General features: G+C 32.9%; 33 protein-coding genes, 8 long non-coding RNA genes and 1 other non-coding gene across 66 annotated transcripts; 22 read left to right on the plus strand and 20 right to left on the minus strand.

Moving 5' to 3' along the window:
- Positions 1–31,772: 31,772 nt before the first annotated feature.
- Positions 31,773–32,139, minus strand: LOC142228419 (uncharacterized). The gene is made up of 3 exons (XR_012720159.1): positions 32,118–32,139; positions 31,935–32,058; positions 31,773–31,872 (listed from the first exon to the last, which is right to left on the minus strand). It is a non-coding gene; the product is annotated as an uncharacterized LOC142228419 (long non-coding RNA).
- Positions 32,140–128,384: 96,245 nt separating this feature from the next.
- On the plus strand, positions 128,385–597,523 carry ric8a (ric8 guanine nucleotide exchange factor A). 2 transcript variants are annotated; one of them, XM_075298182.1, is made up of 4 exons: positions 128,385–128,443; positions 595,484–595,535; positions 595,611–595,712; positions 595,777–597,523. In XM_075298182.1, the coding sequence occupies exons 3-4, from the start codon at positions 595,632–595,634 to the stop codon at positions 597,319–597,321; spliced, it is 1,626 nt and encodes a 541-aa protein (XP_075154297.1). In that variant the 5' UTR covers positions 128,385–128,443; positions 595,484–595,535; positions 595,611–595,631; the 3' UTR covers positions 597,322–597,523. The 2 variants fall into 2 exon arrangements, with proteins under 2 accessions (XP_075154297.1, XP_075154296.1); XM_075298181.1 differs by lacking the exons at positions 128,385–128,443; positions 595,484–595,535 and adding an exon at positions 595,370–595,483.
- Positions 202,991–342,333, plus strand: kirre (kin of irre). The gene is made up of 7 exons (XM_075298167.1): positions 202,991–205,292; positions 334,682–335,342; positions 335,535–336,015; positions 336,088–336,642; positions 336,747–337,077; positions 337,138–337,439; positions 337,507–342,333. The coding sequence occupies exons 2-7, from the start codon at positions 334,731–334,733 to the stop codon at positions 337,980–337,982; spliced, it is 2,757 nt and encodes a 918-aa protein (XP_075154282.1). The 5' UTR covers positions 202,991–205,292; positions 334,682–334,730; the 3' UTR covers positions 337,983–342,333.
- On the minus strand, positions 249,318–249,845 carry LOC142231473 (uncharacterized). Its single transcript, XM_075302082.1, has one exon. It carries the CDS (start codon positions 249,843–249,845, stop codon positions 249,318–249,320), a length of 528 nt encoding a protein of 175 aa, XP_075158197.1.
- On the minus strand, positions 346,553–347,094 carry LOC142231702 (uncharacterized). The gene is made up of 2 exons (XR_012720873.1): positions 346,840–347,094; positions 346,553–346,772 (listed from the first exon to the last, which is right to left on the minus strand). It is a non-coding gene; the product is annotated as an uncharacterized LOC142231702 (long non-coding RNA).
- Cdk7 (Cyclin-dependent kinase 7) lies at positions 347,896–349,250 on the plus strand. Its single transcript, XM_075298168.1, has 2 exons — positions 347,896–348,041; positions 348,108–349,250. Exons 1-2 carry the CDS (start codon positions 347,988–347,990, stop codon positions 349,068–349,070), a joined length of 1,017 nt encoding a protein of 338 aa, XP_075154283.1. The 5' UTR covers positions 347,896–347,987; the 3' UTR covers positions 349,071–349,250.
- On the minus strand, positions 352,775–444,814 carry ATP8B (ATPase phospholipid transporting 8B). 3 transcript variants are annotated; one of them, XM_075298173.1, is made up of 23 exons: positions 444,337–444,814; positions 414,930–416,163; positions 404,932–404,990; positions 400,870–401,082; positions 384,455–384,547; positions 383,916–384,359; positions 383,731–383,814; positions 383,532–383,666; positions 381,363–381,611; positions 379,008–379,550; positions 371,020–371,310; positions 370,781–370,954; positions 370,157–370,433; positions 369,932–370,084; positions 365,064–365,190; positions 362,012–362,170; positions 361,795–361,946; positions 360,269–360,492; positions 359,963–360,188; positions 359,791–359,894; positions 355,123–355,371; positions 354,340–354,459; positions 352,775–354,270 (listed from the first exon to the last, which is right to left on the minus strand). In XM_075298173.1, exons 2-23 carry the CDS (start codon positions 416,029–416,031, stop codon positions 353,989–353,991), a joined length of 5,460 nt encoding a protein of 1,819 aa, XP_075154288.1. In that variant the 5' UTR covers positions 416,032–416,163; positions 444,337–444,814; the 3' UTR covers positions 352,775–353,988. The 3 variants fall into 3 exon arrangements, with proteins under 3 accessions (XP_075154288.1, XP_075154287.1, XP_075154289.1); XM_075298172.1 differs by having other exon boundaries at positions 365,019–365,190; XM_075298174.1 differs by lacking the exon at positions 379,008–379,550 and having other exon boundaries at positions 365,019–365,190; positions 444,337–444,812.
- On the plus strand, positions 537,681–538,192 carry LOC142228488 (uncharacterized). Its single transcript, XR_012720183.1, has 2 exons — positions 537,681–537,945; positions 538,014–538,192. It is a non-coding gene; the product is annotated as an uncharacterized LOC142228488 (long non-coding RNA).
- LOC142231672 (uncharacterized) lies at positions 541,962–543,162 on the minus strand. The gene is made up of 2 exons (XR_012720857.1): positions 542,744–543,162; positions 541,962–542,677 (listed from the first exon to the last, which is right to left on the minus strand). It is a non-coding gene; the product is annotated as an uncharacterized LOC142231672 (long non-coding RNA).
- Positions 543,352–551,906, plus strand: Upf1 (Upf1 RNA helicase). The gene is made up of 4 exons (XM_075298175.1): positions 543,352–543,511; positions 543,724–543,935; positions 546,918–550,319; positions 550,392–551,906. Exons 2-4 carry the CDS (start codon positions 543,756–543,758, stop codon positions 550,458–550,460), a joined length of 3,651 nt encoding a protein of 1,216 aa, XP_075154290.1. The 5' UTR covers positions 543,352–543,511; positions 543,724–543,755; the 3' UTR covers positions 550,461–551,906.
- Positions 555,915–589,729, minus strand: LOC142227936 (uncharacterized). 2 transcript variants are annotated; one of them, XM_075298178.1, is made up of 12 exons: positions 589,396–589,729; positions 585,328–587,022; positions 581,659–582,202; positions 574,205–576,548; positions 573,558–574,098; positions 572,715–572,886; positions 568,168–568,308; positions 567,909–568,099; positions 567,454–567,575; positions 567,270–567,385; positions 565,667–566,217; positions 555,915–556,945 (listed from the first exon to the last, which is right to left on the minus strand). In XM_075298178.1, exons 2-11 carry the CDS (start codon positions 586,510–586,512, stop codon positions 565,739–565,741), a joined length of 5,835 nt encoding a protein of 1,944 aa, XP_075154293.1. In that variant the 5' UTR covers positions 586,513–587,022; positions 589,396–589,729; the 3' UTR covers positions 555,915–556,945; positions 565,667–565,738. The 2 variants fall into 2 exon arrangements, with proteins under 2 accessions (XP_075154293.1, XP_075154292.1); XM_075298177.1 differs by having other exon boundaries at positions 568,168–568,311; positions 589,396–589,728.
- Mis12 lies at positions 591,481–592,306 on the plus strand. Its single transcript, XM_075298180.1, has 2 exons — positions 591,481–592,007; positions 592,064–592,306. Exons 1-2 carry the CDS (start codon positions 591,651–591,653, stop codon positions 592,241–592,243), a joined length of 537 nt encoding a protein of 178 aa, XP_075154295.1. The 5' UTR covers positions 591,481–591,650; the 3' UTR covers positions 592,244–592,306.
- mRpS30 (mitochondrial ribosomal protein S30) lies at positions 592,260–594,199 on the minus strand. The gene is made up of 3 exons (XM_075298179.1): positions 593,658–594,199; positions 593,161–593,600; positions 592,260–593,105 (listed from the first exon to the last, which is right to left on the minus strand). The coding sequence occupies exons 1-3, from the start codon at positions 594,119–594,121 to the stop codon at positions 592,330–592,332; spliced, it is 1,680 nt and encodes a 559-aa protein (XP_075154294.1). The 5' UTR covers positions 594,122–594,199; the 3' UTR covers positions 592,260–592,329.
- A 1,727-nt stretch (positions 597,524–599,250) lies between the features above and the next one.
- Positions 599,251–606,360, minus strand: Erk7 (Extracellularly regulated kinase 7). Its single transcript, XM_075298183.1, has 10 exons — positions 605,859–606,360; positions 605,560–605,759; positions 605,299–605,489; positions 605,025–605,231; positions 604,795–604,959; positions 603,746–603,842; positions 603,585–603,691; positions 603,394–603,525; positions 600,583–600,765; positions 599,251–600,523 (listed from the first exon to the last, which is right to left on the minus strand). The coding sequence occupies exons 2-10, from the start codon at positions 605,638–605,640 to the stop codon at positions 599,368–599,370; spliced, it is 2,319 nt and encodes a 772-aa protein (XP_075154298.1). The 5' UTR covers positions 605,641–605,759; positions 605,859–606,360; the 3' UTR covers positions 599,251–599,367.
- Positions 602,612–603,931, plus strand: LOC142227942 (uncharacterized). Its single transcript, XR_012720018.1, has 3 exons — positions 602,612–603,324; positions 603,406–603,552; positions 603,631–603,931. It is a non-coding gene; the product is annotated as an uncharacterized LOC142227942 (long non-coding RNA).
- Positions 606,361–608,024: 1,664 nt separating the features above from the next.
- LOC142227943 (uncharacterized) lies at positions 608,025–608,903 on the minus strand. The gene has a single exon (XM_075298184.1). It carries the CDS (start codon positions 608,770–608,772, stop codon positions 608,227–608,229), a length of 546 nt encoding a protein of 181 aa, XP_075154299.1. The 5' UTR covers positions 608,773–608,903; the 3' UTR covers positions 608,025–608,226.
- Positions 608,904–610,455: 1,552 nt separating this feature from the next.
- LOC142231691 (uncharacterized) lies at positions 610,456–610,967 on the minus strand. Its single transcript, XR_012720867.1, has 2 exons — positions 610,752–610,967; positions 610,456–610,694 (listed from the first exon to the last, which is right to left on the minus strand). It is a non-coding gene; the product is annotated as an uncharacterized LOC142231691 (long non-coding RNA).
- Positions 610,968–614,672: 3,705 nt separating this feature from the next.
- Positions 614,673–673,492, plus strand: bves (popeye domain cAMP effector bves). Of its 4 annotated transcripts, XM_075298212.1 has the most exons (8): positions 614,673–615,235; positions 620,868–621,681; positions 663,488–663,645; positions 663,710–663,812; positions 663,886–664,035; positions 667,472–667,607; positions 672,150–672,182; positions 672,549–673,492. In XM_075298212.1, exons 2-8 carry the CDS (start codon positions 621,100–621,102, stop codon positions 672,611–672,613), a joined length of 1,227 nt encoding a protein of 408 aa, XP_075154327.1. In that variant the 5' UTR covers positions 614,673–615,235; positions 620,868–621,099; the 3' UTR covers positions 672,614–673,492. The 4 variants fall into 4 exon arrangements, with proteins under 4 accessions (XP_075154327.1, XP_075154328.1, XP_075154329.1 ...); XM_075298213.1 differs by lacking the exon at positions 672,150–672,182; XM_075298214.1 differs by lacking the exon at positions 672,150–672,182 and having other exon boundaries at positions 672,552–673,492.
- Positions 623,640–633,611, minus strand: LOC142227961 (uncharacterized protein K02A2.6). Of its 2 annotated transcripts, XM_075298208.1 has the most exons (3): positions 632,690–633,611; positions 626,799–627,040; positions 623,640–625,017 (listed from the first exon to the last, which is right to left on the minus strand). In XM_075298208.1, the coding sequence occupies exons 1-3, from the start codon at positions 633,226–633,228 to the stop codon at positions 624,566–624,568; spliced, it is 1,233 nt and encodes a 410-aa protein (XP_075154323.1). In that variant the 5' UTR covers positions 633,229–633,611; the 3' UTR covers positions 623,640–624,565. The 2 variants fall into 2 exon arrangements, with proteins under 2 accessions (XP_075154323.1, XP_075154322.1); XM_075298207.1 differs by lacking the exons at positions 623,640–625,017; positions 632,690–633,611 and adding an exon at positions 627,371–631,899 and having other exon boundaries at positions 626,903–627,040.
- A 9,475-nt stretch (positions 673,493–682,967) lies between the features above and the next one.
- Positions 682,968–684,890, minus strand: LOC142227945 (uncharacterized). Of its 2 annotated transcripts, XR_012720019.1 has the most exons (3): positions 684,738–684,890; positions 683,271–684,679; positions 682,968–683,211 (listed from the first exon to the last, which is right to left on the minus strand). XR_012720019.1 is itself a non-coding variant. In XM_075298186.1 (2 exons), exons 1-2 carry the CDS (start codon positions 684,795–684,797, stop codon positions 684,371–684,373), a joined length of 369 nt encoding a protein of 122 aa, XP_075154301.1. In that variant the 5' UTR covers positions 684,798–684,890; the 3' UTR covers positions 682,968–684,370. The 2 variants fall into 2 exon arrangements, 1 of the variants encoding a protein (XP_075154301.1); XM_075298186.1 differs by having other exon boundaries at positions 682,968–684,679.
- A 3,630-nt stretch (positions 684,891–688,520) lies between these two features.
- LOC142227946 (inactive peptidyl-prolyl cis-trans isomerase shutdown-like) lies at positions 688,521–690,182 on the plus strand. Its single transcript, XM_075298188.1, has 2 exons — positions 688,521–688,679; positions 688,745–690,182. Exons 1-2 carry the CDS (start codon positions 688,627–688,629, stop codon positions 690,042–690,044), a joined length of 1,353 nt encoding a protein of 450 aa, XP_075154303.1. The 5' UTR covers positions 688,521–688,626; the 3' UTR covers positions 690,045–690,182.
- Positions 690,183–693,589: 3,407 nt separating this feature from the next.
- On the minus strand, positions 693,590–694,771 carry LOC142230183 (uncharacterized). 2 transcript variants are annotated; one of them, XR_012720596.1, is made up of 4 exons: positions 694,677–694,771; positions 694,392–694,557; positions 694,222–694,327; positions 693,590–694,156 (listed from the first exon to the last, which is right to left on the minus strand). It is a non-coding gene; the product is annotated as an uncharacterized LOC142230183 (long non-coding RNA). The 2 variants fall into 2 exon arrangements; XR_012720595.1 differs by lacking the exon at positions 694,677–694,771 and having other exon boundaries at positions 694,392–694,664.
- A 553-nt stretch (positions 694,772–695,324) lies between these two features.
- Nle (notchless protein homolog 1) lies at positions 695,325–697,347 on the plus strand. The gene is made up of 5 exons (XM_075298189.1): positions 695,325–696,144; positions 696,203–696,433; positions 696,502–696,852; positions 697,016–697,142; positions 697,209–697,347. Exons 1-5 carry the CDS (start codon positions 695,394–695,396, stop codon positions 697,219–697,221), a joined length of 1,473 nt encoding a protein of 490 aa, XP_075154304.1. The 5' UTR covers positions 695,325–695,393; the 3' UTR covers positions 697,222–697,347.
- LOC142227948 (uncharacterized) lies at positions 697,172–699,637 on the minus strand. The gene is given in 2 exon segments (XM_075298190.1): positions 697,172–698,712; positions 698,800–699,637. Coding segments are annotated over 2 exon segments (2,124 nt in total). The 5' UTR covers positions 699,538–699,637; the 3' UTR covers positions 697,172–697,326.
- A 2,420-nt stretch (positions 699,638–702,057) lies between these two features.
- Positions 702,058–704,535, plus strand: MCTS1 (malignant T-cell-amplified sequence 1 homolog). Its single transcript, XM_075298191.1, has 5 exons — positions 702,058–702,205; positions 702,262–702,414; positions 702,470–702,606; positions 702,674–702,839; positions 704,377–704,535. The coding sequence occupies exons 1-5, from the start codon at positions 702,060–702,062 to the stop codon at positions 704,456–704,458; spliced, it is 684 nt and encodes a 227-aa protein (XP_075154306.1). The 5' UTR covers positions 702,058–702,059; the 3' UTR covers positions 704,459–704,535.
- Positions 704,536–705,622: 1,087 nt separating this feature from the next.
- Positions 705,623–707,433, plus strand: LOC142231475 (zinc finger BED domain-containing protein 5-like). Its single transcript, XM_075302083.1, has 2 exons — positions 705,623–707,070; positions 707,427–707,433. Exons 1-2 carry the CDS (start codon positions 705,623–705,625, stop codon positions 707,431–707,433), a joined length of 1,455 nt encoding a protein of 484 aa, XP_075158198.1.
- A 1,162-nt stretch (positions 707,434–708,595) lies between these two features.
- On the plus strand, positions 708,596–714,911 carry LOC142227950 (E3 ubiquitin-protein ligase SHPRH). Its single transcript, XM_075298192.1, has 12 exons — positions 708,596–708,770; positions 708,843–710,036; positions 710,116–710,510; positions 710,887–711,079; positions 711,157–711,259; positions 711,334–711,874; positions 712,016–712,196; positions 712,794–713,179; positions 713,238–713,356; positions 713,795–714,062; positions 714,440–714,600; positions 714,652–714,911. The coding sequence occupies exons 1-12, from the start codon at positions 708,620–708,622 to the stop codon at positions 714,827–714,829; spliced, it is 3,870 nt and encodes a 1,289-aa protein (XP_075154307.1). The 5' UTR covers positions 708,596–708,619; the 3' UTR covers positions 714,830–714,911.
- Positions 714,912–728,191: 13,280 nt separating this feature from the next.
- LOC142227960 (brefeldin A-inhibited guanine nucleotide-exchange protein 3) lies at positions 728,192–739,855 on the plus strand. Its single transcript, XM_075298206.1, has 6 exons — positions 728,192–728,302; positions 732,396–733,036; positions 733,101–733,421; positions 733,482–734,742; positions 734,802–735,172; positions 735,246–739,855. The coding sequence occupies exons 1-6, from the start codon at positions 728,246–728,248 to the stop codon at positions 738,502–738,504; spliced, it is 5,910 nt and encodes a 1,969-aa protein (XP_075154321.1). The 5' UTR covers positions 728,192–728,245; the 3' UTR covers positions 738,505–739,855.
- Positions 739,856–751,650: 11,795 nt separating this feature from the next.
- On the plus strand, positions 751,651–810,362 carry inaE (inactivation no afterpotential E). The gene is made up of 15 exons (XM_075299505.1): positions 751,651–753,412; positions 775,522–775,616; positions 775,689–775,795; positions 784,412–784,516; positions 784,933–785,034; positions 785,104–785,281; positions 785,351–785,570; positions 788,589–788,788; positions 788,852–789,376; positions 789,437–789,578; positions 789,639–789,743; positions 789,814–789,941; positions 790,106–790,129; positions 799,094–799,304; positions 802,408–810,362. The coding sequence occupies exons 2-15, from the start codon at positions 775,522–775,524 to the stop codon at positions 804,286–804,288; spliced, it is 4,023 nt and encodes a 1,340-aa protein (XP_075155620.1). The 5' UTR covers positions 751,651–753,412; the 3' UTR covers positions 804,289–810,362.
- Positions 810,363–811,500: 1,138 nt separating this feature from the next.
- LOC142232457 (U6 spliceosomal RNA) lies at positions 811,501–811,607 on the minus strand. Its single transcript, XR_012721137.1, has one exon. It is a non-coding gene; the product is annotated as a U6 spliceosomal RNA (small nuclear RNA).
- Positions 811,608–812,199: 592 nt separating this feature from the next.
- On the plus strand, positions 812,200–813,205 carry LOC142228980 (mitochondrial coenzyme A diphosphatase NUDT8). Its single transcript, XM_075299509.1, has 2 exons — positions 812,200–812,555; positions 812,625–813,205. Exons 1-2 carry the CDS (start codon positions 812,200–812,202, stop codon positions 813,130–813,132), a joined length of 864 nt encoding a protein of 287 aa, XP_075155624.1. The 3' UTR covers positions 813,133–813,205.
- Positions 813,206–816,020: 2,815 nt separating this feature from the next.
- Positions 816,021–832,404, minus strand: Clic (chloride intracellular channel protein 5). The gene is made up of 4 exons (XM_075298193.1): positions 832,138–832,404; positions 817,194–817,460; positions 816,875–817,117; positions 816,021–816,806 (listed from the first exon to the last, which is right to left on the minus strand). Exons 1-4 carry the CDS (start codon positions 832,201–832,203, stop codon positions 816,618–816,620), a joined length of 765 nt encoding a protein of 254 aa, XP_075154308.1. The 5' UTR covers positions 832,204–832,404; the 3' UTR covers positions 816,021–816,617.
- Positions 832,405–838,612: 6,208 nt separating this feature from the next.
- gce (germ cell-expressed bHLH-PAS) lies at positions 838,613–915,851 on the plus strand. Of its 7 annotated transcripts, none has more exons than XM_075298201.1 (11): positions 838,613–839,805; positions 852,295–852,352; positions 888,679–889,428; positions 900,140–900,303; positions 900,375–900,520; positions 902,845–903,050; positions 903,329–903,521; positions 903,577–903,805; positions 903,866–904,666; positions 907,031–907,131; positions 907,195–915,851. In XM_075298201.1, exons 3-11 carry the CDS (start codon positions 888,734–888,736, stop codon positions 907,351–907,353), a joined length of 2,694 nt encoding a protein of 897 aa, XP_075154316.1. In that variant the 5' UTR covers positions 838,613–839,805; positions 852,295–852,352; positions 888,679–888,733; the 3' UTR covers positions 907,354–915,851. The 7 variants fall into 7 exon arrangements, with proteins under 7 accessions (XP_075154316.1, XP_075154314.1, XP_075154315.1 ...); XM_075298199.1 differs by lacking the exon at positions 852,295–852,352 and having other exon boundaries at positions 838,613–839,385; positions 839,592–839,805; XM_075298200.1 differs by lacking the exon at positions 852,295–852,352 and having other exon boundaries at positions 838,613–839,385; positions 839,660–839,805.
- Positions 915,852–921,164: 5,313 nt separating this feature from the next.
- LOC142227962 (uncharacterized) lies at positions 921,165–922,933 on the plus strand. Its single transcript, XM_075298209.1, has 5 exons — positions 921,165–921,392; positions 921,454–922,041; positions 922,109–922,452; positions 922,521–922,660; positions 922,727–922,933. Exons 1-5 carry the CDS (start codon positions 921,254–921,256, stop codon positions 922,863–922,865), a joined length of 1,350 nt encoding a protein of 449 aa, XP_075154324.1. The 5' UTR covers positions 921,165–921,253; the 3' UTR covers positions 922,866–922,933.
- Positions 922,934–924,878: 1,945 nt separating this feature from the next.
- Positions 924,879–926,522, minus strand: LOC142227964 (uncharacterized). 3 transcript variants are annotated; one of them, XM_075298217.1, is made up of 5 exons: positions 926,315–926,522; positions 925,725–926,267; positions 925,319–925,665; positions 925,124–925,260; positions 924,879–925,056 (listed from the first exon to the last, which is right to left on the minus strand). In XM_075298217.1, the coding sequence occupies exons 1-5, from the start codon at positions 926,448–926,450 to the stop codon at positions 924,924–924,926; spliced, it is 1,296 nt and encodes a 431-aa protein (XP_075154332.1). In that variant the 5' UTR covers positions 926,451–926,522; the 3' UTR covers positions 924,879–924,923. The 3 variants fall into 3 exon arrangements, with proteins under 3 accessions (XP_075154332.1, XP_075154331.1, XP_075154330.1); XM_075298216.1 differs by having other exon boundaries at positions 924,879–925,062; positions 925,725–926,261; positions 926,315–926,521; XM_075298215.1 differs by having other exon boundaries at positions 924,879–925,062; positions 926,315–926,519.
- Positions 926,523–954,616: 28,094 nt separating this feature from the next.
- LOC142227966 (ubiquitin-conjugating enzyme E2 S) lies at positions 954,617–956,930 on the plus strand. Its single transcript, XM_075298219.1, has 3 exons — positions 954,617–954,951; positions 955,732–956,199; positions 956,441–956,930. Exons 1-3 carry the CDS (start codon positions 954,943–954,945, stop codon positions 956,570–956,572), a joined length of 609 nt encoding a protein of 202 aa, XP_075154334.1. The 5' UTR covers positions 954,617–954,942; the 3' UTR covers positions 956,573–956,930.
- A 9,813-nt stretch (positions 956,931–966,743) lies between these two features.
- chas (chascon) lies at positions 966,744–1,059,257 on the plus strand. Of its 7 annotated transcripts, XM_075298226.1 has the most exons (8): positions 966,744–966,900; positions 980,708–980,806; positions 1,019,361–1,019,469; positions 1,029,914–1,030,083; positions 1,033,818–1,034,078; positions 1,055,058–1,055,342; positions 1,055,401–1,055,617; positions 1,055,683–1,059,257. In XM_075298226.1, the coding sequence occupies exons 2-8, from the start codon at positions 980,717–980,719 to the stop codon at positions 1,058,490–1,058,492; spliced, it is 3,942 nt and encodes a 1,313-aa protein (XP_075154341.1). In that variant the 5' UTR covers positions 966,744–966,900; positions 980,708–980,716; the 3' UTR covers positions 1,058,493–1,059,257. The 7 variants fall into 7 exon arrangements, with proteins under 7 accessions (XP_075154341.1, XP_075154335.1, XP_075154336.1 ...); XM_075298220.1 differs by lacking the exons at positions 966,744–966,900; positions 980,708–980,806 and adding an exon at positions 986,076–986,388 and having other exon boundaries at positions 1,018,007–1,019,469; XM_075298221.1 differs by lacking the exons at positions 966,744–966,900; positions 980,708–980,806 and adding an exon at positions 986,076–986,388 and having other exon boundaries at positions 1,018,147–1,019,469.
- A 3,822-nt stretch (positions 1,059,258–1,063,079) lies between these two features.
- mof (males absent on the first) lies at positions 1,063,080–1,064,982 on the minus strand. Its single transcript, XM_075298227.1, has 2 exons — positions 1,064,803–1,064,982; positions 1,063,080–1,064,675 (listed from the first exon to the last, which is right to left on the minus strand). The coding sequence occupies exons 1-2, from the start codon at positions 1,064,893–1,064,895 to the stop codon at positions 1,063,284–1,063,286; spliced, it is 1,485 nt and encodes a 494-aa protein (XP_075154342.1). The 5' UTR covers positions 1,064,896–1,064,982; the 3' UTR covers positions 1,063,080–1,063,283.
- Positions 1,064,983–1,065,083: 101 nt separating this feature from the next.
- LOC142227970 (uncharacterized) lies at positions 1,065,084–1,066,837 on the plus strand. Its single transcript, XR_012720023.1, has 4 exons — positions 1,065,084–1,065,403; positions 1,065,469–1,065,881; positions 1,065,946–1,066,277; positions 1,066,342–1,066,837. It is a non-coding gene; the product is annotated as an uncharacterized LOC142227970 (long non-coding RNA).
- Positions 1,066,838–1,069,992: 3,155 nt separating this feature from the next.
- On the plus strand, positions 1,069,993–1,072,385 carry GAA1 (glycosylphosphatidylinositol anchor attachment 1). Its single transcript, XM_075298229.1, has 5 exons — positions 1,069,993–1,070,225; positions 1,070,283–1,070,633; positions 1,070,689–1,070,892; positions 1,070,958–1,072,051; positions 1,072,114–1,072,385. Exons 1-5 carry the CDS (start codon positions 1,070,048–1,070,050, stop codon positions 1,072,243–1,072,245), a joined length of 1,959 nt encoding a protein of 652 aa, XP_075154344.1. The 5' UTR covers positions 1,069,993–1,070,047; the 3' UTR covers positions 1,072,246–1,072,385.
- On the minus strand, positions 1,072,296–1,076,977 carry Myb (proto-oncogene like protein Myb). Its single transcript, XM_075298230.1, has 2 exons — positions 1,075,807–1,076,977; positions 1,072,296–1,073,441 (listed from the first exon to the last, which is right to left on the minus strand). The coding sequence occupies exons 1-2, from the start codon at positions 1,076,975–1,076,977 to the stop codon at positions 1,072,765–1,072,767; spliced, it is 1,848 nt and encodes a 615-aa protein (XP_075154345.1). The 3' UTR covers positions 1,072,296–1,072,764.
- A 15-nt stretch (positions 1,076,978–1,076,992) lies between these two features.
- LOC142227973 (uncharacterized) lies at positions 1,076,993–1,078,027 on the minus strand. Its single transcript, XM_075298231.1, has one exon. It carries the CDS (start codon positions 1,077,398–1,077,400, stop codon positions 1,076,993–1,076,995), a length of 408 nt encoding a protein of 135 aa, XP_075154346.1. The 5' UTR covers positions 1,077,401–1,078,027.
- Between the last annotated feature and the right edge of the window lie 49,557 nt (positions 1,078,028–1,127,584).

Below are 1,127,584 nucleotides of genomic sequence, written 5' to 3' on the forward strand. Positions count from 1 at the left end.
CCTTTAGAACCACTTCCAATTTTTTCTGCTGGGTCATTACCAAATAATTTTTTTTAAAAGTGGTAAGCCATCACTATTAACTGGAAATCTTATATACTTTCGAATGGACATGGTCAATAAGGAAAGTACAACCCCACACTATTACCAAGACCTAAATTGTAAGCTTGCACTCGAAAACCGATGATCCCACCATGAAGCGAAATTTTGACTAATTTTAAAAAAATTGGGTTAATTTTAGAATAAAAAACTAAATTGTATTTGGGAAATTCAAGAAAATTTGTTCGATACTCTTATTTTCTTTTTTAAGAAAATTTCGTAGTTTCAAGAAAAAACTTGGTATTCATTTTAAGTCGAAATGAGAAATAAATAAACAAAACTATATATATTTATTCTGCTTGTACTGATTAATTTTTGATTTTAGCTTCTACTAAAGGGTGACACGGTCAAAATTTGGTCAATATAAACTTGACGTATTTCTTTCAATTTTGCATTTAAAAAACCTGAACACCCCTCATTTTGAAGGAGTGAGTGTAGAATGTTGCTCCTATTTTGATTTTGGAATTCACTCTTCAGTTGTCAAAATGCCGTCCAAGCAAGAAGAGCAGCGTATCAAAATTTTGCTCGCGCATCGCGAAAATCCGAGCTACTCGCACGCAAAGCTGGCAAAATCGCTAAAAGTTGCCAAATCAACCGTTACAAATGTAATTAAAGTGTTTGGGGAACGTTTGTCGACAGCCAGGAAGTCTGGATCGGGTGGAAATCGAAAACCGGAAGCCGCTGAGACGACAAAGAGAGTTGCCGGTAGTTTCAAGCGAAACCCTAACCTCTCTCTCTCCGAGATGCCGCAATTAAGCTGGGTGTATCGTCTACAACCGTTCATCGAGCCAAAAAACGAGCCGGACTACCGACTTACAAATCGCGATGATAAAAAAATACGACGGCCAAAGCGCGATCCCGGAGGCTGTACACGACGATGCTGACGAAGTTTGACTGCGTGGTAATGGACGACGAAACCTACGTCAAAGTCGACTACAAGCAGCTTCCGGGACAGGAGTTTTATACGGCAAAAAGAAGGGGAAAGGTAGCAGATATTTTCAAGCACATAAAACTGTCAAAGTGTGGCTTGAAAAGCAGCATTTTCATAGCTTCCGGGACTGTCAACCAAGAAATTTACGTGAAAGAGTGTTTGAATAAACGTCTGCTGCCTTTCCTGAAGAAACACGGTTGTTCCGTACTGTTATGGCCGGATTTGGCATCTTGCCATTACGGTAAAAAGGCCATGGAGTGGTACGCCGCCAACAACGTGCAGGTGGTTCCCAAGGACAAGAACCCTCCCAACACGCCAGAGCTCAGCCCAATTGAGAAATACTGGGCTATTGTCAAGCGGAACCTAAAGAAGACCAAAAAAACTGCTAAGGACGAGCAGCAGTTCAAGGCAAACTGGTTTTCTGCGGCGAAGAAGGTGGACAAGGTGGCTGTACAAAATCTGATGGCAGGTGTCAAGCGTGAGGCCCGGCAATTCGGATTTGGAAAAGCGAAAGCCTAACTGAATATTTTTCCTGAATTTTATATTAATTGAACTTGAAAAAGAAATTTAATTTGATTTTTTAAATAAACGATTTCACCGATTTACACGCGTTTTCCCTTGACCAAATTTTGACCGTATCACCCTTTACCAAGATTTAAATTTTAAGCTTGCACTCGAAAACCGGTGATCCCACCATGAAACGAAATTTTGACTAATTAAAAAAATGGGTTATTTTAGAATAAAAAACTAAATTGAATTTATTATTCTTGTTTAAGAAAATTTCGTAGTTTCAAGCAAAAACTTGAACTTCATTTTAGGAAATTTTTGTTATTATTTGAGGCTTGAGGTCCATTTTTAATTGTTAATTGTCAAGTATATTTCTTTAGGAACGGAGGAAATCTTCTTCTTTTTTTACCTGTTAAAATTTTAATTCCCTATTGAAGACTGACGATGTTAGTCGAAAAATTGGAAAACTAAATTTTACAATTAATCAAAACTCGTAAAAGGATTTTTTCTAAAAGGACCTCAAGTCGAAATGAGAAATAATAAACAAAACTATATATAAATATATATATATATATATATATATATATATATATATATATATATATATATATATATATATATATATATATATATATATATATATATATATATATATATATATATATATATATATATATATATATATATATATATATATATATATATATATATATATATATATATATATATATATATATATATATATATATATATATATATATATATATATATATATATATATATATATATATATATATATATATATATATATATATATATATATATATATATATATATATATATTTATTCTGCTTGTACTGAATAATTTTTGATTTTAGCGTCTACTACTACACTGAACGAAGAGTTTTCTCTTCTGAGGAACAAAATACAAATACAACAGTTAAGAGACATTTGTTGAATCACTTATCATAAATTCCGACATATTTTTCTATAAAAGGAAATACTTCATACGAAAGGAGAATTTATTCTTTGGTTCTAGGCAATATGGCAATCCTATCGCCCGTATATCGCTGTGCCTCGGTCGCGAATTCAACTCCTAAATATAATTTTGACTTTTTCCTTTTTTCTTCTCGTTTTTATTATTCGCATATTTGTGTCTAAATTTTAAGTAAACTGCAAAAATATATTTACAGTTGAAGCATTAAAAATAGGTATCTTCATATGAAAACAAAATTTGGCTTTAACAATGTGAGTCAAAAATTTCAGTGCATTGGAAGGGGGAGGAGCTTCACCCCCCATAGAAATTCTCTACTTCCGCTAGTGATTTTTGGTACAATTTTCATTAATTTATTATATATTTATGCTTCATTTAAATATAATTTTGACTAACGTAAACCAAAAATTATTAAAAAAAGGACTTCATTGAAAAGTTTATCGATTTTTGAACAAAGAATACAACTTTTAATCAGAGAAATGCGTCTTCTAGCCAAGCAAAATTCGCAGTCGCAGTCAGAATTAAAGCATTTTCTTTGAAATTTTAGTTTTTGTCCGAACGGAGAATTGAACTACGGATCATTCCTCCTAGGGTGGGGTAGTTCGCGAATGAACTAGTTTAATTGAACGGTTCACTGAAATGAGTGAGCTGAACTAGTTCAAATGTATAGTTCTTTTCCGTTCACCATATCAGTTTAGCCAACTTAGCACATTGTATCAGTTTGTTCACTCAGTTATTGTCGCTTTCGTCTTAATAATTGGACAATTTTCTGCCTTTACGCTCACATCGATCTTTTTTACACATAAGCTTTTCGGGATTCTTTTTGAATGATTTTTTTGGGATGAATAAATCAACGCAAGGCAAGTATGCTTTTTATGATGAACTGGAAGAAAGCAACAACAGAAGTTGAAATGAACTGGTCAATGACCGCAAGTGAACTAATGAACTAACTGACCGAACTAGTCCGTTGATCGGAAAAGAGCTGAAGTGAGCGCTTACTACACTGAACTATAATGCCCAACACTAATTCCTTGGTCCACTGGCCCATGTAGCTCGCTATGGTTATCAACGCAAGCAGATCTATTTATAGGTCAATGTGTAATGCATACACAAGCGAATTTAAAGAAAGCAAACAATTTTGGTTTCCAACATCGGATGTACAAAGTAAAAAGTTTTACAAAGAGAGATTTAATCTTTGCTTAAAAAACTTGTGTATATATCTTTGATTTAAGGCAAATTTTCTTTAAAGTAGAGGAAATCACTTCCGATTTAAAGAAATCGTCTTTAAATAAACTGATAAAAACGCTTCAAATATAGGCTAGGTTAGGTTAGGTGGCAGCCCGACGTATCAGGCTCACTTAGGCCATTCAGTCCATTGTGATACCACATTGGTGAACTTTTCTCTTATCATTGAGTGCTGCCAGATTCCATTTTAAGCTCAATGACAAGGGACCTCCTTTTTATAGCCGAGTCCAAACGGCGTACCACATAGGCTAAGATTTAGTGTGAGGATTTTGCATATTTAGTTTGAAGTTTTTATTTGCAATTAAGAAAACATTTTTTACTTTGATGTACACTGAAAAACAAAAACTTGCCCAGCTCCAAAGAGTTTGTTTTGACACTAATAATTTTGGTATTGATTACTAGCCAAAAAAAAAACGGAGAATTGAAGTAAGGAAAAATTTAAGACACATTTATCTTTTAAATTAGAATTTTCCGTACGTGCGTTCTAGGAACAAAATTACATTTATTCGTTTTTTCAGGATTTTTTTTTCTTCATGAGCTATGAGAGTCCTTTAAAATCATGATAACGGTAATTTCAAGTAAAAACACTTTAAAATAAAAAAAAGTTTCAAATAAGAAACTCTTTAATATAAAATATTGAAAGAAAAAAATCTCGTATTCTTCAACGTTTTATTTTTTTCTTTGATGCAAAATTGTACACATTTTAAGAATAATCTATCAAAATTATTAACACCAAGTTGTCTTTAGTCAAACCAAATGTTCTTTAATTTTAGGATACCCAATTTTAAGTCGAATCACTTAACTATAAGGACAAAACGATTTCTTGAAAAGTTTATCGACATTTGGACAAAGTTAAAAACTTTATACCAGAGAAATGCGTCTTTCATGCTAAGCAAAATTCAGATTCGTATTTTAAGGATATGAAATCTTTGACCTCACGACAATATTGTTTTACGTGTATCCGTTAAAATGTTGAGTTTTAAACTGGCATTTGCTTGTACATGAATAGCTTTATTAATATATTGCAAAGGGAGAATGAAATGAAATGAAATCTGTATCCTAATTTTATATTTTCTGATCATAGATTTAAAGCTCGATAGATCCCTTAAAAATTTATTTATTTTAAAGAAGGCACATTTTTGGTTCAAAATCAATACCACGGATTTCGGGATCCTTGTTAACTTTCTTGAGTGTTCAACTCCTATTCTTGAAGTATTTACGTGCCACTGTACTCGTCCCTATCGATGTGCGTAAATTGGAAATTGATTTGTATTCGAAAGCGTAAAACTATCATTGCGAATGGAATTGAAGAACTTTTTGTAATGTTAAATATTCTTGCTGAAAACTTCCAAATTCACTTTGAATGCAATATTTCAATTGAATTGAATTGAAAGGAGAAAATAACATGGAAATCCGAATGACAATCTACATTATGAAAAATTAAATTTTTAATTAAAAAAATTTTCCCCTTTTTTAATTTTTAATTAAAAATTAAAAAATTTTCAATCATTGACTTAATTAAATTAATATTTCTGTCTTAATTAAAAAGTTAATTGTATCAATTAATTTAAAAATATTTTGGTGATATTTTTGCTGTGCAGTAAATGTGGTCAATTCAATTTTTTCTTAACGAGCTATAAATCCATAGTATTGAAATAACCTTTGAAGCAAAAATACCAAAGTCTATTAAAATCAAGTGCACTCTAAAAAAAACTACTTTGCTCCAGAACGAAATTTCAGAAAATTTTTATTCTAAAATACTTTTAGGGGCAACCCAAATTAATGAAAAACGTTGCCACCATTGTCTCTATGTTGTTCATTTTCCTTTAAAGTTCGATTTGTAGCGTCAAAAGAAAACTTCGTTTTTTTTTTTAATTTATTTCCTCAGAAAAGAAATCTTTTCTTTCAGTGTAGCAATCAATAGGAAACGGTTGAGCTATGTATGTACAATTTTCTATTGCACTCCAAGTTTTGTGCAAAATCTTTCAACACATAATCAATTTTTCTTCTCTCACACATTGTCAAATGTCACATTTTTTCGAATATAATAAATTAAATTATTTTGTTACAAATTCCAAATCACTTTACCATATTTTATAGTTTTGCAATAGATTTGCCATGAAATATTAACCTGTGTTACGATATCGTTAAATCAAATTCAGTCAGTTGGCAGACCAACATTGAAATCGGTTCTTTATCAAATGGTCATAAAATTGGGCAAGCTAAACTTAACTGAAAAAAAAAAAATAAATAAAAACCAAAAAACAAAAAACTCATCGACATGGTGTAGAATGACTGGTCTGTGAATGCTAATTTTTTGGTACAATCTATAATAAATTAATTGAATAAACCAATGATTTTATGCCTATTAAAGCAAACACTTCCATTAGATCGAGTGTGTAAAAGTGGGCATATATTTAGTATATTAGGATGGAGTGGAAAAATTAAGTGAAAGAAGCATTAACAAAAGTTTGAACAAGAGAGAAACAGGTAAAATGACTTTTGAAAATTTAACAAAAAAAAAAAACTTGACGATTGCTGGAATACCAAGTATCAAGAAAACTTTCCCATTGTGGAGAAATATAATAAATTCCATGATATAAAATGAAGTTAAATTGGGTTAGTGCCGTGGAGGGTTCACTGTTTTTAAGTGCACATACTAAATGCTTTTTGCGGTCACAACCACGGTCGTTGCAACCTAACCAAAAATAATTTACAAAAATTTGAAAAAAAAAATTACCAATAATCTAACATACCAAACTAAAAAATCTTATTTTGGAACGTTCGATCAAATTTGTGTGGTTCGTATTTATTTTATTTTAGAAGTTTATTTCAGTTTTTACAATAAACATATATATTACGATCCCTCCTCCTGGTGACAATTTTTTGATTGTATAAATATCCCTTAAATTGTAAATGTGTCGAATTTTATTTTTATTATAAAGAAAATTTTATCAACATTTTATGTTTATAGAATTTTTTCTCAAAATTGTATTTCTATAGAAAATTTTATCAATTTTTTTTTCTATAGAAAATTTTGTCAAAATTTTATTTCTATGAAAAATTTTCATTTGTTTTGTTTTGTGATTGTTGTTTTTTTTTTTCTTCTTTAATCATTGTTGTTGTTTTTGATTTCAGCTGAAAACCATGCATTGACTAAACTAGAAGAGTAGCTTAACCAACAGAGGAAAATAATGTTTGTCAAATTTATTTGGGCAAAGCCCTATAGACTGCAAGATGGTTGGATGGACGCACGTTTCGGAATTACCACATTCCTCATCAGCATCCTCTACTTGCAGCAAAACTATCAACCAATTATCAGAATAAATTCAGGCAGTTCATTAAAATTGGCCTCTGTGGTCAAATGAGTGTAAATCGGACGAAAGCTATATATGGGAGCTATATCTAAATCTGAACCGATTTCAACCAAATTTGGCACGCATAGCTACAATGCTAATTCTACTCCCTGTGCAAAATTTCAATAAAATCGGAGTAAAAGATTGGCCACTGTGGTCATATGAGTGTAAATCGGGCGAACGATATATATGGGAGCTATATCTAAATCTGAACCGATTTCAATAAAATTTGGCACACTTGACTATAGTACTAATTGTTCTTCTTATGCAAAATGTAAAGCAAATTAGGATAAAACTCTGGCTTCTGGGGCCATATAAGTCCATATCGGGCGAAATATATATATGGGAGCTATATCTAAATCTGAACCGATTTCTTCCAAAATCAATAGGGTTCTATTCTGAGCCAAAACACATACTTGTGCCAAATTTGAAGGCGATTGGACTAAAACTGCGACCTAGACTTTGATTACAAAAATGTGTTCACGGACAGACGGACAGACGGACATGGCTATATCGACTCAGGAGCCCACCCTGAGAATTTTTGCCAAAGACACCATGTGTCTATCTCGTCTCCTTCTTGGTGTTGCAAACATATGCACTAACTTATAATACCCTGTTCGACAGTGTGGCGCAGGGTATAAAAATTTTGTTTGATAAATTTTATCAAATTATCAATTTTATCAAAATTTCATTTCTATAGAAAATTTTCTAAAAACTTTATTTCTATAGAAATGTTTTTCAACATTTAATAAAATTTAATGGCTTTAAATCTAGGATCTGTAAAATTAAGATTAGGATACAGATCTCATTTATCAAATTTTCATTCTCTTTTCGCGGTTTATTAATGAAGGTACTCACGTACAAACAAATGCCAGTTTAAAAATGCAAATTATGACGTATACTTCCAAGTAAAAACTATTTTATTAATTCCAAAACAACTTTAAACCAAAGATGCTAAAGCCTCACAATAAGTCTTAGCCTATATTTGCAGCGTTTTTATCTTAAATCTAAAGATTCAATATTTTAGTTAATTTAAGGACGATTTCTTTAAATCAAAAATGTTTTTCTTTACTTTAAGGAAAAATGTCTTAGTTTAAAGACATGCAACTTTAACGATGGAACGCAAATTTTCAAAATGTGTAAATTCTTTTAAAATTATAATAGTATGTATAACAATTAATTTTGACATAAAACCAGCCTACTAATAATAATAATTAATTGCTTTACCAAATGAATTGATATTTAGGTCCAAGAAAATAAAAACTTCAAATATGGACTAAGATTTTTTGAGGAGATATCCGAATAATTAAACTTTTTTCTCATTACACTCTAATATCGAATGTGCTAAGACCATTACATGTTTACGATTACTAAACTACACTATTGCTTTTAAGTATGAATGCATTTTAATCAAATGTCTTAACATGTTGTAAACATTAGAGAAAAGTACTTTGTTAGCCAACACCAACCAATTGGAGAGAATAATAACATAGGCGCCATCCCACCACACATCTCTTTCACAAATTGTCTGCACTCACCCACATATATCACACAACAACAATATTTGTATTGGTGACCCCTTATGTTTACTGCTACTGCTGTTGTTGTTGTCCTTACTTATGTATACAGTGGTCAACAGATGTGAACAATCCACTTGTCACTCGTGAATATTACAAAACTACTGACTTGGTGTATCAAACAAACGTTGGTTACGAAGTGAAGGTGGGTGATGAGATGGGGAGGGGGAGACCAATGTATGTGCATGTACAACACAGACACAAGTTGCAATTGATTGCCGTGTAAAACATTTATGCCGAGTGCATTCGAGTAAACAGAATAATCGAATGGAGAAGTGTTAATGAGCCCAAGTGTTCCGAATAAAGTTCAGTTTAAGAGAGTGGGAGAGAGAGAGATGTGTTATGGTACTGATTTAAATGTCATACAAAATAAAATAGCTTAAATTTGTTGGCACATTTTTTGCCGTTCTGAAGATACATTTACGAATTTTTAATGTTATTGTACATTCACACCAGAAATATTCAACTCATGGTCAGTAATTAACATTAAATTCAGGTAAACCAACGTTCAATACAAAAACTGCAAACATTTTTGCGCTCTTTTTTTATAAGCTTGGGAAAGGTTCACTATACATCAGTGTTTATTATTAATTTCTCTCAGCTATGATTTGGAGTTTTATCTCTAATACTATGTTAAATTTTTATTTTTAATTCAGCTATGGGCACTTACAGCTAGTCTCCGAACTTCCGGATTAAATATTTGGTTATTAGGTAAGTTGGCGAAGACTTTTTGATCTCAACCGCCAGAGTAAGTGATGTCTATTATTGCCTTGCTTACAATCTTCCCTATCTCATAAAAAATTCCCACTAAAGAAATGCCTAGATTTGAAAAACAATTATGTTTAATTAAGATTCGAGACAAGATAAAATTCTTTCCTGCTACTGTAAAGTGGTGTGACTTCAAAAATCCAGCCGTTCAACATCTCGAGTCGAATTCATATTCATACTCCGGATATAGATACAACATATGTATGTTTGACTTTCAGCAATCAAATGCGGCTCCTGTGATTTATCCAACACAAAAAGGTTTAAGTCATCATTATTTGGTAGACTAGATATGAGGGATGCTGCAGCAAACCCTTTAGATGAAACGAAAAGCAATCGAGAGGTGTATTATTAAATATTTGGAAGTCATTTTCGTGTGGCATTATTCTTTGGTTGTTTCTTCTCACATTTTTAAGGAGAAGTAGCCACAAGTTATTTAGTAAAAAAGTTAAAACTTCGTTCAAAAAATAATTCCTTATAAATATATCGGTGAGATAATTTTTTTTTTCGCTTGTTAAACATAAGAAGGAACTTATTCCTCCTACACCTAAGAGTGATGCAGCTTGTTAACACACTTGTACAATTCCATCGCTGCACAGTGAGATAAAAACGCATTCTTAAATAAGTAAGGAAAGTCTAAAGTCACTCGATCTGGAAAGAATTTGATAGACTTCTACAAAATCTATAGACTCAAAATTTAAGTCGGCTAATGCACTAGGGTGGAACACAATGTTAGTAAAAAAATTAGGGAAACATTTAAATCTGAAGCAATTTTAAGGAAACTTCGCAAAAGTTTATTTATGATTTATCGCTCGATATATATGTATTAGAAGTTTAGGAAATTTGGAGTCATTTTTACAACTTTTCGACTCAGCTGTGGCGATTTTACAAGGAAAATGTTGGTATTTAGACCATTTTTGTCGAAATCAGAAAAACATATATAAGGGAGCTATATCTAAATCTCAACTGATTTCCATCAGATTTGGCACGCATAGCTACAATGCTAATTCTACTCCCTGTGCAAAATTTTAACCACATCGGAGTTAAAAATTGGCCTCTATGGTCATATGAGTGTAAATCGGGCGAAAGCTATATATGGGAGATACATCTAAATCTGAACCGATTTCAACAAAATTTGGCACGCATAGTTGCAATGCTAATTCTACTCCCTGTGCAAAATTTCAACTAAATAGCAGCAAAAAATTAGCCTCTGTGGTGATATGAGTGTAAATCGGACGAACGCCATATATGGGAGCTATATCTAAATCAGAACCGATTTCAACCAAATTGGCACGCATAGCTACAATGCTAATTCTACTCCCTGTGCAAAATTTCAATTAAATCGGAGTAAAAGATTGGCCTCTGTGGTCATTTGAGTGTAAAACGGGCGAACGATATCTATGGGAGCTATATCTAAATCTGAACCGATTTCGATAAAATTTGGCACACTTGACTACACTACTAATTGTACTCCTAGTGCAAAATTTCAACCAAATTGGGGTAAAACTCTGGCTTCTGGGAACGTATTAGTCCATATCGGGCGAAATACATATATGGGAGCTATATCTAAATCTGAACCGGTTTGCTGTTGAAGAAATGTCTTTCAAAAGCGATTTGTATACCCTAAACCACATAGTGGTAAGGGTACAATATCTTTGTGCCGTCCGTCCATGTATTCGTTGTTCGCAGGATTCCGGTCGAAATTATTAACCGATTTTGATGAAATTCTGTACGTGGCGTTTTTTTTTTTTTGGTACAGGGACGAATGCTATTGAATTTTGCAAAAAATCGGATCAAATTTAGATATAGCTCCCATATATATGTATCGTCCGATTTCGATAAATGGGATCAGATTGCGTTTCTTTACTAACTCATTGGCGTAAAATTTGCCACAAAGTAATCCAATTTACCATCTTTTAAGTGTGCCAAATTTCATTGAAGTCGGTTCAGATTTAAATATAGCTCCCATATGTATGTATCGCTCGATTTTCCCAAATTTGGCCATAAGTCCCTTATTTATCAACCGATCTGAATCAAAGTTGGTCAAATCTATTTTTCTATAGCACTTGCTATATGTGCACAAAATTATCGAAATCGGTTAAGATTTAGCTATATCTCCCATATATATGTATCGCCCGATTTTAACAAAGTTGGCCATAAAACCCTTATTTATAAACCGATCTTACTCAAATTTGGCTTACTCTAATCTTCTGTAGTACTGACTATATGTGCACAATATCATCCAAATTGATTCAGATTAAGATATAGCTCCCATATATATGTAACGCTCGATTTTCGAAAATTTCCCCCTTATAACATTATTTACAACCCTAATAGCCTTACTTAGTACTCGATCTTACTCTAATTTAGCACAAGGTAACCTTCTGAGGTATCAACCAAATCTGGAAAATATCATCCAAATCGATTCAGATTTAGATATAGTTCCCATATATATGCATCGATAGATTTTCCAAAATTTGACCATAATACTTTTATTTGTTGCTGAAATTTAATGTTGCTCAAATTTACAATGTACATGCATTAGCCGATCGTATTTAGACTTACATGTAGCTCTTACATAAATCTATATTTTCAGAATTCAGAACTAATTGAGCGATGTAATCTTTTTTTAATAATGGACTCAATATTAGTGACATACTAACTCTATACACACAACAAATTTTTTTTTTTTGATTCAATCACCAAATTAATTGATCCAATTAATTTTTTAATTGAAATGTCTTCAATCATGAAAATGGTAGTATCAATCACAGTTTTAATTGGGCATAGAAAAATTCTTGATTAAAAAATTAATTGATTTTTTCAGCAAATTTCAATTAGTTTTTTAATTGATTCGATTAAAAATGTAATTGATGTTGATTGCAAAACGCAATTAATTTATTAATTAAAAAGGTAACTATTCTTAATTACTTTCCGAATTAGCTTAGAGTTTTTATTTGGATTAACAAATGATTGTTTGATATACATTTTTAATTAAAAATTTAAAAAAAATTAGCACTTTTTTTAACTGAATTAGTCTTCCGAATTTGATTATAAAGTTAATTGTATCAATTAATTTTTTAATTAAAAATTTTTAAATTTTCAGTCATTGACTTAATTAACTTAATGTTTCTATCATGATTAAAAAGTTAATTGTATCAATTAATTTATTAATTGAAAAAATTTTCAACTTCAATTAACTTTTTAATTGGAAATATTTTGGTGATATTTTTTCTGTGTAGGCTCAGAGTCAATTATAGCTTCTAATACAAAACAATATTCTGTTCAGATTGTGAAAAAAACTCCCATAACCATGTACCCCTTAATGTTCTTGATACCCCACAAACAATGTTTACTAATTCAGTGGGGGTGGTTTAGGGTATGATATAGTCTGCCACGCCCGACTTTCTACTTTACTCACTTGTTTTCAAATATCAATGATAGTTTCAAATCAGTATGTATGGTAACCTCTTGTTCATTTGTATTTCAATGTTAGCTAGCCAACTTTTAAACCGTACAAGGAATACGCATGGAACTCAGCCTATAAAAAAATGCCAAAATGTGTTGATCTTTTTTTCTTTTAAATAGGATTTAATGTTTAATCAGAAATAGTAAATTTCATTTATAAATCTTCGATTTATAGGTGGAATAATTCCTATAAGTAGAACTGTTGCCAAATTCCAAATACCTCAAAATTAAACTGAAAATATTTGTCTGAAATTCAGCTTTTTCTCATATACCACCAGTTGATTGAATGTGCACACAAAGAAAAATCCATTAAAATTGAACCAATGAAATTTTTTCATTGATATATAATATTGATATAAAATATTCGATAATAGTACGAAACGTTACGTTGATTAACAGAAATTTCGTCATAATAACGAAATAATTCGTTGTATTAACGAATTTGTTTCATTGGCCAACTTTAAATGACACATTTCGTTAATATAACGAAACTTTTTCTATTAATGTGACATCTCAATAACTTATTTCTTATTATTTTTTAATTGTTTATTATATTTTAATATTAAGTTTTGCTTTTTTTTTGTCAAACACAACCCATTGTCATTGGTCATTGTCATATTTGCCAAATGAGTCAATAGTATTTGCCATTTGATCTCTTTCACACTCTCGATTCAAACAAGGCAAATAATAATGATAGGCTGAGAGATGAGACCTCATAAATCATTATTATCATCATCTTCACATATTTGAATTGGAGCAACAGAAGCCATAGTATATATAGTACCAGCACCAATGCCAAAAAGAACCAACAACAACAAAAACCTTTGGTCACCGAACACAACTCACCACAACCATTGTCCCCATCATGATACCCATTTCCACATGGCCATATCCCCACAAGTATGTGAATACGTTCTTGGCAAGGATTCGTAGACGTATGGGATTGTGTGTTTATGGTTTAATATGTTGTTGTAACGACAGACTCCGAACACACACACACACACTTAAACTCATCCGTTTATTTGTTTGCATGTAGTGTTGAGTCGGGGTATTAACTTTCGTCTACTACGCTCTTGATTTTTCAACGAAAATTATAGCTTTAAAGTCCTCTCTCATTAAATGCCAGAAATAAATATGAGAGCCCCAACAATAACAATGGAGAGAATTTCTGATGAAATGAAACGCATGTTGTTGTGTTTTTTTTTCTGCTGCTAGTGATTCTTGTTGCTTGTTTCTTTCGGATTGACGAAAGCCAAAACCCTAATTAAGCGACTTCCCAAAGGATTTAAATGTTAAACCTCATGACTTCGCATGATGGGTTTTGTTGCTGTTTGCTGTTGTTTTTTTTTTGTTTCTTTTTTGTTCTGAGTTCTGTCTGCCCCCAACCACCGTCGGCTTTTTTATGATGATAATGATAGAGGCCTTTACTCGCCCTCCTCCTCCATAACACTGTAATGAGAACGGCCTTTGCTCTTTAGCAAGTCTGACTATCCCTTGGTGAAATAATGATGAAAAACACAAAAAAAACAATGGTCAATGGTCTTTACTGGTACCGTGCACACAAGAGTAGGGATGTTACGTGACAAGGTATATTTTACAGCATTCCTAGAGATGCGTACGTGCCTGCTTATATGGGGTAAACTGAGTTATTACACGCTAACACATCCCCATCTAAATGGAACTAAGAGAGAGAGAGAGAGAGAGAGAGAGAGAGGGGGGGAAGCATTTTATGTTAATGATGACAACCGGAAGCATATAAAAAAACAAAAACTACTAAGAAGGAGACTCATTTTCAATTAGAGTTTTTGATGTGTTTTTTTGTTTTTGTGTAGTAATGTCCTTCCTCGTGTGTTCCACAGGACATTTGAGTTATATTTCGTGCTCATATGCCCATTTTCCAAATGGCCTACTAAATAAAATATGAAGTACCCTTGGAAAGTACATAGTAAAGTTGGGTCTTCTTTCTAGTCCTCTCATAAACGCTGTATCATAAATCTGGCTGCAGAGATGGGGATTCACAGTGGCTGATGTTGTTAACTAAATTTTTGCAATAGCTTCAAACTTCTGGTAGAGATCATCTTCTGGAGTTAAATGCATATTTTTGCTTAATGGGTACGTAAATAAGCAGAAAAAGTCACAGTTTGGTGCGGTTCAGGGGCTGGTGGCATCATTGGATCGTACACACACAGAAAAAAAGTTCCGAAGTTAAACTAACGCTAAATTTAACTTATTTTTATTGGAAAAAAATTATTTGCTAGTAGTTAGTTAAATTTTATTATTTTTTTTCGAAATTTTCTACAGCATAATGAAATCTTACTTTTTATACCCACCACCATAGAATGGTGACGGGGGTATAACACGTTTGTCATTCCGTTTGTAACACATCGAAATATCGATTATATATATATATATATATATATATATATATATATATATATATATATATATATATATATATATATATATATATATATATATATATATATATATATATATATATATATATATATATATATATATATATATATATATATATATATATATTCTTGATCAGGGAGAAATTCTAAGACGATATAACGATGTCCGTCTGTCTGTTTGTCTGTTTTAATCACGCTACAGTCTTCAATAATGAAGCAATCGTGCTGAAATTTTGCACAAACTCGTCTTTTGTCTGCAGGCAGGTCAAATTCGAAGATGGGCTATATCGTTCCAGGTTTTGATATAGTCCCCATATAAACCGACCTCCCGATTTGGGGTCTTGGGCTTATAGAAATCGTAGTTTTTATCCTATTTGCCTGAAATTGGAAATCTAGAGGTATTTTATGACCATAAAGAGGTGTGCCAAAAATTGTGAGTATCGGTCCATGTTTTGGTATAGCCCCCATATAGACCGATCTCCCGATTTTACTTCTTGGGCTTATAGAAACCGCAGTTTTTGTTCAATTTACCTGAAGTTGGAAATCTAGAGGTATTATAGGACCACAAATACGTGTGCCAAAAATTGTGAGTATCGGTCCATATTTTGGTATAGCCCCCATATAGACCTATCTCCCGATTTTACTTCTTGGGCTTATAGACACCGCAGTTTTTGTTCAATTTACTTGAAATTGAAAATCTAGAGGTATTGTAGGACCACAAATACGTGTGCCAAAAATTGTGAGTATCGGTCCATGTTTTGGTATGGTCCCCATATAAAACGACCTCCCGATTTGGGGTCTTGGGTTTATAGAAACCATAGTTTTTATCCAATTTTTTATCCAGAAAGGTGTGTGCCGAAACCGGTGAGTATCGGTCCCTATTTTAGCATAGCCCCCATAAGAACGATCTCCCGATTTAACTCCTTGAGTTTCTAGAAACCGTAATTTGTATCTGATTTGCCTGAAATTGTAAATATTCGGATTAAGTTTTTATCGGTACATTTGGTAATGCCTCCATATAGTCCATTTGGTAATGCCTCCATATAGTCCATTTGGTAATGCCTCCACTTCTTGAGGGTGTAGAAGTTGCACTGATCATGAAAATTGCTTGAAACTCAATGTAAAATTTCCAGATTTTACTTCTACAGATTTAAGATTTCAAATCAAGACGTTATTTTATAATTATCTTGCACACTTACAAGAGATGTTAATGATGCCTCTGAAACTCAAACAAAAATGGTTCTTATAAATCCAGAATCTGATATAGTCCTCATAGGTGAAATCTTTAAATTTACCTTCGGGAAGTGTCCTCAAGTCCTCAAGCCCTCCTGAAATTTCAAAGGAAACCCTAATATTTGGTTCATGGTGGTGGGTATTTAAAATTCGGCCCGGCCGAACTTACTGCTGTATATACTTGTTTTAAGTTAGTTTTATGAACTAAACGTGGGTATAAAGTTCAATGACCGTACACATAAGTTCATTATGAACTAAAGCAAACGAAGATTTTCGTACGATTCCTAAAAATAGTAAGAATGAGATGATTTGGCGCCAATGATTTTCTTCTTTACTTTTAGTTAATTTTTTCTTCTATGAGAGAATGTAATTTCGTGAACTGCAGTTAAAAAGTACAACAGCGCATTAAATTTTCCTGGTTTTAACAACGCTTTGTGGAAATCCCAACATGTGGAGTAAAATTTCAATGTTCGTGCTAGGTAGTTCATTCTTCCTATAAAACAGTTCACTTTTTCGGTGCAGAAAGAAGAGTTTTCTTTTCTGAGTAACGAAATTTTAGACAAGCAAAGTTTTCTTTTGATGCTTAAAAATGTTCTTTCACAGTAAATAAAAAAATATCAGAGACAATTGTTGAATCGCTTATCACAAATTCGGGTTTATTTATTCCAAAAGAAAATACTATGTAAGAAAGAGGATTTTTTTGTCTAAAATTCCGTTCGAGAGGAAAGTATTTTTTCTTTGGGTGTACTTCTTCAAAGTTTACGCGAATCGTACAGTAACTCTTCCACATACCCCACAACACTTGTAACAATGGAGTCATTAAGATGAAAGTTCGGTGAACATTTTATTTCACATTCGAGAACGGCCAGTTCGCCACCTAAATCGTGCGATTTAATGCCTTTAGACTATTTTTGTGGGGTTTATGTTTATCCGCTTCAACTGAGGCATTGGAAGACAACATTTGATGATTTATTCGTGAGATACAGGTCGAAATGTTGCAAGAAGTATGCCTAAATTGGACAAAGCGGATAAACCATTTGAGGTGTAGTCGCAGTCAACATTTTTAATAATCTTAATAAGCCACTTTAGCGTGCATGTCATGCCTTCTTCACGGTTTAGCCTATTTGTGTTACATTTTGGTATTTCTAATGAGAGTTTTCAATTAATATATGATCAATCGAAGATTGAGAAAACGGCCCTATGTGTACTATATGCAGTCGCCCTAAAGTATGCAAGTATTTTATAAACGAATTATTAAAAATAACAAACGGGGAGGGCAGGACGAATATTATTTTTATTGCAAAAAATATTAGTTTAAATTGTTATTTCTTTCAAAATTTTCCTTTTCTACGTATATCTCAAAAATTTTATGACCTAAACGTGAGTATAAAGTTCGCTGACCTTACATATAAATTCAATATGAACTAAACAGAAGAAAATTTACATACGATTACCAAAATTAGTTAAAAATATATACCATTTTCCTGGTTTTAAGACGGAGTTGCCAGTAGTAAAATTTTGTTTCTATGGAAAATGTTGTCAAAATTTTATTTTTATAAAAGATTTAGTCAACATCTTATATCTGTAGAAAATTTTGTCAAAATTTTGTTTCTATAGAAAAATCTTGTAAAAAATTTTATTTCTATGGAAAAATCTTGTCAAAAATTTTATTTCTATAGAAAATTTTGTCAAAATTTTATTTCTATAGAAAATTTTGTCAAAATTTTATTTCTATAGAAAATTTTGACAAAATTTTATGTCTATAGAAAATGTTTTAAACATTTTATTTTTATAGAAAAAGTTCTCAAACTATTATTCTTTAAATATTTATTTCCATAGAAAATTTTCTTAAAATTTTATTTCTATAGCAAATTTTGTCAAAATGTCATTTCTATAGAAAATTTCGTGAAAATTTTATTTCTGTAGAAAATTCTGTGAAAAGTTTATTTCCATAGAAAGCTTTGTCAAAATTTTATTTCTATCGAAAATTTTGTCAAAATTTTATTTCTATAGAAAATTTTGTCAAAATTTATTAATGAAAATTTTAATTTTATAGACAATTTTGTCAAAATTTTATTTCCAATAGAAAATAAAATCAAAATTTCTAAAATTTTATTTCTATAGAAAATTTTGCCAAAATTTTATTTCCATAGAAAATTTTATTAAAACTTTTTTCTATAAAAAATTTTGTGAAAATTTTATTTGTATCGAAAATGTTGACAAAATTTTACTTTTATAGAAACGGTCCTCAAACTTTTATTTCTAATTTTCTCAAAATATTATTTTTTAAATATTTGTTTCTACAGAAATAGAAATTCTATTTCTATACCAATTTTTTTTTTCAATAAAACAATTTGGCAACGTTTTATATTATAGGAAATTTTGTCAAGATTTTATTTCTCAAGAAAATTTTGTCAACATTTTATTTCTATAGAAATTTTTGTCAAAATTTTATTTCTATAGAAAATTTTATTTTTGTAGAAAATGTTGTCAAACTTTTGTTTTTAATTCTCTCAAAATATTATTTTTTTAAGTATTTATTTCTATAGATTTTTTTCTTAAAATTTTATTTCTATACCAAATTTTGTCAAAATGTTATTTCTTAGCAAATTTTGTCAAAATTTTATTTCTATAGAGAATTTTGTAAAAATTTTATTTCTATAGGAAATTTTGTCAAAATTTTATTTCTATAGGAAACTTTGTCAAAATTTTGTTTCTATAGAAAGTTTTGTCAAAATTTTATTTTTATAAAAGATTTAGTCAACATTTTATTTCTGTAGAAAATTTTGTCAAAATTTTGCTTCCATAGAAAATTTTGTCAAAATTTTTTTTCTATAGAAAATTTTGTACAAATTTTATTTCTATCGAAAATTTTGTCAAAATTTTATGTCTATAGAAAATTTTGTAAACATTTTATTTTTATAGAAAACGTTCTCAAACTTTTGTTTATAATTTTCTCAAAATATTATTCTTTATTTTATTTATTTCTATAGCAAATTTTGTCAAAATGTCATTTCAATAGAAAATTTTGTGAAAATTTTATTTCTATCGAAAATTTTGTCAAAATGTCATTTCAATAGAAAATTTTGTGAAAATTTTATTTCTATAGAAAATTTTGTGAAAATTTTATTTCTATCGAAAATTTTACAAAATTTTATTTTTATAGAAAATGTTCTCAAACTTTGATTTCTAATTTTCTCACAATATTATTTTTTAAATATTTGTTTCTATAGAAAATGCTCTTAAAATCTTATTTCTACTCTCAAAAAAAAAATTAACTCTCTATTTCACTAAAGCCAATTTAACTTTGTTTAAGTGCAAGAAATTATTATGTTTGGAGAAAGTTTCCTTTACTCTAATAATTTTTTGTATTCGTTAGTTAAATTAACTAAAAAACTGGAAAAAAGCATATACAAATTAAGCATAAAGATTTACTAAATTCGTATTTCTCACAAAATAGTTCATTATTTCTTTAAATATGTAAATTTTACTACAAATGCGTCTATCATGAACTTCGTATGTCACTAAAGACATTCTTGCAATTTTGAACTTCAAATTTCTCCTTCAAACTACAAAATTTTCCTTAACATGCGAAACAAATTAATTATGTCTAATAAATTTTATTGAATTTGTTGAAAAATATTTACTTATTTTTGTGATATCGACGTGATGCCAGCGTTTGTAATACGGTTTAGTTAAAATTTTCTAAAAATATTCAAAATTTTCTAAAATTAATCAAAAGTTTTCTTCCTGGTGGGTTCACTGTTTTTCCAGTGCATAGAAAATTTTGTCAAAATTTTATTTCTATAGGAAATTTTGTCAAAATTTTATTTCTATGGGAAATTTTGTGAAAATTTTATTTCTATAGAAAATTTTGCCAAAATTTTATTTCTATAGGAAATTTTGTGAAAATTTTATTTCTATAGAGAATTTTGTGAAAATTTTATTTCTATCGAATGTTTTGTGAAAATTTTATTTCTATAGAAAATTGTGTAAAAATTTTATTTCTATACAAAGTTTTGTCAAAATTTATTTATGAATATTTTATTTCTATAGAAAATTTTGTCAAAATTTTATTTTTATAGAAAATTTTGTCAAATTTTTATTTCTGTTGAAAATTTTGTCAAAATTTTATTTCTGTGGATTTTTTTTTCAATATTTTTTTTCTATAGAATAAGGGAGAAGTTCACCAATGTGGTATCACAATGGACTGAATAGTTTAAGTGAGCCTGATACATCGGGCTGCCACCTAACCTAACCTAACCTAACCTTCTATAGAATATTTTCTCAAAAGTATATTTCTATGGAAAAATTTCTCAATTCGAAAATTTTATTTTTATAAAGATTTGATCTACCAAAACATCAAGAATTCTACCAATCTACTAAACAGAAAAAATCGACTATTATTGGTAGAGTTCTACCTACCGTTGCAACTGTGGTGGTAATACACATTTATTTTTACGTAATATACGCTAATTTTTTGGAAGGAAAAATTTTTGGGAATGTAGAAGAAAGTGGGAAATTTTGTTTGTCCTTGCAGGGTAAACCGAAAGATTTCCCTGGTAACACTGTTTTAACAATGCTCAAATGTGGAGTACAATTTAGTTCAATTTTCGCATGAGGTAGTTTATTCTTCCTATAAAACAGGATACTATTTTTTTCGGTGTACTTCTACGAAATTAACCACATTATTGACGGATTTTTTGTTTGTGAAATTTCTAAACTAAACAATCTCTGTACCGCATGTCTCATTTTGATTATAGCCCTCTGATGTGGGGATACCAATGCCAGTAAAATTAATTCAATATTCCCTTCTCCTTTCCATTCCATTGTCAACACCGTTTCAGTCTGTGTAGCTGATGAATTGTTTATGGATTGATTCTATCTGCTACAAAATGAATTCATCCACGCATTAATTCCTTGGAGCATGAACAACGCCCATACAAAGCCCTCTCCGAACAGTCAAGGAGTTGTATAGAAATCCTTTGATCTCCATGATACCAAAACTAACACAAAAAGAATTCAGAATTCATTGCCCTTTTTCGAGTGGCAATTCGTTTTGTTTTTTTTTTTTTTTTTCTCTTGGGCTATAAAAATATCCCCCAAAAACCAGATGTATAAGTCAGACGGCCAGAGTATCAGGTGTTTTTCTCTGTTTGTGTTCTCGACCATTCCCCCCCGCCACACACTAATGAATTCAGTGTGGCTATGGAGCAATGCACTCATCACACAGGTGGCAATTGAAGATTCATCTCGAAACGCATTCTGTTTTTACTTTTTGGGCCCCAAGTCATGCAGCAGCGTTAATTGGAATCTACGGTTCAATTTCTTTGGGGGATACCTAATGAAGTCATTACCATTTGCATTAGTTGAGAGTAGGTTTTCCCAGTAGGTATGGATGCGAAGCCCGTATAACCTTCTCATTGCGTATGTATATATATGACCGAGTAGCCAAACTAATTGATTTATTTATGCTTTAATTTGATAAGAAACAGTAACATCACATTGTATGGTGGTTTGTTGAGAGCATGAAACTGCAGGGAGATGGACCTTCATTTGTTTTCATTAAACCCCAGATAAAGGTCTACCCTCCCAAAGGGTTAGTGGTACTGTTTTCTTTTTGACTTCGAAATGAAGATTTACTATCTGTCATCAATTGTGGCACTTTCACGTATTCTGATGCTGGGAAAAAAGTCAGACAACTTTTGTATTCCTAATCTTTTAACTCAATCAGTGATAGACGAATAGGCAATCTTAACTGAATAATCTCTAAGCCCGTAATTTCGTTTATAGAACCCATAAATATTCTGGGTAATTTGTTTGAGCTGTCCACTGTAATGGTGATGTGATATTCAAAAAATATTTCGATAAGTTTTTAGTGTCACATGATAACATTGATTACATTTGATGGCAGAGAAGAGAAAGGGAATATGTCCGTCAATTGCTATTCCCTCCCAATAATCAAATTGTATCAAAATAACATATATTGAGGAATAAAATTTCATTTCAATTTCAGCTAACGAAATTTTATAATTTTTCAAATGGAAACGATTTAAAACACCTGAACTCCATCAGGAATATCGTTTGGCAAGAAACAAGATCAATAGCCTTATTAAAGCAGCAAAACTCAATTCCTTGAACAGTAGACTAGATAAGCATATAGAATTTTATAAAGGATATGAGTGTAGGTAAGTATCTTCTTCAGCACTCTGGAGACCTTGATGAACGTTTAATCATTTCGGTTCTCAAATCAAATTGGAATTTTCATTTCATTTCATTTACTTACTGTCTGTCTAAGGTTTTTGCTAAGATAAAATATTGGACTTGTATGGAAGTAAATTCATTAGGTTTGAAAACAAAATGTCTTTATGGTTTTAGTATTCAAACCCGCAAAGCATGATCTTTAATACTTTTGCTGAAATTTATTGATTGCTATTTACACGATCGCGCTGAGGAAGAAAAACTGTTATCTATTAAACCTCGAAGTCTTTTGCTTTCGTAGCCCGACCCGTCTTTGGAACACGCCATCAAACGATATACTGATGCTTTATCAGCAACCCCCTTTAAAAAACTGGTTCTCCAATTATATCGGAATTATTTTTATACACTCCACCATAGGATGGGGGGTATATTAACTTTGTCATTCTTTTTGTAACACATCGAAATATTGTTCTAAGACCCCATAAAGTATATATATCCTGGGTCGTGGTGAAATTCTGAGTCGATCTAAGCATGTCCGTCCGTCCATCCGTCTGTTGAAATCACGCAAACTTCCAAACGAAACAACCTATCGACTTCAAACTTGACATATATAAACCGACCCCCAGATTTGGCTTGCGGAGTCTCTTAGAAAAGCAAATTTCATCCGACCCGTTTGTAATTTGGTACGTGGTGTTAGGTTAGGCTAGGTTAGGTGGCAGCCCGATATATCAGGCTCACTTAGACTATTCAGTCCATTGTGATACCACATTGGTGAACTTCTCTCTTATCACTGAGTGCTGCCCGATTCCATGTTAAGCTCAATGACAAGGGACCTCCTTTTTATAGCCGAGTCCGAACGGCGTTCCACATTGCAGTGAAACCACTTAGAGAAGCTTTGTAACCCTCAGAAATGACACCAACATTACTGAGGTGGGATAATCCACCGCTGAAAAACTTGTTGGTGTTCGGTCGAAGCAGGAATCGACCCAACGACCTTGTGTGTGGGGCATGCTAACCATTGCACCACGGTGGCTCCGTGGTGTTAGTATATGGTCTCTAACAACCATGCAAAAATTGGTCCATATCGATCCATAATAATATATAATCCCCATATAAATCGATCTTCAGATTTGACCTCCGGAACATCGTGAAGGAGCAAACTTCATCCGATTCGGTTGAAATTTGGTATATTGCGCTAGTAACAACCATGCCAAAATGGATCCATATTGGTTTATATTTATATATAGCCGATCCCCAATCACACAAAAATTCGTCCATATCTGTTAATAATTATGGTTGCCACTCGATCCAAAAATAATCTACGAGTATGTGGAATATATGTAAAAAAAAAACTTTTTGGTGTTCGGTCGAACCCAGGACCCTTGGAATGCAAGGCGGACGTAGCAACCACTGCTCCACGGTGCCCAACTAAATGTATGTTAAATAAATAAAGTTTGTTTAATCGGCTCGTGGGCGCTGCAAGCTATGCTATATAAATACAACTTAAACGGTGATACGGTCAAAATTTGGTCAAGGGAAAACGCGTGTAAATCGGTGAAATCGTTTATTTAAAAAATCAAATTAAATTTCTTTTTCAAGTTCAATTAGTATAAAATTCAGGAAAAAAATTCAGTTAGGCTTTCGCTTTTCCAAATCCGAATTGCCGGGCCTCACGCTTGACACCTGCCATCAGATTTTGTACAGCCACCTTGTCCACCTTCTTCGCCGCAGAAAGCCAGTTTGCCTTGAACTGCTGCTCGTCCTTAGCAGTTTTTTTGGTATTCTTTAGGTTCCGCTTGACAATAGCCCAGTATTTCTCAATTGTGCGGAGCTCTGGCGTGTTGGGAGGGTTCTTGTCCTTGGGAACCACCTGCACGTTGTTGGCGGTGTACCACTCCATGCCCTTTTTACCGTAATGGCAAGATGCCAAATCCGACCAAAACAGTACGGAAGAACCGTGTTTCTTCAGGAAAGGCAGCAGACGTTTATTCAAACACTCTTTCACGTAAATTTCTTGGTTGACCGTCCCGGAAGCTATGAAAATGCTGCTTTTCAAGCCACAGGTACAGATGGCTTGCCAAACCAGATATTTCTTTGCGAACTTTGACAGTTTTATGTGCTTGAAAATATCTGCTACCTTTCCCCTTCCTTTTGCCGTATAAAACTCCTGTCCCGGAAGCTGCTTGTAGTCGGCTTTGACGTAGGTTTCGTCGTCCATTACCACGCAGTCAAACTTAGTCAGCATCGTCGTGTACAGCCTCCGGGATCGCGCTTTGGCCGTCGTATTTTGTTTATCATCACGATTTGGAGTCACTACCTTCTTGTAAGTCGATAGTCCGGCTCGTTTTTGGCTCGATGCACGGTTGTAGACGATACACCCAGCATATTTGCGGCATCTCGGAGAGAGAGGTTAGGGTTTCGCTTGAAACTACCGGCAACTCTCTTTGTCGTCTCAGCGGCTTCCGGTTTTCGATTTCCCCCCGATCCAGACTTCCTGGCTGTCGACAAACGTTCCCCAAACACTTTAATTACATTTGTAACGGTTGATGTGGCAACTTTTAGCGATTTTGCCAGCTTTGCGTGCGAGTAGCTCGGATTTTCGCGATGCGCGAGCAAAATTTTGATACGCTGCTCTTCTTGCTTGTACGGCATTTTGACAACTGAAGAGTGAATTCCAAAATCAAAATAGGAGCAACATTCTACACACACACACCTTCAAAAGGAGGGGTGTTCAGGTTTTTTTAATGCAAAATTGAAAGAAATACGTCAAGTTTATATTGACCAAATTTTGACCGTATTACCCTTTATATGGATAATTGTCTATTGATAACAATAATAGCTACATAGCTCATTGTCGATGTGTTCCAGAGCTACTCAGGGTCCGGCCCTCAGCAATATTGCCCAAGACACCGTATGTCTATCTCGTCTCCTTGTGGGTGTTGCAAACATATGTACTAACTTATAATACCCTGTTCCACAATGTGGCGCAGGCCACAGGTGACTAACCTCTCGCTACACCCTAATGTCAAGAGACAACCACATCCGTAAGCTTACAGTTTTAATCCAAATAACAATCGAAACGACATAAATCTTCGTATCGCTGTAAAAAAATTAACTTTTGTCGGTGATAGTTCTCAGAAACGAATAAAACCAAGGCCCACAAAAAAAAAACACTGCGGTTGCATTTCACCCTCCCTTGATGGACTTTAGCTGTGACCATTTTTACCATACATACGAATTCGAATCACAGCTATGGCATTCTTTGATTTTGCTATGAAAGGACTAAACTTCCGCATTGACTTGACTATGAGAATATTTTTGTTTTTACAACAAACATTTGGCAGGTCCTGGACACCAACACACACAACCACCCAAACTATGAGCAATATCGGCATCGACACATTGACCAGTAACACAAAAGCAGTGAGAATAACACACCAACAACTGGTCATCGAAGCAGTCAACAACAAAAATGAGAATGCCAGCATATCGTAAGGCAGATAGGGAAGGGGTCGTGGACGGGGTAGGGGCGATGACACAAAAACATTTATGATTTATTACCCCAGTCAACTGTGATTGATTTCTGGTGCTGGTTGCCATTTTCGTCCTTTTTGTTTTTCTTGTTGTTGTTGTTGTTGGCTAGGATCAACAATAACTTCATATACTCACTCACACAGACACACATTAAAGTGGGGATTCATCTATAGATGATACACACATATACATGCATATGTTTGTCTTGTGCATATTTGAGTTTTGAAAATTGTGGGAGAAATGAAGGCAATGGGTGAAATTCCATTGTTATGCCCGAGTATCAACATAGATGGCGTGAGTAGTCCACCATACCAACACGTGAGTGAATCGGGGATTTTTTTGTTTTGCTTTTCTCTATCAACATCATCACCATCAACCACATTTGGATTTGGAGTCGCCCCATTCACATCATCGTCGTCGTCATCATCATCCTCTGTAGTAACAAGAAACGGCAAGACTAGCATGAATATCGTCATAGTCATCATCCATGTCCTCATCAACGTCAGTGTCGCCATCATCACGGCATCACTTCTCTTACATGGACACATATGCCTGCTTGACACTCCATGCCATCATCTTCGTAAGTTCGTAAGTGTTGATGCGGTTAACCAGTAAAACTTTCGGCAAGAAACTTTGACTCATCTTGGGTCACATGCAGGTCAATTTGAGGCGACAGGGTATTTGCTTGGCAATCCAATGTCTGTCTGTCTGTCCGTCCGTCAGTTTAGTGAGGTTTTACATTCGTCGCATTTAATGCCTGTGGTTGAGTCGCCTCCATCGTGGCCTACCAAAATGTCAAATGGGAGGTGGCAACTGTATTGATGGATGTCCTTTTTCATTAGGATCATTTGGGATCCATTTTTTCGGGAATGTTTGGAGCTCTAATGACAGTTAATCATGTGATTGTTTTATATTTGGTTGAAACCCCTCAACTGAATATGGTCACTGCTCTCTAGCATTTAAATGTGAATAAAATTGTTGTTCCTCGTACTATTGCTCGTTACCGTGATACTGGCAGTGTTGTATTGCGTCCCAAAGTGGACAAAAAACCGGTAAATACAACGGAACTGATCCAGGCCAGATTTGATCAAAATCCACGTCATTGTGGTAGAAAACTGGCTCGTGAGCTGAACATATCGTGAGAACGTATGCAACACATATTAAACAAGTATATACGGCCGTAATTTCGGCCCGGCCGAAGCTTATGTACCCTCCACCATGGATTGCGTAGAAACTTCTACTGAAGCCGATGGCAAGGTATCTTAAAACTTCCTCACACCGTAATATATACCACATAGTCCATTCGTGGTATATATTAAACTAAAAAAGGCCGATTAAATACGTATATAATTAAGTTTAAAGTTTCTATAGAAATAAAATTTTGGCAAAATAAAATTTTCTATAGAAAAAAAATTTGACAAAATTTTCTATAGAAATAAAATGTTGACAAAATTTTCTTTAGAAATAAAATGTTGACAAAATTTTCTATAGAAATAAAATTTTGACAAAGTTTTCTATAGAAATAAAATTTTGACAACATTTTCTGTAGAAATAAAATTTTGACAAAATTTTCTATAGAATTAACATTTTGACAATGTTTTCTACAAAAATAACATTTTGGTAGATTATTTTTGGCTCGAGTGGCAACCATGATTATGAACCGATATGGACCAATTTTTGTGTGATTGGGGATCGGCTATATATAAATATAGACCGATATGGACCGGAGGCTATATATAATTTTGGACCGATATGGACCAATTCTTGGATGGTTGTTAGAGACCACATACTAACACCACGTACCAAATTTCAACCGGATCGGATAAATTTTGTTCCTCTAAGAGGCTCCGGAGGTCAAATCTTGGGATCGGCTTATATGGGGGCTATATATAATTATGGGCCGATGTGGACCAATGTTTGCATGGTCATTAGAGAACATATACCAACACCATGTACCAAATTGCAGCCGGATCGGATGAAATTTGCTTCTCTTAGAGCAATCGCAAGCCAAATTTGGAGGTCTGTTTATATGGGGGCTATATGTCAAAGTGGACCGATATGGACCAATTTTTGCATGGTTGTTAGAGACCATATACTAACACCATGTACCAAATTTCAGCCGGATCGGATGAAATTTGCTTCTCTTAGAGCAATCGCAAGCCAAATTTGGGGTCCGTTTATATGGGGGCTATACGTAAACGTTGACTGATATGGCCCATTTGCAACAGACGGACGGACGGACATGCTCAGATCGACTCAGAATTTTACCACGACCCAGAATATATATACTTTATGGAGCCTTAGAGCAATATTTCGATGTGTTACAAACGGAATGACAAAGTTAATATACCCCCGTGCTATGGTGGAGAGTATAAAAATACCCGGAGAATGAATATAATCACCTACTAGAACAAAATGTTACTTTTGGGTGGTGAACATGTAATATGTCTGTCGCAACCATGTTATTTTCTCGAACATTGCTTCGCTTGACCGAAAGTAGTCGCCGAATTTGGATTGTCTCCAATGAGAATTTATGTCAAATAGAGAAGTTTGGGAATAAACAAATATATGTTGGATCACTTCGACTATTCCGCACACCATTAAGTTACCTTCAGGACTCAGTTTAAATGACTAAAAATGGAGGTTCCTCGATTCGTTTCTACGCAAGATGGCCACCAAAATCTCCGAATCTTAATCCGTTTGACTTTGGCATCTGGAGCATTTTAGAGAGTAAGTTTGGCACTAAAAAATACCAAAGTGTCCATCATCTCAAGAATGGTACAAAATACCGCAGAATCCATTTCGTAAAGCCTGTGACGAATTTGTCGGTCGTTTGAAGGTCACAATTCGTGCCAGAGGTAGCAAATTCGAACAAATCTAATTGGTTTTTAAAATTTGATGATTTTTCCGTCACGGTTTGCTTTTGAAGAATACAATTAATTTAAAAACACTTAAAGGAAGTCTAAAGTCGGGCGGGCCAACTATATTGTAGCCTGCACCACTTTGTAGATCTGGATTTTCGATACCATCTCAAATCCTTCAGTGTTAATTCTACTTCCTAAGCATAATATCACGTAAGTCGAAGTTACCATTGGCCCCTGTGTCTTCTGTGTTAGTGAAAATTTGGAATGCATTCTTCTGTACAACATTTCAAGTAAATCGGAACAAATCTTTGGCTTCTGGGGCCATACAAGTGGACATTGATCGAAAGCGAAACTAAAAGAATTAAGAGTGGGAGCTATATCGAAATCTGAACCGATTTCTTCTAAAATCCATAGGGTTCTATTCTGATCCAAAAAATTTATACTTGTGCCCAATTTAAAGTCAATTCGACTAAAACTGAGATCTTTGATAACAAAAATGTGTTTAAAAACAGACGGACATGGCTAGATCGGTTTAGGACGGCCCTGAAGGAATATGGTCAACCCAAACATGTTTCCAGAGCAAAATGTTACTTTTAGACGGTAATGCTTACCGGCATTACAATCAGCCATCCTTCAAAATTAACTGTTTGACCACGAAAATAAATTGCCAAACGATGTTCGTTGTTCTACAATTTCGTTTGGGAGGAGAGTATTTTTGGCGTGTGCCCAGACATATATAGACGGACAGATCCATAGACATAGGACGGACATATACCATTGAATAATATCATGAAATTTTACTGATTACTTCCCAGGAGATGGTCCTGACTAAAGGGTGGTTAAATTGTAAGGGCCGATGTTGAATGTGAACCACCCCTAAACGCCAAGTTTTTTTCCGAATTTTATTTGACATTTCTCTATTTCAGACTTACTCAATTTGAACCATGGATGTCGTGAATGGATAGAATGGTTCCAAGAAATGGCAACAGTGGATGGTCAATTTTCGAAGAAAATCATCTTCAGTGATGAGGCACATTTTCACCTCAGTGTATTCGTCAATAAACAGAATTGCCGCGTTTGGGCGAATGAGAATCCAAGAGTGATTGTCGAAAAACCAATGCACCCACAAAGAGTGACAGTTTGGTGCGGTTTATAGGCTGGCGGCATCATAGGGCCGTATTTTTTCCAAAATGAGGCCGGTCAGGCAGTTACTGTGAATGGTGTTCGCTATCGTGAGATGATAACGAACTTTTTATGGCCCGAATAGGAAGATATGGATGTGGACGATATGTGGTTTCAGCAGGACGGTGCCACACATCTAACGAAACAATGGCTTTTTGCGCAACAAATGCAATGGCCGTGTTATCTCACGTAATTGGCCGCCAAGATGATGTGATTTGACACCGTTGGACTTTTTTCTTTGGGGTTATTTGAAAGAAAGGTGTACGTCGATAAGCCAGCAACAATTCAAGAGCTAAAGGATGAGATAATTCGGCACATTGACGGTATAGAACCTCCATTATGCCATAGCGTCATCCAAAATTTTGACCATCGGATGAAGGTGTGCCACCGAGATAGCGGCACCCATTTGGCCGATATTTTGTTCCATACATAATTGAGTGATACCAATATATCATAATAAAATAAAATTATAATAATTTCCTAAATAGTTTGTGTTTTATTCAAAATCACCATCGGCCCTTGAAATTTTAACCACCCTTTATTATCGTAAACTAAACCTTGTCCATGAAAACTGCTTTCAACTAAGGGTACAAAAGTCGACTTTTCGACTAATCGAATTCAAGAAAACTCGAAGAAGTCAATATCGACTATTTACAGTCTTCAAATTAACCTAGTGGAATTTTGATATTTTTAATAATCGATCCGAATCAATTAGTCGACTTTTTATGTTGGCCAAAATCAACTTACTTCGGAAAAGCGATATTGAATTAAAAGGCGAGATTGTCTGCAGATGATGACATTTATTTATTTTTTGAATGCAGACATGTACAGTGGATATAAATGTGTAAAATTATACGGTTTAACCGCAACTCAAAAATTTTAATAGATCGGAAATTCGATAAGTTGATTTTTTTTAAATTAAAAAAGTTCAAGAATTTGAAACGATGAATTTTTCATATTCTCAAACAATCGAAAACTCGACATTGAAAATTCGTTTTTTTTTTATTCTGATGTTAATCCCTACATCCAGAAAAAAGTGACCCCTTTTTTAACTTAAAATGAACTCATTGTGAAGAAAGTTGAACTTCGTATAGCGCCAAAGACATTTTTATTTGTTTGAACGATGTGATTTTCGTAGAAATTAGGTATAATGCATTCCATATATTAGTTAACGTTTTCCTATATTTATGTACCACTATACTACAGAATGAACAAATTTAACTGATTTGAATTCATATATGGAATGATTTTATTGAAAAATTTTCATTCATTTGGACAAATCTTACACATTTGTGGTAAAACTTTTACTTCATAATTAGAACTGCTTACCTTCGTTTTTAAATACAACAGCATCGACTGGCCTTGAAATACTAGTTTATTATTCCACTATTTCCAAATTCCATGTAATGTCATCAACTGTAAAACGCATTTTTCTTCTTGTACCTTTCACTTTTAATAAGTTGCTGCCTAACGATTTTGTCCTCCTTTTATAATTTCAATACCTACAAATATAAAAAATCATGAACCATTTTTGTTACAAAAGGTTAGTGTCACTGAATATTACCTGATAATTGAAGATTCCAAAATGAAGACAAATGAAAGGGTTGTTATTCTGCTGGTGTTTTCTTTCTTTATACGCCATCACGAACATTGATAGATTTATTTTCAAAAAACGAAAATTGTTCTCACTAATTTAAAATAATAAATATTTTATATATTTTATTTGTTATTTATTATATTATTTTACCATATTATTTTTTAACAATCTCACCGTATACCACAACAACGCGATTCCAACTAAAAAAACAACCCACGCGCAAACATATCGATTCACCCACGCGCAAACACATCGATTACGATGACAGGTATCGATTACAGGTAGACAATAGAAATATAGGAAAATTTCCTATATTCTAACAAGTGTGTTTCCTTAAGTTTTGAAAGGATTGCATACTTCTTAGTACGAATGAACTAAAATATTTTTCTATGCCAAGTGTTGTTCGTATGTATGAAAAACTTTCTATTATAAAGGAAGTCGCAATTATCAGTTTATAAGAAATTTTACTAATTTTGAGGAAACTTGGTTTTAGTTCGGTTTTTGTTTATTTTTACGAATGCTTTGTTATCGGTGAATAAAATTTTCTTGTTCAGTAGTAAATTCTTATACCCAGCGAAGAAAATAGTATGAGTAAAATGCCATGCCTTATTCTAGTTAATGAACTATTCCTAACTGCTTACAGTTTAGGTTTTTTTTACTGAAACGAGTAAATTTTATTATTTCTCACAAAAATTTACCTTAATGGAAATAAAATGGATAAACTATATTGATGAAAAATTTTTCCTTTAGTTTCGAAGGCACTTTTTTCTGGGTGTAGTTTCACCTTACCTTACCATTTTGAAATTATTAAATTTCTCCAGGATAATCTTGTTGTCCATATTGAAAATCCTAACTCTTCTAGGTAATAAACCTAATTAAATGATTAATATTTTTATTTACTTTACACTGAAATATATAATACAAACATATGCAAATACTGATATGGGTATCTAAAGGGGGCAACAAAAATCCAAAGAGCATAAATCGATAAAATCCTTAAGCTATGTTTACACAAAATAAAGGTTATTTTCGAATGAAATTAATTGATCAAAATGCCATAAAGAAATCTCAATGCCATAACTCTCTATGGACCCAATGCTCATTCCCTAGGAAAGCCAAAGCTCTCAGGAATACAATCCTTTGACTATGAATAGCTCAAATATGTGGATGCTTCTTGTATGTTTTTTTCTCCTCCTTGTTTGCTTTATGTATTTGTATATGTATGGGTTTACAAGTGTGTGCATGTGTGTGCGTGTATGTGATTTATGGCGATTTCTGTTGCCTTTGGTGCTGACGAAGTTAACACATATTAATTAGCAGACATTTCACAAACAAAACCAAATTTGAAGACAGGATCTCGGATCAAATAACCAACCAAGCATTCAATCTATGAACCAGCAGTCATCAATGAGGGCAGAGTGAAATGAAAGAAGCGAATGAATGAGTGAATGAATGGCTTGGGTGTCGGGCTTTATTGGATAGCTGAATGACTTCTATGGATAGATTGCCTTGGTCGAAGCTCTGAGTACTCAAAGCTCCGAATAGTTCGATTTCCATTTGTTTTGAGGGGATTGGTGGCCTTGTTTGTCAGCTTGCTTGTTTGCTTTGCATGAATGTGCGTTTATGAACCCAGCGGCACAATGAGGATCGAGGTAGGCCTATTCAATTTGTAAATATTTTAAAACTGCTGTTACTTTTGACGCTTTCATTTTTTGACACTATTCCTAGCAATTAAGAAAAGTCTATCGTTATCATCTAAAGTTCTGCAATCATAGTAACGATAATATTTGTCAGAGATTTTACAAGAATACTTACCAGATCTCGGCAATATAAGGGGGTTTGGTATCATATTTATGTAAACACTGAAAGGAAAATGTACGTCATGAGAACGCATTTTTACGTCCCGGTGACGAATTTTTCGTCAAAAATGAAATTATTCAATAGTACGATTCTCCTTCGTCGTCGCTACAAACGCGATCGGCACAGCGATGAATGCTTTTCCTAAATTTGACGTAATCCATTCATCAATATAATGTAATCGATTCATCAGTATGATGTAAACCGCTCATAAATTTGATGTACCATATTCATAAATATAAGTCAATTTTGTGCATCGGAGTTATTATTATATTCGTCCACTCGATAATTTCCGTCCTTATCACAAATTTGACTTATATGGTAAATAGATTACATTAAATTGATAAATGGATTATCAGAAATATTGATCTAAGACCCCATAAAGTATATATATTCTGGGTCGTGGTGAAATTCTGAGTTGATCTGAGTATGTCCGTCCGTCCGTCCGTCCGTCTGTTGAAATCACGCTAACTTCCGAACGAAACAAGCTATCGACTTGTAACTTGGCAGAAGTAGTTGTTATTGATGTAGGTCGGATGGTATTGCAAATGGGTCATATCGGTACACTTTTACGTATAGCCCCCATATAAACGGACCCCCAAATTTGGCTTGCGAGGTCTAAGAGAAGCAAATTTCATCCGATCCGGCTGAAATTTGGTACATGGTGTTAGTATATGGTTTCTAACAACCATGCAAAAATTGGTCCACATCGGTCCATAATTATATATAGCCCCCATATAACCGATCCCCCGATATGGCTTGCGGACCCTCTAAGAGAAGCAAACTTCATCCGATCCGGCTGAAATTTGGTACATGGTGTTAGTATATGGTCTCTAACAACCATGCAAAAATTGGTCCATATCGGTCCATAATTATATATAGCCCCCATATAAACCGATCCCCCGATTTGGAGTGCAGAGCCTCTAAGAGAAACAAATTTCATCCGATCCGGCTGAAATTATGTTAGTATATTGTCTCTAATGACCATGCAAAAATTGGTCCATATCGGCCCATAATTATATAAAGTCCCCATATAACCGATCACCAGATTTGACCTCCGAAGCCTCTTGGAAGGCCAAAATTCATCTAATTCAGTTGAAATTTGGTACGTGATGTTAATATATGGCCTCAAACACCCATGCAAAAATTGGTTGATATCGGTCCATAATTATATATAGGCCCCATATAAAGCGACCCCCAGATTTGACCTCCGGAGCATCTTGGAAGAGCAAAATTCTTCCCATTCGGTTGAAATTTGGTACGTGATGTTAGTATATGGTATCCAACAACCATGCAGGAATTGGTTCCTATCAGTCCATAATTATATATAGCTCCCATATAAACCGATCCCCAGATTTGACCTCCGGTGCCTTTTGGAGAAGCAAAATTCATCCGATCTGGTTGAAATTTGGTACGTGGTGGTAGTATATGATATTTAACAACCATGCCAAAAGTGGTCCATATGAATCCATAATCATTTATAGCCCCCATATAAACCGGTCCCGAGATTTGGTTTTGGAGCCTCTTGGAAGAGAAAATTTCATCCGAGTGAGTTGAAATTTGTGGATGACAGTCTTTCGTAGAAGTTTCTACGCAATCCATGGTGGAGGGTACATAAGATTCGGCCTGGCCGAACTTACGGCCGTATATACTTGTTTTTTTTTTGTAATTAAATTTAAATTTTATTTTTCCCAAATTTCTGAGTTGGGGACTTGGGAATATGGTGGGGAATTTCCATAAATTTGGGGATGTTTGTGGGGACTTTTTCGAAAAATAAATTCAATCTTTTTTTAACAAAATTTTATTTCTATAGAAAATTTTGTCCAAATTTTATTACTATAGAAAATTTAATCAAAATTCTATTTCAATAGACAATTTTTTATTCCTATAGAGAAAATTTTCTATATAGAAAATTAAGTAGAAAGATGTCTCAACATTTTTATACCCTGCTCCACACTGTGGAACAGGGTATTATAAGTTAGTGCATATGTTTGCAACACCCAGAAGGAGACGAGATAGACACATGGTGTCTTTGGCAAAAATGCTCAGGGTGGGCTCTTGAGTCGATATAGCGATGTCCGCCTGTCCGTCTGTCCGTGAACACATTTTTGTAATCAAAGTCTAGGTCGCAGTTTTAGTTCAATCGACTTGAAATTTGGCACAAGTATGTGTTTTGGCTCAGAATAGATCCCTATTGATTTTGGAAGAAATCGGTTCAGATTTAGATATAGTTCCCATATATATATTTCGCCCGATATGGACTTATATGGCCCCAGAAGCCAGGTTTTGCCCTAATTTGCTTAAAATTTTGCACAAGAAGAACAATTAGTACTATAGTCAAGTGTGCCAAATTTTATTGAAATCGGTTCAGATTTAGATATAGCTCCCATATATAGCTTTCGCCCGATTTACACTCATATGACCACAGAGGCCAATTTTTTGCTCCGATTTAGTTGAAATTTTGCACAGGGAGTAGAATTAGCATTGTAGATATGCGTGCCAAATTTGGTAGAAATCGGTTCAGATTTAGATATATCTCCCATATATATGTTTTTCTGATTTCGACAAAAATGGTGAAAATATCAACATTTTCCTTGTAAAATCGCCACTGCTTAGTCGAAAAGTTGTAAAAATGACTCTAATTTTCCTAAACTTCTAATACATATATATCGAGCGATAAATCATAAATAAACTTTTGCGAAGTTTCCTCAAAACTGCTTCAGATTTAAACGTTTCCCATATTTTTTTACCAACATTGTGTTCCACCCTAGTGCATTAGCCGACTTAAATTTTGAGTCTATAGATTTTGTAGAAGTCTATCAAATTCTGTCCAGATCGAGTGATATTTAAATGTATGTATTTGGGACAAACCTTTATATATAGCCCCCAACAAATTTGACGGATGTGATATGATATCGAAAATTTAGATCTACAAAGTGGTGCAGGGTATAATATAGTCGGCACCACCCGACCTTAGACTTTCCTTGCTTGTTTTCTATATAGAAATTTTCTCAAAATTTTATTTCTATATAGAATATCTTGTCAAAATTCTATTTATAAATGGAAATTTTTGCCAACATTTTATTTCTATAGAAAATTTTGTCAAAATTTTATTTCTATAGAAAATTTTGTCAAAATTTTATTTCTATAGAAAATTTTGTACAAATTCTAATTCTACAGACAATTTTGTCAAATTTTTTTTTCAATAACAAATTGTTGTCAAAATATTATTTGTATAGAAACATTTGTTAAAATTTTATTTCTATATAGAAAATTTTCCCAAAATTGCATTACTATATAGAAAATTTTGTCAGAGGTTTGTTTCTATAGAAAATGTTGTCAAAATTTTATTTCTAATATAACATTTTGTCAAAATTTTATTTCTATAAAAAAATGTTGTCAAAATTTTATTTCTATAGAAAATTTTGTCAAAATTCTATTTCTGTAGACAACTTTGTCAAAACTTTATTTCTATAGAATATTTTGTCAAAATTTTATTTCTATTGAAAATTTTGTCAAAATTTTATTTTATAGAAAATTTTGTTAAAACTTACTTCTATAGAAAATTTTGTCAAAATTCTAATTCTACAGGTAATTTTCTCAAAATGCTTTTTCTTTAGAATATTTTATCAAAATTTTATTTCTATAGAAAACTTTGTCAAAACTTTATTTCTATAGAAAATTTTTGCTAAAATTGTAATTCTATAATTTTGCCAAAATTTTATTTTCTATGTAGAAAATTGTCTCAAAAAATGTTATTTCTATATAGAAATTTTTGTCAGAAGTTTATTTCTATAGAACATTTTGTCAAAATTTTATTTCTATGTAGAATTTTTTTTTTCAAAATTTCATTTCGAACGGCATTCGAACATTTTTTGTGGGCCTTTGGTAAAGCTCATGTCTATACAGACAAGTCCACTTCAATTAACGCATTGAAGACAACTTTGAATCATTTATTCCTGATATATCGCTGGAAATAGTATACCCAAATTGGACTAAGCGGTGCAGTAACGATCAAAATTTGCATTAATTAATTACACTAAATTATATGGCCTCTAGATTCAAACAATGGTTTCTTTAAAAATAACTTTTTACTTGGAATACCAAACTAGCATCGATTATTCTGCTTCATATTAAATGCAAAGGCCCGAAATAACACTTTGTATGTCATTCATTCCCCCACTGGGCAATATGAATGCTAGTGTATGTACATTGGGCAAAGGAAAAAATATGTTGATTAATACAAAAACAAAAGCTTCTGTATTCCCAGAAACGAACATGATTTGTAAATATCCGTAGCATGTACTTCATATATGCCAAACAAACATATGCACGTAGAAACATACAAACCTGCTGCCAAAACCCATATGGGTTTTATTGGTCTCTCTGCAAGAAAACAAGAACATATCCATTCAAAGTACCATACTTGAGCAAAGAAGAAAGTCAAATTCATTTTCTGTGGCAATAGTACCCCCACTCGACCCCTTTTTAAGGGAAGAAAAAATGGCATAAGTTAAACATTAGTGAAGGAATATTAGGAAATGGTGGAATTATGTCATTTGAAACTCAATCAGTCAAGTCACTCAAATCAAACAAAATTTTCTTTAATTTTAAGATACCCATTTTGAAGTGGAATCACTTAACTACAAGAACAAAAAGACTTCACTGAAAAGTGTATCGACTTTTGGACAAGGAAAAAATCTTTATATCAGAGAAATGTGTCCTCTGTGCTAAAAAAAAAAAAACTCGCATTCGCATTTTAAGGACTTGAAATCTTTGGCCTCACGACAATATTTTTTTCAGTGATAAACTAAGACAAACTAATCATTCAACCTTTATTTATATATTTATACCTTTCACCACTACTATGGCACATGATATAATAAGTTTGTGCATTTATGCCAAATGCCAAAAAGTACCAGTCTAGGGTTCATCTTTTAGTATACCGATCGCCTTAGAATAAAATTCTGATTCGATTTAGCATTTTCCGTCTGTCTGTCTGTTCATGTATTTTTTTTTTTTTTTTTTGCAAAGTACAGAACGCAGCTTACGTTCGATCATCTTCACATTGGCACACAGCCTTACTTCAGCTCAGAGACAAACCCTATTGATTTTGGAAAAAATCGATTCCGATTGGGTACGAATTGACGTGTTATTGAACCAAACATCTTCAAATTTCGTATACCCGATTTTATTGTGAGTCTCGTAAAACTTACAAAAAATCAGCCAAATCGGTTCAGATTTAGATATAGCTCCCGTATATGTAAAGGGTGGTTAAAATTTCAAGGGCCGATGTTGATTTTGAATAAAACACAGTAACTGCCTGACCGGCCTCATTTTGGAAAAAATACGGCTCTATGATGCCGCCAGCCCATAAACCGCTCCAAACAGTCACTCTTTGTGAGTGCATTGGTTTTTCGACAATCACTCTTGGATTCGCCCAAATGCGGCAATTCTGTTTATTGACGAATCCACTGAGTTGAAAATGTGCCTCATCACTGAAGACGATTTTCTTCGAAAATTGATCATCCATTATTGCCATTTCTTGGAACCATTCTGCCCATTCACGACGTCCATGGTTCAAATTGAGTAAGTCTGAAATAGAGGAATGTCAAATAAAATTCGGAAAAAAACTTGGCGTTTAGGTGTGGTTCACATTCAACATCGGCCCTTACAATTTAACCATCCTTTATTTGGCCCGATACGCCAAAAGTTTCAGATTTATTTCCTTAAAATGTTGCCCAAGAAGTTCTATTGATAGCATTGCCAAGTGTACCAAATTTGGTTGAAATTGGTTTAAATTTAGATAAAGTTCGCATATATAAATGCATTTATGATTCATTCATTGAAAAATTTGAAAATTTGAGTCATTTCTACAAGTTTTCGACTTAGCAGTGAGTATCAGTGAGCATACAATTTTGGAACAATTTTTGTCTATTTAGTAAATAAAATTTTGCAAAATTTTCTACAGAAACAAAATTTTGACTAAATTTTCTATGAAATAAAATTTTGGCAAAATTTTTTATAGAAATCAAATTTTGACCAAATATACAGAAATAAAATGTTGAAAAAAATTTTTATAGAAATAAAATTTGGCAAAAAATTTTATAGAAATAAGAGTTTGAAAAAATTATCAATAGAAATACAATTTAAAAAAAAAATTGTGTAGCAAACAAAAAAGAAATAAAATTTTGACAAAATTTGCTATAAAAACAAAATTTTGACAAAACTTTTTATAGAAATAACATTTTGACAAAATTTTCTATAAAAACAACTTTGAAAAAACTCTGTCAATATTCCATATATGTATATGGCCTTAAAATAAAATTTATAAAAAAAATAATTTCGGGCATTAAAATGGATCGATTCAGCCCATCTGCTAGTCTAACATTCTAGGAAACATCAAAAGATAGCCGTAATTAGAAGTTGATTTTCATTTAAAATCATGCTGTACATTGATCGAATGAATAACGCAATGGAAACTAATTTGCGTAAAAACTAGCTTAGTTACAAAAAATTGAAGTGTTTTAAAAAAATTTGGTTTAGCCGGAGTCGGAGTCGAGCAAAATTTTTACGACTCCGACTCCAGCAAAATCTTCAGACTCCGACTCCAAGACTCCGACTCCGGCTCCACAGCCCTGCTTTGGACTATAAATTTTTTTTCTAAAAGAGCGAACTTTTTTCAACAAAAAGTACGAAAGTTTTTCATAAAATTGACACAATTGTTTCATTAAAAGTATGAAAATTATTCATAAAAAGTACAAAGTTTTTCTTAAATACTACGAAAAATTTGGAAAAACTTTTCTTTGTAAAAAGTACAAAATATTCCGTACATTTAATGAAAAGTTTCTTTTGTTGTATAACAATGACAAACTTTGTACTTTTAGTGAAATGTTTCGTTCTTTTTACGAAGAGAATTCTTTCGGTGCATGTACTTATACAACAATGAGATCCGAGCTTTAATTTAACTTATAGTAAATTACTTTATTTTTATACCCTGCGCTACACTGTGGAACAGGGTATTCTAAGTTAGTGCATATCTTTGCAACACCCAGAAGGAGACGAGATAGACTCCTGAGTCGATATAGCCATGTCCGTCTGTCCGTGAACACATTTTTGTAATCAAAGTCTAGGTCGCAGTTTTAGTCCAATCGACTTCATATTTGGCACAAGTATGTGTTTTGGCTCAGAATAGAACCCTATTGATTTTGGAAGAAATCGGTTCAGATTTAGATATAGCTTCCATATATATCTTTCGCCTGATATGGACTAATACGGTCCCAAACGCCAGAGTTTTACCCCAATTTGGTTGAAATTTTGCACTATTAGTACAATTAGTAGTGTAGTCAAGTGTGCCAAATTTTATTGAAATCGGTTTAGATTTAGATATAGCTCCCATATATATCGTTCGCCCGATTGACACTCATATGACAACAGTGGACAATCTTTTACTCCGATTTAATTGGAATTTTGCACACGAAGTAGAATTAGCATTGTAGCTATGCGTGCTAAATTTGGTTGAAATCGGTTCAGATTTAGATATAGCTCTCATATATAGCTTTCGCCCGATTTACACTCATATGACCATAGGGGCCAATTTTGCACAGGGAGTAGAATTAGCATTGTACCTATACGTGCCAAATTTGGTTGAAATCGGTTCAGATTTAGATATAGCTCCCATATATATGTTTTTCTGATTTCGACAAAAATGGTCAAAAAACATCATTTTCCTTGTAAAATCGCCACTGCTTAGTCGAAAAGTTGTAAAAATGACTCTAATTTTCATAAAATTCTAATAAAGGGTGGTACGGTCAAAACTTGGTCAAGGGAAAACGCGTGTAAATCGGTGAAATCGTTTATTTAAAAAATCAAAATAAATTTCTTTTTCAAGTTCAATTAATATAAAATTCAGAAAAAATATTCAGTTAGGCTTTCGCTTTTCCAAATCCGAATTGCCGGGTCTCACGCTTGACACCTGCCATCAGATTTTGTACAGCCACTTTGCCCACCTTCTTCGCCGCAGAAAGCCAGTATGCCTTGCACTGCTGCTCGTCCTAAGCAGTTTTTTGATCTTCTTTAGGTTCCGCTTGACAATAGCCCAGTATTTCTCAATTGGGCGGAGCTCTGGCGTGTTGGGAGGGTTTTTGTCCTTGGGAACCACCTGCACGTTGTTGGCGGCGTACCACTCCATGGCCTTTTTACCGTAATGGCAAGATGCCAAATCCGGCCAAAACAGTACGGAAGAACCGTGTTTCTTCAGGAAAGGCAGCAGACGTTTATTCAAATACTCTTTCACGTAAATTTCTTGGTTGACAGTCCCGGAAGCTATGAAAATGCTGCTTTTCAAGCCACAGGTACAGATGGCTTGCCAATCCAGATATTTCTTTGCGAACTTTGACAGTTTTATGTGCTTGAAAATATCTGCTACCTTTCCCCTTGCTTTTGCCGTATAAAACTCCTGTCCCGGAAGCTGCTTGTAGTCGGCTTTGACGTAGGTTTCGTCGTCCATTACCACGAAGTCAAACTTCGTCAGCATCGTCGTGTACAGCCTCCGGGATCGCGCTTTGGCCGTCATATTTTATTTATCATCGCGATTTGGAGTCACTACCTTCTTGTAAGTCGATAGTTCGGCTCGTTTTTTGGCTCGATGCACGGTTGTAGACGATACACCCAGCTTATTTGCGGCATCTCGGAGAGAGAGGTTAGGGTTTCGCTTGAAACTACCGGCAACTCTCTTTGTCGTCTCAGCGGCTTCCGGTTTTCGATTTCCCCCCGATCCAGACTGTCGACAAACGTTCCCCAAACACTTTAATTACATTTGTAACGGTTGATTTGGCAACTTTTAGCGAGTTTGGCAGCTTTGCGTGCGAGTAGCTCGGATTTTCGCGAGGCGCGAGCAATATTTTGATACGCTGCTCTTCTTGCTTGGACGGCATTTTGACAACTGAAGAGTGAATTCCAAAATCAAAATAGGAGCAACATTCTACACACACACACACCTTCAAAATGAGGGGTGTTCAGGTTTTTTAAATGCAAAATTGAAAGAAATACGTCAAGTTTATATTGACCAAATTTTGACCGTATCACCCTTTACATATATATCGAGCGATAAATCATAAATAAACTTTCGCGAAGTTTCCTTAAAACTGCTTCAGATTTAAATGTTTCCCATATTTTCTTACTAAAATTGTGTTCCACCCTAGTGCATTAGCCGACTTAAATTTTGAGTCTATAGATTTTGTAGAAGTCTATCAAATTCTGTTCAGATCGAGTGATATTTAAATGTATGTATTTGGGACAAACCTTTATATATAGCACCCAACACATTTGACGGATGTGATATGGTATCGAAAATTTTGATCTACAAAGTGGTGCAGGGTATAATATAGTCGGCCCCGCCCGACTTTAGATTTTCCTTACTTGTTTTTTACTAACATTGTGTTCCACCCTAGTGCATTAGCCGACTTAAATTTTGAGTCTATAGATTTTGTAAAAGTCTATCAAATTCTGTCCAAATCGAGTGATATTTAAATGTATGTATTTGGACAAACCTCTATATATAGCCCCCAACACATTTGACGGATGTGATATGGTATCGAAAATTTAGATCTAGAAAGTGGTGCAGGGTATAATACAGTCGGCTCCGCCCGACTTTAGACTTTTCTTACTTGTTTTACTTTATATTTTTCACATTTTTGCACAATTTATTTTAAATTAGTGTACAACTTTTTTTGGTTTACCGTATACATTTTGGACTTGTATTTTATTTTTTTTCTTTTTTGTGGAATAACCGAACATAGTTTCCTTAAATTTAATAAACAATTACTCTGGTAAAAAGATGTTTCACTAGAAAATTCTTAATTCAAGTCGTTTCATCCTTCGAATTAGATGATTTGTCTTTAAATTGAATATCGTTCAAGAAAATTCCTTTGAAACGTATAAAAAATCTGAAATGTAATAATTTGTTATCGATGATTTTTGTATCATGATTATAAATCTTAAAGGGAGACGAGAAAAGGGAAATTCAATACCCCACATATATTTTTAAGGTACAACCTTAAATTGCAAAATTTTTGTTTGCCTAATAAAAACAATGGAATGAAAAAAATAATTTCAAATATTTAAAATCCTATCCAACAATAAGGAAGGGGGGCATGTGTAATTGAATAGCACATTTGGTCATACCAGGGAATTAAGATATCAGTATAAAACTTCCAAACACTTTTACAATGGTCATTGCAAAGCAACTACATTGGCTTTAGACGACCAAATATGGAGTCATCAAGTAGCTAATCTGGATGTATATATAAAAGTGTGTAAAATCCTCTACACACATACATATTTACAGTTCCACTCAATGATGAATATGTCTGTGTTCTTGTTCGTCATCATGCCTCTATGTAGATGGCTACTAAATTATACGTATGTTGTGTGTGTGTGTGCGTGGACTTGTTCCCCCGTATCATCAAATCTATAGAAATCTCCGGATATTTGAACGTTTCGTTCTTTTTTTCATTCGTTAGTTACTGCCACTCCAATGGTATTCGGCAGTCACCATTAGATGGAAATATTTAGTGCTTTGTCATCCATTTGATCCATTTCATTCGTCACCATCTCCTTTCCATGGTGCTAAGAAGGATGAAGATGATGGATTTTTGATTTGTTTCGCAAATACTTTGTAACAACAATGCCAACAGCATTAACAGCAGCATCACTTTCAACATCACCAACAGCTAAAAGAGATGAGCATGTGAGAGAAAAGTAAAAGAGAAATGTCCCCTATACTCACGATTACTCAAACAAGAGTGAAGTGAATTTACTACGTTTGTGTAAAACACAACCATAGCGATAGGCGGTAATCGAAGACTTGTTAACATGTATTTCTTAAGAAAAACTCAATTTTGACATTTTCTATAGAAGTAAAATTTGTGAAAAAAGTTTCTATAGAAATAAAATTTGGAAAAAATTTTCTATAGAAATAAAATTTTGACAAAATTTTCTATAGAAATAAAATTTTGACAAAATTTTCTATAGAACTAAAATTTTGACAAAATTTTCTATGGAAATAACATTTTGACAATGTTTTCCATAAAAATAAAATTTTGGTAGATTATTTTTGGCTCGAGTGGCACCCATGAATATAAACCAATATGGATCAATTTTTGTGTGATTGGGGATCGGCTATATATAACTATAGACCGATATGGACCAATTTTGGCATGGATATTAGCGGCTTTATACTAACACCACGTTGCAAATTTCAACCGGATCGGATGAATTTTGATCCTCCAAGAGGCTCCGGAGATCAAATCTGGGGAACGGCTTATATGGGGGCTATATATAATTATGGACCGATATGGACCAATTGCGTGTTTCTTAGAGACGACATTCTAACACCATGTTCCAAATTTCAACCGGATCGGATGAATTTCTAACACCATGTTCCAAATTTCAACCGGATCGGATGAATTTTGCTCCTCCAAGAAGCTCCGGAGGACAAATCGGGGGATCGGTTTATGGGGGCTATATACAATCATGGACCGATGTAGACCAATTTTTGCGTGGTTGTTAGATACCATATACTAACACCATGTACCAAATTTCAGCCGGATCGGATGAAATTTGGTTCTCTTAGAGGCTCCGCAAGCCAAATCGGGGGATCGGTTTATATGGGGGCTATATGTAATTATGGACCGATATGGACCAATTTTTGCATGGTTGTTAGAGACCATATACTAACACCATGTACCAAATTTCAGCCGGATCGGATGAAATTTGCTTCTCTTAGAGCGATCGCAAGCCAAATTTGGGGGTCCGTTTATATGGGGGCTATACGTAAAAGTGGACCGATATGGATCAATTTTTGCATGGTTGTTAGAAACCATATACTAACACCATGTACCAAATTTCAGCCGGATCGGATGAAATTTGCTTCTCTTAGAGCAATCGCAAGCCAAATTTGGGGGTCCGTCTATATGGGGGCTATACGTAAAAGTGGACCGATATGACCCATTTGCAATACCATCCGACCTACATCAATAACAACTACCTGTGCCAAGTTTCAAGTCGATAGCTTGTTTCGTTCGGAAGTTAGCGTGATTTCAACAGACGGACGGAAGGACGGACATGCTCAGATCGACTCAGAATTTCACCACGACCCAGAATATATATACTTTATGGGGTCTTAGAGCAATATTTCGATGTGTTACAAACGGAATGACAAAGTTAATATACCCCCATCCTATGGTGGAGGGTATAAAAATTGGACAAAATTTCCTATAGAAATCAAATTAAAAAAAAAAAAATCGATAAAAATAAAAGTTTGCAAAAATTTTCTTTGTAAACAAAAACAATTTTTTTAATTTTTTAATTGGTCGATTTTGGTCCATTTTAATCGAAATGACAATTTCTTAAAAATTTTCTAGAACTATAATTTGTGTTACTATTTTCAATAATATAATTATATATAATTTTTTTGAGATTATTAGAGACAACATATGCTGATCGATCCCAGGAGTTTATATTGTATAACTATGGGGGTTCGGTTTGTATGGGTCTACATTACTATTGACCGATGCGTTACCAAAAACTAATTTTTAAATATTTCTTCTTTAAATTTGAATATGGTCCGCTGTTGGGAATTTTGTTGCGATTTTGGAAAGCTATTGGCCCAAAATAAAGTTTCGTTGTGGCAACGCTGAGCCCAAGCACATTCTCAACAGCTGGCTGCGTATTGTCAAATTACAATCCAGTGCAATTCTTTGGCGGCAAATGGGATAGTGTTGCCATTGTTTAAAAATTTTTTCAATTCACCACACATATGTTTTGTAGCTATTAATTGTTCTTGTATTCTGAATTGTGTATAAGAAAGGAAGTTTAATTAGATTCGATCAATTTATTATTATATATGTTATACCCTGGATATTTGTTTTCAACATTCTGGAATATTTCTTGCCGGGCCTGAACTTACAAATTAACTTTCTTTCTGAACCAGTACAAAGCATGCTTTTATATTTTCCTTAAATAGACTAACTAATCACTGATCCATTCATTCACGTGACTTTTGGGAGTCACACTCTCGACCCTAATATAAAAACACCATAGTAACATTGGGCAGGCGACAACAACTTCATCAACATCTGCCATGATGAGTGATGTCTTATTTATGTTACCTCTCAAATGTGACGACCGATGCATGAAGAAACTTTTTTGGAGCCGTGATTGTTTTCGTTTTCTGTTGCTCATTTTTTATATGAACTCGCTTTCTTATCACATCCACCACTCACTGACCTTAGACACTGACCCCACAATGTCTTGACTTGTGTGAATGTTTTCGTTTTTGCCAAAAAAAAGAGAAAAAAACTGCTCCCAGTCATAACAATCATTCTGTGCTGTTTTTGTTATTAATTTAGCATAAAGTGTTTTAAATGATAACAATTTTCTTTTGATTTTTCCACCCCCAAAATACAAAAGTTTTTCATGTTGAAAAGAACTAAGGAAGGAATATGAAAGAAACGAATTCTATAACAGACTTTTCCAAGACCTTGGCATTTGGATTTTTGCTGTTGTTGTTGTTGTTGTTGCTCTTGCTAAATTTTATTTTTGATATAATCAAACTTTGTGCTCTTTTAGTTTAACAAAATGTATAGAAATGATGTTAAAGGCTTTTGTTTAAGATTTTGCAAAAGAATATAATATTGTCCTTGAACGAGATTAGATAATAATAGAATTTGTGAAAGGCAATAAAATAAAAATAAATTGAAAATCTAAATGTCATCAAACATTAACATAGTTGGGTAATTCAACTTTGTTTAAATTTAAAAAAAAATCTATAACAATTCAGGGGTGTTTTAATTAGGGAAAAGGTTCAAAAATCACTTGGCAAAACTAAGAGAGGACATGGTTAGACCATCGTAGAATTGCTGCTTGCACATCAGTTGGGTAATTAAATAAATTTTTATAGATTTTTTTTAATGTAAACAAAAATAATTGAATTACCCAACTGATGTGCATGCAATTTATCTATAACAATTATGGTATTTAGCTTATAGCCTAAGTACCCTATGAGAAATTGGTGCAAATTGCCACTGACGGACCTATCACGGAACTGCTACCTGTGCTGCAGTTAGATACAATTTTTAAATAGTCGTAATTTATATACTTCCGTGCTCGCTTGATATTAAAATCTTAGATCCATTAAGATCTAAAGGGGCTATATAAATTTATGGACCGATTTCGACCAATTTGTGCATGGGTGTTTGAGGCCATATACTAACACCACGTACCAAATATCAACCGACTCAGATGAATTTTGGTCTTCCAAGAAGCTCCGGAGGTCAAATCTGGTGATCGGTTTATATGGGGGATATATATAATTATCCACCGATGTGGACCAATTTTTGCATGGTCATTAGAGACCATATACTAACATCATGTACCAAATTTCAGCCGAATCGGATGAAATTTTATTCTCTTAGAGGCTCCGCAAGTCAAATCTGGGGATCGGCTTATATGGGGGCTATATATAATTATGGACCGATGTGGACAAATTTTTGCTCGGTTGTTAGAGACCATATACTCACACCATGTACCAAATTTCAGCCGGATCGGATGAAATTTGCTTCCCTTAGAGGCTCCGAAAGCCAAATCGGGGGATCGGTTTATATGGGGGCTATATATAATTATGGACCGATGTAGACCAATTTTTGCATGGTTATTAGAGACCATATTCTAACACCATGTACCAAATTTCAGCCGGATCGGATGAAATTTGCTTCTCTTAGAGCGTCTGCAAGCCAAATTTGGGGGTCCGTTTATATGGGGGCTATACGTAAAAGTGGACCGATATGGCCCATTTGCAATACCATCCGACCTACATCAATAACATCTACTTGTGCCAAGTTTCAAGTCGATAGCTTGTTTCGTTCGGAAGGTAGCGTGATTTCAACAGACAGACGGATATGCTCAGATCGACCTAGAATTTCACCACGACCCAGAATATATATATACTTCATGGGGTCTTAAAGGGCGATACGGGTAAAATTTGATCAAGGGAAAACGCGTGTAAATCGGTGAAATCATTTATTTAAAAAATTAAATTAAATTTCTTTTTCAAGTTCAATTAGTATAAAATTCAGGAAAAATATTCAGTTAGGCTTCGGCTTTTCCAAATCCGAATTGTCGAGCCTCAAGCCATCCGATTTTGTACAGCCACCTTGTCCACCTTCTTCGCCGCAGAAAGCCAGTTTGCCTTGAACTGCTGCTCGTCCTTAGCAGTTTTTTTGGTCTTCTTTAGGTTCCGCTTGACAATAGCCCAGTATTTCTCAATTGGGCGGAGCTCTGGCGTGTTGGGAGGGTTCTTGTCGTTGGGAACCACCTGCACGTTGTTGGCGGCGTACCACTCCATGGCCTTTTTACCGTAATGGCAAGATGCCAAATCCGGCCAAAACAGTACGGAACAACCGTGTTTCTTCAGGAAAGGCAGCAGATGTTTATTCAAACACTCGTTCACGTAAATTTCTTGGTTGACAGTCCCGGAAGCTATGAAAATGCTGCTTTTCAAGCCACAGGTACAGATGGCTTGCCAAACCAGATATTTCTATGCGAACTTTGACAGTTTTATGTGCTTGAAAATATCTGCTACCTTTCCCCTTCCTTTTGCCTTATAAAACTCCTGTCCCGGAAGCTGCTTGTAGTCGGCTTTGACGTAGGTTTCGTCGTCCATTACCACGCAGTCAAATTTCGTCAGCATCGTCGTGTACAGCCTCCGGGATCGCGCTTTGGTCATCGTATTTTGTTTATCATCGCGATTTGGAGTCACTACCTTCTTGTAAGTCGATAGTTCGGCTCGTTTTTTGGCTCGATGCACGGTTGTAGACGATACACCCAGCTTATTTGCGGCATCTCGGAGAGAGAGGTTAGGGTTTCGCTTGAAACGACCGGCAACTCTCTTTGTCGTCTCAGCGGCTTCCGGTTTTAGATTTCCCCCCGATCCAGACTTCCTGGCTGTCGACAAACGTTCCCCAAACACTTTAATTACATTTGTAACGGTTGATTTGGCAACTTTTAGCGATTTTGCCAGCTTTGCGTGCGAGTAGTTCGGATTTTCGCGATGCGCGAGCAAAATTTTGATACGCTGCTCTTCTTGCTTGGGCGGCATTTTGACAACTGAAGATTGAATTCCAAAATCAAAATAGGAGCAACATTCTACACAGACACACCTTCAAAATGAGGGGTGTTCCGGTTTTTTAAATGCAAAATTGAAAGAAATGCGTCAAGTTTATATTGAACAAATTTTGACCGTATCACCCTTTAGTGCAATATTTCGATGTGTTACAAACGGAATGACAAAGTTAATATACCCCCATCCTATGGTGGAGGATATAAAAATATAACAATTTACGGTTTTTATCTTTAACCCTCTAATGCCCCAATTTTTTTTCCAGCTGATTAAATTTTTTATGTTTACGACACAAAAGCAAGAGAACTAAGCAAGAAAAATTTATACGGTAAAATTCAGTATATTCTGCAAAGCCCCTTGAATAGTTTCAAATAACTTTTCTTTTTATTTTGTTCATTTTTATTGTCTTAAGGTGTGTTTTACTAAAAGCTTCCTAATTAAATGAAGGCCGCCTAAAGGCGGGCTTGGGTATTAGAGGGTTAATATATGGGGGAAGGTTCAAAAATCACTTGTCAACACTGAGAAAAGAAAATCGCTAGATCGTCTTAGAATTTCTCCCTACCCATCACTTTGGTTATTCAATTAATTGTACCCAATTTAAATGATCTGTAAATATTTTTTTTTCTGTCGCAACACTGACAGAAAGAAATATTTTTTGTCTTCAATCAATTGATCACAAAAATATCATCAGCATGTGAACTCCAATTTGTCCTTCAAACTACGAAATTTGTTTTAATAAGTGAAAAATAATTATTTTGTCTAATAAATTTTCTTGAATTTATCCCAAATGAGCTATGATTTGTGAAATGGGCGTGACATTTGTGTTCCTAAAACAGTTCAGTCATTTTTTTTTAAATTTTAAATTTAATAAAATTAGATAAATTTTTCTAAAATTAACTGAAATTTTGTTTCCTTGGGTTCACTGTTTTTTCAGTGTAATTAATATTTTTTTATAAATTTATAACTAAATGCTTTTTAAAATGCAATTCAAATTTTAATTGCAAATTTTTGATGATAGTTGTCTCTGTGTAATCAAGAATATATTTACTTTATATAGTCAGAAATCTGAATTGCGATATATTACAAACCATTCTATGGTTGTGGGACTGAAGATCCGTAAACTCTATGATAGCTCCCCATTTTTATTCTAAGAAACCGCATCTTTGGCTCTGAATCATCAATATCCTTAAGGGAATGTCAAAATCTTTGGATGCAAGTAATCATTTTTTTGAGATTAATTACGAAATAATAAAGGCTAACAAGTTTTATTATACCCTGCTCCACACTGTGGAACAGGGTATTATAAGTTAGTGCATATGTTAGTGCAACACCCACAAGGAGACGAGATAGACACATGGTGTCTTTGGCAAAAATGCTCAGGGTGGGCTCTTGAGTCGATATAGCGATGTCCGTCTGTCCGTCTGTCCGTGAACACATTTTTGTAATCAAAGTCTAGGTCGCAGTTTTAGTCCAATCGACTTCAAATTTGGCACAAGTATGTGCTTTGGCTCAGAATAGATCCCTATTGATTTTGGAAGAAATCGGTTCAGATTTAGATATAGCTCCCATATATATATTTCGCCCGATATGGACTTATATGGCCCCAGAAGCCAGAGTTTTAACCTAATTTGCTTTAAATGTTGCACAAGAAGAACAATTAGTACTACAGTCAAGTGTGCCAAATTTTGTTGAAATCGGTTCAGATTTAGATATAGCTCCCATATATATCTTTCGCCCGATATGGACTAATACGGTCCCAGAAGCCAGAGTTTTATCCAAATTTGGTTGAAATTTTGCAGAGGGAGTAGAATTAGCATTGTAGCAATGCGTGCCAAATTTGGTTGAAATCGGTTCAGATTTAGATATAGCTCCCATATATATCTTTCGCCCGATATGCACTTATATGGACCCAGAAGCCAGAGTTTTATCCCGATTAGCTTGAAATTTTGCACAAGGAGTACAATTGGTAGTACAGTCATGTGTGCCAAATTTGATTGAAATCGGTTCAGATTTAGATATAGCTCCCATATATAGCTTTCGCCCGATTTACACTCATATGACCACAGAGGCCAATTTTTTGATCCGATTTAGTTGAAATTTTGCACAGGGAGTATAATTAGCATTGTTGCTATGCGTGCCAAATTTGGTTGAAATCGGTTCAGATTTAGATATAGCTCCCATATATAGCTTTCGCCCGATTTACACTCATATGACCACAGAGGCCAATTTTTTGCTCCGATTTAGTTGACATTTTGCACAGTGAGTAGAATTAGCATTGTAGCTATGCGTGCCAAATTTGGTTGAAATCAGTTCAGATTTAGATATAGCTCCAATTTATATGTTATTCTGATTTCGACAAAAATGGTCAAAATACCAACATTTTCCTTGTAAAATCGCCACTGCTTAGTCCAAAAGTTGTAAAAATTACTCTAATTTTCCTAAACTTCCAATACATATATATATATCGAGCGATAAATCATAAATAAACTTTTGCGAAGTTTCCTTAAAATTGCTTCAGATTTAAACGTTTCCCATATTTTTTTCTAACATTGTGTTCCACCCTAGTGCATTAACCGACTTAAATTTTGACTCTATAGATTTTGTAGAAGTCTATCAAATTCTTCCAGATCGAGTGATATTTAAAGGTATGTATTTGGGATAAACCTTTATATAGCCCCCAACACATTTGACGGATGTGATATGGTATCGAACATGTGGATTTACAAAGTGGAGCAGGGTATAATATTGTCGGCACCGCCCGACTTTAGACTTTCCTTACTTGTTTTATATTGAAGTTGACTATTTAAAAAGCAAACTGGAAATTATTTTTGTTGAACTCAATTTTTAGTTTTGAAAGCAAATAATACAGAGAAATAAAAATACAAACAATCCCTTAAATAATATATGAATAAATCTGTAATTTCCGCTGAAGAGACTTTACACAACTGCCTTGATCTGGGAGGTGGGGTAGTAAATGTTCCTTTAATAGTCAAACGCAAAGGTAAATTAAGTTTAGCTTTGTTTTAAAAACCCACAACTCCAACAACAACAAAATGAGAGAGTAGCAGATATAAGATTTCGAGAGCAAACAATTGAAAACGAAAGCAGCTAAAAAAGAAATAACCACAGCAACTTCCTCTTACTACATAAATCGACAGCAACAGGGAGTATGCAAACAACACTAACAAAAACTGAGAAACAACTAAAGGGGTTAATTTGATTTAGATGGAGCAACAACAACAACAACATAAACAATCAGTGTGACCATTTAAGCATTTTTAGAGGTAAATTTAGCATTTATTCTAATGAGCTAAAGCAAGTATATACGGCCGTAAGTTCGGCCAGGCCGAATCTTATGTACCCTCCACCAAGTATTGCGTAGAAGCTTCTACTAAAGACAATTGAATTACTTGGATTGTGGCCGATGGCAAGGGATCTTAAAACTTCTTAACATCATCTTCTGAATTGTAAGTTAGTCCATGCGGGATATATATTAGACAAAAAAGAGGTCGATTACATACGTATATATTCAGTTCTTGACCGGTATATATAGGGAAGAAATAATTACGAACCGATATGAAGTTTTGTACGGTAATTATAGAATCTACCAAAAATAGTTGATTTTTTACTGTTTGGTACATTGGTAGAATTCTTGATGTTTTGGAAGATTTTGCAAAATATTTATGAAGAGGTGCTTCATAAATTCTCTATAGAAATAAAATGTTTACAAAATTTTCTATAGAAATAAAATTTTGACAAAATTTTCTATACACTGCAAAAAACAGTGAACCCAGCAGGAAGAAAACTTTCGGTTAATCTTAGAAAATTTTGAATATTTTTAGGAAATTTTAACTAAACAGTATTACTAAAGCTGGTATCACGCAGATGTCATAAAAATAAGTAAATATTTTTCGGCTAATTCAAGAAAATTTATTGGACATAATTAAGTTTTTTTCATTTATTAAAGAAAATTTTGTACATTGAAGGAAAAAATTGGAATTCAAAATTGCAAGAATGTCTTTAGTGACATACGAAGTTCATGATGAACGCATGTGTAGTAAAATTTACAAATTTAAAGAAATATTCAGCTCTTTTGTGGAAGACACGAATTTAGTTAATCTTTATACTTTATTTGTGTACATTTTTTTCTCGGTTTTAATTAATTTAACTAATGTACACAAAAAATTATTAAAGTAAAGGAAACTTTCTACAAATATAATAATTCCATGAACTAAAATAAAATTAAAGTGGCTTTAGTGAAATAGAGAGTTCACTTTGTTTTGATTGTAGTAATAACATTTTGACAAAATTTTCTATAGAAATAAAATTTTGGTAGATTATTTTTGGCTCGAGTGGCAATCGTGATTTTTCTGTGATTGGGGATCGGTTTATCTGGGGGGCTATATATAACTAAAGATCGATACGGACCAATTTTGGCATGGTTGTTATCGGCCATATACTAGCGTAATGTACCAAATTTTAACCGGATCGAATGAATTTTGCACCTTCAAAGGCTCCGGAGGTCAAATCTGGCGATCGGTTTATGGGGGCTATATATAATTATGGACCGATATGGACCAATTCCTGCATGGTTGTTAGAGACCATATACTAACATAACACCACGTACCAAATTTCAACCGAATCGGATGAATTTTGCTCATCCACGAGGCTCCGCCAGCCAAATCTGGGGATCGGTTTATATGGGGGCTATATATAATTATGGACCGATGTGGACCAATTTTTGCATGGTTGTTAGAGACCATATACCAACACAATGTACCAAATTTCATCCTATCAGGATGCTTCTCTAAGAGGATCCGCAAGCCAAATGTGGTTTATCGGTTTATATAGGGGCTATATATAATTATGGGCCGATGTGGACCAATTTTTGCATGGTTGTTAGAGACCCTATACCAACACCATGTACCAAATTTTATCCTGATCGGATCAAATTTGCTTTTCTTAGAGGATCCGGAAGCCAAATCTGGGAATCGGTTTATATGGGGGCTATATATAATTATGGACCGATGTGGACCAATTTTTGCATGGTTGTTAGAGACCCTATGCCAACACCATGTACCAAATTTTATCCTGATCGGATCAAATTTGCTTCTCTTAGAGGATCCTGAAGCCAAATCTGGGAATCGGTTTATATGGGGGCTATATATATAATTATGGACCGATGTGGACCAATTTTTGCATGGTTGTTAGAGACCAACACCATGTACCAAATTTTATCCTGATCGGATCAAATTTGCTTCTCTTAGAGGATCCTGAAGCCAAATCTGGGAATCGGTTTATATGGGGGCTATATATATAATTATGGACCGATGTGGACCAATTTTTGCATGGTTGTTAGAGACCATATACCAACACCATTGGCTTGCGGATCCTCTTAGAGGAATCGGTTTATATGGGGGCTATATATAATTAAGGACCGATGTGGACCAATTTTTGCATGGTTGTTAGAGACCCTATACCAACACCATGTACCAAATTTTATCCTGATGGGATGAAATTTGCTTCTCTTAGAGGATCCGGAAGCCAAATCTGGGAATCGGTTTATATGGGGGCTATATATAATTATGGACCGATGTGGACCAGTTTTTGTATGGTTGTTAGAAACCTTATACTACCATCATGTACCAAATTTCAGCCAGATCGGATGAAATATGCTTCTCTTAGAAGCTCCGCAAACCAAATCTGAGGGTCCATTTATATGGGGGGCTATACGTAGCGTGAACCGATATGGCCCATATGCAATACCATCCGACCTACATCAATAACAACTACTTGTGCCAAGGTTCAAGTCGATAGATGGTCTCGTTCGTGATTTCATCAGATGGATGGATGGACATGCTTAGATCGCCTCAGAATTTCACCACGACCCAGAATATATATAGGTAGGTAGGTTGGTTTTTTATGGGGTCTTAGAGCAATATTTCGATGTGTTACAAACGGAATGACAAAGTTAATATACCCCCCATCCTATGGTGGAGGGTATATAAACGAGAAAAAATTACAAACAAATTTGTATTTCGCACAAAATAGTTCAGAATTTCTTAAAATTTCATCATTTCACATATAAAAAAATAAAAAACTTTTTAAATGTAGAAATATAATTTGGCATTTTAATATTCTTTTTAGCATTATTTTAAGCATTGATTTAGCCAACAATTTTTTTTTATATCTAGTAGCCACATTGTTAACAAGCAGAAGAGAGAAACCCTGTCATGCCAACTTCCGAAGGGCAAAAAGCGCCAAAAATATATTATAAATTCTAACATAGCAGTAATATGTTTTTCAGAAGAGGAAATAAATGTTTCGACATTTAATTTGGAAATATTAATATTCTAGTATTTTAATATTTGGACGGAGTCTATTTCTTATTTCAATTAATAGTGTTTTTATGAATTTAATACAAACATTTCAATGACAATCTTAAGTTCAGAAATTCTGCACTCGTCGCTAGACTTTTCAAAAAAATACCCTAAATAACAATATTGATTAACAAAGGATCAATAACTCCTTCATAACAATTAAATTTTATATTTGGCAATATAATTGAGTTTCTTAATTTGTTGACAGTCTAATCAGAATATTTGCGTAAATTAAAAAAAAAAAAATAAAACACCAAGCTGGTGCATTTTTTGAAAAGGCGCTAAAAATGCAATTTGGCGTTTTTTGGCAATCAGAAGCAATAAATTTGGTGGTAAAAGCACCAAATTGGCATTACTGGAGAAACCAACCTCTCTCACACACACACTCATATAAAAAACAAACATACTCCATTACATTGAGCAAAAAGCACGTTCCAATTTGGCCACTTCAGTGAAAGGAGTAACCTTGCTTTAGTGGTTTTTTCTTACATTTCCTTGCGAATAACCACCTCCAACATAGATCGGTAACGTTATGGCATGTAAACCATTATCCAAGTTTACTCGCTCGATGATGGCAACAGTGGGTCATGGATCAATGATTACTTAAATTGTTCTAAGAAAAACTTTACTACATAAATTCAACTGCCCGTGGGGAGTAAACTCTTAGAACAATTTTGCTATGCTCTGAGGAAGAATATCGGCGTCATCTCGAACAATTCTTTGAACGTCTAAGCGGCGTGGTAATAAATCTTGCCAATTTTTTTCCGGAAAAGAAACAGTGAAATTTCCATTACTAGCAAAGGGTTTCACCGCTTCCTGACAAAGTAGAAGCTATGTCATCATTCCAAAGCCAACTAATTTCAAAGAAATTAAACGTTTCCGGCGTAGGAAGCGCTTTACAGTCACAATCAGTTTGGGCTCAATTGAGTTTTTTTCCTCTAACAATTGAATTACTCGCTGTCTATAAAGTCTGCAAGCATTTCAGATACTTGCTCGAAGGCCGTCAAATTATCATATTCCCCGACCATAAACGATTGACGTTTGCTGTCAAACCAAAACCAGAGTAAGCATCCCCAGACTAGACCCTATTTCACAAATCTCAACTCGTATTCGTCATATAGTTGGAGAAGGAAAACAAAAAAAAAATAATTAAATTGTTTGTACTGTGCAAACATATTATGTTTCACCTTGCGCATATCTTTTTTAAGCTCCTAACTAAAGAGTTAATTTCTTTATTTTTTAAGTAAATCTGTTCAGAAATTTTTAATGTTTTCCGCTTCTTTTTTATACCCTCCACCATAGGATGGGGGGGGGTATATTAACTTTGTCATTCCGTTTGTAACACATCGAAATATTGCTCTAAGACCCCATAAAGTATATATATTCTGGGTCGTGGTGAAATTCTAGGTCGATCTGAGCATGTCCGTCCGTCCGTCTGTTGAAATCACGCTAACTTCCGAACGAAACAAGCTATCGACTTGAAACTTGGCACAATTAGTTGCTATTGATGTAGGTCGGATGGTATTGTAAATAGGCCATATCGGTCCTCTTTTACGTATAGCCCCCATATAAACGGACCCCCAAATTTGGCTCGCGAGGCCTCTAAGAGAAGCAAATTTCATCCGATCCGGTTGAAATTTGGTACATGGTTTTAGTATATGATCTCTAACAACCATGCAAAAATTGGTCCACATCGGTCCTTAATTATATATAGCCCCCATATAAACCGATCCCCCGATTTGGCTTGCGAGGCCGCTAAGAGAAGCAAATTTCATTCGATCCGGCTGAAATTTGGTACTTGGTGTTAGTATATGGTCTCTAACAACCATGCAAAAATTGGTCCAAATCGGTCCATAACTATACAGCCCCCATATAAACCGATCCCCCGATTTGGCTTGCGAGGCCGCTAAGTGAATCAAATTTCATCCGATCCGGCTGAAATTTGGTACATGGTGTTAGTATATGGTCTCTAACAACCATGCAAAAATTGGTCCAAATCGGTCCATAATTATATATAGCCCCAATATAAACCGATCACCAGATTTGACCTCCGGAGCCTCTTGGAAGACCAAAATTCATCTGATTCAGTTGAAATTTGGTACGTGGTGTTAATATATGGCCTCAAACTCCCATGCTAGAATTGGTCGATTTGGGTCCATAATTTTATATAGGCCCCATATAAACCGATCCCCAGATTTGACCTCCAGAGCCCCTTGGAAGAGCAAAATTCATCCGATTCGGTTGAAAGTTGGTACGTGATGTTAGTACATGGTATCCAACAACCATGCAGGAATTGGTTCATATCAGTCCATAATTATATATAGCCCCCATATAAACCGATCCCCAGATTTCACCTCCGGTGCCTTTTGGAGAAGCAAAATTCATCCGATCTGGTTGAAATTTGGTACGTGGTGGTAGTATATGATATTTAAACACCATGCCGAAAGTGGTCCATATCAGTCCATAATCATATATAGGCCCTATATAAACCGAACCGATATTTGGTTTTGGAGCCACTTGGAGGAGCAAATTTCATCCGAGTCAGTTGAAATTTGGTACATTGTGCTAGTATATGGCCGTTAACAACCATGCCTAACTAGGTCCATATCGGTCTATAGTTATATATGGCCCTCAGATAAATCGATCCCCAATCACACAAAAATTGGTCCATATCAAGTTCATAATTGTATATAGCCCCCATATAAGCAACCCCCATATTTCAATTCTGGCTCTCTACGTACCGTGCAAAAAGTCCATATCGATTCGTAATTATTTGTAGACTTAACTATACATAACTTTTTTGTCTAATATATACCACGTATGGACTAACTCACAATTTGGAAAACGATGTTAAGAAGTTTTAAGATACCACAACCCAAGTAATTCGATTGTGGATGACAGTCTCTCGTAGAAGTTTCTACGCAATCCATGGTGGAGGTTACATAAGATTCGGCCTTGTTATTATTATTTTTTAATCGGAAAATGTCAACTTTCGTTATCTATCTCTTGTGAGTATAGAAGGCGCACTGATCATGAAAATTGCTTGAAACTCAATGTAAAATTTCCAGATTTTATTTTTTGGGTGAAAATCTACAGATTTAAAATTTCAAATCAAGACGTTATTTTATAATTTTCTTGCACACTTACAAGAGATGTTAATGATTCCTCTAAAACTCAAACAAAAATGGTTCTTATAAATCCAGAATCTGATATAGTCCTCATAGGTGAAATCTTTAAATGTATCTTCGGGAAGTGTCCTCAAGTCCTCAAGCCCTCCTGAAATTTCAAAGGAAATCCTAATATTTGGTTCATGGTGGTGGGTATTTAAGATTCGGCCCGGCCGAACTTACTGCTGTATATACTTGTTCCTACTTAAAGTGGAGCCTGAATTTGAAAATTTATGTTGTCGTTAACACGTATTTAAAGGACTTTAATTGCACATGAAGATTTATTAAAATTTGCTGCCTAGACTCAAGTACGCGCAACTCAAATTTAAAAGAGAATTGTGTCTTAAAAGTATCATCACTTCAATTCTCCGCTTCTTTGACTGGGAATCAATAATAGGTTGACTGACACATAGATGGCGTCGCTAGTATTAGATGCATATTTTGTATATAGTACCAACCTTCAAATGATTCTTGTCAAAATTTGACGTCTGTAAGTCAATTAGTTTGTGAGATAGAGCGTCTTTTGTGAAGCAACTTTTGTTATTGTGAAAAAAAAATGGGAAAAAAGGAATTTCGTGTTTTGATAAAATACTGTTTTCTGAAGGGAAAAAATACCGTGAAGGCAAAATCTTGGCTTGATAATGAGTTTCCGGACTCTGTCCCAGGGAAATCAACAATAATGGATATGTATGCAAAACTCAAGCGTGGGGAAATGAGCACGGAGGACGGTGAACGCAGTGGACGCCCAAAAGAGGTGGTTACCGACGAAAATATAAAAAAAGCCACAAAATGATTTTGAATAACCGTAAAATGAAGTTGATCGAGATAGCAGAGGCCTTAAAGATATCAAAGGAACGTGTTGGTCATATCATTCATCAATATTTGGATATGCGGAGCTCTGTGCAAAATGGGTGCCGCGCGAGCTCACATTTGACCAAAAACAACAACGTGTTGATGATTCGGAGCGGTGTTTGCAGCTGTTAACTCGTAATACACCCGAGTTTTTCCGTCGATATGTGACAATGGATGAAACATGGCTCCATCACTACACTCCTGAGTCCAATCGACAGTCGGCTGAGTGGACAGCGACCGGTGAACCGTCTCCGAAGCGTGGAAAGACTCAAAAGTCCGCTGGCAAAGTAATGGCCTCTGTTTTTTGGGATGATTTTTATCGATTATCTTGAGAAGGGAAAACCCATCAACAGTGACTATTATATGGCGTTACTGGAGCGTTTGAAGGTCGAAATCGCGGCAAACGGCCACATACGAAGAACGCACCGTGCCACAAGTCATTGAGAACGATGGCAAAAATTCATGAATTGGGCTTCGAATTGCTTCCCCACTCACCGTATTCTCCAGATCTGGCCCCCAGCGACTTTTTCTTGTTCTCAGACCTCAAAAGGAGGGAAAAAAATTTGGCTGCAATGAAGAGGTGATCGCCGAAACTGAGGCCTATTTTGAGGCAAAACCGAAGGAGTACTACCAAAATGGTATCAAAAAAGGTCGTTATAGTCGTTGTATCGCTCTTGAAGGGAACTATGATGAATAATAAAAACGAATTTTGACAAAAAAAAGTGTGTTTTTCTTTGTTAGGGATTTCAAAAATCCCCATATTTCCGCAAAGTCCTCACCATTAAATGTTTTCCCATCCTTGATAACATAATGGAAGTAGTGTCATTTGTTTTATCATGGTCCTATCTACGAAACAACGTCTCCAATTTGGGGAAATATCCCTAATGCTGGCAACACTGTTTTATGGATGCGATCTACATATATACCATCAAAATTAAAATCAAAGATCCCTTTACACAGGCTCATAAACCCACTGCACCCAAAGATTTTAGATTTGAGGAAGATGGGAGATTGGCTTGCGTCATACCAAATGTTGCATTTACCAGATTAGTTTAATACATGTTTGTAATCTTTTAGTTGTTTTTCGTTTTTATTTTTTAAATGAAAAATGTAATTTTCTTAATGAAACAATGTTAAATTTTAGGCAACAACAAAAAAAATACATTTTCCCCTTTATGGAAATTTATTTCGTGATCTTAATTTCTTTTTATTTGCATTTTAATGCTATGTCAATACTTGTCGTACACGCGTTTGGTTCGAGTATTAAACTAATGTGGTAAATGGTTTGATGTGCTCAGTAGCCAATCTCCCATCTTCTGTAGTATATAATCTTTGACTGCACCCACTTGACGAAACTGCACACATGTGCATAAAATGGCTAAATGAATGAAGGCAAATGCTAATTTCATAACATCTGATTAGTGACAGCATAACAAGCATTTATAGCTATTTATAGCTCTCTCCCTCTCTCTCTCTCTCTCTCTCTCTGCTTTTCGTGGTATTCTAAAATTTTTATTCTGATGATGAGGAGGATGAGGATGTATTGTTGGTATATAAATGTCGATGCTACATACCTGAGAGAACAAATGCGTGGGTTTGTGTTACAGTGTGTGTGCCACTATATCTTGTTGGAGATGTTGTCGTTGGAATGCAAAGTGTTAATTTTTGTTTCATACAATCTCGAAGTCACATCAGTTGGTTAGAATCTCTTCCAGGAAAATCTTGATTTGAATTTTATCAACTGAAGATGTTCAAACACCAGAGAAATGGGATTAAGCGACTAGTTCAAAAATATTTGAGACTTATATAAAAGATTATATATTGAACCAAAAAATTACTTAGGAATTGGTTTCCCATAAGTGGGTTCCTAAGAGAAATCCAATTTGAAATAAATTGTCATGAAAGGATTGTCATAGGAATTCGAATTTTTAAAGGAATAATTAAATTTTTCTTCTATTAATGTACGTATAACTAAACCATAATGTAATTTGTAACTGGTGAAAAATATTAAACGTGTGTATGAAAGAATACAAGTGGTATTTCCTTTTGTTTGAATTGTTTTCATGTTTCTGATGAATTTTAACAAATCAATTTTAACAAGTATATACGGCCGTAAGTTCGGCCAGGCCGAAGCTTATGTACCCTCCACCATGGATTGCGTAGAAACTTCTACTGAAGACTGTCATCCACAATTGAATTACTTGGGTTGCGGTAACTTTTGCCGATGCCAAGGTATCTTAAAACTTCCTAATACCGTAATATATACCACGTAGTCCATACGTGATATATATTAAACTTAAAATGGCCGATTAATTACGTATATAATTAAGTTTGACAAAATTTTCTATGGAAATAAAATTTTGACAACATTTTCTATAGAAGTAAAATTTTAACAAAATTTTCTATAGAAATAACATTTTGACAAAATTTTCTATAGAAGTAAAATTTTAACAAAATTTTCAAAAGATTTAAAATTTTGACAACATTCTCTATAGAATTAAAATTTTGACAACATTTTCTACAGAAATAAAATTTTGCCAAAATTTTCTATAGAAATAAAATTTTGACAAAATTTTCTATAGGAATAAAATTTCGACAAAATTTTCTATAGAAATAAAATATTGCTAGATTATTTTTGCCCGAGTGGCAAGCATGATTATGAACCGATATGGACCAATTTTTGTGTGATTGGGGATCGGCTATATATAACTATAGACCGATATGGACCAATTTTGGCATGGTTATTAGCGGCCATATATTAACACCACGTTGCAAATTTCAACCGGATCGGATGAATTTTGCTCGTCCAAGTTGCTCCGGAGTTCAAATCTGGGGATCGGTTTATATAGGCGCTATATATAATTATGGACTGATATGGACCAATTTTTGAATGGATCTTAGAGACTATATACTAATACCATGTACCAAATTTCAGCCGGATCGGATGAAATTTGCTTCTCTTAGAGGATCCGCAAACCAAATCTGGGAATCGGTTTATATGGGGGCTATATATAATTATGGACCGATATGGACCAATTTTTGCATGGTTGTTAGAGACCATATACTAACACCACGTACCAAATTTCAACCGGATCGGATGAATTTTGCTCCTCTAAGAGGCTCCGGAGTTCAAATCTGGGATCGGTTTATATGGGGGGCTATATATAATTATGGACCGATATGGACCAATTTTTGCATGGTTGTTAGAGACCATATACTAACACCACGTACCAAATTTCACCCGGATCGGATGAATTTTGCTCCTCTAAGAGGCTCCGGAGTTCAAATCTGGGATCGGTTTATATGGGGGGCTATATATAATTATGGACCGATATGGACCAATTTTTGCATGGTTGTTAGAGAGCATATACTAATACCATGTACCATATTTCAGCCGTATCGGATGAAATTTGCTTCTCTTTGAGGCTCCACAAGCCAAATCTGGGGATAGGTTTATATGGGGGCTATATATAATTATGGACCGATATGGACCAATTTTTGCATGGTTGTTAGAGAGCATATACTAATACCATGTACCAAATTTCAGCCGGATCGGATGAAATTTGCTTCTCTTAGAGCAATCGAAAGCCAAATTTGGGGGTCCGTTTATATGGGGGCCCATTTGCAATACCAACCGACATCAATAACAACTACTTGTGCCAAATTTCAAGTCGATAGCTTGTTTCGTTCGGAAGTTAGCGTGATTTCAACAGACGGACGGACGGACGGACGGGCATGCTCAGATCGACTCAGAATTTCACCACGACCCAGAATATATATACTTTATGGGGTCTTAGAGCAATATTTCGATGTGTTACAAGCGGAATGACAAAGTTTATATACCCCCATCCTATGGTGGAGGGTATAATAATATTGAGAAAAAAAGGTTTAATGTTTAATAATTAGTAGCTAAAGCTAATTCAGAGGAATTTTTCTTTTATTTGATAACATCCATTTGAGCTTTGTTTTCCATAAGCATGTTATATACTTGTGGCCATTTAAAAAATCCTCATATCACAGAAATGTAAGTATCTTTTATGTTATAATAACTCAATCTCCAATAGCTATTACAGCATTTGAAAATTTGCATGAAAAATTCCACAATACTAATTAATAATGAAAATATAATAAATTAATTTATTTATAATGAACATTGGCTCCATTAGTATTGTCCCACTTTTGCTAGCATATGTAAATCTCCCCAACTGGATTTAGATGTAATCTACGATCAGAATATCTCATGAACAGTGTAATGGTTATGTGAATATGCTAAGATAGACGACTACGCAAACAGCTTTGATCATTTTAACTCAATTTTATTAATTTGTTTAATTCACATTGAGGTGGGTAGTATTATTCAAATCATAACTACATATATTGCGATATTTTTTCACTTAAAATACAACATTATATATGAATTCAAATTAAAAAATATTTCCAACAAAAAAAGTGTAGCCCAAAAATCTATATAAAAAACAAGTAAGTAAAGTCTAAAATCGGGCGGAGCCGACTATATTATACCCTTCACCACTATGTAGACAAACATTTGTGTTACCATCTCAACTACTTAAAATTTGCTGGGAGCTATATAAAGGTTTGCATTTCCAGATACAAATACTTTTAATGAAAACAATTTTTTGTACTTCTATAAAAACTCTAGAATTAAAATTTAAATCGGCTAACGCCCTGGGATGAAACACAATGTTAGTAAAAAATATGGGAAATATGAAGCGAGAGAAATTTTAATGCAATTGTACAAAAGAGATTTATGATTTTTCAGGCGATACATATGTATTCGAGATATAGGACAATTAGAGTAATATTTACGATTTTTGCAACTCAGCAGTAGCGATTTTACAAGGATATCGGTTAGATCTCGCCAAGATATGTGGTCAAGTGTGGGTTGTGATATACTATTTGGTCAAGTCGGGCGACTTGGAGCATTATTTAAAACTCATCCGTTCTGTGGAAATTTTGGCATTGCAGTGTGTAGGATATGGCTAAGATATGGGGAAATCATCACAGAATTTTGTGTAAAGTGTGAGAATTTTGGCCATATTTGTATTCTCTGTGGAAACTATCCAGTCAATTGGAGGAAATTCCCATTGAAAATGGGTCTAAAATATGAAACAGTCTACCATATTTCCCCAACTCTGGTGTACGTATATATGGGAGCTATATACAATCTGAACCGATTTTGACTAAATTTGACATGCATAGTTAGAATAATAATTCTGCTATCTATGCGAAATTTCAAATTTGAAGCAAATCACGGCAAACCCCTGGATTTTGAAGCCATATAAGTTCAAATCGGACGAAAGATATATATGGGAGCTATATCTAAATCTGAATCGATTTTGACCATATTTGGCACATACAATAGTATCGTAAAAAGTACCGCTTATGCAAAATTTGAAGTAAGTCAGGGCAAAACTCTGGCTTTTGAGACCATATAAGTCCAAATCGGGCGAAAGATATATGTGAGCTATATCTAAATCTGAACCGATTTTAACAAAATTTGACACACTTAACGATACTATTAAACGTACCCCTTGTGCAAAATTTGAAGCAAATCACGGTAAAACTCTGGCTTTTGTGGCCATATAAGTTCAAATCGGACGAAAGATATATATGGGAGCTATATCTAAATCTGAACCGATTTGGCTGATATTTTGCAAGATTTTCGAGATTCATAAAATATTTGGATGTACGGTATTTCAAGAAAATCGGTTGATAAACACGCTAACTATGACCACATCGGGGATAAATATATATGGCAGCTATATCTAAATCTAAACCGATTTTTTCCAAAACCTTGACTTCTGATGAGGATAAAGCTAGTAAATTTAACAACTATTTTCATAAAATAATTCAGAATACGAGAGATAGCATACCGAGTTTTAGTAATGATGATATCAATATGTTTAATTCCCTTTCACCTGCGGACACTCTCTTCACATTAGATTGTGTTTCTAACGATACATTTAGAGAGGCACTGGATGATATGAAATCAAATAAAGCCCCAGGACTTGATAGGATTACACCGAAAATGTTGGCTACAAGGAAGGATAAGGTCGCAAATATGCTCACTGTGATATTTAATAAAATGATTCGGGAATGTCATTATCCCAATGGTTTGAAATTACACAAAATTGTTCCGATTCCAAAAGAGACTGGTAACAACAAAATTGAACATTTTAGGCCTGTTTCTGTTTTGCCAACTGTTGACAAATTAATTGAAAGGGTTTTATTCGAGCAACTCTCTGAATACCTTGAGGTTAACAAATTACTTTTTGACCGTCAGTATGGATTTAAGAGAAATACGGGAACAGATGAGGCTGTTGCAAGTGTAGTAGAGTGTATATGTAGAGGATTGGACGCAGGTTATAAGGGTGTCGCCGGGGTGTTTTTCGATTTCACGAAAGCGTTCGATTTAGTGGACCACGAAATATTAATAAGGAAATTAAGATGAATAGGTTTTTCACCATCCACAGTTGGTTTGTTTCGGGAATATCTTCAAGGTAGAGAACAATTTGTACAGGTAGGAGAGGCGAAGAGTACTAAGTGCCCGGTATTGTGTGGGGTTCCTCAAGGAAGCGTTCTTGGGCCTTTATTATTCAAAATATATATAGATGACATCAAGAATGTCGGTTTTAGAGGGAAGTTATTCATGTTTGCGGACGATATATGCGTACTTTATAATTACAATCACCCAAAGGTTTTGCAGACACAAATAGAGTACGACGCATCTATTCTTTCTGAGTTTTTAAGTGTCAATAAATTGGTTTTAAACGGTAAGAAGACAAAATTTGTTCGATTTAGGCCATATATTTTACAGAATGAGTCAAAAATGTCTGTAAACATAGGAGGGAGCGTTATAGAGGAAACAAATTGTGTTAAGTACCTTGGGATGAACTTTAGACAAAACTTAAGCTGGGAGAATCACATTGAAAGTTTGAAGGCAACGTGAAAATGCTGTTATATCAATCTTTAGTACATTCTCATTTAACGTATATCCCTATGGTTTATGCCTGGAAATCAAGTTTGGCTATGAAAGGTCAACAATCTTATCAAAATAAAGCATTGAAAATAGTTTTTAATTTACCTCTCAGATATTCGACAAGGCGTTTATACCAAGTATATGGAGAGAAAGTGCTTCCAATTAGAGGTCTTTATCTCCAAAAACTACTTACCTCTGTTCGAAAATCTATAAGTATGTTAGTATTTCGAGCCATTGATTTCCGAAGAAATATTGAATATACCCAAAGAGACACTAGGCAGTCGATGGACCTAGCTGCAGTTCGATGTAGACTAGAATTGACTAAGCAGCGAATTAGTTTTGCGGGACCTACAGAGTATAACCTTTTACCACCTCATTTAAAAAGTGATCAATGTTTATCAACTTTTAAGATTAATCTAAAGACATTCTTGTTGAACAACGTGGAAATACTTTTAACATAAATATGAAATTATTAATCAATTTGTGATTTTTAACATAGATATAAATTAAATTAGTTGCCAAATAGCCTCTATAAAGTCATTTCGGCGCTGAGGCAATTTAATATTTTATGTAGACTAAACCATATTCATTTATATGAATTTCTGAATAAAGGAAATATTTATAAAAAAAAGCAGCGAAATCAATCAAAAAATGTTAAGTCGACTTAGCGTACTCTGCAATGAGGACATCGATAACTATGTACATATAATAACTATGAACATTGTAAACCCCACATTATTTGTGAAGTTTTTTAAAAGAAGAAGAATATGACAAACATTTCTCTACCGATTTTATTCAAAAATTCACCCATCTTACTATGCACAAAGCCTAATTGGACAAATGGATGAAAACATCTTAAGCCAAAGCGCCTTTGAAAGCTTCAAAGATAATGTGTGTTTCAATTAATGTGGATCGATTGAATGTGCGATTACAACACTGTGTGAACGGTCGTCATCGAATGAGTGATGCCGCTGTTCTGCTCGTCACCGTAAGTGGCATACCAAACGATGTGGGGTATGAGTACAAATGTGTGTGAAATGCTCATTTTTGGTGTTGTTGTAATTGTTGGCTGGTGGTGGCTGATGTTTGTTTGTGTCTTTGCTTTCTTGTGTCTGCCACTTATATTATTTGAATATTATTTAGATACGAATATACCTAGACGTCGGGCGCCACTTTACAGCCAATGTGGGTAGATATTGAGAGGTACACCCGTAAATAAATGCCACAAAAACAACATCAACGACATAGAACAAGAGCAAGTACCTTATAACAATATTAGCTCTAAATGGAGGCAAAGAATAAAGACCTGCGAAATGGCTAAAGACGAAGACGAAATGATGAGGAGAAAAAGTTTTTCTTTGATTTGCATAAATTACTGACATTACATCTTGTTGCCTAAGCAAATGAGAATAAATTAAATCACATACGAGCGAAGAGTACAACGACCACGTTAAGTGTGGTAAACACTCACCTCAACCTACAGCCATTAGGGAGGGAGATGAATAAAATGTTTATGAGGTTAATCTGCAGAACAACACTAACACTGCTACACTCTTCAACTCACATCTTACCAATTGAAGACAATTTTCCTTCCAATTTTGGAGCAATTGTTCACTTCAAAATGGGAGAGAAGTATATAGTGAGAGTACGAGTGCTTTAAAATTCAGCAAATGTTATGCAAATTACAATCGTGTATTTGAACCCACATTACATTGGCATTGTTTCTTTGTTTCCTCCCCATTTACAACTGTCAATAGAGAAACACTCAATGAATACAGGTGTTTGATAAATTTTAGTTTTTCACATTATTTCAGTAGAGTGTCTACTAAGTCATTGAATAATCAGCCCGATATTCTTTTAGTAGTTACAGTTTTGAAAATACAAATTCGAAAGTTTAACAAGAAAATACAACTAAAGACTGAATGACAATCGAATTATTTGGGTTATGGGAACAGTTACCGATGGCACAGTATATTAGACCTACTTAACATTGTCAAAATTTTATTTCTATAGAAAATGTTGTCAAAATTTAACTATTTAGCAAAACAAAAACCAAGATACAAATGGAAGACAAAATCGAATGTGGTATACAAAATAAAATGCAATGGGGACGAAACCAATCCATGTCCAATGTCTTATGTTGGTACTACCAGGTCCAAATTAAAAACTAGACTTTCTGCCCACAAGAGATGAAAGACAAGCCCCTAGAACAAAACACAGCCCTTGCAGCACATTGCACGACTACAGGACACATAACAAATTTCAAGAATGTTGAAATACTGACGATGGAAGAGAATACTAAGATACACGTTGGAGATGTTGCATATAATAAATACTCCCACTGATGAACGTATGAATTACAAAACCGACACAGACCACTGTGCACAGATTTATAGAAATCTTATACAAAGACACAAACATAACTAAGATAGCTTTAGTTAGATATGAGCTTTGCAAGGAGAAAGTCTATTACTTTGTAAAATGTAAATATAGAATCATTGTTAATTGTTTTTGTTAATAACCATTGTGAAAGTAAATATTGTTAAATGTTTAAATTATGATATTGTATAGATAATATTTCGCTGAAGATGATCACCGAAGGTGTATCGAAATATCCCAAATATCAATATTTCAATAAAAAAAACAATGAAAAACAATTACAACAGCATTTTTCATTTATCATGACCTCAAGCCAAACGAAAAATCCCAATAATTATAACATTTTTTTCTATAGAAAATTTTGTCAATATGTTATTTATATAGAAAATTTTGTCAAAATTTTAATTCAATGGATAAAATGGTGAGTATCGGTCAATGTTTTGATATAGCCCCCATATAGACCGATCTCCCGATTTTACTTCTTGGGCTTATAGAAACCGCAGTTTTTATTCAATTTACCTGAAATTGGAAATCTAGAAGTATTACAGGACCACAAATACGTGTGCCAACAATTGTGAGTATCAGTCCATGTTTGGGAATGGTCCCCATATAACCCGACCTCCCGATTTGGGGTCTTGGGCTTATAGAAATCGTAGTTTTTATCCAATTTGCCTGAAATTTGAAATATACAGATATTTTATGACCATAAAGAGGTGTGCCAAAAATGGTGAGTATCGGTCCATGTTTTGGTATAGCCCCCATATAGACCGATCTCCCGATTTTACTTCTTGGGCTTACAGAAACCGCAGTTTTTATTCAATTTACCTGAAATTGGAAATCTAGAGGTATTGTAGGACCACAAATACGTGTGCCAACAATTGTGAGTATCAGTCCATGTTTGGGAATGGGCCCCATATAAAACGACCTCCCGATTTAGGGTCTTGGGCTTATAGAAATCGTAGTTTTTATCCAATTTGCCTGAATTGGAAATCTAGAGGTATTTTAGGACCATAAAGTGGTGTGCCAAAAATGGTGAGTATCGGTCCATATTTTGGTATAGCCCCCATATAGACCGATTTCCCGATTTTACTTCTTGGGCTTCTAGAATCCGAAGTACTTATCTGATTTGCCTGAAATTGTAAATATTCTGGTATTTTAGGCTCACAAAAACGTGTATCGGATTAAGTTTTTATCGGTCCATTTGGTAATGCCTCCATATAGACAGACTTCACTTCTTGAGGGTGTAGATGGCGCACTGATCATGAAAATTGCTTGAAACTCTATGTAAAATTTCCAGATTTTACTTCTACAGATTTAAAATTTCAAATCAAGACGTTATTTTATAATTTTCTTGCACACTTACAAGAGATGTTAATGATTCCTCTAAAACTCAAACAAAAATGGTTCTTATAAATCCAGAATCTGATATAGTCCTCATAGGTGAAATCTTTAAATTTATCTTCGGGAAGTGTCCTGAAGTCCTCAAGCCCTTCTGAAATTTCAAAGGAAACCCTAATATTTGCTTCATGGTGGTGGGTATTTAAGATTCGGCGCGGCCGAACTTAGTGCTGTATATACTTGTTTTTTATTTTATTTCTATAGAAAATTTTGTCAAAATTTTATTTCGATAGAAAATTTTTTGAAAATTTTATTTCTATAGAAAATTTTGTCAAAATTTTATTTCTATGGAAAATTTTGTCAAAATTTTATTTCTATGGATTATGGATTATTTGTCATAATTTTTTTTCTATAGAAAATTTTGTCAAAATTTTATTTCTATAGAAAATGTTGTCAACATTTTATTTCTATAGATAATTTTGTCCAAATTTCATTTCACGTTTCAGACAAGCGTTAGAATGCATTAAAAATCATAAAAAATTTGGCAAAATATCACAAAATTTTATTTCATATCATATCCACTGCAATCCGATCACACCTTAATGCAGTGATACAAATTCAGCACAACGGCTGTTGAAATGGTAGATATCCGTCCTATGACAATTATGCACCCAAAAATCACATTTCCACTATTTTTTGGCGACGTATTTTGCAATGAGGGTTTTTTTCTTTTAGTTTTTTTTTTAATTGAAAATTTCTAAACCAGATGTACTTATATTGACTTTCCGGGTGAATTATATTTTGTTTAAGCGTCTTAAAAGTCAACATTTCTTATAAAAGGAAAATAATAATTTATTTAGAAGATAAATATAATTACTTCTATTTTCTCTGAATGTATTCTCAATATTTACGAAATAACTTCTTTTTATATAAAAATTAAATTTTTATTGGTTTCTTTCTATATAATCCTTAAAATGTATATGAAAATTAAAGGACAACTCTGTATGATTTCAATTCGCCTCCCCCCATTTATGTAATATCATTTATTTTAACAATTTCCTTTTAAGCTGATTATAAGAAACAATTTAAGGAAAAAGTTTACAAAGTTCAGAGGTTGTTCAGAGAAACTCATTCACTCGGTGTGGTCATTTCATCTCAGTTGGGAGGAAGGAAGGAATTTCAATAGACTTGCTTACATGCACATGTGTCCTTGCGCTTAAGGATGAATGCTTGGATTTTGACTGATATCGAATATAAAACCGCACTCATTTAAAATCCATTAAACTTTTGCTAAACTATAAAGGATGCCACCCAAATGCAAGAGAACCCAAAAAACGAAAACATGGGAGATAGAAAACTATTTTCGGTCGAGGGCAACGATGACGAAGGAAGTGCTCTAGCAAAACTATTTGAATGATTTATGCATTTATCATCGGAAATAGTTGTGACGTTGGCAGCGCTTCGTTTCATGTTCTTTTCGAATAACAGCAAAAAGGAAAAAAAATAAAATCAGTCAGTCACACAAATTACAAATTTCAAATTGTGCATCATACACACGTACCAATATTTTTATATATAATTTGGAAATACACTTGGAAATAATTCATAGAATATTTGTTACAATTTTTTTTTGGCGACGCATGGAATTTTTGAATATATATGGAGAACTAAAGAAACAAAGCGATTATTCTACGGGTTTTTAATATCGGGCAATAGGTTGTAATAAATAATTTAATTAAAAATAACATTTTCTTTTTATTAAAAACGTAACTATTTTCAATTACCTTAGTGGTTTTAATTGGATTAATAGATTGATTGTTTGAAATAAAATATTAAATAAAAATTACGAACATTTCCATCACTTTGTTTACTGACTTAGTATTCCCAATATGATTAAAGAGTTAATTGTATTAATTTTTTAATGAAATATTTTAAAAAATTCAACTACTTACTTAACTAACTTAATTTTTCTATCTTGATTAATTAGTTAATTAAATTTTTGTATAAATATTCCTTAAATTGTAAATGAGTTTAAAGATTTGGTTTGAACTGTACTTCATCTACAAAACGGGAGAACTTAATCACTACTGATCGAAGTAACACGAACATTAACATTTTTACAGAAATTGATTTTTGTCAAAATTTTATTCCTATAGAAAATTTTATCATCATTTTATTTCTTTAGAAAATATTGTAAAAATGTAGGTTCTATAGAAAATTTTTTCAAAATTATATTTCTATAGAAAATGTTGTCAAAACTTTATTTCTATACAGAATTTTGTCAAAACTTTATTTCTATAGAAAATTTTGTCAAAAATTTATTTCTATAGAAAATTTTATTTCTATATAAAATTTTGTCAAATTATATTTCTATAGCAAATTTTGCAAAAATTTTGTTTCTATAGAAAATTTTGTTAAAAATGTATTTCTATAGAAAATTTTGTCAAAATTTTATTTCTATCGAAAATGTTGTCAAAATTTTATTTCTATAGAAAATTTTGTCAAAATTTTATTTCTATAGAAAATTTTGTCAAAAATTTATTTCTATAGAAAATTTTGTCAAAATTTTATTTCTATAGAAAATTTGTCAAAATTTTATTTCTATAGAAAATTTTGTCAAAATTTTATTTCTGTAGAAAATTTTGTCAAAAATTTATTTCTTTAGAAAATGTCAAAATTTTATTTCTATAAAAGTTGTGTCAAAATTATACTTCCAAAGAAAATTTTGTCAAAACTATATTTCTAAAAAAATTTTGTCAAAATTTTATTTTTGTAGAAAATTTTGTGATTTATTTCTGTAGAAAATGTAATTTGTCAAAATTTTATTTCTATAGAAAATTTTGTCAAAATTTTATTTCTATAGAAAATTTTGTCAAAAATGTATTTCTTTTTTTCAAAAATTTTTCAAATTTTTTCAAAATTATATTTCTATAGAAAATGTTGTCAAAACTTTATTTCTATAGAGAATTTTGTCAAAACTTTATTTCTATAGAAAATTTTGTCAAAAATTTATTTCTATAGAAAATTTTATTTCTATATAAAATTTTGTCAAATTATATTTCTATAGAAAATTTTACCAAAATTTTGTTTCTATAGAAAATTTTGTTAAAAATGTATTTCTATAGAAAATTTTGTCAAAATTTTATTTCTATCGAAAATGTTGTCAAAATTTTATTTCTATAGAAAATTTTGTCAAAATTTTATTTCTATAGAAAATTTTGTCAAAAATTTATTTCTATAGAAAATTTTGTCAAAATTTTATTTCTATAGAAAATTTGTCAAAATTTTATTTCTATAGAAAATTTTGTCAAAATTTTATTTCTATAGAAAATTTTGTCAAAAATTTATTTCTTTAGAAAATGTCAAAATTTTATTTCTATAAAAGTCTTGTCAAAATTATACTTCCAAAGAAAATTTTGTCAAAACTATATTTCTAAAAAAATTTTGTCAAAATTTTATTTCTGTAGAAAATTTTGTGAAACATTTATTTCTGTAGAAAGTGTAATTTGTCAAAATTTTATTTCTATAGAAAATTTTGTCAAAATTTTATTTCTATAGAAAATTTTGTCAAAATTTTATTTCTATAGAAAATTTTGTCAAAAATGTATTTCTTTAGAAAATGTTGCCAAAATTTTATTTCTATAAAAGTTTTGTCAAAATTATACTTCCAAAGAAAATTTTGTCAAAACTATATTTCTAAAAAAATTTTGTCAAAATTTTATTTCTAAAAAAATTTTGTCAAAATTTTATTTCTGTAGAAAATTTTGTGAATGATTTATTTCTGTAGAAAATGTAATTTCTATAGAATTTTTTTTCAAAATTTTATTTCTATAGAAAATTTTGTCAAATTTTTATTTCTATAGAAAATTTTGTCAAAATTTTATTTCTATAAAAGTTTTGTCAAAATTATATTTCCATAGAAAATTTTGTCAAAACTATATTTCTAAAAAAATTTTGTCAAAATTTTATTTCTGTAGAAAATTTTGTGAAAGATTTATTTCTGTAGAAAATTTTATTTCTATAGAAATTTTTTTCAAAATTTTATTTCTATAGAAAATTTTGTCAAAATTTTATTTCTATAGAAAATTTTATCAAAATTTTATTTCTATAGAATATTTTGTCAACATTTTATTTCTATAGAAAATTTTGTCAAAAATTTATTTCTATAAAAATTTTTATCAAAAGTTTATTTCTATAGAACATTTTGTTAAAATTTTATTTCTATAGAAAATTTTGTCAAAATGTTATTTCTATAGAAAATTTTTCCAAAATTTTATTTCTATAGAAAATTTTGTCAAAATTTTATTTCTATAGAAAATTTTGTCAAAAATTTATTTCTTTAGAAAATGTTGTCAAAATTTTATTTCTATAAAAGTTTTGTTAAAATTATACTTCCAAAGAAAATTTTGTCAAAACTATATTTCTAAAAAAATTTTGTCAAACTTTTATTTCTGTAGAAAATTTTGTGAATGATTTATTTCTGTAGAAAATGTAATTTCTATAGAAATTTTTTTCAAAATTTTTTTCTATAGAAAATTTTTTCAAAAATTTATTTCTATAGAAAATTTTGTCAAATTTTTTTTTCTATAGAAAATTTTGTCAAAATTTTATTTCTATAAAAGTTTTGTCAAAATTATATTTCCATAGAAAATTTTGTCAAAACTATATTTCTAAAAAAATTTTGTCAAAATTTTATTTCTGTAGAAAATTTTGTGAAAGATTTATTTCTGTAGAAAATTTTATTTCTATAGAAATTTTTTTCAAAATTTTATTTCTATAGAAAATTTTTTCAAAATTTTATTTCTATAGAAAATTTTATCAAAATTTTATTTCTATAGAATATTTTGTCAACATTTTATTTCTATAGAAAATTTTGTCAAAAATTTATTTCTATAAAAAAATTTATCAAAAGTTTATTTCTATAGAACATTTTGTTAAAATTTTATTTCTATAGAAAATTTTGTCAAAATGTTATTTCTATAGAAAATATTTTTCAAAATTTTATTTCTATAGAAAATTTTGTCAAAATTTTATTTCTATAGAAAACATTTTCAAAATTTTATTTCTATAGAAAATTTGGTCAAAATTTTATTTATATAGAAAATTTTGTCAAAATTTTATTTTTATAGAAAAATTTTCCAAAATTTTATTTCTATAGAAAATTTTGCCAACATTTTATTTCTATAAAAAGATTTTGTCAAAAATTTATTTCTATAGAAAATGTTGTCAAAATTCTTGTTCAATCAATATTGTTGTTTTGATCACGGCTTAAAAGCAAACTCCAAGAGTAGCTAAAGCACCAGATGAAAAGTATAATTTTCAAATTTATTTGGGCAAAGCCTTTTGACTGCAAGATGGTTAATCAGGGCCACGAAATAGTATAAAGAAACCAACAGCTGAAAAGTTCAAAGAAAAATATCTGCATACTTTCAGGCGCTCACATAAAGAATGCTCAAATTGGATTTCGATGTTAAGACCTATAGAGAGAGATTTTAATGCTCAAAATATTATTCCGAAATGCATTTATTCATTAGCTTTTTCCTATGTCTTTTTTTATCTGAAAAGAAGCAACATTTTTTTCTTAGTGTATAAATAATAGTTTGCAGATCTAATTCTCTGGAAATTTATGTAATTTAAGAATATCGAAGCAAATACAGAGACACCATTGCTGTGTACTGTACGAAAGTCGAGAGAAGGAGGGTGAAGAAGGCGTCAAAAAAGTGACTAAAAATTTCAATAAATGAGTTCTGCGTATGAGATATGAATACTAAACAAACTAAACTCAATAGAATTGAGTTGAGCTAAACTAAACTAAACTGAACAGAGTAGAGCAGAATCCAGGACTCTGGATTGAAAATTGAACTTTCGCACACACACATCGCCAAGGAAAAGATGCCTGGACTGGAAGGATATAAACATGCCACGACTACAACTGTCAATAGAAATAACGAGGTTCTCAATCTGTGACAGAGTAACTATGTATGTGTGTGTGCTTACACTTAAAAGAGTCCTTGATTTGTATGTATGTCGTAGTGGTGGTGGTGGAGCGTAAGTATCTTAGTTTGTATTTGTGCGTCTTTCTCCTGCTTTGTGAAATAACTCAAGAAAAGCATTTTAATTGAAAATGACACTTAAAAGTGTTTTTTCAAAAACTTTGCTCTTTTTTAAGTCATTGCCATTTCCTTATTATTACTCATCCTCTAGATCAAATAGCTCATGTGCATGTTAGTGTGTGCGGCTGAATGAGTGGGTGGTTGTGTGTGTGTATGTAAGATAGTTGATGCGTGTCTTTTTGCGTTTCTAAGGCTAAAACTGAAAACTATCTGTCAAGCACAAAGGACAAACCGTGAATGGAACACCCAAAAAGCTTCCAAGGACCAACTTTATCAGGAGTGCGAGGCAACAGAAGCTTCATAGACAAATTTAAAATGAAAATGAAACCTACGGAAATGTTTACTCAGAGACAACACCAACAAAAAAAAGGAACCATAACAGCAGCAGTAGCAGTAGCAGATATAGCAAAAGGAACCTAATTTTTTCTTCAGAGTTCCTGAAATGCAATGCAAGCATGTCTGCCAGTTGAATGGTCACCAAGCTTAGACGACAGTTATGCAAAAGTTCTCCTTTGGCATAAATGTGAAACTTCTGCCTTTGGCTTCAAATCAAATAGCAATGAATGTCGGTGTTTTTTTTTCGTTTTGTTTTTGCCATTGACTTGAAGGCAAATGAAGGAAACATAGTGATATATTTTTTCGAACGAAAAAAAAAGAAAACACAGTTCCTATGCAAAGAAGAAAAACTAGTATGGTCTTTTGCTTGCTTCCTGCGTGTAACTGAGTATAAAACCAAGCAAACATTTTATCGATTTTATTCAAAGCCGTATGGAGAGCTTTTATTGCAACTTACGTGAGGGTCGTCGAAAATCAGTTGTAGCTCCAGAAATCTTTGATGCTGTACGCCAACTGATATTGCCGGATCGTCATGGAGCCTATCGCGAGATTGAGACAACCTTAGGCATTAGTGGAACCAGCATCAGCGTTGCCACAACAAAATTTTATTTTGGACCAATTTTTATTCTTAAATCGAACCAAAGTTTCCTCCAGCGGACCAAATTTCAAAGTTCGAAGAATAATGTTGTGAAAAGTAATTTATCGGCGTACATAGTAATTTTGTTAAAACTGAATTAAACCAGAAAGGACTTAAAAATTGGCAAAAAGTTTCGATTTGTTTTTAATTCGAGAAGATGGACACTTTGACGTTTCAAGTTTCGACTTTTTCAAGCACGATTGTCACTGTTGGTAGAAATTTTCCAACTTCTATAGAAACAAAATTTTGACAAAATTTTCTATAGAAATAATTTAACAAAAAGAAAGAAATATAATTTTGACAAATTTTGACAAAATTTTTCTATAGAAATAAAGTTTTGACAAAATTTTTCTACAGAAATAACATTTTGACAAAATGTTCTATAGAAATATAATTTTGACAAAATTTTCTATAGTAATATAATTTTGACAAAATTTTCTATAGAAATATAATTTTGACAAAATTTTCTATAGAAATAATATTTTGACAAAATTTTCTATAGAAATAAAATTTTGACAAAATTTTCTATAGAACTAAAATTTTGACAAAATTTTCTATAGAAATAAAATTTTGACAAAATTTTCTATAGAAATAAAATTTTGACAAAATTTTCTATAGAACTAAAATTTTGACAAAATTTTCTATAGAAATAAAATTTGACAAAATTTTTTATAAAAATAAAATTTTGACAAAATTTTCTATAGAAATAAAATGTTGACAAAATTTTCTATAGAAATAAAATTTTGACAAAATGTTCTATAGAAATAAAATTTTGACAATCTTTTTCTATAGAAATAAAAGTTTGACAAATTGTCTATAAAAATATAATTTTGACAAAATAATCTATAGAAATAAAAGTTTGACAAAATTTTCTATAGAAATATAATTTTGACAAAGTTTTCTATAGAAATATAATTTTGACAAAATTTTCTATAGAAATAATATTTTGACAAAATTTTCTGTAGAAATAAAATTTTGACAAAATTTTCTATAGAAATAAAATTTTGAAAAAATTTTCTATAGAAATAAAATTTTGACAAAATTTTCTATAGAACTAAAATTTTGACAAAATTTTATATAGAAATAAAATTTGACAAAATTTTTTATAAAAATAAAATTTTGACAAAATTTTCTATAGAAATAAACTTTTGACAAAATTTTCTATAGAAATAAAATTTTGACAAACTTTTTCTATAGAAATAAAAGTTTGACAAATTGTCTATAAAAATAAAATTTTGACAAAATTTTCTTAGAAATAAAATATTGACAAAATTTACTATAGAAATAAAATTTCTATAGAAATAACATTTTGCCAAAATTTTCTATAGAAATACAATTTTGACAAAATTTTCTAAAGAAATATAATTTTAAAAAAATTTTCTATAGAAATAAAATTTTGACATTTAATTTCTGTAGAAATTAAAATTGACATTTTGCCAAAATTTTCTATAGAAATAAAATTTTGCCAAAATTTTCTATAGAAATAAAATTTTGCCAAAATTTTCTATAGAAATAAAATTTTGACAAAATTTTCTATAGAAATAAAATGTTGGCAACATTTTCTATAGAAATAAAATTTTTTCTAATTATACAATTATTTTTCGAGCTTTATGGACAGATATAGATTAAGGAACATGGTTAATAGAGCCATTGAAAAGAAAACGCCAGATACCAATCTATACACGCCTGGACTGTACATGTTTCGGTTCGGGCGAATGAACCTTTCCACAGCCTTTAGTATAGATCTGGCTGGGCGAGATAATTCAATTTTGGGCCCTTTATGCTAACTCCTTATGGAGAAAACATTTGGGAAATTTCCTCTTACAAATTGAATCATCTTTTCTCCCACTGTACATCATCTTTTCATATAACTTAAATAATTGTATAATTAGATATAATGCATTTGGACGTCAATTGCCTGTTTCATTATCAGGCTAACATGAAATATAATAAGCAACGATGAGCCCGTCGTAAAACTAGGAAAAACACGACTAATGTACGCGTTAGAATTGTTGTTGTATCCTGGAAACCAGTTTCTGTTAATTGTCATATGTTGTAGTTGACTGTAGAAACAATAAGCATTGTTCGACTGTTCACCACTTAGGTGAATTCTAACAAATTAGCTTTCTAAAAATAAATTTCGTGTTGTTGCATTACTATGTAACAAAACGAAATAAAAATAAGATTAAGGGACTTGTAAGTTATATGAAAAGATGATGTACAGTGGGAGAAAAGATGATTCAATTTGTAAGAGGAAATTTCCCAAATGTTTTCTCCATAAGGAGTTAGCATAAAGGGCCCAAAATTGAGTTATCTCTCCCAGCCAGACTATACTAAAGGCTGTGGAAAGGTTCATTCGCCCGAACCGAAACATGTACAGTCCAGGCGTGTATAGATTGGTATCTGGCGTTTTCTTTTCAATGGCTCTATTAACCATGTTCCTTAATCTATATCTGTCCATAAAAGCTCGAAAAATAATTGTATAATTAGATATAATGCATTTGGACGTCAATTGCCTGTTTCATTATCAGGCTAACATGAAAAATAATAAGCAACGATGAGCCCGTCGTAAAACTAGGAAAAACACGACTAATGTACGCGTTAGAATTGTTGTTGTATCCTGGAAACCAGTCTCTGTTAATTGTCATATGTTGTAGTTGACTGTAGAAACAACAAGCATTGTTCGACTGTTCACCACTTAGGTGAATTCTAACAAATTAGCTTTCTAAAAATAAATTTCGTGTTGTTGCATTACTATGTAACAAAACGAAATAAAAATAAGATTAAGGGACTTGTAAGTTATATGAAAAGATGATGTACAGTGGGAGAAAAGATGATTCAATTTGTAAGAGGAAATTTCCCAAATGTTTTCTCCATAAGGAGTTAGCATAAAGGGCCCAAAATTGAATTATCTCGCCCAGCCAGATCTATACTAAAGGCTGTGGAAAGGTTCATTCGCCCGAACCGAAACATGTACAGTCCAGGCGTGTATAGATTGGTATCTGGCGTTTTCTTTTCAATGGCTCTATTAACCATGTTCCTTAATCTATATCTGTCCATAAAGCTCGAAAAATAATTGTATAATTAGATATAATGCATTTGGACGTCAATTGCCTGTTTCATTATCAGGCTAACATGAAATATAAGAAATAAAATTTTGACAAAATTTTCTATAGAAATAAAAGTTTGACAAAATTTTATATAGGAATAAAATGTTGACAAAATTTTCTATAGAAATAAAATTTTGACAAAATTTTCTATAGAAATATAATTTTGACAAAATTTTCTATAGAAATAAAATATTGACAAAATTTTCTATAGAAATAAAATATTGACAAAATTTTCTACAGAAATTAAATTTTGACAAAATTTTCTATAGAAATCAAATTTTGACAAAATTTTCCATAGAAAAAAATTTTTGACAAAATTTTCTATAGAAATAAAATTTTGACAAAATTTTGTATAGAAATAAAATTTTGACAAAATATAAAATTTTGACAAAATTTTCTATAGAAATAAAATTTTGCAACTCAAGATTTTTTTGGTACAATTTTGATATTAAGCCCACAAGAGACATGAATTTGTTTTATATTGGACTATGTTTTGGTATAGCCCCGACAAAGACCGATCTCCCGACTCATATCGTTATCCCATTTTCGGTAGTGTTGCTTTGCACCTACAATTTGTCAAGTATGGTTCATGTCGGTCCATATTCATATTAGTTTTCAGTCTGGGACATTTTCAAATATAGAGGGTAAAATGATCTAAACAGATCTAAAATCTGCAACAAACAGATGGAAATAGACCAAAATGAACTAAATTCCATTTGGACCGACCATCAGACCAAATTTAAAAATTAAAAATTTTTTGCACCAATTTTGGTCCGATCGGACCGGAATGGCAACGCTGACCAGCATACATTCTATACTGCATGAACATTTGATGAATCGTCTATTTATGCATATGAGCCTGAGATTAAGTATTAAGGGACTGCAATTACAAATTTTATTTCTATAGACAATTTTGTCAAATTTTATTTCTATAGGAAATTTTGTCTAACTTTTATTTCTATAGAAAATTTTGTCAAAATTTTATTTCTGTAGGAAATTTTGTCAAAATGTTATTTCTTTAGAAAATTTTGTCAAAATTTTATTTCTATAGGATGTTTTGTCAAAATTTTATATCTATAGGAAATTTAGTCAACATTTTATTTCTATAGGAAATGTTGTCAAAAATTATTTCTATAGAAAATTTTGTCAACATTTTATTTCTATAGAAAATTTTGTCAAAATTTAATTTCTATAGGAAGTTTTGTCAAAATTTTATTTCTATAGGAAGTTTTGTCAACATTTTATTTCTATAGGAAATTTTGTCAAAATTTTATTTCTATAGAAAATTTTGTCAAAATTTTATTTCTATAGGAAATTTTGTCAAAATTTTATTTCTATAGAAAATTTTGTCAAAATTTTATTTCTGTCGGAAATGTTGTCAACATTTTATTTCTAAAGAACACTTTGTCAAAATTTAATTTCTATAGAAAATTTTGTCAAAATTTTATTTCAATAGAAAATTTTATCAATTTTTTATTTCTATAGAAAATTTTGTCAATTTTTTTTTTTTAAGGAAAACTTTGTCAATATTTTATCTATTCTATTGAAAATTGTAGTAATTCTCTAGTTAGAGAGGAATATTTGGCAAAACCTAACAAAACATAAATAATTTACCAACCTACTAAACATTAAAAAATCTACCATTTTTTGTAGAATTCTACCAACTTTGGCAACCGTGGTCCCAACGATGACTCACGTCACGGTGGAAACTCTCACAAATATCACCGACATAAGAATTTTTGCAGTTTGAATCAATTTTTAAATGAAAATATTTTGATAAAATATTTTTCTGTCTACAAGTGAATAGTGTTGAAGTGATTGGTAGAATTCTCCCCTTGCATCTTTTGTGATGTTCTTGGAAAAAATCATATTCAAATTAAAATATTTATAATTTTTTAACAAATATTTAGCCATTTCAATGTAACGCTTTATTGCTTTTGATCCTGGGTTATCATTATCTTCAACGATTCCATGGTAAAAGAAGTGGCTTAAGGGAATAGGCGATGACATGCAGTAAATGCATCTACACATATACTCTACATATGCAAGGATCTATATATTTGTAAAAACATATGGATGTGTGTGTAGATTTCAGCAAGTTGAACATTTATGCTCGTTGAGTCGTTTCCATGTAATGACCAAAGAAAGTTCATGAAAGCACCGGAAACCGGAAGCAACCAATAATTCAAATGAATTTCAAATCAAATCATTACTAAACAAAAGGGCCAACAAAGAGCCACCAGAGGACAACCGGTACCGCTGCTCAACACAAGAGAGGACCGTAGGGCGATGTACAAAAACAACGAATGGATTGAACCAAATGAATTTGCATGAATCACTTGAAGCGACTCGTAAAGATACAAATGGTCTATGTCACATATTCAGGCTCACTCACTACTTTGTAATACAAATTGAATGTACGCTTGGACAAGACACTCACACACACACACACCCATGCACTCACTCACAAACACATTACATGTGAAACAATCTTCCTGTGGGACATAATGCGAGCACCCAAGTGTTTTGTGCAACTGACAATGTCCTTCGAGAGCTAAATTGAGAGAGTGACCAATACAAGAACAGAAAAAAAACAGAACAATAAAACATGGCCATTTCCTATATTCAAGCTTCGTCTTGTCATTCCATTTGCTTGCATTGTGGAGCATTGTGTCCTTTCCCTTCCATTTGAGTTCTTGTTGCTGAATCCATTGTTGTGTATCCTTTTAATTTAATTTTTGTTCCTTCTTCATTTCTTGGAGAGTTTGCGTAAAACACGAGCTCAAATCACATAGAAAATAAATGAGTACATGAATGTGATTTGTATTTTCTTCTTTTCAATTTGATTATTAAATAATGGAAAATGTAAACAATGTCCAAGGACACATGCAATTCTTACATCAATTTGTTTTACAAATGTGATTTTCAATTAAATAATTAATAATAACACCGCAAGGGAAAAAGGTTTTGGGTTGGTTTCTATAAGAAAAATATAGACTGCAAAACGGAGGTCATAGAAATGTCCTTACACAGAAAGAAGGGTTTTTGTCTTCCGAGGAACGAATTTTTAGACAAACCGCAAAATATTTTATTTAACAACAAATAAAAAACGTTATAGACAATCGGTGCAAGGCTTACCATAAATTTGGATTTATTTACTTTCAAAGGAAACATATTGTATTAAAGACAACAAATATTAATAACAAAAATCGCTTTTTCTTTTAATAATCCCTATTAAGATCTATACACTCTTGCATGTGTTTAAAGCAATTTTCGAAGCACTCTACCTCAAGTGTCTTAAAAACATGCATTCGGGATGCATCAAGCCTTTCTTCAGATCTCGAAAAACATTAATTTGAATTTTTACACACAAAGAAAAAAACGTTTGGAAAACGTGTACCGAAAACGTTTTTCTTTTGTTAGAGTTTTTTGTAATGCTTCGAAAATTTTAAACTTTTATCACCAAAAAAATTCGTTTGTTACAAAATTTTTATTTTTTCAATAAAAAAAGTTATTTTTGAAACAACAACACAGTCCATTTCGTTTATATCAAACACTGTTCTTTTCTGACTTTAGGTCGTTAATAAGACACATTTTACAGTTCAAAATTTAATATATTAAATTTTGAACTGTAAAATGTGTCTTATTAACGACCTAAAGTCAGAAAAGAACATTACATTGTAGTATATATACTACAATGTAATGTTGAATATTTTTTCAGAATCTTCCGACCATATCTGTAAAAAAAAACAAAAAAAAACGTTGGTTGAAGCAGGGATCGAACCCGCGACCCTTGGCATGCAAGTCGGACGTAGCAACCACTGCTCCACGGTGCCAAACTAAATGTTTGTTTCTGTTAAATAAACTTTGTTTATTCGGTTCGTGGGCGCCGCAAGCTATGCTATATAAATATAACTTATATGGATATTTATCTATTGATGACCATAACAGGTACATAGCTCAGTGGTTAGTGTGTTGGCTTACAAAGTGCATGGTCCGCGGTTCGATTCTCCGTCTAGGCGAAAGGTAAAAAAAAATTTTAAAATTTATAAAATCGTATAATTTCTTCTACATTGTTGGTATTACAGGAAAAGGTGTTAAGAACTAAAAAACCTCGTGGACGTGAGAAAGATGTGAGGGAAAATGCAATTAGCAAGAAAACAATGTTTTTTTTTTTTGGGTTTGTCTTTATGAAATTATTTTTACCAATCGACACAAGCCTTTTTGGAGCGATTGAAAAATTTTGTAGGATTTTGTAGGAACAAATTTTTGGATGGTCAAATGTTATCTAAATCACATGACAATTTTTGCAATATCAGATAACGCACAGCATCAATGGTTCCGGAGCAACGACTGATTTCGGACGACCCTCACCAAATACGTCTTGGAGTGAACTACGACCTCGATTGAATTCATAATACCTTCGATCAGGTTTGCCATTTTGGTCCGATCGGACCAAATTTTCTATAGAAATAAAATTTTGACAATATTCTCTATAGAAAAAAATTTTACAAAATTTTCTATAGAAATAAAGTTTTGACAAAATTTTCTAAGAAATAAAATGTTGACAAAATAAAATTTTGACAAAATTTTCTATAGAAATAAAATTTTTCACAAAATTTTGAAAAAATTTTCTATAGAAATAAAATTTTCACTAAATTTTCTATAGAAATAAAATGTTGACAACGTTTTGTATAGAAATAAAATTTTCTCAAAGTTTTCTATAGAAACAAAAATTTTACAAAATTTTCTATAGAAATAAAATTTTGACAAAACTTTCTTTAGAAATAAAATTTTTTCAACATTTTCTATAGAAATAAAATTTTGATAAAATTTTCTATAGAAATAAAATTTTGACAAAATTTTCTATAGAAATAACATTTTGACAAAATTTTCTATAGAAATAAAATTTTGACAAAATTTTCTATAGAAATAAAATTTTCTATAGAAATAAAATTTTGACAAAATTTTCTATAGAAATAAAATTTTGACAAAATTTTCTATAGAAATAAAATTTTGACAAAACTTTCTATAGAACAAAATTTCATTTTGACAAAATTTTCTATAGAAACAAAATTTTGCAAAAATTTTCTATAGAAATAAAATTTTGACAAAATTTTCTATAGAAATAAAATTGTGACAAAATTTTCAATGGAAATAAAATTTTGACAAAATATTCTATAGAAATAAAAATTTTACAAAATTTTCTATAGAAATAAAATTTTGACAAAACTTTCTTTAGAAATAAAATTTTTTCAAAATTTTCTATAAAAATAAAATGTTCACATAATTTTCTATAGAAATAAAATTTTGATAAAATTTTCTATATAAATAAAATTTTGACAAAATTTTCTATAGAAATAACATTTTGACAAAATTTTCTATAGAAATAAAATTTTGAAAAAATTTTCTATAGAAATAAAATTTTCTATAGAAATAAAATGTTGACAAAATTTTCTATAGAAATAAAATTTTGACAAAATTTTCTATAGAAATAAAATTTTGACAAAACTTTCTATAGAACAAAATTTCATTTTGACAAAATTTTCTATAGAAACAAAATTTTGCAAAAATTTTCTATAGAAATAAAATTTTGACAAAATTTTCTATAGAAATAAAATTATGACAAAATTTTCAATGGAAATAAAATTTTGACAAAATATTCTATAGAAATAAAAATTTTACAAAATTTTCTATAGAAATAAAATTTTGACAAAACTTTCTTTAGAAATAAAATTTTTTCAACATTTTCTATAGAAATAAAATTTAGAAAAAATTTTCTATAGAATAAAATGTTGTCAAATTTGTTTGGGAAAAGAGATAGGTTTGTTTCGAATTTATTTCGGCATAAGCCGGCTATCATACAAAACCTTTTTTTCGGAAGGTTCAAGTGTGGTTCATTGTTGGGTTTAATGAACTGCCTGAATTTATTCTGATAATTGGTTGATAGTTTTGCAAATTTTCTATAGAAATAAAATTTTGACAATATTCTCTATAGAAAAAAATTTTACAAAATTTTCTATAGAAATAAAGTTTTGACAAAATTTTCTAAGAAATAAAATGTTGACAAAATAAAATTTTGACAAAATTTTCTATAGAAATAAAATTTTTCACAAAATTTTGAAAAAATTTTCTATAGAAATAAAATTTTCACTAAATTTTCTATAGAAATAAAATGTTGACAACGTTTTGTATAGAAATAAAATTTTCTCAAAGTTTTCTATAGAAACAAAAATTTTACAAAATTTTCTATAGAAATAAAATTTTGACAAAACTTTCTTTAGAAATAAAATTTTTTCAACATTTTCTATAGAAATAAAATTTTGATAAAATTTTCTATAGAAATAAAATTTTGACAAAATTTTCTATAGAAATAACATTTTGACAAAATTTTCTATAGAAATAAAATTTTGACAAAATTTTCTATAGAAATAAAATTTTCTATAGAAATAAAATTTTGACAAAATTTTCTATAGAAATAAAATTTTGACAAAATTTTCTATAGAAATAAAATTTTGACAAAACTTTCTATAGAACAAAATTTCATTTTGACAAAATTTTCTATAGAAACAAAATTTTGCAAAAATTTTCTATAGAAATAAAATTTTGACAAAATTTTCTATAGAAATAAAATTGTGACAAAATTTTCAATGGAAATAAAATTTTGACAAAATATTCTATAGAAATAAAAATTTTACAAAATTTTCTATAGAAATAAAATTTTGACAAAACTTTCTTTAGAAATAAAATTTTTTCAAAATTTTCTATAGAAATAAAATGTTCACATAATTTTCTATAGAAATAAAATTTTGATAAAATTTTCTATATAAATAAAATTTTGACAAAATTTTCTATAGAAATAACATTTTGACAAAATTTTCTATAGAAATAAAATTTTGAAAAAATTTTCTATAGAAATAAAATTTTCTATAGAAATAAAATGTTGACAAAATTTTCTATAGAAATAAAATTTTGACAAAATTTTCTATAGAAATAAAATTTTGACAAAACTTTCTATAGAACAAAATTTCATTTTGACAAAATTTTCTATAGAAACAAAATTTTGCAAAAATTTTCTATAGAAATAAAATTTTGACAAAATTTTCTATAGAAATAAAATTATGACAAAATTTTCAATGGAAATAAAATTTTGACAAAATATTCTATAGAAATAAAAATTTTACAAAATTTTCTATAGAAATAAAATTTTGACAAAACTTTCTTTAGAAATAAAATTTTTTCAACATTTTCTATAGAAATAAAATTTAGAAAAAATTTTCTATAGAAATAAAATGTTCACATCATTTTCTATAGAAATAAAATTTTGACAAAATTTTCTATAGAAATAAAATTTTGACAAAATTTTCTATAGAAATAAAATTTAGAAAAAATTTTCTATAGAAATACAACTTTAACTAAATTTTCTATAGAAATAAAATTTAGAAAAAATTTTCTATAGAAATAAAATTTTCCATTCGTTTTGTTTTGTTATTGTTGGTTTTGTTCTTTAAGCATTGTTGTTGTTTTTTTTATTTCAGCTTAAAACCATACATTGACTAAACTACAAGTGTAGCTTAACCAACAGAGGAAAATAATGTTTGTCAAATTTGTTTGGGAAAAGAGATAGGTTTGTTTCGAATTTATTTCGGCATAAGCCGGCTATCATACAAAACCTTTTTTTCGGAAGGTTCAAGTGTGGTTCATTGTTGGGTTTAATGAACTGCCTGAATTTATTCTGATAATTGGTTGATAGTTTTGCTGCAAGTAGAGGATGCTGATGAGGAATGTGGTAATTCCGAAACGTGCGTCCATCCAACCATCTTGCAGTCTATAGGGCTTTGCCCAAATAAATTTGACAAACATTCTTTTCCTCTGTTGGTTAAGCTACACTTGTAGTTTAGTCAATGCATGGTTTTAGGCTGAAATCAAGAAAACGACAACAGAATTAAAATTTTGACAAAATTTTCTATAGACAAAAAATTTTGACAAAATTTTCTATAGAAATAAAATTTTGACAAAACTTTCTTTAGAAATAAAATTTTGACAAAATTTTCTATAGAAATAAAATTTTGATAAAATTTTTTATAGAAATAAAATTTTCACTAAATTTTCTATAGAAAAAAAGAATTTTGACAAAATTTTCTATAGAAAAAAAATTTTGACAAAATTTTCTATAGAAATAAAATTTTGAAAACATTTTATATAGAAATAAAATTTTGACAAAATTTTCTATAGAAATAAAATTTTGACAAAATTTTCTATAGAAATAAAATGTTGACAAAATTTTCTATAGAAATAAAATGTTGACAATATTTCCTATAGAAATAAAATTTTGACAAAATTTTTTATAGAAAAAAAATTTTGACAAAATTTTCTATAGAAATAAAATTTTGTTAAAATTTTTTGTAGAAATAAAATTTTGACAAAATTTTCTATAGAAATAAAATGTTAACAAAACTTTCTATACAAACAAAATTTTGACAAAATTTCAATAGAAATAAAATTTTGACAAAATTTTCAATAGAAATAAAATTTTGACAAAATATTCTATAGAAATAAAATTTGGACAAAACTTTATATAGAAAAAAAATACAAAGTGTTCTTTAGAAATAAAATTTTGACAAAATTTTCTATAGAAATAAAATTTGGCAAAATTTTCTATAGAAATAAATAAAAATAAAAATTTTGAATAGAAATAAAAATTTGACAAAATGTTCTATCGAAGTAAATTTTTGGAATTTTTTTTTTACTTTTGAATGATATTAATTTAATTTAGAAAAATGGTCCGCTGGCTCAAATTTTGGTCCAATTCTGGAAAAATGTTGGCCCAAAATAAAAATTCATTGTGGAACGCTGCCTTCAAGAAACACTAGTCCTTTACGTTGCTTCATCGCCAAAACTTGAATTAAGAGTTCATCGATCCACTGTTGTTGAGTTAATCCACGACGAAAAATGTAAAAAAATAATCGCGAGATATGTTTCCTAATTGTAATTTGATAGTGACTGGATCTTAAGCTAGATTACACCCTAAAAATGTCTGTGTTTTCAAGAATCCCGTTAGAATTTTGGGACCTAATTATTTTTTTTTTTTTTTTTTTTTTGTGTATAAAACAAATTATGTCTATAGTTGAAAAGAGGTTCACCACTGTGGTATCACAATGGGCTGAATAGTCTAAGTGAGTCTGAAATATCGGGCTGCCAACGAATTATTTCTTTAATTTCACATGCATTGCTAGACCGACGAAAGAAGTGTTGTAGTTGTTCCAGACTGTAAGGTTCCCAAATTGTCTGGATGACAACTTTATGTACAGTTGTGCCAGAAAAATTTTGATTGCCGTAACGAATTTTGTCACTCGTTACGGCATAATTCGATTGCCAAAAACAAAATTTTTTGAGACAACAAATCTATTTTCTGTGAGCTGGACCAACATGTTGCTTAAGTTGTTTGTCTGTGTCAAGCTAAATAAAGTTCTTTGGGGCAATCAAGACAACAGATACCATAAACAACGACTTGTTTTTCTCCAAAAAGTCAACTACAACCTCAAATAAACTTCGTTGTTCTAAAATTGAATTTCCGAAGAGAGAATTATTTTTTGTTGGTATGGTACAACCATAAAAAGAATCACGAATTTCTTATGTCACATCTCTTTATTGCTTTTGTCATTATCATTTCAACAATCTCTAGTTACGGGGTCTGGCCACAATAACCTGGGGTCTATTCTTCCTTCTGCCACCTTTGCGGACAACACGACGATTTGGACGACGACGATTTCCACGGCGACGGTTATTTACAACACGACGACGATTTCCACCAGCACCTCGTCGCACCACACTTTGGGCAATGATCTGAGGTAGCAAACTGGCAATGGGTGAACTACCAACAGCGATGTTGTTAGTACCACCTGTGGTAGTGGTGCCAGTAGTACCCGTCGTACCAGTAGTTCCAGTGGCTGTGCCAGTTCCAGTTCCTACAGCAGTGGCAGTATTGATGACAATGGGAGTAACACTGGCTCCCGTACCAGTACTAGTGGGTCTCAATTGTTCCAACATTTCTTGCTTTTGATTTATCAGATCATTGATTTGGCTATTGGAAGCTAAGAAACGTAATTCTCCATTACTGCTATCCTTGACATAGAGAGCAGCTAAACGTTCCTTGGGCTTTTTGGTGCTTGCTGTGTGTGTAAAGTGAGAGATGAAAATCTTGGAATTTCTGGAAATTCCATGTAAACTTACCAGCCTCAATTGATGCCAATTGACAAAATACGGCCACAAGAACTCCAATCACTTTGAATGATACCATCTTTTATTTTCAACTGCTGCTGATTAACTCTCCGGATGGATGACCAATTGCTTTGACGTTATCTACAGTAGTTGTGATTGAAGTTTAATGTCAATCCAGTACATTCCATATGCTTTTATATGATTCTTAGTCTTGCGCGTCCAAGCAAACATAAATGCTTGTAAAAGGGTCACAGCAACTGAAACTGGCAACTCATGCTCAAGCCTCAAACTATAGATGGCTCAATCCATTTTGGCTTTCTGTCCCTTTTGTCTATTTGCTTAGTCCAATGATGCAAATCACAATGATGGACTATCATATCAATTAAGGCGGTGGTGGCGGGGCAAGGGAGAAATGATATGCAAAAATTTCCATAAAACTGACAAACTTTCTTTCTTTCATTCGTTCATTTAGCAAACTTGGAATTGTGGTGACTGGAGATATGCCAACATTTTTGTGCTTTACGAGTGCGGGGGTACTTGAACAATTAGAAAGTATTCTACAATAGTCTCAATATGGATTGGATTCCCTGAGGCAAAGAAATTCCTAATCTCATTATAGGCAATTGCTGATGATATTCAAATATCTTTGAATGTACTCTCTACCACACTCTCGCTCTCTTTCTCTCTCGTGCTCTTGTCTTAGATTAATTGATTGTTGCCATGACTTCACAATGTAAACAGGGTGCTACCTCTGTAGTTGATTTTAATGAATTTATCAACTTATTCCAATGCCTGCAGTTAAAATATTCAAGTTCAATGGAAAATATGCTCCATCATACTGAAAAATGTCTAATGAAATATGTTCGAAATATTTGCCAAGATATTTTTGAAGCTGTTGTAAACTTGTGTCACGACATTGAGAGAAAATGGCTAGATGGCGAAATTCCTCTGCATTTTTAGATCTTAATTAACGCAGCTCCATTTGCATGAAAGTCTTTGAAATTAATTTCCAAGTAGTGAGCCAGTGAAAGTAACACTATTTAGCAATTTAAATCAATTATGCAATTTCCTTGTACGTGTACAACAAAGTGGATTTAGATTTGGAAACATTGCGAGATGTCAAAGCCAATGTAGTAGAGTTGGAAAATGTGGATTTGCTTGACAACCCCAGCAAAAATATTTGGAAGCTCTTCCCAAGTCATTACTTTAGTGTACATCCATGAAAGCTTTTTTACACTAAAACACTATATTATACCCTGCACCACTTTGTAGATCTAAATTTTCGATACCATATCACATCCGTCAAATGTGTTGGTAGCTATATATAAAGGTTTGTCCCAAATACATACATTTAAATATCACTCGATCTGGACAGAATTTGATAGACTTCTACAAATCTATAGACTCAAAATTTAAGTCGGCTAATGCACTAGGGTGGAACACAATAGTAGTAAAAAAATATGTGAAGCATTTTAATCTGAAGCAATTTTAAGGAAACTTCGCAAAAGTTTATTTATGATTTATCGCTCGATATATATGTGTTAGAAGTTTAGAAAAATTAGAGTAATTTTTACAACTTTTGGACTAAGTAGTGGCGATTTTACAAGGAAAATGTTGGTATTTTGACCATTTTTGTCGAAATCAGAAAAACATATATATGGGAGCTATATCTAAATCTGAACCGATTTCAACCAAATTTGGTACGCATAGTTACAATGCTAATTCTACTCCCTGTGCAAAATTTCAACTAAATCGGAGTTAAAAATTGGCCTCTGTGGTCATATGAGTGTAAATCGGGCGAAAGCTATATATGGGAGATATATCCAAATCTGAACCGATTTCAACCAAATTTAGCACGCATAGTTAATATGCTAATTCTACTCCCTACGCAAAATTTCAACTAAATCGGAGCAAAAAATTGGTCTCTGTGGGCAAATGAGTGTAAATCGGGCGAATGCTATATATGGGAGCTATATCTAAATCTGAACCGATTTGGCTGATATTCTGCAAATTTTTCGAGACCCATAAAATATTCGGATGTACGGAATTTGAGGAAGATCGGTTGATATACACGCCAATTATGACCAGATCGGTGAAAAATATATATGGCAGCTATATCTAAATCTGAACCGATTTTTTCCAAAATCAATAGGGATCGTCTTTGAGCTGAAACAGGACCCTATACCAAATTTTAGGACAATCGGACTAAAACTGCGAGTTGTACTTTGCACACAAAAATACATCAACAGACAGACGGACAGACAGACAGATAGACAGACGGACATCGCTAAATCGACTCAGAATTTAATTCTAAGCCGATCCGTATACTAAACGATGGGTCTCAGACTTTTCCTTCTTGGCGTTACATACAAATGCACAAACTTATTATACCCTGTACCACAGTAGTGGTGAAGGGTATAAATATGGGAAACATTTAAATCTGAAACAATTTTACGCAAAAGTTTATTTATGGTTTATCACTCGATATATATGTATTAGAAGTTTAGGAAAATTAGAGTCATTTTTACAACTTTTCGACTAAGCAGTGGCGATTTTACAAGGAAAATGTTGGTATTTTGACCATTTTTGTCGAAATCAGAAAAACATATATATGGGAGCTATATCTAAATCTGAACCGATTTCATCCAAATTGGGCACGCATAGCTAAAATGCTAATTCTACTCCCTGTGCAAAATTTCAACTAAATCGGAGTAAAAAATTGGCCTCTGTGGTCATATGAGTGTAAATCGGGCGAAAGCTATATATGGGAGCTATATATAAATCTGAACCGATTTCAATCAAATTTAGCACGCATAGCTACAATGCTAAATCTACTCCCTGTGCAAAATTTCAACCAAATTGGGCCAAAACTCTGGCTATTAGAACCATATTAGTCCATATCGGGCGAAAGATATATATGGGAGCTATATCTAAATCTGAATCGATTTCAGTCAAATTTTGCACACTTAACTGCACTACTAATTGTGCTCCTAGTGCAAAATTTCCAACAAATTGGGCCAAAACTCTGGCTTCTAGGACCATATTAGTCCATATCGGGCGAAAGATACATATGGGAGATATATCTAAATCTGAATCGATTTCAATCAAATTTGGCACGCATAGCTACAATGCTAAATCTACTCCCTGTACAAAATTTCAACCAAATTGGGCAAAACTTTGGCTTTTAGGACCATATTAGTCCATATCGGACGAAAGATATATATGGGAGCTATATCTAAGTCTGAACCGATTTTAATCAAATTTTGCACACTTGACTATATGACTAAGTATTATGTTTGTACAAAATTTCAAGCAAATCGGTATAAAACTCTGGCTGCTGGGTCTATATTAGTGCATATGTGTCTATCTCGTCTCCTTCTGGGTGTTACAAACATATCACTTACTTATACCCTGTTCCACAGTTTGGCGCAGGGTATAAAAATTCAATCACGAAATGAATTGATCCAATTAATTTTTTAATTGAAAAGCCTTCAGTCACAGAAATGATAGTATCAATTAAAAATTAATTGATTATTAATTTTTGTGCTTGATTTTTGTTTCAATTAAAAAAGTTTTTGAATCAATTAATCTTTTAATTGAATATTTTTAAAAAACTCAATATAAATTTTAATTGGAAAAATGTTCGTGAATTTTTTTTTCTGTGAAGTACACCACTTCAGCATATTGCTCCGCCATGTAATGACATTTTAGCCGTAAATCCGCCGATGGCTTAAATTGAATGTCAACCGCCGCCGACGATAATGTTTCGACTTCACTCTCGGACCCTGTATTTTTGGTGTAATCCCTCTAATGATGTAAAACACGTGTTAGATATTGACACAGATATTATTTGCCATTTCAAGTAATTGCAATTATTCAAATACCTTCATGTGTTTAAGAGTTCATTCAAAGGGAATTGCAGGTTGAGGAGAAAACGGAGGAAACCATTTGAGAGAGTATTTAGCAAGATTAGTAAAATTTGCATAAACGCACATACTCTCACGCACACAAAACCATTAACTAGTCATCTAGTCGAAGAGATATTCCAACAACAACAAAATTAAATAAACATAGACCCTCTTTGCTTATATTCTCGCAAGATTTTTTGCTAATATTTATGCTCCTTTAGTTCAATGTTTTTTTCTTTTTCTGCTCCCTTTCTCTCAAGACTCAATGAGTTTATGAGGTGGTATATGTGTATTATCTTAAATTTGGGTATATATATGTGTGTGTGATGTTCTTTTGTTCTGATGTTTCCTTAACGAAATAGACATATCCACACCTGGTGTAATCTCGTAAATCAACTGTTAAATTGTTTAGAACAACAAATTGCTGAAGCACCCGCACATTGGGAGGGCGAAGAGGATCTAACTGCTATAGACCATACATTTTTAAAAGAGTGTAAGTGAATTTTACGAAATCCACAATTTCCCCGCCAAAAAAAAGCTTTTTACGCAGCCACACACCGCGACCTTTTATACAGCCAAACACATTTTTCTTATTTCGTTGGCATGGTGAAGAAAACCTCAACTTGGGTTAACTAGAGAACATGAAACATGGGTGAATCACCACCGAAACATATTCATTTCAAGTGCCACAACAATGCTTCTACGCTACTCTATAGGATGGAGCGTGAATTAAGTTTGTCTTTTGTTTTGCATCAATTTGACATAGAGGCGCACTACACGGAAAGTCGAAAAAATATCTCCGTAATATTGTCCCAAATGAGAGTCCTTCATATAAAAGAAAGATGAACGAATCTACGCTCAGAAAAAAAAATTAAACAAGTATATATGGCCGTAAGTTCGGCCAGACCGAATATTATGTACCCTCCACCATGGATTGCGTAGAAACTTCGACTAAAGACTGTCATCCACAACGAATTACTTGAGTTGTGGTAATATTTACCGATGGCAAGGTATCTTAAAACTTCTTAACATCGTCTTCTAAATTGTAAGTTAGTCCATACGTGTTAAACAGTAGACAAAAACGGTATATATAGGTAAGTCTATAAATAATTACGAACCGATATGGACTAATTTTTGTGTGATAAAATTTGCTTCTCCAACAGGTTCCACAACCAAATCTGGGGATCGGTTAAATGGGGACTATAAATAATTACGAACCGATATGGACCAATTTTTGTGTTATGAAATTTGCTTCTCCAACAGGCTCCACAACCAAATCTGGGGATCGGTTTACATGGGGACTATATATGATTATGGACCAATTTTGGGATGGTTGTTAAAGACCATATACTAACACCACGTTTCAAGTTTCAACCGGATCGAATGAATTTTGCTCCCCCAAGAGGCCCCAGAGGTCAAATCTGGGGATCGGTTAACATATGTTATATGGGGCTTATATAAAATAATGGATCGATATGGACTAATTCTTGCGTGGTTGTTAAAGACCATATACTTACACCACGTACCAAATTTCAACCGAATCGGATGATATTTGCTTCTCCATGAGGCTCCGGAGGTCAAATCTGGGGAGCGGTTTATATGGGGGCTATGTATAATTATGAACCGATATGGACCAATTTTTGCATGGTTGCATGGTTTATGCGGACATGTTGTCAAAGCAGTATCTCTTGGGTTGCCATCGAAGTTGTCATCCGAATCACCATCTTGTGTATAGACAACCTCCACCCAGCAATGTAAGGGTTGATCTTCACCTTCTAGAGCCCGAGATCCAGCGTTACAAAAGAGAGCCTCTAGATCAGGCAGCATACCAGACAGGTCTGAACAGGATTCATGAGGATAATGTAGCTGAAGCGGTGAGAAGCTAATCCTGTTCTCGGAGTCCGACCGCCGCCCATAGTACCGGAGGAGAGAGACCTCTCACGGCAGACAAGGGTAGTTTTGGCCCAATTAAGATCAGGCAAGTGCAGCCGCTTGTGATTGATAGCAGCGTAGCTGACGTGTGTTCTATCTGTAATCAAGGGCCGAATGACACTCGTCACCTTTTTGCTTGCCAAGCTAAGCCTACCCGTCTCACTACTAGATCACTCTGGACACACGCCATCCTTGTCGCAGAGTTCCTTGATCTGGCTACCAGCTGAACTACACAAGCATAGAACAAAATGGATGAAACTACATTAAAAACTGTTACAACAACAACAACTTCTTGTGCCAAGTTTCAAGTCGATAGCTTGTATCTTTCGAAAGTTATCGTGATTTCAACAGACGGACGGACATGCTTAGATCGACCAGATCTGAATTTCATCACCACCCAACGAACATGGTTGGTAATTTTGTTTTCAATGTAAAAAAAGTTAGTTCACCGAACCCGCTTCTCATTAATTCAAAACTCTTGCATTTTGGCCAAAAAAAAGTTCGATATCATCTCATGGTAGCGATCATCACTCACAGTTAGATACAACTTCCAATTTTGGAATCAATTTAGATTTGTTGGAATTTTCTACCTTTGGCACGAATTATGATTACGGTCGATAAAGCAATTCCACGCTGCACGAAAGTAGTTCTGCGGTATTTTGGCCCATTTCCAGCGAAGCGCCATCTTAAGATGATCGCCGTTTTGATACTTTTTAGTGCCAACACTACTCCCCAAAATACGCAAATTGAGATCCGTAGATTTTGGTGGCCATTTTGTTGTATTAATGAATCGGGGAACCTTCTTTTTAAGCATCTCTTGGTTGGAATATCTATAGTCTACAGCCAAAATATTTTTCTGCTCAGGACTTCAATACTGTCTTCAGGACACCCAGGGGAGAAACATGACCACCCCAAATATGTTTCAAGAGCAAAATTTTATTTTTGGACGGTGAACGCGAAACATGTTTGTCGCAACCATGTTCTTTTCTCGAAAATTATGTAACTGAGAATAAAACATTGCGACGAAAATGTTCCATGTTAGCCACCCAAAACATAACATGTTGCTCTTAAAATTTGTTTGCGGTAATGTTATATGCCATTTAACATATTATGAACCAACGAGCATTGCAGAACGTGAGTTCTGCTGGTCAATCGAAGGTATAAATTTTCAGCTGATCTCTCTGGCAAATAACACGATAATTTTGATTGTTCACAAACTGATCAATTTGCAATATTTGTCTTCCAAAATATCATGAAAACAAACCGCCGAAGACGGATCACTCTTCTCGACGACCATGCGAGCTCTCACACATCGGTCAAACAATTGCATTTTTGAACATTCAAAACATCGATTTTGTGGGTATAGTCCTGACTTTCACCAAATGACTTCATTTTATTCCTATACGTAGAGAATTAAATAAGAGGTCAAGGTTTTTCAAAACCTAAATTAGCGGATTAAGGGTTGGCAAAAGTGCTTCGACAACTAGTTTAAAAAAGTTGGTTTAAAATCTATAGATCTTAATGGAGAATATTTTGAATATTTTACAATAAAACGATTTTCGATAATTAATATTTGTTGTTGTTCTCTAATTCCGAGATATAAAATACAGCCCTTGTATAGTTGTTTTTAAATCCAGAGAAACAAGAAATCGTTTCCTCTCTTGAACAGATTGAATTTACATAAATATGTCGAACAATATTCATTCCAAAAATTTTACCCATCACATTTTCAACGATTTTGGGCAACTGCATTTGTTCACCTGGGATGCAGTACTTACCCCCACCGCATTGTGGTTATCCCTTCCATGTTGGAAGAGACAAACACACCTTGATTTAATCATCTTTTCTGCATTGTATAATGCCTACATCCTTATGACATGAATTTGAGGTACTCGTATAAAATTTGCACGTACTCGGTTTCGGGATAATTGCTTTTTAAGATTTTTCCAACCTTAATGGGAAATGCCTCCAGGATACGATATTCTTCAGTATGCTCTGGTCCTCCTCGATGGGGTTGGAACAATGGATGCATACCATGGAATAGTTTGTATACAAGTATCATATGGAGGATATGAAGGAAATCTTGGATGCAATACACAATCCTCAAGCCAAGAGGTTGAAGCATCTCCTTCTGCCAGTGTCATGAATATCATATTACCCTTACCGTACTATTTTCTCTTTTACCTGTTTTTTGCAATGCCGCATCCTTGTACCTAGGTCACACTAACGCATGTACACGCTATGTGATGCGGCCTTCGTTGAAGTGGTTAAAGTTTGCACTTGACGCCCATCAGCCTACGTCCAAGGTTGGTGGTGCTAGCAGGAAGACCCTCTCTCTTCCAAAACCCCATACAATGACAAGTAGGAATATTTGAGAAGAGGTTAGGAAGAATATCCCTGTTTCCATGGACTATCAAAGTACTTCATTTGAATTCCGGCTCCGGTTATATTCCATCGAATGCAGCTGATGTAGCCAGTTGCAGGGTTAAGGCACGTTGTTGCACTGCCATAACACAGGTACATGTCCTTCGTCTTGCTCCAGGTGAATGAAAATAAAAATCCCAAAAAAGAAAAAAGCAAAACTAAATTTTGCCGTGAAATTAAAATTTTAATTAAAACAAAATGAAGGAGTGATGAGGATGGTGAAGACGACTACCATGGTGCTGTGTTGTTCTTTTCTTTTTTTCTTGTTTGCCCGATAGTTTGTACCTCATTTTGGGTTTTGAGAATCCCTTTGTCCTGTCTAGTTTAAGGAATTACGCTGGCTGTTCCGTCTGTTGTGGAGTTTCTATTTAGCGTGAAACAAATAATGAAGTTGGCTTGGAAAATTCATTTAGTTCGGCATCCCCTGAGGCATTTTCCTAGCACAGTCTTATTTTAAAGTATTTTGGGAATTGGATAGTCAAATTGCAAACGAATAATAATAACCAGACAGTCACATGGTAACACCTCATTCAACACCATTTTCCGAATGGATTGTATACAAAGTCAATTATCTCTCCTTTTTCATTGTGTTAGATACGTTTGTGAATTGCCAAGCGATAGTTTTAATGAAATGCGACATCATTAAGCACAAATTCTTATCTCAAATTAGTTTCAGTACGAAACATAATTGAGTAGTTAAAATCAGTTCAGAGAAAGCAATCCGAAGAAATTATTTCACACAAGATATGTACTAAAGTGATATAGAGACTTTAAAAGTTGGTGATAAATTAAAAATTTTTATACAATTTTTATGACTAGCAAATTTAAGGAATATGAACACAATTCAGTAAATACTAAAAAGAAAAATATTAGTTAGATTTAGATTACTAACCTCCCTGACGGAACGTCATTGCCAAAAATTGAATTAGTTCAACAGCACAAATATATATCGTAAGTCCAAACGTTCTGATTGCTTATAACCTTATAAAAGTCAAGCTTTACAATAGAGCTGTCAGTTGGCAGATTGCAACTTTTAGCAGAGATAAATAAAACACGTTTTTATAGTTGAACGATTTGAAAAGAAGTAATAATGAAATAATTTATTGACATATAAAAACAAATTTAATTCTCAAAGCATACATGTTTTGTTCGCACAAGTATATTTACAGCAGAGTTCTTTTCAACACCCCCACTCGAACAAAACTTACAAAAAATCTAATCCCATTTGAATCGAACAAAATTGGTGTTTATTGGAAGGAACAGCCTTCGTTAAATTGTCAGCTACCATATCCTGGGGTTTCATACCAACAAATTGAACAATGTTCGACTCTCTTTTCTCACGTATAAAGTGATGACGAACATCAATGTGCTTGGATCTTGCCAAATATTTACTGGTCGATGCAAGATGAATTGCACTTTGATTGTCACAGTAGATTACGGTAGCTTTTTCGTTGAACTTCGGATTAAGCTCTTTTTCCAAATTTCTTAACCATAAAATTTCTTGCAGTGGTTGACAAAGCTATTGTGGGTTGATGTTTAGATGCCCAAGATATTGATCCGCCTTGAAAGATACTAACGTATCCCGTAACTGAGCGTCGTTTATCACAATCGTTTGCCCAATCAGAATCCGAAAATGCAAACAAATCTTCGTTGCCATTTTTACAAAATTTTAATTTCGCATTCTTTGTCCCTTTCAAGTATCTTAAAACTCGCTTGACTGCGCACCAGTGTTCTTTGCCTGGACAATTGTTGAAAGTGCTGAGTTTATTTACTGCTTGACATATATCAGGTCTCGTACAATTTGATGCATAGAGTAAACTGCCTATTGCTTGTTGATAGGGTATACCTGACATTTCCCTTAATTCGACGTCTGTTTTAGGAGACATTTCTTTTGAGAGTTTCGTATTTACATCTATAGGTGTTGAGACAGGATTACAATTCTCCATATTAAACTTCTTTAACATCTCATCTATGTATTCCTCCTGGTCTAAATAAATATTACCATCCTTTCTTGTTATTCGAATGCCCAAACAATGCTTTGCTTCTCCCAAAAACTTCATCGTGAATTCTGTCAAGAGTTGAGATTTTAAATCCTCTAGGTAGGCTATCTCATTACTAAAAAGCAAAATATCATCAACGTAGATGGCCAATATTGTCATCGTTGCTCCTTTTCTGTGAATATAAATACAAGGGTCAAATTTAGATCTTATCAATCCAAATTTTTGTAATGCCTTGTCCAATTTTGTGTTCCATACTAAACTCGATTGTTTTAGGCCATACAAGGCTTTATTGAGTTTCAAAACCTGACCATCAGATTTCGCTTGAACACCTTCGGGAGTTTCAATATAAATATTTTCTTCTAGGCTCCCCTGTAGAAAAGCTGTCACTGCATCCATTTGTTGTATCACAAGATCATATTTTGCAGCCAAGGCCATTAAGAAACGGATTGACGTGTATCTTACCACTGGCGAATACGTTTCGTCGTAATCTATGCCTTTCTTTTGTGTAAAACCCTTGGCTACCAATCTAGCCTTAAATCGTGTGTTGTTGCCAGGTTCCTTCTTCTTTTTGAATACCCACATGGTCTTTATCACATTTACTCCATGTGGCTTTTCTACAAAACTCCAAGTATCGTTTTCTTCAAGAGACTTTAACTCGCTCTTCATGGCCTCTATCCATTTATCCTTTTCAGAACTTTTCATTGCATCTTCAATATTCACAGGCTCATCGCAAATATGTTGCTGCTCCGCGGCTAGAGCTTTTCGGCTTGCAATTCTTTCACTTCTCCGCCGACCGGCTGAAATATCATCATTGGTAAAAACATTTTCAATCTCATTTGGAATCTCTCTCGAATCCCCCACTTCATGTACATCTCCTGACATTGATGTACATGATCCAAAATCACTCTGGTTGTCTGGGACATCAACGCTTTCTGCCCCCACTTCAATCAGATATGGTGGAATTTTTTCTTTCTCATTACTTTCATTTAATGAATTGGAATAATGAAAATCATGTTCATGGAATGTCACGTCGCGGCATACAAAAACTTCTTTGCGTTTCCAACTGTATACACGATAACCTTTTGACGTAGTTGAATATCCCACAAATATACATTTTTCGGATTTAGCGTCAAGTTTTCGACGTTTTTGCTTAGGTATATGACACATCACCGTGCAACCAAAAATCCTAAAATGTCTTACGTCAGGTTTGAACCCAGACCACATTTCCTCCGGGGTTTTTCTTAGCATTTGGTGTGGCGATCGGTTTATTATGTAGCTGGCACAATTTACAGCTTCCGCCCAGAAAAATTTCGGCAAGTTAGCATCGGACATCATCGCTCGAGCTTTTTCCATCAAATTGCGGTTCATCCTCTCGGCAAGTCCGTTTTGCTCTGGAGTATAGGGCACCAAAGTCTGGTGAACTATCCCACTTTTCTTTAACACAGATGCCATTTTTGAATTCAAATATTCCTTTCCGTTGTCGGTTCTTAAAATCTTAATGGACACTCCTGTCTGATTTTCCACCTCGGCTTTAAATTCTATAAAACGATCGACAACTTCATCCTTTTGTTTTCATAAAATACACCTTTATTTTACGTGTGTAATCGTCTACAAAAGTAACAAAGTAGATACTTCCTCTAATGGACTTTACTTCAAAAGGACCACACACATGTGAGTGTATAATATCTAAAACCTTAGACGCTTTGGTTCCTTCTGATGGGAAGCTAAGGCGATGTTGTTTGCCTTCGGCACATGATAAACAAGGTTCCATCGAATCACTTTTGATATTCACACCTTTTACATACCCTTTGGCTAGAAGTTTCATATTTTCCATTCCTAGGTGAGCAAACCTTCGATGCCAAATGTACGTTGAATTCTGACTTGCCATATATGCGGTTTCTGTAGAAATAACATTCAATTTGTACAAACCATTGACTGGGATCCCAGTTGCGATGATTTCTTTGGATGAGTTTAATATACGACATCCAGATTTATCAAATACTACACTATTGTGATGATCAACGATTTTCCTTATGGACAAAAGATTCATTCCCAAATCTGGAACGTGAAGAACATCATGAATAGTTACAATTTCGTTACCTCTAGGAGTTGGTACTGTCACTTCCATATCACCCTTTCCTACCGCTTTCATAGTTGTATTGTTTGCTGTTTTTATTTCGCCATTGTAATCACAAATGCGTTTTAAATAATTTCGGTTTGCTGTCATATGATTTGTGGCTCCACTATCGATATACCACTCGTCTGTAAAAGATTCTGCTCTAAACGCTGCAAACATTGAACTTCCTTTATTTGCGAAATTCTTTTCCTTTAATTTCGAAGGGCACTCTGACGCAAAATGACCTATGCCCCCACAATTGAAGCACTTCGACTTTGTCTTTTTATCTGACTTTGGATTTTTCTGTGATTTCGAATATTTCACGACTGAATGCTTACCCTTATTTGACAACAATGCACTATTAGATGACGAAGGCTCAAACTTGACATCCTGCAATAACTTCATTTTCACACCGTCTGCTGTTAGAGCATGGCCTGTGCTTCCAATGGCCATGATCATTGGCTGGTATTCATTAGGAAGTCCTTTCAAGAGCAAACTTCCAACCCATTCGTCATTTACAACGAATCCAATTTCATTCAACTTTTGAGCGGTTGATATAATTTTGTTTACATATTCTTCAATAGAAGAACATTCCACCAATTGTACAGAACATAATTGCTGTAACAAGCCGATTCTCCTGTCCAGACCACTGTCTTGAAAAAGACTCTGCAATGCCTTCCAAACTTCAGCTGGCGTCTTGCAATCTCGTACGTGCACATACAGACTCTTGTCAATTGCCAAAATGATTTTGCATCTTGCTTTGCGGTCCTTTTCGAGATCCAATGCTTCTTTATCACTTACAGGTTCAATGCATTTCCAAGCATCGTCCAGCTCTAGCTGCGTCTTCATCGCGAAACTCCAAGTCGACCAGTTCTCGGAGCCGACCAGTTTCTCCATTTGCTGAATTGCTCCCAGCGAATTCATTTTGACACGCGTTAGATGATACCGTTTGATAAAGATACTCTTGACCAGAAACTATTGTTACAAATATCCGTATCAATTATGGGCTGGGCCCATAACTTTTTAGCAGAGATAAATAAAACACGTTTTTTATAGTTGACAAATAGACCTACCTCCCGATTTTACTTCATGGGCTTCTGGAAATCACAATTTTTATCAACAGGTTTGAGAGTGCTTCGTGCCCGAGCAACATTTGTTGGAGTTGGCTCATCTAGAAGCACCCGACCTTACAGTTGACTTCTATTCTCATATGCGTAAATCCACAATTCATCACTTGTCACGGTGTCGCAAACATGTTTCGAAGCACCGCGATTTTATTTTGAGAGCAATATTTTCGATCAATCGACACGAACCTTTATTTCGAGCGACTTACAAATTGTGTGGGATCCAACGCGATCAAATCTTTTTACAACGAAATATTCAAGCAATATTGAATATATGCGGGTTCCACTAATATCTAAGGTTATCTCAATCTCACGATAGATCACATGACAATCTTGCAATATCAGTTGCAAGATCGCACAACATCAATGGTTTCCGGAACAACAACTGATTTTGGACGGCCTTCACGACCATATAATCGTCAAATGCTGTAAAAAAGAATCGCATGAATGTGATCACAATGTAATTCCAATTTTTTGACGAGACGAACCTTAAAGTAGCTGTAAATAACTCAACTAGCGCTCATATGTCCGAACGTTCTGAGTAAGTATCACCTGAAGTCAAACTTTACGATAGAACTATCAGTTGAAAGATTGCAACACCGGGGTTGCCCAATTCCGATATACAAAAGACTACCTTCTTACGATGAGAGCCACCGTGGTGCAATGGTTAGCATGCCCGCCTTGCATACGCAAAGTCGTGGGTTCGATTCCTGCTTCGACCGAACACCAAAAAGTCTTTCAGCGGTGGATTATCCCACCTCAGTAATGCTGTTGACATTTTTGAGGGATTCAAAGCTACCTTCGTACGATATTGGGTATGACATAAATGCTCGTAGTAAGCAGAGTTATCCAGTTTTTTCTGGCTACTGTTTGCTAAAATCTAAAATATATCACATACTCGTAAGAATTCCGTATTTTTCGACCAACCAAACTTTATTTGCAGCAAAAGAAAATACGTTTACTTTTAGGAGAAAATAATTATTTTTTCGTGTAGCTACCAAATCCCATCACAAACCACAATCATTTAAAATTTCTAAAATTCTAAAGTGCTCAAGTCAAGCCCAATTTTCATAGCACCGAAATTAAATTTTGAATTTACAATTAGGAATTGTTTTGAAAATTGAAAAATAAAAGAGCATTGCAAAAGTCTTTGCATTGCATTTCAATGAAGATTCTTAAATTTTTGTATTTTCACAAATAATCATTATTTGCTTCTTTCATTGGCTTGCTATCATTTCAATTTGCTATTCGTTACAGTTGAATCGAAGGCAAGTGCAAGGGATTCCATGGTTCCTACAGATGCCACACTTTCAGCATAACAAATCAACTCTGCTCGCCACCAGCATTGCCATAACAAAAATTCATTTTCATAATTTGTCCATGTTGTGTGCGGTGTGGTGTGGTCTTGGACGTGAACGTGGACGAGTTCTCTATTCCATGGAGAAAATTAAAAATTCACCCAATGGGATTTGGAATCTACTCAGATTCACAATCTACTCAGAAAAAAACAAAACAGCGAATAGTAACAAACACTTAACAAATGAAAAGCGTCACTAATACCAGCGGATAATTTTCCATGAAGGGAGCCAAACCGAAAAAAAATGAACCACACAAGTTGCATAGCATATTGGATTACCACCAATTCCATCAATGTGAAGGCAGCAGTCATTGCAAAGAATTCCACCAAATTTAAGCGAGATGGCACCAACAACTCCATGGGTATGATAGCTAAAGCTTGCAAAGACCCACACACTGTTTCTCAGGAAAACAAAAAAGGAGGAAGCAGCTCCAGATTTCTTGGAATTTTCCTGTGAAACCCACCAAATAATTTTTAAAACTAATTTAACTTTTAGTTCTCTAAGAAATTCATTTCGGGGTCAATTGTTTTTTACTTTCATCTTTTTCCGGAAAATCCACATGCTTTACAAAAAAAAAAAAAAATACTGGTCCTGTTTGTTTTGTTTTTACTTCGCATATTGAATTTCATATTGTCAGAGCACTTAATCTTGTCATAGATATGAAGATGAGCAAATGAGAGAATGTTGTCGACCTTATGGAACTCCAAATCCCAACATAACCCATTACAGACAAGTTCATAAATAGTGTTCCCCCACCCCCTTCTTCAATTTGCCATAAGTGTAGGATGCTCTCATTGCTTCAATGAGAGCCAGCGGGGATCTCTTGAGCATATGTAAAACATTTATCAACACTTTTCAAATGAGTTTTCTTGTTTTGCCAAGGATTTGAGAGGCGGATCCTTTTGGCATCCTTAAGAGGTTGCTTGGCTAACAACATGGATTCTATCCTCCTCGAAAGATTAGAGGCGTTAATCACTTGTTGTTCATTCAAAATATTATTTACTACGATTATCTCTAGTGGTGGGGATGTTATTTCCAACACTAGAGAGTTCTCTGGATATGTGCGTGTAGTGTGTTAGAGAGCATGAGAGTGAGCATGTTGTAGTATGGGTGTTTAAAGGACTTGTTATTGTAATTTAATATGCAAACTAAGACACCACTTGTATAGTCGACCATAACCAACCAAACAAACATTCCAAAAGTACCCACTTGAACTATCTCTGGAGAAGTGGGATGGCGAGCAAAAAAAAACTCTGAGCAAAGGCAGATTTGATGTCGGTTGGAGATTTCATTTGATCAAAAGCGTAGTATTTTGATATGTATATGGACGATTAGACTACAGATGGAATGGATGGCTATGGAATGAGTAACAAATTCTGAGGACTGCTGTAGAGAAAAATTAATACTCAACCAAACATAAATTTCTCCTAAGCTCTAAGATGAACATGATTAAAGTGGAAATGAAAAATGTTATTAATAAAAAATTGGTTTAATTATACATATTACACTGAAAATAATTTGCATATACAGTCGTAAGTTTTGCTGGGCCGATTTATAACAGGTTGGCTGATAAGTCCCCGGTCTGACACATAGATGGCGTCGCTGCTGATTATTTTTATTCAGTACCAACCTTCAAATGATTCGTGTCAAAATTTGACGTCTGTAAGTCAATTAGTTTGTGCGAAAGAGCGTCTTTAGTGAAGCAACTTTTGTTATTGTGAAAAAAATGGAAAAAAAGGAATTTCGTGTTTTGATAAAATACTGTTTTCTGAAGGGAAAAAATACGGTAGAAGCAAAAACTTGGCTTGATAATGAGTTTCCGGACTCTGCCCCAGGGAAATCAACAATAATTGATTGGTATGCAAAATTCAAGCGTCGTGAAATGAGCACGGAGGACGATGAACGCAGTGGACGCCCGAAAGATGTGGTTACCGACGAAAACATAAAAAAAATCCACAAAATGATTTTGAATGACTGTAAAATGAAGTTGATCGAGATAGCAGAGGCCTTAAAGATATCAAAGGAACGTGTTGGTCATATCATTCATCAATATTTGGATATGCGGAACCTCTGTGCAAAATGGGTGCCGCGCGAGCTCACATTTGACCAAAAACAATAACGTGTTGATGATTCTGAGCGGTGTTTGCAGCTGTTAACTCGTAATACACCCGAGTTTTTCCGTCGATATGTGACAATGGATGAAACATGGCTCCATCGCTACACTCCTGAGTCCAATGGACAGTCGGCTGAGTGGACAGCGACTGGTGAACCGTCTCCGAAGCGTGGAAAGACTGAAAAGTCCGTTGGCAAAGTAATGGCCTCTGTTTTTTGGGATGCGCATGGAATAATTTTTATCGATTATCTTGAAAAGGGAAAAACCATCAACAGTGACTATTATATGGCGTTATTGGAGCGTTTGAAGGTCGAAATCGCGGCAAAACGGCCCCATATGAAGAAGAAAAAGGTGTTGTTCCACCAAGACAACGCACCGTGCCACAAGTCATTGAGAACGATGGCAAAAATTCATGAATTGGGCTTCGAATTGCTTCCCCACCCACCGTATTCTCCAGATCTGGCCCCCAGCGACTTTTTCTTGTTCTCAGACCTCAAAAGGATGCTCGCAGGGAAAAAATTTGGCTGCAATGAAGAGGTGATCGCCGAAACTGAGGCTTATTTTGAGGCAAAACCGAAGGAGTACTACCAAAAAGGTATCAAAAAATTGGAAGGTCGTTATAATCGTTGTATCGCTCTTGAAGGGAACTATGTTGAATAATAAAAACTAATTTTGACAAAAAAAATGTGTTTCTTTGTTAGACCGGGGAGTTATCAGCCAACCTGTTATATTATGGAGTCAAAAACAAATTTTTCGATGTGTTACAACCTGTTAAATACCAACCAACATGAATCAGATAAAACAAAGGGGGATTTTTTTAAGAGCTATATGAATTATTAAAAAAACACATAAAATTTAGAAAGAGGTCTGACATTTTAATTTGAATCGATAGTAGGTTCATTATAAGTTAATGTTTGACAATTGCGAGATTTACCTTTTATATATAGGGATTGGGCAACCCTAAAGTTGCAATCTGTAAACCGACAGCTTTATCGTAGAGGTTAACATTTTTGAGGTTAAAAGTACTGAGAACGTTTTGAGATACGAGCGCTATTTGTGTTGTTTTAAGTAAACATTCATCTCGCCCATAAAATGGAATTAAATGGTGAACATTTTCGTGCGATAATTTTCTACAACTTTCGACGTGGATCAACTTACAACATTTCTGAGGGTTTCAAAGCTGAGTGGTTTCACTGCAATGTGGAACGCCGCTCCGACTCGGCTATAAAAAGGAGGTCCCTTGTCATTATACCCACCACCATAGAATGGTGACGGGGGTATAATTAGTTTGTCATTCCGTTTCTAACACATCGAAATATCGATTTCCGACTATATAAAGTATATATATTCTTGATCACGGAGAAATTCTAAGACGATATAACGATGTCCGTCTGTCTGTCTGTTGTAATCACGCTACAGTCTTCAGTAATGAAGCAATCGTGCTGAAATTTTGCATAAACTCGTCTTTTGTCTGCAGGCAGGTCAAGTTCGAAGATGGGCTATATCGGTCCAGGTTTTGATATAGTCCCCATACAAACCGACCTCCCGATATGGGGTCTTGGGCTTATAGAAATCGTAGTTTTTATCCAATTTGCCTGAAATTTGAAATCTAGAGGTATTTTATGACCATAAAGAGGTGTGCCAAAAATGGTGAGTATCGGTCCATGTTTTGGTATAGCCCCCATATAGACCGATCTCCCGATTTTACTTCTTGGGCTTATAGAAACCGCAGTTTTTATTCAATTTACCTGAAATTGGAAATCTAGAGGTATTTTAGGACCACAAAGAGGTGTGCCGAAAATGGTGAGTATCGGTCCATATTTTAGTATAGCCCCCATATAGACCGATTTCCCGATTTTACTTCATGGGCTTCTAGAATCCGAAGTTTTTATCCTATTTGTCTGAAATTGGAAATCTAGAGGTTTTTTCGGGTCATAAAGAGGTTTGCCGAAAACGGTGAGTATCGGTCCATGTTTTAGTATACACTCAAAAAAAAGTGAACCCTATATTTCACTAAAGCTGATTTAACTCTATTTTAGTTCATGGAATTATTACGTTTTAATAAAGTTTCCCTGACGTTAATAATTTTTTGCGTACGTTAGTTAATAAAACTAAAATAGGGGAAAAAATTATACGCAAAGGAAGTATAAAGATTAACTAAATTCGGGTCTCCCACAAAATAGTTCTGAATTTCTTAAAATTTGTAAAATTTACCAGTAATTAGCCCATCATGAACTTCGTATGGTACTAAAGACATTTTTGCAATTTTTAACTCCAATTTTTTCCTTCAAACTTCGAAATTTTCTTTAACAAGTGAAAAAAAAATGAATTATGTCTAATAAATTTTATTGAATTTATCGAAAATAATTTACTTAGTTTTGTGAAATCGGCGTGACATCCGCGTGTCTATTACAGTTTAGTTAAAATTTTCTAAAATTAATATATTTTTTCTAAAACTAACTAAAATTTTCTTTCCTGGTGGGTTCACTGTTTTTTCAGTGTAGCCCCCATAAGAACGATCTCCCGATTTAACTCCTTTGGTTTCTAGAAACCGTAGTTTTTATCTGATTTGCCTGAAATTGTAAATATTCTGGTATTTTAGGCTCACAAAAACGTGTATCGGATTAAGTTTTTATCGGTCCATTTGGTAATGCCTCCATATAGACCGACTTCACTTCTTGAGGGTGTAGGCGCACTGATCATGAAAATTGCTTGAAACTCAATGTACACTTGCACACTTACAAGAGATGTTAATGATTCCTCTAAAACTCAAACAAAAATGGTTCTTATAAACCCAGAATCTGATATAGTCCTCATACACGCTCACAAAAAATCGCTTCTGTAACATATACTCCCAAACATATTTTGCTTCAAGCATATACATTTTTGGCTATTGCCCAAACATTTATATGTTTGATCTCTTCCAATATATAATATGTTTGAAAGCATATTGGTCTAAACAATATATGTTTGGGTAGTCAATTTCCAAACATTTTGTATTTTTGCATCCAAATTCAATAATGTTGTCTTCCAAAAAACAATATGTTATTATGTGAACATATAATAACATAAAATATTATAAGCTTAAAAAAATTCTCCCAAACAATATTGTGCTCAAAATTTTATTTATTTATTTATATATTTACAATCATAATGAATTATGAAAATAAACAGGTAATATAGGTGCTAACAACGTAGGTTTTCGACCTAAATGCTCAAAATTTTGTTTCTGCCCAATTGTATATTCCCCGACATCTTTCTCACTTCCACGAGATTTTTTAGTTCTTAGCACCTTTTTCTGTAATACAAACATTGTAGAAGAAATTATTAAATTTTAAATTTTTTTTTTATTTTAATTTTACCTTTTGCCGGACGGGGATTCGAACAGCGGACCACACAGTTTGTAAGGATCAAAGAAGTAGCTGATCAATTGCCCAAGGAAAAATAAAAAATGTTAATTTTGTAATAACAAGCAACAACCACCAACTTAATTCAATATCGCTCCCTGTTAAATAGCGCTCCAAGCTACTAAACACATATATGTTTATAGGCTATTTCTAAATTAATATATGTTTGCATCCAAGCATATTATATTTAAAAACATTTTATGTCCCATACATAATATGTTCTAACATATTAACATATATGTCCCAAACATGTTATGCTAGTTTATGAACATTATATGCTTGCACTCAAAAATATTGTGTTTAAAAATTTGTTTTCCAAACATATAATGTTTATAGCCAAACATATGAAAAACAGTCTTTTTCATCCGTGTAGGTGAAATCTTTAAATTTATCTTCGGGAAGTGTCCTCAAGTCCTAAAGCCCTCCTGAAATGTCAAAGGAAACCCTAATATTTGGTTCATGGTGGTGGGTATTTAAGATTCGGCCCGGCCGAATTTAGTGCTATATATATTTGTTTAATTTAACATGGAATCGGGCAGCACTCAGTGATAAGAGAGAAGTTCACCAATGTGGTATCAAAATGGACTGAATAGTCTAAGTGAGCCTGATACATTGGGCTGCCACCTAACATAACTTACAACAGTGTATCAATGAACTTAATTCAATTTTTGGCGATGAAGCTCCATCAAGGACCGAAGTTTATCGATGGTAACATATGGTAAATTGAACCGAGGTCGACTGATATTGCAATATAGGCATGTCACCCATCTTTAGATTGAGGCAACCTTAGGCATTAAGGGACCACCATACATTCAATATTGCATGAACATTTGATCGTAAAAAAATGTTTTTTTCACGTTGGATCCTAGACAGTTTGTTTATCGCTCAAGCGAAGACTCGTGTCGATTCATCGAAATAACTGTTTCAAAAATACGATCAAAAATACGATACTTCTACGACATCGTGACAGGTGGTGAATCGTGGATTCACGCAAATAATATCGAAAGTAAACATGTAAGAGTTTTTCGACACCTGAAGAAGCGAATGATACGTTCAGAATGCATGTTTTGGAGATACCTCAATCAGAGTGGCAAAAGTGTTTCAAGCATTTGCTCAAGTGCTTGTAAAAGTGTATAGTGTAGGGGAATATTTCAAAAATAAATCTATTTCGATGGTTAATATTTTTTATTCACTATTCACCATTATGCTTCACCCCAAAACGACAAATCTGCTTATTTACGTACGCAATGAGCAAAAAATGAACACAGTTCGCCTGCAATGAATTTTCTTAACAGAGCGTCGTTTATTTGTAAGACGACACATGGTTAAATTATAGACCAAATTGAATATGTTTGAAAGTGAAACAAAAAACGAAACGTGCATCAGCAGTAACCTAACAAACACTCCAGTATTGCCAAAAAGATAATAGCTAAGAAATCACGTTAGTTATCTTCGAACTACTGTTGATGAGGCCGATATTCAGGAGCAATATCAGCTTCTTCATCGACAGCCGGGCAGCTTAGGAAACCCAAACATAACGTCGAAGGTAGTCAGCCGCTGTCGTAGAGAGCTTAAAGTTCTCACTGAACAGCATAATATCACTCTGTGCTGGGTACCTGGACATTATGGTATAAGCGGAAATGAGGGGGCCGATGTGTTGGGCGCATGTGGGACGAACTACATCGTTACAGATGTCTTCCCCCCGCTATCGTTATATACTTACGGGATCAATAAAAGATATGAGGATTTATGGAAGGAACGCTGGGCTTCATCTGCGACCTGCGAGCAAACCAAGTTGATTTGGGACGACAAGAGCCGCAAGAACTCTGATTTCCTGATGGCGACCCGCAGAGATGATCTGAGAGCACGGATAGGCATCATAACAGGACACAACACCCTTGGAAAACACATGGTAAGGATTGGCTTAATGACTGATGATATTTGCAGATGGTGTATGGACCCAGAAGCAACAGAAGACTCCTACCATTTTCTGTGCCAGTGTCCAGCATTATCCTTTAGAAGAAACAAGATACTGGGCTCTTTTTTCTTCCAGGATATAACGGACGTACGGAACTGCAACATGAAGGATATACTTGCCTTCATAAAGGCCTCGGGATGGAAAACCTAGGAAAACTTTCTCTGCAACTCGCCTGCAAACTCAAATGTTTGAGGAGGACGAAGAAGAACAATAATGAGGAAACACAATGGATCAACATAGTCTAAGTGGGAGGCCAGTTCTTCAGTTACGGGCTGGTCTCATTCTCCATAACCTAACCTAACCTAACGCAGTAATTTGGAAACTAAATTCTATTGAATTTTATACGGATGAGTGCGAGAAATAAAATATGGCAATTTGGATGACCAATGTGACTTCTATCCCCTCCAGAGGTGATTTCAAGATTTCACCTCTGGAGGGGATAGAAGTCACATTGGTCATCCAAATTGCCATATTAAAAACTGCACTGATTAAAACCAAATTGGACACAGGCCTTCAGATTTATAATTTCAGAAAAATCGGATAAAAACTACTATTTCTACAAGATCAAGAACACAATTTGGGAGATCAATCTATATGGGGACTACACCAAAATATGGACTCATACCCACCATATTCTGAACAACTGTTAACGAACCTAAGATACTTTTAAAGCAAATCGGGAAATTTATTATGTAAAAAATGAGCTTCGACTAAAGTCATTGAAGTTCCCAAAAGTCAAAGATCACATGGATGCACCAAAAAGATGTTAGACTGGAAAGAGCCAAAGAGTTACTTCGCTTGCACGAAAGTGGTCAGTTACCGAATCTGGTTTGTCTCCAATGAGAAAACATTCCAAATTGAACTGATTGCGAACAAACAAAATGATCGAGTGTAATTTCTAAAAAGGTCAGCAGAAAATTTACACCTCGATTGACCACCTGTAGACAAGCGGCGGCGATAGTAAATGGCTGAACCATCGCAACGGCCGAATATTTTCGGGAATATTGAAGCCATGGGAATTTCGGCCGCAAACCAGGGACATTCCAACATGACTCAGCGCCATCTCACACAGCAATGGTCCCTCGTTTCATTTCTACCGTCCAATGAACACCAAAATCTTCGCATCTCAATCCGTTGGGCTTTTGAATCTGGGGCCTATTGGTAGGTTGGCACTAAAAACTATCAAAGTGTCGATCATCTCAAAACGGCCCTTCACCGGGAATGGACCACAATACCGATGAGTAACTTTCGTACAGCGTATGATGACTTTGTCCGACCAAACGAAATCGAACGGAACAATGGGAACAGGCTGCAGCGACAATAAATTTGTTTCGCCTGAGAATTACATGACATTTGTTAATTTCGCTCTGAGCTCTTATCATGATCAAGAATCCGCCGAATGAAATTATACTCCTCTGCCTTATGTAATATGTTATGAGTGAAATGTAACGAAACGCATCTTTGGATGAGTGGACGAAGGGGAATGTGGACCTCGTTTGAAGGTCATAAAGGTAGCTAAAGGGTGATACGGTCAAAATTTGGTCAATATAAACTTGACGTATTTCTTTAAATTTTGCATTTAAAAAACCTGAACACCCCTCATTTTGAAGGTGTGTGTGTGTAGAATGTTGCTCCTATTTTAATTTTGGAATTCACTCTTCAGTTGTCAAAATGCCGTACAAGCAAGAAGAGCAGCGTATCAAAATTTTGCTCGCGCATCGCGAAAATCCGAGCTACTCGCACGCAAAGCTGGCAAAATCGCTAAAAGTTGCCAAATCAACCGTTACAAATGTAATTAAAGTGTTTGGGGAACGTTTGTCGACAGCCAGGAAGTCTGGATCGGGGGGAAATCGAAAACCGGAAGCCGCTGAGACGACAAAGGCAGTTGCCGGTAGTTTCAAGCGAAACCCTAACCTCTCTCTCCGAGATGCCGCAAATAAGCTGGGCGTATCGTCTACAACCGTGCATCGAGCCGGACTATCGACTTACAAGAAGTTAGTGACTCCAAATCGCGATGATAAACAAAATACGACGGCCAAAGCGCTATCCCGGACGCTGTACACGACGATGCTGACGAACTTTGACTGCCTAATGGACGACGAAACCTACGTCAAAGCCGACTACAAGCAGCTTCCGGGACAGGAGTTTTATACGGCAAAAGCAAGGGGAAAGGTAGCAGATATTTTCAAGCACATAAAACTGTCAAAGTTCGCAAAGAAATATCTGGTTTGGCAAGCTTCCGGGACCAAGAAATTTACGTGAAAGAGTGTTTGAATAAACGTCTGCTGCCTTTCCTGAAGAAACACGGTTCTTCCGTACTGTTTTGGCCGGATTTGGCATCTTGCCATTACGGTAAAAAGGCCATGGAGTGGTACGCCGCCAACAACGTGCAGGTGGTTCCCAAGTACAAGAACCCTCCCAACATGCCAGAGATCCGCCCAATTGAGAAATACTGGGCTATTAAGCGGAACCTAAAGAAGACCAAAAAAACTGCTAAGGACGAGCAGCAGTTCAAGGCAAACTGGCTTTCTGCGGTGAAGAAGGTGGACAAGGTGGCTGTACAAAATCTGGTGGCAGGTGTCAAACGTGAGGCCCGGCAATTCGGATTTGGAAAAGCGACAGCCTAACTGAATATTTTTCCTGAATTTTATACTAATTGAGCTTGAAAAAGAAATTTAATTTGATTTTTTGAATAAACGATTTCACCGATTTACACGCGTTTTCCCTTGACCAAATTTTGACCGTATTACCCTTTAATTTGATGTTATTAAATTTGATGTATGTTTCGTATTAGTGTTTTACTTTTTGCATTACATATCAGCCACCCTGCATAGTAGTATGGGGCTTTCAGTGATCAATTTCAATAGGGTATATAATTCAAATCCTAAAAATAGCCTTACACAAATAATAGGGCACTTGGCCGAATGGCGTAGTGTCTGGTGACACACCAAAATAAAAGCCCCCAAAAAAGGTATTTTGGAAGCCATTACTTTTGTCCAAAAACTCCATAAATTTGTGTCATATTTAGAAGGCGTTCATTATTACTTCTTTTAATGGCTCCTTTTGTTTGTTGCTCCCGTCTGCTTGCTACCTCCTCTACCCAGTGTTCGTTTTTTGGTTTGTTTGCCTGGAATGTTTTATGGTGCGTCCACGTTTTTATTGTCTCGAAAATTAATGATTTTTGGAAAATCATTTTAAAACACTCAAGTTTCCTTCCTAAAAATACCAAAATTTAAATTAATCGTAAATGGCAATGGTCTCTATATACATTTCCCTTCATTATGTTTTCCTAAATAGACGATGTCTGTCATGGCAAAGGGGGAGGAGGCGAAGAGCAAGGTAATAGCTCCTTCCTTTTTGTTTTTGATGGCACACAATGTAAATATGTTCCTGGTCCCAGGTTCTCTTTTCGCTTGGTGGGCATTGGTGGGTGATTCATGGAAGATATCACCCCCATATCCGTCGGAAAAATTTATGACAAACCATTTGAAATAATTTTGAGTTTGATTATAAGAAGTGACGAGTTTCACTCTCCTTGGGGAACCATGACATGGAAATCCATCCTCACCTTTATATTTAACGATCTTCGTCACAGTAGATTGGCTTCGTATGTGGGTGTATGATTTTCTGGATTACTTTTTCATCGAATGCCATAGTTCCAATTCCAAGATCCTTTGTACGTACCATACATAGCTAGTCTGTGTTCATTTCGACTCTTGGATGGGATGGACGTTTTATGACTTTTGGTTTGTGGGTTGCCCCAGTGCGCCTTGATTGTTTCTTCCTACTGCTGATTATGTGACGTCTGCCTTTTAGTGATGATGATCGTATCCCATAAATCATAACCCATGGGAAATAATTAGAGAAAACTAAAATTCTATGTGCATGACGGCCCCCTATGTGAAAGTTCATTATTTCCAAATTCCAATTTCAAATGTATTTCAAAGGACTGACATCTAAAGGCATTTTAAATTTACGGTGTGAATCACAGTCTGTTCCGAAAAATTAACATTTTAACTACACTGAAAGAATAGCTTTCTCTTCTGCCTAACGAACTTGTAGACAAACGAAGTTTTCTTTTGACACAAAAAAAACAAAGATTACAGATCGATCCATTGATTGTAAAAAACGGCTCTTCAAGTAAACACACTGGATCAAAGGGGAATTTCGCTTGTCTAAAATTTAGTTTCCAAGGAAAGTATTCATGTTGTTTTGTGTAGCTTTGATAATTGAATATTGAATCAAAAAAAAAAAAAAAAAAAAACAAGTAAGGAAAGTCTAAAGTCGGGCGGGGCCGACTATATTATACTGCACCACTTTGTGGAACACAATTTTAGTAAAAAAAATATGGGAAACATTTAAATCTGAAGCAATTTTAAGGAAACTTCGCAAAAGTTTATTTATGATTTATCGTTCGATATATATGTATTAGAAGTTTAGGAAAATTAGAGTCATTTTAAAGGGTGATACGGTCAAAATTTGGTCAAGGGAAAACGCGTGTAAATCGGTGAAATCGTTTATTTAAAAAATCAAATTAAATTTCTTTTTCAAGTTCAATTAGTATAAAATTCAGGAAAAATATTCAGTTAGGCTTTCGCTTTTCCAAATCCGAATTGCCGGGCCTCACGTTTGACATATGCCATCAGGTTTTGTACAGCCACCTTGTCCACCTTCTTCGCCGGAGAAAGCCAGTTTGCCTTGAACTGCTGCTCGTCCTTAGCAGTTTTTTTTTTGTCTTCTTTAGGTTCCGCTTGACAATAGCCCAGTATTTCTCAATTGGGCGGAGCTCTGGCGTGTTGGGAGGATTCTTGTCAAACTTCGTCAGCATCGTCGTGTACAGCCTCCGGAATCGCGCTTTGGCCGTCGTATTTTGTTTATCATCGCGATTTGGAGTCACTAACTTCTTGTAAGTCGATAGTCCGGCTCGATGCACGGTTGTAGACGATACGCCCAGCTTATTTGCGGCATCTCGGAGAGAGAGGTTAGGGTTTCGCTTGAAACTACCGGCAACTGTCTTTGTCGTCTCAGCGGTTTCCGGTTTTCGATTTCCCCCCCGATCCAGACTTCCTGCCTGTCGACAAACGTTCTCCAAACACTTTAATTACATTTGTAACGGTTGATTTGGCAACTTTTAGCGATTTTGCCAGCTTTGCGTGCGAGTAGCTCGGATTTTCACGATGCGCGAGCAAAATTTTGATACGCTGCTCTTCGTGCTTGGACGGCATTTTGACAACTGAAGAGTGAATTCCAAAATCAAAATAGGAGCGACATACTACACACACACACCTTCAAAATGAGGCGTGTTCAGGTTTTTTAAATGCAAAATTGAAAGAAATACGTCAAGTTTATATTGACCAAATTTTGACCGTATCACCCTTTATGGACCAATATACCGATATGGACCAATTTTATGGTTGTCGGGGGTAATATAATAACAATGCGTAGCAAATTTTAATGGGATGGGATTAAATTTGCTTCTCCAAGAGCCTGTGCATATCAAATCCGAGGAGCGGATTAATTTGAACTACTTACATCACATATAAAACTCAACCGGATTAGGTAAAATTTGCCTTTCAAAGGAGCTCTGCGACTAATCGACGGACATCGCAAAAAATTTTTTTATTGTGTCAAAAAAATAGAGATACTCTTAAACTTCAATACAATTTTATTTCGAACTTATGATTAAAGAGAACTCTATTACCAAGATTTATGTTTACAAGTTTCAGGGTTAAGAAATTATGGCCAAACGAAAATTTTGCGATTCCGAATTTCGTAACATTCCCTTCTTTTACAGGGACTTCCAAAAATTTAACGAAAAATCCGACTTTGAAAAAGTAGATAAGGCCCAATGGTTAATAATCATACGTTCTTTGCATACAAATTGTTGTGGGTTCAATCCCTGTTTCGATCGAACACCAAAAAATTGTTCAACAGTTTATTATCCCCTCTCAGTAATGATGGTGACATTTCTGTGTGTTTCAAAAAGTTGGTTTCACTGCAATGTGGAACTCCGTGTAGACTCGGCTATAAAAATGAGGTCCCTTGTCATTGAGCTAGACATACACGTAGAGAAGGATATAATAACATTTTGCTCTTGAAATATGTTTGAGGAGATCATATTCCTTCTCTGGGTGTAGAATCGGATAGCACTCAGTGATAAGAGATAAGTTCACCACTGTGGTAACACAATAGACTGAATAACCAAAATGCATATAAGCCGCCGTGCAATGTGGCTCAATATTCTGGCTCGGCTACAAAAAGGAAGTCTCTTATTATTGAGCTTATCCTGAAATCGGGCATAAAAAATAGAATAGTGAGTCTGGAGTGATTTCCCGAAGACTGCCGCTATATTCTCATTGAAAATTTAAATGGATATTCCATTCCATTATACTAAAGATGTACATAAATAATGAAGCTATCAAGGGGAAAATTCTTATAATCTTAATTCACAATTGACTATTGAGAGAGTCCTCGCATCATTATAATCATCACCATCATGATCATTTGTATGGTTGCTTCATCGATTGGCCCATATATCCATTGTCATTTTATGGCAATTAAATGGTCCAAAAACTTATTCAGGCTTACGTGATATTCTGTTTTTGTTTTTTTTTTTGGAAATAGACCACATATAGACCATCAATACAATAAAATGGCAAATCATGAATTACCTACGAAACAAAATCATCTCCCTTCCAAATATCTCTTCTCTTTTATTCGTGGTCTTCTTCTTCTTCGTCGTTGCCGGAAAGTTTTTAAAACTTTTTTTTGCTTTTTTGTATTGTCTGCAACCTTCACACGAGTAATTTATTACTCCCGGCTGTTTGTCATTTTGATCTAATCTGACGTCGCGTCACTTTTAACAACCATTCAAGCAAAACTATTCTTCTCCCTCTTCTACCTCCTCCTATCTAGTTGTTGTGCCATCGATTCGATATTGCACAGACCCAATTGAAATGAAGAAAATGCAATGCATTTTCATTTTTCTTTGCCACAGTTTATCTTTGGTTTCTTTGTCTTCATTTTCCTCAATGTCTTTGGCCTTCCGTCTTGCATTCACTGTTGTACCTTCAACCATTCATCCTAATCATCATGAACGGAATTATTTTTAGATTTCTTGTCCTCTCCAGTCTGGCTATTCGAATCGTTGAGTGTCTAGTTAAGGCTGTCAATAGGGATGTCATGTGAGATGGGGATGTTTTGAGGGTATTCAAGAGGATTTTTAATAAAATGTGTGAGAAAAAAACTCTCAGTTCCCAATAATCTGGGGAATAACTACTACTACTTGTTAGATCTGCTGACAAGTTCTACACTGAAAAAATCTATTGTAGTAAGCAATAAGATTTTAGTTTTTAAAATTTGAAATTTAATTTTTCGTAGCATTAAATACTCATTATACCCTGCTCCACACTGCGGAACAGGGTATTATAAGTTAGTGCATATGTTTGCAACACCCAGAAGGAGACGAGATAGACACATGGTGTCTTTGGCAAAAATACTCAGGGTGGGCTCCTGAGTCGATATAGCGATGTCCGTCTGTCCGTCTGTCCGTGAACACATTTTTGTAATCAAAGTCTAGGTCGCAGTTTTAGTCCAATCGACTTCAAATTTGGCACAAGTATGTGTTTTGGCTCAGAATAGATCCCTATTGATTTTGGAATAAATCGGTTCAGATTTAGACATAGCTCCCATATATATATTTCGCCCGATATGGACTTATATGGCCCCAGAAGCCAGAGTTTTACCCTAATTTGCTTAAAATTTTGCACAAGAAGAACAATTAATACTATAGTCAAGTGTGCCAAATTTTATTGAAATCGGTTCAGATTTAGATATAGCTCCCATATATATCTTTCGCCCGATATGGACTAATACGTTCCCAGAAGCCAGAGTTTTACCCCAATTTGGTTGAAAATTTGCACACGGAGTAGAATTAGCATTGTTGCCATGCGTGCCAAATTTGGTTGAAATCGGTTCAGATTTAGATATAGCTCCCATATATAGCTTTCGCCCGATTTACACTCATATGACCACAGAGGCCAATTTTTTGCTCCGATTTAGTTGAAATTTTGCACAGGGAGTAGAATTAGCATTCTAGCTATGCATGCCAAATTTGGTTGAAATCGGTTCAGATTTAGATATATCTCCCACATATAGCTTTCGCCCGATTTACACTCATGTGACCACAGAGGCCAATTTTTAACTCCGATTTAGTTGAAATTTTGCACAGGGAGTAGAATTAGCATTGTAGGTATGCGTGCCAAATTTGGTTGAAATCGGTTCAGATTTAGATATATCCCCCATATAGCTTTCGCCCGATTTACACTCACATGACCACAGAGGCCAATTTTTAACTCCGATTTAGTTGAAATTTTGCACAGGGAGTAGAATTAGCATTGTTGCTATGCGTGCCAAATTTGGTTGACATCGGTTCAGATATAGATATAGCTCCCATATATATGTTTTTCTGATTTCGACAAAAAATGGTCAAAATAATTTTTCCTTGTAAAATCGCCACTGCTTGGTCGAAAAGTCGTAAAAATGACTCTAAATTTCCTAAACTTGTAATACATATATATAGAGCGATAAATCATAAATAAACTTTTGCGAAGTTTCCTTAAAATTGTTTCAGATTTAAATGTTTCCCATATTTTTTTACTAAAATTGTGTTCCACCCCAGTGCATTAGCCAACTTAAATTTTGAGTCTATAGATTTTGTAAAAGTCTATCAAATTCTGTCCAAATCGAGTGATATTTAAATGTATGTATTTGGGACAAACCTTTATATATAGCACCCAACACATTTGACGGATGTGATATGGTATCGAAAATTTAGATCTACAAAGTGGTGCAGGGTATAATATAGTCGGCCACGCCCGACTTTAGACTTTCCTTACTTGTTTTTCTAATAGAAAGGTTTTTTACTAGACCATGTTATTTTCTTGGAAATGATGTATCTGATTTCCGCAAGCATGTATATATTTGGTGCGTAAGCGATATTTTCGCCACAAAAATATTCCATTTTCCACTGATATGTGAAAGTATGCTCTTGAAACGGGAAATAGCCAATTTCCCGAAGTCGCATAACCCTTTCTTCGACTCAATTGCTACAATATTACAACCACAAATAAGCGGATTTTGGTCGATCGAAAGGTCTAGTTTCGACATAAGCTAGGTTAGGTATATTGGCAGTGGCTCACTTATACTATTCAGTCCATTGTGATACCACAATGATGAACTTTTCTCTTATCACTGAGTTCTGTTCGATTGTATGTTTAGCTCAATGACAAGGACTTAATTTTTATAGCCGGATCCGAACGGTCTTTCACATTGCAGTAAAACCACTTAGAGAAGCTTTCAAACACTCAGAAATGTCACCAGCATCACTGAGAGGAGATAATCCACCGATGGAAAATGTTTGGGGTTCGGTCAAAACTGTGGATGCACCCACGACCCTATGTATGCAAGGTGGACTTGCCAACCATTGTCCAAGATGACTCACTAATGTGCCAGCAGCATTTCAAGAACTGCTCTGAATTGGAACCCCCAAGGAACCAGACGCCCAGGACGGCCGAGAAACACGTTGCGAAGAGCTGTCTTTATGGAACTGAAGAAGTTGAATAAATCGTGCGAAGAAGTAAAAACTATTTGCATTAATAGGATAGAATGGAATTTTCATTTAAATACCCTATGTTCCCAAGGGTATAGTCATCTCTTTTTTTATACCCAAGGTTATCACAATGGACTGAATAGTCTAAGTGAGCCTGAATCAATTTAGGCTGCCACTTTAACCTAGATTAGGTTGTAGAGAATAACATCAATTCCTTAATTGAATTGATATCCACTAAGACCACTATGGGCCAATTGTGATTCCTCTATGTAATCCCTTCTGCTTCCTGAGGGGGTCTTCTTTAAAGACGCTCAGAAACTTCAATTTGTCCGTCTTCCTTAACATCGCTTAATACATCCAACCAGAGGCCCTGATGAAGGCGAGTATGTTCCTTAACCCTTTCACTACCGAAATAAACCTAATGTTAAAAACTTTAATTTTTCTTCTGTTTTCACTTGTACCAACAGCATGTAGAACAAAAATTGTCATTTTGAAAACCTACCTCAATTACTTTGAGAGCTATATGAGCTTGTTCTGAAAATTTGATTCTTGAATTGTGACCAAATGGCCTTACGAAAATAAGTGCTATTTGACCTATAATATATTTCAAAGTGTGAAAAAAATACAAAAAAGGATCCGAAAAAGTATCAGCTATAGTTTTTGTATGAATGTCCATTTACTGGAAACATACAGTAGAAAAATTGTCTCAAATTTTCGTATTTTTCGTTTATTGCTAAAGAAGTTTATAAAAATGTATTTTAGACCTCACCAATATGGAAAATATTTAGAGCTTATTTAGATTAAAGCCTCTACTTTAAAATAACATCGAGAAATAAATCGAAACTAAGTGGGAAAATAGAATTTGGTGTCTTTTTCGAATGTCCTTCTAAGTGGACATTGGTAGTGAAAGGGTTAAGCTACACTTTCGCAGATCTGTGAACTCCTGAAAGATAAAGGAGACCACTATATAGTTTCTTCTAAAGCATAAGGTTGGACACTGATACAGGAACTGGTACGAATCTTCCGTAACTTCAGCGTCAAGGCACCATTTCCAAATGTCATTTTTGCCCAGTTATATGTTCATCACCATCAGATGTTCGCTATTTCGTCGGTTCTTTTCGCCCTCTATCAACTTGGTTAGAGGTACTCAACACAAACAGAAAAAAATACGTTCCGATATCGTGAACGGACGGTAACAAAATGAAACGGAAACGTTAACGAAAAATCAAAACGGAATGTTCACGGTTTCGTCCACGGGCGTTCTCGATTTCTTGAACGGCTTTCGTTTTTCTTTGGCAATGAAAAGACTTCAAATATTCGTTAGACGTTCTTGTGGCAACTCAGCCGGTGATTCAACGCGCTATGGTGACTGTCAGCTCGTATGATGCAGGTAATACAGGTACGAGTCACGGTAGCGGATTTTTTTACAAATAGGTAATGTTTCGAGATCATGAACGTTGTTTGTTGTTTTGACAACACATGGTGTAATTCTATTGTTGTCAGATTGACACCATCTATTCTCCGTTTGACACCACATGGGTGTTGATTTACTTTTATGAACGGATCGTTTTGAAATGAGCACGCTGTTCATGGTTTTTGCTATGGGTGAACGTCCTCGATATAGTTCATCATGAATCCACATGAATCCTATAAAGATATGAAGACATCGGAGAAAAAACGTCCGCTAGGACATTATTTATTCCACGTGCGTCCTCTTAGGCAGTACATTTGCTTCTTCATTTCCCATTAATTCTGAGGGTTTCAAAGCTTCTCTAAGTGGTTTCACTGCAAAGTGGAACGCCGTTCGGACTCGGCTATAAAAAAGAGGTCCCTTGTCATTGAGCTTAACATGGAGTCGGGCAGCACTCAGTGATAAGAGAGAAGTTCACTAATGTGGTATCACAATGAACTAAATAGTCTTACACCCAGAGAAGGAATATGATCACCTCAAACATGTTTTAAGAGCAAAATGTTATTTTTGGGTGGTGACCATGTAACATGGTTTTCGCAACCATGTTATTTTCTCGGAAATCATGTATCTGATTTTGGCAAGCAGGTTATATTTGACGAGAAAATAACATTTTAGTGACAAACATGTTACATGGTCACCACACAAAAATAACATTTTGCTCTTGAAACATGTTTGAGGTGATCATATACCTTCTCTGCGTGTAGTGAGCCTGATACATCGGGCTGGCACCTAACCTAACCTTCCCATTAATCCAATGAGCCCAGGAACCCAGCACAGAGTTACATAATGCTGTTCAGTGAGAACTCTAAGTTCTCTACGATAGCCGCTGACTACCATAGACCTTACAACCGTATTGCGAATGGAACTTGTTCATAACTTTAAGGAACTATGGGAACTAGTTATAGCCCTTTAGATCGTTTAGTTCCACAGTACCATTTTTTCTTAGTTGTAATACTATGCTCTCGTAACGTAACCCATTGGGAATTTCTAATACAATAAAAACTCCCATAGGGTTTCATTGGCCTGTGAAATGATTGCCAGATATGTTTTTCCCCCTTATGAAAACCTTTTTCACTATATTCAGCTATATCTTTCACTTTTGTGCGTTGTGCGTTTGTGCCGATTCGTTGTTTCTCTTGTTTATAAAAATGTAGTGTACCAAACTCAGAGAGGAAAATGAGCGGCACTGACATGGGGAACGAGATTAAAAAAAGAACTAAGGAACTAGTTCCTATTGCAGAACGGAACTAAAATGAGCGATCACTTAAAGGAACTATAATTCCCAACTCTAGCTTTTATATCTGCTTGACTATCGATGAAGAAGCTGTGAAGAAGCGATAATATCGCTTCTGAATAACGGTCTTATCAACAGCGGTTCAACAGCTTTTGTGATTGAAATTTCTGACTGAATAATACTGCAATCAGCTTTCTAGCGTGTAAGGTTCTTGCATTCCTACCGCTACTAATAGCTTTGTCCATTTTAGATCCATCTATGTACATAATCAGAGTTCCGAATGGTATCCTTTCCTCCCACTCTTTCATGCGTGGTAGAATAAATTTCTGCTTATCGTGATAAACATACTCACCATCGAGTTCGTGTCTCTATAACCTTCGACTAGAAGTTCTGTACGTCTGCAAGCAGTGTTCTCCAGTATATCCAAGCTTTTAAGTCTCATGAGTGTTACCTATGCTGTTTTTTATGTGCAAATCGAGTTGGCAGACTCCCATCTGTACCTCCAAAGTGGCACTGATGGTATGATCATATTTCCTACCTGGGTGTAATTCGTATTTTCAAATTTGAATAGGGTAGTAAGTAGAGGTCTACATCGAATAACATTTCACTATATGTATGTAATTCGCTGTCGAATATAGTACATACACTGTCTTTCTCTCAGAGCGCAAGTAGTGAAGTGAACACTTGCTTGTCAAATACCACCAAATACTTTTCCGAAACAATATGTGTTCCGAAAAAAAGGAACAATAAAAATGTAAGTACTTGAGCAAAAGTACAACATGGATTCTCTTCACTTCACGTGGTACCACAAGTATTTCTCAGTTATGTGCGAAGCAAACTTTCCATTATTATTAATCATAGATATCTATGTACACGGATGAAAAAGACTGTTTTTCATATGTTTGGCTATAAACATTATATGTTTGGAACACAAATTTTTAAACACAATATTTTTGAGTGCAAGCATATAATGTTCATAAACTAGCATAACATGTTTGGGACATATATGTTAATATGTTAGAACATATTATGTTTGGGACATAAAATGGTTGTAAATATAATATGCTTGGATGCAAACATATATTAATTTAGAAATAGCCTATAAACATATATGTGTTTAGTAGCTTGGAGCGCTATTTAACAGGGAGCGATATTGAATTAAGTTGGTGGTTGTTGCTTGTTATTACAAAATTAACATTTTATTTTTCCTTGGGCAATTGATCAGCTACTTCTTTGATCCTTACAAACTGTGTGGTCCGCTGTTCGAATCCCCGTCCGGCAAAAGGTAAAATTAAAATAAAAAAATCATAAAATTGAATAATTTCTTCTACAATGTTTGTACTACAGAAAAAGGTGCTAAGAACTAAAAAATCTCGTGGAAGTGAGAAAGATGTGGGGGAATATACAATTAGGCAGAAACAAAATTTTGAGCATTCAGGTCGAAAACCTATGTTGTTAGCACCTATATTACCTGTTTATTTTCGTAATTCATTATGATTGTAAATATATAAATAAATAAATAAAATTTTGAGCACAATATTGTTTGGGAGAATTTTTTTAAGCATATAATATTTTTGGGTGCAAAATGCTTCCAAACATATTATATGTTCACATAATAACATATTGTTTTTTGGAAGACAACATTATTGAATTTGGATGCAAAAATACAAAATGTTTGGAACTTAGACTACCCAAACATATATTGTTTAGACCAATATGCTTTCAAACATATTATATATTGGTAGAGATCAAACATATAAATGTTTGGGCAATACCCAAAAATGTATATGCTTGAAGCAAAATATGTTTGGGAGTATATGTTACAGAAGCGATTTTTTGTGAGCGTGTATATCACATATTTCATATATTTATGTATGGCACACACTTACCTTAACGTTTGCCGTTCTTTATAACAAACCAAAACATATATTATGGAGAGTAACTGTCTTTTTGTATTTCTGAAACTGCACGTGGTACATGGAGTACTCTATGAAGTTTTGTTCTCGCAACATACTCGACGTGATCACTCTGAATACACTTCAATAAGAGAGAAAGAGGAATATGTGTTTGTAGGTAGTGAAGACATCAGAGTAGCAACAAGAAGTTACTCGTGGCTTTTGGTGTTCATCAAAATGTGTACCAATAGTTTTGCGACTCTCTCAAATAGATGTACTCATGTAGCAAGTACACGTGTACTCTGCATTTACAAATGGAATTGTGCAGACCTCTAGTAGTAAGTTACCTCCTATTCAATGAACATTGACTTTCCATGAGAAACACATAACATTCAGATCATCATGCATTGGACGCAAAATGACGGATTTTTTAAGTTTTGGATCACTGACTTTTTCTCCATTTTTTCCATCTCCACAATGGCATCTCTATTTTGAGACAATGAAAGATTCCGCATTTCCTTCATTGTAGACAACAGCAAGGCAATGTCGCCAATATCCACTAACAAAAATTTTCCACAATTGTCAACATGGAATGTTTGTTTATGGGTGATAGTCGAGTGAGGAGTAATGATGTGTTACAAAAATTGGGCCACAATGGGGTCTCTTTACACACACACACACACATATATAGACTTATTCTCCACCCCATGGGCGGAAGCTGGTCATGTAAGCAGATTTCTTTTTAGGTGAATTTAAGTGTGATCATTGATCCGGTGTTGCTGTTGGATAATAAAATGTCATTTGTTTAACATTTCCTTGTTCCATTTTGATGGTTTTGTGATATACGGCGGACCACATGGTTTGTCAATGGGACATATGTGTCGAAATTGCTCGAGTAACTGGAAAAGGAAACATACGAGTGTTTGTGTGTGTGTTTGGGTTTGTGCATGGGCATCATTTTGTAGATATTTCCCCCAGGGCTTTCGAGAATAATTTTATTGACGTCGCTGATTCTTGTCCTTATGACTCGTAATATCATTTGAAAACTTTAAAAACTTTTGGTGTTAAAGTTTTTTCTGTTAAGCCAACTAAACATTTGTTTATGGTAACCGAACGCATCGAAACAAAAACATAGTTTTAAAACTCGTTTCAGAAAAAATATTATATACATTTTTTAATACGCCCAAACTTAGTTTGTTCTCTTGGAAATGAAATTATAGATGATTAAATTTTTTGTTTAGTTCGGTTGCCATAAACAAACGTTAGTTTGCCTTTAAAGAAGCAAGATTGCAGATTACTAAAAGTTTGAGCAATGAAAATTCCATCAAATTTAATTTTCGTTGGCATAATGCAATAGCAAAGCAAATGTTCATTTAAATAGAAAATTTTTTCTAATTATACAATTATTTTTCGAGCTTTATGGACAGATATAGATTAAGGAACATGGTTAATAGAGCCATTGAAAAAAAAAACGCCAGATACAAATCTATACACGCCTGGACTGTACATGTTTCGGTTCGGGCGAATGAACCTCTCCACAGCCTTTAGTATAGATCTGGCTGGGAGAGATAACTCAATTTTGGGCCCTTTATGCTAACTCCTTATGGAGAAAACATTTGGGAAATTTCCTCTTACAAATTTTTATTTTTTCGTTCATTCAATTTGAATGATAAATTTCATTAAACCTGAGTACACTATGTACCAATCATCTTACCATACAATACTGTGTTAATCTAATGATTTTGTAAAAACCTACAAAAAATATTTGGCCTTAACCTAACTTTTCTTTTGTTTTCTTCTTATTTCTTTGAGTAGTACGAAATTATCTGACTTTAGTTTTGCATGGTTCATGCAAGAAAAATCTAATTTGATGTGATCTAAACAGACCCAAATAAGGGCAAGATCAGACTACATCTAATTACTATGATAAGGTCATATCCGAATATTGGTCTATAACTAATGTCTGGATTGTAATTATATTGTATTGCAAATTAAAAATGTGAAATTTTTTTAAAATGTTTGAAAATTTATTCCGAAAAATTGTAACAATCGTAAACAATTGACCATTGCCAGCCATCCCCACTTTCTAGCAACATACGAAAACCGCGACCAAAACACGACACGTTTTTTGACCACGGTTGCCACTCGAACCAAAAATAATCTACCAAAATTTGGAGAAAATTTTACCAAAAAAATATGAAACACTAAAATAATATTTTATAAAATTCTATTTCTATAGAAAATTTTGTCAAAATTTTATTTCACTATTCTTATGTTAGCCCGATATCAATTCAGGTTCATTTAACACTCTACTAATATTGTCGTTAGAATTGTTGTGTTGTGCCCTTGAACCTAGTTTCATATACCTATTTATCGCAGTAATTGTTGTTGACTATAAACAGGTCATTGTATGATCGTTCTTCAATCAAGTGAGATCAGCAACCCAGCAAAAAAATTTGGAAGTTCTTCCAAAGGCACAACTTTAAAAGCACTTCCAGAAGATGCACTCTCAATGATGTTCTTTATTTTAACTACAAAGTTTTATTCCTATACGATATTTTATCAAAATTTTATTTCTATAGATAATTTTGTCAAAATTCTATTACTATAGAACATTTTGTCAAAATTTTATTTCTTAGAAAACTTTGTCAATATTTATTCTATAGGAAATTTTGTCAAAATTTTCTTTCTATAGAAAATTTTGTCTAAATTCTATTTCTATAGAAACTTTTGTCAAAATTTTATGTCTATAGGAAAATTTGTCAAATTTTTATTTCTATAGAAAATTTTGTCAATATTTTATTCTTATAAGAAATTTTTTCAAAATTTTGTTTCTATAGAAATTTTTTTCAACACTTTATTTCTATAGGAAAATTTGTCAAAATTTTATTTGTATAGGAAATTTGGTCAAAATTTTATTTCTTAGAAAATTTTGTAAACATTTCTATAGAAAATTATGTCAACATTTTATTTCTATAGGATATGTTATCAAAATTTTGTATCTATAGGAAATTTTGTCAAAATTGTATTTCTATAGAAAACTTTGTTAGCATTTTATTTCTATAGGAATTTTTTTCAAAATTATATTTCTATAAGAAAATTTGTTAAAATTTTATTTCTGTAGAAAATTTTGTCAAAATTTTATTTCTATAGAAATTTTTGTAAAAATGTTATTTCTATAGAAAATGTTTACAAAATGCTATTTCTTAGAAAATTTTGTCAACATTTATTTTATAGGAAATTTTGTCAAAATTTTCTTTCCATAGAAAATTTTGTCCAAATTCTATTTCTATAGAAACTTTTGTCAAAATTTTATTTCTACAGAAATTTTGCAAACATTTCATTTCTAAAGGAAATTTTGTCAAAATTTTATTTGACAAACATTCTTTTCCTCTGTTGGTTAAGCTACTCTTGTAGTTTAGTCAATGTATGGTTTTAAGCTGAAATAAAAAAACGACAACAATGCTTAAAGAACAAAACCAACAATAACAAAACAAAACAAATGGAAAAAGAAGAGGAGGCACGCTCAAAATAAACCCAGCCATGTGAATTCAAATCGATGATTTGACAGTGGCATAGGAAAAGAGATATGTTTCTTTCGAATTTATTTGGCATAAGCCGGCTATCAATGTAAAACCTTTTTTCGGAGGGTTCAAGTGTGGTTTTTGTTGGGTTTAATAAACTGCCTGAATTTATTCTGATAATTGGTTGATAGTTTTGCTGCAAGTAGAGGATGCTGATGAGGAATGTGGTAATTCCGAAACGTGCGTCCATCCAACCATCTTGCAGTCTATAGGGCTTTGCCCAAATAAATTTGACAAACATTCTTTTCCTCTGTTGGTTAAGCTACTCTTGTAGTTTAGTCAATGTATGGTTTTAAGCTGAAATAAAAAAACGACAACAATGCTTAAAGAACAAAACAAACAATAACAAAACAAAACAAATGAAAATTTTATTTCTATAGAAAATTTTGTCAAAATTTTATTTCTATAGGAAAATTTGTCAATATTTTATTCCTATAAGAAATTTGTTCAAAATTTTGTTTCTATAGAAAATTTTTTCAACATTTTACTTCTATAGGAAATTTTTTCAACACTTTATTTCTATAGGAAATTTTGTCAAAATTTTATTTCTATAGAAAATTTTGTCAGCATTTTATTCCTATAGAAAATGTTGACAACATTTTATTTCTTAGAAAATATTGTCAACATTATTTTTCTATAGAAAATTTTGTTGAAATTTTATTTCTATAAGAAATTTTGTCAAAATTTTATTTCCATAGAAAATGTTGACAAATTTTTATTTCTTTGAAAATTTTGTATACATTTTTTTTATAGGAAATTTTATCAAAATTTTCTTTCTATGGAAAATTTTGTCCAAATTTTATTTCTATAGAAAATTTTGTGAACATTTTATTTCTATAGAAAATTTTGACAAAATTTTATTTCTATAGGAAATTTTGTCAAAATTCTATTCCCATAGAAAATTCTTCAAATGTTTACTCCCTTAAAAATATGTGATGTACCTCTTAGTTGGAATGAAATATTTTAAAAATCTACCAAAACGTAAAGAATTTTACCAATCTACCAAACAGTAAAAATCTACCATTTGTGGTAGAATTCTAGCAACTGTAGCAATCGTGATTTTTACTCAATCAACGAATTGATCCAAACTCTTGCTTTCACACAAAAACGATAAAGCATTTTTTGATTTTGAAGTGAATGTCAGCCAGAAGCATAGCAAAAGCTACCAATGCTTCCACAATATATCACAGATGGTTATTCGTTTAGCTTTTGTTTTTAGCCTTTTGTCTTCAGGTGCTATCAGTGTCCCTTAAAGGCGTGTTAACGACAATTTACATTTCTAAATCCAGGCCCGACTTCAAGGACATTGATTTCCTTAACCCTCTCATGCTCGAACTAATAAACTGCACGGGTCTAAAAATTTTTTTATGCGTTGTTAGTCTTGGCTCACACATGAAATAAAATAATTCAAAGTCCTTGCTATCCTGGTTCGTGTTAAATGCAAAAAATCCGTAATGCCGAACAAATCAAAATAATGGTACTTCGAAGCGTATAAGCACAATATTCCTGTAGGCAATATTGGACAAAATTTGTTTCCTATAGAAAGTTTTGTCAAAATTGTACCTCCATAGCAAATTTTATCAAAATTTTATTTCTATAGAAAATTTTGTCAAAAGTTCATATCCATTGGAACTTTTGCCAGCATTTTATTTCTATAGGAAATTATGCCCAAAAAATTTGTTATAGAAAATTTTATATCTATATAAAATTTTGACAAAATTTAAATTCTGTAGAAAATTTTGTAAACATTTTATTTCTATAGAAAAATTTTTCACAATTTTATTTCTATCGGAAAATTTGTCAAAATTTTATTTGTATAGGAAATTTTGTTAAAATTTTATTTCTATAGACATTTTTTTCAGCATTTTATTTCCATAGAAAATGTTGAAAAATTTTTATGTCTTGGAAAATTTTGTATACATTTTTTTATAGAAAATTTTATCAAAATTTTCTTTCTATAGAAAATTTTTTCAAAATATTCTTTCTATAGAAAATTTTGTGAACATTTTATTTCTATAGACATACTCAAAATAACCCACACTTAAATTCAAAGTTTCAATATCACAATTGATTAAAATATTAATGCCAATATTTAAAACAAATTAATAATGTTATTTTTCAAAGGAATTTATATGGAAACAGTAGAAAGGAGGCCAATTTGGAGATCTAACCATAACGAATTAATTTTATTTTAAGCAGGGTTCACTTGCATGTTTATTACAGTCAAAATATATACAAGTGAATTAAATTGATAAATAATCTGGTCTATTGGAAAACCACAATAACATTTAAAACATTTCAATTTGCTTAGTACCGAAGGCAACATGCATTTTGTTTCAAACGCCTAAGGAAATTTTAATTAAAAGTTTCACAGTATAAACAACAAGTTAACTTATTTGTTCATTAACTTACTTTTTTCTGTTTTCTTTGTTCATTTTTACTCTGACACACTTTTATGGTTCGTTCATACACTACCACCCTCCACCTTCCAGCAAAAAAGTTTTTGAAAATATGCGCATATGCTTCTTGGCGCAGCATCTACTCCATCAGCGAATCCATGTAGTGTGGCTTGCATCCCATTTGACGATTGGTAAAATGTGGCCGTCTTTATCAATGAATTTATTACACACCTAATTTTTTTCGTCGTGGTTGTTGTTGTTGTTGTTGTTCTTGAATATAGCGATTGTATTTCTATGAAATAAATTCATAGACCCAAAATGTTGTGGGAAATTCATTTTTACGACATTTTGTATGGATGTCATTTTAATGTTGGCCATTCGCTTGCCTCAGCTTGAGCGTAAATCATGACCAAAAAATGCCTGCGATTAAGGTGAGGTGATCACAGATTTATGCCTTCCCTGAATTGATATGAACAAAGACAATGTATGCAACACCATTTAGCTCACGATATATGTTAGAAGACTTGGTGAGTGGATTGATGGTTGTGATTTAACTAATCAGCAATGGCCAATTATATGGGTTACCTTCTCATCTCTTCCATTCACTAAATAGGCAATTGCTAAATACGAGTAATTTTTGTTTTATTACACATCATTGCCAAGAAATATAATAAAGACCTAGATACAAAATCAATGTAATTGGACAATAGTCCTCTAGGATAAAGAAACTTTTATTGATTTTCTTATGCTGCTCGAGTTCAATTAATTGGCAAATGATGAGTGTAAGGTCACTTCCTATTCCATATCATAAATTTGTGCTAATTGTGAACTAAAGAGACTATGATCATCTGGACCATAAAACTTACTTTAACCTTCCATTATCCATATATGAATATATGAGAGAGCTTGCCCCAGGTTGACTTTCAGTTTCATTAATCAGATAAATATGCTTCAATTGAATTTTGTTTAGGAGATATTCTTGCCTTAAGCATTGCTTGGTTCGGTCGTATTATCCTCCCATAAGCACATATCATTCTCAATAAAAATAAATTGCAAAACTAGCACTAAATACAGAAGGAAAACAAGTAAATATTACTAATATGATTGGGTTGGGATTAATCTTACATATCATTGACCTAACATGGAATATGGGGTTTTCCAATATTGGACTTTAGACTACAAAAATTAATAAAAGATTTTTTAAGGTTGAAAATTTTCAAAGTTAAAAAGTTGACATTAACGAATTTTCCAAAAGTCGAATGGTCGAATAAACCACTTATTTTATTATGATTCCCTATTCCAATAGATAGATTTAGAGTTAACTAAACGGGTGTTATTTATATTATAACACGAGTAAGTAAAGAAAGCGCCACATTTTCGATACCATATCAAATCCGTCATATGTATTGGATGCTACATATAAAGGGTTTTGTTCCAAATACCAAATCTGAATCGATTTCAATAAAATTTGGCATGCATGGTTAGGTTAGGTTAGGTGGCAGCCCGATGTATCAGGAACTTCAGTAATACTGGTGACGTTTCTGAGGGTTTCAAAGCTTCAATGTGGAATGCCGTTCGGACTCGACTATAAAAAGGGAAGTCCCTTGTCATTGAGCTTAACATGGAATCGGGCAGCACTCAGTCATAAGAGAGAAGTTCACCACTGTGGTATCACAATGGACTGAATAGTCTAAGTGAGCCTGATACATCGGGCAGCCACCTAACCTAACCAAGACCAAAATGTTATTTCTGGACGATGAACATGTGACACGTTCACTTCCATAGGGAAGTTTAAGCATTCCGGAAGTGTGGTTGTCCCGACGCTGGTAGTGGGGTATTCCCAATAAATACACTGAAAAAATGTTAAACTAACGCTAAATATTTGTAGCGCTTATTTTTATTTAAAAACAAGTATATACGGCCGTAAGTTCGGCCATGCCGAATCTTATGTACCCTCCACCATAGATTGCGTAGAAACTTCTACTGAAGACTGTCATCCACAATCGAATTACTTGGGTTTTGGTATCTTAAAACTTCTTAACATCGTTTTCTAAATTGTGCGTTTGTCCATACGTGGTATATATAAGACAAAAAAGGTATGTATAGGCAAGTCTACAAATAATTACGAATCGATATGGTCTTTTGCACGGTACGTAGGGAGCCAGAATTCAAATATGGGGATCGCTTATATGGGGGCTATATACAATTATTGATATGGACCAATTTTTGTGTGATTGGGGATCGATTTATCTGAGGGATATATATAACTATAGACCGATATGGACCTAGTTAGGCATGGTTGTTAACGGCCATATACTAGCACAGTGTACCAAATTTCAACTGACTCGGATGAAATTTGCTCCTCCAAGAGGCTCCACAACCAAATCTCGGGATCGGTTTATATGGGGGCTCTATATGATTATGGACTGATGTGAAACACTTTTGGCATGGTTGTTAGAGACCCTATACTACCACCACGTACAAAATTTCAACCAGATCGGATAAATTTTGCTTCTCCAAAAGGCAACGGAGGTCAAATCTGGGGATCGGTTTATATGGGTTCTATATATAATTACGGACTGATACGAACCAATTCCTGCATGGTTGTTAGATACCATATGCTAACATCACGTACCAAATTTCAACCGAATCGGATGAATTTTGCTCTTACAAGGGGCTCCGGAGATCAAATCTGGGGATCGGTTTATATGGGGGCTATATATAATTATGGACCGATTTCGGCCAATTTTATATGGGTTCTATATATAATTACAGACTGATATGAACCAATTCCTGCATGCTTGTTAGATACCATATGCTAACATCACGTACCAAATTTCAACCGAATCGGATGAATTTTGCTCTTACAAGGGGCTCCGGAGATCAAATCTGGGGATCGGTTTATATGGGGGCTATATATAATTATGGACCGATTTCGGCCAATTTTTGCATGGCCATTAGATACCGTATACTTACACCATGTACCAAATTTCAGCAGTATCGGATGAAATTTGCTTCTCTTAGAGGCTCCGCAAGCCAAATCGGAGGATCGGTTTATATGGGGCTATATATAATTATTGACCAATGTGGACCAATTTTTGCATAGTTGTTAGAGAATATATACTAACACCATGTACCAAATTTCAGCCGAATCGGACGAAACTTTCTTCTCTTAGAGGCTCCGCAAGCCAAATCTGGGGATCGGTTTATATGGGGGCTATATATAACTATGGACCGATGTGGACCAATTTTTGCATAGTTGTTAGAGACCATATACTAACACCATGTACCAAATTTCAGCCGGATGGGATGAAATTTGCTTCTCTTAGAGGCTCCGAAAGCCAAATCGGGCGATCGGTTTATATGGGGGCTATATATAATTATGGACCGATGTGGACCAATTTTTGCATGGTTGTTAGAGACCATATACTAACACCATATACTAAATTTCAACCGGATCGGATGAAATTTGGGGGTCCGTTTATATTGAGGCTATACGTAAAAGTGGACCGATATGGCCCATTTGCAATACCATTCGACCTACATCTATAACAACTACTTGTGCCAAGTTTCAAGTCGATAGCTTGTTTCGTTTGGAAGTTAGCGTAATTTCAACAGACGGACGGACGGACGGACATGCTTAGATCGACTCAGAATTTCACCACGACCCAGAATATATATACTTTATGGGGTCTTAGAGCAATATTTCGATATGTTACAAACGGAATGACAAAGTTAATATACCCCCATCCTATGGTGGAGGGTATAAAAATATGTTCACAGACAGACGGAAGGACGGACATGGCTATATCGACTCAGGGGCCGGCCCTGAGCAATATTGCCCAAGACACCATATGTCTGTCTCGTCTTCTTCTCGGTGTTTTCAACTTTTTGAGTCTTAAGGTGAGTACTAAGTTCGAGTTTAGCCGCTAAAATCGCTAAAGTGAAAACTAAATCAGTAAGAACAAGTATATACAGCAGTAAGTTCGGCCGGGCCGAATCTTAAATACCCACCACCATGAACCAAATATTAGGGTTTCCTTTGAAATTTCAGGAGGGCTTCAGGACTTGAGAACACTTCCCGAAGATAAAATTAAAGATTTCACCTATGAAGACTATATCAGATTCTGGATTTATAAGAACCATTTTTGTTTGAGTTTTAGAGGAAGCATTAACATCTCTTGTAAGTGTGCAAGAAAATTGTAAAATAACGTCTTGATTTGAAATCTTAAATCTGTAGAAGTAAAATCTGGAAATTTTACATTGAGTTTCAAGCAATTTTCATGATCAGTGCGCCTTCTACACCCTCAAGAAGTGAAGTCAGTCTATATGGAGGCATTACCAAATGGACCGATAAAATCCTAATCCGATACACGTTTTTGTGAGCCTAAAATACCAGAATATTTACAATTTCAGGCAAATCAGATAAAAACTACGGTTTCTAGAAACCCAAGGTGTTAAATCGGGAGATCGTTCTTATGGGGGCTATACTAAAATAGGGACCGATACTCACCCTTTTCGGCACACCTCTTTATGACCCGAAAATGCCTCTAGATTTCCAATTTCAGGCAAATAGGATAAAAACTTCGGATTCTAGAAGCCGAAGAAGTAAAATCGGGAAATCGGTCAATATGGGGGCTATACCAAAATATGGACCGATACTCACCATTTTCGGCACACCTCTTTATGGTCCTAAAATACCTCTAGATTTCCAATTTCAGACAAATTGGATAAAAACTACGGTTTCTATAAACCCAAAACCCCAAATCGGGAGGTCGTTTTATATGAGGACCATACCAAAACATGGACCTATACTCACCATTTTTGGCACACCTCTTTATGGTCATAATATACCTCTAGATTTCAAATTTCAGGTAAAGTGAATAAAAACTATGATTTCTATAAGCCCAAGACCCCAAATCGGGAGGTCGTTTTATATGGGGACCATACCAAAACATGGACCGATACTCACAATTTTTGGCACACGTATTTGTGGTCCAACAATACCTCTAGATTTACAAATTCAGGTAAATTGACTAAAAACTGTGGTTTCTATTAGCCCAAGAAGTAAAATCGGGAGATCGGTCTATATGGGGGCTATACCAAAACATGGACCGATACTCACAATTTTTGGCACACGTATTTGTGGTCCTACAATATCTCTAGATTTCCAATTTCAGGTAAATTGAATAAAAACTGCGGTTTCTATAAGCCCAAGAAGTAAAATCGGGAGATCGGTCTATATGGGGGCTATACCAAAACATGGACCGATACTCACCATTTTTGGCACACCTCTTTATGCTCATAAAATTCCTCTAGATTTCAAATTTCAGGCAAATTGGATAAAAACTACGATTTCTATATGCCCAAGACCCCAAATCGGGAGGTCGGTTTATATGGGGACTATATCAAAACCTGGACCGATATAGCCCATCTTCGAACTTGACCTGCCTGCAGACAAAAGACGAGTTTGTGCAAAATTTCAGCACGATTGCTTCATTATTGAAGACTGTAGCGTGATTACAACAGACAGACAGACAGACGGACAGACAGACGGACATCGTTATATCGTCTTAGAATTTCTCTCTAATATAAAGTTTTTTTCCTTGTCCAAAAGTCGATAAACTTTTCAATGAAGTTGCATTGTCTTTATAATTAAATGATTTCACTTAAAAATGTGTATCATAACATGAAAGAAAACATGTTTGAGCTAAGGTCAACTTGACTTTATTAATTCAGAAAAATTCCTTAAATTTAATGAAATTGTCTTTAAAATTGTTGTCTTGACTATAAAGCAAAAAATCGTTCAAATATAGGACATGTTTTTTAACACTTTATCTTAAAGATGTTTTTTACTTGAAACATAGCATAATTTCTACTGGAAGTCGAGTCTTAATTTGGAAAATAAAGTTGTCGTTAACTCGTTTTTAAAGGACTTTAATAGCATATGAAGAAAAAAAGTTGAAAATGCGAAAAATTAAAATTTGCTTCCTAGAAGCAAGTACACAAAACCGAAATTTAAAAGAGAATTGTGTCTTAAAAGTATCCTTACTTGTATTCTCCGCTTCTTTGGCTCGGAATCAATACCAAAGTAAAGACAAAATCTTTGGAACAGGGCATGCTTTTTTTTCAGTGTAGTTTAATTGGTTTTTTATACTTTTAATATCGTTTCGCCATATTATTTCAATTATGTACTCTAACAAACTCCAGCCATTATTTTAGTTTTTTTATTTCGTTTTTAACTTCTGGAAATTTTCACTTTAGTTTTAGATAAAAACACAAAAACAAAACAAAGAGTCCTTCAATTTGCATGCAACAAAATTTACTGGGCCAGAGTTGAAAGAGTTCCTGTGAAATCCGCTGCTTTTAATTAACCAACCGAGTATATGAGTGACCGCAGTAGTGTGTCGAAGGCTTGTGGGTTAACTCTGGCCATTATCTACGGTTTTGGGTCTATTCCCACAAGTGTTGTCACATTGTGTGGCATGTCTACACACCATATACATTATCCGTCCAACAATACATCCATTTGCTTCTATGGCAGAGTGTAGTATATGGGCGTGTGTGATGACGATGATGATGAGAATGGTGATGGCAATGTTTTGCGGGGACATGAAGTCACACATATACACACGCACACACACGTAAACGTACACATACATGTTGCTGTGGGACATTAAGAGCTATAAAGTGTTCAAATCAAAATCCTTTACTTGATTTTACACTTCGTCTAATTACCTCAGAATGACAAGGACATATTGTGGTATGGACTCGTGCGTACCTTGGGATGTGCGTATAAATATTAGGATGCGCATACAATTTTTATACCCGAAAAATAATTTCCGTAGTTAAATTGACGCTAAATTTAACTTTTTTGTTTTGCAAAAAAATCATTTGTTTGTAGTTAAATTTTAGTTTTTTTTTTAAGAAATTTTCCAATGGTCAATGAAATTTTCCTTTCTTTAAGTATGTCTCAAACATTTTATGAACTAAACTTGAGTATAAGTTTAGTTCATAAATCGTGCTGGCATTTGTACAGATATTACTTTTTTTGTGTGTACGCACGCCAAATTCGAAGATGGATTATATAGGTCCACTATATAGACACCGCAATTTTATTCGGTTTGATTGAACTACAAAATCTAAAGGTATTTACGGACCTTAAATTGGTATGCAAAACATGGTGTGAATCGGTTCATGTTTCGGTATAGCCTCCATATAGTCCGATCTCCTAATTTGATTTCTTAGATTTCTAGACATCGACATTTTTAGTTGATTTGTCTGAAAAAAATCATCTCAAAATCCAGAGGTATTAGGGGCACGGTTGCCATAGTTGGTAGAATCCTATCCAATATGGTAGATTTTTTTACTGTTTGGTAGATTGGTAGAATTCTTGGTGTTTTGGTAGGTTTTGCAAAATATTCCTCTCCAATTGTCTATAGAAATATTTTTTTTTTCTATAAAAGTAAAATTTAGATAAAATTTTTTATGGAAATAATATTTTGAGGAAATTGTTTTTTAGAATTTTTTTATAGATATATTTTTCTATACAAATAAAATGTTGACAAATTTTTCTATAAAAGAAATGTTGTACAAACTTTTCTATACACAAAGAAAATTTTGACAAAATTTTCTATAGAAATATAATTTTCACAAAATTTTCTATAGAAATAAAATTTTGACAAAATTTTCTATAAAAATAAAATTTTTACATCATTTTCTATAGAAAAAAAATTTTGACAAAATTTTCCATAGAAATAAAATTTTGACAAAATTTTCTATAGAAATAAAATTTTGACATAATCTTCTATAGAAATAAAATTTTGACAAAATTTTCTATAGAAATAATATTTTGACATAATCTTCTATAGAAATAAAATTTTGACAAAATTTTCTATAGAAATAATATTTTGACATAATCTTTTATAGAAATAAAATTTTGACAAAATTTTCTATAGAAATACAATTTTGACAAAATTTTCTATAGAAATACAATTTTGACAAAATTTTCTATAGAAATACAATTTTGAGCCACCGTGGTGCAATGGTTAGCATGCCCGCCTTGCATACACACTGCTTCGACCGAATACCAAAAAGTTTTTCAGCGGTGGATTATCCCACCTCAGTAATGCTGGTGACATTTTCGAGGGTTTCAAAGCTTCTCTAAGTGGTTTCACTGCAATGTGGAACGCCGTTCGGACTCGGCTATAAAAAGCCTTGTCATTGCACATGGAATCGGGCAGCACTCAGTGATAAGAGAGAAGTTCACCAATGTGGTATCGCAATGGACTGAATAGTCTAAGTGAGCCTGACACATCGGGCAGCCACCTAACCTAACCTTCTATATATATAAAATTTTGAAGAAAATTTTTATAGAAATACAATTTTAACAAAATGTTCTACAAAAATAAAAAAAAAGTTCGACAAAAATACACTTTTGGAATTTATACACCCAAAAAATCTCTAATAGGAGAGACCATAATATATTTTATTTCAAATAGTGAAATAAACTTCTAAAATACAACAATAAAAGATTCATTTGGAAGAAAAAGACATTTTTTTCATACTAGCCACAAAAAATTTGATTAAAAAAAATCATAATAAGATTTTTTACATTTCGTAGATTTTTGGTAAAATTCTGGTACATTATTTCTGGCACAAGTGGCAACCGTGATTATTTGAAATAAATAAGTGTGCCGAAGATGGTGTGTATCGGTCCATCTTTTGGTATAGCTCCCATGCAAACCGTTTTCCTAATTTTACTTCTAGAACGTCTAGACATCCCAAGTTTTGTCTGAAATTCAAAATCTACGGACCTAAAATAGTTATGGCGAATTTGGTGTGAATCGGTCAATAGCTTTTTAAAATAAAGTTTACCTCGATATGAAGCAAATAGAAACCGCCTCACTTTTCCGATTGCCACTCGAGCCAAAAAAAAAACCAAAATTTTAAAAAAAATTTACCAAATAAAATTTTGTTTTGATGAAATTTTTGCGGTTATTATGTAAAAAAAAGTTATTCCATTTTATAGAAAATTTTATTTCTATAGGCAATTTTTTTCAAAATTATATTTCTATAGAAAATTTCGTCAACATTTTATTATTCTTTTTTTATACCCTCCACCATAGGATGGGGGCTATATTAACTTTGTCATTCCGTTTGTAACACATCGAAATATTACTCTAAGACCCCATAAAGTATATATATATTCTGGGTCGTGGTGAAATTCTGAGTCGATCTGAGCATGTCCGTCCGTCCGTCTGTTGAAATCACGCTAACTTCCGAAGGAAATAAGCTATCGACTTGAAACTTGGCACAAGTAGTTGTTATTGATGTAGGTCGGATGGTATTGCAAATGGGCCATATCGGTCCACTTTTACATATAGCCCCCATATAAACGGAACCCCAAATTTGGCTTGCAGACCCTCTAAGAGAAGCAAATTTCATCCGATCCGGCTGAAATTTGGTACATGGTGTTAGTATGGTTAGCATGGTCCACATCGGTCCATAATTATATATAGCCCCCATATAAACCGATCCCCCGATTTGGCTTTCGGAGCCTCTAAGAGAAGCAAATTACATCCGATCCGGCTGAAATTTGGTACATTGTATTGGTATACGTATCTAGCAACCATGCAAAAATTGTTCCTTATCGGTCGATAATTATATATAGCCCCCATATAAACCGATCCCCAGATTTGGCTTGCGGAGCCTCTATATGCAAAAATTGGTCGAAATCGGTCCATAATTATGTATAGCCCCCATATAAACCGATCCCCAGATTTGACCTCCGGAGCCCCTTGGAAGAGCAAAATTCATCGGATTCGGTTGAAATTTGGTACGTGATGTTAGTATATGGTATCCAACAACCATGCATGAATTGGTTCATATCAGTCCATAATTATATACAGCCCCCATATAAACCGATCCCCCGATTTGACCTCCGGTGCCTTGTGGAGAAGCAAAATTCATCCGAACTGGTTGAAATTTGGTACGTGGTGGTAGTATATGATATTTAACCATATCAGTCCATAATCATATATAGCCCCCATATAAACCGATCCCGAGATTTGGTTTTGGAGCCTCTTGGAGGAGTAAATTTCCTCCGAGTCAGTTGAAATTTGGTACATTGTGCCAGTATATGGCCGTTAACAACCATGCCTAACTAGGTCCATATCGGTCTATAGTTATATATAGCCCTCAGATAAATCGATCCCCAATCACACCAAATTTGGTCCATATCAAGTTCATAATTGTATATATCCCCCATATAAGCGACCCCCATATTTCAATTCTGGCTCCCTACGTACCGTGCAAAAGTCCATATCGATTCGTAATTATTTGTAGACTTACATTCCTTTTGGTCTAATATATACCACGTGGGGACTAACTCACAATTTAGAAAACGATTTAAGATACCATAACCCAAGTAATTCGATTGTGTATAACAGTCTTTCGTAGAAGTTTCTACGCAATACATGGTGGAGGGTACATAAGATTCGGCCTGGCCGAACTTACGGCCGTTTATACTTGTTTATTTTTATTTTATTTATTTTATTATTCCCATGCACAAGACCACGAAAGTCTCATATTCCAGCATGGGAACTTTAAGATCATAATGTACAATTAAATAAATATTATGTAATTACAATGTAAGTTTAACTTAAATTATTTAATCAAAATAAATCTATAAGCAAAATAACATATATATATATTAAGTTGAAAGAAGTTTAGAATTTGAACAATATAAAAATCACAGACTGAAAAATATTAAGATTTAAATTTGAAGATAGTAAAAAGATTAAAAAAATTAAAATAAAATTTATAATAACAGATAAAAAATAAAAATTTTTTCTAGAGAAAATTTGTGGAGCACCTCTTAAACTCAAAAAACAGTGGACACGCCAAGAAGAAATATTTTGGTTAGTTTTAGAAAATTTAAATAAATTTTAGATTTAGTTCGTTTAGTTACAAATTCTAACTAAACTGTATTACAAATGGGGACGTCAACCGATTTCGAGACACGAATTTAGTAAATTTTTATGCTTCATTTGAGTATAATTTCTCCCATTTTTATTTAAGTTAACTAACGTACACAAAAATGTCATTAAAGTCAAGGAAACATAATAATTACATGAACTAAAATAGAATAAAATTGGCTTTAAAGTCCCTTTTTTGAGTCTAGTTGGGGAGGAGAAGGAGGAAACATCAGGAATTCTACCAATCTACTAAACAGTAAAAAATTTTTGGTAGAATTCTATCAACTGTGGCAACCGTGTTCACTATCCGACATGCATGGCCCTGTTCACTACCTAGATAATGGGTCAATGATCACAGGACTGCAAAAATTCAAATTTCATCACATTTCTCTTTCACATGTGCTTTGGGGCACTCTAAGGTATGTCCAACGTTGATTTAAATACATAATTATGGAAAAAAACGGCAAACAAAATAAAAATGCCAGTAAAAACCAAGTAGAAAAACACAAACGACACATCATTACATATTCATCAGGAAAAACGACCAGCCATGTATGAGAGATAGAGAGAGAGGGAGAGAGAGAGAAATTTAAGCGACTCTAACTAAATGAAGCAACAAGAAAATCTATGAATAAATGAATAAGAACAAAAAAACCAACCAAGCGAAAGGAGGAGGATCAAATGAACAAAAACAAAAACAACTCTTGACTAGACTGTTGTGTCATGAAGTCTTGTCGTCGAAACGGCATAGACGTTTCTGTTATAGTCGTTGATGACTATGTTAAATCATAATGTTGTCCACCAGTAATAACAACAGCAGCAACAACAATGACAAATCATCTAAGCCATAAAAAAAGTCATGAGAAAAAGAAAGGCATAAGGCAACAACAAAAACAAACAAGTAGAGTAATTAACTCATTCCTCTTCTTTTCTCACTCTCCCAATCTAGAGTATCTACTAATAAATGTTATTATAATATTATGAGAAATGCAAAAAACACAAATTTACTCCATACACTGAAAAAAATAGTGTCGTGAGGTCAAAGATTTTATGTCTTTAAAATACGAATGCAAATTTTGCTTAGCACAGAAGACCCATTTCTCTAATATAAAGTTTTTTCCTTGTCCAAAAGTCGATAAACTTTTCAATGAAGTCGTATTGTCCTTATAATTAAGTGATTTCACTTAAAATTGGGTATCATAACATGAAAGAAAAAAATTCTGGGCTAAGGTCAACTTGACTTTAATAATTCTGAAAAATTCTTTAATATTAATGAAATTGCCTCTAAATTTGTTGTCTTTTTGCATCTTGACTATAAAGCAAAAAATCGTTCAAATATGGGACACGTTTTTCAACAGTTTATTTTAAAGACGTTTTTTTAATTGAAACATAGCATAATTTCTACTAGAAATTATATCGAGTCACTCAGACTCGACTGAATTTGGAAAATATAGTCGTCGTTAACCCGTTTTTAAAGGACTTTGATAACATATGAAGAAAACAAGCTGAAACAATGAAAAAGTAAAATTTGCTTCCTAGAAGCAAGTCCACAAAACCCAACTTTAAAAGAGAATTGTGTCTTAAAAGTATCCTTATTTGTATTCTCCGCTTCTTTGGCTCGTAATCAATACCAAAATTTTTAAAGTGAAGACAAAATTTTTGGAACCGAGCACGCTTTTTTTCAGTGTACATACATGGCCATCTAGAAGGACACCATGAATATGTCAATGATAATATCAACTAAACTCTCCAACAGCAACAGCAACAACATTGACATTATAATACCATAAAACTTGCACCACAATTTCTCTCTAAAGCCGTAGTACACAAACCAAACCAAAGAAAAAAAACAAAAGGACACACACCAAAACATGAAAAACATGAAGAACAGAAAAAAATTAATAATATATGAATGAAGGAATGTAATAATAATAAAATAGAAATAAAACAGACGGACAGACATAGAGACTTTTATGCATAAAATAACACACTGATCCGATGATACTCGACTCTATGTTAAAATCATATGTTGGCTGTTCAAGAGCCAAGAGAACACAATCCAGCACACCAAACACTCACCCATCCATACACATGACACATAAAAACAAAACAAATCATACACCTTGCTCATACCATGCTATGGTGAATATTTGTGTATGTATGTTTGCAGTGTAATTTTGAGAACAAATATGCGAGATCCACATTTGTATATCTCCCTTTGAGGACATTTTTATTTGTGTTTTTTTGTTTTGCGGAAATAACATAAAACCCGTGTGAGGAAAATGTCACCCACGACAAAACATACATGTTCCATTTGAGTTTTGGGTTGAAGCTTCTTCCTCACGCATACTCTCCCTATAATAAAACAGCAACAATATCTAAAAGCTGTAAGAGAATAATTTAATAAAAATTACCAAAAGATTCTTTGGCACACTCTTTACCCTTTCCGACCATAGGGGATATCAAATATGAAACGGATTATCCCCATATGGGTACATTACACTGTAGTATTTTGTATGGAAAATCCATTACGAATGAGCGGGTTTGATTGCAGTTTTCAGGGAGTAAAGGTTATCGTGTAAACGCGATATTTAATATCTTGGTATCTGATCTGGTTTAAAGGATCGTAAAACTGAGTACGCCTTTTTTGATATTTGTAGGAGAGGGAAGAAAAATTTCTTTTATTAGAAAAACGTCACCAAAATATTTATTGAACTAAAAACTTTATCGATAATAAACTTTTACATTTTATGTAACCACACGCAGCGAAGGAAGATGCATTTCCCTGCTATACCCAGAGAAGGACCGTGATCATTGCCAAACATGTTTCAAGAGCAAAATAATATTTTTGGACGGTGAACATTGAGGGAAGCGACAAACATGTTTCATATTCACTTTGAGTGTGCGAATATATTTTTTGGTTTGCGAAATATTTGCAAATTTTTTTACAAAGTGGAGTCAGTATTTTGAACCTGCAAGGCCAGGCGGGGTCCTGTGACTGTATCCTTGACAAAGGACCACAACCTATATTACACCCTGCACGACTATGTAGTGTAGGGTTCTATTCTGACACAAAACACATATTTGTGCCAAATTTGAAGTCGATTGCATAAAAATTGCGACCTAGACTTTGATCACAAAAATGTGTCCATAGACAGACGGACATGGCTAGATCGATTCAGGGGCCGACCCTGAGCAATATTGCCAAAGGCAATCGTCTCCTTCTGGGTGTTGCAAACATATGCACTAACTTATAATACCCTGTACCACAGTGCGGTGCAGGGTATACAAATTGTGGGGACCATCCCAGCAAAATCTAGGTAACCACATCTCATTACAATTTACATTACCAGGAGTAAAGCTGTCATTACACGTTGCATTACATTGCGGCGAGTTATAATGACTAACTTGTAATGACAAAAATAAATACTTCTCGGTAATTTTCGAATTGTTATTCTCAAATTTTTAGGCAGTTGTAGTTAACGAATTAATAAAATAGAATAAATGATGGTACCATTAGGTATAATTATTCACATAATCGAGCACTTATATTTTTCCGTTAAGAAATTTTTATCACAAATATTTCATTATAATTGTGTTTAGTGACATTATCATATTATGTTTTAAATAAATGCTTTCTTATACGTCATTCACATTACACTTCCAAAATGCGCTTAAACTAAATTTCAAATGCCATTAGCCTTATAAAAAAAGAGACTTAAAATCCACTTTTAGTAGATTTCGAACCTTATGTGAATTGGCTATTGGATATATTATAACGTAATTCACGAATCCAACTCACTTAAACAACCTACATTTATTTCTATTTTAAGTGTGAAATTAAATTGCGTGTAATCTTATTGAGATTATTTATTAGATTTTTTGTTTATTTATACAATATTCGTGTCTATTCAAGTAGTTCTCCTATTACAGCATCACTCGCCATATTTTGATCCATTGTAATCGGCGATATAAATCAATATTTTCGAGATTTGGATGTCTGAGGCAATAAGTGGCTATTTTGCAAGCTTTGGCGTATCTACGATTAAGTCATTACATATTAGGTGATTATATGCTTTAAATGCACTACTTATTTTATGACCGAAAGTATGCCTGGGGAGAAGTACTTTCCTTCTAGGACATACGTATGTAAATGTAATCCGAAGCGATGCCAATTAATAAGTGGTTATTAATTTTTAAATAGGCTTACCTACAAGATTACCGGGTAATGAGAGTTTTTGCTGGGATATCTCGAAAACTATAAAAGATGTTCCCTTTTTGAAGTTCTATCGAGCAAAGATAGAATCGTCGAAATCGGTTCATAATTGCGGATTTGACAGCTGAAACAAAATTCCATAAACCCGAGGTGACCAACGCCTAGATGTCATCCCGGGGGCCCACTAGAGAACCACAAACTTAGAAGAAAACACCTCAGCTTTCACACAAATTATGTTGATATCTTTATCCGTTCAAATGTCAAAGAATTATTTCCAAAAAAGCGATTTGGAGCCACTGTGCAGCGTCAAATAATGGAGCTGTCATTCTGAAAGTTGACACTAATTCGTTTTTGTTTGCATTTTCCCATATACCACGACTTCGGATTTTCCTGAATTTTTTCATTAAGGGCATCAGGTAGTGGGCTACACCAGCCTCTTGTTTGCTTCTTCTTAAGCTGTCTTTCTTTAAAAAGCAGAACAAAAATATTCAACACCACTGTTCACCACCATTTGGCAAAGGGAATACAATAACAATAGTAGGAAATGAATTTGAACAAAAAGCAATGGCAAGGATAAAAAGATATATCTGCGCTGTATGTAGATGATATATAAACTGAAACTCATGAATCCTACAGTCACAGGTATCAGCAAAGCGTCCTTAATAAACTCAAGGAGTAGACATATTGTCTGCCATAAAGTTAGTGATACCAACAGATATTTTGTATACATGTCCTGTGATGTCCTCCAAAGCTCAAAAAAAAACTCCGTACAGACAGACACACAAGCACATACATTGGCATTAGCAATACGCATACATTTCTCATTCATATCTAGGAGACACTTGCAAGACAATGACAAAAATACAAGAAAATTCACAAACATTTCCCATAACAAAAGAACATTATGTAACGTTGCTATGGCACCTCCTTCATAAACCTGGAGGAGCTGTCATATAACAGGAAAACAATGATGACGAAAAACATGATAGACGACAACACAACCGTTGCCATCACCATTTGCAGGAAGGATTCCAGACATTAAACAATGCTTTGGTAGGTAGGTCTTTGCGGAAGAAAAGACAGACAATGCATAGACGTTCAAACAAAACCACCAAATGCCATGAATATCGTGAACATCAAAATTTCTGCTACAACTTATTTTCTTTGACTATAAGAAAATAACACTAAAAACCAACAAAAGTCGCTCGGAACTCTAAGAATTGGTGTAAGGTGTCTTATTGTATAATTGGATCAGAACTAACTTTGTGGAATTTTTCGTATTTAGGAAGCGTTGTAGACTGCGTCAAACTTTGATCATAAACATGCGCCTTTTTAGCAACTCAGTAATAAACAGTTGTTAAAGTCAATTTTACGGTATAACCTTCAAGTGACTTAATTGACTAACACACGGGCTTCCCTGAGCGGTAGCTGTAGTTTGCTAATTTTTTTAAAACCAATTTTCGGTTTTTTACTTTGCCCAAACCCGGCTAATCGGTTAAAACGGGTGAGACTTATTTTATTGTAAAAAAATAAATAAATAAACAATTCATTACAATAAAATGAACATTTGACAATAAACTTAAGAGTAATTCACTGTTACCACAAGCCAATTGATTCGATTTTGGATGAAAGTCATTAGTAGAACTTTGTAGACAATCCATAAGATTCGACCTGGCCTCACTTTTGGCGGTATTTCCTTGCTTTCTTTTTATCACCTCTTTAATTTTAGAAATATCAGACATTTCTGTTCAATTTGGACTAAAGCTTGCAACTACGTGTTTTCCACCAAAAACCAGGATAGTGCGTCTAGTGTCCAGGGTTGTTACAAATATTTATTTACTGTAGACTTTTCAAGTGAAATAAAGAAACACGATGGTTGTAGGGTGTCAATGGCATGAACTTATTTATTGTAATAAAATAAAATAAAAACAAATAATCAAGGAAATCTGAAGGTCTTAGGTGCATTCGGTAATCTCGCTGGTGCGAAAATTTCATCATCCACATAAACGGGGTCAGGTTTCTCTACTCGCCATAAAATCCCCACTGCGAGCTTAACTTCTCAAACCACCCAGGAGTTCAACTCTAACCCACTCTTAATACCATAAAATCTTCACTGGGAGCTCGACTCCACCACAAAATACCCACTGGGATTCCCGTGCCTAAATCAATTGGTTGCTCAACTCCTCTAAGTACAAAACAATGGGAGCTCAATTCCACCACAAACAACCCACTGGGAGCTCAACTCCTCTAGCCAAATAAAAATGGGGGCTCAACTCCACAATTATGACTACTGGGAGATCAACTTCACTTCTACCTACCACAATTTATTTTTGGCATGTAGATCAACTTCCCCTCCGGAGCTTTTACCTGTGTGACCAGCGATGGAAAATGCAGTACTATAGTTCTTTTTATACCCACCACCATAGAATGGTGACGGGGGTATAATAAGTTTGTCATTCCGTTTGTAACATATCGATTTCCGACTATATAAAGTATATATATTCTTGATCAGGGACAAATTCTAAGACGATATAACGATGTCCGTCTGTCCGTCTGTCTGTCTGTTGTAATTACGCTACAGTCTTCAATAATGAAACAATCGTGCTGAAATTTTGCACAAACTCGTCTTTTGTCTGCAGGCAGGTCAAGTTCGAAGATGGGCTATATCGGTCCAGGTTTTGATATAGTCCCCATATAAACCGACCTCCCGATTTGGGGTCTTGGGTTTATAGAAATCGTAGTTTTTATCCAATTTGCCTGAAATTTGAAATCTAGAGGTATTTTATGACCATAAAGAGGTGTGTCAAAAATGGTGAGTATCGGTCCTTGTTTTGGTATAGCCCCAATATAGACCGATCTCCCGATTTTACTTCTTGGGCTTATAGAAACCGCAGTTTTTATTCAATTTACCTGAAATTGGAAATCTAGAGGTATTGTAGGACCACAAATACGTGTGCCAAAAATTGTGAGTATCGGTCCATGTTTTGGTATGGTCCCCATATAAAACGACCTTCCTATTTGGGGTCTTGGGTAGAGGTGTGCACGTGACACGAAATTTTCGTGACTCACGAAAATTTTCGTGACTCACGCGTGAGTCACGATGGAGTCAATCTCGTGAGCGTGCGTGAGCGTGATCAAGCTCAAAGTTTTCGTGCGTGAGCGTGAGTCACGAAAAAAAATTCTTCGTGAATGTGCGTGAGTAAAAATATTTGATAATTACACTCACGAAAACAAAATCACACTCACGATTTGAATCACGATAACTACTTTAATCACGCTCACGATTTAAATCACGCTCACGATTTTAATCACGCTCACGATTTGAATCACGCTCACGATTTGAATCACGCTCACGACTTGTATCACGCTCACGATTTGAATCACGCTCACGAGTTGAATCACGCTCTCGATTTGAATCACGCTCACGATGTCAATCGCACTCACGATGTCAGTCACGCTCACGATTTTAATCACGCTCACGACATTGGTCACACTCACAAATTTGGTCACACTAAACCTTCCAATGTACGGATTGTGCAATAGTTTTGTCATTTAAAATTAATTGATTAAAAAAAGTAATGTTGAAGCGCTGGTTTTCGGTGCAAATTGGAAATCTAGAGGTATTTTAGGACCATAAAGAGGTGTGCCGAAAATGGTAAGTATCGGTGAATATTTTGGTATAGCCCCCATATAGACCGATTTCCCGATTTTATTTCTTGGGCTTCTAGAACCCGAAGTTTTTATCCTATTTGCCTGAAATTGGAAATCTAGTGGTATTTTCGGGTCATAAAGAGGTGTGCCGAAAACGGTGAGTATCGGTCCATATTTTAGTATAGCCCCCATAAGAACGATCTCCCGATTTAACCCCTTGGGTTTCTAGAAACCGTAGTTTTTATCTGATTTGCCTGAAATTGTAAATATTCTGGTATTTTAGGCTCACAAAAACGTGTATAGGATTAAGGTTTTATCGGTCCATTTGGTAATGCCCCATATAGACCGACTTCACTTCTTGAGGGTGTAGAAGGCGCACTGATCATGAAAATTGCTTGAAACTCAATGTAAAATTTCCAGATTTTACTTCGACAGATTTAAGATTTCAAATCAAGACGTTATTTTATAACTTTCTTGCACACTTACAAGAGATGTTAATGATTCCTCTAAAACTCAAACAAAAATGGTTCTTATAAATCCAGAATCTGATATAGTCCTCATAGGTGAAATCTTTAAATTTATCTTCGGGAAGTGTCCTCAAGTCCTCAAGCCCTCCTGAAATTTCAAAGGAAACCTTAATATTTGGTTCATGGTGGTGGGTATTTAAGATTCGGCCCGGCCGAACTTAATGCTGTATATACTTGTTTTCAATACCTTTTCACCCTAGTCGGTACCGTAGTACCCCAGCGAATGATTTAGTGCCTTTTGTGTAGACATTTTTTAGCCGATATCAGATTTTTGGTACAATATTATGAAAAAGTCTTTAACAAACTTATTTGCCAATAGTATTTTAAAAATTTTGCATAACAGCCAAGTTCATGCGGGAAAAAATCTCGATTTTGTAAAAGCCATAGTCAAAAATACGATTTTATTGAATTTCAAGAATGTTTTAGTCGAAAATTTGTCAAAAGGTTTTCTTTTGGAAAATTTATTCAAAATGTTATTTTATTTTTTGTCAACATTTTATTTCTACAAAAAAAAATTGTCAAAATTTTATTTCTGTAGAAAATTTTTTCAAAATTTTATTTCTATAGAAAATTTGGCAAAATTTTATTTCTGTAGAAAGTTTTGTCAAAACTTTAGTTCTATAGAAAATTTTGTCAAAATTTAATTTTTATAGAAAATTTTGACAAAATTTTATTCCTATAGAAAATTTTAACAAAATTTTATTTTTGTAGAAAATTTTGTCACAATTTTATTTCTATAGAAAATTTTGTCAAAATTTTATTTCTATAGAAAATTTTTTCAAAGTTTTATTTCTAGAGAAAATTTTGTCAAAATTTTATTTCTATAGAAAATTTTGTCAAAATTTTATTTCTATAGAAAATTTTGTCAAAATTCAATTTTTATAGAAAATTTTGACAAAATTTTATTTCTATAGAAAATTTTAACAAAATTTTATTTTTGTAGAAAATTTTGTCACAATTTTATTTCTATAGAAAATTTTGTCAAAATTTTATTTCTATAGAAAATTTTGTCAAAATTTTATTTCTATAGAAAATTTTATCAAAGTTTTATTTCTATAGAAAATTTTGTCAAAATTTTATTTGTTTATTTGTCAAAATTTTATTTCTGTAGAAAATTTTGTCAAAATGTTATTTCTATAGAAAATTTTGTAAAAATTTTATTTCTTTAGAAAATTTTGACAAAATTTTATTTTTATTGAAAATTATGTCAAAAGTGTATTTCTATAGAAAATTTTGTCAAAATTGTAGTTCTATAGAAAATTTTGTCAAAATTGTATTTCTATAGAAAATATTGTCAAAATTTTATTTCTATTGAAAATTTTGTTAAAATTTTATTTCTATAGAAAATTTTGTTAAAATTTTATTTCTATAGAAAATTTTGTCAAAATTTTATTTCTACAAAAAAAAAAATTGTCAAAATTTTATTTCTGTAGAAAATTTTTTCAAAATTTTATTTCTATAGAAAATTTGGCAAAATTTTATTTCTATAGAAAATTTTGTAAAAATTTTATTTCTGTAGAAAATTTTGTCAAAACTTTAGTTCTATAGAAAATTTTGTCAATGTTTTATTTCTAGAGAAAATTTTGTCAAAATTTTATTTCTATAGAAAATTTTGTCAAAATTTTATTTCTATAGAAAATTTTGTCAAAATTTTAGTTCTATAGAAAATTTTGTCAAAATTCAATTTTTATAGAAAATTTTGACAAAATTTTATTTCTATAGAAAATTTTAACAAAATTTTATTTTTGTAGAAAATTTTGTCACAATTTTATTTCTATAGAAAATTTTGTCAAAATTTTATTTCTATAGAAAATTTTGTAAACATTTTATATCTATAGAATTTTTTTCAAATGTTTAGTTCTATAGAAAATTTTGTCAAAATTTTAGTTCTATAGAAAATTTTGTCAAAATTTTAGTTCTATAGAAAATTTTGTCAAAATGTTAGTTCTATAGAAAATTTTTTCAAAAATTTATTTCTATAGAAAATTTTGTCAAAATTTATTTCTATAGAAAATTTTGTCAAAATTTTAGTTCTATAGAAAATTTTGTCAAAATGTTAGTTCTATAGAAAATTTTGTCAAAATTTTATTTCTATAGAAAATTTTGTCAAAATTTTATTTTTATTTATCCACAGAAAATTTATGAAGTACGACTGTGGCAACCGTGATTACAATACTACCGTAGTCTTTGTAAGCGGATATAAAACTAAAAAAATATTTAAAATTGATGAGTTCACAAACAACATTTTATTTTCTTTAAAAGTCTGTCTAAAGGAGATATTGACAATAATCTTCCATTGGAATTTTTGTTGAAATTTAGTGAAAAGTACTTCTTCGCTCAAAAAAATACCTTTTATGTACTTTCTTAAAAATTGTATTTTCCATCCCTGTGTGTGACTGCCACTGACTAAATGCTACATCACACATACGCAGCCACACATCGTTGATCTCATCGGTCAAACCACTGAATCAACTCTGAGTCTTACATTTTTACCCGCTAGATGGCGCCGCCAAATGTCCCTTAAATTCAAACCCCAGGTTTAACGGATAATACATTTCTTTTAATTAGTAACTATTCCGAATAAATTCAATATGAACATAATAATAAATTCATAAAATGATAATAAAAAATTCCGACTTTTACCGTCACAAGCTCCCATAAACATATATTGTTCTTAAACATGGAAATATGTTATACCTTACAAACTTATTTTGTTAAAACTTCACAAATACTTATGATTGCTAAATCTGTAGGGATGGTTTTTGGAGTATTTATAACCGAACCCGCCCGACTTTATACTTTACTCATTTGTTTCATCTGATTCAGTCCGGTTCCATGCGGATGTTGTTGTGATTTTCTTTTCCATAGAAATAACAATATTCATTACATATAAAATATTTTGATCTAATACATATAGGTATTTATATTATGTAATTAAATTGGCTTTTTGGCAAGCCATCATTGCGGTCAATATTTGATATTTTATACAATTCAAATAAAACCCCGTTGTCATCAAAAGTTATCACATATTCCATATGTATGTAATTACATAAATCCCAATGTTCAATTAATTGCTTATACTCGAATATCAATGCATATGCTGTGTAACTACAGTTTGTGACCTCACTCCCACTCTCTCGCTCTCGCTGTGTGTGTAATGAATGTGGTTGAAGAATCCTTAAAATTTTGTGTCGAAATGATTTCCCATGAATTTTATTCTAAACACTTCAACATTCCAACCACACTATTATACATTTCAATTAAATTTTTCACCACTCATAACCGCAAAACAATTGGGAGAGACATTAACTTTAAAGCTTGCTAAATGTTTTTGACACACTTCTCAACATTTCTCTCAAAGCTAATCGACTCTGCCATAACACACTCACATTTCATATTCATACCTAGGAAACTATGAACAGTTTCTCCCAGCTCATTATCATGGCAGCATCGTTCATTGCCAGAGTATGGATTGTGAGTAGTCAAATTTGCATAACATAAAGTGCGGAGAATTCCCCAGATATTCTATATAATATTGTCAAATTAACCATTTAAACGTTGATATCTTGCTTAGCATATTTTAATATGATGGTCTGAATTTATTGGAGTACATAGAAAGAAGCAACGAGATTTTCTTGGAAATCACTAAATATCATTAGGAAATTTTAGTATTTATGTTGGTTGGTATACTTGGTCGACTGACTGTTCCTGCTGTTCATTTGGTTCAGGTGGAAATTGCTTCCGTTTTGGTACGCATCAGTCATTCAATTCAAGAAAATGTTCAATGTTGAGTAAATGTCAGAGTAGAGCAGAGGAAGGAAGCGTCGTTCAGTTTCCGAAAAAGTTTTCAATTACATTTGGAGGCTTTTGAAAGGCATCCTCTATACGATTGACATTTCGTAATTAAATGTATAAATTATAAACTTAAGTACTGTGTACGTGTGTAGTAGTAGACGCATGTGTGTGCATATAGAATACAGAGATTTACTCACCACATGATATCATGTGTGTATGTTGAATGGTGTTTTCTGTGTGTGGGTGTATGTGTTCATGGATATCTTTCAATATCAACTAGAGCAATTATATACACTCACTTTCACGTGGAGATATCTCTCTGTGGATTGGAAAGCAATTATGAAAAATCAATGCATGTCTGTGAAGGATGAGAACGAGTGTATGCATGTGTGTGTTTGCCTCTATGCATGCATCTATGTCCTGCATGAGCCAATGTGATAAGTTTGTATACTCGAAAATTGTTGTGGCACCATCGGATACATTCAAACCCATACCAGCAGCGTGTGTTATAGGGATGTCGCACTGAAATTTATATGCTAACCAAAGCCCGCATTTGTATTTTATGTTAGGTTATGACTAGTGGCAGGCCGATATATTCAGGCTGACTTAGACTATTCAGTTGGCTGTGATACCACAGTGGTGAACTTCTCTATTATCACTGAGTTCCGCCCGATTCTGTGTTTAGCTCAATGACAAGGAACCTACTTTTTATAGCCGAGTCCGAACGGCGTTCAATATTTCGGTGAAACCATTTTGAGAAGCTTTGAAATACTCGGAATTGTCACCAGCATTGCTGAGATGTTTGGTCGAAACACTTAGAAATATTACGAGCACTACTGAGAGGGCATAAACCGTCGCTGAAAACTCTTGGTGTTCTGTCAAAACTGTAGTTGAACCCGCAATGCATGCAAGGCGAGCATGCTAACCATTGCACCACGGTGGCATTTGTATTTTAAGGACAAAAAAACGTTGTGCTCGAGAATTTTTCTTATTGTTGGTATCACTTAGACCTTTGTGAAATTATTTTGAAAAAAAAATTTATCCTTGTAACGGGGTTTTATCGTTGGCTGAGGTAAGATCAGTCGCCTCCAGGGTCTCCGTAAGGACCCACGAAACCTTTCGGCATAAGAACACAAGGGGTTAACTCTCTCGAGTGCGGCAAAGCAACGGCGGTCGTTGGTTCGCCGCAAATGCCGAAGAATTGGATTTGTAGGCGGTCGGTGATTATGGCGACTTCGGTTCGTTGGATATTGGCTGATGAAGAATTCGGTTCGGTGATTGATGTCGGTCGTCGTCTGTTGATGGTTCGCTGGATGATCGGGATGTTGTGATCGGGTACTGGCGTTCGGGCTGGTTTCTTGTTGTTCGGTCGTTGGACACAGTTCTTGGTAGCTTTTCGTTGTTGGGAGTTGATTTCTGCTGGGGCTAGCTTCGGTGTCGGCAGTGGAGTGATAGTCGGGATCAGCTTCGGGTCGGGAATCGGTCAAGGTCGGTGTTTAGTAGTGCTGACGACTAGCTAGTCTATGAGCGAACACTAGGCCCGAAGGTCTCTTTGGGAGAACAGTAGCCCCGAAGGTCTCTGTTGGGGAACAGTAGCCCCGAAGGTCTCTGTGGTGGAACCGTATGCCCGTAGGTCTCTGTGGGGGAACAGTAGCCCCCGAAGGTCTCTGTGGGGGAACAGTAGACCCGAAGGTCTCTGTGGTGGAAAAGTAGACTCGAATGTCTCTGTGGTGGAACAGTAGGCCCGAAGGTCTCTGTGAGGGAACAGTAGTCCCGAACGTCTCTGTGGTGGAGCAGTAGGCCCGAACGTCTCTGTGCTGGAACATTAGGCCCGAAGGTCTCTGTGAGGGAACAGTAGCCCCGAAGGTCTCTGTTGGGGAACGGTAGCCCCGAAGGTCTCTGTGGTGGAACAGTAGGCCCGAAAGTCTCTTTGGGGGAACAGTAGCCCCGAAGGTCTCTGTTGGGGAACAGTAGCCCCGAAGGTCTCTGTGGTGGAACAGTAGGCCCGAAGGTCTCTGTAGTGGAACAGTAGGCCCGAAGGTCTCTGTGGTGGAACAGTAGGCCAGAAGGTCTCTGTGGGGAAACAGTAGGCCCGAAGGTCTCTGTGTTATATGCATTTCGCGTCTGGGAATAAATTCCACAGACGACGCAAAGAAAGTATTACCGAACTTCTAGCGGGACTATGTGCAATGAGCCACTCGTAGTACGATTAGCATTTTTGGCTTGTCTCCTATTTTATTTTACATTTGTTGTTAAGTTAGGTTAGGTTGAATTTTGTACGCTCAAATTTCTTCTTTTCATCGTACCTTTCTTTTATTCCAGAAAATCTGTGTATCCAGCGTGTTCCCTAATTCTTTTTCCAATCCTGATACCGAATCATATCTTCATCTATATGATTAACTCGTTGCCTAGTAAAGGCAGGGCAGTGACAAAGGTAGTGTTCCAAGGTCCCAAAATCCTCAGAGCACGTCCTACAGACATATATGTGCTCTCAATTCTTGGTGCCCGATTATTATTCCCACGGCCCTCCTGACTCTCGTCCTACTCTCCTTGAGTAGTTCTCCAGACTTTTTCTTGGCTGAGCCTCAATAACACATAGTATTTTCGTCGTCCTTCCGGTCGTTGCATTGGTCCACATCACATTACCAGTCTCCCCTGCCCATTCATTCAACTCGGCCCGTGTTGCCCATATAAACATTTTGCATTTTCTAAATTCACTTCTCTATGTGTCCTAGCTCTTTTCGTCAGTTCCGGCATGTGCCGGAGCCCATATTTTGCGGATACTGTCATATTCCATGTTTTCGTTGATCGTGCTTTTGCTTTCCAATACGGTTCGCATTCGAACCTTAATGTCTGCTATTGGCTTGTCTTCCGACAATCTGTGAAAATGTTCACGTTTTGTGGCCTCGTGTTATTTCAGAGCCAATTGACACGTTCCGTTATATGTCGCACTTATGTCTGCATGATTGAGCTGTGGCCCTGTCACAGTTATGACCACCTCAGGCCATCACAGTCACCGACTCCCCCATTACCCTATGATGATTTGTCATTTTCGGCTTGGCTTTTGATATCTCAAGTCCAATATCGTTTCCATAGCTCCGGTAGAAGTGCCCAATTAGGCCAAGACAACATGTCCATTGGACCCGTATGTCATGGCGTTAGTAGGCTCTCTTATATCCAAGGCGTAACCTTTGAATTCAGAACCCATTTAGAACCCACCTTCCTTCTGCACAGTGCCCAAAATCTTTAGACTATCTCTGATCTCTGTAGGATGTGGCTCTTCTACTTGAGTTTCCTGTCTAAGGTTACTCCCAATTACTTTATATATTATCAGGCAGTGCTATCGGTATTTTTTTTTTGTTAACTTTCAACTCAAACTAAAGTCCGATAATTTAAAATATGACGCTTTTCTTTTCTTAAAAAATAAAATTTTTGTCTATTTGGCGACCTTGGTGACATTTTCGAGCTTTGCAACAAAAAATTGTATGGGGGCGGGTGAAAATTTAATCTTAATTATGATTGGCCTAGACATTCTGATGTGATGTGTGTTTCTTCGTGTCCCTTTCTTACTCTTTGTGCGTGAAATACATCTTAACGGCAATCCCTAATATTTCTCACACAGTAAGGCCTGAACTTGTGAATATGTATTATATTTGAGTGTGTGTATTGTATATTTATCCATATGTATATTGTGTCACACATGTATGTCATCTGGTCTAGTTAATGTAATTGTCGCACATGCAATCCAAAAAGTACTCAGGCTTATAGCCGCTTAGTCCTCCAGAACACAAGCGATTGACAAGCAACTGACAAATGTTCCGAGGCACACAGACAAACACCCAGTGAGCGTTACACCGTTCGAGGGAGGCCATGCCCACATTCAGATATGTTGTGCCGTTTCAATAACAGACAACGAAATAAAACGCTTCGATGAAATCTAACGATGAGAAATTATCGAAGATCCGTTACCGTATTTACATTTGTGATGATATTGCTCGTCTCCGCCAACAGCACACCCACCTATCGGCATCAGACAACATCATCGACACGAGTAACAAGAGAAACAAAATGTCATGGATTTGGTTCTTGATTGCTGGTTTTTGTTTGTTTAAATTTATTTTTGTGTTTTTTTTTCGATGAAATGCCAATGACATAACCAAAAAACAAGCACAAGTCCAATTGTAAACTAAAATGCATAAAACGAAAAACAGAGTAACCAAGGGGGAGAGCGATTGGGGTCTTAAATAGGGAATCATAGATGTTTATACCTGGTTGAGGAGTGGAAACTCTCCCTTGACCGATATGTACTGCAAACCTAGAACGGAATGGAGTAATGGATGATCTCTGGGTTTTCTTGAAATGTTCCTTGACTACGTTCAAGGGAGTCTTTTGATAAAAAATTGGTCACTTGAACCAAGGTCGTAATGTACTCCAAGACGAATTTCGTGAAGGGCGTCCAAAATTAGTTGTTATTCCGGACATGATGTGCTCCAACTGATATTGCAAAACCGTCATGTGACATCCTTAGACATTAGCGCTTTGGATCCCACACAATTTCTGAATCACTCAAAAAAGGATCGTGTCCATTGGTTGAAGGAAATGCTACAAAAGTACGATCACGATGCATCGAAACACGTCTGTCATAGACCGTACCAGGCGACGAATCGTGGTGTTACGGGTATAATCGCAAAAGTTGACTACAAGGGTGTTTCAAGATAAGCCAAATCCAACAAAAGTTGCTCTCGTACGATTTACTTCCAAGCAATTTACCTCATGTTTTTCCCGAAAAGCTTGACATGTTCAAATGGTATCTCCAAAACAACACAAAACTGTGAATTGTGAGTGATACACAACCATTTGTTTGCATGTTGTCTTTCAATAAATCAGGAATACCATCCTTCTTTACCCCGACCACGATATTACCTCTCACATATCGGCTCAAACAACTGCATTTTGGATATTGAAAACATCGATGAGTCATCCGCTGTATAGTCCTGACTTGACTTGGTTTTTCGACACCTTAAGAAGCGGTCGATGGGTTCACAACGCACGTTTTACCGATACCTCAATCAGAGTGGCAAAAGTGTTTCGACAGTGGGTTTCAATAGGGGCTATTTTGCAAAAATAAAGCGATTTTCGATGAGTAATATTTTTTTTATTCTCTAATACCGTCACATGTTAGCTTTTTTTGCAGGCAGGTCATGTTGGAAGATTGAGTATGAGGTTCAGGTTTTGATATATAAACCGATCACCGATTTGGGGATCTAGAAACCGTAGTTTTCATCCGATATTCTTGAAATTGGAAACTTAGAGGAAGCTTTCGGACCACAAATACACGCAATGAGGAATATCATCAATTCCTAGAGCAAAATCTTATTTTGGGATGGTGAACATGTAACATGTTTTTCGCAACCATTTGCACTCGACGTCCTAAACAAGGAAGAAGTGAAGATGATTGCTTGAGGAACAGCTTTGGGAATGCACAACCTTGATTTTGGTCGACATAGAAAACTAATGCAAGAGGAAGTACCTCTTAACTCGTTCATCGGCTGGGTGAATCTTATCGTTGATCTTCTGGAACCAAAGGGCGACTAGGAAAGGAAACTGACTGGGACTTTGGCTATCGTAGTATTTTTCTGCTTGCAGTTACAGCCGAGAGATCCACCAATGAGATCCCTCAATCTTCGAGCCCACTATACAACTACTGAGACCTTCGGGCCTACCACTGAGTCCTTGGGCCCTACATATACAACACCATCAAGTTCAAACCCACAATCCCATCACTGAGACCATCGCGTCTACATTTCCAACACTGTCAACAATCCCACTACTGACTTTTGGTCGACATAGAAAACTAATGCAAGAGGAAATACCTCTCAACACGTTCATCGGCTCGGTGATTCTTATCGTTGATCTTCTGGAACCAAAGGGCGACTAGAAGAGGAAACTGACTGGGACTTTGGCTATCGTAGTATTTTTCTGCTTGCAGTTACAGCCGAGAGATCCACCAATGAGATCCCTCAATCTTCGAGCCCACAATACACAACTAAGACCTTCTGGCCTGCCACTGAGTCCTTGAGCCCTACATATCCAACTGTCAAGTTCAAACCCACAATCCCATCACTGAGACCATCGGGCCTACATTTCCAACACTGTCAACAATCCCAACCCAATCCCACTACTGAGACCTTCGGACCTATATTTCCATCACTGACATATGCGAACCCACAATCCCACCACTGAGACCTTCGGGCCTACTTTTCCAACACCGTCAAGTTCGAACCCACAATCCTACTACTAAAACCTTCGGGCATACATATCCAACACTGACATCTTCGAACATACAATTCCAACACTGAAACCTTCGGGCCTACATTTCTAACACCGTCACGTTCGAACCCACAATCCCGCCACAAAGACCTTCGCTCCAATATTTCCAACACTATCACATTCGCACCCACAATCCCACAACTGACATATTCGGGTCTACAGTTCCAACACTGTCAACTTCAAACCCACAATCCCATCACTGAGACCATCGGGCCTACATTTCCAATACTGTCAACAATCCCAACACAATCCCACTACTGAGACCTTCGGGCCTATATTTCCAACACTGACATATGCGAACCCACAATGCCATCACTGAAACTTTCGGGCCAACATTTCCAAATCTGTCGACTTTGAATCCACAATCCCACCACTGAGACCTTCGGGTCTACTTTGCCAACACCGTCATGTTCTAACCCACAATCCTACCACTCAGTCCTTGGACCCTACATATCCAACACTGTCAAGTTCAAACCCACAATCCTATCACTGAGACCATCGGACCTACATTTCTAACACTGTCAACAATCCCAACCCAATCCCACTACTGATACCTTCGGACCTATATTTCCAACACTGACATATGCGAACCCACAATCCCATCACTGAAACCTTCGGGCCCACATTTCCAACACTGTCGACTTTGAACTTCAACTTCAAACCCACAATCCCATCACTGAGACCATCGGGCCTACATTTCCAATACTGTCAACAATCCCAACACAGTTCCACTACTGAGACCTATATTTCCAACACTGACATATGCGAACCCACAATCCCATCACTGAAACCTTCGAGCCAACATTTCCAACACTGTTGGCTTTGAATCCACAATCCTACCACTGAGACCTTCGAGTCTACTTTTCCAACAACGTCAAGTTGGAACCCACAATCCCACCACAAAAACCTTCGATCCTATATTTCGGACACTGTCACATTCGAACCCACAATCCCACTACTGAGATCTTCGGGCCTACAGTTCCAACACAGTCAGCTTTGCACCCACAATCCCACCACTGAGATCTTCGGGCCTACATTTCCAACACTGTCACTGCGACTTTCAAGTCTACACTTCTGCCATTAAGACCTTCCACAACTGAGATCTGACGATCTAAATGTATATTTTGCTCACTTCTTAGAGCAAATTGTTATTTTAAAATGGTTGTCAAAATCAGATATATAAAGTCCGAGAAAATAAAATGGTTGCGAAAAACATATTACATGTTCACGATCCAAAAATAACCTATTTGCTCTGGGAGATAATCATATTCCGTCTCTGGGTGTATGAGTGTCGAATATGATGTGTATCAATCCATGTTTTTGACACACTACAGCTTGGGTAGAAGGGTTTCAAAAGGCCTATAAGTTTAATTACATTTCATTCAATAACACATGGAAACTCTGTCAGAAAATCACTTAACAGCAAACGCGACAAAATAACATCAACTCAGTTAATATCGAAATCTCAGTATTTTTGTTTTTAATGGGGAATAGAAACAGTCAACACAAAATAGATTTTACTTCCGGTACAACATTATTCAAAAGTTTATTTAAAAGATGTTCGTTTATCATTGTTTGTTGTTCTTCGTTCACTTTTTGTTGCTGTCATTTGCGTTTTTTTTTTTCTTGCATTGGCTGGTGAACAATTGTTGCCAGCATTAATACGATAAATATTCATTCTATAAATTTTCAAGAGTGGTGGTGGGCACATTCCATTCGTACGTTTTGTTTATATCTCTGCACATTTTTGTCCTCATGCTGTCTCCTCCACGGCCGTTGCTTCCCTGGCTCTGCTACCACTGCCATTCTTTATGGGCTCTTGTGCATTCGTTTTTGTGGTATGACGAGTACTTCCGGAAAAAGCCAAGCGAATGCCAGAGGCAAAAGTGAATTCTTGCGGTGATAGTTCCGGCTGCAAATGTAGAATGAAAAGAAAACCAAGAAACAAAGTGAGTTTCAGCTACAAAAAAACAAAACACAGCCGCAGACCAACATGCCTCTTCTCGGTATGACGAGGAAAAGAGAAACCACCGAACAGCAATAAAATTAAAAGAAAATACCTAGAAATGCATTTCCCATTTAATTGAAAGTGTTTTCCAGTTTTCCGCCACCTAGCCCCTTTGGCATCACTGCACATGAAGCTATGGCATTTGCAAAGACTAACGACCAGACGGGGAGCCCCTGAAACAAATGAGATACATACTTGCTTGCTTGCTTGCTTCTAGCCTCTTCCTAATTGTAGTTTACTGTTCCATTTAAAGTTTCTTTAGCTTCCAGGGCAAGAGAACAAAAAAAACAATATTTTTATAGAAAAAGTAATATTGATTTAGTTTTATGCCTTACTCCATTAACTATGTGGCCAAGGTGAACTAGTTTTGATGGGCATGCAAATGTTTGCAAATTTGTAGTCCTACGGTGGACTCTGATTTGCCAGCTGAATCAATAGAGCCTTGATTTTCCCACGGACGATCGATTTACTACATTTTAAATTGGTTCATGCGAAGAGTCGTTTGGGTCTAAAATAAGCTTAATTGAATTAAAAAACAAGTATATACGGCCGTAAGTTCGGCCAGGTTTATGTACCCTCCACCATTGGTTGCGTAGAAACTTCTACTGAAGCCGATGGCAAGGTATCTTAAAACTTCCTAACACCGTAATATATACCACATAGTCCATACGTGGTATATATTAAACTAAAAGAGGCCGATTCAATACGTATATAATTAAGTTTAAAGTTTCTATAGAAATAAAATTTTGACAACATTTTCTATAGAAGTAAAATTTTGACAAAATTTTCTATAGAAATAAAATTTTGACAAAATTTTCTATAGAAATAAAAGTTTGTCAAAATTTTCTATAGAAATAAAATTTTGACAAAATTTTCTATAGAAATAAAATTTTTACAAAATTTTCTATAGAAATAACATTTTGACAACGTTTTCTATAAAAATAAAATTTTGGTAGATTATTTTTGGCTTGAGTGGCAACCATGATTATGAACCGATATGGACCAATTTTTGTGTGGTTGGGGATCGGCTATATATAACTACACTGAAAAAACAGTGAACCCACCAGGAAGAAAACTTTCGGTTAATTTTAGAAAATTTTGAATATTTGTAGAAAATTTTAACTAAACAGTATTACAAACGTTGGCATCACGCCGCTGTCATAAAAATAAGTAAATATTTTTCGACAAATTCAAGAAAATTTATTAGACATAACTAAGTTTTTTCACTTGTTAAAGAAAACTTTGTAGTTAGAAGGAAAAACTTGGAGTTCAAAATTGCAAGAATGTCCTTAGTGACATACGAAATTCATGATGGACGCCTTTTTGGCAAAATTTACAAATTTAAAGAAATTCTGAACTATTTTGTGGAAGACACGAATTTAGTTAATCTTTATGCTTCATTTGAGTATATTTTTTTCCTCGGTTTTCGTTAATTTAACTAACGTAAACAAAAAATTATTAGAGTAAAGAAAACTTTATCCAAACATAATAATTCCATGAACTAAAATAAAGTTAAATTGGATTTAGTGAAATAGAGAGTTCACTTTTTTTTGAGTGTATAGACCGATATGGACCAATTTTGGCATGGTTATCAGCGGCCTTATACTAACACCACGTTGCAAATTTCAACCGGATCGGATGAATTTTGCTCCTCTAAGAGGCTCCGGAGATCAAATCTGGGGATCGGCTTATATGGGGGCTATATATAATTATGGACCTATGTGGACCAATTATGGCATGGTTCTTAGAGACAATATAATAACACCGTACCAAATTTCAATCGGATCCGATGAATTTTGCTCCTCCAAGAAGCTCCGGAGGACAAATCTGGGGATCGATTTATATGGGGGCTATATACAATTATGGAGCGATATGGACCAATTCTTGCGTGTTTCTTAGAGACCACATTCTAACACCCTATTCCAAATTTCAACCGGATCGGATGAATTTTGCTCCTCCAAGGGGCTCCGGAGGACAAATCTGGGGATCGATTTATATGGGGGCTATATATAATTATGGACCGATGTGGACCAATTTTTGCATGGTTGTTAGAGACCATATACTAACACCATGTACCAAATTTCAGCCGGATTGGATGAAATTTGTTTCTCTTAGAGTTTCCGCAATCCAAATCGGGGGGTCCGTTTATATGGGGGATATACGTAAAAGTGGACCGATATGGACCAATTTTTGACTGATTGTTAGAGACCATATACTAACACCATGTACCAAATTTCAGCCGGATCGGATGAAATTTGCTTCTCTTAGAGCAATCACAAACCAAATTTGGGGGTCCGTTTATATGGAGGCTATACGTAAAAGAGGACCGATATGGCCCATTTGCAATACCATCCGACCTACATCAATAACAACTACTTGTGCCAAGTTTCAAGTCGATAACTTGTTTCGTTCGGAAGTTAGCGTGATTTCAACAGACAGACGGACGGACGGACGGACGGACATGCTCAGATCGACTCAGAATTTCACCACGACCCAGAATATATATACTTTAAAGGGTGATACGGTCAAAATTTGGTCAAGGGAAAACGCGTGTAAATCGGTGAAATCGTTTATTTAAAAAATCAAATTAAATTTCTTTTTCAAGTTCAATTAGTATAAAATTCAGGAAAAATATTCAGTTAGGCTTTCGCTTTTCCAAATCTGAATTGCCGGGCCTCACGCTTGACACCTGCCGTCACATTTTGTACAGCCACCTTGTCCACCTTCTTCGCCGCAGAAAGCCAGTTTGCCTTGAACTGCTGCTCGTCCTTAGCAGTTTTTTTTTGGTCTTCTTTACGTTCCGCTTGACAATAGCCCAGTATTTCTCAATTGGGCGGAGCTCTGGCGTGTTGGTAGGGTTCTTGTCCTTTGGAACCACCTGAACGTTGTTGGCGGCGTACCACTCCATGGCCTTTTTACCGTAATGGCAAGATGCCAAATCCGGCCAAAACAGTACGGAACAACCGTGTTTCTTCAGGAAAGCAGCAGACGTTTATTCAAACACTCTTTCACGTAAATTTCTTGATTGACAGTCCCGGAAGCTATGAAAATGCTGCTTTCCAAGCCACAGGTACAGATGGCTTGCTAAACCAGATATTTCTTTGCGAACTTTGACAGTTTTATGTGCTTGAAAATATCTGCTACCTTTCCCCTTCATTTTGCCGTATAAAACTCCTGTCCCTGAAGCTGCTTGTAGTCGGCTTTGACGTAGGTTTCGTCGTCCATTACCACGCAGTCAAACTTCGTCAGCATCGTCGTGTACAGACTCCGGGATCGCGCTTTGGCCGTCGTATTTTGTTTATCATCGCGATTTGGAGTCACTACCTTCTTGTAAGTCGATAGTCTGGCTCGTTTTTTGGCTCGATGCACGGTTGTTGACGATACACCCAGCTTATTTGCGGCATCTCGAAGAGAGAGGTTAGGGTTTCGCTTGAAACTACCGGCAACTCTCTTTGTCGTCTCAGCGGCTTCCGGTTTTCGATTTCCCCCCGATCCAGACTTCCTGGCTGTCGACAAACGTTCCCCAAACACTTTAATTACATTTGTAACGATTGATTTGGCAACATTTAGCGATTTTGCCAGCTTTGCGTGCGAGTAGCTCGGATTTTCGCGATGCGCGAGCAAAATTTTGATACGCTGCTCTTCTTGCTTGGACGGCATTTTGACAACTGAAGAGTGAATTCCAAAATCAAAATAGGAGCAACATTCTACATACACACACACACCTTCAAAATGAGGGGTGTTCAGGTTTCTTAAATGCAAAATTGAAAGAAATACGTCAAGTTTATATTGACCAAATTTTGACCGTATCACCCTTTAGTGAAATAGACAGTTCACTTTTTTTGAGTGTATAAGGACAAAACGACTTCATTGAAAAGTTTATCGTGTTTTGGACAAGGAAAAAACTTTATGTCAGAGAAATGCTAAGAAAAATTCACATTCATATTTTAAGGACATGAAATCATTGGCTCCCACGACAACATTTGTTTTAAAGTATGGGAAAATCGAACATGGTTAGGTTCTGTTGGGTATAGTGGCAGCACTATATTTCAGTCTCACTTAGACTATTCAGTCCATTGTGATAGCACAATGGTGAACTTCTCTCTTATCACTGAGTGCTGCCCGATTCTATATTAAGTTCAATTACAAGAGACTTCGTTTTTATAGCCGAGTGCGAACGGCGTTCCCCATTGCAGTGAAACCACTTAGAAAAGCTTGGAAACACTCTGAAATATCACCAGCATCACTGAGATGGGACAATCGACCGTTGAAAAACTTTTTGGTGTTTGGTCGAAACTGGGTTTGAACCCACGACCCTGTGTATGCAAGGCGGGCATGCTAACCATTGCATCACGGTGGCTCCCAAATCGAACATAATACCGGCCTTTAAGCAAATATATCCATTTTGAATTCGAATCACATAGCTCTAAGTACAAAATGCCTTAAAAGAGGGGTTATGATTTTTCTTTAAGTAACAACTCTTACGTTTTAGGAAAAAAGTAGAATTGTAGAATTTTATCTTTGTTTTTACAAAACCTATAAATGTTTATGTGCTCCTAATTGGAGACTTCCATAAAAGATTCCACTAAAAACCATCTCTAACTTTAAACGAAAAAACAAAACGCTCATCACTAAACCAAAAGAATCCTAAAAGTCAGTTAATATAAAAAACTCTCACCGAATTCAGCAAAAACCTAACCCCCATGGTTAAAATAGTCACTGTTTTATGCATTCACACGCACTCAGTCCATATATCTGCCACTAAATGTCTCCATCTAAGTTCCTTTCCACTTTTTCCCCGAAAACATGCGGATCACTCAAAAACATCGTACGTTTTTATTGCGTTGCATAGTTTTTGATAGTATCAGGAACCGGCATCAAACAACTTCCCGCGCGTTATGGCAATGGGCCAAAGAGGGAAGAATCAACAATTCTTGTTCCTGGACTGTCTGCCCAACAATATAAAAATGGATATGCAATTCTCTCTTTCTCTATCCACCCACTATCATAGGAACACTAATTAGCATTCATTGTAAAACGCCAAAACAGCAATTGGCTCCTAGTGCATCCTAGTTTTGGAGGATGGGGAGGGGGAGGATGCATTGACAATACTACGTTTAGGCAAATGCCATGATTCATTAAACGAAAAAATTCACAGCATATGCCATACACTGTCATAGAAAAGAACTCTCACACACACACACTCCCATAAGCAAATACCCATTGAGGAGGAAAACATGGAAAGGAAGGATTTACGCATCCACCAATGAATGTCGTTTAACGTTAAACATTTCCCATTCGAATTTTTTTGCCGGATTTGCCATTTTTGCCACCACTGACTGGCATTGTTATCGCAGTTGATGACATTGTTTCTCGTCGTCTAGAAGTCCTGCTGTACCATAGGTATGGATGGATGCATTGGTGTTGGAGATGGGGTTATGGCCCAACTTTGTTTGTTGAATTTTGTCGTCATGATGACAATAACTGTATTTTGCAGAGATTTTCCTCATATCCAAATTTACAAATGTTTTTGTTTTATGTCGCCAAACATGGCGTAAATTGAGATATGTATTTCCTCTCCGCCCTCTCTCTCTATCACTCTCACTCTTACTCAATTAATTAATTTGCTTTCGCTTTGTAAATTTACCAAATCTATTTATTATTCGTTTTGATTTTTGTCAGTAGATTAATGATATGCGTTATGAAGTCTTTAAGCCGAATCTCCTAAGTATAAGGCCAAAACGACTCCATTGAAAAGTTTATCGACTTTTGGAAAAGGAAAACATTTTGATCAATATTAAATTTTAGAATCAATTTAGATTAGTTCAAATCGGCTACCTTTGGCACGAATTATGGCCTTCAAACCATCGACAAAGCCATCACACGCTGCACGAAAGTGGCTCTAGTAATATTATAGCTCATTCCCGGCAAGGCTTCGTCTTCAGATTATCGATATTTTAATATTATTTAGGCCAAACTTACCCAATGACCCAAGCGTGACCCAAGCGGACTAAAATCCGGAGATTTTAGTAGGCATTGTGAGGTAGAAATGAAGCGAAATACCTCAATGTTAAGCCATTTATCGCTCTAAAAGAAATTTCCATGGTCATGGCGTCGAAATGTTTGTAGGTCCAGGGCTTCAATAGTGTCTTCAAAACATTTTTCCGATAATATTCGAAATTTATATTGACTTCACGATTTATAAATAAGAGCGATCGTTACGGAAAACTGTGTACCCTCCACCATGGATTGCGTAGAAACTTCTACTGAATCCGATGGCAAGGTATCTTAAAACTTCCTAACACTGTAATATATACTACATAGTCCATATATATTAAACTAAAAAAGGCCGATTAAATACGTATATAATTAAGTTTAAAATTTCTATAGAAATAAAATGTTGACAACATTTTCTATAGAAGTAAAATTTTGACAAAATTTTCCATATAAATAAAATTTGGAAAAAAATTTCTATAGAAATAAAATTTTGACAAAATTTTCTATAGAAATAACATTTTGACAAAATTTTCTATAGAAATAAAATTTTGACAAAATTTTCTATAGAAATAAAATTTTGACAAAATTTTCTATAGAAATAAAATTTTGACAAAATTTTCTATAGAAATACAATTTTGACAAAATTTTCTATAGAAATAAACTTTTGACAAAATTTTCTATAGAAATAACATTTTGACAATGTTTTATATAAAAATAAAATTTTGGTAGATTATTTTTGGCTCGAGTGCCAACCATGATTATGAACCGATATGGACCAATTTTTTTGTGATTGGGGATCGGCTATATATGACTATAGACCGATATGGACCAATTTTGGCATGGTTATTAGCGGCCTCACCACGTTGCAAATTTCAACCGGATTGGATGAATTTTGCTCCTTCAAGAGGCTCCGGAGATCAAATCTGGGGAACGGTTATTATGGGGGCTATATCCCTTTCCGACCGTGTACGCACAATTGTGCGGGTAAGTTTAAGTCTCTATAATTTCTTTAATATATGACGTACTGCGATAAGAGCGGCAAAAAATAATTGTGTATGCTCTCTCTTTGTCTAAGAATGTGAAGAACTGTTATAAATATTTGTGTTTCATATTAATTTTGTAGTTTCAGCAGTGTACTTTGCGCATTTGTGAAAATTAGTGGAAGAGGTAAGTTTGCAAATAAATTAAAATTATTTAAATTGTGGAATATTTCATCAAACAAGTGTTTTCGATAAGAAAACATATTAAATATTGTATGTAAACAGTAACTTCGTGATTATTTTGTGTTTTTTGATATTTTTACGTCCGGACTTTTATCGGAATTTACCGGACTGCAACAATTACGCGTATCCCGAAAAAACAGGATACAGGATCAAACTGAACAAACTTAATAATTTAAAATGTTCTATGTACACATAAATAACAGAATTCAAAAATTTAGGAAAATCTATCACGTGGATCGGCTATAGGTCGGAAAGGGATATATAATTATGGACCGATATAAACCAATTCTTACGTGTTTGTTAGAGACCACATTCTAGGTTAGGTTAGGTTATGTGGCAGCCCGATGTATCAGGCTCACTTAGACTATTCAGTTCATTGTGATACCACAGTGGTGAACTTCTCTCTTATCACCGAGTGCTGCCCGATTCCATGTTAAGCTCAATGACAAGGGACCTCCTTTGTATAGCCGAGTCCGAACGGCGTTCCACATTCCAGTGAAACCACTTAGAGAAGCTTTGAAACCCTCAGAAATGTCACCAGCATTACTGAGGTGGGATATACCACCGCTGAAAAACTTTTTGGTGTTCGGTCGTAGCAGGAATCGAACCCACGACCTTGTGTATGCAAGACGGGCATGCTAACTATTGCACCACGGTGGCTCACATTCTAAAACCATGTTCCAAATTTCAACCGGATCGGATGAATTTTGCTCCTCCAAGAGGCTCCGGAGGTCAATTCTGGGGATCGTCTTATATGGGGGCTATATATAATTATGGGCCGATGTAGACCAATTTTTGCATGGTCATATAGAACATATACCAACACCATGTACCAAATTTCACCCGGATCGGATGAGATTTGCTTCTCTTAGAGGCTCCGCAAACCAAATCGGAGGATCGGTTTATATGGGGGCTATATATAATTATAGACCGAGGCTCCGCAAGCCAAATCAAGGGATCGGTTTATATGGGGGCTATATGTAATTATGGACCGATATGGACCAATTTTTGCATAGTTGTTAGAGACCGTATACTAACACCACGTACCAAATTTCAGCCGGATCGGATGAAATTTGCAATCGCAAGCCAAATTTGGGGGCCCGTTTATATGGGGGCTATACGTAAAAGTGGACCGATATGGACCAGTTTTTGCATGGTTGTTAGAGACCATATACTAACACCATGTACCAAATTTCAGCCGGATCGGATGAAACTTGCTTCTCTTAGAGGCTCCGCAAGCCAAATCGGAGGATCGGTTTATATGGGGGCTATATATCATTATGGACCGATGTTGACCAATTTTTAATAACACCATGTACCAAATTTCAGCCGGATCGGATGAAAATTGGTTCTCTTAGAGGCTCCGCAAGCCAAATCAGGGGATCGGTTTATATGGGGGCTATATGTAACTATGTGCCGATGTAGACCAATTTTTGCATGGTTGTTAGAGAACATATACCAACACCATGTACCAAATTTCAGCCGGATCGGATGAAATTTGCTTCTCTTAGAGGCTCCGCAAGCCAAATCGGAGGATCGGTTTATATGGGGGCTATATATATTTATGGACCGACGTTGACCAATTTTTGCATGGTTGTTGCCATGTACCAAATTTCAGCCGGATCGGATGAAATTTGCTTCTCTTAGAGCAATCGCAAGCCAAATTTGGGGGGTCCGTAAAAGTGGACCGATATGGCCCATTTGCAATACCATCCAACCTACATCAATAACAACTACTTGTGCCAAGTTTCATGTCGATAGATTGTTTCGTTCGGAAGTTAGCGTGATTTCAACAGACGGACGGACGGACATGCTCAGATCGACTCAGAATTTCACCACGACCCAGAATATATATACTTTATGGGGTCTTAGAACAATATTTCGATGTGTTACAAACGGAATGACAAAGTTAATATACCCCCCATCCTATGGTGGAGGGTATAAAAATACATGAACAGACAGACGGACGGGCATCACTAAATCGATTCAGAATTTAATTCAAAGATGATCGGTATGCTAAACAACGGGTCTCAGGCTTTTCCTTCTTGGCGTTACATACAAATGCACAAACTTATTATACCCTGTACCACAGTAGTGGTGAAGGCTATAAAAATGGATCACAATAAAAGTGCATTATCGCAGTTTGTTCCGCACTAGAAAGTTATGCAACTAATTCTTTCTAAAAGAAATATTATTAAATATTTCTCAAATAGTAAGCAATTTAACTTCGACCTCAGCATTCAGCGCTTACCTTTCGATTAAGAAAGAAAACCGTGGACATGTCAACATTCCATTTCTCCTGCATTTCATGCATAAAAAATATTCAATTCACATTTCGTACATGATGGACAAAACCCTATCTGACAATGTGCTTGAACACCGATTCAGAATTGTTGAGAAAATGTCTTCAATGCAAATCGTACTCTTCTTAAAGTCAACCCTCTTGTTTGTTTTTTTCCTCGGTTAGTCTTCAAAACTTTAATGGCCCAACATGACCATTGTTTGGTCATGGCTATTGTGCTGCTAGTTCAACATCTGTGACTTTGCTGTGATTGTGTGAGTGAGTGTGTTTTTATGAAATATTTCAACAATTCACCCGTTTGCCAAAGGAAGTCAAAGTGTAAACAAACTTTTTCTCTTGTCCACATTGCTCTTACGATTGTTGGTTGTCCTAGTCCAAACAACGAAAAAACAAAACAAACAAAATCACCCTCCCTCGGTCTTGATGTAATGGTCATACATTCCCGGAATACATCAAGAGCTACCGGCTCCAATTCGAGAGAGTGGCCACGTTTTCGATGTGGCATTCAAATTCATGGAAATTCTCCATTACATCAGCTCTGGCTATAAAGCAATCCCTATATTCACAAATCGAAGAGGGCAAATACAAAAAGGCGTACTTGAAACGCTTCGCCAAAGCCATGGAATACATGAAGACAGCAAATAGCATGTGGACTTTTACTCTTATGGACTTTTGGCGATGGTGATGCTGTTGTTGTCGCCGTTTGTTGTTGTTATTCGAGTTATCCTTCCATTTACTGTCGCATTTCGCATTTCTTGTTTGTTTCGAAGAGAATTATCCTTGGAACGCGTTCACGCCTTTGTTCACCCCGATAGTAAGAGTGTCGATGATGATGATGATGATGCACAGTGGGAAATAAAAAAAAACAAATTATTTAGTTGCTCGAAAAAAGTTGCCTAAAAAATATCCCCGTGCACACAATTTCTTCCTTCCTATATGGAAATCAATATTTTAAGAAAAACTTTCATTTCAAGCTCGAAATTTTTGATAAAAAAACAAACTGGAAAATAACAAGTGGCTATCGTTAGAGCTCTCCAGCAATTAAATACTATAATAAATCTTTTGTTTCTCCTACCATTGCTCATTACCGGGAGCCACCGTGGTGCAATGGTTAGCATGCCCGCCTTGCATACACAAGGTCGTGGGATGGATTCCTGCTTCGACCGAACACCAAAATTTTTTTCAGCGGTGGATTATCCCACCTCAGTAATGCTGTTGACATTTCTGAGGGTTTCAAATATTCTCTAAGTGCTTTCACTGCAATGTGGAACGCCGTTCGGACTCGGCTATAAAAATGAGGTCCCTTGTCATTGAGCTTAACATGGAATCGGGTAGCACTCAGTGATAAGAGAGAAGTTCACCAATGTGCTATCACAATGGACTGAATAGACTAAGTGAGACTGATACATCGGGCTGCCACCTAACCTAACCTACCTTGATACAGGGAGAGTTTGTATCGCGTCCAAAAATGTGAACGAAACTAACCGAATACAACATCACAAATGATCCAAAGAGAGAAGGCAAGATTTGGTGAGTGGTAGAAAACGTTCTCGTGAGCTGAACACCATGGACTTTTCAACGGGACTGAGCACGTGTCGACCAAGAATGGCTTAAAAAGGGAGGTTCCTTACTTATGCTAAAAAGTTTAGTGGCTGTGTGCTGTTACATCGTGGTGATTTGTGTTGAAAATATTCAATTAACACAAGAGAAGCTAATTCTTAATCAGATTAACGCATGAATTGCTGATAATTTAGACGTTTGACTACCCAATGCAGACTCGGGTAGACGACTGACTGAGACATTGGACAATAACACCATATTACTGTATACATATAGATGATAATCGTTCATTGCAAATCGTTCTGCTCGAAGTTCAGTTATATTTTGGCGTCGGCTGAGGAATTTATTCCCAGGCGCGAAATAGATAGTACCACAGAAACCTAGTGTTCCACATGGAGACTTTCGGTCCTACAATTCCCAATAGAGACCTTCGGGTCTACTGTTCCACGGAGACCTTCGTGTCTATTGTTCCACAGAGACCTTCCCCACAGAGACCTTCGTACTGTTCCACACAGACGCCTTCGAGTGTACAATTCCCCATAGAGACCTTCGGGTCTACTGTTGGGACAGAGATCTTCGGTCCTACTGTTCTCCGCAGAGACCTTCTGGTCTACTGTTCCACACAGAGACCTTCGGTCCTACAATTCCCCATAGATACCTTCGGGTCTACTGTTCCACGGAGACCTTCGGGTCTACTGCTCCACAGAGAGCTTCAGACCAACTGTCCCCCACAGAGACCTTCGGGGCTACTGTTCCACACAGAAACCTTCGGGTCTACAATTCCCCATAGAGACCTTCGGGTCTACTGTTTCAAAAATACCTTCAGACATACTGTTCCACACAGACACCTTCGAGTGTACAATTTCCCATACAGACCTTCGGGTCTACTGTTGGTACAGAGATCTTCGGGCCTATTGTTCTCCGCAGAGACCTTCGGGTCTACTGTTCCACACAGAGACCTTCGGGCCTACTGTTCCACAGAGAGCATCAGACCTACTGTTCCCCACAGAGACTTTCAGGTCTACTGTTCTGCACAGAGAACTTCGGCTGTACCTCGAAATTCGAGCCCACTGTTGGCACAAAAATCTTCGGGCCTACAGTTCCCCACAGAGATCTTCGGTCCTTCTGTTCGCTTCGTAGACTAGCTAGTAGCCGTAGTACTTTGCATAATAGTCGTCAGTGATACTATAACCGAACGTAATCGATTATCGACTCCGGACGAATCGTATACCACAACGCTTCTACAACAATCAACTGTAGCAAGCGTTTGAAAACCGTAGATCTCATCACCAATTCCCGATCACCTAAAAATCGACAAGCATCAGCAAAGCGAATTCCTCATCAATCGTCGATGAACCGACGTTCTTCTCAACTACCTATGTTAAACGAACCGAACTTCTCATCAACTACAGAACATCAATAAACCGACGTTTTCACCACAACTGATTATCAATGAACCGAGTTCCTTATCAATTACCGAATCTCTACAAACTGACGTTCGAATCCACCAGGGATTATTAACTAATTGAATTCTCAATAGTCACCGATCATCAAGGAACCGACACACTCATCAATCAACCGAATCTCTCATCAAATGCCGGCCATGAAGCAACCACAGAATCTAAGTACTTAAAACCTGCCCATTATTTACGAACCGAATTCCTTCTTCATCTCAGCGAAGATACTAGTCCCCGATTACCTAAAAATCAACTTCATCCCGAATGCCTGCTTCCATCTGATCATGAACATATTAGAAATATTTTCATATATCACACAAGTAGATTATAAAATTGTTTTAATCAATAAATCCGAATTAATAAACTCGAAAGAGATAAACACTTGTGTTCTTATTCGGAATGGGTCTTTGCGAAGATTCTGAAGGCGACTGAGCTTACCTCAGCCGACGAGAAAATTAATTTACAAATGACTACCAAGCCGTCAGGATTTCAATAAATTTGGTTTCTACGCCCGCGACATTTTAGAAATGTTGGCACCAAATAATACACTTCGCCAGGAAATGGGCGAAATCTGCATTCGTGCAGGGTGTGATGCCTTTTTCGACCATTTGAAGTCATCCCAATGAAATCCTATCAAAAAATGAGTCGGGTAAAAGGTTAAACTCTTATCTTCATCCTATTATAACAAATGAAATGGAATTTCTATTGAACGACTCCTCTCCACCTTCCCTCAAATTTAATGAATTTTTTTCAGCATATAGCCTCCATATTCTACCTAATGATGTTCATTATTCCGGAACAATAATTGTAACATTTTCTCAATCCAAGTACCCACTGTGCCTGTGTATGAGTCGTGCCATAGTACGATCCCTTGATTGGTTGTATGTTGTAATTCATTGCATTACTATTTGCCTCAGACCAATATTTGATCCGCGTTCCGTGTTTCGCCCCTTTTCTTAATTTGCAGCATTTGTATGCACATGACTGACCCACTGCAGAGGGTGTATGCTAGCTGTTATTTATTGTCCAATGGCGTTTTAAAATGCTGACCAACTTATGATTCAAGTGTCCACCACGTTCACACCTCATTCATTCTTTTTAAATTTACATACAGTACGAAGATGATCTGTAGTCCAAACATTCAGTTGTTGGAAGCTGGCTTTTACTTAAATGCCATGATGAATGGATTTCCAAAAAAACAAACGCCATCGACATTGTTTTTCGAGTAATTTATATGCATAACATTTAATAAGTGCTTAATAACAACACAAACAGGACATCTATCTGAAGGGGTTGCAAAAGGAGTTGTTATAGCTTAAGTGAAGTGGATAGAAGTGTTACTAGGGGGTTTGGTCTATACAGAAAGAAACTGTTCTGAAAAGAGTTGATTACTTATGAGTTTGAGTGTGAAGTGTTTTTGTTTTTGATTGCCACGTAGAAGTCTTCACAGGTTTGTCCCAGACTAGATAATGAGGAAATGTCTGGAGGTGGCCAAACTACGTTGTCTCAGGACGTGTCCTCTGGAATAGATACAAGTGTAAATTTATCCCCTCAATCACAAAATCCCGTCAATCACAAAACCATGTTAAAGTAATCGGTCCCTTCCATACCTTTCTCTTCGCTTGAGGTAAGCTCAATCGCTTCCAGAGTCTCCTTACGGACCCACTAAACCTTTCGGAATAAGAAAACAAGTGTTTATCTCTCTCGAATATCGTGTTAATTAATAGCTTTTATTAATTGAATATATTGTATAATCTAGTTTTGTAATATATGACAATCCTCTAATAAGAGCAGGATCTGATGGGAGTAGGCTTCGGGATGTCATTTGCTCAGATGAAGAAGGAATTAGGTTCGTAGGTAATCGGTAGGTTATAAGAACTTCGATTCTTCGGTCCCTTGATGAGGGATTCGCTTCATTTATAATCGGTAGTGGATGAGAGAGTCGGTTCGTAGAGATTGGATAAATGACGAAAAATTCGATTCTCTGAAAATCAGTAGAGAAATTCGGTGCGGGGATAATCAGTAGTGATTTCTCATCACGGCTCACCAATGTTTGTAGGTTGATAAAAATTATGTCCGTTTATTATAAGTAGGAACTGTAGACCCGCAGATCTTTTGGGTGGAACTGGAGGTTCGAAGGTCTCAGAACTGCAGGCCCAAAGGTCTCAGACGTCGAACTGTAGGACTGAAAGTTGCAGTGGTGGAATTATATGCCCAAAGTTCTCAGTGATGAAACTGTAGGCCTGAAAGACTCAGTGGTGGAACTGTAGATTCGAAGATCTTGGTGGTGCAACTGTAGACCCGAAGGTCTCAAATATGGAATTTTAGGCCTAATAGTCTCAGTGGTGGAACTGTAGATTTGAAGGTCTCAGTAGTGGTACTGTAGATCCGAAGATCTCGGTGATGGAACAGCAGTTGCGAAGGTCTCAGTGATGGAACGAAGGTCTCAGTGGTGGAACTGTGGGACCAAAGGTCTCAGAAATGGAACAGTAAGCCTGAAAGTCTCAGTGGTGGAAATGTAGATTCGTAGGTCTCGGTGTTGGAACTGTAGAACCAAAGGTCTAGGAGGTGCAACTGTAGGCCCAAAGATGAACTAAAGGCCTGGAAGTCTCAGTGGTGGAAATGTAGATCCGAAGGCCTCGGTGGTGGAACTAAAAACCCGAAGGTCTCTGTGATAGAAATGTATAATCGAAGTTCTAAGTGATGCAAATGTCGACCTATAGGTCTCAAATATAGAACTTTAGGCCCAAAGGTCTCAGAGATGGAGCTGTAGGCCTGAAAGTCTCAGTGGTGGAACTGTAGATTCCAAAGTCTCAGTGGGGGAACTGTAGATCCGAAAATCTCGGTGATGGAACTGCAGACCCGAAGGTCTCACTGATGGCCCTTCGGGAAAAGTATATCTGGTCTCAGAAACGAAGGTCTCAGTGGTCTCAGTCATGGAACTGTCGTCCCAAAGGTCGAGTCTGGGGATATATTTATCAGACGTCACCAAAAATTATAACCGAAACGATGTGCAATGAGTCACCCGTTGAACGATTATCTGTAAACAGTAAGATGATATTATTATCCAAAGTCACAATAAATCGCCTATCTGAGTTTCACGTTGGTTTTCAAAGGTTAAACATATCAATCATCCATGTTATGGATTCATTGAGAATTAGCTTGTCTTCAACAAGTTGACTGTGACAACTCAATAGAACACAGCCATTGTGATGGTTCGTGTGCGAGTGTGGATATGTTAATTTTGTCACGTTTCAACGTTTTGACCATAACTGTGACTTGCACACTAGGGACTACTCCTGTACCGGCCCTAGGATTAACCCATTTCCCGTAGGGAAATTATATACAAATAATTTAATTAATTATATACAATAATATGGAAACCCCATATAAAAGTCATAGCTCCGATCCGATTTTGCAATACCTTTGGATCCAAAAATGTAGCATTTTCTCTGCTTATGCGACACTTTTGGTTAAAATGTAGCTCCATTAAAGGGTGATACAGTCAAAATTTGGTCACGGGAAAACGCGTATAAATCGGTGAAATCGTTTATTTAAAAAATCAAATTAAATTTCTTTTTCAAGTTCAATTAGTATAAAATTCAGGAAAAATATTCAGCTGGGCTTTCGCTTTTCCAAATCCGAATTGCCGGGCCTCACGCTTGACACCTGCCATCAGATTTTGTACAGCCACCTTGTCCACCTTCTTCGCCGCAGAAAGCCAGTTTGCCTTGAACTGCTGCTCGTCCTTAGCAGTTTTTTGGTCTTCTTTAGGTTCCGCTTGACAATAGCCCAGTATTTCTCAATTGGGCGGAGTTCTGGCGTTTTGGGAGGGTTCTTGTCCTTGGGAACCACCTGCACGTTGTTGGTGGCGTACCACTCCATGGCCTTTTTACCGTAATGGCAAGATGCCAAATCCGGCCAAAACAGTACGGAACAACAGGGTTTCTTCAGGAAAGGCAGCAGACGTTTATTCAAACACTCTTTCACGTAAATTTCTTGGTTGACAGTCCCGGAAGCTATGAAAATGCTGCTTTTCAAACCACAGGTACAGATGGCTTGCCAAACCAGATATTTCTTTGCGAACTTTGACAGTTTTCTGTGCTTGAAAATATCTGCTACCTTTCCCCTTCCTTTTGCCGTATAAAACTCCTGTCCCGGAAGCTGCTTGTAGTCGGCTTTGACGTAGGTTTCGTCGTCCATTACCACGCAGTCAAACTTCGTCAGCATCGTCGTGTACAGCCTCCGGGATCGCGCTTTGGCCGTCGTATTTTGTTTATCATCGCGATTTGGAGTCACTACCTTCTTGTAAGTCGATTCTCCGGCTCGTTTTTTGGCTCGATGCAAGGTTGTAGACGATACACCCAGCTTATTAGCGGCATCTCGGAGAGAGAGGTTAGCGAAGCCGCTTGAAACTACCGGCAACTCTCTTTGTCGCCTCAGCGGCTTCCGGGTTTCGATTTCCCCCCGATCCAGACTTCCTGGCTGTCGACAAACGTTCCCCAAACACTTTAATTACATTTGTAACGGTTGATTTGGCAACTTTTAGCGATTTTGCCAGCTTTGCATGCGAGTAGCTCGGATTTTCGTGATGCGTGAGCAAAATTTTGATACGCTGCTCTTCTTGCTTGGACGGCATTTTGACAACTGAAGAGTGAATTCCAAAATCAAAATAGGAGCAACATTCTACACACACACCTTCAAAATGAGGGGTGTTCAGGTTTTTTAAATGCAAAATTGAAAGAAATACGTCAAGTTTATATTGACCAAATTTGGACCGTATCACCCTTTAGGTCTAAATCTTTTTCAAATTTGGCACAATTCGAACATTTACTAAAACCTTGTTCTCGGGATGTTCTTTTATGGCATTTGAGTTTACTTTATTGTCGCCTTGATGGAAATCTCTTCAGGCACTGCCATATGCTTTCAACACTGTTGTTTTAAATCGCCTATTATCCTCACTCAAAATTCCAAATTTTAAGGCATAATCGCATCACACGGCTAATCCAATAAGAGACGATGTTTAATCATAGGCAGATTTATGGGGGCCCCCTCACGAAGTGCTAAACCATCATCACATCCATCGTGATATGGATAAAAATAGCGACGTAATAGCATCAGCGCACACATTGATATAGATAGCATGATAGAGAAAACAAAAAAAAAACGGTGCCCTTAATTCATTTCCTTTCCCTCCCCCAATGAGTAGCTAATGTATGGTTGATGGCAATGACTAAAAATAATTCCAAGTCCACCTTAAACTTTTTCATTTTTTTTTTCAGAATATCCAATTTGGATCCAGGCTACAAACATCAACCACTAAACCAAAACAACCAATGTCTCACTCTCTCTCTCTCTCTCTAGTCTCACATTAGGACTGAATGTTTAGCTGGGAGGCCACATCAGGCAGACAGAGGCTGAGGGGAGTTAAGGCGATTGCACGTGAGCTACGTGGTGTGATTTTTCGATCCCTCTCGATTTTTGTCCATACGTGTAACATAAATTAAAAGTATTCCTCTGCTCCCTACAAATCCTGTGGACATTGTTCATGTTTTTGTTTCCATTTGGTAGAGGGCTGCAAGGTCTTCAATATTCCTTCAATCGCTATCTGCTATGTCAGTAGCTCAGGCATTCGTTGACAATGCATTGTCATTGATGCTATTGCAGTTGAAGAGGAGGGTGGTAGTTGGCGGATGATGACGATGTTGATGCTGATGCTGCTGCAGTTGCCTCTGCCACTGTTGTTCCTCATTAGACTTGAGGGAACCATTAGTAAGTGTGATTGGTGGCAGCAGATGCATCAACAAGCATTCATAGTTTATGGATATGGATGTGGATGTGGACAGACAAATAGACAGACCATGGATCCATTCAAGCACCCCAAAAGGTAAATAAAATTAGACACACAGACAACAACAACAACAATAATAACAAAAACATTCAACTAATTTGTTGTTGTTTGTTGATACCAAATGCTGATGTCGCCTGTCGCTCCGTCTGTCCATATGTCCCTTTGTCGTTGTCTTTCAATTGCTCCCGGTATTTGTGTTGATATGTTCTTGCCTTACATTTCATCCTCACAATTCATGGCTTCAGCTTCCATCAATTCCATCACAAAATATGCTCGATGAAATGCTTCATGCTCCATAATGGTCCTGGCCCCTTTACTTCTCTCTGGCATAGCACCTTGTGAATATAGGAAATTCTCCCCTCTCCCCCCATCACATCCGTACCTTAGTTGGTGGGTTGCTTGAATGCATGACAGCCTTGATGCCAATCAGATCCAAATCCATCGTTGGTCGCGCATTTGTAGCTTCTAGCAGCATTAAACAAAAATATGCTCTGAAATACAATAATTTCTCTAACATTATAAGATTAAGTGACACCGGGAAGTGATCGCTCTCCCCACCCCCCATGACTGTCTTGTCGCAACATAGGCCCCCATGGTTGGTGTCGATTGTGCGATATGTGTGCGTGTGATTGTGTGTGTGCTCATTCATTTCCCGGGAATCCCAAGGAAATGGAAGATGAGTAAATTGGATTATAGTTTCAAATGTTGTTTATTTTCCGTGTGTTTTTTCTGCATGTGTTGGAAAATGCATGCGTGCGGATGTTCATACTCGATGAGCTGCGAAGAGTAGGTGGAGGAGGAGGTGTGGTACTGGGGTGATGGTTGCTGGATGGATGGATTGGTGCTAGCACGAGTAATTGTTTCCATGGATGAATGGCTAACTGCAGTTGTCAGTTGCTATTGCACTGTGGTTCCTCACCGAATCGAATGAATGCTCTTTTGCCATTTGGGACATTGATCGATGTGTGATGTTGGCAGTGGTATTGGTAGAATTGCCATTTTACAAATAAATGTCATCGAATGAAGTGGGAGAGCTTCTTGCGAAGCTAAAGCGTGTCCGTTAACCTTAATGTTGGTTGGAAAAAGAAAATACAAACGATTCTATGAAAAGTCCTTTCCTTTGCAAAAATCTCGAGATATACCTACAAAGAAAACAAAAAAATAAATTAAAAACAAGTATATACGGCCGTAAGTTCGGCCAGGCCGAATCTTATGTACCCTCCACCATGGATTGCTCAGAAACTTCTACGAAAGACTGTCATCCACAAATTTCAACTCACTCGGATGAAATTTGCTCCTCCAAGAGGCTCCTAAACCAAATCTCGGGATGGACTGATATGGACCACTTTTGGCATGGTTGTTAAATAAAATACTACCACCACGTACCAAATTTCAATACTACCACCACGTACCAAATTACAACCAGATCGGTTGAATTTTGCTTTTCCAAAAGGCACCGGAGGTGAAATCTGGCGATCGGTTTATATGGGAGCTATATATAATTATGGACTGGTAGAAACCAATTCCTGCATGGTTGTTGGATACTATATACTAACATCACGTACCAAATTTCAACCGAATGGGAAGAATTTTGCTCTTCCAAGGTGCTCCGGAGGTCAAATGTGGGGATCGGTTTATATGGGGGCTATATATAATTATGGACCGACATGAACCAATTTTTGCATGGGTGTTTGGGACCATATAGTACCACGTACCAAATTTCAACTAAATCAGATGCATTTTGGTCTTCCAAGAGGCTCCGGAGGTCAAATCTGGTGATCGGTTTATATGGGGACTATATATAATTATGGACCGATATGGACCAAGTTTTGCATGGTCATTAGAGATCATATACTAACATCATGTACCAAATTTCAGCCGGATCGGATGAAATTTGTTTCTCTTAGAGGCTCTGCAAGTCAAATCTGGGGATCGGTTTATATGGGGGCTATATATAATTATGGACCGATGTGGACCAATTTTTGCATGGTTGTTAGAGACCATATACTAACACCATGTATAAAATTTCAGCCGGATCGGATGAAATTTGCTTCTCTTAGAGGCCTCGCAAGCCAAATTTGGAGGTCCGTTTATATGGGGGCTATACGTAAAAGTGGACCGATATGGCCCATTTGAAATACCATCTGACCTACATCAATAACAGCTACTTGCGCCAAGTTTCAAGTCGATAGCTTATTTCTTTCGGAAGTTAGCGTGATTTCAACAGACGGACGGACGGACATACTCAGATCGACTCAATATTTCGATGTGTTACAAACGGAATGACAAAGTTTAATAAAAATGATTGAAATTTTTTTACATTTTTAAAATATGAATTAAACCAATTTACATTTTAATTTACTCAAATCAAAAGGAAAACCAACTATGAATATAATCCAAAAAAAAAAACTCTTATAAAATTAAAATAATTTTTTCTCAACATTATTGTAAATAAACAACTAATTAAAATTATTTGACCAATTATTTGACCAAAATCATTTTAATTTTTTTTATTTGAAGCAATTAAAAAATTAATTGAAAATGTCGAAGAAATCGATTAAATATATTACGCAAGTTAGTTTTTCGTCCAAATCAATTACTTTACATATTATTAGAATTTTTAAATGCGAGCTAATTGGACATGAAGTCAGGCTTGTAAGATGGATATCTGACATTTTCTTTTCAATAGCATAATAATATCAATTTCTTAATCTTCATGTCCAATTTACTCGCATTTAAAAATTGTAACAATATGTAAAGAAATCGATTAAATATAAATTAAAATAAAAACAAAAAAATATATTTTAATTTTATATTCAGATGGTCCGTTCAAAATTTATGTTTAAATACTGTGATATAATATAAATATTTAAAAGTAAATTTTGAAAAAATAATTTTACAATATCCCCAGGTAGAAGTCAACAAGTATTGACGAAACGTTGGTTTAAAAATGTAAAAGAGTTTTCTGCTTTACATCAATGAATTTAGGTCCAAATAGCTAAATAAAACATAAAAGGAACAGAAAGTATTGACCAAGTAAACAGTTAATTGACGCTGATGATTGATACTTTAATTTCTGTGATTGAAGAATTTTTTAATTAAAAATTAATTGTTTCAATTAATTTCGTGATTGAAGACCAAAAATTCTTTTTTTTTTTTTTGTTCGGAATTATTTTACAAATATGTTTATGTCCTCCACTAAAAGATGGGGGGTGGTATACTAACCGTGTCTTTCCGTTTGTAACACATAGAAATATTTCTCTAAGACCAATGTCCGTCCGTCCGTCTGTTGACATCAAGCTTTACTTCATATAAACCGAACCAGAACCAGAATTGGTTTTCTGATCTTCTTGGAGGAGGAAATTTCATCCGATTCGGTCGAGTTTTTTTACGTGCTGTTCAGAGATGGTCCGTGCAGTCAGTTTTTGGATTTTCAACTGTCAAAAAGTTGTAAACGACCAAAACGTAGTAAATGTCAAAAATACTTACAAGATATTTAGAAAACTATTTTTTAATATCTCTTACGGACATTTTCATGTAGCTCCGTTAGGCTTTAACTGCCAGTTAACAGAAAGTAAATTGAAAATATCTTCTCTCCGTTTAACTTTAACTGAAAATTTTTCGTCAGTTAATTTCCTAACTGGCCTATGGAATATAAAGACAAGGTGACAGCTTCGTCCATAATATGGTTTAAAAGTTGGTTAGTTAACGGAACACTAACGGAGCTTTATGAAAATGGGGGTTAGTTTAAAAAAGCCATATTGAAGAATTTTTTTTATAAATATATTTTGAAATTTTTATTCAAAAGTAATTTGCATTTTGTTTTCAAAGAATCCAGCAAAACGTCTGATTTTCAAATTTTTGAAACAGTGAAAATTGTGGCAATAATAGGAAAAAGCTACAACGTCCCAAAAAAGGTGCAACGCCAGATCATATGGTTATGTGAAGCCAAACTGGCAATAGTACGCCTATAAAATGTTGTACAAAGTTTGCCTTTGCTTATATCCGACTTTGGCCGTTATTCGCATTTTTTTACTGTTTTTCTAGGGAGTCACCGTTGTGCAATGGTTAGCATGCCCGCCTTGCATACACAAGGTCGTGGGATCGATTCCTGCTACGACCGTACACCAAAAAAAGTTTTTCAACGGTGGATTATCTCACCTCAGTAATGCTGGTGACATTTCTGAGGGTTTCAAAGCTTCTCTAAGTGGTTTCACTGCAATGTGGAACGCCGTTCGGACTCGGCTATAAAAAGGAGGTCCCTTGTCATTGAGCTTAACATGGAATCGGGCAGCACTCAGTGATAAGAGAGAAGTTCACCACTTTGGTTTCACAATGGACTGAATAGTCTAAGTGAGCCTGATACATCGGGCTGCCACCTAACCTAACCTAACTGTTTCTATAAAGAAAAATCATTCGTAAATACAACAAGTATATACAGCAGTAAAATCGCCCGGCCGAATCTTAAATACCCTCTACCATGAATCATATATAATAGTTTACTTTGAAAACTCATCGTCGTAGCGGGTTACTTGATAATATATAGCATATTAGGGGGTTTGATGACAAATCTTCTCCCAAGCAAATTTGTTTAACCAGTACGCTTCCCGAAGAAAAAACTTAAAGATTCTACCTATGAAGACCAGCTCAGATTCTGGATTTATGAGCACCAATTTTGTTTGAGTTTTAGAGAAATCATAAACATATCGTGTATATGATGAAATAAGGCCTTGATTTGAAGTCCTAGAAATAAATTCGGGAGTTAGGTCTATATGGGGCCTATACCAAAACATGGACCAATACTCACCACCTCTTAATGTTCCTCAAATACCTCAAGAATTCCACTTTCAGACGAATTGGTGAAAACTACGAATTCTAGAAGCCCAAGAAGTAAAATCGACAGATCAGTCTATATAGGGGCTATACCAAAATATGGACCGATACGGACCATTTTCGACACACCTCTTTATGGTCCTAAGATACGTCTATATTTCTAATTTCCTGCAATTTGGATATAAACTACGGATTCTAGAAGCCTAAAAAATAAAGTCGGGAGATCGGTCTATATGGGGGCTATACCAAAATATGGACCAATAGGCACCATTTGCGGCAGGTATTTTAAGACCACAAATAGGTGATCTTAATCAATTTCAAGCAAATCGGCTAGAAAATATAGTCTCTAGATGCCCAAGAAGTAAAACCGAGAGATCGGTCTATATGGGGGTTATACAAAAAAAAATGGACCGATACACCTCAATTTCGGCACACATTTTTGGGTCCCAAAATACCTCTAGATTTTTAATTTCAGGCAAATCGGGTAATAAATACAGTTTATAGAAGCCAAAGAATAAAAATCGGGAGATCGGTCTATATGGCGACTATACCAAAACATGGACCGATACGGACCATTTTCGACACACCTCTTTATGGTCCTAAAATACCTCTAGATTTTCAATTTGAGGAAAATCGGATAGAAAATACAGTTTCTAGCCAAAATCGGGAGATCGGTCTATATGGGTGCTATACCAAAACATGGATCGATACGGTCCATTTTCGACACACCTCTTTAAGGTCCCTAAATACATCTAAATTTCCAATTTCAGGCAAATCGAATAGTAAATACAGTTTTTAGAAGCCCAAGAAGCAAAATCGGGAGATCGGTTTATATGGGGGCTATACCAAAACATGGTCCGATTGGCACCGTTTTCTGCACACACCTTTATGGTCCTCGAGTACCTCTAGATTTTCAATTGCAGGCTAATTGGACAAAAACTACGTTTTTTATAAGAGAAATCGGTTTATATGAGGACTATATCAAAACTTGGACCTATAAAGCCCATCTTCGAACTTGACCTGCCCGCAACCAAAAAACGAATCTGTGCCAAATTTCAGGACGATAGCGCAATTATTAAAGGCTGTAGCGTGATTACAACATACAGACAGACATACATACGGGGACATGCTTATATCGTCTTAGAATTTCTCCCTGATAAAGAATATATATACTTTATATAGTCGGAAGTCGATATTTCGATGTGTTACACATGGAATGACATCACCATTCTATGGTGGTGGGTATAAAAATTAAAAACAAGTATATACGGCCGTCAGTTCGGCCAGGCCGAAGCTTATGTACCCTCCATCATGGATTGCGTAGAAACTTCATCTAAACACTGCCATCCACAATCGAATTACTTAAGTTGCGGTAACGCTTGCCGATGGCAAGGTATCTTAAAACCTCCTAACACCATCTTCTAAATTGTATGTAAGTCCATACGTGGTATATATTAAATCAAAAAAGATCGATCCAATACGTATATAATTCAGTTTGACAAAGTAGACATACAATTTTTATAGAAAGAAAATTTTGACAAAAATTTCTACAGAAATAAAATTTTAACAAAATTTTCTATAGAAATAAACTTTTGACAAAATTTTCTATAGAAATAAAATCTTGGTAGATTATTTTTGGCTCGAGTGGCAACCATGATTATGAACCGATATGGACCAATTTTTGTGTGATTGGACACATTTTTGGTATGGTTGTTAGCGACCATATACTAACACCACGTGCCTAATTTGAACCGGTTCGGATGAATTTTGCTCCTCCAAGAGGCTCCGGAGGTCAAATCTGGAGAATGTTTTATATGGGGGCTATATATAATTATAGACCGATATGGACCAATTCTGGCACGGTTGTTAAAGATCATATACTAACACCATGTTCCAAATTACAACCGAATTGGATGAAATTTGCTTCTCTTGGAGACTTCTCAAGCCAAATCTGGGGATCGGTTTATATGGGGGCTATATATAATTATGAACCGATGTGGACTAATTTTTGCATGGTTGTTAGAGACCATATACCAACATCATGTACCAAATTTCAGCCGGATCGGATGAAATTTGCTTCTCTTTGAGGCTCCGCAAGCCAAATCTGGGGATCGGTTTATATGGGGTCTATATATAATTATGGACCGATGTGGACCAATTTTTGCATGGTTGTTAGATACCATATACCAACATCATGTACCAAATTTCAGCCGGATCGGATGAAATATGCTTCTCTTAGAGACTCCACAAGCCAAATCTGGGGATCGGTTTATATGGGGGCTATACGTAAAAGTGGACCGATATGGCCCATTTTCAATACCATCCGACCTACATCGATAACAACTACTTGTGGTAAGTTTCAAGTCGATAGATTGTTTCGTTCGGAAGTTAGCGTGATTTCAGACGGACGGACGGACGGACGGACGGACGGACATGCTTAGATCGACTCAGAATTTCACCACGACCCAGAATATATATACTTTATGGGGTCTTAGAGCAATATTTCGATGTGTTACAAACGGAATGACAAAGTTAATATACCCCCATCCTATGATGGAGGGTATAAAAAGTATGGAATAAATGGCTCTAAAAAAGTATGATATTCAAACTCTTATTTTCTGAAAAAGTAAGTATTTTACAGCATTCTTTGATGGTGTTAGTATGTTACCTCTAACAATCGTTCAAAAATTGGTCCATACCGGCCGATATTTATATATAGCCCCAAATATAAACCTATACCCAAATTTGATTTCCGGATCTTCTAGGAGGTGCATATTTTAGCAGAAAAAAGTTGTAAAATTTAGCATCTGAGCAAAGATTTTTTATTATACATAAATTAATTGTTTTTTTTTTTTTGGTAACTGGCATTTTGTTCTATAACTTAAAAATGCCAATCCCTTCATTTACTTGCTCGTATATAATTAAAATAATATATATTTTTTTTAATCTAAACTAATTTCTGCATTTTATCATTATTTTCTTACGTTATGCTTGCTTTAAATGATTGTTGTGGTCGTATTCAAACCAAGTTTTTTGCTACCTAAGAAACCACTGTGAATTTGAAGGATTTATCAATGGAGAGATAGATGGATAAATGTCCAACAGTAAGAACATTGGCGAAGCCATCGATTACTCAGAGACAGAGAGACAAAAAGAGAGAAACGACAAAGTCATCACTGCCGCTTAGAAGAACAACTCGCCAGCAATGAATTACTTGGCATTGCACATAACATGAACTCCAATGCCGCACAAGATAAATGTGCTTTCATGTTGTGGCTTCGTTTTGTATCGTCTCTCCTTTGTCACTCTCCTTTGAAGGATGAGAACAAATGGATATCGATGTTCTTATCGACTATGGGAGTAATGCAATACGATGTTCAGTGGATGATGTGAATTATGAATTTTGAGAGTTGTATTTATTTTAGTGCATGAAAAATGACATGAAAATTAATATGGATATATGGATGTGGCATTTTAATACCATATCTCATATAGCAATAGAATATCTCATAGAGCAATATAATCTTATTACAAGAGTGTAATATCTCGAAATAATATTTTTCTACTAAAAAATTTAATTTTGTGATTTAATCAGAAAAGTATTTGAAAGTGAACTTTTTACAAAATGTTAACAACCATTCATAATCTCATTTTTATTTTAGATAAATTTTCATAATTCAGAGATATTACCTTCTTGAAGCCTGTGAGCGATATAAACCAAAATGTCTCCTTCGTTCATTTGATGCAGTCGCCATGTCCTTAACGCAATGGATGTGTGTTAATAAATTACGATAGTCTACTCATCTACAGCGAAGATTAGACGTTTATGTCTTTGGGATAAGTGCATTTACGTGTGGTTGCATACTTGAGTCGATGTGTATGCGGTTGATGATGACGAGTCCTTTGAGTGTAAATTTCAGATGGACAAACTCAGCATAGGTTATTAAGGTGTTAAGCACATATCCCCCACTGATTGCGTGAGGAGATATTAGATATTCTATCCAAAGTGTTCTCACATATAATTTCATGCATGTGTTGCAATGCTTGATTTAATACAGGCGCATTGTATCCTGCTGTAAGCCAGTGAAGTGGAAAATTTATTGTTGGTGGTAAATGAAAACTTTTTTGGTATATTTTGAGGGTGAAAGGAAGTCTGTAGAGTTAACGCATTATTTCTTAAAAACAATTTTCATAACAAAATGTTTTTTTCGGACCATCAAATTTTTAACACATCGAAATATTGGTCCCTAACAACGGTTGCCACAGTTGGTAGAATTATACCAAAATCTTGATTTTCCATAATATTCCTCTACAACTAAGAGGTACTTAATAATTTTTCTAACGAAATAAAATGTTGACCAAATCTTCTATAAAAATAAAACTTTGGCAATTTTTTTATAGAAATAAAATTTTGACCAAGTTTTCTATAGAAAAAAGTATAAAAATGTATACTAATAAAAGTTTGACAAAATTTTATATTGAAAAAATTGACAAAATTTTCTATAGAAATAAAATTTTAATAAAACTTTCTATACAAATAAAATAAAAACATTTATACAGAAATTAAAATTTTGACAAAATTTTCTATTGAAAAAAAAATTTGACAAAACTTTCTATAGAAATAAAATTTTGCAAAATTGTCTATAGAAATAAAATTTTGACAAAATTTTCTATAGAAATAACATTTTGACAAAATTTTCTAAAGAAACAAAATATTGACAAAATTTTCTAAAGAAATAAATTTTTTTGTTTTGTTATTGTTGGTTTTGTTCTTTAAGCATTGTTGTTGTTTTTTTTTTATTGCAGCTTAAAACCATGCATTGACTAAACTACAAGTGTAGCTTAACCAACAGAGGAAAAGAATGTTTGTCAAATTTATTTGGGCAAAGCCCTATAGACTGCAAGATGGTTGGATGAACGCACGTTTCGGAATTACCACATTCCTCATCAGCATCCTCTACTTGCAGCAAAACTATCAACCAATTATCTAAAGAAATAAAATACCAAAAAAATCTATAGAAATAAAATTTGGACACAATTTTCTATAGAAATAAAATTTTAAAAACAATTTTTATAGAAATAAAATTTTGACAAAATTTTCTATAGAAATAAAATTTTTACAACATTTTCTGTAGAAATAAACTTTTAACAAAATTTTCTATAGAAATAAAATAAAAAAATAAAGAAATAAAACTTTGACAACATTTTCTATAGAAATAAAATTTTGACAAAACTTTCTATAGAAATAAAATAAAATAAAATTTTGACAAATGTTCTATAGAAATAAAATTTGGACAAAATTTCCTATAGAAATAAAATTTTGACAAAATTTTCTATAGAAATAAAATTTTGGTAGATTTTTCTATAGAAATAACATTTTGACAATGTTTTCTAAAAATATAATATTTGGTAGATTATTTTTGGCTCGAGTGGCAACCATGATTATGAACCGATATGGACCAATTTTTGTGTGATTGGGGATCGGCTATATATAACTATAGACCGATATGGACCAATTATGGAATGGTTATAAGCGGCCTTATACTAACACCATGTTCCAAATTTCAACCGGATCGGATGAATTTAGCTCCTCCAAGAGGCTCCGGAGGACAAATCTGGGGATCGATTTATATGGGGGCTATATATAATTATGGACCGATATGGATCAATTCTTGCATGATTGTTAGAGACCATATACTAACACCACGTACCAAATTTCAACCGGATCGGATGAATTTTGCTCCTCTAAGAGACTCCGGAGGTCAAATCTGGGGATCGGCATATATGGGGGCTATATATAATTATGGACCAAAACCACTTTTGGCATGGTTGTTAGATACAATATACTAACCACGTAGCCGGATCGGATGAAATTTGCTTCTCTTAGAGCAATCGCAAGCCAAATTTGGGGGTCCGTTTATATGGGGGCTATACGTAAAAGTGGACCGATATGGCCCATTTGCAATACCATCCGACCTACGTCAATAACAACTACTTCTGCCAAGTTTCAAGTCGATAGCTTGTTTCGTTCGAAAGTTAGCGTGATTTCAACAGACGGACGGACATGCTCAGATCGACTCAGAATTTCACCACGACCCAGAATATATATATTTTATGGGGTCTTAGATCAATATTTCGATGTGTTTCAAACGGAATGACAAAGTTAATATACCCCCCCCATCCTATGGCGGAGGGTATAAAAATTATACAGAATTAAATTTTGCCAAATGCTCTATAGAAAAAAATTTTGACAAAATTTTCTATAGAAATAAAGTTTTGACAAAATTTTCTATAGAAATAAAATTTTGAAACAATTTCCTAAAGAAATAAAATGTTTACAAAAAAAAATTCTATAGAAATAAAAAATTTGGACATAATTTTATATAGAAATACAATTTTTACAAAATTTCTATAGATTAAAATTTTGACAATATTTCTATAGAAATAAAATTTTGACAAAAAAAAATATGGACAAAATTTTCTATATACATACAATTTTGCAAAATTTTCTAAAGAAATAAAATGTTGGCAAAATTTTCTATAGAAATAAAATTTTGACAAAATTTTCTATAGAAATAAAATAAAAACAAATTATACAGAAATAAAATTTTGCCACATGTTCTATAGAAATAAAATTTTGACAAAATTTTCTATAGAAATAAAATTTTCTATAAAAATAAAATTTTGACAAAATTTTCTATTGAAACTAAATTTTGACAAAATTTTCTATAAAAATAAAATTTTGACAAAATTTTCTACTAAAATAAAATTTTGACAAAATTTTCTATAGAAATAAAATTTTTACAAAAAAAATATCTATAGAAATAAGATTTTGACATAATTTTCTATAGAAATAAAATTTTTACGAAAAAAAATTTATAAAAATAAAATTTTTAAAAAATTTTCTATAGAAATAAAATTTGGACATAATAAAAACAATTATACAGAAATAAAATTTTGCCAAATGTTCTATAGAAATAAAATTTTGACAAAATTTTGTATAGAAATAAAATTTTGCAAAATTTTGTATAGAAATACAAATTTGACAAAATTTTCTAAAGAAATAAAATTTTGACAAAATTTTCTAAAGAAATAAAATTTTGAAAATAATTTTTTATAGTAATAAAATTTTGACAACATTTTCTAAAAAAATATATTTTAAGAAAATTTTCTATAGAAGCAAGATGTTGACAAAATTTTCTATAGAAATAAAATTTCGACAATAGAAATAGAAATCAAATTTTTACAAAATTTTCCATAGAAATAACATTTTGACAAAATTTTCCATAGAAATAAAATTTTGAAAACAATTGTTATAGTAATAAAATATAAAAAAAAAATTCCACAGTATTTCTATGACAAAAAAAAAATCTATTGAATTTTCTAAAGTTTTGACATAAATTTCTATTGAAATAAAATTTTGGGATTTTTTCTTTTGCTAGTTTTTGGTAAAATTTGCTCTTAATTTTGGCAGATTATTTTTGGCTCAATTGGCAAACGTGTCCCCGACCCCATAGAGTACACATATTCTGAGTCGATATAGCGATGTCCGTCCATCTGTTGAAATCACGCTTCCGAGCGAAACTAGCTATAAACCGACGTTTTTACTACTGCTGTCCTTCAGTTTTCGATCAAATCTGGCCTTAAGTTTTCGGATCATTTCTGGTATTGTTAGCGTCAATAGTGCGAGAAACAAAAGAGTTATTTACACGTAAATGCTGTAAGTCTCTAAAAATAGCCACTTGTGGTTATCCAGTCAAATATCAAGCAATAACACTTGAATTCCATGACGAATAACTTTGAATGCAAAATATCACAATGCTATTGTAAGCTTGGCAACAACAAAATGAACTGTCACTCGAATAAATCTGTCAGCTGTTATACATATCAATCGCACTGTACACAAATAGGATGACATTATTAGGCAATGGTGAAGCCTCTAGAAATCCCTTCTAGTTGATTTCTAATGTTTCACCTCATTTTTTGCATTGTTATCAATATCAATGAATTATAGATAAACACATCGACTATAATAAATGAATTAATTGAATGTGGAACAAAAAACTGCACATCAAAATAGTAGGTCAATAATGCTCTTTACTTCATAATATATAATTTTTAATTGAGTTGTTTTTCAATACTTATCTATCTGTATTTCACCACCACTGCACTATCACCATTTCAAAAATAGAAGAAAAAAAAACGCAAAATGAACAATGTATGATAATTATCTCGTAATTGCTATAAAATCAATAAAAATCCAATTTTACAATTACTTTTGTGTGATTGCAAACGATGTATTTTCTGTAAATTAAAGGGCTATGCATGCAATCGAACATGGCCACAAATGGATGAACATGAAAACATGAAATTCTCTCTCTCTATTATTCTTTAAATGTGTTGCCAATAGAAATTTGCCAATTTGCCAAGGAAATCAAGATAACATTTAAAGAGCATACAAAATAGGAAAAACCAAAAAAAAGGATAACTTACTATAAGGGTCCTTAAAGATATGGATTATTTGTGACGTTCATTCTGATATTCGAATTTTAGACTTTATCGGAAATTTGTTAAAGTCGACTTTCTGATATTTATTACAAAGGACATGTGAACTAACTGGATATCGCTAAAATATACGACCTATGACTTGTGCAATTATAGAAAAATCGAGTTGTAATAAAGCGACTTTCGACTTTTTAAGGAGTTTTTCACATAAAGAGCTACATCCCATTCCAATTTTGTTAACATTTAAAAAATCAAAAAGTCGACTCTTGCACATTCCACTTCCTTATTCCCATAGTTCGTTAACATTATAAAAAAAATCGAAAGTCGATTAATCGATTTTGAAGATCATAAAATATCAATTTTGATTTATCACTAAGCCGAAATTGATTCTACCAAGTATGGTAGATGATACCTTTCGGAACTCTGAACATGTATACAGATGGATCTACAAAACAAAAAGGAACTCGAGAGGGGAATAGGTTACATAGCGTTTGGCTCAAATTTCTGCAATCACAAAAGCTGCTGAGCCGTAGCTTTTGATGAGGCCGTTATTCAGAAGCGATACCAGTTTCTTTATCAACAGTCCAGCAGATCTAAAGACCTCGGGCAATGCAGACATAAGGTCTAAGGTAGTCAGCCGCTGTCGTAGAGAGCTTAGGATTCTCACTCAGTACCTGGCCACTGTGGAGTAATGTCATAAGCAGATGTGCTAGCTAAGGCGGGCGCTCGTGGAACGAATAATGTACTTGCGGACGTTTTTACTCTGCTGCCTTTATAACTTTACAGAATGTCATGTGAATAATGATTATTACGGCAACGTCGTTGAGTCTCTTCGGAAGGTTGCAATCAAAACAAATTGATATGGGACAAACAGAAACTTACGAAATGAAGCCTTTATTTGGCATTATAACCAAGGTTGCCAATGTAGCCAAATATAATCTACCAAACTTGGGAGAACATTTTACCAAACAACTACCAAACATTTATCAAAATTTTATTTCTATAGACAAATTTATCAAAATTTTATTTCTTTAGACAAATTTGCCCAAATTTTATTTCTATAGAAGATTTTGTCAAAATTTTATTTCTATAGAAAATTTTTTTAATATTTTATTTCTATAGAAAATTTTGTCAAAATTTTATTTCCATAGAAAATTTTGTCAAAAATTTAATTCTATAGAAAATTTTGTCAAAATTTTATTTCTATAGAACATTTTGTCAAAATTTTATTTCTATAGAAAATTTTCTCAAAATTTTATTTCAAAAGAAAATTTTGTAAAAATTTTATTTCTATAGAAAATATGGTCAAAATTTTATTTCCATAGAAAATTTTGTCAAAATTTTAATTCTATAGAAAATTTTGTCAAAATTTTATTTCTATAGAAAATTTTGTCAAAATTTTATTTCTATAGAAAATTTTGTCAAAATATTATATCTATAAAAGATTTTGTCCAAATTTTATTTCTATAGAAAATTGCGTCTATATTTTATTTTTATAGAAAATTTTATCAAAATTTTATATCTATAGAAAATTTTCTCAAAATTTTAATTGTAAAGAACATTTTGTCAAAATTTTATTTCTATAGAAAATATGGTCAAAATTTTATTTCCATGGAAAATTTTGTCAAAATTTCAATTCTATAAAAAATTTTGTCAAAATTTTATATCTATAGAAGATTTTATCAAAATTTTATTTCTATAGAAAATTTTGTCAAAATTTTATTTCTATAGAAAATTTTGTCAAAATTTTATTTCTATAGAATATTTTGTCAAAATTTTATTTCTATAGAAAATTTTCTCAAAATTTTATTTCTATAGAAAATTTTCTCAAAATTTTATATCCATAGAAAATTTTCTCAAAATTTTAATTCTATAGAAAATTTTGTCAAAATTTTAATTCTATAGAAAATTTTGTCAAAATTTTAATTCTACAGAAAATTTTGTCAAAATTTTATTTCTATAGAAAATATGGCCAAAATTTCATTTCCATAGAAAATTTTGTCAAAATTTTATTTCTATAGAAGATTTTGTCAAAATTTTATTTCTATACAAAATGTTTTCAAATTTTAATTTCTATAGAAAATTTCGTCTAAATTTTATTTCTATAGAAAATTTTGTCCAAATTTTATTTCTATAGAAGATTTTGTCAAAATATTATATCTATAGAAGATTTTGTCAAAATTTTATTTCTATAGAAAAAAACTTTATTAAAAATAAAATTTTGACAAAATATCCTATAGAAATGGTTAAGCTACACTTGTAGTTTAGTCAATGCATGGCTTTAAGCTGAGATCAAAAACAACAATAACGATTGAAGAGAAGCCAACAATAACAATCAAAACGAATGAAGATAGAGGAAGCACGCTCAAAAACAAACCCAGCCAAATACATTCAAATCGATGATTTGAGTTTGGCAAAGGAAAAGAGATATGCTGGCAAATTTGTTTAGGCAGTAGCCGACTATCAAACCCTTTTTCGGGAGGTTCAAGTGTAGTTCACTTTGGGTTGAGTGAATTACCCGAATTTATTCTGATAATTGGTTGATAGTTTTGCTGCAAGTAGAGGATGCTGATGAGGAATGTGGTAATTCCGAAACAGCTGTACATCCAACCATCTTGCAGTCTATAGGGCTTTGCCCAAATAAATTTGACAAGCATACTTTTCCTCTGTTGGTTAGCTACACTTGTAGTTTAGTCAATGCATGGCTTTAAGCTGAGATCAAAAACAACAATAACGATTGAAGGGAAGCCAACAATAACAAACAAAACGAAAATTTTATTTCTATAGAAAACTTTCTCAAAATTGTATTTCTATAGAAAATTTTGTCAAAATTTTAATTATATAGAAAATTTTATCAAAATTTTATTTCTATAGAAATTTTTTTTAATTTGTATTTCTATAGAAAATTGCGTGTAAGTTTTATTTCTATAGAAAACTTTGTCTAAATGTTATTTCTATAAATCGTTTTGTCAAAATTTAATTTCTATAGAAAATTTTGTTAAACTTTAATTTAGAAATTTTAAAAATGTTTGTTCTTATTGAAAATTTTGTCCGATTTTTATTTCTTTAGTAAATTTTGTCAAAATGTTGTTTCTATAGAAAATTTAGTCTAAATTTTATTTCTATAGAACGTTTTGTCAAAATCTAATTTCTATAGAAAATTTTGTTAACCTTTAATTTGTATAGAAAATTGAAGTACCTACCTCTGTACCAAATCTACCAAAACATCAATTCTACCAATCTACCAAACAGTAAAAAAATCTACCATTTTTAGTAGAATTTTACCAACTGTGGCAACTGTGATTATAACTGGACATAACACACTGGTGTCTGGACCTGGAAGTTACGGAAGACTCGTACCACTTCCTGTGCCAGTGTTCAGCATTATCCGTTGGAAGAAACAAAATACTGGGCTCCTTTTTCTTTCAGGTTTTCACCGATATGCGGGAGTGTAACTTAAGGAACGCGCTAGCCTTCATAGGGGCCTCTGGTTGGACGTTTTAAGCAACTTTAAGGAAGGCGTATATATGGAATTTCTTGAGCGAATTTGAAGTGGACCTCACCTATAGAAGAAAATCACCTCGAAACATCTATCTGTAATTAATGAATTTTTGTAGGATATATTTGACTCCAACGAGCCTAAAGCTCTTTTTTCCTCCTTTTCAAATATTGGGAAATATTTCCCAAAGTCCTCTTTAATTTAAATTATTACAAAAATCTCTTAAAATCATATGACTTATTTAAGAATAACTTCTCAAAACTTATAAGAAAAGACAAACTTCTACAACATTTATTTACACCAAAAGAAATCCATACCAATATGAGAAGAAGAAGACATCTGCAAACTAATAAGGATCAGTGGGGGGTGGTGGCATTTCAATGATGCCTAATTAAAAAACTGCCTACAACATCACACCACAGGACCAATAATAACAAGAATATATCACAACCATTGAGCCACCTTGTTGCATGTTCTGTAGGCGAGAGAAAAACTTTATACTTGTAAATGTTCCGCATAGTCAGCCTCCAATATGACCTTTATTCAGAGGTGAGAAAACAAAAACAAAAAAACAACTTCCACAGCCGCATAGTATCGAACTACCAAAAATAGCCACAATGAAGAAAAAATAACAACAAGAATGAATGAAATAAGGTCACATTGTTGCAGCCTTCTTCTTCTTCTTCGAGTGTTATTTATTATTGAATAGCAAAGTGGGAGGTGGAGGTGAAAATTATGGGTTCTATGGCTCCTCTATTGTATTGTCATTCATGATCTAATACAACGACAAAAGACAAAATAATTGGTCAAAATAACAAAAGACCGCATACTACCAAAAGAAAAAACAAAAACAAACGGGAGTATTCTAGATTTTGGTTGACTGCTTTTATTGGCAATGGTTATGGTTGGGAAATTTGTTCTTCTTCTAAGTGGTGGATTTCCTTTTAGGAAATTTCTCTGGAAATCCTTAATAAGGCCATAAACTTTTTTCTCTTTGATGATTTGTGGTAGAATCCGCTCAATACTGAGGTGAAAAGCAGAGGAAAATCCAATCAGACCCCAAATTTAATGAATCTTTTTTTTTGTGATTTACAGACTGTCAGTTTAACAGGCATATGTTTTACAGACGCTATTAATGTCTGTTGTCTGGCCTTTAGTTGGAATGTAACAAGGAGAGCAAAATTAAAAGAACAATGCTCTCTGTTGATTTAGTCAGGGGCACGCGCCAACATTACATACAGGATACTCTTTCCTTCTGCTCTCGCAATGATTGTAAACAGAATTGTGAATGAATTCCCCAAATCTCACAAGGGAAAGATAACACCAGAAGATATGTGAATGTAATTCACACACACACACACCCACATACAATCGCATGCAGTCATATATCGGGAGTCTTGGTACAAACGAAAATCTACTACGATAACAGACGACTACAATCGAGTGTTGACAAAATACAGATGTGTAGTAGTTGTTGTTGTTGCTGTTTATAGTATCTCAATATATGTTTTTTGTTCGGACTATTTTGCTAGCAGAGAGTGAGTGAGAGAGAGAAGTGAAGAGAGGAAGAGAACCTAAATACAAGGTCTTTGCCGTTTTATGAGTAAGCAAGGATATGTTGCGTTTTTAGATACCATAGATGTTCGGCAAATATTTTGCGTTTCTGTTTTTGGATACGGGGGGGTGATAGCAACGGTTGTGTGGTGGAATTCTTGGACTACAACACTGCCCACTGGTGCCTGGTACGTATGAGTACTACGTGTGCATGTTGTTGTTGGTGTTCCTATGTTGCAGCATTAAACATTTGTTTTGATTTTGCCTCTTTTCTGTTGATTTGTATTTAGCGCCAGGGCACTCTTGTTGATGATGACAAATCTGCAGACATTTAATACTCGTGACTCTGCTGCTGCTGCTGCTCTTGCTGCGTGCCTCTGTTACAGATCTATTCTGAACTGAAATTCCGACGCTGTCGCCTGCCAGGCATAAACAAGGGGCGGTGAGCATACACAAAATTAATGCTTGGGAGAATGCTCATCACCATAGTGGAGCACATACTACACCACACATTCTTGTACACACAAGCAGCAAAGCAAAAGCAAACAGGCTATCATCAGCCAGCTATCCAGCCACTCTAGACAAAGCAAGTTTTAGTACGTGTTCCTCCGTGTCTGAAAACAGTTCGAATTCCTTGACAGAGCGCGTGAATTTCCGCCGTTCCGTTTTCAATCAGGCAGGCAGTCACAAACACATAACAAGCAAAAAAAAAAAAAAAACAATACCAACAACAACAACATATCACCAAACAACATCCTCTACTATAACTACTATTGGAACAAACACAGGCTACAACAATAACAAGAAATTACAAAACAGAGAGCCAAGGCAGACAGACAGACAGACACTTTAGTAAAAATCAAACGAACGGACATCCAAACCCCAAACAATACGAATACACTAACACACATATACCCTACAATACCCAATGACACACACCAACAGGCTCGCTCCTCACCACAATAAAAAAAATTGCATACATCTCTACATACATATAAAACGTATATTAACATACATACATATATTAAATGAAAAGCAAAGGAATAATTAATTCTATAATGAAAAATTACGATACATATCCTTAATGGTGTGAAAACTAAAAGGAAATTAAAAAAAAAATCACGACAGCAAAAGAAAACAAAACAAAATATTAAAAAAATAATAAAAATAAATGTGAAACTCAAGTTAAAATAAAAACAACGAACAGAAAAATTCTATCATATCATAAAGAAAAAATAATACAAATTAAATTTGGAATTTTTGCCAAAAGTGTTTAATTGAAACCCAAAATCATAGATCTGTGTAAACGGTTTTTAAAAGTTTTTCTTAAGTTTCTTGGCATTTCAACACGTTTTGCCAGTTGAATAATTAAGTGAAATACACACGCACTCACCAATACTCACCTCTCCTCGTAGCAGAGGTAGGCTCTCAGGCCCCCTCTAAATGTATTGGCCATCGTAATGGGTCTTTGTTAACGTCTTAGCCTCAAAAAAAGGACTCGGTAAACAAAACCGCATAGCCAAAGCTGAATCTGTTATGTCCTTGTGTCTGTTGAAGAGGCTTTTGTTTTTATTTGTTTTCGGTTTTTGTTTATGGTGAGGAGCAAAATAAAAAAAACAACACTAACACACACAGAGTGAAAAACTGTAGTGGTGAATATAGAAGGGAAAATGTGAGTAGCCTCAAACTTCAGTAAACTTAAAGAAATAAGGAAAAAAAAGGTCATTTTCAAAACGAAATTAAATACATATCTTATTTCACAAATAAAAAAAAAATATAAAACAATTAAGTGTAAAAAAGTCAATTAACAACAAAAACCAACAAACACTTTATCTAATTGTGTCTCTTTCGGTTGACCTCCTACAGTGGCTCCAAAAATCTAAAAAAAAAATTGCCATAGGCTTTTTGTCATAACAAAACATATCATTAATGAGAAATATTTTGTAAAACAGCTTAAAGCAAAACCAAACATCACCATCATCACCCAGTGATGTAGTAAACAAATAGCCCCTACCCCCATTGATGAAAGAAAAGAAAAACGAGTTAAAGTCAAAAACAAGTTCTCTATCAACCATCCTAGTACCAGCCAAGTGATACAAGTGTATATTTGATAATTCTCTGCTGCATAAGCTTCTTGTTTTAGAAAACCAAAAACAAACAAACATTAACTCCATCTTTCAGTGATGCAAGTTGCATGAAAAACCCCCCCCATATCTACAACATAAAGTGAGCTTCCTTTGGAACCGGTTAGTCAGCCACCACAAAACATCATTGTAGTCATTCTTGTCGTTGTCGTCAATTCAAACCCATAAATCTGTGGTGAATCAAGTTTTAAATGGGATTACATCTCCCCGTGTATGTGTGCCAGTGTCTGTGAAGTGAGATTCCAACAACAAAAAAGTGTTCATTGAGTTCTTTAGCAAATGCACCTGTTTGTGGCAACTGCTCCAGCATCCACAGCAGCAGCAGCAACATCTTAAATCTTTTTTGCTAAACTACTACCTGATGCCAACAATCTTTATTGTTGTTAACTTGATTGGGTGCAACATTTATGCAAAGTTTAATGGCCTAAAGGAAAGACAGGCAGAGTCCACTCCACATGCATCATCCTCATTCATGGACTTGGTTTTCTGAAAGAAAAAAAAAACAACTACAACAATAACATCAGCTCCATTGCCACAAAAGACCTCGATTGGATACCTAAGAGTTGTTCTAGCAAAACAACAACGAATTTAACACCCATCCTCTTGGAAAAACCTGTCTTATCTCTACTACCAGTCAATTGTTTTTAGTCCCAGACTCTTTGCTACGAGAAAAAAATTTAAAAAAAAAACTAAAGCAGAAGATTGCAAAGGAAACGTCAAACAGCGTCTAATTAAAAATTGGATTTTTTGTTCTACTTCAAAAATTTATGGTAAGTTTAGCTAAACTTTTTTTTTACTTTCCGGGAATCATTTATTTTGTGTGTGTTTTTTTATGCTTTGTACAGTCATTTAATATCTTAAGAAAATTAAGTTCATTTCACCTTTAAGGCAAATTTACACAAAAAAAAGCTCGAATAATAAAGCTCGAATAATAATTGTATAATTGTATAATTACACAAAAAAAAACTTTAAACTCATCAATGCTGTAAGGTTATTTGATTTTCTTAGTTAAGCATCTGCTTGATGTTTAACCGGTATTTGTCTCCATTACTTAATGAATGAAATGTTTCAAAGATTCTGAAGAAATTATTTTGTAATTTTGTTGGCTTTATAGACAACAAAGAATGAACCAAGATCATAAAGTTAATGCTTGTGAAAATAAACCATAAAATTAATTTCAAATGCTAAAACATTTGTTGCATTTGAAATGCTAACGGGTAATTTTATAGTTTAGTTTGGCGGTATAAAAATGGGACCCAGGAAAATGAGCCCCCCAAATGAAACATGGCCACAAATATGGGGCTACGCTTCATAATGAATATTAGCCCCATACAAATTGGCCCCAACATAATGTAACTGAAGCATAAATATCGACTCCAAATGAGGTCTCATTTTCATTTGTGAATTAAAGGACCGTGTGTAATTTATGTTACTGCATAGAAAATAATATTATAATTTTTGAGCTAACAATAAATTGTTGTTACAGAAAATTTTTAAGTTCAACAAAATTTTTGTTGATATAACAAAATTGGTTGCTAAAGTGACTAAAATCGTAATTGTATTTACAAATTACATTGTTAGCTCAAATTTAAACATAATTTTAATTGTATTGACAATCAAATTAATTGATATTTTTTTGTGTGTGAGTACGAATGTTTTGGGAATCGCGTTAACCCACATTGGGCTCTGTCCATAGAAGAACCCTGGCAACGCAAAAATAACACTGATACAATACAATGTTGTTCGGAACAAAAGTGTTTATACACAGAAAAAAAATTCACGAAATTTTTTCCAATTAAAGTCTTAATTGAGTTTTAAAAAATATTCAACTAAAATTTTATTTGATTCAAAAAATGTTTCATTGAAACAAAAATCAAACACAAATATTAATAGCATCAATTAATTTTTTAATTGGACCAATTAAATTTTTAATTGGCTTTCAATTTTTTTTCTGTGATTGGAGGCATTTCAATTAAAAACTTAATTGGAGCAATTGAATCAAAAACAAAAGTTTTGTGGGCACTGATAAACGAACTATGTCATTTGAAATGCGCCAACCATACAAATCAACGAAAAAATATTTTCATAAGTATTATGACCGTACATTTAATTAAAATTTTATTATTATAGTTGTTCAAACTGGGCTTTTTGGTCAGTTGGTTTTTGTATGAATTAAATAAAACTAATTTATTTCATATTTTATTCAGCGTTTCGTTGGTTCTTCCCACCTTCATCAGGAGTGTTGTATTGCAAAGCCTAGAGACAAAATTGCTCATTTTTTACATTCTTCTATGATGTGTATAATAAGCTCTACTTACAAATAGTTTTACGTTCTCTTATTAATTAATATAAAACTGGACATTACGACATATATTTTCATAATAATTAATAATAATAAGCAAAATTATTGCAGCGAAACCCCTTATACTAATATCACAGAACTGAACACTTTAAAATATTGCAACTGAATAATGTAGCTTTGTGTTGTCTTTATCTTCCTTTGTGTTAATGGATGTTTTTATTCACTGATTTAACGAAACATTTTCAAAACGATTTTGATTTGAATCAATGAAAAAAATTGGTAGTTTAATTTTAACCCTTTGACTACCGATATCCACTCTATTTCTATTTCAAAAATACCACCAACTTCTATTTCCCCACTTAGCTTCGATTTATTTCTCAATATTTTTTTTAAAGTAGAGACTTTAATCTAAATAAGCTAAAAATATTTTCAAGATTAGTGAGTACTAATAACAAACGAAAAATACAAAACCCATTTTTTAATGTACCTTCTTAGTAATTTGACATTCATATAAAAACTATAGCTGATATAATTTCAGATTCTTTTTTTGTATTTTTCGACTAAAAAGGCGTTTATTTTCGTAAGACTATTTGGTCACAATTCAGGAATCAAATTTTCAGAATAAACTCATATAGATCTTGAATTAATTGAATGAGGTCCTCAAAATTAAAATATTTTTTCAAGTAAAAAAAGAGTAAAAACTAAAGCGAAAAAACCCTGCAAAAAATACTTCAACAGCAAGAGTTTAGGTGCGCTTTTTGGTATACAATGAAGTAGGTATTGCCTCCACTCTGCATGAATCGGTGGCAAGAACGTAAACGAGCAATCAAACTAGTTTATTCGTTTAGGTTATTGCAACCAATTAATGCGGTATAGATGCATGAAAGGTAGTGCTGTTTTCCTCATACCAACAATCCTATAAAATAGGAAACTCAAGATTATATATCACATCTGAGCAATATTTCTAATAAAATGAGCAATTATATCAGCGCTATGTAGAAGCTGCTCTAAATCGGGACATCGCCCATAAAAATCAGCGCTGATTTGGTTGTTTTGTAAGCAGTTGGTATCGCCCAAAAAAGGAAATAGTGTTCATTTTCATCTGAACTATTGGGGTTTATTTTCATAAGGCAAACGGGCCCAAAAAATAAGGAAAATGAAGTTACTCCATAAATAAAAAAAACATAAAAAGGTGTTGTTTTATTCCATATAATTGTTTAGGGTCCTACTCACGGTTACCATTCGAGCCAAACATAATCTACCAAAATTTGGGGAAACCTACCAAACAAAAAAAAATTATTTTGCAAAATTTTATTTCTATAGAAAATGTTGTCCACATTTTATTTCTATAGAATTTTGTCAAAATTTTATTTCAAAAGAAAATTTTATCAAATTTTCTTTTCTAAAGAAAATTTTGTCCAAATTTTATTTCTATAGAAAATTTAGTCTAAATTTTATTTCTATAGAAAATTTGGTCTAAATTTAATTTCTTTAGAAAATATTGTCTAAATTTTATTTCTTTGGAAAATATTGTCTAAATTGTATTTCTTTAGAAAATTTTGTCAAAATTTTTATTCCTAAAGGAAATACGTGAAGTACCTCTTAGTTTGAGAGGAATATTTTGCAAAATCTACCAAAACATCAAGAATTCTACCAAACAGTAAAAAATCTACAAGTTTTGGCAGAACTCTAAAAAATTTATTTTGCAAAATTTTATTTCTACAGAAAATTTTGTTCAAATTTTATTTCTATAGAATTTTGTACAAATTTTATTTCTGTAGAAAATTTTGTCTAAATTTAATTTCTTTGGAAAATATTGTCTAAATTTTATTTCTGTAGAAAATTTTGTCAAAATGTTTATTCCTAAAGGAAATACGTGTAGTACCTCCTAGATGGAGAGGAATATTTTGCAAAATCTTACAAAACATCAAGAATTCTACCAATCTACCAAACAGTAGAAAATCTACAAGTTTTGGTAGAATTCTACCAACTGTGGCAAGCGGTGGTCCTACTTCATATAGGTTTTGGGGCTAGTTTTCATAGGGTCCATACTCATAGCTCCGGAAAATTTATAAAAATTTTTCATGTGACAATATTTTTGCACAAAAACCATGATCCTAGTTTTTGAATAAAATATTGAAATATAATTTTTACAGTACACAGAGAATTAATGGAAAAAGTGTCATATTTTGTCAAAAAAGGTGGCATGAAAATTCTAAAATTATTGCATTTAAATGTAATGTAGTTTTGTGTCACCTGTTGGGCATATTGTAGCTCTTTTTAATAAACATATTTTAACGTACACTAAAAAAAGCGTACACAGAAAAAAAAACAATATTTGTTGTCTTCAATCACGAAATTAATTGATCCAATTATTCTTAATTGAAATTTCTTCAATCACAGAAATGATAGTAACAATCATTAGTGTTAATTAAAAACAAGTATATATTGCCGTAAGTTAGGCCAGGCCGAATCTTATGTACCCTCCACCATGGATTGCGTAGAAACTTCTACGAAAGACTGTCATCCACAATCGAATTACTTGGGTTGTGGTATCTTAAAACTTCTTAACATCGTTTTCTAAATTGTGAGTTAGTCCAAACGTGGTAGAGAGCCAGAATTGAAGTATGGGGGTCGCTTATATGGGGGCTATATACAATTATGAACTTGATATGGACCAATTTTTTGTGATTGGGGATCGATTTATCTGAGGGCTATATATAACTATAGACTGATATGGACCTAGTTAGGCTTGGTTGTTATACTAGCACAATAAACCAAATTTCAACTGACTCGGATGAAATTTGCTCCTCCAAGAGGCTCCACAACCAAATTTCGGGATCGGTTTATATGGGGGCTATATATGATTATGGAGTGATATGGACCACTTTTGGCATGGCTATTAAATATCATATACTACCACCACGTACCAAATTTCAACCAGATCGGATGAAATTTGCTTCTCCAAAAGGCACCGGAGGTCAAATCTGGGGATCGGTTTATATGGGGCTATATATAATTATGGACTGATATGAACCAATTCCTGCATGGTTGTTCGATAACATATACTAATATCACGTACAAAATTTCAAGCGAATCGGATGAATTTTGTGGTGCAATGGTTAGCATGTCCGCCTTGCATACACAAGGTCGTGCGTTCGATTCCTGCTTCGACCGAACACCAAAAAGTTTTTCAGCGGTGGATTATCCCACCTCAGTAATACTGGTGACATTTCTGAGGGTTTCAAAGTTTCTTTAAGTGGTTTCACTGCAGTGTGGAATGCCGTTCGGACTCGGCTATAAAAAGGAAGTCGCTTGTCATTGAGCTTAACATGGAATCGGGCAGCACTCAGTGATAAAAGAGAAGTTCACCAATGTGGTATCACAATGGACTGAATAGTCTAAGTGAGCCTGATACATCGGGCTGCCACCTAACCTAACCTAAGAGGTCAAATCAAATATATAATTATGGACCGATTTCGACCAATTTTTGTATGGGTGTTTGAGGCCATATATTAACACCACGTACCAATTTTCAAATGAATTAGATGCATTTTGGTCTTCCAAGAGGCTCCGGAGGTCAAATCTGGTGATCGGTTTATATGGGGGCTATATATAATTATGGACCGATATGGACCATTTTTTGCATGGTAATTAGACACCATATACTAACACCATGTACCAAATATCAGCCGGATCGGATGAAATTTGCTTCACTTAGAGGCTCCGCAAGCCAAATGGGGGATCGGTTTATATGGGGGGCTATATATAATTATGGACCGATGTGGACCAATTTTTGCATGGTTGTTAGAGATCATATGCTGACATCATGTACCAAATTTCAGCCAGATCGGATGAAATATGCTTCTCTTAGAAGCTCCGCAAACCAAATCTGAGAGTCCGTTTATATGGGGGCTATACGTAGAAGTGAACCGATATGGCCCATTTGCAACACCACCCGACCTACATCAATAACAACTACTTGTGCCAAGTTTCAAGTCGATAGCTTGTTTCGTTCAGAAGTTAGCGTGATTTCAACAGACGGACGGACATGCTCAGATCGTCTCAGAATTTCACCACGACCCAGAATATATATACTTTATGGAGTCTTAGAGCAATATTTCAATGTGTTACAAAGGGAATGACAAAGTTAATATACCCCCATCCTATGGTGGAGGGTATAATGAATAGACCCAAATAAAAATTTAAATGATACTATTAGTTTTTGTGATTGGTTTTTGGTTCAATTAAAGAACTTGTAAGCCAATTAAATTTTTAATAGAATTCTTTTTTCGAATTTAATTAAAATTTTAATTGGAAAAATGTTTGTGATAACAAGTTTACTTGGATCCAAAAATGTTGACCTTCCTTTAAGGATTATGGTATTGAATCCAAGCCAAAGATGCGGTGTTTTTAAAATGAAATCATTTTTAAGCGACCTATCTGGCTTTAAATCTAGGATCTCATTTATTGAATTTTCATTCTCTTTTCGCGGTATATTAAAAAAGCTATTCACTTACAATCAAATGTCAGTTTAAAAACACAAATTATTAAAGTTAATTCAAAGTAAAAAATATTTTATTAATATTAAAAAAAAAACTTTAAGTTAAAGATACAAAATCCTCAAACTAAGTCTCAGCCTAGATTTGAAGTGTTTTTATCTTAAATCTAAAGATACAATATCGCAGTTTATTTAAGGACGATTTCTTTAAATCAAAAATGTGTGTCTTTACTTTTAGGAAAATTTATCTTAGTTAAAAGACATACGGATTTAACGAAAAGACGCAAATATCCAAAATTTGTATCCTGAATTTACTAAAAAAATTTTTTTGAAGCAAATATTATAAACTTTATTTTAATAAAAATTTTCAATATTTGTCCTTAATATTTTGTAAATCGCGCATCCCAACATTTAGGTTGCGTAATCTTTAATATCACGTAAAAAATTGTTTTCAGTGCAGTTTAAAACAAACAATGTTTCAAGTAAAACGAAAAATAATTTTCTTTTATATAAAGATATCCTTTTTAGGTGGAACTCTAAGCACGAAAAGGTCTTCAACGAAATATTTATCGACTTTAGATCAAATAACAAATTATTACAGTTCCTTGAAATATGTCTTATAAGCCATGCAAAAAAGGTATTTGCATTTTAAGGACAAGAGATCATTGTGCTTAAGATAACATTTTTTTTTAAACATGGCCATTTTTTGCGATGTGCTGTACTTTTTAGCTGCAACTCACAAAATCACATCTTCTCATAGAAGAAAAAATAACTAAAATTTGAAGAAAAATTATTGGCGCCAAATCATGTCCATCTTCACCATACCGTTGTTCATTCTTACTATTTTTGGGAATCGTATGAAAATTTGTTTTCTGCTTTAGTTGATATTGAACTTACGTATACGGTCATAGAACTTTATATTCATAAAATATTTGAGACACACTTAAAAAAAAGAAAAATTTCGTTGGGCTGTGGAAAATTTCGAAAAAAATAATAAAATTAAACTACAAATTAAATTAAAATTGTTTTAGTATATTTTATGCAATTTTACATTTTTTCAGAAATATATTTAACAAATAAATTAGACGAAATGTATTTTTATTTTTTTTTTTTGCTAGATTGTAGGGTATAAAAATCTATCTAAAAATATTCTCTTTATCAGCACTGCCACAAAGTATTCTCAAATCAAAAATAGAAAATCCTCTTATATGGAAATTAGTTTAAAAAAATTTAATTCGAACAAATGGAAATTAAGTAGATTTTTTTCAGGTTGCTATATTCACACAAAAATTCCTATTTTGGTTTTACCAAGAAACAAACAAACAACATGGCCCAGATAGGCAACACGTGGATGAATTTTGTTCCATAGAAAAAAAGTTCTCCTCATTCAATTTGGAAAAAATAAATTACTAAGAAGTTTTTGAATTCAAGAAGTCCTAAGTAAATGGTAATAGATTAATATTTCATAGAAAATTGTACAACCTTTTGAAGTTTTATAAATAAAATTAAATATTGTTTCAAAAAAAAATCTTGTTAAATGGAAGGTATATTTCAGTTTTGCCTTTTCGTAGTGAATTTCTTGTGGAATCTATAAATATAATATGGTACTAAAAATTTATAGAAGAAATTTTAAAACATAAAAAGAAGAGTCTTTTCTTTGTGACCTCCAAAGGTTTCCATTATTTTTTTTTCCAAAAAGTTACCTAATTTATAGTAGATATAGGTCCTGTTTATACTGACATGAACGGTTGCCAGATTTTTTGGAGAGAGATCCCCAAAATTTCGAATTTATATCCCCAAAAATGAAATATATGTCCCCATGAAATATCCCCAAAGGAAAATTCATATAATTATATAATAATACTCTACCAAAAATTGGAGAAAATCCAAACAAAAATTATTTTGTCAAAATTTTAGTTCTTTAGAAAATGTTCTTAAAATTTTATTTCTATAGAAAATTTTGTCAAAATTTTATTTCATTTTGTTGTTTTTTTTTTCTATAGAACATTTTAATTCTATAGCAAATGTTGTCAAAATTCTATTTCTATAGAAAATTTTCTCAGAATTTTATTCGTTTACAAAATTTTGTCAGTATTTTATTTCTATAAAAAATTTTTTCAAAATTGTACTTCTACAGAAAATTGTGTCAAAATTGTTTTTTATATCGCAAATATTACCAACATATTATGTTAAAGAAATTTATTTCTATAGCAAATGTTGTGAAAATTTTATTTCTATAGAAAACTGTATCAAAATTTTATTTTTATATAATATTTTGTAAAAATTTTATTTCTATAGAAAATTTTGTCAAAATTTTATACGTTTAAAATTTTTTTTCAAAATTTTACTTCTATAGAAAATGGTGTCAAAATTTTATTTGTCAAATTTTTATTTCTATAGAAAATTGTAATTTTTTTACAGCAAATGTTATCAAAATTTTGATTATATAGAAAGTTTGTGAATTACCTCTTAGTTGGAGAGGAATATTTTGCAAAATCTACCAAAGCCCATAAACGTTATTGTACTTCGCTTTTATACTTTCTATAACAAATTTAATACTGTGATTGAAAGTGGAAATATCCCTAGAAAAATCCCCAAATCATGACTTTATCCCCAGTCAAATCCCCGGATCCCCAAAGTGAAAAAATATCCCCTAATCTGACAACACTGCTGACATGTATAAACAGGACTATATTTTTTAAGTACACGCAAAAAAATAATTCTTTCCTCCCAAACGAAATTTTAGACAAACAAAGTTCGTTTCTCATTTGCTTTTCGCTGTAAGGAAGTGTATTTGGAAGAAAAGTATATACTTTTTGTGATAAACGTTTATTCTTTTCCAGGATGTAAAAACAATTTCATAAAGACTAGCTCAAAAAAAAACATTATTTTCTTGCTAATTGCATTGTCCCTCACATCTTTCTCACATCCACGAGGATTTTTAGTTCTTAACACCTTTTCCTGTAATACCAACAATGTAGAAGAAATTATACGATTTTATACATTTTTAAATTTTTTTTTACCTTTCGCCTGGACGGAGAATCGAACCGCGGACCATGCACATTGTAAGCCAACACACTAACCACTGAGCTATGTACCTGTTATGGTCATCAATAGATAAATATCCATATAAGTTATATTTATATAGCATAGCTTGCGGCGCCCACGAACAGAATAAACAAAGTTTATTTAACAGAAACAAACATTTAGTTTGGCACCTTGGAGCAGTGGTAGCTACGTCCGACTCTCATGCCAAGGGTCGTGGGTTCGATCCCTGCTTCGGCCAAAGTTTTTTTTTTTGCTTTTGTTTTTTTTACATATATTCCAGATATATTCGGAAGATTCCGAAAAAATGTTCAACATTACATTGTAGTATATTAAATTTTGAACTGTAAAATGTGTCTTATTAAAGACCTAAAGTCAGAAAAGAACAGTGTTTGATATAAACGAAATGGACTGTGTTGTTATTTCAAAAATAACTTATTTTATTGAAAAAATAAAAATTTTGTAACAAACGATTTTTTTTTGGTGATAAAAGTTTAAAATTTTCGAAGCAATTCAAAAAACTCTAACAAAAGAAAAACGTTTTCGGTACACGTTTTCCAAACGTTTTTTTTTTCTTTGCGTGTATATATTCTAATATTGAAATTTATAGAAATTCCTTTGATATAGTCACATGCCTTTAAAGTCGGGTGTAGTGTTTAAAGTTTTCTTTTCTAATTTATAGAACGCACAAAAAAATATTTTTTGTTTTTGAATCGCGAAATTAATCGATCAAATAAAATTTTACTTTAAATTGGTTCAATCACTAAATTAATGATAGGAATTATCGTCATCCATTATTTAAGTAAAAATTTTATTGATTCAAATATTTTTTGATTCAAATATTTTTTGTAAATGAATTTTCATTGACTTTTTTAATAAAAGAAAAAATTTTAATTGTATTAATAATATAGTTGGCTAATTTTTCTATGTACATTTAAATTTTGTTTACTTCTTATAACATCTCTTAATTTTAAAGATGCCACATCTTTGTCCCAGAATCAATATCAAAATCCTTACAATGAATGTTCCAATAACTTGGGATACAAACTAAACGTTTGTTTCTCAGTACATACGAGTATATTGAGCAAAACCCCTTATACCGAAAATAGAAACCTCACCAATTCCCCATATCAATCGGTATTCACACTTCGTACCACAATCGCATTGAATATCATCAGCTTGAAATATTTTTTGTAAAAAACAAAAAAAAACAAAGTGTTCGAAGAACGATTGGCATCATTTCGCCCCAGAATTGAAATGGCCCATGGGATTTTCCATTTTCTGATAGAGCACACGAAAAAAATTGGAAAAAAAAAAAATTATGAAAGCAAACAGAAAAATGATAGGAAAGACAAACAAATAGGCAAACAAACCTACCAATGAACGAAACATTTGCCATATTAGATAGGAAAGCAACATTTCGAAGATTTTGTCTTCGAAGAATATTGAAAATAAGAGAAATGTGCAAAATATGCTTTAACAAATACACAGAAGACACTTTATCTCAATTACCTTTCAAGTGTCGCGGAGAGTGAGACATGACTGGGTGTTGGAAATTTCCTGGGACTTGATTCCCCCAATTTGGAGCAAATTTCTTTCTTTTTGGTACGCACCAAACAACGACAACAATATTTGAGTTTTATTTTTGTTTTCTGGCAAAACTGTTTCAGGGCCTTGATTTTCCCCCATAAGGGTTTCTCTGCCCTAGCTTTAATAGGAAGAAATAGCGGAAAACTCACTCTTAACTGTTTTCCCTTTTTATGCCAAAAAGAAATCTAAACGTCAACAACAGTAACAGCAGCAGCAGTAGCAGTAGCAGGAATAGCAGCTACAAAGTTTTCTAATCAAATTAACAGCAAATTCACGTACAATGGCAATACTCAATGATGTTCTTGACATCGCTTCAAGGAGGAAAAATTCCCAAAAAAAAGTCCTTGGGCAATAGTTGGCAATGTTAGGAAAAAAAAAACTCTTACATTTACCTATATCCCAATAAGGAAAATTCGAAGAAATCAAAGAAAGTTTAACAAAAATTGTGCTATTCCATGGTACTCGTATTGGTCCACTTCAGTTGCAGAGCATAACAATGAGTGCAAATTATAGTTAACTCAATTACATGAATTGTTTGGTATTTTCTTTTTATATGCATGTGTGCTTTTTCAGCTCTCATTTTTTTCTCATCTCTGTATAATTGATCCCTCTATCTCTCTCTCTCTTTGGCATATGCTCTTCAATTTGCTGTAATACATTAAAAATCACCAACAATTTAAATGGATCACTAAAGAGAGGAGATTTGAAGTCTTTTCTTGGTGGAATCAAAACAAAAACAGCTAGAAAAAGGAAATATCCACATAAAAAAAAAGAAAAATAGATAAAACCATCGTTTTATCTAATTTATTTTAATAATAATAATAATAATAATAATAATAATAATAATAATAATAATAATAATAATAATAATAATAATAATAATAATAATAATAATAATAATAATAATAATAATAATAATAATAATAATAATAATAATAATAATAATAATAATAATAATAATAATAATAATAATAATAATAATAATAATAATAATAATAATAATAATAATAATAATAATAATAATAATAATAATAATAATAATAATAATAATAATAATAATAATAATAATAATAATAATAATAATAATAATAATAATAATAATAATAATAATAATAATAATAATAATAATAATAATAATAATAATAATAATAATAATAATAATAATAATAATAATAATAATAATAATAATAATAATAATAATAATAATAATAATAATAATAATAATAATAATAATAATAATAATAATAATAATAATAATAATAATAATAATAATAATAATAATAATAATAATAATAATAATAATAATAATAATAATAATAATAATAATAATAATAATAATAATAATAATAATAATAATAATAATAATAAATAAAACTCTATTTAAAATAAATTTTACTATGGTCGAAACACCCAGAGAAGGAATATGATCTCCTCAAACATGTTTCAAGAGCACCATGTTACTTTTCACAGCGACAATGTAGCATTTTTGTCGCAAAAATATTATTTTCTCGTCAAGCATAACATGCTTTCCGAAATCAGATATATAATTTCCGAGAAAAGTGAATGGTTTCGAACAACATGCTCCATGTTTTCCGTTAAAAAGTAACATTTTGCTCTTGGAACATGGTTGGGGTGATCATATTCCTTCTCTGCGTGTAAATTCAATACAAAATAAGGGAGAAAAGAATCATGTCGGGTAGGAACACTACACCAATCCTCTAGAATGTGACATATTTTTTGTTTTATTGATCAAATGAAATTGTCAATGTTAGCGCATTATAGTATGATTAAAACAATGGATATTTTTATAAGAAATACGAATATCATACATACATACGTAAATATCATTAAAACTTCTGTTACCAATGTCCTTGGATTTTTATTTTTTGTAAGAGATTTATAAAAGAATAATAGGTATTATAATCTAAAAAATTTTAGAAAGTTAGTAACTGCATTGAAAAGCCATCGTGGGACAATTGTTAGCATGACCGCCTTGCATACGCAATTTACACCACGTTAAGGTCAATTTTTTTTAAAACAAAGAAATTTTATTCTTTGCTTTTTTTATAATTAAGAATCTTTGCAATTTTCCTCCCTCCGTTAAACTCCTATATCTTTGAAGTAAAACCAATTTCCCTTATAGTCAAGAAAAATAATTTTATTTAAAAGAAATAATTATTAAATTAAATGAGATATTCAAATTTTGATTTAAAATAAAAAAATAAAATCATCAAATGACCTTTCACTTTTTTTAAGGAAACTTTGTTCACTTTAGAGTATCTACAAAATAGGATTTTTTAAACTGGCACTAGTTGTATGAAAGATAATGAAAATTCCATAAATGATGTAAAGCAAGATGCCTCTCTAAAGAATGTCTATATTTTAAAAAAGCTTTGACATCCAATCACCGCTTCGTGTCAAAAATAATTTACCAAAATTTGAAGAAAGTTTTGCCAAAAATTTATTAAATTTAGAAAATCTTATTTTGAAGTTTTTGATCAAATTTTTGTGGTTAGTATGAAAACATGTTTTGTTTTTCTGTGAGAGAAATATTTTATTATTTCATTATATTTAAATGGAGTATGACTCAACACGAAAACTAAAAGATATTGACTATTTTTATGTAAGCCTGATATCAAGGCAGGCTGGTTTTTCGTCCAAATCAATTACTTTACATAGTATTACAATTTTAATGCGAGCTAATTGGACATGAAGATTAAGGAATTGGTATTATTAAGCTATTTTTTATTGGAAATATTGTTTTCTCAAAATTTTATTTCTATCGAAAAATTTGTCAAAATTTTATTTCTATCGAAATGTTGTTAAAATTTTATTTCTATAGAAAATTTTGTTAAAATTTTATTTCTATAGAAAATTTTGTCAAAATTTTATTTCTATAGAAAATTTTGTAAAAATTTTATTTCTATAGAAATTTGTGCAAAATTGTATTTCTATAGAAAATTTTGTCAAACTTTTATTTTAATTGTTTTCAATATTTTATTTTTATAGAAAAATTTCTCAAAAATTTATTTCTACAGAAAATTTTCTCAAAATTTTATTTCGATAAAAAATTTCGAAAAAAATTTATTTCTATAAAAAATTTCGAAAAAATTTTATTTTTATAGAAAATTTCGTCAAAACTATATTTCTATAGAAAATTTTACCAAAATTTTATTTCTATAGAAAATTTTGTCAAAATTTTATTTCTATCGAAGATTTTGTTAAAATTTTATTTCTGTAGAAAATTTTGCAAAATTTTATTTCTATAAAAAAATTTAGTCAAAAATTTATTTTAATTGTTTTCAATATTTTATTTTTATAGAAAATTTTCTCAACAATTTATTTCTAAAGAAAATTTTCTATAAAAAATTTCGAGAAAATTTTATTTCTAATAAAAATATTGTCAAAATTTTATTTCTAAAGAAAATATTGTCAAAATTTTATTTCTATAGAAAATTTTGTCAAAATTTTATTTCTATAAAAAGTGTTATCAAAATTTTATTTCTATAGAAAATTTTGTCAAAATTTAATTTCTATACAAAATTTTGTCAACATTTTATTTTAATTGTTTTCAATATTTTATTTCTACAGAAAATTTTCTCAAAATTTAATTCCTATAAAAAATTTCGACTAATTTTATTTCTAAAGAAAATGTTGTCCAAATTTTATTTCTATAGACAATTTTATCAAAATTTTATTTCTATAGAAAAATTTGTCATAATTTTGTTTTTATCGAAAATTGTGACAAAATCTTTCTTCTAAAGAATACTTTCTCAAATTTCATTTTTTGAAAAATATTGTCCAATTTTTATTTCTATCGAAAATTATGTAAAAATTTTATTTCTATCGAAAAATTTGTCAACATTTTATTTCTGTCGAAAGTTTTAACATTTAATTTCCATCGAAAAATTTGTTCAAATGTTATTTTTATCGAAAATATTGTCAAATTTTTATTTCTACGCGAACTTTCTCAAACTTTATTTCTATCGAAAGTTTCTCAAAACTTTATTTTCATAGAAAATATTCGCAAAACTTTATTTCTATAGACAAATTTCCAAAAATTTTATATTTATAGAAAATTTTGTCAAAATCGTATTTCTATAGGAAATTTTATCAAAATTGTATTTCTATAGGAAATTTTGTAAAAATTTTATTTCTATAGAAAATTTTGTCAAAATTTTAATTCTACAAAAAATTTTATCAAACTTTTATTTGTAAAATAAAAATATTCTAAATTCAAATTTTTATTTCTATAGAAAATTTTTATGAAAATTTTATTTCTATAGAAAATTTTGTCAAAATTTTATTTCTATAGAAAATTTTGTCAAAATTTTATTTCTATAGAAATTTTTTTTCTATAGAAAATTTTCTCAAAATTGTATTTCTAGAGACAATTTTGTCAAAATTTTATGTCTATAGAAAATATTGTAAATTTTTTATTCCTATAGAAAATTTTCCCAAAGTTTCATTTCTATCGAAAATATTGTGAAATTTTTATTCCTATAGATAATTTTCCCAAAGTTTCATTTGTATCGAATATATTGTCACAATTTTATTTCTATTAAAAATTTTGTCAAAATTTCATTTCTATAGAAAATTTTGTCAAAATTTTATTTCTATACAAAATTTTGTCAAAATTTTATTTCTATAGAAAATTTTGTTAAAATTGTATTTCTATAGAAAATTTTGTCAAAAATTTTTTTCTATAGAAAATGTTCACAAAAATTAGAATTGTGTAGAAAATTTTTGCAAAAGTTGATTTCTGTAGAAATTTCAAGTACATTTTAGTTGGAGAGTAGAAGTTTACAAAATCTATATAACATTAAGAATTCTATCAATCTACAAAACAGTAAAAAAAACCTACAATTTTTGGCAGAATTCTTCCAACTGAATAGTATACCAAATGTAAAGAAAAAATATTGAATAAAGATTATTAGCCGTTTTTAATTAAAATTTCTCTATTCTAAAAAAACTGTCCTTAACATTCTGTAAATGTTATAACCAAATCCTCATTTTACACTCGTTTTTTAAATTAAGATTTTCTTTGCAGTGTATTTACAATAATAGTTTTCTATTTAAACGTAAATGAATTATGATAACTACTCAAGTTTCTTCACTCATTACACTAAATACGAAATCATTAAAAAAGTTTATACCATGTTGTTTATACAAAACAAAACTTGGTAAAATTACCAAAGTTTCGACAGATAGTAAAAAAGGAATGATTTTTTTCGCTTTTTGACAAAATTTATGTGAAAATTAAATTGTTTCCCTCTGAGTACATAATAAGGGTATTTTGATGATATTTTCACGCATTCATCGGTGTGCTCTATTTCCCTAGTTGTGATTTTGTCCTCTAGTTCTTGACTGTGTCCATGGTGGTGGTGGTAGCATCCATTCAATTATGTTTTTTTTTCGTTTCTTTTGAAAATGTACTTTCAAACTATATTTAAATATACTACTTGAATGGATAACTTTTTTCAAAAACTTTGACAACGTAATTGTAGTTCGAAAAGCAGGCAGAGAGTGAGAAAGCAAGAGAGCTGAAAAAAATAACAACACAACACGCCACGGCTACAAAACATTGCCGTGGACAACAAGAAAACGAAGAAATTTTTCCTCATTTTGTGAATACAAACAAATTTAATTACTTAAAATGCATTTCCGTCATGCAACATCCTTGTTTGAGGGTAAGAGAATAAGCGGACTACATTTTATCTTTGGCATTGCCGTGGAAAACTTGGTTAGTTCTTTGTTGGTGTTTTTTTTTTGTTTCTTAGCCTTTCGAGGACATTCATGGTCATTCACTCTCAGTAGAGTGTGAAGGAAGAGTTTAGAGCTTTCATTTTCTACTTTTTTTTAAGCATTGCCAATCAAAGAACTTGGTCTAAAGTTTGTGCGGCCAAAAACATGAAAATATGTCCACTTAACATGGTGGTCAGAAAGGCAAGATTCATGTACCTACGAAAATAACTTGGTGTACAATATTTTGTAGTTTTTCTTGTTTTGTTTTTGTTCTTGAGATATTTATGCTTTTAAAAACAAAAATTTTTGAAAGTTTCATAATGTGACAGTAACAGAGAGAGAGAGAGAGAGGGAGAGATTTACCATCATCCCAGTTTCTTAAGAACACAATGGTAAAAAACCCTAAAAATTCTACTTAAAAAAACTTCTCAGTTGTATCAAGAAATCGAGTTACCTCGTTACTCGAAACTATGACGAGTAAAACTAAAGTTCCTTCAAATGAAATTATCACAAACTACATGCAAGAGAAACTTACTCTCAATTGTCTTACTCACACATCTACACTAAATCAAATGCAAACACCAACACCAAACTTCTTCACATTTCTCCTCTCTACGTGAGAGGTGCTCTGTATGCATTCTCTGGCCACTTACTTAGTATGTTCTCATTTGCTCCTCTTTGTGCCTCATTCAATTTCAAACAATGAACGTTGAACACAAAGCATTTGCTCCTTATGCATTTTATCCGTTATGGTAGTAACTTTTCTGTATTCAAGTGTATATTGCAATGCCAAGACTTGAAGAGAAGGTCCAGATGAGCATCAATTTGGGCCTTGAAGAAGGCTTATCTAATTGTGGCACTGAAGAGAAAAAAAATATTTACGTGATATTAAAAATTACTCAAATTAAATTTTAGGATGCGCAATTTACTTAATATTAATGACAATTTTCTTTGAAATAATAAAATTTTAATTAAAGTAAAGTTTATAATCTTTGCTTCAAAATAAAATTTGATTAAATTTAGGACTCAAGTTTTGAAAATTTGCGTCCCTCCGTTAAAGTCGTATTTCTTGAAGCTAAAGCAATATTTCCTTAAAGAAAGGAAACACATTTTTGATTTAAAGAAATCGTCCTTAAATTAGCTGAAATATTGAATCTTTCGATGTAAGAAAAAAGCGCTTCAAAAATATTAAATTTCTATCCTAATTTTAATTTTATTGATCCTATATTTAAGCCAAATAGGCATTTTAAAAAATTCGCATCTTTGGCTCGGAATAAATACCAAAATCCCTAAGGAAAGGTAAAAATCTTTGGATCCAAGTAAACTTTTTTTTAGGTGTAGTTAATGTACAAAAGTAATGCAAAGAATTATGTTGATGTCAGCTGATGGTGGGTGTTAGGGTTATTTACCAAAACCAAGCGGTCCTCGGACTTGGTGGACAGTAGACGATTGAGATTCTCGGCGAGGAATTTGTTGTGAGCAGACGGTGGCGTGCTTGCTCGGAGGTCATATACCGCAAATGTGCCGCTTCCCTTGCGGGTTGAGGTTTTACGGACAGCAAGGATAGAAGGATTCGTGCCCAGGGATACTACTCTCTCCTGGCCAAGGATAAGTTAGTGTACAGGAAACTCATGAGGTGAAAGTGATTAAGACAACTTACGGCAAGGGATTGAGACAACTTACGGCTCTCCTCAGTGAAAGAGGCGGAAATGTATAATGGAAAAAAGAGACTTACGAGTAGAGATAGGGCTCTCCCTCAGTGTAGAAGGCGGAATATGTAATGGGATCTACGACTCTCCTCCAGTCTAAGAAGAGGGATTGAGCGATGAGAAAAAGAGGCTTGTGACCAGAGAGACGACTCTCCTCAAATATAATGAACGGGAATGTGTAATGGAGAAAAGAGACCTACGACTAAGAGACGGCTCTCCTTGGAAAAGGAGATTTACGACTACAGAAACGGCTCTCCCCCAGTGTAAAAGCAGAATGTGTAATGGGAAAAGGAGGCTTGCAACTAAAGAGATGGCTCTCCTCCAGTGTCAGAGGGGGAATGTGTAATGGGAAAAGGAGACTTACAAATATAGAGACGGCTTTCCTCAGTGTAATAGATGGGAATCTGTAATGGGGAAAAGATACGGCTCTTCTGAGAAAAGGAGATTTACGATTGGAGCATTTTAATTGAACGGTCATTTTCATGTATCTCCTTTAGGCTTTAAATGTCTGTTACACGCAGAGAAGAAACATGATTGTCACAATCATATTCGAAGAGCAAAATAATATGATAGGAGCTATTTTTGCGGAGACCATGTAACATTTTAAACTGCAACCATGTTGGCTCAGTGAACATGGTTCTAAGAAAAATATAATTGTCCTCATCTAAAATGTTATTATATTGATAAAAATAATTTTGTTTGAATGAAAAGACAATGGTCACGATTTAAAATGTTATGGTATTCATTAAAAATGTTTTTCTCCTAGTTAAAAGAACATGGTCACAACCTAAAATGTTTTGATCTTTATGAAAAAACTTTTTTCATCGTCAAAAAAAAAGGACGCCACTTGAGAAAAGAAAACACAAAATTAATTTTATTTGTTTGTGTTTATTTATTTATAAACTAATTCATTGTTTATTTGTATTTATAATGCCGTTCAAACAAACATCATATATTTTTACACACTCTATTTTATTTCAATTTCAACAATAAGTAATTATTTCATATTTACATCGAGTCCATCAAATGTACAAACGCAGACATCATGTAACTGCAAATAAAAATAAATGATACCATATAGCAAAATGCAGAACAAAAAACAGGTAAATTTTTCAATCACACTTTCCTTTTTTGTGTTAACATAAAACCACGTGCCACTTCTGAATAAATAAATTAACATAAAACACAGTAAATCCGTATTGTCCGTCCATTCCAAGAAACAATCAACACACGACTGACGCGCAAAATGAAAATCGTGTGTACCTGCTCAATGTTTTTATAAAATTCTTTTCGCTGCAAACAAGTTAAAAAATTAAATGGTCACGAAAAAAATGTAAATGGTCTTTATGGCCATGTAATGGTTCTAGACATGTCTATACTTAATCTATAAAAATACTTTTCTCCCTGTAAAAAAGTAAAAAAAATTGAATGGTCAGGTACATGATTTTCCCGACCATTTAATGGTCTCAAATTCTATCATTTAAATGATAGAACATGTTTGCGGTATTTGAGAACCATTCAAATGCTTATTGCCACCATACATTTTTCTCCGGTCGAAAACTATTTTTACAAAGACAAAATACATGGTTTTCGCGGCAATTACATGCTCTAGATAAGCATTAAATGGATGCGGCAACCATGTCCAAACATGGTTTTTCTGTGCGTGTAATAAAAAGTAAATTTAAGACATTTTCATTGCGGCTTAATTTTAATTGAAAAAAATATCAATTAAATAAATATTTCCTTAGTGTATAGCCCTAAATAAAGGCCACTCTTAATCCTACTATAGATTTTCTATTTTCACTAATACATACATACAAATTTGTAGTTTCTCCCTACATCACGAAAGGTGTGAGCAAGTACAACCGGTCCACTAGTCCTGCCTTACGGATTTGCCCATTGTAGTATTTTATAGCACTGGAAAAGGAAGAAAATCATAAAATATTCATGCCAATTACAAGCCGCGAAAAAATACTAAACTGAACACAAATACAAAAAAAATTCCCAATTCACCCCATAAACTTACTAGGGTTGGGGGCTTAGTCTGGAAATATAACCCACAAAAAATGGACAAATTTACTAGGATTCAAGCTCATTTCTTATTTCACAGTTGTTAGTTTGGCTGAATTAGTGTTTTTTTTTTTTGGGTTAATAAAGATCAAGGAGTTGAAATTTGAAAGGAGTGAGGAAGGAACTCTTAAGATGCAAACTGATAGAATGACCTATAAACTACATTGGCTAGTAAAGTGAAGAGTTTCCTTTTTTTCTACAATGAAAAGCTTCCTTTGCGAAATGATGGACAACTAAAGGTTCTATGACTGCTGTTTGTTGTTTTTTCTTTTACTTTTAGTTCAAGCAATATTTCCTCCTTCAAAATACATAAAAGAAACCAACAAACTTTATTTAGTTGTTTTATTTGTATAGAAGAAATATAATAAAGTTGTTGTTGTATCGTAACAGACACATAAAACACGCGTTTACCTCCTTTCACAAGAGACTCTTTACTCCTCGGGCTATACGATAGACGCTTGTCATTCTTCAGTTGGGCCATAAGAAATGACTTCATTCGTGACAATTTCCTTCCCACGGGTGTAATAATACTCAGGAAGGGGTGCTAGTACCAAAAGAAAAAAAAAACGCCTTAAGCAATGAATGATTTCCTTATCATTTGGTAAATAAATCTCAAGTAGTAACAATCGAGAAGGATTTTTTATGGCAGATTTTAACTATTTTGTAAAAGTTTGTAAAAAAATCATTAAATTAAAGTTAGGAATACAGTGACTTTTATTAACACAAGAAATATGGGGAAAATGGAATTTTCCAAAAGTATTTGGTAGTTATTATATATTTTCAAATAACATTATTGGTTCCAAAATATTCCAGCATGGAATATGGATGAAAACATAAAATTCCCCATATGTGCGTCTATTTGCAACAATGTTGCTGCAACATGTTGCAAACTTACAGAAGTACCGAAACCAGATTTATATCAAAAACAACTAACCATATTTTGACAACTATCATTTATTGAAAACATTGGTATATTTAAGGTAACATTACGATAGAAGCGAGGGGTTATCGATAAGTAAATAGCCTTAACAAAAGAATTACATGTTCCGAATGAATAAATAAATATTTAGGAAAAGTTGCTATAAAATGTTTAATATACCCTATGTTCCGATTTCGGAATCGCAAAATCTTCGTTTGGTAATAATCCTGGGATTCTTGGCGAAGAATTTTTGGTGAACGGACGTGCGTGTTTGCCGCTCTCTTTGCCGTCGAACGGTGTGTTGGGATGAAGTCTGACGGAACCTTTTTCACTAGGCCGCAGGGAAATATGTATGTAAAGAAAGGAACATTAGGACTAGGTTAGGTTAGGTTGGGTTAGTCTAAGTGAGCCCGATGTATCAGGCTCGCTTAGACTATTCAGTCCATTGTGATACCACCGTGGTGAATTTTTCTCTTATCACTGAGTGCTGCCCGATTCCATGTTAAGCTCAATGACAAGGGACCTCTATTTTATAGCCGAGTCCGAACGGCGTTTGCAATAAAAAAGGAAAAAAACAAATGGTCTGAATCCAAAGAAAAAATAATTTCCTCCAAAACGAAATGTAGAAAACCAAAATTCCCTTTTCTTTTACAATAAAGGGTGATACGGTCAAAATTTCGTCAAGGGAAAACGAGTGTAAATCGGTGAAATCGTTTATTTAAAAAATCAAATTAAATTTCTTTTTCAAGTTTAATTAGTATAAAATTCAGGAAAAATATTCAGTTAGGCTTTCGCTTTTCCAAATCCGAATTGCCGGGCCTCACGCTTGACACCTGCCATCAGATTTTGTACAGCCAACTTGTCCACCTTCTTCGCCGCAGAAAGCCAGTTTGCCTTGAACTGCTGCTCGTCCTTAGCAGTTTTTTGGTCTTCTTTAGGTTCCGCTTGACAATAGCCCAGTATTTCTCAATTGGGCGGAGCTCTGGCGTGTTGGGAGGGTTCTTGTCCTTAAGAACCACCTGCACGTTGTTGGCGGCGTACTACTCTATGGCCTTTTTACCGTAATGGCAAGATGCCAAATCCAGCCAAAACAGTGTTTCTTCAGGAAAGGCAGCAGACGGTTATTCAAACACTCTTTCACGTAAATTTCTTGGTTGACAATCCCGGAAACTATGAAAATGCTGCCTTTCAAGCCACAGGTACAGATGGCTTGCCAAACCAGATATTTCTTTGCGAACTTTGACAGTTTTATGTGCTTGAAAATATCTGCTACCTTTCCCCTTGCTTTTGCCGTATAAAACTCCTGTCCCGGAAGCTGCTTGTAGTCGGCTTTGACGTAGGTTTCGTCGTCCATTAGGCAGTCAAACTTCGTCAGCATCGTCGTGTACAGCGTCCGGGATCGCGCTTTGGCCGTCGTATTTTGTTTATCATCGCGATTTGGAGTCACTAACTTCTTGTAAGTCGATAGTCCGGCTCGATGCACGGTTGTAGACGATACGCCCAGCTTATTTGCGGCATCTCGGAGAGAGAGGTTAGGGTTTCGCTTGAAACTACCGGCAACTCTCTTTGTCGTCTCAGCGGCTTCCGGTTTTCGATTTCCCTCCGATCCAGACTTCCTGGCTGTCAACAAACGTTCCCCAAACACTTTAATTATATTTGTAACGGTTGATTTGGCAACTTTTAGCGATTTTGCCAGCTTTACGTGCGAGTAGCTCGGATTTTCGCGATGCGCGAGCAAAATTTTGATACGCTGCTCTTCGTGCTTGGACGGCATTTTGACAACTGAAAAGTGAATTCCAAAATCAAAATAGGAGCAACATTCTACACACACACACCTTCAAAATGAGGGGTGTTAAGGTTTTTTTACATTCAAAATTGAAAGAACTACGTCAAGTTTATATTGACCAAAATCAAAAAAGTAGGAACAATTTTTGGAATATCTGGACTAATGTAATGTTCCATTCTCCCTGAATAGATACTTAAGGACCGTCTCTAGTAAAAATAAAAAATAATATAAATTGCAATAATTGTAATTTGGCAGAATATCTGTGATAAATTAATTTAAAATATCAATAATTCTTATTGTAGATCACGTCCTGTTGAAGCACTTCAACGCAATTGCGAAATATTGAACAAAATTTAATTCATATAATAAGCGATCTCAAGCTTGAAAAGTGCGATATTGCACTATTTATGCTACAAAATCATCAAATCGAAAATTCGTCTTTTCCACATTTAAAAAAAAATCGAAAAGTCGACCTTTTGCTTCTTATTACAATCCCTAATCACATTGCTCTTCGATCGATATTTTCTTGTGAAATTTTCTAGATTTTATATTTTTATATTTTTCTTTTCCACATTTTATCCCACATTAGATACATTTTTGTAATCTATGTTAAATACTTGTCCTCACCTTTTCTGTTTGGATACTCACAATTTAGCCATTATACCATATAACTCTCAACCAAACGACTTCGAATATATAGGCATCCCATGACCCAGTATACAACTGGCCCTAAAACTTCTTACTTTTCCAATAAAATTCAAGTAAAAGTCTCTAGAGGCAAGTTTGTCTTACAATTTTATGTCGTTGCCGGTTGGCTTTGTGACTGATGAGTAAGTTTTCGCAATAAATGGACATCAACAAGAGAATCAAGAAAATAAAAAAAAAAACAAAATCAAGGAAATGACAAAGAGAAAAAATGAAGCAAAAAAGCTTTGTTTCCTTTATGCCATTATATTGAGACTAACAAATACACACACACACACATATACACACACCCACATGCATATATAACAAATAACCGTGTGACCAGAAAAGTTGTTTAAAACTTTTCCTCAATTTGTGCCCAAGTGTTTGTGTGTATGAGTATCGGGGACTTTTTTTACTTGCTGTCGACCCCATACATTATTCAATATTAAAACTCTCACACACACACACAAACCCATACATACACATAGTTACATACTCTCTTTAGAGTTTAAAGACATCAAACTGTTGGATAATGTATACAACATAAAGAACTATAGAGCAATAGCATAGCCAAGTTTATGGGTACTCAACTTCATTCAATGAAATACCAAAACGATTCCAACTAAACCTAAAAACTAAAGGAAACAAATCCCATCAGCAACAGCAGCAACAACAACAACAAAAAGGTTCAAACAATGGTAAAGAAAAAGGTGTTCTAAGAAATATAGTAGAACTATAGCAACAGGACAACGGGATAGTGTGGAAAATCAACTAAAAATGCTACAATTTACATGGCATTCATGTCTGCTATCTGATATGGGTGATGCGAAACAAAGAGATTTAGGGTGCCGGATGGTGGGGGTTTCACTTGGACACTTGAAGCGAAGAAAAAAAACAACAAAAACAAAAATAAAATCCAATGAAAGCTGTGCTGTCACTAAACTGTTCAATTTGTGCCGGGATCTCTTGATGTTGTTTTTTGTCTGGTTTGTTATGATGTTAAACATCCTAACACACACACACACACCCACACATACATACACATAAGAGTGGGTTCTGTGTATATGTGCGGTAAATGAAATCAACTCTGGAAATATCATTTACATAATATTAACATACATACATATTTAACCAACACCGATACATAAACTGACTAAAGCCATCCACGAAAGTACACATGCTCATTCATATATGAATGCACAGCCAACCAAGGATATTACACAAATATCCACAGTGTACTACATATCAATGAGGGGACCAAACATAAGGATATATCGATGGAATTGATGTTAGTGAAACAAATCTGCGACATAGCCGATCTATGGTAATAACCAATTCAAAAAAAGATTTACAATACAATGTTGACAAAATTTCTTATATATTTTTGTAAAATTTGCTAAAGAAAATTTTCTATAGTAATAAAATGTTGATAAAATTTTCGATAGAAATAAAATCTTGATAAAATTTTCTATAGATATAAATTTTGGACAAAATTTTCAATAGAAATAAAATTTTGACAAAATTTTCTGTAGAAATAAACTTTCAACAAAATTTTCTATAGAAATAAAATTTTGACAAAATTTTCTATAGAAATAAAATTTTGACAAAATTTTGACAAAATTTTCTATAGAAATAAAATTTTGACAAAATTTTCTATAGAAATAAAATTTTGACAAACTTTTCTGTAGAAATAAAATTTTTATAAAATTTTCTACAGGAATAGAAATATGACAACCTTTCTATAAAAATAAAATTTGATAAAATTTTCTATAGAAATAAAATTTCAACAAAATTTACTATCAAAATAAAATTTTGACAAAATTTTCTATAGACATAACATTTTGAAATTTTTATCAAAATTTTAAAATAATTCTTTTATATTTGGCAAAAAAAATTTGGCAATTTTGACAAAATTTTCTATAGGAATCAAATGTTGACAAAATTTTGTAAGAAATAAAATTTTGCAAAAAATTTTCTAGAGAAATAAAATTTTGACAAAATTTTCAACAGAAATAAAATTTTTACAAAATTTTCTATGAAATAAAACTTTGACAAAATTTTCCATAGAAATAAAATTTTGACAAAATTTTCTATAGAAAAAAACTTTTGACAAAATTTTCCATAGACATAAGATTTTGAGAAATTTTTGCTATAGAAATAAAATTTTAACAAAATTTTCTATAGAAATAAAATTTTGACAAAATTTTCAATAGAAATAAAATTTTTACAAAATTTTCTATGAAATAAAACTTTGACAAAATTTTCAATAAAAATAAAATTTTGACAAAATTTTCTATAGAAAAAAATTTTTTACAAAATTTTCCATAGACATAAGATTTTGAGAAAATTTTTCTATAGAAATAAAATTTTAACAAAATTTTCTATAGAAATAAAATTTTGATAAAATTTTCCAAAGAAATAAACTTTTGACAAAATTTTCTATAGAAATAAAATTTAAACAAAATTTTCTATAGAAATAAAATTTTGACAAAATTTTCTGTAGAAATAAACTTTCAACAAAATTTTCTATAGAAATAAAATTTTGAAAAAATTTTCTATAGAAATAAACTTTTAAAAAAATTTTCTAAATAAACTTTTAACAAAACTTTCCATAGAAATAAAATTTTGACAAAATTTTCTATGAAATAAAACTTTGACAAAACTTTTTATAGAAATAAAATTTTGACAAAATTTTCAATAGATGTAAAATTTTGACAAAATTTTCTATAGAAATAAATTTTTGATCAAATGTTCTATAGAAATTAAATGTTCTATAGAAATGAAATTTTGAGAAAGTTTTTAATAGAAATAAAATTTAAAAAAATGTGCTATAGCAGTAAAATTTAAATAAAATTTTCTATAGAAATGAAATTTAAGCCAAATTTTCTATACAAATAATATTTTGACAAAATTTTTTATAGAAATAAAATTTTGCCAAAATTTTCCATAGATATAAAATTCAAAAAAAATTTTCTATAGAAATAAAATTTTGACAAAATTTTCTATAGAAATAAAATTTTGACAAAATTTTCTGTAGAGATAAAATTTTCTCCAGGAATAAAAGTATGACAACTTTTCTATAAAAATAAAAGTTGATTAAATTTTCTATAGAAATAACATTTCGACAAAATTTACTATAAAAATAAAATTACTATAAAAAAAATTTACTATAAAAATAAAATAATTACTATAAAAATAAAAATAAACATTTTGAAAATTTTATCAACGTCTTGAAATATTTTTTTTTTTTTATTTGGCAAAAAATTGGCAATACAATTTTGCCAAATTTTCGGTAGAGATAAAATTTTCTCCAGGAATGACAACTTTTCTATAAAAATAAAAGTTGATTAAATTTTCTACAGAAATAACAATTCGACAAAATTTACTATAAAAATAAAATTTTACTAAATTTTCTATAGAAATAACATTTTAAAATTTTTATCAACATTTTGAAATAATTTTTTTATATTTGGCAAAAAATTGGCTATAAAATTTTGACAAAATTTTCGGTAGAGATAAAATTTTCTCCAGGAATAAAAGTATGACAACTTTTCTATAAAAATAAAAGTTGATAAAATTTTCTATAGAAATAACATTTCGACAAAATTTACTATAAAAATAAAATTTTAACAAAATTTTCTATAGAAATAACATTTTGAAATAATTTTTTTATATTTGGCAAAAAATTGGCAATAAAGTTTTGACAAAATTGTCTATAGAAATAAAATGTTGACAAAAATTTTCTGTAGACATAAAATTTTGACAAAATTTTCTATAGAAATTTAAACAAAATTTTCTATAGAAATAAAATTTAGACAAAATTTTCTATAGAAATAAAATTTTGACAAAATTTTCTATAGAAATAAAATTTAGACAAATTTTTCTATAGAAATAAAATTTAGACAAATTTTCTATAGAAATAAATTGACACAATTTTCTATAAAATGAAATTAAGTTTTATATATGGCATTAGGAGGTACAGCTTAAAAAAGGTGGCACAACCTGCACGGAAAAAATACTGAAATATGAATATGAACGATTATTAAATGTATGACATCAACTTACACAATATTAAGAAAAAATATCTTTAATATAATGAAATGAAGCTTTACAAATTTAAGACACGAATTTTTTAAATTTCCGTCTCTCCGTCAAAGACTTAAACGAAAGGCTTAAACAGAAAATAAAACCATTCACTCCTCCCTATTGTCTCCCACATATCATATATGGGTCTGTACTTACAACAATATTGGTTTGTGAACCATTTCAACCTATATTCCTACACAGGCTCTTTTGCACACACACACACTCACAAATTCATAACGAAAAGCTTACAAGCTCGCGTAAAGACTATTGAGAGATAGGTGAGACAAGAGGGTTTAATATGGCTGTTTGTCTACCAGCCATCTAGTATGTCTGTCGGTCGGTCCCTTCATGTCTCTGTGCAGCTCTTTGTTTTTTGTTGGTGACTGTGTTTTTTTTTTTTTGTTTTTTATTCAGTCATCCAATGATTTTTATTGTTTTCCGTTTTGTATCATCATCAAAATTGAATTATTTCCTCTTGATTTTTATGGTATTCACATCCCTAAAGAGGACTCTTTTTATTTAAGTGTCAGAGTGAGTATAGGTGTGTGTGTGTGGATGCATATCTATATTCTTCAGTGACATACTAACAATATTCCCAGTGGATTGCAGCTCCATTAAGCATTTTGTAAGTAGGTGTGAGAACGAGTGTGTATGTGTGTGTGTTTGAGTGTGTGCGTGAGCCTGAGCAGATAATGTTGATTTCAATCAGTTTTCTCGTTGCCTATTTGTTGTTGTTGCTTGCTATCATTTTGATGCTGGCTGATATGGGGCTGCAGTTGCCCATTTACCTATCATTGTGGTAAGTTTACCTACCTTCACCACAAGTTTCATAAGTAAACCATGGAGATAACAAGCACAAATTGAGATGCTGTTAGTGTGTTACGAGTTTGGTGGCAGTGGCTGGATCTCTGTACGAAATATTAAAGTTCGTGTAACACGCACACTTTTCCATACACACACACCACCACCCCCCAAAAACGCAGGCACTGTAAATCACTCGAACATGTAATCGAATCAAATCAAACTTTAAACGTTGAGAGAATATTTTATATGAGTGTTGGGAATTTTTGCCCAACAAACCATCTCCTTCCCCCGCCCCGCCCCCACCAAGATGTTCAACCACAATAATACCTCATATTTCTGTGAGTGTGTGTGGTAAACCAGAGTTTTATTACTACCGTATGTAATGGCAAACTGTGCTTGCATCTGGTGATAGAATAAAAATTTATTTTAATTTTATTTTTATTTTTTTATATTGATCTGAAGTAAATCTTGTGCATAAACGGGGAATATATTGCATCACTAATATAAGAAAAATATTATAAAATATGTGGCTAATTAAGGATTAATATCGGTGTAGTAATATAATATACACAAAGAAAAAATACTTTCCTTTGGAACGAAATGAACCCGAATTTATGACAATCGATGCAACAATTGTGCCGACCTCGACTTTTCGACAAAAAAAAGTCGATTTTCTATGCTTAGTCTATATTGCATACAAAAACCTATGTTGCCAATATTGAGGATTTTCCCTAGATTGGGGATATTTACGTGGTTTGGGGGCGAAATTTTTGACTTGAGGACTTGGGTATTTGGTGGGAAATCTCCATAAATTTGGGAATTTTTTTTAAATCGGTTCATTATAATATACACAAATGTACATGAAGTTCTTTTTATTTCTACATTATTATCATCAAAACTTGAAAAAATGAAAACTTTGGTCCTTCTTATTATACAAACAGGTGCAAATGGAGCATTTCGAATAGAAACGGACACAATTTTCTAAAAGAGTGAAATCATGTCGTGAATACCCCTCATTCCTCACACTGAAAAAATATTGTTGTGAAGCCTTTAAAATCCCAACAAATCATAAAAAAAATATAAAAATTATTTAATGCACATCCAAAACACTGAATTCGTATCACACCTCAAGAAGTGATGGAAATTTAGTGCAACGGCTGTTGAAATTGTGAAATTGTACCCCATGTCAACTTCAAAAGATTAACTTGGCTTTAATACTTCTGAAGAAGGTAAATCGCATTCAAATTTGTCGACTTTTTGTCGACTCTTGGCTACAAAGCACAAAAGCACGTAGCAACCAAAGAGCTTCCAAAAAAGTAGTTTGGATCCCCAGTTTGTGATCCGGAAGTAGTGCAAACTTGGATCACCTCCAATGAATTTTACATGGGCTTGTCATGGGACGGAAGTACTCCCTTTTTGGATCCTTTGCATTGCTTTAGAAGCTGTACCATGGAAGTTACTTTGAATGAAGAAAAAAGACGAAAACAAATTTTTTTTCAACCACTTTCATTTTTTCCAACCATATTTTTTATTACACTATTATTTTCCTATTATCTAGTTTTTTACAATTTGAAAAACTTTTTCGCTCCGGCCAGGGGTTGAACCTGGCTTTGATGGCACCGTAACAGAATGCCTTAGCACACTCAGCTACAAACGCCATTGAACATAAAGCGTCGAAAGGTCAATTCAAATGTTTGTGATATGATCGTAATACGACACCAAGGAATAACATTCTAGTTGCTTCTCGAGATGTTCTTTATTAGTATGAACAAAAAAATAAGGAACGCAGGTTCAAATCTCACCTGCGGCATTTTTTTATCAAATATTTTTCTAAAAAAATATTTGTTTATGTTATGCATCGTTTTTATTGTTTATTTTCGGCATATATTTTCGTATAAATATATTTTTTTCTATTAAAAATCAACCAAAAAATTAAAAATTATCATAATTTGCAAAACCTTCTCAAAAGAACTTCCATGGAAGCGAAAATGTCAAACGGCACAGGTTCAAATCCTAGCAGGGATGAAATTTATTTTTTTACTATTATTTTTTTAATTTTTTTTTTAATTTTCTATTTTTTTCATTAATTTTCTATTTTTTTTTTTTGTAAAATTTAATTGTCCAAAATTTGCACTTCACATAGCCTGATTGCGTACTTTCTAATACTTCTCCACAAGGTCTGCATCGGAAGTTGAAAAAAAAAATCGATGGGGGATTCTTGGATGGGCTTTAAAATAAATGTTTGTGGAACAACTTCCAATTTTTTTGCTGGGCATTTAAAAATAGGACATGTTTTTAGTACTTAATTTAAAGACGCTTTTTACTTGAAACATAGCATAATTTTTTTTATAATAATTAAAGTCGAGTCAGAATTTGGAAATTTAAGTTGTCATTAAAACGTTTTTAAAGGATTTTGTTAGCACATGAAGAAAAAAACTGAAAAACGAATAAACTAAAATTTGTTTCCTGGAATCAAGTACGCAAAACTCAAATTTAAAAGAGAAGTGTGACAAATCTCCGCTTCTTTGTCTTGGAATCAATACTAAACCCATTAATCTTTGCAACTGGGCATGTTTTTTTTTAGTTCATTGATTAAGACAATAAATCCCATAGATATTGAAATGATTCAAATGATTCACCTTCATATTGATCTCTCTCTACTCTACTTCTTATTGCACAAGACTCAATTTATTTATGAAATGCTTTGTTTTGTCACTATATAGTATCAAAATGGCCAACATCAGTATCTGCTATAAATTTAGTTTGATCTAGCTATTTTTGCTACTGATTAGTTGGCTACACTGGTTATTGGTTGGCAAAACTACTCAAATTAGAGGAGAAATACACCTTGGCCAACCTAAATCAGAGAGTTTAGAAGAAGTTGGAATCGATAATTTGTTTAATATGTTCCCCTCCTTTGAACTCTCTCTCTTGTAATTACCTGGGCAACCTAAATCAGAGAGTTTAGAAGAAGAAGACGATGCTTTGTTTAATATGTCCACTCCATTGAACTCTCTCTCTCTCTCTCTCTCTTGCAATTACTCATTGTAGTAAGCAACTTTTAAGTTCTCTTTTAATGTAATAACAACATCCATGATATTTTAATTACATTCTTTATAAATGTGATCATTTTGTTCTGAATTTTGGATTAAGAAAAATGTCCCAGCAAAAACATTTGGAAGTTCTTCCAAAGGCACAACTTTAAAAGCACTTCCAGAAGATGCACTCCAATGATGTTCTTTATTTTAACTACCCAGGAAGTTCTTTTAATTCAATGTTTAATAACTTGGTTTTTTCATACTTTTAATGGATAATTTTAACTTTTTTTGTTTGAAATAGGTTAAAAACAGAGTAAGAATTCATAAAATGGTACAATTCATTTAAATTTTCTCGAAAAAAATGCTAAATCCAATCTGAAAAAATTGTGAATTTTTGAAAATATGTTTCTGACAAGCGTTAGAATCCATTAAAAATTGCAAAAAATTTTAAAAAAATATTTATTTGACAAAATATCACAGATTTTTTTAAATTACACCCGAAACATTGAATTCTGGTCACACCTAAAGAAGTGATGAAAATTCAGTGCAACGGGTGAATTTTATGATAATTTCTGTTTTGTTAAAAACTAAAATATTAAAATCATCACACCAAAATAATTCCGCCGTCTACACTATATTATATCCCAGTTTTATGACTTGTAATTTTTAATACTCTCTCTAAAGAAAAATTATATTTAATAAAATTTTAATTAAAATCTCTTTCCCCAATCATGTACCTTTCCCCCTTTTTTATTTAACTCATAAATTTCTTTAATCTCCATATACATCAATAAAGATTTAAAAGGGATTTTTATCAACTAACATGTCCAACAACATTAATTATACGAATGAAAAAAGGAAGATTTTCCCCCGTTTGGAAATATGTCACATTAATAAATTTATCTATTTTTAAAATTTAATCATAGAAAATTACTTAAATTTATGGCCATTTCAAACATCATGTTTTTCATCGGGCAAACATGTGTTTAAAAATTTTTTTCCATCTACATCATAAAAGTTTAGCCAAACAAAAATTGAAAACATAAACCTCAAAAAAGTGTAAATCCATATGCAAGTGACTCGAAAGTGTTTTCACAACAGAATATTTTTCATCGTCTCAAGCGGAAACAGTTGTTATCGAATTTTATGGTTTTGCTCGTTTTGTAGACACCCATAATAAAATTTGTCTCTTCTCTCCTTTTTTTTTTTTGTTGTCTGCTACTGCTGCCATGACTCCCTTCTGTTTATGATGCTGTGAGTGAGTGAGTGAGTTTAGGTTTAAATTGTGTTTATTTATAAAGGCATAAATGAAACGAGTAACTGTGGTATTACTGTTGGTATTTGGCTGCTTTAGTCTGTATGAGAGAGAGAGAGAGAGAGAGAGAGAGTGGGAGACTTTTTTGCATATATTGTTGATCTATCCACTCTATCAATTTAAACGGAAAATTTAATTTATTTCCTAAGGCTATAGAAAATTTTGTTTATCAAATACCAAACAACAACAACACTGACTACCATTTTATGTTGTTGTTTTTCAACTGCTATCCTTTTGGATGTTTTTTTTTTCATGGAATAGAAAATCAAAAAAATGGAGTAACAAAATTATGGCTGGTAATGGTGTTATCACTTCGTAGAGCAGTAGTTCAGGCTAAAAACTAATGGAAATTTGTCTTTGCCTGTTGGTTTTTTTTTCTATATTTTATGGCTTTACAAATGACCTTTACTTTGGCTGTGTATATGTGTATGTGTTTGCGTTTGCGTTAATTTCCCAAAAAGTATGAAAAAGATTTTTTTCTTTTTCAAACCCCTTTTTTTCCTGGGGATCCTTGGCACACTTAAGAGTCTAGCTTCAGTTCAGACTTTCATATGAATAGCATGTTAAAGAAAAAGGCAACAAAACTTTATCTTAAGTTACTTATTATCTTAAGCCTCTATCATAAAGCAGGCCTTTACACCATGGGGAAGGAGGAGAGCGCTAGCTCTTCATATCTTCTCCAAGAAGAAATCAACCCAAGGCTGAGTTCAAAAGCCAACAACTAAAGGGTGATTTGTTAAGAGCTTGATAACTTTTTTTTTAAAAAAACGCATAAAATTTGCAAAATCTCATCGGTTCTTTATTTGAAACGTTAGATTGGTCCATGACATTTACTTTTTGAAGATAATTTCATTTAAATGTTGACCGCGGCTGCGTCTTAGGTGGTCCATTCGGAAAGTCCAATTTTGGGCAACTTTTTCGAGCATTTCGGCCGGAATAGCCCGAATTTCTTCGGAAATGTTGTCTTCCAAAGCTGGAATAGTTGCTGGCTTATTTCTGTAGACTTTAGACTTGACGTAGCCCCACAAAAAATAGTCTAAAGGCGTCAAATCGCATGATCTTGGTGGCCAACTTACCGGTCCATTTCTTGAGATGAATTGTTCTCCGAAGTTTTCCCTCAAAATGGCCATAGAATCGCGAGCTGTGTGGCATGTAGCGCCATCTTGTTGAAACCACATGTCAACCAAGTTCAGTTCTTCCATTTTTGGCAACAAAAAGTTTGTTAGCATCGAACGATAGCGATCGCCATTCACCGTAACGTTGCGTCCAACAGCATCTTTGAAAAAATACGGTCCAATGATTCCACCAGCGTACAAACCACACCAAACAGTGCATTTTTCGGGATGCATGGGCAGTTCTTGAACGGCTTCTGGTTGCTCTTCACTCCAAATGCGGCAATTTTGCTTATTTACGTAGCCATTCAACCAGAAATGAGCCTTATCGCTGAACAAAATTTGTCGATAAAAAAGCGGATTTTCTGCCAACTTTTCTAGGGCCCATTCACTGAAAATTCGACGTTGTGGCAGATCGTAAGTCTATTCATGATGAAATGTCAAAGCATACTGAGCATCTTTCTCTTTGACACCATGTCTGAAATCCCACGTGATCTGTCAAATACTAATGCATGAAAATCCTAACCTCAAAAGAATCACCCTTTACTTTACCATCACCATCAGCACTACAACAGTGAATATTATACCCGCAATATTCTTCACTACTGGCAGGATTCGACTAAAACATGCTCACATTTCTTTTGTTGTATGAGCAAAACAAAAAAACAAAACGGAAGGAGCAAGTTCTTTTAAATATTTTTTTCTTCAGAAATCTTTCTTCGAATCTTGGTCCTTTATTTTTGTTTTCGTCTGTCCTTTTTTTTTTTGCTTTGTTCTACTGAAACAAAAAAAGGCAAAATAAAATAAGGGTCATTTATCCTTGAAGAAAGAGATATGCTTTTGGTAATTAGTGCGATAATAATCCACGTACAAGGAGGCAACAAACAATCAGTTTGAGGATCCTAAAAATATAAAAGAATCGGTTTATCGTTAGTAACGATTAAAGTTGCCCAAATAGATTTTAATTGACCCCCAACCACTTGGCCAAATCCATAGAGTAGAAGGAGCAAATCACCTTGGGCAACCATGCAAAGGACCAGAACTATTACCAGCAGCGACCAGCAGAAGAGTCAAAAGTTAGAAGAAGACAGAAGTAGTAGCAGATAATTAGTTTAATATTTCAAACGAATGACCTCCTTTGAGAATTTCTCGGTGATTAGAGGGATATACAATGGACGTCCAAAAAAAGCAAAATAACAATTAAACGAATATAATATTAGCAGATCTAAGGTATTTAAGCTATATATTGGGCTCTTTAATTATAAAAAAAAATAACAAATTCTTTATGAAATATTGAAATATTTTTATTACATTTTTATATACTTTATTTCGAGACTCATTGTAATTCCAAACTATATATGTCCATTTATTTTTGTGGCCCACACATTTATAAATTGTAAATGAGTATGTAAATGTCAATTACATGGTCGAGTTTATCATTTTGATTGCTTACTTGATGCCTGTCTGTCCCAGTCCGTCCCTCCGTCTGTCTATCCTTCCTTCTATGTGATACGCCCCCTATTTTGTTTATGCCATTGATGTTGTCATTATTCGTTATCCATTTAAATATTCAACGAAAGACTTTTTCAATTTGACATTTCGTATGTCTTTGTTATTGTTGGTGATTTTTATTGCTATTACAGCAAGATGTTTTCGTTTTTGTTTTTCTATTTTTTCTGTCCACCTATTTTGAATTTAATGAGCTTTGTCAAATTACAAATAATTTGTCATTTGCATGAAGGGGTCATCATGCCCGGGTCAATACGAACAAGTATATACAGCAGTAAGTTCGGCCAGGCCGAATCTTAAATACCCACCACCATTAATCAAATATTAGGGTTTCCTTTGAAATTTTAGGAGGGCTTGAGAACACTTCCCGAAGATAAATTTAAAGATTTCACCTATGAGGACTATATCAGATTCTGGATTTATAAGAACCATTTTTGTTTGAGTTTTAGAGGAATCATTAACATCTCTTGTAAGTGTGCAAGAAAATTATAAATCAAGACGTTATTGATTTTAAATCTTAAATCTGTAGAAGTAAAATCTGGAAATTTTACATTGAGTTTTAAGCAATTTTCATGATCAGTGCTCCTTCTAACCCTCAAGAAGTGAAGTCGGTCTATATGGAGGCATTACCAAATGGACCGATAAAAACTTAATCCGAAACACGTTTTTGTGAGCCTAAAATACCAGAATATTTACAATTTCAGGCAAATCAGATAAAAACTACGGTTTCTAGAAACTCAAGGAGTTCTTATGGGGGCTATACTAAAATATGGACCGATACTCACCGTTTTCGGCACACCTCTTTATGACCCGAAAATACCTCTAGATTTCCAATTTCAGGCAAATAGGATAACAACTTCGGATTCTAGAAGCCCAAGAAGTAAAATCGGGAAATCGGTCTATATGGGGGCTATACCAAAATATGGACCGATACCCACCATTTTGTGCACACCTCTTTATGGTCCTAAAATACCTCTAGATTTCCAATTTCAGACAAATTAGATAAAAACTACGGTTTCTATAAGCCCAAAACCCCAAATCGGGAGGTCGTTTTATATGGGGACCATACCAAAACATGGACCGATACTCACAATTTTTGGCACACGTATTTGTGGTCCTACAATACCTCTAGATGTCCAATTTCAGGTAAATTGAATAAAAACTGCGGTTTCTATAAGCCCAAGAAGTAAAATCGGGAGATCGGCCTATATAGGAGCTATACCAAAATATGGACCGATACTCACAATTTTTGGCACACGTATTTGTGGTCCTACAACACCTTTAGATTTCCAATTTCAGATAAATTGAATAAAAACTGCGGTTTCTATAAGCCCAAGAAGTAAAATCGGGAGATCGGTCTATATGGGGGCTATACCAAAACATGGACCGATACTCACCATTTTTGGCACACGTATTTGTGGTCCTACAATACCTCTAGATTTCCAATTTCAGGTAAATTGAATAAAAACTGCGGTTTCTATAAGCCCAAGACCCCAAATCGGGAGGTCGGTTTATATGGGGACTATATCAAAACCTGGACCGATATAGCCCATCTTCGAACTTGACCTGCCTGCAGACAAAAGACGAGTTTGTGCAAAATTTCAGCACGATTGCTTCATTATTGAAGACTGTAGCGTGATTACAACAGACAGACAGACAGACAGACAGACAGACATACAGACAGACAGACGGACAGACGGACATCGTTATATCGTCTTAGAATTCCTCCCTGATCAAGAATATATATACTTTATATAGTCGGAAATCGATATTTCGATGTGTTACAAACGGAATGACAAACTTATTATACCCCCGTCACCATTTTATGGTGGTGGGTATAAAAATGGATGTGACAAATGTTGTAAGAAAATCAAACTCAATAATGGTTGAGTTAAAGTAATTACAAAAGAATAATATAATTAAAAATTACTAAATTGTGTAGTAAAAAAAGTTTTTGTTTTTTTTTTATAAAGAAAATATTTCTTATACAAAGACAAAATAAGGCAACAATTTAATTTTATTTTAGGCATATGTTGTTGTTGTTAGAAAAAGTCGAATCAAAAATAAAATTTATAATCTTATTTTAGTTCATTGGCGCTAAGGACATTTTTGTAAATTCTAACTCCATCTTTCTTCTTCGAAATGCGAAATTTTCTTAATGAGGAAAAAAATAGATAATTATGTTCGATAAACAATTTCTAAAACTTACCTAGATTTTCTTTTCTGGTTGTGTAGTGACAAAAATCAGCTAATCGAACTGTAAGAAAAAAACATTAATTTAAATTCAAGGGGAATGTAATGTAGCTACATTTTTTATATTGAAAATTTAACAGAACTTCAAAAGTCGAAAAACAGTGCAATATGTTTTCTCTATTAAGAGTTAGCATATAGGCCCCAAATTGAATTATATATCCCAGCCAGATATATACCAAAGACTGTGGAAAATTAATGTTAATGACTCAATTGATCAAGTTGCTTCATCTTCTTTGTCCATAAAGCTCGAATAATAATTAATTATAAATTAGGTAGCAAATTAAGTAAAAGAGTGATTGTTTTTTTTAAGTTTTGAAAAAAAATTTTTCAAAATTTTATATCTATATAAAGTTTTATATCTATGGAAAATTTTGTCAAAATTTTATTTCTATAAAAAATTTTGTCAAAATTTTATTTCTTCTTATTTTGTCAACAGTTTATTTCTATAGAGAATTTTATTTCTACACTCATAGAAAAAATCATGCACGGTGTGCACATTTCAAAACGATTCGTTCATGAAAGTGAATCAACACACATGTGGTGTCAAACGGAGAACAGGCGGTGTCAATCTGACAACGATAAAATGACACCATGCGTTGTCAAAATAACAACCAGCGTTCACGATCTGAAAACGTTATGGTTACGAATTTATAAACAAAATTAAAACAAATTTCCGCTACCGTGACTCGAACCTGTGTTCTCTGCACCATACGCGTTAACAGTCGCCTTAGCACATTGCACCACCGAGGGAGTTGCCATAATAACGTCTAACGATTATTTTAAGACTTTTTATAGTCAAAGAAAAACGAATGCCGTTCATGAAATCGTGAACGCCCGTGGACGAAATTGTAAACATTCTGTTTTGATTTTTTGTGAACGTTTCCGTTTCTTTTTGTCACCATCCATTCACGACTATGGAACGTATTTTTTTCTATTAGTGATATGGAAAATTTTGTCAAAATTTTATTTCTATAGAAAATTTCGTAAAAATTTTACTTTCCAAATTAGGAAAAAGTCGCAAAGTCTATGTTTACAAAAGTCGACTATTTTCCATTTTGAAAAAAAAAATTGAAAGGATAACTTTTTATTTCCTATTTCTATAGAAAATTTTGTGAAAATTGTATATCTATAGAAAATTTTATTTCTATGGAAAATTTTGTCAAAATTGTATTTCTATAGAAAATTGTGTCTAAATTTTATTTTAATAGACAATTTTGTCAAAAATTTTATGTCTATAGAAAATTTTGTCTAAATTTTATTTCTTTAGACAATTTTGTCAAAAATTTTATTTCTATAGAAAATTGTGTCTAAATTTTATTTCTATAGAAAATTTTGTCAAAATTTTATTTCTATAGAAAATTGTGTCTAAATTTTATTTCTATAGAAAATTTTGTCAAAATTTTATTTCTATAGAAAATTTTGTCAAACTTTTATTTCTATAGAAAATCTTGTCAACATTTTTTTCTATAGAAGATTTTGTCAAAAATTTATTTCTATAGAAAATTTAGACAAACTTTTATTTCTATAGAAAATGTTGTCAAAATTTTATTTCTATAGAAATGTTTTTGAAAATTTTATTTATATAGAAAATTTTGTTTACATTATATTTCTATAGAAAATTTTGTCTAAATTGTATTTCTATAGAAAATTTTGTTAAAATTTTAGTTCTATAGAAAATTTTGTTAAAATTTTTTTTCTATAGAAAATTTTGTCAAAATTTTATTTCTATAGACAATTTTGTCAAAAATTTTATTTGTATAGAAAATTTTATCTAAATTTTATTTATATAAAAATTTTGTCAAAATTTTATTTCCATAGAAGATTTTGTCAAAATTTTATTTCTATAGACAATTTTGTCAAAATTTTATTTCTATAGAAAATTTTGTCAAACTTTTATTTATATAGAAAATTTTTTCCAAATTTTATTTCTATAGAAAATTTTTTCCAAATTTTATTTGTATAGAAAATTTTTTTCAAATTTTACTTCTATAGAAAATTTTGTCAAAATTTTATTTCTATAGAAAATTTTGTCAAACTTTTATTTCTATAGAAAATTTTGTCAAACTTTTATTTCTATAGAAAATCTTGTCTACGTTTTATTTCTATAGACAATTTTGTCAAAAATTTTATTTGTATAGAAAATTTTATCTAAATTTTATTTCTATGGAAAATTTTGTCAAAATTTTATTTCTATGGAAAATTTTGTCAAAATTTTATTTCTATAGACAATTTTGTCAAAATTTTATTTCTATAGACAATTTTGTCAAAAATTGTATGTCTATAGAAAATTTTGTCAAAAATTTTATGTCTATAGAAAATTTTGTCAAAATTTTTTTTATAAAAATTTTGTCAAAATTTTATTTCTATACACAATTTTGTCAAAAATTTTATTTCTATAGAAAAATTTGTCAAAATTTTATTTCTAAAATTTCGTAAAAATTTTACTTTCCAAATTAAGAAAAAGTCGCAAAGTCTATGTTTACAAAAGCCGACTATTTTCCACTTTGAAAAGTTGTCTATTCTCAATTTTGAAAAGTTAACATTTTATTTCCTTGCCATCCCCAATAGGTTTTTTTATTAAAAAGTACAAAAAAAGTATAAAAGTATAAACTTTATCAACCCTGATACACACATCCGATCTCACTGAATTGCCCACAATTTCGAACAGCGATTTTTTGGTGATAGGTTCTTGTGAGACTTTTGAGCTGGTGGAAATTTGGTGTGAAATTCGCATATTTTTTTAATCGGTTCAGTATAATAAATCACGTTATTAAATCATATGAAAGTATTTTGTACTTAATTTAAATAAAGCGACTTTTGGTAGTTTTTGTTCCATAGCATAGAGTTCCTAACTGATTTTGATAATATATCCCATAAATATAGAAATGGTGAAGATGGTACACCAGCGTATTGATCAAATTTTCAAATTTTATTACTGGAATATTTAGAAGTAAATTTTCTTTTAAAAATACATATTGATCGAATTCCCCTATTACTTTTTCGATCCTTCAAATGATCGCTGCTCTCCTGGTTTTGTGTTTCGAAATCTTGACCTTATTGCGGCTTTGCACCCTGGTATAATAATAATTTCTTATATTTTTATACCCTAAACCACATAGTGGTCAGGGTATAATAAGTTTGATCGGCCGAAAAATGTGCCTACCAGAAATATTGGTTTTAGACCCCATAAAATATATACCGATCGACTCAGAATCACCTCCTGAGTCGATCTAGCGCTTGGTGTCCGTCCGTCCGTCTGTCCATGTATTTGTTGTTCACAGGATTCCGGTCGCAATTATTAACCGATTTTGATGAAATTTGGTACAGGGAGTTTTTTGGGAACAAGGACGAACGCTATTGAATTTGGAAGAAATCGGATCAAATTTAGATATAGCTCCCATATATATGTATCGCCCGATTTCGACAAATGGGGTCACGTTGCGTTTGTTTTCAAACGGATCGTCACCAAATTTTGCAAAAAGTAATTTTTCATCGTTCTTCAAGTCTGCAAAGTTTCATCTAAATCGGTTCAGATTTAGATATAGCTCCCATATATATGTATCGCCCGATTTTCCCAAATTTGGCCATAAAAACCTTATTTATTAAGCGATCTTACTCAAACTTGGCTTACTCTAATCTTTTATGGTACTGACAATATGTGCCAAAAATAATCGAAATCGGTTCAGATTTAGATATAGCTCCCATATATATGTATCGTCGATTTGGTCAAATTTGGCCGTAAAACCCTTATTTATCAACCGATCGCACTCAAAGTTGGCTAAATGTAATGTTCTATAGCTCTAACTGTATTTGCGAAATTTCATCGAAATCGGTTCAGATTTAGATATTGCTTCCATATATATGTATCGCCCGATTTTGACAAATTTGGCCGTAAAACTCTTATTTATCAACCGATCGTAACCAAGGCTGGCTAAATATAATCTTCTATAGCACTAACTGTATGGGAAAATTTTCATCAAAATCGGTTCAAATTTAGATATAGCTCCCATATATATGTATCGCCCGATTTTGAAAAATTTGCCCCTAATAACCTTATTTTTGACCATAGGGGCCTCATTTATTAACTGATCGTACTCAAATTTTGCACAAAGTGACCTTCTGTGGTAACAATTCAAATTTCAAATGTTGATGTACTAGCTGATCGTATTTAGACTTACATGTAGCTCTTACATAAATCTATTCCCCTATTAGCAGAAATTTGGATTTATTACCCACAACTAATTGACCGATTTCCTCTTTTTTAATAATGGACTCAATATTAGTGGCATACTAACTCTTTTGGTGCAAAATAAACTATAGCTCCTAATATAAGACATTTCTGCTCAGATTGTGACAAGACACCCATAAACATGTACCCCCCTTTATGTTCTCCAAAACCTATACCAATGATACCCCACAAATGCTTATATTTACTAATTCACTAGGGGTGGTTTAGGGTATAATATAGTCGGCCCCGCCCGACTTTCTACTTTACTCACTTGTTTTTAAATTTCTATAATATTGCTGATTTTCTACATCAGAGCCTATTTCTATTTTTTTTTTTCATAAAAACTTACTAAAAATTTAGGTTAAGGTTTTTTGTGTGGGTTTTACTGGACATTTTTGGGGACGAAAGTATCCAAATTTGGGGACAAGAGCTACAAAAAAATACTGCAAACACTACGCATTCTTCTGAATGTCTTATACTATCTCTCCCACTCTCTCAAAAATATAATATGCTCTTCTCTTACATATATTTTGTCAACTTTTAATTTTCTAAATTTCTTCTTTATTTCTAGGTAAGTTCACTGGAAGAATGTCCATATACATCGACATGAAATGTACAAATAAGAGTAAGTTTTAAATATACTAAAAATTCTATAAAATTAAATTTCTCAAAAAAAAAATTCCAAAAATTAAGTCTTCAATATTAAAAAAATTACGGAATTTATTTTCCAAAACTTTTTTTTTTATTCCATTAAAAATCAGTTCCGTATCTCAAATTTGATCAACAGCAAATAGTTTGCAACAGTGATTTATCTCTTGCCGGCAAAATCTGAAATTTGAAAGTCTCTTTTACACAGGTTCACTTTTTGGAGCTTCTGATAATGGAATGATATGTTATATAAAAAAAATATAAAACAATTTCTCATTAAAAACTCTATTTCGGTTGAAAAAAAAACGAAGTGAAGTCAGTACATCTAAAGGAAACTGAAATGTAAACAATAAGCTCAAATTTGTGAAAAATGATTCAACGATTGTATTTAGTTGTTTAAAGTTGGGGTTATGGGGGGATTGGTGACGGCAACTGTTATTAGAGAGAGAGAGTAGTGGACACCAATTCCTGGAGTAGAGTGTGTGGACTGTATAACAGATTGTGGAGGAGGCACTAGGAGAATTGTGGTAGATCAGTATGTGGTATAAATTCTCAGTGGATGAGAAAATATACCATCAAGTTTAGCAACGCAGAGATAGGGAAAGATTTGGAAATAAAAAGACAGGAGTTACAATTTTGAAGTGTGATTGGTTTATTTGGGGGTATGCTCACCGTTCGAGATATAGAGAAGAATAGACCGAATTCAACTTCTTTAACAAGCCAAGAAACTTTTAGATAGAAAGTAATAATTCACAATAATAAATTCGATTAGGGATATCGATTAATCTTAAATTACAACTTCATGGATTTTTCATTAACAATAGTTCATAATAGTTTAGTTCAGATACAAATTCATAATTCATAATAATTCAGTACAGATGCAAATTCGATTAAATAGGAAATTCGATAGATAAATATAAGTCTAAACATTGGTTTAGACATGCTCCCGCCTCCGTAGATGATCACTTCGGGGACGAGCATAGAACTGAAGCCAAAGCTCGAATGGCTTCAGAGATAACCTTTTGATTTGGACGCTGTTGGTTGTTGGTGATGTCATCATTATTATTTGTCTCGTTGCCTTGACGTTTGTTAACTTGTCCTTTGTTGGTGTTGTTGTTAGATTTAGTGTAATTTGGGTGTAGCAAGGTGTTGTGGGGTCTTCCGCATTTTCGACACATATTTTTAGATCGACAATCTCTAAATCGGTGACTTCTCGCCAGACAGTTTACACAATACACCTCTCGTAGGACCCAAATATTGCGCTGTTTCGGAGACATTTTCAAAAATTTAGGGCAAGCCTTAAGTGCATGAAATTTGTTACACAGCTTGCACTTGTAGACGTTGGGAGTTCGCTTTTGATGAGATATGGATGATCTGGAATGTATGAGTTTTTATTAATGAGTGTAATGGATACTAGGGTTAGTAAGTTATTAATGTTTCAAAAAACTTTAGTGTATTTCAGCTTCATCGGAAGTGTTAGAGAAAGGCAAGTAACATAATTTTGCTATGGGACGAGTCAAAGTTCCGGTTTCTGTTCGAACATCTGCGACTCGTACTTTAGTGTCGGAACCACAATACGTTTTTACAATTCGGCCCAAGAGCCATTCATATGGAGGGAGCAAATCATCGATTACAACGACAAGATCGTTTACTTTTAAGTTAGGGACGGGAGATTTCCATTTATAACGTTTGTGCATGGTCTTTAAGTACTCTTCTTTCCATCTTAGAGCAAATTGATGATGAAGAGCTTTCAGTTTAGTCCATTTATTTATCAAAGATAATTTGGGAGAAATGGGTTCTGGGAGAGCAAGTAGTGGAGAACCTCTCAAAAAATGTCCTGGTGTTAAAGCTGTAAGATCAGATGGGTCTTCTGACATAGCCGAAATAGGACGAGAGTTCAAAACTCCTTCTATTCGAGAAAGAAGAGTTGAGAATTGCTCAAATGTAAATCTATCTTCTGTAGACTGTAGATCCATAGGTCACTGGTTCATATCCGGTTCGAAGGACCATGTTTAAAGTTGGGGTTATGGGGGGATTGGTGACGGCAACTGTTATTAGAGAGAGAGAGTAGTGGACACCAATTCCTGGAGTAGAGTGTGTGGACTGTATAACAGATTGTGGAGGAGGCACTAGGAGAATTGTGGTAGATCAGTATGTGGTATAAATTCTCAGTGGATGAGAAAATATACCATCAAGTTTAGCAACGCAGAGATAGGGAAAGATTTGGAAATAAAAAGACAGGAGTTACAATTTTGAAGTGTGATTGGTTTATTTGGGGGTATGCTCACCGTTCGAGATATAGAGAAGAATAGACCGAATTCAACTTCTTTAACAAGCCAAGAAACTTTTAGATAGAAAGTAATAATTCACAATAATAAATTCGATTAGGGATATCGATTAATCTTAAATTACAACTTCATGGATTTTTCATTAACAATAGTTCATAATAGTTTAGTTCAGATACAAATTCATAATTCATAATAATTCAGTACAGATGCAAATTCGATTAAATAGGAAATTCGATAGATAAATATAAGTCTAAACATTGGTTTAGACATTAGTCTTTTCATCCCTTTTAAAGAATTTTTTTTAGCGCGAAAAGAAATCTTCATTTGTTTAAAATTTCGTTCCTCAGAAAAGAAAATTATTCTTTCAGGATAGTATCTGCAAAGTTGCACAAACAAAGGCGTGGTGCCCTTTTCCGTATTCATAGCTACACGTTGAAAATGAGAATATGGTCCCCGGCATTGCCGTATCTAGACATTTTTAACCAGGGGGGGGGCTATAGCCCCCCTATCTATACTACAGTAAAAATATATATATCACACTCTAGGGGGGGGCTAATTTTTTCCGGAGGGGGCTAAGCCCTTCCCCCAGAGGCCTTACTACGCTTATGTCCCCCGGTATTAATTTTTATGTTTTTTTTTTTTCTCTGAAGTTATGGGGCGCTTATATTGCATGTAAAGATTAAATCACTTATTGCACTGAAAAAACAGTGAACCCACCAGGAAGAAAACTTTTGATTAATTTTAGAAAATTTTGAATAGTTTTAGAAATTTTTAACTAAACAGTATTACAAGCGCTGGCATCACGCCGATATCACAAAAATAAGTAAATATTTTTCGACAAATTCAAGAAAATTTATTAGACATAAATAATTTTTTTCACTTTTTAAAGAAAATTTTGCAGTTTGAAGGAAAAAATTGGAGTTCAAAATTGCAAGAATGTCTTTAGTGACATACGAAGTTCATGATGGACGCTGTTGTAGTAAAATTTACAAATTTAAAGAAATAATGAACTATTTTGTGAGAAGTAGGAATTTAGTAAAACTTTTTACTTCATTTGTGTATATTTTTTCCCGTCTTTTAGTTCATTTAACTAACGCACGCAAAAAATTATTAGAGTAAATGAAACTTTCTCCAAATATAATAATAATATGAACTAAAATATAGTTAAATTGGCTTTAGTGAAATAGTGAGTTCACTTTTTTTTGAGTGTGGGGACCCAGAAAACCTCCCTTGAGTTATGGTCATAAAACCTGGTCAATAGAAGTCCTCTCACTCTTCCCGTTCATGTATCGAAAAGATATATGTATATATAAAGAAAAACCGTATTTTGTCTACAATCAATTCAATGGAAATCATTCCACCCACAAACATGTTAATATCAGTAACCGACCCAAATTTCGTTTTAGAAGAAAGAATTACGTTTTTGTTCGCATATAGGAGAGCTACATTAGCCACACGCACATCATTAAATCATTATAGATTTTTATCCAAAACAAGGAGATATGTTCCAAATATTCGTGATTCGAACACAATATGTGAATGTATTTTAGCTATGAAATATTACATTTATTAGGTCTTTCACAAGAACTCGGAATTCTCAAATTTGGACACTCATTAGTGGACAATTGTCATGAGACATTACCTATTTAAATGCATTAAAATTAATGTCTCATGGACACCTCCCAAATGTGGACAAAATTTTGGCATCCATGGGTATACCCTTTTGACAGGTTTCACAATATTTTTAAAATCGATTTTTTTTTTCATTCCATAATTATGAAATAATACCAATTGTCCAAAACAAGCCGTGCATAGTTCCCAAAACCTCGCACTTTAACCCCAAATGACTGGTAATTTTCTTGTAAATTAATGTTATAAAGAAATCCATAAAAATTATGACAATTCATTAAACCGCAATTTTATGTGAGTCCTCAATCGATAAAAATTGAAAAAAAAAAAACAAAACTGTGAATGCACTCACACAAACACACACACAAAATATACATTTCACCCATGTCAATATCCTTTACCACATTCACATTTCCTCAATAACTGTAAAAACAAATTTTGCTGCCAGCAAATGGCTGAATAGCCACAATCGTTATTTGACGCTTGAGGCATTCGATTGGGGCTTTTAAAGCTCACCACACAACTCAAGCCGGAAAACTTTGAACAGCAACAGCGTCAAACAAAAAATGAAGGAAAAGAATTGAGCAGAAAATACCACATAACGAAACAAAACGTTCAACTTAATTTATTTCGATTGCAACTTTTATTAATTACTTGCCGCACTGCGAAAAGGAAGAGTTGTTGACACACATACCACCGGAGCAAAGTGGCAATGGCTCACTACATAAATACATACAGTGGGACACCCTGTATTCGTATGACGAGAGTATATATGAAAGTGTACCATATAGTCGCATTGACAAGGCAATTGGATATGAGTCGGTTTGCCTGGTCATCACATATAAATTTTCCTATTGTGGCACCTTTCATTACGATCGCCACAAATATTTCATAGGCATTTTATGTGTGGTGGAATATTGGAAAAATTCGCTTATGAAAAATCAACAGCAGCAAATGAAACCCACACAATTGCCAATACACTCAATTGTGCACGCACCACACACACACACACCCACGTAGAGATATTCTCACTCCCCCCAAAGGGACATTTATGCGTATGCACACACACATACACATACACGCACATGTATACAGCGGAAATTTTTGATATTAAACAATGGCAACACATTATCGTCAATAGCCAGCAACTGAATGCCAACCAACTCAACCATGGACATGAACATTAAACACAACAATAACAAAAGCAACAACAAAAACAAAACCAAGCAATTGAACACTTGAATAATATCAGCAACTACAACAACAACAACAACTGCAGCAGCATTTGGTAATAATACAACAATTTGTTGAACACAAAGCATTGAACTCAAAAGGGAAGTGGAATATTTGATTATGTATGCATGTGTGTGTAGTGTCTGCATGTAAATGAGAGCGTAGAGTTTACGAGACCTCTAGTTGTTAGAACGCGAGAGGTAGAAAGAGAGAGAGAGAGTGGGAATAAAAATTAAACCTTTCTACAAGTTTCAAGTTGTATGCAAATTCAAAGGTTTCCATTCACACACACACACATGCATACCCTCGTAATTTTAAACTTCCGTCCTTACATATCGAACCCACCTCTCATTCATTGGGTAGACAGAGGAGAGCGAGTATACGTGAGTACATGCTCTTGTGTGCGAACATGAACATTTTACATGCCCAATAATTGTTATACAACAACAACAACAATCCACCAATAAATTCCTTGATTCGCATATCTACACTCGCATGCACACACAAACACGCACAGTAAAGCCCATATTCAATACCTGGCCTATAATTGTGTAAGTGAACATAGGCATTTATGGCCAAAAGTATGCTACTCGCAAAATTGAAATAAATTATTTTTACTGCAATAGATCATTAATTATTGACCACAAAACATACGGGATACCACAAATATGTGCTATAATATCTACGTACACACATTCACATATTGGATTGTCAGGATATCCAGAATTCATTGGAATTCCAAATAACCAGACTATCGATCCTATGAATTCCTATTCATACATACAGTTGGGGTCATTCCAGTAAGGAAGATATTACGGGCAAATTCTGCCGGTTTAACAATGACATTCAAATCTAACGATTTTTTCTTTCCACACAAAAGCCAAAATATATTTTCTCTGAAATGAAAATTTAGACTACGAAAGTTCCTTCTACACATAAATTTCGACACAATTGCGACCGAACACCAAAAAAAAAAATCAGCCGAAAATTTCTGAGTGTTTTGAAGACTCGGACAGTGTTGCCAGTCTTGGGGAATTTATCTCAAATTTATAATATTTTTTGGTGGATGGGGACTATAATCACAATGAACTGAATAGTCTAAGTGAGCCTGAAATAAATCGGGCTGTCATTTTAACCTATAATAATGGATAACATGAACATCTTTTTATTTTTACATTATTATAAAAGAAGCGAATCGTTAAACATAAAGAAAAAAACATTGCACTTTATTTCTTCTCTTTATAAGGAGAAACATTCCATTACTAATAACAAATTTTTTTTTTTTCAGTGTAGACATAGGACATGAAGGATGGACAATTTTTTTAAGCTGTTTTATGTACACACAGTTCTATTAATGATGTCCCTAATGATGTGCACACAGTGGTATTAATCATGCCACCACTGCATGTATTAGAAAGATTCAAAAGCTTATATGGTAAATACTTACAATCATACAAATCTATACAGAAATTTTTATATAAGTGGGTGTGTGTGTGTGTTGAATGTGTGTAAATATATAAGTATGCAGAATTGCATCTAGGCTAAATGTTTGTTGACATATTCCACTCTGTTATGCATACTCACCAACTCAATGACTCTCTACTACAGTGAAACACACACACACACACACAGACGCTTACTCTCTGTCAGGAGTAGTGTACAAATTTGATGACGTTGTTTTATGTTTGAAATAGTAACAGTGAAATACCACATTGGCGGCACTACTGATGAAAAGTGGTTGCGGTTGCTTGGCTAGTCATTTTATTGCACAGTGTTTTAGTGTAAGGGAAAAATCCTATTTCTATAGAAAATTTTGTCCAAAAGTTTATTTCTATAGAGAATTTTGTCAAAATTTTATTTCTATAGAAAATTTTGTCCAAAAGTTTATTTCTATAGAGAATTTTGTCAAAATTTTATTTCTATAGAAAATTTTGTTAAAATTTCATTTCAATAGAAAATTTTGTCAAAATATTTTTTCTATAGAAAATTTTGTCACAATTTTATTTCTATAGAAAATTTTGTCAAAAGTTTATTTCTATAGAAAATTTTGTCAAGATTTAAAAAAAATGTATTTCTATAGAAAACTTTATCAAAATTTTATTTCTATAGAAAATTTTGTAACCATTTTATTTCTATAGAAAATTTTGTTAAAATTTCATTTCAATAGAAAATTTTGTCAACATTTTTTTTCTATAGAAAATTTTATTTCTGTAGAAAATTTTGTCAAAATTTTATTTCTGTAGAAAATTTTGTCAAAAGTTTATTTCTATAGAAAATTTTGTAAAAATTTTATTTCTATAGAAAATTTTGTCAAAATTTTATTTCTATAGAAAATTTGTCAAAATTTTATTTTGTCAAAATTTTTTTTCTTTAGGCAATTTGGAAAACAAATTAATTTCTATAGAAAATTTTATCAGAATTTTATTTCTATAGAACATTTTATTTCTATGGGAAATTTTGTCAAAATTTTATTGTTGTAGAATATTTTGTCAAAATTTTATTTCTTTAGACAATTTTGTCAAAATTTTATTTATACAGAAAATTTTGTCAAAAATTTATTTCTATAGAAAATTTAACCACAATTTTATTTCTATAGAAAATTTTGTCAAAATTTTATTTCTATAGAACATTTTGTCAAAATTTTATTCCTATGGTAAATTTTGTCAATTTTTTTTTTTTTGTGGCTATTAGCTGATTGGACATTAGAGGCATGGGTAATAAGGTAATACCTTATTACCCATGCCACAATATGTGCATGATATTCGTAATGATGTCCCAAATAAAACATCAAACAGACAATTTTGAAAAAATTAATTTCTATAGAAAATTTTATCAGAATTTTATTTCTATAGAAAATTTTATTTCAATGGAAAATGTTGTCAAAATTTTAATTCTGTAGAAAATTTGTCAAAATTTTATTTCTGTAGAAAATTTTGTCAAAATTTTATTTCTATAGAAAATTTTGTCAAAATTTTATTTGCATAGAAAATCTTGTCAAAATTTTATTTCTTTAGAAAACGTTATCAAAATTTAATTTCTATAGAAAACTTTGTCAAAATTTTATTTCTATAGAAAACTTTGTCAAAATTTTATTTCTTTAGACAATTTTGTCAAAATTTTTTTTTCTTAAGACAATTTTGAAAAAATTTAATTTCTATAGAAAATTTTATCAGAATGTAATTTCTGTCGGAAAATTTTGTCAAAATTTTATTTCTGTGGAAAATTTGTAAAAATTTTATTTCTGTAGAGAATTTTGTCAAAATTTTATTTCTATAGAAAATTTTGTAAAAAGTTTACTTCTTTAGAAAATTTTGTCAAAATTTTATTTTTATAGAAAACTTTGTCAAAAATTTATTTCTATAGAAAACTTTGTCAAAATTTTATTTCTTTAGACAATTTTGTCAAAATTTGTTTTCTTTGGACAATTTTGAAAAAATTTTATTTCTATAGAAAATGTTATCAGAATTTAATTTCTATAGAAAATTTTATTTCTATGGAAAATTTTATTTCTGTGGAAAATTTTGTCAAAATTTTATTTCTGTGAAAAATTTGTCAAAATTTTATTTCTATAGAAAATTTTGTCAAAATTTTATTTCTATAGAAAACTTTGTCAAAATTTTATTTCTTTAGACAATTTTGTCAATATTTTATTTCTATAGAAATCTTTGTCACAATTTTATTTTATAGAAAACTTTGTCAAGATTTTATTTCTATAGAAAATTTTGTCACAATTTTATTTCTATAGAAAATTTTGTCCAAATTTTATTGTTATAGAAAATTTTGTCAAGATATTATTACTATAGAAAATTTTGTCACAATTTTAGTTATATAGAAAATGTTGTCAAAATTTTATTTCTACAGATTTTTTTCAAAATTTTATATTTTTTAAGTGTATTTTGCAAAATCTACCAAAACATCAAGAATTTCACCAATCTACCAAACAGTAAAATATCTAAAATTGTTGGTAGAATTCTACCAACCGTCGCAACCAATGGAATATTCGGTATATCAATAGGGTTATAAAAATATACTCTTAAATAATGTGAACACACCCTGAATGAAAATATAGTTTTATTTTGGAAATTTTTAACTAAAAAAACCATCAAAGAAAATATTTATTTGAGAATAATTTAAAATATTTTACTTATTACAAAACGATAAAATAATTATTTCCCATTATAGTTTTAATTGGAGATATTTTTTTAATTAAAATATTATTTGGATTATTAAATATTTTAATTGAAAACATGAGAATTATTTTTTAACCATTGAATGGTAGGAAAAATTGTCAATGGATTACGTTTTCCATATCAATCAACTTTTTAATTGGAAATATTTTGGTGGTTTGGTGGCGATGCTGCTATTTCTTTAATCCCTCATAAATTAATTTTTTCTGGAAGCATTAAAAAAAATCGAATTTAATTAAAAATCTGTTTAAAAAAATCACATCGTTGTGTCTTTCTATATTTAAACTCTGTCTCGCCAGTGTCTCTTTGTGACATTTAACTCATGACAGCCAACAAAAAAAGAACCACAACTAAAATATGCAAACGCTGGACAAAAAACCATGGATGGACCGAATGACACGGTTGGTGGTGGAGGGACATAAAGGACCTTTAACCACAAATTTTAAATGACAACCAATTATTCTCAACAAAGTTTAACAGAGATATACCAAAGTGCATTGGGACTATGAGGCTGACAAAACGCAGACACGTACACACACACACACACCCATACACTAATGAGTGAGTATCTAGCCGTTAAAAGAGAAAGAGAACTCGATGCATTTATGCGTATGTAAATAATAGACTGTGCATCACTCTGTGCGTCTGTGTGAGTGTGTTTATAGAAGACCATTACTCTGAAAGAGTAGAAGGATATTCGTAAGCGTGTATGCGTTTGTGTTTGAATGCATATTTCAAAAGTTTCGAAATGATTGCAATTCTGTGGCTATTAGCTGGTTGGACATTAGAGACAATATGACGGGAATACCTTATTACCCATGCCACAATATGAGCATGACATTCGTGATGATGTCCCAAATAAAACATCAAACAAACACTACAAAAAAATAAATATTTCAACACACAAAGGTTGATGTACTTTAAATATGCGTCCATGCGTTTACCAATGTGTGTGTGTGTGAGTCTGTATTTTTGTAATCGTACTTTGTCTGCATTCTCTATGGGATAAGCGAGAGTCATAAATATTTCACAAAGTACCATGGCAGCGAATATACAATGCCTATAATAAATTCGTTTGAATAAATGTCGAGAAAAAACGCAAAATTGCCTCATAGCAAACAATTTTGAAATCCATATCAATAAATTTCAAATAAAAATATAAAATGTTTTATAACCCCCTGAGCCCATAGAGCGCGAAACAGTTTTCGCCAGAGTTTTCACCAACAAGCAGCAGCACAAACGGGAAACTTCAGAGTAGAGAGAGAGAGATGGAGGGAGAGAAGGAAACAAAATCAAGAGTGACAAACAATAACCATCGCCATAGAGTCCCCAGTACACCTCCGTTTACTCCTCATTCCCTATTATGAGTCTCATCATATCTCACAGAAAACGCCCATTGGCATAATTTTGATGATTCTGTGGCTGCCGCTGTTATTTTTGTTCCATTTTATTTCATTTTAGAAATTTCACACGTACCCTACTGATACATAAATGCGACATAAAATCATCACAACAAGTTATACGGACTGGGTTTGTCTTTGTTTTTTATGTATTCCATCCATGCCGGGACAGCCAATTTTTTTCCACCCACTTTTATTTTGCTGATTGAAGTGATCTGTTCTGCTGTGTTCTGTTTTAACTCCTTCCCACTCTTGTTTTTTTTTTTTTGGAATTTATGCGGCGACAATTGTGACATTTTTTCCATTTCATACTTTTGATAAATTTCTAAAGTGCTATGCTTTGCCTCAAACATATTGCTGTGGTGTAATGTTCCAGGTCCTTTGAATGTTCTGGGTTTTTTTATTTTCTTTGCTGTCATTCTTTTTTTAAGGAAATTTTCAATATTTTGTATTCACCATGCGAATCTATGCAGTTTCTCTTCATATCCTTATAAAACGACAAGCATTTGTCACCGCCAATAGTATTTACCAGCTCACTTCTTATGAAACAAACACATACGGAAACTCACACACACACCCACACACCAACAGACAGACTGACATTTATACACATATATGTAGAGTGTCATCTTCAAGAAAATATTTCCTTATTGCATAACTACACTCAAAGAAATCGCCGATGAAAGCGAGACATGCCACGAATTGTAGAAACATGGAATAGAGCAAATTTATGGGTGATTCCATTCTAGGTTTTGGAAAGTAAATTTCATCCTGAAATCTACGATAGCTATAGCTACAAAATACGCAGTATTGTATAGGTAGACTGTCGACTGTAGATTTAAAACTGTAAATTGGCCACTTTCTTCAAACTTTGACAGTTTTGTGCCAATTTTTGTATGTGCCATTAAACGCCATAACTTTCTCATTTTGTTTGCCATCTTTTGCCACTTTTCCTTTCCTTTTTCCTTTTTTCAGCAATATTTGTATAAATTTCGATTTTATATCCCTATAAGATTTCGGATTTGACCGGAGCATTAACATAGAAGCGAACTTATTCATCCAATAATGCTACAATTTGAACACTTTCTCATTCTCATAAAGGAGTTTTGTTTTTAAGAGCACAATTGTATCGCCTGAAAATAGACAACGAAAATATTTCTATAATAATTTCCAGTATTGGTTTTCCATGAAATGGAGATACAATTTTTATACCCTCCACCATAGGATAGGGGGTATATTAACTTTGTCATTCCGTTTGTAACACATAACAAATATTGCTCTAAAACCCCTAAAGTATATATATTCTGGGTCATGGTGAAATTCTGAGTCGATCTGAGCATGTCCGTCCTTCCGTCCGTCTGTTGAAATCACGCTAACTTCCGAACGAAACAAGCTATCGACTTAAAATTGGCACAAGTAGTTGTTATTGATGTACGTCGGATGGTATTGCAAATGGGCCATATCGGTCAATTTTTACGTATAGCCCCCATATAAACGGACCCTCAGATTGGGCTTGCGGAGCCTCTAAGAGTAGCAAATTTCATCCGATCCGGCTGAAATTTGGTACATAGTGTTGGTATATGGTCTCTAACAACCGTGCAAAAATTGGTCCACATCGGTCCATAATTATATATATCCCCCATATAAACCATCCGATCCTGTTGAAATTTGGAATATGGTGTCAGTATATGGCCTCTAACAACCGTGCCAGAATTGGTCCATATCGGTCCATAATTATATATAGCCTCCATATAAACCTGTCTCCAGATTTCACCTGCGGAGCCTCTTGGAGGAGCAAAATTCATCCGATCCGGTTGAAATTTTGAACGTGGTGTTAGAATACGGGCGCTAACAACCATTCCATTGGTCCATATCGGCCCTTAGTTATATATAGCCGATCCCCAATCACACAAAAATTGGTCCATATCGGTTCATAATCATGGTTGCTACTCGAGCCAAAAATAATCTACCAAAATTTTATTTCTATAGAAAATTTTGTCAAAATTTTAGTTCTATAGAAAATTTTGTCAAAATTTTATTTCTATACAAAATTTGGTTAAAATTTCATTTTTATAGAAAATTTTGTTAAAATTTCATTTCTATCGAAAATTTTGTCAAAACTTTATTTCTATAAAAAATTTTGTCAAAATTTTAGTTCTATAGAAAATTTGCAAAATTTTATTTCTATAGAAAATTTTATCAAAATTTTAGTTCTATAGAAAATTTGTCAAAATTTTATTTCTATGGAAAATTTTGTTAAAATGTTATTTCTATAGAAAATTTTGTCAAACTGAATTATATACGTATTTAATCGGACTTTTTAATTTAATATATACCACGTATGGACTTACTTATAATTTAGAAGACGGTGTTAGGAGGTTTTGAGATACCTTGCCATCGGCAAGCGTTACCGCAACCCAAGTAAATCGATTGTGGATAGCAGTTTCGTTGGCAGTTTAGAAGAAGTTTCTACGCAATCAATGGTGGAGGTTACATAAGCTTCGGCCTGGCCAAACTTACGACCGTATTTATATACTTGTTTATAATTAACACACGACTTAATTGTTTTTTTTTTATATTTTTATGCCACTTTTTAATGAATTCCCTTTCGTGAGAAATAGTTTGTGTAAATTTTGATTTCGGATCCCTATAAGATTATGGATGCGATTGGCGCCTTAACATTGAAGCGAACTTATTCATCCAATACTAAAATTTTAGGCACTTTATCATTTTCATATTGTACTGTTTTTAAGAACACAATTGTGTCGCCTGAAAGTAGGCAACATAAATTTCTCTATAAAAGGGCATCTAGCCTGAATGGTTAATTTCAAAGATTAGTTTGCGTTGAAATGGAGATAATTTTTTTTATTAGGTTTATTCAGTTATAATTATAAACGATTTAAAATTTTCGTTACTGCCACTTGTCTAAAGTGTGTGATCCTTTTGGTGCCACTTGATGATAATGATAACAGAGTAGTAGTGCTTTTATGCAACTTTAGTGGCAAATTTGACACTTTTTTTAAACGTTAGCAATTTTGTAGCACTATATTGTTGTTTTACTTAATGCCATACCTTTTTCAATTTATTTGCCATCATTTTTGCTATGATTTGCTGCTTTTTAATTAATTCCCTTTGTTGAGCAATAGTTTGTGTAAATGTTGCTTTCGGATCCCTATAAGATTATGGAAGCGATCGGTGCCTTAAAAACGAAGCGAACTTATTCATCTAATACTACAATGTTGGACACTTTATCATTCTTATACCGTAGTGTTTTTAACGACACAATTATTTCGCCTGAAAATATGCAACAGAAATTTCTCTATAATAGGTAAAAGGGCTTTCAGCCTGAATGGGTAATTTCAAGGTTTGCGATGAAATTGATATGAATTTTTTTTAAATTATAATTTGAAAAAAAAAGTCTACAATTTTCATAAAAAAGCTGAGAAAATTGGTATTATTTCTTTATAAAAATGTGTGCCACTCTTAGTGCCACTTTTCTAAAATTAATCTTTTTAAAGCGTGTTATTATTTTTAGTGCCTCCGGATGGTAATAATAACACTGCTGCCAAATGAAGCTGATAAAATCCACCAACTTAGAGAATCGTTTTTTGTATAAAAATGTGTGCCACTTTTCTAAAATGAGTCTGCCACTCTTCAAACGTGTAATCCTTTTGGTGCCACCGGATGGTAATGATAACCCTGGTGCCTGAATGAAGCTGAAAAAGTCACCTGCTATCACAATTTCATTGAATTGTGCTATATCATGAAAGGGTCCATATTACTTCTGGGTCGATATACACTCGCAATCAGAACTGTTCGATTGAGAGAGCGAATTTCAAGAAAACTTACTCTATTGATGTCGGAAGTAAACTTACCCAGCAAAAAATATTTCAGCAGTAAAATTTAGTTGCGCTTTTTGGTATACAATAAAGTAGACAGTGCATCCACACTGCATGTATCGGTGGCAATAACGTAACCGAGTAATCAAATTAGTTCATGATCATTCGTTGACGTTATTGCAACCAATTCATGCAGTATAGATGCACGAAAAGCAGTGCTGTTTTCCTTCATACCAATAAAAATATTGCTCACTTCTGAGCAATATTGTTATTGAAATGAGCAGTTATATCAGCGCTATGTAGAAGCTGCTCTAAATCGGGACATCGCCCACAAAAATCAATTGTTTTGTAAGCAGTTGGTACTGCCTCTCTCCGTTACAATCCTGCTGAAATAGTGCTCCATTTTTTGCAGGGTAGGATTGTCGTTTATACCCTTATTCACGTAAATAGCTACTCCTCCAACAAAACCTATACGATCTACTCTAAAAATCTAATAACCCTTCACCGGCACCATCATATAGGTAATTTAGTCATCTAACCAGGTCTCGGATATGCAGACTATATCAACTGGGGATCCCTCATTTTTCTAAAATTAGTCTGGCACATGTAAAGCATGTGTGATTTAGTGCCACCGGATGGTAGTGATAACCCTGCTGCCGAATGAATTCAAATTTAGCCACTTTTCCGAAATGAGTGATCATATTTGTGCCACATTGTAGAAATTCTCAATGGTAACCATGCTGCCGAATGAAAATGCTCGACATAGTCGAGGCTGAGTAGGTCTTTGGTTAACTCTGATTGTATTTTTCACTCTGTTTCGTGGCATTCAATGAAACATCGATTGAAAACGTAGGACCATTGTAAACCGGAGGTTGGACACTACGAATGTGCGCGAAGAAGATACCGACGATCCCATCCGGCGGTTACTGCTTTCTGAGGTGTAAACCACATCGACTAGCATGTTCGGTTTTATATCCGAAAAGCTTAGAGTTTTGGAGGCAACCCATCTTAAGTGCTAAATTTTTCATGGAATGCGAGGATAAGGTCACCAGCAATACAGAAAACAGAAAAACCATAGCTGAAAAACTTTTTAATGCTCGGCCAAAACTAGGGTCGAATCCATGAACCCTTATATGCAAGACGGACATGTAGTCACAACACCACAATGAAATGAAACACATGTTTCGTGTCCCCACATTTCATGTTAAGCAACTTTTTAATTAAAGGCAACATTTTTATTTGTAAACTCTGTGCCACTATTTTAAAATAGAAGTACAACTTTTTGTTTCGAATGACACCTTTTGTGCCCCCTTTTTTTTGAAATTCTCAATGGTAACGTCATTTTAAATGGCAACAAAACTCACAGGGATATATCATATTTGCCTTTGGTGCCACTCGAGTTTGATTTATATCAATAATAGGACCATTCAAATTTACGGTCCGGAGCCACCGTGGTGCAATGGTTAGCATGCCCGCCTTGCATACACAAGGTCGTGGGTTCGATTCCTGCTTCGACCGAACACCAAAAAGTTTTTCAGCGGTGGATTATCCCACCTCAGTAATGCTGGTGACATTTCTGAGGGTTTCAAAGCTTCTCTAAGTGGTTTCACTGCAATGTGGAACGCCGTTCGGACTCGGCTATAAAAAGGAGGTCCCTTGTCATTGAGCTTAACATGGAATCGGGCAGCACTCAGTGATAAGAGAGAAGTTCACCAATGTGGTATTACAATGGACTGAATAGTCTAAGTGAGCCTGATACATCGGACTGCCACCTAACCTAACCTAAACCTACGGTCTCGTCCAGGTCAAATTGGGAAACAAATTGGGTGAATGATAAAAAAAATCATTGACATAACCAACATTTTCATTATTATTATGAATTTTCTATTAATCAACGATACGTTTCATGCTATTAATGAATATTTTCTTTATCTTAAATTTTTCGTTTTTTTTAATGAAAAATTTTGCGTTATTTCAATTTTAATGAAATCTTCTTTGTTGATAGTGAGTCACAAAAGTTCCTTCACATTTAATCTAACCCGACTTTTTAAGCACAATGAATTTTTAGCTTTTATGCTGCTGCTACTTAAACTCAAAAAGAATAAGAAATTCAATGATGAATTATTTTTTAAGGTTCCATGACGAAATTTGCCAAACTTCTATAAACTCTTTTCTTTCTTCAGTTTTTCATAATACACAGATAGAAAAAACCTTGTTATATTAACGAAATGTGACATAAAAATTGGGTGAATGATAAAAAAAAAATCATTGATATAACCAAAATTTTCATTATTATTATGAATTTTCTATTAATCAACGAAACGTTTCATGCTATTAATGAATATTTTCTTTATCTTAAATTTTTCGTTTTTTTTTTAATGAAAAATTTTGCGTTATTTCAATTTTAATGGTTTCATGAGGTTTTTTAAGGTCTAAATGTTTTATGAGTGTATCTTCCATACACGCTTTTCCAAGTTTTCTTATACATTTACTTCCTTGGCTCCATTGCTTTCTTCGAAACAAGAATATTTTGTCATGTTTCCTTCACGTATGTTAGGAAATTTCCTAAACTTGATTTCGTTATGCCCTAACAACGCTACTTTGTTGTTGCTTCTGATGCTTTCGGGTGATTCTTTTGGTGGCAGTAAGCTTGTCATTGTCGCGTAATGTCACGGTTATCTTGGCGCATGGAGCAAAACAAAAACAACATTGCTTTGCAGTTGATTTTCGGCAATTTTTCCTTGCATTTCTAAATCCAAAAAAGTTGTTGTCCTTTCATACTTTTGAGGTAATTTTGCCCAGGTTCTATTTCATTTATAGACATGGCTATGTGTATTCCTATGGCTTCAAGAATAGCTTAAAGGATCTACAAAAGAATGGCGAATATGGCTGGGTGTGTGTGTGTGAGCATTGTTGTTGCACGTTTGAACATTCACTCATACAGAAATGCCATTCAAAAGCATTGGAGTCCGTTTGTCTGTCCATTCCTTTTTTGCTTTGTGGCTATGCTACTCGAAATCCCTACTTGTTCTGCCATACTTGGAATGGAAAATGGCAAAACAAAAACAAAATTCATACACATTGGTCCCTCCAAGTTGGTTTGTTTGAGTAGCTGGCTGGATGACTGGCGATTGTTCCAGGACACGTTTAATGTGAACGTGTACTTGGTGGGTAAGCGTGCCTTGCGTGCACAATAAAAAACACTAAAGCATTCACAAGCGACAGTAAATTTTCGTTATTTGTTATTCTCTTTTTGTTGCTACTGCTGGTATGTTTTTCTGTTTTTTTGTTCATTTGGGATTGTTGCTGTAGATGGTGGAGGTTTTTGTTTTTACATCACCTCTCCTAGAGAAAGAACCTAGGCAGGCTATTCAGTCGTGACTTCCCTACAATCAGGGTTTCAAGTCTCTAGGAGTACTTTATCACTTACATACCCACACACACACACATATGTCGTATATGCAAAATCCGAGACACACACACATACAAACGATGACATTAACATTAACCATGTCGACCAACCAAGCAAAGTACCAGGAAAACCCCAACCGACCTCATCCATCGTGGCCCTATACTCCCCAGGGAGCTAATAAAAACAAAACTCTATCTGGGCCACAATGGACTAAAAGCTTTCTTTTATACAAAAAAAAAACACAGTAACCCATGCTGATACTATATTCTCTCATACTCCATTCCAATGTAATATAAACATAGATGTTTGGTGCAAGCCTTTGGCTGTGTGTGAGTTTGTGTTAATATAGACTTTCCTCCCATACTCTCTAGGAGCGAGAGAAAAAAATGATGTTCATATATTCATCTCACTACATAAAAACACCCACTCACACTCCCCCACACACACACGTTCTCGCATAATCACCACCCAGACTCTCTGGCTTATGTACACTCCAACATGCTCAAGAACTAATTTGTCCATATAGAGAGATCTTTACCGGAAATAGGAAATCACCATACGAGCAAGAGCAACACCTACCTTATACTCATGTTGCCTACACCAAGGCACAGGGTTTGCTTTGCCCACAGACAAATGGCAAAAATTTAATTTGATTTGATGATGAAATTATCTACACTTTAATGAAAAACATTCATTAGCTGCCTGCCTGCTTACATGATCATGTATTCCACACTGGCATTGTAATTAAAGCAATAACCTTTTTTGAGTATGACCAGATTTTATATATAGGCCAAGGAACTCCTCTGGGAATGTAACTGTTCTACAAAAGATTGATGGTTTAGGGGCATGGATAGGGATAGGAAGAGGTTGAACTTACACTGGAAAAATATTTATTTAATAAATGAATGTGAAAATAATATTTTCGTATTATGTCAATAGATGCCGTTGTCTACAGGACCACCTATCACGTTTATATACAATTGAAATAATTTTTTTTAATAAAAAGAGACAAAATGTCATTCAAGCCGCCAATGAAATTTGTAAAGCTTGAAGAAAAGTCTTGGTAAAATTTTTTTACCAAACAAATTAGCCAATTATTCAATTTGCACAACATTAAGAAAAAATTTCTTTAAAATTTTAAATAAGCGAAAGTTCATAAAATGTTATTAAGAATTATTTTATTTAAATTTAGGGCGCGAATCTTTGAAACACGTATCCCTTTGTTAAAGTTGTATGTTTTTTGATATTACGAAAAACATTTTTGCTCCTGAAGCATCTATTATAAGTTTAAAATTTAAACTGGCATTTATGTGTAGATGAATAATTTTGTCGATAAATCGCAAAAAGAGAAGGAAAATTCAATAAATGAGATCTGTATCCTAAGTTTAAATGTATAGAACCATTTAACTTCTGTAGAAAATGTTTTGACAATTTTATTTCAATAGAACATTTTTTGAAAATTTTATTTATATAGAAAATTTTTTTAACATTTTATTTCTATAGAAAATTTTGTCAAAATTTTATTTCTATAGAAAATGTTGTCAAAATTTTATTTATATAGAAAAATTTGTCAAAATTTTATTTCTATAGAAAATTTTGTCAAAATTTTATTTCTGTAGAAAAATTTGTCAAAATTTTCTTCCTATATAAAAATTTGTCAAAATTTTATTTCTATCGAAAATTTTGTCAAAACTGTATTTCTATAGAAAATTTTGTCGAAATTGTATATCTATAGACAATTTTGTCAAAATTTTATTTCTATAGAAAATTTTGTCAAAATTTTATTTCTATAGAAATTTTTGTCAAAATTGTATTTCTATAGAAAATTTTGTCAAAATTTAATTTCTATTGAAAATTTGTTCAAAACTTTAGTTATATAGAAAATTTTGTTAAAATTTTATTTCTATAGAAAATTTTGCCAAAGTTTTATTTCTATAGAATCCTTTACCAAAAATTCATTTCTATAGAAATTTTGTCCAAATTTTATTTCTGTAGAAAAATTTGTTAAAATTTAATTTCCGTATAAAATTTTGTTAAAATTTTATTTCTATAGAAAATTTTGTCAAAATTTTATTTCTATAGACAATTTTGTCAAAATTTTATTTCTATAGAAAATTTTGTCAAAATTTTATTTCTATAGAAAATTTTGTCAAAATTTTATTTCTATAGAAAATTTTGTCAAAATTTTATAGTAAATTGCGTCAATGTTTTATTTTTATAGAAAATTTTGTCAAAATTTTATTTCTATAGAAAAATTTGTCAAAATTTTATTTCTATAGAAAATTTTGCCAACATTTTATTTCGTAGAAAATATTGTCAAAATTTTATTTCTATAGAAATTTTTGTCAAAATTTAATTTCTGTAGAAAATTTTGTAAAAATTTCATTTCTATAGAAAATTTTGTCAAAATTTTATTTCTATAGAAAAATTTGTTAAAATTTTATTTCTATGGAAAATTTTGTGAAAATTGTATTTCTATAGAAAATTTTTTCAAAATTAAAGAGAAATATTTAGAAAAATCTACAAAAACATCAAAATCTGCAATATGTGGTAGAATTGTACCAACTGTGGCAACCGTGGTGGCAGTCCAATATTCCAGACTCACTTAGACTAGTCAGTCCATTGTGATAAAAGCTATGACAATATCCTTCAAATATTGCAATCAATTTTGAGAATGTTGCACCTTTTCTTCTAATCGAAAGCGTCATTAAAGAAACTCTCAAACACTCAGAAATGCTGAAAGGAAGAACTTTTTAGTGTTTGATAAAAAGTTGGATTGAACCCATGAACCATGCTAGCCACGATGGCTCCCAATAATGTTGCTGACATTTTTCTAAATTCTGTTATCGGAGGCAACTCAAATATAGTCTGCTATCTTTGTTTCTTTTTGTCTTCAACAAAATTAATCAAAATTTGAATTAAAATCTCCCAAGTAAAGTTGATCTCTCTTGAATATTTTTGCCCAGACTATATATCTATCTCCCACGCTCTGTCTCTTTGCTAAAATCTTTCTTCTCCAATTACTTCATCTTTTAAATCATAGACGCTTCACATGTCAGTCTTGAAATTCCAAGTATTTATCCCAGTATAGCCCCTAAAGCCAGTAAGCTTTGAGGAAAAAAAAAACGCCAAATAGATTCCAAGCACATATGTTTGCAACACATACTAGATTAACAAAAGTATAATCCACCCTATATGCAAAAGGAAAATGGTGTATACAATTGGGCGCTTTTCGAATTTAAAGCATACGTTCAAGGGGCCACGCGACATAAACCAAAACAAATGTTAAAGTTCATTTCAAAGGTTATTTTTCATAGACGTTGATAGGGATGTACATACATGTAAAAGTACTTAAGGATCCTTTAAGCTTTACCCTTGCCACCCTCCGCCAGAACAAGACAAAAAATTCCAAGACCTCAACTGTCAACCTTTTGTAGAGGCTCAAGAAATATAAAAGTAGACACCCATTTCTAGACGCTGACATTACTGCCAGCTACCACCAACGCTTTAGGTTGCCATTTAATTTTTCCCATTTTCCGCAGTCCCCTCCATATATATTTTTGCGTGTTTTACGGTGATTTTAAAGTTGGGGGTTTTTTAATGTCGCCTTAAATTACTCATATAAAAACAAAAATATCAACGAAGAAATACCAAAGAAAAAAAGGCTGGCCGAGTGCCACAATGGTGTCAAACTCTTTTTTGCATAGTTTTAACCTTAACGAAAAACACACAAAAAAACGCAAAAAGAATTTTCATGATGTTCAAAATGAAATCGTGAATCCCTAAAGACTGTTTTTGAAACGCGAAACAAAAAAACCCATTCACATACATTGTATGGGCCATCAGAGTTTTAGAGTCAATGACTTTTTATTGGTCTGGCTGTGATGGGGGTAAATGGTTACCCATTCAGCCCGCTGTGTCAGTCAGGTCACGATGTTGAAAGGCTTTTAAGGGGTTTTTGTTTTTGGTATTACTTCAAAAACGAAAATTATCCTTAAATATAACTAAAAGTATTTTCTGACAAAAATTCCCTTGTAAATACGACCTGCTAGGCTAACTTGGCACGTGAAAATGTTAATGTGAGAGTTGGGCCATGTGTATGTGTGTGAATTAGTGAATGTGTATTAACGTCATACTCATATGCAAGTATGTTGCTTTGCTAATGTGTTTCTCTAAAATATGCTAAAAGGCAAAGATGATAGAGAGAAAGAGAGAGAGAGGGAGAAAATCCACTTGCCTTGGCCCCATGCTGAGAACGATTTCATCGTTGACACTGTTGCTTTTTTTCTGGTCCTTAATGTCTCCACCTCTTTGCTGATGTCGTAACTACAGGAACAACCAACTTTTGTGAACCATCAATGAGAGGGCGAGTGGAAGGGGGGTGGCTTACCCCAACCAGCATGGCTGGTATAAAATTTCGGTAATTTTCTAAATGTTCATTCATACATCAATAGACATACACACACGCACACACATACTCCTAAGCATACTCCATTCTCTTCCATACCCATTCTCACTCTCACACACACATACACAAACACCTGTTTAATGCACAAGCTAGGCAAGAGGTTGGCCCTCAATAACAGATGACGTTACCTCACGCAGCCTTTTAAAAATAAAAAATTCATTGACTTGGCATGACAGATCGACAAGCACACGTTCCCTCGCTTTTTGCTTTGCTTTTTGGCAGATGATGCCAATGGTGATGATGATGGTGATGAGAATGGGCATGAATATGGCTATGGGAAACGGAAATGCGAAAAGGGCAAAGGAAATATGACAACAAATACAAACGGGTAGATGGATTTGAGTACAAAATAGCATACACGGCGAAAAAAAAACAACATAATTTAATTTTAATTTTCTCGCTATGAAATTGTAGCATAGTTTTTGGCAAAAAAACAAAAGTCTAATACAAGTCTAGGGGTGGGTGGGAAGTCTTTCAAACTAGCTCCATTTGCATTTTTAAACCCCCTAGAGGACTTTAAACTCTATAAAATTTTAGCTTTTGCTCTATCGAATAAAATTTCGGAATCTAAAATATCCACTAATCCTTAGAACAATATGATGAACCAATCTTCCTCCCCTCCCAATACCTTCCCCATGACAAACCACTAAGCTTAAAGCAGATTATCAGAATACTCTTTCCATTTTCATACTACTTAAATTAAGTCCACATTTTGCCTACAGGATTTTTGGATATGCTTGCACGTATTTGCCGTATATGGTAAGTTTGCATTATTAATGAAGACTATACCTACAACGAAATGAAACAGGTCGTCATGTCCTAAATACAAAATTTCTAATGTATATCTTCAACACCCTCTCTTCCCCCCCTTGAAAACCTATATGTATATAGAGGAAATGTCCTTAACCATCTTCCATCAGAAACGTGTGCCATTGGGGGTATTCTTATTGTATTTGCTAGTCAAGATCATTGCTGCTTTTCCTTTTTTTTTATTTTAAGAATAACTTTATTGGACGCATTGATGCTATTGTTTCTACTCTACTGGAGTTTTGGTTAACAAAAAAAAAATCATGTCAGCCTCTTATGTTTGGGGGGGGGGGGTTTGGTGTGAAGAGTCGTTTGCAAAAATTTAATAAATTTAAAAGGATGCTTAATGGTGGTGGTGATGGAGCTTGTTTTCACAACCATCATTAGCACTTGCAGCATCATCATCAAATAACGCTTTCCGGTAATGAAGAGTCCATTTTCCAATCCCCTACCACAAGGCTAGAACAACTCATCACTTGATGAAAACTGAAGGATATGGATTTTTAGGAGGAGAAGGAGGAGGGGGAGAACAAATTCATTATTTGAATTTTACGATGCAGGTGTTTAGCTAATGGCTGTATTTTATTCATTAGTTCACCATTTCTATTCGTCGCTGCTATTAAGCCAGGCATCCCCAGTTTGGTAGTTCGACTAAAACGCATATCCTGCTAGAGTATGGGCCTCTATCACTCAACGCAGGACTATTTGTCGTTTAACACAACATTTTGTGGTTTTAAATGATCTTCCCCGTTAGGGTTTTTCTTTTGGGAGGTTTTGTGTAGTTTACTCTGTAGTAAATTTGTAGGTGTGGAGAAATTTGGACTGGTGAAATATGATATGGGACATTCTAATAAATATTGGGTAGGCGAAATAGGTTTTTTTTAGATTTTTTTTCAATAAAACAGAATTGGTTCAACGATGCAGGATTCACTACCCGGAATATAAATCTTAACCTGCATTTAGCCAAATATTGGGTACTCGCATTTTCGTATTTTGTCAATAAAAAATAATCAAGAGCGACGTATAAATCTTAGTCTGCACAGATTTTTTTTGATTCAATCATGAAATTAATTGATCCAATTAATTTTTTATTGGAAATCACGAAAGTGGTAGTATCAATCACAGTTTTAATTGGATATAAACAATACTTGATTAAAAAACTCAATTAATATTTTAATTAAAAACTTAACTAACAGGTTGGCTGATAAGTCCCCGGTCTAACAAAGAAAAACAATTTTTTGTCAAAATTCGTTTTTATTATTCAACATAGTTCCCTTCAAGAGCGATACAACGATTATAACGACCTTCTAATTTTTTGATACCATTTTGGTAGTACTCCTTCGGTTTTGCCTCAAAATAGGCCTCAGTTTCTGCGATCACCTCTTCATTGCAGCCAAATTTTTTCCCTGCGAGCATCCTTTTGAGGTCTAAGAACAAGACCTCAGATCTGGAGAATACGGTGGGTGGGGAAGCAATACGAAGCCCAATTCATGAATTTTTGCCATCGTTCTCAATGACTTGTGGCACGGTGCGTTGTCTTGGTGGAACAACACTTTTTTTCTTCTTCATATGGGGCCGTTTTGCCGCAATTTCGACCGTCAAACGCTCCAATAACGCCATATAATAGTCACTGTTAATGATTTTTCCCTTCTCAAGATAATCGATAAAAGTTATTCCATGCGCATCCCAAAACACAGAGGCCATTACTTTGCCAGCGGACTTTTGAGTTTTTCCACGCTACGGAGACGGTTCACTGGTCGCTGTCCACTCAGCCGACTGTCGATTGGACTCAGGAGTGTAATGATGGAGCCATGTTTCGTCCATTGTCACATATCGATGGAAAAACTCGGGTGTATTACGAGTTAACAGCTGCAAACACCGCTCAGAATCATCAACACGTAGTTGTTTTTGGTCAAATGTGAGATCGCGCGGCACCCATTTTACACAGAGCTTCCGCATATCCAAATATTGATGAATGATATGACCAACACGTTCCTTTGATATCTTTAAGGCCTCTGCTATCTCGATCAACTTCATTTTACGGTCATTCAAAATCATTTTGTGGATTTTTTTTTGATGTTTTCGTCGGTAACCACCTCTTTCGGGCGCCCACTGCGTTCACCGTCCTCGCTTGAATTTTGTATACCAATAAATTATTGTTGATTTCCCTGGGGCAGAGTCCGGAAACTCATTATCAAGCCAAGTTTTTGCTTCCACCGTATTTTTTCCCTTCAGAAAACAGTATTTTATCAAAACACGAAATTCCTTTTTTTCCATTTTTTTACAATAACAAAAGTTGCTTCATAAAAGACGCTCTATCTCACAAACTAATTGACCTACAGACGTCAAATTTTGACACGAATCATTTGAAGGTTGGTACTATATAAAAATAATATGTATTCAATACTAGCGACGCCATCTATGTGTCAGACCGGGGACTTATCAGCCAACCTGTTATTTCAAGGCGGTTTAAATCGCATCATGAGCAAAAATTAGAACCAAAATTTAAATTAATATTTTATTCAGTTAATTTTTAATTAAGAAAAAGTTAAGTTTGTCATTTCCCAATCGAGCAAAATACAGTTTAGACTGAAAATCAAATCGTCGTCATTTTGACTAAAGATGTCTACCCTAGATAGTCATCTTTCGTCAAAGAATCCATATCTTTGACTCGGTCAAAATCTTTGGATCCAAGTACACTTTTATAATTGTCAAAAATGTATAATCTTCTTTAGTTTTGAAAAAAATCAGCTTTTCAATTTCTTTTGGACTGGCCCATATCATCTCATGGTTGTTAAATTAACAACAGAATTCAGAAATACCTCAAGCATTCATTTCATACTTGTGAAAGCAGGCATTCATCAGCAGCCTTCTCTCCACTCAACTCAACGAAAGCAACAACAACGCGACCACATACAGAGGAATCCCTCACACATTCACACACACACACATACTCACTCATACAGTAGGATACTTACTTTGGCGGCATTCTTAAAATTTTTTGATGGTTTTATTGGCCAATTAACTATGCTTTGATGTGCGCTTAAATTCTGGCAAAGGGGGACACAACCTGTAAATCTGCATCGGAGGGCATTACAGTCTCACCATCAAAACAAAAAAAGTGTTCATATAGCAAAATTTCGCCAGACAATAGCAGCAACATTTTTTGGCAAATAATATAATTTTTGTCATATTCTGCTTTAACTTTTGGTTTGGTTGTGGTTGTGTAGGTTTTGTAGAATTTTCCCTTTCAATGACACCGTAAATTTAGGCTTTAATGAAATGGGTCAACCTAAAAAACGAGAAAGAAAAAAAGAAAATTTTGTCGTGAGCCCGTGGAGCAGGGGGGGGGGGGGTACTGCAGCATATCGTTAAGGTGGTTATTTATTGTATTTTGAATATTTAATAATAATTTCGTACGTTTTTGGTCATTTCAATGGAGGGATGATTGTTGTTGTTGTTTTTGCTAGCTTTAGTGTAGAGATCTATGATACTATTATTACTCAATGTCCTTGTTTGCTCTTTTTAAAATATACAGTCATCACGTCTCAAATATGGAGAAAGAGTGTGTAGAAATGTGAGTTTTGCTGTAGGCGAAAAACAGACTCTTGTCCGATATACAGTGGTATACATAGTAAAGGAAAAAAATACAGAGAGAGAAAGAGAGAGTTAAAGCCGAACAGAGCATATTACATATTAGGGTACTCCGTTATTTAACAAGTCTCATCAATTGCATGCAAGAGAAATTTACTAGTGGGATTATTATTTTTAAGGATTGTAGAAGTTGAAGTCTCCGCAAATTCTAGATAAATTGAAAAAAGATTTATTCAATGATGCGGTTCTTATTTTTGGACGGTTAATCGAGCAGCGACATTACTGCAACGGAAAAAATTGGGAAAAATTATCTGGTGCAAAAATTGAGATAAATTATATTCCAAATATTGAGATTAATAAAATTTACGAAAATTTTCTGATACTTTTGGATTACTATTATTTTTGAGAAGTGTACGAAATACTTTGCTTTAGGTACCATTGGACTTATTTGTATGTCATTTAAAAATTTAGTTCATAAAAATTTTGAGACACCCTTGGAATAAAGGGTGATACGGTCAAAATTTGGTCAAGGGAAAACGCGTATAAATCGGTGAAATCGTTTATTTAAAAAATCAAATTAAATTTCTTTTTCATGTTCAATTAGTATAAAATTCAGGAAAAATATTCAGTTAGGCTTTCGCTTTTCCAAATCCGAATTGCCGGGCCTCACGCTTGACACCTGTCATCAGATTTTGTACAGCCACCTTGAACTGCTGCTCGTCCTTAGCAGTTTTTTTGGTCCTCTTTGGGGAACCTTTTACCGTATAAAACTCCTGTCCCGGAAGCTGCTTGTAGTCGGCTTTGACGTAGGTTTCATCGTCCATTACCACGCAGTCAAACTTCGTCAGCATCGTCGTGTCCAGCCTCCGGGATCGCGCTTTGGCCGTCGTATTTTGTTTATCATCGCGATTTGGAGTCACTACCTTCTTGTATGTCGATAGTCGGCTCGTTTTTTGGCTCGATGCACGGTTGTAGACGATACAGCCAGCTTATTTGCGGCATCTCGGAGAGAGAGATTAGGGTTTCGCTTGAAACTACCGGCAACTCTCTTTGTCGTCTCAGCGGCTTCCGGTTTTCGATTTCCCCCCGATCCAGACTTCCTGGCTGTCGACAAACGTTCCCCAAACACTTTAATTACATTTGTAACGGTTGATTTGGCAACTTTTACCGATTTTGCCAGCTTGGCGTGCGAGTAGCTCGGATTTCGCGATGCGCGAGCAAAATTTTGGTACGCTGCTCTTCTTGCCTGGACGGCATTTTGACAACTGAAAGTGAATTCCAAAATCAAAATAGGAGCAACATTCTACACACACACACCTTCAAAATGAAGGGTGTTCAGGTTTTTTTAAATGCAAAATTGAAAGAAATACGTCAAGTTTATATTGACCAAATTTTGACCGTATCACCCTTTAAAGAAAAATTCGTTGGGCTAGGGAAATTTTCTTACAAAAGTTTGAATATAAATAAATATAAATATAAGTTAATTTTAACATAATGCCTTCGCATTGAGTGACGTCATTCGCTTGTTATCTTGGAAAAAGATATTGCAAACTAGCAGATACAACGTCATATGGGTTTGTCTCCAAAAAAAAATCAAATTACTAAAATTTTTCTTTACTCCATTCACCGAAATCTTCAGATTTTCCCCATATGAAACGAAAACGGTCTTGAAACTTTTCCAAAATATTTTTTAAATTTTATAATCTTATAGGCTAAGAATGTACTTACAATAATATAGTGTCCATTGTGGTACCATTTAATCCACTTCTCTTTCTCTCTACCATATTCAATTCAATCATAAGGAATTCCATTTTAATGTTAAAATTAAGTTATGTGACATGTTTTCAAAATTTCCATGTCTCTTGTAGTTTCACCAAAATTCATTGCAAACCAGCAGAGATTATCAGTCCTATTTTTAGCGAGTATGTTTCATCATGAAACCAATTTTCCAAAAACAAAAACCCTAATTGTTATAATTTTCCTTTACCCGATATATATAGTATATCTCTATCCAATTAGAAAACAATTATAACCACTGTGCACCACTATAAGTAATATTTCTTACTATTCCCTCATTAGACATTTATGGAGGGCGTGCTGCTGGCCAATGTTTCTAAATACTGACTTCTGGGTTGATTTCATTGGAGACAAAATGAATTGATATGACGTGCTTAAGAAGAAATTACCGCCAAGACACTCTTACACACACACACCCACATACAAACACACTTAAGTACTTCTAATGCCAAAGACAGAGCCACAGAGATGTATTTGTATTAGCCACACAGGGTCCTTTAGGTTGGTCCTTCTTCTACTATAGGATACTCAATGGCCACAACAAGCAATCATAGAAGAAGATGAGAAAGAACAAAATAATAATAATAAAAATATTAGCATGAGTCTACGGGCATTGAATAGAAATTGATTATTACTTAAGTATTTAGACGTTAATATAAATGAGCCTTGCTTGCTTTCAATGTTTCGACATTTGTCAGCCCCATAATACCCACACTCAACAACCCCCTACCTCCCCCCAAATGGATCCCTAAAGCCATTACTAGTTGTCGCTGCTGTTTGGTGACATTTGAAATATGACCAATTATAACAACAAAGCAATTTGCTTATACAATGAGCATAGAGCAACAGTGAGAAGGAGAGTGTGAGAGAGAGAGAGTGAGAGACATAGTAAAAGTCCCGTTCTCTAAGTGTTATTTTTGTGTTTGTTTTTTTTTTTTTAGCTTGAAGTCACAATCTTTATAAATTACTTCAATTTTGGTCTTCCTTTTTCTTAGCTTCTCATTCCCTAACCATAATACCCTCCCTCCCTCCCATGTCGTCACCATCTTAAATATGGCGAAAATCTTTATTGAAAAATGTTGTGTTTTTTATGGTGTATGTGTGAGTGGGTGGGTGTTTGTTGTTGGTCTCTAGAATACGGCAGCCTTTTAAAATAATGTTCTAATCCCCTGTTTGCCATTATTTTGTTAGATTGCACCGACACTTCTGTATTCTTGGGGAGTCTTAAATAATTTTCAAGCATTTCATTTAGGATTTTAGTCATATTTTGTCTTAAGTTATTATTTTTAAAAGCTTTGGCATTCTATTAATAAATTTTTGTGTAAAATAACATTTAAAGGGAAATGGAGAATAGTCGTCATGATGGTTGCCATTTTGCTCCGATCAGACCTAAATTGGTCCAACTAAATTTTTATTTTTAAATTTGGTCCAGAGGTTGGACCAAATTGAATTTAGTCAATTTTGATCCATTTTCATCACATTGGTAATTTTTTTTCTTCAAAATTTTCTATAGAAATACAATTTACAACCATTTTCTATAGCAATAAAAATCTTGCAACAATTTTCTGTGGGAATAAATTTTTGTTATAATTTTCTATAGGAATAAAATTTTGCAAAAATTTTCTATAGAAATAAAATGTTGTTCTAATTTTCTATAAGAATGCAATTTGTCAAAATTTTTCTATAGAAGTAAAATTTTGCAAAATTGTTTTAAAGGAAATTTTGCAATAATTTTTTATAAGAATAACATTTTGCAAATTTTTTCTATAGATATAAGATTTTGCAAAACTTTTCTATAGAAACAAAATGTTGCCAACATTTTCAATAAAAATAAAATGTTGCAAAAATAATTATTTTATAAAATTTTCTATAGAAATAAAACTTTCCAATAAGTCTCTATAGAAATAAAATTTTGCAAAAAATTTCTACAGAAATAAAATTTTGCTAAAATTTTCTACAGAAATAAAATTTTGCAAAAAATTTCTACAGAAATAAAATTTTGCAAAAAATTTCTACAGAAATAAAATTTTGCAAAAATTTTCTACGGAAATAAATGTTTGCAAAAATTTTCTACGGAAATAAATTTTTGCAAAAATTTTCCACAGAAATAAAATTTTGCAAAAATGTTCTTATACAAGATAACCAAGTTCAAGTTTTTTTCTTGAATTTGAAAAAAAGGTCCGCTGTTGCGAATTTGGAAGAATTTTGGAGAAAAAAAAATTGGAAAAAACTCAGCGCAAAGAAAAATGTTCGGTATGGCAACGCTGGTCAGCATTTTAAAGAGTTCTAAATAGTTGTCTTACCATCTCATAAGAAGGCGCTGTATTGCAATGTAGTGAACAAAGAAAAATAAAAGACATTGAATTTTATCCAATGAAACGATTTTGTTCAGATTTATTCGCGTGACAATTCATTTTATTGTTTACAAGCTTATAAAAGTATTTCGATTTATTCCATTTGGAAAAAATGTATTCATAATTGACTTCAGGTGTGATAATACACCTAGAGATGGACATTAGATAGGGTCACGAAAAAAAATTTGATGCGGTCACCCCCCAGTTTTGTAGCATATTCGGACAATTTCAGAACACCAAAACTTTTTTATTCCCCCCGAAATACAATTTATTGCGCTGTGTCGTCATTTGAAGTCCGATCGAAAAGAAACGCATATCGTTGTTCGTGATTGATCAGGGGCTATATTTCGTGCATTGGTCATTTTTGACTCCGACGTCAAATTTGATTTTTAATTTTTTTTATTTCGCTTCGTATGAAAGAAACGGGCATCATAGGGGTATACGAAGCGAAATAAAAAAAAATAAAATCAAATTTGACGTCGGAGTCAAAAATGACCAATGCACGAAATATAGCCCCTGATCAACCACGAAGAACGATATGCGTTTCTTTTTGATCGGACTTCAAATGACGACACAGCACAATAAATTGTATTTCGGGGTGTCGTAGGGTGCACGGAAAAAAGTTTTGGTGTTCTGAAATTGTCTTCGAATATGCTACAAAACTGGGTCGTGACCACATCAACTTTTTTTCCTTTAGGCCGTGACCCTATCTAATGGACATGTTACCTCCTAAATCCGAATGTTATTTTTGTATGGTGAACATGTAAAATATTTGTTGCAACCATATTATTTTTATGGGAAAATATGTATCTGATTTCAACAACAGTTTTATGTTTGGCGAGAAAACAACATTTTTGCGGCACAAATAACAAAAATAAAATTTTGCTCTTGGAGGTCATTATATTCCTTCTCCGCCTGTGTGATTGCTTTAAAACCAGGATTTAAATGTAAATAAAAATTATTTTTCTCGCACACTTGCTCGTTAAAATTATCGGGCAAAGAGGACAACTGAAAATTAAGACTTTCGATTGGCCAGCCGAACTCAAACTACACCGATGGTACACTGAAAAAAATATTGTCACGAGGCCAAAGATTTAATGTCCTTAAAATGTGAATGGAGATGTTTTCCATGTCCAAAAGTCAAAACTTTTCAAGGACATTTCAACATGACTCAGCACACGTCATCCGAAAATGGCTAAAAAGAGGTTCCTCTCTTCATTTCTACCACACACCAACATCCCTTAATCTAAATCCACACCTGGGTTGGTACTAAGCAATCGCCTGCCTTATACGTAGTCAATAAGTTTTCTTTGTCCGCACCACAAGTACTGCCGGCAAGCGGCTTGAAATCCTTGTTTCTACCTCGGAGCTTATCGCATATTGCATTGGCATGGGCAGACAAGTTGAAAAGGTTGGCGAATGTAACCCCAAGAATCTTGGGGTAGTTTGTAGTCGATTTGTAGTTTATAGCGTATGAAGGTTTTGTCGGCCGCTTAAAGACCATAATTCGTGCCAAAGGTAGCCAATTCTAACAAATCTAAACAGATTCTAAAATTTGATGTTACTTCCCACAGTTTTTGCTTTAAATTTGAAAAATATATACAAAGTAAAAAATTAAATGGTGCGGTTTATTATGTACAGTTTCAGTTAATTGGCTTTCATGACTGAAGCAATTTCAATAGAAAATTAAATGGATCAAATATTTTTGTAATTGAAATCAGAAATTATTTTTTGACATTTGATTAAATCAAACAGCAATCCTCTCAAGTGAATCATTTTTGCATATGCTTTTAATGGAATTTTTTAATTTTATCGAATGGGAATCTAATGGCTACATCGATGCTTCCTCCCCTTCAAGGATAAATGACAATTTGCAAAGAAATAAGCTTTTGTCATTCATTTTCCAAGGCGGTTTTTACCTAATGGAATAATTTTAGAATTAAAATCATTTGGCATTTGGCAAAAAATGACAAATGAATATCCTTGCTCTTTTCTTGTTCTTGCAGGGAGGGCTAAGGATATTTTTGGCCATGGCAAATTGGCTATATGCCTATCATCATGGAAATGTATTATTGTCGTTATTATTACCATTATTATTTTCTTTATCTTTGACTATTATTTTGATTATAAGAGCAAATATAAATTTAAGGTGCTCCAGATGATTACTTTCTCGAACCACTGCCCACCTCAAACTGTTGCAATATGGGATGTAGGCTATAACAGCCGCAAGCCAAGGAGCCGCCTTTTGTTTGACTTTTGACATTTCGATGCCACAAAGATGAAGTGAAACGGAAATGCAAACACATACAGCACACACACACTTAGGCATACACATATACATATTTACATCTATAAATGTAGCTGTATGCATGTATTTGTACAGATGATGCACGTGAGTGAGTGAACATACACATCGATCGCTAGGTGAGGTTCTCTAGATTGCTGGGTAAACTCTGACTATAAGAAAACACCTTGAACCTTGGTCATAACTATTGTCGTTGTTGCAGTAGGAGAAGAATTCAGTTCAAGTATTTATTCCAAGCGAGCGCCATCGAGCCAACATTTATAGTTCATGTATAAATTGTGTGGGGTTGGTTTTTTTTGGTTGCCTTTTCTTCCATTAAGCAAATAATAAAAATGCTCTCAACTCATATCTAGATACACATTCAATTCAAGTCATCCTTGTAGAATTGCCACCCTCCATAGGCAGCCAGCCAGCCAGTCAGCCAGCAAGCAAAACGAATCTGAAATGGTGAAATGGAACCTAAGGAATCACCTTCACCAGCTATCTATTCCATGCAATGTCATCTCTTCATATCTGCCTACAACAGATACCTTCCCCCACCCACGTAGATTTCATTCATCATGAGATCACCTCATCAGTGGTAGTGTCAGTTGTAGTTGTAGCTGCCTCCGAAGTATTCTCATATCATTGTTACAGTTCATAGGGTTTTTCCGTTTGGTTTTCTTATGCACGACCTTTTCTCCTCTTGCCAACGTTGATGATATGGCCTTCGCAGAGCACTGCTTGCAGCTACAAGGAATGCAGAAAAAGCGGAATGTATGGTGAGTAGTTGTACCCTTCACTTGCCAAAGTTATCTCTACCAGATAGGGAGAAAATGATAACGAACACCCTTCATAGTTTTCTGTTTAATTTATCAGGGAATTTTTATAACGTCCTCCAGAGGAAACGTAATATGGACGTTTTGTCATTATTTGCAAAAAAGCCTTGGAATAATCAGTTGATTTGAATAGTACTACATATGTTCCGAAGAATTGCATGGGGAAAATACATTTCATTGTTCCAACTCAAATCTATATCGATAGCACTCATTTGTTCATAAATTGGAAAATCATAGAAATTTAAATTTATTTTTTTTTTTTTGTAAGCGAAACATGGACTTTTGCTTTGCCAGGAACCCATATTTGGTGAATATTGTCCTCCTCGCCCATAGCGTTGAGAGATTTACCATAGTCTATGGACGTTTTCGACTTAAGGGCGTTCGACTGTCCTGCAGTTACTTCCCAGCTCAGAGGTGGCAAACCTTTTTTTACAGCTGAAGATCAACGATTACCTCCCTGCACTTAGGGATTTATTTGTCAACAGGAATCTGAAACTTTCTGTCCCTAAATCGATGGCGACCATTTTCACATCGTGGACCCAGGAAGTGAACCTGGAACTCAATATCCACATCCGTGGCCACAGTATTCCCACATCCACGAATCCCAAGGTTCTTGGTGTTACCAAATGGTATCCTAAAACGTTGGGGGTAGAAACAAGATCCTGAAGGCATTGGTTGGTAGCATTTGGGGGAAAGATAAAGTGACGATACAAAAGACCTACCTACATTATACGGCCCCCGTTTGGACACACATTATTAGCGATACCCAATAGTGAAAACTTCAAATGGTGCAAAATACTGGATGTCACTCGAAAACACCAGAGGAATTATCGGTGAGGCAGCACTGCATCCTGCAGAGGTGTAAACCACGCAAACCATGGCACAGCCATGAGGGTACCAACCGAACGAGGCAAGCCTATTCGGTTCGATTTTAGGGAAGATATTCAGTCGAGTAACCACTTGATCGGCGATGACAGTGATGAGGGAATAAGGACGGCACACACGGCAGCGGATCAGAAGGGTGAAGACCACCACTTGTTAGAGAGCCATGATAAGAGACGACTCCTTAGAGAGTCTAGGTCAGCGCTATCCCAGCTAAGATCTGGCATCTCTAGGTACTTGAATAGTTACCTCTCACTTGTGAACCCACCAATTCCAGATGTTTGTGGACAGTCGCCTCACATCACGAGGCACCTGTTCACGTGTCCTACGAAGCCGACAGACCTGACACCTACTTCTAGCAGCCCCACTTTCTCGAACTGGATGTAGAAGCCTAAATGTCTAATCCCTACACATGTGTTTTGTTTTGTCTTTTATTCCCCCTATGTGTTTCATTCCCAGGGGCTACAACAATAACAGGGACACAGCTGCTTTTGTGATCTATCTAACGTATACTACTCTCGTATTCCTAGTTCCCTGCAATAAATGCTGTTACCAGTTTCTTCGTCCATTTTAGATCCGATCCTTATATTTCGGCTTATCGTGATAAACTTGTTCAGTCATCTCTCTACAATGCTCCGCAAGAAGTTCTGTATGAACTGTATAGAACTCACGAGTGTCACCTCAGCAGTTTTTCAATCGAATGGGCAGACTCCCACCAGTACCTCTAAAGCAGGTACTGATTTTGGTGGATCAAGACTTTCCACCAAAATTCAACTCGCATTAAGGACAAATTTCTTCAAACCTATGACACGAATCTTTAAAAAATTCGTCCCTCAGGTAAAGTGGTATGTCTTTGAAGTAGGCGAAGAAACATTTACCATTTTCAGTGGCATTACTTTAGGGTATCCTAAACCGACTATAATCGTCTCACACAGATTTTAGCTCTTCCTTATATGTTTGTCGATAAAATTTATCCATGTAGAGGGGGTAGCCCCTCCAGTGTATATTCAATTCATCTCAACCAATATTTTTGTCAGTCAGTACCTTTAACGTTATCTGCTTTGGTTAGTTAGCTTCGGTCCAAGTTCAATGACTGATTCCCACAGGCTTACCCACAGCCTCTCATATAAGCACTGTTTTTCCCTCTGTGTTTCCTTTCATATCTCTTTTTTCATAACTTTGTTTTTTATTATTTACTTAAAATTTTCCAATTTTTGTGACTTTCTTTATTATTCTTTTACGCTGGAGAGGAAGGAGTTTTGTACAACACACACACAAAAAAATATGAAATAAGTTTTTTAATATGCCCATTTGTCCTCTTCACTGAAGTGGTGTTCGCAACAAATTTCATTTTGGTCCTGGATAGCGATTGCTTTTTTCCGGTGATCTGCATGTAGTAGCTTTGTGAGGTCCTGTAGTGTAGTGGAGCGAAGGTTCATTTTGTCCATTGGCTACTGTTTCATGGAACAGGATACTGATGACGACCATGATGATGATGATGATGATACGGGAATGGCCATCATTGAAGTGGATTGTAATGCATGTGTCTATGGAGCGCGTTTGACTTCATTTCGATTGCGGATAAATGCACCATTTCTCAAATACTTGAAATGTTTTTGTGTCGCATACCATTGCCATTGATTAATGATTCTGACTGCAAATGTTGCTGTTCCCGTTGCTAGGGCTGCCGAATGTTGTTCTGAGGTCCTGTTGGGGACATTGGAGACATGTACTTATAGCAAATGTATACACTCACATTTACCAAGTGCACTTCATCACAAGGGTGAAGAGCAAATTCGCAGACGCTAAAAACGACAAACACCAATTACGGCTACCAACTCAAAGAGAGAGATGCAGTCACAAACTGTCACATTTCCCCTTTTTAAATAGGGGAGGGAATGAAGGATAAATTCCCTTGCCTACATTTAGCAATGTGACTTTTAAATACAAAACAAAATGTTATTTGCGAAAATATTCCCTCATTGTTTCGCAACTGTCTGCCGACACCTCTTTTCTTACAACTTTCCAATGCCCATTTTGGCCAACTTTCAATTTGGGGGTCTATATGCAAGGCTATCCTTGCCATTTTGTTGGTACTAAGAGGTATTCACAGGGGAGGGAGGATTGGTGGGATTTTGCTTATTTTGGCTCGACAATTGACTGCCTGACTTGTTGGGACTTGATAGGGAGGCATGACTATTGTCGTGCTTGCGACACATTATTCCAGACATTCGTGACAGGAACCTCTGAAAATTGCATTCACTGCATTAACAAATTGTATACAAATGTATATAAGTGTGTGTGTGAGTGTGTGTACGAGTGCGTGAGTCAAGTGTGCCAGTAGATAAGATACTTCTTGATGCAATTTACGGTCCCGGTGTCCGTCTGCCAATTTGTTCATATATCCATTTATACGAGTGCTATTCCCTAGGTAGGATTACAACAGGAACAAAAAATATTTAGAAGGCCTTTATTGAAGATAATCGAAATCAGTGGGATTACCAAAATCAGCGGGATTACCATTGTGGCATTTTATTGACAAACTTCCCACGTTTTTTCAAAGTTTTTGGTCGCTAAATATCATATTTTTAAAATTTTTGTGCCTCCTTGAGGCTGCAAAATTAGGTTATACAGGATGACACCAATCCATAGAAAAGGAATTGTCCACTGATACCATATTGGTTCATTGCGAAGTATGAGGGAAATTGTTTCTCTATCTTCATCCACCATGAATAATCTTGATAAAGGCAAGTATATTATTCAGATTACAGTCCCTACATCAGAAATATCCCAGTATCTTGTTTCTTCGAAGGGATAATGCCGAAGACTGGCACAGAAAATGGTTGGAGTCTTCTGTAGCCTCCGGGTTCTGACACCAGTCATTAAACCAATCCTTACGATGTGTTTTTCAAGTGTGTTATGTCCTGTTAAGATGCATATTAGAGGTCTCAAATTCTCTCTATATGTCGTCATCTGAAAATCAGAGTTCTTACTACTCTTGTCGTCCAATATCAATTTGATTTGCTCGCAGCCCGCAGAGGAAGCTCAACTTCCTTTCCAAAAGTCATTGTATTTGACATTGACTTTGTAAATATATAAAGATGCCGGCAAATAAAGTCGTCAACGATAATGTCCATGCCGCATGCGCTTACTTTTCCCAGTACTGCCTCCTGTCTCCTCATTACCATTCATTCCATAATATCCAGGTACTCAGCACAGAATAATATTATGCTGTTCAGTGCTTTAAGCTCTCTAGGACAGTGACAGACCACCTTCGACTTTATGTTCGGCTTTTATTGCTGCTGACTGTCGATGAAGGAGCTGATATCGCTTCGGAATATCGAGCTCATCTACATGAGCTCCCTTGGTTTTGCAAAGCCAGGTGACACCACAGAAATATTCGATTTCGTAGACAGCGAAGAGCGAGAAGGCTGGTTTTATGATCTAGTGGAAAAATAGCGTTTATTGGTCATGTACAAAATAAGTGCAAAATTAACTAGAACTATTTTACGTCAGCGGGTTGTGGGGTTGGACCGTTCGAAACGCCCAAAGGCTTAAAGATACCCGGTGGTCTTCGAACTTACTGGTCAGCAGATGGGTTGGGAGTCTCGGCGCGGTCTTGCGATCGGACTGTGGGTCGTGGTAAGTTTTCCCACTCGACATCAGGGCCAAATGTGTCACACGGCTTCGTGTCCAGAGAGACTACTCTCCTCCAGGGCTAGGCGAGGTTAGGTACGGGATCAAGACTGGAGAGATAACTCTCCTCCGGTATAGAACGGAAGGTTAAGGAGGACGGAAGGAAACTCGCACTAAGAGAGACAGCTTTCCCCCAGTTACGATGGTTAGAAAGTGTAGGTTATGGTAGAGGGAAAACAACTCACAACTGGAGAGACGGCTCTCCTCCATTGTAAGAGGGGAAAGGTGTAATGGGAAAGGAAGACTCTCCCACTAGAGAGACGACTCTCTTCCAGTGTAAGGAAGAGAAAAACGGAAAGGAGACTTACGACTAGAGAGACGGCTCTCCTCCAGTGTAAGAGGGGAAAAGGGAAAGCAGGCTTACGACTAGAGAGACGTCTCTCCTCCAGTGTAAGAAAGGGAAAAAGGGAAAGGAAGACTTACGGCTAGGGGGACGGCTATCCTCTAGTGTAAGAAAAATGCTGCATTCGCTACCCATCTTATATGACTCCCCAATCCTCAACTCTTCGCAGAAAGTACCATTTTCGATCAGATTCCCAGTCCTCTATAGTTGGGATAATCGAATTCAACTTGCTCTGATATACATGCTGAGTTGCCATATAGTTCGTTCTGTTCTGTTCTGGTCTGTTCAAGTTCTGCGTACCTGCAATTCGCGATTCCCAGCTAGTTCAGGCACTTCAGTCTCTTGAGTATCACCTCAGCTGTTTTCCTGCTTTTCAAATAAAGTGGGCAGACTCCCACCGATACCTCTAGATCCACGATGACCGTATCTTGCCCAATTGAAACAAAGATTTCGGTGTGGCAGCTATCCTCGTTTCCAAGCGAATCCGGGCTCTTCATTCTCATGAGCATCACCTCAGCTGTTGGTCTGATATACAGATCAATTGGTCATACTCCCATTAATACCTCCAGAGCCGCGATGACCGTTGTTCTCATTGCACCAGTCATATATATAAGAACCATCCTATTTATTCTCTTGAATTTGGGTATATGTTCCGGTGGTTAGTAATGGTCCAGTATCTATGGACGTGACGTTTATTGATACTGGTCTTGTAACTGCTGTAAACAGCTAGTTAAACAAGGATGCTTCATTGGCAAGCAATCTTTTGGCACACATGCAGTGCCGCGTAGATCTTCTTTAGACGAGCAGCTGTATTTTCTAATCAGTTTAGTCTGGAGTCTTATGGCGATTTCGATTTCGATTGGGAAAAAAGTGCAACATTCTCGAAATTGATTGCCAAATATAAAGGACACTGTCATAGATTTTCGATCTTGAATCCCTCACAATATTATGAATTAACAATAACTTTGGAATGACACAATAATTTGAGCGAAAATGCAATGAGGGAAAAAGTAGTGTAACACCAGGGCAACATATTTTTTGCGAAGCGAAAACGCCCTTAGATAACCCACAAGCCGATTTTGCGAAATTTAATTCTCGTTCCTCGAAATTGTGGGTCTTTAATGATTTTCTTCCCTAGTAAAGAGTACTAGCTCCGTTTTCTTTGGGTTAACACCCAAACCACAGTTCCTTGCCCAGTCGGATAGAATTTGTAAAGCCTCACTCATTATATCAGAGAACGTGTCCAGAAATTTGCCTGACACCATTATAACAATATCATCGGCATAGGCCACAATTTTTATCTGCTTGTTGTGCAGGAAAGACAGAATCTCATCCACTATAAGTGACCAAAGTAAAGGAGATATTACAGCCTCTTAAGGCAGTCCGCTTGTTTTTGACGCGTTTCTGCAGATGACACCACAGAAATATTCGATTTCGTAGACATAGACATAAAATAGCGTTTATTGGTCATGTACAAAATAGGTGCAAAAGCTACTAGACCTATTAGACGTCAGCGGGTCGTGGGGTTGGACCGTTCGAAACGCCCAAAGGCTTAAAGATTTTAATTTCAATTAAAAAAAATAATTAAAGATTTTAATTTCACATTTCTATTCAAAATAAATAAGTTATTTAACACCTACTCCAGTACAAGGCCTTTAAAATGGCGGTAGTCTACCCGTTGTCGTACAACTGCAAGCAATTGATTGTCACACACTCTCACACAGAAATGTTTGAACTGTAGCGTCTGCCAACATTTTTAAATAGTTTGACACTCGTCTTAAATTTGCCTCCAAACATTTGGCATAAAGTGCCGTTTTTTTTTTTTTTTTGTTGCTATTTAATTTTCTGCCCAATCCTTAGATTGTGTTACTTAGCCCCAGTCGAAGCTAAGTTATTCTTGGAATAGACCATTTCTAAAGATTTTCTTCATATGCCAAGGGGTTTTTTTGGCACATCTCCCCATGTACCATATATTTTTGTTACATTCACTAGATTTCCCTGGAGTGTTTGGATCGTTTAGTTTTTCTTTCTTTGGCATTTTTTTTTTTTTTTTGTTTTTTTCCACTGGTCCCCATCGTCATCTTGAATTTGGAGTGCAAGTGCATATTCACAATCGATAGTTACCAGGCGATTTGGCAAATAGAATATATTATGGTGAATGGTGTATATGAGTTAGTGAGTATGTGTGTGTGTATAAGCAACAGAGAGAGAGGGAGACTATAAACATTTATTTTCATTTAATGTAGCATACTTTAAAGGGTAATTTGATAACAAAAAGGGGAAATTCATATATCTAACAGAGAAACGTAGAAGAAGAAGAATTATTAACACTTCATGGGTTATAGAAAAATATGTAATAGACGTAATAATATTTAATTTACGGTGATTTTCATTATGGCCCCTTTTATTTAACAAAAATTAAATTGAAGATATATTCGTTGCGGATTAGAAAAAAATTAACAGTTAAGTTTTTAACTAATTATATAGCCTGGATTATATACACAGAAAAAAGTGAAATAATTTTGTGGGAAAAATTAACTACCTCGTGCAACAAGAATCAATTTCCATAAGATAAAAAATTTTTTACCTTGTTTAGACTCATTTGACTCAAAACAATGATAAAATAGATTTTTATTTAATGTCACCTAAATTCTATGTAAACAAAGTTTTCATATTGGCAAATAATTTTAGTACGAAAATTCTATTGTGAAGCACAGAAAAAAACTCGATGGCCCACTTTTTTGTCAAACGCCTGGCAGAAAAATATGTGCAGCCAATTAAAACAAAATTTTTAAACAATTACCTCTATTACTTAGATATGTGTAATAAATTGAAATAAAAACTATGCAGGAGACAAAGCCAAATGAAATCCCAGCGACATTTTTTTTTGTTTTTTTGTAAACAAACAAACTTACAAATAAACACAGTGGGTTGCCATAAATCAAACGACAGATTTGAACCGCAAACTTGGTGTTCTTTTTTTTTTAATTGGATAGCAAGGACATGTTTATAAATTTAATACTATTAATTTAATATTAATAATAATATTTCTTTTTTTTTTTTGTTTAAGAAAATTTCATATGTTGAGGGAAAAATTTATTTTAAAAATTAAACATTAATTTAAAATATCTGTAGCACTATACAAAGTTCAAGCCAGGTAACATTTTAGTAAAATTTACTCATTTCAGAGACTTATGAACTAAATTTAAACAAAATTTTACAATATAAGGAAAATATGAGCTATTTTATATTTTAGTTTTTAGTACTACATTGGGCAAAATTGAACTAAAATCGACTAATTTCCGTGAAATAAAATAAAGTTATGTTGGCATTAGCGCCCACCCTTTGTTTAGTGTAGGGTTATAAACGTCATATATATTTTTTTTTTTTAATGTTTGTTTAGAAACTTATTCTAAGTCACTGTACAATACATCCAATGCCAGCGAAACTGAATAAAACCATGCCAATTACAGAGGTCAATTAATTTTTTTGTTTGTTTTCTCTATTAATTGAAACAAAGAAAAACAAAACAAAAAAAATAGCTACCAAAAATATTGCCAAAAATGTTTTTTTTTTTTTTGCCACCAGATGGATGCTGTTCAAACAATAACATATAAAGCCAATTTATTTAAACATAAACACGCATATACACATTCTTAAAATAATTAAATATTCCTATAGTGGTAATGAATGTAAAATGTAAACCCAATGGATATAATAAATATTAAAATTTACATGAACATATTAAGCAATTAAAATTAAACATAACTAAAATTTTCTACACGAAAAAAATATTGGTTAACTTTATAAAAAAGAAATTATTTGATGTTATTAAATTTTAATTGAAACCAAAACAAAATAGAATCAATCATAAACAAATTAATTTATCCAATTTAAAATAAAATTATTTCCAATAGTTTATACGATTAACTGAATAAATTAATTGTTTTTTAATATTTTTTGCAAAATCAATAAAAATTAATTCAAAATTTTAATCGATTCAATTAAAAATGTAATCGGCTTTAAAAATATATGTGGTTAATGAAGTAAACAATTTTTTTTCAATATTTTTTATAAAATCAATTAAAATTAAATATACAATCTAATTAATACAATTAAACATTTAACTGATTCAAATAAATTATGTGGTTAATTGAAAATTTTTATTATTATTATTTTTTTTTTTTTTTGATTTTTGAGTTTATTATAGTTGAAAATTTTAATTAGTTCAATTAAAAATTTAATTGATTCTAGTAATTTATGTAGTTAATTTTGATGAATATTTTTATGGTTTATGGTTGCCAAAGTATTGCTCATTTTTGCTTAAGGTGGCTATTTCAGGATATGCCATTTTTTTCAGCTTGAAAATAAAGATAATATCGTAGACTTGTCGATTTTTTTGTAAAAATTTGAGTTATCCACATTTTCAAATTTTGCAAAATCGTTTAGAATTTTTACAAAATTCAAGAATCTCTACTTTTGACTTTTTCACATTAAAACAATCGAATTTTAATGTTTGTATGGATCGTACTATTAGTGAATATTTTCATTGTCTTAATGAAAATGATTCATTATATCAATGAAACATTTTCATTGGCTTAATTTTAATGAAATTTTCTTTGTGTGTATGCTGACAACCGATTACAACATTCGAAAATTGCGAATTCTAATTTTTGTTTGGATCGTCAAAATCCATTACAAGATTTTTAAAAGTTGACTAACAAAACTTTTCATAAGCCATAATTTGTTGCTATCATTATCAAATTCAATGGTATTCAATCTTTAGTCGAAAACATCCTTGAACCAAATTACATGTGGATCTGATGAACTACTCAGCCAGCCAGATATTTCATGCTCATTTAGATTATTCACAGTGATGAACAGTGGTATCACATGAACAGTTCAAATTATATTGAAATTTTCTGGGTGTAGTTTTTGAATTCAATAATTGAATCATTGCCTTTGAAATTTATAAATATATACCCTTAAAATTCTTTAATAAATTCAGACATGTATAATATTGTGAATATGTCATCACCAATTTTCTTAAACCTTGCTTGAATTTAGTTGTCGATATTGCTTCAGTCATATTTTATACATTTTTTCCCCAAAGATTTGATTAACATTTGTTTTTTTTTTTTTTTGTTATGTATGGTACAACATAGAGATGAACCTCCACTCAGATGAGATTCCCTTTCTTTATTGTATCTTCGTAGCACTATATGGCAGTGACATTTCGCTCACATGCATAATGTTTTGTTCGATTCTTTTCATAATTGACTTTTAAAATATTCTGTGAATTGAATTTTCTCATTTCAATTGCAAATTAATACACACAACTCAAAATATTTTGTTGACTAACTGAGTCTGTAAGTGAATGACTTGGATTCAATATGAATTTAGTTTGAATTTGTATGGGTGACTCAGATGTTTGGGGGGGGGGGGGGTGTTTTATTTTGGCTTCAATCACAAAGCATTTGGCTCCGCTCCTTAACCCCTTTGTTTTGTTTTTGTATGTTGCAATACTCCCTCGAGAGAGAGAGAGAGAGAGGTTCGGCAAGCCAAGTGCTTTGCTTGTTGTTTGTCTTTCTTTCGTTAAAATCCGACAATTCGTATGCTTTGGTGGTGGTCGATCCTTTTGCTTAGCTGTAACCTAAATTTGAAATTTATTCTCGTTAACAAAGCCCATGATGGTTAAATTCGTATTGAATTTATATTTCATAAATATACACATACACCGAAAAAAAGTGAACTGTTTTATAGGAAGAATGAACTACAACGCACGAAAATCGAACTAAATTTTACTCCACATTTTGAGATTTCCACAAAGCGTTGTTAAAACCAGGAAATTTTAATGCCCTGTTGTACTTTTTAACTGTAGTTCACGAAATTACATCATCTCATAGAAGAAAAAATTATCTAAAACTAAAGAAGAAAATCATTGGCGCCAAATCATGACCATTTTAATCATACAGTAGTTCATTCTTACTATTTTTAGGAATCGTACGAACATTTTTTTATTTGTTTTAGTTCATATTGAGCTTATGTGTACGGTCATTGAACTTTATACTCACGTTTAGTTCATAAAATTTTTGAGACAAGATTTCATTAAGCTGTGGAAAATATCGATAAAAATAATAAAATTGAACTACAAGCAAATAATTTCTTTCCAATAAAAATAAGTTATATTTAGGGTTAGTTTAATTACGGAAATTTTTTCCTGTGTAACCACCACCGAGGGTGGTGGTTACACACTTCTTTGGCCTTCGGCAGCAATCGTAGAATAATTTCGATTTTGATTATTGTATGCAAAAGGAAACAATACCAATAGCAACAACACCGACAACAAACACAGCAACAATCACAATAGCACATGAAGTTTTATACAGTGGCTGAGTGACTGACATTTTATGTTTTCTCTTTGTTTTTGTTTTGTTGCTGTTGTTGCTTCGTTATAATTTTATGCCAAACACATTTACACATACACACACCTACTTCCCCATATAGCAAAATGTCCAGAATAAAAAAGAGAGTAATAAACAACTAAGTCAACCTAAATACACAACCAATAACAATCGGAATCAATGAACTGTAATTGGCAAATGTAATAAGAATACACTCGAAGAAATTGTGTAGTAATTCATTTCGTAAGAAGTTTTTATTATTATTCAAACAGACTTATCTCTTGATATTAAAGCTGCCAAATTTAATTTAACAGTTTTTTAATTATTATTTTAATTTTTTTTTTTAATCAAAACAAAAAACTTAGCTCAAAGCATAAAACAAGACTGTCCTGTTTCTACATAAAATGTTTGTGACAACACTGATAGATAAAATTTCGTTATATTAACGAAATGTGTCATTAAAAGTGAGCCAATGAAACAAATTCGTTAATACAACGAAATTTTTCGTTATTGTAACGAATCTTCTGTTAATCAACGTAATGTTTGGTACTATTAACGAATAATTTCATTGTCTTAATGAAAATGTTTCGTTATATCAATGACAAATTTTCGTTGGCTCAATTTTAATGAAATTTTCTTTGTGTGAAGGTTCATGCAAAATTGGATTTTAAATTGTAGGTAGAATATTATGTCGATTGTAGAAAAAACTTCCTTATATTAACGAAAAGAGTCATTAAAATTGAGCCAATGAAACAATTTCGTTAATATAATCGAAATTTTTGTTGTTATAACGAACGTTTCGTACTATTAGTGAATATTTTCATTGTCTTAATGGAAATGTTTCATTATATCAATGAAACATTTTCATTGGCTTAATTTTAATGACATTTTCTTTATGTGTATGCTGACAACCGATTACAACATTCGAAAATTGAGATAGCAAAAGTCGCCTTGTTCACAATTTTAATAAGACGAGATATCAACAAATCAAAAAATTTTGAAAAGTAAAATTTTTTAGTTGCCTTATAATTTCTAGTTCCAACTTTTGCTTGATTAGATATCTTATCGTCCCTATCTTAATCCCATTGAGAAAATGTGGAAAATTATAAAGTCAAAATGTGAGCTTTTAAAGATAAAAACAAGTTAGGAAAGTCTAAAGTCGGGCGGGGCCGACTATATTATACCCTGCACCACTTTGTAGATCTGAATTTTCGATACCATATCACATCCGTGTTGGGGGCTATATATATATAGGTTTGTCCCAAATACATACATTTAAATATCACTCGATCTGGACAGAATTTGATAGACTTCTACAAAATCTATAGACTCAAAATTTAAATCGGCTAATGTACTAGGGTGGAACACAATGTTAGTAAAAAATACACAGAAAAAAAAGTGTCTCGTAAATTTAAGAAGATTTTTACAATAATTTATTACAAGAATTTTCCAGAATTTTAGTTCATTTTTCGTATATTCAACGAAAATTAACTACTGGAAAGGAAATTTTACAAATTCTAAGTAGCAATCGTTTAGTTCATGGCCTACAAAATACGATGGAAATTTCCTTAAAAATTTTCTTAACTGGTAGCTAAAAATTCGTTTGTCATGCTATAAAACTACTTGTGAAATGTAAAGTACTTTCTAAATAATAAGTGCAATTTACTATAAGATTTTTTTGTATGAGAAAATATTCTTTTACGAAAAATGAACTTGAAAGTGGATAGCAATTTCTTACTGACAATTCCTATAGTCAATAATTGTTGGTAAAAATTTACCCAATGAAATATTTTTAGTTCACATGTAATTAAATTTATAGACATTTTCGTCAAAAATGGTAGATAACATTTCATGAAATTTTTGCAAATTTTAAGTTAAACGTTTCATCGTTCATAAACTGGTGTGCCTTTACGAATATTATTCTTAGAGTAAATTGTCAGCAGATGCGATGAACTAATGCACAGTACAGAGATCTTTATCGGAATAGCGGAATGTGATTAATGTAAAGATGATGTTACTTGAGTTTTGTTGTGTATACATGAGCGTGGGGTTGTTTTTATTTTTGTTCATTTAGTGGTTTGTGTGTGCGTGTGTTTGTTATTCGTTGATGGTTTTTGGCTGGATGAGGTGTTGTTTTCAATAAAGGCACATGTGTTTTTGTTGTTGTAGGAATGTTTTGGCTTTGCTTGGTTTTGTTTGGCATGCTTCAGTTGTATAGTTGGCGTTGGCGTGGGCTGTTGCATCTCTTGAGTAGGTATGCAACAAGGGAATATAAAGGCATGGAATATTTTGGATTTTTGAGACATATATTGGTGTTTGTTTATTAAACCTTTTAAATGAAAGTTATTAATATTTTATCGGTAGTTTAGAAAAAAGTTATTAAGAATATTTAGTAAAAATGTTGAAATTGAAGGTGTATTGAAATTGTCATTATTCAATGAAAAAATTAATATTCAATTCCAGATGAATTTGGAAAATTTTTGTTATATCTCAGCGTACAGTTTAGTCATAAATTGGTAAGTGTTTTTTTAATATGGCTTTCTTTTAAAAAGAATATTTTTTATGTATATTATTATATGTTAATTAATTTTCTTGGAAACCAGTTTAATGTTTTTCTTTGTTGTAAAAGCAATATTTAATTTCAGAGCAACTCCAGATGGATTCGAACAAATTTAAAAAAATAGAGAATTGGTAAGTTTTCTTTTACAAATTGGCTTTCTTTCAACTAGAATATTTACATTTTTATCGTCAAAATTACAGGTTTTTAATACCTTATTTTAGTATTTCTTTAAACAATTTTTTTTAAAACCAATGTAATATTTTTAATGTAAAAAACAAATATTTAATTTCAGAATAACCCCATAAAAATTTGGACAAATTTTTAGTACTCCTTTGCTTGTAATTTAATAGTGAATTGGTAAGGATTCTTTGACTTTCTTTTAACCCTGGACAGTCATCCTTTTTTTGTACATTAACGTCATCCTTCGTCATTTTGACTACGGCTGATTTCAAGACGCTATAATTTTCATCGTGAGCGAAAAAGTGAACCAAACTTGAATTTATTTTCTTATTCAATTTGGTTTTAATTAGTACAAAACAAAAATTCATAAAACAGTCTAATTAGTATAACTTAAATTTACCATTTCCCAATAGACTAAAATGCATTTTAAATCGATAATGAAATTACGTGTCGTCATTTTGACGAATGATGACTGTCTAGGGTTATCAAGAATATTTGGTTTTTTATGCATATTATTATTTTTTTCATTAGATTTTTTGAAAACCTATTTAATAATTTTATTTAATGTAAAAAATAAATATTTAATTTCAGAGTAACCCAAATTTTTATATTTCCCCTCAGCGTACAATTTAATAGAGAATTGGTAAGTTTTATATTAAAACTTTGGCTTTCTTTCAACAAGAATATTTATTTTATTATATCCTTCACATCGATAGCAACACAGTTTTATGAGTTTATTTAGAATACTTCATTATTTCTCTAATTGTTTCAGGTACAAATTTTATGAGATACGTTTTCCAAAGAAAAGTTGAATTTCTTCCACCATTTGATAAAATGCCCCTAAATATGGTAAGTTTCAAGCTAAAATGAAGAATTAAAAATTATATTTCATTACACGATGTTCATTTTTAACAATTTTCATTATTGTTTCCATTTTTTTCCAGCAAGATATGTGAAAAAATTACCAACGATGAATAAAAAAGGATAAGTCAAAATGTCCAAACAGCGAGTTCAAATGAACTACTCTCTGTTCCACGAGGTCATCATTTTTATTCACAAAAAACATTGTATGTTTCATCATAAGTTTTTATAATAAAGTACTTTTGCTTAAAGAAAGTTTAATTTTAATTAAAACGGTTTGTTGTTCCTTTAATTATTTAATTTCTCTGTACTACGGAATGACTGATTTAAAAATAGTTTAGTCGTCGACATTTTAAAGAGACTCTTAACCAATTTTTATTATCGGGTTTCCCAAAAAATAAGCAAGAAACCAAAATAATACTGACTTTTTAACTTGGTAGGGGTATATAAATCTTATGGCATTGTAAAAATGAACTAAAATACAATGTTATAGATGAACTAAAATTTAAGAGAATTATAAACTAGACAAGTTGAAAAAAATCTTAAGGGCTAAATCATGGTCAATATTACTACAGTTTAGTTCATTTTGCAATGGAAAAGGGTTCACTGTTTTTTCAGTGTATGGGAAACATTTAAATCTGAAGCAATTTTAAAGAAACTTCGCTAAAGTTTATTTGTAATTTATCGCTCCATATATATGTATTAGAAGTTTAGGAAAATTAGAGTCATTTTTACAACTTTTCGACTAAGCAGGTTCTATTCTGACCCAAAACACATACTTGTGCCAAATTTGAAGTCGATTGAACTAAAACTGCGACAGACGGACATGGCTATATCGACTCAGGAGCCTACCCTGAGCATTTTTGCCAAAGACACCTTCTGGGTGTTGCAAACATATGCACTAACTTATAATACCCTGTTCCACAGTGTGGCGCAGGGTATAAAAATAAACCAACAAAATATAAATAACTCATAGCCTATATTTAATGTTTTTTATCCTTATTTCAAAGAGTCAATACTTCTAAATGAGTCTGAAATATCGGGCTACCGTTATACCCAACTTAACCGAACCGAACCTACTTTAAGGAAAAATTGTCTTACTTTTTGAATTTAATAGAGGGAAGCAAATTTCAAAGATTCGTGTCTTAAATTTGAAGAAAACAATATTTAAAGCATAGATTATGATCTTTATTTTAATTACAAATTCTTTATTTTAAAGAATTTTCAATCAAATGTATTCAAAAATTTCTCTGAAATATTATTTCAGTATCCTGAAAATTTGATTTTTTTTTTTAATGAATAAAAACAAACTTTCTCCGAAAAAAGAATCCAACAAATTCTCTTTATAGTGATTTGATTTTTCTGAATATCTGCAGAAAATTTCGTTTCCCTCAATAAAATGTTCTCATATTTGTAAACCAAAAAAAAATGACAACGAACTTTGTGCCACTAGGGTATTGCGAAATTTTTTTACAATTATCAATTTGTCCATATCAAGCCATTAAAATTGTTCAGCTCATCACGTAACTTTAATTAATCGATAAAAGAAGTGTTAATGTGCTACAAATCCACACGATTTTTACGGATAAGCATTAAAACTTTATGAAAAATTTAAATTAATTTTCCTCAAAGCAATTCGATCATACATACAAATATAGGCCAATTGTCCATTGTTGCTTATTTTTTAATGACAACAAAAAAAAACACTTTCGATATTCCCATTAAAGGATATTCCACATCCTCAAGGGGTTGGTCCTCAAACGAAAACATCCTGTCCCATTTTGTTGTATATTGAAGGCTTTAAAAACTTTTGAACTTTTATTCAAATTTACATAGTTACACACATACACACAAAACCACCAACTCCCTCTAGCACAAAGGTGAATATGCATGCACACACACACACATACTCTCACACTTTAAAATCTCCCATGCTCTCACATGTTATAGACATACATGTAGAAGTACTCACAAAGAGACGACGACGACGAGTAAATGTAGCATAAATGCATTTAATAAATCGGTGCATTAAAACTATTGAAAGTGGAGAACCAAAAAAAGTGAGAGGACCTACAAAAACAAAAAAAAGTTGAAAAACTGCCACACAAAGCCAACAACAAACACAAACAAGCGAACAAAAGGAGAATAACAAAAACTACAAACAAAAATCCCATGCATACACACAAAAGAAAACTTTAAAAATCCTGTGAAAAACAACTGTGGGGATTTTTGCCTTTGGGCCTTTGGCACCTGGGCACACCTGCCATATCCATGCTCACACAACCACAATTCAAAATGTATGCGTTTGTGCGGGTGTGTGCGTTTGCTTGTTCAGTGAACGACGTAATATGTACGAACTCATTTCCCTCTGTTCGTTTGCGGTTATGTGATGGTGGTAGTATTCCACTAAGACCATGTGTGTCTGCTCTGATCTTTCAGCCTGTCTACTTTTTCCTTTCTACAAAACCAAAAAAAACAAAAAATTCGACGAAAGGAAAATACAGCACTAACAAAATCAAATGCATTAGAGACTTGTTGGGAGTTGTACATATGTATATGCTTTTGCTAATTTATCTCGGTACGGCTTAAAACAAGAAACACTACCAACACCACCTGCTACGAGTATACCACCTCCAGGACTAATACCATTGTCCTTCTATGGATGAGTAACATTAAAAGTGTTCTGCGTCTATTTTTCGTGCAATAAAATCGATATTACGCGAGAACTTGCCTGCCTAATTGCGGATGACACGAAATTGTTTACAACACCACAACAACAGGCAATGTTTTCGAGTATAACAAAAAGCAACAACAACTACTTCAACAGCAACAGTCCAACAACAACAACAAGAAGTGTGTAACAAATACAACACATCAACATATGCATTTAACAAAATGAAAAACGTAACAATGCTCGAATATTGGAATACAATTTTCCCTTAATCATATCTTTGAGTACTCAAGAACAGTGGGTTGTGTTAGGAGAAAAATCGAATTAGCAAATAAAAATATTTATGCAGTCTAAAAGTGGTTCAATCCTTCAAACAATCTATGTTTGCTTTCATAGGGTTGATTACTCTACACTTAAATCTTTCAATCATCTTTATATCCCACTCCATTTCTAGATAGCTTCGTAATTCGGTATATAAATTTTATTATATTTGCAAGAGAAACTCACACTCTTTAAAAGATCAACTCATGTTCTCCAATTTAATTGAAAATAAGAAAGCACTCTTCTTCGAAATAAAAGAAATGCTTCCTTAGTTTCTTAATTATTTTATACTCTCTATCTCTCTTGACAATATTATACACAATTATATTAAATTCAGTATTTTTTTTTTCTCTTCTTCTTTTTAGGTAAGTTGGATACATAATGGATGTAAAAACTTCTGTTTAAAACGAATATGGTAAGACATTGGCATTTCATATTAGGGTGAAACCACTCAGAGAAACTTTGAAAAACTGAGAAATATCACCTGCATTACTGAGAGAGAGGATAAAGATAGTAGTGAATATAGTTTTGATTTTCAGCAAAAACTAGGATTTAATTTATGACTCTTTGTATGCAAGATGGCCCCACAGAGGGGGTCTATATACCCAAGTAAAAAATGAATCCACCATGAAAGAAAACGTAGGTTTATTTCAGACAAAGACAGCCAGATAAAATTTAAAAAATGTTCATTATAGAACATTATGAACACAATTTAAATAAAATATACTGATTAGACAAATATAAGCTATTGTATGAATTTCGAATGTAATTCGAAATTGTTGTTCGATGATCTTTATGAAAATTGGTACAATGTTGATGGGATGGGGAATGTACGTACAAATAACATAAAAAATAGTCCATTCAATGTCTGGACGACTTGATGATGTTATCAAGCAAAAAAGGAATTCTTACCAAGTAATAACTGTACAAAAAAAACTAATTTAGTACTACCTGTGCCAATAAATTTATTCATAAAAAATTTTACATTTTATCATTTTTTATAATTTAAAAATTTAATGAACCAAAAAAAAATTGTTAAAATAAAAAGTGATCTAGATGCTTAATGCAGTTACAATCCAAATTAAAATATTTTTTTAACTTAAAATAGCTTCATATCACTTTTAACATGGCGTTATTATCAACACGGCTTGGTGTGTCAATACGTATGTTTGTCACAAATACGCTCTTGAACTTTATATGTCGCTAAAGACATTTTTGCAATTTAGAACTCCAATTGTTTCTTTCAAAATACGAGTTTTTAACAAGTGAAAAAACTGAATTATGTCTAATTTTTTCTTGACTTTACTTATTTTGGTGATATCGGCATAATATCGCTTGTAATACAGTTTAGTTAAAATTTTCTAAAATTAACCTACATTTTCCATCGTGGTTGGTTCACCTTGTTTTTTTATTTTTATTGTAGGTAATAACATTTCCATGTAATAAGAGTAAAATTTGCTACAACAGATTCCCACAGTGATTACAAATATCCAACTAGTATTAGATTTGTGCCTACAAGTCTCCAGAATTTCAATATTTAAAATGATACACAAGAACAACACCATAAAGTAAATACATACATATGTATGTGTATGATTTACAAAAGAGTTCAATTTTACATGGTTGTGGGGGTGTACTATTCGTGAGTGTTTAGGTTTAGATTTAGGTTGGGTGGCAGCCCGATATATCAGGCTCACTTAGACTGTCTCTCTTATCACTGAGTGCTGCCCGATTCCATGTTAAGCTCAATGACAAGGGACCAGTGAAACCACTTAGAGAAGCTTTGAAACCCTCAGAAATGTCACCAGAATTACTGAGGTGGGATAATCCACCGCTGAAAAACTATTTGGTGTTCGGTCGAAGCAGGAATCGAACCCACGACCTTGTGTATGCAATGCGGGCATGCTAACCATTGCACCACGGTGGCTTCCATTCGTGAGTGTTACGTGTTAAACTTAATGTAGAACATAGGCCATTCAAGCCAAACACCAAACCAAGCATAGTTCCAACTCCAACGAATGACTCGTTACTCATAACATATTTACTCTATTCTGTTTTTGTTATCAATACAAAACTCTCAGCCACTCTTCTATTACATCTGAAATGAAAGTGGCATTGCTTTCTCTGACTCTTATTCTCTATATCCCTTCACCCAATGGTTTTGTCCCTTTACATACAGTGTTGCATGAATAGCCTAATGTTATTGTCTTTAACTCTTCTCTTATCCTATCTTTGATGGTGTTTGTATGTGTGTGTGTGAGAGTTTTTTTGTTTTTAATTCTCTATTATTGCATGCATGCAACCTTTTGTATAAACGTTTAGTTCTATTTTGTTTTGTATTTAGCTTTGTTTATGTTCCGTTTGTTTTTTCCTTTTAGTATTATTGTGTTACATCCATGTTGTTGTTGTTTTACCAACAGCAAATGTTTAAATGTAATTGATTTATAAGTAAACGAAAATCACAAACCTTCCATATATATTGGTAATGGTTAGCAAGCAAACAAAGCTGGCGGCTTCTATTGTAGTATGTATATCCTTTTTTTGTTTTTGGAAATCTCTCTTTGAGCATATCAAAATAGCCTTACAAACAATGGGCTTGAGTTCTTTTTGTTTTGTTTTTGTAAAATCACATGGCTTGGTTGGCAGGTGAATGGAAATCAATCAAAAGGAATTTAAAAGCTTACGTAGCATGCTTTTTTTCTTTGGATATGATATAGAAAAAAAACGGGAAGGTTAAATGTAGATCTTTTGTAATATTTACAATAAACAAAATCTCAATAAGGTACCAAAAATAACTGCAAAAGAACAAGAGAATTTAAATGAGTCATTTCTATAGCTACACTGGGTAGTTTCTTTCCTTCTTGGTTTAATATATGAATGGGCTTAGATGCTTCAATCTAGAAGCTTTGAACCCATGAAAGACACAAAATTATTGATGAAGAGAGAAGCAAAAGATTTGCTGGCCAACGCAGCGCAGTACTAAAACCAACGAAAAACAAGTATATACGGCCGTAAGTTCGGCCAGGCCGAATCTTATGTACCCTCCACCATGGATTGCGTAGGAACTTCTACTAAAGGCTGTCATCCACAATCGAATTACTTGGGTTGCAATAACACTTGCCGATGGCAAGGTATCGTAAAACTTTTTAACACTGTCTTCTAAATTGTAAGTTAGCCCATACGGGGTATATATTAAACAAAAAAAGGCCGATTAAATACGTATATAATCTAGTTTGACAAAATTTTCTATAGAAATAAAATTTTGACAAAATTTTCTATAGAAATGAAACCTTGACAAAATTTTCTATAGAAATAAAATTTTGACAAAATTTTCTATAGAAATAAAAATTTGACAAAATTTTCTATAGAAATAAAAACTTGACAAAATGTTCTATAGAAATAAAATGTTGACAAAATTTTCTATGGAAGTAAAATGTTGACAAAATTTTCTATAGCAATACAATTTTGACAAAAATTTCTATAGAAATAAAATGTTGACAAAATATTGTATAGAAATAAAATTTTGACAAAATTTTGTATAGAAATAAAATGTTGACAAAATTTTCTACAGAAATAAATTTTTTACAAAATTTTCTATAGAAATAAAAATTTGACAAACATGTCTATAGAAATAAACTTTTGACAAAACTTTCTATAGAAATGAAATTTTAACAAAACTTTCTATAGTAATAAAATTTGACAAAATTTTCTATGGAAATAAAGTTTAGGTAGATTACAAAATTTTCTATAGAAATAAAATTTTGACAAAATTTTCTATGGAAATAAAATTTTGACAAACATTTGTATAGAAATAAACTATTGACAAAACTTTCTATAGAAATGAAACTTTGACAAAACTTTCTATAGTAATAAAATTTGACAAAATTTTCTATGGAAATAAAGTTTTGGTAGATTATTTTTGGCGATATGGACCAATTTTTGTGTAATAAGTCATCGGCTATATATAACTAAAGACCGATATGGACCAATTTTTACATGGCTGACAAAATGTACCAAATTTCAACCGTATCGGATGACTTTTGCTCCTCCAAGAGGTTCCGGACGTCAAATCTGGGGACGGTTTATATGGGAACTATATATAATTATGGACCGATATGGACCAATTTTTGCATGGTTGTTAGAGACCATATACTAACACCATGTACCAAATTTCAACTGGATCGGATGAATTTTGCTCTTCCAAGGGGCTCCGGAGTTCAAATCTGGGGATCAGTTTATATGGGGGCTATATATAATTATGGACCGATATAGACCAATTTTTGCATGGTTATGAGAGGCCGTAAACTAACATCAGGTACCAAATTTCAACCGGATCGGATGAATTTTGCCCCTCCAAGAGGCTCCGGAGGTCAAATCTGGGGATCGGTTTATATGGGGGCTATATATAATTATGGACCGATATGGACCAATTTTTGCATGGTTGTTAAAAACCGTATACTAAGACCATGTACTAAATTTCAACCGGATCGGATGAATTTTGCTCCTCCAAGAGGCTCCGGTGGTCAAATCTGGGGATCGGTTTATATGGGAGCTATATATAATTATGGACCGATATGGACCAATTTTTGCATGGTTGTTAGAGGCCGTATACTAACATCAGGTACCAAATTTCAACCGGATCGGATGAATTTTGCCCCTCCAAAAGTCTCCGGAGGTCAAATCTGGGGATCGGTTTATATGGGGGCTATATATAATTATGGACCGATATGGACCAATTTTTGCATGGTTGTTAGAGACCATATACTAACATCAGGTACCAAATATCAATCGAATCGGATGAATTTTGCCCCTCCAAGAGGCTCCGGAGGTCAAATCTGGGGATCGGTTTATATGGGGGCTATATATAATTATGGACCGATATGGACCAATTTTTGCATGGTTGTTAGAGACCGTATACTAAGACCACGTACCAAATTTCAACCGGATCGGATGAATTTTGCTGCTCCGGGAGGCTCCCCAAGCCAAATTTGGGGATCGGTTTATATGGGGGCTATACGTAAACGTGGTCCGATGTGGCCCATTTTCAATACCATCCGACCTACATCAATAACAACTACTTGTGCCAAGTTTCAAGTCGATAGCTTGTTTCGTTCGGAAGTTAGCGTGATTTCCACAGACGGACGGACAGCCGGACAGACGGACAGACGGACGGACGGACGGACATGCTTAGATCGACTCAGAATTTCACCACGACCCAGAATATATATACTTTATGGGGTCTTAGAGCAATATTTCGATGTGTTACAAACGGAATGACAAAGTTAATATACCCCCATCCTATGGTGGAGGGTATAAAAATAGAGATACACTGAAAAGTGTAAATGTGAACCCACCAGGAAAATTTTTTTTGGAAATTTCAGAAAATTTTGGTTAAATTCAGAAAATTTATTACACATAATTATTTTGTTTTTCACTTGTTAAAGACGAAAATTCAAAATTACGAAGTTTCATTTTTTTTTATCACAATGGACTGAATAGTCTAAGTGAGCCTGAATCTTAATCGGGCTGCCACTTTAACCTACGAAGTATCATTTGTGGCAAATTTTACAAATTTTAAGAAATGTTGTTTTGTTATTGTTGGGTTCTTCTTCAACCATTATTATTGTTTTGATTTCAGCTTAGTTGATGTTTATCAAATTTATTTGGGCAAAGCCTTCTCGACTACAAGAAGGTTGGATGGACGATCGTTTCTAAACTGTCACTTTCCTCAACTGCACTCAAATCGATAATTTGACTTTGGCAAGGGAAAAGTGATATGTTTGTGCAAACTTATGAAGGCAAAGTCGCCTAAGGACTTTTAGTTAGGCTTGTGTAGATTGCTATATGGCTATTTCTTTTCAATAACTTTATAGTATCAATAACGTATACAAAAAATTATTAACTTCGAACAAAATGTCTCTTAATTAAAATAGAGTTAAATTGGCTTTAGTGCATGGTTGCCACAGTTGGTAGAAATCTAACAAAAATAGTAGATTTTTTTACTGTTTGGTACACCCAGAGAAGGAATATGATCACCTCAAACATGTTTTAAGAGCAAAATGATATTTTTAGGTAGTGACCATGTAACATGGTTTTCGCAACCATGTTATTTTCTCGGAAATCATGTATCTTATTTCGGCAAGCAAGTTATATTTGACGAGAAAATAACATTTTAGTGACAAACATGTTACATGGTCACCATATAAAAATAAAATTTTGCTCTTGAAACATGTTTGAGGTGATCATATTCCTTCTCTGCGTGTAGATTGGAAGAATTCTTGATGTTCGTTAGATTTTGCAAAATGTTCCTCTCCAATTAAGAGGTACTTCAGTTTTCTATGGAAATAACATTTTGGAAAAATTTTCTATATAAATAAAATTTTACAAAATTTTTCTATAAAAATAAAATTTTGACAAAATATTCCATAGAAATAAATTTTGCAAAAATTTTCTATGGAACTAAATTTTGCCAAAATTTTTCTATAGAAATAAAATTTGTACAAAATATTCCATAGAACTAAATTTTGGAAAAACTTTCTCTGGAACTAAATTTTGGCAAATTTTTATATACAAATAAAAATGTTAAAACATTTTTCTAAACAATAAAAGTTTCCAAAGATTTTCTATAGAAATAAAATGTTGTGTTCTATAGAAATTAAAAATTTTCCAAAAATATTCTACATAAATAAAGTTTTGACAAAATATTATATAGAACTAAATTTTGTAAGAATTTTTTATAGAAATAAAATTATGACAAAGTGTTCTGTAGAAATATAATTTTCAAAAAATATTCTATAGAAATAAAATTTGTACATATAAAATTTTGCAAAAATATTCTATAAAACTAAATTTTGCAAAAATATTCTATAAAACTAAATTTTGCAAACATTTTCTATAGAAATAAATTTTGCCAACATTTTCTATAGAAATATAATTATTTTCCTCTCCAATTAAGAGGTACTTCAGTTTTCTATGGAAATAAAATTTTGGAAAAATTTTCTTTATAAATAAAATTTTACAAAATTTTTCTATAGAAATAAAATTTTACAACATTTTTCTATAGAAATAAAATTTGTACAAAATATTCCATAGAACTAAATTTTGCAAAAACTTTCTATGGAACTAAATTTTGGCAAAATTTTCTAAAGAAATACAATTTTGCAAAAATTTTCTATAGAAATAAAAATTTTAAGACATTTTTTTAAAGAATAAAAGTTTCCAAAGATTTTCTATAGAAATAAAATGTTGTGTTCTATAAAAAATAAAGATTTTCCAAAAATATTCTACAGAAATAAAGTTTTGACAAAATATTCTATAGGACTAAATTTTGTAAAAATTTTCTGTAGAAATACAATTTTGACAAAGTGTTCTATAGAAATATAATTTTCAAAAAATATTCTATAGAAATACAATTTGTACATATAAATCTAAATTTTGCAAAAAAAAATTCTATAAAACTATATTTTGCAAAAATTTTCTATAGAAATAAAATGTTGCAATATTTTTCTATAGAAATAAAATTTTGACATAATTTTCTATAGAAAAAAAAATTGCAAAATTTTTCTATAGAAATAAAATTTTGACATAATTTTCTAAGAAATAAAATTTTGACATAATTTTATATAGAAAATTGTAAAAAAAAATTAAATTTTGGCAACATTTTCTTTGGAATTTCAACAATTGGAAATTCAACAACATTGTTTATACTAACCACAAAAATGTGATCAATAACTAAAAAATAAGATCTTTTGGCACGAGTGTCAACCGTGCTTTATGGCCCTGGGTTTAATTTTTTTAGTGTTATGAGCTCTGGAATAAATCCAACCTTTTCCAAAACCAAAAATAAAAACAACAAATATTATTTGTAATGTAAAATATCAACTGAATTATGATTAAACATATATTTCGATCAATCTTGTGTAAATCTCTTGATTCTCTATGAAACACTTGATATCTAGCCCCCCGTTATATGTTAGCAATCCCATTTGATTAGTTTTCTTCAAATGTTACATAGAGTATGCAGCAAAAAAAACAAAAGGGAAGATTTTCCATAGAATCCATTTTTTTTGTTATAATTGAATTGCTTTATTATTGAAATGTTGCATTGCTTATGCGTAAACATTTATACCTTAAGCAATCATTCATCCATATAAGAAAAACAAAATTCCAAATAATGCAAAATAAAAAAACCCCAAACCCAAGTCAAACAAACGAAATAAATTGAATTGTGATACAAGTTACCATGCTGTATAACACAAGAGAGAAAGGAGATACTCTTTTTTGTGCTAAAACTACAAAGGATAAAGACATCATAATTCCCAATTTAAATACACATCTAAAGCAAGAGATTTTCCAAGTTATTCATAGCATCATCTCTCAGTATGGAAGGACTCCCAAAGAAAATAGATGATGACAAAAGTATTAAGGTTATTTTATAGTTTTCATTTCTTCGATTTCAATAAATCTACACACATAAGATGGATGAGCACTATTATCATTAGAAAAGATTGAAAAAGTAATTTTCCAAACATAGTTTTTTTAATCGTTAGATTGAAACAACTTAATAATTTAAAGTTTTATTATGATAAACAGATTTTTGTTTTTTAAGAACTTAAAGCATGTCACGACGATTAAAAAGATTATATAAAATCACTATATCAAGATCAAGTGCCAAAATGTCCAATCCAGACATCAGCAATTGGAATGGAATTGTACATCGGAAAAACAAACTTACCCGGTTCCAAAGATTTTATCTTTACGATACATTTGGCAGATTGAAACACTAGGGTCTTCCAATTCCGAAGTGTAAATGGCAACCCTCAAACAATATTTAGGAATATTAACCCTATATGAAACACATGTGTCATTTAAAGTATTTTGGAAACAAAGTTTAGTCCGAATTTATTGATAAATTGTCTTTCCAAAAGCATTCCAAAAAATTCTATATTCATGACGAAGAGTATTTAATATTCGTTCCCGCCTAAATTCTGACCATATTCAACTAAAATTATACCTTATAAAAACAAGCATCCATGCATACATATACCCAGCGGCGGAAATCGCTCTTCATAAGGCCTTTTAAAAGGCATTTATTTGCAGACACAAGGCATTGACTTCCCATTACATATTCATTGATTTTTTACACAGGGTGTCATAGCCGACCAAGGGCTCCGACTTCAAACTACAGCATAAGGGCTAATATAAGGTCATTATTTTAAGGCCCTTTAGAAATTGCCTCAAATGAGTTCTTTAAAATGTGTGATAAAATAAGACCTTTTATAAATAGAGGCCTCTTAATAGGAAGGCTATTTAAAAGGCCTTGTTTACATACCTTATAAAGGACCTACTCAAAATTTCATATATAAATAAGAATTTGTCCAAAATTTGTGCAGAATTCTTTTTATTTTATTTTGTACTACACTGAAAAAAATATTGTCGTGAGGTCAAAGATTCCATGTCTTTAAAATATGAATACAAATTTTGCTTAGCATAGAAGACTCATTTCTCTAAAATAAAGTTATTTTCCTTGTCCAAAAGTCGATAAACTTTTCAATGCAGTCGTATTGTCGTTATTATTAAGTGATTTGACTTAAAAATGGGTATCTTAACATGAAAGAAAAAATGTATAGGCTAAGGTCAACTTGACTTTAATAATTCAGAAAAATTCTTTAAATTTAATGAAATTGTCTTTAAATGTGTTGTCTTTTTGCATCTTGACTACGAAGCAAAAAATCGTTCAAATATAGGACATGTTTTTCAAAACTTTATTTTAAAGAAGTTTTTTACTTCAAACATAGCATAATTTCTACTTAATTTGGAAAATAAAGTTGCCGTTAACTCGTTTTTAAAGAACTTTGATAGCATATGATGAAAAAAAGCTGAGAAAGCGAAGAATTAAAATTTGCTTCCTAGAAGCAAGTACACAAAACCTAAATTTAAAAGAGAATTGTGTCTTAAAAGTATCCTTACTTGTATTCTCCGCTTCTTTGGCTCGGAAGCAATACCAAATTTTTTAAAGTAAAGACAAAATCTTTGGAACCGAGTATGCTTTTTTCAGTGTATGTAAAATTGTACTATAAAAAATAAATCACCTTCTTCATAGGAACTGATTTCGTATTGGACGTCTGATTTCCACATAAATAAATAAGTAAAATTATTATAAAATTATTATTATAATGTAATTCAATATAGTATAATATTCATCAAAAAATATATACTTACCGCATAAGTGATACTTCAGCTACTTAAAAAAAAAAAAAAACAAACACCGCGACTTGCTCCAACGAAATCACAAACCCGAATGAAGAAACACGTGTTGCTTTAAATTGTGCAAAATTATTTTTATTCTTAACTTTCGGTTACTATAAACTTACGGCATAAGGGCTTATCGAAGGTCTCTCAGATTAAAGAAGTCTTTTTTTTTTTTTTTTTTGAAGCCGTTATATTGTTTGTGACTCGTCTTCGAAAAACTTATAAATTGGCTTACGGCATAAGGGCTTCTCAAAGGTAAATTATAAGAGCTCGCTATTAGAATATGAGTTGATTTTTAAACATCGTTTTATTTTGCCTCGTTGCAAGAACACATTGTAATTCACAATACCAAACAAGGCCTATTAGGAGTTCTTTAAAATATGTCTTTAAACACATGTACCAGATAAGCCATTTCAAAAGGCCTCGACAAATATGCTATGAGAAAAGGGATAGCGATCGTTTTTAAGGCCTGGTTTTTGCAATGAATGATGAATGAGTATCAACTTTTTTTGTAAAGGAGGAAGAGGTTATACAAAAGGGATTATTTTATAAGACCTAATCGTATGAGTATTGCCTCTAAAATAAGGGCTCCGTGAATGCTTTAAATCGACAGTGGTCTCGATTTACGCCGCTGGGTATGTATGGTATATACATTAAAGTATCCGAAATGTTATATTTCCTTTTTATTCCTCCAGTGACCATCACTAGCTATCGTTAGTGTATTTGATTGTGTGACTTTGAATGTGTGTATGTATTTGGATTGGTGATTTACTTTTATTTTTATCCATGGCCACCTATAGCAAATATCAGCAAAATACATAACATTTCGCATGCATACCTTCATACATATATGCATATGAATTTATGTATTTCATAAGAACATGCCATGCTCATATGTACACACAACTCAACACATATACCCAACACACTTACGTAGTCTCAGAGAAACATAAATTCATTACCCTATATATATGGACAGACAGAGCCCATGACTACTGCTACGATCGATAAGCAAAGAGAAGTGTTGAATTTTTCATGAAACTTTGTTTTTACCTTTGTGTTGGTGAATGGCTTACCTTTGTAGTGAAGGAATCCTCTGGAATTATTACGGAAGACTATGTTATTAAGCTGCAAATGATTTTATTAATGGTGTAGAACAAAATGTTATTTGGAGAGATAGCAACGTTTTAGTGATAAACATTTTGTTTTCTCCTCATTCAAAACTAATGTTTACTCTAGGAGGTGATCATATTCTTTCTCAGCTATGAATCCCAAAAGTCAATGTGGGACGGGTATAAGAACATTTCATATAAAAAACTTCCTGGTCAGTTTTTGTTAAAAATCGTAATTTAATGCATAAAAATCAACAGTTGAACTAAAAACGGTCAATACATGATAAATGGTCATATTTGGCAACACTAGATATTTGCCAGATTGGAGAGATGATAAATAAATATACTCACTGAGAAAAATTATCAAAGCATTGATCTAATACTTATTTAGAGAGCGCAAGAAGAATGTATTTTTACTTTGATCCTCGCTTTAGGTGAATGTTACTAACTTAAATCCAGTAGAACTAAATGGGTGAACGCTATTAAAATTATAATAAAAAATATATCATAAAATTTATCTGATTCCAATCCTTTTTTACCAACCTACCTTCGTAGCTGGTCAATAAGTCCTCACTTAGGTTAATTCTCACACATTCGTTTTATTCCCAAATGTTGAACCACCATATTATGAGTTGGCAACTGACATAACCTCAGGTATCTGTTAATAAAATATTCCTAAAATGTTTTGATTTTAGTTCTCCCACAATTTCCTCGAATATAACTGCCTCTAGGGTGATTTTTAAATTAAACTTTTTCCTAATTACCATCTCTTAACATCTCCATCTCCGATGCTACATTCAATCTATATAGCGTGTTGTTTAGCCATATTTGTTAGATGAATTCGGAGCCAATATCTCAGTGTGACCCGTGATTCTTTCCTTTTTATCCTCTCTCTCTCTCTCGTCACCCCTTTCCACCCACAGTTCCATTGTTCTTTAGTACTCAATGCTTCTTATGCGAGGGGGGAGGTTGGCTTTTTTAATTTCGTTATGGCCACTTTTTGTATTCGCGGTAATGGAAATGTCCAACCATGGTGGCTAAGGAACAGGTGTTGGTTTTGTAACGGGGGGAGGGAAGAGTTCAATAGCCATTACCTTTGTTACAGGTGATTTTTTCCTTTTTTCAAACAACGGTTTTCTCTTTTTTTCTTCTCAAAGCTAGCTTGGGGCGAGGTGATGTGGTGAGGCTTCGAGGTTAGTAGCCAAAGGCGACGCAAAGTTTGTGTTTTTTTACAAAAAAACACATTTATTTTATGGGGCCTCTAGCACGCTGTTTCAAGGGGTTTCTGTGTTGTTTCAACATTTATGGTTTTTTTGGTTTGGTTTTTTCTGTGTGCTCTATGAACCAAGGCGGGGGGTTTGTTTTTTGTAGAGAACATTGCTGCTTAATGAGTTTAATCGCAATAATTTTAATTCTTATGTCTACTGACCCTTTTTTTTGTTTGTGTTGTTGGTGTGACCTCACCTTTACTCCCACACTGGGTTGTCGTCACCTAACTAGCATGGATGGCAGGTGTAACATAGAAGGGGGATTTTCGGAAAACGGCTCTTCAAAAAATAACAACAACAACCATAATAATTACTTGTTATTGAAGTTATTTTTCACCTTGCCGTTCTGCTTGCTTCAGTTTCTCAATATTTGGATGGCCCTTTTTATATAAACGGGGGGATAGGGGGGCTTTGTTATATTTTTCTGGCATTCTATGTATATTTTAATAGCGGTGAAATTTTTCACCATGTCTTTTGGGGGAGGATGGCAAAGAAAGAGAATTTTTGGTTTGCCATTGTTAAAATTGAAGATGAATCCTTTTTCGATTTGGTTATTAATACGTTTGATGTTGTGCTAATGAGCGTTAATTAAACGTGTAATTAATTTCTAGTTTCTCTTCTCTTTTTGCTCTTTGTTTGTTTATGGCAGAGACCTGTTTGGCTGGCAAGGTTGCAACGAAAAAGAAGCTCTTCGCAAACACCCGTTAATTGAGTTTTGAGTGTGAGGGAGAGAAGAGCAAAGAGAATGTTTGCTACTGATTTGCATAACAGTAGGTAAATTAATTGTAGAGAAAAAAACAGCATATAACTTTTGTAATGTCAACTGATGTTGGCTTGACAGAGAGTGAGTGCCATTGGCACTGGCCTTAATATCAACTCAATGCTACAATCAATTGATAATGGTGATGACTACGATGATGATGAATTTTCATAAAGGATTTGCCAAAGGTGGTGTGATATGAAAATGATCCTTAGGCTTTATTGAATTCTAAGTGGTTGTGTATGCGATAAAATTGTATGTAACGAAATGCCTTGAAGCTTTTCAAAAAACATCACTGATAACAGAATAAATAAATATTCGTAAGACTTAAAGATGTTAAGCGTTGCAGAATATTTGATACATTACAGCATCAACACTTTAGTTTTGATATGTTATAAAAAGTAAAAGTATTAATTATTTTTATATATGTGAATATTGCGTGGTATTTGAACAATGAACTTTATGGCATAGGTATCCTACTTACATGAAATATCGTGAAAAAACTATTTTAAGAGTATGGTAATAGTGTTCTATTATATTTAAATAAGGAGGTCATTATCGAGTTTTAATGACAATTCAGATGTCCTCCCACTAACTTTTTGTACCATTTTCTTTTCTCCAGTTGCAGAGACATAAGGTCTTCTTGCTTACTTTGCCATTAAAAATTATCCAGTAAAAACTTGCAAACGAGTAAAATGGTAAAATTAGCAGAAATATACGCGAACGACTTCCAGTACCAATTTACCATAAAATAATTTTAATCTTTTCTACCAATTAAAACAATAAACATATTCATATTTTTTATTACACTGCGAATAGACACTGTGAAATATACTAACACTTGCAAGTTTTTACTGGGAAAAAATCTCCAGAAAATTCAAATTTTCTATTTCTTAAACGTCAAATTGGATCTCTCTATGGGTTTCTTTTACTGGCTTTTTGGAGTAAACGAACGACTTCCAGTAGATATTAATATTATAATAATTATCAACGACACTAATGCAGTCCACTGCAAATACCAAATGTGTTGAAATATTGCTTCCTTACTCTCCCTCTCTCTCTCTCTCTCTCTCGCTCTAATCATCCTTTCTCTTCTTAGGTAAAGGTTTGTGACAATCTAGTCTAAACGATAAATAACATATTACTCTGTGTTACACTATTCGGAGAGAGTCTTTGGAGCACTAAAAACTGTTACTAAAATTAATGAGAAAAGATAAACCATACAAACCAATTTTGAGATCGACCAAAACTGTATATCCACAGAAAAAAATATGACAGACCGAATAAATTTCAGATTCGGTCGAATCTATATTTGTGGAAAACCATAAAGGTTTTCCTTAAAACAAATAGCCATAGTCCTTAAAAAACACACTTTGAAATATTTCCATCACATCTTCAAGTATTTCCAAAGTTTTGTAGGAAACAACTATTACCACTTTGGAGATTTCTTATACTAAAAAACTTTTCCTCTCCCACCTCCTAAAAGTATACTTCACAATTTTATTTAAGTAAATCGTTTGCGACAATAGTTTTCCCCAATTTGATTAAACAAAAGTAATTTGTAAGTAATTTATTTCTTTCTTTGCCACAAGAAAATTGTACTCAAATAAATTTTGCAACGACAAGTACAAAAAAATGAACATTCATAGCTAAAGCATATCGTTGTTTAGAATTCATTATCCCGCCCTCTAAATACGTAAGGAAGTCCTCCTTATTGCTGTCAAATGAGAAAAAACCATTAAAAAATTTACATTTGAATGAACAAGGACAAGCGATTGAAATGGCTTCTGGAAAAACAGAATAAAACCACAACGACCTTAAACTCTAAGGTTCAACATTACTTTTGGTAATGAATGTACGAGAGATATTGATTTTCTTGTCTCACTCCACAGTGGGCTGGAAAAACTTCGAAGAAACCAAAGTGGAAGAGAAAATTTAAGCGACATCCTATGAAATATTCAAAACAATAACTAAGTGAAGATAATTAGGTGTGGGTCGGGGAACAGGAAGACAAAGAAAAAACACGAAAAATTCATTCTTCAAACAAGGGCAATAAGAGTTCACTATTGCGTCTTCCTACTTCCTCTAATCACCACATACTTAAGTTAGGTTGTGGTTTGGGAGGTGTTTTGCAGGGACAAATCCCTTTCTAAACATGCTTAACACCTCCAATTAAAATTTATTTTTGTATATATTTTCCGTTCCGTTTCATTATTCTTTTATTGTTCCACATTCGTAAAAGGCACAGAGGAGATATTATTTTGCATAAGGAGAGGCTAAAGGAAGGCACAAGATGCTGCCGATGACAGTTCTGTCACAAACATTTGTGGTTTTCCTCAAGCATTGAGGGAATACAAGGCTACATGAGTTTGTTTAATTTTCATATGGGATCGTAGAATAGTCGTGTGTGTGTGTGAGTGTTTGGTTAGATATGTACGTGTGTTCGTTTGTTATTTTTCCCATAATTGATGTCATCGACCTCGTTATGTTTTTGTTCCCTTTCAGTTTTTTATTTTAATTTTGTTTTTTTGGTTGGCATATACAAAACACAAATATATGTTGTACTCTCAAAGGAATCTGAATATTCAAATATCAGTGTGTTTACAACAAGCAAACCATGGTAGACCAAACAAGCTGTAAGCCAGCCACCAAGCCAACCAACCAGTATTGCCAGTATTAGGGACTTTTCGGCAAATTTGGGAAAATTCCAGAAATGAGTGGGATTTTTCAAACAATTCCACACATTTATCCATATCCTTGGTAGTAAGTTCTAATTAGTGCACGAATAGATTAATTTTATCGGTTAATTTTCTTAAAAAATCATTTGAAAGAAAACAATTTGGGTACTACATTCGTTTTCAAGTTTACTTTTCGAAATTATTGAATTTAGAAATATGCAATTTTACACAATTAATGCCCTTGAAAAAAAAAAAATAGAATTTTCTTTAAATCGATACTGAAATTGGAAAAATATAGAGTTTTTTTGCATTACATATATGCCGCCCTATATATGTAGGTCTATTGCAAATCTAAGTAAGTTAAACTTTATTTTGAAAAGGAAAAGGAATGTAGCATATTTGTAAGAGATCTTAATTGTACTAAGAGTAATGATAGATATAATCTCTTAAATAATGTTAATATTGTCATGTTATGTTAGGTTATGGTATGCTATGTTATGTATGACTCAACCTTAACATTTACTCTTAACAAGGTTAGTTATTTCATTAGCCTAAAACAGGTATTTGATCTCATCCATCCATGATTTGGTAACATTTGATAAAAATAAAATCCTCTTCATATCGATATTAAAAATTGAAAATTATAGCGCTTCGTTGCATTTCATATCTGCCACTCAGCATAGGTTTATGCCACATCTAAGATAGTTAAACTTCATTTTAAAAAGAATGAGGTATATTTAGAAGAGATGTTAATCATACTAAGAGACACTCTCATAAATAATGTTAAGATTTTCATGTAATGTTATGTTAGTTATGATATGTTAGGTATGACTCAACATTTGCACTTACTGTTATGTGATCTCATCCATCCATAATTTGGCAAGATTTGATAAAAAAATGGAATCCTCTTCATATCGATATGGAAAATTGAAAAATATAGCACTACTGGCAACACTTCAACCAACCATCCCACAGGCCCATGGTGACAATCAACCATAAGTTAGGGAATAGAGTACTCTCGGGTATCATCAATATAACCTGCTTATTGTAAAATAAATATTACGTTATATTTTATGGGGCTAAATTGCATTGTTGTTATCTGATGTTATCAATTAAAGCTTTAAGCAACAATACTATGATTTAAATTAACTTTATTTTTTTGTATGGTTACATTATTAATGTCTTTGGGCATATTTAAGATAAACATGATTTTCATTACACCCTAAGGTTGTCCAAATGCATATACGTATGCGATAAATATGTATGTACATGGCACAAATAAACTAAATAATTTTTTTTATATATTTTGGTCTTGTCATCCATATGTTTTTCTTTTGGAGATATCTGGCCCCCAATGTCCCCAGATGCACTGTGGTTTAACAAGAACATCAATAATTAGCTACGATGAATAATGACAATTTTTATACACATGTGACACTGAATGGAATGGAGTTCATTTGAAACATGTGAAAGTTTAGATGTTAAAACACAGCTTACTTACCTTTATACCAAAAAAAACTGTCATGAAGGATAAGAAAAAACTTCATTTAAGTAAACTGAGAAAATATTGGCACACAATTTAAACATTATGAAGAAAAAATTTCTTGAAAAAAAGAAATGTTACTTTAATTTTTTTCCATGAAATCTAAGACACTCATTTTTGAATGTTGCGGAACTCCCTCCAAGTCATAGGTCTTTCTTTTAAGTAAGTCAAACTTTCCTTTCAAGTAAAGTAAAACAAATACATTTTTAGTTTAAACCTCTAGTCGCAATTATGGCTAATAACGGCTATGTCTTTTTTTACGTCATCTCTTAAAACACTGTGCAGTTTCATGCTGATATATTTGCACTTAACATTTCTTTTGTCCCCCTATGGTGTTTTGTGTACCAAAGTCCAGGATGGACAGAGGCACTTCCTGATACAAACTGTAACAATATTACGACAACATGTTTATTTATTGGAGCTACTGGTGTTGCTACATTGTTATCTCTGCACACAGAGGAACTTCTTACATTGAAATGGGAAAAATAAATAAACAGAGAGAGAGGGACATGAACTATAAAAATAAAACAAAGAATCATCCATCCAGTCATCCACCTACGCATATACTATGTATTTTTAAATTATCCGATATGCGAGGGGATGGGAGGAGGGGGTGATATGTGCTGAGTTGAATCTTAAAATGGCAAAATATTTCACAAATGCCGCATTATTAAAAGTACATGGACCCCATTCCTTCCGTTCTTCCTTTGCTAGTTGTTTATTTCCAAGCTAACGCCACACGTCTCTTTGTTGAAATTTCTTGTTGATGATGTTGCTACATTGCATTTCTATTTTTATTGGTATTTGAATTTTATTCTCTGATGTTTATTTCCTTATTTTTAAGGAAAATTATTTTCAGCGTCAATAACAAACAACCTTTACCCCTTTCTCACACCATTTGCAATTTGAGTAGATTTGAAGAATTCTCACTTATACAACATACTCACCCTCACCTCATACACACACATACGTTTAACATATGTTCTCAGCATTGTAGTTTGTTGTTGTTTTGGGTACTTGCTTCAATTTAATATCAACAATGAATGAAATTCACTCTTTGCTGGGGGGAGGTTGGTTGTCAAGCACCTTGTTGTCGATCTATAACAAGGGAGCTACTACCACAGACACATCTGCACATAATATTCACAGATATTAAATGCTTGGATGCTTCAATATATTGGGTCTTAGATGGATGGATGAGTGTATGCGATAGATGTTGGGTTTGTTTATTATCCTTCTACAACGGAAGTTTATAACATCATCATCGTCATCATCGAAATCGACAACGGCATCGGCAACATCACCACCAAATGCCGTTGTTATCATCAATGGTAGCTATAGCGGTAGCCCCTCCAATTGTATACCATGTGGCAAGGAATAACATTTCATCACAATGCCACCTTAAACGACAGGAGCAGAACATAACCACAACAGCAATGATCCCACAAACATTTTCGTATTGGTTTTGGGTGTCGATGGATGGATGGATGAACGCATAATCGGTTGTATGTGGTATGCGGCCTATATATGAGGGGGTGGTGGTAATGGTTATGTTATGTTCTCAACATAAACTGAACAACCATGAAACAACACAGGGGGAAAAACATTGAACCTCTAAACAATTCACATTTACATTAACACATTTACTCAAGTGGATAGATGGATGGATGGCTGAATGAATGAATGGATGTTCAATCAACTCAAGGTTTCCAATTTAAATGAATTTCTTATTCAAAGCCTCTTTACATTACCGCCTGCCATCGACAGAAATGTTGCATGGATGGAAGCATGCATCGAAACCTCAAAGCCAGTCTCACAGGCATATAAGGCCATTAACTAATGCTTCTGGGAATACAGTGAAGAGAAAGAGATAGAGGTAGAGAATATCCAAAAATATACAAAAATGAGTAAAGCCTCACCTATATAATTGAAATAGTATGGTGCAATTATTGAAACATAGTGGAGTGGAAACATAGGCATACACTGAAAATAATGGTAATCGAGATGCAAAGATTTGTATCCTCATTTAAATGATGAAATAACTTAAAAGCTAGTTTTTTTTTTTCAAGAGATAAGAAATTTAATGTATTTATAAGATATGTTAAGTGTGCTGAGAGTAATGTTAGAAGTACTCTCATAAATAATGTTAAGATTATCATTTAATGTTATGTTATGTTAAGTAAATACATCATAGGCACAAGAAACTATGAACTATTTAGTGAAGCACATATCAAAACACAATGATAACCTTATATCCAAACCAAGCGATGTATGCTCAAATGAATGGTATGACATGGCTAATCTCATTTCAGAGTTTATAAATGTGTATACACCTGATATTGTATTTTTTGGTATTTTATGTTTAATCATCTTAAATACCAAATCTCCTTAACATTTTGCCAATAAAAGTTACCCAACAAAAAAAAAATATTTGCTAAATCAAAATCTTATTTGCCTAATACTAAAACCCTCCAAAAATTTATTTTTCTTAAATTAGATACAGTAAATATTTACAATTCAATATCATAACAACATTGTTGATTGCCATTGAACATAACCATAGATACCGCAGCTGTGCGACAAATAAGACATCATAGCAGGCGAATGGGTCCCATAACCAACGATATTGTAGTATTGCTCTCGTATCTGTCAACATTCGAAACGGGCAATGCTATAAATTAAAGTATATTCCTGTCTGTTTCTCTGTATGTTAGAGTGTGAGTGCTTTAGATGAATTGACAAGCGGAGAACTCATAGTGAACAGTTTATTTTCATTTATACGCACTCCCACTCACTTGTCATACACACACACACACACACACCTTATAACTCTCTCAGTAAAGGCCCCAAAAACACTCGTATACATAACAGAGTAACAGAGATAAATTTGTACGAACGGTTATTACTCACACGGAAAGAAAAAAGTCACACAACCAACATCAACAACATGTAAGCAGCCTTCACCCACTCAAGTGACTGTGAGATTCGTTTACATGTGAAGAGGTTTTTGTATAGGGACTAAAAGAAGAAGAACATCACCGATTACTATGATGGCAATGGAGGCGACTTTTCCAAGAAGATTTAGCGCGCCAAGTGTGGATTTTCTCAAAATTCTATTTAAGCTGTGCAAACAAAGTGTAAACAATTGTAAATGTAACAGACATACAATATCACCCACACACATACAACACACCATATACACCAGCTTTCTCATACATCATCATCATCTCAAGTTTGAAGAAAATCGGGCATACACAACTACCTTTTGAGAGTCCCGGAGTCAGTTGCCGACAACCGAAAAGTGCAAAACTGTGTGGCAGCAAAGTAAAGTCGTAGTGATATGGTATTTGCTATAATAAATTATGGGCGTTATTTCACTCGAGAAAAAAAAGCAGAAGTGAAAAAACACAAATAGACCAAATGCAGACAGATTTATAGGCATATTAAGGTGGGCCGAAAATGATAATGGGTACGATTTAATTCTACTAAAAAAAATTATTATAAAAATATTTGAACTGTATAGGGACTAAGGTTCATATAACATTACTCATGTCCTACATCAGTGCTTCCAAAACTATAATCCGTTGATCATGAGGATACCTGTATGATTTACACTAAGGCGATGAAAGCAAACAAAATATTGCAAAGTGTCAATTCACGCAGAGAAGGAATATTATCAATCCAAACATGTTTCAAAATGCTACTTTTTTGCGGAAAAGATGTTTGTCGCAACCATTTTATTTTATCGGAAATTTGTATCTGATTTCGGCAAGCTTGCATTGTTTGCGAAAAAGTTACATTATGCTCTTGAAACAGGTTTGGAGTGACCATATTAATTCTATGTGTGTTACAAAAAAAAAAAAAACATTTGCAAATACAAATCAACCCGCCTTAATAATTAAACAAAGTTGCTTAAATAAACCAACGAATAAAACGCATGTATATCAAACTATGTGTAAATGTTATTTTTGTGTGAAAATTCGTTTGTTTATGGCCAACTTTTTTTCATAATTTTTTTGTCTTTGTCTCAAACGGATGTTATCAGACACTGTGAAAAATAATCCAACAAAAATTTTTGAATAAGTATTTATGGTCGTGTGTTTCAATTTTGTTGATCGTTTTTCTCTTGTGTGTAATGTTGATGACCCATAAAGTGGACATCGAAGGATCATTGATTTTACTGGACACTATAACGACCGATTTTCATGAAATACGCTACAGAGTATTTCTTGAATTATAAAGTCGGCTGTGACCTCTATTTTGTATTACATTTTAGTAATGTGCCAAAATGTTAACGTAGAACACATAATTTTTTTAAATTCGTTTTTTGTTATATATTTTCTGGAGTCAACTTTTAGTTGTATAACGTTGTTTTCTTATTTCAAACACACACACACACACATTAAGGGTGCTACGCACAACCATCTGAACAGTTGGCAGTTGATGTTGTTACTCCTAGATTGTTTACGAGCTTAAGGTGTTGAAAGTAAATTGAATACTCATGAAATACATTTTGTAAGGACCTTTTTGCTTTGAGTTGTCTGCGTACATACGGACATACGTAGTGTAAAACTTGCATCCACTAAAACAAACATTTGTTGGTATTGGTAAATGTGTAGGTTTGAATTGCTTGAATATCTCTTGTTCTTATTTCCACCAGAGTATTATGTGGTCTCAGAACTTTCTCCCATTGCATTTTCTATTACTCCACCACGTTGCTAGATTTGCTGGATGGCCATGCTTGTTGTTTCTAACATACTAGTAAAAAAAAAAACAAATTAAATAAACTAACAATATAACTTAAATGCATTAAATGCATTTTCATTTTACAGTTTGTTTACAAACGCATAAGTCATACGTATTTATAGCAACGAGCATCTGTATAGGTATACCCTGTGCTCATAGTGAGAGAGTGAGAGAGTTAATGTAGTAAACATGGAGGATGGTCATGGTTTTTCAAATATTACTTCATTTTCTATTGACATTTAACTGAGTTTGGTAGATGAAGGGAAAAAATACTGGAGACGCAAGGGTCAATTGTATTAAACTATATATTAATAACAGTTATAATTATATCTAATATTTTATTTATGGGAATTTGTTATAACTTTAAATATACATATCTACATAGAAAACAATATATATTCAGAGTGCTATCAAGATATTATTTCGAATTGCTTAAATTTTAATTATAATTGCTGCAATTATGGAAATAAGCTTATTCAATAACTAACGTAATTTAGAAACAAATTAATACCAACTATCTTTTTCAATACATTTATGTTAACTTGTTTCTAAGGTTAAATTGCATTTATCAGAAATCATCCATGTTAAGTTGTCATTGCTATGCTAGTGATCATTTACAATAACATTATCAAGGGCTCTCTTTACTGTTATGTCAACTCAATTAGGCTAATCTCTCGTAAACTCAATTTATAACAATCTGCCTCTTTCTCTCAATAATATTCTTCTCAAATCGTTCTCAAATAAACACCCGAGTTTTAACCACTCACTATGCACGATGCACTGATAGATCGATCTATTTAATTATGAGATAAGACATATACTTTAATTTGTCGAAAAGCTCAATGATAGGAACTACACAGAAAAAATTTCCGTAGTTAAACTAACGCTAAACTTAACTTATTTTTATTGTAGAAAAATTATTTGTTAGCAGTTAAATTTTATTACTTTTTGCGAAATTTTTCACAGTCCAATGAAATTTTCGTTTTTTTAAGTACGTCTCAAATATTTTATGAACTAAACCTGAGTATAAAGTTCGATAACCGTACACATAAGTTCAATATGAACTAAGAATGAACTACTGCATGGTTAAAATGGTCATTATTTGGCGCCAATGATTTTCTTCTTAACTTTTAGTTAATATTTTCTTCTATTATAGGGTGTAATTTCGTGAACTGTAGTTAAAAAGTACAACAGGGCATTAAATATTCCTGGTTTTAACAACGCTTTGGGGAAATCTCCAAATGTGTACCAAAACTTAGTTCAATTTTCGTACGAGTTAGTTTATTCTTCCTATAAAACAGTTTACTTTTTTTCCCTTGTCTTTTCAGAAGTATAAAAATAAACACAAATAATATAAAAAAATACTCGCTAAGACTCAGGAAGATGTTGGTGAACTATTTTTCTATGTAAATAAAAGTTCGAAGAAAATAAGAGAACATTAGTATAGTCAAAAGTTGCAGGTCTACCTCTAAGAGCCATACAATTGCTCATACTCCCCAATCTGAGTTGTTCCATAGGCTGTGTTATTGTGTCGGCAATTTACTATAAGGAGGCAGGACCATTTGAGCTGAATGAACGCTTATGGTAACAATCTTTTCGAGTGCTTACAAAAACAAATATACTTTTACTTAATAGAACAGAATTTTTCTTAAGTTTTCTTTAATTTAAAAATTCGAAAATACTTTATGATAATGAAAATGTCACAAATCTTAACACCCTTTATATAGTTCTCATTTTGTCATTTAGCCATTACAAATTTATTAATTGATCACTTCTTAAATCTTTAAGCGGTTTGTTATACGTTTTAATTTTTTTACTCTCACTCTCTCGCAGCAATACATAGACCCCAAGCAATGGTTTAAGTAAATCTAATTTAAATTATATTGTATGAGTGTGTGTGTGTGTGCGGCTGAGTGTATGTGTGAGCGCTATGGTTTGTTATGAATTATTCATAATCGGATTATTCATAGTCCCAACATTGTACAATAATCCTTTAATTTACATCAAGTAATTACAAACATTAGGATGATCTTTTTATTTTCCACCACAAAAGTCTTTTGGTGAGTGATGTTTTGGAATACTTTATGGTTGCATTAATATTTTTGCAAGAAATTTAGCATATCAAAGAAGAGCAAGTTTTTCTGTTTTGCATAGAAAATATGACCGAATTAATAAAATCAAGAAGTTTTGTAGTCCTTATTGTAATATATTCAAAATTCGAAATAAATACAAGTGGCTTTGCAAATATGCTAATACCTACTGACCTATAAGTGGAATAACCAACGATGAAATGTTAGTGCAAAACCACATATGTGAATTACCAATTGTGTGAGTGTTAGTGTCTATGTTCCCCATCCCTGCAAACATTTGCTATCGAAATTGTATCGAAGTAGTTTCGCCCTGGAAGATAAAACTTTCAACTTTCGGGGAATCGAACCAGTGGCTAAAAGAAGTCAAAAAAGCGATAGCCATTTAAAAAAAAATTATGATCGGATGCACCGAGCCTTGAACTCGGAACCTTTCATTTTCAAGTCAGAAGTCTCCCTCTGTGCCACCCACGCTCGTTGGTTGATAGTGGCCTTTTACACACATGTATTTTCAGAGAGGTGCTATTGAAAAATTAATTATGTCGATGTATGGAATTTATATTTAGATTTTGGATCGTTGTATGAGTCGAATTTGTTTCGAAACGGTAACACCCCACGCGATAGTTGTTTTAATTGTTGCTTTGCTTCAGATTTTACTACCAGAAAACTTCCTGGCGATCCGAAATAGTGACATCTTAGCGAAAGACGATAAAACAAACACCGAAATGTTGGCATGGATAGACATCAAAACATTAACTTTAAACAAGTAAGGAAAGTCTAAAGTCGGTCGGGCCGACTATATTATACCCTGCACCACTTTGTAGATCTAAATTTTCGATACCATATCACATCTGTCAAATGTGTTGGGTGCTATATATAAAGGTTTGTCCCAAATACATACATTTAAATATCACTCGATTTGGACAGAATTTGATAAACTTTTACAAAATCTATAGACTCAAAATTTGAGTCGGCTAATGCACTAGGGTGGAACACAATGTTACTAAAAAATATGGGAAACATAAGTTTATTTATGGTTTATCGCTCGATATATATATGTATTAGAAGTTTAGGAAAATTAGAGTAATTTTTGCAACTTTTCGACTAAACAGTGGCGATTTAACAAGAAAAATGTTGGTATTTTGACCATTTTTGTCGAAATCAGAAAAACATATATATGGGAGCTATATCTAAATCTGAACCGATTTCAATCAAATTTGGCACACATGACTATATTACTAATTGTACTCCTAGTGCAAAATTTCAACCAATTTGGGCCAAAACTCTGGCTTCTGGGGCCATATAAGTCCATATCGGGCGAAAAATATATATGGAAGCTATATCTAAATCAAAACCGATTTCAATCAAATTTGGCACACATGACTATACGACTAAGTGTTTGTACAAAATTTCAAGCAAATCGGTATAAAACTCTGGCAGCTGGGTCCATATTAGTGCATATCGGGCGAAAGATATATATGGGAGCTATATCTAAATCTGAACCGATTTCTTCCAAAATCAATAGGGTTCTATTCTGACCCAAATTAGGAACATGTGCCAAATTTGAAGGCGATTGGACTTAAATTGCGACCTAGACTTTTATCACAAAAATGTGTTCACAGACAGACGGACGGATGGACGAACGGACGGACGGACAGACGGACGGACAGACGGACATGGTTATATCGACTCAGGGACCGACCCTGAGCATTATTGCCAAAGACACCATGTGTCTATCTCGTCTCCTTCTGGGTGTTACAAACATATGCACTAACTTATAATACCCTGTTCCACAGTGTGGCGCAGGGTATAATGAGAGCAAGAAATGAGAGTGAATGCTAGAATGTTATGATCAATATTGAGAAGATAATCATCCTTAGTATCTGCCTACACAGAAAAAAATTTCGCGCAAATTTTTCCAATTAAAATCTTAATTGGGTTTTAAAAAATATTCAATTAAAAATTTAATTGATTCAACAAATTTTTTAATTGAAATAAAAATCAATCACACAAATTAATAGTATCAATTAATTTTTTAATTGACTGTCAATTAATTTTTTAATTGACTGTCAATTAATTTTTTAATTGATACTATCATTTCTGTGTGTTCCATTTTCAGTGTATCTGAGCATGGCCTATTAAGAACCGATAGGCTATCATGTTGACACTCCTTAGAGCAATTTTTTGATGTAGCCATCGAAGGAGAAGAATCTCCGTACATAACATAAAAATGCTCTTTGGTTTCGATATACGATTTGCCTTCAAAAAACCTTTAATAGAATCACTGACCAATTGTAAATTTTCCATTTTTTGTGAATCTGCATTTGGCTTCCATTGGGAGACATCTGCTATTTATTCATTTTATTGATAGTTTTATTTAACATCATGGACCAAAGTGTTCGTGTCTATTCTCTCACATTCTCTTACTCTCTCATTCTAACTAAGAGGAACAATGGAGATGATAAAATGTTCACACAAGGAGATACGTCTCTTAATATAATTTATTTTGTATGTATCTGTTTGTGTGTGTACAATGAATTAGTGAAAGAACTCTAGAAATTTAAAATGTTCTCCCCAAAAAGGGTCTTTAATTGAAATGTATGAAAATTTTTACATCAAAAATTTATGGTATATGTTTTGTGTGAGTATGTGGATACAATGAGAGATCTCTAAAAAGTTTAAATATATTTCAAACTTATTCCCAATTGAAATAATTCGCATTTATGTAGGAACCACAGCACCTTCTTAGATATTCTTTAATACAATCATCATACATATGACCAAATTGAGTGTATTGAAAGAATATTTATATTTCCCTAAAATAAATTAAAAATACAAACTTTTTTAATTCCTTCATCAAATCTTTATTTTATATTTCCACAAAACTTTATGAAAATATAGTATCTACTATACTCATAATATACTATCATATATACTCATATATAGATCAGAAAGTTATTTCCTTAAGCTCCTATTCACACACACACATACATACATACCCATACTTTCAAAAAAAAAAACGACAACAAAATAATTCCATAGATTGATTTACTTTTGCATTTGCAAATATTTGCATACATTTTTAATACTTTTAATTGATTTGTTGTTTTTTTTTTCTTTCTCTTATTGTTTCATTCTGTATGTTTGCAATTCTATATTTAACTTAAACAAAGAAAAAAATAAGATTATCAATAAGTAAGTACAGGCTTATGTGGGTAGAGAGTATGAGTAATATCAATACAAATTACTCATACCAAATATGTTGGAAATAATATCATTCATACCGCCTGTGGCACTTCGCCCACCATATGGAAGTATGTGTGTGTATCAAGTCCTGTTGCAGTTAAATAAAATCTTATGTTAAATTTCATAACTTTCTTATTTTTATATTTTACCATAAAAACTAATGAATTTATGAAGCCCTGAAATAAATTATTGGGTGTTTGTTTTTTTATTTTAATTCGGATGTGGAACTATCAAATATTGGGAATATTTTTGAAAAAAAAAACACACACACACAAAATCTTGTTTTAGAAAATAAAACGAAATCTAAAATTTCGTTTGCAAATAAACACCAATCTCCAAAACAAAAATCAGAAACGTGCCTTTATACATGCGCCCCATACAATATTGAATAGCACAGTAAACACATGGCCACCTAGAAATTCATTCTTGGCCTTATGCCATACCATGGCCAGTTGTTTGGCTTTTGAAGCATACGAGCTCAAGCAACAACAACAGATTTACCAAAAAAAAAACAAAACAACGTTGAAAGGAAACCAATAAATGTACATGTGTGTGGTCAATTCAACTACATGGAATACCCAAGAAACCCACACATACACACACACACACGTGCACACATCTAGTCCTCTCTGTATATACAGTAGTAAACAATTGCTCGTTTGCTAGAGAGCGTTGTTGTTGCTGTTGTTTGCTCTTAAATTATATGACTATGACAGACAAAACGGACTCGGGGCTTACCATGGAAAAATTGCTATAACAACAACAATAAACTTATTTGAGAAGCACCCGCGTATACAATGTTGTTTTTTCGGTTGTCTGTCCATACGTGTTTGTGTGTAAGTAAGTAAGTGTGGCAAGGATGCATTGACAATCCTAGTTTTGTTTTAGGGCGCCGCTATTATTGTCATTCTTTCTTTGTTGTTGCTTGCGTATTTTTGGCCGCGTTATTTTCTACAAAAAAAAGAACAGAGCTTTTAAAAACCGCGGCTACAATATTGACACTATGTCTGTTGCTTGGTTAGTTTGGTTGCTGAATTCAGTTTTTGGACCAGACACAACAAGCAAGTGTGGTGAGAACTTTGGTGCTTATTGGACCATTCAAGTACGGCTACTGCGTTTGTCTGACTTATGTTTAATGTGGGCATTTTACAGTGTCCTACAGAGGGATAGAATTTTGTTGGACATGTGTTTTTGTGTGTGAGGATATGTGTGTCTCCTTTAACGTTTTCAGTTTGATTGTAGGAAAGACCACTACCGCCATAGTCATACGAACATACTCTCTTAGACATACGTTGTACTACACCTCGTCCTTAAATGTCGTACAGAGTCAAGTGTAAACGACAACAACTACGAGGATTTGCATGGACATACATAAGTGTGTGTGTGATGTGTACTTGTACATTTTCATGTGGGTAGTTAGTGGTTGACCCCTTCATAGTAATTTTATGACACACACACACATCTACTCACACCCTAGTACCCTTGCCCTACAAAATAAAACAAACAAAAAATTACGTACTTTAATACATGCCATGCCGTGGCGGCAGCGGCTGCCTCCATTCCCAAAACGAACTCACTTGTATTGTATTTAAAAGTTTTGTTGGTTTTGTTTGTTTTTCTCGGCAATTTTTCTTCCTGCTTTAATTTTTTTTTTGTGTTTTTTTGATATTCTCAGCACACATCCTTTATCCTTGGTCATATGGGCGCGCTTCTATTGAATAGTATGAGGGCGCATGTTTGTGTGTGTGTGCAAAAAGGCAATTCGTTTTGGCGATTCATTAGAATTACTCGTCGTATGCGTATATTATGAGGCTTTTAACGTTTTCTCTGTGTGTGTTTTTTTTCGGTTTCCGTTTCCTTTTATTGTTGCTGGTGGACGGCCGGTTGAGTACACTTGTGTGAATTGTATGAGTTGTTGGCAAATATTTTATTTACTTTTCTTAACATACTTAAATTTACTAATGTTTAATTGAATAAAGTAAAAAGGTTGTCATGTTTGGAGGGGTGGTATGTTCAGGTCAAAGGAAATGTTTTTTAGCAAATTATGGTAGATTTTTAAGAATTGAACCTAAACTTATAAAACCTCCTCAAAAACTTAAAAAATATGTTTTAGGATTCAAGGAATTTGACCTATATCCAAGGATTTTTGTATTCCGAGTCAAATAAGAAATAAAGCTCTTCTAAGAATACAATCCAATTTCCCATCTAGGATATAAATCACATTTATCGAATTTTCCTAATTAATTTTTGTAGATCAAAAATGTTCTTACTTCAAAGATTTATATCTTAAACGGAAAGAATGAAAATTTCCAAAATGAGCATCCTAATTAAAAAAAAATAAAACTGAGATTATTAATAAAAATTTCTTTACTGAAAAGAATTTTGTCTAAATTTAGCGTCCTGATTTTTTTTTTCTTTTTTATTATTTCCACTTGGGGACATAGGACATTTCCAATAAAATTCCATTTTCTTCCATTATGACAAATAAATTTAATTTCTTCCCACGACTTATTCAATATTTTTAGTTCAATGGATACAGATCTTCGCCACGTGCTTCTGGACGGCACTGCTTATATGGGGGTTCTGGGGGTCCTGCTTATATGGGTTTGTTTATTGTGTGTCCCATTCACATCCATTTCCGTCTGGTTATCTGTCTTTTTATGAGTTTTCCATTTGTTCTATTCCATAATTTTGAATTTTAAATTTTATTTGGTCAAAAGATGCCGCAAATGATACGTAGGCATCTATTGATGAAGGATTGTAATTTCTGTGTTATTGTGCTTGAAGAGCGCCAGGTATTACGCCCATAGAACGACAGATGTTTTGATCTCCATGTTTTATTTACATAGAAAATATTTCTAATTAATATTCAATTAAAAATTTTATTGATTCAACAAATTTTTTAATTAAAACAAAATTCGTTCATAAAAATTAATAGTATCAATTAATTGTTCAATTGGATCAATTAATTTTTAATGACTTTGGTGATGCATACTATAATTTCTGTGATTGAAGGCGTTTCAATTAAAAAATAACTGAATCAATTAATTTCGTGATTGAATCCAAAAAATACCTTTTTTGTGTGTAAGCGACCAAATTTAGTTAAAATTGAAAAATTTATTTAATATAATTAAATATTAAACAAACATAGAGAACTTGTTATCTTATTAAAAAATAATAATCCAATTAATAATGATTGAAGCAATTTAAATAAAATATTTTAATAACAAAATTAATTGGATCTTAAAATCTAATTAATTTTTATAGTAAATCTAAACAAAAAAATGTTTGCGCGTGGATTTAATAAACGATACATAGGTACTCAACGAACCAAATCCGAGTTCAGCAATGCATAGCTAATTTTCGTTGGAAATCCTTCATCTATCCTATTCTCCAAAACCTTGTACTGTCAACTTTTAAACAAATAATTTCTAATGAAAGGTCTCAAAATTTATAACCATTAGGTGTCATATTGCCCTCGACGAAAGTACGATGTAACGCGTGTCATGAGTTGTTAAGTAATTGTCTGTGTGCGTGTTGAGCGTTTTTATTTTTTTGCTCTTTCCTCTGTTTCTGAAACGCTATTAGGAGCAATGTAAAGTTTATATAGGGGCCATTAACACATTAGCGAGACAGTAGAATATGGCCCTACTGGCAACAGTCAACGGATGCCAAAATCGACAATTCGGCTCACCCAACTGTTGCCGTGGAAAAGCTACGCTCCCATTGTAAGTAACAAACCATCAAACAAAAATAAAACGAAATTTAAGGCTATCCTGCCGCCAGCAGCTGTAAAATAAGCCCTTTACACCAACCCCCCTTACCCACGAAAGCATACATCAATACACTTCAAAGTTTCGTTGGTTGTTCTCGCAAAATTTATCGCATAATTCATGATGGGTGAATAGAAGAAGGGGGAGGGGGTCTTGTAGGAAACATTTTCTTCAGTTATGATGGCAATGCGTATGCTTTGTGGAACATTTAGCTTATGGTCCCTCTATGTGTAAAATACAACCCGTACTGCTCCCAATACTCCATTTGTCTTTCTGTTCTTCAACTTATTTCCTTCTCTTTGGTCATTTGTTTTATGTACTTTCTTTATTCTAATTAGGATTTTTGCAAATATTTAGAACAGCCCCAAAGCGGCATAACTCATGCTCCAATCTTTGTTTGATCACATCCATATGTAGATTGTACATGTAGGGGTGCCGTATACGACTCTTTTTAAGGGAAAAATATTTTGTGGGAGAAATTTAAAAATAAATGAGAAAGAGAGAGAGAGGCGCCGAGAGAAGTAGTATAACATAAAAACATTGTTTGTTGTATATCTTAATGTTCAATTAAAAAACAAATTGTCTCAATTAATTTTTGTTTTATTTACTTATTTTTTATTAAAAACAAAAGTCAAAATACTTTCATTATTAATTTATTTTCAAAAAAAAAATAATTAAATTAACAAAATATTTATTGATTAAATTAAGTTTTTAATCAAAACAGATATCAATTACACAAAATAACCACATCAATTCTATTTTTAATTGAATGAATTATATTCTTAATTAATGTTGGTGACTGATAAAATACAAATTCTATGATTTCAATTTAAATTAAAAATGTATTGAAACAATTAATTTCTTGATTGAAGCCCTACAAATATATGACTTCATCGTGAGAACCAAAGTCAACAGTCGATTTGAATCCTTAAAACAAACGACTTTTACAATCCCTAATTGCTAGCGCAAACGGGGCGAATGCAAAACAAAGCAAGGGCGACCTTTTAAATAAAACGTAAATTTTAACAAGGGTTCGTTTTGTCCGTTCTTGGTTTTTTTTTATAATTTATTCATTTGTCCTAGACATACACAAGTACACACCCTCCAACCAACTGCTAACCCACCAAGCGGATATTAACTGGTTTGGCTTTTGGCCTTTCATACCATCGAAAAGAATTCTTGGAAATTCATATAAAAATACTCTTGATTTGTTTTTGGCAAAATGGATGGTTGATGAGAGGCCGTAAGGTACACATCTGCTGCTATTGGTGCTATGAACTTTTCAACTACTCCAACACTCTTTGCATGCAAATATCTTTGACTGACTTTTATTCTTGTTGCTTATCCCAAAAGCTCTACCTACACCAAGATCTAACACAATTTACGTAAATTCGAGTGAAAACGTACATCGAAATACACGCCCACACTCACGCACACATAAACACACACACGTAGTGCATATTTAATTTGCTTGCTTTGCAAATGAGGGGGATGGGGTGGTAAACTTTCGTTTGCATTCTCATCAGAACAAAAGAAATATGAATTGAAACAAACTTGACCCTAAATACCGGGGATGAGGCTGATGCAAAAGCCTAAAATCAAGACTATTGAAGAATATGCATATGAGGGAGGGTAACGCTTGCTGGGTGTGAGATGATTTGCTTTGGCGACCTTGAGATTTCTAAAATGTTTGTTTATGCACTCATGCTCTCTCACTTACCTTATTCACACTTTCCAAACAGGTCTTAACAATATTGCATGCACACACACACCATACGCCTACTCACTCTCTAGCTTTGTGTTGCCCTTTGGTATTTAAGGCCATATAAGGGTTCTCTCTCTTTGTTATCTGCCCCTCTCTCTTTTTCTGAAGAAGGTGAAGAAAACTTGAAAACTAATGCGTCTCTTCAAGAAGACCCACAAACACTTTGAATGAATGAACCGTTAAGTTGTCATTGTTATTGTTGTAGATTTGTTTTGATTGCCCCTAATGCTTGATGCTTTAGGGGGAAATGTTAACGATTTAAGGCCGGTACTATGTTCATTCTTGCGAAAAATGTTTATGGAAACCATTATTTCGCACATAGAAAGCGGCGTTTTTTTAGGTAGCTTGGAGCGCTATTTTACAGGGAGCGATATTGGATTAAGTTGGTGGTTGTTGCTTGTTTTTACAAAATAACATTTTATTTTTCCTTGGGCAATTGATCTGCTATTCCTTTGATCCTTTGTATAGTTTCGGAACAAAAATATGGTCCGTGTTTGATTTATAAACCCGCACAAATAGTTTTTAATAAATAAATTATTTCTTAATTCACATTGCAAATGGCGCCGTGCTATAAACGTCAGTTTTTCAACACGAAAAAACAAAGTATCACAAATGGAAAAAATTTCGCAAATTTTTCGCATTTTTTGGTTTTGTATGGAGTTTCAACGCGAAAACCGAACAGAGTACCGGCCTTTAACCGTTATCCTATGTAGAGTATGTCGATATTTAAGAGAAAATGAAGAAAGCCGCCAATATTGTTTGATGTTATAAGTGGAATATATTTTCCTAAGGAAGGTTTACACTTGATTTTTTTTTTTTTTGGAAAATGATGCCATTTTCATAACATTTATTTGCTATGTTAACACATTAAGTAAAACATGTTAAGTATGTTTTAGATTTAATCGAGTACTTAACACCAAAAACACAAAAAATGGAATAAAGGTTCAAACTTGCTTTTGTGCTTTTTAATCCAGTTATGTTAATGTAAACAGTCGATAGCTTCTTCATCACACAAACGATAGCAGGAAGAGCAATGTATATTGTAGGGGTAACGATAAACAGAGTTATCGACACCATGTTTGCAAATGCATTTCTAGCGGAAATTTCCGCTACCCATAAGACATGCATTTATTTATTTTTTATTTTCATCATGTAATTTGAAGCCACTTAGCGGCCAATTTATATAAATTACAACTGTATTTACTAACGAAAGTTCAACGAGACGTTGTTATCGATTGTTTACAATTCCCCCATAAGATATACATGGCGAAACTTTGTTATTGGCACGCACATATAGAGGACCATACCGGGCATTATCGGAAACTGTTTCGTTAGTCCACCGGACGAAAATCTGTTAGAATCCTGGAAGATTCAGATCATCATCAATAGGGCTGTTTTCTCTTAATACTGGATGCGAAAGTTTTTTGGTTTGCTAATCCCCACTTAGTATTTTCGTATTAGATTTAAACTTTCATTACACAAATTGAATTTCTCATAACTAAATATCCTTTGTCTTGTCTTTCTTTATTTACAGGCGTTTTCATCTTGACATAGTTCCCACAACACCAATAAAAACACACAATATGACATCGAAAAGTTCCCTATTACTTGGCCACTCCAGCCAGCATCAATCGCGCAACATTCCAATCCATTATGGTCTACTCATTATGTTCCTTATTGTCAGCCTTGAAGTGCCCAACGCCGTGGCCAAAGTAAAGACGAAAAAGAATTCCAACATACACTTCAGCAATGAGGATAATCTAAAATCACCCACAGAGGGTCAACATTTTGCCATGGAACCACAAGACCAAACAGCAGTGGTGGGTTCTAGAGTTACATTGCCTTGTCGCGTCATGGAAAAAGTTGGTGCTCTACAATGGACTAAAGATGATTTTGGTCTGGGTCAACATCGTAATCTAAGCGGTTTTGAACGCTATTCCATGGTGGGTAGTGATGAAGAGGGTGATTTTTCCCTGGACATCTTTCCCGTGATGTTGGATGATGATGCTCGCTATCAGTGCCAGGTGGGACCAGGTCCTAATGGTGAAGCGGGAATAAGATCGAGATTTGCTAAGATTACGATTTTAGTACCCCCAGAAGCACCGAAAATACTACAAGGTGATCATTTGGTTACCACAGAGGATCGAGAAATCGAACTGGAATGTGTTTCGGTGGGAGGAAAACCGGCGGCAGAGGTAAGAAATTTCAAACCAAATCGCATAAAAAAAGGTTATAATTATTTTCAATAAAAAAAAATAACTAGGAAAACTGTATTATCGGCTTTAAATAGTACATTTCTGTCCCAGAGAGTATTGCAATTTGTTGACAAATATTTTGACCAGTTCCATATAGACCTTTACTTATTTTAATTTTGTGTCACACATTAGATCACTTGGATTGATGGCCTCGGCAATGTTCTCACCAAGGGCATAGAGGATGTCAAGGAACCTTTGGCTGATAGCAGGCGTGTTACAGCGAAATCCATTTTGAAATTAACACCCAAGAAAGAGCATCACAACACCACATTCACATGTCAGGCCCAAAATACCGCAGACCGTACATATCGTTCGGCGAAAATATTATTGGAGGTCAAATATGCCCCAAAGGTCACAGTGTCTGTAGTAGGAGGAGCCTTGGCAGGTGGACGCATCCCTGAAGGTGCTGAGGTTATACTCTCCTGTCAGGCAGATGCAAACCCTCCAGTCCAATCATATCGATGGTTCATCAATGACGAACTTGTTACGGGAGACTACACCACGCGTATGATTATCCACAATGTTTCACGCCAATATCACGACGCCATTGTCAAATGCGAGGTAGTAAATGCTGTGGGCAAAAGTGAAGAGAGTGAAACCTTGGACATAAGCTGTAAGTATTCTTGACTCAACTAAATCACATTTTGAACTCGCTAAGGTAAATTGTCTTTATCTTGAATTCCAGATGGACCTGCATTTCGTCAGAGACCTAATTCTGTGGAAGCCGATATTGGGGCTAGTGTCACATTGAAATGTGATGTTGATGGAAATCCACCACCCGAAATTGAATGGATAAATGAAAATTCCGACCGTGTGGTGGGTACATCGGCCAATCTAACTTTGAAAGTATCCACAGAGACTGCAGGCCGTTATTATTGCAAAGCTATAGTCGAAGGATTTCCCGAAATTGGATCTGAGGCCACAATTTATGTTAAACGAGCCCCCATTATCACATCGCACAAAGTCCAATTTGGAGCAGTGGGAAATCGGGCCAAAATCGATTGTTTGGCCTTTAGTATACCAAAGGCCGATAGGATACTTTGGTCTTACGAGGGTAAAATCATCAATATGTCCACTGCCGATCCGGACTTGTATATCTTCGAAGAACACCACTTGCCCGAGGGTGTAAGAGCTGCTCTAATTATAAAAGAGAGTCGCTCAAATCACTTTGGCAAATACAATTGTACAGTTGTTAACTCCTATGGCAGTGATTCACTGTTAATCACTCTAATACCAGAACGTAAGTGAACGTAGTGAGTGCTCCATGCGGAGGCTCTGCGATGATGATGATATCATCTTGGATGGCTTAACATTTTCGTTTTGGTTTCCTTTGTTTCCTTGCAGCTGGTTCTGTACCCGTCCTTTTAGTGGTCATGGGCTCTATGTCCTCAGTGGCCATTATCATAATGGTTGTGATGCTTGTTATTGTTTACATGAAGCGTAGCAAGAAAAAGCCCATGCCAGCCGATGTTATTCCCGAGGCGTCGAGGGGAGGCGATAAATTAAGTGATCTCAAGCATGAAATGCGTGCCAAAGCCTATGAAGCAGCTGAATACTCGGAATCAACTTCGGATGGTTTGGCCATTAATCTCACGCATTCCCCCATGCCCGATGTGCAAATGAAGGGTGCCACATTAGGTGTGCCACTAGCGGGGCCCGTTAAATTGGATGAAAGGTACGAGGTTAAAAAAACCACCTATTCTATTCTCTACAACATTTTTCTTAAATATTTTAGATTTTCCGGAGATTTTGGTGATCGCTATAATCGCTCCTGTAATATAAAGAACATGAAAAATCAAGACTACAAAGAGTCAGTGAATGGCTATGCTCCATATTTTGAGTATGCCTTAGATTACAGTCCACCCAATGATAGCAAGGCATCATTGGGAGGCTCAGTACCGAAGAGCAACTCGACTACTATAAGTTCGGCTACCTTGCCGCATTATTCAAATCCTGCCACAACAACGGGCAATATGAGTTTGCCCAGGAATCGCAGTGATATGCAACAGCCCCAGCCATTGAATAATGGATTCCTAGGTAAATGGCGCATATGCAACCTCATCGTATAATGGAATTCTTCATTATCATTTATCTTTCGTTACAGGACAACCATTATTACAGAACGGCATAGATAGTCGCTTTAGTGCCATATATGGTAATCCTTATCTACGTACCAATTCCTCCATACTCCCACCTCTGCCGCCTCCCAGTACGGCAAATCCAGCGGCAACACCAGCACCACCGCCTTATCATGCACCTCGAAATCATATCAATTCCAATGCCCTGGCCAATGGTGGTGTTATGGGTAGTCTAAAGAACTTTGGCACACCAACCAGCATACTGGGAGGTGGTCACAATGGACCAGCCAGTGTCAGTGGTAGCAGTTCAAATTTAACGGCGAGCAGTAACACCCTGGCGGCTACACCATTGGCAGCCCAACAATCTGCGGTAGGCACACCTTCGGGTGTTGCTGTGACAGCATCAACGGGACCCACAACAGCCCAAAGTCCTTCGGGTCAATTTATATTGCCCTCAAATGGTAATGTGACCAAAAAGGGTGCATTGGCAACGCATGTCTAAGAAGACAAAGGACACAAACTCAAAGGAAATTAGAAGATGTCACGCCAATATAGCGTAAAGCAGACTGAAGGCGTTTTATCTATTGAATTATTCATTGAGAATGAGAGAGGGAACGTGTGAGAGAGAGAGAAAAACATATTGTGATTTTTAGTGTTAATTATTTACCTATGGCAACTCTAAGCGCAAAACCATAACAAATAGGAAAAACAAAAATTCGATCCAAAGCCACAATAATTCTCCCGGCCTACTACCAAAGGACTAGAAGATTATACAAGAGAAACAAAGCGAATAGTATGGGGACTAAGGCTACTAATCGTAATAAAACTTTCCATATGGGCTGCTATATTAACTACGATAGATAGAAAACCCTTAGATCCTAATCATATTTGAAGACAAAAGTTTTTTCTACTCCCTAGGTCTTGATATAGACATATGACAAAATTACCGTAGGAGCTGTATACCGAGCTTAAAGAGTTGAATTTAAGTTAAGAGAAGGAATATGATCACCTCCTAGAGCCACATGTTATTTTTGGATGGAGTATGTGCCGCTAGAAGTACATACTGGGCTTTTCGTGGATAATGACGTAATAACAAGGAGCCTTTTCTGTTACAGAAATGCACCTTTTTTATGAAATTATCCTCCAGAAGGCATACAATCAAGCCTGTTCTGGCAAACGCATTTGCAAAGATTTTGCGAATTGACATTTTGACGTAGTCTGGCCACCCAGTCGTACTGACTAGAAGTTTTTCCGGACGGAATGTCTGTGTTTGTAAAGAATCTTACAGTGTGGCCAATCGATACGAATTGTCGGCGATGACTAATGCGCCATGCAGACTATAAGTTTATCCGGACGAAAGTGGTCGTGTCGAACATATCCCATATATTGGCCAACATTATAAGTTAAGCCCAAAGGCATAATCGATACTGGTGCATGTTTATGGGATCGATAACATACCTAAAAAAACACCGCTTTCTATGGGCGAAATAATGTTTTCTATAAAAGCATGAACATAACATAGTACCGGCCTTTATACGAAATTTATTTTATTTAAAATTAATTATTTCCAAATACTCTCTATACCAAGATTGATTCTACCCACGAAATTAATGAAACATTTGGCAACCTCGATAACTAACCTGTGCGTTACCACACTGTGAACAAAAATCTCATTTTCAATCTTTCGAATATGCGAATACACAAATCGAATACGCACGTTTCTATATTCGAATCGTTTCTATTACAACACAATTTGGATGCCCAAGCCGTGACGGATTAAAACCCTATGGGAAATTAGTGCAAATTGCCACTGACGGACCTATCACAGAACTGGTACCTGTGCTCCAGTTAATTGCAATTTTTAAATAGTCGTAATTTATTAATTTCCATACTCGCTTGATATTAAAATCCTAGATTCATTAAGATTTTAATATCAAGCATTTTCACATTTAGTGAAATAAAATTATCAGAATAACCCATTGCTCGACATATTTCAAAAGTTTAAGTATTTCCTGAGGACCTGTCTATGCGGTGCTCCTGCTAAATTGTCCCAGGACGTGTCTTTTGGGATGAGTCCAAGACGCGTCTTAAAATGTAAATTTACTCCGTCAATGACAAACCCATGTTAAAGTGACCGGTCCCTTCCATACGTTTTGACCAGAACTAGGACTGGTCCATACACACCAGGAACTAGTTCTGTAACGGTTCTCAGATTGATCCGTTTCCCGTAGGGAAGAAACAGAGTACTCGTTTATCCAGGACATGTTCAAAAATGTGCAGCACTGACATCAGCTGTTTAAAATAATAGCAGAAAACAAGTGAAATCTTAAATTATGAAGTGCTCATAATTTAATATAATTTAACACTTTGGATAAATCTGTCACCTTGCCTATATCAGTTAAGAACTTAACTGCTGAAATTGTTTCAGTTAAAGTAAACCAGAGAGAAGATATTGACAATTTATTTTCTGTTAACTGGCAGTTAAAGCCTAACGGAGCTACATGAAAATAACCATTAGACCCATGAAGTGCTCATAATTTAATATAATTTAACACTTTGGATATATCTGTCACCTTGCCTATATCAGTTAAGAACTTAACTGCTGAAATTGTTTCAGTTAAAGTAAACCAGAAAAAAGATATTGACAATTTATTTTCTGTTAACTGGCAGTAAAAGCCCAACGGAGCTACATGAAAATGGTCATTAGAGAATAAAAATCTTGTTTTTGTAAATACGACACTCCTCTTTTATTCGATCAAGATTTTTTGCCGCGAAAATTAATCGATTGTTCGTTTTTTATAGTCTCTTCCCACTATTGAAACAATTTATTCAAAAACATTAAAGTAACGGATCAAGGTAAGCGGATAAAATCAGAACTAAATCAATAAAATTATAGTTTTTATTTTTTTGAGAAAATTATCTATAACTTGAAGGGAAAGAAATTTGAATGAATTGGAATTTTTAAAATTTAATCAATAACCCATTGGAAACCATTTTGACAATGTTCTATCTATTGTATATCATCTGTATTGTAGGCCGGCAGGAAGCAATTGTGGTTTTTGGAAATTAAAATTTTTTTATTAGAATCATTACTGTTAGTAAAATTAAGAAGACAAAAAACGATGAGATGAGACAGACACTTTTGCGTACATATGTATATTTGCAACGTAAGTTCTCTAACAGCACCCTCTTTTCTGTATGTTTTATTGTTCCACATTTTTTTTTTTTTTTGTTCTCGTAAATTATGAAAAAATTGAGAAGAATTCTAGCCATCCTACATGCAATAATGACCCTTAACCCCAAATGCATTGTTATGAGATTTGTGTTTTTTTTTTCGTTGTTGTTGTCTCCTAATATGTGCAAGTACTTTCCGTCATAGTCATAGTCTCCATCGTCAACTTGCATGTTTAAGCATGTTCATGTAATTGTCGAGTATGCATATATGTATTTATAATATGTACTTATATACATACATCCATAAGACATCCTTACATCCAATCTAAGCCTAAGTCGTCGCCTGTAGTTAGTTCTTTTTCATGTAAATTATATACATACATATACATATCTAGTACATACTCATATATACACATAAATTCAAACTACTTACATATATACTTATACATATACATTGTACTACTTACCTAACTACCTACTAAGAAGCAAAACAAACAAACCCTACCCCATCCCCCTGAAATCCCTAGCAAAACAAACAAATCTGATTACAAACAAAAAAAGTGAAAATAAATGAACTTTGTAAGCCAAAATTTCCAATTGGATTAAAATTTAATTAAAATGTAAGAGAAAAATAAAACTAAATTTAATTTATTACTTGATACATAAATAAGATTTTAAATAAGTAAACGAATTATAAATAAATATATATATTAATACAAAAAAAAAGAAATTTTAAAATTAATTTATTTGTAAACGCTTAAAACAACCATTCAAAAAAAACAAAACAAACAAACCAACTTTATTGTAAAAAAGTTAGACTCTAATATACGCTTTTAAACAACTAACACTGAAAACAAAAACAAAACAAAAAACAAAATTCTAGCCTAGTTAAAATACAAAAACAAAATCTATAAAACCTATTGAATCGTATGTGGATTCGAATGTAAAACAAAGTGAAGCGAAACGAAACGAACGAAAGATGTGCAAACGTGCAAATGATTATAATCAAATTCTACTTTAATTAGCTGACAGTTTTCTTTTATTATTTTAGAATAAATCAAATTGTGAAATGTATCCTCTCCATCCAGGATGCATAGAGACTACGAACGGATCGATCGATGTAGCCAAGTTAATTAAAATGAACCGAAAGAAACACGATAGTAATACGTTAAATATTGCTGCCTTATTCCTTGTAAATGAAAAAAGAAAATAAAATAAAACAAAAACAAAATGAAAACCAAACACAAAAGAAGACAAAAACACATTACCAAAACACTGACAGACGGACAAGACATTGCCACTATTTTACTAAAACCCCCCAAGACATTTTTATCTTGAATCTTTTAAATTTAATAAATTATTTGTTTTGAAAATGTTGAGAACAAAAAATCCCCCAAAATAAAAACCAAAAAATTACCATTGAAATGTGAAATTTTATCTACAATTTTTTTTTCTAATTCTATCTATCTGTATGTATTTATTTATTATATTTTTTCCATTTATACTTTTTAACAAAATGCTATTTGACATTTTTATCTATAAATAATTATAGTTTTCCTGTTTTTTTGTCTAAATTAAAAAGTGTTAAAAATCCAAGAAGAAATGATGACTAAAACGAAAACCAACTTATTAAGATAATAGTACTTGAAATAAACAAACAGATATTAAAAAAACAAAAACATGATTTCATTCTACTGTAAAGACCATGATACAATAGAGAAGGTAAGTAAATTTCAGGTGGTAATATGTGGTAACCCTTGCAAGCACTTTTGCAACTTCTATGATTTTCAAATGTCAAATTTCATCTCTCCCCGGCTATCTTTTGCTGGCCTTTTAGGGCAAATTAACAACTTCCAATAAAAACTTGTGATAATTATCAAATATTATCACGTACTCGAACACGGTTTCCAATCGTCCCAAAAATAATCTACCAACATTTGAAGAAAATTTTACCAAAAATCTACCGAATTAAGAAAATCTTATTTCGAAGTTTTTGTGGTTCGTTTAAAAAAAATTTAGTTTTATTCGAAAGAAATTTTTTTTATTGAACTTCTGGAAAATTTTGTTAAAATTTTATTTCTATAGAAAATGTTGTCTATAGAAAATTTTGCCAAAATTGTATTTCTATAGAAAATTTTGACATAATTTTATTTCTATAGAAAATTTTGACAACATTTTATTTCTATAACAATTTTTGAAAAATGTTATTTCTGTAGAAAATTTTGTCAAAATTTTATTTCTATAGAAAATTTTGTCAAAATTTTCTTTCTGTAGAAAATTTTCTCAAAATGTTATATCTGTATGTCAAGATTGATTCTACCCACTAAAGTAATAAAACGTTTGGCAACCCTGAAAACTACTCTGTGTTCAAAATAAACCCATCACCTATTTTGCGTTGCATTCTGTGAACATAAATTGCATTTGAAATCTTGCGATTGTGCGAACGCACAAATCTAATACGGACGATTTCAAATCGTCTCAATTACGCGCCAATATGTGAAACCCAGAACAGGCCTCCCAATAAACACAAACGTTTGAAAAATGCTAAATTTCAACAATTTTTCAAACATTTTTTCAAAGGATTAGGGTAATATTCAAGTTGATAAATTGTTGAGAAAATCGCGTTCTCAACAAAAAACAGACATTACCCTCAACAGTGAAATTCAACACATTAGCAATAATATCTCAAGTGTTATCCTCAAATTGAGTAGCGATGCACTCAATAATTTGTCAAACAATTTTCGATGCGAGTCAAATTCAAAATTAACATCGTTCCAAATACTTTTCAACCTAAATTTGTATGAATGATATCCCCACTTCAAATTGAAAGTCAAAGCCAAAATTCTATGAATTTTGTATAAATTATTCATTTTCATCAAAATAAAATATATAATAATACACTACACTACATAATACACTACAATACCAATTGATAAATAATAATCTTATTAAACATATCAACAAATAAGAACAACAAAACTTTAAATATCTTAAACATTATTAGTAAACACTTTTGCATTGATAATTCGATTTCCTTCCTTTTGGTTCCTTCCTTTTATTAACATGCGGGCAATTTGAAATTAGGAACGTACTGGACCGCGGGTTAGAATTGATTTCCAGCAGAAGGAATTCACAAAATATCAATTTTAAACTGATAATAGTATATGAATTAAACTGACGATGTGATGCACATTTTCATCAAGAAGTTGTTGATTTCAACAATTTGTTGTTTTTAACAATTTTAATTGGTTGCACTTGTAATGTTTCTGGAAACTTTTTCTTGTCGATAAGCCACTCATTTCTTATTGTTTGCAAGAATGTAGCATCCAAAGGTTTTAGTTTTCTGCAAAGAGATTTAAATTTAATGACTTCTTTAAAGTGTTGATTTAATTTTTCATATTGACGTACCAATTATTATAAACTATTTGAAGCAGTTCCAGTTAATTGTCCACCATTTTTTCATTGGTCAGCTTTTTATTGTTTTCAAGAACATAGAATCTATAATTTTAGTTTTCTGCATATACACTTAGTGACTTAAAGTTTTATTTCATTTCTTATATTCACTTACCTATTTTTATAAACTATTTGGTTATTTGTCTAAAATTTTCCATTTTTTTTTATTTCTTGCAATTGACCATTAACTTCGTTGCACAAATAAGTATTGAAAACCACTTGGGTTTTTCGTTGCATTTTAGGGTAGTGTTTTGTCAAAGTTTTCTCATATTATCTTCAACACCTTTTCAAAGATTTCGTCAACATTTTGGCAAATTGGAAGTAATTCGCAAACAATTTGAAGATGTATTGAAGATGAGCTATTTCAAGTCAGGTTGAATTTATGTTGAAAATTATATTTACCCCCAAACTGAAAAGTTGTTGCATTTGAAAAACGTTCATCCTGTGTTTATTGGGCTGATAAATTTTCCAATGAATGAATAAAATAACAACGGCCTTGGAGTAATGCAATAGCGACGTCTATTGGACAAAGGTGGCAATGCAAAAGCGACATCTTTATATAAACGTGTTTTCCTAACTATCGGAAGTCAGATGTGGCAATGATTACCAACGCTTGCACAGAGAAACAAGAGGACGAAAATTTCTCTTCTACAAAAACAACAAATGTCAACCGTATAGATGTCGCACAATGCCTGCAGCTTACGTATTTACCGACGATGTGGTCGAAGCACTGTTTTGATAAATACAGTAGAATTCGGTTATAGCGACCGCCAAGGGACCGAAATTATACGTCGTTCTAACCGAACGTCGTTGTATCCAAATAAGTGTACACAATATTTTTAAGTTTTTTTTATATATCAGAACCCCCAAATCGTAAATACTGTTTTAATGTGTGCACCGCACTCAAGGTTTCTGTCCTAGTTGGAATTTTGATTGGCTCATCTTCGTCATCTGGTTCATTATAGCTGTGAGTTTCAACATTTTCTTTTGTGTTCTCCACTATTTCTCTGATGTCACGACGTTGTCATCGACATTTACAAACTCATCCCAGTCCTGGTTTGAACTCGAACTCATCCCAAACTGGTTTGAACTCGAACTCATCCCAAACTGGTTTGAATATTTCTTCATTGTCATTTGCACCTCTGTTTGGGATAGTCTCAAACAAATTCTGTGATTCCCCGCAGTATATGTTTATTTATTTAGTATTGGCTGACGACAAAAAATGGAATGAAAAAAATAAAAATTCGTACACAGAACTTACATCGTCGTTATAACCGAATGTCCATTCCAAAGCAGACGTGGTCGTTAAAAGCAGATGGTCGCTAAAACCGGAGTCGTTCTAAGCGAATGCTTACGCATGTACAAACTATTAAGACCCAAACTTGCTTTGAAAATCCGTCGTTATAAACGGATGGTCGTTATAACCGAAGTCGCTATAAATGAATTATACTGTAGTTTATAAAGGCGTCGGCAGTTATAATTTCAAATTCTCTGCCAAAAAATTTTATAGAATGAAAAGATTTATGTAAAAGAACATTTGTTGTTACAAAGTAGGTTCTAAATCCTATTTTCCTTACGTTTCGTAAATCCGCTGGGTGACGTCAACGCAAACTGTATGATATTTGAGAGAAGCGCCGACAAAAACTGCATGATATTATGCGCTTTACAGAATATCAGTTATTCCGGACGGAATGTCGGTGTTTGTAAATAATCTTACAGTGTGTCGGATCGATACGACTTGTCGGCGATGACTAAATAATCGGTAAATATGTTATCGATGCCATAAACATGTTTCACCCATAAATCTCCATACAACTTCATTGTTTGTTTATGATTCTTCTTATTTTTTCATGTTGTCATCACATTTATTCGTGCAGTGTAAGGGCAAAACTTGAACGAACACACAACAAATAGACGAACCTCTGTCGGAGTGTTTATCTGACCGTCTAAGGTCCCCTTAAGATTCTTAACAAACACCGACATTCCGTCCGGAATAACTGATATTCTGTAAAGCGCATTAGAGATATTTTCCTCATGACGGCCACCTACTGACGCAGTTTCGCATCACAGTTAGCTAGAAGTTAGCTAGTACAACAACCACAGGGTACTTACAATTAATATAACTAAACAAAAATATAACAGGGTACACAAAAATAATTTAATTTTCTAGATCATTCAAAGAAGCAAATAATAAATCTTTGCCAGTACCCTGCCAACATTTTTTGAATTTGGGGACTCTTTTGAGAATCCCTACTACGTCGAAAACAATCATATACGACATCAAAAACTCGTCGGAAAAGCGCCGTCACTATTGAGAAGTTGTACCACGCCAAGTTACTACAAAAATGTTTCGCATGAGTGCAATTATTAGGTGCCTTTATAGATCAATTTAGAACGACGCCAATAAGAGACCCTCCAAACAATCAGAAAAAGCACATTTTAAGATAGTGGTAAAAGAATCATTGTGGTCGAGTAAAACACGTTTGTTTAGATATTTATTAATTTGATTAATCATTTACAAATTCTTAAAAATATAACATTTATACCACTTTCACATCACATTTAACATAATTTTTTGCATTAATGATGATGTAGAATTACAAGTAGCGAGTTACATGTTACAGCGTCTATCAGCCAGTGTTTTTATTCGATGGAGGCAGCGTGTCTGTAAAATATTTGAAAAACAATCACTTTATTCCATTTGGAAAATCAAAAATTGTTCACCAATATACCTTTCACAATTTTAAGCGTAAAATCTATGTTTTCAGAACTTTATTTTCGTTTTTATTTAAATAAAATATAACAAGCTGGTTGCGCTTGGCGTTTCACAAAAAATAAAATGGCTTTTGTAAAAGTAGTGATGGCAAAATTCATGTATGAAGTACATTTTGTACTTTATGATATGCTGCCCCCCATCACAGTAGGATGGTTGTAGTGACATTTACGAGTCTGTGGTAGCGATGAAGATGAAATGGAACTTTGAAATGCTGGCAGGGTAATATCTTCAATGTCATGGATTTTACCACCATCGAATGATCATCCTCCCATGGTTAATTTTCTTTAATACTTAATTTGAAAGAAAATATACTTTTTAATTCGTTGCTTTGGACCATTCTCATCCCTATATTTTTCCATGATGAACACTTGGGCTTTATGCGCTTTACAGACTATCAGTTATTCCGGACGAGAGTGCTCGTGTCGAACATATCCCATATATTGTGCACATTATAAGTTAAATCCGAAGGCATAATCGATACTGCTGCATGTTTATGGGATCGATAACACATTTACCGATCATGTAGTCATCGCCGACAAATCGTATCCATCCGACACACTGTAAGATTCTTTACAAATATCAACATTCCGTCCGGAATAACTGATAATCTGTAAAGCGCATTATGCGCTTTTCAGACTATCAGTTATTCCGGACGACAGTGCTCGTGTCGAACATATCCCATATATTGTGCACATTATAAGTTAAGTCCGAAGGCATAATCGATACTGCTGCATGTTTATGGGATCGATAACACATTTACCGATTATTTAGTCATCGCCGACAAGTCGTATCGATCCGACACACTGTAAGATTCTTTACAAACACCGACATTCCGTCCGGAATAACTGATAGTCTGTAAAGCGCATTATAAAGAAATTTTGGTGCTACAAATCGCCATATCGAGCCAGTGTGAACGTCATGTGTGAACGAGTCTTTTGCGTGTATAGTACGCGTTTGAGTATACGTGAGACACGCCGCCATAATTTAGAACGACATCATATCCCAGCTTCGCAGCTGTCAATTGCAAATTGCCTCTTTGCCAATTTTTGTTTACATTTCTCTGGTCTGCTGTTTATTATTTCAAAAATATAATTCCGGCATAATATGGATAACAAACTAGCACGTTATGAAAAAATTGCCTTCCTGGGTGAAGGCCAGGTAATGTGATAAACCATTATATTTTAAAATCACAATTAGTTAAGGAATACTTTGTATTTTTTAAAGTTTGCCACTGTTTATAAAGCCCGTGACACTTTGACTGAACAAATTGTGGCTGTGAAGAAGATTAAAATAGGTAGCCGAGAGGAAGCCCAGGACGGTATCAATCGCACAGCATTGAGAGAAATTAAACTTTTACACGAGCTGCAACATGAAAATTGCATTGGTTTGCTTGATGTTTTCGGCCACAAATCGAATGTTTCCCTGGTATTTGATTTTATGGACACCGATCTGGAGATAATAATCAAAGATCCCAAAATCATACTCACACAAGGCGACATTAAGGCGTATATGGTTATGACTCTCAAAGGCTTGGAATACTTACATATGAATTGGATTCTACATCGTGATTTGAAGCCAAACAATTTACTGGTAAACTCTGAAGGCATATTGAAGATTGGCGATTTTGGTTTGGCGAAATTCTTTGGATCACCATCACGCATTTATACACATCAGGTTGTGACACGTTGGTATCGTGCCCCAGAGTTGCTGTTTGGGGCTCGCCATTATGGAACTGGGATTGATATATGGGCTGTGGGTTGCATTTTAGCGGAACTTTTACTAAGAGTGCCTTTCTTGGCGGGTGACTCCGATCTAAATCAACTAACAAAAATTTTCCAGGCCCTTGGCACACCAAACGATGAAACATGGCCGAATTTAAGTAAACTACCAGATTTTATGCAATTTGTTCAGTTTCCTGGTGCTCCACTTTCTCACTATTTCACCGCAGCTCCAGATGATCTAATTGAATTGGCGGAAAAGTTGTTAGCTTTAGATCCCTCAAAGCGTTGCACATGTACTGAAGCATTGGAAATGAAATATTTTACAAATAAACCAGCTCCTACATTGGGCCATAAGCTACCTTTGCCAAGCTCGAATAAACAAAACGTCGATGAAAAACCAAATCTTAAGCGTAAAATATTAGATGCAATGGAGGGGGTGGGTAATCCCAAGAAATTGATATTTTGAGTCACATGCATCAAACTAAATTTTCGTACTCTGAAATGATATACTTTAAATAGGGAGATTTGTCTCCCTCTATTTTTATACATTTGTAATTCTTGAAAATGTTACCATTCCCCTCAAATAACTAATGTTTATGTTTCAATTATGTGTTTGTTAAATAAAAAGAAAAAAACTCAAATATAGACTAAACTTACCAAAAAATGTTTTTTATCTTGAAATTTTCAACTTTCTTACTCAATTAGAAAGTTGAAAATTTCGAAAAAGACTTGATAGAGCCAAAAAGTCGATTTATGCCAACGGCAAAAGTCAATTAGTCGTTTTTCAAGAATATGAAAAGAGCTCCAATGTGTTCTATGCGACTGTTACGGGCTTACTGTCAAAATAATTATCTTATCCGATAGACCGGTGTGAATTTATATTTTTATTCGGATCAGCAGTATGTCTTTTGTTCCAAAATAGCAAATATACTGCTAAAATAGCAGACAGTGTTTGCTATTATTAGTAGTATTTTTTCTATTATGTTTTTGTAAAACTTTTTTGCTTTATGAATAACAAAAAATTTTAGGTGTAACGCAAATCAATTAGCTTTACTGGTTTTTCTATTTTATTACCTTCACCATAGGATGGGGTGCATAGTATTGGTCTCAAACCCCATAAAGTATATATACTCTGGATCGTAGTGAAATTCTGAGTCGATCTAGTGATGCCCGTCCTTCAGTCCTCTGTTGAAATCACGCCAACTTCCAAATGAAGTTAGTGTGACTTGAAACTTGGCACAACAAGTTGTAATTAATGTAGGGCGGATGATATTGCATATATACCATATCGGACCATTTTTAAGTATAGCCCCCATACAAACGTATTCCCAGATTTGAATTGCGAAGCGTCTGAGACGGACAAATTTCATTTAAGAACCGTGCAAAAATTACTTCTTTAGTGTCCTGGAAAAGCAAAATTCATCCGATCGAGTTGGAATTAGGTACATGATGTCAGTATATGCTTTCTACTAATCATCCGAAAATTAGTCCATATCGGTCTATAATTAACAGGTTGACTGATAAGTCCCCGGTCTGACACATAGATGGCGTCGCTAGTATTAAATGCATATTATTTTTATATAGTACCAACCTTCAAATGATTCGTGTTCAAATTTGACGACTGTAAGTCAATTTGTTTGCGAGATAGAGAGTCCTTTGTGAAGCAACTTTTGTTATTGTGAAAAAATGGAAAAAAGCAATTTCGTGTTTTGATAAAATAGTATTTTCTGAAGGGAAAAAATACGGTGGAAGCAAAAACTTGGTTTGATAATGAGTTTCCGGACTCTGCCCCAGGGAAATCAACAATAATTTATTGGTATGCAAAATGCAAGCGTGGTGAAATGAGCACGTAGGACGGTGAACGCAGTGGACGCCCGAAAGAGGTGGTTACCGACGACAACATAAAAAAAAATCCACAAAATGATTTTGAATGACCGTAAAATGAAGTTGATCGAGATAGCAGAGGCCTTAAAGATATCAAAGGAACGTGTTGGTCATATCATTCATCAATATTTGGATATGCGGAAGCTTTGTGCAAAATGGGTGCCGCGCGAGCTCACATTTGACCAAAAACAACAACGTGTTGATGATTCTGAGCGGTGTTTGGAGCTGTTAACTCGCAATACACCAGAGTTTTTCCGTCGATATGTGACAATGGATGAAACATGACTCCATCACTACACTCTTGAGTCCAATCGACAGTAGGCTGAGTGGACAGCGACCGGTGAACCGACTCCGAAGCGTGTAAAGACTCAAAAGTCCGCTGGCAAAGTAATGGCCTCTGTTTTTTGGGATGCGCATGGAATAATTTTTATCGATTATCTTGAGAAGGTGACTAATATATGGCGTTATTGGAGCGTTTGAAGGTCGAAATCGCAGCAAAACGGCCCCATATGAAGAAGAAAAAAGTGTTGTTCCACCAAGACAACGCACCGTGCCACAAGTCATTGAGAACGATGGCAAAAATTCATGAATTGGGCTTCGAATTGCTTCCCCACCCACCGTATTCTCCAGATCTGGCCTCCAGCGACTTTTTCTTGTTCTCAGACCTCAAAAGCATGATCGCAGGGAAAAAATTTGGCTGCAATGAAGAGATGATCGCCGAAACTGAGGCCTATTTTGAGGCAAAACCGAAGGAGTACTACCAAAATGGTATCAAAAAATTGGAAGGACGTTATAAGCGTTGTATCGCTCTTGAAGGGAACTATGTTGAATAATAAAAACAAATTTTGAAAAAAATGTCTTTTTCTTTGTTAGACCGGGGACTTATCTCCAAACCGAATTAGAGAGTCCACTTGTAACCAGATCGGATGAAATTTGTTACTCCATGAGCCTCCAGAAGTCAAATTTTGGGGTCGGTTTTTAAGGTGGCTATAACATATGTACAGAACAACCCCTACGGGAACAATTCTCAACAAGAACTATCATGTGAAACTCAAAACACAATCGATAGAAAACATATGGAAGATTGAAAATAAGGGATTTGCTTCGGTTAAAAATTCTTCTTTTTGCAAATAAGGAAGATTCCACTAACAAAACTCTGTGAAAAGTATTCCCGTCTGTGAGGGGAAAAGTAGCTTACAACAATCCCGACGAGAATAAGTCGTTCATGTGAAACCCAGAACAAACTCGCATGTTAAGTTTTAAGAAGTGCTGCCACAACTCCATCAATTCGATTGTGGATGACAGTCTTTAGTAGAACTTTCTACGCAATCCATGGTGCGGGGTACTTAAGACTCGGCCTGGCTGAACTTACGACTTGTTTTTTTTTCTTTTTTGCATTAAATTCTTGGCCTATGTTTTCCATCAAACCACAGACAGTAATTAAAAATTCATTTGTATATTTTATTCGATTACATTTTATTCATATTTTTTTTTTTATTATTGAACTTAAAACTTAAATCACATATTTTCACGTATAACGCAGTTTAATAAAATAGCAATCAATAATAAAAAAGTACATAGATAAGTAATAAATAAACCCGAAAATAAATCAAATCACTAGAGACTAAAAATCAAATTATCTTCTAGATTTTTACTGAGATTGAATTTGTGAAATATAAATAGAAAAAAACTTTTGGAAATCGTAGATAATAATTGCCAGTATCTCAATGTCGAAACGCTTCGTTCGGTAGAAATAATAAAAATTGCGCTTTTCTAAGGGAGGTTAATTTAAATACATAGATGTTTATGATTTTCAGAAAACAAGATCTTTATATTTTAACATATGTATTTTTTGCTGAAACAGTAAGTAATCTGATTTTTTTTTTTTAATTCCAGCCATAAATTTGAAATTTTAACAAATTTCATCTTTACAAAAATTTTCCATTAAAAAACAAAATGACAAAAAAGCTAAAAATATTTTACATGATCTCTTTTAAGATATTTCTTTGAAAAGTTTAACACTATTTTAGCAAAGAACACATTTTTAGCTGGTTGGGGGGTAAAAGTTCGTTTTGGATTTGGAGACATTGCACAAACGTTTGAAAGAAGCGTATTGAAATGTCTTAATATTCAAACGTTGGGATTGATTTAATTAAAAAATAATAAAAGCAAATTAATACTAACCAAATGTGAGAAATACCCTATACAACATATATTAAAAAAATAGAAACCCATAAGAAAATTAAATATAATAACATAAAAAAAAAACAAATCGTAAAACAAACATACAAAACAAACAATACAATATGCACATTTATTTATAAATAAGGAAAATAATAAACAAAACATATAGTAAACACAGCAAATATTTAATTGCGTTAAACTACATCATAAGAAAATCATAATAAATATTTATGTAGGTCTGCATGTTTATTTGTGTGAGAAATTTTTTATGCTCTTTGATTCATTTAAAAAAATTGCCATAGCCTGGTGACTTTTTTCAAGGCTATTTCAATATTTCAAAGTGATTTGTTATCATCTTATTAACTATTGACTATTTTCATTTACTATTGTTTATAATGTATATGTAATTATGTGTATGTGAAACAACCAAAGTTTACGTTTTGTTATTTGTTGTACGAGTAGTGTTCTATGTTCTATGTTTAAGTGTGGGATTGTGTGAAAATTTAATTTGTTTGTTTAACGGTTTAACTTTGACTTAGATTTGATTTCAAATATGAATTATAAATTGTTCTAATAGCCAACAAATTTGTAAGATAAATTTTGTGGTAGATATATAACTATTTTGTTTCTCATGATTTATTTGTTTTTAATTAATTTATTCGTTTTTGTTTTTTGGTAATGTTTTGTCACAATCTACATATGGAGGCATGCCGGTATGAATGTTTCATTGTATGAGTGTAATAAATATAATATTTTTTTTGTGTTTTCTTTTTATTTTCATGTATTGAATACCCTAAAAAAATATTATTATTATAATTTTTATTAAATTATTTTAAGTATGTAGATCATCTCTGGTAATAATTAAAGCTAATGCGTTTTATTTTAGATTCTTCAATATATTCTTGGATGTACTATGTCGTTATGGGTTTTGTCGTTAGTCATTCGTGTAATTTCCCCTTTAAACACAAACATTTGAAGATTCTTTGAAAGCGCCTTGAATTCAAATCATATTCAAATGTATGGGTTTATAGGGTACAGAGTGTTTTCTAAGAGTGTTTATGTGTGTGAATTCATATATCAAAAAAAATTGATATAAATTTTCATCTAAATCATTTAGTTTTGTTGTTGTTCTTCTTCTTCTTGTTTATTACAAACTTAAAAATTAACATTTAAAAATTAAATCTAAAAAAATGTTGTTAAGTCTACATAATTGTTGTTGTTGTTAAATTTTAATTCCTATACTCAATGAAAATAATTGAAGATTTGGTATAATTCAATGTTGCTGTTGCTGTTTTTGTTGTGATTTCGTTTTGGTTTTAGAGATTTATTGTATCTAAATCTTGGCAAGGAGCACGTGGACTTATTCCATCACTACTATTGTTATGATCTTGATTGGTTAAGGCATCGTTAAGAGCGGATGTCGTTGACTCATCCATATCGCCCGAATTCTTATTATTATCACGTACACTGTTATTGTTATTGGTCTTGGCATCGCCGGAACTTTGTAACTTTTTGCTACCCAAACCCAGAGGGAAAGCAAATTCTTGTGGTAATTTACGCATAATTTTACCCGATGTAATAAGACGACCAAAGCCCTCCTGTAAATGATAAATGAGCGGAAAAAAGAAATATTTTGCAAATTTTTGTGGATTTCGCATGGACATTACCTGGTGGGCAAAAGCATAGCCAGATCTTAAAGATCTCCTTGATCTTCTTGAGGAAGGAGCTCTCATAACACTACTAGTATGACGTGCCTTATGACTAGCGTGGCGTCTTCGCATGCGAATCTAGGGGAAGATAAGAAAGAAAAATTCATATTATCACCGTACATCAGAAAATTTACACTCAAAGAAAAAAGTCGGTGTCTGCGATTATATTTTTGTACTTCAGGCTCTAGCGACCATCAACACTAAGAAATTTCTTTGGGTGTCTCGAATTATCTATTTTCCATATTATTTGCTGTTTGTTTATATTGTATTACTTTAGCCGTATTCATAACAGCAAATACGTTTGCTGAAACCGTTTTTGTCTGCTGGAAAAGGCAAAGCAGTCAAATTATTTGTTTCAACAATCATCCGTTAGTTGAACTAGCAAATAACGTGCTAATTCAGCAAACGTGTTGTTTGCTAAATATTTTTGAAAAACATCTCTGCTGAAATGTCACACTGCATTAGTTAAAATAGCAGACATTTTATGTCCTGGCATTTTTGTATTTTTTTTTTTTGGAGTAGTAAAATCAGACTTTGGCAGAGCAGCAATATATGTGACTACCGAAGACTGTGACATGTGAGATTTTAGCAGACAATGTCTGCTATTTCAACAAAAAGCGACTACTTTCTCTTATTCAGTAGACTTTTTGGTGTTTTGACAGACTTTTCTGATGTGTCTTCTAACAAATTTCTTTGGGTGTATAATTGTTTATAAGAAAATAGTTTTTTTTGTATACTTACCATATCAGCCAAACTAGGATGTACATCTATTAAATAGAATTTATACGCTAATACTGGTATCATTATCAGCACCACCGTAATAAACATTGTGGTCCAGAAGGTTAAATCTTTCATGGCCATCGTGAGTGAACCCACATAGGGTCCACCAATCACATAATTGTAAAAGTAATCCAGAACAAAATACCATATAAGACTGCCCCAAATGGTAATGTGGTTGGCAATGGTCCAATACGATGTATATAAGGCTATCTGTAAAAGATTTCAATAAAAAAAAAGTTCATATAAAATAAAATGAAGGAACTAGTTCCTCAGAAACCGCAAAAAAGTGCAAAAATAATGCAAAATTGAGTTTAAAAGAGCTTGAAAAAATTATTTTTTAAATTTAATTCAACAATTATTACCATATGATTTAAAATATTTTAAAAAGGAATATATTTGAAAACATGTTGAATTCCAATGTTTTTCTTCGTATGTTAATGGCCGTTTTCTCAGTTACAAATATAAAAGAACTTGCAAAAAGTTATTTTCAAATTGTAATTAAATGAACTTTTTAATTTAATTCAATAATTCTTAGCATATGATTTCAGATAGTTCTAAAATTAATATGTTTGAAAACATGGTGAATACCAATGTTTTTTTATTTTTCGTATGTTAATGGCCGTTTTCTCAGTTACAACTTTAAAATTATCAGATTGTATAAACTAGATAACATAGAAAACTATTACTACACACAAAAAAATAATTCTTGGATTCAATCACGAAATTAATTGATACAATTAATTTTTAATTGAAATGTCTTCAATCACAGAAATGATAGTATCTATTACCAAAATCAATTAAAAAAGTAATTGATTCAATTAACAAATTAATTGATATTATTAATACCTGTGAATTATTTTTGTTTTAATTAAAAAAAAAATTGTTGAATCAATTATATTCAATTATATAATTGAATATTTTTAAAAATTCAAATAAATTTTTAATTGTAACTATTTTGGTGAAATTTTTTTCTGTGCAACCAGTGGAATATCTACCATTAAATTCTAATCGGAGGTTGAAAACCCCCGAAATATTTGAAAACTTTCTGAATTCGAATGATCTTCATTTGATTACCGACAACTGTAATGTCTTGACACATAAATACACAGAAAAAAAATTCACGAAAAATTTTCCAATTAAAATCTTAATTAAGTTTTAAAAAATATTAAATTAAAAATTTAATTGTATCAAATAAATGAATCAAATTTTTTAATTGAAATAAAAATCAATCACACAAATTAATAGTATCAAATAAATTTTTAATTGACTGTCAATTAATGTTTTAATTGATACTATCATAATTGGATCAATTAATTTCGTGATTGAATCAGAAAAAAAAAATTTTTTTCTGTATATCACCAAAATATTTCAAATTAAAATATTTATTGAAGTCGAAAAATTTTTCAATTAACAAATTAATTCATACAATTAACTTTTTAATCAAGATCAAGTCAATGATTGACAATTTAAAAAAAATAATTGATACTATTAGATTTTTAATTAAACTCAGAAGACTAAGTCGTTTAATGACGGAAGTTTTTTTTTAACTAAAATTTTTTTTCAAACAACCAATTTTTTTAATCAAACTAAAAAAAAATACAATTCAGAAAGTAATTGTTATATATATAATTGTTATATGTAATAGTAACCTTTTTGAATTAAAAAAATTGTCTGAGTTTTGTAATCAACATTAGTTAATGGCCTGTTCCTGTATATCGAACGAAAACTCATTCGAAAGAAAGAAAGAAACCTTTCGTTCGATATACAGGAACAGACCATAAATTTTTAATTGAATAAATTAAAAAATTAATTGAAAATAAAATCAATTAATGTTTTAATCAAGTATATTTTTTATGCCCAATTAAAACTGTGATTGATTAATTGAAATGAAAACATTTCAATTAAAAAATTAGTTGATCCAATCAAAAAATTAACTGATATTATTTTTTTATACCCTGCCCCACACTGTGGAACAGGGTATTATAAGTTAGTGCATATGTTTGCAACACCCAGAAGGAGACGAGATAGACACATGGTGTCTTTTGCAAAAATGCTCAGGATGGGCCCCTGAGTCGATCTAGCCATGTCCGTCTGTCCGTGAACACATTTTTGTAATCAAAGTCTAAGTCCAATCGACTTCAAATTTGGCACAAGTATGTGTTTTGGCTCAGAATAGAACCCTATTGATTTTGGAAGAAATCGGTTCAGATTTAGATATGCTCCCATATATATATATATTTCGCACGATATGGACTTATATGGGCCCAGAAGCCAGAGTTTTACCCTAATTTGCTTAAAATTTTGCACAAGAAGAACAATTAGTACTATAGTCAAGTGTGCCAAATTTTATTGAAATCGGTTCAGATTTAGATATAGCTCCCATATATATCTTTCGCCCTATATGGACTAATACGGTCCCAAAAGCCAGAGTTTACCCCAATTTGGTTGAAATTTTGCACTAGGAGTGCAATTAGTAGTGTAGTCAAGTGTGACAAATTTTATTGAAATCGGTTCAGATTTAGATATAGCTCCCATATATAACGTTCGCCCGATTTACACTCATATGACCACAATGGCCAATCTTTTACTCCGATTTAATTGAAATTTTGCACAGGGAGTAGAATTGGCATTGTAGCTATGCGTGCCAAATTTGGTTGAAATCGGTTCAGATTTAGATATAGGTCCCATATATAGCTTTCGCCCGATTTACACTCATATGACCACATAGACCAATTTTTTGCTCCGATTTAATTGAAATTTTGCACAGGGAGTAGAATTGGCATTGTAGCTATGCGTGCCAAATTTGGTTGAAATCGGTTCAGATTTAGATATATCTCCCATATATAGCTTTCGCCCGATTTACACTCATGTGCCCACAGAGACCAATTTTTAACTCCGATTTAGTTGAAATTTTGCACAGGGAGTAGAATTAGCATGGTAGCTTGCGTGCCAAATTTGGTTGAAATCGGTTCAGATTTAGATATAGCTCCCATATATATGTTTTTCTGATTTCGACAAAAATGGTCAAAATACCAACATTTTCCTTGCAAAATCGCCACTGCTTAGTCGAAAAGTTGTAAAAATGACTCGAATTTTCCTAAACTTCTAATACATATATATCGAGCGATAAATCATAAATAAACTTTTGCGAAGTTTCCTTAAAATTGCTTCAGATTTAAATGTTTCCCATATTTATTTTTTACAAAAATTGTGTTCCACCCTAGTGCATTAGCCGACTTAAATTTTGAGTCTATAGATTTTGTAGAAGTCTATCAAATTCTGTCCAGATCGAGTGATATTTAAATGTATGTATTTGGGACAAACCTTTATATATAGCCCCCAACACATTTAACGGATGTGATATGGTATCGAAAATTTTGATCTACAAAGTGGTGCAGGGTATAATATAGTCGGCCCCGCCCGACTTTCCATACTTGTTTATGATTGATTTTTGTTTGAATATTTTTTAAAACTCATGCCCTGTTCCTGTATATCGAACGAAAACCAGTTCGAAAGAAAGGCAGTCACTCGAATTCGAATGAATTTGGGTTTTTCTATTTTTGAAAGTTCGATTCGTTTGTATGAGAATACATTGATTATTAAAAATGAGTATTTTTAAATTTTTGGCCTGTGAATTCATTCAAATGTTAACAATGTTTTTACTTTTTTCTTGACACTTATTGTATATGTTCGTTTATTACACGACAACAAAATATGAGGTGACTTGCTTTTCGAAATAAAAGAACAAAAATCAATTTTCTTTCGTTTGGAATACGAAAGAAAGCTTTCGTTCGATATACAGGAACAGGGTATCAATTAAGATTTTAATTGGAAAAATGTTGGTGAAATTTTTTTCTGTGTATCGTGGCGTTAAATAGTAACCACATCTCAGGAAAAAGCGGAAGTGGTGCAAAATTGGCTCAGAAGCGATGAATTTTACATGGACTTGGTAAAGTCCGATTCATTTATTTCCCATCAGTTCTTCAGATGTGATGCTATTTTAGTATTTCCGATTTCATTAAAAAACAATTATGGTAAACGTAAAAAATAAATTTTTGTTGTTGTAGCCCTTTGGAGTTGGTATTTTCGAGTTTTTCGGGAAATAAGCATACTCCAAATGGGGGTTTGCAGTCCTTGGACAGGGTTGAAACCCCTGTGTCCGCCCCGGGCCGTAGACCCGACTTTTCGATTTTTATTTCTATTTAAAGACATTTGAATATTACTTGCAAATATTTTATCACAAATTTCACATTTGCCGAGAAATGAATTGGAACACTTTTCAAATATTTTTTGGAAATTTCCATTAATTTAATAATTAATTCAGAAATTTTAAATTTATTGCGAAAATTACGTAAATAAAAGTATTTTTTTATATATCACCTCAAAACAACGTCTTGTGAAGTGAAAATGAAGTCCATTTCTAGAAGAGCATTTTCGGAAGTACTTTAAATGTAATGACTAAGAAAGAACTTCCAAATTGTTTTGCTGGGGCATTAACTTTGTTGTTTGGGTGAACTTTTGAAAATTTCTGAGATCATTTTTGTCATTTTATTATTACTCGTACACCAGGCTTGCGTTTTCAAGACCTACATTTTTAACGATTTTTCGATTGTTACTTTTTTTAATTACCTGTGCTGTATTATCAATTATTAAAATAGTTGCCACCACAGCTCCCAGAGTCATATGATCACTTAAAATATAACCATTGGGCGAAACGCCTTTGTGATAAGTACCTACACAAAAAAATACGACCAATTACTATGAGCGTCTTAATAATAATTTCATAATTTGTATAACTCACCATAAGGTATTAAAAATAATATTAATGAACTAAAGGCACCATGTAATACACTATACACAAATTCTTTGGTATTAAACAATTGACTTTTCAAGCCGGGTGTATACAATTTTGGATACTCCAAACTGTGTTTATCCGACACATCCTGTTCGAATACGCCCAGTGCCAAAACGGGTAATGATGTATAAAAGAGATTATAAACCGAAATGAACATGGGATCGAAAACAGTCTAAGGAGGAGGAAAATTAAAAAGATAAGATTAGAAATTTGAAATAACGTTTATTGTATTTGGCATTCATTATTGCTTACCTGTGCGCTAAAACCACAAAAAAATGAATACCAACAATGGCATAGGGTAAATGCAAAATTTTTATAGAAAAAATAACGCAGGAATTTGCACATGCGATAGTAGGACCATCGTCCATGCACTAATAAAAGTCTTTCTAAGTAACGAAATTGGGCAATCGAATAATCGCTTGCTAATACAGCCTGTAAACCCTCCTGACCGGATATACCAACACCAATGTGGGCGGCTGAAATTAAATAGAGAATACGAAGTAAGTAAAAAAAATTTAAGTAATTGCCAAGGCATTTTATCTTTCCATGCATATATTATATTTTTAAATTTGTTAGAAAAATATTCTACGAGGGCGGTTCGGAAACTTCTTAGCCTATCCATGAAAGAGAATAGTTAGTTTTTCAAAAATATTTTTATTTTTGAATATAATCTCCTGAAACTCCAATACACATAGTCCAACGCTTTTCTAGCAATTCTATCCCTTGATTAAAATAGTTTTCCTCAAGGTCTTCAAAATAGTGGTTTACTACAGTAATTGCATCTTTTTGAGGTAAAACGCTGCTAGCAAGGATTTTTTTTTAGATTTGGGAGCAAGTAAAGGTCATTGGGAGCTAAATCAGGAGAATAAGGTGGGTGGTCAAGCAACTCGTACTTTAATTTGTTGATTTTAGCCATTGTTAAAACACTCTTGTTTTACCCTTTTGCAGATAGGCAATCAATAAAATACCTTTGAAGTCCCAAAAAACCGTAGCCATAACTTTACCAGCCGATTGAATTGTTTTTACCTTCTTCTCCAAACAAGCTTGAGAAAATGTTCATTCTTATGCGTTTTTGATCGACTGTTAACAAATGCGGCACCCATCTTGCAGAAAGCTTTTTCATCAGCTTTTTCATGCAAAATTAAATGGACTCGATCATTTGAGATGCTCATGATATTAGCAATTTCACGTACTTTTATTGGTCAATCATTTAATACCATATCATGCACTTTGGCTACAATTTCTGATGTTGTTGCTGTTTTTGGACGTCCACTACGTGGTTCATCTTCAATGCTTGTACGACCACGTTTAAATTCAGCAACCCAATTTTTTATTGTTGCATATGAAGGAGCACTTTCACGTAACACATTAGCCATATCATTATGATTTTTTTGTCCCGATAAACCTTTTTTTATGTAAATATTTAATGACAGCACGCATTTCTAATTTTTCCATTGTAAAAAAATGTGGATGCGTCTTTTTTGAATACCTGTTTCTATATGAAGAAGTTGCCAGATCGAAACAAAATTTAACATGTGTTCATAACAGAGATGGAAGATTCCAAACCACGTAACATTCTTCTGTTTATACCGCACTTTTTGTGCTAGGCTAAGAAGTTTCCGAACTGCCCTCGTATTGTACACCCACACACAGGAAAATGTCTGCAGTCTATGTTTGCTGTTATATATTTTTTTTACTTTGCAGACCACAACTTGTAAATTTTTTTCTGATATGTTACCCAAGATTTATTGGGTATATCCTAATTTAATTTGACTAACCTTTGATCATAGATACATCATTGGCACCATCACCTATAGCTAATGTAACTGCATTCTTGGCACGTTTGATTAATTCCACAACCAATGCCTTCTGCAAAGGTGTCACACGGCAGCATATCACTGCTTTGCATTGGGAGGCAATATCCAGAAATCTACAAAATGATAAGAAAAAGTAAAAACTTATAAACAGAGACTATATTTTTTTCCAAATACATACCTGGCTTCCAATTCTGGTGCTAGACAATGCACCAGTGAATGGCCATTTATGACTATGGCAAACCCAGTATTCTCCTCCACAATTTCATCCTCACGTAAGGCATTTCGAGCGGCACTGCCACCTTTTTCCAAAGTGTCATATAGCTCATTGGTCTCAGCACTTAAGAAATAATTTACAAAAAATAAATAAATAAAATATTAACAAATTTCATAAAAAAATTGTAATTAAAACAACACAAATCACACATACATACATACATATAAACATTAAAATTTGAATTTTATTAATTTCCTTTTATGAGTTAATGAAAATTGTGTTACAAAAGCATTTCGAAATTGAGATACAAAAAATAGAGTGAATAGAGAAGAATAGTAATAGAATAGAAAACTACAAAAAACTACGACTTTAGCTATGGAAGTTAAAAATATGAAAAATTTTGGATTCTTATTTAAAAAAAATCCAAAATATATATAAATTTTGATAGAAAGCGTACAATGCGTTTTTTTATGGCTTAAGTATCACTGATCTCCAATTCCAATATAAATGCAACAAATAAATATAAAAACTACAACAACAACGGACAACAACACAAACTTATTTTATATATATAATAGATATTTAAAAAGTTCATATATGTATATTTTAAATTATTACTTTACGGGCGAAACAAGGTACCAATAGAGGGGGAAAAATCATCCTTTGTACTCAAGTAAATTGAAATAAATTTCTGATAATAAAGACAATCTTTGAAAATGTTTAATATAAAATTATGCTTAAAAAAAGAGCGAAAAAAATAAGGTTTAATAAAAAAATTAATAATTAAACAAATTATTTTCGACTTCTTCGAGAATGCCTATATAATAATAATTCATGAAAATGTTATAAAAATAGGATATCTTCAAATTTAAAAAGTAGACTTTTGAATATTTTCCCAGCAAAAACTCTCATTACCCGGTAATCTTGTAGGTAAGCCTATTTAAAAATTAATAACCACTTATTCATTGGCATCGCTTCGGATTACATTTACATACGCATGTTCTAGAAGGAAAGTACTTCTACCCAGGCATACTTTCAGCCATAAAATAAGTAGTGCATTTAAAGCATATAATCACCTAATATGTAATGACTTATTCGTAGATACACCAAAGCTTGCAAAATAGCCACTTATTGTCTCAGGCAACCAAATCTCGAAAATATTGATTTCTATCGCCGATTACAATGGATCAAAATATGGCGTGTGATGCTGTAATAGGAGAACTACTTGAATAGAAACGAATATTGTACAAATAAACAAAAAATCTAATAAATAATCTAAATAAGATGCAAATTAATTTCACACTTAAAATAGAAATAAATGTAGGTTGTTTAAGGGAGTTGGATTCGTGAATTACGTTATAATATATCCAATAGCCAATTCACATAAGGTTCAAAATCTACTAAAAGTGGATTTTAAGTCTCTTTTTTTATAAGGCAAATGGCATTTGAAATTTAGTTTAAGCGCATTTCGGAAGTGTAATATGAATGAGGTATAAAAAGCATTTATTTAAAACATAATATGATAATGTCATTAAACACAATCATTATGAAATATTTGTGATAAAAATTTCTTAACGGAAAAATTTTCTGAATTACCGTTACATTACATATTCTTTTTGATTTTTTATGTAAGTGCTCGGTTATGTGAATAATTATACCTAATGGTACCATCATTTATTCTATTTTATTAATTCGTTAACTACAACTGCATAAAATTTGAGAATAACAATTCGAAAATTACCGAGAAGTATTTATTTTTGTCATTACAAGTTAGTCATTATAGCTCGCCGCAATGTAATGCAACGTGTAATGACAGCTTTACTCCTGGTAATGTCAATTGTAATGAGATGTGGTTACCTAGTTTTTGCTGGGTTGCAATATATTCGAAAAGTAGACTTTTTTTGGTTTTCATATGCTCTCAAAAACTAATACAATCCCGATATCTCGATATACTCTCAATATGTACTTAATATTGTACACCAAAAAAAAAAATAAATAAATAAAAGTCAGCTAAAATAGCAAAAAAAAAACAACTGCTGATGAAGGATAACAATCACTTTTTTATATTAAAAATATATCTTGTATTTGACCAAAAATTTCACAAATTTGAATACCTATTACACATATTGCTAAAGGTATTCTCTACTTTTAAGGTCAAGTTTTAAAACAACTAAAATGTGAAAATATATTAAAAAATATACACATATATATTTTAATATTTATTGTCTTAGCATTACTTTTGGTTCCTCCACGCATTCGTATTGTGCTTGGGAGATTTTTTTTTCAAAACACTCTAAATCGACCTTTTGTAGTCTTCAATATTGCGTAATCTGTTTTAACACTTTGAATCAAATCGACAAAGTGACTTTTTATGTTGATCGAAATTCACTTTTTATAGTGAACAAAATCAGTTAACCGATCTTTAATGAAAAAGTCGACTTTGAATTCATGAGAAGAATATAGCGTTTCATTTTCTCAACACTTGAAAAAAATCGAAAATAGATTTTTGGGAATATTTGAAAAAGACAACTTTTGCAAAAATCGAATACTTCCAAATATTCGATTTTTGCAAACTTTTCCAAATTTAAAAACAAATGTTTCATTCTATTTTGCGTTTTTATTTCTGATTTGAAAAAAAAACTAAAATTTTTGTAACTAAAAATTTTTCGAAAACCCATAACTGAACTGAACATAAAATTGTGTTAGATACCAAAATTAAAAGAAAATCCAACGCAATTACTACACTAGAAACATAAAATATACAGTGGTACCAAAAAATCAAAAAAATTGCAAATATCTAAAAGGTGTTTTCCAAAAATAAAAACAAATGAAAAAAATAAACTACTGCCAAATTAAAAAAAAAATAATAACAAAAAAGATAAATTTTAGAGAAATTTGAAAAAATATTGAAAACTCTTTGGAATCGTTTTGAGAGAAAAAAGAGGAAGAAAGATGATATGTTTCCCTCTACCTGTCCGGTTCGCCCTTATTACGCTTATTAATGTCATCATCCCACCTAAAGGTGACAACCGATATTGCTGGAGGCGGTAGTGGTGAAGTCTGCGACATTTTTAACGATGTCATATTGTTGTCATGGCTATTGTGGGCTCCATTTAAATTCAGACTGATGGAGGAGTTAAGTGCTGAAATAAACAAGAAATTGAAATGAATTCTATGAATTTAAGATTAAATTTAAAATTAAAATATAAGTAAAATTCACTATAATGAAATAAATAATCTCACATCAGTCGGGTAGACTGATGATTATAACCCTCGCCGAGAAGTCGTTATTGCAGCCACGGTTGCCACAGTTGGTAGAATTCTACCAAAAATGGTAGATTTTTTTACTGTTTGGTAGATTGCTAGAATTCTTGATGTTTTGGTAGATTACTCTTCAACTAAAATTTTCTATAGAATAAAATGTTGAAAAAATTTTCTATAGAAATTAAATTTTGACAAAATTTTATATAGAATAAAATTTTGACAAAATTTTCTAAAGGGTGATACGGTCAAAATTTGGTCAATATAAACTTGACATATTTCTTTCAATTTTGCATTTAAAAAACCTGAACACCCCTCATTTTGAAGGTGTGTGTGTGTAGAATGTTGCTCCTATTTTGATTTTGGAATTCACTCTTCAGTTGTCAAAATGCCGTCCAAGCAAGAAGAGCAGCGTATCAAAATTGTGCTCGCGCATCGCGAAAATCCGAGCTACTCGCACGCAAAGCTGGCAAAATCGCTAAAAGTTGCCAAATCAACCGTTACAAATGTAATTAAAGTGTTTGGGGAACGTTTGTCGACAGCCAGGAAGTCTGGATCGGGGGGAAATCGAAAACCGGAAGCCGCTGAGACGACAAAGAGAGTTGCCGGTAGTTTCAAGCGAAACCCTAACCTCTCTCTCCGAGATGCCGCAAATAAGCTGGGTGTATCGTCTACAACCGTGCATCGAGCCAAAAAACGAGCCGGACTATCGACTTACAAGAAGGTAGTGACTCCAAATCGCGATGATAAACAAAATACGACGGCCAAAGCGCGATCCCGGAGGCTGTACACGACGATGCTGACGAAGTTTGACTGCGTGGTAATGGACCGCGAAACCTACGTCAAAGCTTCCGGACAGGAGTGAGGCCCGGCAATTCGGATTTGGAAAAGCGAAAGCCTAACTGAATATTTTTCCTGAATTTTATACTAATTGAACTTGAAAAAGAAATTTAATTTGATTTTTTAAATAAACGATTTACACGCGTTTTCCCTTGACCAAATTTTGACCGTATCACCCTTTATAGAATAAATTTTTGACAAAATTTTCTATAGAAATAAAATTTTGGCAAACTTTTCTACAGAAATAAAATTTTGACAAAATTTTCTATGGAAATAACATATTGACAAAATTTTCTATAGAAATAAAATTTTGACAAGATTTTGTAGAGAAATATAATTTTGACATAATATCTAGAGAAATAAAATTTTGACAAAATTTTCTATAGAAATCAAATTTCTATAGAAATAAAATTTTGACAAAGTTTCTAAAGAAATGCAATTTTTTTCTACAGAAAAATTTTGACAAGATTTCCAAAGAAATAAAATTTTGCCAAATTTCTATAGAAATAAAATTTTGACAACATTTTCTATAGAATAAAATTTTGACAAAATTTCTATAGAAATAAAATTTTGACAAAATTTCTACAGAAACAAAATTTTTTATGGAAATAAAATTTTGTTGAACTTTTCTATGGAAATAAAATTTTGACAAACTTTTCTATAGAAATAAAATTTTGACAAAATTTTCTACAGAATAAAATTTTGGCAAAGGTTTCTGTAAAACAAAATTTTGACAAAATTTTCTACAGAATAAAATTTTGGCAAAGGTTTCTGTAAAACAAAATTTTGACAAAAATTTCTGTAAAATAAAATTTTGACAAAATTTTGATAAAATTTTCTATAGAATAATATTTTCACAAAATTTTCTATTGAATAAAATTTTGCAAACATTTTCTATGGAAATAAAATTTTCAATTTGTTTTGCTATTGTTCGTTTATTCTTCAATCATTATTGTTGTTTTTGATTTCAGCTTAAAACCATGCATTCACTAAACTACAAGTGTAGCTTAACCAACAGAGGAAAAGTATACTTGTCAAATTTATTTGGGCAAAGCCCTATAGACTGCAATATGGTTGGATGTACAGCTGTTGCGGAATTACCACATTCCTCATCAGCATCCTCTACTTGCGACAAAACTATCAACCAATTATCAGAATAAATTCGGGTAATTCACTCAACCCAAAGTGAACTACACTTGAAAGGAAAAGAGAAATGCTTGCAAAATCGACTATCAAAAAACCTTTTTTCGGGAGGTTCAAGTGTAGTTCACTTTGGGTTGAGTGAAAGCTCAGGACCCGAATTTTAGACTTACGAAATTTTCTTTTGGCGAAGTTTTCTATAAAAATAAAATTTTGACAAAATTTTCTATAGAAATAAAATTTTGACAAAATTTTCTATAGAATAAAATTTTGACAAAATTTTCTATAGAATAATAAAATTTGGCAAAATTTTCTATAGAATAAAATTTTGCAAAATAACATATTTTGTTTGGTAGTTTTTTGGTAAAATTTTCTCCAAATTTTGGTAGATTATTTATGGCTCGAGTGGCAACCGTGATTGCAGCCTACTCAAAAGAAAAAAATTTAATAAAAGCAAAAAAGTTTGTTGTTTCAGCAGTTTTTATCTATTGAAAAGTAGTCTCGTTTACAAGATTCTCAAATTTACAACTGCTGTTTTGTTTTTTTGTTTAATATGTTTCATATTTCATTTGAGAAGAACTGTTGATACGCCCAAAGAAATTTGGGAGTAAAAAATGTCTGCTAAAAAAGAAAGCAGCCACTGTTTGCTGAAATAGCAAAGATTGTTTTTTCCGATTCAAGTTTTTTTTTTGAGAATATATGCATATCCAAGGGAGTTGCATTTAGTCTTCATACAGTGAAAGTAGTGGTTTCTTTTCTAAGAAACGAAATTTTAGACACACGAAGTTTTCTTTTGACGCTATAGAATTTTTTACTTAACAAATTTTCAATAGAAATAAAATGTTGACAAAATTTTCAATAGAAATAAAATTAAAAAATTTTTTTTTTTTCAATACAAATAAAATTTTGACAAAAATTTTTTATAGAATAAAATTTTGACAAAATTTTCTATACAATAAAATTTTGACAAAAACTTTCTATAGAATAAAATTTTGACCAAATATTCTATAGAATAAAATTTTGACAAAATTTCTATAAAAATTTAATTTTGACAAAATTTCAATAAAACTAAAATTTTGACAAAATTTTCTATGGAAATAAAATTTTGACAAAATTTTCATTAGAAAAAAAATTGGCAAAATTTCTATAGAAATAAAATTTTGACCAAAAAATTTTATAGAATAAAATTTTGAAAAAAATTTCTATACAATAACATTTTGACAAAATTTTCTATACAATAAAATTTTGACAAAATTTTCTATACAATAAAATTTTGACAAAATTTTCTATACAATAAAATTTTGACAAAAACTTTCTATAGAATAAAATTTTGACCAAATATTCTATAGAATAAAATTTTGACAAAATTTCTATAAAAATTTAATTTTGACAAAATTTCTATAAAACTAAAATTTTTACAAAATTTTCTATGGAAATAAAATTTTGACAAAATTTTCATTAGAAAAAAAAATTGCCAAAATTTCTATAGAAATAAAATTTTGACCAAAAAATTTTATAGAATAAAATTTTGACATTTTCTATAGAATAAAATTTTGACAAAATTTTCTATACAATAAAATTTTGACAAAATTTTCTATACAATAAAATTTTGACAAAAACTTTCTATAGAATAAAATTTTGACCAAATATTCTATAGAATAAAATTTTGACAAAATTTCTATAAAAATTTAATTTTGACAAAATTTCAATAAAACTAAAATTTTGACAAAATTTTCTATGGAAATAAAATTTTGACAAAATTTTCATTAGAAAAAAAAATTGGCAAAATTTCTATAGAAATAAAATTTTATAGAATAAAATTTTGACATTTTCTATAGAATAAAATTTTCTATACAATAAAATTTTGACAAAATTTTCTATACAATAAAATTTTGACAAAAACTTTCTATTGAATAAAATTTTGACCAAATATTCTATAGAATAAAATTTTGACAAATTTTCTATAAAAATTTAATTTTGACAAAATTTCTATAAAACTAAAATTTTTACAAAATTTTCTATGGAAATAAAATTTTGAAAAAATTTTCATTAGAAACAAAAAATTGGCAAAATTTCTATAGAAATAAAATTTTGACAAAAGAATTTTATAGAATGAAATTTTGACAAAATTTTCTATAGAATAAAATTTTGACAAAATTTTCTATAGAATAAAATTTTGACAAAATTTTCTATACAATAAAATTTTGACAAAATTTTCTATAGAATAAAATTTTGACAAAATTTGGAAATACAATTTTGACATAAATTCTAAAGAAATAAAATTTTGCCAAATTCCTATAGAAATAAAATGTTCAAAAAATTTTCTATAGAAATAAAATTTTGCAAAATAATAATTTTTGTTTGGTAGTTTTTTGGTAAAATTTGTTGGTAAAATTTGTTGAATTTTTATTAAAATCAAATAAAAAAGATTAGACATTATCATTGCACCTTTCAGCATAAATTCGAGTTTATTTGATCGTAAAGAAAATATTTCATATCAAAGAGGAATTTCGTTTGTTTCATTCCGGAGGGAAGTATTTTTTCTTTGGGTGTAGCAATTGAAATAAACTTTTAACCTCCGGTGAAGGCATACAAATTAAATGAAATAATTAAAAAAAAAAACATTCACATTAATAAACTTACGTGGTGGCCTAAATCTATTTACTATTCTTATGGATTCTTTGAATTGTCTTAACTGCTTTTCAACTTCCTCTAACGTGCTACCGTCCACGATGAATACATCGGCCAAATCATCCGTAAGTAATTGACATGAATAACCAATATTAATAGCGGTTTCTGTGGATGAAATTGAGATTTCGAATTAGTTAAGGGATCCCGAGGGGTTTTGATCAATTTCTCGAATCATACCCTGTTTATCACCCGTTAGCACCCATATTTTAATCCCGGCCATTTGTAAATTAGCTATGGTTTGAGGAACACCATCCTGCAGTTTATCCTCTATGGCTGTGACACCAACAAGTACCAATTCGCTTTCTACTTCTTCATAAATGGCATTAAGTTTCTCCTCTCGATTATCCATGGATACCGAGGCATCCATGTGGCGTTTACTCCAGTCTTCATAGAAATCAATGGACAATTCTCTTTCAGCCAAAACAAGCGTACGTAAACCTTCGCCAGCGAATTTCTAAGATGATATGAACACAAAAATAAAAAATTAAAATGGGTTATATGAAATTAATTTATTAATACATAAATAAATTCGTGTCTCTTTGAAATGTATTATTTTTTTTCAAAATTAAAATATTATAAATAAATTAAATTATTTTAATTTTTATTCCTTATGCTTATACACAGAAAAAAATTTCACGAAAACTTTTCCAATTAAAATCTTAATTGAGTCTTAAAGAATATTCAATTAAAAATTTAATTGATTCAACATATTTTTTAATTGAAACAAAAATCAATCACACAAATTAATAGTATAAATTAATTTTTTAATTGGATCAGAAAAAAAAAATTGTGTGTACTTACATTCAAATGATCTTGTGTACGTGCTTTCATTTCATTTTGGCTTGAGCTCAGTCTATCATAGATGACGCTATCAGCGCCTTTGCAATAAAGAAATATACGATTTCCTTGACGTAAAATGACCGACATACGTTTACGGACATTATTGAAATCCAGAATATGTAAAAGTTCATATTCCTTAAAATTTATAAAAAAAAAAATAAATAAAATTTCCCTACCCATGGAAATCAATTAAATCTTACCTCTGTTCTTCCCATAACTTCAATGGTAATACTAGTCGGTGTTCTTGAACGAAATACAAAACCGAAATTTCTCGCAGCTGATACCAAAGCGGATTCATCAGGACTTTGAGCCTGATATTCCAAACGTCCTTCAACATATTCTGGCATCACTGTATGGCACAGGGCCAACAGACGAAAAAAGTTATGGGCATGTTCTTCATCCGAACGAACTGCGTCCAGAAGGGAGGTATCGTACCAACGAAATTCTGGCTCATATTCTGGATTTGCTGAGAAATCTACCGGTGTTATATCCTATGTTTTATGTAAAACAAAAATATGGGATAAAATAAAAAAAATGTTTAGTAATTTATAGAAAAATAAATACAAAAATATTTTTTCCGTTTATGTAAGGCAATATTTTGTAGCAATATATGGTCCATTTAACAGCAGTGTTTTTAATGTAGCATATTTTTTTATTATTATGCGAATTACTTAATATGTATTTTATGAAATATTTTGTAAAATAGATGCATTTCAATATAAAAAAGAGTTTCAATAGCCAGTATGCTTACGTCAATATACAATCATGCGTTTAGAAATAATTAGTTTAAATGTTTTATAAAAATTTATGAAAAAAAGATACTTAGACTAAGAATGAAGACAGAATATGTTATTGCCCAACTAAAAAAATTATCAATATCATCCAATATTTAAAGCAACGAAATCATATAAATATAACATTACCATTTTGATTACACAAAAAAAAAATTCACGACAATTTTTCCAATTAAAATTTTAATTGACTGTTAAAAAATATTCAATTAAAAATTTAATTGATTCAAATTTTTAATTGAAACAAAAATCAATCACAAAAATTAATAGTATCAATTAATTTTTTAATTGGATTAATTAATTTTTTAATTGAGTTTCAATTAGTTTTTTAATTGATTGTGATTAAAAAATTAATTGGATCAATTAATTTCGTGATTAAATCAAAAAAAAAAAAAAATTGTGTGTAGTTTAAATTAGATTTAGAACTATATAAAAATCAACAAAATTTCATCACGAAATTTTAATATCAATCAATGAAGCCAATCCAAAGAATTATTGATTGAATTAAAAATTTTATCGATAATGTAGGCATAGAAAAAATATAATTTGACTTTGACTACGACTCGGATGTAAATTAAGGTGTCAATATCACTATCTTGGAGAACCCAACATACGGCGGGGTCATTAAGAAGGTCGATGGGGTCGTCGGTCAGCGATGGAGACTGACCACGAGAAGGAAGATATTATCTGGCTACAGCGATGAAAGTTGAAAAGAATGAACCAGATGATAAATTCCTCCCAATCATATTGGAAAGATAAGATCACCGGGAGAACAGAACACTGAAACCCCGGGAAAGAACCAAGACCAAATACTGACCCAAGCGAATCTCAAATAAGCGGAATCTAATGGAGGGCAGAAAGGTTGCCTTGAATATGATGAAGGCGAGCGAATCCACCCAGCCAACCGCGAAGAAAGGAAACCCAATTATAACCAAACCATCAATGCAAAAGAGGAAAAGTCGTACGTTGCCACCATGGTGCAATGGTTAGCATGCCCGTCTTGGATACAGAAGGTCCTGGGTTCGATTCCTGCTACGACCGAACACCAAAAAGTTGTTCAGCGGTGTAATGCTGGTGACATTTCTGAGTGTTTCAAAGCTTCTCTAAGTGATTTCACTGCAATGTGGAACGCCGTTCGGACTCGGCTATAAAAAGGAGGTCTCTTGCCATTGAGCTTAACATAGAATCATTGATAAGAGAGAAGTTCACCACTGTGGTATCACAATGGATTGAATAGTGAGCCTGATATATCGATCTGCCACCTAACCTGATCTAATCTGGGGTACTGCGACAAAAGTTGGAAAGAATGAACCAAATGATCAACGAAAAGCAAGGTGCTCCGAAGAGGAAACTTGAAATTCTTACCAATCACATTGGAAAAAGGATAAGATCTCCAGGGGAATCTCTAATGGAGGACGCAAAGTTTGGCTTGAAAACGATGAAGGCGCGGGAATCCACCTAGCCAACCGCGAAGAAAGGACAGCCAATTATTACCAAACCATCTATGCAAAAGAGGAATGGGGATGTTGAAAGGTGGAGGAACGCAGTTATAATAGCGCACCTGGCCAAAATATAAAAAGATGAGCTAGCGGATCAGCTATGTAATTGATAATGAAGACAGGTCAGAAAACAAGCTGTGACTTCGAAGGGGCTTCCTCATGTTGAGGCATATGCGAAGAAACTGTAGTAAATAGTGGATGAGGTACCCTCTCATAGTGGAGGAGTTAATCTGAAAATGCTGAGGAAAGGCGATATCCCACAACTGACAAAGGTTTTGTGCTACGTAAGATGATGGGGAAGTATTGGCTCGACAGAGCTTGGGTCTTGACTCGAAAAAAATTGGACATCTTTCACGAGAAGGATGATAGAGATGAGATCCTTCTTGTTTTGGGCCTAGACCAGGCCTCCCTGTGGAACTCTAACCAAAACCAAAGGTAGGGCATTCTTATGACTACAACTGTCTTTTTCAAGATTGGAAAAACAAGGGAGTCTTCCAAGAAAGGCACAGAGGCCAAGTCGCAGGGCATGGACTCGACACCTATGGCAGATCAGGGAGAAGAGAAACCGTTTAAGAATATACCAGAAGGGGACAAGAGGGGCTATGTCGGAAAGGTAGCAATCGGGGATAAGAGGAGAACAAGGAGACGATAATCCACCCAAAGAATTATCCAAAACAACGGAACTGGAACGGCCCGATGGGAATTGGGGTCGTCACCGTTCTGATGAAAAAAATAATAAAAGATAAGATAAACGTTGACTTGATCCAGGCACCTTGGACAGCATACGGAGAACATGAACTACGGATACAAAAAATCGACTTTTTGCCACAAAAAAAAAATGTCGGAAAGTCGAAGTCGATTAATTCACTTTTATATTTTTTCAAAAGCCTAATCGAATTTTAATATTGGGGTTTATATGTGATGTAGCTCCTTTTAGGCTGAAATTTCACAATAATTACTTGCCAATTTAATCTCAGCTCAAAAATCTTGCGAATATTCGTTATGTCGATTTCCAAATATTAAACAAAATCTGGAACTCGAAATATCTTCCATGTTCGTGAATGAATCAATTAAAAATTCATTGGATCATTAAATTTCGTGGTTGTCCAAACTAGGTTAATAATTTCGAGGCCGGTTTTTATGGGGCCAATATAATAACATTTGACCCATATTCGCCAGACTATATGGTAACTTATGGTATATCAGAGAATGGACTTGTATCGGACAGAGAGAAACGAACATTTTTTGATCGTCATACCATTTTTTCTAGCTCAAAAATATCGAAACGCACTTTGTAAGGCACAAATTCTGCGGTTGGAGTTCTTTACTAACAATACTAACAAAATTGATTAGTCCACGACAGAGTACTGCAACCGGTGGCAGTTCTCGTATCGCAATCTTACCCACAAAATGTCGGTGGCAGTGAGTAAGACACCAATTACCATGCGATCTTTTACATTGATACAAATGCGAGAATAAAAACACCACTAGTATATAACAATGTTCGTATGCAGTGTCTTGCAATCTTAAACCAATCGACATCGTAACAACGCTCGGTAAACAAAAAACGAGGTTGGCACTTAAGTGTGATTGCACTCAACAACAACAATTACTAGCAGTTGGCATTAGCTCAAGAGAATTGAGAGAGTACCAAATAAGAGAATACCAAACTGCTGAGATATGGGTAACCATTGCGATTGCTTTACTATGGTGTTTTCGAGAGACCAACACTCATACTAACAAACACCGACAGTCGTCGGTTGCATTGGATATTGGTGGTTGAAATTTTTTTACCAATTGGTGTTTTAAGATTGCAAATGTTGGTGTTTACTAAATACACTGGTCGGTTGCGGTAGATCGCAGCCGTACTCTGGTCCATGATATATACGTTTTTATACCCTCCACCATAGGATGGGGGTATATAAACTTTGTCACTCCGTTTGTAACACATCGAAATATTGCTCTAAGACCCCATAAAGTGTATATATTCTGGGTCGTGGTGAAATTCTGAGTCGATCTGAGCATGTCCGTCCGTCCGTCCGTCTGTTGAAATCACGCTAACTTCCGAACGAAACAAGCTATCGACTTGAAACTTGGCACAAGTGGTTGTTATTGATGTCGGTCAGATGGTATTGCAAATGGGCCATATCGGTCCACTTTGACGTATAGCCCCCATATAAACGGACCCCCAAATTTGGCTTGCGAGGCCTCTAAGAGAAGTAAATTTCATCCGCTCCAGCTGAAATTTGGTACATGGTGTTAGTATATGGTCTCTAACAACTATGCAAAAATTGGTTTACATCGGTCCATAATTATATATAGCCCCCATATAAACCGATCCCCCGATTTGGCTTGCGAGGCCTCTAAGAGAAGCAAATTTCATCCGATCCGGCTGAAATTTGGTACATGGTGTTAGTATATGGTCTCTAACAACCATGCAAAAATTGATCCACATCGGTCCATAATTATATATAGCCCCCATATAAACCGATCACCCGATTTGGCTTGCAAGGCCTCTAAGAGAAGCAAATTTAATCCGATCTGGCTGAAATTTGGTACATGGTGTTAGTATATGGTCTCTAACAACCATGCAAAAATTGGTCCACATCGGTCCATAATTATATATAGCCCCCATATAAACCGATCCCCCGATTTGGCTTGCGAGGCCTCTAAGAGAAGCAAATTTCATCCGATCCGGCTGAAATTTGGTACATGGTGTAAGTATATGGTCTCTAACAACCATGCAAAAATTGGTCCACATCGGTCCATAATTATATATAGCACCCATATAAACCGATCACCAGATTTGACCTCCGGAGCCTCTTGGAAGACCAAAATTCATCTGATTCAGTTGAAATTTGGTACGTGGTGTTAATATATAGCCTCAAACTCCCATGCAAAAATTGGTCGGTATCGGTCCATAATTATATATAGGCCCCATATAAACCGATCCCCAGATTTGACCTCCAGAGCCCCTTGGAAGAGCAAACTTCTTCCCATTCGGTTGAAATTTGGTACGTGATGTTAGTATATGGTATCCAACAACCATGCAGGAATTGGTTCCTATCAGCCCATAATTATATATAGCTCCCATATAAACCGATCCCCAGATTTAACCTCCGGTGCCTTTTGGAGAAGCAAAATTTATCCGATCTGCTTGAAATTTGGTACGTGGTGATCGTATATGATATTTAACAACCATGCCAAAAGTGGTCCATATCAGTCCATAATCATATATAGCCCCATATAAACCGATCCCGAGATTTGGTTTTGGAGCCTCTTGGAGGAGCAAATTTCATCCGAGTGAGTTGAAATTTGGTACATTGTGCTAGTATATGGTCGTTAACAACCATGCGTAACTAGGTCCATATCGGTCTATAGTTATATATATCCGTCAGATAAATCGATTTCCAACCACACAAAAATTGGTCCATATCAAGTTCATAATTGTATATTAGACCTGTCCAGGAAATTTATGAGATTTTTCAAAACACAAATTTTTTAATGAGCACTTACAGTTTTAGAATCTCTCAATGATTGTAATAAAAACTGTGAAAAAAGATTTTGAAAAACTTTTGCCAAAAAGTTGCTCAACGCGGTTGAAGTCAGGATTTTGGCAATTTTCGAAAATTTTAAAGGTATACGTACAAACAAAATTTTAAATAATTTATTAGTAAATATAAGAAATATCTAAAAGCGCAATCTTTGAGCTAAATGCTCAAGCAAATAACAAAAAATTCAAAACGTGAAATTTATTGAGCCGTTTGCTTGCTGTAGCCTCTGGAAATCAAAAAATGCAGAAAATTTCCGCAATTTTTTTTTCAATGCATTATATTTTTTCGAAAAAAAAAATTATATACGTTTGTATATTTTTTATATATTCTTGGAACAATAAGGTATAAAAAAATGTAGGTTAAGAATTTTTGGATGTGTCATTAGTCGCTAAAAAATTAATTTCTTTATGAAAGGTCTCACTTAAATATTTTACTTTTAGTTATATGTGGCACTTTTTAAAAATTTTAATCTATCTTATTATTGCTTTGACTTTTAGCTCATAGGCTGATATTTCACAATAACACATATGGGTTAAGTGAGACCTTTCATAAAGAAATTAATTTTTTAGCGACTAATGACACATCCAAAAATTCTTAACCTACATTTTTTTTCCTTATTGTTCCAAGAATATATAAAAAATATACAAACGTATATAATTTTTTTTTCGAAAACATATAATGCATTGAAAAAAAATGCGGAAATTTTCTGCATTTTTTGATTTCCAGAGGCTACAGCAAGCAAACGGCTCAATAAATTTCACGATTTGAATTTTTTATTATTTGCTTGAGCATTTAGCTCAAAGATTGCGCTTTTAGATATTTCTTTTATTTATTAATAAATTATTTAAAATTTTGTTTGTACGTATACCTTTAAAATTTTCGAAAATTGCCAAAATCCTGACTTCAACCGCGTTGAGCAACTTTTTGGCAAAAGTTTTTCAAAATCTTTTTTCATAGCTCTTATTACAATCATTGAGAGATTCTAAAACTGTAAGTGCTCATTAAAAAATGTGAACTTTGGAAATCTGGACAGGTCTATCGTATATAGCCCCCATATAAGCGACCCCCATATTTCAATTCTGGCTCTCTACGTACCGTGCAAAAAGTCCATATCGATTCGTAATTATTTGTAGACTTAACTATACATAACTTGTTTGTCTAATATATACCACGAATGGACTAACTCACAATTTAGAAAACGATGTTAAGAAGTTTTAAGATACCACAACCCAAGTAATTCGATTGTGGATGACAGTCTTTCGTAGAAGTTTCTACGCAATCCATGGTGGAGGGTACATAAGAGTCGGCCTGGCCGAACTTACGGGCGTATATACTTGTTTTTTTTTTAGGATTCATTAAAAATCAAAAAAGTTTTTAAATACATTTCTTAAATTATAAATAAAAAAATTACTACTACACCAAAGCTTTTCACCTACACTTAAAAAAAACTAAAAAGGAGTGCAAACACACACATATATATATAAAGTTTAGCATACGACGAAACATTTCAAGGATACACGAAAATAAGGACACAAAACAAAAAACACATGCATACGTGCTGGTGGTGGTGTTGGTGGTCGTGATATTGGCTATTATTGGTCCAATTGTGAGCAGTGCTTGAGGCAAATGTGTTAAAAGTGTGCTGAGTTTTATCGTGCGAATGCCCATGCGCAGAGCCATTGTGTGGGTGTGGAGGTTTCAAGAACGTATTGTCGCATTGTCCACCACAAACTGGTCGATCATAATCGTCGTTGTCTTCGTCTTCGTCATCGTTATCGCGTTCATCGCTTTCATATCCAAAAGAACAACTACGACAAAAGGGTCCACAAAATTGTGGGCAACACCTGGGTGCCGATTTGGGCGATGGTATCGTTTGTCGAGATAATTTCGAAGGTCTTGGACGGTCATTGGAGTTTCGTATCAAAGTTTGATTTTTTCTCGAAGAAAACGGGGGGAAACACAAACGGGTCGATGAGGTCTGTTTGCGATTTTCAGTCTCAGTCTTGTGTATGTGAGTGACAACGGAGACACTGCCCGTTTTATCCGACAACGACAATGGTGATGTGGGTGAGAGTGAAGTTATGGCCAACACCGTATTATTGGGTTTGTAGCCACATCTCGATTTAGCCTGGTTTTGCGTTAACATAGAATTCAAATGTAATGTGGAGCACGATGCGGTGGTGCTTGTGAAGGCGGTGGAGGTATCGTCGTCGGTTTGATCGACTTTACTGAATATGGTGAAGGTGTTACTGTGGTGCAACCGTGGTTTTTTGTTATTTCGATGATGAATTGTGGTAGATGGCAGAAATTCTTCATTTGTGTCTACATCACCCAGAATCATTACTTTTTCACTCGCCGAGGATAGAGTTGAAGCTTGCCTCCCAATGTCCCGCAAAGGACACTCAATGCGCACTTTCGCTGTACGTAAGCGATTTGTTTGTGCTCTGAAGTCCTTGGTTGTTGTGGTGGCATGCTCTGAATGATCTTCCCCATTTTCGGGTGTAAGCAATAAAGAAGGCGTGCTGGTGGAGGTGTTGGTGGTGTTAAGTGTAACAGCGGCTTTGAAATGCGAATTATCCAACGAGGTGGTGGTGTCCTCTATCATAGGAGTTTTCCTAGTTATGGAGACAATCGAGATAGGACTATCGATGCTTACATGTTTGTCGCCACCATTACTGCTTGCAGTGGTCGAAGTGTTGGTGCTATTCTCCTCTTTTAGATCTTTGGAAGACAGACAGGATGTGCCGCAGGGTGTTTGCGTAGTGGGTGAATTTACAAAATGCACATCGACTTTGTGCAGGCGTTTCGACGAAGACATCCCATCCCCATTGATTTGGTTATTGGGTTTCTTTAAAGCACTCTTCTTGCTACTTTGACTAGTATCACTCTAAAATTATTATTTAAATGATTGCAAAAATAATTTTCGATATTGTCATTACTTTTGTGGGGTGTTGGATTGTGAGTGGACAGGAAAAGGAAATTTACATTGTGTGTGATTGGTAGGGCCTTAGATGGACAATCATAAGAATGAGAAAAAGTATTACAAGTCGGTAAAAACTAGAAATTTAATATATAAATAACTAAACCAAAATATATAAATAATTTTAGGTGAAAATGTTTCAAACGTTATGAATAAAAAATCCAGACCTTGGTAACCTTGCTTTCGCAATTGCATTGTCCTCTAAAGAGAAAACACATAGTGCTTGAATTTGAACTAGAAGTCAAAGTCTATCCTGTTCCACAGTGTGGAGCAGGGTATAACTATTATTATGGCTTTTTGTTTCATTAATTAAATAGACTAATTTGAACATCAGGTTGGATCGAGTATAAAATTCATAATAGCCTTAATCTCTATAGACTCTATAGTGACTAAGACTCGTTTTTTAGTTCACTTTTTGATCGCAATGTAACACTGCCAGCAATGGTACGAGAAACAAAAGATTTATTTACATTTAAATGCTGGAGAGCTCTAACGATAGCCATACCAACACGAATAACTTTATTTATGTAGGCAATAGATGAAAATGTCTTTGTACAATAAAGTGAACTGTCACGGAAATAAATCTGATAGCTGTTTAGAAATGATAACGAGCTGGAATTGATTGCAATATATATCAGCCACATTGCACATATACAACTCCGTTGTTTTGTTTGTTATTTAAGAGTTTAAGAAAGAAATATCATTATTTTTTTCTCTTTGGTGTCACCCTGTGTATGCTGCTCAAACACAAGTGTCAATAGCATTTCAAGATTTCTCTCATGGTTCATCTAATTACCGGAATAATCTATAATTTCCGCCTATATTACTGGTAACTTGGTGAGAAAATCTCTTTAGTGAAAAATCACAAAAAAAATTAAAAATCAACATATAAGTGAGATTGTGTAAGTCACACATATACATTAGGTTATTGTATATACATAAATAAAAAAAAAACGTCATTTGCAAAGAAGAAGAGAAATAATTTACATACTCATCAGAGTTTTATGGACATACAGGGGAGAATAATGCACACATATACATTAGAAAAATACTACAATTGAAGAGTTTCTAAGGAATCGGTGTAAAAAAAGATGAGAGAAGAGGGGGGAAAGGAATACTAACATAAGTCGAATCCAAGAGAGTCTATTAACATACATTCTTAATACATAGATGCAAGTTGAAGGGGTTAGGATTTAGGTCCTACTATACACTAACCGTCTTTTAAGAATACCGTTACTATATTCGATTTTAGTGCGGAAAATTAGTTTATTTACGCGTTTACTTTTTGGTTTGGTTTCCATGCAAAAATCCAACATAGTATCGGCTTTCAGGTAGGATAATTGAAGGGAATAAGGGAAAATACAGATTTTTTTATTTTATTCAATTTTTGTTCTTTTAAACTTCTATAATAATTAAAAGGTAATTTGAAAATACACTAAAAAAACTAATTTCGTTCAAAACTAATTAAGGCAAAAATGCTTAATTTTGAGTTTTTATTTGTTTTAGTGCAATGCTAATGTGGTTCTTTTTGTTTTTTTTATGTTGTTTAATGTTGGTTAAATTGATTAAAAATAAAAGACAAGTTTATTATTCATTAATATGTTGTTTAAATATTTGTTTTTTTTTAATAAAGATTAAATGTAAATTAACCATATCCGTAACAAATTGTAGGAGAAATATAGGATTTTTTCGCAAATTGTTTTCTTTCGTTGTACTTACATCTGTTATTTCTATGACTTCGCCGGTACGATAATCGATGATATCGCCATAGGTGCGTCCATTAATACTGCATTTATTAAAAGTCATGATGTTCTGTGTTAGGGTGCCCGTCTTATCGGAGAATATATATTGGATTTGTCCCAGTTCTTCATTAAGGGTAGTGGTGCGGGCTTTGGCATGTGTTTTGGTTGGTTCGTAATACATTTGTTCATCCCAATTAATTAGAAATGATTGAACAAAACGTATAACCTAGAAATAAAAACAAAAATGTAATAGCATTAAGTACATGCCCGCAGTTGCCCTCTATATTTATATTTATATATGTTTATATATATATACAGTTATAGTTATGTATGCTTTGTGATTGAGCCTATTTTATATGCAATTCAAATGAGTGATACTATTGTCCATAAATTTTATTTAATTAGTTACTCGATTTATATTATGTGGTAACACGTTTATTCAGAATTAATGTGGTTTCAACACACATCTTCCCTTAAGTGTATTCATTTCTATTTTGATCTCAACCGAGTGTTGTTTATTAGTAATTTCATTACTCTCTTATTCTGTCGCATAAAGAAAATTATATTATGAGTGATATATTTTGATATTCTCCTAAAAAGCTCTCATTTTTGTAAGTTGCAATAACAAGAGAGTTAAGTGCTAAATCAGTTTATGTATGAAATTAATACTCATTGACATTTTTTGTATACGACTAGAGATATTTAGTTCTCTTTCTATCATCAAATTGTATTCAAATCAGGGATCATAAATGATAGTTGAAATAGTATTAAAAAAAGTTACTTTTCTAAATCAAAAGGAAATTTATCCAAATTTTAAAGAGATGTGCGCACTAAAACTTAATATGATATAGTCTGTTTCTTATAAAAGAGAGAAACTTTATCAATAGGGTTGCCATAAACAAAAACAAAAACTTTTTTAATAAGGATCAATTAAATCATTACAGCATGGGGTATTTTTAATGTATATATACCATGTATATGATTGCCGAGAATAAAAAGTACTTACTACTTATCACAGTATCAACATAAATGTTGATGATCATACAAAAGATTAATGAACAAGTTTTCTTTGGATAAAATTGTAAAGTAAGAAAATATCTTTGAGTTAATTGGACTTTTTACTCTATTTTGGTTTGTTCAAATTTTTTTTTTTGATCAAATTGTTAGACTTCTACAAATTAAAACTTGTTAATGCCGTGGGACGATACACAATGTTAGTTAAATATATCGGAGTAAACAATGGGTTCTTTGATCATATGGGAGTAAATCGGTCGAAAGATATATATTGAAGCTATATCTAAAATTGAACTGATTTTAACCAAATTTGCCATGCCTAGTAAGTGAGATGTTAATATTATTCTCTGTGAAAATTTTCACGTAAATCGAAGTAAAACTGTGGAGGCCCCCGTGGTCATATGGGTGTAAATCAGGCGAAAAATATATGCGAGAACTATATCTAAATCTGAACCGATTTTAACCAAAATTTGCCAAAAATCGAAGAAAAATTTGGTCCCTATGAGTCATATGAGTGTAAATATGTGATTTAGATATAAATCTGAACCGATTTCAACCAAATTTGACAAACATTACGACCCCTTGTGTAAAATTTAATGTGTATCAGGGTAAAATTCTGGCTTCTGGAGTCATATAAGTGTATATCGGGCGATAGATATATACATATCTAAATCTGAAGCGATTTCTTCCAAAATTAATAGGGTTATATTCTGACCCAAAATACATACAGTTTGTCAAGAAAGTGTTTTGACAATGGGATAAAAATTATGTTTTGTTCCAAAATTAAATATAATGAAATTTTAAAAAATATTTTATTATGTATTTTGCAAAGTATACATACGTACACAGAATTAAAAATTTAATAAAATATTTAATATTTCAATTATTTCTAGAATTTGAAATATTTGGCAATGTCAAAAGACTTTCTTGACATACTGTACTTATGCCCAATTAGAAATCGATTGGACTAAAACTGTGATCTAGACAAACGGACATGGCTCGATTGACTCAGGGATGGGGCCTGAGTATTATTGCCAAAGACACCAAGTGTCTATCTCGTCTCCTTCTGGGTGTTACAGAAAAATTATTGGTGATATTTTGTGATAATTGCGGTTTAAATTTGAATACTTACCTCTACTGAAACGTAGAGTGATATTGGCACTAGGGTATTTAATACAATGGCATAAGAGAAAAATACTAATAGTCCTATAACTGCTGATCCTTGAACAATATTTTTTGGTATGATATTTTCCCATGGCAAATAAACCTATACAAATGAAGAAATGGGAATTAGAATAGAGAATCATCTTCAAGAAAGGGGCAAAGCAAACCTGGAAATGTTGACCGATAACACCTTCCCAAATAGCACAAGCCAGGGTAAAGAATGCACAAATGGATAAAAGAAATAAGACAATCTGGAAAGAAATAGAAATCAATGAATATAAACATAAAAAATTGCCTAGTTTTTATAGTTTTTGATAATCGTTAAATATTTTCTTATTTTTTTGTGGCTTACACCAATAATAATGAAATTCAGTAGACGATCAACACCGGTACTCTTGAATTGTGTTTTGCCGGAATTCTGCATAAGCTTTGTGTCTTTGCCGGCAAAGACCACAACGCCATAGCACCATTGAGTATTACGCAGAACACATCCTCGCAAAAGGATCTTCTCATTGTCCAATGGATAACGCTGATTGCGCCACAACAATGTGCCCTCGAATTTATTCAACAAATTGTTGGGCTTTTCACAGATGATTTCGGCCTTGAAATTCCACAACTGATCATGATTATTGCCCAGTTCTATGGTCTCCGTTAGACATTGTTTACATTTGAGATTCGTTTCGCCATCCAATTCGGCTGTTTCGATGAAACACAAACCATTTGGTTCGGACGTGCTTAAGAGGAGAATGTCAGCTGCAACGAATTGATTATTTTCCATTCGTATCACATCACCGACCTGGAAAATAGGAAATTAGATGGATTTGGTAATGTGATCGTAATAAATTTGATTTTTTCAAATATTTTGTTTTTTTTTGCGGGGAGAATACACACCTGGACACCGGACCATTTTTCATCGACTAATTTGCCGTTTCTTAAAGCTTTTGATTTTCGATTATTCACCTGAGAATCTGAGACATGACGTTGCTGTAAATAAACAAATAGTAAAATAAGTTTAATTAAATATGAATTCCATTAAAATGACATAAATAAATAATTAATTAATAATTATTAATAATTATGAATATAACTAAAATAGGTTAAATAAATAATATTAAGTTGAAATTTTAGGTTTATTATTATTTGGTTAGGTTACACTGAAAATAATCATAATGTCATGAGGCCAAAGATTTCATGTCCTTAAAATACGAATGTCAATTTTGCATAGAATAGAAGACACAATTCTCTCATATAGAGTTTTTTCTTTGTTGAAAAGTCGAAAAATTTTTCAATGAAGTCATTTCGTCCTTTTAGTTATTCGATTGGACGTAAAAATGGGATATCTTAACATGAAAGAAAATTTTGTTAGACTAAGGTCAACTTGGTTTTAATAATGAAATTTAAAAATTCTTTAATAAAATGAAATTGTCTTTTTGCATCTTGACTATAAAACAAAAAAGCGTTCAAAATGACGATATGTTTTTCAAAAGGTTTATTTTAAAGACATTTTTTTACTTGAACCATATCATAATTTTTACTTGAAGTCGAGTCTGAATTTTTAAAGAACTTTGATCACGTGAAAAAAAGTTCGAAAACGAATAAATTAATATTTGTTTCCTTAAGACAAGTACGCAAAACTCAAGTCTGCATAGAAAAAATAAGTTTGTTGTAAAACTAATGCCAAAATGAACTAATATTTATTGCAAAAATTTAATTTTTAAAATTTTGTAAGAAAATTTTCTCAGCCCGACGATTTTTTCTTTATGGGAATGATCTGGCGCCTAAAATGACCGTCTGTCTGTTGTAATCACGCTACAGCCTTCAATAATGGCGCTATCGTCCTGCAATTTGGCACAGATTCGTTTTTTGTTTGCAGGCAGGTCAAGTTCGAAGATGGGCTAAATCGGTCCAAGTTGTGATATAGTCCCCATATAAACCGACTTCCCGATTTGGGGTCTTGAGCTTATAAAAAACCTTGTTTTTTTATCCAATTTGCCTGAAATTGAAAATCTAGAGTTATTTTAGGACCGTAAAAAGGTGTGCCGAAAATGATGCCTATCGGTCCATGTTATGGTATAGCCCTCATATGGACCGATCTCCCGATTTTGCTTCTTGAGCGTCTAGAAACTGTATTTTTCTATCCAATTTGCCTGAAATAGAAAATCTGGAAGTATTTTTGGACCTGAAAGAGCTGTATCGAAAATGGGGTGTATCGGTCCATGTTTTGGTATAGCCCCCATATAGACCGAACTCTCGATTTTACTGCTTGGGCTTCTAGAAACTGTATTTACTATCCGATTTACCTGAAATTCGAAATCTAGACGTATTTTGGGACCATAAAGAGGTGTGTCGAAAATGGTCCGTAGCGGTCTATATTTTGGTATAGCCTCCATATAGACCGAACTCCCGATTTTACTTCTTGGGCTTCTAGAAACTGTATTTACTATCCGATTTGCCTGAAATTGGAAATCTAGAGGTATTTTGGGACCTCAAATAGGTGTGTCGAAATTGAGGTGTATCGGTCCATTTTTTGGTATAACCCCCATATAGACCGATCTCCCGATTTTACTCCTTGGGCGTCTAGAAAATATATTTTCTAGCCGAATTGCTTGAAATTGGAATTCTAGAGGTATTTTAAGATCACAAATAGGTGTGTCGCAAATGGTGCCTATTGGTCCATGTTTTGGTATAGCCCACATATAGACCGATCTCCCGACTTTATTTCTTGGGCTTCCAGAATCCGTAGTTTTTATCCAATTTGCCGGAAATTAGAAATCTAGAGGTATCTTAGGACCATAAAGAGGTGTGTCGAAAATGGTTCCATGTTTTGGTATAGCCCCCATATTGACCTTACTCCCGACTTTATTTCTAGGACTTCTGGAATCCGGCTGACCACAAATAGGTCAGCCGAATATAGTGTGTGTTGACCCATGTTTTAGACCGATCTCAGGATTTAACTTCTTGGGCTTCTAGTTAGTTTTTATCCGATTTGCAAAAAAATGTAAATATACTGGAATATTAGACCCTCAAAAATATGTATCGCATTTATTTTACCGGTCTTTTTGGTAAGGAATTGATATAGACCGAATTCACTTCTCGAGAATACACCAAAAGAAAAAATATTTTCCTCCGGAAGGAATTTTTCGACAAACGAAATTCCCCTTTCGTATAAAGTATTTTCGTTTAGAGCAAACTAATCCGAATTTTTGATAAGCGATTCAACGATTGTCTCTAAAATCTGTATCAAAAGAAAACTTTGCTTGTCTAAAATTTCGTTCCTCAGAAAAGAAAACACTTCTTTCAGGGTATAGCAGGCGCACTGTGAATGAAAATTGCTCGAAACTGAAAGTAAAATTTCCAGATTTTACTCATCGTATTCATTTAAATAATGGCGAAAAAATCTACAGATTTAAGATTTCAAATCAAGGCGTTATTTCATCATATACACGATATGTTTATGATTTCTCCAAAAAACAAACAAAATTGGTTCTCATAAATCCAGAATCTGATCTAGTCTTCATAGATAGAATCTTTAAATTTTTTTTCGGGAAGCGTACTCGTTGAACTGATTTGCTTGGGAGAAGATGTGTCATCAAACCCCCTAAAATTCTATATATTATCAAATAAACCGCTACGACGAAGAGTTTTCAAAGTAAACTATTATATTTGATTCATGGTGGTGGGTATTTAAGATTCGGCCCGGCCGAACTTACTGCTGTATATACATGTTTCAATTCTCCCCTTCTTTAGCCCGGAAGCAATACCAAAATTGTTATTGTAAAGACAAAATCTTTGGAATACGATATGCGTTTTGTTCAGTGTAGGTAGTGACAACTAGAGCTCGACCGAAGCATCGGTTTCGGCATTCGGCCAAAAATCGATAATCGATTTTGCTTAGTTACACATTTTTGTAACTAAGCAAGTTTTTACGCAAATTAGTTTCCATTGCGATATTCATTCGATCAATGTACAGCATGATTGTAAATGAAAATCAACTTCCAATTACGGCTATCTTTTCATGTTTCCTAGAATGTTAGACTCAATTTATATCAATTTATATGAAATATTTCGAACAATCGAAATTATTTTTTGTAGTTTTATTTTAAGGCCATATACATATGTGGAATATTGACAGAAAATTTTTTCAAAGTTGATTTTTATAGAAAAGTTTGTCAAAATGTTATTTCTATCAAAATTTTTTTAAAAATTTTATTTCTATAGCAAATTTTGTCAAAATTTTATTTCTATAAAACATTTATTCAAAATTTTATTACTATAGAAATATTTTTTTCTATAGAAAATTGAGTCAAAATTTTGTTTCTATAGAATATTTTGCAAAATTTTGTTTCTATAGAATATTTTGCAAAATTTTATTTCAATAGAAAATGTTGCCAAAATTTTATAGTAATAAATTTTTTTATTAGAAAATTTGGTCAAAATTTTATTTCTATAGAAAATTTTGTCAAAATTTTATTTCTATAGAAAATTTAGTCAACATTTTGTTTCTGTAGAATATTTTGCAGAATTTTATTTACTACATAAAAAATTTTCTAAAATTGTATTTTTATTGATAATTTTTATACCCACCACCATAGAATGGTGACGGGGGTATAATAAGTTTGTCATTCCGTTTGTAACACATCGAAATATCGATTTCCGACTATATAAAGTATCAGGGAGAAATTCTAAGACGATATAACGATGTCCGTCTGTCCGTCTGTCTGTCTGTCTGTCTGTTGTAATCACGCTACAGTCTTCAATAATGAAGCAATCGTGCTGAAATTTTGCTCAAACTCGTCTTTTGTCTGCAGGCAGGTCAAGTTCGAAGATGGGCTATATCGGTCCAGGTTTTCATATAGTCCCCATATAAACCGACCTCCCGATTTGGGGTCTTGGGCTTACAGAAATCGTAGTTTTTATCCAATTTGCCTGAAATTGGAAATCTAGAGGTATTGTAGGACCACAAATACGTGTGCCAAAAATTGTGAGTATCGATCCATATTTTGGTATAGCCCCCATATAGACCGATCTCCCGATTTTACTTCTTGGGCTTATAGAAACTGCAGTTTTTATCCAATTTGCCTGAAATTTGAAATCTAGAGGTATTTTATGACCATAAAGAGGTGTGTCAAAAATGGTGGGTATCGGTCCATGTTTTGGTATAGCCCCAATTTAGACCGATCTCCCGATTTTACTACTTGGGCTTATAGAAACCGCAGTTTTTATTCAATTTATCTGAAATTGGAAATCTAGAGGTATTGTAAGACCACAAATAGGTGTGCCAAAAATTGTGAGTATCGATCCATATTTTGGTATAGCCCCCATATAGACCGATCTCCCGATTTTACTTCTTGGGCTTATAGAAATCGTAGTTTTTATCCAATTTGCCTGAAATTTGAAATCTAGAGGTATTTTATGACCATAAAGAGGTGTGCCAAAAATGGTGAGTATCGGTCCATATTTTGGTATAGCCCCCATATAGACCGATCTCCCGATTTTACTTCTTGGGCTTATAGAAACCGCAGTTTTTATCCAATTTATCTGAATTTGGAAATCAAAAGGTACTTTAGAACCGTAAAGAGGTGTGCCAAAAATGGCGAGCATCGGTCCATGTTTTGGTATGGTGCCCATATAAACCGACCTCCCGATTTGGGGTCTTGGGCTTATAGAAACCGTAGTTTTTATCCAATTTGCCTGAAATTGGAAATCTAGTTGTATTTTAGGACCATAAATAGGTGTGCCGAAAATGATGAGTATCGGTCCATATTTTGGTATAGCCCCCATATAGACCGAGTTCCCGATTTTACTTCTTGGGCTTCTAGAATCCAAAGTTTTTATCCAATTTACCTGAAATTGGAAATCTAGAGGTATTTTCGGGCCATAAAGAGGTGTGCCGAAAACGGTGAGTATCGGTCCATATTTTAGTATAGCCCCCATAAGAATGATTTCCAGATTTAACTCCTTGGGTTTCTAGAAACCGTAGTTTTTATCTGATTTGCCTGAAATTCTAAATATTCTGGTATTTGAGGCTCAGAAAAACGTGTATCGGATTAAGTGTTTATCGGTCCATTTGGTAATGCCTCCATATAGACCGACTTCATTTCTTGAGGGTGTAGAAGGCCAACTGATCATGCAAATTGCTTGAAACTCAATGTAAAATTTCCAAATTTTACTTCCCGGGTGAAAATCTACAGATTTAAGATTTCAAATCAAGACGTTATTTTATAATTTTCTTGCACACTTACAAGAGATGTTAATAATTCCTCTAAAACTCAAACAAAAATGGTTCTTATAAATCCAGATCATGATATAGTTCCGGAAGTGTCCTCAAGCCCTCCTGAAATTTCAAAGGAAACCCTAATATTTGGTTCATGGTGGTGGGTATTTAAGATTCGGCCCGGTGTAGAGACACTTGCTCTTTAACATTTGTAAATGTCTAAAAATTGTAGTAGGCTGCACACTTGAAATTTCCATGGAGACAATTCTCATGTGTATTTGATTTTCATTTTTGGGGTATATAGAATTTTTCATTTAAATTTCAATTTCAAACTGTTCAGTCGTAGACGCAGAAAAAAATAAATAAATAATTTTTTTTTAAAGACTTAAAATTCCACAATTGGAAGAGGTAAGCAAGATAATTTTTATTGAAGCAGTTTCGTAAGGTAATTACACTGGTAGAAAAAGTTTCGTTAATACGATGAATTTCTACGTTGTATTAACGAAATTCTTCATTAAAAGTCAGCCAACGTAGCATTTCGTTATAACAACGTAATTTTACGTTATATTTACGAAACCCTTTATGGAGTACATTTCGTAGTATTAACGAATAATTACGTTGCTGTTACGTAGCCTTTTCGTTGTATTAACGAATATTATTCGTTGTATGAATGAAGTTTATTCATTGTATGGATGCAGCTTATACGTTATATGAACGAAAATCATTCATTGTATCAACCCAGTTTTTTCATTGTATGAATGAAAGGCGAACGTTGTATAAATGAACACAAACGTTATATTAATGAAACCCAACCAATTATTGTATTTGAATGTAGTCATTGGTAGTGTATTATTTTTTGTTAAGATCTTTGAAATAGGATTTATATACTCGTACAGTAGGAAATAATATTAATTTATAAATTAAGTAATTTAATAATCATATAGTGTGACTTTCACTTAAGAAAAACAAAGCCTCTAATTTCTAAGACCAAAAAATGATAATCGTATAGCCGTGTCCATTTATCCAATTTATTTTTGCAACCAAGGTTCATACGGTAATTGTTCCGCCTTCTTCATCTGAAAGTTCACTTCCCCGTTGCATTTTCACTAAAGATTAAAAATTTACACTAAATTTCTTGCGAATATACAAAAAACACCAACTCACCCACCATCTATGTTTATTATACACAACGAAACTGTAATGAGCCTGTGCACTCTTCAGCGAAAAGAACGTAAATGTTGTTAAGGTTTGCCCATCAGACAAGTTTTCTGTTGAACTTTTTACCGTTTGTTTTTCAAGACGCACGCGCAAACATGTGCTTATTGCCATGCTTAGATGTGTATGTACAAATTACTAGACGCTACAGACGTATTAGAGAGAGTATGGAGAGACGTTTTAGAGAGAGAGAGAGTACGGAGAGGCAGAAATACTCAAACTCCCATTCGTATTATTAATGAACATATTTCATTAATATGACGAAATATAACAATTTAAAATTTATTTTTTAACGATCCATATCATTATATTAACGATCGCTTTCGTTTTATAAATGAAATTTCCAATTCCAGTTTCGAAGTATATAAAACGACTGTTTTAAGGGCTAAAAGTTTCCAAAAGTTACTCTCTATGTGCAAATGATTGTAATAATTTCATCTTGGAAAATTTTTTTATTCTAATTCTTGAAAAAATTACAAAGTCAATATTCGTAATATTAACGAAACGTGTTTCATTAATATAACGAAAAACCAAAACACAAAATTGTCTTTTAACGATTGATTTCGTTGTAACGATGACTTTCGTTCTTATAACGAAAAATTTCGTAATATTAACGAAAAGTAATCAACGAAACCCGTTCGTTAATAGTACGAACCATTTTTCTACCAGTGTAGTGTTACGATTTTTGTATCTTAGGAATTTTGAGGGCGAATACGACGAAAGTTTCTGTGTGAATCCAGGGACACTAAGAACGCGATCTTTCTCGTAGAGACAAGCACATTATAAGGGTCTCATGAGGACATATTTTTTTTAAGTAGTGTTTTAAAGTTTGTGGCAAAGAAAACTTCAAGGACATTCAATTGAATTGGTGAAGATTTTGATAATATATTGCGGCAATAATTGAGAATCTCCTAACACAGAACCAGGACTAGTCAAATAGTTCTGGTATCCATGAGGATACCAGAACATTACATGGATTGTAATTTTTCAAACATGAACATACATTTTTTAATGGAAAAAAATTCTGAATTTAATCAAGAATCAAGACCATATTGCTTAGCTTCAGCGGAAGTATTCGTTTAATGGAGCTGGTCTAAGAAGTATTTCATCAAAATAGTTTAAGTCTTCATCCTAATACACAAATCTACATTTATGAATACAGTCGAAGCTCTGTTTAACGAATATCCCATTTAGCGAAAATCCAATTTAACGAACGTCAAAATTCTTAACATTGAGTATTCTAAATAACGAACAATTGAAGAAAATTTACGTTCGATTTAACGAAAAGGCTTTTAATCTTAAGAAAATAAGCAACAAAAAATCAGCAATACTTGACGATTGTGAAAATGGCTTAAGTCCTTAGGAAATGTCCACAAAGTACGGCATTCCCAAGATAAAGGGTGATTCTTTTGAGGTTAGGATTTTCATGCATTAGTATTTGACAGATCACGTGGGATTTCAGACATGGTGTCAAAGAGAAAGATGCTCAGTATGCTTTGACATTTCATCATGAATAGACTTACTAACGAGCCACAACGTCGAATTTTCAGTGAATGGGCCCTAGAAAAGTTGGCAGAAAATCCGCTTTTTTATCGACAAATTTTGTTCAGCGATGAGGCTCATTTCTGGTTGAATGGCTACGTAAATAAGCAAAATTGCCGCATTTGGAGTGAAGAGCAACCAGAAGCCGTTCAAGAACTGCCCATGCATCCCGAAAAATGCACTGTTTGGTGTGGTTTGTACGCTGGTGGAATCATTGGACCGTATTTTTTCAAAGATGCTGTTGGACGCAACGTTACGGTGAATGGCGATCGCTATCGTTCGATGCTAACAAACTTTTTGTTGCCAAAAATGGAAGAACTGAACTTGGTTGACATGTGGTTTCAACAAGATGGCGCTACATGCCACACAGCTCGCGATTCTATGACCATTTTGAGGGAAAACTTCGGAGAACAATTCATCTCAAGAAATGGACCGGTAAGTTGGCCACCAAGATCATGCGATTTGACGCCTTTAGACTATTTTTTGTGGGGCTACGTCAAGTCTAAAGTCTACAGAAATAAGCCAGCAACTATTCCAGCTTTGGAAGACAACATTTCCGAAGAAATTCGGGCTATTCCGGCCGAAATGCTCGAAAAAGTTGCCCAAAATTGGACTTTCCGAATGGACCACCTAAGACGCAGCCGCGGTCAACATTTAAATGAAATTATCTTCAAAAAGTAAATGTCATGGACCAATCTAACGTTTCAAATAAAGAACCGATGAGATTTTGCAAATTTTATGCGTTTTTTTTAAAAAAAAAGTTATCAAGCTCTTAACAAATCACCCTTTATTTAGATTCCATTAAAATGTTTGAAAACACATATTCAATGGCCGGGTAACTGGTAAAGTTAGGTTAGATAGAGTGGCGCAGCTTCGCTACGAGAAATGGATCTACAACAGAGCCGGTACAGGACTACTCCCTGGTGTGAATAGACCAGTCCCAGTTCTGGCCGAAACGTATGGAAGGGACCGGTCACTTCAACACGGGTTTGTCATTAACGGGGATAAATTTACACTGCATGCCACGGATTGGACTCATTCCAAACTACATGACCTGGGAGAACTTAGTAGGACTAGACAGGTCCTCATGAACCAATATTTCTTAGGATTGCCAGTTGGAGAAGCGGTGAATTTTTCTCTTAATAATGAGTGCTACCTGATTCTATATTTAGCTCAATAACAAGGAACCTCCGTCTTATAGCTGAAGAGAAACTATAAAATACACAGGAATGTCAACATCATTAGTGAGAGGGATAAACTACCGCTGAACAAATTTTTTGGTGCTCGGTCGAAACGGTTGAGCGTACATCTATGCCGACAGGATCAGCAGAGTAATGGTGTATGTAGGACGTTTTAGGAAGATGTTACTATGAACACTACCTATGCCTGGCCCATCTTGAAACCGGAGACTGGAAACAAATTAGGCAATTCGTCTAAAAAATTAAGAGCACACAAATTATGACATGGGTGTATATAGACCCCCATACGACAGCGAATCTTTCAATCTAACCTAACCTAGATATATCAAGTTCATCAGGATTATTTAAAGTATTATTTTTTAAGTGTCTCTGTGCTTGAATTTTTTCAAATGATATGAATTTGTACTCATCTGGTAAAAAAAACTACGATTTTCAATAAAAGTTAATATTTAATATTTCCGTTCGATTTAACGAATTTTTCTAAATAACGAAAGGGCCTGACAATATATCGTTCGTTAAACCGAGCTTCGACTGTATATAAATTCGAGCATTTAAAAAGATTAATTATCAATTTCCATATATAACTACCTTGTCAAGAACGATCGTCAACTGGCCAGATGACAACGTGGGACAGCAATGGTAAGTCACAGCCAGCGATGCCAATTTAGCTTTTTTCCCGCTAGATTTGGCTTTTTTTGAAGACGTTTAGCGGGAAAAAAATGCATTTAGCTTTTAGCTTTTTTTCTGGCTTTTTTCATGACCCTTTTAGCTATTTTTGGCTTTTTGTATTTTCGACATGTTCCTATTGAAATATGGATAAAACTTCGTTTTTATCTAAGTCTTGCTGCCAGAATAAGGTTTTCCACATATTTCAAAGCTCAATTGAAGCCTTAATAATTATTCCAGCCATTATGCGGGCATTTTTGCAGCAAATACACCTTATTGTAAAGTTTTTTCCTCTTATTCATAAAAATTATCGTAAACTTTAAATCTACTATTACCATACAAATTCCTTATATAAACTGTCAGTAAATTATTAGGAATAATAGCATTTGACCTTTTTGTCCTTTTTATGTTATTATAATATTCTAAAGTTATTATGATATTACTAAATTAAAATAGTAGATGTGAATTCCTTTGTATGTTACACTGAAAAAATATTGTCGTGAGGCCAAAGATTTCATGTCATTAAAGTACGAACGCGAATTTTGGTTATAATAGCATTTGTGAATTTCTCTTATATAAACTGTTTTCCTTGTCCAAAAGCCGATAAAATCGTTTTGTCCTTATAGTCAAGTGATTCAACTTAAAAATGGGTATCTTTTCATGAAGGAAGGCTAGGGTAAATTCTAAAAAATTCTTAAAATTAATTAAATAGTCTTTAAATTTGTGGAGTTTTTGTATCTTGACCACAAACCAAAATAGCGTTCAAAAATAGAAGAGGTTTTTCAACATTTTATTTTAAAAACGTATACACAGAATAATTTATACTTAAAGTCGAGTCTGAATTTGGAAATTTAAGTTGTCGTTAGTACGTTTTTAAAGCACTGTGATAGCTCATGAAGAACCGAATAAATTCAAATTTGACTCGGAATCAATACCAAAATCATTAGTGTACAAAATCTTTGGAACCGAACATAGAAATAATTAAGGAAATAAAGTTTTGAATTTGGTATTATTTTTTTCAACACCAAAAAAATGCAATAAAAAAATTCGTTGTGACAATAGGTTTGTACACTGAAAAAAAGCATACTCGGTTCCAAAGATTTTGTCTTTACTTTAAAAAATTTGGTATTGATTCCGAGCCAAAGAAGCGGAGAATACAAGTAAGGATACTTTTAAGACACAATTCTCTTTTAAATTTAGGTTTTGTGTACTTGCTTCTAGGAAGCAAATTTTAATTTTTCGCTTTCTCAGCTTTTTTTCTTCATATGTCCTTTTCTTCAAAGTCCTTTAAAAACGAGTTAACGGCAACTTTATTTTCCAAATGAGGACTCGACTTCCAGTAGAAATTATACTATGTTTGAAGTAAAAAACTTCTTTAAAATAAAGTTTTGAAAAACATGTCCTATATTTGAACAATTTTTTGCTTTGTAGTCAAGATGCAAAAAGACAACAAATTTAAAGACAATTTCATTAAATTTAAAGAATTTTTCTGAATTATTAAAGTCAAGTTGACCTTAGCCTATAAATTTTTTCTTTCATGTTAAGATACCCATTTTTAAGTCAAATCACTTAATTATAAGGACAATACGACTTCATCGAAAAGTTTATCGACTTGTGGACAAGGAAAATAACTTTATTTTAGATAAATGCGTCTTCTATGCTAAGCAAAATTTGTATTCGTATTTTAAAGACATGAAATCTTTGACCTCACGACAATATTTTTTTCAGTGTATGGGAAATTTTCGAATAAAAGTTATTCAGTATAAACTTGCAAGACAGTTAGATTGGGTTTTATTCTCTTGCAGTTCTATGTGCAGTTCTATGTGACATTGGACTTGTTGATGATTAACCAGCTCATAATTGCAAGTTTACCGGGAAAAAGTTTTTACTGGGAAATATAACTGAAAGAATTCCAGTAAAAATTTGTGATAGTAATCAAAATGTATCGAGTACGCAAACAGAGCTAATATGACTTAGATTTTCTTACAGTCTGACAGAAATGGAAATAAAATGAATACAATTAAAATAATATGCATTTTAAGTGAAATAACGCCTTTAAGTTTGTTAAATTTCAATCAAAAATGTGACTTTTGATACAAAAAAATTTAGCTTTTTTCTAGCTATTTTTTTTTTTAATTTTTAGCTTTTTTTGGCTAGTTTTTTGGACAAATCTAGCGGTTTTTGGTGAAACAATTCTGGCAACGCTGGTCACAGCACTTTTTCGTATTAAATAAATCATTTTTTTATGCTCGATAGGACAAATGAAACACGTACATTTTATAACGTAATTTTTCCTTTTTTTCTGCATATTATTTTTATAATTATTATTAATTTAGTTAATCATAATACCAAACATATCATAGAATTTTTCGGTAATAATTCATATCCATTTCGTTACATTTTCCATATTACACAATTATTGTTCTATCAAAATCATTTTTTTATATTATTTAATCTCATTCCATTTTATGTCCTTTGAATTCTGAAATACATTATAATGTTTTCGTAAATGTATTTTTTTATTCACGAAAGGTTCAGTACTCTCGCTAAAGGACACTCTCGAGGTCAGTAGGTATTAAATGCTTTTCTGAACGGTCGAGTGGGTATCATATATATTATGTGACCAATTAACATCTAGGGTCACACCATCCTAATAACGTCGTTCTACTTCTATGTATCTATCCGTCTATTTATCTATCTAATCTTTTCTTTTTTTTTTTATCTTAATATTATTATTTTTTTTGTCAAGAGCTACCTAAAAATTTTCTTTATGTATTCGCATCGACTCCTATATCCGTTGGAAAAGAACGCCCCCACGACTGAGCAAAGCTGGGGCCAGTAGGTAGCCAACTCCAAGGGAAATAGGGCCATGGTATGGTAGATCGTTACACCGGCCGAACTTACTGCTGTATATACTTGTTTCAAAATTTTATTTCTATAAGAAAAAATTGTCAAATTTTATTTCTTTAGCTAATTTTCTCAATTTTTTTTCTTACTGATGCTCACTGATACTCACTGCTATAAAAAATGTATTCAAAATTTTATTACTATAGAAATATTTTTTTCTATATAAAATTTACTTAGAGGGGATAGTGCACCTCTTTTTATACCCACCACCATAGAATGGTGGCGGGGGTATAATAAGTTTGTCATTCCGTTTGTAACACATCGAAATATCGATTTCCGACTATATAAAGTATATATATTCTTGATCAGGGAGAAATTCTAAGACGATATAACGATGTCCGTCTGTCCGTCTGTCTGTCTGTTGTAATCACGCTACAGTCTTCAATAATGAAGCAATCGTGCTGAAATTTTGCACAAGCTCGTCTTTTGTCTGCAGGCAGGTCAAGTTCGAAGATGGGCTATATCGGTCCAGGTTTTGATATAGTCCCCATATAAACCGACCTCCCGATTTGGGGTCTTGGGCTTATAGAAATCGTAGTTTTTATCCAATTTGCCTGAAATTTGAAATCTAGAGGTATTTTATGATCATAAACAGGTTTGCCAAAAATGGTGAGTATCGGTCCATGTTTTGGTATAGGCCCCATATAGACCGATCTCCCGATTTTACTTCTTGGGCTTATAGAAAACGCGGTTTTTATTTAATTTACCTGAAATTGGAAATCTAGAGGTATTGTAGTACCACAAATACGTGTGCCAAAAATTGTGAGTATCGGTCCATATTTTGGTATAGCCCCCATATAGACCGATCTCCCGATTTTACTTCTTGGGCTTATAGAAACCGCAGTTTTTATTCAATTTGCTTGAAATTGGAAATCTAGAGGTACTGTAGGACTACAAATACGTGTGCCAAAAATTGTGAGTATCGGTCCCCATATAAAACGACCTCCCGATTTGGGGTCTTCGGCTTATAGAAACCGTAGTTTTTATCCAATTTGTCTGAAATTGGATATCTAGAGGTATTTTAGGACCGTAGAGAGGTGTGCCGAAAATGGTGAGTATCGGTACATATTTTGGTATAGCCCCCATATTGACCGATTTCCCGATTTTACTTCTTGGGCTTCTAGAATCCGAAGTTTTTATCCTATTTGCCTGAAATTGGAAATCTACACCCTCAAAAAAAATCGCTTCTTTAACATATGTTCCAAACATATTTTGCAGGAAGCACATATATTATTGGATACTGCCGAAATATTAATATGTTTGTTTTCTGTGAACATATTATATGTTTGGAAGCATTTTGAGCCCAAAAATATTATATGCTTGGAAGAATTTTCCCCAAAGAAGATTGTGCTCATTCCCTCACATAATTTTCACTTCCACGAAATTTTTAGTTCTTGGCACCTTTTTCTGTAATACAAATAATGTTGAAGAAATTATTCAATTTTATAAATTTTTTTTAATTTTACCTTTCGCCTGGGCGGAGAATCGAGCCGAGGCCCATACAGTTTGTAAGCCAACACACTATCCACTGGGCTACGTTGTACTTATAGTCACCAGTAGACAATTATCGTTACAAGTTACATTTATATAGCATACTTTGCAGCGCCCCCGAGCCCATGCAAACATAACATTATTTAAAAGAAACATACATTTGTTGGCCACGTGGAGCAGTGCTTAGCATGTCTGCCTTGCATGCAAAGGGTCGTGGGTTCAATTCCTGCTCCGACCGAACCATTTTTTTTTTTGCAATTTAGACATTTATACTATATTAAATTTTTATAATGAAATTTCGAAATGTGGGTTATTAAAAATTTACAGTCAGAAACAGTGCTTGATATAAACGAAATGGACTGAGCTTTTGGATAAAATATTATTATTTTTTTTTTTTGCAAAAATAACAATTTTATAACAAAAAACTGTTTTTGGTATAAAAGTTTGAAATTTTGGAAGAAAATCAAAAACTCTAACAAAAGAAGAGTATAAACATACATAAATAATTTTATAATGTACACATAAATTTATTTAGGCGTGAACCGTTTTTTACTAGCATTTAACACCATTTTAAATGCCTTTAAAACTTATCGTGTTTTGTACTTAATTTCATTTTTACCTTTAAGGCCGTTAAAAAATGAGTGTCCATAATGCCAAAATGACAAACAAAACACTTGTCCCCACATACATAAAATTCTCCTCTCAAGGCGAAAACACATGCTGTTTTTTTCAAATCTCTATGCTCTTGGTTCCGAATGTCTATTCTCTTTACTCCGAATACTCATTCTAATATTCAAATTAAATAATATTTAGACTTAAACATATAAAATTTTTGGCCTTATCATAAAGTAGTTTTATGAAAGAACATACAACCGTTTCACAGAAATTGTAAACATATATATGTTTGCTCGAAATTTGTAAATTTATATATGTTTACCTTCACACATATTATTTTATGAAACATTCATACCCCAAACATAATATATTTTAACATATTAACATATGTGTCCCAAACATTTAGTGTTAGTTTAGGAACATTACATGTTGGCACTTAAATATATTGTGTTTAAAAATTGTGCCCGAAACACATTTTGTTTATATCGGAACATATGAAAAACATATTTTTCTAACAGTGTAGAGGTATTTTCGGGTCATAAAGAGGTGTGCCGAAAACGGTGAGTATCGGTCCATATTTTAGTATAGCCCCCATAAGAACGACCTCCCGATTTAACTCCTTGGGTTTCTAGAAATTGAAACTCAATGTAAAATTGAAACTCAATGTAAAATTTCCAGATTTTACTTCTACAGATGTAAGATTTCAAATCAAGACGTTATTTTATAATTTTCTTGCACACTTACAAGAGATGTTAATGATTCCTCTAAAACTCGAACAAAAATGGTTCTTATAAATCCAGAATCTGATATAGTCCTCATAGGTGAAATCTTTAAATTTATCTTCGGGAAGTGTCCTCAAGTCCTCAAGCGCTCCTGAAATTTCAAAGGAAACCCTAATATTTGCTTCATTGTGGTGGGTATTTAAGATTCGGCCCGACCGAACTTAGTGCTGTATATACTTGTTTTCAAATCCTAATGGAGTGGCCACGACTGACATGGAATTTGCTTTGTTCAAAATTTGTTATCGAGCATCCTCAACACCACACGGAATAGAACGGTTTAAGTGAATAATTCAATAAATCTTTTTTTTTACCAAATTTAGCCTTATTAATAGAATTATAAACGCCTTTTAGTCTATTCATTGATTGTACGTAACACGGACGAAGTTCTGATGGATTTATAATTTCATTAAATTTGCTTTTAACTTTTCAAGGTTTCTTTTTTCTGTCAATGACAATCAGTGATATTTGCCAGGTTTATGTATACACTGAAAGAAGTGTTTTCTTTTCCGTGGAACGCATTTTTGGATAAGCGATTTTCTCCAAAAATCAAGAAAAAAAAGATAATCGTTTGAATCATTTGTCATAAATTCGTTTCGAGTTTAATTGCTCTCACAAAATTTCGTTCCGGAGGAAAGTCATTTTTTCTTTGGGTGTAGTTATGTATCAAATACTTACAATATCGTCATAGGCATCTTTAACAGCGGTCAATGTTAAGACGCCAATTAGTGGAATGGCTGTAGTAACTGGTGTTAGTGATGATATTGCCGGAATAAGTTGTAGCACCAAAAGACAAAGAAAATAAAAATTTGCTAAACGTTGAAACTGTTCCAGGAGATTGAAGGGTAAAAAGGTCATCATCGAATACTTTGATGTTTTGATGTAGTTGTCCTGCAAAAGAAATTAAGATTTTGTAGTCAATTAAATTATTATTAAATTTTAGTTTTATATATATTATTTACAATATATGAATGCTAAAATTTTTGTACTATAGATGCAATAAAAATAATCGAATATTATCGACATTCCTTTTCAAAAAATCTTTTTTGGATATAAAATTTTGTTTGATTTCAACAATATAAATTTGTTTAAACCTAGGTTAAATATAAATGAGATAAATTTGATATTGATTATAATATAGCGATTCGACTCAAAAAGTGGTATCTTAAAATGAAAGACAATCTTGTTTAACTAAGGTCAAAGTGACTTTAATAATTTTGATAAAAATTTCAAAATTAATGAAACAGTCTTTAAATTTGTTGACTTTTTGTATCTTAACTACAAAACAAACAGCGTTCAAAAAAATAGGACATGCTTTTTAACACTTTAATTCAAAGAAATTTTTTACTTAAAACATAGACTAATTTCTACTTGAAGTCGAGTATGAATTTGGAAATCTAAGTTGTCATTAATTCGTTTTTAAAGAAGAAAAAATCTGAAAAAACCAAGTAAGCAAAACTCAAATTTAAAAGAGAATTGTGTCCTAAAGGCAGCCGTACTTCAATTCTCCGCTTCTTTGGCTCGGAATCAATACGAAAATAATTACTGTAAAGACAAAACCTTTAGAACCGGGCTTGCTTATTTTTTCAGTGTAGGTGTATGGATGGAATGTCATTCTAACCTACTTGAGTACTTGCTATTTTGGTTCATGGCTTCCCATTTTCATATACAAATTTCAAAAACAAAGTTTGATAGTTGAGTGTAAAGTTTGATAGTTTGAGTGTAAAGACAAAATCTTTCGGACCTGATCAACCTTTTTTCTATGTAGTTTATAATTCTTTCTATGCAAGTACAAATCATCCCTGATTTCGAAATTCAATTGAAGTAATTCAGTTTTACTTCAATTACTTTCAATGTACACTCAGTGATTCCATCCCCTTGGGTTAAATTAAATGGCACCACTTATTGCGATATCATTCACAGTCAATGCATTTGTGGCTCAAGTTGAAATGCATCAAACACTCTCGGGCCCCATTGTTGTTCGGACGGTTGAATTTCACACGATTCCATTAACTTAATTTGCAGTGTCATACGCTTGCTTGAATGCATGCATTCCCGGACTTTTTCGCTATTATATGTATGTATATGTGGTATATGCCTGCTTGCTGCTAACCCATTGACCCAATTAGCCGCCAATTGCTTTTAAATGGAGGTATCGAGGCGCATCGACATACCTGATGCCATGATATTGTAACTTATCCTAATAGGCAGTGTGAGATATGAGATAAAATGAATAAATGAAATTTTCTTGATATCGGAAATGGGTGTTGGCGTTGACGTTATATTCGCATACCAAAATATTATGAAGGAAAGAAAGGCAACTGTTTTAGAATTACAATTTCGTTATTATTACATATTTACTAATTATTACATTTATTTTTATTTAATACTCTGCATGCTATGCATGTGCAAAATCAAGCCTATTTTCATTTAAAAAAAATTAAAAAATTGCACAAAATGAATTGCACAATTAAATGGATTTTATAAGAATATTGTATAAAAATTATGAAGTCGCGTTTTTTTCTAATTAAATCTAAATAAACCCAATAATCATTTTTCTATATTTCATCGATAATCATTCCCTCAAATTAACAGTTAATGGGAGAACCCGGTTTACCCACTACAGATTTTTTTGCATACTCCCTGGCGTAATAATTGTCCTCTTGATAAATATATGGCATGAATAGGAAAAATATCTCAAATTTATAGTATTTGATGCATTAGTTCGATCGCATTCGTAATTTTAAGGAATTCCGTAATCCAAATTTACAAGAAATATTACACTAAAAAAGGAAATAATTAAAAAGTAGCATAACATGGTCAAAAGGTGGCCCAAAAGTGTCATCATTTAAAAGAATGGTAAATTTGCCAAACTTTAAAATATCGCCAAAGTTAGAAAAATGTAAAACTACAACTGTTATTTTTTGTGCTTGGCATTTTCTCCAGCGGTAGAAACCATACTTGGAACGGGCAGGCAGGATTCTGGAAGATCGTGCACGGACCATAGACACACAGTTTAGAATTATTATAGAGCAGTCCATTGAATAACATACAACTGCAATGCGTACATCCTATTTGTCGACTTTGAGAGCGTTTTCGACACTGTATCCCGACCAGCATTGAGGGATGATCTAAGTATCAATGGAATACCGTCGACAATACTGAACTTAGTACGGGAACTATATAGAGGTGCAAAATGCAAAGTAGAGGAATGTGAAGAATTCGAGACAGAAGCAGGCCTCAAACAAGGTTGCGTCCTATCACCCACCTTATTTCTCCAACACCTACACTGAAAAAAATATTGTCGTGAGGTCAAAGATTTCATGTCTTTAAATTAAGAATGCAAATTTTGCTTAGCATAGAAGACGCATTTCTCTAGTATAAAGTTTTTTTTCTTGACCAAAGGTCGATAAACTTTTCAATGAAGTCGTATTGTCCTTATAATTAAGTGATTTGATTTAAAAATGGATATCATAACATGAAAGAAAAAATGTTTGGGCTAAGGTCAACTTGACTTTAATAATTTAGAAAAAATCTTTAAATTTAATGAAATTGTCTTTAAATTTGGTGTATTTTTGCATCTTGACTACAAAGCAAAAAATCGTTCAAATATAGGACACGTTTTTCAACACTTTATTTTAAAGACGTTTTTTACTTGAAACACAGCATAATTTCTACTAGAAGTCGAGTCTTAATTTGGAAAATAAAGTCGTCGTTAACTTGTTTTTAAAGGACTTTGATAGCATATGAAGAAAAAAACTGAAAAAGCGAAAAATTAAAATTTGCTTCCTAGAAGCAAGTACACAAAACCCGATTTTAAAAGAGAATTGTGTCTTAAAAGTATCCTTACTTGTATTCTCCGCTTCTTTGGTTCACCGTCGTTGATATTCAATGCCTCTAGACTAGATTTAAGATTTTCAATATTCTAGATGTAAGTTCATATTCAATAAAGTAATTAGTATTCATTTGGAATCCAAGTCGAAAGGAGCTCACTGCAATTGTTGTCAATGACAACTAATTGTACAGAAACGCTTTTCATTCGTTGCACAGAGTTTGGTGTGGAAATAACATCTCGACAGATCTAAAACTGAGAATTTTCGACAATAGCTTTAAAGCTGTCCTGCAGCACTTGTAGTGCTACATAAAACTCCCGCAGAAAGCTTCAATCATTTCACAACAAGTGCTTGAAGCAAATACTTAAAATCTTCTGGCCAAATTGGGTCACAAACCAACTGTTAGCAATTGCCAATCGTAACATAAGCCAATTGAAGCCGACAACGTAAATGGGCATCGATTGGACATATTCCGGGAAGACCAAGCGATTATATTGCCAGACAAGCTCTTGTGTAGAATGCCCAGGAACATAGAAATCCCGGACGGCCTCGGAATACATAGTTTCGCTATGGTTAATGCTGAGTGTGCATCCCGTAACATGACCTAGAACCAAGGCTAAGGACCGCGTAAAGTGGAGAGAATTCATTGACACCCTTTGTTCTATATGAACTTTAATCACCCACATTCTAATATTCTGCTTGGGTACTTCTAACAAAGCCTTAGCACTAAAAAAAAGCCGACCTTACAAAACCATGCAATTTACTGAATACCACATATGCGGTGTAGAAAATTAGTTATTTTTATGTCGAAGATGTGCGATTATCCTAGGAGAATCCATAATCTTATAAAAATAAAGTATATCCATGGAGGTGGTATATTTTGTTTGTGGTTGTGGTCAATACTTACAGCATATTTGAATTGGGCATTAAAATCGCGATCATTAGCACGTATTCTGCGTTCATTGTCTGCAAAAGAACAGAAGAAAATAAAATTGTCCATTAATAATGTAATAAAATAATGTAAGAATATATATGGATAAATAATAATACAACTAAAGGCCATTTTCAAGTAGATCCGTTTTAAAAAATGTTCAATTAAAAATATATTTGATTCAACAAATTTTTTAATTGAAACAAAAATCAATCAAAAAAATTAATAGTAACAATTAATTTTTTAATTGGATCAAATAATTGACTTTCAATTATTTTTTAAATTGACTTTCAATTAATTTTTATAATTAATGCTATCGTTTCTGTGATTGAAGATATTTCAATTAAAAAATAATTGGATCAATTGAAGTCTTAATTGAGTTTTAAAAAATATTCAATTAAAAATTTTATTTATTCAACAATATTTTTAATTGAAACACAAATCAATCACAAAAAATTAATAGTAACAATTAATTTTTTAATTGGACTTTCAATTAATTTTTATAATTAATGCTATCGTTTCTGTGATTGAAGATATTTCAATTAAAAATTAATTGGATAAATTAATTTCGTGATTGAAGAAAAAAAATATTTTTTGTGTTTAGCGGAGGGAGCTTCATGAAAATTGGGTTATTATAATTTTTTTATGACTCCTTTGATTTTATTGAAGCATCTATTCAATTTTGTTTGCTTTTGGAATTCATACAATTCAAGAATACTAATATTACTTGATATGTAATAAGCATTGTATGACTGATCATCAAGAATATCAAAAGGGTAGTAATTAGTTTTTAAATTACATAAATTGAAAAAGAAATTTTTAAATACAAGGAAATTGTGCATCCACTAAAAGAAAATATATTAGATTGATTTTAATATGTAAGCTTAGTCATCATAGCTAACAACTGGGATTGTTTAATGACTAATAGACGAATAGATTAGCGTACGATTGTTATTAATAAAAAGGAAATTGCCAACGATTACTCTGCATCATATTGCAATGAGCCATGTTGCGTATATGTGATATGGTTAATTCACACAACATATTTATCATACACTATTTTAATACCCTATTTTTACAACCCTATTTATAAGCCTATACAAAATGTGACCAAATAATATAATATTTATTCATATGCTATTAAAAGAAAAATATTGGATATTATTTTAGAAACGTTTCATTATGTTAATATTATTGTCCGAGAAAAAATATGACATTTTAATGAATAGAAAACTTAGCGTACACTGAAAAAAATATTGTCGTGAGGCCAAAGATTTCATGTCCTGAAAATACGAATGCAAATTTTAGCATAGAAGACGCATTCCTCTAATACAAAGTTTTTTTCCTTGTCCAAAAGTCGATAAACTTTTCCTTATAATTAAGTGATTTTACTTAAAATGGGTATCATAACATGAAAGAAAACATTTTTGGGCTAAGGTCAACTTGACTTTAATAATTCAGAAAATTTCTTTAAAATTAATGAAATTGTCTTTAAATTTGTTGTCTTTTTGCATCTTGACTACAAAGCAAAAAAAAAATCGTTCAAAAATAGGACATGTTTTTCAACATTTTATTTTAAAGATGTTTTTTACTCGAAACATAGCAGAATTTCTACTGGAACTCGAGCCTGAATTTGGAAAATAAAGTTGTCGTTAACATGTTTTTACAGGACTTTGATAGCATATGAAGAAAAAAATCTGAAAAAAAATCAAAATTTGCTTCCTAGAAGCAAGTACACAAAACCCAAATTTAAAAGAGAATTGTGTCTTAAAAGTATCCTTACTGGTATGATCCGCTTATTTGGCTCAGAATCAATACCAAAATTGTTAAAGTAAAGACAAAATCTTTGGAACCGTGCATGCTTTTTTTTTTCAGTGTATGTGCATTTTTAATAAACACAGTGATCCGGATGAGCGTACAACGTCATATACACTATAAATGACATTTGAATTATTGTTTTTTTTTTAATCCCAAAATATAGAATATTTCGCCACACAGGCCTATACAGTATCCCAGCAAAAAATTTGGAAGTTCTTCTCAAGGCACAACTTTGAAAGAACTTCCAAAAATGCTCTCACAAAGATGTTCTTTATTTTAACTGCACAGGAAGTTTATTTGAGTCAATTTCTTTATATCTCGATTTTTTTCATATTTTTAATGGGAAATTAATTTTTTTTTCTGTTTCAAATAGGTTAAAACCAGATTAAGAATTTATAAAATGGTACAAATTATTTAAATTTAGCCGAAAAAATGCTAAATCCTTTGTAGAAAAAATTCGAATTTTTGAAAATATTTGATCACAAATGTACCAGAAAAGCGTTATAATGCATTAAAAATCATAAAAATTTTAAAAATTATTTATTTGTCAAAATATCATAAAATTTCTTAATTCACATCCAAAACACTGAATTCGCCTTACATCTTAAGAAGTAATGCAAATTCAGTGCAGCGGCTGTTGAAATGGTGGACATCCGTCCTATGACAAGCCCATGTTAAATTCATCGCTTCTGCGTCAATTTGGCACCACTTCCGGATCCAAAAAGAATATTTTCACTACTTTTTTGGCGAAACTTTTTTTGCTGGATATGTCATTATTGACCACTGAAAATCTAAAATTTTGGATATTCCATTTTGACAATATTAAGAGTAGGTTTCTTTAAAATAAAGAAATTAAAAGAAAGTCAATAATTTTTGCTTTAAATATGTTCACATATTTTTGGGACACGAATCTTTGAAATTTGTATGTAAGTAAAGCAAATTTTCCTTAAAGTAAAGAATAAAATTTTCGGCTTAATGAGATAATCTTTAAATTAATTGAAATATAGAATCTTTGGATTAAAAACAACCAAAACATAAAAAAAAAAAATAAGACTAATACTAATTTTAATAATTTTGCATCTTTGGTTAAATAAACGTTTTAACTTATGTTGAGTAGTCGCATGAACTACAAGAAATTTGAAAACTATAATTAATATGCGATTTTCGATAAATGTCTGGCAAATTGATCTAAACTGGTGTTGAAAACTTGTTATAAATTATGTTCTAATTTTTTATCCATGTACAAAAATTTTAGTATACGTAATTTACACAACCAATAAAATTAAAATTAGGATACAGATCTCATTTATCACAATTTCATTTTCATTTTATTCTTTTCGCGGTTTATTTACAAAGGTACTCACGTTCAAACAAATGCTAGTTTAAAAATCTAAATTATAACGGATACTTCAAAGTAAAAAATGTTTTCTTAATTCCATAAAAAAAATTTAAACCAAAGACGCTAAATCCTCAAAATAAGTCTTAGCCTATATTTGAAGCGTTTTTATCTTAAATCTAAAGTTTCAATATTTCAGTTAATTTAAGGACAATTTCTTTATATCAAAAATTTCTTTACTTGAAGGAATATTAGCCTTAGTTCAAAGACAAAATTTTTGTTCTAAATTTAATGAAAAAAATTTTTGAAGCAAAGATTTATTTTAATTAAAATCCATTATTTTAAAGAAATTTGTCCTTAATATTTTGTAAATTGTGCATCGTAAAATATAACATAGTATGCGTAATCTTTAATATCACGTAAATATTTTTTCAGTGTACTTTCATCTCTCGTAAATATTACTATTTGATTTTTATTTTTGACTGCTGAAGAAGCTTCCAAAATAAGCTAATACTTTTTGTGAGGATTTTGCATATTTGATTTTAATCGTTTTTCTGAAATTAAGAAAACATTTTTTACTTTGAAGGATTGATTTGGAATTTTTAACTGATATTTATTTGTACATTCATATCTTTGTTGATATATCGCAAAACGAGAACGCAAATTCGATAAATGAGATATGTATCCTAATTTAAAATTTAAAGAGCCTAGATGCAAAGCTATGTAGTTCCCTAAAAGATGTCTTTATTTTAAGGAAGTGACATCTTTGGCTCAGAATCAATAACAAAATCCTTAAAATCTTTGAATTCAAATAAACTTTTTTTTGAGTGTAAAATGTTAGTAAATAGAAAATTTATTAATATAAAGAAACTAGTAATTGTATCTGTAAAATTGTTTCATTGACTCAATTTTAATGGGAAATCTCGTTAATATTACAAAGATTTTTTTCTTTCAATGCATGATCTAGATAACGACATAGTACACCCATAGAAAAAATCATGAACGGCGTTGTCATTTCAAAACGTTTCGTTCATGAAAGTGAATCAACACACATGTGTTGTCAAACTGAGAACAGACGGGGTCAATCTGACAACGTTAAAATGACACCATCCGTTGTCAAAACAACAACGAGTGTTCATGATCTGAAAACGTAATGGTTACGAATTTATAAACAGAATTAAAAAAAAAAGATTTCCGCTACCGTGACTCGAACCTGTGTTGTGTGCACCATACGCGTTAACAGTCGCTTTAGCTCATTGCACCACCGGCGGAGTTGCCATGACAACGTCTAACGATTATTTTAAGAATTTTCGTGGAAAAAGAAAAACGAATGCCGTTCATGAAATCGTGAACGCCCGTGGACAAAATCGTGAACATTTCGTTTTGATTTTTTGTGAACGTTTCCGTTTCATTTTGTCACCGTCCGTTCACGATTGTGGAACGCAATTTTTCTATTAGTGTATAATGTGATGTATACAAATATAGCCAATTCACTTGATATTAGTGAATACGTAAAGTATTCCTTTTGGGATTCTTTTTTCATTATGTTTTACTCAAAATTTTTAATTATGATTCATATTAAGGAAATAAAGGAATGTATATTTTATATTTATTTATTTTTATATTTATAGTAATCCAATTTGAATGAATTCAGTTTACAATAATTCTCCAATGTTTAATATTCTAATAGCAAATTTTCATTCAATTTCTAGTGTTGATTTCCAATGACAATTTTAATTTATATTTCCATTTATTCTACAGTGCGTGATGATTATATGCCACACTCCGCTCTCTCTCTCTCGCTCTTGTTGCTATAAAGCTGTAAACTGATAGCAGTAGTACCACTTAGTATTGCTTTAAACGACAATTTAGTTTTGCATAAATTAGCAGGTACTACTACTCCGTAAAATTACATACTTAAGCCTTTTGTTCAAGGGCCATATACGCATGAATGTAAAATGTATTGAATTTCGGTATATGTACATGCATTATTTTGTCAAATGACAAAGTGTTTAAATTTGAATTATATTTAGCATAACATTCAAAATATACTGGGTGACTGATAAGTAAGGCAACAATGTTTGTTGTTCAAAAGCAAACAATTTCGCAAATATCATAAATTTTTTTTTAGAAAAACCATGCGTTGGCTAAATTATAAGGGTAGCTTAATTAACGGAGAGCAAATGCCATTTTTTGTCAGAAATTTATTTATATAAAAAATGTTGTCAAAATTTTTAAAAAATTTTGTCAACATTTTATTTTTGTAGAAAATGATTTCAAAATTTTATTTCTATAGAAAATTTTGCACCATTTTTATTTTTATAGAAAATGTTGTCAAAATTTTATTCTTATAGAAATTTTTGTCAAAATTTTATTTTTATAGAAAATTTTGTCAAAATTTTATTTCTATATCAAATTTTGTCAAAATTTTATTTTTAAAGAAAATTTTGTTAACATTTTGTTTATCTATAGAAATCTTTGTCAAAATTTTATTTCTATACAAAATTTTGTCAAAATTTTAATTCAATAGAATATTTTGTCAAAATAGAATATTTTGTCAAATTTTTATTTCTATAGAAAATTTTGTCAAAATTTTAATTCAATAGAATATTTTGTCAAAATTTTATTTTACAGAAAATTTTGTCAACATTTTATTTCTATAGAAAATTTTGTCAAAGTTTTATTTTTATAGAAATTTTGTAAAAATTTTATTTCTATAGAAACTTTTGTTAAAATTTTATTTCTATAGAAATTTTATTTATATAGAAAATGATTTCAAAATTTTATTTCTATAGAAAATTTTGCAAAATTTTTATTTTTATAGAAAATGTTGTCAAAATTTTATTTTTATAGAAAATTTTGTCAAAATTTTATTTTTATAGAACATTTTGTCAACATTTTATTTTTATAGAAAATTTTGTCAAAATTTTATTTTTATAAAAAATTTTGTCAACATTTTATTTTTATAGAAAATTTTGCCAAAATTTTATTTCTATACAAAATTTTGTCAAAATTTTATTTCTATAGAAAATTTTGTTAAAATTTTATTTCTACAGAAAATGTCTCCAAATTGTTATTCTTATAGAAATTTTTGTCAAAATTTTATTTGTATAGAAAATTTTGTCAAAATTTTATTTCTATAGAAAATGTTGTCAAAATGTTATTTTACAAAAAATTTTGTCAAAATTTTATTTTACAAAAAATTTTGTCAAAATTTTATATTTATAGAAAATTTTGTCAACATTTGATTTTTATAGAAAATTTTGTCAAAATTTTATTTCTATAGCAAATTTTGTAAAAATTTTATTTCTATAGCAAATTTTGTAAAAATTTTATTTCGATAGAAATTTTTGTCAAAATTTTATTTTTATAGATTTTTTTTTCAAAATTTTATTTCTATAGAAAATGTTGTCAACATTTTATTTTACAAAAAATTTTGTCAAAATTTGCTATAGAAATTTTTGTCAAAATTTTATTTCTATAGAAAATTTTGTCAAAATTTTATTTTACAAAAAATTTTTGTCAAAATTTTATTTTAAAAACAAAAATTGTCAAAATTTTATTTTACAGAAAATGTTGTCAACATTTAATTTCTATAGAAGATTTTGTCAAAATTTTATTTCTATAGAAAATTTTGTCAAAATTTTATTTCTATAGAAAATTTTGTCAAAATTTTATTTCTATAAAAATTTTATTTCTATAGACATTTAGACATTAGAGAAAATGTTGTCGAAATTTTATTTCTATAGAAAATTTTGTTAAAATTTTATTTCTATAGAAAATGTCTCCAAAATTTTATTCTTATAGAAAATTTTGTCAAAATTTTATTTCTATAGAAAATGTTGTCAAAATGTTATTTTACAAAAAAATTTTGTCAAAATTTTATTTGACAAAAAATTTTGTCAAAATTTTATTTTTATAGAAAATTTTGTCAAAAGTTTATTTTTATAGAAAATTTTGTCAACATTTTATTTTTATAGAAAAATTTGTCAAAATTTTATTTTACAAAAAATGTTGTCAAAATTTTATTTCTATAGCAAATTTTGTAAAAATTTTATTTCTATAGAAAATTTTGTCAAAATTTTATTTCTATAGAAAATTGTGTCAAAATTTTATTTCTATAGAAAATTTTGTTAAAATTTTATTTCTATAGAAATTTTATTTATATAGAAAATGATTTCAAAATTTTATTTCTATAGAAAAATTTGCAAAATTTTTATTTTTATAGAAAATGTTGTCAAAATTTTATTTTTTTAGAACATTTTGTCAACATTTTATTTTTATAAAAAATTTTGTCAAAATTTTATTTTTATAGAAAATTTTGTCAACATTTCATTTTTATAGAACATTTTGCCAAAATTTTATTTCTATAGAAAATTTTGTCAAAATTTTATTTGTATAGAAAATTTTGTCAAAATTTTATTTGTATAGAAAATTTTGTCAAAATTTTATTTCTATAGAAAATGTTGTCAAAATGTTATTTTACAAAAAATTTTGTCAAAATTGTATTTTTATAGAAAATTTTGTCAAAATTTTATTTCTATAGCAAATTTTGTAAAAATTTTATTTCGATAGAAATGTTTGTCAAAATTTTATTTTTATAGAAAATTTTGTCAAAATTTTATTTTTATAGAAAATTTTGTCGAAATTTTATTTCTATAGAAAATGTTGTCAAAATTTTATTTCTATAGAAAATTTTGTCAAAATTTGCTATAGAAATTTTTGTCAAAATTGTATTTCTATAGAAAATTTTGTCAAAATTTTATTTCTATAGAAAATGTTGTCAAAATTTTATTTTACAAAAAATTTTGTCAAAATTTTATTGTAAAAACCAAAATTGTCAAAATTTTATTTTACAGAAAATTTTGTCAATATTTAATTTCTATAGAAAATTTTGTCAATATTTAATTTCTATAGAAAATTTTGTCAAAATTTTATTTCTATAGAAAATTTTGTCAAAATTTTATTTCTATAGAAACTTTTGTTAAAATTTTATTTCAATAGAAATTTTATTTTTATAGAAAATGTTGTCGAAATTTTATTTCTATACAAAAAAAATTTATTTTATTGAAAATGTTTCCAAAATTTTATTCTTATATAAAATTTTGTCAAAATTTTATTTTTATAGAAAATTTTGTCAAAATTGTATTTTTATAGAAAATTTTGTCAAAATTTTATTTCTATAGAAAATGTTGTCAAGATTTTATTTCTATAGAAAATTTTGTCAAAATTTTATTGACAATTTTTTTTTCTTCTTTTACAACATTTTCTATAGAAATAAAATTTTGACAAAATTTTCTATAGAAATAAATTTTTGACAAAATTTTATATAAGAATAAAATTTTGGAAACATTTTCAATAGAAATAAATTTTTTTTGTATAGAAATAAAATTTCGACAACATTTTCTATAAAAATAAAATTTCTATTGAAATAAAATTTTAACAAAAGTTTCTATAGAAATAAAATTTTGACAAAATTTTCTATAGAAATAACATTTTGACAAAATTTTCTATAGAAATTGAATGTTGACAAAATTTTCTGTAAAATAAAATTTTGACAATTTTTGTTTTTACAATAAAATGTTGAAAAAAATTTTTTGTAAAATAAAATTTTGACAACATTTTCTATAGAAATAAAATTTTGACAAAATTTTCTATAGAAATACAATTTTGACAAAAATTTCTATAGCAAATTTTGACAAAATTTTCTATAGAAATAAAATTTTGACAAACTTTTCTATAGAAATAAAATTTTGACAAAATTTTCTATAAAAATAAAATTTTGACAAAATTTTCTATAGAAATAAAATTTTGACAACATTTTCTATAGAAATAAAATTTTGACAAAATTTTCTATAAAAATAAAATTTTGACAAAATTTTCTATAACAATAAAATTTTGACAATATGTTCTATAGAAGTACAATCTTGGCAAAATTTCTATAGAAGTAAAATTTTGGCAAACTTTTCTATAGAAGTACAATCTTGCCGAAATTTTCTATAGAAGTAAAATTTTGGCAAAAGTTTCTATAGAATTAAAATTTTGGCAAATTGTTCTTTAGAAGTACAATTTTGACAAAAGTTTCTATAGAAATCAAATTTTGACAAAATTTGCTATAGAATTAAAAATTTTTATAGAAATATAATTTTGACAAAATTTTCTATAGAAATAAAATGTTGACAAAATAGATATAACATTTTGCAAAATAAGATTTTTGTTTGGTATAATTTTCTCCAAATTTTGTTAGATTATTTGTGGTTCAAGTGGCAACTGAATTACTTCACGAATGGCTATATTTCTGAATACAATAGATCAAAATGCTTTTGTAAGCTTGTAAACAATAATAATACAGCCGGAATTTCGTTACCATACATATCAGCCACCCTGAATATCTATATATATTGGCTATGGCCTACTTATAAAAGGATTATAAACAAAGAGTAAATTATAATACCTTAATTTAATTTATCACTATCGTAAATAATTTCAATTTGTATATATTCCATTACAGTAACGGTCATTTTCATGTAGCTCCGTTAGGATTTAACTGTCTGTTAAGAGAAAGTAAATTGCAGTAGATATATGCCCCGCTTAAATTTAACTGAAAAATGTTCAGCAGTTTGTTAACTGGCAAATAAATACATAAATACAAATAAATCCATAGTTTGGTTCAAAAGTTAGTTGGCTAACGGAGCTTCATGAAAATGGGGGTAAGTTGATTACATGAAATAAAGTTTTATTGGATTAATCTTTTATTTTACGTCTAGCAAAATATGGAAGAGGATATATATTTTTTTTAATATTACAACTTCAAAAATACCTGAAAAATAATAGGAACTTCTGCGCCTCCGTATCTGTGATAGACGCCTTTTGCCAATTTCTTTTGCATTCGCCAAACGTCCAGGTTTCTCCTCGCTGTTGTCAGCTGGAAACTGTTCAAAGTCGCAACTCAAATTCACTGATTTTCGCGCTGTTAATCCGCTACTGCTCAATCCTGCTGCACTATAAGCACTAGGTGTGGTATGTTTCGATTGTAACGATGATCTTTTTCTAGGAGGTCGACAATTGGAATTTTTCCAGATACCAAATCTACCGAGAAACGATAAAAGATTGGCCCGTAGACCAGATTTCGGCTCAGGCCCTGGATTGTCAGTAATTTCATCGACACTGTCGTGCGTCGTTGGGGCTGCTGTGCCGCGACAACTTGTCAAAAGAATTTTCTCTTTCATATCAGCTCCATTTTCGGAGAACATGAGAGCTGTAGCAGCAGCCTCCGTTTCAAGCTCTGCCTCGGCTTCCTTATCTTTGAATCTAATGCAGGAGTTACTTCGCGAATGTAATTGTATTTCACCCGTTTGAGCCAAAGTGGCCAAACTGTAGAGACTCTCTGAACGAGATTTGCGTGATTTTCTCTTGAAAGAATCCTCTCGTTGGCGGGGCAATACAGCAGCCACATCTGGTAGGTTGTTATCGTCGCCGCCACCGTTGGCATTATGGGGCGATAACGTGAGTATTGTGGCCGTTGAATTGTCTATGGTGGACGGCTCCGGTTTGGCTAGAGTAGCAGTGGTTGCTTCTAAATTGGCAGTGCTGGTGGTTGTAGTTGTCGTTGTGGCCTTGCGTGAGAACATGCCACCAAAATGATACCAACGTCTTGGTCTAGCCTCCACACTTTGGTATGATGGCGGACGGCGGGTTGTTGGTGTTAGCGATGACGAGGGACGGGTTAGGGCGGCTGTTTTGGGAAATGTGGAAGGCGGTGGTTCATTGTCCACTGAAGCATAACGCCGCGTTGCACTCGTCAAGGGTTGGTGTCGTTGTTCGTCGGTCTGTTCGTCGATTCCAGTATTATTTTCTGTTGCAGGTGCTCGGAGTACCTCTAATTCCAAGGTATCCGGACGCCTTTTATTTCCGTTGGGCATTTCATCAATACTTCCATGTAAGTTTCTATCAATTCACTCGATGATCAATATCTTTGTTATTCCTTTTTGTCCTTGGAGTGTTGGTTTGTTGGAGTGTGTTTTGCACTAGTTCACCATGGACACCATGGGTTTCTAAGGAAAAATGTTCACTTATCACCATAGTTCCATGCCATTTCAAGTCGTAGAATTTTAGACAAATGAGAAAAAGAATTTCCGATATCAATTCACGCGAAATTTTACGCTCACGTTTGGTTAATGGGCGGAAAGCACACAATACACAACCATTTCGTTTAAACGTTTTCTTTGACTGATTGGGTGGGAATGTAGCCACCGTCATCAAAGCGTAACAAAAACATTAAAAATTTTTGCAAATTGTTTGGCAATGACGATTGTTGTGCACCCAACAGAGAGAGTGGGAATTTTTTTAGGACACATGGAGTAAAAAAAGAGGTAATAGTTCTACTATTTTCCCCAAATTAGCACGCTTTCGTCCCCAAAAAAAAATTTAAATCAAAATTTCTCACAAAAATCCACAATATTTTTTAACAAAGTTTTTATGAAAAAAACAAAGAAATAGGCTCTGCGGTAAAAAATCGGTAATAACTTAAAAATTAAAAAATATAAAATTTATTCTCATACCAGCTTGCGAGTATTTTTCTGGCTCTTTTCCCCAAATTAGTACGCTTTCGTCCCCAAAAATCCCCAATTTAAATGAAAATTCTTGACAAAAATCCCCAATATTATTTTAACAAGTTTTATGAAAAACAAAATTAAGAAATAGGGCTTTGCGGTAGAAAATCGGTAATAATTTAAAAATTAAAAAATATAAAATGTATTCTCATACCAACTTGCGAGCTGCAATAATATTAAGACCAAGATCGAAGCCAATTCCGGGAGTCCGTGATTGTCTTCCAAATGTTCGAAAAATGGAAATAGGAGATCAGTCACCATGTATTTATGGACGAAGTTTTATTTCTGAAGACTCAATTAATAACTTTGGATGGTAGATAAATCCTTACGAAATGACTTCACAAAATGTCTTAAACTAGCTGAGTAAAATTAAAAATTAGCGCTTGGGCCTCCAAAATAAAGTCCTGTGTCCGTTTCTAGTCCAAATGCTTGATTTGCACCCTTTGGTATATTTTTAATAATTTTAAGGTAGAAATAAACAGAATTTCTTGAAAATCATTATTTCAACCTGATTTATTTCCATTCCATTCCATTTCCATTCAGTGTGGATTTCGAAAAATCCCGACAAAAATCCCCAAATTTATGGAAATTCTCCACCAAATCCTAAAGTCCCCAACTGCAAATATTCGTCCCCATCCACGAAAAAATATCCCCAATACTGGCAACACTGTCGACATAAGTAGAAATGGCTTGTGACAGATATAAACCCCGAGAATACTGCAATCGAAATCTATAAATGTCATTCCAAAGAAATCGTCAACAGCACTCAAAAAACAGCATCCCCATCAGGAAGGACAATTTTGTTAATTTTAGAAAATTTTAACTAAACTGTATTACTAACGCAGTTGTCCGATTTTACAAGAATAAGCAAATATTATATTTTTAATTATTGCTTTTTTCACTTGTAAAAGAAAATTTCGTAGTGTAAAGGAAAAAATTGGAGTTCAAAATTTGCAAAACTCAAAACTTTCTTTAATGCCATACGAAGTTCCAGATGGGCGCATTATTGATAAATTTTACGATATTCTTAATTATTTTGTGGGAGACACGAATTTAGTAAATCTTTATGCTTCAGAGAACAGAACTGGGTGACGCAAACGGCATGATATTAAAGAATCTTTCTTCATGACTAACACCTACTGCCGCAGTTTTACCATAGACCTTATAATGCATACATGATCCACTATTCTCTTTAAAAAAAAATGTGTCAGTTCCCAAAATTAATTTTCTGAAATTTCGTTTTGATGTTTCCGTAAAGAGACAGTCCCAAACATTAATTTTCGCGCATTTGCTTTTGTGTTGTTCGTAAAGAGCAATGCTGTTCAAAATTAAATTTCGCATTTTCGCGGTTTTGGTCACAATTTTTTGTTCAAATATGAACTTTTTATATATTAATATATTTATAAATCCTCTGTTGCATCATAAACGTTCTAATTTTGTGTAAAATTGGCAAACTACAAAAAGGAAAACGAAAAAGATTGTAAGAGTGCTCTTATTTTTCTCGTTTATTCTTAATCTTCGGAACTGTCAAACATAGTTTGACACCCATGGCTCATCTATGTATTATAAGGTCTATGAGTTTTACTAGACAGTTTCGTTCTCTTGTATTTCCTACTCTCTGGTCGGGGAGTATGAGTGTGTTTTTTTTGAATGAGTATTTCTACCTTATAAACCTTTCATTGGTAAGAGAGAAGTTTCTCTTTGTCTCTAATGAGATATCTTACATGAGGGCTGTTTTCTTTTAGCACTGGATACCCTAAGCCGTGAAGGACTAAAAGAAAACAGAGTACTCGTTTATCCAGGACATCTCCAAAAATATGCAACACTGTCATCAGCTGTTTAAAAACAATCACAGAAAAGAAGTGAAATCTTGCATTTTTAATGTATGAAATGCTCCAATTAGTAATAAATATTTACTGCTGCGATTATTTATGACACTATACCACTTTGAATTACATGTTTTTCGATAAATTAGTCACAATAAAGTGCTATTGTGAATCGATGAAGCGTCACTTTATCAAAACACAATCTGGCAAGATCGGCGCGACTTGCACTGATGAGATGTTCTGGATAGAACACCAGTGCAACGATGTTCTGGATAGCCCATACAAATTTTGTATCCAGTGCAAAAAGAAAACAGCCCTATGGTTTATGCTTCATTTTTGCATACTTCTTTCCCCTCTTTTGGTTCACAATAAATAATAAATGGCGTGGAATGAAGAGGAAAGCTTTTTCCATACTTTTTGAGGATTCGCTGTACTTCTTTAAGGCAATTTATAAAAATATAGAAAAAACCTATGACAGCAATATTCTAAACCAGATTTAAAATATACTGAACAGATTTCGAAAAATTTCCCACCAAATCCCCAACTCACAAAATTTCCTACTCATCTACGAACAAATATCTCCAATTTGGGGAATAGTCCCCAATACTGGCAACACTGATGTCATGGACAAACAGTCATCCATATTTCAAGATCGATACATCAAAGAATTCCAAAGGTAAAATATATGTATATAGGGAAACAAATGAAATAACCTAACCATTATACCAAACAACAATGTAGAGTTCACAAAACAAATTAAAAAAATTGATCGAAAACAATTTGCCAAAACTATTCAAAAAATATCAAAATGCTTTTTTCGATTGTTAATTTTTTGTTTGGAAATAATTTTCTGTTGACGTCTTTGTTTTTGTTCTAGTGCTGATGATGATGGGTGGCATTTTTTGATTGATCCACTTGATTGATGAGTGGTGGCAAAACGATTTTGCATTTTCAAATTTAACGGCATCCACCAACAATTCTTTCTTTTCTATTCACTTTGTGTGTTGCACATTTGCCTTAGGTAATCTCGCGGATCGAAGAAAACTAGCCATTTATATTCTTTTGTTTATGACAGAGAAATGTTATCATAATAGGCTTTTATAGAATTCCATCAATTTTATTTAGATCTTTCACCCCAAACTGTTGGGAGGTGTGTGTGTGTGGTAATATTGGATAAATAAATCAACACTTTGTTTTTATTTCGTGTGCACGTTTTCAAGCTCAATGATGACTATAAATTTGAGTGTGTGTGTGTGTGTGTGTATGCGTGTGACTTTGGTTTAATTCAATTATTAGTGGTTGTAATCAACCAAAGGGATTTTTTTTGCATAGAAAGAATGCATACAGATTAAGACGAAATATTACTGCGTGTTAAGAGTAGGATCTTAAATGAAATCCAATGCTAAATTGTCATTGCATTAACGAATGATGGAAATATGTTCCTTTTTGACTAACAGTTAAATGATTGAATATTATGAGATTTCTAATATTAAAATGTAAAAGTTTGGCTATAAGAAATATTTTCTTATTCTTGACTACAAAGAAAAATATATATTTGTTGTCTTAAATCACGAAATTAATTAATCCAATTAATGTTAACTTGATCACGGGGAAATTAATTGATCCAATTCAATTAATGCGATTTATTTGTTTTGGAAAATTTTCTTTGCATACTTTTAGGCGGAACATTTATCCACTGAAAACATCACAAATGTAATATTCCACTGATAAACTCGATTATTTGTTATCATATGATCCGTAATCTTAATGGTATTTGGCATCAAATTATACAAATATCTTACGAGGGTTGCCTTTTATATTTCGGGATTAGCCAACCCCAGTGATGTAATCTGCCAATTGACAGCTTTCCAAAATCAGTTGTTGTTCCGGAAACCATTAATACTGTGGGCCAATCGATACTGCAAGATTGCCATGTGACCTATCGTGAGATTGAGACAACCTTAGGCATTAGTGGGACCAGCATACAATCAATATTGCATGAACATTTTACCGTCAAAAAAGTATGTTCGCAATGGATTCCACACAATTTGTCAATCGCTCAAAACAGACTCCAATCGCTCGAAATAAAATCTCCAAAAATACGTGGATAGCGTTTAGGGATGCCAGGCGTGTTCTTTTTTACAAAATGTGCTCTTAAAACAAGATAAGCTAAAAGAGCACGCAAAGTGCTCTATTTTTTAGTGCTCTTTTTATGCATCACAACAAATATTACTCCAACGCGACTCAATAAATGGTAAAAGTAAACTGAACATATGGAAATGTCACACTACGAGATTTTCCTACGACGTTATTTTCTAATTAAATAGTGCTTTACTTTATATATCAGAGCCGAAGAAGATCACGCCGATGTTGCTTCTTCACTTTGAACTCTATTCTAAATGTAAACAAACTTCTTTCAATAACATTTTTCACAAAAACACGAAACAAATGACTTACAAAGTATTGTAAGAAAATTAGTTTGAGTTGAAAGTGGGTTATTTTATGTTTATGTAATGAAACTTTTTGTTATGTTTAAATGAATTATATTTCAATAAACTGGAATTAAATGGTTTTATTTTATTTGAAAGAGTGTGCTCTTTTTTTCGTATGTGCTCTTTTTATAAGCTGAATCTGGCAAAATCTGGCATCCCTAATTACAGTTGAAAATTTCTGACAAGTGGAACTCGCAATAAATATAATAGGTGACAAACCCATTTTATATAGAATTTAAATAATTTCACTCTCCAACTTAGGTTAGGTTAGGTGGCAGCCCGATGTATCAGGCTCACTGAGACTATTCAATCCATTGTGATACCACATTGGTGAACTTCTCTCTTATCACTGAGTGCTGCCCGATCCATGTTAAGCTCAATGACATGGGACCTCCTTTTTATAGCCGAGTCCGAACGGCGTTCCACATTGCAGTGAAACCACTTAGAGAAATGTCACCAGCATTACTGAGGTGGGATAATCCACCGCTCAAAAACTTTTTGGTATTCGGTCGAAGGAGGAATCGAACCCACGACCTTGTGTATACATGGCGGGCATGCTAACCATTGCACCACGAAGGCTCTCCAACCTAACAATAATTTTATCTCCATTTCAAGGAATGGGTTTTCCTTGAAATTTAATATTAAACCGGTTTATCTACCATAGAAAATTAACTTTGCATACTTTTAGGCGCAACCATTGTCCACTGAGAATATTATGACACAAAAGGGGAAATTGTTTCACATTTGCTAGTCGTTCACAATGTATAAAAATTCTGACAGAATAAAAAAGTGGCACAGTATGACGAAATGGTAGCACAAAAATTTAAAAAGCATCACATTAAGTGGCACAAAACTATCAATGCTTGTAAAAAGTAGCAAATTTGCCACTAACACTGATCGTGGATTTACGCGTATGTCCTCAAAAGTAAACAGCAGTCACCTGTATGATTGTTTCATGATGAGCCAAATCCAAGAAAAGTTGCTCACCTACATAGCACTTCCAAGCAATTGATCGCCTTTTATGAAAAAACGGGCCATGTGCACTACAGAACAGTCAATTCTGAGTAGTACATAATCATGTTTGCCAGATATCTTCCAAAAATAAGGGGAACTAAATGCCAAAGACGGATCGCTTGTTACAGCGACAAAAAAATCGCACGAAAATGTTCACGATTTTGTTCCATTTTGTTGGGCGATATGAATCTAAGTTTAAGTTACTGTACACAACACAAAAAGCGCTCGTATCTCAAAACGTTCTGGGTACGTATAATATTTACGAGAGAGCTGTTAGTTAGCAGATTGCAACGCTAGGGTTGCCCAATCCCCAAAATAAAAAAGGCAACACTCGTATTTGTCCCTGCAGTATTTTATCTGGGTAAAATTCACAAAATTTCTATTTATTGCAAAAAATTAAGTGAAACAAACAATTTTTATATATCACTCCAAAAGAACTTCTTATAAAGTTAAGCGTAAGTCCATCTCTAGAAGAGAATTTTAGAATGTACATTATAAGTAATGACTCATTAAAGGTAATAACTTTAGAATTGTCTCCTAGAATCATCTTTTTTTTAGTCTAGATGAGTATGATTCAGTTGTAATGTTAAGAAATTGTATTTAAAAAATCAAATTGGCGAAGACGGTGTTCTGTATTATTTCATTGTGAGACTTTTACTATGGTATTCGTTCAGTCCTCTTAGTCAACCCATTATGGGGCACGAGATGTGGTTTCCAAGACAATAATTTAATTTGATTTTTCATACACAAAATAAGGGATTTTTTTAATGAATATGAAATTTAATTGGAAACACTTTAGCTTCCTTTCTCGTAATATTAGATGAATATTGGAAACTATACCTAGAGAACAACAAGCGTATGAGAAAACAGACGGATGTACTTCATATGCCACTTGGATCAATATAGCATGGAGATATAGATTTTAATGCTTATTCAATTAATTACATCCAGACAACAATGTCTTAGGTAAGGTCAAAGGTATTCCAATTGGTTCAGTTAAATTATATCTCTAATGGATTGAAAAGGGGGCTTGTTCAATTCCCACAGACAATTGGATAATAAATCATTATGTTAGATTTTCTCTTATCAATAAAATTCGCTCTGCCACTCCTCTTAAAGTGGAAACTTTTAAAATACACCCCTCACCATCAATGGGCTAATTGTCAATTGATAGCCACCTCCCTTTTTAAAATGTCTAGTGGTCAGGAGACTTTTTATCTTTAATTTAAAAATAAATGGTCGTCGCCTATTGATAAGGTATCTGAAGAAGAGTTTTTAGTTGTATACCTATCGTGTTAATTACTCCCCAAACATTCTGTTGTAATCATCTGATTGTTTTAGTCATTACCACAAAAACCAACTTTGTTTTCTGGCTATGTCGTCAAAAAGTTCGTGTTTAGTTTTGGGTTTCTCGGTCTGCCGGTTTGTATACCGCTAGACCAAATGGCCAAATGGCAAACGTTGTTTAAAAGAGGTTAACAACCTTTTTGAACCTCCTTTACATTTGGCAAAAACAACCAAACGAACGAACATGGAATTCGCTTATTTTAATGAAAATTGATATTTTGGCCAATTGCCAATGGCGGTCATATCATGCGACTCTTGGAAATTTTGGTTGGCATTTAAAAAAAGTTTACAGAGCAACACATGACGTAAGGATCTCAGTAGGGAGAGAACAAGGAAGGCGTCACATGCAACGTCATCAGTTGAGTGTGTATGTGCGTGTGCTTTTATTGCTAGACAGACAGTCGTTTATAAAGGGCTCTGCTATTCATACGTAGACATACCTGGCGACGTATGAGCAACGTATGTCTGCATTGCACCACTCATACGCCCCATACTCTGTCAAACAGTATAGGTCACTGTGTGTGTGTGTGTTGTTGAGTGTGTGTGTGTTAATGTATCATACTCTCATTTTGGGTCATTTTAAACATTTCCAAAAATGTGTACACAAATGGGCAGGGTATTTGTGATAACAATTAAATCAATATGTTCCCTGATTTTATTAGAAATTCACGAAAATTGTAGAACAAAACAAATCGTTAAGAAAACAATTTAAAAATAAATGTCTTAAGAAAATAAATAAACATGAACAAGGAGAGCGATTGCCGTTCGGTGACCTAATCGATTAGGAATTCATTATTTCCCTTGGCCATACATTTGTATTTTTCAATGAACTTTCAATACCCATGACCAGTGACTGAATTGAAAATATTTCAAAAAAATTGTTTGCTAGGGATTTTATATAATAGCGTTCTTTTTATTTTCTTGAGATTGGAATTTTTGTAAAAATGGGGCTGAGTTTGGCCCTTTTTATTATTAACGATTGACAATTCAAACTAAATTTTCAATTTTATAGAGCATCAGATGGGAGCCACCATGATGCAATGGTTAGCATGCCCGCCTTGCATACACAAGGTCGTGGGTTCGATTCCTGCTTTGACCGAACACCAAAAAAAGTTTTTCAGCTGTGGATTATCCCACCTCAGTTATGCTGGTGACATTTCTGAGGGTTTCAAAGCTTCTCCAAGTGGTTTCACAGCAATGTGGAACGCCGTTCGGACTCGGCTATAAAAATGAGGTCCCTTGTCATTGAGCTTAACATGGAATCGTACAGCACTCAGTGATAAGAGAAGTGCACCAATGTGGTATCACAATGGACTGAATAGTCTAAGTCTAAGCCTGATACATCGGGCTGCCACCTAACCTAATCTAACCTAGAAAATCAGCTTATAATTTATTTTTGTAAAAATTGTTCAATATTTAAAATCAGCAGAATATTCTATGCAGTGTGATTGATATGAAGTAAAACGCTCATCGGACAGCTGGCAGATTAGCCAAAGGAACACAAATGCTGCCGATGGTAACTTCTCGTTAGTATTTGTTGAAACTGGGTTCAAAATAGAGGTCTGCACAATTCCAGTTGTAAATGCAGAGTACACGTGTACTTGCTACATGAGTACATCTATTTGAAAGAGTCGCAAAACTATTGGTACACATTTTGATGAACACCAAAAGCCACGAGTAACTTCTTGTTGCTACTCTGATGTCTTCACTACCAACAAACACATATTCCTCTTTCTCTCTTATTGAAGTGTACTCAGAGTGATCACGTCGAGTATGTTGCGAGAACAAAACTTCATAGAGTACTCCATGTACCAAGTGCAGTTTCAGAAATACAAAAAAACAGTTAATCTCCATAATATATGTTTTGGTTTATTATAAAGAACGGCAAACGTTAAGGTAAGTGTGTGACATACATAAATATATGAAATGTGTGATATACATACATATCTATGATTAATAATAATGGAAAGTTTTGCTTCGCACATCACTGAGAAATACTTGTGGTACCACGTGAAGTAAAGAGAATCCATGTTGTACTTTTTCTCAAGTACTTACATTTTTATTGTTCCTTTTTTTCGGAACACATATTGTTTCGGATAAGTACTTGGTGGTATTTGACAAGCAAGTGTTCTCTTCACTTCACTACTTGCGCTCTGAGAGAAAGACAGTGTATGTACTATATTCGACAGCGAATTGCATACATGTAGTGAAAAGTTATTCGATGCAGACCTCTAGTTCAAAATACATCCCAAATGTTATCGGGAAAATATCCTAAAGACTGGACTGAAGACCTTGGGGGAGACAAATATTTCGACTGCAGATAATCGACTCTGCAACATCTTACTCAGCACCTGGCAACCAAGAATGGTTTAAAATGTAGGTTCCTCGTTTCATTTCACAAATATGACACATACCGAAGTTGTTAGAAGAAAATCGCCCCCTTTTTTTCAAATTATTTGCTTCTTTTCATTTAGGTTAATTACTTATCGGAACACCCTCATATCTCGGTCTATGAATATGGCAATAGGAAATTTAACTTTAACACGTTTTTGGATATTTTTTCTACCAAATAGCTATATAATCTTTAAATATTTGAAATAAAAAAACACTATAAATGTTTTACGGTATAGGCTAATGGCAGTGCATGTATGTTTTTATTTTGTTTGTTTTTCCTGTTTATCGTTGTTTTATTGATTCGCCATTAAAACGATGGAAACCAAAAAGCGTTACGCATACGTTACATTAGTCCATATACACATAGGGTCTCTGTCATAATGCCAACATGGCTAGAAATAAGAATCAGCCCAATAAATTTATATAATGTTGCAATCGGTTTTTGTTGGTCTTTTGGTTGCGATTGCGTTTAATGGCAGGCATAATGTCATTGGGGTTTCTTATAGAATACATGAAGGGAAAAAAAGGAAAAAACTAGATTTAAAAATAGGTACAGGGTCTTATTTTTCTCGTTTATTCTTAATCTTCGGCACTGTCAAACATAGTTTGACACCCATGGCTCATCTACGTATTGTAAGGTCTATGTAAATTGCGATATTTGTTAATTTTTCTCCATGCTTGGCTTAGTTATGCCCTCTTTCTCTCTCCAATTTCAAAGTTTCTCCACTTCTCGTTTACTAACATCATTAAAAACAAAGTCTGCAAATAACTTCTTAGCACTCTGTCCTCACTACGAATGAATACATGTTCCTCTTACGCTCTTATTCAAAAGTACTCAGATCGACGTAAGTGTGTGACATACTCACATACTCTCAAGTACTTCTATTTTTATATGTTCTTTTTTCCGGAACTCATATTGTCGCGGACAAGTAAAAAAACTCTTCTCTTCACTATTTGCGCTCTGAGAGAAAGTTAGAGTGTACTGCGAAGATGTAGACTTTTTTGGCGATATTTACTGAATTTTGTTTATTCTTTCTACTTTATAAAGTGAATTTACTTATATATTTTTTGTTTTACCTACTTTTTACCGTTATTCATTGTTAAAATTTTGTTTGGTGGTTTGTGACCAATTTAGGCGCTTTGTTTCTTAATATTTAGTGGGAAGACTCGAAAATAACGTGACAAAACTTGGACAACCAGCTAGGGCTAAATCGAATCTAGACAAGTTCCAAATATCTATCAGAAATGGAAATCTACGGTCGCCTAATTATCTCCACATTTGGGAAGTATTAAGGTGAAGATATTACAAACACCTCAAGAAAATTGTCTACTTTTGAGAGCTTTTCAGAATGTTCAAGTTTGAGAGGTGTTTGTAATGTATGTGTAGCTGTAGGGTATAAAAGTATTCTTCGTCTAACATTTTTGTGTTCTAAGGTATGTCATATTCCGAGAAATTTCCCTTTTTTGCAATATCTAATTCATAATAAATATTTCCATAATCACATTAGTATTAATAATAATGATAATGTTTGCACTACTCAGTATGTAACCTTCATATATTAGATCATCATCAATAGAAACCAATGGCATGGTTTGTGGGTGGACCAACTCCCATGGTGTGGTACTATCCGAAGGGGATTTTTACAAAAACATGCATATACTCTTCTCTATGCATATATAGCAAGTTTCTATCTCCCCCAGAAGTCTGTTGGCTTCACGTGGGCTCATTAGGCGGAGGATAGGGACGAACATGTATCAGCGTCACCCTCTCTTTTACTCAGTATGGTAACCAAGTTAAATGAGATTAATGGCAACTTGTTAATCATGTTGGTAGATGACGATGATGATACCAAGAGACTATATTTGATGAGTGCGTGTGTGTGTTTGTGATTCTGTGCGTCTCTATTGGCCTAAGATGAGAGTTTACAAACGCAATTATTTATGCACTCTTCAGCTTGATATCACTGTTTCAACACAAGTTGCTTGGAGAAATGAAAAACAACAACAACTAAACTAAATTAATTAAAACAAATTATGAGAACAACTCAATCTTGCTTTAGTTAAGACATTGTTGTAAAATGCGTAACAGATATTTATAAGCAGAAAAATGCTCTACCTATTTCACAGCGTGAGATTATATTACTGAGTGCACAGTGTGGGGGCTTCAATTACTTTGAATTGTTTATATTGTGCAAAATCTTTGAAACGAACTTTAAGGATTATTATTAAATTTAGTCAAATTAAAATTATTTATTATGGAAACAATAGAGATCTAATATTGTGGTGGGAATGGAGAGTTATAATGGTGGGTGAGTATCATATTCATTTGAGAGTATGTGAGAGCTTTAATACCAAGAGCAAAATATCAGTAAAAAATAGAAGAAAAAAAGTATACGTTTTTTAGTTTTAAAATAGTTTGTGAAAAAAATAATTATATTCAATATAATGTAAAATTAAAAATCATGTATAAATGTGCGGAAAATTGTGTCTACTACACATTGCCTTTTTAGTTGTTCACAATTTCCCCTACTATACATGTGCTGAATTCCACATTACGATAAATAATACATTTACGCTAACATCAAAGACAAACAAATATATTCATGTAAGCCTCCTATTTCAATGACATAAGACGCAATAATATCTTCGATATATTCTTCAAAATGGGGAGCTAATTCTTTGTGTTAACCTAGAATACACCTAGGGGTTTGTTTTTTCTACTCCCGTTTTATGAATATTGGTTATGGTAGGAAAAAAGAATAAGATAAGGACGCATAAAGAATGGAATGTTTTTAAAGTAGGCACTACACAGAAAAAAATTTCACGAAAATTTTTCCAATTAAAATTTTAATTGAGTTTTAAAAAATATTCAATTAAAAATTTAATAGAATTAACAAATTTTTTAATTGAAACAAAAATCAATCACAAAAATTAATAGTATCAATTAATTTTTTAATTGGATCAATTAATTTTTTAATTGACTTTCAATTAATTTTTTAATTGATACTATCATTTCTGTGATTAAAGACATTTCAATTAAAAAATTAATTGGATCAATTAATTTCGTGATTGAATCAGAAAAAAAATTTTTTGTGTGTACGCTGTGATCATACGAGGCATGCTTTAAGATTTCCATGAAAACGCATTTGAAAAAACATCAGTTGGGGTTTATCTTAAATTAATTTTAATGTTAAGATTATTATACCCTCCACCATAGGATGGGGGGTATATTAACTTTGTCATTCCGTTTGTAACACATCGAAATATTGCTCTAAGACCCCATAAAGTATATATATTCTGGGTCGTGGTGAAATTCTGAGTCGATCTGAGCATGTCCGTCCGTCCGTCTGTTGAAATCACGCTACCTTCCGAACGAAACAATCTATCGACTTGAAACTTGGTAGTTGTTATTGATGTAGGTCGGATGGTATTGAAAATGGGCCATATCGGTCCTCTTTTACGTATAGCCCCCATATAAACGGACCCCCAAATTTGGCTTGCGAGGCCTCTAAAAGAAGCAAATTTCATCCGATCCGGCTGAAATTTGGTACATGGTGTTAGTATATGGTCTCTAATAACCATGCAAAAATTGGTCCACATCGGTCTATAATTATATATAGCCCCCATATAAACCGATCCCCCGATTTGGCTTGTGAGGCCTCTAAGAGAAGCAAATTTCATCCGATCCGGCTGAAATTTGGTACATGATGTTAGTATATGGTCTCCAACATCCATGCAAAAATTGGTCCACATCGGTCCATAATTATATATAGCCCCCATATAAACCGATCCCCCGATTTGGCTTGCGAGGCCTCTAAGAGAAGCAAATTTTATCCGATCCGGCTGAAATTTGGTACATGGTGTTAGTATATGGTCTCCAACATCCATGCAAAAATTGGTCCACATCGGTCCATAATTATATATAGCCCCCATATAAACCGATCACCAGATTTAACCTCCGGAGCCTCTTGGAAGACCAAAATTCATCTGATTCAGTTGAAATTTGGTACGTGGTGTTAATATATGGCCTCAAACTCCCATGCAAAAATTGGTCGGTATCGGTCCATAATTATATATAGGACCCATATAAACCGATCCCCAGATTTGACCTCCGGAGCCCGTTGGAAGAGCAAAATTCTTCCCATTCGGTTGAAATTTGGTACCTGATATTAGTATATGGTATCCAACAACCATGCAGGAATTGGTTCATATCAGTCCATATAATTAAAAATATAAACCGATCCCCAGATTTGACCTCCGGTGCCTTTTGGTGAAGCAAAATTCATCCGATCTGCTTGAAATTTGGTACGTGGTGATAGTATATGATACCACAACCCAAGTAATTCGATTGTGGATGACAGTCTTTCGTAGAAGTTTCTACGCAATCCATGGTGGAGGGTACATAAGATTCGGCCTGGCCGAACTTACGGCCGTATATACTTGTTTTATATTAATTTGGAACATCTTCAAATTGTTAAATATACCAAATCAAATTTTATTTTATTTAAGTCAACATATCATTTGGTTATGTTAGGTTAGGTATTGTGGCAGTCCATTATTTTAGGCTCACTTAGACTAAACAGTCTCTTATCAATGAGTGCTGTTCTATGACAAGTGACCTCGCTTTTATAGCCGAGTCGGAACGGCGGGTGACATTGTGGTGAAATCACTTGGAGAAGCTTTGAAATACTCAGAAATGTCACCAGCATTATTTAGAGGGGATAATTGTTTGGTCGAAACTGAGGTTGATCTCACGACCCTTTAGATATTTTTTTACAATAAACATTTAATTATAAAAAATATCAATTCAATTTTGTTTAAATTTAATTTTAATATTATTGATCATTTTAATTTTTTTTATTAATTAACATTTCATTAATTTTTCGAGAATATATTATACAGAAATTCTTTATTCTTTGGTTGGTACCATGTCGTACAATTTACGATTCATTTGATTTTATTGTCTGTAAAACTTCCACAACGTCTTTATATTCGAAATGTTTGTTTGTGTTTATTTTTTCTTCCTGTTGTCACTCGCCCTTTCGTTATGTGTCTGTATGACTTTGCAAAACAACAAACGGAAATAAAAAAAATAATGACTTGGTGGAATCGTGAGGCGTCATGAGAGTCTAAGTTTTACGGGCGACATAAGACATTTTCGACAATTGTAGATGACTACATTGCATGAGGGTGAATTTTTATGATTTTCAAATTTTCACAAAACGGCTTACAAATAGCAAAAGAGAACTTTATCTAAAATAAGCCAATGTTTTAAAAATGTAATTTTGTTGAAAAGAAGTTGTGAAGAAAATTTTCGATAAGAAAACATTTTTTTATATCAAAAACAAAACTTTGTGGAAATTTTACTAAAATTAAAAATACTCCTTTATATTATATTAAAATTTTGTACATGTTTGTTATACGGTAAAAAAATTAGACCAGCCTTATCCTAAAGATTAGCTTCCTGTTCTACAGACACACTGAGTCTAATCCATAGTTCCACCAACTCTTCCCTATGATTGAATGCTGTCTGCCTTGTTTTTTCTATATGCACTTATTGTTTTCTTCTTCACTTAAATACGATTTTCTATTTCAATTACATTTGTAGACATTACATTGTTTATTTTATTTTGCTCAACTTTTCGTAACAGATGATTTCCTTCAATTGGATATTGTTGAGTTTTGTTGTGACCATGAGAATGTCAAGAGCGACATTTGCAAAAGTCTTTTGCGAAAGCAAAACAGCACACTCAACTAGCAACAAAACAATCGGATTAATTTTTTAGTAGCCGTTTCTTGGTTTACCGCGTTTAAATGAGCACACAGACAGCCGAAAGCCTTCTACAATAAATATAAGTTCATGATCATGGCTAAATAGCTTGACCGACTAAAATGTCATTGTGAGGGAATAATATTTTAGCGCCTACAGTACGTATCGAAGTGAGAAACTCAAACACTCAAAAAAAAAATTGGGGCGCCAAAGCCAATTATATTTATTTTACAGCAATTATTATTTCTCCTCTCATTTCAATAATTGTTTACATTATGGCGATTTTGATTCGAAGAAATCCTCTAGATTGGGCTGAGGTTTGTCCAAAGGATTCTATAACACTATATTTATTTAAATTTGTATTTTATTCATAGACAGGAATATGGCTCAGTATTTGTCTTCCATTAAACTTTTCCCCAGCTCATCATATTCAATGATGAGATAACTCAATGCATCTTGCACAAATACAATGGAGAGTAAGAGAAAAATAGTTGTCATTTGTATCATAGGCAATTGAAATACACTTAAAATTTTGGGCGATTACCGTAAGCCAAATAACATAACTCATGAGAGTAAGAGAGTTAATGAGAGTAAGAGTTTTACAGCCTATTGTAAATTATCACTAGAATAGCAATACCTACTTAATACTGTAATGCGTATTTAACATGAATGATCTCTGTTAATGCAATTTAACATTAGAAACAAGTAAACATAAATGGGTAAATACAAAATTAATATATGCAAGAAATAAGCAACGCATGAATGAAAATGATTAAACGCTGTTGGCCAGTTACAGTAAATAAATTAATAATTAATTAATTTTTAAAAATCAATAAATTATATTTAAGTTGTGTTCATAAGTATCCTAAATTAGAAATTATACTTAAGTTGTATCTGTCTTGAATTTCGTATAGCGTAAAGACATTTTACTATTTTTTTAATTCTACCCTTTTCTTCAAAATGTGAAATTTTCTTAAACAATAGACAAAATGTATTATTTTTAATAAATGTTCATCAATTTGACAAAAGAAATTAACTTATTTGTATCATATGGAAATACTCTAATAAAATAGTCTAACAAAATTTTTCTAAAATAAATCTAAATTTTCCCATTTTTTTCAGTGAATTAATAAAATAAATAAATAAGTAAATTAGGAGTCCATATATTATTTCTTTAGTAAATTAATATTTTTATCTAAAATTCGATAATTCTTTGCATTTTAATAATCATCATTCTTGTATTTTCTTAATATTTTATTTCTAATTTTTAGCTTCGAACGTCATTGCTCGACTATGCCAAGATAATGTGACATCTTCCTGGCAATCAACATTCATCTTTTTCATACGTATGTTGTATATATTTAGTTGAGCACGATGACACTGATAATGACAATGGTGACGATGCTTGTATTGATGATGATAATGACAATGATGATCATCATCATTCACATCATTATTCTTATAGCGATGAGTAAGAAACTGCTGTTTTGCCGCCAGTGCGCTTGTTTTGTCTGAGAATAGGCAATTTATCAGTTAGGATTAATAATCGAAAGCAAAAGGTATATTAAGGTGTAATCAGTACTTATAGAAAACTTGTGAATTGCAAATAACAATCAAAGAAGAGATCCTTGAACCATTGTACAAAACATATAAAAGGTTTAAAGGAAATGAGAAAATGAAAATTTTTTTAACCTACACTTCTAATAAAGGCCTGCACAAATGTATTTGAGCGGCAAATACTTCATTAGTATTTAGTGTTAGACACTGGAATATGAGTAAGAGGACATATAGTAGCAGTAGCCCAAGACATTCTGAGCAAATTAAAGAGAGTGTATGTTTTTATTCCACAAATGCACTACCTCTAAGCTGGCACACTGCAATACTCCCTATGTAAATCCAAACCATAGACCATATTTTCAGATAGATGATACATTTCCAGCTATATTTGCTTTTCAATAGTTGACAACTCTGCTTCTAGATAAAATAAAACAACATCAAAGAATCACGACATGAAACATAGCGACTCTTTGCTTGGATTCGCAATGCTCTCTTACACTCTTTAGCTTCTAAGTTTCTCCACCTTTCACTTACTCACACCACCAACTTAACAAAAAAGATGGTGGTCTAGTATATTGATGCACTTTTTGTTTTTTAAACTTCACTAACGTGAAGATGACAATACTCCATGTAGATTAGATCAATATGGCAAATGCCTGAGAGTAATGTAAGCGAGCAAACAAATACCTTTCAGTATTAACTCTCAACAACAGAGAGAAATATCTTGACATGTCTTCTAAGACGTATTGTATAGGCCTTAGACTTTTATTGTATTTTAAAGGTGTCATCAAAATAGAGTCCAAAGATCCCAGTAAAATACGGATTTTTACTCTCCTCAGTACTATTTATTGGACAAACTGCTGCAATAATCGTCGCACACATTTGGATTAATTTTCAAAAGCATTAACTCCAAATCGATATTTCATTAACGAAAAATGTACACAATCACATCCAAGTAACAAATTAGCAAATATCAGCAGGTATTTTAATTTAGAAAAAAACGGCAAAGAACCAAGTTAACTTTTCCCATTATCCTACCATTTTGCAATGTCCACCTAATGGGAGTATCAATTACAGGATTCTATTTTTATTAAATGGTAACATATTGGCCATACCCCACAGTTTCTAAATGTAAAGAGCGAGAGTCTATCTAAAACGTTGTAATTTGTGTTTAATCACTTTTCCTGACACATTTTCAAAGAAACAATGTAGCCATCACCATCAGTGACAAGGACTTTAATTGCCGTTTGTTTACTAAGTTGAACTTTTAATTATGTTTCACATTTTACTGGCCTTTGACTTCCGTTTGTATGACTCCCAACACCCTGACACCCAGCTGGATTACCAGTGACAAGTTGATGATGTGATGTGAGACAGATGTTTTATGCCGTCTCTTTCCCATCGTCCTGCTTTCTAAGTCAGACTTGGGCACGAAAGGATAATCATCATTCGAAAATGGGGTCATGGAATCATTTACCCTTTTTTATTGACTTTTAACATGTCCGCAGGATATGTTGATAACTTGACAAACATTATTTGTACAGGGCAAAACATGTACTGTTTTGCTCTCAATGAAATTGACACTTATTTCGCTGGCGATTTATTATTATAGTGTTTTCTTGTCTACCTTTGTGTTTTTAAGACCACATAGGTTTGACAAATTTAGATATGACACCATCACCATCATGCTTCAAGGGAAAAAGAAGTCACGTACATTTTGTTTATTTCACATTGATGTGGGTCAACATATATTCTATGTACGTCACATATTCACATAACTACGATGAATTCCCATAAACATGAATTTGCACAACTTTTAACAAAGTGTTTGAGGTTAGTTTTCCCATTTAAGGTGTTCGGGTTTATTGAAACAATCAGAAGGAATACACGAACCATAAAAATTACAGTCACGGATTTGATGAAATTGTCATTCTTACCCATCAAAAACATACAACAAACTGTTGTAAAAACATACCATATTTATTTCTTTTAAGCAAGATTCGAGCCAGCTGTAACACAGCTATTTGAAAATCAAAAAGCACCAAATCGGCACCACTGAGAAAAACACTGTACAAAGAAAATTTTAAGAGAGAGTCAGAGAGAGTGATTGGTAACGAGATGAATTACCACACTATGACAATACCTTATGTAGATTCGATCTACATGTCAAAAATCTGAGAGTAATGTCCGCGAGCATATGATGAATTTGTACATAGAAGAGTTTGACAGGAGTTTTTGTATTCGTGCTCTTTCGCTATGACAACCTTACATCTCCCGCCTGAGAAAATTAAGAAGTTAAGGAATATTTTAGGCATTGATCAATTTTTTACAAAAAAAGAGATTGTGTTGTAGAATAAATAATCACTCGTCAAACATTTTTGTTCTATTTTTCTTTGTAGAGTAAACAAATATGAGACCACCTTCGTCTCAACAAATTAAATACAATATCATATTCTAACCTTTTAATCTATTCGAAGCGACCTCAATCTACATCAAATGAACTTTAAATAGGATTAATTTGCATAATATCCCCTTGTAAATTGCTTTCATGACCACCAATATAAAAACAAAAGAAAAAAACCCTCAAGCAAATGTCATGTTACATTACCTGTGGGTGGGCTCTTTGATGTTTGTCTAAAATAAATAGCTTCCCTTATTTTGGATTGTGCTAATTTCCCTCATTTCGTGGCTTCATGTAGGAGTAATAAACTAACAAAATAATGTTTTAATTAGGGCGCACAATAAATACCAGGAGGATTTGCATACAACTCAATGATTCATAGAGAACCACAGAAAAGAACAAAAAATATTCAACCACAACAAAATGGAAACATGCAGGTAGACAGACAGATAAATGAAATTCATAGAGAAAACTATGGTGAACATTGCATGTTCAGACTGGCACCTCATGAATGAATTGCGAAAACCGTTTGTGGAAACCGTACCGTACAATTCATCACCAGCTCCTTTGAGACCAATGAACACCAAACACCAATCCTATTCGATCGTTTTACTTTGCACAGGCGTTACAAGAACAATTGAAAGCAAACACCATCATAGTTGAAATCAAGAAATGTCGAGAAGAGAAAAAACGAATTTGAAATAGAAAACCCAGTCACGCAAATAACTCGTAAGAGTTAATGGAACAAAAGAATAAAACGAATGTTAAATGAATAAAATTTATCATCATCGATTTACGATTTTCATATAGCGCACATCATACTTCTTGTTTGAAAATAGAGCAACAATGTAGGCGGCAACAGGGAAAATCGCCATAAAACCCCCAAATGCAAAGAAAATTTCATTAAAATGAGCCTCTTTGTAGGTTGTTTTACTTTAATGTAATGGAAAATTTTCACATAGTAAATGAAGTTCTTATTGAAAGTCAAATGCCGACTTTTACAAATTTTGCGAAGTCTATAGTAAATTTTTTGAAAATTGAAAAAATCATTCTTCGAAAAAGTCGAAAAAACTCTTTTCTGAACGGTCGTCATCGACCACACGAGTTTTTATGTTGCCGAAAATGGACTAAACGACTAACGCCGTAAAGATCTCAATGTTGTCTTTGGGGTATTAAACTAGTTTGCCACTGTCTTAAAAGAAAATCTCAGAGTTTTAAAAGAGAGAATTAGACATATGTTATGTTAACTCCGAAAGAGTATTTAGATAACAAGAGTATGCTTAGATCAGGGATGGACAGAGAGAAATGTTTGCACTTCGACATAAGTTTGGAATTTGGAATTAAGAAAAAAGGAAGTTTTCTTCGATATTAAGTTTTCTAATTTGTTTAATAGAAGGAAGGCATTGGAATTTTTTTTCTATTTAAAGATCCCTTCCATTAGTAATAATATTATTATACTCCTCATGAATTGCTCAAAGAGAACGTTTTGGAGAGTAAGAGCAAAACTCCGCGTAGTCTCTTTGCCCATCACTGGCTTAGATGATTTTTTAATTCCCTTTTCCTACCTATAAATGGTTCAGAAAAGGATACATTTGGGTAGTTATACATAATCTATGTACTATTACGAGAGAGGTCCCATAAGTTATTAGAAGGCTGCAAAGGGGTTAAACAAAGTAACTGACACGAAGTGTTAGATAGTATAAATAAACACTATATGATATAACTGGCAGTTCATTAAATTGTTTACAAGTCACCCAAAGCATTTGAATCGGAATATATTTAAAAACGAAAAATTATTCGTAATGAAGTTCAAGCGCAACAATGAGTCTTATATTTGGTTGAAAAATCATATCCGTTTATTCTTTGCGAGCTTGAACCCGTGAAAGTGAGTAAGTGGTTGTGAATAGCATCATATATCGTTATAATCGATGCTTAGAGGAAACCTCTCAGCATACAAAAAATATTTGTTGTCCTCCTTCACAAAATTAATTGCTACAATTAATTTTTAAATGAAATGCCTTCAATCACAGTTAGTATCAATCACCAAAGTCAATAAGAAAATTAATTGATCCAATCAAAAAATAATTGATACAACTAATTTTTGTGATTGATTTTTGTTTCATTTAACCCTAGACAGTCATCCTTCGTCGAAATGACGACGCGTAATTTCATTTTCGATCTAAAATGCATTTTAGTCCATTGGCAAATGATAAATTTAAGTTTTACTAATTCAACCATTTTATGAATTTTTGTTTTATACTAATTAAAAACAAATTGAATAAGTAAATAAAGTCAATTTTGGTTCTCAGTTTTGCTCTGGATGCAAATTACAGCGTCGTGAAATAAGCCGTAGTCAAAATGACGAAGGATGACGTTAGTGTACAAAAAATAAGGATGGCTTTCCAGGGTTAAAAAAATATTTTAATCAATTAAATTTTTAATTGAATATTTTTAAAAAATCAATTAAAATTTCAATTGGAAATTTTTCGTGATATTTCTAGAATTGGACATTCATGGTCGCTTACATCTTTCCAACTTAGGAGAGTTTACTTTTAATGTGATAATATAAAAAGCTTCTTACGAAAATTGTCCACTTTTGGTCTCCGGTGTCCGGTTTTCAGAGTGTCCAAGTTTGAGAGGCTTCACTATAGTCTCATTTCCAAAGTTGTTTATTTAGACTACACTCATAGAAAAGTATGCTGAAAACAGCAGTCGATGTCTGCTGTTATTTTTTTGTGCCTCAGGGTCTTACGAACAAAAAATTATAACATTTTTAGGTCATAATTTTTCCCCAAAGCATATTTAAGAACCAAAACCAAAAGTTTTTGGTATATTTTTACACTGTAATATATTTACAAGCTTCTAAATACAATCAGACAAACATTTTGTTTATTGTTATGTCTCAATTTGATAAATATTCAGATTTTTGGGCAAATACTATAGATATTCATAAAATATTGTGTTAATTGCACACAAAAATTTTTTTTCTGATTCAATCACGAAATTAATTGATCCAATGTCTTCAATCACAGCAATGATAGTATCAATTAAAAAATTAATTTTAAGGTCAATTAAAAAGTTAATTGATCCAATTAAAAAATTAATTGATACTATTATTTTTGTGATTGATTTTTGTTTCAATTAAAAAATTTTTTGATTCAATTAAATTTTTAATTGAATATTTTTTAAAACTCAATTAAAATTTTAATTTGAAAAATTTTCGTGAAATTTTTTTGTGTGTGTTGATACTTTTATTTTTTTTTTTTTCAGCCGAACAAAAGCATGTTTTAGTGTAATCGAGGCTAAAAAATATCAGACAATGTTTTCTATTTCAGCAAATAGTGACTGATTTTCCTTTTTCAACAGACTTTTTGCTGTTTTAGCAGACTTTTCTGCTGTCTCTACTAACACATTTCTTTGGGTGTAGTATTTATCGGCTCACAAAATTTGCCTTTAATTCATTTTAATTTGCACCCTATTTATATTTTTTATAAACTATTAAAGTCTAAACGATTGAAGCTAATCTTTATTATTTGATTACTTGGATCATCATGGTGAAATGGTTTTATGGTCTTTTAATTATTACTAAAATAAAGGCAATGAATAAATGAATCACTTTTAATAGATGTTGGCACAAGACCAAATTATTTGATCTGCCTCAATTTATTTTCTTTGCCCATGACCATTGCCAGTCATAAAAAATAGGAATTGTTAGGCTATACCGTGATAAATATATGGGATCACCCTAGGAATTTCCCAAAAGTCATAAGAGTAATTAAAATACATATATCTACCATATAATAATAACAAACGTTGTATATGTTTTTTTCTATAATTGAAAAGAATTGTTTCATTGAATTTTGTTACTGTTGCTATTATTGCAATTAATAAACAAAATCGTTTTAAATGAATTAACTAGAAATGTTTCAAGATTGCTATACAATTGAGAATATGAATTAGAATGTGTTTTTTATGAATAAATGAAATTTTCAAATATGTGTGTGTGTGTTAGCGTGTGTGTAGATCTTGATTGATGTTCATATTCGTTGGACTTTTTTAATAAATTAATTGCCATTGGCGTCGTTTGGTTTATAATAGCCAAAAATTTTCCAATGAGTTTCTTTCGTTTATTTTGACATTTAATAAAAAGCATAGCAATAATTTTCTTATTTTTCTTAAAAAAGGTATCTAAAACAAAATCAAAAACTTTTCGAAATTAAAACAAAAACCATCGAAGATTATTCATAGGATTTTCAAAATGCTTTTATTTTCGTTTTATGTTTTCACTTGTTTCTATTTCGATTTTTGTTTTGTTTTTTTCCTATGATTTTGCATTGATTTTATTTTTATTTCAATTCGCGTATGGTATCTCTGCCCCTTTAGGATTATTAGTGCCTTTGTTGTTGTTAGAGAGCAAGTTTAAGTTGTTAATATGTTGTTCTTCGTATTGTCACCTTTTTACCGTTAAATGATTTGATCACAACAAGAACAATAAGAAGGTATATAGGGATGAGCAAATAGATAACATACACACACCTACACACAATCACTTGTAAATTACAACGAATGAGAATAGCCGAATATTTCTCAATATTTGGTCAACAGATTCTTGAATGATGAAAGCATTACACATATGACCACCTCTCTCTCTCTTGCCCTCTTTAAAGATCATATGAGAGCAAAAGTATTCACCATTACAAATCGCCCATGTTAGCATCTGTTGTGTTTTCATTTTTTTTTCTACTAATGCCAATATGTGTTGAACGAGACAGGTGGCAAAGTAAGATGGATTATTCTTTACTTGCTACAATTACAAACAACACATTGCTGATTAAACAAACAATGCCAACAAAAATTCGATGAATTCGTATGAGGCAAAATAGATTGATTTCTCATCGATATTAGGATGAGCACAACAAACATGTATATATAAGATAATAAAAATATCTTATAATAACATTTTGCTCTTGAAACATGTTTGAGGTGATCATATTCCTTCTCTGTGTGTGGTTTTTTACTTGCTCTCGATTGTGTTTTTTGTGTCACTACCAAATAATCATTGCATTTAACCCAGGGATGGGCAGAGAGAAATGTTTGTTTGAGTGCAAGACGGTATGATTTACCCTTTTTTGTACTTCGAAATAAGTTACCCAGCAAAAAATACTTGAGCGGTAAGAGCCCAGCAAAAAATGGAGCACTATTTCAACAGGGTTGTAAGGGAAAGAGGCAGTAGCAACTGCTTACAAAACAACCGAATTCGCGCTGATGTCCCGATGTCCCGATTTAGAGCAGGTTCTACATAGCGCTGATATAATTGCTCATTTTAATAGAAATATTGCTCAGAAACGATATATAATCTTGAGTATAGCATTGTTGGCGTGATATTGCATGAATTGATTGCAATAACGTAAACGAATGATCATAAATTAGTTCGATTACTCGTTTACGTTATTGCCACCGATTCATGCAGTGTGGATGCACTGCCTACTTTATTGTATACAAAAAAAAAGCGCAACTAAACTCACTGCTGAAATATTTTTTGCTGGGAGTTTAGTTGCGTTGTTTTGGTGTACAATAAAGTAGGCAGTGCTTCCACACTGCATGCGTCTGTGCAATAACGTAAAAGAGAAATCAAACTGGTTTATGGTAGTTCGTTTACGTTATTGCAACCAATTCATGCAGTATAGATGCATGAAAGGTAATGCTGTTTTCTTTCACGCCAACAATGCTATACTCAAGATTATATATCACTTCTGAGCAATATTTCTATTAACCCTTTAATGCCCAATCCCGCCTTTAGGCGGGCTTCATTTAATAAGGAAGCTTTTAGTAAAACACACCTTAAGACAACAAAAATGGGTAAAAAAGAGAAAACTTAGTTTAAACTGTTCAAGAGGCTTTGCAGCATATACTGAATTTTACCGTACAAATTTATCTTGTTTAGTTTTCTTGCTTTTGTGTCGTTAACATTGAAAATTTAATCAGGTGACAAAAAAATTGGGGCATTAGAGGGTTAAAATGAGCAATTATATCAACGCTATGTAGAAGCTGCTCTAAATCGGGACATCACTCACAAAAATCAGCGATGATTCGTTTGTTTTGTAAGCAGTTGGTACTGCCCCTATCTCCCTTACCATCCTGCTGAAATAGTGCTCCATTTTTTGCTGGATTAATTGAATTTGGTATTAAGAAAAAAACGAAGTTTACTTCGATATTAAGTTTTCTATTTTGATTAATTAATTACCTTTTTGAAGGAAGGCATTTTAAAGATTTTGTATATTTTTCTATTTAAAGTGAATTGCACAAAGAGAACGTTTTGGAGAATAAGAGCAAAACTCCGCGTACTCTCTTTACTGATTGAATCAATCAATATGCAAGATATATTGCGTGATCTCACCACAATACTCTAGATTATATACTCTAATTTGGCTTAAGCTTAATCGTAGAAACTATTGGAATTGTAACATCTTTCTGATCGATATTTTATTTTAATTTTTTAAATATTATTCTAAAAAAAATGCTTTGGACTAAATCTTTTATATTGAAAATTTTTGATCTAAAATGCCTCTTATGTGTCGAACTCGTTACAAATTTGTTTTGCTTTCTACTGAAAATTTTCTATACATGTACAACAATACAAACTCTATTACGTAGATCTCACGTAAATGTCATTAAGTCTAGATTCATCTATTAGACAATTTTTATTACGAAAATTTTCCGATATAAGTCATTAAATATATCTGAATTGAGCTTAATATGTGAATGATTACATTTCTCACTGAGAGTGCACCCTTAAGCACACACACACACTTCCGTATATGTTCCTTCTATAGCCCAGCGGCGTAGTTCATGTGCTTGGAAGGCCTTTTTCCAGGCATGTCTAGGCATTACAGAGGCCTGCTTAGGACATTACACCTTCCTTTCCATTTAACATAGGGTGAGATTGGAGGGCAAGGCCTTCTTTGTAGCTTACATAAAAGGGCGTTCACCAGCCCTCTAAACAGAAGGAGTTCTACAGGGGTGTATATAAGAATTCCTACATAATTACTGAAAATAAAACCACACCTTCGCTCCTTCTTATTACAGGCATGTTGCAGCGCTACGTCAAGAAGGTGTTCTGTAGTACAGGGCGGTCTTCCCTATACGTTCTCAAAAGAATGACTTTATCATTACTAGACATAGTTATTGTTTTAATTCAGATTTATTGTTACAATAAGAAGTTTCGAGTTCAAAGATAGATAAATAAATAGATAATTAATATAAAATTAAAGAAAAAAAATATACAAATTTTTAAGTCAGGACTTCTTTCGCCACATTTGTTGTTGAGATCTGGAAGAATTTAAATTCAAGAAATTATAGAAAAATAATGGCCCTTTTTGGGAAATTGAAGGCAATCTAATTATGTTAGATGCTTGTCTACTTATATTTGTAAGTGGGATTTTATAAAACGAGCGATTGACTTAGAAAGGCATTGAAAATGCATTGTAATTATAATTAAATAGCTCCTTCTGCATAACTTTAACACCCATGCTGTAAGTTTAACTTTTCACAATTTCACAAATTTAAAAACACAAAACAAGGAACGCGTCTGTACTTCACAAAATCAAAACTGAACGAACGAATGGCGTGAATTGGCGTCCGCAAAATTATTATGCACTTTTATTATCGTTTATTAACATATGCAAAGACAATTAATGAAAATATTTTCTGACATAAATATTTTCTGTCATAATATGAAATAACCACTTGACTTTTAAAGGCATTACAAATGCATTCTAATTATAAATGAATAGGGATGTAAACAATTTTAAAGCTCTCTTTTAAACGAGAGCACAAGACAACTCTCTTGCTACATCATTTTAACACCCATGCTATACAACTTCTATAAAGAAGGCAAAGAGAATGTCCGGGTGTATAAAATGAAAAAGTAAATGAAAGGCAATGCTTAATTACAGGTCTGATTTTAGAATGCCTACGATGAATGTAAAATCAGTACACATGCATGTCTTATAAACACAACTCCTTCCAATTTAAGGCATTTAACATGCCTGAATTTGTAAGGTCCTTCTCGATTCCGCCGCTGGGAGCTTTCATCCATACAAAGAAAAATAATACATATATGAGTGAGTACTACACATATTTACTTTCAAGATATTATTGTTATGCTTTGTTTTTTCATAGACTATGGTTAGGGCGAGGTAAATTGACGATGACGCCGACAGGCGTCATAGTGGAAATATAGCTTTTCTCTGTAGTTTTTGTTATTGGATCATTTTTACACTTGACGCCTTTGGGAAAGTGTTGCGATTTTCATGTTTTTGTGTTTGTTGCCAATAAAACAAATGGGTTTCGGATTTCTCAATGAGCTTGCATGGATCCAACTTAAGGGCAATTACAAAGGCAATGGCTATAACAAAATATTATAAAATGAAATGTCGGTATATTGATGGCGTATTCAGGCAGCGATGATGATGATGACGACAGTAACGTAATACAAAGGCTCAATGGACAGTTTTTTTCGCGTGTTGGACTAGGATACACACACACACACACACGTATACGTGTATGTTATAGGCAAACGAAAGGAGCCACTGACCGATGATGATACATTCGTTTGCCACACTCTCACTCATCCATTAATAAGACAATTGCTTGGTTGCTTAGTTAATTGGTTGTTAAGGAGGATATCGCACGTTTTTCTTTTGTATTGGTTGTGATGTTTCTTCTTTTTCTCTTTTGCCTATTTCTGACTTGGGTGACACTTTAAAATGTCGTCTTTCAGGGGGTTTTCCCCCAAAAGCAACAAACACTTACACTCATACACACTCACTCGCGTATTTTATAATATAATTATTTTTCTTGAATTTTTCAAATATCTAATTAATCGTATGATCAAAAAACAAAGTCCTATGATTTTTTATTTTCATTTCATTCAATTCGCCACAAAATTAAAAAAAATCGTCACTTCAAAGTGTTTCGGATTTTCGTTGGCGTTTGTTTTAATTTTTTTTTATTCAAATATTATATTATTTTCTTTACTTTAGGATCTTTCAATTCCTCTCTCGTTTAAACTTCACTTAATATTTAATTAAATATTTTTTCGTATATAAATAAGTTTTATTTTTTGAATATCTTCCATTTAGTATGAGTTTTTTTTTTGATGATTTGTTTGCAGGCTTCTATTTTTCTAATATTATTTATTTGTTTCTTTTTGTTTTTGCTTCTTTTTGTATAGGGTCAACAAAATTTACGGCCGAATTTGAACGCGTTCACAAAACGTTTTAACCCACTAACGACATACACTCAACTGAGAAAATATGCGATGGCTAGCCAAACAAACGGAAGAGACTTTCCTCGTATAGCAAATTCAACAAAAGAACTCACACATTTTCTCACATACCCACAAAAACACAATCACATACACACACACCCATAAACTATCATGCAGCCATAACCGACAACAAGGCGATACATTTTGGTGGCGGCTACTATTGGCAACGACGACAAACAACCGAAACATACAATAACAATTAATAAGCCATGTTGCCACATCGATAAGAGTCGACTTGGATCATCTGCTATACGTTTAACGAATGCTAATTAGATAATGACAGGTTTTTCTAATTAATCATCAGGTAATTTCGTTTTGTTTTCAATGGAATGTGTTTTAAAATCGACGTTAGGACTTAAATGTATTATTAGGAAAATTACCAATGCATCCCGATGAATGTGACATCATCGGTCCTTATTTCTTTCAACGTGTCATTGCTAAAATACGGCTTCAAATACTTGAAAAGGTGATCGAAAATTGGATCTCCAGAATTACTCTTGTGCAAAATAGTCATGGTGGTCGTATACCCGAAATTACATTTAAATGTTAAATGACAAGAAACTAGCTACAAAATAAAAACAAAAAAACAATTTTGGCCATTTTTATACCCTTCACCATTACTGTGGTACAGGGTATAATAAGTTTGTGCTTTTGTATGTAACGCCAAGAAGGAAAAGTCGGAGACCCATCGTTTAGTACACCGATCGTCTTAGAATTAAATTCTGAGTCGATTTAGCGATGCCCGTCTGTCTGTCCGTCTGTCTGTCTGTATATGTAATTTTGTGTGCAAAGTACAGCTCGAAGTTTAAGTCCGATCGTGTTAAAATTTTGCACAGAGTTTTACTTTGGCTCAAAGACAATCGCTATTGATTAAAAAAACGGTTCAGATTTAGATATAGCTGCCATATATATTTTTAACCGATCTGGTCCTAATTGATGTATTTATTAACATATTTGCTTAAAATTTCGCAAGGCCAAATGTTGTGGGGCTTTCGTAAAATATGCCAAATATAAACCAAATCGGTTCAGATTTAGATATTGCTCCCATATATATCCTTCGTCCGATTTCGACTTATATGGCCACAAACGCCAGACTTTTGCCCTGATTTGCTTCAAATTTTGCAGAAGGAGTGCGTTTAATAGTATCAAAAGGTTACTAAATTTGCATAAAATCGTTTCAGATTTAGATATAGCTCCCATATATATCTTTCGTCCGATTTGGAAATATAGGACCTCAAAAGCCAGAGTTTTCTTTTGATTTGCTTCAAATTTTGCACCAGCAGTACGTTTAATAGTATCGTTAAATGTGCCAAATTTGGTTGAAAATGGTTTCAGATTTAGATATAGCTCCCATATATATCTTTCGTCCGATTTGCACTTATATGACCTCAAAAACTTGCTTCAAATTTTGCACCAGGAGTACGTTTAATAGTATCATTATGAGTGCCAAATTTGGTTGAAATCGGTTCAGATATAGCTCCCATATACAGCTGCGCTCAAAATAATAGTAGTAGCAAATAAATTAAAGCACCATCGTGATTTACAGTTTTTGTCGTAAAATTGGTACTGTACTCAGTGTTTTTAGGTTGCCGAACATATAGACGGGATCCTCTTCAATCATAAAGCACCATTTTTGACTCATCCATCCAATGTTCCTCCATTTCTGTACTGGGGAACGTTCCTCCATTTCTGTACTGACCAATGGAAATCCTCTTGGGCATACTTTATTCTTTTCGATACATGTTTTTTTTGAAAGGAGAGTGACTTTTCTTGGACTATGGACAGCTAAATTATTTTCGTCTTTTAATTGTTTGTAAGCTAGCTTATAACCCTTTTATTTGTTTTGGAGCTTGCAAAGGGATTCTTCTTATGTCGATTTTTTTACAACAACAATAGCATCAGTAGTTAAACCAACGGTATTTTTTTATTATGCACACTCCAAGCAATGATATAGTAAAAAACAAAGATAAAATAAACCTTTAGTGGAAGGAATAGAAGAAGCAGAAAAAAAAATTCAGCACAGCACTACTATTATTTTGAGCACAACTGATTTTCACTCATTTTCACCACGGAGGCCAAAGTTATACTCCCATTTACGTGAAATTTTGCACAGATAGCAGAATTATTATTCTAACTATGCCTGGTCAAATTCTAACTATGCACGGCTAAAATCATATATATGTACGCCAGAGCTGGGGAAATATAGCGGAATGCTTCACATTTTAGACCCATTTTCAATGGAATTTTCCTCCAATTAACTCGGTAGTTTCCGCAGAGAATATATTTAATATGCTATTTAAGTGAGTGTCAAGTCTATCTAATTTGGTTCAGATTTAAAGCCTCCATATATTTATTCTTCCAGTTTATACAAATATGGCCAAAATATCCACATTTTACACAAAATTCTGTAATGACTTCCCCATTTCGTAGTAACATCCTACACACTGTAATGCCAGACTTTCAACAAAACGGTTGAGATGGCGAGGTCTAATCAATATCCTAGTAAAAGGATTCGTAGCAAGAATTGTAAATATTTCTCAAATTGATACATATGTATCGCCCGATAAATCATAAATGCTCTGTTGTACAATTGCATTAAAATCGCTCTAGCTTTATATTTCCCACATTTCTTTACTAACATTGTATTTCATTCCAGGACGTTAGCCGATTTAAATTTTAATACTAGAGATTTTGTAGAAGTACAAAAAATTTTCTCCTAACATAACAGGTTGGCTGATAAGTCCCCGGTCTAACAAAGAAAAACACATTTTTTGTCAAAATTCGTTTTTATTATTCAACATAGTTCCCTTCAAGAGCGATACAACGATTATAACGACCCTCCAATTTTTTGATATCATTTCGGTAGTACTCCTTCGGTTTTGCCTCAAAATAGGCCTGAGTTTCGGCGATCACCTCTTCATTGCAGCCAAATTTTTTCCCTACAAGCATCCTTTTGAGGTCTGAGAACAAGAAAAAGTCGCTGGGGGCCAGATCTGGAGAATACGGTGGGTGGGGAAGCAATTCGAAGCCCAATTCATGAATTTTTGCCATCGTTCTCAATGACTTGTGGCACGGTGCGTTGTCTTGGTGGAACAACACCTTTTTCTTCTTCATATGGGGCCGTTTTGCCGCGATTTCGACCTTCAAACGCTCCAATAACGCCATATAATAGTCACTGTTGATGGTTTTTCCCTTTTCAAGATAATCGATAAAAATTATTCCATGCGCATCCCAAAAAACAGAGGCCATTACTTTGCCAACGGACTTTTCAGTCTTTCCACGCTTCGGAGACGGTTCACCAGTCGCTGTCCACTCAGCCGACTGTCCATTGGACTCAGGAGTGTAGCGATGGAGCCATGTTTCATCCATTGTCACATATCGACGGAAAAACTCGGGTGTATTACGAGTTAACAGCTGCAAACACCGCTCAGAATCATCAACACGTTATTGTTTTTGGTCAAATGTGAGCTCGCGCGGCACCCATTTTGCACAGAGGTTCCGCATATCCAAATATTGATGAATGATATGACCAACACGTTCCTTTGATATCTTTAAGGCCTCTGCTATCTCGATCAACTTCATTTTACAGTCATTCAAAATCATTTTGTGGATTTTTTTTATGTTTTCGTCGGTAACCACATCTTTCGGGCGTCCACTGCGTTCATCGTCCTCCGTGCTCATTTCACGACGCTTGAATTTTGCATACCAATCAATTATTGTTGATTTCCCTGGGGCAGAGTCCGGAAACTCATTATCAAGCCAAGTTTTTGCTTCTACCGTATTTTTTCCCTTCAGAAAACAGTATTTTATCAAAACACGAAATTCCTTTTTTTCCATTTTTTTCACAATAACAAAAGTTGCTTCACTAAAGACGCTCTTTCGCACAAACTAATTGACTTACAGACGTCAAATTTTGACACGAATCATTTGAAGGTTGATACTATATAACAATAATATGCATTTAATACTAGCGACGCCATCTATGTGTCAGACCGGGGACTTATCAGCCAACCTGTTACATATGTATCGCCCGATAAATGCTATTTTGTACAATTGCATTAAAATTGCTCTAGCTTTATATTTCCCATATTTCTTTACTAATATTGTATTCCATCCCAGGACGTTAGCCGATTTAAATTTTAATTCTAGAGATTTTGTAGAAGTACAAAAAATTTTCTCCAAATCGGTTAAGGTATAAATATTCGTACATGGGAATATAAACCTCCATAAAAACTCCCAACAAATTTGAACGAGTTTTTAGTTTACATAGTGGCGATGGGTATAATATGGTCGGCCCCGCCCGATCTTAGGCTTTACTTGTTTATAAAAAGGGACCTCCTTTTTATAGCCGAGTCCGAACGGCGTTCCACATTGCAGTGAACCCACGACCTTGTGGGTTCGATTCCTGCTTCGGGCATGCTAACTATTCACTGACTTAATTACATTAATATTTCTATCTTGATTAAAACAGCTAATTGTATCAATTAATTTATTAAATGAAAAAAATTTCAACTTTTTTAATTGAAAATATTTTGGTGATATTTTTTTCTGTACACGAAAATTTTTTTTCTGATTCAATCACAAAATTAATTGATGATAAGTTGTTAATTGAAATGTCTTTAATCACAGAAATGATTCACTGACTTAATTACATTAATATTTCTATCTTGATTAAAAAGCTTAATGTATCAATTAATTTATTAAATGAAAAAATTGTCAACTTTTTTAATTGAAAATATTTTGGTTGAAATTTTTTTCTTCACACTTATTTTTTTTCTGATTCAATCACACAATTAATTGATGCAATTAATTGTTTAATTGAAATGTCTTTAATCATAGAAATGATAGCATCAATTAAAAAATAATTGAAAGTTAATTAAAAATAATTAAATTAATTAAGAAATTAATTGATAATATTAATTTTTGTGATTGATTTTTCTTTCAATTAAACAATTTTTTGAATCAATTGAATTTTTAATTGAATATTTTTTAAAACTAAATTAAGACTTTAATTGGAAAATTTTTCGTGAATTTTTTTGGTGTGTGTGTGTGTGTGGGAAATATTAGAAAATTAATTGGATCAAATATTAGAAAATTATTTGGATCAAATAATTTCTTGATTAAATCAGAAAAAAATGTTTTGTGCAAATGTAAATAAAACCTAGTGGGGCGGGCGGAGTCCTCCATATAATTTCATAAAACAAATTTGTTGACATTTGTAAAATAAATAAATAAAACTAAAAAAATATAAAAATAACACTTACATGAATATGAGCATTCTGTATAAAAGAAAAAAAATAAATAAAAATATAATTAACTCAAAGAAATCAAAAGAAAACAAAAAGTTGCAAATAAACACATAAATTATACTAATTTATATTGTTTAAATTTTGTATAAGCTTTCATTACATTTTATATACAACAAAATAATAATAATAATAAAATAGTACTCGTGACGTATACTTATTTCTGTTTTAATAATCATACGCCCCAATCACAAAAAAAAATATTGAAGATGTACTCTATAGTATTGTGATATTTATTTATTTATTTAATTTGTTTTTTTTTTGTTTTTGATTCTAATCACATTCCTTTACAATAATATTAGTCTTGGCGTATAGTTTTTTTCTTACAAAACTAATAAGCTCCATTATTAAGCCGAATATGATTGTTTTTGGTTCTGATCACAATGTGTTACAAAAAAAGTACTCTTGGCGTATACTTGTTTTTTTTTTTACAATAATCATACGCCCCATTATCCAAAACCAATATTGGGAAAGTACTGTATAGTATTGTGATATTTTTATAAAAATCTCTCCTGTGTTTCAAATCATTTTATGAAACCAACAATACCATATACCAAAATATAGTGGCTACGATAGGAAAAATAAGAGAAAATTCAACAGCTAAGCGCATGAGTATTTCACTGCCGTGTTTAGTGCCCACTGACATACACACACACACATACAAACATTCTCGCATATTCTAATATGAAAAATATGTAAATTTTATTGTTTAACAGGATACCAAAAGCCATTGTCAATTTAATGTTCATGCTGCAAAATTCAAAACGAAAAGGAAAAATATCAACAAAAACAAGAGAAATGAGAAGGAAGAATGACAAAAAAACGCATAATGTAGGCAATATCTGATATGGTTACACCAAAATGTGTTGTCCCTTCACATACAATTGGGAATGGGTAAAATGTACAAATGGTGGTGGAAATTCTAATACCTAATGCCACTATTGTTGATGTCATTGAACGAGAATGCTTTTGTCATTCCTACTGTAAAAATGTGATAGTATCACATGTGGATTGGAGTATAGATTTGGCAACTCTATCGAATAAAAACTTATGAACTCAATACTAGAACTTGTGAATGAAAACAAAAACCCCTACACAATACACAACAACACCTACAAGAGGCCAAATGCATTGCAAAATCATTGTCAGCGTACAAGGCCACACCAAAAAATAGTATTGTGTGAAAGCTTTGCGGCCTGTTGTATACGCAACAAACATCTGCACCACAAGCAAGCCACAAACTAAAATAAGTACCATTGTACCCTAATCCCATCGGCCCTACAAAAAGAGGGTATTGCAACAATATTCTAAAAAAAAACGCACTTATGATTACAAGTAACACAAATTACTTTTGATTTGATTAACCCAACTATACTCCAATTTATTTTCTTATAGCAGTGAATGCCCTACCCTCAAGCCGTTCTGTGAACGTACAATGCGAAAGCGATGCCATCATGTTGGCTACATTGCATTTCAGAACTACTACCAATCTGTATTGGCCACTATTGCTTCATATGTTTCGCCGTTTGTGTTTTCTTTTCTATATTTGCCGAAGATATAAACTTTTGATTTTCCTTTCGTTTGCTTTTTATTGTTTACTTTGCTTTTGAGCTTTCTGTCGAGATGTGTTTGTTGACACAATAATGACAATGATGATGATGATGTTGTTGTGGTTTTGCGCATGCAGCGACCAAACGTCAACATTCAGTCAGTCAACGTGGCAGCGTAGCACCGTAGCACTGATAAATGCAACTACAACACCATTGGCATAATCAGCTGTTGTTTATGCAAAGCACAAAAAATCAAACAGAGAGAGAGCCCACAAACAAGTTGACGGTTTTTCGAGAGTAATTAGTGAGAGTGGGAAAAAGAGAGTGAATAATATATCAAAAAGAGTTGCCAGATATCGAACACACCATATTGTACAAAAAAAATTTTAATTGAACAATTTTGTATCCAGATAAATGTAAATATTTTTGATTATGGAAATATCATTGAATTGAAGTAACAGGTTGGCTGATAAGTCCCCGGTCTGACACATAGATGGCGTCGCTAGTATTAAATGCATATTATTTTTATATAGTACCAACCTTCAAATGATTCGTGTCAAAATTTGACGTCTGTAAGTCAATTAGTTTGTGAGATAGAGCGTCTTTTGTGAAGCAACTTTTGTTATTGTGAAAAAAATGGAAAAAAAGGAATTTCGTGTTTTGATAAAATACTGCTTTCTGAAGGGAAAAAATACGGTGGAAGCAAAAACTTGGCTTGATAATGAGTTTCTGGACTCTGCCCCAGAAATCAACAATAATTGATTGGTATGCAAAATTCAAGCGTGGTGAAATGAGCACGGAGGACGGCTGAACGCCCGAAAGAGGGGGTTACCGACGAAAACATCAAAAAAATCCACAAAATGGTTTTGAATGACCGTAAATTGAAGTTGATCGAGATAGCAGAGGCCTTAAATATATCAAAGGAACGTGTTGGTCATATCATTCATCAATATTTGGATATGCGGAAACTCTGTGCAAAATGGGTGCCGCGCGAGCTCACATTTGACCAAAAACAACAACGTTTTGATGATTCTGAGCGGTGTTTGCAGCTGTTAACTCGTAATACACACGAGTTTTTCCACCGATATGTGACAATGGATGAAACATGGCTCCATCACTACACTCCTGAGTCCGATCGACAGTCGGATGAGTGGACAGCGACCGGTGAACCGTCTCCGAAGCGTGGAAAGACTCAAAAGTCCGCTGGCAAAGAAATGGCCTCTGTTTTTTGGGCATGCGCATGGAATAATTTTTATCGATTATCTTAAGAAGGGAAAAACCATCAACAGTGACTATTATATGGCGTTATTGGAGCGTTTGAAGATCGAAATCGCGGCAAAACGGCCCCATATGAAGAAGAAAAAAGTGTTGTTCCACCAAGACAACGCACAGTGCCACAAGCCATTGGGAACGATGGCAAAAATTCATGAATTGGGCTTCGAATTGCTTCCCCACCCACCGTATTCTCCAGATCTGGCCCCCTGCGACTTTTTCTTGTTCTCAGACCTCAAAAGGATGCTCGCAGGCAAAAAAATTTGGCTGCAATGAAGAGGTGATCGCCGAAACTGAGGCCTATTTTGAGGCAAAACCGAAGGAGTGCTAACAAAATGGTATCAAAAAATTGGAAGGTCGTTATAATCGTTGTATTGCTCTTAAAGGGAACTATGTTGAATAATAAAAACGAATTTTGAATTTTGGTTTTCTTTGTTAGACCGGGGACTTATCAGCCAACCTGTTACAGGTGACTTCGTTTATTTTTTAATCATTATTATTATACCCTCCATCATAGGATGGGGGTATATTAACTTTGTCATTCCGTTTGTAACACATCGAAATATTGCTCTAAGACCCCATAAAGTATATATATTCTGGGTCGTGGTGAAATTCTGAGTCGATCTAAGCATGTCCGTCCGTCCGTCCGTCTGTTGAAATCACGCTAACTTCCGAACGAAACAAGCTATCGACTTGAAACTTGGCACAAGTAGTTGCTATCGATGTAGGTCGGATGGTATTGAAAATGGGCCATATCGGTCCACTTTTACGTATAGCCCCCATATAAAGGGACCCTCAGATTTGGCTTGTGGAGCCTCTAACAGAAGCATATTTCATCCGATCCGGCTGAAATTTGGTACATGGTGTTGGTATATGGTCTCTAATAACCATGCAAAAATTGGTCCATATCGGTCCATAATTATATATAGCCCCCATATAAACCGATCCCCAGATTTGGCTTGTGGAGCCTCTAAGAGAAGCATATTTAATCCGATCCGGCTGAAATTTGGTACATGGTGTTAGTATATGGTCTCCAACAATCATGCAAAAATTGGTCGACATCGGTCCATAATTATATATAGCCCCCATATAAACCGATCCCCAGATTTGGCTTGCGGAGCCTCAAAGAGAAGCAAATTTCATCCGATCCGGCTGAAATTTGGTACGTGGTATTGGTATATGGTCTCTAGCAACCGTGCAAAAATTGGTCCACATCGGTCCATAATTATATATAGCGCACATATAAACCGATCCCCAGATTTGGGTTGCGGAGCCTCTAAGAGAAGCAAATTGCATCCGATCCGGCTGAAATTTGGTACGTGGTATTGGTGTATGGTCTCTAGCAACCGTGCAAAAATTGATCCATATCGGTCCATAATAATATATAGCCCCCATATAAAACGTTTTCCAGATTTGACCTCCGGAGCCTCTTGGATGAGCAAAATTCATCCGATCCGGTTCAAATTAGGAACGTGGTATTATTATATGGTCGCTAACAACCATACCAAAATTGGTCCAATCACACAAAAAGTGGTCCATATCGGTTCATAGTCATGGTTGCCACTAGAGCCAAAAATAATCTACCAAAATTCTATTTCTATAGAAAATTTTGTCAACATTTTATTTCTAGAGAAAATTTTTTTAAAATTTTATTCGGTTCATAATAAAATTTTCATCATTGTCAAAATTTTATTTCTATAGAAAATTTTGTTCAAATTTTATTCGGTTCATAATCATGGTTGCCACTCGAGCCAAAAATAATCTACCAAGATTTTATTTCTATAGAAAATTTTGTCAAAAGTTTATTTCTATAGAAAATTTTGTTAAAATTTTATTTCTGTAGACATTTTTGTCAAAAATTTCTTTCTATACAAAATTTTGTGAAAATTTTTATTTCTATAGAAAATTTTGTGAACATTTTATTTCTATAGAAAATTTTGTTAAAATTTTATTTCTGTAGAAAATTTTGTCAAAATTTTATGTCTACTTTGTCAAACTATATACGTATTGGATCGATCTTTTTTGATTTAATATATACCACGTATGGACTTACATACAATTTAGAAGATGGTGTTAGGAGGTTTTAAGATACCTTGCCATCGACAAGCGTTACCGCAACTTAAGTAATTCGATTGTGGGTGGCAGTGTTTAGAAGAAGTTTCTACGCAATCCATGATGGAGGGTACATAAGCTTCGGCCTGGCCGAACTTACGGCCGTATATACTTGTTTTTATTTTAGCCTTAAACCATCAGTTGACTCAACTACAAGAGTACCTTAACCAACAGAGGAATAGTATATTTGTGAAATTGATTTTATGCAAGGCCCTGTAAAATGGTTAAATGGACGATCGTTTTGGAACTGTCTCATCAGCATCCTCTACCTGCATCGAAACTATCAATTATCCAAATAAATTCGGATAATTCATTAAATCTCCCAAAATAAGTTCTTTTGATTGCCGACTTTGTCTTCATCAATCTAGACAAACATTTCCTATTAATTTTTATAAGTTATCGGATATACATTATTACTTTTGTATACCCTAAAACACTATATGAACTGGGAATAATAGATTTTTATTTGCAATGAAAATGCGCATCATACACCATATTGATTCCATAACGGAACCATCTTCTGAATTAATCTAGCCATTTTTGTCCCTCCCTCTTTCCGCACGCAGAGAAGGAATATGATCACCCCAACCATGTTTCAAGAGCAAAATGTTACTTTTTCACGGAAAACATGTAACATGTTTGTCGACACCATATTATTTTCTCGAAAATTATGTATCTCACTTCGGAAAACATATTATGTTTGACGGGAAAAGAATATTTGTGCGACAAAAATGCTACATGGTCGCCGTGAAAAAGTAACATGGTGCTCTTGAAATATGTTTGAGGTGATCATATTCCTTCTCTGGGTGCGTCTAAAAGTTTTTTCCAGAGTTTTGAACGGCTCTCTAGAAACTTCATACAAAGTTTTCTTTAAAACGAGATTTTGGACATGTAAAGTTCCTTTTTGTTTTTGGAGAGCCACCATAGTGGAATAGTCATGCCCGCCTTGGCTACAAGGAGTCTTAGTTCAATCCCAGTTTCGACCACACACGCGAAAAAGATTCAGTGGTGGTTTATACCCTCTCAGTAATGCTGGTGATATTTCTTAGTGCTTCAAAGCTTCGGACAGCACTCAGTGATAAAAGAATAGTTCAGTACCTGTGTTATCACAGTGGAATGAATAATTAAAGCGAGTTTGAAATAACAGGCTACCACTATACCTGACATAACCTTACCTAACCCTTTTGAAGCATTTTTTAAGAGCAAATGAAACTATTAGATACAAACGTTGTTATGATCACAAAAATCGTGTCGTAATTTTTCGTAAAAATTGGGAATAGTTTATTATAAATTCAGATTTATTACTTCTTCAAGATGAAACATTCTTCTTGCTGCTACTGATGGAATCAAATTTGCATATATATTCGTTTAAGAGATAAACAAAGATCACCTTCACACTCTGTGTGTAAGGCGAGAATACTAACCTTTCCACTATGAGACTCTAAATTTTTAATATTTCAGCAACAAGAAGAAGATACTGTCACACTTCTTAATCGATCGTAATGATTCAAAAAAATCTAATGAAAAACAGTGAACCTTCCAGGTTACTAAATCCAATTACTAATCCAATTTTAGTTCATGGAAATTATTGTTTTTTATTGTTTTTTTTTTTTTTGTACGTTAGTTAAATGAACTAAAAAAGGGCGAAAAAATATACACACATGAAGTATAAAGATTTACTAAATTCGTATTGCCCACAAAATAGATCAGAAATTCTTACACTTTTACCAATAATTCATCGTATGACCCCATCTTAAACATCGTATGACCCTAAATATATTTATGCAACTTAGTTTTTTTCCTTCACTGGAAGAATTTTTCTTTTACAAGTGAAAGAAATAATTATGACAAATACATGAATTTGTCGAAAAATATTTACTTATTTTTTGTGATATCGGCGTTTGTAATACAGTTTAATTAATTTTTTTTATAAAATTAACCTACAAGTTCCTTCCTATTTAGTAAGTTCGCTTATTTTTTTTATGTATTCCACATCATTTTAAGTTTCAACTTTGATTTGTCCATGTCTGTATTTATCAATGGTGGGTTGGCAACTCTTTACATACACAGCTAGGCATTTTGCAATAACAACGAAATCGAGTAACAATGAGAGTATGCGAGTATAAAGAGAACAACAAAGAGCTTAAAATGCAAAAGCTTTTGCAGGCTCTCTGTTTTTATTTGAGGAAAAAGACAAAAAAGGCAGACTCTCATATTGCATATGAATTTCCGTTATTATATCGTAACAGATTATTTGGTAAATCCAATGGTAATTTCCCAATACCGGTTATTGCCAACGAAAGAATTCGTTCATTCGTATACACATACGAACTCTAACACATGGAAATACTATAAGCTAACATATACATATATATGATGTTGTTGTTGTTTTGTTGTTTGTCGTATCTTGTAAGTGGTTTTGTCATGCAACACGTGTTCAATAGTGACATTTCGAATGTGTCAATGAAGTTATATTAAATTATCAATTAATCTGTTATAAAATAAATATAACACCAAAACGAAAGGGTTAGGGTTTCAAAAAGATATCGCAATAAAATATCAATACTATCAATTTCAATATACGAATTAAAAATCAAAAGGTTGAAAATATAATAATATAAAAAAAAATTAAGATAAAATTTCTAGAAATATCCCAGAGGGAAACTCTCAGAGACTGGATAGCACATATTTGGTTAAAAATTTTGCCATAACATTCTACTTTAAAACTAAATGAGTTTTGTAATAAATCAATACAATGACGTTTACCAATCGATTATATTTTTTCCATCGATTAATTCAAAGGAAAAATTCTAACAAAAAGTCACAATCGAACTACTAGATTGATAGACATTATGGACATTAACTTAAATTCCACAATATGCAGAGATATAGCTACAATAATTTGATATAACAAATTTTTAGTGTGGATATTGAACTTTGAAATCAAATTTAGCTTATTAGTTATTGTACGAGGTTTGCCTTTTATATTTCAGCATCGGAGAACAAAAACATTAAAAATGGCTTTATTGTTTTTCAAAATATGGGGAATATTAATATCTATACACTTTTGCATGCGTTTGAACCAATCATCAATGCACTTTTGCCACTCTGATTGAGGTATCTGCAAACCCTGCTTTCAGGTTCATACGCGTAAATTCACGATTCATCACATGCATTGACGTGTTTCGAAGCACCGTGGTCATATTTTTGACCCATCACCACAAGCCTTTTTTATGCAATTGACCAAGACGAACAAAATTTTTTCACTGTCAAATGTTCATGCCACTAACAGGTTGGCTGATAAGTCCGCGGTCTAACAAAGAAAAACACATTTTTTTTGTCAAAATAAGTTTTTATTATTCAAAGAGCTATACAACGATTATAACGACCTTCCAATTTTTTGATAACATACCATTTTGGTAGTACTCTTTCGGTTTTGCCTCAAAATAGGCCTCAGTTTCGGCGATCACCTCTTCATTGCAGCCAAATTTTTTCCCTGCGAGCATCCTTTTTTAGGTCTGAAAACAAGAAAAAGTCGCTGGGGGAGATCTGGAGAATACGGTGGGTGGGAAACAATTCGAAACCCAATTCATGAATTTTTGGCCATCGTTCTCAATGACTTGTGGCACGGTGCGTTGTCTTGGTGGAACAACACTTTTTTCCTCTTCATACGGGGCCGTTTTGCCGCGATTTCGACCTTCAAACGCTCCAATAACGCCATATAATAGTCACCTTCTCAAGATAATCGATAAAAATTATTCCATGCGCATCCCAAAAAACAGAGGCCATTACTTTGCCAGCGGGCTTTTGAGTCTTTCCACGCTTCGGAGACGGTTCACCGGTCGCTGTCCACTCAGCCGACTGTCGATTGGACTCAGGAGTGTAGTGATGGAGTCATGTTTCATCCATTGTCACATATCGATGGAAAAACTCGGGTGTATTACGAGTTAACAGCTGCAAACACCGCTCAGAATCATTAACACGTTGTTGTTTTTGGTCAAATGTGAACTCGCGTGGCACCCATTTTGCACAGAGCTTCCGCATATCCAAATATTGATGAATGATATGACCAACACGTTGTTTTGATATCTTTAAGGCCTCTGCTATCTCGATCAACTTCATTTTACGGTCATTCAAAATCATTTTGTGAATTTTTTTTTTTATGTTGTCGTCGGTAACCACCTCTTTCGGGCGTCCACTGCGTTCACCGTCCTCCGTGCTCGTTTCACCACCCTTGAATTTTGCATACCAATCAATTATTGTTGATTTCCCTGGGGCAGAGTCCGGAAACTCATTATCAAGCCAAGTTTTTGCTTCCACCGTATTTTTTCCTTCCAGAAAAATTCCTTTTTTCCATTTTTTTTTTCACAATAACAAAAGTTGCTTCACAAAAGACGCTCTATCTCACAAACTAATTGACTTACAGACGTCAAATTTTGACACAAATCATTTGAAGGTTGGTACTATATAAAAATAATATGCATTTAATACTAGCGACGTCATCTACGTGTCAGATCGGGGACTTATCAGCCAACCTTTTAATGCCTCAGGTTGCCTAAATCTTACGATAGGTCACATTACGATCTTGCAATGTCAGTAGGCGCACAGCGTCAATGGTTAGGGAGCCACAGTGGTGCAATGATTAACAAGTCCCCCTTGCATAAATAGGATCGTGGGTTCAACCCCAATTTCGACAGATCACTAAAAAGTGTTTCGGCGGTGGATTATCCCCTCACAGTAATGCTGGTGGCATTTCTAAGTGTTTCAAAGCTTCTCTAAGTGGTTTCACCGCAATTTGGAACGCCGTTCGGACTCGGCTATAAAAAGTAGGTCCCTTCACACAAAAAAAAATATGATTGAATCTCGAAATTAATTGATGCAATTAATTTTTTATTTGCAATAATACTATCAGAGTATCAATTAAAAAATTAATTGATCCAATTAACAAATTAATTGATACTATTAATTTTTATGATTGATTTTTGTTTCAATTAAAAAATTTGTTGAATCAATTAAATTTTTAATTGAATATTTTTTAAAACTCAATTAAGACTATAATTGGAAATATTTTCGTGAAATTTTTTTCTGTGCTGTCATTGAGCTAAACATAGAATCGGGCAGCACTCAGTATTAAGCCATATATCTTACCTAATCTAGCCATATATCTTACCTAATCTAACCTATAAATGGTTTCCGGAACAACAACTAATTTGGGATGACCTCGCTTGAATTCACCATACCATCGATAATAACTGATCCATGATGTAACATCCTCCCCAAAAATTTAATTATGTTAATCGATACACACACGCAACAGAAAAACCATGTTTGGACATGGTTGCCGCATCATTTATTGCTTATCTAGAGCATGTAATTGCCGCGAAAACCATGTATTTTGTCTTTGTAAAAATCGTTTTAGAGCGGAGAAAAATGTATAGTGGCAATAAGCATTTGAATGGTTATCAAACACCGCAAACATGTTCTATCATTTAAATGATAGAATTTGAGACCATTAAATGGTCGGGAAAATCATGTACCTGACCATTCAATTTTGTTTACTTTTTTACAGGGAAAAAAGTGTTTTTATAGGTTAAGTATGGATATGTCTAGAACCATTACATGGCCATAAAGACCATTTACATTTTTTTCGTGACCATTTAATTTTTTAACTTTTTTGCAGCGAAAAGAATTTTATAAAAACATTGAGCAGGTACACACGATTTTCATTTGCGCGTCAGTCGTGTGTTGATTGTTTCTTGGAATGGACGGAGAATACGGATTTACTGGGTTTTGTGTTATTCATAAGTGGCACGTGGTTTTATGTGAACACAAAAAAGGAAAGTGTAATTGAAAAATATACCTGTTTTTTGTTCTGCATTTTGCTATATGGATCATTTATTTTTATTTGCAGTCACATGATGTCTGCGTTTGTACATTTGATGGGCACACGATGTAAATATGGAATGATTACTTATTGTTGAAATTGAAATAAAATAGTGTGTGTAAAAATATGTGATGTTTGCTTGCACGACATTATAAATACAAACAATGAATTAGTTTATAAATAAATAAAAACAAATAAATAATTTTGTGTTTTCTTTTCTCAAGTGGCGTCCTTTTTTCAACGATGAAAAAAGTTTTTTCATAAAGATCAAAACATTTTAGGTTGTGACCATGTTCTTTTAACTAGAAGAAAAACATTTTGAATGAATACCATAACATTTTAAATCGTGACCATTGTCTTTTCATTCAAACAAAATTCTTTTTATCAATATAATAACATTTTAGATGAGGACAATTATATTTTTCTTAGAATCATGTTCACTGATCAAACATGGTTGCAGGTTAAAATGTTACATGGTCGCCGCAAATATAGCTCTTATCATATTATTTGCTCTTCGAATATGATTGTGACAATCATGTTTTTTCTCTGCGTGCAGTTGTTAAGTTAATCTGCGTCGAAAATTAAAAAAATAAAAAAAATAATCGCACGAAAAGGTTCACGATTTAATTCCATTTTTTGGGCTAGATGAATCTTTTAAGGATTCGAAATATAAAAGGCAACCCTCACATAATAGTTACAAAAGGCCGATATCTATTCCATGTGTCTTTTCGTTTAAAAGCTAGCACGATTGCAGCCCATTTATCAGAAAAAACCAAATCCCACTAAATAGATTAACAAGCAATTACGTGTAGCAATACACGTGTTCGTTTAATTTTATGCAAAGTAATATCCATAGTTGGACGTCAACTGGCATACTCTAAAATATCTAAGCAAGATTATACTGTCTATATGGGAAATTTTACGGTAAAAAATTATACAGACTTATTTTCGTATTTTTATTTACTTGTTACCACTTTTGAAAGCGAATGATTACGATTTTTCCTAAATCTTTGTAAAACCCAAACGTCAATCATTTCAAAAATAAAAAAATCTAAACTGTTTCCAATGCTTCAATTTTAAAAATCTAATCAGAAAGAAGAGTTTTCTTTTCGGAACAACGAAATTTTAGACACAAGAACTACCTTCTAAAAAATGCACATGGGAGGACATAATAGAGAGGAAAGTTTATTTTCTTTGTGACTAATAAATTCACGATAAATTTTGTGATGATTACTAAACATTGTTTTTATGACGAATTTTCTCTCATTTCAATTTGTAATAGAATGCCTCATATATTTTTAGAGTTCATTTATTTTGCTTTAACTATAATTAGTGAAGGTGTTCTTAAGAGGATTTTTCAGATGCTCATTAATAATCATATGAGAATGAAAAAAACTTGTTATTGTTTTCAATTGATCTCGCTTAACATCTCCCCCTCTCTCTTTCATTCTCTCTCTGGCAGAATACATTTACATCTCTATGGTGAGAATATGAATTAAATTAAATCGTGAGAGATTGTGTCATTAAAACACAATCGATATGAATGAGATTAATTTACATAGTTACATTAGCATTAGTTTAATTTACATATTTGTCGATACAGTGATGATTTTAAGTAATTTAGAATTAAAACAAAGAAAAGTGTTTAATTGACAAATCGATCTGATCAAGTTTGATATACTTTTCATTTAAACATAATATCTCTCAACGTATACTGGGGTTTTTGAAGTATTTTTCGAAGTTGGCTGAATTATTATTTAATCAGGGTGATATTCTAATCACGATGCCGGCTTACACAATTTAAACTAAACTGTATTACCAACACGGATATCATGCCGAAGGAAAAATGGGAGTTGAAAATTACAAAAATCTCTTAAGCTCCCTACGACGCATTTGTGGTAAAATTTAGAAAATTAAGGAAATCCTGAACTATTTCAAGGGAAATTGGAATTTAGTAAAGGTTTTTTTTTTTTGAGAAATTTGAGAAAATTACAAAATTTTGTAAACAATTTTATTTTCTAAATATTACGATGCACTTTTCTTCTTTGAGCGCCATCCCGTTATCCAGGGAAATTAAAAAAAAAAAAAAAACAAAACGAAAATCCTGAAAAGTAAAAAATTATTGCTAACAAAACTGTCTATCTTTAAACATAACCCATACAAATCGAAAAAAATCCCCTTAATACTACGCCATATTAAATTGTTACCATATAAAGACACACAAAAACACTTGTCAAATAAAATCTTTCCCATTTTTTTTGTTCATATTTAACTATTGAACATGTTATAGAAAAATAGGAGTTTGTATTACAATGACCAATATTAACAGCAAATCAAATCTAATGACACACACACACACAAATCTCAGTCCCAATATCGCATGAATGAAATGAATGGATTATGATAAACATGACCATGCCAGGGAGGTGATATCGAACATTCAATAGCAGCAGCACTCGCTTCTGCTATTCTAAAGCCTCATCACTCACAAATGGAGTCGTGTACATGACCTTGGTTCGGCACATATGAAAAGTGAATGAATAATTGACCGGCTGACCAACCGACCGACCGACCGACCTACCGAGTGACTGACTGACTGATTGAAAGAATGACAACAAACTTAATTGTCTGAGGGCAGTGTGTGGTTAGTCAGTGTGGTGTTATAAAGGTGGTGGTCACTACATACCACAAAAAACAACAACCACACAGTACAAAGGCCATGGATGTAAAACTTTTCTTGATTATGATGGACGATGGAAAACAAAACTAAGGGAAAATAAATAATTGCCATCCATAAACACTCATATGAAGTTGTAGTCTACTCCATTGACCAACATAATCTAGTTTATGATAGTCACACAGGGTGACACTCATCAAAATATCCATTGAGCGAATGGGTGAGTGTATTTCTTGGCTACTCAATAAAACTTTTGGTCATCATGGTTGTCACGTGATTATGACTAAAGGACACTCATACATTGTAGTTGCTTACTAACAATGTTATTAAGACTATGGACCCACCATGTGTCAAGTTTTGTGTGAATATATATTGCATGCTCATACCCTTTCACCACTACTGTGCTGAAGCCGGGAATTAAAATATTACGTTAGATAGTTTGGATAATTGCGGCTCTATGTTGTTTTACTTTCATTGGCCATTGTCATATCATTTAGTGAGTTTCTCTCGTATCTATGACGGCGTCTTGAGATTTTCACTTCCGGGTAGAGGTGGGCGCGTGACTGAAATTTCACTCACACTCACGCACATTCACGAAGCAAAATGTTTATTCACGCACGCTCACGCACGATACGTGTGGTAGCCAATCCCACTCACGCACATTCACGAAATTAAAACCAATACTCACGCACGCACGAACTACTTTTAAAGACTCGCACTCACGCACGATTCACGACAATTCAATCCCACTCACGCACATTCACGAAATTAAAACCAATACTCACGCACGCTCACGCACGAACTACTTTTAAAGACTCGCACTCATGCACGATTCACGACAATTCACGTGATTCACGACAAATTCACGAGACTCTCGACATTTTCTAAACGGAAATCAGCAAAGGTAACAAAATTCAAAAATAGAATATAGTTCGAGAGCTAAATTAATTTCAACTTACATACGAGTATGAATTAAATATTGATTTTTTTCGTGAGCGTGATTTTGCAGTAATTTTATTCACACACACTCACGAACCGATTTTATTTCTCACAGACGCTCACGCACGACATATTCATTTTAGTTCCATTCACGAACATTCACGAGATTTCCTTCAAATTTTGTTCACGACTCACGTGATTCACGCGCACACCTCTACTTCAGGGTAGTATCCTGCTATTCGTAATATTGACAATTTTCTTTGCATACTTTCAGGCGGTACACGTATCCTCATCAAAACAATATGATCATACCATTATGCCTTAACGCATTTGTCACTTTTCTGAAGCAGTAAATCGATTATCACTCGTGTCAACAATCATCTACCAAAATTTGCAGAAAATTTTACCAAAAAGCAACCAAATAAAAAAATGTTATTTTATAAAATTTTATTTCTATAGGAAATATGTCAAACTTTTATTTCTATAGGGAATTTTGTCAAAATTTCATTTCTATAGAAATTTTTTTGAAAACTTTACTTGAAAGAAAATTTTGTCAAAATTGTATTTCAAAGGAAATTTTGTCAAAATTTTTTTTCTTTAGAAAAGTTTGCCAATTTTTATTCTTTATAATAATTATATTTCTTTAGAATATTTTGTCAAAATTTTATTTCTTTAGAATATTTTTCCAAAATTTTATTTCTATAGGAAATTTTGTCAAAATTTCATTTCTATAGGAAATATTTTCCAAAATTTTATTTCTATAGAAAATTTTGTTAAAATTTTATTTCTATTGGGAATTTTGTCAAAATTTTATTTCTGTAGGAAATTTTGTAAAAATTTTATTTCTATAGAAAATTTTTTGAAAACTTTATTTGTAAGGAAATTTTGTAAAAATGTTATTTCAAAGAATATTTGGGAAAATGTTATTTCAATAGAAAATTTTGTTAAAATTTTATTTCTATACGATTTTTTTTCTAAATTGTATTTCTATAGGAAAATTTATAAATTTTTTTTCTATATAAAATTTTGTCAAAATTTTATTCTATAAGAAATTTTGTCAAAATTTAAATTCAATAGGAAATTTTGTCAAAATGTTATTCCTATAGACAATTTTGTCAAAACAAATATTGTCAAAATTTATTTCTATAGAAAATTTTATTAAAATTTTATTTCTATGGAGAAATTTTGAAGTATCTCTTAGTTGAAGACGAATATTTTGCAATATCTACCAAAACATCAAGAATTCTATTAATGTCCCAGCAAAAATGTCTGTGAAGATAAATTCGAATTTGAAATTTGCAGCAAAAACTTAGCCGAGGCACAAACCAGCACCAAAAATATTTCTCAAATTCGAATTTAGGATTTCAAATTCGAATTTGGATTTTTAGTATTTGGCTTATTATTTAAAAACTAAGCCGCGTGCGATATAGAGACTAGGCTCATTGGAAAGGGCTTGAGCTCAGCTTTCATACCCACGAAAGTCTTCATTAGAAAAGTATTTGTGAAAAGCGGAAATTTTAAAATGCTTTTTCAACAAACTTTTACAGCGGAGCCCACTGTGCCAAAACTAAGCCGCGTGCGGCATAGAAACTAGACTCATTGGAAAGGGCTTTAGCTCAGCTTTCATTTCCACAATAGTCTTCATTAGAAAAGTATTTGTGAAAAGCGCAAATTGGAAAATAAAATTTTCAACAAATTTTTCCAACGGGCCCACTGTACCAAAACTAAGCCGCGTGCGATACAGAGACTAGGCTCATTGGAAAGGGCTTGAGCTCAGCTTTCATAATCACAAAAGTCTTCATTAGGAAAGTATTTGTGAAAAGCGAAAATTTGAAAACAAAATTTTCAACAAATGTTTACAACGGCCCCACTGTGCCAAAATTAATCCGCGTGCGATATAGAGACTAGGCTCATTGGAAAGGGCTTGAGCTAAGCTTTCATAATCACAAAAGTCTTCATTAGAAAAGTATTTGTGAAAAGCGAAAATTTGAAAACAAAATTTTCAACAAATTTTTACAACGGGCCCACTGTGCCAAAACTAAGCCGCGTGCGATATAGAGACTAGGCTCATTGGAAAGGGTTTGAGCCCAGCTTTCATACCCACGAAAGTCTTCATTAGAAAAGTATTTGTGAAAAGCGAAAATTTGAAAATGCTTTTTCAACAAATTTTTACAACGGAGCCCACTGTGCGTGATGAAGATTTTGTTGATTCGCGGTTCCGAATCATTTTGTCCGCAAATTTAATTAATGCGACTTTAACGGAGGGACTCAAAATTTGTGTTCTAACTTTGATGAAAATTTTTTGAAGTAAAGATTATAAACTTTAACATACTCAAAATTTAATTATTTTAAAGAAATTTGTCTAATGGCCCAATTTTTTTGCCAGCTGATTAAGACTAAGCTAGAAAAATGTATACGGTAAAATTCAGCATATGTTGCAAAGCCTCTTGTATACCCAGCAAAAAAAGCGTCGCCAAAAAAGTAATGAAAATGTTCTTTTGGGATGATCGAGATAATTATAAATGTAAATGAAAAAATAGTAAATTAAAAAATTCTGTAATATTTTATCAAATAAATAATGTTTATATTTTTTATAATTTTTAATGGATTCTAATCGGACCGACAATCGGAAACGTTTGACCTCAAATATTTTCAAAAATTCAAAATTTTTTCAGATTGGATTTAGAATTTTTTCGACAAAATTTAAATGATTTGTAACATTTTACGAATTCTTACTTTGTTTCTAACCTATTTGAAACAAAAAAAAGTTTAAATTACCCATTAATAGTATGGAAAAGCCAAGTTATATAAAATTGAATTAAAAGAACTTCCTGGGTAGTTAAAATAAAGAACATCATTGGGAGTGCATCTTCTGGAAGTGCTTTTAAAGTTGTGCCTTTGGAAGAACTTCGAAATTTTTTTGCTGGGGTATCAAACGGTAAAAATCTACAATTTATGATAGATGTCTACCAACTGTAGCAACAACAGTGAACCACTAAATGCCATATGTTCTTCATTTTTGTCCCACCTGTTTATCATGTACACTAAAAGGTAAAATTTCGTTATATAAACGAAATATGTCATTAAAAGTGAGCCAATGAAACAAATTCGTTAATACAATGAAATTTTTCTTTATTATTTTATTCTTTATTTATTAGTATCGTACTATTAACAAATACTTTCATTGTATTAATGAAAATGTTTCATTATAACAATGAACATTTTTCGTTGGCTCAATCTTACTGAAATTTTCTTTGTGTGTAGTGCCACCATTTCATTAATTAATTTTATGCTGCAATAGCTTTTGTAAATTAAGATTACGAATATGATCGGACCCTTAAAAAATAATCGAGTAAGGAGGGAACTTTGACTCCGACATGGCGCTGAGAATACTAGGGAAAACAAATCACAATGATGTAGAGCTCAGGCTCCCACGGATTTGATGATCGAAAGAGTAGAGATATTTACATGTTCCAATAGGAATGGGAATGGCGAAAGGGATAAACAAAACTTACTGGAGAGGTTGGGGTTCGATTCCTGCTTCGACCGAACACCAAAAAGTTTCTCAGCGGTGGATTATCCCACCTCAGTAATGCTGGTGACATTTCTGAGGGTTTCAAAGCTTCTCTAAGTGGTTTCACTGCAATGTGGAATGCCGTTCGGAGTTGGCTATAAAAATGAGGTCCCTTCTCATTGAGCTTAACATGGAATCGGGCAGCACTCAGTGATAAGAGGGAAGTTCACCAATGTGGTGTCACAATGGACTGAATAGTCTATGTGAGCCTGATACATCGGACTGCCACATAACCTAACCTAACCTACTGGAGAGGTTAGATCTATTTGAACACGGAATTTAACATAGTAAAGAGATGTGTCCTGGGCGACGGCTGGATAATGTAAGAGGAAGTTGAAAGGTAGCTCGCAGGTATTTTAATCAAGCAGAAGAACCGGACAAAAATGACAATACTTGTCACTATTTTTTTTCCTTTATTCTATTATATTATTTTCTTTTAATCTATTACATCTTATGTGTGGGGAAGTACAATGAACAGCCGGTTTGCTAAGCAAAAGCTTGGGAAAGGTATAAAAACACATTTCGCGTTTGTACACAAGACCACATGTGGGTGGTCTGGTCAAGTCCATGGATAGGGTGTTTTTGTTTTGGTATGGAATTCCATTAAAAATCGATTTCATATTTACTTTACCATCACGGCTCTCATTGATGACGCTTACAATTACTACGACACTCATTGCCATGGACAAACAATTGTAGAAATATTGCTACACGACGGAAAAATACAAATCTAATGGCATTTTCATTTCTTGTGAAATATGTGCACTTATTTTGAATTTTACCCGGAATATGAAATTTTTATATTCTTTTGTAAAAAAAAATCAGAAGTTTGAAAAATGTTCGAATTCTGTTGTGAAAATTATACCACGCATAATGGAAAATTGAGGGCATTTTACAGCACTGCCGCAAAACGAGAATGCTGCGATTGTCCGAAAACGCAAAGTTTCATATCTTTAAATTAACTAAAATATTGAATTTTTGGATAAAAAAAATTAAAATATATGCCAAGACTTATTTTTAGAATTTTGCATTTTTTATTTTTCAATCTATTTATAATTACAAAAAAAAAAAAATCATCAAATCAAGTCTATGCTTCTTATTTATTTTTAATCAAATAGACACAATTTTCTAAGATTCACGTCCAAATGCAATGAATAAACAAATATCCCTGGTTCAAGGACGTTATTTATTAAATAAATTATTATTATGAGGCCTTTGTTAATGTTTTACTCGGGAGAGTTGTATCTTAAATTACTGAGAGAAATTCCTTCGACTCTCTATGCCATCTATAACATTTGCTCGCTCAGAAAAAGAGATCTATGTTCTTTCATATTTCAGCATTTGTGCTTACGACAATACACTTTCAATTGTATATAGATTTTCGTTAAGTGTACATTAATAATGCTATTAAAGCATGGAAACTTTACACCTAAGTAAAGTGAAGTGCGTGTGTCTTAGGTGTTTTTATATTTTAGCAGCATAAAAAAATTATCGTGACCTAATAAACATGGATAGAATGGAATCGCCAAAACAGTAAAAAAAATCCCTCCTTCCTCCAAAACGGAAACCAAGTCAATTAATGAATGAATTCAATGGGTCATTTGGTTAATATGGGCAACACTAACCTCCCATGTCAGTTCGGAGCAATCAAGTGAAATGTTTGTTGGAATAATATTTTCGTACTGCCACCATCACCACCACCACCAACAACAGAAGCAAAATCTGTCTAACAAATGAATGGAATAAAGTGAAAATTTGAGACGGCTCACAAACCAAAGCGTTCGACAGCATATATGAGTATGTTGCTCGGTCAAACAAAGTTCAAATAAGAGTGAATTTTGGTTACCGAAACTGGGTCAAGGTTGCAACTAAACTAAAATGGAGTTTAATGGAGTTTGTAGGTTTTATGGAGATGTTTTCTAGCCAAGAGAAGTGATTTAACATGGAAGTTAATGCATTGTAAACACTTCAAATTCTCCTTCCCCGTCGTATCGCATCTAGCCATGCTCACATTTCATATGCAAGGCAGCCAAATGATTTCTCAAGAAAACGTGTTTAAGGCATTCAAGCATATCAACCAGCGCGTACTCATTCAGACATTCAGCCAATAAACCCGCTGACAAACGTTGCCCATGACTCATTACTCCATGAGAATTGTAATTGTCATTTGGTCTACGACGACGACAACAGTCATACACTCTACTCTCCATGCAAGTATTCCCCAAAGTATGTAAATTCGAAGGAGGAGTATAATCACCAACAGGTGATTGTAAGTGTATTAAGAGAATTATTATTTTATCATACTCTCTCAAAATGGTTTTATGACAGTTGACCATGATTAGTGGTGGGGGCGTCAGGAAATTCCCTAAAGTGTTGGCATTAAGTGCACCTTAATGAAACGAGAGCGATATGTCAGCTATAGGGTATGCTGAGGTAAATAAACGTAACACCAACAGCAACAACATTAAAAGCAAAAAAAAACAAATAAACTTGCGCGAAATGTACGTTATAACAAGCAGTTTTTTCCATGCGTAATTGTAGACAAATTAACATACTTTTATTATTCGCACAAACACAAGGGTGTGGGGTTAAGGAGCAAGATTAACCACAGGGCCTTTTATGCAGAATTTTTGTAGTCTATCTCAACAAAAGCATTCGGAGGTTATTTTCAAGTCATTCCATTACAAACTGATCTCAAATGTAATATCTGCTATTCTCAATGTGATATGATGTTCTCCCTTTTACAGGCTTCCTCTTACACTATGCTCTCTCTCTCGCTCTTTTAAACCCAGTATGACCATATCGACAAAAGTTTTACAGCTAAATCAGCATTAAAATAATAAGAAAATGCCAAAAATATAAAAAATAACAAAAATAATGCAAAATTGTATTCATTTATTTATCCATAAGTAATACAAAAGTGTATTAAAAAGCAAATTACCTGAAGTAAAAAATATAATTAAATTCAAAATCTTTAACAAGAGATTACCTAAATAAAAAAATACCACAGTACGAGAATTTGTTAGTTTAATTTCTTTGAAATATGAGATGTTAGGAGCCTCCGTGGTGCAATGGTTAGCATGCCCGCCTTGCATACACAAGGTCGTGGGTTCGATTCCTGCTTCGACCGAACACCAAAACGTTTTTCAGCGGTGGATTATCCCACCTCAGTAATGCTGGTGACATTTCTGAGGGGTTCAAAGCTTCTCTAAGTGGTTTCACTGCAATGTGGAACGCCGTTCGGACTCGGCTATAAAAAGGAGGTCCCTTGTCATTGAGCTTAACATGGAATCGGGCAGCACTCAGTGATAAGAGAGAAGTTCGCCAATGTGGTATCACAATGGACTGAATAGTCTAAGTGAGCCTGATACATCGGGCTGCCACCTAACCTAGGAGTAACTTTCATTCCAGATTTTTGGATTGATAATTGATCAAAATTAAAAACTTTTTTTGTATACTACATTAGTTGCACATTTCGGAGATTAAAAAGTCGCATGGCACCAAATAGGTTGAAAAATAAAGCTGAAGTCGCACAACGGTAACACTACTCAACTAATATTTTTTTTGCTGTCTGTGATTTATATTACACGTACTGTGATTGAAAAAATTTCAATTAAAAAAAAAAACAATTAGTGTCGAAATTAAATTTTAAAAAATATGTTCTGTGCATACTACAATTGTTGTGGTCGCCTCCATAAATCTGCCGAAATAGAACACTACAGAGCTTGAAAGTTGTGAATTGCAAGGCCAATCTTTACTTTTTGGAAAGGCCATCTTTGTAATGGCCTCTGAAGACTGATATCACATTCGCCTTCAATATGACTCGTATGAGGTCGTATTTCTCAGAGGTTTACAAAATGTAATTCTCCAGAAAAAAAACGTTAGCATTTCAGCGCTCTTTGCTCGGAGTTTATTGAATTGCATTACTGCTTTAGTGGTTCCCCTTGTCTTGCCATAGTATTTCCTGTTATTATTTTGATGAGAATATGAAAAAAAAAACAAATCGTTCAAATATTGATTCAATTTGTCATTTATACAATGACCGGTTTCAAGTAAAGGGTGATTCTTTTGAGGTTAGGATTTTCATGCATTAGTATTTGACAGATCACGTGGGATTTCAGACATGGTGTCAAAGAGAAAGATGCTCAGTATGCTTTGACATTTCATCATGAATAGCCGAACGATCTGCCACAACGTCGAATTTTCAGTGAATGGGCCCTAGAAAAGTTGGCAGAAAATCCGCTTTTTTATCGACAAATTTTGTTCAGCGATGAGGCTCATTTCTGGTTGAATGGCTACGTAAATAAGCAAAATTGCCGCATTTGGAGTGAAGAGCAACCAGAAGCCGTTCAAGAACTGCCCATGCATCCCGAAAAATGCACTGTTTGGTGTGGTTTGTACGCTGGTGGAATCATTGGACCGTATTTTTTCAAAGATGCTGTTGGACGCAACGTGACGGTGAATGGCGATCGCTATCGTTCGATGCTAACAAACTTTTTGTTGCCAAAAATGGAAGAACTGAACTTGGTTGACATGTGGTTTCAACAAGATGGCGCTACATGCCACACAGCTCGCGATTCTATGGCCATTTTGAGGGAAAACTTCGGAGAACAATTCATCTCAAGAAATGGACCGGTAAGTTGGCCACCAAGATCATGCGATTTGACGCCTTTAGACTATTTTTTGTGGGGCTACGTCAAGTCTAAGGTCTACAGAAATAAGCCAGCAACTATTCCAGCTTTGGAAGACAACATTTCCGAAGAAATTCGGGCTATTCCGGCCGAAATGCTCGAAAAAGTTGCCCAAAATTGGACTTTCCGAATGGACCACCTAAGACGCAGCCGCGGTCAACATTTAAATGAAATTATCTTCAAAAAGTAAATGTCATGGACCAATCTAACGTTTCAAATAAAGAACCGATGAGATTTTGCAAATTTTATGCGTTTTTTTTTTAAAAAAGTTATCAAGCTCTTAACAAATCACCCTTTATTTACGATGGTTTAATTTCGAAACTCTAAATGTGACATGTAATGGACTTGGTGATTGTTGATTGTTCATGTTGTTGTTATTTAATTATTGGCTAAACCAAATTCAGATATTTCGCGCTCTATTTGCATTGGTGATTTTTTTTCACGTTATAGCCACTCATAGTCTTTGGTCTATGATTACAGATAAAATCGCAAACAATAAAAACAAAACAGTATAATAACATAATAATTGGGAAAAATTCTTTATGTATTTGGGTAGATTTTATACAAAAATTATTTTATTTTGTAGCGTTTAATCTTGATAATATATGAAAATAACTCTCAAAACTTTGATAATTTTTACACAACATATTATTTTCCCTCTGAATCTGGGCCATGAGAAATCTAAATTTAGAATCAAATAACAATCATTAATAAAATAGAGATGTTTCCCCTGACTATAGCATGGGATTTGATAGTCGTCCTTCAATGCCAGGGGCTAAGGTCACTAATTGTGGTAAACGAAGGAATTATGATTATAAATTCGGTTTAAAGTTCTATCATATTCCAGTTTGAAGATAATGTATAAGAAGAGGTATCAAGGGCCTTCTAATTATGCATTGATATTTTATATTTTGATCCATTCTAAGAGCTTTTGTGAAATTTGAAGTTAAATTTGAGATTTTAAGCCCTCAAACCCTGAAAAAAATTTTTGAAGTTTTATTACTAAAAAGCAGACAAGGCCGTAGCCAGGATTTTAATTCGGGGGGGGGGGGGGGGGGTTCAACTTAAAAAAAAAATATTCATATAATCTCATGTGTAGAAAATTTTATTTATGCATAGGTATGTATACAATATTTATACCCTGCTCCACACTGTGGAACAGGGTATTATAAGTTAGTGCATATGTTTGAAACACCCAGAAGGAGACGAGATAGACACATGGTGTCTTTGGCAAAAATGCTCAGGGTGGGCTCTTCAGTCGATATAGCGATGTCCGTCTGTCCGTGAACGCATTTTTGTAATCAAAGTCTAGGTCGCAGTTTTAGTCCAATCGACTTCAAATTTGGCACAAGTATGTGTTTTGGCTCAGAATAGATCCCTATTGATTTTTAAAGAAATCGGCTCAGATTTAGATATAGCTCCCATATATATATTTCGCCCGATATGGACTTATATGGCCCCAGAAGCCAGAGTTTTAACCTAATTTGCTTAAAATTTTGCACAAGAAGAACAATTAATACTGTAGTCAAGTGTACCAAATTTTACTGAAATCGGTTCAGATTTAGATTTAGCTCCCACATATATCTTTCGCCCGATATGGACTAATACGGTCCCAGAAGCCAGAGCTTTACCCCAATTTGGTTGAAATTTTGCACAGGGAGTAGAATTAGCATTGTAGCTATGCGTGCCAAATTTGGTTGAAATCGCTTCAGATTTCGATATAGCTCCCATATATAGCTTTCGGCCGATTTACACTCATTTGACCATAGAGGCCAATTTGTTGCTCCGATTTAGTTGAAATTTTGCACAGGGAGTAGAATTAGCATTGTAGCTATGCGTGCCAAATTTGGTTGAAATCGGTTCAGATTTAGATATATCTCCCATATATAGCTTTCGCCCGATTTACATTCATATGACCACAGAGGCCAATTTTAAACTCCGATTTAGTTGAAATTTTGTACAGGGAGTAGAATAAGCATTGTTACTATGCGTGCCAAATTTGGTTGAAGTCGGTTCAGATTTAGATATAGCTCCCATATATATGTTTTTCTGATTTCGACAAAAATGGTCAAAATACCAACATTTTCGTTGTAAAATCGCCACTGCTTAGTCAAAAAATTGTAAAAATTACTCTAATTTTCCTAAACTGCTAATACATGTATATCGAGCGATAAATCATAAATAAACTTTTTCGAAGTTTCCTTAAAATTGCTTCAGATTTAAACGTTTCCCAATTTTTTTTACTAAAATTGTGTTCCACCCTAGTGCATTAGCCGACTTAAATTTTGAGTCTATAGATTTTGTAGAAGTAGAAGTCTATCAAATTCAGATCGAGTGATATTTAAATGTATGTATTTGGGACAAACCTTTATATATAGCCCCCAACATATTTGACGGATGTGATATGGTATCAAAAATTTAGATCTACAAAGTGGTGCAGGGTATAATATAGTCGGCCCCGCCCGACTTTAGACTTTCCTTACTTGTTTTATAATATTAAATTGAGCCGACGGGCTTTTTGGGCAGCAAATAAATCAATTACTTCTTCAGTCGGCACATTTATTCAGCGATGAACCGACATTAATGGCAATCCATTGAGTCTACTCTCGCTAGTCGAATTTCTAAGATACGTCTTTAATCTCTTCATTGTTGAAAATGAAAGTTCGGATGAGTACGTAGTAACTGCAGGGATGGAAAATGCAGTACTATAGTACTTTTTTCAATACTTTTTCACCCCGGTCAGTACCGTAGTACCCCCGCGAATGATTTAGTACCTTTTGTGTAGACATTTTTGAGTCGATATCAGATTTATGGTACAATAGCTTTGACAAAATATTTTAATATTTTGAGAAAGTCTTTATCAACCTTATTTGCTAATAGTCTTTTAACCCTGGACAGTCATCCTTCGTCAAAATGACGACGCGTAATTTCATTTTCGATTTAAAATGCATTTTAGTCGTTTGGGAAATCATAAATTTAAGTTATTCTAATTCAACCATTTTACGAATTTTTATTTTATACTAATTAAAAACAAATTGAATAAGACAATAAACTCAATTTTGGTTCTCATTTTTGCTTACGATGTAAATTATAGTGTCTTGAAATAAGCCGTAGTCAAAATGACGAAGGATGACGTTAGTGTATAAAAAATAAGGATGACTTTCCAGGGTTAAAATATGGCAAAACAAACATGTTCATGTGGGAAGAAAATCTCGATTTGGTAAAAGACATAGTCAAAAACCGGATTTTATTGAACTTCAAGAATGTTTTATTCGAAAAAAGAATGTGATTCTATATTATCGATTTTTTATTTCGGTAGAAAATGTTGTCAAAATTTTATTTCTATATAGAATTTTTGCAAAATTTTATTTTTATAGAAAATTTTGTCAAAAATTTATTTCAATTTAAAATTTTGTACAAATTTTATTTCTATATGAAATTTTTGCAAAATTTTATTTCTATAGAAAAAATTTTGCAACATTTTTTTCTACAGATTTTTTTTGCAAAATTTTATTTCTATAGAAAATTTTGTCAAAATTTTATTTTCTTTAAAATTTAGTCTCTTGACAATAATTTTCCAGTGAAATTTTTGTTGAAATTTAGTAAAAAGTACCTTTCCGCTCAAAAATACCTTTTTTGTACTTTCTTAAAAATTGTATTTTCCATCCCTGAGTAACTGGCAAAGTGACCAAAATTGTTAAAAGAATATGCACGTTTGGAAATATATCTTTATTGCACTCTCCAAGTGCTTCCATCGCTGAATTAGGCAGGTTCTTTTCGCAGGTTTTGCGCCATTTCATTTACACATGTGTGTTTGGCTGTTTCGTTGTTGTTGCTATGGCCAAACAAAGCGAGTCATGTTCACAAAAAGAACAACAAACACAAATAAAAAGCAGAAAGACATTTTCCAAAAATGAAATTTGTGGTGCGAGAACAAAAACAATTTGTTTTTTCGACCGTCGTTTGACGGGCTTTTCAACTAGTATTCTATGATTTGTGCAAGTTTTATAGGTAAGCGTTTTTCAAAATAAAACCTCCAGCTTTTCTTCAACATCTTCGATAAGATTTTTCTATGCAGCTAAAAATATATATTTATTTATATAAAAATATTCATTCATTTTGGGGGGGGGGGGGGGTTTGATTAATATTTTAATATTATATTAATATTTGTTATAACTTATTAAATATTAAATTAAAGAAATTAAAGAAAAGTAATTGTAAAAAAAAATGGATATGTTAGCGCGATAAAACAAACTTAATACCGGCCTTATTGAGCAGTGATGCCAATTTAGCTATTTTATAGCCAGATCTAGCTATTTTTGATGTTGAGTTGCTAGAAAACATGTACATATAATTTCTATTAGCTAGAAATCTAGCAAATTTTTTACATTAATTTGACTACTTTTTTGAAAAATGGCAACGATATTGAGTTTTCCTTATCAAAATCTAAACGAAAAAGGATTTCGGTTTTGGATATCGATAGTAAGCACCAATTACATGCAAGTAGCAAACAACTTCTTTTGTGTTATCAGTAAAACTTCAAAAAAGTAATAAAAATCGTGTAGTCTGTGAAAAATGTCTCTGAAAATGGTTGAAAAACAACAAACAAAAAATTTAGAGATTACATATTTGATGGAACAGGAATTTAAAGATTGTGTAGCAACGGATGCCTCAGACGAAACAAAGGCATTTTGTACAACCTGCAAATGCAGTATTAATGCTAAAATATTTCAGTCTACCAGATAACTTTAAAGTATTGAAAAAAATCGACATGTTTTTGGTTGACAAAATTTGATATACTAATAAAGAAACTATCTTTTTTTTTGATGTTTTGAAACATTTTGGGTTTCCAAATATGGACTAACTTGAATGCCAATATGATAACATAAATTTTGTAAAATAGATTAATAATGATGATACTGAAGCATTTTGCTAAGAGGTGGTAAAGTACAAGAGTGCCTCCGACTATAATCCTTTCATTATACCCTAAACCACATAGTGGTCAAAAAATGTGCCTACCAGAAATATTGATTTTAGACCCCATAAAATATATACCGATCGACTCAGTATCACCCCCTGAGTCGATCTAGCGCTTGGTGTCCGTCCGTCTGTTCTTGTATTTGTTGTTCGCAGGATTCCAGAGGCAATTATTAAACGAAATTTGCTATATGGCGCTCTTTTTGCATGAGGACGAACGCTATTGAATTTAGAAAAAAAAATCGGATCAAATTTAAATATAGCTCCTATATATATATGTATTGCCGGATTTGTATAAATGAGATCAGATTGGGCTCATTACAAGCCGATCGTCGTCAAATTTACAACAAAGTTATCTAATTTACCACCCTTTAAGTGTGCAAAATTTCATTGAAATCGGTTCAGATTTAGATATAACAGGTTGGCTGATAAGTCCCCGGTCTAACAAAGAAAAACACATTGTTTTATCAAAATTCCGTTTTATTATTCAACATAGTAATAATATAACGACCTTCCAATTTTTTGATACCAAATTTTTTCCCTGCGAGCATCCTTTTGAGGTCTGAGAACAAGAAAAAGTCGCTGGGGGCCAAATCTGGAGAATACGGTGGGTGGGGAAGCAATTCGAAGCCCAATTCATGAATTTTTGTCATCGTTCTCAATGACTTGTGGCACGGTGGGTTGTCTTGGTGGAACAACACATTTTTCTTCTTCATATGGGGCTGTTTTGCCGCGATTTCGGCCTTCAAACGCTCCAATAACGCCATATAATAGTCACTGTTGATGGTTTTTCCCTTCTCAAGATAATCGATAAAAATTATTCCATGCGCATCCCAAAAAACAGAGGCCATTACTTTGCCAGCGGACTTTTGAGTCTTTCCACGCTTCGGAGACGGTTCACCGGTCGCTGTCCACTCAGCCGACTGTCGATTGGACTCAGGAGTGTAGTGATGGAGCCATGTTTCATCCATTGTCACATATCGACGGAAAAACTCGGGTGTATTACGAGTTAACAGCTGCAAACACCGCTCAGAATCGTCAACACGTTGTTGTTTTTGGTCAAATGTGAGCTCGCGTGGCACCCATTTTGCACAGAGCTTCCGCATATCCAAATATTGATGAATGATATGACGAACACGTTCCTTTGATATCTTTAAGGCCTCTGCTATCTCGATCAACTTCATTTTACGGTCATTCAAAATCATTTTGTGGATTTTTTTGATGTTTTCGTCGGTAACCACCTCTTTCGGGCGTCCAATGCGTTCGCCGTCCTACGTGCTCATTTCACCACGCTTGAATTTTGCATACCAATCAATTATTGTTGATTTCCCTGGGGCAGAGTCCGGAAACTCATTATCAAGCCAAGTTTTTGCTTCCACCGTATTTTTCCCCTTCAGAAATCAGTATTTTATGAAAACACGAAATTCCTTTTTTTTCATTTTTTCACAATAACAAAAGTTGCTTCCCAAAAGACGCTCTATCTAACAAACTACTTGACTTACAGACGTCAAATTTTGACACGAATCATTTGAAGGTTGGTACTATATAAAAATAATATGCATTTAATACTAGCGACGCCATCTATGTGTCATACCGGGGACTTATCAGTCATATATATGTATCGCCCGATTTTCCCAAATTTTACCATAAGTCCCATGTAAGGGAAAATAAATCCGTATATGAAAATTCGTTTCAGCGCCACCTATATGTGAAAAAATGAGTTATATACGAATAAAATTTTTTTTTTTTGCGATATAATCCTCCGTAGAAATTGGCACAAATTGGCCAAACGGGAAGAGATAGAAAAGCCAAATTTTAACCAAAGATAAACTGAAACGATAGCTTTCGATTGGAATTAAAACCTTTTGCCAGAAATCTTCCGAATCGGAGTAATGTTGCATATACGAAACAGAGAGAAAAGTGACCACTGTGGCCAAATGGAAAAAGATGGGGTTCCAGATTTATATGTGAAAGATAGATATTTTAATGCTCTATCCGATGGTAAAAACGGATATTGCGAAATGTGTTTGGGAGTCTCAATATATGGCTTGGAAAAAAGTGGACGCACTGCTCCTGGAGAGAAAAGTGACCACTGTGGCCAAATGGAAAAAGATGGGGTTCCAGATTTATATGTGAAAGATAGATATTTTAATGCTCTATCCGATGGTAAAAACGGATACAGCTAAATGTGTTTGAGAGTCTCAATATATGGCTTGGAAAAAAGTGGACGCACTTCACCTCAAGAGAAAAGTGACCACTGTGGCCAACTGGAAAAAGATGGGGTTCCAGATTTATATGTGAAAGATAGATATTTTAATGCTCTATCCGATGGTAAAAACGGATATTGCGAAATGTGTTTGGGAGTCTCAATATATGGCTTGGAAAAAAGTGGACGCACTGCTCCTGGAGAGAAAAGTGACCACTGTGGCCAAATGGAAAAAGATGGGGTTCCAGATTTATATGTGAAAGATAGATATTTTAATGCTCTATCCGATGGTAAAAACGGATACAGCTAAATGTGTTTGGGAGTCTCAATATATGGCTTGGAAAAAAGTGGACGCACTTCACCTCAAGAGAAAAGTGACCACTGTGGCCAAATGGAAAAAGATGGGGTTCCAGATTTATATGTGAAAGATAGATATTTTAATGCTCTATCCGATGGTAAAAACGGATATTGCGAAATGTGTTTGGGAGTCTCAATATATGGCTTGGAAAAAAGTGGACGCACTTCACCTCAAGAGAAAAGTGACCACTGTGGCCAAATGGAAAAAGATGGGGTTCCAGATTTATATGTGAAAGATAGATATTTTAATGCTCTATCCGATGGTAAAAACGGATACAGCTAAATGTGTTTGGGAGTCTCAATATATGGCTTGGAAAAAAGTGGACGCACTTCACCTCACGAGAAAAGTGACCACTGTGGCCAAATGGAAAAAGATGGGGTTCCAGATTTATATGTGAAAGATAGATATTTTAACGCTCTATCCGATGGTAAAAACGGATATTGCGAAATGTGTTTGGGAGTCTCAATATATGGCTTGGAAAAAAGTGGACGCACTGCTCCTGGAGAGAAAAGTGACCACTGTGGCCAAATGGAAAAAGATGGGGTTCCAGATTTATATGTGAAAGATAGATCTTTTAGTGCTCTATCCGATGGTAAAAACGGATATTGCGAAATGTGTTTGGGAGTCTCAATATATGGCTTGGAAAAAAGTGGACGCACTTCACCTCAAGAGAAAAGTGACCACTGTGGCCAAATGGAAAAAGATGGGGTTCCAGATTTATATGTGAAAGATAGATATTTTAATGCTCTATCCGATGGTAAAAACGGATACAGCTAAATGTGTTTGGGAGTCTCAATATATGGCTTGGAAAAAAGTGGACGCACTGCTCCCGGAGAGAAAAGTGACCACTGTGGCCAAAGGGAAAAAGATGGGGTTCCAGATTTATATGTGAAAGATAGATATTTTAGTGCTCTATCCGATGGTAAAAACGGATATTGCGAAATGTGTTTGGGAGTCTCAATATATGGCTTGGAAAAAAGTGGACGCACTTCACCTCAAGAGAAAAGTGACCACTGTGGCCAAATGGAAAATTTAGGTTGCGTAACCTTTAATATCACGTAAATATTTTTTTTAAGTGTACTACACATTTTTTAATAAAACTTTGACGTAAATCTAAAGGAAAGTCAAACTATAATTAAAATCGCAAATATTTTTTTCAGCGCACTACATATTTTTTAATAAAATTTTGACGCAAATCTAAAGAAAAATCAAACTATAATTAAAATCGCAAATTTATGAAAAATTTAAACTTTTGTAAGATTATAAGAATATTAATTCATCTAACCGACAATTAATTATAAATAAATTAAAATTGGAACAAAAAACTAATAATTTCCTCAATTAAAAACTTAAAACTTAACGTATCTGCCACGTAAAGCGAGGTCTAGAATATTTCGAACAAAATCTGTAAAATTTTTAATTCAAATAGAATATTAATTAACAAGTTCCGAAGAAATCAAGTAATTCAAATAATTTGTGTTTTTATACCTTTCGCCATTACTTCGTTATTCCGGTTTTAACACATCGAAATATTGGTTTCAGACCCTATAAAGTCTATATATTCTAGGTCGTCGTGAAATGTGCGGTCGATCTACCTATCTCCGTATGGTGAAATCACACTAACTTCTGAACAAAACAAGTTATCGACTTGAAACTTGGCGTAAGTAGTTGTTATTCATGTAGGCCGGACGGTATTGCAAATGGGCCATATCTGACCACATTTAGGTATAGCCATTATATAAACCGATGCCCAGATTTGATTTCCGCAGCCTTGTGAAACACCAAATTTCAGATACGGTTAAAATTTAGTACGAGAAATTAGTGTGTGGTCCCCAACCATCATGAACAAATTAGTCCATATCAGTATCATATCATAATTATATATTAGCCCCCATATAAACCGTTATTCAAAGCCATATATTGTGACTCCCAAACACATTTAGCTGTATCCGTTTTTACCATCGGATAGAGCACTAAAATATCTATCTTTCACATATAAATCTGGAACCCCATCTTTTTCCATTTGGCCACAGTGGTCACTTTTCTCTTGAGGTGAAGTGCGTCCACTTTTTTCCAAGCCATATATTGAGACTCCCAAACACATTTAGCTGTATCCGTTTTTACCATCGGATAGAGCATTAAAATATCTATCTTTCACATATAAATCTGGAACCCCATCTTTTTCCATTTGGCCACAGTGGTCACTTTTCTCTTGAGGTGAAGTGCGTCCACTTTTTTCCAAGCCATATATTGAGACTCCCAAACACATTTCGCAATATCCGTTTTTACCATCGGATAGAGCATTAAAATATCTATCTTTCACATATAAATCTGGAACCCCATCTTTTTCCATTTGGCCACAGTGGTCACTTTTCTCTTGAGGTGAAGTGCGTCCACTTTTTTCCAAGCCATATATTGAGACTCCCAAACACATTTAGCTGTATCCGTTTTTACCATCGGATAGAGCACTAAAATATCTATCTTTCACATATAAATCTGGAACCCCATCTTTTTCCATTTGGCCACAGTGGTCACTTTTCTCTTGAGGTGAAGTGCGTCCACTTTTTTCCAAGCCATATATTGAGACTCCCAAACACATTTAGCTGTATCCGTTTTTACCATCGGATAGAGCATTAAAATATCTATCTTTCACATATAAATCTGGAACCCCATCTTTTTCCATTTGGCCACAGTGGTCACTTTTCTCTTGAGGTGAAGTGCGTCCACTTTTTTCCAAGCCATATATTGAGACTCCCAAACACATTTAGCTGTATCCGTTTTTACCATCGGATAGAGCATTAAAATATCTATCTTTCACATATAAATCTGGAACCCCATCTTTTTCCATTTGGCCACAGTGGTCACTTTTCTCTTGAGGTGAAGTGCGTCCACTTTTTTCCAAGCCATATATTGAGACTCCCAAACACATTTCGCAATATCCGTTTTTACCATCGGATAGAGCACTAAAAGATCTATCTTTCACATATAAATCTGGAACCCCATCTTTTTCCATTTGGCCACAGTGGTCACTTTTCTCTCCAGGAGCAGTGCGTCCACTTTTTTCCAAGCCATATATTGAGACTCCCAAACACATTTCGCAATATCCGTTTTTACCATCGGATAGAGCGTTAAAATATCTATCTTTCACATATAAATCTGGAACCCCATCTTTTTCCATTTGGCCACAGTGGTCACTTTTCTCTTGAGGTGAAGTGCGTCCACTTTTTTCCAAGCCATATATTGAGACTCCCAAACACATTTAGCTGTATCCGTTTTTACCATCGGATAGAGCATTAAAATATCTATCTTTCACATATAAATCTGGAACCCCATCTTTTTCCATTTGGCCACAGTGGTCACTTTTCTCTCCGGGAGCAGTGCGTCCACTTTTTCCAAGCCATATATTGAGACTCCCAAACACATTTCGCAATATCCGTTTTTACCATCGGATAGAGCATTAAAATATCTATCTTTCACATATAAATCTGGAACCCCATCTTTTTCCATTTGGCCACAGTGGTCACTTTTCTCTTGAGGTGAAGTGCGTCCACTTTTTTCCAAGCCATATATTGAAACTCCCAAACACATTTAGCTGTATCCGTTTTTACCATCGGATAGAGCATTAAAATATCTATCTTTCACATATAAATCTGGAACCCCATCTTTTTCCATTTGGCCACAGTGGTCACTTTTCTCTTGAGGTGAAGTGCGTCCACTTTTTTCCAAGCCATATATTGAAACTCCCAAACACATTTCGCAATATCCGTTTTTACCATCGGATAGAGCACTAAAATATCTATCTTTCACATATAAATCTGGAACCCCATCTTTTTCCATTTGGCCACAGTGGTCACTTTTCTCTTGAGGTGAAGTGCGTCCACTTTTTTCCAAGCCATATATTGAGACTCCCAAACACATTTAGCTGTATCCGTTTTTACCATCGGATAGAGCATTAAAATATCTATCTTTCACATATAAATCTGGAACCCCATCTTTTTCCATTTGGCCACAGTGGTCACTTTTCTCTTGAGGTGAAGTGCGTCCACTTTTTTCCAAGCCATATATTGAGACTCCCAAACACATTTCGCAATATCCGTTTTTACCATCGGATAGAGCATTAAAATATCTATCTTTCACATATAAATCTGGAACCCCATCTTTTTCCATTTGGGCACAGTGGTCACTTTTCTCTCTGTTTCGTATATGCAACATTACTCCGATTCGGAAGATTTCTGGCAAAAGGTTTTAATTCCAATCGAAAGCTATCGTTTCAGTTTATCTTTGGTTAAAATTTGGCTTTTCTATCTCTTCCCGTTTGGCCAATTTGTGCCAATTTCTACGGAGGATTATATCGCAAAAAAAAAATTTTATTCGTATATAACTCATTTTTTCACATATAGGTGGCGCTGAAACGAATTTTCATATACGGATTTATTTTCCCTTACATATAAGTCCCTTATTTATCAACCGATCTTACTCATGGTTGGCCAAATCTAATCGTCTCATATACAGTAGAATTCATTTATAGCGACCTCGGTTATAACGACCTTGCGTTTATAACGACGGATTTTCAAAGCAAATTTGGATGGGGGTATATTAACTTTGTCATTCCGTTTGTAACACATCAATATATTGCTCTAAGACCCCATAAAGTATATATATTCTGGGTCGTGGTGAAATTCTGAGTCGATCTAAGCATGTCCGTCCGTCCGTCCGTCTGTCCGTCCGTCCGTCTGTCCGTCTGTCCGGCTGTCCGTCCGTCTGTGGAAATCACGCTAACTTCCGAACGAAACTAGCTATCGACTTGAAACTTGGCACAAGTAGTTGTTATTGATGTAGGTCGGATGGTATTGAAAATGGGCCATATCGGCCCACGTTTACGTATAGCCCCCACATAAACCGATCCCCAAATTTGGCTTGCGGAGCCTTCCGGAGCAGCAAAATTCATCCGATCCGGTTGAAATTTGGTACATGGTCTAAGTATACGGTCTCTAACAACCATGCAAAAATTGGTCCATATCGGTCCATAATTATATATAGCTCCCATATAAACCGATCCCCAGATTTGAACTCTGGAGCCTCTTGGATGAGCAAAATTCATCCGATCCAATTGAAATTTAGTACGTGGTGTTAGAATATGATCTCTAACAACCATGCAAAATTGGTCCATATCGGTCCATAATTATATATAGCTCCCATATAAACCGATCCCCAGATTTGACCTCCGGAGCCTCTTGGAGGAGCAAAAGTCATCCGATGCGGTTGAAATTTGGTACATTTCGTTAGTATATGGCCTCTAACAGCCATGTAAAAATTGACAAATTTTATTACTATAGAAAGTTTTGTCAAAATTTGATTTCTATAGAAAGTTTTGTAAAAAGTTTATTTCTATAGCAATGTTTGTCAACATTTTATTTCCATAGAAAATTTTGTCAAAATTTTATTTCTATAGAAAATTTTGTAAAAAATTTATTTCTGTAGAAAATTTTGTCAACATTTTATTTCTATAGACAATTTTGTCAACATTTTATTTCTATAGAAAATTTTGTCAACATTTTATTTCTATAGAAAATTATGTCAAAATTTTATTGCTATAGAAAATTTTGTCAACATTTTACTTCCATAGAAAATTTTGTCAACATTTTATTTCTATAGAAAATTTTGTCAAATTTTTATTTCTATAGAAAATTTTGTCAAAATTTTATTTCTATAGAAAATTTTGTCAAACTGAATTATATACGTATTTAATCGGCCTTTTTTTTTTTTGTTTAATATATACCCCTTATGGACTAACTTACAATTTAGAAGACAGTGTTAAAAAGTTTTACGGTACCTTGCCATCGGCAAGTGTTATCGCAACCCAAGTAATTCGATTGTGGATGACAGCCTTTAGTAGAAGTTCCTACGCAATCCATGGTGGAGGGTACATAAGATTCGGCCTGGCCGAACTTACTGCCGTATATACTTGTTTTCATTCCATTTTTTGTCGTCAGCCAATACTAAATAAATAAACTGCGGGGAATCACAGAATTTGTTTTCGACTATCCCAAACAGAGGTGCAAATGACAAAGAAGAAATATTCAAACCAGTTTGGGATGAGTTCGAGTTCAAACCAGGACTGGGATGAGTTCGTAAATGTCGATGACAACGTCGTGAAATCAGAAGAGCCTTCATTGAGAGAATAATGAACCAGATGACGAAGATGAGCCAAACAAAATTCCAAGTAGGACAGAAACCTTGAGTGCGGTGCACACATTAACACAGTATTTACGATTTGGGGGTTCTGATATATCAGAGAGTTTATATAGTTTCGTTGAAATTATTGAAAGTAAAATATTAAAAGAAATTCTTGTAAATATAAAAGAAACCACAGTTCTAAACTATTTCCAATCTCAATAAATATGAATATACATGATAAAAAAAAACTTAAAAATATTGTGTATTTGGATACAATGACGTTCGGTTATAACGACGTATAATTTCGGTCCCTTGGCGGTCGCTATAACCGAATTCTATCGTATATACCATATAGCTCACATATATACCATGTATGGTATGTAGCGCCTGATTTTGAAAAATTCCCGTAATAACCTTATTTTTGACCTTTGTGGCCTCATTTATAAACCGATCTTTCTCAAATTCAGCACAACAAAGTAATCTAATTTACCACCCTTTGAGTGTGCAAAATATCATCCAAATCGGTTCAGATTTAGACATCGTACTACTTATTTAAAATTGTCTATTTTAATTCATAAATAAACAAATTACATTTCGCTATTTTTTTTCTGGCTATTTTATTTAGCTATTTCTGGTATATTTTCTTCTTGATCTTCGAATATTATCAAATATCGAACTTACCTTTGTGCATTTGTGGTTGTGTTTTTGTTCCCATTCTGTTTGTGTTCCTTAAAAAGTTGTTTTGTAAACGAGATGTGTTGTAGTTGCACCAACATAAACGTATACAAAATTGTATCCAAAATATATATTAATCCGCTCTCTCTCTCACTCTCTCTCAGCTAAGTATGATCCCACTTAAGTAGATAAGTAATTCGGTAGGTACGAAGATAGGTAGATTTATTTTCACTTATAAACTTAATTTACAAAAAAATACACTTATAAAAATATAACAGCCAAATTGTGGTTTCTTGTTTTCTCAAGGAGCCTTAATTTTTTTTTTTTTGAATGCACCAATATCTTCCGTTTAGAGGCACTTTTTGTTTTGCTTAAATTCGATTACAAAAAAAAATGCTCGATTCAATCGAGTCTATATTAAAAATTGATTTTTTTAAATCACTTGTTTTTTTTCATAAAAATAGTATTTGACTTTATTTTCGTATTTAGAGGCTATTTGATTTGTATTTGTTGTTGTGATAAAAATTTCTTTTTTTTTTTGTTAAATATAAATTTAGCACTTGTATAGTAATTGTCGATTTAATTAACAACTTTGTTAATGTGGCAATATTAAGTTGTTAATGTCGATATTAGGATGGTTATCGTTGTTGTTGCTGCTGCTTATTATTATTGTAGCCGTTGCTTCAAGTTGAGATTCTTGTTTACTTTGCTACTATGCTCCTATCTGTTTGTGGTTCGTTCTCTTCCAGGTGGTCTTGGTTTAAGCGGTGGTGCTCTTCTACCTTTTAGACTAATCGTTGGAGTCCCATCATGATGACTTAATTCCAAATGATACTCCATGTGGTGTTTGTTTGAAGTACGTCGATGGTCTAAAATTGAAACAAAAAAACGAAAGTATTCGATTATCAGCAAGGCTATATTATCCATCAAAACTTAACCACCAATCTCACTTGGTGGACAATAAAACCAAAAAAAAAAACAAAAAAGAGGTTGGCATGTGACTTATGAATAGCTTTTTGAAAATGGTGACACGAAAGGATGTGGGTTTCTGTTTTCAACTCATTGTTTAAAATTAAATATGTTCAATAATTATTAAATATTTAATCATAAAAGAGAAATTGTCTTCAAGTACATAAAGTGCTCATAATACACACACTCACACACACAAATCAAAACCAATGAAATCGTGGGTTTTACACAGTGGCATTGTCATCATCATCACTACGTATACTCTGGGAGTTCAATTGCCTTGAACAATGGAAGAACCTTGCTGAGGTAGATGTTACTTCGTGGGTTGGTCTTTCGCCCACAAATTACATTTCAATGTGTAATTAAGTAGAATAATTATGTAAAGTTCAACAAGAATTATTTTATTGTTAATGAATTGAAGAGAATTACAACTGCTACCCGCAAAGAACTTAGGGGTTTGGGGTTAATCAAAAAATTTGGCTGCCTACCATAGGTGACTGCTTTTGATCGAAGGACCAAAAAAATTCTTTAATGTAAAGGGTGATTTGTTAAGAGCTTGATAACTTTTTTTAAAAAAAAAACGCATAAAATTTGCAAAATCTCATCGGTTCTTTATTTGAAACGTTAGATTGGTCCATGACATTTACTTTTTGAAGATAATTTCATTTAAATGTTGACCGCGGCTGCGTCTTAGGTGGTCCATTCGGAAACTCCAATTTTGGGCAACTTTTTCGAGCATTTCGGCCGGAATAGCCCGAATTTCTTCGGAAATGTTGTCTTCCAAAGCTGGAATAGTTGCTGGCTTATTTCTGTAGACTTTAGACTTGACGTAGCCCCACAAAAAATAGTCTAAAGGCGTCAAATCGCATGATCTTGGTGGCCAACTTACCGGTCCATTTCTTGAGATGAATTGTTCTCCGAAGTTTTCCCTCAAAATGGCCATAGAATCGCGAGCTGTGTGGCATGTAGCGCCATCTTGTTGAAACCACATGTCAACCAAGTTCAGTTCTTCCATTTTTGGCAACAAAAAGTTTGTTAGCATCGAACGATAGCGATCGCCATTCACCGTAACGTTGCGTCCAACAGCATCTTTGAAAAAATACGGTCCAATGATTCCACCAGCGTACAAACCACACCAAACAGTGCATTTTTCGGGATGCATGGGCAGTTCTTGAACGGCTTCTGGTTGCTCTTCACTCCAAATGCGGCAATTTTGCTTATTTACGTAGCCATTCAACCAGAAATGAGCCTCATCGCTGAACAAAATTTGTCGATAAAAAAGCGGATTTTCTGCCAACTTTTCTAGGGCCCATTCACTGAAAATTCGACGTTGTGGCTCGTTAGTAAGTCTATTCATGATGAAATGTCAAAGCATACTGAGCATCTTTCTCTTTGACACCATGTCTGAAATCCCACGTGATCTGTCAAATACTAATGCATGAAAATCCTAACCTCAAAAGAATCACCCTTTAGTAGAAGAGAAGTAGAAATCAGAATCTCGTAGAGCCAAATTGTAAAATCTGATAATTGTGCTTCAGATGGGTAAGAAGGCACCCACAAATTAATCGAATGAGATTAAATAAATAAACAAAAAATTAACGAATTGGGATGATGACAATATTTGGTTCTTGATCTTACCAGTACAAAGTGTAATGTTGAACAAAAATTCAAAAATGACTCCAATACCACACGAAGTTCATAATGGGCACATTAATGGTAACAATTACAATATTTAAGAAATTCTGAACTATTTGTGGGAGGCAAGACTTATTACACACAAAAAAAATTTTTTCTGATTCAATCACGAAATTAATTGATCCAATTAATTTTTTAATTGAAGTGTCTTCAATCACAGAAATGATAGTATCAATTAAAAAATTAATTGGCAGTCAATTAAAAAATTAATTGATTCAATTAAAAATTGAATTGATACTATTAATTTGTGTGATTGATTTTTATTTCAATTAAAAAAATTGCTGATTCAATTAAATTTTTAATTAAATATTTTTTAAAACTCAATTAAGATTTTAATTGGAAAAATTTTCGTGAATTTTTTTTCTGTGTAGTCAAGAAAAATTGCCCATGAACTAAAATGGAATTAATTTGACTTTAGTGCCATATAGGGTTCACTTTTTTGAGTGTGTGCGTTTCATTAAATTCATGCTAATTAAGTGTCGATTGATTTTTGCATTTGAAGAAATTCCAATTACAAAACTAAATTCATATTTAAATAATTATCTCCAAATTAAAAATTTGAATGAATTTAATGGATCATTAATGTTTATAATATTTTTTAATGCTATTTTAAAAAGTAACATAATTAACACCCGGATCTGAAAACAAACTAAATTAACATTTCTGTTTTTTTTTTTACATTCAGGCTACACCCAATGCTGTTTGTAGCAACAAAAAACATACGCGTCTGTAGGCACAAATGTGACCGATAATGAATGTAACTCATATGCATAGGGAATTTTTACTACTAAAAGCTCATACAGATGTAGTCCCGGTAAAAACAATTTGCCTATGCCATAAATTAATAACACATTCTATTAAAAAGAGAATGCATTTCAATGGTTACGTTGTTGTAAAAAATCCCAACTGCCATTTCAATTCTAACTTATTATGATAATTTTATTTTCAATATTTAATGGCATATCAATTTGTTATAATCATCAAGGTGAATAGAATTAAATTGCGTTTATTCAATAGTAGATGCTATGCGTTAACAAAGCCCATAGATTTAGAGAAACGTGTCGCCGATATGGAGAGTGATACATATGCACCCAGCAAAAAACACATCAATCGACTTTTTGTGAAAAATAAGTCAAAGTCGATTTTTTTGAAAATCGACACAAATCAACTAATGGACTTTTTTATTGAAAGTTCCATTTCATAAATATTATATACTAAAATTTTCCCGTCTCTGCGACTTATTGGCAACAAACAACAATTCCCAGCAAAAACTGGGTAAGCACTAGTGATTCTTTCAGTAATACCGGTAATCAAAAAGTTACTACTTGCAGTATTATCTGGGATTTAAAAATAATAACTTACCTGTGTAGGCAAAAAGTGATTCTTTCTATTAATACCGGTAATCAAAATCATATCTTGAGGTCTGGGTTCGGCTCTACAGTTAATAGTAGCAATAAGTAATGCCAAATTACATTTCAGAAAAAATTGCCAATAAACTATACCTTTGTTTTTAAAGTTGTATAGTACATAATTTATATTACAAAATAACATTATTGAATAGATCGATGTCGTGGAGCGTGGTAGAGTGTGTTGGATTACAAAACAACAGGGGTGAGTTCGCCCTTTTTGGGTATCTTTATGGTAAAAAAATTATTTTTGGAGAGCGAAGAAGTACTTATTTTTCGACTGCTGGTATGCTTGCACGGAAGTACTTTCCTCCAATGTCATGCCCGTGTAAAAGTATTACTACTGATATATGTACGAGGAAGTTGTTACCAATTTGGCGCAGGCATACTTGTACTCATACCTGGTAATAGGAGTTTTTGCTGGGAACTAATTGATCTGTACCAACCAAGTTTAACATACTCTTCAACAATTATTTTAAATTTTATAAAAAGTCACAATTTCACCTATGAATTATCCCGCAATTTTCTATCTATTTTTAGTATTTGAAATTCCATAAATAACCTTGGCCTCCATTTGGTTCACTAGCAATTGGAAACATGAATGACATTTACAGTACACACATAGTTAAAATGTCATACATTTTATTATGATGTTAATTCTTGATAAGCCCAATTTCAATATCAAAATGAAGGATATTCACGAACCATTCAATTTCATCAACCCGAATTCCACAATAAATCTAATTATCAGACATTGTGTTCCCTTTTGCGTTTACATGATACTGCTGCCTTTGCCTTTGGTTTTTTGCGCCTTTGTTCCTTTAGCCTTAATGGAATTCTAATTGTTTTTTGTTTTTCCTCTTCAGCCCAACAACTAACGCAATTGTCCAACCACGGAAAAAAATGAATAATACTTATTCCAGAACACGTAATGACAGCCATCTAATGATAGCTTGGTATGGAGTTAACAAGAGCTGGTCTCCATATTAAATCCTAATTTTCCACAATACGATGAAAAACATTTGTTAATCCATTGTGGTGATGGCAAATATAAAACCAACATTTATTTATGGGGGCTTGTTTATTTTTTTTGTTTGTTGTTGTTTTTGTCTCTTCACTGATAAAAGAAAACAATACCAGACGTATGAGTAATATTGATTATAAATGTGCCCGAGTACATTTGATCACCGAACACTTGTTGTTAATTGTCATGCATGTATATATTAATTTAAAATATTGAAATGAATGTTATTATCAGGATCGGCACTGGAAACCGTCGTTAACAAATTAAAAAAGTAATATGTGAAAATTAATCTTTTTTGGACCGCAAAAAATACATTCAATTTATAAAGGGTGATACGGTCAAAATTTGGTCAATATAAACTTGACGTATTTCTTTCAATTTTGCATTTAAAAAACCTGAACACCCCTCATTTTGAAGGTGTGTGTGTGTAGAATGTTGCTCCTATTTTGATTTTGGAATCCTCTCTTCAGTTGTCAAAATGCCGTCCAAGCAAGAAGAGCAGCGTATCATAATTTTGTTCGCGCATCGCGAAAATCCGACCTACTCGCACGCAAAGCTGTTGTTGCCAAATCAACCGTTACAAATGTAATTAAAGTGTTTGGGGAAGGTTTGTCGACAGCCAGGAAGTCTGGATCGGGGGGAAATCGAAAACCGGAAGCCGCTGAGACGACAAAGAGAGTTGCCGGTAGTTTCAAGCGAAACCCTAACCTCTCTCTCCGAGATGCCGCAAATAAGCTGGGTGTATCGTCTACAACCGTGCATCGAGCCAAAAAAACGAGTCAGACTATCGACTTACAAGAAGGTAGTGACTCCAAATCGCGATGTAAAAAAAAATACGACGGCCAAAGCGCGATCCCGGAGGCTGTACACGACGATGCTGACGAAGTTTGACTGCGTGGTAATGGACGACGAAACCTACGTCAAAGCCGACTACAAGCAGCTTCCGGGACAGGAGTTTTATACGGCAAAAGGAAGGGGAAAGTTAGCAGATATTTTCAAGCACATAAAACTGTCAAAGTTCGCAAAGAAATATCTGGTTTGGCAAGCCATCTGTACCTTGAAAATCAGCATTTTCATAGCTTCCGGGACTGTCAACCAAGAAATTTACGTGAAAGAGTGTTTGAATAAACGTCTGCTGCCTTTCCTGAAGAAACACGGTTGTTCCGTACTGTTTTGGCCGGATTTGGCATCTTGCCATTACGGTAGAAAGGCCATGGAGTGGTACGCCGCCAACAACGTGCAGGTGGTTCCCAAGGACAAGAACCCTCCCAACACGCCAGAGCTCCACCCAATTGAGAAATACTGGGCTATTGTCAAGCGGAACCTAAAGAAGACCATAAAAACTGCTAAGGACGAGCAGCAGTTCAAGGCAAACTTGATTTCTGCGGCGAAGAAGGTGGACAAGGTGGCTGTACAAAATCTGATGGCAGGTGTCAAGCGTGAGGCCCGGCAATTCGGATTTGGAAAAGCGAAAGCCTAACTGAATATTTTTCCTGACTTTTATACTAATTGAACCTGAAAAAGAAATTTAATTTGATTTTTTAAATAAACGATTTCACCGATTTACACGCGTTTTCCCTTGACCAAATTTTGACCGTATCACCCTTTAGTACACTTCATGACCTCCCAATTATACAAAATTACATAAACTGTAAATTTCAATTATCAACAAAATAACAAAGTTTCAACTTTTAAAATATTTACTTCTGAATTATCCTCAGTACCCCAGCAAAAAATAGCTTCCGAAAAAGTAGTTTTGATCCCGAATTTGTGATCCGGAAGTAGTGCAAATGATCCAATGAATTTTACATGGACTTGTCATAGGACGGAAGTACTCCATTTTTGGATCCTTTGCATTGTATTAGAAATTGTGCCTTGGAAGTTCATTTGGTTGTATAATTAAAAAAAAAAAAACGGGGACCGTAACGATTATAAGTGCTATCAAAAAAGTTTTTTTTTAATCGTTATTTTGTGACTAAAAAAATAAAAACTCGAATGAAAAGAGAGTTTTATTTATCCGTCATAAATAAAACTCTGTTTATGAGTTTTATTTTTTTCTTCAGAAAATGATACTCTTTTTTGGAGTTTTATTATACCCTGCGCCACACTGTGGAACAGGGTATTATAAGTTAGTGCATATGTTTGCAACACCCAGAAGGAGACGAGATAGACACATAGTGTCTTTGGCAATAATGCTCAGGGTGGGTCCCTGAGTCGATCTAGCCATCTGTCTGTCCGTCCGTCCGTCCGTCTGTCTGTGAACACATTTTTGTGATCAAAGTCTAGGTCGCAGTTTAAGTCCAATCGCCTTCAAATTTGACACAAGTTCCTCTTTTGGGTCAGAATAGAACCCTATTGGTTATGGAAGAAATCGGTTCAGATTTAGATATAACTCCCATATATATCTTTCGCCCGATATGCACCTATATATGGACCCAGAAGCCAGAGTTTTACCCCGATTTGCTTGAAATTTTGCACAAACATAGCACTTGGTCGTATAGTCAAGTGTACAACATTTGATTGAAATCGGTTCATATTTAGATATAGCTCCCATATATATCTTTCGCCCGATACGAATGCAAATTTTGCTTAGCATAGAAGACGCATTTTCCTTGTCCAAAAGTCGATAAACTTTTCAATGAAGTCGCATTGTCCTTATACATAAGTGATTTCACTTAAAAATAGGTATCATAACATGATAGAAAAAAATTTGGGCTAAAGTCAACTTGACTTTAATCGTTTCGAAAAATTCTTTGAATTTAATGAAATTGTCTTTAAATTTGTTGTCCTTTTGCATCTTGAATACAAAACAAAAAATCGTTCAAATATAGGACATGTTTTTCTACACTTTATTTTAAAGACGTTTTTTACTTGAAATAAAACATAATTTCTACTGGAAGTCGAGTCTTAATTTGGAAAATAAAGTTGTCGTTGTTAACTTGTTTTTAAAGGACTTTGATAGCATATGAAGAAAAAAAGCTGAAAAAGCGAAAAATTAAAATTAAAATTTGCTTCCTAGAAGCAAGTACACAAAACCTAAATTTAAAAGAGATTTGTGTCTTAAAAGTATCCTTACTTGTATTCTTCGCTTCTTTGGCCCGGAATCAATACCAACATTTTTAAAGTAAAGACAAAATCTTTGGAACCGGACATGCTTTATTTTCAGTGTAAGACTTGTCCAAAATTGCATCGGAAATGGAAAAAACTTGATGGAGGATTCCGTCATCCAATTTGTTTGCTGGGACAGTTGAAAACTTCATTAGGCAACCTTGTTTCCTGAAAATGGGAATAAAATTGCTTTCGCATCCCCATAATAAAATACCTATTGAAAATATTTCTTGTAACGGGGCAACTAAATTCATAATACTATTTTCAAATACTTTCGTGGATAATTAGTTGCGATGTTGTTTTTTGTTTGTTTGCCATAATATGGACAACTACGAAGTCCTACGAACTTACAACATAGACCAAGGTCCAATCAATGTTTACCAAAGCAAACTCAGTCAGTGGAAGTTGTATTTTATTTTGTGAATGTAACTCTAAGTAAAAGCGATTTCCTGCACGCTAAAATTTTATGCCAAACATTTCTTTGTATGTTATATAGCCTACCTTACTGTCAACACACACACTCAAAAAAAAATTTACTTGGATCCAAAGATTTCGATCTTCCCTTAAGGATTTTGGTATTAATTCGGAGCCAAAGATGCGGCTTCTTTAAAATAACAGATTGGCTGATAAGTCCCCGGTCTAACAAAGAAACACACATTTTTTGTCAAAATTCGTTTTTATTAATCAACATAGTAATAATATAACGACCTTCCAATTTGTTTATACCATTTTGGTAGTACTCCTTCGGTTTTGCCTCAAAATAGGCCTCAGTTTCGGCGATCACCTCTTCATTGCAGCCAAATTTTTTCCCTGCATCCTTTTGAGGTCTGAGAACAAGAAAAAGTCGCTGGGGCCAGATCTGGAGAATACGGTGGGTGGGGAAGCAATTCGAAGCCCAATTCATGAATTTTTGCCATCGTTCTCAATGACTTGTGGCATGGTGCGTTGTCTTGGTGGAACAACACCTTTTTCTTCTTCATATGGGGCCGTTTGGCCGCAATTTCGACCTTCAAACGCTCCAATAACGCCCTATAATAGTCACTGTTGATGGTTTTTCCCTTCTCAAGATAATCGATAAAAATTATTCCATGCACATCCCAAAAAACAGAGGCCATTACTTTGCCAGCGGACTTTTGAGTCTTTCCACGCTTCGGAGACGGTTCACCGGTCGGTGTCCACTCAGCCGACTGTCGATTGGACTCAGGATTGTAGTGATGGAGTCATGTTTCATCCATTGTCACATATCGATGGAAAAACTCGGGTGTATTACGAGTTAACAGCTGCAAACACCGCTCAGAATCATCAACACGTTGTTGTTTCTGGTCAAATGTGAGCTCGCGCGGCACCCATTTTGCACAGAGCTTCCGCATATCCAAATATTGATGAATGATATGACCAACACGTTCCTTTGATATCTTTAAGGCCTCCGCTATCTCGATCAACTTCATTTTACAGTCATTCAAAATCATTTTGTGGATTTTTTGATGTTTTCGTCGGTAACCACCTCTTTCGGGCGTCCACTGCGTTCACCGTCCTCCGTGCTCATTTCACCACGCTTGAATTTTGCATACCAATCAATTATTGTTGATTTCCCTGGGGCAGAGTCCGGAAACTCATTATCAAGCCAAGTTTTTGCTTCCACCGTAGTTTTTTCCTTCAGAAAACAGTATTTTATCAAAACACGAAATTCCTTTTTTTTTCAATTTTTTCCACAATAACAAAAGTTGTTTCACACTGAAAAAAAAGCATACTCGGTTCCAAAGATTTTGTCTTTACTTTAAAAAATTTGGTATTGATTCTGAGCCAAAGAAGCGGAGAATACAAGTAAGGATACTTTTAAGACATAATTCTCTTTTAAATTTAGGTTTTGTGTACTTGCTTCTAGGAAGCAAATTTTAATTTTTCGCTTTCTCAGCTTTTTTTCTTCATATGCTATCAAAGTCCTTTAAAAACGAGTTAACGGCAACTTTATTTTCCAAATTAGGACTCGACTTCCAGTAGAAATTATGCTATGTTTGAAGTAAAAAAACTTCTTTAAAATAAAGTTTTGAAAAACATGTCCTATATTTGAACGATTTTTTGCTTTGTAGTCAAGATGCAAAAAGACAATAAATTTAAAGACAATTTCATTAAATTTAAAGAATTTTTCTGAATTATTAAAGTCAAGTTGACCTTAGCCTATAATTTTTTTCTTTCATGTGAAGATACCCATTTTTAAGTCAAATCACTTAATTATAAGGACAATACGACTTCATTGAAAAGTTTATCGACTTTTGGACAAGGAAAATAACTTTATTTTAGAGAAATGCGTCTTCTATGCTAAGCAAAATTTGTATTCGTATTTTAAAAACATGAAATCTTTGACCTCACGACAATATTTTTTTCAGTGCACAAAAGACGCTCTATCTCATTAACTAATTGACTTACAGACGTCAAATTTTGACACGAATCATTTGAAGGTTGGTACTATATAAAAATAATTTGTATTTAATACTAGCGACGCCATCTATGTGTCAGACCGGGGACTTATCAGCCAACCTGTTATGTAAGATCTATGGTATTCTTATATTGATCTTTGCAAATGATATTCTCTCCTCTGTCTCTTCTCTCTGTCTGTCTCTCTTTTCAAAGCTTCGTCGTAATCATCGTATGTTAGGTTAGGTTAGGTTCTTTCTTTATGCGGCTAGCATTGTGATATAGCATATCTGCTTGTGTGCCCTTTCCGGCATTTAATGTTCATTAATACAAAAATTCATCACAAAAAATAACTGTATTAATTTTAAATGGTCAATTAATTTCTCACAAAATTAACTTTTTCGCGGATATACCATGCTCAATTTTTAAAAGTCAACTAAGAAAATTTTATATTAAAATATTTCTATGTGAAGATAAATAAATATCTATATGCAAAAGAACAAGGTATATAGGAAAAATATTAAGCGCTATAGAGAATTAGAGTATATCGTTTAGTAATTGCATAGTTTTTAATTGTTAAATGTTAAAAAATAAAAGCTTCCAAAGTGACCAAAATACAAAGTTTTTCAAAAGTCCATTCTGTTTGTTTTGTTATTGTTGGTTTTGTTCTTTAAGCATTATTGTTGTTTTTATTGCAGCTTAAAACCATACATTGACTAAACTACAAGTGTAGCTTAACCAACAGAGGAAAAATAACACATTTTAATGGTCAACTCTCAACCACATCATTTCTATTTCAATGTTGTTTCTTTGAAATGACCAAGAACTTCAGACATGACAGACTACAAAAGTGCAATGATTGCCTTTTGGCCGATTTGCACCAAAAAAAAGACTAATTTGAAAATACAATAGCAAGTGCATTTCACGGACGGACATTGTATGACAACAACTGAATTGACATTGACTTTGGGCACATTATTGGTTGGTAGATACCAGCAACAACGACAGGACATGCATTCAAACACGAACCGACATGTGTTGGCTGCATGACATATCCTGGCGTGAAATTCATTCATATTCAATGCTGACTCTCGTCGTCGTAACCCCCCTAACGACTATTCTACCTCGTTAACTATTGCAAATTAGCAACTGCCCACGGTGAGTAGATTACATGCCCTACTGCATTGGTGTCCGATTCTCCAAGTAATTTATCTATATATAGATCTAAGCTATTTTGTTTTACAAACTTCCGAATTCATATATTCAACTCATATGTAATATTTCTACAAGCATTTCAAAAATATGCGATAAGTGGGTAGTACAGCAAATACCATCAGAGTTTGGAATTTAAAAAAAAGGTCAGACATAAAAATAAAAAAACAATTTAGTATTAAAGCGATGGTGAAAAGTGCTCGTTTATATTACTGATAACCCACGAACATACCATAGGGTCAGGGTGGAAATGCAACCGTACCAATAAGTGTAGTTCGATTATATTTTTATTTGGGTGTAATAAATAAATGGCGTTGTTCACGTGGGTTACCGTTGTGCGACTTTAGTCGAATTTTGCCACCTTTTTGGCGTTATGCTACTTCTTTTATGCGACTCTTTGTCGGACTTTTTCAAAATTTCCAACGGTAACACTGATTGGATTGTATATGTCCGATCGGGTTCCACTAGATGGCGCTAGTAGGTTTCATCACTTTGTACTTTTCTGTGCGTTTTGTGATTGGTTAATTGAGTTTTGTTTGAGCGTATGTCATAACCGCTTCTTTAGCTCCGAATCAATACCAAAATCATTTGTGTAAATGCAAAATCTTTGAAACTGGGCAATTTTTTTTGAGTGTATGAAAAATGTATAATGTATAAAAATCTATCATTTGACATTCAATGGTTTCAAAATCGTCTAGTCGACTTTCAATAATTCTTCAATAATGTCATTAACAATATTACCATATTATTATCATTAACATAAATCCAGTTTAGTATGTAAGTTTGATTTTTACTGTGAAGCTACAAAGCAATCTCTCTTACAATTTCAGACTTACAAAGCCACCTCGTTACGCAAGTTATAATTCATAAAGTAAAAATTTGTTGTTTTTTTTTTTAATTTCAAATACTGCACTTCATTCGCACAGCATTTTTATACAACCAATTGTTGAGTATATTTCATCTCTTATCAAAATTATTTTAATTAGTCTATTGGCAAATGACATTCTATAGAAATGTTATTGGAACATGAAAATACCTGTAACAAAAAATTACAAATTAAAATTAATGAATTTGTTTAGATTGTGTTTCATATATAATTATTATAGAAAATGGAATGTTTGTTTTTTGGATTTTCAAGTCGTAAACATGTGGGTATGTTTTTCCATTACAGTCGAACACCCGATATACTCTTATAAAATACACTGAAAAAAAAACAATTATCCAGTTCAAAAGATTTTGTCTTTAATTATTTTGGTATAGATTTTGAACCAAAGAAGCGAAAAATTACACTAAGGATACAAGATATACATTCATTTTTTATTTTTATTTTTTATTTATTGACTGTACTTCACCCAGTTATACCGCTGTGCCCCATTAGATGCAAATTTGCCAATTTTTTGAAGTGCTGATACTTTTGTGCATACTTTTCCTCTGTTGGTTAACATACACTTGTAGTTTAGCCAATGCATGGCTTTAAGCGGAGATCAAAACAATAATAAAAATTTTATTTCTATAGAAAATTTTGTCAACATTTTTTTAAACAGAAAATGTTGTCAAATTTTTCGTCTATAGAAAATTTTCTCAAAATTTTATTTCTTTAAAACTTTTCCCAAAATTTAAGTTGTATAGAAAATTTTCTCAAAATTTTATTTCTATAGAAAATTTTGTCAAAATTTCATTTCTATAGAAAATTTTGTCAAAACTTTTTTATATAGAAAATTTTGTAAAATTTTTTTCGTCTATAGAAAATTTTCTCAAAATTTAATTTCTTTAAAAATGTTCACAGAATTTAATTTCTATAGAAAATTTTGTCAAAATTTTATTTCTATAGAAAATTTTGTCAACATTTTTTTATGTATAAAATTTTGTAAAATTTTTTTATATAGAAAATTTTGTAAAATTTTTTTCGTCTATAGAAAACTTTCTCACAATTTTATTTCTATAGAAAATTTTATCAAAATTTTATTTCTATAGAAAATTTCGTCAAATTTTTATTTCTATAGAAAATTTTGTTAAAATTTTATTTCTATAGAAAATTTTGTCAAAATTTTATTACTATAGAAATTTTTATAAAAATTTTATTTATATAGAATATTTTGTCACAATTTTATTACTATAGAAATTTTTGTCAAAATTTTATTTCTATAGAAATTTTTGTCAAAATTTTATTTCTATAGAAAATTTTGTCAAAATATTATTTCTATAGAAAATGTTATCAAAATTTTATTTCTATAGAAAATTTCGTCAAATTTTTATTTCTAGAGAAAATTTTGTCAAAATTTTATTACTTAGAAATTTTTATAAAAATTTTATTTACATAGAAAATTTAGTGAATATTTTACTTCTATAGAATATTTTGTCAAAATTTTATTTCTATAGAAAATTTTGTCAAAATTTTATTACTATAGACATTTTTATAAAAATTTTATTTATATAGAAAATTTTGTCAAATTTTTATTTCTATAGAAATTTTGTCAAAATTTTATTTCTATAGAAAATTTTGTCAAGATTTTATTTCTATAGAAAATTTCGTCAAATTTTTATTTCTATAGAAAATTTTGTCAAAATTTTATTTCTTTAGAACATTTTGTCAAAATTTTTTAATATAATATTATTTTCTTTTAAAAAATTAAAAGTAAAAATATTTACCATGTTTGGTAGAATTCTATCAACTGTGGCAATCTTAAAAGGGAATTGTGTCTTAAAGGTATTCTTTCTTGAATTCGTGGCTTCTTTGACTCGGAATCCATACCTTAACCGTTGGTGTAAAGACAAAAACTTTGGGATTTTTTTAGTGTAAAAGCTTCAGGTGATTTTCAATATAGTCTTCTGACCTAATTCCTTGGATTTAAATCAGCTTATATTTAAAAAAAAAATTAGATAAATATCCGGTTCTCATGTACTAAACATGTGAAACCACGAGGAACGAAATGTAGGTAAATTTTAGAAAAATGTAACGAAACGTAAAAAGAAATTATTCGATTTTATATTTTTTTAATTTTACCTTTTGCCTGGACGGAGAATCGAACCTCGGACCGTAGAGTTTGTAAGCCAACGCACTATCCACTGGGCTATGTAGCCGTTATTGTCCTCAACAGACAATTATCGCTATAGCCATCAACGCACAAGCAATGCAAACGGTTAAACAGTTATATTTATAAGCATAGTTTTGGGCGCTTACGAGCCGATTTTTATACCCTCCACCATAGTATGGGGGTATATTAACTTTGTCATTCCGTTTGTAACACATCGAAATATTGCTCTAAGACCCCATAAATTATATATTCTGGGTCGTGGTGAAATTCTGAGTCGATCTGAACATGTCCGTCCGTCCGTCCGTCCGACCGTCTGTTGAAATCACGCTAACTTCCGAACGAAACAAAAAATTATATATATTCTGGGTCGTGGTGAAATTCTGAGTCGATCTGAACATATCCGTCCGTCCGTTGAATGTTGAAATCACGCTAACTTCCGAACGAAACAAGCTATCGACTTGAAACTTGGCACAACTAGTTGTTATTGATTTAGGTCGGATGGTATTGCAAATGGGCCATATCAGTCCATTTTTACGTATAGCCCCCATATAAACGGACCCCCAAATTTGGCTTGCAGACCATCTAAGAGAAGCAAATTTCACCCGATCCGGCTGAAATTTGGCACATGGTGGTACATGGTCTCTAACACCCATGCAAAAATTGGTCCAACTCGGTCCATAATTATATATTATATAAACCGATCCCCCGATTTGGTTTCCGGACCCTCTAAGAGAAGCAAATTTCATCCGATCCGGCTGAAATTTGGTACATGGTGTTGATATATGGTCTTTAACATCCATGCAAAAATTGGTCCACATCGGTCCATAATTATATATAGCCCCCATATAAACCGATCCTCAGATTTGGCTTGCGGACCCTCTAAGAGGTACATGGTGTTAGTATATGGTCTCTAACCACTATGCAAAAATTGGTCTACATCGGTCAATAATTATATATAGCCCCCATATAAACCGATCCCCAGATTTGGCTTGCGGAGCCTCTAAGAGAAGCAAATTTCATCCGATCCGGCTGAAATTTGGTACATGGTGTTAGTATATGGCCTCAAACACCCATGCAAAAATTGGTGGAAACGATCCCCAGATTTGACCTCCACATCGGTCAATAATTATATATAGCCCCCATATAAACCGATCCCCAGACTTGGCTTGCGGAGCCTCTAAGAGAAGCAAATTTCATCCGATCCGGCTGAAATTTGGTACATGGTGTTAGTATATGGCCTCAAACACCCATGCAAAAATTGGTGGAAACGATCCCCAGATTTGACCTCCGGAGCCCCTTGGAAGAGCAAAATTCATCCGATTCGGTTGAAATTTGGTACGTGATGTTAGTATATGGTATCCACCAACCATGCATGAATTAGTTCATATCAGTCCATAATTATATATAAACCGATCCCCAGATTTGACCTCCGGAGCCCCTTGGAAGAGCAAAATTCACCCGATTCGGTTGAAATTTGGTACGTGGTGTTAGTATATGGTCTCTAACAACCATGCAAAAATTGGTCCATTACGGTCTTAATTATATAACCGATCCCCAGATTTGACCTCCGGAGCTCTTAGAGGACCAAAATTCCGGATCCGGTTAAAATTTGGTATGTGGTGAAATTTTGTACATTGTGCTAGTATATGGCCGCTAACAACCATACCAAAATTGGTCCATATCCGTCTATAGTTATATATAGCCGATCCCCAAAAGTAATCTAGCGAAATTTTATTTCTATAGAAAATGTTGTCAAAATTTTATTACTATAGAAAATTTTGTCAACATTTCATTTGAATAGAAAATTTTGTTAAAATTTTATTTCTATAGAAAATTTTCTCAAAATTTTGTTACTATAAAAATTTTTGTCAACATTTTATTTCTATAGAAAATTTTGTCAAACTGAATTATATAGCATAATCGACCTTTTTTTGTTTAATATATACTCCGTATGGACTAACTTACAATTGAGTAGACGGCGTTAAGAAGTTTTAAGAAACCTTGCCATCGGCAAGTGTTACCGCAACCCAAGTAATTCGATTGTGGACGACAGTCTTTAGTACAAGTTTCAATGCAATCCATGGTGAGGGTACATAAGATTCGGCCTGGCCGAACTTACGGCCGTTTATACTTGTTTTTATTGCAAAAATAAGAATTTTTTAATATTTTTTTTTTTTTTTTGAGATAAAAGTTTGGATTTTTCGAAGAAATTCAAAACAACGCTAACAAAAGAAAAACGTTTCGGCTCACGTTTTCCAAATGTATTTTTTTTCTTTGCGTGTAAAGTCAAATAAACTTTCTCATATTGGAGAAATTTTAACGAACACATAACAATTTCTAATGAACTAAAATAAAGTAAAATTGGTATTAGTTCCCTGGAGTGTAAGAAAAATATGTTTGTTTGGATAATTAAATGTAAAAGAGATTTTAAATACGATTTTATATATATTTTAAAGCTATATTTGGTGGACCAAACAAAAAAACAAGACAGACATCAAAGAAAATCAAAATTTCCGAATTGGCCGAACTACTTTTTTATCACACGATTCCCACCACACCGATTCTATAAAAAGTCAATAGCCAATATTCAAAAATATATGACCCTCAAAATTCAATCATGGTCACAACAAAAACCTTCCGTACGTGCATTAGCATTTTGCCCAATTTTAAATTTAACCGATGACAGAGAGAGAGAGAAAACCCGATGACACATTGTAGATAATTTCTAAAGCCCCTACGTTAACCTTGAGATTTTACACTTTGATGACTTGGCTTTTAAATTTCCTTCAAACTTTTCAAACCGCCACTACCATTGGGACTTTCCCACCATTTAGCAGCAGTCAACCAATGTAGCCGCCACTTGTCTAACAGACAAATCCAATGTAGAAGGTTCTGACCAAGAATTGAGTGACTCCCATATGAAAAATTGATTTCGAAACTAATTAGACATATTGTCATGATTCCCAGGTGTTCAATACGTTTAGGCTTAGTTTACCACTTCTGGGTTCCAAGGAAGAACCAAGTGAACAAAACCTAAAAGCAGGAGATACACATACTATAAGTCATTGTAATGGGGCGTTGTAAATTCAGCCGATGGGAATTGTCCTTCCAAGAACATTTGGTTCTATTCGTTTATCCAAAGGATGATGGTGATGATAGCTTCTACCACTAACATATCCCTCTTCGACAATGACCATAGGCCGACCTTATGGATATGACAAGAACGACAGATGGAAATATGAAGAAACAAAATTAAAATGCGTAATTCTTTGGTGGCATGAGCTGCAAGTGATTATAAAAAATGTATACCGTTTTTGAGAGTTCAAGGTTAATATCCCCTCGGCATTTTAAATTCTCCCATATAAAGTCAGGTCTCCCGACCACCTTCGCTTGTGAAAAACGCCACGGGTTAACCCCAAAAGATATTGACCATGAAACCTTAACAGGTTGTGTCATTGAAAAGAACGTATCCCCCTTTTTTGTATTGTCAGTGAATACACTGATTTCTTTTTCTTATACATTGACCAAGAAAATGAGCTTTTCTGCCTCTGATTTAAATATGACCAAGGCTAAGTTTTTTTTCAATTTCAATTGTCCATTGACATACAATAACAGGATGTATGGGGGAATAATAAACATATGGAAATGTTTTCGTTTTCCATAAAAAACAAAGTTTTGTGGTTTTAGTTATGTCTTTTGTATATATAGATTTCACGGGGAATGGTCTCAATGTTTGGAGTGATTATTTTAAACCGAAGAAGGTCTATATAAAGTTCTAGGCCACTCACTTTAAAAACGAAGATAGAAATTCTCAGGTAGAGATCTGTCCATGTCTATTGCTATTTTAATGCATAAAAACGAGAAAACATCATTTTCCAAAAATGTCCCAATGTGCCTATCCAACAAAAATACATTTTGCTCTAGGAGGTAGGTTAGGTTAGGTTAGGTTAGGTTAGGTGGCAGCCCGATGTATCAGGCTCACTTAGACTATTCAGTCCATTGTGATACCACATTGGTGAACTTCTCTCTTATCACTGAGTGCTGCCCGATTCCATGTTAAGCTCAATGAGAAGGGACCTCCTTTTTATAGCCGAGTCCGAACGGCGTTCCACATTGCAGTGAAACCACTTAGAGAAGCTTTGAAACCCTCAGAAATGTCACCAGCATTACTGAGGTGGGATAATCCACCGCTGAAAAACTTTTTGGTGTTCGGTCGAAGCAGGAATCGAACCCACGACCTTGTGTATGCAAGGCGGGCATGCTAACCATTGCACCACGGTGGCTCCTCTCTCGTGTGCCAATTTTCGGGCAAACTATGCAACTCCTTGGCTCTTTTCAGTCCAACTTTTTTATGTGTGTGAAGATAAATTCGAATTTAAAATTGCGGCAGAGGCCTTAGCCGAGACACAAACCAACACCTTCAATGTAATTTTAAATTCGAATTTAATTTTAAAAATTTATCAGAATTTTTAAATGGAATTTGATAGAAATCGTTAAAGACGGTCCTAACATTCGAACAAATTTCATCACAAAAATAATTTAGAAACTGGCAAAATTAAAATTTTGTTTAACAAAAAAGTGACCACTGTGCGAAAGCCGTTCGGGGTTCCAAAACAAAACTACCACCAGTGGGTAGGTCTTAATGCTTACTATTCAAATTCAAAATAATTTCATTAGAAAAGTATTTCAGAAAGCGGAAAATTGAAAAATATTTTCCGAGTGAATTTACATCAACGGGGCCACTGTGCGAAAACTGTTCCGGGTTCCAAAACGAAACTACCACTATTGGATAGGTCTTGGTGCGTACTAAAATTAAATTCAAAAAATTACATTGAAGTTGCTGGTTTGTGTCTCGCCTAAGGCATCTGCCGCAATTTTAAATTCGAATTTATCTTCACACACACGCAGCGAAGGAATATGATCACCTCAAACATGTTTCAAGAACAAAATGTTATTTTTGTATGGTGACCATGTAACATGTTTGTCACTAAAATGTTATTTTCTCCTCAAGTATAACCTGCTTGCCGAAATCAGATACATAATTTGCTGAGAAAAGAACATGGTTGCGTAAACCATGTTAAATGGTCACCACCCAAAAATAACATTTTGCTCTTAAAATATGTTTGAGGTGATCACATTCCTTCTCTGGGTGCACATACATTTCTTGTGAATCGGTGAGGTCTTGCAATTTTTATTCGCTCCACCATAGGATTTAAAACATCGAGATATTGGCCCCATAAAGTTCATACATACATTCTGGGTAGTGGTGAAATTCTGAATCGATTTAGCGATTTCCGTCCGTCTGTTTAAAGAACTACAGTGGCTCATAGTAGTATTTAATCTGCCTCTTTATCTAACATAGTCTCCATATTTCTATAGAAATAAAATTTTGACAAAATTTTCTATAGCAACAACATTTATTTTCTATAGAAATAAAATTTTCTATAGAAATAAAATGTTGACAAAATTATCTATAGAAATAAAATTTTGACAAAATTTTCTACAGAAATAATATTTTGACAAAATTTTCTATAGAAATAAAATTTTGAAAAAATTTTCTATAGAAATAAGATGTTGACAAAAATTTCTATAGAAATAAAATTTTGATAATATTTTGACAAAATTCTCTTTAACAAAATTTTCAATAGAAATAAAATTTTGACAAAATTTTCTATAGAAATAAAATATTGAAAAAATTCTCTATAGAAATAAAAATTTAATAAAATTTTCTATAGAAATAAAAATTTGACAAAATTTGTTATAGAAATAAAATTTTGACAACATTTGCTATAGAAATACAATGTTGGCAAATTTTTCTATAGAAATAAAATTTTGACAAAATTTTCTATAGAAATAAAATTTTGACAAAATTGTCCATAGAAATAAAATTTTGACAAAATTTTCTATAGAAATAAAATTTTGACAAAACTTTCTATAGAAATAAAATTTTCACAAAATTTGCTATAGAAATAAATGTTCACAAAATGTTCTCTAGTAATAAAATTTTCACCAAATTTGCTATAAAAATAGAATTTTGACAAAGTTTTCTATAGAAATAAGATTTTAACAAAACTTTCTATAGAAAAAAAATTTGAAAAAATTTTCTATAGAAATAAAATTTTGACAAAATTTTCTATAGAAATAAAATGTTGACAAAATTTTCTATAGAAATAAAATTTTGACAAAATTTTCTATAGAAATAAGATTTTAACAAAACTTTCTATAGAAATAAGATTTTAACAAAATTTTCTATAGAAATAAAATTTTGACAAAATTTTCTATAGAAATAAAATGTTGACAAAATTTTCTATAGAAATAAAATGTTGACAAAATTTTCTATAGAAATAAAATTTTGACAAAATTTTCTACAGAAATAAAATTTTGACAAAATTTTCTATAGAAATAAAATTTTGACAAAATTTTCTATAGAAATAAAATTTTGACAAAATTTTCTATAGAAATAAAATTTTGACAAAGTTTTCTATAGAAATAAAATTTGGACAAAATTTTCTATAGAAATAAAATTTTGACAGAGTTTTCTATAGAAATAAAATTTTGACAAAATTTTCTGTAGAAATAAAAGATTGACAAAATTTTCTATAGAAATAAAATTTTGACAACATTTTCTATAGAAATAAAATTTTAACAATATTTGCTATAAAAATACAATTTTGAAAAAATGTTCTATAGCTATAAAATTTTGACAAAATTTTCTATAGCTATAAAATTTTGACAAAATTTTCTATAGAAATAAAATTTCGACAAAGATTTCTATAATATTAAAATTTTGACAAATTTCTTTATAGAAATAAAAATTTAACAAAATGTTCTATAGAAATAAAAATTTGACAAAATTTGTTATAGAAATACAATTTTGACAAATTTTTAATAGAAGTAAAATTGTAACAAAATTTTCTATAGAAATAAAATTTTGACAAAATTTTCTATAGAAATAAAATTTCGACAAAATTTTCTATAGAAATAAAATTTCGACAAAATTTTCTATAGAAATAAAATTGTGAAAATTTTTTATATAGACATGAAATTTTGATAAAGTTTTCTATAGAAATAAAATTTTGACAAAATTTTCTATAGAAATAAAATTTTGACAAAATTTTCTATAGAAATAAAAGGTTGACAAAATTTTCTATAGAAATAAAATTTTGACAAATTTTTCTATAGAAATAAAATTTCGACAAAATTTTCTATAGAAATAAATTTTTCTATAGAAATACAATTTTGACAAAACTTTGTTATTTCAAATTTTGACAAAATTTTCTATAGAAAAAAATTTGACAACATTTCCTACAGAAATAAAATTTAAATTTAAAGAAATCACACTTGAAATCCATCACGAAATTTTTCTATAGAAATACAATTTTGACAAAACTTTGTTATTTCAAATTTTGACAAAATTTTCTATAGAAAAAAATTTGACAACATTTCCTACAGAAATAAAATTTAAATTTAAAGAAATCACACTTGAAATCCATCACTAATGAAATTTATTTCTGAATGCAATATATCAAAGTGCTTTTGTAAAATAGTAAAACAATAAAATGAACTATCAATGGAAGAAATCTGCCAGCTGTCATACGAGCGGTTTAGAAATGATAGTAAACTGAAGTTAATTGCAATACATATCAGCCACTCTGTGTATGCCATCTCCATTCATGATCTAACTGCAATTGTTTCAACATCAATCTTAGTTAAATAAACAATATAACATTATATGTATATAATCCATTGACATAAACAATATCTTGAACATAGTATCATAAAATCTGAAATTCCTAAGCCCTTGCAATTATGAATCAGGCATTGATTCTACAATAAAAATACAAAGACTTCTCAAGAACTCTTCTATTTATTTTCTGATAAACTTTTGAAGTAATGATAATATTTTGCAATATAAGCGATAATTGTCCGGATGTCTGTCTGTCGACTTCTTGTTGTGAGAAAATATGAGACCCGTATGTGGTCTTATGATTTCGACAGCTTCATATCTTAGACAACAATACAAAGATATCGCGAGTGAGATGTCACAACAAAAGCAAAAAAGAAAAAAATTAAAAGTAAACATAGTTCAGATAAGATTGCCTCGTCGAACACATCTCCTCCCTTTCATGAAGCCCTCAATTTCATTCACTTGCAAGCAAGTTGGTAAGTATTCTGGACAAATATGTCGTGGCTCATGATGATGATGATGGATTTTTTTCTGAATATTGTAATTTCATACAAATTTATTTAGATGACTTTGTTTAAACTATAATGAGGTACAGATGATGGTATGATAAGTAGAAACAATATTATAAAACAATTTAATAAACTTAAAAATTCTGTGAGAGATTTTGACACTTTTTTTAAACTAGCAATGTCATGTCGTTGCGAAATGTTTACTTTGGAATTTTATTAATGGACAAATAAACAGTTTGATATATAATTTTTGACATAAATTATTTTGCGTTTTTTATTGTAGATCTAGCCCGCCCATTTTTCCTGCAGAGTAGGAAGCGAGAGAGAAACGTTGCATCGCTTCTTGAAGTTTTTCCACAGATGAAGTTCTTTTGGAAAAGTTTTAAGAAAAAAATAAATTTTTTCTATAGAAATAAAATTTTGACATAATTTTCTACAGAAATAAAATTTTGACAAAATTTTCTATAGAAATAAAATTTTGACAAAAATTTCTATAGACATAAAATTTTGACAAAATTTTCTACAGAAATAAAAATTTGAAAAAATTTTTTATAGCAATAAAATTTTGACTAAATTTTCTATAGCAATAAAATTTCGACTAAATTTTCTATAGCAATAAAATTTTGACAAAGTTTTCTATAGAAATAAAATGTTGACAAACTTTTCTATAGAAATAAAATTTTGACAAAATTTTCTATAGGAATAAAATTTTGACAAATTTTTAATGGAAGTAAAATTGTGACAAAATTTTCTATAGAAATAAAATTTTGAGAAAATTCTCTATAGAAATAAAATTTTGACAAAATTTTCTATAGCAATAAAATTTTGCCAAAGTTTTCTATAGAAATATATTTTTACAAAATTTTCTATGGAAATAAAATGTTGACAAAATTTTCTATAGAAATAAAGTTTTGACAAAATTTTTCATAGAAATAAAATTTTGACAAAATAAGTTTTTTTGTTTGGTGGTTTTTTGATAAAACTTCCTCCAAATTGGTAGATTTTTGGCACGATAAAATTTAGACAAAGTTTTCCATAGAAATAAAATGTTGACAAAATCTTCTATAGAAATAAAATTTTGAAAAAAAATTCTATAGAAATAAAATGTTGACAAAATTTTCTATAGAAATAAAATTTTGACAAATTTTTAATAGAAGTAAAATTGTGACAAAATTTTCTATAGAAATTAAATTTTGACAAAGTTTTCTATAGAAATAAAATTTTGACAAAATTCTCTATAGAAATAAAATTTTGACAAATTTTTAATAGAAGTAAAATCGTGACAAATTTTTCTATAGAAATAAAATTTTGACAAAATTTACTATAGAAATAAAATTTTGACAAAAATTTCTATAGACATAAAATTTTGACAAAATTTTCTATTGCAATAAAATGTTAACAAAATTTTCTACAGAAATAAAAATTTGACAAAATTTTCTGTAGCAATAAAATTTTGACAAAATTTTCTATAGCAATAAAATTTTGATAAAGTTTTCTATAGAAATAAAATTTTGACAAAATTTTCTATAGAAATAAAATGTTGACAAAATTTTCTATAGAAATAAAATTTTGACAAAGTTCTCTATAGAAATAAAATTTTGACAAAATTCTCTATAGAAATAAAATGTTGACAAAATCTTCTATAGAAATAAAATGTTGACAAAATTTTCTATAGCAATAAAATGTTGACAAAATTTTCTATAGCAATAACATTTTGACAAAATTTGCTATAGCAATAAAATGTTGACAAAGTTTTCTATAGAAATACAATTTTTACAACATTTTCAATGGAAATAAAATTTTGACAAAATTTTCTATAGAAATAAAGTTTTGACAAAATTTTTCATAGAAATAAAATTTTCACAAAATAAGTTCTTTTGTTTGGTGATTTTTTGATAAAATTGGTAGATTTTTGGCACGATAAAATGTTGACAGTTTTCTATAGAAATAAAATCTTGACAAAATCTTCTATAGAAATAAAATTTTGACATAATTTTCTACAGAAATAAAATTTTGACAAAATTTTCTATAGAAAACAAATTTTGACAAAAATTTCTATAGACATAAAATTTTGACAAAATTTTCTATTGCAATAAAATTTTAACAAAATTTTCTACAGAAATAAAAATTTGACAAAATTTTCTATAGCAATAAAATTTTGACAAAATTTTCTATAGCAATAAAATTTTGACAAAATTTTCTATAACAATAAAATTTTGACAAAGTTTTCTATAAAAATAAAATTTTGACAAAGTTTTCTATAGAAATAAAATGTTGACAAAATTTTCTATAGAAATAAAATGTTGACAAAATCTTCTATAGAAATAAAATTTTGACAAAATTTTCTATAGAAATTAAATGTTGACAAAGTTTTCTATAGAAAATTTTCTAAAGAAATAAAATTTTGACAACATTTTCTATAGAAATAAAATTTTGAAAAAATTTTCTATAGACATAAAATGTTGACAAAATTTTCTATAGAAATAAAATTTTTACAAAATAAGTTATTTTTTGTTTGGTGATTTTTTGCACGAGTGGCAACCGTGGTTGTAATATACTAATCAGCTTTATTCGCACTTCAAAAAATACTTTTGTTATAAACTAAGGGGAATTTCGTTTGTCAAAAATTCTTTCCGGAGGAAAGTATTCTTTCTTTGGGTCTAATTTAGAATCCAAGACAATTTGCAAATTTTTTTGTTATTTATTACAGAAATTATTGTAGCTTGTATGAAATCCAGATACCCAGAATAGATTTTCCAATACTTGGTAGGATTTGATTTCCCCAAATGACATCCCTAATATGACAGATTTAGAGTTAGAGAGAACTGCCAACTACACTGTTAGAAAAATATGTTTTTCATATGTTCCGATATAAACAAAATGTGTTTCGGGCACAATTTTGAAACACAATATATTTAAGTGCAAACATGTAATGTTCCTAAACTAGCACTAAATGTTTGGGACATCTATGTTAATATGTTAGAATATATTATGTTTGGGGCATGAATGTTTCATAAAAATCATATGTGTGAATGCAAACATATATAAATTTACAAATTTCGACTAAACATACATATGTTGTGATATTTTTTTCAGAGAGCAACAGAGATAGAGTATAGAGAAAGAAATAGAGATGGAAACCGGGAGAGTTGACGAAAGATATCAACATAACACAGCAAAAGAATCAAAAGAGAACAATTTCTGTGAAACCGCTTGTATATTGTTTCGGAAAACTGTTTTATGATCAGGCCAAAAATTTGATATGCTTAAGTCTAAATATTATTTAATTTGAATAAAGAGAATGGACATTCGGAACCAAGAGAATAGACATTTGAAAAAAAGCCTGTGTTTTCGCCTTGAGAGCAGCATTTTATGTATGTGTGGACATGTGTTTTGTTTATCATTTTGGCACTATGGGCACAATTTTTCGTTAAAAGAAAAAAGGGGTCTTCATAAAAATAACAAAAGGGCACTATACTCTTTCTAGAGTTGGGACAGTAAAATAAAATAAGGAGGAAATAGTGAAAAATTACAAAGTAAAATGTATAACAACAAAGTTTAGTTCCTCCTTATTAATAAGTAGTCCACGAGGAGTTGACGGACACCTTCAAATATAAAAGCGAGCATTAAGTTCGAGTTTTGCAGCTAAAACAATTTAAAAAGTTTATTTTCTTTAAAATGAATTATTAAAGAAAAATAAAAGGAATTTTAGAGCGATGTTGTTAAATGCTAGTAAAAAAGTGTTCACGCTTAAATAAATTTATGTTTATATTATAAAATTTTTTATGTATGTTTATACTCGACTCCACGTTCTTCTTTTGTTAGAGTTTTTGAATTCCTTCCAACAGTTTTTGTTACAAAATTATTATTTTTGCAATAAAAAAATAATATTTTATCCAAAAATCAGTCAATTTCGTTTATACCATGCACTGTTACTGACTATAAATCTTTAATAACCCACATTTCGAAGTTTCATTATAAAAATTTAATATAGTATAAATATAAATGTGTAAATTAAAAAAAACACAAAAAAAGTGTTCGGTCGGAGTAGGGATTGAACCCACGACCCTTTGCATGCAAGGCAGACATGCTAACCACTGCTCCACGTAGCAAACAAATGTATGTTTCTGTTAAATAATGTTATGTTTGCATGGGCTCGTGGGCGCTGCAAACTATGCTATATAAATGTAACTTATAACGATAATTATCTACTGGTGACTATAACAGCTACGTAGCCCAGTGGATAGTGTGTTGGCTTACAAACTGTATGGTCCTCGGTTCGATTCTCCGTGCAGGCGAAAGGTAAAATTTATAAAAGTGAATAATTTCTTCAACATTATTTGTATTACAGAAAAAGGTGCCAAGAACTAAAATATTTCGTGGAAGTGAAAATTACGAGTATGTTAGGGAATGAGCACAATCGTCTTTGCGAAAAATTCTTCCAAGCATATAATATTTTTGGGCTCAATATGCTTCCAAACATATAATATGTTCACATAAAACAAACATATTAATGTTTCGGCAGTATCCAATAATATATGTGCTTCCTGCAAAATATGTTTGGAACATATGTTAAAGAAGCGATTTTTTTGAGGGTGTAGTGTTCGTTGAAGGCAAGCAAAATAATTTCGAAATTTGAATGAGTCTGAGGCTGATGACGCTGAACGACATTGTTAGTAGTAATAGACTCCATGGTCTCACAGCCCTCAAAAGAAGAAATGCGATTTTTTCTTTGTTTTGTGCATAATTATTTTTCAACTTTTTTTTGTTTTTATTTTCAATATCAAAAAACACACAAATAACGATTGCATGGAAGGACGGACGGACAAACATATTTTGAAATTCTTTCATATTTTACCGCAAACTTCCGAAATTGATGGAAAGCAAAATGGAAGGGAATGATGTCATGTTGGGGATTGGGGTTTTTATAAACAAAGTGCGGGTGTAAATGCCGTTTGGCTTTCAATATGTTTAGAGCCTAACATAGGGAGCACCTCAAAGATGGTAGAGTAGCTAGCAGTTGGCATTCTATTCCCGGTTATTTGTAGTTTTTGGTTTTACCTTTTAGAACATAGTGTTAACCTATTGTAACTCTTGGCCAAAGAACAAAACAACGATGAAAGCAAAAAAGTACCAATGAACACACACTCTTAGAAAAATATGTTTTTCATATGTTCCGATATAAACAAAATGTGTTTCGGGCACAATTTTAAAACTCAATATATTTAAGTGCAAACATGTAATGTTCCTAAACAAACACTAAATGTTTGGGACATCTGTGTTAATATGTTAGAATATATTATGTTTGGGCATGAATGTTTCATAAAAATCATATGTGTGAATGCAAATATATATAAATTTACAAATTTCGACTAAACATACATATGTTGTGATATTTTATTCAAAGCGACAGAGAGAGTATAGAGAAAGAAATAGAGGTGGAAACCGGGAGAGTTGACAAAAGATATCAACATAACACAGCGAAAGAATCAAAAGAGAACAATTTCTGTGAAACCGCTTGTATGTTGTTTCGGAAAACTGTTTTATGATAAGGCCAAAAATTTGATATGCTTAAGTCTAAATATTATTTAATTTGAATAAAGAGAATGCACATTCGCAACCAAGAGAATAGACATTTGAAAAACAAACAGCATATGTTATCGCCTTGAGAGCAGCATTTTATGTATGTGTGGACATGTGTTTTGTTTATCATTTTGGCATTAAGGCCGGTACTATGTTCATTCTTGCGAAAAATTTTTATAGAAACCATTATTTCGCACATAGAAAGCGGTGTTTATTTAGGTAACTTGGAGCGCTATTTTACAGGGAGTAATATTGAATTAAGTTGGTGGTTGCTGTTTGTTATTACAAAATTAACATTTTATTTTCCTTGGGCAATTGATCTGCTGCTCCTTTGATCCTTTGTATAGTTTCGGAACAAAAATATAATCCGTGTTTGTGTTATAAACCCACACAAATAGTTTTAATAAATAAATTATTTCTTAATTCACATTGCAAATGGCGCCATGCTATAAACGTCAGTTTTCCAACTCGAAAAAAAACAAAGTACCACAAATGGAAAAATTTCGCTAGTTTTTCGCATTTTTTAATTTTGTATGGAGTTTCAACGCGAAAACCGAACAGAGTACCGGCCTTTACGGGCACAATTTTTTTCTTGGTTCGTTAAAAGAAATCAGGGGTCTTCATAAAAATAACGAAAGGGCACTATACTCTTTTTAGAGTTGGGACAGTAAAATGAAATAAGGAGAAAATGTTGAAAAATTACACAGTAAAATGTATAAAAACAAAGTTTAGTTCCTCTTTATTAATAAGTAGTCCACGAGGAGTTGACGGACACCTTCAAACATAAAAGCGGGCATTAAGTTCGAGTTTTGCAGCTAAAATAATTTAAAAAGTTTATTTTCTTTAAAATGAATTATTAAAGAAAAATAAAAGACATTTTAGAGCGATGGTGTTAAATGCTAGTAAAAAACTGTTCACGCCTAAATAAATTTATGTTTATATTATAAAATTATTTATGTATGTTTATACTCGACTCCACGTTCTTCTTTTGTTAGAGTTTTTTAATTTCCTTCCAAATTTTAAATTTTGAATTCCTTCCAAAAACAGTTTTTTGTTACAAAATTGTTATTTTTGCAATAAAAAAAATAATATTTTATCCAACAATCAGTCAATTTCGTTTATATCAAGCACTGTTACTGGCTATAAATCTTTAATGACCCACATTTCGAAGTTTCATTACAAAAATTTAATATAGTATAAATATAAATGTGTAAATTAAAAAAAAAGTGTTCGGTCGGAGCAGGGATTGAACCCACGACCCTTTGCATGCAAGGCAGAAATGCTAACCACTGCTCCACGTGGCAAACAAATGTATGTTTCTGTTAAATAATGTTATGTTTGCATGGGCTCGTGGGCGCTGCAAACTATGCTATATAAATGTAACTTATAACGATAATTATCTGCTGGTGACCATAACAGCTACGTAGCCCAGTGGATAGTGTGTTGGCTTACAAACTGTATGGTCCTCGGTTCGATTCTCCGTGCAGGCGAAAGGTAAAATTTAAAAAAATTTATAAAAGTGAATAATTTCTTCAACATTATTTGTATTACAGAAAAAGGTGCCAAGAACTAAAATATTTCGTGGAAGTGAAAATTAAGAGTATGTTAGGCAATGAGCACAATCGTCTTTGGGAAAAATTCTTCCAAGCATATAATATTTTTGGGCTCAAAATGCTTCCAAACATATAATATGTTCACATAAAACAAACATATTAATGTTTCGGCAGTATCCAATAATATATGTGCTTCCTGCAAAATATGTTTGGAACATATGTTAAAGAAGCGATTTTTTTGAGGGTGCAGCCAATACATAAATTCTCAAAACAAATTTGCTTTAGAAACTAACCAACAATGTGACAACGAAGAAGTTGTTGCAATATTAATTCCTAATGGAGTATATACAAAAAAAGTGATACAAATCGACAAAACTCGGATTCAACGGAGACCAAGGAAGGGGCGATACAATGGAACATGGACGCGGACTTCTTAAAACTAAATATATTTTAAGGAGTTTTTTTTTAATTTTTTTATACCTTTAAGCCAACGTTACAAAACTTGATTTAATTTAAAGAATGTTTCCCTCAACCAAAAATTACTACACTGTTAGAAAAATATGTTTTTCATATGTTCCGATATAAACAAAATGTGGTTCGGGCACAATTTTTTAAACACAATATATTTAAGTGCAAAAATGTAATGCTCCTACACTAGCATTAAATATTTGGGTCACATATGTTAATATGTTAGAATATATTATGTTTGGGACAAGGATGTTTCATAAAAATAATATGTGTGAATGTAAACATATATAAATTTACAAATTTATGATATTATTATTCAGGGAGCGACAGAGAGAGAGAGAGAGGGAGAGTATAGAGAAAGAAATAGAGATGGAAACCGGGAGGGTTGACGAAAGATATCAACATAACACAGCGAGAGAATCTAAAGGGAGCAATTTCTGTGAAACTGCTTGTACTATGTTGTTTCGGAAAACTGTTTTATGTGTTCATTTGTTTTGGCTATGCATTTGGCATGTTAACAAGGCTTTGCCAAAAATTTGATATGCTTAAGTCTAAATATTATTTAATTTGAATATTAAATTGCGTATTCGGAGTAAAGAAAATAGACATTCGGAACCAAGAGAATAGACATTTAAAACAAACAGCATGTGTTTTTTCCTTGAGAGCAGCAATTTAAGTATGTGTGGATATGTGTTTTGTGTATCATTTTGGCATTATGGGCACAATTTTTTTCTTGGTTTGTCAATAGAAGTCGGAACGTACGACGAGTAAGTCAAAGGAAATTAAAAAAATTATTTTTCATTTTTTTTTTTATTTTATTATTATAATTTCGGCTTGAGGTCCTTTTAATAAAAAATCCATTTTACGAGTTTCAATGCTCTAAAAAAATTTTTGATTATTAAAAAAAAAAAAAAACAAACAAAAAAACTTTAATGTAAATATAAATTGTTTGTGTTTCTCTTACATTGTGTACTAATAATTGTTATTTATGTAAATCGCCGTCGAAGACTAACGATGTTAGTCGAAATATTGGATAATAAATTTAATAAGTAATCAAAAATCGTAAAAAAGATTTTTTATTAAAAGGACCTCAGGCCAAAATAAATTAGAACAACAGGTCAACAAAACTAAGGACACTATTTTTCATTTTAGCGGCCAAACTCGAATCTCAAAAAGCAGAATAACATAATTTTTTTGGCAAATTGTATTTTAACTTGTATTATTATAACTTAATACTGGCCTTAAAGCTAAAAATGAAATTAAGTACAAAATTATTCGTTAATAAATATTCATATGAATAATATCTTCAGCATTGTTTGTATTACAGAAAAAGGTCATAAAAACTAAAAAATCACTTGGAAGTGAGAAAGATGTGAGGGAATATGCTATTAGGCAGATATAATTTTTTTGAGCACAATCTTCTTTGGGAGAAAATGCTTCCAAACATATAATATGTTCACATAAAACAAACATAATAATATTTCGGAAATATCCAATAATATATGTTCTTCCTGCAAAATAGGTTTGGAAAATATGTTAGAAAAGCAAATTTTTTGAGGGTGTACATTCATACAAAAATGAGCTGATTTCGAATCAAAGACGAGTTTTTTTCTAAAGATGTTGACATAAAAAATATTCTGTAAATAATGCACATTTCACACTATGTAAAACTAAGTTTTCTCATGTTTTTTTATTCGCTTCCAAGATAAATAAAAGTTCAATTGTACAAGGCCAAAGTAACTCTCAACTATTAGACCAAGTAACGTGATGGTGCTGACATTAATTGAATCCATACATTTGATGCACTTGATCATCACTACACTCAAAAAAAAGTTCGTAATTAAGAGCAGTCGTTTTTTTTATATGCATAATTCCTTGTATTAATAAAATAATGTCGAACAAATTTGAAAATAATAGTTCAAATAGTGAGTAAACCCATAGAAAAAATCATGGACGGAGGCGTGTTTCAAAACGATCCGTTCATGAAAGTGAATTAACATACATGTGAATCACAATGGACCAATGAAGTCGTATTGTCCTTATAATTATGTGATTTTACTTAAAAATTGGTATCATAACATGAAAGAAAAACTTTTTGAGGTAAGGACAACTTGACTTTAGTAATTCAGAAAAATTCTTTAAAAGTAATGAAATTGTCTTAAAATATCTTGTCTTTTTACATCTTGAATATAAAGCAAAAAATCGTTCAAAAATAGGACATGTTTTTCAACACTTTATTTTGAAGATGTATTTTACTTCAAACTTAGCATAATTTCTTCTGGAAGTCGAGCCTGAATTTGGAAAATAAAGCTGTCGCTAACTGGTTTTTAAAGGACTTTGATACCATATGAAGAAAACAAAAATCTGAAATAACGAAAAATCAAAATTTGCTTCCTAGAAGCAAGGACACAAAACCCAAAATTTAAAAGAGAATTGTGTTTTAAAACTATCTTTACTTGTATTCTCCGCTTCTTTGGCTAGGAATCAATACCAAACTTGTAAAAGTAAAGACAAAATCTTTGGAACCGCGCATGCTTGTTTTTCAGTGCAAAGAAATACGAAAGCCGTTCATGAAATCGTAAACGCCCATGGACAAAACCATGAACATTCTGTTTTGTTTTATCGTGAACGTTATTGTTCCATTTTGTGATCGTCCGTTCACGATTTTGGAACATAATTGTTTCCAAAATTTGTATCTCAAATTTAATAAAAAAAAATTAAAGCAAAGATTGAAAACTGTTAGAATTTCATTATTTTAAAGAAATTTTGTAAATTGCGCATCTTAAAATTTAAGGCTAACAATGTGAAAAAAAACACGTTATTTAATTTATAAATATTGAAATTTAATTTCAAATAAAAATTCTATTGTACACTTAAAAAAAAAGTAAAACCAGTAACCAAGTGAGCTGAAATTGCATAGTCAAATTCTGAAAAAGGGTCCTATAACTAAGAAATAACATGTTTTGAGACATATTTGGAATAAAGAAAAAAATTTTAAACTGGGGGACATTTTTTTTAAATTCTAAATTTAATATCACGTAAATTTAGAATTTAAAAAAAATGTCCCCCAGTTTAAATTTTTTTTCTTTATTCCAAATATGTCTCAAAACATGTTATTTCTTAGTTATAGGACCCTTTTTCAGAATTTGACTCTGCAATTTCAGCTCACTTGGTTCACTGGTTTTATTTTTTTTTAAGTGTACAATAGAATTTTTATTTGAAATTAAATTTCAATATTTATAAATTAAATAACGTGTTTTTTTTTCACATTGTTTAAATGTGATGGGGCGAGAAAATGCATAGAAATGTGATTTAAGCAATAATTACAACAATAACCACATTGCAAGTCAAGTTAGTTACTCTAGTACCCATCTGGCATTCCCAGTGCCAATAGCATAACAACAAAAACACAACAACAAAAATTAATATAAATAGAACCCCCTTTCATTTGAACTCACTCATAGACGCGTGTATCAAACTAGGTTACGTAAGGGCATTATCAATTAAATTGAATTAAATCTAGTTTTACAATATGCCATTCAAGGAAACTCTTATTGACTCACAAAGAAACTATTGGCATCTTGGATATACATATGAGAAAACAAAAAACATTTTTGTTTTTGTTTTCATTTTGATTAATCATTGCCAATGCCAAAGAAATTTTAACTTAGATTCAATGTCAAGATTTCACAACATTCTATCAATACGGAAATTGTTAAGATCACAGGAATAGAGACTGAATATTTTTGGTGGGTAGTCCGACACAAGTATTTAGTGGTGAGATGAAATATTTTAGACCCCAAACAACTCTGGAGTCACGATCGACTACAAAATTTTATTTCTATAGAAAATTTTGTCAAAATTTTATTTCTATAGAAAATTTTTGTCAAAATTTTATTTCTATAGAAAATTTTGTCAAAATTTTATTTCTATAGAAAATTTTGTCAACATTTTATTTCATTGTTGTCGTTTTTTATTTCAGCTTAAAACCATACATTGACTAAACTACAAGAGTAGCTTAACCAACAGAGGAAAAGAATGTTTGTCAAATTTATTTGGGCAAAGCCCTATAGACTGCAAGATGGTTGGATGGACGCACGTTTCGGAATTACCACATTCCTCATCAGCATCCTCTACTTGCAGCAAAACTATCAACCAATTATCAGAGTAAATTCAGGCAGTTTATTAAACCCAACAAAAACCACACTTGAACCCTCCGAAAAAAAGTTTTACATTGATAGCCGGCTTATGCCGAAATAAATTCGAAACAAACATATCTCTTTTCCTATGCCACTGTCAAATCATCGATTTGAATTCACATGGCTGGGTTTATTTTGAGCGTGCCTCCTCTTCTTTTTCCATTTGTTTTGTTTTGTTATTGTTGGTTTTGTTCTTTAAGCATTGTTGTCGTTTTTTATTTCAGCTTAAAACCATACATTGACTAAACTACAAGAGTAGCTTAACCAACAGAGGAAAAGAATGTTTGTCAAATTTATTTGGGCAAAGCCCTATAGACTGCAAGATGGTTGGATGGACGCACGTTTCGGAATTACCACATTCCTCATCAGCATCCTCTACTTGCAGCAAAACTATCAACCAATTATCAGAGTAAATTCAGGCAGTTTATTAAACCCAACAAAAACCACACTTGAACCCTCCGAAAAAAGGTTTTACATTGATAGCCGGCTTATGCCGAAATAAATTCGAAACAAACATATCTCTTTTCCTATGCCACTGTCAAATCATCGATTTGAATTCACATGGCTGGGTTTATTTTGAGCGTGCCTCCTCTTCTTTTTCCATTTGTTTTGTTTTGTTATTGTTGGTTTTGTTCTTTAAGCATTGTTGTCGTTTTTTATTTCAGCTTAAAACCATACATTGACTAAACTACAAGAGTAGCTTAACCAACAGAGGAAAAGAATGTTTGTCAAATTTATTTGGGCAAAGCCCTATAGACTGCAAGATGGTTGGATGGACGCACGTTTCGGAATTACCACATTCCTCATCAGCATCCTCTACTTGCAGCAAAACTATCAACCAATTATCAGAGTAAATTCAGGCAGTTTATTAAACCCAACAAAAACCACACTTGAACCCTCCGAAAAAAGGTTTTACATTGATAGCCGGCTTATGCCGAAATAAATTCGAAACAAACATATCTCTCTCTCTCTATACTCTTGTAGTTTAGTCAATGTATGGTTTTAAGCTGAAATAAAAAACGACAACAATGCTTAAAGAACAAAACCAACAATAACAAAACAAAACAAATGGAAAAAGAAGAGGAGGCACGCTCAAAATAAACCCAGTCATGTGAATTCAAATCGATGATTTGACAGTGGCATAGGAAAAGAGATATGTTTGTTTCGAATTTATTTCGGCATAAGCCGGCTATCAATGTAAAACCCTTTTTTCGGAGGGTTCAAGTGTGGTTTTTGTTGGGTTTAATAAACTGCCTGAATTTACTCTGATAATTGGTTGATAGTTTTGCTGCAAGTAGAGGATGCTGATGAGGAATGTGGTAATTCCGAAACGTGCGTCCATCCAACCATCTTGCAGTCTATAGGGCTTTGCCCAAATAAATTTGACAAACATTCTTTTCCTCTGTTGGTTAAGCTACTCTTGTAGTTTAGTCAATGTATGGTTTTAAGCTGAAATAAAAAACGACAACAATGCTTGAAGAACAAAACCAACAATAACAAAACAAAACAAATGGAAAAAGAAGAGGAGGCACGCTCAAAATAAACCCAGCCATGTGAATTCAAATCGATGATTTGACAGTGGCATAGGAAAAGAGATATGTTTGTTTCGAATTTATTTCGGCATAAGCCGGCTATCAATGTAAAACCCTTTTTTCGGAGGGTTCAAGTGTGGTTTTTGTTGGGTTTAATAAACTGCCTGAATTTACTCTGATAATTGGTTGATAGTTTTGCTGCAAGTAGAGGATGCTGATGAGGAATGTGGTAATTCCGAAACGTGCGTCCATCCAACCATCTTGCAGTCTATAGGGCTTTGCCCAAATAAATTTGACAAACATTCTTTTCCTCTGTTGGTTAAGCTACTCTTGTAGTTTAGTCAATGTATGGTTTTAAGCTGAAATAAAAAACGACAACAATGCTTAAAGAACAAAACCAACAATAACAAAACAAAACAAATGGAAAAAGAAGAGGAGGCACGCTCAAAATAAACCCAGCCATGTGAATTCAAATCGATGATTTGACAGTGGCATAGGAAAAGAGATATGTTTGTTTCGAATTTATTTCGGCATAAGCCGGCTATCAATGTAAAACCTTTTTTCGGAGGGTTCAAGTGTGGTTTTTGTTGGGTTTAATAAACTGCCTGAATTTACTCTGATAATTGGTTGATAGTTTTGCTGCAAGTAGAGGATGCTGATGAGGAATGTGGTAATTCCGAAACGTGCGTCCATCCAACCATCTTGCAGTCTATAGGGCTTTGCCCAAATAAATTTGACAAACATTCTTTTCCTCTGTTGGTTAAGCTACTCTTGTAGTTTAGTCAATGTATGGTTTTAAGCTGAAATAAAAAACGACAACAATGCTTAAAGAACAAAACCAACAATAACAAAACAAAACAAATGGAAAAAGAAGAGGAGGCACGCTCAAAATAAACCCAGCCATGTGAATTCAAATCGATGATTTGACAGTGGCATAGGAAAAGAGATATGTTTGTTTCGAATTTATTTCGGCATAAGCCGGCTATCAATGTAAAACCTTTTTTCGGAGGGTTCAAGTGTGGTTTTTGTTGGGTTTAATAAACTGCCTGAATTTACTCTGATAATTGGTTGATAGTTTTGCTGCAAGTAGAGGATGCTGATGAGGAATGTGGTAATTCCGAAACGTGCGTCCATCCAACCATCTTGCAGTCTATAGGGCTTTGCCCAAATAAATTTGACAAACATTCTTTTCCTCTGTTGGTTAAGCTACTCTTGTAGTTTAGTCAATGTATGGTTTTAAGCTGAAATAAAAAACGACAACAATGCTTAAAGAACAAAACCAACAATAACAAAACAAAACAAATTTTATTTCTATAGAAAACTTTGTCAAAATTTTATTCCTATAGGAAATTTTGTCAAAATTTTGTTTCGAACAGAGTGACACGCTATATGTGAAACACTTGAAAATATAAGTGAGAGATGAAAACCCTCTCTCTACTGAAACAAAATTTTGGTGTTCGGCCTATGTCAAAATTTTATTTCTATAGAAAATTTTGTCAAAATTTTATTTCTATAGAAAATTTTGTCAAAATTTTATTTCTATAGAAAATTTTGTCAAAATTTTATTTCCATAGAAAATTTTGTCAAAATTTTATTTCTATAGAATTTTTTTCAAAATTTTACTTTTATAGATCATTTTTTTCAAAATTTTATTTCTATAGAAAATTTTGTCAAAATTTTATTTCTATAGAAAATTTTGTCAACATTTTATTTCTATAGAAAATTTTGTCAAAATTTTTTTTCTATAGAAAATGTTGTCAAAATTTTATTTCTATAGAAAATTTTGTCAAAATTTTATTTCCATAGAAAATTTTGTCACAATTTTATTTCTATAGAAAATTTTGTCAAAATTTTATTTCTATAGAACATTTTGTCAAAATTTTATTTCTATAGAACATTTAGTCAAAATTTTATTTCTATAGAAAATTTTGTCAAAATTTTGTCAAAATTTTATTTCCATAAAAAATTTTGCCAAAATTTTATTTCCATAGAAAATTTTGTCAAAATAGAAAATTTTGTCAAAATTTTATTTCTGTAGAACATTTTGTCAAATTTTTTTTTCTATAGAAAATGTTTTCAAAATTTTATTTCTATAGAAAATTTTGTCAAAATTTTATTTCTATAGAAAATTTTATTTCTATATTTTATTTCATTGTTGTTGTTTTTTTTTTTTTTTTTTGATTTCAGCTTAAAACCATGCATTGACTAAACTACCTTCCGGCATAAGCCGGCTATCATGTAAAACCTCTTTTTCCGAAGGTTCAAGTGTGGTTCATTGTTGGGTTTAATGAACTGCCTGAATTTATTGATAATTGGTTGATAGTTTTGCTGCAAGTAGAGGATGCTGATGAGGAATGTGGTAATTCCGAAACGTGCGTCCATCCAACCATCTTCGGGCTTTGTCCAAATAAATTTGACAAACGTTCTTTTCCACTATTGGTTAAGCTACACTTGTAGTTTAGTCAATGCATGGTTTTAAGCTGAAATCAAAAAAAAACAACAACAATGATTAAAGAACAAAACCAACTATATTTTATTTCTATAGAAAATGTTGTCAAAATTTTATTTCTATAGACCATTTTTTTTAAAATTTTAGTTCTATAGAAAATTTTGTCAAAATTTCATTTCTATAGAAAATTTTGTTAAAATTTTATTTCTATAGAAAATCTTGTCAAAATTTTATTTCTATAAAAAATTTTGTCAAAATTTTATTTTTATAGACCATTTTTTTTCAAAATTTTATATCTATAGAAAATTTAGTCAAAATTGTATTTCTAAAGAAAATTTTGTCTATAGGAAATTTTGTCAAAATGTTCATAATAATATTCGATCTTTATGGCATGGACTCTATTTCAAAAGCAAAAAATCCAGAAACATTTTTTATGACTTCGTACTAATACTACAATCATATATGCGACCAGTGAAGAGGCACATATTTGAGAAAATGTTCACTGCAAGTTGGGCCATCCATTGTGGTTTGAAATGGGAATGACATCATTGATGATTTCTAAACATTCGAGATCAAAGCATTAGGTTTTGTTTTCATCCAAAAGAAATGCGAAATACAGACATTCCGAATGACTTTGGGTCAGTGTGTCTGCTTGAATAGAGCTCGTTTGTCTGACGACACGCTACCTCAACGAGTTGATTACCAAAAAAATAAAAAGAAACTTTTGTCATTAAATTGAAGGGGTAGGCATTGTTGTTCAGCCTATGATGGCTTACATCAAATTTCACATTTTTGGGATTGACAAAATGTTTGAGCTTCTGATTTGTTGTCTGATGTTTTTAAATTTGTTAGCGATACAAACAACTGAACTGTCAACCTTCTTGCTACTGATTTATGTTTTGAAACAATTTTCATATTTGGGGGACATGGTTTGCTATCTAACATTGTTAATTATGTACTTTTCTTATACGTTGACATCTTACTATTTTAGATTAATCATTTAGCTAAGCAAAACCAATTTCCGTTTACTATGACGGAGTCATTTTAAGACTAAAAATAATATATATATGTATGTTACTCCTGGTGGTACACTCTTAGAAAAATATGTTTTTCATATGTTCCGATATAAACAAAATGTGTTTCGGGCACAATTTTAAAACACAATATATTTAAGTGCAAACAAGGAATGTTCCTAAACTAACACTAAATGTTTGGGACATCTATGTTAATATGTTAGAATATATTATGTTTGGGGCATGAATGTTTCATAAAAATCATATGTGTGAATGCAAACATATATAAATTTACAAATTTCGACTAAACATACATATGTTGTGATATTTCATTCAAAGCGACAGAGAGAGTATAGAGAAAGAAATAGAGATGGAAACCGGGAGAGTTGACGGGAGAGTCCACGTGGCAAACAAATGTATGTTTCTGTTAAATAATGTTATGTTTCCTTGGGCTCGTGGGCGCTCCAAACTATGCTATATAAGTGTAACTTATAACGATAATTATCTACTGGTGACTATAACAGCTACGTAGTCCAGTGGGTAGTTTGTTGGCTTACAAACTGCATAGTCCTCGGTTCGATTCTCCGTGCAGGCAAAAGGTAAAATTTAAAAAATTTATAAAATGAATAATTTCTTCACCATTATTTGTATTACAGAAAAAGGTGCCAAGAACTAAAATATTTCGAGGAAGTGAAAATTAGTATGTTAGGCAATGAGCACAATCGTCTTTGGGAAAAATTCTTCCAAGCATATAATATTTTTGGGCTCAAACTGCTTCCAAACATATGATATGTTCACATAAAACAAACATATTAATGTTTCAGCAGTATCCAATAATATATGTGCTTCCTGCAAAATATGTTTGGAACGTATGTTAAAGAAGCGATTTTTTTTGAGGGTGTATAATAAATTGGTTGCGATACATAGAAAAAAAGTGAATTATCTACTTTCTGAATTATGAAAACTGATAGCATAGAAAATCTAATTTGTTTAATTGATGCCACTTCACCATTGTTATACCCTTCACCATTTTTGTCTTATATATATATACCACGTATGGACTAATTTACTATTTAGAATACGATGCTAAAAATTTTTAGATACGTTGCCATCGGTAAGTATTACCACAACCCAAGTAATTCGATTAACAGTCTTTCATAGAAGTTTCTACGCAATCCATGGTGGAGGGTACATAAGATTGTTTCAATTATTTATTTGTGCCTTTAGATGAAATATATACTTTCAAAAAAAAAAGTTTACTTGAGTTCAAAGATTTTGACTTTCCCTTAAGGATTTTGGTATTGATTCCGAGCTAAAGATGTGGTTTCTTTAAAATAAAGAAACTTTTTAGCAACCTCTCTGGTTTTAAATTTAAGATCAATAAAATTAAAATTTGGATACAAATCTCTTTTATCGGTATATTAATACATTCTCTTTTCGCGGTATATTAATAAAGCTATTCAATCAAAATTATAACGGATACTTCAAAGCCAAAATGTTTTCTTAATTCCGAAAAGAAAAAAACTTTAAACCAAAGATGCTAAGTTCTCAAAATAAGTCGTGGCCTATATTTGAAGCATTTGTATCTTAAATCTAAAGATTCAGTATTTCGGTTAATTTAAGGACGATTTCTTTAAATCAAAAATGAGTTTCTTTGCTTTAAGGAAAATTTGCCTTAGTTCAAAGTCATGCGACTCTATCGGAGGGATGCTAATTTACAACATTTGTGTCCTAAATTTAATGAAAAATATTTTTGCAGCAAATATTATAAACTCTATTTTAATTACAATTTCATTATTTTAAAGAAATTTGTCCTTAATATTTTGTAAATTGCGCATCCAAAAGTTTGCGTTTATACTCTCTTAAGAATTTGTCTTTAGATTTGAGTCAAAATTTAATGAAACTAATTATTTCCGTACAAAACTATTATTTATATTTTTAATGGGGAATATTTTTTTATTTAATTAAAACGTTAATTAAAACAAGTAAGTCAAATCTAAAGTCGGGCGGAGCCGACTATATTATACCCTTCCCCGCTATGTAGACAAGCATTTGTGTTACCATCTCAACTACTTCAAATTTGCTGGGAGCTATATAAAGGTTTGCATTTCCAGATACAAATACTTTTAATGAAGACATTTTTTTGTACTTCTACAAAAACTCTAGAATTAAAATTTTAATCGGCTAACACCCTGGGATGAAACACAATGTTAGTAAAAAAATATGCGAGAGAAATTTTAATGCAATTGTACATAAGAGCATTCATGATTTATCAGGCGATACATATGTATTCGAGATATTTGACAATTTTAGTAATATTTAAAATATTTGTTAGTCATCAGTGGCGATTTTACAAGGATATTGGTTAGATCTCGGCAAGATATGTGGCCAAGTGTGGGTTGTGATATATTATTTGATCAAGTCGGGCGACATATATGGGAGCTATATCTAAATCTGAACCGATTTGGCTGATATTTTGCAAGTTTATCGAGACTCATAAAATATTCGGATGTACGGAATTTGAAGAACATCGGTTGATAAACACGCCAATTATGACCAGATCGGGGATAAATACATATAACAGCTATATCTAAATCTGAACCAATTTTTTTCCAAAATCAATAGCGATTGTCTTTGTTCCAAAAAACGTCTTTATGCCAAATTTGAGGACGATCGGACTTAAACTGCGACATGCACTTTGCGCTAGAGGTGTGCACGTGACACGAAATTGTCGTGACTCACGAACATTTTCGTGATTCGTGCGTGAGTCGTGAGTCACGCTCATGGCAACAGCGTGAGTGTGCGTGAGCGTGATTAACAAACCAAAATGTCGTGCGTGAGCGTGAGTCACGAAAATAATATCTTCGTGAGTGTGCGTGAGTAAAGAATTACACTCACGAAAATATTCCTGCTCTCCAACATAAAACGCTTAAGAGTTAAATTCAATTACAATTTTAGTGACACCTGGGATGTTAAGAGTTTAATAACACTCTCGATTTTAATAATGCTCATGTTTTCAGACACTTCGGTAAGGTAAATTAATCATAAAATTATTCGTGAGTCACGATATTTTTCGTGAGTCACGATATTTTTCGTGAGTCACCGTATTTTTCGTGAGTCACGACGTTTTCGTGCGTGAGTGTGCGTGAGTACAAATATTCTTTTCGTGAGTGTGCGTGAGCGTGAGTCCTACCAAAAAATATCGTGCGTGAGTGTGCGTGAGTATGATTTTTCAGTCGTGAGTGTGCGTGAACGTGAGTAAACTATTACTCACGTGCACACCTCTACTTTGCGCACAAAAATACATAAACAGACAGACAGACGGACAGACGGACGGACGGACAGACAGACGGACGGACATCGCTAAATTGACTCAAAATTTAATTCTAAGTCGATCGGTATACTAAACGATGGGTCTCAGACTTTTCCTTCTTAGCGTTACATACAAATGCACAAACTTATTATATCCTGTACCATAGTAGTGGTGAAGGGTATAAATACAAACATGTTCAATCCTTTTGATTAAAAAAATAATTAATTATTAAAAATGAATCAATTAAAAAATTACACTAATTAAGACTAACAGTTAATTTTTAATCCATCATATTTTTATTTGGAAATAATTTGGTGATCATTTTTTTGGGTATGGCAACGATGATTCACATTGGTCCTATTGTTGCCAAAGTCATCATACAGTTCAATATCCCGACATAACATTTTGACCATCTAAGGGACCAAATGTGCATTACTTTTGGATCCATAGTGATATATTGTGTAATCGTAAGTATTTTCGTATTTTCTCAATAGATTTCTTTGTATTCTCATCATTTATGAACAACTGATGAGAGATTAAGTAAAGCGGAGGCCGAGATCTATTTGAAGGGAAACCAAAAACATACCTACCACCTGTGACTTAATTACCCCAATGGACGTTTCGTTTAGAAGAATTTTTTTAACGTGTTGAACTGATGTTTGTTTGTATGGTTACACTATGTATGGGTGAGCTAGTTAGCACAAATGACACACTATATAGTGTTTTAAGTATTTAACTCTCTACTTTAAACATACACATTAGCACGTAAAGAGTGATATTTTGTGGAAATTTAAAATTTCATTTGAAATTAGAGATTATTTACTACAGAATTTTGCATTTTCGTGGCAACTCTGTTTGGCATGTATGAATGATTGGCTATCTGTCTACCTATATATACATAATAACAGTTGTTGTTGTTGTTTTAATTGTTTCAACTGCCAGTTTATAATCATGGCTTATAACTTAGTTCATATTTACCTTGTAATAGATTCGTTGAATGTAAACATGAATGAGGCATAAGTAAGTGGCGCCGACGCAGTTACCGACGACATCGGTCACGTTTGGGCTTTCAACTAAGACACACACACAACAACAAACAATGTTGTTGTTGAAAAGGCAAAGTTTTTGTTTTTCGGTTGCAGACGCAATTGGATTTACAAGTAAATTTTCATATTTTTTGCGACTTTTAATGAAAAAAAAAATTACACAAAATGTATTGGTTTGCCAGTGGTTTTGTTTTTTTTTTGGCTTTTGTATATTTTTTTCTTACATTTTTTGTGCTCAACAAAAACTCAAGTAATTGGCAACAAAATTATGTGAAATTGTAAATTAGTAACATCGTTTTGGTTCCATTGAACTAAATTACTTAACAAAATTAAGAAAAACCCCACACAGAAAATGTAAACGGGTTTGATCCCAGCACCAATATCAATTTACATAAAGAAATTTTGTTTTGTTTATGTTAAAAACATTTTTATGGACCAGACAACCTGTTTTAATTTTAATTTTGATTTCATTTAATTTTGATTTTCTACTAAACTCTTTTTTTTTTGTATTGCACCCTCTCACTCACTCACAGCCCAACTTCTAATAACACTTGTTGTTTGTGTTTTATCGTTTGCCTTTATAATCACCCAGTTGGGGATACGTTTGCGGCAACTTAAAGCGATTGGTTGTTGGCGTAAGTATTCACTTTTATTTATGATTTATTAATTAAATCACTTTCATTAGATAGGATTTTGGTTGACATTAATAACTGTTTTATTTTGATTTTGTTACATTGCAAACAACAAAATAGCAATATGCCGAAATTAAATAAAAAATAAACATGGCAGTATCGACCGTTAACATCTCTCTCATAACCGAACGCTTTGAAACTCCGACGACAACTGACTGAACTCAAAAAATGCCAAAACGTGAATTCTTCACTCACATAAAAAAGCGCGACTCTCCCATTATTTCAGTTTCGTTAGTCAGTCGCATATAATGTTAATAACTACCAGGGATGGAAAATGCAGTACTATAGTACTTTTTTCAATACCTTTTCACCTTGGTCAGTACCGTAGTACCCCCGCGAATGATTTAGTACCTTTTGTGTAGACATTTTTGAGCCGATATCAAATGTATGGTACAATGGATGATCCACTGTAAGAAATTTGGCAAAGCAGACAAGTTCATGCGGGAAGAAAATCTCGATTTTTATAAAAACCATTACAGTCACGGTCGAAACTTGAGAGAAAAATAATCTACCAATATTTGGAGAAAATCTTACCAAAAACTATCAAAAAAATTTTTTGCAAGAATTAATTTCTTCAGAAAGTTTTGTCAAAGTTTTATTTCTACAGAAAATATTGTCAAAATGTTTTCTTTTGGAAAATTTTGTCAAAAATTTATTTTTTTTTTATTTTTTTACATTATATTTCTATAGAAAATTTTGGCAAAACTTTATCTCTATAGAAAATTTTGTCAAAATTTTATTTTCATAGAAAATTTTGTCAAAATTTTATTTCTATAGACAATTTTGTCAAAATTTTATTTCTATAGACAATTTTGTCAAAATGTTATTTCTATAGAAAATTTTGTAAAAATTTTATTTTCATAGAAAATTTTATGAAAATTTTATTTCTAAAGGAGCCCTTGACAATAATTTTCCAATAGAATTTTATTTGAAATTTAGCGAAAAGTACCTTTTCGCTCAAAAAATACCTTTTTTGTACTTTTTTAAAAATTGTATTTTCCATCCCTGATAACTACGCAACAGAAATATCAGCGACGTTCGCTGCGCTGCTTAGCCATAACACGTTAGTACTCCGCAGATGACGCTGCCGGCGCAAACTATCGAACAATAACTATGAATTCTAACAGCAGCAGAGAAGCAAACCATTTGTTCACAAACAAAGAGGAGAAGAATTAACAATAGCTATCGCAGTGGTAGAAAGCAGATAATATAGAGGCCTACCATAGGCCTTTTTTAATGAACCCTAGTACAGCGAATAAATCGTATTTACAATACAGTTTTCGCTCTCTCATCATTCAGTATTGTTAGAATATCTTTACTACACTCATAGAAAAAGTCTGCTAAAAACAACAGTTGATGTCTGCTGTTATATTTTTGTACTTCAGGACCTAATGAACAACAAATTATAAAATGTTTAGGTTATAAAATTTTCCTCGAAGCATATTTAAGAACCAAAAATAGTTTTTGGTATATTTTTGCACTGTAATATACTTACAAGCTCCTAAATACGATCAGCAAACATTTTGTTTGCTGTTATGCCTCAAATCGATAAATATTCAGATTTTTGGTCAAATACTTTAGATATTCATAAAATATTGTTTTAATTATGTTAAGACAATATATGTCAGTTGACATTTTTTTGTTTCAGCCAAAATAAAACATGTTTTGCTGTAATCGAGCTTAAAAAATAGCAGGAAATGTTTGCTATTTCAGAAAACAGTTACTGCTGTCCCGTTTTCAGCAGACTTTCTGCTGTTTTAGAAGACTTTTCTGCTGTCCCTACTAACAAATTTCTTTGGGTGGAAGCATCTATGTATTTTGATACAATTAAAAGTACCGAGTACTGACCTTTAAAATTTATAATAAAATTAAATAAAATTTGGGCTTAAAAACATACGTTCGCTAAACTACTGCTCAGACGAAGGTATGTTTATCAAATTGATTGGGACAAAGCCCTTTAGACTTCAAGATAGTTGGATGGACGATCGTTTTGGAACTTCACATTCCTCTACTTGCAACGAAACTATCAATGTGAATTACACTCATTGCAAGCATTGCAACACGTTGGCTCTCGCCTTGGGTTCAATCCCATTTCTGACCGAACACAAACATTTTGTCAACGGTGGTTTACCCCTCTCAATAATGCTGGTGAAATTTCTGAGTGTTTTATAAAGATTCACTATGTAGTCTGAACTTAATGTGAAACGTCATTCGGACTCGGAAGTATAAAAAGGAGGTCCATTGTCATTAAGTTAGGCTATATCTAAATCTTAACGAATTTGAACAAAATTTGGCACACATTGGTAAAATGTTAATTCTACTCACAGTACAAAATTTCAAGTAAATGGGAATGAAACTTTGGCCTCCGGAGGTCATATGAATTGGAAAAAGATATATGTGGGAGCTACACCCTCAAAAAAAATCGCTTCTTTAACATATGTTCCAAACATATTTTGCAGGAAGCACATATATTATTGGATACTGCCGAAACATTAATATGTTAGTTTTATGTGAACATATTATATGTTTGGAAGCATTTTGAGCCCAAAAATATTATATGCTTGGAAGAATTTTTCCCAAATACGATTGTGCTCATTCCCTAACATACTCGTAATTTTCACTTCCACGAAATATTTTAGTTCTTGGCACCTTTTTCTGTAATACAAATAATGTTGAAGAAATTATTCACTTTTATAAATTTTTTAAATTTTACCTTTCGCCTGCACGGAGAATCGAACCGAGGACCATACAGTTTGTAAGCCAACACACTATCCACTGGGCTACGTAGCTGTTATAGTCACCAGCAGATAATTATCGTTATACGTTATATTTATATAGCATAGTTTGCAGCGCCCACGAGCCCATGCAAACATAACATTATTTAACAGAAACATACATTTGTTTGCCACGTGGAGCAGTGGTTAGCATTTCTGCCTTGCATGCAAAGGGTCGTGGGTTCAATCCCTGCTCCGACCGAACACTTTTTTAAAATTTTTATAATGAAACTTCGAAATGTGGGTTATTAAAGATTTATAGTCAGTAACAGTACTTGATATAAACGAAATTGACTGATTTTTTGAAATATTATTGTTTTATTGCAAAAATAACAATTTTGTAACAAAAAACTGTTTTTGGTACAAAACTTTAAAATTTGGAAGGAATTCAAAAACTCTAACAAAAGAAGAACGTGGATTCGAGTATAAACATGCATAAATAATTTTATAAAATATAATATAATAAATTTAGTTAGGCGTGAACAGTTTTTTACTAGCATTTAACACCATCGCTGTATAATGCCTTTTATTTTTCTTTAGTAATTCATTTTAATGAAAAAAACTTTTTAAATTGTTTTAGCTGCAAAACTCGAACTTAATGCCCGCTTTTATATTTGAAGGTGTCCGTCAACTCCTCGTGGACTACTTATTAATAAAGAGGAACTAAACTTTGTTTTTACACATTTTACTGTGTAATTTTTCACTATTTCCTCCTTATTTCATTTTACTGTCCCAACTCTAAAAAGAGTATAGTGCCCTTTCGTTATTTTTATGAACCAAGAAAAAAATTGTGTCCATAATGATAAACAAACCACATGTCCACACATACATACATAAAATGCTGCTCTCAAGGCGAAAACATATGCTGTTTTTTTTCAAATGTCTATTCTCTTGGTTCCGAATGTCTATTCTCTTTATTCAAATTAAATAATATTTAGACTTAAGCATATCAAATTTTTGGCCTTATCATAAAACAGTTTTCCGAAACAACATACAATCGGTTTCACAGAAATTGTTCTCTTTTGATTCTTTCGCTGTGTTAGGTTGATATCTTTTGTCAACTCTTCCGGTTTCCATCTCTATTTATTTCTCTATACTCTCTCTGTCGCTTTGAATAAAATATCACAACATATGTATGTTTAGTCGAAATTTGTAAATTTATTTATGTTTGCATTCACACATATGATTTTTATGAAACATTCATGCCCCAAACATGATATATTCTAACATATTAAAATATGTGGATGGATTTTTTTTATTTTTTATCAAAACTTTGTCAAAACTATCAATTTTTTAATCAAACTAAAAACTCCACTTGAGAATGTAATTGAAAATAGTTACGTTTTTAATAACAAAATCCATTAAGTTTTGCAATCAACATCAATTAAATTTTTAATTGAATCAATAAAAAATTAATTGAAATTATTAAAAATTATTATTAAAAAATCAATGAAATCAATTAATTTTTTAATCAAGTATTTTTTTGATGCTCAATTAAAACTGTGATTGATACTATCATTTTCGTGATTGAAGTCATTTCAATTAAAAAATTAATTGGATCAATTTATTTTGTGGTTAAGCTGAGTACTATCTTCAGTTTTCAAGCTGAAAACCAGCTTGTTTTCACGGTTACTTTTTTTAATTAACTAATTTAGAAATATAAAATTATTTGCATTCAATTCCTTGGATCTTTTCCATCCATTATTTGGCAAGACTCGATCAAAATATAATCGTCTTCATAAATATATTTGAACTTTTAATTTAGTGTTTTGGTGAAAAAACCGAACATAGTACTTTAAATTAGAAAAAAAATGTGTGTACATTTATTAAAAAAATTAAAAGAAATGAAAAAGCAATGAATAGCTACCGTCTCATAAAAAATTTTCTTTATTTTTCTTATATGATTTGGACACAGCAAAAAATTGAAAGTTGCTCTAGAGGCAGAACTTTAAAAGATGCACAGGAAAAAAAATTCACGAAAATTTTTCCAATTAAAGTCTTAATTGAGTTTTAAAAAATATGCAATTAAAAATTTAATTGATTCAAAAAATTTTTTAATTGAAACATTCGAACGGTATGTTGCCTACAGTCTACACTATGATACAGAGGGTTAAGAAGTGAAACCTTGTGAAAATGTTTGTTTGTTTTTTTTTTGTGTCAAACTAAAGCATGTTGGATAACAGAATTAGAAAAGCATACAAATATGCTAAGAAATGTCTTGGAGTAGCTCTATTAAAATCTTCTAGAGCATGTTTACAAGGAACCAGCATAAAAAATCGATATTAAATAAATATCCCAATGAAATGTAATCAATTATTTTTTTTTAAACGTTCTTCAGTTCATGGTTTGAAGAATGAATTTTTAACGAGATGCCAATGTCATGCATCGAAAAACATATGGACATTTCCCATAGGTAGCAGTTCTCATAACATCTGTAAATTCACATCATTGTCCTTTTTAATTAATGAGTGTTTAGCCTTTCCCTGGTTAGACAATTGTTTTCTTGTATGTATTGCTTATTTAATCCATATAATATTTTTGCATGACGTGCTGTATGACATCATATATCGATTTTGATTTAGAAAACTTTTTAGCGATAAACGACTTCTATATCATTATTGGCATTTGCATTTTAAAAACTAGATGAGAATTAATAAATAGGCTTCAAAACAGATGCATATAAAGGTACTCCAACAACCCTACAACCCATTACCGCCCTCTGTCCCCATATGAGAACACCTGTTTAAAGTAGAACAACTACCCTGCCAGCATTTCAAAGTTCCATTTCATCCTCATCGCTACCACAGACTCGTAAGTGACACTGCAACAATCGCCAACTGTGATAGTATTTTGCCATCACTATTCGCATGAAAGTACTTTGCCATCGCATTGTTACAAGAGCCATTTTATATTTTGTGAAACACCAAGCACATCTAGCTTCTTATAACTTATTTAAATAAAAATGATAATGAAGTGCTGAAAAGATAGTTATTTCGCTTAAAATTGTGAAAGGTATATTGGTGAACAATTTTTGACTTTCCAAATGGAATAAAGTGATAGTTTTTCAAATATTTTTCCAGACACGCTGCCTCCATTGGAAATAAAAGCACTGGCTGATAGACGCTACAACATGTAACTTGTAACTCAACATCAATCTTTTATTAATGCATAAAAATATGTTAAATGTGATGTGATAGTCGTATAAATGTTATATTTATGAGAATTTATAAATGTTTAATAAAATCAATAAACATCTAAACCATCGTGTTTTACTTGACCACAATGTTTCTTTTACAACTATCTTAAAATGCACTTTGTCTGATTGTTTGAAGGGGCTCTTATTGGCGCCCTTCTAAATGTATCCAGAAGGGCACCTAATAATTGCACTCATGGGATACTTTTTTGTAGTAACTTGGCGTGGTACAACTTCTCAATAGTGACGGCGCTTTTCCGAGGAGTTTTGGATATCGTATATGACTGTTTTCGACGTAGTGGGGATTCTCAGAAGCGCCCCCAAATTCAAAAAATGTTGGCAGGATATGAGCTACCCGTTATTTTTATACCCTCCACCATTCCGTTTGTAGCACATCGAAATATTGGTCTAAGACCCCATAAAGTATATACCCTGCCAGCATTTCAAAGTTCCATTTCAACCTCATCGTTACCACAGACTCGTAAATGTCACTTCAACCATCATGAAAAGGTACATCAAAAAGTACATGCAAGTAATTTGCCATCCCTACTGTTAAAAAAGCCCTTTTTTGTGAAACGCCAAGCGCAACCAGCTTGTTATATTTTAATTAAATAAAAACGAAAATAAAGTTCTGAAAACATAGATTATACGCTTAAAAATATGAAAGGTATATTGGTGAACAATTTGGTGATTTTCCAAATGGAATAAAGTGATTGTTTTTCAGATATTTTACAGACACGCTGCCTCCATGGAATAAAAACACTGGTTGATAGACGCAGCAACATGTAACTCGCTACTTGTAACTCAACATCATCATTAATGCCAAAAATTATGTTAAATGTAATGTGATAGTGGTATAAATGTTATATTTTTAAGAATTTGTAAATGTTTAATGAAATTAATAAATATCTAAACAAACGTGTTTTACTCGACCACAATTATTCTTTTACAACTATCTTAAAATGCACTTTTTCTGATTGTTTGGAGGGTCCCTTATTGGCGTCGTTCTAAATTGATCTATAAAGGCACCTAATAATTGCACTCATGCGAAACATTTTTGTAGTAACTTGGCGTGGTACAACTTCTCAATAGTGACGGCGCTTTTCCGACGAGTTTTTGATGTCGTATATGATTGTTTTCGACGTAGTGGGGATTCTCAAAAGAGTCCCCAAATTCAAAAAATGTTGGCAGGGTATGTATATTCTGGTTCGTGGTGAAATCGCTAAGTCGATCTAGCTATGTCCGGCTGTCCGTCCGTCTGTGGAAATCACGCTAATTTCCGAACTAACCAGTTGTTATTGATTTAGGTCGGATGGTATTTCATCCGATTCGGTTGAATTTTGGAACGTTGTGTTAGTATATGGTCGCTAACAACCATGCAAAAAGTGGTCCATATAGGTCCATAGTTGTATATATCCCCCAGATAAACCGATCCTCAGATTTTACTTCTTCCAGCATAAGAAAATTTCTTTTGATCTTGCAAAAATTTGGTACTAATCACACAAAAAGTGGACCAATAGTTTCATAATTGTATATAGCCCCATATAATCCGACCCCCATATTTCACTTCTGCCTCTCTTTTATCGCGCAAAAATTTATACCGGTCAAGAACTGAATTATGTAGGTTTTTGCCGTTTTTGCCGAATATATACCCCGTATGGACAATGTTAAGGAGTTTTAAGATACCTTGCAATCGTCAAGTATTACCACAACCCAAGTAATTCGATAGTGGATGTCAGTCTTTAGAAGTTTTTAACGCAATCCATGGTGGAGGTTACATAAGATTCGGCCTGGCCGAACTTACGGCTGTATATATTTGTTGTAATTTTAAATACACGTATGACAGCTTTATATGCATATGAATTATAAACAAAGACACTTGGCCAGTGCTGCCGCTAGTGAAAAATTGAGTGAAGTAGATTTTGGAAAAAAGTGGAGTAGATTGAATAAAATTGAAGTAGCATACATTTTTGAAAACAAAACAATAGAATTCATTTTATTAAACCCTCCACCATAGGATGGGGGTATATTAACTTTCTCATTCCGTTTGTAACACATCGAAATATTGCTCTAAGACCCCATAAAATATATATATTCTGGGTCGTGGTGAAATTCTGAGTCGATCAGAGTGTCCGTCCGTCCACCCGTCCGTCCGTCCGTCTGTTGAAATCACGCTAACTTCCGAACGAAAGAAGCTATCGACTTGAAACTTGGCACAAGTAGTTGTTATTGATGTAGGTCGGATGGTATTGCAAATGGGCCAAATCGGTCCACTTTTAAGTATAGCCCCCATATAAACGGACTCCCAAATTTGGCTTGCGGGGACTCTAAGAGAAGCAAATTTCATCCGATCCAGATGAAATTTGGTACATGGTGTAAGTATATGGTATCTAACAACTATGCAAAAATTGGTCCACATCGGTTAATAATTCAATGATTAAAACCGCTATGTTAATCGTAATTAAAGGAATAGGAAAAACAATTAGGTAATATGGGGAAAAATTTAAAAATTTGAAGCAGGGCAAAAAGTGAAGCAGATTTTTGGAAGAAGGAGTGACGAAGTAAATTTTGTGAAAATGAAGCAAAATGCTTCGATTGAAGTTGTAGCGGCAGCACTGCACTTGGCACGCATTTGATATACAAGTGTCATATGCAGTGCGTTATATTCATTAACGTAGCTAGACAATTTTCCAGGGGGGAGTGGTTGGGGGGCTATAGCCCCCCTAGCTAAAAATTAATAGACTGAACTTATAGAATCTTTCATTTTATATCTTGGTGTGGTACAATTTCCCAATAGTGACGGCGCTTTTCCGATACGATTTCGCAGTGGTCAGGATTCGAAGATGTGCCAAATTTAAAAAAAGTTGGCACGTTAGTTTTTGCATACTCGTCTAACAGGCAGCGCCCTATTATTACAGTTACAATATTCATTTTTTAAATCATCATGCAAATTTTGGTTGTTTTAGAAACCAAGGAAATAAAATGATTTTTCCCATGTGGGTGGATTGGACAAAATGCGACGAATCGAGTTAGAGAAACCCAATTTTAGGGGTAACGTTACGTTTTCGTTCGCATTCATTTCGTCTCACTTGTCGTATGGCATACAAAACCATAATGAGCTGATTTCTATTTCTGTTTCTCTAAGCTCTAAACCATGGCTGAATAAGGAGGTTGAATCACGATAACAAAAACATTTGGATTTGACAAAATGAGTGGATTGGACAAAATGCGACGAATCGAGTTAGAGAAACCCAATTTTAGGGGTAACGTTACGTTTTCGTTCGCATTCATTTCGTCTCACTTGTCGTATGGCATACAAAACCATAATGAGCTGATTTCTATTTCTGTTTCTCTAAGCTCTAAACCATGGCTGAATAAGGAGGTTGAATCACGATAACAAAAACAAAAAATTTCAATATGTTGTTTACAATTTTAAGAAGTCAAAATCAGCTTATAAAAGAATCGTATGCATTTGCTATGCAGTGTCATTTGGAGAGCTGCAATCACCACCCAATAAACACAAACGTTTGAAAAATGCTAAATTTCAACAATTTTTCAAAATTTTTTCAAAGGATTAGGGTAATATTCATGTTGAGAAATTGTTGAGAAAATCGCGTTCTCAACAAAAAACAGACATTACCCTCAACAGTGAAATTCAACACATTAGGAATAATATCTCAAGTGTTCTCCTCAAATTGAAATACATCGCTACTCAATACTTTGTCAAACAATTTTCGATGCGAGTCAAATTCAAAATTAACATCGTTGCAAATACTTTTCAACCTAAATTTGTATGAATGATATCCCCACTTCAAATTGAAAATCAAAGCCAAAATTCTATGAATTTTGTATAATTTATTCATTTTCATCAAAATAAAATATATAATAATACACTACACTACATAATACACTACAATACCAATTGATAAATAATAATCTTATTAAACATATCAACAAATAAGAACAAAAAAAAAAAAAAAACAACAAAACTTTAAATATCTTCAACATTATTAGTAAACACTTTTGCATTGATAATTCGATTTCCTTCCTTTTGGTGTCATAAAACAGCATTAAAATTTATTAACATGCGGGCAATTTGAAATTAGGAACGTACTGGACCGCGTGTTAGAATTGATTTCCAGCAGAAGGAATTCACAAAATATCCATTTTAAACTGATAATAGCATATGAATTAAACTGACGAAGTGATGCACATTTTCATCCAGAAGTTGTTGATTTCAACAATTTGTTGTTTTTAACAATTTTAATTGGTTGCATTTGTAACGTTTCTGGAAACTTTTTCTTGTCGATAAGCCACTCATTTTTCATTGGTCAGCTTCTTATTGTTTGCAAGAATGTAGCATCCAAAGATTTTAGTTTTCTGGAAAGAGATTTAAATTTAGTGACTTCTTTAAAGTGTTGATTTAATTTTTCATATTGACGTACCAATTATTATAAACTATTTGAAGCAGTTCCAGTTAATTGTACACCATTTTTTCATTGGTCAGCTTTTTAATGTTTTCAAGAAGGTACAATCCATAATTTTAGTTTTCTGCAAATATATATACATTTAGTGACTTCCTTAAAGTTTTATTTCATTTTTTTTATTTTCACTTACCTATTTTTATAAACTATTTGGTTATTTGCTTAAATTTTCCATTTTTTTATTTCTTGCAATTGACCAAGAACTTCGTTGCACAAATAAGTATTGAAAACCACATGGTTTTTTCGTTGCATTTTAGGGTAGTGTTTTGTCAAAGTTTTCTCATATTATCTTCAACACCTTTTCAAAGATTTCGTCAACAGTTTGGCAAATTGGAAGTAATTCGCAAACAATTTGAAGATGTATTGAATATGAGCTATTTCAAGTCAAGTTGAATTTATGTTGAAAATTATATTTACACTCAAACTGAAAAGTTGTTGAATTTGAAAAACGCTCATCCTGTGTTTATTGGGCATATGATTTTGACATCTTAAAATTTTGTCGAAATAAAAAAATTGTAATCATATGGGCCCATGATTTAACCTTCTTGTTCAGCCATGCTCTAAACGTAGTCTAGAATTCGGATAACAAAAATGGGCTGTAGCATTTGACATATGTTTTTTCTGTGTTCACAAAAACAAAACATGGCCACGTTACGTTCGCTTTACGACAGATTAATTATTTCAATCATTCGGTAGAAAAGTACGTCACTAGATAGCCGAGTACCCATAACCCGATAACCATAACCAACGTATGTCATTCATATCATCGAATAATGCAAAAATAACGCAAAAATTCCGAAATTTCACAATTTATAAATGTTTTACCTTTTTATTGCGATTTACAAAAGCATTGAAAGTACAATCATAATATTGTCCCAAGAAACTGAACCGTAATAAAGAGGTGAGAAATGATTCTGTTGGAATAAAATTTTACGAAAGCTGAAAACCCTGAACACAAAGATGAAATAGCGTGTGTGTTGACGACGATAACAATATAATACAAGAACAACAACAACAATATCATTACCACATTTTGTTGGACACTGACGGAAATGTTAAGACGAGTACGGAAATCAGCCCATCTCTAATGTCATCTTATCTTTTTAATTGCAGGAAGGATTTCCAGGACCTTCGACGAAGCCAAGATGTCGGTTGATGCTTATGGACCGAGTTCACAGAATTTAACATTTCTAGATACAGAGGAGAATGACTTGATCGGTGGAGGTACTCAGGCATCTGATTTTGATTACCGAGACCTTACATTAGCTTCCCAAACTCAATCGCAACTTGAATTGGTGTCGGGAAGTGTGGGAATATCTTCACAGGTATGACATGATTTTTGGCAACTAATTGCAAGGATATTTGATTTAGTCGTAGTTGTAATATAATTAAAAGGGATAAAAAACGAAGTTTAGCATCCACATGTATCTGGAAACTGCCACATGCTTTCAAAAACGCCATATATATTGCATTCCTATACATATTGACATATTGCCAGCAAAAGCAAATTTTGGAGCCCAGAAAATCCCACGGCGGTGGGTTCTTTGCACTGGATTTACTCGATATGTCCAACTCATCTTCTACCGTTATCACTCTAGTTTTGTAAAAACAAAGAAAGTTGGAAATATTAAATAATTCTTGTGAGTTATGTGGTAAAATTATTTTATAAATACGTATTTTAGACCCTTAAGAAGTTACATCAGGTCAGAGTCCATTTAACTAAATTTAATGATTTGGATCCTCTTTGGCACATTCATCGATGTATACAACAACAACCTATTTTCCAAGTCCAAAATATGTGATCTCATGCTTGTGATCAATTTTTTTTACACTCTATGCTACAATGGATGTCATCTTCTTGTAACAGCCCCTTCAATTCATATGAACCCTCAGATATTTGCGAAAAAAAACTGTCCTGGTATGAATGTGTAATTTTGATCAGGCAAGTGCCTAAAGACGTAACTGCCGTGTGTCCCATCTGTGTCAATGGCTACATGACACGGTATTGCAATAGGTCGTTTTTCGCGCCAAAAACAAAATCATCGCCCAATCATTCTGTTCCCATCCCATCTTAGTAGTAGAGATCCTCGATGTGGATATACGTTATCGGCTAGCTAACGTGCACAGAGTCGTTTTATGTCAACAAACGGGTCGAAGCTCCAGGTTCAACAAAATTAACACTCCGATTAGTCACCTTGAGCACTTAGAAAGACTTGAAGACGAAGAAGCAACAAGTTGCATCCCATGAAATCATCGCCCAATCATTCCCATCCCATCTTATTAGTAGAGATCCTCGATGTGGATACACGCTGTCGGCTAGCTAACGTGCACAGATTCGTTTTATGTCAACAGGCGGGTCGAAGGTCCAGGTTCAACATAAATTAACACTCCGATTAGTCTTTTTGAGCAACTAGAATACGAAAACTTTATATGATTTTCCGGAATTTTGAATCTAAAATAATTGTGTTCGGCCCATGTAGACAGATTTGAAGACGAAGAAGCAACAAGTTGCTTCCCATATGCTGAAGTGAACTATTATTTTTGGCATATAAATAGATATGTCATATAATTTATATCATTCTGTATTCACAAAAAAAAATATTTTTTTTTTTATTGTCTTCAATCACGAAATGAATTGATCCAATTAATTTTTAATTAAAATGACTTCAATCACAGAAATGATAGTATCAATTAATTGAAAGTCAATTAAAAATGAATTGAATAATTAAATTTTTGATTGAATATTTTGAATATTTTTTTCTGTGCATGTATAGCTTCCACATAGCCTAATCTGCTGATTGTCTCAATTTTTCTACGAATTGTCTGAACTTTGAAATGTGTTTTTATATTCCTAACACTACACACAAAAAATTTCTGATTCAATCACGAAATTAATTGATCCTATTAATTTTTAATTGAAATGTCTTCAATCACAGAAATGATAGCATCAATTAAAAAATTAATTGAAGGTCAATTAAAAAGTTGATTGATCCAATTAAAAAATTAATTAATACTATTATTTTTGTGATTGATTTTTGTTTCAATTAAAAAATTTGTTGAATCAATTAAATTTTTAATTGAATATTTTTTAAAACTCAATTAAAATTTTAATTAGAAAAATGTTCGTGAAATTTTTTTGTGTGTAGCCTTCGCTTTTATTTTGTCGCCACTAATTGGTATTCTGTTTTTCGATATTTTCTTCTATTCGCGGTGGCATTTTTTGTTGTCAATATATTCGCTTCATGTCGCCGTTAAATTTGGCAGTAACGAGTTTTATGATCAATTTTTGAAAAAGGTTTTTTTAGCCTTTTGTGACCGATAATAAATAATAACACTGGAAAGAGTTAAATGCTCAGCAATTTAGAAAATGGTTGAATATGAATGAATCACCCACTAGACAAGGGTTTTGAGAGGAACTCGACTCCAAACAATTTAAAACAGGTGGAAGCTCAATGAATTTGGACTTTCATTGAGATATGTGGCAAATCATAAGAAAATCATAAAGAAAGTCATATTTGTGTTCTACTCTCCATATTCAACTGAATGTTCGTGAAATTAATTTACCACCATAAGTCATGACGTTACTAAAAAAGTACTCCATTAAACTTTATTATACTTGTATATTACTTATATATTAAAGAAAAAGAAAAATGCATTAGAAATATATATTTATTGAAAATAAATAATAATGAATTAAAAGTTTCTTCATTCCACTCCAATCAAGTGTTTACAGAAAGTTAAAAAAAGACTGTGCATTTCAGGACACCAAATTTTCACGAGTCTGAAGAAATTTTTCTTATGTGATAGAAAATAAAAATTAATTTTCCTTTTTATGAGGAAAATTAACTACTTTTTTCTAAATAAAAAAAATTTATTGAAATTACGATGTAAAACTTATGAATTTCAATGCTGAAAGTTCTAAAAACTCTGAAACGTTTTTATTAAATTTAACGTTATATTAAAGTAAATAACTCGAAACTAATTTAATTATTATTAAAACAGTCGATTTCGTTTTCGGCAGAATTTTTGTTTGCCGAACTTCGGCTTCGGCCCAACTAAACTCTTAACGAAATTTGTTTTACATATTTAAACGCCGATAACACCACTGGAAAGTTGGGACCCGTAATAGATATGTACATATTCATTAGAAACGTAACATATCCATTAGGATTTTCTTCTCTTTTTTCTCAAGGCGTTAAATCGATTTCCAGCACCGAAAATTCTATGCTACACAATACTATGCTCTGTATATGAAACAAATAATTTTCACTTTAAATTTATGCACGAATTCATATTTGTACTTGTAGACATTTGGTCGTAAATTGGATCTTCAAACAAAGTTGGGCACCGCCAATGGCTCAACCGATTTACAGTTCGAAGAAGAGGATGAAGATAATGCCCTCGGTCCCGTTGATGTTTTACCCAACCATGCATGTAAATATTGTGGCATCCATGATCCTGGAACGGTGGTAATGTGTAACAATTGCAAAAAATGGCTTTGCAATGGTCGTGGAAGTACTTCGGGTTCACATATTGTTAATCACTTGGTGCGAGCCAAACATCGTGAAGTAACTCTACATTCGGAAGGACCGCTAGGTGAAACCGTATTGGAATGTTATTCATGCGGTGTGCGTAATGTTTTCGTCTTGGGCTTTATACCAGCTAAAGCTGATTCGGTGGTGGTGTTGCTTTGTCGTCAGCCGTGTGCTGCCCAAAACTCATTGAAAGACATGAATTGGGATCAAGACCAGTGGAAACCGCTTATATCCGACCGTTCCTTTTTGCCCTGGTTGGTAAAAGTACCAACCGAACAAGAACAACTGCGCGCCAGGCAAATATCTGCTGCTCAGATAAATAAATTGGAGGAGTTGTGGAAGGACAATATTGAGGCAACATTTCAAGATCTGGAGAAACCTGGCATTGACACAGAGCCTTCTCAGGTATTACTGCGCTATGAGGATGGTTATCAATATGAGAAAATATTCGCTCCTCTGGTAATGCTTGAGGCAGAGTATGACAAAAAGTTGAAGGAATCCCAAACTCAAGAGGGCATAGAAGTTCGTTGGGACGTTGGCCTAAACAAAAAGACCATAGCCTATTTCACTTTGGCTAAAACTGACTCAGACATGAAACTAATGCATGGCGATGAGTTACGTTTACGATATGTAGGCGAATTACATAAGGCCTGGGATGCTATTGGTCATGTCATTAAAGTCCCCGATAATTTCGGTGAAGATGTGGGTCTCGAATTGAAGTCATCGGCCAAAGCTCCAATACAATGCACTTCAAATTTTGCCGTGGACTTCATATGGAAATGTACATCGTTTGATCGTATGCGCAGAGCTTTAAAGATGTTTGCCCTTGACCGAAACTCGGTCTCAAACTACATATACTCACGCCTGTTAGGCCATGGTCGTCATGACGGGTCCGATGAAGTTGTTTTCCGTGGCCCTCCCCCCAAGCTGTACAGCGCTCCTAATCTACCAGATCTAAATCGATCACAAGTCTATGCTGTCAAGCATGCCTTACAACGACCTTTGAGTCTTATCCAAGGCCCTCCAGGTACCGGAAAAACAGTCACTTCGGCCACTATTGTCTATCAACTGGTGAAACAGCATGGTGGTACGGTTCTAGTCTGTGCCCCTAGTAATACAGCCGTGGATCAATTGACTGAGAAAATACATCGCACTAATTTGAAGGTAGTTCGCGTTTGTGCCAAATCACGTGAAGCCATTGATAGCCCGGTCAATTTCCTGGCTCTCCACAACCAAATCAGAAACATGGAGACAAATATTGAATTGAAAAAGTTGCAACAACTGAAGGACGAAACGGGCGAGTTGTCATCGGCAGATGAGAAACGCTATCGCACCCTAAAGAGAACAGCTGAAAATCAATTACTGGAAGCCGCCGATGTTATATGCTGTACTTGTGTCGGTGCCGGCGATGCGCGTCTGCAGCGCATTAAATTTACGTCAATACTCATTGACGAGTCGATGCAGTCCACCGAGCCGGAATGCATGGTGCCAGTTGTTTTGGGGGCTAAACAGCTAATTCTGGTTGGTGATCACTGTCAGTTGGGACCAGTTGTTATGTGTAAAAAAGCTGCTCGTGCTGGCCTCTCCCAAAGTTTATTTGAGCGTCTGGTGGTTTTGGGTATACGACCATTCCGCTTGGAAGTTCAATATCGCATGCACCCTGAACTATCGCAATTCCCCTCAAACTTTTTCTATGAGGGTTCCTTACAGAACGGCGTGTGCGCCGAAGACAGAAAGTTGAAAATTGATTTCCCCTGGCCTCAACCAGACCGTCCAATGTTCTTTTTGGTAACCCAGGGTCAAGAGGAGATTGCAGGATCGGGCACCTCATATCTGAACCGCACTGAGGCTGCAAATGTGGAGAAGATCACAACACGTTTCCTTAAGGCTGGTGTGAAGCCAGAGCAGATTGGCATAATTACTCCCTATGAAGGACAACGAGCCTATTTGGTTCAGTACATGCAGTACCAAGGAAGTTTACACTCAAAACTCTACCAAGAGATAGAAATTGCCAGTGTCGATGCCTTCCAAGGCAGAGAGAAGGACATCATAATAATGTCATGTGTCAGATCGAATGAAAAACAAGGTATTGGTTTCCTAAGCGATCCCAGGCGTCTAAATGTCGCTCTCACTCGTTCCAAGTATGGCACCATTATTGTGGGCAACCCAAAAATTCTGTCCAAACAGCCCCTGTGGAATCATTTGCTGAACTTCTACAAGGACCGTAAGGTGTTGGTGGAAGGCTCCCTCAATAACTTGAGGGAATCTTTGATTCAATTCCAGAAGCCCAAAAAATTGGTAAATACCTTAAATATGGGAGCCCATTTCATGAGCACCATGATGGCAGATGCCAGAGAAGCCATTATACCAGGATCCTTTTATGATCGTTCCGGTCAATTCGGTTACACTGGTACAACTACCTCCAATAACTATGGCTATAACTTTGGCAACAATCTAATTGGCGGCAATAATTCCGCTTTCGGCTTTTCCAATAATACACACATGCATAATATGGGCGGTGGGATGAACAATGCCGGCCATATAACCAATTTCTTCAATCCCCAAGCTGGTGGAGGCGGTGGAGGTGGAGGATTTGGTGCTCCAGGATCACAGCGCCACACCATGAACCAAATGAGCAACAATCAGCTGAATAATACCTCAAATAATCAGCAATGGCATAACTTCCAACACGACTCCATATCCTACATATCATCGGAAAGAGCTCAAGCCGCCATGAATAATATGCCTGTACCAGTTGGCATGTTCATGAATATGAGTAATATACCACCACGTTTCTATAATCAGCATCAACAAGCCATTCAAGCAGCAGCTAAACAGGGCAGGCGTACAGGAGCTCCACCTCTCAATGCTCTACCATCGAATAATATTGCAGCAAAGAATACATCCAAGGCCCCTGGCAAGGGACGTAACTTAACAGGAAGTGCAACTGCTGCAACGACAACAACAAATGCCGCATCAAATGTTGCTGCGGCCGCTGCAGCATCAGCTTCCGCCTCACAAAACTCATCGGCCATCTTGACCCAAAAAAATATGTCGCAACAAATGAGTCAGAATGTATTTGGGGGTCTTTCACAACAACCGGAACTATCACAAGACTTTGGTCAAATATCCCAAATGGATGGCATTCTATCCCAAGACGTTGGTTTTGGAACAGTAAGTATTTTTTTTTTACCAAATATGTCTCAATCGTATCTCCCAATATCCATTTAACTTTCTCCTTTTCAGGATGCCCTTAATAACGATCGCTTAAATTTAGGACTTAATTCTCAGAGCCAATTCTCACAGCCCTACTGATAGATAGCAAGACAGGTTGGTGATCTACAGCAACGTGTAACGTTCAGTAGAAGCAACGACAGCAGAAACAATTACCAAGAGCAACAGATGATGATGATGATGAAACCTACACTAAACAAAACAACCAAGAAACTTTATCAAAACAGCAATTGCAACTCTATTCGAAACAAATATCTTTGGTGACGATCGACAACAAAACAACAAAAGAGAGAACCACACACACAGAATAAATCCATAATGGTTATAAAGGAATGTTTATAACAAAGAAAGAAAAAACAAAAACACATAGCAAACAAACAGCAACAACATCAAAATATCAGATTTAGACACACCACCTCAACTCTGTTGTTGCACCACCCCATTGGGTAGCAACAGCAGAGGACAGCAAATATGACGACGTTAGCGGAAACCGCACGAAGTTCGAATTCATATTACAGCAATAGAAGGAATATTCCATCCGTTTCTTTGTCAAAGAAAATGAAATACTTTGGTTTTAGGCGCAGACCTAGACGTAGACCAACAAACCAAAAAAAAAAAACGAGTGTGTCGTTGTTTTTTTGCTAGAAACAAAAAACTTACGTTTGAAAGAAATTATGAAAGCAAGCAAGGGGGTACATTCAAAAATGACACCACATGAAGACTTCTCTTCAATATGCATACCCGTTCCAAGTGCAGGCAGCACAATTGGAGTGGGACAAGATTGCGAGGCAATTTTTCCAAGGCAACAAAAGCTCATTTGAAAGAGCATTAATTAATTGTTGCAAGCCTATGGCAAGAATGTGTACTCGAGCAACAACAACGAAATACCACAATCACAATTTCGTTTTATCGAATAGAATCGTTTGCCTCCATTACAAGGCATCGCAGTGTATGGTCATTCTGCCTTTGGGTTTTCTAGATCTGGACTTTTGGATGTCCGACTGGAGGAGATTTTCATTCGTCATTTTGTACCAGTCCACAACACTTTCTGTTAAAAAAAAAGAGGAAAAAAGAAGAAATACTGTTTGGAGGAACACACACATTTTCTGTTTTGTTTTATATTTACGTTGCAAAAACAATCAATCTGGCTTTGCGAAAGGAAAAACGATGAAATATCAACGTCTGTTCTTTTTTTTTTTTTTTTGATTCATTTAGTTTTGTGCCTGCATTCACTTTAAAAAATCCCAAATAGAAAAACAACAACATTGTTACAGGAGAATGGACGTTGTGTTTATCATTCTATCGGCTCGTTGACGGTTTTAAATCTTATTCACCTACTAGTACATCCCACTTCGTTTCTGTGGCGTTTAAAGAAGTGAGGCTGCAATACAATTTCTTTTTTTCCAAAACAATTTCATCTGAAAATAAAACAACAACAACAACAACATCAATAATATATTTCTTTTGTAATCAAAAACATTCAATGTAATTTCGAAAATGTTAACAATAAAAAAATCTTTAAACTTATATACATATGTATGTCATTGTTATTGCGTATCAATCGTCCATCATCATAAAATTCCTGCGGCGCTCGCCGTTAGTTGGGTACAGTTGGAAAACCGTGGAGTTTAATAGAACATTTCCGGTACATAAAATTGCCAGAAATGTCCTAAATACATGCATAAGTCTTCGAATATAATGAAATTTGCACTCAAACTAAAAACTGTACTCAAATACTGAATGAAATGCGGTGTTACTGCCCCAGAAGCAAGAGTTTTACTTTGATGTGCTTCAAAATTCGGCTTTAAAATGTTGTTTTAAGTAAGGCCTTTGTAAGGCTTAGTTACATATGAAAATAAATAAATTAAAAAAATTTGGCACAAAGAGTAAAATTAGTGATATAGTCAATTGTGCCAAATTAGAAATAGCTGCCATATACACATGTGGTCAAAATAATAAGTACACCTTGGTATTTTTTCTTCTTTGTCAGAATTCTAACATATTTAAAAAAAAAACGCAAAAATGTCATTATTTTTGTTCCCTGCGTTCTCTTTGTGATGAAGTGCTTTATTTGGTTGGCCAAAAAAATAAGTACATTGAACGTTTCTTCAAGAATTGAGGGAAGATCTCTTTGAACGACCTTCAAATCTTTTAAGAGATCGTTACTTTGTGTCTAAAATGCCCTAATGGAAAAAGAGTTTTACGAAAACACGTGGAAAACCAACCAAGATACTTCGAAAAAGAGAATCATTTTGTCACTCTCCCAAGACTCTTTCAAATCATCCAGACAAATTTCTGCTGAAATAGGCAATGTGATATCTGCACGATCTATTTGGCGGTGATTAGTGCATGCCAAATTACCCGAATAAGTCCCCATGAAATAACTCCCCAAAATGAAAAACGAAATAAGTTCCCAAAATTGAGGACTTATTTCAATATGAAGTAAATTCACAAAATATTTTATGAAATTATACCCCAAAAATGAAATAAAATCCCTAAATCGCAAAATGAAATCTATCCCCAATATTTTGGAGACTTATTTCGTAAAAACAATAATAAGAAATTTATGAATTAAATACAACATTTCTTAATTTTTGTTCACAACAATTGCAACTTCTAACCAATGCAGTAGTATATTTATTTGGGTATATATAAAAAAAAAGAAATCGAGTCGCTTGACTGAGAATATAGAGACATACTTTGATAATTCACCATGGTTTTGTTTATTTGCAGTGCGCAGTCATTCCACTCAATTGCGCAGTCAAGCGACTCAATTTCTTTTTTTGAAAACGAGAATTACCGTACAAATCAGTCAATTTGCATTACAAAAAAGGTGTGGACGTATATAACTTTATAGGTTTTTACAATATTTGGTGTTTCATCAAGAGTACAAAGGAAAGAAAACAAATTAAAGCCATGCTAACCATTTCACCACGCATGTAAATATTCTCGATCGTTATGAAGTTCTAACCATATCCCTGTGTTGATTTTAATAGAGCAAATCCAGTTCGAAAATGCACTATATCGTTTCATGGGTTTATATATACCCTATATAATTTTGGATCCTATAATTTCGGCATTCGATAGCGATTTTTTTTTATTTCTTTTCGTTCTGTTTCGTTTTCCGTTGCTGGCAATGCTAGAGAAATTGCATCAAATTTCGATCGAATGCCGTGATCCAAACTTATAATCGTTTCGACAATTTTTTGGATACGATAATGAATTCGATATCGAATACTGGGGGCTAATCACGGCATTCGATATCGAGAACTTTTGATCGAAATATAAATTTTTCAGATCACGGGAGTCGATATCGAGTTTTTTGATCGACAATTTTTTCGATTGGTAAATTGCAATCGTAAAACATTTTTCACTTGTTTTTTACATCGTTTTCGCCATATAGGAATAGTAAATATATTAGTTTTAGTTCGAATTGGTGCTAGTTTGTAGTAAATCTACATATAATGATCATATATCGAGAACTTTTGATCGAAATCTAAATTTTTCAGATCACGGGAGTCGATATCGAGTTTTTTTGATCGACAATTTTTTCCGATTGGTAAATTGCAATCGTAAAACATTTTTCACTTGTTTTTTACATCGTGCTAGTTTGTAGTAAATATACATAAAGGGTGATTCTTTTGAGGTTAGGATTTTCATGCATTAGTATTTGACAGATCACGTGGGATTTCAGACATGGTGTCAAAGAGAAAGATGCTCAGTATGCTTTGACATTTCATCATGAATAGACTTACTAACGAGCAACGCTTGCAAATCATTGAATTTTATTACCAAAATCAGTGGCAGAAAATCCGCTTTTTTATCGACAAATTTTGTTCAGCGATGAGGCTCATTTCTGGTTGAATGGCTACGTAAATAAGCAAAATTGCCGCATTTGGAGTGAAGAGCAACCAGAAGCCGTTCAAGAACTGCCCATGCATCCCGAAAAATGCACTGTTTGGTGTGGTTTGTACGCTGGTGGAATCATTGGACCGTATTTTTTCAAAGATGCTGTTGGACGGTTACGGTGAATGGCGATCGCTATCGTTCGATGCTAACAAACTTTTTGTTGCCAAAAATGGAAGAACTGAACTTGGTTGACATGTGGTTTCAACAAGATGGCGCTACATGCCACACAGCTCGCGATTCTATGGCCATTTTGAGGGAAAACTTCGGAGAACAATTCATCTCAAGAAATGGACCGGTAAGTTGGCCACCAAGATCATGCGATTTGACGCCTTTAGACTATTTTTTGTGGGCTACGTCAAGTCTAAAGTCTACAGAAATAAGCCAGCAACTATTCCAGCTTTGGAAGACAACATTTCCGAAGAAATTCGGGCTATTCCGGCCGAAATGCTCGAAAAAGTTGCCCAAAATTGGACTTTCCGAATGGACCACCTAAGACGCAGCCGCGGTCAACATTTAAATGAAATTATCTTCAAAAAGTAAATGTCATGGACCAATCTAACGTTTCAAATAAAGAACCGATGAGATTTTGCAAATTTTATGCGTTTTTTAAAAAAAAAAAAGTTATCAAGCTCTTAACAAATCACCCTTTATAATGATCATATTTTGAATATTTAGGACTAATGCAACTCCAATAAAAGTTAAACAAAAATTGGTCATATTCGAGTTCGGCAGCGAGCATCCCAGCTTGGCAAAGAACCATATATAAAGTGCACATGATAGATCGATATCCAAGAGATTGTGATCAACCAAACACCGTACCATTCTGTGACAACATAACTCTTCTGGACCACCTTGTAAGAATAGTGAATTATTAAGGCTTCCACTCACAAAAAGTTTTAAGACGGCAGACAATTGTAAAGTGATAGAATTAACGTTGACATGCCACCAAAAATTATTTTCCATTTGAACACCTCCTTCGTCAGCCGAAATCGTCTATTGAGCCAGCAAAAGGTGACTTTCATGGTGTACACCAATAACAATGTGAACTTTTATTCCTTATTTGTCGCCGAATTATTTTACATTCATATCATCCTCCAATTAGGAAGGAATTCGGAGGAATGTAAAAAGAGATATGGGTCCATAAGATATAATGCAATACAATTTACTTTTTACTTTGAAACCTCCAAAAAAACATGTTTTTTCTACATTCTATTTTGTGGCGCTAACTAATTTTGTGATTTCATTTTGTTCTGCTTCGTTTTTTGCTGTTGGCAACGCTTGAGAAATTGCATCAAATTTCGATCGAATCCTGTGATCCAAACTTTTAATCTTATCGACAATTTTTTCGATACGGTTATGAATTCGATATCGAATGTTCGAGTTTCTGAATTCGATATCGAATGCTGAAAAAATTGCTTTAAACTTCGATCGGGCAACGTGGTCCAAAATTGTTCATTGTATCGATCGATCATTTTTTCACTACGAAAATTAAATCGATATCGAATTTGTGTTGCGAGTAGGATACAATTTTCCATCGCTCTTTTTGAATCCGATATATGTTATTCCTACAAGCTTAACTACTATATAGTATGGACTTACCCGTTTTTGTTCAAATAAAAATTCAGCTTTCCCCTTGGTAGACATAGTTTATTTTCTACTTTTCCTGAACTTTCGACAAGAGGATAGTAGATTGAATGTTCTCATTCACATATGAAAAATGTTAATGCATAAGGTTGGACAAAGTTAACATGCGATTTACAATGATCTAGATCTTACAAACATAACGCACACAAAATGGAGATATTAATTTTTTTTAACAAACATCAGTTATTTTTTTTTTGTATTCCAAAGTGTGGTTATTATTTTCTGGTCGAAAAAGATGTGCCAGCAAACGACATTTGTATAAGGAATTTAATAAGGCCAAGGGGACCAAAAACAAAGTGCAAAATATAAAGTGATACGGAATAGGAGTATTCATTTTCAGAGTTCAAAACGGGATATTATAGCTTGCTGCACATCTTTTTTTGCACAATAATAGCTTTTGTTTTAATTAATTTGTCTATTAATAGTTAATTTAGAACCTTCACAGAAGGTGAGTACACATGTAACGGTTTATTTATTTATTTTTTTGTAAGTAATGCTTTGTTTAATAATGGTAAAATTATTTTTTTTTTTGGAATAATGAATCCATATCAGACTTTATGTGGCAAAAGCAGTACTTACATTACAATGGTTCGTTAATATCTCAAAAAATAAGTTAAACTTACAAAAAAAGCTATACAGGTTTGTGTTACTCAATAATACATAGGCAATTACTATTATTATTATTTTTTATTTTTTTTTTTTTTATTTTTATCCGTCCTCACATTTTTATTTCCATGACTCATAGTTTGTATTTTTTTTTAATGAAGATGGATTTACAAATGATTCTATTTCATAAAATAACATTTTTCATAATTCTGTATATTTTTTACATAAATACATTTTTGTATATAAATAATATTTTTTTGAGTTGTTTTTTTTTTAATGCAGGAATTTTATAATTTTTTTATAATTTTTTTTCTATTTTGCTTAAAAATATTAATAGAGGGAACCTTTTTTTTGATTTTTCAGCTTTAGATTTTTTTTTACATTTTCTCATCTGTTTTTATTTGAGTCTGTAAAAAAATACATATTTATGTGTATCATGAAAATGACGTTAAACTTTTAATTTAAAAACTTATACCAATGTAGGTGTGTATGTGTTCCTATGTATGATAAATAATATAAAAAACATTACCCTGGTACTATAATAGGATATAAGTGACACTATAACAATCTCCAACTGTAATGGGGAAATGTACCAATAAATTAATTGAAATTATTTTGACATCAATATTGTTGCCGAGAGAAAATACTTCTTATTAGATGAAAACCATAAAAAAAATAATTTTGAAAACATTGTTTGTCATAAATGGAGGAGACAAACAGGAAAGTAATTTGTCTTCTAACGGAGAAAATGTTGGCTCTTAACTGAATATTTTTCCTGAATTTTATACTAATTGAACTTGAAAAAGAAATTTAATTTGATTTTTTTAAAAAACGATTTCACCGATTTACACGCGTTTTCCCTTGACCACATTTTGACCGTTTCACCCTTTACTAATGGAATTTGATAATCAAATTCTATTAGTAACTCATAATATTGTGAATCCTCTATAAAATATTTTTCCCATTAAGGAGATATGCCCAAAAGAAGTTAGTTTAGTAATTAAACAACTTTAGTGAAATAATATATTTTGAAATGTGGAAGTACACAGCTGTCAACTGATCGATGTCAATTTAATCGATTTAAAAAATGGAAGAGACAAACAGGAAAGTAATTTGTCTTCTAACGGAGAAAATGTTGGCTCTTAAACCTGAAATGAAGTAAAGTCGTTTGACCCGACCTGGGAGATAAGATATCTCCCGACACTTTCAATTTGCTCGCTCATAATATTATGAATCCTCTATAAAATATTTTTCCCATTAAGGAGATATGCGCAAAAGAAGTTAGTTTAGTAATTAAACAAATTTAGTGAAATAATATTTTTTGAAATGTGGAAGTATACAACTGATCGATCGAAAATGGAAGAGGCAAACAGGAAAGTAATTTGCCTTCTAACGGAAAAAATTTTTGCTCCTAAACCTGAATTTGTTCGCTCATAATATTATTTATGAATCCTCTTTAAAATATTTTTCCCATTAAGGAGATATGCGCAAAAGAAGTTAGTTTAGTAATTAAACAAATTTAGTGAAATAATACATTTTGAAATGTCAACCGATCGATGTCAATTTAATCGATTTAACAAAAGTGGAAGAGACAAATCGGAAAGTAATTTGTCTTCTGACGGAGAAAATTTTTGCTCTTAAACCTGAAATGAAGTAAAGTCGTTTGACCCGACCTGGGAGATAAGATATCTCCCGACACTTTGAATTTGTTCGCTCATAATATTATTTATGAATCTTCTATAAAATATTTTTCCCATTAAGGAGATATGCGCAAAAGAAGTTAGTTTAGTAATTAAACAAATTTAGTGAAATAATATTTTTTGAAATGTGGAAGTATACAGCCGTCAACTGATCGATCGAAAATGGAAGAGGCAAACAGGAAAGTAATTTGTCTTCTAACGGAGAAAATTTTTGTTCCTAAACCTGAAATGCAGTAAAGTCGTTTGACCCGACCTGGGAGATAAGATATCTCCCGATACTTTGAATTTGTTCGCTCATAATATTATTTATGAATCCTCTATAAAATATTTTCCCATTAAGGAGATATGCGCAAAAGAAGTTAGTTTAGTAATTAAACAAATTTAGTGAAATAATATATTTTGAAATGTCAACCGATCGATGCCAATTTAATCGATTTAACAAAAATGGAAGAGACAAATCGGAAAGTAATTTGTCTTCTAACGGAGAAAATGTTGGCTCTTAACTGAATAATTTCCTGAATTTTATACTAATTGAACTTGAAAAAGAAATTTAATTTGATTTTTTAAATAAACGATTCCACCGTCAAATGCTTGTAAATGTGTTCATGCTATAATGTGGAAATGATAGTGTTGTAAACGAAGGTAGAAAACCTACAACAAGAATTACCACGAGATATTCAATTCAATCTTTTTAAAACAATGGAAGAGACAAACAGGATAGCAATTTGTCTTCTAACGGAGAAAATTTTTGCTCTTAAACCTGAAATGAAGTAAAGTCGTTTGACCCGACCTGGGAGATCAAATACCTCCCGACACTTTCAATTTACTCACTGGAATTTTATAATCAAATTCTATTAGTAACTCATAATACATATTGTGAATCCTCTATTAAATATTTTTCTCATTAAGGAGATATGCCCAAAAGAAGTTAGTTTAGTAATTAAACGAATTTAGTGAAATAATATATTTTGAAATGTGGAAGTATACAGCTGTCAAGTGATCGATGTCAATTCAATCGATTTAAAAAAATGGAAGAGACAAACAGGAAAGTAATTTGTCTTCTAACGGAGAAAATGTTGGCTCTTAAACCTGAAATGATGTAAAGTCGTTTAATACGACCTAGGAGATCAGATACCTACCGACACTTTCAATATGCTCGCTGGAATTTGTTAATCAAATTCCATTAGTAACTCTTAATATTGTGGATTCTCTATAAAATATTTTTCCCATTAAGGAGATATGACCAAAAGAAGTTAGTTTAGTAATTAAACAAATTTAGTGAAATAATATGTTTTGAAATGTGGAACTATATAGCTGTCAACAGACATGGCTGTTTTCTTTTAGTACCGTCAAGACGTGGCGGACTATAAAAACGCAAAATTTATCCAGTACAATTATTTACAGTTGGCACAACTTGCACCTGTGCTGTCAAAATAAAATAGATTATTTACAAACAAGAATAGGAAGAATCGGAATCGGAAGAAATTCCACACATAGGGAGACATGAGATTCGACTTTAATACAGTCCGCTGTGTATTTTGAATACTATATAAAATTGTTTTATTTGATATTAAAAACTCCTAATAAGGAGATATAGCCATTTTAAGTTAATTTATAAAATATTAAATAAAGTGGAATAATGGTTGTAAAAGCTCATTATGTTGTGATAAAAAATCTTTTGGATCAGTGACGTGTAACTACTTAGACATGTTACTTTGTGTAGCGTTCACCACCATCTCTTTAACATTCTGTTGTGTTTTATTCCGATTTAAAAAATGCATAAACTGAGCGATATCTTTAGTACCTACGCTGTTATACGAGAACACGGAGCATTTCAGAGGATTTGTTGTGGAGTTGAAGTAGATTTGTACCCACGGCGGAAGGAAGTGAGTAATATATACTTATATGTAATTTGAAAATTGCTTTAACATAGGAGCTAGATTTCTTTAATACCTATAATCCCTCGCTCACGATTACTCAGATTGTGTATTCAAAGTTGTTTAAACTTTTGGTAAAGGTAAAAAGAAATAAAAAGGAAAATTATGTCGTCAAATCTCAGTAGTGGAATAAACAATATAATGTTAGATGATTAGCTAACAAAATAATACAAAATCGTATGGTTAAAACAGTTCATTTATGACAATGATATCTGAATTTATTACAGTTTCTCAAGTACCTGATAAACGTCAGGCTGAGTGTTGTCCAAACTAAAGAAGATATATAAAATAAGTTTATTTTTTCTACCAGACAAAAAGAATGCCTAGCCAGTCTACAAACTTCAGAAGCGGGATAACAATTGTAAACTTTGTGTTAAGCGTTGTGATTCTGAATCGCTCGGAATATATACGAGAAATATATACGAGAAATATATACGAGCAATATATACGAGATTACAATTTATCTTACTTACTATTTCATCCTAATTACACATTGGCATACCATCGTTAACACAGTTCCGTACTAAACTTGAATAAAAGACCATCGCCAACATTGAAGACTGCGACCCTTTTTTTAAATAAAATTAATTTAAAGATAATTAATTTGCATAAACTAGACGATATCTTTAATACCTATGGACCCTCGCTCATCTTTACTCAGAGCGTTGTATTCAAAGTTGTGCAATTTTTCGTAAAAGTAAAAAGAAATAAAAAGAAAAAATATGTCATCAAATCTCAATAGTGGAATAACTAATTAATGCTAAATAACGTCATCAACTAACAAGTAAAATAATAGAAAATCGAATCGAAAACAAATGATTTCTGACAATGATGCCTGAATTGATAATTGGATCTCAAGTATCTGATAGCTATTAGGCTGTTACCTCACCTGATGCAATTGCTCCGAGTGGTGTCAAAAATAAATATGAATAAAAAGTTTATTTTTCTACCAGACAAACAAAAAGCCTGGCCAATCATCAACAATTCAGAAGTGGGATAACAATTGTAAACTTTGTGTGTTTTGACACTGAATCTCTCATAATGGAATATAAATGAGATTAGAATTTCTCTTACTTTCTATTTCATCCCAATTACATACTGGCGAACCAACGTTAACACCATATGAAGTGGCCACATTATAATAATCATAACGGTCAAGGAGAGTTCGAATACGATTGCCTTAGTACACCAATACTAATGTATGTATGTAGGCTAGCTAGACTTAATCGTTTACGTACTGGCTAAATGCTTGTATCCCCAAGCCATCATACATAACATTTTGGCGACGAGAAAAATAAAAGTGGAACCAAAAACAAAAAAAAACTCGAATAGTTGTTCATTTACATAAAAATAAAAACCATCTTGTTTTAACTTTAAGTAAGTAAATGGGAAAAATCGATCGATCGGTCGTTTGAACAATTTGCTTTCGCAGATGATTTTGAAGAATATCTCGAAAGGATGGAGCAATTGTTCCCAACAAATGCAGTCGAAGAAGCTAACAATTCACAGCATATAATCGCAAATTTTGGTTTCCTTAACTTGTATAAAACATGCGTTAATTAAAAAAAACAATCAAACGGCTCCTTTAACATCATATATTTATGATGGTCAAAATGGATATATTTGCATTTAAAGTTAATTGAATAGTAAATAATATTAGTGGAATAAGTATTTTCGATTGTACCAAGAATTAATTTAATTCTTCTCTTATGCGCCCATAATACGCAAAACTTCACTACCACGGATATGAAATGTGAAAATTAGCAAAAGAAAAAAAAATAATTGGATAAGGACGCCCCAACGAAATGTTTATTTGGATAATTTGGTTTTATTCCATCTAAACCTAATAAAAAAACGATATATGAATAGTGAATAATGAATAGTGTTCATGTTACAATATTGGTGATTTTGATGATAATTGTCCTATTCTGTTAACTGAAGCTAGTCAGTAAAGGGGAAAAACTCAACACCGTTCTATTATATCTAAGTAAAACACACTTTGTCGCTAATATACACCCATCTTCGGATATCCACTACAATTCCTATTCATCTTTTTACTGTCCACGAACGTGAATATTTGGTGCTACAACTTAAAAAAGAATTGAAAAGTTTTATTTGTAAAATATATAATTGAATTAAAAAAAAATAAAACTCATTTGTTATCAGTCTTTTTAAAGACAATTAATTTATTTTGCTTGGATCCCCTTATATCGAGGAAGTTCCCGTATCCTATATTCCAACATGGCATGTTCGAGCTACTCTTACCCTATTAATTATATATGGCGAAATACACCCTAAAATCTTATTTAAAACATTACAAAATAGACATATTTGCATTTAAAGTTATTTTAAACAATAAACTCTATAAGTGGAATAAGTATTTTAGCAGTCCCAAGAAGTAATAATTGTTATTATTAGATAAGTTTAAATATTAATAATTTAAAAGTCACATATAGTATGTCTATATAGTTGACAATTGTAGTCATAAGGTTTCGACTGTAAAATCAGATTTTGAACATTTCAGTTCAATTGCATGAATTGAATATCTAAAAAGCACACGTATAGAATAAAAACGCGGTTTAAGCAAAATATATTTGCTTTATTCAAATATTTTCCAACACACAGATCAAAAAAAGTGTTGTAAAAGTAAAAAGAAATAAAAAGAAAAAATCTGTCATCAAATCTCAGTAGTGGAATAAGTTATTTAAAGGGAAGAAATATATTCTTCACCCTCACTGGGTTATCAACCCAGTGGTGAAATACAGTTTTCGTAAAAGTAAAAAGAAATAAAAAGAAAAAATCTGTCATCCTATCTTGGTAGTGGAATAATTAATTTAATTAATCGTACTCATATATAACCTAACTCTTACCGACGCAACGGTAGGCCATTTCTGTTTTATAAAAGTGAAAAGAAATATAAATAAGAAAGTAATAATTAATTTAAATTAGTTGTGATTATAAAAACAACATGTAAAGATTGTCATGGTGCCCATTGTGTGCGCTTTTCTCTTATAATCTAGCCCGCAATAGGGCATATATAAGTAATAGATGTATGCATATACAAAAGCGTTTATTAAAAAATGCGATATTTCATTTTATAATGTGAAATAAAAAGTCACGCACAATATGCGTCGGAAAACAAGTACAAGAATGGTTGTCCATCGGTATGAACAAAATCTAAATGAGTAATTCCGTCCAATGTCTATGATAGCCACTGAATTGATTACTAGCTGGACAAATTGTGACTTTGTGACGAGCTTTGTGACGAAATGGATGAAATCTTGAAGCCTTTGACTAATATGTTGACAATACTTAATATTTGTGTGGAATTCAGATTGGTTGTTGTGTGAAGACATGTTGACGTATTTGAATAAAGCCGGTACATTTGTTGAATATTGTTAAAAACAAGTCCTTTAGAAATACTTGTCATATATTTCAGCCATTTTTATGATAATTCTAAGTTGTCAATAAATATTCTTAAAAAAATTGAAACAATGCAACGAGGCAAAAGTATATATTGATCTTTCAACCACATGAATAGAATTACACATTCCTAAAAAAAAACTTTCATTAAGGCATCCGTTTTAAAATTGTAATGCTTAGGTAGAATTACACATTCTCGAAAAAAGCTTTCATCAAAGCATTACATGCGCGACCATCCAGACATTGCAAAGGTATTTCCCAAGTGCGATGAAGTGGTGCGAAATAATTTTTGGTCGGAGTGTCCTAGTTTAATTGGTTCATTTTGTCCAGACTTGGGCCGAAAAAATTTACATATTAAACAGAAAATGGCTCAAAATCACAAGGAGAGTCGGAAGACTGGATGTGGTCGATTCAATAAATGTTTTAATTGGGCAAGAAGAAGAGATTATATACAACTGAAGAAGGCATTCCACAAACTAATAGTTACGGCACAAAGAAAAAGCAAACTTAAATTCATTAGCTAATTTTGAAAGGGATGAAAACCAATCTCCTAAAAATTCCGAAGATCCCGAGATTCCCCCACCCCTTTCCAGAACTAAACGTCAGTCAGAAAAAAAAGCCCATCTATAACTGCAGCTATTAATACTTCTGAACAAGGGTATTCGAGATCACAAACGCCATGTACATCGAAGCGTAAACAATCGCTTATGGCGTTGGAAGATGTTATGAATGAGGAAGGCGCCAATTTTAAATAGAAAATGTTTTGAAACCATAACCTAATACCTTCGATTTCTTTTGTTTTTATGAAAATGTTAAATGTTGTAGCATCATTTATTGGGGTTACATATATTTTAACACACAAAAACAATATAAATTTCTCAGAAATAACATATTCTGATCACAAAACCTTACTTTGAAATTATCTTTCGCTTCCAACTTCTTATTAGTAAAGGTAAAAAGAAATAAAAAGAAAAAATCTATCATCAAATCTCAGTAGTGGAATAAGTTATTTAAAGGGAAGGAATATATTCTTCACCCTCACTGGGTTATCCACCCAGTGGTGGTATAAAGTATTTGTAAAAGTAAAAAGAAATAAAAAGAAAAAATCTGTCATCATATCTCGGTAGTGGAATAATTAATTTAAGTAATTGTTCTCATATATAACCTAACTCTTACCGACGCAACGGTAGACCATTTCTGTTTTATAAAAATAAAAAAGGAATATCTATAAAGGAGCCTAATTAATTTAAAATAATTGTGATTATCAAAACAACATTTATGATAAGTTAACCATGGGGTCAAGTATATTAGCTTCTCTCTAATGAGCTAGCCCCAATATAGCATATTTACGTAATAGATGTATGTATACACAAAAGCGTGTAGACAAACCCCATAGTTTGCCCAACATTTTTTATGAATTTAAATTGTCTAAATATTGAATTCCAAAAATATATTATACTTATCGGTTTTTTTAATTGCCCATGAATTTTATCTCTTTTGAATTACATTTACTAAAAAATTGATATCGATGTCTGTTGTGAATATTAGCTTTCTAAAATTTAGTACACTAAGCTATCGATTCCTTAAGATCCTTACATTCATTTTGAGTTTCATGAACTGGCAGTAAGTCTGTTATTTCAAACCAACACAGTGAGTGTTCGATGTAGGATTTATAGAAGACGTTTGAAACGATTATATCTAAATTGAGCATAGAAAGAACGAAACATTTACATCTTCAGAGAAAGCATTGATGTCAACAACAATGGATATCAATGAATTATCTGTCATCAGCAAATTGGTGCACATATTTATGGTTTCTGAAGAAAAAAGAGTGTTCTTTCGAGTTACACATACACACCCACATGTATATAATTTTTCATTGAAATATATATAAAACAATTATCACACACAAACTATATAATAATATAATATCAGTCTTCTTCATTTACTATTAATATAAATAATTGTAAAATAGTTTGGTGTGTAGACTAGACGTAAAAAGGTTTTAAAAATCGTACGATTTCTAAAATCAATAGTATCTTTTAAATTAAATTATTAAATAACTCACATAATGTTTGTTTGTAGGTGCAAAAATGCAATGAGACGGCAGTAGAATTTCAATAAGCCTATTTGAGCAAACTCACGACAACAATGCAGTTTTATTGTTACTTCGATTCACAGGTTTTCCACAGAATGGTGTCGATGTCGTCGAAGGCGTTACGTTTAATAGTGATGAGGATGATTTCGACATATCACCACCACCCGCAGGTGTTTTCAGTTCATACATTACGCCATGATATAAATTTGTTTGCGCTTGTTTGATATCATGTTTAGACGATGATCCCATTTTATTTGTGGTTAAATCTTCGCTCGGGGCTAATGCTCGACTCTCGTTGAGGCTCGTAGATGAATGGATTCGTCCCTCGTTTTTTATTGAGAAATCGGCATTTGCTATTGGTGTCGTTTGATGAAGTCCTGGTTCAAAAACTGGCATAAAAACCGAATTAAGATCCAAGGAATCTTTTAAGACTTGCCATGAAGATATAAACACGCCTTTCACGCGTTCGAATGTCTCGAAGTCGTACACTGACCTAGCTGTGTTTGTCAAATCGAATGGTTCTGTAAATATAAGAAAATTATGAACAATTCTTATTATAAATATTCATATTTAATCAAACCGAGCCCATGCGGACTATATGTTGATAGATAATACAAATGATTACAAACTTTTTCTTGCAATATTAAAACTAACTAATACACACTAAGGGGGGAAAAGCACATAATACAAAATATTTAATTGTTTATGAAATCAAAAACAAACAAAAACCAAATGTGGTGCTTAAAAGTAACAACCTAAAACTAAAAATTATTATTACTAAGAGAATATGTAAATTGTTCCACTTCTATTTATTAATTTAATTATTTGTAATGCGGAAAAAATATAAATCGTCGTTCCACCTTATTCAATTTTCGTAATCTTTAAATGGGACTAATCGACATTTAATGCTTTTAAAAGTTTCAATTTATTTTTATAGCAAAAAATATCTAACCAGGTTTATACTGCCATCTATCTATGATCTATTCAAGTATATACTAATTCGATTAGTTTGACTTAGGTTAGGTTAGGTGGCAGCCCGATATATCAGGCTCACTTATGGCGATTTCGATTGGGAAAAAAGGTGCAACATTCTCGAAATTGGATACTTTATACCTCACAATATTATAAATTAATAATAACTTTAGAATTACAATATCATTTGGCCGAAATGTCAATTTGGGAAAAAGTAGTGTAACACCAAGTCAACATATTTTTTGCGAATCGAAAACGCCCTTAGACTATTCAGTCCATTGTGATACCACATTGGTGAACTTATCTCTTATCACTGAGTGCTGCCCGATTCCATGTTAAGCTCAATGACTTAGAGAAGCTTTGAAACCCTCAAAAATGTCACCAGCATTACTGAGGTGGGTAATCCACCGCTGAAAAACTATTTGGTGTTCGGTCGAAGCAGGAATTGAACCCACGGCCTTGTGTATGCAAGGCGGGCATGCTAACCATTGCACCACGGTGGCTTCCGGTGGCTGAGTTTGACTTAACAAACTTACTGGTATTTGGTATGTTTTTGATAAAACAAAATACAATTCCTTAACATAATGAATAAACAACATACCTTCAATGCATAGTTCCTTCCACTGATGTATATCATTTTTCAAGGACTTTGCTGTACGACACACATTAATAGGTAAAATGCCTCCTGTGCGCACTGATATTGCGTTTTGTGAGTAACTGAAAAGTATCAATGAATACAAAAACATTTAAGTATATGGAATTTTTTAATTACAATAATTACTTACTCAAAGTTACTATAATATTCGAGAAAATCTAAGAATAGTTCACCGATTGTTTGATTATTTTCACTTTCGTACGGTCCCATGGTTTCGTTCATATCCACATAGCCAAAATCATTAGAACGAAGCTGAAAAAATATTGATAAACAACAATTAGTAATTATATTGCTCCAATTTCTCGATATAGTTTCTAGATATCTTGTATATTAGTTTTAAAATCCCCTATATTCTGAGATCTACCAGTTTTAATTTTGGACAAGCAAAATTCCAACTTTTTAGTATGATCTTTAAATTATAAAGAATCCAAATTCACAATGAAGGAATTATGAGCAAAAAACTTTTTTTTTTAACATTTGTAAAATTAAACAAAAAATATTCTAACAATTCACGTGTGTACATAGAATATCCCCCGCCCATACAATAAAACAAAAAACACTTTTGTTTGGTGAAATAAAACTTACAAAGGGGAATTTATCTGGAAACATCTGATGTAAACATGGCAAAACTGGTGGATTTGCAGCATATTGTAGGAAGTGTATAACCATTAAAACAAGAGAATAACTTGATATTGTCATATTCTTTGCATTGTTGATGTTGTGATGTTGTGCCCATAGTTTTATTACCAGCACTAAAGGACGTAAACGCCAATCCACTATAAGGAAATATATTTTAGTTTTCACATTTTGGTAAAACAAATTATTGAGTAGATTATTTACTTACTTTGCGAATAACAATGTAGCAAATGAGTGTTCTTTATGCCAACGCAGTTATTGAAATTTAGATCAACTTCCAACTGATGGACCCGATCACGAAAACGTAATATGGGAACTTTTGCTTCAATCAAATGGAAACATTCGAATTCTCCTTAAAGAAAAAAATACCATCACATATAAGAATAATAGAGTAAATACAAATATCCCAAGTATTTTTGTAGTCTGAAAGATGCATTATGCAAGCACAATGGTCGAATTTAACAGAAAAATCCCAAAATAAAACCATTGAACGGGATTTGATTTTGAGGACAACGATAATTGAGTATAAACTTGTTCTTTTGGAATTAATTATTGTTAAAAGGTAATCTTGGCAGAATGACACTACAAAAGATTTATGTTTCACTATATCATAGTTGAGTATGCCATCATTTGTGATAGTTGTTTTTAAAATTCGAAAAACCGACTCACATTTTGCGCATCCTTTTTTTTTTTTTTTTGCAATGTGATATAATTTTACAAATAGTAATTGATGTAATAATATCTTCAAGACAACCACTTCCACCAAAGACTAAACTAATACTGAGAGTGCTTTATACGACATAATGTAGTGAACAGCAATAATGAGGGTTGAAAAGAAAAATGCAGCTGTCTCTGATGTGTAGATAATGCCACCACCCTAGTCTTACCAGAGTGGTTTGTTTGCCTTGAGTGTGGACACAATTTTAGGATTTTCTATAAGGCATTGTATTTTTTTATATACCGGTTCTTTCTTCTTTTATATACCGGTTCAAATACACATTTTCGGTATGTTAAGAGTATTCATTTGAATTAGATTCGAGTCACAAATTTGCAATTTAATTGTCAAAAGAATAGAAGAAATGTAGAATGGTATAAGATAACCTCACTTGCCCAAAAATTTACCTACTGCTTCTCCTAAGAGTTCTAATATGTTTCGACATTCTACAGAGCCCTTGAAAGTCACCTGATGAATTAATTCTACCATAGATCAATTAAATATACGACATCTCAAGTGAATTCACAGCGCTGTAGTTTGTCTGCACACCGTAGAGGGCACTTTTGTCGCCTGCAATTGAGTGATTTTTTAATTTGACTTTAATTTGTTTTCTTTCCTTTGTTTTCTTGATGAAACACCAAATATTGCAAAAGCATATAAAATTCTATACTTCCACACCTTTTTTGTAATGCAAATTGACAGATTTGTACGGTTATTCTCGTTTTCCAAAAAGTAATTGAGTCACTTGACTGCGCAATTGAGTGGAATGACTGCGCACTGCAAATAAACAAAACCATGGTGAATTCACTTGGGATGTCTATACCTTAATTGGTCTATGATTCTACTTATACCATGTACATATTCAGGGTAAATAAAAGTTGACTACTGTCACAAAAAGTGACACAATAACATATTGGTAAAAGGAAAAGCTAGTAAACCAGCAGTATCTGGTATATTTTTATTTTTCCAAAGAAGAACTGTTTGTGCATAAAAATCTGCAAACTCTTAAGGTGAATAATTTTCGCACTTAAGCGAATTTAGACCAATTCCAATGAAATACTCACCCTTATTCCTGAAGTCGCCCTCGCTCTCGCCATCGCTTTTTGTCGTCTGTCGCTTTTAAGTCGTCTCGTCATTCATTTGGTATTCCTGCGAAGTGGCGACGGCGACGACGACGATTTCTTTTTGTACCAATTACAACACTCGGTAATAAAAGGCCAATATCACTAGAAAACAATCAGCTGATGTGCACAAAAAGAATTTTAATTTTTTCGGTTTAAAATATTTTTATATCAGACGCAATTCTAAGTCGGAAAATCAAGAAAAAATATTTAATTTGACGCGGAAAAAATGTGGGTATATATTCGAGGACAGTTAAAGCTTCCAAAACTACAAAAATGGCGACGACGCTGAGATCAATGGCACAAGGATCATCGTGAAAGAAAACAATCAGATGATGTGCAAAACTGAATTTTAATTATTTGCGTTTAAAATGCTGTTTGTTTGTAATCCAATGTTGACTTGAAAAATCAAAATAAATGATAAAGTTGACTCGGAAATGATTACGATATCTACATTAGGACAATAACATATGCCGGATATACAATTGGAACGACGTTGACATTATGTGTCCAAGAATCATTCAAAGTTCGACACAATTGTTACCTAAGTTTGGTGCTAAACAAAATACATTGGCCTTGAAGGATTTCTATTAAAACTAAATGAAATTGAAAATCAACGCGTTTACTTTAATTGTACAGTGTTCTTTTCTATGATTTGAATGTGATGACCATAACTGCTATATATACTGATTTTTTCCCATTTTTTTTTTTTGTAATTGTTGAAGATTAGTCATTTTACCTCTTACCAATTTCCATTTTTTACATTTATTTTTCAATTGTTCGATTAATAAAGTCTAAAAAACTTCTTCAAAAATTAAACACTAAACTCGTCGCTGGTAAATTTAAAGGCGACAAAAAGCGACGATGTTGGCGACAAAAAGCGATGCCAAGAATACCGATTTTCTTCGATAGCAGAATATATCGACGAACGGAATACCAATTAGTGGCGACTGACGAAAAGCGACGGCGACTTCAGGAATAAGTTTTTAGTTTTTTAGTTTTTAGTTTTTTTATTTAGTTTGTATTATGTTATATCATTTTTTTTTTTAATTTATTTTATTGAGTCTCTTTACTAGCTTTTTATGTTAGTATTGCTGTCTTACTCACATATTCATGTTTTTTTTTTACTTTTTTATTTTTTTTTTTATTGTTCTTATTTTTTAATTTTTTAAATTGATAATTTAATTTATATTTTTTAATAGTTTTTTTTCTTAATTTTCATAATTTTTTTTGTTTTAATTATTATGTATTTGTTTGTTTCAAATTCTGTTTAGTCACTTATTGATACTATTTTTGTTATTAATTTCTAGTTTTTAAGCGCATAATTTTTATAATTTGTAATTATTGCTATGTTTGTGTAGTTTTGGAATCCGTATATGGCTTTGCGGCTTGGATTCGCCAAGAAAATAAATAAATAAATAAATAAATTGTAACAAATGGTAGAAAAGCTCTATTATTTAAAAAAAAAATCTATATTGTTCAAATATTTATTCCAGCTTCCATTCTTTGCGGAACTCATTTTCTATATCTAGGAGTCCTGAGCTGACCACGATCTCAAATCTTTTGATATAAAATGCGCTATTTATACTAAATTGACAAAGATCTGTATATATAGTAGTTATGGTCACCACATTCACATCATAGAAAAGAACACTGCACAATTAATTTTAATTTTATTTATTTATTTTCATATGTAACTAAGCCTTACAAGGGCCTAAAATACAGTTACTTAAAACAACATTTAAAATACTAATCAAGTACTAAAGTAAACGTGTTGATTTTCAATTCCATTTATTTTGATTTTCAATTCCAATGTATTTTAAGGTGAGTACTATGTCGATTTTTTCACCAAAACACTAAATTAAAAGTACAAATATATTTATGAAGACGACTATATTTTGATCGAGTCTTGCCAAATAATGGATGGAAAAGATCCAAGGAATTGATTGCAAATGATTTTATATTTCTAAATTAGTTAATTAAAAAAAGTAACCTTGAAAACAAGCTGCTTTTCAGCTTGAAAACTGAACATAGTACTCAGCTTTGAATGATCCTTGGACACATAATTCAATTGTATTAGCCGGATGTTGTTATTGTCCTAATGTAGATATCTAAATCATTTCCCTAGTCAAATTTATCAATTATTTTCAATTTCCAAGTCAAAATTGAATTACAAACAAATAGATTTTAAACGCAAATAATTAAAATTCAGTTTTGCACAGCAGCTGATTGTTTTCTTTCGTGATGATTCTTGTGCCATTGATCTCAGCGTCGTCGCCATTTTTATAGGTTTGGAAGCTTTTACTGTCCTTGATAAATAATTTTTCTTGATTTTCCGACTTAGAATTGCGTCAGAAATAAAAATATTTTAAACCGAAAAAAATTAAAATTATTTTTTGCACCTCAGCTGATTGTTTTCTAGTGATATCGGCCTTTTATTGCCGAGTATTGTAATTGGTACAAAAAATAATCGTCGTCGTCGCCGACGCCACTTCACAGGAATACCAAATGAATTACGAGACGACTTAAAAGCGACGGCGAGAGCGAGGGCGACTTCAGGAATAAGGGTGATTTGTTCAAAAGTATTTTGCCATCACTATTGTTTGAAGAGTCATATTGATATTTTAGCTAGGCAACTAATTGAATGAAATGAAAAATGATATGTATGAACAAGTTTCAATTCTCAGGAATTAAAAAAAAGAACATGATAATAAACGTATACATACGTATTATACCGTCGTAAACGTATGTCGCAAAGTCACAGTTTGAGACAGGCCAACCATACATACATAGATCGAACCATTGACTCAAAATTAAAAGGATTCCATATAAATTTAAAATAAGATGAAAATGAGGCCATGACATAATTGACTTAGAGTACTATTGGCAAATTTTGTATATATCGTAAATGTGACTTACCAGATTTACTAAGGCACTCTTGTAAGACCGTCAAATTGAATAAAGCCTCCACACGGGGATCGATATTTGATGCACTTCGCGATACTAAACACATATCAACATCAGAGGTGTCGGAACCGAAACCAGAAATTGTTGATCCGACTAAATAAAGGCCATATCGTGGATAGGCATTCTGAAATTAAATAGATATATTCATAATATTGTGAGATAAACATATTTGCAAGCAGATATTATTACATTTAATTGTACTTGATTTAAGTATCCTCCACAGAAAAAAATTTTCACGAAATTTTTTGCAATTAAAGTCTTAATTGGGTTTTAAAAAATATTCAATTAAAATTGTAATTGATTTAACTAATTTTTAATTGGAATAAAAATCAATCAGAAAATTTAATAGTATCAATTAATTGTTTAATTGGATCAATTAATTTTTTTAGTTGATACTATCATTTCTGTGATTGAAGACATATCAATTAAAATTGTTTTTCGCTTCTTTATTTGGTGTTGTTTATTTATAAAACGGAAGTGCGAGTGGTTGTAAATGTTTGATCAAATGATTAACTCTAGTCTGGGTCGATAGCAATATTACTGTAGTCGAATATATTTTGAAGAAGTAACTTAGAAATTATCTGAAATTTAATAATTTCCTGAATATTCGTCTATATGACGTCAAAAGTCGCCAAAGCTATGTTACTGCTCGGACTAACTGTGCTATAACAGGCAATTTCACACATGAAAATTGTGCATTTTACTTTTGTTAGACACGGAAAAGGATTTCGATCGTGTAGAAGATCATTTAATATTATTAAAACAGATCTAACATTGTTTGGTTTCGAGACTTACCTTAATGAATAAATATAAATAACGCCAAAGCCTCATTTTTTTCCTAAATGTTTCTTCGGTTTGCTGTGAACTAATAAACTTAGCCCATATATCTCTTGATAGGTTGTCCCATTTAGAGTTATTTAACAATGAAGCTGGGGCCTCCTTGGCTTCAATCAAATGAGCTTTGGCTAAAAACCTATCCGGTGGTGTGTGGGTAAAGAAATCGTGCACAGACGGATTATTTAATTGTCGCATATGTTGAACCTGAGGATTATGATAAAGTAGATTGTGTGGTGGTGGAGGTGGTGGCAACGACTGCATTTGTTGATGAGAAAATATGTGAGGTATCATTGTTGTTTGTTGATTGCTGTTGGTTGTCGAAGATGCCAATAATGTGGAATTATTTTGTAGATATTGACTTCTACCATTGCCAGTGCCACGAACCGACCTTTGGGCAGTTGGTAGGGAATAGCTTGTATTCCCTGGAAGAGACAATGTAGGTGAGGATGACTGTTGAGCTATCAAGCGCTGTTGTTGTTGAGGTAATAACTGCGTAGAGCTGGAAACCACAAAGATTAAAGATAATTAATATTTAGAAAAAAACATGTTCCGGATATTTAAAAAAGCGATGTTTATTTTTGGAGACAGGCACAATAGAAACTTACCCCTTTTCGTAAGATCTCGCTAATGTGCTTCCACTTAAGGAAGTACTTGTAGACAAACTACTCGTGGTGGTGGCAGATAATGCATAGCTCTCAGAGGTAAGAACTTTTTCATTTTTGCAAGAACAAGGAGATGGTGATGTGCTAGCACTAGATGCAAATTGAGAATTTTGATGCTGTTGCGATTGCGATTGCTGTTTCATATCCTCGCGATCTGGCAAAACTGGCGATATCGAAGACGACGAAGAACCACACGATGTGTTATTGGGCAAGATAAGGTTGTTCATGGATTGGACTGTTGACGGCAATTGATTATAAAAACTACATTGGTGCGAGGGACTCCAATAACCACTGCTACTATTCGATCGACTTGAGCCACTCGATAAAGTTGCCAAGTTCAACTGTTCTACTGATGATTGGTTAGAAGAAGCTGTAGGGAGAAAGCTGTTGTGTTGTTGGTGCTGTTGATAATCCTCCTCCAAATATGTTGTAGATGTACTTCCTTCACCGCCATTAGAAGACTGATTGGGTATATTCAAAAAGGACACCATATTTGGATAGACATGAGCCGTTTGTGCGTGTTGGGTATTTGCCTTTGGCCCATGTTGAACTTGATTGGCAAAGTAGTTTTGCTGAAACTGAGTACCACCACTCGTCGTGGATGATATATGCATGTTGGGAAATGAATGAACAAGAGAGGGGGCGTATGTCGTAAAATCTATGGGACTCCCCAGAGGAGTAGTAGCGGCACTAACATCGACTGGTGTTCCCGGTTGACTTTTGCATTCAACCGGGAGCTGTTTACTCGAGCTGCATAGGGATGTTACGGACGACGAAGTCGACAAGGATTGTGACCTACAGCTCTGCTGATATTTTCTATGTTGAAGAGGATTTGACAATGCCAAAGAGTGCGTCGATGAGGCATCAGAATCGTAATCATTGCCCGCAATGATTCCCGTTTTCGCTGCAGCTGCCGCAGCAGCTGTAGTCGCTTCATCAAGCTGAGAACAACATATTATATTAGGTGGAACCAGTGCTGGAGGTTGTATTGTCATCGGCGTTCCACTCATGTGTGATGGCGTCGGAGAGGGCGAAGGGGATGGTACACTTAGCGATAATGGTGCCAAAAGTTTTTTATTTAGAAACTGATTCGGTTGATAGTGTTGATAGGATGTTGAAGATCCTAAAGAATAGCGCTGAATATTGGCCATCATACCCGCCGGAATCGGTTGAGAAATCTTTTCCAATGGCTTCGGACTGGGATTCGATGACGATGGTGTGGGTGGCAAAGTTGGTGCGGGACTACAACCTCTGGAATTTGCACCGCCTATATTACCATCGGTACTCACATATGTCAAATTATAATAGTTTTGATGCTGTGGAGTGCTGGGAGTGTTATGTGCTATCACATGAGAATGATGACTATAGTGACTCTGATTATGATGCTGGTGGTGGTGATGATGGCTATGTGCATGGTGTCCACCATGATGCCCACCTCTATGCTGTCCCTGGCGTTGATTACCACCATATTGGTTGTTTATTTTTGACGGCAATGTTTCTATAGCCGAAGTTTGGTGGGATATTGATTTCGATGAGTTTTGGGCAGACAAATGTGTTTGTTTACGACTATGAACTGAAGTAGAATTGACTCCAGTGGAGGAATTACTTGACGAACAAGATGATGATGTCGAAGAGGTAGAGCCATGTGAATTCTTTTTACTAGTCGAGTCACAGTCTCCCGATAAAGTAACGCAATTGCTTTGCAAAATGCGTGTTGCCCTGGACGAATCTTGGCTGCCAGTCAATATATGATTTGGATATTGCTGTAATGCGCCACCATTTGTTGTATTCGCACTATTAATATGGTAATTTAAATAATTCCCATAAACTGCCCTCGAATTGGAAGTGAAGCGTGACAAATCTGCCGCTCCTCCTTGATTGATACCGGTACTTGTACTGTAACAGGAGGCATTTACGGAACTTTGTTGTTGGTGGTATTGTGGTGGATAGTAATTATTATAGTACCGAGAATTTTGATTGGAACGCACATAACTTTGAGGTTCATTGTATGTATTGGAAGATTGAGCGTTACTATTGAGATTTGAATTATTTGCACTATTACCAGAGCTTTTGCTGCTTGGTAGGATACTTTCACCCAAAAGATCCTTCTGCAAGAACGAAGCAATAGTCAATTGTGTCGGCTGATGATGATGATGGTGGTGGTGGTAAGACTGCTGATTATTGCCTCCTCCTTCATTCATATATCGTGGATTGCGTTGATTCGAATATGAGTAAGCACTGCGTGCAGGCGAATTTTCAGTGCATTGACTGTTATATGAAGATGTTCCTACATGGATGACAAAACCTCAATTATCAATATTTGGCATTTACAGTGTTTTCAACAAAAAGAAGTGGAAACAAACAAAATAAAGAATTGAATAAATATTTCAAGAGGTTCAAGTTGCGTTATTTCCAATGCGAAATACTGACACATTCATCACAATAACATACCTGCTACGTGTGGTAGTACTAACACGTGGTTTTATGAGAAGCTTACGAGAAATTTTAGAAAATTGGTTGCAATAGTGCAATGCAAAGAATGGCAAGATGGAATTTACAATAAATTAAGAGTCTCATGTCATTTGTGTGTCCTGTAGAAGGAAGGTGTCTAAGGCAATGCAATCCAAATAACAACAGATACAGTGCGATGAAAAAATAGGGTTTTTTTTGAATGTCGGTGTTCCTCCGTTAACAAAAAAACGGACTATTTTCCAAAACCGGTGGACGTATTTTTTTAAACAAATAGCCGACTTCTAAGACGTACTTTTGAAAGGAAAGTCTAATCTTATTTTTACGATAAATCAACGAAAGAAATAATTCGATAATTTATTAAATGATGGACAGAATTTTTTATGCATGTGTGCTTTGCAAGAATTTGGAAATGTTTTCTTTGCAGTTTATTAAAATAAACAGATATGAGTGCCTACTAGAGGAGCTCGATCAATATTGGCTTCGGCATTTGGCCAAAAATCGATAATCGGCCTTCGGTATCAGTATAACTTACATATTTCATATCGAATTGCACCAGTGTTGAATTTGACTCAACCAAAGCCCTCCATATGGGAAATGACATGACTCCATGCCCAATAAAATTGAGAAGATTAAAAAATTAGATGGATTCATATATTAGGGAGCCTACTATGTTATGTGACGGTAACATATCTTAATATTGGAGCAGTTCTCCTTTTCAAATTTCAAGATCAGCGGCAATATTTATTTAAGCGCTCCAATTGTTCAATACAACGGGGCGTCTTTTTTTCTGAAAGCAGATCGTGTTTGCATGGAAAAATTAAAAAAAAATCCTCTTTTGTCATAATAATATCAAAGTACTGTATTTTGAATACTAAAAAGTCAGTAAGCTCCACAAAAGAATTTTATAAGACAAGGACTGAATATGTTTTATTGTTGTTTTTTATTCCTTTGTTCTTATTGAACAATATGCTAACATTGAACTAAAACACTGCAAACTTCTTTAATTTGAAATTATTCGAAAATAATCGGATTCGGCCGATTATTTTTATTTTTGTATTTTTGGCTGCGACCAAAAAAAAAGCCTTTCAGTCGAGTTGGTAAATTAATTCTTTAGCCTTGAAAATAGAAAACACGAAAGCCGGTTGCTGTGATCTCGAAAACGCCGGTTCTACCGGTCCACCAAAAAATGGGATTTTCATCAAAACCGACAATCAATGTAAGAAAATAAAAAGGCCCAAAGGTGTTTATTAAATTTATCATTTTCCAATCGACCAAAAACACATTTTGAAAAGCGTAGCCATTTTGACGAAGATAGACAGTTTAGGGCTAAGGAAGGCATTAGGGGCATTGATACAGGTAGTTGTGACATTCTTTTACCAATATGAATCCGAACGATGTGTTACATTACATGTGCAATTACTTAGGGAATCTATGAAATGACACCATCATCATCATTACTGAGAGGTAATGAATCACTTTTTAATCCACCTAACATCTAGATGGCATACAAATAAATTAATATATACAGTGAAACCTCTGGAAGGTGGACACCCACTGTCGCATAAATTTTGTCCACATTTAAGAGGTGACCGGGTATGAGAGGTTAATTTTAATATGTTATGGCGATTTCGATTGGGAAAAAAAGTGCAACATTTTCGAAATTGATTGCAAAATATGAAGTATTATGAATTAACAATAACTTTGGAATGACACTATCATTTGGGCGGAAATATAATAAGGGAAAAAGTAATGTAACACCAAGGCAACATATTTTTGCGAAACGAAAACGCCCTTAATATCAGGGCTGTGGAGTCGGAGTCTGAAGATTTTGCTGGAGTCGGAGGCGTAAAAATTTTGCTCGACTCCGACTCGGACTAAACTGAATGTTTTAAAACATTTCACATTTTTGAATCTAAAAAAGTTTTTACGCAAATTAGTTTCCATTGCGTTATTCATTCGATCAATGTACGGTATGACTGTATATGAAAAGCAACTTCCAATTACCGAATGTAATTGGAAATTTCCTAGAATGTTAGACTAGCAGAAGGGATGAATCGACGCATTTTAATGCCCACCACCCACCATTTTTTTGTTGTTGTTTTAAATATTTCGAACAATCGATTTTATTTTAAGACCATATACCTACCCAGCAAAAACTCTCATTACCCGGTAATCTTGTAGATAAGCCTATTTAAAAATTAATAACCACTTATTAATTAGCATCGCTTCGGATTACATTTATATAAGCATGTCCTAGGAGGAAAGTACTTCTCCCCAGGCATACTTTCGGCCACAAAATAAGTAGTGCATTTAAAGCATATAATCACCTAATATGTAATGACTTATTCGTAGATACACCAAAGCTTGCAAAATAGCCACTTATTGTCTCAGGCAACCAAATCTCGAATATATTGATTTCTATCGCCGATCAAATTAATGTCACACTTAAAATAGAAATAAATGTAGGTTGTTTAAGGGAGTTGGATTCGTGAATTACGTTATAATATATCCAATAGCCAATTCACATAAGGTTCGAAATCTACTAAAAGTGGATTTTAAGTCTCTTTTTTATAAGGCAAATGGCATTTGAAATTTAGTTTAAGCGCATTTTGGAAGTGTAATGTCCATGAGGTATAAGAAAGCATTTATTTAAAACATAATATGACAATGTCATTAAACACAAGTATTATGAAATATTTGTGATAAAAAAATCTTAACGGAAAAATCTTCAGAATTACCGTTACATTACATATTCTTTTGTGCTCGATTATGTGAATACTTATATTAACACAACTGCCTAAAAATTTGAGAATAACAATTCGAAAATTACCGAGAAGTATTTATTTTTGTCATTACAAGTTAGTCATTATAACTCGCCGCAATGTAATGCAACGTGTAATGACAGCTTTACTCCTGGTAATGTCAATTGTAATGAGATGTGGTTACCTAGTTTTTGCTGGGTATATACATATGTCGAATATTGGCAGAAAATTCTTTCAAAAATTTATTTCTATAGAAAAGTTAGTCAAATTTAGTCAACATTTTATTTCTATAGAAATTTTTATATTTCATTTCATTTCATTTTATTTAACAATACAGTAAGCCTTCGTGGCCAATAAATCGTATTGTTCTTAAAAAAATACATTAATAGTAATTGTAAAGTTATCAATCCTAATCATTAATACTTAAATTACCCTACTATGCCTACCAGTCCACCATCCTCACTTTGGCCAAAGTCACATAGAAAACTAATATTAATAAAGGTAAACTAACACCTACCATTGGTAAATAACAGTCAACATTAAATATATTCATTCAAACTAGTCAGTAGCAAGTTCCTAAATTGATTCTCAGGAAACCCAAAATCCCTTACTGCTACAGGAAGATTGTTCCAAACCCTAGCAGTTGTAACAATAAACCCCCTCTCAAAAAGGGAACAATTTATTCGTGGTATAATTATCTGCGGATTTCTCACCGATCTAGAAAAAATGTTATTTCTATAGAAAGTTTGTCCATATTTTATTTCTATAAAAAAATTTAGTCAAAATTTTATTTCTATAGATATTTTGATCGAAATTTTATTTCGAATTTTCTCAATTTTCTCAAAATTTTATTCCTAAAGAAAATTATATTTCTATAGCAGATTTTCTCAAAAATAAAATTAAATTTTTTTTTATTCTTTTTAGCAAATTTTCTCAAAATTTTATTTCTTACTGATGATACTCACTGCTGCTATAACGAAAAGTTATAAACATTACTCAAATTTCCCTATACTTCTAATTCATATTTATCGACTGATGAATCATAAATGCATTTTTGAAAAATTGCCTAATATTATTAATATTATAAATATTTCCCATATGTATAACATGCGCCATACTGTGCCCAAGGCATTTGCTGTGCCCAAGCTTTTGTAGAAGTCTGACAAAATATAGTCCAAATCGCGTCAGTTTTAAATATTGGTTAATGGAAATATAAACCTTTATATAAAGCACTCAACAAATTTGAAGGATTTGAGATTTGATCGAAATGTAGATCTAAACACCAAGTTGTGCAGGGTATATTATAGTCGTCCCATAACGTTATATTTAAATTTTAAGTACATAGATTTTGTAGAAGTGTATACAATTTTGTCTAAATCGGTTCAAATTCAAATTCATGCATATGGGAACATAAAATTCCCAACAAATTCGTTTTGTTTTGTTATTGTTGGGTTTTTTCCTTTAATCACTGTTGTTGTTTTTTTTTTTTTTTTGATTTCAGCTTAAAACCATGCATTGACTAAACTACAGATGTAGCTTAACTAACAGAGGAAAAGGATTTGAGATGGTATCAATAATTTTGGTCCACAATGTGTTTAAGGGTATAATACAATGAGTCCCGTTCGACTTTGAACTTTCTTTACTTGCCTATAAATACATATACTGAAGACTGTTGGTATCTTCTAATAGTGTGATGGGTATTTATATGGTTATCTTATTTATTAAACATAGGACCGACATTGCCTTAAATTTTTTAAATATAGAGTTCAATTGGCATCAAATGTGAAACTAAGATCTTTTTTGCACACATAAATAAATACGATAATTTATATTCCATTTACGGTACCATTTACGGTACCCACCACAATAGAGGTATTAAAATGAGATTTAGCTATATTACCCAGAGTCGGAGTCGAGGCTGATGAAAAATGCTGGAGTCGGAGTCGAGCAAAATTGGCTCGACTCCACAGCCCTGGTTAATATAGCAAACGTCCCCAGACAACTTTCCACGTTTGGGAGAGTTTTTAAGAGTGTCCAAGTTTGAGAGATTTCACTGTAGTAGTTAGGATAATACTAACAAAGGTTTGTGTAGTCTTTCATTTGATTAAAGTTATGCTTTCATTTAAGTTTTACTCTATAAACCATTCGAATTTTATAGCATACCTGATGTTATTGGCCCCATAAGGTTTTCAGTTTTATTTGTCACATCATGTTTTATACCGCCAGCCATTTGAACACCAACCGAGTGTAAAAAATCCAATGAATATGAATTGGAGGATGTTATGTTCTTTGTTGTTGAGTCTTGAGTATTCAGAATATTATTGCGATTTGATTCACCACTACTACTACTTCTTTTAGCAATGGGACTATCTGCCAAAGTCGATCCGGATGATTCATGCTTAAAACTGGTTACTTCTGTTGAATTCGAAGAACCGGAAAATTGACCTTTTACTACCGGTGTTGATGAGAGCAATGATTTTTCTATATCCGAATTCGAAGGAATATCATTTGCAGATGGCGTTGGGGGAATATGAAGACTAGTTCTTTGTTCAGTACTTTCATTACACGAAATCCCTTTGCCCATCACAATAGACTGGAAATTGTCGTTTTTGTTCTGCGTTCTTTGTGGAGGATTGTTATCTCCAAATGATAGATCAATACAATTGCATTCGCATCTCTTCGTTCCCAAGATTTCGGAAGGGATAACCTGAAATGTCATTAAAACATATTTTTGTAGGAATTTAGTATAGGAAATAACTAAATACGTTCATGTAGGTTTTTGTTACATAAGAAAAGAAGAAAATGAAATAATTGATTTCATGAAAAGTTATTAGTTGGCAAACATTAAAATACGCGGGGAGGGCTGATTTCATAAAGGAAAGAATCTCTATGCAAAATATGTTCAAAAATTGAATCGGGATTATACATGCAAATTTTAACTACATAAATATTTAAATTGTTAATTGCAACATAAACTAACTTGCATTTAGCTAACACGCATACACATTTAGCTACAGCGTTCGTACATATTTGAAAAACTCTATGTGAATATTTGTTTGATGAAAATGAAAGATTCGTTTACCTAAAGTATTCTATATATATTTTTCTAAAATTCCAAGTAGATTTACCTCCTGTGAAGATTTTTAACCGATAACTAAATTACTTCATTTGTAAGAATTTCAACACTTTTTGACACAGAGAACTAGTTTGAAATTTTTGAAAAGTATTTTGCCTGCTTGGCATTAGTGTCTAAGCCAACCTTTATATAAGTTCGGAAGTTAGACAAGATAAAGACATATTTGTAAAGGTAATTTCAAGGTATCAGTTGATTACAATTTTTTTATTTGTTTATATTTATTCAAAATAAAATTATTTTATACAAAAAAAATTTTGAAATATTCAAATTGCATTAAATTTATGACAGAAAAGTATCGACGAAATAAATGGTCCTCATAATTGATGGTAAGAATTTCTTCAATTATTCTTGCGAACCGCAACACATTTCCTCATATTTCGAAGTGTACATCGATACATTTCCAGATTTTATCTATTTTGAATTCCCCTTATTGAACGATGTTTCAATTTGATTGACAATCAAAGTGGAAATATGGCGGCGAACATTGTTGTTTCAGTAATACTGAAACTTCCTTCCTTATATGCCTTGGTCCTCATTATTAATGGCAAGAATTACTTTATTTATTCTTGCGAATCGTAATATATTTCCTCAGATTTCGAAGTAAATATGGATAAAATTTTGTCAAAATTTTATTTATTTATTTATTTATTTAATCAACCAACGCCCTATAGGACAACATGTTGATAGAATTATTATTATTTCTATAGAAAATTTTGTCAAAATTTTATTTCTATAGAAAATTTTGTCAATATTTTATTTCTATAGAAAATTTTGTCAAAATTTTATTTCTATAGAAAATTTTGTCAAAATTTTATTTCTATAGATAATTTTGTCAAAATTTTATTTCTATAGATAATTTTGTCAAAATTGTATTTCTATAGAAAATTTTGTCAAAATTTTATTTTGATAGAAAATTTTGTCAAAATTTTATTTTGATAGAAAATTTTGTCAAAAGTTTATTTTGATAGAAAATTTTGTCAAAATTTTATTTTGATAGAAAATTTTGTCAAAATTTTATTTCTATAGAAAATTTTGTCAAAATTTTATTTATGTAGAAAATGTTGTCAAAATTTTATTTCTATAGAAAATTTTGTCAAAATTTTATTTCTATAGAAAATTTTGTCAAAATTTTATTTCTATAGAAAATTTTGTCAAAATTTTATTTCTATGGAAAAATTATGAAGTACCCCTTAGTTGGAAAGGAATATCTTGAAAAATCGAACAAAACATCATGAATTCTACCAAACAGTAAAAAGTCTAACATTTTTGGTAGAATTCTACCAACTGTGGTAACCGTGGTTATATGGTATGTGGGATTTTGCTTTTGCTAACCCATTCTCTATGTGGTGAGTGTAGTAAAAAAATGAGAATAGGTGGGAAATGAAAAGAATAATAAACGTGACTTCGAGCAACTTAACGGACAACTGTTTAGTGCACAACCGATATTGAGACTGAGGTCATGATCCTTTTTATGCAAGTTGGGTAAGCAGAACATTGCACCACGGAGGATCCCACTATTGCGGTAAAAATCAATGGTAATCGAGAAGAATCAAGTAGTCACAAGGTTAAGGGCGGTACTATGTTCGATGTTCGCGTTGAAATTTCCACGGTTACTCTATTAAAATAGTGCCATTAAAAGAAGATAACTCAATTGATACGCATTGTCTTTTTCATCTAGATTTGATTAAGATTTAACAGGAATATATTTTTTCATTTATAATGTTGATTGTAGAATTCTACCAAAAATGATTTTGATTTTTTTACTGTTTGGTAGATTGGTAGAATTCTTGATGTTTTGGTACATTTTGCAATATAAACCTCTCCATATAAGATGAAGGTACATCAATTTTCTATAGAAATACAATTTTGACCATCTTTTCAATAAAAATAAAATGATGACAAAAATTTAAATAGAAATACAATTTTGACAAAATTTTCAATGGAAATAAAATTTTGACAAAATTTTCTATAGAAATAAAATTTTGACCAATTTTTCTCGAGAAATAAAATTTTGACCAAATTTATGTAGAAATAAAATTTTGACAAAATTTTCTATAGAAATAAATAAAATTTTCTATAGAAATACAATTTTGACAAAAGTTTCTATAGAAATAAAAGTTTTCCAAAATTTTTTATAGAAATAAAGTTAAAAAAAATACATAGAAAAAAAGTTTTCCAAAATTTTTTATAGAAATAAAATTAAAAAAAAAATATAGAAAAAAAATTCGAAATTTTTTTATAGAAAGTAAATTGACCAAATTTTCCATAGAAATAAAATCTTGAGAACATTTTCTATAGAAGTAAAATTTTTGAAAATGTTACTATAGAAGTAAAATTTTTGAGAAAATAAAATATTGACAAAATTTGCTAAAATAGAAACGAATAAAATAAAATAATTCCAGATATAAGTTAAGATCAGCTTAGTCATAAATTCTGCTTTCTTCTCTGAGAGCATTCCATTGCAATGTTCAAGAGCAAAAATACCTGTTTGATACGTGATTTTCTTTGATATCGTAAAACATACGCCAATTCTACTTTCATGAATATCATTAAAAAAAATTGTCTTTGTAAGAAGTTTTTGAAGATAGATGAAGAGGTCAAAATAGGTACACTATACTACGATCTATCCGTACTATTCATGTGGAATAAAATAATAAAAATAATTTATCAACACATATATGTTTAATTGAACTTACTTTGTCCACTTGTGGCTTAGCGGAACTAGAACATGAAGTGCATATTCCTCCGCCAGTACAGCTACAGCCGGTACAACACAGATTATTTGAATTTTTCCAAGATTTCTTTTTGGAATTGGAACCAGTTTGAAATGTTGTCGATGCTGCGGAGTGCAAACTTCCGCTATGCCCCATAGTGAAACTCGATCCGTTATTGCATTTACACAATTGGTCACTTTCAAAACTTTTTTGCCTATATGACGAATTGTCCGTCTTATTTTTACTGTTAATTTTCATATTAGCATGCGACTGTTGTCTACCAAATTTTGTGTAGCATGCACCACAACTCGACGAAATAGCTTCTGTCTTCGATCCACTTGTACTTTTTACATTCGGTATTAAACTCGAAGATGTTGCAGGAGTATTCGAACAGTCCTCATTTGAATTCGTCCTATGCAATATCGGAGTATATTTTTGCAAGGCTACTGTGGGTGATAATTTACCACACTTGTGGGCTTGATTAGAGGAACATTTACAGGGTGAATCACTTGAAATTATAGATGATATGCTAGTATCACTTTGTGGAATGGTTGTATTAGTGATGATGATGGTCGTGTTGTTGTTGTTGCCAACATTGTTTTTTTGTAATTCACTACTCGAGTAATTTTGATTTTTGACTAAATGACAATTATTATTGTTGGAAGTGGCGTTGTTGTTATTGCCATTATTTGTTGTTGTTTGAGCTTTCTGTTGACTCGTGTGCATCGTTGATAGGTATTGATGCTGTTGATTGTGATAATGAAATGGTTGCAAAGTATTCTGTTGTTGGTAAAACTTCTTACGATTCAATGAAGATGTCGAATTACTATTGCTAATGTAGTGCTGTTTTTTATTCTTATTACCAACATTGGAGTTATGATGATACTTAGACTGCTGGTGCTGAGGCATTTTATTGCTACTGCTCCCATTGCCATTAGCATGAATGAATTTTGTCTTATTCGGACCATTATTATGTTTTTGGTATTGGTCCCTTTTATTTGGTTTCTGTACGGAGGCTCCATGATTAACGTTAACAAAATCCTTGGATGTGGAGTCTCTATTACCGACGGTTTGTCCCACTGGCTTTTGACTTGCAGTGGGTGACAATGATGACAGTGGCATATTTTCTTGAGAATTTGGAGTTAAAATTTTCATATTGCTAAACATAATAACATCTATATATTTTTTTATAGTTTTTAAAACTTTTGAATTGCTAATTCTCTCGGAGTACTAACAAATAATAATGCAGTAATTTTTCTTCTATTGCATTGGCTAATCTTCAAGGGTATGTTTATAAAATTGCCCGAGATAGCCGTCTTATAAATAGCATTTTTTTTCTTTGTGCTTGGATTTTTATCTAATAAATAGTATTGAGATTTTTCTAAAAAAAACTTATAGCTTATGTTACACAATCGACCTATATAGTAGTATGGCAGGCAGCTTTGAGCGTTATGTTCATGTACGTATGTATATTATGGAAGAATTGTAGTGTAATTACATTTCGATGAAGTTGCGTTCTCTGCTATTCGACGCTTTCCGGAGATTTGTCTGTTGTGTTGCGACAACAAGCAATACATTTAGCATTTTACCTCTTATAAGTATATTTGAAGGATTAGTTTGCTGAGAGGGTTTAGTATATGGGATTCTACACATATGCAGAACATTTTTATGTCCAATCTGTAAAAAAAGAAACAAAAATACAAAGATTGTTAATTAATTATTTGTAGCTATTCGTACTTTGCTGTTATAAAACGCTACATAGTTACATCTTTTTATACCCTTCACCACTACTGTGGTACAGGGTATAAGTTTGTGCAAGAAGGAGTAATCATAGACCAACCTTTTAGTATACGGATCGGTTTAGAATTAAATTCTGAGTCGATTTAGCGATGTCCGTCTGTCTGTCTGTCTGTTGATGTATTTTTGTGTGCAAAGTACAGCACGCAGTTTTAGTCCGATTGTCCTAAAATTTGGTATAGGGTCCTGTTTCGGCTCAAAGACGATCCCTATATATCCCTAAAAAATCGGTTCAGATTTAGATATAGCTGCCATATATATTTTTCACCGACCTGGTCATAATTGACGTGTATATAAACCGATCTTCCTCAAATTCCGTACATCCGAAAAACTTGCAAAATATCAGCCAAATCGGTTCAGACTTAGATATAGCTCCCATATATATATTTTACCCGATTTACACTCATATGACCACAGAGCCCAAAGTTTACTACCGATTTTCGTTAAATTTTGCACAGAGAGTAGAATTTACATTCTCCCAAGGCTTGGTAAATTTGACTGAAATCGGTTCCGGTCCGATTTGCACTTATATGGCCTCAAAAGCCAGACTTTTGCCCTGACTTACTTCAAATTTTGCGCAAGGAGTATATTTAATAGCATTGGTAAGTGTACCAAATTTCTTTCGCCCGATTTGCACTTTATACAATTTATTTTTCAATTTCCATTTATTTCGTAATACAAAGCCAATAAGGCCAAATAAAAAAATATTTCACTTATTCGCTGTTACAATATGTAATAAACCTGCAAAATTAAAATTAAAATTACAACTTTTCTAGGTAAACTTAATTACAACTTGGTAGGGAGAGAATGATCCTCAACAATACACAATGAGCACCGGCAGAGATGTACCATCTACACGGTTGACACTTGAGCCAAAAATAATCTACCAAAATTTGGAGAAAATTTTACCAAAAAACTACCAAACAACAAAACCTTATTTTGCAAAATTTTTTTCCTATAGTAAATTTATTTATTTATTTATATTTATTGTGAAAATAACCAAGCCTTTAGGCCAATTGTGGCAACCGTAACGTCAATTTTACATTTTTTCTTTAAGTTTATATTTGTGATCATTTTAATTCCATACCTTTAAACATCATAGATTGTAAGTAAAACTTTGTGCTTCGTGAAGTTATTCTTTAGTAGATTTATTGTAATCTACCTCAATTGGCCTTTAAGGCTTCAAAGTACAAATAAAGATGATAATAATAATAATATCCCTTCTGACTTTCGTCTTAACCTTTTTCAAGAGTTCTCCAGATGTACTATATTGATATATAGCGATATTAATTTTAATAGCTTAACGACAAAAACTATCAAAAAGGTGCATCAACGTAAAAATTCCCAAAGGATAGAAAGGAGAGAAAATTACGTGATGTCATTAACCCAGTTGAGTTGCTTGAGAATTTGTAACTACAAAACTTCTACATGAAGGTGGCTATCACAAAGAGCGTATCTGTGACCCAGTGGTGCCTGAGCAAAGTTCTCAAAAACATATGCCCAAAGAGTATATTTCATCAAAACGGAAGAGAGATCATTTCATTAGCTTTTTACGCCACGCATGGAATTCCTAGCGTAACAGGACGCATGACCGCATTATAGCTCCTTCAAGAAACAAGCACATATGAGCAAATCACAAATGCTTTTTATTTGTGGGTTTTGATCTGAACTTACTGAGAAATTGTGCATCCTAGTAAAACAAAAAAGATGTGTTAGCACCAAAAATTAAATAAGACCAGATTTGCAGTCCCGTCTTTTATATTCCAGTCCCTGCAGTCGCAACATTTTTTACTACAAGAATGTGTGTCCTTATATATCAAAAACGGTAAAAACAAGAACACTGCTTTACTTTAAAAGATGGTCAACATAGCCAAATCCGACCTGGAGATGATATAGGTGTGCAATTATGCGTGTTTATGTGCGTTTGTGTGTGTGCGTACGCGTTCATATAATATATTGTTTAAATGATCATATCAAACAACGCACTTTTTGGAATCAGTGCAGACTGTACATGGAATAATAAGAATCTTATATACCCATACGTTTCTTTTGGACTAGCCAACCAACAAATAACAATGTTTATATCTGATTTTTAACTATTAATGACTAAATTAAATTCCAATCACTTGCATTCGATAAATATGTACGCCGAGATCACATACAGAATATAACGGCACACATTTATTAATATAATCGCAATTGTCGCCATATTTACTTTACTTTTGTATAGATATACAATGCTAATATACAAACCTCGTGGTTCACATCTATGGACGGTTTGAGGACACTCAATAGGATCACGTTTCGCGCCTTTTCTAGACTATTCTGCACACTTCATAAAACTTGCGGCGGAAAATTCCCTCCACTTTGCACGAAGATTAGTTCATCCAATTTTTTTTATATTTGATAACTTGTAAATGCGGCAGTTTTTTCCAAAGTGTTTTTTTAGAATATCTCCATCGTTTGCAATACACGTTATTGTTGTCATCAACTCTTTTTTTCTTTTATAATTATATGATAATGTAGTAGTCTCCGGCTGACATATCGATAAAACAAATGTTTTTCAGTAACAGGACAGAGATGAGTATTTTTTTGTTGTGTACTTTCATGAGCGAACTAAATATAAAGTGTACAAGCGCATTTTCTGTCATATCTTCACTATGACAAATGACAACGTGCGCAAGGATTAAGGCCTGGTTATGCATCCAAAAACGGGTCGTTAGCGTAGCGTGACGTGTCAGCTGTTTGTTTTTGATATCATAGACCAATTAAAATAGAGACATACCTTGATAATTCACCATGGTGTTGTTTATTTGCAGTGCGCAGTAGTCTTGGGCAAAATCGTTCACCGTAGTGATTCGGACTCATCGTTCCTTTTGTACAAAGGAACTAGTTCCTTCAAATCGTTCCATCGTTCCTTTTCGTTCCGGATTTTTATAATTGTCATCACTGTCATCTACTAAAGGCAGACATGACATTGTTTGTTTACTTTGTGTAACGAAGTTCGTGGTCAATTGAACGATACAAAAATATGGAAAATTTAGTGAAATTACTTCAAATAGTTTATAGTAAGAAAAAATAATGAAAGGAATGGAAAATTTAAGGAAGTAACTAAACTCAGGAAGCCAAACTCTTTGGATGGATTGTTGCATTTAATAATACTACACTCTGTGCAAAATTATTCATTGCAAGAAATTACGATTTTTTTTGTCGTTTTCGAAGAGCATGAGATGAAATTAATGATTCTATTAAATAGCAGCATATCAATCAATGATTTAAAAACATACGCGCCAAAAATGAATGAATTGGCAAATAGCTCAAACAGAAGTAAAAAAAATCAAACTGCGATCCGCGGAACGATGGAGCGCAAATTGAAAATTAAACTAAATGACAAAAGGAACGATGAGAACGAAAGAGATGGAACTAGTGACGGTCGTTCCTTTTAGTGAACCGTTCATTGGAACTAGTTCGTTCCGAAACGACACAAGACTAGTGCGCAGTCATTCCACTCAATTGCGCAGTCAAGTGACTCAATTTCTTTTTGGAAAACGAGAATTACCGTTCAAATCAGTCAATTTGCATTACAAAAAAGGTGTGGATGTATAGAATTTTATATGCTTTTACAATATTTGGTTTTTCATCAAGAAAACAAAGGAAAGAAAACAAAATAAAGCCAAATTAAAAAATCACTCAATTGCGGACGAAAAAGAGCCATCTACGGTGTGCAGACAAACTACAGCGCTGTCAATTCACTTTCGTTGTCTATACCTTCCTTGGTCTATGTTGATATACGACAGCCCATACAAATGATTATCCAACATTTGCACAACGTAAGCATGTCGTAAGATTCAGAAAAAACAAAAATGTACGTGTCGGTGTCGTATCAGCTGATCAAGAAACAAGCAACATCGATGAAAATACGATTAACCTGAAAATATATTTCATTAAAAATTTGGTATTGTGTTGTTTTCGGTTAAAATGAATGATGAGGAATTAATATTTTTCGTGAAATTCATTTAATGTGCTTTACAGACTATCAGTTATTCCGGACGTGTCGAACATATCCCATATATTGTGCACATTATAAGTTAAGTCCGAAGGCATAATCGATAATGCTGCATGTTTGTGGGATCGATAGCACATTTACCGATTATTTGGTCATCGCCGACAATTCGTATCGATTGGCCACACTGTAAGGTTCTTTACAAACACAGACATTCCATCCGGAAAAGCTTATAGTCTGGACGACTATTTTGTTGTTGCTTTGCCAATTTTGCCTATACGCATTATTACAATTAAAAACGCTCCAGTAAATACACCCCCCAACAACGCTCGCTTTCAACATCTTCAGCACTTGGTTAATGATGATCTTCGTTCGGTCCATCGTTACGAGACATGGTGAGGGGACGATGGAACGCTTTTAAATTGGCATAAAGTACAAATACAGGACCGACCAAGGACAACGACCAAATTTAAGAAATTTTGTGTGGTTTGTAAATAATTTATATATGGAACAGGAACGTGAGATTGAACATTTTGGATTTTCTAATGAACATGTATCAGTCGAAAGAAGATATTATGTTAAAAAAATCATTAACAACGCCTTGGATGGTATTTTAAACAAGATCGTTTGCTCCGAAGTAACAAACCAGCGTCTATTGGAAGAGAAGGATAAAGTTTTTCAGAATATTTGGCAATCTATCGAGGACCATGTAAAACATGCAGAAGTATTGGATAAAAAATACTTTTCAGTCCCTGAACATGTACTACTACCAGCCTATTTTGACCACGAGAAGTCATATTCGGAGAGCGATGAGAAAAAAATTGATGAACAAATTGAGATGCATAAAAAGGCATTTCTTGAGGCACGTAATGTTCTCAAGCATAGTGTGTGCTTTTCATTAATATTTCATTTCTATAGAATTCCATAATGTTGGCTTCATTGAAATTGGAAAATAGTCAAATGGAGGCATTTCTTCCCTTTTTGAATGACGAACTCAACGTGCAAAGCACTCTCAAGGAAAGCTTTCGAAGTTTAAACATGAAAGAAATCAATGAATTGGTTGAGAAAACTTTGGCATTTGCTGAGGCGGAGCATTAATGATCAAAGCAACAGGTTTGATTTTACAATAAATTTTATTCCAATTTGTTTTACGATATTAAATTTTTTATTTTGAACAATCAATCCTAAGGATAGTAAGTAGCTTTAAACTTCTTTTTGCTTTTTGGGCCCTCTGGGCGTACTGCTTTCGGAATATATTTCTTATCGTATTGATCTAATGTTCGTTTCCATGGATTCACAAATACCTCAAAGAACCGGCGTCTTGCTTCTAGTGGTCGTGTTTTATTATCAATCTTGTATAGTTTTTCCCACATATATATTTCGGGCAATGGTAAATGGCGAGGTCTATTCGAGCACATGTGCTTAAATGTCTCTTCCAAAAATGTTCGCTTTTCCACATCTGTATAGTCGGCCACTCGCTGGACATGTTTGTCCAAATATGGTGTCAATTCCTCCGGCGTTCTTTGTAAATCGGGCTTTCTGGTGTAGCATTGTATTAAATGTTTTAAAACTTCTTCATTAAAGCCAACTATTTTGCCGTTTTCATCGAATTCTTGGTACATTTCCATTTCGTTGGTCCCTCTACAGCTATTTGTGCGAGGATTTTCTTCGATAAGGTTTCCATACATGCACACTGTATTCAATTGATATTCGTAAAATGACCATGATTTTCCGGAAGTTATAATTGTTTGGGCATTATATGGATACGTTAGTTCCGAAAATGTATTGAAACCAAAATAGTTCGCTTGGGCTAAGAGCCATGCAAAGCTAGATTGAATTGCATGTGCATGCAAAGCATTGGCGTGGTCATCCTCTCCATAATTCTTCGGTCGCCATTGAATAGGTGCTCTCGTTTGGTACGAAATATAGCCAAAACTTGTTGAGCTATTTGGCCAGTAACCTGTGAACTAAACTGTCAACGATTTTGAACTACTACAATTGCATAGTGAACGAACCTGGTATATTTGTTCCGTGTTGATGGTCAGTAGAGAAGCCAAGTGTCCTTGGATCGTATTCGATACGCGGAACTTGTTTTGCCAATTCCAAATTGGTGTATGCGCTTTCATCTTTCCACGGTTGTAACTGCAAACGGTGCCTTAATGCCATCATTGGTCTACCTTTGTATTGCATAAAGCGATCCACAGGGTCTTTCGCCGAATCTTTTTGCCATTCCTGGCCTTCCTTAGATTTAACAACATTTTTTGGCGCTTCTATTCCTCCAACGGACCAAAACGCTTCATGTCTGGGATTAAAATCAATTTCCAATTCATTAAGATGAGGAAAGTCCATGGAGAGGTTGTTTATTAAAGTCCTATTTATCTGTTCCACAATTAACTGGCTGAATGCTCGTTCCCGTTCAACAGGATTTTGCATTGATGTATCCCAAATATTTTGGCTGAAAAGTTTCTTTTTTTTTAAATAAAATAGCAACATATTTATGTTTGTAATTCACCTGAAAAATTCATGACTGAATTCCAATGTGTCCACTATACTTCCGGTTAAGGATTGAACATAGGATGACAATTTTTCATCAACTTTATCATTCGGCATTGGCTCAAAAGCGGTGCGGGTATAATGTTGAATGGCTGGTAGGCAATTGTAGGGCAAACGTTCCTCGTTCATGAGAACCACTTTGTGTCCATAGTACCTTGGCATGTTTATTTTCATAAGTTTTTCTTCCACTGTGGGGGCATTTTGTATTTCTTCACGCCAGTTTTTGGATTTAATTTCTTTTTTACCCTTAAATGATGTATCAATTATTTCGGGATAATGTGGTGTCTCCCAATACTCATTGTTTTCATCAACATGGTCTCTTTGGACCGCCGCTTGAGCGTTTTGAGCCGGTGTCGAAATGTATGGACGACTTAAGGCCATACATCGCACCTTCCATAGTCTAGAACTATGCGAAAATAACATTTCCAGTTAACTTTATAGAAATTATTGCAAAGCCTCTAAATATCTATTGGTTATGAAAGAATCATATGGGACAACAAAAATGTTCTTATTAAGGGTGCACCCAAACTGTGACGTACAACGTACAGCAATGAGCCACCTATTCAAAGGCATGCTGCGCATTGCGTATTACTACTAAAGCGTTTTGAACATATTACTACGTTGGGTAATCATTTGTATGGGCTGTCCAACGCCATATCAATTTGATAGTGAATCCCATCTTCAACATTAATTCAAATGGCCTTGCAAAATACTTGCTTTCAACAAATTTTCCAATAGGTTTGAAGCATTAAAATGAAATTTAGTTTGAAAAGTTGTTGCTAATATGTTGAGAAATTGTTGCTAACGTGTTGAATTCTACTGTTGAGGGTAATGTCTGTTTTTTGTTGAGAACGCGATTTTCTCAACAATTTCTCAAATTGAATTCAAACTAATTCTTTAAAAATTTTTTGAAAGCGTATTGAATATAAGCGTTTCTCCAATGCTTGTTTTTATTGGGTCGTTTCTCAAAAACAATCGCTGGTACGCAACGGTACGCAACGGTACGCTTACGGTACACGCAAATACGCCTCAATTTAACTGGTCGATGTGGGGACAAAATTCGTAAATTCTGGTAAAATCTAGGGATCTATAGTACAAACTAATAATCGATTTTTCGACATTTCGATTATTGACTTTTAATCAAAAATCGATTTTCGATTATTTTTACCAATGAAAATTCGAATATTCGATTTTTCATAATCGATTTTCATAGAAATAATGATTCTAAAAAATATTCGATTTTATGAAATCTATTTGTCTTTTTGTGAGTATTATTAACAATATTTGGTAAGAAAAGCAAAAAATTAGTGCTCCAGTCAAACATGTTAATTTTTAAATTTGTTTAAAAATTAAAATGTTCAATATAAAATTTTTAACATGTGCCAATCATTAATTTTTATTTCCCCAAATAATTACACTATAAATTCAAGGAAATTGAAAACACAAAGATTCATTTCCACCAATTTGATATTTTATTTAATAAAATCAGAATTTTTATTTTTCTAGTTCAAAATTTAAACTAAATTTTTGGTGGTCAAAATTAAAAATTAGTTGAAAATCTAAAATCGATTTTGCGATTATTTTTAGCTTAATAATCGATTTCGACTTTTTTAGATTTTCATGCCAAAATTCGAATAATCGATTAATCGATTTTCGATTTATAGATCCCTAGTAAAATCCAAGTATGACAATCCTAACTTATTATTAAATGTACATTCATAAATTTGACATTTTGTTTATTTATTTTCCATAAATCTAGAACAAGTATCGGCAAGCGCATAGAAGGTAATAATCATTTCGAAGTATTAATTGGTCACTAACATTGTGCGCATACTAAGTATGTCGGATCAAGTTAATTGTGTTTTTATGGCTTCCCTGTGATGATAATGGTTGTATTTTCATTGTATTTCAGAAACTATTTGCTGTAACCGACATGGATGAGGAACATATAAAATATATAAATGAGAAAAATGCTGAAAAGTTCCCAAAAATTTTGCAAACATTTAACGAAGAGGTAGGTGTGAAAACAAGCCTTTGTTTGGTAATCTATTTTTGAGCAATGCCATTATTTCCTCCAGAACGCAAATCTTTTTCAATTCGAGAAGTTTCACAATAACGACTTGTGGGTTAGCCTATGGAAAGCTGTATTTTCGATTCTAAACGATGTTGGCTTGGAAAAGTACCATATTGAATGTCTAAATACAATAAGGATTTTATCGCGCGACGAATCAAGCCTTCTTAAAAACAATATAGTTCCTGATGTGGGTTGCTTACTTAATCTAGCCCATTTGTCGTTGGGGACTTCGACAATCTCTACTGCCACCACACCAGATTCCGATCAATCGTTTAATGTTGACATAGTTGTAGAAGCCCTGAAGTGTCTGTGTAATCTGGTCTTTCAAAATCCCGAAGTAAGGCGAGAATGCGTACGCCAAAATGTTGTTGATCTAATATTTCAACGATTGTCGTCGTCTTCACAAACCGAATCTTCCATAGAGCTGTTCGACATGAAGCTATTGTTTTTGATAACTGCATTGGATACCACTGTTCGAAGCCGAGTTTTGATTGAGCTTAATGGTCTCACCTACTTAACCGAGTTGTTAGACGAAAAGCTTAGGAACATTTCTGAATTCAGTGATGAACAGTTTGATATTCTTATTGAACTGCTGAAAGTATTGTTCAACGTAACATCCATGACTGATAAGAGTCCCAGTGAAAATGAAATTCAAAGCCTTCACTTGACGAGTGTAATCCGCGATTTACTTTTGCGGTTTGGTGCAATGAGTACTGACAGGGAGCGTTCTGTTGTATCACATTCCATTGATCTTCTGACGAATATCTCAAGCAGTTGTCTCAGCGAATTAATGATAAAATGCGAAGGTGCCACGCTACCATCAGATAAGCGTTGCATATTTGAAAATCGAAATGTTACCGCCTTAGAAAGCATACTGCGCTATCTTCACTATGTCTTGGAGGATAATGAAAAGTCTTCTTCCACTCACAAGGAACTTGTTCAGCCTGTATTAGCAATTTTAGTGAAATGTGTGTCAAGTAATCCAATTATGAGACACTATGTACGAAGTGTAATACTTCCTCCGTTACGAGATGTCTACACTCGTCCCGAAGAAGGAAACGAGTTGAGAAATTATTTATGCCGACTTCAAGCAACTCCCAATGTGGTAGTAAGAAATCTCACGTACGAACTCTTGCTCGTATGTTGCAAAAAGAATCAGGGCCGTCTGATAAAATATTTCGGATATGGCAATATGGCTGGCCTATTCGCGAATGCAGGTCTAATGAGTAGTCGAAAGGTGGAAAATATGGAGTTTTCTTCAGATAGCGACAATAGTGATACAGAAGAATACAACCAAATGGAACATGCAATCAACCCTGTAGTGGGATGTTATATGCCTCCAGCTCCTAATCCTTTAGAAGGAATGACAGAAGAGCAAAAAGAATATGAAGCTGAGAGATTGGCCACTTTAGTTGACCAACTAGATCGTTGTGGCATTATTAAACCATGTCGTATAAATGCCGACGGTAAACCTGAACCAGTTGATCATATTCTTCAGCTACAAGAAGAGTTGCCACAGCAACAAATGCCCCAGAAAGGTAAAAAGTAAATAGTGTACGGTGTTGCTGATTGGAACTGCGAATTACTTCTTACCCGACGCAATAAATACCACTTTTTAAATAAGTATTTTATGTGATCGTCTTCTGCGTAATTGGTTACTATTCCATTTATTGCAAACGACACTCCCCCGTTATAGCCTAACATAGTAAATTATTTAGATATTAATAAACGAATACTGGACAACTAAAAAATCTCTTACTATGTTACTAGTGGCATTTTTATATATGCATATATTTTACCAATACACTGTGGAGGTCTCTTGGGTGATATTTTTAAACAATTCGCAATACCATCACCTCGAAATTCAAATCGGATTAAGAAAATAGAATGGAAAAAGACATCCACCAAAGGAATTTAAATCGCTTTGAAATCATTATTTTCTTTGGTAAGATTTTTTTTTTTTAAATCTGATATAACTAGAGGTACATCAATCAGATATGTCCTTTACATAAGAGTAAATCTCATGTACGCGAATAAAAATTAAATTTCGTGCGTGAGATCCCTGGCAAATGGGTCCGTATATTCATATTAATCGCATACATTCGGGACCAATTTTTGTACAGAAATAAAGTTTTGACAAAAGTTTCTACAGAGAAAAATTTTGACAAAATTTTCTGTAGACATAAATTTTGGACAAAATTTTCTATAGAAATAAAATATTGACTAAACTTTCTATAGAAATACAATTTTGTCAAAATTTTCTATAGAAATAAAATTTTGACAAAATTTTCTATAGAAATAAAATTTTGACAAAATTTTCTATAGAAATAAAATTTTGACAAAATTTTTTATAGAAATAAAATTTTGACAAAATTTTCTATAGAAATAAAATTTTGACAAAATGTTCTATAGAAATAAAATTTTCACAAAATTTTCTATAGAAATAAAATTTTCACAAAATTTTCTATAGAAATAAATTTTGAAAAAATTTTTCTATAGAAATAAAATTTTGACAAAACTTTCTATGGAAATAAAATTTTGACAAAATTTTAGTAGATTATTTTAATCTCGAATGGCAACCGCGTTTATAGTTCTAAAATATGATTAATATAACATTTTAAATCATGAAAAACATTTTACAATTTGTTGTTCGCTTATACGCCTTGCAGACTATAAGTTTATCCGGACGACAATGATCGTTTCGAACATATCCCATATATCGGCCACATTATAAGTTAAGTCCTAAGGCATAATTGATACTGCCGCATGTTTATGGGATCGGTAACATATTTACCGATTATTTAGTCATCGCCGACATGTCGTATCGATCCAATACACAGTAAGATTCTTTACACACATCCAACATTCCGTCCGGAACAACATTATTAGCGCATATGACATGAAGGTAAAAAATAAAACAGCAAACGCCTATTGCGTTTTCGTCTGGCTTTTCTTTGTGTGTACCGACTTGATTCATACGTATGTGTAAATAAGCCGATAATGATTTAAGAGATATACCACAAGACTATTTTAATAATACGTCGCAACCGCATTAATAAATATAAAAATGATTGCTTTCAACGAATCTCCCTTTTTGCATTATTTTTATACAATATGCAGTTGCCGCAAATCATAATATTATTTCTTTTCGGCTGACTTTTCTTTGAGTGTACCGACTTGATTCATACGTATGTGTAAATAAGCCGATAATGATTTAAGAGATGTTAAGAACTTTAATTTTGTTGTATGGTGACTGTATAGAAAAATATACCACAAGACTATTTTAATAATTACATATACGTCGCAACCGCATTAATAAATTTAAAAAATGATTGGAGTCAACGAATGTCCCTTTTTTGCATTATTTTTATACAATATGCAGTTGCCGCAAATCATAATATTATTTCTTTTCCTAGCCCATACCCATATCCAAATTCTTTAGTTAAAAAAAAAAAAATAAATAAAACAACAATCACAATATTCATACAATATATAATGATATTAAAAAATATATTATATTCCAGTACGATTGTAAAAAATATAGGCAGTTTGTAAGGCGTCACTTGAGCATAGACTATCAAGTGATATTGAAATATTAAATGAATTTCGAAAAGGCACGCGAACCATGTTTTTGTAACGATATGCTTTGCTCCTTGTAAACCTTTGCTTCTTGTTGACATAATCTTTGTCCATTATATTTGTTGTTTACATATTTCTTGGTATCTTTACTGCGGCTCGAAAACGATTTTGAATTATCCACCATTTGAATCAACCTATCGCAACTTCCCGATGTGGATGTTTCTGGTTTAAGGGCATCTGAGTGTTTCGACTGTTTCGTTTTGGCAAGTAATTGAATGTAACTATTTTTTATTGGCGTATCGGGATATTTCATTTTAGATGGCATTATTTTCAAATTATGTTGTTTTTCCATTTCTCGGTCATGTTGATTGTTGAAAATTTCATCATTGGCTTTCGTTTTATCCATTTGCTTGGTGTGGCTAAAAGTGTCCCGACAGAAATTTTTTACTTCATTCTTATAACGCTCTATTTCATCTTCTAATCTCTTCAATCGTCTTTCATAGCAAAATCGTTCATCTTGAGGTTTTGTAGATTTCTCGCTACCAGGAGATTTATTTGAATAATAGGTTAAAGATTTCGCTTGGCGCAAGATTGGCGAAGAAGAGGATGTTGTGTTAGATGTCGTAGGGTCTGATGTTTTGTTATTACTAATTTCATTATCGAGTTTGTTCAATGCTGTAGAGCTTCGGTGCAGCCTGTGTGAGTTGGTGGTGAGGAGACCCTTATAGGAACTATTTAATGAATGACCAATGGTGTTACTGTTGCTTAGTGAATGTCTTTTTCCATGTTGCGCAGGAAATTCATTGACAATATTTAATAGACTAGGTTTCGACTGGTGGTATTGTTGTCCTTGAGCTTTGGTTCGTTGTATAAGACGATCTTCCAAAACATTGGATGCTGTTTGTTTTTCACCAACATCGTCACTGCTGGCAACTAAGTTATTGCCTAGTTTACCTTGTTTACGCTTGACTACGGGCGTATTAGGAGTGGAAACTATTTTTGTAAGACTCTTTTTGGAAAAGTTGTTGTTGGAGTCATCTTTTTTCTCAGTTTCTTTGTCATTTAATTTATATTTTTCTTCAGTTTCCATTTTTCTACTATTGTGTTTTACTTTTGCTAGCTTTTTTCCTTCAGACTTTTCTTGTGTATTTACTTGCGGTTTATTTTCGATACTGTTGTAAGATAAAAAAAAATGAAAAATGAAGAAAATTCAAATGAAAATATTACTTACCGCTGTTTAAATACAGTATCTCCTAGCTTGGAGGTGAGTTCAATTTGTTTCTTCTCTGAAGAGGATACTTGCACAATTTCGTATAATTTTGATCTATATTCGGGCACACTAAGACGAACATCATCTCGAAATGGAGGCAAGATATCAACGTTAAGTTCAATTTCTGGTATTGAATTGCGAAACCTACATAAGAGTGAATTATTAAAATTTCCTTCGTTATTGTTAGAATTTTGTTGCTTGTTTTAAAAATTTTGAAAATTATCTATGTTAATTGTTAATTTATTAATTAATTATAATTTATAAATTAACTCGCAGATTACATTTACTATCTTACCAACATTAATCACATACAGTAATTTAAAAGATCTTTGTATATCTTGTAGTGTGTGAATGAATAAATAAAATAATAATAATAATAATAATAAATATTTGAGATTTATGACATATGACTCATAAAGTTAGCAATATCCACACATGAATTGGAATAGATGTAAAATCCTATTTTAAAATAGGACTTCGCTGGGTTTATATAAAATATTTGGCAAATCCAACAACGTCGTTTTCTATAGTATTATAAATATAAAAATATAATATCAATGATACCACCTCTCCTTTTCATAATAATTTAATTTTACTACGATCTTTTAATAAATGGCCTAATTTAAAAACTGTGTCTGTGTGGTATCCTAAACCAAATGAACAAAGAAATATGCCAAAGTTTAAGAAGATGAGTTCTAAAAAAAAGTAGATTAGTAGATTTTTACCAACATCAAAGGTCGACAAGTCAATTGCACTATCATTTTAGCAATCTCGAAAGTCAATACTCAATTTCGAAATTTATAGAAACGAGGTATCTGTTTTCGAACTTAATATATGTATGTTCTTCAAAAGCGTAGGAAGGCCTCTGGGGAGGGGGCTTAGACCCCCCCAGAAAAATTTTAGCCCCCCCAGAATTTGAAAACCTATTTACGATTTTCCATTTTTATAAAAAATAAACAAGCCCAGCCAAACAAGCGTCGCCAAAAAGTAATGAAAATGATCTTTTTGGATCCGGAAGTGGTGCAAAATTGGCGAAGAAGCGATGAACTTAACATGGGCTTGTCATAGGACGGAAGTCCTCCATTTCAACAGCCGTTGCACTGAATTTGCATCACTTCTTTAGGTGTGATCCGAATTCAATGTTTTGAATGTAAATTAAAAAATTCTGTTATATTTTGTCAAATAAATAATTTTTATAATTTTTAATGAATTCTAATGCTTGTCGAAAACGTTTGACCTCAAATATTTTCAAAAATTCACAAGTTTTTCAGATTGGATTTAGAATTTTTTTCGACAAAATTTAAATTATTTGTACCTTTTTATGAATTCTTACTTCGTTTTTAAGGTATTTGAAACAAAAAAGTTAGTTATAAAAAATTTAATTTAAAGAACTTGCTGAGTAGTTAAAATAAAGAACATCATTGGGAGTACATTTTCTGGAAGTGCTTTTAAAGTTGTGCCTTTGGAAGAACTTCCAAATTTTTTTGCTGGGAAATGTGTGCAACTACTTTTAGTTGCTTTATTATAAATTAATTTTCGAGTTATTTTGATGTCTATTTTTTTGTTAATTTTTATGAAATAAAACATTAATTGAAATATAAATAAATGAAATATAAATTTTTAGCTAGGGGGGCTATAGCCCCCCCTAGGAAAATTGTCTAGCTACGCTAATGATGTTCTTTGTCTTAATATGATTCTAGCTAGATTATTACGTGATATTAATCTCATCTTTCGATTTATACTTAACCGGCGGATAGACATCCGGTTAGTAACATTTTCGTGCCAATAACACAGCTTTGCAATGTATTTCGTATGAGAGCAAAATGTAAACAAGTGATAATAGGACTTTTCTTTTAGAACTGGATGCAATATTTGTATGGGCTAACCAGAACATCGTTGCACTGGTTCACTTTATAAAGTGACGATTCTTCGATTCGCAATAGCAATTTATTGTGACTAATTTATCGAAAAGATGAAATTCAAACTGGTACAATGTCATAAATAATCGCAGTAGTAAATATTTTTCATAGATAACTATGTAATAGATGACCCATCGGTGTCAAACGCAGTCTGACAGTTCCCGAAATGAGGAATAACCGAAGAAAATAAGGGGAATCACAAATTCTCTCTTAGATTAGTTTTTACAATTTTCCTATTTTATCCACAATTTGAACATTTTTGAATAAATCATCTATATAATCAAATTAAATATTCAAAAGTTCATATTTGAACAAAAATTGCGACGAAAACCACGAAAATACAAAATATAATTTTGAGCAAATTTTCTCCTTACGAAAAACACAAAACGAAATGTCAGAAAATTCATTTGGGCTTCTTCAACATTTTCTGATCGGAGAGCGACGGGTCATCTATTAGTTAGGTTATCTATGATATTTATCACTAATTGGAGCATTTCATACATTAAAAATGCAAGATTTCACTTCTTTTCTGTGATTGTTTTTAAAAAGCTAATGACAGTGTTGCATATTTTTGGAGATGTCCTGGATAAACGAGTACTCTGTTTTATTTTAGTCCTTCACGGCTAAGGGTATCCAGTGCTAAAAGAAAACAGCCCTAATAATGCCTCAGGCAATTTTCGTTATCAAATATATAGCAATGCATTTTTTATGGGTAGCGGAAATTTTGGCTGGCGGTGTATACCGGCCTTGATAACAAGACATTGACAAACCGGTCCTAAGAAACGTAAAACTAATAAAAAAATATCATATTCTAATGTCTTAAATTACTTTGTTTAACAATTTCTTAACTCACTTTTCTACATAGGGATGATTCAAGGCTTGCTTGGCAGTCAATCTACCCAAAGGATCCAATACTAATAAGGATTTAACCAAATCTAAGGCATCTTTTGAGGCGTCGTTTAATAAGTCGGAGAAACCAATTTTTCTAAAATATATGATATATATTAAAAAGGTATTTTAAAATGAGTTATGATCATATTTTACTTTTCCTTAGATATTTGTTTTTTCAATAATACCGATCCAAAACCAGCGCCCACAGACCTAATGTCTTCTTCTGTTATATCCGGTAGAGTGGAAACAATTTTTTCAATCTGTAAGAAATCATTAAATGTTTTTCCGTGCAGCATTTTGAATTGTGTACTTACCTGATTTACTGTACTACTTCCTTGGAACAATGGTTTGCCACGAATCATTTCTCCTAAAATACATCCCAAGCTCCACATATCAATGCCTTTGGTATACCTACAAAAAGTTGTGATATATTGTAATTTGCCTCAATTGGTTTTTAAGGTTTTAAATTACAAATAAAGATATTAATAATAATAAAAAAATCTCTTTCAAAGTAAACTTAATAATTATGTATATTAATTATTATTGTATAGAACAAAAACTCTGCTAATAATAGCATTAACTATTTTAAATTTTTGTGCTTAAAGAGCAACAGATATGTAACAGCAAACATTTTTCTTTAGGTTAGGTTAGGTTAGGTGGCAACCCGATGTATCAGACTCACTTAGGCTATTCAGTCAATTGTGATACCACATTGCTGAACTTCTCTCTTATCACTGAGTGTTGCCTGATTCCATGTTAAGCTCAATGACAAGGGACCTCCTTTTTATAGCCGAGTCCGTACGGCGTTCCACATTGCAGTGAAACCACTTAGAGAAGTTTTGAGGCTCTCAGAAATGTCACCAGCATTACTGAGGTGGGATAATCCACCGCAGAAAAATTTTTTGGTGTTCGGTCGAAGCAGGAATCGAACCCACGACCTGCTAACAATTGCACCACGGTGGCTCTTTACTGAAGTAGTCAAAAATATTGTTGAAAAAGCAATCGTGTTTTTGACAAACATTTCTGCTGAAATAGCAAACTGACTTAGCTGAAATAGATTAACTTTTTTTCTGGGTTTTGAAGTAATTCTCTTATCAGATAGATTGAAGTGAATTTAAAATTTTCTTCGGATCAGCAGACTTTTCATCAGTATGTCTGCTGTTCCAACATACCAGATTGTTTGCTGCTGAAAAACAGAAGACAGTAATCTTTTCTATAATCGATCATAAATGTAATTGAGTGAAATCAATAAAAAATATTAATTTGGGAAAAATATTAATTCGGCACATTTAATTTTCATTTTCGCCTGTGAGATACAAACTTGGTACTCACCTTTAGTTAGTAGATATTCTAATGTAGTTACCTTTTACTTGCCACTAAAATTTCTGGAGCCCGATACCATCTAGTTGCAACATAATCGGTTAAAAGAGGTTCCTGCGGTGCATCACCACAACTCATATCATTCGAGTCGCTACGCATTGGCCATTGCGAAACCGAACGCGCTAAACCAAAATCAGCAAGTTTGCATCTGGAAACACACAAAAGGGGGGTCAATGTTAGGCTCTACCAATAATTATCTCAAAATTGACCGACCTGCATTTACTGTCGATTAGGACATTACTGGGTTTCAAATCTCTGTGTATAACATTGCCCGAGTGAATATATTTAATGGCATTTATTAATTGATACATAACATAACGTTTGTGTATATCCTTCAAAATGGTTCCTTTCTTAATGATATTGTGTAAATCACTTTCCATGTATTCAAATATCAGGTATATGTCCAAATTATTAGAAGCTCTTAAAATAGATAGTCAAAGTGTGTTCATATAATATAGATTTCCTATTCTATAGTTGCATCGCTTACTTGTAAACGTTGTGTAGCCTTACAATATTGGGGTGATGGCGAAATGCTTTTAGGAAAACAATTTCGCGGAAGGTACGTTGAGCATCTGTTTCATCTCGAAATGCATCGAATATTTTCTTTACAGCCACTGTTTCATTATTACGCTTGTCCAATGCCTTCCACACAATACCATAAGCTCCTTTACCCAGACGCTATTATTGAAATCGAATTCGAAATTTAAACGGCCAAATTTTGGATTTTGGATAAATTCGTCATGTTTACCTTTTTAATATCAAAAATTTTTGATATATTTTCATCAATCTCAGACATTTTATGTTTATCCTGTTTTGATTTCGTTGTCATGGTGGTGTTAGTGTTGGCTGCGGTTCGAGCAAATCTCCAAAGACGTATCTATGATAAATTTCTGTATATTTCCTTTAAGAGATTCAGCACCAAATGACCGTATTTAAAATGATACCGCGCTATGCATGCAATATCATCAGATTACAAGTGTAGGAGAAGACAATTTGTTTAATCGATACAATGGAAATGGATATGTGCAACCTAGTTCTGTTACATACCTGTCACAAATATCAAGTGCAATCGGTGTGCTATTTAAAGCTACAATTGCAATATAGTTTGCAATGAGATCAAATATTAGGATTTTTCTCATGTACGACAGATGAATTTTCGAACACAATCCGCAGATATCCTTGTTTTTGTCGTACGGTATGATATGATTCTAACTGGTGGAGCTGCTATACACAACCGGCATTTCGAAAAAAAATTCGTCCTGATTATTAAGGAACTAATATCTCCTCCGTGTTGTTTCCTTTCCCGGTTTGAGGTACTAAATTCGAATATTTTTTTTATTATTTTGATATATTTACACGTATTATGTCAAATAGAAATATAGAAAAAATATATGAATTGTTATGTGATTGCTACGACAATGAGAACTAATTGATTTTCTAATTTTCTGGACTTTTGGCACAATAGCTTTGTTTTCTTATTATTTTGGTTGTTGGTGGTTTCCTTAAGGATATTTTCTATGTACATATTGTGTATTGTGATGGATACCAAAAGTTCTTGTTTTTGTAGGTGTGCAACAAAAAGGATACATACACCGCACCTGTTTGCATAGCAACAACAGTGGTTGGTGCTTAATGCCATTGGAAATAATTGTCTAGGATAATGCACATCTAGTTCTAAGCACCAGCACGTGTTATATGTTAAGATTTTTTTTGAATGCTTGTACATACATTTTGATAATTGTTTGGTGTTGGTTTGTCCAGAATCTTAATTGAAAATTCTAATGAAATTAATATTAGTAGAAAAATATATGTAATTATTCCAAATAATTATTTTACTAACTAAACATTTATAATTATTTAATTTTATAAATAAAATATGCAAACTATTTTATAAATATATGGAGCCACCGTGGTGCAAAGGTTAGCATGTCTGTCTTGCATACACAAGGTCGTGGGTTCGATTCCTGCTTCGACCGAACATCAAAAAGTCTTTCAGCGGTGGATTATCCCACCTCAGTAATGCTGATGACATGTTTTAAAGCTTCTCTAAGTTGTTTCACTGCAATGTGGAACGCCATTTGGACTCGGCTATAAAAAGGAGGTCCCTTGTCATTGAGCTTAGCATGGAATCGGGCAGCACTCAGTGATAACAGAGAAGTTCACCACTGTGGTATCACAATGGACAGGCAGCTGCCAACTCCCATAGAGCCGAACATAAATTTATATATTTTTACATGTTAATTCTAATTCAATTGTATATTGTGAAAATTAACGAGATTTGGTTATACACAGAATATTATACTCCAGGAATTTTTGTTTATCGATAATACTTGGGGTAACAAAATAAACAAAATATAACAAAAAACACCGAATCTGGTTTAAGCAGACTGTTTTCTATTCCTCAAATTGGAATTTCAGCAAAATTAAAATACGTAAAATAGTTTGAAAAATAGCAGACAATATTTTATATTCCAGCAAACAGTGAGTCGTTTAGTAAATTTTTCTGCCGTGTCTGCTAAAAAATTGTATAGCCTCCATATAGCCTCATGTTCCGATTTAAATTTTTGGTCCAATTTTATCCCATGTATCTGAAATCGAGAATCTAGGGGCTCCTTTAGGTTCATAAGGAGATAAATCAAATTAAGTTTCTATCGGTAAAAGTTTGATACACCGTCTTCACGATTTAACTTCTTGAGGGGATAGAAGAGCCGCTAAAATAAAAAATAAATCAGTAAAAAAAGTATAAAATTATACCTTTTTGATACACATTTTATTATAACTTTTTGGGGAATAGCCCAAAGCTACTTTTCATAATATTATATTCTTTCAAATGGATTATTAAAGAAAAGTAATCGTGAAAAAATTGCGATTTTAGCGGCTGATATCAAGGCGATATTTCATCAGATATACCTAAAATGCAGTGGAAGATGGAATAGTATTATTGAGCATTTATGTATTAAATTAGTCCTTCAACTTTTCTGAATTTAACACCTTATCTTATACAATGCATTGGCGATAATTAAGATTGTATGAGTAGATAGTTTTTAAGATCATGAAGAGTCGATTGTATTTTATTACAAAAATTAAATAGATTCTATTAATTTGTAGATCAAGAAATTTCAGCTTCAATTTTGTCTTGGCAAAAAGGCACTTGTGCAACATTCATCAACTTAAGTTTATTCTTCCAAAATCCCTTCAGCTAAATAAAATACGTTTTTAATGTTTTTCAGATTACATTTAAATTATTTATTTAATTCATTAAAATAACAGTTCATAAAATAATAGGATACCTTTAATGATTCCATGGGGAATTGACTAAACTAAAACTTTGAAATATATTATATTTTGGGCTGACTTAAAGAATAATAAAAGAATATAAAAATAAAGAAATTATAGTTATTGGGTCAAATTTTTCTTATTCGTTTGCGTTTGTATGTCCTCGTTGAGAATTTAAATTCTGCATTATTTTGAATTGTTTCAAACGTTCTTCGAATTGAATCTTCAAAATGTCTTCCGAATTGTATAAGGAAAAGTTTATTTCCGGCATTCCAAACGCTGCAAGCAAATGGTTGATACGAACTCGTTCTTGAGCGATACTAGATATACATTCCAAGACCTCTTCCCGACTAATAAAATCCTCGCATGCTTTTTGAATTGCTTCGGCATTTGTTGTTTTCGGAGCTAATATCTTTGGTGTAGCTCTTTGGGAAGAAATGGTATTCCTCTCATTCTGTCCATCGCTTCCAACAATAGTATTGGTATTGTTACCGTTATCTTCGTCGACAAGTTCAACACCTCCAAACTGAACTTCAACGTCTTTGGCTTGAAGAGCACTTTTTCTGGGACGGCGGCGACTTTGCGATTGGGGACTTTCGCTGAATTCAATGTTGTTGGAAGAAGTCGATGCAGAAATCGCTTCATTGTCCTCGTCTGAATCTATAATTTCTATGACCTTATTCATTTTGCCGCTGGTTTTGCTTGTTTACCACCTGCTGTTGATACCAAAGACAATCTAGAAGAAGACGGAGTTTTGTCACAACAAAATTAAACTGTGTTAAATCACAATGACTTCTTTTATTCAGTTACAGTTAATATGTTCTCACCACAACTCGCTTTCATATATGAAATTGGTTTAAAAAATATTTACAGTTATATTAAATATAATATATGAAATTGTTTTAAAAAATATTTACAGTTATATTAAATATAATATAAGATAATTCATAAAGTTTATCATATCAGCAACAAAAATTATATGTGTAAAAATCATTAAATATCAAAAATTTAATGATTTTTACACATTTGTTGTTTCCAAACATATAAAAATATTTTAACTATCATGCGCTTTATGCGCATTACAGACTATCAGTTATTCCGGACGACAGTACTCGTGTCGAACATATCCCATATATTGTGCAGATTATCAGTTAAGTCCGAAGGCATAATCGATACTGCTGCATGTTTATGGGATCGATAACACATTTACCGATTATTTAGTCATCGCCGACATGTCGTACCGATCCGACATATTGTAAGATTCACCCAAGGAAATTTGTTAGTAGGGACAGCAGAATAACTTTGGTTTTAAAAAATCTAATTTTACAATGCTGCATTTTATTTTTTGGAACATAGCAATTAATTCTTGTTGTTGTTGTAACAGTTTATTGTGATCTCATCCATTTCATGTTATACGCTTGGTACATCAGCTTGTTGGCAGATCAAGGAACTCTGCGACTAAGATGGGGTGTGTCCAGAGTGATCTGGTGGTAAGTCGGGTTGGTTTGGCTGGGCAAGAGAAAAGATGACGCGTGTCGTGTGGCCCTTGGTTGCAAATTGGACAAACGTCAACTACGCTGCTATCAATCACCGATAAGTAGGAATTGAGGCGGCTGCACTTGCCTGATCTTAATTGGGCCAAAACTACCCTAGTCTGCCGTGGGAGGTCTCTTTCCTCCGGTGCTATGGGCGGTGGTCGGACTCCAAGAACAGGATTAACCTTGTAGCTTCTCATCGCTTCAGCTACAGTATCCTCATGAATCCTGTTCAAACCTGCCTGGTACGCTGCTTGATCTAGAGACTCTCTTTTATAGCGCTGGATCTCGCGCTCTAGATTATGTATATCAACCCTAACGTTCCTGGGTGGTGGTTGTGTATCCATAAGATGGTGGTTTGGATGATTACTGCGATAACAACCCAGGAGATACTGCTTTGACAACATGTAGTTGTGTCTTCGCACAGGGATGATCTTTGTCTCCACATAAAGGTGATCCAGGGGTGTGCTGCGGAGACACCCAGTTGCAGTTCTAAGAGCAGCGTTCTGGCAGGTTTGTATATTATTCCACTGCGTATCACTGGTCTGCGGTGTCCACACTGGCGCTGCATAGTTTACCACTGACCGGCCAATTGCCTTATAACCCTGCCAACATTTTTTGAATTTGGGGACTCTTTTGAGAATCCCCACTACGTCGAAAACAATCATATACGACATCAAAAACTCGTCGGAAAAGCGCCGTCACTATTGAGAAGTTGTACCACGCCAAGTTACTACAAAAATGTTTCGCATGAGTGCAATTATTAGGTGCCTTTATAGATCAATTTAGAACGACGCCAATAAGGGACCCTCCAAACAATCAGAAAAAGTGCATTTTAAGATAGTTGTAAAAGAATCATTGTGGTCGAGTAAAACACGTTTGTTTAGATATTTATTAATTTGATTAAACATTTACAAATACTTAAAAATATAACATTTATACCACTATCACATTACATTTAACATAATTTTTGGCATTAATGATGATGTTGAGTTACAAGTAGCGAGTTACATGTTGCTGCGTCTATCAACCAGAGTTTTTATTCCATGGAGGCAGCGTGTCTGTAAAATATCTGAAAAACAATCACTTTATTCCATTTGGAAAATCACCAAATTGTTCACCAATATACCTTTCACAATTTTAAGCGTATAATCTATGTTTTCAGAACTTTATTTTCGTTTTTATTTAATTAAAATATAACAAGATGGTTGCGCTTGGCGTTTCACAAAAAAAAATGGCTTTTTTAACAGTAGGGATGGCAAATTACTTGCATGTACTTTTTGATGTACGTTTTCATGATGGTTGAAGTGACATTTACGAGTCTGTGGTAACGATGAGGTTGAAATGGAACTTTGAAATGCTGGCAGGGAAGTAGTTAGCAAGGTTTCTTTGTCCGCACCCCAAGTACTGCCGGCTAGTGACTTGAGGACCTTGTTTCTACCACGGAGCTTATTACAAATTGCAGTGGCATGGGCAGATGACCTAAAAAGGCTGTCGAATGTGACCCCAAGAATCTTGATGTAATTTGTGGTCGGAATTATTACTCCATCGACTCTGATATTCAACTGCCTGCGCACTTCTGCCGTCCATGTAGTAAATAGTGTGGCTGAGGATTTGGTGGGGGATATCCTCAAGTTTCTCGCAGTGAAATAACTGGTAATATTAGCTATGTAGACGTTCAACCGATCGCAAATGTCATCAACATTGGGCCCAGATGCCAAGATTGTACAGTCATCCGCATATGATACAATCTCGACGCCGTCAGGAGGGGGTGGAATCGAGGACATGTAGAGGTTAAACAGTGCCGGAGATATCACCCCACCTTGGGGAACTCCCTGTTTAACTCTACGCGGTCTTGACTTTCTGTCCCTGAATTCCACGTACGACTGGCGTCCACACATATAATTCAGCACCCAACGCTTCGCTCCTGCCGGTAGGGACGTATTCTCGATGTCCTCAAATAATGTGGCATGGTTGACCGTATCGAATGCTTTCGATAGGTCAAGCGCCACGAGGACCGTACTGTGACACGGCCTGGGCTGGTTAAGTCCCTTATTAATATGTGTCGAAATGGCATGTAAGGCTGTTGTCGTACTATGTACCTTACGGAATCCATGTTGATGGTGGGCAGCTGGAAAATTCTCCACAAGGCTGGGGAGGAGTAATGCCTCAAGTGTCTTGGCTACTGGCGAAAGAAGGGATATCGGTCTGTACGATTCACCTTTGTTCGAATCTTTGCCCGGTTTCAGTAGTGGAATCACCCTTCCCATTTTCCAGACATCGGGTATAATGTGTGATTCCAAAGACAAATTGAGGAGTCTGGTCAGGTACTCAACTCCCAGTATTCCCAGATGCTTCAGCATTAGCATTGAAATTCCGTCAGGGCCCAGCGCCTTAGATGGTTTCGCGCTGTTGATGACATTGGTAACTTCGGCTGCAGTAAATTGTGGTGTGTCATCGGCTCGGAGACCACGTACACGACGGGTTGCTCTCCTTTTCGCTCTATCACTCTCGGGATGCTCGACAAACTGTCGGTTGAAGTATTTGGCGCACCTCTTCGGATCAGTCACAGTCACGTCGCCAAATGTGACTGAAATCCCATCATACCTTGTGGAGGGGTTCGAGAGGGCTCTAACTGTTGACCACAATTTACCAGTTCCTGTTCCTAAGTTACATTGCTTCAGGTGCTCTAACCAAGTGTTCCGCTTGTGCTCGTCGACTATCTTACTAATCTCTAGATTTAGTTCTCTGATTCTAGGATCAGCAGGGTTAGCACGACGGCGTTCATCACGCTCGTCTGCGAGTCCCGCCGCTTCGGCTGGGAAGTTGGGCCTCACCTGGGCAATTCGACCAGCGGGTATGAAGCGAGCGGCTGCTGCGTTGATGATGTCCCGGAACTCCCTCTGGGCAACATGAACATGTGAGGGGGACGGGAGCTCACTGAAGCGGCGATCGGTGTATTCTCTGAAGCCTTCCCAGTTGGCTTTCTTTTGATTAATAAACGTCCGGCGTTCAGAGGTTATGAAATCGGAGGGTCGGTTGATGGTGAGAATTATGGGGCGGTGGTCCGAACCCAATGAAATGACGGGTTGCCAGGAGACGTCATTTATCAGACCAGGCGATGCTAACGATAAGTCTGGCGAACTGCTGCAGTCACCCATAATTCTCGTGGGGGCCTCTTCGTTCACCGTGCAAAATGTGGAGTCGTCTATCTGCTCTGCCAAAGCTATGCCCCTCTGGTCATTACCCAGGAGAGAATGCCAAAGTTCATGGTGGGTATTAAAATCTCCTAGAACCAATCGGTTATGCCCGCTCAACAACCACTCAATGTTTGGGCTATAACCAGGAGCACAGCTACCAACCGGCGGTATGTACACATTGTATAGCTCTATCTCGGCAGCCCCACACTTAACTGCTACCCCCATACATTCCATGTACGGGTCATTAGTGTCTAGCGCAAGCGTGATAGGTGTATACTGCACGGAACGGTGTAATATGAAAGCCAGGCCACCACCTCCATTTCTTGTGCGATCCTTCCGTAGGACATTGTACCCATCACAATGTCGTAGGCTGCAGGTGGGATTCAGCTTTGTTTCCTGGATCGCCGCGACCCTTATCCTTTTCCGATTCATAAAGTCTACGATCTCACTAGTCTTACCACGGAGCCCGTTGCAATTAAATTGCAAAAATGATGCACTCTCCGGAACTGGTACAACAATATTCGGTGTAAGATGCTGCGGCGGAGAATATTGTTGTGCGGGAGAAGTCGGTGGGGTCACATAATCAGATGACCCACTGCTGCTGTCATTGGCACAGCATCCTGCCACGAAGTCAGTTTGACTATACTCCCGCAGCGATGTTAGGCCGGAGCAATTCCGGAAGTGCACCCATTCCATGCACCGGTTACACCTCACCGAAACCGAGCGATGGTGAATTCGATTTCGGCAGACGGCACAGTACCATGGTCCGGGGTTTTCCTCTATCCCGGCTCGGACCAAAAGCAGGCGGAGAAGGCTCCCCGGGATGAACCTTCTCCAACACGAAAAAATGGACGAGACAACACGTACACTGAGGTGGCAGCCGCTGGCCGATGGCTGGTATCCATCGGGTCAATCCGGTGCGTAGAACCCGCCGCCGTGGGATTGTGATTCCATTCATTGGTACCCATGTACTATACTATTGGTTGCAGTGCTAATGCTTGTTTTGCAACATCAATTGCTGTGCTCCTTTTGTTAACATTTTGTTTTGTGTTCATTATCCCGATCCCCAGTACAAATGAAACGATTGTAAAATATAATTCACCAAATAAAGCTTTTATTTTGTTAACATTTGTGTTTAAATTTCATGTTTTATACATTATTTATGTTCTACAATATAGTAGCGAGCGGCTAGATGTTGGTTGTTATTTTATTACGGAAATACAACTTCATGTTATACTTTGTTTTATCAATCGATCAGATTACTTTTTTAAATAATAATCCGAAACACTTTCGCATTATAAATTCACAAAAATCAGTTTAATAAATACATTATTTCTTAATTCACATTGCAAATGGCGCCATGTTATAAAAATACTGACTGATCGATTTACGTCAGTTTTTCAACTCGAAAAAAACAAAGTATCACAAATGGAAAAAATTTCGCTAGTTTTTCGCATTTTTTGGTTTTGTATGGAGTTTCAACGAGAAAACCGAACAGATTACCGGCCTTAACAGCAAACAAAATATTTGCAGATCGTATTTAGGAGCTTGTTAGTATATTACAGTGCAAAAATACCAAAAACGACTTTTGTTTCTTAAATCTGCTTTGGGAAAAATTTATAACCTAAACATTTTATAAATTGTTGTTCATTAGGCCCTGAAGTACAAAAATATAACAGCAGACATCGACTGCTGTTTTTAGCAGACTTTTTTCTATGAGTGTTTTTGTAGTGTACTCTCGCCGGCATGTTTTTAATATAAAAATACTCGAACAAACCTAGTGTTGTATTTGAAATATACACGTTCTGTGTTTATTGGCCAACTTTAAATGTGTATGGCAACAATGGCGATAGTAGTAGTAATTTTCCTATTTTCTCCTTAAATCACGCGAATTCTATCGTTCGTGGGTAAATAAAAAGAAACGTCTCCTCGAATTTGTTTATTATTTCAACAAAATTAATTACATTATTCAATGAACTTGGTACGAAACTTTGTGGTATTTTTTGTTGTTTGTAAATAATGCATAAACAAAACATATGTGTAATAAATGAATCAAAATGTAAACTTTACCATTCACGGGGCCTCCAATACACACAAATGCGACTATAATAGAGGAAGATGAATGCGTTTTCGAATTCAGTTTTAATTGGAAATCTTCATTCTTAGTGACAACGGGCACAGTGAGATAGAGGCACAAATTTAATGTTTCACACAAAAAATACAATAAACCTTGATTGGAACCTTCGGTAAACGAGAAAGGTCCAAATATTAAAATTTCATGAATAAAAAAATACTGTGCTGAGTGTGTTCATCTCCATGACAATGAGATGGTGAAAAATCGAATTTAAATGCGTGGAATTGTTGTGTTTACGACGACGTATGACTCCTTTCTCTTTCTTTTTATCCCATCAAAGTAAGTGAACCTCTTATTTAAGCTTATATTCTAATTGATTTTACAAAATATATACACAATTATTGTATTTTATAACCCAGATTTGGAGGCATGATTGCTGCATCTTCGTAAATATATAAAAAGAAGTGGTCTTGTTCTTAAACCACAGCTTTCGTTCCTAACACTTTGTGTCGTAATCGTATTCAAAAATTCCTCACATTGGGGTCCTTAAAGATTTATTCAATTTTCAATGGAACAATATTTGTTCAAATATGGTGTTATATGGTAGTAGTAGTTGGTGTGTAAGCGATGACTTCACCCTCTAACCAAAAATGCCTTCTTGTCGACATTGATGAAGCAAGAACCACCTACATGCATATGTAGAGACAGTACAGCATTGTTTGCATTAATAGCAGAACAAGCTCATAAGAGCTTTAAAAAAATTAACACGAATTTTATTGTTTTATAGTTTCACATATACAAAAAATCGCCGATATTTTGTATTTCCATGCATTGAAAAAATAAGATAGCAGCTGCATGCCAATGGCCCTACGTCCTTAATTTTGCTTTACAAATTAAAGATAGATTTAGGAAGGAGTTTTTTCCTTCAATGAAAATCTACTTAAAATGAGATCTGCATAAAAGTTTCGTATATTTCGTATATATAATACCCACCTTGGGTATTATGTTCGAGTTTATCCGCTAAAATCGCAATTTTTTAATAACCCAATTTAAAGAATATTAACTTTGTGAAAAGTAGCTTTGGACTATTCCTCATCTAGTTATTATAAAGTTTGCAGCAAAAAACGTTTTTATGATTTATTTTTTTATTTTAGCGGCTAAACTCGAACTTAGTGCCCACCTTTACATTTGAAAGCTTTCCTATTTTAATAGGCTCATATTCGTTCATAGTCGAACTATTGGGTGTGTGTTTTGATCCATGAGTTTCGAACATTTCGTATATCTTTCGCGGTCGACCTATAAAGGGTATGTTTCGACACTTAAATAGATTAGACCTAGTGATGCATTTACAGTAACAACTGACTCCATTGTCTATTGTAAAAATGGGCTGATCGGATTTTATATTTTTAGAACGAAGTCACGATCTGACCAGATCAGAATACATTAAATTTTGCCTTAAAAGAACTAACAACTATTATTTCGTCGTTAGTTGCAATGATTATCATGCATCTTTTGTCCTCGAGTGTTCATGGGTGGTCAGTTTCCGTGGAACACCAAATAGTTTTGCAGCTTCGATTTATCTCCTTTCCGTAATTTATCTTTACCTAACCTGATGTTCAGAATTATTTCGAATTGCAAAATTAAAAGCAAAACGACTCTTTGACTTTTTCAAAACTTTAATAGACCCACTTTGGACTTTGGCAAAGGACGACTTTTCGATTTTTAATGGGTTATAAAAATTCTTATAAGTGAATAAGAGAACAACACCTTGTAGCGCGTATATAAAGGGTGATACGGTCAAAATTTGGTCAATATAAACTTGACGTATTTCTTTCAATTTTGCATTTAAAAAAACCTGAACACCCCTCATTTTGAAGGTGTGTGTGTAGAATGTTGCTCCTATTTTGATTTTTGGAATTCACTCTTCAGTTGTCAAAATGCCGTCCAAGCAAGAAGAGTAGCGTATCAAAATTTTGCTCGCGCATCGCGAAAATCCGAGCTACTCGCACGCAAAGCTGGCAAAATCGCTAAAAGTTGCCAAATCAACCGTTACAAATGTAATTCAAATGTTTGGGGGACGTTTGTCGACAGCCAGGAAGTCTGGAACGGGGGGAAATCGAAAACCGGAAGCCGCTGAGACGACAAAGAGAGTTGCCGGTAGTTTCAAGCGAAACCCTAACCTCTCTCTCCGAGATGCCGCAAATATTTATTTATTTTTTTATTTTATTTACGACAATACAATAAGCCAGAAAGGCCAATAATAGCGCATTGCCTCTATAACTAATTAATTATATAAAATCTAAAGTAAATTTATCATTTAATTAAATAACAATATGAATGAATTTTTAGAAAAAGTGTAGAATATATAAGTGCAAACCAAATAAGCAAAAATAAAGCAAATAATAAAAATAAAAATATGGCTAAAGGTTCAAATAATATCCACCAATACTTATTCCAGAAAATAAGGATAACTACCATTGGCAATGACAGACATTTTTATTAATTAATTTATTATATAAATCATTCATTCAAAAACCTCTGTAACAGGAATTGCTTAAATTGGTAAACAGTAAAGTTGAAGCACCTCAGTGTTAACGGGAGAGAATTCCAAATTCTAGCAACGGACACTATGTACGATCTCTCGAATGTAGAACAGGAAATCTGAGGTATGTTAATCTGTGGGTTCCTAACAGAATGGGAGAAAATAAATTTCGAGAGTAAATCTGCGGGTGACGATCTCTGAATAGCCTTATAGAAAAAAATCAGTTTACGCAATGAAACATATTGTTCAAAATTACATCCAAGGAATTCTCTAACATAGTCACTGACATGATCAAACCTACGAAGACCTTATACAAAACGCACTATTCTATTGACGATAAGCCTGATCCTGTCTCTATTATAGTGTTGAGTGCATGATACCAATTCAAGGCAGTAGTTCACCTGAGTCATTAGGAACGCAAAACCCATCATATGTCTCACCGGAAGAGGCAAATTCAGTCCACAACAGTACAATTTCCTAAGTCCCAATGTGACCCTGGAAGAAACATAATCAATATGGTGACTAAAGTTCAAACAATCATCACCCCTAGGCACTTAGTACTGTCAACGAATTCAATATTAGTACCACACATATGAATCCTCGGATATGAAAACAAACGATGACCGGTACGGAACATAACCGCCTTAGTCTTGTCCGGATTGGGAACAAAGCCATTGTCCGTCAACCACTCAGAAAGAGACCGCAAATTATCATTAATCCCTGACTCAAGAACAAGTGAAATTCCCCTAAAGCCAGTAAAGATCAGCTGAACGTCATCTGCATATAAGTAGGGTCTGACCACGTTCAAATCTAGGCAATCCACACAGTCATCAACAAACATTATGAAAAACAGTGGTCCCAACACAGAGCCCTGGGGCACACCACAAGACAGATCTGCCACATATGAATCACGGTCACCCATACGCACAAACTGAGACCTTTTTACTAAGTATGACCAAACCATCTTACATGCAGATGACGTAAAACCATATTTCGTATGCAGCTTCCTTACTAACATTGAATGATTCAGACGGTCAAAAGCCTTTGACAAATCCAAGGACACCATAACACAATCATCGCCAGCATTCAGCCTCTCCCTGACATACTCCGTCATAGTTAACAGCATTGCAGCTGTATTGTAACCCTTTCAACGAAACCTACGTCAAAGCCGACTACATGCAGCTTCCGGGACAGGAGTTTTATACGGCAAAAGGAATGGGAAAGGCAACAGATATTTTCAAGCACATAAAACTGTCAAAGTTCGCAAAGAAATATCTGGTTTGGCAAGCCATCTGTACCTGTGGCTTGAAAAGCAGCATTTTCATAGCTTCCGGGACTGTCAACCAAGAAATTTACGTGAAAGAGTGTTTGAATAAACGTCTGCTGCCTTTCCTGAAGAAACACGGTTGTTCCGTACTGTTTTGGCCGGATTTGGCATCTTGCCATTACGGTAAAAAGGCCATGGAGTGGTACGCCGCCAACAACGTGCAGGTGGTTCCCAAAGACAAGAACCCTCCCAACACGCCAGAGCTCCGCCCAATTGAGAAATACTGGGCTATTGTCAAGCGGAACCTAAAGAAGACCAAAAAAGCTGCTAAGGACGAGCAGCAGTTCAAGGCAAACTGGCTTTCTGCGGCGAAGAAGGTGGACAAGGTGGCTGTACAAAATCTGATGGCAGGTGTCAAGCGTGAGGCCCGGCAATTCGGATTTGGAAAAGCGAAAGCCTAACTGAATATTTTTCCTGAATTTTATACTAATTGAACTTGAAAAAGAAATTTAATTTGATTTTTTAAATAAACGATTTCACCGATTTACCCTTTACTGTTGGAGCCCTTATGTACCTAATGTTGGGAACAAGGCCAGATTTGGCGTACTGTGTTGGCTTCCTCTCAAGATGTTTAGAAAAACCATCAAAGGAAGATATAACTCGCATAAAAAGAGTTTTTCGATATATTTCTGGCACTTCAAGCTACTGCATTCAATACAAAAGGCAAATAAAAGGAGAATTACAATGCTTTAGTGATGCGGATTTTGGACGATGTCTCAAACTGGAAGATCCACAATAGGAGTTGTAACTATGTATGGTAACGTTGTGGTATCTTGGAAAAGCCAACGACAAGCAATGGTTCAACTTCCACAACTGAAGCCGAGATAGTTGCTGCCTCTGAAGCTGCTAAGGAAGTTATTTGGCTCAAACGTTTATATACAGAACTAAAGCGTTTAAATGATGTTCCGAATTTGTATATAGATAATTCAGCTGCTGTTAAACTAGCACAAAATCCAGAATATCGTAAGAGAACAAAGCATATCAGTTTGAAGCATTTCTTTATTCGCGAAAAAGTCTCTCAAAAGAAACTGAAAGTTCAACAGATATCTACGGAAAAGCAATTATCTGATTTGATGACGTAGCCTTTGCAACAAACTAGATTGGCAGAGCTTTGTTCTTAACTTGGAGTACAAACCTCTAACATCACATAACAAGCCACCGTGGTGCAATGGTTAGCATGTCCGCCTTGCATACGCGAGGTCGTGGGTTCGATTCTTGCTACGACCGAACACCAAAAAGTTTTTCAGCGGTGGATTATCCCACCTCAGTAATGCTGGTGACATTTCTGAGGGTTTCAAAGCTTCTCTAAGTGGTTTCACTGGAATGTGGAACGCCGTTCGGACTCGGCTATAAAAAGGAGGTCCCTTGTCATTGAGCTTAACATGGAATCGGGCAGCACTCAGTGATAAGAGAGAAGTTCACCACTGTGGTATCCCAATGGACTGAATAGTCTAAGTGAGCCTGATACATCGGGCTGCCATATAACCTAACCTATCACATAACAAGGGAAAGTGTTGAAGTACCATTTGGAAGTGTTATGTGCTGTTGTATATTTTATTGTATGAAGTAGTAGTTTTGAAAATGATATTGAAGTTTGTGTATAGATTTTTTCCATTCAGTACAAAATAAAATTTAACTACAAAAATTTTTTTCCAAATTTTTTCAACTTAACAAATCGGTTTTCTATGTTGGTTACTTTTAATAAAAAAGATAATAGGTCGACTTCGAATTGATTGAAATATAAGCATTGGATATCTTTTATTTTAAAAGATTTCCTCCCTTTCCAACTAATGATTGTTATGACTCATAAAGGCGATATATAATGACAAATATACAGTGCATATGCTTGTGTAAAATAGCCCGCATTTCAAGACTATGAGTTTCATATATTTTCCTAAAATTCGTTTTTTTTTCTTCTTTGTATAATTTTCACATTGTATGGTTTGAATTAAATAAATTGAATTTGTTTAAGAAGTTAATTTGAAAAAAAAGTAATCAAATAATTAAGAATAATTTTTTTGTTATCGTAATCTTAATTACTAAGTAACTTATTAGCTTCTTGAATTATAAATTGAATAAATGTATCGTTTATTTCATTACAGTCACATGAATGCCGAGTGCAATAAACAATTATGCTCGATAAGCATGAATTATTTGTCTTTAGTAGTAATATTGTATACGAAGAGGAGATCAACAGATTCGCAGTTGTCAGTATTGCGAACCTCATAGTTAAAAACACCAAAATTCAAAAAACCTAGTAACAAATTGTCCAGAATCGGATATTGGTACAATAGTCGTCAAGCCTTAAATACGATTGAATCTCGTATAACTGCAATGCTGCTTATTGGCGCCCTTGCATTGGGATTAGTTGAGTCGACAAATTCCAGTTTAGGAGTAAATAGTTTACCTTCTAGTACGGCGGCTAGTAATAGTATTGGCGCCAGTGATGGAAATGCTGTGATGGATGGCGTCCCCTCGGCCGTTTCAATATTTTTACCCCCAACAATGAATGCTGCTACTGGAACGAATGGTGGTGGCAGTGGAAATGGCGGTCTCATGGTAACAAACGGAGGTGCAATTTCCTGGGACAGTAATGCCACAATACTATCCGCAAATCCAGGCGATTGGTCAATTGAACAGTGCCTAATATGGCAAAGACCCCACCATATGTATTTTCAATTGGGAAATGCCTTTTTGCTTTTGGCTTTTTTAGCTCCACATCGGCCTTTTGGAATTCTTTGGCTGCGTTCAATGCTAGTCGTGGCGGCTGTTCTACTAGCCATGTATGGCTATTTAATCGATTGCGCCCAAGACATAGTACTGTGGTCATCTCTGTTCTTTGGAATTAACACAATATACCTGATAATTGCATTATGTAGACTGCGGCCAGTGCGTTTTGAACGGGAAATAGACGCGGTAAGCAATATACCTTCATTACTTTATTTACTATTGTACTACTGTATAATTATTTTGGTTTTGATATTTTAAAAAGTTTATGGAGTATTCAAACAAGGAAAAAGGTTAAAAAGGACTGAAATTTAGAAAAATAATTTAACACCACTTATTGTTTAGACTTTAACCCTAGAAAATTATCCTTGGTCAAAATGACGACGCTTAATTTTATTTTCCTTCGAAAGTGTATTTTGGTCGATTGGTAAATGACAAATTTAATTTATACTAATTTAAATATTTTATGAATTTTTGTTTAATAATTATTAAAAATGAGCTAAACTAAATGTTGGTTCTTATTTTTGCTTTAAATGTATAGCGCCTTGAAATAGGCCGTAGTCAGTGGTGACGTTAGTGTACATAAAATAAGGATGACTTTACTGGGTTTAACAAATCGCCAAAATTAAGCCAGTTAGAACCCATCCCCATTCACAGAGGTTTCGTTGAGCGTTTACCAAACAATCAGTCAAATTATATATAAATTTAAACAAAAACTCTTTTGCCGTAGCAAAGGAGAACAATTCATTCAATTGTAGTGCTCTTATATTGCACGCACGTTGGATATTGCTGACATTCTACAACAAGTCATAACATTTCCAATCATTTACTTAATGCATAGAAATTGGATGTGAATTTTACGTGGATGGTACTTAGCCTAAATAAAAAGAATAAATATTTCGTAATAGTGGTGGTTAATTGTTCAACACAGTCTCTTTTTAATTCGGTACTCTTGGTCCAGCAATTTTCTAATCCGTCTGAAAAATACATTTTCTTAAGTATAATAGACCTCCGGGAGGCGACTGATATTTATAACGGGACCAAATCAGAAGAAAGTAGTGGATGTTGGAGCAGTATGTATATCAATTAAATCATGGCAAGTCGAGGAGGTGTTAGCCTGTCCAATAATTCAGCATAGCACCGTTCTATAATCTGGCGATTAAACAGCGTCAGACGCTATTCTGATATTGTTCAGAGTGAGCAAACGCTCCACCTGACAGAAGGTTGCAACATTTTGTACATTTAAAAATTAATTGGATCACTTAATTTCGTGATTGAAGACACAATTTTTTCTGTGTTCAAAAGATTTAATTCCTACAGAACACTAAACCGGATGGAGCGTGTGTTTCAAAAATTTGTTCAACACAGTCTCTTTTTAATTCGGTACTCTTGGTCCGGCAATTTTCTAATCTGTCCGAAAAATACATTTTCTTAAGTATAATAGACCTCCTTTCGTGATTGAAGACACAATTTTTTCTGTGTTCAAAAGATTTAATTCCTACAGAACACTAAACCGGATGGAGAGTGTGTTTCAAAAATTTGTTCAACACAGTCTCTTTTTATACCCACCACCATAGAATGGTGACGGGGGTATAATAAGTTTGTCATTCCGTTTGTAACACATCGAAATATCGATTTCCGACTATATAAAGTATATATATTCTTGTTAATTCGGTACTCTTGGTCCGGCAATAAAAATAAATTTTCTTAAGTATAATAGACCTCCGGGAGGCGCTGATATCTATAACGGGACCAAATCAGAAGAAAGTAGTGGATGTTGGGGCAGTATGTATATCAATTAAATCATGGCAAATCGAGGAGTTGTTAGCCGCTTTAATTTTCTTATTGGATTGGTAGCCTGTCCAATAATTCATCATAGCACAGTTCTATTATCTAGCGATTAAACAGCGTCAGACGCTATTCTGATATTGTTCAGAGCGAGCAAACGCTCCATCTGACAGAAGGTTGCAAAATTTTTTACATTTAAAAATTAATTGGATCACTTATGTTAATTTCGTGATTGAAGACATAATTTTTTTCCTACAGAACACTAAACCGGATGGAGCGAGTGTTTCAAAAATTCTTCCCTTATCATTGAACTAAACATTGAGTAGAACAGTGTTCAATTGGAGTAAATAAAACAAATATTATGAATTGCAATATATATGTATTTTTTATAAGCGGTCTTACCATTATTACAATTTGTTTATTTCTTTTAATTGGTTGAACAGACTTCTTCAAATAGCTGCCTTATGTTTATAGAGACTCTTACAATCCTATGTTATGGGCGAAATTCGAATTAAAATTATACCTGTATCAATTTATGTATGTATGTATTAATTATACACTTTAAATGTCTCTGTGTATCATGTATTCATGACAAATTCGAGCATCGTTAAATAACAGAGGATTGTAGTACATTGATATTAAATTCTGAATAAATCAAGAGAGAGAGAATGAGAGTGAGAGATAATGTATCACAGATCTTCCAGTGCGTAGTCGTACTTAATAAATCGTATTTAATAAATAATACAATAATGCATATGAGTGTTCGGATTTTGTGGTTGAAAGTGTTGTCGTAATTTCGTACCGCTTAGAATAATACTTTCTATCTATCAGGATGATAGGAACACAAATAATATTATTTATAACTTATTCTATTAGGTTTGATGTAATTTCAAATGCTCTTAAATAGGTTAGTAATGAAAATGGCAAAATGTTTTTAGATGAATTGAATTGAATATAAAATTTGACTAATTACAACTATAACAGCAGACATAATCTTCATAAGACATTAATCAGGATTACATACTGACTAACTAAATCATCTGGGCTAACTTTTGTGATATTATGGAATTTAAGAAAAATATATAAAATGTCTAGAAATGTAGATTACATATATTTTTGGCATATGATTGTTGATATGTTGGTTTAGGTTGTATATATGGCGGATATAATTTTGTACGCTTTACATGCAATTAAAAATAATCGGAGGCCTTCCATGGAGGTCTTCCTCGTAAATCTATTATAATTGTTAATATCTATATATCGTTTGTTTTGTTACTAAGATCGCCTAAAGTGATATCTGTATTTTGCTAGCTATGTAATATAGCTGTAAACAGCTTGCCACCATTGTTATTAAGTTACCCATTGCTACAGTCATGTGAACACGACGAAAGGCTTTGTGTATGCGTTGATAGTGTGGACATTGTATTAAATCGCCTTGTACAAGACTTCCAACTTCACTTCCACTGCCAATGGTATCCTCAATTTTGTACTTTTCATTCATTAGATAGAGTAGAGGTGGCACCAGATAAAGTCGTACCACCATTTCTATGGTTCCTGTAACTGATAAGGCACCCAGTTGCACACATTGTGGTATAGTCCAGGAATTAAAGAAATATTTCACAAAGATTATAAGCATTGTAACACTCAGAACACTATTTATAGCAAAGTATTTGGGGAATAATATCTTTTGACAGCGACCAAACATATGACGAGGCAATGAAAAATACAGCGATAGACCTAAAACGATAATAAGAAATTAAAAGATCATTAATTTTGTTCTGATTAAGATAACTACATAAATATCATAAATAAAGTTATGGCAAATAATACAATGTAATAAAAATCATATTGGTAGTTGGCTTAAGTTATACACTCAAAGAAGTTTGTTAAAGAAAAACTTGCTAAAAGTATTTGTAGCAAATCTGAGATGAATTAACCACAAAATTCGATGGAAGTCTAGCTATACTGGAAGTCTATTATGATAAACGTGGTAAACTTTTCTCTGCTTAAAAACTTGTTGGTGTTTGGTCGAAATTGTGGTTGACCCAAGACCCTTTGTATGCAAGTTAGACATGCTAATGCATTGCACCACGATTGCCTTCGTTTGATTGAAATAAACAAAAATCTAGAAGCTGTACTCTCTCAGCAAAGCTAGTGCCATTTCTGAGTGCTTTAAAGCTTCATACCAGGTCAATTAGTCCCCGAATAGCGCTACTGATTTTAGATTTTAGTTCGCCTTAAAGCATTTATAAATTTGACAGTTTATGAATAATAAATACTAAAATGCTAATGTTGTCTTTTTCCACTCTTGAGAGTGGGAACCATAGTCTCTCAGTTGATATCTTTCTAATTCAATCCCAATTTATCGTATCTAAAAACTATTTAGGTTATTCAACCATTTTTTGTTGATCAACTGCCTTCACCTCCTTCAATGCACATTTCATCAGATTGAAACTTAACAGTATATATCTATCAAGTTCGTAGATCGTCTTTTTTAGGTTAGAACTCAATAAAAAATGTTCAGAATAAATTTTTGAATCATTTTTCCCATTATGCCCCTTAGAGACTAATGGCGTTTTCGATTCGCAAAAAATATGTTGCCTTGGTGTTACCCTACTTTTTTCCTCATTGCATTTTCGACCAAATGCGTCATTCCAAAGTTATTGTTAATTCCTAATATTGTGAGAGATACAGGATCCAAAATCTATCACAGTGTCCTTCATATTTTGCTATCAATTTCGAGAATGTTGCACCTTTTTCCCAATCGAAACCGCTATTACACTAGATTTTTTTTTTTTTTGAAAAAAGCGGAATTTTATTAAAAATAAAATGAAATAACCAAATGATGGAAAAGCATTTTGTCAGAAAACCATCTTTTGAATTGTGTAATTAGAGAGAATGGAAAAATAATTGTATAAAAATCTCTATGCAATCGAAGAAGCTTTGATGAAAATGAATCACATTGTTTCAATCATTCGTTATTTATTTATTTATTTATATTAATTTATTATTTGTTAACAATCAAAACATTTCAACAAAATATATGACTCATAATCCTTATGTAATCATATTTCTTGTTGCTATGCTCCACTATTGCAATTGTATGAATATGTACACCTGCACTTTGCGGCGGTTTCCAATTATTATATGCTTCTATAGAAATATGATCGAATAAAAATCTTATATGATCGACAATCTCCACATATTTGTTGGTAATAATATTTTATAATAATGTTTCAAACTTTCTTAATTAAAAACTAATATGTGCCAGTTTCTATTTTGTTTAACAAAATATGAAGGGCATTATATGTGTTCTTGTTGCTATGCTTCAATATTGCATTCGTATGCATTTGTAAACCTGCACTTTGCTGTTCGAACAGAAGCAGGGGTTTTTCAATTCTATATGCTTTCAAAGATAAGAGATCAGTTGTTGGCGGAAGATCATCATACGAAATAAAAAAATTGATTTTCCCACATTTATTGGTAATAATATTTTAAAGGATAATTGTAATCGTTACCTGAGACAAATGTCATCCATATTTGAGAGCCAAAATGCATAGCAAATGCTCCTAGATAAGCAATCATTGCCAATGTATAGTTTACTTTGGGCGTTGAATGTTGTTCATATGTCGACGATTTTGTGACATTTTCTGTTTGCTTGGAAGTACCATATATTAATTCAGGCCAAATTGTAAACAATACTAATGATGGAATACAAATGGCTAGAACATGAGCAGGTTGTGTAGTTTTCGTTAGCAATCTATTTGAAAAAAAAAAGAAAAAGAAAACGAAAACAAAAAAATATTTAAATATAAAAAAAGTTGCTGTTTAATGACTTGTAATTTTATTAAGCTTTTGTTGTGTATTGAAATTGAATATAACACGCGTTAAATAAGATTAACAATAATATTAATTATTTATTCAATAATGGTTACAATGGAAAGATGTTGTACAATTGAAGTATTGGATACGAATGAATATTCCATGATAAAAGATTACATTATAGTGAGAGAATAAAAAGTAACGAGTGTAAATACGGGTTCTGTTAGTAACAGATACGAGATACTATTACATAGAATAACAAGGTTACCATGTCCATTAACGACACTATAGTCTCCCAGGCTAAAAACGGATGTGGTCTGAAAAATGAGCTGGAGGCCTTCTTATGCGGCTCGATCTTCTTAGTGGTGTGGATACTCCACGTGTTTGTTGCTGTGAACTTGTAGCTGGTGTAAGTGGAACATTGGCAGGATTTGTCACACGACATTCAATTCGGACTTCCTCAACAACAGGCTTTGGTTTAGGCGGCAAGTCAAACGTTACGGTTTTAGTTGGCTTTTCCACGTTGGATTTGTAAATTTGGTTGATGTGGCGTTTGAGCTCATATCCATTGTCGAGTTTTATTTGGTAATGAAGATTTCCAAACTTTGCCTTTACACTTCCAAATTTCCATGAAGGTTTATTTTTATCGTACCACCGTACTTGCACCCTGTCTCCCAGGCTTAATTGGCGCACTTTAATAGGTGAAGGAGAAGATTTTAATTTATTCCATGGACGAATAGCGTCTAATTTAATTCGTAATTCTCTACCAAGGTATAATAAAGCTGGACTCTTACCATCTGCTAAAGGTGTTGCTCTGTAACGATAAACAATTTCTTGAACTTTTTCAAATATAGTGGCTTTATCATTCTCCATCGCTTTCAGTTTGTATTTCAACGTTTGGACGTATCTTTCTGCAAGTCCATTAGTCGCCGGATGGCCAGGCGCAATGAATTTTTGGATAATACCATTCCGGCTACAAAAATCTTTGAATATTTTACTTGAAAATATTGTGGCGTTATCCGAAACCAAAATTTGGGGTAAACCATGAGTGGCGAAAATATTTTGTAAAAGAATTATAGTTTTTTCAGTGGTTGGAGCTTCTCTAATCACTCTTACTTCCGGCCATTTTGACTTAGCATCCACCAATACAAAAAAGTAATGATTTTGAAAAGGGCCAGCATAATCAATGTGCACCCTTTGAAAATTCTCACCTGGTTCTTCCCATTGATGTGTGATTACTTTGGCTGGATTCTTCTTCACTATTGCGCAATTTGGGCAAGATTTCACCAAATTTTCAATTTCGGCATCTATGCCTTTCCAAAAGCAAAACCTTCTGGCCAACTGTTTCATTTTGACTATGCCAGCATGCGTATGGTGAAGTTCGCTGAGAATAATTGAACGAAGATTGAGAGGTATTACAACACGATCGCCCCGGAATACAATTCCATCTTGCAGTGAATAACTTGGATCCACATTCTTTCCGCTCAGGAGGTTCTTCTTCAACTGTAAAAGTTCAGGGTCTCGATCCGTTTCTTTTGCTATGGTTGCGGCTGTCACCGTAGTAGAAGAAATTTGATTGATAGTTTGATCTTGGATGTTCTTCACTTCTTCATCCAAAAAGTGGTTGAATTTTGATGAACTTTCGATTGGTGCTCTCGACAGACAATCCGCGTTGGTATTGTGTTCACCTCTGCGATGCACTACTTTGTAATTAAAATTTTGAAGAAATGAAGCGTATCGAAGTAACCTTGATGACGTCATCGCTGGAGTTTTTGCATGTTGGTGAAAAATTCGAGACAGTGGACGATTGTCTGTTATGAGGGTAAATTCTCTCCCATGTAGATAATTGAAAAATTTGTCAACACCAAAAATTATTGCCAATGCTTCTCGATCGAGCTGACTATAGTTTTGTTCGGCTTTGGTTAAAGATCTGGAAATAAATGCGATGGGTCGCTCCTCCCCATTCACAATATGTGATAACACTGCAGCTATTCCAGTTGGACTGGCGTCACAGGCAAGAGTGAGAGGCAAGGATTCGTTGTACGGTACCAAAACCCTATCAGCAACGATTTCTTCCTTGACTTTCGTAAATGCATTTTCACACTGTGGTGTCCAATTGAATTTTCTTCCTTCTTCTAAAAGTTTTCGTAACGGCGTTGTTATTGTAGAGGCGTCAGGAATAAATTTTGAATAATAAGTGACCATTCCCAGAAAACGGCGTAATTCATTTACATTTTGAGGTTTTGGAAGTTCGACAATAGCTTTCACTTTGTTTGGGCATTTTGAAATTTTGTTGTAACTCACAATATATCCTAAGTATTTTAGTTTTGTTTTGAAATATTCACATTTATTTTTATTTACATGAAGATTATTCGCCTTTAGCCTCTCCAAACACTTGACCAATCGATTCTCACACTGCTCTAGTGATTCTCCATGTATTATAATATCGTCAAAGTAGGAAATAGTCCCCCCTAAACCTTGGAGGATTTGGTCTAAAATACGGTTGAACTCACTCGGAGCCGTTTTTATGCCAAAAGACAATCGATTCATACGGTATACACCTCTATGCGTTGAAATTGCTTGTATCACTTTGCTCTCGTCATCTACCTGGACATGTAAGTATGCTTTGTAGAGGTCTAGTTTGCAAAAATATTTTGAATTTTTGAGATTGTTGAAGATCTCGTCGATTCTTTTTATTGGATAATGTGCTGAAACTAGTTGTGGATTGACAGCTACCTTGTAGTCAACACATAGGCGAACGTTGCCATCTGGCTTTGGAATCACTACCAATGGTGACCCCCAATTACAGGTGTTTACCTTAGTGATGATGCCATCCCTTTCCAAGCTATCCAATTCTGCTTCTACCTTCTCACGCAGTGCGAAGGGCACCTGCCTTTCACGTACAAACACTGGTTTTGCACCTTCTTGCAGCTTTAAAGAGCATACTGCATCGGGAATACAGCCCACTCTTTCTTCAAAAATGTCGCTGAACTTTTCCATAATTTTGTCAATCGAATTTACCATATATTTTCCATTGCCATTGCCAGAACGTTCCAAGTCGATATCATTTAGATTTATGTTTAAGTGGCGAATCCACACTCGCCCTAACAATGCTGTGTGCTTTGATGAAACCACGTACAATTCCTCCTTTGATGTGTTGTTTTTATATTTTACATTCACGTCCACAACTCCAACAGGCTGGAACACATCGCCGGTATATGTTCTGAAAGAAATGTTTGTCTTCCTTAAAGGCATTTTCAGATGTAATTTGTCGAACTCGCTTTGTGGTATGAGCGTATACCCCGCTCCAGAATCAACTTCAAACACTTGATTTTTCCCTTCGATCGAAATAGTTGTATAGAATTTTTGTGTATCCACCGTTGATATTTGGCTTTGCTTTTGATAGATATCGATAACATTGTTTACACCATAAAAGTTATCGGTGGGGTATGTTCCATCATAAGAATTTTCTGAGTCGCTATCGATTGCATGTGTGGTTGAATGTTTGAGCTTTTGCTTAATACATACTCGCTGAACATGGCCAATCTTGCCACACGATTGACACTGTAGGCTGGCTTTTTTGATCCTGCAATCATTTGAAAGGTGATTAGTACGACCACAACGCAAACACATACCTTTTAATCCTAATTGATTATAATCGATTTTTACTGATGACTTTGATGATCTGCCACGGTCTTGACTACGATGTCTACTTCTTCCTCTTCGATTGCTGGTTTGTTTTTGTATGCGATTGATTTCTGCAGAAGATGATGATGTTGATGGACCATATGACATTGCTTTATTGTCCACTTTTGCGGCCTCTAATGCTGTAGCTTTTTCTACAATTTGTCTGAATGATGCATTAGGGGTTTGCAACAGTTGTTCACGAATATGGCCATCACGAATACCTCTAATAAACTGGGCTCGAAGAAAGATATCAGCAACTGATTTTTCACAAACACATACAAACCCACAGTCAGCTGAACGTTGTTGTAAAACAGAGACAAAATCTGATACGGATTGATTTTCATTTTGAAGTTCGCTCAGAAACTTGTGTTGTTCTACCAGAATATTTTTTCTCGGGCAGAAATGAGATTCTAATAGCTTAATAATTTCCTCATACTGCAATTCACTGACGTTTTTAGGTGCAGCTATGTTGGAAAGTACTGAATATGTTGGTGATCCAATGTATTGTAACAAAAGCTTTGCACAGGTACTTTTGTCATCAAAAACATTTTTGAGTTGAAAGTGAAGTTCCAATCGCTCTTTATACGTCTTGAAATTTTCTGTTTTTGGGTCGAAGACATCGAAATTAGTTATAACGTTAACGCTTGTGGTGGTGGCGGTTGCCGGTGTTGAAATTGTTGCCTGTTGATTTTTCATGGCTGTCGCCATAGTGTTGATAGCTTCCAATAATGCCGCTAATTGATTCGCATCCATTTTAGGTTATGGCAATTGAATTTATAAATTGATTAATTAAAGGAAAACTCTTATTCACAGTTTGATAAAATTGAGCTTTATCCTCGTCGCCAATTCTTTGTTGTGTATTGAAATTGAATATAACACGCGTTAAATAAGATTAACAATAATATTAATTATTTATTCAATAATGGTTACAATGGAAAGATGTTGTACAATTGAAGTATTGGATACGAATGAATATTCCATGATAAAAGATTACATTATAGTGAGAGAATAAAAAGTAACGAGTGTAAATACGGGTTCTGTTAGTAACAGATACGAGATACTATTACATAGAATAACAAGGTTACCATGTCCATTAACGACACTATAGCTTTCATTGAAAAGAAAAAAAAAAACACAAAGCACAAACATGAGTATCAATTGAAAGAGATTTTTGCATACATTCAACATCCGGCCATCAAACCAGCTCGTATGAAATTCAAGCGACAACTGAATGGCGTACGTGCGAAAACGCATGCAATTTTCATTGTATGAACCAAAGCCACCAAGTTTAAGCATCTGGCACACTAGCCGTACCTTGCGATATTGGCACGAATCTAAACTAGCATCTTCTAACTAGTTACTATGTCTCCACAATTGCATAGTAGTGTTGCTCTTGCAGGGTATATCCATCTACTAGACATATTTTCTGCTTATAACAACCTACAGCAACACTGGGAGGACGACTATGGTATGAAGATAATTTCATTTTTGTGTTTCTTAAATGACATGACAACTGATGAAAATTAAAAAAAAACTCAAATTGCTCCGGGCGGGGAGGGTATATCAGAAAATCTGACTGTAACAAATTGGCGGTTGAAGTTGATATCCATGGAATATGAAATATGACATTTGTATACTATATATGATCGCAGTGTCGCTAAGAGATAAGCAGAGGGTGTGCGCATAAAACTCTTTTTTTCCAGCTTTAGCTTATCAGTTCTTGACGTCATATGAACTAACCACCAGATACGTCACAATCTTGTTTTTTTTTATTTTCTTCATGCAGTTAATACCTTAAATGTCTGTCAACGCACTTCATTGCTCTAGCAATACTTCTTTCTAATTGACGTTCTATTTTATTTGGTAACAACTCTTGTGTAAGACAATGACATTTACTCACGTGTATAGTTTGCTTTTCTGCAGTCTTCTTATTGTATGTTGCATTTGAAATGTTAGATTTTTCGTAAACTGTGTGCCTTTCGCCAAGATATCCTCATTGTAGATGGCTTCTGATGGAAGTTTTTCAAAGTGGCCATCCAAATTCGTAATATCTGAAGTATTGCCATTTATTTGCAAAATTGGAGTACTTTCCAAAGAGGGGCGGGATGAAAGAGTCAATTCACCATATTCGTTTGAAGGAACTGCATTTGAATTCGGCAATGGCTCTTTTGTTGATATAGGTGAAATTAGTAACCCATGGGCGAAGGGACATTTCATTTGAAATATTCCCTTAGGTGGTGTGGTTTCGACGGCAGCAGTATTTATATCTGAATGTCCTCGGTCCACAAGGTCTGTAGTATTTTTATTCTCGGCATAGACTGCTGCATCGGCCACCCGTCGCCTTATGGTGTATTTCACAGCTTTTACAATTTTTTCTGGCATTCCATTTTCAATGCACTTATTGATTTGTTCACTCTCCCGTAAGGAATTATGGCACATTTTTTCAAGTTCACTTCTACTTTTTTCAAGTTCACTTCTACACTACAAATACTTTTTGGTAATCTAAATTGTTTTTATATATTTTTGTTTAAAATATCAATATCCCTTATAGTTTATCTTTTTCCACAATTAATGTTAAAGAAACCAAACACAATTTAAAGATACTACTGTCTCTTCCAATGCGCTTTAATTTTCTTGTTTTTTTTTTTATTTTGTTTAATATAGGTTGCAGTTAGGTATGAAACATGGTTTTTAGTTGTTGACGGCGGCGGCGGGAATGGGTTGTTGAGTTATTCTTTTTGGCTTTAAAATTCTCTGTTTTGTGTGCACAGAGAATAGCCACCGACGACTTTCACACTTTGAGTTGATAAGTATAAGTGACTCGTCAAGCATATGTGCCGAAGCTTATATTTTCCCACATAATTGTGTATAGCGAGCAGTGTTGCCACAAAAAAGACTTAACTTCTGGCCAAAATTGTCCAAAAAAAAAAAAAAAAAATTGATCAATATTCAAACTAAAAGTTTCATAGAAAATATTCCTTAAATTAAAAAAAATAGTCACAAGCACTCGTGATCGGTCCAGGGTGTCCAAAACCGATACTGGTAAACCGGATTCAATTACGCAAACCGAAATCGGATAGTGAAAAAATTTGAATTTTCATTTAACCGCGAAAAGCAGTTTTTGACCATGTGTTGTAACATTTTTTCGCTAAGTAGCACAAAATTATCTTTGACTACACCACTCCACGAGTTTGCATAATATCCTTTGAAAAAAAAATTTTAGTCAAACGGGCAAAATAAAAACCGGCTTTTCAAAAATCGGGCTTTTCGGATAAACCGAAAACCGACTTTTCAAAAAAAAAAACCGTTATTTGGACTGCCTAGATCGGTCACTAGCGTCCTATGCGGTAGGTTTGAAACTAAAAGCTGATTGTCACTAGTACAGGAGTTCATTCAATGATACATAAAAAGGCCGTTAGGAATATAGGCGGTGCACAGAACATCGAAACCGAATGAATAAATAAATATATATAAATAAATGTCCTGTACAGAGAACAAAAACAAAGATTTTTGTGGACTTGTTTCATATTTTGGAGACATATTGTAATATAATTTCGTAATGAAATAACTCCCTAATAGGGGAGATATTTTATTTTCTTAAATTTTAAAATAATTTATAAAAGTAGTGGAAGTAACCGTTATTTTTACCAATTTTTTGTGTATGTCAGCTATGGGCAAGGTATTGAAGTTCAGTTAAAATAAAAAAAGAGAACCGGTGAAGATATAATAATGAATTACAAATTTATAAACGGATGTGGGAAAAATAATAGATTGCTCTACCCACAAACAAATTCTGAAATGATCTACATTTTCTTTCATACTGGGTTCACTTTTATCTGGGTATACGTTTTAGATAAATAAAAAATATTTTTTTTTTTTTGGAAATTGTATTGAGGCATTTTTGGAGTCAAGTATTGGTTGTATATATAATTCGATATAATTTGACGATTGCAAAAGCTTGTTGTTATTTGTTGTTGAAGCGCACGACTTTCAACAGTTCTTCCACAAACGTTTGTGGAAGAACGTTTGTGAAAGAACTACAAACGTTCTTCCACAAACGTTTCTTTTTAGGAGTTTCCCGGGATCTCTCAGAAGATTTTTTCCACTTCCGATGAACTTATTATGGATCAGTCTTAGAAAATACACTATCTCGTAGTTTAAAGTCAAAATTTAAATTTTGGACAATGAAATGTCACAAAATAATGAACAAAAAATAAAAAAAAAACAATGAAAGTAAAATTAAAAATGTCACCCCCACGGTGGTTTGAACTTGTGTCTGATGACTTTTTCACTTCCATTGAAGTTATTTTGAGAGGGAAAATTACTAAAATTTTAAATTTTTATTGAGTTTAAATAAAAAATATATATTTCTACAAAATCTGTCCAGCGTAAGGTCTTGAGTGTTCTACGAAGGATTTATTCTACTAACATTTATTTGCCACTTGGTATAAGTATCGTATAGCTTGGTCGCTACTCATGCCGCAGGTACTATATGGACTCGAGGTCTATTCGGGTACTACATCTGACTTACTTGGATGTATTGTTAATTCTGTGGCGAGATTTGTATTTGGCGCTAGGAGAAGGGAACATATATCGGGTTATGTTAGAGAATTGTTAGGATGTTCTTTCAGGGATTTCGTTAAGATTCGCATATTTTAGTGTTCATTTTTTAAATGCTGATTGTCACTACCTTTGACTTGAAGTTCGACACTTCGTATTCAATGGCGTTTGTGGCTGAGTGTGCTAATGCGTTCTGTTATGGTGGCAACAAACCCAGGTTCAACTCCTGGTCGGAACGAATTTTTTTTTCCAAATTGTAAAAATAAGATATTAAGAAAATAAAAGTGTAACAAAATATATAGATAAAAATAAAAAGTGAAATTGGTACTTATTAGTTTTTCTTTTTAATTTCTTCATTCAAATGAACTTCCATGGCACAACTTCAATAGCATTGCAAAGGATCTAAAGACGGAGTACTTCCGTCCTATGACAAGCCCATGTAAAATTCATTGAAGATGATCCAAGTTTGCACTACTTCCGGATGACAGATTGGGGAATCGAAACTACTTTTTTGGAAACTCTTATTTAGAGGAATTATTTTGGAAATTACATACGAAAATTATTCTTCCCAAGTTGAACCATTTTTCACCACCACTGTGAATCATCTTCTCATATAACTACAATCCCTTAATCTTATTTTTTGATTTCGGTTTGGTAAATATGCTAAAAGTTATGTACTAGATCCCATATTCATAAAGTTTAAAAAAGAAAATTCATTCAAACTACGTTTTCTATCCGTTTTTGATATGGCATAAAATTTGATCTAATAGCTGGCAACATTGGTTTATCTTTTATGTTTGAGCACCACTATCCCATGTTAACAATTATGTTTGCATTGCTGTCGCTGTTTGCAGAAGACGTGCCTTCTTTGTCTACGTCAGTAATGATCAATCCTTCGCTGGGGTAAGTTAATAGTCTTACGCTCTTTCAGCCACTTGCTGTTGAGACAGCAAGACATATGGGAGTACGTTATGTTTGCTTCGTCTGCTTTTTAATTTGTACATTGAAAAAAATTAAAAATTCTGGGAATCAAAAACGTAAAATGTATATTTTTGAAAAAAGTTGGAAATTATTTTTTTAAAGTCTGGTTATCTTATTCTTAATAATTTTTCTTAGTGAACTGCTGAATTGTTTTTATTTTATTAATATTACATTACATGTTCTCATTTTGCTTACATAGTGTATTCTATAGGTGCTAAACAATTCTCCCGTGACCTAAAAACTTGAAAAACACAAAACCATACATTCGCTCAACCATATGTTCACAGTTTGATAGCTCATCCACCACTAAATGTTTTAAACTTTTTTTGGTTGTGTATCTTTCATATTGCTCATACACGCACATACACCCACATTTGGAATTTTGGGGATTACTGGCCTACGTCAACAATTATGACCCCAGCGATATTTATATTTTTTTCGTTTTATTCGGAAAAACAAGAATGTATCACATGCCATTGATGCTAATTTCATCATGCTCGAAAATATTTACTCAAATTATAGATAAGAGGACTAATGGACTTTTGACGATCGTCAATTGTTGTTTATCTCTCTTTGTTTGTCTCTCTTTCTCTGTCCCTCTCATACTCTTTTGAGTTCTCTTCAATTGCAGTGTTTTGGACATTGCTATTAGATTTGATTTATTAGAGTCACGCGTTTATGTTGTTTACTTGTACGATATCTGATGTAAAAAAGGCGAACTCGTCAGGTACTAAGTGCTCTTGCTTACTTTGGCCATTATCGTCCCTTAATAGGATATTGAAGTGTCATCATTTCCAATTTAATAAAATTAAAATAAAAAAAGACAAATCTACCACATTCATCCGGTGATTTATTGTACATCTAAAATATAGATATTTAGATTCAGCAGAATCACCCAGAAAACTGAAAATGGGATTTTTACCTTCATGAATGGAAGTTTTACGTGCTACTTGAATTTGCTATTTGCAAATTGCAATTGTCATCATTGTTTCCAGGTGTTGTATTTCCTAATCAAGTTTCTTCTGTAGACTATAAAGATATAAAATTGCAAATTGCTTGATCACATAGAAACAACAAATTAATTTTCGTTGATATAGGGAACATTACTAGAACAGAACCGAACTGGAAAAAAACATTGGGATTCGTATTAATTCCATAGGAAGAATTAACATAAAGACTTCAGTATTTTCCGTGTCTGTCTCTCTGATATTCTGATTTGATGTATTATCACAATAAAATTATTATTTTATTTATTCATTCACAAAAGTAATTACTGTTGGTAAGATAGTAAATCTGCGATTTAATTTATGAATTATAATTATACAGATAATATAATAGATTTCTCAAAATTTTTAAAAAACAAACAACAATATTCTACGAAGGAAAGTTTATTTAATTTAAGCTTTAAAATAACCTTTCATAAGTGGACTGCTCCCGTTAGTGCCGCTTCTAAGAGGCTTCACTGTAAAGACATTTCTTTCTGTTCTCAGAAACGAAATTTTAGGCTTTAAACCAAACAAAACATACTAGAGACAGACTACACATAAAATTTTTTTTTTCTGATTCAATCACGAAATTAATTGATTAATTTTTAATTGAAATGTCTTCAATCATAGAAATGATAGTATCAATTAAAAAATTAATTGACAGTCAAAAAAATAATTGATCCAATTAAAAAATTAATTGATACTATTAATTTGTGTGATTGATTTTTATTTCAATTAAAACATTTGTTGATTCAATTAAATTTTTAATTGAATATTTTTTAAAACTCAATTAAGACTTTAATTGGAAAAATTTTCGTGAATTTTTTTTCTGTGTAGAATCGATTGTCATAATTTAATTTGAAAGAATAAAAGAAATTTGTTCGTTTGTCCAGAGAAAGTTATATTTTCTCTACTTTAGAGTATGAGATGTGCACCTGATACAAAATTGTTGTAACTCACGAAAATTGACGGGTTCTGGATTGAATCACTTTTTAATTTATATCGTAGGGGAGACAAACAAACAAATTTTACGAGGGCTTCTGTTCGCGAGTAACATTTCACGCTTACCATTTTAATCAGGCTCACAAGCTAAATTATTGTGTTTGATACAAACGAAATTGATTGCGGTTTTAGAACAAAAATTTGATTTGGTGCGAAAATAAAAACTGTATAATAAATAATTTTTTTTATAAAACTTTTCGGAGTGATATAAAAAAACTATAACAAAATAACGTTTGCTGCACACGTTTTCCATTTTTTTTTTGCGTGTCAAAATCTACACAAGTATTTTCGTGAGTCAGAATAGAATCTTCAACAGGATTTGCGTTTGTCATGCAATTTCTTGGCACTTGTGCTTGTGTGACTTCTTGCGATCGTACCGGAGCGTGAGTGAGCAAAAACTTTCTATACTGAGTGAGTGCGTGAAATTTCACAAACATGCGCACTTCTACATGCACTGAAAAAAATTGTCATGAACACATGCAGAAAAGGAATATGATAACCTCAAATATGTTTCTAGGGTATGTAATTTTTGGACGTGAGACAAGGAAATATATTTACACACAAATAATAAATTAACATCGTGCTTAAATTCAATATTTCTTGTAACTTTGACTATAAAGCTAAAACATTTTAGAAATAGGAAATAAGAGATGTATTTCAAGACTTTCAAAATTAGGTTTTAAACGCGCTTTTTACTTGGAACATGTCATATTTTATAATTGAAGTCGAGTCTGAGTTTAGAAATTTAATTTTGTAGTTAACAAGTTTTTAAAGAACTCTGATACCATATGACGACAAAAGCTGAAAAAAAAACTAATAAAAGAATAATTGCTTCCATAAAATAAGTAAGCAAAACTCAAATTTACTGTAGAGACAAAATATTTGGAACCTCAAGATTTTTTTCAGTATGCTGTATTCCATTCCGTTTGTAAAACATCGGAACATTTTTGATTATATATACATTAGAAAAATATAAACACGTTTAAATTGGATATATTGGTCAATGTTTTGAATCATACGCACAAAAAAAGATCACCAAAATTTTTCAAATTAAAATTTTAATTGAATTCTAAAAAAATCAATTAAAAATTTTAAAAATCATCACGGAAATTAATAAATTAAATTTTTAATTGTATCAATTAATTTTTTTTATTGGCGTTGGTGATTGATACGATCATTTCTGTGATTGAAGAAATTTTAATTAAAAATTAATTGAATAAATTAATTTCGTGATTGAAGCTAAAAAATATTTTTTTCTGTGTATAATCAATGGGCGCCAGTTTACTTTATATGGGCACATTGGGCATATTTTCATAAGAAAATTCGAAACACTACTTAAAACGCTTAAGCGAACTTCGTATATTCAACAATCCTATTTAACGTCAAGAGAAAAATGCGTTTGTCTAAAAGAAAACTCTTCTTTCAGTGTACAGGGTTTGTTTTTAATGCAATTAATATGCTGACAACAAATATATTTTGGTTATTCGAAGTAAGGCATAACTTACAAGAGAATGGAAAGAGAGACAAATAACACTCTTGGGAGCGAAATGCATTTCTTAAATTTGTTTGACAGTTATTCTCTTAAATTTGCACTATCTGCCTTCCTGAGAACATTGTGTGTATGTATTATCTTTGTCCTTAGTGTATGCAACTAAATGCACTCGTAGAACTTTATGGTAAATCTCAATTGGATTAAATTATAACTGAGATTTAGTGAGCGAATATTTTGCTTTTTGGATTAGCGAAAAATAAAAGAAGAGTACTTCTTGGCCTACGTGACACAGTTGATTTCGTTGATGTCGGTCGCTTGATCTGATACGATTATATTAGGTTGTGGGTCGACGGTTCTGGGTTTATTGTTTTGATGTTTGCTGGCTGCTTTGTCACACATAAAAAAACGCTTGAACATATGATATATTGTGAATTATCCCTTGAAAAACTGTACATACTATGTATATGTATGGTCTTTTGTTAAAAATCCCATAAAAATGAAATGATTCGTATATTTTTTATAGTAAATTTCCCATTAAAAACGACTCATTTGTATATGGGCGAAACCGGTACGCAGATGTTGTAGAACAATTGTGGTTATATATTTTCATTGTACTTATGTTGATATCATTTTATAAAACCTATCAAATTAAACAAAATAATATAAAATATAAAAATTATTTTATAATTAAAAAAAATTGAATTATTGTCACTGCCATTACAACTGCTCAATGTTATAAAGGAATGTAATAAATGGAGAAAAGGGGAAATTAGAAGCAACTGCTAATTTCGCCGATTGTTATTTAGTAGGGATATAAAAGTCGACTAAGCAATCGACATTAAAATGCATTAGGAAATTGGCTCTAACCTACTTTTTCTATTGGCCAACTATTTTACTTTTAACGAAAAAGTCAGCGAAAGGGGATGGTGTATAAATCTTTCTGGTAAGGCATACCTTTTGTTTTTAAATTCTACCCATGACTTTATTGGTCATGAAAAGGATAGGGCCTTTTCGGAAACGCAGTGTTGCGCTGCAACTGCTGCGCATCACATTCATAATTGCAACATCCGGCAACACTGCAAGCGTCATATGTTCTAAAATGCAACAATGTAGCATATGTTGCGCAAACGTAGTAAAAAACACGCAGTATAAAAATGGCTGATGCAGAGAACGAGTAAGTATTAAAATTTTCAATTTATTTTTGTTTTTTATATATTATATTATATGTTTATAATATTTTTATTATATTTTTATAATTTTTTAGGGTAGAGGTTGATTCCAAGACAACTAAATTAATAGTAAGAGCACGTTTGGATATGGAGGGCGACTTTGCGTCAGGCCGAAAAAAAAATCAGTGTTATGGAGCAAAGTGGTTGACAAAATTAAGGAAAATAAACCTGATTTCACGCTCACGAAGGAGCAGACAAATAGGAAATAAATATGCAAACGACCTATAAAAGAATAAAAAAGAGAAACAAGGAGACTGGAAGAAACGCTACTAAATGGGAGTTTCGCTTTTTATACTTTCGCTTTTATACTTTAGATATCTTTTTTTCTGTAAATAACATAGATTTGACCCATTTGAATAGTCATCTAATTCACAAATAAAATTTATTATATACTTTTCCATTTGTGGTGTTTTTGCGTTCTAAATTGCAAACAAAATATGCAACAAAAAAGCAGCTGCAACAGCTGATCGGCAACAGCTGCGCAACAAAATCAATGTTGCGCAGCAGTTGCAGCGCAACACTGCGTTTCCGAAAAGGCCCATAGCCTATGTTGTTTAAACAATTTTTTTATATGTGTTTTTAATATTTCATTAAAAGTCCATATAGAGCAAAGCGTGTCAACAAATTATCTCCCCTTCACGCGGTCCTTAGCCAACGCCTTGATTTCGTGACCTTTTAAGAGATGTCTTAAACCTGCAAATCCTTGTATTCCGAAACCGTCCGGAATTTCTATATCTGGGGCTTCCACTGAAGAGCTTGTCTGATGCTATTCATGTATGGAAAAACTTCAACATATCCGATTATCTGACCGTCGAGTGTTAGTAATGAGTCATTCTTGCAACCAATTTTCATCAACTTGGTTTTTGCTCCTACAAAGTATTTCCAATTAAAAAGTTGATGGAAGTTGAAAAAATTTTCAATTAATAAATTAATTGATACAATTAATATTTAAATCAAGATTGAAACACTAAGTTAATTAAGTCAATGATTGAAAATTTTAAATTTTTTAGTTAGAATTTCTGATTTTATTCGATCTTTCTTTTATCCAAGAGAAAATAATTAATCAAGCTTGAGATCGTCAAGCTTGATTATTTTCTATTAAATTTTTTAATTAAAAAATAATTGTTACAATTAACTTTTTAATCGAACTGGGAAGACTATGTTAAGTCACTTAAAAGAGTGACTTAATCAAACTAAAAACACTAAGTCAGTTAAGAAATTTGAAAATAGTTAAAACATTAATTGAATTTTGCAATCAACATCAATTAAATTTTTAATTGAATCAATTAAAAAACAAGTATATACGGCCGTAAGTTCGGCCAGGCCGAAGCTTATGTACCCTCCATCATGGATTGCGTAGAAACTTCTTCTAAACACTGCCACCCACAATCAAATTACTTAAGTTGCGGTAACGCTTGCCGATGGCAAGGTATCTTAAAACCTCCTAACACCATCTTCTAAATTGTATGTAAGTCCATACGTGGTATATATTAAATCAAAAAAGATCGATCAAATACGTATATAATTCAGTTTGACAAAGTAGACATAAAATTTTGACAAAATTTTCTACAGAAATAAAATTTTAACAAAATTGTCTATAGAAATAAAATTTTCACAAAATTTTCTATAGAAATAAAAATTTTCACAAAATTTTCTATAGAAAGAAAATTTTGACAAAAATGTCTACAGAAATAAAATTTTAACACAATTTTCTATAGAAATAAACTTTTGACAAATTTTTCTATAGAAATAAAATCTTGGTAGATTATTTTTGGCTCGAGTGGCAACCATGATTATGAACCGAATAAAATTTGAACATAATTTTCTATAGAAATAAAATTTTGACAATGATGAAAATTTTATTATGAACCGAATAAAATTTTAACAAAATTTTCTCTAGAAATAAAATTTTGACAAAATTTTCTATGGAAATAAAATTTTGGTAGATTATTTTTGGCTCTAGTGGCAACCATGATTATGAACCGATATGGACTAATTTTTGTGTGATTGGACCAATTTTGGTATGGTTGTTAGCGACCATATACTAACACCACGTTCCTAATTTGAACCGGATCGGATGAATTTTGCTCCTCCAAGAGGCTCCGGAGGTCAAATCTGGAGAACTTTTTATATGGGGGCTATATATAATTAAGGACCGATATGGACCAATTTTTGCATGGTTGAACGTTTTATATGGGGGCTATATATAATTAAGGACCGATATGGACCAATTTTTGCATGGTTGTTAGAGACCATATACCAACACCATGTACCAAATTTCAGCTTCTCTTAGAGGCTCCACAAACCAAATCTGGGGATCGGTTTATGTGGGGGCTATATATAATTATGGACCGATGTGGACCAATTTTTGCATGGTTGTTAGAGACCATATACAAACATCATGTACCAAATTTCAGCCGGATCGGATGAAATTTGCTTCTCTTTGAGGCTCTCCAAGCCAAATCTGGGGATCGGTTTATATGGGGGCTATATATAATTATGGACCGATGTCGACCAATTTTTGCATGATTGTTAGAGACCATATACTAACACCATGTACCAAATTTCAGCCGGATCGGATTAAATATGCTTCTCTTAGAGGCTCCACAAGCCAAATCTGGGGATCGGTTTATATGGGGGCTATATATAATTATGGACATATATGGCCCATTTTCAATACCATCCGACCTACACCGATAACAACTACTTGTGCCAAGTTTCAAGTCGATAGCTTGTTTCGTTCGGAAGTTAGCGTGATTTCAACAGACGGACGGACGGACATGCTTAGATCGACTCAGAATTTCACCACGACCCAGAATATATATACTTTATGGGGTCTTAGAGCAATATTTCGATGTGTTACAAACGGAATGACAAAGTTAATATACCCCCATCCTATGATGGAGGGTATAATAATTGAAATTTTCTAATAAAATCAATCAATTGTTTAATCAAGTTTTTTTTTTTTAATTTCCAATTAAAACTGCGATTGATACTATCATTTTCGTGATTGAAAACGTTTCAATAAAAAACTAATTGATTTCGTAATTGAATCAGAATTTTTTTATGTGGTGAGCAAACAGGCAAATTTCATCCGCATAATTGATATCGAATAGAAATCCTCTCATATTCCAGGGCATGCCATATGATGCAATTGTCTGTTGCATCGCACAGTCTAGGAGTAGGACAATAAGGTGGGTGATAGGTTCGAAAAAAAAAAAATTTAATTCTTCTCATTTAGTGTTCATGTCGTTACTATAAGCAAACACAATTGGAATCATAAAATTTTGTCCAATGTGAGAGAAATGCACTGGATTTAAACTGAAATATAATAAAATTGGATTCCTCCAAATGGTCAATAAAAATCATTGTTTCAGTTTGTTTCTCCGGGTAAGCGAAATTATATGTGTATGGAATTTTCTAAACCTTACTTTCTTATTAAAAAGAAATGTTAACAAATAGAGCACACAGTATTACTAAGCACGAATTTCGCAAAAAAAACTAGTTCAACAACCACTTTGCCCTTTTTCAACTGATGATGAGAGGGTGTAAAAACCCCCAAGCTGAATTTCCAAGAAATTCTGACATAACATTTTAGTAGCATGTTTGAAGGGAAATTTTAGCAAACATGATTTCTTATTAATCTTCAACAACATTTTGTGCTGAATTTGGCATTTGAAGTGCCAACACAAAGTATAAGCACAAAAGCCAACAAATCGTTGTCAGCAACAAAATATGTGTACAAAAACATGGTTTTGTGATTCGTATGTTGAACAACAGAATTTTGGCGTATTTGTTGTCTAATTTGTTAGTTTTCGTTAAAAACAGTGAACGTCTGTAAAACACGTACTTTTTGTATCATATTACGGAAATTACCAACTAGTATAAATTTCAAGTCAATTAGTGGGCATCCTAAAAATACGATGCAAGACCGGAAACCCGTGACAGAAAAAAGTTTTGTCACCTTTGGTGAAAAAAGTTTGATGGGAAAATTTTTGAAAAACAAATTGAAGCACGTAACTGAGATCCCAACCATGTTGTGTCATCCAATGAGTTCGCAAATATTAGAAGAATCGAAGAAGAGAATAGGTTAAGGTTTATGCTCTAAGGACCAGTTTACCAATGTTTTGGTGTAATTTATATCATGTCGATGAAACCGCTGATTCCCTACATAAAAATATCACCAAAATATTAAAAAATTAGCTCATACAATTACCCAGCAAAAAAATTTGGAAGGCACAACTTTAAAAGCACTTCCAGAAGATGCACTCCCAATGATGTTCTTTATTTTAACTACCCAGGAATTTCTTCAAATTTTTTTTTTCAAATTTTTATAACTTGATTTGTTCATACTTTTAATGGGTAATTTTAACTTTTTTTGTTTCAAATAGGTCAAAAACAGAGTGAGAATTCATAAAATGGTACAAATCATTTAAATTTTGTCGAAAAAAATGCTAAATTCAATCTGAAGAAATTGTGCATTTTTGAAAGTATTTGAAGTCAAACGTTTCCGACAAGCGTTAGAATCCATTAAAAATTATAAAAATTATTTATTTGACAAAATATCACAGAATTTTTTAATTTACATCCAAAACATTGAATTCGGATCACACCTACACTGAAAAAAATTTCACGAAAAATTTTCCAATTAAAATTTTAATTGAGTTTTAAAAAATATTCAATTAAAAATTTAATTGAATCAACAAATTTTTTAATTGAAACAAAAATCAATCACAAAAATTAATAGTATCAATTAATTTTTTAATTGGATCAATTAATTTTTTAATTGATACTATCATTTCTGTGATTGAAGACATTTCAATTAAAAAATTAATTGGATCAATTAATTTCGTGATTGGATCAGAAAAAAATTTTTGTGTGTAAAGAAGTGATTCAAATTCAGTGCAACGGCTGTTGAAATGGAAGAAAATTAAGAAAATGAGTGAAATTTTTTAAAGTTTTTAATTAAAACATATGTAATTGAAAATTATTTTCGGAAACAATAAGTTCTGTATGCACACTACAATCATTAAATTTTGATTTATTGAACCAATTAAAAAATTAATGATTTAAAATGTCGAAAAATCTATCCATTTTTAATCAAGAAAAGTTTTACTAATCGGTAGTATATTCTCCGGTTGAATAGTAATCTGGGTATGAGAAACAGACCATAAGGGTAGTATTCATTAACTTCCTTGAACCATCGATATTTTCCGGAAGGAATAATATCAATATATGAATTTAATTAAAATTACACACAAACATTTTTCTCTGATGCAATCACAAATTTAATTGATCGAAATAATTTTTAATTGAAATGTCTTCAATCATGCCACATCACCTGAAAAATTTTTCAATTAATCCTTCATTATTCAAGCGCAAATTACTTTTATATTTCTCAGACATGGAATGAACTGTCTAGGACCATCATACTGACAATCGATTTTCTTGCTGTACCAATCTTTTGTATATAATACTTAATTTTTATTAAAAGATTGTGTGCTAGTATAGGTTTAATAGTTAGTTTTAAGTCAATTTTTCCTGAATTGTACTAAATTCTATCAACATGTTGTCCTATAGGGCGTTGGTTGATTAAATAAATGAATAAATAAATAAATAAATAAATAAAATAATAGTATCAATTACAGTTTTAATTGGGAATAAAAAATATTTGATTAAAATATCATTTGATTTAATTTAAAAATTCCAATTATTTTTTTAATTGATACAATTAAAAATTTAATTGATTTTAATTGCAAAAACCAGTTAATTTTTTAATTGATGTCGATTGCAAAAATCATTTAATTTTTTAATTGATTCAATCAAAAATTTAATTGGTGTCGATTGGAAAACCCCATCAGTATTTTAATCGATTCTATTAATTATTTAGTTAAACTTTGAAGTTAAATCAGTTAAACAATTAATTGAGTTTTGCAGTCGACAACGATTAAATTTTAAAAAAATTAAAAAAAATCCAATAGTTTTTTAACTGACATAGTCTTCCGAGTTCGATTGAAAAGTTTTTTGTATCAATTAATTTTTTAATTAAAAATTTTAAAAGGTTCAATCGTTAACATAATTGACTTAATGTTTCTATATTGATTAAAAAGTTAATTGTATCAATTCATACAATTGATACAACTCTTATATTTTGAGAACTAATAACTTTAATAATTTTTTGCGTACGTTAATTTAATGGACTAAAAATGGGGAAAAATTATACTCATATCTCCTACAAAATTTCTTAAAATTTGTAAATTTCACCAATAATGCACCCATCATAAAATAAAATAAATAATTCCTTTCATGATGGGTTCACTTTTTTATGTGCATGATTAACATGTGGAACGTATTACAAAACACACGTTTTTCATACAAAGATGCAATTTAGTGGTGGAAAATCTGCAGAAAAAAAACAAATACCAAACCAGAAAAGATACAAAAAATATTTTTTTGTATAAAGGATAAGATTACAAAATCAATTTTCTTTGTAATGTGATAATGACATTTTAGTTAAAAGAAATTTTCTAATTCGCATCAACAATTTGTTTCGTTTAATATAGAATACAAATCTTTAAAATCGTCATTTAAATAAATAATTTGTTCTATTACATTTGGATTAAAGATAAAAAAGTTGTAAATGTAGACTAAGACTTATTTTCATTTAAAGTTTTTTGCTTTAACCCTTTCACTACCAAAACAAACCTAATGTTAAAAACTTTAATTTTTCTTCTGTTTTTACTAGTACTAACAGCATGTAAATAGAACAAAAATTGTCAGTTACTTCAAGAGCTATATGAGCTTGTTCTGAAAACTTCATTCTTGAATTGTGACCAAATGGCCTTACGAAAATAAGCGCTGTTTGGCTTATAATATCTTTCAAAGTGTGAGAAAAATACAAAAAAGAACGCGAAAAAGTATCAGTTATAGTTTTTGTATAAATGTTAATTTACTAGAAACATACAGTAGAAAAATTGTCTCAAATTTTCGAATTTTTCGTTTATTTTTAAAGAAGTTTATAAAAATGTTTAGACCTCACTAATATGGACAATGTTTATAGCTTATTTAGATTAAAGCCTCTACTTTAAAATACCATCGAGAAATAAATCGAAACTAAGTGGGAAAATAGAATTTGGTGTCTTTTTCGAATGTCCTTCTAAGTGGGCATCGATTGTGAAAGGGTTAATTAAGAAAATATATATTTTTTTAAGATAGGCCAAGACTTATTTTAGATTTAAAGTTTATTTATCTTTGATTTAATTTTTTTTATTAAAAAAACATTTTTTTATTTAAAGTACTTATTATAATTTCAATTTTTAAACTGGTATTTATTTTTAAACTGGTATTTATTTTTAGCTTTCTTGATCGCAAAAAGAGAATGAAAATTCAATACATGAGATTTGTATCCGAATTTTAACTTTTTAGAGCCTAGATTCAACGCTACATAAATTAATGGCCTCCTTTTTAAGACTTGTTTTTTTGGAATGCATTCCACAAATTAAATTCGTCCCATATTTTAATTTTACTTAGCCGAGGCAAAACCCACGAATTTATCTTCACACCCCTCTTCATTGTGACCTGCATTGCCTCGATTTAGATTAGGGTTGAAATATTCCATGTGACCATAAATAAAAGAAATTCTAATTTTATTTTAGAATTGGTGAATGTCACTGAGCTTTGAACGTCCATATTTATCAACAATTTGATATTACCGGTGCACAGTGCAACAAATGGTCAATAAATGCTATATGAAAAACAACAAAAGTAAATATAATTGATTGAAATGCTCTCATTGTTTCTACTTAATAAAATAATTAGCTAGACTTATAAAAGTAACCTCATATAAATATAAAAATTCGAAATGGCATTTTAGTGCTAATATCTTAATAAAAACAATTTTTCAGTTTAGGATTGATGAAGAAATTGTTTTTCCATTTTTTGTAAACTCATATCGGAGTAATTCGATTTTTTTTTATTTGAGTTAAAATGAATGTAGTAGACCCCATATAGTGTCTTAGAAGATTATTGTATTTGTAAGGTTTTTGCTTATTAAATGGGGGAAAAGTATTTCATCATTTTTAATTGTTAACGAATGTGGGAATATTGTACGTACAACCAAATACAATCATACGTATGTATAATTTTACAAGTTGTTTTATTCTATTATGTGCAGAATCAGCGCTATTTTAACACAATGACACGCGATATGTTTGTTTTCAGTTTTGTTTAACTCTAAAGTGTTTTATGTTTCACATGAAACAAGATCAAGCAAGTAAGAAAGGGTTAAAGTCAAACGGCGGGCCCTATACCCAGGACGAAACGATATAATGATGTCATGTAATTGTTGCTGTTGATGATCATTGCTTTTTAAATGTAGTCCTTGAAAATAATTGCATCCAAAAACACAGACGTCCTTACCTCTCTAAGCGAAGTTTTTGTCGACCTTGTGATAGGTTAGGTTAGGTGGCAGCGCGATGTATCAGGCTCACTTCGACTATTCAGTCCATTGTGATACCACATTGGTGAACTTCTTGTCTTATCACTGAGTGCTTCCCGATTCCATGTTAAGCTCAATGACAAGGGACCTCCTTTTTATAGCCGAGTCCTAACGGCGTTCAACATTGCAGTGAAACCACTTAGAGAAGCTTTGAAACCCTCAGAAATGTCACCAGCATTACTGAGGTGGGATGATCCACCGCTGAAAGACTTTTAGGTGTTCGGTTGAAGCAGGAATCGAACCCAAGACATTGTGTATGCAAGGCGGGCATGCTAACCATTCTTATGAATTTATAGTTATAGTTGAATTTTTCTTTAGATTTCAGTGAACATTTAATGAACCTGAGAATAGTATGAAACTAATTATTTCCGAACGAAATTTTCAATTATATTTTAAATTATATTTTAAAATTGAAAGGGTTAAAATGCTAATTGGAATAATTAATATTGTAATTGAAAATTTAAAAATGTCAATAATTTTCTTAATTGATTTTAATTTTTTATTTAATTAAAAAGTTAATTGTATCGATTAATTTTTTAATTGATTACGTTTTCAACTTCACATAAAAAAAAATATTTTTTTTGTCTTCAACCACGAAATTAATTGATCGAATTAAATTTTATTTGAAATGATAGTATCACAGAAATGATTGTATGTTATCAATTAAAAAATTAATTGATCCTATTAATTTTTGTGATTGTTTTTTGTTTCAATTAAAAAATTTGTTGAATCAATAAAATTGTTATTTAAATATTTTTTAAAACTAAATTTAAACTTTAATCGGACAGATTTTCGTGATTTTTTTTGTGTTTAATCAAGTAAATATATTTCGAAAATTTAATGAAAATTTATTTTAAAAAAATATTTTTTTATGGTACAAGAAATTTTTCAAGAAAAAAATTGGAGTTAGAATTTGTAAAAATTACCTTAACGCCATACGAAGTTAAAGATGGACAAATTTTTGTAAAATTAAAATTTAGTTCCGTTACACAAAAACATTCCGCTGTTAAAGGGTGTGAAGATAAATTCACGAGTTAAATTCGTGGTTTGTGTCTTGGCTAAGCAAGATTCAAATTTGTGGAACGAATTTAACTTTGTGGGACGAATTTAACTTGTGGAACGCATTCCAAAAAAAAATAGTTTTTCTTAAAAAGAGGCAAATTTGTGGTGGAAAAACTGCCAAACACCGTCAGTTATTTTATGCGTAGTCATATTATGCATTGGTGGTTTTATATCGTCGAAAAATTTATCCATAAGAGATAACCGCTAATAATTCTAAAGTCGTATAAAAATGTCAATATATCCTGAAGTAATGTAGATAAGATATTAAAATACAATAATAAAAACATCTAAGGGGTACCAAAATAAGATTCTTAAATAACTTCAAAAATCTCGTGCACAGTATTTGAGATATAGTGTCATCAGATATCGGCTATATACAACCCCGATATTCAATCGCCTATACCTAAGGAACCATTTGAGAGGAATTGACCAGGCAAAACCAGATATTGGCCTGCACCAAAAACCAAAATTAAAAAATTAAAATTTTCATGTAGGGTATTTGAGATATAGCGTCACCGATATCGGCTATATAGTCCCGATATTGGATCTCCTATATCTACGAAACCATTTGAGAGGAATTGACCAGACCAAATGCAAATAAGAGATATTGGTGATTACAAATTTAAAAAAGACGAATGAAATGAAAAAGTAATGACCTACTAAATTTTTCACTACAATTTACAAAATTAGCCCCTTTCATAAATGAAAACATGGACTTAAAGTAAAGGAAAAAATTATTGGCGCCAAATCATGACCATTTTAACCATACAGTGGTTCATTCTTATTATTTTTGGGAATCGTACGAAAATTTTCTTCTGCTTTAGTTCACATCGAACTTATATGCACAGAAAAAATATCACCTAAATACTTCCAATTAAAAAGTTAATTGAAGTTAAAATTTTATTTATAATTAATAAATTTATTGATACAATTAACTTTTTAATCATGATAGAAACATTAAGTTAACTAAGACAATGATTGAAATTTTTAAAATTTTCAATTACAAAATTAATTGATACTTTTTAATCAAATTCGGAAGACTAAGGCTATGGTCAAAAAATATATTTCAGACAATCAATTGTTATTCCAAATAAAAACTAAGCCAATTCAGAAAGCAATTGAAAGTAGTTACCTTTTCTAATTTTCCAACATATTAATTGAGGTTTGCAATCAACATCAATTAAATTTTTAATTGAATCAATTTAAAAATTAATTGAAATTTCTATGCCCAATTAGAACTGTGATTGATACTATCATTTTCGAGATTGAAAACATTTCAATTAAAAAAATAATTGTATCAATTAATTTCGTGATTGAATCAGGAAAAAAATTTTTGGGTGTGTGTATACGGTCATTGAACTTTATATCAACGTTTAGTTGATTTTTGAAACATACTTTGGCTAATTTTTGAGACATACTCGGGATAAGGAAATTTTTATTGGATAGTGGAAAATTTCGAAAAAAATAATAAAAATTAACTACAAACTAATATGTTTTGCAATGGAAATAACAGGTTGGCTCATAAAAAAACAAATTTTTTTTGTCAAAATTCGATCACCTCTTCATTGCAGCCAAATTTTTTCCCTGCGGTCTGAGAACAAGAAAAAGTCGCTGGGGGCCAGATCTGGAGAATACGGTGGGTGGGGAAGCAATTCGAAGCCCAATTCATGAATTTTTGCCATCGTTCTCAATGACTAGTGGCACGGTGCGTTGTCTTGGTGAAACAACACTTTTTTCTTCTTCATATGGGGCCGTTTTGCCGCGATTTCGACCTTCAAACTCTCCAATAACGCCATATAATAGTCACTGTTGATGGTTTTTCCCTTCTCAAGATAATCGATAAAAATTATTCCATGCGCATCCCAAAAAACAGAGGCCATTACTTTGCCAGCGGACTTTTGAGTCTTTCCACGCCTCGGAGCCGGTTCACCGGTCGCTATCCACTCAGCCGACTGTCGATTGGACTCAGGAGTGTAGTGATGGAACCATGTTTCATCTATTATCACATATCGACGGAAAAACTCGGGTGTATTACGAGTTAACAGCTGCAAACACCGCTCAGAATCATCAACACGTTGTTGTTTTTGGTCAAATGTGAGCTCGCGCGGCACCCATTTTGCAGAGAGCTTCCGCATATCCAAATATTGATGAATGATATGACCAACACGTTCCTTTAATATCTTTAAGGCCTGTGCTATCTCGATCAACTTCATTTTACGGTCATTCAAAATCATTTTGTGGATGTTTTTGATGTTTTCGTCGGTAACCACCACTTTCGGGCGTCCATTGCGTTCACCGTCCTCCGTGCTCATTTCACCACGCTTGAATTTTGCATACCAATCAATTATTGTTGATTTCCCTGGGGCAGAGTCCGAAAACTCATTATCAAGCCAAGTTTTTGCTTCCACCGTATTTTTTCCCTTCAGAAAACAGTATTTTATCAAAACACGAAATTCCTTTTTCCCATTTTTTTCACAATAACAAAAGTTGCTTCACAAAAGACGCTCTATCTCACAAACTAATTGACTTACAGACATCAAATTTTGACACGAATCATTTGAAGGTTGGTACTATATAAAAATAATATGTATTTAATACTAGCGACGCCATCTATGTGTCAGACCGGGGACATATGAGCTAACCTGTTAGTTCATCATACAAAGAGCTAATTGTTTCAATTTTCCAGAAATTTATGAAAATCTATTATATTATTATTTTGAACTCATGCGAGTACTTTTACTTAAAGTAGGGTACTCCGCAATAGTTTAAAATTACAAAGTTTTGGTTAGTTTTTCGTTCCAATAACAAAATTTTTACTTGCACATATTACAAAATGTTATCGTACCAATCAGTTTAGACCATGAATTGGCCCTTAAGACAGTTTTACCTCCAATAAGCACAATTTTTTAACTATGGCACGGGAAATTTCAACCAATTTGAAACAAATTTTCATGTTTATCTGTTGAAATACGAAAGAAAATTTTCCTCTTTATCTATTTTTTATTCATTTAACAAAGTAAACAAAAAATTATATAGTAAATAATTTAACATAATAATTTGCATAAACCAAAATATAGTTAAATTGGCTTATTGGAAGGTCAGAAATTTAATAGAGTTGAGAGATAAGTAATTTAAAAAAAAAAAGATAAGAGGTCGATTCCTTAATTTCATAACTGTTTTCTCATTTTCAAATTGATATTTTCTCTAGATTTTTTTTTGTATTTTTCGTTTTGTTAAATAGTGTAGTTAATTGTTCTGACGCGTAGAACATAATTTTCTATATCGAAGCAAACTGCAAATCATTATTTGCACTTCTCCAGGCACACTTTATTAAATTTCTTATCATTTGTTTTTTTTATTATCATTATAAAGCGAATTTTTAGAAGATTGCTTGCAAATTCTGGTGCATACATAACGTTGGGATATTGATATCTTTTTCTCATATGCCGTCATTTATTAATTGGAGAAAAGTGAAACTTATTCTTTGTTAAATTTGCACTCAAATATCTCACAATCTAGGACATACACTCAAAAAAAAAAATAATTCTTTCCTCCCAAATGTATTTTATTGATTGACTATCTGCAAATGGTAAAAAGTACTATTGCAACCTTTTGGATCAATTAAATGTACAAATTCGAGCGAAACGTCCTGGCTTACACATTAAAAAAAAAAAAAAACAATTTTTCATCAAGACAACGCACCAGCGCACGAGAGTGTTTTAACCCTCTAATGCCCCAATTTTTTGCCAGCTGATTAAATTTTTCAATGTTAACGACACGAAAGCAAGAAAATTAAACAAGAAAAATTTATACGGTAAAATTCAGTATATGCTGCAAAGCCTCTTGAACAGTTTTAACTAAGTTTTCTTTTTATTTTACCCATTTTTGTTCTCTTAAGGTGTGTTTTACTAAAACCTTCCTTATTAAATGAAGGCGGTCTTCAAAGGCGGGCTTGGGCATTAGAGGGTTAACAATGGCTAAAATCAACGAATTAAAGTACGAGTTGCTTGGCCACCCATCTTATTCTCCTGATTTAGCTCCCAGTGACTTTTACTTGTTCCCAAATCTAAATCCTTGATAGCAAGCGTTTTACCTCAAATGAAGATGCAATTACAGTTGTAAGCCACTATTTTGAAGTTTTCTTTTTATTTTACCCATTTTTGTTCTCTTAAGGTGTGTTTTACTAAAACCTTCCTTATTAAATGAAGACCGCCTAAAGGCGGGCTTGGGCATTAGAGGGTTAACAATGGCTAAAATCAACGAATTAAAGTACGAGTTGCTTGGCCACCCATCTTATTCTCCTGATTTAGCTCCCAGTGACTTTTACTTGTTCCCAAATCTAAATCCTTGATAGCAAGCGTTTTACCTCAAATGAAGATGCAATTACAGTTGTAAGCCACTATTTTGAAGTTTTCTTTTTATTTTACCCATTTTTGTTCTCTTAAGGTGTGTTTTACTAAAACCTTCCTTATTAAATGAAGACCGCCTAAAGGCGGGCTTGGGCATTAGAGGGTTAACAATGGCTAAAATCAACGAATTAAAGTACGAGTTGCTTGGCCACCCATCTTATTCTCCTGATTTAGCTCCCAGTGACTTTTACTTGTTCCCAAATCTAAATCCTTGATAGCAAGCGTTTTACCTCAAATGAAGATGCAATTACAGTTGTAAGCCACTATTTTGAAGACCTTGAGGAAACCTATTTTAATCAAGGGATAGAATTGCAAGAAAAGCGTTGGACTAAGTGTATTGAAGTTTCAGGAGATTATATTATAAAATAAAAATATTTTTGAAAAACTAACTATTCCCTTTCATTGATAGGCTAAGAAGTTTCCGAACCGCCCTATATATTTTATAAATTTTACCTTTGTTCTTGAACCAAACCACGGACAGTTTGTAAGTCAAAACACAATCCAGCGGGCTACGTAGCAGTCATTGTAATCAACAGACAATTATCGCTATAGCGAACGCAGAAGCAATACATACAGTTCAGCAGTTATATTTATAGAGCATAGTTTTGGGCGCCCACGAGCCGATGTAAAGAAACTTTATTTAACGGAAACACTGTGGAGCAACGGTTAACATGCCCGTTTGCATACAAAGCTCTACTTCGACCGCACACCAAAAATGTTCTTTTTTTACATATATTCTAAAAATGTTCGGAACATTCCGAAAAGGAGTTCGACATTACACAAACTATATTAAATTTTTATTATGAAACTTCAAAATGTGTCTTGTTAAAGATTTAAAGTCAGAAAAAAAAACAGTAAATGGACTTTGGATCAAAAAATTTTGTAAAAAACGTTTTGTTGGTGATAAAAGTTTGAAATCGATTCGGAGACGTCCAAAAACTGTAACAAAATAACGTTTTCGGTACACGATTTCCAAATATTTCTTTCCTTATGTGTATGGAGAAATGGGCAACTCTTTGCTTTTCTCTTAAATAAAAGCTTTCACTCAAAATTTGTCCTTCTCTGTCCTTAAAATAAATTTGAAGTCACAATTTTGTACACTTACATTTACATCCAGAAATGTAAACTTTGGTTGTTAAAGTTTTTCTTTCGGGCTAAACAAAGTTGGCCCACTCGGGCCACAAATAATCGAAAAAAAAATTGAGAAAATTTTGCCAAAAAATTTATTTCTATAGAAAGTTTTATCAAAATTTCATTTTTTATAGAAGATTTTGGCAAAATTTTATTTCTATAGAAAATTTTGTAAACATTTTATTTCCATACAAATTTTTATTAAATTTCTTTTCAATAGAAAATTTTGTCAACATTTTTTTTCATTGTTGTTGTTTTTTTTTTATTTCAGCTTAAAACCATGCATTGACTAAACTACAAGTGTAGCTTAACCAACAGAGGAAAAGAATGTTTGTCAAATTTATTTGGGCAAAGCCCTATAGACTGCAAGATGGTTTGATGGACGCACGTTTCGGAATTACCACATTCCTCATCAGCATCCTCCGAAACGTGCGTCCATCCAACCATCTTGCAGTCTATAGGACTTTGCCCAAATAAAGTTGACAAACATTCTTTTCCTCTGTTGGTTAAGCTACACTTGTAGTTTAGTCAATGCATGGTTTTAAGCTGAAATCAAAAAAAACAACAACAATGATTAAAGAACAAAACCAACAATAACAAAACAAAACGAAAATTTTATTTCTACAGAAAATGTTTACCAACTTTGGCAACGTGTCTACCACCCAATTTTACTACTTAAATATTTAGAAGTAAATTTTCGTTCATAAATACAAGGTGTCCGAACTCCAATTTTTATATCTCCAGAATTGTAGTTCGACATCTTAATCTTGCTTGCTGGATTTGACAAAGTTTTAATTTTTATACCCTTCACCACTACTGTGGTACAGGGTATAATAAGTTTGTGCATTTGTATGTAACGCCAAGAAGGAGTAATCATAGACCAACCTTTTAGTATACGGATCGGCTTAGAATTAAATTCTGAGTCGATTTAGCGATGTCCGTCTGTCCGTCTGTCTGTCTGTTGATGTATTTTTGTGTGCAAAGTACAGCTCGCAGTTTTAGTCCGATTGTCCTAAAATTTGGTATAGGGTCCTGTTTCGGCTCAAAGACGATCCCTATTGATTTTGGAAAAAATCGGTTCAGATTTAGATATAGCTGCCATATATATTTTTCACCGATCTGGTCATAATTGGCGTGTATATCAACCGATCTTCCTCAAATTCCGTACATCCGAATATTTTATGAGTCTCGAAAAACTTGCAAAATATCAGCAAAATCGGTTCAGATTTAGCTATAGCTCCCATATATAGCTTTCGCCCGATTTACACTCATTTGCCCACAGAGGTCAATTTTTTGCTCCGATTTAGTTGAAATTTTGCATAGGGAGTAGAATTAGCGTTGTAACTATGCGTGCCAAATTTGCTTGAAATCGGTTCAGATTTGGATATATCTCCCATATAAAGCTTTCGCCCGATTTACACTCATATGACCACAGAGGCCAATTTTTAACTCCGATTTAGTTGAAATTTTGCACAGGGAGTATAATTAGCATTGTAGCTATGCGTGCCAAATTTGGTTGAAATCGGTTCAGATTTAGATATAGCTCCCATATATATGTTTTTCTGATTTCGACAAAAATGGTCAAAATACCAACATTTTCCTTGTAAAATCGCCACTGCTTAGTCGAAAAGTTGTAAAAATGACTCTAATTTTCCTAAACTTCTAATACATATATATCGAGCGATAAATCATAAATAAACTTTTTCGAAGTTTCCTTAAAATTGCTTCAGATTTAACGTTTCCCATATTTTTTTACTAACATTGTGTTCCACCCTAGTGCATTAGCCGACTTAAATTTTGAGTCTATAGATTTTGTAGAAGTCTATCAAATTCTGTTCAGATCGAGTGCTATTTAAATGTATGTATTTGGGACAAACTTTTATATATAGCCCCCAACATATTTGACGGATGTGATATGGTATCGAAAATTTAGATCTACAAAGTGGTGCAGGGTATAATATAGTCGGCCCCGCCCGACTTTAGACTTTCCTTACTGGTTATTTTTAATTTTTATTTTATTACTGATTTTCTACAGCAGAGCATTTTGCTTTATTATTTGTTTTCCAAAAAACTTGTAAAAAATGTATTGGGGATTTTTGTGGACGAAAACATCATAATTTGGGTATAAGAGCCAGAAAAATACTGGCAACACTGATCGTGGTGCACGCGAAAAAATATTTATTTGCCTTTAAAAGAGACAACATTACCAATAACAGAAAGCTTCGTTGGTATAAAATTTCGTTTCGGAGGAAAGAATTATTTTTTTGTAGCATATCAGATCTAAATAGGATACTAAGAATTGGAGGATATGTTTGACCCAAATAATTTCACGCAATTTAGCTGCCTACACCCAAGGGAAAAATGTACACAAACGAAATTTGCGTATTGAGAGACATTGAAAGCCCGTTTTAGAACAGATCTAAATATAACCAAAAATAAGAATGTCGCACAAAATTTAACAACTAAAAAATTCTCTTTTAAATAATTTCATTCGCTCGAAGGAAATGTCGGATTTAGAAAGCTGAAAATTATAATAAATAAAAATAAATTTACATATTTATTTATTTATTTATTTTTATTTTTATTTTCATTAAGTAATTTGAAGCCACATAGCGGCCAATTTATGTAAATTACAATGGACTACTAACCGTGACTAAAGTATAATTGAAGTTATGACAATGTGAAAATATATGCGAGTATATAAAAAGTATAATTACATATATAAGGTATAAAATAGATTAATTAATAATATGACAAAAAATGAAATATGACAATTATAATTAATAATATGATAAAAAAAAATATAAAAAAAAATGAAATATGACAAAACATTTTTAGATCCCATTATGATTGAAAAAAGACAAAATAAGAAAATATTATTTACTCAAACAAGCACAACAAAGCAGCACTACTAACTCGAGTTTGGATAAGCTTCATGCAGGTGATCCAAGATGATCGAGTAATCTTTTACGATATGTCGAATCAGAAATCGAGAAGTCCTTTAAATTAGTAGGGAGACAGTTATAAGATCTGGCGATTCTAGCCTGAAATGACTTGTCCATATGACCTCTGGCAAGAGGTACAGCAATCTGATTTCGCCGCGATCGGCCAAATGAAAATAAGTCCACGAGAAATCGAGGTGACTGAGCACTGAAAATTTTATGGAAAAGAACAAGTGATCTGAAGTCAATAAAACTCGAAAATGGGCACCCCAGGAAATCCTGGACATGAGGAGATATGTGGTCATATCGACGCAATGAATGTAGATAACGGACTATTCTATGAATTGCTAGTTTAACTTTCCTTATGTTACCAGCATTTGTGCCACAAAAAACCTCAATGCCGTATAGAATATTGGGCATTGCCAAAGCATGTACAAGTCTCTTTTTGAATGAAAAAGGCAGCATCAAATCAGAGTTGTACAATTGGCGTAGAGTCAAATTCGTTTGACTAATAACATTGTCTATATGTAGATCAAATGAAAGTCTATCGTCAATGGTAACCCCCAAACATTTTAAATGGTGGACGACTTCAATATCACACCCATTATAAGAAAGAGTTAGTCCAATATCAGGATGAGGTGAAAAAATTAATGCTTTTGTCTTAGAACCATTGACGGAAAGATTATTGAGACACATCCAACTGTATAAACTATTAGTTACAAAATCAATCTTAGCTTGTAAGACATCTAAATTATTAACATCCCCCCGAAAAAGCAACTGAACATCATCGGCGTACGAAAAAGTGGAGCAAAACATATCAAGATTCGCAAATAAATCATTAAGAAAAAGTATGAAAAGCATAGGGCCAAGAATTGAGCCTTGTGGGACTCCACTCCTTACCGACAAAATATTTGATCTTTCTCCATTGATCTGCACATATTGCTTTCTACCTGTAAGGTATGAAGCAATAAGTTTGCAGGCACTAAAGCCGAAGCCGAAGTATTGGTGAAGCTTTTTTACCAATATGAAATGATCTACGCGATCGAAGGCCTTTTCTAAGTCTAATGAAAGTAAAACGCATACTTTATCATGCGTGAAACTCCCCCTTATAGCATCAGTTAGGCCAAGCAGTAACATTGTTGTGCTTCTATGACTTCTGAAGCCACATTGACAATCAGAAAGTAACTTATTAAATTCTAGATAATCATTAAGTTGCTTTTTCAAAATATATTCGAATACCTTAGATAAAACAGGCATTAGCGCTATCGGCCTATACTCATGACAATTCGGACTTGACTTTTTCTTAATCGGACACACTCTTGCCGTTTTCCACTCACGAGGGAACTTAGAAGTCATGATAATGGTATTGACCAAATGAAGGAAGTGGTCGGCGATATGTGGTATTACTATTTTGTAGAATTTGAGTGGAAATCCATCGTTTCCAGAAGCATTAGACTTAACGGACGAAAAAGCACAGATGACATCGTCAATAGTAACACAGTTGAATGAAAATCCCGCTTCACCAAGTGAAGATGTTAAAAACGATCCAAAATCCCCCACGACATTTAACTGGTTACTTACAAATCCATCATTCAACATTAACATTATCTGTGCGAATAGGGGATACTTCACCACCAATTATGCCGTTATCCCTAATTATGTTCCAAAATTCCTTAGGGTGTCCACAGCGGTCAAACATAGCGGCATGACAATTCCTCTTTAACCTCCTTTTGACGGCTTTTGCCCGATTTCTGGCCCTACAATAATTTGACCAATTCTCTTGATTCCTGTCACGAAGATAAGCTTTATAAGCTATATCAGCCAATGACTGATGGTAGCGTACAAGGGGAGACTTAATCCAGTCATCACGACTGTTATTGAAAAACTTTGCTCTTCTTTTAGGAAAAGCAGAATGTATTGTGTCAATTCCAGCCATAAGCACACGCAGCTGCAAATCGACATCGGAGGTTAAGTATAAATTCGAGAAATCAACACACGAGATAGTATTTCGCAACAATTGATCATCATAATTGTTGTAATCAAAATACTCATAGATGTCGCTGCTTTGGCGAACACTAAAATCTAACGATAAATAAATGAAAGCGTGCTTTGAAATACCAGGTGAAATAAACTGCCCACCAGCACGCTTACGTTCTGGACAAGAAATCAGAAAATAGTCAATGAGGGAAGACGACTGATGAAATGCGTCATAATGCGTTGGTACATTATTGTGAACCAAGGAAACCCCCATTCTTAGGCATGCACGTCTCAGGTTGTACGACTTAGCGACGTCAAATAAATTGTTGTTGAAGTCCCCCATTATTATAATGTTAGAATAGCGTACCAGCAAATCAGAAAGTTCTGACTCGAGCGACTCGAAGTCCCCAGTTGGAAGGTAAACAACACCAACCAAAATTTTTTCCCTCCCAACTACCACTTCCACAAAAAGGCATTCCACCACACCATAATTAAGACCAGAATGTACAACCTTTGCCGTAAGTCGACTGGAAATAAATAAGGCAACACCTCCTCCTCTCCGAAGTGGCCTATCATTTCTGTATGAAGAATAACCAGATATTTTGACGACATTAGAATTTTGGCCCTTAAGCCATGTCTCACTCACGCCGACTATATCGAGTAGACTACCCTCAACAATACTTCGAATTTCTGCTAATTTTGTTGACGTTGGCTTAATATTGAAGCTCTGTGCATTAAAATGAGCAAAATTTAGGTTGTTATTAAAAGAGGACAATTGGGAACGTAAAAATGAATTGTCATGGATAATATCACCTAAATTACTAAGATCCATAAATATGTATATATAATTGTTAGAAAATATAATTCATTCATTAAGTAACGTTACCAGGAAATTATTATAACTACTATCTAAAAGCAGACATCAAAAATAATTATCAAATACTTGAAATACGAAGAGTAGACTTAGTTTTAAAAGAAAAGCAAAAAACAAAAATCTACTAAAATTGAATTTTGATATCAGCTTTTAGGATGAAGTATAGTTAGTATAAAAAAAAATAGAAAAAATACAAAAAATGAAACAAGGATTATATATGGCAGGTAATTGAAATTGAAATTGAACTACTAAAAGAGGTCAGGTGGAAAATCCACTACTACTAAAAGGATTGGATGTGATGTTGGTGCGGTCTACTGCATCAAGTAAGTCAGCACATTCACGGGTATCCAGAGTCGTCCTCGTACCATTTGGAAGATTAACGACAACTTTAGGCAGATCTCCGTTTATAAGCTTAAATGCTGTAATTTTTTTCTGCCTACGAAGTTTCCGACATATGTATGTCAATTTTGACGCAGCTTGATGCAAATGATCGTTTAAGAACACTCTTCCAGCAGTATTTTCTCCAAGAACAGTAGAAAGTAATAATGGATCGCCATTGTAATAGTTTGCCATGAGTACATCCCGGGTGTAAATGCAATTAAGTTTCAATAAAACAGATTTGCCCATATAACAACAGTGTTGTATATCGGACAGTGGGAGGTCTATGTTACATAACGAAGCAATCTTTATTATGGGTACCCTTAGGTCAGTTATACCTTCAGGTAAGCCATTAATTACTATGTCTGCCCTATTTAATCTTCTCTGAAGTACATCGTTGTGTGTTTGAATTTCAGAAATGGCGGTGTTATGGTCAGTTTCAAGCTGCTTAGCAACCGCCAAACAATTAAAAATTTGTTCCTCCAACTTCTTCGTGGATATAGTGAGATCTGCTTGCATTGCTTTGTTTGAAGATTTTCCCACAGAATAATTTATTTAGGTTTGTTCTGCACAGATATAGTTCCAGAATTACTGACGGCTGTTTTAACCACCGCTAAAAAGCTTTTGGTCGTTTTTAGTATTTACGATCGATCCCATGATCGTCTACTGGTGGGTGAGACGTTATGTTACTTTTCTACGTATTTTGTTTCAAAACAATATTTTTCAATAAAACCTGATAATAATTTAAATTATTTTTGTTTTTTTTTTTGTGTCATTGAATATCTAATGGAGCCATAGGATAACACCATGAAAACTAATCGGCGCTTAATTGGGTTAATTTCTATGTGTAATATAGATTTATTAAATTACATGACTATAAAATGTCGAATCACTCTTTTTTTTAACTTATGTGGGGTAGTATTGCTAAGCTGAAAGATCAACGATCCAAAATTTGAGTATTGTTTTCGAAACATTCTGCCCACAAAAAAAATTTTAGGAACATTGAATTACATATTCGACTTTTCGATTTGAAAAAATTGATTAAAAAAATCGTATAGTATTAAAATTTGGAATTAAATTATAAAAAAAATATTTGCTACTTAAAATATTTTTATTTGACTTTATTTTCAAATTTATATGTTATATTGAACATGTATTATTTGTATTTCTATTTTCAGGTCTACGAAGCACTCTTTAAACCATTGCATGTATCCAGACACCAGTTCAAGAAAGTTTTAAACTGTATGAAGGTAATACGAGCTTTAAAATACCAAGAGGTTTATGCCCAGGAAAAGGTGACGAAAGTCGATAGTTTATCCCTCGTTTTGTCGGGAAAGTGAGTATTGAATGAAGAGAATGGTAGTACAAATAAACTAGATTAAAATGAATTTTATCAACAGATTGGTAGTGTCACAAAACCAAAGAGCACTCCATATAGTATTTCCTCATCAGTTCCTAGATTCACCAGAATGGTTTGGTGTGTCGACAGATGACTACTTTCAGGTTAGATAATCTTGTAAACATGTAGATATACAATAATTGTTTGAAAAAATATATATTTTTTTAAATTTACTAGGTCTCTATAATGGCAATGGAGGAATCACGTGTTTTAATATGGCATCGGGATAAACTAAAGCTATCTATAATGTCAGAGCCCTTTTTACAAACAGTGTTTGATCATATACTTGGGCGTGATGTAGTTAAAAAACTAATGCAAGTAACACAGGCAAGTAAATGACATCGTTAAATTTTATATTAAATTTCAAAATTGACTCCAATCATAATTTTATGAGTTTTAGTTGCAATTATGGCAAAATGGAATCGAAATCGAATTCATGTTCATATCGAACAATTTTTGTAACGCTTAACTATTAGATCACTATAATTCCCGTGAATCGAAAAAAATGTATTTCGTTTACAAACATTTGTTCACAAAAAATTATGAAAAACTAAATTTGTTTATAAAAATGTGCGATTTATGAAGATCTTGATTGTATACCGCTGTAATAAAAACAAACGTCGTCCTGGTGAAACTTATAAATTTTTTTATTTGTTTTTAATCCAACATTTGTTTTCTAATAAATGATTATAAAGTTAAACTGCCGGCACCTCCTTTTGTGTACACACAAAAATTTTTTTCTGATTCAATCACGAAATTAATTGATCCAATTAATTTTTTAATTGAAATGTCTTCAATCACAGAAATAATGGTATCAATTAAAAAATTAATTGGTCCAATTAAAAACTTAATTGATGCTATTAATTTGTGTGATTGATTTTTATTGAATGAATTAAATTTTTAATTGAATATTTTTAAATACTCAATTAAGATTTTAATTGGAAAAATTTTCGTGAAATTTTTTTCTGTGTAGACCGCCATAAAATCAATCTTCCTGACCAATCCACCTTTTTTTCGGATTCAATTCCGAAATTGTTTGATATAATTATTTTCTTATTGAAATTTCTTCAATAACGAAAATGATAGAATGAATCACAGAATTAATTAGCTATAAAAATATAAATGATTAAAAAAAAATAATGCATTTCTTCGGCACTTTAAATTATTTTTTTAATTACACACAAAAATTTTTTTTCTGATACAATCACAAAATTAATTGATCCAATTAATTTTTTAATTGATATGTCTTCAATCACGAAAATGATAGTATCAATAACAGTTTTAATTGTCCATAAAAAAATACTTGAAATTTCAATTAATTTTTGAATGATACAATTAAAAATTTGATTGATGTTGATTGCAAAACTCAGTGTTATTAGTTTGATTAAACATTAATTGTTCAAATTAAAAACTTTAATTAATATAATATTTCTATCTTGATTAAAAAGTTAATTGTCAATTAATTTATTAATTGCCTTTTCAACTTCAATCAACTTTTTAATTGAAAATATTTTGTTGATATTTTTTTTTTGTGTAATTCAATAAAAAAATTAATTGAGTATGATCGCAAAACTCAATTAATTGTTTAATTGAGGCAATTAATTATTTATTTATTTCACCTTTAGATGAAATAAATGGCACTTTCCTATATATTTTCTTATTCGAATTAAAGTTGGATTTCGGTTGAGATTTTAGTCAAAATTTAATGAACTAATGAATAGTATGTGTACAGAAATCAATTATTTCCGAGTAAAATTTTCAGTTATATTTTTAATTGAAAATATTTTTTTTTATCTAAAAAAATTAATTAAAAATTAATTAAAAAAAAAAAATTAAAAAAATTAATTAAAATTAATTGGGATAATAGATTAATTAAGAACGTAACTGACTTTTAACTGACTTTATTTTTTAGTTTTATTAAAAAGTTAATTTTTTATTTGATTAATTTGTAAACTTCAATCAACTTTTTAACTGGAAATATTTTGGTGATATTTTTTCTGTGTTGTAAAGGGTGGTTAAAATTTCAAGGGCCGATGTTGATTTTGAATAAAACACAAACTATTTAGGAAATTATTGTAATTTTATTTTATTATGATATATTGGTATTGCTCAATTATGTATGGAACAAAATATGGGCCAAATAGGCGCCGCGACCTCGGTGGCACACCTTCATCTGATGGTCCAAATTTTCGATGACGCTGAGGCATAATGGAGGTTCTATGCCGTTAATGTGCCGAATTATCTCATCCTTTAGCTCTTGAGTTGTTGCTGGCTTATCGACGTACACCTTTTCTTTCAAATAACCCCAAAGAAAAAAGTCCAACGGTGTCAAATCACATGATCTTGGCGGCCAATTGACATCGCCATTACGTGAGATAACACGGCCATTGAATTTATTGCGCAAAGGAGCCACTGTTTCGTTAGCTGTGTGGCAAGTGACACCGTCCTGCTGAAACCACATATCGTCCACATCCATATCTTCCAATTCGGGCCATAAAAAGTTCGTTATCATCTCACGATAGCGAACACCATTCACAGTAACTGCCTGACAGGCCTCATTTTGGAAAAATACGGCCCGATGATGCCGCCAGCCCATAAACCGCACCAAACAGTCACTCTTTGTGGGTGCATTGGTTTTTCGACAATCACTCTTGGATTCTCATTCGCCCAAATGCGGCAATTCTGTTTATTGACAAATCCATTGAGGTGAAAATGTGCCTCATTCATCACTGAAGATGATTTTCCTCGAAAATTGATCATCCACTGTTGCCATTTCTTGGAACCATTCTGCCCATTCACGACGTCCATGGTTCAAATTGAGTAAGTCTGAATAGAGAAATGTGTGGTTCACATTCAACATCGGCCATTACAATTTAACCACCCTTTACAAAAGACATACACTGATAAAGGAACCTATTATTATTGATTTATTGATGATGTGATAAAAATAAAAATGACAATTATAGGACTTTTTCATCCTTTCTTATTTTTGATTTCAATTATATGATATTCATGTGGCTGGCGAGCCATAAACTCTCGTTAAAATATTTCTTTGAAAATTTCAAGATATCTATACATAGTTTTTTATTGCAATACATGGCTTCCTTTATAGTACAATTTGGAAGAAAGACAGTTGATTCGTATTTCCACATCCCCATCAGTTCCTATTGGAGAACTGATTAAAATTATCAGACAATCATGCCCATCTATAATTATTGAGATCGAGATCGAAAGAAGGAATAAAGTAGAAACATTTTTAGAGTTGAAACCAGGGACGTACGAACCCATAGAAATGAGTCTTACCTAGTCAGAGTAAATTTTCACTCGGCCCTCCGGAAACATAATTCTGTGTGCGCCCCTGGTGCAAACCAAAGGATATACTCTATTAGATTTAGAAGTGATGATATCAAATATCGTCAAAACATAGTCTAAGTCCACCAACTACTGATGTTATAATTTTTGTTACTATCATATGAAATAGATACATTACCTTATACCTCCTTCACATTAGGCTCGAAATCTACTAAAAGTGGATTTCAAATCGCTTTTGAAATCTATTTAAAGTGGATTTTGGAAATGTAATGTGAATGAGATATTATGTACAAATGCTATTTGATTGGTGATAAACATTTCTGCATTTATCTGTAGATAAAGAATCCGTATATGGCCGGCCTTGCGGCTTGGATTCGTGAAAAAAGAATAAAAAAATAAAAATAAATAGTACTTCAAACAACTAACAACTTTGTTCACTTCCATTCAACAGGTTAGCGAGTCAATTGCCAGCAATGGATTTTTGCCATCAGGTAGTTATGATGATGCAGAAGATAAACCCATGTTGATATTAAAGAAGAGTGCTGAAGGACACAGTTTAACAGCTTTAATAAATAGACAATTACAAGGTAAATACAATGCACCAATCAATAATATTGCAATCAATAATGATCGAGTAGTAATATACTTGTATAGAGCATTTCATACATTCATATAAAAATTTTTATTTCAATAAAATTCATTGGCTTTTAGTGCTTGTTATTATCGAAGTTTTATTTTGTAATAATAACTTAAAAAAAATCGAAATATTTTTCTACTTCTTTGGTATAACTTTATTGTGTATGTTTGTTGCATGCATACGTATTAATTATAATTCAAACAATACCAAAATTTTGTGTTGTTCCCTCTATATACTATATACAAAAAAAAAAAAACAAAACAAACAAAAATAGTGATTTATTTTGATTGTACCCTTTTTTGTGTTTGAATTCTATTTTAGAGGAGCATGTGCCTCTTTTGGGCCGTACATACACTGCCAAACCCCCATTTCAGTTGTTAAAGCCTATTACAGACCTTATGAGCGACAACGACGATAAATCCTGCTCAGCTGAATATTCCTCCTCTTCAGAAATACCAAACATGATTATTATGAAGTAATAATAATTATATGTACTCGCAAAAAAAATTGTATGTACATGCAATACCAGCCTTTTAAAACGAAACCTTCTTAGCCTTAACATATTTTTTTTGTAGACTTAATCAAATCTAGAACTTATAATGTAACTGAAGAAAAACTAAACCAAATAAGAATGTATAACATTATAAACAACAACAACAACAACAAAAAATACAAATATTGAATAATAAGCTGTTATTGCTTCTGGGGGAGCGGTGGGGTGGGTTGTCAATACGAAATTTCCATAGCTGTATATGCATAATGTTTGGCGATACACACCATCCACATACAAAACGACATAATTCTAAGGCAATTTTTACTAATTTATTGTAAATATGTAAATCATACACAATTGTTCTACGTAGTTGTCGATATAGTTTGAATATGTCGATTGTATATCCTCCTTTCTACTAATCTAATGTAGAATCTAGAAATGGATAATCTTTGTACATATAGTATTTATGCTCTAATGAAGTGTGTACCATAACATTTACTTGTCCAGAAACTTGTCGGGACTTGTATTAAGCAACGAAATATTCAAATCGCCTCAAAACTTCTTTAATAAATGTCTACATTTAATAAAAATTACATTTTTTATATAAATCGCCATGGTAAGTCGAAATGGAATCTAGATAATAATCGATTATTCCCATTAAAAATTAATTATGTGTGATGGACTTTTGGTTGTTCGCTAACTACATGGGAACAGCTACACATTGCTCAAATCAGTAATAGTATTTTGTGATCTAGATTTTTCTTTCCCAGAGATCAAAAGATTTACCATCAGTTTCAGATATCAAGAGCTATACAACAGGTACTTCCAGATGCCCTTTAAAAACAAGGAAGAAGAATTAAATTCAATTGAATCGAGAATAGTCCCATTAATTACTTTAGAAAATCGAAGTAAGCATATTACAAGATATATGTATCCGGCACCTAATGTTAAGATCATATTTTCTAATAATCTATATTATTTATTTGCAAATCCATTAGCCAAATATAACCGAGTCATACGATACATTTATAAATGTGTTAAGAATTGTGATATTTTGCGGTCGAAATCGTATTACGTTCATCCCTGTAGCCTGTCCATTCTTGGATGTTTTTCTGCCAGTTTAACTCGTTCCTGCTTCTTGCTGGTTTTCCTTCAATATTACCCTTTATGATGTTTTGCAGAAATTTAGTGATGTGTGGAGGGGTGAGATTTTCCCCATGTTGTCGCATTATCTGCCACGAGAAATGCAATTACCTTACAGGTAATCAAAGCACAAATTAAACTTGATATGGTAGGAAAACACGAGTTTCTTGATAATTATTGTGTAACGCGGGACAACCAGAGTGCGTCTGTCATTACGCATCCCTTCTAGGAAACAAAGCAATTGTTTGGCAGGATAGAAAACAATTTCAAACAAAAGATATACCCCCATGTATTTCAATTCCCTATAGAAATAAAATTTGGAAAAATTTTCTATAGAAATAAAATTTGAACATAATTTTCTATAGAAATAGAACTAAAATTTTGATAAAAATATACTATAGAAATAAAATTTTCACAACATTTTCTATAGAAATAAAATGTGGACAAAATTTTCTATAGAAATAAAATTTGGACAAAATTTTCTATAGAAATAAAATTTGGACCAACTTTTCTATAGAAATAAAATTTGGACAAAATTTTCTATAGAAATAAAATTTGAACATAATTTTCTATAGAAATAAAATTTTGACAAAATTTTCTATAGAAATAAAATTTGGACCAACTTTTCGATAGAAATAAAATTTGGAAAAAATTTTCTAAAGAAATAAAATTTGAACAAAATTTTCTATAGAAATAAAATTTGGACCAACTTTTCTATAGAAATAAAATTTGGACAAAATTTTCTATAGAAATAAAATTTGGAAAAAATTTTCTATAGAAATAAAATTTTGACAAAATTTTCTATAGAAAAAAATTGGACACAATTTTCTATAGAAATAAAATTTGTTATTGTTGTTTTTGATCTCAGCTTAAAGCCATGCATTGACTAAACTACAAGTGTAGCTTAACCAAAAGAGGAAAAGTATGCTTGTCAAATTTATTTGGGCAAAGCCCTATAGACAGCAAGATGGTTGGACGTACAGCTGTTTCGGAATTACCACATTCCTCATCAGCATTCTCTACTTGCAGCAAAACTATCAACCAATTATCAGAATAAATTCGGGTAATTCACTCAACCCAAAGTGAATTACACTTGAACCTTCCGAAAAAGGGTTTGATAGTCGGCTACTACCTAATAGTCGGCTACTACCCTCCTGCTATGGTTTAGGTAAATGCAAAATTTTGTATTGCCACAAGTTTGTATACCATTCCATGTTTCTTTCTAGTTAAGATTTTATGAAAAACAAAAAAAAATTGCTTTTTGCGAAATCGTAACCCAGCTTAAAAAATCTACATAAAATGCACGTTCAATTTACAGTCATTTTTTTGCTTTTTCGTTAGAAATATGATTTTAGTCACCATCAGGTTAATTTCGTACCAACACAATCTACTTCGACAATTTCCATTTCTCTCCCAAAAACAACGATTTTTCCTAACTAATTTGGCAAACATATTTCTCTACTCTTGTAGTTTAGCCGACATATGGTTTTAAGCCGAAATTAAAAAAAAAAAGATAGAAGAAGAAACCACCAACAATAACAAAATGAAAGACACAAAAAATCGATTATTTATTTATTTTTTGGACGCCAAGAGTCAAGCTGTCATATCATATATGACTCAAAAGTTGCATATGACGAATTTATTTATTTATTTGTGGATAACAATCCTTATAGACTAGCAGATTTGAAAGTAAATTAAATCTAAATTAGACTTAAACTTATTTAATGACATTGCAAATCGTGAAAACTATTCAATTTCGACATGTGTATCCTTTTTTTAGCTCTGGGATTAAATATGTCTATGTAATCTCTAAATGGATAATAATAACAAAAAATTATATTAGGTTCGCCCTGTTTGCGCCTTTAAATTCTTTTCTGCCGCTTACAGTAGGTATAGGGGCAGCCAGTTACTTCAAGCTTCCTTAGACTATTCAGACCATTGTGTTACCACACGTTTTAAACTTCTCTCGTCTCCTTCAATAAGTGCTCAATGACAAGAGACCTCCTTCTTATAGCCGAGTCCGAACGGTATTTCACATTGCGAGGAAACCACTTTGAATGTTACTTGAGAAACGTCACCAGCATTCTGCCCCGTTCAAAATGTACAGGTTTTTTTTCAGTTCGTGATAGAAAAGATATGTTCAAACTTTTGAGTATAATTGGGTACAATTGTTACCCTCATAAATACATTGTTCGTAAAGACCACAATTGCAATAAAGAGATCAATCATTTTAGAGATGAAAATAATATTTATTTCCATTTGTTTAAGCAATTCAAAGCCCTTAAAATGCCAATTTAACGAATTACAATGTACTACTCTAAAAATATTGTGATGTACCTATAGATATTAGGGAAGGCGATTATGGTATATACCTTTGTATATATTGAATGGTATCTCTGAAAATTATAGTTGTACATTTTGCTAAGGTGATTTGCAATAAAATTAAATGCTTGAAATTATTTTCAGTGGAATAAGCAAATATCATTTGTAAATACTTGAGACCATAATATTGTACATACATATATAAAACGTAGAAGGATGTGTTCAAGGATATGGGTCAATTAATATTGACCCATTGGTTTATATGTAGGACATTAAAATAATATTTGTTTCGGCCCCCCTGCAAGGAGTTACAAACAACAAAAGCTTATTTATAATCAAGTATACCTTTCATCATGAAAACAAAAAACAGAAAACAAAAATCAAAAAACACATTTATAAATATATTCCTGAAATTCAGCATTTAGCACCATTGCTCTACACACTCTACAAGAATCAAAACAATCCTCGTTTATTATGATTTCGTGAAATTGTAATTTTCGTTTCTGTTTTATTTCAATCAATTCAATGAAATAGCCCTCCCACGGATATCAAAGTACTATGAAAGTGGTAAGTATCTTGTGGTTATTGTAATTCGTGTTTACTCTTGTTTCAGATTACAATTACAAATTGTCGTCATTGTTGTTGTATACGCATATATGTATGTACTAATTTGAAAAAAAACCAAAAAAGAAACCCAGGTATATGTCCCTTCCGACAACCCCTTGCACATGGTTGGGAGTGTGTGTGTGTGTACTGTCGATGTGTAAATAAATTAGATCTTTGTTGTTTATTTCCTTATTATGTTTCTATTCTTGTTATTATTATTATTGATGCATGTTGTATTCCCACATCTATTCCAAGAGATGAAAATAGTTAATGTATATCGTTATATTGATTTCATTACTCATTAAAATATTTTTAAACTTTTTACAGTAGGAGATCCAAACTCATGGCGTTTGGGACGCATCGACGAGACTGATACAGAAACGGCCGTATGAGTACAGAAGAAAACACTATTGATAGTAAACATTAGTGCTCGTCGACCCAGTATGTTTAGACTTTGAGATTATTTTGAGTATTATTAGCAATTAAGGAATTAAGGATTACTTTTATTCAACGAATAATGCTGTACTACTTTAAAAAGCACAGGAAGTTTACACACACACACACATACAAACATACCATTCAGATATTCTTATTGTATCGTAGTATTATATGTATATATATACATATATTTATCTGACTAGTCAAAAGAACAACAAAAAAATCGATTATTCTACTATCTGCCGATTATTCAGTATTAATGGAAAGACGAAAAACATGCTAGTTAAAGTAGTACATTGCTATTTAGTGAAATTTGTTATATATACATATATAAATATTTTTTCATATTTACAAATTTAAGCGTATCTAGTATGTATGTGAATGTGACAAACCAAAAAACAAACAAACAGAAATGAAAAACCAAATAATATACAATAGAGAACAACCACAACAACAAAAAACGTAGATAAATCGAATATTGTTGAAATTGAACAATTATATGAAATAAAATTTAAACAAAAAAAATTAAATTTGTTTAGTGATGCAGAATATAGTTCTTCTTACATTATTATTTTTAGAAGAAAAAAAAACTCAAAGGGTTTATGTAAAGTTGCCATTTCGTTCACAACAACTATGATTACAAATTATAATTACGAACTAATAAAGGTCTCATGAAGAAGTTAAATGTGACCAAAGGTGTACCTTTTTTTGTTATATTTTTTAATGTATTTATGTACGTACCTATGCAATAAGAAGAGACGCTAAATAACAAACAAACAAAAAACTAATTTAATCATTTATGCAAATAAAATTCTTTAATGAGTATAAAAAAACGAGTGTTTTTAATGTGGGAAGTGTTGGAAACGTTCAAGTTCAAATGGGTTCAAATACGTCAACTGGATCAAGAATGCTAAAAATTGACCTTTAAACTAATAAACTTTTTTTTCAAAAAAAGTCCACAATATTAAATTGAATTTTGGTAATCTTCAAATTCTTATGAGGTTTTCTGAAATCGATAATTGGCCAGAATGTAATTGTTGTGTTTTTACCGCTCAAAATCCATTTATGAAATAATGATGAACACGTAATGTCATATTAAAAACATAACTATTACTTTATTAAACAATAAAAAGACAATATGATCAATTACGTAACGACGCTAGCTGATTGAGTGTTAAACCTATACTGTAACGATTTAAAAAATGGCTGCTATGTAACACGAAGTTTAGTACTTAAAATGGATATTAATAAAAGTATATAAAAAGGATGAAGTGATGACAGATTGAACCTTCATAACAAATAGAGATTCCAATGCAGATGTGAAAGACACCACAGTCTCCCACGCTAATAAAGGACATGCCCCCTTAGTTGTGGAGGCGGTCTCCTGATGCGGGCTGATCTTCTAAGTGGTGTTGGCATTGTTTGCTGCTGTTCTCGACCTTGAGGGTTGTTTTGAGTTGGACCAGTACGTCGTTGTATTATTATCTGTTCTAGTTGAGGTCGCTTATGTTGTGAGCTGTGTGTGTTAGAAGTATTTTCAAAAGAATGTTTCACTAAAGTTTTATATAGTTGATTGATGTGGCGTTTAATAACGTAACCGTTGTCTAACTTTACTTGATAATGGCAATTACCAAATTTTTTCTGCACCTCACCAAATTTCCAAATTTCTTTATTTTGGGCGTACCATCTCACCTGTACCCTTTCTCCCACGATAAGTTGGCGAATAGCAGGTCTGGAACTTTGTTTCTTAGATTGATACTTCATTGGGCGTATAGCATCTAGTTTGATTCGAATGTCTCGTCCCAAATATAATTTTGCTGGAGTTTCGCCACATGATAATGGGGTTGCACGGTATTTCATCAGGATTTCTTGCACTTTTACTTGTAGTGGAACGTTTTCTTCTTCCATTGCCATTAGTTTCGTTTTTAAAATTTGAACATATCTCTCGGCTAATCCATTTGTTGCTGGGTGACCTGGAGCTATAAATTTTTGAATTATTCCATTTTCACTGCAATATCGCTTAAAAGTAGAGCTTTGAAATATTGTCGCGTTATCAGACACAATTATTTCAGCTAATCCATGTGCTGAAAAAATTGAATTTAATAATCGTATGGTGTTTTCTGAAGTTGGCGATTCTTTAATTACTCGTATTTCAGGCCACTTTGATTTCGCATCTACCAGTACTAAAAAATGATGATTTAAAAATGGACCAGCGTAGTCTATATGTACACGCTCAAAATTTTCTGTAGGCTCATCCCAATGATGTTGTTCAACTTTTGGAGGATTATTTCTCACCATCGCACAGTTTTGACATTGCTTCACCATATGCTCAATGTCTTTATCGATCCCTTTCCAGAAACAATACCTTCTTGCTAATTGTTTCATTTTAACAATACCAATATGAGTCCTATGTAGTTCCTGTAGAATTTCGTCGCGGAGACTAGCGGGTATGACAACCCTATTGTCTCTGAATAAGACGCCATCTTGAATTGAGTATTCTGGATCTGAAACTTCTCCATTAATTAATGACTTTTTTAACTGCGATAGTTCCATATCACGGTCTGTCTCATCTGCTATGGACACCGCTGTAATTGATAAGGTAGAAATTTCATTAATTTTTTGATCTTGAATTGCTTCTGTTTCTTTGTCCAGATAATGTTTCTTGATTGGTGGACTTTCAATAGGAGATCTTGATAGGCAATCGACGTGTACAATTTGATCAGCTTTTCTATGCTCTATTTTATAATTAAAACCTTGAAGGAATGATGCGTATCGTAATAATCGCGCAGATGTCATTGCTGGCGTTTTTGCTTCCGGGTGAAATATTCTTGATAATGGCCTATTATCTGTAATTAATGTAAATTCTCTGCCATGAAGATACATAAAAAATTTATCGAGGGCAAAAACTATAGCCAATGCTTCGCGGTCGAGCTGGCTGTAATTTTGTTCTGCAGCTGTTAATGCCCTAGAAATAAATGCAATTGGGCGATCTTCAGTTCCAATCACGTGTGATAGGACAGCTGCTACTCCCGTGGGACTAGCATCACAAACTAAAGTGATAGGTTTCGTTTCGTCATAAGGTGTTAAAACTCGATCGGCTAGAATTTCTTTTTTGAGTAATTGAAAAGACTTTTCGCAACTATTATTCCAATAAAATTTTTGACCCTTTTCTAATAATTTTCGTAGCGCATACGTTTTTGTCGCCATATCAGGAATAAATCGGGAGTAATAGGTTATCATGCCAAGGAAACGTCTAACTTCGTCTACGTTCTCAGGACGAGCGAGTCTTGAAATTGCTTCTGTTTTTGATGGGCATTTTGAAATGGTGTTATGGCTAATATTATAGCCCAAGTAATGAATTTGCTTCTTGAAATACTCACATTTCGATTTGTTTAGATGTAGTTGATATTTTTGTAGTCTTTCGCAACATTGGTTTAAACGTAGTTGACATTCATTTATAGTTGGTGCATGGACAATGATATCATCAAAATACGAAATTGTGCCTTTAAGACCTTGTAAAAGTTGATCCAGTATTCGGTTGAATTCGCTCGGAGCGGTTTTGATGCCAAATGACAGCCTGTTCATTCTATACGTTCCCCGGTGTGTGGATATGGTTTGCACATCTTTGCTTTCTTCATCCACGGCAACATGCAGGTATGCTTTGTAAAGATCCAATTTACAAAAATATTTAGAATTTTTCAAAGAGTTGAAAATTTCATCAATTCTTTTAATGGGGTAGTGTGCTGACTCCAATTGCGGGTTTACAGCAATTTTGTAATCGACACAGAGTCGTACATTACCATCTGGTTTCGGTATAACTACCAACGGCGATCCCCAGTTACTTGTATTGATTTTTGAAATTATACCATCACGTTCCAAGTTGTCAAGTTCATGTTCAACTTTCTCTCGAAGAGCAAAAGGAACTTGTCTTTCCCGTATAAATACTGGTTTCGATCCATCCTGTAATTTAAGAGAGCAAATTAAATTTGGTATACAACCGACTTTCTGTTCAAATATGTCGGCATATTTTTCAACTAATTCTGTTACCATTTGATCTGTGTTTATTTCTTTGCAGCTGTTTACCTCAGTTCCATTGCAATCCAGGTCATTTAAATTGATTTTCAGATGCCTTATCCACACTCTTCCTAATAACGGCGTATGCTTCGGAGGCACAATGTACATTTGTTCCGTTGAACATTTACCTTTGTAAACAACTTTTACGTTAACAACTCCAATTGGCACAAAAATATCACCTGTATACGAACGGAATGCAATTGATGTTTTTTCGATTGGTATTTTTAAGTTTAATTGATCGAAGTCAGATTTTGGTATTAATGCACAGAAAAAAAAGTGTCTCGTAAATTTAAGAAGATTTTTACAATAATTTATTACAAGAATTTTCCAGAATTTTAGTTCATTTTTCGTATCTTGAAAGAAAATTAACTACTCGAAAGGAAATTTTACAAATTCTAAGTAGCAATCGTTTAGTTCATGGCCTACAAAATACGATGGAAATTTCCTCAAAAAATTTCTTAACTGGTAGTTAAAAATTTGTTTGTCATGCTATAAAACTACTTGTGAAATGTAAAGTATTTTCTAAATAATAAGTGCAATTTACTACAAGATTTTTTTGTATGAGAAAATATTTTTTTACGAAAAATGAACTTGAAAGTGGATAGCAATTTCTTACTGACAATTCCTATAGTTAATAATTGTTGGTAAAAAATTACACAATGAAATATTTTTAATTCACATGTAATTAAATTTATAGATATTTTCGTCAAAAATGGGAGATAACATTTCATGAAAATTTTGCAAATTTTAAGTTAAACGTTTCATCGTTCATAAACTGGTGTGCCTTTACGAATATTATTCTTAGAGTAAATTGTCAGCAGATGCGATGAACTAATGCATAGTACAGAGATCTTTATCGGAATAGTTGAATGTGATTAATGTAAAGATGATGTTACTTGAGTTTTGTTGTGTATACATGAGCGTGGGGTTGTTTTTATTTCTGTTCATTTAGTGGTTTGTGTGTGTGTGTTTGTTATTCGTTTATGGTTTTTGGCTGGATGAGGTGTTGTTTTCAATAAAGGCACATGTGTTTTTGTTGTTGTAGGAATGTTTTGGCTTTGCTTGGTTTTGTTTGGCATGCTTCAGTTGTATAGTTGGCGTTGGCGTGGGCTGTTGCATCTTTTAAGTAGGTATGCAACAAGGGAATATAAAGGCATGGAATATTTTGGATTTTTGAGACATATATTGGTGTTTGTTTATTAAACCTTTTAAGTGAAAATTATTAATATTTTATCGGTAGTTTAGAAAAAAGTTATTACGAATATTTAGGAAAATGTGTTGAAATTGAAAGAGTATTGAAATTTTTATTATTCTATGTAAAAAAAATAATATTCAATTCCAGATGAATTTGGAAAATGTTTGTTATAGGTATAGTTTATTCATAAATTGGTTAGTATTTTTTTTAATATGACTTTCTTTTAAAAAGAATATTTTTTATGTATATTATTATTTGCTAATTATTTTTTTTTTGAAAACCAGTTTAATGTTTTTCTTTGTTGTAAAAACAATATTTAATTTCAGAGCAACTCCAGATGGGTTCGAACAAATTTAAAAAATAGAGAATTGGTAAGTTTTCTTTTAAAAATTGGCTTTCTTTCAACTAGAATATTTACGTTTTTATGACCTTTTTATAATCAAAATTACAGGTTTTTAATACCTTATTTTAGTATTTCATTAATCAAATTTTTTGGAAACTAATGTAATATTTTTAATGTAAAAATAAATATTTAATTTCAGAATAACCCCTTAAAATTTGGACAAATTTTTAGTACTGCTTTGCCTGTAATTTAATAGTAAATTGGTAAGGATTCTTTAACTTTCTTTTAACCCTGGACAGCCATCCTTATTTTTTGTACATTAACGTCATTCTTCGTCATTTTGACTACGGCTGTTTTCAAGACGATATAATTTTCATCGTGAGCGAAAAAGTGAACCAAACTTGAATTTATTTTCTTATTCAATTTGGTTTTAAGTAGTATAAAACAAAAATTCATAAAGCGGTCGAATTAGTATAACTTAAATTTACCATTTCCCAATAGACTAAAATGCATTTTAAATCGAAAATGAAATTACGTGTCGTCATTTTGACGAATGATGACTGTCTAGGGATATCAAGAATATTTGGTTTTTTATGCATATTATTATTTTTTTCATTAGATTTTTTGAAAACCTATTTAATAATTTTATTTAATGTAAAAAATAAATATATAATTTCAGAGTAACCCAAATAAATTTGGACAACTTTTTATATTTCCCCCAGCGTACAATTTAATAGAGAATTGGTAAGTTTTATGTTAAAACTTTGGCTTTCTTTCAACTAGAATATTTATTTTATTATATCTTTCACATCGATAACAACACAGTTTTATGAGTTTATTTAGAATACTTCATTATTTCTCTAATTGTTTCAGGTACACATTTTATGAGATACGTTTTCGAAAAAAAAAGTTGAATTCCTTACACCATTTGATAAAATGCCCCAAATATGGTAAGTTACAAGCTAAAATGAAGAATAAAAAATTATATTTCATTACATGGTGTTAATTTTTAACAATTTTCATTATTGTTTCCATTTTTTCCAGCAAGATATGTGAAAAAATTACCTACGATGAATAAAAAAAGGATAAGTCAAAATGTCCAAACAGCGGGTTCAAATGAACTACTCTCTGTTCCATGTGGTCATAATTTTTATTCACAAAAAACATTGTATTAAGAACTTTCATCATAAGTTTTTATAATAAAGTACTTTTGCTTAAAGATAGCTTAATTTTAATGTATGAAAATTCTCATAATAGTAAAACGGTTTGTTGTTCCTTTAATTATTTAATTTCTCTGTACTGTGGAATGATTGATTTAAAAATAGTCTAGTCGTCGACATTTTAAAGAGACTGTTAACCAACTTTTATTATCGGGTTTCCCACAGAATAAGCAAGTAAACCACAATAATACTGACTTTTTAACTTGGTAGGGGTATATAAATCTTATGGTGTTGTAAAAATGAACTAAACTACAATGTTATAGATGAACCAAAATTTAAGAAAATTATAAACTAGACAAGTTGAAAAAAATCTTAAGGGCTAAATCATGGTCAATATTACTACAGTTTAGTTCATTTTGCAATGGAAAAGGGTTCACTGTTTTTTCAGTGTGTATACCCTGCACCGGAGTCTACCTCGAAGGTTTGCTTGCGCCCATTGATGAGTACTGTTGTGAAAAATTTCTTTAATTCTGGTGATGGTATTATTGTTTTATTATAAATGTCGATTATTTGATTAATACCATCGTCATCCGATGAATACGATTCGACATATGATGTTGTATATGAATTCTGTTTACGTTGCTGCAATTTTGTTGTTATGCACACTTCTTTAACATGACCTACCTTCTTACATATGGAACATCGAAGTTTGTTTTTATCGATTTTGCACTCGTTCGATAGGTGATTACCTTTACCACATCTTAGACATAACCCTTCTATTCCCAAATCCTTGTAATTGACTTTAGTGCTAAGTGGCAACGCCGACCGCTTATTTTGATATCGATTACCACTCTTCTGATGATCGATTGTCGATTGCCGCATATGATGCACATCACTGGTTGTATTTGATATTTCGTTGTTATTTATTTTTGCAGCTTCTAAAATTTTTGCTTTTTCCACTATTTGGCTGAAAGAGTCCTCCGGTTTTTGAAGCAACTGTTCCCGTATTGTATTGTCGCGTAGACCTCTGATGAACTGTGCTCTTGAAAAAATATCTGCAACCGACTTCTGACACACACACACAAACTCACATGTTGATGCTCTTTTCTGCAATGTTGTAACAAAATCAGCAATTGTCTGGTTCTCGTTCTGCACCTCAGAAAGAAAACGATGTTGCTCAACAAGAATGTTTCTCCTCGGACAAAATTGTTGCTCTAGAAGTGAAATTATTTCCTCATACTTCATATCCGATACGGACTTTGGTGCCGCTAATGTTGATAATGTCGTGTAGTTGTCGCTACCCACGTACTGCAACAACAACTTTGCGCAAAGGTCTTTGTTGTCAAAAACTCCTTTTAATTGAAAATGTATTTCCAGTCGTTCTTTATAGGTTTGAAATGTCTCTGTATTTGGGTTGAACGGCTCAAAGTTAGAAATTATGTTGATGCTTGTGCTGGTCGTTGCTTGCTGTTGTGCCAATGCAGAAGTCATAGATGTTATTGCTTCTAGCAATTTTTTCATTTGATCGTCAGCCATTGTTATTTGATTTTGTTAATTTTGATGAATTCGAAATGCACTTGATTATACGGTTTTATCCTCGTCGCCAATTGTTGTGTTTTTACCGCTCAAAATCCATTTATGAAATAATGATGAACACGTAATGTCATATTAAAAACATAACTATTACTTTATTAAACAATAAAAAGACAATATGATCAATTACGTAACGACGCTAGCTGATTGAGTGTTAAACCTATACTGTAACGATTTAAAAAATGGCTGCTATGTAACGCGAAGTTTAGTACTTAAAATGGATATTAATAAAAGTATATAAAAAGGATGAAGTGATGACAGATTGAACCTTCATAACAAATAGAGATTCCAATGCAGATGTGAAAGACACCACAGTAATCGACGTGAAGTCGGGTCGCAACAATATTGATCAACTCCGGTCAAACCAATAATTTGAAAACTTGAATGTAATCGACGTGAAGTCGGGTCCTAACAATGTTGATCAACTCCGGCCAAACCAATATTTTGAAAACTAAACAAATATTTATGTAAATTAAATTCCATAGGGTTCTTCAATCGATCAATGGGCGGTTTGACTATCTGCTTTTACGAAATTGCCGTTCCAGCAAAAAAACTGTTAAAACAGCAGTAAACAGCCTTGATACAACTTTAATTTTAATTTACTTACTTCTATGAAAGTAAGTAAAACTTGAATTCACAATATTTGTATTGTTAAAAAGAACAATTTTTAACAAAAAAATAATGTTTTCTATATATTTTGATTTTTTTTTGCGACAGCCTTTAGATCAGAGCTTCCCAACCCAATTTGCTACGCCCCCCATTTTGAAAGCTCTGCTTTAGTTTCTTTTTTGACAAAATAAAACCTGTTTTAGTGCAATCGGCAAACAGTGACTGCTTTCATTTTTTCAGTATACATTTTGCTGTTGTAGCAAATTTTCTACTGAGCATTCTAACATATGGTGTAATCATATCTAATAGGTGTACGATATTTATTTATTGTTTATTTATTTATTTATTTTATTGAGTTTGGTTCCTGCACAACAATACTCAAGGTCCTATAATATACAGTACAGGCATTTGATTGTATGCGAACAGATTTATATCAGAACAAAATTTAATAACATTAATTAAACTAAAACGAAATGTAAAATTATGGTTTAAATAAGATAAATGAGTGACACATGAGGTAAAAAGAAATGATTTTTTGCTACGAAAATAAAAAGCATAAATAAATATCAAAATTGAAAGTTAACTTAAACAGGGTCAATTAATAAACGTTTCTAGAGATTATATGAATCTTATTGCCAATTAAAATACAATATAATTATGATAATTACAATGAAAAGAAGTGAATGGAGTAAGTAAACTACACTACTTATTATTGTGGAGCATGTCAATATTAAAGAAAATATATAAAAAGTTTGCTTTTGAATTGTGCTCTGCTTGTAATTGTCTTTATATTTAGTGGTAACATGTTCCAGAGACGAATCGCATGGATGAAGAATTGCCACACCGATACAACATGTCTGTGGCGTAGTTGGATTAAATTACCGGTTCTACTTGATGCACTAAAGCGTAATCTATTGATCAGGTTCCTTGTCCGTAATAATCCAATGTAGAAATACTAAGACACGAATTTTCAGGTATTTCTCAAAATGGACCCCCAATATTCGCTAAAGAATTTAGATTCACAGAAATTAAAGAACAAATGGTATATTCACTTTTCTTGAGAAGCAGCAGTAGACTCGTCTTTATGAAAAAGGGTCATGAGTTCAATCCCAGACTCGAAATCCTTTTTCCCTGTAAAAATCGCTAAATGTAATGTCTTAAAATTATTATACGAGTTATTCATGAAACGTCCGAGTGTTTTATGATTACTAACTAATAAAATTTAAGATATCTAAAGTAATGAAAAACAATTAGAATTGTAAAAAATTTACCATTTATTAAAACTTATTGCAATATTATTTTTTTAAATAATTACCAACAAAAAATACAAGATATTTTTAGAGCAGATCATTTAATATTTATTGAAAACTTATAATGGAATATATAATTTGAAATCTATTTAACAAACTATTATATTATTATTACCATATTACAGTGTGTACTATTTTAGTTTTTCCACAAAAGTTGTAATTTGTTCTAAAGAACTTCTATTTCAAAGTTAATTTTTTTGTTGCAGTCTGCATTCGAATCGCAATTCCCAGCAAAAACTCTCATTACCCGGTAATCTTGTAGGTAAGCCTATTTAAAAATTAATAACCACTTATTAATTGGCATCGCTTCGGATTACATTTACATACGCATGTCCTAGAAGGAAAGTACTTCTCCCCAGGCATACTTTCGGCCATAAAATATGTAGTGCATTTAAAGCATATAATCAGCTAATATGTAATGACTTATTCGTGGATACACCAAACCTTGCAAAATAGCCACTTATTGCCTCAGGCAACCAAATCTCGAAAATATTGATTTCTATCGCCGATTACAATGAATCAAAATATGGCGAGTGATGCTGTAATAGAAGAACTACTTGAATAGAAACGAATATTGTATAAATAAACAAAAAATCTAATAAATAATCTAAATAAGATGCAAATTAATTTCACACTTAACATAGAAATAAATGTAGGTTGTTTAAGGGAATTGGATTTGTGAATTACGTTATAATATATCCAATTACCAATTCACATAAGGTTCAAAATCTACTAAAAGTGGATTTTAAGTCTCTTTTTTATAAGGCAAATGGCATTTGAAATTTAGTTTAAGCGCATTTTGGAAGTGTAATGTGAATGAGGTATAAGAAAGCATTTATTTAAAACATAATATGACAATGTCATTAAACACAATTATTATGAAATATTTGTGATAAAAATTTCTTAAGGGAACAATTTTCAGAATTGCCGTTACATTACATATTCTTTTTGATATTTTATGTAAGTGCTCGATTATGTGAATAATTATACCTAATGGTACCATCATTTATTCTATTTTATTAATTCGTTAACTACAACTGCCTAAAAATTTGAGAATAACAATTCGAAAATTACCGAGAAGTATTTATTTTTGTCATTACAAGTTAGTCATTATAACTCGCCGCAATGTAATGCAACGTGTAATGACAGCTTTACTCCTGGTAATGTCAATTGTAATGAGATGTGGTTACCTAGTTTTTGCTGGGTTATTATCGTTATAATCTTTCACAATCCCTTTCGATTATTGCTTCGGTACATTAATTCATAAAATTCTATCAAGAACCACAATAAGCTGTCGATGTTTTTTCCCTCGACGATACAAGGAGTTGATGATAGCTCAAAAGTATCCTTGATGATAGCTCAAAAGTATCCTTTCAAAATCATCATCAAATTTTCCACAAGTATCTAAAACCTATTAAATATTTATGTCAAGACATACATATCTTTATTCTTTTCGTTGCTCTGCTAAGATATTGATAATCTTCTATTAAATGTTCTTCATAACTTGGCCTCCTCTTTTCACCTACTGGACTATGAACCTCAGTCATATTCACGTTTGAAGTTGAAGGAGCGACATCGATATCCATCGTTTCTACTGGAGTGCGGTGTAGTAAAGATTCTGTACGTTTGCTTCTTTGGCTGGCGTGTCTCTGTGACAGAGGTAAACAAAATGTTTTGTAAACACGTACAAGTTCGGGATGAGTTAAGTTGTACATATCATCCAGTGGCAAATGACGCTACGGAAACGTCAAAATGAGGTAAAGAGAAAATACAATTTCTAAGTAAATTACTTGCCTGTTCAAAAATATTGAGAATCTCTTCGCGGCTCATGTTGCCACTGATAAATTCCTCCATAATTCCTAATTTTATTCGTGCTTCAACTTTAGCATTAATTGTCAATTGACAAATGTGATACAACTACAAGCCAGATATGGTAACTAGTGTCATCGAAATCGAAAAAGTACATTTTCTTTGTCAAAAGGTACTTTTACATCTACACGACACATACCCAATAAACACAAGCGTTGGAGAAATACCACGTTTTCTATAGAAATTCATGTTTTTAAAATATCTACATGCCAAATTATGCAGTCTTTTGAGATTGTGTCTTTTTGCACTTGGCTGTAAAATGAGTTAACCCTTACCCTGTTCTAGTGGGTCAACATTGCCCAAACCAATTTTATATGAGTATATTTTGTTGTATAATCATTATTTATTTATCTAATTAACCAACGCCCTTCTGGACCACATGTTGATAGAATTCAATCAATAGAGCTCTAGTATTCCAAATAAAAACTTCAGCTTATAATTAAAACGAAACTAAAAAAAAAACTTAAAATTAAAATCCTAACTCACAATCCTTTATACATAGCAAACAAGAAATTAAAACGTATTGAGTTTTAAATTGTCAGTGAGATGGTAAATATTTGCATTATAGAGTAGATAAATAATTTAACAAATTCCTTTTAAATGTAAAAGGAGTAATAGAGAAATGTTTAAGGTGGTGAGGTAAACTTGAAACTTCCTTAGTGTGTAAATATAACCATAGCGATAGGCGGTAGGCGAACACTTATTTACGTGTATTTCTTATGGGAAGCCCAAAATCCGCGACGGAATACCGTGACGGCTAGCGGCGTGTCGCTAAATTAAAACTTATTCTAACTCCTCGGCGAAAACTGGTATAGTGTTGCCATCGCTTATCAATTTTTTTAACTCACCACTAGGAATATCTGTTCCTGGACACGTGTAGATTATTTTTTCTTGAAATAACTCAACAAATAACAAGCCATTGTATGTTTTTATTCAACTTCATTGTTTAATATTGTCAAAGCGTGCTGTATTGACAACAAAAACGCTAGGAAACGTAAAAAAGGGAATTATTCGCCGTCAAGCTTATTGTATTTACCGTTGCGGCAAAAATGTTTCGCCTACCGCCTATCGCTATGGTTATATTTACACACTTAGTGTGTAAATATAACCATAGCGATAGGCGGTAGGCGATCACTTATTTACGTGTATTTCTTATGGGAAGCCCAAAATCCGCGACGGAATATCGTGACGGCTAGCGGCGTGTCGCTAAATTAAAACTTATTCTAACTCCTTGGCGAAAACTGGTATAGTGTTGCCATCGCTTATCAATTTTTTTAACTCACCACTAGGAATTGCTGTTGCCTGGACACGTGTAGATTATTTTTTCTTGAAATAACTCAACAAATAACAAGCCATTGTATGTTTTTATTCAAATTCATTGTTTAATATTGTCAAAGCATGCTGTATTGACAACAACAACGCTAGGAAACGTGAAAAAGGGAATTATTCGCCATCAAGCTTATTGTATATGCCGTTGCGGCAAAAATATTTCGCCTACCGCCTATCGCTATGGTTATATTTACACACTTATGCGCCTTATGCGCTTTACAGACTATCAGTTATTCCGGACGGAATGTCGGAGTTTGCAAAGAATCTTACAGTGTGTAGAATCGAAACGACTTGTCGGCGATGGCTAAATAAACATGCAGTAGTATCGATTGTGCCTTCACAGAAAAAAAATATCACCAAAATATTTCCAATTAAAAAGTTAATTGAAGTTGAAATTTTTTTCAATTAATAAATTAATTGGTACAATTAACTTTTTAATCAAGATAGAAACATTAAGTTAATTAAGTCAATGATTGAAAATTTTAAAATTTTGAATTAAAAATTTAATTGATACAATAAACTTTTAATCAAATTCGGGAGACTAAGTCAACTAAAAAAGTGATTAACATTTTTTAAAATTTTTAATTAAATTTTTTTTCAAACAATCAATTGTTAATCCAAATAAAAATTCTAAGCCAATTCAAAAGGTAATTGAAAATAGTTACATTTTTTAATTAATAAATTAATTGAGTTTTGCAATCAACATCAATTAAATTTTTAATTGAATCAATTAAAAAATTAATTGAAATTTGGTAATGAAATCGATTAATTTTTTAATCAAGATTTTTTTCTATGCCCAATTAAAACTGTGATTGATACTATCATTTGCGTGATTGAAGACATTTCAATTAAAAAATTAATTGGACCAATTAATTTCGTGATTGAATCAGAAAAAAAATTTTTGGGTGTTCGGACTTAATGCGCTTTACAGACTATCAGTTATTCCGGACGACAGTGCTCGTGCCGAACATATCCCATATATTGTGCACATTATAAGTTAAGTCCGAAGGCATAATCGATACTGCTGCATGTTTATGGGATCGATAACACATTTACCGATTATTTAGTCATCGCCGACATGTCGCATCGATCCGACACACTGTAAGATTCTTTACAAACGCCGACATTCCGTCCGGAATAACTGATAGTCTGTAAAGCGCATTACTTATGTGATCAAAATATATGGGATGCGTTCGACATGAGCAATGTCGTCCGGAATAACTGATAGTCTGTAATGCGCTTTACAGACTATCAGTTATTCCGGACGACATTGCTCGTGTCGAACACATCCCATATATTGTGCACATTATCAGTTAAGTCCGAAGGCATAATCGATACTGCTGCATGTTTATAGGATCGATAACACATTTACCGATTATTTAGTCATCGCCGAAAAGTCGTTTCGATTCTACACATTTTAAGATTCTTTGCAAACAACGACATTCCGTCCGGAATAACTAATAGTCTTTAAAGGTGGGTATTAAGTTCGAGTTTAGCTGCTAAAACGTAATTTTTTCACGATTACTTTTCTTTAATAATCCATTTTAAGGAATACAAACTTTGTGAAAATTTGCTTTGGGCTTTTCCCCATCAAGTTATAATAAAATTTGCAACAAATATGTATAATTTCATGCATTTTTCTTACTGATTTAGTTTTCACTTTAGCGATTTTAGCGGCTAAACTCGAACTTAATACTCACCTTAAAGCACATTACTTTTTTTATAAGAATTTTTTTCTAAAGAAATAGTTGAGTTTAAAGATCTGTTTGGCCGAGCCCTTTAAAAAAGTTCCGTATTTTATTTTCTGCATGAATGTAACATAGTCGATCAGACCCTAAGACAGTTACAATTACAATACAGTAACAGTACTACTACCCTGCCAACATTTTTTGAATTTGACGGCACTTCTGAAAATTCCCCTCCACGTCGAAAACAATCGTATACGACGTCAAAAACTCGTCGGAAAAGCGCCGTCACTATTGAGAAGTTGTACCCCGCTAAGTTACTACAAAAAGGTTTCGCATGGGTGCAATTATTAGGTGCCTTTTTAGATAAATTTAGAACGCCAATAAGAACCCCTTGAAACAATCAGAAAAACTGCATTTTAAGATAGTTGTAAAAGAATCATTGTGGTCAAGTAAAACACGATTGTTTAGTTATTTATTTTTAAGAACAAAATACCACAAATGGAAAAAAATTCACATTTTTTGCTTTTGTATGGAGTTTCAACGCGAAAACCGAACAGAATGCCGGCCTAAAATCACAGAGTACCAGGCACTTTCCGGTCGCCTGCTGTCAGTCGCACCGAATATGACGAACATCTATTACTTCTCGGAGATGGAAAAATCTCCGGATTAATTTATAAAGTACCATCACTGATAAGACTATTTCATTTGTTTACAAAATCTCTTCTTCTCTTATTACCGGCGTCAGATTGTTTAGATTCTTTGAAGGAAACATAACGCAAAATCCCATAATCAGAACAATGGAAGAAAAAGCAAGCGTATGCAATTTTCTAAAAGATCCTCTATCGATCAAGTATGTACTATAAAATAGGTATTTAACTAAGAAATTTAATCGATCCCGTTATGTATGACTTTCAGCGATTTGATTACAAGCGGCACAAGTTTTGAAATAAATACAAACTTTGATGAAGGCTTCACTAATGTAATATATGACGAGCTAAACCTTGGATCAGACGATGAACTAGATGACGATTCTAAGAACCCAATTGACCAATCTACGCTGGTTTCGCCGTGGACAAAACCATTTGAGGAATTAAAACTGCACATGCAACAATTGAATCCCTACATGTGGAAAAAGGTAACCAAAACCGGCGATGAAAACGAGCCAGTTGTTCCTATTACCAACACAAGAGCGTGTATCCGTTATAATGCGTACTGGGAAGGGGAAGGTGCCCCATTCGATTCAAGCTTTTTGAGAGGATCATCCTATAGCTTTTACACAGGCCGCAATGAGGTTTTGGAAGGGTTGGAGAATGCCGTATGTACTATGCATAAAGGCGAAAATGCCCAGTTTTTAATATCATACCATTTGCTATTCCGAGAAATGGGTTGCCCACCACGTGTAAAGCCTAAAGCTGATGGATTATTCATAATAGAATTAGTTGGATACAATTTGGTTGGAGACATCGATGCTGACGAGCAAATACCTGAAGAAGATAGGAACAAGTATTCTGTCGTTATAGACAAAGTTAAGGAAATTCATTTAAAAGCCTTAGATTTTTTTTCTCAAGGCATGCATCGTAACGCTTGCAGGGCTTTTGAAAAGGCATTGGATCTGCTGAAGTTCAGTCGTCTCAGCAATGAAGAGGAAGAGAAAGAACAAACGGCATTTCTTCTAAAGCTCTATACTAATTTGGCTGTATGTTACATTAAAGTGAACGCTCCTGCTAAAACTTGCATAATGTGCAAAGAAATCCGGCACTTGACAAATAACAAACCATCCTGTAAAGCTCTATTCCAAGAAGGAAGAGCTCTACTAATGCTGGGCGAATACGAAAGGGCCCGGGGACATTTGATAAAAGCCCAGCATATGGAACCACATAATGCAGACATAAGTCGTGAATTAAAGCTTTTAGAAGAACGCTATAAATCGTACAAAGAAAATGAACAAAAGATGTGGACAAAAGCAATGGGCTTACTTAAAAATGCTCGTAATGAGCCCGTTAAACCAAGTGATGAAGACCTCAACGAGTTAGAACAAGAGATGCTTAAACTTCTGCGAAATTTCAAAGATGACGAAAAACAGAAAGATTTGAAACTCCCTGCAGGTTTGACCAACAGTGAAATAGAAACTCTAGACGAATTGGCAAAACGTTTGGAATTAAAACTAACATTGGATACTTTGGACAATACATTATATACGATCAAAAAGAAGTGATTTTAAATCTAACATGTATATAAATTTGGCCTAGCTACGTACAAACTGAAGTGAAGTGTACTGTAAAATATATAATTTTTAAGTTTTTTTTTATATTACAATAACCGAAGAGAATACAATTTGAAATCTGGTTACAAATTCACGGTGTTCAGTCTTCATATTTTTGTTTTGTAAATTCTCAAAATGTATAATATTTTTGGCAATGTGTTATTTCTGGGCAACAGTGGCAATAACAACCAGTTGGTCTTTATTCGTTTAGTTATTTATTTTGGTTACTCGATTAATCGAATTATTTAAAAATATCCTTTTTTGAATAAACTTTAATCCCCAATGAATTTTTAAACCGTGCATGGACATATCTGTCGTCTAGCCTAGATGCTCCATAAGCCAATTAGGGGCTTAACTCCTGAAAATATTTCAGTTAAATTTTACGCAGAGAGGATATTTGCAATTAACTGGAAGTTAAAGCCCAACGTATCTACATGGAAATAGCTGTAAATCGAATAATTGCACTAGTATACAAAAAAAATCATGTACACTTGATGAAAATCAACTTTTCTTATGTATTTTGAGCTGCTGAATTCGAAAAAAAAAATTTACAAATTTTTTTATGGAAAAGTTTTTGAGATATCCCGTTATTTTAAAATGTTCGCTCTTTTTCACTAAACACAATTAACTGGAAGTTAAAGCCCAACGTATCTACATGGAAATAGCTGTAAATCGAATAATTGCACTAGTTTACAAAAAAAATCATGTACACTTGATGAAAATCAACTTTTCTTATGTATTTTGAGCTGCTGAATTCGAAAAAAAATTTTACAAATTTTTTTATGGAACAGTTTTTGAGATATCCCGTTATTTTAAAATGTTCGCTCTTTTTCACTAAACACAATATATCTCGAGTTAGAAATGTCCGATTATAACGTTGGTTGGTACTTAAATGAAAGGTAATAAGATGACGAATAATCGTGTGTAATTGGATCTGTGATAAGTTAAGTGGTTCAAAAAATATCAATGCGAAAAGTCAAAATTTTCAAAAAAATCGTATTTTACAATGGACCTTTTTCGCTAGAAAAGTATAAACCATTTAAAACAAATTTTTTTCTCTTCATGGTCGTATAGACGATACTCTAACGTAAGTAATAAGACCAACTAGAAGAAAAACGACCGAAAAATGAAAAAGTTATAAGCATATTTTTTGAACCACTTAACTTATCACAGATCCAATTACACACGATTATTCGTCATCTTATTACCTTTCATTTAAGTACCAATAACATTTCTAACTCGAGATATATTGTGTTTAGTGAAAAAAGAGCGAAATTTTAAAAATAACGGGATATCTCAAAAACTGTTCCATAAAAAATGTTTAAACATTTTTTTTCGAATTCAGCAGCTCAAAATACATAAGTTGATTTTCATCAAGTGTACATTTTGAGTGTAAACTAGTGTTATTTTTTATTAAGTCTATGGAATTTAAATAATAACTTTGAGTTAGAGTTCGAATTGCTAGTTCCTAAGGAATCTATCAACATGTCCTTAAGGATAAATATATAAATAAATAAAATGTATAAACTGTATATACAAATATTCAACTTTAATAAAAAGTCTTGCGAAATAACGAATGGAAAAGATCTAAGGAATTGATTGTGAACCATTTTGTATTTATAATGTAATTAAATTAAAAAAGTAACCATGAAAATAAGCGGGTTTTCAGCTTGAAAACTGAACATAGTACTCAGATTTAGCCGCTAAAATCGCTACAGTGAAAACTAAATCAGTAAGAACAAGTAAGGAAAGTCTAAAGTCGGACGGGGCCGACTATATTATACCCTTCACCACTTTGTAGATCTAAATTTTCGATACCATATCACATCCGTCAAATGCGTTGGGTGCTATATATAAAGGTTTGTCCCAAATACAAACATTTAAATATCACTCGATTTGGACAGAATTTGATAGACTTTTACAAAATCTATAGACTCAAAATTTAAGTTGGCTAATGCACTAGGATGGAACACAATTTTAGTAAAAAAATATGGGAAACATTTAAATCTGGAGCAATTTTAAGAAAACTTCGCAAAAGTTAATTTATGATTTATCGCTCGATATATGTGCATTAGAAGTTTAGGAAAATTAGAGTCATTTTTACAACTTTTCGACTAAGCAGTGGCGATTTTACAAGGAAAATGTTGGTATTTTGACAATTTTTGTCGAAATCAGAAAAACATATATATGGGAGCTATATCTAAATCTGAACCGATTTCATCCAAATTTGGCACGCATAGCTACAATGCTAATTCTACTCCCTGTGTAAAATTTCAACTAAATCGGAGTTAAAAATTGGCCTCTACGGTCATATGAGTGTAAATCGGGCGAAAGTTATATATGGGAGCTATATCTAAATCTGAACCGATTTCAACCAAATTTGGCACGCGTAGCTACAATGCTAATTATACTCCCTGTGCAAAATTTCAATTAAATCGGAGCAAAAAATTGGCCTCTGTGGTCATTTGAGTGTAAATCGGGCGAAAGCTATATATGGGAGCTATATCTAAATCTGAACCGATTTCAACCAAATTTGACACGCATAGCTACAATGCTAGTTCTACTCCCTGTGCAAAATTTCAACTAAATCGGAGCAAAAAATTGGCCTCTGTGGGCAAATGAGTGTAAATCGGGCGAAAGCTATATATGGGAGCTATATCTAAATCTGAACCGATTTGGCCGATATTTTGCAAGTTTTTCGAGACTCATAAAATATTCGGATGTACGGAATTTGAGGAAGATCGGTTGATATACACGCCAATTATGACCAGATCGGTGAAAAATATATATGACAGCTATATCTAAATCTGAACCGATAGGGATCGTCTTTGAGCCGAAACAGGACCCTATACCAAATTTTAGGACAATCGGACTAAAACTGCGAGCTGTACTTTGCACACAAAAATACATCAACAGACAGACAGACAGACAGACAGACGGACATCGTTAAATTGACTCAGAATTTAATTCTAAGACGATCGGTATACTAAACGATGGGTCTCAGACTTTTCCTTCTTGGCGTTACATACAAATGCACAAACTTATTATACCCTGTACCACAGTAGTGGTGAAGGGTATAAAAAACACTAGCCTATAAAAATGGGATGCAAACACAAATTCCCGTTTTAAGGTGGGTATTAAGTTCGAGTTTAGCCGCTAAAGGTGAGTACTCCCAATAAACACAAACGTTCGAAAAATGCTAAATTTCAACAATTTTTCAAACATTTTTTCAAAGGATTAGGGTAATATTCAAGTTGAGAAATTGTTGAGAAAATCGCGTTCTCAACAAAAAACAGACATTACCCTCAACAGTGAAATTCAACACATTAGCAATAATATCTCAAGTGTTATCCTCAAATTGAAATGCATCGCTACTCAATAATTTGTCAAACAATTTTCGATGCGAGTCAAATTCAAATTAACATCGTTGCAAATACTTTTCAACCTAAATTTGTATGAATGATATCCCCACTTCAAATTGAAAGTCAAAGCCAAAATTCTATGAATTTTGTATAATTTATTAATTTTCATCAAAATAAAATATATAATAATACACTACACTACATAATACACTACAATACCAATTGATAAATAATAATCTTATTAAACATATCAACAAATAAGAACAAAAAAAAAAAAAAAACAAATAACAAAACTTTAAATATCTTAAACATTATTAGTAAACACTTTTGCATTGATAATTCGATTTCCTTCCTTTTGGTGTCATAAAACAGCATTAACATTTATTAACATGCGGGCAATTTGAAATTAGGAACGTACTGGACCGCGTGTTAGAATTGATTTCCAGCAGAAGGAATTCACAAAATATCCATTTTAAACTGATAATAGCATATGAATTAAACTGACGATGTGATGCACATTTACATCCAGAAGTTGTTGATTTCAACAATTTGTTGCTTTTAACAATTTTAATAGCTTGCACTTGTAATGTTTCTGGAAACTTTTTCTTGTCTGGAAACTTTTTCTTGTCGATAAGCCACTCATTTTTCATTGGTCAGCTTCTTAATGTTTGTAAGAATGTAGCATCCAAAGATTTTAGTTTTCTGCAAAGAGATTTAAATTTAGTGACTTCTCTAAAGTGTTGATTTAATTTTTCATATTGACGTACTAATTATTATAAACTATTTGAAGCAGTTCCAGTTAATTGTCCACAATTTTTTCATCGGCCAGCTTTTTAATGTTTTCAAGAACGTAGAATCCATAATTTCAGTTTTCTGCAAAGAGATATACATTTCGTGACTTCCTTAAAGTTTTATTTCATTTTTTATTTTCACTTACCTATTTTTATAAACTATTTGGTTATTTGTCTAAAATTTTCCATTTTTTTATTTCTTGCAATTGACCACGAACTTCGTTGCACAAATAAGTATTGAAAACCACATGGTTTTTTCGTTGCATTTTAGGGTAGTGTTTTGTCAAAGTTTTCTCAAATTATCTTCAACACCTTTTCAAAGATTTCGTCAACATTTTGGCAAATTGGAAGTAATTCGCAAACAATTTGAAGATGTATTGAAGATGAGCTATTTCAAGTCATGTTGAATTTATGTTGAAAATTATATTTACCCTCAAACTGAAAAGTTGTTGCATTTGAAAAACGCTCATCCTGTGTTTATTGGGCTATGTTCCAGTTTTTTACCAAAACACTAAATTAAAAGTGCAAAAATATATATGAAGACGATAACAGTTTTATCAAGTCTCTGCAAATTAAGCTGAGCTTTAAGCTGAGTACTATGTTCCGTTTTCAAGCAGAAAACCAGCTTGTTTTCACGGTTACTTTTTTTAATTAACTAATTTAGAAATATACAATTATTTGCAATCAATTCCTTGGATCTTTTCCATCCATAATTTGCAGAGACTTGATAAAAATGTTATCGTCTTACTGATTTAGTTTTCACTTTAGCTTTTAGCGGCTAAACTCGAACTTAATACCCACCTTTAGCTTGGACGCTATGTACCTCAAGTTGACAGAATGGAATGTATAGGCCTATGGAACCAGGACATTGGATTTATCACTATTAACATTTCCACGAATCGTAGCTGTAAGGATTATCGCGGATAAGGATTATATGGTAACACTTCGAAATTGGGAACTCCCGCCCAATCATGATTTCAAAAGTCATAACGTAGTGTGAACGGAGTATAATACCGCAAAACATTTCACACGTAGTACTACTATGGCAATCCTATAGCATAGTCATCGCCGACACAATCAAACCCATTGGCCTCGATTTATACTTTGCACGTGTTTGTTTTTGTGTTATTGTTATTCCAAAAAGCAAAATGACATCTAAAAGAGTCAAGTTAACAGAAAATTCTGAGGAATCCAACAATGAACAGGTCACAGAAACTGTACAAGCACGATTTGTTTCTGATACGGGAGAAGAGGCCGGTCCTCCCATCGATTTACCAGCAGGAGTCACTGTAGAGCAACTGGGACTAATTTGCAACGCTTTGCTAAAAAATGAAGAAGCAACACCGTACATATTTTTCGTTGGCGAAGATGAGATCAAAAAAACACTTGACCAAACTTTAGACCTTGCCAAAGTAGACACGGAAAATGTTATTAGCATCGTATACCAACCTCAGTCGGTTTTCAAAGTACGTCCAGTTACAAGATGTACAAGTTCTATGCCTGGCCATGCTGAAGCCGTAATTTCTATAAGTTTTAGTCCCGACGGAGCACATTTGGCCAGTGGTTCTGGTGATACTACAGTTCGACTATGGGACTTAAACACGGAGACTCCACATTTCACTTGCACGGGTCACAAGCAATGGGTATTGTATTTGGCGTGGTCTCCAGACGGCAAAAAATTGGCGAGTGCTTGTAAAACAGGCTCTATTATTCTATGGGATCCAGAGACAGGAAAACAGGTTGGGCGCACACTACTGGGCCATAAAAAATGGGTCAATTGTTTGAGTTGGGAACCGTATCATAAAAATCCCGAATGCCGTAAAATTGCTAGTGCAAGCAGTGATGGTGATTGTCGAATATGGGACACAGTGTTGGGGCAATGCAGTATGGTTATATCCGGTAAATAGGGTCAGAAGATTTGGCAAAAAAACAAATACTTATTCAATACTATTTACAGGGCATACAGCTGCCGTAACTGCGGTTCGTTGGGGAGGAGCAGGTTTGATTTATACATCATCGAAGGATCGAACTGTAAAGGTGTGGCGTGCAACAGATGGTGTTCTATGCCGTACCTTCACAGGACATGCCCATTGGGTCAACAATATTGCACTAAATACAGACTATGTGTTGCGAACTGGTCCATTTCATCCTATATCGGATCGCAATAAGAAATACTCTGATTTGAAAAGTGAGTATAAAATTTAACGTTTGGGAGAATCTGTTAAAAACGCGGTTTTTTATTATTATGTATTGTAGAGGAAGTTTTGCAAGACATGGCCTTGCAACGATACAAGGCAGTGTGTCCCGATGAAATTGAGTCCTTAGTATCCTGCTCAGATGATTTTACATTGTATCTGTGGGTAGCTAATCAAAACAAATGCATACAACGTATGACAGGCCATCAAAATGTGGTGAATGATGTTAAATATTCTCCTGACGTAAAACTCATTGCATCGGCCTCTTTTGATAAGTCTGTACGTTTGTGGCGGGCAAAAGATGGCCAGTTTTTGAATACTTTTCGAGGCCATGTTCAAGCAGTATATACACTAGCATGGTCTGCAGACTCTAGATTGCTTCTCAGTGGGAGCAAAGACTCCACATTAAAAGGTGAGTGTTAAGAAGAATCTTTCATGCTTTCTCCATTACAAGTTACCATATAAGACCCAAATTGAGTCATCTACCCCGCCAGATCTTTACTTTGTCTACAGATTTATCCAATGAACCTCGAAAAATAATTATATGCTAACTCAAAACATTATCTCGATTTTAGTTTGGAGCATACAAACGAAAAAACTGGCACAAGAACTACCAGGCCATGCGGATGAAGTATATGCTGTTGATTGGGCTCCAGACGGTTCCAAAGTGGCGTCTGGGGGAAAGGATAAAGTTGTAAAATTGTGAGTGAAATATTTACACAAGGTACATATGGAATTTTCTAATTTTCCTTTACAATTTATTTACAGATGGGCTTATTAGTTAAAATCATTTTATATAAATGCTGGAAATGCAAATGATGGACGATTTGCTAGGAACATAACCCGAAACAACACATAGACACAATTGTATTGACCATTTTGTACATTAAATATCTATAGATTTTAACTCTTGTATTTGTTTTTGTAAACGCTTTCTTTCTTCTTCTTCGTTGATAAAATATTGTTGAGGAACAGCGGAATCAGATTGCAATGCACACCTAGCTGCTGCAAATCCATATGATATGCTTTCATCCACACTAAATCCACGTAAGAGACCGGTAATAAATCCTCCTGAGAAACTATCTCCTGCCCCAGAAACGTTGACGATATTAGGAACAACAGGAGCACTGTAGAAACGTCTACTGAAGCCATTGCCCGAGGATGGCATCGAATATGTCATGGATTTCGAATTGTAAAATTGATGATTAAAATTATCGCCCCGCAGATTCACTAGAACTCCATATGCGCCAAGAGTTACAACAATACAATCGAACATGCCTTCTATTTGTTTCAACAAATCAGTACATTCACTAACTAAAGCTTCCCGTCCTGACGCAATTGAGCTATTGGGATCCCACTCTATTGTTGTGCCAGTTATTGTCTCTACAATTGCCTTAAGCTCATAGATATTTGGAGATATAAATCTTATTTGTTTCGATAATTTTGTGTCCAGCTGAAAAGGTTTTCCCGCAATCAACATATCAGTAGGTTCAAAGAATACATATTTTCCGTATTTCTTTGCTAGTTCCAATATTGTTCTCATAGCCTCGGAAGACAAATTGCCATCCATAACTATAAGCGGACATTTCTTAAGTTCTTGTTCATGCTGCTTGATTAGTTTTCCGGATATTGACTTGTGGATTTCCATATTAGCTAGGCATAATTTGCAATTACCAGTTTTATCAAAGAGTATGGAACATATTGACGTAGTGTTTTCCGAATCAATGTGAATATTCGAACGTAATGGACTAGGCATTAATTCCAAGAGGCTTTTGCCCGTATGGTCATCGCCAACCACGGAAATGAAATTGACGCTACCATGTAATTTATGTACACTCTCTGCCAAATTTCGACCTACTCCCCCAGCTGAAACCTTTGCATTTGTTTTGTATGTAGCCCCATCTAGGGCCAGAGGGCTATCATCTAACATTGTCAAACAATGGTCGACTATAGAGGCCCCAATAACCATTGGTGCACATTCCAGCTGAGAATTGCCTTTATTTTTCTCACGATAACCGTTTAATTCGCAGGCTATGTCAGCTGCAACTTTCGCATTATTCTTTATAAGGGCAATGTTAGCCTTGAGACTACTGCCTTTTGTAATTTCGGCCACAGCAGCTAGCATAAAGGGTGTGACATTTTTTCCTTCGATGCCTTTTTGCAATGCTTCCTCGTAGGCTTTATCAATAGCTCTCCTTATTGTATGTTTATCTAGGGCATACTCTTCAGGTATAGGCACACCAATTAGCATACCAGAACTCAAGTTTAAATCCTCCAAAGTTCACCAATGTGGTATCACAATGGACTGAATAGTCTAAGTGAGCCTGATACATCGGGCTGCCACATAACCTAACCTAACCTAATCCTCCATTGCCTTAACTAAAGATGCAGCCTCTTTGGCCGAATTTAAATTGTAAGGTGCTTTGGAACCACTGTCGCGTGTGTAAAAATCAGGGAAGTGGCCATCGTTGTCATAGGAAGCAACAGCCACACCTTGACTTTCTAGGTATTCGAGAGTGCGTGGAATGTCAAGAATTGATTTAACACCACTACTTACAACTACCACTGGTGTCCTGCCCAGTTCCATTAAGTCTGCTGATATGTCAAGTGTAATATGCCCATCTCGATGGACTCCACCTACGCCACCTGTTGCAAAAATTCGAATTCCAGCCATATGTGCTATAATCATAGTAGCAGCCACAGTAGTGCCTGCGCATTTCGTTTTTGCCACGACATATGGCAGATCTCGTCTGGAACACTTCAATACATCTATTTTGTGAACTTCTGATAATTTTTTTATGTCGTCCGAACTCAATCCAACCTTTAGCCGGCCATCTATACATGCTATAGTAGCCGGAACTGCTCCCACTGACCTTACTACATCTTCTACCTCTAACGCTGTCTGCATGTTGTCGGGATATGGCATACCATGGGTGATAATGGTAGATTCTAGAGCAACCACCGGTTTTCGTTGAGCAAATGCATTTCGAATACTTGGATGTACGTCAAGTAGATTATGTATATTTCTGGAGTTCACATGAGTTTTGCACTGCGTGAGAAGTTTATGTGGTACACTTGTAAGATGCCTTAAAAACATCTTTTAATTAAATTATCTTTCAACGATGTGAACGCAAAGTGATCATTGGCTTTCAAAATGCCACATTTTATACTCTCTAAAAACCAAAACAAATAGAATATGGTAACGCCACTAGTTGAACTTGCATAGAGTAAATAGATAATACTCTATGGAACCTGCTGTTTACTTGATAATATATAGAAATTCGGGTGATTTGATGACAAATATTCTCTCAACCAGTACGTTTTCCGAAGGTAAAATTAAGACTAGATCAGATTCTGGATTTATAACATCTAATTTTGTTTGAGTTTTTGAAATCATAAACATTTCGTGTAAATGATGAAATAAAGCCTTGATTTGAAATCTGTAATCTGTTACCTAAATCATTACGAGGAGTAAAATCTGGACATTTTACTTCTAGTTTCAAGCAATTTTTATGATCAGTGTGGCTGCGATACCCTCAATACGTGAAATGGGTCTATATCAATGCCTTACATAATTGGCCGTTAAAATATCTATAGAAATAAAATTTTGAGAAAGTTTTCTATAGAAATAAAATTTTGACAAAATTTTCTAAAGAAATACAATTTTGACAAACTTTTCTATAGAAATAAAATGTTAACAAACTTTTCTATAGAAATAAAATCTTGACAAAATATCCTGTAGCAATAAAATTTGAACAAAATTTTCTATAGAAATTGTTTTTTTTTTTACGAAATTTTCTATAGAAATAAAGTTTGGGTAGATTATTTTTAGCGATATGGACCAATTTTTGTGTGATTGGCCATCGGCTATATATAACTAAAGACCGATATGATCCAATTTTTGCATGGTTGTGAGAGACTATATACCAACACCACGTACTAATTTTCAAACGGATCGGATGCATTTTTCTCCTTCAAGAGGCTCTGGAGGTCAAATCTGCGGATCGATTTATATGGGGGCTATATGTAATTATGGACCGATATGTATGGTTATTAGAAATCATATATTAACACCACATACCAAATTGCAGCCAGATCGGATGAAATTTGTTTCGTTTAGAGGCTCGGAAAGCCAAATTTGGGGGTCCGTTTATATGGGGGCTGTACGTAAACGTGGTCCGATATGGCCCATTTTCAATACCATCCGACCTATATTAATAACAACTACTTGTGCCAAGTTTCAAGTCGATTGCTTGTTTCGTCCGGAAGTTAGCGTGATTTCAACAGACGGACGGACGGACATGCTCAGATCGACTCAGAATTTCACCACGACCCAGAATATATATACTTTATGGGGTCTTAGAGCGGAATGACAAAGTTAATATACCCCCATCGCATGATGGAGGCTATAAAAAATGTAAAAGCAAGTGTACATTGCAATGCATAATGCTTTAAGATCTACAGCTTCATTGATAGACGCGTTTTACTAGCCTGATTTAATTTCTAATTTAATTGATTTAATTCTCATTTAATTTCTGACATCCATGAAGGTTTGTGCATATCATTATACCAATGATTCAATAAAATAATATAGTAATTAAAAGTAATCATGAATATTTTTTAATTACACATTTTCCTTTCATAGGCGTTCATCAGTACATTCATCGTAAATCCACACAATTTTTTGTAACAAAGTAGTGTCTAGTCTTGTGTCGTTCCGGAACGAACTAGTTCCAATGAATGGTTCACTAAAAGGAACGACTGTCACTAGTTCCATCTCTTTCATCCTCATCGTTCCTTTTGTCATTTAGTTTTATTTTCAACTTACACTCCATAGTTCCGCGGATCGCAATTTGATTTTTTGACTTTTGTTTGAGCTATAAGACAATTTATTCATTTTTGTGCGTATGTATATTAAATCATTGATTGGTATGCTGCTATTCAAGAAAATCATTAGTTCCAGCTCAGTTTAGTTACTTCTTTAAATTTTCCATTCATTATTGTTTCTTCCTATATTACTATAAACTATTTTAAGTAATTTTACTCAATTTTTAATATTTTTTGTATCTTTCGTTTGACAACGAACTTCGAGGCTCATAGTATGTATGTATGTATGTATGTATTACTTCTTTATTTCATCATATAAATTTTGTTGGTACAATTTCAATATGAGTATGTTTATAATATAAAAGAATATAAGATAATATAAAGAAGATGTATTTTAATTCATGTGCCATGTTACATTGTAACGTCGAGGCTCATAGTAAACAATACCATATCTGCCTTTAGTAGATGACAGTGATGACAAATATAAAAAGCTAGAACGAAAAGGAACGATGGAACGATTTGAAGGAACTAGTTCCTTTGTACAAAAGGAACGACGAGTCCGAATCACTATGGTGAACGATTTTGCCCAAGACTAGTAGTGTCTAAATACTAATTTCCCTCAGTTTCGTTAAACCGACAGAGAACTGAACTGGGTGACGCCGACGCAAACTGTATGATATTTGAGAGAAGCGCCGACAAAAACTGCATGACAATAGATAAATTTCCTCCTGACTGCCACCTACTGACGCAGTTTCGCTTCACAGTTTCGCTCTCTTGTTATCTATTTATTCTATGGTGCATGTTGATTGTCAATTTCGGCAACCTTGTTGTCGATTGCTATCGATATCGAGAGGCGTATTATCGATTACCCATTCATTTAGCAAATTCGTGTCTTTGGAATTCATCAAATCAAAATCAATCTTAACCATGTTTAAAAAGTAAGGAATTTTTAGTTCTTGCCCTATTTGTAGATTTAATAACGAAACAATTATAGATTTGAAGAAAAAGAGAGTTTGTCATCTGTGCAGCAGCTCAAGTCATCGGTACAAAAAGGAATACGTGCCAAACTCCTAGAATCATACCCACATTTAGAGTCTCACATTGATTTGGTTTTGCCGAAAAAGGACAGCTACCGCATTGCGAAATGGTAAATAATTTTTGGGCCTCACATATTATCGTATTAATTCCACAATTGCTTCAAGTCATGATCACATTGAAATTCTGTTGAATGGAGCCGGCGAGCAGATATTCTTTAGACAACGTGAGGGTCAATGGATGCCAACACTGAAATTATTGCACAAATTTCCTTACTTTGTTAACATGCAGCAGGTGGACAAAGGTAAATATTCGCGTATACTTTAAAAATTGAGATACTTTAATAGTGTTCGTTTGTTGTTTTTATGAAGGTGCCATTCGTTTTGTCCTGAGCGGAGCAAATATCATGTGTCCTGGCTTAACATCTCCTGGAGCAATGATGACACCGGCAGAAAAGAACACTGTTGTCGCCATTATGGCTGAAGGCAAAGAGCACGCATTGGCTATTGGCATAACCACTTTATCAACTGATGATATGTAAGTACGGTGTAAAATAAATGCTTGGTCATTTTACTTTAAATGTGGTAAATTTTCTTCCGAGAATTTATACATCATCAATTAAATTGGATTCATTTATAGATGAAATTTAATTTTCACTACTCTATATTAAAACTAAAGCAAAGCTAGTAATATTTCTCATCATTGAAATTGATTTCCTAGTGTAATTTAGCAAAATCCACCGTGGTACAATGATTGTCATGTCCAAACTAACTAACTATGACCCCTTCCATTACGTCTCGTTTAAGTTATTGAAGTATCTAATTATTAAACTGCAAACATAACCGGATAACCCTTTATTGATATTCATCACCTCCGTTCGAATTTTCCAACGCTACATGCATCAAAAAAGAAAAATTTGTTAGTTGATACGAAAATTTGCTAATGTAGCAAAATTCCTGCTGAAAAAGAGATATCATTCACAATTTACTGAAATAGCAATTGCTTTCAGCTATTTTTTAAACTCTATTACGCAGGTTTTAGTGTTACTGAAACAAATAAAAAATTCAACTAGGAGCTATCGAACATAATAGAAACAATATATAAAGACTATGTTTTGTATTTGCTAAAAAATCCGAATATTTCTCAATTTAAGGATAACAGCAAACAAAATATTAGATGATCGTATTTGGAACTTTAACCAGTTAGCTATAAAATGTTTTTATTGTGATTGAAGTAGCTCCGTTAGGCTTAAACTTCCAGTTAACAAAAAGTAAATTGGAAATATCTTCTCTCCGGTTAACTTTAACTGAAAATTTTTCGGCAGTTAACTTCCTAACTGACATATGGAATTTATAGGCAAGGTGGCAGCTATGTCCATAATACGGTTTAAAAGTTCATTAGTTAACGGAACAATAACGAACTTCATGAAGACGGGGGGTTAGTCGTATATGGCGAGTTTTGTATTCGTTTAAATTAAAAAATTAAATTAAAATAATGTTTGACATACAAGCGCTTCCATGAGTGGTCACGTGACTACGGACACAGGAGACACAAATAATCCAATCCAATTTTGCATCTAAAAATAATTGTTGTATTTTAAAAGATACTAAATAGTACACGGATCTGAGACAAATAGTAATAAGTATAAAAGTATAGTAATACACCAGATTACGACCCTATATACTCCACAGTGAACCTATTCATTGAATAAATAGTATCGAAGTGTAAACCATACCAGAGAACGGCTGCGATCTACCGCAACCGACCAGTGTATTTAGTAAACACCAATATTTGCAATCTTAAAACACCAATTGGTAAAAAAATATTTCAACCACCAATATCCAATGCAACCGACGACTGTCGGTTTTTGTTAGTATGAGTGTTGGTCTCTCGAAAACAAAGACAATAAACTCTAGGAAAAAAAAACCGCCGGTTGTAGTTCTCTGAACCATACCATCAAATAAATTCCCCTGGCCCCGTGCAACATTGTATAACGACAATTACACAATATTTTAATATAATTAAACAAATTTTATAGAAACTAATCGTATACCAACAAATTAATTCATTTCAGTGCGAAGGTTAACAAAGGAATTGGAGTGGAAAATTGTCATTACCTCAACGATGGACTTTGGAAGATGAAACCCGTTAAATAAAACTAGTAAAATATAATATTAAATATTACTGGCATTTTATACTTTTTAAAATGGAAAATACAAACGATTGCTACTAATTTTTTATTTGATGATTCCTAGCTTTTTTTCGTGGGTCTAAAGAACACATTTCAAATTGTAAGCAAAATTTGGCTAGAATTCAATGTTCTTAACTCTTGGAGTATAGGTTATATCAAATCGTTAAAAGTATATAACATAGTAAGTATAGATAGCAAAAATTCTCGTAAATTTAAGACACTTTTGATGTTGGTAACGTAAACAACGTTTTTGGAAAAAATAATTTTGGGTTGAACTTTTTGACATGTACTTCTTTGGGCAGAACCCAAAGGGGTTAATGTAGCCGGCCTTCGGTTGGTGTAATAAAGTTAATACAAGAAATTAGCAACTAAAACATAAAACACATATTTCAGTAATAAGACAAAACTCAATAGTTTTTGCATACTGGGAATCCATACTTAATAATAAGCTTGACCTATGAAGAGATGTTATATCTAAATCGAAATTACAGAAGAAATATCTAGGGTGTAATCGAAATCTTCAAGATACAACAGAAATTAAAAAAAAAGAACTAGGGTACATTTTTTTGCTATTTCTCCTGAAGTGTATAAGACAGCGCTTCCCAAATGGGGGGGCGCGCCCCCCTAGGGGGGCGCCACGAGGTTGCTGTGGGGGCGCAACGTCATTTCTAGTTGAGCAGGTTTTGTATCATTCAATTTGTTAAAACAACACAAACTTATGGGTTCGACGAAACATTAATAATATACTACAAAATAAAGTATAAAATGTTTCGAAATGTTAATTTATAACCAACGTGAAAAAGTAGAAGTTACATGCATTGCTTGTTGTAGGTTTTCCATTATTACTTGTTTACTACCTTTATTTGCAACGGTTTAGTACCTATCTACCTTTTACTTATCACTGTTTAAATTTGCCATCTCTATGCACACGATCATATGTTTTTTGGTTTTGTTGCGCGTATTAAATATTGTCGAATTAATGACTTAATTACATTCCAATATGACATCAAAGAACAAAATACGGCTTTACAATACAGAATATATTAAATTTGGTTTTTCTTGTGTTGCAAAAAACAATGAAAATTTGCCTCAATGTGTTATTTGTCACAAAATTTTGTCTAACGATGCAATGAGACCAATACGATTAAAAAGGCATTTGTCATCTTTGCATCCAGAATACGAAGACAAACCTCCTGCTTTCTTTGAAGCAAGGTTGTCGACATTAAGAAATATGAAGATAAATTCTACGTCTGTGTTTAATCTGGAGGCTGAAAAAGCATTAGAAGCATCTTTTGAAATTTCATGGATAATAGCCAGGAACAAAAAACCCCACACGATTGGTGAATTGGTTATAAAACCGAGCATAATAGCAGCTGCAAGTAAAATGCTGGACAACAATGCAGTGAGACAACTTTCAAAAATTCCACTTTCGAACAATACAGTAAAAAGACGTATTGATGAAATGGCTAGTGATGTCAAGTCCCAATTAATTCAACACATCAAGGACTCGCCATTAATTGCACTGCAGTGTGATGAAACAACAGATGTATCTTGCTCCTGTCAGTTGTTGTTTTACTGCAGATATATCAAAGAGGATTCTATATGTGAGGAGCTACTTTTCTCTAAACCTCTAACAACTACATCAAAGGGAGAAGATATTTTCAAAGCGCTTTCGGATTTCTTGGATGCCAATGATATACCTTGGGGAAAGATTGCCGGCATATGTACTGATGGTGCTCCTTCAATGACGGGATGCAAATCTGGATTTATTCATTACGCCAAGCAAAAAAACAATAACATCATATTCACTCATTGCGTTATCCACAGACAAGCCTTAGCCGCCAGAACATTGCCTGACGAATTAAGAAGTTCCCTAAATTGTGCCATAGAAGTTGTCAATTTTATTAAATGCAGTGCCCTACGAACGCGTCTTTTTGAAACTTTATGTCTGGATTTAAACGCTGACCACAAAAATTTATTGTTTCATACCCAGGTACGCTGGCTTTCAAAGGGAAATATGCTGGGAAGACTATATGAATTAAAAAATGAAGTAGAAATTTTCTTGTTAAGTACCAAAAATGAAAAACTTTATGATTGTTTCACAAACAAAAATACCATTATTTTCTTGGCTTACCTAGCCGATTTTTTTGAAATTTTAAATAACCTAAACTTAAAACTCCAAGGAGAAACTACAAATATTTTAACAGCACTTGACTCCATAAATTCATTTATGGAAAAAATAAAATTGTGGAAAAAACGAATTTTATCGCCTTTCCCTAAATATACATCTTTTCCTCGGTTAAACGATATATTAGATTCTGAGGATATTGAAAATAGAAATTTGGACGGAATTCTATTGCATTTGGATGCACTTTTGGGTGAATTCAATAGATATTTTCCAGATATGACCACTGATTGTTGGCAGAACAAACTGTTTCGTAATCCCTTTCTTCTGGACGTTATGGTACTACCTGAGGATATCCAGGAAGAAGCTATTGATTTGAAAAACGATTCAATCGCAAAAGATGATTTTGATATATTAACAACTGAAAATTTCTGGCTAAAATATCGGAACTTGTATCCACTTTTGTCTTCACACATGTTAAAAGTTTTGATACAATTTTCGTCAACCTATCTATGCGAAAAAAGTTTTTCAACACTTTTAAATATAAAGTCAAAATATCGGTCTTGCCTTAATGTTGAAAATGATTTGAGATGTGCTTTATCAGTACTGTCACCAAATGTTAAAAAACTAGTTAATGAACAGAAAAATTGCCAAATTTCCCACTAAGTGGTCACACTTTTATATACATTAAAATTGTTATTGTTAATTGAAAGTATTAATAGCGAATCAAAAATTCGCATTATATATGTTATTTTAGTAAACCTGATCTCAACATATCTAGTTCATGACTATTTATGTTCCTTTTTAGTCCTTGAATTACATTTTTATTACTAATTAATTGTAATAATATTATCCATCTTAAATAATTTTATATTTTTTACTTGAATTGAAATTAAAAGAACTTTTGTTTTTGTTATTTTTTTGTTTGAAATTGAAATTAAAACCCTTTTGTTTTTATACATATTTTTCTGTTTCTTTGGGTAAACATTTTTTTAAAGGAAACTTGTTTTTAGAAGAAACTGGGGGGGGGGGCACAGCAATATCCAAAAATATTTGGGGGGGCGTAAAGCAAATTGGGTTGGGAAGCACTGGTATAAGATATACATAAAATACAAACAAATTGGTGTGGGTGCATTTATTCTCATGGAAGAAAATGTAAACTATTGGAAAAATTGTCCTAACGAAATTTTCATTGTATACATATCTGTTGCAAATCTCAAGTGTAAAAAGATTCACTAGTGGTGTTCACAATTCAAAACCCAATATATATTTCGTGCCACATCCGCCAAAAAATTCGTATGGTCACCTCATATGCATTTACCGGATAACTGCTGATTGCAGTTTTTGTTGTTTTTTGTTCGCAGATGTTATTTGTTTACAAACAAATCATACTCGCTTTTGAAACAGGGTTGCCAGCTTGGGGTTTCTCCAAATTTAAAGAGTTTTCATTGTTGGAGGCTTTTCGCGGTAAAAATATCGTATACCTTATGCGCTTTACAGACTATCAGTTATTCCGGACGGAATGTCGGTGTTTTTAAAGAATCTTACAGTGTGTCGGATCGATACGACTTGTCGGCGATGACTAAATAATCGGTAAATGTGTTATCGATCCCATAAACATGCAGCATTATCGATTATGCTTTCGGACTTAACTTATAATGTGCACAATATATGGGATATGTTCGACACGAGCACTGTCGTCCGGAATAACTGATAATCTGTAGAGCACATTATGCATGAAAATTTCCTTTGGGCTATTCCCCATCAAGTTATAATAAAATTTGCAACAAAGATGTATAATTTTATGCCTTTTTTACTGATTAAGTTTTCATTTTACAGGCTAAACTCGAATTTAGTACTCACCTTTAACTTAAACAACTGAATTTAAGCGTTAAATACCCCATAAATGAACGAAATATTCATAAAATGATGGGTGTTGCAATTTTACACCTACAAGTGATAATCTGGCAACACTGACATTTAGAAATATAAACAACAACAATGAGTGAAGATATTGTTTTGTCGAAAATTGCTAAAATTAATATTGAAAATGAAACTAACGACAAATGTTTTGTGTATAGAAACAAACAATGGACCTTCCTGGAATGCTTTGAATATGAAAAGGAAAGATTGCTTGAAATAATTAAACTTGGTAAGTTTGCATCATTGCTTGTTTTTGATTGTGACAATAATAAAATTTTTGTTTGGAACATACGAATTTTAGCTGAAAGATCGAAATCGAAAACTTTTGAGTTTGTGGAGTCCAAAGATGGAGGTGATCTGCTGTGTATATACAAGAATGATGTATATGTGAAAAGTAACCGTAAGGTCCTCATCGATGAACTTTTCCGTATATTGTTCTATGAGTATAAGGACACCAAATCCGCTGAAAAGAATGATGAAGATAGCAGCGATGGTAACGAAACGGCTTTAAAAACGTATGTAACAACCAAGCTTTTTGAATCTTTGCAAAACCAGCATAATGCCGAATCTTTGGAGTGGCAAAATTACAAAGAATTATCACTGCCCCAAAAATTCTTGCCCAAGCTTTGTGACTATCAATTAAAAAGTGTAATGTGGATGTGTACAAAAGAAAGATCACCAGCCAAATTTAGTCTATTAACATTGTTTGACAAACTCGAGGCGAAAGACCAAGAAACGACCATATACATGCATCAGTATGCAAGATATGTGGTACAAGATGAACCTGCAGAAGTTATTCTACCCACAGGAGGTATATTGGCTGATGAAATGGGCTTAGGGAAAACTGTGGAAATTTTAGCTTTAATTTTACTCAATCCTCGGATAAACGATATCCCAGATCAAGAAACAACACCACAAATGTTGGAACATAAAAGGAAGCGTACCGATAATGAAGTTTTTTGCATATGTTCATCAAAATCTAAGAAAAAATTAATTCAATGTAGCAAATGTTCATTATGGCAACACACCAAATGTGTTGCAAGATATAACGATAATCATGAAGATGATATCAACGAACCCTATATATGCCCTGGTTGTTGGCAAGATGTGATAGAAATGTGTGGTCTGGTAAAGTCCAAGGCCACATTTATTGTATCTCCGAATTCCATTAAATCACAATGGCTTTCTGAAATCAAGAGGCACATACAACCCTCTTTACGGGTCCTCCTATATGATGGTGCAGTTTCTGGTAAATGGATAAGTCCCAATCAATTGGCTGACTATGATGTTATCCTTACCGACTATAATATATTGGGAAGAGAAATCTACTATACACAGGAAAATGTAAGCGGGCGTTCAATGAGAAATAAGCCGCAATCGATTCGAATGAACACTCCTCTATTGATGGTTGAATGGTATAGGGTATGCTTGGATGAAGCTCAAATGGTTGAATCGAATACATCTAAAGTCGCTTCTTTGGTACGAATGTTACCAGGTAATATTTTGTTTCTTTCTCTTTTTTTTTTTGAAAATAAGAAAAACGCTTTCATTTAATGTCGTACTCTTTGTTTTAGCTGTGAATCGATGGGCCGTAACGGGAACTCCCATACAACGATCGCTCAATGACCTACAACCACTCTTACATTTTGTAGGATTCGATGCTGTTGCTGAAACGGTTACATGGAAGAATTTAGTTCATGATTTTTTACGGCCGAAGCATAATGGCGACGAACAGAATACTGACCTTGAGCTTGTAAAAGTTTTACAAAAATGCATGTGGAGAACATGTAAATCCCAAATAGCTGATGAATTAAGTATTCCACCACAGTCCCAAATTGTACATCGAATACAATTTGATAATTTAGAAAAACTATTTTACAACGAGCAACATGATGACTGTAAAAATACTTTTATGGGAAATGTACGAAAACATCGTATGAGTTCTATTTCTCCTCAACTTATGAAAATAGTAAGTAAAAAAGCACATCGTAGGAGTTTTAAAGTTTGTTTTTATTCTTAGAAAACCTGTAGGATAATTGCTCTTGCACTGAATACCATCAAAGGGGAATGCCAGTAATTAAAGTAAAAATAGAAGTCCAAATTTTGAAAAAGTCGACTTTTTGGTTCGGAGATTTTATGTAATTCCCGATCATCTACTAGATATTTTTTTTATATGATGATTTTGAACATTTTTCAATTTTCAATTTTTAGATTCCCATCTAACAGTCAATTTTTAGATTCCCATCTAACAGTTAATTTATACTCTTGAGGTTTTACCAGTCTAACTAGGCATCTTCTTGGCTTTTACAGATTATACAAATAACTTTATTTTCTGTACTTCTTAGATTCTCCAACCTTTCTTGAAAATAAGACAATCATGTACAATGCCCGTTGTTGTAGTTAATTCGAAAGTAAATACTGCTTTTGCTACGCAACAAAAACAATTTCTACATCCCCAGGAGCTACATACTTATTTAAAATCATCCAATGAGATCTGCTGCAAATCAGAGCTTAGGGCCATGGCATCTACGCACAATGGTAGGATTATATGAGAAATAACCGTTTTTTCTGAAGTTTTTTTTTTTTTTTGAATTTTCCATATGTTATAACTTTAGGCCTGGCAGCATTGTTTTTTATAAAGAAAAAATATGATGATGCCACAAAACATTATAATGCTGTTCTAAAGTTGGCCAACGATTATGTTCATATGAACATCACGTAAGTAAAATTAAGATTTTTGAGTTAATAAATCTATTTGAGAGTCTAAACACTGAATGCCTTTATTATTACAGTGTAGATAGCTTATTACAAATTCATGCACTTCACAACATAATGGAAATCAAAAAACTTGAGAATGACACACTTGACAACATAGAAGCATTCCAAAAACAATATAATGCATTGGAATGGAAATATTTGGGAACATATGCTACCACATTAAGGACCGTCATGGAAACCTACGAAGCGGCCATTGCAAATATAAAAAGGGATATTGGCCTACAGGTTACTAATACCATGTCGGAGGCTATAGTAGCTCTAAGAAATTCGGATACAATGTTATTATTGCAAAAGATTTACGAAGATTGTATGCCACGCTTTGGGGTAACAAATCCGAAGTTATCTGTAATTCAAAGCACACATTCATTATTGTATATTGTGGATATATGGCATACAAAAGTCACAAAAATGTTAAAAACATTGGAAGCGGAAATCGAAAATCTACAATATTTTACGGATAATGTCAAATCACGTAGTCAAGTCAGTCCAGAGACATGGAAGAATATAATGGAATTGGTGAACAGTGTTTACGATTGTCATCTAAGTGAGATACGAGTAAGTATTCTATCCAAAAGAGAAGTTGGACATCTAAATCTAAAAAAATAATGAGGGAATTGAAATGAGTCATAAAAACCAATTTATTAATATGATTTTCTAAGAATATTATGGAGTTAATTTTATTATTTCATTATTTAGGAAAAAGAAAAGGAGAAAAATAAGAAGCATCCTGCCAAGAAGAAACCCATTTGCAAAATGTGTTCAATCCGTGACATTATCAATAGTTTTGAATGTTTACTTTTCGATAAAGTAATTGACAAGGACTCAAACTTCACCGAAGGCCTGGAAAATCATTCATTTGAAATGTTAGTCTGTAAAAGTAGGTATTGAAAAACGGTTCATATCCAATTTTTGTTTTTAGTTTTAGTTGAATATAGAATTCTAATCAATGAGACAAATGCATAAGATGTATAAAAGATCCTCATCTAGTTCTAGTTTTCGTTTTAGGACTACATTAAATGTTTGGTACCATTAAATGTTTACTATGACTTGTTTTCAACGTTAGCTACACAACAATGCATGTGGAATATTTTTAAACCAGAGCACTATGGGTAATTTGACCCAACTACTATATTCAAAGGTTTGAAAAACTCCAAAGGTCAACTATTTGATATTAATTACAATTCCTAATACTATAACCCCCATTTTCACAAAGCTAACGAACTTTTATACCGTACTATGCTGCTGTTAAAGCTAATCGGAGAGAATATATTTCTATTTTTTCTTTCTGTTAACTGACAGTTAAAACCTGTATGAAAATGGCCACCATCGACCACCAAGTTTACAATTTGGTTAATAGGAAACCCAATTCAAGAATTTGCTTTCGGCTTCGATTGAAAATAAACATTTAGCCTTTTGGGATTCGGTGATACTCCAATACAGAATAATAATAAGTATTTTTTTCTTCATGTTTTAGTTACATTTTCGTATCTCAAAAATAAAATAACCGACTATCAATTATCGAAGACAATGGAAATGAATTGGACCTATTTGGAACACTTGCAGACTGTATGCAAACGTCTAATAAAACTTTGGATTGAAATGGAATATACCATAAAAGCCTATGATGAATTGAACATGTGCAAATTACGCATAGAACTCACTGCGGATCCAGAGGAAAAATCTATTTACAAAATTTTTGAACATGAAATTGATCAACGCATATTAGATCAACAAGCGGAACTTCTAATAGCACAAAGGCAATTTACAATGAAATTAGCCCGATTAAAATATATTAAACATTTGGAAAGTGATCAGGAAATGGGTCCATGTCCCATATGCCAATCATTGGATGAGGACAGAGTGAGTTCATAATCCCAAGTTATTTGTAATATATATTTTTTTAACAATTTTCCTTTAGTATGCGGTTTTAGAATGTGGACATCACATATGTTTTCAGTGTCTACTATCAATACAGCAGTATGCTAGAAGTGTTAGCTTTAAATGTTCTGTATGTCGGAATGTTCAACAGCATCAGCAGTAAGTTGAAAAATATAATTACGCAACACAAAGTTTCATCCAGATGTCTAATGTTTTTTTAATATCCTTTACCATGGGGGGGGGGTTTACATTCCTTTTGTAATACATCAAATAATATGAACTTTTACTATTCCAAGTAAATATGCCCTTTTGCAATAGCGCTAAAGAGTACTTTATAAAAAAAACTAATCGATTTTTCAAAATATTAAATAGTTTACCTTTGTGAAATTTGCAAGAATATTTTTCCAAAATTAAGATTAAGGTTAAGTTTTTGGTTGAAATTTGGTTGAAAATTATCGACTAATTTTTGTGTTTAGTTTGACAAAATTAATTTGAAACTAATTTGGGGACTCTGGATGATTCTTTCATTTGTGGCATAGTCCATTATAATACATGACATTGCTTACGATTTTTTAAAATTTGTGTTTGTGTTTTTAGCTTATACTACGTGAGTAGATCCAAACGCAGGGATCATGAAGTCCAACAAGTTAAAGGAAATTATTCATCTAAAATCACCTATATTGTGGGATTAATACTAAAACTACAAAAGAAACATGAATTGGATGAATCAGACAATAAACAGAATTTAAAAATATTAATATTTTCACAATGGATACCAATTTTGGTAGCTATATCAGCAGCTCTTAAAGAAAATGATATTACATTTAGAATACACAAAACTCCTCAAACTGTCGAGGAATTCAAGGTAAAAATATGGCTACATCCATGGAAAGAATAATAGGTGCTCCAATTTCGCTGCTAAAATATAAAAAATAAAAAAAGGAAGAACTTGTCGGAAAGTTTTGAGCATTTGTAATTAATCCGATATAACAAATATACAAATATTTTAGTATGCGTAGTGTAAGTAAAGATATCACAAGATCGGAGTATGAAGCCAATCCATTTCGGTTGGCGAAATGCATAAACAAATTTCTAAGCTATCCATTTCATATCTTCAATTAACAGTCACTGTTAATAAAAATCCGGCTTTAAGATTTGCTACAATTATAAACACGCCTATTATTCTTTATTATTATTTATAAAGACGTGACATGTAATATCAGTAAATATGTATGTTTTTAGAATCCTCAACGCAATATAACATGTTTATTGATGCCTTTTGTGAAAGGTTCCAAAGGTTTAAATCTAGTAGAAGCAACTCATGTATTTTTAGTGGAGCCAATACTCAATCCTGGCGAAGAATTGCAAGCCATTGGGAGAGTACATCGATTTGGACAAACTAGGTGAGTTAAAAAATCAATTTTAATACGATGTTTAATGATGTATATTTTTAGGGCGACAACTGTACATCGATTTATTGTGGATGATTCCATCGAGGAAAATATACACAATTTTATATCATCATCTCCAATAAAGGACGACGTTTCCAGCGGCGTAGAACCCAAATGGGAAATGAGTCATGTTTCTCTAGAAGATTTTGAAAATCTCTTTGTATTGAAAACGAAGAATTAATTTAAGAACTTTTTATACATTTACCACATTCCTTGCTAAAATATTACTTAAATTATATGTGTTGGATTTTTTTTATTATAAATTTCCTTAATTATTTGTTTTTTTTTTAGAATTTTATGAAAAATTCGTCTTTCTAATTTTAAAGGAATTTGACAAAGCTGTACAGAAGCTCATTTAAAATAGTATTCAACAATCAATTTTCGTTTTTGAAAATTCCTTCTATTAATTGCACTTTAAATTATAAAAGTATTAATTATTTCCTTTTTGTAATTTATGAAAAATTCGAATTTTAATGAAATTTGACAAAGTTGTGTATTACACAGCTGAATTGAACTAATAAATTGAAAAAAAAAACGTAAAAAACCTAATGTGTTGACGTGGATGAGTTTTATTAAATAAAAGTTAAAAACATTTATTTCATAATTTATCTAAGTTTATGATATATTTTATCATTGTTCCAAGCCATCAAAATCACGATTCATAAGTACAGTCAAAAATATTATCAAAACAAAAGTCTGAGTATATATGAGATAGAGAGAGCAGTAATAGATTGCTAAAATAACAAACCTTAATGTGCTCTTATTTTTCTTCTATATTTTTAATTCGGAACTATGAAACACATATGGACTATCTACTCATTAGCGTAGCTAGACAATTTTCCTAGGGGGGCTAGCAGCCCTAGCAAAAAATTAATAGACTGAAGTTATAGGTTCAATTAATTAATTAATTAACTAATGTTTTATTTTATAAAAATGAATAAAAAATCTGACTTCAACATAACTGGAAAATTAATTTATAAAAAAAAACAACTAAAAGTAGTTCCACACTTCCACACCACAAAAAAAAATTTGAGTGTTGTTCTAAAGGCACAACTTTAAAAGCATGTCCTCACACAGAAGTCAATTATTTTAACTACGCAGGAAGTTGTTTTTTCGTTTTTTTTTGTATTTTTAATAAGTATTTTGTTTTTAGTACTTTAAAAAATAGTACGAATTTATAAAATGGTACAAATTTTTAAAATTTTGCCGCAAAAATGATAAATCCATTCTAGAAAATTTTAATATTTTAATAATTTTTGAAAATATTCGAGGTTAAATGTTTCAGACAAGAGTTATAAAGCATTAAAAATCATAAAAACTTATAAAAAATAAATATTCGGGAAATATCACATTTTTTTTTAATTCACCTTACAATAATGAAACTAACTTACAATTTAGAAAATAATGTTAAGAAATCAAATTATATATTGCCATCGGTAAATACCACAATGCAAAGTCCTAAATATGTTTTTAAATTCTTCTAAAATTAAAAGGAGGTCCCTTGTCATTGAGCTTAACATGGAATCGGCCAGCTCTCAGTGATAAGAGAGAAGTTCACCAATATGGTATCACAATGGACTGAATAGTCTAAGTGAGCCTGATATATCGGGCTGCCCCTAACCTAACCTGCACTGAATTTGCATCAACTCTTAAAGTGTGATCAGAGTTCAGTGTTTTGGATGGGGATTCACCCAAAAAAAAGTGAACCCACCGTGGAAGAAAATGTAGGTTTATTTTAGAAAATTTTAACTAAAATAGTTTTCTAATTGCAACATGTTATAAATAAGTTAATACTTTTGGTCAAACTGAAGAAATCTTTTTATAAATAATTAATTTTTTCTGTTGTTTAAGAAAATTTCATATGAAAGAAAAAATTGGATTTAAAAATTGTTAAAATGTCTTTAGCGCTGTACGAAGTTCAGGACAGGTACAATTTTAGTAAAATTTAATCATTTTAGAGACTTTTGAACTCAATTTAAGGAAACTTCTGCCATTTTAGGAAAATATGAACTATTTCATTTTGTAGTAAAATTGTGTACTATATTTGTATACAACTTTTTTTCTTATTTTTAGTTCATGTCATTAAAGTTAGCAAAAAATTATTCAAATAAGGAACATTTACTCATATTGTGCAAAATTTAACTAAAATCAACTAATCTTCATGAACTGAAATAAAGTTCAGTTGGCATTAGAGCCCCTTTTTTCTGGGTGTTGGAAAATTTTGTGATATTATGCCAAACAATTGATTTTTATAATTATTTTATGATTTTTAATGCATTCTAACACTTGTCTGAAACGTTTGAACCAACTATTTAAAAAAAAAATTAAATAATTTATACCATCTTACTGTGTTTTCATACTATTTAAAACAAAAAAAGTAAAAATTACCCATTACAAATATGAAAAAAGCGAGTTATAAAAAAATTGAAATAAAAGAACTTTCTGTGTTGTTAAAATAAAGAACATCTTTGGGAGGACATTTTTGGAAGGGTTTTTAAAGTTGTGCCTTCAGAACAATTTCCACACGCACAGAAAAAACATGTTTAAACATGGTTGCCGCATCCATTTAATGCTTATCTGGAGTATGTTATTGCCACGAAAACCATGTATTTGGTCTTTGTAAAAATAATTTTCGAGCGGAGAAAAATATATGTTGGCAATAAGCATTTAAATGGTTCTCAAATGCCGCAAACATGTTCTATTATTTAAATGATAGAATTTGAGACCATTACATGGTCGGGAAAATCATGTACGTGACATGTCGAGAACCATTACATGGACATAAAGACCATGTACATTGTTTTCGTGACCATTTAATTTTTTAATTTTTTGCAGCGAAAAGGATTTGAGCAGGTACACACGTTTTTCATTTTGAGCGTCAGTCGTGTGTTCAAGGCCGTAGCCAGGATTTTAATTCGGGGGGGGGGGTTTAACTTTAAAAAAAATATTCATATAATCTCATGTGTAGAAAATTTTATTTATGCATAGGTATGTATACAATATTTTTATACCCACCACCATAGAATGGTGACGGGGGTATAATAAGTTTGTCATTCCGTTTGTAACACATCGAAATATCGATTTCCGACTATATAATGTATATATATTCTTGATCAGGGAGAAGTTCTAAGACGATATAACGATGTCCGTCTGTCTGTTGTAATCACGCTACAGTCTTCAATAATGAAGCAATCGTACTGATATTTTGCACAAACTCGTCTTTTCAAGTTCGAAGATGGGCTATATCGGTCCAGGTTTTTATATAGTCCCCATATAAACCGACCTCCCGATTTGGGGTCTTGGGCTTATAGAAATCGTAGTTTTTATTCAATTTGCCTGAAATTTGAAACCTAGAGGTATTTTATGACCATAAAGAGGTGTGCCAAAAATGGTGATTATCGGTCCATGTTTTGGTATAGCCCCCGTATAGACCGATCTCCCGATTTTACTTCTTGGGCTTATAGAAACCGCAGTTTTTATTCAATTTACCTGAAATTGGAAATTTAGAGGTATTGTAGGACCACAAATACGTGTGCCAAAAATTGTGAGTATCGGTCCATGTTTTGGTATGGTCCCCATATAAAACGACCTCCCGATTTGGGGTCTTGGGCTTATAGAAACCGTAGTTTTTATCCAATTTGTCTGAAATTGGAAATCTAGAGGTATTTTAGGACCATATGTGTGCCGAAAATGGTGAGTATCGGTCCATATTTTGGTATAGCCCCCATATAGACCGATTTCAAGATTTTACTCCTTGGGCTTCTAGAATCCGAAGTTTTTATCCTATTTGCCTGAAATTGGAAATCTAGAGGTATTTTCGGGTCATAAAGAGGTGTGCCGAAAACGGTGAGTATCGGTCCATATTTTAGTATAGCCCCTATAAGAACGATCTCCCGATTTAACTCCTTGGGTTTCTAGAAACCGTAGTTTTTATCTGATTTGCCTGAAATTGTAAATATTCTGGTATTTTAGGCTCACAAAAACGTGTATCGGATTAAGTTTTTATCGATCCATTTGGTAATGCCTCCATATAGACCGACTTCACTTCTTGAGGGTGTAGAAGGCGCACTGATCATGAAAATTGCTTGAAACTCAATGTAAAATTTCCAGATTTTACTTCTACAGATTTAAGATTTCAAATCAAGACTTTATTTTATAATTTTCTTGCACACTTAGAAGAGATGTTAATGATTCCTTTAAAACTCAAACAAAAATGGTTCTTATAAATCCAGAATCTGATATAGTCCTCATAGGTGAAATCTTTAAATTTATCTTCGGGAATATCCTCAAGTCCTCAAGCCCTCCTGAAATTTCAAAGGAAACCCTAATATTTGGTTCATGGTGGTGGGTATTTAAGATTCGGCCCGGCCGAACTTAGTGCTGTATATACTTGTTATAATATTAAATTGAGCCGACGGGCTTTTTGGGCAGCAAATAAATCAATGACTTCTTCAGTCGACACATTTATTCGGCGATGAACCGACATTAATGCCAATCCTTTGAGTCTACTCTCGCTAGTCGAATTTCTAAGATACGTTTTTAATCTCTTCATTGTTGAAAATGAACGTTCGGATGAGCACGTAGTAACTGCAGGGATGGAAAATGCAGTACTATAATACTTTTTCAAACCTTTTTCACCCCGGTCAATACCGTAGTACCCCCGCGAGTCGATATCAGATTTATGGTACAATAGCTTTGACAAAATATTTTAATATTTTGAGAAAGTCTTTATCAACCTTATTTGCTAATAGTATTTTACAAATATGGCAAAACAGACATGTTCATGTGGGAAGAAAATCTCGATTTTGTAAAAGACATAGTCAAAAACAGGATTTTATTGAACTTCAAGAAAGTTTTAGTCGAAAAAAGAATGCGATTCTATATTATCGATTTTTTATTTCGCTAGAAATAGTTGTCAACATTTTATTTCTATATAGAATTTTTGCAAAATTTTATTTTTATAGAAAATTTTGTCAAAATTTTATATCAATTGAAAATTTTGTAAAAATTTTATTTCTATAGGAAATTTTTGCAAAATTTTATTTCTATAGAAAATTTTGCCAAAATTTTATTTTCTTTAAAATTCAGTCTCTTGACAATAATCTTCCAGTGAAATTTTTGTTGAAATTTAGTAAAAAAATACCTTTCCGTTCAAAAAATACCTTTTTTGTACTTTCTTAAAAATTGTATTTTCCATCCCTGAGTAACTGGCAAAGTGACCAAAATTTTTAAAAGAATGTGCACGTTTGGAAATATCTCTTTATTGCTTCGATCGCTGAATTATGCAGGTTCTTTTCGCAGGTTTTGCGCCATTTCATTTACACATGTGTGTTTGGCTGTTTCGTTGTTGTTGCTATGGCCAAACAAAGCGAGTCATGTTCACAAAAAAAACAACAAACACACATAAAAAGCAGAAATACATTTTCCAAAAATGAAATTTGTGGTGCGAGAACAAAAACAATTTGTTTTTTTTTTTCGACCGTCGTTTGACGGGCTTTTCAACTAGTATTCTATGATTTGTGCAAGTTTTATTGGGAAGCGTTTTTCAAAATAAAACCTCCAGCTTTTCTTCAACATCTTCGATAAGATTTTTCTATGCAGCTAAAAATAAATTTTTATTAATATAAAAATATTCATTCATTTCGGGGGGGGTTTGATCCCCCTCATCCCCCCCCCCCCCCTGAATACGGCCTTGCGTGTGTTGATTGTTTCTTGGAATGGACGGAGAATACGGAATTACTGTGTTTTGTGTCAATTTATTTATTCAGAAGTGGCACGTGGTTTTATGTGAAGGAAAGTGTAATTGAAAAAATGTACCTGTTTTTTGTTCTGCATTTTGATATATGACATCATTTATTTTTATTTGCAGTTACATGATATCTGCGTTTTTTCATTTGCACGACGCAAATATGGAATGATTACTTATTATTGAAATAGAGCCAAAATAGAGTGTATAAATATATGTGATGTTTGTTTTCACAACATTATAAATACAAATAAACAATGAATTAGTTTATAAAAAAATAAATAAATAAAGTTAATTTTGTGATTTCTTTTCTCAAGAGGCGTCCTTTTTTCGATGACGAAAAAAGTTTTTTCATAAAGATCAAAACATTTTAGGTTGCGGCCATGTTCTTTTAACTGAGAGTAAGACATTTTTGACGAATACCACAACATTTTAGATCGTGACCATTGTCTTTTAATGGAAACAAAATTCTTGTTATCAATATAATAATATTTTAGATGAGGACAATTTTATTTTTCTTAGAACCATGTTCACTGTGCCAACATGGTTGCCGCAAAAATAGTTCCAATCATATTATTTTGCTCTTCGAATATGATTCTGACAATCATGTTTCTTCTCTGCGTGCAATTTTTTTTGCTGGGAATTTATAGTCTATAATAATGAAACTACTTTTAAGGCGAAACCTTCTTTTTCTCAGTGCTAGTCAGGACACCAAATATTCACGTTAGTGGATTTGTTGTGAATAGTGGAAATGAATAACGAACACCCGTTGTATAAACGAAAATTTAATCAAATAATACCAATTGTTAATGATACGATTGGGTTTTCTTATAGTGTGGTGAAAATGTTACATGATCGCCTCAACACAATGTTCAACCATACACTGATGGAAAAACTTTCGTTATAACAATGAAATGTGAATTTTTTCATTATTATGATGAATTTTCTGGTAAACAATGAAACGTTTCATACTATTAACGAAAGTTTTCATTGTCTTAATGAACATTTTTCGTTGTACCAAAAATTGAAAAATTGTCGTTCTTCAGCACTTAAGTTAGCTGAAAAATGAAATATTCTTATAGTCGAGACTGCGTTTTTACCATTACTACTGATTTTTTCTTGTTTGTGTACGAAATTTCTAACAAACGAAGTTTCCTTCTCACGCTAAAAAATATTTTATAGCAAATACATCGCTTGTCATAAATACGGATTTATTTGCTCTTAAATATTCTAAAATTTCATTTGGGAGGAAAGTATACCTTTTTTTGGTGTATACACACACATTAATTACACATTTATTCATTTCGGTAGAATAAATGTCAAAGCGAATATATCATTTCAGAAGGTCTTGTTGTAATTGAAATATTTCGGATTTTTATAGTTTATCAACAATTTCTTGATGTAAAATCTACCTTTAGTGATTGGACATTGATATTTTGCAGGACATTCAAGACTTTATTTTTTTTTGTTATATGTTCTGTTCGTCAACGAAGACCCCTAAAAAACAAAACCTTGAAATAAATATGTCAAATGCATTCTACCATACAAAGGCTTAAATATGCAATTACAGAACATTTCTCAATATGTCAAGTACATACATTATGCGATTGTTTGCTACACATCCTCCGTTCGAAAATCACAAAAGAGCAATAATGATATGATGATGCATTAGTCGTATCAAAGAGTGTGTATGTGTGCACATGTACGATACGGATGTTATATATGAATATCCGTTTCCTTCTACTACAACTTGAAGCAATGTCTAAATGAAACGCACAACTGCAGATAAACCACCTGTTTGTTAAGAAGTACGTTTTATCGTTGTAGTCCGTAGTTACCTCTCTGTTACTCACTCACTCATTCACCCATTCGTTGCACGAATGAGATACCAACAGGCTGCAGATAACAATGAATGTAATCTACATACAAGCACATGAAGTACCATAGACAGTATCGATAACAAAGCGTTTGGGTTTATTATAAATTTCGGTGTAAGTAATTTAATTATTATTTTATTCATTCTACAGTTACAAAATCTACTTTAGTTGGGTTTCAAATGACATTTGCTTTATAAAAACATATATCGAATCTCCAAGAGCCTACTATACATGCTAAAGAAGTTAAATCAGCGGATAGGTGTATACATACACTAAAAAATGGACACTTGGCTTTAAAGATTGACCTTCATTTTAAATTATTTTTTTTATTTTAAGGAAAATTTGCCTTACATACGACTTATCACAGGTACGCAAATTAAAAGATCGAATCCTAAATTTATTAAAAAAAATTATAACGATGGTTATGATTTTTCTTTCAATTCAAATTTCTCAATAAAAAAAATTCTTTATAAAAGTATGTAAATTTCGTGTCCTGCAATTTAGGTTGTATAATCTTTTATATTATTATTTTCAGTGTATAAAATCTCTCCTCTATCTTTTTAACAAATTTGCAAAAAGCGAAAAATTGTATTGCCAAAAAACAGTGAACCGCTTCTTTTAGATAGAGATTCTTGCATTTAAAAAATTTTAACTCTGTAGTTTTTATTATATAATAAATCCTCTCAAGAAGTCAGACCGGGAATTTCGTATGGCGCTAAAGATATTTTTGCAATTTTTGTGATATCGCCATGATTTCGGCTTTTTAATACAGTTTAGTTAAAATTGTCTAAAATTTACATAAATTTTTTTATTGATTCTAGTTTTAATTGATTCTAGTTTTAAAGCTAGATAGGTCACTAAAAATGTTTTTATTTTAAATACTAGGTATCTTTGAATCGGAAACAATAACCAAATCCTTAAGGGATGGTCAAAATTTTTGGATCTAAGTAAAGTTTTTTGAGTTTGGTTTCACTTTTTTCAGTGTAAGACTGAGCGTACTTCTGCGTTTTATTTGTTATTGTTGGTTATCGCCTTCAGTATTCAAATTATTGATTTAAATTATGTTTAAACCCACACGCTCACAAAAAATCGCTTCTGTAACATATACTCCCAAACATATTTTGCTTCAAGCATATATATTTTTGGGTATTGCCCAAACATTTATATTTTTGATCTCTTCCAATATATAATATGTTTGAAAGCATATTGGTCTAAACAATATATGTTTGGGTAGTCTAAGTTCCAAACATTTTGTATTTTTGCATCCAAATTCAATAATGTTGTCTTCCAAAAAACAATATGTTATTATGTGACCATATAATATGTTTGGAAGCATTTTGCACCCAAAAATATTATATGCCTAAAAAAAAATTCTCCCAAACAATATTGTGCTCAAAATTTTATTTATTTATTTATATATTTACAATCATAATGAATTATGAAAATAAACAGGTAATATAGGTGCTAACAACATAGGTTTTCGACCTGAATGCTCAAAATTTTGTTTCTGCCCAATTGTATATTCTCCCACATCTTTCTCACTTCCACGAGATTTTTTAGTTCTTAGCACCTTTTTCTGTGATACAAACATCGTAGAAGAAATTATTCAATTGTATGATTTTTTTATATTTTAATTTTACCTTTTGCCGGACGGGGATTCGAACAGCGGACCACACAGTTTGTAAGGATCAAAGAAGTAGCTGATCAATTGCCCAAGGAAAAATAAAATGTTAATTTTGTAATAACAAGCAACAACCACCAACTTAATTCAATATCGCTCCCTTTTAAATAGCGCTCCAAGCTACTAAACACATATATGTTTATAGGCTATTTCTAAATTAATATATGTTTGCATCCAAGCATATTATATTTACAAACATTTTATGTCCCAAACATAATATGTTCTAACATATTAACATATATGTCTCAAACACGTTATGCTAGTTTATGAACATTATATGCTTGCACTCAAAAATATTGTGTTTAAAAATTTGTGTTCCGAACATATAATGTTTATAGCCAAACATATGAAAAACAGTCTTTTTCATCCGTGCATATGTATATCCTCCAAGAGAAGCAAAATTCATCCGATTCGGTTGAAATTTGGTACGTGATGTTAGTATATGGTATCCAACAACCATGCAGGAATTAGTTCATATCAGTCCATGATTTATATATAGCCCCATATAAACCCATCACGAGATTTGGTTTTGGAGCCTCTTGGAGAAGCAAAACTCATCCGATCTGGTTGAAATTTGCTACGTGGTGTTAGTACATGATATTTAACAACCATGCTAAAAGTGGTCATATCATATATAGCCCCCATAAAACCGATCCCGAGATTTAGTTTTGGAGCCTCTTGAAGGAGCAAATTTCATCCGAGTTGAAATTTGGTACATTGTGCTAAAGGGTGGTTAAATTGTAAGGGCCGATGTTGAATGTGAACCACACCTAAACGCCAAGTTGTTTTCCGAATTTTATTTAACATTTCTCTATTTCTGACTTACTCAACCATGGACGTCGTGAATGGGCAGAATAGTTCCAATAAATGGCAACAATGGATGATCAATTTTCGAAGAAAATCATCTTCAGTGATGAGGCACATTTTCACCTCAGTGGATTCGTCAATAAACAGAATTGCCGCATTTGGGCGAATGAGAATCAAAGAGTGATTTCTAAAAACCAATGCACCCACAAAGAGTGACTGTTTGGTGCGGTTTATGGGCTGGCGGCATCATCGGGCCGTATTTTTTCCAAAATTAGGCCGGTCAGGCAGTTGCTGTGAATGGTGTTCGCTATCGTGAGATGATAACGAATTTTTTATGGCCCGAATTGGAAGATATGGATGTGGACGATATGTGGTTTCAGCAGGACGGTGCCACTTGCCACACAGCTAATGAAACAATGGCTATTTTGCGCAACAAATTCCATGGCTGTGTTATCTCACGTAATGGCAATTGGCCGCCAGGATCATGTGATTTGACACCGTTGGACTTTTTTCTTTGGGGTCATTTGAAAGAAAAGGTGTTCGTCGATAAGCCAGCAACAATTCAAGAGCTAAAGCATGAGATAATTCGGCACATTAACGGCATAGAACCTCCATTATGCCTCAGCGTCATCGAAAATTTGGACCATCGGATGAAGGTGTGCCACCGAGGTCGCGGCGCCCATTTGGCCGATATTTTGTTCCATACATAATTGAATAATACCAATTAAAGGCCTGCACAAGCCTATTCGAAGTAATCGATGTTCTAGTGATCCGATTACATTCGAATACTTCAAAACATTGTTGGGTGCTTGCTTTACTGGGTTCTATTTGTTTTGGTTCACAATGTGCAAGGTTTCTATTTCACTCGTTTGAGAAATGGACACTGAAGTTACTACTCGAATTGTGTGGCGTGTGCTTGAAGTATTCATTTGTGTATTCGTTGCAGAGGTTTGATACCAATATATCATAATAAAATAAAATTACAATAATTTCCTAAATAGTTTGTGTTTTATTCAAAATCAACATCGGCCCTTGAATTTTTAACCACCCTTTAGTATATGGCCGTTAACAACCATGCCTAACTAGATACATATCGGTCTATAGTAATATATAGCCCTCAGATAAATCGATCCCCAATCACACAAAAATCGTGATTGTAGCCCCCATATAAGCGACCCCCATATTTCAATTCTGGCTTTCCACGTACCGTGCAAAAGTCCATATCGATTCGTAATTATTTGTAGACTTACCTATACATAACTTTTTTGTCTAATATATACCACGTATGGGCGAACTCACAATTTAGAAAACGATGTTAAGAAGTTTTAAGATATCTTGCCATCGGTAAGTATTACCCCAACGCAAGTAATTCGATTGTGGATGACAGTCTTTCGCAGAAGTTTCTACACCCAAAGAAATTTGTTAGTAGGGACAGCAGAAACGTCTGCTAAAACAGCAGAAAGTCTGCTGAAAAAGGGACAGCAGACACTGTTTGCTGAAATAGCAAACGTTTCCTGCTATTTTTTAAGCTCGATTATACTAAAACATGTTTTATTTTGGCTAAAACAAATAAACATGTCAACTTAGGAGCTATCCTAACATAATTAAAACAATATTTTATGAACATCTATAGTATTTGACAAAAAATCTGAATATTTATCGAATTGAGACATAACAGCAAACAAAATGTTTGCTGATCATATTTAAGAGCTTGTAAGTATATTACAGTGCAAAAATATACCAAAAACTACTTTTGGTTCTTAAATATGCTTTGGGGAAAAATTTATAACCTAAGAATTGTATAAATTGTTGTTCATTAGGCCCTGAAGTACAAAAATATAACAGCAGACGTCGACTGCTGTTTTTAGCAGACTTTTTTCTATGAGTGTACGCAATCCATGGTGGAGGATACATAAGATTCGGCCTGACCGAACTTACGGCCGTATATACTTTTTTTCCTTAAGCTACACAATTTTCTTTAATAAGTGAAAAATAATAATTTTGTCTAATAAATTTTCATGAATTAGTCGAAAATTGTTTACTTATTGTTGTGAAATCGGCGTGACATCTAACTAAAATTTTCATGGATTCACTGTTTTTTCAGTGTAATATCGCGTTTAATTTAAAAATTATTTCTTTAAATCAAAAATGTCTTCATTTGAAAAAAGGACAATTTGCCTTACTTCGAATACATACGACTTTAACGAAGTTACAGTAAAAGAAAAAATATAAAAAATTTTATTTAAAGATTATTTTCAATACAATTTCTTTATTTTAAAGAAATTATTCCTTAACATTGTGTAATGTTAGTGTCTTATAAAAGAGGTTGTTTACTATTACATATTATTTCAATATTGGTTTAAGTGTACTTACAATATTAAATTCCATTCGTCCCAATGTCCTTATTAAACTTTTCCCGAGTGAGTGCACGATATCAGGGATAAACATGTGCAGTCTGGTAGGCAACTGTTTTGACTGGTTTGGTTGAGGGTTGGGGTCGCATGCATGTAAAAACAAAAACACTTGAAAATTCGTGAAGGGAGAGAGAATTGTCAAAATATATTGATTTTCCCAATTATAAACTCTCCAACTCTTGACTCTGAGAGGACATGCGCATTTTGCCTTCTCAGCGACATCAAATCCAATCCAACCGTCATAACCAGCAACATAGCAATATGGCTCTATGGTTAGTTGTGACAACCTAAACAGTATTTGAAAAGAGCAGACGACAGCAGCAGCAGCAGACACAATATCTAAAGAAGGAAGAAAAGCAAAAAAAAAAAATATATTATTGCATAGATAATCTTTTGGAAAAATTAAAATATACAAAATCCCTAAGCAATTAGATTTACAAATATCGCATTTTCCCCATATAATATCATCGGATTGTAAGTGCTTCGATTAAAGTTTGCAAAAAAGGAAGGAACCTTGAATTTCTAAAAAGTGGGTACATTTTTTTCCTACAAGTTGAGTCATACTTACTGCAAAGCAAACATATGTGACATTCAACGCCGTAAGGAAACGAAAGGACAAATACATACCAACCTAGTGGAGTAAGAAGATATGTGTAAAACAAAGTGTGCAAGGATAATTTGATTATTTGCCATGATGAAGTTCAATTAAAAATAGTGGAGCAAGTAAATTTCAAATTCACTTGAATTTTTGGAGTACTACAATCACCACCACCATTGGCCACAATAGAGGACCTATTTCTTTTGGTCATTAAGGAGTCGACTGGAACAAAGCACAATGCTCTGCGACAAACTGCACAAATAGCATACGGTAGGTATATTACCAAGGAGTTGGATAATGGTATGCACTACCATAATTTCCTTGGAATTACTCCTTGATGAATAGTGGACAATGAAGTAGAATTTGGTAATGTTGGTTTTTTGAATTCATTTCGTAGATAAACTATATCGTCAACATGGTATACACAGGGATCCATCACATGAATTGCGTTCGGTCTGTTTTACGGCCTTACAGATGGCGTTGGACACCAAGCGGCCGAAATTCGTAACTATGGGCTTAAATGGATTGCATGTAAGTAAGATCTCACAATGTGTCATAGCTATTTTGTCTATTATAAAATCATCAAATGGAAGCATAGATTCATCATAAGAGTCTCATATATCGTATGTGCGTCCCTTTGCCTGTCTGTCTGTCCTTTCGTTAGTTAGTTCATGCATTACCCTTATGGGCTTATTGTGGGTGGGTATATGTGTTGGTGGTCTTTAAAATCTATATATGCGTGAATATATGAATGCATGTGTATGGGTGGGGGCGCTGGGATGTCATGTACTACATATGTATGTACTTTCGAACAAGGAGTCATATCGATTCAAGATGTTGTCTTAGTACGTGACATCCTTACTAAAAAGTTTGCCAATAGTCCTCCAATGTAGTCACAATATTAGGGTATAGTGATGATACTTTTCTATCGCCTCCATTAAAATATGCTGTTTTTGTTACGCACAGAAAAATTATAAAAATAATCCGGAAACATACTGGTTCAAAATAAACCACAGTGATATATAATGGTCAAAATGACTTTGAATGTTATGGGCATAGATGGACCGTCCGAGTAGCAAAATTTTTGGTGTTCTACTTTCATAAAGTTGTAAACTTCGAAAACGTCATATACATACCGGTATAAAACATAAAAACTTAGTAAATGTCACAAATAATTACAGGATCCTTATATTTGTTTTCAAAAACTGTTATAATATCCTAACACTGACAAAATATTGTCGTGAGGTCAAAGATTTCATGTCTTTAAAATACGAATGCAAATTTTGCTTAGGATAGAAGACGCATTTCTCTGATATAAAGTTTTTTTCCTTGTCCAAAAGTCGATAAACTTTCCAATGAAGTCGTATTGTCCTTATAATTAAGTGATTTCACTTAAAAATGGGTATCATAACATGAAAGAAAAAATGTTTGGGCTAAGGTCAACTTGATTTTAATAATTCAGAAAAATTCTTTAAATTTAATGAAATTGTCTTTAAATTTGTTGTCTTTTTGCATCTTGACTACAAAGCAAAAAATCGTTCAAATATAGGACATGTTTTTCAACACTTTATTTTAAAGACGTTTTTTACTTGAAACATAGGATAATTTCTACTGGAAGTCGAGTCTTAATTTGGGAAATTAAGTTGTCGTTAACTCGTTTTTAAAGGTCTTTGCTTCTAAAATTTGCTTCTATGAAGCAAGTACACAAAACCAAACTTTAAAAGAGAATTGTGTCTTAAAAGTATCCTTACTTATATTCTCCGCATTTTAAAGTAAAGACAAAATCTTTAGAACCGGGCACGCTTTTTTTCAGTTAAGGCATAAAAACGTCATATTGAAGTATTTCAGAGTTTTTTTTAAATATAGTTAAATATTAAAATTTTGTCGAAAAAAAGGTAAATCCATTCTAGAAAAATTGCGAATTGTTGAAAATATTTGATATATTACAAATCATAAAAATTATAAAAAACTTACAAAACTAACATACATAATGCAAAATACCAACCACGCCGATTTATATTTGTAAATAACTCCGATTTTAATATGGATATGTGAAATCCAACTGGCAATAGTACACTGAAAAAACAGTGAACCTACGAGGAAGAAAACTTTCGGTTAATTTTAGAAAATTTTGAATATTTTTAGAAAATTTTAACTAAACAGTATTTCGAACGCTGGCATCACGTCGATAAATATCACAAAAATAAGTAAATATTTTTCGACAAATTCAAGAAAAATTATTAGACATAACTATGTTTTTCCACTTGTTAAAGAAAATTTTGTAGTTTGAAGGAAAAACTTGAAGTTCAAAATTGCAAGAATGTCTTTAGTGACATACGAAGTTCATGATGGACCCATTTTTGGTAAAATTTACAAATTTAAAGAAATTCTGAACTATTTTGTGGAAGACACGATTTTAGTTAATATTTATGCCTCATTTGAGTATATTTTCCCCCTCGCTTTTAGTTAATTTAACTAACGTACATAAAAAATTATTAGAGTAAAGGAAACTTCCTCCAAATATAATAATTTCATGAACTAAAATAAAGTTAAATTGGCTTTAGTGAAATAGAGAGTTCACTATTTTTTGAGTGTACGCTTATAAAATTACTTATTATTTTTATAAGGAAAAGACAATCGAAAAATATTTTTTTTTAGAAAAAAGTAAGACATAAATGCTTCTAAAAAACTTATACTGTTCTTATATTGTCAAAAACTAAGTATTTTACGAAGGTTTACGACGTTTTTTGACGTATATAGTAAAATACATCGTAAATATATGTCAAATACCTTACAGTTTATGACAGACCATCTCTGGTTATAGGTTTTTGATATAATACCAAAACGTTTTATGTTTAATAAAGATATGGAAATTTTTTGACTTTAAATCCAGGTTTAATAAATTTAAAACTAGAATACAGGTTTTAGTTATCTCTAATTAGAATTTGTGTTACCAAATAGGTTAGGTATAGGGGCACCACTTTGTTCCAGGCTCACTTAGACTGTTTAGTCCATTCCAGTGGTGAAATTCTCCATAATATAGCCTATTCATATTTGTTAAATATTGGTTTGAGTGTAAACACAATATTAAGTTCCATTTGTCCTAATGTCCTTAATAAACTTTTCCCTCTTGCTTTATATACGCTAGTCCGAACAACGTTCTACATTACAGTGAATCTCCATAGAGAGGCACTCACGCCTAAATAAATTTATGTGTATATTATAAAATTATTTATGTATGTTTATACTCGACTCCACGTTCTTTTTTTGATAGAGTTTTTGAATTCCTTCAAAAATTTCAAACTTTTATACCAAAAACAGTTTTTTGTTACAAAATTGTTATTTTTGAAATTAAAAAAGTAATATTTTATCCAAACGCTCTGTCCATTTCGTTTATATCAAGCACTGTTTCTGACTGTACATTTTTAATAACCCACATTTCGAAGTTTCATTATAACATAAATATATAGTATAAGGATTTTGGTATTGATTCCGAGTCAAGAATGCGGTTTCTTTAAAATAAAGACATTTTTTCGCGACCTATCTGGCCTTAAATCTGGGATCAATGAAATTAATATTAAGGTTTAGATATAATTTATCGAATTTTCAATTTCATTTCGCGGTATATTAATAAAGCTATTCACGTACAAGCAAATGCCAGTTTAAAAATCCAAATTATAACGGATACCTCAAAATAAAAAATGTTTTCCTAATTCCCAAAAAACTTTAAACCCAAGATGCTAAATCGTCAAAATAAGTTTTAGCCTATATTTGAACCGGTTTTATCTTAAATCTAAGGATTTAATATTTCAGTTAATTTAAGGACGATTTCTTTAAATCAAAAAATTTTTTCTTTACTTTAAGGAAAATTTGCCTTAGTTCAAAGACACGCGACTTTAAAGGAGGCACGCAAATTTATAAAATGTATGTCCTAAATTTGAATTTATTTGAAGGAATTTGTCCTTAATATTTTGTAAATTGCGCATCCTAAAATTTAGGTTGCGTAATCTTTAATATCATTTTGAAGTAAATCAAGTTGTCTTTCAAGTACACTCAAAAACAACTTAACCGGGATCTAAATTTGTATTGATTTCGAGCCAAAGGCACATTCCATTATTCAAGATAATGCAATCTAAATTGTAGGACACGCAATTTACTCAACATTAAGGTTAATTTTTTTCAAAATGAATAAATTTAAGTAAAGATTTGTTACTGGATACCCAGGTCACCGACCATCCTTGGGAATTTCTCTGGAGGGCAACAAAAAAAAATAATAATAATAATACAAGCAAATTGTGGGTGTTATACTTTTAAGGGGTGGTTTTAAAGGGCTAAAATTCTTGCGGCCACTGCATTACTTTGGATGCCATAAAGGTCACGTATAATTGAGTGGTCGGGAAGGGATTCTCCTATCATTTTCAGATAAAACATTAGATATGGTGATATAACCTGCACCTGGAAAAAGTTTGACACTCATATCCTTAGACCCCTTTTTTCCAAAGTGTGAAAACTACACTCAGAATAAATAATGTAACTAATATTCAACCTTAATAACAATTCCTTAATAACAAAAATAAAAATCTATTTATTCTATATAATGTGTTTTTTCTTTTATATCTACCAGAGAATTATCAAAGACGAACGGTTTTACATTGGTCTGGAACCCGAAGATGATTCCGTTTGGCTACCGTCACAATTGCTGCGAGCTACATCGGGCATCTTGCCCACAAATAATAATGAAGACACTGTCGTGAATGTCTTACGTCTATTTCTTGCTATGGCATGCTCACCTGCTTGTACCCTTAATGGACGTTTATTAATCGAAATTCTTTCGCGATGCGGAGAATGTTGGGAATTGGGCTCTAGAGCCATTAAGGCTGCATCATTGGCGGCTGCGTCTCAATGTTTAAGGACATTTTGTACTTTCCTCATAGAGGAGGCTGAGGATGTAAAAAAGACTGCTCCAGCTGGTCTAATGACCCAAACACAGGCCACAGCTGTCTACAATGAGGTTATACCTGTGATGCAATGGCTTTGCAGTCGTCTTGTGGAGCCGAGCGTAACTAGTTCCCCAAATAAAAAAGTCGAGAATAATTGTACGCTATATCTAACGGAATGTATTTTGACATTGACCTCTTCCTTACCACGCAATGTTTATGCGAATCCCCACTTCACATCGTTTCTCTGGCAAAAATTCTGTCCAACACTGGCAGCAGCATTGGGATCTCCGGGCAGAGTTAATTTGGATAAAAAGTTCACCTACAAGTAAGAAGATCCTAGATCTACAAGTTACTATTGACTTACTACGATTTGGGTTTTTCATTTTCAGAGATGCTTTGCATATTATTGAGAATGAAGCACGGGGTTTCTTTACAGGACCGGGACTTGATGGGGCTCAAGCACGTTGTGTTTATCTCACAGGAATCCAATTATTGCGCATAGCTGGATCGCATGGTTCCTTAAGGCCTATGTTAGAGGCATTATTCCATCGTATGCTGCTCTTGCCAACACCACAAAATCGCACGGAACCTTTGAAATGTGTGCGTGAAATTTTTAAGAGTCCAGAGAGACTAATTGATTTGGCAGTTATTCTCTATGCGGATAAAGCTACACCCACTGGATGTAGTGATGAAATGGCTCTTTTTAGACTGTAAGTGAATCAATTACAATGGTGAGGGTTAGATCTTACGAATACTTTTTCTATTTCTAGGATGATTGATGCCATGGAAGAATGTGCGTATGGTGTCGGTACTGGAAATGGCAGTGGATTTGTAGTGGAAGCCAGTCTACAAGCAAGTGTTGAGTGTATGGTGGCTTTGCTTCAAAGTCTACAAGTTCTCTGTACAGGAGAGTTAAATGAGAACATAATTAGTGATCAGATTGTTACGGTAGTAAACAGTCGATATGGTCAATTAAAGGATGCTGATTATACAGGTCCTCTGACCTACCAATCAATGGCACGGCTACCTGCATCGTATCGCGATGCCGTAGTCGAGTTTCGTCAGAGTGTATATGAAGCTTCGTCGGGCTCGGATAGCGATGGAGATCAGCATGTCGAAAATGATGCAGTCTCCAATGGTTCCGGTGATACCGAAGGGCCCGAAGATGAAGAACATTCGACATCAAGCGATGAGGCCTCGCGAGGCGAAGTCAACCGTTGGCCATATACAAATTTGGAAGTTCCTGTATTTCCCATACGTTCCGATGCAGATGCAGATCGTCAGCATGCGCGGGATTTCGCAAAAGCATTATGTGTCGATCTCGTACCCAAACTGGCACGCCTCCGATCGTGTATTGAAGTTGACGAAGCGATGCAGGAATTCGCCTCGGCCGTATGCCAAGAAAATAGTTTGAATATTTCGGATTTTGACTACAATTTCACTATAATTAATGCCGATGGTATCTATTTGGCCATCTATTCGGCTCTACTATTAAGTTGGCAACTTAAGAAGGCGGGATACTACGCAGACATGCAGAAAGAGATTATGATACCCATGTCTGAGCAGCAGTTTGTAACGTCCGTCCAGAATACTGGTGTTCTGGTGTATCTCTCATCGGCGTGGCTATGCGAGCTATACCAGAGCGTATTGGTAACAAATATTTTGGAGTCTTTGGATAGAAACGATCAAGATTCGCGCTGTGCCTTGATTGACATGCTATGCGATGCCGGGGGCTTGGCGTCAACCCAAATGATGTGTGAATGGCAGCGTTTGCAGAGTGCTAACATCAAATACTCCGATGACGAGCAGTCCAATGCCCGACGAGAGGCTGCCAAAAAATTAAGCAGACGACTACTGACCTGCTGCTGGGATTCAATGGTTATGGTATTGAGTTCGGGTCTTGGAGATTTACCCACTTCTAGCTCAAGTAAATTTGTGGCTCTCTCCAAACGAACATTGCGTGTGAAAACTAAGAGTACCAAGTCGAATGGAGAAGCCCTCTATGCCATGTGCCTGGATGGATTGCATTCGGTTAGTAATTGGAACAGGGTTTCTGGAATTTAGTCTGAACGCATTGTTCTTCTTTTTAGGCTGCTACACTGAGTAATAATCTTAACCTACAACATTTAGCGGGAAAGATACTCAATTTATTGGCTTCAAATGTCTGTCAAACAACGGGTCCACGAATCTCGGCTAGCCAGGCAATGTCAATGGATGTGGTGTTAAGTGGTGGATTAAATTTGGGTTCCTACAGCCCCGACTGTTGGCAATCAATATTTGCAGTTTGTCGTCATGTAAGTCAACTAGAGCATGAAATGTTCAGCATGCGAAATGCCTCGGTTCCATCGTCCTCGCCCAATGGTAATCGTGACATAGAAACTGGGGAAAAACTTCAGTGTAATGGAAGCCATAGTGACAAAATCAATTTAGCTTCGATACCAATCGATGATGATGAAACATGGTAAGTACCAAAAAGCCAAATACCGCCGCGCTCTACAAGGAATTAATCAAAATGGTTTTTGTTGTTATTGTAGTGTGGATGTTTATAGTTTCCTGCAAGCTCCACTTCAAAGTCCCAATACGAATATCACCTCAATACTGAAAGTGTACTCAGGTACCAACGAGACTGTACTACTCAGTCCCAATGATACCACAAAGGTTCTTTGTGGTCTATCCCATCAGGCTGAGAATTTGTTTAGTGATGCTGCGGAGCGTCTGAGCTTACCGTCATTGTGTCAGTTTCTGAAAAATTTATGCCGTGCTTCGCGAGAACAATTATACAAAACTACAACAACACGCAAAGGCAGTAGAGTATGGTGGCCCAGTAAGGGCTGGCGCAAGCATGATTCTTTACCGATGTCGTTGTTGCTTCATCGAATTGGCGATGTGACATTGAAGGTATTTCGCAGTCCTCGACCTTTACTACATATACTAAAAGTATGGGCCATAACAGGTCCACATCTAATGGATACGGCCTGTCATCGTGATCGGGTAATATCGAAGAGGGCCATAGAGTACATACACGATATAGTCACGGCTTTATTGGTCGAGCAATCCGAATTGCCATATTTCCACTTTAATGAGGCTCTACTGAAGCCCTTTGAGAATCTACTCAGTATGGATAATTGCGATTCGGATGTACAGGATCAAATAGTTGCATGTTTGTATGAAATTGTGGAGGCCCACCGTACTGAAATCAGGTCAGGCTGGCGTCCTCTCTTTGGTACGTTGCGCAATGCACGTAGCCGAATGTTGAGTACCAGCAATATCATCGATATATTTCGAGTATTTTTGGATTCAGACAATACACTGGTCTTTGCAAATGCAGGTCTTGATTGCATTCTATGCCTACTGTCATTTTTGGAGGTTCCCGGTAGCGGCAGTACCAACGCAAGTGGCTCCGCCAATGGTAATGTGCCCACATCGAACAACGCTGAAGAGGAAAGTAACTTTAGGCCTACAGAATTTTTACACGAAACTCTACGTTTCCTCGAACGATGTTCTTCCATACTGGGTTTCATGTACAACATGCCAAAGTGTCCGAATTTCCACTCCACTTATAAGATAAAGGGCATATCTTATACGCATATTATCGATGCCAATATACCCAATTCCATGGAAAATTTTACCTACTTTGGCAATGACTATCTGCAGACGAAGAACGAACAACACATGATCTCGTACCGATCGCTGCATATCGATAAGGAGAACATTGTGAAAATCGATGAAATGGACAAACCATCGGGAGTTTTGAAAGTATGGTTTCTACTGCTGGATGGTCTAACCAACTCCTTAATCGTCTGTCCCTATTCACATCAAGCACCCATACTACAGACAATCTTCAAACATTTTAAGAATCTGCTAAGCAATCCAGGCATTGAGTTTGGATTCTATTGCATTAATCACTTGCTCATACCTATGATCCAGGATTGGTTGCGTTACATAAATAAGACGGGTACATCGTGGCAAATGGTAGAAAAGAATTTCAAGCATTGCTGTTGTATGACCACTGATCTGGTGGTGGATTTCATAAAGATGTCTGTGCCTGAGGTGCAGAGACAAGCCTTTAATACCAGAACCAGGGTAACACAAATTGTTCAACCCAGCGATAATTCATATTCGAAATTGAAATTTGTCACCGAGCCCGTGGATGAGAGAAGAAATGGTGAGGCCAGAGAGAATATGCCACCTGTAAACGAGGAGAATAATCCAGATCCCAAGGAAGCATTGACGAAAGTTTCCAATTCAGCAACGTTGGCTCTTAAACAATTGCTCTTGGTCCTAATCGAGTGTGCGGCACAAGTCCAAGAAACTGTAGCCAGGGTAGGGGTGTCATGCCTCAAACATGTTATCCTCTCTACAGGAACTCTGTTCAATGAACATCAATGGATGATTGCTTGCTCTGCAATTCATCGGGCATGTACAGTGACCATAGCTCCTTTGCGCCAGTTGTCTTTTGCATTTCATGAAAAATCCAATAGCTTCTATGGTGATTGTGCCAACGTTAAGGTGGCAGCAAGACGTGACAGCACTGTGGATGAATTGGCACGGATATATTCTCTGGCTCAACAGGTCTTTCTCTCGGATAATCAACGAGAACCCGGTTCGAAGTCCAACAATCATTTGGATAAACACTTGAGTGATGATCGCAGTTATTCGTTCCTCTTGTATCCACAAAATAATGGATTCAACTCAAATCTGGACAATTTCGTCATACGGATTCCATTCAAAACCTTGGTGGTGGGTCTCTTGGCGAATCAAATGCTTTTACAGTTGGTAGCAAAACTACTTTTATCACGCCTAAAATGTGTACCCCAAGCTGTATCAACGTGTATTTTCGACAACTATGCCACGGCCAGTCAACCTACCTATGACTATGACTTGGACTTTCGTTCAAAGGAGATCCTATTGCGTTGCTGTCTCCAGTTCCTAACAAGCTCGTTGGAGTTTGACTCAAGACCAGGATTAAAATTCCTCATGCAAAAGGTGGCCAACATTGAGTATGCGGCCAATCTCTACAAACAAATGACTTCGTCATGGATGATTTATTACATTGCTCTTGTGGATTCGTATCTCAACGATATTGTTATCTATAATTTGGGTCCCGAGGACCTTAACTTCATACTGGAATCATGCTCAAGACTCAATACGACTAAGGTTAAGAAGAAGGAGAATTTTGTGCGTTATTTGTTTTGTTTACAGGATGCTTGGAATCTGGTGTGCGAGTTGTATTTGAGTAATTCAACGTTACATGACATTGAGAACGGACGTTTGCGAAATTGTGAAACGGAATTGAAACACATGAACTCGGCAGCAGCTGCTGCTGCAGTGGCGGCCTCATCAGCGGCTAACAAGCCTCACATCAAATCCATGTGTATTACAATCAATGGCAACTTTGAGAATGGCAATGGTTCCAGTTTCTCCGAGACCACCGACTATTCACCAAACAAATTTAGTCAAATTGCTGAGGAAGAGAGTATTACCATGACCACACTGATCAGTGAGTTTCAACCGAAGAGTCGTAACAATCCATTCGATACCAATCGGCCACAAAAAACTGAAGCCGAATCAATATCACCAGAAATTGAACAACAACGCGCCACCAGTATTCTAAAGGATTCCAATTATAAAAGAGCCGCCCTGGCCCAGTTGGTGGTGGCCTCAATGGAATTGCTGCGTTCACTGCCAGCGGAAGCCGAAAGCAATTTGCGCTTACTAATGACACCGACAATAAGAGAGGCCTTCCGTTTGGTCCAGTTGCAAGGCAACGAGCTTAAAGTTAATCAATTTTAGGTTTTGCTTGTTGAGTTTTATTTTGACTTGTAAGAGTGTGTGTGACCATAGCATGCGGTTGCACACATTGTAAAGTGCATATTACTACTACTGATGATGATGACGATGATGAAGATGACACCTGCAAAGAGATATCCATCCTATCCTGATATAATCCAATCGCCGCCCTCCTTTCCTTTTACTTTTCGTCCGTCCATCAAAGATCCCAGAGAAAACTTTGGTATCACACTTATTCTCCCCACTATACTCTCCTATCACACCCTGCTGTCCTCCCTCATTTATAAAACATCTTGCATCTTGTGATCCTTTGCACAATTCTCATAAGCACATGCACATCACCATACTACCATTGCTTCAACTTCAACTCCCTCCATACCCCACCATATACACACAAACGAACACAAACTCTAATTCTTATATACCATAAAATACGATAGACATCAGACATCATATTATATGCTAAAATGCTATTACATTACTATCTATATATATACACAGACACATTTACTATATGATATATATATTATGAAATATATACATACTACATAACTATATATAGTATGAGATGATATCCATACATGCTGTATACATAATCATAGCCGCCCATTACCGCCTAATATTAGATTATTTTTTTAAAAAACTATTTATTATTATCGGCTTTTAAAAAGCATTTTTTGTTGTTAATCGTACGTACACAAACTTATACATGCAGACTTACTTACATACATACCATATATGTATAGCAACTATTCGTACTTGTACCTACCAGCATATTAATACATACATACATACATACATATAAACATAGAAAATATATCGTTAATAATGGACATTTTGCATACAGTCAAAACAATATGGCAACTATTTATGTCACATGTTCAGTCAATCTTGTGATATTTCATGTTCTTCATATTCACCTCATAGAGAGAGAGAGAGAAAGAGAGAACATCTTGCAAGGTTATTGATGTTATTTTCTTGGCTGTATGAAGAGGGTCTTCGCACTGTGCTCGCCGTTTCAAATGAGATTAAGCTAGAATTCATTGGTTTTATTATTGTAAATATTTTTTGGCAGGTTTTTCATTCTCCGATCAGTTGCTTTATCGAACGATGATTCGTAGTAGCCATGGTTCTAAGGAAAATTCCTCATTTTGTTTAATCAATTATATCTGTAAGGGAATAAATGTGCTTTGAGAAATTACCATTGATACCATTAGTATCATGATGTTTAGTGCTCACTGTATCCTAACATTGTCATATAGAAAATTGAGAACGTAGATTAGCAATCACGGTTGCCACTCTAGCCAAAAATAATCAAAATTTGGAGAAAATACTACCAAAAAACTAACAAGCAAAAACATTTTCTATAGAAAATGTTATTTCTATAGAAAATTTTGTCAAAATGTTATTTCTATAGAAAATGTTGAAAATTTTATTTTCTATAAAACATTTTGTCAAAATTTTATATCTATAGGAAAATTTAAAAAAACTTTATTTCTATTGAAAATTTTTCCAAAGATTTTATTTATATATATAATTTTGCCAAAGTTTTATTTCTGTAGAAATATTTTTTTCTATAGAAAATTTTGTCGAAATTTTATTTCTATAGAACATTTTTGGAGAGGAATATTTTGCAAAATCTACCAAAACATCAAGAATTCTACCAATATACCAAACGGTAAAAAATCTAGCATTTTTGGTAGAATTCTATCAACTGTGGCAATCGTGTTGGGAGCCACCGTGGTGCAATGGGTAGCATGCCCGCCTTGCATACACAAGGTCGTGGGTTCGATTCCTGCTTCGACCGAACACCAAAAAGTTTTTCAGCGGTGGATTATCCCACCTCAGTAATGCTGGTGACATTTCTGAGGGTTTCAAAGATTCTCTAAGTGGTTTCACTGCAATGTGGAACGCCGTTCGGACTCGGCTATAAAAAGGAGGTCCCTTGTCATTGAGCTTAACATGGAATCGGGCAGCACAAGAGAGAAGTTCACCAATGTGGTATCACAATGGACTGAATAATCTTAGTGAGCCTAATACATTGGGCTGCCACCTAACCTAACCTAATCTAACCGTGTTAGCAATGATAATAGTACTCTTTTTGTTCCATATGTCTATTTAGATGTTTTTATAGGAGTTTTCTTCTAAGACTAATAATTGCGTTGGAGATAATTGGTACTATGATTGCTATAATTTACGGTTTATTTGTCCATAGAAAAAATATTGTCGAAATTGTGTTAGTATAAAATTGTATTTCAGATTAAAGAAAAAATTTTTTCATATGGTTGTGTACATCAAACGTGTAAAAGTGTAAGCACAAATCCTTTATGTACACTCTCAAAAAAAAGTGAACCCTTCAGGGCACTAAAGCCAATTTAACTCTGTTTTAGTTCATGGCAATTATTACACAGAAAAAATGTTCACTAAACTATTTCCATTTAAAATTTTAATTCAATTTTCAAAAGTATTCAATTAAAAATTTAATTGATTCAACAAATTTTTTAAATCAAACAAAATCAATCACAAAAATTAATAGTATCGATTGATTTTTTAATTGGATCAATGCATTTTTTTAATTGACTTCGTTAATTGATATTATCATTTCTACACATAAAAAAAATATTTTTTGTCTTCAATCACGAAATTAATTGATCCAATTAAATTAAATGATTAAATAATTAATTATTCCAATTAAAAAAAAAAATATTGATACAATTAATTTTTGTGATTGATTTTAGCGAAATTCTCGAAAACGTTCATAAAATTCTCGAAAACCTTTCATAAAACTTTTGTATTCAGTTTATTGCTTTGAATTTGAAATTTTGGGCACAGTGTAATTATTGCTTCAATTAATTGCGCGCTCTTTATCCATTTTCCCTTCTTTCTATCATTACATCATTGGATTGATCCTTAATATAAAAGACAATTAAATTTTTATTTTATTATTCTACTCCTACTGGTTTGTTTTTTGTTTTGCTCTATTTGGATGATTGGAAACGTCACTCAAAGTAAAAACTCAACAGATGAACAACAACAAAATTAACAGCAAAAACAACTATTGAATATTCTACTAAGCAAAAAAAAAAAAGAAAACATAATTTGCAACATTAGCCTAGTTCATGATTCGTTGCATATGATCCTGGATGAATAGATCAGTGAGTCCAGATGATCACCTTGGTAAACATAGTAAAAATTCATTTGCATCTCACACGATCAAACATTCCAACATTTCCCCTTTACCATACTGTCACATCATTTTCAACATTAGAATGTATCAAAATGCTGGCTTCTACCGTTAGACCAGACCAGGTGATATTCAGTGAATCCTGAACTTTGTTAAAAAAGCGCAATGTAAGTGTATTTCTGTATAGCCATATTTACTAAATAGCAAGGATATTTATATTTACACATTGAAATAATAAAGCCATTATATCGGTTGTTGTACTACACAGAAAAATAGGATCCATATTAAGGAATAACTTCTTCATATTTTATACTTTACTTTGAGGAGAGTTTATATATGTTTCGTTCTATAGAAAATATTTACTGAGCATAAATTAAATATTGTCTTTATAGTAACCATAATGAAATTACATTTTAAGAAAAATTTCTATCATATTTTGAACAAATTTCTGACTTTGAAGCAGATATTGTCTTAATAGAGCACTGAACAATTTTTTTTATGATTCAATCACGAAATTAATTGATCCAATCAATTTTTTAATTGAAATGTCTTTATCACGAAAATTATAGTATCAATCACAGTTTTAATTCGGCATAAAAAAATGCATTATTAAAAAGTTAATTGATTTCATTAGAAAATTTCAATTAATTCTTTGATTCAATTAAAAATTTGAATGAAGTTGGTTACAAAACTTTAACTATTTTCAATCACTTATTTTACTTACTTATCCTCAATTTCATGAAGCTTCATTATTATTTAAACCGTACACAGAAAACAATTTCACGAACATTTTTCCAATTAAAGTTTTAATTGAGTTAAAAAAAAATCAATTAAAAATGTAATAGATTCAACAAATTTTTGAATTGCAACAAAAAATTTATAGTATCAATTAATTTTTTGATTGACTTTCAATTAATTTCTGCAAGACATCTCAATTAAAAATTAACTGGATCAATTAATTTCATAATTGAAGACAAACAATATTTTTTTTGTGTATTATGGGCATATCTGTCATCTTACCTACATATTCCATATGCCAGATAGGAACGTAACTGCTGACATTTTTTCAGTTGAAGTATCAATTAAGTTTTTAATTGGATCAATTAATTTTTTAATTGACTTTCAATTAATTTTTTAATTGACTTTCAATTAATTTTTTAATTGATACTATCATTGAAGACATCTCAATTAAAAATTAATTGGATCAATTAATTTCGTGATTGAACACAAACAATATTTTTTTTGTGTGTACTATGGGCATGTCTGTCATCTTACCTACATATTCCATAAGCCAGATAGGAACTTAACTGCTGACATTTTTTCAGTTAAAATAAACCGTAACAATTAAGTTTTTAATTGGATCAATTAATTTTTTAATTGATACTATCATTTCTGTAATTGAAGACATCTCAATTAAAAATTAATTGGATCAATTAATTTCGTGACTGAACACAAACAATATTATTTTTGTGTGTACTATGGGCATATCAGTCATCTTACCTACATATCCCACATGCCAGATAGGAACATAACTGCTGACATTTTTTCAGTTAAAGTAAACCGGGGAGAAGATATTTGTAATTTACTTTGTGTTGACTGTCAGTTAAAATCTAACGGAGCTACTTGAAAATGACCGTTAGTGTTTTGATATTTTAATTTTTAATTCAATATTAAAAAAATATCAATAATTTTTTAACTGACTTACGGCCATTTTCATGTAGCTCCGTTAGACTTTAACTGCCAGTTAAGAGAAAGTAAACTGCAAATATCTTTTCTCCAGTTAAATTTAACTGTACAATTTTCAACAGTTAAGTTCCTAACTGGTATATGGAATATATAGGCAAGATAACAGATATGTCTATTGAAGGGTCTAAAAGTTCGTTGCACTAACGGAGCTTCATGAAAATGGGGGTTAATCTTCCGAGTTTGATTAAAAAATTAATTGTATCGATTAATTATTTAATTGAAAAAGTTTTCAGCTTCAATCAACTTTTGAATTGGAAATATTTTGGCGATATTTTTTGTGTGTGCACAGAAAAAAAATCCAAGAATTTTTTTCCAATTAAAGTCTTAATTGAGTTTTAAAAAATATTCAATTAAAATTTTAATTGATTCAACAATTTTTTTAATTGAAACAAACATCAATCACAAAAATTAATAGTATCTATAAATTTTTTAATTGGATCAATTAATTATTTAATTGATACTATCATTTCTGTGATTGAAGACATTTCAATTAAAAATTAATTGTACTAATTAATTTCGTGATTAAAAATATTTTTTGGTATGTAGGAATTATGTAATTGGCATTTGTACACCATAATAATAATACAATCCATAAATACAAATACATTTTAATTGAATAAATTCGAATTATTAAAAATCAACGATTGAAAAAACTAAAACTTTAAAAATGTTCAACGTTAATCTTATGTCATAATAAAATAAAATAGGCTCAAAAACACAACAGAAATAAATATCCTTGCTATGCTAAAGAAATATGTATATACACAAACTTACAAATATACAAGCATTTATTGAAAAAAAAAAATACTAACAACAACAACAGGAAACAAAGGCACACATTCCGAACTCATAATAACGACAAGTATTCCATTTATTATGACAATCGCAATAAGTGGTCAAAACTAATTACTAATATGTACAAAACAGAAGCAGAAGAATAATATACCTAAAATTATATATGGAGCTGCTGAAAAAGTATATCCCCTAGAACCGTTTATAGGGAACATTTGATAGAGGATATCTACATATATTTAAATATATTATAGATAACATACAAAGAACAAAGTTTCATTATAATTGAGCCAATGTTAACATTTTCATAAAAGCTATGAACATTTTCGTTAGAACCACGAAACATTTCTTTATTCGAAATTATGTTTTGTGAATTTGTTTACATTGGCTCAGTTTCAATAATAACTTCTTTAATATAAGGAAGCATTTACTATCAGCTGTGCATACATAAATATAAATAAATGAAAGCCCTTTGATTTCATTAACATCGGTGGTTATCTAGATATAGATACTCCGATGATATCGTATTAATTAAACGTGTACTTAGTTAAGTGGTAGGATACCATAGAATGAGCTGTAAGCCAGAAATACGAAACAACTAAAGAAAACATTATGTTTTGGACACTATTCTAATTCTAATTATTATTGTGTACTATTATTATTATTATTGTAATTGTATTATTATTACTATATAATTTTTTATTATTTCATTTTCAATAAAAAGAAATTATGGAAATCGAATTGAATGTATGTATAATGAATGAATAGCATAAAGTATCTACTATTACACTTTATCTTTACTATTGAAATAAAAACAAAACAAAAACCTTAAAACATATTTATTTATATGTATATGTATACAATAAAAAAAAAAACAAGAAATAAAAATAAATAAAAACTTCAGTCCAAATATAATATTTATAAAATGTATCGATACAATTATTTATTCAATCGAATAGCACACACATCCGTGTTATGTTTTACTCCATCATTTCGAAAGTGGTATAAGTAAATGGGCGAGAATGCCGTTCAGACGGCATTTATGGATGAGGTTTAGAGAACAAAAACAAATAAAAAGATCGAAAATCTGCTTCTTGTTTTTCAAAGTTTTCCCCCAATAAGATCTATACACTTTTGCATGCGTTCAACCACTTATTCAGGTGTCGAACAATTGACTGTTGTTTACTTTCGGGCTCAAAAGCGTAAATCCACGATTTATCATTTCTCACGATATCATAGACGTGTTATCGAAACATTGCGATCGTATTTTTGGAGCATTTCTTTCGACTAATCGACACCTGTCTTCTTTTGAGCGATGGACAAATTATGTGGGATCCAATCTCAGATGACAATCTCTGATATCTCAACTTCAATTGGCTCACAGTATCAATGGTTTTCTGAACAACAACTGATTTAGGCGACCGTCACAACATTCGTTTCGGAGTGAACTACAACACATGTTGAGTTCAACATACCATCGACAAGGAGCCACTGTGGTGCAATGGTTAGCATGCCCGCCTTGCATACACAAGGTCGTGGGTTCGATTCCTGCTTCGACCGAACACCAAAAAGTTTTTCAGCGGTGGATTATCCCACCTCAGTAGTGCTGGTAACATTTCTGAGGGTTTCAAAGCTTCTCTAAGTGGTTTCACTGTAATGTGAAACGCCGTTCGGACTCGGCTATAAAAAGGAGGTCCCTTGTCATTGAGTTTAACATGGAATCGGGCAGCACTCAGTGATAAGAGAGAAGTTCACCAATGTGGTATCACAATGGACTGAATAGTCTAAGTGAGCCTGATACATCGGGCTGCCACCTAACCTAACCTAACCATCGACAAACACAGGTCCTTGACGGAGGTTCATCGCCAAAAATTGAATTAAATACATCGATGGATTGTGGTGCAACCATGGTACAATGGTTAGAATGTCCGACTTGCATACACAAGGTCGTGGGTTCGATTCCTGCTTCGACCGAACACCAAAAACTTTTTCATCGGTGGATTATACCACCTTAGTAATGCTGGTGACATTTCTGAGTGTTTCAAAGCTTCTCTAAGTGGTTTCACTGCAATAATAATAAAAAGGAGGTCCCTTGTCATTGAGTTTAACTTGGAATTGGGTAGCACTTAGTGATAAGAAAGAAGTTCACCACTGTGATATCAGAATGGACTGAATAGTCTAACTGACCCTGATACATTGGGCTGCCACCTAACCTATCGATGGACTGTTGTTGAGTTATTTCATGTGGAAGGTTAAAAAAAAAATAATCGCACGAGAGTGTTTACGATTTAATCCCACATTTTTTTGGGTGAGATGAATTTTTTATATTGCTGTAAACAACACAAATAGCGGTCGTATATCACAAGTTTCTGAGCACGTATAACCTAAAATTTGTCAAGCTTTACGATAGAGCTGTCAGTTTGTAGATTGCATTAGGGCTGCCAAATCTCGATATATAAAGGCAACTCTTGCACAAAAAACAATTGGTATACATCTAGGGCTGTCACCCGGTTTTTTTGTTTTATTTTGAATCCCCGGTTTTTTGGGATCCCGAAAAAATAATTCCAATTTGTTATATATGTGGTTTTTTAGCATTATTTATTAATACATTCTTCATTCTGTGCAAACGGCCCTTAGATTTCATATCCAACAAATTGAGTAAATAAACATTTATGGTACACAGTAAGAATTTATTATACAGTATACGACAAAAAGCAGAATTTCATCAAAAACAAAAGTAAACGGAATTTTTTATTTTGAATCCCGGGATTTTTAGGAATCCCGAAAAAATAATTCCAATTAATAAATTTGTGGCTTTTTAGCATTATCCACTGGAAACGACCCTCAGATTTCATACCCAACAAATTGAGTTAATAAACATTCGTGGTACACATTGTGTATGAATTTATTATACATCAGGTATACTACAAAAAGCAGAATTTCATCAAAAACCGAAGTAAACGATAAGGTCCTCCTTTGAACTATGAGTTCATGTGAAATGGAATTCGTACAAAATAAAATAAAAAGCAATGATAAAAGGTCCGTTGACAATATGACAAGATCGCCTTTATCTGATAAAAATTTGGATGCCTTGATATTTTTAAGAAGTTACTTAAAATGGGGAAGTACAAAAGGACTAACACAAGTATTCGGAAACATATTTCTTTTTATAGCCTTCATCACTATTAAGTTTGCGCATTTGTATGTAACGCCGAGAAGGAATAGTCATAGATTCATCTTTTAGTATGCCGATCGGCTTAGAATTTAATTCTGAGTCGATTTAGCGATGTCCGTATGTATGCCTGTCTGTCTGTCCGTCTGTCTGTCTGTTGATGTATTTTTGTGTGCAAAGTCCAGCTCGCAGTTTAAGTCCGACCGTCCTTAAATTTGGCATAGGGTCCTTTTTCGGTTCAAAGACGATCCCTATTGATTTTGGAAAAAATTGGTTCAGATTTAGATATAGCTGTCATATATATTTATAGGCGATCTGGTCATAAATTACGTATTTATCAACCGATCTTCTTCCAATTTTGTATAATCGAATATTTTGTGAGTCTCGTAAAATTTGCAGAATATCAGTCAAATAGGTTCAGATTCAGATATAGCTATCGCCCGTTTTACACTCATATGGCCCCAGAGGCCAATATTTTGTTCCGATTTATGTGAAATTTTGCACAAAGAGTAGAATTAAAATTATAAATATGTACACCGAATTTGGTTGAAATCGGTTCAGATTTAGATATAGCTCCTATATATAGCTTTCGCCCGATTTACAGTCATATGACCACCGTTGATCAAAATCGATTACTTATAACTGTGCACAGGGAATGGAAATAACATTTTTACTATACATGCGAAATTTAGTTGAAATTGGTTCAGATTTAGATATAGTTGCCATATATATCTTTCATCCGATACGCACTTATATGGCCCCAGAGGTCACTCCGATTTACTTGAGGTTTTTCACACAGAGTAGGACTAACATTCTTGCTACACATACCAAATGTGGTCACAATCGGTTCAGATTTAGATATAACTCTCATATATATTCCCCCGATTTAGATTCATATGACCACGAAGGCCAAAGTTTCATTTCGAAAATTTTGAAGTTTTGCACTAAGAGGTCAATTAAAATTTTAGCAATGTGTGCCAAATTTTATCAAAATCTGTTCAGAATTAGATAAAGCCCCCATATATATGTTCTTCCGGTTTTATCAAATATGGTTGTTAGGGAGCCACCGTGGTGCATGCCCGCCTTGCATACCCGCCTTGCATACACAAGGTCGTGGGTTCGATTCCTGCTTCGACCGAACACCAAAAAAATTTTCTGCGGTGGATTATCCCACCTCAGTAATGCTGGTGACATTTCTAAGGGTTTCAAAGCTTCTCTAAGTGGTTTCACTGCAATGTGGAACGCCGTTCGGACTCGGCTATAAAAAGGAGGTCCCTTGTCATTGAGCTTATGTTCTTCCGGTTTTATCAAATATGGCTGTTAGGGAGCCATCGTGGTGCAATGGTTAGCATGCCCGCCTTGCATACACAAGGTCGTGGGTTCGATTCCTGCTTCGACCGAACACCAAAAAATTTTTCAGCGGTGGATTATCCCACCTCAGTAATGCTGGTGACATTTCTGAGGGTTTCAAAGCTTCTCTAAGTGGTTTCACTGCAATGTGGAACGCCGTTCGGACTCGGCTATAAAAAGGAGGTCCCTTGTCATTGAGCTTAACATGGAATCGGGCAGCAATCAGTAATAAGAGAGAAGTTCACTAATATGGTATCACAATGGACTGAATAGTCTAAGCGAGCCTGATACATCGGGCTGCCACCGAACCTAACCTAACCTAAATATGGCTGTTAAGTCGAAAACTCGCAAAAATGATTCAAATTAACCTATACTTTAATTCGTATATATCGACCTATACATCATAAATGCTGACTTGAGAAATTTTAAGCAATTTAAATATTTTCAATATTTTTTACTAATATTGTGAGTGTAGACATTTTGTGAAAGTTTAAAAAAATTGTCCAAATCGTTTCATATTTAAATATTTGAATATAAACTTTTATATAGCTCCTAAAAATTTGAAGGTGTTAAGATCGTATGAAAAATGTTGGTATACTTAGTGGTGAAGGGTATAATATAGTCGGCCCTGACCTACTTTAGACTTTCCTTACTTGTTTTCATATTGTTTAGTTCGACTAAGGGTTCGTTAAGTATGATAGTAATTTGAAATTGCTTTTTAATTTTCTCTCATGTTCTTTTTTTTGCTTTTGTTTTTTTTATTGAATTAAACTAAATTGGTTTAATGTACAACAATTTTTTGGCGATATATTTAAATAATCCCGAAAAAATCCCGGGATTTATAAAAATCGATCCCGAATGACAGCTCTATAACTACCTGTTCCGTTCGCCTCGAGATGAACGAAACGTCGACTATCACTCGTTGATATATCGAATAGTAGAGTCTGTCGAATCGCAAGGATATGTTCATGACAAAGTTTGAGGTTTTACAGCAAATACATTTGAAGTTATTGTAGTTTCATTCTAGAGGAACGATTCGTTTCGGAACGATTATAGGACTCATGAACAGGCAGTAAAGTATATTACTTACCACTGTGGTATCACAATGGACTGAATAGTCTAAGTGAGCCTAACCTAACCTACTGCGTGAAGCTTTTTTTGAGGTCTAGAGGGCGTGAATATGTTATATGGTGGCCAGAAATATGTGAAAGTTTTTGGGTCCATGATTAAATAACTATTTCCTGTTTATACTATATTCGTTATTTTATTTATTTATTGTATAAAGGTTTGGCATGTTTGGTTGGGAAGGGATGGACTGGTACTCAGTTTCTAAGATTTTCAATTTCAATTTATTTCGTAATACAAAGCCAATGGGGCAAAATAATAAATGTATTACATTTATTATTTTACATAAAATATTTTGGTATTGATTCCACAGGAATCAATTATCTTTTAAATCTAGGTGGTACTTCACACTAGGATACAAATCTTAATTTATTACTTTCTTTGTCTATTTTCGTTATTTAAAGTCAAACTTCTTCATAAACGTGTTAACCACAAATTAAAATTCGTAAATGAAATTGAATCAATTAATTTAAAAATAGCAAATCGATGCGATCGTTCAAAACAACTTCCTAGGTAGTGGAAGGGACAGTGTTGACCATAGGTTACTACTAAATATTTTATGTATATATGATAATAGATATATCAATATTTAAAAATCTATATTAAACTTTAAATCTCATAGCATTGCGATTGTTTATGGAATTTGTCACGTTATAAACCTTAACAATAAATTTTGTCTTAATTTGTGAGTTTTGATATCAATTGATTGGCAACTTTGACGCAAATTGCTGCGACGGATTTTAGACAGTGAGTATTTGTTTTGTTTTTGTATCTGTGAAGAGTAACATAGAGTGGCTAATTTGGCGTTTTTAGTTTCAATGTTTGGGACTGTTTATGTTCGCGGCATATCGACATAAATATATGGTAAATGTATATTAAATTATTGCAGCAAAATACACATTGAAATCATTTATCGAAATTTAACTCATTTTGCGATATTTTGAATTTGAAAAAAAAATTTTATCAATTTAATAACTATATCAACTCTATTTTATTCTGCTCAATTTGAAATGTCGATTTGCGTTTAATTTGCATAGTCGTAAACAGGGCCGCATCGACTCAAATTTAGCCGCCAATTGATCAAAAATATCGATTTAAATCAGAAAAATGTATTAACAATTGTCGTATTTTCCCCAAAAATTTTAACCTTCCGCCCACAATCAATTAATTTCAAACTGCTATAAAGTTTAGTAAAAATTTAGCTCAGAAAATTTTAACGAAATGTAAATTTGATTGTAAAATTTTGACAAAATTTTCTATAATAAAAATAAAATTCTGACAAAATTGTCTATAGAAATAAAATTTTGACAAAAATTTTGGCAAAATTTTCTACAGAAATAAAATTTTGGAAAAATTGTCTATATAGATACAATTTTGGCAAAATGTTCTAAAGAAATAACATTTTGGAAAAATTTTCTATATAAATAAAATGTTGACAAAATTTTCTATAGGAATAAAATTTTGACAAAATTTTATGTAGACATTTATGGTAGAATTTACTCCAAATGTTGATAGATTTTTTTGGCTCGAGGGGCAACCGTGTTTACTATACATTGTTTGATGTTCTATATTTTGTAATACATATCCCATAGTGATTGAAGAACTCATTTGACAACACTTTTTACCTACCGCTCTCTTTGCTCACACAATAATAAACCAGATACACTCTCTCACAGCGGTGTTCTCGCTGTCGACGTTAACATATTTCTCTCAGTCAAGAAACAGAGGGCCCAACTCAATGCTCAGATGGTTTATTCATAGTAGTATTCGAGATATGTAGTCTAAGTGAAAGTCGTAGTCGTTGCCGTCGCTGTGGGTATCGCGAGTGTTAAATAAATTTGTTTAGGAAAAAAGCAAAAGAAAATTATGTAAAAAAAAAACAAAAGATTTATACATATGTAGTAAATTAAAAGAAATCTCACATACCACAGAAAGGTGTTAAATAGTTGAAGTTAAACAATATAATTCGAAAAGCGAAAATGAAAACAAGTTGGTAGATTGTGAAATTTCAATAATTGCAATAGCGAGATGGTGTTGAAGAAAACCTTTTTTGCAACCCCCGTCGTAGTCATCCCCTTCACTCCTAAACCAACTCATATTGGGAAATGCCCTTAAAGTTTAGCATGTCCATTTTGTCGGTATTTCTTTTATTAAATAATTTTGTTTGATATACGGAATGCTTTACGAGTATGTAGGTATGCCAGTGTGTGTGATTTAATATTTCGAAAAGAGAATGAAGTTATTTCTTGAATGCTACCATGCGAAAAAAGTGTATATCTATGTGTTCCTATGTGTGAGCCAGAATGTACCATCATAAATAAATAAAGAAAATGCGCAAATAAAAACCAACTGTGAAATAAAAAAAAAAAAAACTTTGTTGTAAATTTAATTAAGAAAAATCAAGTAGAGTACGAGAAAAAGTTAATTTTATTACACTTGTTTAGACTGAAAAACAAAAAGTACACAGCTGCTTGCTGCTCCACTGCAATAACATACCTACCAATGGGTATAGCAAATACCATATGTATTGCCCCCTTTGCAAAACAAGAAATGGAATTTTATTCATAGCGGTATCGGACACTAAATAAAACTAAAACAGAATGGGAAAACAACACGTCGTCTTTGTCAATTCCAATGAAAAAAGAAGGAAGCCCCAAGAAGTTTGCATTGAATTAGAATTGTGGGCCATTGGGTAAAAAATAAGCAAAGTCAATCAATTTAAAAGTCTGTCGCCACATCGAATTCATTCTCCAGATATATGCGTCGTTGATTGCAATTGTCATGAAATCCGCCGTAGTATATGCAAAGCCACACGAAGTAGTGATACGAAAAAGCTAGTATCGATCCATATTTTTTTTCTTGTGTTCTATAACACACAGCTGGTAGGCTAGTGTTTTTGTTTTGTCGGTCGGTGGGTCGCTAGGTCGCCTAAATTTGTTTATACACAATGGCACTTCTAGGCAATCTCCTCTCAATCTAACAAAAATAGCAAATACTACCACTGCTTTTAATAACAAAACATGACAGTACTGTGCTAAACTAGAACTAGTTAAGAACATATATCTTCGTCCTCTCTGTAGAATACAACAACAAGAATCTCAACATATAAACAAAGAAGTCAAATCATTGAAGAAGTCAACCTTGCGTTTTCCTTCAATGTGAATAATAATGCAGTAGCAGATGTTGTGTATACCACGGCTATCAACGAATGCAAAGACAACAACGTTGACGACAGCTGCGACCTGTACACACACAGAGAGAGAGAGGAAATCTTTGAACAAACGTCAAAACTACTCTGAAGCTTCAATCATCGCTTCTGCTTATTATTGGAATAGTGGTTCAATAGAGATTTATCAATAAGACATGCCGGTTGATCCGGCACGGAAATACCTATAAACTAATAAGCCTCGCCAATTTTAATTACCTATCTATCTCTGCCTATCATCGTTTTACAACACTAATAACAAAAAAAAAAAAAACAACCCCACTTTTGAAATTTCGATTATACCACCTGTTTAAGCTAATGTGCAGCAGAATTTAAGGTAAGAGAGGTTGAGTTTACTAAGTTTTGTGAAATCTAGTGTTCTGCATTTGCATATATACACATATGTAAACAAATATTAGATTGGATATAATTTTAATTAAGATTGGACTGGTTTCATGCAAAAGATTCTACGAAACCATTTAGTGAATTTTAATTTCATATTCAATTTATCATTGCAAAATATGTATACAAGATTTATTTTACTCTCGTATCTTCATATTACCGATCCAATACAGAGCTTGGTCCAAAATCTAAACTTATTTATATCAACGCATTTAGAGATAAATGCCCCTTCCCATACATAATAACTGAACCACACATACATATACACAAAATCTCCAAAAAATCCAAACATACCCCCACTTTGCTAATGCTAAAATTTTAAGGGTTGCCAGCTGTTCTTCTTCATTGTCGCAGTTTTCCCGCGTTTTCGTAATACGAAGTATATTAGTTTTTAGCTACAAAATGTATTTTTAATCAAAATAAAATGTAATATTTTCGCAATGATTTTTCGTATATATCTAACTTCCTCGTGGTTTTTTTACCTCTCATCACTTTTTTCTGTAATAAAAAACAATGTAGAAGATTTTATTCCATTTTTACGAAATTTTTTTAATCACGCAATTTATGCGTTTTAAGTGAAATATTTAATTTTGGAACCAAAAAATAGAAAGTCAATCGCGTAGATTAGAACCTGTGGCGTTTGACTTTGCACTTTCATGCAAATTCATTTAAGAAGGTTTACCAAATAAGGATAATTATCCATATAATTTTGAATTTAAATTTATTGGAAAGCATTTAAATCTGAAGAAATTTTTAGGCAACTTCGCAAAAGTGTATTTATGATATATCGGTCGATATTAGTAGAAGTATAGAGAAATTGGAGTAATTTTAATAAGTTTCCGACTTAGTAGTAGTGGGGATTTTACACGGTATTTTGGCAATTTTTGCCAAAATCAGAAAAAAAAAAATATACGACACGCATAGCTACAATAGCAATTCTACTCCCTGTGCAAAATTTCACGTAAATCTGATCACAAATAGGACGAAAGATATACATGGGAACTATATCTAAAACTGAACCGATTTCTTCCAAAATCAATAGGGATCTATTCTAACCCAAAACACATACTGCAAAGTGGTTTTCTTCGTCGGCTGAGGCCGTCCTGGATTACCTTTTAGGGATCCACAAACCTTAAATAATAACACACTACTTTTATGCCTTTGCGGGTTTTATTAACAATTCTTATTTATTTACAATACAATGTTGGGTAAGGGCAATGAGTGGGCTGAAAGGGCGGCAACGACTAGTGGGGCTTCGACTATGAAGAACTGTGGGCTGCGCTGTGTTGGACGATGACGAGGACTGGTGCAATGCTGGTTGGTGACGATGTTGAAACGGTGCGAAGCTAGCCGGTGACGACGATGAATGAGCGATGTTTCCTGGTGATGATGATGGAGCGCTGTCGATGGATTGACTGATGACGATGGTGAAACGGTGTCGGTGATAGGACGGGTGATGCTAACTGCTGACGAAGGTGAATAGTACAGCGTCGGTTGGTGTCGACGAAGAAGCGGTGTTGATGGAGCGGTGCGGTGGTAGTGGTGTCGGGAGAACGACGTTGACTGGTGACGATAGCGAGACGGTATGTTGCTGATGGTGTCGGTCGGCAATGCTCGTGTACGGGGATAGCGAAGGTGTCGGGTCAACTGGAGTTCGGGAAACGGGGATGACGAAGGTGTTCGTATACGGCAGGGATGGAAAATACAATTTTTAAGAAAGAACAAAAAAGGTATTTTTTGGGCGAAAAGGTACTTTTTACTAAATTTCAATACTGGAAGATTATTGTCAAGAGCTCCTTTAGACTAAATTTGAAAGAAAATAAAATTTTAACTATAGAAATAAAATGTGGACAAAATTTTCTATAGAAATAAAATTTTGAAAAAAAAAATTCTATAAAAATAAAATTTTTACAAAATTTTCTTTATAAATAAGATTTTGACAAAATATTCTATAGAAATAAAATTTTGCAAAAAAAAATTATAGAAATAAAATTTTGCAATTTTTTTTCCAAAAATTTCCTATAGAAATAAAATATTTACAAAATTTCCAATTGAAATAAAATTTTGCAAAAATTTCCTTTAGAAATAAAAGTTTGCAAAAATTTTATATAGAAATAAAATATTGACAAAATTTTCTATCGAAATAAAAAATCGATAATATAGATTCGCATGCTTTTTTTCGACTAAAACATTCTTGAAATTCAATGAAATCGTATTTTTGACTATGCCTTTTAAAAAATCGAGATTTTCTTCCCGGGTGAACTTGTCTGTTTTGCCATATTTGTAAAAGACTATTAGCAAATTAGGTTGATAAAGACTTTCTAACAATATTAAAATATTTTGTCAAAGCTATTGTACCATAAATCTGATATCGACTCAAAAATGTCTACATAAAAAGTACTAAATCATTCGCGGGGGTACTACGGTACTGACCGGGGTGAAAAAGTATTGAAAAAAGTACTATAGTACTGCATTTTCCATCCCTGGTATAGGGTGTCGTGCCGACGGTGTTCGTATATGAAGATGACGATTGTGTCGGGCCGGTGGTGTTCGTATGCGGAGATGACGATGGTGTCGGGCCGATGGCGTTCGTGTACGGAGATGAAGATGGTATCGGACTAGCACCCCCCTAACGAACCGTGTTAGGGGGGTGCTAGTATAGCCTTCGGGAGGAAAGGGGGATAGGAGAAGGTAGTGGGGAGTGGTGGTTAAATACAAGGATTGGATGCGAGCAAACCGCGTTAACTACAATTGGGATGTGAACGAATCGCGTTAAGATGAGTTGGGGCTGCTATCGGAAGTTCGGCTGCGGTCGGGCCACTCGCTTTACTACTCGTTAAGCCTCGGTTGATTCACCCATCGTCCCGACAAACCCACATTCATAAGTCGGTGGTGACACCATCCAAATAGGAATTATCAACGTATAATTCAAAAACGTTGACTGGTGAAAGTAACTTTCCTTCGATACCACTCGTACTTTGTCCAAGTAATGACAATTGTTGCAATGCGTACAGTGACGCAAAGGAAGTAACATAAATACCATTTAATAAAAAATTCGCCGCTAGTAAGATTTGAACCAGTATTATTTGTTTTTTCTTCATAATAATAAAGAACACCTCCACAAGTAGTTAGAATGGTGTGTCTTGGTATCATATTACATTACGCGTTCGGTTGTGATGCCACCATACCTAGGTTCAACACCCAGACGAAGCGAGGGTTTTCCAAATTCCAAAATATTGAGAAAACTAAAAACAAAAAGTGAAACTGGTGTTTTTTTTTTAATTTCCGCATTAAAATGGCCTTCAAAGGTATAATTTCGAAAGCAATACAAAGGATTCGAAAATGGAGTATAGTTCACGTCCTACGACAAGCCCATATAAAATATATCTTTTTCGCCTTTATTCATAGTGCTGAATTCTGGCAACCTTAAGTCTTTCTGCTTTATAGCAATAGACGAAAAAGCGGAATACGAAAATTTTATTTGACCATGGTAGCCCCAACCAATGGTGGATAGATGGATTGGATGAATGAATAGATGCAAAAGCAAAAGCAAACTCAAACAACTGACACCTCTTCTTACTCTTCTTGAGGAAGATTAGTGCTTGTTTTTGTTTTTTCAATGAAAGTGTGTTTGAATCTCGTTGTTGTTGTTTTCTAAAACTGCCATTCGACATTTTTGTGAGGTCATCAAGTACCATTTGACCGACCGTACCCTAAGGTTCAAAACAAGTTTGACGAGTTAATGAGAATAAGGGGAATCCGCAAAGTCATTGATGAACAGGCCAAGCGCGTGTATGAAAATTAAATGGAAATGCTTTGCATTTAGACAATGCCCATGAGTAGTCTTTGAGTTTGTGGACAACTTAGCGAATAGGGTTAAGATGGACTTTACATAGTAAATTATTCACCTATATTCCACTGCTATTTAAGCATTTGCATATAGAGATTAATTTGTAATACAAGCATGCATCAATTGTTTTTTCGCTATAGCGAAAAACTGGGGACCAAGATTTGTGCTTCAAAACCACATAAAGTTATAGTACTCCACACTATTACTCCACACCGAAAAAAAGTAAACTGTTTTATAAGAAGAATGAACTACCTCGCATGAAAATTGAACTAAATTTTATTACACAATTTGAGATTTCCACAAGGCGTTGTTAAAACCAGGAAAATTTAATGCCCTTTTGTAATTTTTAACTGCAGTTCACGAACTTACATCCTCTCATAGAAGAAAAAAGTAACAAAAGTGAAAAAGAAAATCATTGGCGCCAAATCATGACAATTTTAACCATACAGTAGTTCATTCTTACTATTTTTGGGAATCGTACGAAAATCTTCTTTTGCTTTAGTTCACATTGAACTTATGTGTACGGTCATTGAACTTTATACACACATTTAGTTCATAAAATTTTTGAGGCATACTTAAAAAATGTAAAATTTCATTAATTGTGGAAAATTTCAGAAAAAATAATAAAATTTAACTTCTAGCAAATAATTTTTTCCAATAAAAATAAGTTAAATTTAGCGTTAGTTTAACTACGGAAATTCTTTTCTGTGCACACATGCAACACAATACTTCTTCCTCCCAGACGAAATTGACAAACAAATATCATTTCCCATTTGCTTTTCGCTGCCAGGAAGTTCGTTTGGTAGAAAAGTATATACTTTTTGCAATAAACAATGATTCTTTTGCAGGATTTGGAAACAATTTCATAACGTCTAACTCAAAACAAAAATTTTCAACTTTCTTGCTAATTGCATCTTCCCTCATACCTTTTTCTATAATACAAACAATGTAGAAGAAATTATTCGATTTTTAATTCTACATTTCACCTTGTCGAGAATCGAACCGCATAAGCAACGTATACAATCAAACAGTTAAATTTATTGAGCATAGTTTTGGGCGCCCACGAGCCGATGTAAAATAACTTTATTTAACAGAAACATATACTTTAGTTGGGCAATTTCATAAACATACAACTTTTGGAAACTGAAATAATGTTATTTTACATATATTCCAGCAATTTTCGCTAGATTTCGAAAATATGCTCAGCACTACATACTACTATATTAAATTTTTACTATGAAACTTCAAAAAGTGTCTAAAGACTTAAATTCAGAAAATAAAATTGCTGTGGTATGAACGATATGGATTGCGATTAAAACAAAAATTGTGAGATAAAATTGGTGATAAAATTTTGAAACTTTTTAAGAAATTCAAAAAACTGTAACAAAAGAACGTTTTCGATATACGTTTTCCGAACTCTTTTTTGCGTTCAGCTTATTTTAAAAAAAATTCGCCTTTGTTGTATTAGGCGCGTTTAGAAACAGAGGAACAAATCTGACAAAAATATTGTCGTAAGCACAGATAGTTCGTATCCTTCAAATAGTATTTTTCTGCAGCAAAGATTTTTTACTTTTCTTTGAATGCGTTTTATCCATAGAGTTAGGTGATCCTACTATAAAGTAGGTACGTTAGGTTAGGTTTAGTGGCAGCCCGTTATGTCAGGCTCACCATGTGGTGAATTCTCTTCTCCTTTTTATGATCGAGTCCGAATGTCGTTTTACATTATGGTGAAACCACTTGGATAAACTCTTTGGAGTTCAGTCGAATCTCGGATATAACCCAGGAAAATTCTATTGAACTTAGAGCAACTTGGTTTTAATAAACCTTACAAATTCTTCCATATTAATGAAATATATAAATAAAAAATACATTCATCCAGAAAGAAATTGCAAAGTAGAGTATTTTTTAGCAGCAAGCCTTTCTAATAAAAGTTGCAACGATCTACTTTTTTATTTGCTTTTAATGAACAATTTTTAGCATCAAAAGAAAACTCCTTTTTTCTAATATTTCGTTCCTTACAAACGTCAATACCCAGAAGTATATGAGAAATGTTAGGCGCTCACCGTGAAAATGTGTAATTTTTTTTTTATTTCTAACATTTTTAAAAGTTCACTTTCTCAATTTGACTTTTTGATTTCAATAACAGTTTCTTATGTACATATATCTCTGTTCGTATTGTTGAAATATTGTAGCCTAGTCTTTATGGGTTAATATTTTTATACATTTTCAACGAGTATGTTAATTTAATTACTGTTACAACATTTGCTAATGCGCTAATGCTATATTAAAACTTTAAATTAAAAAAGGCGTGGCAAACGACACCTTGTATTTAATAGAAATTCTAACACATACAATCGGACTCATTTCAAATTAAATAGAAAAGAACTTTTCAAGCTTGAAATAGTTTTTATACTATTATTTTATATTCCTTGGGAATGGATCTACAATACGAATTATGACATATAAATTATTTATCACAGATATTCTATCAAATTTTAATCATGGTAGTATATACTTAAAATCAATTTTGATTTAATTATAAAATGTATATCAACAAGTATCAGGAGAACAGGAAATAAAATTTGTATTCAAAACGTGTTAAAACTAATCGCCGATAAATATTTACTTTTTAATCTTGTTCAATTGGAATTGTTGTCCTCTTTTTGTGTGGGTATTTCTATTTTTGTTTTGTATAGCACATTTAAATTAAAAAAAAAAAAAACAGACAAAAACAATCAAAATTTGAATAACATATAAAAATAGATATGAGAATGTCGTTTGATGCCTTTACATCAAAAATGCAAAATCATGTTTGTCGCTAATAATGAAAAGTTATCTTATTCAATTCCTCAAAAAATCCTGACTAGAATATATATCGTTAGCTTAATGTGTAAAGGTGCTAAGTCAAATTTTTGAAATTTTACAGGAGAGACAAAATACTTGGTAAATTGTGAAATAGACCTATTTTCGAAAAACTGTAAATGTAGTCACTGTTCAACATCAACACTCTAAAAAAATAAAAAACAATACGTATTTTCTTCGTTACAGTTGTTTTATGAGTTAGCACTTTTTCTGATGTTAAAAACCTTTTTTTTTTTGACTTAGCACTTTTTATTTAACATATTTCTCCACAATAATACTCAGTTGAAGTTTTAAATGAAGATATGGATACGATCTCCCTTATTGTTACAGAGGTATATATATTAACTACATAAATGCAGTCTTACAACAATAACACTAGTTTACACTGAAACTGCACACTTGATGAGAGTCGAATTTTGATCTGCCGAATTCGAAAAAAATGTTTAAAAATTTTGAGATATCCCGTTATTTTTAGTTTTTCGCTCTTTTTATACCCTGCGCCACACTGTGGAACAGGGTATTATAAGTTAGTACATATGTTTGTAACACCCAGAAGAAAACGAGATAGACACATAGTGTCTTTGGCAATAATGCTCAGGGTGGGTCCCTGAGTCGATATAACCATGTCCGTCCGTCTGTCTGTGAACACATTTTTGTGATCAAAGTCTAGGTCGCAATTTAAGTCCAATCGCCTTCAAATTTGGCACATGTTCCTAATTTGGGTCAGAATAGAACCCTATTGATTTTGGAAGAAATCGGTTCAGATTTAGATATAGCTCCCATATATATCTTTCGCCCGATATGCACTAATATGGACCCAGCAGCCAGAGTTTTATACCGATTTGCTTGAAATTTTGTACAAACATAACACTTAGTTGTATAGTCAAGTGTGCGAAATTTGATTGAAATCGGTTCAGATTTAGATATAGCTCCCATATATATCTTTCGCCCGATATGGACTTATATGGCCCCAAAAGCCAGATTTTTGGCCGAATTTGGTTGAAATTTCGCACTAGGAGTACAATTAGTAGTATAGTCAAGTGTGCAAAATTTGATTGAAATCGGTTCAGATTTAGATATAGCTCCCATATATATCTTTCGCCCGATATGGACTAATATGGTCCTAAAAGCCAGATTTTTGGCCCAATTTGGTTGAAATTTTGCACAGGGAGTAGATTTAGCATTGTAGCTATGCGTGCCAAATTTGGTTGAAATCGATTCAGATTTAGATATAGCTCCCATATATATCTTTCGCCCGATATGCACTTATATGGACCCAGAAGCCAGAGCTTTCGGCCAATTTGGTTGAAATTTTGCACTAGGAGTACAATTAGTAATATAGTCATGTGTGCCAAATTTGATCGAAATCGGTTCAGATTTAGATATAGCTCCCATATATATGTTTTTTCTGATTTCGATAAAAATGGTCAAAATACCAACATTTTCCTTGTTAAATCGCCACTGCTTTGTCCAAAAGTTGTAAAAATTACTCTAATTTTCCTAAACTTCTAATACATATATATCGAGCGAAAAATATGTTTTTCATATGTTCCGATATAAACAAAATGTGTTTCGGGCACAATTTTTAAACACAATATATTTAAGTGCAAACATGTAATGTTCCTAAACTAACACTTGGGACACATATGTTTGGGACACATATGTTAATATGTTACAATATATTATGTTTGGGGCATGAATGTTTTATAAAAATAATGTGTGTGAATGTAAACATATATAAATTTACAAATTTCGAGTAAACATATATATGTTGTGATATTTTATTCAGAGAGCGACAGGGAGAGTAAAGAGAAAGAAATAGAGATGGAAACTGGGAGGAATGACGAAATATATCAACATAATACAGCGAGAGAATGAAAAGATAGCAATTTCTGTGAAACCGCTTGTATGTTGTTTCGGAAAACTGTTTTATGATAAGGCCAAAAATTTGATATGCTTAAGTCTAAATATTATTTAATTTGAGTATTAGAATGAGTATTCGGAGTAAAGAGAATAGACATACGGAACCAAGAGAATGGACATTTGAAAAAAAAACAACATGTGTTTTCGCCTTGAGAGCAGCATTTTTTGTATGTGTGGACATGTGTTTTGTTTATCATTTTGGCATTATGGGTACAATTTTTTTCTTGGTTCGTTAAAAGACATCGGGACGTATGCTAACCACTGCTCCACGTGGCCAACAAATGTATGTTTCTGTTAAATAATGTTATGTTTGCATGGGCTCGTGGGCGCTGCAAACTATGCTATATAAATGTAACTTATAACGATAATTGTCTATTGGTGACTGTAACAGCTACGTAGCCAAGTGGTAGTATGTTGGCTTAAAAATTGCATGGTTCCTGGTTTGATTCTCCGTCCAGGCGAAAGGTAAAATTTAAAAAATTATAAAATTGAATAATTTCTTCAACATTATTTGTATTACAGAAAAAGGTGCCAAGAACTAAAAATTTCGTGGAAGTGAAAATTATGTGAGGGAATGAGCACAATCTTCGTGGGGAGAAAATTCTTCCAAGCATATAATATTTTTGGGCTCAAAATGCTTCCAAACATATAATATGTTCACATAAAACAAACATAATAATGTTTCGGCAATATCTAATAATATATGTGCTTCCTGCAAAATATGTTTGGAACATATGTTAGAGAAGCGATTTTTTTTGAGGGTGCATAAATAAACGTTTGCGAAGTTTCCTTAAAATTGCTTCAGATTTAAATGTTTCCCATATTTTTTTACTAAAATTGTGTTTCACCCTAGTGCATTAGCCAAATTAAATTTGGAGTCTATAGATTTTGTAAAATTCAAATTCTGTCCAAATCGAGTGATATTTAAATGTATGTATGTGGGACAAACCTTTATATTTAGCACCCAACACATTTGATAGATGTGATATGGTATAGAACATTTAGGTCTACAAAGTGGTGCAGGGTATAATATAGTCGGCCCCGCCCGACTTTAGACTTTACTTACTTGTTTCTCTCTAAACTAATTATATCTCGAGTTAGAAATCTCCGATTATATCGTTGTTGGTACTTTAATGAAAGGTATTAACGTACACGAATAATCGTGTATAATTGGATCTGTGATAAGTTAAGTGGTTCAAAAAATATCGATGCGAAAAGCCAAATTTTCAAAAAATCGTGTTTTACAATGGACCTTTTCCGCCAGAATACTCTAACGTAAGTAATAAAACCAACTAGAAGAAAAACGACCGAAAAATGACAAAGTTATAAGTAATTGAATGATGTCAAATCATGCAAATATGAGCCGCTCACCACACAAAAATACATTTCTCTGTGGCCGAGAGACATTTTTGTGTGGCTCATATTTGCATGATTTGACATCGGATTTGTTCACTCAATTGCTTATAACTTTGTCATTATTCGGTCGTTTTTCTCCTACTTGGTCTTATTACTTACGTTAGAGTATCATCCATACGACCATGGAGAGAAAAATTAAAATACGATTTTTTGTTTGTTATTGTTGGTTTATTCATCAATCATTTTCTTGTTTTTGATTTCAGTTTAAAACCATGCATTGAAACTACAATTGTAGGTTAACCAACGGAGGAAAAGAATGTCTGTCAAATTTATTTGGGTAAAGCCCTATAGACTGCAAGATGGTTGGATGGACGCACGTTTCGGAATTACCACATACCTCATCAGCATCCTCTACTTGCAGTAAAACTATCAACCAATTATCAGAATAAATTCAGGCAGTTCACTAAACCCAAAGTGAACCACACTTGAACCTTCCGAAAAAAGGTTTGTGATAGCCAGCCGGCCTTTGCCGAAATAAATTTGTACAAACATAATTATTTGCAAAAAATAGAGTAATAATATTCATGTGGCACGTTTTATGCTTTCAATACAAACAGAAAACTTTTCGCAAAATCGCACACAAAAAATTGCTATTAAAATTTTTTCAGCAAAGCCTATTCAACCTAAAATTTGACGTGAATTTTAACAGGTGTTGACTTAAAGGGTGATACGGTCAAAATTTGGTCAAGGGAAAACGCGTGTAAATCGGTGAAATCTTTTATTTAAAAAATCAAATTATATTTCTTTTTCAGGTTCAATTAGTATAAAGTTCAGGAAAAATATTCAGTTAGGCTTTCGCTTTTCCAAATCCGAATTGCCGGGCCTCACGCTTGACACCTGCCATCAGATTTTGTGCAGCCACCTTGTCCACCTTCTTCGCCGCAGAAAGCCAGTTTGCCTTGAACTGCTGCTCGTCCTTAGCAGTTTTTTTGGTCTTCTTTAGGTTCTGCTTGACAATAGCCCAGTATTTCTCAATTGGGCGGAGCTCTGGCGTGTTGGGAGGGTTCTTGTTCTTGGGAACCACCTGCACGTTGTTGGCGGCGTACCACTCCATGGCCTTTTTACCGTAATGGCAAGTTGCCACATCCAGCCAAAACAGTACGGAACAACCGTGTTTCTTCAGGAAAGGCAGCAGAGGCAAATGCTGCTTTTCATGCCACAGGTACAAATGGCTTGCCGAACCAGATATTTCTTTGCGAACTTTGACAGTTTTATGTGCTTGAAAATATCTGCTACCTTTCCCCTTCCTTTTGCCGTATAAAACTCCTGTCCCGGAAGCTGCTTGTAGTCGGCTTTGACGTAGGTTTCGTCGTCCATTACCATGCAGTCAAACTTCGTCAGCATCGTCGTGTACAGCCTCCGGGATCGCGCTTTGGCCGTCGTATTTTGTTTATCATCGCGATTTGGAGTCACTACCTTCTTGTAAGTCGATAGTCCGGCTCGTTTTTTGGCTCGATGCACGGTTGTAGACGATACACCCACCTTATTTGCGGCATCTCGGAGAGGGAGGTTAGGGTTTCGCTTGAAACTACCTGCAACTCTCTTTGTCGTCTCAGCGGCTTCCGGTTTTCGATTTCCCCCCGATCCGGACTTCCTGGCTGTCGACAAACGTTCCCCAAACACTTTAATTACATTTGTAACGGTTGATTTGGCAACTTTTAGCTTTGCGTGCGAATAGCTCGGATTTTCGCGATGCGCGAGCAAAATTTTGATACGCTGCTCTTCTTGCTTGGACGGCATTTTGACAACTGAAGAGTGAATTCCAAAATCAAAATAGGAGCAACATTCTACACACACACACCTTCAAAATGAGGGGTGTTCAGGTTTTTTAAATGCAAAATTGAAAGAAATACGTCATGTTTATATTGACCAAATTTTGACCGTATCACCCTTTAGCACTTTTACACATCATTACCAAACAGAGATAAAAACAAATATTTAATATATATTTGTTTGCTAAACTATGTATTTTTGATTTGTCTGTCGATCTGCATCTTAATCCATTTTATTTATAAAAAGTTGACTTAGCACCTTTACACATTAAGCTTACGATATGTTGGCTGTTTTGGATATGAGTTTGAAGATTTGCCAAGCAAACACATTTCGTAAAGTGCAAACCAAAAACAATAGCAAAGGAAGATAGGAAATGAGCTCTGCTGCTACGAGGGTTGTCTTTTATATTTCGGGATTAGAGAACAAAAACAAATATTAATCATCGGAAATATACACAGGCATGCGTTTGAACCAATTGTCGAAGCCACTCTGATTCAGGAATCTCCATAACATGCATTCTATACGCATCAACTGCTTCTTCAGGTGTCGAACTTTCGGGCTCATACGCGTAAATCCATCATGCATCACCTGTCACGATGTCATAGACGTGTTTCGGAGTACCGCGATCGTATTTTTGGAGAAACCACCCCGGCATAAAAAACCCAATCCCCCTATCACAAAGAACTTTAACGAACTGGACAAACACGAAAATTAAAATATTGAAATATAGAAAATTTTTTCCAAACTTTATTTCTATAGAAAATTTTGTCAAAATTTTATTTCTATAGAATATTTGTCAAAATTTTATTTCTATAGAAAATTTAGTCAAAATTTTATTTCTATAGAAAATGTTGTCGAAATTTTATTTCTATAGAAAGTTTTGTCAAAATTTTATTTCTATAGAATATTTGTCAAAACTTTATTTCTATAGAAAATTGTGTCAACATTTTATTTCTACAGAAAAGTTTGTTAACATTTTATTTCTATAGAAAATTTTGTCAAAATTTTATTTCTATAGAATATTTGTCAAAATTTTATTTCTATAGAAAATTTTGTCAAAATTTTATTTCTATAGAAAATTTTGTCAACATTTTATTTCTATACAAAATGTTGTCAATATTTCATTTTTATAGAAAATTTTGTTAAATTTTTTTTTTATATTTTTATTTATATTTTGTTAAAATTTTATTTGTCAACATTTTATTTCTATAGAAAAGTTTGTTAACATTTTATTTCTAGAGAAAATTTTGTCAAAAGTTTATTTCTATAGAAAATTTTGTGAACATTTTATTTCTATAGAAAATGTTTTCAACATTTTATTTCTATATAAAATTTTGTTAAAATTTTATTTTTATAGAAAATTGTGTCAAAATTTTATTTCTATGGAAAATTTTGTAAAAATTTTATTTCTATAGAAAATTTTGTAAAAATTTTATTTCTATAGAAAATTTTGTAAAAATTTTATTTCTATAGAAAATTTTGTCAAAATTTTATTTCTATAGAAAATTTTGTCAAAATTTTATTTCTAGAGAAAATTTTGTAAAAATTTTATTTCTATAGAAAATTTTGTCAAAATTTGTCAAAATTTAGTTCTATAGAAAATTTTATCAAAATGTTATTTCTATAGAAAATTTATTCATTTGATAATTTTTGGTATGACGTGGTAACACCTCGTGCCAGCTACCTTGTAAGATATATTAAAATTTTGTGACTGAACAACTTTTACTAATTCTTTCAATCATGAATACGAAACAAGGTTTATTCATAGTTTAAATTTATTTGAGAAAATATACAAAATTAATATTTTTGACACTAAATAAATTTTAAATCAAAACTAAACAATTTAAATTTTTATTCAATGAATAAACAAATGTTGGTGATCCAATTAAGTCAAATAAATTTGAACCAATTAGGCTTTTGACTAAAACCGAATATTATTTATATCAATTAAGTTTTTTTATTTGTTTGAGTTTCTTTCTCAATTGACGATGATAATTGATAATTTTGTATTAATAAAAAATAAAGTCGATAAATTAATATCGTGATTGCAGTAAAAAAACTATATATTTATGTGTATCGTGTAACAACTTCGCAATATTCGAGATATGTATGACATTAAACAAAAAATAGAACAAAACATTATTACTCACCCTCATGACCTTCGTGATAAAGTCTAAAAAATGTGTAATGAAAATTTAATTTTTGAAGTTTTTTTATCCTCTCTTAAATCTTAAAATTTATACTTAATAAATTGCTCATAACATCCATTAATCTGTTAATTGCACTAAACATGTATTAAGTCTTGTAATATATGTGATTTAACAATTCTGTTTTACTATTTAAATGCAATACCCGAATTCATTTATACGCCAAATCGACGCTTTTGAAATATGAAAGTTACAAATGGAATATCAGTTCAATGAATTATAGCAAAAACTAAACAAAAACTTGAAACTGAGTCATACAAATTTTTATTTTTACTTGTAGTAGAAAAAAAATCAACACTATGCAACAAATGTTAAATCAGTTGGATTATATTTGAGTATCAAATTATAATCCAACTGATTTAACATATATTTTATTCGGTATTTTAAATATTCTTTGATTTTTATTAAATCTTATTTCGATTTTTTATAATTACAAAAATGCATTTTCATCTTTTTGATGCACATTCGAATGTCATCACATGGCTAATGGTGCTCTTTGGTCACTTAATTATACTTTCTGTTTTTCTATAAAATCAAATATAAACTTTGGCTTCGCTGTTGATTTCAAATATTGTTTAAAGATATTCAAAGCGAATAACTTAAGACGTATACCATACATATATGCATATTTAAATTAAGGAAATAGAATTAAGTAAAAAACTAATTCGTTTTAATTATATTACTAACTGAATATCTATGCAATCTATCATAAATTGTGAATATTCCATCAATCAATTTCGGTACGAACGAAGATAATGCTAATGGATTCGATATTCGATATTTGTTGACATACGTATTTTCCAAAACAATATTGGACGTGTTTTTACTAGGTATACTGATATTTAAATATGTTTTCCTTATCTACGGGGGCGATTCGGAAACTTCTTAGCCTATCAATGAAAGAGAATAGTTAGTTTTTCAAAAATATTTTTATTTTTCAATATAATCTCCTCAAACTTCAATACACTTAGTCCAACGCTTAGTTTTCCTCAAGGTCTTCAAAATAGTGGTTTACAACTGTAATTGCATCTTCATTTGAGGTGAAACGGAATTTTTTTTAGTAAAAGTCACTGGGAGCTAAATCAGGAGAATAAGGTGGGTGGTCAAGCAACTCGTACTTTAATTCGTTGATTTTAGCCATTGTTAAAACATTCTTGTGCGCTGGTGCGTTGTCTTGATGAAAAATTATTTTTTTGTGTTGTCAGCCAGGACGCTTTTCTCGAATTTGTTCATTTAATTGATCCAAAAGGTTGCAATAGTACTCTGAATTTATTGTTTTACCCCTTTGCAGATAGTCAATCAATAAAATACCTTTGAAGTCCCAAAAAACCGTTGCCATCACCTTACCAGCCGATTGAATTGTTTTTGCCTTCTTTGGGGCACTTCCTCAAGCTTCAGTCCATTGTTTGGATTGTTCTTTTGTCTCTGGAGTATAGTGGTGGATGCATGTCTCATCAACAGTTATGAAACGACGCTTAAAATCCATTTTATTTCGCTTAAAACGATCCAAACAAGCTTGAGAAATGTTCATTCTTTTGCGTTTTTGACCCACTGTTAACAAATGCGGCACCCATCTTGCAGAAAGCTTTTTCATCTGTAGTTCTTCATGCAAAATTAAATGGACTCGATCATTTGAGATGCCTATGATATTTCACGCACTTTTATTCGTCAATCATTTAATACCACATCATGCACTTTGCCTACAATTTCTGTTGTTGTTGCTGTTTTTTGGACGTCCACTACGTGGTTCATCTTCAATGCTTGTACGACCACGTTTAAATTCAGCAACCCAATTTTTTACTGTTGCATATGAAGGAGCACTTTCACCTTACACATTCACCATATCGCTATCAATTTCTGGTCCCGATCATTTTTTTTTTGTAAATATTTAATGACAGCACGCATTTCTAATTTTTCCATTGTAAAAAAATTGCGGATGCGTCTTTTTTGAACATCGGTTTCTATATGAAGGAGTTGCCAGATCGAAACAAAATTTAACATGTGTTCATAACAGAGATGGAAGTTTCCAAAACACTTAACTTTTTTCTGTTTATACCGCGTTTTTTGTGCTAGGCTAAGAAGTTTCCGAACTGCCCCCGTATGTTCGTCTCCCCAAACAAAAAAATTGGCAACAAAATGGGAGCTTCAAATTAAATAAAAATATGAACTATTTTGTTCGACTTTAATAAAACTGTGTACTTCTTAAACATTTTTTTTAGATCTATAGAATTTCTTTGAATGTATTTAACCTTGGATAGTCATCCACTCAAAAAAAAAGTGAACTCTCTATTTCACTAAAGCCAATTTAACTTTATTTTAGTTCATGGAATTATTATGTTTGGAGAAAGTTTCCTTTACTCCAATAATATTTTGTGTACGTTAGTTAAATTGACTAAAAAATGGGATGTAATTATAAATAAATTAAGCATAAAGATTTACTAAATTCGTATTTTTCACAACATAGTTCATTATTTCTTTAAATTTGTAAATTTTACAATAAATGCGTTCATCATGAACTTCGTATGTCACTAAAGACATTCTTGCAATTTTGAAGCCCATTTTTTCCTTCAAACTACAAAATTTTCTTTAACAAGTGAAATAATTTTATTATGTTTAATACATTTTCTTGAATTTGTCGAAAAATATTTACTTGCGTAATGTCAGCGTTTAGTTAAAATTTTCTAAAAATATTCAAAATTTTCTACAATTAGCCGAAAGTTTTCTTCCTGGTGGGTTCATTTTTTTTCAGTGTCCTTTGTCAAAATGACGACGCCTAATTTCATTTTCGATTTAAAATGCATTTTGGTCGATTTAAGTTATACCAATACAACCATTTTATGAATTTCTGTCTTATACTAATTAAAAACAAATTGACTAAGGAAATAAACTCACGATGCAAATTATAGCGTCTTCAAATAAGCCGTAGTCAAAATGACGAAGAATGACGTTAATGTACAACAAATAAGGATGACTTTCCTAGGTTAATTTTCTAGTTAATTACATCTATATATTTTTCTCACTTCCACATGATTTATTAACACCCATCATTCTCTTCTGTATTACATATAAATAATGTAGAAGCCACACGCAAAAAAAAATAATTCGTCATAAACTAAATTTTTGACTAAAGAAAACAATTTCACGTTAAAAAAGTGTGTTTGGAAGAATATTGTACGAGATTTGCCTTTTATGGTTCGGGATTAGAGATCAAAAACAAATAGGTATTAACATAATCGTCAAAAATCGCTTTATTTTTTTTTGTTCAAAATATTCCCCATTAGGACCTACAAACTTTTGCAAGCGTTTGAACCAATTGTCGAGACACTTTGGCAGCTCTGATTGAGGTATCTCAAAAACATGCATACTGAACGCGTCAACCGCTTTTTTTAGTTTCAGCTAGGGTTCCTATATGGGGAAAAAATTCCCGGGAATATTTTTGTCAATATACCCGGGAATTTTTCATCGGTAATTTTCGGGAGTTTTTATTTTAAACATTAGGGATATACTTTTTATTGGCAACTCCGTTCATTGCAAAATATGCAATACTATAACACAGCTGACTGTAAACTCAAATACAAATGTTTTTCTCTTCCTACACAGAAAAAAATATTACCAAAATAAAAATATTTCCAATTAAACAGTTAATTGAAGTTGAATGTTTTTTCAATTAATAAATTAATTGATACAATTAACTTTTTAATCAAGATAGAAACATGGATCAATTAATTTCGTGATTGAATCAGAAAAATTTTTTTGTGTGCAACAAGGGTTCTCTTATAAAATAAATGTAAATGTTAATAATTATTCAAAATAATACATATGCACACAAACATTTTTTTTCTGGTTCAATCACGAAATTAATTGATCCAATTAATTTTTTAGTTGAAATGTCTTCAATCACAGAAATGATAGTATCGATTAAAAAATTAATTGAAGACCAATTAAAAAATTAATTGATCCAATTAAAAAATTAATTGATACTATTAATTTTTGTGATTGATTTTTGTTTCAATTAAAAAATTTGTTGAATCAATAAAATTTTTAATTGAATATTTTTTAAAACTCAATTAAAATTTTAATTGGAAAAAATTTCGAGAAAATTTTTTTCTGTGTGTAATTTTTTTTTAACAAGCGATAATTTTTAGATTGCCATTGATCGTGTACAATGTGTCCAGCTTGGAAATACTTCACCAAGAAAAATGAGTTTGCTCAATGTTCCCTGTGCCCTAAAACACTAACGTAAAAAGTACAAGTGGGAGTACAAGTGGGTTAACACGTCATTTGGAAAATGTTCATAAAGTCAAGCCGGATGTTGGTGGTTTAAGAATAAAACAATTTTTATAACCAAAGCATTCCATGGAAGAGATAGTTTCTCGATTGGATGCTTTAGACGGAATCACAATTAATGCTATTAGTGAAAGCAGTTTTATAAGAGAATCTCTACAAAACAGTGGCTTCAATCTACCAAAAATTGTTTTTTTCTTATAAATAAAAGAAGAGACTTTTTTTATTATTTCAAGTGTTTTGTGTATTTTTTTATTTATAAACCTTAAAAAAATAACTTGGTAAATTTTTATAAAATCCCGGGAATTAGGCAAAAAAAAAAGTTTTTTCCCGGGAATAAAAAAAGTTCGGGATTTTAGGAACCCTAGTTTCAACTTATCGACTGCTGTTTACTTTATGGCTCAAACGATTCCACGATCCATCGCCTGTCACGATGTCATAGACGTGTTTCGAAGCATTGCGCTTTTATTTTTGGAGCATTTCTTTCGACCAATCGACTCGAGCTAATATAGTTGCTAATATTAGCTCGAGTCGAGCCTGCAACTAATATAGTTGCAGGCCGATATTTCAGGCTCTCTTAGACCATTCAGTACTTTGTGATATCGCAGTGGTGAACTTCTCTATGTTAAGCTCAACGACAAGGACCACTTTTTTATAGCCGAGTCCAAACGGCGATCCACATTGCTGTGTTTCGTGTGTCGAAAATGGGTTTGAACCAGCGTTGCCATTTTGGTCCGATCGGACCAAAATTGGTCCAAAAGATTTCTAATTTTTAAATTTGTTCCGATGGTCGGACCAAATGGAATTTAGCCCATTTTGGCCCATTTTCATGGAGTTTGTCAAAATTATAAATTTTTTCTAGTATTTAAAATTTTTATCACATATTCAAAAGTATATGGGCACTGAAAAAGATATTGCCGTGAGGCCAAAGATTTCATGTCATTAGAATCCGAATGTGAAGTTTGCTTAGCATAAAGACGTATTCGCTGATGTAGTTTTTTTCTTGTCCAAAAGTCGATCAAATTTTCAATGAAGTCGTTTTGTCTTTATAGTTAAGTGATTCGACTTAAAATTGGGTGTCCTAACATGAAAAAAAAAACGTTATACTAACATCAACTTGGCTTTAATACTTCTGAAAAAATAATCAAAAATTGTATTTTCTTTGGTTGACTTTTTGCAACTTGAATATAAAACTAAAAAGCGTTTAAACATAGGACATGTTTTTTTACATTTTACTTTAAAGTCGTTTTTTACTTGAAACATAACATAATTGAAATAACTTTTGATGTCATCGAAAATTGACTTTAAATTCCCACTTTTCAAAAATTAAATTTTTCAAATTTCAAAATTTGAATAGTCGACGTTTTTTTGGTTTGGTTTATTTTCCTTTTTTAATAAAATCACTAAGTAAAACAATTAAATACTTTTTTAAGGCATTTTTCTTAGAATTTGGAAATTTGGTCCGCTGGAGCGAATTTTGGTCCGATTTCGGAAAAAATTGGTCCAAAATAAAATTTCGTAGTGGCAACGCTGGTTTGAACCCAGATTGCCCCAGTCTGAGGATAAGTCGCATGACGATCTTGCAGATTGCACAGCAACAATGGTTTCCAGAACAACAACTGATTTTGGACGACCTTCACGAAATTTGTCTTAGAGTGATAAAGGGTGATACGGTCAAAATTTGGTCAATATAAACTTGACGTATTTCTTTCAATTATGCATTTAAAAAACCTGAACACCCCTCATTTCGAAGGTGTGTGTGTAGAATGTTGCTCCTATTTTGATTTTGGAATTCATTCTTCAGTTGTCAAAATGCCGTCCAAGCAAGAAGAGCAGCATATCAAAATGTTGCTCGCGCATCGCGAAAATCCGAGCTACTCGCACGCAAAGCTGGCAAAATCGCTAAAAGTTGCCAAATCAACCGTTACAAATGTAATTAAAGTGTTTGTCGACAGCCAGGAAGTCTGGATCGGGGGAAAATCGAAAACCGGAAGCCGCTGAGACGACAAAGAGAGTTGCCGGTAGTTTCAAGCGAAACCCTAACCTCTCTCTCCGAGATGCCGCAAATAAGCTGGGTGTATCGTCTACAACCGTGCATCGAGCCAAAAAACGAGCCGGACTATCGACTTACAAGAAGGTAATGACTCCAAATCGCGATGATAAACAAAATACGACGGCCAAAGCGCGATCCCGGAGGCTGTACACGACGATGCTGACGAAGTTTGACTGCGTGGTAATGGACGACGAAACCTATGTCAAAGCCGACTACAAGCAGCTTCCGGGACAGGAGTTTTATACGGCAAAAGGAAGGGGAAAGGTAGCAGATATTTTCAAGCACATAAAACTGTCAATGTTCGCAAAGAAATATCTGGTTTGGCAAGCCATCTGTACCTGTGGCTTGAAAAGCAGCATTTTCATAGCTTCCGGGACTGTCAACCAAGAAAATTACATGAACGAGTGTTTGAATAAACGTCTGCTGCCTTTCCTGAAGAAACACGGTTGTTCCGTACTGTTTTGGCCGGATTTGGCATCTTGCCATTACGGTAAAAAGGCCATGGAGTGGTACGCCGCCAACAACGTGCAGGTGGTTCCCAAGGACAAGAACCCTCCCAACACGCCAGAGCTCCGCCCAATTGAGAAATACTGGGCTATTGTCAAGCGGAACCTAAAGAAGACCAAAAAACTGCTAAGGACGAGCAGCAGTTCAAGGCAAACTGGCTTTCTGCGGCGAAGAAGGTGGACAAGGTGGCTGTACAAAATCTGATGGCAGGTGTCAAGCGTGAGGCCCGGCAATTCGGATTTGGAAAAGCGAAATCCTAACTGAATATTTTTCCTGAATTTTATACTAATTGAACTTGAAAAAGAAATTTAATTTGATTTTTTAAATAAACGATTTCACCGATTTACACGCGTTTTCCCTTGACCAAATTTTGATCGTATCACCCTTTAGAGCTGTCAGTTGACAGATTGCAACACTAGGGTTGTCCAATCCCGCTAAAGGCAATCCTCATATTATTTTTGTAAAAACTATGAAAATTCGTTTTTTTAATTCCTGGCAAATTTTACCTTTTCTATGTAGATCTCTTTCACTTCTCCATTATTTATTTAGCTCTCAACACCATACGATGAATGTAGAAGCAAATATCAAATTTCACAACTTATTTTTCTTTTTTCCGGACGGAGAGTCGAATCAAACCGAATCGAATCAATTTTGATTACAAAATTTCGAATCAAACTATGGACATTGGTTTTGTAAACCAACACACTATCTATCCACTGGTCCATGTAGCTCTTACACTCATCAAAACTGAAAATATCGCTGTAGTCATCTGCACACAAGTAAGCCAAGCATACAGCCAAGTAGATCAATTTATAGACCAGTGTGTAATGCACACACAAAGCGCATTTCAACAAACTTCGTTTAAAGAAAACAAACAACATTAGTTTTGAAACACCTGATGTTCCGTTACGTAGAAACGATAGAACTTTTGGTTTAGAATAAAATCGGAAATAATACACGGAACAAATTATTTGTTTTCTTGGAAACGAATATTTCAATTACTAGCACGACTTCATTGACATCTTTTGACAAAATACGAAAAACAAATTTTTGAGTAGAAATATCATTACCATATCATTTTATATGCAGTGAATATTGTAAAATAGTTTAAATGGAATTTCTTCACATCTACAAAAATATTCATTACAATTATTTTATTTATTTTTCAGATGCCCGGACTTGTTGTTTTTCGAAGACGCTGGTCTGTAGGCTCAGATGATCTTGTTGTCCCTGGGGCATTCTTATTAACTATTCATTTTATATGGTAAGTCATAATTTTCGTCTAATTGAATATATAACAATTATAATTTTTTGTTTCATGTCTACTTTTCCTTAGCGTAATTACCGTCATTGCATCACTTAGTACATTCAAATATGACACAAGTATTTTTGATGTGAAGCTACTGTTTTATCATCAAATAGGCTATTTCGTTATACTATGTGGTAAGTATTGATAAAATTGCTAATTGATCACCAATGTTGTCAGATCAGGGGATTTTTACCCAAACTGGATATATTTTTTCATGGTTGGGTATAATTTTATTACTTTGGGGATCTGGGGATTGGGGGATTTAGCTGGGGTTATCCCCAGCTAAATCCCCAGCTAAAAATGGTGTTTTCGGATTTTTTCTGAGGATTTTCCCATCTTCAATCACAGTATACAATTTGTTGTAGAAACTGTAATAGTATAGTACAATAGGACTTATACGCCAATCTTTACGAATTAGGGTATAGGCAAATATAATGTTTTAGCAAATATAATTTTATTTTTCCACATCATGAATTAAAAAAAAATATTAATAAACATAAAAAAATATAAAATAAAAACCCAATTCAAGTTATACAATATATACCCAAATATCATCGTTTCTCATTTGCTTTAAGGAAGTTAATTTGGAAGAAAAGTATATACTTTTTGTGATAAACGTTTATTCTTTTCCCGGATGTAAAAACAATTTCATAAAGACTAACTAAAAAAACTATATTTTCTGGCTAATTGCATTTTCCCTCACATCTTTTTCGCTTCCACGATGTTTTTTAGTTCTTAACACCTTTTTCTGTAATACAAAAAATGTAGAAGAAATTATTGGTTTTTATAAATTTTTGTTTAAATTTTACCTTTCGCCTGGACGGAGAATCGAACCGCGGACCATGCAATTTGTAAGCCAACACACTATCCACTGCAGCTGTTATTGTCATCAATGGACAATTATCCATATAAGTTATATTTATATAGCATAGCTTGCGGCGCCCACGAGCCGATTAAACAAACTTTATTTAACAGAAACATACATTTACATTTAGACTAAATTTTCTATAGAAATACAATTTTGACAAAATTTTTTATAAAAATACAATTTTTTATAGAAATAAAATTTTGAAAAAAGTGTGTATAGTACATAAAATTTTGCAAAATTTTCTATAGAAATAAATTTTTGTTTTGTTTTTTATTGTGGGTTTGTACTTCTATCATATTTCCCAGCAAAAACTGGGTAAGCACTAGTGATTCTTTCAGTAATACCGGTAATCAAAAAGTTACTACTTGCAGTATTACCTGCACGGATGAAAAAGACTGTTTTTCATATGTTTGGCTATAAACATTATATGTTTGGAACACAATTTTTTAAACACAATATTTTTGAGTGCAAGCATATAATGTTCATAAACTAGCATAACATGTTTGGGACATATATGTTAATATGTTAGAACATATTATGTTTGGGACATAAAATGTTTGTAAATATAATATGCTTGGATGCAAACATATATTAATTTAGAAATAGCCATATATTAATTTAGAAATAGCCTATGTGTTTAGTAGCTTGGAGCGCTATTTAACAGGGAGCGATATTGAATTAAGTTGGTGGTTGTTGCTTGTTATTACAAAATTAACATTTTATTTTTCCTTGGGCAATTGATCAGCTACTTCTTTGATCCTTACAAACTGTGTGGTCCGCTGTTCGAATCCCCGTCCGGCAAAAGGTAAAATTAAAATTAAAAAAAAAATCATACAATTGAATAGTTTCTTCAACAATGTTTGTATTACAGAAAAAGGTGCTAAGAACTAAAAAATCTCGTGGAAGTGAGAAAGATGCCGGGGAATATACAATTGGGCAGAAACAAAATTTTGAGCATTCAGGTCGAAAACCTATGTTGTTAGCACCTATATTACCTGTTTATTTTCATAATTCATTATGATTGTAAATATATAAATAAATAAATAAAATTTTGAGCACAATATTGTTTGGGAGATTTTTTTTAAGCATATAATATTTTTGGGTGCAAAATGCTTCCAAACATATTATATGTTCACATAATAACATATTGTTTTTTTGGAAGACAACATTATTGAATTTGGATGCAAAAATACAAAATGTTTGGAACTTCGACTACCCAAACATATATTGTTTAGACCAATATGCTTTCAAACATATTATATATTGGAAGAGATCAAACATATAAATGTTTGGGCAATACCCAAAAAAAAAAAAAAAAAAAAAAAAAAAAAAAAAAAAAAACTGTATATGCTTGAAGCAAAATATGTTTGGGAGTATATGTTACAGAAGCGATTTTTTGTGAGCGTGTGGGATTTAAAAATAATAACTTCCCTGTGTAGGCAAAAAGTGATTCTTTCTATTAAAACCGGTAATCAAAATCATATCTTGAGGTCCGGGTTCGGCTCTACAGTGGGCACCGTTAATAGTAGCGATAAGTAATGCCAAATTGCATTTCAGAAAAAAATTGCTAATAAAATATACCTTTGTTTGTTAAATTTATTTGGGCAAAGCCCTATAGACTGCAAGATGGTTGGATGGACGCACGTTTCGGAATTACTACATTCCTCATCAGCATCCTCTACTTGCAGCAAAACTATCAACCAATTATCAGAATAAATTCAGGCAGTTCACTAAACCCATGGTGAACTACACTTGAACCTTCCGAAAACAACACAGCCCTGGTTGCTACGTCCGCCTTGCATGCCAAGGGTTCGATCCCTGCTTCGACCGAACACCAAAAAGTTTTTGTTGTTTTTTTTTTTACATATATTCCAGATATGTTCGGAAGATTCCCAAAAAAAGTTCAACATTACATACTACTTCGAGTATATTAAATTATTACTATGAACTGTAAAATGTGTCTTATTAAAGACTAAAGTCAGAAAAGAACAGTGCTGATATAAACGACATGGAAAAAATAAAAATTTTGTAACAAACGATTTTTTTTGGTGATAAAAGTTTAACATTTTCGAAAGAATTCAAAAAACTTTAACAAAAGATAAACGTTGTCGGTACACGTTTTCCTAACGTTTTTTCTTTGCGTGTAACCAAATGTTTTTTGGTATAATCAAATTTCAGTTTCTTATGACCTATCTAATACACGCAAAGAAAAAAACGTTTGGAAAACGTGTACCGAAAACGTTTTTCTTTTGTTAGAGTTTTTTGAACTTCTTCGAAAATTTTGTAACAAACATCGTTTGTTACAAAATTTTTATTTTTTCAATAAAAAAAAGTTATTTTTGAAACAACAACACAGTCCATTTCGCTTATATAAAACACTGTTCTTTTCAGACTTTAGGTCTTTAATAAGACACATTTTACAGTTCAAAATTTAATATACTACAATGTAATGTTGAACATTTTTTCGGAATCTTCTGAACATATCTGGAATATATGTAAAAAAAAAACAAAAAAAACTTTGGTCGAAGCAGGGATCGAACCCACGACCCTTGGCATGCAAGTCGGACGTAGCAACCACTGCTCCACGGTGCCAAACTAAATGTTTGTTTGTGTTAAATAAACTTTGTTTATTCGGTTCGTGGGCGCCGCAAGCTATGCTATATAAATATAACTTATATGGATATTTATCTATTGATGACCATAACAGGTACATAGCTCAGTGGTTAGTGTGTTGGCTTACAAAGTGCATGGTCCGCGGTTCGATTCTCCGTCCAGGCGAAAGGTAAAAAAAAATTTAAAAATTTATAAAATCGTATAATTTCTTCTACATTGTGGGTATTACAGGAAAAGGTGTTAAGAACTAAAAAACCTCGTGGATGTGAGAAAGATGTGAGGGAAAATGCAATTAGCAAGAAAACAATGTTTTTGTTTTGTTTTTTGAGTTTGTCTTTATGAAATTGTTTTTACATCCTGGAATAGAATAAACGTTTATTACAAAAAGTATATACTTTTCTTCCAAATACACTTCCTTACAGCGAAAAGCAAATGAGAAACGAACTTTGTTTGTCTAAAATTTCGTTTGGGAGGAAAGAATTATTTTTTTGCGTGTAGACGTAGAGATTGTCTATAACGCAAGTATGAATTCTGTTTATTCTTGAAAATTTTACAATTTGCAAAAGTTTGATTTCGACTTCTGCGATTATTAAAACGTCGATTGAATTTCCGGTCATTTGTTCATAGTTGGTAGGACAAGAGATTTCTGAACATAAACTGTCAGCATAGCAGACTTTTCGATTTTCATTGAGTTAATTGGCGATTGACTGGCATTTGACATCAGTGGTGGATAACATCCTCATTAGATAACTGACATTTTTTATATTTGGTTTGGTCGAACAGAAAAATGCAATTGTGTTGGTTCAACATCTAAAATGGGAAATGCATGTATGTAAAAGGTCTGCACCGTCCTTAGATTACTTATTTAATGTAAAATCTTTTTGCACTAAGCTATAAGCTCATATTGTCAATTATGTCTAGAAAACCCCGACTACTGGAATTCCATTGAAATTAATCTCATGTTTATTAAGAAATTAGCATTTGATAGTGCATGAAACATGCAATTATATTGAAATTGTGAATGTATGGAAGAGTTTATTTACATTAGAATTCGCAAAGATTATTGATAAAATCACATTATATATTATTGATAAATTTATAGGGGTTTTTTATATGTGTTTTATCATTCGTTGAATCATTTATTTATTACGAGGGTTGTCTTTTATATTTCGAGATTAGAGAACAGAAACAAATATTAATAATCGAAAATCGCTTTTATGGTTTTCAAAATAATCCCCATTAAGATCTACACGTAAAAAATAATTCTTTCCTCCCAAACGAAATTTTAAACAAACAAATTGCCCATTTGCTTTTCGCTGTAAGGAAGTTTGTTTCGAAGAAAGGTATATACTTTTGGTGATAAACGTTGATTCTTTTACATGATTTAAAAAAATTTCATAAATACTAAGGCTATGGTCACACTAGGCAAATATTTGACCAAAATTAGTGTCAAACTATTTTCCAGAACCATTTTTCCCTGGATATGAGTTTTGGAAAATAATCCTGCCATGATGTTATATATTCCATATGAGCTAAAAATGTTTGCTGGTTTGTGTATGGCGACGGATTCTTTCTTGATTTCTGTCAAATATTTGCCTAATGTGACCATAGCATAACTCATTGTTTTATAATTTTCTTTCTAATTGTATCTTCCCTCAAATTTTCTCACTTCCATGAGGTTTGTTTATCCAGCAAAAAAAAATGGAAGTTCTTCCAAAGGCACAACTTCAAAAGCCATTCCAGAAGATGTACTCCCAATGATGTTCTTTATTTTAACTACACAGGAAGTTCTTTTCATTCAATTTTTTATACACTGAAAAAAATATTGACCTAATATGGTAGATTATGCAACTTAAATTATAGGACTCGGAATTTACGCAATGTTAAGGACAAAATTCTTTAAAATAATGACATTTTTATTAAAAGAAAGTTTATAATCCATGCTTAAAATTTTTTTTTCATTAAATTTAGGATACAAATCTTGAAATTTTGCGTCTCTCTGCTGAAGTTGTAGATCTTTGATGTAAGGCAAATTTCCCTTAAAATAAAGAAAAAAAATTTAATTTAAAGAAATCGTCTTTAACTCAACTAACATATTGCATTTTAAATTTAGGATAAAATTGCTTCAAATATAGGCTAAGACTTATTTTAAGTATTTGCATCTTTGCTTTAAAGTTTTTTTAGCATTAAGAAAACTGTTTTTACTTTGAAATTCCTGGCATAGTTTGGATTTTGAAATTGGAATTTGTTTGTACATAAATACCTTTATTAATATATCGCAAAAAGAGAATAAAAATTCGATGAATGAGATCAGTATCCAATTTTAATTTTATTGATCCTAGATTTAAAGCCAGGGACGTCCGTAAAAAATGTCTTTATTTTCAAAGAAACTGCATCTTTGGCTCGGAATCAATACCAAAATCCTTAAGGGAAGGTCAAAATCTTTGGATCCAAGTAAACTTTATTTCGAGTGTAACATGCTTTTTACATATTTTTAATGGGTAATTTTAACTTTTTTTGTTTCAAATTGGTTAAAAACAGTTTAAGAATTCATAATTTAAATAATTTGTACCATTAAATTATTTAAATTTTGTCGAAAAAAATGCTAAATCCAATCTGAAAAAATTGAGAATTTTTGAAAATATTTGAGGTCAAGCGTTTCAGACAAGCGTTAGATTCCATTAAAAATTATAAAAAAAATTTAAAAATAATTTATTTGAAAAAAATATCACAGAATTTTTTAATTTACATCCAAAATATTGAATTCGGATCACACATAAAGAAGTGATGCAATTTCAGTTCACCGGCTGTTGAAATGGAGGACTTCCGTCCTATGACAAGCCCTTGTTAAATCCATCGCTTCTGCTTCAATTTTGCACCACTTCCGGATCCAAAAAAAAAAATTCATTCTCCGTAATACAATCAATCTAAATTAAATTATATGATCTCGACAAAAATGGATCGGCTTCATTCTCTGACTTCAAATTGATTTTATAATGGATAATTGTCAATCTCACTATAGGTCACATGACAATCTTCCAATATCAGTTGGCGCATCACAGCATCAATGGTTTCCGGAATAAACAACTGCTTTGAACGAAATTCGCATTGGATACCATCGATAAACACTGGTCCTTGATGGAGTTTCATTATTATTTCCAACACCGAAAGAATTCCATTCGTAAAAACAACGAACATTTGCGTTAATAGGAGGTTGATGGTTTTTCCCTTCTCAAGATAATCGATACAAATTATTCCATGCGCATCCCAAAAAACAGAGGTCATTACTTTGCCAGCGGACTTTTGAGTCTTTCCACGCTTCGGAGACGGTTCACCGGTCGCTGTCCACTCAGCCGACTGTCGATTGGACTCAGGAGTGTAGTGATGGAGCCATGTTTCATTCATTGTCACATATCGACGGAAAAACTCGGGGTGTATTACGAGTTAACAGCTGCAAACACCGCTCAGAATCATCAACACGTTGTTGTTTTTGGTCAAATGTGAGCTCGCGCGGCACCAAATATTGAGAGCTTCCGCATATCCAAATATTGATGAATGATATGACCAACACGTTCCTTTGATATCTTTAAGGCCTCTGCTATCTCGATCAACTTCATTTTACGGTCATTCTAAATCATTTTGTGGATTTTTTGATGTTTTCGTCGGTAACCACCTCTTTCGGGCGTCCACTGCGTTCACCGTCCTCCGTGCTCATTTCACCATTTTATCAAGCCAAGTTTTTGCTTCCACCGTATTTTTTCCCTTCAGAAAACAGTATTTTATCAAAACACGAAATTCTTTTTTTCCATTTTTTTCACAATAACAAAAGTTGCTTCACAAAAGACGCTCTATCTCACAAACTAATTGACTTACATACGTCAAATTTTGACACGAATCATTTGAGGGTTGGTACTATATAAAAATAATATGAATTTAATACTAGCGACGCCATCTATGTGTCAGACGTGGGACTTATCAGCCAACCTGTTAGAAATCTGAACCAATTTCAACCAAATTTGACATGAATACTTAGTATTTTAATTCTACTCCCTGTGCAAAATTTCACGTAAATCGGACTACAACTTTGAACTCTGTGGTCATATGACGGAAAATCGGGCGAAAGATATATATGGGAGCTATATCTAAATCTGAACCGTTTTCAATAAAATTTAGCACACTTGACTACACTACTAATTGTACTCCTAGTGTAAAATTTCAACTAAATTGGGCTAAAACTCTAGCTTCTGGGGCCATATAAGTCTATATCGGGCGAAAGATGTTTATGAGAGCTATACTCAATCTGAACCGATTTCAATCAAATTTGGCACACTTGACTATAGTACTTATTGTTCTCCTGCTGCAAAATTTCAATCAAATTAGGGTAAAAATGTGGCTTCTAGGGCCATATAAGTCCACATCGGACGAAAGATATATATGGGAGATATATCTAAACCTAATCCGATTTCAATCAAATTTTGCATACTTGACTATACGACCAAGTGTTATGTTTGTGCAAAATTTCAAGCAAATCAGAGTAAAACTCTGTCTTCTGGGTCCATATAAGTGCATATCAGGCGAAAGATATATATGGGAGCTATATCTAAATCTGAACCGATTTCTTCCAAAATCAATAGGCTTCTATTCTGACCCAAAACATGAACTTGTGCCAAATTTGAAGGCGATTGGACTTAAACTGCGACCTAGACTTTGTTCACAAAAATGTGTTCACAGACAGACGGACATGGCTAGATTGACTCAGGGACCCATCCTGAGCATTATTGCCAAAGACACCATGTGTCTATCTCGTCTCCTTCTGGATGTTGCAAACATATTCACTAACTTATAATACCCTCTTCCACAGTGTGGCGCAGGGTATACAAATTGAAGAAGAAACCAACAATAACAAAACAAAAATATAATACGGGTATTTGTGAAAATCGGGCAATACTTTTTCCAAATCATTTTCCACGATTAAATCCCATACTAAAATATCTACGCTATTGGAATCGATCCATGACCACCACAAATTTATATCGAGGTAGGTCTAAGTTGATCAATAGATGTTGATGAATATTTCATGCTAGGCACATTGTCAAGAATGGTATAAAATGGTATAAAAATTGGGTTCAACAACTATATGATGTTTGTACGGGATAAACATATTTGGTATTACAAATTATTAAATATATTAAAAAATCAAATTGATTTATTCAAAACTTTACATTAATAACTCACATTATATCTAAATTGAATTTTTTATTTTTTGTAGCCTCCTTAGGCATCGAAATAGGAATATGTGTAATTTCAATGAGAGGGAGTATACTGGACTCGGAAGTTCGTGCACCAATCAATTTTTGGATTTACTTCAAGACTGGTAAGCAGATACAATACAAAATATATTTTTTTAATAATTAGATTTGAGTTTTATTTTGAGATTATACGTTTATGAGTTTATCGCTAGGTACAAGGTAAAAGTTCTATTTATTTAAAATAAAACTGACTAAAAATAGACCAAAACATGTCACTTTCAAGCTTGCATCGGCAATGTTTATTTTTGTCTGAAACTACAATCCATATGAAACTTTATTGACTGCGAATAAATAATAAATAATTTGTTATTGTAATTTGTGTTAAATTGGCCACCTGAAAATAAAGTCAAATTAAATTAAAATCAACTATTTAATAAAACGCAACAAACGTTAGTCCCAAAACAAGATACCTATTTATACTTTTTCCGGCGTTTTCTGGTCCTTATCTTAAATTAAACGAAGACATTTTTCTTCCTTTTAGCTGTTATGTTATTTGATATTTCATGGTTGATTTTGGGATCAATATGGCTATCAAAATATTACCTGGAATCGCCAATTAGTACACCAAAACAAATATTTTGTGGTAAGTAATATTAAAACTACATTAAATTTATACTATATATTTTTTTAATACAATCTTTATAAATTTCAGCAATTATTATTGCTGGATGGGCTTTAGTGTTTGTCACATGCATTACGGTGTGGTGTACTTTTGATGCAGCCGGAAGATCTTGGGTAAAAATGAAAAAGTATCAAAGGTCTATGCGTGAGACGGAATCAAGGTTTAATTACAAAAGGAGTAATAGTATGAATCGAAATTGGCGTCAAAGGTAAACAACTGTGATTACAACTGATTTTCAAAAGCAAAACTAATCCAAATAATAAATTCTAATCCATAGAAAAGTCATAAGAGCATATCAAGACAGTTGGGATCATCGTTGTCGTTTACTTTTCTGTTGTATGGGCTCATCTGAACAGACCCGCAATTCGTTCACTGACATAGCAAGATTGCTAAGTGATTTTTTTCGGGACTTGGATGTTGTGCCATCGGATGTGGTTGCCGGTTTAGTATTATTAAGGAAATTTCAACGTCTTGAAAGAGAAGCTATAGTCAGACAGGTGAGTAGAGATTAGGTAATGAGAATTGAATCGTCAACTTTGCGACTTTTTTTAAATTCAAAATTATTCGAGTAAAAATCAGACTTCCGACTTTTTTGGAAATTTGAAAAAGTTGACTTTTGCGATTATTGAAAAGTTAACGTTTGGCAATGTTCGACATTTTGATTAAGTGTCACCAGGGATGGAGAATGCAGTACTATAGTACTTTTTTCAATACTTTTTCATTCTGGTCAATACCGTAGTACCCCCGCGAATGATTTAATACCTTTTCTGTTTTTAGCCGATATCAGATTTATCGAACAATAGTTTTGACAAAATATTTTAATACTTGAAAGTCGTTAACAAACTTATTTGATAAAGGTATTTACAAATTTGGCAAAACAGACAGGTTCATGCGGGAAGAAAAACTCAAAAACACGAAATTTTACAAATTTGGCAAAACAGACAGGATCATGCGGGAAAAAAAACTCAAAAACACGACTTTCTTGAATTTTAAGAATGGTTTGGTCGGAGAAAGCATGTGATTCTATATTACGCTTCCACACGAACACTTTCTAGATAAGAAGTTATCGATCAACTTTTTTCTTTTAAAAAAATTTTCAATTTTACTTCTATAGAAAATGTTGCCAAAATTTTATTTATATAAAAAATTTTGTCAAAATTTTATTTCTATAGAAAATTTTGTCAAAATTTTATTTCTATAGAAAATTTTATCAAAATTTTATTTCTATAGAAAATTTTGTCAAAATTTTACTTCTATAGAAAATTTTGTCAAAATTTTGTTCCTATAGAAAATTTTGTCAAAATTTTATTTCTATAGAAAACTTTGTCAAAATTTTTTTCTATAGAAAATTTTGTCAAAATTTTATTTCTATAGATAATTTTGTCAAAATTTTATTTCTATACATAATTTTGTCAGAATTTTATTTCTATAGAAAATTTTGTTTCTATAGAAAATTTTGTCAAAACTTTATTTCTATACAAAATGTTGTCAAAATTTTATTTCTATAGAAAATTTTGTCAAAATTTTATTTCTATAGATAATTTTGTCAAAATTTTATTTCTATAGATAATTTTGTCAAAATTTTATTTCTATAGATAATTTTGTCAAAATTTTATTTCTATAGAAAATTGTGTCAAAATTTTATTTCTATAGAAAATTGTGTCAATATTTTATATCCATAGAAAATTTTGTCACAATTTTGATTCTATAGAAAATTTTGTCAAAATTTTATTTCTATAGAAAATTTTGTCAGAATTTTATTTCTATAGAAAATTTTGTTAAAATTTTATTTCTATAGTAAATTTTGTCAAATTTTTATTTCTATAGAAAATGTTGTCAAAATTTTATTACTATAGAAAATTTGGTAAAAATTTTATTTTTATAGCAAATTTTGTGAAAATTTTATTTCTATAGAAAGTTTTGTCAAAATTTTATTTCTATAGAAAATTTTGTCAAAATTTTATTTCTATGGAAAATTTTGTCAAAATTTTATTTCTATAGAAAGTTTTGCCAAAATTTTATTTCTATAGCAAATTTTGTGAAAATTTTATTTCTATAGAAAGTTTTGTCAAAATTTTATTTCTATAGAAAATTTTGTCAAAATTTTATATCTATAGAAAATGTTGTCAAAATTCTATTTTCATAGCAAATTTTGTGAAAATGTTATTACTAGAGAAAATTCTATTCTATTTCTATAGCAAATTTTGTGAAAATTTTATTTCTATAGAAAATTTTGTCAAAATTTTATTTCTATAGAAAATTTTGTCAAAATTTTATTTCTATAGATAATTTTGTCAAAATTTTATTTCTATAGATAATTTTGTCAACATTTTATTTCTATAGAAAATTTTGTCAAAATTTTATTTCTATAGAAAATTTTGTCAAATTTTTATTTTTATAGAAAATTGTGTCAACATTATTTTATATCTATAGAAAATGTTGTCAAAATTTTATTACTATAGAAAATTTGGTAAAAATTTTATTTCTATAGCAAATTTTGTGAAAATTTTATTTCTATAGAAAGTTTTATCAAAATTTTATTTCTATAGAAAATTTTGTCAAAATTCTATTTTCATAGCAAATTTTGTGAAAATGTTATTACTAGAGAAAATTCTATTCTATTTCTATAGAAAATTTTGTGAAAATTTTATTTCCATAGAAAATTTTGTCAAAATTTTATTTCTATAGAAAATTTTGTCAAAATTTTATTTCTATAGAAAATGTTGTCAAAATTTTATTTTTATAGAAAATTTTGTCAAAATTTTATTTCTATAGAAAATTTTGTGAAAATTTTATTTCTATAGAAAATTTTGTCAAAACTTTTTTTCTATAGAAAATGTTGTCAAAAAATTATTTCTATAGAAAATTTTGTCAAAATTTTATTTCTATAGAAAATTTGGTAAACATTCTATTTCTATAGAAATTTTGTGAAAATTGTATACCTATAAATATTTTTATTTAAAATGGATGAGTTACCAAACAAAATTTTATTTTCTTTAAAATTCATTCTAAGGGAACTGTTGACAATAATCGTTTATTGAAATGTAGTAAAAAGTACTTTTTCGCTCAAAAAATACTTTTTTGTATTTTCTTAAAAATTTACTATCCCTCTTAATTGTCATCGAAATGTCGAATAAAATTAGAAGCCGATTTTGGTCTCTATCAAAAGTCGAGTTTGGTTACCTTAAAAATCGATTTTCTAAAAAATAAAAAGTCGAATTTAAAGATTACAAAAACTTGAATGCCAAAATCGACTTTTGGCATATAAATTTTCGACATTTTGATTAATTGTCAAAATAACAAAGTTCAAACAGCACATTTCCTTTTTAATTCCAATTCGAAGTCGATTTTTATCACTATCAAAAGTCGACTTTGTCTGGCATATAGATCGATTTTCTAAAAAATCAAAAAAAAAAATCGATCAGCCGCAAAAAATCTTCTTTAAACATTAGTGTCTGTCTGCTAAAAGACAAAAATTCATGGTTACACTAACTTCTGTATTATATTTCCTGCAGAGAAAAAATGGTACCTATGAATTTCTAAGTGGAGTGCCTATAACCGAAAGAACACAATTCCTGGCCCTAAACGATGCTAAAAACTATGATTTTTATCAAACAGTTATTCATTATATGTATTTTGCCCAAGGAGCTTATGGCTGGCCCATGTACTTTATTATAAATCGTTCCAAAATATGCAATCTAGTACCCGAATTAAAGTGAGTATGACAAACCGAATGATGATTACCACAATACTCAATTGTTTTCTTGCTTTATTGTAGATGCTTTGGCTGTTGCACTGGTGAAACATCTGATGCCGAAGTTATTCAGGACAATTGCTGTTATTGCAACTATGCTGCCCTTAAAAAGACTTTAAAAGTGGGTGATATTGAAATCGTTTATGTAACATATCATGTCGATGTGGGGGAAACTCCATTCTTTGTGGCCATTGATTACACACAGAAAAAAATTGTGATCAGCATACGTGGTACTTTGAGTATGAAAGACATTCTCACAGACCTGAATGCAGAGGCAGAGGTTTTGCCTCTCAGTCCACCACGTGATGATTGGTTAGGACACAAGGGTATGGTTCAGGCTGCCGTGTACATCAAAAACAAATTGGAGGAGGAGAATATCATTGAAAAGGCACTCAACAAGAACATGGAAAGACACACAAATACCTTTGGTTTGGTAATCGTTGGTCATTCACTGGGAGCTGGTGCTGCTGCCATATTGGCCATACTTCTGAAACCCGATTATCCTTCAGTTTTATGCTTTAGCTATGCTCCACCTGGAGGTCTATTAAGGTAACTATTGTTGAAGCATTGAATAATGAATTCAGTTTTATTGTGTACCACAAATTTTAGCATGCCTGCTGTGGAATATTCCAAAACATTTGTAACATCCATTGTGTTAGGCAAGGATGTAGTGCCTCGCATTGGTTTATACCAAATGGAAGCATTAAGGGCTGATCTCATAAATGCCATACAGCGTAGCATAGATCCAAAGGTAGTAAAATTACATTTTCGTTTAGATGAGAATTAAAGTCAAATATTTTTTTTTGTTCAGTGGAAAACCATATCATGCTCTATGTTATGTTGTGGTTGTGGTCCGGAACCAAAATCTGTTGTGGAAATGTCCGGAAAAGATACCCACATAAATAAATACCAAGAGGTATAAATATATATTTTTTATTAAATGGTAATTTTTAAATTATCCATTTGGTGTTTCGTTTTCAACTTAGGAGCGTGGTACTGCCCGTTCGACTAGTACACATCCTGGTGACAGTTCAATAGCTTTAACTCTTCATCAACCCCTATACCCGCCTGGACGTATTATACACATTGTTCGCCATCATCCAAAGGCTGATGAGTAAGTAATTTTTTCAATGATTTTAAAAATCAAGCACCTATACAAACACATCTATGAAAATAATTTTAAAATTATATTCTATTTTTTTAATGCTTCTCATTCATTTTAATTTTGCCTAATTTTTTATGCCATTCCAAATAAATATGCAAATAATTTAATTACAGGAAAAAATATGACAGAGGTTGGAGGTAGGAATCACGGTTACTCGTACAATTTTATAAATCAGCCTGTATGGAAAACAGAGTAGTATAAATTGCATGTTAACAAAGTCCCCTGTGTCAATTCAAGCATGCCGATTTTCTTTTTGTCTAAATCAATTTGTCCATTTCTTAGATATTTCACACTCGGCAAAATCAGTTGGCATTAAAAACACTTACATGTTTCTTAAAGCTTAATATTTTTAATATTATCTAATTACGCTTTAAGCTCTAAGAAGAGAAATATAGCATTTACCTCATTCAATTATAATACGACTCATTATGAGACATATAATTATATAAAAAAGACTGCTTAAGTTTTAATGATTTAGCTAACAAATTGGGTATATAAAACGCCTATTTGAATATATACAGCCATAGAAAAACTTTAATAATAATAATAACAAACACGACCACTTATTTTTTCAGTACAACATCAATAGCAAGCGGTCATCGGCTACTGTTATTTGAAGGCATTTTCTCTGAGTGTTGAAATATTTCTAGAGTCCGTAATTGATTTCTGGATCCTCTTAGTTTTACCAGATATTTTTAGTTAAAATTAGTCAAAATGTGGTCAGGAGATCGTAACAACCACAATCAAAAATATTTATTTTTAATTTATCCTTAAAACATGAACATATTTATAAACTTTCATCGATAACTTTTTGTACTACGTATATTTCGAACCATTCCTTGGTAGTAGACTTTGAATCACGCTCAATAAATAATTCGCGATCCCATATCATTATGATAAAAATGTGACTTAATAATAGATTCGGTCGCCATTCTTTAATGTGAAAACTATATGGCTAACCTTATACGTGAACACGATGAATTTTAGGGTAGTAAGCGGCCCGATGAATCGCATAAAAATTTTAGGCAAAAAAAGACCTTCCAAATATCATATTTTCTAGGTCCAAGAGAACTTCATCGGAAGTGGAGTAGTAATTTTAGCATAGCAAAATGAAGTTTATACAAGAATCTATAGCACCTTCTAATTCTTCAAATCACCTTTTATTAAGTTCCCGGCAAAAAAGAGATTCCAAATAGCATATTTTCTAGGTCCAAGTGAACTTCAAAGGAAGTGAAAAAAAATGGTGGAGAATCCCGGGATGCGCTTGAACATAAATGTTTATAGAACAACTTGCAATATTTTTTGTTGGGTTATTCAGTTCATTGTGATACCACAAGTGCTGAACTGCTCTCTCAATGAATGATACCCTAAAAAGTCGTCATAATGACGATAAATCGTAATCTGCCCTACGAGCAAGGAGATATCTCTTTGTTTTTGCTACTGGATGCAAAATTTGTATGAGTCGTCTGTCCGTCCTTGTTTAAAGTCATGAGCAAACACTGCACCTTAGAGCATATATTAGAACAACGCCAATATACACGCAAAAAAATAATTCTTTCTTCTCAAACGAAATTTTAGACAAACAAAATTCGTTTCTCATTTGCTTTTTGCTTTAAGGAAGTTTATTTGGAAGAAAAGTATATACTTTTTGTGATAAACATTTGTTCTTTTTCAGGATGTAAAAACAATTTCAATAACTCAAAAAAAAACAATCTTTTCTGGCTAATTGCATTTTCCCTCACATCTTTCCCACTTCCTCGATGTTTTTTAGTTCTTAGCACATTTTTCTGTAATACCAACAATGTAGAAGAAATTATTCGATTTTATTTTTAAATTTTACCTTTCGCCTGGACGGAGAATCGACCATGCAATTTGTAAGCCAACACACTATCCACTGAGCTACGTAGTTGTTATTGTCATCAATAGACAATTATATTTATAAAGCATAGCTTGCGGCGCCCACGGGCCGATTATACAAACTTTATTTAACAGAAACATACATTTAGTTGTGCACCGTGGAGCAGTGGTTGCTACGCCCGCCTTGCATACCAAGGGTTCTGGGTTCGAACCCTTTCAAATTTTCGAAGAAATTCAAAAAACTCTAACAAAAGAAAAACGTTTTCGGTACACGTTTTCCAAACGTTTTTTTGCATGTAGTCGAAAAGTCTCACATAAAGAAGGAAAATAAAAACAAGTATAAACAGCCGTAAGTTCGGCCAGGCCGAATCTTATGTACCCTCCACCATGGATTGCGTAGAAACTTCTACGAAAGACTGTCATCCACAATCGAATTACTTGGGTTGTGGTATCTTAAATCGTTTTCTAAATTGTGAGTTAGTATACATTAGACGAAATAAAAAGTATGTGTAGGTAAGTCTACATATAATTACGAATCGATATGGACTATTGCACGGTACGTAGGGAGCCAGAATTGAAATATGGGGGTCGCTTATATGGGGGCTATATACAATTATTGGTATGGACCAATTTTTGTGTGATTGGGGATCGATTTATCTGAGGGCTATATATAACTATAGACCGATATGGACCTAGTTAGGCATGGTTGTTAACGGTCATATACTAGCACAACGTACCAAATTTCAACTGACTCGGATGAAATTTGCTCCTCCAAGAGGCTCCAAAATCAAATCTCGGGATCGGTTTATATGGGGGCTATATATGATTATGGACTGATATGGACCACTTTTGGCATGGTTGTTAAATATCATATACTACCACCACGTACAAAATTTCAACCAGATCGGATGAATTTTGCTTTTCCAAAAGGCACCGGAGGTCAAATCTGGGGATCGGTTTATATGGGTGCTATATATAATTATGGACCGATTTCGACCAATTTTTGCATGGGAGTTTGAGGCCATATATTAACACCACGTACCAAATTTCAACTGAATCAGATGAATTTTGGTCTTCCAAGAGGCTCCGGAGGTCAAATCTGGTGATCGGTTTATATGGGGGCTATATATAATTATGGGCCGATGTGGACCAATTTTTGCATGGTTGTTAGAGACCATATACTAACACCATGTACCAAATTTCAGCCGGATCGGATGAAATTTGCTTCTCTTAGAGGCCTCGCAAGCCAAATCGGGGGATCGGTTTATATGGGGGCTATATATAATTATAGACCGATGTGGACCAATTTTTGCATGGTTGTTAGAGACCATATACTAACACCTTGTACCAAATTTCAGCCGGATCGGATGAAATTTGCTTCTCTTAGAGGCCTCGCAAGCCAACTCGGGGGATCGGTTTATATGGGGGCTATATATAATTATGCACCGATGTGGACCAATTTTTGCATGGTTGTTAGATACCATATACTAACACCATGTACCAAATTTCAGCCGGATCGGATGAAATTTGCTTCTCTTAGAGGCCTCGCAAGCCAACTCGGGGGATCGGTTTATATGGGGGCTATATATAATGATGCACCGATGTGGACCAATTTTTGCATGGTTGTTAGAGACCATATACTAACACCATGTACCAAATTTCAGCCGGATCGGATGAAATTTGCTTCTCTTAGAGGCCTCGCAAGCCAAATTTGGGGGTCCGTTTATATGGGGGCTATACGTAAAAGTGGACCGACATGGCCCATTTGCAATATCATCCGACCTACATCAATAACAACTACTTGTGCCAAGTTTCAAGTCGATAGCTTGTTTCGTTCGGAAGTTAGCGTGATTTCAACAGACGGACGGACGGACGGACATGCTCAGATCGACTCAGAATTTTACCACGACCCAGAATATATATACTTTATGGGGTCTTAGAGCAATATTTCGATGTGTTACAAACGGAATGGCAACGTTAATATACCCTCATCCTATGGTGGAGGGTGTAACAAATTTGCAATAGCTGGACTGGTGTTCTATCTATTCTGTGCAAGTCTCGATGGCATTTCCAGCAAATATTTATTACACTCATTGAAAAGTCTGCTAAAACAGTAGTTTACGTCTGCTGATATATTTTTATATTTCATAGCCTAGAGAACAGCAATTCATAAAATTAGTAGGTTTTAAAATTTTGCCAAAAGCATTTTTAAGAGCCGAAAAATTAAAAACTCTTAAACATTTAGAAATTTCAAATTATTTTGCAAAAAATAAATATATTAAAAATTCAGATATTTTTTAGCAAATACAAGATATATTCTCGATATACTGTTTTTTATTCTTCTAAGATAGCAGCTGGATTATTTTTTTATTTTATTTTAAAAAAATATCTGTCAATGATTACTATTTTTGCAAACAGTGACTGATTGTAATTTTTACTTTTTGCAGATTTTTCTGCCAAAACTACTAAACTATTTTGGATGTACTATTTAATTTATTCATTAAAACCCTCCGATAGGTATCATACCTGCCTGATGATGTCCCATGGGACCAAAAGTTGTCCCTACGATATTATTCGATTATTTACTGTAGATGGACGCTTATACGGTGCACAAATTGCATATATAGATATTTGTTTTTTAAATACAGTTTTATTTAATTTTTAATTGGATGCAGATAATGTTTAAATTAAACCGCTAATGTAATTAGTGGTTGGTCCCATTGGACCCCATCATACAGAAATACACCAAACTGTTTAGAACACTTATAAAAATATAAAAATCGCATAAAAAATTTTAAATTCCAATTTAAAACACTTTCATACCAGAAGTCGTAAACCATCACGTTCCAAATCATATAAAATATAAAGTTATGTATGACTAAAAGTCAAAAAGGTCCACCGGGACCTCATCATGCACGGAAGGGTTAAACAGCTGTTGTCAGTGTTGCATATTTTTTTACACGTTGTGGATAAAAAAGTACCTACTAGTTAAAAACAAATTCCTTTAAGTCCGTCACGGTTTGACTACCTAGTACTAAGCCATAAGCCTAAGGTCAAGATTGGTGGGACGTTGACTTTAGTTCAAATGATTTCCCTTTTATATAAAAATACTAAATTTTAATTCGATTTATCAAAATCTAAGTTCAACATATTTATCTGTATTGATAAACTTTATGAAAGAATGTTGTTGTAATTTGAGGACACTAATTCTTTGTTGTTATCTTTTTTAATGAGGGGAAGTGTATTAGATAAAAAAAACTTCTTAAAAATAATGAAAAAAATATTTTTGTAACTATTATTGTTCTACCAAATTAATCAATATTTAGTGCATGTCGTTCATGCCTTTAATTATTTTAAAAGATAGATCAAGTTGCATGATATTCCAAAACAACGTATAATATCTTTAGACTGTGGGGCATATTGAAAAAATATTCCAATGTACATAGAATACTAGTAAATTACAAATTAACAAAAAAATATATGTATATTTTATATTTATGGATGCATGAAATAATATTTATTTAAAGCATGGAATTTTGTTTTATGTATTGTTCTATATATAACATTATGTTGATAACTATGATGGAATTATTAATGATATTTTATTACAATCGGCTGACTACATCTGAAAAAAATTCCCAATACGGTTGCCCTTTATTACAACTCCGACCGAAAGCTCCATGACAATTGATGTCAAATACTAATTAAAAAACTGAACTGATCCAGTTAAAAGTTTAACTGATTCTACATAAAAAAGGTTAATTTTAGAAAATGCTAACTGCATTACAAACGTAGAAATCACAAAAATAAGTAAATATTTCTACGAATTTAGTAAATCTTTATACTTCATTTGTGTTTAATTTTTGTCCGCTTTTTGACTTCATTTAACTAACCCACATAAAAAATTATTAACGTTAAGAAATGTTTCTCTACACGGAAGAGTGTTTTTCATAAGTTTCGGTGTAAAAATTATATGTTTGGAACTCAAATTTTTAGCATATAAATGCAAGCATATAATGTTTATAAACTAACATAACATGTTTGTAACATATATGTTAGAACATGTTGTGTTTGGGACATAACATTTTTTAAACATAATGTGTGTGGATGCAAAAATATATTAATTTAAAAATTTCCTATAAACATATATGTGTTTAGAAAGAGGGACCAAGAGAGTATGCCGCAAGTAAAAAAAAATGGAAGTATCCAGTTGGCGCTTTAAAAATATATACACACAAAAAAAGTTTCTTCTATCAATGTGTGCCTAAGGTGAAACATAATAAAACATAATATGTTTGAACAATACAAACAATATCTAGTTTGGACCAATTCTGAAAATATATATGCTTGAAGCAGAATATGTTTGGGAGTATATGTTACAGAAGCTATTTTTTTGAGGGTATATTGGACAAATTGTTATTAAAAATAATAAATTCCACGAGCTAAAGTACACAGAAAAAAATAGCACCAAAATATTTCCAATTAAAAAGTTAATTGAAGTTAAAATTTTTATCAATTAATAAATTAATTGATACAATTAACTTTTTAATCAAGATAGAAACATTAATTTAATTAAGACATTGATTGAACATTTTAGAATTTTTAATTACAAAATTAATTGATACAATTAACTTTTTAATAAAATTCGGTCAGTCAGTTAAAACAAGTATATACAGCAGTAAGTTCGGCCGGGTCGAATCTTAAAAACCCACCAACATGAATCAATTATTATAGTTTGCTTTCAAATTTCATGAAGGTTTGATGACAGATCAAGCACTTCCCGAAGATAAATTTAAAGATTTTACCTTTATAAATACCATTTTTGTCTGAGTTTTAGACGAATCATTAACGTCTCTTGTAAGTGTGCAAAAAAATTATAAAATAACGTCTTGATTTGAAATCTTAAATCTGTAGATTTTCACCCGAGAAGTAAAATCTGGAAATTTTCATTGAGTTACAAGCAATTTTCATGATCGGTGCGCCTTCTATATCCTCAAGAAGTGAAATCGGTCTATATGGAGGCCTTACCAAATGGACCGATTAAAACTTAATCCGATACACGTTGTTTGTGAGCCTCAAATACCAGAATATTTACAATTTCAGGCAAATCGGATAAAAACTACGGCTTCTAGAAACCCAAGGAGTTAAATCGGGAGATCGTTCTTATGGGGGCTGTACTAAAACATTTAACCGATACTTACCATATTTGGCACATCTCTTTATGGCCCGAAAATAACTCTAGATTTCCAATTTGAGACAAATCGGATAAAAACTACGGCTTCTAGAAACCCAAGGAGTTAAATCGGTAGATCGTTCTTATGGGGGCTGTACTAAAACATTTAACCGATACTCACCATTTGTTGCACACCTCTTTATGGTCCGAAAATACCTCTAGATTTTCAATTTCAGGCAAGTTGGATAAAAACTACGGTTTTTATAAGCCCAAGAAGTAAAATCGGGAAATCGGTCTATATGGGGGCTATACCAAAACATGGACCGATACTCACTATTCTTGGCATTCCTCTTTATGGTCCTAAAATACCTCTAGGTTTCCAATTTCAGGCAAGTTGGATAAAAACTACGGTTTCTATAAGCACATGGCACCAAAACGGGAGGTCGATTTATATGGGCACTATATCAAAACCTGGACCGATATAGCCCATCTTCGAACTTGACCTGCCTGCGGACAAAAGACGAGTTTGTGCAAAATTTCAGCACGATTGCTCCATTATTGAATACTGTAGCGTGATTACAACAGACAGACGGAAATGGTTTTTATCGTCTTAGAATTTCTCCCTGATCAAGAATATATATACTTTATATAATCGGAAATCGATATTTCGATGCGTTACAAACGGAATGACAAAGTTACCATTCTCTGGTGGTGGGTATAAAAAGTGATGAACATTTTTTTAATTATACCCTGCGCCACACTGTGGAACAGGGTATTGTAAGTTAGTGCATATGTTTGTAACACCCAGAAGGAGACGAGATAGACACATGGTGTCTTTGGCTATAATGCTCAGGGTGGGTCCCTGAGTCGATATAACCATGTCCGTCTGTCCGTCCGTCTGTCCGTGAACACATTTTTGTGATCAAAGTCTAGGTCGCAATTTAAGTCCAATCGCCTTCAAATTTGGCACATGTTCCTAATTTGGGTCAGAATAGAACTCTATTGATTTTGGAAGAAATCGGTTCAGATTTAGATATAGCTCCCATATATATCTTTCGCCCGATATGGACTTATATGACCCCAGAAGCCAAATTTTTGGCCGAATTTGGTTGAAATTTTGCACTAGGAGTACAATTAGTAGTATAGTCAAGTGTGCAAAATTTGATTGAAATCGGTTCAGATTTAGATATAGCTCCCATATATATCTTTCGCCCGATATGGACTAATATTGTCCTAAAAGCCAGAGTTTTGGCCCAATTTGGTTGAAATTTTGCACTAGGAGTACAATTAGTAGTGCAGTTAAGTGTGCAAAATTTGATTGAAATCAGTTCAGATTTAGATATAGCTCCCATATATAATATAGTCGGCCCCGCCCGACTTTAGACTTTCCTTACTTGTTTTTAATTAAACATTTGGAATAACAATCCATTGTTATTCCAAATAAAAACTCTAAGCCAATTCAGAAAGTAATTGAAAATAGTTACCTTTTCTAAATAACAACTTAATTGAGTTTTGCAATCAACATCAATTAAATTTTTAATTGAATCAATTAAAAAATTAATTGAAATTTGCTAATGAAATCAATTAATTTTTTAATCAAGAATTTTTTCTATGCTCAATTAAAACTGTGATTGATACTATCATTTTCGTGACTGAAGACATTTCAATTAAAAAATTAATTGGATCAATTAATTTCGTGATTGAATCAGGAAAAAAAAATTTTGTGTGTAGTATTAAATTGATTTTAATGTCCTGGAGGGTTCACTGATTTTTGAGTGTAGTAAATTTTACGATTGCATTTAGTTTTGCTTAAAAATTAATGGAATCAATTAAACTTTTAATGGAAAAATATTGTTGATATGTTTCTTTGTACGCGTAATTCAAAGAAAACATTAATACAATGAACCGATTTTTTTCTAATCTATATGCATTATTATTATTACCCTTAAATATTTTTAATTAGCCTAGATGTTCTAACAATCTAAATTATATATATTTTTCAATATTTTTTTTTAATTCGATAAAGTTAATAAAATAAATGCATTAAAATTCAATTAAATCTGTATTTCAGAAATGTTTTGAAGAGCCGCGAACCCGTCTACCAAGCTATATGGGCCGATTCAACAGATTTTGATGAAGTACTTATATCGCCTGTAATGCTACAGGATCATATGCCGGATAAAATATTATCTGCACTCAAGAAGGTAATATCCGATGCAGTAGATGATGCTTCATCACTGGATAGTAATATCAATTTGAATAACCGTCCGCATTTACTTGCCTAAGTCTGATAGTAAATGATGATAAATGTATAGTACACATACATATATCTGAATATAATAGGCACTTAATTTATTTTTTGTATTGCTATTTTTTACACACACATATATATATAGTTAATTTTTCATTAGTTATTTGTTTTTGTATAGTAATTTTTAAAAATTATTTTATTATTGTTATGAATATCAAGACACAAAAGTCGCTAAAAAGTCTGACAAATAAATTTTATTTATTATCATTTAACAGTTTTGTTTTATTTTTAGTTTTTCAAATGTTTTGAAGCAGTGCGTATACTAATTAGAAAGTTATGATAATTTGTATTTATCTTTTTGTTTTCTATGTGTATATTCCACCATTTTATACTTTTTTGCATCTATTTGGCATTTAAGTTTTGTACAAAATCTTAAGACATGCAATGATCAGTTTTATTTCCTAACCTCCCAAAGTCTGGAATTGTTTTCGGTGCCATGGGAAAATAAAAAATATGTTTAATCGATGATTAAATTTTTTATTATTTAACAAATACGCCACTCCAGCTCCAAATATTTTCATTCTCATACATTTTATTTATTTCTCAAATGCCAATCAGAAATGACAAATAATAAACCATTAATTACATTCAAAGAAATTTTCAAAGTGGCACAGGAATAGAGAAGTAGATATAATTTCTGATTAAAAAGAGTAAAATTAAAAAAAAAAAAATAAAATAAAACTCTTAGTTTTGGGTTTTGTTGTTTTGTTTTTGTAGTACGATGTGTCGACGTTGTCGGGCTGACTGGTGTTCGTAAACGTTCGTTCTCATACTTTTTATTTATTTCTCAAATGCCAATCAGAAATGACAAATAATAAACCATTATTACATTCAAAGATATTTTCAAAGTGGCACAGGAATAGAGAAGTAGATATACACACAAAAAAAAATTTCACGAAAATTTTTCCAATTAAAATTTTAATTGAGTTTTAAAAAATATTTAATTAAAAATTTATTTGATTCAACAAATTTTATAATTGAAACAAAAGTCAATCACAAAAATAATAGTATCAATTAATTTTTTAATTGGATCAATTAACTTTTTAATTGACCTTCAATTAATTTTTTAATTGATACTATCATTTCTGTGATTGAAGACATTTCAATTAAAAATTAACTGGATCAATTAATTTCGTGATTGAATCAGAAAAAATTTTTTTTGTGTGTAATTTCTGATTAAAAAGAGTAAAATAAAAATAAAAAAACTCTTAGTTTTGGGTTTTGTTGTTTTGTTTTTGTAGTACGATGTGTCGACGGTGTCGGGCTGACTGGTGTTCGTAAACGGGGATGACGATGGTATCGGGTCAACTGGTGTTCGTTGGGGATGTCGGGCCGACCGGTGTTCGTGAACGGGGATGACGATGGTGTCGGTTCGGTCCCTGCTAGAATCGCTAAAGCGGACGAACCGCGGAAGCAGCCGAACGGCTGAAGCGAACGAATCGCTGAAGCAGCCGAACTGCGGAAGCGAATCAATCGCTGAAGCGGATGAACTACAGAAGCAGCCGAACTACTAAGGCGAACGAATTGCGTAAGCAAACGAAACGTTGAAGCTGACGAACCGCGGAAGGAGGCGACGAACGAACGAATCGCGGAAGCGGACGAACTGCGTTAGGTGGATCCTAGTATTGCCTGGGGGAAGAGGGGATGGGAGGGAGTGCTAGTATATTACAATGTTAGGATTCGAACGAACCGCGTTACGATGAACCGAGTAAAACAGCCGAATCGCTGAAGCGGATGAACTGCAGAAGCATCTGAACTGCTGAGGTGAACGAATCGCTGAATCTGACGAACCGCGGAAGCAGGCGAACTGCTGAAGCGAACGAATCGCGGAAGCGGACGAACCGCGTTAGGTGGCTCATAGTATAGCCTGGGGGAAGAGGGGATGGGAGGAGGTGGTGGGGAGTTCTAGTGTATATGCGAACGAATCGCGTTAGGATGAATCGGGTGCTGCTATCGGAAGTTCGGCTGCGGTCGATGTCACTCGCTTTACTACTCGTCAAGCCTCGGGGTGATTCATGCCATCGTCTTCAAAAAATCGCATTCTTAAACCGATGGTACCCCCAATTATCCACATATACTTCTGTTGGGTGTCGAAAATCACTTCACCCTTATGATACTTGTACTTTTCACAACTAAATGAGGCTTTCGGGCATAGTAAAGAATAGTTGAATATGCGTATGGTAAACAGTGATGCAGAGCGAATAGATAGGTACAGCGATGCAAAGGAAAATAAAAGAGGAGAAAAATCGAAATAAATGAAGAAATGGGAATAATTAATAAAAGGAAATATGTACATAACACAATGTGTATTATTACAATATTTATTCGAGCTTATTGGACAAGAAGATTAAGGGAATTGTTAATGAAAAGAAAATGTACAAATTATATAAAAATGAACTGAATTATAAAAATAAAACTATTGTTCTTTAATTTTACAATTATTATTCGAGCTTAATGGACAATTTTAGATTAAGGAACCTTTTTTATTAATGAGTCATTGAAAAGAAAACGCCAGATACAAATCTATACACGCATATACTGTACATGTTTCGGTTCGGGCGAATGAACCTTTCCACAGTCTTCAGTATAGATCTGGCTGGGATAGATAACTCAATTTTGGGTCCTTTATGCTAACTCCTTATGAAGAAAACATTTGGGAAATATCCTCTTACAAATTGAATCATCTTTACTCCCACTGTACATCATCTTTTCATATAACTACAAGTCCCTTAATCTTATTCTTATTTCGTTTTGTTGCTGCAGTAATGCAACAACACAAAATTTAATTTTAGAAAGCTATTTTGTTTGAATTCACCTAAGTGGTGAACAACTATTGTTCTTGTTTTTCCTTCCCATGGTCTGGCGAACAAAATTTGTAGGTTTTAAAATGTTACCCAAATTATTTTCAAAAACCGAAAGAATTTATTTTTTATATCTTTGGCTTTTTGTGTACATTGCATGTGGAATTATTTGTTCTTTTTTGGATATGCTAAGTACTTAGCACACCACCCACATAAGTTTCTATCATTGCAAAATTAATGTTTTCTCACCAATCAAATATTCCCACTCTCTAGGTGGTGACAACAAGTGGTCCTAGAAAACCTCATCGACAAGCATCGAATGCCTTCTCAATGACATCCAATGAATTCCATAGAAGTACGCAGGACGTCTACAGCTGTTACAATCTTTCCAGTGCTGATATTCATCAGCATCATCATTCCGATGTTATGTCACAAGCATCACACCATACTGCCGAAACGCGTTCGAATACAACGATGAACCAAACCGAGGCTCTAATGCATGCGTCATTGTCAGGACTGCAGCAGCAACACCAGCAGCTGCTGCATCAGCAAAGAGTATGTTTAGAAACATCATTTACAAATTTACACAGTCCATTGATGACCCACAAACATGCGCATTTTAGTGAAAGTATAAGCTCCAGTAAAGCATCATCATTAGCTGGCAGTGTTTTAAGTCGAAGTCAGTTGAGCAGCATACAATGTGATATATCCTCGGTGGTGGACAATAGTATTGCCACCACGGTGGCTGTACGTAAAAGTCCTTTAGCGGTTACACGTATGGCCAACAATTGCAATGCTACGATAGAACAATGTCATACGCCGCGAACGAAACAAGTGCTTTTCGAGGAACAAACTCCACCGCGGCAACATAATCTGCAACGTCATTGTTCCGAGAAGGGAAGTGGAAACAAACCCAGGACTTTGGCAATACCACCATTGCGTCGAGCTTCAATAGACACAGCTGACAACAATAAGATCGATAATTGGGGTGTGGCTCCTTTAGCAAGTCCCGAAACACTATCGGAAATATCCAGTGTTTCATCACGCAATAGTTTGGGCACCAGCATTGATCGTCATCTACACCACATGACAAACACTGCCGATGCGATCACTAGGAATGGTGTGAACTCTGAAGAAATTTTCGAATCACAACTCCACACACCCAAAATAATGCGTAGAGCACCGAAATTTACTGAAAACCTTTCCACATGCGCCGAAGATAAACGCAATCTGGATCAATATAAACGCATGGGTAGGGTATTCATAAATCATCCGCTCTTTAATGTTCATGAGCCCAGTCAGAATTCAAGTGATGAGGAGGATAGTTTTGAATCGGCCAATAGTTATAAGAGACCCATAAAACAACAAAATGGTGAAACCAAAATCGTGACGGGAGAAACTAATGTTGAAATCTATCAGAATCATCAAAGGGCAGACGATTCTAAAACAAATCATAGGGAAAATTCACCCGTTCGCCCTTACAAAGTCAATGACGGGCAACAACTCAGTTATAGTGATAGCAATATTATGTATGACAAGGATATTGCTGAAGATCAGTGCCAAAAAACAATAAATAGTATTATGTCCTCGGGCGATACATTGGATTATTATAGCGCCAACTCATCCATAGACCGTATAACAACAACCACGAATCACAACGAGGGGGAGGTCCATACAAATAGTCACGTGAATACCATTAGTATACCATCGGGTGTCCTGGAATCTCATTTCCCATTACATTATGATGCATTTACATCAACCACCAGTATTACCACAACACTAACATCAGCAGCGACTGGGACTGGGACCGGGTCAGTGAGATCATATTCCAACCACAATAATAACAACGATGAAGATCAACAGCCACAGCCACAACTACAACAACAACAGACTGCATCAGTACAAAACGCAAAAACAATATCGACGATATTATCTAGTCCATCATTATTGGGACGTAAACGAAACAAATATTGTATATATCCCTCCGGAATTACCGCGCCATCATGTGTTGCTGGTGATCTGCCCATACAGATAACCACCATCACAAGTAGCACAACAACCACCTCGTCTACAACAGCAAATCTACCTGAAATACTAGTTACCAATGGTTCAAGACCCAAAATGCCCAAATTAATGAACGAAAGTACAGTGTAATGGCTATCCATAGATAACCCCCTATAGTGCAAAATTAGGAAACTATGATTGTGTCTTCTATATATATAGTCGATTAGCTGACTTTCAATGAGTGTTTGATTTAGCTCATAAGGATTTTCAATTTTTATGGTATTCGAGTTTTTTTTACAAATAAGATAAAGGAATTTGAATGAGTTATTGAAAAGAAAATGCCAAATACAAATCTATACACGCCTAGGTATGTTTCAGTACTGGCGAAGGACACAATAGCCTTCGGTATAGATATTGAAGGGAGAGATTAGTCAATATGGGTGTTAGGTTAGGTTAGCTTGTAGAGGATGACATCAATTTTGTGTTGAATTGATGTCCACTTAGACCATTATGATTCCTCGATGTGATCTTTCCATCTTCCTCCTTCCGATACGATCCCTTTTGGAACAGTCCCAGAACTTTCACCTGCTCGTTTTCTTTAAAAGAAATCTTAGAACGACCAACCAGATGAATGTAAGTATGTTCCTTAAGCTGCACTCCCGCAGGTCAGTGAGAGCTTGAAAGAAAAAGGAGCCCAGTATCTTGTTTCTTCTAAAGGATAAAGCTGGACACTAGCACAGAAAGTGGTACGAGTCCTCACTATCCAGCGTGTAAGACTCCCTTCTTACAATACATTCCGCTGCCCGTTCCTTCCTCCATCTTTGATCCGTCCGTATACATGTTCAGGGTTCCGAAGGGTATCCCCCTGTCTTCCCACTACTTTATACTTGGTATAATGTGTGTCGGTTTGTGGCCATATGGTCCGTCTCTCTATATTGCCCGGCAAGAATTTCAGTATGCCTGCAGGCAGTCCTCTCCGGCTTGTTCAAGCTCTTAAGTCTCAGATGTACCAGTTCTGCTGTCTTCCATACGTGTAAATCGAGTGGGATAACTCCTTTCAGTACCTCCAAAGCGGCAGTGACTGCGGTCCTCATAGTGCCTGTCATATAAATAAGTGGCCACAGGTCATACAACTGCGGTATAAAGCGATCCAAAAATAGAAGGCCTCATTCCCCATCTTTGCCCGACCAATTTCTGACATGCGTATAATGCTGTAATGTACAATGGATAGGTCCTCTTTATGCGATCCGCAGTATTCTTCATCCCGTTCAGTTTGGAATCCAAAAGAACTCCCAAGTACCTTGCTGATTTCGAGAGGCCCAACTTATTGCCCTGGAATTCAGGAGACTTGTAACCGATAACCTTTCTCGTCATGAACTCATGATTTATTATTTTCTATCAAAAACAATTGTGATCCGACAGATTCTTTTTCGCGAGATTTCAACGAGTTGTGTTCGTTGTGTATCTGACAATAAAATATTGCATATTTAAAATATTCAAAACATCATATATGGACTCCACATCGACCATATTTTCTATATCCTTGTAGTATTTGAAGAATAGTTCCTGTTAAAATCCCCTCGTGTTACGTGTTTAGGCCGGTACTATGTTCATTCTTGCGAAAAATTTTTATAGAAACCATTATTTCGCACATAGAAAGCGGTGTTTATTTAACTGACATTTAAAAGGGAGCGATATTGAATTAAGTTGGTGGTTGCTGCTTGCTATTAGAAAATTATCATTTTATTTTTCCTTGGGCAATTGGTCTGCTACTCCTTTGATCCTTCGTATATTTTCGGAACAAAAATATGATCCGTGTTTGCGTTATAAACCCACACAAATAATTTTAAATAAATTATTTCTTAATTCACATTGCAAATGGCGCCATTCTATAAACGTCAGTTTTTCAACTCAAAAAAAAAAAAAAAAAACAAAGTACCACAAATGGAAAAAATTTCTCTAGTTTTTTTGGTTTTGTATGGAGTTTCAACGCGAAAACCGAATCTGTTCGGCCTTTTGACTGAATATTTTCATACGAAAATATGATAAAGGCTTTGACAAAAAACACATTGGAAGGAGACATATTTTGAATTTTGACTCACACAAAACCTTTACAAATAGCACCTTCGTTATTTTTTTTCGGTTACTATATTGCAATCCATTATTCTTGTAATTTGGTACAATTTTAACCCAAAAAGTACTCTGTTTTATTCTCGTTGGTACAATTTAAAAATTTGATTTTTCATCCCCGCCTGCTGGTCGACAATCACCAGTTTTGATTTTCTAAAGAAATATAGTGCAGCCGATTTATTACGCTTGAACTCGAGTAGTTTTCTTTTGAAAGAAACTTAATCGACAATGCTTTCGGTGGCTTTTAAAAAGTGTTTTTCCGTACATTTTCCATTTCCGGCAAAGTCAGAATTTATTCGAAATTCCCGAAATCCAGCTCAAAGAAAAAAATACTTGATGGAGGGAATTACAATGTAGGAAAAGACGAAATATTTTCTAATACAAAAATTTATAGAAATATCATAATTCCTTCAAAAAATTGGAAACAGTTAGTATCTTGGCTAGACAGGGCACATACATACACAGAAAAAATTTCACGAAAAATTTTACAATTAAAGTCTTAATTGAGTTTTAAAAACCTTTCATTGAAAAATTTAATTGATTCAACAATTTTTTTTAATTGAAACAAAAATTAATAGTATCAATTAATATTTCAATTGGATCAATTTTTAATTGATACTATAATTTCTGTGATTGAAGACATTTCAATTAAAAAATTAATTGCATCAATTAATTTTGTGATTGAATCAGACAATATTTTTTTTTTTGTTGCACCATAGGCAAATATCGGAATACAATTTCGATTTTATACATTTCTCTCTACTTAGACTAAATGATCCCAATGGTACTGAAAATCGTTTTTTGTCGCAATGATACTAATATTTTATGCATTTATCATCTAAATATTTTTATGAAATATTGTGAAGAAAAAAAATTGAGAGGAATTCCCGCACTTAATTCAGGAGAAATCGAAAGAAAAATATGGCAAAATTTCAGAATCATGTTCCCGGGAAACCCCGTAATTGTAAAAATTGTCAATAAAATAAATATCAGCTAGCTATCTAGAAATTCCTATGTCAAATTGCTTTTCGTATCAGCTATGGAACATTTTGAAATGAGTCGACGCATCCATACTTAAAACTTTTCTGGATATAAAAATTTATTAAATAATTTCTTTCAACTTAAGGGTGGTACTATGTTCCGTTTTCGAGTTGAAAATCACTTTATTTTCGCGACTACTTTTCATGAAATAATCAAAATTATAAATGAAAACAAACATATTCCTGTAAAGTCTTGCCGAAATCTAGAGGAACAAGAAACTGCGTATCAATTGAGTTAATTTATCTGCTTTATATTGAAGTATTTTAATAAAGTAACCGCGAAAATTTCAACTCGAAAAGCGAACATAGTACTTACCTTTAGGCCCGAATGACTCGCATTTCGAATATTGCGTGACCCTTTCAAATATTAAAAGGTCAGCTAATCGATTAATAGATTATCAAGCTATAGTTCACTACCATTTGCCTCACCCATACCACTGTAGTTATAGAAAATTTTAAGAAAATACTATTTCTGGTCTCTCCCAGTAAAACTATAGTGATTAGCTTACTACTATATCTATGTATTTCTCTATCTCGTTCTATCTGTCCTATTGAAAAATATCTAGTCCTAATCTAGTCTAACTCTTAATACATTAACTAGTTAAAAATAAAGAAAAAAGTTTAGAACAATGTTTGTTATATATATACACATAAAACTCTACCATATAGTATATCTTAGTAGTTAATACATTTGCAACTCTTCTACACATATACGAAACATATTGGTTTAGTGTTAGTAATATGTGCTGCAGTGGTGGTGCACACAACACACCAATAAATTAAAACCCAAAACAAACAATAAAACTAATATTTAATTAGATAATAAAATAAGTAGAAAATATACAAAAAGAAATACTAACATACCTACAATACACATACATTCATACATACATATATAGGAAATGTAGAAGTAACGAATTTGTTGAACAAGTGATAATGCCATCCGTTTTTTAACACAACTGAGCATAATTCTCCCGTCCCAAATCCCCACCCACAAGAAAAAAACAAATCAATCCTTCCTTTATACCGTTATCTATCCTATTCAATTTACACATCAACTCACATAGACTCATATACATAAACAAACAAAAAAAAAAACAAATACAAGGATTATATGAACATTCGTGGTCAAAGTACATTTTTATTGTTGTTGAGATGATGATGATGATGACTACGATCAACTAAGACAAAAATCGATGACTGTGATGTGAATGGATCTCCTCATATAGATTTTAAATGCTAATGTATATACATACACACAAACACTGATATAGATTTAAATATGTATGGAGCATGTAAGCAGATATAGCATTTTCACTACAATCGAAACCTTTTTCAAACTAAAAGAAAGTGTTTTCTAACAAAATGAAACCCATCTAAAATCAAATGAGAAATGAACAATTTTTCATTTTAAATGGAACCTCTCACAATTCAAATGAAACCATTTAGAACATATTACCGTTTTACTCCGAATTTGTTCCAATTTTTATTTGTGCATTATTTTAATCTTGTGAATTATAAAAAAAGAATAACGGAAGGACGATATTCATATATATTCATGGAAATTACAATAACTACGCCATGACCATGCATGATACGAAGAATTTATTTTATCTAAAAATTTAGTAATACATATGATCGCAAAAACATGTAAATGGTTTGTAATGTTGGTAGTTAAAAAAAAAAACAATTGTAACAAAGCAAACATTTGAAGTCAAGATTGAGTATATATATTTTTGATGGTTTCATTTGAATTGAAAAAAATTTCACTTTCTTTGTAAACGGTTTAATTTGAAATGAAAAATATCTCATTTGACTCGAAATAGTTTTTGTTTGGTTAACAAAAAAACGTTTTATTTGAAATGAAAATACTAATAATAAAATATACAGTCTATATCTAAATTTCGGGATTACTTATTCTAAAATATATCATAAGGACCTCAAAACCAATAGAATAGGAAGAAGGGGAAATTAGAAGTAGAGACTCTCAAACCATATTCCAAAAAATAAAATGAAATTGGGAACAAGAAATAATTTGGATATGTGGTTCAAAATTTCTTTGTTAATAATCACTCAGTTAACATTAGTTGTGTTATTTTACCTACCGGGAAAATGGGAAAATGGTGCGAATTGCCACTAACGGATCTATCAGAGGACTGGTACCACTGCTCCAGTTTGTTGCAATTTTTAAACTTGCATATAATTGACGGTTTTCTGTATTCTTTTGATATCAAAATGTTATTGGATCTACATATTTACTGAAATATATATATTGTATCTTCCAAAGTTTTTAATTTCCTAAAAATTTATCCCAGACTGGTTCATGAGGACATTGAATGAGGCCTAGTCGTTTGCTAAAATGTAAATTTTCCCCGTCCATGACAAACCAATGTTTAAGTGATCGCTAACTTCCATACTTTTTGCATAGAACAGGGACTGGTCCATACACACGAGTGGCTAGTCCTCGGGTTTATCCATTTCCCTGCTATTAACGAATTTTATTAGCGTTTACTACAAAACGTTCCATATCCACAAAAACTACTGATAATAGTAGCGAGATTTAACAGAGCATTGTCAAATTAATGCTTTCATTTATTACTATTTTATTCCACAAATTTTTCCAACAAAATTATTGGATGTTTTGTTTGGGTACGACATTCACTAAAATAGTTAAAAACTATATTAAAAAAAAACTTCAATTGGCTATATTTCACATTTCCAAATATTTTTTTTTTATTTTCTATATATTCCCATGATTTTTCTGCTCGCGTACTTTTCACCAAATATTGGACTAGGATTTTTTTTAATTCCATCCTTTTTTCGGCTGGACTTTATATTCATGTCATGTTCCATACATATTTACACATAAATAAATAAATAAATGATCAATTTTGTTTTCAGTTTTTACATGCATGTATACACATTAAAATAAATAGATACAAATGTATAGATGATGCGTAATGCAATTAAAAGAAGATACCTTTAAGAAATTTACATAAACATTTTGTAATAATTTTGAAATAAATAAATACAATTTAGAAAGAACAAATAAAATTTAATTTACGTTTTATTTAACCCTTGGTTAGTATAATGGGGATTATAAATAATTTAAAAGTTGATGTTGGGCTCCGTTATGTTTCAGTGGATTCATGTTTCGTCAGCTGACACGACGTAGAAGCTTTTTTTTTTGTCTGATCTTAAGAGTAAAGACTCCTTGGCCCACTTCTTTATCTGTTGACAGAAATATTAAGCCATAACGAATTTGTTAATGTATTCTCTCATTCCAACTCCTCCCTTTGAGTCGGTAAACTCCAAATAAATCTTTCTGCAGACATCACATTATTCGACATTTCGGTTTACAAAATCACAATTCAATATTAGCAGCCTTGCAAAAATCCACAAGAACTGTCAGATTCTGCTGAGTAGAAATCGTACAGTAAACGAAAAGATCTCCTTGCATCATCATATTTACGGCAACAACATATTCTATGCGACGCAGTGTCTTCTAAATCACACTCTTCACACTGGTCTGTATCTGAAACATTCATTTTAGCTAATGTGCTATTACAAAAACAGTGACCACAAAGAACCCTATTCATCATTTTCTGCTCCGTCGGAGCCAATCTAGAATTCTTAAACCAGGGCGATCTCACAATCGTTGGTGATATCTCGTAAAAATAATTGCTACCCTTCCGTGCAAGCTCCTCATATTCCTGCTTCCACTCTTGCCATTATACACTCGCCATTGCATTCTTCGCGTCCTTGATTGGCCATCCCATGTCCAACCGATACCCGACCATATGCGCATTCCTCGCCGCCGCATCGGCAATATCATTGAAGCGGACGCCAGAGTGACCAGGCACGAAGTGAATTTCCGCAACAATCGTGGTACTATTCACCCTCTCTATGAATTCATCTAGGATATAATTACAATGTTTGTCATTGGCGACAAGATCGCAATATTCGACAATTTATTATCCTCAGCAAAGGCAACAACCTATCGGAAAGCCAAAATCTCCGCCGACATCGATGACCATCTCTTATCAACATAATATGATTTTGTCGTGTTTGAGTTGACATGATGAAAAGCGGCTCCTGTGACATTCTCGTTAACTGATCCATCCGTGAAGAACAGCTCAAATCCTCTGTCTGTCAGCTCATCCATCTTCCTCCTCGCCAATTGTAAAATCACAAAAATGTGGAACGCTTCACGATTTTGCGTGTCATCCTTGCGCAGGGGCCATGCTAATCTTCTCTGTATCGTTCCAATTTTAGTATATGTTCTGCCGAAGCAAGAACTAGAAACTTTCTTGTATCGTATTGAAATGGGTGCTGCGGCAATAAATTTATTTTTACAAGTTATGCTTGCCCATCCTTTTTATTAATCTTAGGATAAGACATTTTTTATAGAAAGAGAAATATAGGCGGGACAAAGTCTTGGAAAAAATATATTAAAATATCGACTTCAAATCGATGGAGCGAAAATCTAAATCTGTACCACAAAGATTTTCTATCTTTACGGCATTAAAGGACGGTTAATGGATTTTGGACATTTGGGCAACATAAAAAAGGTTTAGGTGATTTTAGTAAAAATGGTCAATTGTTGGATTACAAAATTCCAAAAAGAAACTTACACAAGAAGTATGAGTTGAAGACAATTTATAAAAAATCAACATGAAGATTGATCGATCGAAAATCAAGTTGTGTACTTCGATCTTTTTTCGTAACATAAAACATGCATAAATTCCTTTGATAAAAATACAATTTGTCTAATTTGCAAGAATCAAAAGTCCATTATTCGAATATAAACATTACTTCGATCTAACGCTTTTAATAGCCATAACGCCAATTTCACATACAATTTATGTGCAATTGACAACACTAACAACAGATGTTACAACAAAAATATAAATATTTATTACGTCCCTCTCTTTGGTCAAAACGTTTAAAACGATTGCAAGAAGGTGAGATGCTATTTCCAAAAGGAAAATGTTCTCCTTTCTCTATTGTCCTGAATTCACTCATTCAAAGAGGTGGAGTCCGTTTGTCACACACTGACGCTCCGAGAAACACACAGACGAAACATGATTATGACATAGCTCCAGAAGTCCTACTATCAGAGGAAAATCGCCAAAGATGTCTAGAAAAAATGCAAAGCGCCGCTCCTGTAGGCATGAAATTGAAAGGCAAGGAGAGGGAAAAATCATTTGCAGCTGTCCTGATAGCCATCTGTACTGACCACACAGGGTATGTACTTGGATTTATAAATCAATCAAGCATCACCAGATACAAAGGTCAATTTACTTTGCATTGTAGTGGAAATCCTTCAATACTCTACACTCGACGATCACGTTTGTTAAGACGTCACATGAGACAAATCTCCTTCCCAGGAGGTATTAGAGATGAAAATGAGGATTTTATAGCCTGTGCCTTAAGAGAGACTGAGGAGGAAATTGGACTTCCACCAAGTCGTGTAAATATATGGGGTTGTGGAAGTTTAATGAAACCACCACATACAGCAGCTATTATGCCAGTCATTGGAGTAGTTAATAATTTTAAAGATTCGGAATTGATAATAAATACGGACGAAGTGGAGGAAGCTTTCACAATACCTGTAAGTCGTTTAGCAAATCCTGCAACGTTACACTACACGCAATTCAAAAGTGGTTATTCTGCACCTGTTTTCATTGTTGACGATAAGAAAATATGGGGCATTACAGGTTTCCTAACCAATACGTTTCTCAATTGTTTTCTTCCGTCCGAGTACAATAAAATAAAAAATCGAGTCAAGTTTATAAAACCTTGTCGCATAACAAAGACGTAACCATAATAATTCTGTACATAGGACAATTTGTTAATTATTAATAAATGTTTTAAACAAAAACCATTTAATCAAAGTGCATAAAAGTGTTTACTGTTTTATATACAAAATCAAATACATTTTTAATACATACATTAGAGAACCTAATCTATTTTTTTAATTTATGATGATTAAAGTGGTAAAATATTAAAACACATTATTTAATGAAATATTTTTGTTTTTAGAATACAAACCAAACCCCATTCTTTAAAAATTCATTAAAATATCGATAAGATTATTACCATTTTAATGTAGCTCCGTTAGGCTTTAACTGTCAGTTAGCGGAACGTAAATTGCAAATATCTTCTCTCTGGTTAAGATCCTAACCCACATATGGAATATATACATATGTCCATAGTACGATTTAAAAGGTCGTTAACTAACCTAGCACTAACGTTGCTTTATGAAAATGGGCGTTAATGCCAAAAACGTTTATGCCATCGTGTTCATTATATTAACCAATGTCCTAAAAAGAAGACAATGTTTTATGAACCACGTACGTAGCGTTACAATGACATCGGTGCAAAGTATAGAAAAAAGTCTGCAGTCGATGTCTGCCCTTATATTTTTGGACTTCAGGGCCTAATGAACAATAATTTATAAAATTTTTGGGTTATAAAATTTTCCCCAAAGCATATTTAAGAACCAAAAGTAGTTTTTGGTATATTTTTGCACTGTCATATACTTACAAGCTCCTAAATACGATCAGCAAGCATTTTGTTTGCTGTTAAGTCTCAATTCGATAAATATTCAGATTTTTGGTCAAATACTATAGATATTCATAAAATATTTTGTTAATTATATTAGGATAGCTCCTAAGTTGACATTTTTATTTGTTTTAGCCAAAATAAAACATGTTTTAGTGTAATCGCAAAAAATAGCAGGAAATGTTTGCTATTTCAGCAAACAATGGCTGCTGTCCCTTTTTCAGCAGACTTTCTGCTGTTTTAGCAGACTTTTCTGCTATCCTTACTAACAAATTTCTTTGGGTGCAGGTCCCTCTGTCACTGAGTCCGTGTTGGTTTCGATTCATGAGGTCTATATAGTGGCATCCTTTTGCGCAACTTCTGGTACATATGTTTGTTAAATTAGTGGTACTATTTTTAGAAAAGATTATGTTGCGATTTAAATCGACAACTTACTTTAGGCTCCATTGGGATACCTCTCCCTTTCTTTTATCACTGACAAGAAATAACACTTTCACAGGAAAAAACTTGCTCGTGCGAAACTTCCTTTACAAGGCATCCTAACCATCTGTACGTTTATGTGTTGCTGTTATATGATTGATAAATAGATTAACTTACATATAAATGAGAGATGCTTCGATCAAAACTAGTGCAGAGAAATTACATTAAATTCACATATTTAATTTACATTCCAAAACTTAAAAACACGAAAGGCGGATATTTTGAGAGATTGGCAGCACTGAACTTATGACATTAGAACAGGGCTGTTTGCCTAGTGCTGCCATATCAAGTTTAAAGCGAATATGAAAAACAGGTAGCGGAGATGGTAGATCAATAAATTTATTTTTTAAACCTTTCGTTTGTTAAAAAGTCTCAATTTCTTGGATTTTTTCCATCCATTAATTTGCAAGACTTTGTCAAACTATAATCGTGTTCCTAAATATATTTGTACTTTTAATTCAGTGTTTTGGTGAAAACCCCGAACATAGTACTCAACTTAAAGCTAAACTGAACTGAACTGAAATTTAATTTTTTTCGAAAAATGACTGTTGGTAGTTATTTTAAAATAATGTTAACATATTGATTGCTCTCGCCTTACAAAAGTTCAGTTTAAAAAAGTACCGAAAGAAAGTGGAAGGGTAGCCCATCTATCTTTTACCATCCCATTAGGTTAGGGCAATGACCTTCGAATAGTTTTTGTAACCAATCTCTATACTTGGGTTAGTTTTCGCTACAAAAATACAACAAAATATATAATACATACAACGTTGTTGTTGCAGATTTAGATACCTTTAAAGCCCGATTTAGAATTAATCTTAAAAATCAAAAAAAAAGTTATTGTTTTGATCTCCCAACTGTATATTAGTTTTTTCTGTATCATTCAAATGCTTGACAATATTGGTATTATTGCAATCGGCCTGTTTTTTGCTTGTTTCCGTTCTATGGGTTATTGGCCTGTTTTGAATTGTGTATTGAATATGTATATGACAGATGCAGCAATTTTGGCTGAAAGAAAAAATGTAGTAGATTTTGTCCAGACCAATACCGATGTAGGTAATTTTTCCTTAAGGTGGGTATTAAGTTCGAGTTTAGAAGATAAAATTGTCATTTTCACGATTTAATAATAATAATAATAATCTTTAATAATCCATTTAAAAGAATATTCGGGTATGTTCTGGGTTTCACATGAAAAACTTGTGGAAAATTGTTCCCGTAGGGTTTGTTCTGTAAGCTGTTTTACCTTCACAGGCGAGAAAACTTTGTCAATTATATGTTTATGTTTTCCTTATGCTTGATAAGTATTGGGTGATAAAATAGCATAAAGCCCATTACGAACTAGATTTAAAAATATATTTTCGAAAAATCTTGTTTTACGGGAAACCAAGAACAACCAAAAATGTTTGGGGGAAATCAAAGGGAAAGGTGAAATCTATTTGAAGGGAAATCCAGAACATACCCGATTAACTTTATGAAAAGTTGCTTTGGGCTCTTTCCCCATCAAGTTATAATAAAATTTGCATTATTTAGCCGCTAAAAGTATAATTGTATATACTTTCAGCGGCTGAACTCGAACTTAGTCCCCACCTTTCAGCTGACAAAATTATCATTAACATTTCTTACAAACAAATTACCTACCGTTAAGTTCACATTATATAACCGCAAGAATTAGTATCAAATATAAGAAATACTTTTATTCGTTTTTTTTTGTAGTTGTATGTGTATATACAAAAAAATTATATGCAAATATATATTTTTTTAAATAAAACTGTATGATATAAAAATTATGTTAAAACAACACACTTTCTGTTAGTACAAATGCGGTAGAATGGTCATTAAGATATTGTTAAAAAAAAAGTCATGTTTGGATTGTCGAGGAAACATCCCCTTCGAAGCCCATTCGAGGGATCAGCTTCGCCAGCTGGAAGATTCTATGAGCTCAGGAACATTAGATGTAGTAGAAAAACTTAATACATATTAACAATCATATAAGGATAAAAACAAGGTTTCTATCAGCAAAAAAAAAATTAAATAAAAATTTGTGTAATTTTTTATTTTACACATCAATGTATCCGCGCGAAAGAAAATTATAACATATACACCTATACGTATAAAAATTATCTTGTCAATTTGCACTACTCAAAAAGTGGATGGGGTTAATTAAGAAGAACTACTCAATAAAGCAAAAAAAAAAAAAAAACAAATTATATGTGAATACTCGTAGTTCATTGGATTGAAACTGTATGGGTACTTCTATGAATAATCTTATTCCGAAATATCAATTGGAATGGATGTGGTGAAAGTGGGTGTCTCCAACTCTTCGTGTTTCTTCATTTTCAGCATTTGTTGCAATTTGTAATGATTGATAATATCCTGGTCGGCCGGACATGATTGGGTGAAGGCATCTAACTGATACATATGGTACATGTATCTCCATAAGGCGGTGTAATGGGTCTGAAAGATGTAAATATTTTTAGTACAAAGGAGATTCCAAGTGAATATCATGTCAATGTTCTACTTACTGGTATTTCAAAGTCCACGAAATATTTGCCGGCCACTCTAATATGCTGTAGGCGTGGCATCAATTCACAATCGAAGCAACACATGGTATCACCGGTAAGGAAACGGGTATTACGATTGGCAAGATGATCGTTGATCTTTTTTAAATGTGACAGCAATGCGTTATTTTTAGCTTCATCCTTTTTCACCAACATCAACTTGAGTTTTACGTACAGATTTTCAATAAGTGTTGCAACTTCTTTGTCCTGTGATTCATAGATTTTAAATTAGAATAAAATTTTCTATTCGATATTGAATTCAGAAATAAATAAAAAACCTTACCTGTACGAAGAGATTGTATCCACCAGGGATATTCTTCATAATGTGCCTTTCGATTTTATCGTTTTCCAATATGGCCAAACCATTATCAATTAGAATTGGCGGATGTGTTGCTTCAAAGTTGGTACGAAAATCTGGAGGTGGTTTTTGCATGTCAACTGTTGTCACTTTTAAACTGATGGTTTTCAATTCGGCCAAGAGATACAAGTCCATGAAGTATTCCTGACAGAAAAGGCATGCTCCTTTACGGCGTCCATCGATTGTCGAGGCCTTAAAGAAAAATATTGAATGTGATTATTATAAAATTTCGGATTTGCGGACGAAGCTATTGTGAGCATAGTGATTTTAGATTTAAACCAACACAGTTTGTGAATCTAATTTTCCTTATTAAATAGATAGAACTAACTTCAAGCTAATATACATAGGGGTAGATTAATTTATAGTATTATGATTTAGCAAAAACTTTAAAATGGACGAAATAACAATGAGGGATAAAGTAGTGCAACACTGGGGCAACAACACACTAGGGCTAAGGGAGTCAGCCGTTGTCATACAGAGCTGAACAGCATAATGTAACTTTGTGCTAGATACCTGGTAACTGTGGAATAATGGGAAATGAAGAAGCAGTTGCTCGGGCTAAAGAGGGCGCTCGTGGAACGAATAATGTCCTTGTAGACGTTTTTCCTCCCTGTCTTCACATCTTAAAAGGAATCATGTCAAATATGATTAATTATGGCGGGGACGTTGGGTCTCTTTGGAAGGGTTGCGAGCAAACGAAGTTTATATGGGACGAAAAGAACTGTAGGAAATGGGAAATTCTGATGGCTATGAACTAACAGGTGTTGAAACCTTTAATTTGAGTCATAATTGGGTATAACACACTTGCGAAGCATAATTTAAAAATTGGCCTCAAAGATGATTACATTATCTGTACCAGTATCCAGCATTATCCGTTAGAAGAAAGCAAAAAAAGCTAGGTTATGTTAGATAGACTATTGAGTCCATTGTGGTACTACAGTGCTGAACTTCTATCTTATCACTGAGTGCTGTCCTATAACAAGGTACCTCCTTTTTATAGCCGAGGGGCGTTCCACATTGCGGTGAAACCACTTAGAGAAACATTGAAACAATGTCACCAGCATTACTGGGAGGTGTAAATCCACCGCTGAAAAATTTTTTGGTGTTCGGTCGAAGCTGGGCTTGAACCCACGGGCAGTATAACCATTGCACCACGGTACCACAGAAACCAAATGTATACCGCGATTAAAGTAAATTTATAAACCCAATGTGTGGGTTTAAACATATTTGTTCAATACTTTAAAAAATAGGTTATCGTATTTAAGAACTCAATTCCTGACAATTACAAATTTTCAGATTAAAGATTTTATGGTTATTTCTTTGAAAGTTTTTGTATATTTCATATTTCAATTCATATAGCTCGTAATTGTTGAGAGTTTTAACTTTATTCCCTTACCACCATTTTCATGAAGCTCCGTTATTTCTCCGTTAACTAACGAACTTTTAAACCGTATTATAGACATAGCTGCCAGCTTGCCTATATATTCCATATGCCAGTTGGGAACTTAACTGTCGAATATTTTTCAATTAAAGTTAACCGTTAAAGTTAACTGGAAGCTAAAGCCTAACGAAGTTACATGAAAATGGCCGTTAATAGTATTGTGAAATTTCTGATGGTGTCGAATTTGATGGTGAAGGATCGAAAACGCGAATGACACAAAGTTCCTTCTCAATGAACTAGAAATATAGTCGTGCATCACAATTAAATAACAAAATTTAAGGATAAATTCTAAATGACGTTTTTTTTTGGAAAATATCGATTGAATTTTTGAAACGGCCATTGAAAACATTTCGTTTGGAAATCATCGCAACACCAAAAACTGATTTCATAAGTCCTCTAAGCAATTAAAAATAAAATTTTTTTATATGGTAGAAAAACATCGATTTTTTTAAACAATGAAAACGGTCCCACTCCTACTCATTGAGGGAGATTTGTTGAAATTTTTAATTAACCGCATTGGTTAAAGACCAATATCATCCGATATTCATGTTAGGCTTTCGACGTCAAAAAAAACTGCTTCCGGCCAACATTTATCGCGGACCTAAGCCTCATGTCCCTGTCTCAGCAGAGGCGATATGGATGACCGGAGGCTTGCGTATCATGCTGTAGCCAATTGGAACTTAACTAACTCCGGGTCATAACACTTTTTAGCCATTTTTGGTATCTGTTCTATAAACTTGGATACTTTTTGTCCAACTTTTCATTGCAAAACTTTTAGGAAAATTCGTATGTTCCGCTAGGAACTCAATGTTCAATTGCAATAATTTGCCGCTGGCATTTCAGTCAATTCAACTTAAATTTGTATTAATTAATACAGGCCCTTAATGTATCTAAAAAAAATATATAACATATAATAAAATGCAATAAAGAAAATGCCTACACCCCAAGAAATTTATTAGTAAAGGCATGAGAAGTCTTCTAAAACAGCAAAAATTCTGTTGAAAAAGGGAAAGCAGTCACTGTTTTTCTGTTATTTTTTAAGCTCGATTACACTAAAACATGTTTTAGTTTGACTGAAACAAGTAAAAATACCAACTTAGGAGCTATCCTAACACAATTAAAACAATATTTTATGGATATCTATAGAATTTTCCCAATAATTTGAATATTTATCAAATTGAGGCATAACAACAAACAAAATGTTTGCTGATCGTAATTTGAAGCTTGTAAGTATATTACAGTGCAAAAATATACCAGAAACTATTGGTTCTTAAATATGCTTTGGGGAACAATTTATATCCTAAACATTTTATAATTTGTTGTTCGTTAGACCCTGAAGTAGAGGTGTGCACGTGACACGAAATTGTCGTGACTCACGAAAATTTTCGTGATTCGTACGTGAGTCACGCTCATGACAACAGTGTGAGTGTGCGTGATTAACAAACCAAAATGTCGTGCGTGAGCGTGAGTCACGAAAATAATATCTTCGCGAGTGTGCGTGAGTAACGAATTATACTCACGAAAATATTCCTGCTCACCAACAGAAAACGCTTAAGTGTTAAATTCAATTACAATTTTAGTGACACCTGAGATGTTAAGAGTTTAGTAACACTCTCGATTTTAATAATGCTCATGTTTTCAGACACTTCGATAAGGTAAATTAAACATAAAACTATTCGTGAGTCACGATATTTTTCGTGAGTCACGGTATTTTTCGTGAGTCACGGCGTTTTCGTGCGTGAGTACAAATTTTCTTTTCGTGAGTGTGCGTGAACGTGAGTCCTACCAAAAATATCGTGCGTAAGTGTGCATGAGTATGATTTTTCAGTCGTGAGTGTGTGTGAGTGTGAGTAAACTATTACTCACGTGCACACCTCTACCCTGAAGTACAAAAATATAACAGCAGACATCGACTGCTATTTTTAGCAGATTTTTTTTTTTCTACGAGTGTACACCAAAACAAGTAGAACTGTACAATAATTCTTATAACCAAACAAATTAAATTTATTTCAATTTGAAGCGAATTTCCGGTAATGTATTAAAAATCCTAACAACTTTACCGCAACAAAAAACAAAGCGCACATCGAAACATTTGCTAAATACTTGTTTGGCACTGGAGACGGCAAAATATCTCATTTTTCATACATATATTCATAAAACAATTTCGATAATATTTCAATTAATTTATATTTTTAATACTTAGGCAAGCAAGTGTATTCGTATGTGTGTGTTGCGAAACATAAATATTTTTCAGGTTTCAAGAAGAACAAGACGAAGAATCTAACCCTTTGCTTGTTATATGACATCATTGAAATCGAGTGCTAGTTAGAGTGAAGTGAGTGATGACTATGTCAGTGTGTAAACGCTACAAAAAAAAAAAACATTCCATTCATGGCGGGATGTGGTGTGCTTGAAAAAGCTGAGCTGAGCTATTTATTTAAAGCAAACTAAAGGCACAGAACAGATATGGGGAAAAACAACTTTGACGCTTGACTCACGTGACATATAAAACACAAAAACACAAAACGTTTAAAAAATCGTTTATTGGTTAAGATTCTTGATAGGTATCAATCTTGACGAGCACTAAGAAAATTAAATTACTCCTCAAAAGTGCCAACATGGCCAAATATGAAACCATTTGAAAGGAAAAGTAATCACATCAAAGTGTACATAATTATACATCGTCACTTCTTCATTTTTGGCTGTATTTGGGAAACCACATTTTAAAACAATGATTTCGAATTTTTATGATGATGAAGATCATGATGTCATCAAGAATATTTTCGAGATGTTCATTGAAACGATAATATATACGTTTATTTTTTACAATTGCCACTGAGATAATAAATAACTAAATCAACAAGTACCAGCAACACCAATAGCAAAGCAAATGCAATAACACATTCAATAATAAAAAATACACGTCTATATACCCATATGCCGAGTGAGCTAGCTTCGCACCTATCTACCAATATGGTCATCCATCATATTTATAAATAAATAATTTGTACGTTTATTATAGCTTATTATGCAACACTCGTCTCTCATGATAATACTCCACAAAATTACAAGAAAGCAAGAAACTGTTAAAAGAATAAAAATTGTGATATTTATAATTATAATGAAAAATTGAGAATTTTGTGGAAATGAATGCCAGTGCAATGACGTTACAAATGCCGGCAATTCTATATATTTGTTGGTGTAAACAAAATGAAAATAGAAACTCGTGACATTACTTCTAATAAGAAGTGTCTTATTGAAGAGTTCAATTTAGATATTATGATTTTTAATTATTTTCCAAATTAAAAAAAAATACTTCTCCGATGTAATAGTCGAATTTTTAAGCATAGGAAAATATATACAAGTTCAAAGAACAAATAGGGAAAATTCGTAGTTTGTCGTTTCCATTTGTAGCAGCGACATTTGACCCATTACTATTTTGTTCCAACAACAATCTGTGTAACATGTACACTCTTGGAAAAAAGACTGCTGTTAATAGCAAACACTGAATGCACAGAAAAAATCACCAAAATATTTCCAATTAAAAAGTTGATTAAAGTTGAACAATTTTTCAATTAATAAAATAATTGATACAATTAACTTTTTAATCAATATAGTATCATTAGTTTAGTCAATGATTGAAAATTTTTATTTTTTAATTATAAAATTAATTGATACAATTATCTTTTAAATCAAACTCGGAAACTATGTCATTTAAAAAAGTGATGGACATTTTTTTGATTTTTAAATAAAAATTTATTTCAAACAATCAATTTTTTAATGAAATAAAAACACAAAGTCAGATAAAAAGTGACGCATTTAATTCAAAAATTTTGAGATTTGCAATCAACATCAATTAAATTTGAAAATTTCAAAGCAAATCTATTAATTTTATAATCAAGTATTTTTTAATTTCCAATTAAAACAGTGATTGATGCTATCATTTTCGTCATTGAAGCCATTTCAATTAAAAAATTAATTGTATCAATTAATTAATTTACAAGAAGGTTCTATTTTGGAAATGCAGACATACTGCTGAAAAGTAAGTAGTTTGCTTAAATTTTCTGCTGACTCCAAAAAAATATATAAATTCGGTCCGGACTATCTGATAATAGTATTACTTTTTGGAGATAAAGTCTTTAAACACGGAGGGGGAGACTCATGGTATGGAGATGTCTAATAATTTGCAATCAACTTTCCACATTTTTTTGCAATCAAATTTCCCTAGCTTGAGAAGCAAATTGTTTTTCAACAAAGCGGCAAATACAAGCATACTTACAAAATAGTGAAGAAATGATAGTCGGAGCAAAGTTTCTAAATGTTCAAATGATCACAACAAAGCCCCGATTTCAATCATTCAGATTACACCAAAGAGTACCAAACAAAGTGATGAGATCTAGAGCAAAATTCAGCACATTTATTCGGATATTTCAAAAGAAATAATAAAAACAAATATATACAGTAGTAAGTTCGGCCGGGCAGAATCTTAAATACCCAACACCAAATATAATAGTTTCCTTTGAAAATTTCAGGGGGGTTTGATGACAGATAAATGTAAAGATTTTACCTATGAAGACTAGATCAGATTCTGAATTTATAAGAACCATTTTTTGTTTGAGTTTTAGAGGAATCATAAACATCTCTTGCAAGTGTGCAAGAAAATGATAGGTTAGGTGGCAGCCCAATGTATCAGGCTCAAATAGACTATTCAGTCCATTGTGATACCACATTGGTGAACTTCTCTCTTATCACTGAGTGCTGCCCGATTCCCATGTTAAGCTCAATGACAAGGGACCTCCTTTTTATAGCCGAGTCCGAACGGCGCTCCACATTGCAGTGAAGCCACTTAGAGAAGCTTTGGAACCCTCAGAAATGTCACCAGCATTACTGAGGTGGGATAATCCACCGCTGAAAAACTTTTTGGTGTTCGGTCGAAGCAGGAATCGAACCCACGACCTTGTGTATGCAAGGCGGGCATGCTAATCATTGCACCATGGTAGCTCCCAAGAAAATGATGAAATAACGCCATGATTTGAAATCTAAAATCTGTGGATTTTCATCTCAATTATTTAAACCCAGCAAAAACTCTCATTACCCGGCATCGCTCTGGATTACATTTACATACGCATGTCCTAGGAGGAAAGTACTTCTCCCCAGACATACCTTTGGCCATGAAATAAGTAGTGCTTTTAAAGCATATAATCACCTAATATGTAATCACTTATTCGTAGATATACCAAAGATTGCAAAATAGCCACTTATTGTATCAGGCAACCAAATGTAGCCGATTACAATGTATCAAAATATGGCGAGTAATGCTGTAATATAAACATTACTTGAATAGAAACGAATATTGTAGAAATAAACAAAAATGTACAAATCATCTACATCTTCTACATTTTTTCAATACGATTATTATGACTGGAATATTCCCTGCGAATTGGAAGTTGGCTAAGGTATTTCCTCTACGAAAAAAGGGTACTTCTGGCAAGGAATGCTCAGACTTTAGACCGATTTGTGTCCTACCTGCTTTGTCTAAGGCGTTTGAGATAATTCTTAAGGATCAGATGTGTGCATATCTTGAATCACATTCCTTGGTGGACAGCTGCCAATCTGGCTTTAGGAGCCACCATAGCACAACTTCATTAATGATTCATGTCACGGACAATATAAGACGATCTTTAGACCGTAGGAATCCGGGTATACTTGCAATATTAGACCTAAGTAAGGCGTTTAATTCTGTTGACCACACTATTCTCTTAAATAAGCTTTTTTCTCTGTTCCGTTTTTCGCACTATTCATGTGTGTTAATTCGTTCTTTCTTGTCGGATCGATCGCAGTTTGTCATATCTAACGGTCGATCATCTGGGACTCGTGCAATACACTATGGTGTCCCGCAAGGTTCCATTCTAGGTCCGTTGCTTTTTATGTTATATGTCAATGACATTTGTGAATGTGTTCATTTTTCTGAGCTTGGGATCTATGCGGATGACATCCAATTATATAATTCTTCGGATTATTCTTTGGGTAATTGCATTCGGGAACTTGACGACGATATTGGGCGTATTTCTGTGTGGTGTTACGAGAATAATATCTGCTTAAATGTGCGGAAAACTAATTGTGTTTTGTTTCATGGGGCGCGCGATCACTCTGCAAGTATTACGGTACAGAATTCTGTTGTACCTTGTTCCACTTCCGTTTCCTGTTTAGGATTTGATATTGATTCCGGACTGAGTTTCACGGGTCATATTTCCTCTGTCTGCTCAAAAGTGAATCTGACTCTAAGGAAATTATATAGTATTGATGTAATTCTACCGATTCATGTACGACACAGACTAGCTCAGGCCCTACTCATGCCGAATATTGTGTATGGACTGGAGGTTTATTCAGGTACTAATGCATCGAACTTACGCAAATTACATTCTTGTTTTCATGGTATTTTAAGATACGTTTATGGCTCACATGCGCGTGATAACTACGACTTCTACTCTTTTCAGTTTTTGGGTTGTTCATTTGACAACTTTTTAAACTTGAGATGCTTGTATTTTTTCTTCTGTGTGGTGAAATTTGGTTCACCACGGTATTTGATGGAGTCAATAACGTTTTTGAATACGACTAGAAATACACAGGTGCTGTTGGATCATTTTCACCATCTTGTCTTTGAGAGATCGTTTTCTGTACGTGTAGCCAGGTTATGGAACTCGCTACCTCACCACCTTAAAAATTTCTCTATTACTCCTTTTACATTTAAAAAGAATTTGTTAAATTATTTATCTACTCTATAATGCAAATATTTATCATCTCACTGACAATTTCAAACTCAATGCGTTTTAATTTCTTGTTTGCTATGTATAAAGGGTTGTGCGTTAGGATTTTAATTTTAAGTTTTTTTTAGTTTCGTTTTAATTATAAGGTTAAGTTTTTATTTGGAATACTAGAGCTCTATTGATTGAATTTCTATCAACATGTTGTCCAGAAGGGCGTTGGTTGATTAAATAAATAAATAAATAAATAAATAAATAAATAAATAAATAAGATTACACGCAAATTTCACACTTAAAATAGAAATAAATGTTGTTGTTTAAGGGAGTTGGATTCGTGAATTACGTTATAATATACCTAATAGCCCATTCACATTATGTTCAAAATCTACTAAAAGTGGATTTTATATATCCCTTTTTATAAGCCACATGACAGTTGAAAACTAGTGACGTCGATTTTGAAAGTGTAATGTGAATGAGGTATAATAGCATTTATTTAAAACATAATATGGTAATGTCATTAATTTAAAACCCAATTATTGTGAAATATTCGTGAAGAATATTTCTTAACGGAAAAATCTTCAGAATTATCGTTACATAAAATATTCTTTTTGAGTTTTTTTTTTTAAAGTAAATGCTCAATTATGTGAATTATATCTAATGATACCATAATTTATTCTATTTTATTAAGTCATTAACAGCCAAATGCATTTCATTTTGAGAATATCAATTCGAAAATTACCGAGAAGTATTTATTATTGTCATTGCAACTTAGTCATTATAACTCACCGCAATGTAATGCACTGTGTAATTACAGTTTTACTCCTGGTAATGTAAATTGTAATGAGATGTGATTACTTAGTTTTTGCTGGGAATGGCTACGAGAAATTTGGAAATTTTACATTCAGTTTCCAGCAATTTTCATGATCAGTGCGCTTTCTATACCATCAATAAGTGAAATCGGTCTATATGGAGTAGAGGTGTGCACGTGACACGAAATTGTCGTGACTCATGAAAATTTTCGTGATTCGTGTGTGAGTCACGCTCATGACAAAAGCGTGAGTGGCAAATCGGATAAAATCTACAATTTCTAGAAACCCTAGGAGTTAAATCGGGAGTTCGGTGTAATGGGGGCTACACCAAAACATGGAAGGATGTACACAGTATTCTGCTCATTTAATTGTAGTTCTAGAATCTAGACCTCAAATCGGAGGGCCGGTTTATAAGGGGGCTATATCAAAAACTGTACCGATACTCAATATATTCGGCACACCTCTTCATTTTCCTAGAATACCTCTAGATTTCCAATTTCAGGTAAATTGGGTAAAAACTACGGATTCTAGAAGCCCAAGAAGTAAAATCGCGAGATCGGTCTATATGGGGGCTATATCAAAACATGGACCGGTACTCACCATTTTCGACACAGGTCTTTATGGTCCTAGAATACCTCTAGATTTCCGATTTGAAGCAAATTGGGTAAACATTACGGATTCTAGAAGACCAAGAAGTAAAATCGAGAGATCGGTCTATATGGTGGCTATATCAAAACATGGACCGGTACTCACCATTTTCGGCACACGTCTTTAGGGTCCAAGAGCACCTCTAGATTTTAGAATTTCAGGCAAATCGAATAGAAAATACACTTTCTAGATGCCCAAGAAGCAAAATCTGGAAATCGGTCCATATGGGGATTATACCAAAACATGGACCGATAGGCACCATTTTCGGTACACTTTTTGATGGTCCTAAAATACCTCTAGATTTCCAATTTCAGGAAAATTTGATAAAAACTCAAGACCCCAAATAAGGAGGTCGGTTTATATGGACGGACATGCTTATATCGTCTTAGAATTTCTCCCTGATCAAGAATATATATACTTTATCGATATCGGAAATCGATATTTCGATGTGTTACAAACGTGTTTGAGTAGATCTCGGTTCCTACTTCCATTAAACGTTGGTTTTGTCAACCCACACTATATAAAAGTGGCGATATCTCGACAACTCTGATTGTTATGGAGTATTCGTACACATTTTTGGATAGAGCTCAGCTTGTATTATAGAATGTGATATGTTATATTAATTAATTTACCCATTCTGTACATTTTTTGCAACTAATTATACACCATAAATCCATTGTAATGTAAATTTAGTTCCAAATTTGAGATATAGATGGCGCTTATTTTGTTATTTTAAAAATAGCTATTTTTCTATTAGAATTTTCTAATGGCCATATGTATGGCTATAAGAAACTTTTTTCTTATAAACAAAATCACGAATTTTTTGATTTTCCTATAAACGATATCTACTATATCAAATTCTTGCAACTTCAATAAAAATAATCATTGTATTTTTGACTTCGATTATAACGAACTAAAAATCCCGGTCCCTGGGAGATCGTTATAACCGTGTTCGACATAGAGGGCATAATGAATTTTGAACGAAAATTTATGGAAATCGAATAAATTGTAAAGGATTTAGACATTCAACAGCTCATGTCAATAACACTGAGAATTCTAAACATAATCATTATATAACTTTTGCATTGCCATTAATTTTCAATTCATATTTATGTTTTATCTCGTTAGCTATCAAATTAGACCAAAATGTTTCCAATAAAATTAATTATAACTGAATGAAGAAGTGTTCTAAGACGATGAATTTTTTTTGCGAATTTTACAACATACCACACTGTTGCTTCTGAGAAGAACATGTATGAGGTAAGAATTTTATTTATTTTTTTCCAATCGAGGTATGTAAGATAAGATAGTTTCTTTCGAATGGAAAACTTTTGACTACAATTGTGATACCGTAGTCGATGAATTCATTGAATTTGTGCCGCTACGTTTATAACTATGAGTTTTATAGATATGGAAATTATTCCATTCGATGATTAGGGCAAACACGTAGTTTTTATTACCTTCTTGAAAACATGTATTTGGTTTGGTGGAATATTCCGGAAAATAATAAAAATTTTAAGGAATATTTTACTATTTTCCCCTTATGGGGATATTCGAGATTTATATGTATTCAAAGGACGAATATTACCAATTCAGGTGTGACATTGAAATAGATTGGAAAGTAAAATTTCCAAGACTAGTTATAGCGGTGGTCCTCAGGTTAGGTTAGTTTAAAGTGGCAGCCCGATTTATTTTCAGATTTACTTACTTACTCAGTCCATTATGATGAACTTCTCTCTTATCACTGAATGCTGTCCGATTCTATGTAAAGCTCAATGACAAGAGACCTCCCTTTTGATAACCGAGTCCGAACGGCGTTACACATTACTGCGAAACCACCGCCCATAGCACCGGAGGAGAGAGAACTCCCCAGGCAGACCAGGGTAGTTTTGGTCCAACTAAGATAAGGAAAGTGCAGCCGCCTCAATTCCTATTTATCAGTGATGGATAGCAGCGTAGCTGACGTGTGTCCCGAACTGGGTTTGAACCCACGACCCAGTGTATGCAAAGCGGGTCGTGGGTTCAAACCCAGTTTCTCCTATTCGGCGTTCGAATTCGGCTATAAGAAGGAGGTTATTGTAAATTAGCTAAATTGGGCAGCCACACATTTATAAGAGAAAAGTTCAGCAACTGTGGTTTCACAATGGACTGAATCGCTCACTTAGACTATTCAGTCCAAAATATTGGGCTATCGAAACATTTTATCGAATCTCTCACTTTTTACCATCATCAAATATTGATGTTTGTCTAAAGAAAGTTTAGTTCGACTCATTGTTTTTTCGCAAAGTTGAACGTAAATTTTGTTCATCCGTTCATTATTTGGAATGCGCAATATTAAGACTTTGAAATTTGGTTAAATTGGCTTTCGCTAAATCGTTTATTCGTTAAACAGAGTTTCGATTGTGCTTGAAATAACCATATGTTTATGGCTTGCAAAATTTCGGCCATCATTTAAGCCATATGGAACCTCAAACCTATCTTTATCTCGGTGAAGTATAGTACTTTTAGAACACATATGAATATTCCAGGCAATATTTTGGCCATCATTTCATCTATAGCAAATTACCGAATTGAAAAAAGTCTTGGTCCATATCCAGAAAAACGCATATTATGACTCCCTATCCGTATGACTGACAAAGAAAGTAAGAGTTGACTCATAGAACATTGTTTATTTATTGACTTATACAACAATTCCCATAGTGACTGAAAATATTTTGGATTCATCTATCACTGTCGGTGAGTATGAATGTCGTCTATTTAGAATTGCATTTATCAAGTTTATAAGCAAAAGCCATTCAGTGCTACAAACTTCAGTAAAACATGTAACAATTTATGCTGTGTGAACTTTCACTTTCTCCTCTCTCTCTCGCTTCCCTACCACCGTACACATTAAGAGTGTGAAGCACATATAACGATGAAATGAAAACGAAGATGGAATGCAACGGCAAAAATCATTGGCGCTAGAGTGAGTAACGCAATAATAATAATACTGAAAATTGTCACGAGAAGAAGATGACAAGGGGTTGGAGGATGGAGGACTGGGACAACACAATAAGTCAGTCGCCAAGCATTAGAAATATGGCCAACAACACAAATACTTGTTTGTAACGTAGCAAAGGTAGGTAGCTTCTAATGCAGCCGTAGTTTTCAAATGGAAAGAGTTGATGCATTCAAACTCGTCGTCATCGTATGTTAGACATTTAAATTTGCATATGAAAGTGGATACCATTTGCCACATGGAAATCGAAGTTTAAGACGAAGCACAAATAGGGCACCCCCTTGCCGGATGTTTAAGTTTGTTCTTTCATAAAAATTTCTGAAATGTTGTTTTCAGCGCAATGATGACGCATCACCCAAGCTAAATTCTTATGGTTAGAAAAAAATTGCAAACGAATATGGTGGTGGTAAAACAAAATATGTGTGTATATGAATAGGAAAACAAAAACTAAGTTAAACAAACACAAACCGGACCCCCTTTCCCCCCTACAACATTACCAAGACCCATCAAGTGAGGACGTTTTTATCGTTGATAAAAACAATTATCTTGAAATACTCATAACGATGTTTGCTATCACTTAAAAACGAAAGAAAGACGTGACAGTCAGGTGGCCAGAGGGTGTGCCAACCAACAACGTTAAAGAAGAACGCAACCGTTGGCACACTATTATACTACAGTAGAGATGTAAGCCAGGCCTTTCTGAGCTTACTTGCTAACGAAATTTGTTTGTTGGGCAGAGGGAGGGACTGGGTAAAAGACCAAGAAATGTTGAATTTTTTGGGTGATTTGAGCAGGAAACCAGTTCTGTTGGCTGTTATTTATCCAAGTTATTAGATGGACAGACAGACAGTATCGAGTACAATAACAGCATCATCGTCATCTTCTTAAACTCCAAACATCTTCAGTTATTCCATCAATATCTTGAATTGCATAGAGAAGAAGATAGCAAAGGGTAGGATGACGGAGGGGTGGGGTAGCACAAGCATTAGAAAGAGGGCCAGCAACTTGTTTGTAACGTAAAGCGGTATGTAGCTTCTACACACAATGAAATTTGTTAGTAGTAACAGCGGAGAAAAATCTGCTAAAAACCAAAAGTCTTTTGAAAAAAGGGAACCAGTCACTAAAATAGCAATTTTGTCGTTTCTATCTAAATTAAAACAAAAATATCTAATTGTTTCTTAAATGAAAAATATATTTTCAAAATTATTCCAATTAAAATTTAAATCGAGTTAAAAAAAATAAAACTAAAAATTTATTAATGGGCTCAACTATTTTTTTTTATAAAATTATAACTCAATCTCAACAAGAGAGTATAGAAATTATTTGTATATATAAATATTTAAATGTTGAAACTGGAGTATCGGTACCATTCCTGTGATAGGTTCGCTATTCCCAATTTGGTTTTATGCGTTACTGCCGCAGGAAAAGCAACTACAATTTATGGGCGCCTACCGATTTGTTTCAATTTAATGCATCATTTTCCTTGTAGCTTGGTGTGCTGATTTAACCAAGGTAAATTTTTCCTTCTCGTATTCATAGGTCAATTTTGGAAGGTGCATTTTATTTAAACGATTTTGAGATACAACGAAAATATTTATATTTTTGGTTATAACTCCTACACTTTATGATGCGTTTAATTTAAATGGACAAAAAGTGCCTTGAACAAGCTTTAAAATGACACCAAGATCGTTGCGATTGAGTAATAAATGAAGGAGATATACCAAAATTATATTGACCCTTTGGAGGGCTATCTCTCACGACTCGGGCTTTTCCGAGAAAAATCTTTAACTTGTAAAATCAGCAAACAACATAAATTCAAGGAATCGGTGAGGGACTCATAAACCGCGCTTTAACTAAACTTGGTTTATATGAAAATAATTGCAGCTTCAAGTTGAAATAAAGACATCGGCCTATATAGACAATAAAACTGAACTATCCTGGATGGCCCCATTAAGTACACGAACGTACCTATTGGAACGGCTCAAATGTATGACAACATTAGCGATAGTGGCAAACGACTACATTGATCCCCACGGACAAAAATGTTTCCATTCTACCAAACGACTAAACAAATGTTGCAAACCTCTAAAAATGTTGCAAACCGACAACAAAAATGTTGCCACACATCACATCAGGCAGCAGAGGACAATTATGTATAACAATTCCCCCCCAACCCCTTTTTCAAGATAGATAATATTAAATATTATACCTTAATAATCAATTCGATTTCTGGAACGTCTCCATTGGTTCCATTGGTTTCTTGCAATTCAGACATTTTGTAACTCTTTTGTTTTCTTTCGCGAGTTTGTATCGAATATTATTATTTACTTTTTTCGTTATTATTATTAACAATATGAAATATAAATGACCACGTATTATTTTCAAATTATTTCACTACTGATAATGTACAAAAAATCAACTTCACTACGAGGCGAAAAAAACAAGTACTCACTATTTGAGTTCATTTGCTACTCATGTGTGTAGCTCTTTTCATTTTATTTTATCGACATACTGACGAAATCATCGATAACACTTACACATCGGATATGCCTAAAATAAAACTTAAGCGTGTAGCGTAGACAATTCAGGGTTGCTCCTATAGTATATAAACACAACCGAAGCGATAGGTGAATACTTGTTTAAGGCCAGTATTAAGTTGACATTATCGCGCTAAATTGTCCATTTTCACACCCATAGAAAAATTTTTACCATACGGACTCAAATCGATACCGTGCGTTATTGATAGTTAGCCAACCCCGTATGGAACAATATAAATACCGAATGGTACAGGCGGAACGCAAATCATGAAAGTATCATTTGGTATTATGAAAGTACAAATATGATACTGAAAATAATACTTAAGCGGTACTATTATTTATACCATAAAGGTATTGATATATAAACAGTGCGGTATTACCAAATAATACCTAAATGGTATTGGTTTAATAATATTTAGTTTAATAAAACACACGTATAATGTCTTTGTTACGTGCTTCATTTAATACATTACATACATACAAAAACCTAATTATTTCTCCATGCAAAGTTTTTCTCCCAATTCAGCTCCATGTCGCAATTCAGGCACTGCATCCCTCAAGTCGTCTGTTGTTGCATTTGGAAGGTTTTGGTATGTCAGTTGCGCATCTAATTAAAGGATGATCGAATTAGAAAACATAAATAATGCTAAAAAATATTATACTTACCTATACTTCGCTATATTCACTGAATTCATTTAATTTTCGTCATCTTATCCCAAACTATTGTTATTTACAAGCCGCATTAAAAAAAACTAAACTACCAAGGCGACTAATTACAATTGGTCGCAACGTCTACATATCATGTGTTACGGCGTTCCCAACAAACACAAGGATGAGTATTTTTCACATGTAACACCATATCAATTTGATAGTGAATCCCATCTTCAACATTAATTCAAATGGCCTTGCAAATTGCTTGCCTTCAACAAATTCTCCAATAGGTTTGAAGCATTAAAATAAAAATTAGTTTGAAAAGTTGTTGCAAATATGCTGAGAAATTGTTGCTAACGTGTTGAATTCTACTGTTGAGGGTAATGTCTGGTTTTTGTTGAGAAAGCGATTTTCTCAACAATTTCCTAAATTGAATTCTAAGGTAATTCTTTGAAAGAATGTTTGAAAGCGTATTGAATATAAGCATTTCTCAAATGCTTGTGTTTATTGGGTTGTGATAGTTAATACCATAATAATACCAGATGTAAATGATTTTATACAAAGTGGTACCAAAATTAAAAGGTAACGTGAATCAAGTTAATAATACCAAACGGTAATGGCCACATACCGCCTTTTTTCTACCAGTGCTGGCGACCAGGGCTGGCGGCATCATCGGGCCGTATTTTTTCCAAAATGAGGCCGGTCAGGCAGATATTGTGAATGGTGTTCGCTATCGTGAGATAATAACGAACTTTTTATGGCCCGAATTGGAAGATATGGATGTGGACGATATGTGGTTTCAGCAGGACGGTGTCACTTGCCACACAGCTAACGAAACAATGGCTCTTTTGCGCAACAAATTCAATGGCCGTGTTATCTCACCTAATGGCGATGTCAATTGGCCGTCAAGATCATGTGATTTGACACCGTTGGACTTTTTTCGATAAGCCAGCAACAATTCAAGAGCTAAAGGATGAGATAATTCGGCACATTAACGGCATAGAACCTCCATTATCCCATCTTCAACATTAATTCAAATGGCCTTGTAAATTGCTTGCCTTCAACAAATTCTCCAATAGGTTTGAAGCATTAAAATAAAAATTAGTTTGAAAAGTTGTTGCAAATATGCTGAGAAATTGTTGCTAACGTGTTGAATTCTACTGTTGAGGGTAATGTCTGGTTTTTGTTGAGAACGCGATTTTCTCAACAATTTCCTAAATTGAATTCTAAGGTAATTCTTTGAAAGAATGTTTGAAAGCGTATTGAATATAAGCATTTCTCAAATGCTTGTGTTTATTGGGTTGTGATAGTTAATACCATAATAATACCAGATGTAAATGATTTTATACAAAGTGGTACCAAAATTAAAAGGTAACGTGAATCAAGTTAATAATACCAAACGGTAATGGCCACATACCGCCTTTTTTCTACCAGTGCACGGTTACTTTTCTTTAATAATTTATTTCACCGAAAATAAGCATTTTTAATTTTTGCATTGCATCATTCCCCATCCACCTATAATAAAATTTGCAGTAAAAAGATATCACTTTATTCTATTTTTGCAGATTTAGTTTTAATTTTAGCAGCTAAACTCGAACTTAGTACTCACCTTTACGTATTCAAAATTAACCATAAAGGTGGGTAATAAGTTCCAGTTTAAGGTGGTTATTAAGTTCATTCTCCCCCTCTGATGCCGATACCGTCCCGATGAGGCATCAGTATTTTTTTGTGTCGTGTCGGAACGAACTAGTTCCTAATGACAACCGTTCATTCAAACTAGTTCGTTCCGGAACGACACATTGGGCACTTACGCCGATGCGTCGTAAAGTTATGTCATCTTCACAAGCAATTATATTGGCTCGTCTTCAACCTGTCAAACCAGAGTCTCCTTTTCTATAGTGAATAAATTTCGTGCAGCGTTTGAGAGGAGTCTTCCCTCGTACTCATTAGGATGTTCATCGTGGCCATAACTCGGAAAATAATGGAATTCCAAAAATATTTGCATACACTTACCGCACCCCGAAATAAAGGGTGGTTAAATTGTAAGGACCGATGTTGAATGTGAACCACACCGAATTTTCCGAATTTTATTTACATTTCTCTATTTCAAACTTACTCAATTTGAACCATGGAGAGATACACAATCCAACAACGGGCTAAATGGTTCCAAGAAATGGCAACAGTGGATGATCAATTTTCGAATAAAATCATCTTCAGTGATGAGGCACATTTTCACCTCAGTGGATTCGTCAATAAACAGAATTGCCGCATTTGGGCGAATGAGAATCCAAGAGTGATTGTCGAAAAACCAATGCACCCACAAAGAGTGACTGTTTGGTGCGGTTTGTGGGCTGGCGGCATCATCGGGCCGTATTTTTTCCAAAATGAGACCGGTCAGGCAGATATTGTGAATGGTGTTCGCTATCGTGAGATAATAACGAACTTTTTATGGCCCGAATTGGAAGATATGGATGTGGACGATATGTGGTTTCAGCAGGACGGTGTCACTTGCCACACAGCTAACGAAACAATGGCTCTTTTGCGCAACAAATTCAATGGCCGTGTTATCTCACCTAATGGCGATGTCAATTGGCCGTCATGATCATGTGATTTGACACCGTTGGACTTTTTTCGATAAGCCAGCAACAATTCAAGAGCTAAAGGATGAGATAATTCGGCACATTAACGGCATAGAACCTCCATTATGCCTCAGCGTCATCGAAAATTTGGACCATCGGATGAAGGTATGCCACCGAGGTCGCGGCGCCCTTTTGGCCGATATTTTGTTCCATACATAATTGAGTAATACCAATATATCATAATAAAATAAAATTACAATAATTTCCTAAATAGTTTGTGTTTTATTCAAAATCAACATCGGCCCTTGAAATTTTAACCACCCTTTAGAAGTTTGCCAACTTAACATATCTATTTTTATAACTACATTTTTGGCGATGGTGGACGAAATGTTCCAAGAAGATGAGGATTTGAAGTGTTGCGGGCTGGCGATGATGGTGATTTACAGCTTTCTTGCGACTAATTAATATTAAAACCGACCAGATAACCCCAATGCACGAAGCGGCAGCACAGAGATATTTCGGTGGATATGATATCCAGTTTTGGTATTATTTGGTAATTGTTTATACATTTCTGTTTATACATTAATACCTTTACGGTATAAATATTAATACGGAAAAGCGCTGTCACTATTGAGAAGTTGAACCACGCCAAGTTACTACAAAAAGGCATCGCATGAGTGCAATTATTAGGTGCCTTTTTTAATAAGTTTAGAACGACGCCAATAAGAGCCCCTTCAAACAATCAGAAGAAGTGAATTTGAAGATAGTTGTAAAAGAATCATTGTGGTGAAGTAAAACACGATTGTTTAGATATTTATTAATTTGATTAAACATTTATAAATTCTTATAAATATAACATTTATAGCACTATCACAACACATTTAACATAATTTTTTCATTAATAATAGAATGATGTTAATTTACAAGTGGCAAGTTACATGTTGTAGCGTCTATCAGCCAGTGCTTTTATTCTCGATGGATGCAGCGTACCTGGAAAAATATTTGAAAAACGATCACTTTATTCCATTCCAAAGTCAAAAATTGATTACTAATATACCTTTCACAATTTTAAGCGAAATAACTATGTTTTCAGTTATTTCGCTTAAAATTTATTTTTTATTTAAATAAAAACGATATTGAAGATGGAGACAGCGTGCCTGGAAAAATATTTGAAAAACGATCACTTTATTCTATTTGGAAAGTCGAAAATTGTTCACCATATACCTTTCACAATTTTAAGCGTAATATCTATGTTTTCAGAACTTTAATTTCGTTTTTATTAAAAAAAAAAAAATATAACAAGCTGGATGCGCTTGGCGTTTCACAAAAAATAAAATGGCTCTTGTAACAGTAGTGATGGCAAAATATTTTCATGTACATTTTGTACTTTTTGATATGCTTCTCCCATCACAGTCCGCGATGGTTGTGGCGACATTAACGAGTCTGTGGTAGCGATGAGGATGAAATGGAACTTTGAAATGCTGGCAGGGTATATATATATATATATATATATATATATATATATATATATATATATATATATATATATATATATATATATATATATATATATATATATATATATATATATATATATATATATATATATATATATATATATATATATATATATATATATATATATATATATATATATATATATATATATATATATATATATATATATATATATATATATATATATATATATACTGTCGCAAAGTTGTAAACATCGTAAACGTCACATACATGTCGTAAATGTAGAAAAAGTAGCAAATGTCGCACACTCCAAATACTTCGGACCCTTCAGATAGGCAGCGAATGATATCCAAGATGATAATATATGCGAAGAAGTTTCAATTCTCAGGAATGTTCATAAAATTATTAACGAGTTTGAAAAACTTGAGAATATAGTTATTTCAATTGGAAACTCGAAGCCAAAATTACTATAAACTACTCGACGGTCGGTACTCGTTCATAGTTAACCTTTCACAAATTACTGCAAAAACTGGAAGGAAGGAAAACTACTTAAGTCTTGCATAAGTGAATTGCTGTTTAGAGAGAATTTTATAAAAATCACTTTTTGGCTTATTATAGCCAACTTCCATATTAATTACAAATTTTCAAAATTGTAGCTAGTCATTCGTTGATGCAGCTAAAGCTTGGATGGACATTATGGACCACGAAAACCAAGAATACTTTGAAGTTGTGAATGAGAGATGTAAATCTAGTATAATAAATAAATACAATATATAGCATTTATTGCATACCTTTTATCGGGGAGCCTAACTAAATTAAATTAAAAACGATTCACAATTTTTTTAATTCCAAATTAGGTTTTCTACACTAGGTTTACGACTTTTGCGACATACGTATTATACCGTCGTAAACGTATGTCGCAAAAGTCACAGTTTGCGACAGGCCAACCCCGGTTGTTCCGTTAAATAAAAAAAAAAACTTCTCTTACAAACTTCTGTAAAAAGTTCTTATTTCTTTACCCGATTCATTTCCCTCTCGTTTGTGCCCTAGTTTTTCAGGCAATTATTTTTGTGACTTTTTACCATTCCCTGTTGTCGATTTCAATTGTATTACTTGTAATATATGTATATTTTGGAAATAATTTTAATTAAGAACATAAATGCATTTATATTTAATTGCAAATTAATTCGAAAGTCATACCTAAAATTACATATAATTATTTCAATATACTTTTATTTGTATATAATATAAGCTTAAAATTATGTCAAAAAGGCTCCAACAACGTCAACTTCAAAACGCAACAGAAAAAAATTGTTTTCGCAGTCGACAGCGCTGCTTTGAATGTATTCGCCGCGAAGGGCCACACATACCTATACAAACAGAACGAGAGAGTGAAAAAATACTTACCCAGTGAGACACCTATCAGTCTGCTATATTTGTTCCGCGTGTTTGGTACATGGTGCGCTTTCGTTAATATTTTACGTGATTTTGTTTTTCGCAAACAATTTGTTATAGTCGGTTAGTCTGTTATTTTTCTCGAATCATAGCAGAAGCAGCAGCCTGAGCTTGTGTGCTAGGTCGGTCCGTTCAAAAAATGGTTATTTAATAGTAGCCGATGGACGGGAACGGTCAATTTTTGAATATATATATTTTATTGTGTTACATATTAGAATTATTATTTTGTATTCTCTAATACAAAAATTAGAATGAAAAATGTTTATTATTGATCAATTAAAAGCTTGACGCGGTTGATCCATATACTCGTCAGCGTTTGTTTAACGTATATGATGGTTGTGATAATACAAAGTAATTAGAAAATGCATAGTGAATAAGTAACATCGATACCATTTTGCTTGTCATCCAAACACAGTCCTCAATATAATTGATAATTAGCATATCAATTTCAAAAGAGTGTGCGTGCTGTGCGAGAAATATTTGGAAAAAGAAGAAGTAATCAGCCAATCACACACACACATACATGTGCAAAGGAAAATTCTAATGATTGTTGTTGTATGATGAGTATGAAAACAAAAGAATGAAAAAAAAAAATCCGAAAGTCCGAGTTGGAGTAAGTGAATATAAGTGCAAAGTGGCGTATGATGGATATCCTACAATACAAATAGAAATAGTAATAATCGCCTCGTCATCAATGGTAATTGTCATTACCGTTATCATTGTTACTCTTTCGATTTGCTATTTTGGCGGTTGATGGTAGGTTTGAGTGTTGCTAAACTATCTTAGAGAAGTAGAAATACTTCGACCGTCTGTCTGACGGCCGGTCGATTTGTTTTGTTTAACAAAAGCGTGTACGTGTGTGAGTGCGTGTACAGAATATGCAATTACAATTAAACACTATTGTTGTTACTGTGATTTTCTCTTGCAAATTCAATTCAAATAACATCAAAAATACAAATTAGAAAAACCATACCAAAAATTGTGTTAATCCGCTGGTGTTAAAAAAATATATATTTACATCTTTGAACAGTGTATATGACATATGAAAAAAGAAAGGCAAACAGCAAAACTTTTTGAAGCTCTACATATTTTTAGTGAAATGTATTTAACAAAAATAAAAACGCTAACGGTTTCATAGAGAAAAACGTAACCAGAAGAACCAGTACCTATACACATGTACGTATTATTTATTAAAATCCCTATACATGTATATATACAAATCATCTATATTGTTTATTTTTGGTGAATGTGTGATAGTATAATAGAACCATTAGAACCGATGAGCATCGACTAAAAATTTTGCTAAGTTGTTCCAAGGTTTGTATATTTGTCGTTTTCTTGGCTTCTCTCTCAGTGTTGCCATCGGGAAATCTCTTCGTCAACATAAATTAAACCCAAAATACGAGAAAAATTTAGTGAAATGTAAATAATAAAATTTATATAGAATATATAATTGGACACTTGGATTCCCAATGTTTCGTTTTCTTGCGGTCATTATTTTATTTTTTGTATATGACCACAAAAAATAAAATAATGCCCGCAAGAAAAAATCACATTAGATTCTAATGGACCATAGTGATTTCAATGAAATATCGGAAAAAACTAAACTAAAAAAATTTAGATTATTAATGAATCAGAAGAATCGGTTCGCTCAGGGAAATTTGAAAAATTTTGAATTGAATATTTCACTTTATGGATTTCAACTGGACCTAAGGTAAATAATTACACACAGAGAAGAAACATGATTGCCACAATCATATTCGAAGAGCAAAATAATATGAAAGGAGCTATTTTTGCGGCGACCCTGTAACATTTTCACCTGCAACCATAGGGCTGTTTTCTTTTTGCACTGGATACAACATTTGTATGGGCTATCCAGAACATCGTTGCACTGGTGTTCTATCCAGAACATCTCATCAGTGCAAGTCGCGCCGATCTTGCCAGATTGTGTTTTGATAAAGTGACGCTTCATCGATTCACAATAGCACTTTATTGTGACTAATTTATCGAAAAACATGGAATTCAAAGTGGTATAGTGTCATAAATAATCGCAGCAGTAAATATTTATTACTAATTGGAGCATTTCATACATTAAAAATGCAAGATTTCACTTCTTTTCTGTGATTGTTTTTGAACAGCTGATGACAGTGTTGCATATTTTTGGAGATGTCCTGGATAAACGAGTACTCTGTTTTCTTTTAGTCCTTCACGGCTTAGGGTATCCAGTGCTAAAAGAAAACAGCCCTCATGTTGGCTCAGTGAACATGGATCTAAGAAAAATGCAATATCTAATCATTCCATATTTACGTCGTGCCCATCAAATGTACAAACGCAGGTATCATGTAACTGCACAAAACACACTAATTCTGTATTCTACGTCCATTCCCAGAAACAATCAACACACGACTGACTCGCAAAATGAAAATCGTGTGTACCTGCTCAATGTTTTTATAAAATTCTTTTCGAAAAAAAAATAAAAAAGTTTATGGTCACGAAAACAATGTACATGGTCTTTATGGCCATGTAATGGTTCTAGACATGTCTATACGTAATCTATAAAAATACTTTTTGCCTTGCAAAAAAGTAAAAAAATGAATGGTCAGGTACATGATTTTCCTGACCATGTAATGGTCTCAAATTCTATCATTTAAATAATAGAACATGTTTCTGCAATAAAAGTAATAGACGAACGTAGTGATACTACTCTAGTTTTAAGCTTTATGTGTTGTTGTTGTTGTTGTTTTAGACGTGAATGTTTTGTATACATCGACTCCTGATGAAGCAATCCAATGTAATTGCGAAATATTGAAAAATAAAGAAATCAATTAATTATTTTCTATAAGAATTAATGATATTTGTGTGTTTGATAGAATTCTGAATTAAAAATCTAAATAATAATACAAACATTCTTGATAATATTATCCGTTTTAAGTGTCTTTTTTTCCTGATTAAAGATGGCAACACTGTTTTCTTACTCTCTCGTCTAAAATGCGCGAACTCTCTATTTTCCGAGCAATTCATTTTCTCATTGTATTCTTCGCCCAATGGTTTCCATTGTTGACAATACAAATGAGAGTACTTTGGCGTTTGTCTAACATATATTCTGCGTGTTGCCATCAGATGTTATTGTTTTTATTGTACTTGTTTTAATTTTATTGCCTTTCGTTTATAAATATAATTGACTAAAACTAGTAGAATTTATATGGAATGTATATTAACAGAACAGTGGAGAACAGTAAGAAAGAGACGAAAAATATCATCTGAATCAAAAATTCAAAGGCAATAAAAAACGATAAAATGTCAAGCGGGGCCATTACCATTCTATCAATCCATCATCATTCACACCACAATACAATTGAAACAAAACTCATTTTGATTGCTAATAAAACAACGACGACAATATCGATACGAAAGACGAGGGTGAGAAAAACGGAAAAACGTAAATAATTTAGTTTAAATGTTTTCGAATATTTGCTGACGTAGTTCAAAGCTAAACGAAGCGATTGACGGCCGGGTATAGGTTCACTTCGGTCGTTCATATGACAACAATAAGAAAAGACGGACAGACAGACAGATTCGTTAACACATAGCACAATGACAAAACGTAGAAGATGTAGTAGTAAAAACAACAGCAGAACAAATAAATTAAATAATAAATCTACAAATACTTTGCATTTTAATGTTACTCTTTTTGATAAAAAAAAGTTGAAAACGATAACGAGATATCGTAGGTATCTATCAAATATACAAAAATCTATATTTATAGACGTCTTCAAATAAAAAATATTTGCATTCGCCTTCAGAGTTCTTTGTACTCTAATGGAAGAGAAATGTTCAAGATATTTCGTATTTTTGCATTAACTGTTGTTATTGTTTTTGTCTATATGAAGAGATGTACGTATGTATTTGTGTATGTGTGGGCATATTAAATTTAAATGAATCAAGTGAACTCTGTCTTATCAGCCGTATGAATATTGTATAATTTTTCCATGGCATGAGAGTCGTGGTATTGGGGTTTGTGTGGGGTATACCTAAGAGTGCCTTTGACAAAGAGTGTAAAATAGAGAAAGAGAGAGAGAGAGAGAGAGAAGTTAATGTAGTTCAAATTTCATTTCATAGATAAAACTGACACTTCTAACGGAATTAGTTACACTTGTGCAACAATGTTTCAAGTGCAATGTAAAAAACTATACATAGTCGTTGACACAAAAGCAATAACAGCCAACTAAAACAACGACAACAAGAGAAAATAATATAATGGCGTTATACTCATATTATTTTGTTTGTCTTTAGTAACCGTTTGATAATTGAACAAGGATTGATGTCAATATGTCAAGTCATGGATACCGATATATATTTTAGCAAATAAAATGTCGGAAACTGAATGCTCTTAATGTAATAGGATGTCAAAAATATCCACAAGGGGCCATTCGTGTAAAATTCATATCTAGTTGCGTTGATTACATTCAAAGCAGCTATAAGAAAAATATATTAGTTTTGATTTTAAGTAGAAAGAAATATTTCAGCTTGAAAACGGATCAAATTTGAGCGATGCTTTTTTTTGGTGCATAAGAAGAGGGGGAAAAACTGAATTTATTTATAATGCATTGATCATATATGATGCGAATTCGAGACTGTTGTTGCCTTTCCATAACATCATAATAAATAATGAGTAATAATAGGCTTATGTAATAATATCAATACATGTACTAGAATACAATGGTGCAATGGTTAACATGCCCGCCCTGCATACACAAGGTCGTGTGTTCGATTCCTGCTTCGACCGAACACCAAAAGGTTTTTCAGCGGTGGATTATCCCACCAGGGTTTCAAAGCTTCTCTAAGTGGTTTCACTGCAATGTGGAACGACGTTCGGCTTAACATGGAATCGGGCAGCACTCAGTGATAAGAGAGAAGTTCACCAATGTGGTATCACAACGGACTGAATAGTCTAAGTGAGCGATACATCGGGCTGCCACCTAACCTAACCTAACTAGAATACAATAATGTACTTCGTACAACAACCGTCTCGAATGTGCATCATAGATGATCAATGCATAAAAACAAAACAAAAACAATGAATTTATTTATTTCCATAATAATGGGTCTGTTATTTCTGACATAGTTTACGCGATCATATTTAAGGAGTAATATATAAGTAATAATTTATAAACTAATAGTCCTACAGGTCTCACATATATGCCTTGTAAAAGTTAAGGCTAATGGAGTTAATTCTAATAACGCTGTTTATTGATCAAAAAGTGATCCAAAGAACCATGAAAATCTGGGTAAATTTCAAAAATTTTATATTTTCAATAAATAAATATTTTTAGATTATTATAAAAACAGTTTTTTTAGAAATAAATTTTTTTTCGTACTTGGAATTTATAAAAATGTATTTGATACCACACGAACTTCAAGATAAAAACCCATTTTAAAAGCAAGATTCTTAGCAACATGTAAAAATAGTGAATTATGAAAGGAAATGTAGTGTTATTTTAAAATGTTTTAACTAATAGGAATATGATAGCAATAAGTTCATATTTTTTTGTCAAATTGAAGAATGTATTAATAAAATACATATTTTTCTGTTGTTTAAAGAAAGTTCATATTTTGAAGAAAAAAATTGAAGTTAAAATTTTTAATATAGATTTAGCTCTATTTGAAGTTTAAGACCGACATTTCTGAAAATATTTTTTTCTCATTTTTTCATGTCATTAAAGTAGGCAAAAAATAGACAAAATAAGTAATATTTTCACATTATATATTTCATATTAAAGTGTTTAGCGAAAAACGAAATAAATCTGTAAAAACAGAATTTATAATTTTTTTTGGCAATTTTTAGTATAAATTCCCAGTAAGGGCACAACTTTAATAGCATTTTCAAAAATGTCCTCCCAAATATGTTCTTTATTTTAAATACACTTTTTCATTTTTATAACAGGTAATTTTAACCTTTTTTGTTTCAATTAGGTTGAAAACAGATTAAGAATTAATCAAATGGTACAAATTAGTAAAATTTTGTAAAAAAAGTCTAGAAAAATTGCGAATTTTTGAAAATATTTGAGGTCAAACGTTTCAGACAAGCTTTAGAGTGCATTAAAAATCATAAAAAATTAGAAAATTTATTTATTTGGCAAAATATCACAACATTTTTAACTCACTTTCAAAACACTGAATTCAGATCACACCTTCAGAGGTGATGAAAATTCAGTACAACGGCTGTTTAAATGGTGGACATTCGCCCTATGACAAGCCCATGTTAAATTCAACGCTTCTGCTCCAATTTTACACCACTTCTGGATCCAAAAAGAAAATTTGTTCTACTTTTTTTTGGCGACGCCTGTTTTGTTGGGTTGTAGGAGAATGATCCAAAGCAACTATTGAAACAGTTTATGTTTTTCTTAAAAAAGCAACCTTTAAAAATTAGCTTTTTAGCACGTTAATGCAATCTTAATACTGGCCTTAACTAAAATAATGTTAAATCTGATATACAAATGTTAGTTAACTTTTTTCTAAAGGTCATTTGTACGAAATTTTCATTTAATACAATTTTCTTGTATAGGTATCATGAAGGAAGACAATTTGTTAACGACAAGATTTCGTTCCCCAGAAAAGAAAACTCTACTTTTAATTTTCTTTTCTGGGGAATTGAGCTATAAAGATTGTATTTTCCTCTATTTATTTTGTACATTCACAATATATCCATTTAAAATAGTTGTATTTTCTGCAACGTAATTTTGTAGAGTTTGCCAAAACAAATATGCATATTCACATGTATATGTGCCACAAGCTGATATTTGAATAAACAAATTGAAGACAAATACATTCACAATGAACCTATGTAGTTACAGTATTTATTATTGTTATTAATCAATATAATATCAATGAATACTAGTAGGCCCCCTTGGCCGTTATACAAACATCTTGTTTACAAGTTTTGTATTATAGTCAATATAAGATATTCTACGGCAAAAAAAGAGCCAATTAAGTATGTACTATAAATATAGGCCATATTGTGTTGACGATGGAGAGAAAAAGTGAGAGACAGAGCAATAAGTGATACACACGAGAGGGATCCAAAACAATATTTCGAAATGTACGAGAGAGAGAGAGACTAACAAGAATTATCCCCCTTCCCAAACACACTCAATATAAAAGCACAACACCAAGCACTGTCGTTCTTTGACTAAAATTTTATTATTGGAAATAACCACCACTTAAGAGACCATCAACAGTTTATATATTTGGGTAGGTTGATGCTAAATGCAAAGTAATGTGTATCAACATACATCGTCATTGTCGATCGGCATCTCTGTGTGACTGCCCTTTTACATGCCAATTTAAAATAACAATCACAAATTTATAATTAGATACTTAGTATTAAAAAGGAAAAACAATGGAAAATTTCCTCATAAAGTATCACTAGATCGTATACGTAATCGTAAAAGGAATATGCATTACGTATACGCTAGCCGGCATTTTGAGTTTTTTTTTTTGTTTTTTTTTGTTTTTTTGATATCACGTATGCATATTGGAAGTGCACGAAATTTTAATTATCTTAAACATTAGCTTTTTAAATAATAATATTTTTTCACTCATATTATAATGCATTCATAATAAATTTAGTGTATATATTTTCCTTTGGGTCAAGAACTGGTTTTCAGGCGATGAAAATCTTTGCTTTTGCAATAACATTTTGATTGCAGTTTAATAATAATTACTTCAACTATTTATTGATTAATTAATAGTTATATTATGCATTATAGACTAATAGAAATGTAATTTTTGATTAAAAAATCTTTTCAAAGTGATTTCCAAAGAAGTTTTCACGAAAGAATTCCATTAAAATTTTGTATATCCTTTTCCATAAACTAAAATTTGGATACACGCAAAATATATGTAAATACACGGATGAAAAAGACTGTTTTTCATATGTCTAGGTGTAAAAATAATATTTTTGGAACTCAAATTTAAAATATAATGTTCATACACAAGTATAACATGTTTTTGGGATATATATGGTAATATGTTAGAACATATTATTTTTGGAACATCACATGTTATTAAATATAATATCAAAACAAACATATATTAATTTAAAAATTTCGTATAAACATATATATGATTAGAAACGTCAGAGAGCAAGAGATAATAAAAAATATTAGGAGAATATTTATGAATGAACTTGTAAGATTTTATCTTGAGCTCGCTTTTCAATATTGTTGCAGCCTTCGCGGAATATTTTCAGATAAACCATGGCGTTTGACGATACTACCAGTATCCTGCGATACACAAACATTTCATTCACTTTGATATGTTGAAATAGGAAAATAATAGCCGGTTGTGATTTTCCATAAAAAATAAAGGATTTTTCAAAAAGATGTATAATTTTAAATCCCCCTCGTATTCCGGTTTCCAGCAAAAAAGCGTCGCCAAAAAAATAGAGAAAATTTTCTTTTTTGATCCGGATGTGGTGCAAAATTGGCGCATCCTGGAATCCCCTTTCAAGTCTTTTCCACTTCCGATGCAGTCCTTTTGGACAAGTCCACCAACATTTCTTTTAAAACACATCCCGGGATCCCCTATCGAGTTTTTCACTTCCGATGCAATCCTTTTGGACAAGTATTGAAAGTACGGAATTAGGCCATTTTTTTGGACAATTAAATTTCGGAAAAAAGAATAGAAAGAAAAAAATAATAAAAAAAATCATCAAAATTGTTAATTTTTAATGAAAAAAATATTTTTATATATATGCCGAAAAAACAACATAAAAACGATGTATAACATATAAAAATATTTTTTTTAGAAAAATATTTAATTAAAAAAAGTCCGCTGGTGAGATTTGAATCAGCGTTCTTTAGTTTTTCATTCATAATAATATAAAACATCCCAGGAAGTAGTTAGAATGTCATACTAGGTTCATGTCACAAACATTTGAATAGTCGTTTTGATGCATCGTGTTCAATGACGTTTGTGGCTGAGTGTGTTAAGGCGTTCTGTTATGGTGCCAACAAACCCAAGTTCAACCCCGGGTGGAAGCGAAGAAGTCTTTCAATTTGTAAAAAATAGATAAAAAGACAAGTATATACGGCCGTAAGTTCGGCCAGGCCGAATCTTATGTACCCTCCACCATGGATTGCGTAGAAACTTCTACGAAAGACTGTCATCCACAAATTTCAACTTACATGGTTGTTAAATATCATATACTACCACTACGTACCAAATTTCAACCAGATCGGATGAATTTTGCTTCTCCAAAAGGCACCGGAGGTCAAATCTGGGGATCGGTTTATATGGGAGCTATATATTATTATGGACTGATAAGAACCAATTCCTGCATGGTTGTTTGATACCCTATACTAACATCACGTACCAAATTTCAACCGAATGGGAAGAATTTTGCTCTCCAAGGTGCTCCGGAGGTCAAATCTGGGGATCGGTTTATATGGGGCCTATACATAATTATGGACCGATAACGACCAATTTTTGCATGGGTGTTTGAGGCCATATATTAACATCACGTACCAAATTTCAACTGAGTCAGATGAATTTTGGTCTTCCAAGTGGCTCCGGAGGTCAAATCTGGTGATCAGTTGTTAGAGACCATATACTAACACCATGTACCAAATTTCAGCCGGATCGGATGAAATTTGCTTCTCTTAGAGGCTCCGCAAGCCAAATCGGGGGGGTCGGTTTATAAATGGGACATATAATTATGGACCGATGTGAACCAATTTTTGCATGATTGGTAGAGATCATATACTAACATCATGTACCAAATTTCAGCCGGATCGGATGAAATTTGCTTCTCTTAGAGGCCTCGCAAGCCACATTTGGGGATCCGTTTATATGGGGGCTATACGTAAAAGTGGACCGATATGGCCCATTTGCAATACCATCCGACCAAGATCAATAACAACTACTTGTGCCAAGTTTCAAGTCGATAGCTTGTTTCGTTCGGAAGTTAGCGTGATTTCAACAGACGGACGGACGGACATGCTCAGATCGACTCAGAATTTCACCACGACCCAGAATATATATACTTTATGGGGTCTTAGAACAATATTTCGATGTGTTACAAACGGAATGACAAAGTTAATATACCCCCCATCCTATGGTGGAGGGTATACAAATAAAATAAAATAAAATAAAATAAAATAAAATAAAAATGAAATTGGAAAAAATTGTTGTTTAGTTTTTTAAATTTCTTCATTCAAACTTCTAAGACACAACTTCTAAAGCAATCCAAAAATGGAGTATTTCCGTCCTGTGACAAGCCCATTTAAATTCATTGGAGGTGATCCAAGTTTGTACTACTTCCGGATCACAAATTGGGGATTCAAACTACTGTTTTGGAATTTTTTTTCTGGGGATATTTTGCAAAATAAGTACATTTTATAATTTTTTATGATTTTTAATGCAAGACCAAGTTTTGAATAAAAAGTACCATTTCATTAATTTTTACTCTGTTTTTAATCTATTTGAAAAAAATAGGTTAAAAATTATCCATTTATAACATGAAAAAAGGGGTGTTAAAAAAATTGAATTAAAAGAGCTTCCTGTGTAGTTAAAATAAACAACATCTTTGGGAAAAACATATTTCGAAAACCTTTAAAAATTGTGCCTTTAGAACAACTTTCAATTTTTTTTTGCTGGGTTTTAATTTAATTATTTTACAAGTTAAAACTCCGAACTAGAGATGCCATTTGGGATTGTGTACTATAAATCCCTGAATCCCAGGATTTCAAAATATTGATCTGATATTGATTACTCTAATTTATTAATAAAAAAAATCCTAAAGAGCATATCTACATCAAAAAAAAAAAAATATTTTCTACATGTTAAAGATTACGCAGCCTCAATTTTAGGGGCATGCGCAATTTACACAAGATTAAGGACAAATTTCTTTAAAATAATGCAATTTTAATTAAAAGAAATTTATAATCTAAGCTTCAAAAATTTTTTCATTAAATTTAGGACACACATTTTGAAAATGTGCCTCCCTTCGATAAAGTTGCATGTCTTTAAACTAAGGCAAATTTCCCTTAAAGTAAAGAAACACAGTTTTGATTTAAAGAAGTCGTCCTTCAATTAACTGAAATATTGAATCCTTTGATTTAGAATAAAAACGCTTCAAATATAGGCTAAGACTTATTTTGAGGATTTTGCATCTTTGGTTTCAAGTTTTTCTTTTTTCATTCGTTTTGTTTTGTTATTGTTGGTTTTTGTTCTTTAATCATTGTTGTTGTTTTTTGATTTCAGCTTAAAACCATACATTGACTAAACTACAAGTGTAGCTTAACCAACAGAGGAAAAGAATATTTGTCAAATTTATTTGGGCAAAGCCCTATAGACTGCAAGATGGTTGGATGGACGCACGTTTCGGAATTACCACATTCCTCATCAGCATCCTCTACTTGCAGCAAAACTATCAACCAATTATTAAAATAAATTCAGGCAGTTCATTAAACCCAACAATAAACCACACTTGAACCCTCCGAAAAAAGGTTTTATATTGATAGCCGGCTTTTGCCGAAATAAATTCGTACAAACATCTCTCTTTTCTTTTGCCACCGTCGAATCATCGATTTGAATGAAGTTGTCTGGGTTTTATTTTGAGCGTACTTCCTCTTCTTTCTTTCATTCGTTTTGTTTTGTTATTGTTGGTTTTTGCAAAGATAATAAAAGAGGAAGATGGGAGATTGGCTACTGAGCACATCAAACCATTTACCACATTAGTTGAATACTCGAACCAAACGCGTATACGACAAGTATTGACATAGCTTTAAAATGCAAATAAAAAGAAATTAAGAGCACGAAATAAATTTCCATACAGGGGAAAATGTAATTTGTTTTGTTGTTGCCTAAAATTTAACATTGTTTAATTAAGAAAATTAAATTTTTCATTTAAAAAATAAAAACGAAAAACAGCTACAAGATTACAAACATGTATTAAACTAATCTGGTAAATGCAACATTTGGTATGACGCAAGCCAATCTCCCATCTTCCTCTTTTATTATCTTTGGGTTTTTGTTCTTTAATCATTGTTGTTGTTTTTTTGATTTCAGCTTAAAACCATACATTGACATTTTTTTGAATTAAAAAAAAATATTTTTACTTCGAAGTATCCATCATAATTTGGATTTTTAAACTGGCATTTTTTATAACGTGAATAGCTTTATTAATATACCGGAAAAATAGAATGAAATTTCGATAAATGAGATCTGTATCCTAATTTTAATTTTATAGATCCTAGACTTAAAGCCAGATAGGTCGCAAACAAATTTCCTTATTTTAAAGAACCCGCATCTTTGGCTCTGAATCAATACCAAAATCCTTAGGTTAGGTGGCAGCCCGATGTAGCCTGATATGTAGACACTTAGACTATTCAGTCCATTGTGATAAATGCAAATCCATTGTAATAAATCCAAATACCAAAATCCTTAAAGGAAGGTCAAAATCTTTGGATCCAAGTAACCTATTTTTGGAGTGTATGTTTGTAATATCATAGTTTTGTATTTTCTTTTAATGCTCATAATTTTTATGTTTAATTGTTATAATTTAAAATAAATATTAAAATATGGGAAAACTAAGTAACGCACTTTGTTCGTGACGTACGGGTAGTAAAAAACTTTGGTATGCGTTTACTTGCATTTTTAACCATTACTTGTTCACTTTTGCATGTCATGGCAGTTTCATATGCAAACACACTTATGTTTTATTTTCTTTTGCAATATTAGCACGTATTTTTAATTAGAGCGACCCCGCAAGGAATTACTTCATTTTTCTGCTTTAATTGGACTTCAGAGATTGACAATATATTGAAAAACTATATTTTCTCGTAAAAAATGGAAAAAAATATAATTTAATTCAATCTAATTTACACATTAATCATGTGCGCGATATGTTTAACAAAATTCAAAATAAGTTGATTGCTTCTTGAGGGCCAATACTGATTACGTATACCTTCACAAGATTCACTTTGAACCATTCTATATCTATATATCGTAGGTTGAATCATCCACAAAGAAATGAAAGTGATAAAAGATAGAGATTTTTTCGTTTCTCAGTTACCAAAAAAAGATTCGATATGTAGATGCCGGCATATATTAAGTGGTCAGGAAATGTTTGACAATAATGCGTATTCTGTGGAAAATTCTCACACATGACAAATGTTATGAATTGATCGATGGCCAAACATATTTCAAGGCATACTATGTAGCACCAGCGATTTCTGTTATACCTTCACGTAAAATAAGTAAACAACTAAAATAGACCTTCTCCCAAGGGTCTCTAAAAAATATTTTAGTTGAAGTTTGATTACAGAAAGGAAAAAAGGGAATTTTAGCTAAAATTCTGCGGAACTTACAATTAAAAATGAAATATTGTCATTGTTTTACTTTTAATGAAAGGTTGCAAAACTTGTTAAGATTAGTATCCTAAGTTTAAAGGAAAACTCCCATATACAAAAAAGTTAAAGAAAACGTCAAGTCTACTTTATACAATACAAATTTCTTCGATAAACTGTTAATAAAATGTTTTGCATATACACAAAAATCTTCAAGTTTTAAGTAAAATTCTCTATTTTTTTCAATTTTACGATTTTCGAATTTAGTAAAATTGTCTACTTAATTTTTATAAAACTTTTTTCTCATTTCTAGCTCTAATTTAACTAAAATCAACGAGAGGATCCATAATTTGTTCACTATTTGCGCATATGTAAATATTATGAAGTAAAAACTTTGAGCCTTACACTGAAAAAAAAGCATGCCCGGTTCCAAAGATTTTGTCTTTACTTTGGTATTGATTCCGAGCCAAAGAAGCGGAGAATACAAGTAAGGATACTTTTAAGACACAATTCTCTTTTAAATTTGGATTTTGTGTACTTGCTTCTAGGAAGCAAATTTTAATTTTTCGCTTTTTCAGCTTTTTTCTTCATATGCTATCAAAGACCATTTAAAAACGAGTTAACGACAACTTTATTTTTCAAATTAAGAATCGACTTCCAGTAGAAATTATGCTATGTTTGAAGTAAAAAACTTCTTTAAAATAAAGTGTTGGAAAACATGTCCTATATTTGAAAGATTTTTTGCTTTGTAGTCAAGATGCAAAAAGACAACAACTTTAAAGACAATTTCATTAAATTTAAAGAATTTTTCTGAATTATTAAAGTCAAGTAGACCTTAGCCCAAACATTTTTTCTTTCATGTTATGATACCCATTTTTAAGTGAAATCACTTAATTATAAGGACAATACGACTTCATTGAAAAGTTTATCGACTTTTGGACAAGGAAAAAACTTTATATTAGAGAAATGCGTCCTTTATGCTAAGCAAAATTTGCATTCGTATTTTATAGGCATGAAATCTTTGACCTCATGACAATATTTTGTTCAGTGTAAAACATAGACCAATAAATAACATAATGCTTATTACTGTATGAATATTTTTTCAAAATACAAATTGTCTGAGATTTTTTTGAAAAATATGTATGGATTTGATTTGTTCTCCAAAATAATTCATAATGAGTACACAAACATAATATAACTCAAGTGTTAATGCTTCATGATTGAGTTGAAGTCGATATAACCATATTCAGTTAATCGACATATAAATGAGTTAAGTGCATAAAAACCAAACAAAAATTTCTAAACATGATCCGGGTAGATCATTACTAAAATTACGATTTGTAAATAATTGATAGAGTGGTATAAAAAGAAAAGAAGGAATTAGTAAAAAATTTTTTAAAATATAAAATGTTTCTATGAATTAGATAAATATGTCCTTAGTTAGAAATTTTGGTTTTATTCGATCTTTCTTTTTTCCAATAGAAAATAATTAATCAAGCTTGAGATCGTTTTTTGTATGTATTGGTTTCTTTGTTTTTCAATATTTCGCAATTACATTGAATTGCTTCATCAGGAGTCGTTCTACAATAAAAGTGATTTGATAATTTTTAATCATGACATGCCGTTGCACTGAATTTGCATCACTTCTTTAGGTGTGATCCGAATTCAATGTTTTGGATGTAAACTAAGAAATTTTAGAATATTTTGACAAATAAATAATTTTTAAAATTTCTTTATGAGTTTTAATGCATTCTTACGCTTGTGTGGAACGTTTGGCATCAAATATTTTCAAAAATTCGCAATTTTTTCAGATTGAATTTAGCATTTTTTTCGACAATATTTAAATGATTTGTACCATTTTATGATTTTTTACTCAGTTTTTAACCTATTTGAAACAAAAAAAGTTAAAATTACCCATTAAAATATGAAAAAACCAACCCTTCAGTTCTTGGGACTGGTCCCAAACCGGTCGATTCACCTGTCCTTTATAGCCGGTACAGGTCCTTTAACTGGTTAGGTGACCGGTGAAATTAACATGGGGTTGTCATAGGAAGGGTCAATTTACCCCCACATAGATACCTACAAACCAATCCTTTAACCGGTTGTTTTCAACCCACCAATTAACCAGTTCAAATAGACATGTTAGAGAGACAGTTCTAAAAAAACAAATTTTTCCACCAATTTAACTTCTTATTTCTATCAATGTTTTTTTTATTTGTCTTATGTTATTTTATCTAATTTTTACAATTTGAAAAACTTTTTCGCTCCGGCCAGGTTTTGAACCTGGGTTTACTGGCAGCATAACAGAACGCCTTAACGCATTCAGCCACATACGCCATTGAACACCCAGCGTTGAAACGTCAATTTAAATATTTGTGATATTGGTAGAAAATGAACAAATGTAGGGAAAATATAACTGAAAAAAAACATCTAAAAATATAACTGTCCCTGTTATAGATGCAAAAGGGCCAGAAATGTGTTAATTAACCCTGTGATAGAGACATTTGAACCGGATAGGGGATGGGTTCATTGTGGTCTAGAGACAAATTCATGAAGTGGCTACCAATTGGCTAAATACAACCAGTCCCATGACCGGTATAAAATTCCAATTGCTTGCAAAAAGGGGTCAATTGGCAACAGAAAAACTGAAGGGAAGTTACAAAAATTTTAATAAAAATAACTTCCTGGGTATTTAAAATAAAGAACATCATTGGGAGTGCATCTTCTGGAAGTGCTTTTAAAGTTGTGCGTTTGGAAGAACTTCCAATTTTTTTTTGCTGGATAAGTAGGGTCTCTTGAAATTTGGTTCGTGGTGTTAGTATATGGTCTCTTACGACCATGCAGGAATTGGTCCATATCGGTCCATAATTATATGTAGCCCCCATATAAACCGATCCCCAGATTTGACCTCCGGAGCCCCTTGGAAGAGCAAAATTCGCCCGATCCGGTTGAAAGTTGGTACGTGGTGTTAGTATATGGTCTCTAACAACCATGCAAAAATTGGTCCATACCGGTCTTAATTATATATAACGCCCATTTAAACCGATCCCCAGATTTGATCTCCGTAGCTGTTGGAGGAGTAAAATTCATCCGACCCGATTGAAATTTGGTACGTGGTGAAATTTGGTACATTGCGCTAGTATATAACCGCTAACAAACATGCCAAAATTGGTCCATATCGGTCTATAGATATATATAGCCGATCCCCAAAAATAATGTACCAAAATTTTATTTCTATAGAAAATTTTGTCAAAATTGTATTTCTATAAAAAAATTTTGTCAAAATTTTGTTACTACACAAAATTGTGTCAAGATTTTATTTCTATAGAAAATTTTGTCAAAATTTTATTTCTGTAGAAAAATTTTGTCAAATTTTATTGCTATAGAAAATTTTGTCAAAATTTTATTTCTATAAAAAATTTTGTTAAAATTTTATTTCTATAGAAAATTTTTTCAAATTTTACCCGATTGAAATTTGGTACGTGGTGAAATTTGGTACATTGCGCTAGTATATAACCGCTAACAAACATGCCAAAATTGGTCCATATCGGTCTATAGTTATATATAGCCGATCCCCAAAAATAATGTACCAAAATTTTATTTCTATAGAAAATTTTGTCAAAATTGTATTTCTATAAAAAAATTTTGTCAAAATTTTGTTACTACACAAAATTGTGTCAAGATTTTATTTCTATAGAAAATTTTGTCAAAATTTTATTTCTGTAGAAAAATTTTGTCAAATTTTATTGCTATAGAAAATTTTGTCAAAATTTTATTTCTATAAAAAATTTTGTTAAAATTTTATTTCTATAGAAATTTTTTTCAAATTTTACTGCTATAGAAAATTTTGTCAAAATTGTATTTCTTTAGAAAATTTTGTCAAAATTTTATTTCTTTAGAAAATTTTGTCAAAATTTTATTTCTTTAGAAAATTTTGTCAAACTGAATTATTTACGTATTTAATCGGCCTTTTTTGTTTAATATATGGACTTACAATTGAAGACACGGTGGTAAGAAGTGTTAAGATACCTTGCCATCGGCAAGTGTTACCGCAACCCAAGTATATCCATTGTGGATGACAGTCTTTAGTTTCTATGCAATCCTTGGTGGAGGGTACATAAGATTCGGCCTGGCCGAACTTACGGCCGTATATACTTGTTAAGTTTTCAAAAGTTCCCAACATCAATACTATAATAGATTTAGATGTATTCTTATGACAAGAATACTGTCAAAATGAATAACCTTGGGAATTAAATTAGCAATATCATGATTTATCGTAAATATGCCTTTAAAGATTAAGTTCAAAAAAAAAATTAATATAAATTTATTTTAATATGTCTGAAAAAAAGTCTGCTTAAAACATCAATAAATTTATTTACATAAATTAAATGACTTGCATTTCATTGAAGTTTAAAGTCCATTACCTTTGCAAAAAATATCTTGTTTTCTTCCAGAGTTATGAATATCTAATTGTTTGTAATTTTTCATAGAGCATTGGGAACAATTGCAAAATTATGCGAATTTAATTGCTTTTAATTCGTAGAAAAAAATGTACTTTGTTTCGAATAGAAGTAAATTTATTTTGCGTTCTACATTTTACAGTGAGAATTTAAAATGACGAAGAGATCTCTCTTCCATTATAAAAATATATTTTTATACCCTGTGCCACCCCTGTAGGAAATTGAGGTGACTTTAAGTTAATAAATTGTTAGTCATAACTGAGTCACAGGTGACTCAAATCCTAACTCATTTCCCATGTAAAATCCTATTCAGTTTTAACACGTGTTGTCATTGGAACGAGTCAGTCCTCGCTCAAACCTGCATAAGCTTCAGCTAACCAAAAGTTAGCTCAAAGTGAGTTAGCTTTAGGCTGATAATATATGAGCATACTATGAGTTAGCTCTTAACTGATTAGTTTATGGTGAGCTCTTTGTGGATAATAAAATATTTTGTTTTTGTTTTATTATTTTTGATTCATTTTATTTCGAATTAATTAAAAAATAATAACAATTCAGATTTTTTTTAAATTATTTTACAGTAAATAAAATATAACCTAAGTAAAAATTCGGATAAGTTGAGTTCATCTTGTCTTGAGTTTGAGTGTTATGTTAATTTTCTCGTTTAACTCGGAGTTGTACCTACTTTTGTAATGACGCACACTGAATGGAAGTGGCATTCGTCAGGGAGGTCCAAAAGGCTTAAGTGTATTTCCCAATATCTTCGTCCTCAAACAGCCATTTAACACTTTTATTCGAAGTTTCCATTTATTCCTTCACTGATAATGATGGGTTCTAGTGGAAATAAGGAAAGTTTAATTATTAAATTGCGTTTGAATTATGCATTTCTATGCTACTTACCGCTAACCGTGACAAAAAATTACAAAAGTTCTCTGAAAATAGAAGCTAAATTGAAACAAATATAAAAAGCCAAATCCAAATTGACAGTTATAGAAGCCAATACATATTTTTTGTTTGTTTATTTGAATTGTTTCCATGACTTTACTTCACTTAAATATGCATCAGCTTACACGCAGAGAAGAAACATGATTGTCACAATCATATTCGAAGAGCAAAATAATATGATAGGAGCTATTTTTGCGGCGACCATGTAACATTTTAACCTGCAACCATGTTGGCTCAGTGAACATGGTTCTAAGAAAAATATAATTGTCCTCATCTAAAATGTTATTATATTGATAAAAAGAATTTTGTTTGAATGAAAAGACAATGGTCACAATTTAAAATGTTATGGTATTCATTAAAAATGTTTTTCTCCTAGTTAAATGAACATGGTCACAACCTAAAATGTTTTGATCTTTATGAAAAAACTTTTTTTATCGTCGAAAAAAGGACGCCACTTGAGAAAAGAAACACACAAAATTAATTTTATTTATTGGTTTTTATTTATTTATAAACTAATTAATTGTTTATTTGTATTTATAATGCCGTTCAAGCAAACATCATATATTTTTACACACTCTATTTTATTTCAATCTCAACAATAAGTAATTATTCCATATTTACATCGTGCTCATCAAATGTACAAACGCAGACATCATATAACTGCAAATAAAAATAAATGATACCATATAGCAAAATGCAGTACAAAAAACAGGTACATTTTTTCAATTACACTTTCCTTTTTTTGTGGTCACATAAAACCACGTGCCACTTAAATAAATTAGCACAAAACACAAAAAATCCGTATTCTTCGTCCATTCCAAGAAACAATCAACACACGACTGACGTGCAAAATGAAAATCGTGTGTACCTGGTCAATGTTTTTATAAAATTCTTTTCGCTGCAAAAAAGTTAAAAAATTAAATATTCACGAAAAAAAATTTAAATTGTCTTTATGGCCATGTAATAGTTCTAGACATGTCTATACTCAACCTATAAAAATACTTTTTTCCCTCTAAAAAAGTAAAAAAATGGAATGGTCAGGAACATGATTTTCCCGACCATTTAATGGTTTCAAATTCTATCATTTAAATGATAAAACATGTTTGCGGTATTTGAGAACCATTCAAATGCTTATTGCCACCATACATTTTTCTCCGCTCGAAAACTATTTTTACAAAGACAATTACATGCTCTAGATAAGCATTAAATGGATGCGGCAACCATGTCCAAACATGGTTTTTCTGTGCGTGTAGAGTGAGTAAAAAGGTAACTCATTGCTGATCGAGAAAAAGTGAGTTTGGGAAAAATTCAACTGACTCAAGACTGCATAAATAATGAGTTAGCTTAAAGTCGCCTCAAATTAGTTAGTAAAAAGTTAGTTTGATTTTGAGTGAGTTCGAGACATTCCTACAGGGGTGTCTCAGGGTCGGCCCCTAAGCACGGTTGCCAACCGAGCCAAAAAATAATCTACCAAAATCTGGAGATAATGCAAAACTAAAAAACTACCAAACAAAAAAATTTACTTAGGAAAATTTTGTTTCAATAGAAAATGTTGTCCAAATTTTATTTGTATAGAAAATTTTGTCCAAATTTTATTTGTGTATATTTTGCCAATATTTCTATAGAAAATGTTGTCAATATTTTATTTCTATAGACAATTTACCAAACAGTATAAAATCTACCATTTATATTTTTCGTATATATATATATATATATATATATATATATATATATATATATATATATATATATATATATATATATATATATATATATATATATATATATATATATATATATATATATATATATATATATATATATATATATATATATATATATATATATATATATATATATAATTAACAGATTTACCTATAGCTCTCACATAAACATGTTTTTCAGATTTGGACAAAAATGACCAAAATACCCACACTTTCCTGCCACAATAACGCCAGTATTATTGATACATTAACAAAAATCTTCGAGTGGCTATGATTAAATACAGCCCAATATGTACCAATCGCAACATCTTCATATCGAAAGAAATGAAATAAGCAAAATAATAACCACTCTATTCTTATATTTGGACCAACACAAAAACAAAAAAGAAATTGAAAACTGACCAAGTCAATTTAATTATTCTGATCTGGGGATAGAGACTCATTCATTCATTTTATTAAAAAAAAAATAAAAGCGGCAATAGCAAAAAGACTTGTCTGTATTGTGATCATGAGATTGGGGTCGATGGTCTGTCTGGTCTTATTTTCCTAAATGATAGCAGAAAGTCCAACGACACCAACCACTTGATATTGCAATGTAAAACCAACAGAACCTTACATATATATATCTACAGGTATACATGAAGATCTGGAATAATTTCATTAAATCTGAGACATTTGCAAGTATATGGGAGAGCGACTGTAACCGAAATGGAGTCGATGTATATATGCGAGTATGTGATGGAATATACAATCGACTTTTATACTTAATACGTATTACTTTCTTGATTCAACCGGTTTATGGGGAGATTGTTGTCTTTTGATTCTTAAATAATTAAAAGTGAAAAAACAACAACAACATTAAGAACTACAACAATTCACAAATAATAAAATATAACAAAACAATGCAAATTAAAAACAACGTAGCAATATTGTTAAGAAACTGTTGTCTGCCATAATCGTCATTATCAATGTACACAGAAAGAAATGATAACCTTCTAGTAGGAAATGCCTAAGGCCATAAATTGAAACTCATCAGAAATCTGTTATTTGGGAACGAAGTTGGTACTGACATGTATGTGGTCTGTACGCATAGTATTACCTCTGGTTGTAAACCACAAATTAGCAAAAAAAAAAAAGAAAGGAACCTCTTGGTCAAGCAAAATAAAAGCAACAGAAGAAATAAGAAATATATGAAAAAATACCGCGTGATTGTGAGAAATAAACCATTAAAGTTATGGGTAATTCCATACCAATGTATTCGACTGCAATGAGGGAATAGTTTCCTTGAAGTAAATGATTTTGACCTTCCCTTAAGAAAAAATTAACTAAATGTAAAGAAATCATTGCCGCCAAATCATGGCTATTTCAGCCTGTTCTGTTACTGTTTTTGGGAATCGTACGAAAATCTTCTTATGCTCTAGTTTATATTCAACTTATTTGTCCGGTCATGGAATTTTAAAATTTTGAGACATCCCAGCAAAAAATACTTCAGCAGTAAGAGATTAGATGCGCCTTTCGGGATACATTTAAGTACACTGAAAAAAAATATTGTCGTGAGGTCCAAGATTTCATGTCTTTAAAATACGAATGCAAATTTTGCTTAGCATAGAAGACGCATTTCTCTAATATAAAGTTTGTTTCCTTGTCCAAAAGTCGATAAACATTTCAATGAAGTCGTAAAGGGTGATACGGTCAAAATTTGGTCAATATAAACTTGACGTATTTCTTTCAATTTTGCATTTAAAAAACCTGAACACCCCTCATTTTGAAGGTGTGTGTGTGTAGAATGTTGCTCCTATTTTGATTTTGGAATTCACTCTTCAGTTGTCAAAATGCCGTCCAAGCAAGAAGAGCAGCGTATCAAAATTTTGCTCGAGCATCGCGAAAATCCAAGCTACTCGCACGCAAAGCTGGCAAAATCGCTAAAAGTTGCCAAATCAACCGTTACAAATGTAATTAAAGTGTTTGGGGAACGTTTGTCGACAGCCAGGAAGTCTGGATCGGGGGGAAATCGAAAACCGGAAGCCGCTGAGACGACAAAGAGAGTTGCCGGTAGTTTCAAGCGAAACCCTAACCTCTCTATCCGAGATGCCGCAAATAAGCTGGGTGTATCGTCTACAACCGTGCATCCAGCCAAAAAACGAGCCGGACTATCGACTTACAAGAAGGTAGTGACTCCAAATGATAAACAAAATACGACGGCCAAAGCGCGATCCCGGAGGCTGTACACGACGATGCTGACGAAGTTTGACTGCGTGGTAATGGACGACGAAACCTACGTCAAAGCCGACTACAAGCAGCTTCCGGGACAGGAGTTTTATACGGCAAAAGGAAGGGGAAACGTAGCAGATATTTTCAAGCACATAAAACTGTCAAAGTTCGCAAAGAAATATCTGGTTTGGCAAGCCATCTGTACCTGTGGCTTGAAAAGCAGCATTTTCATAGCTTCCGGGACTGTCAACCAAAAAATTTACGTGAAAGAGTGTTTGAATAAACGTCTGCTGCCTTTCCTGAAGAAACACGGTTGTTCCGTACTGTTTTGGCCGGATTTGGTATCTTGCCATTATGGTAAAAAGGCCATGGAGTGGTACGCCGCCAACAACGTGCAGGTGGTTCCCAAGGGCAAGAACCCTCCCAACATGCCAGAGCTCCGCCCAATTGAGAAATACTGGGCTATTGTCAAGCGGAACCTAAAGAAGACCAAAAAAAAAACTGCTAAGGACGAGCAGCAGTTCAAGGCAAACTGGCTTTCTGCGGCGAAGAAGGTGGACAAGGTGGCTGTACAAAATCGGATGGCAGGTGTCAAGCGTGAGGCCCGGCAATTCGGATTTGGAAAAGCGAAAGCCTAACTGAATATTTTTCCTGAATTTTATACTAATTGAACTTGAAAAAGAAATGTAATTTGATTTTTTAAATAAACGATTTCACCGATTTCCCTTGACCAAATTTTGACCGTATCACCCTTTATTGTCCTTATTATTAAGTGATTTGACTTAAAAATGGGTATCATAACATGAAAGAAAACATTTTTTGGCCAAGGTCAACTTGACATTCAGAAAAATACTTTAAAGTTAATGAAATTGTCTTTGAATTTGTTATCTTTTTGCATCTTAATTACAAAGCAAAAAATCGTTCAAATATAGGAGACGTTTTTCGACACTTTATTTTAAAGACATTTTTACTTGAAACATAGCTAATTTTTACTGGAAGTCGAATCTGAATTTGGAAAATAAAGTTGTCGTTAAATCGTTTTTAAAGGACTTTGCATAGCATATGAAGAAAACAAGCTGAAACACGAAAAATTAAAATTTTCTTCCTAGAAGCAAGTACACAAAACCCAAATTTAGAAGAGAGTTGTTTCTTGAAAGTATCCTTATTTATATTCTCCGCTTCTTTGGCTCGGATTCAATACAACATCTTTGGAACCGAGCATGTTTTTTTCTTCAGTGTAGGCACTGATTCGTTTGTTTTGTAAGCAGTTGGTACTGTCTCTCTCCCTTACATTGCTGCTGAAATAGTGCTCCATTTTTTGCTTGGTGTATACTTGCTACTACCCAGCAAAAGAACTTGGAAGTTCTTCTCAAGGCATAACTTTAAAAGAACTTCCAAAAATGTCCGGCAAAAGATGTTCTTTATTTTAACCGCATACTCGTTTTTTTTCATATTTTTAATGGGGAATTTATTTGTTTTGTTTCAAATAGGTTAAAAACAGATTAAGAATTAATAAAATGATACAAATTATTTAAATTTAGCCGAAAAAAATGTTAAATCCTTTCTAGAAAAATTGTGAATTTTTGAAAATATTTGATGACAAACGTTCCAGACAAACGTTATAATGCATTAAAAATCATAAATAGTTTTAAAAATTATTTATTTGTCAAAATATCACAAAATTTATTAATTCACATCCAAAACACTGAATTCACCTCACACCTTAAGAAGTGATGCAAATTCAGTGCAGCGGCTGTTGAAATGGTGGACATCCGTCCTATGACAAGCCCATGTTAAATTCATCGCTTCTGCGTCAATTTGGCATCAGTTCCGGATCCAACATTTTCAGAACATTTTTCCAACATTTCCAGAACATTTTCACTACTTTTTTGGCGACGCTTTTTTCTGGGTATTTATCCCCTGCGCCATACTGTGGAATAGGGGTTACAAGACAGGAGGAGACAAGATAGGCACATAGTGTTTTTGCCAATATTGCTCAGGACCAGCCCTGATCTTGTCATGTCCAGTGTTGTCAGATTAGGGGATTTTTCCCCAAAGTGGGGATTTTTCCCCAAAGTGGGGATTTTTTCGTGGTTGGGGATATTGTCTTTATTTTGGGGGTCTGGGGATTTGGATGGGGATAAAGTCGTTGTTTGGGGATTTCCTGGGGATGTTTCCACCATTAATCAGATAGTATTAAATTTGTTAGAGATCGTGTAAAACCGAAGAACAATAAGATTTTACGAATTCATTTAGGATGGGCTAAACCGCGTTCCTGTTTAACATCACAGTTTCATAATTATATAACAAATATTGTTACTTGTGGTTATATATCTGTTCCATTGTCTTTTACACAGTCCTTTGTAAGTACCGTGACAGTGTCTTTCATCCTATGGTATATACGATAAAGCTAAATCCTATGGTATATACGATAAAGCTAAATTATTATTTATTACATCATGAAATTGTTAAATTTTGAGAAAGTTTTCTTGACTTTAATACTTTTTCATGTACGTGGGTTAAATTAACTAAAAAAGGAGGAACAATTATATACAAATGAAGCATAACTATTTAATAAATTCTTGTCTTCCACAAAAAAGATCAGAATTTCTTAAAATTTTTAAATATCATGAACTATTTTCAACTCACATGGTTTCTTGCAAACTTCAAAGTTTTCTTTAGCAAATGAAAACAAATATTTATGTCTAATACATTTTCTTGAATTTGTTGAAAAATAATTTCGAAATTTTTGGGATCTCTATATCTCTAATCAAAGTCAAGGTCGCAGTTTTGTTCCAATTAATTTAAAATTTAGTACAAGTATCTATTTTGGGTCAGACAAGAACCCTATTGATTTTGGAAGAAATCGATTCAGATTAAGATGTAATTCCGATATATATGGATCCAGAAGCCAGAGGTTTTCCCTGATCTGCTTTAATTTTTGCAAAAAGAATACAACTGATATTGTTGTAAAAAAAGTGCATAATTTGATTGCAATCGGTTCACATTTAGATATAGTTCCCACATATATCTTTCACCCGATTTTCACTCATATGGCCACATCTCGACAAGTAACAGGTTGGCTGATAAGTCCCCGGTCTAACATTTTTTTTTGTCAAAATTCGTTTTTATTATTAAACATAGTTCCCTTCAAGAGCGATACAACGATTATAATGATCTTCCAATTTTTTGATACCATTTTGGTAGTACTCCTTCGGTTTTGCCTCAAAATAGGCCTCAGTTTCGGCGATCACCTCTTCATTGCAGCCTAATTTTTTCCCTGCGAGCATCCTTTTGAGGTCTGAGAACAAGAAAAAGTCGCTGGGGGCCAGATCTGGAGAATACGGTGGGTGGGGAAGCAATTCGAAGCCCAATTCATGAATTTTTGCCATCGTTCTCAATGACTTGCGGCACGGTGCGTTGTCTTGGTGGAACAACACTTTTTTTCTTCTTCCAATAACGCCATATAATAGTCACTGTTGATGTTTTTTCCGTTCTAAAGATAATCAATAAAAATTATTCCATACGCATCCCAAAAAACAGAGGCCATTACTTTGCCAGCGGACTTTTGAGCCTTTCCACGCTTCGGTTCACCGTTCGCTGTCCACTCAGCCGACTGTCGATTGGACCCAGTAGTGTAGTGATGGAGCCATGTTTCATCCATTGTTAAATATCGACGGAAAAACTCGGGTGTGTTACGAGTTAACAGCTGCAAACGCCGCTCAGAATCATAAACACGTTGTTGTTTTTGGTCAAATGTGAGCTCGCGCGGCACCCATTTTGCATAGAGCTTCCACATATCCAAATATTGATGAATGATATGACGAAGACGTTCCTTTGATATCTTTAAGGCCTCTGCTATCTCGATCAACTTTATTTTACGGTTATTCAAAATCATTTTGTGGATTTTTTGATGTTTTCGTCGGTAACCACCACCACCTTTCGGGCGTCCACTGCGTTCACCGTCCTCCGTGCTTATTTCACCACCATACCAATCAATTATTGTTGATTTCCCTGGGGCAGAGCCCGGAAACTTATTATCAAGCCAAATTTTTGCTTCCACCGTATTTTTTCCCTTCAGAAAACTGTATTTTATCAAAACACGAAATTCCTTTTTTCCCAATAACAAAAGTTGCTTCACAAAAGACGCTCTATCTCACAAACTAATTGACTTACAGACGTCAAATTTTGACACGCATCATTTGAAGGTTGGTACTATATAAAAAAATATGCATTTAATACTAGCGACGCCATCTATGTGTCAGACCGGGGACTTTTCAGCCAACCTGTTAGTTAGAATATTATGCCTTGGAATCATATTACGATTATATCACAAACATTTAAATTGTCTTTTCGATGCTTCGTGTTCAAGTAAAGTGTAAATTGGATGTCCTGAAATTGACCTAGCTTTTTCATCATTAACAGCATATCATCCTTTTTACTGTAAAATAGACCTCCTATCATTTATCTCATAAAATGAACTTTTTTTTCAATAAAAAAACAGCACCTTTTATTGGAGAACGCTTTACATACATTTTCTTAGACTTCTCAAAAAAAAAAAAAAAAAAAACAACAACAAATAAAAATATTAAAATAATCGAATGGACCCCATATCTTCAAGTCTAAGACTTATGTTTCTATTGGATAAGACAGTGTCCTAGTGTACATTGCAGCTAGTTATGTAGTACTTATTCGAGACACTCACGAAATTTATGCCTATTGCCATAAGAAACGCAATATAACGATTCACGAATTAACCAGCTAATAAACAATATTGTAAATATAAAAATATATAATTACTTAACTGCCTTCAAGAGTCGTAGTGCAATAACGATTTTTTTCTTTCTTTTCTTACCAGACAGACTATATAGCTTTTGATTGAAGTGTGTATTCTATTTCTGGAAATTCTATAAAATTTGAGTACGAGTCTTTGCTAAGACCTCAATTCTAATTAATTTAGGCGAATCCCAAATATTTCTATTTCAACGGGGGCAGTGATGCGTTGGTTGGTAAGGGTGTATATTTGGTATCTACAAGTATTTCTCTTTCTATTGATATACATTTGAATACATTCAATATTCGTATGTAATGTAAACTTTGTACAAGTGTGTATGTGTGTGTGTATAGAACACACACACATGCATATGTATATAATAAATAAAGTGAGCATCATTAACAAATTCCCCGAATATGGAACAGGAGATGTATTATAGGGACGATGAGATGTGATCACCATGACAACACCAGCTTGAAGAACAAAATACAAAAACAAAAAACAAACATGAAAGAACTCTGGGAAATTTTCTAAAATGAGAGACATTTTGTTGTTGTTGCCCAATACCCAAAGAGACAATCTTCTAACAATCTTGAATTTGCAAATGTGCACGCAAATATAAAATAAAATATTAAAATAAAAAAAAATGCGAAAAAACATGAACGAACACGTAAAAATGAATTAACAAGTTCAAAAGAATTCGTCTCAGTGCTAATTTATTGTTTTGTTTTTGCGCTTTTTTGTTTTTGCTTGCAAAAAGGGTTAAAATGCCACAATCATCGTTGTAGATGTTAACACATCTTATTGTTTTAATTTTTATTGGCATTGCTATTGTTGTAGGAATTAAACGAGTATTCACTCTGTATATTTGCAATCCATTCAACTCAATGGATGAACGTTAAAAGTGGCTAATTAGACTTTTACTTTGAACATTGATGTATGCGAACATCATTAAAAAATTAACTCCTTCTCTTGGTTTGAAAAAAATTTCATTCCCTTTCAACTAGCACTGAGTAAAAAAAAAAATTATAAAATTGTAAATTTAAATTCGAAGTTGAAAAATTAAATTCGAATTTAAAAAAATTAAATTGTTTTGAAAGAGCTGGTTTTTGTCTCGGCTTAGGGCACTGTTGCCATTACACAATAAATTCGAATTTATCTTTACACACATGGGAATAAGACCGCTTAATTTAGGACAACGAAAATAATGCTGTAGATTAACTGCCCTTAATTCCATATAAAAAATAAATAAAATTTTAAATTGTATAAGAGAAAAAAGCCTATGTTGGACTCTGAACACACTAAAAAAAAATATTGTCGTGAAGCCAAAGAATTCATGTCCTTAAAATACGAATGCGAATTTTGCTTAGCAGGACTCAAAAAAAAAATACTGTTTTTCATATGTTTCGGTGTAAAAATTATATGTTTAGATGTCAAATTTTTAGCACATTATTTTTAAGTACAAGCCTATAATGTTCATAAACTAGCATAACATATTTGGGACATATATATTAACATATTAGAACATATTATGCTTGGGACATAACATTTTTGTTTTAAATATAAATGTGTATATGTCTATAAACATATATGTGTTTAGAAAGAGAAACCGATAGTATAAAGAAAAACTAAAAATGGCGAATGAGAGAGATAACGAAAGCCATCAACACAGTGAAGCTAAAAGTGCAACACTAAGGAATATGTAAAACGTGAATGTTCGTGATTGCTTATTGACTTTTATATTATTTTTATAAATAAATATTTGGAGTATAAAATTTTTTTATTTGTAGTCCACCAGAAGTATGTGTATTTTGCTGCAAGTAGACAAATGGAAGTAACCAATTGGCACCTTAAAAATATATATGCCTGAGGGGATAAATAATATGATTGAACAATACAAACAATATTTTGTTTGGATAAATTCTGAAAAGCAGAATGTGTTTGGGAGTATAACAGGTTGGCTGATAAGTTCCCGGTCTGACACATAGATGGCGTCGCTAGTATTAAATGCATATTATTTTTATATAGTACCAACCTTCAAATGATGCGTGTCAAAATTTGACGTCTGTAAGTCAATTAGTTTGTGCGTCTTTTGTGAAGTAACTTTTGTTATTGTGAAAAAAAAAATGGAAAAATGGAAAAAAAGGAAGTTAGTGTTTTGATAAAATACTGTTTTCTGAAGGGAAAAAATACGGTGGAAGCAAAAGCTTGGCTTGACAATGAGTTTCCGGACTCTGCCCCAGGGAAATCAACAATAATTGATTGGTATGCAAAATTCAAGCGTGGTCAAATGAGCACGGAGGACGGTGAACGCAGTGGACGCCCGAAAGAGGTGGTTACCGACGAAAACATCAAAAAAATCCACTAAATGATTTTGAATGACCGTAAAATGAAGTTGATCGAGATAGCAGAGGCCTTAAACATATCAAAGGAACGTGCTGGTCATATCATTCATCAATATTTGGATATGCGCACTGAAAAAAAAAGCATACTCGGTTCCAAAGATTTTGTCTTTACTTTAAAAAAATTGGTATTGATTCCGAGCCAAAGAAGCGGATAATACAAGTAAGGGTACTTTTAAGACACAATTCTCTTTTAAAATCGGATTTTGTGTACTTGCTTCTAGGAAGCAAATTTAAATTGTTCACCTTTTTTTCTTCATATGCTATCAAAGTCCTTTAAAAACAAGTTAACGACGACTTTATTTTCCAAATTAGGACTCGACTTCTAGTAGAAATTATGCTGTGTTTCAAGTAAAAAACGTCTTAAAAATAAAGTGTTGAAAAACATGTCCTATATTTGAACGATTTTTTGCTTTGTAGTCAAGATGCAAAAAGACAACAAATTTAAAGACAATTTCATTAAATTTAAAGATTTTTTCTGAATTATTAAAGTTGACCTTAGCCCAAACATTTTTTCTTTCATGTTATGATATCCATTTTTAAATCAAATCACTTAATTATAAGGACAATACGACTTCATTGAAAAGTTTATCGACCTTTGGTCAAGGAAAAAAAACTTTATACTAGAGAAATGCGTCTTCTATACTAAGGAAAATTTGCATTCGTATTTTAAAGACATGAAATCTTTGACCTCACGACAATATTTTTTTCAGTGCGGAAGCTCTGTGCAAAATGGGTGCCGCGCGAGCTCACATTTGACCAAAAACAACAACGTGTTGATGATTCTGAGCGGCGTTTGCAGCTGTTAACTCATAATACACCGAGTTTTTCCGTCACAAGTCATTGAGAACGGTGGCAAAAATTCATGAATTGGGCTTCGAATTGCTTCCCCACCCACCGTATTCTCCAGATCTGGCCCCAGCGACTTTTTCTTGTTCTCAGACCTCAAAAGGATGCTCGCAGGGAAAACATTTGGCTGCAATGAAGAGGTGATCGCCGAAACTGAGGCCTATTTTGAGGCAAAACCGAAGGAGTACTTCCAAAATGGTATCAAAAAATTGGAAGGTCGTTATAATCGTTGTATCGCTCTTGAACAGAACTATGTTGAATAATAAAAACGAATTTTGACAAAAAATTTGTTTTTTTCGTTAGACCAGGGAATTTTCAGATTTTTTTGGAGGATGTAGAAGACGCATTTCTCTGATATAAAGTTTTTTTCTTGTCCAAAAGACGATAAAGTTTTCAATGAAGTCGTTTTGTCCTTATACACGGATGAAAAAAACTGTTTTTCATATGTTTGGCTATAAACATTATATGTTTGGAACACAAATTTTTCAACACAATATTTTTGAGTGCAAGCATATAATGTTCATAAACTAGCATAACATGTTTGGGACATATATGTTAATATGTTAGAACATATTATGTTTGGGACATAAAATGTTTGTAAATATAATATGCTTGGATGCAAACATATATTAATTTAGAAATAGTCTATAAACATATATGTGTTTAGTAGCTTGGAGCGATATTGAATTAAGTTGGTGGTTGTTGCTTGTTAAATTAACATTTTATTTTTCCTTGGGCAATTGATCAGCTACTTCTTTGATCCTTACAAACTGTGTGGGCCGCTGTTCGAATCCCCGTCCGGCAAAAGGTAAAATTAAAATAAAAAAAATCATACAATTGAATAATTTCTTCTACAATGTTTGTATTACAGAAAAAGGTGCTAAGAACTAAAAAATCTCGTGGAAGTGAGAAAGATGTGGGGGAATATACAATTGGGCAGAAACAAAATTGTGAGCATTCAGGTCGAAAACCTATGTTGTTAGCACCTATATTACCTGTTTATTCTCATAATTCATTATGATTGTAAATATATAAATAAATAAATAAAATTTTGAGCACAATATTGTTTGGGAGAATTTTTTTTAAGCATATAATATTTTTGGGTGCAAAATGCTTCCAAACATATTATATGTTCACATAATAACATATTGTTTTTTGGAAGACAACATTATTGAATTTAGATGCAAAAATACAAAATGTTTAGAACTTAGACTACCCAAACATTTATTGTTTAGACCAATATGCTTTCAAACATATTATATATTGGAAGAGATCAAACATATAAATGTTTGGGCAATACCCAAAAATATATATGCTTGAAGCAAAATATGTTTGGGAGTATATGTTACAGAAGCGATTTTTTGTGAGCGTGTAGTTAAGTGTTAAATTGACTTTAATACTTCGGAAAAAAATCTTCAAAATTAGTGAAATTGCCTTTAAGTTGGTTGACATTTTGTATATTGGCTATAAAGCTAAAAAGCGTTTAAAACTAGGAGACGTTTTCTTAACATTTTCTATTTTTTACGTACGTTAGTTAAATGAACTAAAATCCATGAAAAAATTATACACAAATGAAGCATAAAAAATTTCTAAATTCGTTCTTCTCACAAAATAGTTCATTATTTATTTAAATTTGTAAATTTTACTACAAATGCGCCCATCTTGAACTTCGTATGGCACTAAAGACATTCTTGCAATTTTGAACTACAAGTTTTCCTTCAAACTACAAAACTCTCTTTAATAAGGTGAGTATTAAGTTCGAGTTTAGCCGCTAAAATCGTCTTTTTTTTACTAAAGTGAAAACTAAATCAGTAAAAAAAGGCATAAAATTATACATATTTGTTGCAGATTTCGTTATAACTATAGCCCAAAGCAAATTTTCAAAAATTGTGTATTCCTTAAAATGGATTATTAAAGAAAAGTAATCGTGAAAAAATGGCGATTTTAGCGACTAAACTCGAACTTAATACCCATCTAAATATAAGTAAAAAAATATTTATGTCTAATAAATTTTCTCAAATTTGTCGAGAAATATTTACTTACTTTTGTGATATCGGCGTAATGTCGGCGTTTGTAATACTATTTTGTTAAAATTTTCTAAAAATAATCTTAATTTTCTAAAATTAATAAACATTTTCCAATTGATAATTGTTGATAAAAACGAACTCGAGGTCTGTATGATTAATTATGATTAATTTTTACAGTTGTTGTATTATTTTTGTTCATTTCAAAAATTTTCCCGATGAAGTCTTTCAATGAAAAGACGAAATATTGAATAAATAAAAATTAATCATACAGACCTCGAGCACGTTTTTATCAACAATTATCAATTGGAAAATCTAAATACAGGTCGAATATAATAAAAACATCCATAATATAATTAAAAAACATTTTTTCTTCTTAATGGGTTCACTATTTTTTCAGCGTAAAGGCCGGTACTATGTTAATCCTTGCGATAAAATTTTATAGAAACCATTATTTCGCACATAGAAAGCGGTGTTTATTTAGGTAATAGGGAGCGCTTTTTAACAGTGAGCGATATGGAATTAAGTGGGTGGTTGCTGTTTGTTATTACAAAATTAACATTTTATTTTACCTTGAGCTGCTCCTGTGATCCTTTGTATATCCGGAACAAAAATATGACCCGTGTTTGCGTTATAAACCTACACAAATAGTTTTAATAAATAAATTATTTCTTAATTCACAGTGCAAATGGCGCCATGCTATAAAAGTCAGTTTTTCAACTCGAAAAAAAACAAAGTACCACAAATGGAAAAAATTTCGCTAGTTTTTCGCATTTTTTGGTTTTTTATCGTGTTTCAACGCGAAAACCGAACAGAGTACCGGCCTTAATGTTTAAAATGTAGTAAATTTTGTTAATGATTCTTTTTTCATACTCTTAATTGTTTAACAACAGTGTTGCAGTTGTGACAGGCACCAAAATGTTTTTCATTGGTGGATTATCCTCTCTCAGTAATACCGGTCAGTGTTGTCAGATTAGGGGATTTTTCCCGAAACTGGAGACTTTTTCTCGTGGCTGGGGATTTATTTTGACTTTGGGGATCTGGACATTAGGCTGGGAATAAAGTCGTTGTTTGAGGATTTTCTGGGGATATTTCCACCATTAATCCGATAGCATTAAATTTGTTATAGATCGTTTAAAACCGAAGTACAATAAGAATTTTACGTCAGTCTTTACGAATTAATTTAAATATTTTTTACTTTTTCTTTTTGTGCTACATTTTTAAAATAAGCGTGACACATTTATGTCGGGTGAAACTTTTTATTCCTTTGAACTTTTTTTAACTCACACTTAATGCGAGTTTCTCTATTTTTAAGGGAATTCATCGTTAGGATTGTTTATGTTTTATGAACTAAACTATAGGTTCCTTAATTTTTTGTTAAATCAATATTGTTAACAGTGTATCGACCGATTTTAGCACATAAGTCATCGTTTTTAAAACGATTCAATTCCAAATTTTGAGCAGCGGGAGGGAAAGAACAATGTCAAGTTTTATCTGTTTGTAGTTCAGTGTAATGACCGCAGAAATTTCCTTTTTGGCTTTGTCCAAAGATCTCCAAAATATTAAAAAGAAGACAAATGATGCCTGGAATATTGTAAGCTTCCTCATCCCACCATCGACTATGTAATAATTGTGGTGTTGGCAGTCTTCCCTTTGTATGTAATTTCTTTTGGCGATTTTTAATCATTTGTAAATCGTATGCGGTATGCGGACCTTTCTATCTCTTCACTCCAGCAAACCTGTATTAGATTTTAATGATAATCTTTAGCCGTTTATAATTTATAACAAAACCCCCCCAGGGTTTAGCCAGCGGACAGCAGATGGTTAATCAAATATGGTTAAAGATAGAAAACGAGTTTTGCTAAACTTTTACCACATGTTTCAATACCTCTCGTAAATTTTGAAACACCTATTTTGTCTAAACAAAACTAAATGCTAAGATAATAAGATGGTTAATGGAGAGAAGTTAAAAACAAACAAACAAACAGACCAAACAGAATAATTAATCTAGCTAACTGGCTTAGTACATATACAGAAAAAAATCAGGTTTATGGGATAAATGTAAAAATGTCTTGTTGACTTTGGGAAATTTTGATAAAAATGTAATAAAATTGAACTATAAACAACATTTTTGTTTTTTGCAATTAAACCCAGATATATTTAGCATCGATTTAACGGTGTACGTTTTTATACACTCCACCATAGGATGGGGGTATATTAACTTTGTCATTCCGTTTGTAACACATCGAAATATTGCTCTAAGACCCCATAAAGTATATATATTCTGGGTCGTGGTGAAATTCTGAGTCGATCTAACCATGTCCGTCCGTCCGTCTGTCCGGCTGTCCGTCCGTCTGTGGAAATCACGCTAACTTCCGAACGAAAGAAGCTATCGACTTGAAACTTGGCACAAGTAGTTGTTATTGATGTAGGTCGGATGGTATTGAAAATGGGTCATATCGGACCACGTTTACGTATAGCCCCCATATAAACCGATCCCCAAATTTGGCTTGGGGAGCCTCCCGGAGCAGCAAAATTCATCCGATCCGGTTGAAATTTGGTACGTGGTCTTAGTATACGGTCTCTAACAACCATGCAAAAATTGGTCCATATCGGTCCATAATTATATATAGCTCCCATATAAACCGATCCCCAGATTTGACCACCAGAGCCTCTTGGAGGAGCAAAATTCATCCGATCCGGTTGAAATTTAGTACGTGGTATTAGTATACGGTTTTTAACAACCATGAAAAAATTGGTCCATATCGGTCAATAATTATATATAGCCCCCATATAAACCGATCCCCAGATTTGACCTCCGGAGCCTCTTGGAGGGGCAAAATTCATCCGATCCGGTTGAAATTTGGTACCTGATGTTAGTTTACGGCCTCTAATAACCATGCAAAAATTGGTCCATATCGGTCCATAATTATATATAGCCCCCATATAAACCGATCCCCAGATTTGACCTCCGGAGCCTCTTGGAAGAGCAAAATTCATCCGATCCAGTTGAAATTTGGTACATGGTGTTAGTATATGGTCTCTAACAACCATGCAAAAATTGGTCCATATCGGTCCATAATTATATATAGTTCCCATATAAACCGTCCCCAGATTTGACGTCCGGAACCTCTTGGAGGAGCAAAAGTCATCCGATACGGTTGAAATTTGGTACATTTTGTCAATATATGGCCTCTAACAGCCATGTAAAAATTGGTCCATATCGGTCTTTAGTTATATATAGCCGATGACTTATTACACAAAAATTGGTCCATATCGCCAAAAACAATCTACCAAAACTTTATTTCCATAGAAAATTTTGTCAAATTTTATTACTATAGAAAGTTTTGTCAAAATTTCATTTCTATAGAAAGTTTTGTCAAAAGTTTATTTCTATACAAATGTTAGTCAAAATTTTATTTCCATAGAAAATGTTGTAATCTACCAAAACTTTATTTCCATAGAAAATTTTGTCAAATTTTATTACTATAGAAAGTTTTGTTAAAATTTCATTTCTATAGAAAGTTTTATCAAAAGTTTATTTCTATAGAAATGTTTGTCAAAATTTTATTTCTATAGAAAATTTTGTAAAAAATTTATTTCTGTAGAAAATTTTGTCAACATTTTATTTCTATACAAAATTTTGTCAAAATTTCATTTCTATACAAAATTTTGTCAACATTTTATTTCTATAGAAATTTTTGTCAAAATTGTATTGCTATAGAAAATTTTGTCAACATTTTACTTTCATAGAAAATTTTGTCAACATTTTATTTCTATAGAAAATTTTGTCAAGTTTTTATTTCTATAGAAAATTTTGTCAAATTTTTATTTCTATAGAACATTTTGTCAAAATTTTATTTCTATAGAAAATTTTGTCAAGGTTTCATTTCTATAGAAAATTTTGTCAAAATTTTATTTCTATAGAAAATTTTGTCAAACTAGATTATATACGTATTTAATCGGCCTTTTTTTGTTTAATATATACCCCGTATGGGCTAACTTACAATTTAGAAGACAGTGTTAAAAAGTTTTACGATACCTTGCCATCGGCAAGTGTTATCGCAACCCAAGTAATTCGATTGTGGATGACAGCCTTTAGTAGAAGTTCCTACGCAAAAAATTTTCCTGTTACTCACTCATTGGCAGATGATGTGATCGATGTTTGCCGTCAATATTCATAACAATAGGAAATTCACATCGATACCATCTTCAACTCGCAAATCCATCCCCCCCCCCCCCCCCACTCCAGTCATTGAACTATAGTATATAGAAACAAGTATATACGGCCGTAAGTTCGGCCAGGCCGAATCTTATGTACCCTCCACCATGGATTGCGTAGAAACTTCTTCTAAACACTGCCATCCACAATCGAATTACTTAAGTTGCGGTAACGCTTGCCGATGGCAAGGTATCTAAAAACCTCCTAACACCGTTTTCTAAATTGTATGTAAGTCCATACGTGGTTATATTAAATCAAAAAAGATCGATCAAATACGTATATAATTCAGTTTGACAAAATTTTCTATAGACATAAAAAAAATTTAAAAAAAATTTCTATAGAAATAAAATTTTCACAAAATTTTCTATACACGGATGAAAAAGGCTGTTATTCATATGTTTGGCTATAAACATTATATGTTTGGAACACAAATTTTTAAACACAATATTTGTGAGTGCAAGCATATAATGTTCATAAACTAGCATAACATGTTTGGGACATATATGTTAATATGTTAGAACATATTATGTTTGGGACATAAAATGTTTGTAAATATAATATGCTTGGATGCAAACATATATTAATTTAGAAATAGCCTATAAACATATATGTGTTTAGTAGCTTGGAGCGCTATTTAACAGGGAGCGATATTGAATTAAGTTGGTGGTTGTTGCTTGTTATTACAAAATTAACATTTTATTTTTCCTTGGGCAATTGATCAGCTACTTCTTTGATCCTTACAAACTGTGTGGTCCGCTGTTCGAATCCCCGTCCGGCAAAAGGTAAAATTAAAATAAAAAAAAATCATAAAATTGAATAATTTCTTCTACAATGTTTGTATTACAAAAAAAAGGTGCTAAGAACTAAAAAATCTCGTGGAAGTGAGAAAGATGTCGGGGAATATACAATTGGGCAGAAACAAAATTTTGAGCATTCAGGTCGAAAACCTATGTTGTTAGCAACTATATTACCTGTTTATTTTCATAATACATTATGATTGTAAATATATAAATAAATAAATAAAATTTTGAGCACAATATTGTTTGGGAGAATTTTTTTAAGCATATAATATTTTTGGGTGCAAAATACTTCCAAATATATTATATGTTCACATAATAACATATTGTTTTTTGGAAGACAACATTATTGAATTTGGATGCAAAAATACAAAATGTTTGGAACTTAGACTACCCAAACATATATTGTTTAGACCAATATGCTTTCAAACATATTATATATTGGTAGAGATCAAACATATAAATGTTTGGGCAATACCCAAAAATGTATATGCTTGAAGCAAAATATGTTTGGGAGTATATGTTACAGAAGCGATTTTTTGTGAGGGTGTAGAAAGAAAATTTTGACAAAATTTTCTACAGAAATAAAATTTTAACAAACTTTTCTATAGAAATAAAATTTTAACAAAATTTTCTATAGAAATAAAATTTTGACTAAATTATCTATAGAAATAAAATTTAAAAAAAAAAATTCTATAGAAATAAAATTTTTACAAAATTTCCTATAGAAGTAAAATTTGGAAAAAATCTATAGAAATAAAATTTGGAAAAAAAATTTCTATAGAAATAAAATTTTGACTAAATTTTCTATAGAAATTAAATTTTGACAAGATTTTCTATACACCCTCACAAAAAATCGCTTCTGTAACATATACTCCCAAACATATTTTGCTTCAAGCATATACATTTTTGGGTATTGCCCAAACATTTATATGTTTGATCTCTTCCAATATATAATACGTTTGAAAGCATATTGGTCTAAACAATATATGTTTGGGTAGTCTATGTTCCAAACATTTTGTATTTTTGCATCCAAATTCAATAATGTTGTCTTCCAAAAAACAACATGTTATTATGTGACCATATAATATGTTTGGAAGCATTTTGCACCCACAAATATTATATGCTTAAAAAAATTCTCCCAAACAATATTGTGCTCAAAATTTTATTTATTTATTTATATATTTACAATCATAATGAATTATGAAAATAAACAGGTAATATAGGTGCTAACAACATAGGTTTTCGACCTGAATGCTCAAAATTTTGTTTCTGCCTAATTGTATATTCCCTCACATCTTTCTCACTTCCACGAGATTTTTTAGTTCTTAGCACCTTTTTCTGTAATACAAACATTGTAGAAGAAATTATTCAATTTTATGATTTCTTTATTTTAATTTTACCTTTTGCCGGACGGGGATTCGAACAGCGGACCACACAGTTTGTAAGGATGAAAGAAGTAGCTGATCAATTGCCCAAGGGAAAATAAAATATTAATTTTGTAATAACAAGCAACAACCACCAACTTAATTCAATATCGCTCCCTATTAAATAGCGCTCCAAGCTACTAAACACATATATGTTTATAGGCTATTTCTAAATTAATATATGTTTGCATCCAAGCATATTATATTTACAAACATTTTTGTCCCAAATATAATATGTTCTAACATATTAACATATATGTCCCAAACATGTTATGCTAGTTTATGAACATTATATGTTTGCACTCAAAAATATTATGTTTAACAATGTGTGTTCCAAACATATAATGTTTATAGCCGAACATATGAAAAACAGTCTTTTTCATCCGTGTAGAAATAAAATTTTAACAAAAATTTTCTATAGAAATAAAATTTTAACAAAATTTTCTATAGAAATAAAATTTTGGTAGATTATTTTTGGCTCGAGTGGCAACCATGATTATGAACCGTTATCATGTGCTGACACCACGTACCAAATTTCAATCGGATCGGATGACTTTTGCTCCTCTAAGAGGCTACGGAAGTCAAATCTGGGGATCGGTTTATATGGGGGCTATATATAATTATGGGCCGATGTGGACCAATTTTTGCATGGTCGTTAGAGAACATATACCAACACCATGTACCAAATTTCAGCCGGATCGGATGAAATTTGCTTCTCTAGAGCAATCGCAAGCCAAATTTGGGGGCTATACGTAAAAGTGGACCGATATGGCCCATTTGCAATACCATCCGACCTACATCAATAACAACTACTTGTGCCAAGTTTCAAGTCGATAGCTTGTTTTGTTCGGAAGTTAGCGTGATTTCAACAGACGCACGGACGGACGGACATGCTCAGATCGACTCAGAATTTCACCACGACCCAGAATATATATATACTTTATGGGGTCTTAGAGCAATATTTCGATGTGTTACAAACGGAATGACAAAGTTAATATACCCCCATCCTATGGTGGATGGTATAAAAATGGAGTTCAAAATTTGCAAAAATGCCTTTATCGCAATACAAACTTCAAGATGGACACATAATTGGTAAACATTTACACATTTTAAGAAATTCTGAACTATTTTTATAAATCTTTATGTTTCATTTGTGTATAATTTTTTTCACATTTGTTAGTTCATTTACATAAAGCACGAAAAAAATTATTAGAGTCAAAGAAAATTTCACAAAACTTAATAATTCAATGAACTAAATTAGAATTAAATTGGTTTTAGTTCTGTGTTTTTTTTAAGTGTAGCACATATTTTATCGCAAATTATCTGTACACTTAAAAATTTTTTGAAGACATTTCCTCTATTTTACTTGTTCTTGGAGCCACCGTGGAGCAATGGTTAGTATGCCCGCCTTGCATTCACAGGGTCGTGGGTTCAAACCCAGTTTCGACCAAACACCATTTCTGAGTTTTTAAAAGCTTCTCTAAGTGATTTCACTGCAATGTGGAAAACCGTTTGGACTCGGCTATAAAAAGGAGGTCTCTTGTCATTGAGCTTAACATAGAATCGGACAGAACTTAGTGAAAAGAGAGAAGTTCATCACAATGGACTGAATAGTCTAAATGAGCCTGAAATATCGGGCTGCCACTATACCTAACCTTGTCCTTGCTATATTTTATACCCGGTAAATTCAGAAAATTTTAAATTATTGCAAAAACTGCGTAAAATATAGGATTTTTGTATATTTCTTTGGATTAACTTTTAATGAAGTGAAAATTAAGTCCATCTGCAGAATATTATTTTTGAATATCCATTAAAAGTGAGGACTTGGAAAGAACTTCCAATTTTCTTGGTGGCTATTAGTACAGTATAAGTACAATTTTCGCAATGAAACTTAATCGGTATTTTCGATTCGCGGAAAATTGGTTATTACATAATATTTTCTTTGAGGTAATCAAAACTTGTTATTTACAAATGCCGTTAAGGCATGGTGTAACCTCACAAACTTAAGTTGGGCAATCTTTAGAAAAATTCTTTGACGACATAATTAATTTCGATTCATAGCAATGTCAGTTTGGGACAAAAAAGACTGAATTTATTTGTCCTATAAACAAATTTACCTTTTTTTGTTTAAAATCTCTATTTAGAAAATATTTACTTGTGCTTATAAAAAAGTGTTAAATTTATTCTATATATAAATAATACTTTTTTTAAATTTAGTAAGCATATAACACAAATTTTCTTGCTGCTAAATCGATCGATTGTTAGTCTAATGCGACACCAAAATTGACTCAATAAATTACAGTTTTACGTGAGCACACGTCCCATTGCGAGAAGCAAAATACAATGTCTTGAGTAAATATTAGGTGAAATGTTCGAACTTCTTTATATTATTGACAAATACTCTATGGCACTACGTAAAGTGCCATTAAATAACAATAACAACAATAACTGTAAGCAATAATAAAATCAGCAATTCCAAACAATCTCAAGTAAATATTGTGAATTGAAGAACAACACTTACAGTACATACCACTTGCTTAGGGTAAAACAAAAAAATATATATAAACAACAAATAAAATGAAAAATGGAAAAACATATTGTTCTGTTGATGTCAACATTGAAATAGATATATTTTAAATAAATTTTATTTGTTAACAATTGCTCTTGCAGTACAGTGACGATAGTAGGAATAACCAATTAATATATTATTTAAGAGGTAGTCTTGTGCTCTTCATATGGGCGAACAAATGTCAAGGTGTACAGGGGGCTATAAGTAGAAATTGCTTGTCGGCCAATTTGTTACCAATGCAGCTTTGTTCGAAAAAAAAACGTAAAAGGAGCCACCTTCCCACAAACACTCTTTACTTTACTTATTTTCCATAGTCTTGTTTTTATTACTTTTGACGTTTTTAATTCGTAAATTTATCGAACACACAAATATTATTTATATTTTTCGTGAGACACATCGATTTTGTGAAACACATTGACGCAAAATTCATGACATTATATTGGCAGAGACATCTAGCGCTTCTGTTTTGCAATGATAATCTTAATCTGAATAGCCTTTGCAAATTGTGAAAACAACAAATATATGGGTCAAAGCTAATTTATAATCCGAGAGCGGGAGATAAGAAGCTCAAATGAGAAGAGAAAAGTAATCATGTAATGTCCACATCAATAATGAGAGGAGAAAAGTACACATCAATAATCAAATAAATACATGCATATGTATATGAAGGTATGGAACTGTTTACAAACGGACAATTGGACACTCAAAAAAAAAAGTGAACTCTATATGGCACTTTAATTCTACTTTAATAAATGGATTTATTGTGTTTTGAGAAAGTTTCCTTGACTTTAAAAAATATTTGCATACTTCAGTTAAATTAAAGGGCACAAAATTATACACAAATGTAGCATAAAGATTTACTAAATTCGTGTCTCTCATAAAATAGTTTAGACTTTTTTTAAATTTGTAAATTTTACCAATAATGTACTATCGAGAACTTCGTATGGTCCTAAAAGCATTTTTTCAATTGTGAACTCCAATGTTTTCCTTCAAACTACGAAATTTTCTTTAACAAGTGACAAAAATAATTATTTTTAATAATTTTTCTTGAATATTTAGAAAAATATTTACTTATTTTTTTTAATCGGCGTGACATCTTTATTTATAATTTTTATAATGTTAAGTATTGCGAGTTTCCTATTCTAAGTAAAAGTTTTAATAACTTTGAATTTTAAACAAGAGTTCAAAATAATGATTATTATGACCTACATTTTTTTCTGTGTACAAATTAAAAGTAAAATCTATTTGTGGATTATCTTGCCACTAAAACTTGCAAAAAATGTTTATAAATATGTATGTTTATTCTTTTTTTATTGTCGCAATTTCGAGCATGTTAATGTGAGTAAATCTGTGTGCATTAGTATTAGCCAAAATTCTAATAAATAAATAGAAACAAAGTATGAAAGAGTAAAACGAATTAATAAAAAAAATACCAAAATGTTTTGGAATTAAACCGGTTTGTTTGCTGGTACTTATGTCCCCCAAAAACCCACAGATATATATGTACATATGAATCGTTATATTACTTAGTTGGTTTATTATTAATGAAATGTCTATCCAAGGATTTTCATAGATATTGTGTAGTAGTTTTTAATCCGCACTAATCAATATTAATAGTTTACTTAATTATTTTTTAATTGGTAATACTTGTTTTACTCCATTATTTATACGATTGATTTAGGAAGGACATTTATTTCACTTCCCTAAAAATAACATGTACCCTATAAAATTTGCCCGTTGGTAGGGATTTTGATCCGATTTTGGAAAAATGTTGATCCAAAATAAAATTTAGTTATGGCAACGCTGCTTCTGACATGCAGAGAAAAATAGTTTGAAAGTCATTGGGATTGCATTGATTTGAGCAAGAGAGTGTGTTAAAGCAGTGGGCGTAATATGATTTAGGTTGTGTGGGGGAGAGTAGTGGTGGATTGGAGGTTTCAAATGTTAAAATGAGCAGATAACTGGATATTTGTGCTAATGCTGTTCAAAATGTTAATTACGAAATTAAACTTATTTCTTTTAAGAAATTTTTAAATATAAAAATGGAGAAAAATAAATTAATCTATATTAACTAAATATGTAGCTGAAATAGGGATGTCATATAGGGATGTTTCAAGAGCATTATATTACTCCTGCCGAGAAAACAATTTCATTATACTCTAATAAACCCAATTTGTCGAATTTTCCCAAATTTTGCAAGGTTTCATCTATAAACTGAAACTGGAGTAATTTAATGTATTGTATTACCATTAAACTAAAATTAAGATTTTTTATAAATTAGCAATGATAAAGAAATGGGGAGACCACCGATATAATTGAATTAAACAGTCATCATAAGACATTTTTGTGAACATTTCAGATATTTTTATATAAAAAAATCCCATAATTTTTATTAACCTATATTTTGTTTTAACATTTAACCATGTGAGAATGATTAATGGTTACACAAATTGAAGACATTTGTGATTAATCCCACACGGGAATAACATGAAATACTATTTCATTAAAAAGTTCTGATATATATGTAGAGAAATCGGTATTTATATTTTTATTCTGTAAAACTAAATCTGCTCTAATTTAGGGTGGTTCAATGCCCATATTATTTTTTTTAATAGTTTTTAGAGAATCACTAATGACAAATATATGAGGAAATAATCAAAATTTTCTTCATGTACTTACACTCAAAAAAAAAGTGAAGCCTCTATTTCACTAAAGCCAATTTCACTATATTTTAGTTCATGGAATTATTATGTCTGGAGAAAGTTTCCTTTACTCTAATAATTGTTTGCGTACAATAGTTACCCTTTCAACATTTTTTGAATTTGACGGCACTACTGAAAAACCTCACCATGTCGAAAACAATCGTTTACGACATCAAAAACTCGTCGAAAAAGCACCGTCACTATTGAGAAGTTGTACCACGCCAAGTTACTACAAAAAAGTTTCTCATCAGTGCAATAATTAGGTGCCTTTTTAGATCAATTTAGAACGACGCCAATAAGAGCCCCTTCAAACTGTCAGAAAAAGTGCATTTTAAGGTAGTTGTAAAAGAATCTTTGTGTGCAACTAAAAGACGATTGTGTAGATGTTTATTAATTTGATTAAACATTTATAAATTCTTATAAATATAACATTTATCCGTTTATCTCATCACATTCAACATAATTTTTTCATTAATAAAATAATGATGTTGATTTACACGTAGCAAGTTACATGTTGCAGCGTCTATCAGCCGTTTGTTTTTTTCGATGGAGGGAGCGTGTCTGGAAAAATATCTGAAAAAACAATCACTTTATTCCATTTGGCAAGTCGAAAATTGTTCACCATATACCTTTCACAATTTTAGGCATAATAACTATGTTTTCAGCACTTTATTTTCGTTTTTATTTAAATACATTATAATAATCTAGTTGCGCTTGGCGTTTCACAAAATTTAAAATGGCTTTTCTAACAGTAGTGATGGCAAAATACTTTCATGTACATTTTGTACTTTTTGATATGCTCAGTTGGCGATTGTTGTAGTTACATTTACTAGTCTGTGGTAGTGATGAGGATGAAATGGAACTTTGAAATGTTGGCAGGGTAAATGAACTAAAAAACGGGAAAAATTATACAAAAATGAAGCAAAAAAAATACTAAATTCGTACTTCTCACAAAATAGTTCATTATTTCTTTAAATTTGTAAATTTTACTACAAATGAGCCCATCTTGAACTTTTTATGACACGAAAGACATTCTTGCAATTTTGTACTCCAATTTTTTGCTTCAATCTACAAAATTTTCTTTAACAAGTGAAAATAATTAATTATATCTAATAAATTTTCTTCAATTTGTATATTTACTTAATTTTGTGATATCGGCGTGATGTCAGTGTAGATGTAATACTGTATAGTTAAAATTTTCTAAAAATAATTTAAATTTTCTAAAATTAAGCAAAGTTTTTCTTCATGGTGGGTTCACCTTTTTTCAGTGTACCCTAATTTGGGTCTCATTTCTCAACAATTTGAATTTGAAACACTAATATTTTAAGAACATCGTTTTCAATTATTTTCCTACTTAATCTTGCTATTGTTTCTCTACTGATTAAGCCCAAATTTTGTTTTAATCCTAAATGTTTTGCTTTTACTTTGTTATGTGTAAATCTTTTAATTTTAACTTTATTTTATTATGATAGATAAGATCTTGCGTTCTAAAATGTACTTTATATAAACTTAGAAAGCGATATTTTTGAAGTGAGATAATTGCTTGTTTGTGTGAATTTTATACCAACTTGTTTTGATTTTTGAACTATAGTTAGCCAAATACATTTTTATACCCTGCGCCACACTGTGGAACAGGGTATTATAAGTTAGTGCACATGTTTGTAACACCCAGAAGGAGACGAGATAGACACATGGTGTCTTTGGCAATAATGCTCAGGGTGGGTCCCTGAGTCGATATAACCATGTACATCTGTCCGTCCGTCCGTCCGTCTGTCTGTGAACACATTTTTGTGACCAATCGCCTTCAAATTTGGCACATGTTCCTGATTTGGGTCAGAATAGAACCCTATAGATTTTGGAAGAAATCGGTTCAGATTTAGATATAGCTCCCATATATATCTTTCGCCTGATATGCACTAATATGGACCCAGCAGCCAGAGTTTTATACCGATTTGCTTGAAATTTTGTACAAACATAACACTTAGTCGTATAGTCAAGTGTGCAAAATTTGATTGAAATCACTTCAGATTTAGATATAGTTCCCATATATATCTTTCGCCCGATATGGACTTATATGGGCCCAGAAGCCAGCTTTTTGGCCGAATTTGGTTGACATTTTGTACTAGGACTACAATTAGTAGTATAGTCAAGTGTGCAAAATTTTATTGAAATCGATTCAGATTTAGATATAGCTCCCATATATATCTTTCGTCCGATATGGACTAATATGGTCGTAAAAGCCAGAGTTTTGGCCCAATTTGGTTGAAATTTTGCACAAGGAGTGCAATTGGTAGTATAGTCATGTGTGCCAAATTTGATTGAAATCGGTTCAGATTTAGATATAGCTCCCATATATATGTTTTCTGATTCCGACAAAAATGGTCAAAATACCAACATTTACCTTGTTAAATCGCCACTGCTTAGTCGAAAAGTTGTAAAAATGACTCTAATTTTCCTAAACTTCTAATACATATATATATAGAGCGATAATCATAAATAAACTTTTGCGAAGTTTCCTTAAAATTGCTTCAGATTTAAATGTTTCCCTTATGTTTTTACTAAAATTGTGTTCCACCCTAGTGCATTAGCCAACTTAAATTTTTAGTCTATAGATTTTGTAAAAGTCTATCAAATTCTTTATATATAGCACTCAACACATTTGACGGATGTGATATGGTATCGAAAATTTAGTCTACAAAGTGGTGCAGGATATAAATAGTCGGCCCCGCCCGACTTTAGACTTTCCTTACTTGTTTGTTCATGTAGGTGATAATTAAATAGGTATTTGAGAGATAATATACTCTTTACGCAAAATCGCAGCACTTCAAGCAAGAAGTATTTACGATAGTTTTTGTGGTAATGGAACCAAATTGCAATGGGAAAATGCATTTCATGTAATTGATGACAAATGACATAGGCAACGTTATCAGTAAGCCGTTAAAAATTACAAACTGAATGCTAGTCATGACAGTTGCTGATAAATGTGGCTCCAATTGGATTTGTACATCCGAATGGAAAATTTATCGCTGGTAATCATGATTAGATGATTTTTCATTTTATTTATTTGTTTAGTTCCATATATAAGTTCACTATGGAAGTATTTCAAAGTCTGATTTTATCCCCATCGCCACCATAGCCCCTTAAATGGCACTACGACAACCGCCAACTGTGATGAGAAATCTATCAAAAAACAGAAACAAACTTGAGATCCTTTTGTCATCACTATAGTTAAAGGAGTCATTTTGTAGTGAAGCAATAGTAAATTTATTCTTATTAATTACTTAAAAAAAAAAAAAAACAAAGAAAACATTATGATAGGAGAGAAGTTCACAACTGTGGTACCACAGTCGTGTGAATATTCTAGTGAGCCTGAAATATCGGATTGTCGCCATACCCAACCAACAACCTGTTAATAGGAAATATTTTATTCCGTGTAAGGAGTAGTACAACTTCTCACCAATGGAGGCGCTGTATACACAAAATTTAGATATCGTCCACGAGTGTCTCCAAATCCAGAAATGTTGGCAGGGATATAGAAATAGATTCTTTAAGGCAGTCGAATTCTTGTGCATTTGTGAGACTGCTTTTGATTTTTTGTTTGTTTACATCCAATGGGTCTTGAATGAGAAGTGAATTCTCTCGTGTTATAAATTACATGTGACCGGATATCGATCAGTTGTCGTTGAACTCTTTTTGCATTCTGACAATCATTATCGAAAGCAAGCTGTTGGGTGTGTGTGTTTGTAATTCATTTGTCGAATTTTCATGTAATCCCTTGCAAGATTTCATTGCAGCCTAAGTTGTTCCACACATGCAAGGAAATTTAAATTTATATGCAAATTCTTGTGGTTAGCTACTGATTACAACGTTCCTTTCAATGCCTCTGTTTACATCAAGGGACAATAGGCAGATAACTGTAGCAACGAGTTAACCGAATATGATGTTACATTTTGTAGATCGATCATCGACTGCAGTCGGTGGCAAATGTTGTGATAAGCAAAGATTGAAAAAAAAAAACACAGGATACGAAAGCCATCAAAGATTCTAGAGATCACCGAATTGCATTTCCCTAATTTAAAAGATTGGTATTTTAAAAATAATTTTCAATTCTTCTTCGATATGACTTAATTATATTCTTTTACATGAACAACATGAAATGGCACTTCCTTATTTCTTAAAAACCCCAGCAGCAGTAAGACATCAATAACGAAAACAATTATTGTAAGATTATGCGAAAAAAAAGTTAAATGTAATTTAAAGTCATGCTACAAAATATCTAGAAACTGTTTTGAATACACTCAAATTTAACTTTATTTTATTTCATGGAAATTATTATGGTTAAATTAAAATTTATCCAATACTAAAATGTTTCCTTCACTTTAATTATTGTTTTATTTTTTTTTTGGTACGTTATTTAAATTAAGTAAAAAAGGAGAAAAAATTATACACAAATGAAACATAAAAAGTTATAAAATTTATTTTTCCCATATATTAGTTCTGACTTTTCTAGAATTTTTAAAATTAAAATACAGTTTAGTTAAACTTCAATCCAATTTCCAATTAATTGAGTTTTGCAATCGACATCAACTAATTTTTTGAATTAAATTGTTAACTCGAACAAATAATTGTTTAATAAAAACCCCGAAAAATATAATTGCATAGAAAAAAATATCACCAAAATATTTCCAATTAAAAAGGTCATTGAACCTGAAATTTTTTTCAATTAAAAAATTAATTGATAAATTAACTTCTTACTCTAACCGAAACATTAATTCAATTAGGTCAATGATTGAAATTTTTTAATTAAAAAAGTTAATTGATACAATTAACTCGGGAGACCAAGTCACTTGAATAAATTATTGATTTTTTTTTTAATTTTAATAAACAAAAAAAACAAAGACAATTAAGAAAATGATTGAAAGTAGTTACATCTTTAATTAAAAAATTACTTGATACAATCATTGTTTTAATCAAACTAAAACACAAAGTTAGTTAAGAAAACGAGCGAAAATTTTCGGGGTTTTTATTAAACAATTAATTGTTTAAATTAACAATTTAATTTAAACAATTAGTCGATGTCGATTGCAAAACTCAATTAATTGTTCAACTGATTTAATTAAAAAGTTAATTGGAATTTTACTTGAAGTTTAACTAATTAAACAATTAAAAAACTAATTGAGTTTTCCAATCAACATAAATTAATGGTTTTTATTGACTCAATTAAAAAATTAATTATTTTTTGCAATCAACATCAATTATTTTTTAATTGTTTCAATTTTTTTTTAATTGAATAAATTAAAAAATTCATTGAAATTTTGAAATCAATTTGTTTTTTAATCAAATATGTTTTTATGCTATCATTTTCGGAACTGAAAACATATCAACTAAGAAATTAATTAGATGAATTAATATCGTGATTAAATCATGAAATTGTGTGTGTGTGTTGTCCACATTCTCCCTTATGAATCTTTTTGATCTATTTATAGCATTAGATTATTTCTAGTAAATTATTTTTAGCAACAGATTTTATTTACTTTGTGTGTGTGTGTTTTTTTTTTCATTTTTAATGAAATTTTTATTTAATTTTCTTTCAGTTTATATTGATCTCGGTCATTTAACTCCAATGGAAATGTCATATCTAAACTTGAAATGGGACCAGAAAACATTCCACAATTGAGCGAAAGAAGTATAATGTCTGTGAATGTAGGTAATGGTTGCAAAAACTCCATCATGGATATCCCAAATGCAAAAGCTGACGAAGAAATCACATCGTGGGGCCCAGACAATGATAATGTCACCGAAGTGGGCGATGACAATACGTCACAAGTTGGATCCGATTATTCTGAAATGCCCAATAGTGATAATGCCCAATTCTTTAATGCCATGCCACTTGAAGGCTATCATCACCACCACGAGGATATCAAATATCATCCGTCGGAAATGATGCTGAGGCCAACGTCATCGTCGACAATACAATTCAATTATAACTTCCCTCCACTGTCATCATTAGCTATGCCCCCAACTCAACGCCCACACCACCACCTGCCAGAAAATGTTCCAGCGGAACAACATCATCGTCATCATCATCATCATCATCACCCGCCCCATCATGCACATCCTCAAGGACTCATGCGTAATGATGCACGGGATTTGTGTGCATCACCCACAGTCGAATGCATGCCACATGCTCATCCTAGTCAAAATTACTTCCATTCAAATATGTGGTATCCAAATGCACCTATCGGTGGCCCCTATCGATCCTATGGATCCCATTCCTATGGACGTCAATTTCCCCCACAATATTCCCACGACCATATGATGGACATGTTTCAATTATCCAATAGGTAAGTTCTATTGCTCCAATCTTCCAATTCCGCAATACACTTGAACCCAATGAATCAAAAACAACAACAGGTTGCCTTGCCACATATAATGAAAAAGGGACATTTGATTTAATACGCCATCAAAAATAGATTTTCCTATTCCTACCCTGGATGGCTCTTTCATTTGTCTGCTATAGTGAAGGAGACAACGTCAGCTCTAGTAACAAATCTCTACGCGTGGCCATTTCTCCCTTGTCTGAAAAGTAGTCACAACCACGCAATAACTCAAAACGAGCATCTCTCAAGGAGCATTTCTTCTTAATTCATTCAAACAATACAAACAGAAGAATTCCTGGAATACAAAAAAAAAAAAAAAACAATCTTGGAAGACAAAATCTAGAGTATGCACAACAAATAACAAAGCAACTTCAAAATCTAATATCCCGCAGGATGAAGCTTCCATGAGAGAGGATATGAGGGTGCCGATGGGGATGAAGATGGGGAGGGGGGAGAAAGGAAAATGTGATGATGTTTTCCAGACATTAAATAAATTAACAACTATACAGAAACTTTCGATGTGTATGTGTGCGTGTGTGTGTATCCGTGAGCTTTAGGCACTCACACATACACGCACACACATATACTCCCATATGATATTCTTCAAATATTTACAAAGTGGGTAAATAAATACCTTTGATAGAAATTGTCCAGGTCCACATATGAATTCGAATATAGACGATGTGTGTATAAGGGTGATCCGTAATTTTTTCATTGTATCCAACAAATTGAAGTTCTGTTTTTCAAAGGTCCATAATTCAATGACATTGGACGTATTTTGGAAGAACATTCACATTTAAGGGCAATTTGATTCATTTTTCAAGCAAGTGGAATCAAACTTTTTTCCATCGGATTAGAATAAAATTGAATTTGAGAAAATCGCGCCCTCAACAAAAAACAGACCATATCTTCAGCTGTAGAACAGTAACACAATAGCAATAATTTCTCAAAGTACTCCTCAAATTGGGATTCAATTGGGATTCAATTCAATAATTTCTCCAACAAATTTCAATTTGGAACACATTTAAAATTAGCATAAATGTAGGCATTTTGTCAACAAACAACTTTGTAAACCCAAATCCATGTCTAAATTAAATTCAATGTCAACGAAGAAAGGTTTTATTTATTATAGATAGGCGCGAATGCTTCTATGCATTACAATTGTTGATAGAATTTTTGAATAGAACTAAACCAACTACACGTAGAGAATTGAAACTAGCAAACTAATCAAAAATATTTACAAGATTCTTAGATTGGATTTCAAAAACTATCATAAGTCCTATTGAAGTATTTTATTTTTGTTTTTCTATAATAATATTATGTTTAAATTTTTACTTAAAATAATTTGCAGGCATATGAAAAACGGCTGAATACAACGCGTTTTTAAATTGAAATTGTGGAAATTGTTATGGCAAAAATTTATTTATTTAGCTACAACGTGAGGGAATGCAAAATACCAACCACGCCTATTTAAATTTATAAATAACCCAAATATATGGTTGTATGAAATACAACTAGCAAAAGGACGCCTATAAAATTTGACACAAAGTTTGCCTTTAGCAATAGTAAAAAAGTAAGGCATAATTACTTATTATATTAACATTTTCTTATAAAATTTTTGTACAAATTCTAAATATTTTACGAAGGTATACGACGTTTTTGACATATGCTAAAATACGTCCTAAATGTATGTAAAATACCTTACAGTTTAAGACAGACCATCTCTGGTCATGACTGTTAATTCTCTGTACATCTGGGATAGTTACAAGGCTGCCACTCGTACCAAATAGAAAATTTTGTCAAAATTTTATTTCTATAGAAAATTTTGTCAAAATTTTATTTCTATAGAAAACTGTGCCAAAATTTTAATTTGGTCAACATTTTATTTCTATAGAAATTTTTTTAATAAATTTATTTCTATAGAAAATTTTGTCAAAATTTTATTTCTATGGAAAATTTTGTAAAAATTTTATTTCTATAGAAAATTTTATCAAAATTTTATTTTGTCAAATTTGTCAAAATTTTATTTCTATGGAAAATTTTGTCAAAATTTTATTTCTATGGAAAATTTTGTCAAAATTTTAGTCCTATAGAAAATGTTGTCTAAGTTTTATTTCTATCAAAATTTTGTCAAAATTTTATGTCTATAGAAAATTTTGTCAAATTTTTATTTCTATAGACAATTTTGTCAACATTTTATTTCTCTAGAAAATTTTGTCAAAATTGTATTTCTATAGAAAATTTTGTCAAAATTTTAGTTCAATAGGAAATTTTGACAAAATTTTATTTCTATAGAAAATTTATCAGCATTTTGTTTTTATAGAAAATTTTGACACAATTTTATTTCTATAGAAAATGTTCTCAAAATTTTATTTCTAGAAAAAATATTCTCAAAATTTTATTTCCATATAGTTCTATAGAATTTCTATAGAAATTTTATATTGAAATAAAATTTTGACCAACTTTTCTATAAAAATAGAATTTTGACAAAATTTGTATAGAAATAAAATTTTGACAAAAGAAAGAAATAAAATTTTGACAAAATTTTCATTCATTTTGACAAAATTTTCATTCTATTTTTATAAAAAAGTTGGTCAAAATTTTATTTCAATATAAAATTTCTATAGAACTATATAGAAATAAAATTTTGAGTACATTTTTTCTAGAAATAAAATTTTGAGAACATTTTCTATAGAAAATAAATTGTGACAAAATTTTCTATAAAAACAAAATGCTGAGAAATTTTCTATAGAAATAAAATTTTGTCAAAATTTCCAATTGAACTAAAAATTTGGCAAAATTTTCTATGGAAATAAAATTTTGTCAAAATTTCCAATTGAACTAAAAATTTGGCAAAATTTTCTATAGAAATACAATTTTGACAAAATTTTCAGAAAATAAAATTTTGACAAAGAACTTCTTACAAAATTTTATATATTATATTATATATTTTTTTTTATATTATATATTTTTGGTGGAGGAAACATTTTGTCAAAATTTTCTATATATATAAAAAATTTAGACGCAATAGAAAAAATTTTCTATAGAACAAACATTTTGACAAATATATATATGTGGGATCCGATATTTAAGGGAGAAATGGCAACTCTAAGAACAAAAGGAATTCGCTATTAAAGTTGCAAAGAAGAAGAGAGAAGTCAGTCGAGAAGAGGACGCGCTACCGAAGAGACGACGCGATTTTAAGACGAAAACAATCATTTAATTTTTTCATTTAAATTTACTTTCTTTCATGTTTTTTTTATTAATAAATGTTAAATCTTTATATTAAAGTGTTGTGTTAGAACTTATTTGGTTCAAGACCCTTAGTTCACGTTCTTAAGAGGAAACTTCCCATATTTTTGAGGGCTCGTCCAGAATCTTCCAAATTCTTCGGAAGTTTGCCTGGATAAAAAACGGATAAATAAATAAAAAGTGATGAAATTCTAAGCCGTTGACTATACCCTAGACAAGAAAAAAAAAAAGAGAAAAAAAAACAAAGGAAAATAAAAAGTGATGAAATTCTAAGACATTGACTATACCCTAGACAAAACACAAAAAGAAAAGGAAAACATATTCACAAACACAGTGAACAGAACTTTGTTAAATTCGGCAATAGTGTGTAAGACAAATTCTTTGATGGTGTATAAGCAAAACGAAATATACGCGACGTACAATAAGGCATAGCTGTGACCGTTGAGAATTTGAATTTGGAGGAGTGTTAGCCGAAATAAAACAAACAATGGCTAGTTTGGGTATGTTTGATTGTGTGCGTGAGAACATTCGTAGAAGCAGAAGAGAAGTTGTTGTAGCTTTACATAAGCTAGTGTTTGAGAAAGAAGGTGATAGATCGAACCGACAGCGGTTGAGAGTATTCGAAGGTTTCGATTACGACGAAAATGCTCCTATGTATGAAAAGAAAGCTGCCTATGTGAGAGAGAATTTGACGTCGGCAGATCTGATTTCTATTTGCAACTTGTTGGGCATCAGTTACAGAGCAGACGATTTGATGCTACATATTTTCAAGAATTTAAGGAAGGGTTGTTTACTGGCATCAGACACAGACGGTGTTAATGAGGATGCAGAAAACGAAGAAGACGATGATCAAGACGAAGAGTGTGCAAATATGAAATTAGAAATAAACCAACGACAGGCTCAGGGCATAATGACGACGCAAGACGGAGACCAACACAACGAAAGCTTTTTCTCAACTACTTTTGAGAGCGGCAATGCAGCTAGGGGTATATGTGTAAGCGAACCAAAAACAAAACAAACACCAACACCAAGATTTACATTGAATTTTCGCGACATTGAAGACTCGATTAGACAATTTGATGGCACGGGTATACCAACAATTGAAGTTTGGGTAACCGAATTAGAGGAGACTGCAGCAATAATGCAATGGGATAGCTTTCAATTGTTTGTGTTTGCAAAAAAATCATTGTGTGGTCTGGCAAAATTGTTTGTCCAAAGCGAGAGGGGCATAACATCGTGGACAAAATTGAGAGCCGCACTCATTGACGAATTTTCCAGAAAGACAAATAGTGCGCAAATACACAAACAACTTTCTGAAAGAAAGATGAAAAAAGGAGAGAGTGTTTTTGAGTACTTTTTCAACGTTAAAGAAATAGCAAGCAGAGGCTCAGTTGAGGAGGGCTCAATAATCCAGTATGTTATCGACGGTATCGATGATTTAAATTTAAATAAGTCGATGTTATATGGTGCAAAAAATATGCGTGAATTTAAAGAAAAACTATCCGTATATGAAACATTCCGCGAGAAATCAAAAGGTGAGAATAACTCGAGAGTGATTATTCAAAAATCTGATAAGAAGAAAAGCGACGGTAACCGTGTTAACAAAAAAGAACTTGTTTGCTATAACTGTGGTGCCAAAGGTCACAAATCAAACGAATGTAAAGATAAGGATAAAGGTGTAAAATGTTTTAAGTGCAACCAATTTGGCCATATAGCGACACAGTGTAACACTAAAGATTCACAATTATCCAATACTCGGTTGTTAAAAGCGGATGAAATAATGAACAAAACGGTGAAAATAGATAATCGTGAATATATAGCATTGATAGATACCGGAAGCAAATTTAATATAATGACGGAGAAAGTTTTCAAAAATATTTCTGACGCGAATCTTTGCAAATGTAATTTTTATTTAATTGGTTTTGGTTGTGCAAAAATTAAACCCATTGGACAATTTGAGAAGACAGTCATAATTGACGACGAACAATACGATGTGAAATTTGTAGTAGTGCCACAAGACTCTATAAACGTTGATCTGATAATTGGTGAAAACTTTTTCTCACAAGCTGAAGTGGTTATACGGCCGACCGGTATTGTCATTCGGAAAATAGACTCTGGGAACGAGAATTTTCCATTGATGAGAATAGGCTGTGTAGAAGTTGAATCTTTGGATATAGGCGAAATGGCAACTACAGACGCAAGAAGCAAAGTCGAGAAAATCATAAAGGAGTATAAACCGGAAAAATGTAAGTCTGTAAATGTAGAAATGAATATCGTTTTGGAAGACGACACACCAATAGCGACACGTCCTAGAAGACTTCCATTTATAGAAAGGTGCTTAGTTGACAATCAGGTGGAACAGTGGCTAAGAGATGGAATTATAGAGGAATCCGATTCTGAGTACAGTAGCGCAGTAGTTCTTGTTAAAAAGCGTGATGGTTCTTCCAGACTCTGCGTAGACTATCGCCGCATAAACAAAGTCATTGTTAAAGATCGATTCCCCTTACCCCTGATCGAGGACCAACTGGATCGACTCCAGAATGCGAAGGTTTTTAGTACATTAGATCTGAAAAATGGATTTTTCCATGTTTCTGTCGCAGAAACGAGTAGGAAGTTTACTTCTTTCGTAACCCATAATGGACAGTATCAATTTAGAAAAGTACCATTTGGTCTATCTAATTCTCCAGCGGTTTTCCAGAGATATATCAATGCCATATTTAGAGAGACGACGCGTAAGGGAATTGCTCTACCCTACGTAGATGATATTATCATACCTGGATCTGACGAAAATGAGGCCGTAGAAAACTTAATGACTGTAATTCAACTTTGTCGAGAATATGGACTCGAATTGAACCTTAAGAAGTGCAAGTTTCTCAAGAAGCAAATCGAATTTTTGGGTTTCGTTATAGAAGACGGAAAGATATCTCCGAACCCGGCAAAGGTGAATGCCGTAATTAAGTTTCCAGTTCCAACGAATTTAAGACAGCTACAAGGTTTCATGGGATTAGCTGGATACCTGCGAAGATTTATTCCAAACTTTTCCATCATAGCTAAACCATTATCTGACATGACCAAAAACAATGCTACATTTGAGATGGGTAGTCGAGAAATTGAGGCATTTAATGATTTAAAGGATATTTTATGCAATACCCCGGTATTGAGTATTTTCAACCAAGATTATCCAACCGAGTTGCACACTGATGCTTCAATAGACGGATACGGTGCAATTCTGATGCAAAAGTTACCGAGCGATGGTCAGCTTCATCCTGTGTATTACATGAGTCGAAAAACATCTGAGGCGGAGAGAAAGTACAGCAGTTACGAACTTGAAATATTAGCTGTTGTGGAAGCCTTGAAGAAGTTCCGCGTATATCTTCTAGGAATTCATTTCAAAATTGTGACTGATTGTAACGCTTTCACCAAGACGCTTGAAAAGAAGGATCTATGCACAAGAGTGGCAAGGTGGATACTGCTACTCCAGGAGTTTGACTACGAGGTGGAACACAGAGCAGGAACTCGCATGAGGCATGTCGATTTTTTGAGTAGACATCCTGTAATGAGGATAGCCGAAGATAATATTGTATCTAGATTGCGAAATTCCCAAAATAACGACGATGAATTGAAACCTATTATTCACATTCTTAAAGAACAAGACGAGTTCGACGGATATATAATGAAAGGCGACATCTTATATAAAATAGTAGATGACAGTGAGGTAATAGTCGTTCCAAAAGCAATGCAAAGAGAAGTGATCCGCAAAGCACATGAGAATGGACATTTTGCAGCGAAGAAAGTAAAAGAATTGTTGCGTCGAGAATATTATATGCCGAAAATGGACGAAAAGATTAAGCATCATATCGACAACTGCGTAAAGTGTATCATTATCAACAGAAAACGAGGAAGGCAGGAAGGTGAATTACATCCACACCACAAGTATGATGAGCCGTTGCATACTTACCATGTAGATCATCTAGGTCCCTTAGAGTCAACCAACAAACAATACAAGCATATCTTTGTGGTAGTAGACGCGTTCACAAAATTTTGTTGGCTTTATGGAACCAAAAGTACAACTTCAAGCGAAGTGATAGCCAAGTTGACGATGCAGAGTACCGCTTTTGGAAACCCAATGCGAATAATATCCGATCGAGGGACAGCGTTTACCTCTGACGAATTTAAGAGGTATTGCGAATCAGAAAGCATTCAACACATTCTAATCACGACGGGTCTACCAAGAGCCAACGGACAAGTAGAAAGGATGAATGCAGTGATAGCATCAGTATTGGCGAAGTTAAGCGTAGAAGATCCAACGAAATGGTATAAGTACCTACACCAGGTACAACAATCCATGAATTCGACATTTTCAAGAAGTATACAATGTACACCATTTGAACTTTTGATCGGAACGAAGATGCGAACATCAGATCAATTACACATAAAGAAATTGATGGACGATGAAATGGTTAAACATTTTAATACACAAAGAGAAGAATTGCGAAGCAACGCAAAGAAGCAGATCCTGAAGATTCAAGAAGAGAACCTGAAAGGTTACAACTTACGACGAAAGCAAGCAACAAAGTACAATATCGGAGATCTAGTCGCTGTTAAGAGGACACAGTTTGGACCAGGTCTTAAACTCAAACAAAAGTACTACGGACCTTATGTAGTGGCGAAGGTCAAGGTCAATGATACTTACGACGTGAGCAAGGTGGGTAATTCTGAAGGACCCCGAAATACAACAACGTGTGCCCAATACCTCAAGCCGTGGGGATTGCATCAAGACGACGATGAATTCGAGACGAATTCAATGCAGGAGGGCCGAAATGTGGGATCCGATATTTAAGGGAGAAATGGCAACTCTAAGAACAAAAGGAATTCGCTATTAAAGTTGCAAAGAAGAAGAGAGAAGTCAGTCGAGAAGAGGACGCGCTACCGAAGAGACGACGCGATTTTAAGACGAAAACAATCATTTAATTTTTTCATTTAAATTTACTTTCTTTCATGTTTTTTTTATTAATAAATGTTAATTCTTTATATTAAAGTGTTGTGTTAGAACTTATTTGGTTCAAGACCCTTAGTTCACGTTCTTAAGAGGAAACTTCCCATATATATATATATATATATATATATATATATATATATATATATATATATATATATATATATATATATATATATATATATATATATATATATATATATATATATATATATATATATATATATATATATATATATATATATATATATATATATATATATATATATATATATATATATATATATATAATTTTGTCAAAATTTTTGTTCTATAGAAAATTTTCACACAAAATTTTATTCCTATAGAAAATTTTTTCTATTGCGTCTAAATTTTTTATATATATAGAAAATTTTGACAAAATGTTTCCTCCACCCAAAAATATAGAAAATTTTTACAAAATTTTATTTCTATAGAAAGTTTTGTCTAAATTTTATTTCTATGGAAAATGTTGTCAAAATTTTATTTCTGTAGAAAATTTGTAAAAATTTGTTTTTATAGAAAATTTTGACAAAAAAAGTTTGCCGAAATTTTAGTTCTATAGAAAATTTTGTCAAATTTTGTTTCTAGTTTGTCAAAATTTTATTTTTATTGAAAATTTTAACAAAATGTCCCCCTTTCCAATTTTTTTGCAAAATTTTATATTTTCAATAGGGAATTTTGTCAAAATTTTATTTCTATAGAAAATTTTGTCAAAATTTTATTTCTATAGAAAACGTTGTCAAATTTTTATCTGTATAGATGATTTTGCAAATAATATTTTTATAAAAAATATAAAATCTACTAAAACTTCAAGGATTCTGCCAAACAGTAAACAATCTACCATTTTTTATAGAATTCTACCAACTATTTTCATTGGATTATTGTAGTTTTGTTTATTTCTAAAGTATTCTTTGTGCAGTTGTCTACAATTTAACCCAACTATACACAATTCCTTCGTTGGAACGTGGATACATATATTAATTATAATCGCGTGCTTCAAGTTCTGAAAAAGGTCAATTCTTATTAACGAGGGAAAAATGACAAAATTTCTTCGAAAGTATAAAATGGAAATTTTATAAATCTTTTTCATTTATATGCAAAAACACACATACGTACATATTTATTCTTACAACAAGGCGATGGATAGATGCATCCTTTCTGCGTGAATATTCATATGAAGTTATTATACGAAAAGTCCCAATGGATATTACTAAGAATTTTAATACCATCTCACCATCCAAGTACTTCGTTGGGTATTACAGAGTAAATTTTCGACTCCTAGATATTCTGTGAAACTGTCCTCATTATGGCACTGATGCCATCGAAGATGCTGGACAATAATCTATTTTGTTTTCTTTATGTAAATAAACTCACTGTGATGTCGATGTAATTTTGCAAAAATCCATAACTCTGGATTTTACATAAAGAACAACGTTATACTTAAGAATACGAAAAAATATGATTTTCGATATGAATCATTGTTTATGTTATCACAATGGACTGAATAGTCTAAGTGAGCCTGAAATTTAAGCGGGCTGTCACTTTATTGTTTATACAAATTCTATTGGTGGCGCATGCAATATTAAAGCATGACACAATTACTCGAGGAATTAGCATTGATATTAAAACAATGGCTAAATACACGGGGTACCTCTCCGCCCGTTGAGAGTGTCTCACTCTTTTGTTGTATGGCTAATCTGGCTGATTTGAATTTCGTCCAAACCGAGAATAAACTAAGCGATAGTAAATTTCTATTGTGATGGTTAGGTTAGGTACAGTGGCAGCCCGTTATTTCAGGATTACTTAGGGTTTGTTCACATTAGGCAAATATTTGCCCAAAATAAGAATCAAACTTTTTCCAAGTGCACTTTCGAAATATCTATAACGAACATTTTCTTGTAGGTCCGTTAGTACTACGTTAGCTAACTTTTAGACCGCGCTATGGACATATCTGTCATCTCGCCTATATATTCCATATGTCAGTTATGAACTTAACTGCTGAAAATTTTTCAGTTAAAGATAACCGGAGAGAAAACATTTGCAATTTACTTTCTGCCTAACGGAGCTACATGAAAATGGCCGTAAACCGTTTATGGAAAATTCTCTTATCGTGATGCAATATATCCAATATGAGCTAAAAACGTTTGCTGGTCAGGCTGTGGCAACGAACTCTTTTTCGATTTCTGTCAAATATTTACCCAATGTGACCGAACTGTTAGACTATTCAGTCCATTGTGGTACCTTAGTGATGAACTTCTCTCTCATCACTGAGTGCTGACCGATTCCATGTTCAGCTCAATGACAAGGGACCTCCTTTTTCCCATTAATTTTGTGATATCCTATCCATGTGATACTCTTGCTCTCTTTTCACAATATCGACATATTAAATCTTTTCTCTATTTTTAGCGGACGTGAAGCTCGTAATCGTGCGGAAAAGAATCGAAGAGATAAACTCAATGGCTCAATACAAGAACTATCAACTATGGTAGCCCATGTTGCGGAATCTCCTAGACGTGTCGACAAGACGGCTGTCCTCAGATTTGCCGCCCATGGACTACGTCTTCAGTATGGTAAGTGTATTAAACAAAAAATACCAGCCGAGCATCCATTGATATTATCCTCTCCCCTTTACTCCTTATAGTGTTCGGTAAAAGTCTAAGTAGTCATTCGGTCCAGACGACAGATGCGCTGATGAAATTGTTAGATAGTTTCTTTCTAACATTAACATGTAATGGTCAGATTGTTTTGGTCTCTTCTAGTATAGAACAGCATTTGGGTCATTGTCAGGTATGTATTAATTAATTTACTCGTATTTGGGAAAATTATTCAAATTGGCTGATTGCTGTCTACAAATTTAATAAAAATAAAAATTATAGGTGTCTAAAACCGATCTAATCATTTACAATGAAAATTTCATTAGCATAGCGGTAAGATCGTTTTACCATGAATTTACTTATGGAGAGAAAATGAAATGGGTATGGTCCTTTGGTATTTCACCATTGGGTAACACTAACACTGCGAGTTCAAGCACTGCATCATCATTAGATGTTTCCACAATCTTCACTATAGGGACAGAAGTGTATTTTTCGGTTTTTAGTATCGAAACTACCTTCCCTATTTGGCAGTGTCGTCAATGGTAATTCAATGGTTTGGAAGAAGAAATTTCTGGGTTGGACAAGGAATTGGGCGCCATTCTCTTCGCTGTGTTTTGGAATCCTTGTATCCAGACATATACCAGCCTTTATCGCCTCGGACACATTATCCTAGTTGATGTCCATACGAGGCTAACAAATTTGTGGATACGGAAAGCTTTCTGCTGGCACATTTAGTAGTATGAGGGTTCTCCACAAATTGCCTGCTGAAGGCATTTGGTATCGTCTTTCGGAGTTTGCAAGCCAAAAGAAATGCAGACGGTTCGGATTTGAGATCTTCCATAGACCACTTGGGAGCCACCGTGGTGCAATGGTTAGCATGCCCGCCTTGCATACACAAGGTCGTGGGTTCGATTCCTGCTACGACCGAACACCAAAAAGTTTTTCGGCGGTGGATTATCCCACCTCAGTAATGCTGGTGACATTTCTGAGGGTTTCAAAGCTTCTCTAAGTGGTTTCACTGGAATGTGGAACGCCGTTCGGACTCGGCTATAAAAAGGAGGTCCCTTGTCATTGAGCTTAACATGGAATTGGGCAGCACTCAGTGATAAGAGAGAAGTTCACCTCTGTGGTATCACAATGGACTGAATAGTCTAAGTGAGCCTGATACCACATAACCTAACCTAACCTAACCTAACCTAACCATAGACCACTTCCATGTCTTTCGACATCCTCGTATTCAGACCATCTGTTATCGATGTCTTACTTGCCTTTATCACCTCGATCACTTTCTCCTGGCTAGTGTTAATAGCAGGCTAACAGATCCGAGGACACGGAAATCTCGCCTTTGCGAGATTGCTTGCACGATTAGTAGTATGAGAGTTCTCCACAAATTGTCTGCAGAAGGCATTTGGTATCGTCCTTCTACGAACTCGCAGATCCCCTGGGACTCTGGATTCTAGGATCAGGTAACTTTGATGCCTCAATTACAAGTTTTGAAGGATATCGAGAATCGGCGGGATTATCTGTTTTACGTCTCGTCCAAGATTTCCATAAATGTATTCTCAAACTCGTCCTCCGTAAATATCTCCTTCCTACGGACTTTACAAAGATGTCGACCTATGTTATATTATGACCCAACCATATCTACTCCTTGGGAGCCACCGTGGTGCAATGGTTCGAATGCCCGCCCTGCATACACCGGGTCGTGGGTTCAAACCCAGTTTCGACCAAACACCAAAAAGTTTTTCAGCGGTGGATTATCCCACTTCAGTAATGCTGACATTTCTGGGTGTTTCAAAGCTTCTCTAAGTGATTTCACTGTAATGTGGAACGCCATTCGGACTCGACTATAAAAAGGAGATCCCTTGTCATTGAGCTTAACATAGAATCGGGCAGCGCTCAGTGATAAGAGAGAAGTTCACCACTGTGGTATCACAATGGACTGAATAGTCTAACTGAGCCTGAAATATCGGGCTGCCATTATAACTAACCTAACCTATATCCACTCCTTTATTTGAGCTCAGGGTCCTTATTGCAAACCCACCATCAGGTACATCATAAATGCGAACACCAAGATTGGTCACGTCATAGTTCAACAAATTATGATCGGGACACCGAAAGCTTTGCATTCTGATTGCACGATTAATAGTCTGAGGATTATGCACAATTTGTCTCCATTTAGTATCGTCCTTCGGAGTTTACAAGACAAAAGAAATGTAGATGCTATATTTCCGTTTGACGTTTGAGATTTTCCATCTATGTTACATCCACATGGATCCAATCTGCTATCTTTGATGCCTCCAAATGAAAGATCTGGCGAATCTTGAGCATAGAATCCTTTAACGCTTCGTCAAAACGTCAAAGTTCAGCAAAAGTTAAGGAGTTCAATATCCACACCTCACTCGCATACAGAAATTTCAGTTGAGGCGCATTTAACCATACTATGTTATCGATGATGAATCATTGCAAGCCTTTATTTATTAATTTTCGTTTGCTCATTTCTTTTACTAATTCCAGGCTGATTTATATGGACAAAATATAATGCATATTACTCATCCTGAAGATCATCAAATGCTTAAACAGAAACTTATACCTACTGATATCGATAACCTCTTTGATATCCAACCTGAAGATGAAAACGGTGAACCAAGGCAACGAACACAAACCGAAGAAGAGGAAATCGATCGAAGGTTGAAAGAAGATCGTCGAAGTTTTACAGTAAGGTAAGAACTTTTGACTAAAAGTTCGTTATGGTCAAGTTTTAGGCCACTGTTTTTATTTACACAAAACTGTTAAGCTGATGTTGATCAACATTCTCTGCAACAAAAGAGAAATTCATCAGTTCGATAATAAATTGAATTTCCCCTCCCCAAGTCAGATCTAACTCAAAAGTAAATGACCACACATTAAATTTCTAATATGTTATGTACTTTCATGATAGTAATGTATTTTCCAAACATTTCCAGTTTATTAATTTTATTATTAAATTTAATAATTTCAGGCTAGCTAGATCAGGACCTCGGTCGGAAGCAACAAGTTATGAATTAGTTAAAATCGAAGGTAGTTTTCGACGTAGTGATATGGCTCCTAGAGGTGTCAAAACCAGTACATTTCCCTCTACTTTACAACTAATGCGACGAAGTAGAGGTCGTGAGGACATCCTGCCATTGCACACGATAAGTGGGAATGATGTGGTAAGTTCTATGCATCACATAGCCACCGGTATGTAATAACAATTCGATCTTTCAGGTTTTAATTGCCATTGCTCGTATCGTCCGACCGCCAGTCATTAACCCAATCATTGAGGCCAATCGATTGGAATACAAGACACGTCACTTAATCGATGGCCGTATCATCGACTGTGATCAGCGCATTAGCTTGGTTGCAGGTTATATGACCGATGAGGTGCGTAATTTGAGTCCATTTACGTTTATGCATCAAGACGATGTTCGATGGGTTATTGTGGCTCTAAGGCAAAGTGAGTTTTGTACTTGAATCTTTCGAAAATTTCCGCTATAATTCTATGATTATCTTGCAGTGTATGATTGTAATAGTTCCTATGGTGAATCAACATATCGCCTTTTCACCCGCAATGGAAAGATCATTTATTTACATACCAAAGGTTTCCTGGAGATCGATAAGAGCACCAATAAAGTACATTCGTTTATCTGTGTAAACACCCTGCTCAGTGAAGAAGAAGGCCGCAAACGTGTACAAAATATGAAGAATAAGTTCTCTGTGATTATCGATACAAAAATTCCGCAAGCATTGGCCGATGTTCCTGCCTCGGAAAATCCTTTACAATTAGAAAAGGCCGTATTGTGTTTGATACAAAATCTCCAACAATCTGCCTCCGATGAAGAAGAGACTGACGCAACTACTTCTAATTATCTGGGACCAAAGGCATCCTCTTCCAAGGCCCACAAAAACCAAATGTATCATCATCACAATTTGCATTCACAATATACATCTGGAACACAAACAAGTCGTGGCGTGGCGAAAACTCCACCATTGGCACTGGTACCTCCGGCAGCAGAATCGATAAAGAATTCAATAACGAAGAGTGTTTGTGTGGTCAAGACAACAGCTGGAAAATTTTTACATGTACATAATTCTGAAATGTCCTACCGAATGACAAACGGACATGATTCCGAATGTGAATCGACTAATGGAGATAGTCGGCGTTACTGCAATAATATTGACAGCGATACGGAAAGGTCGTCACTAACATCAGCGAATAGTTCAAAAACAACGACTACTCAAAGCGGTGCAACAAAAAGAAAACTCAATTATTCTACATCAGAAGATGATGAATCCAGTGTTCCAATACAACGAAGAGGTAAATCCTAGTCGAATTGAAATACTTTCCGGAGAAAACGGAAGTTTGAAAAAGGCTCTTTAGAAAATATTTCTTCTCAATACAATCTATATTATCCCTTTTACATTGGGAGAACATGTTGGCTATGAATGACATCACTATCATTAATAAAAACTTGCAATCGTTTCGTAACGCCGTTGGTAACATTCCACGTCGTACACCCATCCATCAGGACATATTTCGCAGTGGAATAATCTGAGATTTGTTCGAAGGCTTAGGTTACTTGTTGTTTTCTCGCCAAACATAAAATGCTTTTGATAGATGGTGGGATCGAAATAACGCTGCCACTGTTCAGGATTAATTTCTGTGTTCAAATAATTTAGGTTAGGTTAAAGTGGCAGACCGATTAAGATTCAGGCTCACTTAGACTATTCAGTCCATTGTGATACCACATTAACTAAAAGTACCTATTACATATGGGCACTTCTAGTTTTAACCGCTGAACCTTCTTGATTGTTTTTCTTTGTTGAACCAACCTGATTGTTCCAAAAACATTAGTAGACTGCTTAAGTTAACGTTTTCCAGATCCGCCAGTAATCTGAAGCTATATGCTCCTAAAAGTTGCTTGCGCTTTACACAAAATGCAGGACACTCACACAAGAGGTGTTTAATTGATTCCTTTTCCTCCGCATCATGAAAGCTCATACAATACTTCGCGCCTATAGTTTTTGCAAAATCGCCTATCAGGCAGCGACGCGTTATAGCAGATATCAGGAGTGATATCTGATGTCTCGAGAACACTAGCATATCTAGTGTGCGGTTTAAGTTTAAATGGGGCCATATTTGCTTGGTGTCGTTACAGCCCTTGCAATTCTCCCATCGAACATTTGCCATCATAACAGCCTTCTCACGCAGCATGAGCTTGCAGGTAGCCAGGGACATACCAACAGATTCTAGTTCCCCTGGAATATGTAAGGTAGTCCCTAGCCTTGACCACTCATCCGCTTCGCAGTTCCCCGGTATGTTCCTATGGCCAGGCACCCATATTAGGTGAATATTGTACTGCTCAGCCATCTCATTGAGAGATTTGCGGCAGTCGATGGCCTTTTTCGAATTGAGGAACACAGAGTCCAAGGATTTTATTGCAGGTTGACTGTCTGAGTATATATTAATGCCCACATTTTTTGGAACATTACTTCTCAGCCAATTCGCCACCTCTCTTATTGCTAATATTTCAGCCTGAAAAACACTAAAGTGATTAGGTAATCTTTTCGCTATTCGAAGTTCCAGATCATTAGAATATAGGTTAGGTTAAAGTGGCAGCCCGATTAACATTCAGGCTCACTTAGACTATTCAGTCCATTGTGATCATTAGAATATACTCCGAAACCAAATTGTCCATCCAATTTGGAGCCATCAGTGTAGAAATCTATATATTCTTTATTCCCCGGGGTCTGTGTGCACCACGCCTCACTGTTGGGGATTAGAGTCTCAAACTTTTTGTCGAAAAGTGGACTCGCCAAAGTGTAATCCACTACGTTAGGCACATCTGGCATTATATTATTATCAAATAATTTAGAAAGCGTTGCGACCAGCGAGAGTTTCTCTACGTCGGTGTTGAGAAGAGTTCCCGCTTCATCCCTTACGGGATGTTGAAGAGTTATATTTCGGTTTACCAATTGTGTGGGGATCCTAAACACAATACGAGGACACCAAAGTTTGCTGCCTTTTCAGCTGCGTCTGTAATCTTGTCAATGAGCTTGTGTAAATCTCTATTTTATGGAGAGATTGAATATCAATCCTATGCCGGTATTTCGCCGGAATATATTTTCGACATTAGCTCCGTTCGAGAACCCGATAATTATCACAAATTTTTACTGGAAGTCGTTCGTTTACACCAAAAAGCCAGCAAAAGAGAGCCGGAGAGAGACTACATTTGACAGCTATCAGATAGAGAAATTGCAAGTTTATGCTAGAGATTATTCCCCAGAAAAATCTTGCAAAATATGTCATACGTTGCCGGCTGGTTGTTGATAACAAACAAAGCACCAGTACAATGTACATCTTCCGCAACTACAATTGGAAGTTTTTTGTTTTTAATATTTAAGAAGCTGAAAAATTTGAATATGTAAATAGTTACTGGATGCCGTTCGTGTTCTTTTCAACAATTTTAAGTAAAGAGTTGGTAGTTTTTATTGGAAAAGTACGCGAACAGACCTGTTACTTCAATCGTATTTAGCAAGTAAATATATCTCTGTTTGCATTCCACTTTTTATAACCGTCGATTCATGCTGTATATTATTGCTAGATATTTCGTCAACAGACTATAAGAAACCTAGGACCACATCAGTTACTAATAAACACAACTTTTTTGGTTTCTTACAGTCCCAGACAATTCACCAGAATGTTCACAAAAATTATTAGAAAATAATAACCAAATATGTAATATACCTCCAATGGAAGATATCGAGAATAATACAATGATGGTATGTACCACATTTGACCAATATAATTTATAACATTATAATAGGTAAATATTTATTAATTAGGAGGAGCACAACGAACATCAGGACACTTATAAGGATATACCAAATGAAATTGATTATAGACAAAGCAACTATGAAAATAGAGATAACATCAATAGGGGCTCATTGTCTCCCTATCAAAGAGAAAACACAGAATCTGTCGAGAACCATTTGGACCAGTAAATTGCACAAATTAATCTCCACAGCGCCTATCTCAAGATACCCCACGACTTTTTACAAATTTGCGACCTACAACAAATAGAAATGCCAATATCCCATGATGATGTTCAAACAGGTTTCACAATATAAAACGTTCTACTACTATTTATGTAGAATTAATTTTAATTAAATCAAAATTCCTTAAAAAAAATATTGTCCACGCCCCTATATGTAAGCGCATTGAAATTTTAGTCATCTACTATAATAGAAGAAAGTACATACTTTAAAGTTAAGGATTAATAAATTTTAAATTCGTCATAAGGCTTTTAAAGTTATCCATTTGAATAATAGCACATTATCGTATGTATATTTGAATGGATTCAACCGACACTAAAGACTAATTCAATTATGCTCTTGCAATAATAAAAAAAAAGTTTTGTATATATAATAATATAGGCAACAAATTACTATACATTATATGTATATATGTGACCATACTTAAAATATATCTATACTATATATGGTAATAACAAATAACCTATCGAATTACAAATGGTGCAATTTATACACTTAATTTCTACAAAAGAAAAGAAAAACAAACAAATACATTGAATTAATTAAACATTTCTTTCTTTTTGGGGTATTACGATATAAATGATGGAATAAAGGGCCTTTTCGGAAACGCAGTGTTGCGCTGCAACTGCTGCGCAACATTGATTTTATTGCGCAGCTGTTGCCTTTGCTTTTTTGTTGCATATTTTGTTTGCAATTTAGAACGCAAAAACACCACAAATGGAAAAGTATATAATACATTTTATTTGTGAATTAGATGACTCTTCAAATGGGTCAAATCTATGTTATTTACAGAAAAAAAGATATCTAAAGTATAAAAAGCGAAAATTAATACTGCAACAAGTTTGCAAGACGATACGAAGATTCTAAAAGTTTTGGGATACTTTGAAGTCGTGAATCAATATCTTTACATATTTATAAATTTCCTATTTGTCTGCTCCTTCGTGAGCGTGAAATCAGGTTTATTTTCCTTAATTTTGTCGATCACTTTGCTCCATAACACAGATTTTTTTTTCGACCTGACGCAAAGTCGCCCTCCATATCCAAACGTGCTCTTACTATTAATTTAGTTGTCTTGGAATCAACCACTACCCTAAAAAATTATGAAAATATAATAAAAATATTATAAACATACTATAATAATTAAAAAAAAAAAAAAACTAAATTGGAAATTTTAATACTTAAACGTAATTTTTTCACAATTACTTTTCTTTAATAATCCATTTTAAGGAATACAAACTTTGTGAAAATTTGCTTTGAGCTTTTCCCCATCAAGTTATAATAAAATTTGCAACAAATATGTATAATTTCATGCATTTTTCTTACTGATTTAGTTTTCAGTTTAGCGATTTTAGCGGCTAAACTCGAACTTAATACTCACCTTTACTCGTTCTCTGCATCAGCCATTTTTATACTGCGTGTTTTTTATTACGTTTGCGCAACATATGCTACATTGTTGCATTTTAGAACATATGACGCTTACAGTGTTGCCGGATGTTGCAATTATGAATGTGATGCGCAGCAGTTGCAGCGCAACACTGCGTTTCCGAAAAGGCCCAAATTCTTGTTTTTATGTATGTTTTAATTTTATTTATTGTGATTTCATATAGTTTGAAAATTAAGCACTTAAGGCGTTAATCCGAGCGTTGATGGAAGCCTTTGAGAGGCCAAAATTATCTAATTCATAAAATTTTTGAAACATACTTGGAATAAAGAAAATTTCATTGGGCTGGGATAAATTTCTTAAAAATAAATTGAAACAAAATAAATTTTTGCAATAGAAAAAATGTCTTTTGTTTCACTTCATTTTGAAGAAATTTACCCCAACCCAATGAAATTTTCTTTATTCCAAGTATGTTTCAAACATTTTATGAACTAAATGTGGTAAACGTAAGTTCACCGAAGATTTTGTTCATTAGTTAATTTCCTTTTCATTTTTTTTACTTTTAGGAGATGGAATAAATTCTCCTTAATTTAAACAAACGCATTATGGAAATCTCAAAAAATGGAATACAATTTAGTTCAATTCACTTACACGAGTTAGTCCATTTTGCCCATAACATTTTAACATAACAGTTTAAATCCGTTCTATGAACCCGGGCTCTTCCTCTTAAAAGAAAATGTAACTCTTCAATCAACGCACGGATTAACGTATGATATATATTTCGAACTTTAAGCTATAAAAAATATCATAATTGTTCGTTCGTCATTTTGTTGGACATCTTTTCAGGATTCATGTCAAACTACGGCATCCCTAAGTTATATGTGTAAGGTGGTTATTAAGTTCCGAGTTTAGCCGCTAAAATCGCGAAAGTGAAAACAAAATCTGTAAAGAAAAGGCATACAATTATACATACTTGCTGCAAATTTTATTATAACTTGATGGGGAATAGTCCAAAGCTAATTTTCACAAAGTTTGCATTCTATAATTTTATGCCTTTTTTTACTGATTTAGTTTTCACTTTAAGGTAAGTACTATTTTCGCTTTTCGGGTTGACATTTTCGCGGTTACTTTATTGAAACGGATCAATATAAAGCAGATACATTAACTCAATTGATGCTCAGTTTCTTGTTCCTCTAGATTTCGGCAAGACTTTGTTTTCATTTACAATTTTGATTATTTCAGGAAAAGTAATCGCGAAAATAAAGTGATTTCAACTCGAAAACCGAACATAGTACACACCTTTAGCGGCTAAACTCGAACTTAATACTCACCTGTACACTTATAAAGTAGAATCAGTAGCACCCATATACAAAAAAAAACTTAAAGAAAAGAGTAAGCCTACTTCTACAATGAAAATGCCTACGATAAACTGTCAATAAATTGTTTTGAATATGGGCATAAGTGTGTAAAAATAACCATGGTGATAGGCGAATACAGTGACGGCTTGCTTCATGTCGCCGAATTAGTATGATTGTTATGGAGCTAAACTTAGAATCAGGCACCACTCATTGTTAAGAGAGAAGTTCACCACTTCCGATATCACAATGGACTGAGTAGTCTAAACTAACGGGCTGCCACAATATCTGATCTAACCTATTCATCTAAGAATTTATGAAGAATAGGTTAGGTAGGGTGGCAGTTAGGGTCCCTAAAAGATTCACAAGATTACAAAGATATGCAAACAATTCTGTGTTTTCAAAAGTTTCTTAAGAAGTTTAACAATTATTTTCAGCTATAATAAAAACAATAAAATTTATTAAAAGTATACAATTAATTAAAAAAATGATGATGTCATCATATAGAAAAAAATCAAATTAGACCAAATTAGTAAATAATATTAAAATATATGCTAACAAATGCACGTAACTACATTAAGTACCAAACATCATTTTAAGTTTAAAGTAATTTAAAATTCAACGATTGTTACATCGATAATAATGTACGGTACGTACGAGGGACCGCACACAATTTGTAGAAACATACAAACATAAATATTTGTTGCAGATATTATGGATTAGTTTTTGGTTGTTGCACTATCTAAGAGAACGTTTAATTAGTAGCTAAATTTTTAAGTGAATGAAGTTATGTTTAAAAAAAAATGCAATTAGATTCGTTATAAGATATACCAATTGAGTTTCCTTTAACTAAGTACACAAATCATATTATGTCATATTCTTAATGGAAATGCATAGTGTCCCACATTTAACCAGTGCTAGTTAAAATATTTTATAATAATGTAAATGAAATAGTTCAAAAATTATTATGGCCATGTTTCAATTGAACATATACAAAAATTGTATAAAATCGGATGGGATATTTGACTATGAATTGAATTTACAATTTGGCAAATTGTTGAGTTTTAAAAAATATTCAATTAAAAATTTTATTGATTCAACAAATTTTTTTGATTGAAACAAAAATCGATTACAAAAATTAGTAGTATCAATTAATTATTCTAATTGGATCAATTAAGTTTTTAATTGACTTTCAATTAATTTTTTAATTGATACTATAATTTTGTGATTGAAGACATTTCAATAATTAATTGGATCAATTAATTTCGTGATTGAATCAGAAAAATGTTTTTGTGTGAAAAAAACAGCAAAACAACAATCACGCGAATCTTGCGGTTTATTTAATAAGCTTTTAATTATACTAAAAAAAAACATGCCCGGTTCCAAAGATTTTGTATTGATTTCTAGCCAAAGAAACGGAGAATTCAAGTAAGCTTACTTTTAAGACACAATTCCCTTTTAAATTTGGGTTTTGTGTACTTGATTCTAGGAAGCAAATTTTAATTTTTCGTTTTTTCAGCTTTTTTCTTTATATGCTATAAAAGTCCTTTCAAAGCGTGTTAACTATAATTTTAATTTCCGAATTCAGACTCCGGATAGGTTTCAAGTAAAAAATGTCCTTAAAATAATGTATTGAAAAACATGTTTGAACACATTTTTGCCTTGTTGTCAAGATTCAAAAAGACAACTAAATTAAAGACAATTTCATTAATTTTAAAGAATTTTTCTAAGTTATTAAAGTCATATTAATCCAAAAAAAAAAAATCGTTCATGTTATGATGCCAATTTTTAAGTTGAATTACTTAATTATAAGGACAAAAAGACTTAATTGAAAAGTTTATCGACTTTTGGGAAAAACTTTATATCAGAGAAATGCATCTTCTGTGCTAAGCAAAATTCGCATTCGTATTTTAAGGATATGAAATCATTGTTCTCATGACAATATTCTTTTTCAGTGTAGAGATAATACGGCAAAGAGCTTGTCTAAAATTTCACTTTGGATCTATGAAATACTTTTATCCGATTTTTTCGGAATAATATTTTTTTGTTTTTATATTTTGAATCTATTTGTTAGAATATCTTTGAACATTTCTTAAATTTCGCGTGACTTATAAGTTCTGATATAAATAGTGTTGCTAGGAAGGAGGTTGTACAATATGAAGTAACTAAATTAAAGCATGATATGCATCTGTTTATAGATAATAAAGTTTGGTTTACATGAACAACACTGATTTCTTGGAATACGCGCAAGTGAGGCTTAGAATTACTTTTAGAATGACCCTCGTATCCACAGAAATAAGGGTGCCCTGTTTTAGAAATTTCACAAATATAAATACATTTTATGGCTCAAATTTTAAGTAATTTAAATTATTGTATTGTTTCCTTCTACCAGTGTTGCCAATATTGGGGATAATAATCCACCCCCCCCAATTTCGGGACTTGGGAATTTGATGGGGAATTTCCACAAATTTGGAAATTTTTTTGGGGAATTTTCGAAATCTGTTCAGTATAATAAGTTAAGGTTAGAGTTATGGTTTATATGAAATTCTTTTCTTCTACATGCGTACAAAAGGGCTTGAAGAAGTACAGAGAATCTTCAAAATATAAAAAAAAAACTAATCTCTCCTTTATTCCACGGCATTTATAATTTTCTGGTTCCTAAACAATTATTACTATTGTGAAAAAATTTCGTAAGGACTCGGGTCGAGGTGTTGCCCGTGCATCTGCGTTCATAGCTGATTTCGAAAATATATCCCATACATATAGAATAGAGTTCATATAGGCGCAAAAACGCCTTCCCTACCAACATTTTTTGAATTTGACGGCGCTTCTGAGAATCCCAACCACGTCGAAAAAATCGTATACGACATCCAAAACTCGTCGGAAAAGCGCCGTCACTATTGAGAAGTTGTACCACGCCAAGTTACCACAGAAAAGTATCGCATGAGTGCAATTATTAGGTGTCAAGTAAAACACGATTGTTTAGCTGTTATTAATTTGATTAAACATTTATAAATTCTTATAAATATAACATTTATACCACTATCACAACATAACATAACATAATTTTTTCATTAATAATAGAATGATGTTGATTTACAAGTGGCAAGTTACATGTTGCAGCGTCTATCAGCCAGTGTTTTTATTCTCGATGTAGGCAGCGTGTCTGTAAAATAAAAAACAATCACTTTATTCCATTTGGAAAGTCAAAAATTGTTCACCAATATACCTTTTACAATTTTAAGGGAAATAACTATGTTTTCAGCACTTCATTATCGATTTTATTTAAATAAATTATAAGAAGCTTGGTGTTTCACAAAATATAAAATGGCTTTTGTAACAATAGTGATGGCAAAATACTTTCATGTACATTTCATACGCTTCCCCCATCACAGTTGGCGATTGTTGCAGTGCCACTTACGAGTCTGTGGTAGCCATGAGGATGAAATTGAACTTTGAAATGCTGGCAGTGTTTTCATCGATCACTCAATTATATTTTTTGATGGAGAACTAAGTTTAGATTCATGATCACACTTGTTGACGGAACTACAATTTTTATTTTTCCAGCATTTAGAAGACGATTTGTATATAAAATTGTACATAAAAATTCGATGATTCAATCCCATAATTAATTCTTGGGCTTGTATCGGATTATATTTTGAGCACCCATCTCCTGGTTTTGTAATCTTCATCTTATTGCAATTCGGAAACTGGTTTTACAATTTTAAAATATTACGGATTTTATAGCAGAGCCTATTCCTTAACATTTTTTTTTTTCAAAAACTTGCCAAAACTTTATTGGGGATTTTTGTGGGGAATTTTAAATTAAATTGAGGATTTTTGGGGACGAAAGTGTTCTATTTTGGGGACAATAACCCGGAAAATACTGGCAACACTGCCCTCTACGTACACAGAGAGTATAAAAATACAAGAGGACGAAAATTTCTCTTCTACCAAAACAACAAATGTCAACCGTATAGATGTCGCACAATGCCTGCAGCTTTGGTATTACCGACGTTGCGGTCGAAGCGCTCTTTTGATAAATTGTTTATATAGGCATCGGTAGTTATAATTTTAAATTGTCTGCCAAAAAATTTAATAGAATGAAAATATTTATATAAATGAACATTTGTTATTAAAAAGTAGTTTATAAATCCTATTTTCCTTACGTTTCTTAAAGCCGGCAGAGAACTGAACAGGGTGACGCCGACGCAAACTGTATGATATTTGAGAGAAGCGTCGACAAAAACTGCATGATATTAGAGAAATTTTCCTCATGACTGCCACCTACCGACGCATTTTCGCTTGACAGTTTCGTTCTCTTGTTTTTTTATACTCTCTGACGTACATTTTTTCAGTAAAACGTAATGATAATTGTTTTGTTTCTTCTGGATAAATCTGAGAATTGTCTTCTATTATCGCTTGATTATCCAGTGTTAAATTAGTTTTCAAAAAACAAATAATATTAGCTTTCACTCATCGTATTGTTATTATCTCTCTAAAACGGTCTTACCGGCATGCAATAAAAGCGTTAGTCCATCTACGTACTTAAGCCCCGTATATACCTCTAGCGAACATTTCCGCTATTCATAAGAAATGTATTGGTATTTATACAGGAATTTTCGGAATATAATAGATATAAATTCCTTGCCCACTTAGTAAATATGTATGATGCATATTTCCTAAAAAAATATGTGAACAATTTCATAGAAATACAATTCATATGGTCTAGAGAAACTCCCTTATAATCTCACTTTTTGATAGTGTAATTTTTAGTAAAATTAAAAAAAAAATTGTTTGGGTTATACTCAGACGCTTGTCAATAACTAATAAAGAATTTATTACAGTCAAAGACACTCGCAAACTGGGCATTTCTAAATAAATGCTATGCAAAAATTAAGAGTTATTTAAATATATTTAACATTTTATGGATATATATATATGAAATATACTAAATTCCTTACAAAAAAAAATAAAATATGTGGAGTTTGATAAAATTTAATGTCCATATAATTATTTTATTGAATGAATAAAAAACACAACAACAATTAATTGAAAAAAAAAAACAAATGCCATGAAAGACTGTTAAAATAAAGAACTAAAATTATTGTTAAATATCTAAGATTACAAAATAAAGATAATAATACCTATGTACACTAAACAAAAAAAAAACTATGTACCTATCAATATGAATACAAGAAAATTATATAAATAGTTATATATAATATATAGCTAATAAATATTTTCAAAACGAAATTTAAGAAAGAGATATACTACTATATATTATATACAAAAACAAATATACACAAATATATAGGCGAATACCTTACTAAAATCCAATATTAGTGAATATTTGAAATAAAACCATCAACAACGAGTTCAAAATAAAATGGATTTGGATAAAATATTAAGTTGCCCCAACCTTACATAGGGATCCACATACTAACATATGTGGTACAATGAATCTTACACAAAATTATTTCACTATTTGTTATGAAAATTTGTTTCTCCGCTAAAGTGGTTACATTTTCCCTTAATACTCTTATCCAAAACCCCAATCTTAAGTACACCCTAAATCACAAAGTGAGAACTGCACTCGTTATATGTGCGTTATGTAGTGTCAGTGTAATTATATGTTAAATGTTTTGCATTTGTTTTATTATAAAATAAAATGTTAATAAAAATAATTAAATTAATATAAATATAGCAAATGTTGTTACAAACATTTTTATCTTTTTTTTTCCAAGAAGGTTTGTATCACACAAAAAATATTTTGTTTTTTTGCGATTCAATCACGAAATTAATTGATCCAATTAATTTTTTAATTGAAATGTCTTCAATCACGAAAATTATAGTATCAATCACAGTTTTAATTTAATTGAAAATTAAAAAAATGTTCATCACTTTTTTAACTGACTGAGTCTTCCGAATTCGATTAAAAAGTTTATTGTATCAATTAATTTTTTAATTAAAAATTTTAAAATTTTCAATCAACGACTTAATTAAATTAATGTTTCTATCTTGATTAAAAAGTTAATTGTATCAATTAATTTATTAATTGAAAAATGTTCAACTTCAACTTAACTTTTTAATTTGAAATATTTTGGTTATATTTTTTTTCTGTGTATACTCACGAAGTAACATAAATTAATTTTTTTCATTTAAGAGGAATAGGGAATAAATAAAAATAAACGCAATATTATCGTCAAAAAAAAAAAAAAACGGAGGTTATTGTTTACGTGTTTACGTAGGGAGCCACCGTGGTGAAATTGCATACACAAGGTCGTGGGTTCGATTCCTGCTACGACCGAACACCAAAAAGTTTTTCAGCGGTGGATTATCCCACCTCAGTAATGCTGGTGACATTTCTGAGGGTTTCAAAGCTTCTCTAAGTGGTTTCACTGGAATGTGGAACGCCGTTCGGACCCGGCTATAAAAAGGAGGTCCCTTGTCATTGAGCTTAACATGGAATCGGGCAGCACTCAGTGATAAGAGAGAAGTTCACCACTATGGTATCACAATGGACTGAATAAACTGCCACATAACCTAACCTAACCTAACCTATTGTTTACGTACGTCAGAAAAAAGTACCTTGTTAAATTGAGGCTACAATTAACATATGTTTATTGCAAAAATATTTTTTTTTAATTATTTTTAAAAGTTGATTAAGAAATTTCCCCAGCTCATATTATAACTTCTACTTTAGAGTCTTGGTCCACATTTACAGGGGAAGTCTGTTTTCTACACTAGCTTTTTCAGTTAAACAGGAATCTGCACTCATTATGCGTAATATAATAATTTTGGGATTTTTAAATAAAAAAGTTATTAAATTAAATTCCTAGTATTTGCTTCAAACTATTTTCTTTAGGACACGAATCTTTGAAGTAAATAAAATGTTCCTTAAAGTAAGGAAAAACATTTGTGATATAAAGAAATAACCCTTAAATTTTCTTGAGATATGTAAACTTTGGATTAAAAACAAAACATCTTCATATATAGACTGAACATTTTTTGAGGATTTTGCATCTTTAGGTGGGTACTATGTTCAGTTTTCGAGTTGAAATCCACTTTATTTTCGTGATAACTTTTTCTAAAATAATCAAAATTATAAATGAAAACAAACTTATTCCTGTAAAGTCCTGTCGAAATCTAGGGGAACAAGAAACTGTGCATCAATTGAGTCAATTTATCTGCTTTATATTGAACTGTTTTAATAAAGTAATCACGAAATTTTCAACGCGAAAAGCGAACATAGTACTTACCTTTTGGTTAAAATTTTTTTTTAATTAAAAAAAAAAAAAAAAACATTTTTTACATTGAAGTAAGCGTTAGAATTGGTTTTGTAAAAGGCTTTGACCTTCCATTAAAGATTTTGGTGTTGATTCCGAGCCCAAAATATCTTTAACGCAAAGAATCAATATCTCCATTAATTTAATGGTTATTTCATTGAATCAAATATGCTTTACAAAAATTTCTGCTTCACTTTATGACCCTTTAACTTAGTAACTTGGCGTGGTACATCCTCTCAATAGTGACGACACTTTTCGGTCACATTTTGAGATTTAAATATCGTATACGCATTTTTCAACGAGATGAAGACTTCAAGAACGTGGAGAAAATTGAAAAAAATGGCAAAAGACTGATTTACCTTTTTCTGCAGACTTTTTGCTGTTTTATATGCTCAACACATTACACTCAAAATCCACGCTTTTAGAGATTAAATTTCTCTTTATAACCCGAATGACAGTTGAAAACTAGTTAATCTTGATTTTGGAAGTATAATGAGAATGTCGTATTAGCAGATTTTTTTGCTGTGTCTATAGACTAGTTTTGTGAGTGTCTAATATCAACATAGCGATAGGTGGTAGGCTAAACATTTTTCCCGCACCTATAAATAGAATGAGCTTGTCGGCACAAATTCCCTCTTTTCTTATTTACGAGTGTTTTTGATATCAATATAGAATGATTTTTCATTATTTAATAGTGGAGATATATGAAAAATATGTTATTTTTTTTGCGATATTTAAAAAAAATTGTCACGTGCCCAGTAAAATGTTGATAATCAATGGCAACACTATACCATTTTCCGCCAAGGAATAAGAATAGATTTTAATTTGGCGACATTGCACTATGGTCTGGCGGTCCCAATTTTTTGGCCAAAAATCATAGCGCTTAAGCGGTTGTTCTGATCACCACAAAATATTCTAGACATTGATTCAAAAGGACAAACCCTTTAAGACTAATCCATACAGGGTGGGGGACGGCGTGTCAAACTATACTGCTTTCATATGCTTTCGAAATATCGATTTCTGACTATATACAGTATATATTCTTGATCAGATAGAAATTCTAGGATATAACCATGTCCGTGTGTCTGCCTGACTGTTGTAATCACGCTACAGCTTTCAATAATGGTGCTATCGTCATAAAATTTTGTCAGCACGCAGGTCTTTTTTAGTTTTATTCCATTTAATTTTACGAAAATGTTTGATTTAAATTTGAGGTTATATAATAGCACTATTATTTCATACCACATTAACATTTTCACATTTTGTTTTTCGATAATTAAAGTACATACCATCATCTTTCATTTCCATATTATAAATATTTATAAGATATTTTCACTTTTCTTTTGAAAATTGTTCTTGATATGTTAAAATCACAACACGTGTTATATGCAGAAAATTGCACATCTTGTCAGCCCTGGCAAATAACGGTAGTATTTATTATCGTATGACAGTAATAAATTTTGAATAAAGAATTTTGATTTTTGGCCAAAAAATTGGATCCGTCAGACCATAGTGTATTGGCTGCTACCCTGCCAGCATTTCAAAGTTCCATTTCATCCTCATCGCTACCACAGACTCGTAAATGTCACCACAACCATCGCGAACTGTGATGGGGGAAGCATATCAAAAAGTACAAAATGTACATGAAAGTATTTTTTTGTGAAACGCCAAGCGTAACCAGCTTGTTATATTTTATTTAAATAAAAACGAAAATAAAGTTCTGAAGACATAGATATTACGCTTAAAATTGTGAAAGGTATATCGTGAACAATTTTCGACTTTCCAAATAGAATAAAGTGATCGTTTTTCAAATATTTTTCCAGGCACGCTGTCTCCATCGAAAATAAACAAACTGTCTGATAGACGCTGCAATATGTAACTTGCTACTTAAAACTCAACATCATTCTTTTATTAATGCAAAAAATTATGTTAAATGTGATGAGATAAACCGAAAAATGTTATATTTATAAGAAATTATAAATGTTTAATCAAATCATTAAACATCTACACAATCGTGTTTTACTTGACCAAAATGATTCTTCTACAATTATCTTAAAATGCACTTTTTCCGATAGTTTGCAGGGGTTCTTATTGGCGTCCTTCGAAATTGATCTAAATAGGCACCTAATAATTGCACTGATGAGAAATTTTTTCGTAGTAACTTGGCGTGGTACAACTTCTCAATAGTGACGGCGCTTTTCCGACGAGTTTTTGATGTCGTATATGATTGTTTTCGACGTAGTGGGGATTCTCAGAAGCGCCCCCAAATTCAAAAAATGTTGGCAGGGTAGCCGTGACGGTATTCCATCGCGGATTTTGGGCTTCCCATAAGAAATCCACGTAAACAAGTGTTCGCCTATCGCTCAGGGATGGAAAATACAATTTTTAAGAAAGTACAAAAAAGGTATTTTTTTTTTTTTTAGCAAAAAAGTACTTTTCACCAAATCAACAAAAATTCCATTGGAAGATTATTGACAAGAGCTCCCTTAGACTGAATTTTAAAGAAAATATATTAAATTTTGTTGAGTTGGCCCCAATTTTAAATATTTTTTTGTTTTTGTTATATGTCCGCCTACAAAGACTACCGTAGCATTGTAATCACGGTCGCTACAGTTGGTAAAATTCTACTATTTGGTAGATTGGTAGAAATTTTATTTCTATAGAAATACAATTTTGAGAAATTTTTTATAGAAATGAAATTTTGACAAGATTTTCTACCCAAATAAAATTAAAAAATTTCTATATATATATATATATATTTTTGTTATACAAGGAATTGTTATTTTATATTACTTAGGTATATAGTTGCTTTGTAATACGTTATTGGCCACTAGGCTTTTGTATTATAATGAATAAATAAATAAAATAAAAAAATAAAAATAAATCTATTAAAATAGAACTTTGATAAAATTTTCTATAGAAAAAAATCTTGACAAAATTTTCTGAAGAACTGAAACGATGACAAAATTTTCTATAGAAATAAAATTTTCAATAAAAATAAAATTTTGATAAAAAAAGATCTATAAAAATAAAATTTTGATAAAACTTTCTAAAGAATTAAAATATTGACAAAGTTTTCCACAGAAATAAATTTTGACATTATTTTCGATAGATATAAAATGTTGACAAAATTTTCTGTAGAAATAAAATTTTGATACAACTTTCTGAAGAAATATTTTTTTGGAAAATAATATTTTTTGGTAGTATTTGATAAGATTTTCTCCAAGTGTTGGTAGATTATTTTTGTCTCAAGTTTCGACCGTAACTGTAATGGTTTGCATTATTTTAGTATGCGATCGAGAACTTCTTATCTAGAAAGTGTTCGTGTGGAAGCGTACTATAGAATCACATGCTTTTTCCAACTAAAACATTCTTCAAATTCAATAAATATTGTTCTATGGCGTTTACAAAATCGAGATTTTCTTCCCGCATGAACTTGTCTGTTTTGCCAAATTTGTAAGAGACTATTAGCAAATAAGTTTGTTGAAGACTTTCTCAAAATATAAATCTGATATCGGCTCAAAAATGTCTACACAAAAGGTACTAATCATTCGCGGGGGTACTACGGTACTGACGAGGGTGAAAAAGTTTGAAAATATTACATAGTACTGCATTTTCCATCCCTGCTATCGCTATGTTTGTATTACACACTAACACAAACGACGTTAGATTTGTGTTATACAATACAGTACCATACTGTACAGTACAAAACAATTATTGGCATCCCTATTAACTTCAGTGAATCAGCTGATTTAGATTTGATAAATTTGTCATTCAATTTTGTTTTCAAACAAATGGAAGGAATTAATAACCTAGAGAACTGAATGGATCCTGAATATATTAAAAAACCGCAGTGTCGGATATGCATGCATCCTGAACCAATAATAGACTGGAATGAGGAGCTGTACGAAAACATGTCCTATAAAAATTGTTACTACAGATATACCAATCTCGATCAAATTTGTAAGTCAAGAAAGGTGTCCATTACCCCATTCCATCCATTCTCATTGTTATTATTTTCCAGCATATGACCCATTTCCACAGCTTCTTTGTGGAATTTGTGCAGACGATTTGCTTAGTTTTCACAACATGGTCGAAAAGGCGGTTCAAAGTCAAAAACTATTTGAACAAAGATGGGAAGCTTTTCTGGAAAGTAATATTGAGAAGAATACACAATCTGACTACGACAAATTTTATGGCGTAAACAAGGATACCGATACCAGAAGAAAAAGAGCGGTAAGGAAAACTTGCGGTATTAAGGAATTGTTGGAAATGGAGATAAACATAGATGATAAGGAATTTGAGAGTCTGACCCAATCTGTCATAAATCCTGAAGAAATAGCTGCCCTTGAAGAAGCTCTCCTAAAGGAAACAAATCAAATGGAATTAAGTTGTAAAAAGGATAGCTATTCCATTACAAAGAGACAACCAGAGACCGAGCAACATTTAAGTGATAAATTTAATATATTAGAATATGACAATACCAGCAGCTCCGAAAAGAGATCTCAAACGAAAAATGAACAGAATACAGAAGAAGAGTTATTGAATAATAATGAAACTAGGATAAAGAAGAAAAGACGAATGCCTCCACCTGCCATGTGTTCATATTGCTGTAAGCTATCTAGGATTTTTCTTATGCTTTTTTATAATATTGCCACTCTATTATTCCATCACTTTAGCAAAACTAATTTACAAACCTTCACATATTAAACACCACGAAGCGACACATTTAGCAGAGCGAGCACGGGATAAAGTTTGTACAACTTGTGGCTTTAAAACCTACACTTTGACCAGCTTAAAGAGCCATATGATGATACATGAAAAGAATCGAGAAAAGAAATATAAATGCGAATTCTGTGATAAAGCATTTTTTAATCGTGGCGCTTGTAATGTCCACAGGAGAATACATTTAGGCCTAATGTTGAAATGTTCTTTGTGTCCTAAGGAATATAGTAGGCAAATCGATTTGGATAAGCATATGGTTTCCCACTCCCATGCCCCACTTCACTCATCCGATATACAGGTATAGCACATGAAATAAAAAAAATCAAACTACGAGCTTGATTAAATTGTTTCTTATTTGCGTTCCAGGTTAAAAGGAAAAAGGTTCAATGTAATATATGTAAAAAGATTATGAATAGTACATATTTTGCGGCCCATCGAGCTGCCCATTTAAATGAGCCATTGATGAAATGTACAATCTGTGAAAAGGATTTCTTTGGCCGTACTAGGTGAGTCAATACAAATTTAGAAATTATTTTTCATTACTAAAGAGAATTGGTATATTTTCTTTACAGTTGCATGAAACATATGCGTAAAGTCCATAAGAGAACTGATAAATGCGAAGATATAATATTCTATTATGAAAAATATAGACCTCGACTGACGCCTTTACTTAGAGAGCAGCAGGGATTGGCCAACATTGTTTACACTTAGGTGGCATCTTGTTATGAAACGTTATTCACAGAGAATGAAGAAATATAAATAAAATTTTAAGAATAAAATCACCACGGAAATTTGACATGCAAATAAAATGGAAGACAACCGACACTGGCACCAAAACAATTAATGTTCACGTTTAAAGGAATGCTATGTTCCCAATTTTAATAAATATTTTGATAAAAAATTATTGTGTAATGTACGTTTTGGCATTTATGACCCCATTATATGCACAGCTCTGGTGCTATAATTTGCAGAAAAATGTTAACCCTGTGGTGGGACTTGGATCCTCCTCCATCTCAGAGAGATATTTGTAAAAATTATTGGTTATGCCATATAAGACTATCCGAAACTCCATAGTATTAACAGCTAATCTATTAAAACTAATAATTAAGTTATTTCATAATTTCAAGTAGAAAATTTCTTACGAAAAGTATTCGGAGTAGCGGACTTTTGAAGCCGAAATAGGAACAATAAAAACAATTTTGTTTCCTTCAGTTATTTTCATAGGGCAACTACTGTAATTTATAACAAACAAGTAAGGAAAGTCTAAAGTCGGGCGGGGCCGACTATATTATACCCTGCACCACTTTGTAGATCTAAATTTTCGATACCATATCACATCCGTCAAATATGTTGGGAGCTATATATAAATGTTTGTCACAAATACATACATTTAATTATCACTCGATCTGGACAGAATTTGATAGACTTCTACAAAATCTATAGACTCAAAATTTAAGTCGGCTAATGCACTAAGGTGGAACACAATTTTGGTAAAAAAATATGGGAAACATTTAAATCTGAAGCAATTTTAAGGAAACTTCGCAAAAGTTTATTTATGATTTATCGCTCGATATATATGTATTAGAAGTTTAGGAAAATTAGAGTCATTTTTACAACTTTTCGACTAAGCAGTGGCGATTTTACAAGGAAAATTTTGGTATTTTGACCATTTTTGTCGAAATCAGAAAAACATATCTATGGGAGCTATATCTACATCTGAACCGATTTCAACCAAATTTGGCACGCATAGTAACAATGCTAATTCTACTCCCTGTGCAAAATTTCAACTAAATCGGAGTTAAAAATTGGCCTCTGTGATCATATGAGTGTAAATCGGGCGAAAGCTATATATGGGAGATATATTTAAATCTGAACCGATTTCAACCAAATTTGGACGCATAGCAACAATGCTAAATCTACTCCCTGTGCAAAATTTCAACCAAATTGGGCCAAAACTCTGGCTTTTAGGACCATATTAGTCCATATCGGGCGAAGGATATATATGGGAGCTATATCTAAATCTGAACCGATTTCAATCAAATTTTGCACACTTGACTATACTAATAATTGTACTCCTAGTGCAAAATTTCAACCAAAGTCGGCCGAAAATCTGGCTTCTGGGACCATATAAGTCCATATCGGGCGAAAGATATATATGGGAGCTATATCTAAATCTGAACCGATTTCAATCAAATTTTGCACACTTGACTATACGACTAAGTGTTATGTTTGTACAAAATTTCAAGCAAATCGGTATAAAACTCTGGCTGCTGGGTCCATATTAGTGCATATCGGGCGAAAGATATATATGGGAGCTATATCTAAATCTGAACCGATTTCTTCCAAAATCAATAGGGTTCTATTCTGACCCAAATTAGGAACATGTGCCAAATTTGAAGGCGATTGGACTTAAATTGCGACCTAGACTTTGATCACAAAAATGTGTTCACAGACAGACGGACATGGTTATATCGACTCAGGGACCCACCCTGAGCATTATTGCCAAAGACACCATGTGTCTATCTCGTCTCCTTCTGGGTGTTACAAACATATGCACTAAGTTATAATACCCTGTTCCACAGTGTGGCGCAGGGTATAAAAATTGCTACATGTTTTCGTTTACCTTATATTTTGCTTGTGAATTGAAAGGGGTTTTTTTAATTCCAAAACCAAAAATTCGAATTATCCCCATTTAGCACTAGAGACCCAAACGTATACTCTTCATTTGGTTATTAATTGCAACGCTTTAGCGCAACATTTGTTTGGTATTTATTTCTTTTCAAGTACTTCCTCTTGTTGCTCCATCAATACATGTGATAAACGGGGTCGGTACTTTTCGTAATAGGTTATGATATCATCATAACTGTCCCTGCCTCTTTTGTGTACCCTTCGCATGTGCCGGCTGCATCTTAAAAAAAAAACAAATTAATTAATGAATTTTAAAATTAATTGATACTTGAGTGACTTACGACATTCGACTAAAGAAATCCTTTTCACATAAGGTACATTTCATCAGAGGTTCATTCATATGAGCGGCACGATGTGCATTAAATTTTGCACTATCTATTTCTTTATTGCACTCTTTGCAATGGACCACATATTTTGTCTGAAATCGAAAAAGAAAAATTATTTCATAAACAATCCATCAATCAAAATTTTAACACCTGTTTTCCTGTGGAATGTAGTGGAGTATGGGAATGATGTTTTTTCGTATGCCTATCCAAATCAATTTGCCTATAGAACTCTTTTGGGCATATGGGACATTTTACCATTTGTCCCAAATGAATTCTCCTATGGACATTACAAGCTCCTCGATTAAAGAAAGATTTGTCACAAAATTCGCATTTGAATCTCTTTTCACGATTCTTGTCGTGAATTTTCATATGAATATACAACGCTTTTTTGTTGAACATTTTCAGGCCACACTTGGAGCATGTCTCCTCTCTTTCTCGATTCTCTTGATGGATCTGCTCGTGCCGTTTTAAATAGTAAATATTGCTAATAATTTTTGCTGAAATTCAAAAGACTTAAATGTTTCGTAATTCCCTACAATTATTTCTCCAAACTTACAACAATACGAACACATAACAGGACTCGCTTTGATCTTCGCCTTAGAATTTTTATCATTTTCTTCTGTTTGTTGATCGTCCTGCTGTATTTGTTCACTATCCTCTTGGGTTTCGCTCTTGACAATATTTTGCCCTTTGCTTGTGCTAGATTCTAAAAGAGCTGCCTTATTCAATTTCGTCTTTTTGACAGAATCCTTTGCTTTACAAGACTTTTCAGGGGAAACCCTTCGTGAATCTTCCTTTATAACTTTTTTCCTTTTTTTGGCTCGTTTGCTTGTTTCATTCACCTCTGGTCCAAATTCTTCTTTTATTTCCTTTTCTTCTTTAAAATCAGTTTCGCCCTCATTTTCCTGCTCTATCATAAAAACGCATTCGATTGCTGGCTTTAGGTCAATGTCAGTCCTTTCTTCATGATCGTTTAATAGTTCGCAATATCTTTGCTCCAAAATTTTATGTGTCGCCAAGCATTCTTCAACGAATAGATGGGTCCTTTTTAAATTTTCAGAACAGCATTCGCACAGAAATTGGGGGTAGGGATCTGAAACTGATGAAAACATTGACAAAATGTAGACATGTATTTGAGGTAATTACCAATCTCCGGAAGGTGTGTGTATTTGTAGTAGCAAGTCCTATATGATATTCCAAATGTGGGTTCTAGTTCTTCATTCCAATTTACTACGATTTCAGCTTTTAAGCAAACCCGGCATAAATTCTTATTCGCTTCCATGGCTCCTTTATTTAATTCTGCCTTTGATCTATTTAGACAAAAGCCTTAACAGCTGATGAGAACTAGATGTGGTCGAGTTTGATATCGTTCTCTATCATAATAAAACTCTTTTTCGATACAAAATTTTGTCAAATTTTTATTTATAAGTGCCCAAAATGTGAATCTAATGTAACTGGTAACAGTACAGGTTGCAATGTGTGTGGTGATTTTTACCACATTGCTTGCCTTAAAGTTACTAAGGAGATACACTCTTTCCTTTTCCGAAACAAAAACTTTTCGTTTAAATGTACGAATTGTCTTGAAGCGACAATTTGTTTGGATCCCATTACAACAGATAATACTAGTACGTGCAATGTGGATGTTGGGTGCGAAAGTAATACAGAATGGAAAAGTGAGATAGAGAAACATTGTCATGATTTTAATACATCCTTGGATGCTAAGCATGAAAAACATCGCATTGATGTGCAGGAGCAAATCAAATCTTTTCAAGCTAAGATATGCGGTGTAATTGAAGGTTTCCGTGAAGAATTCAATGAAAAGTTACGAAAATTGGAAGTTGAAGTTAAAAATAACTATGACATTGCTAATAATATGGACAGCAATCGTAGTAATGAAGTTCGTGATACTAAAGTTCAAATTGATATACTCCAGCGAAGATTAAATAGATCGAATATAATAATTAATGGGTTGCCTGATGGAATTACGGACTTAAGGCAGTCGGTAATAAAAATTGCTGAGCTATGTGGAGTTCAGCTTTGCCCACTTGATATTCAGCATTAACATCAACTTTTTTGAGTAGGACATAATACTTTTTTCTTTTTTGTTAGGGTCCAAATGTCATATTTTGGACGAGTGCTCTCATTTAGCCAAAACAGTAATTTTTAATGAAAATTGGCTGTATTTGGTGTTTCAGTTTGTAGAGGGCTTTCGTTTTGAATATGTAAAATTGGCGTTAATTTTTAATTTAATATATTTAATTTTATGGTCAAAATCTCATATTTTGAATGAGTGCTCTCATTTAGCCAAAACAGTAATTTTTTATATGAAAATTGGCTGTATTTGGTGTTTCAGTTTGTAGAGGGCTTTCGTTTTGAATATGTGAAATTGGAGTTAAGTTTTAATTAAATTTATTTAATTTCCCTGGTCCAAAAATTGCACAATGAATCATTTGCTACCTGATATTGTAAGTGATAATAGCTTTTTAGCCTCATGTTTGGGCAATAGACAAAGTAATTTTAATATTGGACATTTCAATTGTCAGAGTTTTAAACTAAATAGATCTTCTGCTAAGATAAATGAAATTCGAAATGTATTAGAAGGTAATTTGTTAGATGTTGTTGGAGTGAGCGAGACTTGGCTTAAACCTTATATGTCGTGTAATGTTGCTGCCATACCTGGTTATGATTGCCATAGAAGTGATCGTCCTGAAGGAAGGGGAGGGGGTGTGGCAATTTACGTGTCGAGGGGTATCCGTCATAAAGTAGTTTTTGTTGGTGAACTATACGGAAGCGTTGAATTGTCACAGCCCGGAGGCTACTGCCATCTGGAGGGAGGAACCGAGTTGCCGTACGCTGGTTGCTGATCGGTGTTGCCGGCTTTTGGCTCAGTCTATGGGGCGCGGTTCATTGGCAACTCAGTCCTCTGGCAGCTGACAAAAAAACAAAACATTCAACCAGCTTTGGAGGACAGCACAAAGACCAACAAGTACGTATCACAAAAATTAACATCCACACAACTTACCACCCATATTGGCTTGCCGGCATGCCGGTTTTTCAAGGCATGCCGTGGCCTGACCCTCCCCAACCATGGTGTCCCCGTGGCCCATCAACTCAGGACACCCCAAATGCTACTCACCTGTTCTTCAAATCACCTTTTACCTTCTCCCTTTAAAACTTCTCTAGGCTTCCATATTTAAATTAAATCTTATACGCCAATATTTCAATTCATTACGTTACAAATATCTTATGGTTTTATTGAAACTAATTCTAACAATATTTTTCAAATTAAAACAAAATCCAAAAACAAAATTTATAAAAATTCTATTACTAATTATTGTTGTTTATTTTCCAGGAATAAATGATGAAACCGTCTTCCTCCTTTTCGTTTCCTGTCTTTTCCGTCCGTCCGTCAAGGTAAGGTAAGTATAGCGTAACGTCAAGTAATTTTCTGTTAATAAAAATTTGTATTTTTCTTCTTTTCAGATGTAGTTTTTGTTTACAAGGAATCACTGTCCGGCCTAGAGTCTTATGGGGAACACATTAGACATATATATGGGGGACACACTCTCTTTGTCCACGCAGTTTAAAATAGAGTCCTAGGGTGAGCTCAGCCTAACACTATTGTCCAAATCTGACACTATTTACAAAACCCAAATGTTAATGACTATCCCCCTTAATACCCTACAGCAGACTAGTGAAAAAGTGCCACTAAACTTACTAATATTTTAACAATTTTTATTTACAGAAGCGAAAAATATACAAGTCCGTCCGTCCGTCAGCGTCCCAAAATGCGTATCCGTCCAAGTTTTGTGAGACTAAGAAAACGAAAATATCACGGTACCTGGGCATTGTAGGATGACCAGCGCAATGCAATTATTCCCCACTGATGACGCTGACAAGGATGATGTTGATACCAATAGATATAAATGGATCAAAAAGAGTCATGTGAATCCTGCCTTCTGGGAATGCTCGGGGCCGCAAATGAGGTGTTGAATGGAGGTGGACGTTCGGTGAGTATAGCAATAGTTTAGATTGATGGTTTTCTTTTTAATTAAAATGTCTTTGTTTTTTTTTTCTTTCAGCTTGTCTTCTTATCTTTTACAATTTATTTCTTTTTACTATATTATTCCATCTGCTCGTTCACTAAAGTACCTTTTTCTTGCTTCTTTTTTTCGTTTCAGTTTAATTATAATTTAGTATGTAAGATTAGCTTTTAAGTTTGGTTACTTTTCTTTTAACTTTTAATTGTATCTTACTTTTATTTTTAGCTTTTAAGTTTAGTTTTAAGTCTATTTTAACTTTTCTTCTTCAATGTATAACTTTAGCATTAAGCTTATTCCACAGTAGCATTGAATTTCGCCAACATTTAGCACAATAAACAGATTCATTTGTCAATAATAAATATAAACATTTGTTTCGATTGTCTTGTTGTGCTTTTATTTAAACGACTTTTGGGTACATTAGGCAGACTTTCACAACTTCAAAAAAAAACAACCGCACTTTCTTTCAACCATCAACCTCACTCGCTCGCGTCCAAAACCAGAATAATCTGACGCTTCAATCATCAAAACCTCCATTATTGACGCTCCATTCGCCATCATCCCAAGCTTTCCCAGCCATTTTTCTTCCCAATTTCCAAAACACCATTGAAACCAATCATCTGTCTGTCATAACTGCACAGAGAATTTATACTGTCATCTATCCTCTCTCCCTCTGCCTATTTCCTCATGCAACCGGTAGATGGCGCTGGCCTCCGTAGTATTACCAATCAAACTAGCGTGCGCACATGACAAACCCAACCATCCTTTGAACATCACTGTCAGAGGATGGGAGGGAAAACAGTGCGTTTAAAACTTAACATTAAAATACACCTTTCATTTCCATAATAAAAATAACAGTACTCTTTAATGAATACCGTATACCAGTTGTACAAATGGCACTACCTTATTTGTTATACCCTGGCTTATTGTATCATACCTATTCACATACGTCAACGATGCGTTACGCACATACGTTACCACACGTTATATCGTTATCGATTTCCAAATTAACAAATGAAAATCGATACCCACTCCTCGTGATTGATTCGATATTCATTCATCGTGTATGTGGATAGCAAAAATAAATTCAGCACGGGTAAAAGGAGTGGGGCGTAAAAATAATTATAAATTAAATAACTAGAAACATTAAATGGTAAAAACTGAAAAAAAACTAGACAAATGAAACTGTGCAATAACGTCCCTATAGTAAAATAACTGCTCAAAAAAAGAAAACGAAACGTGTTTTATATTGCCGTAATTGATGTGTAATTGCGTGTGTGAATCCAATCCGTAGATTTAACAAATACAAGAACAAACATGACCCTTTTGCCGGAAAAATAATGCAATGCAGCAACTGCCCGAAGCAATATGTACATTCTTTTCATAAAGGGCATTACTCTCACATTCTGACTCGTTGCCAAAAAGTGTAAAAAATGTAATTTAGACCATTAACTAAATATAATTATACTAAACATTATTTATCTGTATTGTTAGATCATACCGAACATTACCGCCTACCAACTGTACAACAACCCCACTCACACCACAAGTAACACCGCTATACCAAAACCTGTTGCCCACATTCCTCTGTATGCTGACAAAAACATGATTGTTGCTACAGTGTTTCAAAGGTACAAGAAAACAGAGATTCAAAGGTATAAAGATTTTGTCATCTTCTTTTATAATTTAGATTCCTTTTATAATTTTTTATAAGAGGGGGCAACCCTCTCGATAAAAAAAATATTCCAATTGATTACCATTATTTCAGTTTTCCAATCTAAAATCACTTCTCCTGCCTCTTTATCGTGGATCTATGAACTATCTTTTATTATTTATAATTTATCGAAATCATTTACTTTACTCTCATTGCGATTTTACTAAATTTCCTGTTAGTTTTCTATCCATTGTAATTTCCTTAGTATTTATTTCTTCTTTGTACAAATTACTTCTTCATTTACATTCTACTTTAATAATATATATTTTTTTATTTCCTTTACCGTTTTCATTATTTGGCTAATTTTTGGTATATTCTTTTACCTCCAGGTTTAATTTACATACACGCAGACCAGCTGCAATCGCACTCCTGTATGTGACGTCACTTCCTCATTCGACTAGCCTACATCAACACTTTATTTGCAAATTCAAATTCAAATTTTAATTCTAACTTTAATTTTAATCCTTTGTACCTTAATAACTATATTCCATTATTTTAACTTTTAATCTAATTTTATTTCTCTTTCTATTTTTTACTTTTAACTTTAATTCAAATTATACTTTAATTATGCTTTTAATTTTAATTTTTAGTTTTGATTTTAATTTGACTTTGAAATTAGATTGGAAATTTTAAACTGAAATTAAATCTGGCGTTTGCATTTTTAATTTTTATACTTAATTTGTATTTGAATTTAATTTCCTTTTATTCCATATCATCCCATTTACTATTTAGATTACTCTGTATATATCTATTTCTTTAATTCATTTAACTTTTTTCTTTTTCCTTTTTCCATCTTTCCAGATTCATTCATAATAGCCATAAGCTAGCTTACCCGCCCACAGGTATGTATGTTGCTTACACGAACTTTAAAATAGAAATTAAATTTTACTTTAAACTTTATTTTTGACTGTAATTGTAAATTAAATTTTTATTAAATAAAGTATAATTTATTTTAAGAACAGTTTACTTTCAATTTAAATTTTAACTTAAATTTTTAATTTATATTTTAAACTAGAAATTCTTAAGTTTAATTTTTAATTTAAAATTTGATCTTAATTTTAATTTTAATATATTTATTTTTTTTATATTTTTAATTTTTAAATTCCAATTTTAATCTTAATTTTAATTTTAACCTCAATATTAATTTTATTTTCAGCTTGAATTTTAATTTTAAAATCCAAATTTTAATTTAAATTCAATTACGATTTCAAATTTTAATTTTAGTTTTAGTTTTAATTTAATTTTAATTTTTAACCTTATTTCAATTTCAATTTTAATTTAATTTTGACTTTAAATTTAATTCTAATTTTAATTTGAAATTGAATTTAAATTCGAATTTGAATCTGACTTTGAATGTTGAAATTGAATTTAAATTTAAATTTTAATTGGAATTTGGACTTAATATTGAATTTAAATCTGAATCTGCATATTAAATTTTTACTCTTAATTCCTCATTTATTTTGAATTCAATTTTAATTTAATCTAATCTAATTTAATTTAATTTAATTTAATTTAATTTAACTTAATTTAATTTAATTTAATTTAATTTAATTTAATTTAATTTAATTTAATTTAATTTAATTTAATTTAATTTAATTTAATTTAATTTAATTTAATTTAATTTAATTTAATTTAATTTAATTTAATTTAATTTAATTTAATTTAATTTAATTTAATTTAATTTAATTTAATTTAATTTAATTTAATTTAATTTAATTTAATTTAATTTAATTTAATTTAATTTAATTTAATTTAATTTAATTTAATTTAATTTAATTTAATTTAATTTAATTTAATTTAATTTAATTTAATTTAATTTAATTTAATTTAATTTAATTTAATTTAATTTAATTTAATTTAATTTAATTTAATTTAATTTAATTTAATTTAATTTAATTTAATTTAATTTAATTTAATTTAATTTAATTTAATTTAATTTAATTTAATTTAATTTAATTTAATTTAATTTAATTTAATTTAATTTAATTTAATTTAATTTAATTTAATTTAATTTAATTTAATTTAATTTAATTTAATTTAATTTAATTTAATTTAATTTAATTTAATTTAATTTAATTTAATTTAATTTAATTTAATTTAATTTAATTTAATTTAATTTAATTTAATTTAATTTAATTTAATTTAATTTAATTTAATTTAATTTAATTTAATTTAATTTAATTTAATTTAATTTAATTTAATTTAATTTAATTTAATTTAATTTAATTTAATTTAATTTAATTTAATTTAATTTAATTTAATTTAATTTAATTTAATTTAATTTAATTTAATTTAATTTAATTTAATTTAATTTAATTTAATTTAATTTAATTTAATTTAATTTAATTTAATTTAATTTAATTTAATTTAATTTAATTTAATTTAATTTAATTTAATTTAATTTAATTTAATTTAATTTAATTTAATTTAATTTAATTTAATTTAATTTAATTTAATTTAATTTAATTTAATTTAATTTAATTTAATTTAATTTAATTTAATTTAATTTAATTTAATTTAATTTAATTTAATTTAATTTAATTTAATTTAATTTAATTTAATTTAATTTAATTTAATTTAATTTAATTTAATTTAATTTAATTTAATTTAATTTAATTTAATTTAATTTAATTTAATTTAATTTAATTTAATTTAATTTAATTTAATTTAATTTAATTTAATTTAATTTAATTTAATTTAATTTAATTTAATTTAATTTAATTTAATTTAATTTAATTTAATTTAATTTAATTTAATTTAATTTAATTTAATTTAATTTAATTTAATTTAATTTAATTTAATTTAATTTAATTTAATTTAATTTAATTTAATTTAATTTAATTTAATTTAATTTAATTTAATTTAATTTAATTTAATTTAATTTAATTTAATTTAATTTAATTTAATTTAATTTAATTTAATTTAATTTAATTTAATTTAATTTAATTTAATTTAATTTAATTTAATTTAATTTAATTTAATTTAATTTAATTTAATTTAATTTAATTTAATTTAATTTAATTTAATTTAATTTAATTTAATTTAATTTAATTTAATTTAATTTAATTTAATTTAATTTAATTTAATTTAATTTAATTTAATTTAATTTAATTTAATTTAATTTAATTTAATTTAATTTAATTTAATTTAATTTAATTTAATTTAATTTAATTTAATTTAATTTAATTTAATTTAATTTAATTTAATTTAATTTAATTTAATTTAATTTAATTTAATTTAATTTAATTTAATTTAATTTAATTTAATTTAATTTAATTTAATTTAATTTAATTTAATTTAATTTAATTTAATTTAATTTAATTTAATTTAATTTAATTTAATTTAATTTAATTTAATTTAATTTAATTTAATTTAATTTAATTTAATTTAATTTAATTAATTTAATTTAATTTAATTTAATTTAATTTAATTTAATTTAACCCAAATCAAATTCAATTGAAATTTAATTTGAATTTCACTTGATTTTAATTGGAATTTAACTTGATTTCAATTGTAACTTTATTTGACTTTAGTTTATACTTGTGTATTTATTGTGACATTGGATTTTATTTTGAGCTGGAATTTATTCGAATTCGAGACAAATTTTATTTGTTTTCCCTTCGATTCGGCTCGGCCTAGTATAAGTTCGCGAAACGTTTTTCTTGTATTATCCTGATTTTAAGAATGATTTGAAAGTGATGTGAACTCAGTTGGAATGCATTTGATTTGTTCTTGTATGATTGGTTTCTGTTCGCTTCTATTTGCTTTTGGTTTTTGGCTTGTTTCTGAGCTGCTCTTTGTTTGGTTTGCCTCTGGCTTGCTTTTGGTCTATATTTGTTTTGATTTTGTATCTACTAACTTGGTTCAAACATGTTGCTAAAGGTAAGTATCACCTAAGGTAATCATCCGAAGATTTCTTAGCTAAGCTAAACTGCCACGACCAATTCACGGTAAGCAATATTTCTGAAATTTGTTACAATAATTCAATTAACTAATTCCTTGTTTTCATTTTTCCCTACACTATAGCCTATAATTACCTTAACCTATTGACCTTGGATTTAAACGAAGAAGGATGAAATTGCCAGTAAACTTAACTATTAATGAGGTAAGTGATTCATTTTCTTTATATCAAATACACATTTTGTCAAAAGAGTAAGGAAATCCTTACTGTTTTAAATCTTTCGCGTGATATACGCCTAACGGTTTTCCCTTTAGATCTTCAATTTCGTAAAGGCATTTTCCGACCGCTCTCACAATTCGGCATTTGAGATATTTTCGGTTCAATTTAGCATTAATATTCTTGCTGAAATCACTAAGCTGGTGATTTCTCCGATAAACCTCCTGACCAGGGAAAAACTTGATTTTCCTAGCGCGTATATTATACTTACGAGCTCGATCACGGTAACTCTTTTCTAGCCTTTTTCCAACTTCCTGTCTCACTAACTCCAACTTGGTAGACTTGGGTAAAGCAATAAACTCAGGGTCTTTCATGGAATCCAATTTCCTAGCCAGCCTATAAACGCTACCGTGAGTAACCATATGAGTACCAAACAAGGCAAAGTAGGGTGTCATGCCAATCGAGGAGTGTACAGACGATCGCAGTGCACATTCAATCGCGGACAAATTTTGATCCCAATCCCGTTGATCCTTATGTAGATAGGCCCGAATCGCTGCCAGTATAGACTGATTTACACGCTCCGACGCATTTGCTTGCGGAGAGTATAACCCAGTCTTCATGTGACGGACCCCATAGGCCTCTACGAACGCTCCAAAATCTTTTCCAGTAAATTGTTTTCCATTGTCTGACAAGATAGTTTCTGGGACACCAAATTTATGGAATACTTCGGCCTCAAGGAATTTTATCACATTCCTTGAAGTCGCCTTACTCATTGGTTTTAATAAAACATATCTTGTCACATGATCCAAAACTATAAAAATGGAACTATTTCCGGTCTTAGAGCGAACGTAGGGGCCTAAAAAGTCTATATAAACCTTCTGAAACGGTCGGTCTATTTCTACATGAGAATCCATGGGTTGCCGCATAACTTGATTATTGGGTTTCGTCTCTTTACAAATTCGGCACTTTTGGACGAAAAGTCTTACCTGAGTATTCATATTCGGCCAATAGTAATACTCTTTAAGCCTACCCAGAGTTTTATGAAAACCACCATGCGCCGCCGTAGTTGGGTTGTGGGCTTTCTCTATAGCAGACTCAGTGAGAGATTGTGGAACCCACAACTTCCAGACTGAATCTTCCAATGGAATATTTATTGTCACTGGTGTTGTCCGCTTATAGAGAAAGCCATCAACCACGCGTAAATCTGGCAAACTTGATTGATTCTCCATCACGGTTTTCACTTTGTCCAAATAGTCTTCCTCCTTAAACTCTGGAGCATCCAGGTCTACTAGGTTAAAGGATGCTAACTCCAGTTCGTCCAGATTGTATCTTGATAGGGTATCCGGTACCACGTTCTGACTACCCCGGCGGTGTTCTATCTCGAAATTGTGCCCCTGCAGCAAAAGACTCCACCTTGCCAAACGACCACTCAGTTCTTTATTCGCCATCAGCCACTTCAGTGATGAATGGTCAGTGATGACCGTAAAAGGCATCAACTCAATATAAGGGCGAAACTTTTTTATTGACATCACCACGGCCAGGCACTCCCTTTCGGTAACGGAATAGTTCTTTTGCGCTGGGGTCAACTTCTGAGAGACGTATGCGATAGGGTTTTCTCCTCCCGCATCGTCTCTTTGAAATAGAACACCACCAATTCCCACATCGGAAGCATCACACTGGATGAAAAATCTTTTTTCGAAATCGGGGTGCCTTAAAACTGGACTCTGGGTTAGCGCATCCTTTAACCGTTCAAACGCTGCTTTCGCCTCATCGCCGAACTCAAACCCACGTCCCTTTTTCAATGTATTAAAAATCGGTGCAGCAATTTCCGCATAATCTGCAATAAATCGCCTGTACCATCCTGTCATGCCCATGAAACGTCTAACTTGTTTGGCACTCTTTGGATACTCACAGCTGACTATCGCTGAGACTTTGCCTGGATCTGGTTTCAATGTTCCCCCACCAACTATATATCCCAGATAGCGCAACTCCTTGAAGCAAAATTTGGATTTGGCCACGTTGATAGTCAGTCCCGCCTCATTCAGAGCTTTTGCAACTTGTCGCAAAAGTTCCAAATGTGTTTTGAAATCAGGGGCAACAATGAGCAAATCATCAAGATAGACAAACACCCTTTCACGAAGATTTGCAGGAATGACTTTATCCATTAAACGACACATCCTTTGGGCTGCATTACACAACCCAAAAGGCATGACCGTAAAATGATATAAGGGTCTTCCTGGTACCGTAAACGCAGTCTTCTCGCGACTCTTCATTTCGAGCGGAATTTGCCAAAAGGCATCTTTCAAATCAACACTCGAAATGAAGTGTGTATCTCCAAGCCGGCTAAGAAGGCCTTCAATATTTGGGAGCGGATAGGCATCCTTGACAGTAAGGACATTGAGCTTCCTGGCATCTAGGCATAATCTGTTCTTTGTGCCTTTACGGACCAAAGTTACAGGATTATTCCAGGGACTTTCACTGGGCTCAATGACCTTCATGTCAAGCATTCTATCCAGCTCTGCATACATTAGACTTTGCACTGCTGGAGATACCGGATAATGACGTTGTTTTACCGGAACTGCATCTGCCGTGTCAATGATGTGTGTCTCTAATGAAGTTTTGCCCAGTCCCCCGACTTCAAACGACGGAAACTGGCCTATGACTTCCTCCAAATTTTTCCTCTCGTCGTTGCTTAACTGGTGTTGCGATGGATCCAATGAAACCTCACCAGACTCTTCCTCAAGCGATAGACATTCAACGCCGGCTAGTAAATTGTATTTTTTCATGAAGTCAACCCCGAGATATAGTGCCTTACTCAAGGTTGGGACTAGAAAGAAAGTTACTACGCTCTCAATCCTTCCTAATTTGACAGGCGCTCGAATGCGGCCAACAACACGATGAGGGGTATCATCTGCCGTGCCTACGGTAGCTGAGAAGTTGTAGATAGGGATTTGGGCTCGCTCAACTAGCTCCAAGCAACCTTTGCCTAGACAAGTCACCGTTGCGCCGCTATCTAACAACCCCTCAACTACCTCTTCACCAATTTTTATCTTCATATACAAACGTGTATCTTCACCCTCATACAATGTCGTTGCCGCAATCTCGCGCCGTAGCCTCTTCCTAGTGTTAAAACGTTCCCTAGCTCGCAGTATCCGTTTAGTTGGTTCATGACGTCTATATTGAATTTCCTCTACTTCTTTAATTGGACATAAACTACTTGAAAATTCCTCACTTACTTCATTAACTCCAATATTTTTACCTAATTCATTTTCTTCACCAAAAATCCTATTTCTAACAACTTCATATTCCCTCATTCTAACATGCCAAGGTCTTATTTCCCTAAAATTCATTTCTCTACTCTTACTCCTATACTTATCACTATCACTAATTCTATTTTGTAAAATCTTCATTTCAGGTCCCTTCTGCTCATCATGACCATCACCAACTACTTCTGCTGGGGATTCGATGCTGCCGGGCACGCTACCCCTCTCGACGTGCCCGTTTGCTGGTTTCCCCTACATCTGGGACATTTCGGCTTCACCACGTTTTCCATCCCACAACCATAACAAAAAAGGTTACGAGTGGTCGAAAGGCAGTCCATAAATCCGTGACCTTTTTCTTTGCAGTTCCAGCAGGTATAATTGGGTTGACGCGAAATTGCCTCCACTTCAAACTCTGTCTGCTCTTCAAAATCGATGGCATGAACTCGGTGTGCATAGTGTCGAGTAGCCTGAATTGCTTGCCGCTGATTTGCCAACAACTGTTCTGCCTTTCGACACTCTTCTCGGAAATGTTGAAGCCCATACATTCGGATCGGGAAAACTAACGAGGCCAAGGTAGGTTTCAAATTATTTTTCATCATCTCAATTAACATGTTTTCGTTCATAGGCTCTCGCTGTTGGTGATGTAGTTGCAACATCGCATTGTAGAAGTCTTCAAATGTTTCTTGTGGACCCTGTCGCCTGTCCATCATACGCCTTTGTACATCGAAGTCGCTCTCAAATTTTCGGAATTGTGACAGGAACGCCTGTTTGAGAGCTTCGAAACTATGCACTCGCCCCAGACGTCTCTGCATCCAGTACCAGTCCTCAGCTGGACCCTCTAATAGTTGTGGAAATCTAATTAATACCTCCTCATCATCACAGGCATGGTCGTTCTTGAGCTGTTCTAGGCGGAAAATAAAATCTTCAGCTGTGATTGACTTGGATGTACCATCGAACTTGAGTCTCCACTTTTCAATGTCCACTTTCCTATTATTGCGTGATGATGACGATGCTGGAACATATGGGGATTGTGCTGTATTTGGAAACGTCCGGGGCGGTGGAAATCGATTTTGTCCGCCTCCATTGTAGCCTTGATGGTATTGCTGTGCCGAATAGCCAACCGCTCCGAAATCTTCCGCTTGTGGTGGTGGGCAACCTACTGACTGATGTTGTATATTCTGAGTTGCCGATAGTCCCCTTGCATCTGACTGGAATCTCTCTTCGTTTAGTTGTGTGTTCCTTGTGGCTGGTGGAACTTCTTGTGCTCGTAAATTTTGAAGTGGTGGATTCTGTGGCAATGAATTTGTAGTTGTTTGGTTTTGCATCAATGTATTTGGGCCGTTCGTAATACCAGTTAAGCTTTGCTGCACAAGCTGTGGTACAAGCTGCCGTAACCTTTCATCCAATAGTCGGATTAACTCCACTTGCCCCAACCCAATGGCAGAATCAATTACCGCATGTAATTGGTTGTCGGCGTGCGTATCAACAGGCCTTTGAGCACCAGCCTCCAAATCTCTATTCTCTCGCATTTGTCTTTGAATGTTAATTGCAGTCTCACTGTTAAAGTTGGGAGTATTTGGAGTACTGTTAATTCCCGACATCATTGTTGCATTGACAGATTGTGCTGGGCTAGACGTGGTCGATGTACTTGTTGTTATGGCCCCACTCATAGCCTGGGTAAACACAAGTCCAGCATTTGTTGTCGTCGTGGTTAGTGTCGTAGTTGTAGTGGTGGATGGCATGGCTGAGCAGTTAGGAACTGATAGCGTCTGATCATAACTTGCTGCCCTAGTACTAACCATAGCTAATCAAAAAAAGGTAAATTACTATTTTACAAATTATATTCCTAAACTAATATTTTTTTTCTTTTAGGTACATGTACACTAAACTTCAACCCTCCACTAAACTTCAATCTAAATGTAAGCAAAATTAAAACTGACAACCTCAAAAAAATCAAAATTAAAAGTGATAACTATACGTTAAAATATTAAAAAAAATAAAAAAAATCAATGTAATAACCCAAAATTCAAAACAAACAAAAAAATAATATAAACAAAATAAATAACTACAAATTAATCCCTCAATTTATAAATGCTAAAAAGATTTACTGAAAAAATTAAAACACAACAAACAAAAAATTTTAAAACTTAGTAAAGATAAAAATTAATAATTTATGAAAATTCAAAGTGAAAACTGTGTTAACTCAAACTAAAAATCGATAAGAATGGCAGAATAAAAACTATATACTATAAGAATCTATTACCTAACAAAATAAATAAATGAAAAATTTAAAACAAAAAATCGAATTCAATAAAAATAGCCTAAAATCTAAAAAAATGATTAACCTAATAAAACAATGAACTGTATAATAATTATAAAAATTGAATTAAAAGAATTTAACTACCACTAGTAAACCAACCAAACTTCAAATTTCAAACACTCAATAATTCCATCAAAGCAAAACAAATATAAACCAATATAAACAATCGAAAACTCATAAAAATTTGAAAAAAACTTAACACCTAATAAAATAATTAAACAGATAATAATAATAAAATAAAGTAACAGGCAAAAAAAATAAGAAATTGTAATTTAAAATCTTAGAATTTAAAACTTTTAATTAAAAATTGAAAAAAAAAAACAAATGAGTAAAAACACTGAAAATATTATTTTAATGAAAATTAAAAAGTATAAGAGATTATTTGTAATTCAGATTTAATTAAAACTGTAAAACAAAATTAAAACAAATAATTCGTAAAAAAAAATTAAAATTCAATACCTAAAAAGTAATTAAATGAAATATCAAAAATAAACAATTTTAAAATGAAATGTAACAAAAATCTAAACTAAAAAAATAATAATAACAATTTATGAAAACCAGAAACAAAAAAAAAAAAAAAATATTGAATCAAAACCAAAATGAAATAGAAACAAATCAAAACTTAAGCAAATAAATTCCTAATAAGCTAATTAAATGAAGCTTTTGAAAGAAAAAAAAAAAAAATAAAAATGTAAAACTAAACGTCCAAACGTAATTTATAAAAAAAAAACACAAAACTTCAACTCAAAACTAAAACGAAATCAATCAATCAAAATTCACTTCCTAAAATAAAATAACTAAAAACCTAGTAATAAAAAAAAATAAATAGATAATAAAAATTAAATTTAAAAAAATTTAACCTAAAACCAGAATAATTACCAAATAAATAAAAAAACTAATAATAATATATCTAAAAAAAACTTTCAAAAATCAACAACAAATTAAATTAAACGTAAAATGAAATGGATAAAAAAATGAAATTCAATGAATCAAAATGGAAAAAATGAATAAAAACATGAAATGAAGTGAGTAATAATGAATTGAATAATTATGAGAAAAAAATTAAAATGCAATGAAATAACTAAAGATGAATTGAATAAAAATTTAATAAAATAAATCAAAATGGAATGTAATAAAAAAATTGAAATAACGTGCATAAAAAATATAAAGAAAATAAAAAAAATTAAAAGAAATGAATGAAATGAAAACAAAAGGAATGAATATAAATGAAAAGCTGTAACACAAAATGGAATGAAGTGAATAAAAATTAAATGAAATGAGTAAAAATTAAAAGAAATTAATAAAATGAAATGAAATAAATAGAAATGGTAAAAAAAATAATTAAAATGAAACGAATAAAAATGAAAATAAAAACATAAAAATATTTATAAAAACCCAGATTCAAACTTATACCTAATAAAAACTATTAATAATAACAGGAAAACTGAGTAGTAAATAACAAAAATTAAATTTAAAATGAAATGCAATAAATCAAAAATGAAAAGAACTGAATAAATATGAAAAGAAATGAATAAAAATAGAATGAAATGAAAAAAAAAATGAAATAAAAATATTGGAAATTGAAATTATACCTAATAAAAACTTTGAATAGTAGATGGAAAACCAAATAATAAATAACAAAAAACAAAAATTCAAATTTTAAAGCCTAATATAAAATTAATGAACAATTAATTTATAAACTTTAAAGGAACAAAAATCTATAAAATCTCAAAAAAAATATATAATAAATTGTGATTAAATAAATTAATATCTTTGAATCTTAAAATTAACTTAAAAGAAATTAATATTTAAAATAATAATAAAGAAAATTAAAATTCGAAATCTAAATATACTAAATTCAAATTAAACAAATTTTAACGAAGAAGTAAATTTGAAAAGTAGTATAATAAAATTTTGAATAAAAATTTATAAAGGGTGATTTGTTAAGAGCTTGATAACTTTTTTTTTTAAAAAAACGCATAAAATTTGCAAAATCTCATCGGTTCTTTATTTGAAACGTTAGATTGGTCCATGACATTTACTTTTTGAAGATAATTTCATTTAAATGTTGACCGCGGCTGCGTCTTAGGTGGTCCATTCGGAAAGTCCAATTTTGGGCAACTTTTTCGAGCATTTCGGCCGGAATAGCCCGAATTTCTTCGGAAATGTTGTCTTCCAAAGCTGGAATAGTTGCTGGCTTATTTCTGTAGACTTTAGACTTGACGTAGCCCCACAAAAAATAGTCTAAAGGCGTCAAATCGCATGATCTTGGTGGCCAACTTACCGGTCCATTTCTTGAGATGAATTGTTCTCCGAAGTTTTCCCTCAAAATGGCCATAGAATCGCGAGCTGTGTGGCATGTAGCGCCATCTTGTTGAAACCACATGTCAACCAAGTTCAGTTCTTCCATTTTTGGCAACAAAAAGTTTGTTAGCATCGAACGATAGCGATCGCCATTCACCGTAACGTTGCGTCCAACAGCATCTTTGAAAAAATACGGTCCAATGATTCCACCAGCGTACAAACCACACCAAACAGTGCATTTTTCGGGATGCATGGGCAGTTCTTGAACGGCTTCTGGTTGCTCTTCACTCCAAATGCGGCAATTTTGCTTATTTACGTAGCCATTCAACCAGAAATGAGCCTCATCGCTGAACAAAATTTGTCGATAAAAAAGCGGATTTTCTGCCAACTTTTCTAGGGCCCATTCACTGAAAATTCGACGTTGTGGCTGATCGTAAGTCTATTCATGATGAAATGTCAAAGCATACTGAGCATCTTTCTCTTTGACACCATGTCTGAAATCCCACGTGATCTGTCAAATACTAATGCATGAAAATCCTAACCTCAAAAGAATCACCCTTTATAAAAAAATAATATTAATCGCAATCTAAATCAATATGTTTCCCTTTCAGAACGCACACACACTTCAACTCGAAATTTCAAAAACCCAGATAAGTAAAATTCACTTAAAATGCTATACTAAAAATTCTGTTCTTTTTTTTTTTTTTTTTCAGACACTCTTGCTAACAATATCATTCAAAATCAGGAAAAGGATTTCAAAGGTGATTGTTCAAACAGGTGAGTAACTGCAAACCAATAGGGTGGATTAATAACAAGAAAATCTACATATCTCCAACACAACATAAATTTTCCCCTATTTCCCTTTTTACAGATACGTACTGATGGCATTTACAAATGATTAACCGGTATTGTTTTACCCCCTTATAAACAAAAACCAAAAGGACAATGGAGAAACACAAAACACAAATTTCATCCACGGCTCTATTTGGTTGGCATATGTAACGCTAAAAGTATACGGATGGACAGGTAAGTAAACACAATTTGGACTATTGAAACTAAAACTATTGTTAATGATGGTATTTTCTTTTCCCAGGAAAACGTCGCAAACGACAACTTAGTCGATAACCAATACGCGTCGTGACTTACGCTCCCTTTTTGGAATCGACGAACACCTGACCACGTTTGTTCCCACCCAGACTTCGTATATCCGTTCATGGACACGCGATTTCGGACTCTTTAATCGGACTAAACATCGGGACCTACACAAACGAACACACGAGACAAGATCGGAAATTGTTGTGGTCACAAACATGAAGTGGTAAACCTGATTTCTCAGGCCCCATGTTGCGGGCGCCATTTTTGTCACAGCCCGGAGGCTACTGCCATCTGGAGGGAGGAACCGAGTTGCCGTACGCTGGTTGCTGATCGGTGTTGCCGGCTTTTGGCTCAGTCTATGGGGCGCGGTTCATTGGCAACTCAGTCCTCTGGCAGCTGACAAAAAAACAAAACATTCAACCAGCTTTGGAGGACAGCACAAAGACCAACAAGTACGTATCACAAAAATTAACATCCACACAACTTACCACCCATATTGGCTTGCCGGCATGCCGGTTTTCCAAGGCATGCCGTGGCCTGACCCTCCCCAACCATGGTGTCCCCGTGGCCCATCAACTCAGGACACCCCAAATGCTACTCACCTGTTCTTCAAATCACCTTTTACCTTCTCCCTTTAAAACTTCTCTAGGCTTCCATATTTAAATTAAATCTTATACGCCAATATTTCAATTCATTACGTTACAAATATCTTATGGTTTTATTGAAACTAATTCTAACAATATTTTTCAAATTAAAACAAAATCCAAAAACAAAATTTATAAAAATTCTATTACTAATTATTGTTGTTTATTTTCCAGGAATAAATGATGAAACCGTCTTCCTCCTTTTCGTTTCCTGTCTTTTCCGTCCGTCCGTCAAGGTAAGGTAAGTATAGCGTAACGTCAAGTAATTTTCTGTTAATAAAAATTTGTATTTTTCTTCTTTTCAGATGTAGTTTTTGTTTACAAGGAATCACTGTCCGGCCTAGAGTCTTATGGGGAACACATTAGACATATATATGGGGGACACACTCTCTTTGTCCACGCAGTTTAAAATAGAGTCCTAGGGTGAGCTCAGCCTAACACTATTGTCCAAATCTGACACTATTTACAAAACCCAAATGTTAATGACTATCCCCCTTAATACCCTACAGCAGACTAGTGAAAAAGTGCCACTAAACTTACTAATATTTTAACAATTTTTATTTACAGAAGCGAAAAATATACAAGTCCGTCCGTCCGTCAGCGTCCCAAAATGCGTATCCGTCCAAGTTTTGTGAGACTAAGAAAACGAAAATATCACGGTACCTGGGCATTGTAGGATGACCAGCGCAATGCAATTATTCCCCACTGATGACGCTGACAAGGATGATGTTGATACCAATAGATATAAATGGATCAAAAAGAGTCATGTGAATCCTGCCTTCTGGGAATGCTCGGGGCCGCAAATGAGGTGTTGAATGGAGGTGGACGTTCGGTGAGTATAGCAATAGTTTAGATTGATGGTTTTCTTTTTAATTAAAATGTCTTTGTTTTTTTTTTCTTTCAGCTTGTCTTCTTATCTTTTACAATTTATTTCTTTTTACTATATTATTCCATCTGCTCGTTCACTAAAGTACCTTTTTCTTGCTTCTTTTTTTCGTTTCAGTTTAATTATAATTTAGTATGTAAGATTAGCTTTTAAGTTTGGTTACTTTTCTTTTAACTTTTAATTGTATCTTACTTTTATTTTTAGCTTTTAAGTTTAGTTTTAAGTCTATTTTAACTTTTCTTCTTCAATGTATAACTTTAGCATTAAGCTTATTCCACAGTAGCATTGAATTTCGCCAACATTTAGCACAATAAACAGATTCATTTGTCAATAATAAATATAAACATTTGTTTCGATTGTCTTGTTGTGCTTTTATTTAAACGACTTTTGGGTACATTAGGCAGACTTTCACAACTTCAAAAAAAAACAACCGCACTTTCTTTCAACCATCAACCTCACTCGCTCGCGTCCAAAACCAGAATAATCTGACGCTTCAATCATCAAAACCTCCATTATTGACGCTCCATTCGCCATCATCCCAAGCTTTCCCAGCCATTTTTCTTCCCAATTTCCAAAACACCATTGAAACCAATCATCTGTCTGTCATAACTGCACAGAGAATTTATACTGTCATCTATCCTCTCTCCCTCTGCCTATTTCCTCATGCAACCGGTAGATGGCGCTGGCCTCCGTAGTATTACCAATCAAACTAGCGTGCGCACATGACAGAATGTATATTCGTTGAGATATCGTTCGGGGGACTGAAATATTTAGTTGGTACAGTGTACCTTCCCCATGGGGATTTCACAAGTTTTGAGGAGCAGGTATCCGATTTATGTATAAGATACGAGAATATAGTTATTATGGGAGATTTTAATAATAATCTTTTTGATCCTAGAAAGTCAGCGTTAGTGAGATGTGTTTGTCGTAATTTGAATCTTTCGGTCGTACACAACTCGATTCCAACGCATTATGACACTTACCACAACTCGACTTCCCTTATAGACTACTTTTTGCTCTCCACACCAAGGCGTTTACATGCTTCAAGTCAATTTCAATGTCCAGCAATTTCTCATCACTCGTTAATTTTTATTTCCTTGAATGTTGAGTGTATCAAGGAGCTCCGTGAGTATGAATTAACTGACTTTGATGCTGTGACTTCTGAGATGGTTGAGGAAGCTGTGACTGCTTGCGATTTTTCTGGCATGTACAGGACGACCGACGTGAATGCACAGTTAGATATTCTCTATGGGAATATGTCTGGGGTGTATTCCATTTTCCCAGTCAGGAGGATAAGGTGCTCTAGTGAGCGCAAGGATGCATGGTTTAATTGTGCCGAGATAAGATATAATACTTCTCTTAGAGATTGTGCTTACAAGTTGTATGAGCGCGAACCATCTAGTGAAAATTGGAGGGTTTATTGTAGGCAGCGTAATAGAACTAAGCGCATAATAAGAAAGATTAAAGCTGCGGCCCACTACAGATTGTTTGATGGTAAGACTGTTAAGGAAATGTGGCATATTCTGAATGACTATGGTGTTGGTAGGAATAAGGACATAATTAATATTGACGTGGAGGAAATGAATAGAAGGTTCTCCTCATTTCAGGGCTCAAGAAGCCAAACTTTTTCATCTCTCCCTGCTGTGGACAGTGGATTTTCGTTTCGTGCAGCTACGGCTGATGATTTATTTAATGCATTTTCAATGATAAAGTCAAGAGCAGTGGGGTCTGATGGCATTCAATTGAATTTTCTGAAACGTTTATTTCCGTATATAAGTGTACATTTGTTACATCTTGTCAATACAGTTCTGATGACGTCTTCTTTCCCTGACAGATGGAAATGTGCAAAGGTTATCCCTATACGCAAAAATGATGCTACTGACAGCTATAGGCCAATTTCTATAATGCCCATCTTATCCAAAGTTATGGAGCATATTATAAAATTTCAAATCAATGATCACGTATCCATGAAATCTTTAATTAATGATTGTCAGTCGGGATTTAGAAAAGATCGGAGCACGACGTCGGCACTACTTGGTCTTACTGAGAACATTCGCAATGTTATTGGTAATCGGGGCCATTGTGTATTACTTTCGCTTGACTTGGAGAAAGCCTTTGACAGACTTGACCATGGGATTCTTATTGATAAATTACATAGATTTTACGGATTTTCTAGATCGGCTTGCAAGCTCTTGATGTCTTATCTGTCTTGTAGGTTTCAATATGTGTGTAGCAACGGTCGCTGTTCTAGTTTGTTGGTGGTAAGAAGTGGGGTGCCACAGGGGTCCGTCCTTGGTCCGTTACTATTTATTTTGTTCATAAACGATTTGTTCAATTCTCTTTTATGTTCTAACTGTTCAGTGTTTGCATTTGCCGATGATGTACAAATTCTTTTCAGAAGTTTCTCTGGCTTTGTTGAGGTATTACAAAGTGCAATCGATTACTCCATGACTAACTTGGTGGAATGGATGGGAGTAAATAAGTTGTCTGTGAATGTTAATAAGACAAGAGCGATGTGGTTCGGAAGTGGTTATAGTCCTGTTTCCATATGTTATAATGGAGCTTGCATTGAATTCGTGGATGAGCTTAAATGTCTTGGAGTGGTTGTTGATAGGAAATTAAAGTTTGAAAGTCATATTAATACTATTATTTCTAAGGTTAACTTTACTCTTAGGAAACTGTACAATATGGAGCTATGTCTCCCTCAATGTATGAAAGAGAAAATAGTACATGCTTTAATAATGCCTCATTTTCTTTATTGTGTGGAAGTCTACTCGGGTACTTTTTCTTATATTTTAAAGAAGCTTAGACTTCTTTTTAATAGAGTTATTCGTTTTATATATAACGTGAACTTAAGGCAGCATGTTACTCAATATGTAATTGAATTTCTTGGATGTAAATTTTTAGAATTTTTAAACATTCGTAATCTGCTTTTTTTCTACAAGTCCTTTAGAAGTCAAGAGCCTGTGTTTTTGATTAAAATATTTCAATTTTGTAGATCAGTCAGAAACCCACAACTTCGTTTGCCATCGCTTACTCCTGTCCTAGAACGATCATTTCAGGTAAGGATAGCCCGTGCTTACAATGTTTTGCCAATTTCCTTAAAATCCTTTCATTTATCTTTGAATACATTTCGCAAAAGAATTTTTGATTATTATTGTTCAATTGAACAGCTTTAATTGCACAAGATAACATGATATTGCCAAAAAAAAAACAAAAAAACAAAAAAAAGAAAAAAAAAAATAATAATAATAATAATAATAATATTACAAACCTGCCTTAGTAGGCATTTGAGAGTAGTAATCAATCCCTAAAATTCTTATATTCATTATATCTGTAGGCAGTTTGATTATATGCAAAAAAAAATAAATAATACAAATATATAAGTAAGAATAAAATAGAAAAATTGTTAAAGGATTAAAAATTATTAACAAAACAAAAATATACAAAAAAAAAAAAAAATAAAAAAAAAAATAAAAATAAAAAAAAAAATAAATAAATAAATAAATAAATAAAAAAAATAAATGTCTGTATATAAATAAAATAAAAAATAATGCAAATGTATATCTATAAGAATAAATCAGTAAAAAAGTACTAGGATTAAAAATTATTTACAAAATTGTTATTATTTTAGGTGTTAAATTTATAGTAGTAGTTATTTAAAATATTATGTATGCTAAATAAACCTGCGTTAGTAGACAATTGAGAGTAGTAATCAATTCCCATAAACTTTTTGTATTTGTAGCCCACATATAGTAGTTTCAAACTATATTTAAACTAATATATGTACTTAGTATTAAGGTTTAGCTATAAGTCAATTTTTTTGCAGTCCTCCATTGTAGGCCTCAATATTATTTTTTTTTTTTGCTTTTTCTAAAGTAAATTAATGTATTTTCTTTATGATGAGTATCTCTGTAACCGTATATGGCCATTTGGGCTTGGTTGTAAAATGAGTCAAATAAAATAAAAATAAAATGCTATTCCTATTTATTTCTATAGAAAATTTTGTCAAAATTTTATTTCTATAAAAATTTTGTCAAAATTGTTATTTCTATAGAAATTTTTTTTCAAAATTTCATATCTGTCAACATTTCATTTCTATAGACAATTTGTCAAACTTTTTATTTATATAGAATGTTATCGCAAAATTTTATTTATATATAAATTTTCTTTCTATACAAAATTTTTGCATAATTTTGTATCTATACAATTTTTTAATATTTATTTCTGTACAAAATTTTGGCAACATTTTTTTCTATAGAAATTTTTGTCAAAATTTTATTTCTACATACAATTTTGCCAAAATATTATTTCTATATTATATTTTGGACATTTTTTGAATTTGACGGCGCTTCTGTGAATCCCCACCACGTCGAAAACAATCGTATCCCAATAAACACAAACGTTTGAAAAATGCCAAATTTCAACAATTTTTCAAACATTTTTTCAAGGGATTAGGGTAATATTCAAGTTGAGAAATTGTTGAGAAAATCGCGTTCTCAACAAAAAACAGACATTACCCTCAACAGTGAAATTCAACACATTAGCAATAATATCTCAAGTGTTATCCTCAAATTGAAATGCATCGCTACTCAATAATTTGTCAAACAATTTTCGATGGGAGTCAAATTCAAAATTAACATCGTTGCAAATACTTTTCAACCTAAATTTGTATGAATGATATCCCCACTTCAAATTAAAAGTCAAAAAATTCTAAGAATTTTGTATAATTTATTCATTTTCATCAAAATAAAATATATAATAATACACTACACTACATAATACACTACAATACCAATTGATAAATAATAATCTTAAATAAATCAAATAAGAACAAAGAAAAAAAAAAAACAAACAAACAAACAACAAAACTTTAAATATCATAAACATTATTAGTAAACACTTTTGCATTGATAATTCGATTTCCTTCCTTTTGGTGTTATAAAACAGCATTAAAATTTATTAACATGCGGGCAATTTGAAATTAGGAACGTACTGGACCGGGTGTTAGAATTGATTTCCAGCAGAAGGAATTCACAAAATATCCATTTTAAACTGATAATAGCATATGAATTAAACTAACGATGTGATGCACATTTTCATCCAGAAGTTGTTGATTTCAACAATTTGTTGTTTTTAACAATTTTAATTGGTTGCACTTGTAATGTTTCTGGAAACTTTTTCTTGCCGATAAGCCACTCATTTTTCATTGGTCAGCTTCTTAATGTTTGCAAGAAGGTAGCATCCAAAGATTTTAGTTTTCTGCAAAGAGATTTAAATTTAGTGACTTCTCTAAAGTGTTGATTTAATTTTTCATATTCACGTACCAATTATTATAAACTATTTGAAGCAGTTCCAGTTAATTGTTCACCATTTTTTCATCGGTCAGCTTTTTAATGTTTTCAAGAACGTAGAATCCATAATTTTAGTTTTCTGCAAAGATATATACATTTAGTGACTTCCTTAAAGTTCTGTTTCATTTTTTATTTTCACTTACCTAGTTTTATAAACTATTTGGTTATTTGTCTAAAATTTTCCATTTTTTTTATTTCTTGCAATTGACCACGAACTTGGTTGGACAAATAAGTATTGAAAACCACATGGTTTTTTCGTTGCATTTTACGGTAGTGTTTTGTCAAAGTTTTCTCATATTATCTTCAACACCTTTTCAAAGATTTCGTCAACATTTTGGCAAATTGGAAGTAATTCGCAAACAATTTGAAGATGTATTGAAGATGAGCTATTTCAAGTCAAGTTGAATTTATGTTGAAAATTATATTTACCCTCAAACTGAAAAGTTGTTCCATTTGAAAAACGCCTAGCCTGTGTTTATTGGGATACGACATCCAAAACTCGTCGGAAAAGCGCCATCACTATTGAGAAGTTGTAGTTGTAGAAATAGTATTTACAAGTGGCAAGTTACATGTCGCAGCGTCTATCAGCCAGTGTTTTTATTCTCGATGGAGGCAGCGTGTCTGTAAAATATCCGAACAACAATCACTTTATTCCATTTGGAAAGTCAAAAATTGTACACCAATATACCTTTTACAATTTTAAGCGAAATAACTATGTTTTCAGCACTTCATTATCGATTTTACTTAAATAAATTATAAGAAGGCAGTTGCGTTTGGTGTTTCACAAAATATAAAATGGCTCGTGTATCAATAGTGATTGCAAAATACCTTCATATACATTTCATACTTTTTCATACGCTTCCCCCCATCACAGTTGGCGATTGTTGCAGTGCCACTGAGGATGAAATGGAACTTTGAAATGCTGGCATTGTTGACGGAAATGGACCAAAATCAACCAAATTCCATTTGGCCCGACCAACGGACCAAATTTAAAAAAAAAATAATAGTTTTTTGGACCAATTTTGGTCTGATCGGACCAAAATGGCAACCCTGGATATAATAATAAGGTGTAATGTAAGAGCCGGTCATGTATGTCGATCGGCTGAAATGGAAACAAATAGCTGAATTTTTAACTAAAAATCAGCCGTTTCTATGCATTTCAGTCGATCGATAGAGCTATATCGACATACAGAAACAGGCTTTAAAATAGCGAATGCTGTGCAAAACAAAACAAAAAATATTTATCCCTGCCAACATTTTTTGAATCTGGGGGCGCTTCTGAGAATCCCCACTACGTCGAAAACAATCATATACGACATCAAAAACTCGTCGGAAAAGCGCCGTCACTATTGAGAAGTTGTACCACGCCAAGTTACTACGAAAAAGTTTCTCATCAGTGCAATTATTAGGTGCCTATTTAGATCAATTTCGAAGGACGCCAATAAGAACCCCTGCAAACTATCAGAAAAAGTGCATTTTAAGGTAATTGTAGAAGAATCATTGTGGTCAAGTAAAACACGATTGTGTAGATATTTATTGATTTGATTAAACATTTATAATTTCTTATAAATATAACATTTTTCGGTTTATCTCATCACATTTAACATAATTGTTTGCATTAATAAAAGAATGATGTTGAGTTTTAAGTAGCAAGTTACATATTGCAGCGTCTATAAGCAAGTTTGTTTATTTTCGATGGAGACAGCGTGCCTGGAAAAATATTTGAAAAACGATCACTTTATTCTATTTGGAAAGTCGAAAATTGTTCACCATATACTTTTCACAATTTTAAGCGTAATATCTATGTTTTCAGAACTTTATTTTCGTTTTTATTTAAATAAAATATAACAAGCTGGTTGCGCTTGGCGTTTCACAAAAAATAAAATGGCTCTTCTAACAGTAGTGATGGCAAAATACTTTCATGTACATTTTGTACTTTTTGATATGCTTCCCCCATCACAGTTCGCGATGGTTGTGGTGACATTTACGAGTCTGTGGTAGCGATGAGGATGAAATGGAACTTTGAAATGCTGGCAGGGATCTTATACATTTTCCATTTTTGCATTGGATCATTCCATATAAAGTTATTTTAAAATTTGCAACAAGACTATATGGAACAAATCTACTTTAGTAAAAGTTGTTAAAAACAAACAAAATTTTTTTTGAGTGTAGGAGAATGGGATTTTAAAGCCAAAATGTTAAATAAAAAAATTTGTCGGAAAAGCCTTGTTTTCGAGATATCGATATCTGAAAATCGGTATTTTCCCTGCCAACATTTTTTGAATTTGGGGACTCTTTTGAGAATCCCCACTACGTCGAAAACAATCATATACGACATCAAAAACTCGTCGGAAAAGCGCCGTCACTATTGAGAAGTTGTACCACGCCAAGTTACTACAAAAATGTTTCGCATGAGTGCAATTATTAGGTGCCTTTATAAATCAATTTAGAACGACGACAATAAGGGACCCTCCAAACAATCAGAAAAAGTGCATTTTAAGATAGTTGTAAAAGAATCATTGTGGTCGAGTAAAACACGTTTGTTTAGATATTTATTAATTTGATTAAACATTTACAAATTCTTAAAAATATAACATTTATACCACTATCACATTACATTTAACATAATTTTTGGCATTAATGATGATGTTGAGTTACAAGTAGCGAGTTACATGTTTTTATTCCATGGAGGCAGCGTGTCTGTAAAATATCTGAAAAACAATCACTTTATTCCATTTGGAAAATCACCAAATTGTTCACCAATATACCTTTCACAATTTTAAGCGTATAATCTATGTTTTCAGAACTTTATTTTCGTTTTTATTTAATTAAAATATAACAAGCTGGTTGCGCTTGGCGTTTCACAAAAAAAATGGCTTTTTTAACAGTAGGGATGGCAAATTACTTGCATGTACTTTTTGATGTACCTTTTCATGATGGTTGAAGTGACATTTACGAGTCTGTGGTAACGATGAGGTTGAAATGGAACTTTGAAATGCTGGCAGGGTTCCTTTATATTTTTTTTTTTGTTAATTCTGACAGCAATTTTTCATGAAATGAATGAAATTGGGCTTCTTTGTTGGAAGAGCGTAGTTTGGCGTATAGATGGCCGGTTTCGTCCGGGTTTTGAGACTTTCTTCTATAGGTAAGTACTATGTTCGCTTTTCGCGTTGAAATTTTCGTGGTTACTTTATTAAAACAGTTCAATATAAAGCAGACAAATTAACTCAATTGATGCGTAGTTTCTTGTTCCTCTAGATTTCGGCAAGACTTTACAGGAATAAGTTTGTTTTCATTTATAATTTTGGTTATTTAAGGAAAAGTAATCGCGAAAATAAAGTGGTTTTCAACTCGAAAACCGAACATAGTACCTACCCTATGGACAGAATCCAATGTGGTATTGAAAAACACATATTTCTTTTTCCATTTAAGGATACCATTTCAATTTCCATTTATTTCGTAATACAAAGCCAATGAGGCCAAATAAAAAATGTATTACCTGACTATAGCCTAAGTAAAGATACATAAAATAATAAGTGAGTAAATTTAAAATTGTATAAAATCCATCGTTCCATTTGAGAGCACTTTCAAGTCAATTTGAATTCATGTTGAAATAAATGGTGCTGTATTTGAAAACTGCTCTTCCTGTGTTTATTGGGGTGTCTTTTCAAACTCAACGCAGTTAGATTTGTACCTAAGAGTGAGCCGTTCGTTTTCTTTAATCCGACTTCGTTAACTGTGCATAAAAAAAGACGCTTTTTGAGAAGGCGATAAATAAATTCTTTTTAATTTTGTTAAATACATTACTCTTTGTTTCAAGTTCAATGCCACACTCTTCAATAAACAAAAAGGCCCAAACTATTGCTTAATATTAGGAAATTTACCAAAGACTCCAAAGAAATAAGCGAAAGGGAAATTTATTCGTATACGAAAACCACACAAAACATTGATTACATACATACACACACCACCAAGGACCCATCAAACGGTGACAAAAGTTACTGGGAAAGAAGACTTCAGGAAGAAAAAAATTCAATATGAGTTCGGTAAGTATACACTGGAGTAATTTTTTAAGATTAATTTTTACAATAATTTCATCAAGGTAATGTTTCATGTAGGTCTTTTATTGATATGTTTTGATGTTAGAGTGCCAACATAAATAATTAAAATGACATTCTTTTTATAGTTTTATTACTGACCAAATAAATCTTCGGAGATGCTGTCAATTTTCCGGAGCAATAATAAATACGGAAAGCAAATACATTTTAAATTCAATTTTACACTATAGTAATTTGCTTGAAAACTGACCCAGGTTCTATGTCACATAATTTAAACAGAAATTTCCAAAATGATTGCATGTAGTTGTAGAGGTAGATCACAATATCATTTTTAATAGTTTTATGAATTGAAAAGTGCATTCTTTAAAAATGTGCCTAAGTTTCCTAAACATATATGAAATCCTTTAGAGAATATGGCTTCGGCCACAAAGTCACAGGAGCATTTCTAAAGACGGAAATACTAAAAGGTTTCTATCACTAAAATGACACAAAATATCTTGGAAAGTTTAAGAAGATTGGCTACGAATGTAGCTATTCATAAACGTTTGGTAAGGAGGCTGATTGATGTTACAGAACACAATAGCAAGCTAGTTGCAACACCACTGGCGACCTAAAGGATCTTCATTGTACGGCTGAATTTCTTAGAAGAAATATTATAATATCACTTAAGTGGAAATCATTTCGCAACCCAGTGAAATAATAAGATTTTACAAACAACATTAATACACACTATTCTCATTAAAAAATTTCATGTTATGTCTATTTCAGATTTCAAATGTGGAAAACCTATCACCCCAAACCATTAGACAAGTTATGAAAGAAATGCAAAGTATGGTGGAAAATCCCCTGGAGGGTATTAAAATACAAATTAATGATGCTGATGTCACCGATATTCAAGCTCTTATTGAAGGTCCTGCTGGAACCCCATATTCCGGTGGAATGTTTCGTGTTAAATTAACATTAGGCAAAGATTTTCCTCAATCCCCTCCAAAAGCCTTCTTCATTACAAAGATCTTCCATCCAAATGTGGCGGCAAATGGCGAGATATGCGTTAATACATTGAAAAAAGATTGGAAACCAGATTTGGGCATCAAACACATCCTACTCACAATAAAATGCCTTTTAATAGTTCCGAATGCTGAATCGGCACTCAATGAAGAAGCTGGGAAACTTCTTCTCGAACGTTATGATGATTATTCACAACGGGCAAAAATGATGACTGAAATTCATGCCCAGGTATTACAAAAACAAGCGACATTAGATGACAGTAGTATGCTAAGTTCAAAATGTCAGCGCACTTTAAAATTACAATGGCAAACTTACAATCGATTTGTATAGGCATATCAATCTTTAACTTTATTTGGGAACCTATCTGACTTAGCCTATTACTAATTTTATCAATTTATTAATTTAAAAAAATCACATAAATCATATTTTAATATCCTGGACCACTCTAATACTTTTTTACATTTTACAGAATGCCAAATCTGGTGATGCTAAGGATGACGATGGTCCCAGCTCCAAGAAGCATGCAGTTGATAAGAATTTACAAGATAAAAAGAAGGAAAAATTGATCAAAGAGAAAAAACGTATGCTAAAACGATTATGAGCTTTTTGCGTGCCAACATTGTCAGATTTAAAAGGAAAGCAGTGCGCGCTGTCAATGAAACCTTTTTGTGTGCGTTGTGTTTTTTTTAATATTAATTTTTAATTTTGCACATATAGTACTTGAACATGTTGAGGATGAGACATATGTAGTCTTTGCAATTTCATCATTTTCCAGTTCAAACTTCTCCTCATTCACTCATATAGCAACATCTTAATTTTGATTATTTAACTTTTTATTTTGCAAATTTTTTCCTATGTTGTATTTTCTTTGGAAACAACAACACATCATATATTTTAATTATTTCATGTTAGTTTTATGTCTACACTCAAATAAAAATAATTTTAAATTAATTCTAAAATTTCGATTTTTTTCTTTTAAAAATACATACATGTAAGAAATTATGCGAATTCGAAAATGTTGACTAAGCTAATATGTTACTAAGGGCTGTACAATATAAAGCCCGTAGTCCGAGCAGTTATTTGGATGGATGATAATTTCATTATAAGATCATATCGATGCCCTCATTCCGGAGTACTCTAAGATGACTTAGCATGTTTTGATGGAGTCGCTGTTTTTTTATTCGGATTGATGTGAATTGCATCCTGTCAAAAGTTCGAATTTATTGGACATTTCTATCAAAAGTTATGGTTAATATTGTACTTAGCCTGTGTCGAAAGTTTTAAAAAATGTCCAATCCAAAAAGGACAAAAAGCTTTGTTCGGTTTAAAGTTGTCTAAGTCATTTTTAGCCATATTCTATTATCACTATTTTGAGTTCGTACAAACTAAAAAAAAAATTATAAAAAATATGATTTTGAGACCGAAAATAAGGAAATTTCTATCTTATACGGGTTTTGAGAAATTTTAAAAAAACAAAAGTTGTTTCTTGTTTCCTGTAAAATTTACTTTTTAGACTTAACGCACTTTGGAATGTAGACATCGATATTTCACGTATGCTGCTAAAAATTTCGTAGTTTTTTGATAATGTCGGTGATTGCTGTTATATTTTTGTATATTCCCTTGTCATTGTACTTGAGCTTAACATGGAATCGGACAGCACTCAGTGATAAGAGAGAAGTTCACCAATGTGGTATCACAATGGACTGCCACCTAACCTAACCTAACCTGTTGTATATTGTAATCTAGCGAATAACAATTTGTAAAATTTTTAGCTTCTAAAATGTTAACCAAAGTATTTTCAAGGACAGTTTTTTTGTATATTCCTGCCTTCCTAATATCCTTAGCAGCTACTAAATGCGATCAAACAATTTGTTCGCTGTTTGGGGAAATTTTTGTTAACATATACAAAACATTCTTAGTATATTGTGTTAAATGTGTTAAGAATAAAACATGTTTAGGGACAAACGTTTAAAAAATAGCTGACTATGTTTGTTACTTCAGCAAACAGGGACTTTCTGCTATTTTAGTAACTTTTTCAAATTTCGGTTTTCTCTCAATTATCCGTATTTCTATTCTGGAACACAGTCCTTTATTGATCAGCATCTAAAAGTAGCCTTTTAGTTGAACATTAAACTGATTCAGTGGTAAAATAAGTGGATAAATTTAATTATGGACTTACGAATGCTAGTTATTAGTTAAAATGTTTAAATAAAAAAATAGTTTAAATAAAAAATGGTTGCTGGATTTTTAGTAAAAAAATGTTAATCCAGCAGTTGAATTTGTTAAACGAATAGTTTTCAAGACCAAATTGACAAACGTTTCTTTAATCGTCCCATCAGTGATAAGTTGGCTTTTTTAACAACCTGAATTGATTTTTCCTTTTTTTAGCAGACTAAAACTTCTCAAAAATATTTACAATTAACTCAGTCGCAAGTATAGGGAAGTTTTCTTAAGATAGGTTTTCTATTTTTACCAGCGAAAATTCCATGAGGCATGTTAACGTAATTTCCGTTTTCTGAAAATGTAAAGTCATGGTAGCATGCTCAATTATTGTGCTGAATTATTTCGAAAGAAATTTATCGAATTAAGCGCAATAAAATAACTTAATTTGCTATTTATTTTCCGAACTACCATAATATATAATACGAAATTTTCACAAACTGTTCCTATCGAAATTTAAATCGTAAAAATATCCCTAAAGACGTGTCTATTGCACGGTTGCCACTCGGGCCAAAAATAATCTACCAAAATTTTACAAAAATCTACCAAATTAAAAAAATATATATTTAGAAGTTTTTCATCTAATACCAATTTATTTTCTCTAGTAAATGTTGTCAACATTTTATTTCTATAGAAAATTTCGTCGAAATTTGCCTCTATAGAAAATTTTGCCAAAATTTAATTTCTCGAGAAAATTTTGCCAAAATTTTATTTTTGTAAAAATTTTTGTCATAATTTAATTTCTATAGGAAATTTTGCCAAAATGTTATTTTTATAAAAAAAAATTGTCAAAATTTAATTTCTATAGTAAATTGTTTTCTATCGAAAATTTTCTCAAAATGTTTTTCCAGGGAAAATTTTCTCAACATTTTGTCAATTTTTTTTATAGAAATAACATTTTAGCAAAATGTTCTATAGAAATTAAATTATGACAAAAATTTTTACAGAAATAAAATTTTGGCAAAATTTGTTTTCTACAAAAAAATTTTGTCAAAATTTTTTCTATAGAAAACTTTTGTAATTTTTTTTTTGCATAGAAAATTTTATAAATTTTGTTTATAGAAAATTTTGTCAAATTGTATTTCTATAAAAATTGAAGTATGTCTTATGGTGTTTTCTTTTCTGAAAAAAGTGTTTTGCCGTCATTTTGTCTGTACAGAATGCGCATTTTTAAAATGTTACCAGCAACCTAAAAAAATGCTATCATTTCAGCGGGCAGAAAAAAATCCAAAGAAGGAAACAAGGCAATCGCAGCACTCTCGTTTGTTGGCAGTGCCTCTATGCGTGGCACTATTTGCACAACAGAATTCGAAGCCTTTTCGCACTTTTGCCTGTTTTTTTAGAAAAGATCCTAAAAAGTACATTTTCCGGGCAAAATGCAAAAAAATGCGCATTTTTTACAAGAAAAGAAAACGCCATTAGTTGGAGAGGAATATTTTGCAAAAAAAAATACTACTATTTTTGATAGAATTCTACTAACTGTGGCAACCGTGATTGGTTGACGAGTTATTTGGCTAGTCAAAAAAATGCGTTTTGCGAATTCCAGAATACGAGGGTATATTTTTTCCATTGTTAATTGAATTGAAAAGCCTAAAAGCATATTCCGCAGACATGCGGAAATGCAATATTGCGCTATAACAACTTTTAATTTGTTGCACTGATGGTGCCGATGAAATGTTGCACATCCTTGTTTTTTTTTCATCTTTATTCAAGTAAAAATTCATTGCAGTATTACATTTAATTAGATAAAAACCCACGAGGTTAACGTCATGGAAAAATGCATAGTAAATTTAATTTGTGGGTTAGATGATTCTTCAAGCGAGTCTACGCTGCGTTATTTGTGGAAGAAAATTTTTTCTACTAATAAACAAATCGACTATTGACCATTAGTTACCCAGCAAAAAAAGCGTAGCCAAAGAAGTAGTGAAAATGTTCTTTTTGGATCCGAAAGTGGTGCAAAATTGGCGCAGAAGCGATGATTTTAACATGGGCTTGTCGTAGGACGGATGTCCACCATTTAACAGACGTTGCACAGAATTTGCATCACTTCTTAAGGTGTGATGCGAATTCAGTGATTTGGATGTGAATAAAGAAATTTTGTGATATTTTGACGAATAAATAATTTTTAAATTATTTTATGATTTTTAATGCATTATAACGCTTGTCTGGAACGTTTGACATCAAATATTTTCAAAAATTCGCAATTTTTCTAGAAAGGATTTAGCAATTTTTTCGGCAACATTTAAATAATTTGCACTATTTTATTAATTTTTAATCTGTTTTTAACCCATTTGAAAGAATAAAATTTTAAATTTCCCATTAAAAATATGAAAAAAGCGAGTTATAAAAAATTGACTCAAATGAACTTCCTGTGCAGTTAAAATAAAGAACATTTTTGGGAGGACATTTTTGGAATTGCTTTTAAACTTGTGCCTTAAGAAGGACTTCCAAATTTTTTTACTGGGTAGACAGACATAGGGAAAATTCGATTAAGGGAAGTAGGTGGATTTAAAAAATACAAATATTTAATATTAACTCTTTTTGAAAATTAGTTGCAAAATCCAATTTTTTTATCACTTATTTTTGTTGGTTAAATTTAGCACTAATAGTATTTTTCATACCAACTGCATAATGGGATAATAAACTAGAAAAAAATGGACATGCGAACGAATTTATTTCGTTTGAAATTTTGACATTCATTTCTACCATCGATATTTACAAAATTTCTTTGTATTACAATTAAATTAATGTATGTTCGAACGTATTAACATTTCATTAACATTTGAAATATGTAACAAGCTTGAAAGATTGTTAAAAATCTATATGTGGATATATCCATCATGCCATATAAGTGGAGTTAAAAAAAATAATAATAATAAAATCATTTCTTTATTCTCTTCAAAACAAACGCATAAAAATTTACGTTGGCGTTAGCAAAGTGCGATTGAGTAAAGTGGTTCTGTCGTATGAGATTTGCTATTGTGAAGGAGAAAATAAATATCAACCATCAAAGTAACAAAACAGTAGTACAACTTTATTTTAATATAATGAAATTTTAATAATCTACGTATTTGAGATGTTTATATATTCAAAATTCAATTTTCAATTTAAGCTGATGTTTCAATAACTTTTTAGTTAGTCTTGAATAAACATTTGTGTTATTTCTTAAATTCAATTGCACCATTTTCATTCAGTTGAACATGGAATCGGGTAACACTATGGTACCAAAATGGACTGAATAGTCTTAGTGACAGGTATCCATTATACCTAACCTAATCTTTAGTTGAAACAAGTAAAAGAGAAAAAAATTTTTGTCTGATTCAATCACGAAATTAATTGATCCAATTAATTTTTTAATTGAAATGTCTTCAATTACGAAAATGATAGTAAAGGGTGATACGGTCAAAATTTGGTCAATATAAACTTGACGTATTTCTTTCAATTTTGCATTTAAAAAACCTGAACACCCCTCATTTTGAAGGTGTGTATGTGTAGAATGTTGCTCCTATTTTGATTTTGGAATTCACTCTTCAGTTGTCAAAATGCCGTCCAAGCAAGAAGAGCAGCGTATCAAAATTTTGCTCGCGCATCGCGAAAATCCGAGCTACTCGCACGCAAAGCTGGCAAAATCGCTAAAAGTTGCCAAATCAAACGTTGCAAATGTAATTAAAGTTTTTGGGGAACGTTTGTCGACAGCCAGGAAGTCTGGATCGGGGGGAAATCGAAAACCGGAAGCCGCTGAGACGACAAAGAGAGTTGCCGGTAGTTTCAAGCGAAACCCTAACCTCTCTCTCCGAGATGCCGCAAATAAGCTGGGTGTATCGTCTACAACCGTGCATCGAGCCAAAAAACGAGCCGGACTATCGACTTACAAGAAGGTAGTGACTCCAAATCGCGATGATAAACAAAATACGACGGCCAAAGCGCGATCCCGGAGGCTGTACACGACGATGCTGACGAAGTTTGACTGCGTGGTAATGGACGACGAAACCTACGTCAAAGCCGACTACAAGCAGCTTCCGGGACAGGAGTTTTATACGGCAAAAGGAAGGGGAAAGGTAGCAGATATTTTCAAGCACATAAAACTGTCAAAGTTCGCAAAGAAATATCTGGTTTGGCAAGCCATCTGTACCTATGGCTTGAAAAGCAGCATTTTCATAGCGTCCGGGACTGTCAACCAAGAAATTTACGTGAAAGAGAGTTTGAATAAACGTCTGCTGCCTTTCCTGAAGAAACACGGTTGTTCCGTACTGTTTTGGCCGGATTTGGCATCTTGCCATTACGGTAAAAAGGCCATGGAGTGGTACGCCGCCAACAACGTGCAGGTGGTTCCCAAGGACAAGAACCCTCCCAGCACGCCAGAGCTCCGCCCAATTGAGAAATACTGGGCTATTGTCAAGCGGAACCTAAAGAAGACCAAAAAAACTGCTAAGGACGAGCAGCAGTTCAAGGCAAACTGGCTTTCTGCGGCGAAGAAGGTGGACAAGGTGGCTATGCAAAATCTGATGGCAGGCGTCAAGCGTGAGGCCCGGCAATTCGGATTTGGAAAAGCCAAAGCTTAACTGAATATTTTTCCTGCATTTTATACTAATTGAACTTGAAAAAGAAATTTAATTTGATTTTTTAAATAAACGATTTCACCGATTTATACGCGTTTTCCCTTGACCAAATTTTGACCGTATCACCCTTTATCAATCATAGTTTTAATTGGGCATACAAAAATACTTGACTAAAAAATTGATTTATTTCATTAGCAAATTTCAATTACTTTCTTAATCAACATCAATTACATGTTTAACTGATGTTGATTGTAAACCCCAATTAATTAATTTTTTAATTGAAAAAATTTTCAGCTTCAATCAACTTTTTAGTTTGAAATATTTTGGTGATATTGTTTTCTGTATAAACGTGGGTACTAAGTTCGAGTTTAGCCGTTAAAATCAAAACTAAATCTGCAAAAGCAAAAAAAAAAAAAATATATCTTTTTGTTGCTAATTTTTAATGGGGAATGATCCAATGCAAAAAATGAAATGAATTTTTAAAGAAAAGTAACCGTGAAAAAAATGGTAAATTTAGAGCAATAATGCCAACTTAATACTGACCTTAAGAACTAAATAAACGTATTACATATTAACATATTTGGTACTTTGACAAAACACTTTTCATACCTGGCATGTTTTCTATACTTTCTAAAGGTGAGTATTAAGTTTAGCCCACCGTTGTCACAGTTGGTAGAATTCTACCAAAAATGTTAGATTTTTTACTGTTATAGATAGGTGGAATTATTGATGATTTGGTAGATTTAGCAAAATATCCCTCTCCAACTATGGGGGAACTTCACAAATTTTCTATAAAAATAAATTTTTGACAAAATTTTCTATAGAAATAAAATTTTGATAAAATTCTCTATAGAAATAAATTTTAAACTAAATTTTCTATAGAAATAAAATTTTGACAAAGTTTCTATAGAAATAAAATGTTGACAAAATTTTCTATAGAAATAATTTTTTTTCGTTTTGTTTGTTATTGTTGGTTTCTCTTCAATCATTATTGTTGTTTTTGATTTCAGCTTAAATGAATTGGCAAACTACAAGTGTAGCTTAAGCAAGAGAGGAAAAGTATGCTTGTCAAATTTATTTGGGCAAAGCCCTATAGACTGACTGCAAGATGGTTGGTACAGCTGTTTCGGAATTACCACATTCCTCATCAGCATCCTCTACTTGAAGCAAAACAATCAACCAATTATCAGAATAAATTCAGAATAAACAGTTGAGTGAATTACCCGAATTTATTCTGATAATTGGTTGATAGTTTTGCTGCAAGTAGAGTATGCTGATGAGGAATGTAGTAATTCCGAAACAGCTGTACATCCAACCATCTTGCAGTCAGTCTATAGGTCTTTGTCCAAATAAATTTGACAAGCATACTTTTCCTCTCTTGGTTAAGCTACACTTGTAGTTTTGTCAATTCATGGTTTTAAGCTGAAATCAAAAACAAACAATAATGAAATAAAATTTTGTCAAAATATTTTTTCTATAGAAATAAATTTTTTACTAAAAATTTCTATAGATATAAAATTTTGATAAAATTTTCTATAGAAATAAAATTTTGATAAAATTTTCTATGGAAATAAAATTTTGATAAAATTTTCTATAGAAATACAATTTTGACAAGTTTTTTATAGAAATAGAATTTTGAGAAAATTTTCTAAAGAAATAACATTTTGAGAAAATTTTCTATAGATATAAAAGTTTGACAAAAAATACAATTTGAACGAACTTTTCTATAGAAATAAAAGTTTCACAAATTTTCTATAGAAATAAAATTTATACAAAATTTTCTACAAAAATAAAATTTAGACAAAATTTTGTACAGAACTAAAATGTTGGCTAAATTTTCTATAGAAATAAAATTTTGATAAAATTTTCTATATAAATAAAATTTTGATAAAATTTTCTTAAAAATAAAATTTTGAAAAATTTACTATAGAAATAAAATTTTGAAACGAAATTCTATAGAAATCAAATTTTGACAAAACTTTTTATATAAATAAAATAAAATTTTCTATAGAAATAAAATTTTCTATACAAAAAAATTCTATAGAAATAAAATTTTGACAAATTTTTCTAGAGAAATAAAATTTTGACAAAGGTTTCTATAAGATAAATTTTGACAAAATTTTCTATAGAAATCAAATTTTGCAAAATAAGATATTTTTGTCTGGTAGTTTTTTGGCAAAAACCAAAAAAAATCGTGGATTAGCCACTAAACGACTTCTTAAACTTTTGAATAGTCATCAAAAAGTTGCATGATCGAAAGGGCCCAATGGACAAAACTTTTTATATAAATAAAATACAATTTTAATAAAATTTTCTATAGAAAAAAAAAATTTTAAAAAAATCTATAGAAATAAAAATATGACAAACGTTTTTTGTAGAAATAAAATTTTGACAAAATTTTCTATAGAAATACAAATTTTTCTATAGAAATAAAAGTTTGACAAAAAATACAATTTAAACAAACTTTCCTATAGAAATAAAATTTTCACAAATTTTCTATAGAAATAAAATTTATACTAAATTTTCTATAAAAATAAAATTTAGACAAAAATTTCTACAGAAAATAAATGTTGGCTAAATTTTCTATAGAAATAAAATTTTGATAAAATTTTCTATAAAAATAAAATTTTGATAAAATATTTTATAGAAATAAATTTTTAATAAAATTTTCTTTAAAAATAAAATTTTGAAAAATTTTCTATAGAAATAAAATTTTGAAACAAAATTCTATAGAAATAAAATGTTGACAAAAATTTCTATAGAAATCAAATTTTGACAAAACTTTTTATATAAATAAAATAAAATTTTAATAAAATTTTCTATAGAAATAAAATTTAAAAAAATGTCTATAGAAATACAATTTTGGTAGTTTTTTGGCAAAAACCAAAAAATCGTGGTTTAGCCACTAAAAATGCTCTATTTTCTAATAATCCATTTTTTTTTTAATATAAACTTAAGTTAGAAAAAAATTGAAACAAAAAGGTACTATTTTAGCAACATTTTGTCAGAATATGTCGAAAAGTACATGTCGACTTTTTGCAATCTTTAAATCGACTAAAGTATATTTGAAAAAAAGCAGAAAGCCGAAACGTCGACATGTGCAAAATGTCGAAAGTTGATTATTTTAAATTTGGAAGTATTTGGAAAGTCGAAAAGTCGACTTCTTAAAATTTTGAATAGTCATCAAAAAGTTGCATGATCGAAAGGGCCCAACGGATCAAGGTTTAAAAAAATCTCCAAAATATATTTTTAAGCTTCTCAATGCGATCGGCAAACATTTTCTTTGCTGTTATGTTTTAAGGAATTTGTACCCTTGACAATCAAATATTAATAATCATATTAATATTTGATTGTTCAAGTTTTTATTTTTTTAATGCACAGTAATTGACAAAAACTGGTGATAGGTTTTTCTGTGTACAAAAAAAAAAAAATATCCTCACGTCAACATTTATGCAATACGAGTAACAACAGTGACGAGGAACAGGATATTATGAAACGTCATGTAAAATGCGCAATTTATTTTTTTTAAATCGTAACAAACCTTACTTGGATGAACACATAGTTCTGGAATGCACCTGAACACTTTCATCTAGAAAAAATAGTATGCCAGGTATAACCACAACTACAACAGAGAAAGATTTCTTCCTATATGGGTAGATCCTATGTGTGTGATGATGAGAAGTACACAAATGTAAGTCTCGCTCAGAAATGATTGACATACGACTGTTTTCCTAACCAACTCACATAGCCTTCAGTTTGTATCGTATTTCACAGTATTCATTCGAGAATCGCTGCTCATTTCCCACTGTACAAAAATAAATAAAAATTTGCTTTAGACCAGACCAGCTAGCACCTTAGGACAACGCCAGGGGATTGATGAGGTAGATGAGGGCAAGGTGTGGTGGTGGCGTGTGGTTGGTTTGGTTGCGATTGAATGGACCGACCGATCGACGAACGACCAACAACCGCGTATTGACATTACATTATTATGACTTAAATCAGTTGTGACGCGATACTTGAGCGATTAACACACAACGCAGACGTTGTTCTTCATTTTCAGTCGGGTTTTTGTTGTGTTTTTGTTTTTTTTTTACCACAACAACAAAAATCTTTGCCGCGAGTGTTGTTTTAGCCATTTTTGCATTTCGGGGTTAGTAAAACTCGATTTTATTCATAAAATTCAAAAGAAATCCAAACCAAAAAGAATTGATTATTAAAAAGTGAATTTAATTAAACAAAAGTTACCATCACAAAAATGAAATGATTAACATGAAATCTATGCAAAATTGAATTAGAGTATCAAAGATGATCAGATAATGATTGGGCAGACGCTACACACCGGTGATTATGAATGGTGGCGGTGGTGATGATGATGAAGATGATGATTGTGATAATAATTATCCATCTTTTCGATGACAATTATGATGGTGACGCATGCGCAAAACTATTTTGTTTTGTTATTGTTGTTGTACTATAGTCATTTTAAACTGGAATAAAACAAATAACTTTCCAGCAAAAACGATTTCATTGATGATCGCCGATGCCTAAAGCATTCCATCCAAAACAAGTGTTGGTGTTATATATGTATATGTGTGTGTCTGTGTGTTGAGTAAACAGCTGGAATGATAATAATTAAAGTGGCTCCCTTAACTTCGTTGTCCATTCAATTGTTCAATAATGTAGCTAATCATGCGGAAAATTGTAAAATTTCCAAAGCATCTGCATAAGACTGCAAATAAAGTTCTAAAAAAGTAAAAATCAAACCACAAAATGGTTTCAAATCTAGAATTGATGGACATCGCTGTCGTCATCAATTGTAAATAATTTAAATTGAAAAAATACATGTAACTAATAAAAAACAAACAAACATTTTTCTTGATTTGATTTAACACATTAAATACATTTGAAAAAATGGTATTGTGAATAAGGAGAACAAGTTTCCATAAACAGTGTTTTAGCTATCAAAACTATTTGAATGTCTGTCTCATCCATCCATCTGTCGATCATTCATTTTATGGACTTGCTTGTTCAAGAACAGAACACAATCCCAAAAACAAACAAAGATCTTTTTTTGTACTGTGAAATTTCGAACAATTTGTTGTTGAGCTTACAGCTTTACTACGCCTGCGCACATTATTTTTTTTATGAAATATTTTACAAAACTTATTCAATGTATCTTTATACAAAGAGTGTTACCAAATTATTATAGAGATTACAGTGATTTATATTTTATTTATTGGTTTTGAATATGGTCTAAAGGTCGGAACTAAGTTCGTAAAATCAAAAATGTTCACGGCTACATTTTTTTAATACACTCAAAGAAATTTGTCAGTAGAAAAGTCAGCACAAAAAACAGCGTAAAGTCGTCTGAAGAAGGGAGGCGGGAAAGAAAATTGGTGAATTGAGGATTTTGATCTATTTTACCTTTTGCAAAGAAACTCCGTGTATTTATTTTCATTTCCCCTCTTTTCAATTGGGTTTCCATTAACCAGCAAAAAAAGTCGTAGCCAAAATTGGATCCGGAAGCAGTGCAAATTTGGCTCAGAAGCAAAGCATTTTGGGCTTGTCATAGGGTGGAAGGCAGCTGGATTGCTTTTGCATTAGTGCTTCAAATGTGGTCCACGAATATATTACAGCAGAAGCCGACTTGTTTTAGGCTTTTTTCCTATGGGTGTATAGTAATCAGGGATGATAAATAGTACCGTTTAATTGGTACTAATTAGTTCAGAAAAAGATCTCTACTAAGTCAAAACGTACTTTCACTTCCGTCTTTGTGAAAATGGTGCAATATATACATACTTACACAGAAAAAAAAGAACGAAAAATTTTCCAATGAGTTCTGAAAAATATTAAATTAAAAATTTAATTGATTTAACAAATTTTTTAATTGAAATAAAAATCAATCGCAAAAATTAATAGTAATTGGATCAAATATTGACTTTCAATTAATTTTTTTTATTGATACTATCATTTTTGTGATTGAAAATATTTCAATTAAAAAATTAATTTCGTGATTGAATCAGAAAGTTTTTGTTTGTGTGTACCAAAAAACATATGCGATAGTCATCAACTACTCTTACTAAATTTAGAAATAGACTACAAATTAAATAGAAAAAATATTAATTCTATGATTGATACTAGCATTTTTGTGACTGAAGAAACTTCAATTAAAAATTAAATGGATCAATTAATTTCGTGATTGAATAAGAAATATTGTTTTGTGTGCGTTATAAAAAAGTGGAGTACCAACAAATAGATGTCGATCATATACTCAAAGAAATATCGACCTAATATGGAAGATAATGCAATCTTAATTTTAGTACATACTGTTACGTTTTTATATTTAGGCGTTTTTAATTACCGGACAATTAAAACACAGTTCTTTTAAATAACGACAATCTACAATTTATTTACTATGACTTCACACTTTACAATTCGTTCACACTGAAGTTATTCGTTTGACGCTTTAATTAAGACTGACTCGTTAGCAGCATGCGAGCGCTTTTATATATGACAGTGTGGCAATACGAGAACATTCTGGTAGCACTACAATATTCTGGCAACGCCAGAACATTCTTAGACAATGCTAGAAGGATCTACGACCATTAAGTTATTCGTCTGGTGGCTGCCAAACACATACACACTCACATAGATATATGCTCGCATTACTACAACAACAATGACAATAGACAATGAGGTGAAATGAGAAAGCAAAATAACAAAGCAAAGGGGTTGTTATTCTATGAGAGAGTAAGAACTAACATTTCGGTAAGCAAACAAAAGAACATAAAAGAAATTCAGGAAAATACTAGAAAATGAGTAGATGATTCCAACAAGTGATAGCGAAATTTTATCGTTACAATTTTGAATTTTAAATTAACGGAAACTAATTTAAATAAACTTATATCTATAATTATCAAATTCGTAACACTGCCTCCCGCTTAAGCCTGTTCGTCCCGAACAGGCACAGAACCTGTTCCGTAAGGAGCCAATCGTTCCAGATGTACAACTTTCATCTTTGATCTAGGGCTGTCGTCCTTCTGAATCCGGTATACAACATCATTGATCTTCTTGATGACTTTGTATGGGCCTTCCCACTGTGTTTGCAGTTTAGGACACAATCCTTTCTTTCGTTGCGGGTTAAATAGCAGAACCAATTCTTCTTCTTGGAAGCCCTCAGTATTTACAGCGCGATCGTATCTCGCCTTCATTCTGTTGCTGACCATCTTTATTTTGTTGCGCACTGATTCGTGAACTTCACCGAAAGTGTTTGGGATGTCGTTTCTGTTTTCTTCCATGGCGAGCTCATTAGGTTTAGCACCGAATATCAGATCTCCAGGCAACTTCAACTCAGTTCCGAATAGAACATTGGCCGGTGTTCGAGAGGTGGAATCATGAATGGCAGATCTATACGACAGCAAAAACTTTGGTATATGCTCGTCCCAGTCCCTCTGGCCGTTGTCCACTACTTTTCGAAGATGTTCCTCCAGAGTGCGATTAAACCTTTCTACCATGCCATCGGATTGTGGATGTAATGGTGTAGTCCTCGTTTTCTTGATACCAAGGGATTCACACATCTCTTTGAATATGGCCGATTCAAAATTTCTTCCCTGGTCTGAGTGAATCTCGGACGGCACACCGTAGCGACATATCCAGTTTTTGTTGACAACATCCACAATCGTTTTTGCCTCTTGGTTTGGAATTGCATACACCTCCGGCCATTTGCTGAAGTAATCCATGACCACAAGGACATAACGGTTTCCAGAATCACTTACTGGGAAAGGGCCTGCCACGTCCATTGCTATTCTTTCAAACGGGGCTCCTGGTCTATATTCTTGCATAGGACCTCGACTTTTCCTTGTTGGACCTTTCGCCTTCATGCACTTCTCGCAATTGGCTACCCATTCAGCAATTGATTTCTGGCATCCAACCCAGTAGAATCGTTGCTTCACTTTCTCGGCGGTTTTGGTTATTCCCAGATGACCTCCACTGGGACCATTATGGAACTCCGCCAAAACATCTCTTATTTTGGAATCTGGAACGATGATCAAATTTCGGCTGCTCTTGCCATCTTCGCTTTCCCATTTACGTTGCAGGGATCCATTGACTAGAACTAAACTATCCCATTGAACCCAGTATGCTTTCATAAGTGGACTTTCGGCTGCGATGTTTTTCTTGCTGGGATTCTTATTTTCTTGTTTTGCCGAAATAATTTTTCTCAGAATGGGATCTTTACGTTGCTCTGTTGACCAGTCTGTGCCAGATTCGATGTGTAACTGCCTGACATTTACAACTGTCTCCTTTGGTTCAGCCTTCGAGTAGCGTCTGTTTTCTACATTGCAATGCCGTCGTGTCAAGGCTTGATGAATAACTTGTTTGCCACCTTTTCTATTATCCGCAAAATTTGAATTTGTGTCGCTTGGCTTTGTGGTCGCCTTCTTCTGACTATTGTTTAATGGAGATGGCGAGATTGACCCCGACGTTTTACGCCACGCTTTACATTCCCGGGAAAGATGTCCAGCCTTATCACAGTTATAGCATTTTATTCTAGATTTATTTGCCTGCTGCTTCATTTCTTGCATTATCTGCTTTAGAGCCTCTTTTACCAATTCAATGACCGATTTCGATTCTTCTCACTCTGTCTCTACTCTGCGTACTTTGTGAATTTGAGGCCGTGCCAGCAATCTCGCAGTCTCTTGTACAAGTGCAAATGTTACTGTTTCTGTGAATGTAGCTTTTTGTGCGGCATATGTTGCACATTTTATCTCAGGGTCTCGAATGCCATTCACAAAAGTCTCAATCTTGATACGATCTATAAGAGAATGATTCTCTCCAGGGTATGCCAAAAGCACTAGCCGCTCAACTTCTGTTGCGAACTCTTGTAGGGTTTCATTCGATTTCTGGATTCTTCCTCTCAATTCCATTCTGAAGATGTCCTGCTTGTGCTCTCCACCATACTTGCGTTGTAGTGCAGCTATTACTTCGTTATAGTTATTTCTGGAAGAAGTTGGGATACTTTGTATTACATCGGCAGCATTACCCTTCAATGCCAACAGAAGTTCAATTGCTCTGTCGTTGTCATTCCACATGTTTCTGGATGTCACCGTCTCAAATTGGAATTTGAAAACATCAAATGAAGATGAGCCATCAAAAACAGGAGTTTTGATTTTTGGGCCATCGATTACGCGCACGGGACAACCTTTAATTTCCAGGTCAGCCATTTTTTTCTCCAGGTGTAGAAGTTTCTCATCGTGAACCACAATTTTCTCATCTACGGAAAGAACTTTCTTATCCAATTCTATAATTTGACCTTCTATATGGTCCACATATGCTTTCAGAAATTTCTTGAAGTTTTTCATTGAGAATTCTAGAATTTTCGTCCATCTTTTTTGAATTTTCGTCGAATTTTTTTTCCAATTTTCTAGAATTTGTTTCTATTTTTCTAGAATTTTCTTCCATTTTTCTAGAATTCTCATCCATGATTTTTCTAGAGTTTTCCTCCATCATTTTACTCAAAACACTGAGCATTGATGTGTAATCTACAACACTCGAAGCCACAGACGGAGTTTCTACACTACTGGTATTGACGAGTATTGATTCATCAATGTCTTCCTTATAATCAAACTCATGCGTCGCAATGTCCATATTACGCCGTTCAAACTCTTCCAGTAGACGCTTTTGAAGCTGGGCCTTATTGCCTGTTGTCGGCAGCTCCAGTTTGCTCAATTCCTTTTTTAAGTCTTCCACTCGAAGCTCATTAAACTTCATTGTAGATTTTTTTCGTTATTTCACTTCCGACACCAATTGTTACGTTTTTATATTTAGGCGTTTTTAATTACCGGACAATTAAAACACAGTTCTTTTAAATAACGACAATCTACAATTTATTTACTATGACTTCACACTTTACAATTCGTTCACACTGAAGTTATTCGTTTGACGCTTTAATTAAGACTGACTCGTTAGCAGCATGCGAGCGCTTTTATATATGACAGTGTGGCAATACGAGAACATTCTGGTAGCACTACAATATTCTGGCAACGCCAGAACATTCTTAGACAATGCTAGAAGGATCTACGACCATTAAGTTATTCGTCTGGTGGCTGCCAAACACATACACACTCACATAGATATATGCTCGCATTACTACAACAACAATGACAATAGACAATGAGGTGAAATGAGAAAGCAAAATAACAAAGCAAAGGGGTTGTTATTCTATGAGAGAGTAAGAACTAACATTTCGGTAAGCAAACAAAAGAACATAAAAGAAATTCAGGAAAATACTAGAAAATGAGTAGATGATTCCAACAAGTGATAGCGAAATTTTATCGTTACAATTTTGAATTTTAAATTAACGGAAACTAATTTAAATAAACTTATATCTATAATTATCAAATTCGTAACAATACAATTTACACAATATTAAGGACAAATTTCTTTAAAAAAATACATTTCAATAGTATAAAGTTTATAATATTTGTTTACAACATTTTCTTCATGAGACAAGTTGTGGAAATTTCCTACCCTCATTTAAATTCGTAGGCCTTTGAAGTTCTTAAAGTATAGAAAAACATTTTTAATATAAGAAAATCGCCTTTAAACCAACTGATACATTTAAATAAGGCTAAGACTAGTTTTAAGAAATTAGATCTTTGGTTTAAAGTGTTTTTGGAATTAGAAAACCCCTTTCCACTTTACAGTATCTGCTATATTTTGGATTTTTAAATTGACATTTATTTTTACATGAATAGCTTTATTAATATATCAGAAAAAGAGCATGAAAATTCCATGAATGAGATCTGTATCATAATTTTAATTTTATTGGCCATAGATTTAAAGCCAGAGAGGCCCCTAAAAAATTACTTTATTTTAAAGAGGCCTCATCTTTGACTCGAAATCAATACCATAATCCTTAGAGAAAGGTCAAAATATTTGGATCCAAGTAAACTTTTTTCAGTGCATATTGCGAATTCCAATTTTTGCTTCTTTCAAAATAAAAATATTTTAAATTATACCACATAGTTTTGAATATGGATTTTATAGACTATAAATTAGGATATATAACCAATTTATCGAATTTTTCATTTTTTATACAATGTATTAACAAACTTTATATGAAAGAAGCGACGTCCTCAGAGTAAAGCTTAGGTTTTGTGACGCTTTTTGATCCTTAATATAATAATTCAATGTTTCAGTTAATTTAAAGAATATTTATTTAAATCAAAACAATTTTTATTTACATTGAGTAAAATTGGCTTTACTTGAACACATACGACTTTAATGGAGGGACTATAGAAAAAACTTTTTTAAGGCTGTTTTTAATGACTGTAATGTTTTGCCTGGCCTTAAATATCATAAAATACTGTCTTGTTATAGTCTCACTGTTGATCATGTCGACAACTTTGTCATATCCAATATTAGGATAAAACCTACGCGATCTTTTGAAATTCCTAAGGTGTCATTTACTTGAATCGACGGTGCGTCCATAAGAGATCGAGGATGTTTACAGCTTTATAGCCGTTTTCGGGGCTCTGGCCTAAATCGGAAGTGTCATCACGTTGAAATTCGTTCAAACAATAATCGAAATACCAACATCGGACCACGCTCGTCACATAGTCCGATCTATGGTATGGAGATATTTCCAAGAAAGATAAATTATTGAATAATATTTAAATAAACCATTTCCTCTCCAATCCAAAATGACACTTACTGTATATGTACATATGTATACGTATATGAGTATATCACATGTTCTTAAGGTTGTATATGACTTTGTTTACCACATACTGTTGCACCTGTGTTTACGAAAACAAACTTTACTGAAATATTATTTTATTCTTCAATCTTACTATTGGCGATCATCACCATTCCAAACACACAAAACTCAATGGATGTTTGTATTGAACCGATCTCGACCGACCTTAATGAGTGAGAACACACTCTGATCACACACTCCCCCTCAATTGCCATAAATGTTTGCAGTGGTCACTACTCATGTAACCTGTTTTGCGAGTTCAATTTGATGTTCGAGCTGAGGCTGTTGTTACGAATTGAACATCATTATTATCATTCTTCAAGTGTACAATCCATCATATACTCATAAGAGTGCTGCTCCTATAAACTACGCTTGTTGGCCGTAGAAAAGAGATGACAAAACTCTTAACAAGGCTTTGATGTATAGAGATGGCTTAAAATTGGGAGGTAATGTGTGGGGGTTTGTTTTTAAAGTAGTAATGATAAGTGATGCCAGTTGATGCAAAAATGATATTAGAGAACCGGGAATACATAGGCAACATAAAATTCTAGGGTGATATTGATTGTGGAAATTCTTAAAATTATAAACAGAATCTGTCTTACTTATGTTGTATTTTTTATAACACACTACATCGCTGATTTGACTCTATTGGCTTGCTCTATGGCTTGACAAAAAAAATTACAAAAAATATTTATTTGATAAGTTTGGTAAACAGATTTTTACCTGTTTTTAATAATCATCAGGGTTTGAACCCAGTTATTTAAATTATATATTTTCCAGAAGATTAATCCCAGAGAAAAAATTTGAAAGTGCAAGGATGGATCACTAGAATTTCTTTTGCCTTTTTTAATTTTAATTTCAATAAATTGTTTGAGAAGTATGCCGATACATTTCTTGGAAGGCAAGGAATTTCGATTAAAATATGTGCCAGTATATTTCAGTATGTCTTTGCATAGCGATTAACATCGAAAAGTGTTACAAAAAAGATTTATTTTTTGTTTGTTTGTTGAATTGTTCTCTTTTTTTACTAAATTAAATCCGAATTAGTGAACTAATTTCCATCCGATGACAATTCCGTGAACAATTCATTGCCTCTGATCCAATTTTACACAAGTTTCGGATCCAAAATGAAAATTTTCAATGTTTTATCGCCATACTTTTTTTGCTGGAATATTATGTTCACGGTGTGCTCGAAATTTTGCTTTTTGTAAATTTGAAATTGCATTTCCATACAAAAGCGACATTTTAACCTTTTAACGATGAAGAATTAACCGCTCGATAAAAGTTTTTCTTGCAAATTCATATTCAAAAAACACATATTTACTAAGTAAAGTGTCGTCAAAATGTTAAAAAAATATTTCCTTCTACGAGAAATTTCATGGGACATTCGTCCTCAAAGGTCAAATTTTTTTTAAATACTTTACATAATTCACTAGCATTTGTAAAATACAACCAGCAAAAAAAAATACGGGACTTAGCAAGTATTTATGACCATGCGTGCTTAGTTTTGAGCACTTTGTATAAGCTTGCTCTCAAACCAAAATTTATTGTTAAAAAAGGTTTTATTTTTCCTATAAGCCAAGAAGCGTTTAAAGTATTTTTTTTGGGTAATTATAGTAATCAGTATCCAAACATTCCCCACATTATGTTGGTTGATCATTTTTCTTACCCTAGACGATGAATGGGACACATAAGTCCAATTAGTGTCGGCACCTTTTAAGAAATACTATGTAGCCGAATTACTCCATTTAAACCGTTATCGGTAGAGGATGAGTTGATCCACATTATACCAAAAATACATCCACCTCAGACAACCTATACTTGAAATATAACAAATTATACATACATACACACAAAGAAAAAAACGTTTGGAAAACCTGTATCGAAAACGTTTTTCTTTTGTTAGAGTTTTTTGAATTGCTTCGAAAATTTTAAACTTTTATCACCAAGAAAAAATCGTTTGTTACAAAGTTTTTAATTTTTCAATAAAAAAAGTTATTTTTGAAACAGCGCAGTCCATTTCGTTTATATCAAACACTGTTCTTTTCTGACTTTAGGTCTTTGATAAGACACATTTTACAGTTCAAAATGTAATATAGTACAATGTAATGTTGAACATTTTTTCGGAATCTTCCGAACATATCTGGAATATATGTAAAAAACAAAAACTTTGGTCGAAGCAGGGATCGAACCCACGACCCTTGGCATGCAAGTCTAAATGTTTATTTCTGTTAAATAAACTTTTTTATTCGGTTCGTGGGCGCCGCAAGCTATGCTATATAAATATAACTTATATGGATAATTATGGATAATTATCTATCCATAACATGTACATAGCTCAGTGGTTAGTGTGTTGGCTTACAAAGTGCATGGTCCGCGGTCGATTCTCCGTCCAGGCAAAAGGTAAAAAAATTTAAAAATTTATAAAATCGTATAATTTCTTCTACATTGTTAGTATTACAGGAAAAGGTGTTAAGAACTAAAAAATCTCGTGGATGTGAGAAAGATGTAAGGGAAAATGCAATTAGCAAGAAAACAATGTTTTTTTTAGTTTTTTTTTTATGAAATTGTTTTTACATCCTGGAAAAGAATAAACGTTTATCACAAAAAGTATATACTTTTCTTCCAAATACACTTCCTTGCAGCGAAAAGCAAATGAGAAACGAACTTTGTTTGTCTAAAATTTCGTTTGGGAGGAAAGAATTATTTTTTTGCGTGTATAATTACAAATACCCCAATTTAAATTTACTACTACAAACATGTGTTTTGCGCTGATAGAATATATTTTTTTGAAAATTGGTTGATAAATGTAGATTTTACAACTGAAATACGAAATGGGACATATATGTCCCGTTCGTCGTCAAAGGGTTAAATATCAAAAACGACAATTTCGAGTGTGATCGTAGCATCCGCAGTAAACCGTGCCTTTAACTAAATATTACATATATTGTAGTCTGCGAACGTAGTATAACACACGAAAAATAATTACGAAATTAATTAATTCGATTAATTTCTAATTGAAATGGCTTCAATTTTTGGATTAAAAAAACTCAATTTCAAATATATGGCATCCCTATTAGCCACTCTCAACCACTTGTACTCTCAAAAGTGTTTATACTTTGAGGCGCTCTTAATGACAATGAGATTGTGTTTTACCTTTGCTTTTAGTGGTGATCTCTGTTGGCAAATCGATCAAGACTAAGAAGTGATGCTGTGACCTTGAAGCTAATAATGCAAAAAAAGTGTGTTGTGTGAGAGTACTGGAGTGTTTCAAAGACTATTTTCTTTTGCTTTACTTTGTTTCCTTCATTAATATTTCATTGCTAAATTTATATGCGTGAGTGTTTTAGCCGTATCTCGTATTAAGTACATATTTACCGTTGTCTTTACATTGTTTTATCCCATATATGGATCTATGTGTGGATGTAGCAAAACCACAGAAAAATAATATGATATGTACCAGTACCTGTGTGGTGTGTTGTGGTGGGTTTTGGCCTTATGATGGATGGTGATTACTTGCTAACAGATCACTGACTCACCACCACAAATGGACTCCAACACAAGTGCTTTGAAAACTAAACCATTGACTTTCGTACAAATATGGGTATCGCAAACAATACCTGTTTACAAAAACAAAATACTTTCGTCAAATGTGGATTGTCACTTGTTGGGCGTTTACATTAAAACGTGATTGTGCGAGTATGCGTTCGTTTTTAGACAACCGCACTAAAACAACGGGAAAGATGCATCTAACTGAAATGCAAATTTTTAAATCTTCATTGATTTCCGTAACACATGATGTATATCGCTTATAAATATAGAAATCAATAACTGTAGTTACAGTAATGGGCGAAATTGATAGAATCGCTATTTTTAAATTAATATAATATTACTTGAATGTTCACCCAGAGATGGAATATGTTATAATCACCTCAACCATGTTTCAACAGCAAAAATTTTATTTTTGCATGGGGAACATGTGACATGTTTGCCGCAACCAAAAAATTATGTATCTGATTTCGGAAACCATATATATATTTGCCGAGAAAACAACATCACAAAAAGGTTACAATGCCCAGAACCCTTCCAGGCTGTGCTATATGAATCAATATCTCTAGTAGCATTGTACTAAGGAGAATTGCTATCATGGTATCCATGGTGTGGTGTAACAGGTTGGCTGATAAGTCCCCGGTCTAACAAAGAAAAACACTTTTTTTTATCAAAATTCGTTTTTACTATTCAACATAGTTCCCTTCAAGAGCGATACAACGATTATAACGACCTTCCAATTTTTTGTACCATTTTGGTAGTACTCCTTCGGTTTTGCCTCAAAATAGGCCTCAGTTTCGGCGATCATCTCTTCATTGCAGCCAAATTTTTTCGCTGCGAGCATCCTTTTGAGGTCTGAGAACAAGAAAAAGTCGCTGGGGCCAGATCTGGAGAATATGGTGGGTGGGGAAGCAATTCGAAGCCCAATTCATGAATTTTTGCCATCGTTCTTAATGACTTGTGGCACGGTGCGTTGTCTTGGTGGAACAACACTTTTTTCTTCTTCATATGAGGCCGTGAGCTCGCGCGGCACCCATTTTGCACAGAGCTTCCGCATATCCAAATATTGATGAATGATATGACCAACACGTTCCTTTGATATCTTTAAGGCCTCTGCTATCTCGATCAACTTCATTTTACGGTCATTCAAAATCATTTTGTGGATTTTTTTGATGTTTTCGTCGGTAACCTCTTTCGGGCGTCCACTGCGTTCACCGTCCTCCGTGCTCATTTCACCACGCTTGAATTTAGCATACCAATCAATTATTGTTGATTTCCCTGGCAAAGAGTCCGGAAACTCATTATCAAGCCAAGTTTTTGCTTCCACCGTATTTTTTCTCCTCAGAACACAGTATTTTATCAAAACACGAAATTCCTTTTTTCCATTTTTTTTCACAATAACAAAAGTTGCTTCACAAAAGACGCTCTATCTCATAAAGTAATCGACTTACAGACGTCAAATTTTGACACGAATCATTTGAAGGTTGGCACTATATAAAAATAATATGCATTTAATACTAGCGACGCCATCTATGCGTCAGACGTGGGACTTATCAGCCAACCTGTTACCTAAGCTTAGATCTGTTAGTGTTTCATATAATTTGGAAGTTGTTCTAAGGCCATAACTTTAAAAGCACTTCCAAATATATCCTCCCAAAGATGTTCTTTATTTTAACTACACTGGAAGTTCTTTTAATTCATTTTTTTATAACCCGCAGTTTTCAAATAGGTTAAAAACAGAGTAAGAAATAATAAAATGGTACAAATTATTAAAATTTTGTCGAAAAAATGCTAAATCCATTCTAGAAAAATAGCGAATTTTTGAAAATATATGAGGACACACTTTTCAGACAAGTAGTAGAATGCATTAAAAATCATAAAAAAATTATAAAAATTATTTATTTGCAAAATTGCATAAAATTTTTTAATTCATATCCAAAACACTGAATTCGGATCACACCTTAAGAAGTGATGTAAATTTAGTGTATCGGCTGTTGAAATGGTGGACATCCATCGTATGACAAGCCCATGTTAAATTCATTGCTTCTTCGCCAATTTTTGCACCATTTCCGTATACAAAAATAACATTTTCACTACTTTTTTGGTGACGCTTCTTTTGCTGGGATGTTTTCGAGGTTTTTTGTTTATTCGATTTAATCCTGCACTATTAGCTCACTTTGTGATAGTAATTGCATATGGGATTCATTTATATAGGTGCTTTAACATATCCATTTTGTTTCAGTGTTGAGTGCAGTATCGTACATTCGGACATGCTAAAAACTTCCTCGAATGGTGCCATGTGACGTATGATTAACATGTTTTAAGTCTGTGCTGCTCATACGCACTCATGAACATTGGGTAGCTAAGAACAAACCAAATATTCTATTTTTTCATCCACATACGACATTTTGCCTTTCCAAAATTTAATGAATATTTAACTAAATTTAAACAAAACTATTGGATAATTGTGTGACAAAATTATTTTCGTTCGTATTGTTTGTATCAAGGAACTTTCTTTATTGGTTTAGTTATTAGATATACATTTTTTTGTAGAAAAATCGAATACTTGAGGAAATTTCTATAATTATTTGGTGGCACTTATTAATAAATAAAAAAAGATATTCAAATGTTTAGTATTTCATTGTTACAGTTTGTAAGTATGAGCACACTGGAGAAATTAAAAGGACCACCGAGTTTAAATAACAAACAATTGGAGAAACACAAACAGGACATTGACAATAAAGAAGTGGTGAGTACTACATTTAAATTTAGTTCTACAAAAAATTTATATTCTTTCAATTCAATTTAAAAATTATTATTGTTTTTTAAGAATTCTGTGATTTATTTTATTTAGTTCATGTAAGCTAACATACTAATCCATACTATGAAATATTGCAAGTGGAAAGTTGTGTTTTGTAATGGGGTCCATGGAAAGAAGTATTCCAATATAATTGCAGCAAGATAAAAATTACCTGGATTTTTTGTAGCAGCTAATGAAATACGTGAGTCATCATTAAAACGCCAATAAAAAAGTCAGTCGAAATTGCAGCTTTCATCAATGGGAAAAATGAAAGAAACAACTGAGAAGCTAGTGCTGAGTTAGCATACTGTTGTTTTTTGTATTGGATCTGTTGCTGTATGAAATTAAATATTTAAAAAATACGTTTTCTCGTGGCCCAAAATAGGTGCCCGTAGATTTTACATTAGACTGGTATCTGTGCATAAGATGCAAAATTTCACGTTTGGAAACATTAAAAAGTTATACAGTCACATATTGGATGGTGCAGCCAATCGAAAATGGGTTTTATCATAGAGAAAATCCCTTTTTTCTTCTCCGGGTTGGGAGCCATCCATGTCAAATTCGGCATAGTTAAACCATATGGAAATTTATCATTCGGAATAAATTTGGAAATTTATCCTTATGGACATTTAAACCTTATGGAAATTTACCCCACTTCGTCTAACTTTTTTACAAATTTTAGAAATTGCCTCCATCATTTCTCCGGTATGGATTAATTTTTCATCGATTATCACGAATGAGGCACAAACTACCGCCGATGACTCTTAAACTACTTTAAACATTGTTCTAGAAAGGTCCATTGCTCCGACAACTTTCTAAGGCGGTGATGATAGTATTTTTCGGATTACCCTCGTAATTAAACTAAATTAAATGCTATTTATGTCAACCCAAAATATTTCTTCTTTGGGAGCACATAATATCAACCAAATGCCTTAACCTGGTGAGGTGAAATTTTTGCGTACTTTGTGGCGAGAGGTAAATTTTACCGCCCTTTATATAAATATATTTATATATTTTTTTAACTACTCTTTTTCTACCATTATTACATGCGGTTTATAATTAGTTAAAATAAAACAATATTAGGAAATATCATATGCACTTTTAAAAATTAACAGGCATTTTTTATAAGCTTTACTGTTAATACAAAACAAGTATATACGGCTGTAAGTTCGGCCGAATCGTATGTACCCTCCACAATGGATTGCTAAGAAACTTCTATTAAAGGCTGTAATCCACAATCGAATTACTTGGGTTGTGGTAACTCTTGCCAATATACTAACACAACCAGAGAATGAAGCCGCTGAGTCGTGCCGCCGATTTCAGTCGCCGCCCACCATTTTTGGCCAGTCGATGCCGCCGCCGAATATGTCGACTCATCTCGACTCAAATTAAGCTGCCAATTCAAATATATCGATTTAAATCAGAAAAATGTATTACTTATTGTCGTATTTTTTCCAAAATTTTTAACCTCCCACCCACAATCCTTCAATTTTACGCAGCTTTAATACTCGAAAAATTAACTCAGAAAATACTTGGGTTGTGGTAACTCTTGCCAATATACTAACACAACCAGAGAATGAAGCCGCTGAGTCGCGCCGCCGATTTCAGTCGCCGCCCACCATTTTTGGCCAGTCGATGCCGCCGCCGAATATGTCGACTCATCTCGACTCAAATTAAGCTGCCAATTCAAATATATCGATTTAAATCAGAAAAATGTATTACTTATTGTCGTATTTTTTCCAAAATTTTTAACCTCCCACCCACAATCCTTCAATTTTACGCAGCTTTAATACTCGAAAAATTAACTCAGAAAATTTTAATGCAATCTAAATTTGATTGTAAGATTGGTTGTACAACTAACATAATTTCATTACCAGAGAATGAAGCCGCCGAGTCGCGCCGCCGATTTTAGCCGCCGCCGACCAGTTTCTTCCAGCCGAAGCCGCCGCCGAATATATCGACTCATCTCGACTCATAATTAGCCGCCAAGTAATCAAAAATATTGATTTAAATCAGAAAAATGTATTAATAATTGTTGTATTTTTTGTTAAAATGTTTAACTTTCAACCCAAAATCCATCAGTATCATGTTTCTATAATAGCTTTGCAACCATTTAGCTCAGAAAATGTAAATGAAATGAAAATTTGATTGTAAGTTTGGTTGTACAACTAATCTCATTACCATTCGGATTACCTCAAATCGATTTTATAATGGATAATTGTCCGCCGCCGAATAGACGAATTTATATCGGCTTAGCCATCAAGCCGCCGCCGCCGGAGGCAAAAAATTAGTGTCAGCCGCCGCCGGCAAAAATGGGTCGGCTTCATTCTCTGTTCATTACCATTCGAATAATTTCAAATTGATTTTATAATGGATAATTGTTCACCGCCGAATGGAAAAATCTATATCGGCTTAGTCGTCAAGCCGCCGGAGGCAAAAATTTAGTGTCAGCCGCCTCCGACAAAAATGGGTCGGCTTCATTCTCTGAACCCAACGTACAAATTTTCAACCTGATCGGATGAAATTTGCTCCTCCAGGAGATTCCGAAAGCCAAATCAGGAATCGGTTTATATGGGTGCTATGTATAATTATGGACCGATATGAACCAATTTATGCATGGTTATCAGAGGTTAGATGAGAGGCCGGATGAAATTTGCTCCTCAAGCAGGCTCCAGAGGACAAATCTGGAGATCGGTTTATATTGGGGCTATATATAATTACGGACCGTTATGGACCAATTTGTGCTTGAATGTTAGGGACCATATACCAACACCACCAAATTTCAACCGGATCGGATATTATTTGTTCCTTCCAGAGGGTTCGCAAGCAAAATCTGGCGATCGGATTTCATGAGGGCTATATATAATTATTGACCGATATGTACCAGTTTTTGCATAAATGTTAGGGGCTATATACTAACATCACGTACCAAATTACAATCGGATCGGATAAAATTTATTTCTCTAAGAGGCTCCAAAAGCCAAATCTGGTGGTCCATTTATATGGGGGTTATACGTAAAAGTGGACCGACATGACCCATTGGCATGCCATCCGACCTAGATCGATAACAACTACTTGCGCAAAGTTTCAAGCCGGGAAATTCCAGGAAGATAACATCAAAAAATATGAATATCCTATTGAATACACCATTCATTGATTAGACAAAAAAGTGCTATTCAAAGCTTTAAATGTGGCGGCTAAAAGTTGAAAAATTTCCATTTGGCAATTCCGGTTAAAGAGAATATTACAACTCTTATTGAAAATGTCTTAATAAGGCAGTGTTGCCAAATTGCGAATTTCCCCCCAAATTTTCTTAGTATAAGAACAATGATCTGAGTTATAAAAAAAATCCAATCCAATCTCACTAATATTTTGGTTAGTAATCATAATTATTGTTAACGTTTATTATTACATAAATCTATTATTCAAAATTATTTCAACTTGCTGCTCGTGAATATACACAGTCTCACACAAGTTTACATACGATTAAAGAATTTGTATTTTATTGAAATAATAAAATATTATAAACTATGCATATACATGCTTTAATTTTTGTACAATAATTTGAAAACATAGTATTTGTTAATTTTTAACAATATTTTTTTAGTGTGGTTTATAAAAAACAACAAGAAAGATGTTTGGTTAGTAGGTTAAAAACTCAGGGGTATGTAAACTTGTGTAAGACTGTGTATACACAGTCTCACACAAGTTTACATACGGTTAAAGAATTTATATTTTCTTTAAATTATCAAATTTTAAAAAATATGCTTATATATCCTTTAATTTAAGTAAATTAATTTGAAAACAACAACAAGAAACATGTTTAGTTAAGAGGTAAAAACGCAGGGGTATGTAAACTTGTGTGAGACTGTGTATGTACCAATTATTTAGTACTAGGGCTGTCACCCGGGTTAATCTCGAATCCCGGGATTTTTTATTTTTAATCCCGGGATTTTTCGGGATCCCGAAAAATTATTCCAATTTGTTTAATTGGTGGCTTTTTAGCAAACGGCCCTTAGATTTCATACCCGAAAAATTGAGTTAATAACCATTTATGATACACCTTAAGTAAGAATTTATTATATATGAGGTATAAAATAAAAAGCAATGATGAAAGGTCCGCCGACAATATGGCAAGATCGCGTTTATCTAATAAAAATTTGGATGCCTTGATATTTTTAAGAAGTTACTTAAAACGATGAAGTACAAAAGGATTAACGCAAGTGTGCGAAAATATACCTAATCTAATCAAAATCTGTTTTGCTGAGTAAGATGGCGATATGAAATTGGGTTTTAATTTATTTTTGTCATAATTTATGTTTTTCTTTTCATCATATTGTTCAGTTGTACTAAGTGTTCGTTAAGTATGATAGCATTTGTAATTGGTTTTTAATTAACTCTTATGTTCTTTTGGTATTTTTTCTTATTAATAAAATTGAATTAAACTAAATTGGTTTAATGTACAACAATTTTGTGGCGCTGTAGATGGTTATTACATAAAATGTTTAAAGAATCCCGAAAATTTCGGGATCCTAATTTTTAAAATCCCGAATCCTGGTATTTATAAATATCGATCCCGAATGACAGCCCTATTCAGTACTCATCTCTTAACAACACCGCAATGATTTATATTTACGTAAATGAGATATTAATTTTTTACCTGATATTTAAATTAAACTCTATAAATTCATACATATGTATATAAATACAGGCTTTTTTTCACAAAATATGGAAATCATTTTATAACTATTTACATTTCTACAAAAATTTTCAGGGCTTTTGAAAACAAAACAACATTAAAATAATTTGGAATCTTTTGGAATATTTAGCGATAAGGTTAAAAACACTAGGCAACACTTTAATATAGTGATCTCTCTCTCTCTCTCTCAAAAAGTGGAGCTTATTTTCTAAGCTTTATTTAGATTGGCTTTGGAGAAAGCTTTTTGTTGTTAAGCTATAAACATGAATGAATTGTGCTTTAACTAAAAAAAATACTAGCAACTTTTTAATGCAGCTTGCAAATGAGTGATATGCAACATGTTGCCATGAAAATTCAAAGCTTTTGATAATTTCCCAGCATTTTTCCAAAGGCGAGAGAGAGGGTGAGAGAGAGAGAACAGTGAGCACCATTCAGCCAAGCGTTAAGTGATGATGAGGAGCAAACATACCAACTAGCCACTTGATGTTTGAAACGTTAGTCGAACATTAGTTAAAGTTCAGTGGCTTACGGTGCACAACGTCGATAATATGTGTTACGGATAGACAAAGAAACAAAAACGCAAATGCAAGAACGTGTGAACGTAGAGCTAGTGTGATCGCATTGATCTTTCAATAACCTGAGTTAATATTTTCCCACAATTAAGCGCCAAGACGAGAGTCAAAATCTAAACATAAAATAAAGTGCGAGAAACAAAGAAATATTTTACGGGAAATCAAAGAAAACAAACAATGAAAAGAGTATCGAAAAACAAATCAAACAAACATCAGTGATTATGAAATCTAGTAACGTCAATTGATTGGTCATCTAACAAGTAAACAAACATCTGACAAATGAACATGGCAAATATTTCAAGTGAAGTGATGCCAGCAACATGAAAACAAAGTGATTGATTCAAATTACACCTAAAATATACTTGTATACTTATGCCAATCCATTGACTACAGTCGTCGCATGGTCGTTTGGTCTGTTGCATAGTTTGCAGTTTGTCTGTTTAAATGTTGCATAAGTGTTTACTTTTGATTTTGTTTGTTTTGTTGTAAAAGATTCTGCGACTGAGCAGTTTGTTTGGTGAGAAGACTGCTGCAACAAGTTGTAAGCCCCGCTAGTAAGCCAGTGGGCCACCAGCCACCATCTATGCGAATGAATGATGGAGGGAGAAAATAAACACAAAACAAAAACGGCGCGCAAGAATTCATACACATGTCCATAGGTTTGTCCGTCTGTCTGGCTTGTGGTGAGCTATGCAACAAGGGTTTACGTTAGACGTTAACTAGCTAAGTGTGTGTGTGTGTGACGGCTTAGTCAATGTGCTAACAGAGCAAAAACTACTTCAGTACCGATACTGGCACCACTAACACCATTACTATCATTGTAGCGTGTAATCAGGTCGCATTACGTAACCAATCCGATCCTGTGAATTAGAAACAGCGCAACAAACAATGCAACATAATGCTTGTTGTTGGTTGCGAACAAGTGTCTCAACTCAAACCCATGTGCATGGGGTGGGAGGAGGGGGAGTTTTATCGCTCAAATGCTAAAAGTGAAATATTCGCATATGTGATAATCTACGATCGATCGAGGGATTGGAAGAATTATTCGACATTGGTTTATTGATTCCGATTGGTGTCAGCATTGTTTTTTTTCCATTCAAATGCAATCGACAATAGCTTTATTTGCATATCAAACAAAATATCTAATTTAGCAAGCGGAATTGAAACAATTGTGTCCGTCATATATTCTATTGAAAAGCCATTTAAGATTCTTAGCAGTACGATAATCGTTTGACTAACTTTAAAAGGCAAATAAACAAGTTTACGATTTTTTGTTGTAACCGTTTTTAATGTAGTTTCATCCATTTTGTTCTATGCTTAGGTAGTTCAATTAATAGCCAGATCAAGGAACTCTGCGACAAGGATGGGGTGTGTCCAGAGTGATCTGGTGGTAAGACGGGTAGGCTTAGCTGGGCCAGCGAAAAGGTGACGAGTGTGATGTGGCCCTTGATTACAGATGGGATACACGTCAGCTACGCTGCTATCAATCACTGATATGTAGGAATGCTGCACTTGCCTGATCTTAGTTAGGCCGAAACTACTCTGCCGTGGGAGGTCTCTCTCCTCCAGTGCTATGGACGGTGGTCGGACTCCGAGAACAGGATTAACCTTGTAGCTTCTCACCACTTCAGCTACAGTATCCTCATTAATCATGTTCAGACCTGTCTGGTATGCTGCCTGATCTAGAGGCTCTCAACATACGAGTACGACTGGCGTCTTCACAAATAATTCTCATCCCAACGCTTGGTTCTTGCCGGTAGGGACGTATTATCGATGTCCTCGAATAGTGTGGCATGGTTGACCGTATCGAATGCCTTCGATAGGTCAAGCGCCACGAGGACCGTCCTATGACACGGCAACTTGAAAATTCTCCACAAGGCTGGGGAGAAGTAGTGCTTCAAGTGTCTTGGTTACGATTCACCTTTACTCGAATCTTTGCCTGGTTTCAGTAGTGGAATCACCCTACCAATCTTCCAGACATCGGGTATATTGGGTGATTCCAAGGACAAATTGAGGAGTCTGGTCAGGTACTCAATGGTGTGAATTATGGGGAGGTGGTCTGATCCCAATGAAATGACGAGTTGCCAGGAAACGTCATTTATAAGGACGAAAATTTCAAAGGTTCCTGTCCTAAATTTTAGAAAAAATGGTTAAGCTGAAATTATAAATTTTTAAAATTTCTTTTAGTTTTTTAGTGTAAGTTTGTACTTAATATTGTGTGAATTGCTTAGGCAACCTTTTATATTATAAATCAGTGCAGTTCGATTCTATGTTAAATTCAATGATAAGGGACCTTGTTTGTACAACCGAGTTCCAATGACGTGTCATTGGTTCCGAAGTTTAGTAGAGTATAAATCTTATTTATTTAGAAGAGTATAAATCTATTTATTTATATATAAATTTGATTGAAACTGTCTCTATCTTTCTCTATTTAAATTCTTTGAAGGTCAAAATTTAAGTTAATTTTGAGCGTAGGTTCATGTATGGTAAGAGTATATAAAACCTTGAAGTAAAGTCAATTTTTTTCAAATATTATTTCAAACAGCTCAGCAGAGTTTATCTAATTTTGGGTAGACTGTGTGTCCTCGATACTGTAGACTGAGATTCCTTCTGTCGCTGCTATTTTCGGATACCAGCAGCTGAAAATTTTGATATTTCCATATACTCAGCACACTATATAATTTGTTTCCTTCCACCGCAGAGCAATGGTTAGCATGTCTATCTTACCTACACAAGGTCGTGGGTTCAAACCCAGTTTCGATCAAACATCAGCGGTGGATTATTTTCGAATGTTTCAAAGCTTCTATAAGTAGTCTCTTTGCCAAGTGGAACGCCGTTCGGACTCGGCTATAAAAAGGAAATCACTTGTCATTGAGCTTAACATAGAATCGGGCAGCACTTAGTGATAGGAGAGAAATTCACAACCGTTGTAACACAATGGACTGAATAGTCTAAGTAAGCCTCAAATATCAGGCTGCAAAAGAATCTGTCCATACCAAGGTCTTCGGTTCGAAGTTAAATTTTTTGTTAGAACTATCGGACTTAATCCTGGCTCTTGTTCATTTCTCTCACAACAAACGTTTCTCCATCCTTCTGTTACCTCTCAATACCTCTCCCTCATTCTTATTTACACCAGAGGTGTTTTGTGGTTCCACTTAAAACCGGGTGTCTTCACATGAAAGAAAATTTTGTTTGACTAAGGTCAACTTGAAAATCGTCTGTTATTACCAAACAGAGATAAAAACAGATATTTAATACATTTTTTTTATGATAAACTATGTATTTTTGATTTATCTGTCTATCTCCATCTTAAAGGGTGAGACGGTCAAAATTTGGTCAAGGGAAAACGCGTGTAAATCGGTGAAATCGTTTATTTAAAAAATCAAATTAAATTTCTTTTTCAAGTTCAATTAGTATAAAATTCAGGAAAAATATTCAGTTAGGCTTTCGCTTTTCCAAATCCAAATTGCCGGGCCTCACGCTTGACACCTGCCATCAGATTTTGTACAGCCACCTTGTCCACCTTCTTCGCCGCAGAAAGCCAGTTTGCCTTGAACTGCTGCTCGTCCTTAGCAGTTTTTTTGGTCTTCTTTAGGTTCCGCTTGACAATAGCCCAGTATTTCTCAATTGGGCGGAGCTCTGGCGCGTTGGGAGGGTTCTTGTCCTTGGGAACCACCTGCACGTTGTTGGCAGCGTACCACTCCATGGTCTTTTTACCGTAATGGCAAGATGCCAAATTCGGCCAAAACAGTACGGAACAACCGTGTGTCTTCAGGAAAGGCAGCAGACGTTTATTCAAACACTCTTTCACGTAAATTTCTTGGTTGGCAGTCCCGGAAGCTATGAAAATGCTGCTTTTCAAGCCATAGGTACAGATGGCTTGCCAAACCAGATATTTCTTTGCGAACTTTGACAGTTTTATGTGCTTGAAAATATCAGCTACCTTTCCCCTTCCTTTTGCCGTATAAAACTCCTGTCCCGGAAGCTGCTTGTAGTCGGCTTTGACGTAGGTTTCGTCGTCCATTACCACGCAGTCAAACTTCGTCAGCATCGTCGTGTACAGCCTCCGGGATCGCGCTTTGGCCGTCGTATTTTGTTTATCATCGCGATTTGGAGTCACTACCTTCTTGTAAGTCGATAGTCCGGCTCGTTTTTTTGGCTCGATGTACGGTTGTAGACGATACACCCAGCTTATTTGCGGCATCTCGAAGAGAGAGGTGAGGATTTCGCTTGAAACTACCGGCAACTCTCTTTGTCGTCTCAGCGGCTTCCGGTTTTCGATTTCCCCCCGATCCAGACTTCCTGGCTGTCGACAAACGTTCCCCAATCACTTTAATTACATTTGTAACGGGTGATTTGGCAACTTTTAGCGATTTGGCCAGCTTTGCGTTCGAGTAGCTCGGATTTTCGCGATGCGCGAGCAAAATTTTGATACGCTGCTTTTCTTGCTTGGACGGCATTTTGACAACTGAGGAGTGAATTCCAAAATCAAAATAGGAGCAACATTCTACACACACACACCTTCAAAATGATGGGTGTTCAGGTTTCTAAAATGCAAAATTGAAAGAAATACGTCAAGTTTATATTGACCAAATTTTGACCGTATCACCCTTTCATCCATTTTTTTTGTAAAAGGTTAACTTAGCACCTTTACACATTAAGCTAACGAATTGTGTTTTAAATGTGTCCTTACTTCGATTCTTGTTTTTTTTTTTGGCTCGGAATTAAAAACAAAATCATTAGAATAAAGACAAAATCTTTGGAACAAGGCATGTTTTTTTTTTCAGAGCATACAAGACTGATATTTAAAAAAATTGGTCTTTATGTGAATTATGGCCTTGTAATCTTTACCTATCCATCACAATTTTTCTATATCGGTTATATTGGCCTTCTAATTTCCAAGTAGAAGAATTCCTTCCCTATAGTGTATACGATTATACCAGATGCATATACAAAAGTCATGTTTCTTTAATCAACATTACGGGTTTTTATATGGGCTAACACAACATCTTAACGGGACTCTCATGTTCGGTCCATATCTTACATATGACTTTGTGACCTGTTGAAAAATACTTATCTTTGCCTCTTTTACAATTGACAAAGTCTTCTTTTGAATAAAACCTCTCAAGTATTCTGTAAAGTACCAGGACCCAATCCGTACACACAAAACAACCTATCCGATCTAAACCTTAGAACCTAACTTGCAGGAGAGTTGTCCCTCCTTGGATATTCATGCGATATTATCTAAGCAAAAACAAAATCGCTTTATTTATTTCAAGATAACTATAGCAAGAATGACCTCGTTAATTGCACCTGTTCAATTAATGACATTGTCAATTGAAAAACAAAAACAATATGTCATTATGTCATAGATGTCATAGATGTTATAAAAATCTTAAAAAAACATTCTTTTCTTTTACAACAATGTATTATTATCTACAATTAGCTAAAGTCTAACTCTTAACTAAGGCCTCATGGAGTACATACTCTCAGTGGGTGGTTGGGGTGTGTCGAAGAATTTATGTGTTCGTGTGTATGTATGTATGAGTGAGAGTGTTTGTTTCTTAAATTCTGTGTGTGTGTGCTTGTATGTGTCTCTTTTGTTTTTTTTTTTTTGTTTTCTTGTTTGTTTCTTCAATGAGTCGGATTAAAACAAACTCAATTTTCTTAATGAAAACAAAAAGAACCGTGAGAAAATAAAATTTGTTGCAACAAACAACAAGCACTCTATGACACCTCAAAATACAACAGAGTCAGCAGCTTTGGCCAGAGCTGCTTGCTTAAGCTCTCGCATCTCGAACTCGAACAATTCAAACGGTTGTCAGTGAATTGCGAACGTTATTAGTGTGTTGTTTTCGTTGTTGTACTACGTGTTTGTAGTACTTAGCTTGTCGAACAAAACAACCGTCGCAGCAGCAATATATCCTATGCTGTATTTATATTGTTGGTTGCTAGTTATTGTTGCTGCTGTTGTTGGGTTGATTTGATGGATATTGCATTGGCGTTATAGTGAATGCCTTTAGCCATATACAAATACATGAGATCAAACAACAACAAATGCCAAGACAATATTAATAATAACAGCAACAACAACTACAAAAGTAAAAACAATCGCAAAAGAAGAGAAGAAAAAAAAACTCAAGCCTAAATCTAACTAAAAACGTGTGAATTTTTCATTTGAAAATTGTTCACATCCATTGCAAGTATTTTCGATATGAATGTTTGAACAAATCAACATTCACATACGACAATAGGAAACATTGTTCCAACACATGTACTTTGTTGGGCATATTGATTGAGTAGATGGGATCTGACTTGGGCACAGGCATTCATAGCAACTTCCTTAGATTTTCCTCAATTATCGGCCTCTGTGTAATCGAATAGATATGAAAACTTCCCAGCATATACAAGTGGAAATTATATCATAGCTATGACATTTCATGCAGTGATCCTGTTTCAACATAACTTTCCAACTTCCTTTGGAAATAGATGTAAAATCTTATTAGAAAGTCATATGGAACGTCCCATAAGAAACAAAAAATAATATAATTTATCAAAAAAATCACTTTCCTCTGGAACGACATTTCTGTTTTTTTTTTATTAAATATTTTCTTTAAGAGCAAAGTAAATGTAAAAATAATGCTCTTCACCAAGTCGTATTTGCCGAATTAAAAGAATACGAAATAAGTGTTCAAGTCCATATCAATTTTCTGTAATAATTAGGTCCTATTTTTGTGTTTGTTAATGCCAAAATTCAAATCGCAAGACATTTTCATGGCCAACTAACTCAGTGTTGCCAGATACTTTTGACGAAATCAAATCGATCTCCAATCATAAACTATTTTGCATTTATATTATTTATTTTAGCAGTCTGGTTTTACGTCCATGCGATGAAATATTTTGGTTCTTTGGGTCTAATTTCCATAAGAAATCAGCACATGATTGCATACTCGAATTATTCCTTTCTAAATTGAACCTTTGTGGTGTGTTTTTTTTTTTATAAATACAACCCTTTTATATATTTTTATCAATGAGTGCTGCCGTATATTCTATATTTAGCTTAATGAGAAAGGACCTCCTTTTTATAGCCGAGTTCGAACGGCGAAATGTCACCAGCATTAGTGAGAACCGCTGAAAATTATTTTGGATGTTTGGTCGAAACTGCACGCTCACAAAAAATCGCTTCTGTAACATATACTCCCAAACACATTTTGCTTCAAGCATATACATTTTTGGGTATTGCCCAAACATTTATATGTTTGATCTCTTCCAATATATAATATGTTTGAAAGCATATTAGTCTAAACAATATATGTTTGGGTAGTCTAAGTTCCAAACATTTTGTATTTTTGCATCCAAATTCAATAATGTTGTCTTCCAAAAAAAAAAAATATTATATGCTTAAAAAAAATTCTCAAAATTTTATTTATTTATTTATATATTTACAGTCATAATGAATTATGAAAATAAACAGGTAATATAGGTGCTAACAACATAGGTTTTCGACCTGAATGCTCAACATTTTGTTTCTGCCCAATTGTATATTCCCCCACATCTTTCTCACTTCCACGAGATTTTTTAGTTCTTAGCACCTTTTTCTGTAATACAAACATTGTAGAAGAAATTATTCAATTGTATGTTTTTTTTATTTTAATTTTACCTTTTGCCGGACGGGGATTCGAACAGCGGACCACACAGTTTGTAAGGATCAAAGAAGTAGCTGATCAATTGCCCAAGGAAAAATAAAATGTTAATTTTGTAATAACAAGCAACAACCACCAACTGAATTCAGTATCGCTCCCTGTTAAGTAGCGCTCCAAGCTACTAAACACATATATGTTTATAGGATATTTCTAAATTAATATATGTTTGCATCCAAGCATATTATATTTACAAACATTTTATGTCCCAAACATAATATGTTCTAACATATTAACATATATGTCCCAAACATGTTATGCTAGTTTATGAACATTATATGCTTGCACTCAAAAATATTGTGTTTAAAAATTTGTGTTCCAAACATATAATGTTTATAGCCAAACTTATGAAAAACAGTCTTTTTCATCCGTGTGGACACCGATTCCTGGAGTAGTGTGTGGACTGCATAACACGTTTGAGTTGTAAAAAGGAATAGAACGATTTCAATTGTTTTAACTAGCCCAGAGAATTACAAATAGATATAATGTGAAAATTCACAATTGTACCAATCGATTGTTGACAATTTCGATTATTATTTGCGATGTTTTTTTTTTAAACTAATGCATATATTTTCCATTAACAATCGTTCATTTCCGTTACAAAAAATATTCAAATAAATTCATTTTACGAGATCATAAAAACAATGTTTACAAAAAAAGTCTAAACTTCGGTTTAGACAAAAAGCATGGGAATATGTTGGTATAGGAATTGTTTTAGGAATGGAAGCGAACACTACTGAAATTGAAATATTCTTGGACATACTCTGGATAATCCTTAAACGAAAAACCATAGGCCAACTTATGAAAAAAAAAATTATCCAACGACAAAAAAAATTCTCTCAAAAGATTTTCATATAAAAGGTAGTGGTAAATACATATTTGTTATGTATATCTAAATTTAAACTTAAATAGTAGCGATGGCTTTTGTAAGGATTTCATTTAATTCCATATATGAGCCTGTTTTCAGGTCATTCAAACGTCAAGAAATACACGCATAGAAGGATTATTATCACCTTCTACAGCAAAATGTTATTTCTGGGTGGGGAACATGGCAAAAATGTTGTTTTGTCGTCAAACATAAAATTGTATTCGAAATCACATACATAATGTCCTAGAAAATTATATGTTACATGTTCACAGTCCAAAAAAAAAAAAAATATTTTGCTCTAGGATGTGTACAGAGCAAACATCATTTTCACTATTCGGGTCTAAAAATCGTATAAAATGACGATAAATTGGTAACACAAAAATGACGATAAATCGTTACTTATAGCAACACTGGATATATCTTCTTTCAGCTATGTCATGAATTATGGATCTTTTTTTATTATTTCTAAGAATCAAATGCTTCCCAACTTCCTGATTGCCAAAATAGGGCCGTTTCCGAATTTTTTGAAACTTCTTCTAGTTTGCTGACTACTGCGCTGAGTTACATAGACACATTCTATTTTTGGGTTCCTAATACGACTGATTTCCCAACTATGCCAGTTGCCATTTGCTGTTGTTGTTGTAAATACAAAAATGGAATATTTAGACATTCCCAATTACCCAAATACAAATTGAGCACCTATACGAAGAAAACCAGAAAAACGGTAAGAACCGTAGGTATTTAGAAAAAAAATTTTTTTCGTTCAACTAACATAGATCGATGAACGGGCGTAAATTTTCCATCGATAGATTGAGTGGTGGATTTGTGTGTTGTGGTATCCAGTGGCAATTAAATATTCAAAAATCGTACACATTTCGTTCTAACCACAACAAAGTGCTATATTAGCTCCACCGCCTCCCCTCCATGACTTGTTGTTACCCTCCGTTCCTTGGCTCCTTTTTGGTTTTCTTACATATATGGTCTAAAAATTTAAAAATTTACCAAAAGTCCAATAAATAGCAACTCGTGACCGGGCCAGGCGGACAAGTCAGGTATTTTTGTTGTGTTTTTGCTCTTAAATCAGCAGTTCACTTAGGTTTTAAACTGGGCATACATGGGTACCCCAATCAAACACTCACACACACGCGCACACACAGTTACAGTCGCTCTCATTCATTCACCCATTCCCAATTGTTGTTGCTTGCTTGTTAGTCTGTAATGCATGCCGCTGAACAAATGTATGTTTGTCTCATTACCAAATGACAAGGTGATATTTACTCTGGGCTTTGAATGGATTTCACAGCAGTCACAGAAATATGCTAATAAAATATGAACATTTCACATGTGTATGTTTATGTGTGCAATTACCTTAATTTATTGGATTGGGTTAACGAAAAAAAACCTACCTTACAAAAAAAAATGAATCACACAACAATGTGAAAATCCTATTTCATAGTTAAAATATGGGGAAAATATGGAGTACCTTGACAAAAGTTGATGTCATTCATTTCAATTATTTTCCTTGTTGTGGGAAAACATTGAACTTTCTCTGGGCGAATGTAAACTATTTTTAGGTGGGTGAATTGAATAATTACATCTAATAGATGCATAATGGTACATTGCGAATATTTTAAGACATTGCGAAGTACACAGAAAAAAGGAAAACTTAAAAGAAGAAAAATGTAAAGACTTGGTTTAGTTCTTCTCTACCATGTACCAAATTACATCTATTCATAAAATGAAATAAATGTAAAGCAAACAAGTCGTTGGTCTTAGGTTAGGTTAGTCCAAAGATTATAGAAGAGGAAGATGGGAGATTGGCTACTGAGCACATCAAACCATTTACCACATTATTTTAATACTCGAATCAAACGCGTATGCGACAAGTATTGACATAGCATTAAAATGCAAATAAAAAGAAATTAAGAGCACGAAATAAATTTCCATAAAGGGGAAAGTGTAATTTTTTTGTTGTTGCCTAAAATTTGACATTGTTTCATTATGAAAATTACATTTTTCATTTAAAAAATAAAAACTAAAAACAACTAAAAGATTACAAACATGTATTAAACTAATCTGGTAAATGCAACATTTGTTATGACGCAAGCCAATCTCCCATCTTCCTCAAATCTATAATCTTTGAGGTTAGGCATAGTGGCAGCCCGATATTTCAGGCTCACTTATGGCGTTTTCATTTCTTGTAAAAAATGTGCACTGTTTTTGCATTTTGCCCAGAAAATGTACTTTTTAGGTTTTTTTCTAAAAAAACAGGCAAAAGTATGCATGGCGGGCATGCTAACCCTTGCACCACGGTGGGAAGCTTTGAAACACTCAGAAATGTCACCAGCATTACTGAGTTGGCATGACCATTTTAACCATGCTACACTCAAAAAAGTGAACTCTCTATTTCACTAAAGCCAATTTAACTTTATTTTAGTTCATGGAATTATTATGTTTGGAGAAAGTTTCCTTTACTCTAATAATTTTTTGTGTACGTTAGTTAAATTAACTAAAACCGAGGAAAAAACTATACTCAAATGAAGCCTAAAGATTAACTAAATTCGTGTCTTCCACAAAATAGTTCAGAATTTCTTTAAATTTATAAATTTTACCAAAACTGCGTCCATCATGAACTTTGTATGTCACTAAAGACATTCTTGCAATTTTGAACTCCAAGTTTTTCCTTCAAACTACAAAATTTTCTTTAACAAGTGAAAAACTTTGTTATGTCTAATAAATTTTCATGAATTTGTCGAAAAATATTTACTTATTTTTATTACATCGGCGTGATGCCAACGTTTGTAATACTGTTTAGTTAAAATTTTCTACAAATATTAAAAATTTTCTAAAATTAACCGAAAGTTTTCTTCCTGGTGGGTTCACTGTTTTTTTTTTTCAGTGCATGTACACACAAAAAAATTTCATGAAAATTTTTCCAATTAAAAATTTAATTGAGTTTTAAAAAATATTCAATTAAAAATTTAATTGATTCAACAATTTATTTTAATTGAAACAAAAATCAATCACAAAAATAATAGTATCAATTAATATTTTAATTGGATCAATTAACTTTTTAATTGGCCTTCAATTAATTTTTTAATTGATACTATCATTTCTGTGATTGAAGACATTTCAATTAAAAATTAATTGGATCAATTAATTTCGTGATTGAATCAGAAAAATTTTTTTTTGTGTGTAGGAATCGCATGAAAATAGCTATTGAATTTTATAATTCAATGGCCATACAAATAAAATAAATAATTTTTGAAAATTTTGTGACAATAAAAGGTCAATGAAAATAAATATAGCCCATTTAACTTTATTTTTGTTAATGAAAATTAGATGATTTTATTTAAGTTCTGTCAAATGTGAGAAATGTATCCTTATTTTTATTATTTTTCCTTAGGTTAGGTTAGGTATAATGGCAGCCCGATATTTCAGGCTCACTTAGACTATTTAGTCCATTGTGATACCATCACGACTTTTTGGTGTTTGGCCAAAACAGGGTTCGAACTAGAAGTGTGCACGTGACATGAAATTGTCTTGAATCACGAAAATTTTCGTGTCTCACGCGTGAATCATGAGTCACGATGACGGCAACGGCGTGAGAGTGCGTGAGTGTGATTAACCAACCAAATGTCGTGCGTGAGCGTGAGTCACGAAAATAATATCTTCGTGAGTGTGCGTGAGTAACGAATTTCGGAAAAACAAGCTCACTTCACAAAATAATCCCGCTGACGAACGTAAATTGCTTACGAGTTGAATTCATTTATAATTTTAGTGACATCCACTGAAAAAAATATTGTCGTGAGGTCAAAGATTTCATGTCTTTAAAATACGAATACAAATTTTGCTTAGCATAGAAGACGCATTTATCTAAAATAAAGTTATTTTCCTTGTCCACAAGTCGATAAACTTTTCGATGAAGTCGTATTGTCCTTATAATTAAGTGATTTGACTTAAAAATGGGTATCTTAACATGAAAGAAAAAATTTATAGGCTAAAGTCAACTTGACTTTAATAATTCAGAAAAATTCTTTAAATTTAATGAAATTGTCTTTAAATTTGTTGTCTTTTTGCATCTTGACTACAAAGCAAAAAATTGTTCAAATATAGGACATGTTTTTCAAAACTTTATTTTAAAGAAGTTTTTTACTTCAAACATAGTATAATTTCTACTGGAAGTCGAGTCCTCATTTGGAAAATAAAGTTGCCGTTAACTCGTTTTTAAAGGACTTTGAAGAAAAGGACATATGAAGAAAAAAAGCTGAGAAAGCGAAAAATTAAAATTTGCTTCCTAGAAGCAAGTACACAAAACCTAAATTTAAAAGAGAATTGTGTCTTAAAAGTATCCTTACTTGTATTCTCCGCTTCTTTGGCTCGGAATCAATACCAAATTTTTTAAAGTAAAGACAAAATCTTTGGAACCGAGTATGCTTTTTTTTCAGTGTCCTAGGTGGTAAGAGTTTTATAACGCACTCGATTTTAACCATACTCATGTTTTCAGTCAGGTTCTAAAGGTAAATCGCTCATAAAATTATTCGTGAGTCACGAGGTTTTTCGTGAGTCACCACATTTTTCGTGAGTCACGATATTTTTGGTGAATCACGACATTTAAAAGATTTTCGTGCGTGAGTGTGGGTGAGTACAAATTTTCTTTTCTTGAGTGTGCGTGAGCGTGAGTCCTACCAAAAATATCGTGCGTGAAAAAGATTTCTCCGTCGTGAGTGTGCGTGAGCGTGAGTAAAATATTAATCACGTGCACACCTCTAATTCGAACCCACGACCTTGTGTATGCAAGGCGGACATGCTACCCATTCCACCACGGTGGCTCCCATTATTATTTTTCCTTACTTTGAATATTGGAAATTCCCATAATATAAGCGATATATTTAAAAAAGAACAAATTTTACTTTTATAGTGGTAAAGATATTTAAAAAATTTTAACTTCGCGGTATATTAACAAGACTAATCACGTACAAACAAATGCCAATTTAAAACTCTAAATTATAACGGATACTTCAATGAATGATTCAAAAAAAAAAAAATAAACCAAAGATGCAAAATCCTCAAAATAAATCTTGGCCTGTAGTTTTTTTTATCGAAATCCAAAGATTTAATATATCAGTGAAGTTAAATACGGTTTTCATAAATCAAAAAGTTTTTTCCTTACTTTAAGGAAACTTGTCCTTAGTTAGCGGAGGGACGAAAATTCTTATGCATTTCATTATTTTCAATTCAATCTCTCGTTAATATTGTGTAAATTGCGTGTCCTAAAATCAAACTGTGACATTTTCTTCCACATTCTATTCATTTAATGTTTATTATTTTCTTCAATGTAAGAAAATGATTAACTTATTTTTATGATCTAGCAATTAGTAATCTATTTTTGTTGAACATTTGTGAAATAAACCTAAATTAAGGCCTAGTTTACCTTAGGAAAACGAAATTATCTTCCATGTTAGGATACCCAATTTGAAGTCGAATCACCTAACTATAAGGACAATCCGACTTCATTGAAAAGTTTATCGACTTTTGGACAGGGAAACAAATCAGAGAAATGCGTCTTCTGTGCTAGGCAAAATTCGCATCATTCGTATTTTAAGGCCATGAAATCTTTGACCTCACGGCAATTTTTTTTTTTCAATGTAGGTTTACGAAGTTTACTGTCGTATAGTAAATTACATTGTACACTCTAAAAAAGTTTACTTGGAACCAAAGATTTTGATCTTCCCTTAAGGATTTTGGCATTGATTCCGAGCCAAAGATGAGGCTTCTTTAAAGTAAAGATATTTTTCCGGACCTCCCTGGCATTAAATCTAGGATCAATAAAATTAAAATTGGATACAGATCTCATTCATCGAATTTTTTTTCTCTTTTTGCGATATATCAATATAGGTATTTATGTACAAACAAATTCCAATTTCAAAATCCAAAATTATGCCAGGTACTTCAAAGTAAAAACAGTTTTCTTAATGCTAAAAAAACTTTAAACCAAAGATGCAAATACTTAAAATAAGTCTTAGCCAATACTTGAAGCGTTTTTATCTTAAATTAAAAATTCAATATGTCAGTTGAGTTAAAGTTAAAATTAAAAATGTTTTTCTTTATTTTAAGGAAAATTTGCCTTACTTCAAAGATCTACAACTTCAGCAGAGAATCGCAAAATTTCAAAATTTGTGTCCTAAATTTAATGAAAAAATTTTTTGAAGAAAGGATTACAAACTTTCTTTTAATTAAAATGTCATTGTTTTAAATAATTTTGTCCTTAGCTTTGCGTAAATTTTGAGTCCTAAAATTTAAGTTGCATAATTTTCCATATTAGGTCAATATTTTTTTCAGTGTAAGTATATTTCAAATACGTCATAGTTTTCTGCAGACCATATAGAAGATTATAAGAAGTACATGTAGTACTTATAATCTTATATTAAAAATTACAATGCATAAAATTTTTGCTATAATAATGCAGTGGAATATATATACCGTGAATATTTTCACGTTCCCCATTTTTTGTTGCCATTTATTTATGTAATATCATGCGTACTCCCAATTTTAAATAGATTTTAATTTTTCATATTTTTTAACGTTTGAGTTTTTTTGTTTGTTTGTATTATTTTTATGCAAAAACTGACCCATTCCATTAAGTGTACCGTGCTAAATGGGTATTCATTAAAATCAAACGTAAAATATAATTGGAAGCACCTTTAACGTTGTACTACTACAGAGTGCATCTACAATGGTCATAATTCTCTATTAAGTTGTACTTAATACGTGCCAGAACCGTGTTTGTATGTATTCGCATGGGGGCCATTTAATTGGTGGTGCGACACATCTACACACGAACATATTCACTCACAGCAATGAGTGGAAAAATGTCGATTGTTTGACCATAAACCCATATTGAGGAGTAGATTAAGTACTTAAGTAGTTAGAATAATTAAAAAGCACACTTTATGAATGACTTCATTGACCCCTTGCTTATGAAAGAGTAACTACTGAGTACGTGTATGTCTTACGCTATTTGGAGGTATTATTATAGTTATGAGGGGTTTTAGCAGCAAAAAACTTAAATTATTTGAGGTGAATAAAAACTTTCAAATTTTAATTTCGACGGAAAAAGGCTGTAGAAAATTTTTTATCATAGAGAGCTAAAGCTACAATGCAATACAATACATGCACAAATTAATATTAATGTCTATAATTATACAGTAATTTTAGATTTTCATAGGAGGATTAAGGATTTTATTTGTCCTTAATATTTTGTAAATTGTATGTCCTATAATGTAGGCTACATAACCTATCAAATAAGTCAATCATTTTTCAGTATAGGTTTAAATTAATATTAGTGCGCTCTGTAAAGTGAACAAAACGATATTCGGAAATTTACCAAGAGTAGCAAATGTGTTGATCACTCGAGCCTTACCTTTTTTCTTTTGATAAGATCGTTGGCTTTCCGGACATGTAAGGCTTTACTTTGACGGAGTATTTTCAGTCTTTACTCGCCAAATAAGTATTTCAGGTTCCAGGCCCTCAGGTTTCATGCTGTCACATAGTAGAAGAACTTGCGCCAATCTGTTGCTAAAATAAAATTATTTTTATTGCAAACATTTTGTTTATTTTTAAAAATGATATAGAAATTTTTCCCTCAAAAAAATTATGAACTAAACGTGGGCAAATATAAAAAGCAAATTTTCGTACACTTCTCAAAAATAGTACAAAAAGTATGTCTTCAAAATTGAAATTATCTTTAAATTTGTTTTATTTTTGCAAAAAAAGTGTTTAAAAATAGGAGTTTATTTTCAACACTTTATTTCTAAGACGTTTTTACTTAAACCAAAGCATAATTTCTATTTGTAATCGAGTCCGAATTCAAAAATTTAACATGATTTTAAAGGACTCTGATAGCAGATGAAGAAGAAATCTGAAACACGAATAAAATAGACTTTGTTTCCGAGAATTAAGAACGCAAAACTTTTACACGAGAATTGTATCTTAAATTTATCCTTACTTCAATTCTCCGCTTCTTTTGCTCGGAACCGGGCATGTTTTTTCAGTGAGATAATGATTTAGTTCCAATATTGTTTTTATTTATTTATTTATTTATACATTCCTTACAGACTAGCAATTCTAAAAATAAATTAAGTCTAAAATAGAATTACAATTATTTAGGGAAATTGAAAAATCTAAATCAAAGTTATTATTTAATGTTGTTTAGTTCTTTTTTTAAATTTCGTAAGTGGTAACAACGCATTATCGAAATCTCAAAAAATAGGATACAATTTTGTTAAATTTTTGCACGAGGTAGATAATTTTTTCAACACTAAAATTGTCGTAAAGTCAAAGACTTGTTGTCCTTAAAATACGAATGCGAATTTTGGTTAGCATAGAAGACGCATTTTTATGCACTCAAAGAAGACTTTTCTTTTCTGACACTCAAAAAAAAAAAATGAACCCCCTATATCACTAAAGCCAATTTAACGTTATTTTAGTTCATCGAATTATTATGTTTGGAAAAATTTTATTTTATTCTATTTTTTTCGAACGTTAGTTAAATGAACTAAAAACAAAAAAAAAAATATACACAAATGAAGTATAAAGTTTTACTAAATTCGTACTTCTTGCAAACTAGTTCATTATATTTTTAAATTTGTAAATTTTACCAAAATTTTTAAATTTTATCTTGAACTTCGTATGGCACTAAAGACATTTTTGCAATTGTTTCCTTCCAATAAAATAAAGTTTATTTATGTTAACAAGTGAAAGAATATAATTTGTCCAATAATTTTTTTGAATTTGTCGAATATTATTTACTTACCCAGCAAAAAAGTAATGAAAATGTTCTTTTTGGATCCGGAAGTGGTGCAAAATTGACGCAGAAGCGATGAATTTAACATGGGCTTGTCATAGGACGGAAGTCCTCCATTTCAACAGCCGTTGCACTGAATTTGCATCACTTCTTTATGTGTGATCCGAATTCAATGTTTTGGATGTAAATTAAACAAATCTGTGATATTTTGTCAAATAAATAATTTTTATAATTTTTTATAATTTTTAATGCATTCTAACGCTTGTCGAAAACGTTTGACCTCAAATATTTTCAAAAATTCAAATTTTTTTCAGATTGGATTTAGCATTTTTGTCAACAAAATTTAAATGATTTGTACCATTTTATGAATTCTTACTCTGTTTTTAACCTATTTGAAACAAAAAAAAATTAAAATTATCCATTAAAAGTATGAAAAAACCAAGTTATAAAACATTGAATTAAAAGAACTTCCTGCACGCAGAGAAGGAACATGATTGTCACAATCATATTCGAAGAGCAAAATAATATGATAGGAGCTATTTTTGCGGCGAGCATGTAACATTTTAACCTGCAACCATGTTGGCTCAGTGAACATGGTTCTAAGAAAAATGTAATTGTCCTCATCTAAAATGTTATTATATTGATAAAAAGAATTTTGTTTGAATGAAAAGACAATGGTCACGATTTAAAATGTTATGGTATTCATTAAAAATGTTTTTCTCCTAGTTAAAAGAACATGGTCACAACCTAAAATGTTTTGATCTTTATGAAAAAACTTTTTTCATCGTCGAAAAAAGGACGCCACTTGAGAAAAGAAAACACAAAATTAATTTTATTTGTTTGTTTTTATTTATTTATAAACTAATTCATTGTTTATTTGTATTTATAATGCCGTTCAAGCAAACATCATATATTTTTACACACTCTATTTTATTTCAATTTCAACAATAAGTAATTATTCCATATTTACATCGAGCTCATCAAATGTACAAACGCAGACATCATGTAACTGCAAATAAAAATAAATTATACCATATAGCAAAATGCAGAACAATAAAACAGGTACATTTTTTCAATTACACTTTCCTTTTTGTGTTCACATAAAACCACGTGCCACTTCTGAATAAATAAATTAACACAAAACACAGTAAATCCATATTCTCCGTCCATTCCAAGAAACAATCAACACACGACTGACGCTCAAAACGAAAATTGTGTGTACCTGTTCAATGTTTTTATAAAATTCTTTTCGCTGCAAACAAGTTAAAAAATTAAATGGTCACGAAAAAATGTAAATGGTCTTTATGGCCATGTAATGGTTCTAGGCATGTCTATACTTAACCTATAAAAATACTTTTTTCCCTGTAAAAAAGTAAAAAAAATTTAATGGTCAGGTACATGATTTTCCCGACCATTTAATGGTCTCAAATTCTATCATTTAAATGATAGAACATGTTTGCGGTATTTGAGAACCATTCAAATGCTTATTGCAACCATACATTTTTCTCCGCTCGAAAACTATTTTTACAAAGACTAAATACATGGTTTTCGCGGCAATTACATGCTCTAGATAAGCATTAAATGGATGCGGCAACCATGTCCAAACATGGTTTTTCTGTGCGTGTGGGTAGTTAAAATAAATACCATCGTTGGGAGTGCATCTTCTGGAAGTGATTTTAAAGTTGTGCCTTTGGAAGAACTTCGAAATTTTTTTGCTGGGTAGTTTTGTGAAATCGGCGTGACATCTGTGTTCCTAATACAGTTTAGGTAAAATTTTCTAAAATAATAATAACTAAATTTTTTTTCCTGATGGGTTCATTATTTTTTCAGTGTATTAAGCTTCAATCCTATACATATTTTGGGTTCGAGATACATACTTTTAAACTAAGAAATTTATCACGATCACGGATGCCACAGTTGGTAGATTGGTAGAATTCTTGATGTTTTGGTAGATTTTGCAAAACATTCCTCTCTAAATAAGAGGAACTTCAATTTTCTTTTAAACAATAATTTGATCAAATTTTCTATATAAGTAAATTGTTGACCAAATTTTCTATATAAGTAAATTTTTGACAAAATTTTCTATAGGAACAAAATTTTGAGAAAAATTCCCCATAATTGAAATTAAAAAAAAAATAACAAAATTTTGAAAACATAAAAAAAGAAAATTTAAATTTTCATGTTTTTCATACTATCAAAGTCCATTGTGGGAATATTCTCTTTTTTTGTAGAATTAGTAACTCTAAAATTCGACCCATTTATAATTCAAGAACTATTTTACACCCAAAAAATACTCACAAATAGGAGGCTCCATTCATTCATTCATTCGAAGAAAAAATTTCATACTAACCGCAAAAATTTGAATTTGAAAACTTTGAAATTAGATTATTTAATTTTAATTTTAATTGTGGAAAATCAAATTTTGGTAGATTATTTTTGGTACGAGTACCAATCGTGTTCACGATCCAACTAATTTTTAATTGAAAATTTTTACTTCGGTTGTGGGAACAGTTGCCGATAGCAAGGTACCTTAAAACTTCTTAACATTACCTTCTAAATTATAAGTTTTTTTTTTATTTGTTCATAGTATGCCTCAGCGCCAAATTTGACTTTGTAGAGGCTAGCTATTCCATATAAAGACTATTCCATATGAAGGCAATTTTAGATAAAATGCTGATTAAATACATTAGTTCTTGATCAATTTAAGTAGAGGAGTCTATAAATATTTATGAACCGCTATCAATCAATTTGTCGCATGTTAGGTTAGTTATGGTGGCAGCCCGATATTTCAGACTCACTTAGACTATTTAGTCCATTGTGATACCACAGTGGTGAAGTCCTCATTTATCACTGATTACTGCCCGATTCTATGTTAAGCTCAATGACAAGGGACCTCCTTTTTATAGCCGAGTCCTAACGACGTTCCACATTGCAGTGAAACCATTTAGAGAAGCTTTGAAACACTCAGAAATGTCACCAGCATTACTGAGGTGGGATAATCCACCACGGAAAACTTTTTGGTGTTTGGTCGAAACTGGGTTTGAAAACACGACCATGTGAATGCAAGACGGACATGCTAACTATTGCACCACGGTGGTTCGCATGTTAATTAGAGGACCAAATTTCAACCGAATCGGATGAAATTTAATCTTCCATGAATAAGTCAAATCTGGCGGTCGATCCATATCTAAAAGTAGAGCAAATATAAATGGTTTGCAACATCCATTATCCTATATCTCAGAGAGGAAATATCTCTCAGCTCTTTAATCGAAGTCAATTAATTTGTGTGTGTATTTGATTTTTGTTTGAATCTATAATTTTTTTAATAGAATATTTGTTTAAACATTTTGTGACAGTTTTTTACAGAGATTTTCATATTTTTCATCATGGAGTTCTTCACAGATAATACTGTCACTAATAAGTAAGACTGACATATAGCTTCTGCTCTAACATAACATTTTACTTTTTCTTTTTCTAAAATGACATAATGAACTTTTTTTATACCAGTCAAAGGTAATGTAAGAAAAAAAGAAAACAAAATATGGTGCTAGACCATGATTTATCTCAACTTGTGGTATCCCTGCTAAAGTAGGTCTTTAGCATTGCTATAACATGGAATAATGTCCATTGGTGTTTGTTATTTCTATTAAACGAAACCGAAATGAGGTATTCCTATGTTGAAACTTCTCACTAGGCAAAATGCAAATCTAGTGCAACGATGATGATGACGACCAACACGACGACATTTCAACAACAAAACAATACCAAATTGGATGTTTGAGTCTTTTTTCTTTTTTTGATTCCATTAAAAGTACAACAACACCCCACTATTGTAATGCCGACCGCACGCAGACGGGGTTAAAGTTTGGTCATAAATGCTAGGTCGGTCTCTGTTGGTCGCTCAGTGAGATATGCCAGTCACACTGTTGTTACTCACTGGTTCGACCGCCCCTTTGACAAAGACCCAAAAGCAAATCCATTTGCAATTGTTAACAACATCTCAACTCTGTACATCCATCCACAAATCCCAATGCTATGCCGCCGCCATGCATCCATGGCATATCACAGCCACATAGTCATCCTAACATCCAACGGAGGTGCGGGACCACGTTTGCCAAGCATATCAGAGTATCTGTATCTCGATAGGCGCTGCTGCAAACTGCGAATACAAAGTCATAGTAGTTAGTAGTACTACGTACTCTCATAGTTGTTTTTTTTTTTTTTTTGGATAGTTGCAAGCTTTCTGGCCTAGCTGTGTCGCATGCGCAAAGTATTTGTCGGTCGTTTGGTCTTCGACTAGGGTATTTACCTGAATGTCGTGAGTCAAAAAATCTGGGGCGAACTATTGGGTAACAGACACACAACCTCAAGTACCGATGCAGCACAAAATCCAAAACTATATAGGCAGTCAAACCAAAAACCTAAACTAAAACTTAAACTCAAATGGAAGCCGCCAAATTGTTTTCTCAAACTCGTTGAGAACTTCGAAAGAAGCCAGAAAAAAGTGAAATAAACAACAAAAAAATAATAAAATTGAAAATTGAAAAATGAAAATACTTTCATACGAGTGCATAATCCAAATTTGCAATATATCCCAACCCAACCATATCCTCTAATGCTTCAAACAAAAGTTGAATGAAAAACAGTAATCAAAAATCGAAACGAAAAAAGTTTTGTTTTTTTTTTGTATTAAAAATCACCTCTTCCTCCTCCTGCTAGTCTGGAATTAAATTCATTTTTTTAATAGAAACACCCAACGGCAGCAGCAGCAGTACCTACAAGGCAAAAACTGCTGCTACTCCATAACGCCGTAACACACAACACTCACATCGGCAATAATAACAATAACTATTTCGTGTGAATAATAACCGACTAATCGCCATAATGATACTCGTGCTAACAAACGATCAACGGGCAAAATTCAAAATTCACATTTCAATACAATTCAGTTGTAAATATGCAGTGTTACTTTATCAAACCCAAAAAAAGTGTTGTTGTTATTTTGTTTGGGTGTTTTCTAAACGTTTGAGCGAAAATATAGCAGATATTTGAAAGAAGTAAAACATATAGGAAAGGACTAAAGTTCAAAGGGGCGCGCCATCATTATTCCATAAAACACGGTTGCTAACACCTACACCCAAGAAAAAGTGAACTCACCGTGGAAGAAAATGTAGGTTTATTTTAGAAAATTTTAACTAAAATAGTTTTCTAATGGCAACATGTTACAACTAAGTTAATACTTTTGGTCAAATTGAAGAAAATTTTTTAAAAATAATTAATTTTTTCTGTTGTTTAAGAAAATTTCATATATTGAAAGAAAAAATTGGATTTAAAAATTGTTAAAATGTCTTTAGAGAGACTTCTGAACTCAATTTAAGCAAACTTCTGCCATTTTAGGAAAATATGAACTATTTCATATTTTAGTAAAATTGTGCACTATATTTGTATACAACTTTTTTTCTTATTTTGAGTTCACGTTATTAAAGTTAGCAAAAAATTATTCAAATAAGGAACATTTACTCATATTGTGCAAAATTTAACTAAAATCAAGTAATCTTCATGAACTAAAATAAAGTTCAGTTGGCATTAGAACCCCTTTTTTCTGGGTGTACACATACATATCCAAAGGGGCATCGAAAACATTATGAGATATCAATACACGCAAAAAAACAAAAATTCTTTTCTTGAAAACGAAATCTTAGACCATCGAAGATTAATTTGCCTTACGATTTTACACGATCGTTCACTTCACAAAAAATTGTATACATACTTGGGATAAAGAAAATTGCATTTGACTGTGGAAAAAAATCATAAAATTAAACAAAAACTAAATAATTTTTATTGCAATACAAATAAGTACATTTAGCATCAACTCAACGATGGACTTCTTTTTTTTCCTTTAAACGTTCTAAACTTTTAATTCTGACCTATAAAATATATCAACACCTACACACAAAACACTCAAAAGTGAAACCTATACAGCACTAAAGCCAATTTAATTCTATTTTAGTTCATGGAATTATTATCTTTTAAGAAAGTGTTCTTGACTCTAATAATTATTTGTGTACCTTAGCAGAATAACTAAAAACGGAGGAAAATTTGTTCACAAATGAAGCAAAGTTATTTACTCAATTCGTGTCTCCCAACAAATAGTTCAGAATTTGTTAAAATTTGTAAATTTTATCAATAATGAGCTAATCATTAACTTCGTATGGTACTAAAGACAGTGTTGCAATTTTGAACTACAAAATTTTCCTTCAAACTTCGAACTTTTCTTTAACAAGTGAAAACATTAATTATGTCTAATATTTTTTTTGAATTTGTTGAAAAATATTTACTTATTTTTGTGTAATCGGCGTGATATCTGTATTTGTAATACAGTTTAGTTAATTTTTTCTAAAATTAACCTAAATTTCTTTAAATTAACCAAAATTTTCCTTCCTGGTGGGCTCACTATTTTTTGAGTGTAAGTCAACATGGAAGTAAAGTTCTAATTAAGGAGAGGAAAATTTTGACCTCAATCGACTTTCAATGTAAAAGTGAAAAGTTAACATTGACAAAAAATTAATATATAAAAAATAATAAAAACGTACCTTCAGAAAAAAGTCTATTATAGCCAATTTAACTTTATTTTAGTTCATAAAAATTTTTTGTTATACCCTCCATCATAGGATGGGGGTATATTAACTTTGTCATTCCGTTTGTAACACATCGAAATATTGCTCTAAGACCCCATAAAGTATATATATTCTGGGTCGTGGTGAAATTCTGAGTCGATCTAAGCATGTCCGTCCGTCCGTCCGTCCGTCTGTTGAAATCACGCTAACTTCCGAACAAAACAAGCTATCGACTTGAAACTTGGCACAAGTAGTTGTTATCGATGTAGGTCGGATGGTATTGAAAATGGGCCATATCGGTCCACTTTTACGTATAGCGCCCATGTAAAGGGACCCTCGGATTTGGCTTGTAGAGCCTCTAACAGAAGTATATTTCATCCGATCCGGCTGAAATTTGGTATATGGTGTTGGTATATGGTCTCTAACAACCATGCAAAAATTGGTTCACATCGGTCCATAATTATATATAGCCCCCATATAAACCGATCCCCAGATTTGGCTTGCGGAGCCTCAAAGAGAAGCAAATTTCATCCGATCCGGCTGAAATTTGGTACATGGTGTTGGTATATGGTCTCTAACAACCATGCAAAAATTGGTCCACATCGGTCCATAATTATAAACCGATCCCCAGATTTTGCTTGCGGAGCCTAAAAGAGAAGCAAATTGCATCCGATCCGCCTGAAATTTGGTACATGATATTGGTATATGGTCTCTAACAACCATGCAAAAATTGGTCCACATCGGTTCACAATTATATATAGCCCCCATATAAACCGACCCCCAGATTTGGCTTGCGAAGTCTCCAAGAGAAGCAAATTTCATCCAATCCGGTTGTAATTTGGAACATGGTGTTAGTATATGATCTTTAACAACCGTGCCAGAATTGGTCCATATCGGTCCATAATTATATATAGCCCTCATATAAAACGTTCTCCAGATTTGACCTCCGGAGCCTCTTGTAGGAGCAAAATTCATCCGATCTGGTTCAAATTAGGAACGTGGTGTTAGTATATGGTCGCTAACAACCATACCAAAATTGGTCCAATCACACAAAAATTGGTCCATATCGGTTCATAATCATGGTTGCCACTAGAGCCAAAATTTTATTTCTATAGAAAATTTTGTCAAAATTTTATTTCTATAGAAAATTTTGTTCAAATTTTATTCGGTTCATAATCATGGTTGCCACTCGAGCCAAAAATAATCTACCAAGATTTTATTTCTATAGAAAATTTTGTCAAAAGTTTATTTCTATAGGAAATTTTGTTAAAATTTTATTTCTGTAGAAATTTTTGTCAAAATTTTCTTTCTATACACGCTCACAAAAAATCGCTTCTGTAACATATACTCCCAAACATATTTTGCTTCAAGCATATACATTTTTGGGTATTGCCAAACATTTATATGTTTGATCTCTTCCAATATATAATATGTTTGAAAGCATATTGGTCTAAACAATATATGTTTGGGTAGTCTAAGTTCCAAACATTTTGTATTTTTGCATCCAAATTCAATAATGTTGTCTTCCAAAAAACAATATGTTATTATGTGAAAATATAATATGTTTGGAAGCATTTTGCACCCAAAAATATTATATGCTTAAAAAAAATTCTCCCAAACAATATTGTGCTCCAAATTTTATTTGTTTATTTATATATTTACAATCATAATGAATTATGAAAATAAACAGGTAATATAGGTGCTAACAACATAGATTTTCGACCTGAATGCTCAAAATTTTGTTTCTGCCCAATTGTATATTCCCCCACATCTTTCTCACTTCCACGAGATTTTTTAGTTCTTAGCACCTTTTTCTGTAATACAAACATAGTAGAAGAAATTATTCAATTGTATGATTTTTTTTATTTTAATTTTACCTTTTGCCGGACGGGGATTCGAACAGCGGACCACACAGTTTGTAAGGATCAAAGAAGTAGCTGATCAATTGCCCAAGGGAAAATAAAATGTTAATTTTGTAATAACAAGCAACAACCACCAACTTAATTCAATATCGCTCCCTGTTAAATAGAGCTCCAAGCTACTAAACACATATATGTTTATAGGCTATTTCTAAATTAATATATGTTTGCATCCAAGCATATTATATTTACAAACATTTTATGTCCCAAACATAATATGTTCTAACATATTAACATATATGTCCCAAACATGTTATGCTAGTTTATGAACATTATATGCTTGCACTCAAAAATATTGTGTTTAAAAATTTGTGTTCCAAACATATAATGTTTATAGCCAAACATATGAAAAACAGTCTTTTTCATCCGTGTAGAAAATTTTGTCAAAATTTTTATTTCTATAGAAAATTTTATGAAAATTTTATTTCTATAGACAATTTTGTTAAAATTTTATTTCTGTAGAAAATTCTGTCAAAATTTTATGTCTACTTTGTCAATCTGAATTATATACGTATTGGATCGATCTTTTTTGATTTAATATATACCACATATGGACTTACATACAATTTAGAAGATGGTGTTAGGAGGTTTTAAGATACCTTGCCATCGGCAAGCGTTACCGCAACTTAAGTAATTCGATTGTGGATGGCAGTGTTTAGAAGAAGTTCCTACGTAATACATGATGGAGGGTACATAAGCTTCGGCCTGGCCGAAATGACGGTCGTATATACTTGTTTTTTAAGTTAGCCTGATATCAATGCAATTACAATATTTATTCGAGTTTATTGGACTTTTCAGTAACTTAATAATATCAATTCCCTTAGTCTTCCCGCCCAATAAGCTCGAATAAATATTGCAATAATAAAATTAGTTGATATTAGTTAAAATTTCCCAAATGTGAGAAAATGCAGGCTGGTTCAATGTCCAAATCATTTAAACTAGATATAATACTTAATAATATCAATAATATCAACTTAATAATATCAATTCCCTTAGTCTTCCTGTCCAATAAGCTCGAATAAATATTGTAATAATAAAATTAGTTGATATTAGTTAAAATTTTCCAAATGTGAGAAAATTGATTTTATTTTATAGTTTTGTGCTTACTATAATGACGTGAACTAAAAATGAGAATAACAAGTTTTATACAAAAGAAGTATACAATTTTACTAAATTTGAAAATAGTTCATTATTTTCTAAAATCGAAGAAGTTTACATAAATTGTGTTCATAAGTTCAAGTGTGTTCATAAGAACTTCATATAACGATAAAGACATTTAACAATTTTTAACTCAAATTTTTTCTTCGAAAATATGAAATTTTATTAGACAACAGAAAAAAAAATAATTATTATTAATAAATTTTCATATATTTAACAGAAACTTTAAACTTATTTCTATCATGTTACAATTACACCCATAGAAAATATCATGAACGGTATGGCGTGGTCATTTCAAAAAGATTCGTTCATGAAAGTGAATCAATACACATGTGTTGTTGTTAAATATCATATACTACCACCACGTACCAAATTTCAACTAGATTGGATGAATTTTGCTTCTCCAAAAGGCACCGGAGGTCAAATCTGGGGATCGGTTTATATGGGGGTTATATATAATTATGGACTGATATGAACCAATTCCTGCATGGTTGTTGGATACCATATACTAACATCACGTACCAAATTTGAACTGAATCAGATGAATTTTGCTCTTCCAAGGGGCTCCGGAGGTTAAATCTGGGGATCGGTTTATATGGGGGCTATATATAATTATGGACCGATTTCGACAAATTTTTGCATGGGTGTTTGAGGCCATATATTAACACCACGTACCAAATATCAACTGAATCAGATGAATTTAGATCTTCCAAGAGGCTCCGGAGGTCAAATCTGGTGATCGGTTTATATGAGGGCTATATATAATTATGGACCGATGTGGACCAATGTTACATACCATATACTAACACCATGTATCAAATTTCAGCCGGATCGGATGAAATTTTCTTCTCTTACAGGCTCTGCAAGCCAAATCTGGGGATGGGTTTATATGGGGGCTATATATAATTATGGACCGATGTGGACCAATTTTTGCATGGTTGTTAAAGACTATATACTAACACCATGTACCAAATTTCAGCCGGATCGGATGAAATTTGCTTCTCTTAGAGGCTCCGAAAGCCAAATCGGGGGATCGGTTTATATGGGGGCTATATATAATTATGGACCGATGTGGACCAAGTTTGCATGGTTGTTAGAGACCATATACTAACACCATGTACCAAATTTCAGCCGGATCGGATGAAATTTGCTTCTTTTAGAGGGTCTGCAAGCCAAATTTGGGGGTCCGTTTATATGGGGGCTATACGTAAAAGTGGACCGATATGGCCCATTTGCAATACCATCCGACCTACATCAATAACAACTATTTGTGCTAAGTCTCAAGTCGATAGCTTTTTTCGTTCGGAAGTTAGCGTGATTTCAACAGACGGACGGACATGCTCAGATTGACTCAGAATTTCGATGTGTTACAAACGGAATGACAAAGTTAATATACCCCCATCCTATGGTGGAGGGTATAAAAAGATTTCCGCTACCGTGACTCAAACCTGTGTTGTCTGCCCCATACGCGTTAACAGTCGCCTTAGCACATTGCACCACCGGCGGAGTTGCCATAACAACGTCTAACGATTATTTTAAGACTTTCATGGCCAAAGAAAAACGAATGCCGTTCATGAGACCGTGAACGTCCGTGGACGAAATCGTGAACACTCCGTTTTGATTTTTTGTCAACGTTTCCGTTTCCATTTTTCACCGTCCGTTCACGATTGTGGAAGGCAATATATGTTAGTTAAAATTTTCTAAAATAAACCTATATACTCTTTTATGGTGGATTCACTTTTTGTACCCTATTGCGAAATAATTTTGCATCTCATAGCTGCCAGATCACTTTAAATGTCCCCTGATACATACTAGAGGTGTACACGTGGCTCGAAATTTTGATAACTTACGAAAATGTTTATGAATCATGCGAGAGACGTGAATTACGCTGATGACAAAGATGCGTGAGTCACGAAAATAATTTCTTCGTGAGTTTGCATGAGTAGGTTAGGTTAGGTTAGGTGGCAGCCCGATGTATCAGGCTCACTTAGACTATTCAGTCCATTGTGATACCACATTGGTGAACTTCTCTCTTATTAACAAATTTCGGAAATATAATCCCACGATAAAAACGATTACGAGTTGAATTCGTTTACAATTTTAGTGACAACTACACAGCACTGAAAAAACATTGAACCCACCAACATCTCAAAAATAAGTAAATATTTTCCGACAAATTCAACAAAATTTATTAGACATAGTTCACTTGTTAAAGAAACTTTTTTTAATTTGAAGGAAAAAATTGGAGTTAAAAATTGCAAGAATGTCTTTAGTGCCATACGAAGTTTAATATGGGCGCATCTGTAGTAAAATTTACAAATTCAAAGAAATTATGAACTATTTTGTGAGAAGTACAAATTTTGTGTTTCATTTTGTATAATTTTTTTCACGTTATTTATTTCATTCACAAAAAATTATTAGAGTAAAGGAAACTTTCTCCAAACATAATAATTCCTTGAACTAAAATAAAGTTAAATTGGCTTTAGTGAAATATAGGATTCACTTGTTTTGAGTGTGGTTAAAAACCTTCGCTGTAGATAACCTGAAGGTCAAAAGACCTGGGTTCACATTTTTTCGGTGTTGTCAGGTGATTTGTGACAACACCTAAATTGTTCTAGGTTTTTTTTCAGGAATGTAAATAGGTACACAATGGACCCATAAGAAATTCAATTTAACAATAAATAGAGTATCCCAACAAAAAAATTTGGAAGTTCTTCCAAAAGCACAACTTTAAAAGCACTTCCAGAAGATGTACTCCCAATGATGTTATTTATTTCAACTACACAGGAAGTTCTTTTCATTCAATTGTTTATAACATGTTTTTTTCATATTTTTAATGGGTAATTTTAAACTTTTTTTGTTTCAAATTGGTTAAAAACAGTTTAAGAATTCATAAAATGGTACAAATTACTTAAATTTTGTCAAAAAAAAAAAATGAAAAATCCAATTTGAAAAAATTGTGAATTTTTGAAAATATTTGATGTCAAACGTTTCAGACAAGCGTCTGAAAAATGATAAAGAAGTGATGCAAATTCAGTGCACCGGCTGCTGAAATGGAGGACTTCCGTCCTATGACAAGCCCATGTTAAATTCATCGCTTCTGCGTCAATTTTGCACCACTTCCGGATCCAAAAAAAAACATTTTCATTACTTTTTTGGCGACGCTTTTTTTTGCTGGGATGTACATGAATTTAAAAAGCAAATAAAACAAAATATTTTAAGGTATAAATGTCAAATAAGGTGGAAGATATTCATTCATAAAAAATATCCTCAAAGAAATATACTTCCTTAAAAATCCCTGCAAACGAGCAAAAAACCTCCAATCAGGCACTACTGTAATATGTGTTTGATTTTTTTTCATTAAATTCAATAAATTCATCTCTAAAATTTGCGTCCTTCTGCGAAAGTTGGATTGAATTTAATTCACCACCATGGTGCAATGGTTAGCACACCCGCCTTGGGTTCAACCCCAGTTTCGATTACCAAAAAGTTTTTCAACGGTGCATTATCCCACTTCAGTAATGCTGGTGACATTTCTGAGTATTTCAAAGCTTCTCTAAGTGGTTTCACTGCAATGTGGAACGTCGTTCGAACTCGGCTATAAAAAGGAGGTCCCTTGCAATTGAGCTTAACATAGGACAGCACATAGTGATAAGAGAGAAGTTTACCACTGTGATATCACAATGGACTGAATAGTATAGGTTAGGTTAGGTTATGTGGCAGCCCGATGTACCAGGCTCACTTAGACTATTCAGTCCATTGTGATACCACATTGGTGAACTTCTCTCTTATCACTGAGTGCTGCCCGATTCCATCTTAAGCTCAATAACAAGGGGCCTCCTTTTTATAGCCGAGTCCGTACGGCATTCCACATTGCAGTGAAACCACTTAGAGAAGTTTTGAAACCCTCAGAAATGTCACCAGCATTACTGAGGTGGGATAATCCACCGCTGAAAAAACTTTTTGCTGTTCGGTCGAAGCAGGAATCGAACTCACGACCTTGTGTATGCAAGGCGGGCATGCTAACCATTGTACCACGGTGGATAGTATAAGTGAGCCTGAAATATCGGATTGGATCCTTTCCACCTGGGGTATCTTCATTTACTTTCATTTCTTAGAGTGATGAATTCATTCCGTCATATAGGATATATGAGCTTCGGACCGACCAAGCTCTAATTTTATTTAAATTGTTGTTTGATATGTATGACCATGAAACTTTGTCAGCAGAAAAAACTATCATCTAAACATTAAATCAAAAAAACACAAATGTAGAATTCAATTATCTCCCCCACCCTTCAATGCCTTAAACATGGATCAATGTCGTTGTCGTTGCATACAAATGCCGATTTAATGTCATTATCAGAATGATGCAAAAACAAAACTCATTTCAAATGACATTTGTTATTTGGTTAATGACAGTTTTTTTTGTTTTGTTCTAACTTTAACAACAACAACAAGAGAAACTGTATATCATCAAACCAAGTGTTTTCGAATTAAAGAGATGACAATCGACAGAAAAAAAGAGCACAAGTGCCGATGTACCCACCGACGAAGTAATTACACACACACACAGTCGTGCATGCAGTGCAAAAGTTGCAAATGTGTGCATATAGATCGTGTGAATGAAATGCACGTAAAACCCAACCATCCATCACCACCATAGCAAAATTTTGAAATTTTTCAAACGCTATTTGTACTAACAGCCGACCGACGAACCGGCGACAAACGAACTTCATTAACTCGTTGTTAGTGTTGTTGTTGTTCTTGTTTTTATTGTGGAAAATAGATTTTATTTGTTTTATTTGTCTAGTAGAGCTTAGTACGACTATGAAGTCATCTTCCGCAAAATTTGCATTTATTTTTTTCAAAACCAACATCAACACCAAACAAAAAATAACTTTGCAACAAAAAGAACAACAAACACCATTTAAAACTACAAACGTTTTAAAGTGAGCGATAAACATCACGAACACACAAACAAACTTACAAAACGCTACATATGAAATGGAAAACACATTAAAATGATGATTTATAAAACTAAAGTCAAAAATAAAAGTGTACCGAATTCGATGAAAAACTAGACACGAGTGAGCATAAAAAAAGCGGCAAAATGTGAACATAAAACAATGAAGACAAAAGAAAAACAATGGCGTGAGAGGAAACGGAAGTGAAGTGTAACCTCTCCCTCAATCAAATACAATAGACAGTGACTATTATCCCTTTCGGTTTCATTAAGAAAATCTCAATCCTCTGTTCCTAAAGAAAAATATAGGAGTGATATTTAAAATTTTAAAAGTAATCCACATTTATTCGTGCTCCGCAAAGAAATAAATAAACGCAACAAAACGAATTTTTAAAGTATCGCAAATGATCGAATGGTGGTGATTTTACTATTGCCGCCATATCCAACGAATGGCTGTGATGGACGTAGTTCAAATGATAGCAGTACCAGCCCCGCCTCATCAAGCACTTCTACCGGAGAAACTGCCATACCAACTGCCAACTATACCGATCGTCGTTCTGCCAAGACGGCATCATTGGAAGACTACGATAACAATAACAATAATTTCAATAGTAGAACAGCATATGGATTATATTACCCCACATCGAGCCCGCCACCATTACCATTTCAACAACAAATATTATCCCCATTTCCCACAGATTCAGCAACAGATGAGTACAACAACAATACCAACACATTTACAACAAGCGAAGAAGCGAATAACACTAGTCATTATCATTGTTTTCAATCGCCGTCTTCAATATCACCACCTCCGCCACCATTGCCCCAAAGTAAACCACCGAATTATGTTCCTTTCTTTACAGGCGGTGGTGGGGGACGAGAAGGAGATGATTGGTTCTGTCAACCAGAGCCCAAAATGTGTAATGCTATACCAAAACCTCCACGTTATCGGGCCCAACAAACACTGGAAACAATACCCGAACATGTCTCCGATACTGGGCCAACGGAGGGACCACCGGAATCCTCAATATTATTCCCAGGAACAAGTAGCTATACTTGCTGGCAACAACACAATAGCTTTCCACCACAACCACCACCTCCCGCAACAACTTGCAATAATTCTAATAATATTTTTACTAACACCACTAACTTTGTGCGACACGTAACCCGTGTTAATTTCTACGATATCGATACTTCCCAGGTCGAGTACGAATCTAGAGATTACGATGGCGATGGTGATGCGGATAATAAGGATGACTGTGATCTGGATGATGACAATGAATGTAAAATAGAAGCTGTAACCAAAGAAGGTGAGTGCTATAAAATATTGATTAGATCATACACACAAAAAAAATTTCTGATTCAATCACGAAATTAATTGATCCAATTAATTTTTTAATTGAAATGTCTTCAATCACAGAACTGATAGTATCAATTAAAAAATTAATTGACAGTCAATAAAAAATTAATTGATTCAATTAGAAAAATAATTGATACTATTAATTTGTGTGATTGATTTTTATTTCAATTACAAAAATTGTTGAATCATTAAATTTTTAATTGAATATTTTTCAAAACTCAATTAAGATTTTAATTGGAAAAATTTTCGTGAAATTTTTTTCTGTGTAGGCTAAGGAATACAAGAATAAGTTGTGAAACGCATGATTTGAAAATGATGGGCAGCATAGAGCAGGGAACGTCACAGCCAGGTATTGCTACTATGGTGGTTGATCACTTCAGGCTTCGAAACCTTCTGTTAGATGGACTGTGTTATAATAATACTTCCATCTACCTAACAACCTCTGCAGAATTATAGAGTGGATCTAAGAGCTAATATATAGCCTAATGATCAAAAAACCCGAAACAGCCAGAAAGTTTAAGATTCGCCAATGTATCGAACAAATTTTCTGGGTCTGAAATGAGACCAGAACCGAAAGATGTCGGCCTGAATGTACAAGAACTTAATTAGGTATATGCTCCGAGAATCTAGGCGTATGCTCCGAGAATCTGGTGGGAGAGGAAATGCAACATTTGACATAAGCGCTGTACTGAATCCAACATAAACTAGAGCTTGTTCTAGACCTTAGGCCTATAGGGATTAAAACATGCAGTTGGCATTGCACACTCAAAAAAATAAATACTTGGATCCAAAGATTTTGACTTTCCTTTAAGGTTTTTGGTAGTGATTCCGAGCCAAAGACGTGGCTTCTTTAAAATAAAGACATTTTTAGCGACTTATTTGGCCTCAAATCTAGGATTAACATAATAAAATTAAAATTAGGATTCAGATCTCATTAACGAATTTTCTTTTTCTTTTTGCGGTATATTAATAAAGTTATTCACGTACAAACAAATGCCAGCTTAAAAATCCAAATTATAATGTATGTATACCTCAAAGTAAAAAATGTTTTCTTAATTCTAAAAAAACTAAACCAAAGATGCTAGATCCTCAAAATAAGTCAGCGTTTTTTTTTTCTTATATCTTAAGATTCAATGTTTCAGTTAATTTATGGACGATTTCTTTAATTCAAAAATGTGTTTCTTTACTTTAAGGAAAATTTGCCTTAGTTCAAAGACATGCGACTTTATTGGAGGGTCGCAAATTTACATAATTTGTGTCCTAAATTTAACGAAATTTGAAACAAATCTTATAAACTTTATTTTAATTAAAATTTAATTATTTTGAAGAAATTTGTCCTTAATATTTTGTAAATTGCACATCCTCAAAATTAGGTTGCGTAATCTTTAATATTAGGTAAATATTTTTTTTAGAGTAGTGGTAAAATTGAAGATGATGCCAGAATGAACGTAAAATAATATCATGGTATAGTAAACCATTAGTGGATAATAGTGGGAACCCTGGCTAATTCCTACCTATCCCAGAGTTTTGGAAACAATACTGAACTTTAGGCCTATTGGGATACCGATCCAAAGTGTGGTTGTCAATGCGCTTACAACAATGAAAATCAATTAAATGAAACTCTCCAAATGGCAAACCACCAGAGGATAATATGGCGGATGCAGTAGTGATCCATGCTAGCAATGCGGTGCTTAAATTTTTAAAATTCCATAATAGATACTAGAGGGTAATTATTGCTTCATCAAAAGGGGGAAAGGTAGAATACTCAGAATATTACATGATCTTCATTCAACTTTATTTTAATTCATGAAAAACGGCTGAAAAAATGTAATAAATTTTCTTCCATTGACAAAAAGTACTAACTTATTTGTAACATGTTGCAATTAGAAAACTATTTTATTTAAAATTTTCTAAAATAATTTGTTTTGTTGTGGGTGTCGAGACACGCTAGAACAAGGGAAGTGGACTGAAAGAACTGAGAGTCATTAAAAGCCATGTGGACTGAGTTGGCTGATACATAGAACGATGTGGAGTAGTTTCAGGATCGGAAAGATGACGAGAATTGTATGGGGTGTCACTAGGGATTATAATCAAAATCATCGGTTTTTCGATTTTTTCAAATATTGAACAAGTTGTCTTTTCTACTTTGAGTTTTTTACTTTATTCAATTTTTGAAAAGTCGACTTTTCGACTTTCCACATTTTTAAAAATTCCATTTGTTTTGTTTTGTTATTGTTGGTTTTGTTCTTTAAGCATTGTTGTTGTTTTTTATTGCAGCTTAAAACCATACATTGACTAAACTACAAGTGTAGCTTAACCAACAGAGGAAAAGAATGTTTGTCAAACTCATTTGGGCAAAGCCCTATAGACTGCAAGATGGTTGGATGGACGCACGTTTCGGAATTACCACATTCCTCATCAGCATCCTCTACTTGTAGCAAAACTATCAACCAATTATCAGAATAAATTCAGGCAGTTTATCAAACCCAACAAAAACCACACTTGAACCCTCCGAAAAAAGGTTTTACATTGATAGCCGGCGTAAGCAATGGCAACTACTACTTGTTGCCAACTACTACTTGTTGCCATTTTACAAAATTCACTTTCCAATTTCTTTTTCAAAAAAAGTAAATTTTTTACTTGTATATCCCTTAGTGGCGCACATAGAAAATATACGAGGGAATTACCAATGGTGAGTTCGACAACTGACTAGATGTCGTTGATGGTCATCGATAGGTGTTTTAAGTTGTTGGTTTTCCTGATTTCTTGTAAGACAACGGGCAAACATATGATTATGTACCACTAAGAATTGGCTGTTCTAGTGGTACGATAGCTATAAGTCCCGTTTTTCCCAAAAGAAGTGCTTCGTGCACGAGCAACTTTTGTTGGATTTGGTTCATCTTTAAACACCCATTCCGCCGTCTGCTGTTTACTTCATAAATCCACGATCACCTATCACAATGATATAGACCTGTTTCGAAGCACCGAAATCACATTTTTGGAACATTTCTTTCGACCAATCGACACGAGCATCTTTTGAGCGATTGACAAGTTATGTGGGATTCAACACGACCAAATTTTTTCACGGTCATGCAATATTGAATGTATTTTGGTCGACCTTCACGAAATTCGCACTGGAATGGACTACGACGTCGAATTTATTCACCACACGAAAAAAAAAATCACCAAAATATTTCCAATTAAAAAGTTGATTAAAGTTGAAAAAAAAATATTTCTAACCATCAAATTTTTAATCAAACTAAAAACACAAAGTCAGCTAAGGTAGTAATTAAAAATTGTTACGTTTTTAATTAAAAAATTAATTGAGGTTTGCAATTGACGTCAATTAAATTTTTAATTGAATCAATTTAAAAAATTAATTGACATGACGGAGGTTAGGTTATGTGGCAGCCCGTTGTATCAAGCTCACTTAGACTATTCAGTCCATTATGATACCACAGTGGTGAACTTCTCTCTTATCACTGAATGCTGCCCGATTCCATGTTAAGCTCAATGACAAGGGACCTCCTTTTTATAGCCGAGTCCGAACGGCGTTCCACATTCCAGTGAAACCACTTAGATAAGCTTTGAAACCCTCAGAAATGTCACCAGCATTACTGAGGTGGGATAATCCACCGCTGAAAAACTTTTTTGGTGTTCGGTCGTAGCAGGAATCGAACCCACGACCTTGTGTATGCAAGGCGGGCATGCTAACCATTGCACCACGGTGGCGGAGCTTCATCGGCAAAAATTGAATAAGGTTCATCGATGTACTTTTCAACGTCGAATTCCAGATGAATATTTTAGTTTGCTCTATGTGAAAACGGTCTGTGTACTTATGACCTCTAAAATGTCAAGTTTTACGACAGAGCAACCATCGCAGATAACATTTTTTTTTTGTTTCGGCCTTACAAACTATAAGATACAGTTTCTTATTGTAGCAAATACACTCATAGAAAAAATCATTCACGGCGTGCTCATTTCAAAACGATTCGTTCATGAAAGTGAATCAACACACATATGGTGTCAAACTGAGAACAGGCGGTGTCAATCTGACAACGAGAAAATGACACCATGCGTTGTCAAAACAACAACCAGCGTTCGTGATCTGAAAACGTTATGGTTACGACTTTATAAACAAAATTAAAAAAAGATTTCCGCTAGCGTGACTCGAACCTGTGTTTTCTGCACCAGTCGCCTTAGCACATTGCACCACCGAGGAGTTGCCATAATAACGTCTAACGATTATTTTAAGACTTTTCATGGCCAAAGAAAACGAATGCCGTCTAGAAACCGTGAACGCCCGTGGACAAAATTGTGAACATTCCGTTTTGATTTTTTGTGAACGTTTCCGTTTCATTTTGTCACCGTCCGTTCACGACTATGGAACGTAATTTTTTCTATTAGTGTAGTAACTTTTGCTATTTTAGCAGAATTTGCTGCCTACACCCATAGAAAAAATCATGAACGGCGTGGTCATTTCGAAACGATCCGTTCATGAAAGTGAATCAACACACATGTGTTGTCAAACTGAGAACAGATGGGGTCAATCTGACAACGTAAAAATGACACCATACGTTGTCAAAACAACAACCAGCGTTCATGATCTGAAAACATAATGGTTACGAATTTATAAATAAAATAAAAAAAAATATTTCCATTACCGTGACTCGAACCTGTGTTGCCTGCACACCTTGCACCAATGGCGGAGTTGCCATAACAACGTCTAACGATTATTTTAAGATTTTTCATGGCCAAAGAAAAACGAATGCCTTTCATGAAACCGTGAACGCCCGTAGACGAAATCGTGAACATTCTGTTTTGATTTTTTGTGAACGTTTCCGCTTCATTGTGACAACGTCCGTTCACGATTGTGAAACGTAATTTTTTCTATTAGTGTACTTTATTTACTAATAAATGTTTCCGTTTGTGCTCATTTTAATTCACTAGAAATACCCCTAATTTAATATAAGTCAGCTAAAACTATTTTTAAATTAATATTTTGTATATTCCCATTACTTTTACTTTACGCTAACATGAGCGTAAATGATTGCATTTGAAATTAAATCATCCTTTAAATTAATTGGAATGTGCATGCCATAAATCGATTGACTAATTTTGTTATGCCACATTGCCGATTGATATATGAGAAGGTATTGGAAATGGTTGAATGCTATCACTTGCATGCAATCCCTCCACATAGAAAACAACACCAATTGATCTACAGTAATTTGTAATATTTGCATACGAATTTCATTTCATAATTACGGAATCTCTTTAATGCATATTCGCATATCCAGCTAAAATTAGCGGTTCTTTGATGGAGGAGACAGTACAATACAGTTTATCTTAATATTATTTTCGATTTAGGTCCGGTTTCTCATTGTCTTGTTATGATAAAACAGCTGATCTACGGATGAGAAACCGGCCCTTAGAATACCAAAAATGCGAATGGCAGTTGCGTTGACCAATAACTCTCTAAAGCATTAGCGTTCCGAGCTACCTGCACCATTTGTATGAACCACACAAAAAAACAAACACACACAAATCTAACAACAATGATTTTGTTGTCGTAATAGCCAAACGACCTTTAATGGTCCAGTGCAACTGCAACTACCTGCATTACAATGCAATGCAAATTACGGTAAATTTTGATGAAACACTAGTAGACAATCGAAATACAATGGACTACAACGACGACGTTGTAATTATGCAGACAGCTACAAACAGTCAAAGTACAATTGTTGGACGAGGGAAGAGCACTTAATTTGGATGACAGTTAATTTTTGTTGTTTTTATATCGGAATTCTAAGTGTGTATGAGACATTTCATTATATAAAAAAAAACCGGATAGCAGTTATTATCGATACCTTTGGAACGATGGAATAGCAGCAATTTAATTCATGAAATTTAATTTAGCGGAAGCTTTAGTGTGTAAACAAACCCACAATGAAAGCGTGAGTTAAAGTGCAACATGCCGCATTATAGGGCAAATGTGCATTCTTCCTCGCGATACTTATTTTTGTTTGGAAATATATTCCTACGATAACGTTTTTCAGATTTAAGGACTACTACCAACTCAAAGAACATTGCTTCGCTAACATGTATCGCAAACATATTTTGCTGGAAACACGTATGATGTTTTATTATATGTTTAAATATTGTAAAAAATACAATATACTTGACAAAATCTTCTCACAAACAGGAATGTATTCTTAGATTAGGTTAGCTTCCCAGCAAAAACGCGTCGCCAAAAAAAGTAATGAAAATGTTCTTTTTGGATCCGGAAGTGGTGCAAAATTGACGCAGAAGCGATGAATTTAACGTGGGGTTGTCATAGGAAGGAAGTACTCCATTTCAACAGCCGTTGCACTGAATTTGCATGACTTCTTTAGATGTGATCCGAATTCAATGTTTTGGATGTAAATTAAAAAATTCTGTGATATTTTGTCAAATAAATAATTTTTATAGTTTTTTATAATTTTTAATGGATTCTAACGCTTGTCGGAAACGTTTGAACTCAAATATTTTCAAAAATTCACAATTTTTTCAGATTGAATTTAGCATTTTTTTCGACAAATTTTTAATGATTTGTAACATTTTATGAATTTTTACTCTGTTTTTAACTTATTTGAAACAAAAAAAGTTAAAATTACCCGTTAAAAGTATGAAAAACCCAAGCTATAAAAAATTGAATTAAAAGAACTTCCTGGGTAGTTAAAATAAAGAACATCATTGGGAGTGCATCTTCTGGCATTGCTTTTAATGTTGTGCCTTTGGATGAACTTCCAAATTTTTTTGCTGGGTTGTAGAGAATGATGACAATTCTTGAATCGAATTGATGTCTAGTTAGACCTATACCCAATAAACACAAGCATTGGAGAAATGCTTATATTCAATACGCTTTCAAACATTTTTTCAAAGAATTAGGTTAGAATTCAATTTGAGAAATTGTTGAGAAAATCACGTTCTCAACAAAAAACAGACATTACTCTCAACAGTAGAATTCAACACGTTAGCAACAATTTCTCAATATATAAGCAACAACTTTTCAAACTAAATTTCATTTTAATGCTTCAACACTATTGGAAAATTTGTTGAACGCAAGCAATTTGCAAGGCCGTTTGAATTAATGTTGAAGATGGGATTCACTATCAAACTGATATGGCGTTACCTATGAAAAATGCTCATCCTTGTGTTCGTTGGGTAGTGGCCTATTCATTATGATTCCTCGAGGAAAATGTCTTCAACCTCTTCTTCTTCGTCATGTGGTCTCGTTTAAAGCCACTCAAAAACTTCCATTTACCCGTCTTTCTTAAAGTCGCTTAAAACACCCAATCAGAGGCCCTGGTGAAGCCGAGTATATTCCTTACGCTACATTCCAGCAAATTGGTGAGAGCCTGAAACAGTTGTTGTTTCTCCTAACTGTTGTTGTTTCTCCTACACACAAAAAAATAAAATATGAATTTGTACATAAATGTGTACATTTTTGAAAATTTATGGACTCTCTCATGAAATAGATGTATTTTTTATATTCGTAAACACTTGTTATTAAATTAAGCAATTTTTAATAATGCGCATGGATTCTTCCATAAAATTAATGAATCTTTACATAATATATCCAGAAATACCGGTTTTCTCTTAGCATGAGAGAGCCACAACATAGAGTTACTCTCATATGTATACAATACAAGCATACAATACAAGACAAAAACCAAACATAACGCTTTTGAAGGCAACACGTGGCTTTGCTGTGTTTGATTTTTTTCAGTGCAGTTTGAGTCGCCGTCGCGATCCAAAGATTATTTATTGCTGAAAAAGGTTGACGAAATAAAACAACTTTATTAATTAACTGGAAGCATTGGTGGTCATATTTATAACTAATAAAAAATAGTATAAAATGTTTTTTACTCTCAGGACTTTAATGGGGTTTTTAATAAATGAGTTCATATATTTTGACCAATTAAGAATTAGGGGAAAATCGAAAAGAAAAAAAGAAAAGAAGAGATATATTTAATACATTAATATATATTATGTAAAAATACATATTTTTCAATGTCGAAAATTATGTATACTTCATTTATAATATTACAAATTTCATTAATATTATGTATACATTCGTAGTCAATGAAAACCTGTATTTTTTAATTTATGAACTTTTTTCATACAATTTATGAATTCCGTGTTTGGAAAATTTTTGGGAACACTATTCATAAAATAAATGAATTATTTTTTTGTGTGTATCTGATAATGCTACACACTGGTACATGAAGTGGTACGAGTGTTCCGTAAATTCCGGACACCACAGGCAAATGTCATCATCTTTGTGCCTACACACAAAATTTTTTTCTGATTCAATCACGAAATTAATTGATCCAATTAATTTTTTAATTGAAATGTCTTCAATCACAGAAATGATATCAATTAAAAATTAATTGACAGTCAATTAAAAAATTAAATGATCCAATTAAAAAATTAATTGATACTATTAAGTTGTGTGATTGATTTTTGTTTCAATTAAAAAACTTGTTGAATCAATTAAATTTTTAGTTGAATATTTTTTAAAACTCAATTAAGATTTTAATTGGAAAAATTTTCGTGAAATTTTTTTCTGTGTAATTATAATACCAATAAAATGCCTCAATCTGTTCATCGCCATCAGAATTTCCCAATTTTTACTGTTTTGTTTTTTTGCTCGCAATCTTGCGAAGTTACCCTACGTCCTCACCATAGTTCATCATATTTGACATGTATATTTTAAATATATGAAGACAGGGGAGGAAAAACGTCCGCAAGGACATTATTCGTTCCACGAACGATCCCCCAGCACATACTTGCATTTTTCAGTATAAACCCTAATTTCCCTAAGACAGCGGCTGACTAACTTAGACATTATGTCTGCATTGACCAAGGCCTTTATAGTTGCTTGACTGTCGATGGAGAAGCTGATATCGCTTCTAAATAACGGCCTCACCAACACGTACGTATATCTAACGTATACGGCTCTCGTATTCCTAGTTCACTGCAATAAATTCCGCTACCAGTTTCTTCGTCTGTTTTAGATCCATTTGTATACATGATCAAAGGTCTGATCAATTATTCCTGACATACATTTCACACAGAAGGAATATGATCACCTTAAACATGTTTCAAGAGCAAAATGTTATTTATGGATTGTGACTATTTTTCTGATTCAATCGCTAAATTAATTGATCTAATTAATTTTTTAATTGAAATGTCTTCAATCACAGATATGATAGTATCGATTAAAAAATTAATTGATAATATTAATTTTTGTGATTGATTTTTGTTTCAATTAAAAAATTCGTTGAATTAATTAAATTTTTAATTGAATATTTTTTAAAACTCGATTAAGACTTCAATTGTACCATCCAAATAAAATTTTTTCCTCTTGAAACATGTTTGACGTAATTCGTTCTGTGTATGTTTTCAATGAAATAATAGCTACCCTTGTGTATGTAATGGAATATGTTTGCCAAACTAGTACTCCAACATACTTAGAATACGATTTTTCAATATACACACAAAAGAATTTATTTTATCTCGCCAAAACACTGCTTTTAGCATGGAATGTCTCATATGTGCTATATGATATATTTGTTGTTACACAGCTGTCGTCGCCTTCATAGCCATTGATGCCGTATACTTAAGAGTAATAATAAAACCGTTAGGACCGGAAAAACAAGACATTTCATCAAATTCGCTTAGAATGAAAGCAAAAAAACATGAAGAAGGCCAGTTAGAATCGTACGGCTACTATAAGTTCGCCAACACTAATTAGCACATATCAAAGGTATTTCATCCACGCCACTCATCATGAATTCAATACTGTGATGCAGTTTAGTTAACTTAAATTCTCTTCCACTAGATCTCTACGAATGTTGGAATAAATGGCCTATATGGAGAGGGGGAATATTTGTTATGAAACACCATTCACCCAGTAGATAGAAGCATTGATGCAAAACGCAAATGCAATGCTGAAATTTATTGAAGCAAACCAGTATCAGATTTTTAAGCAAAACAAAAAACATAAAGATATCGACAAAAAGCCATAAAATGAAAGATCATCTGTCAAATCTAAACTGAGCTATAACATAAAAAATTTAAATTGGCAGTCAAATGAACTGTATATGATCTTATTAACGGTTATTTGTATATCATTAAAAAAAGCGAGGCCCTTTACAATTCGTTTCCATTGTATACTTTTAGGCCTTCGTAAAATTGTAAACAATATTATTTTTGTTGTTGCTATACATTAAACAACTCTTTTCTTAATTTCTCTCTTTTTATGATCTCATCTGTCTCTCTCTTTGATTTGGCTCTCACACTAAATGAATCTCTGACTCTTGTATTGGGATTGGCTATAATTGCAGAGGAATGGATAACAAAACGTAAAACTGAACTTACAACTACACGTCAAATTGAAACCCGTGTTAAGCGGTCGATACGTTTCGAAGATGGAAGAGTTATTGAAGACTCTGGTCCCATAGTATCAACAAATACTACAGAGGATACGGATAAACAGGAAACTGAGACAACAGAGGTAAATAAATACAATAACATTAAAAAATTCTATACAGAGTTGTGTGTGTGTATATATACTGTACAGTATTCGGCTTATATATTAAGAATGTTTGAGAAGAATTCATAAGAATTTAATAATTTAAAGATGCTCGTTTAGTATCGATGATATTGCATATATTGCGATGTAAATATGATAAATAACTTTGGTGATGCCCGAACTTATATGCTTTTTATCAGGATCTTATTAAGAGAAGAAAGTTTAAGATTCATAGATTAGTACAAAGCTATACGTTTCAGATTTCTCAATGACACCGTTGTTAATCCATACATCCATAGAACTACACAGTAATACACAGAAACAAATAAATATTTTGAACCGAACTAAATACTTTGAGCTAAACTAAATATTTTTAACTAAATTCTACTCCACTTTTTGGTTTTTGTTTCTACAATGCGTTTTTAAAATAAGGAAAAAAGAAACTTTTCATCGGCTTTAGTTCACATTGAAAGTTTAGTTCATAACATTTTTGAGACATACTTGGGATATTCATATAAAAAATCAAGTTCAAAACTAAAGATTTGCTAAAAAACAAGTAAATTTTAGAATGTGAACCCCCCTAATTTGGTTGGGCTCTGACATACTCTTTTTAAAATATATGTCAAATGATTGAAGTAAATTTTATAGAAAAAATGAATAAACAAAGACTTTGAAGGACATGGGGATATGAAAAAAATTTTTTTCCTTTGCGTTCGCGGTAATTATTAAAAAAAAAATGGATATATTTGAATTTAGAGTAAATGGGAATTTCTACACCCAAAAAAAGTGACCCCACCGTGGAAGAAAATGTAAGTTTATTTTAGAAAAATTTAACGAAACTAGTTTTCTAATTGCAATGTGTTACAAATAAGTTAATACTTTTGTTATATTGAAGAAATTTTTTTAAAAATAATTAATTTTTTTCTGTTGTTTAAGAAAATTTCATATGTTGGAAGAAAAAATTGGATTTAAAAAATTTTAAAATGTCTTTAGCGCTGTACGAAGTTCGAGATAGGTACAATTTTAGTAAAATTTATTCATTTGAGAGACTTATGAACTCAATTTAAGCAAACTTCTGCCATTTTTGGAAAATATGAACTATTTTATTTTTTAGTAAAATTGTGCACTATATTTGTATACAACTTTTTTTCTTATTTTTATTTCACGTCATTAGCAATAAATTATTCAAATAAGGAACATTTACTCATATTGTGCAAAATTTAACTAAAATCAACTAATCTTCATGAACTAAAATAAAGTTCAGTTGGCATTAGGGCCCCTTTTTTCTGGGTGTAGTTTCCATGGTAACTGTCAAACTAAAACATATCAACTTGGTGTGAACCTTTAAACGATTTGGAAAAACGAATAAGGAAAACGAGTCAGTGGGAAAATTGTTGGGATATTACATTGGCCTGCGGAAAATTACAAAAAATATAATTTTACTACAAACAAATAATTTTTTACCAATCAAAATAAGCTAAATTTAGCATTAGTTTAACTGCGAACCTGGAAACAACATAGAAGGAGGTCGCACATGACCAATTAATGAAATCTTATTACTGAAGTGGTGTATTTCGAAAACAATTATTTCTAAGCTCCGAAGCCATAAAAAATCAGTAACGATAAATGAATATCACACGGTAGTTTCTTTAGGGACAAACTATAGCAACCATTGCCAAAGATTTTGGTTTCCGATTCAAGATAATGAAGCCACCGTGGTGCAATGGTTAGCATGCTCGCCTGATGTAGAAAGGGTCTCGGGTTCAATGCCACTTTCGGCCACCAACAACAGTTTCGAACACCAACAAGTTTTTCAGTCATGCCATTCGGACTCAGTTATAAAAAAGGGGGTTCTTTGTTATTGAGCTTAATATGGAATCGTATAGCAATCAGTGATAAGTGATAAGTTTACCACTGCGATATCATAAACAAAACAAAAACTAATAACTCTTTCGTCCGAAACGAAATTTTAGACCAAAAAAAAATATTTTATTAAAGGCAAATAAATCTTTGTTTCTTCAAACGAACTATTACAGAAAAAAATATTTTTTTGTCTTCAATTAGGAAATAGATTGATCCAATTAATTTTTAATTGAAATGTCTTCATTCTCCAAAATTAATTAAAAAAATTAATTTTTCCAATTGAAAATTTAATTGATAATTAAATAATTAAATTTTTAATTGAATATTTTGTTTTTTAAATTCAATTAAAATTTTAATTGGAAATATTTTGGTGATATTCTTTTCTGTGAACTTAGACTAAAAATTCATTTCACAATGCTTATAGTTTCGAGAACTCGAGTCAAAGCAGCACAGAAAAAAGTCTGTTATTAAGCTGATGTTAAAATTAACTCATGTTAATTAATTTATGTTATTATTGCAAAAAAATTTAATTTTAATTTAATTTTATTTTCAAAATATTTTAAGAAATTTCCAATGACATTTTCTTTATTCCAAACATGTCTCAAATATTTTATGAACTAACCCTGGTACAAAATTCAATGACTTTACAAATAAATTCAATGCTAACTAAGCATATGAAAATGTTCGTACAATTCTTGCAAGAATGAACTACACCGTAAGAAAAATATTGTAATTATTTGTCGCCAATAACCTTTCTTTAAGGTTAAAGTGGCAGCTCGGTTAAGATTCAGGCTCACTTAGACTATTCAGTCAATTGTGATAATTATAACCTTTCTTTACTTTTACCATATAATTCATAAATGGCAGTTAACAATCCAAAAATTTCAGTATTTAAATTGCCGTTACTTCAACAACGCATTATGGTGTAGACATACTGAAAAAAGTTGTCTTTTACACTGAAAAAACAGTGAACCCACCAGGAAAGATTACTTTCGATTAATTTTAGAAAATTTGGAACTTTTTTAGAAAATTTTAACTAAACGGTATTACAAGCGCTGGCATCACTCCGATATGGCAAACATAAGTAAATATTTTTCGACAAATTCAAGAAAATTTATTAGACATAACTAAATTTTTTCAGTAGTTAAATAAAATTTTGTAGTTTTAAGAGAAATCTTGGAGTTCAAAATTGCAAGAATGTCTTTAGTGACATACGAAGTTCACGATGGACACATTTTTGGTAAAATTTACAAATTTAAAGAAATAATGAACTATTTTGTAAGAAATACTAAATTAGGAAATCTTTATGCTTTATTTGTGTATAACCTTTTCCCGTTTTTTAGTTCATTTAACTAACATACGCAAAAAATTATTTGACTAAAAAAAACTTTTTCCAAACATAATGATTCTATGAACTATAAAGTTAATATGGCTTTAGTGAAATAGATAGTTCACTTTTTTTTGAGTGTAGGAGGAACGTAATTTTAGACACGAAAAGTTTTCTTTTGACGCAATTAAAAACGATCAGAGATAAATGTTGATTTGTTTATCATAAATCAGAATTTCTTCGCACCAAAAAAAAAAAAATACTCTATAAGAAAGGCAATATTGTTTGTCTAAAATTTCGTTCCGGAGCAAAGTATTTTTTCTTTGGGTGTACAGATCCACTAGATACAACCACCAATTTTCACTAATTCTAACATATTACTCTCAAATATTAGACCTTTATGGTTTTTAATAACTTTGCCGAATACTGTAGATTAACTAAGAGTTAACAAGTATTTTTTGTATTTTACTTAATGTATAACAAAAAAACCGTCACTACCTACAACAATAATCAATAAATATTGCAGAAACACGATTTGGGCCTGCCTATTACCAACGTTAATGCGGTCGATGGCAAAAGCAAAGGTGCTTTGCCACCAGGGCCCGGAGGAAATGGAGAACTGGCTGAATTATCTAATACAGGGGGGACATTGGTGAAAAGTATGGTAACCAAACCGGCTGATGGTCTAGTGAGAGAGATCAATGACAAACGTGTGGTATCCCATGAAGAAACAAAAAATTACACTGAAGTCGAAGACGTCAAACACCAAGGGGACTTTTCCGATGAGGTAAGAATCTAAAAATTTGTATATATCATAGATCTTTTAGCCGTATACAGTGACAACAAAACAAAAACCAAAACAAGACAACTTGTATAGATGGATATAAACAAACATACGCACCATCATTATTCTCTTCTTTTGTGGCGTTGTTGTTATCTTCCATAAAGACCTTAAAGACTCGTAACAAGTTGGATTCGTTTAAGTACTACTCCTAGCCGCTACAGTTACTGCTGCTGCTGCTTGGATGCATAGTCTCAGATTCCGATTCTGTGGTGGGCCAAATCTCTTGAAAAACAAGAAACCACAACAACTTTGAAGTAATCATGCTACAGCTGCTTGGGCTATTGCTGCTCTTTTCTGCTGCTGCAGCAGCAGCTCCAGATACAGAATTCAGGCAAGACGGCAACATATTTCTGTTTATCGCATGCTCTCTCAGTCTGTGAGCGGAGTACAAGCCATAAAGACGTCGTCGAAGAGCTTTATAGAAAACGGTATCGGTACGCGTAGATATTTTCCGTGTTGGCTTTCTTTGTAGTGTTTATCAAAATGGGTGTTTGTTTTAATTAAAATAAAACAAAAGCAACAACAATTGAAAGATATACAAAACCACAATAGTAAAAGAGAACAAAGAAACAGCAACAGAAAACATGAAGCACCTTACCGAGAGTTCGTCCAAGGAATACTTGAATAATCGTGCGTAATCTAATTTCCAAAACGACCAACATCGGCAAACGGCCCCAAAGTGTGGGCAAAAAAAGAAGAGCTCTAATAAACGAAATTCAAGCTTAGCTTAGTGAAGTAAAAGAAGGTGAATACAAAAGCGAAAAAAATCGACACAAAATGAACTGTTAGTCAGTCCCTCTGCACATAGTTTTGACCTTTCCAAAGATGTTGGTGGTTTTCTTAAAAGGCAGGCAATACCAACGGATGATATTGTTAAGATAGATATTTACATGAATATATATGTGAGTGTATGTGTGTGTGTGTGTGTGATTGATGCTTTGTTTTACGGGAAGAGGAATCAGATAAAGAGCAAAAAATAAACAGCAACAGAAGCAGCAACAGCAATAGACCAACAATGCCAACAACAAGAAAGGAAAGAATGTTGTGCTAAATGCTAAAACAAAAGACTTAAGACGCAAACCTAAGGCAATTAATCGTTGTCGAAGCTATTGGCAAATTTCCCACCTCTCTCTCTCTCTCTATCTCTCTTCCAAACTCATTCTTTGTATCGAGACTCTCTCTTCATAATAGAGAAACCCACAAATGGATTAAAACTAGCTGCAACAATTAAATAACATCATAAACAATTAATTATAATTGTTAATAATTAATAATTGTTTTATTATAATATTAAAATGCCTACCATAAACAATTAATATTTAACAAAGGAAGTATTATGGGAATATTTTCTTATAGGGAAAAATGAAAACTTTACATCAATGGTAATGACAAAAATCCATTGACCAATTTAAGGTATACCTACAATTTAATTGTGTTAACTTAGTTTTGTGATATTTAGTAATTTTAATTTATTTGTCATTTAGATTAGTGTTTTTTTTTTCTCATGGATAATTACTACTCCACAATGATACTTAATGAAATAAAGTAACATATATTTACTGAATTTCTTGTGGACGTGCATGCATTAAGTTAAGAGGGTGACAACCATCAAAAATAAGTATTTCAATTAGTGAAGCGAATTTCTGGAAGTGTTTAATTTCAAATGGGACAAGCCATTAATTGCTGTGAAATAAAAACAATTTTAAGTGAAGAACCCACCTAAAATTCGGGACATTAACTGCAAAATTGAAACAGATAACACATTGTTAACTCGAATCCAATATAATACTCAGATATTTTGCACAATTATCAAATTGAATTTAGAGTTGGGCATTTTCGTGATTGCTCGCTTCAGCTTCTTTGTTGCTAAAAATGTTCTTTTAAGGTAAATAAAAAAGGTTTGATTACCATAAATTCGGGTTTATTTGCTCGTACACCGAAGAAAGTTTAACGTAAAAAAAACATTTTAAAATAAAGTATTGGAAAGAAAATACCTCACAAAAAATTGGAATTTTGATTGCCTTACATTTCGTTCCGGAGGAAAGTGTTTTTATACCCTCCACCATTTGTCATTCCGTTTGTAACACATCGAAATATTGCTCTAAGACCCCATAAAGTATATATATTCTGGGTCGTGGTGAAATTCTGAGTCGATCTGAGCATGTCCGTCCGTCCGTCTGTTGAAATCACGCTAACTTCCGAACGAAACAAGTTATCGACTTGAAACTTGGCACAAGTAGTTGTTATTAATGTAGGTCGGATGGTATTGCAAATGGGCCATATCGGTCTACTTTTACATATAGCCCCCTTATAAACGGACCCCCAAATTTGGCTTGCAGATCCTCAAAGAGAAGCAAATTTCATCTGATCTGGCTGAAATTTGGTACATGGTGTTAGTATATGATCCTTAACAACCCATGAAAAATTGGTCCACATCGGTCCATAATTATATATAGCCCCCATATAAACCGATCACAAGATTTGACCTTCGGAGCCTCTTGGAAGACCAAAATTCATCTGATTCAGTTGATATTTGGTACGTGGTGTTAATATATGGGCTCAAACACCCATAAAAAAATTGGTCGAAATAGGTCCATAATTATATATAGCCCCCATATAAACCTACGCTCAGATTTGGCTTGCGGAGCCTCTTGGAGGAGCAAAATTCATCCGATCCGGTTGAAATTTGGTACATGGTGTTAGTATATGTTATCTAACCACCATGCAAAAATTGGTCCACATCGGTGCATAATTATATATAGCCCCCATATAAACCGATCCCCAGATTTGGCTTGCGGAGCCTCTAAGAGAAGCAAATTTTATCCGATCTGGTTGAAATTTGGTACATGGTGTTAATATATGGCCTCAAACACCCATGAAAAAATTGGTCGAAATAGGTCCATAATTATATATAGCCCCCATATAAACCGATCCCCAGATTTGACCTCCGGAGCCCCTTGGAAGAGCAAAATTCATCCGATTCGGTTGAAATTTGGTACGTGATGTTAGTATATGGTATCCAACAATCATGCAGGAATTGGTTCATATCAGTCCATAATTATATATAGCCCCCATATAAACCGATCCCCAGATTTGACATTCGGTGCCTTTTGGAGAAGCAAAATTCATCCGATCTGGTTGAAATTTGGTAGGTGGTGGTAGTATATGATATTTAACAACAATGCCAAAAGTGGTCCATATCAGTCCATAATCATATATAGGCCCCATATAAACCGATCCCGAGATTTGGGTTTGGAGCCTCTTGGAGGAGCAAATTTCATCCAAGTCAGTTGAAATTTGGTACATAGTGCTAGTACATGGCCGTTAACAACCATGCCTAACTAGGTCCATATCGGTCTTTAGTTATATATAACCCTCAGATAAATCGATCCCCAATCACACAAAAATTGGTCCATATCAAATTCATAATTAATATAGCCCCCATATAAGCGACCCCCACATTTCAATTTCCATGTCGATTCGTAATTATTATTAGACTTACCTATACATAACTTTTTTTTTTCTAATATATACCACGTATGGACTAACTCACAATTTAGAAAACGATGTTAAGAAGTTTTAAGATATCACAACCCAAGTAATTCGATTGTGGATGACAGTCTTTCGTAGAAGTTTCTACGCAATCCATGGTGGAGGGTACATAAGATTCAGCCTGGCCGAACTTACGGCCGTATATACTTGTTTTTTTTTTTTTTTTTAATGTGTAGGTATGATTTCCACATATAAAAGCTTTCATATTACATGTGAATGCCACTGATTTCAAAATAAAGTTGATAGAACTCTTTTGGAGTGCCTTTATTAACATATCATCGAATGTTAGCCTTTATAAATGAAATCCTTTTCCGAAACTAAATTAAGATCAAACAATATGTTTGTAGTTGTTAAAATTGTTTTAGTAAATGTATTTGTTAACACCAAAAAAATCCCCTTTTTCTAAAAAAAGAAAGAATAATTTCTTTGTGTGTACATCCTGAAAGACATATATGTTGCATGGTTCAAAGCATATTACATATCCCTCTAATTAACCCCATTCCACTGAGCAATCTTGAACACAAGAATACATCTCCTGTAGAAGCATAATAAGGTACTTGCAAAAAAAAAGGTAAACGAAAAAAAAGTTCACTCAAAACTTAACTGAAGGCTAAACACCAGAGTCCAGCCTAAAGGCATGTTTGATTAAGCTGTAAAGTGCATATTTCATACAGGTCTCTAGAACACCATACTACAACGACATGACGTGCCTCCCTTGAAGGGTAACAAAATGTTGCAGATCAAATGAAAATATCTTTACCATATGATGTGGTGGTTTCTAAATGCTTTTCGTATGATGACAAGGTACAATAGAGTACGATAGTGTTTAATAAGTCAAAACCTGTTTTTAATACAAGAAGATAGAAAGAAAAAAAAACAAAAAACGAAGAAAATTCAACTGCAACAAAGTAAATGAAAAGAAATTGAAAAGGTTGTTGCTGCCGACAGTGCTTTATCCACTGCTGAGACTACAGAAATCCTGAAATGAACCAACTGAACCAACAGCTGCGACAGCAAAATCAGACATTAGTGTTTTGTTGTCTCGCTTTTTCCACTAAAGCCAATACACTAGGAAAAAATCATTTTTTGTTTATTATAAAAAATTCGGTATAGGGTAATCTATAACTGAACTAAAATAGAGTTAAATCGGCTTTAGTGAAATATAGGGTTCACTTTTTTTGAGTGTATTAAAAATTTTTTCTTACTTCAAAAAAAATTGTAACAAAGATGCAAAATGTTCAAAATAAGTCTTAGCCTAAATGTGAAGCGGTCTTATCTTTAAAAATTAAATATGTCAGTTAATTTAAAGACGATTTATTCAACATAAAAATGATTTACTTTACTTTAAGGGAAAATTGCCTTATTTCAAAGAGCTCCGACTTTAACAGAGGGACGCAAATTTCCAAGTTTTGTGTTCTTTATCTAATTTTTTTTTTGAAACAAAGATTATAAACTTTCTTTTAATTAAAATTTCATGATTTTAAGGAAATTTGACCTTAATATTGAGCCCTAATTTAGGTTGCATAATCTTCCATATTAGGCCAATAATTTTTCAGTGTAGAGACGTTCAGTGGAAAAATGGTCTCAAAATTGCGTATGTTTTCTTGATTTCTTAAAGATGTTTATAAAAATGCATTTAAGTGTATGCAACAATATGGCAAAGATTTATAGCGTATGTACACTAGATAGGGTCACGAAAAAAAGTTGATGCGGTCACCCCCCAGTTTTGTAGCATATGCGAAGACAATTTCAGAAAACCAAAACTTTTTTTCGTGCACCCTACGACCCCCCGAAATACAATTTATTGTGTTGTGTCGTCATTTGAAGTCCGATCGAAAAGAAACGCATATCGTTGTTCGTGGTTAATCAGGGGCTATATTTCGTGCATTGGTCCTTTTTGACTCCGACGTCAAATTTGATTTTTATTTTTTTTATTTCGCTTCGTATACCCCTATGATGCCCATTTCTTATATCCATTATAAAGATCTTAACAAAATATGAAACTTTTGCTTTTGAAGTATTTACTTATATTCATAAACAAAAAAGTTACAGAGATTTTAAAAAGTCAATAGGTCACCCTACACACCACCAAATAGTTTTTGCTGTTTGTCATGATGTTCGATCGAAACCACATGCACATCGTTATTCACATCTACGAAATTAATTTATAAGGCATTTAGAACACAAAATCTGTTTATCTGTAAATTTCTAACGGTACCTTTGTATACATACTCGTTGTTTGCACTACGGCATTTTCTGCGTTATGCAAAGTGCATGTGTTTTTGCTAGTACAATTTGAGAGCCTACTGTTTTAAAATTCTACCAATCAATTTCGCTACATGATTTTTTAAGTCTGTCCATATTTTTGTGAGAGAAGGCTGTTGATAGTATTTGAAAAAAGTGAAAACAACAGCCTTCTCTCACAAAAATATGGACAGACTTAAAAAATCATGTAGCGAAAGTGATTGGTAGAATTTTAAAACAGTAGGCTCTCAAATTGTACTAGCAAATTGTCTTCACATATGCTACAAAACTGGGGGTTGACCGCATCAACTTCGTTTTTCCTTTAGGCCGTGACCCTATCTAATGTACACCCTCAAAAAATCCCTTTTGTAACTTGTTTGTATTGCCTTGGACTTTTTGCCTCACTATGTTGTGTTGATGTCTTATCTCTCTCATTCGCCATCTTTAGTTTCTCTTTATACTCTTTCGGTCTTTCTTTCTAAACAAATATATAATACAATTAACTTTTTAATCAAGATAGAAACGTTAAGTTAATTAAGTCAGTGATTGAAAATTTTTAAATAAAAAATTAATTGATACAATTAACTTTTTAATCAAATTGGAATGACTAAGTCAGTTAAAAAAAGTGATGAACTTTTTTTTTAATTTTTAATAAAAAATGTATTTCAAACAATCAATTGTTAATCCAAACACTCTAAGAAAATAATTGAACATAGTTACCTTTTTTAATTAATATATTAATTGAGTTTTGCAATCAACATCAATTAAATTTTTAATTGAATCAATTAAAAAGTTAATTGACATTTTCTAATGAAATCAATTAATTTTTTAATCAAGAATTTTTTATATGCCCAATTAAAACTGTGATTGAAACTGTCATTTTCGTGATTGAAGACATTTCAATTAAAAAATTGATTCGTGATTAATTCTTTAATAAAAAATTAATTGATACAATTAACTTTTTAATCAAATTGGAATGACTAAGTCAGTTAAAAAAAAGTGATGAACATTTTTTTTTAATTTTTAATTAAAAATGTATTTCAAACAATCAATTGTTAATCCAAATAAACACTCTAAGAAAATAATTGAACATAGTTACCTTTTTTAATTAATATATTATTTGAGTTTTGCAATCAACATAAATTAAATTTTTAATTGAATCAATTAAAAAGTTAATTGAAATTTTCTAATGAAATCAATTAATTTTTTAATCAAGAATTTTTTATATGCCCAATTAAAACTATGATTAATACTTTCGTGATTGAAGACATTTCAATTAAAAAATTAATTCGTGATTGAATCAGATTTTTTTTTGTGTGAGGCAATTTCTAAATTAATATATTTTTGCATCCACACATATTATATTTAAAAAAAATGTTATGAACATTATATGCTTGCACTTAAAAATAATGTGCTAAAAATTTGAGTTCCAAACACACAATTTTTGCTCCGAAACATATGAAAACCAGTCTTTTTCGTCCGTGTAGATTACTGTCGATACATTAAAATTACAATGAGAAATAAATAGAAAGTAAGTGGGTTAGAATTTAGCGTCGTCGGGTAGCAACAACTGATTAAAATAAGGAAATATTTCTGAGATTTGGCCAAATTTAACCCTTAACTGCACAAGATGACCGATTCCTCCGAAAAAATATAGTACAAAAAATAGTAAAAAATATGTATTTTTTTTTAAATAGTAATTTTATCTTAAAAAATGCAGTGCGCACTAAACTAAGTTCTTATTTACAAATAAACAATTTGATTTTAGTAGAGAATAGAGATATATTTACATTACTCAGTTTTTTACCAACATTACTTTTATCTCTGGTAAATATTATTTAACTTCCAATTTTTAGTATTTTTAATTTTTTGTCAAAATTTTTGGTTTTGACTGCGGATTACTCAGAAGTATTACAAACTTTCCGAAAAAACGTATTTTAAAAAATATCGTTATGAGGTTTTAAATGCATCAAACTTGATTTCATTAAATTCGCTCAAAATATTAAAACGTAAGGATTTTTTCTGGCCGTATCCTTAAAGATACAGTTGGCATTTAAGGGTTAATTAGAATCAATTGGTTTTCATGAACTAAAATAAAGTTAAATCCAAGGCAGATAAATATACCTTGGTTAAATCGGTTATAGAAATTTTCGTTGACTTTTTTCTGAGGATCTCCAAACCTCTAACTTGGAAGACGACCAATCTTGAAAGGGTTTACAGTCAAATAAAATTCACAAATGTCTTCCCATTACAATTAGCATTATACGTTCCTTAATTTGAAAACTTTTGGTTTAGTGTAAAAGACCTATCTGTAGGAAAGTCCACTGAAACAAAAATTCTTAAAAAGTCACATGTTATGAAACACCAAAAGAAACATTCAAACCACCTCTATCTGGATTTACCAATATTTTCTTAGCTATGGTTAAAATACCACTTCATGGCATATCGAGTGTGCTTTGCATGCAAAATATCGTGTACTTATATTTATTCAAAAGATTTATGAAACTTTGGCCCAAAAATACTTAACAGATATAACCTACCCACCCGGCCAACCAATCAGCCAGCCAACCAGCCAGACATTTATGTACCAGACCAAAGAGAGCAAATGGCTAAGACAAATACCGGCTGTATTAGTTGCTATGCTAGCTAGAGCGGCTGGCTATAAGGCTGTAAGTACATGGTACTCAGTCTCACAGGCTAAAGGCGAGGGACAGCACAACATGCTTTAACATGTTCCAAGGCAAACGGGTCTTGGGAAAATAAGAAACGCGTTCGTTAACCCGAAATTCAAATTCAGCGATTTTATGGTTATTTTCACAAAATCCACACTCACAGATAAATTGATTTTTCCATTTCCATTCCATGATTTCGGTAACTTTTTCACGTTTTTTTGTTTTTGTTTTTGTTTTTTTGTTTTTGTTTTATTTGGCTGTTTGACTTGTTCGTCTCTACTCATTCAAATTCATGGCAATCTAAATTTTTGTTTCGAAATGAATGAAAACCAAAAAACCTTTAACGGATTTTCGTTATCTTCCCAAAGATGGTGCTGGCGAAAAAGCGAAGAAGCTTTGTCGCCACCCTGATTTTGGGGGAACAAACAACAACACCAACAAGAAAGGCATTAATTTCTTTTTAATAGTGGCCCATTTACAAGATTGCAGCTGCTGCTACTGCTGCAGTAGACGCTACTGCTAACATTAGTTTTGGTCATCAAATGAACGCCCTCGTCTTCTCCCCATATACCAGTGTTTGTGGAGATTTGATTTCTATCCCAAAAATACCGACCATACTTTTGCATTGGATGAGTTATTAGAGGTGGGCAAATGGTAGTGTCTAAAAAACTATGTGTTTTGCTTAAATACAATAATTAGTGGCCAACAAGTGACAATAGTACCCATAATCTTCGGCATGATTGAGTACATTATTATTTTTTTTTGAGTATTTTTACTTTCTTCGACATCAATTGAAATACAAAACCAACCCCAGACTCCTAAGCCTCCAGTAACAACAAACTACCAAACCTGAGCACTTGTTCATTTGTTGTGTCGTATGTCCGTCCGTCCGTATATCAATCATCGAGCATTTTTCTATGACCAAAAACACCAATCACCACGTAACACCAACCAACCACTATTTTATTTATATTTTATTTTTTGTTTATTTAGCAGATTTTATTATTATTTTTTTTAAAGAAATCTCAAAATATTGAAGGTTATATTTGCCAATCATTGATTGCCTTTTCTATTTATTTTGAATTAATTACATTAGCGACAATCAGCCATGAGTATGAATACTGAAAATTAAATTGTATCAAAATGAGTCACAAATAGGAGACTTATATAAATATTTGATTGGAAACTAACAATATGATAATTGTTTAGGAAAATTAAAATAGCCTTTTAAAAAGGTAAAAATCCATTTTTAAATTTAAAGAAAAAGAATTCGCACAAAAATTTGGGTCAGAAACTAAAATGGGCTGACTGAACTAAACTTTAAAAATGATGGCGATCATGACGATATTAATTATGATAATGGTCTTAATTATCCTTACGCTTTAATCAGGAGCACTAGCATAATAATGCCGACGATTTAAAATAAATTTAATAACGCTTGCCATATAATTCTAGCAGACGAACGATTTTTACTCTAACGTTACACTCCAAATGTAGCTCAAGACCCACAAATGAATAACGATAATGGTGGAGCGATGATATTCGCAAATCATGAGAATTTTCGTTAATAGCGAGAATTTCCAGGAGTAAAATCATTTTTGTGTGTCACGACAAAGTACCTTCATACTGCTGGAAGACCTAACCCCTTAGTTCGATGCTCTTCCCAGACAATGGCCAGAGGGGTGTGGATCAGGCGCAGTAAATTAATGTCTTCACGTTCTGCGTGGTGAAAGAGACAAAAAATTAGAGGTTATTTTGTAGCTCAACTGATAATAATATTTAATTTTCGCCGCGTATTATATTCGGCCTTCGAGGCTACAAAATTCGTCAATTTGTCTTAGGCGCAATTAAAGAAGTCGCCAACAATTCCAAAGCCCTAAAGCTGCTGGGCCACGACCGATTTTCAATACTGATATTGCAACATCAGGACAATGCCAAGAGGATTAGATATATTGATGTCTCTTTTTTTAGGAACATCAAAAACCGTTGGAACACACTTATTTAAAAAAAATAAAAAAAAAAAAAACAAGTATATACAGCAATAAGTTCGGTCGGGCCGAATCTTAAATACCCACCACCATGAACCAATTATTAGGGTTTCCTTTGAAATTTCAGGAGGGCTTGAGGACTCCTGAACACATCCCGAAAATTAATTTAAAGATTTCACCTATGAGGACTATATCAGATTCTGGATTTATAAGAACCATTTTTGTTTGAGTTTTAGAGGAATCATTAACATGTCTTGTAAGTGTGCAATAAAATTATAAAATAACGTCTTGATTTGAAATCTCAAATCTGTAGAAGTAAAATATGGAAATTTTACATCGAGTTTCAAGCAATTTTCACCCTCAAGAAGTGAAGTCGGTATATATGGAGGCATTACCAAATGGACCGATAAAAACTTAATCCGATACACGTTTTTGTGAGCCTAAAATACCAGAATATTTACAATTTCAGGCAAATCAGATAAAAACTACGGTTTCTGGAAACCCAAGGAGTTAAATCGGGAGATCGTTCTTATGGGAGCTGTACTAAAATATAGACCGATACTCACCGTTTTCGGCACACCTCTTTATGACCCGAAAATACCTCTAGATTTCCAATTTCAGGCAAATAGGATGTGTTAGGGTATGTGGCAGCCCGATGTATCAGGCTCACTTAGACTATTCAGTCCATTGTGATAGGATAAAAACTTCGGATTCTAGAAGCCCAAGAAGTAAAATCGGGAAATCGGTGTATATGGGGGCTATACCAAAATATGGACCGATACTCACCATTTTCGGCACACCTCTTTATGGTCCTAAAATACCTCTAGATTTCTAATTTCAGACAAATTGGATAAAAACTACGGTTTCTATAAGCCAAAGACCCCAAATCGGGAGGACGTTTTATATGGGGACCATACCAAAACATGGACCGATACTCACAATTTTTGGCACACGTATTTGTGGTCCTACAATACCTCTATATTTCCAATTTCAGGTAAATTGAATAAAAACGGCGGTTTCTATAAGCCCAAGAAGTAAAATCGGGAGATCGGTCTATACCAAAATATGGACCGATACTCACAATTTTTGGCACACGTATTTGTGGTCCTACAATACCTCTAGATTTCTAATTTCAGGTAAATTGAATAAAAACTGCGGTTTCTATAAGCCCAAGAAGTAAAATCGGGAGATCGGTCTATATGGGGGCTATACCAAAACATGGACCGATACTCACCATTTTTGGCACACCTCTTTATGGTCATAAAATACCTGTAGATTTCAAATTTCAGGCAAATTGGATAAAAACTTCGATTTCTATAAGCCCAAGACCCAAAATCGGGAGGTCGGTTTATATGGGGACTATATCAAAACCTGGACCGATATAGCCCATCTTCGAACTTGACCTGCCTGCAGGCAAAAGACGAGTTTGTGCAAAATTTCAGCACGATTGCTTCATTATTGAAGACTGTAGCGTGATTACAACAGACAGACGAACATCTTTATATCATAGAATTTCTCCCTGATCAAGAATATATATTCTTTATATAGTCGAAAATCGATATTTCAATGTGTTACAAACGGAATGACAAACTTATTATATCCGCGTCACCACACGGACGAAAAAGACTGTTTTTCATATGTTTGGGTATAAACATTATATGTTTGGAACTCAAATTTTTAAACACAATATTTTTGAGGGCAAACATATAATGTTCATAAACTAGCATAATATGTTTGGGACATATATGTTAATATGTTACAGCATATTACGTTTGGGACATAAAATGTTTGTAAATATAATATGCTTGGATGCAAACATACATTAATTTAGAAATAGCCCATAAACATATATGTGTTTACAAAGAGAGACAAAGGGTATGCTGGAAGTAAAATAATGAAAGTAACCAATTGGCGCATTACAAATATATATACACAAAGAAAATTTCATTAAATATATACTATGTGTGAATATAAACAAGTATAAATTTACATATTATGAGTAAAAATATATATGTTGTGATATAAGACTTCGCCAAAAATTGTATATGCTTAAGTAAAATATTAAAATGAGTATTCGGAGAGAAAATTCATTCGGAACCAAGATAAAATATATTTGAAAAAAAAAGAGCATGAGTTTTGTTTATCATTTTCGCATTACGGGCACAATTTTTTTGTTTCGTCAAAACAAATCGGAACGTAGGACGAGTAAGTCAAAATATTCAAACAAAGGTAATTAAAGGGATCTTCATAAAAACTAACGAAATGGCACTATACACTGAACAAAAAGCATGTCCGGTTCCAAAGATTGTGTCTCCACTTTAACAATTTTGGTATTGATTACGAACCAAAGTAGCGGAGAATACAAGTAAGAATGCTTTTAAGACACAATTCTCTTTTAAATGGGGTTTTGTGTACTTGACTCTACGAAGCACATTTCAATTTTTCGCTTTTTCAGCTTTTTTTTCATATGCTATAAAATGTCCGTTAAAAACAAGACTTCCAGTAGAAATTATGCTATGTTTCAAGTAAAAAATGTCTTTAAAATAAAGTATTGAAAAACATATCCTATTTTTGAATGATGTTTGCCTTGTAGTCAAGATGCAAAAATGCAACAAATTTAAAGACAGTTTCATTAATTTTAAAGAATTTTTCTGAATTATTAAAGTCAAGTTGACCTTAGTCCAAAATTTGTTCTTTCATGTTATGATACCCATTTTTAAGTCAAATCACTTAATTATAACGACAACACGACTTCATTGAAAGTATCGACCTTTGAACATGGAAAAAACTTTATATTAGTGAAATGCGTCTTCTAAGCTAAGCAAACGTTGTATTCTTATTTTAAGGACATGAACTCTTTGGCCTCACGACAATATTTTTTCAGTGCACTCTTTTTAGAGTTCACTGAAAAAACAGTGAACCCACCAGGAAAGATAACTTTCGATTAATTTTAGAAAATTTGGAACTTTTTTAGAAAATTTTAACTAAACGGTATTACAAGCGCTGGCATCACTCCGATATGGCAAAAATAAGTAAATATTTTTCGACAAATTCAAGAAAATTTATTAGACATAACTAATTTTTTTCAGTAGTTAAAGAAAATTTGTAGTTTTAAGAGAAATCTTGGAGTTCAAAATTGCAAGAATGTCTTTAGTGACATACGAAGTTCACGATGGACACATTTTTGGTAAAATTTACAAATTTAAAGAAATAATGAACTATTTTGTAAGAAATACGAAATTAGGAAATCTTTATGCTTTATTTGTGTATAACCTTTTCCCGTTTTTTAGTTCATTTAACTAACATACGCCAAAAATTATTTGACTAAAATAAACTTTTTCCAAACATAATGATTCTATGAACTAATATAAAGTTAATATGGCTTTAGTGAAATAGAGAGTTCACTTTTTTTTGAGTGTTGTGAAAGTAAAATGAAAACAGGGCGAAACAGTGAAAAATTAAACAGTAAGATCTATAAAAACAAAGATTAGTTCCTCTTTATTAATGAGTAGTCCAAGAGGAGCTGACGGATTTTTTCGAAAATAAAAGCGGGTATTGAGTTCGAGTTTTACCGCTAAAATTATTTCTCATTTTAGCGGCAAAACCAGACTAACATTACAACTTTTTCCGGTAAATTGTATTATAACATGGTGGGGAAAGATCCAAAGCAACAATTGAATAAGTTTATTTTCTTTAAAAGAAATTATTATACACCCAGAAAAAAGTGCCTTCGAAACTAAAGGAAAAAATTTTCATCAATATAGTTTATCCATTTTATTTCCATTAAGGTAAATTTTTGTGAAAAATAATAAAATTTACTCGTTTCAGTAAAAAAATCCTAAACTGTAAGCAGTTAGGAATAGTTCATTAACTAGAATAAGGCATGGAATTTTACTCATACTATTTTCTTCGCTGGGTATAAGAATTTACAACTGAAAAAGAAAATTTTATTCACCGATAACAAAGCATTCGTAAAAATAAACAAAAACCGAACTAAAACCAAGTTTCCTCAAAATTAGTAAAATTTCTTATAAAATGATAATTGCGACTTCCTTTATAATAGAAAGTTTTTCATACATACGAACAACTTGGTATAGAAAAATATTTTAGTTCATTCGTACTAAGAAGTATGCAATCCTTTCAAAACTTAAGGAAACACACTTGTTAGAATATAGGAAATTTTCCTAAATTTCTATTGTCTACCTGTAATCGATACCTGTCATCGTAATCGATGTGTTTGCGCGTGGGTGTAATCGATATATTTGCGCGTCGGTTGTTTTTTTAGTTGGAATCGCGTTGTTTTGGTATACGGAGAGATTGTTAAAAAATAATATGGTAAAATAATACAATAAATAACAAATAAAATATATAAAATATTTGTTATTTTAAATTAGTGAGAAAAATTTTCGTTTTTTTTTAAATAAATCTATCAATGTTCGTGATAGTGTATAAAGAAAGAAAACACCAGCAGAATAACAACCCTTTCATTTGTCTTCATTTTGGAATCTTCAAATATCAGGTAATATTCAGTGACGCTAACCTTTTGCAACAAAAATGTTTTATGATTTTTTATATTTGTAGGTATTGAAATTGTAAAAGGAGGTCAAAATCGTTAGGCAGCAACTTATTAAAAGTGAAAAGTACAAGAAGAAGAAAAAGTGCGTTTTACAGTTGATAATATCACACGGAAATTGGAAATAGTGGATTAATAAACTAATATTTCAAAGAGATTCGATGCTGTTGATTCTTAATAAATATATTCAATATATTAATAAAACATGTCTTTTATTGAAGATATAATTGCTTATAGAAATAAATAAAATTGTATTTAAAAACGAAGGTAAGCAGTTCTAATTATGAAGTAAAAATTTTACCACAAATGTGAAAGATTTGTCGAAATGAATGAAAAAATTTCAATAAAATCATTCCATATATGAATTCAAATTAGTTAAATTTTTTCATTCTGTAGTATAGTGGTATATAAATATAGGAAAATGTTAACTAATATATGGAATGCATTATTCCTAATTTCTACGAAAATCACATCGTTCAAACAAATAAAAATGTCTTTGGCGCTATACGACGTTCAACTTTCTTCACAATGAGTTCATTTTAACTTAAAGAAGGGGTCACTTTTTTCTGGGTGTAGAAAAGTAAAAGGGTAAACATGGCCATTTTAACGCGATAATACCAATTTATACCGGCCTTAAGAATTAAATTAAGAACAAAATTATTCGTTAATAAAAATTCATATTTATTTGTATTTCTAAATAATGCTGTTACATGCTAGCAATCAATTGTTCACACCAAAATAAATTTATGTGCTGTTTTAAAATTACTGTTTCGAATTTAAATATAATGTTCTTTTGAATGGTTATCGTTAACCTTAGGATTCGATGGAAAAATATTTATATATACTCGACTTCACGTTCTTCTTTTGTAAGAGTTGAATTTCTTCGAAAATTTTAAACTTGTACACAAAAACCTTTATTTGTTACACAATTTTTATTGTTGCAATAAAAAAATAATATTTGATTTGAACTCAGTCCATTTCGTTTATATCAAGCATTTTTCTTTTCTGACTTTAAGTCTTTTATAAAACACACTTTACAATTTCGTAGTAAAAATTTAATATAATAGTATGTAAAGGCCGGTACTATGTTCATTCTTGCGAAAAATTTTTATGGAAACCATTATTTCGCACATAGAAAGCGGCGTTTTTTTAGGTAGCTTGGAGCGCTATTTTACAGGGAGCGATATTGGATTAAGTTGGTGGTTGTTGCTTGTTTTTACAAAATAACATTTTATTTTTCCTTGGGCAATTGATCTGCTATTCCTTTGATCCTTTGTATAGTTTCGGAACAAAAATATGGTCCGTGTTTGATTTATAAACCCGCACAAATAGTTTTTAATAAATAAATTATTTCTTAATTCACATTGCAAATGGCGCCGTGCTATAAACGTCAGTTTTTCAACACGAAAAAACAAAGTATCACAAATGGAAAAAATTTCGCAAATTTTTCGCATTTTTTGGTCTTGTATGGAGTTTCAACGCGAAAACAGAACAGAGTACCGGCCTTAATGCTGAACACCTTTTCGGGAACTTCCGAACGTATCTGGAATATATGTTAAAAAATATATTAAAAAAAAATGGTGTTGGTCGAAGCAGGGATCGAACCCAGGTCCCTTGTATTACAGAAAAAGTGAGAAAAATGTGAGGGAATATACAATTAGGCAGAAAAAAAATTTGAGCACAATCTTCTTTGGGAGAAAAATCTTCTAAGCATATAATATTTTTGGGTTCAAAATGTTTCCAAACATATTATATGTTCACATTAGAACATATAGTTTGAATTTGGATGGAAAAATACAAAATGTTTGGAACTTAGACTACCCAAACATATTATATTGTTTAGACCAACATGGTTTCAAACATATTATATATTGGAAGAAATCAAACATATAAATATTTGGGCAATATCCAAAAATTTATATGCTTGAAGCAAAATATGTTTGGGAGTATATGTTACAGAAGCGATTTTTTTGAGGGTGGTGGGTATAAAAAATATACCTTACACTAAAAAAAATATTGGGCTGATATGAAAGATTAAGTTACCTACATTTTAGAACTTGTAATTAACACAATATTAAGGGCATTATTTTTAAAACTAAAGGTATTTTTACTAAAAAAAATTCGCAATCTTTGCTTTAAAATTTTGTGTCATTTATATTAAGAAAACGAATCTTTGCAAATTGTCGTTCCTCTATTAAAGCCGCATGTCTTTTAAATATGCCAAGTTTTCCTTAAAGTGAAGTGAAATATTTTTGATTTGAAAGAAATAATTTTTAATTTAATTGAGATAATCTATATTTTTATAGCTTATTTAGATTAAAGCCTCTACTTTAAAAGAACATCGAGAAATAAATCGAAACTAAGTGGGAAAATAGAATGTGGTGTCTTTTTCGAATGTCCTTTTAAGTGGACATCGATAGTGAAAGGTTTAAAGACAATTTCATTAATTTTTAAAGAATTTTTCTGAATTATTAAAGTCAAGTTGACCTTACCCTAAACAATTTTTCTTTCATGTTATGATACCCATTTTTAAGTAAAATCACTTAATTACAAGGACAATACGACTTCATTGAAAATTTTATCGACTTTTGGACAAGGAAAAAAACTTTATATTGGAGAAATGCGTCTTCTATGCTAAGCAAAATGTGCATTCGTATTTTAAGGACATGAAATCTTTGGCCTCACGACAATATTTTTTTCAGTATATAATTGGGAGTTTTTCACTTATAGGATGTTTCTTTAATGTAATAAGCCAACGTGTCACGAAAATTGTGCACTGCCCATATCAGTAATGAAAACTGGCGATATATAGGCCCAAATCCTAAATGAGCTAAATTATAAATTAGCGACTGGGCCCCCAAAATTAAATCCTGTGTCCGTTTCTACTCCAAATGCTCCATTCGCACCCTATCGTAAACCGTGGAGTAAAGAGGAACAAGAAAATACCCTAATGTATGGAAATTCCCCACCAAATCCCCAAAGACTCCAGCTAGAACATTTCGTCGCCATCCACACAAAATATCCCCAGTCTGGGGAAAAATGTTCATAAACTAGCATAACATGTTTGGGACATATATGTTAATATGTTAGAACATATTATGTTTGGGACATAAAATGTTTGTAAATATAATATGCTTGGATGCAAACATATATTAATTTAGAAATACCCTATAAACATATATGTGTTTAGTAGCTTGGAGCGCTATTTAACAGGGAGCGATATTGAAATAAGTTGGTGGTTGTTGCTTGTTATTACAAAATTAACATTTTATTTTTCCTTGGACAATTGATCAGCTAATTCTTTGATCCTTACAAACTGTGTGGTCCGCTGTTCGAATCCCCGTCCGGCAAAAGGTAAAATAAAATAAAAATCATAAAATTGAATAATTTCTTCTACAATGTTTGTATTACAGAAAAAGGTGCTAAGAACTAAAAAATCTCGTGGAAGTGAGAAAGATTTCGGGGAATATACAATTAGACAGAAACAAAATTTTGAGCATTCAGGTCGAAAACCTATGTTGTTAGCACCTATATTACCTGCTTATTTTCATAATTCATTATGATTGTAAATATATAAATAAATAAATAAAATTTTGAGCACAACCCTACGGGAAATGAATCAACCACAGGACCGGTACAGGACTAGTCCCTGGTGTGCATGGACCAGTCCTAGTTCTGGTCAAGACGTATGGAAGGGACCGGTCACTTTAACATGGGTTTGTCATTGACGGGGTAAATTTACACTTTAGGACACGTCTTGGACTCGTTCCTTAGGACACGTCCTGGGACATTTTAGTAGTAGCACTCCATAGACAGGTCCTCATGAACCAGTCTCGGACAACCTCTTAGGAATCTGTTTCAGTTTGGTTATCCGAATCGCACCAGAAATGAAAAACTTTTGAAATATATTGAACAATAGGTTATTCTGGTAATTCTACTTCACTAAATGTGTAGATCCAATAAGCTTTTTATATCAAGCGAGTATGGAAATCATTAAATTATGACTATTTAAAAACTGCAACAAACTGGATCACCGGTACCAGTCCTGTGATAGGTCCGTCAGTGACAATTTGCACCAATTTCCCGTAGGGAATATTGTTTGGGAGAATTTTGTTTAAGCATATAATATTTTTGGGTGCAAAATGCTTCCAAACATATTATATGTTCACATAATAACGTATTGTTTTTTGGAAGACAACATTATTGAATTTGGATGCAAAAATACAAAATGTTTGGAAATTGACTGCCCAAACATATATTGTTTAGACCAATATGCTTTCAAACATATTATATATTGGAAGAGATCAAACATATAAATGTTTGGGCAATAGCCAAAAATAGCCAAAAAAAAAAAAAGCTTTGGTCGAAACAGGGATCGAACCCACGACCCTTGGCATGCAAGTCGGACATATCAACCACTGCTCCACGGTGCCAAACTAAATGTTTGTTTCTGTTAAATAAACTTTGTTTATTCGGTTCGTGGGCGCCGCAAGCTATGCTATATAAATATAACTTATATGGATATTGATCTATTGATGACCATAACAGGTACATAGCTCAGTGGTTAGTGTGTTGGCTTACAAAGTGCATGGTCCGCGGTTCGATTCTCCGTCCAGGCGAAAGGTAAAAAAATTTAAAAAATTTATAAAATCGTATAATTTCTTCTACATTGTTGGTATTACAGGAAAAGGTGTTAAGAACTAAAAAACCTTGTGGATGTGAGAAAGATGTGAGGGAAAATGCAATTATCTAGAAAACAATGTTTTTTTTTTTTTGAGTTTGTCTTTATGAAATTGTTTTTACATCCTGGAAAAGTATAAACGTTTATCACAAAAAGTATATACTTTTCTTCCAAATACGCTTCCTTACAGCGAAAAGCAAATGAGAAACGAATTTTGTTTGTCTAAAATTTCGTTTGGGAGGAAAGAATTATTTTTTTGCGTGTATTAACTTGGAAATAAAAAATCTATTTTTGTAGCTGAAATTAATTTTTTGCCCTACTAATATTTACTAATTTGTTGGACACTTAAGAAAACCCCACCTTCACAATGTAACAAACAATGGAGATGGGAAAAGTAGTGTTCCCAAGACGTAGCCATATAGCTTGCCTAGATATTGAACCTGCATATTTTGTGTTATAACAATAAGCAATGCCCTTGTGCTGTGAATTTATAAAACTTAACTGTCACCTTGTCATAACGGTCAAATGGAATATTTTTAAGTAGATTTTGGAGTACACTTAGCCCATTCAAGATGGAACGTTTGTAGAAGCTCTTCAAATATTCAAATTAAATTTAAAAAAACTGGCAAAAAAACTACATCATACAGCAGTCGTTTATTGTCTTCAAATTACTTGCATTTTACCAAATGCCAAATTGTGATATGTATATGTATGTGAGTGTGTGTGTGTGTATGTAAGAGTATGATGTATGGATGGATTTTCGAATTTTGCAAAAATGTAACGCATTGTGGTTTTTGTTGCTGTGCTCTAGATAACGCCCTTGCTTCCAAAGTGATTGGTTAGTGACGACAACAAAACAGACGTTTGACGGCAGCGACCACATTCGACGACGACGGCGGGTATGTTGACAATGAAGAAGGAGGGAGTACGCCGGGCGTATGAGGTACTAACGGTGGTGAATTGTTCAAATTCAAACTCCAACATTTGTGTTTCACTTTACGTAATGGCAGTACATGCACTTACTTTGCTTTCGGTTTCTGCGAAATCTGCAACACCTTTCAATTGCCTTTAGATTTGAGTTTACAACACAACAACCACCATCAGACACAGTAGAATATGGAACGTCAGGAGTAGGAGGAAGTTGAAGAAGAGGGGGGAGAATTACATACCGTTATAAATTCAAATATTTGATTTTTTTTTTTCATTTTTCAGGCCTTTGTAAAAGCTGTTACCAGTGGTGTGGAGAACGTTGAACAGGCACTTCTCTCGGAAGAATTTCAAAAACAATTGGTACCAACTGGACCTCGTCTAATAGCAGACAAAACGAAATCCTTCAAAACCATAGACTCGGAGGACGTGGTTAAACGATCACTGGCCCAAGAGGATGGCAAGATCATAACGGAACAAAAGAAAATCACAGAGCATGAGATAATTGTAGACGACGAATTGTCCGGCGACGATAAATCACTTGGCAGTCAGGAACGTATAAGGACAGTAGTGAGTATTAACTTAACCACTTAACCATAGAGACCGACTTCTAATGAGTTTTTTGCAGGAAGCCAATCAGAGATTTTTCAAACAACGCGATGAACAACATGTCGATCTGGTCAAAGATGGTAAAGTAGTAGGCACTGAAATGAAATACACCGCCGAAACCATGCAAATGGATAATGATGATATGTTGGAACGTCCTGATGATTGGGATAGTTTATCAGATCGTATACGAAAAATGCGTAAACCCTATAACAAATCCTTAATGCAACACCCCAAAGGTGAGTATGAAACCCCACAAATCCCTCTCCAAATATAAACACCAATCCACTCCACTATATTGCAGCCGGTGGCATATTGATGGATCGCAAAGATGCCCTTACCAAAAGGCCTTTGGATTTTGACCGAGAAGAGGAGACCCGCAAAGGAGAAACTATCAAATGGCTCGAATCACATTTTGGCAGTGAGTCAACGGCCTCTAATGATTCACGGGAAGAAGAGGTGGATGTCATTGAACCCACCAAGAAAACCTATTTCAATGTGACAATTAAGTCAAACCAGAACCAGCAGTCTAGCAGTATTACAAATCCTCCCTACGATACTGCTGCCTCAGATAAAAAGCCCTCCTCTTATGTTGTCAAACGCAGTGTAGATGCAATGAATGGCAATGCTGGTGGCGTAAATGGTGTCACCTCCAATGGCTCCAAATATTATCAGGGTATTTCCAATTGGAATAACCGCAAAGATTCGGCTACAACACCAACTACTCCCGCCAATCATTTTGCCTCAAAGGCATTTCGTGATGATCTCCATGCTTCCATTGAACGCAATCAATTGAGAAAGACCAGTGCTGTCTATACCTCAAAGGATAACTTGAATTCCGATACAAAGCCGCCATATGTGAAATCTAATCCTAGCGATAGTTATGTTAGCCGTGAAGATATCCTACAACAGAAGAGACAAAGTCTGTCATCACAGTTCCTAGCTAGGTCTAGGCAAAACTCTCGAGATCATCTCGACACGGAAGCTGACAAACTTACTGCTCCGACCTACGACGATGATCGTTATATTAGTGGATCCCGCACAGATCTCCACTATGGTTTGAATCTGAAGGACAAAGATAAACGTAGCTACACACGTGCCGAGGTTATGGATGAACCCGATTCTCCTTTGCCTCCTGGAAAAAATTCCTATGTGGAGGAGAGAGCCAAGAGTTATGAACGGACTTTTGTGGAGAATAATCGTTACAATTCTCTGAGATCGGACAAAACTCCACCACAAAGGGAAATGGTGGCAACCCTTGAGAGACCGGCCGTGCCACAGAGGCGACGCAATGGTGAAAAGAAACTGCGCCAAAACGATGTTGGCACATCTGACATTAAAACCACAATGGAGGTATCATTGCCACCACCGGACTACTCCCCACCACCACGTAGTCGATCTTCTTCGCCTCGTGAGGATTACCATAATGTACGTTCAAAATCGTATCCACATCAACTGTATTCTAACTCGAACATGAGTGAGCAGGTGGCATCACGTGAAACTAGCACGTTAATGAGGAAACAAAATCAGAGGACTCGCTTTGCTCGCAACACTCCCTCGCCTCCTCCAACGGCTGTGATTCAGCATCACCCAGCACCGGGTCACCACCACAATCAAACCATGAGACCCAATATGCTAACACAAACTACGCAAACAACACCATCCACGATTTCCACCTCCACCGTAGCCTCACATCGTTCCAGCAAAGTAGGCCAGGTCATCGGAAATTCCTTGCGTAAATTGGTGGGCAAACTGCGTTCGGCTAGTGTGGAGCGCAAAATGCGAATGAAGTCCAAATCAAAGTCCAGGGATCAATCACCTGCTCCACCGGTATCCACAGCCGCCACCAATCAACGAAATCTTGCTACCTACCAGCAATACAATGTAATCGATGGCCATATTGGAGGTAATCACAACACCACAACGTCCCATGATGACTCCGAGGAGGAGTCGCACCATCAACGAATTCAATACCAGGCTAGCAAGACAGGTGATAGTGTTTACAGTAATGCTAGCGTCGATAGGCGAGCTTTGCTTCATGCCACCGCTTCCCATCCGGTGAGTTCGAATAATCGTGATGCGTACAGAGTTATAAGTCCTAAGCAACGATACTACTTGGGAGAAGATCCCTACTCCAGTACCCTATATGGCAAAGAGAATATTCAGGACCCGAACGCGAAAACACAACGCAATGGCATGGTCACAACCACATCATCGCAATACAACAACAGGGAAAACATAACATCGGCTCATACTCTGGGACGCTATCAGAAGGGTAATCATCGTATTAGTGGATCAACGCCAAATTTAAATCAAGGATATCGCAGCACACAGACATTGCCCCGAAAACTCAACGATCAGCCTCCTACAGTACATCAATATGAGACACAGACCATGAACATTAATCGTTCCAATGTTACGGGCAAAGTGCAGAGTAAGGTGCGTCAGCAACAGCAACAATTGGAACAACGGATCGCCTATCAACCCATTACCCAGAATACAGGACCACTGAAACCTGCTCGCACCTATGCTAAATCTCTGAATCGTAGTAAAAGCTTCAGTGTCCATGCCATGAATGGAAGCAATGATCCTAGTCCCATTTACATGGAAAAGCTCAATGGAAATCACTACAACGGTTACAACAACAACAACAGTAGCAATCTTCAGTCTAGCCATGCCTTCAAGTCAAATCCCCATCTCTATTCTAGCTCAAAGGAGAACACTGTGCAACAGACACCCCTGAAAAGTCCATCGATTGTTAATTTGATAAGTCGAAGCCAACGGGATTTAACCAAAATCGGCATGAATGAAGATGAGTCCGATAACTATGGCGAACGCCAAACGGGCTACACAAATAATCGCAAATACTATGAGGAAAGAAAGGCCACACCACCCTATAGGGCTGGATCATACATTGAAGACGACTACAAATATCGGTCACCTGGTCACTATCACCTGCAAGCAAAATCCTCACTAGACTCTCGTGGTGGTTCGGTGGAGATCAACAAGGATACGGCTAGCATTATAAGGCATGAGGAGTACCTGCGAACAAAACGAACACCACCATCCGGTTCGACCATTATCAAAGTACGCAATATGGACTATCGCAAATGATGAAAGGGCCCAGATCAATCTCTCTCCATCCATCCATTCACCATCCAGTCACCAGTCAATCCATTCACTCATCCATCGGCTTTAGTTTCATTTGACATGTTAGCAAATAAAAATCCAAAGCCATATCAATCATCAACATTGGAATCCAGAACTTAACGTTATCTGTAGAATATTTTACATATACGCATGTATGATTACTTACTAATACTTAGTTATTTATATTTTTGCACATCGTACAAACAAACACACACACACCCACACGCAACAGATACATCTTTCATACACTTGCACACTTCCATAATTTTCCGTTAAAAGTAAAATTTGAATATAAAAGTGTACGTAACATTAAATAAGATTTTATGCAATTACATATCATTTAAATGCATCCATTTACACTTAATTAATAATATTGTTTTAGAGTGAATTAAAAAAAAAAAACAGAAATAAAACTTTTAATTATTTTAATATTTTGTGTAGGTAGATTGAAAAAACAAAGAATAATAAATTTTATAATTTTTAATACCTATTAACTACAACAAAAACATAATAATAAATATTATTCGTCTATGTATACTAAAATTCTAGTAGTACACTAAAATTGTAGTTTGGTATATGTGTACTAAACACACACGCAATCTTGTTAATTAACATTAATTTTCTCTTTACATATAAATTAATAACATTACTATCGTTCGTAGTGGTTATCGAATGCAATAAAGTGCCAAAACTTAATAACTGTCAAATAAAAATATTAAAAATGAAGAATTGTGTTTGAACTTGAGATATTCCAATAGATAGGTCTGAGATGGTACACGCTCACAAAAAATCGCTTCTGTAACATATACCTTTTTTTTTTTACCTTTTGCCGGACGGGGATTCGAACAGCGGACCACACAGTTTGTAAGGATCAAAGAAGTAGCTGATCAATTGCCCAAGGAAAAATAAAATGTTAATTTTGTAATAACAAGCAACAACCACCAACTTAATTCAATATCGCTCCCTGTTAAATAGCGCTCCAAGCTACTAAACACATATATGTTTATAGGCTATTTCTAAATTAATATATGTTTGCATCCAAGCATATTATATTTACAAACATTTTATGTCCCAAACATAATATGTTCTAACATATTAACATATATGTCCCAAACATGTTATGCTAGTTTATGAACATTATATGCTTGCACTCAAAAATATTGTGTTTAAAAATTTGTGTTCCAAACATATAATGTTTATAGCCAAACATATGAAAAACAGTCTTTTTCATCCGTGTATAGAGCAGAGCTTCCTAACCACGGATGCCACTTGAATCTAAAATAATCTACCAAAATTTGGAGAAAATTTTACCAAAAAGAAAAATAATCCTATTTTGTCAAAATTTTATTTTTATAGAAAATTTTGTCAAAATTTTAATTTTTTAGAAAATTTTGAAGAAATTTTATTTTTATAGAAAATTTTATCAAAATTTTATTTCTATAGAAATTTTTTCAATATTTTTTCAACATTTTATTTCTGTAGAAAATTTTATCAAATTTTTTGTCAAAATTTTATTTCTATAGATAATTTTGTAAAAATTTTATTTCTATAGAAAATGTTGTCAAAATTTTATTTCTATTTTCATTCGTGTTTTGCTTTTTATTGTTGGTTCACAGAAAAAAAATATCACCAAAATATTTCCAATTAAAAAGTTAATTGAAGTTGAAATTTTGTTCAATTAATAAATTAATTGGTACAATTAACTTTTTAATCAAGATAGAAACATTAAGTTAATTAAGCCAATGATTGAAAATTTTAAAATTTTTAGTCCAAATAAAATTTCTAAGCCAATTCAGAATGTAATTGAAAATAGTTACCTTTTTTAATTACTAAATTAATTGAGTTTGGCAATCAATATCAATTAAATTTTTAATTGAATCAATTAAAAAATTAATTGAAATTTGGTAATGAAATCAATTAATTTTTTAATCAAGAATTTTTTCTATGCCCAATTAAAACTGTGATTGATACTATCATTTTCGTGATTGAAGACATTTCAATTAAAAAATTAATTGGATCAATTAATTTCGTGATTGAATCAGAAAAAAAAATTTTTGTGTGTTTGTACTGTAATCATATTTGTTGTTTTGATCTCAGCTTTAAAACCATTGTGTTGACTAAACTACAATAGTAGCTTAACCAACAGAGGAAAAGAATGTTTGTCAAATTTATTTGGGCAAAGCCCTATAGACTGCAAGATGGTTGGATGGACGCACGTTTCGGAATTACAACATTCATCATCAGCATCCTCTACTTGCAGCAAAACTATCAACATCAGAATAAATACAGGCAGTTCACTAAACCCAAAGTGAACCACACTTGAACCTTCCGAAAAAAGGTTTATGATAGCCGGCTTATGCCGAAATAAATTCATACAAACATCTCTCTTTTCCTTTGCCACCATCAAATCATCGATTTGAAAAGGAAAAGAGAGATGTTTGTATGAATTTATTTCGGCATAAGCCGGCTATCATAAACCTTTTTTCGGAAGGTTCAAGTGTGGTTCACTTTGGGCTTAGCGAACTGCCTGAATTTATTCTGATAATTGGTTGATAGTTTTGTTGCAAGTAGAGGATGCTGATGAGGAATGTGGTAATTCCGAAACGTGCGTCCATCCAATCATCTTGCAGTCTATAGGGCTTTGCCCAAATAAATTTGACAAACATTCTTTTCCTCTGTTGGTTAAGCTACTATTGTAGTTTAGTCAACACAATGGTTTTAAAGCTGAGATCAAAACAACCCAGCAAAAAAAGCGTCGCCAAAAAAGTAATGAAAATGTTCTTTTTGGATCCGGAAGTGGTGCAAAATTGAAGCAGAAGCGATGAATTTAACTTGGGCTTGTCATAGGACGGAAGTCCTCCATTTCAACAGCCGTTGCACTGAATTTGCATCACTTCTTTAGGAGTGATCCGAATTCAATGTTTTGGATGTAAATTAAAAAAATTCTGTAATATTTTGTCAAATAAATCATTTTTATAATTTGTTATAATTTTTAATGGATTCTAACGCTTGTCGGAAGCGTTTGACCTCAAATATTTTCAAAAATTCACAATTTTTTCAGATTGGATTTAGCACTTTTTTTCGACAAAATTTAAATGATTTATACCATTTTTTGAATTCTTAATCTGTTTTTAACCTATTTGAAACAAAAAAGTTAAAATTACCCATTAAAACTATGAAAAAACAAAGTTATAAAAAATTGAATTAAAACAACTTCCTGGGTAGTTAAAATAAAGAACATCATTGGGAGCGCATCTTCTTGAAGTGCTTTTAAAGTTGTGCCTTTGGAAGAACTTCCAAATTTTTTTGCTGGGAACAAATAGAAACTTTTGTCAAAATTTTATTTCTATAGAAAATGTTTTCAAAATTTAATTTCTATAGAAAATTTTGTCAAAATTTTATTTCTATAGAAAATGTTTTCAAAATTTAATTTCTATAGAAATTTTTGTCAAAATTTTATTTCTATAGAAAATGTTTTCAAAATTTAATTTCTATAGAAAATTTTGTCAAAATTTTATTTCTATAGAAAATTTTGTCAAAATTTTATTTCTATAGAAAATTTTGTCAAAATTTTATTTCTATAGAAAATTTTTTCAAACTTTTATTTCTATAGAAAATTTGTGAAGTACCTTTATTTGGTATAGTTAGCAAAATTTACCAAAACATCAAGGATTCTACCAATCTACCAGACAGTAAAAAATCGGCACTTTCTGGTAGAATTCTACTAACTGTGACAACCGTGTTCCTAACCCAATTTGCTAGAGTTTTGAAGATACATGTAAATCTGAGCAATGTTGCCAGTATTGGGGATTTTCCTCCAAATCATGGATATTTGTTCGTGGATGGGGACTAAAATTTTCAGTTTGGGACTTGGGGATTTGCGAGGAATTTCCATACATTTGGGTTTTTTTCGGGAATTTATCTAAATCTGAACGATTTCAACCAAATTTGATAAACTTAACAATATTGTTAATTCGACGTTAAATTCAGGACTTGGAATCGAAAAATCTAGGCGGAAGCTACCGGCAGTATTAAAAAGACTGATGCAGAGAACATAGACCAAGAAATGTATAGACGTCTCAAGTCAATTCACAATGACATTGAGATATTTGCATACTTTTAGGCTGTACCCATATCGGATTAAAAGCACTATGCTGTGAAACTGGAAAAGTACTCCCAAATGTAGCATTATTATAGAAAAAAAGACTGCTAAAATCAGTAGTCGGTGTCTAGTGTTATATTTTTGTACTTTGTTATATTTTGTACTTTTGTACCGGCTAGCGAAAACAATTCGTAAAATGTATAGCATTTAAAATGTTACCAAAAAAGGTGATCAAGACCAAAAAACATTTGTTTTGTATATTCCGAAATGCGAAATGTTTGCTGTTATGTCTTAGTTTGACAAATATTCAGATTTTTTTTTAGAAAATACATATTTTTAATATATTGTTTAGTTAGCACAGCAACAAACATTTTCAACAAAATGCCGACATACTAGTAGAAAGTCTGTGATTACAAAATTATGGTCAAAAATTTAAAAAAAAATCATCATTTTAGTACCCAGAAATAGAAACAATTTATTACTGGAATTGGATTCTTTGTTTACTATACTGAGAATAAACTTACACAAAATAGAATGTGCGATTGTGCTTACATATATGTATCATATAGCTAATAAATTTGCAAATCTTTTATGTAACATACATAGAAAAACCTAAAAACTAAGTTATGAGACAGATTTTTGTAATGAAACATTCACATTTTTTTGCTAAATTTTCCACTTATGTTTCGTTTTGGCGGTACCCAACGCAAATATGCAGGATCCACGGTAAGTTTAGGTTTTTTGAATTGTGGAAGTTGTAGATGTTCCGTAATAGTCTTGGGGGTGACACAGATCACATGCTGGCCCTTCCAGTATTTAACCATTTTCATCGACTGCAATGTGTAGATAATGTCATCGTGGGTAATCCCACTAAGTTCACTTAATTCCTTAATACTTTGTGTTGTAGTTCGACAATCTTTCATTAGTTCAAGCAACGTATACGCCCAATAACTACGATAGCTTAAACGACCTAGATCTGATAAAGGCTTTTCAGGGCTCCCAACTACACCTTCTCGCCTGGACAACTCATAGCTGAAAGCTATCAATAATTTCCCGTAACCTTTGCGTTGGTAAGGGGGAAGAATGAGAATGCAGGCCACATTATTATTTTCTGGTGATTCTTTCTCTTTCGAAAAGTAGCCAACAATATGTGCACCTTTTTTGTCAATCTCGCACAATACATAAAAGTAGAAAGGTTCCACATCGTAGTACAAAGTTTTGTGGTCCAAAAACAACTTTGCCATTAGACACAGTAGCTGGCAATATAATTTATGATCTTTTCCATCAATTTCGAAAATGGATATTGTGCCCTTTCTATATATCTCATTGCCCGGGGGTTGACGCTGGGTGCATTCGGAGGCGTGATAGCGGTATGTCTTTTGAAATCGCATGTACTTTAGGCAGTACTCGCAAACATATAATGTTCCCACTTTACCATATTCATCTGGATATGGGCTGAAGTACCAAGTGTCTATTTCAAAGCGCCCTATTCGCAGCTTGTCAATATATTTAACCTTGGTTATGGCTTCATGCTCTTTCTCCAGAGCTGCAGTGGTCGGATCCATTTCGGCATAAGTCTTCTGCACATGGTTTATTTCGTCGTGGCGTCTTTTCTGGTTTCGTGTTAGCTTCCGGTCACCATTCTCAGCGGCTGATGGGTTCTCCAATGAGGCGATTTGTTCTTTGCTCAATTGTTTGATGGTTTTAGCACCTCCTCCAGATTCAACATCGACTCCATTACCCGTAGAACTACCATCTGCTTCAGTAGCGTCTGTGATGCGGTCCCTAGAAACCCATTCGTCCAAACGCCGATTAAGGCCAACGTAGTGCACGTAGTATTCGGCTTTTACGTTGGATCCGGGCTCTGTTTCACGCGATTGTATTATTTGGGCCGGGTGGCTATTTCCGTCAGCTCGTTTTATCATATAAACATCACCGGTATTTATTTGCATCTCTTGTTCCATTGGTACTTGTGTCGTACTACTATTGATATTGCCGGTAGCTTCCGAAGATTTATCACCATGATCCCTGTCTTGTGGTACTTCCTGGTGAAAATACAATAAGTATTGTTAAAATCTAGTTATTTAACATACATTTTCTTAAACTATTCTTGTGTATAGCTATAGCAAATATACGTTGCCGTCTGGATGAGCAAAAATATTTCATACATACTTCTTCTACATTCTTTGTTTCTTTTGAATCCATCTTAACGTCCTCATCAGTATGGGATTTTTCTGGGTGAGCGATTTTACTTTCTATGGCCATTCTGTTCGAACAATTTAACAATATTTCTCGAATGTTTTCCTTATTTCATCACAAAAAATTGCAAACAAAACAAACGATGCTTCTTTGACATATGCCAAATACTAAACAGTGTTGCCGGATCGACTACAATGTTAGTCCACCCTTAAATATATGCATAAATGTGAAACGCATTGTTGACGACCCAACCCAATAAACACAGGATGAGCGTTTTTCAAATGCAACACCTCTTCAGTTTGAGGGTAAATATCATTTTCAATATAAATTCAACTTGACTTGAAAAAGCTCATCTTCAAATTGTCTGCGAATTACAACCAATTTGGCAAAATGTTGACGAAAACTTTGAAAATGTGTTGAAGATAATTGGAGAAAACTTTGACAAAACACTACCCTGAAATGCAACGAAAAAACCACATGGTTTTCAATACTACTTTGGACAACAAAGTTCGTGGAAGAAATAAAAAAATGTGGAAATTTTTTAATAATCAATTGAAATTGCTTACAATAATTGGTAAGTAAAACTAAAACACGAAATGAAAACTTTAAGGAAGTCACTAAACTCAAACCTCTTTGCAGACAACTAAAATATTTGGATGCTGATTCTTGGACACATTAAGAGGCTGGCCGATGAAAAATGGTAGTGGCTTATCGAGAAGAGAAAGTTTCCATAAATCAAAGTGCAACCAAAAAAACTTGGTATTTATGCTTTTCCATATCAACAACTACTGGATGATAATTCGCAATTCACAAAATAAAAATTAAACCGATGATGCGATATAAATTAAACTATCGATGTGATATAGTTTAATTTATATCGCATCATCGGTTTAATTTGTTATTTTGTGAATTGAAATTGTTGGAAATTTATTCCAATTATCTGGACATCAAGTTCCTGAAAATTGCCAGTATTTTAATAACAACAATTTTGTAACACCAACGTTCTTGAGGAAATCACGAAGTACGTGGTCAATTGGAAGAAATACAAATTGGTAAGTCAAAATAAAAAGTGAAATGAAAACATAATGGAAATCACAAAACTCGATTGTTTTGCAGAAAACTAAAATCATTGAATGGTATATTCTTGGAAGATGTTGGCCGATGAAAAACCGATGAAGGAAACAACAAAGAAAAGTTTTCAGAAAACTTACAAAGTGCAACCAATTAAAACAAAGTGCAACAATTCCTATATCAAGAACTTCTGGATGAAAATGTGCATCATTGCTTTAATTTGTTATTTTGTGAATTGAAATTGCTGTAAATTTATTCCAATTATCTGGTCATCAAGTTCCTGAAAATTGCCAGTATTTTAATAACAACAATTTTGTAACACCAACGTTCTTGAGGAAATCACGAAGTACGTGGTCAATTGGAAGAAATACAAATTGGTAAGTCAAAATAAAAAGTGAAATGAAAACATAATGGAAATCACAAAACTCGATTGTTTTGCAGAAAACTAAAATCATTGGATGGTATATTCTTGGAAGATGTTGGCCGATGAAAAACCGATGAAGGGAACAACAAAGAAAAGTTTTCAGAAAACTTACAAAGTGCAATCAATTAAACCACAGTGCAACAATTCCTATATCAAGAACTTCTGGATGAAAATGTGCATTACATCAATTTACATCCCGTCATCAGTTTGATATTTTGTGATTTCCTCTTGCTGGAATCTATTCTAACACACAAGCCAGCAAGTTCCTCGATAGTAATTATTTCAAATTGCCAGCATATTAATGACACCAACATTATGGAGGAAATGGAATTATACATGTAAAAATGTTTAAGATATTTAAAGTTGTATTCATAGTTTTATTTATTAATACGTTTAATAAGATAACTACATTTTGATTGGTATTATATTATTTTTATATATTATTAATGTTATTTTTAAGATTATTATATTTGTTAACGAAAAAAATAATAAAATTTACAAAATCCCTAGAAATTTAGTATTGACTTTCAGTTAGAACTAGGATTGACTTTCATACAAATTGTGGTTTGAAAGTATTCGCAACAATGGTAATTTTTTATTTTTCTCACATTGAAAACTGTTTGAGAAATTATTGAGTAGCGATGCATTTCAATTTGAGGATTACAATTGAGAAATTATTGCTATTGTGTTGAATTTTACTGTTGAGGGTAATGTCTGTTTTTTGTTGAGAACACGATTTTCTCAACAATTTCTCAACTTGAATATTACCCTAATCCTTTGAAAAAATGTTTGAAAAATTATTGAATTTTAGTATTTTTCAAACGTTTGTGTTTATTGGGAATAAACACAGGATGAGCGTTTTTCAAATGCAACAACTTTTCAGTTTGTGGGTAAATATAATTTTCAACATAAATTCAACTTGACTTGAAATAGCTCATCTTCAATACATCTTCAAATTATTTGCGAATTACTTCCAATTTGCTAAAATGTTGACGAAATCTTTGAAAAGGTGTTGAAGATAATATGAGAAAACTTTGACAAAACACTACTCTGAAATGCAACGAAAAAACAATGTGGTTTTCAATAATTAATTGTGCAGCGAAGTTCGTGGTCAATTGCAAGAAATAGAAAAATGGAAAAGTTTAGACAAATAACCAAATTGTTTATAAAAATAGGTAAAGGTGAGTATTAAGTTCGAGTTTAGCCGCTAAAATCGCTAAAGTGAAAACTAAATCAGTAAGAAAAATGCATGAAATTATACATATTTGTTGCAAATTTTATTATAACTTGACGGGGAAAAGCCCAAAGCAAATGCTCACAATGTTTGTATTCCTTAAAATGGATTATTAAAGAAAAGTAATCGTGAAAAACTGACGTTTTTAGCGGCTAAACTCGAACTTAATACCCACCTTAAGTGAAAAATTAAATCAACACCCAAAGAAATTTGTTAGTAGGGACAGCAGAAAAGTCTGCTAAAACAGCAGAAAGTCTGCTGAAAAAGGGACAGCAGTCACTGTTTGCTGAAATAGCAAACATTTCCTGCTATTTTTGAAGCTCGATTACTCTAAAAGATGTTTTATTTTGGCTAAAACAAATAAAAATGTCAACTTAGGAGCTATCCTAACATAATTAAAACAATATTTTATGAATATCTACCCAATAAACACAGGATGAGCGTTTTTCAAATGCAACAACTTTTAAATTTGAGGGTAAATATAATTTTCAACATAAATTCTACTTGACTTGAAATAGCTCATCTTCAATACATCTTCAAATTATTTGCGAACTACTTCCAATTTGCCAAAATGTTGACGAAATCTTTGACAAAAAAACTACCCTAGGTTAGGTTAGGTTAAAGTGGCAGCCCGATTAAGATTCAGGCTCACTTAGACTATTCAGTCCATTGTGATAAAAAACTACCCTAAAATGCAACGAAAAAACCATGTGGTTTTCAATACTTATTTGTGCAACGAAGTTCGTGGTAAATTGCAAGAAATAAAAACAAAATAGAAAATTTTAGACAAATAACCAAATAGTTTATAAAAATATGTAAGTGAAAATAAAAAATGAAATAAAATAAGGAAGTCACTAAATGTATATCTCTTTGCAGAAAACTAAAATTATGGATTCTACGTTCTTTAAAACATTAAAAAGCTGACCGATGAAAAAATGGTGGACAATTAACTGGAACTGCTTCAAATAGTTTATAATAATTGGTACGTCAATATGAAAAATTAAATCAACACTTTAGAGAAGTCACTAAATTTAAATCTCTTTGCAGAAAACTAAAATCTTTGGATGCTACATTCTTGCAAACATTAAGAAGCTGACCAATGAAAAATGAGTGGCTTATCGACAAGAAAAAGTTTCCAGAAACATTACAAGTGCAACCAATTAAAATTGTTAAAAACAACAAATTGTTGAAATCAACAACTTCTGGATGAAAATGTGCATCACATTAGTGTTGTAAATTTTGATTACTTTTGACTACTCGTTACTATTCGTTACTTTTGAATTGAGTACTCGTTACAACTCGTTACTTTAAAAAAAAATTAAAAAAGACATTGTGGGCAATTTTTTTTCTTCTTTTTAAAATTAAAAACGGTATAGAAAAGCAGATTACAACTTCGTATTCAATATTCGGTATTTTTTCGTCAGGGTATATCTAGATGGCATTGTGTATTACTGATGCTTGCAATTTTCAAACTTTTTAAATCCACCATTGACAGTGGATACAAATATTTAGCGATCATTTTTATCGTGAGACCCAATGTTGAAATCTTCATGGGTTTTTGAATAAGCTTGGGCCCTTCTCTGAAACCAGCTGAAATCAACGACATTATTATTCATACTATTTGCATGAGACGTGATCCATGTGATTCTTTAAATTAAAGCTCCCACCTACACCCAATGCAATTTTTTTTTCAAATGCAAACGTTTTTAAGAAATCAGATAAATTTTTCACTTTCTTCAAATATGAAGCCATATATTCTTTTCGTGTCATTTTAACTGATAAAACGATTTTCGAAAACTTCAATTAATACTTTCCAAGAAGTCAAGAATTTTGCTTCCAAACCGCCAAATTACTTACCGTTAGAAGAAAAAAACTGGCATTGAAGATATTGAGTACTCATTTTCTCGTAACGAGTACTCAAAAAATTAGTCTGTAACGAGTACTTGTAATCAAATACTCGTTACTTTCCCAACACTACATCACATCGTCAGTTTAATTCATATGCTATTATTAGTCTAAAATGGATATTTTGTGAATTCTGCTGGAAATCAATTCTAACACGCGGTCCAGTACGTTCCTAATTTCAAATTGCCCGCATGTTAATAAATTTTAATGCTGTTTTTTTTTTGTTCTTATTTGTTGATATGTTTAATAAGATTATTATTTATCAATTGGTATTGTAGTGTATTATGTAGTGTAGTGTATTATTATATATTTTATTTTGTTGAAAATAAATAAATTATACAAAATTCATAGAATTTTGGTTTTGACTTTCAATTTGAAGTAGGGATATCATTCATGCAAATTTAGGTTGAAAAGTATTTGAAATTTAGCATTTTTCAAACGTTTGTGTTTAATGGGGTAAGCCATAATCAGCTGATCGCTGGCAACACTTTTGCATAGTTAACAAATTGGCAACATAGCCGGTACGAAATTTACCATTCCATAGTGAATGCAGTATCAATCTATAAATCTATAAACGGTGGAAAATGGGCTTGTTGTCGGATCCTTCACTGACACCACGCAACAAATTTGCTAAAATTCTTAACAAACACCACGGAAAAGTATGTTGGTTACTGTACATTGCCAGCATTGTGTGGTTTGGATGCTTAGGTCACAAAGACTTTAATCATGGAACTTATCTATCGGAGAACGCCCTATCTCCAGGTATGTATATTGGAAGAAAATAATTGTTAACAGAAATTACATTTGTAACGTTTCCAGGCTTGGTGTATCCTGAAATTAAGCAGGATTCAAGCCGTTGGGCCCAACAACTAGTCGAAGAGCTTGGTCGAGAACGAGAAAATCATAGATCAACTACGCCCCATGCCTGGATTTCGGCTAAAATGAGACAAATTGGTCTGGAAACCTATGTTCATAATTACACGCTTCGCTATCCTTTTGCTGGCGGAAAAGAATTTCATGGCAAAAACGTTTATGGTATTCTAAGGGCTCCTCGCACAAGTTCTACTGAGGGTTTGATATTTTCAGCCCCTTACAGATCTCCATCATCTCCTCATATTGACATAGTAGCAAGTGTTCCAGTTTTATTGGCTTTTGCAGATTTTGCAAGAAGTGAGTAATAACTAAGATAAAAGGGGCCAATATTAATGCATTTCGATTTTTACAGAGAAGATCTATTGGGCCAAGGATATTATATTTCTAGTAACCGAACAAGAACAACTTGGTATGCATGCATTCATTGAGGCATATTTTAATACGGAAATGGATAAGAAAAGTAGTTCGACGGCATATTTAGATTATGGGTATTTGCCAGCTCGTGCAGGATCTCTTCAAGCTGCCTTAAATATAGAAGTGCAAGATTTGGATATAGGTAAGGCGAAGAAAAATGTTTATAAGTAATCACTCAATCATCTCTTCTTCTATACGTTTTTCCAGATTATGTTGATGTCAAAATAGAAGGTCTTAACGGTCAATTGCCAAATTTGGATATGTTCAATTTAGTTCAAAGAATTACATCCAGAGAGGGTATTGTATCGGGTTACAAACAAACACCACAGAAAAAACGTCGCCAGCATAATCAATCTGTTGAAAATAACATTAAAAATCTCCTTGCGATGATTTTAAGTCAATCAACTGGTGTTCCCAATGGCAATCATGGCTTCTTTCATCGCCATCGCATCGAAGCTTTAACTCTGGAAGCTGTGAAACGCCAAACGTCTAGCAATAACCGTTACAATGGGGGACTACCCTTACTAAAGACTATCGAGGGCATCTCGCGTAGTCTTAATAATTTACTGGAAAGATTTCATCAGAGCTACTTTTTCTATATATTGGTACAAAATGATCGTTTTGTTTCGATAGGAGATTACATGCCTTGCTTGGGTCTACTCGTAGTACCCCTGTTCATCAAATCTTTTCTTCTGTGGTTAATAGCTAGTGGAGATCTCAAAGAGGAGGAATCGAAGCAGGAGGAAGGCACTACCGCCGCTGTGGAAAGTGGCGATGCGAAGATGGTCCCTGCAGTTTTATTCATTTTATACGCATGTGTGATTGGTTATTTATCGCAGCATATGGCGCCTTTGGAATTTATTGTAAATTTGCTGTCGAACTATGGATTCTCTACATCACAGAGTGTTACAGCATCAATGATTTTATGGAGTTTGGTGGGTTTTATGCTGCCTTTTGCATATAAATTGCCCGAACAAGCCTTGAATTGGCTTTACTTGGGCTCATTGGTGGGCTTGGGAACAACGCTCGTAGTTGTGGGTCTCCTAAACTTTTCCCTAGCATTTATTGTAGCACTTTGCACCGTACCCTTAGCTCTGGGTGTCAAGCCAAATATGCGTATTGGTTTTCGCAAAACAGTGCTAACTCTCTATTGTATTTTCCTAAACCCTCTAGTATTTGTTTATAGTTTAGTATGTACTTTAACCCTATTCCAATTTCCTGAATTAACAATTAAGGAAATAGCATTCCGAGCTTGGACAGCTGTAATGGAATCCATAACATTTTCATTAACTGATAATTTGGTATGTATGTCATATTTAACTGTTTTATGCTCTCCATACTAAGAGGTATTTTTGCTTTGCAGATCTATAATAATTGGTTGTGTACCATAGTGACATCAGTTCTACTTCCCCTATGGTGTTGTTTTTGGACCATAACCACAAGTAAAGGTATCCCCCCAAAAACCACTAATGATGCCATAAAAAAGGACCAATAGGAACAAGTATTGAGCTAGCTACCAACAGAAATAAACCATTTATAATAGTATTGTTTTGTTTTTCATAATATATTTATCGTATATATTTTAATTTTATAATACATTTTTATATAGAGAGTAAAAAATGAATGTACAACATAGTTTTTACTTTTCTCTTTCTCATTAATAATAGTTTGCATACTCTTCCGGGGTAAACGTTTGTTTTGCTTAAAAATAAAATAGTTAAGGGAGTAGGAGATGGTTAGACATCGATATAACCATTGCCATAACAAAAGGATAAAAATATTATGTATACCAAAAATTAGGCATTTTACAACTACTAAATAAAATATTACCAAGATGCAGCAAAATTGGATTGGTATCTCTAGGACTATGGAAAAAAACTCATCTCATCTTTTTGGCTTAACATCTAAAAATACATACCAAAATATAGATATTGATAATAGAATATTACAACTTATAAACTATAAACTCATCCGATAATTGGGGATTTTGGTTGCGTTTCATGCCAAACATTGGCTATTTTTGTTTTTCGAAATTCAGAGAACGCGGCATAAGGGCGAGATTCTTCAAGCATGCATGAGCCTGTTGCACCATGTACTGCTGATCTTTTGTCTGGCCGCAAGCCAACTTTTCCCATTTGGGGTCTAGATATTGATGACTGCGGTGGCGGGCCACAGTGTCCGGCTGTGGCTTGTTCTCCTTTTTAGCCTCCTCATCTCGGGGATCATCCAACAAGAGGTCGGACTCACTACAAAGTGTATCCTTCATAATGGTCGAAGGCGAGAAAGCAATCGAGTCACTAGATAGAAGAAATTTACTTGGAGTCTCCGTTTCATATGGCAGTGGCTTCCTTTCCATTTTGACATCACTGTGATTATAGGTACGTGGCATGACATTTTCACCCCAACTGGTGATGAGTGATTTGCGAGCCTTTTTAGTTGGTGGTGGTAACTGAGAATTGGCACCACCGCTACCAGAGGCTGTAGCTGAAATCGGAATGTTTTCCTTTTTAACACCAGTCGTTGTTTTGTTCGATTGATTGGTGTCATTCAATTGCTCATCGTTTATAATTTCAGCTAGATCTTCGACCAGACTGGATGGACTTGGCGGAATGTAGCGTTCTCCGCGACGTTTCTTACCCAAAGCAGCCAGTGCATTTTTAAAAGGTGTAGGCGTGCGAGGTCCCATAAAGCCTGTGGGGGAAAATTATTGATATATTAGTAGAGTCTCTAGATCTACCAAAGACGCCTATTTATATGAGAAATTGCATTAAACGGTGAAACCAAAGTAATGTTGAATATAAATCTACGATTACTTCTTCTCAATAACAAATTTTTGATTATCCCTTTTAAAATTATGTTTTTTTTCTTTATTAACAAAATATCTATACACATAATGTGTTAATGCTGCATTTGTTTTTATTCAAGTTATTCAATATTACTCTATGAAGCTTATCTCTCTTCCGCGTATGTAGTATGTACAACGTCGATTGCTTCGTAATGGTTTAAAAAACATATGGATGGTATATAATATAAAATTGAACTGATTGATTTGATCGTAATTGCGAGAACTGCGAATTTTTTTTATTATGTATAGATTGGGAAATAGTCTCATCATTGGAATGTATTATCCTGCTAATAATAATTATTTTCTAGGTTTCACTGTATATTTCTAGTAGCTTATCCCGAATCTGTGGCCAGTAGTGTTTATTTACCATTTAAAATAAATACTACTGGCCACAGACGTACTATCTGGACGTACTATTAATAATATGAAACTTACTATTCGAGGTAATTATGATGGGGAACCAAAGAAAAATCAAAAGACTATATTAAATATAATATAAATTTTTAGTTTTATATATTTAACATTATATATAAGTTAGATCTTGGGCTATGTTTATTACCATGTAATGCATTTATTGGCCTTGTAGGCTTACGTGTTACTAATTAATGAATAAATAAATAAAAGTCATTTTTTGCAAGATGACGACACTAAAGTCTAACATTTCGTTTCTACGGTGAAACCTCTCAAACTCGGTCACTCTCAAAACCGGACACCTCTCAAAAGTTGACAATTGTCGTGAGAAGTTTGTTATAATTTCTCATTAAAATTAACCTCTCATAACTGGACATCTCCCAAATGTGGACAAGATTTTGCCAACCATGGGTGTCCACTTCTGATAGGTTTGACTGTATTTAAATGAAATATTACATAAAAAGATCAAATTACCAGATACAGTATTTCACCCGAAAAAGTTTACTATGTAATAATGCCGTCAGGGATCCTAAACTCAAGAACTAGAAAGTTGTTTATTTATTTTTTTGCAACAAATTTCTTCTGATTAAAATCGAAATCGCCATTGGTGTTTGTTTCGTAGGGCATTCCTAAGATATAATCATAATATTTATCGTAGGAACCATAATTTACAGACTTTGTGCAACTGTCGTCAATAATCCTAATCACATGCTTAAAAAATGCAAAGTATTTTTCTGCATCAATATTATAGATCCAATAAAATTCGATGCTTTCATTAGAACCTCAGCCATATATAGATATGATTTATGTATACTCGTATTGTATGATTCAAATGTTCATAAATATATATCTCTCGTCAAAACCACAAAGTAGTTAGTTATAGCGCACTTGCGAACCTTATAATCGAACTTTAGAACTTATGCACATTGCATTTAGGTTTCAAAGAAATTCTTTGGTTCTCATTAAATTTCTTTCAATGCAATAACTGTGTGATAATGTCATGTGGAGGCGATTATATGATACACCATCAATCTTATTTTGCCAGATAAGCTTATGTCAAATGGATAATATGTCCAAATTTTGTGGGAATCAGTTAATACATATATTTGTGAGCTATATTTACATCTGGTTGGATGTGACTGATATATAACATTGTTATATGGAGTTAAAAAACCTTTAGCGAAGATTAACCCTTTCACTACCGAAATAAACCTGATGTGAAAAAACTTAAAATTATCATATATTTTTACTAGTACTAACAGCATGGAGAACAAAAATTGTCATTTTGAGAACCTACCTCAATTACTTCAAGAGCTATATGAGCTTGTTCTAAAAATTTGATTCTTGAATTGTGGCCAAATGGCCTTACGAAAATAAGCGCCATTTTGTCTATAATATCTTTAAAAGTGTGAGAAAAAATACAAAAAGAACCCGAAAAAGTATCAGCTATAGTTTTTGTAAGAATGTCCATTTACTAGAAACATACAGTAGAAAAATTGTCTCAAATTTTCATATTTTTTGTTAAAGAAGTTTATAAAAATGAGAACTAAGCTCACCAATATAGAAAATATTTATAGCTTATTTAGATTAAAGCCTCTAATTTAAAATAACATCGAGAAATAAATCGAAACTAAGTGGAAAAATAGAATTTGGTGTCTTTTTCGAATGTCCTTCTAAGTGGACATCGGTAGTGAAAGGGTTAAATTGACAATCTAAATGTCAATGAGTTTTGAAAATTATTTCGCAAATAATTATTAGCAATGAAAAAATTATTCATAAACAAATAACAACTCAGCTTACTCTTATGTGGCGTTTCTATTGATGAACTTTCCAATTCCTTTTTAATATCTGTTCCCATGCGATTGTGATTTTTATGGACTGGTGTACTGGCCCGCAAATTCATATCTTCAAATGTTGTCAAACATGGCGAGTTGAGAAATTGACTCGGTGAAAATGGCAAAGGTTTTATTGGGGTCATTACAGGTGAATCGGGTAGCTTAATGTCTGGATTGCTACCAGGAATATTCGTATTATTTTGAGGCTGTCGTTGTTGCGGTTGATTTTTTCCCCTTTTTAATATGTTGGGTGTGGGTCGTGTAGGTTGATTGACTACGGTGACAGGTTGTTCCGGAGCAACTGGAATCTGAACACTAGTCTTTGTTTCTTGTTGTTGTTGCTGAGCCCTTTGTAGTATCTGTGCAGAAAGGGCTAGGCTAGGTGTCATTGGCATTGTACTACCTGATTTTATAAGAGTCCTTAAATGAGAACGTGAAGATCTTAGGTCGGTACATTGACGATTCGATTTACGTTCGTTATCGTAATACTTTCGTCGCATAGTTGAATTCCAATGATTTTTAATGGAATTGTCCGTACGACCAGGAAGAAGTTTGGCTATTTTTGCCCATTGATTGCCCCACTGAAGATGGGCTTGATATATTATACGATCTTCTTCCTCGGTCCATGCAGTTTTCTTAATGTTGGGATTCAAATGGTTGTGCCAACGTTCACGACATTGCTTTCCAATGCGTCCATTCAAGTAACGGGCAATAAGCGTCCATTTCTTAGGTCCGAAACGTTTAACTAGCTCAACAACTTTTTCGTCCTCCTCTTTAGTCCACGGACCTTTTATTAGTTCAGGATTCAGTACCTTAGCCCAACGTTGCTGTACCTGTGGTTCGGTACGATCTTTAAAATGAGGAGCAATAAGATCCCACCTGTCTCCATGTTGTTCCACCAATGTTTTGAGAAGATTATCCTCGGATTTTGACCATCGTTTTCCAAAACCACCTGTATTAACATTAGCATTACGGGAACTAATACTGCTTCCATCATCTTCGAAGCCTCCGCCATTGTCTGAATACTCCGACTCAGCAGATTCTGCACTTATGCTGTCTCGCTGATCGGCAATAGAAACAACATCTGCATCGGTGTCAATACTACTGCTTCGAACAGCAAAGTATTCGTATTCCATTTCCTTGGATTTTTCTCAGTGGTCTTCACCCCTTTTCCAGCGCAAACAATTATGGTAGTAATTTACTCTTTGGTTTTCGTTGTGATAATATCTGTAGACCTTTCCTTGACAGTAAAGGCAGTTGGAAAAATTTCGAACATGCACACGTTCCGCGTAGTGCTCAAAGACTTGTAACAGCGATTTACTCTTAAAACTCTCTCCACAACTTAGACAAGTAACATATTGCGATGCTTCCGTAGCCCCTTCTCGCAAACGGAAATGGGTAGCATCCCTTTCACTTTGACCCTGATCCAATGCTGTTGCAGTTGGTTCTATTGTGGTTAACTCAATATGGTTGTCACTATATTCGCCTTGTAATCCAATGTTATTGAGGTGCCTAAAATTGGTATCGTTGTTGTTTTTCAAGTTTCCATTCTCGGCCATTAATCATAGCAACCCCTTTAAAACAGAGGCTAAGACTTCATCGGTTCGGCTTGTATCACACACAGAGAAGATATCCCGACAAACCACTGGAAACATCAAATTTTATAGCAAGTCTCTCTATCTTATGAGCGGTCCAATAATGAAACAAACAGCAGCTCTCTGTTCATTACGAAGTTTAATCAAACTCGGTTCGTATGAAGATATCAGTCTCGATGTGAGTGAATGTGGATGGAATTCCGATTACGCTTGTGTTTTTGCTTTGTTTCCCACTCTATTTTGGTTTCTGTGTTTACGCTTCTTCTTCTTCCAAGCGCGTTTACAAAGTTTTTCTTTTACGTTTTTTCCATGTAGTGGTAGACGATGTCTCTGTGTGTGTGCTTGTCTCGCCTATAATCCCAGCAGCTGGGGTCTGCACGCTAAAATAGTTGTTTCAATTTCCACTTTTGGCTTCTTATTCTTTCGGTTATTAAATATTAAACATTTTCTTAATCCTTAATGGTAAAAAGTAAAGTTTTGCTGTCAAATTCAGTAGAATTTAGACTATTTATTGGAATACGACGCAGCAAAATCTTTTCACAAATTTTTTCAAGTAAATACGCAACCAGACAACAGAGTCAATAAAACTGATTTTAACGTCGGCATAGCACCGGTCATTTTATAAGTACATAGTCATTTCGACCGTGGTAACGGCTTCGCTAACGTTGAAAAAGGTGGCAATACTAAAAAAGCAGTTGTTTTCAAAATTATTGTGAATAAATGGAAATTTTTGTTTACATTAGGTCTGTTTTCTTTTAGCACTGGATACATAGACCAATTAAAATTAGAGACATACCTTGACAATTCACCATGGTTTTGTTTATTTGCAGTGCGCATTCATTGCATTCAATTGTGCAGTCTCAATTACTTTTTGGAAAACGAGAATAACCGTACAAATCAGTCAATTTGCATTACAAAAAAGGATTTATAGAATTTTATATGCTTTTAAAATATTTGGTGTTTCATCAAGAAAACAAATTAAAACCAAATTAAAAAATCACTCAATTGCAGACTAAAAAGAGCCATCTACGGTGTGCAGACAAACCACAGCGCTGTGAATTCACTTTCGTAGTCTACACCTTCCTTGGTCTATGCTGGATATCCTAAGCAGCCACGGACTAAAAGAAAACAGAGTACTCGTTTATGGTGGGTATTAAGTTCGAGTTTAGGCTGAGTACTCTGTTCAGTTTTCAAGCTGAAACCCAGCTTTTTTTCACGGTTACTTTTATTAATTAATTAATTTAGAAATATAAAATGATTATCAATCAATTCATTGGATCTTTTCCATCCATTATTTGATAAGACTTGATAAAAATATACTGTCTTCATAAATATTTTTGTACTTTTAATTTAGTGTTTTGGTGAAAAAACCGAACATAGTACTCACCTTTAATGTGAGTATTAAGTTCGAGTTTATCCGCTAATTTTCACTAAAGTGAAAACTAAATCAGTAAAAAAAGTTATAAAATTATACATATTTGTTGCAGATTTCATTATAACTTTATGGGGAATATCCCAAAGCAAAATTTCACAAAGTTTGTATTCCTTAAAATGGATTATTAAAGAAACGTAATCGTGAAAAAATGACCATTTTAGCGGCTAAACTCGAACTTAATACCCACCTTTAGCCGCTAAAATCGTCATTTTTTCACTAAAGTGAAAACTAAATCAGTAAAAAAGGCATAAAATTATACATATTTGTCGCAGTATTCATTATAACTTGATGGGGAATAGCCCAAAGCAAATTTTCACAAAGTTTGTTTACCTTAAAATTGATTATCAATGAAAAGTAATCGTGAAAAAATGAAAATTTTAGCGGCTAAACTCGAATTTAATACCCACCTTTTTCCAGGACATCTCCAAAAAATATGCAATACTGTCATCTAAAATCGCTAAAGTGAAAAGTAAATCAGTAAGAAAAATGCATGAAATTATACATATTTGTTGCAACTTTTATTATAACTTAATGGGGAAAAGCCGAAAGCAAATTTTCACAAAGTTTGTATTCCTTAATTATTAAAGAAAAGTAATCGTGAAAAAATGACGTTTTTAGCGGCTAAAGGTGAGTACTATGTTCGGTTTTTTCACCAAAACACTAAATTAAAAGTACAAATATATTTATGAAGACGATTATACTTTAATCGAGTCTTGCCAAATAATGGATGGAAAAGATCAAAGGAATTGATTGCAAATAATTTTATATTTCTAAATTAGTAAATTAAAAAAAGTAGCCGTGAAAACAAGCTGGTTTTCAGCTTGAAAACTGAACATAGTACTCAGCTTAAACCCGAACTTAATACCCACCTTAATGTATGAAAAGATTGATTATACACATGAAAGTAATGAAACGTCTGGCTAACCCGAATACTACTCTGTCAGAGAAAACAAGAGGACGAAAATTTCTCTTCTACAAAAACAACAAATGTCAACCGTATAGATGTCGCACAATTCCTACAGCTTTGTTATAACCGACGTTGCGGTCGAAGTGCTGTTTTGATAAATTCTTTATTAAGGCATCGGCAGTTATAATTTCAAATCGTCTGCCAAAAAATTTAATAGAATGAAAAGATTTATATAAAAGAACATTTGTTACTACAAAGTAGGTTCTAAATCATATTTTTCTTACTTTCATAAGGCCGGCAGAGAACTGAACTGGGTGACGCCGATGCAAACTGTATGATATTTGAGAGAAGCGCCGACAAAAACTGCATGCCATTAGATAAATTTCCTCATGACTGCCACTTACTGTCGCAGTTTCGCTTGACAGTTTCGTTCTCTTGTTTTCTTAATACTCTCTGACTCTGTCCATAGACAAACTAGAAGAAGACGCAGTCGCGTCATTGCAAAACTGAAGCACCAGAGGACTCTGTCAACAAAATATCATAAAGTTTGCGTCGACGTGTCTCTCAAATGTCCTGCCGTTTGCGTCGGAAAATATCATAACATTTGTGTTTTTCATAAATTTTTGAACGATAATAGAAAATTAAAATAAAACGTATGTGTATGTTAAAGCGAATATTTATTATGGTTTTATGTGAATATTGCTGTTTTAATTTATTCCTGGGCAGATCTACCTTGGAAAAAATTGACAAATAAAACAATTTTTTTCTCATAGCCCTCTACACATTGACATTTGTTTTCTCTTTGTAAGAGCACAAGGCTACATCTTATAGCCTCAATTATCTTTGCTCTGTCAGAGAGAATGAAAATACAAAAGGACGAAAAGTTCTCTTCTGCGAAGAAAACAAATGTCAAGCGTATAAATGTCACACAATGCCTGCAGGTTTGGTATTACCGCCGTTGCGGTCGAAGCGCTGTTTTGATCCTTTTTTTATAAAGGCATCGGCAGTTATAATTTCAAATTGTCTGCCAAAAAATTTAATGGAATGAAAACATTTATAAAAAACAACATTTGCTACTAAAAAGTAGGTTCTAAATCCTATTTTCCTTACGTTTCGTAGAGCCGGCAGAGAAGTGAACTGGGTAACGCCGACGCAAACTGTATGATATTTGAAAACTGAAAAAAACTGCATGATATTATAGAAATTTTCCTCATGACTGCCACCTACTGACGCAGTATCGCTTCACAGTTTCGTTCTCTTGTATTTTCAATCTCTCTGACAAGAGAACGAAAATGTAAAGTAAAACTGCGTCAATAGGTGGCAGCCATGAGGAAAGATAATATAAATTTATCTAATATCATGCAGTTTTTCTCAAATATCATACAGTTTGCGTCGGCGTCAACCAGTTCTGTTCTCTGTCGGCTTTATGTAACTTGAGGAAAATATGATTTAGAACTTTGATATTAAAAAAATCTTTTTTATAAATGTTTTCATTCAATCCAATTTTTGGCAGACAATTTGATATAATTACTACCGTTACATCTATAACCAATTTATCATAGCAGAGCTTCGACCGCAATGCCTGTAATAGCAAAACGCTGCGGTCATTGAGAGACATCTATATGGTTGACATTTGTTTTCTTTGCAGAAGAGCCCTTTTCTTACTCTTGTATTTTCTACTCGCTCCTCTGTCAAAGATATTCTAGACAGCAAGATACAGCCTTGTCATTGCAAACCTGAAGCGGTCTCTGCCGACATAATGACATGAACTTTGCATTGACGTATCTCTCATTCGGGATCGATTTTTATAAATCCCGGAATTCGGGATTTTAAAATACAAAAATACGAGATCCCGGGATTTTTTAAATATTTTAAGTAATAACAATCTACAACGTCAAAAATCGTTTGTACATTAAACCAATTTAGTTTAATTAAATTTTATTAACAAAAGAACATAAGAGTAAATTAAAAAGCAATTTCAAATTGCTATAATACATAACGAACACCTAGTCCAACTCAACAAGAAAAGAAAAACAAAAAAATATGGCAAAAAGATATTTCATATCGCTATCTTATTTAGCAAAACATTTTAAGGATTTTGATTACATTAGGTATATTTTCGTACACTTTTGTTAATCCTTTTGTACTTCATGGTTTTAAGTAACTTCCTAAAAATTTCAAAGCATGCAAATTTTTATCAGATAAACGCGATCTTGTCATATTGTCGACAGACCTTTTATCATTGCTTGAGGATTTTTAATGAAAATGTGCTTTTTATAGCATAATAAGTACTTACCCAAGGTGTACCATAAATGTTTATTAACTCAATTTGTCGGGTATTAAATATAAGGACCGTTTGCACTTAATGATTCAAAATTAAAAATCCCGGGATTCAAAACTTAAAATCCCGGGATTCGGGATTAATCCCGTCCTGAAAATCCCTCATATAAACCGCTCTCCGGAGCCTCGTGAAGGAGCAAATTTCATTCGAATCGGTTGAAATTATGTACGTCCATATCGGATCGTAATTTTATATAACTCCAATATAAAACGACTATCAAGATTTTATTTCTCATGTAAGAACGAACGTCATCCAGTTGCGTTGAAAATGGGTTCTTAACATACAATTTAGAAGACAATTTTAAGAAGGCTTACGATCACGGTTGCCACAGTTGGTAGAATTCTACCAAAAATGGTAGATTTTTTACTGTTTGGTAGATTGGTAGAATTCTTGATGTTTTGGTAGATTTTGCAAAATATTCCTCTCCAACTAAGAGGTTCTTTACAAATTTTCTCTAGAAAAATTGACAAAATTTTCTACAGAAATAAAATTTTGACAAAATTTTCTACAGCAATTAAAATTTTGACAGAATTTTCTATGGAAATAAAATTTTGACAAAATTTTCTAAAGGAATAAAATTTTGATAAAATTGTTTAAAGAAATAAAATTTTGATAAATTTTTTTATAGAAATAAAGTTTTGAGAAAATTTTCTATAGAAATAAAATTTTGATTATAAAATTTGTTTGTAAAGTTTTTTTGTTCTTTTTCCTTCGATAGTTTATTCATTTATAAACTATTGATTGTGTTATCAAAGTCTTTTCTAAATATTCAAGTTGCAAAGTCGCTAAGACTAATCTCTTTAAATTTGTATATATCCTAGTATTCTATTGTACACAAGCTTATATTAATAATTGATAAAAAAATAAAAATGTTTTGACAAACTTTTCTATAGAAATAAAATTGCAACAAAATTTTTTATAGAAATAAACTTGCAACAAAATTTTCTATAAAATAAAATTTTGACAAAATTTTCTATAGAAGAAGAAAAAAAATATTTTTAACGAATACCATAACATTTTAGATCGTGACCACACTGAAAAAAAAGCATATCCGGTTCCAAAGATTTTGTCTTTACTTTAAAAAATTTGGTATTGATTCCGAGCCAAAGAAGCGGAGAATACAAGTAAGGATACTTTTAAGACACAATTCGCTTTTAAAATCGGGTTTTGTGTACTTGCTTCTACACGGATGAAAAAGACTGTTTTTCATATGTTTGGCTATAAACATTATATGTTTGGAACACAAATTTTTAAACACAATATTTTTGAGTGCAAGCATATAATGTTCCTAAATTAGCATAACATGTTTGGGACATATATGTTAATATGTTAGAACATATTATGTTTGGGACATAAAATGTTTGTAAATATAATATGCTTGGATGCAAACATATATTAATTTAGAAATAGCCTATAAACATATATGTGTTTAGTAGCTTGGAGCGCTATTTAACAGGGAGCGATATTGAATTAAGTTGGTGGTTGTTGCTTGTTATTACAAAATTAACAATTTATTTTCCCTTGGGCAATTGATCAGCTACTTCTTTGATCCTTACAAACTGTGTGGTCCGCTGTTCGAATCCCCGTCCGGCAAAAGGTAAAATTAAAATAAAAAAATCATAAAATTGAATAATTTCTTCTACAATGTTTGTATTACAGAAAAATGTGCTAAGAACTACAAAAACCTCGTGGAAGTGAGAAAGATGTGAGGGAATATACAATTAGGCAGAAACAAAATTTTGAGCATTCAGGTCGAAAACCTATGTTGTTAGCACCTATATTACCTGTTTATTTTCATAATTCATTATGATTGTAAATATATAAATAAATAAATAAAATTTTGAGCACAATATTGTTTGGGAGAATTTTTTTAAGCATATAATATTTTTGGGTGCAAAATGATTCCTAACATATTATATGTTCACATAATAACATATTGTTTTTTGGAAGACAACATTATTGAATTTGGATGCAAAAATACAAAATGTTTGGAACTTAGACTACCCAAACATATATTGTTTAGACCAATATGCTTTCAAACATATTATATATTGGAAGAGATCAAACATATAAATGTTTGGGCAATACCCAAAAATGTATATGCTTGAAGCAAAATATGTTTGGGAGTATATGTTACAGAAGCGATTTTTTGTGAGCGTGTAGGAAGCAAATTTTAATTTTTCGCTTTTTCAGCTTTTTTTCTTCATATGCTATCAAAGTCCTTTAACAACAAGTTAACGACGACTTTATTTTCCAAATTAAGACTCGACTTCTAGTAGAAATTATGCTGTGTTTCAAGTAAAAAACGTCTTTAAAATAAAGTGTTGGAAAACATGTCCTATATTTGAACGATTTTTTGCTTTGTATTCAAGATGCAAAAAGACAACAAATTTAAAGACAATTTCATTAAACTTAAAGAATTTTTCTGAATTATTAAAGTCAAGTTGACCTTAGCCCAAACATTTTTTCGTTCATATTATGATACCCATTTTTAAGTGAAATCACTTAATTATAAGGATAATACGACTTCATTGAAAAGTTTATTGACTTTTAGACAAGGAAAAAACTTTATATTAGAGAAATGCGTCTTCTATGCTAAGCAAAATTTGCATTCGTATTTTAAAGACATGAAATCTTTGACCTCACGACAATATTTTTTTCAGTGCATTGTCTTTTGATTCAAGCAAAATTCTTTTTATCAATATAATAACATTTTAGATGAGGACAATTTTATTTTTCTTAGAACCATGTTCATGGTTCACCTACAACCATGTTGGTGTTACATGGTCGCCGCAAAAATAGCTCCTATCATATTATTTTGCTCTTCGAATAAGATTGTGACAATCATGTTTCTTATCTGCGCCTAGTATCAAATAGACGCTTTATAAAAAAGTCGGCCATGACTTAGTTTTCGAGTACTAACTACTAAAAAACCAAGATGGTGGTGAAAAAGTACCGACTTTTAAAGTGAAAGTATCGACTTTACGTATCTCCATTTATTTTACATTTCCCCGTATTGCGTTCAATAACATTTACATGAGCATTGTAGTTGTAGTAATTGTTTAAGAATTAAGGACAATATTTAATTCCTGCCATCTATGGTTACCCCTAAAGAACAATCAAGTATTGGTTTAACATTGAATACTCCATGTCACTTGCTATTACCGCTTTTTCCATTTCCTGTAATGTGGCATTTCATAATCCCCCCATGTCATCCACCGTGAAACCAAAGGAAACAAAAACACTCGATAGAGTTGTGAGAAAAGGGGCGACATGGCTTGTTTGGCGAGAAAGTATGAGGGGCAGGACATCACAAGGACTAGGAATTAATATTTATTAAACTTATCCAAAAAGTTTTGTTTTTTTTTTATATTGAACATGCTTTGATTCTTTGTTAATCGGACTTTTCATGGTCATGACAACTGAATGGAGTTAAGAACAATTATCGGTTATCCTAAGTGTCTCTAAGGGGAATAGACGAATGTATAGATTGTAGATTTTTTCATTTGGAGGGGGGTGGATGAAGATGTTCGAACGAGGTCAATTAATGGAAAAGCCATCTGTCGTTTATTACGAATCTTGTCAAAATGTTATTGTTACAAGTTACCATACCACACTCCCACTCACGGCAAAGACCTCCAGTTGTGCTCACCCAATCGAATCCTGTACAGCATCAGATCATGTACAATTTGTGCGGTTTTACAAATCACTAGCCAACTGTTTATTGAAGAATGATTTTGGTGATGGATTATTACATTGCTGTTGGAGCAATGGGATCAGGGAAGGAAATGAATCCACGCAGAATTCATTTAACCTTTTCCGTTCGCTATTTAAGTATGGGGGCATTTGTTTTACCCCCGAAAAAAATTTCAATGAGACATTGATAGACAATGACGTGAAAATGGAACAGCATGCATGAAACGGAAGACGGAAGGAAGAAAGGAAGGAAGGATGACAACCACGCCACCACATCGTAGGCGTTGGAACAGCGTGTAGTCTTTTATAATTTACAGCATGTGGCATGTGTCGAGTGCTTATTCGACAGATTTGGTTTTGCTTTTGCTATACGGTTCCGCAAAGTGAAATGAATTCCATAGAGACCCGGAATGCGACCAAGCATGAGAGTTAAAAGGTAATATAAAATCTATTAGTGTTTCTGTTTCCTTGCTCGCCAGCAAAACAATAAACCCTCCCATTGGCCCACCGAAGAGACAAACAGGCATTCGGTCCAATCAACCATCTCACACCCCAATAGGAAGTACCCGAGCAGTGTAAACATGTAATTGGAAACCTGTTGGTTGTTTGCTTCTTGTTCGAATAATTTGCCTTGTGCGAAGTAAAACCTACGCAACACTGTAAAATCCGAGATCGTGTTGTTCTTTGTAGCATTACATGGGTATATTGTACAGTGGTTTGTGTGAAAAAAAAAATATACATGTATGTGATTTCGAAAAGCATTATGTTTTCGTCAGAATGGAATAAATATATATCATTTTGAACTTACATATACAATTTTTAATTGACTTATAGAACAAAAATCTTTAAATATATGCTGGAGATATTTTGAGGATGTTGCATTATAAAGGATTTTTTTTTCTGTATCCTAATTTCAAAAATTATAGAATTTATTTGACTATCTTCATTTTAAAGAAGTAGCGTCTTTGATTCAGAATCAATACTAGACTCTATAAATGGTCATTATTAGACCCAAGTAAATTTTTGTAGTGAAAGAACTTTTTCATCGAGTTTTGACAAGATTCAACGCGAATATGTTTATCTTAAATATTAAAAAAAAACAGCCGTGGAATTAAAATGAGAAAGCTGGACCTAATACCAGCCTTAATTATATATACACTCAAAAAAAGTGGACCCGATATGGCACTAAAGACAACTTAATTTTATTTTAGTTCATGGAATCATTAAGAAAATTTTCTTGATTTTAATCATTATACCCACCACCATGGAATGGTGACGGGGATATAATAAGTTTGTCATTCCGTTTGTAACGCATCGAAATAACGATTTCCGACTATATAAAGTATATATATTCTTGATCAGGGAGAAATTCTAAGACGATTTAACCATGTCCGTCTGTATGTCTGTTGTAATCACGCTACAGTCTTCAATAATGAACAATCATGCTGAAATTTTGCACAAACTCGTCTTTTGTCTGCAGGCAGGTCAAGTTCGAAGATGGGCTATATCGGTCCACGTCTTGATATAGTCCCCATATAAACCGACCTCCCGATTTGGGGTCTTGGGCTTATAGAAACCGTAGTTTTTATCCAATTCGCCTGAAATTGGAAATCTTGAGGTATTTTAGGACCATAAAGAGGTGTGCCAAAATTGGTGAGTATCGGTCCATGTTTTGGTGTAGCCCCTATATAGACCGATCTCCCGATTTTACTTCTTGGGCTTATAGAAAACGTAGTTTTTATCAAATTTGCGTGAAATTGAAAATCTAGAGGTACTTTAGAACCATAAAGAGGTGTGCCAAAAATGGTGAGTATCGGTCCATGTTAGACCGATCTCCCGATTTTACTTCTTGGGCTTCTAGAAACCGATTTGGTTTAAATTGGAAATCTAGGGGTATTTTAAGACCATAAAGAGGTGTTCCAAAAATGGTGAGTATCGGTGCATGTTTTGGTATAGTCCCCATATAGACTGATCTATAGTCCCCATATAGATAGATCTCCCGATTTTACTTCTTGGGCTTCTAGAAACTGTATTTACTATCCGATTTGGTTTAAATTGGAAATCTAGGGGTATTTTAAGACTATAAAGAGGTGGTCCAAAAATGGTGAGTATCGGTCCATGTTTTGGTATAGTCCCCATATAGACCGATCTCCCGATTTTACTTCTTGGGCTTCTAGAAACTGTATTTACTATCCGATTTGGCCGATATTGGAAATCTACAGGTATTTTAGGACCATGAAGAGGTGTTCCAAAAATGGTGAATATAGGTCCATGTTTTGATATAGCCCCCATATAGACCGATCTCCAGATTTTACTTCTTGGGCTTATAGAAACCGTAGCTTTTATCCAATTTGACTGAAATTGAAAATCTGGAAGTATTATAGGACCATAAAGATGCGCGCCGAAAATAGTGAGTATCGGTCCATGTTTTAGTATAGCCCGATCTCCCGATTTTACTTTTTGGGCTAATAGAAACCGTAGTTTTTATCTGATTTGCCTAAAATTTAAATATACTGGAATTTTTGTATTAAAAAACAAAAAACGTGTATCGGATTTAGTTTTTATCGGTCCATTTGGTAAGGCTTCGATATAAGCCGATTTCACTTCTTGAGGGTATAGAAGGCGCACTGATCATGAAAATTGCTTGAAACTGAATGTAAAATTTCCAGATTTTACTTCTCGTAATCATTTAAATAATGGGGATGAAAATCTACAGAATTTAGATTTCAAATCAAGGCGTAATTTCATCATTATCTTCCACACTCAAAAGAGATTTTAATGATTTCTCTCAAACTCAAACAAAAATGGTTCTAATGGATTTTTTCTTCTTCTGCTTTTCACTTTTAATTAGTTGCTGCCTAACGATTTTGTCCTCCTTTTACAATTTCAATACCTACAAATATAAAAAAATCATAAACCAATTTTTTCACAAAAGGTTTGCGTCACTGAATATTACCTGATATTTTAAGACGAATTAAGGGGTTGTTATTCTTCTGGTATTTTCTCACTAATTTAAAATAACAAATATTTTATATATTTTATTTGTTATTTATTACATTATTTTACTAAATTATTTTTTAACTATCTCTCCGTATATCATACCAACGCGATTCCAACTAAAAAACAACCCACGCGCAAACATATCGATTACATCGATGACAGCTATCGATTACTGGTAGATAAAAGAAATATAGGAAAATTTCCTATATTCTAACAAGTGTGTTTCCTTAAGTTTTGAAAGGATTGAATACTTCTTAGTACGAATGAACTGAAATATTTTGCTATGCCAAGTGTTATTCGTATGTATGATAAGCTTTCTATAATAAAGGAAGTCAGAATTATCATTTTATAGGAAATATTACTAAATTTGAGGAAACTTGGGTTTAGTTCGGTTTTTGTTTATTTTTACGAATGCTTTGTTATCAGTGAATAAAATGTTCTTTTTCAGTAGTAAATTATTATACCCATCGAAGAAAACAGTATTAGTAAAATTCAGTGCCTTATACTAGTTAATGAACTATTCCTAACTGCTTTCAGTTTAGGAGTTTTTTACTGAAACAAGTAAATTTTATTATTTCACACAAATATTTACCTTAATGGAAATAAAATAGCTAAACTAAATTGATGAACATTTTTTCCTTTAGATTAGAAGGCACTTTTTTCTGGGTGTAGGATCAATAAATCAGGATACAGATCTCATTTATCGAATTTTCATTCTCTTTCCGGGTTTTATTAAAGCAAATCACGTACAAAAATATGCCAGTTTAAAAATTTCTTAACTTCCCAGCAAAAAAGCGTCGCCAAAAAAGTAATGAAAATGTTCTTTTTGGATCCGGAAGTGGTGCAAAATTGACGCAGAAGCGATGAATTTAACATGGGCTTGTCATAGGACGGAAGTCCTCCATTTCAACAGCCGTTGCACTGAATTTGCATCACTTCTTTCGGTGTGATCCGAATTCAATGTTTTGGATGTAAATTAAAAAATTCTGTGATATTTTGTCAAATAAATAATTTTTCATAATTTTTAATGGATTCTAACGCTAGTCGGAAACGTTTGACTTCAAATATTTTCAAAAATGCACAATTTTTTCAGATTGAATTTAGCATGTTTTTCGACAAAATTTAAATGATTTGTACCATTTTACGAATTCTTACTCTATTTTTAACCTATTTGAAACAAAAAAAGTTAAAATTACCCATTAAAAATATGGAAAAAGCATGTTATAAAAAATTGAAAGAACTTCCTGCGTAGTTCAAATAAAGAACATCATTGGGAGTACATCTTTTGGAAGTGCTGTTAAAGTTGTGCCTTTGGAAGAACTTCCAAATTTTTTTGCTGGGTTAAAAAAAAAATAACACCTTTGCTAAATCCTCAAAATAAGTATTAGTCTACACTTGAAGCGTTTTTATCTTAAATCTAAAGATTACATATTTCAGTTAATTTAAAGTTGATTTATTTAAATCAAAAATGTTCTTCTTTACGGAAAATTTGCCTTGGTTCAAAGACACCCGACTTTAACATAGGGATGTAAATTTCCAAAACTTGTGTCCTAAATTTAATAAAAAATTTTATTTTAATTAAAATTTCATTACCATTACGAAATTTGTCCTTAAAAATGTGTATATTGTGCATCCTAAGTAATCTTTAAAATCACATAAATATTTTGTCCAGTGTGGTATTAAAAATATTACATTGCCCGAAATTGAAATGAAGATTTCGTTATGTCAATGAGCACCGTTTGGGAGCCACTGTGGTGCAATGGTTAGCATGCCCGCCTTGCATACACAGGGTCGTGGGTTCAAACCCAGTTTCGACCAAACACCAAAAAGTTTTTCAGCGATGGATTATCCCACCTCAGTAATGCTGGTGACAATTCTGAGTGTTTCAAAGCTTCCCTAAGTAGTTTCACTGCAATGTGGAACGCCGTTCGGACTCGGCTGTAAAAAGGAGGTCCCTTGTCATTGAGAATCGGGTAGCACTTAGTGATAAGAGAGAAGTTCACCACTGTGGTATCACAATGGACTGAATAGTCTAAGTGAGTCTGATACATTGGGCTGCACCTATACCTATGTCAATGAAAAATTTCGTTGATTCAATTTTAACAAAATTTTCTTTGAACGAATATTGAACCCAGTTATTATTCATTGATACCCCAAGAAAATATCCATCTGGCATTCAAAGGGTCCTGCGTTCACTCCCAGTTTCGACAGAACACAAAAACAAATGTTCAACGGTGGTTTATCCCCTTTCACTAATGATGGGAACATATCCTATAAATTGGAGTACAAAATTGCTAGAATATCTTTAGTGCCACATGAACTTCAATATGGACGTATTTGTTAATTTAATTTTACATATTTAAAGAAATAATGAACTATTTTGTGAGAAGTAAGAATTTCGTAAATGCTTCATTTGTGTATAATTTTTTTCCCGTTTTCTACCTCATTGAACTAACGTACGCAAAAAATTATTAGGGTAAATTAATCTTTCTCCAAACATAATAATTCAATGAACTAAAATAAAGTTAAATTGGCTTTAGTGAAATAGAGTGTTCACTTTTTTTAAGTGTACTTTAAGCTAAATTTACCTACTTCAAAGACAATCGACGCAGATTTAAAAGATTCGTCTTCTAAATTTAAAGAAAATAATATTTAAGATTATGAACTTTCAAAATGTTCTTAAACGATATTTTAACTGTCATTTGCCTTATCAAAAGGGATTTCAAATCCACTTTTAGTAGATTTCGAGCCTAAAAATCATTATTTTTTTTTATTTTAGAGAATTTGGCTATTAATTAAATGTTTTAGAGAAAATTTTCCTTAGTATTGTGTAAATTTGGTGTTCTAAAATTTACTTTGCATAATCTTAAATCCTGGGTCAATATTTTCCAATTCACTAGTGGTATTACAATGGAACAGTCTAACTGAGCCTAAAACATGGGACTGTCACATAACATACCTATCGATATCTTAAGAATAAGATTCTCTCGATTTCAAGTTGTTTCGGTGTAAATCCCAAAAGATGAATGCATAAGAAGTTGTATAATAATCGATTTGTTTTATCGATTTCACTAACGAATTGTCTCGAGTATCATGAATAGATAGTTTTAGAGTGATACAAGCGATTGGCAGATTATATTTTGTCGATGTTGGTCTTCAATACCACTGTACTATTTACGACAGACGGAATGTATTATTCCATTATCATTGGAGGATGAAATGTGTTTCCAATATTATGTGAATGCTAGCTTGTATTCTATAGCCCATCGTCGTGGTTGCCTGAAAACTGTTAACGTTGAATAGGCCTGCTGATGATGACTGGCTGGATGGCTGACTGACTGGTTGACACAAGACTGACGATACTACGAGACAAACGAGAGGGTACTTGGCAGAATGAACTGAAAGCACCACAAAATAGCAACTGGGTATTAAATTTCAAGCGGACTAGAGGGATGGTGGCTTGGCATGGGCCATGCAGCGGCACTTGACGATTATTTTTGCTAAACATTGAGGTAAACATTTGCGGCTTCATTCAGTGTGGCACTAGACTTTCGTGCAATTCCTCTTGTAAAGTTCTGTTTGTTTGGTCGTTCCTTGGGCGAGAGTTATTAAATCTTCGGCTGTGTCTGTCTATTGGGGGTATATACCATAAGTCCTTACCATCCATATAGGATGGATGGTGTTTTATATGTTGGTATATTTGTGTGGCATGCTGCTGACAAGAGTCCCCAAGGAATAGTGGAAAATTCATTAAACTCCATTCATTCATTTAATCATTTTCTTTGCTTCCTTTTGAAGTCATTCATCCGTCCGTTTCATTCTCATTCATTTCATTTGCATTATAAATTCCCTCATTTTCTCGTTGCCTATTTTTCCCCCAATATGTATCATTTTGGTTTTGGTAATATGTCCGTAAGTTGATGAAAAAGTATAAAATTTCTCATTACCTATGGGTGGTAATATTGAATTAATTCAAAGGTGATTCTGAATGTTATGGAAATCGAAATGAAAATAAGGGAATATTGTGATTTCCAATTCTTGTTATAAATTTAATATTGTGGAGATAATAAGCAAATGCAATTCGTACACTTATGTTGTCCCATTCCAAAAATTTTGTTTTTTTTGAAAATATTCGTAATGATTCCGAAACGAAGGAGTTCTTCATAAACTTAAAATTTGATATTCAAAGTCAAGTCCAATAATTCCATATTTCAAGTATAAATTGCTTTTGGAATATTGTTTTGAATGTCGATTATTTTTGAACGCTTTTTAACTCTATAGACAGTTTGCGGAACACACAATAAATTTATGTTGGAATCACGAAATTAATTGATCCAATTAATGTTTTAATTGAAATGTCTTCAATCACGAAAATGATAGTATCAATTAAAAAATTAATTGATCTAATTAAAAAATTAATTGATTCTATTAATTTTTGAGATTGATTTTTGCTTCAATTAAAAAATTTGTTGAATCAATTAAATTTTTAATTGAATATTTTCTAAAACTCAATTAAGATTTTAATTGGAAAATTTTTCATGAAAGTTTTTTCTGTGAAAGTCATCCAAATACAGGGTGGCTGATAGCTGATAGGTATAGGTTAAAAGCTACCAGATTTATTCCAGGGACAGTTCACTTTATTGTTTACAAGCTTACAAAAGCAAACTTTTCACAGTTATTTTGGCCCTTGTAACTAAGTGATCTTAACATCAGACTCCTCCTATATGCTGATGATATTGTTCTTTTATCAGATGATAAAAACACTCTACAAAATATGATAAATAAAGTAGAGATGTATTGCAAAATGTGGAGTTTGGAAGTTAATCTGACGAAATCAGAAATAATGGTCTTTAGGAATGGTGGGAAATTAAGCCGGACAGAAAGGTGGACATATATGGGAGAGGAAATAAAAATCTCAAATGAATTTAAATATTTAGGGGTAACTTTCTCCCCAAAAATGAAATTCCATAAGCATATCCAAAAAAGAAATAATGAGGCAAAAAATGCAATAAACTCAACGTGGAGGAATTTCATAGAAAGAGCGGATGTCAACGCGAATGCTAAGTGGAAGTTAGGTTAGGTTAGGTTATGTGGCAGCCCGATGTATCAGGCTCACTTAGACTATTCAGTCCATTGTGATACCACATTGGTGAACTTCTCTCTTATCACTGAGTGCGGCCCGATTCCATGTTAAGCTCAATGTCAAGGGACCTCCTTTTTATAGCCGAGTCCGAACGGCGTTCCACTTTGCGGTGAAACCACTTAGAGAAGCTTTGAAACCCTCAGAAATGTCACCAGTATTACTGAGGTGGGATAATCCACCGCTGAAAAACTTTTTGTGTATGCAAGGCGGGCATGCTAACCATTGCACCACGGTGGAAGTTGTATTTAGCTGTTTGCCGATCAATCCAGACGTATGCAGCCCAAGTTTGGGGATTTTCTTATTTCGAAGAGGTTAATTCATTGCAGATATATTTTTTAAAACGGATTTTGAGGGTACCCAGTTTTATCCCAAATTACATACTTATGCTGGAAACGGAAGTTGAAGAATCTTACTAAATACTATGAATATAATTACCTGGACCCAAACAGGGCTCACCTTTATCTGAATGAAAGATATTCTTATCGAAATTCAGATCTCGGCATTTAGGAAGCCAATACTTTCTGATGAGGAAGTAATTACGATACTAGATGGGGTGGAACACGGAGATTGGGATAAGCTAGTAACCTATATAGAAGGCAGTATTAAATACCGGCAGTTCATAATAAATGAATATAATTAAGTAATAAATAAAATATATGAATATATACCCACATAACTTAATTTTGATAAGCTTTACGACAGACGTTATTAACTTCATCGTCTTGTATTGAAATTTATGTACATTTACTGAATATAATTATGTAATAATCGAAGAAATATTCATTCAATAAAGAGGAATATTACTACCTAAAACTAAGTGATTCGACTTAAAATGGTAATTTTTACATGAAAGAAAATTTTGTTTTATTAAGGTCAACAATGGAGCCTGATACATCTAAGGGAGCCTGATACATCGGGCTGCTACCAAACCTAACCTAAGGTCAACTTGGCTTTAATAATTCTGAAAAATTCTTCAAATGAATGAAATTGTCTTTGAATTTGTTTTTGCATCTTCAACGCTTTATATTAAAGACGACTATTAATTGAAACGTAACATAAATTTCAACTTGAAGTCCTGAATTAGGAACTTTTCTAATTTTGTGGATTTAGCATCTTTGGTTTAAAGATTTTTTTTATGAAAAAAAAAACATTTTTTACTTTGAAGTATACGTTATAATTTGGCAGTTGTTTGTATGTGAATTGCTTTATTAATATGTTATACCGCGAAAAGAGAATGACGATTCGATAAATGAGATCTATAGACAAAATCTTTGAATTGCACGTTACCGTGTAGCATCACATTGAAAGAGATGACGAAAAAAATGACGAAACGAATCGCATTCAAAGAGATGACGAAAAAGTGACAAGACCAAAAATGATCCGAAAAGTGAAGGCCACATTTGATCGAAATTTTAGGATGAGCAATTTACAAAATATTAAGGACAAATTTCTTCAAAGTAAATTTTAATTAAAATAAAATTTATAATCTTCGCTTCAAAATTTTTTTATTAAATGTAGAACACAAATGTGAACTAACTTTGAAGTATGGATAATTTTCCTTAAACTAAAGAAACACATTTTTGATTGAAAGAAATCGTCCTTAATTTAACTGAAATATTGAAACTTTAGATTTAAGTTAAAACGCTTCAAATATACACACAAAAAATTGTTTTTTTCTGATTTAATCACGAAATTCATTGATCAAATTAATTTTTTATTGAAATGACTTCAATCACAGAAATGATAGTATCAATTAAAAAATTAATTAAAAGTCAATTAAAAAAGTAATTGATACTATTAATTTTTGTTTCAATTAAAAAATTTTTTAAATCAATTAAATTTTTAATAGAATATTTTTTAAAACTCAATTAAGAGTTTAATTGGAAACATTTTCGTGAAATTTTTTTCTGTGTATGCTAAGACTAATTTTGAGGATTTAGCATCTTTGGTTTAAAGATTTTTTTTATGAAAAAAAAAAACATTTTTTACTTTGAAGTATACGTTATAATTTGGCAGTTGTTTGCATGTGAATTGCTTTATTAATATGTTATACCGCGAAAAGAGAATGAAAATTCGATAAATGAGATCTGTATCCTAATTTCAATTTGATCCTAAATTTAAGGCCAGATAGGTCGCTAAAAATGTCTTTATTTTAAAGAAGCCGCATCTTTGGCTCGGAATCAATATCACAATCCTTAAGAGAAGATCAAATTGTTTGGATCCAAGTAATTTTTTCTTGAGTGCTAAAAACTTTTCAGTTAAACTTAATCGGAGAGAAAATACATATTGGCAATTTATATTCTGTTAACTGGCAGTTAAAGTCTAGCGGAGCTATATGAAACACAAAAATGTTCCCAGTTTCAACAACTATTCAGTCCATTGTGATACCACAGTGGTGAAATTCTCCCTTATCACTAAGTGTTGCCCGATTCTATGTTAAGCTCAATGACAAGGGACCTCCTTTTTATAGCCGAGTTCGAACGGCATTCCACATTGCAGCGAAACTTAGAGAAACTTTGAAACACTCAGAAATGTCACCAGGATTACTGAGGTGGGATAATCCACCGCTGAAAAACTTTTTGGTGTTTGGTCGAAATTGGGTTTGAACTGGCGGGCATCACAACCATTGCACCACGGTGGCTCCCAATATGTCTTGGACACAGTGCATATAATTGACAAAAATCTAATCGTATTCAATTTACAAACAATTCAAAGGGAGTCGATTCGTCGTTGGATAACGATAATCTATTGTGTTGAGTTATATTGGAATAGAGGTTCCTGGCGGGACATTACAACTACTCCAATCATTAAGATATGCTTATTTTTAATGTCAAAGGAGGTTTTATTCTGCTTGGCCAAGATTCATGAATGAATTCGAGCAGGTATACAGTAAAATATACTGAGTTCGTTGGGTCCTATAAGTTTTGACCGAGTCGAACAAAAGATGTCAAAGTGACACATTGAAAATGAGTTCCTTACCTAATGACGATGAAAAACTAATTTAAAAACCGTTTGAATACGAGGTGTATTCGAAATCGAAATGGTGTGTAGATGATTTTCATGGTGACATTTTCTGTGTTGGTTGTGTGGTAGGGTAGGGTTCTTTGTTAAATTTTTTTTCTCTGTCGACTTCAGGGTTTGACACATTTCGTAGAAGACAATGGGCTAGACAGCCAACCCTACTACAAACACTGGCTTATTTCTACTCTGCGAGATCATTAGATTTGGTTGGAACTTGTTTGAGCCCAGCTAAAAATTTCCCACACTCTGTTCTGAGCTGGCGGAGTCTGCTGTAAGTTGACGTAAAAACCTACGCGCTATGGAAGAGGAAGTGCACTGGAACATAAAATTAACCCAATTTTATGTGAGTCTCTGAAAAAAAAAATGATTTGCTTTGTATGTGGATACAAGGATGGACGGACAAACTACCTGCCGCCAGAATGTCTGGTGATGATGGTCTTTGTATAGAATCTTACTAAATACTATGAATATAATTACCTGGACCCAAACAGGGCTCACCTTTATCTGAATGAAAGATATTCTTATCGAAATTCAGATCTCGGCATTTAGGAAGCCAATACTTTCTGATGAGGAAGTAATTACGATACTAGATGGGGTGGAACACGGAGATTGGGATAAGCTAGTAACCTATATAGAAGGCAGTATTAAATACCGGCAGTTCATAATAAATGAATATAATTAAGTAATAAATAAAATATATGAATATATACCCACATAACTTAATTTTGATAAGCTTTACGACAGACGTTATTAACTTCATCGTCTTGTATTGAAATTTATGTACATTTACTGAATATAATTATGTAATAATCGAAGAAATATTCATTCAATAAAGAGGAATATTACTACCTAAAACTAAGTGATTCGACTTAAAATGGTAATTTTTACATGAAAGAAAATTTTGTTTTATTAAGGTCAACAATGGAGCCTGATACATCTAAGGGAGCCTGATACATCGGGCTGCTACCAAACCTAACCTAAGGTCAACTTGGCTTTAATAATTCTGAAAAATTCTTCAAATGAATGAAATTGTCTTTGAATTTGTTTTTGCATCTTCAACGCTTTATATTAAAGACGACTATTAATTGAAACGTAACATAAATTTCAACTTGAAGTCCTGAATTAGGAACTTTTCTAATTTTGTGGATTTAGCATCTTTGGTTTAAAGATTTTTTTATGAAAAAAAAAAACATTTTTTACTTTGAAGTATACGTTATAATTTGGCAGTTGTTTGTATGTGAATTGCTTTATTAATATGTTATACCGCGAAAAGAGAATGACGATTCGATAAATGAGATCTATAGACAAAATCTTTGAATTGCACGTTACCGTGTAGCATCACATTGAAAGAGATGACGAAAAAAATGACGAAACGAATCGCATTCAAAGAGATGACGAAAAAGTGACAAGACCAAAAATGATCCGAAAAGTGAAGGCCACATTTGATCGAAATTTTAGGATGAGCAATTTACAAAATATTAAGGACAAATTTCTTCAAAGTAAATTTTAATTAAAATAAAATTTATAATCTTCGCTTCAAAATTTTTTTATTAAATGTAGAACACAAATGTGAACTAACTTTGAAGTATGGATAATTTTCCTTAAACTAAAGAAACACATTTTTGATTGAAAGAAATCGTCCTTAATTTAACTGAAATATTGAAACTTTAGATTTAAGTTAAAACGCTTCAAATATACACACAAAAAATTGTTTTTTTCTGATTTAATCACGAAATTCATTGATCAAATTAATTTTTTATTGAAATGACTTCAATCACAGAAATGATAGTATCAATTAAAAAATTAATTAAAAGTCAATTAAAAAAGTAATTGATACTATTAATTTTTGTTTCAATTAAAAAATTTTTTAAATCAATTAAATTTTTAATAGAATATTTTTTAAAACTCAATTAAGAGTTTAATTGGAAACATTTTCGTGAAATTTTTTTCTGTGTATGCTAAGACTAATTTTGAGGATTTAGCATCTTTGGTTTAAAGATTTTTTTTATGAAAAAAAAAACATTTTTTACTTTGAAGTATACGTTATAATTTGGCAGTTGTTTGCATGTGAATTGCTTTATTAATATGTTATACCGCGAAAAGAGAATGAAAATTCGATAAATGAGATCTGTATCCTAATTTCAATTTGATCCTAAATTTAAGGCCAGATAGGTCGCTAAAAATGTCTTTATTTTAAAGAAGCCGCATCTTTGGCTCGGAATCAATATCACAATCCTTAAGAGAAGATCAAATTGTTTGGATCCAAGTAATTTTTTCTTGAGTGCTAAAAACTTTTCAGTTAAACTTAATCGGAGAGAAAATACATATTGGCAATTTATATTCTGTTAACTGGCAGTTAAAGTCTAGCGGAGCTATATGAAACACAAAAATGTTCCCAGTTTCAACAACTATTCAGTCCATTGTGATACCACAGTGGTGAAATTCTCCCTTATCACTAAGTGTTGCCCGATTCTATGTTAAGCTCAATGACAAGGGACCTCCTTTTTATAGCCGAGTTCGAACGGCATTCCACATTGCAGCGAAACTTAGAGAAACTTTGAAACACTCAGAAATGTCACCAGGATTACTGAGGTGGGATAATCCACCGCTGAAAAACTTTTTGGTGTTTGGTCGAAATTGGGTTTGAACTGGCGGGCATCACAACCATTGCACCACGGTGGCTCCCAATATGTCTTGGACACAGTGCATATAATTGACAAAAATCTAATCGTATTCAATTTACAAACAATTCAAAGGGAGTCGATTCGTCGTTGGATAACGATAATCTATTGTGTTGAGTTATATTGGAATAGAGGTTCCTGGCGGGACATTACAACTACTCCAATCATTAAGATATGCTTATTTTTAATGTCAAAGGAGGTTTTATTCTGCTTGGCCAAGATTCATGAATGAATTCGAGCAGGTATACAGTAAAATATACTGAGTTCGTTGGGTCCTATAAGTTTTGACCGAGTCGAACAAAAGATGTCAAAGTGACACATTGAAAATGAGTTCCTTACCTAATGACGATGAAAAACTAATTTAAAAACCGTTTGAATACGAGGTGTATTCGAAATCGAAATGGTGTGTAGATGATTTTCATGGTGACATTTTCTGTGTTGGTTGTGTGGTAGGGTAGGGTTCTTTGTTAAATTTTTTTTCTCTGTCGACTTCAGGGTTTGACACATTTCGTAGAAGACAATGGGCTAGACAGCCAACCCTACTACAAACACTGGCTTATTTCTACTCTGCGAGATCATTAGATTTGGTTGGAACTTGTTTGAGCCCAGCTAAAAATTTCCCACACTCTGTTCTGAGCTGGCGGAGTCTGCTGTAAGTTGACGTAAAAACCTACGCGCTATGGAAGAGGAAGTGCACTGGAACATAAAATTAACCCAATTTTATGTGAGTCTCTGAAAAAAAAAATGATTTGCTTTGTATGTGGATACAAGGATGGACGGACAAACTACCTGCCGCCAGAATGTCTGGTGATGATGGTCTTTGTATATGAAGCTGCCTCATAGAATAGAGGGATTTTCGTCTGCCTGTCTGTCTGGATGCAATCATTCGGTCTCCCTTCTTTTCAGTATTGACTGCATTTGATGTTGCTATTGTTTCAGTTTCTTATTTTTTTTTTAGTCTAGGAAATGAACTAGAAGAGCATTATGAAAAGATCTAAATGTTCTTAGGGTAAAATAAGCCCAATTTGTTCTATTCCACTCGGATGAAAGTAATCAAAGGTTCTATTTTGATGCTCCTTTGAAATGCATGAAATTGCCGGTCTTTTTTTCGACTATACATCAGAGGCAACCGACTACTGGTTATTACAAGCAGCTACCGTAATGTTTGTGTTCACTCAGCCAGCTCGCCAAATCAAAGCAATTGTAGGGGTAAAATACTTAGGCCATCGATTGCATTTGGAGCGTGAAAATTGCTTCGATCTGCATTTCAGACTTTGTTTTGATTTCAATTTGCCATTGTTTGGCCATCATCATTATTATTAAAGGGAGCAAAGAGTAACAGCAAGAAGGCAAAGATCAATAGCCGCCACCACCACCTTTGAAAATTGGAGCAATAACAATGGCAGCGTATCCTGGAAGGAAGTGTAAATGGCAATAAACAGAAATGATTGATGTTCAAATGATCTCTGATCTTTAGAGCCTCGCTCTTGTGGGCTCTCTCATTACTCAAGGATCAAAATCTCATTGAGATTGCCGTTACAGGAAACTGTCATTATTGTTATTAACTGTATTTGTATGTGAATTTATTGGCTGTCAATTGCTGTTTTATTATTTGTGTAAACGAAGGAATCAACATCGTTTTGGTGTTCTTTGTTTTATTTCAGTAATTGTTTATTATTATTATTTTTTGTTTAATGGGGGTATATTTGTAATTCCCATCAGGTGCAGATCGATGACTTGATTGTCAATTGACCAGTCATCAATTGCTCTAGGTACATTCCTAATTATCATCAATCCGTTCTGTTCAGAGTATGTGCATTTGTTTGTTTGGCATGATCATCGCATCAATGGATATCATTCGCTCGCGCTCTCTCTCTCTCTTTCTCTCTGTCTCATTCGATTCAATCAATAAATCAACTAAATGATTTGTTGTGATGATTCAGCTTTTAATTAGCTAAGTACGAGTAATTGTCGTGGAAATATTGTCATGGACGAAAGAAAAGAACAAATTAAATGTCATGTAATTTTTTGAGTTTGCTTTGGACTGCATGACTCGACAACAAGGAATTACGTTTATTGCTGCCATAAAATTTTCAAATAAACCAAATAAAGAAAAATTAGCTTTAATTCAAGCTAAATAACTATACACAAGGCCAAGGGCGTAGCCATGTTGGCGGTTATTATAACTGGGAGGAAATTTTATTTAAAAAAATGAAATGAAGTCTGTTATATAAAGAAAAGGGTTTGAAACTCTCTTTATTTTTAGGTGCCTCTTTATATCGTTTGATTGAAAACCCCTTGTACCGCTTGAAATCCCTTTCTCTATATAAAAAATATTTATTTTTTACGGGGAAAATATATACTTTTTTCTTAGCGGCCATATCCTATCACAACGTACCAAATTTCAACCGAATCAGATGAAATTTACTCCTCCAAGAGGATCCGGAAGTCAAATCTGGGGATCGGTTTATATGGGGGCTATATATAATTATGGACCGATATAGACCAATTTTTGCATGATTGTCAGATACCATATACTCACACCACGTGCCAAATGTCAACCGAATCAGATGAATTTTGCTCCTCCAAGAGGATCCGGAGGTCAATTCTGGGGATCGGTATATATGGGGGCTATATATAATTACGGGCCGATATGAACCAATTTTTGCATGATTGTTAGAGACCATATACTAACATCACGTACCAAATTTCAACCGGATCGGATGAAATTTGCTTCTCTAAGAGGCTCCGCAAGCCAAATCTGGGGGTCGGTTTATACACTGAAAAAAATATTGTCGTGAGGTCAAAGATTTCATGTCTTTAAAATACGAATGCAAATTTTGCTTAGCATAGAAGACGCACTTCTCTAATATAAAGTTTTTTCCTTGTCCAAAAGTCGATAAACTTTTCAATGAAGTCCTGTTGTCCTTGTAATTAAGTTATTTGATTTAAAAATGGGTATCATAACATGAAAGAAAATTTTTTTGGGCTAAGGTCAACTTGACTTTAATAATTCAGAAAAATTCTTTAAATTTAATGAAATTGTCTTTAAATTTGACTACAAAGCAAAAAATCTTTCAAATATAGGACATGTTTTTCAAAACTTTATTTTACTGGTAACATAGCATAATTTCTACTGGAAGTCGAGTCTTAATTTGGAAAATAAAGTTGTCTTTAACTCGGTTTTAAAGGACTTTGATATCATATGAAGAAAAAAAGCTGAAAATTCGAAAAATTTAAATTTGCTTCCTAGAAGAAAATACACAAAACCCAAATTTAAAACAGAATTATGTCTTAAATAAAAGTATCCTTACTTGTATTCACCGCTTCTTTGGCGCGGAATCAATACCAACATGTTTAAAGTAAAGACAAAATCTTTGGAACCGGGCATGCTTTTTTTTCAGTGTACGGGGGCTATACGTAAAAGTGGTCCGATATGGCCCATTTGTAATGCCATCCAACCTACATCAATAAAAACTACTTTGGCCAAGTTTCAAGTCGGCAGCTTGTTTCGTTCGGAAGTTAGCGTGATTTCAACTGACGGACGGACGGACATATTTAGATCGACTCAGAATTTCATCTCGACCCAGAATATATATACTTTATGGGGTCTTAAACCAATATTTTGATGTGTTACAAACGGAATGACAAAGTTAATATGGGGGTATCAAAATGTTGCTCATAAAGTATTTGTCAAATTTTCTGGATAATTTCATCTTACTTCACAGCATTCTTACTTCCGCATTATTTATTTGGTTTTCAGCTTTTTTTCTGCAATATAAACAACGTAGAATCAAAGGTTCGTTTTTATCAATTTTTAAAAAAATATTGACCAAATGTTAAATATTATAAATATGAGGACACGCAATGTACACAACGTTAAGGCAAATTTTATTTAAAATGAAGAATTAAATAAAATGTATACATTTTGGATTTAAATAAATAATGAAATATTGAATTATGAAGTAGGTTATAGTGGTAGCCAGATTTATTTCAGGCTCGCTTAAGCTATTCCGTCTATTGTAATAAATTTTGCAAAAATTTTCATTGGGATGTGGGTGATAAAATCATACGTCTTAGGTTTTGATTTAAATTCCAGCATTCACGGAGTCCGAACGAATGTTCAGCTGGATACACCATTTCAAAAAGAAGGACTTGTTTGAAATAAAATTATGTCCACATTTTCGCAATGGACCTTACTAATTAGCACTTGAAGTAGCTTTGCCGTTACTTTTGTTTATTTGTTATACCCTCCACCATAGGATGGAGGGTATATTAACTTTGTTATTCCGTTTGTAACACATCGAAATATTGCTCTAAGAAACCATAAAGTATATATATTCTGGGTAGTGGTGAAATTCTGAGTCGATCTGAGCATGTCCGTCCGTCCGTCTGTTGAAATCACGCTAACTTCCGAACGAAACAAGCTATCGACTTGAAACTTGTGCACAAGTAGTTGTTATTGATGTAGGTCGGATGGTATTGCAAATGGGCCATATCGGTCCACTTTTACGTATAGCCCCCATATAAACCGATCCCCCGATTTGGCTTGCGATGCCTCTAAGAGAAGCACATTTCATCCGATCCGGCTGAAATTTGGTACATGGTGTTAGTATATGGTCACTAACAACCATGCAAAAATTGGTCCACATCGGTCCATAATTATATATAGCCCCCATATAAACCGATCCCCCGATTTGGCTTGCGAGGCCTCTAAGAGAAGCAAATTTCATCCGATCCGGCTGAAATTTGGTACCTGGTGTTAGTATATAGTTTCTAACAACCATGCAAAAATTGGTCCACATCGGTCCATAATTATATATAGCCCCCATATAAAACGATCGCCTGATTTGACCTCCGGAGCCTCTTGGAAGACCAAAATTCATCTGATTCATTTGAAATTTAGTACGTGGTGTTAGTATATAGCCTCAAACTCCCATGCAAAAATTGGTCCACATCGGTCCATAATTATATATAGCCCCCATATAAACTGATCCCCAGATTTGACCTCCGGAGCCCCTTGGAAGAGCAAAATTCATCCGATTCGGTTGAAATTTGGTACGTGATGTTAGTATATGGTATCCAACAACCATGCAGCAATTGGTTCATATCAGTCCATAATTATATGTACACCCATATAAACCGATGCCCAGATTTGACCTCCGGTGCCTTTTGGAGAAGCAAAATTCATCCGATCTGGTTGAAATTTTGTACGCGGTGGTAGTATATAATATTTAACAACCATGCCAAAAGTGGTCCATATCAGTCCATAATCATATATAGCCCCCATATAAACCGATCCCGAGATTTGGTTTTGGAGCCTCTTGGAGGAGCAAATTTCATCCGAGTCAGTTTAAATTTGGTACATTGTGCTAGTATATGGCCGTTAACAACCATGCCTAATTAGGTCCATATCGGTCTATAGTTATATATAGCCCTAAGATAAATCGATCCCCAATCACACAAAAATTGGTCCATATCAATAATTGTATATAGCCCCCATATAAGCGACCCCCATATTTCAATTCTGGCTCCCTACGTACCGTGCAAAAGTCCATATCGATTCGTAATTATTTGTAGACTTACCTACACATACTTGTTTTTGTCTAATGTATACCACGTATGGACTAACTCACAATTTAGAAAACGATTTAAGATACCACAACCCAAGTAATTCGATTGTGGATGACAGTCTTTCGTAGAAGTTTCTACGCAATCCATAGTGGAGGGTGCATAAGATTCGGCCTGGCCGAACTTTCGGCCGTTTATACTTGTTTTTAATTAGATTGTTATAAATAAAATGTGTGAGTTTTAAACGCACAAGAAAAATTATCATCAACTTGTTTAATGAAATGCCTTTCAAATCGGAAATAATTAGTTACTGCAAAAAATCCGATAGTATCGATTGTTTTTTCGAAACTATCGAAAATATCGAATGGTGCGACTATCGATAGTTTTGCAGTTCTAGTATTAAATATAAATAAGAAAAAAACTTCACATATAGGTTAAGACTTCTTTTTGGGATTTTATATCATTGTTTCGAATTTTTTTTCAAAATTAAGAAACCTTTTTTAATTTTGAAATTTCTTATATAATTTGGATTTTTAAAATTGACATTTATTTATAGGTTAATATATCGCAAAAAGAGAATGTAAATGTGATTTTAATTTTATATATTTAAAAATGGAAAACTTTCTAAAATTTGTATTTTTTTCTTGGCTCGGAATCTATACCAAAATCCTTTAGAAATGGGCACAATTTTTGGATCCAAGCAAAGTTTTTATTATTTGTACATTTCGTCCAGACGGAGAATCGAATAACAAATACACTATCCACCTGGCCATTTTTAGCTCTTATTGTAATCAATACAAAATTATACCAAGCAATTCTATTTAGAAACCAGATTGCTAGGCACACGCAAACCGATTTAAAGGAACTTTAGTTAAAGAAAACAAACCTATTTAGTTTATATATTTCAAATCCAAAAAAAATTTGCAAGATTAATATTAATATTAAATGTTCACTAGGAAATCTCAATCCTATTTAAGAATCAAACAAATATTTTTAATGCAAAAATCAAAATTTTGTAATCAAAACTATTTTCTAGTCATAAATGATTGAACTTCTCGAAGAAATTGAAAAGCTTTAACAAAAGATTCTTATTTGACAAAAAATTTTTTCCGTGTATAAAATTAAAATTATTAATTAGATCGTTAACCTAGTAACGATCGCGTTTAGTGAATTTGCCATTTTCTTTTTGCGATATATTAAGAAGCTGTTCACACACAAATAAATGTGAGTTTCATATTGGGTCAATTTTGTGTAGTAGCGTTATTTGGATCCACAATTTCTTAATACGATTTTCAAAGATCAAAGAAAATGTTTTTTATTACCTCGATAAGGTGGTAATAAAGAAAATTATACCTATTTGTTATAATCTGTAAAGGTTCTATTCGCTTTGTGTTCTGAACCTCCTATTATGGGCAAATCATTACACCCACTAACATTTCCACAACCTCTTATGCAAGATGGCAAGAAATGAAGGCGGAAATCAAAATCACATTGTATCATGATGTCGGCAGGAATACGGAAGTACTCTTGTATGCCATATGAATAGGCAGTAGAATTGCATTGTTTTGTGTTTACAACAAAGAACAAAAAAAATCAGTTCGCAAATAAACGTGAATCTTTGAGAACCCCCCCTCAACGAAAAGAGCAACCGTAATCAAACACTTTGCATTGGGATCTGAATTGAATAACAACCTCTTGTGTAATGTCAAGATTTGTTATTAACTTTTACGTCACAGGAGGAGATCCTTTTTGTGTATAGCAGTCAGATCCTGTTTAGTAGAGGTTTGAATGGAAACACCCCTTTTTCATTGTGTTGTTTTGTGTGGTGTGGAGTAGGTGAAAGACAAATAACGCTCACAGTCGGTTGAGGGCTCTTGGCAAAATGTTTGCGCACCTTTTTAAGTGGGTACCGCAGCTTAGTCAATCAAGTCGTTCCTTATTAAAAAAAATCAAAAAAGTATGATATTCCGTTTTGAGAGAGAGAGTGAGAGAGATGGACTGGAACTGGTCTTTGTGGCTTTGTGGATTTTAAGCAAATACATTTTTCTTTTAATCTTAAACTAATCAAACATTTCGCTTTCATGATTTCGATAATATTGGCAAAAAGGAAAGGGAGTCAGTCCTTACTCGATGCTGGGTTGGCCTGGTGGATGGCTGACAGGTTTTATTGATACTCGAACACAGTCGGTGGCATTTAATAATTTTGCACAGCAGCAGACGAAAGCGAGTATCACTCCATTTAATGATTGCAGATGGACAGCTTTCTATGGCTGTTTTATATGGGCTCTCTTTGGTGGCTGAGATCTTTTCTTTATCTCTCCATTATTGTGGTCTTCCATATGTCAAGTGTCAAATTTTGGTATCTCTGAAATGTCATTGTATTGACAATATTGACTTCCTGTCTGATTTCATCCCGTGCTTGTGGATGGCTCGATTCGTTGATGGCCGAAGTTATTACGTTGGTGGTTGGATGTCTGTTTTTTTGGTTTTGTTTTCTTGACTCGACTAATTGACAAGCGCTATGGCGTTCATCATCTAATGAAGCAAAAAGAGACTACCACGACATTACGGACATTTCACAATGCCACCCGAATCGTGGGATTTTAGCTTATTTACACTTGATTCCACCAAACTCTACCAGTCAAGCCATCCAGTCAGCCAAAACATTATTGAAAATGCATTAAGCCCACCTTTTTGCCTCTTTAGCCCCGCTCTGAATGGGCCCCTTTCCCACATTTTGTGCTGAACAGACTTTTAATCATGTCATATGGACATAGCCCAGCCATCCACCCATCATCCCAATATCCATTGACAGACGAATGGACAAACAGACCCAAGCATCCAAGTATGTTATACTTGGGAGGCAGTTTGAAGGAATCAAATTCACACAAGTGTGTGGAGATTAAAATCGAAATGGAATGGAAAATGTATCTCTGTCCATTAGGTCACATACTCGCACTGGAAATCTTTAAAGACCAAAAACACAAACTGAAAAACTGGGCAAAGAGGGGCAATAAGAGAAGAAAAAGAGTATGACAATTAATCCGTCTTCAATTTTTGACTGACATTTTCGTTTTTCAATTTTGTGTCTTTTAATTTCGTCGCAATTTGAATTGGACACTTTCTGATTTGGTGATGATAATGAAAATATAAAAAGAATTTTTGATGAAACGTTTAAAATTACATTAGAAAAACTAAATAATGGGAGTGTAGCGAAATGTTTTCAAAATAAAAAATATATTCATACAGTGTATTGTGTTTTCTAACGAATTTATTTCTATTTAATTGAATTTGGGCATAAAGTCAGTTTGGTGCGATTTTCTTCTTACAAAAGTTTAGATGTAGTAGGCGTGAAACCGAACTATTTCTAATACCCATAACATTTTTAGCTCTTAAAAATTATTTAAAATGTTGGGTTAGGTTAGGTATAGTGGCAGCTCGATATTTCAGGCTCACTTAGAATATTCAATCCATTGTGATACCACAGTGGTGAACTTTTCTCTTATTACTGAGTGCTGCCCGATTCTATGTTCAACTCAATGACAGGGCACCTCCTTTTTATAGCCGAGTCCGAACGGCGTTCCACATTGCAGTGAAACCACTTTGTGACGCTGAAAAATTTTTTGGTGTATGGTCGAAACTGGGTTTGAGCCCACGACCCTGTGTATGCAAGGCGGGCATGCCGATGTCAAAAAACACATTTCCCCTCACAAAATAAACCGTAGTTAAAGCAAGGCTAAATTTAACTCAATTTCATATCAAGTAAATAATTTTTTTGTAGTTAAGTTTTATTATTTTTCACAATTTTCCACAGCCTAATGAAATTTTTTCGTTTGTTAATTATGCCTCAAAAATTTTACGAACTAACCATGAGTATAAAGTTCAATGGCCGTACACATAAGTTCAATATGAACTAATGCACAAGAAAATTTTCGTACGATTCCCCCAAATATGCACTGAAAAAAAGCATGCCCGGTTCCAAAGATTTTGTCTTTACTTTAAAAATTTTGGTATTGATTCCGAGCCAAAGAAGCGGAAAATACAAGCAAGGACACTTTTAAGGCACAATTCTCTTCTAAATTTGGGTTTTGTGTACTTACTTCTAGAAAGCACATTTTAATTTTTCATTTTTCCAACTTTTTTTCTTCATATGCTATCAAAGTCCTTTAAAGACGAGTTAACGACAAATTTATTTTCCAAATTCAGACTCAACTTCCAGTAGGAATTATGATATGTTTCAAGTAAAAAACGTCTTTAAAATAAAGTGTTGAAAAATATGTCCTATATTTGAACGATTTTTTGTTTTATAGCCAAGATGCAAAGACAACAAATTTAAAGACAATTTCATTAATTTTAAAGAATTTTTCTTAATTATTAAAGTCAACTTGACCTTAGCCCAAAATTTTTTTTTCATGTTATGATACCCACTTTTAAGTCAAATCACTTAATTATAAGGACAATACGACTTCATTGAAAAGTTTATCTACTTTTGGACAACGAAAAAAAAACTATGGTAAGCAAAATTTACATTCTTATTTTAAAGACATGAAATAGTTGACCTCACGACAATATTGTTTTCAGTGTGGGTAAAATGGGTTTTAGTTAAAAATTACACCAGGGAATTAACAACGCTTTGTGTAAATCTAAAATGTGCAGTAAATTTAGTTCGATTTTCACACGAGGTAGTTCATTCGGCTCCACGAAATAAGTCCCCATCAAATAAGTCCTCAAAATGAAAAATGAAATAAGTTCCCAAAATTCATTATGAAATAAATTCCCAAAATATTTTATGAAATTATACTCCAAATCCCTAAAACGCAAATTGAAAGATATACTCAAATTGGGGTCTTAATTCATTAAAATATTTTATGAAAATATCCCAAATCCCTAAAACACAAATTGAAATATAACATATCTCCCAATATTTTGGGAATTTATTTCGTAAAAACAATAATAACAAATTTATGAATTAAATTCATAATTTTTTCCATTTTAGTTCATAACAATTTCAACTTCTAACAGATGTTGTGTATATATTTGTAAAGAAATTTTGACTGTAGTACGGTAATATGGACAACCGTCATATCCAATGCCTTTGATATGCTATCAGCCTGGAGTCTCATTTTACATTAGCTACAAGATTTTAAATATATGCAAGGCATAACCACATCATTAGAAGAAGCACGTATATAAAAAGATCCCTATTAGTCATATTTCGGCTTAAAGTCTGCCAAAAATGAAACCGTATTAAAAATCAAACAGAAAGTGCCAATAACGGATATCTATCTGATTTAAATTGATTATAGTCCAATATAATAAAACTCGAAAGAAATTGAATACTTTTATTGGTTGCAATATTAAATATATGTTGATGAATGCAAAAGATTGCACGCGAATTAAAAAATTCGAGCGAAATTTTTAATTTCTGTTTCTCGCACGCTCCAAAAACTAACAAATCTTTTGCTTTTGTCAGAAGAAGAAGTAGGTTAGTTTAGGTGGCAGCCCGATGTATCAGGCTCACTTAGACTATTCAGTCCATTGTGATACCACATTGGTGAACTTCTCTCTTATCACTGAGTGCTGCCCGATTCCATGTTAAGCTAAATGACAAGGGACCTCGTTTTTATAGCCGAGTCCGAACGGCGTTCCATATTGTAGTGAAACCACTTAGAGAAGTTTTGAAACCCTCAGAAATGCCACCAGCATTTGTGAGGTGGGATAATCCACCGCTGAAAAACTTTTTTGTGTTCGGTCGAAGCAGGAATCGAACCCACGACCTTGTGTATGCAAGGCGAGCATGCTAACCATTGCACCACGGAGGCTCCCCAGAAGAGGAAGTAAATAACATTCGATTCGGTGAATGCAAAATCAAAATATTGTTTAGTTTTTGGAGCGTACGGGAAACAGAAATTAAAAAATTTGCGCGAAATTTGTAGTTAGTAGTTTTGTTATATCGGACTGTAATCAATTTAAATCAAATGACATTTTATTCTCTTATCCGTTTTTGAAACTTTATTTTTATTTCCTAATAAGTTTTCTTTTCTTGCAGGCTGTAACGAACCGTAGAGATCTTCTGCAGTATATTTTTTAACTTCTATCACATCCATGGCTGAACAAGAAGGTTAAATCATGGGCCCATATGATTACAATTTTTTTATTTCGACAAAATTTTAAGATGTCAAAATCATATGTTTATGGTGATTTCAGCTCTCCAAATGACACTGCATAGCAAATGCATCTCAAACAAACTCGCGCATTCATAGCTGGAGAATTGTTCAAAGATGACTTGAGTATCTTGATAACATATTCCAGACCCAAAATACCACGCACATCAGTTTTTAAACTGCATCATAAACTGTTTTTGTTAATAGATGGCGAAGATCCATTTGACTGACTTCCATTCTTAACTTTGGTGGGTATTATAGTCTTATTTGTCTCATATCGGCGTTCCTCGGATGAATTATCCACTTCACAATCACTCACAGGTGACACAATTAAATTTGAACCTTTAGTTTTCTCTGGATTTTAATTATTTTTTCAGGACAATTGAAAGAATAAATAATTGCCACTTTTACCAATGCCATACGATTCTTTTATCAGCTGATTTTGACTTCTTAAAATTGTAAACAACATATTGAAATTTGTTGTTTTTGTTATCGTGATTCAACCTCCTTATTCAGCCATGCTCACATCTTTCGCGCTTCCACGAGATTTTTTAGTTCTAAGCAACGTTTTCTGTAAAACAAACAATGTAGAAGAAATTATTTTATATTTAATTTTACCTGTCGTCTGGACTGAGAATCGGACCATACAATTTGTAAGCCAACACACTATCCACAGGGCTATGTAGCTGTTATTATGATCAGCAGACAATTATCGCTATAACCATCAACGCACAAGCAACGTAAACAATCAAACAGTTTTATTTATATAGCATAGTTTTCGGTGGCCACGCGTCGATTAAAGAAACTTTATTTAATAGAATTATACATTTTTGTTGGGCACCGTGGATCAATGGTTAGCATGTCCGCCTTGCATAACAAAGGTCGTGGGTTCAATCCCTGCTTCGACCGAACACCGAAAAGTTTTTACATATATTCGTAAAATGTTCCGAAGATTCGAAAAGATGTTCGACATTACATACTACTATATTAATTTTTTACCATGAAACTTCAAAATGTGTCTTATTAAAGACTTAAAGTCAGAAAAGAACAGTGCTTGATATGAACGAAATGGACTGTTTTTTTTTGGATCAAAAAATATTATTTGTTTTTTGCAAACATAAAAATGTTGTAATAAAAAAAAATTGTTGGTGATAAAAGTTTAACATTTTCGAAGAAATTCAAAAAACTCGAACAAAAGAAAAAAAGTTTTCGGTACACATTTTCCCAAAGGTTTTTTTTCTTTGCGTCTACAGACTCACTGAAATCAGACTTTCTTTATCTGCAAATGAAGAAGTATTTTTTTGAAAAATTAAAATGAAAATCTTATTAAAAAAAATTTTTGGTGATAAAAGTTTAAAATTTTCGAAGAAATTCAAAAAACTCTAACAAAAGAAAAAAGTTTTCGGTGCACACTTTCCCAAACGTTTTTTTTTGCGTCTACAGACTCACTGAAATCAGACTTTCTTTATCTGCAAAAGAAGATAAATGCCGAATATTATCGGAAAACGAGTCTAAAGACAGTAATGAATCCCTGAGCAGACAAACATTTCGGCCGAAGACCATGGATATTCAAACAGGACTCTTTATCAACCCACTCAGCACGCTTCCATTGCATAAAAAGGAGGTTCCTCGCTTCATTTCTATCGCACAATTGCCACAAAAATCGCTGGATCCCAATCCATTTAATGTGTGCGCATTTTGAAGAGTAAGGTTGACACTAAAAAGACGGCGCGTTACCGGAAGTGGGCCAAAATAGCGTAGATTGTGTCTTTGTTGGCCGCGTGAAGACCATAATTTGTGAACACTCGTTGTACAAACCTTTTATTTTTTTTTTGTAACAGCAGACAATGACTGCTTTTTTTGTAGACGTTTTTCTGTGAGTATAAGCTCCCTGATACCAAACCTTTTATTTTCACAAAATCTATCAAACATTGTGCATTTCGCTCAAATACTGATAAAATCTAGGATCATATTTAGCCATTTTAACAGGCCTTGCTGGAACCTGAGAAAAGCCAATCCGAAAAAAATATCTTAGCACCTAAGGAATCATTAACAAATATTTGGTAATTTGTAGGCAACGCCATTGTGACATCTATGGAAAACATAGAGAATGGATTACAAAAATGATCTTTGATCTTGATGGTGTCATGTAATGGTCACCAACAGCAAACAACCAAGGACCTTATTGAAGAAATAGGATCTTCTTATCGATGACATCTTGGCATCTTTCACTCATTACCCTTGGATGTTTTGGAGAATTTGATGCCACCACCAATATAGCCCTGAAGATCTTATCGATATGCATAGTTCTCTTACAACGATAGCCCAAAAATGAAAACTCTTGACAATTGTAGACAATGGACGACTGGTAAAAGTTCCTTAATTGATAGGCTTTGCTTTGTTCCAAAATAGGTAGAGGTGGAGACGACAGCCATGACAATTGTCCAAATCATGGCATGTGTAGTGGTTTTTTCTTTTTTCTACATCATTAGCCTAAAAAATAGAGAAGACGATGAACAACCAGAAGCGAGAGGTAGTCATTCAGGTTGTCGTTGTTATAACGACCATCAAATTTTCCCTGTTCCAGGAGGCCTCTTTAGGAAGAGTAAAAAATAGAACAACGAAATATTTGGCCACAACAACAACTGGCGGAGTTAATTTCTACTACGAAGCTAACGCATACCAACGGCCAAATCGACATAGCGATGATAATGATGCATGACAATGCTAAGTACAAAGTTACTAAAGATTTAAATCCTCTCATCCTTGTAGTCACCCACCATCGGTCTTTATCATCGACCTTTAGAGTCAGTCATAATGGCTTGTTATTCTAGCTCTAATGCCACAATTATTTCAATGAATATGATTAGCACAACCAATGGTGATGATAGATGGATGGCTGGATTACGGTGGTTGGGGGTTGCTTTGCATCATCACTTGAATTGAGAACTGAGCTTTACCTGCTGGTACTTAGTCCTTGTACTTGCTTTTGGCGAAGCAAGCCTTGCTATAGTTTTACCTTTGCCCTCCGTGCCAGTCTCCTTTTCTGTGTTGCAAGATTTCATTCATTGTTGTGATTGTTTTTCCATGGGGCGGGGAAGGGGTTGCCAAAAGTGTGGTAAACATTGAAGGGCTGGTGGGTGAGTGTGTGAGTACGATGTGTTGGTTGGTTGCCATCCAAGGTCTTTAAATTTAATCGAGCAGATGTCGTCAATTAGCGAAATAAAACGAGGTGCTTATGTGCGTTTAACAGAATGCACTACAAACGGATGTGGCTTTGGTTGCGGATAAGTATGCCGATTTGTTTTTTCTTGCTGTAAACTACCCTTGCGGCTGCGATAATGATTAAGCGAGAACAATAACTTGATTGCCTTTGTACTCTCTTATCGACGTCCGCATCCAGATATATCTCCAAGGGAACGGCTAGAGGTACCATGCGTTGATAATGCAGCTAGCATTGCCACATGGTTAATTGGTATCTTAAAAGTTTGATCAGTGATGCCAACTATGATAAAGTGCTAAAGATTCATGGTAGCATTTCGAAATATCAAATATGGGAATATGGAATATGAGATACATACTAGATCCCAGAATATCAAGAGCATCCCTCAGCGATATAGAATGCTTGACAATATCATAAATTTATCACACGAATAAATGCTTCTATATCATATTCCAATCACGTTTGCCACTCGTGCCAAAAATAATCTACAAAAATTAAAAAAAAAAAAAAAATACTAAAAAACTACCAAATAAAAAATCTTATTTTTAAGTTTTTGATAATAATTTTGTGGTTACTACTACAAAAGGGTTTCAGTTACTGCTACAAAATGGGGGAACTAACTCACAAGGACCTAACACGAAAATTAAAACTTTCTATAGAAAATTTGTAAAAATTTTATTTCTATAGAAAATTTGTCAAAATTTTATTTCTATAGAAAATTTTGTAAAATTTTTATTTCTTTAAGAATTATTTTTCATAGTTTCGGCTATAGGTCGATTAAAAACATAGATATGATGTTTTATTTTTATTTCCAATATTTCGGTAGACTTCGTCAAAACCGTTTTCAAGGCTGAAGTGAAACAAAAAACAGAAAATTTTTTTAAATTTAATTACAAAAATCACTAACAAACAAAACCAAACAATAAATTATTAAACTATTATAATTTACATTTGTTCTGGTGTGCACAGCTTCACACTCTGTTTTACACTGAATTTAACTTTCTATTGTGCTTTTGTATTGTATGTCTATATATTCGAGCGCAGTTCTCAATGTCTTTCTTGTAATTCATTCTCTCGTCAGGTGGAGTGTTGATAATGTCTAGCATCTCAAGAGTAAGTCTGCGTCTGTAATTGTTTTCGTGGTCTAGAATTTCTACATCTTCACTTGCGGCCCACTGTGCGCAGACTGGTCGCAAGCCCTATAGCCGAACTGGTCACAAGCCCTATAGCCGAAACTATGAAAAATAATTTTTAAAGATAAATAAAAAGTTCAACGATAATCATCCAGAAAAATAAAATTTTATTTCTTTATAAAATTACGTCAAAATTCCAGTTCTTTAGAAAATTTCGTCAACTTTTTATTTCTTTAGAAAATTTTTTTATTCCTAAAAAAATTTTGTCGAAATTTTATTTCTAAAAAAAATGTTGTCGAAATTGTATTTCTACAGAAATGAATTTTTAATGTTATAGAAATTTTTGTAGAAAGTTTATTTCTATACAAAATTTTGTCAAAATTTTATTTCTATAGAAAATTTTGTCAAAATTTTATTTCTATAGAAAATTTTGTCAAAATTTTATTTATATTGGAAATTTTGTCAAAATTTTATTTCTATATTTTATTTCTATAGAAAATTTTTTCAAAATTTTAATTCCATTGAAAATTTTGTCAAAATTTTATTTCTATAGAAAATTTTGTCGAAATTTTATTTCTATAGAAAATTTTGTCGAAATTTTATTTTTTAGAAAATTTTGTCAAAATTTCAGTTCTTTAGAAGATTTCGTCACAATTTTATTTCTTTAGAAGATTTTGCCAAAATTATATTTCTTTAGAAAATTTTATTTTTAAAGGAATTTTTTTTATTCCTAAGAAAATTTTGTCGAAATTTTACTTCTAAAGAAAATTTTGTCGAAATTGTATTTCTACAGAAATTAAAATTTTGTCAAATTTTTAATTTTATTGAAATTTTTGTAGAAATTTTGTCAAAATTTTATTTCTATACAAAAATTTGCAAAAATTTTATTTCTATACAAAATTTTATTTCTATTGAAAATTTTGTCAAAATTTTATTTCTATAGAAAATTTTGTCGAAATTTTATTTCTATAGAAAATTTTGTCGAAATTTTATTTCTACAGAAATGAAAAGTTTGTCGAAATTTTATTTCTATAGAAAATTTTGTCGAAATTTCATTTCTACAGAAATGAAAATTTTGTCAAAATTTTATGTTTACAGAAATTTTTGTAGAAATTTTATTTCTATAGAAAATGTTTTAATTTTTATTCCTAAAGGCAATATTTTGCAAAATCTACCAAAACACCAGAATTCTACCAATCTACCAAACAGTAGAAAATTTTACCAATTGTGACAACCGTGATTCCAATGCGTCTATTAAAGCAGGCTTGCCTCTGTAGACATGGACTTTAATACATTTCCATAAAAAATAGTCTAAAAGCGTTAAATCGCACGATTTACGCGACCTGTTCCGAACGTGTAATAAAGTGCTCTCCGAACACGACTCTCTATATCTTCATTGTTACACGTAGTGTGTGGCTTGTGACACCATATTTTTGGAACCACATGTCACGCAAGTCAAGCCTTTGCATTTTGGCTATTCCTCTACGGTAACTTTTCTTTAATAACACATTTGCAAGAAAATAAACTTTATGAATTGTTGCTTTGGATTATTTTTCCTCAAATTATGATAAAAGGTTTTCCAAAAGAGATGTTCTTTTTAATTGGAAGATTTATTGTCCTTAATGTTTAGTACTAAGTTCGTTTCTGCGAAAAACGAATATCTTCATCTACCTCCGTATATAGGATCTCAAACCCAGGGATGTTACCTTATTTATGCGAAATAATATGCCTGCCTATTTTTTCGTGCGAAAAATCCAGGGTTGTATAAATATGTGCTTTAAATGCTCAAAACAAAGATTTCGCATTTATTCCGCGCTAACGATTTTTATATGGAGTATAACAGTTTTTCGTGCGAAAACGTGATCTTAGTACTACACCCTCACAAAAAATCGCTTCTGTAACATATACTCCCAAACATATTTTGCTTCAAGCATATACATTTTTGGGTATTGCCCAAACATTTATATGTTTGATCTCTACCAATATATAATATGTTTGAAAGCATATTGGTCTAAACAATATATGTTTGGGTAGTCTAAGTTCCAAACATTTTGTATTTTTGCATCCAAATTCAATAATGTTGTTATATATTTACAATCATAATGAATTATGAAAATAAACAGGTAATATAGGTGCTAACAACTTGGGTTTTCGACCTGAATGCTCAAAATTTTGTTTCTGCCCAATTGTATATTCCCCGACATATTTCTCACTTCCACGAGATTTTTTAGTTCTTAGCACCTTTTTCTGTAATACAAACATTGTAGAAGAAATTATTCAATTTTATGATTTTTTTTATTTTAATTTTACCTTTTGCCGGACGGGGATTCGAACAGCGGACCACACAGTTTGTAAGGATCAAAGAAGTAGCTGATCAATTGCCCAAGGAAAAATAAAATGTTAATTTTGTAATAACAAGCAACAACCACCAACTTAATTCAATATCGCTCCCTGTTAAATAGCGCTCCAAGCTACTAAACACATATATGTTTATAGGCTATTTCTAAATTAATATATGTTTGCATCCAAGCATATTATATTTACAAACATTTTATGTCCCAAACATAATATGTTCTAACATATTAACATATATGTCCCAAACATGTTATGCTAGTTTATGAACATTATATGCTTGCACTCAATAATATTGTGTTTAAAAATTTGTGTTCCAAACATATAATGTTTATAGCCAAACATATGAAAAACAGTCTTTTTCATCCGTGTAGGCTTTAAATACAAATAAGAATTGTGCTTAGCATAGAACATGCATTTTTCTGATATTAATTCCTTGTCGAAAAGTTTACAAACTTTTCAATAAGGTCGTTTTGACCTTATAGTTAGGTGATTCAACTTAAAAATGGCTACCTTAACATAAAAGAAAAAAACTATTCGGCTAATGTCAACTTGGCTTTCACTGAAAAACAGTGAACCCACCAGGAAGAAAAGTTTTGATTAATTTTAGAAAATTTTGAATATTTACCTCCATTTTCATGAAGCTCCGTTAGTGCTACGTTAGCTAACGAACTTTTAAACCGTGATATCTACATATCTGTCATCTTGCGTATATATTCCATATGCCAGTTAGAAACTTAACTGCTGAAAATTTTTCAGTTACAGTTAACCGGAGAAAAGATATTTCCATTTTTCTTTCTATTAACTGGCAGTTAAAGCCTAACTGAGCTACATGAAAATGGGCGTTAAAAAAATAAATTAACTGGACGATATTACAATCGCTGACATCACGCCGATATCACAAAAATAAGTAAATATTTTTGGACACATTCAAAAAGATTTATTAGACATAATGAATTTTTTTCACTTGTTAAAGAGAATTTTGTAGTTTGAAAGAAAAGGTTGGAGTTAAAAATTGCAAGAATGTCTTTAGTGACATACGAAGTTCATGACGAACACTTTTGTAGTAAAATGTCCAAACTTAAACAAATAATTAACTAATTTGTGAGAAATACGAATTTAGTATATATTTATGCTTAATTTGTGTATATTTTTCCGGATTTTTTGTTCATTTAACTAACGTACGCAAAAATTATTAGAGTAAAGGAAACTTTCTCCAACCATAATAATTTCATGAACTAAACTATAGTTAAATTGGCTTTAGTGAAATAGAGAGTTCACCTTTTTTCGAGTGTTGACTGAAAAATTCTTCAGAATTAATGAAATCGTCTTAAATATTAGTGAAATCGTTCAAAATACGATATGTCTTTCAACACTTTATTTTGAATAATTTTTTTACTTGAAACATAGTATAATTTCCACTTCAAGTCGAGTCTGAATTTGGAAAATAATGTTGTCGTTAACACATATTTAAAGGACTTTGATAGCAGATGAAGAAAAAAAAATCAGAAAAACGGATATATTCAAATCAAGAACGCAAGACGCAAATTTAAGAAAGAATTTGGTCATAAATATATATCTTAATTCGATTCTCAGTTTCTTTGGCTCCGAATCAATGCCAAAATCAGTGTAAGTACCTCTCGATCTGCTTGCTTTCATAATTTGGAAAAACATGTATAGATCAACTGAGAATCTCATACTCACCCATTACCAAAACATCTCAATGCGTTAAAAAATCAAAATAAAATAATTAATGTACCTCAATCCTATGGTGGTGAGTATAAGAATGAAACCAATCATATGATGAGAATTGTTTTTGTAATTGTTTGCATTTCCTAAAAGTTGGCAACATTGCGGTAATGACAGTGTAAATAGTAATGATATTTCAAAGCATACGCACACGCACACTTACATACCATTTGTACAAATGATATTTGTGAAATAATTGTATATGTAGTTGCCGTTGTTGTTGTTGTTGTTGGTTGCTGTGTGCATGCAATTTTGTTGCTTGCCTCAAATATGTGCGTTGCTGTTGTCCTTAAGCGAGTTCCTGTACACATTGTCATTTGGTGCTTTTACCACCACCCATGCTCCGGCCACCTCGTACTGTGTGTGTGCGTGTGTGTGTTTAATTAATTTAAAAGCGTGCGGATAATACCAGCAGTTATGATGAAAAGTCAAAGCATAAAGAAAATGCAGTATAAATACCGATTAAAAAAAGTACATCACAATTACAATAATGTTCATAGGGATGCTCCCAACCCATGTACAAGGTTTATGGTTCGTGTTGTAAGGTAGGCATTGGAGGGCATGTTCGCAACGCAATAATACAACTTAGCACTATGGCATTCTCAAGCAAAATGAAATTAAATCAGGTATATGTATATCTATGGGCGTCGATCGAGTTAATTGCTGTTGGATAGTTGGGAGACCTTTTACACACAGAAAACAAATTTGTTGTGACAACCAATTCTTTTGCCAACCAAATTATTCGGTCCCATCTACTACCAGAATATAACTGACAAAATTTGTCAAAGCAACCAACTGAAGTCTTGCACAACAGTATATCAAATTGTTTGGATAACTAAAATTTGGGCGCATTATAAGTCTAATTGGTAATCCCAACCAATAAGATTTTATTCGTTTGTTGAAACAACTACTTATTATTTTCGGACAACCAATGCTTGAGAAACTAAAGAAACCATTTGGTGAATTAATTTTAGTCTGTATTTAATTTTAATACATATTAATATTTTTATTGACTATTAACGTAAAAAAACATCGTCATCTTTAGAACCTTTTATGAACTGCAAAAGAACTCCATGAGATAGCAAGAGTTGCGAAATCTACACAATTTTCAGGTCCAAGGAGGTCAAAATATTTTTTTAAAATTTCTGGAAGAAAAGCAGACATAATATAAAAAAAATTGCGTTAACGTTAAAAAAATGTACCTTTGATCGTGTTCTGTTGGCAAAGTTTGTCTAATAGAACACGCCTTACATGATTATATATGTCATTCGATTTGAGTGGCAGTACCCCAATGTACCCAAAACCCCAACAGAGATTAAAACTGAATGGAAATGATGCAGATACTGCTGATGCTCCACTCACAATTACCCGATCGTGACTCACGCATGGACCTTGAAATGTTGTTATGTCTTTGCACCAGAATCTTTCTTCAGTTCTGATCGATTTTAAGTTCGATGGCGAGGTAGCCATTCACATCCTCGGAAATCGTCACATTTGTTAAAATATCTCTAGTAGGGAAGAACGTAAGTGAGTGATATTAATTTCATTTGATGATTATGTTACTTACCACTTAAGAATGCAGCTACCGAATTAAAAAGAATATATACCTAATTCACAGAAAGTCTTTATGGCCAGAATTTTCTCTAATATTGGGTACTCGACATGACAAATTTTAATTGTATTGAAATTTTGAGAATTTAGAGTTTATAATTAATGAAATCAAACAACAACTTATTTGTTGTCATATTTATGTAGTCCATAGCAACAAATTCCTTTATAACTATACAATTTGTTAACACAACCAACTTATTGGCTAGGCGGACTTTCAGTTGGGTTTGGTGACACATTGGCAAAACAAATCAGTTATCACAACAGGGTGGAATAAATTGAAATGGTTAGTTACTTCAATGTATAAATAACGACCAATATTTGGTCATGTGTACCAACTTTTGGTCACACCACCGTTATATTGATTATATAAACTATCAAACAAGAGAAACAACTAACAATTATTCCACACAATTAAAAATTGTGGGTCTCCACTATCAAACTGTTGTCCTAATCGAATTCCAACCAATCATTTCTCTGGGTGTAGTTTAATTGAAAAGTTTACCAATTTGATTTCAATGGAAAACAAGTGAACGAATAGAAATTAGATTCAATGTTTTTTTTAATAGAATTCGGGTTTGCTATTATAGTGGGTACTTTAAATTAATTTCTTTCTCGTTCTCGAAAAAGTTAGGTTAGGTATAGTAGCAGCCCGATATTTCAGACTATTCAGTCCATTGTGATACCACAGGGGTGAACTTCTTTACTTTACCATTATTTTACTTGCAGCATACTCTCTAGGTCTCTCTTTCTAAACACATATATGTTTATATATGTTAATTAATATATGTTTGCATCTAAGCATATTATATTTACAAATATTTTATGTCCCAAACATAATATGTTCTAACATATTAACATATATGTCCCAAACATGATATGCTAGTTTATGAACATTATATGCTTGCACTTACAAATATTGTGTTAAAAATTTTGAGTTCTACACATATAACTATGAAAAACAGTCTTTTCCGGCCGTGTAGGAATGAACATCCTTATAACTAGTTTCACATTGTGGTGAAACCACTTAGAGAAGCTTTGAAACACTCAGAAATGTCACCAGCATTATAGAGATGGGATAATCACTGCTGAAAAACACTCAAAAAAAAGTTGACTTGAATTAAAGATTTTGACATTCCCTTAAGGGTTTGATATATTTTAAGGTTTTAAAGTTTATTCTTCTTAACATTAAGGAAAATTGGCCTTACAACAAAGGCATAGGGCTGCAATGGAGAGACTCAAATTTCAAAGATTCATGTCCTAAATAAAAAAACAATCTTTAAGAAATTTATCATTGATGTTGTGTAAATTCTCTTCAGTCCAAATTGATATCATAGCAGTGATATCATATTCTCTCTTATCTCTGAGTGCTGCCCGTATCTATGTTAAGCTCAATGACAAGGGACCTCATTTTTGTAGCCGAGTGTTTGAAGCTTTTTATCTTTAATCCAAAGATTCAATATGACAGTTAATTTAAAGTAAAGTATGACAGTTAATTTATATTTCTTTAAATCAAAAAATGTGTTTCTTTACTTTAAGGAAAAGACTTACGAAATTAAATTATTAGTAGCCTAAATTTAAAGAAAACAATTTTTAAAGCAAAGATTATGATCGTTCTTCTAAAATGTCTTTCCTATTAGGTAAATATTTTTTTCAATGTACACCCTCAAAAAAAAATCGCTTCTGTAACATATATCCCAAATATAGTTTGTTTCAAGCATATATATTTTCAGGATTGGTGCAAACAAAATATTGTTTGTATTGATCAAACATATTATGTTTCATCTTAGGGCATACACTGGTAGTAAACAATTTTAATGCAATTTTCTTTGTGTGTTCAAATCTGTTTCTCATTATTACATACACAAATTGAAAAAAATAAAACGACAGTTTCCAATGTAAACGGACATTCTCGAAACGAAACAGGAAGTTTCATGAAAAATCTTAACAAACTGCTTACATTTTCGTGGACGGGCGTTCACTATTTCATTTTATGATTGTTAGACGTTGTTGTGGAAACTCCGTCGGTGGCGCAATGAGCTAAGGCGACTGGAACCGATAGATGTAGATGTGCGAATAGATTAGTTTGTAATGTAAATATAATTTAAATATGAAGAAGTGTAATTTGAATTAAGAACTATGATTCTATGCTATAGGTTTCTAAAAAAGCATACAAAATAATTTCTTCGTTGTTGGTATTTAATGAGTCTAAGCTTATGTTTAGACTTATTCACTTGTTTCTTCACCTTCGCCACCAACACCCATGTAGCCTACAAATTAAACATAATGAGTTAAAACATAAATTTTAAACTTTTTAGGTCGAAACGTGTTAGAGATCTTTCTAGTGAATAGTTTAATGGCGTTTCTTTTCTTGCAATATTGCTCGGAATATGACTTTTTTAGCTTCTTTTATAAAAAAACAGGCAGAACTTTGACAAATTGAGGGCATTTTCAGTACTGCCGACGAACGAGAGTGATGCGATTGCCCAGAGCTGCATATGCCGTTGATGGTGACTTAAATTAATGAAAATTGAATTCCAAAGTTTGTATCAACCTTACTCTAAAAAAAATTTGACTTGAATTAAAGATTTTGATATTCCCTTAAGGGTTTGATATATTTTAAGGTTTTAAAGTTTATTCTTCTTAACATTAAGGAAAATTTGCCTTATAACAAAGGCATACGGCTGCAATGGAGAGACGCAAATTTCAAAGATTCATATCCTAAATAAAAAAAAAAAAAAAAAAAAAAACAATTTAAGAAATGTATCCTTGATGTTGTGTAAATTCTTTTCAGTCCAATGTGATATCACGGTGGTGAACTTCTCTCTTATCCCTGGGTGCTGCCCGATTCCATGACAAGGGAACTCCTTTTTGTAGCCGAGTCCGAATGGCGTTCCACATTGCAGTGAAACCACTTAGAGAAGCTTTGACACTCAGAAAAGTTACCAGCATTACTAAGGTGGGATAATCCACCGCTGAAAATCTTTTTGGTGTTCGGTCGAAGCAGGAATCAAACCCACAACTTTGTTTATGCAAGGCGGGTATGCTAACCATTGCACCACGGTGGCTCCTTCATATTAACCAATTCCCTGCCATTGTACTCTCTTGAAAACAGAAAATTGGCAACCTTTAATCTCGCAGAACTCTGTTTATAAATGAAATTTGGCAAAGTTTCTTTTATTTTAAATGGTCTTGGCGTGTAATGGCTTAAGTCAATATTTTTTCATTGCAGGACCGATATAGGATTAGTCCTGATCCTGAGCACCAGTTTTGATCCAAAACGAAAAATGAAACATGGCTCCATCACTACACTCCTGAGTCCAATCGACAGTCGGCTGAGTGGACAGCGACCGGTGAACCGTCTCCGAAGCGTGGAAAGACTCAAAAGTCCGCTGGCAAAGTAATGGGTTCTGTTTTTTGGGATGCGCATGGAATAATTTTAATCGATTATCTTGAAAAGGGGAAAACCATCAACAGTGACTATTATATGGCGTTATTGGAGCGTTTGAAGGTCGAAATCGCGGCAAAACGGCCTCATATGAAGAAGAAAAAAGTGTTGTTCCACCAAGACAACGCACCCTGCCACAAGTCATTGAGAACGAAAATTCATGAATTGGGCTTCGAATTGCTTCCCCATCCACCGTATTCTCCAAATCTGGCCCCCAGCGACTTTTTCTTCTTCTCAAACCTCAAAAGGATGCTCGCAGGGAAAAAATTTGGCTGCAATGAAGAGGTGATCGGCGAAACTGAGGCCTATTTGGAGGCAAAACCGAAGGAGTACTACTAAAATGGTATCAAAAAATTGGAAGGTCGTTATAATCGTTGTATAGCTCTTGAAGGGAACTATGTTGAATAATAAAAACGAATTTTGAAAAAAATGTCTTTGTTAGACCGGGGACTTATCAACCAACCTATTATCTCCTAATTGGCCACACAAAATACTGCTTAATTTTCATTATGTCTGAAAGAACAACACTCCAATATGTTCGTTTAACATTTTAAGTAAATTTATTCATGAGTAACTATGATTACAAAAGGATATATTCTTTAAAGTTAAATATCTACTATATTCTTTAAAAGTTGCACGAATGGGGATTGAGAAGAAGGAGAGCAGGGAAGGTCTCATATAATCAACGCGCAGAAGAAACAAACAAGTATGTCAGTCATTCTATTTTTTTTGTCATTTTTTGCATTAAATTGAAATCATCAGAATCTAATTTTGTTTGGTTTTTTTTATTTCAGTTTGTGTGATATCCTTTGTGATTGCTGGGTCTGATGAAGAGCAGGGATCCAACAACGAGCAAAACTGTAAATAACTTGAACATTTGGAAAATTTAATTCGTTTTCTTTTGACGACAAATAAACGAGAACATGCTAAGTACGTGGTTAAGGAGAAGGGGAAGCGAGGAGTATGAAGCGGGAGATGTGGTACAAACTGCGAATGGAATACAAAGCCAATTTTGTGCTGTGAAACGCCCCAAATATGTACTGTAAGCCAAGTGAAGATGGTTGGAATGGGAGAAGGTGACTTGGTTAGCTCAACGAAAGAAAATTTTTATCAACAGAGCCATCTTTAACGTTCACAACAACCACATCCTTTGCTATCCACATAGCCTCAACATCCGCCATCCAAGTCTTGAAGACAACAACAATCATTGTATAACGACAAAGGGTATGGCAACGACAACGACGACAATCTCTTCTACTCATCTTCTAGTTCTTGTTCTTCTTCTTTTTCTTCGATAACAATGACGATATTCATGTTGACTACGAGGACGATGGTGGCTTATGTACGTACTCGACTGAAGAATGCTTGTTAAAGTACAAATACCAACAAACAATGGCTAGGACCAGTTAATAAGTGTGCTGGCTGGCGCTCATTGCTACATTCGTACAAGTATCGCAAAAACATAGGAATACACACATACACTCACACAAAATAAATATCCCAGTTGCACAAACAAATAAACTCTTACGATGAATGGAACTGAGTTTGTGTGTGCTGGCATGCGAGCTGAAGAGCAACAGACAGACTAACAATGAATGTACGTACCCTACCCTAACTAAGGGAACAAGGATTCTCAATCCCATTGGCAATCCTCCTCAACAACTTTCAATAAATTCTCATTCGTCTTTGCATGTTCATTTTCCCCATTCGTAAACCCCCCCAGCCCAGCTACCAGTACGTGAATGTACGCTGGACTAAAGCCCACTCATACATATTCAACATCTTATTGCTCCCCATACAACAGCCACCCACATACAAATGCTCTCTATGATGGGGCATTCGTTATACATTGAAACCTCTTCTCTTCTCTTCTTTGAGAGCTGAGAGCCAAGTATTTTTTTCGTTTCGTTTAGAAGAATGTGTTTTTACTGTAGCTGCTGTCGTTGCTTGCTTGGGCTCCTCTATTGGGAGAAGTTATTGCTCAAGAAACAGCGGCAACATGCAATGATGAGAGCTTTGTTTGGTACAGACAGAATGTTAAATGGCTGTGAGTGAGTATGCTTGCGACTGATGAGTGTCTATTTTTCCCTTCACCAGCAATAGTAGATGCTATGAAAGTAAGACCATCTCTGTCATTCTTTTCATTCATTTGGCTGCAATGGCGCCCCTTTATAATCAGAAATGAACGCCTCTTCCTGTTGGACGAATGAATGAATGTGTAAACTATAACTGTCTCTTTTTAACTTTACGTACCATTAGCAAGTGTGATAAAGTGTGCGTGTGAGAACAGTAAGCTGGGAACAGTTACTTCTTCGTTAAGTTTTAATGTTTTCTCCTCTATCGATACTAGTAAGAAGTAGGAAAGAGACCAAAGATATGGAACGTTGACTTGTTGTTTTATTCTTACATATGGATATTTCTGTGATGAGGGCATTTGAATGGATGCATGTGTGTGTGTGCCCTTTAATGGAACTACAGCTAAATGAAAAGATGCTGCTTTGCTGCTGGGGGTCGCTTGGTGGTTGTCGTTGTGTTTAATTAAATTTAAAATGTTGTCCTTAGTTAACTATTCAATTTATTAGGAATTTCATATTTTCTCCAGCAAATAATAAATATAATACGTTTCTACATTCATGGATGCCCCTAAGCGCTCCTCACACCAACAACATCATCATC

This window comes from Haematobia irritans, chromosome 3, assembly GCF_050003625.1.
Source record: "Haematobia irritans isolate KBUSLIRL chromosome 3, ASM5000362v1, whole genome shotgun sequence".
NCBI lineage: Eukaryota > Metazoa > Arthropoda > Insecta > Diptera > Muscidae > Haematobia > Haematobia irritans.

What these genes read in the sequence shown, in the direction of transcription:
- LOC142231473 (XM_075302082.1), bottom strand. Translation starts at nt 249,845, where the DNA reads ATGGATCTACAGTCTACAGAAGATAGATTTACATTTGAGCAATTCTCA.
- Nle (XM_075298189.1), top strand. Translation starts at nt 695,394, where the DNA reads ATGACATCTAAAAGAGTCAAGTTAACAGAAAATTCTGAGGAATCCAAC. An exon ending in ATGCAGTATGGTTATATCCG is followed by an intron (nt 696,145 to 696,202) that starts GTAAATAGGGTC and finishes TACTATTTACAG; the next exon opens with GGCATACAGCTGCCGTAACT. An exon ending in GAAATACTCTGATTTGAAAA is followed by an intron (nt 696,434 to 696,501) that starts GTGAGTATAAAA and finishes TATGTATTGTAG; the next exon opens with AGGAAGTTTTGCAAGACATG.
- bves (XM_075298211.1), top strand. Translation starts at nt 621,100, where the DNA reads ATGCTGCTTATTGGCGCCCTTGCATTGGGATTAGTTGAGTCGACAAAT. An exon ending in TTGAACGGGAAATAGACGCG is followed by an intron (nt 621,682 to 663,487) that starts GTAAGCAATATA and finishes TTCTATTTTCAG; the next exon opens with GTCTACGAAGCACTCTTTAA. An exon ending in CGACAGATGACTACTTTCAG is followed by an intron (nt 663,813 to 663,885) that starts GTTAGATAATCT and finishes TAAATTTACTAG; the next exon opens with GTCTCTATAATGGCAATGGA.
- LOC142227966 (XM_075298219.1), top strand. An exon ending in TGACTGAAATTCATGCCCAG is followed by an intron (nt 956,200 to 956,440) that starts GTATTACAAAAA and finishes TACATTTTACAG; the next exon opens with AATGCCAAATCTGGTGATGC.
- Mis12 (XM_075298180.1), top strand. Translation starts at nt 591,651, where the DNA reads ATGGAACAGGAACGTGAGATTGAACATTTTGGATTTTCTAATGAACAT. An exon ending in ATAAAAAGGCATTTCTTGAG is followed by an intron (nt 592,008 to 592,063) that starts GCACGTAATGTT and finishes TCATTTCTATAG; the next exon opens with AATTCCATAATGTTGGCTTC.
- Upf1 (XM_075298175.1), top strand. Translation starts at nt 543,756, where the DNA reads ATGTCGGTTGATGCTTATGGACCGAGTTCACAGAATTTAACATTTCTA. An exon ending in GTGTGGGAATATCTTCACAG is followed by an intron (nt 543,936 to 546,917) that starts GTATGACATGAT and finishes TTGTACTTGTAG; the next exon opens with ACATTTGGTCGTAAATTGGA. An exon ending in AAGACGTTGGTTTTGGAACA is followed by an intron (nt 550,320 to 550,391) that starts GTAAGTATTTTT and finishes TCTCCTTTTCAG; the next exon opens with GATGCCCTTAATAACGATCG.
- GAA1 (XM_075298229.1), top strand. Translation starts at nt 1,070,048, where the DNA reads ATGGGCTTGTTGTCGGATCCTTCACTGACACCACGCAACAAATTTGCT. An exon ending in GGAGAACGCCCTATCTCCAG is followed by an intron (nt 1,070,226 to 1,070,282) that starts GTATGTATATTG and finishes TAACGTTTCCAG; the next exon opens with GCTTGGTGTATCCTGAAATT. An exon ending in TTTCATTAACTGATAATTTG is followed by an intron (nt 1,072,052 to 1,072,113) that starts GTATGTATGTCA and finishes TTTGCTTTGCAG; the next exon opens with ATCTATAATAATTGGTTGTG.
- ric8a (XM_075298182.1), top strand. Translation starts at nt 595,632, where the DNA reads ATGGATGAGGAACATATAAAATATATAAATGAGAAAAATGCTGAAAAG. An exon ending in TGCAAACATTTAACGAAGAG is followed by an intron (nt 595,713 to 595,776) that starts GTAGGTGTGAAA and finishes TATTTCCTCCAG; the next exon opens with AACGCAAATCTTTTTCAATT.
- MCTS1 (XM_075298191.1), top strand. Translation starts at nt 702,060, where the DNA reads ATGGTGCATGTTGATTGTCAATTTCGGCAACCTTGTTGTCGATTGCTA. An exon ending in AGCTACCGCATTGCGAAATG is followed by an intron (nt 702,415 to 702,469) that starts GTAAATAATTTT and finishes AATTGCTTCAAG; the next exon opens with TCATGATCACATTGAAATTC. An exon ending in CATGCAGCAGGTGGACAAAG is followed by an intron (nt 702,607 to 702,673) that starts GTAAATATTCGC and finishes GTTTTTATGAAG; the next exon opens with GTGCCATTCGTTTTGTCCTG.
- LOC142227945 (XM_075298186.1), bottom strand. Translation starts at nt 684,797, where the DNA reads ATGGAGGAATTTATCAGTGGCAACATGAGCCGCGAAGAGATTCTCAAT. An exon ending in TTCTCAATATTTTTGAACAG is followed by an intron (nt 684,680 to 684,737) that starts GCAAGTAATTTA and finishes ACGTTTCCGTAG; the next exon opens with CGTCATTTGCCACTGGATGA.
- LOC142227973 (XM_075298231.1), bottom strand. Translation starts at nt 1,077,400, where the DNA reads ATGGCCGAGAATGGAAACTTGAAAAACAACAACGATACCAATTTTAGG.
- gce (XM_075298201.1), top strand. Translation starts at nt 888,734, where the DNA reads ATGGGACCAGAAAACATTCCACAATTGAGCGAAAGAAGTATAATGTCT. An exon ending in CGTCGAAGTTTTACAGTAAG is followed by an intron (nt 903,051 to 903,328) that starts GTAAGAACTTTT and finishes TAATAATTTCAG; the next exon opens with GCTAGCTAGATCAGGACCTC. An exon ending in CGATAAGTGGGAATGATGTG is followed by an intron (nt 903,522 to 903,576) that starts GTAAGTTCTATG and finishes TCGATCTTTCAG; the next exon opens with GTTTTAATTGCCATTGCTCG.
- LOC142227943 (XM_075298184.1), bottom strand. Translation starts at nt 608,772, where the DNA reads ATGAATAAGGTCATAGAAATTATAGATTCAGACGAGGACAATGAAGCG.
- mof (XM_075298227.1), bottom strand. Translation starts at nt 1,064,895, where the DNA reads ATGGCCATAGAAAGTAAAATCGCTCACCCAGAAAAATCCCATACTGAT. An exon ending in AAACAAAGAATGTAGAAGAA is followed by an intron (nt 1,064,676 to 1,064,802) that starts GTATGTATGAAA and finishes TATTTTCACCAG; the next exon opens with GAAGTACCACAAGACAGGGA.
- Cdk7 (XM_075298168.1), top strand. Translation starts at nt 347,988, where the DNA reads ATGGATAACAAACTAGCACGTTATGAAAAAATTGCCTTCCTGGGTGAA. An exon ending in CCTTCCTGGGTGAAGGCCAG is followed by an intron (nt 348,042 to 348,107) that starts GTAATGTGATAA and finishes TATTTTTTAAAG; the next exon opens with TTTGCCACTGTTTATAAAGC.
- ATP8B (XM_075298172.1), bottom strand. Translation starts at nt 416,031, where the DNA reads ATGCCCAACGGAAATAAAAGGCGTCCGGATACCTTGGAATTAGAGGTA. An exon ending in AAGATGCCTATGACGATATT is followed by an intron (nt 384,548 to 400,869) that starts GTAAGTATTTGA and finishes GTTTATTTACAG; the next exon opens with CAACGTCATGTCTCAGATTC. An exon ending in AAGTTATGGGAAGAACAGAG is followed by an intron (nt 370,955 to 371,019) that starts GTAAGATTTAAT and finishes ATAAATTTTAAG; the next exon opens with GAATATGAACTTTTACATAT.
- chas (XM_075298220.1), top strand. Translation starts at nt 1,018,572, where the DNA reads ATGGTGGTGATTTTACTATTGCCGCCATATCCAACGAATGGCTGTGAT. An exon ending in AGGAACGTATAAGGACAGTA is followed by an intron (nt 1,055,343 to 1,055,400) that starts GTGAGTATTAAC and finishes AGTTTTTTGCAG; the next exon opens with GAAGCCAATCAGAGATTTTT. An exon ending in CTTAATGCAACACCCCAAAG is followed by an intron (nt 1,055,618 to 1,055,682) that starts GTGAGTATGAAA and finishes ACTATATTGCAG; the next exon opens with CCGGTGGCATATTGATGGAT.
- Erk7 (XM_075298183.1), bottom strand. Translation starts at nt 605,640, where the DNA reads ATGACAACGAAATCAAAACAGGATAAACATAAAATGTCTGAGATTGAT. An exon ending in CTAATCGACAGTAAATGCAG is followed by an intron (nt 604,960 to 605,024) that starts GTCGGTCAATTT and finishes GTGTGTTTCCAG; the next exon opens with ATGCAAACTTGCTGATTTTG. An exon ending in GAAGTAGTACAGTAAATCAG is followed by an intron (nt 603,692 to 603,745) that starts GTAAGTACACAA and finishes GATTTCTTACAG; the next exon opens with ATTGAAAAAATTGTTTCCAC.
- LOC142227950 (XM_075298192.1), top strand. Translation starts at nt 708,620, where the DNA reads ATGAGTGAAGATATTGTTTTGTCGAAAATTGCTAAAATTAATATTGAA. An exon ending in GCTTGAAATAATTAAACTTG is followed by an intron (nt 708,771 to 708,842) that starts GTAAGTTTGCAT and finishes TACGAATTTTAG; the next exon opens with CTGAAAGATCGAAATCGAAA. An exon ending in CTCCTCAACTTATGAAAATA is followed by an intron (nt 710,511 to 710,886) that starts GTAAGTAAAAAA and finishes TGTACTTCTTAG; the next exon opens with ATTCTCCAACCTTTCTTGAA.
- LOC142228980 (XM_075299509.1), top strand. Translation starts at nt 812,200, where the DNA reads ATGTTACAACAAAAATATAAATATTTATTACGTCCCTCTCTTTGGTCA. An exon ending in ATCTGTACTGACCACACAGG is followed by an intron (nt 812,556 to 812,624) that starts GTATGTACTTGG and finishes TTTGCATTGTAG; the next exon opens with TGGAAATCCTTCAATACTCT.
- LOC142227936 (XM_075298177.1), bottom strand. Translation starts at nt 586,512, where the DNA reads ATGTTTAGCAATATGAAAATTTTAACTCCAAATTCTCAAGAAAATATG. An exon ending in GCGAGATCTTACGAAAAGGG is followed by an intron (nt 574,099 to 574,204) that starts GTAAGTTTCTAT and finishes TGTGGTTTCCAG; the next exon opens with CTCTACGCAGTTATTACCTC. An exon ending in AGAGTGCCTTAGTAAATCTG is followed by an intron (nt 568,312 to 572,714) that starts GTAAGTCACATT and finishes TTTTTCTTTAAG; the next exon opens with GAGAATTCGAATGTTTCCAT.
- LOC142231475 (XM_075302083.1), top strand. Translation starts at nt 705,623, where the DNA reads ATGAGACCAATACGATTAAAAAGGCATTTGTCATCTTTGCATCCAGAA.
- LOC142227946 (XM_075298188.1), top strand. Translation starts at nt 688,627, where the DNA reads ATGGAAGAAAAAGCAAGCGTATGCAATTTTCTAAAAGATCCTCTATCG. An exon ending in AAAGATCCTCTATCGATCAA is followed by an intron (nt 688,680 to 688,744) that starts GTATGTACTATA and finishes TATGACTTTCAG; the next exon opens with CGATTTGATTACAAGCGGCA.
- kirre (XM_075298167.1), top strand. Translation starts at nt 334,731, where the DNA reads ATGACATCGAAAAGTTCCCTATTACTTGGCCACTCCAGCCAGCATCAA. An exon ending in GAGGAAAACCGGCGGCAGAG is followed by an intron (nt 335,343 to 335,534) that starts GTAAGAAATTTC and finishes GTCACACATTAG; the next exon opens with ATCACTTGGATTGATGGCCT. An exon ending in TGAAACCTTGGACATAAGCT is followed by an intron (nt 336,016 to 336,087) that starts GTAAGTATTCTT and finishes CTTGAATTCCAG; the next exon opens with ATGGACCTGCATTTCGTCAG.
- LOC142227961 (XM_075298207.1), bottom strand. Translation starts at nt 631,542, where the DNA reads ATGGATGCGAATCAATTAGCGGCATTATTGGAAGCTATCAACACTATG.
- inaE (XM_075299505.1), top strand. Translation starts at nt 775,522, where the DNA reads ATGCCCGGACTTGTTGTTTTTCGAAGACGCTGGTCTGTAGGCTCAGAT. An exon ending in ACATAAATAAATACCAAGAG is followed by an intron (nt 789,744 to 789,813) that starts GTATAAATATAT and finishes TTTTCAACTTAG; the next exon opens with GAGCGTGGTACTGCCCGTTC. An exon ending in CATCATCCAAAGGCTGATGA is followed by an intron (nt 789,942 to 790,105) that starts GTAAGTAATTTT and finishes ATTTAATTACAG; the next exon opens with GAAAAAATATGACAGAGGTT.
- LOC142227962 (XM_075298209.1), top strand. Translation starts at nt 921,254, where the DNA reads ATGGATCCTGAATATATTAAAAAACCGCAGTGTCGGATATGCATGCAT. An exon ending in TACCAATCTCGATCAAATTT is followed by an intron (nt 921,393 to 921,453) that starts GTAAGTCAAGAA and finishes ATTATTTTCCAG; the next exon opens with CATATGACCCATTTCCACAG. An exon ending in GATTTCTTTGGCCGTACTAG is followed by an intron (nt 922,661 to 922,726) that starts GTGAGTCAATAC and finishes TTTTCTTTACAG; the next exon opens with TTGCATGAAACATATGCGTA.
- mRpS30 (XM_075298179.1), bottom strand. Translation starts at nt 594,121, where the DNA reads ATGTTATTTTCGCATAGTTCTAGACTATGGAAGGTGCGATGTATGGCC. An exon ending in TTCAGTCATGAATTTTTCAG is followed by an intron (nt 593,601 to 593,657) that starts GTGAATTACAAA and finishes GAAACTTTTCAG; the next exon opens with CCAAAATATTTGGGATACAT. An exon ending in ACACGGAACAAATATACCAG is followed by an intron (nt 593,106 to 593,160) that starts GTTCGTTCACTA and finishes TTTAGTTCACAG; the next exon opens with GTTACTGGCCAAATAGCTCA.
- LOC142227964 (XM_075298215.1), bottom strand. Translation starts at nt 926,450, where the DNA reads ATGGAAGCGAATAAGAATTTATGCCGGGTTTGCTTAAAAGCTGAAATC. An exon ending in TGTTATGTGTTCGTATTGTT is followed by an intron (nt 925,666 to 925,724) that starts GTAAGTTTGGAG and finishes TTTGAATTTCAG; the next exon opens with CAAAAATTATTAGCAATATT. An exon ending in TACATTCCACAGGAAAACAG is followed by an intron (nt 925,261 to 925,318) that starts GTGTTAAAATTT and finishes TTTCGATTTCAG; the next exon opens with ACAAAATATGTGGTCCATTG.
- Myb (XM_075298230.1), bottom strand. Translation starts at nt 1,076,977, where the DNA reads ATGGAATACGAATACTTTGCTGTTCGAAGCAGTAGTATTGACACCGAT. An exon ending in AATAGAAACGCCACATAAGA is followed by an intron (nt 1,073,442 to 1,075,806) that starts GTAAGCTGAGTT and finishes TTTCCCCCACAG; the next exon opens with GCTTTATGGGACCTCGCACG.
- Clic (XM_075298193.1), bottom strand. Translation starts at nt 832,203, where the DNA reads ATGTCTGAATTGCAAGAAACCAATGGAACCAATGGAGACGTTCCAGAA. An exon ending in AAATCGAATTGATTATTAAG is followed by an intron (nt 817,461 to 832,137) that starts GTATAATATTTA and finishes TTTTTCTTTAAG; the next exon opens with GCCTCGACAATCGATGGACG. An exon ending in TCGTGGACTTTGAAATACCA is followed by an intron (nt 816,807 to 816,874) that starts GTAAGTAGAACA and finishes TACATCTTTCAG; the next exon opens with ACCCATTACACCGCCTTATG.
- LOC142227960 (XM_075298206.1), top strand. Translation starts at nt 728,246, where the DNA reads ATGGCGTTGGACACCAAGCGGCCGAAATTCGTAACTATGGGCTTAAAT. An exon ending in GAAATGGCTCTTTTTAGACT is followed by an intron (nt 733,422 to 733,481) that starts GTAAGTGAATCA and finishes TTCTATTTCTAG; the next exon opens with GATGATTGATGCCATGGAAG. An exon ending in ATCGATGATGATGAAACATG is followed by an intron (nt 735,173 to 735,245) that starts GTAAGTACCAAA and finishes TTGTTATTGTAG; the next exon opens with TGTGGATGTTTATAGTTTCC.